This window comes from Lissotriton vulgaris, chromosome 8 (assembly GCF_964263255.1).
Source record: "Lissotriton vulgaris chromosome 8, aLisVul1.2, whole genome shotgun sequence".
Lineage (NCBI taxonomy): Eukaryota > Metazoa > Chordata > Amphibia > Caudata > Salamandridae > Lissotriton > Lissotriton vulgaris.
Genome location: NC_141696.1, coordinates 138,921,357 through 140,074,789, shown reverse-complemented (window position 1 = coordinate 140,074,789; position 1,153,433 = coordinate 138,921,357). Strand labels below are relative to the sequence as shown.

Below are 1,153,433 nucleotides of genomic sequence, written 5' to 3'. Positions count from 1 at the left end.
ATGTGTGCGTCTAATGTTGTGCCTCGTCGCTCTTTGGGGCATAAATCCGGCCTGGTCTGGGTGGATCAGGTCCGTGATGTATGGGAGTAGTCGATTTGCGAGCGCCTTGGCCAATATTTTGGCCTCAATGTTTAAGAGGGAGATCAGTCGATAGGACTCGTGTCGGTCCGGGGGCCGTCCAGGTTTGCAGAACACCACAATTTCCGCATGCCTCCAGTCTGCTGGCAGAAGGCCACATTTCTCGCCGCCTTCAGGGCAGCCTTGTAATGAAGCCCTAGCTGGAGGTGATATCGTTTGAAGAACTCACGTGGAAACCCATTAGGCCCCGGGGCCTTTCCGGGATTAAGCTCCCCTAGGGCTGTGCCCAGTTCCTTAGCCGACAGCGGGGCCTCGAGACGCTCTCGTATGTCATCTGGGAGCGCGCAGGGTGGAAGCTCAGTTATGAATTTGGCGACGTCCAGCGCCGGAAGGGAATCCTGCGGAGCATATTGGGCCGCGAGGTAGCGAGCGAAGCTATCCGCCAGTTCCCTCGGGCCTGAAATGGAGGCCCCGGTGTCATCCCTAAGACCCGGCAATACTTGCGCCTGAAACGTGTTCTGGCAGAGCCTATGAAGCATTGTACTGGACTTGTCGCCCCACTGATATATTCTACTCCTTGTTGCCAGCCAGACTTGCCGAGCCTCGTCCAACAGTTGGGACGCATATGATTGCTGCGCCAAAAGTAGCTGCCCTACTCCCTCCTGGTGACTCGCAGCCCCGCATTGAGTCTCCAACAGCTCCACTGTCGCTGCTGCCTTCACTAGCTCCTCTTTCCGTTTCCGGCGCGCTGCTGCACACCAGGCTATATCCACCCCACGAAGTGTGGGCTTCAGGGCCTCCCAAACCGTCCTTACGTCAGACACGGTGCCTAAATTCTCCTCCCAGTAGCGAGCAATAGCCACCTCCATATGATGCTGGTAGGCTTCCTGCTGTAAGTTCCAAGCGGAGAGGCGCCATCGAAATGGCTGTCTCCCCTTGTCTAAGGTGACTTCTATCACAACTGGAGAATGATACGACAGTCCACGCGGCAGGATGGAAGTCGAGGTAACCCTCTTCACACCGGTAGTAGGGACAAAAATATAATCAAGTCTTGAAAGCGAGTTGTGAACTGCTGAGACATAGGAATACTCTCGTTCATGGGTGTGGAGGTAGCGCCATATGTCCACCCAGGCCATGCCCTGTACCATGTCACTCAGTTTGGTGGGAGTATCTGCAATGGGGTCGCCCCTAGGCCTGAGACGATCAAGTCAGCGGTGCATAACATAATTCCAGTCCCCTCCGATCACTGCCAGTCCCTCCGGAATCTCAGCCCATATTGTAAACAGTTTCTCAATCAGTGCCCACTGTAGTGGGGGCGGGGCGTACACACTCCCAATTATGAGTGTCTCCGTGCCTATCATCCCTTGTATGAAAACATATCTACCCTGCGGGTCAGTCCATTGCCTCGTATGTGTATAGGACAATCTGCGGTGCACCAGAATCGCTACCCCCCCCCGAGACCCCCTCACAAACCCTGAGTGATAGACCTGGTCATAGCTGTATCTCTGCATGCCCAGTGCTTTGTTGCCCAGTAAGTGTGTCTCTTGCAGCAGTAGGATGTCCACCTTCTCTCTTTTCCCCAGCCTTAGCACTGCGCCTCTCTTAATCTTATCGAGCATGCCCCGCACATTCCAACTCATCACTTTCATTGAGACCCTAGTGGGTCTCTGCTCTGAATTTTCAGCCCCCATCTAGGCGTAAGCACAGCAGCAAATATAGCAATGGGCATATTAGGCTTGGACACACCAACAGCATCATTCGAGACAACCATGTGCAAAACAACTCACCCCCCCATCCCTTAACCTTCGGTCCCCCCCCTTTCTCCCCCCCAAAACACCCAACTCAGCATACATTTCCCCAACTCTCCCTCAATCCCCCAGCCTCCCCCTTCCCCATACCTCAGCAACGTTGAAGTACCTGTCGTGGTATAGGACATCTCTAGCCCCCAACGGGAGACCCGAGACCGTCTATCCCAACGGAGCCCCACCAACAGCCCCCCAACTCCCCAACTGATCCCCTAGAGGATCGAACCTCCCCTAACCTGAGGCACCAGTCCGCCTTTTAGTCCATCCCTCCCCACCCAACCCACATCCCGTGATAGTAGGTCTATAATCTGTCACACAATATTTCGGTGCTTCTGAAAGATTTCATAATCTCCAGCTAGGCCTTCAATATCTGCTCACATTGCCTATGCTGTGGTATATAGGTCAAAAAGGTAACCTGTGGTCCTTCGCCCCTCACGGATCCACCTTCTGAGTGTTCGGAGGTTCGGCCTCCTCTGTGCTTCCCCCTTTAGTGGGAGAACGTTTCGACGAGCGGGATGTCCAGTTACTTCTGCTTCGTGAGCGTCTTGGGGTCCGCGGCGGCACTGCTGAGGAGGATGAATCAGAGTCTCGGGCCGGCGGGGTATTTGGTCGAACTCGTACTGTCTCATCCGTCCAGGTGAACACTTCTTCAGGAGAATTAAAGAACAGAGTACGTGACTGGTAGACTACCCATAGGCGAGCCGGATAAAGTAAGGCATATTGGATTTTAAGGTTTCTCAGGCGGGCTTTGGCCGCTGTGAAGGATTGCCGCTGTTGCTGCACCAGTTTTGTATAGTCCGGGAATATCAGAATCCGCTGATTGTCACACATGAGGGGCTCCTTCAATCGGGCTTGTTTCAGTACAGTGTCTTGATCATGATAATTGAGTAGCTTGGCTATCACCGGCCGTGGGCGCTCGCCAACCGGCGGCTTCTGGGTTAACGCTCTATGTGGCCGTTCAATGACAAAGCAGCGGGAGAGGGACTCCGGTGGGAGCCAACCTTCCAACCACCCAGTGAGAAAGGCCTCCATGTTGCCCTTTTCGCAGTCTTCCGGAAAGCCGACGAGTCTTAAGTTGTTGCGCCTAGCCCGTCCTTCGGCATCCTCTGCCCGGAGCGCCAGGCCCTTCTGTATTCCTTCCATGTTGGCTACTTTTTTCTTTAATATCACCACATCATCTTCTACTCCAGTGATCCGGGCTTCTGCTTCTGTAATATGGGCTACCGAATTCCGCAAGTCTTGGCGCAGCAGAGTGACATCAGCCCCAACGGCCCCTATTTTGGCATCCAACATGTCCCTAGATTGGGTGATCGCCACTAGGAGAGCTGCATTATCTGGTCCTTGGACCTGATGACTTCCCGAAGCTCCGGAGTTCCCACTCGGACCGGTGAATTTATCAATAGTCCCCTGTTTCGAGGCTCCGCCGCCACTCCCGCCTCTGGTCATGATCTACGGCAGATAAGGTCAGTCTTCGGGTCTCTTCTTGCGTCTCTCGTGGCTCCGGTACCTCGCCCCCGGGGGGGGCCTTCTTCAAGATGTCGTCCTTCGGGCCCACCGGCCTCTCCCCCGCGGAGCGCCGGGCTCAGATTGTCAGGCGGCCGGCGACCCGGGCCCCACACAGCAATCCACTACTCACAATGTCCGCCCCGGGTGCCTTCCCTATGGACTCACCACAGCTCTTATTCTTGCGTCTGTCCACCAAGGGGCCCCCACCTCTTTAAACCAAGGTCCGGATTAATTCATCTGTGACTGATGGGGCGGTCAAATGGGGCTCGCCATCAGTATATTGTCTATCCCGGCACATATATTGCATCCAACGCAAGATGGCCGTTCCAGGGGCCCAACCCGGGGCGCCCGCCGCCGCACCTCGCCACCAGAAGAGGCTTACCCGCCTACGTGGAGTCCTATTCTCCGCGGTCCGACACGACCGCTGGGGTCTCAGTATCTGCCCCTCTGCTCCGGCCACTACTCCTGGCCGTTCCCGCGCACCTCTGCATCTGCTCACCGTGTGCGAGGCGCCTCCGGGCCCCGATCGTCCCTTTGGGTCGTCGCCTTCACCTCCAGCCAGCCGGCGCCCAATGCTCCGGTCACGGCAGCGCGGCACCTATCTGGTTCCACCACCGCAGTTCCGAATCTATCCGTCCGCGCTGCTAGATTGCCCGCATCACTAGGCGTGTAGCTCCCAGATCGGCACCACTGAGTCTGCCGTCGGCCCTCCTCCTTTCCGGGCGTCCCCAAACGCGAGATCCCCGGCGCCATTCTCTGTAGCAGGCCGCTCCGTCCCTGGGCGTGATTTGGTATCTTCCGAGCCTCCAAACTGGCCCAAAGTCGCTCTATGTCTGCCTGACACCCTCCGTTGCACCTCACAACATCGGGACACTCTCGGGTGCGGGGGAGGCAGGATAAATTGGCGGATGATATAACGGCGGGACGGAGCTCTATTAAGCTACGTCCGCCATGTTGGCTGCCTTAGCCACGCCCCCGGTAATGGGTAATTTAATCTTTTTTTCGTGGTTTATGGAGTAAAAATGTAGTGGTTAAGGACTGTTCGTTGTTTAGCTTTCGTTGTTAAGGAAGTTGTGGTTTAGGCAGTAGTTGTTAAGTCATAAAACCCTGTATGGTATCACGTCGACCCACAGAGCAGGGTTACGATATCCTGCTCCTCTAGTACACCAGGCAGATCTTTGCTTTTCAGGCTGGACTCCACTCCTTATTAGTTTTCAGTTGTCCATTTCACTCTATTTGGTGATACCTTGGCCCAGATATAAGAAGCCCTTGCACTTCACGCAAGGCAACGCAAGAGTGTCAGTGAGATTCATTGAGCCACGCAAAGCCACCTTGCGTGGCTATGAGTGGCTTGGTAAATCTGGAGTAACACAAGGCAGTGAACACATGCTGCCTTGTGTTACTCTGCCCTGGGAAGGCTTTCCGTGGGTGGAGCTTGGGTGTTCCCATGCATCCACCCATGGGTTTTGGCGTATTCCTGGATTTACTAAACTTGGAAATGCATCAAAAGGCCAAGCCTTCCCAGGTGAGGCGTAACAAGGAGAAATATGTCTTGCGAAGGAAGGCATCCCCTCCTTCACAAAAGCAATCCTTGCCAAAAACAATCCTTGCTACAACGCAGGCACCTTTGCACCATGGCGCAAAGGTACCTGGGTTGGTGCTAGGCTGCACTCAGTGTGCCAGCACAGGGAGAGAGCAGGAATGTGCCACATCTCAGTAGATATCTCAGTAGATATGCCACATTCCTGCCCTCTCTCTGTCACGCAACACAGCAAGCAAGCTATCTTGCCGCATCTGCCCCTTGTGTCTCCACTATGGCATGTTGGTGGTGGAAACACATCTTCATTGTCGGGTATGTGTGTTCCAGGCCTTTTGGATTGGCAGCTAAGAGTGGTTACTGCAGCTTTATGTCAAACCAGAGTTCTCTATTTTACTTCTGAATCTAGAGTTGCAGTAGTAACTTCAGTTTTTGGAGTATTTCCTCTTCTTCAAGGTAGCATTGGGCATGGCCTCCCTATGGCCTTCCTTCTGTACAGAGAGTTTATGTTCTTTAAATTAGTAATGTTTATGGGTGTGTGTCACTAGATTTCGATGGCTGGGTATCCCACTACCATCTGTACTAACGGTTAACCGCCAGGGCTGAGGGTCTTTTGGCTTCATCTTGCTGGCAGTTGTGATTGACATCTCTACCTGGAGATGACCAGGTTCATACTTGTCCTTAGAGCACCCTTTCAATGGAGCTTTGTCTTTCGTAATAATTCTACAGTGTTGCTGCATCCTTCTGATTCCCTTGCAGGGGTCTATAGAGAGCTCATTTCTGCTGTAGTGGGCCTGGCATTCATTGGTAAGATGTTGGGTGATCTGTGGCGGTCTCATCAAGGTGGTGCATTGGTGATTTTGATCAGACTACATTGGCCATGGAGGGTATGGGGTGGAGACCTTTTATGCCTTCTCGGTGTTTATGTTTTACCCATTAGATCCTGTCCTGTGAGCGTCCCGCAGGGTCTCACTCTAGTCCTGCACACCTCCCATCTAATGAGCTCTTCTTGTAAAGGCTGGTCCAGCCAATCTATGTGTAATCCAGGTCATTGGTTCTGACCTGCATGTTTAGTCTGGTACTGTTTTGTACTTCTCTTCGAATGCTGAGTACTTTTGGAGTGTGGTACTCAGCAGTTGTGCAATTGACAGAATGTTCTCCAGGCGAGACATTAGGGCAAACAACAGCAACATCTCATCTGACTGCAAGTTCCTAAGGCATCATTTGTTGGTTTGACCATTTGCTCTCCCACCCCATGGAGCAGTTTGCAGAAAGAACGTAAATGAAAACCTGTAAGAAGTAATGATCTCTTCAGATGTAGAGTCCATTCTGCCACAAATGTGCAGAACTTCTAGCCTTTGGATATTTGCAATGGTGGGCTTTCAATCCTGGTATAGCAGAAGATTCAGGATAGTCCTGTCTCCAGGAACATTCTGTTTCTCCAACACTGGATCTTTTATATAGTCACATACTTTAATTATTACCAATCGCCAGGCTGGGAATTACCGGTACTTTAAAATAGCAGTATACAGTGCAAAGCACACAGAATCCAGTGGAAAACGGGCATAGGCCTGAAACAACATTGTACGTTTCATAGCACATCCACCTCATTTGAAAGCACTCAAACGTCAGCCAATGATGTGGAAGCTTAAGCTCTCCTACTCCACTAGAGGCCACCTTAGCTCAGATTTTTCCCACACTTCGTGTGTGAGGATGTTCCAGACAGAGCTCTGTTCATGTCTTTCATGAACCTTAAATTTGCTACTTTCTTTATCTGGCATAATTTAAACCAGCCCTATCTTCAGCTCAGAAGTAATGTGAGTTTTTAAGGAAATTATAAAAAGAATTCTGGAACAGGGAAATCTTTTTGCTGGACAGCCAACTGTCACCAAATATCACTATAGCTGGGAGAGACAAGAAATCTCTTTTCAAGGCTTATTCATCCTGTGGTCTAAAAAAGATTAACATTTACAGTGTATTTACTGGCTGTACCCAAAACATAAGGCATCTAAATGTGACATTTGTAGGAGTTTGTCATCTAAAACTCTCAAGTACAGAGAAAGGAGGTTGGCTTTGTGTCTGATCCCAAAAGATAATATTTCTCCTTGTAACTGGATCCCCCTCTTCAGGTGAAGATTTCGTGAAAAGTGCTCCTCCATCCACTTGAACGAAGGCAGCACAAAAACGGAGACATATTCAGTTTCATGGGTTGGACTTGTTTGGAACAGAGCTTGCAGTTGCCCCATCTTTCCATAAACAAGGAAATTATGCCTCTATGGCACAGCTTTCCAAACTTTTCTTGTTGGGGACACACTTTTTGGAGAGGCATCATTTTGTGACACAGTAAGGCAGTGTAGCGAGTGTAGGGTAGTGAGCCCGAACCACCTTAAGGAGGTTCGAGAGGTTTTTACTCACTCTGTCTGTCTCCCTCTCTAACTGTCTCCCTCTCTAACTGTCTCCCTCTCTCTGTCTCCCTCTCTCTGTCTCCCTCCCTCTGTCTCCCTCCCTCTGTCTCCCTCCCTCTGTCTCCCTCCCTCTGTCTCTCTCCCTCTGTCTCTCTCACTCTGTCTCCCTCCCTCTGTCTCCCTCTGTCTGTCTCCCTCCCTCTGTCTGTCTCCCTCCCTCTGTCTGTCTCCCTCTCTGACTGTCTCCCTCTCTCTGTCTCCCTCTGTCTGTCTCCCTCCCTCTGTCTCTCTCTGTCTGTCTCCCTCCCTCTGTCTCCCTCCTTCTGTCTCCCTCCCTCTGTCTCTCTCCTTCTGTCTTGCTCACTCTGTCTCCCTCCCTCTGTCTCCCTCCTTCCTCTGTCTGTCTCCCTCCCTCTGTCTGTCTCCCTCCCTCCCTCTGTCTGTCTCCCTCCCTCTGTCTGTCTCCCTCCCTGCCTGTCTCCCTCCCTCTGTCTGTCTCCCTCCCTGTCTGTCTCCCTCCCTCTGTCTGTCGCCCTCCCTCTGTCTCCCTCTCCTTCCCTCTGTCTCCCCCTAACTGTCTCCCTCTGCCTCCCTCCCTCTGTCTCCCTCTCTCTCTGCCTCCCTCTCTCTGTCTCCCTCTCTGCCTGTCTCCCTCTCTGCCTGTCTCATTCTCTGCCTCTATCTGTCCCTGTCTCTGCCTCTATCTGTCTGTCTGTCCCTGTCTCTGTCTTCCTCCCTCTGTCTCCCTCTCCGTCTCTGTCTGTCTGCCCCTGTCCCTGCTTCTATTCGTCTCTGTCTGTCCCTGTCTCTATCTCTGTCTGTCTGTCTGTCTGTCTGTCTCTATCTCCTTTCCTGTCTCCCTCCCTCTCTCTCCCTCCCTCTGTCTCCCTGCCTGTCTCCCTCTCTCTCTGTCTCCCTCTCTCTCTGTCTCCCTCTCTCTCTCTGTCTCCCGCCCTCTGTCTCTCTCTCTCTGTCCCCCTCTCTCTTTGTCTTCCTCCCTCTATGTCTTCCTCCCTCTATCTCCCTCCCTCCGTATGTCACCCTTTGTCTGTCATCCTCTGTCTGTCACCCTCTGTCACCTCACCCCAGCTTCCCGGGCACACACACAGCTGCACCCGAGTACTTCGCAGGTCTTTAAAAGGCCATTTACGTCCGAACTATTTTACTATAAACAGAGCAGTCCTTATATGTAAGACAATGAGGTTGATGGTAACGTTCTTCAGTCTTTAAACACAATGGGCACAGAACGTTTGCCTAAACCCCAATTTCCTAGCCTGGACAATCTGATGCCAAGCGGATTTCCTTTGGGAAGAAACAGCAACCTTTGTGAATCGACTGGACATCCTTTCAGTTGCTCCAGCAGTGGCAGGAAATCCATTCCTTCGTACATTTTAAATGCACCAGAAAAACGAGTTACAAGACTGGAAATGGTCGACGGATCAAGAGATGGGTCTTCTCAGCTACGAGCCATCGAATTTTCGGGGTAGGCCCATTCGAGCCTCAGGAACAATCAGGGCAAAAGTCCTAAATAAAGATGTGGGGGGACGCTCGGAGGCAGGAAGTGAAGTGGGGGACGCTCAAAGACATGAAGTGACGTCACGACCGGAAGTGACGTCACGAAAGGTAAACAACATAGACTTCTATCAATGGAAAAGAAAATGCTCATAGGGAATGCTGCAATTCCCCTCCTAAGGGAAACCAAGTTGTTCCAAGAAAGACGAGAAGTGCGCTTCATTGGCAAACTCTGTAAAGCGTTGGTAATGTGTAACGCAACGCTGGGTCAAAGTAGTGTTAATTAAGGGGGTGGGGGGTGTTGAAAATGGTTCTAAAGGAAATTAGAAACGGAGTGAACGTATGCACGAAGTACGTCAAGGTTGAGAGATCGATGGGGCGGTCGGTCCGGTAAGCTTTGCTTTTAATATTCTGTTTAGTTTGAGTACATGAATACTGCTTTTGCTCTGAACATTTGCCTACACTGATGGAAAACAAAAGCTCATTCTTGTCACATTATTTTGCCTTACCTGTGGGGCTGTATTTTTGTGCATCGGGTTAGTCCTGTTTATAGTGCTTTATTGCGCCTGCGGCTTTTTAAACCGTCACAATAAATTATACACTAAAAGTATGCTTAAAAAAACAAAAAAGACCATTTACTTGTTAATGGGGCTTTGTTGTGAATCTCCCGGCCCCCATAGAGCAGAGTGTCTCGGAGTCCACGCTGCTGCGGCTGACTCCGAGACACTCTTTCAAAGGAATGCCTCCTAATTAGCAGCAGTTATGTGCTAAGTGCCCTTAAAACTGGTGTCATCCAACGACACACCCACCCTTTGCAGGCAACACAGTACTGTGTCGGGACACACAGTTTGGAAAGCTCTGCTCTATGGGTTCATCAGATTGCATTGAAGATGAGCCTCTAAAAAAGAAGAAATGTGACTCATCTACAATGTAAAGTAATGTAAAGTAATCAATGCTTATAAAGTGCACTGTGACCCGACAGGTATCCTGGCGCTGAGAGACAGGGAACCTGTGGCACGATGTTACCCTCAACAATCTCATCATCTACGAGGTCATCGATGACAAGACCTTCAGTTTCGATGGCGGCAACACAGTTGACGCCATTCCCATCAACAAAGGAACCTGCTCTGTCGACGGAAGCTTTGCCGTCTACAACTACGTTGACTGTGACCACCATACCGTCCATGGCAGAAACTATGCCGTTGACAACTATTCCACTGATGTCACCACCACCAAATGCAGTGTTCACACCTCTGCTTTCACCATTAGAGGTATCAGCATTACCACCAAGTCACATTTTGCATAGAACATAGTGGAAAATAACTTTTATTCAGACCATGGTTACCATATTGATTGTATTCCTCATGCTTTAAGGTCTTTTGCTTCCGCCTAGACGTGGACACCCTGAAGTTGTTCAGGTGCTTATGGCTTTTTTAACTACATTAAAGCAAAAATAATAGAAACTTTTCAAAAGTTAATACAACTACAACCAACACAACAGCTTACTCCTCTATCAGCTAATCCTCCTCCTCAGCGGCTACTCCACCACCTCCTAAGAGAATCACAGAGAGTAGCAGCACCAATGCCTGAAGGCATGGGCAACAATCACTCTATCTGTTCTGATATAGATGAGGAAGAAGGTGAACTGCTACAGGATGGTGGAGGACAAGATGATATAGCAGATGATATAGTGATCCCAAGGGAAGGAGATGGTGCACCTGTTTCTCAATATCTGATGGATGATATTTCCAAATGTCATTCTCTTATAGAAGGAGCTGCAAAAAAATGTAATCTTCCAATGAAGTCCCTAGACCAACAAGGTTTTCTTTATGAGCACTAAGTAAGCCTGTTAAAGCTATTCCAATTCTAGATTTTATTTGGACAGAAGGTCTCAAGTTAATGAAGTCTCTGGGTACCGTTCCGACAGCAATTCCTCGCCTGGAGAAGAAATGTAAAACTTCAGAAGCCACTTCAGCTTGCCTCACGGGGCATCTAAGCGGGTTCAGTTATTTCCTTAGCAGTTCAAAGAAGATCTAAGACTCCACTTGCACTCTCTTCCAGCCCTCCGGATAGAGATACCAGGTATATAGATAATTAAGGCAACATAATCTCATCTATGGCAGCAACCTCCATCAAATCAGCCAACACTTCGGCAATCTTAGGGCATTATGATTGCCAGATGTGGCATGATATTGCACCATTGCTTGAACTCATCCCAGAGGATTTGAGGGAGACATTGAGAGCTATCCTTAAGGAATAACTCACTTCTTTAATTACTGGTTTAGCAATGGATGTCTCCAAGGTTTCTGTCAGCTTGCAAGAGAAATGGTGTTAAGAAGGCAAGATTGGCTAAAGTCTACAGCCTTCCAGCCGGAGGTGCAATCAAAGATTTTGGCATGCCATATAATGTTCTTACTTTCTACAGCATGCATGTGGACGAGGCTCTTCCAGGTCTTAAAACAGATACAGATACTGCCATGGTTGTAGGTGTCCTACAGTAGCTCAGATGTATATCCTCTAATTTTTGTGCCACTCAAAGATCAAAGTTTTAGGGGAGGAATCAATCAATATGGAAATCAACAATCGCATTATCCTCAAAGACAATGTGGGTATGACCACGGATACTGCGAAAAGCATAGTTAAAAGCAGCCCTATGGGAGACCATCAGGAAGAAAGAGTAGTGCTCATCAATCGTGCACTAATAACAACAATAAAATAGTTTGACTCTCTGCGTTTGCCCCCTTTACCCTCTCCTACGGTGCAATTGGGGGGGGGAGGGGGAGGGGCAGAATTTCCCTGTTTACCCCTGCGTGGGAATCTACAACAACGGACGAGTAGGTGAGGCAAATTATTCTTTCGGGGCATGCTTTCGAATTTGTCAAGAGACCCTCTGTGAACCCACCCTAAAACGAGAATCATCTACATCTAAAGGAGCTTCAGCAGGAAATTATTTTACTGATCAGGGTAGCTAAAGAGATAGGCCCCAAATCACAGAGAAACCAGGGCCCTCATTTATGAAGAGCTTCTCAGAACGCTCCTTTGACGAAATAGTCGCTCCTTTCTCCTGCGTTGCCTGGGGGGGGGGGGGGGGGGGGGTGGAGGTTGTGGGGAGGGGGGTTGTGGTGGGATTTCTAGTGCTCGTCAACTCCGTCTGGCTCCTAGTCGCAGCATAACCATCTCCATGCGTCAAAAATAATGACGCATCGGCGGCGCAAGTCTAACGTCATATTAATGAAGTTACGCATCTCCGATGATGCGTCACTTTCAACCCTCTGCGCCATAAAAGCTACTGCGTCGAAATGCCCTGCGACACGTAAGTTTTAATTTATGCAAGTTGGGCGTTACTGCGGAAATACCTGCGCAAAAGTGACGCATCCACATTTATGACTTTTCCCGATTTTGACGCATCCGTAGCTGAAATGGCGCAGCGTTGCGGTTACGTCAAAATTGGTGCGCCTGCAAAACTGACGCGTAGGAAATGACGCATCCACACATACATATAGGAGAGGTTGGAGTGGACCTTGCTGCAACTATCCCTACACCATGGAGATGGTTATGCTGCGACTAGGAGCCAGACGGAGTTGACGAGCACTAGAAATCCCACCACAACCCCCCTCCCCACAACCTCCACCAAAGGCAACGCAGGAGAAAGGAGCGACTATTTCGTCAAAGGAGCGTTCTGAGATGCCTCAGGGATGAGGAGGTCATCAGTCTATTTCGCCTCAAGAAGCGGACCATACAACAGCTCCTACGACTCATTGGTCAACACTAGGTCCAAGGCTAGAGGTCAACACCAACAGGCCTACCAACATACCTCCACAGGCAAAACTCTTGGCTGTGCTGCATATGCTAGCGTCAGGCTCCTTCCAAATAACAGTTGCCAAAGTGGCTGGAATATCCCAGCCAGCTTTCTCAGCATTCCTACCCACTGTCCTGGATGCCATCATCCATCTGACACCCCGCTACCTCCGTTTCCCCAACAACCCTGAACAGCAAATGGAGATCAAGCAAGGTTTTTATGATATAGCAGGCTTCCCACATGTGCTGGGTGCCATAGATTGCACACATGTGCAATTTGTACCTCCAGCAGCAACTGCACATTTGTACATAAATCGAAAACATACTTACTCGATCAATGTACAGGCCAGTGTTGATCACCGTGGACTGTTTACAAATGTGCTGGCCAAATACCCTGGCAGTGTCCATGATGCCTTCATATTCCGGAACTGCATCATAAATGACCGCTTCAAGAATGGCCAGTATGGCAATGGCCTACTTGTAGGTAAGTAAAAGAGTACGATTGAATGCACCATTTATGCTGCCATACTGCTAATATTGCTAGAATGCTACATTAATGAGGTCATGGATGGAATAATGTCTCAACAGTATATACATATACATATATAACGTCATGTAGAGCCACATAGGGTGACAATCCATGTCCTTGAAAATATGTCTCCATTTCCATGCTGAAATATGTGCAAGAGGTGTGTTGGATGTGTGTTGATGGGTTTGTTCTCTGCAACATCGATGCCCTCTGGACACTGCCATATTTAAAATTCCACATGACATATGGTCTGTACTTAACCTGAACCATGTCAAATATTTAATTGTACCTTTTCATTCTTGTTCATTTCAGCTGACCAGGGATATGGCATCCAGCCGTGGGTCATGACACCTCACGGAAACCCACACTTGCCACAGGAAATAGCCTACAAACAGGCACATTGCAGGACAAGAAACATTGTTGAAAGAACATTTGGTCTGCTGAAGTCCAGGTTCAGACGCTTGGACATGTCTGGTGGACGTATGTTGTACTCACCGCAAACAGTCTGTAAAATCATATTGGCATGTGCAATACTGCACAATATATGTGTGCTGACAAATGTCCCCTGGGATGAGGATCATGAAATAAATCAGCAAATGGCGGAGGATGCCCAGGAGGATGACCATGCTCCAGCAAACCAAAACACAGCAGCAGGCATCCGCAGACGTGCCAACATAGTCTGTCATTTCTTTTCATAATGTCACACGGAAAATTATATTCATGATTTTGGATTTTGGTTCACAAAAATAAAAATACAACATCAAACCTTATCTTTCCTGTGTGTGTATATCACCAAATAAATTTACCTTGCAAGTTGCATTAGAAACTCATATTTGGAGCATATTTATGAAATTCACTCATGTCTGAAGGCAGCCATCAGACATACATCAGCCCACATAATCATTTACATTGTGCTGCCTTGCTTTTCAACCTGCAATAGCCCCACACTTAGCAATGTATGGCCAACACAGGTACCCTGGCACCATAATGCAAGTGTGTCTGTGTGCAGGTTAGGATTGCATATGTGTAGGAAGGTGACCCTTCCTGTACAAAAATAATCAGCCACCTAACCCAGCAACCCGTGCACCATTGTGCAGGCAGGCAAGCAATTGTGCGTCAGCGCAGCTGAAAAGGACAGGAATCTGCCGTATCTTCCTGCCCTTTTCACCTGCTGTAGGGAAGTGCAGCAGGAATGCATGCTGTGCTGTCCCACGGCAAAGCCTCATAAATGAGGCTCCAAATTCACAATTGTCATCAATCAAATGTGCACAGGTACATTTAGTGTTCCCAAAACGAAAATGCACAGGTGAAGGTGACAACACATAATGAAATCACACACCGCAGGCCACAAAAATAATAGATACATGTATGTTGGAAAGTCATGTGGAACCAAAATACATAATAGGACAAACCTTAAATCAGAAAAAATGTGACAGGGGGGCGTGGCTTGGCGCCCGGCGAGGACGGCAGCTCTGATGTGAGGGCTCCGGGTCGGCAGGGGATTTCGCTGCTTTTTCTCAATTCTCAGCGCCTGCAAACCTCATTTTCCTTAACCGGATTTCAGGGACAACATCGTGTTCCTAAATGAAGCGGCACCTGAGCGGCGGAATGTCCGTTTTCTTCAACTTTTTAGCGGACGCGACTCTTCGATAGGAGCGGCCGCCATTTTGTCTCCTCACAGTCTACACTACGGAACATCCGCCCGCAGATCATGCTTGCCTACCACGAAGCTTCACCTTCACCCACCTGTTCCTGGTGAGCCATTACCTTCAGTTATGTACAACTGTTGCGTGTCTTTGAAGAACGCTGTTTTTCTATGAGCGTTATTCGCGTTGTGAGACAGAATGATATTGGCGGCCATTTTGTGTCATTGAGCTCTCCTCACACAACCTGCATTCCGCGCACCTTTCTTCGCTCAAGAATTCCTAACCCTATTTTGAACATTTAACGAGCACGCATTGTTTATTATCAGACTTTCTTTATCCCCATAATAACTCTTTTTATGGAACGGAGAGCAATCTCTCGCACTCCTAAGGCTCCGCGCCGTGTGTTCATCAAAAACTCGAAAATCTTCTCTGCATTGGCGCACCTTGAGGCCTCCCAAGAGCTCGACACCCAGATGTCACAGTCAAGTACGGAACGACCTGCTCTGCCTCCAGGGAAAGTGACCTCGAAACGCCTCAAAAAAGACCCTCCGTCACCGACTGGATCCTCCTCGGCGGTCTCCATGGAGTTATTACTGCAAGAGATTCGTGCCCTCAAGCCATTCATGGAAGAGACTAATTCTAAATTGCAGGCTCTCACTGATAATTGGTCTCAGATGGATGCTACAGTCACCACTGTAGAGCAGTCTCTCACATCTCTTCAAGAATCATCTTCCAAAGTTCCACATATGCAGTCTCAGATCTCGTCTCTCCAAAAACAAGTCGAAGAATTGGAGAACCGAAACAGGCGCAATAACCTTCGACTCTATGGCCTGGCGGAGAATAGTGAGGGGACCGACCCTATTGCCTTCTTCAAATCATTTCTACCCAAGCTTCTTCATCTGCCTGAAGGCACAACGCTCAACATCCAGCGTGCACACAGGCTAGGTCGCCTTCCCACTACTTCTTCCCCCTCTTCACGGCCAAGAGGTGTCATCATGTATTTCTTAGAATATACTGATCTACTCAAAGTCATATCAGCAGCCCGTGCCTCACCTCGCTTGCAATGGTCGGGCTCCAACCTCTTCTTTGCACAAGATTACGCAAGAGCCACAGCCAGTCGCCGCAAAGCCTTTTTGGATATGCGACCAGAACTTCGTGCCATTGGAGCCAGGTACGGCCTTTTTCACCCTTGCCTATTTAGAGTGACTTACAACAACAAGACAACGACTTACGAGGATCCTGTTCGTCTCCGAAGTTTTTTGAATGCAACTCAAGCTTCTGACATGGATTTTTCCAGTTCTTCGTCAGCTTTCCCGCCATGGTTTCTGCGTGACGCAGTATCGAAGATTCAATTAATCTGCATGTTTACTGTGCATTGTTGACTGTATTACTGTTTGTTTATATCACGTTTTTTCAGTGACCTCAGTTTTTATGTTCTCCCCCTCACTCTCCGTTATTTTTCTTGTACCCCTGTTAGTTAGTTCAGTATTGCTCACAACTATTTTCCCTACATCTTCTTATCATTATTGCTGTTTTGTTCTCATATTGTTTTTCCTCCCTTATCCTTGCAGGTTTTCCAATACGTATGGCGTCTTTCCCCCGACTTGTTGGTTCGTTTGCATTGGACGCTTGCTTCCTCTGCCTGGCGCTCCCCCCTCATCCATTCTCTCTCGTATTCTTCCCCTGGTGATCAACCCTCCCCATCTCTACCCTCCGTAAGTATGTTCTTCCTTTCCTCCCGATTGTTTGCTTCCCTTCTTGTATCTTTCTCACTTTTAAGTTCGACGATTTCCCTTGTTTCACAGGTGTCTTCCCTTCTTGTTTTTCGACTATTCTTCTATTACCAACTTCTTCTCATCATCTTTACTTTTTCTTGGACTACCTTCTCATATATTTCGTATCAATTACTTCTATTTTTCTCTTCCTCAACCTACTTCCTCTTTCCTCACCCTCTTGCTCACTATTACACTGCGTTGGCTTTTTCCGACTCTCTTACTTTTCTTGGTTTTTCTACCCTTCTGGGTCTCTTTCGCACCTCTTTTTTTCCCTCTGATTTTCTCCTCATTTCTGATACGGTATGTCTCTGAAAGTAATCACGTGGAATGTTAAGGGCATTAACTCTCCCATCAAACGGCAAAGAATTTTATCTCACCTTTCCCGTCTGAATGTGGACATTGCTTTCCTGCAAGAAACCCATTTATCTGCTGATGAATCTGTTAAATTGAAAAGGAGCTGGGTAGGTAATGTTTACTATTCTCCTGGGGATGGCAAACGTAATGGTGTGGCTATTTTGTGTCATAAAGCTCTTTCTCATTCCCTGCTCGCTCAGGAATCAGATGCTGATGGTCGATGGACGTATGCTAAACTTTCTGTCAAGAATGTTCCAATTTCTCTTCTAAATGTTTACGCCCCTACCACTGGTGATCCCACTTTTTGGCATTCCCTCTCCCAACACATCACCAGATTTATGGATGATAATTTTATTCTGGCAGGCGATTGCAATCAGCCCCTAGATCCCTTTCTAGATAGAAATTCCAAGGCGCACTTCATCCCTAACAAATCTCATAAATCCTTCTCTCAAACTATTTCCCAACAAAAACTCACTGACGCTTGGCGTCTTTGTAACCCAGAACTTCAGGAATTTACTTTTTATTCTCCATGTCATCACTCCCAATCCCGAATCGACTATATTTTTGTTACCCACAACATTGTCCAAACTCTCACCCATGCAGAAATCGGTCCAATTTTACTTTCTGACCATGCCCCCACATTAATTCAATTGGACATCTTACCCAAATCAGTAGGGCCTAAACGTTGGCGTTTCAACAACTCTCTCCTTCTAGACCCTAAATTTACTACCTCCTTCACTTCCTTCTCCCATGATTTTTTTTCCTTAAACGACAATTCCCCTGTTCCCAAGCACACCATTTGGGATGCCTTTAAAGCGGCAGCAAGAGATTTCATCATTGGCTTTGTTGCTAAAAAATGTAAAGCTGCTCGCAAATTTACTAAAGCTATCCTTCTGGATATTAAGAAACTGGAGCATTCTTATTTTACTTCCCGCTCACAGCAAACTCTAACCGCTCTAGTTAGCGCCAAAATGAAATTCAACAAAAAGTCTACGGACGATGCATCCTTGTATTTATTAAAATCAAGTGCCAAGTTCTATGGGGGCAAAAATAAAGCTGGCAAGATCTTAGCTAATTATCTCAAGGTTAAACACAATAAATTAAACATTGAATCAATCTACGACGCCAATTCAAATCTCAAACATACAGACGCAGACATCCTCACAGAATTCTCTACCTTTTACAAGACCCTCTACTCTTCTGAAACTCAGCCTTCTCCTCACTCTCTAGACGCATTCTTCTCCACTATTCAAAAACCACCTCATTTTCCACTTGACCTTTCTCACTTAGAACTTGATATCTCCCAACAAGAATTACTCAAAGCACTTCAAGCCCTTCAAAAAGACAAAGCTCCTGGGCCGGACGGCTTCACGGTAGAATTTTTTCTCCACTTTTCAAAGCTTCTTATCCCCAGACTCCATTCCCTTATTGGCACTTTCCTCTCCGTGGGTTCCTCCTCAGGCTCCTTTTCAGACGCTCATATTTGCCTCATACCCAAGGAGGGGAAGGATCCTCAACACTGCAAAAACTACAGACCAATTTCTTTGGTCAATATTGACTATAAAATATTTGCAAAGTCTCTTGCAGCACGTCTCGATCTCCTTCTTCCAGACCTCTTGGGTGAGGAACAGTCGGGCTTTGTCAAAGGCCGATTTATTACTGACAACACCAGACTCCTTTTCGACATTCTCTCTAAATCTCGCCTTTTACCCCACCCCCTTGCGGCCATTGCCCTGGACGCTGAAAAGGCGTTTGATAGGGTCGAGTGGACCTATCTATTTCACACCCTCCGTTGGTTTGGTTTTGGCCCTGTTTTTACATCCTTAATTTCGCTACTTTATTCTAACCCACGTGCAGCGGTCTGTGCCAATGGTCAAATATCCTCTTTTTTTTACCTAAAAAGAGGTGTTCGCCAAGGCTGCCCTCTATCCCCCTTTCTCTTTAATCTGGCCTTAGAACCCTTCCTCTCCAAGCTCCGTCAAAACCCTTCCATCCAAGGTTTCCAACTGTCAGACTCCCACATCAAACTAGCCGCTTATGCGGATGACATTTTGCTATTTATTTCCAACCCCTCTGTTTCAATCCCCTCCTTTCTCACTGAAGTCCACGCTTACTCCCAAATATCTGGCTATAAACTCAACAACGATAAATGTGAGATCCTCCCCTTAACTAAATTCACATTCAAACCCGATTTTGCCGCCTCTAATTTCACGTGGAAACCCTCCAATATCAAGTACCTAGGAATGCACATTACCCCTACCATCCCAGACACTGTTTCCCTATGCTTGTCCAAATGCATTCAAAAATTAACGGATCTTACATCCAAATGGCATCCTCTTTACCTATCTTGGTGGGGTCGCCTCGATACCATTAAAATGATGTTATCCCCCATTGTACTTTACACCCTCTCCAATATCCCGGTCCCTATCCCCTCCAAATTTTTCAAACGAATTAATTCTACTCTAACGTCCTTTCTTTGGCATAAAAAGAAGCCACGAATGTCTCTAGCACGTTTGATTCGTCCTAAATCAGAAGGTGGGGCTAACTTTCCTGACTTCCCAGCTTACCATAAGGCATTCCAATTGAGGCAAGCCTCTTTTTGGTTACAAGACCCTGACACCCCATGTCCCCTATGGGCTAAATTTGAACGCCTCCTTCTCTCTCCCTTCTCCTTTGCTGAGTACCTTTCCTTCTCTCGCAAACCTGCCTCTATCTCTACTCCGATTCATAAGTTCACTACTAAACTACTCCTATCTTCCACTCACTCACCTCCCACAACCATTGCTGATTTCCTCTCCTCCCCCATATGGCATAATACTTCCTTACTCATCCGCAACAGACCCTTTTTTTGGAAGTCTTGGCACACTCGAGGTCTGCAGTGGATTTCCCAACTCTTTTCTCACTCCTCTTTCTTTTGACACCCTTCGCTCCCTCTATGACTTACCCACTTCCTTTGCACGCAAATATCAATTGCTTAAAAGTACAGTCTTAACGAAATACAATGACCTTTCTCAGGCCTGCCCTCCTCCTGCTTCATCCACCCTCACTTCCTCCCTTCATTCCTTTTTACGCACTACACCAAAGGCTGCTGCTATTTACAAGTACCTCCACGCTGGTGAGAATCCAAGACCTAAATCTAAAGTGGAAGATGCCTGGGAGCACGATTTGTCTGTCTCCTGGTCAGTTTCCATTTGGGACAAAATCTTGACCAAGCTTCGCAAATCTTCAAGAGCGGCAACCCTCACGCAAACTCTGTTTTTTTATTTACAATAGACTCCTCTTCACACCCTTTGACCTCCACAAACGCTTTCCTAACACTCCCAACACATGCTGGTCTTGTTCATTACCACAAGCTAATTTATTTCACATGTTATTTTTATGCACTCATGTTCATAGTTTTTGGTTACAGGTTTGGGCTCAAATTAACTTAATTTTCCACACTTCTATCCCTTTTTCTCATACACATGTTTTCATGGGTAGCCTCTCCTCCTGCTGGGACAACGTTGATCTAAAACCTTAGATTGTTGACCTATTACTTGCCGCTGCCTTTCAACAAATAACGGTCAACTGGAAAGACTTCTCAAAAATTTCCTTTAAGGCATGGTGGTTTAATGTTTGCCACAACCATAGACTTGACACTGCTCATGTTTTTCCGGCATGTATGGCAACTAAACGCATGGACTTATGGACTCCTGTCACGCTTTATTTGGACTCTTGTAGTAAACGTCTGTTTCACCCTCCACCTCCACAACAGGAAGTTCCTAAACCTCCTTAATAGCTCGATACATTCAGCTTATTCTTTATTGTACCACTTTTTTAATCCTTTCAAATGTTCTCATGCTTCTCATATTTTATGCTTAACATGTTTTCTCCTTTCCCTTTCTTTTATCTTGTACCCAGATTTCTTCTTCTCTTATAATACTTGCATTTGTATGATCATTTTATTTTGCTTAGATTCTTTAAGTTGAAATCCCATTGTACTTTGTTTTGACACCTGGTTCTTTCTTTTATTATTACCAAATAAAATTTTCTTGAACTTAAAAAAAAAGAAAAAATGTGACACAGTGGTTGTCTGACAAAATATGACTGTCCCTGAAAATGTTGCTCTCAGTGCCCACCCAAGTTTGCATGGTCCAAAATATAGCGCAGGCACAGCAATGAAGTTTGTGGTTCATACGTTAGATTCTGACCCATGCATTCCAGACTCTAGGCCCAATTGTGACGTGTGGTCACCATACGTCAGATTCTGACCCATGCATTCCAGACTCTAGGCCCAAATGTGACGTGTGGTCACCACACGTCAGATTCTGACCCATGTATTCCTGACTCTAGGCCCAAATGTGACGTGTGGTCACCACACGTCAGATTCTGACCCATGCATTCCTGACTCTAGGCACAAATGTGACGTCACTCTAGGCCCAAAAGTGATGTCTGGTCACCATACGTCAGATTCGGACCCATGCATTCCTGACTCTAGGCACAAATGTGATGTAACTCAAGGCCCAAATGTGACGTTTGGTCAACATACATCAGATTCTGACCCATGCATTCCTGACTCTAGGCCCAATTGTGACGTGTGGTCACCATACGTCAGATTCTCAATCAATCAATCAAAGACATTTATAGAGCGCGCTACCTACCCGTAGGGTCTCGAGGCGCTTTGGGGGGGGGGGGGGGGTGCCGCTACTGCTCGAACAGCCAGGTCTTGAGCTTCTTCCTGAAGGAGAGGTGGTCTTGGGTCAGGCGCAGGTCGGCCGGGAGGGAGTTCCAGGTCTTGGCGGCCAGGTAGGAGAAGGACCTTCCTCCTGTAGTGGCTCTGCGGATGCGTGGGACGGCGGCGAGGGCGTGGCTGGCGGATCGGAGTTGGCGTTTGGGAGCGTAGAAGTTGATTCGGTTGTTGAGGTAGCTCGGGCCTTGGTCGTGGAGAGCTTTGTGTGCGTGGGTAAGGAGGCGGAAGGTGATTCTCTTGTTGACCGGGAGCCAGTGCAGGTCTCTTAGGTGTCCGGAGATGTGGCTGTGTCGTGGGATGTCGAGGATGAGTCTGGCTGAGGCGTTCTGGATGCGCTGGAGCCTCTTCTGGATCTTGGCGGTGGTTCCGGCGTAGAGTGCGTTGCCGTAGTCCAGTCGGCTGGTGACGAGGGCCTGGGTGACGGTCTTCCTGGTCTCTGTGGGGATCCACCAGAAGATCTTCCGCAGCATGCGCAGGATGTTGAAGCATGACGAGGAGACGGCGTTGACTTGCCTGGTCATGGAGAGGGAGGAGTCCAGGATGAAACTCAGGTTGCGTGCGTGGTCCGTCGGTTTGGGTGCGGTGCCCAGGGCGGGGGGCCACCAGGAGTTGTCCCAGGCGGAGGGCGAGGAGCCCAGGATGAGGACCTCCGTCTTATCTGTGTTCAGCTTCAGGCGGCTCGTCGTCATCCACTCGGCTACCTCTCTCATCCCTTCGTGCAGGTTGGCTCTGGCGGTGGCGGGGTCGTTGGTCAGGGAGAGGATCAGCTGGGTGTCGTCGGCGTAGGAGATTATGTTGAGGTTGTGTTGGCGTGCGATGGCCGCGAGGGGGCTCATGTAGACGTTGAAGAGAGTCGGGCTCAGTGAGGATCCTTGAGGGACGCCGCAGATGACTTTGGTGGCCTCTGACTTGTACGGTGGTAGGCGGACTCTTTGTGTTCTTCCGTCGAGAAAGGAGACGATCCATTCCAGCGCCTTCTCCTGGATTCCGACGTTGCTGAGGCGCTGCACCAGGGTGCGGTGGCAGACCGTGTCGAAAGCCGCGGAGAGGTCTAGGAGGATGAGGGCCGCTGTTTCCCCGTTGTCCATCAGGGCTCGGATGTCGTCGGTGGCGGCGATGAGGGCGGTCTCGGTGCTGTGGTTGGCACGGAAAACGGACTGCGATGGGTCGAGGGATCCATTCGTCTCGAGGAAGGTGGCCAGCTGTTTGTTGACGGTCTTCTCGATGACTTTGGCTGGAAACGGGAGGAGCGAGATGGGGCGGTAATTCTTGAGTTCGGTGGGGTCTGCTGTAGGTTTCTTCAGTAGAGCGCTGAGTTCGGCGTGCTTCCAGCTCTCGGGGAAGGTGGCGGTGTCGAATGAGGTGTTGATGATGTCCCGCAGGTGGGGTGCGATGACAGCGTCGGCTTTGTTGAAGACGTGGTGAGGGCAGGGGTCGGTTGGGGATCCGGAGTGGATGGAGTTCATCGTGTGGACGGTGTCTTCGGTGTTGACCGGGGTCCAGGCGCGGAGGGTGGTGGTGGGTGGAGGTCCTGCGGTCGTGGCGTGCGTCGGTTGAGTGCTGAAGCTGTCGTGTATGTCCGCGATCTTGTTGTGGAAGTAGGAAGCGAGGGAGTTGCAGAGGTCTTGCGAAGGGGTGATGTCGTTGTTTCCGGCGTTGGGGTTGGAGAGCTCTTTCACGATGTTGAAGAGTTCCTTGCAGTTGTGTGCGTTGTTGTCTAGTCGGTTTTTGAAAGCCGTTTTCTTGGCGATGCGGATCAGTTGGTGGTGTTTCCGGGTGGCGAGCTTGAGGGTGGTCCTGTTGTCCGGCGTGGGTTCCCTTCTCCAGGCTTTCTCGAGGGCTCAGCAGTTCTTCTTGGAGCTCTTGAGTTCGTCTGTGAACCATGGGGCTCTCTTACTGCCGGGTCTGCTGGGTGGGGTCCTTAGTGGGGCGAGTTCGTCTGCGCAGTTGCTGATCCACTTCGTGAGGTTGTCGGCGGCCTGGCTGGGGTTCGCTGAGCTGGCCGGAGGGTGCTGGCTCAGGGAGGCGGCGTGCTGGTCGGCCGTGATCTTGTTCCAGCTTCTTCGGGCAACCTGTTGCTGGTGGTGGTGGGTCGTCGTTCTTCTGAAGGTGAAGTGGATGCATCTGTGATCCGTCCAGTGGAGTTCTGTGGCGTGGCTGAAGGCGATGTCTTTGCTGGATGAGAAGATGGCGTTGAGTGTGTGTCCGGCGAGGTGGGTGGGGGTGGACACCAGCTGCTTGAGTCCAAGGTTGGACCCATGCATACCTGACTCTAGGCCCAAATGTGACGTGTGGTCACCATACGTCAGATTCTGACCCATGCATGTTATGTTATGTTATGTTATGTTAGGAAGTTCTTTTAGAGCGCACTGTCACCGTGAGTTTCCTGGCGCTGATTGGGGTACTGTGAGATGGCAGAAAAAATTAACCAGATTGGGGGAAGAGCCAGGTTTTGAGAGACTTGCGGAAAAGAATGAGTGAGTTGACAGATTTGAGAGAAAGAGGAAGAGAGTTCCAGAGTATGGGGGCAAGATGTGAGAAACTACGACCTCCAACCCTAGCTAATTTAAAGGAGGGGGTGACCAGGAGGTGAAGATGAGAGGATCTGAGATTGCGTGAGGGGCAGTATGAAGTGATGAGGGATTTCAGAAACCTTGGGGAAGGACCAGTGAGAGACTTGAATACTAGGCAGCCAATCTTAAAGGCTTCCCTAAGATTGATTGGGAGCCAATGCAATTTGGCAAGGAGAGGCTTGGCCGACTGCCATTTGGGGATCCTGAAAACCAGACGCGCCGCTTGGTTCTGGGCGATCTGCAGCCTGTAAAGCAAGGTTTTTGGCAGACCATAGTATAGAGAGTTCGAGAAGTCCAAGCGGGAAAGGACCAAGGCCAGGGTGACTTGGAGCAAGACTTCGGGGGACAGAAGATAAGCGACCTTCCTAATCCTGCGGAGCTGGTGCATACAGGAGGAGACCACTGCCCCCACCTGGGCCTTGAGAGAGAGTTCGGAGTCAATAATGACTCCCAAACTCATTACGGAAGCCACAGGGGCGGGGGGAGGGCCAAGCCCAGTGGGCCAAAAGTGTGGACCCCAGTGGGTAGAGCTCCTGCCAGGAAGAAGGAGCTCTGTCTTTCCAGGGTTCAGCTTAAGCTGATTTTGGCTCATCCAGAGAAGAATGTGGGACATAACAGAGTGAAAATTGGAGACAGCAGAGGGGGTGGAGAGAGGAAAGATGAGTTGTAGGTCGTCAGCGTAATTAAAGACGGTGACGTCCCACTGCCTCAGAGAAAGGAGAAGGGGGCGAAGACAGAGATTGAAAAGAAGGGGGGACAGAGAGGAACCCTGGGGGACACCACAGGAGGAAGGTACTTTGGGTCCACGGAAGGTACCCAAACTGACCGACTGAGACCTGCCTGACAGAAAAGAGTGGACCCAAGCCAGCGCCGGGCCCTGGAGGCCGGCTTGTTCGACACGGCGGATAAGGATGTCATGGTCCACCGTGTCGAACGCGGCCGACAGATCTAACAATACCAGGGCCTGGGGGATGCCCTTGTCTGCATTGCCTCTCAGAGTGTCGAGCACGGCCAAGATGACTGCCTCCGTGGAGTGGCCGGGTCTGAATCCGGCCTGATTGGCCTCCAGGAAGTTCGAGCTTTCGACGAACTGTGAGAGGCTAGCGGTGACATGGGCTTCCAGAATTTTGGAAAGGTAGGGGAGGAGAGAAATGGGACGGTAATTAGCTGGGACCGAAGGATCAGCCCCAGGCTTCTTCAAAAGAGGCACTAGAACGGCCTCCTTGAAAGAGCCAGGCACCGTGCCCGAGGAAAGAGAAGAGTTCAACAGAGGGAGAATGCATTCGGGAAGGGTAAGGCAGATGTCTCGTAGTATAGAAGGGGGGCAACAATCATCCGGGGAACCAGACTTGACCCGGGTGACTAGTTTCGCTAGGGTGGCTGAGTCAAGAGTAGGAAAGTGTGAAAGTGAGAGAGGATTGTGAGGAATCGGAGTGGTATCAGCGTCAGGAAGGGGGGCGGTGATGGAATCCTTAATCATAACAATTTTATCTACAAAGAAGGAACTGAGGGCATTGCAAGCTTCCTGGGTGGGGGCCTGGGTAGGAAGAGTCCTAGTGTCAGTGGTAAGTTCCCCAATGACTTTAAAAATGTCCTTAGATTTAATGGGAGCGGAGAGGATTCTCCTGCATTCCTGACTCTAGGCCCAAATGTGACGTGTGGTCACCACACGTCAGATTCTGACCCATGCATTCCTGACTCTAGGCCCAAATGTGAAGTGTGGTCACCATACGTCAGATTCTGATCCATGCATTCCTGACTCTAGGCCTAAATGTGACGTGTGGTCACCATACGTCAGATTCTTACCCATGCATTCCTAACTCTAGGTCCAAATGTGACGTGTGGTCGCCACACGTCAGATTCTGACCCATGCATTCCTGACTCTAGGCACAAATGTGACGTCACTCTAGGCCCAAAAGTGACGTCTGGTCACCATACATCAGATTCGGACCCATGCATTCCAGACTCTAGGCACAAATGTGACGTAACTCAAGGCCCAAATGTGACGTTTGGTCAACATACGTCAGATTCTGACCCATGCATTCATAACTCTAGGCCCAATTGTGACGTGTGGTCACCATACGTCAGATTCTGACCCATGCATACCTGACTCTAGGCCCAAATGTGACGTGTGGTCACCATACGTCAGAATCTGGCTCAGCTGAATATACTAACAACATAAATTGATGTGCACACATTTAGTGTGACTGTTGAGACACTTTCATGACAAGCGTAAACCACGCATCTTGTGCCCTGCGTCCAAAATACTGCTGTAAGTTTGAGAAACTGTACATTGATAGATAAAAAGCGGGATGCACCACTAATGATGATTGTGGCGCATGGCAATAATGACGCGCCGTCGAAAACTGGTCGCACCGTAAGGGGAAATGATGTAAACAGCCTGCCATGCTTCAAAAGAACGATGCGACATAAATACGTTTATTTCACATGCCAATAATGACGCATCATCGGAAACGAGTCACATAGCAACAGGATATGATGTAACCAGCCTTCCATGCTTACAAACAGGAAGTTAAATCCTACTTTCACTTTCTTTTTTGAGCCATTAATGGTCAGTGCTAGGTGTAGGAGTGTGTTGTGAAATTGCAGGAGTGTTGTGTCTTGTTCTGAAGTGGATTTTTGTGGGTGTGTCTTGCTCTGTACTGTTGTGTATTGTGTAGTTTTCTGTTGTTTGTGAAGGGGTGTTTGTCTGTTTAGGGGTTTTAATAGATAGTAATAGTGGGAATAGTTTTTAGAGAACATTTTAAATCTAGCTCTTACACATTGTGGCTTGTGCAGTGTGTCAATGTCAGGCAGGTCCAGGAACCTGACTGAGCAGGAGTTTGGGGGGCTAATGTGGCTGATAGTCCACTACCTCACAAATATAATGAGGAGTGGAGGCAGGGTACTACAGGGGTACCCAACCCAAGAAAGGAAGATGAGGTGGGAGAGGGTCCGGTACCAGATGGACAGAATCTTTGGTGTTGACCGGACCCTAAGCAATATAAACATCGGTGGGCTGACATCATAAACCGTGAGCAGGATCTCCTGGACCACCTTGGCATTGAAGTAGATGGAACAGTTGGTAAGTTAACTTTCATCAATGTTTTATATAAATACATGTGTACAAAGGGAACACTATTTTATGTTATTTATTAACAGGGGCCTCATTTACGACCCCCTTGCGCCTCCGTAACGTCACTTTTTGTGACGTTCTGGTAGCGCAGAAGCCTGATTGATATTTATCATGCCGGACGAAGCCACTTTTTGAGGCATAATGCTGCCTGATAAATATCAGCCCTTTCAATGCAGTGTTCTGTGTCAAAGGGGTGTGCAATGGATGTCGTTGGGGGTGTTACAAGCAACATCCATGTCCTTCTGTCACTGCCCCAGATGTATGAGGCAGCGCAAAAAGCTCATGGCTGCCCAGGGGAGGCGTAAGGGAGGCGCAAAGGGGAGAAATATCTTCATTACTCCTCGTATTTCCATTTTCGCTGTGTGCTACATTGTGCAGCCCACAGACAATAATGAAAAAACTGGTTAACATCATTTATGTACAGGAAGGTTTCCCTTCCTGTACACAAATAATCTTCCACGCAACACAGGCACCCTTTCATCATGGTGTAAAGGTGCCTGCGTTGGCGCACTGCCCCCATTCAGTGCCGGCGCAGCGGAGAAGGACAGGAATGTGTCGTGTCTCATAGATATGTTGCATAATTTTTATTATGCATATTCATTTTTTACTTCTGTGTATTAGCATTTTATATTTCATCCATTACATGAGGCATACCGTTGCAATTGTTACAGTTCTGCAACCGAAGCAGTTGCCAGTGCACAAGTATGGAAGCCTACCATCAGGGCGTGACATCATTACACATGAGCAGCATGCAGTTGTACCGTAGGCGCACATGTATGATCCCAATATATGAAAAAGAGGCAACGTGTCCATTGTCAGCTGGAATCGACAAGTACCATTTGTGCCCATGACAACTGCAAAGTAAAAGCATCAACATCAAACAGAAACACCATACAGAGGCATTATCATATACATACAGCACTAACTCTTCCCCCTACCCGTTCCCAAGCCCTCCACCACCCCCCATACCCCGTCCTTGCCCCCAGGCGCTCATGCCGCTGTTGCAATTGCGTCTGTGTTGCACGTGTTTGGGGTGCACCAGTCAGTGTATTAGGCTTGCCGCCCGCGGCGTGCCCCCCCCCGCTGCTTCCGCATCTTCCCCTGCCATCCCCTCACCCGCAACGCTCTCTGCTGCCTGCAAGGTTTTAAGCATACACTCCCACTCCTCCGCCATAGGTTCCCTACAAAGCTGAACTGTCTCCCCCCTCCGTATAGCGGTCCATTCTGCCTGTGCCCACGACCGGAGAGACAGTGACCATGCCCGCACACTGGGTGAGTCACTCGCCTTCCATTTCCTAGTGAGTAGTTGCGTAGCCATCACAAACCCCAAATCGAGAAAGCGCGACGATACCTTGTTTTTAGGCGTCCGCTTGAAGTGGTGCAGTCACAAGGGATGGTGAGCCCTGTGCAGTGCGCAAGCATCGCACTGATGTCCCTCCAGTAAGTGCCAAGGCCAGGGCAGTACCACAGTAAATGGATGAGGCCAGAATTCACCTCACCACATCGAGGGCAAGACGCGTCAGCCCTATGGAAGTATTCATAGATTAAGTCAGGGGTGAGGTAGGCCCTGTGAACTATGTATATTTTAATTTGCCGGAAGCGCATATTCCTGGGGATGTGCGTTGGGCGTTTAAGGATCTTCTCCCATTTTTTGTTCGCCAGCGTCCGTCCCAGCTCTCTCTCACACTTACCACGGAGCAGAGTCATGTCCAGCTCCGTGTGCATCCGCAGGGAGGCAGCGAACCACTTGATTATATGGCTACCCCTACCCATGACGTGCAGATACTGCACAGTCAGGTGCTGCATTGACTCCACTGCAACGTTGCCCCACCGGGCCACCATGTGAGGCGTGAGGGAACGGTGCATAAGGAATCCCCCAGGTGGGAGCCCAGCGTCCGTGACTAGCGTCTCATAAGGCAACAGTGCGCCATCCTGGTACAGGCCGCACAGCGTGTGAACTTCCGCTTCCTGCCATTGCTCCAGCATGGAGCGCATAAGGACCCCCCTGCCTCTGGGCAAACCCTCCAACGGCGCTGCTGGTGCATATGGGCGCACCGTTCTCGTGAGTCAAAGAGCCCTGCGGAAACATTTAAATGCCACCGCCAGTAGTGGTGGGGTGGGACGCACCGGTGCCGCCAGTTGGTGGAACATCGTGACAATCCGTTCCAGGGTATAGGGCGGCTCAGTTGTTGCAGTGTCCTCCCTCCCCTTGTCTGCCAGCCAGCGGGCAATCCACTGAAGCTGCGTCGCCAGGTAGTAGTGTTCTAAGCAGGGGGTGGCAAGGGAGCTCCTGTCAGTGGGCAGGAACAGCTTCCGGAGAGCCAGCCGGTGCCGGGACGTGCCCTAAATGAAGTCTCGCAGGATCTGGTTAAGCTTGGACAAAAGGGGCGCGAATATGTACAAGGGCAGGTTTGAGAAGTAGTACAAAAGGCGAGGAAGCATCACCATTTTTGCAATGGCCACACTACCAGTAGGTGTCAGATGGAGCGTGGGCCAGAAGCTGATCTGTGCCTTGAGTGCCGTCACCGCCCTCACCATGTTTACATCAAGTAGGTCCGCCGGCTTACGGTAGATCTGGATCCCCAGATATTTAAACGTGTCTGCCCGCCAATCAACCCGTGTGCTGTGGAGGCAATACTCCGGGTTGCCCACCTCATCTTTGAACGCATACAGGCATGATTTGCTTGCGTATACCCGGAACCCCGATAGAGTAGCAAAGCGGCTCAACAAATGGGCCAACAGCTCCGGTATGTGGGCCACATTTTGGACAAAAAGCTGTAGGTTGTCGGTGTACAGGGACACTTGATGGACGCCGTCGCACAACGGGATACCATCAGCCAGAGTCTGTCTCATGGCCACAGCCAAGGGCTACATGGCCAACGCAAAGAGCAGCGGTGACAGGGGACATCCCTGACGGCTGCCCCTGCCCACCGCCACTGCCTCTGAGAGATATGGCCCTAGCCAAACACGGACCACAGGACTCCTGTACAAGAGTCTCGCCATCTGTAGGAAGTTGGCTTCAAGGCCATACACCTCAAGCACTGACAACAGGTAGCCACACTCGAGGCTATCAAAGGCATTTTCTAAGTCTAACACCAGACACCCTGCCTGCGGCCTGGCCGTCACCGCTTTGGCTGCTACTGGAAAGTATCTCTAGAGGTTCAGGGACGTAGACCTTACTGGAACAAAGCCATGTTGGTCCGGGTGGACCAATTGCGGAACCAACGGCGCCAGACGCTCTGCAAGGAGTTTGGCTAGCACCTTGTAGTCCGTATTAAGCATTTCCAGTGGGCGAAATGAACTTCAGGACATGGGATCCCTATTGGGTTTAGGCAGGGACACTAAAAACCCTTCCCGCATGGATGGCGGGAGTCCACCTGCATCTATGGATGCCCTGTATACCCGGAGAAGCTGCGGAGCTAGAATGTCTCTATTCGCTTAATAGTATTCGGCCGGCAGGCCATCAGGCCCCGGTGTTTTCACTGTCCCCAGCGCTTGGATTGCATCTCCCACCTCTTCTAGTGTGAGCGGTGCACCCAGCTCTTCATTCTGGCTCTCCATGAGCCCAGGCAGTGCAACCGACTCCAGGAAGTCAGCCAACAGGTGTGCAGGGCCTGCGCCTCTGGCCCTGTAGAGGGATCTATGTTGATACAACGCATGTTATTACAACGCATGCTTTTACAACGCATTTTTTACAACGCAAAAACTTTTACAAGGCATGTATTTACAACAAATGTTTTTACAACGCAGGTACCTTTACAACGCATACCATTACAACGTAAGTATTGGTAAATATATATTAATTTTATAATCGTAAATTAATTAAAAAAAATATAATTTAATGTAATTTAATTTAAATTTAATTTTAATTTATTTTTACCCTGTACCCCTGTACCCCCAAAACCCAAAACTGACCCTGAACCCCAAAAATACCCCTTTACCCAAAAACTAAAAACTGACCCTGAACCCCAAAAATACCCCTTTACCCAAAAACTAAAAACTGACCCAGAACCCTAAAAATACCCCTTTACCCAAAAACTAAAAACTGACCCTGAACCCAAAAAATACCCCTTTACCCAAAAACTAAAAACTAACCCTGAACCCCAAAAATACCCCTTTACCCAAAAACTAAAAACTGACCCTGAACCCCAAAAATACCCCTTTACCCAAAAACTAAAAACTGACCCTGAACCCCAAAAATACCCCTTTACCCCAAAAATACCCCTTTACCCAAAAACTAAAAACTGACCCTGAACCCCAAAAATACCCCTTTACCCAAAAACTAAAAACTGACCCTGAACCCCAAAAATACCCCTTTACCCAAAAACTAAAAACTGACCCTGAACCCCAAAAATACCCCTTTACCCAAAAACTAAAAACTGACCCTGAACCCCAAAAATACCCCTTTACCCAAAAACCCAAAACTGACCCTGAACCCTAAAAATACCCCTTTACCCGAAACATATAACATTTAAAATATAATTATATACTTACCAATACTTACGTTGTAATGGTATGCGTTGTAAAGGTACCTGCGTTGTAAAAACATTCGTTGTAAATACATGCGTTGTAAAAAAATTTGCGTTGTAAAAGTTGCGTTGTAATGTTATGTCGTTGTAAAAGTTGCGTTGTAAGTGATGTTTCCCCCTGTGGAGATCCTGATAGTGGTCAGTTAGTGCCTGGTGAATTTCACGCTGCCTGTATACAACTGTGCCGTCCCCTGTGCAGATCGGGCCAATCGCTGAGGTATGGTCCACTGTCTGCACTAGCCAGGCCAACAGTTGGTCGGCCCTGCCCGCCGTGGCATGCGTATTGGCAGTATGCACCGCAGAGTTGTGGCATCTCAGCCATTCAATGAGGACCGCATGCTCTCATCGAAGTTCCACGAGCTTGTGTTCATGCCTGCCAGTTCCTTCCCCCTCCCTTCCATACCTGAGCAGTTGGGACTCAATGTGGGCCAGGGATGCGGACACCTGTGCGCCGATATTCCAAGTGGTGCCTATACATTGCCCACGGATTCTTACCTTGTGGGCGTCCCTTCCTATCGTGGGATCCCTTGCTGAGCCTTCATTCTCCTCAAAGTAGGCCAAGATAGCCGTGCCTAGCAAGGATCTAGACTCGGCGTCCTCCAACGCAGCTGGCTGTAACCTCCATGTGGCCACCGGTGGTCGGTCACCCTCCCAGCTGAGCTGAAACCAAAGAGGTTTATGGTCTGATTGTGTTCTACCAAGATATTCAAACCGGACCAGAAGCGGAAGCAAGGATTGAGAGCCCACAATGCGGTCCAGGCAGACATGCTAATTGTGCACCCAAAATTGTATGAGTATGTACTGTCCTCGGGATGTTATGCCCGCCAAAGGTCGTGAATGGCCCAGTGCAACAACCAGTCCTTAAGTGCCCGCGCTGTTGACGTCACTGCCACCGCACGAAGGTGCGGGAATGATCGATCCAGATGTGTCTCAATCGCCATGTTTAAGTTGCCGCCTAGCAGCCAAGGACGGCCCATGTGCCGCTGAAGGATGGGAGTTAGGAACTCCAGGAAGGCGGACTGACTCGTGTTAGGGGTGTAAATGGAGCCTAACAAGATCTCCTGACCATTGAGCCTCCCCCTTGCGAAGGAGTACCTTCCCTCAGGGTCTACCTGCGTGTCAGTACATTGAAAGGGGACGCCTGCCCTTACTCCGATCAAGGTGCCGTGCGCCTGCGCTGAGTAAGTTGTGCCATTGACCTGGCCTCTCCAGCGCCTATGGAGCCGCTCACGGTCCACCCGGGACATGTGGGTCTCCTGCAAGAGTGCGATCCCCACCTTGTGACACTGCATGTTGGCAAAGGCCAAATACCTGCCCAACGGGGTGTGCATGCCGCGGATGTTCAAGGTCATGATGTTAGTGCACGCCATGTGTCATGATGTAGCGCAGCTGCCCAGGGGGCTAAGGGGTTTGGCAGGTTGCACCGAGGGACGGGCTACGAGGGAATGGTCAACAATTGCCGCTACTGTAACGCATAAACCAAAATGAACAATTTAACATTATGGGCGAGTTCACAACGGGGCATGCGTCCAAACAGGAAAATGGGTCTATTTGTCCATGTGACGTGTCTGCAAATCGAGTGTATGCAGCAGAGCACATAGCCAGTAGTTGCATCAGAGCGCTCCCCTACTAAGGGCCTTGAGAACGTGTAATGTGTGGTGGTAAAGTTAAGCAGTGAAATGCACCGAGCCAGCATGAGCCACCTGGCAAAACTACCCCGGACATCCTGCGCTAAACCTTGCTACGATATGGCTGTAATGTGCCAGCAGTTCTTAACGCTAAGCCTGCGCAGGGCGCTAAAGCCAACACACAAACATAACAGCATGGGGCAAAAGTCACATAAAGGATACAGTGAGCAATGTGTCAAACACAATGGTCATATCAGTTCAACTCAACTCCGCACATGGTCACATCATGAAGTCGGCTGTCTGGGGGGGTCACCACTAGCAGATCAGCTTTGTCCAATAGCACGGTGGAGGGGGAGGACGATCCCCTGGCGTCAATGTCACTCCGTGGCCGACAGTCCGGGCCACCATGGGCGCCTCCCACTCCCAGTGTAGCAACCGCTGCAAGCGCCTCCTGCCGCTCCAGTCGCATCCTCTCTGTGCAGGGCGCAGCATGCCCCAGGCCCGCGCCCCGCGCCCCGCCGAGCCCCCCTCTACCTCCTCCGCCATTTTGAACGCTGCTCCTGCCAGCCGCCTGTGTCCGGCCCCATCGGCCTCGTCCCTGACCATTGCCCCGTCCACTCATGTACCCAAAATCATAACAACATTACCAGCTTGAAATGACTTCGACAAACCCACACCCAGTGTTGGTGTTACAATGCACAAGGATGATTAATGTTTTCACTTTTCATTATTTCCTCTGCTGTCAATGTGTTGTGTAACCAACAGTACACATTTGTGGATATGTCAACTCAGAAATTGTCTCCGTGTGTGAATGTGTCCCTACATGCACAACAATTTTGCACCATGATGCAGACATTCATGCACCATGGGGCAAAGGGTATGTTGGTGGGGCATGACAGCAGTTTGTGGGCAGGGCCAGGGAAAGGCACAAAGATGCAACCTTGAGGAGACAAGATGTTTCATAATGGTATATCATATGTATGCATAATGGATGCAGAAATTAATCTGCACAAGCTGTCAATATTCCATAAATTAGGGGCACAGACATCAAAACTAGTGCATAACATTCTGTAACGGAGTACGCTTGGTGCCCTCCCGTGACAATTCTGGGGCTCTGGATGGAGTCACGGGGACCCGGCAGGAACTCTCACTTCAAACCCCCCCCCTCTTATCATCCACAGCAGTCGGACGACGGCGGAGCCGATTACACCAGCGGAGACGACGAGGAAGGTGACTGGCCCTTTAATCCCCAGGCTGTGGGAGACTGGGCGGGATCTGCCTCTGACGGGCTGCCTTCAAATACGGAAGTAACTGACGACCAGGTGTGCTTTTACACCGGGAGAGGAGAGAGAGCGGAGGTGCGGAGTGACAAGGAACAGAGAGACAAGGAGCGGAGCGATCGGAGGAGTTCAGGAGCAGAGAGGAACCGAACTGAAGAGAGAGGAAGCCAAGAGAAGCCAGGAGATCAACGACCCTACGAGCCGCCCAGCCATCCACCCGGGGGAGGTGTGTGGTTAGCCCAGGTGCGTGATAAAATCAGGGGCTGGGTAGAACGGAGGGGCGGCCCCTTTGTGTAGCAGCGGTATCCCATTTTCCGGTTCCCTTTTCCCGAGCACCACCCCTCCTTGCACTGTTATATAGGCTTGGCACACGGGTTCTGTTCGACTCCTCACTCCCTTTCCCATTACAGTTATAGACCAGAGATCAAGATACTAACAAGGTGCTCTCTTTTGTTTGTGGGTTCGGCGAGCGGAGAGCCAAGACGGACTCAGACGACCGGACGTCCCGACGAAGCCCGGACGGCTATCGGAGGACCGAGTACACCAAGCCCCGTAGCAGGAAAACAACAAGAAGCCGATCCCCACGAAGGACCCTGTTTCATAGAAAGACTTGTACAGACTATCTATATGCAACAATAAAGCCCTTGTTAACCAAAACACGTCTGAAGCCCCTTCCTACTCCCTCCCGTGAGCCCGAACGCCCTACACATTCATAGCAAGTTTGATGCTAACTTCATGGTCCCCCCCTTCATCACACCTTGGAGGCCCTGTATATAGAGTACTAATCTCCAGGGCCATCACATCTGAGTAGTATATGTCTGCCAGCGTCACAAGTAACCTTGTAGTGGTGCAAAATATAAATACAAATGTGTTTGTCTGTGTCTTTCACAATACACAATGTGCTATATTCCCATCAGTAGGCAGCACTGATGCACAAGTGTCAACCGAGTGCAAAGCATACAATGCCTTCATACATTCATAATGAGTGTGTGCAGGAAGGATCACATTTAATTGTAAGAATTGGACACAATTACAGGATCATCAATAACTAGTTGTGACGTTGAATGCAGCGCACATAGATTCACTAAATGATTAGACAAACACATTAGCGCATCAATGTTCATACATGATGGCCTACCATGGGCTCACAAAGGTTTGTATGCACACCCAAACATAGGATTCCTCATACAGCTGGGATCACGTCCGGTCACATGTTTGTCGTGTGCAAACAACAACATCAATACAAATGATAGGCCACTATTGTGCATTGTCACGTGTAAAAGAGGCACACATCTACAAGGCCATGAAAAGTGTATGTAATGTGAATCCCATGTCCGGGTATACATGGGCAACTTGCACACCGATCAATGGGTATAAGTGTCATTGCATGTGTCTTGCAGTTGTCGTCACAATGCACAAAGCAAGTAAGCTGACACACTCACACATCTAAGGGTCCCATTGCAAGTGGGAATGATCAATAAACAAATGCTAAGCCATGTGCGGCATTAGGGAGGTGCAACGTCTGAAAATGGGTAATTAAATTCCACTAATGGTAGATTACATATGCTAGATCTTAGTTCTGGTTGGTGTCTGACGCATAATACAGCACGCACATCTGTGAATTCTCAGATGTTCACTTTCACCATTGTCCTAAATTCGTCCATAAACGCACAATCATATACATCAACACAATGTTAACATATTAGCAACATGGGTCAAGTTTGCATGTGTTTTGCAAATGGCATCTCAATGTGACACCACAAACAAGAGAGCACATGTGTGTTACACATTCAGTGGAAGAGTGTGCTTCCCATGTAAATTCAGAGGGTTGATATTGCGGGGTCCGTGCTTTGTTTGTTTGTTTTTAAATCTCTTGCGGCCGCCATGCGCATAACTGTTTTATGCACGGGGTCCCTGCTATGTTTGAGCATGGTGCTGCTTGTTTACATGACACCCTGCCATTGCATGCATGCATGCACAGCTTCAAAAGCCTTGCCCGTATTTTCCGTAGGAGACAAAATGCTGGTACCACGCAGGACCGCTCTCCAACAAATGTCCATCCAGGCCCCCCACCACTCACGGTGAATCCGCAAATGACATGCCTCTGCCCTAAAAGAGTGGACTTGGTTCTTATAAAAACATAACTTTTTGTGTTTTATATCTTGAATCACCAGAACATTTGTCTATTCCGATGTACTTTCAAGCAAAATATGGGCAGCTGAGCAGTAACAGTTTACAGCTGTACTGTTTGAAACTATCTGGAGACTTGCTCTCCGTCGCTCCCTCTTCTAATATTTCACTCCTCTCTCCCTATTCGACCTTCTTTTTAGGTAGAGTTATTTATAACTCGAAACCTATTACTACTGAACGAAAATCTCTGAAACCAGCCGGACTTCATGCAATGCATGTCCCCAGGAGCACGCTTGGCCTCGCAAGGCAATCTGCTTCCCCTCCCCCCTGGTGTTTATGGCTTTTCTCACTTGCTAATGTGTTTTTTCCCCTCCCACCCTTCCTTTGCTGTCCGCCGCGCATGGCCTCTGCCTGTCGCCTCTCCGTCCTTCACAGCCCCTCTCTGTCATGGAATCTCAAATTTGGGGACTACATCTTCAAAACAAGCCTGTTCATGTTGACACTTGCAATTAAAATCCTTTCTTTCTTTCCTTTCATCCTTTCTTTCCTTCCTTTCCTTCTTTTCTTTCCTTCCTTCCTTTCCATCCTTTCTTGTCTTGCCTTCCTTTTCTTTCTTCCATTCCTTCCTTCCTTTCCTCCCTCCCTTTCATTCCTTTCTTTCTTTCCTTCCTCCATTTTCCTTCCTTCTTTCTTTAGTCCTTTCTTTCTTTCTTCCCTTCCCTTCCACATTATCACTCAGCACCACCACAGCATCACTCAACACCACTCAGCACCACCACAGCATCACTCAGCGCCACCTCAGCATCACTCAACGCCACCCCAGCATCACTCAGCGCCACCCCAGCATCACTCAGCACCACCCCAGCATCACTCAGCACCACCCCAGCATCACTCTGCACCACCACAGCACCACTCAGCACCACCCCAGCATCAATCAGCGCCACCCCAGCAACACTCAGCACCACCACAGCACCACTCAGCGCTACCCCAGCATCACTCAGCACCACCACATTATCACTCAGCACCACCATATTATCACTCGGCACCACCACATTATCACTCAGTACCACTCAGCACCACCACAGGACCACTCAGCACCAATACAGCACCACTCAGCACCACCACAGCATCACTCAGCGCCACCCCAGCATCACTCAGCACCACCACAGCACCACTCAGCACCACCACAGCACCACCACATTATCACTCAGCACCACCACATTATCACTCAGCACCACTCAGCACCACCACAGCACCACTCAGCACCACCACAGCACCACTCAGCACCACCACAGCATCACTCAGCACCACAACAGCATCACTCAGCACCACCACAGCATCACTCAGCACCACCACAGCACCACTCAGCACCACCACAGCACCACTCAGCGCCACCACAGCATCACTCAGCGCCACCATAGCATCACTTAGCACCACTCCAGCATCACTCAGTGGAGAAGTGTGGCTCAATGGTTAGAGCGGCAGACCCTGATGCAGAGGTCTGGCCTGGGACCAGGGTTCAATTCGGGTCTTGAGCTCAAAATTCCACGGACCTGATAATTCTCGCCTCGGGGCCTATTCCAATCATGGAGTCCCACTCTGCAACTCTGGGCAGTAGCTTGCTTAATCTCCACAACGGCCCCCACAACGCTAAGGATGCCTGGCCTTCACCCTGGGGGTGCCCAGGAGTGGACGTCTCACAGGGAAAGCCAGGACGGGTTCCACAGCGGTATTCGTACAAGCGCCTTGAGACCCTTGCGGGTGAGTAGTGCGCTATACAAGTATCAATTTACAATTTACTTAGGCAGAGCATGTCGTATGAATTTGGGAGCTACATGGGACGCTCTGTAAGCCCCTGGTGAAGATACCATTGACTCACATTAAATATATGTACAGTGTTGAAATGTGCAACATACCCTGAAAATTGGTTCTATATTTTACCCTTGTAGGTGGTCCAGCCCCATACACGAAGGAAGAGGTGGAAACGTTCAAGAATCCAAATGCCACTGGTGAGAGTGAAATCATTTCACTCTTTGTCTGTATGCTTACAATATCTCCTCATGGATGCCTTGTCTGGAGACAGTCCAGAAGTATCATCCTTGCATGATGCATGTTTACACATCACATGTGCATGGAAGTGTCAAGGAGTCATTGGCACTACGTGCAAATGCAAAATGTCAGAAATACCGGTCACATGTATGAGGTATTACTGTGTGCGAGTGCCACATTTACACATCTTGTGCTGCAGTATGTATCAACAACATAAATGGAGACCACATTCAAACAATGATTCAATACATTCATAGAGCGCCTTACTCACCCGTGAGGGTCTCAAGGCGCTGAAGGGAGGGGGGTGCTGCTACTGCAGAAATAGCCAGGTCCTGAGGTGTGTCCTGAAGGTAAGATGGTCCTGGGTCAATCGTAGGTGTGTGGGAAGGGAGTTCCAGGTCTTGGCTGCCAGGTAGGAGGATGATCCACCTCCGGTGGTGGATCAGCAAATCCTTGTGATGTTGGCAAGGGGTTAGGCTGGCGGTGCGGAGGTGGCGTGTAGGAGTGTAGAACAAGAGGCGGTTGATGAGGTATTCTGGGCCCATGTCGTGGAGCGCATTGTGTGTGCTGGTGATGAGCCTGAACGTGATCCTCTAGTTGACGGTGAGCCAGTGCCGGTTTCTCAGGTGGGTAGATATGTTGCTGTGGTGATGGATGTCGAGGATGAGTAGTGCGGAGGCGTACTGTATGCGCTGTTGTTGTTTCTGAAGTCTGGCTGTGGTTCCTGTGTATTGGACATTCCCGTAGTCCAGTTGGCTGGTGACGAGGGCCTGGGTGACCGTCTTTCAGGTTTCGGTGGTGATCCACCGGAATGACTATCGGAGCATGCGCAGGGTGTTGAAGCGTGAGGATGACATGGCGTTGACTTGTTTGTTCATCATGAGGGCGGAGTCCTGGATGAATCCCAAGTTGCGTGCGTGGTCCGTGGGTGTTGGTGCGGTGCCCAGCGCTGTGGGCCACCAGGAGTTGTCCCAGGCGGATGGGGATTGTCCAAGGATGACGACCTCCGTCTTGGCTGAGTTCAGTTCCAGATGACTGAGATACATCCATTCTGCAACGTCTTACATTGCTTCATGGAGGTTAGTTTTGGCGGGGGCTGGCTCCTTGGTGAGGGCGAGCATCAGCTGGGTGTCGTAGGTGTAGGAGAGGATGTTGAGGATGTGTTTGGGTGTGATGGCGGAGAGGGGGCACATGTAGATGTTCATGAGGGTTGGGCTGAGCGAGGACCCTTGGGTTACATGAGAGTTACTGTTTGTAAATAATGGCCACATGACACATGCAAATTGTCGAAGACCAAAGATATAGGTACGATTATTAATGATTTATTGCGCCCCAGGTGTGTCAGTTCCAGCAAATATCAGAGTGCTGCACCAGTGATGCAAGGCCTTCATGAATAAGGCACAAAGGGCCAGATGTAGCACACCAAATACCGGTCGGTAACAGCCAATTTTGGTCGTTACCCACCGTTATTTGGTGTTTGACATGTAGGGGCCTTTAAATTTACAGAATTGGTAAATTCACAGATTTGGTAAAATACCGATTCAGTACATTAACCAATTTGCTAAATCTATATGTAGGTGGCACTAAAAACAGTGCCACAGGCCCTTAAGATTTCGTCATTTTCCACAAAATACTATTTGATGGTACATAACGAATTCATATATACATGCACATCTGTGCATGTACACCTGTGCCATGTTGCACACATACATGCCCTTAGGGCATGTATGTGTGTCACATGGCACACAAGCCAGAATCAGGGGTGCAACAGGGTGTCAAAGTGACACCCTGTTCCCCTTGACTATTCGGTAACTTTACCAATTTGGTGATTACCAAATTGGTATTAGCCATTGATTCCTATGGGCCTCAAGGCCCATAGGAATCAATGGCAAATACCGATTTGGTCATTAACAAATTTGTAAATACTGAATCCCACCAAATTGGTGTTTTGTACCATTTATTTTTGGTACATTTCTTTTACCGAATCTAAAATAAGGAATCGGTGAAAATCTGTATTTTTGAGTCGGTAAATGAGATGTAGCTACATCTGTCCAAAAATGAATGCAGTTACCTATGCGACATAAAGGGTCACCTGCAGAATTCACTAATTACATCACATCTTCACATGCAATGATGTACTTATGTCAAAATGGTACTACCATAATTTACAAGGCATGGTCAATCCACATACCATGTCTTAGCGCTGGCTTGGAATTTACGCCCCCTGTCATGCTGTGTTTACCATGAAAGTGTTGTGCAGTGTGTGTTGCATTGTGTGTCACAATGCTGCACGTTTCTACTTAGAAGCAGCACCCCATTCACAAGTGTAACTGAAATAGGAGGCGGTGCCAATATGAATTCCAGGGTATACCTGTGCTTTTACTTGTAAAACAACCAATATTGCCATGTATCATGTCAATTGTGCATTTTACATGTGTGTTGCCTTGTGCAGCATACAGGGATGATGTCCCGTCAACTTTGCATTGTATCAGTGTAGGAAGTGTCAACTTCAAAAGCATTAACAAACATTGCCTGCACACAGATGCACTAGCAACATGTTGGAGAGGTGCCTGCATTTGTGCATGGCAGAGCATCGGGTTCAGGCGCAGGCCAAAAGCATTGGAATGCACCGTATCATATGTATATAGGCCTTTCATACCATATTGAATTGTCATGGTGTTTCACATTTCTATACATTACTATGCATCCCTGTGTCTGAGCATCAATAATTATGCCACCATGCTTCTAAAGTGATGCCCTGTTAGCAATAGGCCCTTGACAAAATGTCCCTTACATTGCCTGAATGTGCATGTCAACAGGTGTCAATGTGTAAGTGCAGACTGATGTGGATGTTATTGCTCCATTGCAGACAACATGACACCAGATGCAGAGAGGCAGTTCCGGATCCGTTTAGAGAGATTCCGCCACATCCGCCATGTTGGATGTTTCTTCCGTCAGATGGGACGCCGATATCCCCAAACACATGCAGCTGGAGGCTGGAGATCACCAACTCCTACTCGACCAACCAACACGCGCAAACGGAAGCCAAAGGATAAGCCATCTGCCATGGACACAGGAACAGGAGCGGAATCATGCCACACACATTCTCCCAAAATGGACACCTCATCCCCTCCAGAGAGTGGACCCTCAACACTACCCACCTCTGAACCATCCACATCAGGATAATGTGCACCTCCTGCAAATCTGCAGTCTGGATCATCCACAGATCCCACATCAGGAGATTCCTCTGCTCTGCCCCCTGTGAACACCACTGCTCCAATATCTGGACCCACCTCTGCACCGGCCCCTGTAACTGGCACTGAACAAACATCTGCAGCGTCTCTAGTACTGGCCCCTGTGGACTACACAGATCCCACAACTGAACCTGCTGCTGCTCCCACAGAGCTCGATGTTAGCCTACTGATGGCTAAAATGGACAAACTTGAAAAGGGCCAAAACGACATGACTCTGAAGTTGGCGGGCCTACAACTCCAGGTGGCCACCCTAATGAGAATGGTGTCAGACTTAAATGACAGCATGACCCAAATGGATGTGCAGCAGTAGCCACCCACACACCAACGCCATTGGAACTTTGCTTTGTTGTGCTGACATGTCATTGGACATGCATATTTTCTGCAAATGTTTAAATTTTCTTCTTTCATTGTTAGTTAGGCATTAGGATAGTTGTAGGACTTAGGAATAGTTTTAGGATAAGTGCTAAGTTATTAGGAGTGGGTGGGGGGGTTGATGTATAGTGAGTGTTAAATGTGTCTTAAGAAGAAAATTAAAAAAATATATATTTATATATTTGTTTAGTTAGCTAGGTCAATTTAGTATGTGTTTAGATTAAGTGTATGTATGCCTGACGTGTGATTGTTGAATAGGGGGGTGGGGGTAACCTGTGTGTTGTGATGCATGTGTGAGGTAGGTTAAGGTATTGTTAGCAAGTAGAAGTGTAGATGTAAGTTTGTTAGTGTAGTAGTTTAGATTAGTTTCGTGTAGGAATCATCTTTACATTTTAATAAGTGTAGTGTATGTAAGCATATCATATTAGTGGTGTTGACTAATTAGAAAATAAAAATGTGTTATCAGAAGCAAAATGTGTGACTTGTAGGCATCTGAAGTGGTCACATCAGCTTAGTTTGAGCCTTACACTTGCTGTTCAAGGAATATCAACATTGATCTGATATCTATCAATCTGGTAAAATGTTAGGTAATGTAAGCCAACTTTTCTTTCCCCTATCACAAATTCATAGAGCCCACTACTCACCCTTGAGGGACTTAAGGTATTGTGTGGCAGGTGAGCTTATTTGATCACCAATCATGTTCAAAATTCAGGGTGCCTCGTTAATGATGTTTTGCCGTAGGGAAGCGCAGCAGGCCTTCCTGCTGCACTTCCCTACCGCAGGATTAAGGTCAGGAATGTTGCTTATCTGTAAGATAGTGCGCATTCCGGTTGTTTTCACCTGCACCGGTGCACAATGGGCTGTCGTCTGCCAACGCAAGCACCTTTGCAAAATGGTGCAAGGGTGCCTGCCTTGCCTTGAAGATTTTTCTTGTACTGAATGGGACCCCTCTCAGTTTAACAATCCTTCACAAGAGGCTCTTCCTCTTTCTATGTGTGCTGCATTCTGTGGAAATAGGAAGACGAGGAGTAATGAAGATATTATTCCCCATTGCGCCTCCCTTACGCCTGCCCTGGGTATGTGTAATTTATTGGCACTGCCTCAGATTACCTGTTCCTCTTCAATCTGGGGCAGTGTGAAAAGGCCATGGATGTTGCTGGGAACGCCACCAGCAACACCCATTGCACGGGCCTTCAACGCAGAACACTGCGTTTAAGGGACTGGTCTTCCTCATGCAGCATTTTGTCAAATAAAGGGCCTCTGTGCTGCCTGATTGATGTTACGCAGGGTTCTGCCCCACAGGACGTCACAAAATAGTGCGGTTCAGATGGCGCAAGGGGCCTCATAAATGAGGACCCCTAGTATTGAGGCTGTAGCTCAATGCTTGCAGTGTTGGCCCTATGCTGAGGTGGAGTATGTCCCAGGTCTTGGCTGCAAGTAGAAAATAGATCTGCATCACGGTCTGGCGATGTAGATGCATGTACATTTGACCATGGCTAGGGATCTCTTGTGGGCGTAGAAGGAGATTCTTTTTTAGAGTTTTGGTGATCCAGTGTTGTTGAGGGCTCTGGAGGCGTGTGTGGGCACCTTGCACCTTGAGTGTCAGTATTTCGGTGTGGGCGTGGAGGCAGTAGAGCTCCTGTATGTGCTGGCTGATGTGGTATTGTCATGGGACCCACAGGGAACGTCTGGCTAAGGTGGTCTGGACATTCATCATTTGGTTCCTTTGAGATTTGTTAATACCGGTGTAGAATGCTTTCACATTGTACCGGCTGATGATGATGGATGTGTGGCTGATGGCATTACTGAATTCAGTGCTAATCCATTTTAAGGTCTTGCAGGGTATGCGGAGGGTGAAGAAGTATTGTGAGGATACAGCATTTATCTGTTATGCCATGGTGAGTGATGAGTCCAGTACAATGTTGCGTTTGCGTGCCACACACAAGTGGTGTAATGTTTGGCCAGGGCAGGGGCCCACCAGGTATAGTCCCATGCGGTAGGGGTGGCTCTGAGGATGATGACCTGTTTTGTCATCAATAGCGGATTTGCCCAGCTGAGGCACATACATGTTGCCACTTCTTGCATCCATTGTGGTAAGTTGTGTCCTGTGATGTTGGGTACCTTGGGGAGGGAGAGGCTGAGGTGGGTGTATTAGACGTAGGGTACTATGCTGAGTCCATGTTCACTGATGATGTCAGCAAGTGGGGCCATGTAGATCTAGTAGACAAAGGCACTGATGGACAATCCCTGGGGAACTCCACATCAGTACTCCGTGTGTTTTGAAGTGAAATGCATTACCATGAATCATCAGCTTTGGTCTGCAACGAAGGAGACAATCCAGTGTGGGACATTACCATGCGACATGCCATAGTGGAGTATGGCTGCTAGTGTGTGGTGGAAGAAGGATTTTGGACAGGATGAGAGGTATTGTGGATATGGAGTTGCAGTGTGGCCTTGTTTGAGGAGTGTGTGGATGTTGCAGTGGCGTGTAGGAGGGACCTCTTGATGCTGTAGTTTCTCATGGAGCAGGATTGTGGATGTCGTATGATACAATCCAGTTCACTGGGTTCATGTTGACACTCTGGTTAGTGACTTTGTGTGCAAATGTGAGTGGAGAGATGGCCTGTGGGTCTTGCTTTCTGTTTGGTCAGCAGAGGGATCATTGCTAATGGCATTTACCTCTCGTCATTTGCATTCATTGTGGAGGTGCCGGTTCCAAGGGTGCAGTTTATAGACTGTCACTGTTCGTGTGCAATGGGGGATGCAACCCGGTGGAAGATGTGCTGTGGGCAGGGGTGTGTGTGTGCTCCTGTATGTATGGCCATCAAGGGGATTTGCCTTGTCGTACATGTTGACATGTGCCCAGCAGAGGATGGTCTGTAGTGTGGATATCTTGGTGGAAGGTGTTGTGTCGGATGCTTTGGTTCTCTTCATCAAAGTTGCCATTCACTTTGCTGATCTAGTGGTAGGAGAGTGATCCAAGTGTCTTGCAAATGTCCGTGGGGGGAGTGAGGCCTGAGCTTTTGCTGGCTCATTGTGTGAAATATTTTATGGTGTTGATGATTTCCATGCATTGGATCAATTTGTAGAGGATTGTTCCCTTGATGAATGAGCATTTCTGAGGATCTGATGAGTTTGACATTGTGCTGTGATGTTGGCCCTGTAGGCGGTGTGTATTTCATGGGGTTTGGTTGACCCTCAAAGCTAACTCCAGTAGTCAGCACATGAGCATTGCTTATTGTATGTCCGTGGATAAACATGTGACATTAGTGGTGTGTTGTATGTCGTGCTTCTGGGGGTGTGCAGGCATGGATGTGCATATGCAGTCCTATTTCTGAAGTTCCTTATGAGCAGAGTTTGTGTTGCTCATGGTGGATGGAGGAGTGTGTATCAGTGCTGAGGCAAGGGACTCTGTGTTGATCTTGCACCAGTGTCTGCACAGGGAATGTGGCATTGACATGTGTACGGTGTGTTTTGTGAATGAGGAGGGGATGCAGTGGGGCTTGGATCAGGGAGGATGTGTGGGATGGCCAAGGCAAATGTTGTTATCTTAGAAAAAATGTGGTCAAGGGTGTGTCTCGCCTTGTGAGTTGTGGTGATAACAAGTTGGTTATATCTGATGTTGGCAATGTTGTCTAGGAGGGCGGTGAAGTTAAATTGGCAGAGGTTGTCAAGGTGTAATACTGGTCTCTGAGATGAACATAGTCCGGGTATTCAAGGTTGTTGTGCGCTCTGTGATCTGCATTGGTGTTGGCAAATGTTGTGTCAGATGAAGGATGTCTGTATGCGAGAGATCAACATAGAGTTGTTCTGTAGTTGACTGTGATACAGGAGTGGACATGTTCTGTACTGTGCAATGAGTTAATCATAATGGCGTTAGTCTGTTGGAGGCAGTTCCTGGAGATGGTAGCAAGGCATTCCTCCATGGTGTTTGTGGCTGTATTTCCGCATGATCTTGTACAGGTTGGGGATTGCGTATGCAATGTCGGTAGCAGATGTGAGCTAGGCAACGTCAGTTGTGCAAGAGGGTGTTGATGGCCTCACAGATTTACATGACATGTCTGTGCAGAGAAAATGTGTGTAGGAGGATGCAGCTCAGCCATTTGTGTGCATTGGCATCCAGCTGGCTGGCCATAGCTGTCATTGTCTGGAGACAGTGTCAACATGAGACTGTTGCTTGAAAGTTGCACGGTGTTGTGAGCTGACAGTTGTATGATGTTACAAGTTTGCATGCATGGAGTGCTGCAGTTGTAGTGGTGGTGGTTTTATCGACCAGGGTCACTTGAGCTGGTTGTGTTCCGGTTGTGTATGTTCAACAATGTGCTTGACTTGAGCACACCAATGGTACCCATATACATCAGCCGCCATTGAGCTGGGGTCGTGGGTAGGGAGAGCAGCTTGAAGGCAGGAGCATGAACGTGTGTGGCTGCTGGATGCAGAGCTAACTGCAGTGGAAGTGGCAAGCTAATGACAGTGTGAATACAGAGAAAAACTTGGGAAAGACACCAGACAGGCAAAATAGGCGCTACCAGTCAAAGCAGACACACACAGCAAGGGCACAAAACAGTGAACAAGGCACTGACAGACCACGGTGCCATAGGCAAATGTGCACATTGCTAATCTACATTGTACTAGTGGTACGGATCGTAACACACATGTAGTGGGCCACAGATAATATACATATTAGATTTGAATAGGCATAGGACATGTATGGTCTGTTGGTGTATGACAATCTGTGTAACAGGCCTGTACAAAAGTAGTTATTGTGGATGTATGCAAGCTGACTCAATGTCCAAATGTTTTTTTCCAGATTGACAAATTGACTTAAAACTTGAAAAACGTGTAACAGTGCTCAAGGATTAGTGGTGTAGCAAGGCTTTGTCAATCGCTCTGATTTACATATGTATATTGACGACTCAATTCTGCCATGTCATGGAAGTTCTGTTGGCACGGCTAATTCCACGGCCATTTTTGTGCATCAATGTGTCAACATACATCAGGCACACTGTCTTTGCAGCACGACTAAAGTGTTTGTATGGCCACATACATGAGACACCATTTGAGTGATAAGGGATGTGGTTGCAGGCACTGGTGTGAAGCATGTCCATATTCCTATGATTGTGCAAATTGCATTGTGTACTCCTAATCTTACGTTAGGATGTGCCTTTGATGGCAGCCACATGCACATGTTTCACATGTACACATACCTGTGGTATGTCACAAATTTCATCCTCACATACATACACCTAGGACTGACCCACATAAATGCTAGCTTGCAAGCAGATTTGCTTTTGGCATTCACACCCTCCTTGTAATATGTTTACTGTTTGTCATACCAACTTGGAACATCATGTGCTATCTTAGACATTGCCTATCCTGTACTACACACGGTACTATCACTTAATGAACGTTGGTACTTGCACATTGCATGCTGTGCTTGAAAAGTAATTTTGTTGACACATTTTAGCAAGTGGCAAGGTATGACGGCACACTAGTAATGAAGGGACACTCACAGTAGGGTTGAGGATGTACATGCATAGTCCATACTAAAACATGACTTTTGTGACATTTAGGTGTGAGTTGGATTTTATTGTGGAGAGAGGGAGAGTTTACATCATACGTTCACCTCACAGAGGAAGGCCACAGATTGATACTTGAAAATCCACTGACTATAAGTAATTGTTCTTTATTCATTACTGGGGTACACTGTCAGTAGGATGACCACAGGACAGGGGATATTTTGGATCATTGGACATTAGGTGATGCTAACGTGCAGTTTTGCGGAACACTGGAAATACGTCATCATCATCTTCGGCAGATGTATGTGTTGTCTTAGCTGATGGTGTAATCACTGGTGCAGTTGACATAGGAGGCATACACACATCAGTGGCTGAAGATGTGGAAGGGAGTGTTCCTGCATCATGTTCCTTGCCCAACAGGTAACGCAGTAATGCACTGAACATGACTTGCTGGTTTACCAGCACTGCAGCCACATCCCGTTGGTAGGCAGCCAAGTTGGTGAGGTATGTATCCTGTTTCTCATTCATGACTACAAGTATGTCCTGGATGTCCCTCAGCCTGTTGGCAACTTCTATGCTGCCACTTGTGTTGGGCATTTGTTTGTGCCTCTGCTGCATGACATCAGATGTCATTCAGGGCCTGAAGCAAACCACGTGCTGGTGCGTCGGTGCTGCTTCCATCTTCAGCACTGCCACAACCTGATCTTAGACAACGGAGGACTCCCTCTAGGGTGGCTGCCATGCTCTCTATCCCTTCACGCACCTCCTGTGCCAACTGGCCCTGTACATCAACTACACGTTGTTCAAATACATTTAGCGTGTCCTGCGAGTGGGGAGTTTGAGATGTTGTGGGATGTGGCGTTCGGTTGCTTCCATGTTGGTCATGCGGAGATCCCACTATGCTGCTTTGCGTTCTTGTGCCGGGAGAGGGTGTTTCAATAGATTGTAACAGGTCCTGGAAGAGGCCTATGTCCATGCTTGGTACACTGTCACCGTCCTCATCATCTGCTTCAAATAAAGGTTCCTGCTCATGAGTAGGTGTTGCATGCCCTGAAATGTAACAAGATGTATGTTTATGGTATTGTCTGACATCTGGTCTATAAATTCACATTTTAGAGTTATCTTGACTTTAGAACTGTGATGTGAGTCACATGTCAGAGTTCTAGCTACACATAATCAGTCATGAAAAAAAAATTACATTTCAATAATTAATTAATGCATTCTAAACAGTGTTTCCGATGACATGGCACATGTCCAGACAGGCCAGGCTGGAAGCAGTGCATGCACACTTGCACCATTCAGCTTGTGTGCATGTCCTGATGGCTGTATTGTTGTTGTATATGGCAAACACCTTTCAGCACTGTAGCAAGTCCAAGTGGCATTATGCACTCTGTATGTGTGTAACAGGTATCAGTCCACAATTCCTGAGGAATTTGCACATGGATTCGTTTCAGTTTCACATCATCCCACCTGTCATAGCCATCACTGCTGTGTTGTTTGTATGTGAGCCATTTCCTGTGTTTACATGCTAATGTAGTTATGTTGTAATGATACAGATTGCTCCTGGTATGTTGCTCACCCTCTACGCAGCTCTGCCTGTGTGCCCCTGCTGCCGCTGCCGCTGCCGAGTACCCACATGTAAGTGTGTTCCACCCCCGTTTTTGTGTCCCATTTCTGTCCTCTGTGCCACAATTTTACCTCCTCTTTGCACCCCATGTTTATTTCTGTGCCACTGTTTCCCCGTCCCATGCACACTTGCTGCTCCCGCCTACCAGCTCTTCCTCCCTCCCATATCCCCATATATGCCAGACGTTGCGCGGCTGTGCCGCTGGCGCGCCGGAGGCGCAACTAAGGCAAACCAGTCTACGCCCATCCACGACTGGACCGTGCCCAGCGCCTGGACCCCTGGAGCCCGCAAACGCCACTACACCAGACTCCGCGACAACGCCAGCACCCTCCACGCACTCAATGCCAGCAGAAACCACACTTGCTTCCATGCTGCCCCAAAACAGACAAACAGGACCCTTCTCCTGCCGCACATACAGGTTCACCTGCGACAGACCCACAAACCCTCCAAGGCCTGGACCTAGCCCACCTCCAATGCATAATCCTCAACACCCACTCCGCACCCAAACACCCCATTGGGCTCTGGGATGTGCTCGACACCTCCGCCCCAGATGTGGCCTTCTCATCCGAGACCTGGTAGAATGACTCCTCTGCGCAAGACATCACCATAGACATCCCAGACGGCTACAAGATCACCCGCAGGGATTGCGCCAACTGAATCAGAGGATGAATCGCCATCGACCACAAGTCCACCCTCAAGGTGGCCACACATGCAGACGACACCCTCAACCCCGCCGATCACCTGCACTTGAAGATCCACACTGACCCCCAACACCACCCTCAGAGGAACACTCGTCTACAGACCCCCCCGGACCCTGTGCTCAGTTCTGCAACTCCATCGACAACCTCACCAGCATCCACACACTCGCCTCCACGGACTACATCATCCTCGGGGACCTGAACTTCCACCTTGCGAAAAACAAAAACGGCAACTCCACAACGCTGATCGACAACCTCACCATACTCGGCCTCAGACAACTAGTCACCACACCCACCCACGCCGACGGCCACACGCTGGACCCCGTCTTCCCCACAGGCACACACGTCGCCTTAAACCACACCACTGAACTCCACTGGACCGACCACCTCTGCATCCATTTCAGCTTCAAGAAACCAACCACACACCACCGCACCCAACAGCTGCCTCGCCGCTGCTGGATCAAAGTCACCGTAGACCAGCTGATCACCCCCGCCCAGAACCCACCCACCAACCCCACCAACCCATAAGCCACAGCCCGAAACCTCAGGCAGTGGATCTACGACTGCGCCAACCCCTTCGCCCCACTCAAGTAACCCTCATACAGCCACGCCAGCAAGAGAGCCACCTGGTTCACGGGTGAACTCCAGACCTACAAACACACATGCCGGAAACTGGAGAAGAAATGGCTCCATGGACACACACCAGACAACCACGCAGTCCACAGGGACGCCACCTGCAAACATCACCACCTCACTAGATTAGCCAAGAGATCCTCCTTCAAAGACCGCCTGGATAACAATGCACATGACAGCAAAGAGCTGTTCAGCATTTTTAAATTAACTCTTCAACCCCTGCACCAACGCCAACAACATCCCACCCTCACATGAACTGTGCGACTCACTGGCCATCTTCTTCCACTGCAAGATTGCTGACATCCACAACAGCTTCAACAGCACGACCACTCCAACTATGCCAGACTACACCTCCCCTGCGAAGACCACCAGCACCAAACGCCGGACCTCCTGGTCCAACGTCAACGAGGACACAACATGCAAGGTCAAGAACTCAGTCCACTGTGGATCACCATCAGACCCATGACCACACCACGTATTCAACGAAGCAGACGCAGCCATCGTACCCCAACTACAGAAGGTAATCAACTTCTCCTTAAAAACAGCAACATTCATGGAAAGCTGAAAGCACGCCAAAATCAATGCCCTCCTCAAGAGACGCAAGGCAGACCCCAAGGCCCTCAAGGACTCCCGTCCCATCTCACTGCTCACGTTCCCAGCGAAGGTCATTGAGAAATCGTCAACATGCAATTGGCCCGCCACCTGGAAGACAGCGACATCTTGGACCCGTCCCAGTACAGATTCAGACGTACAAACAGCACCAAGACAGTTCTCATGTCCACCACAGCAACATCAGGCGCCAACTAGACAACGGAAAAACATCAGCCCTCATCCTCCTGGACCTGTCAGCCGCCTTTGACATGGTCTGCCATCACACTCTACAGACACACCTCCAAGAAGCCAGAATCCAAGTGAAGGCCCTAGACTGGACCACGTCCGTCCTCTCCCGCAGAACCCAGAGCGTCAACTCCCATCCTTCCAATCCAAAGACACCAACATCATCTGCAGCGTCCCCCAGGGCTCATCCCTCAGCCCGACGCTGTTCAACATCCTCATCGCCCCCCTCGCACAAGTGGCCCGCCATCACAACATCAACATCTTCTCCTACGCCGAGGACACCTAGCTCATCTTCTCCCTCACCAAGGACCCAAACACCACCAAAACCAACCTCCACGAGGGAATAAAGGCTGTCACCAACTGGATGAGTAGCAGCGGTCTGAATCTGAACTTGGACAAGACAGAGGTCCTCATCCTCGGACCCACCCCCTCAGCCTTGGATGAATCCTGTTGGCCGACCACACTGGAACAGCACCAACACCCACTGACCATGCACCCAACCTAGGATCCATCCTAGACTCCTCCCTCTCCATGTCTATGCAGCTCAACACCATCTCCTCCTCCAACACCCTTGGCATGCTATGCAGGATGTCCAAGTGGACCCCAACCCAAACAAGAAGAACGGTGACACAGGCCCTCAGCAGCAGCAGACTGTAGTACGCCAATGCACTCTATGCAGGAATCCCAGCCAAACACCTACAACAACTGCAAAGCATCCAAAACACATACGCCGGAATGTTCGTCAACGTCCCCCGCCGCAGCCACATCATCCCCAATTGAGAGACCTACACTGGCTCCCCGTCAAGAAGAGGATCACCTTCAAGCTCCTCACCCACATACACAAAGCACTCCACAACGCCGGACCAGCCTACCTGAACAGCAGACTCAGCTTCTACACCCCCACAGGCCAGCTCCACTCCACCAGACTCGCGCTTGCCGCTGTCCACGGCATCCTATGACCAACCTCCCGCGGCAGATCCTTGTCCTACCTCGCCACCAAGACCTGGAACACCCTCCCTACCCACCTACGGCCGACCCAGGACCTACTTGCCTTCAGAAGACCCCTCAAGACCTGGCTGTTTTAGTGGTAGCGGTAGCGGCAGCCCCCTCCCTTCAGAGTGAGAGGTCCAACAGGTGTTGTTGCATGCTGAAGGAGTGGTTCCAAGGACACAGACTTCTGCATTCTAAGAGTTTCTCTTCATGCAGCTGTGGTTCATACAGACTGCGACATCATGCATTCCTTAATGTATTTAAAGTCTGGCGGTGGTGTAGTCTTTGGTGAGAGAGAGGATGAGCTGTCTGTCATCAGCATAGGATACAATATTGAGCCTGTGTTGTTTTCCAATGGCTCATTGATGAACCCTCTGGCATTCAGCATTTGATTGACGTGTTATCCGAGAGGAAGGTTGTCAGTCTGATCCTTTCACCTCTTCCTGGGATGAATGATCCAGTCAAGGGCTGTTCCTTGTAATGGAGCATCATGTAGTGTGGCAACTAGTGTGTGGTGCGAGTCTGTGTAGGAGCCCACTGAGAGCTCAAGTATGATGAGTGCTGTGGAGTTGTCTTGCTCACGGAGGGTGCATATGTCATCTGTGGCTGTGAATTGGGTGATCTCGGTGCTGTGGTTGATGTGATGAGGGCAGGTCTCTGTGTGATCCCACAAGGGGATGTATCTCATGGTCGAGGTGGTGCATTCTGCTGTGACTGGTGTCCCGGTGGGGATGGTAGTATGGCTGTTGTGTTGGGAGGGGGTTGCGTGGAGCTGCCTGTGGAATCTTGTGGATGGACAGCAAAGCTGTAGTTGTTTATTTTAGATCTTGAGGTGTAACTTGGTTGCACACTTATCACAGAGCTCTTGTGACAGGGTGATGTCTGTAGCTTTGCTGCATGGGTTGGTGTATTCATGATTGACCTTGACGAGTTGGCTTGAATTTTCAGATTCATTGAGTTTTTAGTTGTGGTGATCCGTCATAGCGTCCTTGTATGTGTTGGACATTTGTGGTGTCTTGGTGTTTGTCCAGTTCTTCACAAGGAATTTGAAGGTGCGTCTTTTCTTCTTGGGGATCAGTGCTGTACCATGCGGCATCCCTGTAGTACTGTTTGTCAGGCTTGTGGAGGGCTAGTATGCGCAGTTGTGGATCCAAGTGTGAAGTTCACTGACTGTGTTTGAGTCCAGGGTGGTGGTTGAGCTTAGGCAGCAGGGTAGGCAAGTGAACTGGCTGTGGGTCATGTTTGCCAAGGCCTGTTGTCAGTCTACAATGTTTTCCGTGTGAGTGCATGACGGGTGGCAGAGCTGCATCAGTGAGTGGCTCAAGATCAAGTGCTACTGGCAATGCTTGCATTTGGGACACGGATGTGCGCATACAGACTTGCCTTAGGCGTGCCTTCAGCACACCATGGGCATGCGTCTGCTGTGCACTTGCGCAGCGGCTGCCGTTGAGTAGGGTAGGTGTGAGGAACAATCATCTGTGATGCCGGAACGCATGAGCACAGGGGTGGGGGCCTTTGTGGTAGAATATTTTAAATGTCTGGGTTGCGGGCTCAGATGAGACCAAAAAACTAACTTTAAATGACGACACAAGGGATGAGTGACTGATGTGATCATGCTATGTCTCCTCAAGGCATGGGAGGGTGGGTAGGACAGATCAAATGTGAGGTGACTCCATGTGCGGATTGGCAAGATGACTCTAGTGCACAGTAACTCTTTTGTTGGGCCACCCATGACAACCAAAGCAGTAATGCCCATTTCCATGTTTGCTATGCAGGCTGCTTTTCAGCCAGCATGCCAAAAATGCCCAACACTCCAGCATGTGGCTGCAAGACTTGTCCCATTGCCAATTACCTGTCACACCAGCACTTCACAGCATTGTGATTGACTCAGGGTAGGGGGTCTGGCTGCCTTTTTCCTTTTCCTGGACACAAAGGCAGGGTTGCATAGGCTCCAGAGACATGGGACACGGCTTAGAGCTAAGACTTCCCTCAATAGATGTTTTGCAACACCCGCTCACACACACATCCCCGCATCCATACTACATTCAGTGTTATTTCCTGCATTTCAAAAGTCCCAGCTGTCCACCCCCGCACTTGTCAATGTTTGCCGCTGTGCGCCAAGGCAGAGCAGGTGTACCACTCTTGTGCCAAAGGAACATACGTACTTGCAAAACATGCCAATGCATCAAATTCCATTCAATTATTTTTTTTATACTAGCCATGTTGCAACTGTAGAGTAGGTGTTGCATAGCGGAGACTTTAAGTACCCTGTTCCAACTTCAGTGAGTGCATCCCAAAACTATCCTTGTCACCACACACCCAGACCTGAAGCATGCAAATCCTTCATGCGCAGCCACAACACACACAAACAAGTCAGAATTTAGAGTAATGCTCACCCCATTTTTCCGTAGTAAAACATTAATATCAATCAATCAATCAATCAATCAGGAGTTTGTTAAAGCGCAATTACTCACCCGTAAGGGTCTCAAGGCGCTAGGGGTGGGGGGGGTGCAGGTTCCATTCCATCAAGGAGGGGGTCTGTCGAAGAGCCAGGTTTTGAGGTTTCTTGCGAAGATGGGGAGCGATGTTGTCTGTCTGAGGTGGGGCGGAAGGCGTTCCATGCTTTGGCCGCGAGGAAGGAGAAGGAGCGGCCTCCCGATCTGGTCTTTCTGGGGCGGGGGACCTCGGCGTAGGAGAGCTGGGCTGATCGTAGGGTCCTTTGGGGTGCATGGAATTTGAGCCGGCTGTTCAGGTATGCTGGTCCGGTGCCGTGGAGGGCCTTGTGTGCGTAGGTGAGCATCTTAAAGGTGATTCTCGCCTCAACGGGGAGCCAGTGGAGTGTGCGCAGTGCTGGGAGATGTGGCAGTGTTTTGGCAGGTTGAGGACCAGTCTTGCGGCGGCGTTCTGGATGTTCTGTAGCTTGCGGATGAGGTTTTTGTTTATTCCGGCGTAGAGTGCGTTGCCGTAGTCGAGTCTGCTGGTGACCAGGGCATGAGTGACTGTCTTTCGGTGTTCGAGGGGGATCCATTTGAAGGTCTTACGAAGGAGGCAGAGGGTGTGGAAGCAGGAAGATGAGACAGAGTTGATCTGGCGGTCCATTTTGAGCTCGGAGTCCAGGATGATTCCCAGGTTGCGTACGTGGTCTGTGGGGTTGGCGGGTTTCCGAGGGCGGTGGGCCACCAGGTGTCGCTCCAGGCATCGGGGTTTGGGCCCATGATGAGTACTTCTGTTTTGTTGGTGTTTAGTTGTAGGCAGCTGTTTTTCATCCATTTGGCGACGGCTTCCGTGCCTTCTCGAAAGTTGCGTCTGGCGGTGTTGGGCTCGTTGGATAGGGAGAGGATGAGCTGGGTGTCGTCTGCGTATGACACGATGTTGAGTCCGTAGGTTCTGACGATGGGGGCAAGTGGAGCCATGTAGATGTTGAAGAGCGTCGGGCTGAGGGAGGAGCCCTGGGGGACTGTGCCGGTGGTAATATTTTTTAACATTATACACCATATTTTTCATGATTTACATTATTACAAATCAGACTTGAGCCATATTTTACCCCATGACACACCAAAATGTTCTTAATTGACACAAATATGCCCAACATTTTACATGTTTTGTACATTGGACACACAAAATGTATTTGTTTGACTACTGACACACATAACCACATGCAGTACTTACATCACAACATAATTGAGGTCACAATGACTTTTTTTTGGATGATATTTTTGTACACATGCATTGCGTTGATGACATTGTACTGCCTGCATTGTAATAGTCGTCTCACAACCAAAAGGCAACCATAGTATACGCTGTTTGCGTCTGACTGGTTCTGGTCCACACTCAGCAGCAAGGATTATTCGTCTTGGACAATGCAACTATACAATGGCAGCAACCTCCTCACCATCAACCCTGTATGCCACCTCACCTGCCAGGGCCAACCTCTGCTCCAGACATCGCCATCGCAGTCACTGACAACTTCAGTGTCACCTGCAAGAGTCACCACGACCATCAGGGAAGAGGCATTGACATCCCATACAGTGGTACACTCAGAATGAGCAGGCACTGTAATGTGCCAAGGATGACCATGGAGTACGGCAACTCCATTATCCTGACCAGGCCCATGGACATCCTCAGGAGCACACTCATGTGCAGGACACCCAGGCCATGTGCCCCATTCTCCAACACCATTGTGGAACTCATTGCACCCCAGTGTCTGACATCCACAGACAGCATCCCTATTGGTGACCTCAAGTTCCACCTCAACATGAAAAGTTAGCAGACCACCAACACCTCCTGGGTAAAGTCACTGACATGAAACACAAGCATCAAGGGACCTCAAAATACCACAGAACAGGACACGGTTGAGTACATGACCTACGCCTGCAGGTACTTCCAATACAGACCAGACTTGAGACTCTCCTGGCACTACCATCATTGGATGCATGACATCTACAACTTGACCACCAGACACCACTACCATTCTCGCATCCTCTTGCAGCTGGAGCAGGGGCACCGCATGACTTCTCATCAACTCCTTCCGCAATGACAGTCCACCAATGCTTCAAAACACTTATGACACTGCAGCGCACAACTACCACTGTTTGGATCTCACATAACACCATCATTTCTGCACCCGTCATGAACATAATAGCGTCAGTACTTTCCCCCTGCCTCATGTCAGGCATGAAGGTAGGGCAGTGCCATTGTGATAGGCTGCCACAATGCATTGCTGAAGTTGCGTCATGGTTGTGCAGACACATAAGTAATTATTTAAGATGGATCTGTCATTCCTTGCCTCATGGAGCAATGTCCAGTGAGTACTGTACATCCATGCTATTGCAAGGGGGGACATGGTGAGAAGTGTTGCCACGCTGTCTGGTTGCAGCAACACTTTTCATGGCTGTGGCATAGGAATGTATGTGAAAAACAAGGACCCTCTGGGTATTGACTCTAACAGACTCTTAGGGCAGGGTAGACAAAATGTATGTAAAAAATTCCTAGGCAGTCTAAACAGTAGATAAACAAGTAACTGGACCCAAAATGCAGAAGGAACATTCAAAGAAGAAAAAAATATTTGTATAAAATGAACATGTTTTAATATACATAGTAAAAATCATATAGATAACTGAAACTAATCAGGCTATATGACAATTCAAATAAAAATATATATACAATTAATACATATAACACAAATTACAACACTTTATATAAAAAGACACCTTTTAATACAGAAAGGTGTCCAGGACCAGAGTGACGATAGAGTACTCGACGTTTCGTTTCGGCGAAAAACGTCTTCTTCAGGAGCCACAAAAATCAATCTGTGAAATCAGTATGTCATATCCTTGCTAGAAACTTTATATCAAGAGACAACCGAAGGAGTCAGGTCCGTAGCGGGACTGAGGGGGGCTGGACCGTATTATAATGAGAAACAAAAGAAAATGCCCACACCTCAACAATTGGAATTATTTAGAAGAAGACAAGTGTAAATCAATAACACCTGAACAGGTAATTTTATTTATACCCATTTACTCATATTTTTGTTTTTTTATGAAGTTTCTCCACCCTCTAAGAGGCGCCGGAAGGTGCACGAGAGGTAGGTGGTATTTAATGACAATACGCCACCCTTTTTACACGAGAATACAACACCTAAATTCTCAAACAGTGTATGCTCTATCTGTTATAGAATCAAACTATCGAGGTGCCGCTCCCCTTGTCCATCATCTAAACTCTAGGAGCCTGATACATACAGGTACAATTGCTTACAATCTTATTGATTTGAGGCTCACACGTCAGTTTTTGGCTTTCAACAAAGGTTCATTGTTGTTTTATGTTTTACACAGCCAACTCACAAAGCCCTGATGAGGGTTCGAAAACGTGTCATTCGAACCTGAAACGCGTCGGCATTTCGCAAGAGCCAATCACAACATTAAGTGTTTCTGTGCAAAAGAATAAACACAGCTTGTGCTCTTGTTGTCACTTAGCTTTGGTTGTCATGGAATAAGAATTCATTTGTAAATATTAATGAATTGATGTGTGAATATGTTTTGTTCTGTGTTTTCACGTATTGTATTGATTGCTTTTCTTTAGAACTTTGTATAATTTGTCCAGTCATTGTGTTGATCATTTTAGTGCATCTTTTTCTGTTCCTAAAAGAAACTTCATAAAAAAAACAAAAATATGAGTAAATGGGTATAAATAAAATTACCTTTTCAGGTGTTATTGATTTACACTTGTCTTCTTCTAAATAATTCCAATTGTTGAGGTGTGGGCATTTTCTATTGTTTCTCAGAAACTTTATATCAGTCACACGGTGGAATTATCCAGGTTTGCAGTGAAAGTTATGAAGAGTCTTGGGGAAGCTATCCACTTTGAGATTTACAAAGATAGAACATCATACGTTCACACGCCGGCAGGTTTTGTGACATTGCCAAATAGCAGTATAGGATCTCACTTTGCTCAGGCAAATTATTTAAGTACATCATTGACCCGTTACTAATTAAGGAACACATACATTCCGAATATTATCCACCGGGGCTCTAGAAAAATAAGTCAAGCTATCAGCTGAGACACAGCGTGTCAATATCCATCGCCTGTGTTTACCAGTTTTGTGCCATTTACCTCAAGCGGAATATCCTATTAGTTTCAGGTAGTTATGATGCCTAAGAAATAACCGAACTATGATATCTACATCTTCAGATTATATCAAATTCTGCCTCTACATGTGGTACTTCAACAAAAAAAGAGAGGTCTGGTCAGTCACAGGACTGCCACAAATTTGGAGCAAATTATGGAAGGATAACACACTCACTCAATTTTGAGTAGGAAAGCCCTCACACACCGACCTGGTCAGTGTCATGCTTCATCATCGGGCCCCACCAAAGAGGCCGAGTGCCTCTTTGGTGTGCTGCGACGCCAGAAAGACTGCGGAGCTGGTAGTGTAAGGAGGGCGTGATGTGAGTAAAATATGAATTAAAAGTGCCTAAGAGGGTATCGAAAAAAGGATTTTTAATGAGTGATCCCTAAGACACAGGTAAGTGGTATATGTGTCTGAATTTACGTGCCAAGGTTGTTAGGATTTGGTTAAATTCAGCTAGATACCACTGAGTTAATTAATCAGTCAACATGTTTCTGCCGTACTAGTGGTATAAATTCACCAAGGCATTCTTCAGGACTATACCCCGGCGGTATGGACACTCTAATAGTCCACCCTAACCTGGGGGCGTGAAAGTGAAAAAAGAAAAGGTGAAAAAAGTGCTTAAAATTAGAAGAGCGGGTGGCTCATTCTAAAGAAAAAAGACCGCAAAATCAGGGGTATCTCAGCACCTGTGGGGTGAAAATACACAAACAAACACACATAGACATACATATAATTAATATACGCCATTGCGAGTTATCATAGTGCTCCATAGATAGTGGCAAAGATTAGTGTGCCCACAGTAAACGCTATTTTTAGCACCATCCAAGTAGCCCTTTGGGGATGATTAGCGTTAAACTCTGGGAAGTGAAGTGCTAGAAGTGTTTAAAAACTACTGTTGTAGATGGGGGGATAAAAACACGATATGGATTCTCCTTGTAGGAGGGATCAATTGACCTAGAGGTCTGTGACCCCCCTAAGATGGTAAATATGGGTGATATCTCACTTTTATCACTGCAAAGCAGTTGGTCACATCTGTATGCTACAGCTTGCTGATGGGAGAATACATAATTGGCACTTTAGATACACAAACAGTGCTGCAAAGACTGTGAGAATCCATTTATATTATGCACCTTGATGACTATTTTATGAATGTTTTGCAGCTGGTCTTTGCCACTAGCAATGTAGCTGTGCTGCAGTGCAACCATGGATACAGGGCATGAATGGACACCATCAATGAGATGGTGCACATTCCTGTGCACAATTGATGTTAGGTGTTGCATCACTGCAACAACAGCATTGGTGCATTTATCTATTGGCCATTCTTGTGACAACATGGATGTGCTGTTATCACTGTGGGACACTACATGTTGTTGTTCATGAAATATACGTCATTCATCCAGACATATCTGTTCAGTGCTTAAGTCATGCATTGCTAGAGTCATGTCAGGTGCATCAATCAAGTCCAGCAAGGCTTGGGGCCAACCTCTCCCCGTGGCACAGCCTCACCCTTACACCTGCCATGATGCAGGTGTGAGGTATCGACACACTTGCCACATGCAATTTCATTTCTGAAATTAGATGTATTACACAGCAGCACTACTATGATTTTTTTAGCATGTGCAGACCCACCCTGCATACGTTATGCATGATGCATGTATAATGTGGCACAGGGCTTCACATGCTCACTAATATTCCTGACTAGTTACCTTTACATATACAGCTAATGATGCAGAAACCATCATGCATTAAGTGCAACACTAAAAGATTTAGGGCCAGTATGTTGTGACAATCAGAAGGGGCTCATGAATGCACTCACCTGTCCTTCACAACTACATAGGTGCACAACGCTTGCCATGCGCCAACCCAGGTAAACTTGCACCATGTTGCAAGGGGTCCTGCGTTGCAAGGGATGTTTGTTTGTGTGCATGGAAGGGACACATTCCTGCATGAAGCAGTCATAAGATGATTTTTCCTCCTTCTATGTGTCCAGTTGGAAGCAACACATATATGTAGTGGATAGCGAAAAGGGTACCAAAATTATTGTATCTGGTAGTGCCTCCCTTACACAAACCCTGGTGATGCATATGTGTGTTGCACTGCGTCAAAGTTACTGTTTGACTTTGCTATTGGGCATTGTCAATTGGACATGGATGTTTCTGGGGACACCCCTAGCAACAGACATGTAATTCAACTTTCTCACACTTTAATGTGTGAATGATGCCAATTACATATTATGTTGTGCAATGTGACATGGCTTTCTGTGGCCTATTATTATGCCTGTAGCACATTGTGCCACCAGTACATGATCACAGTTACATCCTGGCAGCACAGTGGTGCCAGTCCAGATTATAAATGTGGAAAACAAGGTCTGTTGCAGGGTGTTGTGGGATTGGTATTTCATATGGGTTGTTTTGTCTTTGCACCTGCATGTGTCAATTGTCAGGTGTGCCAGTGGGCTAGTACTACACTTTTGACATATGTTTTTATATGTACATGGGTGTATGTATTACAATTGAGTCATCTGCATGTCCAAGGTACAAAAGATTTGAGTGACACTTCACGGTTACTGACATGCATGGCTTCTCTTTGCACAACACATGTCACTAATTTAGCCTGCCACCTTAGTAAAAGCACTGCACAACATTAACTTGTTAGCAACATTGCCCCTTGTAGACACTTACCCTGTGTGTCTTGCAGTTCCTCATGCTCCGCACTGTCCTGGGATTCCTACCACCAACTCGTCTGGGATGACCACCGCAACCCGCTCCTCAAGGGCATCCAGCTCTTCCTGTTGTGCTGGGCTGCCTCCTCCTGTCCCCATTGCTTCCTTGCGATTTTGCGCCATTTTTTCTTTTGTCCTGCGCTTGATGTCATTCCAGCGCTTCTTAATGTCAATGACTGTCCTCTTTGATTGAGCCACACAGTTCACCTTTCTCAATATGGACTGCCAAATGACCTCTTTTTTTGGCTAATGGCAACTTTGAGCTTGCAAAAAGCTGATGTTGGTGGTCTGTCACCTTATTGATGAGAATTTCGTTCTCCACCACTGAAATTTACTTTCCTTTTCCTCTTCCCCTGTGTTTCGAGCTGGCCATCCTGGCTGCCATGTGGGAGGTTCCCTTGACAGCTGCTCTCTCCTTCATGCTCCATGGTAGCTATTTATGGCGTTTCTATTGATTTTCGAGGTCGATGCGTGTATTTCTGTATATTTTCCGAAATCTGACGCAAGGTGAAAGTGATGCAGGGCGACGTTGTTTTGCATCAGAACCGTGATTCTGACTTACGGCACTTTTCCAGCACTTATCACTTTTCGTTACGTGAAGACGGCAGCGTCCGCGTTACTTTTTTTTCACTTTCAGCGTCGCTTGCAACATGATTTGCCATTGCATAAATGTGACGCATCGTGTCGTACGGGATTGTGATGCATCTATGCGCCTGCGCAGAGATGCGTCATTTTTCGTAAATGAGGGCCCAGGAGTTATACTCCGTGTTTTTACTGATCAAAAAGAAAATGCGTCAGTGGAGGCTAATCTTGGATCTCAGACAGCTAAACAAGTTTCAGAAGAAGCAATCTTTCTGGATGGTTACCCTACAAGAAATCATTCTGGTGATGCAGGTAGGGGATTTCATGACCTTGCTAGATCTTTGGGATGAGTATTTCCACATGCCCACTCAAAGACACAGATAATGTCTGATTCCTGGTAGCAGGGCACCATTATCAATTCAAACTCTTCCTTTTGGGCTCAAATCAGCCCCTCAACTTTTTACCTAATCCCTCGCTCCGGTAGCTGCCTTTCCCAGATGAGTGTCATCAGATATCCCAATACCTTGACGACTGGCTCATCAAGACTATCAAAAGAAGAGGTAAGAAGGTCTACGGCGGCCTGCATCAACCTGTTCAGGAAACTAGGCCTCACGTTGAACAGGAAGAAATCATCATTGGAGCCTCGATTCCTTTCTTGGGTGCATTACTCGACATGTAACTGGGAAAAGGTTTCCCATCTCAGGAAAGGGTGAAGAGGGTGCAAATTGGGGCAACAAACATCTCTACAAAACAGTAAATTACAGTGAGCCAATACAAAACCCTACTGGCCCTGATGGTGTCATTGTTAGAAATGGGGGTCTCTGGTTTGCATCCTGTCCAAGTAGGGTCCTTTCCTTCTAGTCAGGATAAGGGAGTTACACACCTAGATAACCCCTGCTCACCCCCTTGGTAGCTTGGCATGAATTGACAGGCTTGTCTCAGAGGCAATGTGTAAAGAATCTGCACACAAAACACACAGTAACAGTGAAAACACTACAAATGGATACAACACCAGTTTAGAAAAATAAAGTATATTTATCAAAACCAAACGACCAAAATGACAAAAATCCAACATACACAACTCCAAATATGACTTTTAAAAGGTTGCAAGCAATGATTTTTACACAAAGTACCTCAAATGCATCAAAATCCACAAGGCAAAACAGCTGCAGAGGAGGGAAACATTGAACAACAGTGATGCATCAGTTCCAGAGTCCTTTGGGAGGTGATGCAACAGTTCTGCTGCACGCAGGAGAATTGGCGCATCGAATCTGGACTGTAGAGGGAAGTGACGTGTCGATTTCCCAGGCAATTCTGGTCTGCGGGTGTTGCGTCAGAAAAACTTGCTGCACAGGTGCGATGCGATGAAAATTCAGGTGCTACGGGTGCTGCGTGGATTTCTGTAGCCGTTGACCAGTGATGAGTTGATTCTTTTATCTGCACAGTAGGAACTGCGTTGGAGGTGGTGTGTGTCGGTTTCTCGGATTGCAGGCTGGCGCTGCGTTGGTTTCTTTGGCTGCACAGGGATGTGCATCAGGAAATTCTCCGCACGGAGGTGCTGTATCAGAAAATTCAGCTGCAAGAAGAGCAAAGTGTCGATTTTGTAGATTTTCTTCAGTTCTTCACTGCTGTCTGTAGCAGGAACAAACTCCAGAGGTCCATAACTGGAATAGGCACCCCCAGGCAGGTCAAAACTCCCAGCAGTGGAGTTCAAGAAGTCTGTGGATGAAGTCTTTGTGTCCCTCAGACTTCAGAACAGGAAGCCATTCCACACAAGCCCTTGGAGATTCTTCTCAAGCAGGTTTCACAGCAAAGTCCAATCTTTGTCTTCTCCTTGGCAGAAGCAGCAACTGCAGGCCAACCCAGCATAGCAACACACAGCAAAGGGGCAGTCTCCTCCTCACAGCTCTTCTACTTGGCAGAGGTTCCTCTTGATTCCAGAAGTAATATAAAGTTCTGGGATTTTAGGTCTAATACTTGTACCCCTTTTTCCCTGTGAGGTCTTTGTTCAGAAGGTCTCTCTGGCTCAGTAAAACTAGTTCTGTCCTCTCTGGTCCAGTTTCACTACTGGGGTGGAGACAGTATTCTGAAGAGCAGCCACAGCCTATTCAGCTGTCAGTGACAACTCCTCCCACCACTTTAGCCCAGGCAGGGGCGTAGCTAGAGCTTGTGGTGCCCGGGGCTATCCCTCAGATTGCCGCCCATGGACTCCGCAGCCCTGTGATTGTGTGACCGTAAGTCTCGGACTCGAATTTCTATGACTATCAGTGACTCTTTCTCCCGAGCAAAATCAAGCAATGAAGACGAGGGAAACATATAAATATCAGAAATTACTCCCATTTGAGCAAAGAGAAAGTCTAACAGCTGCAAAGCACCAGAAAGGAGGGGAACTACCCTAGTGCCCATTTAACCTGATTGGACAGTGGCCTCAGACACTCGCCTCAGACAATCTACATCCTGCAAGGCTCAGGGGAATGAGAGTGAGGCACACATAAGTTACAGCCAGCCAGGGTGGTGGTGTGAGTAAAATGGAATGTCCAGTTATGAGAAAATCCAAAAATGACAGACGCTGACACCAAAAGAGGACAGGTTAATGTTTGACATAGGCAACAAAAGAGGTGGGCAGTTTCGTTTTTTTTTTTATTAATTCGCCATACGTTTTGACAGGAGGAGCACTTCTTGATCAGTTTCCCAGCGGACAACAGATGTCCTATTAGTGTTAAACACAAAAGCCTGGAACTATTAAAGTCAGAAAGAGTAATGGTAATAATGCGGAAAGTGTCTAGACTAATGGCCATTCAGAAAATGACATTCCCCATTTGTAATGTTGGAGAGGAGTCATGAGCACAAAAAAACTATATATAAATGTACTGTAGCACATAAACAGGTAAGCTCTTTCAGACAAACAGAGAGAGAATAAAAGAGCTGCACTGGAGAGACAGTGAGTTCAGGTACCTAATATCTGTGGACTGATGCTGGGCTGCATCAGTTGCCTTAGATGATTAAATATAATGTGCACTGTTTTAAATTACTTTCTGAGCATGTATTTGACAAGAATAACTTTCTGAAATATGTTGCTCAACGACAATGTATACTGCGATTTTCAGTGCTACAGGACAGTGAATGCAAAAGCAGAAGAGCTAATAAAACCTAATACAGTGCTTTAAAATAATTTATGAAGCAGTCACTGTATGGCACATGTATTCAGGAAAAACACAAACCTTTCCCTCCCAAAGCTGGAGGTTAGCAACTCTCAGTATGTAAGTCACAGTATCAATTTATGAAAAAATGGTCTTCCCATCATGAAGTATACATGTCAAGTGCTTGCTGACGAGACCCTAAACACATTGCTTGACACACCGTCTCTCAAGGCAGTGGCTGCAAGCTCAATTAGGCCGTTACTGTGCACTGTGGCAATTTAGGTTTGCCTGCAGCCTCATTATAACATTCACCCTCCAGGCTGCAAAGGTGCAAGCAAGTCTCAGCTGGCTGGCTGCAGGCAGGTTCAGGTCGTGAGTGACTGCAGGCCGCAGCAATTTGAGTTTGCCGGCCCACTCCAGTGATAGTCGGACTCGTGCTGGCCGCCTGATACAACTATTAAACTGAACACACACACACACCTGTCGCAGGGAGCCCAGGGTTAAAGTTGAAAAAAAGCACTTACTTGAAGTCTCTCCATTCTGTCTTTTCTTAAATGCCTCAATGTTGACTTGAGGACAGCATCCATTGCACTGATCCGGATCCTGACAGTGGGCTTTAGTGCTGCTGAAATTGTTCCATATCAAATCAAAGGTCACTGTAGTTTGGCGTCACTATTGACAGTCAAAAGACGCAAGTCTGTCTGTGCCATCCACCCTTCAACACAAGCGGAGGGCAACAAGTGATGCATGCTGCTGCAAGTTTGTTAAACTAGAGCCGATCTGAAGGGCAGCGCATCCGCCATGAAGTATGTCATGCGCTCCATCACAAGTCAGCTGGCTGCCTTTAAAGGACAAGGCCGGTGGTGTAAGTGTCCCACCCGCGACCCCAGCAGCCCACGTTGAGGCAGGTAAGATGTTGTAATGTGATGCTCAGCCTGGTTACGTGTGTGTTGGAACATTGTGAATTGGAATGTGAGTAAGCTTTGAGTCAGTTGGTTTAAGGGCTGAGCGACATTCAGACTGCTCCTAGTGGGGTTCGTTATTTATGTACTTTATTTCTTGTAAATTCTATCTTCAATAAATCCACATGAAGTTACCATCAACGAATGGACCCTTTTATTCTTAATTTCACATCTGGCGACGATTTACAAGACGGACCTATGTGTCAACTTTTTTTAAAAGAAAGAATGAAAAGAGAAACTTAAAGTTAAGGAACTTCGCAACAAAGAAAACCTTTTAAGCAGCTTAAGCATACTGGTACCGAGAACCCCACTAGTGACCTCCCACCGGTCGCCCTCTACACAAGACGTGCCAGTCGCTGCTTGGTTTTCAACTCTACTGTCTGCTCGGATTAACTCCTGCCTTAGAACACTGTCCTGCCACCTTGTGAGTGTTCTGCTTAATCAAGCGTTTCACTATCTGACCGCTTTTGAGGACGAGATCCATTTGCACACCAGATCACAGGGAGATCAGAGACAGAAAATTTTGAACAGGTGACCTGTCAGATTAAATAGAGATCGGAAATCGGAGAAAGTAAATTTTGATCAGGTGATCTGTAACTCTCTACGTGAAGACAAGCGATATCCTTTTCTGTTTTCTTCCCGTTTTGACTGCCATCAGTGACTTTCTCTGTCTCATGTGTGGAGGGGTTTTACAGTCAGCTCTGCAGCATGTTTACCGTCACCTCAACGGCAGTATATCAAACGTTTCACGTGAGCATTTTCTCAATTTTAAGAATGTACATTTTACTATATTAATATTAAAAAGTCTGGAGCATATAGATACTGCTCGTGCTCTCACCGTTATAGATTTGAACCTTTCAAATTCAGCGCGAGGCACCTTCATGCATCTAGCTTTCTTTACTTGGCTTCCCACTATGACGACGTTTTACAGCGTCACTACAGCTGTCCAGCGATTTGAGGCGCATCGTACAGCCATGAGCCACCCAGTTCAACGTAAAAGACGTGCCTCCATTTTAAATGTGTGTTATTTCTTCACTCCAATGGTAATTCCCTGCAAACTATGTTTTGTGCCAATCGCTATGTTTTGGTTTTTGGATAGATTCGTGAAGTCTGCTTTCACTCACTCATTGTTGTGACTTCTTCTGATTCATAGACTTGTTTCAGGGACCTTGGAACGTTTTATTTTTACCATCCGCAGGTACTGTTTCTCTACGTCCTTTGTAACCAGCTGACATCATACACGGATTTCCCGTTATGCCGTTTTCTGTGGGAACTTACATCATTGCTGTCTAACAGTGCCACCTAATGGTTATTTTTCATCATTTCATTAAAATAATGAATTCATATGCTCATTCGAGTTAGAGACTGCAGATTTTCTACCCATTAAATGTATTGCTCTACATGAAACTCAGCTCTGTTTAAAGTTCCGTAAACTGTTACCTTTGATGTCTCCATCACCAGAGGTTTTCTATTTTAGAGATGCTAGCACCTTCCTCTATTATATATTTACAGTTACATTAATAATAAGTTTTCAATGATTTAACGTTTACGGTGATTTCAGAATAAGCGTTTAAAAAGTTAAAATACAACAATGTTGTACTACTGTTTTACTGTTAAAAAAAAGGGAGAAAAATGCAAATGCATTCTCTTCTCCTATTTTAACCACACCAATGCAAATGCATTAGACTGTGCGCTGTTCTTCAAATTTATGGTATGTTATTATGTGTGGTTCCTTAAGAATGCAAATGCATTCTCTTCTGTGATTTTAACCATGCAACTGCATTCGTCTGTGCACTGTTCTTTGAAGTTATGGTATGTTATTACGTGTGGATCTTTAAGAATGCAAATGCATTCTCTTCTGCGATTTTAATCACACCAATGCAAATGCATTCTACTGTGCACTGTTCTTTAGATTTATGGTATGTTATTACGTGTGGTTCCTTAAGAATGCAAATGCATTCTCTTCTGCGATTTTGACTACACCGATGCAAATGCATTTTACTGCAATGTTCTTTAAATTTATGGTATGTTATTACGTGTGGTCCTTTAGAAATGCAAATGCATTCATCTGTGTACTGTTAACCACATCAAGCTTTTAAGCTCCACTGGTACAAGCTTTTAAGCTCCTCAGGTTCTTTGAAATTCAAATGCATTCGACTGTGCACTGTTCTTTAAATTGATGGTATTTATTACGTGTGGTCATTTAGAAATGCAAATGCATTCGTCTGTGTACTGCTAACCACACCAAGCTTTTAAGCTCCACTGGTACAAGCTTTTAACACCTTGGCTGCTAAGGGGTTTTCCCCTTCTGTGCTGAACTTTTATGAATACTGTAGTTTCATGACAAGGTTAGCTCGTCATAAGCACAGGTACATTTAATGTATTGCAATTTATGCACATGTTGTACTGTTTTTATGGTGCTTCCCCACATCTACTTATGTGGTGTGTCCCCAACTATTTAATGAGGTTAACACGCATTCATACTGTTGCCCACGTTTCTTTGTGTATTATATTGTTATCATGGTGTGTCCCCACATCTACTTATGTGGTGTGTCCTCATCTGTGTGGTGTGTCCCCATCTATTTTATGTCATACTGTTTTATGGTGTGTCCCCACATCTAATTATGTGGTGTGTCCCCACCTATTTGATGTCTTTTACACACATTTGTTCTTTACCACATGTTACATGGTGTCATGTTCTCTTTTGAGATTGTACTCTTGGATTATTTCATGTCGGCCCGGCCAGCTTTCATGATATTTGTACCCGAGTCGCTTCCTGTTGTGGTAGTGCTTTGGTTGTTTGTTTTCGGGAAAAGGGAGATGGGCGATTGATTTGTCTTTTGTGCCTCCTGTCTTCCTTATTTAGTTCTCGCTTCCAGTCTTCCTCATTGTTTTCTCCCACTCACTACTTCATCTTGTCATCTCCTTTTATTATTAAAAAAAGAGAGATGATGTAATGTGATGCTCAGCCTGGTTACGTGTGTGTTGGAACGTTGTGAATTGGAATGTGAGTAAGCTTTGAGTCAGTTGGTTTAAGGGCTGAGCGACATTCAGACTGCTCCTAGTGGGGTTCGTTATTTATGTACTTTATTTCTTGTAACTTCTATCTTCAATAAATCCACATGAAGTTACCATCAACGAATGGACCCTTTTATTCTTAATTTTACAGATGTCAGGGCGAGGGAGGGCTTCTGAGGCATTGGGCCACACAGGTCAGGACTTCAAACAACATCGTGCCTGCAAGCAAACAACGAAAAACAAAGCTGCTGCCCGCTACCTGAGATGTGCTCTGGGCTAATCACTCACTGTCCATAACGGGCAAGGCGCCAACGTTTGAACAGCCGCTCATGAAAGGAGAGTGCGTGACACGTCACAGCTGCCGCCTACCGTGCTGCGCTACATTTCAGCGCGAGGGCAGGCCAAACGTCAGGCCCAGGGCAGTCATTGGTAGCGCTTTTGCGCGCTACAAGATTGACAGCCCTGGGACAGGAAACACAAAGTACGGTTTAACAAGCAATAAGGAGCCAGGAGGTGTGGTTGCTGTTCACACGTGGGCCACACGGCACTGGAGGCCCGTGACAGCGGTCTTTATAATTCATTTGGGGACACAGACACTACTGTAGTGATTGACAGTGTCTGCGAGTGTCCAACTCAATTATAAAGGCTGCGGCCACGGGCCAACAGTCAGGCCCGGACTGGCCGTAGCGGGCACCGGGCAATCCCCCGGTGCGCCGCAAGGGTGGGGACCAGTTTTGAGCCCCTGGGGGTCGATTTTGTTGCAGGGCCGTTTTTGCAACAGCAACAAAACCGGCCGAAAACCGGCCCTAGCAAAGCGCTCTGCAGCACCTCCAACCCCTCCCCCCCCCCCCCCCCCCAGTGGGGAGGGGGGGCGGCCGAGCACTTTGCCAGGGCCGGTTTTGGCTAAACTTAGCATGAAAGGGGCATGCAGTGGGTGTTGCGGTGGGCGTTCCACCGCAACACCCATTCACTTTGACGCTGCCACCTATTGATAATAGGTGGTAGCGCCGAACTTAAGACCAGGAAAGTGGCGAAACAAGGAGAAATGCTTCAGTTCTCCTCGTTTTTGCTTTTTCTATGTGTGCTGCCTTGTGCAGCACACATGGAAAAAGCAAAATGCCAAGGGTCGTTTATGTACAGGAAGGTGTCCCTTCCTGTACATAAACAAACCCTTTTTAAATGCCATTTTGTAACTTACATGTGTCCTGCATGAAACAGCACACATGTAAGTTACAAAATGTCATTTTAGGTTTGTTTAGGTTCAGGAAGGGACACCTTCCCGTACATAAATCTCCCTGCTCGCAGACACCCTTGCATGGGCGTCAGCAGAAATTTTTCCAGGGGGGGGGGGGGGGGGGGGGGGGGGCAAAATGTTATCATCACCATCCTCCGACATGGTGTGCCACAAGAAACACTGGGGCGCAGAACTGGGATAGACTCAATTAAATGCCAGGAATCCAGGACATGTGACTGACCCTGCCACAGGCCAACAAACACCACCTATAGGGAAAACGCTAAACTTTCTGACAAGGTGCTTTATCTCTGTGTGCTAGGTGTGCAGACTTCCGGGTCCTTGATCCAACACCAATCAAGGCTGTCTTCAGCACGATTCGATTTTTATCAGAATACTTTAAAACAGCCTATGATTAAAGCACCAGATTAAATATATTGTATGCACAGTGTATGTTAGGGATTATTTGTAGCACACATATTTACCAATATTGGCTTCTTGGTGCTAGAATTCATGATAACTTTTATCTAAAGTTAAAGCACAACGTCAAAGTTAGTAATAAATAATTCAGCAATCTCACATGCTAGTGATTCTCCAATGGGTGCTCCCTTTACTAGACGGGCATAGACGGGCATTGCTAAATTTTACAATCAATTTATACAAAATAAAATGTATAGATCCAAATGTTAGCTATATTTTTTAAGAAACTTAGATTCCTTCTATGTGTAGTCAATGTTAAACTGACAACGTGCCCACGTTTAGGGATACAATAATGGCCATCTCCCTGATGCGGAAGCCTGGCACCGTAAATGTGTGGCACATGCGGTGCTCGCAGCGGCAGCACATCACAGGTCCAGGGATGCTGAGTCTTACACAGTGGTCGAAGTGGGGGGAAAAAAGTAAGGGAACAGTGGGCGGAGAATAAAAGGGCAGGAATAACCCAAGGATTGGATCTGTGGGTGGAGCCAGAGGTGTGGCCAGAATACGCAGACATCCCAATTTTTTGTATTTGTTTGGCATTTCACTGCCCAGTTTAAACTTTTATCAACCAATTGATACACATGATTATTTAAGGTTATAATGAGTTATTGACATTTTTTGTTTTTTAAACTTTATTTTTGTTGGCGAAGAAAATAAAGAGGCACAAATTATACAAGTGACAAAGCAGTTAACACATACGGACCAGGAAGGTCAGATCCAAAAAGGAGGTACACAGCCAGGTGCGGCCCACATCCCGGGGGCAGGGCTGATAGAGCGCGCAGTTCACCCAGGTCACCGAGTTTACCAATTACTTACACGCACCGGGCCCTGGCGTGCAAAATTTTAATACACCACTGACATTTGGGGTGAACCGGGTGATGGTTTCTTTTTCTCCACCTGCACGCTTCTATGAGCAATTAAGGTTTGGTTTTACACCTCTGCTGACCATGCACCTGACTTACCACAGGCACAAATACTTATGACAGATCTGGAGCTATTAGGGAAAAAGTAGACAGGGGACCTAGAAAAATACCCTTTATATTTCAGAACATACTTATCCACAATTTTCTGTAAAATGACCACAGACACCTGATGAAGTTAAAAGTTTTATGTAAGAATTCAAAGAGAATATGCCAAGGCAATCAGCGATATGCAGAATAACACGTCAAACATCAAAATCAAAACCATTAAGTAACTGTGAACTAAGACTAAGACCATTTGAGTATATGGGAAGACTAAAGGTAGGATTTTTTAGAACAAGACTAGTCACTGCAACTGAATACTAGGACATAGGATATGAATGAGACCTAAAACATGTACTTAACCTAAGTTCTTTGGACTATTCTTGCTAAGTTCACCGCAATCGTACTAAAGGAAAGGGGAAACTTGGGAACATACTAATAAATTCTACAGTTCAGCAAAATTTCTAAAGGAAGGGAGAGATGTGGAACAAGTCTAATAAGTAAAACATATATGGTTTGGCATTTCAAGAACGAATATCAAAGTCAAGAATATTCCCTTTAAGAAGAAGGAAATGAGTTTAAGTGAGGAAAGACTATGAGAAAACGCAAACCCACACCTTATATTTACCTAAATGGGAGTGAAGACTAACCCTGGCCACGGGTCAGTTTGGAAAGACGGGGACAGGACCCTCAAGGAATTGGAATACCAGGATGCGAGCAGGTACAGCCCACGGACAGATCAGGACAGGATACCCCTCAGGTTTCGGGTCAAGACTGGGCCTCCCAGGGTACGACCAACACCTACAGCTTCGGACAGCAACGCCTGCGTTACCCCCTCCTGCAAGTAATCCGCCAGTAACCCCGATTGGGTTTTCGAATTTCCCCAGCAAAGTGCTTCGCCAGCACTTAGGATTATTTCCACCCCTTAGGAGTTTGTGGAAAGTATGGACAGAGTGCTCCGCAGCACTCTCAGATTGAGCACCTATAGAGTTCGTAGGGTCAGTGACAGGTCTGCTACTCGGACAAGTCGGACAATTTTCCTAAGCTAAACTAGGGCAATTATACTATTTTGGGGTCCCTCAGACCACCCACTAATGTTGCAAGTGACAGCTTCCCATACTATGATTGGTCAGGAGAGATGGTGCGGTCATTACCACCTCCTAGAATTCGACTTTCTCACCCTTAATATTATAATTTTCCTACCCGCCCCTTGGGTTCACGTTCCCATGCATAAGCATACAGCAATACAGTAAAGTTCATGCTTGGTAGCAACAGAATTGCTTCTTCCAAGGTGAGAGTCAGTCTTCCCAGGGATCTTCTCAGGCGCATTGTGCTTCAGGAGCCAGCTGGTTGGTTTCAGCTTCTGCGCAGTAGAGTTTTTCCCTGGTCACCTGATGGATCCCAGCAGAGCCTCAAGTATGGGTCCGCTCCCGAATTTCCCAGCCCCAGAGACGCGGTACATGAAAAGTAAGCGAAAACAAATTAAAATCACATATAAAATGATCACACTGTAGACCATGATAAATTCTAAACATCCCTTACTTTATAATAACTATTAGGTTATGTTTTAGTGCGAAAGGACAGATAGGCTGAAGCAGCTGTGGCAAGCACAGAGCGTGGTAAAAGGACAAGCAGTCATGTTTGCAACAGTGCGCATGTGCAATAGATTCCCTCCAGAATGCGAGTGCGTCACATCACATGGGTATGACCGACGCATGCGCAGACTGAATTTCAGCGAAGCAGTCGTTTCTTTAGTGCAAGCTTCGTTAGTATGGAAAAGACATACGAGCAAGCATCCTGGGGACACCCGCGGGTTTGGGAAAACGTATAATAAATGACGAACAACTGGATTAATATGATTATACATTAGGCGAGGTTCTTGTATGTGAGCAAGGTGCTTTTCGTGCGAATCCTTGCTCCATCAATCCCCTCTTTGATGATATTTACTATCATCACCACATAAAGGAAACAGATGCCAACTTTTTCATTCATCCACATCACTCATTTGGATTTCAACAAATTTATTGTTGAACAGTACTGGCTGTCGGTGTAAACAGTTATTCTTTTGTTCTTACCCCTCTTACATGCTCTTGTTAGCGCAATGAGCTCCGCCACTTGTGCAGATTTCACTTCGCATAGGTAAGATGCTTCTATGGTTTCCGTCAAGGTGACCACAGCATATGCAGCACACAGTCTTCCACTTTCATGTCTTAAACACGAGCCATCTACAAAGATGGTAAGATCTCCATCAAGTAATGCTATCTCACGGATGTCAGGACGGGGCTTAGTACTGAATTCGGTTAAATCGATGCAATTATGTTCCCCTTCCTCTTCAATCTCTACATCCAGAGGAACAGGTAACAGTGTCGCAGGGTTTAGGACGTTGCACCGGGAAATGGTCACATTTTCAGCGCCAATCAAAATTCTCTCATACTTAGTCAGCCGACTAGGTGTGAGGTACTGGGTCTTAGTTCTAGTCAGTAGGATTACAACAGAATGAGGAACATATACAGTGACGTGATGTCCCATGACAATGTTCTCACTCTGTTCCAGACTGACGCAAGTAGCAGCCACTGCCTTCAGGCATCCAGGTAATCCAGCAGCCACCGGATCTAGGGTGGCCGAAAAATAGGCCACCGGTCGTCTAACTAATCCGTGCTCCTGGGTCAGGACTGAAAGAGCACAATTTTCTCTCGTGTCACAGAATAGCTCAAAGGACTTAGTGTAATCAGGCATACCCAATGCAGGAGCGGTACATAGACAGTGTCTCAAAGTTACCCAAGCGTTCATGCTTTCACTGTCCCAACTGACGGGGTCTTCTACTCCTTTCTTGGTCATTTTTATCAGAGGTTTTGCTAGAGCTGCAAATCCTACAATCCATTGTCTGCAGTAACCCACAACTCCTAGGAACATTCTCACCTCTTTCTGAGTTCTGGGTAATTCCATTGCTTTAATTATTTTGATTCTTTCTGTAGTAACTTTCCTGATTCCTTTTTCTATCTGGTGCCCCAGATACTTCACTGAGTTTTTACAAAACTGTAGTTTGTCAGGCGACACTTTATGTCCTCCCTTTCCTAGGTGATTTAGCAAGGCAATTGTGTCGGTAACACAGTCCGTCTGGGTTTTGGATGCCACTAATAGGTCATCTATGTACTGCACCAAAACAGATTCTCACGGCAGCACTAGGATTTCAAGGCATTTCTTTAGTATCTGGTTGAAAATCGATGGACTTTCGGTGTACCCCTGGGGGACACGATTCCAGACATAGATATGACTGTCAAATTCAAAACTGAAAAGGAACTTGCTTTCTGGATGTAATGGGATGGAAAAGAATGCATGGCACAGGTCGATGACAGTGAACCATTCTGCATTCCAGGGAATCTGATATAGTATCACTGCAGGGTTAGGCACAACAGGACAGCAAGGCACAACAATTTGGTTTACCTTGCGCAAATCTTGCACCCCCCGGTACTTTCCACTAGGCTTTTTGATCCCAATGATAGGCGAATTACAGGGACTGCTCATCACTTCCTCTATTATTTCTGCTTCGAGCAGCCTGGTAATCTCAGTCGCTACTCCTGCTTTCACTTCTGCACTCATTTTGTACTGTCTGGTTTTGGGGTATACAGCATTCGTTTTTATTGTTATTTTAACTGGGTCCACATTTGCCATAAAGCCTACATCTTTTCCTGTGAAGTCCCACACTTCTGGTACTACTCTTAATTGGAGCTCTTCAGGCAGATCTTCAACTGTCAAGGGTTTAATATCAGAATCTTGTCTGACCAACATCAGTTTGTACAGGCCATCTTCATCGGGGGTCTGAATTTCGACGCCTTTTGGTGTGCAATAGATGGTACAGTGCATCTTACACAACAAATCACGTCCTAACAGGTTCACAGGACTGGAATCACAGACTACAAATCTGTGCATTTCCTTGAAATTTCCTATAGAAATTTCCATTGGTTCAGTTACTGGAGTACTTATTATTTGATTGGAGACGCCCACTACTTGGATCGCTTCTCCCGAGAGGGGTAGGTTAGGAACATCCACCGTTCTTACAGTAGATCTGGTAGCCCCAGTGTCCAACAGAAAGGTGACGTCTTTTCCCTCAACCTTTCCTTCAATGTATGGTCCAGTCTGGTCTACCGGTAAGGAGGCGCCAAGCACGCACTCCTCGTCCTCCCCTCTCAGGCCCCGTCAATCTTGATTTTCATAGAGGAAGGTGTCATTTAACAAGTACTGTGGAATGACTGCATCTCTTTCATTCTCGACTTCCCATACTTCCGCCCTCTCATTCTGCTGACCCTGATTCTTAAAATTTTGTCTAGGAGCGCGAGGTACTGGAGGTAATTTTACCTGTTGCTGGTTCTTTCTCGTCCCCTCTTTCTGCACCTGTGGATTTAAACCATTTACAGGGGCATTACCGGCCTGCAGGTGTGGACACTCGTCTCTCCAATGCCCTATCTGGCCGCACCCATGGCACGGAAACTTCTTCATAGCCTCTTCTCGACTCATTTTAGTTCGGGGCTTCCCTCCTCCCCCAACAGTGGCATTCTGAGCATTATTATTAGTATTTAATTTACTTAACTGTTTTTCCTGCTGTTCAGCTAATTTCACCTGTGCCCACATTACCTTTTCCTTGAGAGCCTTCTTTTTATTTTCAATTTCATCTTCGCAATATTTTGCGTATTTCAAGACATCATCTATAGGTTTTCCCTGCCAACTGATTTTATTATCTCGAATCCATTGTGATATTTCAGGCCTTAGTCCTAGCACAAATCTGTAACTGAAATGGGTCATGTCCTTCATGTCCACATTATCGATTCCACTGTAAGTCTTAAACACTTGCAGCAACCTTTCATAAAAAGCATGGACAGATTCATCACGCTCTTGGGTAGTTCTATCTATTCGGGTCCAATCTGTTTCTTTTGCGGGAACCTTTTTCTTGAGGTATTGTATGACTTGCTCATATTTCCTCATTACTTCAGGTGCGGGAGCTCCTGTTTTCTCGTCTCTCGCAAATTCCTCACTAGGCCAATCAATCTCAATTTTGCAATCGGTCCATAAATCTACAGGGACTACAATGTCGAAAAACCCATCCAGGTCTTTCAGGAGACATTTCTGAACCTTGATGAAGCGTTCAACCTGTCTGTACCAGTCAACTGGTTTTTCCCGTAATTTCGGGAAGTCATTAGTAAATGACACAATATCCTGTCGGGACCAGGGGACATGAACATATTTTCCCCCCGGGACCTCTCTCATGGGACACAGTTTTTCTGCGGGAGTCACTTCTTTCAGTACATATTCTGATGCTTGTGATTTCGCTCTACTGTCTTCCTTTTTCTTTGCCCACCGGGTTCTCCACTTTCCTACATTCCCCCATTTCTGTAAGAGTTTCAGCAATTCCTTTATTTGGATCTGTTTTCCCATTACATTTAAGCTTTCCAAGTCTTTGTCGGAAAAATCTACTCTGTAGGGTTTCTGAAGAATTTTGGAGCGGCTAATATCTATCCCCATTTCTGTGGCAGTGTCCAATAACCTTTCATGGAGCAACCTGGCGTTTCGGGTAAAGTTTTTACTGATGAACAGTAACTCTTCTTCACTGAAAGAGTTCAGGCGTTCCACTCCCACATTTCCGGCCATCATTTCTTCTATTTCTATTCTTAATTTATATATTTCTAATGCTTTGGGTTGGGGAGTGGTCTCTTTCTCCAGCTCTTTGGTCCATCTGTCTAATTCTTCTGGGGATACTACTGTGGCACTCCTAATCCCCGACGTGCTCCCAATCAGAACCTCTTTTGCCTTATTCTGACTTCTGGATCCTGACATGCTAGTTCTGTTTTCCCTGATGGGCATATCCATCAGGACCACGGATTCACATTCACTTTCTTGATCATCATCTATGAGCATTTCTTTTCTCGGGAGTGGAATGCTAGGAGTTGGCATAATTGGGGTGATAACAGGAGGACGAGGACTAGCCAGGTCATCCCTATACAGTGGAATAGCAGGACCAATAGTTACTGGAATAGTCAGGGAATCAGGATGGGGATGTATCTAGGCAATGGTTCGAACTAAATCATCTCGCTGCCTAGCTAGGGCTTCTTTTTCCTTTTCTCGTAAAGCTTTTTCTGCGGAATTGTCATGCAATACCTGAGGTACCAAGGGAGGATAAATACTTGGAGCAGTCGGAGTAACCAACCGAGGTGGATCTTCTCCGAACGGCTGATAATTTGGGACCGTAGTTTTTGGTCTGCAAAACCCATCCCCATTGCTGGTTTTACTGTCTGTACCCGTTCCATCTGTATCACTATCCCTCCGACATCTGGGATATTTCGAAAATGGGTTTGGAGATTGCACAGGTTCTGATTCAGCAACATAGGGAGGTGGATTTTTCATTAGCAAATCTTCTAAGTGCTCATCTTCTGAGTCCCCTACAGGCATTAAATGATGGGTCTTTTCCATACTTTTTCCTTTCCTCTCTTCTAACACTCCCATCATTGGAAACAATCCCTCTGTCATCATATTTTGCCTCCACTGTTTCATTTTCTGCTCTTTGGTTTGCGCTTGAACCCTCGGATACCATTTACTTACTCCCTTGTCCATCCGGGGTCTATCTCTTTCTAGAGCCTCAATCTCCCATTCTTCCAGAGCTTCCTACTGGGTCAACCTAGGTCTAGGGTGTAATTCATTCATGCGGGTCCTTAGGTTAAACAGGATCCGACCATTAAATGTACCTTCAACAGGGAATGCTAGGACTCCGTCATCTGCAGTATACTTTGCCCAGTTTTCTAACCATACACAGGTATAGTACCCTTTATCAAACATCATGAAAGAGGCAGGAGTATTTGGCGGGGGAATGAGCACGCCTTCCCTCGTTCTAATGGGTTTATCAGTTTTGAAAAAATTCTTTATTTTGTCAGTAAATGACATTTTCCTTTTTATTCCATACATCATGTGCGGTCTACCTCGTAAAATCTGCTCCTTATGAAATCCTAGATACTTTGGATTCGGTATAAAATCTGGATACCACATAACTCTCCAGACCCGCTTCTAACTCGGCCTGATTAATTTTGTTTACCTTTGTGCTTCCAATGCTAGCGCGACTTTTATTTCGCAGTACCCAATCAATTTGGAGAATACAAAAATCCTTAACCAATGGGTGCGCGGCCTTTTCGCAAGACAGAGTCTCACGCTTCGGCACTCACCCCTCCTTCACAAATTCGGCTTCACTACACACCCGCTGTTTCGACCAATACCAGCGCGGCACGGAGTGACGTCAGAGCAGTCTTCCGACCGACTCCTTCCTTCACAAGGTAACGGAAACTTTTTACTCTCTCTAAAGTGCGAATGCAAATCTTAGTCAACACGCAACGTTTACCACTATGTCTGAGTGTTCTAAAGAGATAAAAGAATTTTCTTTCGCTGCTAGTAGACCACTTCTGTCTACTTTTCATTCACTCTAGGTAGGCTTCTTTGCCTAACCATTCACATACGTAAAATAGAACCTGTTATTCCCTTGACTTATCCACTTCTTCCTGGGATATATACTAAGTCAGGCTTTCACCGGCGGACTAATTTACTTACCATTCAAGCCTCGGAGACCCTACTACTCCTTCCGTATGCGACCCTTACTAGGTGATATCGCAATGAAAGTTTTATAAAGGACTCGTAGCTATCATTTACTCAGATGCAAACAAAGGTCCTAATTAGTGCTTCCAATTATTCCTAACCCTGCACTAATGCCTCAAACCAGTGACTTCAACAGCTAACCGGATTCTGCTCACCGTTAGCTAAATACTTCCCCGGGGATTCGGACTACACTGAACACTTACAAACAATTCGGTTGTTAATATAGCATACACACTAATAGCAGCAATGCAACATTCATATACATAGACATATATATCCTTAAAACTTTTCAAAAATCTTTAAATCAATGTAATAAAAAATTCAGCAGCATAGAAATTTCAGCAGCACATTTTATTTTCACGGTTTATTTATCAGCTATCCTGTCTACCTAATCTAACTAGTCCAAACCATCCTCTGGTTACCAGAAAATTACTGATAGAGCGCGCAGTTCACCCAGGTCACCGAGTTTACCAATTACATACACGCACCGGGCCCTGGCGTGCAAAATTTTAATACACCACTGACATTTGGGGTGAACCGGGTGATGGTTTCTTTTTCTCCACCTGCACGCTTCTATGAGCAATTAAGGTTTGGTTTTACACCTCTGCTGACCATGCACCTGACTTACCACAGGCACAAATACTTATGACAGATCTGGAGCTATTAGGGAAAAAGTAGACAGGGGACCTAGAAAAATACCCTTTATATTTCAGAACATACTTATCCACAATTTTCTGTAAAATGACCACAGACACCTGATGATGTTAAAAGTTTTATGTAAGAATTCAAAGAGAATATGCCAAGGCAATCAGCGATATGCAGAATAACACGTCAAACATCAAAATCAAAACCATTAAGTAACTGTGAACTAAGACTAAGACCATTTGAGTATATGGGAAGACTAAAGGTAGGAATTTTTAGAACAAGACTAGTCACTGCAACTTAATACTAGGACATAGGATATGAATGAGACCTAAAACATGTACTTAACCTAAGTTCTTTGGACTATTCTTGCTAAGTTCACCGCAATCGTACTAAAGGAAAGGGGAAACTTGGAACATACTAATAAATTCTACAGTTCAGCAAAATTTCTAAAGGAAGGGAGAGATGTGGAACAAGTCTAATAAGTAAAACATATATGGTTTGGCATTTCAAGAACGAATATCAAAGTCAAGAATATTCCCTTTAAGAAGAAGGAAATGAGTTTAAGTGAGGAAAGACTATGAGAAAACGCAAACCCACACCTTATATTTACCTAAATGGGAGTGAAGACTAACCCTGGCCACGGGTCAGTTTGGAAAGACGGGGACAGGACCCTCAAGGAATTGGAATACCAGGATGCGAGCAGGTACAGCCCACGGACAGATCAGGACAGGATACCCCTCAGGTTTCAGGTCAAGACTGGGCCTCCCAGGGTACGACCAACACCTACAGCTTCGGACAGCAACGCCTGCGTTACCCCCTCCTGCAAGTAATCCGCCAGTAACCCCGATTGGGTTTTCGAATTTCCCCAGCAAAGTGCTTCGCCAGCACTTAGGATTATTTCCACCCCTTAGGAGTTTGTGGAAAGTATGGACAGAGTGCTCCGCAGCACTCTCAGATTGAGCACCTATAGAGTTCGTAGGGTCAGTGACAGGTCTGCTACTCGGACAAGTCGGACAATTTTCCTAAGCTAAACTAGGGCAATTATACTATTTTGGGGTCCCTCAGACCACCCACTAATGTTGCAAGTGACAGCTTCCCACACTATGATTGGTCAGGAGAGATGGTGCGGTCATTACCACCTCCTAGAATTTGACTTTCTCACCCTTATTATAATTTTCCTACCCGCCCCTTGGGTTCACGTTCCCATGCATAAGCATACAGCAATACAGTAAAGTTCATGCTTGGTAGCAACAGAATTACTTCTTCCAAGGTGAGAGTCAGTCTTCCCAGGGATCTTCTCAGGCGCATTGTGCTTCAGGAGCCAGCTGGCTGGTTTCAGCTTCTGCGCAGTAGAGTTTTTCCCTGGTCACCTGATGGATCCCAGCAGAGCCTCAAGTATGGCTCCGCTCCCGAATTTCCCAGCCCCAGAGACGCGGTACATGAAAAGTAAGCGAAAACAAATTAAAATCACATATAAAATGATCACACTGTAGACCATGATAAATTCTAAACATCCCTTACTTTATAATAACTATTAGGTTACGTTTTAGTGCGAAAGGACAGATAGGCTGAAGCAGCTGTAGCAAGCACAGAGCGTGGTAAAAGGACAAGCAGTCATGTTTGCAACAGTGCGCATGTGCAATAGATTCCCTCCAGAATGCGAGTGCGTCACATCACATGGGTATGACCGACGCATGCGCAGACTGAATTTCAGCGAAGCAGTCGTTTCTTTAGTGCAAGCTTCGTTAGTATGGAAAAGACATACGAGCAAGCATCCTGGGGACACCCGCGGGTTTGGGAAAACGTATAATAAATGACGAACAACTGGATTAATATGATTATACATTAGGCGAGGTTCTTGTATGTGAGCAAGGTGCTTTTCGTGCAAATCCTTGCTCCATCAGGGCGGCATCTCGTTAAACCTGCGAAACAATGAAAGGGATTTGCTCTTGTGCTCCCAGAATCCCCTGGTCAATATCAATACCTCCGCCAATTTTCTTATATGATGCTATACCAATCCAAACAAAAACATAACAAGAACAAGAACCCCATGAATGGCATTTGTGGCATTGATGCAATCACATAAGGAGATGTAGGCAAGGGCCTACTACAGAGCGGTCCTCATAGTAGAATGTGGTCGATGGTAATCACAATGACAAACAAGTGTACGCAACAAGGAATATCGGCATGACTCAGGGGACTGCTACACCACCTCAAGACACTGCACCCCGGATCCCTCCCCGAGTTATTGACATTAGAAGCATATCCCCCTTTGTGAATATATTTTAATCACAGAATGTACCAAATACGATAAAATGTGGAAACACAAGCCATTTGTCTCCGAGCCATGGAGTTTGGCATCAGCACTACTCCCTTTTTCCACAACAGCAGTTCAGACATGAATGGCAAAATATCCTAGTTTGCAAATGTTTTCTCTAAAATTATGGCTCTGCCTTATTTGCCTCATAATGCAAGATCTGCTGCATGATCTGACCATTTGAACGAATAAATTGTTTGTAGCTCAAACATATAAAAAGTTAATATAAAATGTGACTTGTGTTGCTGCGGAGTGGATGGCCTATTGTAAAGGTTGACTGGCCACCTTTCTCACTGCTGCCTTTGTATGTTACACTGGTACAAATAAGGCAAAATGTTTCCAGAGGCTGTTAGCATGTGTACACATGTCAAAATAATTAAATATCTGAAAACATACTGCATTACGCTGCAGCCTTTTTTTTTAATGCATAATTTAGTCAACACTACGGCATAATGTTGTCATCCTTCGCAGCATAATTAATCGCAGTGGCCCCACAGCAGTCAGCACATGGTAAAAGTGCTTGTGAATGAAGCTGGGTGACTAAGTTTGCTAACTTAGTTTGGTGTGCGTGCAAATCCTGCACTGCCAATTCCTGGTGAGTTGCAGCTACTACTGCTGAAACAAGGCCAATGGAGGTACCTATGGGTGAGGCAGACTGGCCTCAAGGGTAGGGCCAGTCACAGCACTAGTGGTGTCCTTTGCATTAATGTCTGTTAGTGCCCCCCAATGACCACCTCTGCCATGGATTCCCTCACTACCACCCTTTAACTGTGCCCCCCATTTTCCATAACCTCTCAGATGCACTTAATTTGACTTACAGCACCACTCATACCATTGCAGAGTGTCAGAGCACTTTACATCACATACATTACACAGAGACAATCATTATGTGTGTAAATCACTGTATAGAAAAGTTACATAAGACTAAGGACTACAAGGTGTAGGAGTCACATGACAACCATACTAGTAGCCCGTATAGTTTTATAGTGATTGGTCCGTAGAAACAATACCCGGAATATAAAACGTAATACCATGGTGGGGGTTTTCCTTAATAATCAGAATTGATTTCTGTCCAAAAGAACACTTTTTGGGACATTAGGATAATCAAAGACTGGGGGACGGGGGGGGGGGACATAACGCTCAAATTTATACCTTGCAGTTTGTATGCAGCTCTTAGATGACAGTTAATAGCTCAATGTTCTAAGTTAGGATTTTAACTTATAAACTGCAAGTAACAAAAGGATCTCTGACAAAAGCGGAAGCCTACTGACCTATTTACATTATGTGCACTTTGTGATCTGCATGGCGCATGTTCTTTGCAGCCGGTACATTAACCCTCTGAGCTACCTTTCCATGAGTCCACTAGAAAAAATTCTGCTCTCTCTCTCTAGGAAGAACATTAATCACCAGAGTCATCCTGACATTTTTATTGTTGCCGAAAAATGCTAGAGGCCAGGAAGAAGGAGGCAGCAAGCGTTTTTAAAACCATAATATACTAGCAAACATGATGCCTTCACCTAAAGTCAGCACCTGGTGCCGTCACACTGGTTGCACTGCACTAGAGCTGGCCCTTCAAGGGTCCTGTGACCTCAGTGACTGTTCTAGGGTATGCTGCTTCATAGGCCTGCCCGCAGACTGGAGGTGAACTTCAGCATGGATAGTGGTGGACAAGCATTGAAGGTTAACCTACACTTGTCATGCTAGGGTGCACCTGCTGGTGTGAAGACACCAGGACTTCTAAGGTGTTGCGAAGCCTTCTACGGTCTAGCATGTGATTGTGCTCTTGCAGGAGAGTGGTCTGGTGGACTGGTTATTAAGGCTGAACCTGGTTCCCAGTTGCAAATTCAGCAGCTCTGACCGTAGTGCCACATCCTCTCCCCCACTGAACACTGTACTGCCCCACTGAGAAAAACTCCCACTGTCTTCAACTACAACCCAATTGTTGCCCGCTATAAACACCTGGATGCGGCTCAATTTAAATTACGCACTAGACAAGAGCAATATGCGGCCTACAAAAAAAAGTAATATCCTGGAAAAAGCAAACACTTATAGGGAATGCAAAATTTAGCAAACCATGGGAAATGTAAGCAGGAACAACATGGTTACCGTAAAACTTTTACACTCACTATTCAGAAATCAGTGAGTGCTTATGCTTGAAGTTAAGGACACGACTACAGGGCCCTGAATAGACCCATTTCAATGGCCATTGCTTATATCCTTACTAAACTTAAGCAGTATGGTAAAAAGACCACATCCCTGGACGCAGAGCCGCAGCACACATTTTGTTTTCCAATCCACAGATTGCAGTACCTCCAGGATTGGTGCACTAGTTACAAGTCCAGGGAAAACAAAGACAAGAAAACAAAAATAGCGCTTCACTGACACTCTGTACTTCACTGGCAAACTCTGTAAAAGTGACACTACTGTGTTTCAGTGTGAATAAAATCATTTTGGCCAGTTTGCTACCACTCTGTCTTACTTTAGTTATTTATCTATTTTCATCTTTTTAGCCTTTTATTCCCAATATGCACTTTGGAATTAAAATGTCAGAAAAATATGACATTTCCAGCAAAAGCGTCTTTTTTGGATCCATTTCCCAGGGAAGCAAAGAAAGGAGAGGAAAGAGTGAGGACCTAGTCTTGAAGTGACGGTTTTCATGGGCGTCCGCAGGGGGGGGCAAGGAGGGTCGCTCCAGGGGGGGGCAAGCGCCCCTCCTTGCCCCCCCCCCTGCGTACGCCCATGCACTCTGGTGCAAGGGTGCCAGCTTTGTTGTGAGACTGTGCGCCATCGCAGGGGGAAATGCCAGGCTGCACCATATCTTTGGTAATATGGTGCAGCCTGGCTTTCTAAAGTGGCGAGGAGGTGTTAAGCTAAGGAGGCCAACACCTCTCACCACCACTTCCTAGATAATACGCCCCCAAATCGCTAGTTGATCCCAATTGAAAGTTACAATTGTAAAATGTTAAAAGGCATCTCCAATGATAGCCTATGGGAGAGCTTGTCCTTGCAATAGTGAAAAACGAAATATAACAGTATTTCGTTATCAGGACATGTAAAACACACCAGTACATGTACTACCTTTAACATACACTGCATTCTGCCAATGGGGGTACCTCGGGCCTTCCTTAGGGGTGACTTACATGGAAGAAAAGGGAAGTAGGTGCACTCGCCAGTTCAACATGGCAGTTAAAACTGAACTCAGACACTGCAGTGGCTGGTCTGAGACACATTTGAAAGGCTACAGGTGTGGATCACACAATCAGTGCTGCAGGCCCACTACTAGCATTTGATTTACAGGCCCTGGGCACAGTGTACTAGGAACTTACCAGTAAATATACCAATCATGGATAACGAATCATAGTCACAATTTGCACAGGGAGCGCTTGCACTTTGGAAATGATCAGCAGTGGCAAAGTGCCCTGAGTACCTATGCCAGCAAAAAATGAAATCCAGCACACTCAAAAACACAGAAGGTAGAGGCAAAAAGTCAGGTGAAACCTTGCCAAGAATGCCAGGCCCAACAGTTATGCCTAGGCCTCTCATTTATGCAGGCTCCCCATGATGCCAATTCAGCAGGAAAAGAGTTTGCAAAGAAAGCAAATCGAGGGCTCTTGGTAGCATAAAGTGCAAGTCACAAGAGGGCTCAAACCGGCATTGCTGTGGTGGATGTTTTAAGCAACTCTGAATGCAGGACAGTGTTTCCTACATGTGTCAAACAGGATGAAACTTACAGCAGATACATCCATGGATGGATGGGGAGCTCATCTGCTGTAACTCTCAACCAGAGGTCTATGGTCAGATGTGGAAAAGTTACTTGAATGAATTTAAATTTATATAGCACGTAGCTTCCCTGAGGCCTCCTAGCGCTTCTGGACCCAGTGGCAGAGGAACAGCAATGTTAGAGCGAAGCCTTGAAGAGATGGGTTTTAAGGAGCTTGCGGAAGGCCAACAGATTAGTTTCCTTCTGCAGAGTGAGGGGGAGGGACTTTGAGGTTAGATTCATTCAGGGGAAAAAGTGTCCGCCTCATCTGGCTTAGTATTTTCCTAGGAGTGGCCAGGAAGGAGAGTCTTGGACGCAGATTCCAAGGGGGGTGATAGGGAATGACAAGGGAGTGAGTAATGACCGGAACGGTCTTCCGAATGGCTCTATGAGCCAAGCACATGGCTTTGAACTGTATCCTGGCAAAAATTGGGAGCCAGTGAAGGCTCTTTAGTGCCAGTTTCGCCGAATGTCTGAGAAATCTGGAGAGTTGGTGGGCCGCACAATTCTGAATCACTTGCAGTTTCTGAATGGTGGACTGGGGGGGGGCTTAGACTTTTTTTTACAAATTAAGCACTGGTTTTACAGTTTATTCAACTTATGCCGTCATGGCATTTTAGCTCATCCTGATGAATGCTTTTAAAGAACGTGCCCGTTTCTCTCCACTTCTTGACGAGGATAACACATTTGATACTTGTTTCAATACCCATTTGCAATGGGTTTTTGTTGGTAATAGTGCAAATAAAGCTAAAATTTAAAGACACAGGTATCTTTGGGGAGATACTATATGGCCCCAATTACAGCAACCCACTAGATGTTATATTTAGGCTTGTCAAGTACCATACTCGTTCGAGCATGGCAAAGCAGGAGAGGGGGAAAGGAAATAACCAAACACTGAATCAGCCACATTACTCAAAACTTGCAAACAATAACGAAAACTTAATGGGGCACACGCCCGATCCCCACCCTGCACAGAATTTGAGGAGTGTGTTGGGGTAAGATTGGACTATTTCAGGGATACTGAGGGGCTGTGGTAGGCACTGTCTTCCTGCCACTGCCCCTTAAAAGCACACATACTCCAGGATAGTGGAAAGCACCTTGCTAAAGCCGAAGCAATAGGAATGTTGCAACTTTATTTCCCAACCAGGGATCCCTCAGGGGTTAGTAGAGGAGATTAAAGCCAATCAAAACGATATGAGAATTATTCTTTTGTATTGTATTGGTCGAATTCTTCTGTTTGCATATTGTTTCAATAAAATCATTTTGAACTTAAAAAGCGGGGCATCCAGCCGCCGTCACGGAGTGGGCAGCCGATACCTTTCGTAAGTCCTGTGTGACAGGGCCCAGTGTGACATACATCACGCGCACCGAGCCTCAGGACTGCTGGCACTGGGGCCACGTGGGGGTGTGGCGTCCGCTTCCAGCTCAGCCCTACACTCACCCACACAGCCAACACTGACATCATTACTCATACTAACATTCTACACACATCACTGGCTGAGCAGCAAGCTGAAATTATACCCAGATCGCATTTTCCTTGCATTTAATTTTGGGGATTCTCTTTAATGTGTTTACCATTTCCACTCCACTACATTTCTTTCTCTAGGTTGATGTGTTAGGTGTATGTCACCTGCTTTAATTGCTTTGTTTTGGGTGCTAGTCACTCATTGCTTTGTTTGTGGAGTTTCCTTCTTCCTGTGTTTAGTGTTTACATCCTCCTCCCTAGTCTGGCCAGCTGGTGGTGGTTACAGTGGTTTCATTACTTCTTGGTTAGTTTTTTTTTAACTTAGTTTATGTAATTTTCTACGTTTGCTTTTCTATTCTTTTACTATTTCCTTCCTTTTGAAACTGCTTCAATTTCTCTGCTAAGTAAGGAGAGGTCTGTCTTGCCTAGTTCTTTACTCTGTTTTCGTGTTTCACTTTACTTAGTGTTCTCATTGCAATACTGTTACATTTTGTATTTTACCAATTTTTGATTTCCTTTACTGCTTCTTTTATAAATCACGTTTGACCTTGCTTATTCTAGAATGTTTTCTTACATATGTGCATTTGCAATTCTTGTATTGCAATTTCTTTGGTATTACTGTGATGTTACTGCAATGTTGCCCTTTACTTTCTTTATTTTATAAAGAGGGAAGGTGTTTTATATCTAAGGTTTATACCTTAAATCGTCCCTATTTCTGATTCTGCTGTTCAGCCAGTGTGAGTGGAATGTTAGTGTGAATGTGAGGTCATTGGAATGTTTGGTATGCCGGGTCTGTCAGTTGGATCCTGGTCTGAGAAGCAGCCCTGGTTGGGCTTGATTTCTATATCGACTGGAAAACCCATCTGAAGATCTAAGATTAATAAGCAGACCATCTGTAACCTAACCAAGACTACTGAAACATACCTACGGCACAACAGGGGGCCACTAGGCGCTAGCCAGCAAAACCGCAGCTTCACAAAAACTGGAAAACATTACCTGTCGTATTTTGCATGAGAGTGGATTTCATTGCTGTTAAGAAACTGCTGTTGCTAGTAAGTTTACACAATACTCCGCACTACCGGAAGTTAAAGGGCTGTGCCCTGGAAGAACTTTGCTGAGTAGTTATGAGTCACAGAACCATAAAGACCAAGACGGAAGGCATGTGCGCCTGTGTAAAGACTACGCAAACTGTTTAGTACTATTTTACTAAGTACTATTAACCAATGCAATGGCACTTTCAGTGAAAAGTGCCTGTGCTGAAAATGGTGTACTAAGATTTTGCAGCCTTGAAAGAGTCCAGGAAAATGAAACAGGTCAGCTGCAGTGTTTATGACTAAAGATTTACCTGGATGGGTTTTTGAATTAACAGGAATCATACCATTTGTGTTTGGACCGAGTTTGACCACAGAGAAATTTGGACCTGGCAAGGAATCAAATACAATTGTGTGCTTATTTGCCATTTTGTTTCATGCCAATAAGAACGCTGCTGGTTTCAAGATTAGAACATGGACAAAGCCTCTAGGTCTGGCCTTGACTAACAGTGTTCTTACTGCCACGCTTCGAATTACCACTACAATATAGGGAAGAAAAATCGAAAACTGTTTACTATGTGTGAGAAAGTGCCATCTTTCTTGCATTGGTATGCCCCCACTTCTGAACTGCTGATGTGCTTTGACTGAGTGTGCCCTGTGTCCCTGCCAATCAGGTACCCAGGGCCTGTGTTCCTTCTCTAAAAAGAAAAGCTATGCTGAAACAAAATACCCAATTGGCATCTCTGGCCACCTGTCAGCCCCTAGTAAATGGTACCCTAGGTACCCAGGGCATGGTGAACAGAGAAGACCCGAGGGCTGCAGCACTTATTCTGCCACCCTCAAGGGCCCTGTACCCTGGCACCCACACACTGCCTTTGCAGGCTGAGTGCAGAACTAAAACAAGAGTTGACATGGCACACATCCCTGTGTGCCATGCCCACAGACCCCACTACCCTGGCATACTTCAGTCACCCCTCTAGCTGTGTGCCCGCCCTACGCCAGAGGTGAGGGCACAGGTGCATGAGCCCTGTGGCCCTACAGTACCCATGGCCATTCCTGGGCCCTGTATGTGCAGGGATGCCATTTAAGAGTATATGGTGCTGGGAGGTAGTCATTACGAACTCCACAGCACCATAATAGTAGACACTGAAGACTGACAAGTTTGGTACCAAACTTCTCAGCACATTAAACCTGCACTAATGCCAGTGTGGGATTTATTGTAAGATGCACGAGAGGGCATCTTAGAGATGCCCTCCAAACCCCGAACCTAAAATCCATGTCTGGGCTGAGTGGCTGCCACACCGCAGACATGTTGCTGGACCCCTGGGTGGAGAGTCTCCTGGGCCTGCAATGGCCATCCTGGGCGAGGTGCTAGGTCCCCTCCCCCAGAATGGACAGGGGGAAGCTTTAAAGGCATACCGCCTCTGAGAACTTCTCCAGACCATTTGCTGTACCCAGCAACTGGCCCCCCACCTGTTCTACCCCCACTCTAGCGGGAAAAACTACGTCAGGAAGGAGGGTGTGCCAACCTATGCCAACTCCACCCCTCAGGTGGAGGAGGCAAAGTGAAGCACGACCCTGGGCTCCGGCCATCTTGTAGATAGGGAGCCCTGCCCAATCCCAGCTAGGCTCCTGCCCCCCTCCCACAGGAGAAGAGCAGGCTATGGGGGTGTCCTCACCCTCATGACAGACTCTTGGTCTCTGCCCTTGCCCTACCTGTAACGCCCCTAAATTTACTATTTAGTATTTAGTGTTTCCCTAAACCTTCCTTCCTCAGATCCAGATATCAAAAATAGAATAAAGATCAGCCGTGCAGCTGCTAACAGGACAGCAAAAACTGACTTGGCCCCAGCCCTACCGGCCTGTTGATCGTGAAACCTGCTCCCACCTAATCCCGGCCACCTCTGCAGTCAGCAACCATGGGACACCCAGAGGACCTGCCTGCCTTGACCCTCTCGAAGATTGGGACTCACATCAGCAGAGGCTCTGCTGAAACAACCCACCAGGTGCCCACGAGGAAGCTCCGGACCAGCACACTGCACCAGCCGAGGCCGGGCCAATCCGAACCACGACCACGTCCCCCCGGCAACTGGGACCTGAAGTCGTGTGCCCAAAGACCCTCCTCGACAAACCAGCAGACGCCTGCAGACTCAGAACCAGGGGTCCCCCAAACACGACCAGCTGAGGGTAAGCTTTTCCGACACCCAAAGACACCCTACAGCCCCCTGTGCCTTCCTTTGGGGTACCTACCTGTGCTCTAAGATCCCAACTTACCTCCCAAAGTGCTGGTCGCCCCTGGAGAGTCAGTCCCCGAGCCTGCAGCTTTTGTTCCCTTTTCAAGAGCACCCTGCACCCAGCCGCCCAAGTGCCGCTGGCTGTGACCTTTGTCCTATCCTACTTTCCCCCTTGCCCTGAGCAAGTGACCAGGAGCCCAGCTCCCAGAGCCGCGTGGCCTGCTAGCCAGATGCCACCAACAGAGGGCCCCCTTTCCCTCATTGGACCCAACTACCTCTGCACCAGGCCGCCCCTGTGCTGCTGGGATTGAACTAACTCACCTGACCCTGGGGGGACCCCCCCCCACCACCCCCCCCACCCACCCACCCCCCCCCCCCCCCCCCCCCCCATCTGGATATAAAATCAAGTGTCCTGAGTTCAGTCTTTGAGTGTGTGAAACTTTTTGCTGACTGAGTGTGTACAACAAATGCTTTACATGGTCCTCTGGTACTGCCTTACTGCTCGACCAAGCTACTGCTGGAGTGTAATGTCAGTTCTGACTTTAACCTCCGTTATACCTCTGGGGTTGGTGGACTCTATACACACTGTACTTAATTCTAGTCCAGTATAAAGAGCCACTTTCTCACATTATGGCAAGCAAATACTTGGTTTACCACAGCACTTCACACCAGCTGAGCTTTGTAAGGTTTCATCCCGCCCTCCGCACTTTACCCTATCCAGGTTATGAAGCAGTATACAAATTAAACTGCAAAATATTCATTAATAAATGCCAAGAGCACGGTTATGTCATTTTTAAATTTTATTAGCCATCTTTCATAAAAGTGACAAACATTGGGGTACCATTGCTGCAATTTTAAAAGTGAATTCAGGCCCTTTTTTCAATAAAATTCAGCTTCCCTGTTCTGCTGGCACAGATGTTACTAATCACCTCCCACCCAACACCCACTCACCAACACCTGCTACAGAGGACCATTCTTAGACAGTAAGCAGGAGGGAGTGCCAGCCAACTAAACATTAAATACAGCAATGATGAAAGAAGCAGACAAAATAAATAGAAGGGTGCAGCTCGTTGTACATGTAGGGAATGTTTCACATGAATTTATTTTTTTTGCGTACAGAAGAGCTAAACACCCAAGACTAGCAAAGCACAAGTTACTGTTAAAAAAATCCCCATTTTATGAGACCCAGCTGTTCGTTAGTCTTAAAATGTGCTAAGCACAGGACAGCAGACAATACCTAGAAACACAAGAGAAATCAAGGCTAGAGGTAGAGTTAGAACAATCCTGAGTGCAAGATCTGGAGCAGCCTAAACCATGCTCCCAGCAGGCTCAGAGGGGAGCCACCCACGAGACCTGGGCCTGCATCAGGGCCCTCTTCAGCTGCTCGTAGGTGACAAACATGACCACGTTCCAGGATCCGAGCCGAAGGAACGAGGGCATAAATCTGAAAGAAAAACCCAAAAACAGTCTTAAGCATCAATGTGATCCATTATGACTCCATCACCATGCATTCAAATCAACCCCGAAGGTTACCAACATGTCATGCAGATACTCTGAGCGAGCACAGCCTTACAAGAAGTCCTATACGCCCTCCACGAGAGCCAGGAAGCACCAAGCGATATCTGTGGGCATGGACTACCCATCTGCTGTGCCATAACAGCTTCATTTGAGCACTGATGTTGGAACAAAACCGACCAAGGCTCAGGTTATCTTGATCAGTGGTTCCCAACTGGTGGTCCAGGGACCCCTAGGGGATCCGCAAAGCCTCCTCAGGGGTTCTGCAACTGCTTAGAAAATTAACCGTATATAAAAGGACCTAAATGTAAAATTACGTTTTAAAGTCTACTGTAAATATGAAGGTATTTGAACTGGAGGCTAAAAATTAAATTAGTGTTCACATTGATTCGTAGAAGCAGTGCAGGTGTATCAGACAGATTATAGTATGGAAAATCAGTGGCCTTAAATTGAGAAAAGCTCCAGCCTTTCAATTAAAATTTGATACATGTTATTTATGAGTTTGTGAATTAAATAAAGTATCCTCCTTTCTGTATTGTGTTCAAAAGCTTGGGCCAGGGTCCCCCATCTTCCAGAAAAGCCTCCCTGCGGGTCCCAATATTGATTAAGTGATGTCCTCAGCATTCAAAAGGTTGGGAACCACTGATCTATAGCCAGAAGCAGCAGGTATACTAGAGGGCGAAGAAAGGGATGCCAGTGAGCTAGATTCATTCAAGTGAGCCTTTAAAGGATAGTGGACCAACCCTCCCTCGAGCGGGCTGAAGATTAGTGCAGGGGACGAAATACTATTCAAAGATCAGGTTCTGCAGATGGCCATGATCGAAGCGTTACAGTCAACTAACACTGCTACAGAAGCATTAACTGGTGCTAACACTCTCCGGAGGGTCAGGTTATTCAAGTGCTAGAAGTTTGAGGTAGTATGAGATGAGCATGGCCTTCCTTAACCCTTTGAGTGCTCATGACGAGGTCAGCTCGTCATGAGCTACAGTGCTCATGACGAGCTGAGCTCGTCATGACCTCGCCCGTTCTGTGGAACGCTCGCACGCTGGGCTGATTCCCCTGCTGTGCTGAACGTTCCATTGGAAAGGGTGTGGCCATGACTAGCTCAGCTCGTCATGAGCACCAGAGCGCCGTAGCTCATGACGAGCTGACCTAGTCATGAGCATGGGGGCGCTGTACGCGCCCCCCCCAAACCCCCAACACAGCGGGGGAACCGCCCAGCACGGAAGGGGTTAAACACCTCCCTCAAATCAGTAGGATTTATGGCTGGGCACCAATTACAAGCGAGATAATACTTAACCCAAAATCCCAGTATAATCGTGGAGTAGGGAAATTTGGGCTGGAGCACAAGTTTGTTCTGCAATTAAAACCAGGTGTGGGCAAGACACTCGCGGATATGTCCTGGATCCCTAGTTACTACCACCTCTGGGGTTTAAAAACTCATTTTCTGCACAGCACTTACCCCTTGTAGAAGGCCAAAGGCCCTTCCTTTCTGAACATGGTGAGCGCGCAGTTTAGGGCGCTGCCGTACTGGCCCGGGGCAGAGTTCATGTATCTAGTCTTCACTACATCCACTGGGGAGGCGATCACAGTTGTGCAGAATCCAGCACCGAAGGCAGAGGTGAAGTGACAGGGAAGAGTATCTGCGGAAGACATGGACCAAAAGCTTATTGTCTGCATCCAGCACAGAGCAGAGACATCACCCACGTGACTGCAAGTACAACTCCCCACCAAACACATCAACCACAATGACAAAGCACCAGCATGCAACACTAAACTCCTGTCCCTGTGATCTAAAAGGAAACCAGTAACTGAAAGTACCGCCACAAGTTTGTGTCCAGGAACACCTGCATGTGTGGTGTAACCTGAAGTTTACCACCACTGCTCAGTGTGGCACAGGGGCATGACATATGAAAGGCAAAGCCTGGAGTAGATCAGGATGCCCTCTCCTCCAGTGATTGGCATACTATACAGCTCAACACCTGGCATTTTTGTTTAACCAAATTTGAACAATTTCAGCATTCAAGGTGAAGTTTGTGCAGCAAGGTGTAAACACATTGACAAGGTCTCGTGACTATTAGCATAGCTAGATCTGTGCAATCAGTGAGACTGTAAATTACAATTCGCTCCCCAAAAAATTACATGGAATCTTACATTTGCACTGCAGTGAATAGGAGTTTTAGTACAGTTGTCCCAAGTAAGTTTAGCTCACATTCATTTTCAATACCAGGGAAATCCTATAGACACCCTTCCCATAAGCCAACATGTAGTTCAGATCCTTCCAAGCAGTTCACTGCCACCCCTGAAACATCCTAACCCTACCATTTGCCACAACCACATCATCCGAGGCGCCTCAGGAAAGCTTTATTCTAGGCAGTGTGTGCTCGAGTGGCAGGCTCCACATGGAGTATACATAAGCAGTAGGTCTGGCTTGGTCTCTAGTGACACATCTGTTAGAAATGGGATTTCTGGTTGGCTAAGGGTTGCACCAAAACCAGGCAGAAACCACCACGTCAGAATAAGGGAGTTACAATCCTAAAATAACCCCAGCTCACCCCCTTGGTAGCTTGGCACGAGCAGTCAGGATTGTCTTAGAGGCAGTGTGTAAAGCATTTGCACATAAACAGTAATACAATGTAAGCATTACAAACAGACACCACACCAGTCTACAAAACTATCCAATATTTTTATATACTTAAGACCAAATACGATAAAAACACACTGTACAGTACTTTGAAAGTAGTTAATTCACCAGATGTCTTTAAATTGCAAAGATACGATGAAAGCACAGTTCGTATGAGTCGGTAGCTCGGTCTAGGCCTATCGCGATGCTGAAAACAGTCTCAGCAGTTCAAGCTGACCGCGTCGGTACAGGCCAGCAACAGCAGTACAGATGTGTTAACAGTACCTTTTAGTGCTACCATTTGTCCCGACCACATCATCCGAGGCGCCTGAGGAAAGCTTTAATCTAGGCCCAGTGTGCTAGAGTGTCAGGCTCCACATGGTGTATACATAAGGCAGTATGTCTGGCTTGGTCTCTAGTGATACACATCTCATGTACAACTGTCCTGCCCTTTCAGGGGGAAGAATGCGCACTTCAGTGCTTAATTTGTGCCGGTGGTTTCAAGTGCCCGACACAGGCACTTACCACATGGTAGCGGGTTTGTTTAATTTTGCAATGAGCACAACAGTTCAATAATTAAATATACATTAAAAATGGACTGCCACCCAAAGCTAGAATACTTCGGGCAGCAGGTATTGGTCATGTCCCATGTATATTACAGGTCTGAATGGTCTCACTTGTAGGAGTGATGTTAGCAGTTGTGCTGGTACTGTCATTATCAGTACTGACAGGGTAATGGGTGCTTTTTTAAACACTAATTAAGCCTTAGCTCACTTCATACAGTGCAGACAAATAAATGTAGACTTTCCAACTCTGAATCGCCAGCCACCCCCCACCATTCACAAAACAAGCGTGCAACCCTCCAGAAACTGAAGGGGGCCACCCAGTGTCAGTTCCCCACTCACCTGTCATAAGGTTGGACTTCAGCAGAAGGTCTTTTATCAGATCGTAGGTGACCAATTCAGTGCAGTTCACGATGGCATTGCGAGTGATGTTGGGTGCAGTACCTAAAGACAAATGGGAAACAGTTTAATGTAAAGGCAACCAGCTTCCCAACTATGCCCAACATTGTCAAAGCAGCCATGTTGAAACAAGATGTGTGCCAGCTTCTCGGCTGCAGCGTGCAGTGCTTCAAGCATCTACAGAGCACAAACCTTTCCAGAGGCCCTTCATGCCTTCCTCCCTGGCGATGGTTTTATAGGCTTCCATGGTCCCTTTGTATCTCCGGCTGGCACTGTTTGCCTGGGCCTGAAACCTCACCTTCACCACGTCTGTTGGTTGGGCGATGGCCACGGCCATGGCTCCGGTGGTGCATCCGGCAAGGAGCCTGCTGCCAATGCCAACATCTGGATGGGGACAAGGAGGGGATTTTAGGAAAACAGGATGTAGCAACACTAAAGAAAAAAGTTGCCTCTTCCGCTTGTGTGCGTGTGCAACACATCCTACAGCCTACCAATAAAAAACCAGTTTCTGGCCTACAATAGAACTTCGGGTCTATAGAGCCCGAGCGGAAGGAATTCTAAAATACTGTTTAAGCACAGCCAAATGAGAGATCCAGCTATGTCACTTCCTGCGCTGATGGGCGTACCACTAAAACCGTTAATGCAACACAAGACTTCTACATTTGGCTTGAGTGGGTTTAGCCAAGTTAGACTACCTACAGTCTAGTCACAATTTAACAATTAGACAGTTTGAAGGCAGGCAGCTGCCAATCTGATGCCACAACACAAATTACAAGGATTCCTACAACTGTGGTAGACTAGCCTTGTGGGATTTCAAATGTATGGCAAAAGATCACAGCACACTCAAACGAGAGCAAGCCAATCACGTGTCTGCTTCTGGAGTGATCTATAGTACTCTGAACAGACCCACAAGCATAGCTAGCCGTGCCAATATGGCTCATTAGAACATAAAAGCATTGTTAACACAACTGGAGAAAGCGAGTGGTCATGGGCCAATTCTGGTTGCTCCAACATGCCACTGTGGAGTTTTGCTTCATTTGACATATTTCTTCAGTGTGGCATGTTCTAACAGCTTTAGAGACCAACAGGCTAGAGCATTATATTATGAATTCATACCATCCCGCAGCCCATCTGTCCTTAACTGAGATGAATGCATAATGTAGATCAGCTGTCTCCAACGTTTTCTGTAATGAGAGCTACTTCTGAACAGTAGAAATTGCCATGAGCTACTGAAGTCCAAGTATCTTGCACTTGGTTCTAAGACCTCGCCCAGCTACCTGGACTTTATCCCCAGAGTCCTTTGAGCCCAATGCATTAAGGGCAATTTTAATTCTCCCATGTCAAAATGTCTTTACAGACAGCAGGCATTTTACATAGTGGCTTGTACACATGGTGTCCTATTTAAAACAGGAAAATAAGTAATTTGTTTAAATGTGAGGAATTTAAGGTGAGAGATGTGCTCCATAAAGAGTTAGGACTTTAAGGAAACCCGTTAGGACGATGTTTCATAGAAGCACGTTTCTTAAGATTCATTTTTTCAGTAAAAAATAGTTGACCATCTTCTGGCCACTAGGGGCAAGATGCCAGTGTACATGCAACTCTTTGAACTTAACATACCGCAGCAGCAATTCCGCTTCGGTGCGGGCGCCCATTACGAGGCGGGGCCGCGGCAGCTAACGGATGTGCGCAGCATTACAGAGGTAGTGCTTGCGACGGCCGACAAATGCCACAAGGGGTTAATGATTAACTCAGTCTTAATTTAATATTTTTCCCCTTCTCACTCATTTCAATTTTCTCAATTAAAAGCAGACAGATACATTTTGTTCCAATATAGAGTTGAGAACGACTTAAGAGTTAAATACCTCAGTGCGTCAGTGACCCACCTGGGTCATGAGTGGAGCACTGCTCATTATCAGGCTCTACTAGCTGCAGCCTGATAATTATCTAAACTTAAGATAAAACGCAGCACTTATTGAAGTTCTTTGTTAAAAATGAATGTCGAGAGCTACTCTGAAGGTTTCTCTGAGCTACTGCTAGTTGATAGCTACTCTGAAGGTTTCTCTGAGCTACTGCTAGTTGAGAGCTACCCTGAAGGTTTCTCTGAGCTACTGCTAGTTGAGAGCTACCCTGAAGGTTTCTCTGAGCTACTGCTAGTTGAGAGCTACCCTGAAGGTTCCTCTGAGCTACTGCTAGTTGAGAGCTACCCTGAAGGTTCCTCTGAGCTACTGCTAGTTGAGCTACCCTGAAGGTTTGAGCTACTGCTAGTTGAGAGCTACTCTGAAGGTTTCTCTGAGCGACTGCTAGTTGAGAGCTACTCTGAAGGTTTCTCTGAGCGACTGCTAGTTGAGAGCTACTCTGAAGGTTTCTCTGAGCTACTGCTAGTTGAGAGCTGCTCTGAAGGTTTCTGTGAGCTAATGCTAGTTGAGAGCTACTCTGAAGGTTTCTCTGAGCGACTGCTAGTTGAGAGCTACTCTGAAGGTTTCTCTGAGCGACTGCTAGTTGAGAGCTACTCTGAAGGTTTCTGAGCTACTGCTAGTTGAGAGCTGCTCTGAAGGTTTCTGTGAGCTAATGCTAGTTGAGAGCTACTCTGAAGGTTTCTGAGCGACTGCCAGTTGAGAGCTGCTCTGAAGGTTTCTCTGAGCTACTGCTAGTTGGCAATGGACTGGTTAGAGGCACCTGGTTAGATGGAAGTTAAACACAAAAGTGGACCTGCACTTACGTTCAGACCCCTTGGTGTAGAACTGCTTGACGGAGTCGTACAGCCCAATCCGGACCGAGGCGAAGCTCATCTGGCGCTGAAGCCCGGCGACCAGGCCGTTGTAGAGACTCTTGGGGCCCTCGGTCTTCACCATGGTGCTGATGGTCCCAAACACGCCCCTGTACTGCGCCGCCCTGGGCTGGCCGGGCAGAGACTTGCTCTCACCTTGTATCTGCACAAGAGAGAATGGGATGGAAAGGGTTTACAGTGATGGGCAAGGCCCAGGTCACTAAAACCAACTGAAAGAAAAGGCTCTGTTCCACTGCCATCCAAAATGCCATTCTTGGGCCAGGGGTTACCCTTCGTCCGCTCCTTTGAGTTAAGGGAAGAAATTGTACAAGAAAAGGCTAGTGAGTGATGGTTGGGAGCAGTTTGAAACAGTATTAAGAAAAAGATTGCAATATACTGGTAGACGAGGCTGAGGGTTCAAGAGATGCAGCCCATCCGCAGCCGAGACGCCACCTGCATTAAAAAGTCACGTGACAGACATTTCAATGAAAAGAAACAAAATTAAATACAACGGTCCCACCCATCTTTTCCACTAGGACCATCAAGCACCTAAGAGTTGCAGTCTTGCAGAAATACTCTGGCAAGGGGACAGCACCCAGGCATGGATTATGGACCTATGCAAAACCTAAAAATGCAAGCTGTGTTGGACAAGAGGCGGGGGAGAAGTACAAGCAACCCAAGAGGCCAATGGCCTGCTGGAAACTCAGTGATAATCTCCAACAGATCAGAGCACCATGAACAAAGGAAAGTATGTTAGTGTTACCTGGAGCCGAACTTTGGCAGTGTCCAGTGGGAAGGTGAACAGGTCCGCGATGCAGGCAGCGGTCCCAGCCCCTACGAACTTCACAGCCGCAGTGGCAGGCACATCTGTAGGCTTGAATCCAACCATGTTGACGGACGAGAGGTGATCAGGTTAAAACTCGGAAAAATAAATTTGATGGAAGGAACCTCTGTGGATATGATGTAGTGATAAGACAAGGCAGATGAACTCTGGCCCCAAGTCTGCAAAAAGAAAGCACAAAAACATGTAGGAACAGCAGAATAGACAACAATGGAAATAGCAAGTAAAGGAAAGCTGTGCGAGGACCCCCTTGCCTGGTGGGTGCTGGGGCCCAAATGGGCTATTATGAAAATGGCCAGTAGCCATAACTGCTGGATGGCTTTCTCCTGACAAGCCAATTTAAAGTTTCAAGTTTAAATTATATCAATAACACTAGGTTCAAAAGTCCAGTGAGGTTTCCAGGGGCTGAAGTTTGAGGAATCAGGCCCCTGGGGTAGGGTGGCGGGGCTGCATACCTATTCCATATCTGGGCCTGTTTCTGTCATCAAGCCTTGGTGGGTGAGCCTGTGTGCTTACTATCAGCAAAGTTAATGTCTGTCTTGCTGTGTATTCAGCTACCTGCCTCCACGGCTGTTGCAAAATCTTGGTAGGCTGGGAAGTGACCAGCACATCTGTGCTCAACCCAAAAATTCCTCTGCTTGGACAATCCTCCTTTCGGCACATTTTTTCTGTGTATCAGCGTTTCTCTTCCTTTAGAAAGAAGCAGTGAATGGACACGGTTTTTACTTGTTTCTGAGTTATATTCCAACAGGCACATGCATCAAAAGAAAAACCGGTCACAAACTGGCAGATTCCTAGAATCTGCCCCTGGTATTTTTGCATTTGTGATGCATCATCCCAAATGCAAAAAAAATAAATAAAAAATAAAACGCAATTTAAGTGAGCTCTAAATTGTGATTACTTAAATTGCGATTGCATTTAGGGAATTGCAAATTGAGATTCCTTAAATACAATGCATTATAGTAAAAACATTCGTGATTTCACTAATAGGGGGGCGCATATTACCATGAAGTTGACCTTCATGGTAATTTGCAAAAACTTTGAAAAATGCACTTGTGCATTTTTCGATGTTTCATGTTTCACACAGGGAAATTCCCAATTTGGAAAAAACTGCCCTCACTCACATACCGAAGTATGTGACATGCTTCATCATAGGGCCTGCTACAAACACCCTGGTGTATTTTATTTTATTGTACTTTATTAGAACCAATTATGGTACCCTTATCAGGATGAAAAGAAAGGATGGGAAATGCCTTATTGAGAAAAGAAGGTTTCTCAATAAGGTATTTTCCCATCCTTTCTTTTCTTTTAATCCTGATAAGGGTACCATAATTGGTTCTAACAAAGTAATTCTCTCTTGGCACCCCTAATCAGTTTTAACACGTCCTTACTGCACTTATTTGTGTCGCACATTTGATCCACGAGGTGTTCCTCTATACACGGTATCACTTATGTATGTTACTCGTTGTACGTATTTACGTATTGCGCTGTACGTCTTGTAACGTGGAAATTTATTATTTTTTTCCCCTCCCTAATGCTCTGCCCTGGATGTGGCTACACCAGGGCGTTTGTAGCAGGCCCTATGATGAAGCATGTCACATACTTCGGTATGTGAGTGAGGGCAGTTTTCCAAATTGGGAATTTCCCTTTGCTTATATCGAAGAACTCTTTATCCCATTGTTGTGAACATAGTCCTTTTAGGGGGTCTGGGGTATTGGAGTATAAATAATTTGGCCCTCTCCCCTTGTGTGTGTTTAATCATGTTTCACACACACATGCCCTAAGGGCATGTGTGTGCGCAACATGGGCACAAATCAATTAAGGTGTCCTTTTGTCCTTTTGACACCCTTGCACGCTGAAATTGAAAGCGCAATTTGCGAGGATCTATTGGTACTCGCAAATTGCATACACAATTTCCCATTCATTCCTATGGGCTGCCTGCAGGCCCATAGGAAGGAATGGGAAGCCATACATTATTTGCGACTCCCAAATAAGGAATGTGTAGGAATATTTTTGCAGCGATTCCTACAGGCAAGGCTTTTACGTGTCCTTAATTGAGATTCCTTAATTGTCGTAATTAAGGACTCGCAAAATCCTACCTTGATGCATGTGCCAGCAAGGGCCTAACCCAGACCATGTCTTAAGCTGTGGACTGCTGTCTTACTGCCCTTGCAGCCAAGAGGGAGCAACTTTAGTAACCAGCAAAGCGGTCAAGTTTCCTGGGTCCCAATGGGAAGTGCTGCTTCAGCGCAGTGTTTTTCGGACCTGAAGTCTCTTTTACTCCATTATAAAACGGGACTACAAGTCCCAGCATTCAAGTGAAAAACCTGGACTGGAGTTCACAGCTGGAGCAGCACACCATGCACAGACCTGGAAACGAGGCAAGGGTGGTGCAGTTTGGGGATCTAAGACTCGCGACCAAAAACTGGTGATACAGAATGGTGGTTTAAGACCTTGGATAGAGAGTTTTTCAAATTGCTATGGACATTTAATTTCTTAGTGAAATTAGAAGGTGAATATTTTAACATATCAAACTTCATGGTGCCTGGTTGTCACGTTAATTATTCGCATTTAATAGTAGGTGTAGAGCTACCCTACCAAAAGAGGTCGCTGTTAGTCTAGCCTTAACACTACAACAAAGGATGTGGCCAAAAGGCTGAGCTAGGATTAATTTTAGACTCTAGATTGCAGGCTGCTATCGGGCCAGGCTGTTATCGGGCCTACTCGCCCCGGGATTGGCTACTCCTGTGAATAGGATGGTCTGTGAGCATAAGGTTGTCCTCCCATTTGCTGCTTACACAAAACTGTCTTCCTATTGGCTGCTCCGGTTACTAAGCTGAGTGAGGAGAAATTGGAGGAGGTCGGACCAGTGCCTTTTGAACACAAGAGACAATGGGATGACCTTTCACACAGTGGCAGCAGGAGACGGCCATTGGCTGAAACGGGAGCCCATAGCCTATGGCAATGCTTCCGCCCAGAACACAATACCATGGACCGGGTATTGTTAACATGCGGGAAGCCAGGGTCCAGTGACGATAAATTAACGCAATGGTTGGGTGAGGGAAAACACAGGCCTCATTCTGCTGCGGCTACAGACAGCAAAAATGTTATTTAGTGTAATTTTTTATAAAGCGCGGACATTACCCAAAGGTGTCAGAGAGCTATATATCTGACGTCAGAGGCAGAAATGCACCCCCTCTCCCATGAATTTATTTTCAAAATAAATCATTAAAATCCCCTCCGGCCTGCTTCTACATAGTGCATGTGCGTGCTAGTGGTGTATCCTACTTTTATTATTCACTCCTTTGTAACATGATCACCTCACTTTCCCTCTCGGAACGTATCGTTTGCTGCCTCTTGCATTTGGTTTGCTTTTGATACATGCACAATTGCCTCATGTAACGTAACGCTTGTTCTTGTGTTTCGAGTATCTGCCATGTAGTGCAGTATTATACCTCAATTTGTACTTTGTTCACTTTTGTAACACGTCACTTTTTCCTCCTTTTGTAACGCATCGTTTGCTACCTCTTGTACTTGGTTTGCTCTTGACACATGCACAATTATCACTATTGCCTCATGTAACGTTTGCTCTTGCTAACATGTAATTTTTCCGCGCTATATAAAAAACGCATTAAATAAATAAAATATTAAAACATGACGCGCTGCTGGACTATCGAGTCATCGCATTGCACCAAGCATCCTCCTACGACCCTCCCCCCCCCCCCCCGGTGGTACTGGCCGCTTGGGAGGATTAACGATCCCATCCATGGCAGTGGAGTCTACAGCTGTGTGTGGGGTGTAATACACGGAGGTGTTAACAGGATGTGCGGGGCAATAGCACCCGGCATCAAAGGGAATGTAGTGGGAGCCGAAAATGGTGCTGGTGACGTAAAAACACCGCCTGTGGGGGCGGTAAATCTGTCATGTCATTAGAGGAAGTACTTCAGGCTGTGGGGTGGGGGGGGGTGATGCAATAACTCCGGCGTGGACGCGTTTTGCGTATCCGGGTGCCACACGGTGAGTCAGTGTGAAGGTTGTTAAGGGTGGGGGGTGCGGGCCGGCAGGTGCGCGAGTACTCAAGTCGAGTCAGGAGGCGGACCCTGCGTGACCTGATGGGGTAGCCATGGATGTGTGAGGCAGTGCAACAAGAATCAAAGAGGCGGGCCCCTGTGCCACTGCGCCTGCTGCACCTTTGACAGCACCGTCTCTGGCTCACACCTCACTCGTGCTTCGGGGCTGGGCGCATGCGCAGGGACTCACCTTACTCAAGTGTTTCAGGACGCGATGGGCGCAGGATCAGGATTCCCTGAAGGTGTCCCGCACGTCGAACTTTCTTTCCCGGTAGCCTTGATCTTCCATAGGTGAAGGTTCAGAAAACAAAGTGCGAATGAGCATACTACTTATCCTGTGGAGAGAGAGAGAGGAGAGAGGGGCCGTTAGTTCACACTGAGGACCCCAGGGCGCGCATACGACGATCAGTCACTGGGGTGACCAGACAGGGAACGCCGGGAGGCCTATCCGACCCTTCCAGGCACTCTGTTCATGGCGACTCCCAGCATGACAACTCGCACTCATTCAAGAGAAAGAAAAAAGTGAAAAATTTCAGAAACTTGCAGTACAGTCTGTAAGAGTTCTACACGGTGTAGTGCTACCCATGTAGGCAAGCGCTTTAGAACCCACGCGGGAGTATGTAGCGCTATATAAATGGTATAACACTGAACGGAACATTGGTAGCCTGCCACATGCCGACTGTGCCATCTCTAAACCGACGGCCATAGCATTATACGACAAAAGAACTTCCCTACAGCACAACACTGAACAAGCGATAGAGGGAGAGGGGGGCACTTACAGGAGTAAGACACCGCCAAAGATCCATTATACAACAATACAGCGCTATAAGACAAAAGCGGTCTCCCGAGAAGACAGCACACGGCCACACTTGCAAAACGGTTGTGAAGGCACAACAACGCCCCACAAAAAGCAAACCCTAACCGTACCAATAGTAGGGGAACCCCATCAAAAGGAAAGGAAGCCAACAAATGTTCTCCAATAACGGGTGGGGGAATTTAAGAATATTACAAAAATGTCTTCTGATAATCGTTAACATTCAGAGAAAACGACCTTTCCTGTGTACAAAAAAAATAAAAATAAAAAGTCCCCTCACAATTTAAGAACAGAGGGGTGCCTTTACTATAACGGGACATTAGTAGCCCGCCAGAGTGCTTAAAACCCCCACAAATTGAACCAGAAGAAGCCCGCCATTCCTGGCGCCCAACAGCTGATCCAGTGACACAAAAGGTGGACAAGACAAAAAGCGCACAAAGGCAGCCGAGACCCCGCGAGGCGCTAGAGCTGAGCGCCCCACACTTACCTGGTTACAATTATTTAAAAGAGGGGTTGAGAGAAGGTGGGACGGAGCCGGGGGAGAGTGGCGACTGGCGTCAGCAAGATTGTAAAGTGCCGGGTCTGGGTGAGTGAAAGAAGCCGGTTCCGCTCTGTCCTTATATACGGGTGAGCGCGCAGGGCAGGGGGCAGGACATCCAAGGTAAAGCCCGCCCACCCGGACCTGCTGGTACCGCCCCGGAGCCGGCAGCAGCATCCCCTGGAGCCGCTATCAAACTGGACCTGTGGCGCCCCCTGTGGTCGCCTACCAAGCGCCAGCACATCCTTCGGTGCCATCCCGGCCCTCCCACCTCGCACCGGTGACTGAAGCCATCCTCCATGACACCCCTAAATAGGGGTTTCTGCCATCTGGCCGGTTTTTGTACCGGCTCCACCGGCAGTTCAATATCCTGGCTGGCATACAAATAACAAAAGCACCTAAAGTGGGTATGTGTAGCTATTCTCAGTACATACTTCTGGAGCCCCTTAATTTAAACCTCACCCTTACTTGTTGTTTTAACATATATTTCACTAATATACTCTGTGTGCCTAACTTTATTAATGTGGAGTGACGCATTCAGATTTATTCCTTGTAGAAAACTAGAGACTCATGAACATGTCCACATTACTGTTTAGTTTAATCATGAAAACATGTCGTTCTCATTTATACTTATGTCTCAAGTCGTATTGCTTTTATTTGAAGCATATTGCATATGTAATCATGAAGGCATCATTCATTTTCCAGTTATTTTAAAGTTATACCTGCATTTATAATCATGTATTTGAAGTGCAGTGAACATGTTTAACTAGGACTTTGTTTACTAACGTGAAATTTATTTTTCATGCTCTACATGTGCTTTTCCTTTGCAGGTGCGTTTTCATAGCTGGAGAAAGTAGTATTGTGTATTAGAGATACTGAGGCCTGAGAAGAGAAATCTTGGCAAGTACTGGATGATTTAATGAGCAGAAGAAGCCTCCTTTTTAGGTCGAGGACCGAAGGCTGCGCTTGCGCAGTCTCCGGTGAGAGATTTAATGATTTGGAGTATGGGGCTTGAACCCGCCTCTCTCTTCCATTGGCTGGCTCCCTAAACGGAGGCCAGCCATTGGATGAGAGGGGCATCACTCAGTTCAAACTGCAGACGGCAGGGCACTGGGCCAATGCTGATGTTCGCAGGATATGGTGTTTGTTGTCTACTCCAGGCTTTATGGGAAGCAGCATTCCCTTCCACCTGTACAATTGCGTAGTCAGTTATCCTGTTGAAGTTCTGGATATAAGTGACGTATTCTTCCGACGCAGAGACAGCGATCGCTACAACGTTTCCTGCCATCTTGCTGGGGAGCCCAAGCACCTGGCTCGCTGTATAATGGGTTTTTGTGTAATTCATACACGTCCCGTGTAAGATCGTTCTTGGCGCTTAGAAAAAGTGCATGTAGGGTGCCTCGTAAATTAAAACGTATGGCTTAAACCGGGGCAATACTCTACCCTATCGGCATAACTGAGCTGTAATGGCCCCTTTAAATATACCGGGACATTCTTGGATCTTACTTTTGACACGTATTTGGTATGGCCTGCCCTCTAAAAAAATAATGAACTGCTTATTATTGTCTTGTATATGATCGTTCACTGCTGAATGCGTCGCCTTTTTCCGGACTCTGTATATCGCCACACTAATGGACCATTATAATTGCACCCTAGTTGCTAATTGGATCTGCGCATTTGTGGTTCATAGTGTGGGTGAATTGTGACACATGGGAACATTATTATTGCTTATTGTGTTGTCATTTAAGTGGTACTTCTTGTCAAGCTTGTGTGTGTGTGTGGGGGGCTCTGTGTGTGTGGGGGGGGGGGCTCTGTGTGTGTCTGTGTGGGGCTCTGTGTGTGGGGCTGTCTGTGTGTGTGTATGGGGCTCTGTGTGTGTGTGTGGGGCTCTGTGTGTGGGGGAGGGCTCTGTGTGTGGGGGGGCTCAGTGTGTGTGTGCTCTGTGTGTGTGTGGGGGGGGCTCTGTGTGTGTGTGTGGCTCTGTGTGTATGTGTGGCTCTGTGTGTGTGTGTGTGGCTCTGTGTGGATAGCTTTTTTTGTAGGTGGCTCTATGTGTGGGTTGCTCTGTCTGTGTGAGGGTGGCTCTATGTGAATGACTCTGTGTGGGTGGCTCTGTATGTGTGTGTGGCTCTGTGTGGGTGTAAATGCAATAGGTCATGCATTTGCGAGCGATTAAGCTATTGGCATTGTAAATGACAATGCCATTTATTTAATGATTAAGCTATTGGCAATGTAAATGACAATGTCATTTATTTATGATTTAATAAAAAAAAGTCATGAGCAATGCCAATAGCTCTACCTTTAATAATGCCGAGACCATTGCATTGTAAATGTTTGTTATCCTGTGTAGGAAGTTGGAATCTGACTACATGGTTTCCCCCACTTTTTTTCTGGTGTTTTGATGGTTTTTGACTTAGTTTGGCTGGGATCCTGCTATTCAGGGCCCCCGCCTATCTGCTTTCCTCTCTAAATTGATTGCATGTACATTAGGTACACTCCAGATTGGTTACTGGGTTACCCTTGTGAGTCCCTAGTATATGGTACCATAGGTACCAAGGGCATAGGTACCCCAAAGGCCTACCAGGGGCTGAAGCATGTATTATGCCACCCCTGGAAAGCCTTTCAAAATGGCACCACAGGTCTGCTACTGCAGCCTGGGTAAGGTGGTACATGCACCCCTTACTGAGATATAGGTACCTATATACCTATATATACCTTTAATCACTGACACATATAAACCTATAAGTCACTCCTATGGCAGGCCTTATCAATCCTGAAGGCAGAGTGCTTGGTTTTGTGTGAGAGGGTGTCCATGCATGAGCTGGACTCCTCTGCAGCTTTCAGAGCCTATTTTCTGAGGCTGTTCTGTGATGCAGCCAGACCATATACTCGTAAGTGCATTATAACCTTGCGGTAAATGCTAACTTTGAAAATGGCTGCATGGGAACATGTCGTGTTTGGTGTCAAACACTTTGGAATCCTACCCCCACCAGTCCTGGCAGCGGGGGTAGAATTCCACCCTTCTAGAGGGAGAGACATGTACACACTGACCTAACCGATAATAGTTTAAAAGAGCCCTGGCATCACAAAATGGATGCTGCAGCCACAGACACGGGTCTGACCTCCTGCTGCTAGATGAAACTTCAGCAGGGGAGGCCTGGACAATAGGTTTCCTGTCACAGGGAGGTGTAACCACCTCCCAGACAGGCTTTAATGTATTGGGGCTGGTTGGGTGCATTCAAAGAATTCTTTTCAGACAGTGCTGGGGGCACATTTGGTGTCCCTGTGCATTCCCCAGTTCAAACTGTTTGCAGGGGCACTCAGCCCCTGCTCTGGTGCGAAACTGGACAAAGGGAAAGGGGTGTAACCACCCCTCTCCCCAGACCCTCCCATTGGTGGGTCCCCAGAGTGTGTCCAACCCCCTAACTTAGTATAAGTATGGGACCCCGTCTTTAGGACTTCAGATTACACCTGGACGAAACTTTGCAACATATATCCTGGAACTTCAACATTCTACATGACTAGAAGACGGAAGAATCTCCCTTGGGATCAAGGAGTGACTCCCCTGTTCAAACAGGCGCCAAGAAGCTTCTTGCCAGTCTGCATTTCCGAGGCTCCCGCCGGACCCCAAAGTATTTGTCACTCAGGACACCAACTTCCAGACTTCTCAGATGCCAAAACGAGATCCCAGCAAAGCTGAGACCCACAGCCCTCACGAGTGACGTGGGACCAGAACTCCTTGACACCATGCACATTTGCAAGTGCATTGACTTCCCAAGCTTTCCCAAAGTTGTGCATTGGGCTACTTGTTGTCCAAGCCCGAGCACCATCTGCACCAAAGATTGTGGGCCTACATTCCACGAGTATTCCGTGAGCCCACTTCTAGCATTTCTGCTCGAGGCCCCTTCGCGATCCCTGGTCCGTCGACTGTTGGGTTCCCATGAAGGTAACTCTTCTTTCCTTTCGGCTTGCCTGGTTGCTCCAGATGTGCCCTGACTCCCCACCAAGGGGTGAGACCTTGCTGGTCTGCACCGAAGCAAATCTTTGCTTTCTGCATGGGTTGCTGTTGCCAAGGCTTGTTGAGTCCAATCTGGAAACCAACACTGCAGCACTCGACATCCTTCATGGGGCAGGTCGAATCCAGCTCCTGGTCATCGTCGTCGCCTTCTGGTCCTCGTGGCTGAAGAGTCAAGCTTCACCTTCTTTACCTAAAATCACCATCATCGGTGGGCATCCTCTCTTCACCTTCCTGGACACTGGCAAGTGACCCAGACTCTGTCCCCTCTGCTTTCAGGTTCTTCACATCTCTTATCCACTCTTGGATCCACCCGGACACTTCGCACTTGGTCGCCTGCAGCATTTTTCAGCAGCTCGCCATTGAAATCGATGACGAAACCCGACACAAAAAGACATCTATGCACCTAGCTTCCCTGGGTGAGGTAGCTCGAGTACTCCACTGCTCCCGTGGGTGTTGACTCTAGAACTGCCTCGTTCTGAAGGGGTTTGCTCTAAATCCTCTTCTAAGTGTCCTTAATCTTTAAATTTCCAACCGCGACTTTCCCCATAGAAGTTAATGGTGATTCGCGGCTGTGTTTAGACACTGCACGCGTCCCCCGTGGGTCCCCTGTTTTACTACCTTGGGTGGTTCCTGGTGGCCCCAGAGGTTCTAAAGGCTCTAGGCCTTGTATTCTATGTCAGTCGTGGTTCTTATACCACTTTCTTAATATATGGTTTAGTACGACCCTAGGCCTCAACATATATTGTGCTAATTTACTGTGTGCTAATTAAGTTTACTGAATATACTTTTGCCTCTAGCCTCATAAAGAGACCAGAGCGATGTGTTTAGAATAAATACATATATTTTACATATATACCTGGTGTGATTCTCCTTTCATTTGGTCATTCATGAGATTAAAGACTGGTAAAACAAGCTGCTTTACATTCCTTCAAGCTTAGCCTGAAGGCTGCTCTCCATAGCTACCACGAGGATAGCTTTCTATATAGGTTGTCTTCAAACCTACCATCAATAAGGGTCATTTGGACTGGTGCAAGGTGCTCACTAGAATAGTGGACAGCATATGCCAGGCCAACTTCTCACATCCTGTATCAGAAATGGAGGGAAACTTAAGGTTGCCAAGGCTATCCAAGTTCTATGGGGTGGAAAAGTACGGAGTAGTTGCAATTGTACCTGTGTAGTGGAACACCATTGGTCCTTGGAGGGGTGTTGCGAGGTATGGCTCAAGATTAACCCCTTCACTGCGTCGGCTATCCCGCCGCAGTGCTAAGGGGGCAGGCGGAAGAGCGGCGGGCGCATGCTGGTGACGGAACCGCTCCGTCACCAGCGTCGGTTGCGCTGTGCTTATGACGGAGCGGTTCCGTCATGGGCCCGCCCGCTCAATAGAACGCTTAGGGCAGGCACGGAATTCGCGCTGCGCATGAGCGGCGGGCGGGCCATGACGGAACCTCTCCGTCATCAGCAGAGCGCCACCGTAGCTGATGACGGAGCGGTTCCGTTATCAGCATACAAGGGGTTAAGGGTCCCAGTTTTATGGTATTTATTTTTTCAACATTTCCCTCTGTATTTATCCATATTTATTTTTGGGCCATTTTATTGGTGTTTATCCATATTTATTTTATGTTTTGAGAGGAAATGAGGTCATACAATTGTATATTTCCACATTTATTTAACTAATAGACACACACTCATACTTTGATGCCTGTCACTTTTTTAGTAAATTAAGCAGCTAAGTGTAACAAAACACTACACCAGAAAGTTAATATTAGCATTATATACAAATATATGTCAACATGTCTGTATTTAAGGGAATCTCATTCTGTTTTTAAATCCCCATGGTGCCTATCTGCTTAGCAGTTGGTCTGGAATTCATGAAGGACAAAAATGAGAGTCACTCATAAGAAGAACCATTTTCTGCATTTTTCCGCTTTTAAAAATAAACACAGACAGAAAACAGATTGTTTTCTGTCTGTATTTATCTGTAAAAATCTGTAAAAACGGAAAACTGAAAGCCTTACTCATGATGAAGCATCTGTTTGTTTCAATGAGTGTACACACTGTTAGATGTTAGAGCTGATCCTTTTGGACTTAGAGAGGTACATACCTCTCTGCTCCCTTTTGTCCTTGCAAGTGTGTAGCTTAATGCTAAACACTATTTTCCCTTTTTAGAAGACTTATACTGGTGTCTTCACTATGCTGACACCTGCCTTCCTTTATTCCTGAATTCTTTGAGACCTTTTATTCTGAAACATTTTCATTCTAGACTTAAAGGCTGATTAGATGACTTTAAATCCTATTCATGTTTAGAAAGAAGGAGCGAAATTCCTTAAAAGAACACCAATCAATACCAAATTCTTGACATCAGTACTGTTCTGATTGTCGCTACTGAATGCTTTATGCCATTGAGTCGGAACTTGCTTCAATGCTTTATTTTGCTGGTCAGACTTCTTTACGTTTGTAACATGCCCTTGACTTCTGCATTTATTGGAATGATTATTAACTTGTAATAAACCCACTTAACTGTAGTTACTGATTCCTGGTCCTTATTGTGTTGCCAAATGGGTTACACAAACTTTAAATTGTTTATTTGAATGTGGACTCCCTTTTGCCTCCCAGTCAATCAGAAAGATTGATCGGGTGAAAAATAGAAACCGCTTCTTGGGCGCTCCCACTTCAAACAGCAAATATAAACAGGTAGCACTTTTATATGTGTTCTAGAGCTTGGTTAACGCTCCATGGTTAATAATTAAAGTAAACAAAGGTAGATAATCCATGTTACAAATTAATACATACAACTTTTATTAAAGACCTATTTAGTATCATATCCAGGCCTTTGCAGAAACGTGAAACAACAACATATGGCGGGACCCTACCCGTAAGCGTGGTGGGGCCCATGATACCCAGCCCCTGACGTATATACCACAGCTTTTAGAAGAATTATGGGGGCCCCTTGTGTCACACGACTGCCGGGCCCTATGTATATCTCCAGAGCACCCCCAACAACAACCCTTGAATACATTGATCTTGCGCCCCAAACCCCCAGGCTTGCCAAGTGCAGGGGCCACATGTAGGAAAGTATGATCTGCTTCTATGGTTACCCGCCCTTTTTGCCTGGTGGTAAGCTGTATTTGACTAGTCTGACCGGGATCCTGCTAATCAGGACCCCAGTATATCTGCTTTCTCCCTAAATGGTTATGTTCAGTACTTAGGTACACCCCAGATTGGATACTGGGATCCCCCTATAAGTCCCTGGTATATGGTAGCCATGTACCCAGGGCATAGGTACCCCCGAGATCTCTTATGGGCTGAAGCTATTATTTTCTACCCAAGAGAAGGGATCCCTGAATCGTCCCAACCCTTTCCCTAGGGTACTTAAGGGTTTACCTGGGTGTAGGTCCTGAGATTCGTCATAGGACAAGATTCAGATCAGATGCCACTTCTACTTCTACTGTCTGAGCACGCTGGACTTCGTTTGGGCTCGACTTCGTCTCCCTTCCAGTCTGTAACATTCTCTGTGCCTGTGCACCATACAGTAACGCTCCAAGGCCTGTGGGCATCAAAGACACCTGAAGTAATTTCCCTTGGAGTGAAGGAGTAATTCCCTTACATTTGCAGACACATCAACTAAGTCGAACAGTCTGCTGATCCTGAGCTCCTCCAGACTCAGTAAGGTTCCAGAAACACAGGCAGTGGTTTCCCACATCTCCTGAGGCCTGCCCTGCCCTCTCACCAAGTTCAAGGCCAGTATCCCTTGTGGGGGTTGCAATAACTGGACCCCTGTGTGCCACGTCAACCTGCAGTTGCAAAGATTTGTTGGCTTTCTTCCAAGAAGATCTTCGAGCTCCAAGTAGCTCAAGCTACTCCAGTGACCAGAATCTTCAGCCTCACCGCTTCGTTTGCATTGTGGCCTGCATCTTTTGGTGATCTGCCTGAGGTCCTCTCGCGACTCCAATGCCTCCAGCCTGTGAGTCCATTTGAGGGTCACCTTTGCTTCTCATGGGCTCCCCTGTTTTCTCGGGGCCTGCCCTGACTCCCCTGCTTTTGGTGAGTCCCCTGGACCTTGCTGGTTGCGACCTTGCTCCTTCTTCGGTTCCTGCACTGGTTGCATCTGCCTAGGCTTGTTGGTACTCCCGACGGACACCGACCCCTCAGCACGCAACATCCTTCATGGGATAGCTCGTGCATGGCTCCTTGTCCTCCTCAGCGTCGCCTGGTCCTCACAGCTGCAGAGTCAAGGTCATCGTCATCCATCCTTCAACACCCGACATCAGAGGGCATTAGTTTTCGAAGTCCCCTGGTTACTACTGAGTGATATAGACCCTCTGCTTCCAGGTACCTCTCATCTTGAATCCACCTTCAGATCGCAGCGGACACTTTCTCCTCTCCCAGCAGCAGCACTTTCCTGATGTCCTCCATTGGGTTTGACAGCAGTTTCTGACACCACTTCACACGTATGCACCTGGCTTCCCTGGTGTAAGTATCGTGAGTACTAGGGTATCCACGGGTGGGGTGAATCTCCAACCTTCTGTCTTTCACAGGGTTTCTTCAGGGTCCACTGCGAAGGTTCCTTAATCTTTAAAAATCCAACTATGACTTACCTGTTGTACGGAGCATGCAGGTGTGTTCCCACACTGTGCATGCTCTCCATGGGGTCACTATCTGCTCACCGGGTGACTCCTTGGGTCCCCGGTACTTCTACGTAATCTTAACATTGTCTTGACCCGAGTCGTGGTTCTTATACCACTTTCTTAGTATATGGTTTGGCCCCCACTGGGGTCCACTGTTTATTAGGCTGTGTTTCTTTGCTAAAGTATTGTGTGCATTGTGCACATATCTGGGTAGTAGATATTTCTATGTTTTAGAGAGTATTATATAATAAATACATCTTTTTATAAATACTTTGTGTGGGTCTTTTTCAATTAATCTATACTATAAGATTGCATTCTGGTAAAACAAGCTGCTTTGCACTCCTTCTGGAATACGCCTAAAGGCTGCTGTCCACAGCTGCCACTTAGAGAGCTTCTAAGGTTGTCTAAGACCTCTTAAATCCAGTCTGACCCTGTGCCTCATGGGAACAGTCCAGCCCAAACTGCCAAGCCATGCCTTCCCTGGACCGTAATCAAGCATCTTAGGACCAGTTTCTGGCTATCAGCCATCATCAGCCAGAATAGCTTGACTCCAGTGGTGTGGTGAGCACAGGACTCACGTCTGATCATACCCATCCCACTCGGGGTGACAAATGCAAAAACCACAGTTGATGGACAGAATGCAGAACAATGTCATACATTCACCCCAGTACAGAGATCTGGGCCCAAATCCATCTTTTTTTTGCACTCCACACCACCCCAGTTCAGACATGGCTATATGCAAATCAGTCTGACCCTGTGCCTCATGGGAACAGTCCAGCCCGAACTGCCAAGCCATGCCTTCCCTGGACCGGAAACAAGCTTCAGAGGACCGGTTTCTGGCATTCCAGCCGTCTTCAGCCCGGCTTGCTTGAATCCAGTGGTGTGGAGAGCATGGGACTCACGTCTGAGCATACCCATCCCACTCGGGGTGACAAATGCAAAAACCACAGTTGATGGACAGAATGCAGAACAATGTCATACATTCACCCCAGTACAGAGATCTGTGCCCAAATCCATCGTTTTTTTGCACTCCACCCCACCCCAGTTCAGACATGGCTATATGCAAATCAGTCTGACCCTGTGCCTCATGGGAACAGTCCAGCCCGAACTGCCAAGCCATGCCTTCCTTGGACCGGAAACAAGCTTCCGAGGACCGGTTTCTGGCATTCCAGCCGTCTTCAGCCCGGCTTGCTTGAATCCAGTGGTGTGGAGAGCATGAGACTCATGTCTGAGCAATGTTTCTTTGCTAAAGTATTGTGTGCATTGTGCACATATCTGGGTAGTAGATATTTCTATGTTTTAGAGAGTATTATATAATAAATACATATTTTTATAAATACTTTGTGTGGGTCTTTTTCAATTAATCTATAATATAAGATTGCATTCTGGTAAAACAAGCTGCTTTGCACTCCTTCTGGAATACGCCTAAAGGCTGCTGTCCACAGCTGTCACTTACAGAGCTTCTAAGGTTATCTAAGACCTCTTAATTCACCATAAGGGTTGGCTGGACTGGTGCAGGGTGCCCACTAACATAAGTGGACATCAAATATCAGGCCAGTTTATCACACCACATTTTATAGGAGCCAAAATCTCAATGAGAAATTCATCCCTGCCAGAAGAACACACAGTACGTACTCTGATTTACATACTCTCGTTATTGTTTGCTGGTTTCTCACCCTCATAACTAGGGTGGCCAACCTTCTATCATCAATTCCCAGGGTCTTTTGCCCGCATGACGCCAGAAGACGACTCTTGGGTTCCGAAGGTGACTATGTGTTGCAGAGCGCATTTTGTGGTTTCACTCTAATCTATAACCACCTCTCAACGAGTCCATTTTAATGCTCCGTGTTGCGCTTATCGAGTGTGATTACTGTCCTGTCTGCATTAGAATTCAAAGCCCTTTACGGTCTCTGTGGGACACCCTGAACAGCTTGCTGATGCTGCATCTGGTGGGGCAAGTTCACAGACTAAATGTTGTGCAAATGGGAATACGTTTTTGTAGGAAGGTGGAGTATTATGTGGTGATGCTGGTTAGACTTCGCTATGCAATACTGTCACAAATCCAAAAGATGGTCCTGGGATTCACAATAATCCATTTTTAGCTCAGTCCTGGAATGTGGCAAAGAGGAGTCAGGCTTTACTAGAGGAGCATGTGTTAAGCATTTCAAAGTAGCAACATGGACAATAAGTAATTGCCCCAACTCAAAAGAAATCTGTCACCATTTTATAAAAATAAAGCAGATTTTTATATAAATTTAGAAACCAAAACAAATGTGATCAGACACATATAACCGGAGTTATGGATTTAGGTTTAAATATGTTTTTATTGTTGCAACCATAAGCATATGAAGCAAGCTAATCATCTGCTGTCGTAGCGTCAACATTAGAGCTACTGTCAGCTGTTTGTGCAACTTATAACCAAGAACTTTCCTTCATACCCCCTCCCTGCCCCTACCCCGGGTGCCCGTGTGACCTATTACCACCATGGGCTTGCAGCGTGTATTTCTTCAAATGTCCACCCCAGATGAGTTATGCCCGTGGCTCAGTCAGGGGCAACTATTTTAGATATCGAGGGCAGGTTAGCTCTGTGAATTCCTGGGAGAGAAGTGTAATGAACAGTTGCCAGATCTCCCAGAGTGTGTCCCCTTGTAGCTTGAGTGTCAATGGGAGCCTCCCCATCCACAGTAAACGCCAAATTCGATGGAGCCAGGTCTGTCTAGTCCGAATCCTGTCCGTGCCCCAGGGGGCCTGTATTGACTGATGTGCCACTCCCTATGTCAGTGGGATATGTCTGCCCCTTTTGGATTTAAGTGGGTAAGTCAGTGGGTTGGGGAGGCTCAGCACAACAAATGAAGGAAATCGGAGAAGCGCAGTGTTCGAATGTGTGTCAATAACTGACAAAATCTCTTCCCAGAATTGAGTCAGTCTGGAGCACTCATAAGGAATGTGCACTCGTGTCCCAGGGGAGTCGCGGCATCTCCAACACCTGTCACCCCATTCTGGGTTCCGTTTAGGAAGACGAACCAGAGTTAAATACCAGAACGTGATGATTTTTGTTGGTTTTATTCTGGATGCATTAGATGCTGTATCTCGCGCCAGATAATAAATATCTTGCCATTCCCATAGGGATTATTGCCGCTCCAGTTCCCGTTCCCACCTCACATGTGGGGGAGGATTTTGAGTCCATTTACTTGTCTATCAACATCTTATATAAGTCTGAAACAAGGTGTCTGTCCTTGCTGAGAATCCACCTCTCAAATTGTGTCAGGTGTCGCTGCATACTGGAACCTCTCTCCCTCAGGGACTGTATAGTTGGCCCTCAGGGTGTCAAACTGTATGGAACCTTCTTCGTCAAAGAAATGGTCAATCGACGTACATCCGTGCTTCTGCCAAGCGCTGAAATCGACGCTGTTCATTCCTGGGGTGAAGTCCTGATTCCCTACCACTGGAGTGAGCTCTGAGGGGAACAACGAGAGGGCCCCCCCTTGCAGCCACTGCATCCCAGACCATGAAGGTGGGTGCAGTAATCGCACATAGGTATAGATTGGTAGGGCGGTGGGATCAGCTCAAAAAGGGGATCTTCCACAAGGTTGTTCCCGTTAACGTCCTAGCCATAAACAGCCACCCCTTTTCAGATTCTGGCCATGACTATTCTACTAGAAACCTAAGCTGCGTGGCCTGGAAGTAGCGTAGGATGCATAGAATTCCAAGACCGTCTTCCGTTCGGAGCCTACCAGATGTGGTCGGGTCGCATTCGGGAGCCTCAGCCCACCCAAAGTTTTGGAAGGCTCTCTGCAGGGTATGGAGCGTTCCCGGCGGGGGCCAAAGAGGCAATGTCAGAAATATATATGATTGTGGGTAGGACTGTCATCTTCAATGCAGTTACCCGTCCCAGCCACGAGAGCGAATATTGTTGCCATTGAGCCAAATCAGACTTCACCCTTTTAACCAAGTCCTGGTAGGTAAGGGCCATGACCTCCTGAATGGTCGGTGCAAGTTGGATACCCAAATACGAGATAGAGCCCCACTTCCATCGGATTGCAAAAGCCCAGATGAGATACTCCTTTGCTTCCTGTGAGACTGTTAGGCTCAATGCCTGTGATTTAGCAAGATCGATCTGAAATCCCAAGATTGCCCCAAACCGCCTCCCCTCCTCAAAAAGCACAGTAGGGCCTCTCGGGTGTTGCCAAGGGAAACAATGACGATGTCTGTACATAGCGTGATCAGATGCTCATCTGCCCCAAAGCATATCCCTATAGCCCCTGGGGTCATCTCAGACCCTCTGCGCGAATGGCTCCATGTAGAGAGCAAAGAGGAGAGGTATAAGGGACATCCCCGCCGTGTGCCAAGGTCCTGGAACAGGTGTAGGGCCTGTCCCTGAAACATAACCAACGGCGTCTCTCGAGCCTTTTTCAGGACCGGTTCCTTCAAGGAGAAATTGTGGACACATGTCTGTATGACCAGTGATCGAGGCGCACCAGGGCCACGTCTAATTCGGAAGCTGTCTAATTGGGAAGCTGTCTGAGCCTCTACCATTGACCCTGAGAAGCCCTCAGCCTCCCATACCCGCTCAGCACCAACGAGCAGAACCAATCCCCTAGACCAAAGCGATTCAATACCGCCGCTAGATAAGGCCAATGTACACTGCCTAAAACCTTCTCCCTGTCAATGGAGAAGAGCATTGCCTCAAGCTGGGAGCGGGTCGCTTTGTTGATAAGGTCATGTATCCACTTGGTTTTATCTGAACACTGTCTGCTAGGGATAAAACCTGACTGGTCTGGATCAATTAGACCAGGCCCTCCCTCGGGGCTCTCTGCCCTGGGAACCCTTTGGCTTCATAAGCATATCCTTGATGGAGCTCACTTTCTTTGCCCTCCTGGATGCCATGTGCTCTATACTGCTGGGCCCTCTGGAGGGGTGGCCCAGCACCTGTCCTCGCTCTTCTGGGTCCTGCAACTATAAAACTGACCTCTGGCTTTGACTGTACGACGTCCACTCCACCTCTGCGCGTGCCCCAGTTGTCCGGTGCAGGTAAGATCTGCCTCCTCTCATTGCAGACCCAATGTTACTCACTCTCCGCTGTTGGTGGGTCGAGGATGTCTCCACCACCTCTGCCTGGGAGCAGCCCAGCACCCATCAATTTGTCTCTCTCTTCGCCACTCGTGTGCCCGGTGGCCCACATCAACCAACCAAGCCTAGAATCTGGCAGTGCTCCCTCACCGGGGTTAGGCCCTGTGCCTCCGTTGCCTCCTTCAGGCCAGCCGCAGACTTCTGCTCAGGTCGTTGTCCTCAGTGCTTTTCTGCGCACTGTCCGCTCTAGAGCTCACTACTCTTTCGGGTGGCCCCAATATGACTCTACACACGGGCCTCCAGGCTCGGTCTCCATGGGTCTCGGCGCTAGCTCTCCACATCAGGGGGGTGATTAGAATGGCAGGTGGACTTAAGTCTGCCCGCCACCCTAGCAGTAACAGGACTGCCTATGTGCCATGCGGCGGTCCCGCCACCCCAATTATGATGCGACCGCCACCGCGGCGGTTGCATCAGCCATTTTAACTTTGCGGCAGGTGCTGTTGGCTGCAGCATCTGCCACACCACGCGGTGACTGCCACCTTGTGCATGGCAATGTAGGGAGACACCATAGGTCACCCCCCAAGTGCAGCCCCCCCCACTCCCCTACACCCCTGGGGGCCCGCAATGGGCCCCCAAAGCCAATCCTCACCAGCCTTTCCATGGTGGCCAGGCTGGCGGTGGCGATCCGCCCGCCATCGTAATCAGCCCCCTGGTTGGTGACCCCCTCCCCCACTGTGTTCTTTTGGTTGTCAATACGTCCTCAGCCGTTCTTAGGGCCATCCAACGTGACAAGATCTCAGAGTCCCCTCCAGGACCCACAACTGCCTGCTTTTGTCGCTAACCCCAACTGGGGTAGGGAGGCGATCCTCTGCCAGAGTCAGGGCAGTCCCCAGAGGTTTCATGTCGCTGCCTCCAGGAAATCGCCCCTTCCTCAAGGCACAGTAAACCATCTTGCTTAATGCACCTTCTGAGCTAGAGGGGTTCACTTGTCTCTGGAACGAGGCTCCTCTGTGCAGATCAAGGGGCTTCAACTTGCAGAATTCTCCCACTGCTCAGGGCTCCTGCCTAGCTCCATCACCAGTTGCGTTCAAATTGGCCCTCTCACTGCGTCTCCGCAGATGCACTGCGGCGGCCCCCAGCTCCAGTCTTGGTCTGTTGGGATGCATCCCGTGGGAGATCGAGCCTCGTCCTCCGCTTAAAGCTCTCAGCAGCTCAACATGCGTCCGGGAAGGACTCTGCGTTTTCTCGTCCTGGTCCCAGGCTGACCGCTCTTTTCTTTGACCCTGGGTGAGCTGTCGGGGTCGCACTCACACTGCTGGGGATCAAGGCCCTCCCTGATGCCCCGCTGGTAACGTACTCCACACACGTAAGCTTTTACCCGAGGGTGGCAGGGAGGCCTCTGCGCAGCAGAGATGGAGCGATGGAGACATACGTCTTACTGCGTCACCATCTTGGCCACGCCCGAGTTATGGATTTTAGAAGAAACCTAAATTACAGCAATTCAGTACTGCAGAACTTTTGCATTGCGGTCAGTGGGAAAGAGTGGTGATGAAAATCGGTCCCTTGCAGGTCGATTTGCGTGGAACCCAAGGAAGGTAAAGGTGATATAGGTCCCAGCACGAAACCATGATCACTAGTTCAGTTTTATCTGGTCCGTAGAGCCTGAGTGCAGAGTTGTCCCTGCTGTCCGTGGTGCTGAACGGGAGCCACGGGAGAGCTGATTTTACCATTTACACAGTGCTGCGGGGGAACAGGGAGCAACATCTCAACTATGGGGCCACTACTGATGTTCGTTATGGAATACCAGGTTTAGATCTTCCCCCAGCACTACCCATCAGTCCTGTGTAGTCATGATGTCCGCTCCGGCATCATTTAAAAAGTGTTCCTGTTCCTTGTTAGGAGCATAAATAGACTCCAGAATTATGGAATGAGAGCCAAAGTGGATGCGATATCCCAGGAGGCGGCCCTTAATCTCCACAACTTTCATCCCCACCTTTCCATGAAAAGAGCGGGAGAACAGAAATGCCACCCCCGCCATCTTGTGTGGTAATGAGGAGAAGAACTGCAGGCATTTTAACCCACTGAGTGACCTTTGGATGAGCAAAACTTCCACTAGACATTTTAATTGAAGCCTGAAAATTGCTGGTGGCCAGGAACAGGCAGATGCTTTACAAATTTTCATATACTTGCAAAAAATGACGCCTCCACCCCAAGTCAGTGCCCGGTGTGGTGGCATCGATCTGGAGCCAGGCCTGGGCACAGCTTTCAGCCAAAGGGTTTGTCTGCATGGAGAAACTTCTGCCATTCCCTGCATCCAACTCTTAACACGAGGACAACACCCTCATATGTATAGTCAGCTGCTTGCAGCAAAGCCTGGCAGCGGCTTTGGCCTATCACCATGCACAGCTCACAATCTGGCAGTCAACTTCTGCTGTGTATAACTTTTAGGAGGCTTGGCTGCAGCAAGCGCGCTACTCACTGGTCCGGGTGCTAGGGGGGGTGAGTGCAGCTCTGAGTCAGCCGAAGAGCCAGGTCTTGAAGATCTTCCTGAAGGTGTGCAGAGTGGGGGAGCGTCTGATGTTGATCAAGAGCTCGTTCCAGGCCTTTGCCGTGATGTAGGAGAAGGCTCTTCCTCCCACTCTGGTTCTGCGGATGCACAGGGTTTCTGCGAGTTCGGCGGAGTGGAGGTTTCTCTTGGATATGTGGAAGGAGACTCTGTCGTTGAGGTATTTGGATCCGGTGTTGTGCAGGATTTGTAGACATGGAGGATTAGCTTGAAGGTTACTGTCTTTTCGACGGGGAGCCAGTGAATGTCTGGCAGGTGTTGGGTGATGTGTTCATGCCGAGGGATGCCGAGGACGAGTCTGGCCGCAGTGTTCTGGATGGTCTGGAGTTTGCATAGCAGGGATTTGTTGATTCCAGCGTAGAGGGTGTTTCTGTAGTCCAGTCCGGTTATTATGAGTGTGTGGGTGACGGCCTTTCTGGATTTTTGGGGAGTCCATTTGAAGGTCTTGTGAAGGATGCGGAGGGTGTTGAAGCCGGTGGAGGCGATGGCGTTGATCTGGTGGGTCATGGTGAGGGAGGAGTCGAGTATGATGCTGATGTTCCGGGCGTGGTCTGTGGTGGTGCGGGGGTTGCCAAGGGCAGTCTGCCACCAGGTGTTGTCCCAGGCTGACGGGGTGGGTCTGGGGATGATGACTTCTGTCTTCCCTGAGTTGAGCTTCAGACAGCTCCTGCTCATCCAGGATGTGACGTCTTTCATTCCTTCCTGGAAGCTGAGTCTGGTGGCGTCGGGTTCGTTCATGAGGGAGAGGATGAGCTGGGTGTTGTCAGCGTAGAATACTATGCTGAGTCCATGCTGTCTGACGATGGCCACGAGGAGGGCTACGTAGATGTTGAAGAGCGTGGGACTGAGCGATGATCCTTGGGGTACTCCACAGTTGATTTCTGTGGGTTCGGAGAGGAAGGGCGAGAGTCTTGTCCTCTGGGTTCTGCCGATGAGGAAGGAACGGGCCAGTCGAGTGCGGTTCCCTTTATGTCGGTGTCGGGGAGTCTGGCTGTGAGAGTGCGGTGGGAGACGGTGTTGAAGGCTGCGGAGAGGTCTAGTAGGCTCAGGGACGAGGTGTGGCCTTGGTCGAGGAGTGTTCGGATGTGATCTTTGACGGCAAGGAGGGCGCTCTCAGTGCTGTGGTTGCTGCGGAATCCGGATTGGGAATGGTCAAGGATGGCATTCTCCTCAATGAAATTTGTCAGCTGGGCATTGAGGATCTTCTCTCTGGCTTTTGCTCCGAAGGGAAGGAGAGACAAGGGTCGGTAGATTTTCAGGTCCGCAGAGGGTTACTTGAGGATGGGCTTAACTTGTGTGCGTTTCCAGTTGTCGGGGAAAGTGCCGGATTTGAAGGTGGCGTGGATGGTGCATCATAGCTTGGGTGCTATGGCTGCGGCGGCTCTGTTTGTATGAATTATGTTGATTAATCATAAAAGCCCTAAAATGTGTTATAAAAAAGAAAAAAGCTAGGGTGGAAAAATAATTTTATTGAAAACATATAATACATAGAAAATTGTCTTGCCTTGGTGAGATGGAAAATGTCAGGGAGGAGGCATGAGCCTGAGCTTCATCAGGGCTGGCCGGAAATAAGGCCAGAGCAGCCCTTTTGTGGACTGCACCCTTGCAACCTGACCGCCACAACATTAGAGCTTTCTGTTTGACCGCCATAACATTTTAATTTCACCAAATGATACTTCAGCGATGTTTCAAAGAGCTGGGCAAAATATGTGGCAGATGCCCTGCGCTACACTCCTTTTTAATGTTCACTTCAACTACTTCCCACATCTACAAATGTGGCAACAAGCATGTTGCAGAGGAACTAAAACACAGCTGCGACATTCTTTAGATGCTGTGTGTTTTCAAGGGCCTTTCTAAAATTCCAGGGAACAAAGCTGCTGTTACCCAAATGAACTAACATTTAAGAACAAAAAAGGATAGGTCCATTAACACGTGGTGGGGGCTAGACCCTTTATAGAATAAATAACACAATTTGCCCGAACCACAATTTGTCAACAATATTTTTTGAGAGGGAAAAGATCAATTTATTGTGATCACCCTCGACATCCTACTCAATGTCAATCTTTTTTTATCTTATTCAAATTAGCGCAAACTTTATGACAGAAAACGAACAATACATTCAATATTTACACACCTATATATACTTTGTACACACATGAAAAACATACAATATTTACACAATAAATGAAAATTCCAGCATCAAACATTACAAAAGAATTTTGAATACATCACAAACAACATTATAACAAACATTACAATCAAAAAATTAGAAAAACCAATTTTTTAGGGGGAATTATAAGCAAATCAATGGCTCATAGACAAATTAATACTGGACCAGCCGGTCCTAGTATCATAGAGATGACAATAACTTCCACCCTAGAAAGTGCCGACGCGTTTCGAGATCAGGCACCGTGTCACTGATCTCTCATCAGGGCTGTTTTATTCTTTGTATCTGCAAGATGCAAAGAAAATATTTCACTCATCAATTCCAAAACGCACTCCTTTTAAAACAATGGGTTGTGAGGATAAATAGCTACATACCAGGCTTGGTTATGAAAAGAGCAGGGCATGGGCATAAAGGATTTCAAACGGACTACTTCTTCTCGTGGCCAGGCAGGACAACCTACAAGAAATGTGTGGTGCAATGGTAAATCAAACCATCTCATGGTTCCAGTGTTGCAGTGTCGCCTACTATTAAATCAGGCATTCCTTGCTATTGTCAGCTGCCGCCAAATGGCGTTTTCTTATGTATTCCACCACCATGCAGGTCAACTCCTAAAACAATAATAGCAACTGTCTTAGTAATAGAGCGTTTGCCTGCAATTTTCCCATCACACATGCATAGCAATTAACGGAAAAGCCAGGAGCCATTTCCCCTACCTTTACGTTGTATTTATGGTCTAGTGTTTCTAAAATGGGCTTTCGAGTCGCGATCCTGTACTAAACAAAAAAGCGAGCGAGTGTGAACGCTTATAGCCAGAGTGTGACTATTCGGGTAAATCGGTAAATCGTGGCATCAAGCAGGGCACGAGTCCCAGCATGCCCTGCTTGCTGCCGCGTTTCAAATACAGCAAGTGTATGCGCGGCCATTTCCTTTAAGAAAACTTCCGATCACACCAGCGGCGTGCTGTTTCAGCAGAGAAGGTAAATGTCGAGAGTCTGTTTTAACGCTCACGATTTACCCGAATAGTCACACTCTGGCTAATTGCCAGGGCAATGGCGGGCTGTCTCAGAAGCACCACCGCGTGCGCCTTAGGGCTGAGGTTAAGGACGACCTCATAGTGTGGCGCAACTTTCTGAAAGACTTCAATGGAAAGGTAGTGTGGCCGGCCCCACAAGTGTCTAGCGCAGAACTAGGCCTGTTTACGGACTCTGCCGGCAGCTGTGGCTTTGGGGCCATCTTGGGTCCGCCCTTGTGCGGGGCGCAGTGACCGGTAGAGTGGCATGAGATTGGCTTGACTGAGAATATAGCCTTTCTGGAACTATTCCTAATTGTGGTGGCAGTATCGATATGGGCCGACCGCTTCAGGAATAAGTCAGTGGTGTTCTGGTCTGACAACATGGCGGTGGTAGAAGCCATCAATAGGCAGGGGGCCTCGTGTGGGCATGTTTTGAGATTGTTGAAACACTTGGTGTTGGATTGTTTGAGACTGAATTTAACGTTTGAGGCTGCACACATACCTGGGGTTGACAATCACGCTGCTGATGCTCTGTCTCGTTCCAAGTTGCAGGACTTCCGGAGATTCCACCCGCAAGCAGAGGAGCGGATGACAGGGTTCCCTTCATCACTGTGGACGATTGGAGCCCCGCGCTAGCGGGGCTGGTAGGTGCCTCACTGAGCGATAGCACTAGGAGAGCATACCAACAGCATTTCAATTCCTACAGGTTGTTTGTGCAGGAGGCTGGTATTCCTAAATTGTTTTCCCAAGAAGCAATCTATGGCTTCCTACAACTCCTAAGGGACCAGGGCAGGGCAGTGTCTTATGCGAGGGCCCACGTTTCAGCAATATGTTTCTTTGCTAAATTAGCGGGGGAACGCGACCCAAGCACCTCTTTTGTGGTAAGAAAGGCCCTGGCAGGTTGGGCGAGGCTAGAGGGGCCCAGACGGGACTGCCGGAGGCCCTTGGATATTGCTGTCACGATTCGCTCCCTGTGTTCTCGTGTCCACCACCAGGGGGCTGAACTGTGGGACTCTCCAGTGTTCTAATATGCTTCCTGACACTCCCCTGCATGCATATCTTGACTTCCAGCCTTTTGGACACTATTTGGGAATTGCCATCCATTCCCAATCCATGCCGGGTTTTGTGAAAGCCAGCCTGCTTAGACTTAAAGGCAGCCTACTCATGCCTGAAACTCCATTACCCAGAATTCCCTGCTCACTGCTTTGTCTCCACCCCTGCAGGCCAAGGATGGGTGGAGGAATTCAGCTCACCTGTGGCTGGCTGCTGCTAGCCTGCTCACACCAGCTGCATGTGATTACTGTGAGCTCTTTTAAGCCCCAGCTCCGTTCAGGCAAAGGTTGGTCATTGTAGCGGTTTACCGGTGAGATCAATCCTTGTTTCCAGAGTTCCCAGAGCTTTTGCTATTCTGGTTTCCTGAGCTTTAATTATGCCTGACCTGCTGCTGTTTTCCCTGTTCCTGAATTAGCACTGCCTGCAGTGCTACCCTGACCCCATAGCCTTAGTATTCCTTGTTCCTAAACTGCAGCAGTTTCCCTTCTCCTGAATTAGCACTGCTTGCAGTGCTACCTTGTTTCCTGAGTTACTGAGCTATAGTTATTCCCTGTACCTGAATTAGCACTGCCTGCAGTGCTACCTTGACTCCTAAAGCTTTGGTAGTTCCCTGGTCCTGAACCAGCACCGTCTGCAGTGCTACCTTGACTCCTGAAGCTTTGGTAGCTCCCTGTTCCTGAACCAGCACTGTCTGCAGTGCTGCCTTGACTCCTGAGCCTTAGCTCACTTCTTGTTCTGCCCCCCAGCACTGCCTTCTCTGCTACTTTGTTTTGTTGATTCCTTAACCTGCACTATTCTAGTATACCCTTGTAGCCTGCCCTTCTGTATATCCGTTTCCAGTCCCTGCTTTGCTTCCCATTTCCTTGGTTCCAGTTCTAGTTTGCTGCCTTTCTATTCTGCTGTCTTACTTCTGTTACCTTGTATGTTTGTTACCTGCTTTCGGCCAAGTGTGCTCAATCATTTCCTTCCTTTCCTGTTAAGCACTCCTCCTTGCTAGCTCCTTGTCTATTGTGCTTGTGTTTAGATCTACCCCTTTGCTGTTACTGCCTTGCGCGTTCCTGTTTGATCGCCAGGATCCGTGGGCTCAGCTGACTACCTAGGTGGTGTTTCTTGTTCACTGTGAGTTTTGCCTTTGAGTTACATTTATAACATCACTATAGGTATAAGCTCCACATACCCTGCCTCTGCATGCATTTCCTACATGTGGGTATTGCAGTCAGTATCCGTAACAGCAATTGCGGGTAAGAAACTTACTGAGCTTCAGCCTTACCCTGTGGAGCTCCTGAGTGCTTTATCCCACACCCCGCTTTATTGTTAATGTTGTATTATATATATGTCTTGCACGTCAGTCCTGGGTGTAGTTAGTCTGAATGCTAAATTGCCTTATGAGTGCCCTTCCTTTCTGAGTCTTACCCCTCTTGTTCACTTGTACAGACTTCCCCTTTGGATCCCTTTTTCTCCTCTGACTCACTGTATGATCCTGGGCAGCACTGTACTCCTCCTTTCTGTGTACGTCTTCTACCCAGTTCCCAGTCCTTGTCCAAGTTCCTGACTATGTTCCCAACATAGTCCTGGACAGTCCCTGACCGAATGACCAACCCACATTTCCAGGGTCACTTCTGAGGTTTCTTTGCATTCAGTTAGCTACCTCATTTTATTTCCCAGTTCTCCCAGTCAGTTCTTGCCAAGATGTTTAGTGTCAGATCCAGAAAGTCTGCACATTTTGGCAGACCTCCATTACCAAATCACTTTTCTATACAACCTAGTAGAAAGTCCTTAGACTCTAGAGATCGATTCATTGAACAAAACAGACTCTTGCGTGCTGATTATTGTTCCCTGTGGTTGGCTGATTCTTCTATGTTAGATTTTCATTCCATCTGTAACCCTGATCCTCACTGATGTCAGCCTGTGGCCTACAGGATGAAAACTAATTTCTGCAACCTTGTTAGCAGCAGAAAGACAAAATAGTAATTTAGAGACTGGTACTATTAGGGGACATTTTCACAACCTCTGTTTTCCATTCAGATGATGTTACCCAGTCTGTTAGTCCAGTACAGATCACAACACCGAATACTAGAGGAACCTTGTTAAATACTACTTTCAAAGTAAACTGTGGTCAGTTTGTCAAGAGAGAGAAGACCTATTAAAACACAGACCACTAGTAGCAAGTTTAAACAAAATCCAAGGTTTAGTTCTGTTGATTGTTGTGAAGTTTCAAAGTCTACCGCTGTCCTTGTAGAAAAAGATCTTCAATCTTCACAGGATATATTTGAAGCGAAGATTTTGGAATTACAAATGGAGAATAAAATGTTTCAGACTCTGTTAAAAAATGATAACCCTAGTTCAAGTGGGAATCTAAAACCCTGGTACAAGACTACTTTTCAGCATCTATGTTAGCCTCCTGAGAAATGGAGAATGAAACCTTGCGTGCTCTTTTGCGGTCTCCTCAGCGCTGGTCTAGTAATTGTGTAAATAATACTGTGGCTAATCACTCAGATTTCACTCAGGACAGCCATAGTAACATGTCTCAAAGTGCAGTGAAGGAAAGTATTTGTTTGAATCCTGAATTTTCTAACTCCTCTGTTTTGTCTTCTAGTGCTAAATTACATCTAGGTGCTACATCTGAGATGTGTCCCTCCAGTTTTGAGGAACCACAAATTTCAGGCAAGAGCCAAAACATCTCCATGCTTTCTTTTTCTGGTAAGGCCACTCCAATCTCAGAGATAACCCATAGACAGGCCAGTAACATACAGACAAAGCATGAACCAGTGCCCCACATAATCCCTGATGTAACAATGTCCTGTGACTCAGACATGCTCTCGATTTAACGGCTGTGACAGAAGTCAACCTTCTTGCTGAAAAGGAACAACATCCTGACCCCTTCTTTGCTGTTTTACCTTCAAGCACACCACATATTGAAAAGTCAGGAAATAATAGTACTGTATGCTCCAATGCACCTGTACCACCTTCTAATGCAGAAGAAAAGGAGAACATCTCCAATGACCAAGTGATCTCTTACTTGTTTCCTCTGACTAAGATATGTGAACTGCCAAATGGTAAAGGGAGTCTGATCATCACAGACGCTAAGACAAGAACTATTCTGAGCCATCCTGAAGAAAGAACATCAGCGTGTTTAATGTGCAAAGCAACTGTGAAGATTTCACTACAGACAACAAGGAAGCTACTGTTCAAGGGATACAGCCCTTTCCAGAATTTAAAGCCTATCATCCTTGTGCCCCTATGCCATCAGCTTGTCATCGTTCAGAGTCTCCAGAATCCTCAGTTTGCTTGGCATCTGAGCCCAAGCCTGCAGCCTACCTGCTATGAGCCGGAACCTGCAGCCTTCCTGCCATCAGTACCGGGGCCTCCAAACTACCTTCCTCCAGAGCCCGAGTCCTCAGCCGGCCTGCTGCCTCCAGAGCCCGGGTCCTCAGCCGGCCTGCTGCCTCCAGAGCCAGGGTCCTCAGCCGGCCTGCTGCCTCCAGAGCCCGGGTCCTCAGCCGGCCTGCTGCCTCCAGAGCCCGAGTCCTCAGCCGGCCTGCTGCCTCCAGAGCCCGAGTCCTCAGCCGGCCTGCTGCCTCCAGAGCCCGAGTCCTCAGCCGGCCTGGTGCCTCCAGAGCCCGAGTCCTCAGCCGGCCTGGTGCCTCCAGAGCCCGAGTCCTCAGCCGGCCTGGTGCCTCCAGAGCCCGAGTCCTCAGCCGGCCTGGTGCCTCCAGAGCCCGAGTCCTCAGCCGGCCTGGTGCCTCCAGAGCCCGAGTCCTCAGCCGGCCTGGTGCCTCCAGCACCAGAGACAAAACTCTCAACATGTAAGCCTCCAGGGCTTGGGTCTCCTGCATACCTGCTTCCTAAGTCTCCTGCATGTGTATCTTTAGTATGTTTTCTTCCGGGGCCAGAACTTCAGATCTGCTTCCTAACACCTACTTCATTTTCAGCCAGTTTGTCTTTGACCTCTGTGCCTCCTGCCAATCTGTTATCTGCTTTTGATCCTACAGTCAATCAGCCTTTGTTTTCAGAGTGCTACTCTAGCCTGTCATCATCAGGGCTTCAAACACATTTAATGCAGCCTTCTAAGCCCTTGTCACTGGATTTGGACTCTATAAGTTCTACCTTCAATACTGCTGTTAATTTACGGAGTATTATCCAACCCTCCAGAACATCACAATTTACCTTCAGTCCTCTGATAGCATGCACTGAATCTATGATGGGAATTGACTTAATTCTTAGGAGCAAAGGCTTTAGATCCAGTTCCAGACTCCGGGAGACGGTCTTTGGAGGGGGAGTACTGTCACGATTCGCTCCCTGTGTTCTCGTGTCCACCACCAGGGGGCTGAACTGTGGGACTCTCCAGTGTTCTAATATGCTTCCGGACACCCCCCTGTATGCATATCTTGACTTCCAGTCATTTGGACACTATTTGGGAATTGCCATCCATTCCCAATCCATGCCGGGTTTTGTGAAAGCCAGCCTGCTTAGACTTAAAGCCAGCTTACTCATGCCTGAAACTCCATTACCCAGAATTCCCTGCTCACTGCTTTGTCTCCACCCCTGCAGGCCAAGGATGGGTGGAGGAATTCAGCTCACCTGTGGCTGGCTGTTGCTAGCCTGCTCACACCAGCTGCATGTGATTAATGTGAGCTCTTTTAAGCCCCAGCTCCCTTCAGGCAAAGGTTGGTCATTGTAGCGGTTTACCGGTGAGACCAATCCTTGTTTCCAGAGTTCCCTGAGCTTTTGCTATTCTTGTTTCCAGTGTTTCCTGAGCTTTAATTATGCCTTGTTCCTGACCTGCTGCTGTTTTCCCTGTTCCAGAATTAGCACTGTTTGCAGTGCTACCCTGACCCCATAGCCTTAGTATTCCTTGTTTCTGAACTGCAGCAGTTTCCCTTCTCCTGAATTAGCACTGCTTGCAGTGCTACCTTGTTTCCTGAGTTCCTGAGCTATAGCTATTCCCTGTACCTGAAATAGCACTGCCTGCAGTGCTACCTTGTTTCCTGAGTTCCTGAGCTATAGTTATTCCCTGTACCTGAATTAGCACTGCCTGCAGTGCTACCTTGTTTCCCGAGTTACTGAGCTAAAGTTATTCTTTGTTCCTGGGCTTAACTATTTCTTGTTCCTGATTTGCACTGCTTGCAGTGCTCTCTTGACTCCTTCTTTCCTGAGCAGTAGCTATGTCCTGCTTCCTTTAAACCAGTATTGCCTGCAGTGCTACCTTGACTCCTAAAGCTTTGTTAGTTCCCTGTTCCTGGACCAGCACTGTCTGCAGTGCTGCCTTGACTCCTGAGCCTTAGCTCACTTCTTGTTCCTGCCCCAGCACTGCCTTCTCTGCTGCTTTGTTTTCTTGATTCCTTAACCTGCACTATTCTAGTATACCCTTGTAGCCTCCCCTTCTGTATATCCGTTTCCAGTCCCTGCCTTGCTTCCCATTTCCTTGGTTCCAGTTCTAGTCTGCCGCCTTTCTATTCTGCTGTCTTACTTCTGTTACCTTGTATGTTTGTTACCTGCTTTCTGCCAAGTGTGCCCTATCATTTCCTTCCTTTCCTGTTAAGCACTCCTCCTTGCTAGCTCCTTGTCTATTGTGCTTGTGTTTAGTTCTACCCATTTGCTGTTACTGCCTTGCGCGTTCCTGTTTGATCGCCAGGATCCGTGGGCTCAGCTGACTACCTAGGTGGTGTTTCTCGTTCACTGTGAGTTTTGTCTTTGAGTTACATTTATAACATCACTATAGGTATAAGCTCCACAGACCCTGCCTTTGCATGCATTTCCTACATGTGGGTATTGCAGTCAGTATCTGTAACAGCAATTGCGGGTAAGAAACTTACTGAGCTTCAGTCTTACCATGTGGAGCTCCTGAGTGCTTTACCCCACATCCCGCTTTATTGTTAATGTTGTATTATATATATCTTGCACGTCCGTCCTGGGTGTAGTTAGTCTGAATGCTAAATTGCCTTATGAGTGCCCTTCCTTTCTGAGTCTTACCCCTCTTGTTCACTTGTACAGACTTCCCCTTTGGATCCCTTTTTCTCCTCTGACTCACTGTATGATCCTGGGCAGCACTGTACTCTTCCTTTCTGTGTACATCTTCTACCCAGTTCCCAGTCCTTGTTCCTGACTATGTTCCCAACATAGTCCCGGACAGTCCCTGACAATTGTGACCCTATCTAACATCATAGTATCCCTTCCCAAGGTCTGTAGTTCACACTTTGAATGCACGCTGTTTTGGGCCGCCTTCACATTGGCCTTTTATGGAGCCTTCAGGCTTTGCGAACTCGTGGAGTCATAGAGGTCCGACCAGGGGGGCGGGTTTGCAGCTCAAGAACACCTTGTTATCCCCGGGGGGCCTGGGAGTGACCCTTAGAAGGTCCAAAACAGATCAGGGGGGGAAGGGTGCTACCATGCATCTAAACCCAGCACCCGGCGTTCTTGCCTGTTCAGTCACCCAGATGCGGGCCTATTTGGTGCTGCGCCCAGCAGGGGGGGGGCCAGCCTTGTTCATACATGAACAGACTGGTTGTCTTTCCCAATACCAATTTAAGGCGGTCTTGGGGTTGGCTTTAACCGAGCTAGGACTAGGGACCTCGGGCTACTCCTCACACTTATTCAGGATTGGGGCCGCCACCTTAGCGGCTAGGGCAGGCTTGCCATCTGACGTGGTGAAATGGGTCGGGCGCTGGTCATCCAATTGTTTCAGGAGGTACATAAGGCCTGAGTTGTGACTACATGATGATATTTTGCCAAAGCGTGTGTTGACTTTTCCATTTCTCTCCTATGCAGTAGTATGCCCGCAAAGGTGGTGTGGGCACTCGTTCGTGCGGCGCGCCACGGAGCGGTTGCAGCAGCGGCGAGTCGAGAAGCCGGCGGGCTTACGTGGGACGGAATTCCTGTGGCGGGGCTTGCGAATTCGGCACCTGCGGCGGCTCGTGGAGGAGATAAGGGACCAGGAAGGTCAGAGGAACCCGGATTTAATCATCATCCACTTGGGAGGAAACAACATGGTAGACCGGGGATGCCTGGCGGTCAAGGAAGCACTGTTGACAGAGTTCGCGTGGTTAGGGCGTATCTTTCCTTTGGCCAGAATTGCCTGGTCTTGCATGATCCCTGACTTGTAAACAATGAGATTCTATCAATGTGAGTGGTGACTAATTTTATATGATTTTGTATATTTCTCTAAACTCGTGAATACACTGCAATGTGAAAGTTAGGCCTCTCTGCGGGTGGCAGAATGAGGGCACTGTGTGATTTTAAAATACCCCTCACACACTATGAATCCCATAGTGTCATTCTCCCATCATTGGGGTTCTCCCGTCCCTCTACGGGGCGTGCTTCGACCTACGAGTGACGCGGGAGCACTTATATTTTTGACAATAGGCTATGTGATGTGATGAGGATAGTGATATGTGTTAGGGAGTGTAGGGACCTATTTACGTGAATGGTAGTGTAAAAAAGGGTTAAAAATTCCCTGGCTAGTCGAAAAAAGTAACTTTAATGGTTTCGCAAGCTGGGAACATTAAAAGGGGGGTTAGTAAGTAGAATTAAAAGTGTGGTCTACTTTGTCGACATGACATGTTTCATAGGCAGACCCCTCCTGCCTACTCATCAGGACCTCTGTTGATCCCTACAAAAATACTCAATTCTAAACTAAAGGTTAAATGCCTATGGTCCTAAAACTTAACAGCAAAGATCGGCTGCTAGGTTTAGCCTCAGGGCTTGAGTTGGCCCTTAGTGAGGCATTATCATGAAAAACGACCTAATATGGTCTATATGAAGCGTGGTGATAGGGCCTCATGAGTCTGGGTCTTAGGGTGATTAGTTGACTGGTTAGTGACCACATGCCTAATCTGGCTTTATTCCATACCCTTAAGCAGCTCCGTAGATGTGGTCCCACCAGGACCTGGGGCCCCGGAGTGCGGGCTAGATCCCTGAACTTTTCAGTTAGGCGGCTTAACGGGGAATTGGCCAAGTTGTGCTCAGAGAAGGGCCGCTTGTGTCTGATTCCACACCGGATGATATCAGGAGAAGCAATGTACCATCACGATGGAGTGCATTTGTCAGACTTGGGCACTGATGCCTGGATCAAGGGACTATGGTCTTTTGTGCAGAACGCAGGTGGGGAGGGTGACAGACCTGAGGGCCTGGGTCACCCTTGTGGTGGTAAAGAGACCTGCGAACAGTGACATTTACTCACAGAATAAATGGGAGTCCGCCCTGCGTACTCCCTATGCCAGCACTGAGGGGGGGAGACGGTAAGCTCTCCACTGGGAAAAGGTGACCACCGGCTGGGGAGGCTAGGGCGACAGGTTTCGAGCCTCCTGGGTTCCTGGGCAGCCTGGTGGTCGGGTGGGCCCCGGAATGGCGGACAAGGATCAGAGGTGGGGCCCACCGCTCAAGGGCGCCGGTGGGTTGCACCTTGCGCAGGAGGTTCAGTTTGGGAGATGTGAGTCAGGAATACCCCCCCCCCCCCCCTTAGTGCTGGGTGTTTGACAATCTTGAATGTCAATAATAAAAATGTTTTGTGTTTTGCTAATTATGCATTTGAACTTCCTCTGTCATGTTTATGTGATATGTGTATTAAACATGGCCGTTTTAACTCACGTAAATCTCTGTTGCTGATGTACATGTGGGTTCAGGGTTTGGTGGGCTGGGAATGGGACATGCTGGGGGTTCCGGGTCCTAAGATTACCACAGATCGCGCAGTGTGGCCTGCTCATTCGCTGCACCTAGGATGTCTACCCCCAACCAATTGCAGGTCAGACTATCAAGGTCAATAACATCAACATGCACTGGCATCGACTCCCGAATATTGACTACCAAAGAACCGGCAAAGCTGGCATACGTATAGATGTACTAATTTAAGACTACTTCTACTAACCCCGTCAATATTTTGCAAGTTGATATTATTCAGTTAATGTAGGTGCAGCTAGATATAAAAATACTCAGGGGCATATTACCAAGGGGCGTGATAGGCAATTATCGCCGATTTAGCGGCTGAAGCGGCGAGAATTCTATCGCCCTATTAGCAAACTGTCGCTAACTGATGTTAGCGACAGCTTTTAGGCGATAGCGAGCGGTTTGGGGCCACTTTGCATGTCAGTGATCTTAATCGCTAATGACATGCAAAGTGGGCGTATCCAACCAGTTAGCGACTGAAAGCAGTCGCTATCGCCTATTAGCGAGGCAGGCGTAGCGTAGGAAATATTCACGCTAAGCGCGAATATCTCCAAATACTAACACCTGCCCAGACCAGTTCTTAGCCATGTTATCCAATGGGAGGTGGATAACATGGCTAAGAGCATTTCGTCGCTAATGCGTAAATATCGCTGTAATCACAGTGATATTCAGGCATTTCGTCGCTATCGCTGGATATTTTAGCACAATGGAGAAAAACGTTGCTAATAGCATGTTTTCTCTAACATATCCAGCGATAGGCAGCAATAAAAAAAAATTGTCGCTAAGCCTATTTAGCTATAAATATCGCTATTTGTTAGTAATATGCCCCTCAGTATTTTGGTAGCACACCACCACCACGGCTATTCAAACCCAGAGACTTTTACTTTGTTCTCAAGAGTATGTTGCCCCAGATCCAATGAACAGTGTTAGTGTTGCTATTCTGGTTTTTCCATCTCCTTTTAGGTCTGATTTGACTGCAGAGCTGGTTGGATGACCTTGTTACCAATTCATTCAAATAAACATAGAGTAGGCTTTGCCTTCATCCAGTATTACTGCCTCACTGCATTTTATTGGCCATTTTGGTGTGACCATTCCATCTTCCAGTAAGTGCTTCCATTGGAGTGCACGATGGAATAAGTTGCATCTGAAAAGTACACCATTATTATGCTTTTTTCCACATTTGATTATTTATATCCTACGTGTATTCTATAAGGAACTTGGTCCTTTTTTTGTTCCCAGCATGAGTGATGGGGCTAGAGCAGGGTTTGATAGACCGCAATTATGAATGTCTGTGGCTACCTTCATTGCCATATATAATACACAGCTATTTGGTAATGCTTGATACCTATAGCTAGCACCCATAACTCCTTCCTGTTGCTGCTATGCCACACACCTGTCTACAGGTCCGTATTCCTGTAATGTTACACTCTCCGATAACCTTTTATTTCTAGTCGTCTTGCTGCTTTTTAGGTCTGAGTTTTGACAGGGCAGTTACAGGACAATGCAGCAAGTCCAGAAGCCCGACGTGTAAAGCACATGTCGTGCTTTTGAACTTGTTGCGTATTGTAGGGTCGGGCCTTAGGCCCTCATGCTGGAAAGAACCTCTGACACAGACACTCTGGTAACTGGGTGCAACTGGCCCAGAGCACGTGCGCTCGGCCACTTTTATTAGAGCTGTGTCACCTGACCAGTGACATCAGTGGTGGGTGGGTGTTTAGTGTAATTACATTGTTAGCACTAGAATGTGACTCTGGGGCACTACACGTATCTTCTCTTAACGGAGCGCGGCTGGGGGCTAACTGTGAGCCATTGTGAAAATATGTTAGTTAATTGCAGCGCATGACGGTGCTGCAATTAACAAATATACTTTCATAAGTGGTTACAAACAGCCCACTGCCACGGCCTATTAGGAAATAAGTACCAGGAGCCACATGACAATGAATGTGCCCCCAAACAGGAAATTACCGTTTTGGCGCTGATCGCGCTTTTAAAAGCGGTGGCGCGAAAGCTCCTACAGGATGTGTGTGCGCTTCCCTCAGGACATTGCGCGCTCGGGGGTCAGTGAGATGCGTGCACTTTATTTTTTTTTTTTTAAATATTTCTATTTATGTTGCGCAAACTCGACCCGAAAGTATTGGAGCGCTTTACATGAGCACCGTATTTACATTACACATTCAGGCACGGGGAGATTAAGTGATTTGCCCAGAATCACAGGATGTGGACGCACCTTGAGGCTCGAACCCTGGTTTCCAGCATCATCGTCGGGCGTTTATGCCGATGGACCACATAGCACCCTCAGACCTTTCACTAATGACGCTATAGTGACCTCCACATTGTCTTCTGATATGTTCTTGAAAGCCCCCTTTCATTCCCTTCTATCTTAGGCCCTCTGGGGTTCTTTCTGACCCAAGTGTGGAAAAAAGTATGAGCCTTGGCTTCATGACGGGCACCCGTTAATAAAACCCCAAACAATAACCATGAACAACCATATTCCTGGATCGGGGAGGGGAAACGAAACATCCATCCCTCTACCAGTGGTGAAGCCTCTGTGTGGGATCGTGATCAAGTCTCCTGTATCCCACTCAGCCTTGGCCACCCGCCCTCCCCCCAACCCAAGCTGCATCACCTCAGGCGGGATCATTAGATGCAGTATCTTCTGCCAGGTTGTCCAGTAAGGCCCTCCTTTCGAACACCACGGTCGCCATATCCAGGCCTCCCCCACCTTGTCCCCATCTCCATCGGCTCTCTGTTCTTTGTCTTCCGGATAGCGCCTTCGGTCGGGTCTACTCCTGAAGCCCTATCTGTAGCAGTTCACATGCTGCTGACAGGGAGCGTACTTGATGGAGCTGGTCCTGCCATTGAAAGATCAGCCTGAATGGGTGTCCGCAGGAGTAAGCCACTATCTTGGTGCGCAGAAAGGTCGTGAACGGGCAAAACTCATGCTAGTTCCGTTTTATCTGGCCCGTAGAGCCTGGGTGCAGAGTTATCCTGGCTGTCCCTCGTGCTGAACAGGAGCCACGGGGGAGCTGCTTCTACCACTTACACAGTGCTGCGGGGGAACAGGGAGCAACATCTCAACAATGGAGCCACTGCTGATGTTGAATAAAGGTAGTAAGGAGTTCCCTCTAAATGCAATGTCGAGTGATGGGGGTCAGTTGCCGGACTGGCAAACAACAATCCTTGGCTGCGGTAAGCACAGTAGATTGCCTTCTAGGGGTGTATACCTCCCCGGGGCAGCTACTCCACTAGGGTGGAGGAGCGTCGACCCACTGCCTTCTCTCAGTGCGAGAAGCAGAAACATAATATGGTAATAACTAGCATTTTATATTTCTGCTTCCCACACTGCGAGAATTCAGAAGGGTTTGGTTGCTGGGCTGCTCTGAAAGCAGGGCTGGGCAGGGGGGAGCGGTGTGGCCTTTCCTGACTTCGCATCACTGGTTTGATCGGCCCTCTGGGACTGACCAAACCAGTCATGACCACTCTGCCCTTCTCCATGTAGGCTGCAATGTAGTCTACATAGAGAACATGACCAAGCCATTAGCTGGGCGGCTTCCCGACCAATCACAACGCTGACTGCAGCATTTTGATTTGCTTAGGGGTGGGGGTTTGGCTGCCTGCTTTCTGTTCCTGCAGGAGAAGAGACAAAGTGGGACCCGGCTGGCGGGAAGGTGAGTACATTTTTTAAAATTATTAAATTAAACCCCTCCTTGCGCAACCCTCCATGCGCGACCCCCCCCCCACGCGTGACCCCCCCCCACGCGCAACCCCCCCTGCACGCAACCTCCCCGCACGCAACCCCCATCCTGCACGCAACCCCCATCCCCCACGCAACTTTCCCCCACAAGTCATGCCGGCCACGACTGACACCTACTGAATACCTTATTTTCTCACCTGCCCTGGTGCAAATATGCCTGGGCAGGGTGGGGCTGTTTCCTCCTTTATGGTGCAGCCTGGTTGTATATCACAGGCAGTGCTGCCTTTGAAGGACACTGCCTTCATGTGCCACTTCAGTTGCTAGCCTGTTAGGGAGGGAGGTGTGACTGCCTTCCCGTTCAGGCCACTGTTTCTGACTCCTGGGAGAGTTCACACTTCCTGGCAGGGGATCAGATACCTGTCATGGTGGCAGTGAGCACAGCCTGTCAGCCAGAGCACAGGAAAGGCTGAGGCAACCAGGTGGACAACCTCTAAGGAAGCCACCTGAGTGCAGGCTACATCGTCTTCAACAAGGGATTCACTTCAGGGGTGACGAGGCACATTTTGTTATACCAAACACAACATATTTAGGTGGTACCATAATGGAGCTGCCAACCTTGGGTTTGCCCAGGTGCCAGCCTACGTTATCCTATGGACATTCTATAATTTATTGTGTCCTTTAATGGTAAAGGCCATTAAAGGGACATATACACTTGCACTTACATGTCCACACCTTTAATATAGTGCACCCTGCCTCCTGAGATTTAGGATGCCTTCCTTAGGGGTGACTGGCATAAATTAAAAGAAGTTGTATTTATTTTACCACACCCGGTGAGGGCAAGGTTGAGTTCCAACAGTTTACACTGCTCCTACAGTCTGCAATGACAGGTCTACTGTCAGTAGTTTACTCGGGGGGAGGGTGGAGCACTCAGGGTGGCACAAACAATGCTTCAGGCCATAGCGGTCCCTTTAACAGCCATGTCCGTACTATATATTAAGGGCGTATGAGTGGGTTAATGTCATTTGGCAATTGGGGATACCAATACACACATCTCAGTTTTAGGGAGATGGCACTGGGAGGGTTAGCAGGCTTCTGTGCACTGTCTGAGTCGAAAACCAGCATCCAGTTGTCCAAATGGGGCAAAACGTGGGGGGCATCTGTAAAAGGGCTGTTCTCTTACGATGGTCTTTACTGAACCGTCACACTGTCCACTTCTCGCTCAGGCAGATCTCTAAACCTGTGGCAGGGCCTCTGGATTGGCACATCAGTGTCGATGCAAATAGGTTTGTTCAAGGACGGCCACATTTAAACGGATCTGTTGAAGTTCATCTGCATGCGTGAGAAGTCCCAGTAAGGAGGACTATTTCAGCTGTGATGATCTATTCACACATTGGGATGTTGCTAGAGAAATGATACCAGAAAATATGAAAACTCCTAAGACTGTGGAGCAGATAGTGTTTAAGAAGTTCATCTAAACAGTGGAGACACATAGGGGCATATGTACAATCCCCTATCGCCACCACAACGTCACTTATTTCGACGTTGTGGTGGCGATAGGGGCTGCGCCTTATTTACAAGGCAGCGTTAAGCCACTTAACGTGGCTTAACGCTGCCTTGTAAATAAGGCCCCATTTCACGCTATGGTTAGCGTGAAAGGGATAGGCAGTGGGTGTTGCAATGAGTGTTCTACCGCAACACCCATTCATTTAGGCGATTTCCCCTATATACAAGGGTGGCGTACATGGTTAGAGTGAAAGGGATAGGCAGTGGGTGTTGCAATGGGTGTTCTACTGCAACACCCATTCATTTAGGCGATTTCCCCTATATACAAGGGTGGCGTACATAGGAGGCAGCACCAAAATTAAGGCGAAACAAAGAGAAATGCATTATTTCTCCTGGTTTTTGCTTTTTCCATGTGGGCTGCCTTGTGCAGCACACATGGAAAAAGCAAAATGCCATGGATTGACATCCAACAAAGATACTCACTATAAAGGTGTCATTGGGACTTTTTCCCTTTCTCCCACTTGCTTTGGACTGGTAAATAAAAACTGGAATGCCACACGCCAGGACGAATGTGTCCAGAAAAGGACCATCCTGTATATTTGGTGACGATGCCCTGTAAGAGCAGGTTTGAAGGACAGTGTTGGAAAATATAAAGCAAAGACTTGGCACCCAGATATTGGCTGGTTTTGCTCAAGCCACTCATTAGATTCATTTGGTATGATACAGATACAACATCTGCATCCATGAGACAGTGCTTGATGATGGCCGGAAGTGGTCAGTCCACGAAACATGCTGCCAATCATTTATAAAAAAACTGCAAAAAACACAGTTGATGGACAGAATGCAGAACAATGTCTTACATTCACCCCAGTACAAAGATCTGTGCCTAAATCCATCTTTTTTTTGCATTCCACACCACCCTAGGACAGACACTGGCTATATGCAAATCAGCCTTGACCCTGTGCCTCATGGGAACAGTCCAGCCCGAACTACCAAGCCATGTCTTTCCTAGACCGGAATCAAGCATCCAAGGACCGGTTTCTGGCTATCAGCCTTCTTCAGCCTGGATAGCTTGACTCCAGTGATGTGGAGAGTGTCAAGAATTCCTGTCATGCGAGGGGAGGAAAACGGTAACCAGCGAAAACGGACTACATCTCCCAGGATGCTTAGCGGTTGAGAGGTTATGTAAACAGAAGAGCTGTTACATAACTCAAGGAAAACACGCCCTTATGTAAACAGGAGAGCTGTTACATAACTCAAGGAAAACACGCCCTTATGTAAACAGGAGAGCTGTTACATAACTCAAGGAAAACACGCCCTATAAAGGGAGGAACCGGGAGGTACAACGCTGTCGGATATTGTGTTTACACCGACGTACCTGCTTCGTGAAGAGCAGTGTTCCGGAGTGGTGCTCCAGTAAGGCAAGAACGGAGGTAGGTCGAGTCATTACTCCCTGGGCCGTGTCTTGCCCCATCGTCACCTGTGAAGGACCCGGAAGCTCTACCGGTCAACCATTGAGCTTCGCTTTTTGACTCGGCTGAGTCAAAGCGCAGTGGCGCTTTTGCTGGTTGGAGTCGTAACTCCCAGCCCGACCAGAGATACAGGGACTGCCAGCTGTAACGCACACCAGGAGGTGTTTGCCGCGTTACAGACTCGGAAGTCCACAGGATCGATCGAGCGGCTGCTCTCGGTTCAGTCTTCTTGCTTTTGATTGGGGTATCGGTGACGCATCACCAGGAGGTGACTCCGCGTCCCGGTGCAGTCTGAGGAAGAGGTTGAGCGGCTGCTCCCTTCAGGTAGAGACCCCAGCTGGGTGTTTCCCTGACTCCTCGATTCTCCCCAACACTCTTCGTGCCCCTCACAGCCTACCGATTGGCATTGTCGGCCATTTCATTTCTGCCCTCTGTTGGCATACGCCGGGATCGGCGTATATGCAGAGGACGGTTAGGACCATCCGTGCTGTGGGCTGGTAACGTACTTAGCCTGGAGGATTCCAGTGACCATAACTTTTGTTTACTCTTTGTATTATTTTTGCCTTCATTAAAATAACTAACCCTTCACAAGTGGTTGCGTCCTCATTATCGTGTCTGTTAAACGATCCTGAGACGTTCAGGGCGTTACAAAATATCCGACCATAATAACACTAACTGTCTCCCCGTCGATAACAGACATGGCAACACTTGATGATGTGCTGGCTGCTTTAGCGACCGTGCAAGTTGAATTGGCTGCCTCTAGGCAAGAAACAGCCGATGTAAAAGCCAGACTGGATGCTATCCAATTGGACCCGCTCACGCCCAGCACCTCCCCCACGAACCAGACCCCTGCGGTAGTAGTGGAAATGCCGGTAGCCATCCCCTTGGCAACACCAGAGAGGTACAGTGGGGATCCTAACACAGTGCAGGTATTCCTCACACAAGTGGCGCTACATTTATCGTGCAAACCAAAGGCATTCCCCACAAGTCAGGCTCGTGTGGCTTTCCTTATTTCCTATTTGGCTGGAAACGCGGCACAATGGGCCGTACCTCTGGTGAGCAGGGACGACCCCATCTTATGTGATTGGGGTGCTTTTCGCGAGGAATTCCTGAAGGTATTCGACAGAAGGGCTGACTCGTACACGGCGGACCGTGAAATGCTTGAGTTGAGACAGGGATCCAACGACCTGGTGCAGTATCTCAACGCGTTCCGAAGGCTGGTTGCGGAAACCAAGTGGCCTGTTGCTAAACAGACGGCGCTCTTCCATCAAGGGCTGTGCGATGAGCTCAAGGACGCCGTGGCTCATATTGAGCCTCAACCCAAGACATGTGAGGGCCTTATCAACCTGGTATTACGGCTGGAACATAGGCTAAGTGAAAGAAAGGGGGATCATGGGAGAAAAGGAAAATCCCTTCCATCCTATGTGACGGTGGGAAGTCCTGAAACTTCCACCGCATCCAAGGGAGAACCCATGGACATCGGCGCAAAACGAGCGAGCCTCACAGCCACGGAGAAAGAGTCACGCCGTAAACAAGGATTGTGCCTATATTGTGGCAAAAAAGGCCACTACGTACGTGAATGTCCTGCCAAACCGAAGACGTCACGTTATCGGGCCAACCGGTCGGTAACAGCCGTGGTGGACATACCGGCGGAAAACTAGAGGACTCCCAGACCAAAGAAGGGGCATCTCGGAGTCACTCATCCATCCCTTCACTTTCCAACTCGGTCACTAAGGGACAACGACACCTGTTTCTCACGGTGCACGTGGGAGTGCATGACCAGTGGATACCCGTTGTGGCCATGGTGGATTCAGGGGCCACTGGCATGTTTATGGACCACAACGAGGCATGCAGGCTAGGGCTAGTGCTTCTTCCCAAAGCTGTACCCGAAGACGTCTATGCTGTAGACGGAAGGCGATTGGTGACGGGGCCCATCGGGCAGCACACGGGGGTCCTTCCAATGAGATATGGGAGGAACCATTTGGAACAAATCGATTTTAACATCATCCGAGCGCCCCAATATGGCGTCATATTGGGATTGCCGTGGCTACAGAAACACAACCCCTCTGTGGATTGGCCAACACATCGCATCGAAATGACGTCACCGTATTGCACCCTGCATTGTGGAATACGAACGGAATCCCTTGACGCAGATGAGAGCGGGAGTCAGACGGTGGCTACAGCGGCAGAAAAAGATGTGGCTCTCCCCCAGGCTTATCACAGTTTTGAGGATGTATTTGATGAGGTGAAGGCGGAAGTGCTACCACCACATAGACAGTTTGACTGCCAGATCGACCTGGTGCCAGGGGCCAGCGTTCCCAGCGGCAGGCTGTATGCCCTGACGGAGCCTCAAAACGTGCATCTCCGGGGGTACCTGGATAAACTCCTCAAGCTAGGATTCATCCGCCCGTCCAAGTCTCCGGCCGCCTCGCCACTCTTCTTCATCCCGAAGGCTAATGGGGAGCTGAGAGCCTGTGTGGACTTTAGGGCATTGAATGCGATAACCATAAAAAATCGGTACCCCTTGCCTCTCATCAGTGTACTTCTGGAACAGTTCAAGAAAGCTCGTATCTACACCAAGTTGGATTTGAAAGGGGCATACCATCTGGTACGCATGAGGGACGGAGACGAGTGGAAGACCGCCTTTAAGACCAGGTTCGGCCTTTTTGAGTACCTCGTCATGCCGTTCGGTCTGTGCAACGCCCCAGCAGCCTTTCAGTACTTTCTGAATGAGGTATTCAGAGAGGAGTTGGATATCTACGTGGTCGTATATATCGACGACATCCTCATCTATTCGTCCAGTGTGGAGGAGCACGTACACCACGTCAAAGCTGTGCTCCAAAAGCTGAGGGAAAACATGCTGTTTTGTAAACTCAGCAAGTGTGACTTCCACGTCACATCCGTGGAATTCCTCGGAGTGATGCTGAGTCCAGAGGGACAGGAGATGGCAGAACGAAAGATCAAGGCGGTGAAAGAATGGCCGGTGCCCCAAAGCGTGAAGGACGTCCAAAGTTTCATTGGCTTCGCCAACTTTTACAGGCGGTTTATAGATGGATTTTCAGGATTGGTGGCCCCAATCACACAGCTACTGAGGAAGTCCAAGGAGTTTGTCTGGTCCCCTGAAGCGAACACAGCCTTTGAAGCCCTGAAAAGCGCCTTTGGTAAGGCGCCGGTGTTGGCTCACCCCGATCCGGATCTCCCCTACGTGGTGGAAGCGGACGCATCGGATATGGCGCTGGGGGCTATCTTGTCCCAACGCAACCACGACACAGGGGTGCTTCATCCCGTTGCGTACATGTCCCGCACACTCAACGACGCCGAACGCAACTACCATATTGCGGAGAAGGAGCTTCTCGCAATCAAGGACGCCTTCACCGAATGGAGGCATTGGTTGATGGGGGCAAGACATGTGGTATCGGTGTACACGGACCATCGGAACCTACAGTTCATGACGGCCACAAGACACCTTTCTCCCAGGCAGCTGCGGTGGATGATCTTCTTTGCGGGGTTCAACTTCCGCATCACATATCGGCCGGGGACGGAAAACCGGAAGGCGGACGCCCTGTCCCGTCAATCTGCAGTTAAGGAACCATTGCCTGCGACCGAGCATTCCATCATTTCCCCGAGGATGGTATTGGGAGTTATCCAACCGGATTCTTTCCTGAGGGGAATAAAGAGAGGGATCAGGTCATTCGCATGGCGGAGGTGGCTCCTCAGTCACAGAGAATGGCAGCTGAAGGACGGGATACCCCTGAAGGGCAGGTGCCTATTGATACCCACGCCTAGGCTAAGGAAACAAGCATTCATCTGGTGCCATGACTCTCCATGCGCAGGTCATTTGGGCTTTGAAAAAACGGTGGCTAGCATGGGACGGCATTTCTGGTGGCCAACCATGAGAGTGGATGTCAGGAGGTGGGGACAGGAGTGTCCTACGTGTGCTACCATGAAGGCCGACCATGGCCGAACCCAAGGGCTCTTACATCCACTTCCAACCCCGGATAGACCATGGGATAGCATATCACTGGACTTCGTGGTGGGCCTACCGGTAGACCAGGGGATGACGGCAATACTGGTGGTGGTGGATTACTTGACGAAAATGGGGCACTTCATCCCCTGCAAGAGAGTCCCTACGGCCGGGGAATTGGCGTCACTACTCCTAAAGAATGTGGTACGACTGCATGGATTACCTGGGGTGATCGTGTCGGACCGGGGGTCGCAGTTTACTGCGCAATTCTGGAAGACTTGGTGCACTGCGCTGCATGTTAAGACCGCCCTGTCCACCAGCTACCACCCTCAAACGGACGGCCAAACCGAGCGCCTGAACCAAACGCTCAAACAGTATCTGCGATGTTTTGTGGACCAGGGCAGGGAAGAATGGGTCGACTTGCTATGGGTTGCAGAGATAGCCTACAACAACGCCACTCACAGCTCCACACAGTCATCTCCGTTCTATAGCAACTATGGCCAACATCCCAGGTTCTTGCCATTTCTACATCCGTTCAGAGAGGACAGGATTCCCGCCACAGCGGACAGGGTGGCACACATAAAAGACACGTTGATGCGCTCAAGGGCTGTCCTAATAGAGGCCAAGAGAAGATACAAGGCTGCGGCAGACAGGAAGAGAAGGCCCGGGCCACTGTACCGCACTGGAGACTACGTCTGGATATCCACAAGAAACATGAGGTTTCGAAAGAACAGTGTGTTCCATCCCAAGTACATGGGCCCCTATCGAATTACCAAGTGTATGGGTCCAGTGAACGTGAACGTGTGCTTGCCCCAGTCATTGCGGATACACCCTGTCTTTCATGTATCATTGCTCAAACCAGCACCCTCCAAGCCGTCTGGGACACCTAGGCCGGTATGCGTGGAGTCGGAGGTGGAGTATGAAGTGTCGGGCATACGGGCGTCCAAATGGCGCAGGGGGAAGCTGTGGTACCTGGTTGCGTGGAAAGGCTATGGCCCGGAGGAGCAATCATGGGAACCGGCTGAAGGGGTTCATGCTCCGCGCTTGGTCTCCTTGTTCCATCGGCGTTTTCCTGCCAGCGCTGGCCCCGTGGGGAGCCGCTGAGAGGGAGGATGTACTGTCGTGAATTCCTGTCATGCGAGGGGAGGAAAACGGTAACCAGCGAAAACGGACTACATCTCCCAGGATGCTTAGCGGTTGAGAGGTTATGTAAACAGGAGAGCTGTTACATAACTCAAGGAAAACACGCCCTTATGTAAACAGGAGAGCTGTTACATACTCAAGGAAAACACGCCCTTATGTAAACAGGAGAGCTGTTACATAACTCAAGGAAAACACGCCCTTATGTAAACAGGAGAGCTGTTACATAACTCAAGGAAAACACGCCCTATAAAGGGAGGAACCGGGAGGTACAACGCTGTCAGATATTGTGTTTACACCGACGTACCTGCTTCGTGAAGAGCAGTGTTCCGGAGTGGTGCTCCAGTAAGGCAAGAACGGAGGTAGGTCGAGTCGTTACTCCCTGAGCCGTGTCTTGCCCCATCGTCACCTGTGAAGGACCCGTAAGCTCTACCGGTCAACCATTGAGCTTCGCTTTTTGACTCGGCTGAGTCAAAGCGCAGTGGCGCTTTTGCTGGTTGGAGTCGTAACTCCCAGCCCGACCAGAGATACAGGGACTGCCAGCTGTAAAGCACACCAGGAGGTGTTTGCCGCGTTACAGACTCGGAAGTCCACAGGATCGATCGAGCGGCTGCTCTCGGTTCAGTCTTCTTGCTTTTGATTGGGGTATCGGTGACGCATCACCAGGAGGTGACTCCGCGTCCCGGTGCAGTCTGAGGAAGAGGTTGAGCGGCTGCTCCCTTCAGGTAGAGACCCCGGCTGGGTGTTTCCCTGACTCCTCGATTCTCCCCAACACTCTTCGTGCCCCTCACAGCCTACCGATTGGCATTGTCGGCCATTTCATTTCTGCCCTCTGTTGGCATACGCCGGGATCGGCGTATATGCAGAGGACGGTTAGGACCATCCGTGCTGTGGGCTGGTAACGTACTTAGCCTGGAGGATTCCAGTGACTATAACTTTTGTTTACTCTTTGTATTATTTTTGCCTTCATTAAAATAACTAACCCTTCACAAGTGGTTGCGTCCTCATTATCGTGTCTGTTAAACGATCCTGAGACGTTCAGGGCGTTACAGAGAGCCTGGGACTCACGTCTGAGCATACCCAGCCCACTCGGGGTGAAAATTGCAAAAAACACAGTTGATGGACAGAATTTAGAACAATGTCTTACATTCACCCCGGTACAAAGATCTGGGCCTAAATCCATCGTTGTTTTGCACTCCACACCACCCTAGGTCAGACACTGGCTATATGCAAATCAGCCTTGCCCCTGTGCCTCATGGGAACAGTCCAGCCCGAACTACCAAGCCATGTATTTCCTAGACCGGAATCAAGCATCCAAGGACCGGTTTCTGGCTATCAGCCTTCTTCAGCCTGGATAGCTTGACTCCAGTGATGTGGAGAGCCTGAGACTCACGTCTGAGCATACCAAGCCCACTCGGGGTGAAAATTGCAAAAAACACAGTTGATGGACAGACTGCAGAACAATGTCTTACATTCACCCCAATACAAAGATCTGGGCCTAAATCCATCGTTTTTTTGCACTCCACACCACCCTAGGTCAGACACTGGCTATATGCAAATCAGCCTTGACCCTGTGCCTCATGGGAACAGTCCAGCCCGAACTACCAAGCCATGTATTTCCTAGACCGGAATCAAGCATCCAAGGACCGGTTTCTGGCTATCAGCCTTCTTCAGCCTGGATAGCTTGACTCCAGTGATGTGGAGAGCCTGAGACTCACGTCTGAGCATACCCAGCCCACTCGGGGTGAAAATTGCAAAAAACACAGTTGATGGACAGACTGCAGAACAATGTCTTACATTCACCCCAGTACAAAGATCTGGGCCTAAATCCATCGTTTTTTTGCACTCCACACCACCCTAGGTCAGACACTGGCTATATGCAAATCAGCCTTGACCCTGTGCCTCATGGGAACAGTCCAGCCTGAACTACCAAGCCATGTCTTTCCTAGACCGGAATCAAGCATCCAAGGACCGGTTTTTGGCTATCAGCCTTCTTCAGCCTGGATAGCTTGACTCCAGTGATGTGGAGAGCCTGGGACTCACGTCTGAGCATACCGGTCCTTGGATGCTTCATAGCCAGAAACCGGTCCTTGGATGCTTGATTCCGGTCTGGGAAAGACATGGCTTGGTAGTTCGGACTGGACTGTTCCCATGAGGCACAGAGTCAGAGCTGATTTGCATATAGCCAGTTTGTAACCCAGGGTGGTGTGGAGTGCAAAAAAACGATGGATTTAGGCCCAGATCCTTGTACTGGGGTGAATGTATGACATTGTTCTACATTCTGTCCATCAACTGTGTTTTTTGCCAATCATTTATAGACATTGGACGCAGAAAAGTGACCTCATCCAACCCCTCATCGGTTGAGTGAGTGGGTAATTAATTCACTATATATCACAACAGCAGCTTTTCATCTCTGAAATCAACAAGCAGCACAGGGTTTTGTAGAGCACCACAGCAACCAATGACACACTGAGGACAATTGGAACAAAAACAATGGAAACTGGAGGTGTCAGTGAAAATCGGAGGTGTAAGCAGAACTCTGTTGATACATACACATCTTCTTAAAGAAAGCTTATCGGTTAATTGACATAAAGTCTGAATACAGAGATTATCCTTTTGTTTACAGAAAACCCAGGACTGGGTTCCAAAAAGCTGCAGAAAACTTGATGAAACCACCTCAATAGCTCATTTTTTTTTTGAAAAACTTTATTCGTGAATGTATATTCATCACATATGTGTACAGTATTTGCAACAGTCATGCAATACATCACGCTTTTCAATTTTCTCGCAGTCCACATATAGAGGGCAGAGCCTCGTCCTCTAGATCGTTTCCATACAATTTGTGTACAATATTAAATGTCTCTGTTATTATGTGGACGTGTCCATATACCCACCCGCACACTCCCCTCAATAGCTCATGTGTAAGCCTTTTAATATAGCTGTGGATTGACAGTGCTTTACCAATATTTTAAATTCACATGGAATGCTGATGGAGCGCTACAGAAGTGAAAAGATAGCAGTAGGCTTGGAGTACCACCTGCATTTGTAATCGGGCAGATAAACAAAACATTACTGGTATATTTGTAGAGGTCTGTTGGTGCTATTGATAGATATCAGATGCTGGTTACCCAACTCAATGGTACTCATTTTAGCAACCTCAGAAGGACAGAAGGATGAGTGGACCTTCCAGAAGCTGAACCTGTAATCATGGTGTCTAATACAGATCCCTGGAATGTTTGCATTAGTCCACTGCACCACCAGACCCATTCCCCATTAAAGAAACCCTCACCTCCACATCTTATCATTTTCACAATTTTTACTATCTTGGAATGTTTCCACCAACCCACTTTCTAAATTTCCACTTCCCTGGAATTTAAATCAGAAAACCCCCAAAATAAATATGTTTAAGCGAAGCGTAGCGTAACCTCTTACCATAGATGACCCATTAGTAAGATCACCACAGTAAATTGTTTATTTCCATTCAGTAGGCAGGTCCCTTTTAGGTTCAGTTAGACAGCAAATGCGCTGTCTCGAAGAGACATGCTGTGTTTAATCTGTGGACATAAGCCCTCCCACAGGCTTCCTATTTGCTGGCTCCATCATCCGTCTCATATTCTTTGTCACCATTTATCCCTGGTATGCATGGTCATGCCTCTTCATGTGTTTAGCCCTCCTCCCAGAGCATGGACCAAGTACTTGTAAACATCCTCTGCTACCGTTTTTGCAACCATTTTAGGACCTACATTTTTCTTTCTTTTTCAGCACTCTGCACAGTGCTTGAGCTTTTACCTGCTCTGTCTCCTCCCACGCGCCCTAAGGCCTCGTCCGCAGATCACCCTTTCCCATCACTGCTTTTCCTATTGTTGCTGCTTTTTGTTCCCCCCACCACCTTTCTCACTTCTCTACTTGCTCTCTCTCACCTCCCGGTGCTTGCCCCATCCCCAAATTGCCCTGCCCCCCTCCTCCGACTCAGTCACTGCTTTAAATTCCCATTGTAGTCTGTTTCGTTCTAGTGAGTGTTCTGCCTTTTAATGTCCTGTTAGTGTATAGCTGACATGACAATTGGAGCATGTGTTCATGGCTGCTATTACTTGGCACACGTGCAGTTTCTGTTTATTTTCCACACATGTGGGCACTAGATGTGGGTTTGTTTACACCATATGTGTTTGTTTGGCAATGGTGTTTATAGCTGAAAAATCTGACTTCAAGTGAATCAGGTATGTGTTATCACAGGTCATGTTAGAGCTTTTAAAGTACCAGTGTCTTCTGCTGTGATTGCATAGCCATGTTTCTCCTGTGCGAAATGATGGAACTGGCTGTTACTCTCCTTATTGCTTCTCCCTTCATAGTCTGTGGCTCATTTTCTTTAAATTTCTCCTGTTGGGATACTTTCTTACTTTTTGCGCAATCACTGGTGAAATGTTTCTGTGTGCCAAATTTTGCTTAACTTAAATTCAAAGGAGCCAGGCTGAGACGTGATGTCATCAAGGTCTGCCTGCCCCTCAGTGTCCATAGCAAAAGCAGTCCTTTTAATGTGGGTGATGATGCAATGTATTTCCTCATGTTCACTACTGTAACCCAGCCTAACACTATGACTTTGTCTATTTTTTGTGCGGTTTTATATAGCACCAACACCACCCAAAGGTATAGGAGTGCTTTACATTAGCACAAGTTCCTTTACACAAGTACACATTAATTTTTGTAGGCACGGGGAGGTTAAGTAATTTGCCCAAAAGCAAGGATGCTGACTCCAAAACTGTAAACCTGTTTACTAGCTCCATAGTCACCAGCTCTTGCCTTCAAGCCGCATCATCTCCCGAAATGACGCCATATCATTTCCCTCGCGTCGGCCTCAGTTCGACATTTTCTGTTTACAGATAAATAACATACTCTCCCTGTTTCTAAACATAACAAGGATTGGCAAAGTCAGTAGGTGTCGCCTGTGCAAATCTATTGTTTTTAGGTCTTGGCTAGACAGCGCATGCCATGTCTCAAAGAGACGTGTTGTGTTCCATCTGTGGGCTTACTGGCCACCCATCTCCTACCATTCAGCTTCAATCTCATTTTCTTTGATGCCAATTGTCACGGCAGGTGGGCATCGTGCCCTCTTCTTGTGTTTGACTCTCCCATAGTTCATGTCTCCTTACACTGCTCTGTTTGTGCAGCTATTTTTACTTTGTTTTCAAGCACTCCACAGGAGTACTTGTGTTTTCAGACTGTCTCCCTTGTACACATACCACTAAAATGCACGTGTGTACATAAGCAAATGCATTTCTTAAAAAATTGTTCAAACATGAACAGCACTTGCTTATTTTGTTTTTCACAATCTAATGGTATTTGATCGCCTGCTCAGTCCTCTTTCTTCCCGTAGCCCGAACACAAGCCAATGGTATTGGAGCGCTATAAGTGCTCACCAGTTACATTCCACAATGACACATTCCTTTTTGTCGCTGATCCTGATTCAATTAAGGATTTTTTTCCCTTCATTGCTTGCTCATCTCCCCATCCCCTCCTGCTTCCCTGCTTGACCCATCCCCCCACAATCTCACTTTTCGCTGCTGCTTTAATTTTTTTTGCACAATCCGATGTAGCGCTTGTTCTGTCCTTCATCTTGCCATTGTGCTAACACCAGCCAATGGAATTGAAGCGCTTTAAGTGCTCACTAGTTTCATTACACAATGACACATTCATTGTTGTACGCAGGGGGAAGCGTAAGTGATTTGCCCAGAATCACAAACCCTCAGATACAAACCTGGGGCCTCATTTATGAAAAGTGACGCATCGCTGCGTGAAAACTGCGATGCGTCACTTTTCACTGCGCACTCCTTACGACATTCCTGATGCGTCATATTTAATGTATGACGCATCATTGCGCAAGGAGTTACAGATATGTCAGTATTTCTGACGTATCTGTAAGCGCAAAAGTGACGCATTGCAGCAGTGTGTCACAAAAGTGACGCAACTCCAGCAATGCGTCCTTTCACATGGGGAAAGCCCCATGTGAAAGGGCTTGCGTCAGTCTTACGCCTGCTGTGAGGCAAGCGCAAGATTTTGACGCAACAGCGTCCTAAAAGTGGCGCAGTGAAATCTCATAGATTTCACTGCGTCACTATTACGAGGCTTTTTGCGGGGGAACGCCCCCTCTGCATACATTATACCGGACGCAGGTAAATGTGGCGCAGGGGTTTAAAAAGTGACGCATCTACCTAGATGCGTCACTTTTTAAATATGGCGTAACGAGGCGCATTTTTTACACCGCTGGTGCGTCACAAAAAGTGACGCACCGGCGGCGCAAAACTGAAGCAAGGCCTTCATAAATAAGGCCCCTGGTTCCCTAGTTCCCCTCTCAGCAGCTCTGGCAGTTACACCACATCCTTGCTTCACTTCAAAGCGCCTCAATTGTTTCTCACTATCACTTCCACATTTGTTCAGCAAGACCCTGTCAATACCAAACAAGCATTGACGAAGCCAATAGATATTGGCAATGCTCAAAAGATTGGCCTAGTTAATGGGATTGTCTTTTAGCCATGTTGTCTAGCAGCAAAGTTGCTGATCAGCACCGCTGAAAGTCACTGAAAAAAGCATTATGATGCTGCCAGCGCAGGCCACATCATAGTGCTTTTTTGTGTTAGGGGAGAAAGCCAATAAACACAATATTGGGAGGGCGAAGAGCCTCGTCGTCGGCTCAACATCCTGTGATTCTGGGCTTACAGTGACTTTCAGCCAAGCTGATCAACATATGTGCTGCTAGACAACATGGCTAAAAGGCATTCACGTTGCCAAGACCAATAGCTCGGGCATTGCAGAGACCTATTGGCTTTGCCAATGCTTGTTCTAATTGTATTCTCGATTATTCTTCCTGATCTAATTTTCCAGATGGCCTGATCGGAGATATTGCAAAGTGTGCAGTTTGAGTGAGTGAGTGGTGACAAGCCGAAGGGCGTGGGCATTAACGTTTTCCTCTCCATCAATAACCACCCTCCCCCATGGCCCAACTGCATCATACCATCAAAGCCCTATCAAATCTCAAGGTAATGACCAGAAAGGGTACCCTGGAGATTACATTCTGACCTTCCAGAAGTGATGTCGTTCGGCACAAGTGAATCCTATTTGTGTTTTTTTAAATCATTATTTATTTCGATGGCTTGAGCAACACAGACATAGTTGGAGAAAAAGCAGTTTCTGGAGCCTTGTGATAAGACGACAAGTAAAAATGTCGCCGACAGCGAACCTGCAAAATAAACTCACAACTAAGTGTAAATGTAGTTGTATTTGTAAATTGGAAACCCCTCAAAGAGACAATAAGAAAGGCCATTGGCAGCCCTTACTTGTCTCCGGACCAGGCGGAGCAGGCAAAAACCTGGGATCCATCATTCCAAGAAATATTTGGAGAATAAAAACTAAAGGTGACCACCTCCACCAGCACATTCATGACCTCTCTCCCAGTATGGATACCACACACCTTGACCAGAAACTGTTGTATCATGGCCGAACCAAATGTCTTGCTAGTCAATACTATTGAAAGCTATCATGGCCATTCATCGTGGAACCCCCACCAATCCACGCAGAGGAGCACTGTCCAGCCACAGTAAGCCTTCTTTTTACGTTGCTCCCTCTAACCCTAGGTACTCCCAGTACAAAGACCCCCATACCCAAAAGTACGACAGCGCCCATCCTATTCACGTGAGTCGTGCAGTGCGGGAGAAGCAGATGTTCTCTGGCACCCCATCACTTCCGTTGATGCTCATCGCGACAGGAGCTAGTGGCACAGTGCAATCCCATTAGGTCGATTGCCCTTCGTACCAGCCTGTGATACTTCTCCTAAAGGTTTGTGGAAGAAGCGGCTGGAGAGCTGATTCCCTCACCAAGCTAAATCAATTGCCAGATGATCCTTTTAAGGCGTTTCTGGGTCTCTTGTGAAGGAATTTCAGCCTGTCCACTGCAGATGGGAGTGCTCTGTCCTTTTTGAAATGATAGAACATCAAGCATGGACTGCAATCCGGAATAGTCTTTGATGGGATCCAGGTTTGGGCGCTGGCGACAGGGGGACCATTGACTGCGAGACACATCTAGATGTGGCCTGGAGAAGACATGCAGTGCGAAAGTGCAAGCTCCTGAAGTTACTTTCTAGGTCTGAGGCTCTTATAGTCACCGCTTAGTGAGATGGTTAACTGGGCACTTCTGGACCACAGACGTGCCCTTCCCTTCAAACTCAAGCTGAAATCCTGTCGAAAAAAATCCCTTCCTGTGTCAGTGCTTCAATCATTCCCTCAAAACCCTAAGCTGTGAATGTTAGCATGCATCAGCCATGGCTGTGTTGGATACATCATTGGGCCTGATTAAAGGGTCTGAGGAAGACTAAGTCACTTTCAAGTAGCAGGTCAGAGGTCAGCAAAATATCACTGAATTCTTCACTTCTGCTGATCATGCTCTGGCAAAAGATTGACATCAAAAGCTAGGTCCTCAGGAGCAAACAGGGCCTCTTATTGGGAGGCAGGCTGTAGTATACTGGTCGAAGGGGAGGGAGAGAGCCAGCATTTATTGTATTCTATTTCAGGGGGATGAAGGTCTTGGAAGGGTTGAGGGGGAGGGATTATGACCCGTCCATCATCCTAAAGCAGCCAATAGTTACCTCAAAACAATTAATGTCAAAATGGAAACCATGGGACTATCATTCTTCACCCTCAACCATGGGAGTTTCGAACAGTAATAATAATAATAGTAATAATTATTTGTTTTTGCATAGACCTTCATAGTTTATGTTTGCTGTTCCCAAGCACTTGAAATGATACATTACTATTAAATGTATCTCAGTTTAATGACTTTGGAAAGATTGACGACTTAGTGCATCCCGCAGAGATCAACAGCAGGGCACAGCCCAATAATGTTGTTGATGTTGTTTTTATACATGTCGCCTTGAACATTGTAAAGCGCTCTGATATTCGCATGGGTTATGTTGCGCTATATACAACGTTATAAATAAATAAGGACATTTATGTCCGAGTACCAGTATATCTCCAGCCAACAACGCAATGTGAGGTAAATGGCGATAGAATGTCTCCCTATTTTCAGGTTTTTGCACTCCTCCCCAAATCTTCTTCGAGGGTTCAACCACTTTGGGAGAGTTGCACCATGAAAAGGGGTATGTTGATATTATGAGTGTCTCTATAGAATACATCTGTAATTGGCATGGCATTGTTGCGGTTTCTGTGATATATGTTTCTACATGATTCCAGGTTCCCTAGCACACAGCTGTCCGTCATCACACAAGAATCTTTAGATATTGTCTTTTTTTTATCACTAAGACTGTGCTGTGCCCAATGTGTGCCGTGAAGGTTTGAGTGGTGGCTCCTCCGCTAAGGGGGAGGAGCATCGCCCCACTGCTTTGCAGCTGTGAACTAAAGGAACAACTCGAGGTTATTATCAATTTATTTTTTCCTGCTGCGGCAGCTTTGTGGGAGGGGCGGGGCTGCTCTGGTGACAGAGGAGCAGGGGGGAGGAGTGGTGGCCCACTGTAAGTGCCCATGACTGTTTGGCCGGTCATCTGGGGATGGCCAAACAGTCATGCACACTTTGCATGTTCTCCACCCAGGCTGCATTACAGCCTCAATGGAGAACATGCCTAGGGTCCCAGTCCCCGTCTGAGCACCGAAGCATGGCACTCAGACCAATCACAATACTGCATTGGCCCCCACCCACTCCCTGCCACCCCTGATCCGTGCCGTCCATGATGGGAACGTTGAGTAGTTGGTCCAACTGTAGGAGGAACATGAGTTGTAATGGTAGATGACTGAATGGCAGTGTCTTACTCAAAAAGCTCCCACTGTGTCATTTTCATTTCCAAGCGGTGTGGCCACAGTGTGTTACCATGATTTTACTAATCCAGTTGGGCAGTGGTATGCCTGTTATCCGATAGTTACCATTACCCTATGCAGGGTGTTGTTTGTAGCATGTCTAACCTTTGTTGTCTGTGCTGTTCTTCCAAATGTGTTAGGTTCTATTTTTATATTCCCCATACAAAAGGTGATTAGTCGTCATGAGACTGTGGTTTTTTAGATGCGAAAGGACAATATGGTCACAAAGGTCGAGATCAGGGATACTCAAAGTGCGGCCCGGGGGCCACATTCGGCCCTCCTGACCTTTAACTGCTTAACCGCGGTGCAAATTCCGCTGCCGTTTTAACGAGTGGGCGGGCCGCGTCGGCCAACGGACGTGTGCAGCACTGGCCAAGTAGTGCTCGCGACGGCCATTGGCCGACGAGATTACGAAAGGGGTTAATTGCGGCCCCCAGGGGAATAGCAGCACTGAGCTGCTGTTCACTTGACAGAGCAGGAACATTCAGAAAGCTACAGAACAAATGGTCATACTTTATTTATTCATTTTACACATTATCTAAAGTACCCATAATGAAGAAAAGAAAGAGCCCTAGACAACTTATCTTTAGGATCACCTTTAATTTTAAAGACATCTTGCACTAAACATGTGAAAACATGGTAACTCTCTGCAAACTTTTTTTTTTTTAAAGTGTATTTTTGTAAAAAAAAAATTAAAGTATATTTTTATTGTTTTTCTTGACAGGGTACAAATAAACCACATAACAATTAAAGCAATTACAGCAATTCGCTGTTTCATTTGATATACATAAATTACGTAAAGGCGTTTTGTACATGGTCATTCGGTGGCTGATTGGAATGTCCCGATGGGCTAGCTGTCTTTATGGCTTGGTTGTAAAGGACCCCTTAATTTCTGTCCTGTGCCTGGTTTTAGACATATAACACGTACATATAACATATATTTGTTTGGCGGCTGGTTGAGGATCGACCCTCAAGCACTGTGGGTGGATACCGCTATGTAGCTGTCTAGGGTGGTTTGTACGGGTCTAGGAAGTTATCTAGTGATGACCACATCTCTCTGTTAGGCTTTCTCCATGGTGTGTGTCTTAGTGCAGTGCTGTCAGCTCCTCTTAAGTACGTTACCCAGTTTAGCCACCCCTTGAAAGTTGCCTTGGTGGTATCTTTCCACTTGGCTAGCACTGTCTTTGTTGCACTAGTTAGGAGGAAGTCGAGAAGGTTTCTGTCTTGTTGTGAGGTAACGTCTGTGTTGCAGTGTGCTGTGGTTAAAGTGCCAAACTCTTGTTTCAGGGTGCAGCCTAGAGTCTTGTTAGTAAAGTCGAACACCGTCTCCCAAAATTTCTTGAACTTGCTGCAACAGAAGATTAGGTGGGCTAGGTCCCCTATTTCTTTCTTACAGTTCCAGCATTGGCTGTTCTCTCTAAGACCTAGTTTCGCCAAACGAACAGGATTCCAGTACGCTTGATGCAGCAGCCAGAATTTTGTTTGTGCTAGTGCCGGTGATATCATGTTGCGTGTCGGGGATGACCACATGGTGTGTAGTTCTTGTTCTGTGAGTTTCAAGCCTATCTGTGTTTCCCAATAGTTTGTGTTTTTAGCGTTGAGCTTTGAGGATGTGGAGCGAAGGATTTTGTATAGGTGTGATACATGGTGGCCTGTCTTGTTTATGTTTTCCATATATTGGAATATTGAGGGAGTCATCTTGTTTAGATTTGCTTTTTTGATGGCCGATTTAATGGCCAGGAAGTTGTATAGTTCTAATTTTGGGAGGGCATACCTTTCTTTCATGGTGTTGAATGTGAGGGGTGTGCCCTTCTCCTCCAGCTGAGCCGGGTGAGAGAGGCCTAGTTGCTTTCAAGTTGTTATTCCTAGGGGTTTGCCTCTGTATTTGATTTTGGGATTTGCCCAGAGCGCTACCCACTTAGAGTTATTGATGCTTATCTCTAACTTTGAGAAGGGCTTGTATTGTTATCTTGAATATTGGGTTCCCCTTTAGTGATTGTTTGTTGGCGGTGAGGAGGGTTAGTGGGTCTGAGTTGTCCAGGATGGCTCTCTCTAGTGATAGCCAAGTAAGAGTGTATTTCTGATTTTGGAGTACCCAGTGCATCCCCTGCCTGGCGACAAAAGGCAGTCTGGAATGTTCTCAGGTCTGCCACATTGAGGCCCCCTTGTTCTTTTCTCAATCTTAATTTTGGGAGAACTATTCTAGGCTTTTTGTCTTTCCAGATGAATTTGTTAAGTGTTTGGTCCATTTTCTTGTGGAAGTCGCCTGTTAGTGCTAGGGGAAGCATGCTGATCAGATAGTTAACTATTGGGGTGACCATCATTTTGACTGTTTCTATTCTTCCCCACCAGGTGATGAATTTGGGTGACCAGTTCTCCAGCAGGCCTTTTATCTTATTTAGGGTATTTTTCTCGTTTTGTTCAAGGGTGATTCTTAGGTTTCTCCCGAAATTGATCCCTAGGTATTTGATAGATCTCGTCTGCCAGGCTAGTCCTGAGTCTCCTAGTACTTCTTTAGTTATGTGTACATTCAGTGGCATAAACTCTGACTTCTCTCTGTTTAGTTTGTACCCGCAGTGAGATGCGTAGGTGTCAATGGTGTGTGCATGAGAGCTGGTATGGACTTGGCAGGTCATCTGCATAGGCAGCTAACTTAGCTGTAGTGTTGTTGATGGTTATACCTGCTATGTTCTTATTTGCTAGGATGTCCCTGATCAGTGGTTCTAGTGCTAATAGGAACAACAGTGGGGAAAGTGGGCAGCCTTGTCTGGTCCCTCTTTGGAGGTTAAAAGGGGCTGAGGTCGTTCCGTTAATCGCGATTTGTGCTTTGTGATTTTTGTAAAGGGCCATGACCATCTTTGTGAAATTCTCTTCCAGGTTGTATGCCTGCATGCATTTCTCTAGGAAGTGCCAGGATACTCTGTTGAAGGCCTTTTCTGCATCCAGCGTGATTGTGACGGCCTGGTTGTATGGGTTCGAGCAGTGTTCGATGACTTGACAGAGGAGTCTTGTGTTGTCGCTTGACATTCAGGTTTTCATGTACCTTACCTGTGTGTTCCCTATTAGTTGTGGGAGCAACCTGTTGAGTCTTGTTGCTAGTATTTTGGCGTATAATTTGCAGTCAAGGTTTATGAGTGATATTGGCCGGTAGTTTTTTGGCCATTGTGGGTCTTTGCCATCCTTTGGGATGACTATGATGTTGGCCCTTTGATATCGTTTCTGTTACTTTCCCTTCCCCTCCGCAGTGATTGAAAACTTTCATTAGGATTGGTGCTAGTTGGTCTTGTAAGGATTTGTAGAATGGTGCTGTGTAACCGTCTGGTCCTGGGGCCTTGTTGTCTTTTAGAGCCTTAATGGCTGTCCTGACTTGAGAGTTTTGATGTCTTGGCCTAGCGCCAGTCCGGAGCTCCGTCAGACCCCGTGACTCTAACGAAACAAACAGCGAGAAGCCGACATCGTCTAAGCAGACAAAACGGCACTACGGACATCGGAAAGAGGCAGGAGTAAGAAGATAGAAGTGGAGGCAACAAGAGCGAGATATAAACACCAAAACTCCTTTCCTCGCATCGGACCAAAACAAGAAACAAGATGGCGCCGGAAGGAGTCACATCTAAGTAACGAACTAGGAGGCAAAGCACCACTGGCAGAACCATACAAAAAGACACGAAAGGTCAGTGGGCAGTGAGACGCTTACCAACGCTAACGTTAACGCGCTGCATCCCCCATCTAAAGCCAAAAGAAGCACGCCGAGCACCACAGAGTACTGTGAAAACAAAACCGAAAGCGATACTCACCCATATTGCCATATTGGTAGAGGCATAAGAAGCGAAGCGCTCGAGCTGGAGCTATCAAAAGGCCGTAACGGGGGAAACAGACTGAAATCGCCGGTAAAGCCAGGGAAAGACGGTGACACTAACGCGTATACTGGCTCCCCACCCCCGCTGCATGGGGACCGAAAGGACCGAAAGAGACTATCCTCCTAGGCGCCGCCATCTTGCGGGAGGGGCATAAGACGCCTGGGTCCGTAAACAAGAGGGAGAGTTAAGAAAGAACGAACAGGCACCGGAAGGAATAAAAACCAACGCAGAGAGACAACCGCCGCCAAAGCCCAACACAAAATAGTACTGCGACCAAAAACACCAAAACCGACACGCTACAGCCTTCTCATATCATCCTCCCAACTCCCGCCCGAAACAATGTGGAACTAAACCAAAAGCGTACATCCTTCGAGGGAGCAGCCATCTTGCAGGAAGGGCACAATAAGAGAGTGCCAAAAACAAAATGTACAACTCACCGGGGGGAGAGTTACCGAGAAGGGAGAGAACCACAGAGAACCACTGCCGCTTAGAATAACTGGGCTAAAGAACGCCTGCATTGCGCTAAAGGAGCGAGGAAGAACACTAACCACATGAAGATAGTTGCACAGACGAGGAAGACCACAGTACACAGTGCCAAGCATGAATCAACGAACCGAGAATCGAGAGCGTCTCGCGAAAGCGCAATGTACACGCCACTTTTGGTCTATAAATGTCAAGGGCACAACCTGAGAATGCAAGAGCTCCAGCACACAGGACCCCACTAAAACAACACAAGCCGATCGTGCCAAGTACAGCTCAAGGGTAACAAATAAGATAAGGGGGTAAGACATGCCCAACAGCAAACGCACAAGCACAAGTTAACAAAACAGGAAGCAACACTTAAAACCAACCAACCAACCATCAAACAATAAACAAAGCCACAAATTAGTGTACACACAAGCCAACACAAGACGCCAGTTGCACCGAACAGAACCAGAGATCACAACGGTACACGCTGGAAAGCAGAACAAGCAAAGCGACTTGCAAACAAGCCAAACCCTAACAAGGACCGAGTCCAATATGACAAGGGCAACAAAGCGAACAAGCACACAATACACATTCATAAGACCAGCCCATAACGTGCGCCATTAAAGAACTAAAGAAAATGGCCGGCAGCGACGGCAAATTGTCGCAACTACAAAAGAAAAACAGGTCAGAGGGCAACATAGACTCCCCAATCAAACAAAGAGCGGACATCACCAGCACACTGGACATCATCCTCAAAAAACTAGCTGAAGTCCACGATCTAGCTAAGTCGACAAAGAAAACAACGGACACGATACAATTGGAAGTAGCTGCCATCAGAGCGGACATCCACGCAACTAACAACAAGCTAGAAGCAGTGGAGAAAAGGGTTAGTGATATAGAGGACAGATCACAACTCACAGGGAAGGCCATAGGGAACATTGCCAAAGCTACTACTGAACTCCGTAGACAGGGGTCCTGTCAAATACGTCTGTCTTGTCCGTCATGTATGCTTTGTCCACGTCTTCGTCGTAGCCAACACAAACACACTAGATAGATTGTCCATAAAATTGAAAGCACCAAATCCTAAGGATATAGCTAGCTTACAGCACAGCAGTGCCATAGAAAGGGTACCTATGGCCAAACCAGGCGTAGCCTACTGCAGCACTAAAAATGACACAGTCTAATAACAAGACACTGTCAACAGACCTTAAGATCATCTCCCTCAACATTAAAGGTCTGAATCACCCTATCAAGAGGAAAAACACTCTAGACTACTTAGCCAAGACCAAAGGGGACATTATCTTGCTGCAAGAAACCAAACTCTCCGCAGAGGAAGCAGACAAACTCAGAGCCAGGTGGATAGGTCAGGTTGCCTGCTCACCAGCAGTGGGCAAAAAGAGAGGGGTCATTACTCTGACCAGTAGCAAATCTAACATAATCATCGAGAATGTGCAGCAGGACAACAATGGCAGATTATTGATCATGCAGATGAAAAGAGGAGAGGAGACAATAATCGTGACACCCAACACCGACGACACCCCATTCTGGGAGGGAGTAACTAAAGAACTAGAATCCAGCAGTTCACACAACATGACGGTTGTGGCGGGCGACTTCAATATGGCGCTAGACCAAACCCTAGACAGACAATCAAAAACCAGAGCACGTACCCCGACGTCACACAAGACGCTAACAAACCTATGCAACAGATTCAACGTAGTAGATCCGTGGCGTGTTCAGCACCCCGACACCAGAGACTACACCTTCTACTCGTACCCACACAACTCATACAGCAGAATGGACTACATTCTCATCTCAGGAACCCGCACACACCTAATTGAACACACAGACATCGCTGCCAGAACAATATCGGACCACGCCTGCATCAGCCTACACCTCACAGGGAGACACAATGAACACATAACCCGTAGATGGCGACTCAACTTCACAACCATAGCCAAACAAGAAGACAAGGAAAAATCCAAGAAGCCATTGCTGAGTACATCAAAGACAACAACACACCGGACATGGACCCCAAAACCCTGTGGGAGGCCCTCAAAGCAACTATCAGAGGCGTACTAATAGAAATCAAAGCCAGAAGGGACAGGGAGGCGAAAGCTCAACTATCACAGCTGGAAAAAAATATCAAAAGGCTAGAAACACAACACATCAGAGACACAACAAACCAACATATACTGACAGAACTCACAAAGAGAAAATATGAATTGAACAGAATCCTTCGCGAACTTGCAGGGTTATGGATAAAAAAATACAAAGAAATCAACCTATGCGAAGCAAACAAGTCAGGGAAGACCCTAGCGTCACACCTTAAGCACAAGCAAATGCGACACTACATCACATCAATCACAGACACTAACAGCAAAACACACACCCGTCACAAGGACATAGTACGCACCTTCAGGGAATTCTACAAGGAGCTCTACAACAAAGATGATGACCTTGACACAGAGGGAACGAAAACCTACCTTAAAAAAGTGTTTTCTATTAACATGCATGAGCGTTTTTACCTTAGTAAATCAGATTGTCACTGCATTGAGAGGCATTTATTAGCAGTGATAGTTTTCAAACATGATCTTGGAAACTATCATACCATCCCCGTTCTGAAAACAATGCCATTAGTGAACCAAGAGGGAAGTCATTTGTCAGCTGCACCTTGTGTGTAGCCCGGGTTGTTATATATTTGAACCATTATATTTTATTAAATAAAACGTGAGAAGGTTTTGTACCGTACATATCCTGAACTCATATATTTTAAGGGGCTCTCAAATGTGTTACTGGAGAAATAGGAGGCAAAGTGGAAATAACCACTTTTCCTGTGTACCCGCCCCTTTCCCTCTTTTACTGTTTGTCACGCACTCCTCTTCTTTCCCTGCATTTACCTTTCCAATGAAAACATATTTTTGTGGAAATGGTTATTTCATCATTTTAATCTTTCATGCAAATGAAGTTTCGTCAGCCTGTTTTTGTCAGGTTGGCTTTCTTCATTTTAGAAATTCATCAGAATGACAGATTACACATTAACCTACCCACGCCTGCGACTAACAGTAAAGACTTGAACATGTAGGGCCTTGGTCGAGCTACTGATTGAAATGCGTTGGAGTCCGTGAGAGTCGAACACTAGCCAGTCAAACTTAAATGTGCTGCGTGACACAGTGGCAAGAAAAGATATAGGAAGACATGAGTTGGTATTGCAATATATGCAGCGAGCGGTCTATATTTAAACAGAATGAGAGAAAAAAGAGAAGCACTATATTACATTGAATGTACATGTAACCTGTACAGACTTGTGCACATTTGTGCTTCTGACAAAGGGTGGACGGTTCAAAGTGACAAGTGAAAAAACTGCAAAAAAACAGTGCAAAGCAAAACAATATTGTCAATATATTCAAAAGGGTTTGTAGCGGTTCAAAATCATTAACAAGGATGTGGAAAGAATACATTATTTGATGAACCACAGAACAACTGCCAAGAGATTGCGCTGGGGGTTCGGCAACGTTTCGACCCGTTGTAAGTTTAGGTCATCTTCAGGACCAGGTTACAAATTTATAGGTGCTGGGGAGAGAGGAAGAAGGTATAGACAGAGTAAGAAGATATAGAAGAAGCAACGGGCATAGCCATATTGATGGGGGAAGGTAAATTCCAATAATACCTGTGTGACGATGGGAGGTCAATTCAGGGGGTCAAGCGTGGATAGCACCCAGCATCTGTGTGCTGGGGGAGGCGGGCCGTCTGGGGGTTGTTCAAGGAAAGACCTATAAAAGGAAAAAGAGGATGTTTAAAGGGGCTCCTAGTATTAGGATATGGGGGCGTGACCAACATGGTGGATGGAGATTGCTAGTACAGCCCTGCACTCCTGCTGCAAATGCAAAGGTGGCGAGTGGGACTCACCAAGGTGGTCTAATTGGCTGGGGTCTGTGCATGGATCACAAGTCAGATGCTCTTTAGTAAACAGCCAAATTTCCTGCATAAGGACGATTACTGCAAGGTTCCAAATTAACCGGGTATCTGGCGCCAGGAGGACAACATCCAGTGGCGTGACTGAAAAGAGAAAAAGAGGGACTGTAGTCGAGGGCAGTCGGGGACCGGGAAGCAAAATGACCAATAGGGGGAAGACTCACCGTACCTCATGATCAGTGGGCGTAGGAGGGAATAATCTGGAGTTCAACTGGGACAGCAGGATCCTCTGATGGCCTCCCAGGCTGAAGCATTAGTCCGAGTGGGGCCGGTGAAGTCATAGAGGTAGTGGAAATAAGGAGCAGGGACATACATAGAGCGTCACAACATGGAGGACGTGCGTATGCGTCATCAAGATGGCAGGGTTTAAGCGCTGAGCAAGTCAACTTAAAGGGCGAGTAAGAGGGTAAGAGGGTAAAAGAGTGGAGAGAAGGATCCTATGTGTCTAATACTTTGTAGCAATAAACATGTGGGCACAATCGTTTTAAGCTTAAAAGTGGTCGTTTGCTGCATCGATCAGATGTACATGTGTCAATATTTTAACGAATCAACATTAAGCACCATAGTCCCAAAATAAGCCCAAAAGTGATCTGTTGTTGCATCGATCAGGAGGGGCCACAATTCTTTGATATTGGTTGCGAGGGAGCAGACCACACAGTTCTGGCATTTTGAGTGTCCTAGTATGGGCGGGAGGCCCCATGATGAAGTAATGGAGCCCCTGTTGTCAAGTTTTATTTTTGGGCCATGTGATGGCATGTACCACGTGGTCTGAAAGATTCTCTCCCCTTCTGTACAGGAATAGGAGTGGTTGTTGAAAGATCTTGTGAGTGCGCAAAATGTTCCAGTTTTTTTTAAAAATAATTTTGCTTACTTTCTTACTGCAGGGACTAAAAGTGGAGACAAACGGAATAAGTTTGTTGAGTCGTTTCTCTTTGGGTTTAAGTAGAGTGTCTCTACGACCATACCAGGCTTGTTTGCGGGCTCTTGAAACCAGGTGGCGGGGATTGCCACGTTGAGTGAGTTTTTTAGTTAGAATGGCAGCTTCACTAAAGTAGTCTTCTTTCCACTTGCAATTCCCATGGATACAGAGAAATTGCCTATATGGGAGGCCATCTCTGAGTCCGCAGGGGTGAAAGCTGGAGTAATGTAGAAGTGTTGCCCGTTCCATCGGTTTGCAGAATAATGATGTCCCTATTTTATCTTCTTCAATCAATCAATCAAGACATTTGTAGAGCGCGCTACTCACCTGTGAGGGTCTCAAGGTGCTAAGGGTGTGGGGGGAGCAGCTACTGATCGAACAGCCAGGTCTTGAGGAGTCTCCTGAAGGTCAGCAGGTTCTGGGTCTGCCGTAGGTGTGCAGGGAGGGTGTTCCACGTCTTGGCGGCGAGGTGGGAGAATGATCTGCCTCTGGTAGTCGTTCGGCGGATGCGTGGGACGGTGGCGAGGGCGAGGTCGGCGGACATGAAGAGTCAGGTGAGGAATGGGACATCATTTTTTCTGGGGTCAGAGATGAATTTAAGGTGGGGTTTTCAATTGTTGACCCATTCTACAAAGGATTGTACTGTGTCAGTGTTCCCATGCCAAAGTAAGAGAATGTCGTCAATATAGCGTTACCAGAATCCTATGTGTTCAAAGAAGGGATTGGTGGGTGTCAAGATATGGGTGGTTTCAAGGTGATGGATATATAGAATGGCGAACTTGAGGGCAAAACAAGCCCCCATAGATACTCCTTTGATTTGTAAATAGAACCTATCTTTGTATAGGAAATAGTTATTGTAAAAGGCAATACAAAGTAAATCCATAATAAATTCCATAGGGATGTGGGTGGGCTTAGGTCTGGCATCAAGGAGTTTCTGTATGATCAACAGGCCTTCGTCATGTGGGAATTGGTATGTAGTGATTCAATATCGAGACAGACCATTCGATTGGTATCAGTATGGAATGGTCTGTCTTCGACTAGGTTGATGAGGTCCATGCTATCGCGGACAAAGGTGTTGGTCCCAGGGACGAATTCCTTAATTACAGCAACTATGTATTTGCCCACTATGTATTTGCCCACTGCCCACGAGGGGCTTGAAGTCCTTAATCAATAGCTGTGAACAAACATTGGAATGTTAGAGCTCTGGGCTTCTACCGGCCATTAGAAGCCCAGAGCACTGCTCAAATTAGATTAGAATTTGGACTAAATAACCAGTAATATGCAAGAATGGGCCAATTTATCAAAACATGGAATCGGTTAAAAAACGACCAGGAGAATCAGTTGTCACAGATATTATGGCAAGAAATAAATAACAATGCAAAGTCACCAGCCTGGAATTATCTTAAAAAAGCGCTAGAAGAGTTTGCGGTAATGCCAATTTGGAACAACACAATAAGCAAAGCATCATTTAAAAAGATAATTAACCGAACAACAAACTAACTGTCGCTTGTAAATGACAAAGATATGCTGGCAATAATAAAACATGCATGGCCAATAATAAATGGATATACAAAAAAGAAGATACAAGAGTATTTGGAAATACCTTGGTCAGAAAAAAATAAGCAAGTTCTTGTTAAAGCAAGATTTGGCATACTCCCGGGCCTCAGTCATCTTCCCCCGTGGAAAAAAATGGAGGGGTGCACACTATGCAGATTGTGTAAAAATGGAGAGGAGAATATTGTCCACCTGCTATGTATCTGTCCTGGACCTCAGATTGAAAGAAAAATTTTACTTAAACCATATTTTAATATACGAAGAATAAGGACATGTAGGCACGCACTGATAAGGTGTCTGCACCCCAACGATAGAAGTATGAACTCTGCCTTCGTAAATTTTTTACTGAGAGTTAAAGCAAAATTGGGAGACTAAGTCCTAAAATATGTGGCTTAGTAAGTTGTAATGTATTTTTTATGTAATTGTTTTTAATGGTTTTAACATTATAGTATATGTTTTGTATCGGTAATATTGTAAGATTTTAAGTAATCAAACAATAAAGAATTAATAATAATAATTTTCAATGGAGCGCTCAACATTCCAATGCTCTAATATCTATGCGGCTCCCTCAGCCTAGCTTATCCATTCTTTTGGCTTCACCACAGTAGCGTACGCTGAGTATACGAACATCATAGTATCGATTTCTAGCAATGTGATAGAGGCGGCTGATCGATTTAATAGATGTATGCAAGCAATTGATAGCTGGATTAGCAAATATTGTTTAAAACTGAATTCCCAAAAGACAGAAGTTCTTATTTTTGGGAAGGAGGCCACATATTGGGGTCCTGCCTGAGTGTCTTGGCTCTCTTCCAATGCCAGTTTCCAAAGTAAGGAATTTAGGTGTCATTTTTGGTGCAGAACTACTGACATTTGAGTCACAGATAAATAAATGATTCTCATCTTGTTTTATCTTTAAAAATATTAAAGACAGTGAGACCTTTTATTTATCCTGATCTGAAAAACGCAGTGGACACTTCCTTGTGTTATCTAGGCTTGACTATTGGGATGCCCTATGTATTGGCATGAAACAGAGATCAATAAACAAGTTACAGATGCTGCAAAATGCTGCTTGTTGTCTTCTGAAAATTTGCAATGGTCCGTCCTTGTGTGCAGCAGTGGTGATGGTGTGCTTTTCAGGAGACAAGGGTCAATTGTCGATTGCCACAATGTGAAAGAGTCTGTCATCTATGTCTATGCCACCAGCAGTGACCCAAGACCATTTTACCAAGGACTGAAGTGTTCTCTTGCTCTACAAAAGTTCTATCCTTGACCATAATAAAGCGCCCAAACTTCTGTCATCACTGCAGATGGCACCTTCTGCATTATGGATGCTGAGAAGGTACATTCGCGGTGGCTATTTTGCTGTCTTCGTCACAGCGCGCCATACCACACATGCCCACGTTGCACAATGGAAAACTGTTCCTCTTTCATTTTGCTGAAACAGCTGAACCCCCAAACTGCTGGCTCAGCAAATGTGTCACAGGTGCCCGCTACAGAAATAAGAAACACACTCATGTTTATAAAAACAGCACCCTTCTTACCACAGCGTTGCTCTCCATTGCTGTCAAAGCAAATAACCGCCACCATTACGAAAAAAAGTAACTTTGAGAAAAACTCACAAGCATCTATATTTTTTTGACACTGGTCCCTAGTGGAAAGATATCTTGTTCCCATAAAACCCATAAAAATAGTGCAGTTTTACTTTTGTACCTTTATGGTGAAGTTTGCGTCCTTGTCTTGAGCCGTAATGGTTAATTTTTCTCCAACTGTAACCAATGACCAGGGCCGAACTGGCCCATAAGGCAATCAGGCAGTGCCTGATGGGCTGGTCTGAAATGTCGGTGTGTGGGCCTTTCTTTTTTGTTGTTTTGGGCCTGTTTTATGGTCTGCTGGGCTGTTATTTACTGTTGACTTCCCTGATATGTCTACAGCAAACTAAATCCATGCAGTTTTCCATATATTGGAAAACACATATACAGCATGTCATACAAGCTCAAAACTGCCCCAGTTTGCAAACCTGGACTACTTTTATTTTGGTGCTCCGGCCTATTGTCTGTCTGCCAATGGCAAGACTTTCCACTTCAACATGGCTGTTGCATTAGCTTATGCCATTAAAGTATTTCTTTTGTGTCTAGTAGGTCAAGGTGTGGGAGAGTGATTATGTAGAAACACATCATTATCACCTATAGCCGTGTGTGTGAAGTGAGAAGAAGAAAACATAATGCAGCACAAGCAACCCAGGGGCATATTTAAAAGGAAGTGGCAGAGTATGACGTTAGCCTCCTTGGCTTAACGCAGCGCTCCACCTCTTCTGAAACATTGGGCTGCACTAAAAACTACAATACAGTGCAGCCTTGCATTTCCTCCTGCGCTGGTGCTAATTAAGCTGCCTAGCACAAACGCAGGCACCCTTGCACCATAGTGTATGGGTGCCTGCGTTGAGATTAATGATTGTTTATGTGCAGGAAGGTGTCCCTTCCTGCACGTAAGCAATCTGAAATGGTGTTTTGAAACTTCTATGTGTGCTGCTTAATGCCGCACACATAGAAGGAAGTGCTAGATTGGAGGCGGGTGCCCTATTGGTTGCAATGGGGATTCTCAGGTCACAACAAACACTGCAGGCTCGGGCACAAAGATCTTCTGGAGGCCACCACCAGTCGGAGAGGTAAGTTGGGAAGCTGGGGGTTGCCTGGACACCATTGGTTGGGCCGCCCAAGGTCATGGGGCATCGGGTGCAAGGGTGTCTTGAGGTGTCAGGTTTTCCTTATCTGCTCCAGTCGCACCTACCTTGCCATATTGCATAAATCACTCGTTATGTTACATGTTTTTCTCAGAATGATTTTAACTGTGTATGTATTATAAGTATTTCATGAAAAAGATATATTTGTATACAATGAATATTTTCAAAAAAATCAAAAAAACGAAAACATAAAATCTTCAGGATAAAATAAATATATATTTAATAACGTCTATAATTTGGTGAGTAGTGAGTTCATATGGTAGTATATATTGATAACTACACATATTTTTTGTGTTTGAGTATCTTTGTGTCTTCACTTGACTATAGACCTTTACCAAGCAGTTGGGGGACCCTCCAGATAGGAGCTGTAGGCGTTATCGGGAGGCTCGAGGCAGGTGAGGATCGCTGGGGAGACCTCCTCGTGGTGTTGGGTCACTAAAACTAGGGCCGTGGGCTTCGGGTGCAGAGTGGTGCTCACGGATTTGGTTGGAGCCAGAGTCTGTTGGTGGGCAAATCCAGTGCTCGTGGGAGACAGAGTCTTGGTAGGGGAGGCAGGGGAGGTCCTCAGGGTTCTGGGGTGCTGCTGAACACGCCAGGGTTTCGCTGGAGCAGGTCGAGGTTGGTACAGGCCAGTAGGGCTGGGACCAAGTCAGTTGGTGTCCTCTTCTTCTTTCAGCACGCCTCTTTGGTCTATCTTTTCTTCTTGCTTGTATGAGGAGGCAAGAATCGGGGTTGCCCCTAAATACTAAATTTAGAGGCGTGTCAGGTAGGTACAGGTTGGGACCAATGGGTCCTTTCCTTGGGATGGGTAAACCCCCTATTATGCCACCCTCCAGCGGGAGGGGGATATAAGCCTAACTCTGGTTGGCTGGCTCTCCCCATCTACAAGATAGCGGGGATTAAGAGTTGTGCTTTGCCTCGTCTTCCCCACCTGAAATATGGGGTTGGCAAAGGTGGGCACACCTCTCCTCCTATCTTGATTTTCCTGCCGATTCTCCGACCCAAAGTGGGGGTCTGAACCGGTGGGGGCCAGTTGCTGCAAGCAGCAAATGGCTGGGACAGGTTGCAAAGGCAACAAGCCTTTGAAGCTTCCCCTTCATGTCCCCTGCCCATCCTGGGGGAGGAGGCTGGGCCCCTCTGCCCAGCATGTGCTTTGTTTCAGGACCCCGAGAGCGGCAGGTTCTCAATCCATGGGTTCAGAAACATGTCTGGGGGTGGTAGCTGGCGAGCAGCCAGTCAGCCAGGACACTAGAGTTAGGTCATTTTTCAGGGGGCATCTCTAAGATGCCCTCTGAGTGTATTTGGCATTAAATCCCACACTGGCATCAGTGTGGGTGTAATGTGCTGAGAAGTTTGATATCAAACTTCCCAGTTTTCAGTAAAGCCATTATGGTGCGGTTGGGTTCGTAATGACAAGCTCCCAAACCATATACTCTTTATGGCACTACTGCACTTACAATGTCTAAGAATGGACTTAGACACTGTAGGGGTACAGGGCGCATGCACCTGCACTCTCACCAGTGGCATACAACGCCCAGCTAGAGGGGTGGCCTACCTATGCCATAGGCAGTGGATTGTAGGCATGACACACAGGGATGTGTGCCATGTCGAATCTTCACTTTGCTCTGCACCAAATCACGCAGGTTGCAAGGGCAGTGTGTGTGTGTGTGTACAGAACACCTCTAAGGGTGGCACAATATGTGCTGCAGTCCTTAGAGGATTTTCCAGGTCACAGTGCCCTTGGTACCCATGTTACCTTTTACAAGGGACTTGCATGATGCCAGAGAGTTGCCGATTGGGGTTGCAACAGTACAGTTTTAGGGAAAGAACATAGGCCCTGGGTACCTGGTTGGCAGGAACCCAGGGCACACTTAGTCAAAGAGCATCAACATCAGGCAAAACGTGTGGGGCAAGCATGCAAACAGGGGCACTTTCCTACAACACCTTCCTGCACATAAGCAGTCAATGGTGTTTTGCTGTTTCAATGTGTGCTGCACAATGCAGCACACACGGAAACAGCAAAAATGAGGAGAAATTAAACATTTCTCCTCGTTGCGCCAGGGTAAGACAGGTTTTCTCTAGTCTTAATTTTGATGCCTCATAATTTTCACCAGCCTTGTAAATATGGTGCAGCATCAAAATCAACGGGTGTTAGGGTGGAACGCCCACCACAAAACCCTCTGCCTGCTCTTTCATGCTAGGCATAGTGTGAAGGGGTGTCCTATTCACAAGGCGGCGTTAAGCCAGGTTAAGTGGCTTAACTCCACCTTCTGAATACGGGGAAGCCCTTATTGCCACCACAACTTCGAGAAAAGTGACGCTGTGTTGGTGATAGGGGCTTGTAAATATGCCCCCCAGGGGGGAAAGATATCTTGCTGTTCCCTGTCCTGGATTATTATAATTTAACAATCTTCTTTCTTTGCCTCAATTTGTAACACAAAAGTTAGAGACTCGAAACATGGCGTTCTACCCGTTGGATACAAAAGCAGAATTTGGCAGGACATAAACGGAATATTTGGGAGTGAGATGAACAACCACAAGAGTACAACTGGGCAAGGTTTCAGGTTGTGTTTACTTTTTCAGACATTTATCGCTGCAAGGTGATGTGATGCCCATACTTGAGCGCAGTGTGTCAGACGCGGCTTGGGGTTGGGGCTGCGGCTGGTGGCACTGAGCCCCACTGTGGTGGTTGAGGTTGTTTGCTACTGATACCCTGGGGCCTGTTCTACTGCAGCTCTGCAAACTGGACCAAGTACACCCTTTCCACAGTTGACTCTCTTGGTAGTGAGGGTAAGCAGTCGAAGGCTTCTCGGGTTACGGCAGAGATGCTGGACTGTTCACTGATGTTTACAATAGTTTTCACTTCATGTAGTTCCTCAAATAGACCACAACAAACTCTGCATGACACAGTCCCAGATTCTGCTCACAGAACACTGAATAATATACAAAAAGGGACAATAATAGAGAGCGAAGGAACATAGAAAAGCTGCTTTAACTGCGTTAAGACCCAGCAAATTACTTTTCAAACTGCGTTCTATAGGGGATAATTGGAAACGAGGGTATGTCACAGAAAAAGGCGGCCATTGAGGCTTATGCAGAAAAGACGTGGTCGGTAAACTGTGTGTAGGCCTTGTAGAGTGTCTGGCGGGGCAGCATACAAGGAGCATGATCACATGTCTTGGATTTGCCATGGCAGCGACAGTATTTTGGACGTCTATCTAGGTGCTTTTATACAAATGCATATATTTTGCAGAGAAATGGTTAGAGAAGAATTAGCAACAGACAAAGTGCAAAGGGGCATATTATCAAGCATGGCGTTATAATTATCGCCACTTTAGCGGCAGAAAACTGCCGCTAGAGCGGCGATAAAGGGCTTGATAATATACCGTAGAGAATTCACATAGAAGCCCATGTTCACACCAGAACATGGGCTTCTATGGGAATTCTCAAGGGCATATTATCAAACCCATTATCGCTGCTTTAGCGGCAGTTTTCTGCCGCTAAAGTGGCGATAATTATAACGCCATTCCTTGATAATATGCCCCAATTAATTTACTCTCCATTGGGCCTTCTCTTGTGACACTGCTTACCTTTTCTTTTTTTTATTGAAGTTTTGTTCAGGCATATATATATAACAAAAGTACATGCGTGACACTCCTTACCTTGGTGGCAGGAAGGCAGGCAACTCTTACAAGCACAGCAACAGTACTCTCTTAATATTATTTGGAGTAAAAGAGTTACAACTGTGCCTTACATAAGACGGTCGATCAAATTATTGTGGCATGTGCCATTTTACAATAACATTATAACAAGCATCAGCAAAGTCACAGATCTCGCTTTTGGGACCTATTGGCTTTGTCAGTTGTTTTAGCCATGCTGCACAGCACCCCCAACATTGTGCATCATGGATACAAAAGAGAGAAACAGTCATTTTGAAGGCGTGCGCACCATGCATGCACGCAACTACAAAATGACGCAAGCCCTTTTTTTTCTTTTTATTTAGCAATCCAAGTTGGATCAGTGAATAGAAAGAAAAAAACTGTAGGTTGGGGAGAATCAGTCTATAAGGGGAAGGAACACAGGATGCAGGTGGGGAGAAGCAATACGAGGGTGCTGGGAGGGATGGAAAGCTTGAGAGGAATGTGGAGCGGTGGAAAGCAAACGGATGAGAGAGAGCACAATCTCCCTTGTCAGCAATAGATACAAATGCAGCCTAAATATTGCAGTCTCCCAAACAAGCAGATCCCCTACACTCCCAGAGCTACACTCACAAAGGAGTTTGCATATGTAATCCACCTCTGCCAAGCAATTACCACTGATTGTTGTATATATTGGGGGTGGGGGGGGTAATGTCTTTTGAGGATTTTCTGCCTGTTTGTTGCTCCCAGTGGGTGTAAGTTTGCTGTTGGAGATGGTCAAGTGCAGACCCCAAAATGAGGCACCGATATCAAGCCCCACTTCGGCTGCAATGCAGGCGAGGCCTCCAACCCTTTGGAGTTATTCTCACAGAAATCCCTGGCTACAAAGAAGATAACAGGGAGTCGGTGTGGTGCAGCGGCAAAACTGTCTGTCGTGAAAGCACGCCGCCTGAGATGTCATTTTGGGTTCCTTGCTTGGTCAAACTACATGATATTCCCAGGTAAATCAATATATCTTCTTGTTCCTTAGTTTCCTTAGCTCTGGCATCTGCAAAAATTATGAGTATTTGGTGCTTAAAATATGGACATATATATATATATATATATATATCTGTACACATCATAAAGCCCTTCATATTGACTACTCCAATGCACTCCTTTGTTTTGAGGTATCTGATAGGAATTGTTGTTTGCCAAGATCTCGCAGTATGGTCAACTGGATAACTTATATGGAAGCCCAGGCGTTCTGTATCCACGGTCGACAGTGTAGATGCTAAACCACATCTGTACAGCTGTGCTACTGCAGTAAGTGTCCTTTAGAGTAATAACAAGGACTTCCATCTCGCCAAGATGTGTCTTATGACCACACAATCATAAAGTGTCACTCCACCAGCAACCTCTGCAGCATTGATCCCTCACTGAGGTCCCCCACAGGCACCCACACTGGTTTGATGGCTTTTACTATACATATTTATTTGCTTAAATATTAAGCATTACAAAACATTCAAACAAATTAATATAATTTACATCTGTACTTTGTCGACCTGCGAAAAGTGTTACTCCTTCCAGTTTTGGAATCTAACCTCTTGGCCCATGTAGCTCAGACTAGAAGTAACCATGGAATTCATACTTAGTTCATGAAGTTTCAGCGATGAGATCCTAATGCCTGGATTGGGCGTCAAGTATTTGTAATGAGTCCCAGTAGTTCCCAGGACCCTCACTTTGGCCGTCCTCATGTCATGACATCACGTCGCTTTCTTTGATGCAGTCTTTTCCATCAAAACCATGAGTCCCATTGTATGGATCTTGGCTACAATAAATGCAGTGCTAAGTAGAGGAGGGATTCTTGCCCTTTTTAACCTGTGACCAGAATATATAGAAAGAATTATGATGAAATCCACAGTTTGTGCAAATAGTGTAATGTTTTCCCAACTATGATTTGTTATTTTTTTAATCCAAGACAGCAGGCCTTAGTTTCCTCCTGGAAGAGGGATCTGCTTGTCTTTCTTTTAGTTCCTGTTCATTTCTCACTAGCTCTTGACTTGAACTTTTCTGCTTCTTTCCAGGATCAGTCAACAGGAGACCCACAGTCACTGCAGTATCACAGTGTCTGGCCTGATCCTACTGGCAGAGAACCACCAACGTAGCAGTGTTCCATCATCAAGTTTTTGGAACATCCAAACACTTGCACAAGTGTTCTGCTTTAAAAGTACAAGACTTCCTCTTCATCCACATGTGCACAGCCTGCAGCATGAACTCTGGCCTGGGTGCCTTGTCAACACTCACAACTTCATCAACTTCCATCAGCAAAAGTGCAAAGTTCTGGAACCTGCTCAACCACCCTTTGACCTCAGCAGCGTTGAAGACATGAGTTCTTAGAAGGAGGACTTGCACTAGTTGTGAGCCATCATTAGTGCTCTTTTCAGCTGCTCGTAAGTCACAAACATGACTATGTTCCAGGATCCCAGGCGCAGGAATGCCGGCACGAAGCTGAAAGAGAAACCACAGATTGTAATCCATCAACTCTTTGTGTTTTTTCATTTTCCAAAGCTATTCATTGATGCCTCAAAACCTTCTGAATCATGGCATCAGAGGTTCAGTGCTATTGCACGACATGTGTCATACGCAAAGTCGCATTTAGTTGCGTGAAAAGATTGCCCATAAGTACAGTCATTTCGGTACCAAGAGATATGGAGCTGGATTCACAAAATTGCCTAAATACATGGATCATAAACTCATTTTTTGCATAGATTTACACATTTTTGAGGGAGTATGTCTAGAAATCACCGCAATTCACAAATAAGCAGGCACTCCTTGATTATCTGTATGGCCAATATTTCACTCACTTTCCCAGCCCCGCTATGAAAAATAGAGATGTACCCTTTCCACTTCAATTCTTGACCGGCGTGTAATACTGATTTTTCAGTGGTAACCTTCCAGAGTGGGACAATAAATGAGAAACAAATATACTACATCTAATCACTTTTCTAGGTCTTGTTTGCATTGCAACATATTGTATTGTAAATGCAATTATATAGCGCTTACTACCCGTGACGAGGCGTCAAAGCACTTTTTCAGCGAGTAGCACGCTACTCCGGAACCCAAAAAGGATAGTGTTGAATTAGTCAAGTGAAATATGAAAGTAATTTGAGTGGTAGATAGGTTAGTCAGTTATTTGGATTCAGAAGGATAGCGGAAGGATAGAAGATGGAAAAAAGGGTTGTATTTATGTAGCGATTGTTACCCCTGATCGGGTGTTGAAGCGCTTTTTTGGCGAGTAGCACGCTATTCCGGAACCCATAAAGGATTAGTGTTGAATTAGTATAGTGAAATATGAAAGTAATTTAAGTGGTGGATATGTTAGTCAGGTATTTGGATTGAGAAGGGTATGTTACACCTCACGCAAATGAAGTGCCTGTGGGCACTCACAGACTTTTGAAACACCCCCTTTCCCTTTCCTTGTTGTAGATTAAATCTAACAAACATTCTGCAAATTTGGTTGATTCTTCGCAGATGTACGTATAATCTGCGGGTTGGAATGCCCGCTGATCCCAAATCTGACAATCGGGTTCTGGGATTGTCCAACCACAGATCACTTTTTTGCATGTGAGTTAAACATATATCTGTGAAAATGTTTGTTAATTGTGCCCAAAGGGGTATTTATTGGCTGAACTGCATACATTAAACCAAAAAGAAATTATAAAATTGAACCACCTTGTGATCCACGTAGCTGGTCAAATACAATTGGTCAAAAGCAGTGATCTGGATTGTAAATTACAGCGTATATCGAGGTTGTCACAGGTTACATTCTGCATTTACCATGACGGGTGGTGGTGGGGGGGGGGTGAAATTAAGCAGGCCAATAGCATAATGTTTTTCTACTTATGACATAAGGATTGATGCACGCACGTTGCGTTCCATTTGCTAACATGTGCATAAATATGTGCAGAGTTACATCTTTCCATTTGAATGTGATGGTAAATGTTCTCGAATGCAAACAGCAGCTAGAAGCAGGATTATGTTTGATAAATGGCTGCTCCAGAAAATTAAATTGACTGTGAGTGGCCCCGGTGGCATCCAGATCCAGCCAATCATTGCTGACTGCTGCAATACCCACGTAATAGAAATCAACTGCAACAACTAAAGCTGCTCCCATCAAACAACAGCCATCTATTATATTAGGCTAGGGTACCCTACAGATTCATTTGGAGGCAAACTCTGCTGTTTGGGCATGTGGGACCTACAAGCTCTTATCACTGGCTTAAAGGGTCGAAAGCTCAATTCACTCATTTACAAAAAGTGAAAAGACTGATTTTCAAGGGGGCTGGTATGTTTACAGCCCAGGTGTGATTGTACCCATTTGGGGTCGAAAGCTACAAAAAATCTGCGCAGTAGCTTGTGCAAAGCAAAATATGGATACTATTTACTTACAAGCAGTGCTTAATTTGAGCCGGTGGTTCCCAGTACTTGGCCCTGACACTTAATTGTTGGCACTGGTACTTATGATGGTGGTGGTGCTGTCTGTCTAATCTTGAAATGAGCCCAACAACAGTTGTTTAATAAGTTATTTATACATTAAAAATGACTAGTACCAGTCCCCCAAAACATTCTTATATCTTTGGGCAGCCTGGAATAGTCCAAACTGCCACCCTCGCAGTAGTGTCATGGTTAGTAGCAGGGGCGTAACACAGGCCCCCACAGCCCCCGCGTTGCGGGGGGGGGCCGAGCTGCAGGGGGCCCCCTCAGCACTGTACTCTGGCCTGAGAGCTCCACATTAAATACGGAGTGGGGGCCCTTTCATGTACCTTGAAGGGGGGCCCCCCTCAACTTTCGTTACGCCAGTGGTTAGTAGTTTGTGGTGGTGCAAGCTGTAGTGGCCATGTGACACAGATCTTGGCACTTCTTTTTTACAAATCAAGCACTGCTTACCAGGCCTAAAAGATGAGGGCTGAATGTTGCCAGTAGCCTTGGGAAAACCTACTCACCATAAAAACTATTGAGTTGAAAAAAATGTATGAAGAGATCTTTATGTAGTGAGACACACCATATGAACAAGTCAACACACAACTTATCCCATTTCTTTTCCCCACAGGTCATCGCAGAGCGTGGGCACCTACCCCTTGTAAAAAGCTGTGGTCCCTTCGCCCATCACCATGGTGAATGCACAGTTCAGGGCGTTTCGGTACTGCCCAGGGGGCGAGTTCATGTAGCGCGTCTTGACGACATCAACGGGGGAAGCCACGACGGTGGCACAGAATCCTGCACCGATAGCAGCAACAAAATGGCAGGGCAGGGTATCTGGGGAAGGTGAAAGAAGATAAGCAACACTATTAATAGTGCCTCTGGCTGATCCGGAAATAGCCTTCTGGTTCAGAGAATATGGAGGACTTTTTTTAAAAGGTACAAGCTAAGTGGAAAGTTCTGCTATTCTTTGAAAGTGCTTAGACACTTTGAGATAATCTATTTTAGCGACTATGCTGTGATATCACATGACCAAAATATTGCAGGCACTCCATTGAGTTAACATTGCGAGGTACGTTTAGGTATGTATTTGTGGAGTTAAGAATAGTAATACAGTGCAGAATTTGTAAAAAAAAAAAAAAAAAAGTGCCAGGGCTCTTGTCAAGAAGCCACTGCAGCTTGCATCACATGTTGCCCCTGCCATGCTGCCAATAATAGTAGCAACACAACTACGAACCATCACGCTCCTACAAATGTGACAATTCAGACTATTTCAGGCCCCCAAAGCTATAAGAATGGCTTGGGCAGCAGGAAATAGTCATTTTTAATTCCCACTTGACCACATTAGGAATCTTAGTTCCCATATTTGTAAAAAACTGAATTACTTTGAAACATACTGAATGCATGTAGTAGGAGCGCTATGTAACTGTAACAGGTTATTCAACACAGAGATACAATGACCTCGAATATGCGTCATTCCTGGTGTGTAATATGACACATCAAATGCTATGCCATGAGACCTCCCCCGTGATATATGCGTTTAACAAGAACATTTGACATTGACATTCTGGCCAGTAAGGAACACAGAAACATTGAACACAGTCCGGGCTCTTGCTTTTCACAGAATGCCTTCTTCAATATTAACTGGGCTTCCCAGAAACAATTTTTAGTCGCCGGAGTTTTATACAGAATGAGGTTCTGTATTTTTAAAAGCTTTTAGCTAGTAAAGTTTAGGTTTGCTAAATAGTTCTATTACTATTAAAATACAAATTTAAAGCTGCTGTTCATGGGAGATCTATTTGTAATTTCTTGTCCTTACATTAAAATCTCCCTGTTTTGTATTTAATTGATCTATGGTACAAATGTGTGTGTGTGTGTGTGTGTGTGTATATATATATATATATATATATATATATATATATATATATATATATATATATATATATATATCAGATTTTTCAACAACTAAGGGGAGTGGCGATGGGGGCCTGCTTCTCCCCCAGTTACGCATGCTTGCACATGGGGCTGTGGGAGGAGCAGGTCCTCAGAACCACATTTGAAGAGGCCATGTCAAATAATGTCTTAGCATGGTACAGGTTTATAGACGACCATTTTATAATCTGGAGGGGCTCAGAATTAAGTGCAGAGACATTCATTGAAGAGATCAACGTGAACATTTTAAATCTGAAGTTCACTGGTCATGTGTGTAGGTCCTCAATAAACTTCCTTGATGTGGAAGTAAATATTGAGAATGGCAGGATAGAGACTAGGCTACATCGCAAAGATACAGCAGGGAACACAGTCCTACATGCCACAAGCCATCACCCGGGTCATCTGGTTCGCAGCATCCCCTACGTGGAGATGCTGAGAATCAGACGAATCTGTAGTACGGATAGGGAGTGCAGACAGGCCCAATTGAGAAGTAGAGAGAGATTCCTAACCAGAGGGTATTCAGTGGCAGTGATAGATAAAGCCATCACGAAAGCCAATCAGAACCGAGGTCATTTAACCCAGAGGGAAGGCACTTTGACACCATCGGTCACTGATAATCCGGTTTCAGATCAACCGAGGCTCATTACTACATATAGCAGGCAGCATAAGCAATTACGTACCATCATTCGCAAAAACTGGTCAATTGTTCAGGGTGATCCCATCATTGGTAGGACCCTATCTAAAACTCAGGCAATTACTTTCAGCCGAGCAGGCTCTATGAGTGATATGCTCGTGAAAAGCAGTCCGGAAGTGTCCAGTAGCAGCTCCTGGCTACAAAGCACTAAACGTTTTATCAAATGTGCATCGTGTAAGGCGTGTAAACTGGGGAAAAACAGGATGTTTTATACCACTCCATTCAGTGATGTGCCGGTGCCCATCTCTAAAAAATTAACGTGCAAATCAGACTTTGCTGTGTATGTGCTGGAGTGTGCGTATGGCCTGCAATATGTGGGTAGTACCAAGTTGCAGGTCCACAAATGCATACTCTAGCTCATGCGGGCTGTCAGTAATCGACATGAGGCATATCCAGTGGCGAGGCATATCAATTCTTGCCATGGTAATGATTTAGGCTGTCTAAGCTATTTTGCAATAGACATGGTCCCACAGCTGCGCAGAGGAGGAGATAGGGAGGCCCAATTAAGACTACTAGAGACATGGTACATCCTTGAGTTGGACTCTAAGACACCAAATGGGTTAAACGCAAGTGAGGATATGTATACATGTCTCTAGGGGCCCGGGTCATCACGTCATTTTGTTATCAATATGACGTCAAATGAGGGGATTAGGGGATTATAGTAGTTGCTTGCCTAATCTGAGATATTGGTTCATTGAATTTAAGACTGTATTTAAGAAAAATTCTATACACAATATTATTTTGTAAATTTTGTTGGTACACAAGGGTTGGTCTATGTGACCAACACGTTGATTTTTTGTTTTTTTCTTTCATTCCGAGGGGTGCACAGTATTAAGTAACCACGTTAGAAGGGCAGTTGGGACGCAGTAATTTCAGGATGAATATTTGAGTCCACTGGGGCTGTATTATAACACCAATACTTCAACCATAGAGTACACAAATATTATCATAGTCGGAGGGCGCCAAAAAAAAAGGGTAATAATAAACTGTTGGCAGCCTAAATGCAGGCATGGGTTACTTATACCCAGATCAGACAGCGAATAGCTTGAGGTCGATGATGCCGGAGTTTATTGCATATTTTGCACAACTTTAGCTTATTTTTGCACATTCAAAAGCAGATTTGCACAGAACAATAAGAAATGTAGATTTGTAAATGTGTATATTTTTGTATATAGAAAGGTGTATATATATATTTATATTTATACATGTTTATATATGCATTCTATTTATTCTATTTATGTATTTGCGGAATGTTGCACACACTAGAACTTTGCACAGCAGTATTTATGGAGATCAATTTTTGTGAACTGGTTGAAGTTGTGTGTTTTTTATTGAGAGGTTTGCTTTCTAAAATATTTAACATTTTAAAGTGGTTAATACCTTTCTAAACAGTAAAATTTAAACTAGGCGGAAGTCTGTTGTTTATGTTCTTAGGTCCAGTGGTCAGGTGACCTGCATTTGCACTTTATAGGGAGGGGCTTGCCAGACAACGTTATGTGATCAAGGGCTCATAGGGCCCGAAACGCGTCATGGCGGAGATTGTGTTGCACGCATATTAAAGACTTTACAAACTACCTGCATGGGTCCGTGTTTCTGGAGGATTTCAGACGAGAAAGAAATGGAGTTCTTTGAATATATATAAATATATATATATATGTGTGTGTTTTTAACTATGATATATGGGATATAGGGAGCTGCACAGAGTGTAAAATGTTATTTATTACTATTATGGAGCAAAGGGAAGCGCCATGACTCACGTCAGTCAAAGCCTGTAATTATCACTATGTTATTTGACATTTGCACTATAGTCATGAATGTCTGAATCGGCACTCAGGTATCCCTACACTTGCTCTGAATAACGTGTATTATCGGGCCACATATATTTTCACTGGCATGGCACAAACATAGTTTTCTGAAATATATATTTACATGTATGCAGGCGTGTAATAGGCTATTTATTACCACTGTTGTATGTAATGAAGGGCCATGGCTGACAGGAGGTGAACACTTTGAGCGCTTCAAGGTAACCCTTCCCTGCCTCAACAGTGGTAATGAATATCATGTAATTGTGGTGCATTGGCATGTCTGGTGTATGCCATGTTGCTTTTTATAAACAAAAGGGTTAAACCAGTGCAGTGAAATAAAGTCTAATTAAATTAGCTATTTGGCGCCGGCACTGCGGAGGTGGAGGAGAGGGGTGGACTGGTGTGAAATGCAGGAAGAATCCCTCTTTGAGGCCCGGGGATGCCCAGAAATGTTCAACAAAGTGTGGGGCAAATGGTTTGGCCTACTTCCACCCTGATGGGCCCTTGCCCGATTCTTCAGTGGGGTGAGAAGAGACTATCTCCTTACTCAGGAAGGACTTATATGACTTATGCTGTCATTGGGGAAAGAGTTTTTTTTTAATTATGACGTGTGACTTGTTATTAATGAAATTTCTTGTATCAAACATAAATTTGATTATCAAAAAAAAATTTAGCCCTTTGATTGTGAGCCCAGTTGTTGCCCCTATAAAGGGATTGTAACGTGAAATCTGTGAAGCAATAATTTGTGTTTTTTACTCCTTTTCTCCAGCGAGTTAGTCTTTACCGTGATAATTCAACCTGTATGTTTATTAGTGGACCTATTAATCCAAATAACTCGGTTAATTGGATCACATTTTTAGTTTTTTGGCGTAAATGATATCTATATCTATTTGTATGTATATATATATATATATATATATATATAAATATCTGTGTCAGGTCTGCTAGATAAAAACTTCCAGTAAAACAAGTTAGTTTGAAAAAGTATAAAAATGTTTTTCAAATATTTGAATTCAGCTCAGTCAGCTTCCGCGCGCTGATGTGGTGAGGTCCCCCTAAGCCTAAGGAGAGTTGCAAAGCCCCATACTCATCCGTAATCCCAATAAGAGCTCCCTGCCTGCCCTGTGGCGGAGCTGGACTGCGGCCAGGTTGGACTCACCTGTCATTAGGTGGTTCTTGAGTAGCGCTTCCTTAATCATGTCATAGGTCACCAGTTCCGCACAGTTCACGATGGCGTTGCGCGCGATGTTGGGTAGCGTTCCTGTGTTGGAAGAAGAAATACTTGATTGTGGTGAGAGTGGCGGACCTAGGGTGATGCTCGTTTCACATTTTTGATATTACATTTTTGACCGGCATCAATGTGAGTGGGTAGAGGGGTGCACGGGGGACCCCCAGCTAATGAGAACATAGCCCTCCCATCTCATATCATGAAGAGCAGAGCAATGGTAGAGACAGGTAATTGGTTCTGGTCATGATGTGGGAGTTGCATCCTGTGCCTGCTCTCACCTCTCCTTCTCCACACATTTTATGTTTGTTATGGGGCTCGCATATGGCTACATTAACACCTGGGTCAAAACTGAGGTGGCATGGTGTGCAAAATAACGATGGACTGGGATGCGGCCCGAGGAATTACCAGTGGCTGAGATTAACTCAAACATTCCATCCATCACTTTTATGAATACATTAACACCCAGCACCATGGGAATGAGTCTGCTCTGGAGATGGCACATTTGGAAATTCAAAGGGTGTGGGTTCTGAATATCGAAGCAGGAATATTGAGGGGTCACAATATCGTGACCAGAATATCGAAACCTAAAATATTCACAGGTAAGTATGTATAGATTCTCTGCATGTAACTCAGTATATATTACCTTGAGTTTATATTTATATATATATTTACATATATATATACATATATATATATACATATATATATACATGTATATATACATATATATATATATATATATATATATATATATATGGTATATAGATGTGGAGTTAGAATAGTAAATCAATACCTCCCTCTGTGCACTTACCTCCTCTATATTTTGGGTTTCGATATTTTGGCCATGATATTGTGACCACTTATTACTCATGCTTCGATATTCAGACAACAAACCGTCAAATTAGGGAAACATAAATATGTACAGTTTGTTATATGATCTCAGCAATCAAAAGAACTGCGACTAATTTCACCATAAGTCTTCATGTAGGACATACTGCTGTTCCCCTTCATTTTTCGCACCTTTTGCGAGTGCAGAGGACACTCGTAGCCTGGTAATGGGCCACTTTACAATTTTATTGTAGTTTGAAGAATGACAACCTGCCCTCACGGTTCAGATAGGAGCAGTGTGTGGGATGGTAGTGTGTCGGCAAGTGTCTCAGTAGGGTGGGAGAGGCATACCGTGGGGAGAAACATAGGACAAAGGAATGTTTGCTTATGTGAGCGTGAGGGGGATGGTCTTATGTTCAAGGGTTGGCTCATGACCGCAGCGTTGGCTTGCACTCTTTGCTTTCTTGGAAGTAAGACGTGGAGTGATTGGAACATGTTGTTCCAGTAGGATGGTCTTTGCCTCATGTCGATTTCAAAGACGTTAAGTGCTTTGAGATGGCGACTAAGGGCCTTATTTAGATCTCGGCGGATGGACTACTCCGTCACAAACGTGACGGATATCCAGTCCACCGTATTACGATCTCCATAGGATATAATGGGATCGTAATATGACGATCAGGATATTCGTCACATTCGTGATAAAGTATTCTCCTCCGCCAAGGTCTAAGTCAGACCCTGAGTAATCTTTTGTCCGATAGTGTGTAGAATGTGCCCTCATCTCTGCTCCAGGCGCTTTTCTTGTGCCTACCACAGGATCCCTACCTTTCCAGAGTCCTCTGATGCCTTCCTCTTTGGCGATCGTCTTGTAGGCATCCACGGTCCCGTTGTATCTCCGGTTGCCATCGATCAGCTTCACGTGAGCTTGGAATCGCACTTTCACCACATCCGTTGGCTGGGCGAAGGTGACCGCCATGGCTCCCGTGGTGCTCCCTGCAAGCAGCCGGCTAGCGATGCTAGAACCTGGAAGACAAGAGGCTGCAGTGAGACCAGACACCCCAGAGAGAGATGCTACAGCAAAGTAGAATCACAAACCACCTTAAGATGGGACCAGCCTGCAGAGGGAAGCTTTGGAAGCAGGCACGTTGTGAGAGTTAAAGGACTAGTTTCATACATATCCCAGGTTCTAATCCCCCCTGCCTGACTCCCTGGTCACTAAATCGTTGGTAAATCACACTTCCTCATGCTGCCACAGTTCCCATCACTGAAAACTGATAGTGCAAAGGTACTGGGATTTTATACATCGTGAGCTTGAGTTATCTGCAAATGTCATTGAAAGCAAAGTTCAAGATTGTAGAATATGGGCAAAAAGCTAAGAAAGGACGATCAACACTATTTGGCACTAAACAAAGTTGGCAAACAGATGCAAACATGAAAGTGATAAACTGCCCTGAATGCTGGCTCTTAAAGTGGTGCAAGCCTGTCAGCTCCTGGAGCCCCCCGGAGATTCTTCTAAGCACTTCCGTGCCAAAGCGACCCTTTCAGGTGTCACCTTGTGACCTTTCCATTTAAGAACACTGTCTGCAAAAAGGGGTGCTCCGGATTTCAGCAAGTTTGCATTTGGCGTCTTTAAGGGGTTGAAATATAACCATGTCATTTAAACGATAGGATAAGGTTACTCTTCCAGAAATTGTCAAGAGGGTGTATGCAACATTGAACTCGAGAGTAGTGTTGTTGCTCAGTCTTCTGAACTACACAAAAAACGACAATTGAGTCGCCCATTGTTGTACAGCACACTGCTTGCCACACAGTCCTCAAACACAACACCCCTACATTGACCCCAATGCTGCGCCTCCGCCATGCTGTCTGTGCCTTGCACGGTGCCCCTGGCTGACGGGACTGCCAACGAAAGTGGAGGAGAAATGGGGAGAAGGTGACTGTATGTCTCGAGAGTTTGTATTTTTACAGTGCCCACGACTTTGGGTGGCATGTGACGTTTCTATTTTATCTTTTCTGCTATAATTATCTTTAAGCGCCTAGACGGCCTCGGGTAGTAGTGCGCTATATAAATATAAATAAATAAATATAGGAAAAGTCTAGTTAAGTCAGAGCAAGGATAGGTGCGGCCCCGGGGCAATGTGCCAGCAGGTCTTGTGCAAGTGCTGTAAACATCAGGTGGCAGCGCGCTGCTGGTGAGGCAGTGTTTAAGACCTTTGTTGTGCTGGGTACACTTTAAAAACATACTGCTCAATTGTGTTCAGACAACAATTTGTACCATTTATATCGGATCATGGTGTGCCCAACAAAAAACATGAACCATAACACTGTACCCAACCAACTGTTTATGAAACATAACACTCTCCCTAACCAAAATTGTATTAAACATAACATTGTGTCCGGCCAACAGGTTATGAACCATAACACTGTACTCATCCAAGATATTATGAACCATAACACTGTACCTAACCTAGAGTTTATGAAACATAACACTGTACCTATCCGAGATTTTATGAACCATAACACTGTACCTATCCAAGATTTTATGAACCATAACACTGTACCTAGCCAACTGTTTATGAAACATAACACTCTCCCTATCCAAAATTGTATTAAACATAACATTGTGTCCGGCCAACAGGTTATGAACCATAACACTGTACTCATCCAAGATATTATGAACCATAACACTGTACCTAACCGGTATACACCTGTTACAACGCAACTTTTACAACTACCTACTATTACAACGCAACTTTTACAACGCATACCATTACAACGCATTGCACTGGGGGGCGCTCTAGGATAGGGAATAAGTATAATTTACTATCCAACACCTTCCCTAGTGTCCACGGGGACTGGAGTTAGAATAGTACATTATACTTACCACTATCCAGCACCTCAAAGCGCTATGCGTTGTAATGGTATGCGTTGTAATGGTCGCGTTGTAATAGTAGGTAGTTGTAATGGTATGCGTTGTAACATGGTACATCCTACCTAACCTAGAGTTTATGAAACATAACACTGTACCTATCCGAGATTTTATGAACCATAACACTGTACCTATCCAAGTTTTTATGAACCATAACACTGTACCTAACCAACAGTTTATGGAACATAACATTCTACCTAATCAAGAGTTTCTGAACCACAACACTGTAGCAAACCAAAAGATTGTGAACCCTAAAACTGGACCCAACCAACACTTTATGAACCATAACACTGCACCCAACCAACAGTTTATGAACAATAACACTGTACCTAAACAACAGTCTGTGACCCATAACATTCTACCTAATCAAGAGTTTCTGAACCACAACACTGTACCTAACCAAAAGATTGTGAACCCGAACACTGACCTGACCAACAGATTATGAAACATAGCACTGTACCTACTAAGAGTTTGTAAACCATAACACTGGACCTAACTAACAGTTTATGAACCATAACACTGTGCCCCCAAAAGTTTATCCCATTATATAAAAAACAATTGTACCATTCACTTAAAAGCATCAGTGCGGTCCCAGAGACACACTCAAACTGCTACAAAACAATATATGGTCGCTGGGAGTGACATACTGAAAGCGGTGTGGCTATATTAAAGATATAGCATTTCTTCCTCCTCTTCAGTAGTACTGCCTCCTGACCTGTGCCCCATAAACCATGTATAATGCTTTGGGGGCCTGTGGCCCATGCATGCACGCTTTCCAGTTTTACACAGCCTTGAGCCGGTCTCTCCAGGCCAATGTGACACCTCAGCCTCAGATCTTTTCTTTAGTTTTGTTAGTAAGCACCCAGACCCTAAGATAAGGTTCAAAGTCGGGCAGACTCACATCTTTTTTCAGTATTTATTCTTCTGAAACATGTTTTGTTGGATCATGGCACAGTGACTTATCACTTCTCTCCATTGTTTGAGGCTGTGTGGTCTTAGGCCCCAGTGGGTGACTTTAAGAATCGTCTGATTCATGCACAGCAGATTTCTACAGGTGTCCTTCTCCGCGGGTGCCAGCGGTGCTTGATGATATCGCATCTGAACAGCCCCTGCCTTCTCTGTGCAGGGGTGGCTGGGCAGTCCTCTTCAGTACGGAGTGGTGTGGCTCACTGGTTAAAGGCGGCAGACCCGGAAGCAGAGGACGGCCCGGGACCAGGGTTCAATTCCCGACGCGGCAGGGTCGTGGACCAGGGTCAGCGGACTCGATAATTCTCGCCTCGGTGCCTACTCTAACCAGGGATCACACTCGTCAACTCTGGGCATTAGCTTGCCTCATCCCCACAACGGCCCCCCACATATGCCGGGGATGCCCGGTTTCACCTTAGAGATACCCAGTAGGGACCATCTCACAGGGAAAGCCAGGACGGGTTCCCCAGCGGTCTACAGCGCGGAGATACCCCATGTGGGGTGATTCAGGCGCTTTACAAGACATCATTACATTACATTACTTGCTGACTGGAGCACCTTGACAGAGATGTTTTCTTGTCTTGAGAACTGGGTACTGGGTACTATGTTCACTTAACTCCAGTGCACGGTACAGGTCATAGCTTCTTAATCCGCACAGACACACTTCGGCGGTGCTACTGTACATCTGCTACTTAGTCACAGCAGACTAGTACACTTTAGGCACACTTCAGAACAGTGCCACAGTGCAGGCCGCTTTCGGCAAGAAGTCAATGCTCTGATCTGGGAGCACACCGGTTGCCTCTCTTGAGTATCTCTGAGTGGATGGACGCTCAGCCTCAATGACGACCACAACTGCTCGTCCTGGCAGTCAGCACCTCCTGCAGGGTTGTTGTCCTACCCTCTTTTTCTCTGGTAGGTCACTCTCTTGGAGCTCCAAGATAGTCAGTCCTTCCTTCCAGATCACACTACAGGTGATGGCCCCTCACCTCTGAGAAACTGACTGTCAGGAAGACACCATCTCTGATTGCACAGTAGTCCTCTGGGTACTCTGCGGATTACCTGCTTCCTTGGTCAAAGAGAACTTGGAACTGGAGTAACAAGCATGTCAGCAGCTTCCACCTTCATCCAAATAAAGCAAACAGGGATGTGGACTCTGTCTGCACTATCGCAGCCAGTTTGGGTAGGTTCTTCATTCAAGTGTCCTTTCTAGGCTGTCTTCAGACACAGCCTTTTTGTAAAGTTATGCTCCTCACAGTGGGGTTGACTCCAGATTGCAGCAACCAAACAGAACTACAAATTATGTGAGCTTTCTGCACCTGGCTATCAAGATCCGAACTAAACCACAATCAGGAAAAGGAACACACAGCTGCCCCTCCAAAAGGACCCTTCACACTCTGAAGAACAGGGACTGCAGTCCCACCCTTCAGCCCACCACCTACATAATAGTAGTGCTCAGGAAGATTAATCGGCTGCTCTTTTTAGCAGAAGGACCTCATCAAATTTCTAGAGCGAGCCTTGTCTCCTCTTTTCCCAATTCACTATCTATGTCTTCTCTCTCCAGTTCTATTACTAACAACAACACACTTCCACTGTATGGGGCAACCATCTTACCTCCATCTCGTGCACACAAAAAGACCAGGGGCTCCCAAAATGGAACACACAGGCTTCTATTACTCTGGTTCACTCATAAACACAATGTATGCATCGCACAGACCACAAACATACATACACACAAACATGCACTAAGATGTTACTGAAAGAACCTGGGTTAGTGCATAGAAATGAAAATGTACATGAGTGGGCCCCTAGGCCTTCACTCCGTGACACAGATAAAAGGGTGTGGTCATAACAGCTGATTCACAAATCATAGCACTCTGCCACCTTGACTCCACATGCTAAACCCATGACAAAGACAGTAGTGCACTGTCAAACAAACAAGGACATGCTTTATGCACCCCTCGTGTTCCAGGACTTCTCTCATGTCAATGGACAGGCCTAGGCCTTCGCACTCAGATTAGTACGAGGCAAGGGGACACATTTTTGTAAAAATACAGGATACCAAATACTCCCAGTTGGGCACCCAGGTCAGGGGAACATGACTGTACATCATCAGTGCTTAATTTGAGCCGGTGGATACCCGTGAGGCCCACCAGCATTCATTTTTGGGGACCGGCACTTATTTGTCCTCATCAGACATTGACCGGGAGAAAGAGGGAGAAAAATACACAAACGGGAAAGGAGACAAAAAAAGACGGCGAATTGGCCCAAAGGGAGGAAGCAGGGACCAATGAGAATGAGATAAAGGAGCAGCAGTGTCTACCGCCGTTATCAGGCCTTGATGGTAACCTCTGAGATGGACGAGTACATGATGACTGACATCTACCACCTCTATCTCACCTTGACGGAAAACCATTTGTGATGGAAGATTGGATGGCCAGAACAAGAGCTGACTTCTGACATACCAGGATGCACCACTATATTGTAATCCGGTCAATCAACCTATGTCTCATTGTCGAGCTTTTAAAACATTTTAAATTCCCAGAAGACTTTGAAACTTAAAAAAGAAAATCCAAGGCTTCACACTTACTTTCAGACCCTCTAGAGTAGAAGTGCTTGACGGTGTCGTACAGTCCAATGCGGACAGAAGCAAAGCTCATTTGTCGCTGCAGACCAGCCACCAGTCCGTTGTAGAGGCTCGCTGCGCCCTCCGTCTTCACCATGGTCGTGATGGTGCCGAAGACCCCCTTGTACTGGACGATCTTCACACTTGTAGCACACTTTGCTTCCCCTTGGATCTGAAATAAAGTCATGGTCAGCTAATCATTCATAAATACCATTCAGTTTAACCACCATTTGTAAAATATTATGCTTTGTGGCCTAACAATGGATCTGCAAGAATACAGTGAGTGTTAGGGAAGTCTGCACACCAACCTCGTATGACCCCTAATGCCACACACTGTACCCTATTCTGTTTGTAGAAGAGAGAAATTATAAAATACTTCAGTAAGCCAAATTGCTTTTTTACTCTGCTGTGTTAACCGGGTTCATTGTCCAGTGGTTGGCAAGCGGTGTTTTGCCTGTATATGTATTGTGGAATCTACATACGGTGAGAAGGCACATAGGTTACTGAGAGAGACCTGCAGCGAATGGTGCTAATACAATAAAATGTACCAAAAAACCAAACAAAAGATGTCCTAGAAATAGCAGTATCCAGATCTCCCAAAATATGGAGTAATGCCAGGAAAAAAAACAAGTAGGAGCAGTTGTGTCTTCTAGCTTTTTCCAGCTGAAGAAAATTAAGAAAATCGCTTGCTTCTTCTCTCCGGCTGCCCTCACACAGATTGTCATCTCCCTGGTCCTGTCCAGATTAGATTTTTCCAACAGCCTTTATTTTGGGCTTCAAACTGGAGAGCTAAAACGCCTACAGCTGGTTCAGAATCAGGCAGCTAGACTTCTTCTGAATCTCTCTAAGAGGCAGTCTGTCAGACTTGGCTTGAAACAGCTACACTGGCTGCCCGTGTGGCTTTTAAAACAGGGTGCATCTTATTCAAGTCTCTGCATGACTCTGGCCCTCTATTCATTAGAGACATGTTTAAGAGATACATCCCTTCCCGCAATCTCTGGTCCATTCACAAATCCCTTCTGATCGTTCCCTCCTACAAGAGGAAGTGTCTCGGAGGCAGCTGTTTTTACCATCTTGCAGCTGGCTTCTGGAACTCTCTCCCCCTTCATCTGAAACTGAATGACAACATCCTCAGTTTTAGACACTCCCTGAAAACCTGGCTCTTCTCTCAGGCGCATTGCTGAGCTGCTTATTCTCTACTGTGACCGACGCGCTACGTTCCTTCCTACAGCGCCATGAAGCCCCCGGGCGTACGAGCGCTTAACAAATACATACTAACATTAACATTAACATTAACTATGGTGTTGGCTCTTTACGGTTCTTTGATTGTCATGCAGTTATACTCCTGTAATGTCTACTGGGAAAGAATCATTTCTACTGTCCCACTCAGGCCAGGACCTGTTGTTGCTTTTGTGTAGGGTGGGTGCGCCGTACTGCTGCCAACTTACTGGACAATCTGGTGTCACCTTTCTGCTCTGTGATGCTCATCAGACGCAAGGTAACTGGGTGGGGGTTGAGATACTGAGATGCTGAGAACTTAGGACCCTTGGGGTGTAACCCAAGCCCTGATCCTATAAATTGCCAAAAAGTTTTGGAAGCCTGTAGGTGAGATCCCCACCTCTCTGACCTCACACCTATGCACAGGTCTGAGTCAACAGTTCCACCCCCAGTGAGGCAGGGCCTACAGGCAATTTGTAGATGGAGACCCAATCTCATTGCACAGAGATTTAATCCCTTGTGCAAAGAATCTGCACCAGTCGCCATCTGGCAGCTCTCTACGGGGCATCAAAGGGTACCAAGACTTGGCTCTGACAGAAGGGCACGTTGGAAGGATAACCCAATGTTTCGGCATTCCAGGGTAGCAACGTGTCCAATCTGTGATAAATTGAGGGATGCATAGGTACAGTCTACCGTTAACACACCTTGCTCCAAGAAACCACTTCCGACACTGGTTAGTCATGATGGGATTTGTTCACTCTCATGATCAATGTGAGGTTCCTTACCTGCAACCTGACTTTCGCAGTGTCCAGGGGAAAGGTGAAGAGGTCGGCCACGCATGCCGCTGTCCCTGCTCCAGCAAATTTGACCATGGCGGTTGGAGGGACATCTGTGGGCTTCAGTCCAACCATCTTCTCGCGTTTGTTGGAATGAGTGAATAGCGGTGCAACCGAAGACGGGTTTGAGAGGTGCCGGATAGGTCGCGCAAGCTCTTATTGAAAGTACGTAAACACCTGTAAATAAACCAAGGGATTTGCATTATTCCCTCCACCCAGCAGAATGTCTTTTGCTACAAGATCTGCATCATGTACCACCAGCCGCCATGACACTTCACTCCCAGCCTCCTCCCTGGAGTCCACTCCTATTGATTGCATTACAGTACTTCTTTATCGAGAGAAAGAGAGGGGTCGAGAGGGGGAGAGGGGGAGAGAGAGAGAGAGAGAGAGAGAGAGAGAGAGAGAGAGAGAGAGAGAAAGAAAGAGAAAGAGAGAGAGAGAACATACACATTTGATCTTAGGCCATGATTTATGTATCACATGTGAAATTTCAAAGGGTCAAAGTTTTTATAAATGCCTCCGTCCCCCTATCTATCTGTCCGTCCATAAATTCACCCACTATTAAGAGCACGGTGGCCTCTCTATTTATTGAGTTGTTTTTTTACTCAAATTTTGCCGATTTTGCACAAAATAGGACCAACAGATATATCTTTGTGAATTCGAAGACAATCTAGCGGGGAGGCAGTTTAGAGTAACTTTGTGTGACTCGCCTTTGACACATAGCCCTCACACTGTTTTCCTTTACAGCTTACAAGAGCATGTCTTCAAACACAATAATTACATATATTATCAACAGGTATAGTGTGTTATACTTTGCTTCAAACCACTTGGGTGATTTCGTTCTGTCCTTTTCACGTCCTAAGAACGGGAAACAGCCTTTACCATGCATTCGGAACCATGCAGTGTCTTTACAACGTGGGCAGTACAACAAATACGTAGTTACCACACATTCCTTTACCAAGCAAGTCATTACAACGACGTGCTTTAGGGAGCGTGTTGTGCTATTGGACTGGTGTTGGATTTTAAGTCCTACACCTTCCCTACTATTGCACCGACTTGAGTTGGAATAGTAAATTATACTAGTTCAAAGTCCAGCGCTTCTCTAAGGCAAGTTGTTGTAATGACTTGTGTGGTGAAGGAAGGTGTGGTAACGATGCATTTGTTGTTTACCTGCGTTGCAAAGGCGTGTATGGTAAAAGCATGAGTGGTTCCATCATACAACCCCTAAGAACGCTTTACTCCCATGTCCTTCCCACACCAGTGGATTTTTTTCCAGACCTTTTTTATGTTCTAGAGACCCTCATCACATAGAATCACCCACATGTCTTCAGTTGTGTTCAAGTTTAAAAGCCAAACATGGCGGCCATCTTGTTCCGTGACATGCGTTGCCGCATTTATTCTGCTAATTTGCCCTCACTGGAAGCATCACCACAGGACCCGCTGTGGCTGAAATGTGGGATGCGGTGGATATGATATATGGCAGTGCAGGCTCGTATTCGAGGTTCTGGTTTTGAAAGTCAGAAATGTGCTTAAATCCTTCTGTTCAGTTTAGAAAGCTCTATCTTAAAGGGGCCGTCCGGTGATTCCCACTCTTTATTCCGTTTTTAGTGGAATCCTTTGGCTCTTCAAATTATATGGTGAAGCACGACTGGGTACAAGAATAATCCCAATACCCAGGTGAGCTGAAGCACCGGCATACTGTATGACTCATGCCCAGTTTTTGTCTTAGTAATGCAACATTTTAAATACATACCCCTCACTTTCTCAGTTAGGATAAAAGTGGGCACTGCGCAACAATAAGAATAAACGTCGGGGGAGCATTCCACGCACCACCGACAGGTAAGGAAGAGAGGAAATGGGCCAAATCACATCGTCCCAACTCTGCCTATAGAATTAAGGTATTAATTAGGTCCTCTTTCTATCTGAACAGACACACGCAGTTCAAGCTGTTCAAGCTACACTACCTAAACAGTTGATTTCATCTGAAGGTGAGTTCAGCTATGTCTTGTATAGGCATTATTATTTAGATGCCTCTCAGAATACCCTTATTAACCCTTTCGATGCTCATGACGACCTCAGCTCGTCATGATGCACAGTTGAGCTGTGCTGAAATGGCAATTTTCAGCACAGGAGGGGGAAAACGCCTAGCAGCCAAGGTGTTAAAACACCTCCTTTTTAATCACTTAGGCTGTTCCGTTCCCTCCCAGTCCTGATGAAGACCCGTGTTTGACGCCACATGTGCGCATTTAGAGGGTCGAAACGTCGACGAATAGTTGGATCTGTCTTTTCAATACCCTGTGCTGAAAACTGACTTATGTAGTATACAGTGGTATATGTGAGACTGCGCAGACCAAAGTTGAATTATTGTATATTTCCTTGTATATAAGTACTGTATAGTTCCTGTTCACTTTTGCGCCGCCAGCACTGAGCACTAAATGTCACAAAATTGCACTTTTTTCACTTATTGTACAGCCTTTCTTGAAAATTACAAAGAGTATTTATGAATGACTATAATTCATAAAATAGTGCATAAATACATGATTGGTGTTGTATTCTGATCTTTACTTTACTTTATACACTACATATAACTATGAGTGAGTAAAAAGAAATGTGGTACACCCGAAGGAACCAATTGTTGTAATATTGATTAACTGCCCAGGTTCTTAGGGATACTGGGTTAACCCCATTGGAGATTTCATGTCTGGTGAATGACGTCACAATACATCTCAGGCCCGCCCCCAGCTGTCGTCATCAAACAAAGCATCATTCTAGAATGCCTGAACCGGGTAAAGAGAACAGTTTTTTTCTCCACACTCGATGGCCCTTTAAGAAAACCCACTGTCAATCAAACATTACCAGATTTTCGTTTCTATTGCACTGTCCTAGAATCGCCCATAAACAGAAGCCAAGGAGCAGACGGAAGCGTGCAAGGAGCAGACGGAAGCGTGGGGACATTGGCTCTGACATTTAGGAAGACTTGGGTTTTCCCTGACTTCCTTGATTGGAAAGTAAAGCTAATGTCAACGTTACCTGGTGTGGTGAATTAGCAAGGGGTTTGTCTCTTTCCACGAAATACTGGCTCACAATTCTGTGTTCACAGATTTCCATGAAATGTGGATTGGCCAGGCTGCGCTTCAACATAATAGAGATCTGAAATGCCAGAAAAGAAATTGTTATTTATTTTACAAAGTCAGTGTGCACGAGGCTTAGGTTGTAGTACGGAAGGTGTAGCACTGGAGAGCATGTTGGAGGTATGTGCGCTCGCATGTGTATATCAAGTGTGTGTGTGTCATTAAGAGGCCAGAAACGGGCAACATGGGAGGGCTGTAATTTGATGTCATTTGATTAGATGTTTATAAAGCGCTGACTAATGCCAGGAGACGTCTCGGCGCTAAACCTGAAAGGCAGTACCTGGAGGGAGAAGCAGATAATTCGAAGCATAGAAGAAAATAAACTACGGGGTAAAAAGCCAGGTCTTAAGGGCCTTCCTGAAAGAGAGCAGTTCTGCAGAGTTTTTGAAATGGGTAGGAAGAGACTTCCAAAGTTTGGATGTAGTGCTAACAAAACTTTTGCCCCCCCCCCCCCAGATTTTGGGTGGAGGGCAAAAGGTTTCTTGGTGGAGTGGGAGATACATTGTTGAACTTGATGCAGAATCAGATGTTTTGCGTGCACAGCATGGGGTTGCCACCTGGCTAGTATTTTACCGGCATGGATTGATTTTTTATGCCAAGGCCTGGGAGAAAATGTGAAAGTGTATTTTTGTATTTTTGCCCCATTGACCCTTGGAGATAAAATGTTAAATAAAAGAAGTAAATACTTCTGCAGCATTTAGTAATGTGGGTTTATAGAATGTGTATCAGGACTCTGGGGGTGTCAGGCAGCCACATAGGGCTACCACATCGTATGTACTTAAGAGAACATGTAATAATGGACTACAATCTATTTATGTAAAATACATACATACTAGAAGAACATGCCATAACCAAACATTGAAACTTATACAGCTGAAAATAGACAAATGCATTGACAACATTAGGTTCTGGTGAGAATCTGTGCATATTATTATGGGGGGGGCTTATTTAGCATATTTATAAAGTTCTTACACCAATTGACGGATGCTGTGTGAAGATTTTTCAGTTTCTGTTGCCATAAGTCCTGAAAGGGTAAGCAATGAAGCTGGCAGGAGGACAGGGATGCTCTGATTGGCTGCTGCTGCATCAATTCTATGCCCACAAAGATGTCTGTGCCCAGATGGGACAGCTGGGCACCAGGGCATCCCGCCAGGGCTCATGGAAACCCAGGCCTCATTGGAACAAGTTAGAGCAGGGTAATGCAATATCAGAGCCCCGGAGATGCCAGCTCTTCTCGGAATTCACAGCACGAGGGGGCAACAGAATACAGCCGTGCACTCAGGGGCACCTTACCTCTGGTCCACTTCTGCAGGGGGCGCTTTGCCAGCCGCCACCCTCCCTTTTACAGAAATGTCATGTCTATATCAGAGATGCTGACACACTTGTGGCCTGGCCAGAGGGTACAAAGCGACTCCAGGAGTCACGCTGACCAGCTCTCCTTCATTCAAAGAAGCACCCTTCGAAAATAACTTTAAGGCGCCTACAACATATGTGGTCTTGTGTGCAGCACTGTTCTTTAAAGATGTATCTATTATTAAATATTTTGTAAAGCATAAGATAGGCTTCCAAACGCTGAACAAGAGAAGACAACCTCAGAAAAAGGGCAAATAAAACTCTAAAAAAATTTGTCCCGAAAGTAATAGGAGATCATCACTGCATAAATGCATGCCATAACTTAGTCACATTCGTGCGATGAATTTACGCATTCACAAATATGTTTTTCCGTGAGTAGATATCCTTATTCCTTGAAATCCAGAAGTAAGTCTGGGGCAGGCTACACCTGGTAACAGGAACATAATGTGTGCATCGGCTCCTAAGATAATTTACGACTTTTTCGGGGAAACTTGTAAATCAGGCTCCTGGAATCTACAAAACTTGAGGAAGAGATGAAAAAGATGTTGTCACTGTCGACTGCTGAGGGGCAGGGTGAATTATCTGCTATTTTTAAAGGTCAGGTGTTTTGTGGTCCAGATTTTGAAAAAATGTCAAACTCACAGCAACACTTTGTGGGATTGACCAAAATGTCAGAAACTGCGCCCTTGATTGTAAGATGCGAGTGCATTTCCATGTGTAAAAAAATGTAAATGCCAGCATTTGTAAAGCGCACAGCTACCTCCAACGGAAGTGTTCCGGCGCTGTTCGTATACCGCTTAGGAACCCTTCCTGGCTTTTCCCTGTGAAATGCCCACTCCTGGGGACCCCCAAGGTGAAGCCAGGCATCCCAGCGCTGTTGGGGCCGTTGAGGAGATTAAGCAAGTTATTGCCCAGAGTCGCAAAGCGGGACCCATGATTAGAATAGGCACCGAGGCGAGAATTATCAGGTCCGAGGAAATTGAGCCCAAGACCCGCAGAGGCGAGGAATTGAACCCTGGTCCCAGGCCAGACCTCTGCATCAGGGTCTGCCGCTCTAACCATTGAGCAACACTTCTCCACATGTGCACCCCTTTACTCTGAATGGTGCATCTTTCGCTGACGTGATTGATGGTGGGGGATATGGTGGAAAGTCATCTGAACTTTTTATTTCTTGCATTTTCCCAAAGATAAAAATACCTGCTGGTATCCCTCCATTATATAAAGGAGTGAGGGAGAGTTACAATTTTCTCAATTACACCACCCTTTTTAGCGATAAGTGTAGTTGTGCGTTTTACAAAGGTTTGTGAATACCCCCAGTTTCGGAATGGCTAGCACAGGACTTGCCATTTCTGTCCACAAATGGAACTTTCTGTCAGGGGCGGCCTTAGGCATGTGCAAGCTGTGCACCTGCACAGGGCCACCAAACCCCAGGGGCCACCACACCAATGTATATCCTTAATATAATAAACCTCTGAAGATGGATACATATTTGCAGGGCGGCCCCTGGCAGGGATATGGCGGCCTCCGGCTCTGTTCTACTTCCAAACACCCTGACCCCCCTCTTTACAGGCCTCGGTGCTCCGCCCTGCCCAGACCCCCTCTTCCGGGGCCCTTACCTATGCTCCCTGCCCGGGGCCACCATTAGCCTAGAGCCCCCCCCTGTTTCTGTGCAGTTAAGTTAAACAAGGCCACCCACGAGTTTTGCGAATTCGTGTCCACAATAGGCTGCCGCGTGCTTCTAGGTGCTAGCATCCAGGCCCACGTAGGTCTCTGCTGCCCCATCAGTGGTGATGGGACCCTGGGAGCACTAGCCTAATAAACTCTGCTTGTTTTTTTTAAAGAAATCAAACTCAACAACATGCTGTCAATGTGCTAACGTACCTTTGTACAAGCCTTCTTTTTCAAACTGTGCAACAGAGGGTAGGTCAGAATATCAAGTATTTGATACAGCGCAGACCGGGCTTCAGGGAGCAGAGAAGTGCTTTACATAACTCACGCAGGGGCTTTTCTGTGGAAGGGGCGCAATTCATTGAGGACCAGATTTATTAAGGAGTGCGTTCTCCTTTCGTCACGGAAAGTGACGCAAGGCAGCGCAATTCCTGAAGTGCGATTTGTGCCGCCTGACGTGGCGGGTAAAGAAATGTAATGCAACGCAGCTGCTTGCGCTGAGTTATGATACAATTCGAGCTGGGAGGCGTTCCATGGGTGGGGCATAGGCGTTCCCGTGCATCCTCCCATGGATTTTACGAAATTACAGAATAAAAAAAAATGGTGAACCTGAGATTGTGTGAAATCCGTACGCCTCCCAGATGATGGCGTAGCAAGGAGAATGTCAAATGTTCAATATTTCCTATTATTATGTGGGATGCATTCGGCAGCACGCCAGGCCTGGACTGGGAACCCAAAGCAGCCCTGGCAAATTTGTAGGACGAGCCTCCTGGGGGAGAAGAGGAGTGGGATGAGAGCAAGGGCGAAGCACTGTTGCTTATGGTCAGGGGGGCTGATTTTGCAGCATGGCTCCAAAACTGGCCCCCAGTTACAACAAAAAAACGCCCCCCTCCCACAGCTGCAAAACTGGCCCCCAGTAACAACAAAAAAAAGGCCCCACGCATTTGCAAATCCAGCCCCCACCCTTCCAACCTACCAGAAAAACGCCTGATGCCCGCTACGGCCAGTCCGGCCAGGCTTCGTGCATAGAAAGAGGAGCAGGCCTCTTTTGATTGTTTTTGTGTAGGAAGCTGTCCCTTCCTGCACAGAAAAAATCCCGCCCTTAACGCAGGCACGGTTGTACCAGGGTGCAAGGGTTCCTGCGCTGGCACTAAGCATCACACAGTGCACCAGTACAAGGAGGGAGCAGAAATGCGCCAGGTCTGTGTAACTATGGAGGATTTCCAGTTCACGCAACGCGGCAAGCGGTCTGTGCACCACGTTGCGTGACATAATAGTAAATGCCCCTGAATAGGAACCCGCACAGGCCCAGAAGGAAGCCGCGCTGTACAAGGTTGAGGCAAACATTCAGGAAACGCGATTGGAGGGGTAGCTGGGTTGTGTGGACTGTTCCTGCAGCATGAATTTAGGGTTTCTACGCTTCGTTTCAGACCGGATCACAGAAGCCTGGACGTGAGGGAGACGGTGGTGTGATATGGGGTATAACGGGACAGTACTACAAATTATGTGCATTAACAATATGAGGCATAGGGAGTTAACAAGATTTGCCCAGAATCCCTCTTTTCTGTCAGGTTCTCAGGCTGGGATTAAACCTTCACAGTTAAACTTCCACCATTTACCCGGTCACATCTTTTTTAAAGCTGGGATTAGAGCGCCGTCTCCAGAATGTACATCAGTACAGGCGCTATACACACCTCTCCTTCCCTTTAATAAAAATGTCCAGGTTACTGAGGTGTTCTGGCCCGCGGCGCCCGCCCTGTTCCCTGGTGCTTTACACTGTTCCCTGGTGCTTCACCCTGTTCCCTGGTGCTTCACCCTGTTCCCTGGTGCTTCACCCTGTTCCCTGGTGCTTCACCCTGTTCCCTGGTGCTTCAACCTGTTCCCTGGTGCTTCACCCTGTTCCCTGGTGCTTCACACTGTTCCCTGGTGCTTCAACCTGTCCCCTGGTGCTTCACCCTGTTCCCTGGTGCTTCACACTGTTCCCTGGTGCTTCACCCTGTTCCCTGGTGCTTCACACTGTTCCCTGGTGCTTCACACTGTTCCCTGGTGCTTCACCCTGTTCCCTGGTGCTTCACACTGTTCCCTGGTGCTTCACCCTGTTCCCTGGTGCTTCACCCTGTTCCCTGGTGCTTCACACTGTTCCCTGGTGCTTCACCCTGTTCCCTGGTGCTTCACACTGTTCCCTGGTGCTTCACCCTGTTCCCTGGTGCTTCACACTGTTCCCTGGTGCTTCACCCTGTTCCCTGGTGCTTCACCCTGTTCCCTGGTGCTTCACACTGTTCCCTGGTGCTTCACCCTGTTCCCTGGTGCTTCAACCTGTCCCCTGGTGCTTCACCCTGTTCCCTGGTGCTTCACCCTGTTCCCTGGTGCTTCACACTGTTCCCTGGTGCTTCACCCTGTTCCCTGGTGCTTCACACTGTTCCCTGGTGCTTCACCCTGTTCCCTGGTGCTTCACACTGTTCCCTGGTGCTTCACCCTGTTCCCTGGTGCTTCACCCTGTTCCCTGGTGCTTCAACCTGTCCCCTGGTGCTTCACCCTGTTCCCTGGTGCTTCACCCTGTTCCCTGGTGCTTCACACTGTTCCCTGGTGCTTCAACCTGTCCCCTGGTGCTTCACCCTGTTCCCTGGTGCTTCACCCTGTTCCCTGGTGCTTCACCCTGTTCCCTGGTGCTTCACACTGTTCCCTGGTGCTTCACCCTGTTCCCTGGTGCTTCACACTGTTCCCTGGTGCTTCACCCTGTTCCCTGGTGCTTCAACCTGTCCCCTGGTGCTTCACCCTGTTCCCTGGTGCTTCAACCTGTTCCCTGGTGCTTCACACTGTTCCCTGGTGCTTGCAAAGACCTTGCAGTCAAAGGACTCGCTACGAGTTGGCGGACATTCGAATTCTATTTATTCTGAGGGGCCGATTCACAAAGAACCTCCGCGCACTTTCTGAATCCGCCCCTTGTTTTCTGCCTAAAAAATGCGTCATAGCTGCACTTATGGAATTAAAAAATACAGAGGGCTTATTTACCAGGACCTTGCGCCATTTTTGCATAATTTTTAACATGGGAAAAGTGACGAAACGGTGGCGCAAGGGGCTTGTAAATCTGCTCCAGAGTCCTTTACAGTGCAATTTTCTCCATTCCTGGGAGGAAATCCCAGACATGTCTGCCTGGTCGCAGCAGGGGGAGAGCGTTTGCTGCAGGACAGGTGGGGCAGGAGGTTAGGGCTGCCTGCTGTCTGTCTGTCCTTCCCAGGGTCATTGCCCGCTCCCCCTGTGCTGTTGCAGGTGTCCGGTGGGACAGGCTCTGCCGATGCCCACAGCCTGTCCGCAGAAGCAAAGTGTGATCTGGTGCCTCCGGGGCAGATGCACTCCTTCCTGCTTTGGAAGAAGCCGCGGCACGCACTTTTTACGCAGTTTATCAATATAGCCATAAACACCGAAAGGATGTTAATATTGGTATCTATTACACTTTGATTGACTCAGGGCGGCTCTAGGCTCATGGCGGCCCTGGGCAGGGAGCGGGTAGGGGTCCCCGGAAGAGGGGGTCCGAGCGGGTCAGAGGGCCAGTGAAGAGGGGGGGGGGGGTCAAGGGGTTTGGAAGTGGAACAGAGCCGGAGGCCGCCAAATCCCTGCCAGGGGCCGCCACGCAAATATGTAGCTATCCTCAGAGGATTATTATATTAAGGATATATATTGGCGTGGTGGTGGCCCCTGGGGTTTGGTGGCCCTGTGCAGGTGCACAGCTTGCACATGCCTGAGGCCGCCCCTGATTGATGAGCCCGTCGTTTGCTCCCTAGCGCTGCGAAGTGCCTATTTGGTGTGACGCAAATCAAACAAATAAATAAATATTTAAAGTAGTGCTGATCACGTGAATAGCGCACTCTAGCTCCATGAGGATTGCTGGGACCCGGCAGGAGCTTTGTGAAATCTCCACGAGAGCCCTCCAGAAATATACGGTAAAACCTGATCAGGTATGTGATGCTTAGATCATTACATCTGCACACTACTGACCCCATGCGCTGTCGTTACAAATGCAGACACATTAACACCTGGCAAAATCACATATCAAAGTAAATGTTGTTTTTATATAGCGCCTCATACCGCACTACTGCTGTTTCTAAGCGCTGCAAATAGCAGATCCAGTGGCACTCACTGACAAAGCTTGCCTTACCCCTGCCTCTGGGTACCGCATGAAGGAAGCCCCCCTCTGCTGGAACCGACGCGCTCTGCAGGGGCAGTGACAGGACAGTGCCTCGGGCCTCTAGACGCTTCGTGCTTGGAGCTCCGATCTGTGTTGACAAAGATTCTTGGGCCCTGGAATATATACTCCTGCCAGGGGGGAAACCTTATCCCCTCGGAGGAGGGCAGCGACGCCCAGAGGGGCGACCCCACGGATCTGACGTCACCAGACGCGCGGGAACAGACCGCCTCGGGCCCCTAAGCCCGGACTGATGAAAATAGATCGCACGTGACGCGGGGCCTCTTACAGTGCTGTGTAAGGGTGGGGTGCAGGTGGCCCCACCCGAAGAATGTAGCAGTGAATGTGGAGAAACCTGGTCTTCGAGGCACCTACTGTGAGGAAATGTGGTTTTTCCGCGAGGGCGGTTCGGATCGGAAAGATGCGAGGACTTAGTAGGAATGAGGAAGGTGCCGAGTGGTAAACAGGTATTAATGACAGGACTGACTTCTTATTCGAGGCCAGAACCATGACCTTCATCACCTCAAACAGAGGTGTGAGGCCTTCACTCTGAGCAAGAAGGCAACCTAAAATGACCCAATGACTTACCCGTAGTCTTCAGTGGTATGGGGCAGATTTACAAGAAACTGACACATCTGTATAGATGCATCAGTTTCCCTCCGCCAGCCTATACCCTTGCGCCACCAGGCATGCGCTGTATTTGGAGGAGTGTGGCTCAATGGTTAGAGCGGCAGACCCTGATGCAGAGTTCTGGCTAGGGACCAGGGTTCGATTCCTGCCTTGGCGGGGTCATTGGCTCAATTTCCTCGGACCTGTTAATTCTCGCCTCGGTGCCTATTCTAATGACGGGCCCCACGCTGCAACCCTGCCATGGGTATGCTCAGACGTGAGTCCCTTGCTCACTTTGCCACTGGATTCAAGCAAGCCGGGCTGAAGACGGCTGGAATGCCAGAAACCGGTCCTCGGAAGCTTGTTTCCGATCCAGGGAAGACATGGCTTGGCAGTTCGGGCTGGACTGTTCCCATGAGGCACAGGGTCAGACTGATTTGCATATAGCCATGTCTGAACTGGGGTGGCAGAGTGGGCTAAAGAACGGTGATGGATTAAACCCAGATCTTTTGACTGGGTGTGAGTGTTTGATTGATTCAGATGCTCCGTCCATCACCACCCCCTTTTGTACCGCTTTTGGCCGCCATGAGTGTGGCAGGGTATGCTCAGACGTGAGTCCCTTGCTCACTTTGCCACTGGATTCAAGCAAGCCGGGCTGAAGACGGCTGGAATGCCAGAAACCGGTCCTCGGAAGCTTGTTTCCAGTCCAGGGAAGACATGGCTTGGCCGTTCGGGCTGGACTGTTCCCATGAGGCACAGGGTGAGACTGATTTGCATATAGCCATGTCTGAACTGGGGTGGCAGAGTGGGCTAAAGAACGGTGATGGATTAAACCCAGATCTTTTGACTGGGTGTGATTGTTTGATTGATTCAGATGCTCCGTCCATCACCACCCCCTTTTGTACCGCACACTTCACCCTGGGGGTGCCCAGGAGTGGACACTTCACAGGGAAAGCCAGGAGGGGTTCCACAGCGGTATGAGTATCAGCGCCAGGAAGACGAATAGGCAACACCGCAAGGTGACCGTCTGGTGACAGTGCGCTCTATAAGTACCATGACATTTACATTGTATTTACAATACGGCGCACCATGGTGCAAGGATTGACAGATGCGTCAGAGATTCTGACGCATCTGTTGAGGAAAAAGTCACACATTGCTGGAGTTGTGTCGCAAGCATGACCCAACTTCAGCAATGCATGGGGAGGCCTATACTCATTACACTGCGTCAGGCGTAAGGATTTGACGCAGTGGCGTCCTAGAAGTGGCTCAGTGAAATCTTGTAGTTTCACTGCATCACTTTTACGAGTCTTTCCTGCGTGGGAATGCCCCTCCTGCATACATTATACCGGACGCAGATATAATGTGACGCAGAGCTTTACAACGTGATGCATCTGCCTAGATGCACCACGTTGTAAATTGGCCGCATTGTTTATGCCGCCGCTGCATCACAAAAGTGACGAACAGGGGTGCAAAAGTGTTGCAAGGGGCTTGTAAATCTGCCCCTATTAGTCCACGTCATCCAGTCGCAGTCCATACAAAGTGAGCGGCCCCTCTGCTCCACAGTTACCTAGTCGATTCAAAAAGTTCCTCCAAGATGGCTGCCATATCTCACCATGCAGAAAAGGAGGAACTTGGTACGACCATATCCTGGTGTATTAAGTTTAATAAAAAATAATAACAAGAAAAGACCAATCATACTAAACATGGGAGGCAGGGAGCGGCTCAGGTCTACAACAGGAAGACCTACAGTCAGAGTAAGGCTTTCTCTTGGGCTATGTTTAAGTGCATTCTCCTTAAGAAACATTTGTAACACTGCCACGTGAGCCACCCTACATACTTTTATGTTGTATTACCGACTTCGGCTGGGGGGGGAGCATCTGCTGAGTTTGGTGCTCATGTTTGGTCTTCTGGTCATAACCCTTGATTTTTTTTTAAACAGTGCTTGAAATGGAAAAAACAGAAGTGCAGGTACTCTGTACCAGAGTACCTGCTTGTTTCTGAGAAGTGCCGGTACTCTCCAATTAAAAGTATTATATATTACCGCCCCATTTAAAGCACTGCTTTTAAACCATTATTAAAATCTTGGATGTGGAATCAAAGCTTGTAGTGTCAAATTCCTTTCTGGGTATAGGTGATAGCAATGATGAATACCTTTGTGCTTGGGTATTGTCTCACTTCATAAGGACTGTGTCAGGAAGACAGACGAGGAAGTAATGACTGGTTAATGAGTGGTAATATTTATACCTCTTGTTAAGTTAGTTTGAGTGCCAAAGTGAAATCCACCTTAACTGTTTCACAAGACTTAATGATTGCCAGTTGTACCCATCTAGAAAGAGTGGCTGGTGTGGGGGAAAGACCTCTTTACCTGACAGACCGTAGGTGCTAAACAGGGAATCTGATTTACAGAAATACTCATCCTGCTTAGATAAATATAAATTTCTCTATGTACATCTAATTATGGAACTTCTGCTCTTCCAAGGAGGGGGGTCGGGATAAAAAACTGGTAAAACAATGCCATCCTCATCAGTCCGTAATTTGTAAAAGATTATCGGCCAGATTCATCAACGTAAAATCGTCTCGCAAAGGGTCAGATTCTGAGAATCTGGCCCTTTGCAAGCGCAATTTTTGCATTTGGGATTCATCATCCCAAATGCAAAAATCGCTATTATAGAATTCACATTTTTGCGAGGAATTGCATTTAAGGAATCTCTATTTGAGATTCCTTAAATGCAATTCATGAAACATTCAAAAATTGCGATATCGCAATTTTGGGCCGCTATTTACCGCAAAGTCAAACCTCGTGGTAAATAGTGGAAACTTAGAAAAATGCACTTAAGTGCATTTTTCTAAGTTCTATGTTCCAGCGTCCAATTTCATTTCAGGGGTGCAACAGGGTGTCCTTTGGACACCCCTGCACCCTTGAAATCGCAAAGTCAAGTCAAGTCAAGTCAGAGATTTATATAGCGCGCTACATACCCGGAGGGTCTCAAGGCGCTTGGAGAAGGGTGGGGAGTTACTTGTCGAATATCCAAGTTTTAAGTTGCTTTCTGAATGCTAGGTGGTTCTGAGTGAGACGAAGGTGAGTGGGGAGTGAGTTTCAGGTTTTAGCTGTGAGGTAGGAGAAGGATCTACCTCCCATGGTGGTTTTATTGATGCGAGGTACGGTAGCAAGCGCTTGGTTGGAGGATCGTAGTTGGCGGGAGGGGGTGTAGAAGGAGAGTCGTGTGTTGAGGCATTCGGGTCCAAGTTCGTAAAGTGCTTTGTGTGCGTGGGTTAGGAGGCGGAAAGTAATCCTCTTATTGACGGGGAGCCAGTGGAGGTTTTTCAGGTGATTAGAGATGTGGTCATTACGTGGGATGTCTAGTATGAGTCTGGCTGATGCGTTCTGATTTGCACATTGATATGTCTTCCCATTCATTCCTATGGGCCTTTAGGCCCATGGGAATGAATGGGGAGTTATTCCTTATTTGCGATTAGCAATTAGCTAATCGCAAATAAGGAAGCTGTATGAATCGCAAAATAAATTGCGATTTGTACATGAATCCCGTTTTGCGAGTCTGTAATAGCGATTCCTTAATAATCGCTATTACAGACTCGCAAAACGGGACTTTGATGAATCTAGGGGTAAGTCTCGTTGCTCAAAATTTTGCTTAGGAGGCTGCCGCCTCTTCTTCCAGCTGTCCACTCAGCTACATCCCTGGCACCACTCAATTGTACCATTGTCATAACCACTGCTTACATGGACAATGTGAAAGCATTCAAAATCAAAAATATACTACTGCTTGAGAATCATGGTGTGGATTATAACAGTCCATTTATTTGTCAGCAACTTACATTAAAACAAGAGGTGTTTGAAAGAGGTAAAGGTGTCATATCTACCAAAATGACAACACCTTAACGAGAACTGCAACGCCTGCACTATGAATTGAGGTTTAATGCTCTATAGACTTCACTAACGAGCTCCACAAAACTGCATTATTTCCAGAGGCCCGGCTACCATGTAGAAACATATGCCATGTACCCCAAAACTGATGAGGATCCTTAAAATGAACATAGCGGACAAAGCCAAAAACCGTGTAAACAATCATAAAGACTCCAAGAGCAACTCGAATGGGGAGCGAAACACCCCCATAATTAGGGTGACCAGCGTCCCCGATTTACCCGGACAGTCCCGGGTTTTCACGAGTTGTCACGGCAAATTTCAAGAAATGAAACTCATGTCCCGGTTTTTAGAGAGGGTCGGCTGAAAACGCTGGGAGGTATCTTTTTAAGTTTTGCAAAGCAGGGATAGTTAGCTGCTGTTATAAGAAGTCAATTTAATTAACAGGCATGCTAATGGCTTTAAAAGTAGCATTTTATGTAAGTTCCTACTGCCTCTTCTGTAATTCTCTGCTAAGGAGCAGTGTCATTCTGTGCGCTATGTGGAAGTAAAATTGTAGTCCTATTTTGGGGAAATGTCCCGGGTTTTGGCTTTAAAATTTTGGTCACCCTACCCATAACGCTGCCAGACTCATGCATCTCAGTGACTGGGGAGCTCGCACTGGACGACGTAGCCGTGCACGCTGCTGAAAGGAGGCGTGGCGCAGCCAGTGGGCCATGACCATGACACAGAGGGCAGTTTTATTTCCAGTACTGGGCTAGGCAGCCAGGCGAGCGCAGAGACTGCTCTTTCATTTGTGAGGTCTCATCCACCGCCAACGCTCCAGTGTCTTCCGGCTAAAACCAGCTTAATACACAGGCGCCTCCGCCACTCAGCACGCGCACTCCGCATGTTTGTTTAACTTCTCCCGCATCTGGGCTCCTCTACCGCGCTCTACCTACCGCTAACCCGGGGTCTTCTAACCCGCCACACAGCCAGACATTAGTTACAGACACATTATACCCTTAGCATCATCGTCCAATCGGCAACCCCGGCGCACCTGCCCCGGCTTGCAAGTCTTTGCTCGCACCGCTCAACTACTCCTCGGCCTGCGGCCATATTTCTCCACGTCGTACCGCACGGCCACCGCGGTACGTTTTCTCAAGGACCGTCATCCGCATTACTTAGAGTCTTTCACACGCCGCTACCGGGTTGAAATTTTCACCGGTCCATTGGAGCCTGTTCCATTTCTTATCCACCAGATGTACAGCCCTGATGAGTCATAAGACCTCTCCTAGTGACGAAACACGTGTCGGCTGGTTTTTGTTCTGATCAACACAGTCGTTGCTGCTATATATAAAGAAACTTTTGAACTTATACTGGTGTCGACCACAGCTTTTACATAACGCTTTGTAACTGTTGCTAACATTGTAATATCCTCATCACGTGTGCCCAGGACTGTGCTTTCTTTTACAGTGTGGATCCTGTGATTCACACATTCCCGGGGGTTATAAAGTTACTCCCCCGACCTGGCAGCACTGTCCAGATTCAGGTCCATAGACAGTTGACGCAATAGCCCAAGCGCCATTCTTCCTGCCTTCACTAAAAACCCCACCCCTAACTTTCAGGTCTCGGCCTGGCGTGAGCAGCGCATGCGCTGCTCTCGCCATGCGAAGGCTTCTTGAAATCAATACGATTTCAGTAGCTCGGTTTCTGGTCCGCATGTGTTTTCCATTGGTGCGCGTCATTTTGCGTCACCACTTAAGCAAAACGTGGTGTGATGATTGTCCAGGAGGCTTTTTAGTCCCTACTGGTTACCACCCTGTCCACATATTTGCCTGCCCACCATGATTGGATCTTTTACTGGCGGCTTTACACACTGTCCTTTAAAACACTATAAGCACTCTTTTCTTTACATAGTCAGCGTCGTCGTCTTTGGCTGCGCATGTTTTTATTTGCATCAGCTCGTGCCCAGCTCCGCAGCGCTTATTTAATGTGCCTTGATTTTTTTTCCAGTGCTGGTTTACTTTATTTCGGAGCGTGGCGCCCAGTTTAGGGTCACCGCGCTTCGTTTATTTATTTACTTTTACTTTTTTTCCGAGTGATTTGAGTGCTTGTTTTAGTAGAGCCCACGCAGAGACTGAAACTCTGTTCAACTGGCATAAGGTCGGCAGCTGTGTAAGCTGCGCCACATAGGTAGCTTCAACAGCAAACTTTCACAGTGGCTGCCACCCCCTCACAGCACCCGCGGGACACCAACAATGGCGACTGCTTCTTCGTATTTAGCAGCACGCTTTCACTTTCACATATGGGGGGGCCTGCCGTCACCACGCAGCACTCGCGGGATGCCGGATCTTGTTTCTGTTAGCTACAGTACTCTTTGAGAGTTGTATGCTCTTCTATTGGGCTTGTTCCTCATGTGGCCTCCCTGCCAGTCTGTCATGCGCCTGTCCTGCGCCTGTGCTTTCACACCCTGCCCCGCTCAGTTCGACAATGAGCCCGCCCCGTACTGCAATTATTTAACGCGATGCTCAGACGCGCTGCAATATGCAGACCTAGTGATGAACAGATTAGAGAGAACAGCACAATTATTTAGTGATTGCCCAGGGTTGTGACAACAAGGCATGATGACATCACTATTGTGATAAACAATACACAGTCATCATGCCTAAACCAGGGTGAGCAAGTCTGTGGAGGCAGGCCAGGCATTCACCCAGATAAGTAGATTTATGTTGAACGGTTATCTGGTATTCTGAGCGAGGGAGAACATTTTTTTAGTCCTGACCCTGTGAATTAAGTGCAGGTGCTGACCACCAGAAACCACAGGGACTAATAAAGCACTGCTCCTCATAATGGAATCTCGAGGGACCATTAGGGTGAAATAGAGAACTCGGTGTAAGAATAACTTTATGAAGTCGGAAAAATGGTGGTGAAGACAGTAAAGCTCTTATTTCCCCAACCCTACACTCAAATGTATGGCAACCAAAAAAAATAACTATAGCCAACAGATATTTAAGTTCTGCTGATTCCAATGGTGCAATGGGGTAAACTTTTAAGACATTAAGAACCAAGGTCAGATCCCAGGAAGGAACAGCACAATGATTAACAGCCAGCCGAGCCGCAGGGGCAACACCATTACACCTGAAAGCTTGAATCGATTCACACCGGGCTCGGTCAGTGGAGACTCACAGCCCTAACATGAATCCATTCCTTAAAACAAGCATTTGCAATGCAATAGGTCTCGCATTAGGAAAATGTGAGCTATTAGTATTGTAAATGACAATTTTTTTAAATATGTGTTGGCTTTGAAAATATATAAATTAATAGCATTGTTATTCACAAAGCCAATAGCTTACACTTTCCTAATGCGAGTCCTATTGGCTATGGCAATGCTTGTTGGTAGCAAGCAAGGACAGTGCTGTTTTGCTGCTGAGTGATGCTGTTGTGGTGCTGATTGATGATGTGGTTGGGCTGAGTGATGTGGTGGTGTATTAAAGTGATGTAGTGGTGTCCCTGAGTGATGGTGTGGTTGGGCTGAGTGATGTGGTGGTGTATTAGAGTGATGTGGTGGTGTCCCAGAGTGATGTGGTGGTGTCCCAGAGTGATGTGGTGGTGTCTCAGAGTGATGTGGTGATGTCACAGAGTGATGTGGTGGTGCCCCTGAGTGATGTGGGTGTCCCAGAGTGATGTGGTGGTGTCCCAGAGTGATGTGGTGGTGTCCCTGAGTGATGTGGTGGTGTTTCTGAGTGATGTGGTGGTGCTCCTGAGTGATGTGGTGGTGTCCCTGAGTGATGTGGTGGTGTCCCTGGGTGATGTGGTGGTATCCCTGAATGATGTGGGGGTGTCCCTGAGTGATGTGGTGGTGTCCCTGAGTGATGTGGTGGTGTCCCTGAGTGATGTGGTGGTGTCCCTGAGTGATGTGGTGGTGCCCTTGAGTGATGTGGTGGTGTCCCCGAGTGATGTGGTGGTGTCCCCGAGTGATGTGGTGGTGCCCCTGAGTGGTGCCACTGAATGATGTGGTGGTGCCCCTGAGGTGCAAAAATCAGCAGTTGAAGGCGCTGGAATACTCAGTAATAAAGTGGTAGAAGAAAGGAGGTGGCACATTGTAAAAGGTCACATTGTGAATTGTGTACTTCTGTCCCTCTACTGACGAGGAGCTACCACAACACGGAGTGTCTGGGGAGAAGTCACACTTTCATTGAAATACTTAGACCACCTGGCCTATAGTCCTCAATGCATAATTGGGCACCTTCAAGTATAGGAGGTTAGAAAATGCCTGTGCCATAAGATCCAAGGCGATAGCTGTCAGCAGGACTCCATCACACAGATTTCAAAGATAACAAGCTAAAAGCACCAGTGAAGGTCTTACTGAAAACAGCAAGAGTCAATGGTGCTTTGGCACTGCACACCAAAGAAAGAGAGAGAATGCATGTGTGCATGAGTGCCTCTGTGTGCGTGCGAGGGGGAGAGAGAGAAAGAACATGGGCGTGTGTCTGTGTGTGTGAGAGAGAGGGAGAGAGAGCGTGCATGTGTGCGTGCATGCGTGTGAGAGAGCGAGATCACGCATGTGTTTGTGGGTGTGTGTGTGAGAAAGAGAGAGAGAGTGCATGTGTTTGTGTGTGTGTGTAAGTGAGAGAATGTGCATGTGTGCATGTGAGAGAGAGAAAGCATGCATGTGTGTGAGGGGGAGAGAGAAAGAGAGCCGAGAGCCTGCATGTCTGAGTATGCGTGTGTGTCAGTGCGAGAGAGTGTGCATGTGCGCGTGCCTTGTGTATGTGTAAAAGAGAGAGAGAGTTGATGCTGCATGGCAGAGCATGTTGGGGATCCCACAGCAACCCTCGAACCCCTGTAGGCATGTTTCGTGGAAAACATGAATATGAGTCCAACTCGAGGTTTGTAGGCGTGTGTAGAAATAAAAACAAAACAATAAACCGTGATTTAAAGTCATGCGCAAAGCACAAAAGATTCTTAGCTACCATAATCATGAGACAACCCAACTGTCCACGTGAATTGACACAATCAACTGTACACACATCCTAACCGCATGTGATCCTGAATGAGGACACCGTGTGGCCTCTCAGAAACCACAATTCTACACAGGTTGTTGCCACCAATGAAAAGATAAAGAAAAAGAAAAGGAAACGCGAACTGCACAGAACCCAGTGATGTCATGCTCAAACCGGGATGCTGAAATAGAAAGGAAACCTTCCGATAAGTAGGTGCAGAAGAAAACAAGCACGTCCATGGCTGGGAGACAACGGGCATGGGGAGGGGGCGGGAACAAAAGGAACATGGGGACAGGAAAGTAAATAGAGCAGCGCTAGCGTGCTGCTTCCGGAGCAATCGAAGGTTCTTTTCCAGTGCAAGTCAAAATGACTGCGCACTATTTAAAAACTAGTATCGTGGGTGGTTAATGAAAACATTTGCTTAAACTAAGTGAGAAAAGCGGGCAAGCAATGGAACTAGTGTGAGGATAAACGAATAAATAATGTAATTACCATTAATCAACAAGCTCTCGGCATTGCTGCGGCGGGGGGTGCATTCCTTTGAAGTCTGATGTGGGGGCGGGCGGGAGCGGCAGCTTTGAAGTCTGATGCGACGCACACATAAATGGTGGTGTGTCACGTGGCTGGTTTGTGCACGTGCATACATCACATGAACTGTGGCTAATCCGCCGTTTTGGCAGACTTTTCAAACCGCTTACTAGAATCTCGACAAACAGGCATTGCTAAAGCAATGCTTTAGGTCGAGACCTAAAAACTGGGGTTCTGAAGGGATCTCAGGAATCAGGAGATAAACTTCTTTCTTTGAACCAGACTTCACAATTCCACCAGGGACAAGAATACTATTCCAGTGTGAGGGTTTTCTTGAAAGTTGGATACTTTCAGCCACTTCTACTGGACAGTCCATGGCTAAAAGAGTTAACCCTTCAAGAGCTAAACTCCCAATCTCAGTCACTTGAAGAGTCAAGGGTGATGGGAGAAGGGGGAATTTCCAATGAGGACACTTCTTTATTTTCAACAAAAGGGGAACCACAGCCTCCTGGGCCACTCTGGCATCACAAGTAGAATCCCCACCTGAGGCTCCTGGATCTTTCTCAGAACTCTGTGGGTAAGGGGGGTAGGTGGAAACCCATACAGAAAGCTCTGAGACAAAGGAATGGGCAGGGCAGGGCGTATGTTGCCCTAGCCTTCCTGGATGGGATCAGACTCCAAAAGTAAAAGAGGAAGGCATTCTTTTTGGAGGCCTTTAGACCCAGCCTCGGCTGACCGACCCTGCGGATAACGTAGAAACGGAAGAGGTGGGAGACAGTGAGAGACGGAGAAGGAGAACCTCCGACTCAGGTAGTCCGCAGACCCATTCTACCTCCCTGGAAGATACACAGCTGAGAGAGAAAGAGGATTTCTCTTGGTCCACAGGCATATCTTCCAAGAAAGGAGATAGGCCAGGATCTGCATTCCCCACCCCGAGGATTGATGTATGCTCTGTCCACTTGTCTTTCTAAATACACAGAGTGATTCTGAAGGTAGGGGAAGTACCAGAGAAGAATGTTCCATACAGCAGCCACTTCTCTCCTGTTGGAAGTCTGGGAACTCTCTAGACCAGGGGTCTCCAAACCGGTCCTGGAGGGCTGGATCCATGCCAGATTTTTAAAATAACTACATGTATCTCAATGGGGAGATCCCAAAAATCTGGCATGGATCCGGCCCTCCAGGACCGGTTTGGAGACCCCTGCTCTAGACCGTTCCATCTGTTGTGGATTCATGAACCAATGCTGTTGGCATCTGTTGTAAGAACCGTGATAGGAGGAGAAATCAGTGCCCCTTGTTTATAAGCTCCACAGTTCGCCACGACGGACATCCAGACGAACCCCCAGAGTGACCGGTACCATTGCTTCATAATTCTGAGACACTGTGATGGAGAAGATGGTGCAGTGATGGATAAAGGTCAAGGCGGCCCAATGGAGGAATCACTTACGTGGAGGTCATCTTGCCTTGACTTCTCAGCCGGAGTTTTGCTGAAGGTTGGTATCTTGAAAATAGATAAGAGAGATGAGATGTCAGATTGACCTTCCTTTCGTTCCAAGAGCAAGGCAAGTGGTTGTATTTATTCATTTCCCCTATCCTGTGGTAAGTCGACTTCTCCCCGCCCCTTTCCGCCTCACCACTCTTACGTGTACCGGCCGCATCTGCTGCAAGTGTGACCCCTTCTGATTTGGAGGAGGGGCGACCATGAAAATGATCCCCACACACCTTACAAATCTCAATGATATGTAATAATGCTTTGCGGCTGTATTTGTGGTCGATGACCTTTGACACCATGCTGATTTATCAAAGGGTGGCAGTGAGTTTGCCACGTGGCAGCTGTTCAGGGGGTGCCCCATTCCACATTTGAATGCTGCCTGGGGATTGGTGGGAGCAGACAGGTCGCTGTATGCTGCCCATATCCCTGTTGCCTATAGCACCTGCACCCAGGATTATGCCACTCACATCAACGGATTTCTTGCAGCTCAAAAATTGCTACCACAAACCAGCAGGCCAACAGTGTTTTAAAAATGTTATTATTATAGTATTTCAGGCATTTGTTTTTAATTAAATACCTAAAAGCCATAACGCTTGGTTTCCTCCCCTCTATAAAATGTGGCTTTTAACATTTGTCTGGGAGAAAAGTACCGCCTTGCTGTGGTAGTACATTATATTTACGCTCCAAGCAGCTGGGCTGCTGTTCTGCAGAGTCACAGATGAGAGATACCGTGTGGCGCGCGGCCATGGGCCCCACATGCCGTCACACAGGCTACTTCCTCATTCTTCTCTCCCTGGGACCCCTGCCCTCTTTTTGATTGGTCCGAAGCTGCGGGCCTGGACCAATGCGTGGAAGGGGCTCGCCCTGTCGTCTGCAGTTGGTGTTGAATTCCCTACCAGGATGTTTTCAGCGGTAATTGAAGCTGTTTACAAAACTAAACCAGCTCGGCACACACGAAAAACCACTCTGTACCCAAGTGTTCTGTACAACACAACAGCAGCGCGCCAATGATTGTTTCAAGTGTTCCGTGAAAACTCACAACATGCCATGAATCAAGTGAAAGTGCGGTGTGAGTCACTTTACTGGGAGGTACTGTACACATTGTACCACCGCACAATTACATCTGCCAGCCAGCCGCTGGTGCGGACAGCTCGGGGGAGAGATGGTTGGGCCTTCTAACGCGGGCTCGTCGGTTGTGCTCCATGGCCTGGCGTGTAGCGGTCTTGTGAAAAACAAATGGACGTGTCCTTGTGTAGTGTATTGTAATTGCATTTATATAGCGCTTACTACCCCCGACGAGGCGCCAAAGTGCTTTTTTGCCGAGTAGCACGCTACTCCTGAACCCGTAAAGGATTAGTGGTGAATTAGTATAGTGAAACATGCAAGTCAATTTTAAGTAGTGGATATGTAAGTCAGTTATTTGGATTCACAAGGATAGCGAAGGGGGAAAAAGGTCTGTGTTTATATACCACTTGTTACCCCTGATCGGGTATTGAAGCGCTTTTTTTGGCGAGTAGCATGCTACTCCGGAACCCAAGAAGGATTAGTGTTGAATTAGTATAGTGAAATATGAAAGTAATTTGAGTGGTGGATAGGTTAGTCAGTTATTTAGATTGAGAAGGATAGCAGAGGGATCGAAGAGGGAAACTGGTGCTCATGTAAAACGCTAAAAGTACCTTCAGGTCGCGTTTGCACTGTATAAAAAAACTTCTGAGACATTTCTGACAATTATAATGCCTCAGGGATGCAGAAGAGAGTGTTATGAGATAATCGTATATGCAGGGTCAATGGAATTGAGCAGCAGAGGAAGACCATATTATGTGGCATGGTTGACTAAATTATGTGGCAAGAAAAGCCAAATTATGCTCCCTAATGCGCAACATTTTGTGACAGCATTATTTCATTATTTTATCATTTTTACTCCTCGTTAACATTGTCTGGGAAAACATTTCACTTTTTTAGAACCAATTGAACACTGAAATACAGCGATAAGCAATTTAAAGTTGACCAGTCAACATTTGAGACGGGCCTCCCAGTGCACAGGAACACGTTATGTTATGCACATTTTTAGAGTGCACTATCAGTCAGGAGGGTATCCTGGCACTGAGCAGGTGAGTTTAGCCAAAGGTGAGCCTAGCCAACAATTCGGCCTAGTGGGACTACTCGAAAACCCAGGTCTACAGCTTATAGTGGATTTCAAGAAGTGAGAGATGGCTCGTAGGTGTAGCAGCGAGCGGTTCCATGCTTTAAGAGCGATGTAGGAGAAGGCTCGACCATCGGATCTGGTTTTCCTTATGCATTGGATGCGTGCAAGTAGGAGTCTGGATGAGGGGAGGTGTCTGGAAGGTTTGTGAAATCAGATGTGATTGTTGAGGTATGCTGGACCAGTGTTTTATAGTGTCTTGAAACTGTGGGTGAGGAGTTTGAATTTTGCTCATATGTGTATGGCGAGCCAGTGGAGATCCTTCAGGTGTGACATGAGTAAGGCCTGAGAAGTTCAGAGTGATTCTGGCCGCTGAGTTCTGAATGGTCTGACGCCTTTTGGTGAGTTTTTTGCTGATCCCGGCAGAGAGGGTGTTCCCATAGTCCAGCAGCTTACTTGTGACGAGGGCATGTGTGATGGTTTTCTGGATGCTTTTGAAGATCTTTCTCACCATCTTCAGGGTATGGTAGCATGAGGCGGTAATGGTGTTCATGTTGAGTTTACTGTCCATGACAATGCTGAGGTTCTTGGCATGGGTGGTGGGGGGCGGGTGGGAGTCCTAGCTCTGTTGGCTTCAGGGTGGAGCATGTGGATAGGATGGGCAGAAAAAGAAGCGAGGAGGCTGTATAATTTTCTTAATGTATGATGTATTTATTGACAGAACGGTTAAGCTACATAGGTTTGAAACAAAGGCTCTTCAACTCTTCTTCCTTCTTCTTGCAGAATGCAGTTGCTGCTCGTTGGTGTTGCTCAGGAGGGGACCACACAGAGGCTCAAAGCAAAAGAGGCAAGAAGGTGGCAGTAAGTACATTGTTCGTTTCCGTATCTTGTTAGGATAGACACCCTCACCGAACCCAAAGATTGTGAGTCTTCTGGAGACAAGTCACTCCGGTGCCTTCACAATGGCTTAGCTGCGTAGGAAAGGGCAAAAGAAAGGTTCCCAGGTACCCCACGGGTTACTGCTAGTGATTAGTGGGTATGAGTATTCTGAGGAGGAGAAGTAAAAGATAGTTCGCTCCAGAAATTGCAATTCCTTTCTGAAACTTGTTTTTTAGACAGGTGAACTAGTTTTTCTCACCTCACTAGTGACTGTAGAATGCCTGAATAAAGTTAAGTGGACAGTGAACAGAAAAAAGAAATAAAAACTGACAAGAGGAAAGAAGAAAACTATGAATGAAAGAAAAACAACCCCTTCTTTTACCTGTTTACTTCCTTCCAGTGAACCATAAAACCCTTGTGAGTTGCCCCCTTCATCTCCCCTCCCCCCGTTCATCAACTACCACGTCTGCCGCAACTCTCCTGATTTGCAGCGGCTAGTGCACCTTCCCCCGAGGCTGACCACCAATCCTCGCACCATGTTTCTGGGTTGACGTTGGATCCAGCGTCCACAGCAAGCTGCTTCACGTTCTCCAGCCACACCAACACTAGCTCCTCAATCACTGCGTCTTCTGGGTTGTTCTGGTCACGTCCCTGAACCTGGTCTTCTCTCTTCTCGAGATTGCCAAACAGCTTTTCTTCCCCTTATGTGCCTTACTGTTGGTCTTTGGCTCTAGCCACGCCCCTCTTTCCTGTCTGTGAGGGACGATGACAGTCCTTTCTCAGTTTCTCGTCTTCGTCTGTCTGTGATTGGGATGTCGGTGGTGGAAAGAAAGGGGCAATCGCCACATCTTTCTCCTGGGTTTCTCACAGAGTCCCACTGTAAGGATCTCTTCCCAAAGATCACAGTTTCCTTCTTGTAGGTGTTCAGCCTCAGAAAAGTGATTTCAGTCAAGCAGGCATTGAACTTGATCCGGGTACTGAGGTCGGAGCTTTCTTCTGGGGTAATGGTGAGCCATGTGGTTAGCAATAGTTATTGGGCTAAGATCAGGAGGCATTTGATGAGGTCTGTCTGGTCCAGTTGTGGATTGAAGTTGCTGTAAATGACAGTGATTCTGTTGCTGAAGAATTGAGAGAGATTGTGCAAACTAAAACAGGGGTTATCGAGTTGGAGGCAGCTGCTAGTGAGGTGGAATCCTTCATTATAGCAAAGCGTTCTTTGCTTCTCTTGCTCCAGACATTGATGTTGTCTGTTAGAGCGGCAAGTTTGGTGGTCCTGGTCACTTGGAATTATCGTCTCAGGGTAAATTTGAACATGCTCCTGTCTGCATTGTCCTAGCTAATTTTCCATTTATGTTCCAGTTGTTTGCAGTGGCGTTTCATCAGTCTGAGTTCCTCCATGTACACTGTTAGAATCCTTTGTCAGCGATGCTGTTCCAGTTTCGACAGCTAGTCTGACGATGATGTATGTGCATTGGACCGGGACAGGGATACTGAACTTGACGGGCATGGTCTGCCTAGGAGACTGGTGTGGTCTTGTCGGCCCAGATGTTGTAGAAGGTGGTCAAAATAGGATCCAGGAGGTGTCCGGCGATGTGGGAGGTCCCTCTACTCGTTAGTTGAGGCCCAGGCTACCAAGGTCTTCGGTGAGTGCTTTTGAGTTGGGGTCAGCGTGGTTTTCCAGGTGGAAGCTCAGTTCTCCAAGTAGGATGTAACGGCTAGCGTCAAGTGCAAGTGGTGCGATGAAATCTGTGATGGTGTCAATGAAGATGGTGCATGATCCCAGCAGTCTGTTCGGGTGCGGTCGGGCAACTTCTAGAATTGTGCAATACAAAGCCTGGTGGCCAAGAACACAGGAGTCATAATTTTACCGGCTGGCGTTGTTTTATGATATTGCCCACCTTCACAAAGTCCCTCACCTTCGAGCCATGATATTTTGTGGATGTTTACACTGTGACATTTACAGAAAAGTGTGGCTTTTAAGTGGTAAAATAGTTCTTTACTGTGCATGAGGCCATCAAATGCCTTTCTAGTCTGGACAGGCACTTCTCAGAGGAGGGTCACAGCGCAGCTAGCTGCACTTGCCCAGCCCACTCGCATTCATGACAGCTCTCTCCATGTGACTCTCCGCAGAGCTCTTCAGACAGGACAAGGCAGACACATTGACTTTGCCAATGCTTGTTTAAAGGCGGATTCAATTTAAGTATGTGGCCCGAGTTTGAAATTAATCGAAGGCTACCAGTTTCTGTATTGCAATACTTTAAAAGAAGAGTGGTAAGTACAGACTGCTGTTTGATTTTAACAAGGTGGTTGTCTCCTTTACAGGAATTCTGCACTTATCTTTTTAATTGTGACATGTAATATTTAAAGACTATCAACAATTTTGTAAATGTATCCTTTCCAAGTAGTAACAATCATTGGCAAAGTAAACAGGTCTGGATTGGCAAGCCTTAACGTTCTCGGGTGTTTCTTTTTTTGCAAACATAGGAAATATGCATTAAAAGTTGAAAGTATTAAAAAGTACAATTGCCTCAGTCTAAAAGTGATATGCATATGTTTGCAAACACAGGAGAAATAAAAAATGATTCATTGCAAAAATAAATTAAAAAACCCATGCAATTAAAGCGGAAATGAGACCCGAATTGGCTCCCCAGCTCTGGCAAAGAAGTGGACTACTTTTTTGGTTGGTGTGCATGAGTACAATGCTGTCAAAGTGAGGTGAGCCAATGGCTTACGTGGGCTGACCCATGGCCTGATGTTGTATGCTGTGGTGGAAGAATGCAAAATGTGGATGGCATGTGAACAGACCAACGGATAAAAAGAGATGCCGCCCCCGCCCCCCCTATACATCTGTAAGTAATTTTTGGGGGGGGGGGGGGGGGGGGAACTAGAGATGGCCAGCCCTTAAAAATGGATGACATGCGTAAGTTTCCAAACTCTTCGCCCACTATAAGTGACTATTCCCTGCCGTGCGCTGACAGCGCTGCAGTGCTGCTGGGTAAGACCGCGACATCCAGATGCAGGGATTTTTTCAGTGTGCGGCTCTGCAGTACACCGAGGTGACAACAGTAACTCCTTAGTGTGGTCAATTTAGCTTTAAGTGGTAGCTGGTAAACAAGTGCTGTGGAGACTTGCTTTGGTGGAGAACTGCAAATTGTAGCTGCTGAGACGTGGCTGTAATTACTATCCCCCAATACCACCCCTCCTACCCCAACCCGAGTGGTCGCTGCCCCCTTGGTGTAATAGCACTACCATCATCAGAACAGAGAGTTGCAGCTGAGATTGTAAACCAGTTCGACAGCTAAAGAAAAGGGCCTGCTGCTTCTTGCGCCTTCTTTGAGTGAATTTGTTGACGGTGTTTGTTGATTTGAGCTCGTGTAGCACAAAAGGCGCGTCATAGACGAGGGGACAGAAACACACTTCTTTGCACGCAGAATGGGAGTCTTGCGACACACTTCGGCGCCCTGCCGTGCAGAGCGAGGGTCGGAAATGAGAAACAGATAAAGGACCCCGTGAAGCGTCTTTGAAAACAGGCGGAAGCAGGAGGCCCAGGGACTCTAGACCTGACCAGAAAATAGCCCAAGACAACACCCACCCCATGGAGGCTTCTCATTGGCTGCTGCAGGTGCACACCTACCCGGGAAGATATATTTCATTTTCAAGGTCCATGAGGCATGGCATGTTGGTATGTCCAAATCACTCAACCCCCTCCCTCCACCATCCCCTCACACCCCCCTCCCTGGTCTCCCCGCCCTCTAGAGCTAGGCTGTTTTTGCATTCATTTTACACTCCTTAAAAACAATAGTTCAACGAGCCAGCCCTGATTTCCTGTTCATGCAATGGATTCAATGCACCTTCACAATATATATCAATATTTTGCTACTTTCCCTGTGTCTGTCTGACCACGTCATTGGCTGGATCTGGACAGAACACAATTAAACAAATAACTCCACCATTCAACCCCCAACCATTTTTCTAATTTTGCACCAAAGTCGGCAAATTTCTTTAAGTGCCTTTGAGGCATCAGACGGGAGAACAGAGTCAACCATCAGACCAAGTGCAGAGCAGTTCATGTTAAAAATATATGGAAGGATGTGGAACATAACGTGGTACAAACGTGTGCAATGTCTCCATAAAGGTATCCACTGGACTCAGATTCATATTGCAAAAGTAGCCCGCAGGCCCATTCTTGACTGCGCGATCCAGGCCCATTCTTGAGCGGGCCAGGTAGTGGCCCATTCTTGAGCGGGCCACGAAATCCCATTCTTGAGTGGACCTTGCTGCCCATTCTTGAGCGTCCCATGTAGGGCCATTTTTAAGCGGGCCATTCAGGGCCATTCTTGAGCGGGCCATGCACACCTACTCTTGAGCGGGACATGCAGGCCCATTCTTGAGCGGGCCATGTAGGGTCGTTCTTGTGCAGGCCACACAGCCCATTCATAAGCGGGCCATGCAGGCCCATTCTTGAGGGGGCCATTGAGGCCCATTCTTGAGCAGGACATGCAGGCCCATTCTTGAGCAGGACATGCAGGCCCATTCTTGAGCAGGACATGCAGGCCCATTCTTGAGCAGGACATGCAGGCCCATTCTTGAGCAGGCCATGCAGACCCATTCTTGAGCAGGACATGCAGGCCCATTCTTGAGCAGGACATGCAGGCCCATTCTTGAGCAGGACATGCAGGCCCATTCTTGAGCAGGCCATGCAGACCCATTCTTGAGCAGGACATGCAGGCCCATTCTTGAGTAGGACATGCAGGCCCATTCTTGAGCAGGACATGCAGGCCCATTCTTGAGTAGGACATGCAGGCCCATTCTTGAGCAGGCCATGCAGGCCCATTCTCGAGCGGGACATGCAGGCCCATTATTTAGCGGGCCATGCAGGACATGCAGGCCCACTCCATATCAAGCCACACAGGCCCATTGTTGAGCAGGCCATTCTGGGCCATTGTTGAGCGGGCCACTCAGAGCCATTGTTGAGCGGGCCATGCAGGCCCATTCTCATGCAGGTTTATTCTTGAGCTGGCCATGCAGGGCTATTCTTGAGCCGGCCATGCAGGCCCACTCCTGAGCAGGCCACAAGTCAAGTCAAGTCAAGTCAAAGAATTTATATAGCGCACTACATACCCAGAGGGTTTCAAGGCGCTTAGGAAGGGGAGGAGGATTACTTGTCAAATATCCACGTTTTAAGTTGCTTTCTGAATGCTAGGTGATTCTGGGTAAGGCGAAGGTAGGGGGGGAGTGAGTTCCATGTTTTAGCAGCCAGGTATGAAAAGGATCTGCCTCCCATGGTGGTCTTGTTGATGCGAGGTACAGTGGCGAGGGCTTGGCTGGAAGAGCGTAGTTGGCGGGAGGGGGTGTAGAAGGACAGTCGTGAGTTGAGGCATTCTGGTCCGATGTCGTAGAGAGATTTGTGTGCGTGGGTTAGCAGTCGGAAAGTGATCCTCTTATTGACGGGTAGCCAGTGGAGGTCTTTAAGGTGACCAGAGATGTGTTCGTTGCCTGGGATGTCTAATATGAGTCTGGCTGAGGCGTTTTGGATTCGTTGGAGTTTCTTCTGGAGTTTTGCGGTAGTACCTGCGTAGAGGGTGTTTCCGTAGTCCAGTCGGCTCGTGACCAGAGCGTGGGTGACTGTTTTCCTTGTTTCGGAGGGGATCCAGCGAAATGTTTTTCTGAGCATGCGAAGAATGTTGAAGCAGGAAGAGGATACGGCGCTGACTTGTCTGTTCATTGAGAGTGAAGAATCCAGGATGACGCCTAGGTTCCGTGCGTGGCTGTCGGGATGGGGGCTTTTCCGAGGGCTTCCGGCCACCAGGAGTCGTCCCATGCAGAGGGGGATGTACCTAGGATGAGGACTTCTGTTTTGTCTGAGTTCAGTTTCAGACGACTTTGTTTCATCCATTCGGCGACTTCTTTCATTCCTTCGTGTAGGTTAGTTTTGGCGGTGCTGGGGTCATTGGTGAGAGAAAGGATCAGTTGAGTGTCATCCGCGTATGAGATGATGTTGAGGTTGTGTTGGCGTGCGATGGCCGCGAGGGGGCTCATGTATACGTTGAATAGGGTGGGACTGAGTGAGGATCCTTGTGGTACGCCGCAGATGACTTCAGAGGCCTCGGACTTGAATGGTGGAAGGCGGACTCTCTGGGTTCTTCCGGTGAGGAACGATGTGATCCATTCAAGTGCTTTTCCTTGGATTCCGATGTTACTGAGGCGTTGTAAAAGGGTGCTGTGGCAGACTGTGTCGAATGCTGCAGAGAGGTCAAGGAGGATGAGGGCGACTGTGTCTCCATTGTCCAGTAGAGTTCGAATGTCGTCTGTTGCTGCGATGAGGGCGGTCTCAGTGCTGTGTTTTGCTCGGAATCCAGCTTGTGAGGGGTCGAGGGATTTGTTGGCTTCGAGGAAGGCGGCGAGCTGGTTGTTAACAGCTTTCTCGATGACTTTGGCCGGGAATGGAAGAAGCGAGATGGGGCGGTAATTTTTGAGTTCGGTGGGGTCCGCTGTGAGTTTTTTCAGAAGGGCGGTGAGTTCAGCGTGTTTCCAGTCTTCCGGGAAGGTGGCGGAGTTGAAGGAGCAGTTGATGACGTCTCGGAGGTGCGGTGCTATGACGGAGTCTGCTTTGTTGAAGATGTGGTGAGGACATGGGTCTGTGGGGGATCCTGAGTGGATGGAATTCATTAGGCGGATGGTGTCCTCAGTGGAGATTGGGTTCCAGTCGTTAAGGGTGTTCACGGGGGGAAGATGATCAGCAAATGGTAGGGTGGGTTGGTTTCCGGGTTGGTTGTCAAAGCTGTTGTGGATGTCTGCAATCTTGTTGTGGAAAAATGAGGCTAGGGAGTCGCAGAGGGTTTGAGAGGGGGTGATGTCGTTGGAGTTGGCCGAGGGATTGGAAAATTCCTTGACGATGTTGAAAAGTTCCTTGCTGTTGTGGGCGTTGTTGTCAAGTCGATCCTTGAATGCTGTTTTCTTGGCTTTTCGGATTAGTTGGTGGTGAGTGCGGGTGGCGTTTTTGAAGGCGTCCTTGGTGCTGGTGGTTGGGTCTTTTTTCCAGGCCTTTTCAAGGGAGCGGCAGAGTTTCTTGGACTTCTTGAGATCATCGTTGAACCATGAGGCCTTCTTGCTGCCAGGTTTGTTTTGACGTTTTTTCAGTGGTGCTAAGGTGTCAGCGGAGTTGGATAACCATAGGGTGAGGTTGGCGGCGGCTTCGTTAGCGTTAGAAGAGAGGGCTGGGGTGTTTTGAAGGAGCGATGCGGAGATTTGGTCCGTGGTGATTTTGTTCCAGTTTCTTTGTAGGGTAGGTTGGAGGTGGATGCTGGGTTTTGGTTTGTTGTGGGTGAAGTGAACGCAGCTGTGGTCAGTCCAGAGGAGGTCCGTGGTGTGGCTGAAGGAGACATGGTTGCTGGATGTGAAAATGGGGTCGAGTGTGTGACCTGCGATGTGGGTGGGGGAAGTGACTAGTTGTTTAAGTCCAAGGTTGGCGAGGTTGTCCACGAGGGTGGCGGTGTTGTGGTCGTTGATCTTTTCGAGGTGAAAGTTGAGGTCTCCCAGAAGGATGTAGTCTTTGGAGGGGAGCGCGTGTGGGGTGATGAAGTCCGTGATGTCTTCACTGAATTTTGTGCGGGGTCCTGGTGGTCTGTAGAGGAGGGTGCCTCTGAGTGTGGTTTTGGGGTCGATGTGGATCTGGAAGTGAAGGTGTTCGGAGTTGGCGAGGTTGTCGTCAGAGCTGGTTGAGATGCGGATTGATTTCTTATGGACGATAGCGATTCCTCCTCCTGTGTGGCTGGTACGGTCTTTGCGAGTGATCTTATAGTCTTCAGGGATGGCAATGGTGATGTCTGGTGCGGAGGAAGCATTCATCCATGTTTCCGTAAGGAAGGCGATGTCCGGAGAAATGGTGTCTAGTAGATTCCATAGGTCAATGGCGTGCCTGTGGACTGATCGGGTGTTGAGAAGGATGCATTGTAGGTGGTTGGGGTCGGGAATCTGTGGTGTGGTCGTAGCGGAGATGTTGTCGGTGCCGCTGAATTTGCAGGAGAAGCAGGAGAAAGGTCCATGGGTTTGTCCAGGGGCGGCTTGGACGCAGTTGGGGGCGCGACCGGGGTTAAGGGCTAGGAGGGTGGCGGCATCGTAGGATATGCGGGGGACCTGGGAGGGACGGGGGCCAGGGGGTCTGGCGCTGGGCGAGGTCCAGGCGCGGACGGGCGTAGACGGGCTTACCTTTGGCGCACCTTCGGCGTGTCCGTAGCGCGTGGACGCTGCGCGTGGGACCATCCGGCTTAAAAGGTTGTTGGAGGGGGCGGAGCGTGGGAGGGTCAGCTGGGAGGCGGGGTCAGAGAGGCTGGTCAGGGGAGAGGACAAACACAAAATGGAGGGCAAAGTGAAACTAAAAGCAGCAGTGAGGGCACAGTACAATGATAGTCAGCAGGCAGCTAAGGCTCACAATTTCACCACAATACCTCTGCCAAAGCGTCACTCAGAGACTAACATTCAAACACAGTGCAGCAATGAGGTGCACGTAATTGACACAGAGCGCCAATCTAAATTCAATTACTAGGGTTCAAAGCGCCAATCAGCTACGAAGCGCTAGTGTGGAGAAAAAGATACACGCTGTAACTTAAAGGCTATGTGGCACAGAGCGGAAAGCGGAAATAACAATAAAATTGCAACAGGCACTATTCAGATGTTGGCAATTAAGTATTTAAGTCGCTGCGCGCGTGGGAGCTTCAGAACGCGATAGCGCTTGTTAAAGGCAACAATACCAGGCGCAGACAGGCGAGCTCGGGTGCACGGGGCTTCAGCTGTGGTGCAGGTGATGTCAGGAAAGATTCAGGCAGGAGATCGAGGGGAGCAACCGTTCAGGAAGGAATCCCGGCGGTCACAGCTAGGTACGGGCTGGGGAGAGTCTGTTCTATGTGTGTGGGAGGGTCAGCTGGGAGGCGGGGTCAGAGAGGCTGGTCAGGGGAGAGGACAAACACAAAATGGAGGGCAAAGTGAAACTAAAAGCAGCAGTGAGGGCACAGTACAATGATACAGGCCCATTGTTGAGCAAGCCATTCAGGGCCATTGTTGAGCAGGTCACGCAGGCCCATTCTCGAGCGGGACATGCAGGCCCATTATTTAGTGGGCCATGCAGGCCCATTCTTGACCAGGCCATGCAGGCCCATTCTTGAGCGGGCCATGCAGGCCCATTCTTGAGCAGGACATGCAGGCCTATTCTTGAGCAGGCCATGCAGGCCCATTCTTGAGCAGGCCATGCAGGCCCATTCTTGAGCGGGCCATGCAGGCCCATTCTCGAGCGGGCCATGCAGGCCCATTCTTGAGCGGGCCATGCAGGCCCATTCTCGAGCGGGCCATGCAGGCCCATTCTCGAGCGGGCCATGCAGGCCCATTCTCGAGCGGGCCATGCAGGCCCATTCTCGAGCTGGCCGTTCAACCCGGTTAAAAAAAAGTTTTTCTAGTTCCTTTTTAAAACAAAAACATATTGAAGCACACATACAACGTAAGAAATAATTAACACAAGAAATGAAAAAAAGGGAAGAGAAACAACATTTTACCATTTTTTTTCCTTTTTAATAACTGGTACATTGTGACACGGAAACAAGACAGTTGGTTACTGGTATATCATCAATAAGAGTGAATTCCCGAAACACCCCGCTAATTCGGGGGCTGTCATTGAACCATGGAAAAAAGTTTCTGTAGTATTTACTCGTCAGTTAGAATAGGAAAACGAGGGCGACAGCAATAGAGTCCAAAAAAGCATCATATCTGAGATTTTTCAAGTTTTATATAATGGCCATTGAAAGGGATGGTATTTGTGACTCTGTGGCCCTAGTTATAAGTGTCTTCCTTTACCAGTGTCCTGTAATCATGCTGCGGGTGCAAGCAGGTTTGTTTCCATATCAACATTACAACTTGTGTGGTGATACACACTTTTTCACCACACAAATTTCTCCAGGTAAACCCTGGTGAAATTTGTGTTGGGGTAATACAGCACAATTCGAGTTTTGCAGCTGGAAAGGGGGGGGGGGACTTGCTGAATTACCAAGTGATACCCCCATTCCTCAATTCGGAAGTTGGACTTGTGAGGTAGTACCCCAACAGTTAAATACCGCACCTGCTGGTATAAGTATTTATGGGGTGCATTGTTGCCTCCCAAAATACCAGGGAACTCACAAAGATACCCAATGGGTTATCGACAAAACGCAGTCTATTACAGTCTATTATGTGTTATACTATTACAAAGTATAACACATAAACATTTTGTCAAAAGTGATTTCATTTACAAAGATATCAAAAAAACACCATCAGCAATCAGATCTTATTTGACAAATCTAAATTTAAAACGTAAAATAGAAGCCATTCAATAGTAGTCTTTTTTAAATCAAGAGATTGCATGTTTACTTGCTATATACCATACCTTTAAAATGGTTTGCATTATGTGCACCAGACAACCACATATATAATGCAAGCCACATCAAAGCAAACTAATCAAACTTTCTACTTAATTAAGGTATGGCCCTTCTCTTGCCATTGCTGCTAATGTGCTAAGGTTGTATTCAGTGCTCATTCTTTTTTAACATTTTTTTATTTATTTATTTATGCATTTTATATAGCGCAGACTTTACCCGAAGGCGTCAGAGCGCTTCACAATAGGAACACAAATGATACATGATGAGAACATTACACAGGAACTGATTACAAAAGCAGACGTTACGTTACATAAGGTAAAAGTGACAGTTGTGAGCAAACAAAACACATGAGGTAGTACTCCATGTACTCCATTGTCACATATCGTGACAATGGAGTACATATGTCGGTGTTATAAACAGCAGAACATCTCAGTCAGACAGTCACCCTATTCAAGTAAACAATTTAGAGGAATCCACCACAGATAGACCTGGGGACCTATTGCATTGACCTCATCAGCCCTGAAACATAACTTCATATCCCCTAGCCCGTATCTGCTTAGCAGCAAGCTAGCCCAAGCCTTCACCCTGCCCAACAAAAACAAAAAACAAAAGAAACTCCAACAAACCAACAGCAGCATACACCCACAGTGGTATCCTCTCCCCATGACCCCATGTTTGTCGCCAAGGGGGAGGAGGGGGGAAAAAGGAGGAAAGCACAAGAGTGACAAGAGGAGGGGGAGATGGATACAAGGAATCCAGGGGTCCTACCCGCGTCGTCTGCTCCTCAATCCACCAACACCCATACGCATGCAAAGACACACATTCCAAGACTCTGGGTGACTGTTCCTATGCTTCTGCTGCTGTGAGCTCCAGCCAGCCTGTACCTGGTGTGTTTTCAGGAGAGGCAGCGGGTGCCAGGTTCTTGGCCACAAAACATCTCCCCAAATTTCCAGGTCTCTCTCCGCATTCTCGTCCGTGCGTACCAGTCGTAAACTTCGCTCCTCTGTCACTCCCATCTCATGCATATACGCCAACCACTGGGCCTTGTCCAGTGGATGGCAAGGTGTCGCGTAGCCAATCCCAACTGAGCGAACCTGTGTTTCATCTTAGCCCCTTGCTTGGGGGTCAGGAGTACCTTCAATAGGCAATGATTGATCGAGGCCTCTACCAGGATACGTACAATCCCCTGTAGCATCTGTAATACCACCTACCAGTAACTCCTTGGTCTATCGCAATCCCACGTCATGTGCAGGATGTTGCTGGCTCTACCCCGCATCTAGGACAGGTGGCGGATCATGCTGTATTACACCCGTGTAACCGCTAAGGTATGAAATAGGTCCCGGGCAAATAATAAAATTGGGTGAGGTTGACCTGTGCGTTGCTGGCTACCTCCCAGACCTTAGTGCAGGCTTCTTCCACTCACCCTCTTTGAGAGGTTCAGGCAAATCTCCGTTCACCTGTCACAGACTCCTGCCATATCAGTCCTGCGGTCAGCCTTCAGGGCCTTATATACGTGGGAAATCCGGCCATTGGTGGAACTTGGGTCCAGCAGCAGTGACTCCACTGGCTCCACAGGGAAATCCATCCAGCCCTTACGCACCCTGCGAAACACCTTGGCGTATGGAGAAACTGGCCCAGCTGCAGCCCTACCCATCCTTTAAAGTGAGGAAGGCATCTTTTAGGTACAATTCACCAGCTATGGTGCAGCCCCCACCATCCCACTGAATTAGGTCCAGCACGGACTGCATCCGTTGGAAGCATGGCAACCACTTAAGGGGCAGTAACCTGATGTATGGAGCTCTACAGTGCATGCGTGTGACCGCCTACTCCCAGACCGCCGCTACCTACCGGACAATAAATGGGCGTCATTCCGGGACTCTTGCCCATGACATCAGGCATCCGAGGAGGTCTGTTCTGGCACCCTACTCTGCCAACAGCACCATTTCCCTATCCTGCTCGTCCGCACACCACTGTGCTGTGTATTGTAATAACCCAGCAAAATACTACATCCGCATATTCGGCAGACCCAGTCCTCCCATCTCAGCGCCTAACTTTAACACCTCCAACTTCACCCTACTTTTCTTGCCGGCCCAAACCGGGGACACCAGAAGGCTGTTTAACCTGGTAAAGGCGGTTCTTGGAATATGACATAGGGAGTTCTGCAGGACGTATGGGCAGCGCGGTACCAACACCATCTTGCTCAGGGCTTCCTTACCCATCATAGATAGAGGCAGGCGGTTCCAAAAACAAACGCCTCCAAGTTCTTGAGGACCCTACATATGTTGAGGCCATAACTGGCCTCCGAAGTACGGGCCAACTGTACGCACAGGTAACAGAAGTAATCACGTTCCCACTGGAACCCCCTCACTGGGAGAATAGTGTGGTCCACCCGCAGCCGCCCAGCTGAGGGAAACTCTGACTTCTGTCGGTTGACCCGCAAACCTGAGACTTCCCCAAATTCAGGCATGATCTATAATAACGCACTCAACGATCGCTCTGGGTGAACAACATAAATCCACGCATCATCTGCGTATAGTGAAACAATGTGGTTGCGTCCTCCCACCTCAACACCCCACTCACCGCTCATTCTAACTAGGTAAACAATATAATGAAATATCTACCATCCAACAGAAAGCATACATTCAAAAAGCAAAGCTATTTCTTGTGGTCCTCCCAACACTACCAACTACTAAGGAACAACTCTTAACGAACATCAAACAAAGCACATTATAGACAGCAGAGCAATGACATTCAACACATCACAGATATGCCATACAGTTGTGTATCAATGTGCTCACAACAGCGCAAACTACCAAGAACCAACATATTTCTGCTGCTATCTTACCTCAGTGACAGCATGCTCTATATAATTGGTAGTTGTAGAGTGTGTAGGAGGGACTGTTAACAAATGGACAACTCTGGTGGCCATTAGGCAGAGCTGAGAATTTCTGGCAGTTTAATCATATAAAATATATATGGAATCCCACTTCCAAGTGCCAGACCCCTTTTGAGGGTCACGGGTGGCTACTGGGCCTGAGTCGCGGAGGCCGGGGTCTTTTACTTCAGGTTCCAACCTACCATGCTCTGAAAACTGAGTCTCAACTGTCAGTGGTAGTGACTCAACAACCAACCAACCGCACACCTGAATAACCCAGTGCTTCACTTGTGTAAGCAAAGTACTTTAATATGCAGACTTAAAATGAGTTACTACGCAGGAAATATGAACAGATTCAAAAAGCAATACTTGGTGGTTCAGGCTCTGTACCTCCCTCTCCTCAGGTGACCCTCCTTCCTCTCAATCAATCCTCATAAGCCGAACCCCTACTTTATGGCAGAAAATCACTATGTGGCAAGAATCAGATACCCCAATTTCTGTTCAATTACACTCAGTTCTGTGCAGGGCCCTTTCAAATGTCTCACCATGGCGTATCGTCTAGCCGAGCATTGTGCATGACTACAGCACAAACCTATTAACGGTCCACACGGGTAGCCGTCCATAGGTATCGCCAGCGTGAATACCGGCCACAAACTGAGAATCCTCCACCGCGGTGCATCACACCACTGATTTACTGTTTTCAGCATTAAACCCCCGGTTGGTTATCTTGACCTCCCCCGCTAGGTCGACGCGGCAAGGACAGCACTTCTTCACCTTATTTTCCACCTCCAGTCCCCTTACCTTACAGCAGAGCGGATCCAGCTCGCTTTGGTGATTGCCCCTGGTTGCCATTCCATATGTACCCTTCGGTCTGTGCCCACTGTTTGGTTCTCCAAGATTTACGCCCTTGAGCAACTTTTATCCTTACTCCCATTCCAGAACTAACCACAGTAGAATTACCAGGTCTTGAGTCTTGGACACCGCCCTAGTCTTTTGACGGAAGCTCGCTTGCTCTACAAATTGTTGATTCACCGAAAAACGCTTGTGGCCCTCCTGAAACGCGCGTTGAGAACTCTATCACCCAGCCACATCATATCAGTCTTTATTTATAATTGTTCGTTATGATCAGATGTATGAACATGTACATTACATTCTCTGGATTAATTGTTTCTGTGTAATACAAAGGGTGATCATGATGCATCATCTTGCTGTTCTACCTTGCCTTTTATGCTTACATTTTAGATAAATATGAATAACGTTTTTCTAAACAGTTGTTTTTCTCCTTACACTGAGTTAGAGTTATCATTGTGGTCATGTTGAAATTAATGTAGTTAGAAGTGTTAGACTGCCTAGGAATGTTGTTTCCATTCCTGTCGTAGGAGTTCTAGAGGATTTGAAGGGGGTCCTTGTTGTTTGCATAAATGTCTCACCACATGCAGGTCTCCATGTCCTTCTGACTACCAGTGGGTAACTAGCAACATGTGTCTCGACCCATTCCCGCTTTCTGGGAGGAGACACGCTTGACTCAGATGTGGCCTTCAATTCTGGTGGGTCACAGCAGGATGGGTCAGCCGAAGCTGCCGCCTGAAGTCCTTCAGAAGCTGTAATTGCTGGAGGACAGTGGGGGCTCATGCAGATGTCAGGCCCACTTCTGGGTCACTCAATGATAGACAGTAAATGGGCTGCCTCACAGATTTGGTCAGAGTGGCACAATGGCAGCAGGGAAGCAACCTCTGATGATGTGACATTGGCGACCACCATGGGCAGAGCTCTTGGGTTCTTGATGGCAACGATTCCCATAGAAGCTCTGGTTTTCAGTAGTGTGATGAGCCATTTTTGGTCTTCACTTGTTCTTTGCTGAGATTCTCTCTGGATTTCTGATTCCATTCTGGAACCACATACATAGAAGGACTGTACCCAATCTCAAAGTGCCACAGATCACACTTCGCAGTCCTCCTCCTTCACATACCCATGAGTACTGGATTCTAGCTACTTCTGGCACCCCTTAGACAGATGAACACCTCTTGCAGGCTAGGCAGGCTCCTTCCCTCTCTCAACGCAGGCATATTGTCTTCCAGGAGCTTCAGGCCAAGCAAACAGCTATTTAGCAGGACAAGATTCCAGGTGATGTCCCATCACTTCTGGAACGCAGGATTTCAGATAGACACCAACCCTGATTGTACAGCAGCCCTCAGAATATCTTAGTACTCTCTGGAGAACTTGGAAACGAAACAAGTAGCGACGTAAAGCCCCTAGGTCCGACTGACTGTTCATTTTAGTTAGGCCCCGTCGTCATTTTTGATCAGGGAGGACGCCATTTTTGACCATGAAGGACACCCACCTTTATAAATTTATAGGGAATCATTGTCATGTCTACCTTTTGGAGCAGATGTCATCTGACCATATCTTTCCCAGAACTGTGAAAGTGTCAGGTTGTTCGACTGATGACATGGATTTAACACCTGATGTGACATCAGTCTGGGTCAAGTGACTATTTATCACCATGCCAAGGTCAAATAAGATCAAGCACAGACAAAGTCGAAATAGTGTAGTCTGAATTGACATCCTCTTATGTCAGAAATTCCAATCTCTGATAAGATTTAGTAAATAAGGACTGCCATTTGACCACTTCAGAGGAGGAGTCCTTCACCCACATTATCGCACCAGATCTGCCAGAAGATGGTCTCATCTACTATTGGCACACTTCAAAGATGCTCCATCTCGTTCAGTGCTGATAAAGTTGAGTCCCGAAGGAAAGCTGTTGCTGCAGCGTGTGTCCGCCCTTCACAGTGTATACTGCCTTCACACCTCCACTGATAACTACTCTTGCTCTCTGCAAGGTATGCAGTGAGTCTCTTCTCCCTAAGCAACTCTAGACTGCAAGTTGCTCTGCTTTTCATGCTCTTTCTGGCTGTAGTGCACAGAAGTAGTTTTTAAGGTGTTAGGTTTTAGATAACATTCTAAACATGTTAGAAATGCTCATTTTATTCTCGTTGTTCACAGCGTGCTTTCTTGCTGTTCTAAAGCTATCCTGTCTAATTGTTTCAGATGCACCGAGAAACAGGTTATTCCTTTTGTAATAAATGTTTTCATTTAGGAGTGTCTATTCTTCTTAGTGAGTATGTGTGTAATATCGTGAACAACAAAATAGGGTTGTTTCTGTTACCACGATGTTCCTGATTCCCTCATAGGTGATTTTTTTGGGGTATATATATTTTTTGTAGTAACATTGTCATACCTGCTAACTTTTAAGAAAAATCTCAGTTTGAGGAGGGGGCGAGTCTTGAAAGGGTAGGGCCTCATGCCGAGATGGCACTTTTGAACCCCACCCTCCCCCACACCCCCTCCTTTCAACAAAAAAACAAGCATTTATAATGCAATGGTCTTGGCATTATTAAAGGTAGAGCTATTGGCATAGCTCATGACTTTTTTTTGTTGAAATCATAAATAAATGGCATTGTCATTTACATTGCCAATAGCTTAATCGTTAAATAAATGGCATTGTCATTTACAATGCCAATAGCGTAATCGCTCGCAAATGCAGGACCTATTGCATTTACACCCATACAGAGCCATACTGTGTGTGGCGCCCGACTTGTATTTTGCTGTTTCCATCATTGCATCCAGAAATGTGATACACATCATAAATACAAAGTGTGCCGCCCTACTTGTATTTTGCTGTTTCCGTCATTGCATCCAAATATGTGATACAAGTCACATCATAAGTACAAAGTGTGGCGCCCGACTTGTATTTTACTGTTTCCGTCATTGTATCCAAATATGTGATACAAGTCACATCATACCTACAAGTCAGGACTATTGGCTTTGTCAATGGTTGCTAGTTACACAAGATAAATAAACAGGAACTATGGCTTGTATATAATATTGAAAAAGCTTTGTGCTCGGAGGAGTCAGAATTCCACCTGGGACCATGAGCCAAAACTGTTACATCGCCGACCATCATAGATTAGAATTGGGCCTTCCAAGTCATCACGTTTGGCGGAGTTATTAGACTCTGGCAAACAAAAAGCGTAGTAACGGGAGGCGATATCATCTACTGTGTTGTAATGCCACTAACCATCTGGGACACAGCAATCGCGTGGTAACGGCATGCGATGTAATTGCGTGCTATGTAATTGTTTTTCCGATGTTAAAACTACATTGTAATACCATGCGTTGTTATGGTTTGCGATGTATCGTCACACATCTGTGTGCCGCCCGACTTGTATTTTGCTGTTTCCGTCATTGAATCCAAATATTTGATACAAGTCACCAGTGCTTTAAATGGAAAAAAATAAGTGCAGGTACTCACCTGAGATGCGGATTAGGGGTCGGGGCTAAAGGGGCGGGGCTAAGGGCAGTGCTAAGCGACCGGGACATTTTCGGAATATTTACAGTGCAATTCTCCTATTTGAGTTGTCATATAAAATAGCATTTTTGTTCTGAGAGTGACGCCATTAACAAAACCTTTTACCTTTACCATCGCACGAGTTTTCATTTCTTGTATTGATCCAACTTGTTGGCTCTTCTGAAGCCGGTTTGGAAGCTTAGTCGTCAATATGAAAGGGGAGATGCAAGCCTGTCTATGCCTCCTACCTAACGCTTGCTTGGCTAAGTAAGAGTCTAAGACTGAAGGTAAGCACAGAGTAGTGCAACAGCTGATGCCGCACCCTTCCACAGCTCTGTAGAAAGAGGTGTGTCAATGAAGTGTGGGAAACCCCAGGAAAGAGTCCGAAATATTTCACACCACCCGACCAACTCTTTTTTGTAATCCGAACCCCCTCAAATCAGATTTATTTATTTTGTCTCTTATGATAATGTCGACTTGTTGAAATACATCGTCTGCCATGTGGTATATAACACAAAAACCAGTAACAAACCATTACTAGCAGGTGTGAGCTCTTGGGATAAACACGAGATACTATGATGCCCTCAACCTGCCTGTAGCTGAAGCCGCAGGCTCCACACTTTCCCAGCAGGACAAAGAGGCCCCCAGCTGCTGCGGCCTTTTTCGATTGAAAGGGATCAAATGCTGTGACGCCGTCACTGTGCGCATAGGTACTTACAGATCGTACCGATGTTGCACCATTCGGGCTAATCTATGTGCATCCAAAAAATCTTTGCCCGCAGGAAGCCTACTCTTAGGTTTCCCGAGTCAGGAGACGTGCCTCCTAGCAGGCCCTTCTCGCACACCTACAGTGCAATTGTCTCCACTCCCAGCCTGCTTTGATTGAATAGATATGGGCGTTGCTTAGTTATCAGATTGTAAAGGGAGATTAGCACTTCACACTTCACCCTTCACGGACCAACTCCTCAGCTGTGTCACGCTTCTTTCTTTACAGGCCAAATTGCACTGAGTTTGTTTGCTGCCCCATGAGTATCGGTACTCTCTTTGAGACAAGAGAAAGTTCCGGTACTCAAAGGCAGAAAATGTAGAAGTGCCGGTACTTAGTACCGGTGAGTACCGGCCCATTTAAAGCACTGCAAGTCACATCATAAATACAAAGCGTGGTGCCCGACTTGTATTTTGCTGTTTCCGTCATTGCATCCAAATATATGATACAAGTCACATCATAAATACAAAGTGTGCCGCCCAACTTGTATTTTGCTGTTTCCATCATTGCATCCAAATATGTGATACACATCATAAATACAAAGTGTGCGGCCCGACTTGTATTTTGCTGTTTCCGTCATTGCATCCAAATATATGATACAAGTCACATCATAAATACAAAGTGTGCTGCCCAACTTGTATTTTGCTGTTTCCGTCATTGCATCCAAATATGTGATACAAAGAGAAAGCAAAGAGTAAGCCAGCCTCTGGGGATCAAAGTTTAAGCAAGGTGGGGAGGAAAAAGATAAACGAGAGAAAGAAATTGGGAAGGTAGAAAGAAAGGAAGAAGGAGCACATATGTGAAATGGAGAGAGACGAAGGAAGAGACAGTAAAATAGAAAGAGTAAAAGAGATGGGGAAGAGTGGGTCGGTTAATATACATGTTTTTGTCAGTCATGAGCCGATGTTTGTCGTTTGCTCCTCTTTCATTACGAACGTGGTAGGAACGGTCTGCAGTGATTTTATTGTAGACGTTTGAGCGTGTTTTACTTCAGAATGAACATTGTCAAGTGACCTCAGAGTGCTGATTTTGAAGCATGTGCAATCCGGAGATAAGAGTTGAAGACGGAGCGAGGAGAAACGGAACGGGTGAGAGACAGAAAGGGAAACAAAAACAGAAACAATTGGGGATAAAGTGTGAGAAATGGCGAGAAAATGAGAGAAAGGGCATCATTTGTTAAACTAGGATGAGAAGTGCCGGGCAAGCGTGTCCAAGGCTTCTACAGGAGGGGGTCCACATGGCTGGGGGGGCCTGTGCTTAGTATGAGCGGGTCCAATAGCGCTAGTTCGGTGCCCCAGTTTGCGTTGTGGGCCAGGGACCGATGTGTACGAAGGAGGGGTCAGCTCAGTCACCGGTTAGTCAGGCGTGCGTCGGTCAAAGGAGGGTCTCCCGTCCGGATGATGGGAAGCATCCCTTCCTCCCTGTCTGTCACCGCCCCTCCAGAATCCTGTGCAAACACCCTTTGCTTCCTGTCCTCGCCTGCTCACGCCACCAGTGACTGGGGACTCCTGACGCCACAGAGCCTTCATCCTCCAACCAGCGACGAAGAAACACTGATTAAGCTTCAGCGGCCGGCCTTCAATGCAAGGACAACTAGACTAACGAAAGCATTGCTGTTGCGTGGGACGGGGGTGGCAGTTGTGGGCGGGCGGAATACATGAGGTAGCAAACGGTGCAATACAGGAGGAACAAGCTGCCTGCGGCCGAATCCTAGATTAAGAACAGCGAGGAGGGGGGGTGCAGACAGCGGTGACGCCAGCCCCCCCCCCTACTCCCCCCCCGAAAATGGCGGGCGTTTCTCCGAGCCATTTGTGAATGATCTCGGAGAAACATGGTGGTGTGAAGCGTTCCTCTCTTGCCTTCCGAGATCGTAAGGCAAGAGAGGAGCGCTCCACACCACCATGTTTCTCCGAGTTCATTCACAAATGGCTCGGAGAAACGCCCATAATTATTTTGGATTGAGGGGCGTGTTTAGGTCAGACTGGGACCTCAGTGAGAGGGATGGTGTAACGCCCACCACTAGAAAAGGGGCGGGGCTAAAAAAAAAAAAAACGCCCCCGAATCTGCTCAAGCCGGGGCTAGAACCGAGTGACGCCCCTCTCCTCCAATGGCTGGCCAGCATTTACGAGGCCAGCCAATGGAGAAGAGGGGTGGGTGCAAGCCCCCATACTACACAACATTAAATCTTCGGCTCCGCCCACTGCTTACGCAGTGCGACGGTAGCCTCGACCTAAAAAGCTTGCTGGGGCTGTTGCCGATGTTGGGTGTTTTCACACGCCTTAATGGACGTTGGCAGTTCAAAGCTTTGGAAAATGAGCTGGAAAACAACTATTTACAGTGGTATTTAGCTTGTTTTCCCTGCCACCATGTGATATGGGCTCCTCACCGGGAGACCATGTGATGGGCGCCGATATCGTGTGTCACACGATGGCACCGTGTGAGTTGGCAGGTATGCATTGTTTACTTCAGTATCACATAGCTATGTACATATGGCGATAGGTAAGCTTCTGATGTCGGTATCATACTCGGGTAACAAAAAGAACAAAGAGTTATGTTAAGGCCCCACATACTGCATACATCAACAACCACCCCCCTCCTCAGGTGTGGTCAATTTCTATCATAGCAATTCGATGTAATGACACAGTATCTAAGAGAAAAAAAAATAATGTCAACCACATTAATACCATGAACTGAAAGAAATTAAATGCGTGCATCCCCTCCTCCACTCAACCCCCTCAGCCATCTACCCTTACCCCCCCCATCCCCAGACTCAATCATTCAGTTTGGTTCCACATCTGGACGTTCCCATAGCTTTTAACGTCACTCTCTTTGATCTGATCTTACCGTCTATAATAGTTGTGACAGTCTCCAGTGTCCCTCCAGTGCCAGATTCCTGCAAACCCTATCTCCTACCCGTTGACTCAAGTAAACTATATGGCGGTCTCTACTTTCACGAAGGGTGCTTGTCTGATTTTATATGTAGTTTTAGCAGGTGGGTATCCCAGAGGCCCAGAGAGTCCTTCCCCTTCCGGAATGTATGGCATTGTGAACGGCCAGCTCCACACTAGCCCATTTCACCACATGAACACACCCGTGGGTCATAGGTGGCAATGCGTCAGACTTCCAAGCGACAGCTATGCATCTTTTAGCCAGGATCTGAGCCAGGCTTTGAAAGCATGCAAGGCCCTTCATTTTATGGTAATGGGTCTCACATCTAACAAACAATGGAGATGTCCAATGGAAGGAGACAGGTGGTCTCCTCTGATGTGCTGCATCGCCTGTGACCAGTGTATGTCTGCATTTCACGACACCTGCTTAACACAATGTAGGAAGCCAGCCCATAACATATCCTAAATATCAGTAGCTAGTGTGTGGAATGGCCTTACTAGTTCCCCTACTAGTCAATATCACCTCGAACGGTGTCACCATGGAGGCATACTCTAATCGGAACCCCACATCTACAGCATCATTCTCTTTGAGGCAGGAGCTGCCCCAGGTCAGGTGATATGTGGTCGACAAATCCACAAAGGTTCTCAATTTATCGTCCATCATAAACCAGCCCATACCTGAAACCCCGCTGCCACCGTCCAGTCTCCTGTCTGGTATAGTGAGCTGAGGGAAGCGCATTTTGAGATCATCCAACTAGTGAGACTTGGGGCATAAAGTGTTGTGTTATTACTCCCAAGTATAACCCATTTCCAGCACTATACCACCACGCGTACTGTAATACTGTCAGTACTGCCAGGCGGGGAGGTATCCAATAGCTGTTCCAGGAGGGGTTATCCTCTCAATTCTTCTAGTATCTCCTTGTGCTCCAAGGGTGGTGTCTTACCTAATCATGGTATCGGTCACTGCAATAATGCTGTAGCACAATTCAACTCGTAATTAGGAGCCCCCAAGTCCTTCTCCACCAGTGGGGTGCAATGTTTACCTGATGCCTACCGTCACCCCACACCAGCGCTGTGCGAAGCTGCTGTAGGTCGTTGAAGAATAATTTCCTCAGAACCATCGGGATGGCTGTGAAGTAATAAAGGAGCCAAAGAAAGTATCAGCATTTTCGAAATGGAGATGCTTCCCATCGGGGACAATGAGAACCGAGTCCTAAAGGGGAGTGACCGGCGAATCAAGTTCACTGCCTTGCTTAAGTTTCTGACTAATAAGTTAGGGCCAGATGTATGACGTATTTTTGCATGCAAAAATACCTAAGGGCCATGTACAAACCCCAATTAGCGAGTTGCAATTTATTTGCAGCTCGCTAATTAGGATTTGCAACTCGCTATTAAGAAGGGGCGTTTCAAGGGCGTTCCTTCCTAATAGCGAGTCTGAGCCCTATGTATGACTGTTTTCTGACCGCAATTGCGGTCGCAACACAGTCGCAATTTACCACCTACTTAAAGTATGTGGTATAGCATTCGCAAATGGGACGTTGTACACGGGGGACACCTTCCCATTTGGGAATGCATGGGAAAATATTTTTTAAGGGCAGGCAGTGGTCCAAGGGACCACCGCCTGCCCTTACAAATTCAACAAAAACGTTTCATTTATTTTTAATGCATCCTGTTTTCCTTTAAGGAAAACTGGCTGCATTAAAAAAAAACTGCTTTATTTAAAAATAGTCCCAAACATGGAGGTCTGCTGAGCCCAGCAGGCCAATGGCCTATGGGCTGGCAAATTGCGAGGGGATTATTAATATTCATGGCCACTTTTAAACAATGGGGTTACCCGGTAACATGCAGAACCTGGGGACTATATCATTGTAAATGTAAATGTAAATGTATTGGCATTTATATAGCGCACTACTTACCCGTAGGGTCCCAAGGCGCTTCGACCGCTGCGAAACCCTTCCTGGCTTCCCTGAGAGATGGTCCCTTAATGGGTATCTCCAGGGTGAGACCAGGCATCCCCGGCGGTCTGGTGGGGCCGTTAGTGAAGATGAGGCAAGCTAATGCCCAGAGTTGCCGAGTGTGATCACTGATCAGAGTGGGCACCGAGGCGAGAGAATTATCGAGTCCGCTGACCCTGGTCCAGAAACCTGCCGCGCCGGGAATCGAACCCTGGTCCCGGGCCGTCCTCTGTTCTTGGGTCTGCCGCCTCTAACCAGTGAGCCACACTACTTCATTAAACGAACAGTGGTTCTGCCACAACACACTTTACAAAATTGACCTTCTTTCCCCATAAACCGTAGGATTACATTGAATGTCTGCAAAAGAATCTGCCCAAAACACATGTTCAACAAGTAGAACTAATCGTAAAATTGGAATCAAATTTGAACTTTATATGTTAAAGAATAATATATTTCTCCGAAACAGGACATATCATGTGTAAATTCCAAAAAACAGGACATATACACTAAATAAATGAAACATAAAAAAAATATGTGAATTGTACATCTATCACGGCCGCCGCATTAGTAGACGTCTGACCAGGATTTGAATGTCCTTTTACACTGTCCTTCTTTTTGTATTTTTAGAAGTCCGTAATGGCGGCACAAACATCGTGATCAAGGGAGCTTGACTCCCGAAACGCGTTGATGGATGTAACTTATAAAATAAATAAATAAGCCTGAACCAACGATACCCGTGTTCGAGTGCCGGATGATTTCCTTGGGGAATGAATGGATATCCTATTTTGAATATATATATATATATATATATATATATATATATATATATATATATATATATATATATATATGCACAAGTTACTACTTGTGTAACGATATATCTGTAAGAGACATTAGTTAGTGATAGATTCCTTACCTTAGAATATCCCCAGGCGTCAGACTGGATCCGGAAACTTTTGCGTAGCAATACCCCTGCGCGCTGGTAGGCGTCGTCTGCGGCTCCGCGTCCGTCGTCGGCGTCGTGAGCGCCGGGATGACGTCGTCGGAGTACTTAGACGGCGCCCATGCGCGCTGACGTCAGTTCTGATAACACAGCTTTTCCGCGCCAGATACGCAGAGCCATGATAGAACTAACACTGGTGCCATGAAACTAGGGCCCTGAAAGGGGATGACCTTAACCCTAGATATCGGTTCGCAGAACGGGGAGGATGGGTGGGTCGGTAAGGAATCTATCACTAACTAATGTCTCTTACAGATATATCGTTACACAAGTAGTAACTTGTGCATCTGAAAGAGACACGTTAGTGATAGATTCCTTACCTTAGAATAGATACCCCAGCAATACCAACCCCGGTGGTGGGTCTGCGAACCAATATCACACCAGAAAGTCCTGGAGGACGGAACGGCCAAAGAAGCCATCCCTCCGGACTTGACCGTCCAGGCAGTAGTGTCTTGCGAACGTGTGCAGCGAGGCCCACGTAGCTGCCTGGCAAATGTCCTGCAGGGGGACACCGCGGCCCAGGGCGGTTGTCGTCGCCGTGGCCCGAGTGGAGTGAGCCCGCAATCCAGCTGGGGGCTCCTTCCTCGCCATGGAGTAACATGCTTGGATACACAGGATGATCCACCTAGAGATGGTCCTCTTGTGCACAGCCTTTCCCTTCTTTGCGCCCACGTAACCAACGAAGAGTTGGTCATCCACCCGGAATTGGCGTGTGCGATCTAGGTAGTAGGAGAGCGCACGTTTTGGATCCAGACGGTGGAGCCTCTCCTCCTCTTTCGAGGGATGCGGAGGCGGAAAGAAGGTGGGCAAGGTGATGGACTGCCCGATGTGGAAGGCCGTGACAACCTTGGGCAGAAAGGAAGGCCGCGTACGTAACACCACCTTATCAGGATGAACAGACAGGAAAGGTGGAGAAGAAGAAAGAGCCTGGAGCTCACTCACCCTCCTGGCAGAGGTGATGGCAACCAGGAATGCCGTCTTAAGAGTAAGGAGACGAAGAGGGCAGTTATGAAGTGGCTCAAAGGGAGCACACATCAGATAGGTGAGAACCAGATTCAAGTCCCACTGGGGCATCACGAAAGGAACAGGAGGGAACATGTGCGTGATGCCCTTCAGAAATCTACTTACAATAGGGGACTTGAATAAAGAAGGCTGATCAGGTAGCCTTAAGAAGGCTGATAGAGCAGAAAGGTACCCTTTAAGAGTGCCCAGAGCAGAGCCCTGCTGGGCAAGGGAAAGAAGAAAGAGCAGCACTTCCGAAAGGGGTGCAGAGAGAGGATCCACAGCCTTTGCTGTGCACCATGCCACAAATCTGTTCCACCGGCAGGCGTATACCGACTTTGTGGAGGGACGCCTGGCTGCCAGAATGATATCACAGACTTCGGGAGGCAAGTCAAATGGCCTCAACTGCCGCCGCTCAATCTCCAAGCTTGTAGGTGGAGACTGGACAGGTTCGGGTGCAGGACCGTCCCCTGCTGCTGCGACAGAAGGTCCTCCCGAAGAGGCAGACGAATCGGGGGATCGACTGACATGCTGAGTAGCTCGGGATACCAGTATCTTCGTGCCCAGTCCGGAGCCACAAGGATAACCTGGGCCCGGTCGCGCCTGATCTTCTTCAGCACTCTGGGCAGAAGTGGTATAGGCGGAAAGGCGTACAACAGACCGCAGCTCCACTCGCGACGAAAAGCGTCTCAGAGCGAGTGCCGCCTTGGAAATTCCAACGCGCAGAACTGATGACATTGCGCGTTCTCTTCTGTGGCGAATAGATCTAACCAAGGCTCTCCCCACTGCTGAAAGAGACCTTGCGCCACGTCCGAGTTCAGACGCCATTCGTGATCCATCATGCACCGACGGCTGAGTTCGTCCGCCCTGGCATTCAGAGAGCCTGCCAGGTGTTGAACCACCAGGGTCACGCCCTGGTGTTCCAGCCATTGCCATAGGCGCAGAGCCTCCTGGCAAAGGGTCCACGACCCCACACCGCCCTGTTTGTTGCAGTACCACACGGCGGTGGTGTTGTCGGTGAACACTTGCACTACGCTCCCCCTGACAGAGGGGAGGAATGCCTTCAGTGCAAGACGAATCGCCCTCAGCTCCAGAAGGTTGATATGGAGCCGGGACTCCGCCGGAGACCAGATGCCTCTGATCTCCGCCTCTCCCATGTGGCCTCCCCAGCCCTGGAGGGACGCGTCCGTCACAACTACGTGCTCTGGCTGGGGTAGGGAGAGGGGTCTGCCACTGACCCAGTCGCGGTCCGTGAGCCACCACTGCAGTTGTTTCGCAGTGCCCTCTGAGATCAGGACATGATCGGATAGGTTGCCCTGATGCTGGGCCCACTGAAACTTCAGGTCCCACTGCAGAGCCCGCATCCGCCACCTGGCGTGACGCACCAGAAGGATGCAGGAGGCCATCAGTCCCAGAAGCCGCAGCGTCAACCTGACCGAGATCCGGGATAACGGCTGGAAGATTGGAATCAGAGCCTGAATATCCCGAACCCGCTGTTCGGGTGGGTAAACCTGAAACTGCGCCGAGTCGAGAACCGCTCCGATGAAGAGGAGCTTTTGAGAGGGACACAGGTGTGACTTCGGCACATTGATGGAGAACCCCAGCAAGTGCAGGAGGTCGGCCGTAGTCTGGAGGTGGCTGACGACTGTCTGGGGCGAGCCCGCCTTCAACAACCAGTCGTCGAGGTAGGGGAAGACTGATACCCCCTGCCTGCGCAGATGGGCTGCGACCACCGCCATCACCTTCGTGAACACCCGTGGGGCGCTGGTAAGGCCGAAGGGGAGCACGGTAAACTGAAAGTGCTCTTGGCCTACCGTGAACCGCAGGTAACGCCGGTGGGCCGGCAGGACGGGGATGTGGAAATAGGCGTCCTGCAAGTCCAACGCTACCATCCAGTCTCCCGGGTCCAGGGCAGCCAGGACCTGAGCCAAAGTGAGCATCTTGAACTTCTCCGTCCGGAGGAAGCCGTTGACGTTCCGCAGATCCAAGATAGGGCGTAGGCCCCCTTTGCCCTTCTTGGGTACCAGAAAGTAGTGGGAGTAACAACCACGTCCTACTTCTGGCCCAGGAACGCGCTCGATGGCCCTCTTGGCCAAGAGGGCCGAAACCTCCTCTTGCAGAAGTTGCAAGTGATCCCCCGACACACGGTGGTATTGAGGTGGCATGGATGGAGGGGATGACTCGAAGGGGAGGGAGAAGCCCCTTCGGACAATTTGCAGCACCCACCTGTCCGAAGTGACTGTACGCCAGTGGGAGAGGTGATGGCGAACCCTGCCTCCCACAGGCGTCACATGGGCCTGAAAACTCGGACTAGGAAGGTTGCGAGGCAGGGGCTGCTGAGGGAGGTGTGGACTGGCCTCGCCGCTGACCCCGACCACCGCCACGGCGGTTTCCACGTCCGCCACCGCGTTGCTGAATATTCTGCGGCGCGTGGCTGACGGTACGTGGTGGGGCGCCCCTTCCGTGGCCACGAAAGGAGCGAAAGGCACCCGATTGCTGGCGTGGGGCCGTAAGGCCCAAGGACTTGGCCGTGGCCCTGGAGTCCTTGAAACGTTCCAGCGCATGGTCTGCCTTGTTGCCGAAGAGGCGACGGCCATCAAACGGCATGTCCAGGAGGGTGGCCTGGACATCGGCCGAGAAGTTGGCGGACCTCAACCAGGCGTGGCGTCGAACCGCCACCGTCGTTGCCATCGCCCTGCCCAGTGAGTCCGTAGTATCCAGCCCACACCGGATAGAAAAGCGTGCTGCATCTCGGCCGTCCGCCAGGGCTTGGCTGAGTTTAGCCTGGACCTCCTCCGGGCATCTAGGCAGCACCTCCGCAACCGTGTCCCACAGGGTGTGGGTGTAGCGGCCCAAGAGACAGGCGGTGTTCACAGACCGCAGCCCTAGGCTCACAGACGAGAAAACCTTCTTCCCGAACTGTTCATATCTCTTGGATTCCCTGTCGGGCGGGGCCGACGGGAATGCGGTTTGGGAGTTTGAGGCCTGGATGACCAGACTCTCGGGGGTGGGATGGGTGGACAAAAAGCATGGGTCGCCCGGTGCCGGGCGGTAGCGTCTGGCCACGTTCCTGTCCACAGGGGGGCCTGTGGCGGGCTTGGACCAAGTGCCCGGAAGAACGTCACATAAGGCCTCATTGAACGGCAGGAGGGGCTCCGCGGAGCCGGACTGCTGTTTGAGGACCTCAGTGAGGAGATTAGTCCTCACGGCCGCGACGGGGAGCTGAAGGTTTAGGGCCTTAGCTGCCTTCGTCAACACTACGCTGTAAGCAGAACCCGCCTCCGAAGCCACAGTCGGGGGCGACGTAAATCCAGTGTCTGGCGAGGTGTCAATACCACTGGCCTCCCCAAGCTCATATGTCCAGTCCTGATGTGACTGGCAATCACGTGCCAGAGGGTCCTCGGACCCCTCCCATTGCTCCTCGTCACCCGGCTCCTGGAGACCAGGATTAACAGCCAGGGCCTCCTCGTGGAGATAGAAGTCTCCAAAGGCCGACGGAATCGGCGCCCAGCGGCGCCCCTCCGACTCCTGAGTAGGACCGTAGGAAACATTGGGGGCGGCAACCACATCGGCTGCCGGGGACGACACCTGAAGGGACGGCGCCGGCGAGGTCGTAAGGTCGACCGGCGAGGTCCCGGATCCGGAGCCGGATCCAGCGAGGTCTTGCGGCGCCGGGACCGAAGTCGCCAGCGGCGCCGGGGCCGAAGCACCCGACGTCGTCGGGGCCGAAGCGCCCGACCCGGAAGGACCTCCAGACGGAGCCGATCGGCCCGAAGGCGCCACGGGAACCGACTGGGGAGGGAGGGCCCTCATGGCCATGAGGTACCTCTCGACCTCCTCCTGCGACGCGCCGTGCCCAGGGACCCGAAGGTGTGGGGCAGGCGGCGACGCTTGCGACTCCCGCGGAGCCGCGTGGGTGGTGTCGCCCGAGTCCCCGGCCGCATCGTGCGAGCGTCGGGGCGGGTCGGAGGATCGATGGTGTCGCTCCGACCTCTCATGCCTCTTACCTGAGGACTTGGAACCAGACGATCGGTGTCCACTCCCGGAACGTCGATGACTCCGACCTCGCGACCTGTCCCTCGACCTCCCGTGGGACCGGGACCGGGACCTGGAGCGGCGCGGGGCCGACTGCCTCAGCTCGAGACGCTTGCGGGACCGCTCACGCCTAGCCTTCGACGTCAGGGCCCGGCAGTCGGAGCAGGATCGATCGTCGTGGTCGAGGCCTAAGCACTTCAGGCACCGGCGATGGGGGTCCGTGACCGACATGAGTCGGCCGCACTTCGAACAAGGCTTGAACCCGGGCATCCCTGGCACCGATAGTCGAGAAGTCGACTAAATAGAAGATCAAAAAGATCAAAAAGTTTTCAGTCAAAAAGTGACTGGGGGTAGAGCTTCTTCCGGATCTGCGCTAGCTGGCGCGGAAAAAAGAAGAACTGACGTCAGCGCGCATGGGCGCCGTCTAAGTACTCCGACGACGTCATCCCGGCGCTCACGACGCCGACGACGGACGCGGAGCCGCAGACGACGCCTACCAGCGCGCAGGGGTATTGCTACGCAAAAGTTTCCGGATCCAGTCTGACGACTGGGGATATTCTAAGGTAAGGAATCTATCACTAACGTGTCTCTTTCAGATATATATATATATATATATATATATATATATATATATATATATAATCTCAATATAGCCTCTACCCCACCTTCTGAGTCATCCCAAATCTCATTCTACTACTATGATCTCCCTAAGATTTGTTCTTGACTCTTCCATCCTCTATCTCTCCTTGACTCACCCCAAACATCGTTTTACTACATTCCAAAATACCACTTCCTAGACCATTCCCTCCTGTATCCCTCCTTTGACTAATCCCAAACCTCATTTAACTACTGATTGCCATAGTAACCCTTTCTAGACTCTTCCCTCTTCTATCCTACTTTATCCTATTCAATCAAACTAACAGACTTGTCCACCGCTCAAATTAACACATATTTACGTATACTAATCCACCACTAATCCTTTGGGTTCTGGAGTAGCGTGCTACTCGCTGAAAGGCACATCAACCCCTAGTTAGGGTTAGTAAGCGCTATATAAATACAATTACAATTATAATGAAGTAGTTACCAGAGGGAGAAGGAGAGCTCAGACTAAGTCTTACATTTTGCCATTGGAGCATGTGCTTTGTCTAAGAACCAGAGCCATGCAAAGGGTACAGTCAATTGGAAACAGCCAAGCATGTAAGAGGACAGTTCTGCAGGGGGTATGAGTTTTTTTTGACAGGTGGAGAACGCTTGTTGAAGAGGACAGAGAACGGAGGTGAGTGGACCGGAAGGTGCCAGATACCGTAGGAGTGGACACCAGAACATCAAAGGCGGATCGCTTACTACTAGTATCAGCAGACCTCTGTCGAGCTGGTCTGAAAGCAAATAGCCCCTTCTCCAGATGCAAAAGTATTAAGCTCACGGACAACGTTTTTGCTATTGCTATACTGAGAGTCATTGCAAACTGGAAGTCCTCAGATCCAACAACCATCAACCACTGGTGGAACCCTCTCTATCTCATAGACTCAAGAGTAATATCATACAACAGAGTACCCGGAGACAAAACATAATCAGTGGCAAGAATTTAAGGAGTTCTTCAACAGCGGTTCCCTTAACCATCTTTTTATCTAAACAACAAAATCCTGAAAATTACTTGACTCCATGTTGACTATGGGTATACTGTCGACCTTCCTCTTCGATCACAGACTATGTTGTGCATTAATTTGACCTCATAACGACTGTTGCGTAAACGCCAACATACAATTACAGACTATACTCAGTTCTTCATGTCTTACTATTTTGCATGTTCTTTCTCTTCAATAACTCTCATGTCTTTATCAATATATGCTACGTATTCCCACTGCCAGCCTTTTTCTTCGTTTCTCATTCCCACTTCTACTATCCATTGCTCATACTTTTTTTGCAAGTATGTCATGTGCCTTCTTTAACTTTGTATTAATATCTAAATATCAATAAACATGTTGGCCTCAAAAACAAGCAAACCCTTCTTCGCGAAGATGTCAGCCAATACTGCAGAACACACTGAAGTGATAAAAAGGAGTAAATAATGAGGCAGGAATACAGTATCATCTGCCAAAAAAAACAGGTGCTCAAAGAAGCCCAACCTGTTATTATTATTAGAAGCTTGTAAAGCGCGTGGCTACCCCCAATGGGGGTGTCCCGGCGCTGCGGACAACAGGCAACCAGAGTAGTTAAGCATGGCCTAGCTTTTGGAGAACAGCCAGGTTTTAAGTTTACTTCGGAACGACAATTTTGATGTAGTGAGCCTAAGGTCTAGAGGGAGGCCATTCCAAAACTTTGCAGTGATCCCAACAAAGGCACGTCCCCCCATTCTAGAATGACGAAAGCGGGGAGCACAAAGAAGGCGAAGGTGGTTTGATCTGAGGGCACGTAAGGAATGGACAGGTTTGAGCCTATGTCTCAGGTAGGCAGGACCCAGGCCATTGAGGGCCCTGAAGGCAATAACCAGAGCTTTAAACTGTATGCGATAGATCACCGGAAGCCAGTGCAGCTTAACCAGATACGGTGAGATGGAATGGCGATATGGGATGTTACAAATCAGCCTAGCAGCAGCATTCTGCACAATCTGCAACCGTTTAATCAAGTAAGCAGGGGCTCCTACATACAAACTGTTGGCATAGTCCAAATGGGAAGTGATTAAAGCATGAACAACAGTCCTCTGAGAATCAAGCGGGAGGTAAGGCAAGATTTTCTTAATCATGCGAAGTTTGCTAAAACAAGCTGCGGTGACTTTGGTAATTTGGGTTTTTCAAGACAGAGCATTATCAAATTGAAAACCCAGATTACGAGCAGCCTGAACTGGGGCCGGTGGGGGGGTTGGGTTTAGCTCTGTGGTCCACCACAGCGTAGATGGAAGAGGGGATTTCTGATTAAAGAATAGGACCTCGGTCTTGTCCGTATTGAGCTTCAATTTATTGGTAGTCATCCAGGAGGAGATGTTAACAAGGCAGTTTTGAAAGTTGGACAAGTTGCCGTCAGAGTGGTCTCTAGAGGAAAACACAAGCTGTGTGTCATCAGCATAAGAGATCACTCTGACCCCCCAGGATTCCACCCTTTGTGCCAAAGGAGTCAGGTAAAAGTTGAAAAACAGGGGACTGAGTGAAGATCCCATCCTGTGGGACCCTACAAAGCAGAGGTTTCTCTGATGATACATAAGGCCGGAGAAAAACCTGGTGAGATCTGCCCTTCAGAAAGGATCTTACCCATGCCAAAGGTGTCCCCCCAACACCGATATCGCACAAACGATCCAGTAGGATGTCATGCGACACAATGTCGAAAGCCGCGGATAGGTCGAGGAGGACCAGCATGGCCTCCTCGCACTCCCGTATGGACTCTGATACCTTTAATGGAGCAGACTCAGTGCTGAAACCTGGCCTAAAGCCGGATTGGGAAGAGTGTAGTAGTTGCTTAGATTCCAAATATTCAGCCAGTTGCTCCTGCACCACTTTCTCTAGTATTTTCGCTGGTTTAGGGAGGAGCGATATAGGCCGATAGTTACTAAAGAGTGATGGGTCGGCGTCTACTTTTTTTAGGATTGGAATCAGCATGGCCTGTGTCCATAAGTAGGGAAATACGCCAGAGCGTTGTGAAGAGTTCCAGATGTCAAGAAGCGGCCCAATCAACAAAGGGGCAAGGCGGCCCAGTATCTGGGCAGGGGCCGGGTAGAGGGGTGAACCAGATTTGCACCGGTGTAACAGAGACAGAGCGTACTCCGCCGTTAAGATTTTAAATGAGACATATGTTTCCTCATGAGTGGGTTTAAAGTCAGGCAATTGGGAAGCCCTGTTCTGATTAAATGAGGACGAGATATTAAGAATTTTCTCCTGGAAAAAGTCAGAAAGCCCGTCACAGATGGTCTGGCTTGGGGCAATGGAGCAGGCCCAGGCTGGGGGGTTAGAAAACTACTTAATAATCCCAAATAAGGTTCTTGACTAATTTTCGGCAGCCTTAATTTTCTCTGCAAAATGATCCTTCATAGTAATGCGTTTAAGTTTGTGGAAGTTCTTAAGGGCAGATCTATAAAGGTATTTGGCGGCTGGATCATATGACCGTCGCCAATCACGTTCCAATTTTTTGCAACTACTCCTTTCCTTACGCAGATCCGATGAAAACCAAGGAGCAGACGGTTTGGATCTTGAAGAGGTTAGTGGTAGCATAGGGGCAACTAGATCAATAGAGGATGAGAGACACCAGTTAAATTTGGATACATCTAGATTCAAATCATCGGAAGGCAGCCCAATAAGCTTAGTGAAAGTAGGTTCAAGGGCAGTACACGTGACCTTATGCCATTTTCTATCGTGGTCCCTGACTTTGGTTGAGTAGCCAGAGGACTTTTGTATGGTCAACTCAAAGGGGATCAAATAATGATCAGACCAAATGAGAGGTAAAGCAGGTAGAATAATAAGGCCGGGATGATTCGAAAATACAAGGTCAAGGGTATGGCCTGCTCGGTGTGTAGGGCCCTGTACCAGCTGAGTCAGATTAAGTCAGAGCATAGTCTCCCGGAAATTACTAGCTTGTGCACTTGTGCCTACATCTACGTGAAAATTAAAATCACCTAAAACAGTAAAGTGAGGATGCTTAAGTGATAAGTTCGCAATAGTGGCCAAAAGAGCATCAAGCGAAGAAGGTGAAGCACCAGGGGGATTGTATACCAGGACGCCAGCAGAGATGGCAGAGGAGGCATCCAGGATTGAAAATTACATCGCTTCAATTTGGCCTAAATTAGCAATTTTCCTGATGGTGATGTTTAAATGGGATAGTAAAATGGCGGCTATCCCCCCTCCCACCTTTGTGCCCTCACGGTTTATTCCCACTAGGCGATAACCTGGGGGTGTGGCCAAATTGATGTCAGGATTGGAGAAGTCTTTGAACCATGTCTCTGTAAGAAACAGGATATCCCAAGAGTTGGTGGAAAGTAGTAGCCAAACGTCACTTGTATGGCGAGGGAGAGAGCGACAGTTAAGCATACCAAGACCTGGCTAATTGGATGTCAAACAAGTGTCTCAGATTAAATGGGGACAAGACGGAGGTGCTTATTGTAGGCAAGTCTCCGTCTGTTTGGACATCCGCATGGTGGCCCCAGACCCTGGGCCCCTTACCTCAACCTAAAGAACAGGTCAAGAATCTGGGTATTTGGATGGACTCAAAACTATCTTTTGAGTATCACACTAGACGTGTAGCTGGTACTTGCTTTGGCATTCTCCGTTGTCTGAGAAAGACACTCGACCTGCTCCCAGTGTCAGCTAGAAGGGCCCTGGTCCATGCCCTGGTGACTTCCAGGCTGGACTACGGGAATGCCTTATACCTGGGAGCTAACGTGAGATGTCTTCAACGCTTGCAAGGTATCCAAAATGCTGCTGCACGCCTAGTGTTATCACTGCCAAAAAGATCTTCCACCAAAAAGGCATTGGGGACGCTCCACTGGCTCCCAATTAAAGAGCGTGTCCAGTTTAAAATCCTGTGTATAGGCCATCGGATCGCTCACGGTAAGTGCCCGAGTTTCCTGAGGAATCTGCTCACATTGTATAAACCAACTAGGCCCCTCCGGTCGGAGGGCACTGGGCTAATGTGTATCCCGAAGACTTGCAGGGCCAGGATGGGCGGCAGATCCTTCCGCCTTCTGGCAGCACAGAGTTGAAACACTCTTCCTCTCAGACTCCGGATGGAGCCGTCTGAAAAAGTTTTCCGCAAGGAACTCAAGACACATCTGTTCCCCAAATATTGAAGCGCTCTTTTCTGGCTGTGTTAGGGATCTTCTAGGCCACTATTAGCGCGGGGACACACTGACTAGTGTAACCAGGCGCTTTATAAGCTCAGTTAATAATAATAATAATAATACCAGCATTAAAGGTCACTGATTGGACCTGAACCTGTTCAAGACAGCAAGCTTGTACAACAAAAGTTATATAAGACATTCGATGGGCACAGAAAAACCTCAGTTGTCATGGTCCGAACTCACTTTGTCCTTCTCCTGCATGTGAGGTACTGCGAAGGAAGCCAGACTGTCATCTGTCCATTGAAGTAAATGTCCTAATTGTTCCTGTAAATTCACCTATTCATTTGCCAACTGTCCATTTTAAACAACACCAGACATCCCACTAACTGGTCAGAAAAAGTTAATTTATGAGTCTTAATAGGGTTCAGTTTGCTCCTTGTGAGTAGACAGCTCGTCTTTTCAGAATCCTACCCTTTGTACCAGCACTTGACAACCCACAGCCAATGAGATAGCTATGGACATATGTGAAAAAAGGGATTGCCCCCACACTAAGCGATTGATGGATCAATAGACTAGATCGGAAGAAGCTGATGGCAGTGAAAGTACCTATGAACTAGAACCCAAGAGAAGGGCAATGGTGACTTTCCCTCAAGCAGACGAGGAAGAAACACAAGCCCATGAGCCACGCAGACAGGCTGTTGATGTGTTCCAGCCTCGATAAAGTATAGGGTTGAACTTTAAGGTCAGATGTAAACAATGCTTCTTAACAAAACTGATCAATATCTGTAGCGTATCCACCAGCGCTTGTTGGACACTGCTAGCAAAAACAATCAATCATCTAGGTAACGGTGAACATAAATGCCCCGATCGTGCAACCTCCGAGGGCTCGAAACCTGAGACTGTGCCAGTCTTGAAGAGGTACCTGGTTTCACCAATAAGACAAGGTCAAGAGACATTTAATTTGTGATACCCTATGAATCATGTCCTTTCTCAAATCCACCTTACAATACATTACAAAGAAGCTGCGGCAAACAGCTAGGTACTCCCCCTATGAAACATCTTCAAGCTGCCTTTATCCATCGGTACACAAGGCCTCTAATGGTAGGATGGCCAGATTTTGAGAAACAAATGTGTCAGGGCCTCCACCCGGTCAGTCTTCCTTTTCTTTGTCCCCAGAACTGGGACATTTGTTGAAAATTAGGAAACACGTCGGGACAGTCCTCTGAAGACCATAACTGTCCTGGAAAATCTGGGTCGCCTGGCCACATTATCTAATGGAGGACACATTACTCGACAGTAGGTCTTTGCATAGGCTGGTAGATCCCTGCCAGTAGTAGATCAAACTTTAATTCTGTGTAACATCCCAATGAGTTCACCTGCATCATCTCTTAAATTGCCTGAGTGGAAAGGCTTCACCACATGAGACTAGCTTGCAAACCCATCAAACAGAAAAGGGTGGTTCAACACTGAGGAGTATAGATGCTTCCAGTGTGAGACTCCGGTTGGGTCAAACTATGGCAGCAAGTTCCGCATACAATGGTTCTTATTGATGCCACCTTTTTTAATATCTCATTAACAGCGCCTAATTACAACCCAGGAGTGCAAATGAACCTCAAGAAATATACCGTCATTTTATTGGATCCCTGGAGTGCAGCATGCCGCTGCAAGGCACCTTCTGAACAGGAAAAAATGTACCGCAGCTTTATAAAACAGAGATCTTTTATTTTAAATACATAAAAACACAGAGACAATTTTGAAATGTGGACACTTTACAATAATTTTGATATTCGGATTTAATTACACACTATGTACACACTATATATTAAAATATTATCAGTAAAAAATATATTACATCCCAAAATACATTAACAAAAATAAGATTTGTCATTTGTACAAAGATATAGTTTGTACTATTTTCTTATCTGCATACATAATACACGTTTATGAAAGTTAAATTCGATACTTCTGAGGACTTGCATTTTGATTTTTTTTAAACTCCCATTAGGGCCAGCTTTCATATGTTGTTAGCCCTCCGTGTTCTTCTGGCCTGGAATACAAGACACCAAACTTACATAATCATGCTGAATAAACGTTCTTCCACCAGAAATTGCAACGTTTCATCTTTCATAATAGTGTGGAGCTGTCTCGGTTTCAACTCGAGGCCTATTATTTCACACTGTGTCCAGGAAGACAAGTATTTCTAATGTACACAATCCTAACATTGATGTTCAATGTACACAGAAATATACCAACCTTAGTCGCTTCACTATAAAAAAAATCGATCCAAAAAGAAACGTTCAGATGCAGCTTCTCCTGGGAACAAGCTGCCCAAACATTTCTTTTTCATGCATCTCAAACACAGGATGTCATTGTCCCTGAAACATTCAGCCTTCCTTTTTGTACCACAAAATAGGATAAAGTTGCAGAAAGTAATCCGGTTTTCTGAACTAGCGCAAATGATTTTGCATTCATTTGTCAATTTGTTGCAACATATGTGGCCTTCTTTAGCAACATTTTGTAGCCCTACAGCCCAGACTCTAATGGAATTCGGACAGTGCTGCCATCGAGGCGCAATTTACTAGGTTTGGACCACACAGGGAGGTAGTGCTACTTCCAAAGTTTACAAACTAGATGTAGGTAGTAAGGACGGACGTGTCCACAGAGAGGCGTCTCTGGAAGTGCAGGTTTAGGTTGGGTTCTGTAAGAAAACCTTTAAGGATTCTGCAGCTCTGTCCCGACTGCGGTCCACTCATTTCCAGTCTAGACACAGAGCCAGTGCTTTGCAATTGAATAGTTATTTATGAATGAAAAATGTAGAATGAGGATTGACAATGTGCCAACAATGGTATAATTTAGAATTAGAAGTTTGTTTTAAGTATGTTGTCACATCTTACTACAAGGAGATAATGTCCGAGAGCATAGAACCCTATAGCTTACACGTGACGAGCAAGGACTGCCATTTTGAAAAATGTTCCAGCTGGCTAGAAGTGGCATCCCAGCCCTTCAGCCAACAAGGGGACAGATCTAAAGCATCACTTTACCCCAAGAACAAAGGGTCTCCAAGCTGAGGTGTCAACTGCTGGAGAAGAACATTCACCTTCACCACGTGGCTCATATCCTCTAATAGTCACACTTGTAGTATCCCCAACTGGATGAAATGAAGGAAATTGATGCGTACCCGGCATGGGTAATCGGCATCTGTATTGTCCTGGTGAGTCTGTATGGAAGGGAGCTCTGCCTTCAGGAGGTCTTCCTAGTCATTCTTGGAGTAACGTGCAGAGAAAATCTTGGCGATCCTCTCGGTTTCTTTTTTGGGCAGATCGGTGGATGTCAGGTCACGCTTGTGGCGTTCACGTCTTCGGAAGGGAATCCCTTGAGCACCATCTCCTGTCTGGCAAAGAGAAACATCTCTCAGCGATACAGTCTGATTTATATACATAGCCTCTTTCAATCAGCAACTTATCAATTTCAAACTTGCATTCTTTGAAAACTGTATTACATACCCTAGATATTTATTTTGAAATAGTCATGATTTCTTAATAATTTGTCATTTTGTACCATAATGTCACGTGCTCATCGTGTTTTCTTCAATCCATAAATCCATACATTACTGCTTTCAGCTTCAACTATTGTTTATGAAGATTACATTGCCATCCTCTACTCCTTCACTTGCCCATATATGACCCCTAGCATCTAGCATTTGAGCCACTAGTCAAGTTATGCACTTTACGACTAATTCACTAAAATGGTCCTTCGGTTCTATAAAATTTGAAAACATTTTTAAATAAAGGGGGAGTGACATAGGTATCTTTACCGAGATAAATATTGTGTGTGCCTGTGTTAATTAGAAAGATTATTGGACCCCATTTTTATTTGGCCAGACGGGGGTTGGCCGAAGGCTGAGCGTGGCGTGGTGTTGGCTATATGTGGGCATGCAGGTATGAGGGGATGGCCGCAGGGAGTGGCCTGCCTTGCACCCCATGGGGTTAGCTGCATATGGGGGGGTTGGCCGCAGGCTGGATTAATGTATGGTAATTAAATATTACTTTAAGTAAAAAAAAACAACATAGAAATTCAGTGAAAAAAAACAAAGGTTAGAGGGATGTTATAGTTAGGAAAAAGAATTCAAAAAATCTTTTGAAATTTACTGAAAAAGCTAAAGGTTACGGGAATGTTATAGTTAGGTTCACATTTTACACAGACAAAGCCCCAGAAATTCAGCAGTGCATGGCGAAGGCGCGAGTTATAGTTACCTTAGGGCACGAGCTATAGTTAGAGTTATCTGAAGAAACTATAACTCGTGCCCTAAGGTAACTATAACTCACGCCCTTGCCATGCACTGCTAATTACCCCACATATTAAACCACTCATGACATCACTGATGAAATCACTGCAACATTTGGGATAAAATTATTGATGAGAAAACTGTGCATGGCAGGGTGCGAGTTATAGTTACCTTAGGGTATGGATCTATGTGCCATTGGGAGGTATTCTGACAGAGTGACGTCATTATAACATGCACAAACCTTTTCTTTGGCTACTTAGATAATGTCCATCAACTTCGAAGCTGTTAGTGAGCTCAGACAACGGCAAGAGAGACAACATCTTAGGTTGCGCTAAAGGCACAAGTGACAGTGTCATATTAGGCAAGTGCTGTCAAAGAAGCACGCCAAGACTGGTACACAGAGGGGTGCAGAGACAGGTGGCTCAGCACTGCCAAATACACATGCATGGGCCCAACCTTAGGGAGAGGTCCAAATGGTAAAAAGACTGTTAAAACTACCCATTATGGCGTGATGAAAGGTCTCTACCCGAGAAGGGTCAGCAGTTGTCAGAAACTACGGCATTATCTTCTTTAGCCCCAGAAATGTGGGCTCTGATGACAAGGAAAAGACCAGCATTCGAGTACAGCATAAGGTCTTTGAAAGTTTCTGTAAGTGGGACTTTTTCTACAATGAGAAAGAGGACGTCTTCCTGTGGAGTTTTTTTCAGAGTATCCATTGCAGGAACTGTTCCCTACTCTGGGACTTACATGACGGAGGGGAAAGGGGCCGCTTTGAAGTTTTTTCCCACGGTTCATAGCCAAAAATAGTTTGGCTATTCACTGTATGACGGTATTACGGTGTATCAGAAAACAAGAGTTGTAGGCGAAAGGGTCGAGAACACCATATACAGATGCAATGTCGATCCAATATGCATACACTTTGCAACATCTAGAGGGTTAGACTCCCAGCATGAGACATCTGACATAGATGCCTTTTACTTTGCTGAAGATTTTCTTAGGAGAAACACAGAGAAGTGCTCGGGATCACATTGATCAGAAAGAGCAGCAACTGAGACAAGCGCGCTGGTGGGCTCCATGTACACCATGATGTTGTCTGATGGGAGGCAAATGAAGCAGTGTGCCGCCATCTAGCCTTGATGAAGAGCTATTCCTAGGAAAAACATTTACAGGTCCAGTCTGTCGCCAGGAGGTTATATATAAGTTAAGGAATCTGTGGGACAGAAGTATCCCTCACGATTGAACATATCTGCATAAGGTTATGTAATTTTTCTTCCGAATCCAAATGACTAACCTATCCACCACTTAAAATGTACTTGCATGTTTCACTATTCTAATTCAACACTAACCCTCTATGTGTCCCAGGGTAGCGTGCTACTCGCCGAAAAAGCGCTTTGACGCCTCGTCAGGGGTAGTAAGCGCTATATAAATGCAATTACAATACAATACAATACAATACTTTGCTCAAAAACTCTTAAATTACAGTGGTTGAGTTTAAAGCAGAGGAGGCGGTTGATAGTGTTTTTAAGTGCTCTGTGGCAGCCACCGGCTGCATTCAACACTTTCATGAAAGACTCTGAAAGAATAAGCTCAAAACTGAATCCTGTTCAGAAAAAAATCCTTCATGTATCAAGCGAGGGAGCGGTAAAGAGAAATTGTGTTAGAGCAGGAGTCGACCATACCCCAAACTGAAAAGCAACTTCCCTTTCTGTGAGGGCCTCCAGACATTGTGTGGACTGTCTTCGTATATTTCCAGGAGTTTCCTGCCCTTTCGCCTACATGCATCAGTCGTTAATTCAGTAGCGTGGATTTGCATTAGAATGCACGAGGGCTGCATGGGGTCTGCTGAAAACCATGGTGTCTTCGCAGAAAAGCAACAAAGGGAGCTTTCTTCAGTCTGGCACTGCAGCGACGCTCCTCCTGTAAGGCGGCAGTGAGAAACGGCGCCCGGGAGCTGCCTCCTTCACCTTTCACCTACTTCACAGCCTTGTTTATCTCAGGAGCCCTGGGGCCGCAGCAGTGCTCTGGAATAATCACACTCGCATCTGTGATCCATTCTGGCTCGTTCCCTGAAGGTTGTGGTGAATCCTAATCCCACAATTCAGGAATTCATTTTTAACCTCCTTCCTCCCAAAACAATGAAAGTGCTCGACTTTTAATTCCCAACACGTCCAAATAGTTTCCTCTGGTAGGATACATCACCAACACTTTCTTCTCCACTGAAGCGACTAATTATCGCCAACAGTCCTGACTCAGGGCTGATCATCTATTCTCAAGTCCTCACTCTTCAGGAGTTCTGCAAGTTTGAGGTCACCGTAGTCAACTGACCCTCAATTCAAGTTCCAAACCCCAGAGCATGAGTCCAGTTGTCACCACTCTTGAGGGGATCCCACCTGCTCAACATTCTTACCCACAACCAGTCAATTCTGAGGTCTGGGTCCTCACCTGACACTGTGGGGGACTTTGCTTTAGGTGACGCATGCCTACCACCTACCCAAATTTCAGACCATCGGGTAACCTGGCTGGGGTACAACTACACACACACACAACCACAAGTACACACACCCTGGCACGTGCACACTCACGAATATGACATGTAAGCCCTGTCCGAACCTACGGTCCCTCCAAAAAACACAAACAATTCTAAAGGAAGGGTCGAAGTTTAGTAGCAGTGGTGTGCACACAATGGTGAGAAAAAGGGAGATTTAGCAACTTCAGACACACAGGGAACTCAACTAAGAAACGCAAGATTACCACTATTCACCATCCTCAGAAGAGTGGAAGACATCGGGAAACATCATTTACAACGAAGTCTTTTCCACGCATGACGTTATCAACGATCCACTTACCCCGCAAACGTCTCTTCAACGCGGGTGCCTTCCACGACCGTCTTTACCACGCAAGTGGTATTCCTTTTGGTCGTCCTGCTTGTAAGTTCTGCGTGGCCTTGGGGGCTTGGGGGGGTCTCCCCCCCATAAAAAAATAAAAAATAAAACGAGCAGGCTACATACATTAAAAAAACGCACTACAGTGTCATTTAAAAGTAAAAGAAAAGAGCCGCACCAAAGACGTGGCGTGTACGTCATAATTGTAGTCCTTTTTTAGTTTTGGTAGACGTGTTTTGACGCATATTTCCATGGTGGATGGAAGTAAGAGCTGCTGAACGTAATGTTTTTTAAATGCGACGTTAGAACTTGCGTTCTAAAAAGCTGCGTGGTAAAGCCACTTGCGAAGTAAAATTCGCGTGGTAATGCCATGCGGAGTATTTGTATTCGTGGTAAAGTCATATATTCGAAGACATCACCAGAGGCCAAAGCGACGTCTGGAAACTCATCTAGTGTACATGTGTGCCCGTGGGGGGGAGAGGAGAGAGAGAGGAGAGAGAGAGGAGAGAGAGGAGAGAGAGGAGAGAGAGGAGAGAGAGGAGAGAGGAGAGAGAGAGAGAGAGAGAGAGAGAGAGAGAGAGAGAGAGAGAGAGAGAGAGAGAGAGAGAGAGAGAGAGAGAGAGAGAGAGAGAGAGAGAGAGAGATTCGGTACACTGCAACAGGAGACAAAGGCACAGCAGTAGTGTCTGGAGAAATGCTAGGCCCTCTCAGGTTAATAAAATATATTGGATTAAAACATCCATGGAAAAACAATAGAATATGAACATGATGAGAACTAAACTTAGAGCTTAATTCTCCTGTGTCTCTCTGACCGCCCTACCTAGGCCTCCACCCCATTTTGGATTCTTACACTCTTAGTTTACAGAGCTGGGATTTTGCCCCAGTTTAGACTCAGCTATATGCAAATCAGTCTTGACCCTGTGCCTCATGGGAACAGTCCAGCCCGAACTGCCAAGCCAGGTCTTCCCTGGACGGGGAACAAGCATCCTGGGACCGGTTTCGGGGTAAGAAGGGAACCGGGTCTCCCTGTAATAAGAGGAGACTACCTGCCGTGACGTCACTTCCGGTGACACCACCTAACTTGGAGCGTCCCCTCCACTTCTTTTTTTAGAACTTGTGCCCTGCATATACCAGGTAAGCACTGCATAGTGAGTCAACACCCCGCCCGCTCCCCTCTATGGAATCCATAGAGAAGGGCGGCTCACATACTTTAGTCACAAACACTGTTCTGATGACAAAGCACCTGGCACGTCCGAAAAAGGCATGGACTCACTAAAAACAACTAAGAAAAATAAGAACTGGTTTATTTGCTGAAAATGAAACTGCAAAGATGGTTATGCAAGAGTTCCTCTTCATGGGCAAAGGTTAACTCATTCTGGTCTAATCCTGAACAGCTAAAGATCCTGTTTGCATCCGGAACAACGGAGCGGTGCTCAGAGGCTAGGTCTGAAAAACAAGCTGTCTCCCAAAGCAGCATTATGCAAAAGGCTTTCAGGTACCTGCACATAGCAGAAGTAGGGTGACCAACCGCCCGTAAATTTCACGGACAGCCCGTAAATTGGACCTCACGTCCGTTGTCCGTGAGGATCCCTTTTACGGACGCCTTTTGTCCGTAATTCTGGGTCCTGCAGGGAACAGCACTGTTCCCTGCCAGAGGCCTCAATTCCCTAATGGGGCCGCCACAACCTCCTCCTCGGAGCACAAGAGCAGCCCCACCCGCCCATTGTCATTCTGTCTGCGGGCTGATTGCCACATCCAGAATGACAATGGGCCAGTTTGGGCTGCAAAGCATGTGGTGGCCGGCCTCCTACAACCTCTGTCCACGGCAAGCATTCTGTCAGACAGAAGACTACCTGAGGGGGGTGGGGGTTGAGTTGTTTATTTGTTTCTTGGTTTCTTGGCGTTTGCAGAAGCATTTTGTTTTCACGCAGGAGGCCTATCGGGCTGCCAGCTAGTTTGGGATGATTAGAGAGGCAAATCGGAGAGTTAGTTTGGATTGTGTTGTAGGCAGGAGCTCTCAACTTCAATGTTATTCTACACAGAAGACAATGTAACTAGATGAGGCTTGCAGTGACATGACTGAATTTAATTGAAAATGGGTTAGTGAAGTATTTAGCAGTTTTGAGTGGGAGGAATTTGGATTGGGTGTTGCCCAATAGAATGCCCCCTTAATTTCCTTAATGCACATGTTGCTGAATAAAAGTGTAATCATTATAGGCATCTGTCAGAGTAAAGCTTTGTTTGTCCAGTCTCTAAAAGGGGAGTCGGGGGCTTTCTGGTGCGCTGTGTGCATGGTTGCACGTGCCAAAGGATACGTTTATTTAATTCCACTGGGGTCAAAGGCTATTAGGGTGACAGTATTGCCATTTTAGAACGGATGCATTTTCAATATTAAAGGAAGCCATGATTGCTCCTTTTTTATTTGATGAAACTAACAACCATTAACAAAGGAGAGGAGTTGGCCTAACGGCTAGGGCGCTCGACCTCGGACCTGGAGGAACTGGGTTCGAGTCTTGGTAACGACGCCAAACTTCCTGTGATTCTGGGCAAATCACTGAATCTCCCCGTGCCTAACAAAAATGAACGTGTGTCCGAATGTAACGTAACTGGTGCTATGTAAAGCGCTCTGATACCTGATTTGGTTCGGGTCTAGTTCGCGCTATATAAAACTCTGCTAAAAAATAAATTAAAAAAAAGCCAATAGTTCTGGCTTGTTGCAGGTGTAACGTTACTTGTTGTGTTATTTGGATACAATGACAGAAGACGCAAAATACCAGTTAGGCGGTACACTATACTAAGCACAGATTTTTACCTTAGGTGTTTAAAGCCGCACCCTTAATTACATCAAACATCCACTTTGAAGAAACCCCCCAGTTTTTTCATCCCACTTAAAGCCCTGGAAACAACACTATGTCACAGTCACCTCATGACCTGACGCTGTGCATCATGCATGACTCATGACTCAGATTGCCTATGTGCAAGGGCATAGTGAACCCTTCCCCACCCCACCCCTTGCTTTAGGAACTAGAGCAAGGGTGATGTTCTTGCTGGGCCTCTTCTGCCTGCAATTCTGCAGACAAAGGCTCAGCTCATAATTAAAATGAAAAAGTGGGTGAGTAAGCGAAGAGATGGGTGGATGGCTGGATAGATTAGTGAAAGGGTGAATGGATGAATGTGAGGGTGAATGGATGGATAATGAGAGAAAGGATGGATGGACGAGTGAGTCAGTGGAAGGATGGATAAGAAAATGTAAAAAGATAGATGCTTGGGTGGAAGGGTAGAAGGATGGGTAAAAGGGTGGGTGGATGAGTGAAAGGCTGGAGGTAAGAGTTAAAGGGTGGTTGATGGGCGAGTGAATGGTCGGATGTATGTGTAAAATTATGGATGGATGGATTGATTGACGAATTGATAAGTGAAAGGGTGAATGGATGGACCCATGAGTGAAAGGTTGGATGTAAGGATGGATGAGTGAGTGAAAGGGAGGGTAAATTGACAAAAGGATGGATAGATGAGTGAAGGAGTGAGAGGGTGGATGGATGACTGATAGGATCAATGGATGGATTCATGAGTGGATGAGTAGATGGATGGGTGGAAGGAAGGATGGCTAAGTGCAAGGGTCGATGGAGAGAGAAAGGGAGGATGGTTGGATGACAAGGGTGAACGGGTGGAAGTATGAGTGACTGTGGATGGATGAGTAAGTGAAAGGATGGCTGGATGGGTGAAAGGCTAAAAGGCTGGATGGATGAGTGAATGGATGGATGGGTGGAAGAGTGGATGGTTGAGTGTACCGATGGATAGGGTGAAAGGGTGGATGGATAGATAATGAATGGATGAGTGAAATGATGGATGGATGAGTGAAATTAAATGAAATGAGTTTGCAAATGGTTGAATATGTTTGGCTATGGATGGGTTGAATTATATACTGTTGCGTGAACTCCTCTAATGTGTCTGTAAAACTTACCTGTTGTCCCAAAGTTTTGTCCTGAATTTTTTTTTTTTTATAAAGTTTTTTTATTTTTCCATCAACATCAGAATTACATATTCATAATACATTGCCAGAGAAACAGAAACAACAAAAAAAAGAAATATATATATATATATATTCTTGCAATTCGGAAAGCATTAACGCCAATTTTAAAACTATTGAAGCATTTTTTTCCAAATACACAAAGAGCTTTAGACACATTGGAAGACCATCATTAAGAGATATCACATATTCTTAATTGCGTCTGACTTTCCACCTATTTCATCTTAAGTCTCTCCCAGCCTTCTTTTCCATTCAATTATTGGGGCCCATATCCTCCGTCCAGCCTCTTTTTTTTCCCTACCTTTTTTTTCATATAGGGCCATTTCTAATATATATATGGCCAGTACACGAGAGATCCATTGTTGTAATGTTGGGGGGGTTTGGGTCTTTCCAGAGTGTTGCTATACATAGTCTGCTGAGAGTCATAGCTAAGTACAGAAACTCATGGTGAAGAACGTCTACACCCGCCCTCACTACACCCAAAATCATGACTTCATCTGTCAGAGTTAAATGTATCCCCAGAGAGTCGGAGAAGAATTGTTCCAAAGATTTTTTATATATATCCAGAGAGGGGCATGATGCAAACATATGGATTGTATCTGCTTGTGTGGATTGGCATCTCGGACAGATGCCCCCGTTATTTCCCCCCCACTGCGCTATTTTTTGAGGGGTATAATAAAGTTCAAACATAGTCTTATATTGCTGAGATTGTAAATTTGCTACTCTTAAGACCGAATTTGACAGTTTTAATGACTTCTCTGCCTCATTTCCTGTTAGACCTAGTTTGACTCTCCACTTCACATACATTCTATCACAATCATCCTTTTTATATTTACAGATTTCCTCGTATAATTGCGAGATGGAGGATCCCCCTTCTTCCCTTACACATTCCAGTAGTTCGACCCTCTGGAAATTCATGTCTCCTCCCCGTTTCTTTACCAGAACTGACCTCACTTGTAAGTACTTAAAAAAGTCTCTGCGTCCTAAGTTATATAAGCGTTGTGCTTGCTCAAACGAGATCAGACCGGTTGCCCCTATAAGGTCCCCGATGGTTTTAACCCCTAATGCATCCCATCCCCTCATAACTGAGTCATGAAATACCCCCGGCAGTGATGGGTTCCCATACAGAGGGGTATAGTAATTCATTCTCCCTAGTTTTAATTTTCTCCTTATCCCAGACCAGACTGATCTTGCGGCCACCAAGGTCTTAAACCTTACTTTTTTGTGATAGCTCCTCTCCTCATAAGTGAGTAACCATTGACTAGAGTTTTTCACTACGAGTTCGTATACGTCTGGGATCTCTGCCTCTCCATCTGTCTATAACACTCCCCCCCAGCATGCCTCTGGTATATTGCAAGACCGTTGCCCAATAATATGCCTTAAAGTCTGGTAGCGCCAGCCCACCTCTCTCTCTTGGGAGTGACAGAAATTTTTGGCTGCAACGTGTTTTTCCCTTGGCCCAAATAAATCTGTTTGTTACCTTTTCTAGCTCCCTGAACCAACTATTGTTAAAAATTTATGGTATGGTCCTAAATAAATAAAGCACTTTTGGCATAAACACCATTTTGATAACATTGCAGCGACCAATTGTTGTTAGATGTAGGTTATTCAGTTTGTCAAAATCAATTTTGGCCTTATCTATAATGGGGCCTAAATTCTTCGATACCACTTTCGAGAGGTCTGAGGTTATGCGAACCCCCAAATATACTGCTGTCTCTACCACTCTTGGATCGACCAAAGATATATTCTGATTTATCACTACTTGGGTCTTATTTACATTTAATTTATACCCAGACAGTCTTCCAAATGTAGCCGCTTCCTGTTCTATTTCTGTTAGGGCTGACATTGGTTCGCTTGATGTTATGGCCAAGTCATCCGCATATCCTAGTATTTTAGTTTCATACCCGTTCAAGGCTATGGGCAAGATGTTTCTGTTCTGCTCTATTCTCCTAATGAATGTATCTATGTATAGAGCGAAGAGTAGCGGGGAGCAGGGGCACCCTTGCCTAGTTCCTCGTCCAATAACTATTGTACCACTCAGCTCCCCCATGGTTCTAACTCTTATTCTTGGATTGTGGTATAAGGCTTTCAGAGCTCCCACATAGCCCTCCCCCAGATTCAGCTTCTCCAACGCAGCCCAGAGGAATCCCCACGAGACCCTATCAAAAGCCTTCTCAGCATCTAAAAGGATCAATGCCATAGGGTCTCGTGAGGATGCCGTACCATCGAATAACGTGAGCACTCTTCTGACATGTTCCGCTGTTCCTCTCCCAGGGATAAATCCGTGCTGCCATGGGGAAACAATCTTGCCAATTACTGCACCTAGCCTATTTGCCAGCATCTTGGAGTAAATTTTCACATCGCTGTTCATTAGGCTTATCGGCCTATACGACCCAGGATTGGTTGCAGGTTTATCTTTTTTCAGAAAGACAATCATAGTTGCCTCTTCCCATGACTCCGGAGGTATCGCACCCTCTTGTATATTTACAGCCAGCTCATATAGTTCTTCTTCTATCTCTGGCAAAAATGTTTTGTAAAACTCCAAGGGTATAGAGTCCGGGCCTACTGCTTTGCCAGATGGTAAGTCATGAATTGCCCTCTGTATTTCTACTTTATTAAATGCCGTCTCCAATGTCCCTCTGTCCTCGGTCGTTAGTTTCTCTAATCTGACACTCCCAAGATAATTATATATATCTTCGCTAGATGCCATATAGTCAGCTTCATATAGCTTCTGATAGTAGTCTCGAAAGCTAGCACATATACTCTCGGGTGTTGTTGCGACACTTCCATTCTCAGATCTGATCTCAGATATATCCCCCTTTGTAGCAGCCTGCCTTGTTCGAACAGCTAGCATTCGACCTATCTGCTCACTATACTCATATTGATCTTTCCTCCAAGCCAAATATTTCCCTGCTGCTTTAGACGCAAATAGTTCCCCAACCGCTGCCTTAGCCATAGCAAGCTCGTATGTTATTCTAACAATATCCTGATTCGCCCTAATTGCGCTACTGAGTTCATATTCTAGTCGGATGTATGACGTTACAACGCATACTTTTACTCCGCATACCATTACAACGCGGTATTTACAACGCATACCGTTACAACGCATAGCGCTTTGGGGTGCTGGATAGTGGTAAGTATAATTTACTATTCTAACTCCAGTCCCCGTGGACCCTAGGGAAGGTGTTGGATAGTAAATTAAACTTACCTCTTATCCTAGAGCGCCCCCCAGCGCAATGCGTTGTAATGGTATGCGTTGTAATGCCTGCGTTGTAGTGGTAGTGCGTTGTAAAAATTGCGTTGTAACAGGTGAATACCGTTCTAGTCTGGCAACTGTCCTTATTCTCGTTTCTACTTCCTCCCTCTCTGCCTTATTCCGCCTAATCGAGTATCTGATTGTCTCCCCCCTTATACCTGCTTTTAGGGTGTCCCATACTACTGCAGGGGGAGCAGAACCTTTGTTTAGTACCAAAAAGTTTCTTATCCATTCTTTCATTAGAGCAGTGTATTCTGAGTCCTCTAACAAAGCTCTCTCAAAAGTCCAATTTGTCATCTTCTTTTGTTGGACAGCGGTTGTTATATCTAAGATAAGCGGGTTATGGTCGGACATTACCCGGGGTAGTATGCTAATCTTTGCGGTGGATGCTACTGCTGGTGATACCAGAAAATAGTCTAGCCTTGCTAAGACCTTGTGAGGGGCAGAGTAATATGTACTACCGGTCCCTAAATTATTTTGCAGTTCCCATATATCTACTAAACCATTGTCACACATTAATTGAATCAATGCTCTGTGACTTCTCTTCTTCCGACCAGAGAATTTCCCCGGATCATTCTTCCACAGGCCATTCAATCCATTCACATTCAAGTCTCCACAGACTATTAATGGCAGAGGCCAGTTGGCTATTTCTAGGTTAACAGAGTCCATAGCTTCAGGGTCGTCTACGGTGGGAGCATACAACAATGAACATAGTGTGAAATTAAAGCTTTGTACCTGGCACTCCACCAAGACCCATCTACCATAGCGATCTGATTTTTGCCTATTTACTACCACACATCCATGCCTTGCTAAGATCGCTACCCCTCTTGTTCTTGTTCCTTGTGTCGTATATGATACTAATTGGTATCCCAGCTGTTCTAAGAGCCCCTTTTGAGAGGCCTCTATGTGTGTTTCTTGTAGACAGATCAGCTCAGCATGCAATGTTCTTAAATATTCCTTCATTGCTCTTCGTTTTTTTCCATCATTTAGTCCGCAGACATTCAACGAAACTATCCGCATAGGCATTTCTTTTTCATTTTCACTCTTCCCCAATCAGTTTTTGTTAACCTGGCATCTTCAATTTCTTCTATAGCTTGATGTGATGGAGTTTTTCCCCCCACTTTCCCCTCCCCGGCCCTCTCTTATTTCCCCCTGATCCCTCCCACATATTGCTCCTCCCCCCCACTACCAGTTCCCCTCCCTCGATCCCCTTCCCTTCCCCCCTTACCATCCTATGAGGCTTGCTGGGTCCCCGATTACCCAGGTGTGGGCGTCAGTGTGGGCAGAGTGCGCCTCAGTGCGTCCCGCGGGCAGGCCCTTTATACTTTGGTGGTGTCGAGTGGGTGGGGTACACAAATATTCATACCAAATTTCAGATGCATTTATTCCCCCCACCCCCCTTCCCCAACCCTTTCTGATTGCTCCCCATGTTTTTATGTTCATGGACTGGTTGCTGATTTGCATTTATATTCCTGAGTTCCCTTTCTCGGTTACTGAGATTTCTCTTAGGTAAGCTTCGGCTTGAATTTCGCTTGGGAAGGTTCTTGTTGATCCCTTGTATATTATTTTTAGCCGTGCTGGATTTTGTAGGTAGACTGTTGCTCCGACTTTTTCAAAGGGAGTGATTAATTGTCTCATTCTCCACCTTCTCTCAACAGTTGCGTGGGCGAAGTCTGGTCTGGTGAAGAACATAAAATCTTTATGTTTCCTCTGCTTTGTTGGCCTAGCCAGATCATAGAGTGCTTCTCTTAAAAGGAAATTCCCAAAGTAAACCAACATTGCTCGAGGATATTGGCGTGATTTTTGTGAATGTTTGGATAGCGTCAAAGGAAATCGATGGGCGCGCTGGATTTCTCTGTCCATGTCCCAGGTACCAAGTTCCGGGAAGGCTGATTTCAGCAGATTAATCATGGAGCCCCTGGGGTCATTCTCCTCAAAGCCTTCTGGTATTCCAAGGAACCTCAGATTGTTTCTCCTCGATCTATTTTCATGATCTTCCACTTTCATCATGAGGTCCTTTATGATTCCATCGTACTCATTCTCCTGTTTTTGCAGCTTGGTTACATCCATTTCCAAATTTTCTGCGCGTGTTTCCACTGATGCCATTCTGTCCGAGATCTCAGTGCAGATGTTGCCGACTTTTTTAATTGCCCCTTGTAGCTTCTCAATGGCAACGTGGTTCCTTTGGGTTTCCTTTTTAATGTCCTTATGAAAATTTTTTATGGAGCTCAGCACTTCACTCAACAGTGGCTCTCCTGGTGTTGCTGAGCTATGTCCATTTCCGGATTGTTTCTGACTTTTTCCTTCTGGCTCATCTAGGGTATCATCATGCTCATGCTCAGTTTCTCCTGGTAGCTTTGGAGTCGGGCTTTTTCGTATGGGTTTTGGTCTTGTTATGGCATATTCATTGTTACTGCCAGGATCCGTAGTCTCATCATTGAGTAGGTTAGCTCTTCTCCTTTTGTCTCTCGCCCTCTTTTTCTCCCGTTTTTTCTTTGAATTCGAGTTTTGACATGCTTCACTAAGTTTTCTGGTTTCATTAGGGTCTGGAATTTCAGAGGCCGTTGCTTCTAATATTTGTTCATCATCATTTGTTTCGCTTATTTCGCTTGTTTTGCTTGAGGTAGACATCCCTGTTTCATATATGTCTGAGTCCGAGTCTGTTTCGGAGAGTGCCATATTACCAGGCTGTGGATCTGGCTCAGGTGGGGATGTCTGTGCGCATAGTGAGGTGGAAGTTTGAGCTTGAGTTGTATTTTTCTTCAGTAGGCTCACTTGGTCCCTCCTTGGCTACTGGGATGAAGATATTAGATATCCGAGGCTGAGAGGAGGTAGGGGGCCCAGTATTTTTAGCGGCAGCTTTCAAGTTTTTTATTGTTTGCAGTCTTTGAGCCTTTTTAGCCATTAATTCCAAATTAGCTTTGTCCGCTATATCGTTTTCCTTCTCTTTGTCTTTCTCTTTGTCGTTCTCTTTCTGTTTTTGTTTCGCTTTTTCCTTGTCCTTTTCAGTGTTTTTGCTTTTATTTTTAATTTTGCTTTTATCGGTCTCTTCAGGTGTAGCTTTCTCCACAATATTCTCCTTGGCCTTAAATCCTCTGGTTTCAGGCCGTCTTTGTGTGTCCTTGTGTTCCTGTGGGATGTGGCTTTTCATACTCTGTGTAGTTTTTTGTTCTTCCTTGTTCCCTAGGTTTTCCGGACTCTCTGTACTTTCTACCTCTCTGTCTGGATCTTAAAGATTTTGCGCCCGTGTCTGTATTTCTTGCATATTTCGGGTTGCTGAAGCTCCCTCCTCTTCTCTTTCCCCTCTTTCTAGATTAGGCAGTGATGAGTTTTGTGCCGCTGTTCCATTATTTTCAGCCATATCCTTTATCTGCGGTTGCTCAGGTGTTGTCGTCCGAAGCTGATCTTGTGGCTGATTTTGACCTTTTGTTTTTTCGAGGGGGACCGACACCCCTCTTTTATTTGATTTTTTATTTATTAGCGATTTTAGAACAGCCCAGGCTTTTTTTTAGGCACTGTAAAGGATCTGCTGTGGGTTTTGAGGTGGCTTGGGGTTTGAGACCCTGTAGAATTGCAGGTTTGCTCGGTTATGTGGATTTTAATTCGCAGCTCAATTTTGATCACAGGTTTAGTGGAAGTATCTGTGTTATCTAAACCTAACAGTGCGCCGACCCCCCTCAACCCCACAGCTTGCACTGCTTGCACCACCGTTCCTGTAGCTGTAGCTGTAGCTGCAGCTGGGCAGCACTTGCACTCCGGTTCCTGCTGCTGTACTTGCTGTGGCTGCTGTAGTTGCACTTCTTTCATTTAATCTTTTAGTCTTTTATTCCTTTTATTCCTTTTACATTGTCACATTATCACTTTATTTCTTTCACTTTCACCACCCTTTACCTCTCTTTGCCTTTACATTCCTAATTCCCTCTCTTTAGTTTATCCTTTCCTCTCCTGCGGGGCTATTAGCTGTTGCTGGTTGTCTGCTATATACTAGAGCTTCAGCGTCTCCCTGACAGCACAGCACGCAGCACGCAGCCTGAAGCACACGCAGTTTAAAAGCGTGGCTTACAAGTTCGCAGATGACATCAAATGCTGAGCGGGGAAGGAGGTAACTTTGATGATTTGTCCTGAATTTTGACCTCCTGTCCTGAATTTTTGTCCTGAGTTTCGACCCTTTATCCTGAATTTTTACACTCGCTGTCCTGAATTTGGACCCATGCCAGTTGGTCACCCTAAGCAGAAGACAGAAGAACTGCACGCAGAAAAATGAAAAACAGCCTGAAAGCCACTGTATCACACAGCGAGTCTGCCAAAGATTAAAACGAACCATGTCACCATTTCATCAATACGTGCACTGGATAAGTGCTTCAAAAACAGGTTTAAAAAACATTAGATCTTTCCTCTATCTGGTTCAATCCCTGTATAAAAATAATCCCGAGATCTGTTTTTTGGGAAATGTAGGGCAAAACCAGGCGTCCTTCTCATCAAACACTTAAAAACCTCCGATTACCCGCTGTCGTTGGTTATGATCTCAGAGAAACACAAACTCCCAACCACAGGTGTCTTCCATTTCTTAATAATCAAAACTACAAACAGGAACATTTGTAGATCTCATACCTTCGAATGTGAAATCGGCAAAAGTCCCCCAGAGAAATGTTGTCGCCCTAAATCCTATCATTTCCAAACAATGACTAGAAGCATGCATATCTAATAACAGCCTCCTTCCAACACAGGCAATGTGGGAACAAATATGGGATACTATCACAAGGTATACAATACCCCTTTAATATCTCAATGCAAATTCTGGACTGCATATATGACATTTTAGACCCTCCCATCCCTACTAGATTACAAAATGATAATCAGTCTGCCCAAGTCAATATGGTTTCAAGTCTCATATGAAAGGATGATCACAGGACTGGACATTCAGTCGGGCAATTTAAATAAACTGTTGATGTTTCAACCCTCCAATAACGAAGTTACTAAATAATATCTGTATGGGCCTTCATCAGGACTGCGTAAGGAGTAACCTGGAGTCATACTGTGCCTTAAATTAGAGATTCAGTAGACAATCACTACTGAATCGCTTCAAGCTGGGAGACACCGGCCACGCTAAGAAGACTCATATGAAACAGATTGCGAGGAACTACTAATTTGACATGCACCGTTCTAAGCATTAGGAATCACTCCCCAGAATACTCACATTACAGAAGAGCTTGTCAGTCAACCCAAGTGGCCTTAGAAGCCCGTTTTACGGCCACTGAACTCATGCTTGTCCAGACTTAATAAAACACCATTCTAGGCACAATTCGAATCTGGGTTGCTCCGTATGCATAATGACTCAGAAAGGCTGTTTTCCTACGATTTTGTTGTAAATTTGAATGTGTTTTTTGTTTATTTTCCCAGTTACTTTGTACTTGATCCACTGCATGAGCACTTTCAATTTGCACTTATAGAGCATCCGTCTTGTTGATTGGTATGCATCAATTTACTTAATCATCATTTGAATATATGAAAGACTAAGTTAAACAGACCCATGTATGATTCATTGTTTTTACTATGGTGATTTATGCTCTGCATATATAGCTATTAAGTAAACGTATGCACGTTAGTTTGTTTGCTCCCACAGAACCATTTGTTTGTATGTACTAATTGATACCCAGGTGCTGATGAAGGTGCTGATGAATACAGGGTCACCCCATTGAAATTTACCATCCGGTGTAGAGGGCAGACCTGAAGACGGAAGCCCAGTTTGGAGGCATCCTTGGAGCCGCAGGCATGCAAGAGGAAGATGGTAATGCGCCATAAAGCCCGAGCATGACTTCACAAGATTCCTCGATCAGCTGCGGTGTCACCAAAGATATTTGGGTTGCTGAGGGACAAGGGTCGTAATCGGCTCCCAAGTGGAACGACACCTGGATGCACAATGACACCCTTGCACCTTCTCAGATGATCAAGAGTGGTGGGACAGGGTCTAGTCCAGCTTGGACTTCTTGTCTTTTTTAATTATATTTATTAGAGGATTTGGATGTCAGTGATGATCAGTTGCAAGAAATGCTTCTGGATCGGAACCAGGATCTGCCTTTGGGCCTTCACCAGTCACAACGTGCAATCTTGCAGTGTTTCGTTATTAACAGCTTTGCGTCCCGATTCTGCATCGCCTTGGGGCGCATCAAGGCACAGTCACTGTAGTCACAGACATCCGTTTGCAACAGTCCCCACATGGTTTGAACCCTGCAGATTTGGATGGTGACATCTTCCCTTGCACACTTTAGAATTAGTTGGAAAAGTCAAAAAGACATTCTCGAAAGACAAGAGGTAGCTTCACATCCATGTCTGTTGGCACGTATATAAAGGGACCAATGTCAGCGCGCATGGATTGCACGCAAATAGGGCCTTTTGTGGATAGCACACATATAGGGCCTCGCATGTCACTTCCGAAGCGGAGCAATGTTGATGCGAAGCCGCGCTCCTCAACCAGTTGGCATACAGGAATACTGCTTAAGGTTTTCCAGATTCAATCTGACACCTGGAGAATATTGAAAAGGTGAGGATCCGGCGGTCAGAGTCTCTATCAGAAACAATTTTTATAACTCTTCTTGCTTTCCCATGATATTCATCACTGCCTTTGTTATATGATTTGTATTGTATTTATAACCTAATCAACACATTTAATAACTATTGTCTGTCTACTAAAAACAATGTGCCAGAGTAAATAAATAAAATTGAATTTATAACAGAGCTCACATTCAGAGATCAAATTCTTCATGAGAATCAGAACTTCGTAGCGGAAGTAATCTATTATGCAGAGCAAATACCGTGGAAGATTGTAGGCTTTACTCAATGCAGTGATCCTTTCAAGATGAAATAATGGTAATTTATTTGTAAAAAAACAGAAGCGAAATAAAGTTTTAGGCTATTTAGAAATGATTGGCCACTTTTGATTCCTTAGTTTAGCATTTATTGAATAGTTTTACTTGTAAATCTGAACCCTATTTGTGTATTACTGGGAACAACCCAGTTAAATCCCATGTAACTATGCTGAAGTCTGGCACTTACCCACCAACCTTTTCAAAAATGTTTTCAAAAAGCATACAGTGAGATCCATTATAAGAAGTGGCCAGGTAAGGAGGGAAGGGAAAATATCCCATTTGATTTAACACCTTGGCTGCTTCGAACGTTCCGTGCCAGTGCGGATCGTTCGAAAAACGGGAGGGGCTGCGTCGGCCAACGGTCGTTCGCAGCACCAGCCAGGTAGTGCTCCCGTCGGCCGACGGGAGCACGGAATGGGTTAAAGTAATAGATATGATATATTTGGGACTTTGTTTCCGGGGACATCACTCCTTGTGACTCTATTGCCCAAATTAATTGGTACCCCCATTATTTCTTTTAGGATTAGTGCCTGGTACTACTCCATCCCTCACTTGTTCCTCTCTCCAGGGCAAACATATATGGAGGAAGCAACAAATATGCGTACGCCTGGAAGAACATAGGCCTTGGCCTAACAGTGGGCTAGCTTGGTGTAAAAGTCCACATGAAGCTTATGAAGGAACCATCGGAATAAAGGACATCCCATGGGTCCAAAAAGTGCCCAATAGGGGACTGCTGCTAAACAGAGTAAGTCGAACATCTCATACGGAAATGCTATAGGATCAGTGGGGAACTCGGGGGAAGAACAGCAGCAGCAGATGGTGTCGGGAGGTTTTGCTCTGAGGAGGGTCCCGAAGGAGGAATGGGCTCCAGCTCTAGCTCCCAAGATGAGTCCCCACATGATGGGAAGCAATAAGGTGACTTACTTTGGCAAAAAAACAACAACAACAAAGACGGGCTGATACCAGCTCTCGCTTCTAAAGAAAGCCCCACCATTTCTTCCAGTAAGGGACTTTAGAACTGCTGTTCAAGCCCTTCTATTCTCGCAGCTGGATGGTGGGAATGCCCTACTCCAAGGCCTTGCATACTCCATTGACACCCCTTACAGGCATCCTACATACGGCAGTATGTCTCATCACAGGCCTGAAGAAATATGATCACATCAGTCCAATCATGATGGAACTCCACTGGATTCACTTGCTGGCCAGCACCATCTTTAAAACAAGCTGCTTTAAAAAATCATCACAACCAGCACCCATGCTTATTTTGCAGAGACACTCACCTTCGCTGGTGGTTCTCGGCACACCAACAGCCAGGATACCATCAAAATGCAAACCAAGAAGAGTAAAAACAAAAAACAAAAAAAACAGGCGTTTCCATGTAGGTACCCAGGAGCTGGAACAACATCTCCGTATCTATCAGGCCCACCCCAACGCTGCTACAATTTAGGAAAAAGCTGAAGACTCACCTCTCTAAAGTACGCTACATCACAATGCATTAATCATCTACAATTCTGTTTCCTCTTCCATTACCTCTTTACTTTATGGTTGCTTTTGACAGTGCTCCACTGCCTTTTGGCTAGGTTTGTGCTATAGAAATATTCACACATGCTTCTTATGACTTGATGAGTCGGAGGAAGAAGGAGGAGACTTGGATTAAGCTCTTGATCAATGGCAGCTCCGATGATCATCCCACGTCCAGGCAATGAACAACTTGACCTCCATCTCTTTTATGGCCTTAGGGTACATGCTGAGGCAGGAGTCACAGGAATGTGAGTGGAGATCTGACCCCAAGCACCATAGGCAGACGAAATGAGGGTCGGTGATGGACTTTTGTTTGTGATAATCATGGCAGGGCTTAAAGACCGAAGTCATAGGGAAATACGTCACTGGCACTGCCCTAAATTGTTTTGTGAGGAAAACATCTCCTTTGAGGTAAATGTCGTGAGAGCTTGAGCTCCGCATCTTTGTCGAAGGCGCAGAAAAAAGAAACTTTTATCAGGACACTAAAATAGGCACCTTTTGGGTCCAGTGACTTCACAATAGCATTGCGTCTGATGCCAATGTGGAGCCAGTTCACTCTTCCAGTGTGGTTGAGCAACTGAAATTTCTGGTCACGTCTGGCACCTGGGATATTTAGAGGTGAGCAAACCATCAGAAATATCTATCACTTTGCCTAGCCGGGTGTCTGTAAATAGCCTGGTCTAGCACCTCATTCATATCTCCGGCCAACAATACCAGGTCGTCGTGGGGGAGTTTGTCTAGTCTGCTCTCTACATCGTTCCAGAACTCCTTGTTTTCTGCGTTAGGACCGTAGACATTGGCTATGTGTATGGTCTCGTCCCCTCTTTTTAGGCTCGTTATCAGCAGCCTGACATCTGCATCAGTGTGGCATTCGTGTATGGCTAAGTTGCTTTTCTTATGTATCAGTGTGATGACTCCTCTTTTTTTTGTATGGCCGGTGAGCAGAAGGTGCTGCTTATCCAACTCGCTCTGAGGCGCAGCAATCCGTCTTCTGAGAGTTTAGTCTCCTGGAGGACATACACGTCCGCCTTGAGCTTTGCAAGGCAGTCTAGTGTCTTTCTGCGCTTGACGGGGTGGTTGACGCCTTTGACATTTAGGGACACTACCTTGATGCCCGAGTTCAGCTGGCTAGCTGTCTGTGTCGTTGTTGTCATGTAATTGCGTGTTTGTCGCGTTTTAGTTGGGTGTATCCCATATGCTGGTCGTGTATGTGCCTCCACTGCTGGCTTGCCACTGGTTTTAGCGCCCTAGATCTCTGACCACTGTTATTTGGCCAGGACAATGCGCTGTTGGTTTTGTCTCCGAGGTGGATGTAGTGCAAGGAAAGAAAGTATTTGATAGGAAAGAAGAAAGAAAAGAGAAAATAAGCATAGAAAGCAGTAGTAGCGTACCACCGTACTTGAAGAACCCCCCTCCCCGCCCTCCCCCGTGCTTCGTACTGTAGGCGTGCGACGATGAGGAGCCCCCCGAGATTAGCCTCTGGGTTGGTCCCGCTAGGCACTCATGTTCACATATTGAAAGTCCCACCCCTTAATTTTTCATGTAATGAGCAACTGTGATGATTACTTAGCACATTCAAAAGGATATACATCCAGGCGCTCATCGTCTAAAGGCAGGGATCACAGTCTTTTTCCTTTTGGAACTGTCTCTGGTGTGGGACATATCTTGAGGTAGGTTGGTTCATTATCAGTGCTGAGGTAGGTATGTTGGTTGTGTGCGTATAGCTTCCTTGTTCAGCCAAAAAAGGGTTGATCAGTCTTGAGGTAGATGGGTCTTCCGGAGCATGTCTTAGCTTAAAGGGTGGCGCAGGGCCACGAGGTAGTGTCGGTTTGTGGTTTTACTGGTGGGAGTGTTCGTGTTCATATGCCGTTGTTGTCTTCTTCGCCATTGTCCGGTGGGGCTCGTCTTTTTCCTGTGCCGGGGCTTTTTCCTATGTGGTGGGGCCTTTCAGGTATCTCCTCAGCTCCTTTGGGTCATCGAACAGCATGGTGCCCCTCCTGTCCGTGATTTTCATTCTTGACGGACCTGCGAAGCTGAAAGTTATGCCTTCTCTTCTCATTCTGTCTCTCAGGGCCAGAAAGCCCTTCCTGATTTCCACTGTCAGCTTGGGGAAATCTTGTGTGATTATGATTTTGTTCCCGTTCCAAGTCAGGTTCTGGTTCTTCCTTGCGGTGATGAAAATTGCTTCTGTTTGGTTGCTGTGGAGCGGTTTGCATATGATTGGGTGCGGTCCTCGGCCATGTTGGGGTTTGTGGGCTGACACTCTGTATGCCTTGTTGATTTCAAATTGCCTATCAAACTTTATTCCTGTTAGTTGTGGCAGTAATGTCTCTAGTAGGGCCGCGCAGGACCCGGTTTGATTTCCTCTCCTTTGGGGACGCCCAGGAGGCGTATGTTACCTCTTCTGTTTCTGTCGTCTTGTTCCGCGATCAGTTTTTGCAGGTGGTCTGTGGACTTTGCTACATGTGTCAGCTCTCTGCGTGTTTGGCCTCTGTTGTCCTCCAGATCGCTGATCCTTTTCTCGGCTACTGTCAGCCTTCCATTTGTTTTGCTTTGATCCGCTCTTATGGCCGCTAGTTCCAGCTGCATATTGTCTATTGTCTTCTTTGTTGCTTTAGCGAGCTAATTCCCTTCGTTGATCTTTTTAAGGAGTGCGGCTAGGGTAGTTTCTTTGTTCTGGTTGTTCTTGAGCTTTGACGGGGAATCTAGTGTGTCTTTACGCACCTTTTTGATCGCGTTGGTAGGTTTGCCGTCGTGCCCTGCCATCGATGTGACCCCTCTTCTGGCCAGATATGTGTGGAGCCTGTCCACCTTTTGTTGTTTTGAGCCTAGTCCTTCTAGTCGAAACCTGCTGGGCTCTCTAATTGTCCTTGTCCTCGTCTTGGCTCCCGCCAGTGCCACTTGTGGGTGAGGGTTTGTGTGGGCGGCTTTCCTCCTTTCTGCTAGTTGGTCTTGGGTTGGCTTGCTGGCAGTTTTGTCTGTACTTAATTTTGCTTGTTGCGTCGATCAGCGTGTCCGCTTCCTTGGGCGCAATTTCCCTTCATAGAGCCTCCTGCGTGAATACGGTACTGTGCTGGTACCTGGTCCTGTTTTTTGTGGGGTGGTTTTCCTTGTTGTCTTATCAGTGCTGATTGAGCGCTTTGTGCTCCAAGACTGTTTTGCTCCCTAGTTTCCGGCGAGGCAGTTGAGGCTGCGGGAGTTGTGGGATAGACCGGCGCTTTTGCGTCAGCGCAAGACGGTTGTGACCCTTCTGTGCGGCTTTGGCTCTTGCTCTGCTTCCGTCCGGCACCGCGCTTGGTTCTGAGGAGGAGAGGCGCAAGATGACCGCCCTCGTTCCGTTTAGTTTCGTTATGATCTTGGCCACTGTTATTGCACTGCGTTGTTGCGTCTGACTCTTGTCACTACTTTCATACCAGAACAAGGGGAAGCTCCTAGCCAACACCACCTGGTCTGGGAAGGGCATATCAACTTCCCAACAGCTGGAAAAGAACAATGCACCCCTGACCTTCGAAGCCTTAAAAAACCTCCACAACCTAACGGAGTTAGACTTCTATGAGTTTCTCAAAATCAAAGCTGCCATCACGAAAGCCAATTTGAACAAGAATACACCCTCAATCATACAATACATGAGGAACCTGAACAAGCTAGGCCACCACACTTCCCACCTATACAAATTATTAAGTCCGACAACGTCAAAACTCAACAACAAAACAATAGGATTCTGGGAAGAGCTCTTAGGCAGACAACTAAATGAGAGGGAAAAGAGCTGCTTGTGGCAGTCCACGTCCCAAAATAAAATCTCACCCCAAGTCGCACAGACAAAATACTGGCTGCTACACAAAGCTTACTGGACGCCAGCCAGACTCGCAAAGGTAGGGGATCAGAGAATCTGACACCTGCTGGAACGGCAAGAGAGAGAAGGGAGACCTTGCTCACCTAATCTTTCACTCTACCCGAGTCAGAGCCTTTTGGGCCAGAATCACAGATTTCATCACAAAGGTAGTGGGGAGGGACATACAGCCAGGCTTTGTAGGACTAGCGACAGCCTTCATGGCCCCAGACCTCCAATCAAAAGAGGACGGCGACCTGATAGACCTCCTCCTCATGACAGCAGTCAAAACGATACTAGCAAACTGGAAAAATACAGGGAAAGCCACGTTCAAGGGCTGGGGATGGCGACCTGATAGACCTCCTCCTCACGACAGGAGTCAAAACGATACTAGCAAACTGGAAAAATACAGGGAAAACCACGTTCAAGGGCTGGGTTAACTGGATTACCTTCCTGAGTGGGGCAGACAACATAGCGGCAACACACGCCCCCAACCACACAGCGAGAGGCGAAATGTGGACATCCCTAGACAAACACCAGGGAACGTACAAACCCCCGCGAGATGGTCACATAGGTGACCCCATTTCACCATCGACCACCTGTGTTTGGCACAGCATGACCGAGCGACAACTTGTCTCTATTTCCACTTCTTTTTCCTTTCACCCTCTTCTCTTCATCTCTTTATGTTTGTACAAGGGTGCAACAAGACTCAACAGCATGCATATACAATCGATCGAGTGATATACGCCCACCAAGTAGCCCGCCAAGCCCGTTATAACTCCTTCGGAGCCCGCAAGGCAATGCTATCACTGTACTGTATGTATATATGAAAATTTGCTAATAAAAATTGTTGAAAAAAATATATATATATCTATCACAATTATAGATTTTAGACCACGGTTCCTCTCTTCTCTCTGCCTGGCACCTTAAGAGTGCATTTTAGCTTTCTCTGCTTCTCTTTATAAAACTCAAACTTTCTATGTGTGAAAAGGTGTACAATTCGGATATTTCACCTACTGAACAGTTTGTTTCTGTCCCTTCGGGAAGAGCTATGCCTTAGTGCCCCAGTCGTCGACCTGTAGAACCCTTCGGCCCTTGTAGAAGATAATGTTCGACTTTAGGCGAGTCTCCTTAATTTCCTGCAACTCAGATTATAAATATGTCAAATAAATATGCAAATCCAACGGTACAGTTTTCTGTGTAGAAGACATTCAAATTTCATATTTAGTTTTTAAGCAAACCCTACACCCAGGTAACCTTCAGCATCATAGTTAGGTGTTTATTTGAGAGTAAAACGCGCCCTGCAGGTCGTTCCCCTAGGGATTCAAAATATATACTTAAATATTTTATCCCCCCCCCCCCCTCCGCCGGAAACAGTTAAAGAAATCCATTGAGTAGGTTGCATTTATTTACATTTTCGAGGGAGTGGAAAGAACAGCTGTGCCATGTCCAAGGCCTCTGCCTGGTACACATCGGCTGGCTGATAGCCACCGATAAACAGAACACCGGCGGGAACTGGTAATAATCACTCGGCAGGGGGTCTGTGCAGTGACTGGGCCAAGCACAAGTGACCCCCACTGCTGTCTTTTACACAGGGGTCCTCGGGAGCGGTGTCTCACACTCTGGCTGCCTGGCTGCAGCAGGGGAAATGGGAGCTGACCCTACGGACAGAGTTTACAGGCAGAGCTGTCCAAACAGACAGAACCTACAGACAGAGATGTCCCTACAGGCAGAGATGTCCATATGGGTAGAGATGTACATACAGGTAGAGCCTACAGACAGGGATATCCCTACAGACAGAGCCTACAGGCAGGGATAACCCTACAGACACAACCTACACACAGAGCCTACATACAGTGATAGCCGTACAGCAGAGATGTCCCTATATACAAAGATGCCGCTACAGACAGAGCCTTCAGGAAGGAATATCTCTACAAACAGAGATTTCCCTAAGATAGAGATGTCCCTAAGATAGAGATGTCCATACAGACAGAGATGTCCATACAGACAGAGATGTCCTTACAGGCAACACTTACAGACAGCGATGTCCCTACAGAGAGAGTCTACAGACATACATGTCAGTGACTTGGTTCCAACAAAATGTTAGGACAAAGTCAGGGAAGTCAGCCTGGTACGTGACTGACCCTGCTTGGTCCTACCTGCCTGGCATTGGGAAGTGTTCCAATGTTATTACAAGTCAGGAGGTCAGACGCATTGCAAGTAGAACATGGTCTGAGAGCTGTTGCCATTACAGCAGGAATCATTATTACAAACCACCACCGGATAAGAATGAAAGCAATGTAGCCCCATGCACAGGATTGGTTAGTGGGTCTGATGAATGATTTATTTAAAAGCGTTATTAAGAACGAGAATCGGTTCATTGCTGGGATCCTGGGCCACGTGTTTAGTCTATGTAAAATTATGATATTATGGACCTCAAAGTAAAGCAATAAAACGGGCAAATCTGCAAAACCTTTCATACAAAGCAAAATGGATACATTTGCGTCAGTCTCAACTTTTTCTCCCATCAAATTGCATTTTGCACTTGTTTTCCGACATGCTCTGTCAACCTCAACACAGGAGCACAATGTTTTTAGTGTGTGTGATTTGTCAAAATTCGAATCGTTCAGGAGATCCGAAACATACCTCTGCATAATTCTTTGTCAGCTCCAGTGGTTGTGTGTTTCCAGAGGGACATGGGCTGAACCACCACCGCAGGGTGAACCCTATAACGGCTGGTCAAGGTTTCGCCCAATTATAATAGGCATTAGCAACAGCAAACAAGCATAGACAAAGCCAATAGGTCTCGCCTATGTAAGAAGTATTGGGTTTGCCAATATGTTTTAGTCATGCCGTACAACAGCGTGGCTGCTGTTCAGTATGGGTAAAGGTTAGTGGGGTAAAGGAGAGGGGAGTGTAGGTTCGTAAAGTGGAGTGTTATGGAGTGGCGCAGAATAGAGTTAAGTGGCATGGAGTGAACTGTAGTGTAATGGAGTGGTGTAGAGTGGTGTAGAGTGCATTGGCGTAGAGTGCAGTGGTGCAGAGTAGAATGCAGTGGTGCAGAGTAGAATGCAGTGGTGCAGGGTAGAAAGCAATGGTGCAGAGTAGAGTGCAGTGGCGCTATCCAGAATGGAGTGCAGTGGCATAGGGTGTAGTATTGCAGAGTAGAGTGGCACAGAGTGCAGTGGTGCATAGTAGAGTAGTGTGGAGTAGGGTCATTGGCATAGAGAGGTGTTTAGTGAAGTGGTGTAGAGTGGAGTGGTGGAGAGTGTAGTGTAGGGTCGCATGGAGTGGAGCGGCGTAGTGTGGAGTTGTACAGAGTAGAGGGAGTGGCGTATAGTGGAATATGCATGGTATGCATGGTGTGGTAGCACACTTCCATTACAGACAACACATCTTCAACGGAAAAACCATTACATTCACACAGAAACACAGTTTAATGGATAAAAATATACAGCGCACAAACAATAATGTGTGGAAATGTCATCACCTAGTGATTTATTTGTTTTGATCGTTTTGAAATAGTTGTTTCTACCACACTTCAGAATTACCAAGTAATATGCTTCATTTGAGGTTTTCTAATTCTGACAGTGCTGTGAGATCCTCACATGTGATTTGCAGTGATTTATAAATCCTGACTGATTGACTGAAATATCCGAACAGTTCATTTACCGACATTTAAATTTTCTTATGTGCTAGAAAAAAAGGAGCCAACATGATTGTCAGATAAATTCTCTCACTTAGAAGTCAGAGAAGGAAAAGTTAACACCACAACATTGTGTGACATTTGACCTCAGTTTTAGAATGGACTGTAAATGTGACAAGATAAGAACAAGATTTAAAAGCCTGTTTACAGAAATCCAGTACTGGCAAAGGAATACAGTAAATAAGGTATGGGCAGGGGAAGGGACAAACCTGAGCTGCACAACCTAAAACAAATAAAGCTGCAAATAGAAAGCAAGCAAATGTGAGTGACTAACCACAAAGCCAATGATAAGCAATGGGCAGAATGCATTCCCAGGGAAGCTTTCGGAATGTCCCCAAGATGTTGTTAGCAAACCAGACAGCTGCACAGTCAGGTACGCTTCGACCTAAACCTTTGTGCAGGTAAGGCTTACCCTTATACTTTGGTTTATTTCAGTACAAAACAAGACAACAAGTAAGATTAAGCGCTGGAAGGTAGCCTTCGCGCAACATGTTGTAATTTAAAGAACGGATAAATAAATCCTACTGTATTGTGTTGTGTTGTACTGTAGTTGCATTTATATAGTGCTTCATACACCACTGCAGGGCGTTGAAAGGTACTATCGGAAAGGGTTAAACACATACAAGTGGAGAGGGCCAAATTATTTATACTCCAATACCCCAGACCCCCTAAAAGGACTATGATCACAAAAACAATGGGTATAAAGAGTTCATCAACATAAGCAAAGGGAAATTCCCAATTTGGAAAAAACTGCCCTCACTCACATATCGAAGTATTTGACATGCTTCATCATAGGGCCTGCTACAAACGGGAGGGGAGGGGGAAAAAAATAATAAATTTCCACGTTACAAGACGTACAACATAATACGTAAATACGTACAACGAGTAACATACATAAGTGATACCGTGTGTAGAGGAACACCTCGTGGATCAGATGTGCGACACAAATAAGTGCAGTAAGGACGTGTGTTAAAACTGATTAGGGGTGCCAAAAGAAAGAATTACTTTATTAGAACCAATTATGGTACCCATATCAGGATTAAAAGAAAAGAAAGGATGGAAAAATGTCTTGTTGACAAAATTAGGTTTCTCAAGACTTCCCTCCTACCACTGCTCGAGTCAACATGTTTCGACCATTGATTTGTGCCCCAAAAGGTCACCCTGGTCTTCTTCAGAACTGTCGCAGTCAAATCCACCGGTTACCCGAGTCTTAATTAGATCCTTGGGTTGCCCAGCTAGATGTAGGTCACTAGGATCCGTACTCTGCTCGGTAGCGCCCCTAAATCAGTGGAGGAAATGTTCCCATACAAATCATGGGAAAACATTCACCAGAAAGGAGTAAAGAGAAAAGAAAATCGGTGAGAGTGAGTACTTATCCCTCACAACACAAGGTTTAGTCTAAGGAAATCTCTCTTTCATCCTGAGCATTAGTGATATGCTCATGTTAGTCTCCACAATATTGAGATTTAAAACTGGGTTCCTCACATACTGATTAGAAAGTTCATAGAAATTAGGTGGTCATATTCAACCACTCACAGCATATACATCGATATTAAATTACGAGGTATAATACTTCGCAAGAATTAGTGACACATTCACACCACCATATCCCAACACTGATACTCCGTGCATCCACTACCAACCTATCCATAAGCTCCTAATAGTTAGAGCAGGTCATGAAACTTATCCAAAGGAAAAGCAAAAGATTAAAAATCCCATGTCAGATAATTTGATTCTTCAGGTAGACTCACCGAGTTTATAGAATTCAAAAACTCGAACTGATGGCCGCCCGGGAGGTTCTGCCCATGAACACAATCTGCACGATGTGAAAAGACAGCGAGAGCCGGATGACTCACAATGATTATATGCTCTTATGTAACGGCATTTCAAAGTTTTAGTAAGATGCCGTGACAGAAGACATCCCGTCCGGTACTCTTACCGTTCAGTCCGGTAGCACTCGCAAACACATACTCAGGCGTAGAACCACCGCGTAGTTGGAAGACGCGGAGTTCCTAGCTCTGTTTATCCAATGGGCAACGTCGCTGAGAGATGACGTCATCGCCATGGCGACGTCGACGTGATAGACAGCGGAGGCCTTCAGGAGTTGAAGTTGCATGTAGCCCGTATTTACTCCCGCTATGTACCTAATCATGACAGTCCCGAAAATATACCTCATATACATAAAGTCTGGATTGTAAGCGGAACAGTTGTATTTTCACGGAAATGTTTTTTAATGTATGCATCTCTTAGTTGCTCTACCATAGACCATGAGGGGGATCTGTTAACAATTCTGGTGTAGAGTCAGCACAGGCAGGAGAATGTTGCAAAACCCTCAGGAAATTTGTAAGAGTAACCTCACAGGCATTAGTAAACCCTCATGGAGAATGGATGGGTTTACCTGACGTGAAAGTAAATACGGCCATAGATTAGCTCTCGTGCACAATACCAATGGGTGCAAAGTTCTGTCAGCAAATTTGAAGCAAAAGACGTAACTGCGTTGGCGAGTGTTATGTCGTATGTAGAACCCTCAGGTAAGGAACAAAGAAAACAGTCGTTCTTTAGGAAGAAAAGAAAAAAAAAGAGAAAAATAGCATATGTCCCCCATCACAATCTTACAAGACTCTGGCAGTACCCTGGGTCCCAATGATAAGAGATGGTGTAACGCTCACTGACCCCCCAATTGCTGATGTTGTGTAATTAATAATGTATACAACTTGATACATTTAAGCAATAGAGTGGAGCAAACCCGATCGATCGGGGAATTGAGACTGACAGGGTACCCAAGTGAAAAAGTCTAGGGCCAGAGAAAATATTAACGCCAATCTGGAGGCGATAGTCTTCATAGTTGTCTCCCTAGTGTTTGCCACGGGATCTCATCATTTAAACCCACTATGTGGCTTTTCAAGCGGTAGACCCAACGTTGTTCTCGTTGTAGTAATACTCTTTGGTCTTCCAGATGATGTCTACTGGGTTTTATCTTCTCGATCACAGTCCATCTGATGTCTTCGATGCTGTGTCCTTGCTCCACGAAGTGTGACGTCAGTTTCGTGTTGGTTTTGCCACATCTTATGGTGCTGCGGTGTTCCGTGATCCTTATCCGCACTTTTCTACTGGTCATCCCTACATACACTTTTTGGCAGGGGCAGGTCAGGAGATAAATCACTCCCTGGGAATTGCAATTAGTGTGTGATCTCTGTTCCCAGGGAGTGGGAAGTCCTAGGTCAATGGTGGTGGAATTGCTCGTCAAATGACAGAAGCTGCACGCGCCACAACGAGTATGACCAGTCACTCTAGGTAGGCCTGTTGTTGTAAGATTCTCTCTCACTACTCCTGGGTCCCTAGGTCTGGTGTGTATCAGGAGGTCCCTCAGGTTTTGGCTCCGTCTGAAGGAGAATAGGGGTGTCTCGATTTTCATCCCCCCTGTGTTCAGAATCTTCCAGTTTTTTAAAACCAACTTTCTGATCTGTTGGGATGCCGTTTTGAATGTAGAGACGAACACAGGTTTCTTTGTCTGGGGCCTCCTGTTAATAGACAAGAGAGTTTCCCGATTAGCGTTGAGTGCTCTCTACTTAGCTTTCTTAATAACTCTGATGGGGTACCCCCTCTGTTGTAATTTTGAGGTCAGATGTTTAGCTTCCTCAATGAAGTCTTCCTTATCAGAGCAATTCCGTCTAATCCGGAAAAATTGTCCCACTGGTAAATTCTCCCGTAGGGAGCGAGGGTGGAAGCTCTCAAAAGCCAGAAGAGCATTTTTGTCCGTAGGCTTATGATGGACTTTCGTTTTCAGAAAGCAGTCGCTGGGTTCGATTGTTAGGTCCAAGAATGGCAAGCTGGTTTTGGTGACGGTAGAAGTGAAATGGAGGAAAGGGTTTTGGGCATTAAGCCAATCCAGGAAGAGGTCCGCAGATGTTCTATCGCCCCTCCCTAATGCTCCGCCCTGATGTGGCTACACCAGGGCATTTGTAGCAGGACCTATGATGAAGCATGTCACATACTTCGGTATGTGAGTGAGGGCAGTTTTTTCCAAATTGGGAATTTCCCTTTGCTTATGTTGATGAACTCTTTATACCCATTGTTTTTGTGATCACTATCGGAAAGGGACCATGTTGCACACTACACCGTGGGGAGTGCTTGGCTGTAAGAGTGTTGTACTTGATGTGAGCATACGTGGGAAGCATTTTTGCGACATACCGAAGTGGTGCTCTCATCGAGTCCCCAGACAACTGATCCAGGTACACTAATTTTTAGTAGGGCCAGTTCATATAAGCAGTTCCTTGGAAAGGTGAGATGATGAGCAGGCCCCGCAGCATGTAGTTACTCAAAAGAACGATGGTCTACGGGAAAAGACCAAGAATAAAACTCAGCCTAACTAAAGAACAATAAATAATTATTTATTAATTTTGTGCAGCGTTAACCAACCAATGCTTGACACCTAAGTTTGCCATCTCTTGAACCCTGAAAGCAGGGACCAAGTTTTCATAAAAATAGAGCAAAGAAAAATAACAGGCAATGTGAATCAATGTATCTATATCTAAAGAAGGGCTGTCACAACTTAATCCCACCCTCCTTTACAGTCATAGGAGGTAAAAACTTAGCAAAGTCTGATATATATGTTTGTAAACATACAATATAAAATATTTCCATATAAAAGTTACTTGTAGGTGGCTAACAGGTTTATGATAAGGTTTTGTTTTTTATTAGTGCCTGAAAAGACCTTCAGAATATTAGAGCACCATAGAAATAAACTAGCTAGTATCCCCAACGGAAACGTGAAAAGAACATTTAAGCTATTTAAGCTATTTAACTAGTCTATGTTTTGAGGAGTTGCCTTTATAAATGAGTCAATGAACAAGTTACGTATCTTAGGTAACAATATATCTGTAAGAGACATATATTAGGTATTGATTCTTCACCTTAGAATTACCCCCAGGCCTCAGACTGGATCCAGAAAATTTTTCTTCAGCAGTACCCTTGGCCGTCGGTCGACTCCACGTTAGTCGTTGGGGTTGCCGGAATGACGTCGGGGTATCTACTTATACGCCGCCCCGGCGCGCCGACATCAGTTCTTTACACAACATTCCACGCCAGAAGCGCAGAGCCATGCAAGACACTGACCACTGGTGCACAAAACTTGAGCCCTGAAGGGAAGTCCCTTAACCTAGGAGTCAGGTTGCAGAACGGGGAGGATGGGTGGGGCGGTGAGGAATCCATAACTAATCTATGTCTCTTACAGATATATCGTTCCCGAACTTAAGTAACTTGTTCATCTGAAACAGACAATTAGTTATGGATTCCTCACCTTAGAATAGATACCACAGCAATACCAACTCCGGAGGTGAGTCTGTGTACCAAGTTCACACCAGAAAATCCTGGAGAACAGAACTGCAAAAGAAGCTGTCTCTCCGGACTTGGCGGTCCAGGCAGTAGTGATTGGTAAACGTGTGCAATGAAGTCCACGTAGCTGCCTGGCAGATGTCATGAAGGGGGACTCTAAGTCACACAGCAGTAGTAGCTGCCTTCGCCCCTGGTGGAATGGGCACACAACCCCACTGGAGGTTCCTTTTTCGCTAAGGAATAGCAGATTGTGATGCAAACAACGACCCATTGAGAGATGGTTCATTTTTGCACGGCCCAACCTTTCTTGGAGGCCACATAGCCAACAAAGAGCTGGTCATCCACCCAGATTTTTTTTGTGAGATCCAGATAGAAGGAAAGCGCATGTTTTGAATCCAGACGGTGGAGCCTCTCCTCCTCTTTAGAAGGATGCAGGGGCGGGAAGAACGTGGGCAAAGTGATGGTCTGACCTATGTGGTAAGAGTTAACCACTTTGGGAAGGAAAGAAAGCCTAGTGCGAAGGACAACTCTGTTCGGATGAACAGCCAGAAAGGGAGGTTTGGAAGAAAGAGCCTGAATCTCACTCACCCTGCGAGCAGAGGTAATGGCAACCAAAAAGGTAATTTAAGAGTCAAAAGTCTGAGAGGACAGTTATGCAGCGGCTCAAAAGGAGCGCACATAAGGTAAGGCAGAACCAGGTTCAAGTCCCACTGGGGCATTACAAAAGGAATTGGAGGAAACAAGTGAGTAATGCCTTTAAGGAAGTGATTTACAATAGGAGACTTGAAAAGAGAAGGCTGTTCAGGAAGTTGAAGAAAGGCTGAAATGGACAAAAGATAGCCTTTTAAAGTGCCCAGAGGAGAGCCCTGCTAGGCTAAACAAAGAATGAAGAGAACCTCTGAAAAGGGTGCAGAAAGGGGATCGAAAGCCTTTGCTGCGCACCATGCCACAAATTTGTTCCATCTACAGGCATATACCGTGTTGGTTGAGGGGTGCCTGGCTGCCAAGATATCATTACAGACTTCGGGAGGAAGGTCGCTCAATCTCCACGTAAGGAGGTGGAGGCTGGACAGGTTCAGGTGGAGGGCCGTCCCCTGCTGCTGCGACAGATGATCCTCCCGAAGGGGGAGTCTGATCGAAGGATTGATGGCCATGTGTAAGAGCTCAGGATAGCATACTCTTCGAGCCCAGTCCGGGCCACAAGAATGACTTGGGCCCGGTCGTGCTTGATCTTCTTCAGCACTCTGGGTAGAAGTGGTATAGGCGGAAAGGCTTATGGAAGACCGCAACTCCACTCGCAACGAAAAGCGCTGCAGAGAGAGAGCTGCCTTGGAAATTCCAATGCGCATAACTGCTGACATTGAGCATTCTCTTCGATGGCGAATAGATCTAACTAAGGCTCTCCCCACCGCTGAAAGAGACCTTGCACCACCTCTGAGTAAAGACCCCATTTGTGATGCATTATGCACAGGCAGCCGAGTTTGTCCGCCCTGGGGTTCAGAGAACCTGCCAGGCTTTGAACCACCAGGGACATGCCCTGATGATCCAGCCACTTCAAGAGACGAAGTGCCTCCACGACCCCACCCTGCCCCGTTTTTTGCAGTACCGCATGTAGGTGGTGTTGTCCGTGAACACCTGCACTACTCTCCCTATGACAGAAGGAAGGAATGCCTTCAGTGCAAGACGGATCGCCTGAAGCTCCACAAGGTTGATGTAGAGCCCAGACTCTGCAGGAGACCAGAGGCCTCTGATCTCCGCCTCTCGCATGTGGCCGGCTCACCCCAGAAGTAATGTATCTGTCACCACTGTGAACTCTGGCTGGGGAAGGGAGAGGGACCTGCCGTTGACCCAATCCTGTTTTGTTAGCTACCACTGCAATTGATGTGCATTGCTCTACTAGATCTGGACGCAGATTCCCCTGATGCTATGCCCACTGGAACTTCAGGTCCCACTGCAGAGTCAGCATATGCCACCTGGCATAGTCCATCAGGAGGATGCAGGAGGTCATGAGGCCCAGTAACCTCAGGGTCATTCTGACCAAAACCCGGGATAGAGGCTGAAAGATCGGAATCATAGACCAAACATCCCAGACTTGCTGCTCGGGAGGATAAGCCTGAAACTGCACTGTGCCCAGAACCGCTTCAATGAAAAGATGCTTCTGAGAAGGAATCAGGTGTGACTTCGGCATATCAATGGTGAACCTCAGCAAATGTAGACGGTCGGCTGTAGTCTGGAGGTGGGAGACAACAGCCTGGGGTGAGCCCGCCTTTAACAGCCAGCCGTCGTGATAGGGAAAGACTGGAACCCCTGATCTGCGTAGATGAGCTGCGACCACTGCCATCACCATCATGAACACCCGAGGGGCACTGGTAAGGCCAAAGGGGAGCATGGTAAACGTAAAGGGCTTGTGGCCTACTGTAGGTAATGCCAATGGGCTGGCAGGACGGGGATGTGAAAATAAGTGTCCTGCACATCCAAAGCTACCATCCAGTCTCCAGGGTCGAGGGCTGTCAAGACCTGAGCCAGTATCACCGTTTTGAACTTCTCCTTCTGGAGGAAACGATTGACGTTCCGGAGATCCAAGTAGGACGCAGGTCCTTGTCCTTCTTGGGCACCAGAAAGTAGGGGGAATAAAAACCACAACCTACTTCTGGGGCAGGATCTCGCTCGATGGCTCCCTTGGCCAAGAGAGCCGTAACTTCCTGTTGGAGAAGGGCTAGATGATCCTCCGACATGCGATGGAATTGAGGTGGCATGGATGGAGGGGTAGCTTCGATTGGGAGGGAGTAGCCCCTTCAGACTATCTGAAAAACCCACCTGTCCCACGTGATGTTGAGCCAGTGGGGAAGGTGATGGTGAATCCTGCCGCCCACTGGCGTTCGATGGCTCTGAATGGTCGGACTAGAAGGGCTTGGAGGCTGCTGCAGAGGGGGCGCTGGTGGACTGTCCCGCTCACTGGCTCCCAGACCCACGACGGTGGGTCCCAAGCCACGCAGAGGCTGGACAGCTTGTGCAGACCTGTGGCTCTGGGTGGAACGTGGTGGGGCACCCCTTCCGAAGGCACGATAGGGGAGAAAAGCAGACTGCGTGGGGAGAGAGGTGGAAGCGCGGTCAAAGGATCTGGCCGTAGCCCTGGAGTCCTTAAAGCGCTTAAGCACGTTGTCTACTTTGTCGCCGAACAGGCGATGGCCATCAAAGGGTATGTCCAAAAGTGTAGCTTAGACATCACCCGAAAAGCTAGTGGACCTCAGCCAGGCGTAGCATCTAAGGGCTACTGAAGTTGAAATCGTCCTGCTGGCGAGTCTGCGGTGTACAGCCCACGTCGGATGGCGAACTTTGATGCATCTCTCCCTTCGGCCACTGCACGGAAGAGCACAGCCCGGGCCTCCTACGGGCACTACGGCAGCACCTGCGCTACCGTTTCCCACACAGAGTGGGAGTAACGGCCCAAGAGACAAGCAGTGTTCACCGACCGCAGCCCTAAGCTGGAGAAAGAAAACATTTTCTTCCTAAGATGGTTCCGCTTCTTGGATTCCCTATGAGGTGGTGCGGTGGGGAATGCACCCTTGTAAGTCGAGGCTTGGACCACCAAGCTCTCAGAGGTGGGGTGTTAGGATAGGAATATGGGGTCGCCTGGGGCGGGGCGGTGGCTTTGGGCAATCATCCTGTCCACAGGAGCCCCTGTGTTGGGCTTGGACCAAGGGCCCAAAAGGATGTCTGTAAGGGCCTCATTGCAAGGTAGCAGGGGCTCCGAAGAGGCCGCTGCCGGCTGATGCATCTCGGTCAAGAGGTTTGTCTTGACCGCCACCATAGGAAGCTCAAGGTTTAAGGCCTCAGCCAACCTACGCAACACCACTGCATAAGATGCACCCTCCTCCATAGCCACAGTAGGGGGAGATAACATGCCAAGATCTGGGGAGGTGTCCAGACCACTGGCCTCACCCAACTCCTCTCTCCAGTCCGGTTCCTCTAACTGGTCTGCCAAAGGGTCCACAGACCGCTCCCAGTCCTCCTCACCCTCCTCTGGCAGCCCCTCAGGGTGATAGGGAACACCAGGGGAGAACAGTGGTACAAAAGTACCGGTCCAGACATTGGTCGACGCCGGTCCGGCTCCGTGTCCACATCGAGGTGGAGGCTGGGGTCGACGTTGCTGGGGACACAACCGGTGTCGGAGGGGGCAGAGGTGTTGCCACTGGATTCGGCACCAGAAGTGTCAAAAAGTCGACCGGCGCCGATCCGGATCCAGGCCTGGATCTCTGGGGGCCCTGGGGTCGGAGCCACCAGCATCGACGGCCTAAAGCCCCCGGCCGAGTCGGCGGGGCCCAAAGGCGCCCTGGCGGAGTCAGGCTGCACAAAGATGGAATGGAGGGCTTCGTAAAAGCTATGAAGTATGGCAGGGGTCGCTCCTGCTCTTGGGAAGGGAGGGAAGGCCGGAGTTCACCCAACAGACTCCGTGGGCGGAGCCGGACGACTATCTTCCGCTTCCTGCGTCGGACATGAAGAACGCTTGGAGTTACGGTGCTTCTTCGCCTTCTTCTTGTGCTTCGACTTACCCGAAGACGAAGACTTCGACAAGGAGTGGTGGTGATGGCTTCGTGACCGGCCTGGCGACCTCCCACAGCATGGAGCAGACTGCCGAGCCGTGAGAAGCTTTCGGGACTGCTCCCGCAAAGACTTTGGGTTCAAGGCCCGGCAGTCGGAGCACGACTTGTGCTTCAAACACCAAAGGCACACGAGGTGCCGGTCCGTGACCGACATCAAATTGCAACAGTCGCAAGCCTTGAAGGTGGATCGAGGATGGGACATCCCTACGTGCACCAGAAGTCGAACAACTCAAAAAGACGTCAACAAAAAGTCGCAAAAGAGAGTCAAAAAGTGACTAGAGGTACTGCTCTCTGTGGATCTGTGCTGCCTGGCGCGGAAAAAAAAAAACTGACGTCAGCGCACAGGGTCGGCGTCTAAGTAGATGCTGCAACGTCATTCCAGCGACCATGAATCCAATGACAAATGCTGAGTCGACCGACGCCACCTACAGACGCGCAGGGGTACTGCTGAAGAAAAATTCTATGCATCCAGTCTGACACCTGGGGTAATTCTAAGGTGAGGAATCCATAACTAATTGTCTCTTTCGGATACAGTGTTTTAGCAATTCACCCTAACAGGAATATTGTCTTTAACAGATGTGTTCTCCATAAATAAGTCAGCCTGCCTTTGGCATAGCTTTTTATGATAAGCATAAGAGATGCAAGGCATCTATTTTTTTTATTTTTTTTTATTTTCATGCATTTGTAAAGCGCTGCTGTTACCAAAAGAGGTGTCCTAGCGCTAAGGTAAAGTATCTGCCGATGGGTGCTGGGAGAGAGAAACTGTAAAACTCTGGTTAGGACCTAATCTGTAAAGAGCCAGGTTTTTAAGGCCTTTCTAAAGGCCATCAGCTTAGTCTGGTGTCTTAAGTGCGACGGAAGGGAGTTCTAGGCAATAGCTGCATTAGTGATAAAACTTCTGCCGCCCCAGTTGGCCTTCTTTATTCGATGAGTGACCACCAGTTTGGCCTTGGATGAACGGTAAGTTTTTTTGGGTATATACCATTTAAAGTGTTGCTTCAGGAATGTTGGTCCTATTCCATGTAGTGCCTTAAATACTAAACACAAGGCCTTGAATTTGGTGCGCTTCCTCATGGGCAGCCAATGTAGGCTTTTGATTGCACCGCTGATTGATGCATATTTGGGTGTTCCTGACATGAGTCTCGCGGCTGCAATCTGCAGAATCTGCAGTTTATTTATTAGGCCTTCTTCTGATTTGAGATAGAGGCTATTACAGTAGTCCAGTTTGGACATCACTAGTGCTGTGACTACTGTTTGTTGAGCTTCTTTGGGAATAAGAGGCATGATTTTTTTGCAGGCTCTAAGGGTGAACGCAGTTGAGGATGCTACTGAGTTCACCTGATCCTTAAAACTGAGTGTGTCATCTAGCCAAATGCCCAGGTTCTTAACTTTCCTGGTTGGAACTGGCAATTGCCCTAGTGTATTCGGCCAGCAGTTTGGTGTCCAGAAAACTGGATTTTTCCCAAATAGTACAACCTCAGTCTTGCTGGAATTCAATTTTAAACAGTTTTTCACCATCCAATTACCTGTTGCATTCATGCAGTCATGAAATTTGGCAGCTGTATATTGCCATCCTTCAGGTTGAATAGCAACAACGATTTGGGTATCGTCGGCATAGGATGTTAAGTTGAAGCCATAAGATTCAACAAGTGGCGCCAGGGAGGAGACATATACGTTAAATAAAGTCGGGCTAAGTGATGATCCCTGCGGAACTCTACAGGGCAGTGAGAACGCCTCTGCCTCGTATTTGTCTAATTTGACCGCTTGAATTCTCTCAGAGAGAAATTATTTTAAGAGTTTTAAGGCAGTGCCTTTTATTCCTATCTCCTCTAAACGGTCAACCATTAGTGCATGGTGTACCGTATCAAATGCGGCCGATAAATCCAACATAATGAGGGCTGCCCTTCCTCCTTGATCCAGGGTAGCTCTAATTTCCTCCGTAGACTTAATGAGGGCCGTCTCAGTACTGTGGCCTTCTCTAAATCCGTGTTGAGTGGGGTTGAGTGCCTGAGTCAGATTGAGAAACTGGTTTATTTGGTTATTCATATTTTTTCCACTAGCTTAGCCGGAAGAGGGAGTCTAGATATAGGCCTAAAACAGTTTGGGTCCTCAGGGTTCAGATTAGGTTTTTTCAACAGTGGCAACTTGGAGGCCCGCTTCCATTCTCTAGGAAAATATCCATCTTTGTACATTAGGTTAAAGATGGAAGTGAGTTTATTCGCCACTATGTGACCAGCTAGTTTTAACACTTCTATCGGACAAGGGTCGTCGGGGGAGCCTGATTTGGTTTTGACCAGCAGTTTGTACGTGTCCCCATTTGAGAGAGGACTAAAAGAGGTGAGTTCTGATTTGGGATTAACAATTGGAGTTATGCTAGAGCTGGCTGACGTTAGGTGAGGTTTCCTTGGGTAGGTCTGAGAAGGTTGAAAAAATAGTGTTGACCTTGTCAAAGAAACAGTTAGCTATTCTATTGCATAGATCTTGGCTTGCCGGGATAGCTGGGGCTTTGGGATGAGCCAGGTCATTCACTGTCTTGAAAAGAGTTTTTTGTCTTGTGAATCATGTCCGTATAGTATTTTTGTTTAGTATTTTGTAACAGGTGTTTGTATTGTGCTTGACTTAGTTTGTATTCTTTTTTGTCTTTGTCGTTGTATCCCAGCCTCCAGATTCTTTCCAGCTGTTTACATATAAGTTTCTGATTTTTGAGCTCCTGTGAGTACCAGGGAGCCGATGGACGTGTTCTATGATGGCGAACTGTTTTTAATGGGGATAACTTCTTCCCTGCTCCATCAAGCCAGTTGAAGTATGATTTAGTGGACTGGTCCAAGTTCGATGGCATAGGGGTGTCTGTGATTGTGAGAAGATTATGAAAGTCTTCCCCTCCTTTTTTTTTCCAAGCTCTAGCTTCAACATAGTTATTCGATGGTTTCTTAACAGGGTGCCCCGAAATATTAAGTTTAAAAAGTACTGCTGAGTGGTCTGTCCATGTAAGGGGGAGTGCTTTTGTAAATGCGAGTACGGGGTTTTTCGAAAAAATCCTGTCCAAAGTATGACCCGCTAGGTGTGTGGGTCCATTGACCCGTTGTTCCAGGTCTCCACTTGACATGAGGTCCAGAAGGTTGACTGTGTCTGGGTCGTGATCTACCTCTAAGTGAAAATTAAAATCCCCTAGAATTGTAAAAGAGGGCATGTTGAGCCCAACCTCTAAAATCTCACCTATTTGGGCAATAAACGGTTTTCGAGGGCCTGGAGGTCTGTAAATAAGGGAGCCTCTAAAGGAGTCCTGATTGGAGATCTGAAGGCTGAACTCTAGTGCTTCACATCCCTCATTTTTTAAAGGGTTAAATGTAGAGATAATTGAATTGTGGTGTATCACTGCTAGTCCACCTCCTTTTTTCTGGTTTCTGCTAAGGGAGTAGCAGAGGTAATCCGGTGGTGTCGCTTTCACTAAGTCAGGACCTGAGGCTTCATCTGTCTAGGTCTCTGTGATAAAAGCTAACTTAATATTTTCGATTTCTAAAAAGGTGGCACACTCAGTGCTCTGCTTGACCAGTGATCTAGCGTTGATCAGGACACAGTTCCATGCCATGTCCTGCTTGGAAACGCCAAGCTTCATAGTCTGCCCTGCCACCGGGAGCGAAGTCAACTCAGGGATTTTAGCATTGCAACCTAAGCAGATCTTTGAGGTGTGATGGCGCCCATGTTCAGGTCGATAGATTTTACAGGATTCCTCAGTTAACATACCATTCTCCAATTATCCATCACGACTGTAGCCTTTATCATTAACTTGTCCTCAAGTCACAACTCAACCACCATGCTTACATGCACCCAATGTCAAATACCAACAAAATAATAGTTGGCAAAACAATATACAACCCTTCATGAGTGGGCCTAACCAGGATTCTCACAGTGCAAATCTTCTAGCGTGAAGGGTTGTCAAAAGGGGTGACTAACACCAAATCCCTTGCCTCCAATAGTAATCTGTGAGACTAAATGTAACAAAATACCCATCTACAGGCTTTAAGTGTGATAATAATCCACCCTTAAGCGTATATTGTCTTTAACATATGCGTGTCACAATAATACGTTCGGTATACTGTCTTTGTTATAGCTTTTCTTAATAAACTGATCAGATCAATGGCATATGACTTAATTTTTCCCAATGAAACAATAAGGCCTGTGTAGGAAGGTGGATATCCGACTATGGTTGCCCCCAACTTTTTGCCTGGTGTTTTGCTGATTTTTCGACTTAGTTGACCTGGGACCCTGCTATTTAGGGCCCCAGGCCCACTGCTCTCTCTGTAATATGGATTCCATGTACCTTATGTACATATCTAATTGGATACTGAGTCACCTTATCAGTCCCTGTACAGTGTACCTTATGTACCCAGGGCATAGGTGTACCCAGGGCCTACCAGGGGCTGCAGCATGTATTATGCCACCCCTGGCTGGCCATCCAAATCTGACACAACTGGCTGCACGACAGCTGGGGCAAGGTGTTGTAATCACCCTTTGCTTTAGATATAGTATTCCTATATCTAACCCTAAAATGGACACATGTATTCCTATCAGTCACTCCTATGGCAGGCCTTATCAATCCTGAAGGCAGAGTGCTTGGAATTATGTGAGATGGTGCTCTGGCATGAGTTGAGCCCGTTTGCAGCTTGCGGAACCAAGACCTAATAGCTGTTCCATGATAACGCGTACCATATACTCTTAAGTGCATTATAATCCTCGCGGTTATTTGCCAACTTTGGTATTGCTTTATCAAAACATGTCGAGTAAGGTGTCATACGAATTGGAATACTAACCCCTCGCCAATTCTGGTGACGGGGTTAGCATTCCACCCTTCTAGAGGGACACGACATGTATGTAACTGTAAACCCCGGTTAAAGTTAACTCGAGCCTCAGCATCACAAAATGGATGCTGCCACCACAGACACAAGTCTGACCTCCTGCTGCTGGGAGTCCTTCCAGCGAGGAGAGCTTGGACAAAGGGTTTCCTGTCAGGGGCGGTGCTAGCACCATCCCAGACAGGGTTTTGTGTATCCCAGGTAGGCAGGGCTGAGAGGAAGGTGACTGCAAGTGGCACCCCGGTGCTCACTGTGCATATGTCGGCTCAAACCAGTTCCAGGGGCACACCAGCCCCTGAGCTGGGGAAAGTCCGGACAAGGGAGAGGGGTGTATCCACCCCCCTCCTGGTCCCACCCATGGGCAGGACCTAGTCGCGTGCCAGCCCTTTTTCTTAGAATAAAGGTAGGAGCAGGCCCCCTTCCCAAATTAGATAATTCTGAATCTTGAACTACTTTCCACGAAAGGAACTCTTGATACCTTCTGAAGACTCTCCCTTGTGGCTAAGGAGTAGCCACCCTGCACCCGCAGGCACCATCTAAGCATCAAGGTTTGCTGTAAGTCCATCCTCCGGATCAAGACTGCCCAGCTCGACGAGACCCGGATTCCCTGGCATCTCTGACCTCTACCTGCATCATCAGCCGAGCTGGGATTCGTGGGTGTGACGAGACCGGAGGGACCGGCCATCTTCAAAACTGCACGACGCTTAACCAGCACGACCGCCGAGGGATCCTCGAGTGAGTGCTTTGGGGTTTGAGAAGCCCAAACCCTGAGCAGCTCCAGCACCGAAGCCCAGCCCCCCAGCATCCACAAGATCTGCGTGGGGCCCTTCTGCTCTTTGCTGCTCACCGCGTTGTCCGGTCACTTGCCTGCTGGCTAGTGGCCCTCCTGACGACGCACCACGACGATTTCACCGCTGGTCTGGTTGCTCCAGACTGGCCCTTGCTCCCCTCCAAAAGAGGAGCACCCCGGACCCTCCTGGTCCACTCCAGACGCCATCTTGACTCCACAGCGTGGGCTTGCTTTTGCCAAGGCTTGTTGCTCCAATCCTGGTTCCAGCATCGCCGACAGCAGACACCTTCGTGGGACAGCACGCACCACCAGCCTGGTCGCCGACGCCTCCTGGTCTGAGGGACAGCAGGGTCCAGCGTCGCCCACTCACCTGGTCGAGGTGACTTCATCCGGTGCCATCCTGGTGCCCACACAATCACTGGCTAGTGATTAAAAACGGAGTCCCCTCTGCTTTCAGGTCATCTCCATCACCGATCCAGGCTTGGATCACTCCGAACATCTTCACTGGTCGCCTGCCAGCAACTTCTTCTTTCAGGCTCCATAGACTACAACGAGGATTCCCGACGTCTTTTGAATCCTATGCAGCCGCGGCCCCTGGGCTAGGTAACCTGAGCATTTCGGTGCTCCAACGTAGGTTCACTATCTAAGTGTCCAGATCCTTTTTGGTTTTTACTCTACCTAGTCGGATTCGTACGGAAACAGTGACTTTAGAAATACTAGCCTCCATAGACTTTGTCCCGCATCCCGCGTGAGAGTGCACACTCTGCACCCGATCTCCCTAGGCCTCCTGCTCCTAACCTTAGGGTTCAGTAGTGTAGTCCTAGCGATCCTGAAGCCTCTGGATCTTGTTACTTACCTGCTAGTATTTCGCATTCCACTTCTAGAGCATATGGTTTTTCATGCCCCTCGGGCATTTGTGTAAATTGTGCAACTTGAAGTATTTTCTTAAGAGTTTTGTATTGTGCTTAGCTCCCTGACTCATAAAGAGTTCAGGGTAGACTTGTTATAAATAAATATCCTTTATTTTCATAACAACTTGTGTGGTGTCCTTTCACTTGGTGTTCAAGGGGTATATGTGATGGTATAACAGCTGGCTTAACACGCCCTCTAGAGTTTAGCCTAAAGACTGCTCTTGTCCATGCTACTAGGATAGCTGGTCTATAAGGTTGACTTACAACCAATCATCAATAAGGGTCGTTTGGTATGATACACAGTGATCACTAGAATAGTGAGCACTATATATCAGGCCAACTTCTCACAGCCTGTAGCATTTATTATTGGCTGGTCATCATGAAAAAACCCAGTACTACTGTATTGGGCCTAGCTAGGATGTCTCACAAAGCAACAATTGGCAAAAATATACAACCCCTTCTAAAAGGGCCTAATAATGATTGTCAGAGTAAAAATATTCTACCACCAGGCTTGTAATTGGGGAAGGGTGGACAGCAACACAAATTCTCTTGCTTACTACAAACAAACTATAATCCTGCAAATTACCTGTCTACAAGCTTTAACGCATGAAATATCAATCTACCCATAAAGGTCTATTGGCTTTAACGCATGCTTTTCACACAAAAATGTGCCTACTGCCTTTGCTATAATCTTTCATAGTAAACAGATCAGGCTTATGGAATCAGAAATATTTTTACCATTGAACCAATGAGGCCTTCAGCCTTTGTCATAGGCTTGTCAAATTAACCAATAAAGGCCTACGCTATCAAGCATTAGGGTTTGCATACGGCAGCAATCATAAAATTACAAATATCTGAGAAATGACAGCTAGCAAAACCATGCACAAGTCCACCCGAAAAGGCCTAATAAGGATTATCCCAATGCACATCTTCTACCCTCAGGATTTCTCAAAGGGCGTAACCAACACCAAAACACTTGCCTACTAATGTAACCCACGAGATTCAATCTAACAAAATACAGAACTACAAGTTTCAACATAGCATAATATTAATTTCTCCCTAAAGGATTATTGGCTTTAATGTATGTTCTTCACGATAAATAAGTCAATCCTATTGGCTTTGTTGTAACTTTTCATAATAAACAGAGCAGACCATCGGCATCTGACAAATGGTATCTTTGGCTTCTCACTGTAACCATTTCCAACCTACTGTACTGAACACAGGCTTCTCCATAACACAACCATCCCATGGGATCTTGTTTGCGCCATATAAAACTTTATAAATAAATAAATACATTTGAATACAGTCAGACAATTGCAAATATGTACAAATTTAGTTGGCAAAGTAATAAATGCCCTTTCTAAGTGGGCATAACTGGGATAGTCACAGTGCAAATCCTCAATCCTAAGGGATTACCAGAGAGGGTAACCAACATCAAAATCCTTGCATACTGCGGTAATCCGTGAGACTTCTTGTGACAAAATAACGGTATATGGACTTTATCGCAGTGTATTCACCCTTACGGGTATATTGACTTCAGCATATGTTTTTCATAATACATAGATCACATAAATCAGGCCTACATTATATGTCATACTTTTTTCATAACAACAGATCAGACCTGTGGCACCTAACAAACAGCATCATTGGGCTATCACCATAACCAATTCTGGCCTACTGTATTTAGTATCATCGTTCCAACTAAGTATACAGTGTAATACAAATACTCTTTTTTCAACAAAAATCACACTTCTGCTCAATCAAATGTTAGGGTGAAAAGAAACAACAAGTAGAAAGAGCCAAAGGCCTTCTCCTGTGGTGCTTCATTGGATAGCAAAAGGGTGTGGTGACAGCATCACTGTTAAGAACCAAAATGATAAATAAAAACATACAAATATGCATACATAGAGGGGCTTTGAAATCCGTACTCTTGGGCCGTTAGTCTGTTCAGCTGTCATTCAAAGGATGCTTCCACCCAGCACAGTATGGGACTCTGGGTCAGCCCACTTCACCATGGGCTATCTTACAGTGTGAGCGACGAGCAATGTAATCTACTCCAGATCACACGTGCACAACAGCCTAAAAAGAAGCGCACCTCTAATGGACCAATTCTTGAATGTACCACTCTTTTTTTTCACCCATTATACTGTTTGATTCATTTTTCAGTCCCCCTCCCTCTGGTGTGTTTAAGTTTTACGTAATACAAAGCCAACAGTGGCTGATTTTTGCACCAATAAGAATCTACATTTATTGTACTGTGCATCGAAAAAAGGCATACTGTTTCAAGTACGCCTTCCTGCTTGGAAGCACCCAGTTTGCTATTAAAATTATGTCACGATTACATGTTTTATTTCGTATATTTTTATTGCAGGCCACTACGTTTAGGCACAGTTTTAGTGGCACATGCTTTCAATAAAAAAATATAATTAAAAAATATAACCCATCGCACCAGAAGGCCAAAGAAGGCTAGACTAGACCTACAGGCGTTGCCAGAGTTTGTAAGTGAACGCCGAGTCGCCGTTGTGCTGTGCTCGTGTACCTCGCTGTCTCAAGCACTCGAGGATGCGTGCGCTATATACATCATTCCCCTCGCCTTCATTCCCCTGCCCCCGCATACAGGTGGAAATGAAAATATTCGATGAAACATGGGCGTTATGTAATGTCCTCGACGGTGTCCTGAGCAGAGACTGAAGCGCCAGTCAGATAAGCAGCTGCGCGCGGCCGCCTGGGAGCACAGCCGCGACCAGCTGGAACTGGTTCCAGGACTATCAAGAGTGACCTTTGTACAGCATTAGCGGCGGGCACTGCTGACAGGAGCGCGGAGCCCCGCCAGCGCCCGCGCTTTGGCTCTCGGTTACAGCAAAGGAGGAGGGTGGGGAGGGAAGTGGTACGGTGGGGGCTGGTTACAGTGGATAGGAGGGTGGGATGGGGGATGAAAGTGTGGGGGAGAAACAGGGGGTAGAGGGATGAGAGAGAGTGGTGGGGGTCTCATAGCACTTCTTTGGGGCGAGGCTCCCACTTAAAAAAAATCTGTTTGTTTTCTCATTTTACCTTTCAGCCGTGTTCGTTGACACTGATTCGAGGGAGATAATTATCAAAGCAGTGTTGTTCTCCCCATGGGCTCTGGTGTGGAACTCTTCTGTAAGCTGTTCGAGCAATAAACACAAGGGCGCAGCTTGGTCAGTAATATTGAGGAGGGGAGAGCTTCAGATTTTCTTTTTCTGACAATCTGGCTGGCATATAATGTTTAAATACATTATAGGACAGGCAGGGTGCATGAGAGGGGACCGAGGGGCAGTGGAAAGGGAGAAGAATGAGGACTGATTGGCGTACCAAGAAAGAAAATGCAATGTTTTGTAAAATAAGCAATATTTTTTAGGACTTTAAAAACAGAGTGTGAGAGAGAGGGTGTTTTTGTCTATGCGTAGTAAAATGTTCTTGCTGAAATCCGACTGACATCACAGCACCTGTACCCAACTATTTATCAGAAAATACATTTATTAGGGGAGTGCAACACCCTAAACAACCCACCAAAGATATGCCCCTGAATAAACATTTACTATACTGATCTAAAGTAATGATTTTCAGATCACTAGTCTGATCCCCCCTTAAAGTGAGCTAGCCTTCCATCAGCCCCGGTATCTGATGCCATAAAATGGGACATAGTAAAGTCTCTTATTTGAAGCCCAGCATCAACCGCTGTATAAAAACAAGATTTAAGACCTGCTACTGCCTGTACTCCGGCGGCGGAGCCTGTTCCTTAAGGCGGTTCAAGAGTGGGGTGGGCGGGTGTGAAAGTAGCTAGGGTGGATGAGTTAAGTTCGAATCATTCTGGAATGAGAAGAAACAGCGGCCTCATCCTGCTCAACCTCTCTGAGGGCCCAACACGGGCCCCCATAATACCCTCATCAGAAGACTCCACAAGATTGGTATACAAGGATCCGCTCCAAATGGATCTGTTCCTTCCTCACGGGAAAAACCTAAAGGATCAGGCTGCCACCATTCAGATCAGAGACCAAGAAATTGATATGCAGAGTCCTAGAGGGACTGTCCCTCCGCCCCTCTCTTTTCAACATATACATGACACTGCGTGCCAAGATCATCCGATCACAAGACATCACCGTCATCTCCCACTCTGATGACACCCAACTCATCCTCTCCCTGATGGACAAAACAACCTCCGCCAGAACCAACTCCACCGGTAAACGGTAACGCATGCCATTACAATGTGGTCATTACAACGACGTTGTTACATTACATACCATTACAACGCAAGATGGAACAACGACTTGCTGTAGGGGCAGAAGGTATTGGATTTAAAATCTAATACCTTCCCTACTGTTGCACAAACTGGAGTTGGAATAGTAAATTATACTATTCCAAAATCCAGCGCCCCCCCCCCTACAGCTAGTCGTTGTTCTGACTTGCGTTGTAATGGTATGCAATGTAACAGCGCGGCCATATTAATATCCGCGTTGTAATGGCATGCGTTGTAGACGCATGTGATGTAACGTGTCCTCTTCAACTCCACCAACTGCATGACCATGGTAGCAGACTGGATGCAAACAAACTGCCTGCAGCTTAACTCAGACAAGACTGAAATACTGGTTTTCGGCAATAAGACCTTCCCTAGGGATTCAAACTGGTGGCCAATGGAGCTAAGACTAACAGCCAAACCCACAGGCCATGCAAGAAACCTAGGGATCATCCTAGAAGACTAGCTCATCATGACAGTTAAAGTTAACACAGTGTGCACCTCCTGCTTTCACATCCTACTAAATGGTGCAAAAAATCTTAAAATGGTTGCCTCAGAAAATCAGACAGACTGTCACATAAGCACTCGTCACCAGCAGGCTGGACTATGGCAACACTCTCTATGCCAGAATCTCTAAACAACTCCTACATAGACTCCAGACCATCCAGAACACCTCATACTTGACCTCCCACAATGCACCATCACACTGCACCTCAGGAAGCTTCACTGACTACCCATTCACAAGTGCAGCCAATTCAAACTTCTCATACATACGTACAAAGCGCTGCACAACACAGGACCAAAATACCTGAACAGTAGCATACACTTTCACCAACACACCTGACACCTACGCTCTGCCTTACTCTCACACATTTCCTGCATCTGAAAAGCAAAACTGGAGGGCGCTCATCCGCTTACATTGCACCCAAGACACAGAACAACCTCTCTCAACACATCAGAGCCTCCTCCTCAATTCTGAGTTCCACAAGAAGCTGAAGAACTGGCTCTTTGTATAAGCACCCTGGACCACAAACTGACACACCTGCTCAAGAGCCTGCATACCCTCTCGGGTGATTAGTGCGCTATACAAATCAATATAACATAACATGACATCACAGAACATCCAATGTAAGAATTATTTATCAATATCTGTGTGGATACGCATTGTTTATATAGATTTATTTATGCTAAAAAAAAATCAATACATATTGCTGAACTGTTTTTTCATATTTGTTATTTTTGCTGTGGTGGGACTGGTATTGCATCTGTTTTGCAAACATGATTTACATTACTGTAGCAAGGTATACGCTCTACACACTACTAGACCCTAAGGGAACCACCGTCTGTTTCTGATATGTTGATCTGGTTCCCAGGGCAACTGGGCTAACCAAATAGCATAGCTAGGGCCGGCCTTGGGCGAGCTGGGCCCAGGACTGGGGCACCAAAATTCTGAGGGGCGCAGTAGGGAGATGCCTGACATAGTGTAATGCAAACAGCAGCTCGTCCATCCCACTTGGTCTCAATCAAGTCCAGTCAAAGACTTTGTAATCAGCCCTAATGTACCTCATCATAACTGCTACCACCCCATTAACACCCTGCCCTCTACCCATCTTCCTCACACCTCCTGCTGCCGTCACAGTGCAACGTCTCCTTGCCCTCGCAACAAACAGCACATTTTCTTTCCGCCCACGGTGCTGTCCTAGTCAATGCGAGTTAGGGTCTCAGCTGAGCTTTGCAAAGTTGCCATGGGCCCTGGTGCAAGCAAGGAAAAGGACCCCTTTGACCGATGCCGGGGAGGCACACTGTAGCATTGTCAAGGTTCAACGGGCCCTCCAGGTCTCTGGGCCCAGGTGTCACTCCTCTTTCAATGGCAGCTACGCCCTTGGGTTAAGTCCTTCTTTTAGCCATTACGTGACAGCAGCAGTACCAGTAGGGCCCAGAAAACAATGGAGGCAACTGGGTCTACAGGAAGTGACTGAAGCAACATTGTGGGATATGAGAAAACAAGAGACGCCAGTGGTGGTATGCCAGCAGAAGGAATTTCAGGATATGACAGAAACTTCATCACTGACTTCACCTACACACCACAGTTGCCTTAAAAATATGTGTTCCATCAACAATGGACGTTTGTGCTACTGCTGCTGTGCACTGTAGCAGGAAAAGAGAAGCTAGAATGCTGGCGCCAAGCTGTGCCTGTTCTCTGAAGACCTGACGCATGCTCTGCTTATGCCCTCTACTTGTACCTGGCATGTGGGGTAGAGAAACTTGCTCTGCTACAGACTCAGCAGTACCTGTTCTCCGAGAGAGAGGCTTGGTCTGTTGCTGCTTTGCTGTGCTTCATCTATGAAGAAGGGGAATTTCTGTTTCAGCTGCCCCAGAAGTGCATTAGGCCTTACACCGGGGTAGGGAAAGCACTATACAAATACCAATACGATACAACCTGTACCTGTTCTGCGAGGGAGATAATTTTGCCGTTTATGCTCTAGTTGCTCTGCTTCCTTACCTACTCCACGAGGAAGGGAAGCTTGCATTGTTGCATCCAGCACTGTGCCGGTTAGGTGTGTGTGACAGAAGCTTGCAGTGCTCAAGTGCCTGCTACCTGTACTGTACTCATTCTTTGAGTTAGGGAAGCTCACAATGCTGCCTCTCGTGCTGTATCTATGTTTTGAGTTAGTGAAGCTTGTTCTCCTTTTCACTACACAAATGCTGAAACAACTGGCAGTACCAATACTTTAAGTGTGCCTGGTCCCTCCGGGTCTCAGACCCAGTAGTAATTTAGAGCAGACATTGAAACTGGTCCCCATCGTGCAATATATATTCATGTCTAACTTTACTGGAGAAAAAACACTTTACCATTTTTGAGCATTTAATGATATAAATTTTGATATGACACATGCCGCCAATTTAGTTTCCGTCTATATTTTACATGTTTTACTGAATGATTCTCTTCGTTATGGCATTAGCTATTCCCAGGAGGTTATGTTTTTTCCAATCAGCATTTTACTCTTGTATAGTGCATGCTTTGAAATGAGACGCCTTCAAGTGTTTAGAACATCCACAAAAAAGAGCTCTGGTGTTCAGGTTCAAGGCAGTGCACGCTTCTGGCAGTGCCTGTCTGTATGTCAAAGGAGTGTTAAGAATACATTGCCATCTAATCCGTGGCTTCTCTATAGAGCACACACAGACAGCCACCGACCAAGCCAACAGTTCAGGGTGGTTTGAGGTGTGTGTCAGGTGTTGAGTAATATATCTGGATGCAATAATAGAAAGCTCAAAGAGACCCCAGAATACCGGATTGGTGGCACACTACAGGCATCACATGTAGTTTCCGTGTTTAAGCCACACACACAAATACAGGCCAAACCCCTTTAGAGAGTCCCCCACACACTTTTTTCATCCCACTTAAAAACCTGCTGATGCCTGTTTTAAGTGCAACAGCAAACAAATGATAAACGGAATGCTGACAATGCAAACATTCTCTCCCAGTCAAAAGATCTGGGTTAAATCCATTGTTCTTTTGCCCACAACACCACCCAAGTTTGGACCCAGCCATATGCAAATCAGTCTTGACCCTGTGCCCCATGGGAGCAGTCCAGACCGAACTGCCGGGCCAGGTCCTCCCTGGGCCGCAAACAAGCATCCTGGGACCAGTTTCAGGGTATGTCCCCCTTCGTCAGCCAGGCTAGCTTGAATCCAGTGTTACAGTGAGCAAGGGACCCACGTCTGGGCATACCTAACCCACGTAGGGCGAAAAGTGTTACAGCAAACACATGATGGACGGAATGCTGACAATGCAAACATTCTCCCCCAGTCAAAAAGATCTGGGTTTAATCCTTCGTTCTTTTGCCCACTTTAGCGAGTCCCCCCCCCCCACACACTTTTTTCACCCCACTTAAAAACCGGCTGATGCCTGTTTTAAAGCACCTTGAGAATGAAAGAGCAACTCCCACAAGATATGTGAGCTTCGGTTAATGGTTGAAATTGCTTGAAAAGGTTTCAAAACAGATCACTTGTGAAAAAAATAAAAACACTATAGCTGCCAAGTAGCTCGGTATCATGTATAACACCTGCACCTATTTTAGGCTTTTTGTGAATACCACTTTGCATGCTGGGATTTTTGAGCTACTAATGACACTTTTAAACCCAAAACGGCAAGCCCCAGATAGCAGTATGCTGTTTGCTGGAAAGTCAGAAGTTGCCGATAGTGTCTTATGATTCTGAGCGACTTGGCAGTTGTATTAAAGCTAAAAAAGAATCGAGCGCCTATTTTTTTGTTGCTTTTTCTTCTCAGAGGCTGTCAAGGGTTAAACGGTCCAGCAGAAAAAGGAGGGGGATGGGCTGAAGGGAGGAGTATGGAGATTGTGGTGATGCGAGCAGCATCTATCACTTCTAATGGCAACATTAACACTGGTCTAAAAGACATGCGAAGTCTAAAAATACCTCATTGCCCAGAACAATTACAGGCTAAACCAGGTTTGGGTACTCCAGCATTACATGAACTGCATTCTTTCTCTCCCCCTCCCCTGTCTGTGATTCCCGTGTAGCGCCAGCAGCTAAGCACGTTTGAAGAGGCACAAGGAAATAAAATAAAGTGTGGGCGATTATCTTCCCTTCCAGAGCCTCTCCTGAGCCTCTAGTCTGGCTCTTCTCAGGGCGCACCTACAACACTTAAACACCCTGCCCTGAGGGTGCAGCACGTGTTCGTACCTCTCGGCTCACCGCCTTACACCCACCCACGAGTGAATGAATGACTAGGTTAATTGTGTGATTATTTAAAATCATTACAATATAAAGTTAAAAGCATATGTCATGAATTAAAACGTAATAAAACGTTAAAATCATAGCAGCGAGACGGTGTGTGTCCAGCCGATGTTAACTGTTTGGTTAACAAATAAAGATAAAATATCACCATAGTTCATTCGTTGAGTTCCTGAGAAAAGTAGTCCTTGCAGAATGGGGTTTTGTTGTGGTAAACCACACCAAACTGTTAGTCATTCCCTATGGCATTTTTTCTTTCAAGAGTGAACGTGCTTGGCAAATATTAATAATAATAGGCAAGTTTATAAAGCGCCTGAATACGCTCAACGGCATGTCTCCACGCTATGGTGGGGGTAATGACGGAACCCTCGCCGAAGGGGAGCACGGTAAACTGAAACTGCTCGTGGCCTACCGTGAACCGCAGGTAGCGCCGGTGGGCCGGCAGGACGGGGATGCGGAAATAAGCGTCCTGCAAGTCCAACGCTACCATCCAGTCTCCTGGGTCCAGGGCGGCTAAGACCTGATCCAGTGTAAGCATTTTGAACTTCTCCTTCCGGAGGAAGCCGTTGACGTTCCGTAGATCCAAGATAGGGCGTAGGCCCCTTTTGCCCTTCTTGGGTACCAGAAAGTAGTTGGAGTAGCAACCACACCCTACTTCTGGCCCAGGAACGAGCCCTTGGCCAAGAGGGCCGTAACTTCCTCCTGCAGAAGTCGCAAGTGATCCCCCAACACGTGGTGGTATTGCGGTGGCATGGCTGGAGGGGTCGCCTCGAAGGGGAGGGAGTAGCCCCTTCGGACGATTTGCAGCACCCACCTGTCCAATGTGACAGTGGAGGAGGTGATGGCGTACCCTGCCCACCACTGGCGTCACATGGGCCTGAAAGCACGGACTAGGAGGGTTTTGAGGCGGATGCTGCAGGGGTAGGTGTGGACTGACCTCGCCGTTGTCCCCGACCGCCGCCACGGCGGTTTCCACGGCTGCCACCACGTTGGAAATTAGTCTGCGGTGCGTGGCTGGCAGCACGTGTGGGGGCGCCCCTTCCTTGGCCACGAAAGGAGCGAAAGGCACCCGTTTGCTGGCGCGGGCCGAGAGGCCCAAGGACTTGGCCGTAGCCCTGGAGTCCTTAAAGTGCTCAAGCGCATGGTCTGCCTTGTCGCCAAAAAGGCGACAGCCATCAAACGGCATGTCCATGAGTGTATTCTGGACATCGGCCGAAAAGTTGGCGGACCTCAACCAGGCGTGGCGACGAATCACCACTGTCGTTGCCATCACCCTGCCCAGTGAGTCGGTGGTATCCAGCCCACACCGGATGGAATAACGTGCCGCATCTTGACCCTCCGCAACGGTTTGGGCGAGTTTAGCCTTGACCTCCGCCGGGCATTCTGGCAGCAGGTTTGCGACCGCGTCCCACAGAGAGTGGGTGTAGCGGCCCAAGAGGCACGCGGTGTTGGAAGACCGCAGTCCCAAACTAAGGGAGGAGAATACCTTTTTGCCGTATTGCTCGTACCTCTTGGATTCCCGATCGGGCGGAGCCGTCGGGAATGCGGTCTGGGAGTTGGAGGCCTGGATGACCAGGCTCTCGGGGGTGGGATGGGTGGACAGAAAACAAGGGTCGCCCGGTGCTGGGCGGTGGCGTCTGGCCACGTTCCTATCTACAGGCGGACCTGTAGCGGGCCTGGACCAAGTGCCCAAAAGAACATCAAGCAAGGCCTCATTAAACGGCAGCAGAGGCTCAGCCGAGCTTGACTGCGGTTTAAGGACCTCAGTGAGGAGGTTAGTCCTCACGGCCGCGACGGGGAGCTCAAGGCCCTGGCCGTCCTCGTCAACACCACACTGTAGGTTGCCCCCTCGTCCGTAGCCACGGTAGGGGGTGAGACAAAACCAGTGTCTGGCGAAGTGTCCAGACCACTGGCATCCCCAAGTTCACCTGTCCAGTCCTGCTGGGACTGACAATCACGTGTCAGAGGGTCCTCAGACCCCTCATCACCCATTTCCTGAAAATCAGGGTTGTCAAAGGATGGGGCCGGTTCGTTGAAGTAGAACTCTCCAAGGGGCGTCGGGAGCGGCGCCCAGCGGCACCGTTCCAACGCCGGAACCGGATCGAGGGAGGCATCGGGGACGGCGTCGCCCGAAGGCGGCGCCGGAGGTGACACCCTAGGGACCGGCGCCGGTGAGATCGTCAGGTCAACCGGCAAAGACACAGATCCGGTAGCGGATCCAGCGGGGCCCTGCGGCGCCGGCGGCATCGGCCGAAGCACCCGCCGGCGTCGGGGCCGAAGCACTTGACCCTCTAGGTCCCCCAGACGGGTCCGCTGGGCCCGAAGGCGCCGCGGAGCCCGTCGGAGGAGAGATGGACCTCATGGACATGAGGAAGTGCTCCATCTCCTCCGGCGTCGCTTGCTGCCCAGGGACCGGAGGGTAAGAAGCAGGCCGCAACGCCTGCGACTCCGACGGAGCCGCGTTGGCGTTGTCACCCGAACCCCCGGCCGCGTCGCGCGAGCGTCGGGGGGAGTCGGAAGAGCGAAGACGTCTCTTCGACTTCTTGTGCTTATCTGACAACTTCGAGCCTGAAGAGTGATGGTGACTCCCGGAGCTATGATGGCTCCGATCCCGCGACCGGTCCCTCGACCTCCTTCCGGACCGGGACCTCTCGCGGCACGGTGCCGACTGCCGGAGCTTGAGCCGCTTGTGGGACCGCTCCCGCCTAGCTTTCGATGTCAGGGCTTGGCAGTCGGAGCAGGCCTTGTCGTTGTGGTCGACGCTGAGACAGTGAAGGCACCGGAGGTGAGGGTCGGTTACCGACATCAGTTGGTCACAGTCCTCACCGGGTTTAAAACCAGGCATCCCTATCGGCACCATTCAGAGTCGAAGACTTCGAAAATGATCAAAAGGGATCGTAAAAAAGTTAGTAAAAAATCGACTAAGGTACCACTTTGTCCGGATCTGGGCTGCTGGCGCGGAAAAAAGAAGAACTGACGTCTGCGCGTGGAGGCGGCGTCTAAGTACTCCGACAATGTCATCACGGCGCCCACGACGGACGCGAATCTGCGGACGACGCCTACCGACGCGTAAGGGTACTGCTACGCAAAAATTTCCGGATCCAGTCTGACGCCTGGGGATATTCTAAGGTAAGGAATCTAATACTAACCTGTTTCTTTCAGATACATAAAGTAAAACATATTACTGACAGGCAGTGCCATAGCGGCCTAAAAAACATCTGGAGTCTCCATTTAAAATGGAGCGTCTCATCGCCAAGCTGCTACAAAAGGTTAAATGGGCCTTGAGGTGAACTATTCTCAGTACACACAAAAGCCAAAGCAGACATCCCTGCACAAGGCAACGTCCTACAACACCTGCTGCTGGTGATTGTCAGTGATGCAGGACTGGCTAAAAATCAAGTAAACACCAGTAAGTGCAGTCTCTGTACAATTTCTCACCATCTTATTTGGGGTAAAGTAGTGACTACTGTATAATATAAGGAAATTGCAAGTCAACAAGGAGGTTCGTGACCAAACAGAGGAATAAGGCAATTGGTCTAGCTCCTTACAATGTCACGGGACTCCTAGGTTGTTTCAATATATCTTAAACGTACAACAGAGTGTATATGATACCATATATTACATGGTTATACCATTACCTTCCCCTAAAAATCTTACATTCTCTGTCCATTGCTCTTTCGTAGGAGATACTATGGATTCAGATAAGTAGATTAAACATGGAATCTGCTTCTAGTCTGTTGCAAAAAACATATAGCCAGTTTAACGTGAGTCACCTCAAAAATAGACCCCATCTACTAAACATTTTGCCTAAAGATCGCCTTCAATTTAAGGAAACATATTTCAGAAGAGTTGAAAAGCTAGTTCTGCATTCACTGGCTCTGGCAGCAGCATTGTGATTTTACAAAACACAACTGTAATAAGATATTACAGGAGAGTACCCGTCATTTTCTCATTGTATTTCAGCAGTAAAGTTATAGGTAGACTGTAATAAGAAATTGAGAGAGATGATCTTATGCATAGATTACAGACTTTCCTGTTCATATTCAAATATATCTTCTAGAGACTGAGTTCTGTAGATGAGTGTTCCTTTACCAACCCAAGATGTCTGTCTACTTTTATCGAAACACCCTCAGAGGGTGATGGAGAGCAAAGTTTACCAGATTACTATGTCATCAAGGATACATTGTTCAATTAGGCATTGTTGCCAGATAAAAGAGTTTTACGGCAGTTCTTAAAATTTATAGTCACTGGATTACCAGCAATTATTCTACTCGAAACACTTTACTGTTGAACTGTACATGAGACTAATTGTGTGATCACGAGGGAGCAAACTTCATCTTCCTGAACCTCTGTTGCCATGTCTGCCCAAATCAGAAACCTAAGAAAGTACTGTCTCTGGGAAATTTTGGGGGAACTAGGTGTTCCCTGGGAGATCTAGACTCAATCAGATACTTACACTGACTTCCTGTATGGTGAGGGGCACTATATATTTTTTCATATAATTTCCTGCCTGTTGTCACCATTGTCCCGCTGAACTGACGCTCATGAGATTGCAGTGTGTGCTACTACAGCCAAAAATTTGGTCTGGTTTAGCCACGGTCCTTGGCAGAGTGAGCACAGTCCAGACCCGTAGCTCTTTATCTTGTATCGAAGTGGTGGTCTGCCAAGAGACTGGGTTCTTGGAAAGAGCCATACTACTGCTGTTCTGGTTGAGCAGAGGCTGGACCAGCGATTTCGTCTTCAGCTCCTTCTTCAACTTGAAGAGAAAGCATGCTTTTTTGGCCTTCAATTGCATGTTAAGAGGGCGGAATCAGTTGATTCCCTGACCATCTCTTCACATCGTGATGAGGACTATCGTGAGAGCGTGGGGACAGATTCTGGAGCAGACCGACCAGCCCCACTGACCAGGGTCCTTGTACAGGTATAGGTCTAAGTCAGAATCTTGTATGGCTGCAGGATATACTTGTATCCCTGCTCTCCATTGCCCTCTTGGGAGGATGGGTCTGAATCCTCCTCTGTGCGGCAGATTCCACTGCCACTTGTGTCTGTTTGGATTAATGAGCGACATTAGCTCTGTCCTTGTGTTATTTAAGGACCCGCTTCAGTGACTGGATATACAAAAATCCTTGGGGAGGTAAAACTCTCTGTTACATCAATCTTGTTCTTCCACGGCACGCAGCCTCTTCTTTCTCTGCAACTCATGCCTAGCATCCTTGCCTTTCCTGTAGAATTTGGCATGTTCCCTAGCACTACCCATGTTGAAGACAATACGGTTGGCATTGGATGGGATGCAGCCTATGTCAAGGAGACGGGCATTAACTGCAGTCTCATTCATAGTAATAATGATAATGTGATTTGCAGTCTGACCAGTTAGAATATTTCAGATATATGCAATTGCATGCATTACTAAACTGGAGCTACTGACTTGCGAAAAACACTGTTTACTTCTTTGCAGATTGCATGTTAACAGTTATTTTGCACATCGAGATAAGTCAGCCAATAGTCACGAGGCCTCTCAATGTGATTTTACCTTCCTTGCTGCAGAACTGTAACACCCAAAAGCTGCTCATGGGTAAATACCTTAAAAACATACATCTGAAAACAATACCATGGCATGAGCTGCACATGCAGTTGGGCAGAGTGTAATATCCTATTTTTTAACCATTGTTGAGAGAGGCACGGGGCATTATGACCCAACTCAAAGCGTTGTCTTTTGTGAGCCATGGCTCTTCCTCACACTCAGAAATGGCAGTAAACAGCACACAATCCGCAGAAATTCTGTAAAACACCATGAGTCGTTACTGCAGATGGTAGATCTAACGATTCTGGTCACAGAAGGAAGCCGGGTGTCACGTCTGGTTGTTGGTCAGCTCCCTCTCAAGACGGGAAGATTTTAAACTGATGTATACATGGATATGGAGCTTGTGGCCCTTACATTGTCGGGGAGCACATTCCAGTGTAGAGAGTTCAGACCCTTGGATGGTCGAGCAGAATTCGGAGGTGGCGCAGAGATGTTTGTGCAGGAAGCAGGTGTTTCCATATCTTCTGGTTCTTTGGGGTCTGGCAGTAACAGGGTGGACATTGCACCAGTGGTTATCTGTTTGCAGAGGGTTACCAGGGCACTGGTGATGAATGTGATAACCTTCCTAAGGGGGTGGTAATGTGTACTGTAGATGTAGCAACCAGAATTCATGAACAGTAAGATCAACGACCTACAGAGTACACCACTCCCCCTCCACTCCCCCAACCCACAGACCCAAGAGGTTAGCCTCAGGCCACTTTACAAGGGCATAGATCATTCCACCCCTTCCAGATAAACTGTCTGGAACATTTACAGAAGGAAATGTATTACCAATTGCACAATCAGTCTGTGCTCGTGTTTATTGCCTCCAGATATGATACGCACATGTGCCCTTTAAAGTGGCTACAGCATGGATCAGCTTCCTGTCCTTCAGATACAACTGCAGACACTAACATGTGGCCAGGAAGGAACTGTCCTGCCTCCAGGGTCTGAGCACGAGAGTCCTTCCTGGCTCATCTGGTGAAACACAAACACTCCAAAGTCAGGTGCAGCTAGTCCTGAACGCTCTGTCAATAAGGGTGGATGTGGTTACATTGGTATTTAAGTCAATATCCGGAAGGACAAGGCCGCCTCTAATAGGTCTGCTTGATTCAGGATGTGACGGCGTAATCCTGCAACAAAGCCAGAGGTGCCAAGCGAGCTTCTCGTTATTATATCACAGAAAGCAACCGTCTTGTTTCTTGGAGGTTGGAAGGTGGAGGTAGTGGCAGGGAAGCGGAAAGCTTCAACTATGAAAGGCAGGGCAACTGAGAATGACAGGATGTTTGTGAGAATGAAGAGTTAATCACTGTCGTAAAGATAGGTAGAGTTTGGGCGACACCATGCAGAGTTAACAAGAGCTAAAAAAGAAAGAGTGGGGGAGGGTGCAACAGCTAAGGAGCAGCAGGCAGACAGGGTGGGGTTGGAACTGAAAGCATACATGTTTCGTGTGGAGGACGGCATGCCTTTCTGTCCACTGTAAATGTAATGTAAATGTGGCGTATTTGTATAGCGCGAACAGTGACCCGGAGGCATCCCGGCGCTTGTACTCCTACCACAAGGGAACCCCTCCTGGCTTTTCCTTGTGGGGTGTCCACTCCTGGGCATCCCATGGTGAAACCAGGCATCCCTTGTGTATCAGGGGGCCTTTTGTCAAAGTGAAGAACATATGCCTGGGAAAACGTAGTTCTGATTGAGCGGCTACTACTACCTCAGCGTCCCTTGTGAGAGCACAATACGGCGAGGCTGAGCCACTATCTGAATCTAAGGTGGCCCTGCCCGCAAATCCCTTCGCCAAGCTGCATCATATATAAAGCCAGTAGTATAGCACATCACCTAGATGCTCATTGCTCCATTGCTGGTTGTTCAACAAACAGCTCTGGGTGCCCTAATCTGATGTACTGAACCAGACCCGGAAATTCCACTGCCAGCGGTTTAATGGGAAATGAACATTCACATGGTTGAAATTCCGAAGCTAGACATTCAGAACTGCTGTCCAAAGAACCAAGAACCCTGGGATAATTTGGAAAAGAAGATGTCACAGAAAAATGCGTTCTGTGTTACCCCGATTTTATTTTGTGAACTCTCAGTTTTCTACCCTTGACCTCACATCTCGAGCTACTGGCTCCACATGTGTGTTTGCTGCTTTACTAGCAGAGTGCTCGAGCCTACTGGACTTGGGGAACACCCACAATGTACTGGCCCCGTTAGTGGAGATGACTACTGACCACCTGCCAAGCTATGAAGAGACGGACAGTGGTAGCTGATCCATGTCTTGGGCAAACATGCCCACTGAACCTCTTAGTGAAATCCATAACTAATTAACATTAGCAAAAAACACAAGTAAGCTAACCAGTTGAGACACCTGAAAAAAAAGTTGAAGCAGAGAATGGCTTTCATGCACTATGAGGAGTAGGAGAAATATAAGGTGTCCACAAGAATTATCAGAGCATCTGGAGGGGGAACGGCGGAACAATACCTCGGAACAAGGTGAAGTGAAAAAGGGTCTCTCTATCACGGAATAGTTGAAAATACAATGGGGTTTATTCTAAGCAAATAATCTTAAAGGAAAATTGGACCACAGTCCAAATTGCCTTCTAGCAATGCAGGATGAAAGAAAGTAGCTCACATACAGCAACAATTCTTGAGTGATGGGAGTAAGATGTCCAGCTAGGTTACCAGGCACATGGATGAAAACAATACTTATCCAGTATTGGGGTGTCTTTCATAGATTCACATGCCTGAATCATTCCCCATCGCCGAGGCAGGAGTCCTAAAATCCAAAAGCAGCGCCTAAGTAAATAATAGTAGTAGGCTAAAAGAAAGCTTAAAGGCCTAAAACCTAGTAGCCTATCTACATCATTATATGAAAAGAACTAAAAAATAGTTCCAACCAATCAGTTACCAGCACCCTCTAGAACCTTCCCAGCAGAGACAGTTCTCAGATTTTCACTGCACGTCGTGTGGAAGGGAGTCTTCCTAAGTGCCTACTCAGTTCTTCACTTCTTTTCTTCCGGATGTCTGACAAGAAGGCTCTTTTTAGACCTTGCAGGACCTGTGAGAAGAAGAGGGTCCATGTGGATGACCAGCATAAAGATTGTATCTACTGCCTACATACGAAGCATGTTGTTAAGGATTGTAGAATTTGCAGGACCTTCCCTGCTAAGACTCTTAGGGACAGGAAGGCAAGGCTACTTTTATGGTTGAAATCTTCCTCGGCTGAGAAGGATTACAAGGCCTCGACGTCTAGCAAAAGGGCTAGGTCGCATGATAGCTGTTCCAGTGAGGGGAGAAAACATCACAAGGCTTCTCATGATGTTTCTGACCATTCACAGAGGTCACCAAAATTTTCCTCTGGGTCAACGCTGTCTTTGCCTTCTGAGGCATCTAAAAGATCTTCAACTTCTAAAACCGTGAAAAAAAACCCAGGTTAAAACTCTTACTCTGGTTTCCTCTTATACAGTTTCTGTGACTTCTGCTGCCCCTCTGTCGACGGCTACTGTCTCCACTATGGCCATCTCTTCACATATTGTGTCAACCAAGATCTCTACCACGACCAAGAAGCCTGTTCTGAAAGATTCGTCGACAAAGAGTTCATCTTCTAAGTCTCCGTCGACGAGCTCGTCGACGACGAAGGTACTTCTATCTTTAAAGTCCATTTCATCGACGTCGATTACGTCGACGATGTTGTCGACGTCTGTTCCGTCAACGACTTCTTCAGTGACCCCGTCAACGACGATTCTGTCTACAAAGAGCCCGTTGGCGAAGAGTTAGTCAACGGCAGTCTTGTCGACAGCAGCCCAGTCGACGACAGCCCCGTCAACTATAGCCCCGTCGACGACAGCCCCGTCGACAAAGAGTCCGTCGACAAAGAGTCCGTCGACAAACAGTCTGTCGACGACAGTCCAGTCGACGAAGAGCCCATCGACGACAAAGAGCCCATCGACGAAGAGTTTGTTGACGACAATTCCACCAGTTTTGCAAACAACACCTATATCGTATACTCATTTTCAACCAAAGACTTGGATTACAGCAAGATATCTCCTCTCTAGCCATCTCATATCTTGGAAACTTACGTCGAAGATGAGGAATTTGATGATGAAGATGACGAGGGACTATTTGGTATAGCTCACCACCCTTCTGAGCTTAACATAAAGTGCCAAGAAGAGGACGAGGAAGAGGATTACCAGGAACACTATTACCAGGAGGACCTCTCTACACCATATCATAGACCTCCCAGAAGGGATTTGGATCATGGAGAGACGAGTCATCTTCCTCCTACACTCATACAAGATCTCCAGGCCATGCTGGCGGATTACCATCAACGGTTTCCCCAACAACAGGCTGTCCCTGACATTCCACCTCTACCAACTGAAGTGCCAGACTCGCTACCTCAGACGGAGGTTCCTGCTTCGCCGCCTCACCCTTCTGGTTCATTACCACAAACGCACCATGATACTTCTTCCTCGGAGGAGGAGGTCGAAGAGGGTGAATTGCCTGACAAAGCTACTAGTGTGGATCCTTGGGATGATTATATCATACCAATGCCTTCTATACCAATTCCTCAGCCTTCGGATTCTCCACCTGAGGACATTAGGGGCTTTCACAACCTGATGCAACGTGCTGCAACCAGACTTCAAGCGATTCCCATCATTGATTATATCTGGAATGATGGGATAAAGATTATGAAAACGCCTGCCTCTATCCCGGCTGTCCTCCCTCGCATTGAGAAAAAGTACAGTGCTCCTCCTCATACTCCATCTTGTCTGATTGGTCATCCCCAATAAGATTCAGTAATATCGCAAGCCGCCCAGCAAAGATCCAAAAATCCGGCTACCCCAATATCAACGCCGCCGGATAAGGAAGGACGGAGGTTGGACCTTATAGGTAAAACGTTTTCCACTATGGCAGCAGCCTCCATTAAAGCAGCGAATTCTTAGGCAATACTCGACCGTTATGACTGCCAGATGTGGTCAGGTTTGGCAAAATTTATGGACCTCATCCCTGAGGACCGTAAACAAGACGCAAGGAAGATACTTTTGGAGGGAGAACAAGCCGCAACTGAGATTATCGATTGCGCTCTGAAGATTGCTAACACCAACTTTCGACAACTCGGTGGTGCTGCAGTACTTAGACGCCAAGTATAGCTTAAAGCAACATCTTTTAGGCCATTAGTACAAACAAAGATTTTAGACATGGCCAATGATGGTGATTCCTTATTCGGAAAGCACATTGATGCGGCCCTCCTTGCTATAAAGACGGATACTTATACGGCTAAATCGTTGGCCGCTCTACAATACAGGCGGAGATCTTTCTGAGGTGCAAGAGGTCGTGGTTTTGCATCAAGAGGAGGATATCAAAATCAAGAAAATAGGCAATATCGGGCACAGTACAGACAACCTTATGGCCAATCATCTTACCGACAATCCTCTTCAACTAGTTTCTCCCGTCAGGGCGGACGAAAGCGATCTAACAATCAGGGTCGCGATATCAACAGAAAGCAATGAGTTACCCAGGACACCAATCATCCTTCCCTCCCTCCCCGTGGGTGCAAAAATTCCAACTTTTGCTCACAAGTGGCAACATATCACTTCGGATCGATGGGTTCTCGACCTAATAAACAACGGCCACACCCTGGAATTCATCAAACAGCTACCTACTACCCCGCCCAGGGGTCCCCCTCCCCCTCGTCTTCACTTACTGTTCAAAGAAGCCTTAAAAATGCTCTGCAAGAATGCAATAGAGAAGGTTCCATCATCTCAAAAGGGAACCGGGTTCTATTCTCGCTTCTTCCTCGTCAAGAAGAAATCAGGAGAGTGGCGCCCAATTCTTGACCTCCCTGAACTCAACACATTTCCGAAGAAGCAAAGTTTCTGGATGGTTACGCTTGCCGAAGTTTTGAGCTGCCTAAACGAAGGGGATTTTATGGCTTCTCTGGATCTGGAGGATGCGTACTTTCACATCCCTATACATCCCAAACATCGCAAATACCTTTGATTCACAGTGGCTGGCGCCCACTATCAGTTCAAGGTGCTTCCGTTCGGACTGAAGTCAGCACCAACAATCTTCACAAAATGTCTTGCACCAGTGGCAGCGACTTCGAGATCTCAAGGAATACAAGTGTTTCCCTATCTCAACAATTGGTTGCTCAGCAGTCCTTCGGAGCAGGCAACCGAAGTCGCTATCTCAACATGTCTGCATTTCTTTTCAACGCTAGGCCTCACTCTCAACGAAAACAAGTCTCCAAGTGATTCCTTTTCTGGGAGCAATGCTGGACATGATACAGTGCAAAGCATTCTTATCAAAAGACCGCCAGCTGCGTCTGCAAAAATTGGCAATATCAATCGCAAAAAGAAAGTCAGTTTCTGTCCGGATATTCGCTTCTCTTCAGGGGATGTGCTCATCTGCAACAAACCTTGTACCATTGGCATGACTCAGAATGAGACCTCTGCCGGAGGAATTGCATCTGCAATGGCAGCAAGTCGTAGGGTCATTCGACAACACCATCAGGGTCAATTCGCGCATGACAGACTTTCTGCATTGGTGGTCTCAGACAGCGAACTTGGCTCCGGGTCTTACTTTCCTACCAACTCCTCCAGAATTCCTTCTAACAACTGACGCTTCCATGGAGGGATGGGGAGGCCATCTCCAAGACTTACAGATTAAAGGAAGATGGGCCCAAGAATACCGTCAACAGCATATCAACAGATTGGAGCTTTGCACCATCTTTCTCTCTCTGCAGGCATTTCTCCCGAGGATTTCGGGCTCCTCAGTGCTGGTCCGTACCGACAATATGACCATCATGTATTACATCAACAAACAGGGAGGAACGAGGTCACTGTCTCTTTCGCAGGAGGCTCAGGAACTGTGGGAGTGGGTTACAGCCCACAAGATAACCCTGAGAGCAGAACACGTCAAATGGCTTAAAAACACTTTGGCCGACACCCTGAGCAGGTCTCTCAGGCTGTCACAAATGGGAATTGGAGCAGAAGCAGGTGAACAGAATCTTCCAAGTTTGGGGCAAATCAGCACTGGATTTGTTTGCAATAAGAGAGAACAAGAAATGCCAATATTACGCCAGCAGGTTCCCTCAACAGGGATCAAGAGGGAATGCCCTGTCCATGCGATGATCAGGGATTTGTGCGTACGCTCCCCCCCCACACCCCATACCTTTGATTCCGAAAGTTCTCCGCAAAATAAAGATGGAGGGTTGCCATCTCATCTTGATTGCACCCCGTTGGCCAAGGCAATATTGGTTCCAGGAACTGCTTCTACTATCTCAGGACAATCCTATTTGTCTGGTACCAACACTCACGATGTTGTCAAGGAAGAGGGGTCAAATACTTCATCCAGAATCACAGTCGCTGCGCTTGCACGCATGGCTCCTGATTTCTTTGAATTCAAGATCGGAACAACTCTCAGGACTGTCGTGAAATTCTGGCTAAGTCTCGTGCCCAGAGTACAGTCAAAACTTATCGCTTTAAGTGGATCGTTTTTTTCATTGGTACTAGGTGAATGATGTCCACCCCATCCAAGCTCCTGTGGAACAAATTCTTCCATATTATTATCCCTGGCCAAAGTTGGGCTTGTTTTTCATCGATTAAGGTTCATCTTGCAGCGCTCTCCAGATTCAAGAAGAGTTCCAATAAACCTTTGCTCTGTTCCTCTTCGTTTGTCAAACAATTTATGAAAGGACTCTTTGGAGTTTTCCCTCCAATACGTGCACCTCCTCCAGAGTGGGAGCTAAATACTGTGTTGGCTCAATTGAGGAAAAGACCATTTGAACCTGGCCACAAGGCTGAGCTCAAGTTTCTCACATGGAAGATTGCTATTTTGCTAGCTCTTACATCGGCTCGATGGGTTAGTGAAATTCAAGCTTTTACTATCTCAGAACCCTTTTTACATTTCTCCAAAGATTACGTAACTCTCTGAACAATCCAAACAAGTTTTCTTTCCGGATCCATCCACGCCAGCGGAGAAAGCATTACACTCACTCGACGTTAAACGTTGTTTAAAGTTCTATTTACAGAAGACTAAGGACATCAGGCGATCCAATCAATGTTCGTGGCCTATGGTCAAGCCACACTTGGGACTACAGTAACAAAGGCAACAATGGCCAGATGGCTGGCTACTACAATTCATTTCTGTCATGACAAAGCCATCAAACCTTTGCAAAGAAAGGTCAAAGCGCATTCTACCAGAACTATGGCAGCTTCTACTGCACTGTTTGCTGGAGTAACATTAGAAAATATCTGTTGTGCTGCGACATGGAAAAATGTCCACACGTTCACGAAACACTACTGTCTGCATGCTGCACTGCAGGACTATGCAGCTTTAGGACAAGCCGTTCTTCAACATCTTTTTCACTAAGGTCAGATTTCAGTATTTATCATGATATACTGCACTGTTTCATGTGAGATATATATTATATGTTTATTACTTTGTATTTATGCTTTTTCCTGGTATTTATAACCTTGCCTTCCAAAGGTAATGTTTCTTAACATGCATTATATTTATTTGAAAGCGTATCTAGCTTGTTAATGTTCCAACCTTTATGGATGTGTTTGGGAGTTTATAAACCCTGTCTCCCACCATCCGCAAAAAACACTGTTTTAGCTTACTGCTTGCTATTCTGATTCATGATTCAAAAAGGGGGGTGGTGATGAACAGAGTGTCTGAATTAAGCAGACCACTCTTACCCAGTCAAGAGATCAGAGCTTGATCCATCACCGTTATTTAGCTCACTGCATCACCCCAGTTCAGAACCTGGCTATATGCAACTTAGTCTGACCCAGTGCCTCATGGGAACAGGACAGACCAAACTACCAAGCCAATTCTTCACCGGAAAGGAGACAAGCTTCCGGGGACCGGTTTCTGGCATTTCAGCCGTCGTCGGCCCGGCTTGCCAGTATAAGAATTGGCTTGGTAGTTTGGTCTGCCCTGTTCCCATGATGCACTGGGCCAGGGACAGACTAATTTGCATGTAGCCAGGTTCTGAGCTGGGATGGTGCAGTGAGCTAAAGAACGGTGATGGATCAAGCCCTGATCTGTTGACTGGGTATGAGTGTTCTGTTTAATTCAGATACTCTGTCCATCACCACCCCCTTTTCTGAATTGCTATTCTGATTCAGGCTAGTGAATCTATGAAAGATACCCTAATACTGGATAAGAAAACAAGTTACTTACCTGTGACTACAGTTATCCAGTATTGGTATCATTCATAGATTCACATGCACCCACCCTCCTCCCCGGCGAGACAGTTCTTTGGTTGAGATCCCCGTTTCCCACTTGTGCTAAGAAAATCTGAGGAGAACTGCGTCTGCTGGGAAGGTTCTAGAGGGTGCTGAAAGCTGATTGGTTGGACCTATTTTTTAGTTCTCTTCATATAATGATGTAGATAGGCTACTAAGTTTTTGGCCTTTGGGCTTTTTTTTAGCCTACTACTATTATTTACTTAGGCAATGCTTTTGTATTTTACCGTGGGACTACCGCCTCGGGACGGGGAATGATTCAGGCATTTGAATCTATGAAAGATACCAATACTGGATAACTGTAGTTACAGGTAAGTAACTTGTTTTCTTCTTACCTACCTCAAGAGTGGCACCAGCATGAAGAGGCTGGAAGAGGAGATGAGTGGTCTCACTGGGGAGGCAGCAAAGAACTTCAGCACCACTGAACAGCGGTGGAGCTTAGCCCAAGAGCTTTGGTGAAAAGTAGAATGACAAAGACAGCAGAACTACTTCCAAAGAAAGTTGAAAAGTGTAAAGATGAAGATTTAAGAGCTGCCCTGTAAACTTTACTGACTACTGGACCAGGGAAAGGGACAGGTATCCGCTCTTTCTCTATTCACGGGTGGTGAATTAATTCCATCAGGAAGTGAACCTGGCCAACTGGATCTGTGACTAGTGATTAGTTTTCCAAGGACCGGACTGCTTACCAGGCCTCTCTTCAGGTCCATAAACAACAACCAAATCCTTCCACTTCCACATGGCTGCTAGGGCACCAGCGAAGGTGAAAGGCGCAGCTCTGAAGAAGGCTAGTCTTGAACACTCAACTCTGGATGAGCAATAAGTGTCCATCTGTGCTTCTTGTGTAAGAACAAGGTGAGGATCAGTTCTGAGGAACAGTGGTCTGGCTCTAATGTGATCTAGAAACAGGTGTCTAGATTTGTGTGAAACAGAGATTGCAGTCTGAAGCCAGAAATGTAACACCACCTATATGCTGAGGGAGTGTCGCTGCTTTGTTGCTCACCATGCAAATCTCATTTTCTAGATAGAACCTTCGCTGCCTGGGGCCCTGGGGGCATTGGAACACCTACTTGGTTGAGGGCCACACAGCAGTAGAAGCAGCAGTTTAAAATTCCTGTCCACAACTCTTCGAACAATGGGAAATTTAAACGAAAAGCTTTTAAAAAAAAGATATATTTTAATTTTAGCGGTTGTATGTTCTGATAATATACACATATACATACAATCCATAAAAGCTACGGCCCAACTGTAGAGTGGCTTTTGTGTAGCTGCATTCCTTTTTGTGTCTAAAGAGCAGGATGGAGCTCGACCCATTCATTGAGGACATATTCTAAATCTGTATTTACTGTAAGAAAGTTGGCCACTGAGTTCTTTAGCTATGGGACCTTCATAAATTGGCTAGATTCATTGATAATCACATCTTGGATAGAGTATTGTGGACTAATCATTGTTTGGCTGTTTTATTGTGCACCCTTCCCATCTGCATTGAATGTATGAGGGACACATTTTTTAAGTCAGTATTTAACCAAGATGAAATCAGAGGGAGATGGGGATGGAATGGGAACATTGCTAAGATAAATAATAGCACCAGCCTGATAATTTGCCAGGCTGAAATTAATATATGAAAAAATCTAATGCTTCCTTTCTGTTCGCGTCTCGTTATCTTGAGGAACATCAATATAATACACCAAAAGCCTTTTAAATCAGGTAACTTCGTGTGTTTTGCCATGAAAGATATGTAGCTGGACTACGGACTGAACTAATGCGAGAGGTCTGTTGGATTGTGGAGGTGGAAGGTTCTGTCACATAAACTTTTGAAAAGGACAAAGAAATCTGAATAAAAGGAAGACCTGATAAACTATAATGCAATGTTTCCAGACAGCTAAAGAGACAACAGGTCTATGTTAGGGGCGTGGAGAGGGGAGTTGTGAATTTACAGAGATAGCAAGTTTTTTCTCATGTTAAAATAATGTGGGGAAACGGATGTAAAATATCCAGTATATCAGTACCATAAAAGGTAATGGCCTACTTGCTGACGTTAATTACTCGCTATATTTTTGCATGTTTAAAATAAAACCAATAAAATCTGTTTAAAAAAAAAAAAGAGCCAACTGGTGACATTTTACAGCTTTGGCAGTTGGTTGTGGGGGCATACAGAGTAGCCCACTTGCAGCAAAATAGCCCACCTGAACTTTCGGGATCTCCTATCACTATTACTCTTTCGCCTGTCAGAATAAAAGGTAAGACTTTTCTTGCATACCTAGGTGGATGATGGGCAGTACAAATTTTTGCATAACATTTTTTTTAAGGTTAAGTCTAATGTAAAAATAGACTTTTGAACTTTTCCCCTAAACGTTCTGGTATGACAGTTTGGCTTGAATTAGAGCATGGTAAATTACAGCCACATAGAACCACTATCTTGATCTTCATCCTAACAAGGATCCGGCTTTCCAGGAGCTGACGGCTTCAGTCATGATGGTGTTGCGAAACAAAGGTAAACTAGAATGCCGTCACCATGGTATCGCAACAGGAACAAGCCCGTTAAAAGTCTACCACTAGGAATGGCTAAAAATGGGGAACTTGGAATACCCAAAAGATAACATGTTATAATGTGTAGGAACACATATTTGTCCTCTGCTATTGACTACCAACCAACAAATGATAAGAGTAGGGTATGGTAGCCTCAAAAGCACTGTCACAGTCCATGCATGGTCAAACATATATACTATACAACGTGTCCAATGCCAAAGTGGTGTTCCAAAGTATGAAAATCAACAGACAGCTCTTATGTTCTGCCCCAAGGATGGTCTGCCATATCGATATCAGAGTTATCTCTATTTATGATGGAGGGCCTGGACTAAATCCACTGAATGAGTGCCAGCCTAGCCTGTGGTAGCTCTAAATTTGGTTACTCACAACTTATGTCAGATCTGCGTGCAGGGGTACTCAGGGTGAACAGGGGTTAATGGGCCTTGGTTTTGGCGACCATCCTTCAATGACTCTGCAAACTGGGCCACGTACAACCCTTACAGCACTCAACTCTCAAAGTAGCAAGGGCAAGGAAGGTAGAATGGGGGGCAAGAGATCAGAACTCAACAATCGACCAACAAACACAATAAATGTATGTCCATTCCAGTGCTTGTCTTTAAGAAAAAAGCAAGTGCTTTAATGACACATAAGAACTAAATACTACACAATTAAATTTAAGGTACACCTACACAAGGTTGAGTCATTAATTGCATGCTACAGATGATCTACCCCTTCTGATAACGTATTGACTCTCCAACTGGGTAACCCTAGGAGCTACAGTCCCATATCAGGTGGCAGATGAATGGATTAGGCACAGGTGAAGATTATCGATGTTACCATGTATGTGGCACAGACCTCAAATCTCTGCGCATGAATCTTTTTATTGTGTCTTAGTCTTTCTGCTCCTGTCACAATGAAACCTCAAAAGACCTGCATGCTAGTTTTTACAGATTGGATGGTAAGGCAGTATCGCATGCACCTTTTGTATTTGGAATAGTCTCTCTCTAGTGACAACATTGTTGAGTGAAGGCAGCATGGCTGTTTTGGGGCTATGGCACAGTTCTTCCAGCAGGTTTTGCCCTACAGGCCAATCAGGCTCATGGTGGCAAGATGCAGCTGCAGAAACAAGACCAGTCAAGCTCACAGCAGCAAGGTTCAGTTGAGGCCTTCAGGCTTACCATACTCAAGGTGGCGAGGTTCAGCTGCAGCCACCCAGGGAAAACAGGCTCACAGCAGCAAGGTGTCTTCTTGATCTTCTGGAATAGGTTGCACTAGTTCACAGCCCACAGTGGTCACAGTTCATTTGGTGTTATCTGTAGGGCACTTCTTAGGTAGGACACAAGTGGAGAGCCTGAGGGACCCACTCATGACATGCTTCACTCCTGGCTTTGCTCTCTGATGCAGCCTTCTTTCTCTGGGTGCTCTGCACACTGGGAAAATGTTGGACTTCCGCTTGACAGCATCTCCTCATCCAGAGCTGGAAACACTCCTTTCCTCTCTGAGCAGATGGACAGGCTGCTAGGGACCAGGCATTCAGCTTTTCTAAAAGAAAGTGCAGACTTCAGGTGATGTCCCCTCACCCCTGGGAGACCACCTGTCAGGCATATGCCAGTCCTGATTACATGGCAGCTCTTCGAGTACTCCCCGGAGAACTTTCTTCCATAGAGAAGGAAAACTTGGGACTGGGGCAAAGAGGGGTGGTTTGAATCCCACTTTTAGACACTTTCTTTCAGATGGAGTATGTGGCATCACTGCCTCAAACTTCAGAACTGGTTTGAGTTGGTTCTCTTTTCAAGTGTCCTACTCTGGTTGTTCTTCAGACACAGTCTTTGTGTAAAGTGATGCTTCTCACTGCAGGTAGCAAATGGGCTATCTTCAAACAGGAGTAGCCCTCACATGGGCACATGGAAGTGTGTGTTCTTTGCACTAGCCTGTCATTAGGGACAGACAGTAGGGCAAGCTTGGCATAGAACCTCCTCAGCTTTAACAGAAACTGCAGTCCCATCCTTCAACCTTATCATCTACCAAGTGATAATGCACAGGAAGAACTAATCATTGCTAACAATGTGTTCATGGAATTTCTACGACAGCCCTGTCTGCATCCTCTTTACTTCAGTGCCTGGCTCCAAATATAGGAATGCCGGCAATATGCTTCCATTGAGAAGGAAAGTGTTACCCATCCTCCATGCTGCACCTTACTAAGCCAGAGGCATCAAAATGGATCCACTGGTTCAGTATTCACTCTCATACACAAAGAGCCTTACAACCACACATGTACTACATCCATGCTATACATGATATTAGCGCAAGGTTCTGGGGTACATCAACAGTGAAACTTTACACAAGAGCAGTCCGAAGGCCACACTCTCATTGACACTGACAAGAAGGTCTGGTCATACTAAGGATTCACAAAACTTGGTATGCTGCCAGCACTGCATTGTGTGCAATATCCAAAACAGGGATATAGCAAATAATGCATGTCCATTAGAGGGCAAACTTAGTATACCCCTCAAGGTCGCAGGGCAGGTCCTGGATCTCGCTTTGTCAGGGGAAGAACTAGGCCTCTGTGAACATGCTAGATTAGTGTGATGACATGGTCAAAATAAAAGGCAAATTCTGACACACGTCGACGCTCACCTATGGTCCAGCAACTCCAGGATCCAATAAATGAACACTAGGATTCCTTGGATCTGAAATAAGATTCTGGCCAACTTAACCCCTGTATATAATTGTATATATTTATTATTCGATTTCACTGTACATTGCTTCATGCACCAAGCACTTGTCACCAATTGTCAGATAATTTTCACTTGTGTTTGACGGTCGTTCTTAAGAATCCAATGTCATCATTGAATGAATTAATTCGGATGTAACATGATTGAATTCTGATATAAAATTGTTCCAAATCACCCCTTGGCTATATGAAGTTTATCATTAGACTGCTTGAGTATTTATTTTCTCATTGCATATGTGTTTCAGAGAGTTTCTAACCATTTAATTTGCATTTATCAGCGTTGTTAAAGTGATTTGTCTTACCCAACAGAACCACCTTGTATTTAACAAATTCTGACATAGTCAGGTACTCTGGGCAGGGGCACACACCATGCCCGGGACATTCCTACCCTAACAAGTTCCTTCAGAATTTATGAAGTCATGAGAGCCCTGCTATGGGCAAAACATGACAAGAAATGTAGGGTGTTGAGAGGACCATTTGAGAAGAGGAATGATAATAGCCAATGTTAGGTGGGCACGAACAAGGCAGAAGAGGCATTGTCGTTGACCCAGTTTGTAAGCACAGGCAGCTTTCACTGTTAACAAAAGAAATGTGCAGGTGAACCAAGACATTGCTAATTCGTGAGAAACAGACAGCATCTCAGAGATCATGAGAGGACAGTCAAGAGCAACAAGAGGATTAGATCACATCACATCGCTAGGAAGCAATAGAAGCATGCATCCTTCAAATAAAAAGGTCTTTGAGACAGTACATGTACTAACAGCATGCTGCAGTTCACCAGCGACGGTTGCAATGTGAAAGTAAGAAGTAGTCAGCCAAAACGCCTTGATCCTATGCACTTCAGAGTCGTTTCTTCGTAAATACTGGAGCATTTTTTTCAATTCACAAAATAAAAAATATTGTTCACTTGTCACCCTATTCAACTCCAAGACACACTCCAACAAACATGTATTGAATAACTTATCCATCCTTCTGTTTTGCAATTAATAGATATTTATCTAACCAGTCGCCCAGGCTAAATGGTTAATGATCACCTCTCGGGCAAAAAGAAGGTCATCGTCCATGCACTCATGCTTCTGGTGATACCGGTCAATATTGGCCTGAACACTGGGATACTTTTTATTGTATCAAGTGAAACCAGTTTTATAATACAAAACGAGACATGCGCGATATGGATATCTGAGGGTAGATAAACTCAATGTTATCAGATGCCCATGGAATACGGCAGGAATTGTGCAAGAACATGTACGATTCAAGTTAATATAGTGTAAAAGAGTAAAGTGCAAGAGGTGCAACGATACAAATATAAGCAAGTTATCAACTAAAAGTTCAAGCGTGCAGAGGTGCTGAGATGTAAGAGGCTAACAAAGTTGGCCTTAGCTCTAAAGTGCCGACACTCACACTAGACATACAGGCAGACCCCATCATTACTACACATTCCTGTATCAGTGACAGATACTATATATGAATGGGGGAAAGGAAAACAACAATATGTCTAAACTGGCCTCTCTCCAAGTGGAGACCTTTCAACCACCGCTTCAGCTTGTATTATACCAATAAGAGTCAAACATCTAAAACATGGAGCAAAATGCCTGGGAGTTTATAGTCCTAAACTGTGTAACAAGTTTCAACTGCAGGGAGGTGGGAGAACAACGAGGGAAGCAGAAAAGTGTCATGCCAACATGCCCTCTTCACCCATTGGGATAGAGTAGTCATGATCTAATACAAAGTTATGAATGCTATCACCGTTAAGAGTTTTCGTATAACTTTTATTTAAAGAGCAAAGTCTAGTGCAGATCGGGATTATTGGGCTGCATGAAATTTGGGTAGTTTTACGTTTGGGCCCTAGTAAGCTTTTTCCCAATAGGCTGGCACTAATTCTTCATCGTGCTGGTTGGAAATGAAAAATGATTTATTGTTTCAATCACAACTTTGATACTGGATGGATGTTGGTGATAAACAGCTTAAAAGGGGCGGTGCCTACTTTGAGGCGGGACTTGCCTTTGGGGCCCACCTGCACTAATTCTTGGGAAATGGCATTTTTTTTGCATAAGACATTTAACAGAGAGCAAAAGAGTGAAAACTAAACTAAGAGGAAAGATCGGCACTCATTCTATTACAAATAAAGCATCGGGGTGCCAAAGTTCTGATTTGTATCTGAAATTATGTTGAGAGGTCTTAGTGGCCTATGGGAAATAATCACAGTATGTGCAGAAAGTATACAACAAAAACCCCTTGCTTCTTTGGGCTAGATGTACGAAGCATTGTTGAGGTCGCAAATAGCCTGAGTGGCAATATCTGGTCTTTTGTGAACGCAAAAATGCCTTCTGGGATGTACAAAGCCCAGAATGTGAGTCGGTCACTTGTTACTAAATCACACTTTGGGTTTTCAGATTCAGGATTTGGAAGGGGGATGATGAGGGCATCCCTTCCTAATACCGATTCAGAATAGTACTAAGGTTTTGCTACAGAAATGTGGTCAAAAAACATATGCAATTTACTGTCCTTTGAAAAATGGGGGTAACCCACTCGCAAATGGGAAGAAGTCCCCAAATGGCCCCTCCTCCTTTGAGAATAGCTGGTAAAATATTTTTTAAGAGCAGGTAGTGGTTCCACAGACCACGGCCTACTTTAAAAAAATGAAACTTCCAAGTTTATGTTTTATCTTTTTAAATACCTCACGTTTTACTTTAAGAAAAATGGGCTGCGTTTATAAAATAAAAATATTGCTTTATTTAAAAGCAATCACAGACATGGTGGCCTATTGACCTCAGCAGGCCACCATCCCTATGATGGCTGCCATTCCTAATTGGTCACAAATTGTGGCCTACCTCATCACTATCCATGAGGTAGGTTGAGTTGCGACCCACGAGGAATCGCTAATGAAACTCAAAAGTTTCATACATTAGAAATAGTGCGATTCCCAGGAAATTGCTATTCTTCACTTTCGTACATGTAGCACTTTATCTTTTGCCGGAGTGACCCAAGCTCGGCTCTCCCTGATCCAGCCAGCCTCCTAAAATATGTTGATTCAGAAAAGGGGGTGGTGATGAACAGAGTGTCTGAATTAAGCAGACCACTCTTACCCAGTCCAAAGATCAGGGCTTGATCCATCACCGTTATTTAGCTCACTGCACCATCCCAGCTCAGAACCTGGCTATATGCAAATTAGTCTGTCCCTGGCCCAGTGCATCATGGGAACAGGGCAGACCAAACTACCAAGCCAATTCTTCACCAGAAAGGAGACAAGCTTCCGGGGACCGGTTTCTGGCATTTCAGCCGTCGTCGGCCCGGCTTGCTTGAATCCTGATGGTGCAGTGAGCAAGGAACTCATGTCTGAGTATACCCTTCCACACCTATAGTGGCCAAAAACGATTCAGAAAAGGGGGTGGTGATGAACAGAGTGTTTGAATTAAGCAGACCACTCATACCCAGTCCAAAGATCAGGGCTTGATCCATCACCGTTATTAAGCTCACTGCACCATCCCAGCTCAGAAGCTGGCTATATGCAAATTAGTCTGTCCCTGGCCCAGTGCATCATGGGAACAGGGCAGACCAAACTACCAAGCCAATTCTTCACCAGAAAGGAGACAAGCTTCCGGGGACCGGTTTCTGGCATTTCAGCCGTCGTCGGCCCGGCTTGCTTGAATCCTGATGGTGCAGTGAGCAAGGGACTCATGTCTGAGTATACCCTTCCACACCTATAGTGGCCAAAAACGATTCAGAAAAGGGGGTGGTGATGAACAGAGTGTCTGAATTAAGCAGACCACTCTTACCCAGTCCAAAGATCAGGGCTTGATCCATCACCGTTATTTAGCTCACTGCACCATCCCAGCTCAGAACCTGGCTATATGCAAATTAGTCTGTCCTTGGCCCAGTGCATCATGGGAACAGGGCAGACCAAACTACCAAGCCAATTCTTCACCAGAAAGGAGACAAGCTTCCGGGGACCGGTTTCTGGCGTTTCAGCCGCCGTCGGCCCGGCTTGCTTGAATCCTGATGGTGCAGTGAGCAAGGGACTCATGTCTGAGTATACCCTGCCACACCTATAGTGGCCAAAAACGATTCAGAAAAGGGGGTGGTGATGAACAGAGTGTCTTAACTTAGCAAACCACTCTTACCCAGTCCAAAGATCAGGGCTTGATCCATCACCGTTATTTAGCTCACTGCACCATCCCAGCTCAGAACCTGGCTATATGCAAATTAGTCTGTCCCTGGCCCAGTGCATCATGGGAACAGGGCAGACCAAACTACCAAGCCAATTCTTCACCAGAAAGGAGACAAGCTTCCGGGGACCGGTTTCTGGAGTTTCAGCCATTGTCGGTCCGGCTTGCTTGAATCCTGATGGTGCAGTGAGCAAGGGACTCATGTCTGAGTATACCCTGCCACACCTATAGTGGCCAAAAACGATTCAGAAAAGGGGGTGGTGATGAACAGAGTGTCTGAATTAAGCAGACCACTCTTACCCAGTCCAAAGATCAGGGCTTGCTCATTGCACCATCAGGAATCAAGCAAGCCGGGCCGAAGACGGCTGAAATGCCAGAAACCGGTCCCCGGAAGCTTGTTTCCTTCCCAGTATAAGAATTGGCTTGGTAGTTTGGTCTGCCCTGTTCCCATGATGCACTGGGCCAGGGTCAGACTAATTTGCATATAGCCAAGTTCTGAGCTGGGATGGTGCAGTGAGCTAAAAAACTGTGATGGATCAAGCCCTGATCTTTGGACTGGGTACGAGTGGTCTGCTTAATTCAGACACTCTGTTCATCACCACCCCCCTTTTCTGAATCCTAAAATATGTTAGCAACCTACAGCGAGAATGATTCAATTTATGGACGAAGAAAAAAAGTCAAAGGCCACTGAGTTGGATTTATAACCGTTATTTACATTATCTGTGGTAGCCAGCTTTATAGTTCTTATCAGTTATGAATGAATGAATAAATGACCAACTTATAAAGCGCGAACAATTGCCCAAAGGCGTTAAGGCGCTAAAGCGGTTCCACTGTCAGGAGGACGGGAGCATCAACCCTTTAAAGAAAGAGTTACAGGGCAAAACGCCAGGTCTTTAAAGACTTACAAAAAGGAAAGGTGTGACTCAAGGCAGGAGATCGATATAGGGAGAGTGTTCCAAAGTTTAGAGGCCGCCACAGCAAAGGCTCTTCCTTTCCACCTTGTCCTCCTTAATCCGGGAATAACCAGCCGATTTGTATTGGCAGAACGCAGCTGTCGAGTAAGGACATAACTTTGGAAGAGGTGTTTGATTCCCTCTGGACCAGAGTTATGAAGCGCCCTATGAACAATCCATAGGGCCTTGAACAAGGCTTGTTTCTCAGCTGGGAGCCAATGCAGTTTCCGAATGGCAGCAGAAATGTAGTGACATTTCGGAAAATCTAAGACAAGTCTCGCTGAAGCATTCTGGACAAGTTGTAGCTTATTAATAGATGCCTTGTTGATATCCAGGTAGAGTGCATTACAATAATCCATCCTGGACAGAATCAGGGCCACAACTGCTTGTTTTCGCATGGGGGGAGCGAGAAACTGAAAAATCGTCCTAAGAGTTCCTATAACCAGGTCAAAGACAGCTTGTTGTAAACTATGACACCAAGATTCTTTGCTGAAGCAGCAGGACAAGGACATAGTCCAAGCATTCCTGGTCACCATGAATGGGTCCATTTAGATTGTTGGCTACCAATGACCAGAACTTAAGTTTTGTCCCCATCAAGTCAAAGGTAGTTATTTACCATCCAAGATGTCACCGCCAGCATGCAGTTGTTGAAGTTGGCGGCGGAGCCCTATATATCCTTTGGGATAGACACAATTATTTGAGATAATGCCTCCAACCCAAAGGAATCAGCTAAGCCAATGGAAAGACATATATATTAAATAGGGTGAGGCTCAGAGAAGGGCCCTCCTGAACTCCACAGAAGGTGGTTGTGGGGTCAGAGTAAAATTGTACCATCTTTATTTTCTGTGACCTATCTGTCAAGAATGAGGACAAGAGCTCCAAGGCAGAGTCTGTCACCCCAATTTCCTGAAGGCGATCAATCAGCCTTGTCGGAGAGATGGTATCAAAAGCCGTGGATAGGTCCAACAGAATCAGCAGCGCAGTCTCCCCGGCATCTACCAGGATGCGGATGTTGTTGACTGCAGGTATTAATGCAGTCTCAAACCCAGGGCAAATCCTGAATCCATATTGTGAGGAATCAAGCAAATGCTGTTGTTCCAAATAATTACTCAGCTAGGTATTTAGCTGGGCATTTAGATGTTTCTCCAAGATCTTGGCGAGAACAGGTAGTAAGGAAATGGGCAGATAGTTCAGCTGGATCAAGGTTGGTTTTCTTAAGCAGAGGTTTAACAACTGCTGTTTTCCAGCTAAGAAGATAGCATCCAGAGGAAATAACCAGATTGAGAGTTGATGTTAGATGGGGACTAATAGTATCCCTTCCCAACTTCATCAGATTCGAGGAGCAAGGTTACAGTGGGGAGCCTGATTTAATCCCCTCTAGAAGCTGGTCAGTCTATTCATGTGATAAAGGGAGGAAAGCAGACAAACCGGCATCCCTCTTCCTAGTATGGAGAGAACTACAGAGTGAGGAATTATTTTTTTGGGCAGAGATAGAGAGTTCAGAGTTAAGACTGTCCAAGGCAGAATAGATCTTAAGAATTTTAGAGTGAAAATATTTAGCCATACCGTCCCAAAAGTCCTGTGAGCTTTCGTTATATGCTGGAATAGGTGGTGTGGATATTAAATTGATCAATTTGAATAGATCACTAGGGGGCTTAAGTGATGCTGTCTTCTGATTGTAAAAATATGATTTTTCTAATTTAATGGCAGCTTTATATTCTGCCAACTTGACATTAGGATTTATTCTTAATGCGGGTCAAAGTGTCTCCGCCATATACGTTCTTGGCGGTGACAGGCTTGTCTGAGTATTCTAAGCTTCTCTGAATACCAGGGGGATGTGGGCTTTTTTTTGCCTAAATAAAGTTCTTTAAGTAGGCAAGAGAATCAATGGCTGCCATGAGCCAATGAGCCAATTAGAATACTTCGTGGCTGCCAGATTAGGATCATTATATTCAGCCCATTGTTGGTTACTAAGGGCCAAAGAAAGCGATTCCTTGCTTATGCGTTTATAATTTCTTTTAAGCACCTTATTGTTCCCCTTACTGGTGGCTTTAAGTATTGCTTGAAATGAAAGGTAACATGAAACAGCGTAATGGTCATAACAAGAAAGGGAAAGACGTTCAGCCACCCTAAGACCAAGATCATTAGAAAAATTGTAGTCAGGAATATGTCCTGCATCATGGGTGGCCGTCTTTATTAGTTGGGATAAGCCACAACATAACAATGTTTCTTTAAGATTCTGTGATACTTTGCAAGAGGTATTATCCAAATTAAAATTAAAATCTCCCAAGAGTGTTAGATTTTGTTTTCCAAGGTAGGGCTCTATATGATTGGTAAACTCCATGATTAAAGGCTACCTAGGACCCGGAGACCGATAAGTCAGGACTATAGCAAAGGTTTCCGTCTGGGATACTTTTAGCAAGAATAATAATGCTTCATAAGAGTCTATATGAGTAGTTCGTGGCTTGATGTGGCAGGGAGTAGGAACCCTTATAATGAATGGCTAACCCCCTCCCCACATTTGCCTATTTTGTCAAGTCGAGAGAGGGTATATCCCTGTGGAATAGCATCAACCAGGTCAGGACCTAAAGAGTTCTTGGCCCAGGTTTCTGTGATGAACACCCTGTCCGGCTTTTGATGAGAACCAAAGTCAAAAAGCTTAATTTAAAAAAAAAAAGAAAAAAAAAGAATATATATATATATATATATATATATATATATATATAGAGTCGTTTGCCAAAGACCTAAATGAGAACAGCCTAAATTTGAAATTCACTTGCACCACTAGCAAGGAAATGCTCCAATTTCTAGACATAGAGATCTATGTAGAGAATGATAGAATTCAGACAAGAACCTACAGGAAACAAACAGCAGGTAATGCAGTGCTTCATGCACAAAGTTTCCACCCTACCAAACTCAAAGAGTCTATCCCCTATGCGGAATGCTTGCGTATGACACGCAATTGTAGCACAGAGGAAGGAGTCACCAAAGCCAAGACAGACTTATTTGAGAGATTAAGCAAAAGGGGATATAAATCACAAACCCTTAAAAAAGCTGACAACAAATGTAAAACTAAAAACAGGAAGGATTTGTTATTCCCCAAGGACTTGGAGAATAAAACGATATCAACTAAGGTGGCAGGCAGCCCCCCTAGGATGATAACTGGCTACAATATGTACCACAACCAGGTCAGGAGAATTTTGCAAAAACACTGGCCCCTGGTCAAAAATGACCCAGTAATAGGACACCTGAATGGAAACAGACCTAGTTTAACATTTAGGAAGGCCAAATCCATGCGCAACCAGTTAGTGTGTAACTCACCCACACTGAAGAAACCAGCCACTTGGCCTCCACCGCAAAAAGGCTTTAAGAAATGCACGAAGTGCAAAGCCTGCAAACAAGGTTTGAATATGAAGGAGGTCATTGTACCGTTTAGGAAGAAACCTTATACCATCCGGGGCGGCTACTCATGTAAAACGGAGTATGCCGTATATGTTCTGGTCTGCAGTTGTGGCAAACGCTATGTTGGGAGCACTATCCATCAAGCTCATGTGAGAATTCTCCAACACTTGCGTGCCATTACGAACAACAATCCAACATATCCTGTGGCCAGACACATAAATACTCATCATGATGGGAATGTCAAACATATATCCTATTATGTCATAGACAGTGTCCCTAGAAACCCAAGGGGTGGAAACCGTAGACTAGCCTTGAGACGTCTTGAATCAAGATATATAATCTTGTTAAATTCAAAAATCCCGAATGGATTGAATTCAGATGAAGCCCTAACTGTCCACTTATAATCCAGAGCAGGACCCCTCCCGATCAAATGATCCCATTCCTATTTTTAAACTCTGCACTGTATAATCATTTTTGAAATTTTATTATTTAGTTATAATTTGTGTAAATGTTATGTTTCAACATGTATGACACATACTAAACAATGGGATTACGTATTACGCCATTCACAGTACAAGCGGATGACTCATGTATATGTCAAGCGTAGACAAGAATAACAAAGTATATATATGCAGCGTAGCAACTTACTCCACTTGGAGAGGATGTTTTGTGAAGTAAACACTACAATTTAAATTAATATATTTCACTTTTGCACCATAGTGAGCTAACATGAACCGCAATATTTTACGCAATGCACAATGATGTTTAATTGTATAGCATTAGCTCGCAGTCATGTCAACTATGGTAGAAACGATAATCAATCAGAATTAATATATCTTAATTGGTTTGATGCTTTGATAATGCAAACAGCATCGAGATGACAATGTTTCTATATTTACTATGTGTCATTTGCCGCTTGGGTCATAGGGTGAATCACGGGCACTTGTCTTAAAAACTACAGAATCTTCTGTGTCTATGTCTAAGTGTGTCTAACCATGACTCATTGGTTACTATGCCTACGAATAGCCTATCACGATGTAAGGTCTGTTCTTGATGTGTCAGCATGTTGAGTGTTATATATACGTATGCCATTCTCAGCAGAGTTAAGTGAGCAAGGCGGAGGCTTCCGCCAAAACGCGTCTGTGCAGCATGTCGGATTAAACTTTTCTTGAGTCAAAGTCACGGAGTCAGTGCCTTCCTTTCATCAGAGGGAACTGGATTGGTAAACAATATATATATATATATATATATATATATATATATATATATATATATATATATATATATATATATATATATATATATATATATATATATATATATATATATATTTATTGCATTGACAAATTACATACGACAGCAGGCACACAGCGCGCACACTGCAACAGCTCGAGTTTATTTTTAATCAGAGACCTAGCATTGATTAAGAATCTGGAGAGGGTATTCTCACATGGGTCAGGAGGGAGGGATGGAGGCATCCTGAGCTGTCATAAAGCTCAATTTAGAGGAAGTGAACTGAACATTGCAGCCAGGGCAAGCAATGATGTTATCACACAAATGAGCTTCCAGATCTATAGGAAGTGACAAACAGTATTCCCCTACCCCCATAAATCAAGAAGCGGTTTCTTCGAATAGGCAAGCGAATCAAGTTTTTCCCAGAGGCAAAGGCCAGGGGTCCTGTTGCATGGCGTAGTCCTGGCGCGGACGGGCGCAGATGGGCTTGCCTTTGGCACGCCGGCTGTGCGTGTATGCTGCATATTCCCAGCATGCCAAATGTATGGGTATTGCTACTTAGAGCACTAGGCTGCTAACCCAGCCAGAAGTGTTGCAAATCGTAGAATGAAGGAGTTCCGCTTCCCTTTGCTCAATCAGCATGAAATGCTTCGGCGGACCTGGGAAGCGACCAGGGAAGATAGAGGTGAGGTTAATCTATTTAGGATTATTACAATTAAAAACACTAAGTCGGTGCACAATTTAAAAGCAGAGAAAAATGAAAGAGAAAAAGACACACGCAGCCTACGGACAAGCTATCCCAAAGGCGCTGGCTGGAAATAAGCCATTATGTACAGTAAGACAAACCCAACTGGTTAAGTTTGGCTGGTGCGAGTTCTTGACTCTCTCTTTACTGGTAATGTTACTTCAGTCTCCGTGTTTAGTTTTTGTTCTGCAGGTAAGGAATGCTATTTTTGCAATTCCGCTATAAGTGTACTGGGGATGCCCAGACGTGGGTCCCAGGCACTCCACACCACTGGAGTCAAGCTAGCCGGGCTGATGAGAGGTGTTACCTCGAAACCGGTCCGGTCCTCGGATGCTTGATTCCGTTCTGGGAAGGACATGGCTTTTGTAGTTCGGACTGGACTGTTCCCATGGGGCACAGGGTCAGAGCTGATTTGCATATCGCCATTGTCTAACCCAGGGTGGTGTGGAGTGCAAAAAAACGATGGATTAGGACCCAGATCTTTTGACTGGGTTGAATGTGTGACATTGATCCTCATTCGGTCCATCACCTGTTGTTTTTGCAAGGAATGCTATTTCTCCAGTTGTGCAAGTTGCCGTTACTTTTAACTGGCCACAGCAGTCGTGGATGTCACTAGACAGTCAGTAAAGGGTGAATGTGTTGGTTTTCAACCATAAAGAAATTCAGGGTTGTAATCAGCAGCCACAAACACAGTGTTGTGGTCTTTTTTGCCCATATTAGCAGTTTGTGTTTTTCATGTAAAGATTTGTTTTTTGCTGACTTACCGCCTGTTTGCTATTTCTAAGCATGTTCAGCCCGCGGGGGAGAAATCGGAGCTCGCTATCATACAACCCTGCCCAGTTTGGGGAATACAGAAGCCAGTGTGGTATGGATGTGTATCATGAGCCATCTGGTTGAGTAGAGGTGGACAAGCCACCTGATGGTGAAGTCAGCGCCTTTTTGGTACAGCAAAACCAGCGGTTGAGTGTTGGAAGACATCGAAAGGATTCAACCACCTGTTCTTGGCATTTTAGTGAACGCTGGAAACTGTTACTGGGACCTGTATATCAGGTACCTGCCTGAAATCTTGTCTGACAAGCAATATTTGCAGCTCTACTAATTTTCAGGTGCTTAAGTCGTTTTTTTAGCGCCTTGATTACGTTTTTCCTACCTTGTGTTCCTCAGACATCTACTCTTCTTCCTTCCTACATTTCTTTTTTTTCCTCATCTTTGGTGATGGGATCAGGTTGGAGTGACTAGCTTATAAGCTGCTGACAATTTGGGAGCGGGGTTCAAGAGTCTATAGGTGGAGGGGGTACTTGCATTCCCCACATCCTGTGCATGGAACAAACCACCCCACAGCTCTACAGCCATGAAGAAGCAGTAGATACAACAAGCACTGACAAAGTCGGGGATTCGGGGTTTAATGGACTAACACAAAGCGTTAGCACATTAGAGTGAGACAAACGGGAGAGAGCCAGCAAAGGGCAGATGGTGAGGCATGCAAATGTAAAGCAGTCCCTCATGCAATTCAATGTAAACACGTGTATGGAGGTAGGATAAAGGATTAGGTAAGAGATGAATACTCTACTAGGCTGAGGCAAGAAGTCACAAGCTGAAAAAGGCTGGTGGAAATAAGCCAACTGGTAAAAAGGGAGGAGGCAGAGCCCAATCTCTGTATATAGTTAGCAATAAGTCAGTTTGACCATATGCTGTCTCAATCCAGATTTAAGTATGGTGACTCGCTCTTCGCTTTGGCCGGAGTGGTCGCTCCCAGTGCTCCCTGGCGTGTACTGGTATCGTTATTGCAGCGCTTCTGTTACATTTGCCTCCTCTGTGCCTCTTATTGATCTGCCTGGCTGCCGCTTTGCATAGAACGCGCATTGGCTTTAAATTGTACTTTTTCAGCTGCTGTATTAGCGCGTTTGTTCCCAGGCGCTCTGTTGTGCTCCCCCCTCCTCCATTTTGTTTGTTGTTGTTCTCGTGGTCAGCCCGCCCCGCCTCCCAGCTGAGTCGCCCTCGCCCCTCCCCCTCCACTTTCCATATATGACAGTTCTTCCCGCGCGCAGCGTTTACGCGCAGCGACCGCGCCCCAGTCGCGCCGAAGGTGCGCCAAAGGTAAGCCCGTCTACGCCCGTCCGCGCCTGGACCGCGCCCAGCGCCAGACCCCCTGCCCCTCACGCTGCCCAGCCCTCCCGCATCACCTACGATGCCGCCACCCTCCTAGCCCTCAACCCTGGTCGCGCCCCCAACTGCGTCCAAGCTGCTCCTGGACACACCCATGGACCTTTCTCTTGCTACTCCTGCAAATTCAACGGCACCGACAACATCTCAACTACGACCATACCACAGATTCCCGACCCCAACCTCCTACAATGCATCCTTCTCAACACCCGCTCGATCCACAGACACGCCATTGACCTATGGAATCTACTAGACACCACCTCTCCAGACGTCGCCTTCCTAACGGAAACATGGATGAACGCTTCCTCCGCCCCAGACATCACCATCGCTATCCCTGATGACTATAAGATCACACGCAAGGACCGCACCGATCATACAGGAGGAGGAATCGCTATCGTCCATAAGAAATCCATCCGCATCTCAACCAGCTCTGACGCCAACCTCGCTAACTCCGAACACCTTCACTTCCAGATCCACATCGACCCCAAGACAACTCTCAGAGGCACCCTCCTCTATAGACCACCAGGACCCCGCGCAAAATTCAGTGAAGACATCACGGACTTCATCACCCCACACGCGCTCCCCTCCAAAGACTACATCCTTCTTGGAGACCTCAACTTTCACCTTGAAAAGATCAACGACCGCAACACCGCCACCCTCTTAGACAACCTCGCCAACCTCGGACTTAAACAACTGGTCACTTCCCCCACCCACATCGCAGGTCACACACTCGACCCCATCTTCACCTCCAGCAATCATGTCTCCTTTAGCTACACGACGGATCTCCTCTGGACTGACCACAGCTGCGTTCACTTCACCTACAACAAGCCGAAACCCATCAACCACCTCCAACCAACTCTACAAAGAAACTGGAACAAAATCACCACGGACCAGATCTCCACATCGCTCCTTCAAAACTCCCCAGCCCTCTCTTCTAAAGCCAACGAAGCCGCCTCCAACCTCACCCTATGGTTATCCAACACCGCCGACACCTTAGCACCACTGAAAAAACGTCCAAACAAACCTGGCAGCAAGAAGGCCTCATGGTTCAACGATGATCTCAAGAAGTCCAAGAAACTCTGCCGTTCCCTTGAAAAGGCCTGGAAAAAAGACCCATCCACCAGCACCAAGGACGCCTTCAAAAGCGCCACCCGCACTCACCACCAACTGATCCGAAAAGCCAAGAAAACAGCATTCAAGGATCGACTTGACAACAACGCCCACAACAGCAAGGAACTTTTCAACATCGTCAAGGAATTTTCCAACCCCTTGGCCAACTCCAACGACATCACCCCCTCTCAAACCCTCTGCGACTCCCTAGCCTCTTTTTTCCACAACAAGATTGCAGACATCCACAACAGTTTTGACAACCAACCCGGAAGCCAACCCACCCTACCATCTGCTGACCATCTTCCCCCCGTAAACACCCTTAACGCCTGGAACCCAATCTCCACTGAGGCCACCATCCGCCTGATGAACTCCATCCACTCTGGATCCCCCACAGACCCATGCCCTCACCACATCTTCAACAAAGCAGACTCCGTCATAGCACCGCACCTCCGAGACGTCATCAACTGCTCCTTCAACTCCGCTACCTTCCCAGAAGACTGGAAACACGCTGAACTCGCCGCCCTTCTGAAAAAACCAACAGCAGACCCCACCGAACTCAAAAACTACCACCCCATCTCGCTTCTTCCATTCCCGGCCAAAGTCATCGAGAAAGCCGTCAACAACCAGCTCGCCGCCTTCCTCGAAGCCAACAAATCCCTCGACCCCTCACAATCTGGCTTCCGAGCAACACAGCACTGAGACCGCCCTCATCGCAGCAACAGACGACATCCGTACTCTACTGGACAATGGAGACACAGTCGCCCTCATCCTCCTCGACCTCTCTGCAGCATTCGACACAGTCTGCCACAGCACCCTTCTACAACGCCTCAATAACATCGGAATCCAAGGAAAAGCACTTGAATGGATCACCTCGTTCCTCACCGGAAGAACCCAGAGAGTCCGCCTTCCTCCATTCAAGTCCGAGGCCTCTGAAGTCATCTGCGGCGTACCACAAGGATCATCACTCAGTCCCACCCTCTTCAACGTATACATGAGCCCCCTCGCGGCCATCGCACGCCAACACAACCTCAACATCATCTCTTACGCGGATGACACTCAACTGATCCTTTCTCTCACCAAGGACCCCAGCACCGCCAAAACTAACCTACACGAAGGAATGAAAGAAGTCGCCGAATGGATGAAACAAAGCCGTCTGAAACTGAACTCAGACAAAACAGAAGTCCTCATCTTAGGTACATCCCCCTCTGCTTGGGACGACTCCTGGTGGCCGGAAGCCCTCGGAAAAGCACCCATCCCGACAGACCACGCACGGAACCTTGGCGTCATCCTGGATTCTTCACTTTCTATGAACAGACAAGTCAGCGCCGTATCCTCTTCCTGCTTTAACATTCTTCGCATGCTCAGAAAAACATTTCGCTGGATCCCCTCCGAAACAAGGAAAACAGTCACCCACGCTCTGGTCACGAGCCGACTGGACTACGGAAACACCCTCTACGCAGGTACCACCGCTAAACTCCAGAAGAAACTACAACGAATCCAAAACGCCTCAGCCAGGCTCATATTAGACATCCCACGCAACAAACACATCTCTGGTCACCTTAAAGACCTCCACTGGCTACCCGTCAATAAAAGGATCACTTTCCGACTGCTTACCCACGCACACAAATCACTCTACGACATCGGACCAGACTGCCTCAACTCTCGACTGTCCTTCTACACCCCCTCCCGCCAACTCCGCTCTTCCAGCCAAGCCTTCGCCACTGTACCTCGCATCAACAAGACCACCATGGGAGGCAGATCCTTTTCATACCTGGCTGCTAAAACATGGAACTCACTCCCCGCTTACCTTCGCCTCACCCAGAACCACCTAGAGTTCAGAAAGCAGCTTAAAACAGGGATATTTGACAAATAATCCTCCTCCCCTTCCTAAGCGCCTTGAAACCCTCTGGGTATGTAGTGCGCTATACAAATTTTATGACTTGACTTGACTTGACACTCCTAACGAGGCCTGACTGTTACAGGCACCATACTACCTGCCATTCTAACGAGGCCTGACTGTTACAGGCACCATACTACCTGCCATTCTTTAATGAGAGAGGAGAGAGTAGTGAAAAATCATGTTTTGTTTCTATTGGGAGGAAGTGAGCCAGGATGAGCTGATGAGAAAGTTGGCAGCTGAACAACGGGAGGTTTGGAAGAGCCTTGAGGGCCGTAGAAAGAGCAATATGGTGGAGGGGGATGTAGGAGGCACAAGGTCCATGCTAAGCACTTTCCGCCTACAGCAAGTCTCCTCACTCCCTGCCCAGCGTGTTCCAGGGGATTCTTGAATCTCACAGATAAGTGTAGACACATGCAGAATACACGAGCAGGATACATTGTTCCTAGACCCTTTCTCGATATCACCCCGTGGGTACTCTGTCACCAACTGGGGTGTCCTGAAATGGCTGGTAAAACAGAGCTTTACGCACCAGTACTGTGTTTACCTGTGTTAATCATATGTGGCATGCTTGTGCTACTGCGCCTATGCACACCATTACCAGTTCTCTTGCTGAAAAATGAGCCCATCAGAGTGGGTTTGATCAATGGCAGCAAGGTCAGGAGAGGGTATAGATAATGAGGCTGAGCCTATTCACTAAGGGTAAGGAGTCATCATAATGTAAACATTATCCTACTTTTATTTCCTGGCTCTTTCTCATTATCTGATTTTAGGTTCATTCCACATCAATTGAGAATAGACGAACAAGGCGTACTTAACATCCATATTCTGCAAACTTTCCTCAGCTTTGGAAGCAATAGAGGAGTGAAGACTGTCAAGACAACAATCTCTAAGCCTAGAGAATCATCCTGCCCATAAAGAAATCCGTGAAAGGTTTGAGGTGCCTCTGTGATGTTATCACTGAAAGGACGGAAATAAACAAAAGGAGCTTTATGTCACAAGTGGACATTTTCTAAAAAGAGCTGTGAATAAACCTGGCCAGACCAGGTTCTAGTCTAAAGAGTTGAGTTGGATGTTTAATCAGACGAAACAAATGTATTCGGTTCATCAGGTGTCTTTTGAACACTAATCTGACCGTGGAGAAGGACTCTCCAGAAGGCTCCAATGGCATTAAATCTTTCAGATATAAGCGTGCACCCAATCGCAGCTCCCACAATGCAAAAAAGGAAAGGATGTAATTCTCTGAACATGTGAGGGGATTGATGTTCTTCACTAGTACCTAGAAACAGAACTACTCTTATTCTGAGTCCGGGTGGAGGACACTTTTGCAGCTGCCTGGACCGCCAAGGTCTGTGAGGAGAGACCTGGATGTGATAAGCTTCGATTTTTAGTAATACTGGCCTTAAAGTACGAGTTACTTACCTTCGGTAACGATATATCTGGTAGAGACGATTCTAGTCGCAGAATCCTTCACGTAGAATTATCCCCAGGCGTGAGACTGGATCTGGAAAGTTTTTTGCTACAGCATCCCTGCGCGCCGGGGGGCAGGGCGGCATCACGCGACTCTGCCCAGGGGTCGTCCGCGTACGTGACGTCAGTGAGGTCATATAAGCCCCACCCCTGCGTGCTAACATCAGTTTTCTTCTGAGAACTTTTCTGCACTACAACACGGAGCCACCAGACAAAAACTGTGGGAGCATGGGAACAGTGTGCGAAAGAGTAGAAAAAGAGGAAGACACCATAAGGAACAGTGCAACACTGCAGTGTCCAAAGGCAGGGGCAGAAGAAGAACAGAGCAGAGCCCTGAACAACCACCCTGCCAGTACGTAGGCAGCCCCCCCCCCCCCCCCCTTCCCATGTATAAAAGGAACATGCGTAAAAAGTAATGCCACATGTAGCAGGCCTACAACCCCCATGCAGAAACAAGGAAGGGGAGCCAGTCCCAAAACGGATAGGAACAACCAACCCCCAAGCCACCCCGGCATAGAGGGCAACCACCCCCCAACGAACAAGGGCAAGGCATGACCATATGACCCCAACTCAGAGGTTGGAAGAGGGGCCAGGACCCCTAGCAGCAGGAAGAGGAAGGGAGGGGAGGGCAGAGATTGAAGGCAAACCGCCACAAACCTGGAACAGCCAGAGCAGCGGTGTACAGGAGCACCGTAACCCCATCCTCCAAAGAACCAAAGAGGAGGAATGAACAGCAACAAGATGGAGCCATCCGTCAAGAGCAAAGAAGGCACTTACAGGAGACATAGCCCCCACCGGGAGGCGAGTAATAAAGACCAACCCAAGGGTCCTCTCCCAACAGGGAGGAAGGGCGGGCCGTGAAGGAATCTGCGTCTAGAACCGTCTCTAGCAGATACATCGTTACCGAAGGTAAGTAACTCGTACATCTGATAGAGACTACTAGCCGCATATTCCTTCATGTAGAATAGATACCCTAGCAATACCCAAGGGGAAGGAGGGTCTGCGAAAGGACCCCACCAGCCTGGACAGGACAGAGGATCCCACAGGGGACCAGACCTGCAGACCAGGGAAGCACCCTCGTCCCCTCCAGGCAAGAGGACCCCACAGCCGAACACCACCGACCCCAAGAGGGAAGTAGGAGGAGGAAAGAAGACTGAAGAGGCCCGTACCCAAGGCAACAGAGCTTCCATCCAATGCCAGGACAGACAGAGGAACAAGAAGAAGAAGAGAATCCTAGAGGGCCCAAGGAAACAAGGGAAAAGAAGGCGAGTCCACCCAGAGGGACGGCAACAGGCCCGCCAGAACAGAACCGATAGCCATAAGCCACCAGAAGCGAGAAGAACAGCCCAGGGCACCAGAAAAACTGGGCAGGCGACGCTTGACAAGGAGGACACAGAAGCATCCCGCCCCTCCAGACAGGAGTAGGAAGAAGAGGAAATGCCCGGACACACCCCTACAGGGGGCCACGGACACGACCTCAAGAAGCAATAGCAACATGCAGAAAGCCATGGAGAACAGGCACCCGAAGGTGACCAGAACTCCCCAGCAGAGCTTAGCTATATAACAGCTACCATTACCCCACATAGGGTACGTTAAGTCCCAAGACATGGGAACCCTCTTTGGAAGAACTTCCGCAGCAGGGGAAACCAAAAGAGCCAGGGGCAAAACACCCCCGTGAAAGGCTTGACAAGCAGCCCAAAAGAAAAAACAGATGGCCCAATCTCAGGGCCAAGTCTGTGCAACAACTCCAGCCAAAACACACACAGTCAACAAAGGCCGTCTAGCAGCCAACAATGCCAAAGTCCCATCAAGGAGGACTCAATGGCCAGAAAACATACTCTACAGCAAGAGCGACCGTCCCAAGAAGGTCCAGAACCAGCTCAACTCAGCAGTCACTGAGGAGGGGAAGGAGGAGGAGGAGGATAAGGCAGAGGAGGAGAAAGAGGACGGAGCCCTGCCAGGAACCTTTGGATGGCGGAGTCAGCCGGTGCATGAAACAACAGGCTGCCATCAAACGGAAGATCAATGAGCCGCTCCCGAATATTTTTGGGGAACACGCCATCCCGAAGCCAAGCATGGCAATGGAGGGTGACTGAGAAAGCCATGGCCCGGGTCAGCACCTCCGAGATGTCTAGAGCGGAACGGAGAATAAACGCAACTAACATCCGGCCATCCAACGCATGATGCTGTAAGTCCACCTGAACAGTCTCTTGGGAAGCTGCGGATCAAAGAGACTCAGCCGAGTCCCACAAACAAGAGGAGGCCCTAGCCAATACACACAAGGTATTAAGGGTCCTCAGGGCAGCGCTGGTCGAGGCGAACATGTTGCGCTCCCAAGAGTCCAGCCAGCGGGCCTCCCGGGACGGCGGAGTCAACAGTGGCGGCAGGGAAGGAAAAGCAGTCCGCAAAAGTGGACTGGCGGCAGAGGGGTAGAGGGAAAGACACGCCGGGTCACACGGCGCCGGAAGGTGCTAAGGCACCGGATCCCCCGAGGCGGGACGCCTCCAAGCCCCCATCAGGGAAGAAAGGAGCAAACCCTCAAAGGGAAGCAAGATCTCCTTCCCACCAGAGCCCTGGTGGAGAACCTCCAAAAGATGGTCCGTTGGAAAGTGAGCAATCGGGTCACCCATGCGCAGAATGCCCACAGCCGTGAACACCGCGTGAGTGAAGGCCGCACCCGCCTCCGTAACGCCCCGCTGTGGAGATAGCAGCTCCTTCGTGGGCAACGGCTGCAAACTAAGGCGGCCGTCCCCGAAGCCAAGCCGGATGGGCAAAGGCCAGACCTGGAAGTCAGAAGTAACCGAAGAATGGGGGACCTGCCGCTCTTCCGACGAACACCTCTGCCTCAGAAATGGCGGGGAGCTGCCCTTCGACGACGCCGGTGAAAAAGACACCACACGGTGGCCAGTCTCCGGGGAGGAGGACACCAATATGCAGCCGACATCCGGAGAAGAGGGAGCGTCCGAAGACAAATCCACGCATGACCCCTGAGTGGAGCCATAGAGTCTGCCGTCTGAGGTAGGACGCCAACACCATCTGGCACCGAAGAAGACACTGGATAGGGTTCCTCCAAGTCACACCGCGCCGGGGACTGGAGTGGAGCCGGAGCCTAAGTGGCCAAGGGGCGGTGCCGGAACAATGCCGACTCGACCTCCGTCGAGGCAGTCGCCTGCGTGGAGAAACAAGAGGGAGCGGGGGAGTGACACGAAGCCCTCCGCCAGCCTCGGCCCAGAATGTGGCGCCAGGGTCGATACAACCTCCGACTTGCCATCTGACGAGGCAGCCGCCTGCGGGGAGGGATGAGAGGGGCCCCGTAGGGGGACGAGGGGTTCCCGCCTCGACCCAGAGCGGGATGAGGAGAGGTCACCGACCCCTGTGGCGCCGCCCGGAGGAGCAGGCACCGGCGCTGTGGCAGCGTCAGCTCAGCCGTGGACGAGGCTTTTGTCTGCCCAGAGGGCCGAGCAGGGCTCAGGGATGCGACCCGAGCCCCTGCAACCACCAGCGACACCACAGGGACTCCCGCAGGAGTTTACGGCGAGGCCGAGGTGTCGTGGTCTGAAGGAGGGACCCCCGAGGGCCCCTCCCAACAGCACTACATCCTCCAAGCCTGGATCCGAACCAGTCGGCGCCGGAGCCGCCAGCGGCGTCACGGATGGCCCCGCACACAGCAAGGGACGTGCTGAATCTCGACGCCCCATCACCAGGAACTGAACAATAGGAGGACGACATGCGGGGCCGAACACCAGCCCCCAGGGACAAACTGCGACACTTACCCACCGGGTAGCGACGCTCGTACGACATCGGAGAAGGGGGAGGACGACGACAACGGCCGTATCTGAAGCCGTTTTCCGAGGCTGACCGAGGAAAGGAAGCCGACCAGGAGAGACGCGCCGAGAGTAGTTTCATTCGGCGCTCCCGCCGTGACTTCGGCTTCAACTGTTGGCATGCCTCACTATCAGTGGTGACATGATCCACCCCTAAACACCACATACAAATGAGGTGAGGGTCCGACGTCGACATATGACACCCAAACGACGTGCAAGTCTTGAACCCCGAAGGCATTCGCACACTGTTCCACCAAAAGAAGAGAAAATGATGAAGAAAAAAGGGCCCAAAACATGCCCGTAGCAAGGACTGGATCCGCGTTGCACGCGGAAAAGTAAAAAACTGACATAGGCGCGCCGGGGTGGGGCTTATGTGACCTCGCTGACGTCACGTACACGGACAATGCCTGGGCGGAGGCGCATGATGCCGCCCCAACCCCCGGCGCACAGGGATGCTGTGTCAAAAGAGTTTCCGGATCCTGTCACGCGTCTGGGGATAATTCTACGTGAAGGAATCTGCGGCTAGTAGTCTCTATCAAATATGAGTAACAGAAGGAAGATGTGCAGTTCCCTTGTTTGCAGTGAACAGTGTGGAATTGTAACTGCTTCTCTTGCTTTTATCATATTTCTTGCCCTGAAACTCTATGATCTTTTTTGAATGTTTCTTTGCTGTTTTTTAATGTCCACGTATTCCTTCAGCATTGGTACCTTAGATGTTCAACGTCATATATGTTGTGACAGCGATTGTTTGAAACGCCTCACCCACATAACTTGTGCATGTTCTTTTAGGGAACCGTCATCTAATGTACACCTGCGCTGTGTGCAACCACTGACATCAGGTGCCTCTGAAACGGCCTTGCTTGCATACACAGTAAGGATTAACTATCCCTAAAGAGTTGTTGAATTTCATCATCAGGAAGGGGATAAGTGCAAGGTTTTGTTACCGAATACCCTTTCTGATAGTGAAGTAGTGCGACTTCTATTTGTGGGTCCGCTGCAAGTAGAAGGTTAATCTCAGAGGCTATGGTGGTGCCAATAATCATTGAGACTGTGAATGTACCATATCACAAGTTTTCCTCCTTCACTTAACAGTGTAAACCTGTCATACCAATCCATGGTAATGGAATCACATGTCGACAAAACGAAAATCTCCCAAAATTAAACTCCTAGGGCTTCTGCAGACAATATTATGCTGTCGAGTCAAGCTAGCGTCTTGTCGGGGAGGCTCTCCTTCTGGGCATTAGTAGGGTAGGTGGCCTGTTGCACGGAGAGAATGATTCAATATCATTTCTACTTCGACCATGTCTCAGACTAATACAAATCTCAGGGGGTGGGGGGCCTAATTCTTCCAGAAATGTGTCCTTGTATGATGTAACTGGTGCTCAAGCAAAGTGCCTCAATACCTTTGGGTGGAGTTCGAGCTGTATAAAACTGCAAAAATACAAATCCTAACATTACTTTTGAGGAAATGCATTCTCACACTGCGGCAGCAAAAGTCATTTGCAACTTTAAGGAATGGGCAGAGTGGAGATGCAGGGGCTCTAGGAACGAGTGTTCTCTAAACAATGAGAAGTGCTGAAAATAAGTACAGTGAGTGTAGTTTAATGCGCTTTTCTCATTATTTTTCACATTGGACGGAGAAACATTACCGTCACTTTTTCCTGTACGATATGCAGATTATGTATTTTTTTCTTGAAGAAATTTGAAAATATTTCTGCCGATTTTCCATTATTTTCCCCAGATTTGGATTTCGTGAAACAAATTCCCTTTTCCAGCCCGGAGAAGGGTGTACAAAGTCCCCAATCCTTTGGAGGCAGCGTAGCCCGTGGAAGCGTGCAGAAGTAGTCACAAAGAACCATTAAAATAACTAGGAGTTAGTTTCTGTGGACAGCAACTTCTCATGTGGAACCAGCTGTGAAACTCGCAGCTCCAGGAACAATCAGGGATGCACCTCGTTTTAAAGAAAACTAGCCAAGTCTGAGAAGTTCGAGGATGGGAGTCGGTGCTCGTCACACCTCGCCCAAGTTTGAGGTTATCACTATACTGCCAAATGCACGCGCGGTTCAGGACGATCCCTTTCGCTTGTCAAAGGTTGCGTTGCTGTAAGTATTAAATATGCTAGAATTCCCGCAAGTAAGGAACAACATGTTTATACCTTTCTAAGAAAAGGAGCCGGCCTCAGCACTAGCGACATGTACCCCCTCGGTGACGTCCTGAAATAGTTTCCAGGGCACCCAGCTGCCAGGCAAGGGTGTTTACCGCGTTCACAACGACCAAACCAGTCATGTCAAGTTCAGTTCACAGCCACGGCCGCTACCCGACACCTGCCCACGGCTCCCTTTCAGGGGCGGGTGCATTCACGAGTCTGGGCCCTTCTGAAGCTGCAAAGTTCATCTGATGCTGCAAAGTTCATCGGTTAGGCACAATTACCTTTGAGAATTACATTTTTAGCTTTATCTTTAATTCTGGAGATGTATTTTGGAAGCATCCTCTGCAGAAAGCAGGTATTGTGAATTTGTGATATTTTCTCCACAAAAAAAATATTCCCAAAGATAACTAAAGTTTACACCGCGCACCCCCGGTTTGTTCACAACAAGAACATGATGGCCTACAGGGATTCGTTCAAACAGGGCCAAACTGTGGGATTCCTCCGATCTAACTTCCTCTCCTGGATAATCGTGTAACTTCCTCGTGATCACCTTCTTCATTCCAGATTTACCCCAAGACTGATATTAATATGGCGGAGATTTCACTAGCAGGACAAAGTTTCTGCAGTACCAAGTCTGAGGACGGGCAGGTGATGTCGAACGTTTCCCACACCCACAAACACGCGTGTTAGTGGGTATTAACAAGCATTTTGCGTGGACTTTAGCACTAGTAAAACATGCGTAAAAACTGCTTCAGAAAAAGAGCATTGCAGGCGAGTTCCTAGAAGGGAGGGAAACCTTACGACGCTAGAGTGCGTAAAAGCCGAGTTTTGGCAATGTGGAATATGTTTTCCCTGAGGAAAAACGAGTAAACCCTTCTGTTCCCCTCTGATTGCTAGGATCCCTTTCTTTTGGTTCTGCTCTGCTCTGCGTAACATAACATAACATAACATAACATAAACAAAAATGCAGAAGTCCATTTTAGAGCCACGCGGCCTAGGCAATTTTAATTGGAAATTTATGACGTGTTTATTTTATGATCACTACAATGGATTTTCTGTATTACAAAAAAAACACAATTCTACAAATCATAGATGTTATTGTATGATACTTAGATATCAGACTTTTCAAGCATTATAAGTGATCTGGACACAAACTGATTGGATAAAAGAATAAGGACACAGATGAAAAATACCATAATCAAGGTCTTCCTTAAACGCTCTAAGGTGGAAACTCACAAACAGTATACAAGGGCAATAATAAAGAATTAGTAATCAGCTACAAATTGACTTGATACTAAAAATCAGTTTACCTTTCTTTACCAGGCATCCTTCTGGCCACTTGAGAGCAGTTATTTATACACGATATTTACACCTCTGCTATAATACAATGGCCCTAATGACTGTGAATGAGAGTTACATCATTTTCCCTGGGGTGCCTTTTGTTGAAGGAAGGCATATATGATTTTGCCTTTGATTTTGGTTGTGGAGGGGAGGTCGACCATAGGCAGGAAGAAGGTTAAAACTTTTCTCTCATTCGAGTAGACACTCAGCCTGATCACTAAACCCTCGGTTGGAGTCATATGGGACGCTTTTAAGGCGGGTGTTCGTGGTGAAACATGTAGCTATAGTATTCATAAACGTAAATTAGAAGGGCTCCGGAAAAGGGAGTTAGAGAGAGCTGTGTCAGAGGTAGAAGAACAACTTAATAACTGTGTTATCAGAGGGGAACCAGCTGAACAATATATTTTAGATCTAATAAAAGTAAAAAGCGAAGCTGAAGATGAACTGGCGAAAAAAAGCGGCAGTATACTACACAATCAGAAGGGAGAGGTGTTATGAATATAATGAAAAAGTTGGGCATGTACTCGCCATGCGCACCAGACAGATAGCGGCAGAAGGGACTGTTAGGGAAATTAGGGATGAAAATGGTAATCTGCAAACAGATTCGGAAGAAATTAGGGAAGTATTCAGGAAATTCTATCAGACCTTATACGCTCATCAACACCCGTGTGGGAACGAAGAGATTAGGGAGTATCTTGAGAATATCCCAACGGAGAGGGTTTTGGACGAAGACGCAGATAGATTAGAAAGCCAGTTGGATGTTGATGAGATTAAAGAAGCCATGTGTAATCTTCCTTCAGGAAAGGCTGCTGGTCCGGACCAGATACCCTTAGAATTTTATAAAACTTTCTGGGGAATGCTGGCTCAAGAGTTAACTAAAACGATCCAAGCTGCTCAGCTGGGCGAGTCTATCCCAAAGTCTTGGGGGGGGGGTGCAGATATTGTGTTAATTTTAAAGAAAGGAAAGCCGCCTACTGAGCCTGGGTCATATCGTCCCATCACATTAATGAATAATGACACCAAAATATATTCAAAAGCACTGGCAATGAGATTTGCTGGGGTAATAAGTGCCTTAGTCAGCTGTAGTCAACACAGTTTCATTCCCGGTAGAGGAACAACCCACCATACCAGGAAAGTTCTAACATTGTTCGATGCCGCCGAGGTCACAGGAGATCCGATGGCAGTAATGTTGCTGGATGCTGAAAAAGCATTTGATCGGGTCTCCTGGGACTATCTGTGGCACACTTTAGTAAGAGCTGGATTTAGGGGTGGTTTTATAAAAGCTTTACAGACCCTGTACAAAGAACCGGTCGCGGCCCTAAGAGTCAATGGGGGCGTTACGGGTCAATTCTTGATCAAAAGAGGAACACGGCAGGGGTGCCCATGTTCCCCCCTATTGTTTGCCATGTATATGGATCCACTGATCCATAAGTTAGAACTATGCCCACAGATAACTCCATTACCAACATTGTTGGGACCCTGTAAGATACTGGCCTACGCTGATGATGTGGCAGTGATAACACCAAACCCCACAGAGGCAACTGAATTTATAGAAGAAGAGGCCCGTAGATTTGGACAGATATCGGGGTACGCCCTAAATGCTTCAAAGACCCAGATTATTAAAAACTCAGCGACCATGTGTGAAGATAACCGAGTGGCCCAGGCAGGGACTTATTTAGGAATAAATATCTCAGCTGATATAAATAACTTGGTGGAAAATAATATTGCCCCAATAATAAATAAAATAAAGAAAGACCTGGATCGGTATGAACATTTACACCTATCGTTAGTAGGTCGAGTCAACATCATCAAAATGATGGTATTGCCAACATTTTTGTATATTTTTAGGGCAGTACCACTTTCATTTGACAACAAATGCTTCAAAATATGTGAGCAAATGATTAACCGGTTTATATGGGCCAGAGGAAAGACACGCAGGGCATTGAGATACATGTCACTCCCGCGGGAGCGTGGGGGTTGGTCATTACCAGATCTAAAATTGTACTATTGGGCTGCTGCATTCCAAAATATGCTGGGATTGGTTGGGGGGGCTGAGGTGGACGGATGGGCTAATATTGGTTCACTTGCTATTTATGGTTTGGTTTTGGGTAAAAATGCGGAAAATATTTTTTTGAGATACACTGAGGAAAGTTATTACAAAAGAACACGGTTTAAGACTATAATGGCTGCTTATAACATATGGAAGGGAATATCGAAAAAGATAGGAATGGGGAAATACAATGCTTACACCAGGTTTAAAAATAACCCTTCCCTGCCTAGTATGGTTTTTACAGGAGCTGTATTCAAAGACTGGGAGAGGCGGGGGATAAGAAAGATTGGAGATATTCAGGGACCTCATGGTATATTACAATTTGTAGAATTACAGAATAGATATACTTTAGATACAAAGCATTTTTTTAAATACCTCCAAATAAGAAGTTGTATAATAAATAGAAAAGGAGGGCCTTTGGGTTTTGAAAGAAATGTATTGATGGACCTTATAGAAGCAGGCTCCGACTGAAACCATAAAGAGATTCTACTTCGAGATGACAACATTAAAGAAAGATGATATGGAGAAATGGATTAATAAGTGGTCTGAAGATTTGGATATAACTAGTGATATCTTTTCAGAGTGACTAGAGATGGGAAGCAAATTGTTGTGCTCATCATCTCTACAGGCTCAACATTACAAGATTTTATATCATTTGTATTATACACCTGGGAAATTGCTCAATGGGGGGGTCTATCGGGAACTGCCTGTTTTAGGTGTGGTAGCGCAGAGGCGGATTTAATACATATCTTTTCACTCTGCCCACAATTAGATAGTGTAAAACAGGACATTGGGAATTTTTTGCAGAATGTATTATCAACTACAATAGAATTAAATCCAGCTGTAATGTTACTAGGAGTTAACCCTGAGGGCCATGGGAATAATGAAAATTTTGTATTTGTTGTGATGGCTATTTTTAGACTGCTAGTGGCCTCGGCATGGCTTGATCCTATTCCTCCCACATATCATCAATGGTTGGGCAAGGTATTATCAATACAAAAATTAGAATCCGCTATATATGCTAGGAAGGGGAAAAAAGGTAAGAAACTTGGTTTGCAAATATGGGAGCCCCTCATTCGGTGGAAACAAGGTTCTGATCATTGATTATTGATTACTGGGGGGGGGGCGGAACTGAGAATGTAGTGTATAGAATTCCGTGTATCTATTGTTTATATGGTTTATCTCGGAACAACTATGTATGATTTGGTATTGTATATTTTTATATTCCTATTGTATATATGAATGTGTCCTGTACTACCTTGAATTCTATTGTGCCCTGCTCATGTTTTAAGGGGAAAAAAAGGGGGGGAAAATTCTTCAATAAAAATATGTAAAAAAAAAAAAAAAAAAAAAAGATACTAAAAATCAGTTTACCTTTCTTTACCAGGCATCCTTCTGGCCACTTGAGAGCAGTTATTTATACACGATATTTACACCTCTGCTGTAATACAATGGCCCTAATGACTGTGAATGAGAGTTACATCATTTTCCCTGGGGTGCCTTTTGTTGAAGGAAGGCATATATGATTTTGGTTGTGGAGGGGAGGTCGACCATAGGCAGGAAAGTTTAAGTTTAAGTTTAAAATATTTATTGAGCGCAACATACACCTGAGCGGTTTCTTGGCGCTGAGATAGCATACAGCCTACTGGCAAAGTCAGTCGCTAAAACATAGACTGGGAAGGGAAACAGAAATTAAGGCAGAAAAGCCTGAGTAAATAAAAATGTTTTCAATTGTTTGCGAAAAATGGAATATTGAGTGAGTGACCTAAGGTGAAAGGGAAGAGAATTCCAGAACATGGGGGCGAGAGTGGAAAATTTCGAGCCACCCAGTTTTTTTTTCCGGTAACGGGGAACTGCTAAAAGATGTTGGGCCGAAGAGCGAAGGACTCTGCCAGGGACATACGCTTTGACGGCTGAGGATATAAAAAGAGGGGCCAGGCCCGTCCTGGCCTGAAACGCCATGCAGCCTAATTTAAACAGGGCGCGTTCCCGAACAGGAAGCCAGTGAAGGGTCTTCAGGAGGGGAGAGGTGCGATGAAATTTGGGAAGACCGAAAGCCAGTCGGGCCGCCTGGTTCTGCACCAGTTGCAGTTTACGCAGGCTGTACTGAGGGATGCCATTGAACATGATGTTCCCGTAGTCCAGGCGGGACAGGACCAGTGCGGACATAATTAGTTTAAGTGCAGAGAAGGAAAAGAAACGAGAGATAGAACGGATAGTACGGAGAGTAAGAAAACAGGAAGAAACCACAGAACCTATCTGGGAGTGCATAGTGAGTTTGTCATTTAGTTTGATACCAGGAGTCTTGACAGAGGAAACTGGGATAGGAGGAGAACCAAATGAGGGGGGCCAAAATAGAGAATTCCAGGGACTGGAGCAACCACCCGTAACCACAAGTTCCGTCTTATCGGGATTGAGCTTCAGGTGGTTGAAGTTCATCCAGTCCCTGATGAAAGATAGAGTAGATTGGAAGTTAGAGATGGAATCAGAGGAAGAAGATAGGTTGAAGATGAGCTGGAGGTCGTCGGCATAGTTATATACCGTGACCTCCAGCTGCTGTAGAGCGAAGATGAGAGGCGAGATGTAAAGGTTGAACAGTAAAGGAGAAAGAGAAGAGCCCTGGGGAACACCGCACTGGACCTGGCAGGGGGTAGCTGAAAACTCCCCAAGATGAACCGCCTGGGTCCGGTCCCTCAAAAAGGACGAGAGCCAGATAAGGGCTGAGCCTCCTATGCCCGCCGCCATGACACGGGAAAGTAAGATGGAATGATCCACCGTGTCAAAAGCGGCGGACAAATCAAGGAGGACCAGCGCCTGAGATTTGTCAACGTCCATACCTTCTCTGAGGGTGTCTAGTACTGATACCACCACTGACTCTGTCGAGTGCCTGGGTCGAAACCCAGCCTGACACGGGGCCAACCTCCCATTCTCCTCGACAAAGGAGCTGAGCGCAGATGTAACGTGTCGCTCAAGCACTTTCCCCAAAAAGGGAAGAAGGGAGATGGGACGATAGTTGGCCATCACAGAAGGGTCGGCTCCTGGCTTTTTTAAGATAGGAACGATGGACGCAGATTTTAGTGATGGAGTGACAACCCCTTGGGCCAGTGAATCATTAAGGAAGCCAAGAGGAGGCAGGGTACAGACAGCGTAGACCTGCCGTAAGATGTGTGCCGGGCAGATATCAGAAGGGGAACCGGATTTGATTTTGGGGAGGAGGGACAAAAAAAGTTCCTCAGAAAGGGGGGGAAACGAATTGAAGAAGGCTGAGGCGGGGATAGGCGGAGGGTCGACAAAGAGAGGAGAGGGAGGGGGGATGTTAGATTTAATTGTCGCGATTTTTTCTACAAAGTAGGAATTCAGCGAATCGCAGAGTTTCTGGGAGGGAGGGGGCTTGAGTGAGGTCCTGTCAGAAAAGGCCAGGTCGTGAGTGATGGCGAAAATCTCCTTCGGTTGATTCTCGGCCGCCAAGATTTTGGCTGAAAAGTAGGCTTTCTTGGCCTCAGTGATGTTTTTTTTGTAGGTCCCTAGGAGAAGGACATAACTGGTCTTGGAGATAGGGGAGTAGTCCCGTCTCCATTTGCGTTCTGCCCGTCGAACTGAAAGCTTCAGATCTTTCAAATCATTACTGAACCAACGATTGGCGTCTTTAGGGCGCCTAATCGAGGTGCGCCGGAGAGGGGCCAAACAGTCGCTTCCGTTCGTAAGCCATAAATCAATGGCTTTGGCTTGAGCTGCGGAGTCCAGGCCCGATAAGCAGGGGGAGGAGGCCAGAAGGGAGGTCGTAAGGTCGGACAAATTGACCTTGCCCCAATTGCGAGCCCATGAGTTTTTCGCGTGGATAGGTATCTTGGTCTGACGAAGGCTAAGGGAGAACGAAATTAAAAAGTGATCCGACCAAGTGCAAGGGATAACAGACAGTGCAGACAGGGGACAGTTAAGAGACCAGACTTGGTCTAAAATGTGGCCATGGATGTGGGTGGGAGTGTGGACGAGGGAAGTGAAATTAAGAGAAAGAAGGGTCTCCGAAAATTCCTTCGATGAGGCACATTCCTTAGGGTCCGTCGGCCAATAATTGAAGTCCCCGAGGACTAGAACCGAGGCATAGTTGATGGCCAGGGTGCCGAGTAAATCTTGAAAGGCCGGGAGAAAAGATGGGGTTGGTTGAGGAGGACGATAGACCAGCACAATGGCTAGGTGGGGGGAGAAAGAGGTGGACCGAGCCACCAAATAGTCAATTCCACCTAAGGGGGGTGAAGGAAGAATCTAGAACTGGAAGTCAGTGCGGGCGATGAGAGCAACGCCTCCACCCGTTTTCCCGCCCGGCCGATCGGCACGGATAGCGTAGTAGGTCGAGGGGAGGGCAGCCAAAAGAGATGGAAGAGAGGATTCAGAGAACCAAGTCTCCGTTAATAGCAAAAGATCAGGTTTGTCCGTGTCTAGGAGAATGAAAAGTTCCTGATGGTGTTTAATGGCTGATCTGGTATTTAATAAAATAATAGATAGTAAAGGGGGGCGGGGCTCTGAGATGGTAGAGGAGAAAGAAGCTGACGGGGAAGCCAAAGGAGGGGGACAGCCTAGAGGACAGGCATGACAGGGAGAGGAACAGCCCAAGGTGAAGGTCCGTTGAATGGTGCGAGGGTCGAGGGGCCAATGACCTTGTAGTAGGGTCAGGTCCATAGAAGAATATCGGAGACGAGGACCAAGAGTAGTGGCCCCTAGCCCCGGCTGGCCGCGGACGGGCGCAGACGGGCTTAACTCAGGCGCAACTCCGGCGCGCCCGCTGCGCTCGTCCGCTGCGCTGACACATAGTGGACGTTTTAGTAGCCGTGTGGCGAGGGGGGTGTGGTCAAAGAGAGGCCGACCAACAACCCGACCCAAGATGGCGCCCGCAGTCGAAGGCGACCGGCTTCAGGCGGACCAGGAGGTGAGTGTGGCCGGCTTGTACTCAGCGAGCCAAGGGGTTCGATTTTACATAACTGGCCAACAAGAACAGGGTGTCCTTACTTGTAGTCAGCAGGACAGGTGGGGAATGGGGAGGGAAAAAAAAAATGATACTGCTCGTAGTCAGCAGAGGCGAGTGGACTTAAAAAGAGTAAAATTATTAAAAGTTGTAGCAGCAAATGCGCGCGAGCCCTCTGCCACCGGGCTGCGTGCTATCACTAAAGGAGGGGAGGGGAGGACCTTAGTAGCCGTGTGGCGAGGGGGGTGTGGTCAAAGAGAGGCCGACCAACAACCCGACCCAAGATGGCGCCCGCAGTCGAAGGCGACCGGCTTCAGGCGGACCAGGAGGTGAGTGTGGCCGGCTTGTACTCAGCGAGCCAAGGGGTTCGATTTTACATAACTGGCCAACAAGAACAGGGTGTCCTTACTTGTAGTCAGCAGGACAGGTGGGGAATGGGGAGGGAAAAAAAAAATGATACTGCTCGTAGTCAGCAGAGGCGAGTGGACTTAAAAAGAGTAAAATTATTAAAAGTTGTAGCAGCAAATGCGCGCGAGCCCTCTGCCACCGGGCTGCGTGCTATCACTAAAGGAGGGGAGGGGAGGACCTTAGTAGCCGTGTGGCGAGGGGGGTGTGGTCAAAGAGAGGCCGACCAACAACCCGACCCAAGATGGCGCCCGCAGTCGAAGGCGACCGGCTTCAGGCGGACCAGGAGGTGAGTGTGGCCGGCTTGTACTCAGCGAGCCAAGGGGTTCGATTTTACATAACTGGCCAACAAGAACAGGGTGTCCTTACTTGTAGTCAGCAGGACAGGTGGGGAATGGGGAGGGAAAAAAAAAATGATACTGCTCGTAGTCAGCAGAGGCGAGTGGACTTAAAAAGAGTAAAATTATTAAAAGTTGTAGCAACAAATGCGCGCGAGCCCTCTGCCACCGGGCTGCGTGCTATCACTAAAGGAGGGGAGGGGAGGACCTTAGTAGCCGTGTGGCGAGGGGGGTGTGGTCAAAGAGAGGCCGACCAACAACCCGACCCAAGATGGCGCCCGCAGTCGAAGGCGACCGGCTTCAGGCGGACCAGGAGGTGAGTGTGGCCGGCTTGTACTCAGCGAGCCAAGGGGTTCGATTTTACATAACTGGCCAACAAGAACAGGGTGTCCTTACTTGTAGTCAGCAGGACAGGTGGGGAATGGGGAGGGAAAAAAAAAATGATACTGCTCGTAGTCAGCAGAGGCGAGTGGACTTAAAAAGAGTAAAATTATTAAAAGTTGTAGCAGCAAATGCGCGCGAGCCCTCTGCCACCGGGCTGCGTGCTATCACTAAAGGAGGGGAGGGGAGGACCTTAGTAGCCGTGTGGCGAGGGGGGTGTGGTCAAAGAGAGGCCGACCAACAACCCGACCCAAGATGGCGCCCGCAGTCGAAGGCGACCGGCTTCAGGCGGACCAGGAGGTGAGTGTGGCCGGCTTGTACTCAGCGAGCCAAGGGGTTCGATTTTACATAACTGGCCAACAAGAACAGGGTGTCCTTACTTGTAGTCAGCAGGACAGGTGGGGAATGGGGAGGGAAAAAAAAAATGATACTGCTCGTAGTCAGCAGAGGCGAGTGGACTTAAAAAGAGTAAAATTATTAAAAGTTGTAGCAGCAAATGCGCGCGAGCCCTCTGCCACCGGGCTGCGTGCTAAGGTTAAAACTTTTCTCTCATTCGAGTAGGCACTCAGCCTGATCACCCTTCAAACACTTAACGTCAATGGCTGCACTACTACTGATCGGAGAAAACCAGACAAAGGAGGACTAAATGGGTAGTACAGTGCCACTCATAGGGGAGTGACAATGGTCTGGAAGTGAGGAGGGGGGCTATCAATGTAGAACTCTTCTTATTCGTCCCAGCACATGGATGCAGTACTAGCAACTTTGCCATTACAATCTGCCATTATTAGAAGGCCCGGTGTTACTTCTTTTTGTTAAATATATTTTATTTATGATTTTAAATAGACAACAGTGAAAAAAATAGTAAATAGTAACATGCATTGTAGCAATACACAGTAAGCGTGGCAGTACAATATGTAATCAACTTGACTACAAACATTGCAGAGGCATTGTACATTGATTGGTATACATTATAGCGATTTACGGAGTACCAGAAGATGAAAGGCAAAATGTCATCCAATCAAATCAATTCCAGTCACTGCAAAGAAATGGATTATAACAACGTAAGGCGGAGACAAAACGAAAGAGGGGATAGAAGTCTGAGGCAAAGAGTCAACAACAGAGCTCCATTAGATCTATTTGTAGATGTCTAACCAGTATTAAGTGTAACCCATGTCCTACGGGACAGTAGCCCGAGAGCCAACAGAGGGCCACAGTCGAGCATCGCTGTCCAAGGTGGTGTCCCTTGCCCAAAGCTAAGTAGTGAAAGGCTCCCAAATATCTTTAGGGCGAGATGCCGTAGGCATGAGGTCCCAGTAGTTCGCCAACTGTTCTTGGCAATAGGCTATATCCTGAATCCATGTCTTCACACGTGGCCAACTCGGGGCACCCCAATGTATAGCTAATCTACGACGTGCAAGTACCAGTAGCATAGACGTTAGGCGACGTACCCCAGGCAGGGATTGCTCCACATAGGCCAACGGCATCTCCAACGGGGAGCACAGGTGTTACTTCTTTTAGCCCAATTCTTTGCATCTCTTCAAATACGGATATGAAATAAGAATCGAAAACTGGACCTGGTACCATATATACACTGAAAAAGAGCAGCGTTTCATACAGTTGAAAAACAAATATAACTATATCCTTTGAAGGCAGTGGTCAGCAATCTCTCAAATGAAAAGCAGTGCCAAGGGGAACCTTAATGAATTCTGGTGGAGCCTTTTTGGGCTGATGGAGAAAGGCATGGAGTCCACAATGGGGTTCTCTCCTTGGTGCCTTCTGTCACTCAGATAAAGCCAGAGAGGTCTTGTATACTGACAAAGAAGTGGCAGTAGGCACTGCTCATTAGTACCTAATCTCCAGGGCAGTTTACACTTCGGTTGACAGTGCACTAGACCTGGAACACAGTGACACTCGATACAGAAAATGCATTTTATTACACATACAACCCCATCATGTTTATTCATAGCACATATTACATAATAGGACACTCAGTGGAATAAAATATGTGGATAAATATAAGCATCTGTCGGAATAATTTGAAACTAGCGGTGTTGGGGATTTGGAGGTACACCGAAAATACAGCTTAGATTCGTGGGAAAAGCCTGTTGCAATTGATTAGGATTTAGCAATATTCAAGTTCTAAGTAACGCAATCTTCATCACACAACATTTGCTCCTAGGAAGAAAATTAACACAAAACGCGGCAAACTAATAATACTGAAGAAAGAGGTTGGTCGGTTAGACATTACATGACAGAAACATGAGTAAGACTATTCCATCAGTCGTGACAGCGCCTCCAGGGTGAAGGAGGGACGTATGGCTGTGCAGAGGCATGTGCAATACATAGTCTGCCACACCTCCGTGAAGCCCACATCCCATTGGTTTAGAAAGAGAATAAATCAATAGGACGAAGTGAACTTGACCCAGAGCTGTCCGGTACAGAAAGTCTGTGGAACATTCCTCAGCTGTTATTTTCATGCCTGATCCTGACGTGCACAGTGGACACTGATCAATTTACAGACCAGACACACTTCAACACAAACGTGGAATGAACTTGGCCCAGTAAAGAAGACGTGCCATACTGCTGCTAAAATGACTGTGCATGTTAATGCTTCTGTGCAATCAGATTCTGCTCTAATCATCTTTATCGATTACAGAACGAGCAAGTAATTATGCAGGATGTAAAGAGGGGACAATGAAAACAGAAGCATTTCTGGCATGGAGCTTCATCTGGGAACATAACCCACCTGTGTCCATACAAACTTCTCAGTTGTCGTGATCTGACATAAGTTCAGGGTGCCGTTTGCACACCAGCGGTCTGTGCTCGGGCATTATGTTTTGCTCTCATTTACAAAATACTAGAAAAGTCCGATACCCCTGAGTTTGTGACCATGCCTGTGGCCCTTGTCCTCGTGCCCACTTCGTTGCCCCTTTTCCTACCGCTGCTGCCCCCATGGCCCGTCCCCCTGACGTTTCCCGCTCCCGCCTTCCAGTTGCGCTTCCCTCCCCCTCCCCTATTTAATGGCGGCCGCTGCCGTGCCGAAAGTGCGCCAAAGGCAAGCCCGTCCGCAACCAGACCGCGACCAGCGCCAGGGACCTTGGTTCTCCGACCACCCACCACCACGACTCAGCTGTCCTCCTCCCACTCAACACAGGAAGGAACAACAACTGCCCATGCTGAGCACCACCCACGGTCAGTTTTCCAGCCGTCACTGCCGCCAGAACCTCAACACTGTCCGCACCCCCACAGCCACCGTCCCCACGCCTACACCACCGGAGACCTGAGATGCATCCTTCTCAACGTGCACTCCCTGCACAGACACGCTGTAGAGATCTGGGACCTCCTCGACACCCTCTCGCCAGACGTCGCCTTCTTCACAGAAACTTGGACCAACTCCACCTCCGCCCGACATTGCCACCTCCATCCACAACGGATACAAGATCCAGAGGCAGGACTGCCCCAACCGCCCAGGAGGAGGACTTGCCATCACGCACAAGAGCTCCCTTTGACTCACGACCTCCAGCCCTAGCGACAGCCCGTCAACTACCGAACACCTCCATTTCCAGATCCAGACCAGCCCCAAAACGACCCCAAGAGGCACCCTCGCCTACAGACCTCCCGGACCTCATCAGAGACCTCAACTTCCACCTCGACAACCTCATCGACCGCGGCTCCACCACCCTCCTGGACAACTTCGCCAACCTCAGACTGAAACAACTCATCACTCCCACCCCCACCCCCAAGGCAGGACTCACCCTCGACCCCATCTTTGCAGGAGGTAACAACATCCACTTCAGCCACACCACACAATCCCCCATGCACGGACCACCACTGCATACACTTCCACGTCGACAAACCCACGGTGTCCAAACCTGCACCCTGCCCACCATGAAGAAACTGGAACAAGATCACAGGGAGCAGCTCAAATCCACCCTCAACCGCAAAACCCCCACCACCTCGACTGACGCCAACCTTGCAGTCAAATAACTTCACAGATGGATTTCCAACTGCGCAGACGAACTTGCACCCTACGTGACCCCGATAGACAGCGCCCCAGGAAGGCCACCTGGTTCACCACCAACTTCCAAGAATCCAGACGCATCTGCAGACGTCTTGAGAAGAACTGGAGACATAGCAAAACCTCGGAAGACTGCACCACCTACAAGAATGCCATGACAGAATACCACCAACGCATCAGATCCACCAAAAAGGACTTCATCCAGAACAAGATCCTCGTCAACACCAGCAACTCCATGGTACCCTTCAGCATCATCAAGGAATTCACCAAACCTTCCTAGCAAATCCACGTAAATCACCCCCCCCCCCCAGGACCTATGCAACAAGCTCAGCACCTACTTCCATCTGAAAATCAAGGGCCTCTACGACAACTTCAACGACCAGACACCTGACTCCGAAACCACTCCCTCTTTAAGCAACGCCAGCCAGCCCCCATATCCTCCTGGACCCCAATCACCACCGAAGACACTACATCAACCATGAAAGGCATCCACTCAGGAGCCCCCATGCACCCCTGCCCCCGCATATTTTCCACAAAGTCCCTGCTGCCATCGCTCTGGACCTACGCCGCACCATCAACGCCATCTTCGAAACCAGCATCTTTCCTGATGACTGGAAACGCGCAGAAGTCAGAACCCTACTCAAGAAGCGCTCAGCAGATACCACCGACCCATCTCCCTCCTCCCCTTTGCGGCAAAAGTCACAGAGAAGACCGTCAACATCCTACTAACGAAATTAATTGAAGAAAACTCCATCCTCGACCCCTCCCAATCCGGATTCCGCAGCAACCACAGCACGGACACTGCTCTACTCGCCGCCACAGACGACATCCACACCCTCCTCGACCAAGGACACACCGCAGCCCTGATCCTACTCCCCATCTCCCATCGCACATTCATCTCAAGACTTCACGAAGCCGGCATACAAGGAACCCTTCCTCTCTGAACCCACGGAAATCAACTGCAGAGTACCCCAAGGATCGTCACTCAGCCTTACGCTCTTCAACATCTACATGGCACCCCTCAATGCAATTGTCAGACATCACGGACTCAGCATAGTTTCCGACGACGACGACACCCAGCTCATCCTCTCCCTCACCAAGGACCCCATCACCACCAGTCTCAACTTCCAGGAAGGAATGAAGGAAGTCACGTTCTGGAAAAGCAGCAGCTGCCTGAAGCTCAAATCGGAGAAGACAGAGATCCTCGTCCTCGGACTCTCCCCTTTAGCATGGGACAACACCTGGTGCCCCACTGTCCTCGGCTGCCCTCCCACAGACCACGCCAGAAACCTTGGCATCATACTCGACTCCTCCCTCTCCATGACCCGACAAGTCAATACCGCCACCTCCACTTGCTTCAACACCCTCCGCATCCTCCAGAAGACCTTCAAATGGATACCGCCCGAATCAAGGAAGACCGTCACCCAGGCACTCATAACCAGCAGAGTGGACTACGGAAACGCCCTCTAAGCCGGGCTAAACAAGTCTCTGCTCTGCAAACTCCAGACCATACAGAACACCACAGCCAGACTCCTCCTCGGCATCCCTCAACACAAACACATCACCCAGCACCTGCGTAACCTCCACTGGCTCCCAGTCGAGAAAAGAGTAACTTTCAAGATACTCACCCACGCCTAAAAATGCCTCCACAACACAGGACCCCAATATCTCAACGATAGAAACTACTTCCACGTATCCAAGAGGAACATCCGTTCGGCCGCGCTCGCCCAACCCCTGCGCATCCACAGAGCAAGAAAGGGTGGAAGAACCTTCTCCTACATCGCGGCCAAGACCTGGAACAAGCTGCAGATCAACATTAGATGTGCCCCCACCCTGCACATCCTCAGGGAGACCCTCAAGACCTGGCTCTTCAACTGACCAGAGCTCAGATATGGGGAATGACTAAAATATTTAAATTTGTTGAATTCAGGTGCCAAGCATGCAACTGAAGAGAAGCTGGGTGTGGGTGCAGGGTTTGTCCTTTGCTGATGGTCAGTAGAGTCATTATTAATGGCAGGCGATAAGGCTTGGACTTGGGAGTAGCTCCGTAAACCAATGTGGCGGGGCAAACGTGGAGAAATGAGGATTAGCCGACACAGTTCCTTTTTCAGTTTCACTAGAACCGTGGAGGTAAGGGGGAAAAGCAGAAGAGAAAAAGATTCCTGACCATCTTATCGAGACGCATTCCCCCATGACCCCCTTTGAGGTTCCCTGAATAAAAAGAGAGGCATTTCTGGTTATCTTGAGTTGCAAAGAGGTCAAAGTTGGGCATTGCCCATTTCCGGAAGATGGAGTAAAGAATCAACTGATCGAGTTCCCACTCGTGACATGTTTGACCTATTCTGCTCAAGATGTCTGCCAGGTTGTTCTGTACACCTGGAAGATGTTCTGCCTTGATGGTTATGTGATGCAGTAATGACCACTCCCAGATCATTTGAGCTTCCAAAGAGAGAATTGGAGCCTTTGTTCCTCCCTGCTTGTTGAGATAGTGCATGCAGGTAGTATTGTGTGTCCGAATGAGGACTGAGGATGCTTGTATCCTTGGGAGAAACAACTGAAGAGCCAGGAAGATTGCCTTCAATTCCAGGAAATTGATGTGCATCTTTGAGAGAGAAAGACTCCATTTGCCACTTGAAGGTCCTGGAGGTGCCCCCCCCAGCCCTCCAATGAAGAATCTGTGGTAAAAACGAACTGTGGGAGAGGAGAGAGGAATGTCAATCTCACAGAGAGATTGCTGGCAGACTGCCACCTAGGAAATGCTTTTTTCATGATCGAGGTGATCTGAATAATATCCCTGAATGACACTGTTGTCTGAAGCCAGTGCCTGACCAACTGCTCTTGAAAAGGTCCCATCCTTAGACGTGCTTGAGGCACCATGAGGATGACAGAGGGCATTATGCAGAGAAAGGGATTAAGGCGAAGGACAGCAGCGAACTCTCTATGAGCCAGAGATAGAATGGTGTTCTGTCTTTCTGCGGGCAAGACTGCCCTGTTTTAGAGGAAAGTCAATGTTGCTCTGAGAAATGTTATTCTTTGGCAAGGTGTGAGGGCGGATTTTAGGTAATTGACTGCCAGACTTAGAAAGTGGAACAGCTGTAGGCAGAAGGAAATGGCCTCTGAGGCTTGATGAAGAGAATCTGCAGGCCTCCTAATTGTAGGTATGCTGCCACGGGAACAAGACACTTGGTAAAAACCTGAGGAGCTGAGCGTAGGCCGAAGGAAAGAACTTTGAATTGATAATGTGTGCCTGCCACAGTAAAACAGAGGAATCTTCGAAGTTTGGGATGGATAGGACTATGGAAATACGATTCCTATAAATCGAGGCTGGCCAGAAAATCTGAATGGTTCAGAAGCTGCAATATGTCCAGGAGAGATACCATGCAAAATATTTTTTTCTGTAGGTATTTGTTGAGCTTTTCTGAGGTCCAGAATACGACGCCATTCTCCAGATTTCTTCTTGACAAGACAAAAGCGGGAATAGAATTCCTTTCCCCTTTTAGAGCTTGGTACAGATCCTTTTGCTCCTTTTTGCAGCATGACCACGGCTTCTTTCTTTAGTAATTTAAGATGGGACGGTAGAGATCAAAAAAATTGTATAACTCTTTTTATTGACATTGCTCATATCAGTCGACATTACAATACAATGGTCAAATAGCATGAGATAGGTTAACAGTGTACAATATAAAGTATGGCCAGCTTTAACCACAAGCAAGTTATGCAGGTTGAAAACCCCTACCCCAATCCACCCCCATCCCCCTGTATCTCCTCCAATGCCCCCAGATCTTTTTCCATTTTTTCGTACATCCTCTGCTTTTATAGATGGTCTCCTCCGCTCTCTGACACCAATCGAGATCTCGAAACCCACTGATCCCACTGTGGAGGAGCCCGCGCCCCCCAGGCACTGGCGATGTTCCTTTTCGCGACACCTGCTGCCATTGGCAGCCATAGTTCCTCATGTCTGGACCAATCAGTGGTCCCTTTGATCATTAATAGTAACCACCTGGGTACCTTGGTACCCGAGAGCCCACCACCTCCGCCATTGTATCTGTAACCTTAGTCCAAAAGGGTATTATCTCTGAGAACTCCCACAATATATGAAAGAAGGAACCTTCCCCCGCGCACAGATGGCCGTCTGAAACCCACCCCAGGTATACAAGAGGGTGCAAGGGTAATACACGCTGTGCAGAATTTTGAGCTGTACCAACCGGAACCGAACGCGAATCACAATTTCCCGAGGGCTCTGCAGGGCGTCCTGCCAGTCATCATCCTCCTCCAATGAGCCTAAATCTCGCTCCCAGGTCGCGCACAACGATACTAAAGGATCAGGCATATTGTTTATGAGCTTACTGTAGATAGTGGAAGTGGGCTTCTCAGGGATGGGATCGAGGAGCAGGCGATCCTCCATGGGGGAATATTCCGGAATGGAGGTGCCTCCTCTAATGTGTGAGTGCAGGGCATGTGTAAGGCGCAGGTAGTGGTACCGCTGTGAGTCTTGCAAGTAATACTCTTTTTTCAGATATTCAAACGAGCGGGTGGCATCCCCTTTCCACCCATCCCCAAGACATTCAATACCTCTGAGCTTCCAACCCCGAAAGCCCTCTAATCGGGACACCTCTGCCAACTGCTCCCCAAGCCACAGGGGGTTCCTACCAGTCCAGGAGCCCGCCCACCCCAGAAATAGGTTCGCCTCCCTCCAGCACTGTACCACCACTCTAGTATGCGAGGGCCAATCCACTTGTGGCCTGCGGGCATATAACAGTGGTTCGCAGTTCCCACTCGGCATCACCAACCGGTCCACCCTATACGCTGGCTCTGACCTATCAGTGTATACCCTGTCGTTGACCACCTGTAACTGGGAGGCCCAATAATGGAGTAGCACGTCTGGGAGGGCCAGCCCCCCTCGTACACCCCCTTCGTAAGCTTGCGTAGGGCTATCCGGGGCTTGTCACCATCCCAGAGTAGCGTCCGCACCTCCGGAGATATCCTTTTAAAGACCCCTAGCGGATTCGGGTATGGGGTGTTTTGCAGTTTATAGAGGAGGCGAGGCAGTGCTAGCATCTTGAACATTGCTGCACATCCCATAAGGGAGAGAGGCAGCATACACCAGTGGCCTACATCTGATGTCAGGCTTGTAAGCTGGGGCTCCAGATTTCTAGATAGGAACTCCGCTTTGTGTCTCGTAATATACACCCTGTGGGAGCGCAGGTTTGATAAACAGGCGTGGAGGCTGCAATAAGGGTTTAGAAAGGGGTTTATTGGTAATAGAATGAGTTGAAACGGTTTGTTTAAGATGTGGTTCGTCTTCTTCTTCAGATGACTCTTGGGATGAACCGGAATCCAGGGGTGGTAGAGATGTCTGTGGTCTTGCTTGTTCTTCCGGACTGGAGTGGTCTCTCCGGAGGTTCATAGAAGAACGAAAGAAATATGGGAACCGTCAGAATGATGTTTTACTATGTTAGGGTGTTCTTTCCCATCACCACACCGTTTGTGATTTCCTTAATTGTCCTATAGGGATAGGGTTGTCGTGATTCTAATACTATTGTCAGGAATATGCCGTTCTTTAAGTGACTAGGGTGGATAAGGCTTGTGTACTTTGAAGTAGGAACTTATCAATCTCAGTACTCCAGGCAAAAACGTGCAGAAACGTCAAAATATTCTTTTTTTTGTTTTTTTTAAAAAACCTTTATTTAACATTTGCAATCAAATACAGACAAGGGCCTACAACCCCCAGGGCTGGCCGCTAAGCATAGGATCTCAATTCACAAAACGCATCAGTTGCAAAGGTAATACAATTTAGACACAGGATAGGAGGTTTTCATTTTAAATTAATAAGTAGAAAGAGTCAGGTGTCGCACAGTATCTCGGATCACAAAGGGGGCGAGCAAAGAAACAATGTGTCCAAAAGAGACTCGTCATCAACTAAGTCAACGGAGTGAAGACGTAAGCCATCAGGATAAACTAGCGCATGTTTGTTCGTCTACTCCCTCAGTATTGTCCGCCCCAGAGCACCAAAAACACAGAAAGTCAAGGTACAGATATAGAGTCAAGGCTGTAAGAAAGCCGAACATACTACACTAACCCGGAAAAGGAAAAGAGAAGAAGACAAGGGAAGAGAAGGAAGAAAAGAGGCCATAGAACAAAAATAAAAACAAACACCCATCCCCACACCCCCCCACCCTGCACCCCTGCTGATGACTACGGCCACCCCCATCGCAGCGTGCCTGTAGCCCAGTAATCAGAACCCGAAATATAGAAGAAGAGAAAGAAAAAAAAAGGCAAAGAACCCCACTCGGTGAGGGAAATCGGAGGAGGGCATATTTCCACGGACTCCCGGTCTCCTTTCCCTGTCATAACCAACCCCGCCCCGGACTCCGTTAGATCAAGAAAGCAAACCCGTTATACCTAGTGCACAATGAGAGACCCAGATAACATTCTCAACCCTGGCCACGTCTATCAAATTCACAAAAGTCGCTAATTAAAGAAAGCCCTTTCCATAAATTACTGCAAGAGTCTACAGAACAGGAGTACACAGATGAGAAAAGTGCGGCAGATCTCAATGTGGATGGTTGGTGCCAGTGATGCCCCTCCCTGTCTCCGAAGCCAAGCTTTAACCCATCCGCCATCTTGAAAGACCGACAGGGGAGGGGAATCAACAAGGTCCAAAACAGCAAAGGATAAGAAGTAGAAAGTTCCAGGATGGGGATGTCATGTAAATGTTCCAGGGATACACAATCGGGAGTTCCAACGGCTCCATTGGGTAATCGGGCACAGTACCGTCAGGTAGATCCAGTACAGTAGGAGCAGACCCTTTTTCCAGCGCCGGATCAAAGCAAGTCTCCGAGACATATGTTGAAATGCAGGCTGGTTGCCGGGGCACGAGTGTCGAGTCAGGATCCGCTCTCAGGTCCGTGAGTCCATCCGTCGCAGACAACAAACTGCAAGTCTGGACTGCAATGGTTCCCTTAAATGCCATGAGTGCCTTCAGCACCGTTCTCAGTGTCGGGCCAGTTCGAGCCTGCTCCGCTAGCTGCCTTTCTTCCTCCAACATGGTGGTCCCCACAGAGTGACGCCTTCTCCGGGGCAAAATTAGACGGAGCAGGAGTAAGCCATGAGGGACTGATAGTTAGCAAGCAATAGTACACAGCGAGGTACCGACCCGGGGGGATCGACAATGTGAAAGCCGAACCCCCGGTCAGGAACCCCCGCGGCACATCGCTGTGCGTCACTCGTTGCCTCACCTACTGTAGGGCACTAGGCAGTTGGTGGTAGCAGACCAACCAAAAGTCCGAATGTTCCAGAGAGCGGACCCGACCACCTTCAGCAGTCCGTTGTTATTCAACTCGGACCCGGCAGAGCCCGCACTCGAGACCCCGGCGTCTCTGCTGGGTTAGGCCTCAGACGACCATCGATGTAACTCCGCTCCACAACGGCGGAGAAACTCCGGGATTGCACCACTGGAAAGCAGGTCAGATCACACACACGGATCCGGTGCGGGTAACCAGGATAGGCGACAGGATAATAGGTCGTAATACGGAGGTCAGCGGAGCCGGGAGACTATGCGGCCATCTTGGTTGGTGTCGTAGCTCCTCCCCCGTCAAAATATTCTTGTGTAGAAACATGCAGGGAACTTTATGGCACTCGGTGTGATTATCGTGCAGGGAACTCTAAGGGTACTTGGTGTAAACCGTGCAGGGAACAGTTTATTGCCCTCCCTTTATTTTACACTCCAACCCCCCTCCCTTTCTACATTAAAGTCCTCGAGCCAGTTACACTCACCAGCTCCCGCCGTAACTCTCCTGAGTCACGGCCGCCTTCCAGCCTCCTCCGGACACCACCAGTCCTCCGACCAGCTTTCCTCGTCCTCCTCAGGTCTGGGGTCCTCCGAACCGGGTCCCGCGTCTTCTCTTGAACCGGGTCCCGCGTCTTCACTCCTACCGGGCCCGCGTCTTCTTTTCCTTCGTCCTCGGTACTCCGGCGTCCTCCTCCGTCTTCCGCGCTCGCTCTCCTCAAACGCTGACCCTGCGTCTCTTTAATTGGTCCTTGCTCAACTCTTCCAGAGCACAGGGGCGGAACTTCCGGGTCATGTAGGTGTACAGCGTTTTCTCGTCCTACCTCTGTATCGGGTCCGTTCTGCGAAGACAAATGGAATCGTGATGGCGGTATTCTCCGGGTAAGTGCTAGTCCTTTCTCACACACCCCTAGGTACTTGAAGACATCCACCGCTATCACCGCTGGGCACCTGGTCGGTATCCGCGGCGGAGGACCAGAGAGCTGAAAGATAACTGATTTCGCCCAGTTGATTTTATAACTCGAGTAGCTACCAAAGAGCTCAAAGAGGTGAAGCGCCTGCGCAATCGACTGGTAGGGCTTAGCCATATACAACACCTTCCTTCCTTGTTAGGGGGTGCAGTGATAGGCATCGAAGGGTTTCTCGACCTCCGTTGGGCAGTCTGTGATATAACAGAATCTGGTTTTGGATGCCCCACCAGACAAGCTGGCGCATCATCAGGAGCCGTATATTTTATTATCTATTCTAGGCAAGACTGGAATAACCATAGCAGGTGTTTTCAGAACCTTCACACCTTCTTCCCAAAATGTGGTCTATTATAGGTATTGCTCTCAGTCTCTAGAGATAAAGCTGCTCTTTCCATTAACGCATGGAAGCCGCTAATGTCCTCTGGTGGAGAATCCACTGTCTGAGGAAATGGAGAAGCAGGTTTTGTGATAACATAGTCTTTCCACTCATTGCCCGTTGGTCTCAATCTCCCTAATCATAGGTATCATGCTGCTGTGAAGGTAAAACACTATCTATCACAGGTGACGTTCTAGGACATGTGTACTCACAAACTTTCTCTCTGGGGCCAAATTTACAGTATGGCTTGTGTCCGAGGGCCACACCGGTGGGGGAGGGGTCAGTGGGGGAGGGTGCGGGCTAGATCAACAAAAAAAACTATGACCATGAGGTTGATCACAGGTCCCTGCAGCGGATGCCTTCGTCCACTGAGCCACCAGACCCGTCATACACACATCTCTCTCCCTCCCTCACTCACTCCCTCTCTCGCTCTCTCCCTCCCTCTCTCCCTCCCTCGTTCCCTGTCTCGCTCCCTCTCTCTCTCTCCCTCCCTAGCTACCACCCTCCCTCGCTCCCTCCCTCTGTCTGTCTCTCTCACTCCCTCTCTCTCTCTCACTCACTCACTCCCTCACTCACTTACTCCCTCCCTCTCCCTCCCTCTCTCGCTCCCTCTCTCGCTCCCTCCCTCGTTCCTTCCCTCTCCCTCCATCTGTCTGTCTCTCACTCCCTCTCTCTAACTCCCTCTGTCTCTCACTCCTCTCTCTCCCTGCCTCTCTCCCTGCCTCTCTCCCTCACTCCCTCTCTCTCTCCCTCCCTCTCTCTCTCGCTCCCTCTCTCCCTCCCTTGCTCCTTCCCTCTCCCTCCCTCTCCCTCTGTCTGTCTCTCTCTCACTCCCTCTTTCTCTCTCTCTCTCTCTCTCTCTCACTCCCTCTCTCACTCCCTCTCTCTCTCACTCCCTCCCTCTCCCTCCCTCCCTCTCCCTAGCTCTCCCTCACTCCCTCTCCTTTTCTCCCTCCCTCTCTCTCTCCCTCCCTCCCTCTCTCACTCACTCCCTCTCTCCCTCCCTCTCCTGCTTCCTCTCCCTCTCTCGCTCCCCCTCCCTCACTCACTCTCTCTCGCTCCCTCTCCCCCTCCCTCACTCCCTCGCTCCCTCTCTCCATCCCTCCCTCTGTCTGTCTGTCTTTCTCTGTCTCCTTCCCTCTGTCTGTGCCTCCCTCACTCCCCCTCTGTCACTCTCTCTCACTCGCTCCCCTCTCTCTCACTCCCTCCCTCTCTCACTCTCTCCCTCTCTCACTTCCCCCTCACTTCCCAATCCCCTTCTCCCTCCCTCTCTAACTCCCCGTCTCACTTCCAGTCTCCCTCCCTCTCTCCCTCTCTCCCTCTGTCACCCTCTGTCATCTCACCCTGCCTGTGTGTCAGCCTGGGCTGAGGCAGCTTCCAGGCGCACACACACACACTGCTGCACCCAAGCAATTCACAGGTCATTAAAGGCCATTTGCATGCTAATGAGGCTTTGTTGTATTTCACCTCATCTTAGGCCCCTGCAGCTCCACTCTGGCTATGCGAGAATCGCCCGGCCCCCACAGAGCAGCAGAGACTCTCACAGTCGCGCTGCAGCAGACACTCTTTAAAAAAAAAAAAATACATGGGTACGATGTTTGCAAGGTCCGCGGGCCGCCAAGGAAGGCTTGCCGGGCCGCCACCGGCCCGCGGGCCGTACTATGAGTACCCATGTTCTAGGAGAAAGCTCAGACATACGTGGAGGAGATTTCGGTGGTGGAGGTGCACTCGATGAAGGAAAAAGAGTACGATAGTCCTGCAACATGTCTTCCAACTCTTGGACTAATGCCACAGGAAGGTGGACCATGGGTTCATAAGCAGGTTCCATGTATTGCCTTTTTGCATGTGGAGTGCGAAAGTCCTGTTGATAATAACCCTCATAGTCATCCTCATCATAGTCCTGATATTTGATGTGAAGCTGAGAGGGGCTGCGAGCAGGGCCAAACATTTCGTCATCATCAGTTTCCTCTAAAAAGGTTGAGGGTGGCAAAGGTGAAACTACTGAAGGATTTTGGAGAAAACACCCCGTCTATGGTGTTGCCGACATAAAGGCGTTAGTTGTAAAGTTGATGGTTGTTTCTGGCCAGGATTAGGATATAGCGTTGTCATTATCGCCGACGGCAGCATTGTCATTATCGCCGACAATGCAGGAACAGTCGTCGTCGTCACAGTTGCAGTCGACAAAGAGGTAGTCTTCGAAGGGACAAACATCGACTAGGATGTCGAAGTTGTTGTCATCGTAGTTGCTGAAGACATCGTAGACGAGGAAGTTGTCGGCAGGGATGGTATCTTAGCCATTGTTGAAAGTGTCATCGGTGAAGCCGCAGTTTACGGCACAACAGAAACCTTCGTCGATGATGGAATTTTCTACAACGAGATCTTCGACGACAATGCAAGGGAAACATGTTCTGACTGCGATTTCCGCGTCGACGGGGCCAGAGAGGATGGTGCTGTTGACGATACAGGTTTTTTAGAACCCGTAATCTTTATAGAGGCTTTTTCATTCTTAGAGGTCAGACAGCGTCTCTCCTCAGTAGGAAATTAATGCTTTCCTTTTTGTGAGGGTCGTACAGCTTCACGGCAGGACTTTTTGGAAGACTTTTTTCTAGAAACCTCAGGAGATTCAGGGGATCTCTCTTTCCTTTTAGATCTCTATTGAGAGGCCTGTGAGGCAGAGCTCTCTTTATCGTCAGAGACAACAGGAGATTTATTTTTCCGTCTCTGCAGCCAAATTAACAACCTACCCTCGCTGTCTTTACAGGTTTTAGTTGAGAAAGTTCTACAAATCTTGCAGTCCTTTAAGTTATGCTGGGGGTAAAGACAGTAGATACAGTTCTTATAGGGGTCGTCAGCATGCAGTCTCTTCTTACAGCTTGATCCACACGAACTGAAGAGACCTTTCATTGAAATAGCCAACATTTTCAAGGACATATCTGGTAAATATGTAGAAAAACTGAGCAGAGCTCAGGGAGACTCCGTCACACGACATGCGATAGAAAATATGAGGAACTGAGCCTCTTTTGGGAGTCTTCTATAGGGGGCTGTCGCCTTATTGACTGTTTCTTAAGTTTGTTTCTTTTTTAACCAAAGAAAGTAGATAGGCTATTGCAGTGACTTTTTATTGCATTGTAGCCTATAGTAATATCAATTACTGCTTTTATAAGGATACCGTGGGGCGCCCACTACGACAACAGGGATGATTCAAGCATGTGAATCTATTAAAAATCCAATTATGCAGAAACAGATATGAATGACTAGATGGAGTTACCATAATAACCCTGAAGGAATAGTACTTGAATAGGAGGGTATGTAAAAAATATGCATGGCCACCAAATGAAAAGACCTGCCTCTGGTAGGATCTACTATTCGCCTGCACTGGGTAAAGTTGGGTGTAATGTTCCCATCTCCTCTGATGTGAGCACCCACTGTTTTGCTCGTTTTGAACCTCAGCATTTTCATTCATTGTATAGTTTATACCTACCTCAACTCACCAAGTTTTTTGTGAAAGGTACAGGGTTTCATATATGCGCAGGCTACACTTGTGAAAAGAGAGTGACCTGATTCAAACAGACTTCTTGTTTTATTTTAACTGAGTTCCGGGCAAGTGGGCTCACCTTCCCTGCCAGCTGTATGCAATGCTTGAAAAGCACATAGAAAAGACATGCTAATTCCCTGACCCACACCTTCTTGCCTGCTATCTCAGTTGAGCCAGAAGAAGTTGGGTCTATAAGCCCTGTGTTTAGAAACCTCTCAATAAACACATGGAGCATTCTTAAGATATCCCTGGCTGCTTTTCTGATTAACATGAAAATGTAAAGACAGATGAAATTTCTAGTGAAGCTTTCAATTCTGAAATTATTTTGGCAAGATCCATCTTCCAAATTACACTTCTCCTCAAAAGTGAACTTCAACTTTAATTTAGTCTTCTCACATACACATTGCTGCATCTTGGCTAGCTTTGTATGGATGTGGTTCTTATGATATGTCTATGTATAGGATTTATAAAGCGCATCTGTTATTCCGATGAGTGTCCTGGCGTTACTGCAGTAGGATTATCAGCAAGATGAAAAAAGGGCAGGTCTAGGGGCAGGAGAAAAGACAGGTCGTACGTTTTTTTCCGAAACACAGGTGTCGCCTTAATGCAAGGGTCAATTGGAGTATTTTCCAGAGAGAGGGTACCAGAAAGGAGAGAGATCTGCCCCCTGACCTTCACTTTCTGATTTGCGGAACGATCGCTAGACAGTGATTTTCAGAGCAGGCATTTATTGCACAAGATGGGCTACTGGTCTGTAATTTGCCTGACATCCTTTGGCCTCAAAGGCACAACTACAGGTCTAATCGGCTCCAAGCTCTGCAAAGGGGCTCCTCATGTGATTTGACTCACATCTACCTATATTTTTAGGGAGAGGGAACAGGAGAACAAAGATCCAAAGCAAAGACCTCTGTCATCATGGATTTCAGAGGTGGTAGCTTGTGAGATATTTAGTGCCTGAAACCAAGTATGAGAGAACATGGGGAGGTCAACTCGTGGTAAAAGTGGGTCCAGGTTAGCTCACATGTATTCAAAGATTTGATGTACTTTATGTCTAAGAATCAAACCATTATCAACATAGTGCTCAGCTAGGACTCACTGAGTGAAGTTCAGGATCTAGACAATTTTCCTAATTCTTTAAGCAAAAAGAAAATATGCGACTTTGTATCAAAGTCAATTTTGAACTAACCAGCTTACAAAAGGTAGTGTAGCTAACTACCCAGTAGGGTGACCTCACTGGTGCTTTCTCTATCAGACTCAAGCAACAAGATTTTGACAGAGAAAAGAGGAGCAAAGAAAGGGTACATGTAAGAATATAGCCTATTTACACTTAGCTCTTAGCCTGGCTGTGTGCAGGAGTAGTGAGAAATATTTGTCTGCACAGTCCTGTCTGATTTCATAGAAATTAAAGTCTGAAAAAAGTTATTTGTGGATTTCTAGTGACCACTGTTCAGCACTAATAATAACTAGGGCCAAGTAGTGGAGCAGTGTGGCTCACTGGTTAGAGGCGGCAAACCCAGAAGCAGAGGACGGCCCGGGACCAGGGTTCAATTCCCGACGCGGCAGGGTGTTTGGGCCAATGTCAGCGGGCTCGATAAATCTCGCCTCGGTGTCACTCTAACCATGGGTTCCACTCAGCAACTCTGGGCAATAGCTTGCTTAATCTCCACAAACGGCCCCATCAACGCCGGGGATGCCTGGCTTCACCCTGGGGGTTCCCAATAGGGACCATCTCACAGGGAAAGCCAGGACGGGTTCCCCAGCGTTATACAGCGCCAGGAAACCTACGGGTAGCAGTGCGCTTTACAAGCTGGAAGAAGGAAGGGAGGGTGATGGACTGCCCGATATGGAAAGCAGAAACTACTTTGGGCAGGAAAGAAGGTCTAGTCCTCAGAACCACCTTGTCAGGATGGATGGACAAGAAAGGAGGTTTGACAGAAAGAGCCTGGAGCTCACTCACCCTCCTGGCAGAGGTGATGGCAACCAGGAAAGCCGTCTTTAAAGTCAGGAGACGGAGAGGGCAAGAATGAAGGGGCTCAAAGGGAGCACACATTAAAAAGGTTAGAACCAGGTTCAAGTCCCACTGAGGCATCACAAACGGAACAGGTGGATACATGTGTGTGATGCCCTTCAAGAATCTCGTTACAATTGGGGACTTGAACAAAGAAGGCTGATCAGGAAGCCTAAGAAAGGCTGAAAGGGCAGAAAGGTATCCCTTGATAGTGCCCAGAGCAGAGGCCTGCTGGGCAAGAGAGAGAAGGAACAGAAGAACCCCGGAGAGAGGGGCAGAAAGAGGATCCACAGCCTTTGCTGTGCACCATGCCACAAACTTGTTCCACCGACAGGCGTATACCGATTTCGTGGAGGGACGCCTGGCTGCCAGAATTACATTACAGACTTCAGGAGGCAAGTCAAATGGCCTCAACTGCCGCCGCTCAATCTCCAAGCATGGAGGTGGAGACTGGACAGGTTCGGGTGGAGGACCGTCCCCTGTTGCTGCGACAGAAGGTCCTCCTGAAGGGGCAGGCGGATCGGGGGACCGACTGACATGCTGAGTAGCTCGGGATACCAGTACCTTCGAGCCCAGTCCGGAGCCACAAGAATAACTTGGGCCCGGTCGCGCCTGATCTTCTTCAGCACTCTGGGCAGAAGTGGTATAGGCGGAAAGGCGTATAACAGACCGCAACTCCACTCGCGCCGAAAGGCGTCGCCGTGCGAGTGCCGTCTTGGAAACTCCAACACGCAGAACTGATGACATTGCGCGTTCTCTTCTGTGGCGAATAGATCTAACCAAGGCTCTCCCCATTGCCGAAAGAGGCCTTGCGCCACGTCCGAGTTCAGACGCCATTCGTGATCCATCGAGCACCGACGGCTGAGTTCGTCCGCCCTGGCGTTCAGAGAACCTGCCAGGTGTTGAACCGTCAGAGTCACGCCCTGACGTTCCAGCCACTGCCAGAGGCGCAGAGCCTCCTGGCAAAGGGTCCACGACCCCACCCCGCCTTGTTTGTTGCAGTACCACATGGCGGTGGTGTTGTCCGTGAACACCTGCACTACACTCCCGTTGACAAAGGGGAGGAATGCCTTCAGTGCTAGACGAATCGCCCGCAGCTCCAACAGGTTTATATGGAGCCGGGACTCCGCCGTAGACCAGATGCCTCTGATCTCCGCCTCTCCCAAGTGGCCCCCCCAGCCCTGGAGGGACGCGTCCGTCACGACAACGTGCTCCGGTTGGGGAAGGGAGAGGGACTTGCCCCTGACCCAATCGCGGTCCGTAAGCCACCACTGCAGTTGTCTCGCAGTGCCCTCCGAGATCAAGACGTGGTCGGCCAAGTTGCCCTGATGCTGGGCCCACTGAAACTTCAGGTCCCACTGCAGAGCCCGCATCCGCCACCGGGCGTGATGCACCAGAAGGATGCAGGAAGCCATCAGCCCCAGCAGCGTCAACCTGACCGAAACCCGGGATAGCGGCTGAAAGGTGGGAATCAACGCCTGAATATCCCGGACCCGCCTTTCCGGAGGATAAACCCGAAACTGCGCCGAGTCCAGAACCGCTCCGATGAAAAGGAGCTTTTGAGAGGGACACAGGTGTGATTTCGGCACATTGATGCAGAACCCCCGGCCGTGCAAGAGGTCTGCCGTCATCTGGAGGTGGTGGACGACTGTCTGGGGCGAGCCCGCCTTCAACAACCAGTCGTCTAGGTAGGGGAAGACTGAAACCCCTAACCTGCGCAGATGGGCTGCGACCACCGCCAACACCTTTGTGAACACCTGTGGGGCGCTGGTAAGGCCGAAGGGGAGCACGATAAACTGAAAGTGCTCCTGGCCTACCGTGAACCGCAGGTAACGCCGGTGGGCCGGCAGGACGGGGATGTGAAAATACGCATCCTGCAAGTCCAACGCTACCATCCAGTCTTGCGGGTCTAGGGCAGCCAAGACCTGAGCCAAAGTCAACATCTTGAACTTCTCCTTCCGGAGGAAGCCGTTGACGTTCCTTAGATCCAAGATAGGACGTAGGCCCCCTTTGTCCTTCTTGGGTACCAGAAAGTAGTGGGAATAGCAAGCACGTCCTACTTCTGGCCCAGGAACGCGCTCGATGGCCCCCTTGGCCAAGAGGGCCGTAACTTCCTCCTGCAGAAGTTGCAAGTGGTCCCCCGACACACGGTGGTTCTGCGGTGGCATGGCTGGAGGAGTGGTCTCGAAGGGGAGGGAGTAGCCCCTTCGGACGATTTGCAGCACCCACCTGTCCGATGTGATCGTGCGCCAGCGGGCGTGGTGATGGCGAACCCTGCCACCCACTGGCGTCACGTGGGCCTGAAAGCACGGACTAGGAGGATTTTGAGGCAGATGCTGCGGGGGGAGATGTGGCCTGACCCCGCCGTTGACCCCGACCGCCTCCACGGCGGTTTCCACGGCCGCCACCGCGTTGAAGAGATTGTTGCGGTGCGTGGCTGTCAGCACGTGTGGGGGCGCCCCTTCCGTGGCCACGAAAGGAGCGAAACGAACCCGTTTGCTGGCGCTGGGTCGAGAGACCCAAGGACTTTGCCGTGACCCTGGAGTCCTTGAAGCGTTCCAGCGCGTGGTCCGCCGTGTCACCAAAGAGATGACAGCCATCGAACGGCATGTCCATCAAAGTATTCTGGACATCTGCCGAGAAGTTGGCGGATCTCAACCAGGCGTGGCGACGAATCGCCACCGTCGTGGACATCGCTCTGCCTAGCGAGTCGGTCGTATCAAGACCACATCAAATAGAATATCTAGCTGCATCTCGGCCCTCAGCTACAGCTTTGCCGAGTTTTGCCCGCACCTCCATGGGGCATTCTGGCAGCAGCTCCGCGACCGTATCCCACACAGAGTGGGTGTAGCGGCCCAAGAGGCAAGCGGTGTTGCAAGACCGCAGTCCTAAACTCAGGGACGAGAAGACCTTCTTGCCATATTGGTCATACCTCTTGGATTCCCGATCGGGCGGGGCCGACGGGAATGCGGACTGGGAGGTAGAGGCCTGGATCACCAGACTCTCGGGGGTGGGGTGGGTGGACAGGAACTTGGGGTCGTCCGGACAAGGACGGTGGCGTCTGGCCACGTTCCGATCAACAGGCGCACCTGAAGAGGGCCTGGACCAAGTGCCCAACAGAACGTCTGATAAGGCTTTGTTAAACGGCAGCAGAGGCTCCTGTGGGCATGACCGCGGTTTGAAGACCTCAGTGAGGATGTTAGGCCTCACGGCCGTGACGGGGAGCTCAAGGTTTAAGGCCTTGGCAGCCCTCATCAACACCACTGAATAGGCAGCTCCCTCCTCCGATACCACGAACGCGCACTCCTGAGGCGGAAGCCGGGAGGTTTTTTTAAAATTGTATTGGTGTCACAGAATTATTTGCTTTTAACCTATCACGCGCCAACAAGCGCCAGGCACTCACCTTTTCTGGGAATCTCGGCGAGCAGCGGACCTAGCGCTCACTCGCTGTTGATCTTTCCCCTGCCTCGAACGCCAAGCCGGCGAGAACTTAGGCCACGCCCCCCTGAAGGCCACGCCCCCCTGACGCTGTACTTAAGGCGCTGCTTACAAGCGACCTTCACTACCACGAACGCGCACTCCTGAGGCGGAAGCCGGGAGGTTTTTTTAAAATTGTATTGGTGTCACAGAATTATTTGCTTTTAACCTATCACGCGCCAACAAGCGCCAGGCACTCACCTTTTCTGGGAATCTCGGCGAGCAGCGGACCTAGCGCTCACTCGCTGTTGATCTTTCCCCTGCCTCGAACGCCAAGCCGGCGAGAACTTAGGCCACGCCCCCTGAAGGCCACGCCCCCCTGACGCTGTACTTAAGGCGCTGCTTACAAGCGACCTTCACTACCACGAACGCGCACTCCTGAGGCGGAAGCCGGGAGGTTTTTTTAAAATTGTATTGGTGTCACAGAATTATTTGCTTTTAACCTATCACGCGCCAACAAGCGCCAGGCACTCACCTTTTCTGGGAATCTCGGCGAGCAGCGGACCTAGCGCTCACTCGCTGTTGATCTTTCCCCTGCCTCGAACGCCAAGCCGGCGAGAACTTAGGCCACGCCCCCCTGAAGGCCACGCCCCCCTGACCCCTACATCATGTGCTGTCACCGGAAGCGCAGCGGACGAGCGCAGCGGGAGCGCCGTTTGCGCGCCGAAGGCGCACCTAAGGCAAGCCCGTCTGCGCCCGTCCGCGCCCAGCCGGGCCTAGGGCCAGAACCCCTGCCGGACCAGACAGCCCTTGGGGTAAGCTGTTCACGTCGCGACCTCCTTAGTCTTAGACCCCCTATTGATACTACTTGTAACAATATCTATGATCCGGAAGGCCCATACAATACATGTACTCGCTGCCGCCCCGTCCAGCTCAAGCTCCCTTGCCGACCTACTTTGCCCACAGCCCTCAAATTAGCCACTCTGAATTGCCGCTCGCTCCCTAGACATGCGTTGCTTATCAACCATCTCATCGAGGATCATGAGCTTGACATCCTGTTCCTCTCAGAAACCTGGATTACAAACCACTCGGACTCAGACGTCATCCTGGCTACCCCCCCAGGTTTTCTGGTCCAATCCCAGCCCCGCCCTTTGGGCAGAGGAGGAGGCCTGGCGATCATCTACCGGGACCACCTTACCTGCAGAATCCTCGACGCTCAGATCACGGACTCTGAAAGTCTCCAATTTTCCATCCACATAGGTCCAACCCACACGCTTGTGGGACTCCTAATCTACCGCCCCCCCGGCAATATGAGCTCCTTCGCGAGAGCGCTCCTTGAGACCATCGCATCGCAAGCTCACTCCACCCCCAACTTCTCCATAATAGGGGATCTTAATATCCACTTCGATGACCCCACAGACACAGGAGCGGCTGAACTGATCGGAGAACTGGCAACATTTGGCCTCTACCTAGCTAACTCTGGGGCCACGCACACTAAAGGCCATCTGCTTGATCCTATTTTTACAAATGACACCACTCTTCAAGTCACTAAGTCCCTTCCCCTACCATGGACGGACCATTTTATGGTCTCTTTCCGCATTTCAGGAGTAGCCAAGAAACTCCACAAACCCACCACCTACATTAAAGATAGAGTATGGGCCAAACTATCCCCAGATGACTGGACCAAAACACTGAATCTATCAATCCCGACTCCCTCGGAAGACCCGACCACCGCGGACAGGAAATTCAGAACCTGGATCACCACCTCCCTTGACTCCATTCTCCCAATAAAAACTCGGGAAAATAAGAACCATAAACTTGGATCCGCTCCATGGTATACCCCGGAACTCCGGGTCCTTCGCAAACAATGCAAAAAAGCTGAACGGACATGGAGAAAAGATTGGCAGCACGCAAGCAAAGTGGAGTATCAACAAACGGTGAGATTATACAAAGGCTCCCTAAAAATCGCCAAAGCCTCTCACTATGATACCAGGATAAAAAACGCTACTAATTCGGCAAGGGAATCATATTGCATCGTTAAAGAGCTACTGAAAAAATCTGTCCCACCCCCATCTAACACCACGCCTGTGGACAGAAGTAACGAGCTGGCCAACTATTTCAACGCCAAAATCGACCGCATTTTAACATCTATGCCCCCTCTCAGTCTCCCCAACAACCCGAGTGACGAGGGTTTCTCTAATCATGCAGTAGACAGCACGCTCCCTCAGCTCACCTCCTTCAGAGCAGTAACCAGAGACGAGGTAGAATCCACCTTAACCAATCTGAAAAGTGGATCCCCGTTAGACCCCGTCCCGATCAGATTCCTTAAAACTATTGCCCCAGTCGTAGTTCCCACAATCACGGAGCTCATAAATACTTCACTCTCCCAAGGCTCGGTCCCCCCTAGCTGGAATGTGCAATTGTTAAGGCACTCCTTAAAAAACCCCAGCTCGACCCTGCCGACATGGCGAACTACAGACCTATCTCTCTCCTCCCTGGTACCAGTAAGATGGCTGAGAAACTGGTCAATGGCCAATTGTCACGTTACCTGGAAGCCAATAACATCCTACGGCAGTCCCAGACGGGCTTTCGTCCAGGTCACGGCACGGACTCCGCCCTCCTCGCTGTCATCGAGGAGGCGAGATGCATCCTGGATTCAGGAGGATCAGTGGCAGTGATCCTCCTGGACCTAAGCGCAGCCTTCGACACAGTTAACCATCGTGTCCTTCTCCACCGGCTAGCTGCTGCAGGGATTGCAAACTCAGCGCTCAAGTGGATAGAGTCCTTCCTCTCTGGGCGATCGTACCAAGTGTGGGATGGCGAATTCCACTCTGCCACCCTCCCCCTCACGAGCGGAGTCCCCCAGGGGTCCTCATTAAGTCCAACCCTATTTAATGTATACATGGCCCCCCTTGAAGACGTTGTCACCCCCTTTGGGATTAAAATAGTTAGCTACGCCGACGACACCCAACTAGTCGTCTCACTTTCCCAGTTGGACAAACACCCGGACAATCTCCAAAACTGCCTTAAAAACATACATACCTGGATGTGCGAGTCAGCACTCAAATTAAACGGGTCCAAGACTGAGGTCATGCTTCTGGGCAAGCAGTGGTCCACCATCCCTCCCTCGGTCTGGCCAGACGTTTTCGGAGAAATCCCCACCCCGAAACAGGAAATCAAAACCCTAGGTGTCTGGCTAGAGCCTGAGCTATCACTAAAGACTCAAGCCACTAAGACAGCAGGGACGTGTTTTGGCTTAATGCGCTCCATCAGGAAGATTCTCCCTCTTCTCCCGCCACTATCCAGGAAACTTCTAGTTCAGGGCCTGGTACTCGCAAGGCTGGACTATTGTAACATGATATACCTCGGAGCACCAGAATCGACCCTCGCCAAACTCCAGCGAACGCAGAACGCAGCCGCCCGGCTACTCTGGAATCTCCCATCTAGAACATCAGCCAGGCATGCAATCCAAGACCTCCACTGGCTTCCTATCCGCCAAAGGGTCGATTTCAAGACCCTCTGCACTGCACATAAGCTGCTTAACGGTTCCGGCCCATACATCTTAAGAAACCTGGTTACCCCCTACAAAGTCTCCAGGTCCCTCCGCTCGGAAAACGAGAATTTGGCCAACGTCCCTAGGCATAAAAAGACACGCTCAGGTGGCCGCCGCTTCTCGATCAATGCCTCCACGAGATGGAACGCCCTCCCCGGACCCTCCGACTGGAATCTAATCACCTGCGGTTCAGGAAGAAACTGAAAACGCTACTGTTCCCTAAATAAAAAATTTCCCCCCTGTCTGCCCTCAGGTTCGCCTTCAAAATTCTAGCGCGGGGATGCCCTCGGGTCACCATGCGCTGTACAAATCGTTAAAATAAATAAAATAAATAAAATAAAATAAACGGAAGGAGGAGAGACAAAGCCAGGGTTAGGAGAGTCATCCAAACCACTGGCGTCCCCCAAATCACCTGTCCAGTCCATGTCATACTGACACTCGCGTGACAGAGGGTCCTCAGACCCCTCCCAGCCCTCACCGTACTCCACATCATCACCATAGTCGGTGTCAACCATGTAGACCGGCTCCACGGGGTCGACAGGCCCCATCGGCGTCGAGCCCGGCGTCGAGTGACGCCGGTCCGACTCCGCGTCCGGATTCGGTGAGGGTATGGGGACGGCGCCGCCCGGAGCCGGCGCCGGAGCCCCGGTGCCGCCCGAAGCCGGCACCGAGGAACCGGCGTCGCGCGGAGGCAGCGTCGGGGGTAACCCCGATGGAATCGGCGCCGGATTGGATGGACGTCTATCCGACGTCGACCCCGAAGGCCTTAGCGGCGCCGGGATCGGCGCCGCCGGCGGCGCCGGTGTCGGAGCATCCGACGGCGTCGAGGTAGGGTCAGCTGAGCCGCTAGGGCCCCCGGACGGGTTCACTGGGCCCGTAGGCGCCGTGGAACCCGCCGGAGGAGATAGGGCCCTCATGGCCACGAGGAACGCCTCTATCTCCTCAGGCGTCGCACCTTGCCCAGGGACCTGAGGGTATGGGGCAGGCCGCGCCGGCGACTCTCGCGGAGCCGCAGGGTTGGGGTCACCCGAACCCCCGGCCGCATCGCGCGAGCGTCGGGGGGAGTCGGGGGTACGATGACGACACCCCGACTTCTTGTGTTTCTTACCTGAGGAACTCGACGAGTGATGTCGACTTCCGGAGCGCCCGGCGCGGCTCCGCGACCGCTCCCTCGAACGCTCCCTGGACCTCCGGCCGGACCGGGACCGCTCTCGACGCGGGGCCGACACCCGGAGCTCGAGTAGCTTGCGGGACCGCTCCCGCCTAGGTTTGTTAGTCAGAGCCCGGCAATCGACGCAGGCGTCGACGTCGTGGTCGGGGCCCAGGCACCGGAGACAGAGTCGGTGATGGTCCGTGACCGACATCGTGCGGTCACAACCGTCACAATTTTTGAAACCGGGCATCCTTACCAGGCACAAAGATAGAAATAACTAGTAATAACTTGGTCAAAAGACCGGGTACCGCTCTTCAGATCTGCGTCCACTGGCGCGGAAAAAAGAAGAACTGACGTCAGCGCGCGGAGGCGGCGTCTATATACTCCAGCGACGTCATCACGGCGCACGACGCCGACGGACGCGGAGCCGCAGGGGACGCCTGCAGACGACGCCTACCGACGCGCAAGGGTACTGCTACGCAAAAGTTTCCGGATCCAGACTGACGCCTGGGGATATTCTAAGGTAAGGAATCTAACACTAACGTGTTTCTTTCAGATCCCATTGTCAAAAGAAGCAACCTTTCCAGCCTCCGCCTGTTACCAAGAGCAATAAGAGAGGTTTTAGATCTCCTCACACCTGTCATGCTACACTAGCTGAGACAGTCGGCCCCCAGAAGTAATAAATCTCCATAACTGTGGTCACAGAATAAGCAAAAGATAAAAGCTGTCCAGAGCATCCGATGGTCTTTCACCTAACAATAAACCAGTGAGCCACAACTTAAAACCAACCCTATGATGGGCCACCACCTAAAACCAGGCCACATGACCTTGTGAGTGAACTTGAATTTTGCACAGATCCTGCTGCAAAAACAGGCCCTTGGATATATTTGTCATTTGTTTGGTGTGTACCGCACATTCTGTTAACTTGCACTCGCTTTAATGAAAGCACATGCGAACGGTTGTCCTTCTGATTATCTTTTGATAGTTTAAACTAATTTGTTAACTGTTTTGGGCAGTTCAATGCATGTAAGGGCCATTTGTCTGTTGTGTAGCTCATAACTGTGTGTGCAGTAGTACCATGTAGGGCATTAAAAACGAAGTGGTTTTGTTACCAGTCTGAAAAATGTATCCTTTTGTCTCTGCCCACGCAGATGTGTAGTGTGCACGGCCTACCCTGTGGTTATGGTTCTTGCATCAGATGGACTGCTCTATGCAGTTTTGTTTCGCATTTTATTCAAGCCCAGGGTTGTTTGTAAAGTGAAAACTAAGAAGAGCTGTTGGGAGGTTGTAGAACACGAGGGAGAACCAGTGGTGCCTGGGATGAGTAGTGTGGACTTTTGCATGGCTACAATGGGCATAAACATAGGGATGTTGTTTGATATTTTCTTTAGCAGACGCAATAGTGTTTCATTCATTTTGATATAGTCTGGGTGTGGCTATGCCTGGTTCACTGTGCAGTTTTTCAGATGATAAAGAATGAATGAACCAAAACTTATAGAGTGTAACAGCTGCTCCAGACGGTACTGAGTTGATATAGGGAAGATGGGTCCTTAATCCCCAAACTAGGCAGCCACGTATCTGAATAACTGGAAGTCTGGTTATACTTTAAAACGATGCGTCTTCAGGAGGGCCTTGATAGCGGACGCTGATGACACACAACAAAGATGTTCTGGGAGTGATTTCCACATATTGGGGGCCTGTAATTAGAAGGATCTGTCACTACCTCTCGCTTTATACACCTTAGGAATGCACAAAAGGTTTTGGCTCGCAGAACAAAGGGCCTGTACTTTTGGATTTTGTCCTGGATATAGTCTGGGCCCATCTGGTGTACAGCCCTATAGGTGATCATGAGCGTTTTAAACTTTATTCTTTGCCTAATCGGTAGCCAGTGTAAGACTTTCAGACCTTGCCGAATCTGTTTTTGCTTAACTGAGACAGAAAGCCCTTGTGGTGCATTCCAGTTTATCTGTGGGTGACTCTGCGCGAGGCTCTCGGTGATAGGTATATGCTGGAGGACGTGCACTTGAGGTTATGAATAGATGCCTTGGTGTGAGGTCCAGGTTGCCAAGCACTAAGTATGCATTACAATCCCTACTGATTCAGGGTCAGGCACCAGTCCAACCCTGCACAGAGGGCGCAGTTGTAATCCAGGCATGTTAACAACTTGGCAGGAGTAGGGGACTGCAGATTCACTGCCGAAAAGCAGGTGCTCCCACCAAATTGGTGATTACACCTGGTATGCGCACCACGCGCCACTGGCATGTGAAGCGCTGAGCCATGTGTGTTCATTCCAAACACAGGAAACAATGTGAAAGCCAACAGCATCAGTCAACATTAAAGAAAAGCACTCAATCAACAGCGAGCATACCACCGCTCAGCAATGCAAAGGGGCAACAGACCTATCTGTGCCATCAAACGGTGGCATCAGACGGGCACGAAGGCCACCGCCTGGGCGCTAAATTTGGAAAAGCTGTCATATGTTATTTTTAAGTATGACGCTTGGATTAATGTTTGTTTTCTGACATTTCCATCTGTTAGTTATCCATATGTACCTTTGTCGCTTTTATTGGTGCTTATTCACATTTAATTGCGTTCCATGAAACAATAAATATACAACTAGTAATTTCAGCTTTTATTTAAAGAGTTCCACTTTAACCTGAGTCCACTGACTTTAATGGGCAGACTGCCAGAGTTAGAGCACCAGGTTTATTTTTTTCGTATTTACTAATATATACAGAAGGGTAACTAACTGGTTTCTATCCGCGTTTTTCTCATTTTACTGTACAAAGAGAAGACAGAGAGGCTAATTTGTAATATGCTCTGCTTCAAGGAAAGCTCTTGGGAGCCAGATCTAAGGACACAGGCTTGCAGGCCGGATGCAGCACTTCTCTTCACTAAACCTTGTGTCATTCCTGCATGGTACACTGCCCTAATTCCGTCTTCTCAACTCACTCGCCATTGAATACTGATTTTTGTAATCCATTCTCTGCTGATTCCCACACAAAAACACACCATTCTGCACTAGGTACAGCACCTCGAGTTCGAGATACCCCGCCTCAATTAAAAAAGGCTCGCACTAAATCGTTCTTAAAGCTAGGTCTGCACTACATTAGATACTTTAAACAAGCATTTACAATGCAATGGTCTAGGCATTATTAAAGGTAGAGCTATTGGCATTGCTCATGACATTTTCTTTTTTTTTAAATCATAAAAAAATGGCATTGTCATTTACATTGCCAATAGCTTAATCATTTGCATATGCGAGACCTATTGCATTAGCACCCACACACAGGGGGCAGGGGCAGGAGAGCAAGCACAACGAACGAGGGGGCAGGGGCAGGAGAGCAAGCACAAGCAACGAGAGGGCAGGGGCAGGAGAGCAAGCACAAGCAACGAGGGGGCAGGGGGCAGGAGAGCAAGCACAACGAACGAGGGGGAAGGGGGCAGGAGAACAAGCACAGCCAGGGGGCAGGAGAACAAGCACAGCCAGGGGGCAGGAGAGCAAGCACAACCAGGGGGCAGGAGAGCAAGCACAGCCATGGGGCAGGAGAGCAAGCACAACCAGGGGGCAGGAGAGCAAGCATAACCAGGGGGCAGGAGAGCAAGCACAACCAGGGGGCAGGGGAGCAAGCACAGCCAGGGGGCAGGGGAGCAAGCACAGCCAGGGGGCAGGGGAGCAAGCACAGCCAGGGGGCAGGGGAGCAAGCACAGCCAGGGGGCAGGGGAGCAAGCACAGCCAGGGGGCAGGGGAGCAAGCACAACCAGGGGGCAGGAGAGCAAGCACAACCAGGGGGCAGGAGAGCAAGCACAGCCAGGGGGCAGGAGAGCAAGCACAGCCAAGGGGCAGGAGAGCAAGCACAGCCAGGGGGCAGGGGAGCATGCTTCGTATCATTCCCCGTCGCCGGAATGGGAGCCTCGGTAGTACAAAAACCATAGAAACAAAAAGAGAAAAACAGGCCTAGGCCTCATCACTCTCTTTGTGTAAAAGAGACCAAACTTTTGCCAGGACCAATCAGAGCAGCCTCACCCCATAGAACCTTCCTGAGAGAGCTCAGAGCCTCAGATTTTCGTAGCCGTTGTGCAAACCGCCACTATCTCATGTGAAAAGACTGAGCTTTCCCAGGGGAGGCGGGTGGGCGCATGGGAATCTATGAAAGTTACCAATACTGGGGAACCAAAGTTACAGGTAAGTAACTTGTTTTCTTGCCCCAGTATTGGAACTTTCATAGATTCCCATGCTTTGTATCAGAGTAGCTAGCAGTAATTCACTAAGACACATTTTGTAAAAACATGGCATCACATAACCATATAGCAATACTTATAGTAAAGTAAGAAAAAACAAGCAAAATGTGCTCACCAGGATGGAGGGTTTGTAGGGAAAGCTCACCTCTCAATGAAAAAGATTCCGCAGAACTGCTTGACCAACAGCCGCGTCGTCTCGTCCTGCAGACTCTAGGCAGTAATGTCTCGTGAAGGTATGAGTACTGCTCCACGTTGCTGCCCTGCATATATCTTTAATGTCGACTCCAGAGAAAAGAGCCACAGACGATGCCACAGACCTTGTAGAATGGGCACGAACTGTACTGTTCAATGGATTGCCCGCCTCCTGATGGCAAAATTGAATCGCACTGGAGATCCAGCGGGAAATGCCACTCTTTGCCAAAGGAAATCCCTTCCGTGGTACGCTGTAGGACACGAACAACTGGGATGATTTCCGAAAGGGTCGTGTTCGCTCTAAGTAGAATTTCAAGCATCTCTGAACGTCCAAAGAATGTAAAGTGCGTTCCGCAGGTGTAGAAGGGCGCGGAAAGAAAGACTTTAAAATCAAAGGTTTATTCAAGTGGAACAAACGGCACCTTCGGAATGAACTTCGGATTGGTGCGAAGAATAAGAACATCCTTTTTGAATTGAAGGAATGGATGCACTATGGAGAGGGCTTGAAGCTCACTAACTCTCCTCGCTGAAGTAAGAGCTAAGAGTAGGGCAAGTTTCCAAGAGAGGAACTTCAAGTCCGCCTTGTGCACAGGCTCAAACGGAGGTTTCATGAGTTGAGCCAGGACAAGATTGAGCTGCCAAACTGGTGGAGGAGGTCGAACTGGGGGGTACATCCGGAACAACCCCTTCAAGAACTGCTTAACAATCCGAGAGGACCATAAGGAAGGGCCTGAAGAAGTACGCCGAAACCTTGAAATGGCTGCAAGATTGAACTTCACAGACGAATGTGCCAACCCAGACTTAGCCAATGATAGTATATATGGCAAGAGTTGGTGAGGCAGAGATTTGTAAAGATGGAGACCTTGTCTTTGACACCATAGGCAGAACCTTCTCCATTTTGCCTTGTAAGTTTTATTTGTGCTCGGTGCTCGAGCCTGTGACAAAACGTCTCGACATTCCTGGGAGAGATTCAGATGACCGAACTCTCTGTGTTCAGGAGCCACGCTGTCAAGTGGAGCGAGTTCGAATCCGGATGGTAAACCTGCCCCTGATTCCTGGACAACAGGGACAGAATTGATTGTAAGCGAATTGGAGGAGCCTGGGAGAGCCGCAGGAGCTCTGTGTACCAAAATTGCCGGGGCCACGCTGGTGCAATGAGAATAATCTTGCACGGTTCCGCCTTCATTTTCTTGAGTACTTGAGGAAAGAGGGGAATTGGAGGAAAAGCGTAAAAGAATGCGCTGTACCAGGCCATCGAAAGGGCGTTCCCCAGGGACTCCTGATGGTGAACCTTGCTTGCGTAAAACCGGCATTTGGCGTTCACCGGAGAGGCAAAAAGGCCGACGGTAGGTGTCCCCATACCGAGAACACACTCACCAGAATGGACTGATTCAATTCCCATTCGTGCGTCACCTCAGTCTGTCGACTCAGGGCGTCCGCCTTGACATTGAGCGAGCCTGCCAGGTGTTCGGCTCTCAGACTGATGTTGTGAAGGATCGCATAATCCCAGATCCTCCGAGCTTCTGTGGACAGAGTTTGTGACCTCGTTCCCCCTTGCTTGTTGACGTAGTGCATGGCCGTCGTATTGTCCGCCCGGACCAACACTGAATGATTGCGAACTCTGGGAAGGAAAGCCTGCAAAGCCAACCGAATGGCCGTCAGCTCCAAAAAATTGATATGGCACTGGCGCTGATCCGGGCTCCAGTGTCCGCTGACTTGAAGTTCGCAGAGCACCGCTCCCCAGCCTTCCAAAGAGGCATCCGTGGTTATGATGAGGGGGGATGGTGAAATTCTGAACGTCAGACCTTGTGCAATATTTTCTTGTACCAGCCACCATTCGCATGCCTTTCTCATTGTTGAAGTCACCAACACCTTGTCGTTGAATGATCCGTCTGCTTGGCGCCATTGTTTGTCTAGTTCTTCCCGCAGAGGGCGCATTCGCAGCCTGCAATGCGGTATTAATGGTATGCAGGATGACATCGACCCTAGAAGGGACTTGTATTGACGGACTGACAGGCATTTCTTGCGAGCTGATACGATCAACTTTCGTTGACGGTCCTCCGAAGGACGAGCCGTGCACAGTATGGTGTCCAAAATGGCCCCCAGAAATCGTGTGGTTTTGGAGGGTTGCAGAACCGACTTGCGTTTGTTTAATTGATGGCCTAGGTGTCTGAACAACTGAATGCAAGTCGAAACAGCCTGAGAGGTTTCCTCGAAAGATGGAGCCTTGACTAGCCAGTCGTCCAAGTAAGGGAACACCTCCAGGGAATGTGTTCTTAGAAAAGCTGCCACTGGTGCCAACACCTTGGTGAACACCCGAGGTGCAGACCGAAGGCCAAACGGAAGCACCTTGAATTGGAAATGGCTCTTGCCCACTTTGAACCGCAGATATTGTCTGTGAGCTGGGTGTATCGGTATGTGGAAATACGCATCTTCTAAATCCAGGGAAGCCAAGTAGTCGTCTGGGTTCAAAAGAGGAAGAATTTCCAGGAGAGTGACCACCCTGAAAGAGAGTTTGATGAGATAAGTGTTGAGCTCTCGTAGGTCTAGAATGGGGCGCCAAGTCTCTGTCGTCTTCCGCACCAGGAAGAACTTGGAATAAAAACCTCTGCCCCTCTGAGAGAGAGGTACCGGTTCTATTGCCCCTTTGAGGAACAATTGATGAGCTTCTAGATGGAGCAGTCCCAGATGTTTTGTGCGGATGGCGCCCGGAGCTCTTGTTGGAGGAAGATCTTGGAATTCCAACGTATGGCCACTCTGTACAATATTCAGGACCCACTGGTCCGATGTTATACACCTCCAGCTGTTCAGAAAAAAATATATCCTGCCCCCCACCGATGTGACTGGGAGGGTAGGAACAGCAGGTAGAGCCAGGAGGCCGCTATTGCCGCTTGGAGCTGTCACGTCCTTGACGGTTCTGACGTCCTCGCGGAGTTTGGCGAGAGTAAGACGCCGATTGTCCCTGCCGTTGATTGGAGTACTGGGTCTTATAAGACTGGGACGATTGCGATGAATATCTCTGTTGGGCGTTGCCTCTATACGAAGAGAAACCTCTGCCACGAACGCCTTTAAATGGGACCTTACGGTATTTGAGAGATCCCAGTGACTTCGCCGTGTCGGTATCTTTCTTTATGTTCTGCAGGGCATCATCAACATGCCTACCGAAAAGCATCTCTCCATCAAATGGGAGGTCCAGGATCTTATTTTGGACCTCTTGACGAAACCAGGTGGCTCTCAACCAGCCCTGGCGACGTAGCACTGCTGACCCCGCTAAGGCCCGAAAGGCAGTGGAAGCAATGTCCATCGCACAGTCGATAACTTCGGAGGAGGATTTTTCTCCCTCCATCAGCACTCTCTTGGCCTCATCCCTTGTCGCGTCTGGCAATTGTTCCACAAACGGTGCCATGTCACACCACATCTGGCGATCGTATCTGCCTAGAATGGCGAGAGAATTTGCTGCTCTAACCAGCAAGCTGGCCATGGAAGAAAACCTCTTCCCCACGTTATCCAGACGTCTACCGTCCTTGTCCGGAGGCGTAGTCAAAGGTGTCGTTGGATTTTTTGACTTGCTTTGGGCGGCCTGAGAGATCACCAAATCAGGCTTCGGCTGTCCAAGAAGACAAGCTGGACTGCCTTCCGGAGCCTTATACTTCTTTTCCAGTCTGGGAAGTACCGGGATAGCAGTGGCTGGATTCTGCATGATCTTCATGCCTTCCTCCCACACGTGTTCGATTATCGGAATGGACTTGACAGATCTCCTGCATTGCTCCTTGAAGTCATAGAGGAAGCACTCAGACTCCTCTCTCGTAACCGGCAGTCCAAACCTCTTTGACGCCCTCTCCATCAGGTTATGGAACCCCCCTATGTCCACAGGAGGGGATATACAAGTATCAAGACCAGTGGCGTCTGGATCTTGTAGCCCACTGTCACCCTGATCCAGATATGGGTCCTGCAATGGATCAGTCAAGGGATCCACTTGAACAGCATCATCCGAAGAGGTATCCTGCTGGACAGGATTGGTTGGTTCTGGATCCGGTGTCCGAGATCGGACCAGAGGTATAACCTGAGGTGGGAAGTGGGGCACCACCGGCGAAGGAGGCAGACCAGTAACTGACTGTGCTTGTGGCAACCCCTGAGGCGGAGGTTGCGCAGACTGCGTTGAAGGTTCCGAAGGGAACCTGTTTCTATAGTCCTGCAACATCAGCTGAAGATCAGAGATCAGAGAGGCGGGCATGGTCACCATGTCCTGTCCTAAACCAGTGGGACGTCGCTCTTGTGAAACATAGTGCAACTGTTGCTTTCCTGCATGCTCGAAATATTCCTCCGTGTCAGTGTCCTGCAGTTTTACATGCAAGTCTGAGGGACTGTAGGCGTCTCCATAATGGCCAAACTCATCCTCCTCTTCCTCCGACTCATTATCCAGGAGCATATTCGGTGAATGCGACGACACTCGTCGTGGAGACGTCATTTCCGGCGTAATTTTCATCTTCTGCAGTGGGAAATGCATCTTTTGACCCGTCGACGGTCTCGTCGTCGGAGCCGTCGTCGACGGAGCAGCAGTCGTCGACGGTACAGCCGTCTTTGTCGACGAAGTCTTGGTCGTCGACGGGATGATCATCGACGGTACAGCCGCCGTCGTCGACAAAGTCTTGGTCGTCGACGAAGTCTTGGTCGTCGACGGGAAGATCGTCGACGGTTTCGTAGCCAAACTCGTCGTCATAACCATCAGCGTCGACGTCGAAGTTGTCGTGGTCGTCGACTTAGTTTTCGTCGTCGACGAGCCCGTCGACAGCACCTTACCGGAGCTCATCGTCGTCGACGTGGAAGAAGCAATCGTTGACGAACCTGGAACCTTGAATGACGACGAAGACGTCGACGTGGAGATCACTACCGACGACGAGCCCGTCGACGGAGCCAAGGAAACAGTGGGAACTTTCACAGAAGTAATCGTCGTCGACGTACCTGACGTTTTCGTCGTTGACGGACGCTGTTTTTTCTCCGGACCAGTTCCAGGAGTGACAGAAGAGTGTTTGTCACCGGTCTTTTCTTTTTTGGACGGAGGAAACGTAATGGAAACCTCCTTTTTGTCCTTTGAGGCTGTAGCCAATCCCGTAGCCTGTCCCTGCCTCTCCTTTTCACTTCCGTGAGGAGATTGAAGGGGACCAGCCCTCTCAGATCTATCAGAGATCTTGTGAGGGGCCTTAAGAGGGGGCTCAACTGAAGAAGAAGAACCAGGGGGAGACCTACCCCTCTTCTTGGACTTGTGAGAGGACGCTAGAGATGTAGAATCCTCTTCATCTGATGAAAGCACCTCCTTCCGAGTCTTCATCCTTTGAAGCCAGGTCAAAAGTCGACCCTCTCTGTCACGGAGAGTCTTGGTAGAGAAGGTTCTACAAATGTTGCAGTCTGTGGCCTTGTGGTCCGGGTATAAGCAATAAATACAGTTGTCATGCTTATCTTCCACAAAAAGTCGTTTTTTCCCACAAGAGGCACAGGACCTGAATAGGGCCTTCTTCTCCTTGTCGGACAACTTGATAGCAGTTGAAAAAAATTGAAGAAGTAATCCAAAATCCAAAAAGATTGTAGTAAAACTGAGCAGAGCTCAGTGGAGACTCCCTAGCACAACGTGCGGTAGAAAAATCTGAGGCTCTGAGCTCTCTCAGGAAGGTTCTATGGGGTGAGGCTGCTCTGATTGGTCCTGGCAAGAGTTTTGTCTCTTTTACACAAAGAGAGTGATAGGATACAAAATGAGATGAGGCCTAGGCCTGTTTTTCTCTTTTGTTTCTATGGTTTTTGTACTACAGAGGCTCCCATTCCGACGACGGGGAATGATACAAAGCATGGGAATCTATGAAAGTTCCAATACTGGGGTAACGATAGCACAGACTTACTTTTCCATGCAACTTAAACACAACAGGAAGATGCATACACAAGACAAACTTGATCACAATACGCAGGAGAATAGAGTGCACACTGCACGCATGCAAAATCAGGACAACTTAGCTTAAAAAGAAATAATCATACTCAGACCCAGAAAGTATAGGTTAGACATACACTGTGTCATGGCTCGCTCAGGTTACACTGGAGGGTGTACACACAAGACAGCGGCATGCTCAAGTTACAAAAGATGGAAGTGCACTGGCTCAGGTCATTTAAGGCACTCAGGAGGACTGCTGTCAAATTATCATTTCAATTGACAGATACTCATGTGCAATCAATAAATAACACAACCAATTCAAGCAGGAAACTACAAAACTCTCTTCACGTCCAGCGCTGTTTAAATGAAGCTCAAACTATGCCAGAATTTCCAGAACAGCCTCGTTAGAGCACTACTAACCTCAATATACCATATCCTAAGTCACCCAAGCTATTTACAAAGACGGATGGCTCACTAATAACATGTTCCCCACAGAATGCTCACATTTTCCTTGTCCCGCTTGTTCACAGTGGTCAGAGGTGTTCTTGTGGATATCGTACTAACTGTTGTGAAAATCCGCAGGACAGGCGAGGATATCCGAGAATCCCTGAAAGGGTTGTCTCAATAGCTGTATTCTAGTCCAGAGGTGGGGCAAGTTACAGTCCTTTAACGCAGAGGGTGCGGGGTATCCTGCCCCCGCTCTAAGCGGCACAGGGTCATTGCACAGACAACAGCAGAGCTAAACACGGGGGGGTGTCAGTGCATCGATATAAAGTGCTAACAGAAGGGAAGTCAAACCAATAGGAAAGCGAGTCAGCCGGGCCAGAGAACCCAAGCGCAGCCCATCAAAGCAGAAGCCGTAGCACAGCAGTGCAGAAAGATCATTACGCGTGAAAGCTGGCACTGCCAGGACTTCTTCGCAACTCTCGGACCCAGCGAGCGGCTCTCATGGGTGTCAGCAGATCCCCTGTTCACTGCTAAACTCAGGTCCTCCACCAATGCCTCCGCTCCCATCCAAGATGGACGCTGCACTTCTGTTCGACCCAGCCAAATAATCGAATGCTGGGCTCTCCGCCGGAAGTGACGTAATGGTGGCCTGGCTGGTCTGTGAGTGAGTCCGATGTTGCTAAGGGAAACATTGGTTGTTTAAGCTAACGGAGAAAGGAGTGTGGAGCAGGACTGGGCTGGAAGAAGGCCCATTCGGTCGTAACCGGGGGACCCAATAAAAACAAGCCAAGTCCTTTTCAGACTGGGGGGTGTGTTTTTTTAGGTTTGAGTGACTGAAGATGTCACAGATAGAAAGAACCTAAAAAACACGCCCGAATCCGGAAAAGACGGGGCTTAAAGGAGGGACGCCTCTCTCCTCCAATGGCTGGCCAGCCAATGGAGAAGAGGGGCGGGTTCAAGCCCCCTAACTAAGAAACAATAAATCTCGGCGCTCCGCCTACACTGCTACCCAGTGTGACGCAGTCCTCGACCTCAAAACACAACAACAAATACAATATAATAGGATAGCCTAATGGAAATACCCTCCTCTGCAAATCAATTTTGTAATAATTGAATGGGACGTTCCACCAAACTTGCGTTTCAGGGCACCGAATGGCCTACAATACAAAACATCCCTGAAAGACCCACTTTTTTTTGGTCGAAGCCTATCAAACAGCGAGGCTGTCTGGTTTTCTGAATACATCTTGCTGACATTCAGAAAGCTTCCCTGGGAATGCATTCTGCCCAGTGCTTACCATTGGCTTTGTGGTTTGTAATTCACATTTCCTTGCTATTTGCTAGCTTGGTTTGTTTTAGGCTGACCAGCTTGTGTTTGTCCCTACCCTTGCCCAAACCGTATTTACTGTATCCTTCCGAGAGCTCACTTTTTGTGAACAGGCCTCTAAATCTTGCTCTTATCTTGTTACATTTGCTGTGCATTTACACACAAAGGTCGAATGTCAGGCTCCGTCTTCCGAGGGAGATTGGTGTTTACTTTTATTTCTGTGACTTTGTGAGAGCGTTCATAGGAAAGCAAGAGGAAGGGAGCACGCTCCTGCCCCTCCTTTGCTACAGTTTACGATGCTGTAACACAACCCTTAAAAGAGGCTTGCAGGGAGAAGGTGCAAGCACAATCCGTGGAAAAAATGATTAATGTAGAAGTTCTTCTATCAAAGCACTGTGTGACCCTCCAGTGAATGTCTAATGATCTTTCTGCTTACAGTTAGCAAGTCAGTGAGCAAATAGCCTCAGTAAGTGCAACAAATGCACTAGCACTGTGCCATAAAAAAACTAGACAACACAGATTACTGCTTTCATGAAATCAACAAACAGGAGCCCGGACACCAACTACAATATTTATACTACAGCCTTAAACATCATGCCTATGTCAAAACATAGTTTTTATACTATTTGGTGGATGGCTGGGTTATCAACAATGAAATAGGTGAACATGTTTAACTGAAACAAGAACGGCCTACCACCTGGGCTGTCTTTAGCACTGCTGGTATCGGATGTATGACGTTAGAACGCATACATTTACAACGCGTACCATTACAACGCGTTCGTAACAACTTAAGTTGTTACCACGCATTGCGCTGGGGGGGGGCGCAAAATTGAACAATTTAATTTACTATTCCAACACCAGTCCCCGTGGATAGTAGGGAAGGTGTTGGGATAGTAAATTAAATCATTTACTATCCTTGAGCGCCCCCCAGTGCAATGCGTGGTAACTTTCGTTGTTACGACCGTGTTGTGAAGGTATTCCGTTGTAATGCTTGCGTTCTAAACGCTGCATACCCTGGTATCTGGTGTGAAACTCTACGCCACTTAACTCTGTGCCTCTCTACTCTACTCTGTACCCCTCTACTCTATCCCACTCTACTATGCACCATTGCATGCTTCATCACTGGACTATACACCACTCTACTCTGTTCCTCTGCACTCTACCCTGCACCACTGCACTCTACCCTGCACCACTCTACTCCACTTCCCTCTTCTCTAAAAGTTTACTCTTCGCCACTGCACTCTACTCTGCACCACTCTACTTAACTCAAAACCAATGTACTCTACACCAATCTACTCTGCACCACTGTACTTTATGACACTTCACTCTAGGCCATACTACGACCCTCCACTCTATGACACTCTACCTCATTAGCACCACTTTCACACCCCACTCGACAACACTACACCAATCTACAACACTAATTCAGGGTACGATTCTCTATGCAACTCCATGCCACTTTACTCCACTCTGTTGTCTGACACACTACTCCTCTCTACTCCACTCTATGCCACTCTACGCCACTACACTCTACGCCACTCCGCGCTACAAAACTCTAATCCTCTCTATGGCACTCCACTTTACAACAATCTGCTCTGCTCTACACCACTGTACTTTACAACATTCTACTCCACTCTTCACAATACCCTCTAAGCCACTCTGCTAGGCTTTACACCTCTCCGCGACACTCTATGCCACTTTACTCCACTCTGACACTATGCCACTTAACTTTACATCCTTCCACTCTATGACACTCTACTCCCTCCATGACACTCCAAGACACTCCTCTTCACGCCACTCAACTCAACACCACTCCAAAACACCCCACTTTTCTTTACGACATTGCACTTCACATCACTCTCCTTTACGCCACTAACTTTTAGCCAAGCTGAACAGTAGTCACACTGGTGTGCAAAATTGTTAAAACATTTTGGCAAAACCAATAGGTCTTGCATAGGTGAGACCTATTGACTTTGCTAACGCTTGTTGATTTTCTGAGAGTAACTTCTGTCAATCATGCCTCAAACACTAGGGTACTTTGGCTACAGCAAAAAGGCAAAGCTGTGAGCAGCCTAAGACATAGGGCTGGGGCTGTTGTAGGATGCAAGCAAAGGATTGGTTGTCAGCCGCTGAGTGCGATATTGCAGATTTATCAGATGAAGGCGGTGGCTACAACATCTATGGTGCTGTTATGGAACCACATAAATGTATTGGTTGTACAAAAACATAGAAAATAGTTTTTTGAGATCTCCATTATGTTTAGGGTTAGCTACTACCGAGGTAAAGCGAAAACTTCAGCTAAGTGCTAATCCTATTAAATATTTAGTTACATTTTCTCACTCTTGTATTGAGTCTGTTGTTACATGAAGCCTTATGCAGATCGATACCGTAGCCACTTATGGACATCGTACCTTCCAGTGGGTGCACATAACAATGGGTGTTTGTCCATACTACGAGTATATTATGAATAAGGAAAAGAACCTGTTTGATAAACGTGTGAAAACTCGTACAAATGTTCAGCTTGAGTCTCTGCTATTCAGGTACCCACCACCCGTACAAGGGTGATGCTGCTTTTAACCACTTCTGGCCACAATATGCTGGAAGATACTCAAACACTGTGTCTGTGGTCCAGGGTGGGTACACTGCCAACCCGTCATTACATGTTTAAAGGTAGTGAACCTGAGGACCCGGATGGTATTGTTATAGAATGGGAAGTAGGGAGGAAGAGAAGATGTTTTCCAGTTATATAATGTGCACCCTTCCATCTGCTGATGTCATAGGCGCCTGCTCTTAGCCTTCCAGAGTGGTAAACATATTGGGCATTAGATGTAGATTCAGACCTCACCATAAAATATTAGGACTCAAGGAGGCCAGCATGTGTTTCTGGCAACTCAAACTGCTTAGAAAAATCTGGCCCTATAACGACAACATCTACCATATTCCCGCAGTATAGGCATTAGTCCAGTCTCACCTGGACAACGGTAACACCTGATACATGGGGCTTCCAGACAAACTACTAAAGTGCCTGCAGATAGTCCAAAACATGGCCAGTCGTTTCAGCATTGGGACCGCCTTGAAGAAAAAGCATTTCAGTGGTCACAGCCACGAAGTGGAACAAACTCCCCAGCAAGTTTCACTCTTCACCTGCTGTGTTCTCTTTTTGTAAACTTAAAAAAAAAATACCTATTACATTTGTCAAATAAACTATTGTGCCCATTTCTTTTACTGTCTTCTTTTTTGCTAAACTGTCAGAACTAAGAAGCCTCGGTGAATGTTCGCTTAATAAATACAAACGATAAATATAGTATCTGCATGAATTGACTGTTGCGTTTGTTCATGAATTATAGTATTAATGATAACAATGCCACCGCGCTGCGCCAGAGAAACAGCTCTGCGTTGTATCTTTCGGAGGCATCCTACATCTGGTCTCCATTGATGAGTACATGCAAGGCTAACTTGGTCTCTATTGAGGAGTACATGCAAGGCTAACCCAGTCTCCCCTGATGAGTACATGGAAGGCTATCCTGGTCACCACTGATGAGTACATGCAAGGCTAACTTGGTCTCTATTGACGAGTACATGCAAGGCTAACCCAGTCTCCACTGATGAGTACACACAACGCTAACCTGGTCTCCATTGATGAGTGCATGCAAGGCTAACTTGGTCTCTATTGAGGAGTACATGCACGGCTAACCCAGTCTCCACTGATGAGTACATGCAAGGCTAACCTGGTCCCCATTGAAGTGTATATGAAAGGCTAACCTGGACACCAATGATGAGTACTTGCAAGGCTAACCTGGTCTCCATTAATGAGTATATCAAAGGCTAACCTGGCCACTAATGAGGAGTACATGCAAGGCTAACCTGGTGGCCATTGAGGAGTACATGCAAGGCTAACCCGATCTCCTTGATGAGTAAATGCAAGGCTAACCTGGTCGCCACTTATGAGTGCATGCAAGGGTAGCCCGGTCTCCATTGATGAGTATATGGAGGGCCACCTGGTCTCCATTGAAGACTACATGCAAGGCTAAATCAATCTCCACTGATGAGTAGATGCAAGCCTAACCTGCTCGCTACTGATGACTAAATGCAAGGCTAACCTGGTCACCACTGATGAGTACATGCAAGGCTAACTTGGACGCCATTGAGGAGTACATGAAGGCTAACCTGGTCTCCATTGATGAGTATATGCAAGGCTAACCCAGCCTCCTGCTTGCAATGACCACATTCTTTCTTGTTTCCCAATCCATCAGTGTCATGCTGAAAACAATCACCATCAGGACTACAAGTCCATACCATAAATGTTTCATCATATTAAAACAAAAGATTATCTTTTTTCCTCTTTATAGCAATTGCTTGTTACACTCAGCGATTTATGTTCTAACTAACATATCTTAATGGAGCCTAGATGATCCAGAAATATATTTTTATGTTAAAAAACTCACATTTTTAAGTATAGAACTGACTAGGAAACCAGCGCATCAAGATCGGATTTGGGAGGTATGAAAGTGGTTGTACCATGTGCGTTGAACCCTTGAAAAACATGCAAGCCATATCTATTTTAATTGGACTTTCATAGAATTGGAACTGGTAAAGACAGGCATGCATGGAAAACTCGTTTATCACTGAGCAGGAGTCAGCTCAACCTCTTAGCACGCAGGGCAATAACAGTTCATCTAGTAATAGCAGGCCACGGCATTCGTTACAATACCATACTTTTTGTTGCACTTCTGTTCCTATTGATGTTAAGGCTAAACAAAACGCACAGTGGAATATACATCTCCTGCACTTACTTTGCGAGTAGACGAAAGGGTGGAGGAAACATTTAGCATTCTCATGGAGGCTTCCAGATGTTGGGGTGGAAGGAAGAAATTAGGAACACGCACTGGATCAGATCTGACGAGAAAAGATGATTAAGGAAAAAGACACAGAGCTAGGCCAATATTCATGCATATATTCCACAGATGTATGCACATTGCACAATGTCTTCAAAAACGTGCCATCCAGGAAGTTGACAAACAGTTCTGAAAAGATTAAATCTGAATTCTAAGTGCATGCAGGGTCCTTCCAAAAGGCTTACGCTTAACTCACAGAAGGCTGCACACCATGCCATCAGTGTGGCCAACAAAGCTAATGATCAGCTATGAAGATCCAACATTAGATCTGAGACGGGAGCCAGGCGTTTTTAAGATGGAAGAGACATATTGGAGGCAGTTGGAAACAATGTGGGTAAAAATGGTCCTTCACCAACTGAATGTATGTGCCCCAAATACAAATCAAATATGAGTTACCATGAAAGTACGATACCATTCTCAAGAAATCTGTTTAGGGTAATACAATAGTATAATGAAACTAAGCTAGATTGAGTCTAAGGATTGTAATGTAATGTAATGTAATGAAAGACGTACTTATAGAGCGCATACTGTCACCCAGAGGGTATCCTGGCGCTTTGACTCAAATCACATCACATGCAGAGAGGATCACGCGGCCCTAGGAAAGAGATGGGACTTCAGGCCCTTTTTGAAAAGGGACAATTTATTCAAATTCCTTAAAGAGAGTGGAAGAGAGTTCCATAGTTTAGCAGCAGTGAAGCCAAAGGAACGGCCTCCCATCCGTGTCCTCAGGATTCGGGGAACAACCACCAGATATGCAGAGGAAGAGCGTAAGAGCCTGGCTGCCGAATACCAATTAAATAAATTCTGAAGAGCAATGGGCCCCATACCATGAAGTGCTCTGAAGACAATGCAAGAAGCCTTGAAGCAGATCCGCTGATGTATAGGCAGCCAATGAAGGTCCCTGAGTGCCAGGGATGACGAGGCAGAACGCACCCGCGAAAGGGCCAGCTTGGCTGCCATGTTCTGGATCCGCTGCAATTGTTTAATCAGAGAACTAGGGCCACCAAGAAACAGTGCGTTACAATAGTCAAGCCTACTGAGTATAATGCTACGCACTACCTCAGGTCTGGCCGACACAGGTAACATTGGGAGAATTTTGCGCAGCATTCTCAGCAGCATCATGCAAGTGCAAATGGTCTTATTCACAAAAGCATCCAGCTACAAATGTGGACCAAAAATAACACCCAAATTACGAGCAGCGTCCGCTGATTCAACAAAAGCCGTGGTAGCGGGAGGCCAGAAATCCACCGGCAGAGGGCGTGGAATCTTGTCTAATGAACAGTGCAGCACCTGTCTTTGATCTATTGAACTGAAGGGAATTTTCCCTCAACCAGTCCGCAGTGGCTAGCATACAACGGTGAAAGGTCTCTGTAGAGACAGCATCCTTACCTTCAAAAGAGAAGATAAGTTGCGTGTCGTCGGCATAGTTTATTTCGGTAATACCAAAGGATTTAATCAACCTGATCAGGGGGCAGAGGTAAAGGTTAAATAAAATGGGACTGATTGCTGACCCCTGAGGAACGCCTTGCCCTATCATTCTAATATCAGACCTAAATGGAGGCAGACTCACTACTTGATGTCTATTGTGGAGATAAGAGACCAGCCAGTCCTGCACTGCACCGACCACTCCATTGTCTTCCAACCTTCTGATCAGAGTAGAGTGGTTCACCGTGTCGAGCGCGGCCGACATGTCCAGCAGCATCAAAAATGCTGCACGACCACTGTCGACACGCGAACATAGGTCATCCAGGACAACCACCAGTGCTGATTCCGTGCCATGGGCTGGCCGGAAGCCGAATTGGGCCACATCTAGGCAGACATTCACCTCTATAAAATGTGAAAGAGACTTAGTAACATATTTTTCCAAGATCTTAATTGGAAAAGGCAGTAAAGAAATGGGTCTGTAGTTCGCGGTGCAGAGAGGATCCAGTGCGGCTTTCTTTAATAAAGGGGATACCACCGCCACTTTCCAACTGTCAGGAACAATGGCAGTGCTAAGGGACTGACAGCAGATTGAGTATAAGAAAGGGAAGAGCTCCGTTTGGAACAACTTCCAAAACTTATGTGGCAATGGGTCCAGCGGAGAACCCGATGATACACTATTGGCCAAGATACAAAAGTCCTCGAAAGATGGAGGGGTAAAGCTGGATAACACCGTATGTGCAATACAGTCCCCAGTGTCAGCTGGAGTCTGTAGACAATACGATTCTATAGTAGTCTGGATGTTAGGGGCACTTGAGGCAGAAAGTCCATTCAAAATGGCAGTTATCTTGTCCTCAAAAGCAGAGGCCAAGGAGTCACAAAGTGCCTGAGAAGCTGGAATACTATTAGTAGCGCAGGCAGGATTGGACAAATTGTTAACGATTTTAAAGAGGGTTTGTGACTTATTAGCCGAGTGTGCCAACGTAACCTCTAAATATTTAGCTTTAGCGCCTTTTATCTGCGCTTTATAACCCTGCAGCAGCTGCTTTAGAAGAATTTTATCTGACTCAAGATAGTGCTTCCTCCAGGTTCTCTCAGCTTGTCTACAATGCAATGTCAGCTGGCAGAGTTCTTTAGAGTACCAGGGGGCTGCACGTTTGGGTCTATCCTTCACTTTCCTTAGAGGAATCGCTTTATCTAAGGATTCCGTGATCTGTAAGCAGAGGTTCTGATAGTTCTCTTCCACTCCTTTCTCCAGGGCAAAGCCACTGGGTAACCGACTAGGTAATGTAGAACATTTCAAAAATTTAGACCACTGCCGACTGGATTTGGTGTTAGCTATGCTATTATCGATATAAGAGTCATTAGGGAGTTGCAATGAGAACTGAATAAGGGCATGATCAGTCCAGCATTGCAGAGTTATTTCCTTGATCTTAACCTCGATTTCGTCTGCAAAGACTAGATCAAGGATATGACCCCTCAAGTGGGTTTGGGAAAGCACCAACTGCTGTAGGTGAATGTTACTACAGGCCTGGCATAGTTCTTTATAGGCTGTATCCAGGGGGCCATTCAACCAAAGATTGAAGTCTCCTAAAATCATAAGCCTAGCTTGGGTATTCGAAAGATCATAAATAAGATCCACCAAATCGTGTGAAACTGTCTTAACACTGCCAGGGGGTCTATAGCAGAGCAGGCCAGAATATAGGGCTCCCTTATAGCCTGTAAGTGAGAAGCCCATCAATTCGATGCCTCGAACATCTTTAACCTCAAACTCAGTCAGGGAGAGTGCCTCCCTAAAGATAAACCCCACCCCTCCTCCTCTACCAGCCACTCGAGGCTTATGTCTGATCTTATAACCAGGTGGGCAGGCCAGACCAAGCTCAACCCCACTGTCAGCTCTTGTCCAGGTCTCAGTGACAAACAGCACATCTAAACCGTGAGTTTCGATTAAAAGTGATATTTCCAGATGGTGTTTGCACAAGGACCTAACATTAAGCAGACCACATAATAACATATGTGTTGGGCTAGCGGCCGCTAATGATTGACTAAGCGGATCAGGTTGCTGGCCTACCTGAATAAGCTCTTCCCTGGAATAGACATAATGAGCGGGTGTGATTTTGGCAGCATAGCTGGCGCTGAGCGCGGCCAGATCACGGACAGATCATGGACAGGCGTAGACGGGATTGCCTCTGGCGCGCCATCGGCGCGCCCGCTGCGCGCTTGAATGTTCTGCCTTAAATCCCCCATTAGGCGCGAACGTCCGAGGAGTCAGCCTCTGGACCCGCAACCAAGATGGCGCCTGTAACCGGCACCTTCCCAATTCCTCCTCCCAAGATGTCGGCCAAATCGCGGCGACGCAATCCCAGAGGAGCCCTAAATCGGCCTGAATCCCGCGAAATGCGGGTTGAAGTCCTTTTAATGTGCGGGTAAGAAGTGTGGGCTAAATATTAGGGCAGCAGCAGAAAAATAAAAATGCAGCAGCGCTATACAGTGAAAGCGGCGCTCTTACAATTAAAGTGCTTTTATAAAGGTAAAAGAGATTTCCAGCTAGAAAGAGGAGCTGCAGAGTGAACGCACATGCTGCAGGTTAAGTAAATTAGAGTCTTTGATTGTAAAATCACTTTACTGACCTCAGAATCCAGGCGCAGTCTTATAGACAGGGCTACTGGAATTATTAAATTATGCGGCGGTTTGTGTACGATTTGCTGCATTTGCCACATCATCCATTATCTGCTGTATAATATGCAGTTTTCAACAAAACATAATTTAGTTTCGAGCTCAAACAGTTCAAAAGTTACTAAAAAAGCAACAACAGGTGTGCCGTACAGTGTAAGGCCCTTTGCAGAGGTGGACTGGTCACCTTTCTGTTGCTTATTGCTATATTTGGGTGATAAGCTGGTATTAATGAGGTGCAACCAATGCCCAGACGGTACTAACAATTCTAAAAATGACAAAATAATGACTTAACCTATCAAAAAATGTGCGGCATCACACTGCATAAATTGCCATTTCTTACTGTATAATTTACTCAACCCTGCTGCATAATTTGGACCTCCCTTCCCGCATAATTACAGTGGTCCTGATTACAGATAATGCATAATGTCACCCATGGATATCAAAGTGTTTAGTTTCTGGAAATGCTGTTCAAATGGTGAAAATTAGGTTTCATGAATAATCCCGTGGCTGGATTTACATTTTATGTGGAACAAGAACTGTAAATCAGAGGAAAAGTACATGTTAAGTTCCACAACACCTCACATACATCCATAGGTTCATCTCCGTCCGCAATCATGGAATGTTCCAGACTGCAGACAGGGCAACCAGCACAAATACTTGTAGGGCAATATGTATATTATTTGGGAGCAAGGGAAAGAAGCAACATGGGCTCCACTCACATTCCAGCAGTCTATACTTACAAACACAAACCAAGAGAGGGGTGCTTGGCAGGTTCTTCTAATGTAAGAGCATGAATAATTGGGACAAATTTTACTATGGTGAGCAACTTGCACCAACTAGTATGTCTAAGTCTCCCTTCTTCCATACCAATGGAAAACACTAAAGCACGCCATTTCGAAGGAGGAAGGCATCTTTATGTGCAGGAAAATTCAGCTGTACAAGTCCCTACAGAAAGCCTGACCCAACTAAGCATCAGCACATGGACAGCTCACTAGGCTGGTTTTACAAATGCAGGCATGGAGCCGACGTAGCTGCCTCGAGGATGATATCTAAGAGGCTGAAATACTGCAATACTGAGAGACACAAGTGATCACCCGAGCATTTAGAGTCTTAAAGTCTTTTTCCCAGGAGAATGACCATCCAATTGCCTTAGGACCAAAAGCCTTGGCCTCCTTCAGGCAAAACCTAAGAAAATCTAACAGAGTATGGGGGAACAATTTCCTGGTTATTGCGCAAATCAGGTAACCCCTTATGCAGGAACTATAAAATGTCCAAAGTTAATCATGTACCTATGAAAAGCTACGAAGGAGTAGGATAAAAAAACAGAATGCACAACTCCCCGATTTGACAAGCCAAAGAAATAAAAAATATACAGTCCATCTTCAATGTCACCAGTTTAATAGTACTGTTGGCCAATGACTTAACCATCCAAATGTACGAGTTACTTACCTACAGTAACGATGTATCTGGTAGAGGCGTTGTCTAGCCGCAGATTCCTTAACTTAGAATTATCCCCAGGTGTGAGACTGGATCCGGAATTTCGTTTGCAGCAGCACCTCTGCACGCTGGGGGACGGCGCCACATGACTCCGCCCTGACGTCGTCCACGGACGTGACGTCAGCGAGGTCATAGAAGTTCCTCCCGGCGCGCTGACATCAGTTTTCTTCAGAGAAACTTTTCCGCTGCACAACGCCGAGCCACCAACTAAACTGTGAAAGTATGGGAACAGTGTGAGAAGGAGGAAAAATTTGTAAAACAAGGTATTCGGATGACGCAGATCGTCATAAAGGACTGTATCAGACACTGTCTACTTACAAACCAAGAAGTAAAAGCAGAGCATCGCTCAGAGAAACAACCCGCAAGCGAAGTGTGGACCCTCCCCAGAGGCTGAGTAACAAGAGAAGAATGTCCCGACAGACAAAAGGAAGACTCATTACAACGCAGAACTGTGCCGGCCAACAAGGGCGGAGCACAGGAAAAACAACAATCCACTGCCAGATGACATTACAAGGATGGCACATCCCCCCTATAGAGAGCGAAGGCCGAAGCACAGCTCAACAGATCCCAAAGAAGGCGACTGCAGAGGAGACAAGCGCCCTAAGTTGATGGAGAAGGCGGAAGGGAGGGAAAACAACAGGAGAAGACCCCACACTGGAAGGACCAGAGTAGAGGAATGCAGACAAAGGGAAAAAAGAGACTTGTGGAGAAGGCGAAAGCGAAAAGCACTGCTCCACAGGAAGAGAAGCCCCCTAGAGGAAGGCAGCAAAGAAGGCAATTTCTAAAAGGGTCGCACCTACTTGAGCACCCAGAGCCAACTGAAAGGAGGCAAGGTGGAGAAGCCCACGCGGAAAGGTCCTCGCAGAACAGGGAGGATGGGTGGGCGTTAAGGAATCTGCGGCTAGACAACGTCTCTACCAGATACATGGTTACCGAAGGTAAGTAACTCGTACATATGATAGAGACATCTAGCCGCAGATTCCTTAACTTAGAATAGATACCACAGCCATAACCCAAGGGGGAGGTGGGTCTGCGACAGAACAACAGAAAGCGCCCAAGATTACTGAGCCGGCAACAGGGGGACAGACTATGGGGTAAGCTGTGGCAGAGCAGCCAGTCAGCATCCCAAGCAGCTCAGAAGAGCAAAAGACAATGGGAGGCAAGGCCTCATAAGATGATCAGAAGGGCGCGAGGCCACACCCGTGTGAATACGGGATTTAATAATGGCACTAAGCCATATCCCAGAATAAAAGAGAGAGTTCATAACAAAGGAAGGAAGAACTACTCCCAGAGCTTAATGGCGCGCTAAATTGGCACCAACCAAGATCTAGAGGACAACATGGAGAGACATAACCAAGCCTACCAGGCAAAAACATGCAAGGGATGCTGGACAGGCAGCATCCACGAAGCCAAGGGCAAGAGGCAGGAACTAAGCAGCGTCTTAGATGTACAGAGGTGAAACATAAGACACAAGAAAACAACAAAGGCTGAAGCACACAGAGGTGGACCACAATGGGAAACATGCACAGAGCAGACAGCTACGGACAACAAAGTGGCATAGCGAAGATGAGCACGGAACTGCCCAACAAGGCAATTTGAAGGCCAGGGGGAGAACGCGCTCAAGGGAGACAGAGATGCAGGCACACCAGTCACAGATTAGGGCGACACCTGAAGGAAAAAAGACACATCCGAGGGGTGTGTTATCAATAGGAACCGTGAAGAAGTGCACGCAGAGCTGTGGAGAACACCCTCAGCTCTCCGGAACCACCACCCCCGACTGGGAGGAGAAGTGTTCCACCACAGAAGAGAGGAACTGTTTAGTACATGAACGGGACAGTCAAAACCCCCAAGAAGAAGAGCATCTAGAAGAGGAGGCTCACCACAGGGAGCGGAACCATGGGAACCCTTGTTGCCGAAGCAGCATGAAAAGACACCGAAGTGTACTATAAGACGTGCACAAGAAAAAAAGCTGCAGTGTAAAAAGATGGCAAACCTGAGCACAAGGCACCTAACTGCTCCCCGAAAAACGGGGATATAGGACCAGACCTCGCAGAAGCGAAGAAAGGTGTAGGCGCATAAAAAGGATACCCAGTGGTCATCAACATGCGGGTTCATGTAGAAAGGGCGAGCCACTAGACCAACGCAGCTGCGGGCACTATAGCAGGAACCCGCCTAATGCACCAGTGGCAGGAGGCAGCCTCAGAAGAAGCATTTTGAAACACACTGAAAAGAGTCAGTAACAAGGTAAAACCTATAGCAGGGTAGTATGAGGCCTCCACGCAAGACGCCAGCAGGGCAAGACCTGTGGCGTGTAGGAGGCAGAGCCAGAAGGCACACCACTGAAAATCGCCCTAAACGGTAAGATAATGGTACCAATAGATGGGGAGAGCCTAAAGGGACCTCCACAACCCCTTGACGCAGAGCAGAGCTACACAATAGCACACAGGTACCCCACCTGGGGTATATTACGCCCCTAAGAAAAACAGGGGAACACCTCTTAGGGTAATCCACAGTCAGAGGTCAAGACACAAACAACATGTGGACCATCGCCACAGAAGGCTTATTGTCAGCCCAAAAACGCACAGTCCAACTTGTGGACACTAAATTAAAGGGTAACCACCCCAGGAAAGGACGACCTGAGACCTGCCAAGTACAAGCCTATGGCGGGGGGAAGGTAGCGCGGAACTGCTGAATCGGCGTGGGCATTAAACAAAAGGAGCCCATCAAAAGGCAGGTCAACAAGGTGCTCCCCAATATTCTCCGGGAAGATGCTATCCCGCAGCCAAGCATGGCGGCGTAGAGCCACCGAACCGGTCATAGCTCGGCCTAAGGAATCTGAGGTATCCAGGGCCGAGCGGATAGTAAATTCTGCTAGATCACGGTTGTCACGGGTAGATGCAGGAGGTCAACACGAGCGCCCTCAGAGGTGGAAGAGAGAAGAGACTCAGCAGAGTCCAAAAGGTCAGAAATAGCCTGAGCCAAGACACACACTGTATTGAGTGAGCGAAGAGCCGCCCTATTGGAGGCGAAGATATTACGACCCCTCGACTCCAGCCCTCTGGACTCCCGGGAGGGAGGAAGCAGCAGCTGAGAGCTGAGGCAAGGAAGGAAAGGCAGCCTGCAGAACAATCTCCTGAACATCTGGGTAAACAAACAAGCAAACTGGATCGTTCAGGGCGGTGGCAGTGCATGATAGAACGAGCCACCGGATCACCCGACGCCGGCCGAGCCCAGGTGCCCAGAAGGGCATCATAAAGAGAGACAGCGAAAGGCAGAAGCGGCTCTACATTTCCCGAACTGTGGTTGAGGACATCCAATAGGGGGTCAACAGGCAGGGAGACTCAAGGGGGCTGCATACTCAAAATGCAGGCGGCCAAGGAAACGACCCTTATAAATGCTGCACCAGCCTCGGTAGCCCTCTGAGGAGGGGACAGTAACCGGGTGAGCGCTGTAAACTGAGTCTCCCACTCCAAGGGTGTTGTCAGATGAACAGAGGATTAGACTATGGGGTAAGCTGTGGCAGAGCAGCCAGTCAGCAACCCAAGCAGCTCGGAAGAGCAAAAGACAATGGGAGGCAAGGCCTCATAAGATGATCAGAAGGGCCCGAGGCCACACCCGTGTGAATACGGGATGTAATAATGGCACTAAGCCATATCCCAGAACAAAAGAGAGAGTTCATAACAAAGGAAGGAAGAACTACTCCCAGAGCTTAATGGCGCGCTAAATTGGCACCAACCAAGATCTAGAGGACAACATGGAGACACATAACCAAGCCTACCAGGCAAACGCATGCAAGGGATGCCGGACAGGCAGCATCCACGAAGCCAAGGGCAAGAGGCAGGAACTAAGCAGCGTCTCAGATGTACAGAGGTGAAACATAAGACACAAGAAAGCAACAGAGGCGGACTACACCACGCTGAAGCACACAGGGGTGGACCACAACGGGAAACATGCACAGAGCAGACAGCTACGGACAACAAAGTGGCATAGCGAAGATGAGCACGGAACTGCCCAACAAGGCAATTTGAAGGCCAAGGGGAGAACGCGCTCAAGGGAGACAGAGATGCAGGCACACCAGTCACAGATTAGGGCGACACCTGAAGGAAAAAAGACACATCCGAGGGGTGTGTTATCAATAGGAACTGTGAAGAAGTGCACGCAGAGCTGTGGAGAACAACCTCAGCTCTCCGGAACCACCACCCCCGACTGGGAGGAGAAGTGTTCCACCACAGAAGAGAGGAACTGTTTAGTACATGAACGGGACAGTCAGTCAAAACACCCAAGAAGAAGAGCATCTAGAAGAGGAGGCTCACCACAGGGAGCGGAACCATGGGAACCCTTGTTGCCGAAGCAGCATGAAAAGACACCGAAGTGTACTATAAGACGTGCACAAGAAAAAAAGCTGCCGTGTAAAAAGATGGCAAACCTGAGCACAAGGCACCTAACTGCTCCCCGAAAAACGGGGATATAGGACCAGACCTCGCAGAAGCGAGTCATGTGGCACCGTCCCCCGGCACGCAGAGGAAGCCCCATGGACGAATGAGGGTCCTGAAAGGGCTCTTGAGGAGGTAGAGAGTCCGCCGAAGCCACAAATTCCAAGGAGGGAGAGGCAAGGACGGATCCAGCATCGACGGACGTCGGGGTGACGCCAAACTCCCTCCGGAAGCCTCCGAAAGGAGTCTATGATCCGGCGTCGAGGGGGTGCCAGGACATCAACCACAACAGGCTCCAGTTCTGAAGAAAGGAACGGTGCTGGAGCTGGGGAGGCAAGTCTACAGCGACGGACCAGCGCCAACTCTGCCTCAACCACAACAGGCTCCGATTCCGAAGTAAGGAGCGGTGCCAGAGCCGGGAGGCAAGTCTATGGTGCCAGCTTGGCCTCCAAGAAGGCAGCCGGATGACCGGAAGGCCGAGGCCGGCTTGTAGACGAGCTACGAGTACCAGCAACCACCTGTGACGCCACAGAGAGCCCCACTGAACTATGCAGCGCGGTAGGGGTGCTATGGGCTGAAGAGGGGGACCCAGCCGGGCCGCACCCTGGTGACGCCATACCTCCATGATCCCTAGAGGCAAGGTGCTCAGTCGGCACTGGGGGCGAACCCACAGGCGAGCCCACGGGAGACCCCGCATGCAGCAGAGGGTTCTGGGAAGCCCCAGGGAGAGGAGGGGACCCAAGGGAGGCCTGCAGGGCGGCGGCATAAGCAGCCATTTGGGTCTGAATCAACCCGTGCCAGGAAATTGCAGATAGGGGAGGGATGACTCTCGGGGCGCACGTCCAGAGAAATCCGGGAACTAGTGCCCTCAACAACAGAAGGAAGGAAGGCCGATGACCTCGGTGACAGGTGCCAGGACTAACCACAGGAACCAGACGGCGACCGACACCGCAAACGGAACCCACTGCCCCCAGGACCTGCCGCCGAAGAGGAGGCTGGGGCCTGTGACGACTCCGACCGGGACAGACAAGCCGAAAGTAGCTTCATCCGGCGCTCCCGCCGGGACTTCGGCTTGAGCTGTTGGCAGGAGTTGCAATCCGTTGATCGTGGTGCTCGTCCAGACACCACATGTAGATAAGGTGCGAGTCCGTCGCGAACATTTGCCGTGAACAGGAGGCACACGTTTCAAAGCCCGAAGGCATTGCACACTGTTCCAGACGCAAAGCGGTAAAGGGGGCCTGAAAACAGGCCAGAGGAACCGCTTACTCCGGATACGCGTTGCACGCGAAAAAGAAGGAAACTGACGTCAGCGCGCCGGGAGGGACATATATGACCTCGCTGACGTCACGGCGGAGTCATGTGGCACCGTCCCCCGGCACGCAGAGGTGCTGCTGGAAAAACATTTCCAGATCCAGTCTCACACCTGGGGATAATTCTAAGTTAAGAAATCTGCAGCTAGATGTCTCTATCAGAACATTAATTTATGGAGGAACAAATTTCCTGATTTGTAGGTTCTGAACAACACAACTTAAGTTCCTGACCAAGCCACATGCTGTTCAAAAGATTCCTAAAATATATTCTCACAGTATCTTGGATCATCCAAGTTGTCCTTCAATACCTCAAACTTTCTCCATCTCTCTCATGCAACAGTATGTACATCTTGGCAGAAAGGAAAACAGGGGCCTCCTCAAATAACAAATGGAATTGCACTAAAAAAAGAAGCATTTCGGCTAAAACGGTCCAACTAGATGAAAGAAGAGCTGCAGGAAAACCTCAATAAGGAGACCATGCTAGGAACTAGAGAAAAGAGGTTTTGATAAAAACAAGCCAGAAGTACTAACGCTTTTTATGATTGTAAAGGGTTGTATTCACAAAATCTGACCATTTGCGACGGCAAAATTGACTTTTGGTATGTACCAAACACAAACTGCAGCACGTTACTGAATAACAATTAGGGTTTGTAACTACATACCGAATTGCAATTTGTAGGAGGCGTGCTTAGGGTGCCCGTTCCAAAGAGTGATACCGAATGGGATGTATTAATGTTTTGCGACCGAAATACAGTCACAAAACATTAATAGTTTACTGACTACACAAGTAGTGGTAACCCATTCGCAAACAGGAAGGAGTCCCTGATGGAGCTTTTCCCAAGGTAAATGTTGACAAAAAGTCTTTGTAAGAGTAGGCAGTGGTCCCAGGTAGGCAGTGGCTCATGGACTACTGCCCAGTCTTAAAACATGTTTTGGAAACGTTTTTCTTTAAGGCAAACAGACGGATAAAAAAAAAAAGTGCTAAATTTAAAAGCAATCACAGACACGGTTGTGTGCGGACTCTAGCAGGACACCATCAATGTCACGGAAGCAAATCATAGTGGGCTGCAATTTGCAAACTATCTCATTAATATTCATGAGGTAGGTCGACCTGCGACCACAACAGTTTGGTATTTTGTAACCGACCTATTAGTGTATAGGACGGTTTGAAAAATATTGTACTGGTTGCAAAAATATTGAACACAATTTGTGACCAGTATTTTGAGATCAGTATTTTGTATATCTGGCCCTCAGATTATAATCCTTATAGTACAATAGGCATGTTTTGCACAGACAGAGACAGCCTCTAATACAGATATAAAGCACTGCACGTCTAGTTTACCTGAGTGTGATTGGGTCTAACTTATACAGCCCCTTAGTTGTAGAGTCGCTGATGGACCACTGGGCAGCGCAGCTTCCATTCAACAATCTACTCAAGCCGTCTGTTGCAATGCTGGACCCCCAAGATTGATGGAGAGCCATAATTAACTGGTGAGTTTGTACGTTTGAGCCAGACCCATAACTCCGTTTTTAATTGTGTTTTTTTCAGTGAATATATAGAAAATACATAACTGGCAACTATGCTTTATGGTCCTACGTTGCCATCCAGGGGTTCTATTGTCAACATAAACAATGAAGCCAAAGGTCAAGTGGTTTATAAATGTCACCTGAACCCCAAAATGGAATTATATAATCATGTTACATGTGTTATTATGTATTTGTTTTATATCACATGATTTTGGAATTGTGTTCAGTAATCTTTAGAAATACTTGCTGCACTTGAGCTCAATTTCATTTTAGTATTCACCGTTCACCTACACTGCAGGTATATCGGTCAATGTTTTGAGAAATGTGTGCATTTTGTTGGGAAAGAGACAATCTACTAATATTTCAAATGTGTTTCAAAGCAATAAAATGTATTATTATAAGTGACATTTTCAAAAGAAAAGCAGCAATGTAAAGAAATAAAAACATGTTTTAAAGGGTGCTTTTATTTTGTGGTACATTAACATTATGGAATAGGATTAACAAGACTAAAATGGGAAAATAAAATGCAGCATTGGAAAGTGTATTTAGGAAACAGCTCGAGGTAGATTCGCGCATTATAAGTCTCTTAAATAAATTATGCTTTTAGTTTAAAACAGAACGTGTGATCAGTAACTGGGTAATATGGTAAAATATTTCCACTTTGGAGTTCTGGTGACATTGTAAACCATGGGGCAAAATGCAACCTGGATTGTATAGGTCCACGAGCTTTGAGGTGGCAATATAGGACCATATTACACTATTTTTTTTTTATTATTATTTTTATTTTGTCAACTGGAAGTTAACACAGAAACAGAAAACAATACACATGATATACAAAAAAAAAGAAACAAATATATCCATTACATTACATTGTTCTGAATTATTACAATTGAACAAAGGAAAAATTCATTCAGTCAAAAATAAAGACCCCCAGATTGTCATAAACTTTACCATTGAGCGAAGACCTCTAGTTTTGGCCAATGCCTGTTCCATATCACATATATGTCTCACCAAAACCCACCATTCCATAACGGATGGTGGTTTTGGGGATATCCAGTTTCTGGCTATAATTAATCTTGCCGAAACCAATAGTATAGAATATAAGGAGTAGTTTCTGTCCTGTAACTCCAGTTCTGTAGTAGGGGTATCTCTGTTATAGTCATAATCTAGTGAATAGACCCGCCCATGTGCGTGGACCCCGGAGCAATCAAAAATAATCTCTTAAAGTGTTGAGAAACAAAAAATGCAGAACTGCACAGACACTTAAGAGAGAATTAAAGACAGATAATACAGCCTATCAAACCAGGCTACACTGTCCAGTACTTCAACTAGAAATTCCACCAAAAATCCACAAACAGCAAAGCCTGTCCAGATTTCTCTTGCCTCAGCAGCAAAAACCCTCTGGAATGATTAGAGAGGAAGGCCTGGACAGACAAGCCCCATAGGCTGCCATTATGTGGCTCAGAACAGGATACTGTGCCTTTAAGAGAACTTTCCAGAACTTCACAGTATCCCAGAATGTACTGCAGGTCCCTTTTACTTTCAGTTCCTTTTGAAGGCGTAACACGCCAGACCTGCAGCATCCCTTACATGAATATCTCTCTCCACCGGGGAGGAGGGCGGGCGCTTTTGACTATAACAGAGATATCCCTACAACAGAACTGGAGTTACAGGACAAAAACTACTCCTTCTGTAGTAGGGATCTCTGTGTATAGTCATAATCTAGTGAATAGAATGGCAAGCCCATCCGCACACCAAAGTGGTGGTGGAGAAAAGAGAAACAACACCACTATTGTGCGAACAAATTTCGCAGCGAAGCCTTCCCAACCTGAGCGACTGCCCTGGCATCAGTGTCCAGACAGTAATGTTTAGCAAAGGTATGAACTGACTTCCAAGTGGCCGCCTTGCAGATTTCTGCAATAGGAACATTACGGAGCAAAGCTGTCGTGGCAGCTTTGCCCCTGGTGGAATGAGCCTTAGGTTTGCCCCCTAAGGTCTTATTAGCCTTTTGGTAACACAGTTGTATGCAGGACACAATCCACCTAGAGATGGACTGCTTAGAGTTAGCAAGACCGGTCTGACTGATCCATAATTGATAAACAATTGGTCTGACCTACGAATATCTTTGGTCTTATCCAGATAAAATTTCAACATCCTCCTAACATCCAGGGAATGTAAAGACCTTTCCGCTGGAGATGAAGGATTCTGAAAAAACGTAGGCAAAGTTATGGTCTGGTTGACATGAAAATCAGAAATAACTTTGGGAAGAAATTTAGGGTGAGTACGCATAACAACCTTAGCAGCATAAAATACAGTATAAGGTTCTTGGCAACACAATGCCTGAATTTCACTCACCCTGCGGGCCGATGTAATGGCCACGAGGAACGCCGCATTCCAGGACAGGTGCTGCAGCGAAACCTTATGAATAGGTTCAAAAGGCTGCTTCACCACATTCACCTTGCGGAGAAGTGTGGCTCACCGGTTAGAGGCGGCAGACCCAGAAGCAGAGGTCGGCCCGGGACCAGGGTTCAATTCCCGACGCGGCAGGGTACGGAACCAATGTCAGCGGGCTCGATAAATCTCGCCTCGGTGCCTCTCTAACCATGGGTCCCACGCTGCAACTCTGGGCAATAGCTTGCTTAATCTCCACTACGGCCCCCTCGCTGCTGGGGATGCCTGGCTTCACCTTGGGGATGCCCAATAGGTACCATCTCACAGGGAAAGCCAGGACGGGTTCCCCAGCGGTACACAGCGCCAAGAAACCGTGGGGTGAACGTGCGTTCTACAAATTCATACTAACATAACATAACTAACATTCAATTCCCATGAAGGCGAAGGAAGCCGGACAGGAGGGAATACTTTCTTCAAGCCATCCAAAAAATCTTTGATCACAGGGATCTGGAAGAAGGAAGTCTGTGAAGGGCTTTTCCTGTAGGCAGTCAACGCAGCGAGATGAACCTTAATGGAATGAACATTAAGGCCAGACTGCGCCAAATGTAGAAGGTAAGGAAGAATGACGTCTTCCTTGCACGTCGTCGGGTCATAGTTCTTGGACTTGCACCAGATACAGAACCCTTTTCACTTGTAAGCATAGGAAGTCCGAGTGGAAGGTCGCTTAGCCTCCTTCAGTATGTCCATGCAATCTTTGGGTAGATTTAAATGGCCATATTGCACTATCTCAGGAGCCATGCCGCCAAACTCAAAGACGAGAGGTTGGGGTGCAACATCTGCCCCCCAAACTTTGTGAGAAGGTCCGGCCTGCACGGCAGCCGTATGTGCGGAAGGAGAGACCAGTGAAGCAGATCCGTGAACCACCACTGCCTGGGCCATTCCGGGGCAATCAGGATCATCCGCGCCCTGGACTGGGACAGCTTGATGAGCACCGCCGGAATCAGGGCAATGGGTGGAAAAGCGTACAGAAAGCCGTTCGACCAGTTCATCCATAGCGCATTCCCCAGCGTCCCCTGCTGGCAGTACCTGGAGGCGAAGTCTCGGCATTTGCTGTTTTCGGCGGTGGCGAACAGATCCACGTCTGGAGCCCCCCACCTTGCGAAGACTTCTCCTAGTACTTCGTCGTTTATGACCCATTCGTGGTTTTCCTGAATCAGTCTGCTCAGTGCGTCCGCCTGAACATTCTGCACACCTGGCAGATGGGTAGCCGTTATCGTCAGTCCTCTGGCCAGAAGCCAGTGCCAGATCGCCTGCGCCTCCTGCGACAGAGTGCGTGATCTCGAGCCCCCCTGCTTGTTGAGGTAATACATCGTGGTCGTATTGTCCGTCTGTACAAGCAGAGAGTTGGTCTGAAAGGACGGATGAAAGGCCTTCAGGGCCAAGTGAACAGCTCTGAGTTCCAGGAAATTGGTGTGGTACGTGGACTCCATCGGGGACCACGTTCCTTGAATTTGTAAGTCTCCGGAATGCGCCCCCCAACCGTGGAGAGAAGCATCCGTCACAATAGTCTGAGTGGGAATATCCTTGTGGAAGGGAACCCCTCTGAGGAGATTCTTCGCTGAACACCACCACTTCAGAAACTGAAGAGCATGCAGAGACAGTTGTATCTTGTCGTCCCAAGACCCTCTCTTCTGATCCCACTGATCCTCCAAGCACTCCTGCAGCGGTCTCATGTGCAGCCGTGCGTGTGGCGTGAGGAAGATACAAGAGGCCATCGATCGCAGTAGAGAAGACACCATCCTCACTGTTGTAGATGGAGTGGTCATAAGAGCCTGAGCCTTCCGAAGGAGTGATAATCGTCGCTCTTCCGAAGGAGACACGCTTGCTGACAGCGTATTGATGGTGGCTCCCAAGTACTGAATGCACTGGACCTGAGTCGGGACAGACTTGGACATGTTGATTGCAACCCCAGCTTGTTCAAGAGAACGCACGTCTTCTGGAAGTGTGCCTGAGCTTCTGAGAAGGAGGAGGCCTTGATCAACCAATCGTCCAGGTACGGGTAGACAAACACCTTGTTCTTCCTTAGGTGTGCTGCTACCACTGCCATGCATTTCGAGAATATTCTGGGAGCAGACTTCAGCCCGAATGGCAGTACTGTATATTGATAATGATTGGTGCCGACTTGGAATCGCAGGAACTTCCTGTGTTTGTGTGCAATGGGCACATGGAAGTACGCATCCTGTAGGTCTATTGCACATAGCCAGTCTCCCTGTTGCAACTGAGGGTAAATCTGATGCAACAACAGCATGCAAAACTTTTCTCTGCGAATCCACTTGTTTGCCTGTCGCAAGTCCAGAATGGGCCTGAACTCGTTCTTGTCCTTCTTGCGAACCAGGAAGAACAGGGAGTACAGACCTCTTCCTCTTTGAGACAGGATATCGGCCTCCGCCTGGAGCTCGAGCAGTTGAAACCGCAAGCTGACCGGAGGAATTGATGGAGGCGGGCTGGTGAACCTGACTGTATCCATTGCAAACAATATTCAGCACCCACTTGTCCTGAGTAATTTTTCTTCACTCTGCCAGAAAAAATTGAACGCTTCCCCCCACCGGAGCAGGTAACGGATGTAGAGGAAGTAACCGCTCAGGGTCGAGACCCGGCCGGGCCCTTGTTCGCTGTAGAGGACTGCTGTCCCCCTCTACCCTTCTGGCGCTTCTGGAAGGGTCTCCAGAACTGCTGCTGCTGTCCCGAAGACTGACCTCGTCCTCTTCCCTGTGCCCCGAACCGTCTCTGGAACGGGCGGTAGGCCTTCTTTTCTTTGGGCTTCTCCAAGCCCACAGCCGTCAGGGTCTCTGCCTCCGCCTTCATGCGGGCCATCACATCATCTGCATGCTTTCCGAACAAGGTTTCTCCGGAAAAGGGCAGATTGGCCACCCGCTGCTGGGCCTCCGGCTTGAGTGATGTGAGCCTGAGCCAAGCATGGCGCCGCTGGTTGATCCCATGACAGTACCCATGGGCAGCCAAAAGAGAGACATCCGCAGCCGCGCTGATGACCTGGTTTGACACCAGCATCCCCTCTTTGAGGATCTCTTGGAAGTCCTCCCTCTTGTCTCGTGGCAGAATTTCCATGAACTGTTGCAGGGAGTCCCACAGGGCACGGTCATAGCGCCCTAGCAACGCTGTATCGCTGGACGCTTTCATGGCCGTGGATGCAGTCCAACAAGTCATCCTTCCAGCCGAGTCGATCCATCGGCTTTCCTTATCGGGCGGCACCGTGGAGGACGGGGAGGTAGAATGTAACTTCCTGGCCGCCGTCACTAGAATAGAGTCAGGCACCGGATCTATCCGCAGAAAGACCGGGTCCGAATCCGGGGCCCTGTACTTCTTTAGAAGTCAGGAGGGAGCGGCCTTCACCACCGCTGGCGTGAGGAACAGCTCTTCCGGAGGTTCCACCAAACCAGGCACTAGTGGCAGTGAGGGCGAGACAAATGCTTCTTGTGAAGCGTTTCAAATATCACGGACGTCGTGGGTGTTGGAGCCGTCATCGTGATTCCCAATTTTGCAGCCCCCCTCAGGAGAACCTCCTGGAACGTGCCGATGTCGTCCACCGGAGACACCCTTGTCCCTGGGGAGTCCGACATGGTCGGTAAATAGGACCGGGTCGTGGAGGATTCCGTGCGGGACCTAGATCCCCGCCTCCTATGGCGACGTCTTGATCTGGTGGATCTTCCTCTCCGTCCGGAGCGTGATCGCGACTTCCTGGGCCTCGGTCGATCCGCCGGTTCCACCGGAGCGGGCGACTTTGGTTTGGCCGGGGCCTTTGGCTTAGGGGTCCCCTTGGGAGGGGTCGGAAGTCTGGGCAGTGAGACCGACCTCGGAGGGACCGGAGGCGGCTTTTCTGGCAAGGAGGAGGAATAGGGGCCCTCAGAAGGAGACCCCTCGGCAATGGAGGCAGGGGTGTAACCGGCCTCTGTGACGGGGTATACACCGCAGAGTACACCGAGCCCGGTGATCCGCCTTCCTTTCCAGCCTGGGACGTTGGCGAACCTCCCATGGCGTCAGACCTCCTTCCACGTCTCTTCGGCGTCGAAGAACGGCGACCGGACGGCGAGCGTTGGTCCCTCGACGTCGAGCGTCTTTTCCTCGACGGCGAGTGCTTTCACCTCGACGGTGACCTCGTCCGCCTCGACGACTACCTCTTGCGCCTCGACAGCGACCTTCTGCGCCTCGACGACGACCTTCTGCGCCTCGACGGCGATCTACGCCTCGACAGCGATCTACTCCTCGACGGCGAGCGCCGACGCCGGGCCTATCGACTTCGATGACTCAATGATGACTTCGACGAGGACGACGACGAAATCGTCACAGGAGACTTCGACGGCGGTCTGTTCAATTCCTTCGACGTCGAGCGTCGACTTAGCTTCGCCCCAGACAACGGGGAACAGACTGTAGTCATCCCTCTCGACGCCGTAGTCGGTGCAATCTACCTAGACGGAGAATGGGGACGCTTGCTGGTCTTCCTGCCCCTGGAGAGCCCCCCATAGGCCTCAGCACGGGCAGAGGAAGCCCCTCCAGACCCACCTTGCGCCTTCAGCCTTCTTTCCTCAAGGCCCTGAAGCCTGATCTTCTTTCTGTCCTTCAGGGTCTTGCCAGAGAAGCCCTGACAAATCACACACTCCTCTGGGACATGGGAAGAGGGAAGGCAGAGGATACACACCTCATGGGGATCTGATTTGGCCTTCTTCCTGGAGCACTCCGGACATTTGTCAAATAATGCAGGCATATTTGACATCAAAAGGGTGCAAAAACCATGAAGAAAAGCACTAAAGTACTTTAGAAAGCACTCAACTTGAAACAAAAGTGAAAAATCACCAATAAACCGTTGAAAAGGTAGAGCTCAATGCTCCAGGGTCCTGCTTGCAGGAGCCGGAAAAAAGTTCTGAAAGTAAAAGGGACCTGCAGTGCATTCTGGGATACTGTGAAGTTCTGGAAATTTCTCTTTAAAGGCACAGTATCCTGTTCTGAGCCACATAACGGCAGCCTATGGGGCTTGTCTGGCCAGGTTTTCCTCTCTATCATTCCAGAGAGTTTTTACTGCTGAGGCAAGGGAAATCTGGACAGGCTTTGCTGTTTGTGGATTTGTGGTAGAATTTCTAGTTGAAGTACTGGACAGTGTAGCCTAGTTTGATAGGCTGCATTATCTGTCTTTAATTCTCTCTTAAGTGTCTGAGCAGTTCTGCATTTTTTTTCTGACACTTTAAAAGATTATTTTTGATTGCTCCGGGGTCCACACACATGGGCAGGACTATTCACTAGATTATGACTATACACAGAGATCCCCTACTACAGAAGCTATTATTCTTGAGATGTTCCGAACTATACCCCATCATAATCTCCAAGGGTAGAAGCGGGACCCCTATCCCCAATTTTTGAAAGAGAACCCTTCCAACGTCCAGCCAGAAAGTATCTAATACTGGACATGTTACAAACATGTGTATAATGTCAGCCGCAATTAGTTAGCATCTAGGGCATTTTGTACAATCACTAATCATAGTGTTATCAACTGACCACTTAGCAATCCTCTCCGGGGTATAATATAAAAAACACAGCGTGCAGTGCTGCTGCAATCGCAAGTTAGTAGAGTGAACTGCCTTATCTATTATTCTAAAGGCTTGTGATAAAGTATTGGGTGCTACTGTCTCTCCCAGCAACCTGCTCCATTTATCCGATAATCTCCCCCTGTAGCAGGGAATCCGTTCTCTTACAGAACTGTGCATAGAGATCAGGAACCTCAGTGAATTAGGGTGACCCAAAACTCACCTCAGTATCCAAAATCCCCTTACTGAGCTAGCTACAGTGTCTCATTGGTCATAACAAACTCCCAATGACTTAGACAAACCAGAACATGAACTTAGGTTACCTCAGGTATCGTGGAACACATGAACACTCTTCCGCTCTATAATCATTTCAAACCAGAACGGGGAGTAAAAGAAGACACGTGCAAGTTTGAAATATTTATTTTTCAATGCAAGGTTCTTAAACGCAGTATCTTATATAATACCAGAATACATATTATAAAAATCAGAGTTATCAGCATAGTCACTAATCCATAGTAAGCGAACGGTGATAGCATATTATAATGCAAAAATCAATAGAAATCTGTATCACCTATATTTCGCGCACCCTATTTAGCATACTATATTATATCTAAGAAGGTCTCATTTGGGTTTTAGCAGGGCGGGCCCATACCTCTAAATGTCAGTAGGAGAAGATCACATCATCAGCTACCAGCTCTCTTCATGCGAAGCACCATCAAGTGTGTTTTTGCATTCTCAGTAACTCTATCTTAACCCCTTAAGCGGTGCGCCCGTCCAACGGCCGACGGCACCACTACCTCCGTAGTGCTGCCGTCGGCCGTTGGACGTTCCAACTGCACCTGCGCAATGGAACGTCCAGCACTGGAGCTGGACGTTCCATAGCAGCTAAGGTGTTAAACTCGCGTAGAGCCCGATGTTGGCAGCATCTTTATTGTGTTATGTCTAATGTGGTGCGAGGATCAGGCCTCCCAGCAACCTTGTGTTAGGTTATTCTTAGAGGGTTCAGCTCTCTGTGCAGACAGTGTACCAAGTGTACCAAGCACAACTGATATCAGAGCAATAACATATTATTCTCAAATAAATCACATCTTTCGTCTAGGTTGAAAGCTACAATAACAATTATGTGTCGTGTGCAAACTGAAGCCGAAGGAAAATATGTAGTTTAAACATTTAATAAACTCATGCTAACTTAACACAATATATAGAAAAGTAGTAACTATATGACACCCCTGTGAGAAGTTGGCCTGATATGCAGTGCTCACTATTCTAGTGAACACTATGTATCAGTCCAGCAACCCTTATTGATGATTGGTTGTAAGTCAACCTTATAGACCAGCTATCCTAGTAGCATGGATACGAGCAGTCTAAGGCTAAAGACTCGAGAATGCGTGTTAAGCCAGCTGTTATACCACACATATACCCCTTGAACACCAAGTGAAAGAACACCACACAAGTGTTATGAAAATAAACAGTGTATTTATTAAAATCACAATAGCCCTGTACTCTTTATGAGGACAGGGTACTAAGCACAAAACAAAACTCTTACGAAAATACTTAAGTTAGCACAGTATATACAAATGCCCGAGGGGCAAGGAAAACCATATACTCTGAAAGTGGAATGCGAAATTACTAGCAGGTAAGTACAGTACTAATAGGCTTTGGAATCGCTAGGACTTGACTATAGAATCGTTAGATTACCTCTAGGAGACCCAGGGGACTCGGGTGCAGAGTGTGCACTCTCACGCGTGATGCGATACAAAGTCTATGGTAGCTAGTAAATGCAAAGTTAGTGTTCTCGGGCGAACCCGACCTGGTAGGAGGAAAACGAAAGTGGATTCTGACCCTTGGATAGTGAGGCTATGCTGGGGCACCGAAATGCCGAAGTTACCTAGCCCAGGGGCTGCAGCTGCATATGTCTCAAAAGACGTTGGGAATCCTCGTAGACGGACCAGGAGCCTGGAAGAAAGATGCTGGCAGGCGACCAGTGAAGAGAGTTCAAAGTGATCCAAGCCTGGATCTTGAAGACAGATGACACCTGAAAGCAGAGGGGACTAAGTTCGTGACTACTAGCCAGTAGTCAGGTGGCACCAGGAGGGCACCGGATGGTAGTCACCTCGACTAGGTGAGTGGGCGACGCTGTGCTCTGCAGATCTCACGGACCAGGAGGCATTGTCGCCGACCAGGATGGAGGAGCGAGCTGTCCCACGATGGATGAAGCTGTCGGCGTCGCTGGACCCAGGATTGGGCAACAAAGCCTTGGCAAATTCAAGCCCACGCGGTGGACCTAAAATGGCGTCTGGAGTGGACCAGGAGGGTCCGGGGTGCTTCTCTTTTGGAAGGAAGCAAGGGCCAGTCTGGAGCAACCAGACCAGCAGCAGTGATGTCGTCGGGCATCGTTAAGAAGGCCACAAGCCAGCCGGCTAGTAGCCAAACAACGCGGTGAGCAGCAAAAAGCAGAAGGGCCCCACGCAGATCGTGGAGATGCAGGGGGGGCTGGACTTCGGTGCTGGAGCTGCTCAGGGTCGGGGCTTCTCGGACCCCAAAGCACTCACCAGAGGGTTACTCGGCGGGCTTGCTGTAAAGAAGTCTTGCAGTCTTGGCGATCGTCGGTCCCTCGAGGTCTCGTCGCACTCACAGTTCTCAGCTTGGCTGTAGAGGTGAGTAGAGGTCAGAGGTGCCAGGGAAGCCGGGTCTCGTCGAGCTGTGTCGTCGGATTCCTGAGGAAGGACTTGCAGCAGACCGCAGTGTTCTTAAGATGGTGCCTGCGGATGCAGGGTGACTACTCCTTAGTCACAAGGGAGAATCTTGAAGAAGAAATCTTGAAGTCCTTTTGCAGAAAGTCGTGTCTTGATTCCAAAGATGATCCAATTTGAACAGGGGGCCCGCTCCTATCTTTATACTAAGAAAAGGGGCTGACCCGGTGACTAGGTCCTGCCTATGGGTGGGACTAGGAGGGGGGTGGTTACACCCCTCTCCCATGCCTGACTTTCCCCAGGCCAGGGGCTGGTGTGCCCCTGGAACTGGTTCTGACCGGCCTATGCGTAGTGAGCACCGGGGTGCCACTCAGCAGTCACCTTCCTGTAAAGCCCTGCCTACCCAGGAAACACAAAACCCTGTCTGTGGTGGCAGCATCCATTTTGTGGAGCTGAGGCTTCGTTTAACTTTAACCGGGGTTCACAGTTACATACATGTCGTGTCCCTCTAGAAGGGTGGAATGCTAACCCCGTCGCCAGAATTGGCGAGGGGTTAGTATTCCAATTCGTATGACACCTTACTCGACATGTTTTGATAAAGCAATACCAAAGATAGCATTTAACCGCGAGGATTATAATGCACTTAAGAGTATATGGTATGCGTTATCATGGAACAGCTATTAGGACTTGGTTCCGCCAGCTGCAAACGGGCTCAGCTCATGCCAGAGCACCATTTCACACGATTCCAAGCACTCTGCTTTCAGGATTGTCAAGGCCTGCCATAGGAGTGACTGATAGGAATCTGTGTGTCCATTTTTAGGGTTAGATATAGGTATACTATATCTAAAGCAAAGGGTGATTACACGACTTTGCCCCAGCTGTCATGCAGCCATTTGTGTCAGATTTAGGAGGCCAGCCAGGGGTGGCATAATACATGCTGCAGCCCCTGGCAGCCCTGGGTACACCTATGCCCTGAGTTACAGGGTCTGATAAGGTGGCCCAGTACCAATTGGAAATGTACCTAAGGTACATGGAATCCATTTTACAGAGAGAGCAGTAGGCCTGGGGTCCTGATTGGCAGGGTCCCAGGTCGACTATGTCAAAAACCAGCTAAAACACAGGGCAAAAAGTTGGGGGCAACCATAGTCAGGATGTACCTTCCTACAACCCCGTCATCTATTTCAGAGCTATTTAGCCATTTATCCACTCTACTAATCAGTTTCTTAGGTTTTACTGCATATATGAAGTCCCAAATCTCAGAATCTCTATATTTTTCAATTTTACATCCTTTAAAAAATAATCCCTAATCTGATAGTGTTTAAACCGCATATTATCAGGCAATTTATATTTAGTACGCAGTCTCTGAAATAAAATAAAGCCGTTGTGATCGTACATAACTCCAAAAACTTTTAACCCCACATCTTTCTCATTTACTGCCGTTCCATCCTGAAATATCCCTGACAAGCTTGGATTATACCACAGTGGATATTTACAATGGTAGAAAGAAGGAGTAGTTTCTTACCTGTAATTCCAGTTCTGTAGTAGGGGTATCTCTGTTATAGTCATAATCTGCGAAATGTCCCGCCCAGGTGCGGGAACACCGGAGCAATCAAAGTAGTCTCTTAAGTAGTCTTCTTCTGTATTCCTGCATAGACACTTAAGAGAAACTAAAAGACAAATAATGCAGCCTGACAAGGCTACACTGGCCAGCACTCCATCCTGAAGTAAAAAGTATAGCCAAATAATATCATTACATTTTACAGAGTTTCGCCACACATAGAGAAACTCCCCTTCACAAAAATCCTTTGCATGATAGAGGAAGGGTTGGACAGACAAGCCTCACAGGCTGCCATTATGTGTCTGGAAAAGGGATACCGTGCCTTTAAGGAACACTCCAGAGACCCTCGGTATCCCATGATGCACAGCCCCAGGCAAGTTACTTTCAGTTCTTTTTGAAGGTGGATAAAGCCAGGCCTGTAGCATTCAGGAAATCATTGTTTCTTCCACTGGGGAGGCGGGTGGGTCGCTTATGACTATAACAGAGATACCCCTACTACAGAACTGGAGTTACAGGTAAGAAACTACTCCTTCTGTAGTAGGGGATCTCTGTGTATAGTCATAATCGGTGAATAGAATGGCAAGCCCATCCCAACAATCAAATCCAGCAGTGGAAGAAAACTAAAGAAAAATTCTTACTGAGCAAACAAATTCCTCAGCGAAGCCTGCCCAACTTGCGCATCTGTCCTGGCATCAGAATCCAGGCAGTAATGCCTAGCAAAAGTGTGGACAGACTTCCATGTAGCTGCCCTACAGATGTCTGCAATGGGAACGTTACGTAGCAAAGCCGCAGTAGCCGCTTTGCCTCTAGTTGAATGAGCCTTATTAGGCTTACCCCCTAAGGTTTTGTTAGCCTTCTGGTAACATAGTTGTATACAGGACACAATCCACCTAGAGATGGACTGTTTGGAGGTGGCAAGGCCAGTCCTGACTGAACCGTAATTCACAAACAACTGACCTGACCTACGAATGTCCTTGGTCTCATCTAAGTAGAATTTCAACACCCGCCTCACATCAAGTGAATGAAGGGAATTCTCCGCCGGAGAGGAGGGATGTTGAAATAATTTCAGTAATGTGATTGTCTGGTTGACATGGAAATCAGATATCACTTTAGGGAGAAATTTAGGGTGAGTCCTCACGTCAACCTTGGAAGCATGAAACACCGTTTAGGGCTCTTGGCAACACAAAGCCTGAATCTCACTCACCCTGCGAGCCGATGTTATAGCCACAAGGAAAGCCGCCATCCAGGACAAATGCTGTAGAGAAGCCTTAAGAATAGGCTCCAAAGGCTCCTTCATCAACTTAGAGAGCACCACATTCAGCACCCATGAAGGCGAAGGACGCCTAATGGGGGGGAACACCTTCTTCAAACCCTCCAAAAATCTTTAATTACAGGCATCTGGAAAAAGGATGTTTGTAAGGGCATTTCCTATACTCCGTTAATGCTGCAAGGTGAACCTCAATAGAATCGAAATTAAGGCCAGATTGAGCTAAATGCAAGAGGTATGGAAGGATGACATCTTCCTTGCAGGAAGTAGGATCAGCGTTCTTGGATGTGCACCAGATGCAGAACCTTTTCCACTTGTAGGCATAGGAAGTCCTGGTGGACAGCCTTTTAGCCTCCTTAAGTATTTCCATGCAGTTGTCAGGCAAGTTCAAGTGTCCATACTGTCCTATCTCAGGAGCCAATGCCGCCAAACTCAACAGTGAGAGGTTGGAGTGCACCATCTGCCCCCCGAACTTCGTTAGAAGGTCCGGCCGACATGGAAGCCGCAGATGGGGTTGGAGAGACCGGTGGAGCAAGTCTGTGAACCACCCCTGTCGAGGCCACTCCGGAGCAATGAGGATCAATCATGCTCTGGATTGAGACACTTGATGAGCACTGCCGGAATCAGGGGAATGGGTGAAAAAGCGTACAGAAAGCTGTTCGACCAGCTGATCCACAGCGCATTCCCCAATGTCCCCGGTTGGTAAAACCTGGAGGCAAAGTCTCGGCATTTGCTGTTTTTGGCAGTGGAGAACAGATCTATGTCTGGAGTGCCCCATCTTTCGAAGATGTTTCCTAGCACCTCGTCGTTTAAGACCCACTTGTGGTTCTCCTGAACGGGCCTGCTGAGTGAGTCTGCCTGAGCATTCTACACACCTGGTAGATGGGTAGCCGTTATCGTCAGTCCTCTGGCTAGCAGCCAGTGCCAGATCGCCTGCGCTTCCTAAGACAGTGTGCGCGATCTCGAGCCTCCCTGCTTGTTGAGGTAATACATCGTGGTCGTATTGTCCGTCTGTACAAGCAGGGAGTTGGTCGGGAAGGACGGATGAAAGGCCTTCAGTGCCAAGTGAACAGCTCTGAGTTGTCCCCTGAATTTGCAGATGGTCTGAATGCGCTCCCCAGCCCTGGAGAGAAGCATCCGTCACAATGGTCTGCATCCGAATGTCCGTGTGGAATGGAACCCCCTTGAGGAGATTCTCTGCTGAACACCACCACTTCAGGGACTGCTGAGCGTGCTGAGACAGCCTAATCCTGTCCTCCCAGTTCCCCCGTTTCTGGTCCCAATGATCCTCCAGACATTCCTGCCAAGGTCTCATATGGAGGCAGGCATGCATTGTGTAGAATATGCAAGAAGCCATCGACCCCAAGAGAGACAACACTGTCCTCACCGTCATTGATGGAACGGACATGAGTGTCTGAGCCTTCCGAAGGATCGATAAGCGTCGCTCCTCCGAAGGACACACGCTTGCTCTGAGAGTATCGATGGGAGGCTCCCAAGTACTACAGACACTGACAGGAGTCGGAACAGACTTGGACATGTTGATGTGTAGACCCAGTTGGCTCAACAGAACAGTCGTCCTGTTGAAATGCAATTGTACTTCCTGGAAGGTAGAGGCTTTGATCAACCAGTCGTCCAGGTATGGGTAGACAAACACCTTGTTCTTTCTCAGGTGCGCCGCCACCATCGCCATGCATTTCAAAAAAGTCCTGGGTGCAGACTTCAGAACAAACAGAAGTACGGTGCACTGATAGTGGTTTATTTATTTTATTTATTTATTATTGCAATTTATAAAGCGCAACGTATGCCCGTAGGCGTCTTGGCGCTGGTTGGTGCCGACTAGGAAGCGCAGGAACGCCCGATGTTTCTGTGCAATGGGTACATGGAAGTACGCATCCTGCAGATCTCAGAACGGATGTATGACGTTACATCACAAACTTTTACAACGCACACCGTTACAACGCAATTTTTACAACGCAGATACATTTACAACGAATGCCTTTACAACGCATGACATTACATAGCAGATGCTATTACAACGCATGCCATTACAACGTAAGTATAGGTAAGTATATTATTTTATTAAAAAATGTAATTTAATAAAATGTAATTAATTAAATAAATTAAATTCTTTTTTAATAATTAATTTGTACATATATATATATTAAAAAACAGGTTATTTTTAAAAGAACTATTGTTATTTAAGAACTATTAATAATAAATAATGAAATTATTAAAATAATTTTTTTAAATTATTTATTTAAAAACTGAACCCTAAAAATACCCCAGTTACCCTGTACCCTAAAAATACCCCTGTACCCCAAAATCCAAACCCAACCCTGAACCCTAAAAATACCCCTGTACCCCAAAACCCAAACCAAGCCCTGAACCCTAAAAATACCCCTGTACTCCAAAACCCAAACCTGAACCCTAAAAATACCCCTGTACCCCAAACCCAGCCCTGAACCCTAAAAATACCCCTGTACCCCAAAACCCAAACCCAACCCTGAACCCTAAAAATACCCCTGTACCCCAAAACCCAAACCCTAAAAAAAAACCTGTACCCCAAAACCCAAACCCAGCCCTGAACCCTAAAAATACCCCTGTACCCAAAAACCCAAACCCAACCCTGAACCCTAAAAATACCCCTGTACCCCAAAATCCAAACCCAACCCTGAACCCTAAAAATACCCCTGTACCCCATAACCCAAACCTGAACCCTAAAAATACCCCGTACCCCCAAACCCAGCCCTGAACCCTAAAAATACCCCTGTACCCCAAAACCCAAACCCAACCTTAAACCCTAAAAATACCCCTGTACCCCAAAATCCAAACCCAACCCTGAACCCTAAAAATACCCCTGTACCCCAAAACCCAAACCCAGCCCTGAACCCTAAAAATACCCCTGTACCCCAAAACCCAAACCCAGGCCTGAACCCTAAAAATACCCTTGTACCCCAAAACCCAAACCCAACCCTGAACCCTAAAAATACCCCTGTACCCCAAAACCCAAACTATATATATAAAATTATTTTATTTATTTTTAATATTTTTGTAATAAAAAACAAAAGGTTAAATAAAATAATATACTTACCTATACTTACGTTGTAATGGCATGCGTTGTAATAGCATCTGCTATGTAATGTCATGCGTTGTAAAGGCATGCGTTGTAAAGGATCCTGCATTGTAATGGTGTGCGTTGTAACGGTGTACGTTGTAATAGTTGCGTTGTAACGGTTGTTTCCCCTCAGAACTCTTCTAAGCCTTAATACATCATTGAATGCCTGTACTAGAATCCATCTAGAACAGCTGAAGGGCCCGGTATATAAACGACCTTGGCGTAAGCTACGCCTTGAAGACTTTCACGCCCTGTTAAGAGTAGACCCTCCTGTACTCTCTGACAACGCAGAGGTGGGATATGAACAATTTTGTTCCTCGCTAAAACGAGCTTTGGACTCCCTAATAAGCATGGGCGAATTTTGCGAATCTCGCGTTCGCGAATTTTGCGGATTTGCGAACTCGCAATCCGCAAAATCCGCGAATTCTCGCGAATTTTTTTTTTGTGTGTTTGCGCGGGTTTCTGCCAGTTCGCGAGGGTTTTGTACAATGTCGCAAATTGCGAACTTACCTGTCGGGTCGCAAGTTTCGTGAACTTGTTGTTTCTACGTGTCCAGCCTGTTTGGGACACTCTTCTTCATCACTGCCACTCTCTGTCACCACTGCCACTCTCTGACTACTCATGCCACCCTCTGGCCCACCCATGCCACCCTCTGTTTCATCACAGCACCCTCTGGTTGTCCAGTCAGTGTACATTATTGTGGCAACGCAAGCACACCTTCCCTGCCTCAAGTGACCTGAATTAATTTGGGGCTGATTAATGTGTCACAGAATATTTTTTTAGCTGGCACCTGCTTCCTTAGTGCTTCCTGATTAGTGATCTTTTGCACTTGCTAAGTGCTTTCATTGTTGCAAAATTAGTTACAACACCTGCCCTGCCCCAACTGACAATAATGAATTAGGGGCTGATTAATGGATTTGACCTTCCAGCCTGGCTCCTGCTTGTCTCCCTTAGCTGTAATTCAGGACCTTTGTGGCATATGTGTAACTATTCTGAGGTTCAGAGCAGGGTCACATAATAGTTGCAACTGGCAACTGAACTCTGGAGGGGCCCCTCAGGAAGCACTACAGGAAATGGCTACTAATGATGAGCCTGAACTTTTGAACCTGGTAAGTAGTTTCAGTTTTGCTAAGATCGTATTTCTGCAATTTTGCACTTATTCGCGGGGCGCGAAGTTGTACTGGGAAGCCGCGAACTCACGCGAACAGTGCGAGCAAAATCCGCTGCTCGCGGATTTGCGGGAGATTCGCAAATGTCGCGGATTGCGAATTTACCGAAAATCCGCAAAATCCGCGAGCGAAACGGATTTTCCGCCCATGCTTACTCCCTAATCCCGGCCAGGTGGATCTTAGGTCGTTCCCAAGAATCAAACCCATGGTACAATGAATCTTTAACCATCTTAAAGAAAAACTGCAAAAAAATCGAACGTAAGTTGAGGAAATCGTATGACCCAGAAATAAAAAAACAATACATCTCAGCACAAAAAAAATATCATAGAACAATCTGTAAGACACGAGCCGCCCACTGTGCGAATGAGATTAGGCTCAGCTCGAACCCTTCTAAATCTATATTTAAAATTCTAAAGGAGCTCAGAGCCAAAAAAGCATCGACAACGGTGGTTGCTTCAGAAACGCACTGTGAAAATGTGGCCACCTTTTTTGTGGAGAAAATACGGACGATCTATGGTTCCTTTGTCTCTACACGAGGTCCCTCCCCGTGTAATGCTGAGTAGATCCAGACACTCTTGAGCATCCCAGAAATGACACAGGACGATTTCCTCAAACTATGCGGTAAAATTAAATTAGGTTCGCCAGCGTACACACCCTTTCCTTTGTCCAGTTCCGCGCCAGGGCTGGGGCTGGAAAGCCCCAGCACCTGTATGGACTGGCTTATGCACAGGGACACATTGTGTGCCCCAGGCATGTCTCATTCTATTCAGCCCTGTCCTACCTAATACACAAAATCCTGTCTGGGGTGGTGCTAGCACCTCCCAAGGCAGGAAACCCTTTATCCAAGCCTCCCTCGCTGGAAGGACTCCCAGCAGCAGGAGGTCAGACTTGTGTCTGTGGTGGCAGCATCCATTTTGTGATGCTGAGGCTCGAGTTAACTTTAACCGGGGTTCAGGTTATGTACATGTCGTGTCCCTCTAGAAGGGTGGAATGCTACCCCCGTCGCCAGAATTGGCGAGGGGGTAGTATTCCAATTCGTATGACACCTTACTCGACATGTTTTGATAAAGCCAAACCAAAGTTAGCAAGTAACCGCGAGGATTATAATGCACTTAAGAGTATATGGTATGGCAATATCCCGGAACAGCTAAGGGAGTTGTTCCCGACAGCTGCCGACAGGCTCAGCTCGTGCCAGAGCACCATCTCACATGAAACCAAGCACTCTGCCTCCAGGATTGTCGAGGCCTTCCATAGGAGTGTTGTATAGGTTAACATGTGTCCCGATATGTTAGATATAGATATACTATACCTAAGTAAGAGGTGATTACACCAACTTACCCCAGCTGATTGATCAGCCAGTTGTGTCAAATATGGAGGCCAGGCCAGGGGTGGCATAATACATGCTGCAGCCCCTGGTAGGCCTTCGAAACACCTATGCCCTGGGTACCTAGGGTACACTGTTACAGGGGCCTATAAGGTGAACCAGTTCCAATTGTGTATGTACCTAAGGTACATGGAGTCCATTTTAAGGAGAGAGCAATTAGCCTGGGGCCCTGAATAGAAGGATCCCAGTCCAACTAGGTCAAAAACCAGCTAAACACCAGGCAAAAAGTTTGGGGGTAACCATAGTCAGATATCCACCTTCCTACACAACCCCCCCCCCCAAACGAAAGGAGATTAGTCTATCCATGACCAGGTAAGCCTATATTGCCTAAGTTGCCATATAGGGAAGTACCAGCACTGGCTTGGTTACCCCCTGTCTCATGGTCCAATAAGCAATCCCTCAACCCTAAGGGTATCTGAGGGTCTCCACCATAGGGAATCTCTACCTGTAGTGTCTCTTGGCAAAGTTAAAGGCTGATGTTGAGATGGAGTACTGAAGCACAAGTTACTACTTGTGTAACAATATATCTGTAAGAGACATTAGTTAGTGATAGATTCCTTACCTTAGAATATCCCCAGGCGTCAGACTGGATCTGGAAACTTTTGCGTAGCAGTACCCTTACGCGTCGGTAGGCGTCGTCTGCGGCTCCGCGTCCGTCGTCGGCGCCGTGGGCGCCGTGATGACGTTGTCGGAGTATATAGACGCCGCCTCCGCGTGCTGACGTCAGTTCTTAGCCACAGCTTTTCCGCGCCAGAAGCGCAGAGCCATGACAAAAAACCAACACTGGTGCCATGAAACTAGGGCCCTGAAAGGGGATGACCTTAACCCTAGATATCGGTTCGCAGAACGGGGAGGATGGGTGGGTCGGTAAGGAATCTATCACTAACTAATATCTCTTACAGATATATCGTTTCACAAGTAGTAACTTGTGCATCTGAAAGAGACACGTTAGTGATAGATTCCTTACCTTAGAATAGATACCCCAGCAATACCATCCCCGTGGTGGTGGGTCTGCGAACTAATAATCACACCAGAAAGTCCTGGAGGACGGAACGGCCAAAGTAGCCGTCCCTCCGGACTTGACTGTCCAGGCAATAGTGTCTTGCAAACGTGTGCAGCGAGGCCCACGTAGCTGCCTGGCAAATATCCTGCAAGGGCACACCTCGGCCAAGGCAGTTGTAGTGGCCGTGGCTCGAGTGGAATGAGCCCTCAGCCCAACAGGGGGTTCCTTCTTAGCCAAGGAGTAACACGCTTGGATCAGGGCCGGACTGGGAACAGAAACCGGCCCTGGCACACTGTCAGCCAGCCCCCCCTGGGTGAGGGGAAGTGCAGCAAAGCAGTGTGCGAGGGCCGGTTTCGGCCGATTTTGTTACTGGGGGCCGATATTGCCGACCCCCGGTAACAAAAAAACGGCCCCCCAGGGGTCCAAAATCGGCCCCCACCCTAGCGGCCCACCGGGGAAATGCCCGGTGCCCGCTATGGCCAGTCCGGCCCTGCCTTGGATGCACAAGATAATCCACGGGGAAATGGTCCGCTTGTGCACCGCTTTCCCTTTCTTAGCGCCCGCGTATCCCACAAAGAGTTGATCATCCACCCGGAACTGTTATGTGCGATTCAGATAAAATGAGAGCGCACGTTTTGGGTCCAGACGGTGGAGCCTCTCCTCCTCTCTCGAGGGGTGCGGAGGCGGAAAGAAGGTGGGCAAGGTGATAGATTGCCCAATGTGGAAGGCCGTGACTACCTTGGGTAGGAAGGAGGGCCTTGTCCGTAACACAACCTTGTCCGGATGGACTGAAACGAAAGGAGGCTTACAAGAAAGAGCCTGGAGCTCACTCACTCTCCTGGCAGAGGTGATGGCTACCAGGAACGCAGTCTTTAAGGAAAGAAGGCGAAGAGGACAGTTGTGAAGTGGCTCAAAGGGAGCGCACATCAGAAACGTAAGAACCAGGTTCAAGTCCCACTGAGGCATCACGAAGGAAACCGGAGGAAAGGTATGAGTGATGCCCTTCAGGAATCGATTAACGATAGGGGACTTGAACAAAGAAGGCTGGTCAGGCAGCCTCAGAAAGGCTGAAAGAGCTGAAAGGTAGCCCTTGACAGTGCCCAGAGCAGAGCCCTGCTGGGCAAGAGAGAGAAGAAAGAGGAGAACCTCCGAAAGAGGGGCATTGAGGGGATCCACAGCCTTTGCTGTGCACCATGCCACAAATCTGTTCTACCTGCAGGGGTATACCGACTTTGTGGAGGGACGCCTGGCTGCCAGAATGATGTTACAGACTTCAGGAGGCAAGTCAAATGGTCTCAACTGTCGCCGCTCAATCTCCAAGCATGGAGGTGGAGACTGGACAGGTTCGGGTGGAGGACCGTCCCCTGCTGCTGCGACAGAAGGTCCTCCTGAAGAGGCAGACGAACCGGGGGATCGACTGACATACTGAGTAGCTCGGGATACCAGTACCTTCGTGCCCAGTCCGGAGCCACAAAGATGACTTGTCCCCGGTCGCGCTTGATCTTCTTCAGCACTCTGGGCAGAAGTGGTATAGGCGGAAAGGCGTACAACAGACCGCAGCTCCACTCGCGACGAAAAGCGTCTCCGAGCGAGTGCCGCCTTGGAAATTCCAACGCGCAGAACTGATGACATTGCGAGTTCTCTTCGGTGGCGAATAGATCTAACCAAGGCTCTCCCCATCGCATAAAGAGGCCTTGCGCCACGTCCGAGTTCAGACGCCATTCGTGATCCATCAAGCACCGACGGCTGAGTTCAGTTGCCCTGGCGTTCAGAGAACCTGCCAGGTGTTGAACCATCAGAGTCACGCCCTGATGTTCCAGCCATTGCCAGAGGCGCAGAGCCTCCTGGCAGAGGGTCCACGACCCCACTCTGCCCTGTTTGTTGCAGTACCACATGGCGGTGGTGTTGTCCGTGAACACTTGCACTACAGTCCCTCGGACAGACGGGAGGAATGCCTTCAGTGCCAGACGGATCGCCCGCAGCTCCAACAGATTGATATGGAGCCGGAACTCCGCCGGAGACCAGAGTCCTCTGATCTCCGCCTCTCCCAAGTGGCCTCCCCAGCCCTGGAGGGACGCGTCCGTCACAACTACGTGCTCCGGTTGGGGAAGGGAGAGGAATCTGCTGTTGACCCAATCGCGGTCCGTGAGCCACCACTGCAGCTGTCTCGCAGTGCCCTCCGAGATCAGGACATGGTCGGACAGGTTGCCCTGATGCTGGGCCCACTGAAACTTCAGGTCCCACTGCAGAGCCCGCATCCGCCACTGTGCGTGATGCACCAGAAGGATGCAGGAGGCCATCAGCCCCAGAAGCCGCAGCGTCAACCTGACCGAAACTCGGGATAAAGGCCGGAAGATTGGAATCAAAGCCTGTATATCCCGAACCCGCTGTTCGGGTGGGTAAACCCGAAACTGCGCCGAGTCGAGAACCGCTCCCATGAAAAGGAGCTTCTGAGAGGGGCACAGGTGTGACTTTGGCACATTGATGGAAAATCCCAGCCGGTGCAGGAGATCCGCCGTAGTCTGGAGATGGCTGCCGACTGTCTGGGGCGAGCCCGCCTTCAACAACCAGTCATCTAGGTAGGGGAAGACTGACACCCCTAACCTGCGCAGGTGAGCTGCGACCACTGCCATCACCTTCGTGAACACCCGTGGGGCACTGATAAGGCCGAAGGGGAGCACGGTAAACTGAAAATGCTTGTGGCCTACCGTGAACCGCAGGTAACACCGGTGGGCCGGCAGGACGGGGATATGGAAATACGCGTCCTGCAAGTCCAACACTACCATCGAGTCTCCTGGGTCTAGGGCAGCTAAGACCTGAGCCAGAGTCAGCATTTTGAACTTCTCCTTCTGGAGGAAGCCGTTGACGTTCCTCAGATCCAAGATAGGGCGTAGGCCCCCTTTGCCCTTCTGGCCCAGGAACGCGCTCGATGGCCCCCTTGGCCAAGAGGGCCGAAACTTCCTCCTGCAGGAGCCGCAAGTGATACCCCGATACGCGGTGGTGTTGCGGTGGCATGGCTTGAGGAGTCGTCTCGAAGGGGAGGGAGTAGCCCCTCCGGACGATCTGCAGCACCCACCTGTCCGAAGTGACAGTGCGCCAGTGAGAGTGGTGATGGCGAACCCTGCCTCCCACTGGCGTCACATGGGCCGAAAAACACGGACTAGGAGGGTTTAGAGGTGGATGCCGCGGGGGCAGGTGTGGACTGACTCCGCCTGTTTCCCCGACCGCCTCCGCGGCGGTTTCCACGGCCGCCGCCGCGCTGGACGATAGTTTGCGGCGAGTGGCTGGCGGCGCGTGTGGGGACGCCCCTTCCTTGGCCACGAAAGGCGCGAAAGGCACCCGTTTGCTGGCGCGAGGCCGAGAGACCCAAGGACTTGGCCGTAGCCCTGGAGTCCTTAAAGCGCTCAAGCGCATGGTCTGCCTTGTCGCCAAAGAGGCGACGGCCATCGAATGGCATGTCCATCAGAGTGTTCTGAATGTCTGCCGAAAAATTGGCGGATCTCAGCCAGGCGTGACGTCTGACCGCCACTGTCGTAGCCATCGCTCTGCCTAGCGAGTCAGTAGTATCCAGCCCACACCTGATGGAATACTTGGCTGCGTCCCGGCCCTCCACAAGGGCTTGGCCGAGTTTGGCCCGTACCTCCAACGGGCACTCTGGCAGCACCTCCGCCACCGTCTCCCACAGAGAGTGGGTGTAGCGGCCCAAGAGGCATGCGGTGTTGGAAGACCGCAGTCCCAAACTAAGGGACGAGAATATCTTCTTCCCATAATTCTCATACCTCTTGGATTCCCTGTCCGGCGGTGCCGACGGGAATGCGGTCTGGGAGTTAGAGGCCTGGATGACCAGACTCTCGGGGGTGGGGTGGGAGGACAGGAAACATGGGTCGCCCGGAGCCGGGCGGTGGCGTCTGGCCACGTTGCTATCTACGGGCGAACCCGTAGCGGGCCTGGACCAAGTGCCCAAAAGAACGTCGGTCAAGGCCTCATTAAACGTCAGCAGAGGCTCCATGGAGCATGACTGCGGCTTAAGGACCTCTGTGAGGAGGTTAGTCCTCACGGCCGCGACGGGGAGCTTAAGGCCCAAGGCCTTGGCAACCCTCGTCAACACCACACCATAGGTAGCTCCCTCCTCCGAAGCCACGGTAGGAGGAGAGACAAATCCAGTGTCTGGAGAGGTGTCCAGGCCACTGGCCTCCCCAAGGTCTCCTGCCCAGTCCATATCAGACTGACAATCTTTGGCCAGAGGGTCCTCAGACCCCTCCCAATCCTCCTCATCACCCATCTCCTGACTCTCACGGTTGTAATTGTATGGGGTCGGTTCATAGAAGTAAAAATCTACAAACGGCGTCAGGTGCGGCGCCGATAGGCGCCGTCCCGACGTCGGAACCGAAGCAAAGGAGGTATCGGGGATGGCGCCGCCCAAGGACGGCGCCGGTGCTGACACCACACGGACCGACGCTGGGGGGGTCGTAAGGTCCACCGGTGACGATCCAGAGCCCGAGGGAGACCCAGCGACGTCCTGCGGCGCCGGGCCCGAGGGCACCGGCGGTGTCGGGATCGTGGGGCCCTGCGGCGCCGGGCCCGAAGGCGCCGGCGGCGTCGGGGCCGAGGCACCCAACGGCGTCGGGGTCGGAGCCCCCGACCCGCTAGGGTCCCAGACGGGTTTGCTGGGCCCGGAGGCACCGCGGAACCCGTCGGAGGATATTGAGCGTTTCCTCATGGCCATGAGGTCCCTTTCTCCTCCGGCGTCGCATTCAGCCCAGGGACCGTAGGGAATGGGGCCGGACGAGACGCCCGCGACTCCCGAGGAGCCGCGTGGGCGGTGTCACCCGAAACCCCGGCCGCGTCGCGCGAGCGTCGGGGGGAGTCAGAAGTGCGATGATGCCTCTTCGACTTCTTATGTTTCTTACATGCAGTTTGTTGAAGAGTCCAATCTCCTTCACGCCACCCAGTTTGGATTCAGACCTCGACACTCGACTGAGTCAGCACTCCTTATGGCTTCCGAATCCATCAGGCAGGGGGCCGACGAGGGCCATACTATGGCCCTGATCCTGCTGGACCTCAGCGCTGCGTTCGACACTGTAGCACATCCCACCTTGCTACAGTGTCTGAACAAAGCAGGGATGGGTGATGCAGCGCTAAAATGGATTCAGTCGTTCCTATCGGGCCGTGGTTTCCAAGTCAGGCAGGGTGACTGCTACTCCAGGCGAGTGGTATTGGATCAGGGGGTTCCACAGGGCTCGTCCTTAAGCCCTACGCTTTTTAATCTATATGTGGCCCCGGTCGCCTCCATAGTGGAGAGCTACGGTCTGCGCATGGTGTCATACGCCGACGACACGCAGCTGGTCATCTCCCTATCGCGTGCACCCGGCCTTGCGGCGGACATCTTCAGAGCATGCATGCAAGATCTTGCTGCCTGGATGTCTGCCAATTGCCTTAAACTTAACGGCAACAAGACTGAGGTGCTGGTGGTAGGGGGAGACCGGGCGGCGTGGACGTCGGCGTGGTGGCCTCCTTGCTTGGGACCAGCACCTACCCCCTGCCTGGAGGCGAGGAATTTAGGTGTCTGGTTCGACCCCGACCTTACCTTTGGCCCCCAGGTCAACCGGGTGGTCGGCACCTGTTTCGGAATCCTTAAGACTCTCAGGAAGGTTTTGGAGTTCCTTCCCATCAGAGCCCGCCGAACATTAGTGCATGCTTTAGTCACGTCCAAGATGGACTATGGCAACCTTCTCTATTTAGGAATCCCCGAGAAGAATCTGAGCCGCTTACAGGTCTTGCAAAATGCCGCTGCTCGGCTAGTTCTCAAACTTCCTAGAAGATCAGCCTCCAAAGCCGCGCTCCAGGCCTTGCACTGGCTTCCGGTCAGGAGCAGGGTAGAATTCAAAGCCCTCTGCACATGTCACCGGATCATTAATGGCAGGGCACCCCTTCCTCTTCAGGGTCTCCTGACACAATACGAGCCATCCCGCGCGCTAAGATCCTCTGGCTCAGGGCGCCTAACTATCCCAAAGGTGTCCAGAGCAAGGATGGGTGGCAGGTCCTTCAGGTACCTCGCCGCATCCTGCTGGAATAAACTTCCAGTAGCGCTGCGTATGGAACCATCAGAGCTTATCTTCAGAGCCAAGCTGAAAACATATCTCTATACCAGATAGCGGCCCTTCCCGCAGGACTCCCTCTGAACACGCTCACATTTCAGCGCGGGGACACGCCGTTGTGCGTCACCATTGCGCTCTACAAGACCCATTATTATTATTATTATTATTATTACATGACGACTTGGACCCGGAGGAGTGGCGCAGACTCCCGGAGCTGTGACGGCTCCGTCCCCGCGACCTGTCCCTCGACCTCCCATGGGACCGGGACCTCACGAGGCGCGGGGCCGACTGCCGGAGTTCGAGCCGCCTGCAGGACCGCTCCCACCTGGCCTTCCTCGAAAGGGCCAGACAGTCGGGGCAGGCCTCGTCGTCATAGTCGACGCCCAAACACGTCAGGCACTGGCGGTGAGGATCCGTGACCGACATGGTGCGGTCGCAATCTTCGCAATGCTTGAATCCGGGCATCCCTACGGCACCGTCGGAGTCGATTAAGACTTCGAGAAAGATCAAAATGATCACAAAAAAGTGACTGGGTTACTGCTTTTTCCAGATCTGCGCTGGCTGGCGCGGAAAAAAGAAGAACTGACGTCAGCACGCGGAGGCGGCGTCTATATACTCCGACGATGTCATCACGGCGCCCACGACGCCGACGACGAACGCGGAGCCGCAGACGACGCCTACCGACGCGCAAGGGTACTGCTACGCAAAAGTTTCCGGATCCAGTCTGACGCCTGGGGATATTCTAAGGTAAGGAATCTATCACTAACGTGTCTCTTTCAAATGTGAGATGCCTCTGTAGGACTCAGCTTCCTTCAATCACTCTCCACCATGTATGCCTTTCTTTCTTTGACTGAGTTGCACTGTGCTCTCAGGGTCAACCTCTGGCTACCTAAAGCTGGGTCCCTTTTGTTGGCTTACTGGAGGGACAGTTCAGGTTTGGGCCCTTTGGGTCCTAGGTTTGGCCGTGCCCAACAATATCCATCTGTGGGAGGTCCCTAACTGCTTTTAAGGGGGATCCCTCAGGAGTTTTTAAAGTTTTCACCTGGCTAGGGCCGCTAGCTTTGGTGCCCCTAATCTGCTGATGGGGGTGCTTTATTTGACAGGGGGCCCTTTGGGGCTCACTGTTCTTCTTGTCCTCTGCAGCCCTGGGCTGACTAAGGCAAGGTAGAGAGGGGCAGGTTACCCGCTCCAGACTGGGTCCCACCTGAGAAGGGTCCACTGACATCAGGAGCTCTGTCAGGCTAGGCCTAACCACCTCTGGGGCAGTTCCTTCATCAGGGGTAAGAGGAGGCTGATCCTTTCCTAAAGTCTGGTGGGAGGGAGATTTCTCTTCCTCCTCAATGCTCTCTGTTTGTGTGGAGTGATCCATTGTTTCAGGCTTCACAACAAATTAATCAGTTTGAGTTTGGGCTGTGTCCTTCACAGCCCCACCAACCTTTTCAGGAGGAGACTCAGTTTACCATCACAGCCCTGCTATTCTGTCTAGGAAGGGAGTTAGCTAAAGATGGGGCTGAGACTTGCACAGCCCTACCAACCTTTTCAGGAAGGACATCTTGGATTGGGGCTGTAGCCATCACAGCCCCACTATCCTTTCCATGGAGATGTACCATTCTAGAATGGATTTCTTGTTCAACCTCAGCCCATGCTGAGATTTCCAAATCATTCCCCAGTAGACAATTTACAGGCAAGTTTGGGGACACTGCCTCTCTCTCTTTGAGCCAGTGACTCCTCCCCAGCTGAGATTTACCACTGCTATGGGATGATTTTTCTGAACTCCATCAATAGTCCATTTTAAGGAGAGAGCAATTAGCCTGGGGCCCTGATTAGCAGGATCCCAGGCCAACTAGGTCAAAAACCAGCTAAACACCAGGCAAAAAGTTTGGGGGTAACCATAGTCAGATATCCACCTTCCTACAGCCATAGCACCGAAACGGCACTACTGTGCATGACAGAACATCTCAGGACCATACTGGACGCAGGTCAAACAGCAGCACTGATCCTATTGGACCTCAGTGCTGCCTTTGATATGGTCTCTCATGAGGTCCTGTTGCACAGGCTGACGGAAGTCAGTATTGGGGGAACCGCGTTGGAGTGGTTTTCGGGCCTTCCTAACCGGTAGATCTTTCAGGGTCTCCAACCCACCATTTTTTGTTCAAAGAACGACTCATTGAGCAAGGAGTACCTCAGGGCTCGGCACTTAGCCCTACGCTATTTAACATTTACGTTCAACCACTGGCTGAGGTCGCCAAACAATGGGAGCTTTCAATGATCTCTCATATGCTGACGACACTCAGCTAGTGGTAGCCCTAAGTGAGCATGCCGCCTTAAGCGCTTCTAAGTTTAAGAATGGCCTCACGGCCGTAGCTAGCTGGATGACTGCGAACTATCTACAGCTAAACGCCAGCAAGACCGAGGTCTTACTGGTGGAGAAAAACGCTTTGCAGTGGGGAGATAAATGGTGGCTAGAGATTCTGGGCAACATCCCCGATCATAAACCAGAAGTAAAGAATCTTGGAGTCTGGATCGACTCCTCTCTTAACTTTATCACCCATACCAAAAAAGTGGCAGCCACCTGTTTTGGAATCCTACGTAACCTCAAACCAATCTTAAAATTTTTTGATTCGTCTACCCGTCAGCTTATTGCACAGTCAACAATCCTCTCACGCCTGGATTATGCAAGCTCCTTGCTCCTGGGGGCTAACCAGGCAGAGGTTGGAAGACTGCAGCATGTGCAAATCGCAGCTGCAAGAACCTGGATAGGTCTTCCCCGCTTCCATCCGGTAGAGGAAACCCTGAACAAGCTCCACTGGCTTCCGGTAGCCAAACGCATCCAATTCAAGGTCCTTTGCCTTGCCTTTAAGATTCTGAAACTGGCAACGCCGTCCATGCTCTGTTCTCTTCTGACCCCATATGTTCCCCGCCGATCCTTGAGGTCTGAGGGCCAAGATCTGGTAGTGGTACCCCGGGCGAAACGCTCACGCATGGGGGGCCGCTCGTTCTGCTATTTGGCCGCAAAACTGTGGAACGCCTTACCGCCTCAACTGCGCGGGTTAAACGATCTTCTGCCGTTCAGAAAAGCCATTAAGACTTATCTCTTTCCCTTGGACTAGAATCACTGTTACTGTTGTGTCTGGGTTTGCCGTAATGTGCTGGCGGCAGCCCTCTTCTTACTGTTGTAAAGCGCCGGGACGCCCCTTAGCTGGGGCAGCCGAGTGCTATAGAAAAGCATGTAACATAACATAACCACATCTATTGCGCAAAGCCAGTCTCCTCGATGCAGCTGAGGATAAATCTGGTGCAAGGACAACATGCAAAACTTCTCCCTGTGGATTCACTTGTTTGCTTGTTACAAATGCAGAATGGGCCTGAACTCGTTCTTGTCCTTTTTGCGCACCAGAAAGAACCTTGAGTATAGACCCTTTCCGCTATGAGACAGAGGGGCGTCTTCTATCGCCCTTTTTCTTAACAGGGTATGAGCCTCCGCTTGGAGCTCGCGCAGCTGGTACTGCGGGCGACCGGGCGAATAGCTGGTGGAGGGCTGAAAAAAAAAAAAGACTGTATCCATTGCAAACAATATTCAGTACCCACTGTCCTGAGTAATTTTTCTCCACTCTGCCAAGTAATTCTGTATGCTTTCCCCCACCGGAGCGGGTAACAGAAGAGGGGGAAGTAATCCCTCAGGGCTTAGACCCAGCCTGGCCTTTATTCCCAGATTAGGCCTGCTGGCCACCTCTGCCCCTTCTGGAAGGGCTGCCTCTGATATTGTTGTTGTTGTTGCTGCCAAGTTTGGCAACCCTGCCCTCGCTGGTATCTTTGGGAGGAGTAACGCCTCTGGAAGGGGCGGAACGACTTCCGCTGGTCCTTTGGCTTCTCCAAACCACACAAGATGATGGACAGAATGTTGCACAATGGCAAAACATTCACCCCCAGTCACAGATCTGGGTTGAATCCATCGTTATTTTGTTCACCAAGCCACCCTAGCTCAGACATGGCCATATGCAAATCAGTCTTGACCCTGTGCCTCATGGGAATAGTCCAGCCCGAACTGCCAAGCCATATCTTCCCTGGACCGGAATCAAGCATCCTAGGACCAGTTTCTGGCTATCAGCCGTCTTCAGCCAGGATAGCTTGACTCCAGTGGCGTAGTGAGCAAGGGACCCACGTCTGGGCATACCCTTCCCACATAAGGTGAACAGCAAAACACACAAGATGATGGACGGAATGTAGCACAATGGCAAAACATTCACCCCCAGTCACAGATCTACAGCCTTTAGTGTTTCAACTTCTGCCTTCATGCGGACCATCTCCTCATCTGCATGAGTCCCGAAGAGGGTAGTGCCCGAAAAGAGCAAGTTGACATTACGCTATTGCGCCTCCAGTTTAAGAGAGGTAAGTGCCGTCTCAAGTTTACTCCATGGCAGTACCCATGGGCAGCCAAGAGAGAGGCATCCGCAGTCGCGCTGATGACTTGGTTGGAAACCATCATGCCCTCATTCAGGATTTCTTGGAAATCTTACCTTCTGTCCCTCAGGAGGAGTTCAATGAGTTGTTGCAGGGACTCTCACAATGAACGGTCATACCGACCCAAAAGTGCTGTCGAACTCGCAGCCTTGTCTGGAGGGACCGACGACGAAGGAGCAGTAGAGTGTTGCTTCTTGGCCGCTGCTACAATAACTGAATCCGGGGCGGGATCCGTTCTCAGAAACGCTGGATCCAAATCCGGAGGCCTGTACTTCTTCTGAAGTCGGGACGGGGCAGTCTTCACCGAAGCCGGCGTGTGGAACAGCTCCATGGCCGGTTCCTCCAACCCTGGCACCAAAGACAGCAAAGGGCGAGAGAGGTGCTTACGCTGGAGCGTTTCAAAGATGACCGAGGTGGAAGGGGTAAGCACCGACAATGCCATCCCCAACTTTGCTGCACCCTCTCAACAGCAATGTCATCCACAGGCGACACCCTTGTTGGAGTAGAGTCAGACAAAGTAGGCGAATACCTCCGGTCACTGGAAGAGTCAGTGTACCCGGTATGCCTGGATCGCAACCTCTCTCTACGACGACAATGTCGTGACCTGGTCAAAGATCTGCGCTCACTGTGAGAGTGATGCCTCCCCCGTGATTGTGACCTCGGTTGCCTGAGTCTCGCCAGACCCACCGGCACGGGCTGCTGCGGAAGAGTAGGAGGCAGAGCTGGAATCAAAGCCTCGGCTGCTGAGGCGGAGGCGGTGGAGGAGGAGGAGGTTTATGCGTTGGAGGAGTAGACGTCCTGGGCCTTGAGGGTGAGTAGGTCCTTGAGTATTCAGAGTCCTGAGACCTGAGTACTCTCCTCTTCTTACGAGCGAGCCAAGGAAAGGATGCTCTGGAGGTAGACACTACTGAAGAAGAAGAGCGCCTGTGCCGCCGTGACCGGGAACTCTCTGAGGAGGAGACGCTCACCACAGAAGCACTTGACCCCGTCCGGGGCGTCGACTTCCTCTTCGCTGTCGACTTGTCCTTCCTCAACGTCGATCTCCGTGACGTGGCTCTTCGTGACGTGGCTCTCCTTGACGTCGATCTCCTTGATGTCGATCTCACTCCCCTCGACGTCTATCTCCGTGTTGACGTTGATGGCGAACGGCGGTGTCGCCTCGACGGCGAGCGCCTGCCTCTTCGGGACTCAGCACGAGAACGATAGTGTGCTGACGCCGGTGAAGTCCTTGACGTCGACCTCGCCCGAGGTCTCGACGTCCTACCCCTCGACGTCGCTTCGACCCAGAGCCCTGGGTCGACGGGGAACAGATGGTAGTCATACCTCTTGACGCCGATGTCGAAGCCATCGACGAAGACCAGGACCTGTGCCGTTTCCGGGCCTGTTCTGGACTGGGGAGACGCCCAGAGGACGATGCACGGGCAGAGGATGAATATAGAGTCCCTCCACACCCAGAGGTCCCACCTGCTTCTTGATGTCTCCTCTGCTCCAGGCCTTGGAGACTAATCTTTTCCCTGTCACGCAGGGTACTCCTGGAGAAAGAATGGCAAATATCACAGGAGTCAGGGACATGGGTAGAAGGCAGGCAGAGTATGAATACTCTGTGGGGGTCTGATTTGGCCTTCTTCCTACCACACTCAGGGCACTTGTCGAATAAAGCTGGCATTTCGACAAGATAGAGGTGGCAAAACTGGTCAAAAAAGACAGCAATAGGAGGAGGAAGACCCCAGACGTCGAGTGAAACACAAATCTCACTGAAAAACTACAAAAATTGAAGATATACCCAAAAAGGTAGAGCTCAATGCTCCAGGGTCCTGCTAGCAGGAGTCAGAAAAAAGAACTGAAAGTAACTTGCCTGGGGCTGTGCATCATGGGATACCGAGGGTCTCTGGAGTGTTCCTTAAAGGCACGTTTTCCCTTTTCCAGACACATAATGGCAGCCTATGACGCTTGTCTGTCCAACCCTTCCTCTCTAGCATGCAAAGGATTTTTGTGAAGGGGAGTTTCTCTATGTGTGGTGAAACTCTGTAAAATGTGTAAAATGTAATGATATTATTTAGCTATCCTTTTCACTTCAGGATGAAGTGCTGGCCAATGTAGCCTTGTTAATGTCAGGCTGCATTATTTGTCTTTTATTTTCTCTTAAGTGTCTATGCAGGACTGCAGAAGAAGACGACTTAAGAGACTATTTTGATTGCTCTGGGGTTCCCGCACATGGGCGGGATTATTCGCAGATTATGACTATACACAGAGATCCCCTAAAACAGAATTTTTTTTACCAAGAATAATTGCACGCCATATATATGTATTGTCTCCTATTGTCTAAAAGTTAACCCTTTTAAAATAGTTTGGGTCATTGATTCTGTACAAAAACATCTTAATCTCAGTAGATAATGTGAATTAATGACAAAAGAGAGTACTTGCTGAGTTAATAAAACTCCGAAAACTAATAAAACAGGCAGACCAAAAATACATTTTGAAGTCCGGAAATTACAATCCCCCTTGCATAAAGGTTAGTTTTAGCCGATCTAACGCTTATAGCACTTTCTTGTATCCCCATATAAAACTACTGAGAATTCCCTCCAATCGTTTAAAAAATAAATTCGGAACCCGTAATGGAATGGAACGAAAAAGATAAAGGAACTTAGGTAAGACCTTCATTTGTATAATATTAATTCTACCTATAATGCCAATAGGCAATGTATGCCATTTTTTAAAAGACTTGGCCATTTCCTTCAGTAACTCTTCATAATTTAAAGAATAAATTCTACCAATTTGTGCAGCTATTTTAACACCCAGATATGTGACCACCGAGCAGACTCCCAGTAGTGGAGTCGTGGTTTTGTAATCAAGAAGAACCTGGGTCTTATTTACATTTAGCTTATAGCCTGAAATTAAGCCGAACTTATTAGCTGTCTCTGTTATTGCTTGAAGAGCTTCTACTGGCTCTATTGAAAAAACAGCAATAGCGTCTGCGTATGCTATAGCTTTAAGCAAATTATTTCCAGCGTTAAAAGCCCGTATTTGCTGATAATTTTGTTAGGCTCGGATAAACAGCTCTATATAAAGAGCAAATAGTAAGGGTGAGAGAGGGCACCCCTGGCGAGTGCCACAGAGTATTAGGAAAGCTGAGGAATGCAGCCCTAAATATGTTAATTTAGCACACAGCTTATCATATAGGGCTTGTATCAGTCTTTTAAATTGGCCCTTGACCCCAAAAGCAGACAATGTAGCCCATAAGAAGCTCCACCCCACTCGGTCAAACGCCTTCTCTGCGTCTAATAAGATCATACCGAGTGGGGTGGATCTAACATCTGCCTCATCAAAAGCAGTTATTGCCATACTGACATGGGCTGTTGTGTCCCTCACTTGAATAAACCCATGCTGATGGCGGGAAACCAGATTAGGCATTATAGGGGATAGCCGATTAGCCAATATTTTCACATCTATTTTTACATCAGCATTTAAAAGAGAAATTGGCCGATATGAGCCACATTCCTCCGATGGCTTATTTTTTTCTGGAACAAATTTATTTAAGTCTTATTCCATGAATCAGGAATTGTGCTGTTATCTATCTATACTACTATTATAAAGAGAGAGCTGAAACATTTGAGGCGGGTAAACTGAAGAAGTACAGCACCAACCACAACACCCAATACAGCATTGTAAAGGGGAGATGCAGCAGATGGACATAGGCTATACAGCTGGCCACCATATACATTACAAAGGTCAAACAACCTTAGGGGTAAAGTAGTCCCTTGTGGGCGTTGGTGTGGGCGTGTCAAAGTACACTAGGGCATTGGCGTGGGCGTGTCAAACTACACTGCATTATTCCTTTGTGGGCTTGCAGCGTTGTTAGAGGGGCGTGGCACAACAGCGTTGTCAGAAGGGCGTGCCACAAATAAAACAAAAAATGACCGCCTACTTCTGTAGCGCACCTTTCAGAACGAATGTGCGCACCCATTCACGCTCCACCTTCGCGTCTCACATGTACGTCTACAAACACCAAGCTGCGCCGCATTCACGCCCATTGCCATTCAGGCTCCATTAATCATATATAGTGTGGCGCAACCTTTGTGGGCGTCAGCGTTGTCAGAGGGGGCTGCACCAAAATTAAACAAGCATTTACAATGCAATAGGTCTCGCAGCATTAACGTTTGAGTTACTGGCATTGTAAATGACAATGCTTTGCATGAATTTTTTTTTTAATTTGCAATTATGCAAGATTAAATATAAGGGCCATGCTCAAAGCGTGGGGTTAAGAGGAGGGTTAGGTTTTTCACGTTATTTCGAAGAAACAATGTTGATTGATAAAACTGAAGTATTTTTGTGGGTATGACCGAATACAAGCTTTCAAAGAAATGTTTCAACCCCACCTTTCACGGAATCGTCCGTTTCAATGTAATGTAAAGCAAATCGCACTTCAGATTGTGTTCAATGCAAACATTTTACTAGCACTGTAGTCATACATGCACCGAGAAGAAACAGATCTAACAATTCACAGTCCTTAAAACACAAAAAATAAATGTGTGGACAATGGCGCGCTTTGTAATGGGACGCTAATCACAAAATACCAGTCAGCGCCTCACTATGCTAAGCACAGACTTTTAGCTCAAGTGTTTTTAAGCCACGACTTTAATTACATCGGCCACGCCCCTTGCCCCATTCTAATGAGGAAGGCTGCCAGGGCCCGACAGACACACTAATGTGGAAAAATTTTAAACTAACCGTCGAACCTTCTCACTGCCAGCACCAAACCCACTATTGCTCCAAAAGTATTATCCCTTATGTACTTGCCAGGGTCCGTGTGCACACCGAATCGCACCTATCGTCACAGTGCTTGTGTGCACGCGTGTGTGTGTGTGTGTGTGTATGTATGCGACGGCGGGGGTGGGTTCTCTGTATGTGTGGGTGCGTGCATGCATGGGCGCTCGTGTGTGTGTGTCTCTGTTTCTGCGCATGTGTGTGTGGTGTTGGTGCTTCCCAGGAGACAGCAGCTGAGCGCGTTCGCGAGCGCGTGGCCCGCTAAAATCGCCTCCTTGAAGAGGCAATGCGCGCGGCCAGATGCTGTCTCCTGGGAAGCACACTCAGTAACAAAAGATCTCCTGGCGGACACAGCGCTAACGTGCTGTTACGCCACGAGACCTAAAAATGACTCATCTTAAAACTAAATTTTAAAAAAAATTCAAGGAAAGCAGACATAAAAGCAGAGATTGGCCTGTTAACACTTACACTGAAGGAGACTACTTTCTAGGCAGATGTGCACATGTGCAAGACAGTGAAGAAAATAAAGGGCTGAAATGAGTTGCCAGAGTGTTCCATGCTTTGGGCTGTGGTGGGCGGAAGTAACATGATAATGACATATTAAATGTCCCAATGGTTGGAGAGAGCTGCTGGAAAAAAACCTAAAAATTTATGTTTTTTTGTGGGGAAACATGAGGTTTATGAAACCGCTAAAACCGTCTCTACGAAAGACCCCCAAAAAACAAAAATAATAATAAACTGTTAAACATGCACAACAGCACCTAGGACCTAAGGAGGCTATATTTTTGGCTGCTGTGGACTAGCAGAATACCGTCAATATCCAAATGCCTCGTGCTCATGCTGTGGTGAGCAGAATCAAAAAGTGAATGACAACAGACCAGGGCTGGCTGAAACGCTCTGTAAGTATATTATTGTTAGTAAAAAAAGGTCTTAGTTAACTCCAGATCAACACAAGCATTTGCAATGCAATAGGTCTCGCATTTGCAAAAGTTTAACGTATTGGCATTGTAAATGACAATGCCTTTTATTGATGTTGTAAAAACTAACACGTAAACAAAAGGCATTGTCATTTACAATACCATTTACAATACCAATAGCTCCAAAACTCGCAGTTGCGAGACCTATTGCATTGCAAATGCTTGTTTAGAAAGTTATGGAGTGGAAGGAAATATTGACTTTGGATGGTAATGAGGAAGGAAAAAAGCGTTGTTTTATATGTAACCTACGCGCACACCTACACATTTGAAGGATACGGTCTGGCACTCAATAAATATTGTTACTTTCCATTTTTGGAGGTGTTAGTCCATTAAATCGCTTTTTAAGACTTTTTATTTGTATAGGGCCCTGTGGCCATATTTTATATCAATTTTCCTTTTCAACGCACGTTCATTCAAGCAGGAAAATCGACCACCAAGGGAGGGTAGTTCATTTATTAATTATGTATTTATTTATTTATGGCTCTTGTGTCACAGAAGCCTTAAATCCCCAGCAACGAAACCAATGAACGGATGGGGAGGAGTTTTAACATTATTCATCCCCTGAGAAGGTGCTGTGCACCCCAGTGGATAGTTTCCAATCGTTGGAAGACTTCAGTTTGCAGAACGCAACTTTTCATAATACCCAGTTCATAGCGCTCGTGTGAAACACGAGCTACGAGAGGCACCGATTAATTAGCCCTGAAACTGAATGTCCGCTACGGGCAGGGGTAAATTGTATGTAGGTGATAGGTAGAGACGTGTTTACCAGGCAGAAGCACTGAATGATAGGGAATCTGTAAGGCCTCTATGAACATGTAAAATAAAAAAATCTGTTATGGTGACAAGAGGTGCTCAGTTACCAGCAATGCAAACAGAATGAACTCTAGGCGCTTGTTTGAACTGGGCGCTGTGCGATATATCAGATTGTTACCAAGATAATTTGAACGTGCTTCCTAGATCACACAAGGATGACAGGCTGAGGGAACACAACAGTAGCCAAGCCTGTGGCCACGGGACCACACACGTCCCTGCACTGGGGCAGCAAGTAGTCCGGTCATCTGCCCGACCCAAAGGAATGTGCCTGTGGAGCAGAGGTCTTGATCTGTGAGCTGGAGGGGTAACGAAGGGGGGTGAGGCTGTGGCAAAGAGGAGGGGCAGGTGGGTGGTAGGGTTGGGGTTTCTAATGGCACGGCTTTCGCAGTCACTTAACACCTCTCTCTAAACAAAGAAGTGAGGCAGGGGAGCCCAGGTACAAAAGCCTTCAAGGCAGCGCTGGGAGGGGGGCTGGGCACGAAGGAAGGAGAAATGCGAGTCAAGGCCTGACGGCCGTGAAGTGCAGTAGGCGGGGAAGTAGAAAAGAGTATAAACCTCTGTGCTAATAAATTCCCACCTTATGGCTACTGTCCACAGTGGCTGCTTGCTTTTATGGAGCCACGACTTTTTAGAAAATTGGACGGCACATATACACAGAGGAAGGGAAGTGGGTGATACCTACTATTTCTGTGTCAGCTATAAATAGACACAACCCGGGTTGGTGAAACAGGGAGAGTCGCATTATGCAATGTCGCGACAGCACAGCATTAATGAACCTGCCGCATATGTGTGCTACCTGCAAGCCACAAACACAGATACCCAGCCTGTCAACTTTCAGGGGTCCATACAATTAGACTGCTGTCTTATGTGATAATAACATTTGTTTTTCACAGCGCTTGGAGCCGCTCTTCTACAGAAAGCGTTACATAAATAAAGAGTCGAAGTGCGTGCTGAATCTATCAGAATGAACCCGCTGGGCATAGCGGACCAATGTCAACAGGCAGTCTGGATTGTATGTTGTATGACAGCATCTCATCCTAACCGTTGTACAGTCGCTAGATGGCAGCATTGAAAAACAGACCCCAAACCGGTACCCCCTGATAGGTAACTTGTTTTCGCATTTTACCTGAATGGACTATGAAGGACCGACAGGGCTGTTGAGTATGCCGAACAGTGTTTGTTCGTGTGTGTGTCTCTTTTATTGTTGCTCTGGCAATGCTAAAGACTCGCCTTAAGCAACATCCCGCTAAAATATCAGCCATTTGAAGTGCTAGTGCTACATCGTGAAAGGGGTGTTCAATCCTCATTCCAGTATGCCGGTTAAAGTGTCACGCCGCCACAAAAACACAAGCTAAATTGTGACCCTCAGAGTTGTAATGATACAGAATTTCCGTCAAAGCTCAATCTACTTCGCTTGTACCGAGTCCGACGCTAGGAGGTTGAAGAGCGGAGCCATCTAGAATTTTAACCTGCACTTCCGCATATTAAGCACAGATCTGCAACAGCGCATTATAGCGCCGATTATAACTGAGCTATATAATTCAAATAAACCTCATATGTAGATTACGATGTGCCCTTTCGTTAACACCCCATGAGATGATTTCCAAAGACAAACTGCATCGTGAAAACCGTTTCTCATAGGCGATTATTTAAATTGCGTGTTAAACATAGCGCCAACTTGCAACTTGTAAATTTCTAGATTTGTCAGAGCGCTTCGAACCAATATTCTTCAAGCACACAGAAAAGAGTGCACCTTCATGCACCCCCTTAAGACACCATCTTAAATGAACACAGGCAGTGAAAGTTAAACCACAACCACAAACAAAGGGTGTAAGGTGTCTAACAGCGACGCTGGGCAGAGCTGAACAATTTACTTACTTACGCGTCTTTATAGAGCGCATACTTTCCCCGAAGGTGTCAGAGCACTTCACAATAGGAACAGAAATGTACAAGCGAGCAATTAACAACAAGTAATTTTCCCGCAATCACAAGTTACCGTCTAGGTTGCTGCACGCTTTCATGAAGCAGAGTTGCTGGCGGGGGCGAAACCAGGAAGTCAGGCATCCTTGCCCGTGACATGGACGACCCGGAAGCGGTTGGGCAGCCGGCCAATCGCAGCGCGGCCCCAACTGGAAGTCCCGCCCCCATCGCGGCGCGAGAGGGAAGCCACTGTCTGAGGAGCCCCGAGGGCTCCTGATCAAGTCCTGGTCCCGAGATGGGGGACCGGGTGAAGAGCGGCCGGGCGCATGAAGAAGGCGGGGCTCTCATGTGGTGAGAGTGCCCCGCAAAGCGCAACCGCCGCCCGAGAGGCACGCCGAGCACCGCCAGAACAGGTGAGTGTGTTGCGGAGGAGGAGGGGTGAGTGGGGGTGGGGTGTGCGCGTGTGTCTGTGCTTGCGTGTGTCTGTCTGCGCGTGTGTCTGTTAAAGGGGGGTGCGTGTGTGTGTATGCAGTGTGTGTATGTGCGCATGCGTGCGTGAGCCTTTGTGTGAATGCGAATATCAGGCACGGCGACGCGACGTGCGTGCTCACGAGCTGCAATCTCCAGGAGGACAGGCTCGTCACAGTCTGCAGTCCACATTCCCCGGAAAGCGACAACATTAGTTGTCTCCCTAGACAGCAAAGCTTCGCTTTGCTTACGTCTAGGCGAGACCTAAAAAAGGGGCGCGCCTTTCGCCAGCAATGTGCCCGCACATTCACGCTCCACCTTGGCGTTCTGATGATGCGACATTAATGATATATAGTGCGGCACAAACTTTGTGGATGTCAGCGTTGTCAGAGGGGGCTGCACTAAAATTAACAAAAAAAAGGGGTACGGCTTCCACCACCAATGTGCGCGCACATTCACGCTCCGACTTGGCGTTCTGATCACTTCTCAAACAGCCGTCTCAAAACAACAACGGGCGCCGCATTGACGGACCTTGCCATACTGCATACAAAATTTCACTAACAAAACAAAACTTTACTCCTTTATGCACGTAAGATTTGCCAGAAGTGGCCGACATTCACGCTCCAACGGCTCCAGCGGACACAGAAGGCAGGCAGCGTACCACACGATCAAAGCCACTTCACAATTAAAATTTAGTCCGGGGCTCAGACGGAGCCTCAAACCAGCCCTCGCAAGCACGTGATCACGCCGGGCACTGTCAGTGTAAACACATTAACGTCAAAGACAACCCGCTTGGGAATTATATAACCAACACACTCCACAAAACACAAAAGCTGCAAAACTTAAAGCTGAGGACGCACACATAACGAAGGACATGCAAATACGGGACAGCTAAGGAGGCACATAAGAAGAACGCTGTTACTAATAGTGCATGCACAACCGGACAAAGACGTTCCAAAACATTATACACAACATTTCATACCCGGACAACATCTGGACGGGCTGCTAGTCTGTATAGAAGTATGGCTCACTTGTTAGGTGGAGAAGTATGGCTCACTGGTTAGAGGAGGTAGACCCTGAAGCAGAGGTCAGACCCGGGACCAGGGTTCAATTCCCGACGCGGCAGGGTCTTGAGCCCAAATGTCAACGGACTCGATAATTCTCGCTTCGGTGCCTACTCGAATCACGGGTTCACACTCTGCAACTCTGGGCATTAGCTTGCTTAATCTCCACCACGGCCCCCGCGGCGGGATGCCTGACTTTCACCTTGGGGGTGCCCAGTACGGGTTATCTCACAGGAAAAAAGCCAGGACGGGTTCCCAAAGCAAGCGCCGGGATGCCTCACGGTGATTCGAGCGCTACAAAAGAAGACATAACATAACATAACATATAAAAACGAAAGTATGTCTGTTTGTCCTTTATGCATTACTACACCATTCATCCGATCGGCATGAAACTTTGGGAAGTTGTTGAGTACACTCCCGCGAAGGTTTCTGGCAAAATAAAATAAAAAAATTGTTAAATATCGGCCCCCCAGGACCCTCATAATCTTTCCAATACTGAAAGTTTACAGTTTCCGGTGCGACTCGCTTTTGCAATGACCATCAACAAAGTAAAAGGACAATCGCTGCAAGTGTGTGGACTAGATTTGGAGAATCCGTGCTTCTCACATGGACAACTGTATGTGGCCAGCAACGAAAGTTGTTTGTCCTTTATGCATTACTACACCATTCATCCGATTGGCATGAAACTTTGGGAAGTTGTTGAGTACACTCCCGCAAAGGTTTCTGGCCAAAAAAAAATAATAATAATAAAAAAAAAAAATTGTTAAAAGTTGTTGAGTACACTCCCGCAAAGGTTTCTGGCAAAAAATAAAAATATCGGCCCATCGGCCCCTCAGGGCCCTCATAATCTTTCCAATACTGAACGTTTACAGTTTCCGGTGCGACTCGCTTTAGCAATGACCATCAACAAAGCACAAGGACAATCGCTGCAAGTGTGTGGACTAGATTTGGGGAATCTGTGCTTCTCACATAGACAACTGTATGTGGCCAGCTCGCGCGTCGGAAAACCTGATTTATTCGTGTACGCACCAGACGGAAAAACAAAAAATTCTGAGTATCCACAAGCACTCGAATAAATAAACAGAAATAAAACAACACTTTAAAAAGTTTTCCCTATTAAAATGAATAATAATGTAATTAAATGTTATCATAACAAGTTTCCTTAAATTTCCTTTCTTCTGAGATCGCAGCAACGCGCGACGGGTAAGCTAGTTACCAATAAAATCTATTACCTGATTAAGCAGTGCCAGCAGAACATCTTTAAAGGTTTTATAGACTTTAGGGGTATCGCATCTTCCCCTGCTGCCTTACACGCTGGTAATGCACTAATTGCCCTATCCAGTTCTTCACCTGAAATACTTTCATCAAGTAAGTCAGATACCTCCTCCCCGATATTTTTCAGGGAGCTGTTCTGAATATAACTAAGAATATCCTTTTGTTTAGGATAAGATAATGGAGTGTACAGACTTTAATAGTACAGAACAAACTGTTCTAATATCTGTTGTGGTTGTTCATACAGAATACCATTCGACCCCCTAATAGCCTTTATATGAGACTTTGCCCTGTCATCTGCTACCTTGTAAGCCAAAATCTTGCCAATATTCTCCCCAAATTCATATTGCGTTCTACAATGTTTATTATAGCTTGCTATAACTTTTCCCCTAAATTTACTCTTTAATTTCGATCTGAGGTCGATTAGACTACATCCCAGTTGTTCCAATTTTCCCAAATCCCTAGCCCCACCCAAAGCAGCCTAAGCATGCTGATCTTCTGCCACCTTATTGCCAGCATAGTCTCCTTAGCTTCTTTTCTCAAATCCTTATTTTGCTGTAAGACATATTGTTGATTATGGCCTCTGATAACAGCCTTACAAGTATCCCATATCACTGTGGGAGAGGCAGATCCTACATTAGTCTTATCTATGTATTCTTTGTCTAATAGTAGATTTCTTGGAAACGAGAGGTTTCTGGGTGCTTTACTCTCATCACAGATTTTTTATATTAAAAGAATAGGGTTGTGATCTGAAGTCACTTTTGGGCATATTTCCATGTCCTTTGTCCTCAGAATAGAGGTTGTGACCCAAGCCATGTCTATCCGTGTATAGAGTTTGTGTGGAGCAGAATAGTAGGTATAACCTGAAACCTTTGGATATAGTGTCCGCCACGCACTCCTAATACACTGTAATCGCCCCAGTTCTTTGATTGCAGGTCTGGTCTTTTGCATTCTATGAAATGCCTCCCATAATACAATTAAAATCACCCATCATCACCCGCTCCCCTTCCCAATACAACAATTCAACATTTATCATATCAAATATAGTAGGGTCTGCTGTGTTAGGGCCATATACAACACAAAATACGTATTTTTCCCCCTAGATCATCAGCTGAGCTATAGCCTACCTCCCATTTTGTCAGCCGCTGTCCTAATCGTTTCCCCCATAAACCTTTTGTGTTTTAATATAGCCACGCCCCGTACGGAAACACCTTGAGCTGTAGTAACTACTACCTCAAATCCTAAATGTTTTAGCATACCACGATCCTTATACGCCAAGTGTGTTTCTGTCTGCATTACCATTTTTGCTTTATACATTTTGAGTTGCTCTGCCACTAATTGCCTCTTAGTCCTATTATTCAGACCTGCCACATTCCATGCTAAACAATGAAACCATGCCATGATGATAATAACACACTAATGCCTATTGTTTCAATCTCTATCATCTCAATGCTCTTTGCAACTTCTTTATTATCTTTTTTATTTCTTATCAACTTCCAGTTGACTTTTCTCATTTTTTCTAAACCCCCTTCACCACCATCCCCACCCAACCCCCAAACCTCCATTAAAGGTTGACCCACCCCCCAGCATCTAGAAGGAGGAATCATCCTCTTTCAAGAGCTGCCGTTGGATTGGCAGCTTCCTGAGAACCAGCCCCCCGCGATAGCTCCAGAGGCACACACCATTGCTGACTCAAGAAATAATTTTTTTATGCCTGCTAGCTAAAGTTTTACCCCTAGCTGATCTTTAGCAAATACTATATCCACCGCTAGCACTTAGTACCCCCCCCCCCGATTTCTGCCATTCAAAAAGCGCTGCCTTCGCTTCCCTTTCAGACATAAACTGTGAATGCCCTCATCATATTATTTTCAAGCATGCTGGTTCCTGTAAATACACTTGTGCCCCAGTATTTTTCAATGGATCAATCAAATATCTAAGCTGCCAACGCCTGTCCATTGTTGTTCTCCAAAATTCCCACCAACATTTTTTTTTTAAATGAATCGACAGTGACAGGCGACCTAGGACTGCTTTCAGAGAGACAGCCTGCCGGAGCAAAAACTTCCCAAAATAAATAAGAAAAGGACGTGGAAAACGGGCATCTTGTCTTCGTTGCACAAGTGGGAGTCTATGGGCTCTTTGTATTTGACAATCCCAGTCCCAGTCCCGAAGGTCCGGAAAAACGCTCTGCAATATCTGCACTACGTTCGCTCTGGAGCCGGACTCCTCGAGTCCTTCTGGAATCCCAAACAATTTCAAATTCTGCCTCCTTTGACGATTTTCCAAGTCCTCTTTTTGTAATTGCATTTTCTCCAGCATCTCATCATGTCACTGAATCCTACTGGATTTTTTAAGTGTTATTTCTTCACCTTCGGCAACTGTAGTTTGTAAGTCTGTTACTTCATTTGTGAGAGTAAGAACCTTTGAAGTTATCTCCTTCATTGTTTGCTGAATACCTTGATTATCAGCCCTGACTTGGGCAAAGATTCCTGTGTTTCCTCTCTTTGCTCTTTAAGAGATTGCAGAATTAATGCCAGCATTGAAGTTTCCCTTACTTGGGGGTCCTCATCCCCCTCAGATTTCTCACCATCCTCCTCCCTATCCGGTGTGCCCTCGCCATGCTGAAAGCAAGCCTCCTCTGATGTTTCCACAGGGATCCCTTCAACTGAAAGTCTAAGATCTGAGGAAATAGAAATTTCTAGGTAAACCTATGTGTCCCCCACTCGCACCCCATCCATGCACACGTGTCCCATGTATGTCATGTAATTCCTTTTCTGTGCCTGCTAGAAAGACGCAAATACATTTGCGTCCAACGTTAACATGTCAGTTATACAGTTCTCCAAGAAAATCACGTTAATTAGGCTTCTAGGCCTATGGTGCCAACGTCTTTACATAGTGCACTTTTGAATCTCGCACACGTTTTCCTCCATGTTTTCTGGCCCAGTCGAGCCAGACCCTTAATCGAGGCTCCGAGTTCTTTTCTGCCTCTGAAAGCTGCCGTTTAGGTATGCATCCCTGACCTCTGCCTTACTTCCTGCTCAGACGAGCGGTGCCCGGCTCGGCCTGGTCTGCTTGCCAAGACGATGTTTTACCTACAAGTTATCTGCTCAGCCTCCTCGAAAACACATTCCAGTCTAGTGAAATAGGTAAACATATTCCCGGCTGCAGAGCAAAGGGCCCTGCCTTCCTGTCTCCATGCAAGTAATTTACTGCTCCCGTTACCATGGTAGGCCCATGGCCCCCGCACTCTACATGAAGATCCATATGCACGCACTAGCATTCAGTGATGAACGGCCCCTGCCCGAGAGACCTTTTACTCCAGACACTACATCCTCAAAACATACGATATCAGATATGCTGTATGTGCAGGTCGTTCTGACATCCCAGACATTAGTCTCCTCTACTAGTGCTAAAGTCAAAGCCCCCAGTCCCCCAGTCATGCTCAGTTGCGCGCGCATCTGTAATAACAAATTTCTGCTGATTCTGCAAATCTACTGTAAAGCATCCTCCCATATGTGACGTTTCTTGTGACGATTCTCTGACATGTCCAGTACACGCCCATGTGTACGCCTTTTTACACGCCTCCTGTTACGCACATGTGTTCTTATCTCTCTCTCTTTTCACCTGTTACGCCTACTGTAATCACTTCAAGTCTACTGTTTTACTATATATAATGTGTGATGTTAATAAAATGTTGAATGTCCCTTCCTGAACCTTAGTGGTGATGGAACCCAATGTCCCATGCTTCGAAGCATTTCATTAAAGCCCGTATGACTCAGATACCACGGACTCTGCCTCTCATTTGATTGAGCTATCCTTTATGTAATTTAATGTACTCAAAAATTGTACGGTAAAGTATTTACCACATAATTTGGCGCCCGAATAGGAACCCCCCCTTCCCCACTCGCCGGCGATGTACCGCAGGCCTTGACCCCTAAGGACCCCTGACGGAACCAGTGCACTCCTGCGGGTTTTCCTGCTATCTCCCTCAGGCCCACGGAGGAGACGGAGACTGCGACCCAGCATCCAGACGAGGCGGTGAGGAATGCGGAGGATCCCGACCAGAGCCCCTAGTCGAGAGAGCAAGGTCCGAGGTATCCGGAGACCCACCTGTTCCGAGGTCCGAGGCGCATGCGGCGTAGTAGCAGCCAGATGTCGTAGCAGTCCAGTCCAGTCCAGTTTCCGAGGCCTTCAGTTATTGCTTCCCGGTGAGTACCGTTGTTGGGAACGCATCTAGACGGGTTCATTAATTTGTGCCCGGTCAAGACAGGTCTGGGTACACAGACCTGGTCCAGACGTGTTCATTTCGGTGGACACGGTATGACGTGTCTCTTTATGGGACAGGTATTGTCTGTACTGTTTTAGCAGTGCATCTAGAAATTCAGTGATTCAGTATTCTAGTATTGTATCTCGAGATTTTCAGTATTCATGTGTCTTCTATGTACCAGGTAATATCCGTCTGAAATGTTTTAATGTGGTTCAATGTCGTGGTATGAATGACTGTTTTTGCTATTCATTACTGTGTTTACTGTGTTTACGTTTGAAGCAATCCGACAATGCCACTGTTCTCGAAATTACGTCAGTTAGGAACTAGGAAAGGGATACTTGAAGAAGCAGTTCCTGTTCCGCCTAGGGACACTCCTGGACATTTTATGTACCACAAGCATGGCTTAGATGCCATACTGTATCTAGATTTGTGGGTGGACTATACTATGTCTCAGGGACATGGGATGCTGATTGCATCATGAGAGTAGAAGAAGCATTATGGAAAAAGAAAGCCAGGCAATCCCAGAAAGATGCCATAGAATTATGGCGTAAAGAAGCGCATAGAAGAACAGAGAAAGAACTCAGGAAAGCAGAGAGAAGTAGAGAAGAATCCGAAAGAGCTAGAGAAAAAGAGTTACTAGAAGAAGGAGAACGAGTCAGAATAGAACAACAAGACAGACAAAGAAATGCCCTTATTACAGGCATGTATCCTGTTCTCGCCGAGGGCCTGCCCAAGGCGACCCCGGAAGTACCCCGTAACTTGCCACCACCATTGGTTCCGACTAAATTACGTCATAAACAGACCGCAGGAGACATTTTCCTTTCCTCTTATTTAGATGATGTAGCTCCAGAGTATACCAATGTACGTGTACCACCTGCACCTGCTAATAATGTTCCTACCAATAATGCTCCTACCAATAATGTTCCTCAACAGTCTGTTCAGGATGACACGACTCCTCCCACTGTCCCACTCGTTACTGTTCCTCCTGTCACTGGTCCTAGTAATCCTTTTGGCCAACTTGCGTTGCCACAAACATTGCCTGCTCCTATTACTACTTCACCCACCCGATCAGTTCCAACATTTCCACCGATGACACAGCCAGTTCATGCTTTTGCTTCCGCTTCAGGAGGCGCAACAGGAGGTCTCCCTGTCACCCCGCCTCAAATAAAACGAACGACACTTAGAGACCTAGCATTACAACGTACACCCAGGGCAGCGACATACGCAGCCCTTAAAGAGTATGTTACAGACTGCAGATATGACCCAGTACCAGGCGAAGACGGGATGGTACTATACTCCCTACGTTTACGGCGAGTCGCAAATTATTTGGTTCTTCTGCCACATATGAAAACACATCTAGATAACATATATAATTTCATTAGAACAGGGGAGAGACCAGAATGCATTCAAGAGGCCATGGCACACAATAAGGTTGAGACACAAAGCATGATTTTACAGTTTTTGATAAATTGTTTGATAAGGGAACGAGATCGGCCAGGCCACAGCAAAGAAGAAATGGATGGCCTGATTAAGTGGAGTAACAATATAGCTGACGGTAAACATAATACACAAGGTTGTATAGAAGCCATTTACAGAAAAATCCGTAAAGAAATTGTACTGATACACGAAAGGGAAAACGCAGCTAGGGAAGCTGAGAGAGATGACACCACAGAGGAAGAGGACGATTTATTGGATACAGGGGAAGCCCCAGGAACTATAGCGTATGTAGGTAGAGCAAGACCTTTTGATAGACCTATTCGCCTAGAAAGCAAGAAACGTTTTCTTTCTCTCATACCAGAACAATGTTCTCTTGAACACTTATTTCAAGACACTGATAAAGTACTGAAACAACGAATAGGTTATAGTGAACTTAGTACTATGCGTGAACAAGAATTAGCCCGATCAGCAGTGCAATGGGCTGGAAATAACTGTGTATATAAAGATGATTCAGTAGCGCAAACATTTTTGACTCTGTCCCCAGACGAACAGCGACTAGCTGGTATATACATGATCCAGCATCTCATTTCACTAAATGAGAGTCAGCATTCTGATCCAGGTCCCTTATATAATATATTGGAAGAATTACTCCTAAAAAGATGGAGAGGCCTAGGCACCGATTTAATTAATACCATTCTAGAACAACGACACAAATACAGAACTTTTCTGACTCCACATTTTGTTCCTGTTCCACCTCCAGTAAGACAACCATTTTACATAGACAGACAGAATCCCTTACGAGAAGTTCACCCCGTCCAGACCCCAGGGGGTGAGCTCCAGCGAGTATTCGTATACACACCCTTAAGCAAAATGGAACTATTGGAAATGAAGGAAATAGTGCCTTGTCATGATAAAGATCCAGCAGGGTTTCACCGTGAATTAAAAGACATGTTACTCATGGGGGATTATACATATTCCGATATTCTTAAAATGTTGAAGGTATTGTTGCCCGCCGGTATTTACGAAAAACTTAAAGAAAAAGAATGGGAGGTGGGAGATAAAAAGATTAATTGGACTGAATTGGAAGACGAAGAAAATAGACGAACCCCAGGTACGGGTCTTGGGGACAAAGCTAAAGCATTACCAGGATTATTAGTACAGGTCATGCCGAGGTTGTTGGCAATTAAAAAGGAAGACTGGGATGCAATCTCAGCCTGCAAACAGAAACAAGACGAAGACACTAGTGATTTTTATTCCAGATTTGAGAAATGTTTTATTATTAATAGCGGTTTGAAGACAAGTAGTGAATCATATCCACATCTTTTTGTGACTAAATTAGTCGAGAATTCCTTACCACAAGTTAAAAACAGAGTTCTGAAAGTCGAGAGCACATGGCAAGCAAATACCCCTTCTCAAATGCTACAAATGTTACAGTACCACCAGAACCGAATTAGAGAGGAACATGATCATGAACAGAGACGTATGAAAGACACGAAAATGAAAGTACTAGTTGCTCAGTCTGTTCCAGCAGACGGTCAGAAAAAGGGGACAGCACCGCCAAGTCATTCTGCAGCTCCCGTTAAAGGGAATTGTAACTACTGTAAACAGCCAGGTCACTATATAAACGAATGTACTGTTCTGAAATATAATATTGCCACAGGTAGGACTAAAGAAAGGCCGCGTCCCCCCAGACCAGAACAGGTTCCACAGAATCTTCCACAGAATACGCAACCTCCACAGCATGCACAGCAAACAGTAGCTGTACCCCAACCCCAACCTATTGCTGCCACGCAACATGTTACACAGCAAATGTACCAGTATGCACAGTCAGATTACCCTGATTATCAGCAGTACTCATGAAACAGCCTAGAGAGGGAGGTTGGCTTGCCTCTTATTGAGGTTCCTGTAGATCAAGAGGGTCCCTATGTACATAGTCAGGTATTAGGGAAAGACAGAACATTTTTGATTGACACAGGGGCGAGCAGAACTACCATCAGTCATGACGAGGTTCCAGGGGCACCCCTCTCAGGCTCACAGAATGTTTCCCTGGGTTTTTCAGGAAAGCCTATTGTTAACGAAGTGTCAAAGCCAGTTTCTCTAGGAGTTGGTCCATTGTCCCGTACTACAGACTTGTTACTTACAAAAGCATGTCCTGAAAATCTGCTTGGTATTAAAACGTTGAAAGCTCTAGGAGCAGTGATATGTTGTTCTCCGGAAGGAGTGAGATTATTTTTACGTGATTTCAAAGGTCATTATGTGTTGAGAGATTTTGATCCAAGATTGCAGAATGTACCACAGCATTTATGGGCACAAGGTCCGACTGATGTAGGTTGTATGCACATTACACCTTATCGTGTCACACTCAAGCAAGGAGTTGTACTACCCAGAATCCGACAATACAAATTGCCACCCGAGGCTGTAACAGCCTTACTGAAAATTATTGACGAACTGATTGCCCAAGGAGTAGTTATAGAAACTGATTCCAACGTATGTAATTCTCCAATCATTCCAATTCTTAAACGAACTGACCCAAATGCACCACCAGTCTATCGATTGGTGATTGACCTTCGAGAGCTGAATAAATGCCTCATTCCTCAGTACCCAGTAGTGCCGGACATCTCTTCCTTATTGACTGCCATTGATTCTGAAGCAGAGTTCTTTACTGTAATTGACCTCAAGAACGCTTTCTTCAGTGTCCCCATTCATCCGGAAAGTCAATATCTTTTCGGATTCTCTTTAAATGGCCGTAGCTTTAAATTTGCACGTGCACCTCAAGGGTTCACGGAAAGTCCTAGTATTTACAGTCAAGCCCTGAAAAGACAACTAGACAGTATCCACATGCCTACTGACACTGCTCTGCTGCAATACGTGGATGACTTGTTAATAACCGCACGGACCGAACGTGACTGCGAACGCGCATCACTGACTGTCTTGTATTTCTTGGCCGAAAAAGGGCATAAAGTGTCCCCTTCGAAGCTACAATTCTGTGCCCAGCAAGTGGTATACCTTGGGCACTTGCTGTCCAAGTGGGGGAGACAGTTGACACCAGACCGCATCCAGTTAATTGCACATCTACCACAACCCAAGACACAAAAGGAGGTACGGGCCTTCATTGGCCTCACTTCTTACTGTAGACAATGGATTCCTCAGTACGCATATCTAGCTAAACCACTCATACAGTTGACAACACAGGAGGCAGCGACTTCGACTGTCCTTCCTTGGACTCAGGAACACACACAAGCTTTTGACGAGTTAAAGAAAGCTTTATGTCAAGCACCTGTTTTAGCGACACCATGTTACAGCAAACCTTTTACACTTTTTGTTACTGAACGCGATGGCACAGCATTATCTGTGCTCACACAAGATCAAGCAGGACACAGTAAGCCTTGTGCTTATTTTTCCAGTACATTGGATCCAGTGGCCCAGGCTCTGCCTGCGTGCCTCAAATCAGTTGCAGCAACAGCTCTAGCAATCAGACAAAGCGACTCAATAGTGTTAGGACATCCCCTGACAGTACAAGTTCCACACTCAGTGGAAGTTCTTCTGAACCGTACCCAGACACAACACTAGACTATAGCAAGACTGACAGGATATGAATTGACATTGTTTCAACCACACATAGAGATCAGACGCTGCAATACATTAAACCCTGCCACATTGTTACCATCGAGCACAATTGACCCGACACCACATGACTGCGTAGAAGTCGTCAATACTGTAACGAAACCCAGACAAGACTTGACAGACATTGCATTACCTGATCCAGACCTGACACTTTACATGGATGGTTCATGCATGAGAACAAGCACAGGAGAGTTAGTGGCCGCCTATGCAGTGACCACTGAAACTGAAGTCATAGAAACACATCGTATTGACACATTGTCTGCTCAAGCAGCAGAACTCATTGCTCTGACGCAAGCCTGCATCCGAGCCAAGAACCTGAAAGTAAACATATATACAGATTCACAGTATGCATTCGGAGTTGTTCACGACTTCGGTATCCTCTGGCAAGAAAGAGGTTTTTTAACTTCTCATGGCGCCAAGATACAGCATGGTCCCCTCATTCAAGCTCTGTTAGAAGCCATACACTTACCTGCATCTATTGCTATCATGAAGTGCAAAGCACATACGAAAGTCACAGATACCATTTCCCAGGGTAACGACCTGGCAGATCGAACAGCTAAACTCACAGCTCAAACTCAAACAGACATTCCAACGGACATGACAAAGACTGAAGTAACATCACAGACACATTGTATGACAGTGAAGGATCCCATTCTAGATGTACTCGACATACAGACACATGCCACTCCAGACGAAATCAAGAAATGGACTAAACAAGGAGGGATCCAGACAGATCAGGGATGGATGACGAAGCGAAGAGCCACATGGTTCCTCCCCGACTCTATGGTTCAAGTTATCATTAATACAGCACATAGTCCAGCACATTTAGGAGAAAAAGCCATGTTAGACAGCATTCAAAACATCTGGTTCAACAAGCATTTACGTGCAGCAGCAAAACAGAAAGTGCGTACCTGTATGATCTGTTGTCAGTTCAATCCAGGCAAAGGCATTCCCGTGGAACAAGGTGGATTCCATCCTCCTGACCATCCTTTTGAAGTCCTCCAGATGGATTATATCCAGATGGACCGATGTAGAGGTTTTAAATACGTCCTCGTAATTGTATGTGCCCTTTCCAGATGGACCGAAGCATATCCAGTCCCAGATTACACTGCCAAGCAGTTGGTTCATGAATTCTTCCCGCGATACGGTTTGCCCCGTGTTGTGTACTCAGATAATGAACAGCCATTCTCGTCCGAGCTTATGAAACAGGTATCACTCCTGTTAGGTTACCAGTGGAAATTTCACTGTGTACGACACCCCGAAGCAGCAGGTCTCGTCGAACGCCACAACCAAACTCTGAAAACACGATTAGCCAAGGTCTGTGCAGAAAAAGGTGTAGATTGGATAGTAGCCTTGCCAGTTGCCCTCTTCTATATGCGCATGGTTGCTCATTCTAGAACCGGACTATCTCCTTATGAGGTAGTCTTCGGCCGACCTCCCAACATGTGGGGAACGCCTATGCCTCGTAGAATTACTGATGTCGACAGTACTATGCTGACAGATTACCTAGCTTCCTTGATGTCTGCACTACTATCTTGTCGTTCACAGGTCGCGGCTGCCTTCCCGGACAACACCCAAGTAAAACCGCATGAAATCGTTCCTGGGAATTATGTCTACGTACGAAATTTCGACCGCATAAGTCCTCTGGAGCCGAGGTGGAAGCAGCCAAAGTTGGTGTTGATGACAACGAGGACCGCAGTGAAACTAGAAGGTCGCAAGGGGTGGTTACATTCGAGCCACGTTAAACGGTGTTACGGACTGTGTCCAGGAACTGAAATCAAAGACTGCCCCCTTTCGGACACTGACTCTAAACTCCCCCTGTTAGAGAAAACTCCCCAACAGGAATATCGAGCAAAGTTGAGGTCTAGTAAGTCAGACAGCGTTTAATTGTTTAAGTCCCCCTCGGGTGAAGCGGTTAGACAGGTTTCTGACATGAATAAGATAGACCCAAGTAGTCAGAGAGATAGGCGTATCAAAAAGAGAGAACAATATCGCAAGAACTTGCACAGCCGATGTATCATAACGTTAATCTTCATGTTTATTCTGAGCATTTCGATTGTATGTATAAGTTTCATGTTACATGATTTCTTTCCTTCTTTTGGTTCAAGTGCACATAATTCCTCTAATGACTCTGTAGAGCACACTTTCAGTGACCTGCCCCCTCATGAATTATCCTATAGACTAGCAATGCGCAACAATACATTCATTTGTATGTTACACCACACTCACCAGACCAGCAATGCCACCAATTGTTGGGTATGTGGCCGACTCCCACCTTATCAGAAATACAAGGGAGCTCTGCCTCTTTTTCCCTACCCGTTTACACATAATGGTTCATGTGGAGCATGGTTTGCTTTAATGTCTTCCTTAGACAGTAAGTCCAAAGTCTCCCAAGGCAATTGGATTTGGGGGAACCTGAATACAGTCATGAATAAAGCATGTTTCCCAGACGCAGACGGTCTTCCCCAAAGGAGAGGGACCGACCTAGAAAATGAAGTGTATGAATTAGGTAATTTTTCCCTCAATCTCATGATCCTGAACGTCCAGTCCGAGACTAATTCGAACTTGCCGTTTATAACAGTTTTGCCAGTGAAAGGCGAACTATGTGTTAGAAAGAATGGTTCAGTACATCTAGGACACAGTGATTGTAATACTGTGGTCGTATTCAGTGATAAAGGAAAGTCTACGTTCAAAGCCTCTCGCCATTCTTATTTCATTTGTGGTCACACCGCTTATGTACATCTGCCCCCTGATTGGGATGGGACGTGTTACATTGCGTTCCTATTACCACCTGTTTTCCTAGCCCCACCTGATTATCATCGAAATTCACGCCTTATGCATGTCAGACACAGAAGAGACCTTCCTCCTGTTATTGATGATTCCGGATCTGCATGGGATTATGTTAAATGATACTTCTGGTTTATAGGTCCTGTCCAGAACAGTAAAATAATACGCAGGTTAACAAGAACTCTTGAAGTGGTAGTGAACGAAACTACTTTTGCTTTAGGTAACCTGACCGAAGAGCAATCTGCTATGAGAATCGTTGTTCTTCAAAATCGCCTTGTCCTTGACGTCATCCTGGCCGATAGGGGCGGGGCTTGTAGAGTGATCGGATCTAGTTGTTGCCTGTTTATTCCTAATAACGCGCCGTCCGTGTATAAGGCCATAACACGGCTTCACGAAATTGCTCACCTGATACACCAGGATCCAGGCACCTGGACTTGGTCCGGTTGGCTCTGGAGTGTAATGGCTGCCTCGGGATGGAAATTGCTATCATTCCTAGGAATAATACTACTTATCCTATTCAGTTGTTGTCTCTGTCTGCAATGTGGGCCAGCGATTTGCGGCTTGTGCGCCACAGCTTGTATTCCAGGTCCAAGTTCCCGTTCTCGAATGATAAAAGATGAACAAATGATGTTATATGAACAGATAGATGGTCTCATGAAAATAGATGTATCCTAATGGGTGTAGTAGGGGCCAAGGAGGGAATGAGGAAATAGAAGTTTCTAGGTAAACCTATGTGTCCCCCACTCGCACCCCATCCATGCACATGTGTCCCATGTATGTCATGTAATTCCTTTTCTGTGCCTGCTAGAAAGACGCAAATACATTTGCGTCCAACGTTAACATGTCAGTTATACAGTTCTCCAAGAAAATCACGTTAATTAGGCTTCTAGGCCTATGGTGCCAACGTCTTTACATAGTGCACTTTTGAATCTCGCACACGTTTTCCTCCATGTTTTCTGGCCCAGTCGAGCCAGACCCTTAATCGAGGCTCCGAGTTCTTTTCTGCCTCTGAAAGCTGCCGTTTAGGTATGCATCCCTGACCTCTGCCTTACTTCCTGCTCAGACGAGCGGTGCCCGGCTCGGCCTGGTCTGCTTGCCAAGACGATGTTTTACCTACAAGTTATCTACTCAGCCTCCTCGAAAACACATTCCAGTCTAGTGAAATAGGTAAACATATTCCTGGCTGCAGAGCAAAGGGCCCTACCTTCCTGTCTCCATGCAAGTAATTTACTGCTCCCGTTACCATGGTAGGCCCATGGCCCCCGCACTCTACATGAAGATCCATATGCACGCACTAGCATTCAGTGATGAACGGCCCCTGCCCGAGAGACCTTTTACTCCAGACACTACATCCTCAAAACATACGATATCAGATATGCTGTATGTGCAGGTCGTTCTGACATCCCAGACATTAGTCTCCTCTACTAGTGCTAAAGTCAAAGCCCCCAGTGCCCCAGTCATGCTCAGTTGCGCGCGCATCTGTAATAACAAATTTCTGCTGATTCTGCAAATCTACTGTAAAGCATCCTCCCATATGTGACGTTTCTTGTGACGATTCTCTGACATGTCCAGTACACGCCCATGTGTACGCCTTTTTACACGCCTCCTGTTACGCACATGTGTTCTTATCTCTCTCTCTTTTCACCTGTTACGCCTACTGTATTCACTTCAAGTCTACTGTTTTACTATATATAATGTGTGATGTTAATAAAATGTTGAATGTCCCTTCCTGAACCTTAGTGGTGATGGAACCCGATGTCCCATGCTTCGAAGCATTTCATTAAAGCCCGTATGACTCAGATACCACGGACTCTGCCTCTCATTTGATTGAGCTATCCATTATGTAATTTAATGTACTCAAAAATTGTACGGTAAAGTATTTACCACACACATCATCAACTAAGCCTGCATCCGATAGCCTAGAAATCAGGGTTTTAACCCCTCCTTTTGCTTGCACCCACCGTCGCATAGGGCTCCCTGCCCCTGAAATTTTAGTTTCCGTCTTTTTCCGACTGCTGGAGTGCTGACTAGACCGAGCAAGTGACTTCGCAGCTCTAGGTGTCTTAGACTTAGACTTGATTCTTGGATGCTTCTTCTTACTATCCAGAGGGTTTAAGATTTGTTACTGTTTCCCCCTGTTGCTATTGCATTCTGCAAGAAATTTTTAAGGGTTTTGTACATTGTCAGCATTCTGCTGTTTAATATTGCTGTCATTATTAATTACTAGAGACTCATCCAGGAGATCTGTAGCCGGAGAAGTAGTACCAGTATTTTTCTTTTCTTGATTCGGTAAAGGGCTGCCCTCTGAGAGATGCCTGCTACTCGTCACTAAATTCAGACCCTCAATCGAATCACCTCTCAAGTCCAGCACCTCGGGTGTTGATGCTGATAGCCCCTCTTCACTTACTTTATTAGCTTCATTGAGTTCAATATTAGCAGTATGTTCAGCAGTCAGCTCAGTTACCATTTCAGCCTCTAAAGAAATATCTGCTTCAACAAACACCGGATCCTTTCTTTCCTTGCAAATATCAGCAAAGCAGTTTTCTTCCACTCTCTTTAAGCATGTACTGGCTCCACTCTCACTATTTGCTGCCACAAGGCCTGGGGACATATGAAACTTTGTTGCTCATTCATAGCATTCTCAACCATCTCTGCCAGTCTATTGCCAGGGTTTGCATCAATTGCCCCTTCCGTCAAAAACAGCTCCGTCGACTGCTTCGTTTGCAAAAAGCGCACAATCGGCTTCCCAAGCACTCCAGTCCGCCTTAGTTGACCGGGAGCTTCCATTTTCTGGGTCCCGTCGCCTACATCGCCCTCCACAGGACCAGCAGCACTTACCAATGTCCGGTTTGCTGCTCGGGTACTCCTTGAAATATTTTTGGGAGGTGCCATGGCTGCCAGACTCCGAGAAGCCACCCCCAGTCGCAGTCCACAACCAAACGTGGCTGGCAGCAAGATCCCGTTATTATATATGGGGTAACCCGAAATGAGTCCTAGGACCTGGGTATCAAGTGTTGCAGATATGGTGGTCCTAGACATAGAATTCCACACACAATTATTCAAAAGTTTCTCAGCTCAATTATTTTTCATATGAGAAATTGATTCCTAAAGTGAAAAAACAAAAACATAATAGCCCAAAAACACACAGGTGTCCGATACAAACACACAAACAGGTTTCTTATTATCGTTGTTAAAAGTAGAGGAGAGAACTCTACTATTTATTCATAATACAAATCTCCTCCCATGGCAGTACACAAATATACAATATCTACAATTCGGAGCAAAAGGGGTTACGGAGAGGAAATAAAGTGCGTAGAGTGAGAAATTCTTGTGCTCGTGCAAAGGATAGAAAGGACCAAGTGGTCAGGGGATATTGAATAGTATGTTCATGGAAAAATCTGTTGGCTTAGATTCTAGACAGAGCCAGCCCTCAAAAGTTAGTTTGTAAAGGAGTTGTAATTGTCTTTACAACGGTCACTTCGCTCAGATGGTTTTTCGGTCTTCAAAAAGGGTGGATGGGCAGGGGCATAAGAGATGCCGGCTCACTGTAGGGAAAGGATGTCGACGTTTCGACCCAAGGATAAACAGGGCAATTTGTATCCTCATAGGCGGGTCTTCATCAGAACGGGACGGTGAAGGAAAGGAGCATAGTTACATTGCATTCATGTAACCCCAGAAGTAAAGGCGGACACCTGTAACACAAATGTAAGGGCTCAGTGTGTTTTTAAAAGAAACCAACAACATGAAGGTTTACGATAAGTACTCCAGAAGCACTCACCCTGTTAGTGGTGCGCCTATGTGCCAACTGGTCAATTCGTTAAAAGAGAGCCGATCAAGCGTGCTCTCGAGTACTGGAAGAAAATAAGAAACATAAAGCCATCAGTGCTGTGTTTCTTACAAAGTAATTTGTACACACAAGACATAGACTAGACAAGGACAAAACTGAACAATGTGACACTAAATGGGAGCTCATCAGACTCACCCTCGCTCAGTCGGCGAAAGATGATAAGTTGGATATTCGGTGAAGCAATATACACGCTGTGTCTGTGGACAAGAATGTGTAATTAGCTAAGTGGGTCACCAGTTACAAAGTCGGAGACGATACATGTAACCTCGGGGATGTTTGTAATCATAACATACCTCCTCCGTAGAACTGCGCGTCCTATCAATGGGGCTCTGTCTGTCAGTGACTGCTGTGAGAAGCTCAATCAGCGCCAGGTTAAGTACGGGACGTGACGTCAACGTGCACGCCACTGACATATCACGCTAAGGCCGGGGCTGTTGCCTAGCAACATGCGTGGTGTGGAAAAGAAGACAGACTCCAGGCGTCTTAGAAGTTTTGAAAACATAGTAGACATGGAAACATTTACGTGCAATCGGAACATAATACACATTATTGGCTTGTACAGTACATATTTACAAGATACAAATGAAATAAGCATCCGGATCACAAAGTTCCATATAATTTACAACTGTGGTACGAACGTAAACAGCAGGTGGACCATTCAGCCATTGTACAAGGTAGACATTTGTCTTGTTGTTTCTTCGTACTCATTCAGACCCCGATTAACTGTGTCAAATATGTGCATCCATTTGCACTCTCGGAGACTAAGGGTACTGGCAAAGTTCCCACCCCTGATGTTCACCTGTACTTTTTCCAAGATCCACCACCGAAGACTTTCAGGTGGGTGACCGAAGGTCAGAAAATGTTCCACCAACGGAGCGCCCTGTACTTTGCAGCGTATTCTGCTTACATGCTGCAAAATGCGAGCTTTTACTTTTTGTATGGTCTGGCCCACATACAGGAAACCACACGGACATTTGATGGCATATATAACACCCGCCGAGTTGCAGTTTGTTTGGTGGCGTAAGGTGTGGGTATAGTTGTTGTGTGTGCACTGCTTGATTTCCAGAGTCAAAGGGCAAGCTTTGCACGCACCACATTTGTAATGGCCGACCACTGGTGGAGTGTTCCACAGAGTTGTTTGTGAGTTGCTCGGTTTGCTATGAAGTAGGGATTGGACAACATAGTCCCTGACGCTTTTCCCTTTCCTGAAAGCATGCATAGGGGGCTCTGGGATCCCTATTTCATCTGCCACAAGGTGCCAATGACTGTTTATGACTCTCTTGATATCATTACTCCTGGTGTTAAAGGTAGTCACACAGGTCATTCTCGTGTTGGTGTCTTTTTCTTTGGTTTTAGGTTCAAGGAGAAATTCTCTGTGGCAAAACCATGCCTTCTTGCGAGACTTTTTTAGCAGTCTACGAGGGTAACCCCTGTCTGCTAATCTTTCAATGAGTAAGGATGATTCTGTAAAGTAATCCACCTTCCGGCTACAGTTCCTACGTAACCTCAGAAATTGGCCGTATGGTAGGTTATCTCTGAGGTTACGTGGATGATGGCTTGAGTAGCGGAGTAGGGTGTTTCTCTCGCTGGGTTTTCTAAAGAGTGTGGTACGCAAATGCCCCTCATCCTCAACTATGCTTATATCAAGGAAGTTGATTTGATGGTTGCTAAAGTCCAAAGAGAATTGGATGTCTTCGGAAGATCCCAGCAGAGCTCGCCAAGCCACCAAACACACAGCTACTCGCTCATACGGCGCTGAAGCCCAAATCGCGCTGCTACCTGCATCCGGTAGAAATGTCTATTCCCCCTACAGTGCTTGCACGATCGAATCTCTTCTTTCTGGGATCTGGCATCGGAATGCCGAGGGGTTTAAATGGTTCGAGAGTGTTGAAAAGAAAAGAGGCACTTTACGCGCAAATAATTTTCAGGGCTAGAACCCAATTTGCGCTCGTCCCTGCTCTATTGAGTCTCTCCTTTCCAGCGTCCCGACCCAGCGTTTCTCAAGGCACAAAGATGCTGAAAGGTAGCGTCTGGAAAAAGCCAATGGTGAATAGTTCAAAAAGTATTCAAAAGGTGTTCCATTTCAGCAGGCATTTGGTAGACATTCAGCAGATACTTTCCCTTGTGACTGCCCTATTTCAGCTCCAACTTTTTCACTGCAGAAACGCCTCGGGAGCTCCTCGTTAGCCGGTACTCAGAGACGGCGTCAGCCCGCCACCTTTCTCATCCCCCTCTACATGGTATTTTTTGTATTACATGTTTATTTCGGGGTGGTTAGCTTAACAAAAGCAGTTTTCTTCAACATGCAGATAACAATGGGCAATTATTGGAGTAAAAATGTTTAGGTTTGGTTTCGTTTTCTAAAATAAAATATTAATAAAACAATGGCCGATCGTGTGTCAGTAGAATAAGCATATTATTTGGCTGCAGCATTTACTGCACAAATATGGATTTGCAGCATGCAATAAAATTTGCCACATAATTTGCAAATTTTGCAGAATTAACCGGAAGCACTGTTTCGATCTCAAATGGAAAAGAATAATACTGATATAGAATGTGCTACGTAGTTTGTATTTTTTGCCTCCTAATTTAGCAAACTTTTCTGCATAAGATAGTTCTCCAATGCACATAATCCACGTAGACCTGACTGGTTAAAGCTACGCAGAGTAGTTTGGTGTCTGTCTTTATGATGATGAAACCTGTATTTCACGGAAATACCTGTGAAATAGTTTCCATAACACAATACTGATAGGGAGTGACGTATCAGGCAGATCTTTACTAGTAGGGAGCATGGCCTCCTTTTGCAAAATCGAAGTGCTTTATTCATTCTGGGCCCCCTGTACAATCAGGGCCTTAAAGTCAGCCTCGTTATCTGGGTTATCATCCTCTTTCCCACACGGATCCCCGTGAGGCACAGACAGAAACTGAAGGGGGTCTGATTGGGGGAACTCCGGCCAGTACATCCATTGCCGCATTTTCTAGGAGAGTCAGTGGCCAAGGGCAACAGCTGGTGAGGTAGCGGAGACTGGCGGGCCAAATATTATTTGATGAAAAAAAGGACTTGATCAAGTTTGTACAGGCTCATAAGTTAATGCCCTTGGCCTATGCTCCTGTCTCTGGACTGTCTCCAGGTTTGGGCTCTGCGAAGGGAAATCTAGGAGTGAGTCAAGTAGAGGAAACCAGAACTCATTTTCAGATGAACAGTGCGGGGATTCCAGAAAAGGGAATATTCACATGAGGTCCCAAAATGGGGTCTCACATGGCTAGATTACATATGATCAAAATCAGCTGAAGTGTGTTATGAGGCGCTATACAAAAAACAAGTTGCTATTGCGCAAGGATCTCTGGTCAAGTTCATCCTTTCAAAGCCAATATGGTGGCTTGTTTCAGCCAAAGTGTCACAAAGATCAATGTGCCCCCTCCTGTTTATCTAGGACTTGCCTACATGAATAAAGTGACATTGTGTGATCCACCGGCAGAGCCTTAAAGGTGGACTACTGGAGCAAAGATAAACCACCTGGTTCTACCCCCTCATTGCTCTAAGCTAGATTATCTCATTTTAAAATGTACTAGGACTGTCAGCTGGTGCCACTGTGTCCCAGACCTAGTGGCAAATGATTGGGCCTTGGTTCAAGCCTTTACATTTATACTGGTTTCTGTTCAAAGGCACTCCGAGTCTGTGCTGTGGGTGGTATAAGCATTTATGTGGTATTTATTTAGCACAAACCGTACCAAAACGCACAGGATGGCTGTAAAGGATCAAAGGCAAAGATTAAATACAGTCAAATATGTGAATTGGTCGTGGTACCTGGTTTCTAGCAGCAGCGAAAGTGTACTGCTGCTGCATCATGTTCTTTAAAGCGGTGTGTCTCCAGCTTATACTAAACTAACAGCAACTTATGAGCGCTTTCAAGCACAATGGCAATATTTCTAAAGGCTAATTTATCGGTGCATTTTTGGTTCCACTGTACTCTACCCAATGTCACTCTGCCCACCTTGCTTTTTTCCATTTTACTCAACACCCCTCTACTATACATTACTCTACTCTTTACCACTGTACTCTCTGCTACTGGCTTCTTTTACCTCAAATTGTAAAGTGCTCCGATATCCTTCGGGATCAAGTTTGCGCTATATAAAACTTTATAAATAAATCAATAAATCTGCTCCTGAAGCAGCAGCGAGCAGTCTACTTTGCCTCTGGACACACCCTTTGGGCCACAGGCATGTGTGCAGCACTTTAGGGCTCAGACCTCTAACCCCTTGGACAGTGAACATTTCAGCACTAGGAAAACAAGTAAATTAGGTCAAAAAGCCATTATACTGCAAAAGGTACCAGCAGGGTTAGGCAGTGCAAACAAAAGCAAGCATAGGAGCAACAGAGATGAACAGACCAACATGTAGTGCACCGAGGAAAATCCTCTGGTAATACTAGAAACCGAGATGATCCTATGACAAGTCTCATGTTTCGTGAATTGAACAGTTACCTAGTAAAGATTGGAACCAGGAGTCTTTCATAGAGGCCAGGGCTAAATAAACTGGAAGAGCAGAGAGAGGGGAGTCCAGGATATAAACCATTCAGGGTTTCCTTGAGCCAAGGAGTCCGAGGCAACAAGTTGTCCACAGATGCGTAAAAGAGAGAATAACAAATGAAGCATTCAGGCCAGGCAACCCCCACCTACTAGGCAATGCAAGCACAAGCAGTCTGATTCATCTTTAGAAAAAAGGTGCAGACACAACATTTCTGTAAGACGTTGGTCAATAGCACAGGCAGATGCAAGGAAAAACTGAAGCCAACTGCCCACTGAAAGGAGCTGGGTCTGAAAATGATCTCAAGAACCGCAAAGGTTGAAAACATGTCAGATCATCTCAAGCAGAAGTAAAGCTATGAGAACCAGATGCAATGGAGTGGAGCTTGTGGGGAATCTAGGACTGATTCATGATGGGCAATCAAGTTCCACTCGCCTTGCCTGTCCTTCGGGCTTTCCATCGAGTCGGAAGGAAGGGGGCCGAAGATGTGCTAACGACAAATCTCTCAAAGTTTTCATAACCTCCTTAAATACAGATTTTACTGTAGATTCTCTCAGGGTACCGCAGTGGGATGTATGTATTTTTAAAAGCAACTTTTTATCAAAGAAAAAAGGATTACAAACAAAATGCATTCTTTTTATAAAATTATGAATTATTAAACAAAGGATACAATGCCACTGAAGATTTCTCAGTATGGCTATCAGAGTCTTCAGACAGATGTCCATGGTCCACTTCAGAAGAGCTTTCCACATTGCTGGAAGACGTGGATCTCCCAAGTCTACAGAAGTTCTTTTCCTTGTCTGACTCTGGATCATCAAGCTTTGGTGGAACATCAGAAATTCTGCTCTGGCCCAGACTCTCTATATAGTTCTCATGAAATTCAGAGTTTCTAATATTTGATTCATGGAAACATTCAACAGGCAAGGAATCAAGTTCAAAGTTTTTGCTGTTGGGCTCTTCTACTCTATTGGAATTAAAATGTTGAGTGTAATCAGTGCCAGCTCCTTTAAGTCTATCATCAGAATCTTGGCGCAGGAGTGATGAATGTTCTGACCCGGAATCAAAGGCACCACCCGAGCCTCCAAAATGATTTCCCTCTATCATGGGTGGAGAATCGTTCGACCGGGAGGATGCAGGCAGGCTCTGAAGGTCTTCCTGTGATGCACTGCCTAAAAGGTTACTCATACGTTCTTCTTCTGCGAGTGCTTTCGCTATTGGGTGCTCTTCAGCTTTCCTACCTAAAGGCAGTGCTTCAGCTTCTGGTTCGGCCTCAGAGATCATGCTGGACCATGGGCTCGTTTTGTCAGTGAAGGCTGTTACTTCATTCAAAGTTATTGGTTCAATGATATCTTCATCATAATCTTCTTCACTGCATGTCTGCACTGTCTCAGCTGCATCCTTGCGATGGATCTGCATCTCTGGAAACTGATCCTCGTTTTCATAATCTGCTTGATCAAGAAACTCATTAAGCATACCTCTCCTATGATCCAAAGACTCGAATGAAGAGAAGCAAAGATTATCCGTACTTGTATTTTTCAATTCAGCCACTGGTCGATCTTGATCAACTGTGGGGTCCTCATCTCTGCTTAGCACACGTTGCCCATTGATTGATGGTCTAAGAATTGAATTGCTGTTGTTGGAATCCTGTACGATATAAGATGGGGTGTTGTCTTTTGGCTTCACCTGGAGATCTGAAGAAGCAGTGAGATTAGTTAACATTTGTTTGAAATATTATCTTTTAATTCTAAATAGCAAAAGCCTCTGCTAACCAAATTTAATTTTTTCAAAATCATTTCTGGTTGATCCGGCATATGTACCTTTCAGAAGTTGTTCGTAAAGTTCTAATTTGAAAGAAATGAGCAGACCACAGGGCCTGAAGCACAAATGGCTGGTTCATGCTAAATGTAAGAGATCTCAATTGATTGGCAAACCCAAAAGACTAGGAATGGAAACGTCAATATGTGCACCTTTCTGTCTAATTTCGATCACATTTACAAAGAAATTACACACACAAAATAAGAAACAGCCAGTGGAGGCTTTTGCCTTACCCGTTATCATATTGTTTACTTGTGACACCAACATTTGGGACTTATGCAGGAGCTGTTGAGCATCAGTATCTTCAAAGTTGGCTGCAGGAGCCATGCGTTCGCTAACTGCTGACAGATTACGCTTAGGTGGACTGCTATGAGTTACACTGAGGAAAGGCACAGTCATCTTCTGATTGAAGTATCTCTGAATGTCATCCAGCTCAGCCAAGTTCTTCCTGCATAAGAGGAGCCAATAAAACATCAAGTAGAACCTCTGCCTAAATCTAGATTTAGCACTGCTTACTCAGTAAAGGAAAACATCACTCTAACACACACAAGATTTAGTGGATGAGTAAGTGGAATATAAAATATGTAAACACAAAAACAATCCATGGTCATTTTTAAAAGCCATAACTTCACTTGCGACATGTATTGAGGAAATGGATATGAGATTACGAGGCCCCCAATGAGAGTTTTCCCCAAATACTCCAAAGGGCAAGTAACATATTTTGAACCAGTAGATTAGACACGTGTGCCCTGATCGTATACAGACAGGACCTGAATAAAACACTTTGACTCAAATGTCCAGCAAAAGATAGGTTGTTTATAGGCTTTCACTATCAATGCTTTAGTTGCCCCGAAGACCCAATGCCACCAATCCCTCAAAAAGAATGCATAAGTAGTAGTACATAGAGGCAGAGCTGAAAGTACCAAGCTTTAGCAAAACTCTACTTGGAGGGTGTTTTTACAGTCCGGAACAGCGACTTGTGGAACTCTCTTGTGTTTTATACAGCTGACAAATAACACAGCATGTGTAGTAGCCACGCTTGAGATCTGCCTGCTGAATATAAATGCACAATTGTGATTTTCTACCATTGTTCCTTTCAACTTTCAACTAACGGAAGCTTCAAAGGGCATCTTGTCTGTTCACAATTCTCTGGTTTCCCGGATTTGAGGGGGCAGTGGTGGAAGCCTACTGGACCTCTAGTAGCAACTTAAGGTACTGCAGGCTGGAGCAGCAAGCATTTATCCCCGACTCCAGATTCAACTAGCAACAGCATAACGTAGCACAGTATGCATCTGGAAATTGTCTACTTCAGCTTTTTAACGGCACATGAATGCGTTCTTGAACTAGAGCGAGTCATATGGCGTTGCCAATGCTAGTTGAATCTGGTGCACCAGTCTTTAATACCTGTGACACAAAATATTCTGAATCTCATACTTTGCCCCCTGTTTTTCATGTACTTATTAGAGGCAGTTTTACTAAGACTAAAAACTAATGCTGCAGGAGAAATTTAATGTTTCAGCTAATTCTGGGAGTGCCAGTCAGCAGTTGCTGGACTGGTTTACTTACCAATTTTTACAAACTGTGGACTTAGTTGCTCAATATTAACCGGGGCAGACATGAACCTGCCTGTTACAAGAACTGCAAATTATATTTTTGTAAAGAACAAGTAAGCTGATTTATGATGTAAAAAATATATTTTTCTGTTTCACAATATATGCTTTTACTCTAGAATGGAAGAAGACATCTGAAATAGCTGCTATCTTTTCGTCAGCATTATCAAGCGTGACACCAGCACACACAATTTCACAGTTGTTTCATAGCAGTCTGGATTGTTTACCAGCTTTATTTCAATGAATATCACAATACCACACAGCTCCCAGGCTAACATCTTGATAAATACTGTTTCTCTTTCTTTCCTCACTCTTCATGCCGGCACTTTGGTGTCATCCTGGACTTGCCTATTCTGTCAGTATCTTCATATTAAAATGCTACTTGCAAAACTTGCACCTTCAGCCTTCAACCACCATCTATTTCCATTTTTCTTAGGATGCCCCCAAGGTAACATACTACCTAGATGCAAGTGGGCACTATGAGTGGTGAAAATTGGTGTAAAAAAAGTGATTTACAATAGGCACCAGAGCCTATTTTAAATCACTTTTTTTACACCAATTTTCACCACTCATTATGCCCACTTGCATTCCTTTATTACGGCGTCCTTAGAACAAAAGAACTCCGCTAAAGAAGCCACCGGGCCCGTCAGGCATTGCAGCGCCGGCCTGAGGAGGAGCATGACACCCCAACAGGTGTGTGAGGGAATTACAATCTGAATTACACATCTCCCAGCGACACATACTCCAGCCAAACAGCACAAACACGTGCGTCGGTCTGGCAGAGGAACTACTCCTTATACTGGATAACTCTGATGTTAGTCCTTGGAGGAGCACAGGAGTAGGACCTCTCAAAAGATTCGCTCTTCCGTCCCCTCCTTTTGATTTAAAACATACTAACTAGTACAGCATATTGCACTAAACAATAATTAGCTAAGCATTTTCTCCGTTTAAACACTGTTTAATTATGAAGCACTATGCACAATCTGAATTTGCACAGTTTAGGTTAAATTGGGGAACCAAATCAATGCACATTAATAATATTTACTCTCCAGTTAATAAATGCCTGTAATCAGGCTGACAGTTCAGATTCCTTGCCCAAGAGTTACAGAATATAAAAAATATTAATAAACAACGCATTACAGAAATCCAAAGGTTTCACAGCTTGCTATACATTCTTCTAATTAGTCAGAAACTGTGTTTGAACGTGCTGCACGGGAAGATTAGAGGCTTACATTAAGCCACAATCAAGCAAGTCCTAATTGAACTGATGCCCAAAATTATACATTCTGTGACCCTTAAGAAATACCTTCCAGCAGCCTCAGCCAGGGATCCTAATCTACTTTTTCTCTTTTTTTCCCTATTTTATGTTTTAATTCACACTGTCTAAAACTGGACAATTAGCTACAGAAGCACAAAAATGCATGTAGACCCTAGTTACAGAAGAAAGACATTATATAATAAATCCAAAGTACTTAAAATATCCTCTGTATTTAATTTCCATGATGGATTGGAATTTACTTTAAGATAATATTTTCATTTACTGTTCACTGGAGAGCTCTCTATCCACTTCTTATCAATCTGGTCTTGACGACAAGATGATAGACCAGTCTCAAGACCATGGGCATTGGTTAAAGAGAGTGACAGGACCAAAGGCATGAACTCAGGATTTACCCAGTGTGTTGGGTTGCTAGTTCTCAGCCGACTTTCCTTGCAACCATTCCAATACTATGCTATAAAATTCACCCTCTTTGCGACAGCAGTGGCTGGAATGTACAAAGTCTATGGACGTGAGCCATCCCTGTTGGCATGACTGCTCACAATTCTTTTCTGATACTCTGTTGAATTTTCACTGTGCATGTTCTCGAAGAAACACTGACCATAATACCATTATAGTGTCTTCTCACCGGGTCAGTTTACCTCATTTTGAATGTGAAACTTTTGCTGCTGTTCTACCACACAATCCACGCATCTCTGCCCATCAACTAAAAACGCCTGAAGGTGCTCTTGCTCCAAGGCAACCATTTGAGCCATAAGATCCTTCTTCGGCTTGGCAAGTGGTTTACTAAGTCTTGCATGCTGCATTGGCCCAGCTACAAATTGTCTAGGGCTTGTGAAATTCTGAAGATCCAAAACTCTAGAATGACTTCAAGAGCATATATCTAATTACAAGTAGCATTTCCGCATGTGCTGACATTTTTTAACACCTTCAAACTACTGTTTGTGAACTTCATATTGGTGGTTGATCCTTCATGAAAACTACTGAGGCCCTCTGTGTAGATGTCATCATACAAGGGTGAAAAGGCTTAATTCTGCTCATTGCTTCAGAAGCGCTTAGCCCAATCGGACACTAATTCTTTTCTCATTCCTTTTGTAACATGATGCAGAGTTCCCCGTCTTACATTCTCTCTTAGATGCACTTCAGCTTCCAATGCAAGCTAGGTTTTTGCTGTGGATAAATCAATGTATGCAGAAACGTTTCGCAATCTTTAGCACTATTTGGAGCCAGGAGTTCAACTCCACTTGAATTCTGTTCCTCTAACTACTGTAATAGAATCTAATGGTAAATGTATGTTTTCGGGCGAAAGGCAACAGGATTCCTTGCATATAAAATCACATTCAAAACTAGTATCAGGAAATCGATCCAATTTTCCCAGAACAAAATAATTTGATTTATACGTACTTATAAACGCTGCGCTTCACCGCTTTTTTTTTCTTTTGCAAAAGATACAAAGTGCCATCTAAATCAGTCTAGGTCATATATGGTTAGAAGAGCCTGACCGTCAATTTAATGAAAATAAAGAGGTGTTCACAAAATATTACATGGTTCTCTGTCGATTTCTTTCAAGATTGCGACCTCAGTTTGTTGGTTCTTCTCCCTTTTCTGAAAAAGGACTTCGCCCTAGTGCACACATCTTTTCCAGTTGAAAGACGGTTTTTTCATTTGTTTCAAATGTGCAGCATCTCCGGCTCCCTAGCAATGCTCTAGATATTGTGCTCATTAAAGCACTCTTTCTCTGCCATCATCAAATCCAAAACTCCTGTGTTTTGTTACATCAGCTCTATCCTTTCATTGGTCTTCATAAATGCCACTCTCATCCCAGAGCTCTTGAAGGAGGGTAAGAGCCTCACACAGATTCCTCACCCATGCTTCACTCTAAGACAAACGAATAGTGGCTATCCGTGCTCTAAAACGAAGTGTAACAGCTAAACAAGCACTCGCCGTCCCTAGCAATAGTAAAACACAGCCTTATGCTGAAGTTCTATTCCTCTCTCTGTTCATCATCCTGGTGCTCAGTTTGCCAAACAACAGCTGCAAAAATGCTCCCATGATGTCAAGTTACTTTTACACTATGACTTCATCAATGATGACACTGCTCCGCTCTGCATCTTTGTCACCACTTTGACATATTGTGCTGGAACCCATAGACTCTTGATAGCTTGCCCCTAGCACGACATTCCAGCATGCCCTTATGACAACGCGAGAAGAGCGAGGGACAGAAAATGTGTACACCTCTAGTCAACATGCTTGCTATCACACTTTGGCTGATATTATCCCTACTACCTGACTGTTCCCTTCGCCAACCAATCTCTCGGAGTAGAAGTGATCCAGTTGCCACTTTTGCTGGAGTAAGTGCTTAAAGATTACTAAAGTGTACACAATGAGCACAGTCAATCATTCCTTAAATGAATAGTTGAAATAAATGTTCTTTATGGGTTGTTTGCCTACATTTCATTTTAAAACCCATTAAAGTGAAATCACAAGAAAAAAACAAACCAAGTGCATTTGTTGTTCTACTTTGGTGTGGTGGCTGAATGTCTTCAATTTACCAAAACTTGCTAAGGTCAGTCATCTCACCACAATGAATTTACGACGCAGGATAGCCAGAAAATTGATCTTCAATGTTAATGCATGATATAATGATTTATTAATTTTATGATTATGTACTTAAAGAGATATTCTTTAGGAATTTGTATGGAAATTTTAAATGGAAAAAACTATGTAAAGTGAAAAAGATGTACAGAAAAGAAACAAACTTATTTTAACAGTTGTGAGAACACTCCACAATGTGGAATTACCCACAAAACAATAAAAAAAATGAGTGAAATAACTAGTTAGGCAATCACATGGACTGAAGTAATATGTTAAGTGTAAAAGTAAGTGATACCACTAGGTCCCACCAATGAACGAGTTTGAAATGAAAAATGTTTCAAGAGACTAGGAGTTGGGTAGACAATAACTAAAGAGGATGGGTTACCTATTTTTTTTAATTGATATTTGTATTGATGTTTACATATAAATAGAGAAATAATATATATATTCGGAACAACTGAAAGTTAACATGTCTCCGTAAAGCCAAAATTGTGGGGGAGTACATTAGGCAGGCACTGAGTTGTGAGAAAGCACATATGTTCTTCACTTTCCTCTAACCTCCTGGCACTTGGTTTATGTTTTTCTTTATGAATGGTACTAGTGCCACTGATGTGATGAATCCTACTTCACACTATATCCCTCTTGCGATCGGGTGTGGTATATGGAATTGCTGGAATAGGTACTGGTTGAGTGAGAGAGGATGCTACAGTCATGCTGCAGGAATGGAGTTTCATCTATGCACCACAGTCTTACTTCTCAAAGGCAGAGGTGATAAAAAGTAATCCGACCTTGAAACGAGTTCACTGAAGCGGACTTTAGCTGTAACACAGCAAGTGTGCATTTTAGTAGCATGGTGACTGAGCTAGTACAAGCCCTTTCAACAGGTATTACAACACTTTATTGAATGGGTAATAAGTAATAAAGTTGCACTGAAAGAAGACTAACAGGAGAATATAACATTTGTATTGTTTATAGCAACATTGCTACAAAAGCCACGCTTGGAGGAAATTATTTTCAAAGAAATAAAAATGGTATTAACTTAAATTGTTGTAAACACCAATTGTATGTTTAGTGTTGAAAATTAAACTTCATGGTAATGCATGGAAACTGCACTGTGCAACTCTGGCAGCCAGACCTCCCAAATACACCGAAATGACATGTTACTAGTCCTGGGTTTTCAATTAAGTAAAGTTGCCACGTTTATACATAAGCACTACCACCGTTAGTTCCCTTAAACCTGAACAGTAAGCAAGCAGTTCTCGCAACAACTGAACATGACAATTCTGTTCCCTCGAGAACAGTGGTGACAGACATCAAACTTTCACTCAGTCACTCATACTTTCTTTTGCTCAGAGAAATATACAGAGAATAGACACAGGGTCGTTTTTAATATTGATTGAACCATAGTGATTCTTGTATAGGAAATATGGGCTGCGATGATTAATAGACAGAAGCAGACAAAAGTTATAATTGTCAACACAGTGAATAAAACAGAGTTCCACCATCTTGTTGAGACAGGTTATATATGCATATATCTAAGAGATTATAACAAACAAGCATACCTCTACGATGATAACCCTAACCTACATGTCTAGGGTGTGAATGTATGATCTGCAAAAAAAAAACCATCTGGATGATCTAACCCCTTTACCTGGTGGGTAAGAGTGTAGGACCCTGTCTTGGTCACAAACTGGACACCCCTCACGGAGATGTCAGTCAGCTGCTAGGCGAAAGCTTCAGCATGCAGGGACTTGGGATCAGAAGAAGTGTCTCCTCTGATTATGCTAGGAAACAAAAGGCTATGTATACAAAATGGCATCCTTGCCTCAGGACGAGATAGTGATCAGGTTACCATTGTGGTGTTCTACAGATAGCTGTGTTGCCACATGGATGTATAAATAAACTAATTTGTATTACGCATGTGAAAGGCCAATGCCAAGGCAGTGTAATAGTATTCTTACGAGGTGTTCCGTGTCAGCAAGGTCGATGTTTCTACAAAACTAGTCCAAGCGTCACAAATGCAAATGTGTATCAAGCATTGAGATGGTAACTTTAGGAAAAAGGAATGTGTATATGTAAGAACGACACTGATTCCTACTGGGCCTAACTCGGGCACATGACATCCCACATGTTTGTCTATCAGTGCCTGCTTGGGTTCTGTCTCACCACATGTGCTATGTGAGAATGAATATGGGTCTTTATGTGTTGTCTCTGGGTCCATGCATCTCTGTGTGTAGGTCTTTGTGCCTGTGCATTGATGTCAGCATGCCTGGGTATCTGTGTGCATGGATGTTTGTATTTTTGGTAGCCGGTCTAGGTGCCTGTAGGTTTTTTGTACATAGGTGCCTATGCCTGCTGATGTGTGCATTGAGGCATAAAGATCTAGTGATTTGCGGGGGTCTCTTCACAAGCACATGTATGTGCGACTTTTGTGAATGTGTGTATGATTGTTGAGTGTATGAATGTTGTGTGCATGCACTACACAAAAGTCTACCCTACAGATATTGTCAATGCTAGACTAAGTAAAAATTAACCGCAAAAAATACTGTGTGACCAGGAAGTGACACCCTTTACAACTGACATTCAATTTGGTTTGCTTATAATGTTTTGTGGGCTCTGAACTGTCCCATACAGGAAAGGTGATTCATGCTAACCTAAACACCTTTGTCCTGCTGTCCAGCATTTAAAGAATCGGAATAAACATAAGGTGTAATTATCCATCATGTTTTGCTGTGGTGAATTGGCAGCATGGACATAGAGCAGGGAAGTCGCCACAAAATTAAAATACCCCCCTCTTCGAACCCAAGCTCTGATGGCACCAAGCAAGCAAGGCATGTGAGCCTGAACTTCCCTAGAAGAGCTCCCTTGTCTCCTCCATCCAAGAATCCGATCTAGTCATCCTTTCACCCGCTGATATCCACCCTGTCACCTTTACATGCTCTCATCCATTAATTAGTTCATCCATCATTAAATATTTTACCACTCCATCCATCCATCAATCAACTGGTCATATCGCAGAAAAGGTCCATCTGGCTACCCTGCTGTTATGAGTTAGTGTGTGACAAATATGAAGGTGTCTCTCTGCAGAGACATTATAACGGACAGCCTTAGCATGGACAGGGGGCTCTTAATTGGCTGAATTATATCAGTAATAGTTTCCTTGCACTGGGATTACCCTTTTTGTTCACAAACCTGAGGAATATTAATACGCAGGACAAATTCAGAGTAAAGTGCTCCTTCTTAGATCACTGCGAAGGAAAGATCCCTCCTTCTTCGTTTCCGAGCAAGAACAATTTGGCGGCTACTTTGTTTTAATTATGCCAATGGCTTCATGAGAGTTCAAGCTTAGTCTTGCCCCTGCCATAACAAAACAATTCAGTCATTGCTGCATTTTATATTTTTTTGTAACTATTTAAAATGTGTGCGAAATAATTTTCTTAAGCCCTTTATTAAAGGAAATAGGGATTCACAGATGCAGCAAGATCTTATTTTACCTGCAATTACTGAACTGCCCTGAAGTATGTTTACAGTTCGTTTTTAGGTCGAGTCTGAGCAGCGCATACGCTGCCATTGGAAGCCATGCTGTATTCGAGTATTGACTTGAAGCTCCCCTCACTCTCTGACCATATTTTTCATTGGATTGTGTCATTGTCTTTTGTAAATGCTGGCTTCTGATTTGTTAATAGGCTTGTTAGTCCCTCTTCGTACCGCCATGTCTTCATTTGTAACATTCCTTGAGGACTCGCCCTTTTACTTCTGTTGTTACAAGGTATGTCTTATTTAGTCTGTAAGCCCTATTTTATTTAATGAGTTTCTCCTACTTCAGGCACGACATGCTTTCCTGCAACATTCAGCGTGCCATGCATGCTTTCACTTTACAAACAGCTCGGGTCAATTGAGGCCACTTAAATAGGTCTCGCATTTACAAGAGTTTGAGTTATTGGCAGTCGGGGCTGGCATGTTTTGCCGGTGGGAGGGGTGAAGGGGAGGGGGAAAAAGAGAGATGGGAGGAGGGTTGTGCATTTAATTAATAACCCAAAAAATATATTTAAACCTGCCTTTTCGCCGGCCGGGTCCAGTGTCTTCAGGAAGCAGGCAGCCTCACTCCCCCTCCACTAAGCCAATCACAATGCTCCAGTGGAGCGTTGTGATTGGTCGGGAATCCGCCCAAGAAGGGACTTACCGGAAGCGCTGCATGGAGAACTATAGAGTGTGCATGACTGATTTGGCCGGCTCGAGAGGCCCGACCAAACAGTTGGCGCCCTCAGCAGTGGGTGCACCACTCCTCCCCTGCCCTAGAGCAGACCCGCCCACTCGCAACCAAACCCTTCTGCTTTCTTGCAGTGTGAGAAGCACAAATATAAAATGGGAGTTATTACCATTTTATGTTTCTGCTTCTCGCACTGCGATAAAGCAGTGGGGAGATGTTCCTCTGCCCGAGTGGAGGAGCCACTCCTGTGTAAATTACAATGCCAATAGCTTAAACTCTTGCAAATACGAGACCTATTGCATTGCAAGATGCTTGTTTAAATCTACTGTAAGATCTAGAAAATCAGTGGATATGTAATTTAGATCCCGTTGTTTTTATATCAAACTTAAAAACAGTATTTGTGGCAAAATTGAAATGTTCTCAGAATGGCTCAGTTTTGCCAGCAGGCAGCTATTGTGAGCATTGAGTAAAGAAAATGTTTACCTGTTTGTAAATTGTACGATGCATTTGTGTAATCAAGCTAGTCTTTTTTGTGCTTTTATGTGCTCTTTTATGACTTTAACAGGTCGAATAAAGTTTTCAAAAACTGGTCATTCCATCCATCCATACAGACATTCACCATCTATGCTAGCATCTATCTTTACATCCATCCACCTATACATCAATAACTCCTTTCATCTATAAATTGATCCTTTTGCCCATCCATTCATCCAATCCTTTGACATCCATCCTCGCAAATTACCATTTACTCTGCCATCTTTCACCCACCCATCCATCCCTCATCTCAGATTTCCATTTACTTTGCAATCCATCATACTCTCAGATGCCCACTTACCCTGCCATCCTTTAACCCATCTATCCATCCAACTATCCTCTCAGATGTCAATTTACTCTCCCTTCCTTTCATCCATCCACCCACCCCTCTATCTTTTCTTTTCTTCCATCCACCCACAGATTTCCATTTACTCTGACATCTTTTTATCCACCTGTCTAGCCATCATCTCACCCACTCTTCCTTTCACCGACTCATATACCCATCCTGTCACCCACTCACCCTTCCATCCTTTCACCCACCATCCATCCTTTTACCCACTAATCCGTTCACCCACACATCAATTCTTTTACCCACCCACCCATCCTTCCACCCACACAGCCATCCATCTTTTCATCGACCTACTCATCCAGCCATCCTTTCACTTACTCATGCATCCATTTCCTCCTTTCCCTTTTGCATCAGTCCATCTTTCTTTCTTTGAGCGATAATCATAAGCGTTTATCTGCCTAGTTGCAGATAAGAGCCCCATAACGAACCAACCCCCGCTGAGGCTGGTACAGAGAGTGGGGGGAAGGGAGGGGTCCGAGTCACGACACCCTGACCCTGAGCGCGCTGCGCTTTTCTGAGAGCAAGTAAACATTCATAGTTGAAGTTATCTCTACACAGAAAGGAAGTACGGGGGTCTTTGAACAAATGACCTGTTTTTCTTGGTAGAGAAGCTTCCTTCACAGCGTTTGACTGAGACTAGCAAGTAAACGTTCACACTGTGTCAGCAGATTCCCAGTATACAATATGCGATTAAACCGCATTTCCTGAGGCCAGATTTCAACAGGTAATTGGCATTTCAACTTCGGTGCCCAAATTCCCCCATTTACGACTTTAAACGTGTTTGGTATTCACAGAAAGGATACAGTAACAGTGACTGTATCACCTGGGATGGTTCAAAAACTACTTAAAAGATCGATCCACTACAGGACATATAGACACCATGGCAGCTTGTAGCAGACCAGTTAGCATCGGAGTTCCTCAGGGTTCCATCCTGAGCCCGATGCTTCCTAATCTTTATGTAACTCCCCTGGCCAGGATAATCAGGTCATATGAGTTTGAGGCCGTGTCATATGCTGATGACACTCCACTGCTGATCACTTTTGGTCCCGACCCTGCTGACACAATGGTGCGGTTTAAAAACTGCCTGACTCATATCAATAACTAGATGGGCATAAACAAACTGCAGTTGAATGGCAGTAAAACCAATTTCGTTCTGTTTGGCAGGGCTGAGGAGTATTGGTCTAACAGTTGGTGGCCTCTGGCAATTGGCTCCTGCCCGTCTCCTAAACAAGTAGTCTGCAATCTAGGAATAACAATCGATAACAAGTTATCGATGAAAAATCATGTTAATATTGTGCTGGGCACTTGTTATGGGATTTTGAGGAAGCTGCGTACATTTTTTAAATGGCTACCTACTGAAGCCAGGAAGCCACTGATCCAAGGCTTAATTGTGAGCCGTATGGATTTTGGGAATGCCTTATTGGCTTACCTAAACGAAGACCTTCTCTCCAAACTGCAAGTCTTGCAAAACACGGCGGCCAGATTGACCTTAAATCTTCCAGCTAGATCTCCCTCTGCTCTAAGTCTGCGCTCTCTTCACTGGCTTCCAGTTAGGAAGAGAGGTTATTTTAAAATCCTGTGCCTCACCCATAAAAGTGTATATGGTACTGGTCCAGGCTATTTAGTGAAAAAACTTAAAAAGTATCAGCCTAGCAGAACTTTAAGATCTAGTGCAAAATCTTTGCTCATGCCCTTCGTGTCCGAATGTCACGTAGTGGAGGTTGAACGTTTTCTTTTCTTGCTCCCTATCTTTGGAACAAGTTACCATCCTTCCTCAGTTCTATGGTAGCCCACCAGGGTTTTCGTAGAGAACTGAAGCCCTGGCTGTTTGACCAATAATTTTTTGTCTTTAGGATCTGGTATAGGCTGCCGGAGCCTCTTAAAGCACTATGAGACCTAGCGGTGATTTGTGCGCTATACAAGAGTCTCTGACTTGACTTGACGGTATGCGCTCTTTCATACAGTGTCACATTACAAGGGAAGGTTGGGGACGTACCAGAGAAGTGATATCTGCCTTAGGCCCTCATTCAGCGCTACAATGAATTATCAGTCTTTCTGCACCTGGGATTACTGGGAGCGAAGGGTGGGTCATTCTGAGGAGTGGAATTTTAGTGGTGTTCCTGGTCTGTAAGTCCGCATCAGATTCCTATGGGAATTACCGTCTTTGCCCCAGAGCCCCACGGTAATTCCTGATTTTCTGTCCATTTCTCACCTACATAGATCACTAGCTTTTTGGTGGTAAAATGTCTGGGGGTAACGTCCGTCGCGCAGTTTTACCATGTTACTTGTAAGCACGTTAACAACCAATTCGGGATCACAACATTAAAAGCTGGTCACAATAGGCTTCCTCCCTCACACTTGAGCATTGATGCGTCCTCACAAGCATTTCACAGGCTCACTCCACCTGGAGCGGCGTTTGCTTAGATAGCACACGGGAAAGTGGTCTGGTGCCCAGGGTGGAAAGCGGTCTGGCGCCCAGAGTAGAAAGCGGTCTGGCGCCAAGGGCGGGAAGCGGTCTGGCGCCCAGGGCGGGAAGAGGTCTGGCGCCCGGGGCGGGAAGCAGTCTGGCGCCCCGGGGCGGGAAGCAGTCTGGCGCCCCGGGGCGGGAAGCAGTCTGGCGCCCCGGGACGGGAAGCAGTCTGGCGCCCCGGGGCGGGAAGCGGTCTGGCGCCCAGGGCGGGAAGAGGTCTAGCGCCCAAGGCGCGAAGAGGTCTAGTACACAAGGCTGGAAGCGGTCTGGCGGCAAGCGGTCTGGCACCGAAGTGGGCAGCGGTCTGGCACCCGGGCAGAAAGCGATCTGGCACCCTGGGCAGGAAGCGGTCCAGCACTCAGGGCGGGAAGCGGTCTGGCACCCTGGGCGGGAAGCGGTCTGGCACCCTGGGCAGGAAGCGGTCTGGCACCCTGGGCAGGAAGCGGTCTGGCACCCGGGGCGGGAAGCGGTCTGGCACCCTGGGGGGGGGAGGTGTTCTGGTGCCCTGCGGTCTGGCACCCAAGCGGGCAGCGGTCCGGCGCTCTGGGCTGGAAGCGGTCTGGTGCCCAGGGCGGGAAGCGGTCTGGCGCCCAGGGCAGGAAGCGGTCTAGCGCCCAAGGCGGGAAGAGGTCTAGCGCCCAAGGCGCGAAGAGGTCTAGTACACAAGGCTGGAAGCGGTCTGGCGGCAAGCGGTCTGGCACCGAAGTGGGCAGCGGTCTGGCACCCGGGCAGAAAGCGGTCTGGCACCCTGGGCAGGAAGCGGTCCAGCACTCAGGACAGGAAGCAGTCTGGCACCCTGGGCGGGAAGCGGTCTGGCACCCTGGGCGGGAAGCGGTCTGGCACCCTGGGCAGGAAGCGGTCTGGCACCCTGGGCGGGAAGCGGTCTGGCACCCTGGGGGGGAGGTGTTCTGGTGCCCTGCGGTCTGGCACCCAAGCGGGCAGCGGTCCGGCGCTCTGGGCTGGAAGCGGTCTGGTGCCCAGGGCGGGAAGCGGTCTGGCGCCCAGGGCAGGAAGAGGTCAGGCGCCCAGGGCAGGAAGAGGTCAGGCGCCCAGGTTCCAGCACTAACTAAGAAAACATGTTACTTACCGGTAACTTTGGTTCCTCAGTATTGGTAACTTTCATAGATTCCCATGCTTTGTATCATTCCCCGTCGTTGGAATGGGAGCCTCGGTAAATAGAAAATACCATAGCAGTAGGTACAAAAGAGAAACTTAAGGCTAGGCCTCATCTCATTTTGTAGCCTTTCCGTCTCTTTTTGTAAACGAGACCAAAAAAAGTTGCAACAACCAATCAGAATAGCCTCACCCCATAGAACCTACCTGAGAGAGCTTCAGGGCCTCAGATTTTCGTAGCCGTTGTGTAACAGTAACTACATCTGTAAAAGGCTGAGCTTTTCCCAGGGGAGGAGGGTGGGCGCATGGGAATCTATGAAAGTTACCAATACTGGTGAACCAAAGTTACAGGTAATTAACTTGTTTTCTTGCCCCAGTATTGGAACTTTCATAGAGTCCCATGCTTTGTATCAGAGTAGCTAGCAGTAAGCAATAACAGCACATTTTGTTACATGAGCATCAATACATCCTATCACACTGGATATCATAGGAAACAAACATAACCTGCCAACATTGAAAGGAAAACAGTTTGTGATACAAAATGTGCAATATAGGAAGGAGGGATTGTAGGAAAAGCTCACCTCTCACTGAAAACAATTTCTCAGGACTGCCTGTCCAACTGCAGCTTCACTTCCAATTGAAGAGTCCAAGCAGTAATGCTTCGTGAACGTGTGGGTACTGCTCCACGTAGCTAGTCCTGATTTAGCCAGAGAAAGAATGTAAGGTAAGATCTGATGCGGAGCTGAAGTATCTGGATGGAGATTCTGCCGTTGGCACCAGAAACAGAACCTTTTCCATTTCGCACAGTAAGTCTTATTCGTAATTGGGGCACGAGCCTGAGACAGGATTTCTTTACACTCCTTAGTGAGGTTCAAATTCTGGAATTCTCTGTGCTCAGGAGCCACGCTGTCAATTGGAGTGGGCTCGGATCTGGATGTAGCACTTGACCTTGAGACATTGTCAAAAGGGACAGTATGGGCCGCAGGTGAATTGGCTGATCTTGAGACAGTAGGAGAAGCTCCGTGAACCAGAACTGCCGGGGCCACGCTGGTGCGATCAAAATAATTTTACAAGGTTCCGCTTTGAGTTTCCTGATCAGTCTCGGAATTAGGGGTATCGGAGGAAAGGCGTAAACAAATGTGCCGGACCAGGCTATCTAAAGAGCATTCCCCAATGACCCTTGATGGTGATCCCTGCTTGCGTAGAATTGGCATTTCTCGTTTTCTGGAGATTGCAAACAGGTCTATGGTCTGAGTACCCCAAACTAAGAATACCTCCTCGAGAATGTCCTGATCCAATTCCCACTCGTGACTGATTGCCTTTTGACGACTCAATGCATCTGCTGTTGTATTGAGTGAACCTTCAAGGTGTTCCGCTGTAAGAAAAATCTTGTGGAAAATCGCCCAGTTCCAAATTTCTTGAGCTTCACTTGAAAGAATCTGGGATCGTGTCCCGCCTTGTTTGTTTATATAGAGCTGCGATGGACTGTAAGCATCTCCATAAAGACCATCGTCATCATCATCTTCTTCCTCTGAAGACTCCTCCTCTAAAAGCAAGGCAGGAGGCAAGGGTGTCACCCTTCGTGGGGACGTAATATCCGGTGTAATCAGGCGTCTTCTTATTGAAATTCTTACTTTTTGCACCATCGACGGAGTCACTGTTGACGGGATCGTTGTTGACGTCGTCGGCGATGGGGTAGTTCGTCATCAGAATCAAAGCAGACGTTGTCATTGCCATCGCCGTCGTTGGCTTCGTCGTCGTTGACACCACCGTTGGCTTCATCCTCGTCGACGATATTAAATCTCGTCAACGATATAGAGAGTGATGGTCCAGTCGTCGACGTCGAGGCTGTCGTCGTCGACAAGGCAGAAATGGGTGATTAAAGGATTTTCGCCATCGACGTACCTAAAGATGTCACCGTCGACGAGCGGGTTTTCTTGTCAGACTTCGAATCCTGAGGTAGGGAGCTAGGTCTTTTAAAACCTTTTGGTTTCCCAGTTGATGGAGAGATTACAGAAGGCCCTTGTGACCCCTTCTGAGAAGAAACCACCTCAGAAAGCAATCCCACTTCCTCCTTTGCACCTCAGTGAGGAGATTTTCGGGGACTAGACCTACCAGACCTATCAGAAACCTTTTGAGAGGTCTTAGAAGAAGGCTCAGCAGATGTTGAAGGGGAAAACCTATCCCTCTTTTAAGATCTTCTTGAAGAGGGAGCCGAAGAGGAATCTTCACGGTCACTGGAAATGACCTCCTTTCTAGACTTCATCGTTTGCAGCCATGTCAGAAGTCTTCCTTCTCTGTCCATCAATGTTTTAGTAGAGAAGGTCCTGCAAATCTTACATTCCGTAGCTTTGTGGTCCGGGTACAAGCAATAAATACAATCTGTATGCTTGTCATCCACATACAGACGCTTCTTTGAGCAGGTAGCACAAGCCTTGAACAAGGCTTTCTTCTCTTTATCCGACATCTTTGTAGAAAATTAAGGTTGTTTTTGATACTGTAGAAAGAAAACTGAGCAGAGCTCAGAGGAGACTCCCTTAGCACAACGAGCAGTAGAAAATCTGAGGCTCTGAGGCTCTCTCAGGAAGGTTCTATGGGGTGAGGCTATTCTGATTGGTTGTTGCAACTTTTTTTGGTCTCTTTTATAAAAAGAGGCGGATAGGCTACAAAAGGAGATGAGGCCTAGGCTTGGTTTCTCTTTTGTACCTACTGCTATGGTATTTTCTATTTACCGAGGCTCCCATTCCGACGTCGGGGAATGATACAAAGCTTGGGACTCTATGAAAGTTCCAATACTGGGGCAAAGCGAAAAGTAACAGTGAGTCCCTTTTCTATTCACAAGTCAGCTGCTAGCTCACCACAGGGATAGGACTCTGAACACAAACATTTCTGCTCCTCTCATTCATTGCTCACATCTTACTTCCTTCAGTCTGGTGACAGGCTGTGATAATGGGGTGTGAAGATGTGGGATGGCATGGGGTGAGAGGCAGATGAGAGGGGAACTGGAGGAGTTGATTAAAGCAGTTTAGGAAGAATTGCTGTTGCCAGGCCAGAGGGAGACTGCTGCATGTCAATCTTCATACTGACAGGCCTTTAAAGGTCAGATACCTGGGCACAGGACCAGCTCCTCCACACCAAAAGCCGGCCCGGATTCCACCCTCAATATGGCCAGAGATGCACTCTGTCAAGGGCTGGAATATGTGTCAGGTGAGAGTGGCAATGGTGAGAGAACATCCCCCAAATTGGTGTGGGTGCAAGAAAAGAGGTTTCTCAATGGAGAAAACATTTCCGTGGCAAAACAAAAACAAGTCTCAAGGAGCTATTTATGGAAAAATACCAAAGTAAGCCTCACCTAGAGCCACACCTCCTAATAAAAACATATTGATACACTTGAGCAAATATACTTGCTACAGTTAGAGTAAACTATCAGAATGAACTAAAAAAGACATTTTATCAATGAGAAAAGGCACAGTAAACTTAAATACAAAGGTCTCAGATGTTTAAAATGTGGATTAAAAACACTATTAAAACAAACATGACTGACATTAACTATATTTAATGGGCGAAAGAAATTCATGAAGGAATTTGAAATGAAAATAATTAACAGAACCTCAGTGTTCTTTGGCTTCCTGAAGGAGTAAATGGAGAGGCTTGCTTTAAAAAAAGTTTTTTTTATTTTAGTGAGAGATGGTCATACAAAAAGTAAGAAAAAGATTCAATTTACATAATGATCTGAAATAGGACTGGGATTTTGCTGGTAATCAGTAGATATATCTAATGTGCATTATTCAATATGCCAATACAAAAATACACAAATATGAAAACGTGAAGATAAGATACCAACATAACGAAAGGCATAAACAAAGAAAATGATCAATCACGAAAAAGCATACAAAAAAGGCCAATTTTCTAAAACTTGTGTTAAACTCATAAAACTGAACATGTCGCTAGACCATAGGAATTAATCAGATTAAATCACATTTCAAAGATTAGTATTGTTAGAAGGGTTCCAACGAAATCCAGCCCAAGTAAGATTAAACGTTTTAATGGGCCAATGCCCCCTAGATTTGGCCAGAGCGAGCTCCAAGTCATAGATTTGCACGCATTCTTTTGCCTTGGGAGGTAAAGGGAGATCCAAACTCTTGCTATATATATAGTCTGGCAGTGATGATGATTATAGATAAAAGTTGTTTCTGCACAGAGCCATCTATCATCCTGTAGACTAACATAATCTCCTTATGTATAAGCTGTATAGCATTACTGATACTGGAGCTAGAGAGTTGTACCACCCCTGCCCAAAATTCATGAAGCATAGGACAAACAACAAACGTGCAGGATATCATCTGCTAAAAGACCGCACTTGGGAGCATTTCGTCTTGTCCCCTAAACAATTACCAACCCATTTAGCAATTTTATCATGCGTATAAAACAAAATAAATTGTTTTAAATTGCTGCAATTTTTTATTTATTGATTGTATAGATTGATCGATAGTCTCTAAAGCTGGGCTTATTTCGGCTGAAAGAGCCAGAGTCCACTTGGTGGCAAGAGCGGTAATATCATTAGGCTTACACCAGGTAAGGGCTTGGTATAACGCACTGATACAAGACTTCTAAGGTGCTTTTTAAGTAAGCAGTTAAGGAGATCTGAGACGGATATCAAAGTTGTAAGCTCACAAACCATCATCAAACAGTCCCTAAAAAATCTGTATGTACTTGAAAAAGAAACTATGTGGGAGGATAAAGGATGCCTGAATCACAGCAAATGAACGAAAGCCATTAAGATCGTAGATATGGCCTAGGCAATTAATACCATACTGAGACCAAGCTCTTCCCGCCTGTTCATGAAATATCGCAGGGAATATTGGGTTATCCAGAAAGCGGTGTATCTGGGTGCATAATGGTAAATACATATTTGGTGGGCATCTCCCGCCACATATCAAATATAGCCCGTATTACCTTAATAATAATACGTTTAAAATAGTTGGGATCCCTTAATCTTTACAAGAATAATCTAAAATCAGATCCAAGTGCAAAACAGAAAAAAAAAACGCAGGGTCAGGGTTACAAGAGATCAGAAGGCTGCACAGGCACCCAGCAAATACAGCACAAAAATAAAGTTTAAAATCAGGGAGTGAAAATCCCCCTTGATTATACAGCAGTTTGATAAACCGAATTGCCCGCCTAGGTAACCCAAAATAAAGCTACCAATGATTCCGTCAAGGTGTTTAAAAAAAGAATTTGGGACCTGTAGAGAAATCACCCGAAACAGGTATATCAATTTAGGCAGGACATTTATTTTAATGATGTTACAACAAACGATGATCGAAATAGGGAGATTATTCCATGCCCTAAGTTTATTTTGCAAAGATATTAAGAGCGGTTCATAATTTAACTTGATAATCTGAATGCCTAAATATGTGGCAGTCGAGCACACCCCCTGTATCGGATCTTTAGGTTCAAAATTAAGGAGTAATTGTGTTTTGGTCGTATTCAGCTTATTGCCAGAAACTTCAGCAGATCTGTCAGCCTCATAAATAATATGATTTAAGAGCCACCGATGGGTTGGGGGACAGAATTGCACATCGTCTGCATAAGCTGTAACTTTAAGTTTATAGTTGCCAGAAACAACATACTGTATATGTTCATTGACATGTAAAGAGCACAGGTATGGCTTCATATATAAAACGAATAATGGAGACTGTGGGTACCCCTGCCTGGTTGCCCCTATGGACTGAAACAGTGTCGGGAAAGTTCCAAAATAATGTAATTGGCCAGTAGGATTCTGATATAAAGACTGTACCCATTCTTTTAAACCGTCCCCAAACCCAGAGCAGATATAGTTGCCCAAAGACATGTCCAATTTACCTGGTCAAATGCTTTTTCTGCGTCTAAAAATACCATGCCAACATTCATGCCTGATTTTGCTGCTATAACAAATGTGGCCACCGCGGTGTCAACATGTGAAGTGGTATTATGTCCGGATATAAAACCATGTTGCTGCGGTGAAACCAATGCAGCCATAAAAGGGGCATGATGGACAGCTAAAATCTTCGCAAATATTTTTGCATCTGAATTATTGAGAGAAATCGGGTGATAAGAACCAAGCTCTTCAGGTGATTTAGATTTTTTTTTTTTAGGAAAATGACATTATTGGTCCAGTTTCAAGACTTAGGGAATCTACCACTAATATCAATATTTGGAATAACATTTATAAGTAGGGGGATGATAATACCTTTAAAAATCTTGTAAAATTCCAGGGGTATAATATTCGCTCCGGCAGCCTTGCCTGTGGGAAGCATGGCCAGCGCAGTCATAATTTCACCTGATGTAATTTCTGACTCAAGACAGTAGAGTGTTTTTTTAATCTAATACAGGTAGTGCAGAGCCCTGAATGTACCGCCCAAGCCCTGCAGCGTCAAAATCATTAATCAGGTTATAAAGTTCTGGTCAGAATTCTGAAAATTGTTCAGCAATCGCATCAGGGTTCGTATAGGTGTGGAATTTTAGTTTACGAACTGAACATCATCTGCGCCAGCTCGTCACCCATGTACAACGTGCACGACAACCATTTTAGGTATCATGGTCTCCCTGTCCACGATCGATCGCCAGCGCGCCCCTCTGACCCAGCAGGCATCCTCCGCGCACCCTGGCTCCCCCTCCCTCCCCCCTCATGAGCATGACCCTTCTGCATGACCCTGTCCTTGGGAGACACGCCAGCGCCTGACCAGCATCTCCCCTCCTCCCATGAATGCCCCTCTGTTGGTAAACCTTCCCTCCGCGCTCGATTGTCCACGCGGCATGAATACCACTCCTTTGATGACCCCTTCCCCCGTGTCCAGCTGTCCACACAGGTCCGAGGCCATCGCCTAAGCCGGGAGATATCATTTACTGCCCCTTATTGTATGAAGTCACTCTTCTTCAAAGGACCCTCTATTGATCAAGACCTCCCCACCCCCCCGGGATATGATCAGGCGCACACATCCTAAGAATCGGCAGAACACTCAGCTGCGCGATGACCCCCTCCTCTTATCAGCAGGTTGAGGATCTCTATTGTAGAGGCATGTGGGGTGGGATTGACACGAGGATTACGGGGATGTCTTTTTCCTTGTTGTTCACAATGATCTGATTGTAATAAAGGAAGGTCACATGCCATAAAACAGTGTATAAAAGGCCAGGCCTCCGAGAGGCTGTTAGAGCACCTCGAGACGATACCTTGTTGTCTGATCTGATGTGTTCTGCTCCGTCGGAATAAAAACTTCTGTTTCCTGCCTTCTGGTCTCCGGCGCCTGCCTCATTGCTTGGTAATTTGAATGGTACAAGGGCAGTTAGCGCCGGGCACATCTTGAAAAAGGTCTTAGCCCTACCTTTTTCCACAATTGGCGTCCCAAAGCGTGGGGCCCATCAGCGACACGTGGATCCAGTGGGAGAGGTCCCAACGACAGAGTGAACGACTGCAACGATCGGGAGAGCTCGTGTCCGATAGACCCTCGTCTGACAGCCGATCATCCAACCTTCACTAGTTCCGAACAGACCTCTCTCGAGTGATCTACGGTCCTGACTGGGAACCATCAGGAGTGCCACGAACATCACAAAGAAGAGAGGACGATCGGGCGCTGGATTCAGAAGACAGGAAACCGTCCATGCGGTCCGGGTAAGGTCGTGTAGACACGACGAACTGAGAAAAGATTGTTTGGTTTGGATAATACTAGTATTACGCTTTGTTGAACCCTCTGGAGATTCACCGTCTGCAAACGGAGAAAATAACAGGCTCTCTCTCTTTGCAAGCAGTGAAGGATAGGTAACGCAGACTTTTGTCCCCATTGTAATCCGTCGTGCCTATCTTCCTCCCCCACTGTTGTCCCGAACTGTCGTTCGTGGATTATTGTCTGGAGATTCTTTGTCTGCAAACAGGGAAGAACAAGGTCTCTCTTTGCAGGTAGAGAAAGGGTGGGTAACGCAAACTTTTCGTACCCACTTATTCTCCCCACTGATTGTTTGATTGACCGAACACTGATTGTTCGGTATTGGTTCTTTTGAGGTATTCACCGCCGCCAAACAACGGAGAAGAGAAATATTCTGTCTAGTCTTTGCCCGCCGTGATAAGATAGGTAGTGCAGACCTTTGTCCCCGTTGTAACCCGTCATGCCTATCTTCTCCCCACTGATTGGTAGCCTGTACAGCCCGGACCGCTTATTAGAGATGAACCATCCGGCTCCACTGGAAGGCACCCCTAATAAGGACATGTTCACTAAGCATGGACTAGTCGCTATAGCTTATACTAAGCTATGGCACAAATATACAAAGAAGAACCCTGAAAGTCAGTGGCCACTGATAGGTTCCTTCGATGAAAATAAAATAAAAACATTGGAAATAGCGCTCCAGAAAAATAAGACCACGCCCACTATGCTCGACAGTATTGGCATGTGGCGCAAAGAAACGGAACAACAAAAGAAAAGAGAAGAAGCAAAAATAGGGAAAGAATTACGAAAGGCAGCCCACTTAGCCGCTAAGCAACTAGAAGAAGAAATAAAAGAAAGAAAGGAAGCCGCACAAAACCAAGAATCAGGGTCGACAGGTCAATGTCCTGTTAGGACCCCCTCTGCGCTCTACCCTGAATTGCCCTCCAAACAGCGGGCGAACGATGAGTTACTACTAGGTCCCCCAATCATCTACATGCCCCCTCCATATGCCCCCTGCCAACAAAACTTGCAAGCCCCGAGTGCGAGCGAAAGTGACCTTAGTGCTAGTGCACCGGCCCTCACGGCCTCCGCACCAGCCACATTAACAACATCGTCAGACGACCCTGAGGCTAGCAAACAACCACCAGCCAGACCAAATAGGTTGAGCAAAGATGAGCAAGATGGGATCGACAAAATAGCAAAGACATTAGTAGAACGAAGGGAGAGCGAAGAATACACAATGAGCGTATATAATTCTCATGCCGACAGCCACAGACGGCATTTCATTTTGCGATTCAGCTACCACATCCTGAACGCATATGAAGATAGGTATCAAAGTAAGGGCCCCGCTAAACTAACAACGCTGTATAGGAAGATTGATGTTGGAGATGGGACTGAATGTGAGGCGACGGAGCTCTTCATGCAGATGCTTGAGGTCCTCCGCCACCTCACGGAACAAAAACCAGAAGCCAAGGTTACAGACCCTGAAACGACCTCAGTAGAAGTAGCCAATACTATGATGCCCATCAGAGAGGCGGCCCCTTATTGGATCCCGCCACGTGGCCTGGGAACAAGCGACGATATTAATCACGCAGACGCAAAAGGGAGAGTAGTGTATAATTGGGTTTACCAACCATGGGACCGACAAGATATCCTAACCTTTAAACAAACTCTGCCCGATTTGAGAAAGAACCCGACAGCATTCTATACCGAATTAGGCACAGCCTTGGGTTCGACGATAATGACTTTAGCGGACATTGACTTGTTCTTCGGGTTATGCCTGCCAGCTGACGTGTGGAAGCAAATCCGGAAGGCTGACCACACGGATCTGTTTGGACATACCTGGGACCAACTCGGTAAACTAGATAGACAGCGAGAGCCAGGAAGGAAACCAGTAAAGGATATACTGGAACTCCCAGACAAACTAGTTCAGAAGTTAAAGACACTGATCCCAGAAAGAAAGGTAGACTGGTCGATAGTCACGGCCTGTCGACAGAAACCCCAGGAAGATGTGTCAGAATACTTCTCCCGATTCGAGACAGTGTTCTCCGACTACAGTGGCCAAGACATGACCACCGCAACCGGACAGCACCTGTTTGTACAAAATTATGTAAAGGGCCTAACACAAGAGGTCTCCCAAAAACTGCAGACGAGTGAGAGTAGTTGGGGGGCCTCCAAACCCGCAGCTATCCTTCAGATGGCTCAGTATTACGAGCAAAATGATTTCTTATCTGCGCACTCCCTTATTTGATATCAATTTGCTCAAAAAAAATTTTATATAAAGTTTTCAAAAGGTAGGTGTGCTGCTTGGTTGTAGGGCAGCCAGCCCAAAGTAACAAAAGAACCTCCGGTGGAGAACTCCACTAGTTTACCAAGCGCACTCCCAAGTGTTAAGAGTATGACAATTATCAAAAATTGATACCTAAATATTGCAATTAATCACACAACAAGAAAGATTTCTTCTTCAAAGACAATGAATTTTTATATAATCATGTACATATAAATCTCATTTTTTAACAAATCAGTAGTAGATTCAATTAATGCTAAATAAATGAAAAAATAACTCAACAACACTAGGATGCAGTGTTTCTACGGTTAACAATCTGCAGAAAAATATTCTGATACATTAGAGAACATAGTTGAGAAGTAGGCCCAATGCATTTCGGGGGGATTCCCTTCTTCAGGGGCACTGCAAAAATAAAACAATGTATAAGTCATTCATATTTACATTTTTTTTTTTTTGATTAACCTAAAAGTACAAGAATGAATTGTTTACGATGCGGAGGCAGTTCATGGCAACCAGTTAATAATGCATAAATAAATATGAACGTATAAATTGCAACATCATATTATGTAACATGTACACTGTGGACATCTTATCCAGGTCAGCGGTGAAACCCCAATTGCTAAAGATAATCGTGAAAACTGTATTGCGGTAACTAGATGCAGACACTATAGTAAACATTGTTTATCTATACAAGTGGCAACATTCCTAATGTGAACGTCATGATATTGTAGGTATAAACATAAGATAACTCGTGTACTCACATCTCAACTACTCAGAGTCACATAGTGGATTGGGGGATGCTTCTACCATATGGAAATTTCAAATACGATCCTATAGGCTAAGGACGGAAAACAACAAAATGTGTGTTTGTCAACCACTTGTAATCAATGTGATCACTGACCAACCTGGCATTCTATTCAAATAGATCACAACTTACTTGATGTTATTGAGAACTGTAGCTGATAGATTGTTAAATTCAACGAGGATAGTCAATTCTGAATGTAGTCAAAAGTGTGTAAACACTTAGTCCATCTATGCAAAGTGGCATTCAACCATTGCGAAGAATTCTCGGTACTCTCTTTGTCTGTGGTGCAATAAGCAGAGAGAAATAAGGCACTTTCCTTTGTTTGGTGAAATTTACAAAAGAAACTCTTAAGTGAAAAAAACTCATTCTAAAAATTGTATAAGGTAAAGTTCTTAAATTCGCATGTTAGCGCCATCATTCTTGGCATCCAGAAGGCAAGACAAACTGAACCGATCAATTAATGCCCTATTTAAAATCTTCCCTAAATGTCAAAGCTCTGGGCATTATTGTAAGCGCGAGTTGCTACCAACAACCTAATGCCTACCTAACCATTGCGCATCGTATCCCCTTGACGAAACTGATAGACTGTTGAACAAGTTACTTACCTTCGGTAACGATATATCTGTAAGAAACATTAGTTAGTGTTAGATTCCCTACCTTAGAATATCCCCAGGCGTCAGTCTGGATCCGGAAACTTTTGCGTAGCAGTACCCCTGCGCGTCGGTAGGCGTCGTCTGCAGGCGTCCCCTGCGGCTCCGCGTCCGTCGTCGGCGTCGTGCGCCGTGATGACGTCGCTGGAGTACATAGACGCCGCCTCCGCGCGCTGACGTCAGTTCTTTGCACACAGCATTTCCGCGCCAGGAGACGCAGAGCCATGAGAGAACCAACACTGGTGCCATGTAAAAACTAGGGCCCTGAAAGGGATGACCTTAACCCTAGGTATCAGTTCGCAGAACGGGGAGGATGGGTGGGTTCGGTAAGGAATCTAACACTAACTAATGTTTCTTACAGATATATCGTTACCGAAGGTAAGTAACTTGTTCATCTGAAAGAAACACGTTAGTGTTAGATTCCCTACCTTAGAATACATACCCCAGCAATACCAACCCCGGTGGTGGGTCTGCGAACCAATACAACTACACCAGAAAGTCCTGGAGGACAGAACGGCCAAAGAAGCCATCCCTCCGGACTTGGCTGTCCAGGCAGTAGTGCCTCGCAAAGGTGTGCAGCGAGGCCCACGTAGCCGCTTGGCAAATGTCCTGCAAGGGGACTCCCCGGCCCAGGGCAGTGGTAGCCGCCGTGGCCCGAGTGGAATGGGCCCTCAGCCCAACAGGAGGCTCCTTCCGAGCCAAAGAGTAGCACGCTTTGATGCAGAGGACGACCCATCGAGAGATGGTTCGTTTACAGACCGCCCGTCCCTTCTTCGCACCCACGTAGCCAACAAACAGTTGGTCATCCACCCGGAACTGGCGTGTGCGATCCATGTAAATGAAAGCGCACGTTTTGGGTCCAGACGATGGAGCCGCTCTTCATCCTTTGAAGGATGCGGAGGCGGGAAGAAGGAAGGGAGGGTGATGGACTGCCCGATGTGAAAGGCCGAAACAACCTTGGGCAGGAAAGAAGGTCTAGTCCTCAGAACCACCTTATCAGGATGAATGGACAGGAAAGGAGGTTGGACAGAAAGAGCCTGGAGCTCACTCACTCTCCTGGCAGAGGTGATGGCAACCAGGAAAGCCGTCTTTAAAGTCAGGAGACGGAGAGGACAAGAATGAAGGGGCTCAAAGGGAGCACACATTAGAAAGGTCGGAACCAGGTTCAAATCCCACTGAGGCATCACAAACGGAACAGGTGGAAACATGTGAGTGATGCCTTTCAAGAATCGAGTTACAATCGGGGATTTGAACAAAGAAGGCTGATCAGGAAGCCTTAAAAAGGCTGAAAGGGCAGAAAGGTAGCCCTTGATAGTGCCCAGAGCAGAGCCCTGCTGGGCAAGAGAAAGAAGAAACAGAAGAACCTCCGAAAGAGGGGCAGAAAGAGGATCCACAGCCTTTGCTGTGCACCATGCCACAAATCTGTTCCACCGACAGGCGTATACCGACTTAGTGGAGGGACGCCTGGCTGCCAGAATAACATCACAGACTTCAGGAGGCAAGTCAAATGGCCTCAACTGCCGCCGCTCAATCTCCAAGCATGGAGGTGGAGACTGGACAGGTTCGGGTGGAGGACCGTCCCCTGCTGCTGCGACAGAAGGTCCTCCTGAAGGGGCAGGCGGATCGGGGGACCGACTGACATGCTGAGTAGCTCGGGATACCAGTACCTTCGAGCCCAGTCCGGAGCCACAAGGATAACTTGGGCCCGGTCGCGCCTGATCTTCTTCAGCACTCTGGGCAGAAGTGGTATAGGCGGAAAGGCGTATAACAGACCGCAACTCCACTCGCGCCGAAAGGCGTCGCCGTGCGAGTGCCGTCTTGGAAACTCCAACGCGCAGAACTGATGACATTGCGCGTTCTCTTCGGTGGCGAATAGATCTAACCAAGGCTCTCCCCATTGTAGAAAGATGCCTTGCGCCACGTCCGAGTTCAGACGCCATTCGTGATCCATCGAGCACCGACGGCTGAGTTCGTCCGCCCTGGCGTTCAGAGAACCTGCCAGGTGTTGAACCGTCAGAGTCACGCCCTGACGTTCCAGCCATTGCCAGAGGCGCAGAGCCTCCTGGCAAAGGGTCCACGACCCCACACCGCCCTGTTTGTTGCAGTACCACATGGCGGTGGTGTTGTCGGTGAACACCTGCACCACACTCCCGTTGACAAAGGGGAGGAATGCCTTCAGTGCCAGACGAATCGCCCGCAGCTCCAACAGGTTGATATGGAGCCGGGACTCCGCCGGAGACCAGATGCCTCTGATCTCCGCCTCTCCCAAGTGGCCACCCCAGCCCTGGAGGGACGCGTCCGTCACGACAACGTGCTCCGGTTGGGGAAGGGAGAGGGACTTGCCCCTGACCCAATCGCGGTCCGTAAGCCACCACTGCAGTTGTCTCGCAGTGCCCTCCGAGATCAAGACGTGGTCGGACAAGTTGCCCTGATGCTGGGCCCACTGAAACTTCAGGTCCCACTGCAGAGCCCGCATCCGCCACCGAGCGTGATGCACCAGAAGGATGCAGGAAGCCATCAGTCCCAGCAGCCGCAGCCTCAACCTGACCGAAACCCGGGATAGCGGCTGAAAGATGGGAATCAAAGCCTGAATATCCCGAACCCGCCGTTCCGGAGGATAAACCCGAAACTGCGCCGAGTCCAGAACCGCTCCGATGAAAAGGAGCTTTTGAGAGGGACACAGGTGTGATTTCGGCACATTGATGGAGAACCCCAGGTCGTGCAAGAGGTCTGCTGTCATCTGAAGGTGGTGGACGACTGTCTGGGGCGAGCCCGCCTTCAACAACCAGTCGTCTAGGTAGGGGAAGACTGAAACCCCCAACCTGCGCAGATGGGCTGCGACCACCGCCATCACCTTTGTGAACACCCGTGGGGCGCTGGTAAGGCCGAAGGGAAGCACGATAAACTGAAAATGCTCCTGGCCTACCGTGAACCGCAGGTAACGCCGGTGGGCCGGCAGGACGGGGATGTGAAAATAGGCGTCCTGCAAGTCCAACGCTACCATCCAGTCTTGCGGGTCTAGAGCAGCCAAGACCTGAGCTAACGTCAACATCTTGAACTTCTCCTTCCGGAGGAAGCCGTTGACGTTCCTTAGATCCAAGATAGGACGTAGGCCCCCCTTGTCCTTCTTGGGCACCAGAAAGTAGTGGGAATAACAACCACGCCCTACTTCTGGCCCAGGAACGCGCTCGATGGCCCCCTTGGCCAAGAGGGCCGTAACTTCCTCCTGCAGAAGTGTCAAGTGGTCCCCCGACACACGGTGGTTCTGCGGTGGCATGGCTGGAGGAGAGGTCTCGAAGGGGAGGGAGTAGCCCCTTCGGACGATTTGCAGCACCCACCTGTCCGAAGTGATCGTGCCCCAGTGAGCGTGGTGATGGCGAACCCTGCCACCCACTGGCGTCACATGGGGCCGAAAGCACGGACTAGGAGGATTTTGGGGTAGATGCTGCGGGGGAAGGTGTGGTCTGACCCCGCCGTTGTCCCCGACCGCCACCACGGCGGTTTCCACGGCCGCCACCGCGTTGGAAGGATTGTTGCGGCGCGTGGCTGGCAGCACGTGTGGGGGCGCCCCTTCCTTGGCCACGAAAGGGACGAAACGAACCCGGTTGCTGACGCTGGGTCGAGAGACCCAAGGACTTGGCCGTGACCCTGGAGTCCTTGAAGCGTTCCAGCGCGTGGTCCGCTTTGTCACCGAACAGGTGACAGCCATCAAACGGCATGTCCATCAGGGTATTCTGGACATCAGCCGAAAAATTGGCGGATCTCAGCCAGGCGTGGCGACGAATCGCCACCGTCGTAGACATAGCCCTGCCCAGCGAGTCGGTCGTATCAAGACCACACCGAATTGAATATTTCGCTGCATCTCGGCCCTCAGCCACAGCCTGACCGAGCTTTGCCCGCACCTCCATGGGGCATTCTGGCAGCAGCTCCGCGACCGTATCCCACACAGAGTGGGTGTAGCGGCCCAAGAGGCAGGCGGTGTTGCAAGACCGCAGGCCCAAACTAATGGACGAGAAGACCTTTTTGCCAAACTGGTCATACCTCTTGGATTCCCGGTCGGGCGGGGCTGACGGGAATGCGGACTGGGAGGTCGAGGCCTGGATCACCAGACTCTCAGGAGTGGGGTGGGTAGACAGGTACTTGGGGTCGTCCGGACAAGGACGGTGGCGCCTGGCCACGTTCCGATCAACAGGCGCACCTGAAGCGGGCCTGGACCACGTGCCCAACAGAACGTCAGACAAGGCTTCATTAAACGGCAGCAGTGGCTCCAGTGGGCATGACTGCGGTTTGAAGACCTCGGTGAGGATGTTAGGCCTCACGGCCGCGACGGGGAGCTCAAGGTGTAAGGCCTTGGCAGCCCTCATCAGCACCACAGAATAGGCAGCTCCCTCCACCGATGCCACGGTTGGAGGAGAGATCAAACCAGGGTTAGGAGAGTCGTCCAAACCACTGGCATCCCCCAAGTCACCTGTCCAGTCCGGGTCATACTGGCACTCGCGAGCCAGAGGGTCCTCGGACCCCTCCCAACCTTCACCGTACTCCTCATCCTCTCCGTATTCGGAGTCAATGATGAAGACCGGCTCCTCGGGGTTCATGGGCCCCATCGGCGCCGGGACCGGCGTCGTGCGACGCCCGTCCGGCGCCGCGTCCGGCGTCGGAGAAGGTAAGGGGACGGCGCCGCCCGGAGCCGGCGTCGGAACCCCACCGCCGGCCGGAACCGGCAGCGGAGAACCGGCGCCGCGCGGGGGCGGCGTCGGGGGTAACCCCGATGGCAACGGCGCCGGGGAGGCCGGAAGACCAGCCGGCGCCGATCCCGAAGGCCCCTGCGGCGCCGGGGTCGGAGCCGTCGGCGGCGCCGGGGCCGGAGCACCCGACGGCGCCGAGGCAGGGACACCCGAACCGCTAGGGCCCCCAGACGGTAGCACTGGGCCCGAAGGCGCCGAAGGCGCCGTAGGCCCCGTCGGAGAAGCGAGCGCCCTCATGGCCATGAGGAACGCCTCGATCTCCTCAGGCGTCGCGCCATGCCCAGGGACCGGAGGGTATGAGGCAGGCCGCGCCGGCGACTCTCGCGGAGCCGCGGGGTTGGGGTCACCCGAGCCCCCGGCCGCATCGCGCGAGCGTCGGGGGGAGTCGGGGGTACGATGACGACGCCCCGACTTCTTGTGCTTCTTACCTGACGAGCCTGACGAGTGGTGTCGACTTCCGGAGCGCCCGGCGCGGCTCCGCGACCGCTCCCTCGAACGCTCTCTCGACCTCCGGCCGGACCGGGACCGCTCCCGGTCCCGACGTGGGGCCGACACCCGGAGCTCCAGTAGCTTGCGGGACCGCTCCCGCCTAGCCTTGTTGGTAAGGGCCCGGCAGTCGACGCAGGAGTCCACGTCGTGGTCAGGGCCCAGACACCGGAGGCAGAGGCGGTGATGGTCTGTGACCGACATCGTGCGCTCACAGTCATCGCAATTCTTAAACCCAGGCATCCTACCAGGCACAGTAGAGGAAAAAACAATCGAAAAACTTGGTCAAAGACCGGAGTACTGCTCTTCAGATCTGCGTCCACTGGCGCGGAAAAAAGAAGAACTGACGTCAGCGCGCGGAGGCGGCGTCTATGTACTCCAGCGACGTCATCACGGCGCACGACGCCGACGACGGACGCGGAGCCGCAGGGGACGCCTGCAGACGACGCCTACCGACGCGCAGGGGTACTGCTACGCAAAAGTTTCCGGATCCAGACTGACGCCTGGGGATATTCTAAGGTAGGGAATCTAACACTAACGTGTTTCTTTCAGATAATCATCACGTTAAATAACGCTTGGCTAGTTACGTAATATGGCGCTAGGTAAGAACGTGCATTTCTAAACACCAAATGTATACTCGTAACCATTTGCCTGCAAAACCATTGCATATCATCTCCCCTCGACAAAACTATTTAGCTGTTACACTTCACGTTATAGTGCTTGGCTGATTACGTATTATAGCGCTTGGTCAAAACGTGAACATCTAAACACCGTGTTCATGCTCACTAGCCAATTATACACTGCTCTTCACATATTCACACTCACCTCAGAAGTAAACTTCCTCACCAGAATACCACTAAGCTTCTCTCTTTAAATCTGAAAAAAGTAAGCGAGTCTATTTTAAGCAAATAAAAATCTGTTAACTCGAAACTAATACTGCCACCGCCAACAGCAACTCACCTTAACTTTGACAGATCCCGGTCGTTCCTCTAACGCACTCCACCATGGATTAACCTGTCAGTGGAGTGCTACACTGTTATATACCAGAGAACATTGGAAACTAAAACAAGACTACATTGTATCATTCGTTACTGAGCCCCCATGTGACCGCCATCGACAGAGTGATAGGACTAGGTAATGATCGGCCATCTTAAAGTGGTGAAGAAAGACAAATGCGTCAGACACTGTTGCTTCCACATAATGTGTTTCATTGATATGAACCCACGTGCTCACTGTGAACAAAGTGAATAGACTAACAGATAATCATCCATCTAAACAAATGAACAGTAGGAAGCATCCAACTGTGTAGCGACCCTATAAATTAAGATGACCGTAACGCTGAGAATATATGATATCTCACACTGGTGTATCATGTGGTGCAATCATAAAACTCGGAATTTCCATCCATGTTTAAATATAGCTTAATGTAGTGTCTATGTCATCTACCACTGCGAGTACTGTAAAGCTAAACTAAATGAAAAACATCAACGCGGAGCACAATTAAACCACTGTGTATGACTGCACAATGTTAGTGTGCCGAGAATACAAAGAGTGTTTGTGTCTCTCCTGTATGCATCTATGATGAGCAAAATTGTAGAGTAAATGAGATAGGTCAGGATGCTATTTAGATAAAAAGTAAACCAACTACTACCAAAACAAGGGAAATACTGGGAAGCATAAATGTTTAACTGAAATATGACCTTAAATAACCATGTCTAAGTGGTTCCTGAAAGTAGCGTAGAGCCTGGATAAGAGTCCATGAGTGCAAACAAAACAAGGCACCATGTATATTATTAGTTACTTAGAGCCAAATGACGTTTCGACATATGAGTCATTGGATGTTGCTTGACAATGATATAAGAATGCTTAAACAATTGTAATAACAACATTTGAGTTATTTGGTTTGTTCAGAACAAATTGCATAGCAGGTAGGCTGGATAACATGTGAGATATTATTTCCTCCGTACAGTTAACAAAGCAGGTAACAATATAAATCCAACTATAAAAAACATTGCAATTCAATCCTGTCATTGAGCCCACTTGGGACCATAGTCTGCAAGAATTTTGTCCACCAGGCCTCCCTCTGAGCTAGATGTATGGAATGGTTGTGATCTTGTTTGACTGTGACTATTTCAAGAATTGTGAACTTGAGCTGTGCATTGGTATGTTGATGTTCTAACCAATGTGTTGCAAAGAAGGACTTAGTAGACTTTGTTCTGAATGTACTCTTGTGTTCTGAGATGCGTATTTTTAGTTTTCTTGAGGTTTTGCCTACATAAAGTAGACCGCATGGGCATCTGATGGTATAAATTACATTCATGCTATTGCAGTCCCCGTTAGTACCCTAGAAGACCCAAACTGTATATGCTCCCGAAGGTGCATAAATGTCTAAATGATCCACCATTTCGACCAATTGTTTCAGGCTGCGATTCCATTTTTTCACCATTGGGACAACTAATTGACCATTTTTTGCAAAAATTCGTCCAAACTTGGCGGAGTTATGTAAAGGACACTACCCATTTTTTGAACTTGTTTCAAGAAGTACAGAGTAATTACAATTCGGACTGGTTGATGTGTACCATAGATGTAACATCGCTATACACATCGATCCCGCTTAAAGATGGTGTAGAAGCTAGTGAATGGGCACTGTTACAACTACCTGACCTAGAAGTCAACAAAGTTTTCATCTTGGAATTACTGATTTTCTGTCTCCAACACAGTTACCTTACGTGGCAAGACAGATTTTATCTTCAAGTAAGTGGAACCTCAATGGGTTTTTCAGGCGCACCAGCGTACGCCAATACCTTCATGGCGCAGTTTGAGGACATGCACATCTACAAGCAAGAAACTTGGGCTACGAATTTAGCCTTCTACATCAGATTTATAGACGACATATTTCTTGTCTGGAAAAGCTCACGAGATTCACTAGAACAATTGATTGCTGAACTTAACAACAAGCATGCAAGAATCAAATTCACGCACGAGATAAGTCAGCAACAAATTCACTACCTGGACGTTCAGATAACTCAAAGAGCTAACAAATTGGAAACATCAGTGTACACAAAACCCACTGATAGAAACAATCTATTGCTGTATTCAAGCTTCCACCCTCCTTCACTAAAGAATAACCTCCCGTACTCTCAATTGTTAAGAGTCAAACGGATTACTTCCAATTCTACAGATCTACAAGCAGCCTTAGATCAGCAATTAGAGAGATTCAAACAAAGAGGTTACCCTGTAGAGGTCTTAGAGACGGCTATGAGTAAGACTGAAACTAAACCCCGTGAGGAGTTGCTTACAACTAAATTCAAAGAGAAGACAAACAGACATGTGTTCGTGTCTAAATATTCATCGAGATCTCAGGCAATCAAACACATCATAAAATCCAGATGGGAACTACTGAGACATGAGCCTGACTTTAAGGGATTATTCGATGAAGAGCCTCTATTTGCGTATACAAGAAGCAAGAATTTCAAGGAAATCCTGAATACCACAGTTCTTGAAGGTCAACTTTCATTTAATGGAATGCGCAAATGTTACAACTGTGTACATTACAACAATGTAATAACAGGGAATATCATCCACCACCCACAATCGGGGAAAAGCATTTCATTAAAATATAACGGGGACTGCAATAGCATGAATGTAATTTATACCATCAGATGCCCATGCGGTCTACTTTATGTAGGCAAAACCTCAAGAAAACTAAAAATACGCATCTCAGAACACAAGAGTACATTCAGAACAAAGTCTACTAAGTCCTTCTTTGCAACACATTGGTTAGAACATCAACATACCAATGCACAGCTCAAGTTCACAATTCTTGAAATAGTCACAGTCAAACAAGATCACAACCATTCCATACATCTAGCTCAGAGGGAGGCCTGGTGGACAAAATTCTTGCAGACTATGGTCCCAAGTGGGCTCAATGACAGGATTGAATTGCAATGTTTTTTATAGTTGGATTTATATTGTTACCTGCTTTGTTAACTGTACGGAGGAAATAATATCTCACATGTTATCCAGCCTACCTGCTATGCAATTTGTTCTGAACAAACCAAATAACTCAAATGTTGTTATTACAATTGTTTAAGCATTCTTATATCATTGTCAAGCAACATCCAATGACTCATATGTCGAAACGTCATTTGGCTCTAAGTAACTAATAATATACATGGTGCCTTGTTTTGTTTGCACTCATGGACTCTTATCCAGGCTCTACGCTACTTTCAGGAACCACTTAGACATGGTTATTCAAGGTCATATTTCAGTTAAACATTTATGCTTCCCAGTATTTCCCTTGTTTTGGTAGTAGTTGGTTTACTTTTTATCTAAATAGCATCCTGACCTATCTCATTTACTCTACAATTTTGCTCATCATAGATGCATACAGGAGAGACACAAACACTCTTTGTATTCTCGGCACACTAACATTGTGCAGTCATACACAGTGGTTTAATTGTGCTCCGCGTTGATGTTTTTCATTTAGTTTAGCTTTACGGTACTCGCAGTGGTAGATGACATAGACACTACATTAAGCTATATTTAAACATGGATGGAAATTCCGAGTTTTATGATTGCACCACATGATACACCAGTGTGAGATATCATATATTCTCAGCGTTACGGTCATCTTAATTTATAGGGTCGCTACACAGTTGGATGCTTCCTACTGTTCATTTGTTTAGATGGATGATTATCTGTTAGTCTATTCACTTTGTTCACAGTGAGCACGTGGGTTCATATCAATGAAACACATTATGTGGAAGCAACAGTGTCGGACGCATTTGTCTTTCTTCACCACTTTAAGATGGCCGATCATTACCTAGTCCTATCACTCTGTCGATGGCGGTCACATGGGGGCTCAGTAACGAATGATACAATGTAGTCTTGTTTTAGTTTCCAATGTTCTCGGGTACATAACAGTGTAGCACTCCACTGACAGGTTAATCCATGGTGGAGTGCGTTAGAGGAACGACCGGGATCTGTCAAAGTTAAGGTGAGTTGCTGTTGGCGGTGGCAGTATTAGTTTCGAGTTAACAGATTTTTATTTGCTTAAAATAGACTCGCTTACTTTTTTCAGATTTAAAGAGAGAAGCTTAGTGGTATTCTGGTGAGGAAGTTTACTTCTGAGGTGAGTGTGAATATGTGAAGAGCAGTGTATAATTGGCTAGTGAGCATGAACACGGTGTTTAGATGTTCACGTTTTGACCAAGCGCTATAATACGTAATCAGCCAAGCACTATAACGTGAAGTGTAACAGCTAAATAGTTTTGTCGAGGGGAGATGATATGCAATGGTTTTGCAGGCAAATGGTTACGAGTATACATTTGGTGTTTAGAAATGCACGTTCTTACCTAGCGCCATATTACGTAACTAGCCAAGCGTTATTTAACGTGATGATTAACAGTCTATCAGTTTCGTCAAGGGGATACGATGCGCAATGGTTAGGTAGGCATTAGGTTGTTGGTAGCAACTCGCGCTTACACTAATGCCCAGAGCTTTGACATTTAGGGAAGATTTTAAATCGGGCATTAATTGATCGGTTCAGTTTGTCTTGCCTTCTGGATGCCAAGAATGATGGCGCTAACATGCGAATTTAAGAACTTTACCTTATACAATTTTTAGAATGAGTTTTTTTCACTTAAGAGTTTCTTTTGTAAATTTCACCAAACAAAGGAAAGTGCCTTATTTCTCTCTGCTTATTGCACCACAGACAAAGAGAGTACCGAGAATTCTTCGCAATGGTTGAATGCCACTTTGCATAGATGGACTAAGTGTTTACACACTTTTGACTACATTCAGAATTGACTATCCTCGTTGAATTTAACAATCTATCAGCTACAGTTCGCAATAACATCAAGTAAGTTGTGATCTATTTGAATAGAATGCCAGGTTGGTCAGTGATCACATTGATTACAAGTGGTTGACAAACACACATTTTGTTGTTTTCCGTCCTTAGCCTATAGGATCGTATTTGAAATTTCCATATGGTAGAAGCATCCCCCAATCCACTATGTGACTCTGAGTAGTTGAGATGTGAGTACACGAGTTATCTTATGTTTATACCTACAATATCATGACGTTCACATTAGGAATGTTGCCACTTGTATAGATAAACAATGTTTACTATAGTGTCTGCATCTAGTTACCGCAATACAGTTTTCATGATTATCTTTAGCAATTGGGGTTTCACCGCTGACCTGGATAAGATGTCCACAGTGTACATGTTACATAATATGATGTTGCAATTTATACGTTCATATTTATTTATGCATTATTAACTGGTTGCCATGAACTGCCTCCGCATCGTAAACAATTCATTCTTGTACTTTTAGGTTAATCAAAAAAAATAAAAATAAAATAAAAATGTAAATATGAATGACTTATACATTGTTTTATTTTTGCAGTGCCCCCGAAGAAGGGAATCCCCCCCGAAATGCATTGGGCCTACTTCTCAACTATGTTCTCTAATGTATCAGAATATTTTTCTGCAGATTGTTAACCGTAGAAACACTGCATCCTAGTGTTGTTGAGTTATTTTTTCATTTATTTAGCATTAATTGAATCTACTACTGATTTGTTAAAAAATGAGATTTATATGTACATGATTATATAAAAATTCATGGTCTTTGAAGAAGAAATCTTTCTTGTTGTGTGATTAATTGCAATATTTAGGTATCAATTTTTGATAATTGTCATACTCCTAACACTTGGGAGTGCGCTTGGTAAACTAGTGGAGTTCTCCACCGGAGGTTCTTTTGTTTCTTTCAGTATTACGAGCACCAAAAGAATGAGAATGATAGGGCGTCCGAGAAAAAGAAGAAGGATTTAAAAGAAAGGGTAATGATAGCCCAGATACAAGGTATAGCGATAGGACGGGAACACCAAAGGGGGAACTACCAATCGACCACCCCCAGAAATCTACCTCCTAAAGATCACTCCCCAACACCACACACTGGACGTAGAGACATTAGCAATGACCAATGCGCCTTCTGCAAAGGATTCGGCCACTGGAAATCCGAGTGTCCGGTTCTGCTAGAGATGAATAGAAATAGGGACCCCAGGGATGTGGCAGGTGGTCAGAGAAACAGAGGACAAGGACGAGGGCACACAAACGACACCAACAATGACAGATCAGGGAGATTGAACACATTTGACCGCCCCCGACAGAACCAATACCAACTATCTGATGGTGAGAATGCCCCCGATTTTGCATAGGACTGCCAGGGGCAAGGGAGGGATCCAGTCGAGCTCTGTGTTGACCAGCAAGGTCCTTATGTCACCGCTAAGGTCCTGGGTACAGAGTCTCCATTTTTGGTAGACACTGGGGCGACACGTAGTGTGTTATCGAAACGACTGATTCCAAGGGCACCCTTGTCTGGCTCACACATTACATCGATAGGTTTCGATGGGACGCCCTCCACTAACCCCCTGTCCGTACCTATCACCTTTGACCTAGAAAGCAACACCACTGACACAACATTTCTGCTCTCCTCCAACTCCCCTGACACCATTATGGGCATTGACTTACTGAAACATTTTCGAGCTACCATTAGGTGCTCCCCAGATGGAATCCGAGTCATCCTGTACGACAATCCAGGCATGCCCAGATCCTGCCCCTCACGACACATGTGCTCCATAACTGACGCTGACCTGTCCTTGCTTGACACCCTGCCTCCGTACCTGTGGGCCAAAAGTGACTGACGTGGGACGAATGATGATTGACCCTATTCATATAACTGTAAGACAGGACGCTATGCTCCCGAAACTCCCACAATATCGGATATCCCCAGAGGGCGAGAAGGCACTGGTAGCGATCATTCAGTCTCTGGTAGATGCAGGAGTGGTTGAAGAAGTGGTTAGCAACGTCTGCAACAGCCCAATCCTACCTATTGTTAAGAAGCAAGGCGAAGGAGATGAGAAAGCATACCGCTTCATCATCGACCTGCGAGAAATTAACAAAGTGGTTGTACCCCAATACCCTGTTGTCTCCGATATCACCACCATTCTGACCCTCATCCCGTCCACTGCCACCACCTTCACCGTTATCGACCTTAAGAATGCGTTTTTCTCTATCCCCATCCATCCGGACAGCCGTTATCTCTTCGGCTTCACTTTAAAATCCCGCTCGTACCGATTCTGTAGAGCTCCCCAGGGGTACACTGAAAGCCCCAGCATTTACAGCCAGGCCCTCAAAAGACAGCTGGATGCCTTCCAGCTACCAGATGGAGTGATGTTGATCCAATATGTCGATGATATCCTTTTGGCGGCCGACACCACCCCACTTGCAATCACAGCCACTGTCCAACTCCTACATTTTCTTGCAGAGAATGGCCATAAAGTCTCCAAAAAGAAGTTACAGTTCTGCCAGCCACAAGTGACTTACCTAGGCCATCTCCTGTCCAAAGAAGGGAGGAAACTCACACCCGACCGGATCCAAACCATCCTAGACACCCCGTCCCAAAAACACAAAAGCAAGTCCGCTCTTTGGTTGGCCTAACCTCTTTTTGCAGACAGTGGTTACCTAACTGCAGCCTCATTGTAAAACCCCTACTTGCCCTATTAACCAAAGATGCCTCCTTCCCGCTCCCTTGGACTCCTGAGTGTCAAGCATCCTTTAAGGAATTACGAGATGCACTCTGTTCAGCACCCGTCCTGGGAACCCCGGATTACTCCAAACCCTTCTCCCTCTTCACCCACGAAAGGGAGGGGTGTGCATTGTCTGTCCTGACACAATCAATTGGTCCTAAGCAGCGCCCTTGCGCCTACTTCTCCGCCACTCTCGATCCTGTAGCCAGAGCTTTACCTGCCTGCCTTCGAGCAGTAGCTGCCGCTGCTGTCTCTATCCGTCAGAGCGAGGGAATCGTACTTTCCAACTCCCTCACTGTGCTAGTACCCCATGCTGTCGACACTCTCCTGAACCAAACCAAGACTCAACACCTGACTAGCGCACGACTGACAGGGTACGAACTGACGCTACTTGCACCCCACATCACACTAAAGAGATGCACGACTTTGAATCCTGCCACATTGTTGCCCTTGCCTGAAAATGACCCCGACGTTCCTCCCATACACGACTGTGTGACCCTCACGGACGAACAAACTAGGAGTAGAGTTGACCTCCGAGATACTGCTTTCACTGACCCCGATGGAGAGCTATGGGTAGACGGCTCATGCATCAAACTCCCAGATGGCACCACTTCAGCTGCCTATGCAGTCACGACAGCCCGAACAGTAGTTGAGACAGCCTGCATCACACAACGATCTGCCCAGGCAGCTGAACTGATAGCCCTCACACGAGCATGCATCATAGCCACGGGGACCACTGCGAACGTATATACAGACAGCCAGTATGCCTTCGGGGTGGTTCACCATTTTGGGCTCCTGTGGAGGGAGAGGGGATTCCTGACGTCCCACGGCACCCCTATCCTCCACGGAGATCTAGTCTCCGCCCTGATTGAAGCAGTTCTCCTCCCCAAACGATTAGCGGTGATCAAATGTCAGGCACACAAGAGGGTGACAGACTTAGTCGGACAAGGGAATGCATTGGCCGACATCACTGCACGAACCACAGCTGAAAATAGGGCGGTGACACGCATGTATGTGACCAGGTCACAAGCAGAGAAATGGAGTGACGCAAGGGTAATGATCAGAGACATCCAGTCGGCCAGCACCCCTCACGAACTGACTAAGTGGGCAGGGGTGGGTTTGAAGGACGATGAGGGCTGCTGGCGAACAAAAGATGCAAACAAATGGTTGCTGCCTGACTCATACCTGATCCCCATACTGACGATGGCTCATTCCCCCGCACACATAGGATCTGCACCCATGATCGAGCTCATTTCCAAGGTCTGGCTCAACGACAAAATCCCCGACTCAGCCAGACGCCTAGTCCAACAGTGTCTTATCTGTCTGCAACACAACCCCGGGAAAGGAACTGTGGTACCCCGGGGAGGGTTTGGGATCCCCAATCACCCCTTTGAGGTCCTTCAGATGGACTACATCCAACTAGAGAGATGCCAAAGCTTGAAGTATGTACTAGTCATCGTATGTGCCTTCAGCAAATGGGTAGAGGCCTATCCAACCCGTGACAACACTGCCATGACTACTGCCAAAGTACTACTGAAAGAATTCTTCCCTCGCTATGGCCTTTGTAGAATTTTATGGAGCGACAATGGCCCCCACTTCATAGCTGAGGTTATCCAATTAATCTTAAAGGGGTTGGGGGTGAAGCAAAGGTTTCATGCGGTCTTCCACCCCCAATCCGCCGGCCTGGTGGAACGCCATAATGCCACACTGAAGCTGAAATTGTCAAAAATAGTGGCCACCACTGGACTTAAATGGCCGGATGCCCTCCCACTGGCATTGTTATCGATGCGCTCCACTCCCACCAAGCATCATTTGACCCCCTACGAGGTCGTATTTGGGCGACCGATGAATCTCTGGACTGCTCCCAAACCGACCTCCATTCATGACGTCCCGGACGTCCTACTATCTGATTATTTGTGCAAGTTAACTAAAACGTTGTCTGTCGTTCATCAACAGGTGCAGCAGGCCATCCCCGATGCTTCCAGGGGCCCCGGCCACGACATCCAGCCGGGAGATTTCGTGCTAATACGAAATTTCCAGCGGACCAAGAGTCTGGAACCCCGGTGGACGGGCCCCTGGCAAGTGCTGATTACCACACGGACGGCGCTTCGAGTGGAGGGGAAGAGGCACTGGCTGCACGCGCATCACTGCCGGAAGGTCTCTGCAAACCTGGCCGCGACAGAAAACGTCAACACCCAAGAAGAGCTCCTGAACAAAGACCGACCGACATTGAACTGTTATCCCGATACTGAGGCACTCGAACTTGCAAAATTCTCTGATCCCACTGTGCCATCCAGAGAAGGGTATTTCCTGCGTCGAAAGGAGGGAGCTTCGGCTAAGTAGGCCACGGACTAAGTTAAATCTCAGAACGGTGACCTCAGCACAACCAAGGGTTGCCGGGAGAGAAGCTAAACGAAGTCTGTGGTTCTGCCCGCTACCGAGCCCCTTGAAGGTGATGGAAGCGCCAGATAAGAAGATGATGGAAGCGCCAGATAAGAAGATGATGGAAGCAACAGGAAGTACCCACTATAGAAACCCAAAGACTGACAATTTGCACAAATAAAAGACAATCACCCTCTTTATTGTCTTCCTCTTCTGCCTCCTCCTCATGACCTCCTTCTGGATTCTGGAGGAAAGCACACCGGCTCATGAGGCATTGCTACCTACTGCACAACCAACACACCTGAAAGAGCATCACCTAGTCTCTCTGTCGCCTCAGCTGCGAGAAAGGCGCAGGGAATTCTGGAACAATTCTTTCGTGCAACTGTTGCACCAACACAACCTTGCCGCAAATGCTACGAACTGCTGGATCTGTGGGTTGCTCCCGCATGCCACTGGACACTCCATCCCCTTCATCCCTTCTCCTTTCTCAGTTCACGGCTCCTGCCTCGCCTGGTTGATCCTCATGCAAGAGAGCCACAAGGACAACGCCACCTCCAGCCAGACGGTGTCGCACTTCTACTCTGGGTTCTGGCTGAACAAAACCGGAAAGACCTCTGCTCCTCTGTGTCCTGCGCTCACAGGCGCCACCTTCCTTAAAGACATTCCAGCTAAAGAACGAGTCGAAGTACAGGTGCTCCACAATCCAGCTAGATCCACCTTCTCTCATCTGCAAAAACAAACCACCGCCACTCTGACTGTGGCTCTGTCTGTTATCAATGCTACAGGTCTTGTGTGTCTCGAAGGCCAGGGATCACAGCCGGTGGGTCGCAGTTCCTGCCGAATCATTAGAACATTGGACTCAGCCGACCCCCCTTCCTTTGTTGCTTCTCCAAACATGTACTTTGTGTGTGGCACCAAAGCTTACACCTGGCTCCCGAAAGGTTGGAAGGGTGTCTGTTACATTGCCTTCGTTCTTCCACCCACGTATGTAGCCCCTGCCAACCATCACCGGCAGAGGCGTGCAGATGACATTGGACAAGCCGACTCCACTGGAGCACAGTTCCTAGATGCAGCAAAGGGACTTGTTCCTCTGTGGGGCCCAATGGCAAACAGCCGCGCTATCCGACACCTGACCCAGGCAGTAGAAACAACGATCAACATCACGGCTGGCATCCTCGCTAACAACACGGCTGAGCTTCAAGCGGTCCGCCTTGTGACACTTCAAAACCGCCTTGTCCTAGACGTGGTCCTAGCCGACCGAGGAGGAGCATGCCGCATCATCGGATCTAGCTGCTGCACCTACGTGCCTGACAACTCGCCTTCAGTCTACAAGGCAATTGAGCACCTCCACAGACTTTCCTCGGAGGTTCACCAAGAACAAGAAGGATGGTCGCTTGGAAGCTGGTTTTGGGACACTTTGAAGGGCTGGGGTTGGAAGTTGTTTTCCTTCATACTGATACCTGTTGTGATATTATGTGGGTGTTGCTTGGGTGTTCAATGTCTACCCTCCTTGTGCAGCTTCGTTTCTAACTGTATATGCCCAAAGACTTTGGACTTCCGAACTGAGCACATGAGTCCCCTCTATGAAGTAGAAATACGTGGCCTTATGGGGATAAATCCGAACTGACAAGTTGGCGAGACATGTTAAAAGGGAGGACTGTGGAATTTTAGTTTACGAACTGAACATCATCTGCGCCAGCTTGTCACCCATGTACAACGTGCACGACAACCATTTTAGGTATCATGGTCTCCCTGTCCACGATCGATCGCCAGCGCGCCCCTCTGACCCAGCAGGCATCCTCCGCGCACCCTGGCTCCCCCTCCCTCCCCCCTCATGAGCATGACCCTTCTGCATGACCCTGTCCTTGGGAGTCACGCCAGCGCCTGACCAGCATCTCCCCTCCTCCCATGAATGCCCCTCTGTTGGTAAACCTTCCCTCCGCGCTCGATTGTCCACGCGGCATGAATACCACTCCTTTGATGACCCCTTCCCCCGTGTCCAGCTGTCCACACAGGTCCGAGGTCATCGCCTAAGCCGGGAGATATCATTTACTGCCCCTTATTGTATGAAGTCACTCTTCTTCAAAGGACCCTCTATTGATCAAGACCTCCCCACCCCCCCGGGATATGATCAGGCGCACACATCCTAAGAATCAGCAGAACACTCAGCTGCGCGATGACCCCCTCCTCTTATCAGCAGGTTGAGGATCTCTATTGTAGAGGCATGTGGGGTGGGATTGACATGAGGATTACGGGGATGTCTTTTTCCTTGTTGTTCACAATGATCTGATTGTAATAAAGGAAGGTCACATGCCATAAAACAGTGTATAAAAGGCCAGGCCTCCGAGAGGCTGTTAGAGCACCTCGAGACGATAACTTGTTGTCTGATCTGATGTGTTCTGCTCCGTCGGAATAAAAACTTCTGTTTCCTGCCTTCTGGTCTCCGGCGCCTGCCTCATTGCTTGGTAATTTGAATGGTACAAGGGCAGTTAGCGCCGGGCACATCTTGAAAAAGGTCTTAGCCCTACCTTTTTCCACATAGGCCCTTCCATCCTTCCCTTTAATGACCTGTATAAAGTTCTTAAACCTCTCATCTGATATTTGATGTGCTAAACCCTCCTACCTGTGCCTCCTACTCATATTGTAAAGCCCAAATCTTATTGAACCTTGCAGCTACCTTATCTTTTAATACCTGCCCCAGGATTGATCGCTTTTCAATGAATAAAAATAAACTATTAGAGATTAAGCTATACCTATAGAGAGAGAGATTTAGCTGAATGAATTCCGAAAGGGCTTTCTACGTGGATTTTAAATATTCTGGATTAGAAAGACGGTGACATGAAAATGAAAATTGGTGCAGCTGAATACCGGCTGCCTGTAGACTAAAATGAACCAGAATAGTATTGTGATAGGAACATACTTTGGGGCATAATTCAATGAATGCTACTTGCAAAATATAACAGCCAGAAAAGATCATATCGATCCTAGAGTATTGTCAATGGGTTGAAGAATAGAAGGTGTATCCTTGCTCCATTGGATATAGTGCCCTTCATACATCTATCAACTGATGTAGCCGGGCCAGCTCTAAAATAGAGGCACAAGTTATAACCATGTAGGACCATGATTAGTAGTACTGATATTGTAGTCTAGGACACAATTAAAACCATCCCCCACAACTAATAATTCTCCAGGCCAGCCCAGTAACTGTAATGATACATCATTGATCAGACTGGGTTCATCAGTATTAGAACCATAAACAATACTGAGCACAATTTTAAGACTGGATAGTTGAGCAATGATCCACATACCTCAAGGGTCAACAGCTGTTTTCAGTATCTTGAATTCTAGTTTACTATCTGCCAAGATGGCAACTCCCCGGATAGAAAATGCTTGGGAGGTACATGAAATGGTGTTGTGCCCTAATTGTTTTAACAAAGCTCTATCCTTGTAGGCAAGATGAGTTTCTGTCAATAAAACCATCTGAGGTTTATGCATTCTTATTTCGTCACGAAATAGCTGTCGTTTATCAGAAGAATTAAAACCCTAAACAGTCCAACATAGACAAGTACATCTGCCCATTTGTAAGATTTAAAACCATTGGCTTGACAGAACCATTTTGTTGCACCGACTGTCCACAGACCTTAAAATGTAACAGAAACATCAACAACCTTACTGGACTTATGTAGGTAGGATCTTACGATCTACAATGCCTTTATCTCTTCCGCTTACTGCTAATATACTTCTTCATGATCTCCGTCTCTCCCCAAAACTCTCCAAACTCCAACGTCGTCTTTTTTCATACAGCATTGGCCACCCCAAAAAAATGTGTATCTTGCGTCATTGGAAATCCACATCTCCTCCTTCACAAGAAGAATGGCTGACAACTATGATACACACACCATCACACGAAAAAGTGATTTACAACTTCCAGAATCAAACTGACATATTCCTTAAGGTTTGGTAACCTTTCTTGAATATGAATAGTGATATTGATGTTAATACCCCCACTACAACTATTTCTCTACCTTAGTCCAATTATGCTCTTCCCCTTTTTACCCTTTACTCTTTCCCACCCCTGGTTATCCTATCCCATCCTATCTTATTTTATTTTATATTATTGAATCCTATATTCTCTTCCAATATCTCATGTCATATTATAATATTTGATATCTAACTTCTTTCCTATACCTGTCCACATTATCTAGTATCTCAAAACCCCCTTTTTCTGCTTCCTTTTTTCCTTTTTTCTTATTCTTATATTTATTCAATTCTTTATTTACGTATTTATTCACATATATATTCTATTAATAGTACTTATCACCTATATATATTTCTGCTTATAATGTATTCATTTGTTTACTATGAATTGTACATGTATCATTACTGTTTCTCTGATGAATTTTTACAAAAATGCTAATAAAAAAATTACAATAATAAAAAAATAAATATTACAGAAACCCAAATTTAGAAACATGCTAAACTTTTGTGCTATTCTCACTTAGTTTATCCCCCCAAAACAAGGAAAAAAACCTCTCACCCAACCCCTCCCAAATGGCCCCACCCCTCTGACTCTGGTTTGGGGAATCATTCCTAGCCCAAGGCTGCCACTTGTGTGACAGCCAAGAGAGCAAAGCCCCCCGGTCTCCACGCCCACCCCATGCCGTGCGACTAGACTCACAGCCTAACACGAAGAACAAAGACGTCTCTTCCCTTTCCCCCTTTCTTCCTCTCCCTTTTTTATTTTTCTCTCTCTTTTTCTTGTCTACCCTTCCTTTCCCCCCCTTCTCCTCTTTTTCCCTTCTTTCTTCTTGTCTTCTCCGGTTTGCCCTTATATTATATATAAACATATGCATATACATATTTTATCTCGCAAAAAGAAGGGGCACCCCTTCCATCCCCCACGATTGCAGGAAGATAGTGAAAGGGATTGATGTCCGTCTAGTGATTCTCCCCTTATCGTACTCTCGAGAATCTGTGAGGCATCATAATCGGTAAATCAGTGCGGTATTTGACCATTTTTAATTAACGTGAGCCTGGCTGGTTCCTGGAGGAAGACGTGGGGTCCAACAGCTTTCAGAGAATCAATTAATTGCCAAAGTTTCCAACGCCTTTCCATGGCAGTCCTGCAAACATCAGAGCGCACCGAGATTGACATAGTCTCGATTAAAGATGAGAACAGATGGACGTGCTTTTATTGAGATTGCTTGCCTTAGCAAAAATTGCCAATATTGATTAGAATAGGTCTTGTATTGGTTGATCTATTATTGAAGCTAGAGGACATTTATTTGCTAAACCGACTAATGGGACGGGGGTGCACCCTCTATATTTGAGAGTCCATGTCCTAGTCTGAGAGTTCTGGAAAGGCATTCACAAATAGTTTCACAATTAAATGTCGGGGTCATCACTTTGTTTTCCCTCTGGAATGCCAAAAACGCAAAGGTTATTCTGCCTTTGGAAGTTTTTCCAAGTCCTCGATCTTGAATTGGATTTTATCAAGGTGCCAATCATGGCCCTCAATGGTCTTGTTTGTGAGCGCTCTGGCATCGTCTATGTCAGATACACGTTATTTCAACCATCTCCGTAGATAGAGCAGAGACCTTGCTGGTAACTTCAGCTAGCGATTGCTGGATAACAGCACTATCCTTCTGGGCTTGGGCATAGTATTGTTGGGCCTTCCGCCTGCTGTGTTTGTAGGAGCTGCAATATAGTAAGCAAGGAGGGCTCGTGCTCACAGTTCGCAGATCACAGAGAAGGAACCTGAGGAGTCTTTTGAAGCAGAGCGGTTGGGAGGGATATTATTTGAAACACCATTTAAAGACTTAGAGCTGTTCAAGGACAATTAAGATGGTCGCCAGTCACTATGACAACATGAGACGGTATTTCAAAGCATTGATGTCCCTGCTTGCCTAACTCATCTCCCTTTATATGCTCCTGCACTCCCTCCTGAGTGTGAGCAGATGATGGTCTCGTGATTAATGCCTTTATCTCCCGCATCGATTTCACCCAATTGTGCAGAGGGCTGCTTTTATGTCCACTTCCAAACGCCTGTCTCTTCCCTTGCGATAAAGCGGACTTTCCACCAGATGACCTTTTAGAGCCTCTCTCGTGCTTTCTAGCAGCTTCTGCCTTCCAAGGACTGCCTTAGAAGCCCCCAACATCAATTGCTCAGGCTGCTTCGTTTTAATTGTGGTGAGTGGGCATTAAGAGGCATCTTGCACAATTTTCTCCTCGCACCCACCTATGCGCATGCTCAATTCAGGCTTGGCGCAGCCTAGATCAGCAAGACTTGTTAATAGTAAATGGGTAAGAGGGGCTGTTGCCTCCGAAGATGCACCAAGTAGCAGAGTAGGAGTGATTGCCCATATTGGGAAGGCAACATCCAGTTGGTTAAGAGAAGAGCAGTGTGGTGAAAGGGCCATCTGGTTGAAAGTTGAGGGAGTAACAGTGCCTGAAACCGAGCCGAAGTACTTGGGCAGACCCCCCCTTCCCACTACGCACAGTTTGTCCAGTGTATCCGAGTGCCTTTGCATCCTCGAATTACTGATCCTGTATCGCCTCAGTATTAACAGTGGCAGTACACCCAGATGAACTGTACTTTGTATCCGTACAGCACTCTCTTCCAAGAGGTGAACATCTTGTAGCAGTTGCCATTAGTCTGTCCACCAAGTGGGAATCACATCCTGCCGTTGGCATCTCCTTTTTTTTTTTTAAGTGATACTTGAAGTAGGCTGATTGCAGACCTGGACTGGAGCAGCTTTAAAATTGGTCGCCCAACCGATGCATCCTCTTGGGTTGACCTGTGCAATTCCTGTGATCTTTTCAGCTCTGGTGTGGGGGGCAGAGGGGAGGACAACTAGCTCAGTGCCAGTTTCTGCACACCCCTTTGTTGTAGTTCAGGCGCTGCAGGATGCACCAGAGAGTACAGGCTCCAAGGCCCAGGGTTGCGTAGTCCAGCCTTTGACTCTGAAAGGGCAGAACATAGCGGAGCAATGGACCCAAACAGGGGTCAGAAATCTGCGGAGGTCGCATTCGAATAACTGTCACATGAGCAGCAAGGGTCCGAATCCTGAAGAGCGGAGGGAAAATCACAAGCAGAACAAGGTGGTCAGCGATACTGCGGCAGCTCACACGGCAGTCACAGGTGAGCCGGGAGGACGAAGGGAGCAGGTAGTGCTCTCGGTGACGAGCTCAGCCCATCATTTTTACCAACACGATTTGGAAGAGCTAACTAAGAGGTTTGCACGAGCTACCTGGAACACTATACCCCAGTTAGGTCTTGTAGCGGCAAATAATACTCAAAACTATTTGCATCTAGTATTAGGTTTGCAATATGTTTTATGAGATGCATTAATTAAATTATGCAATCCTATCTTGAGTTACTTAGGTCTTGTGTTTGGGAGAACAATAAATAAATCGTTAATATGGATTTCAGATGATTATTCATAAACATTTGAGAAGCAATATTTCTATTTCTATAAAGCTTTCTTAAGTTAGTGTTGAGGTCTTCCAAAAGTAATTTATTTTTGCCATCTTTCCTCTTTGACTACTTTCCAATGTATTTGCAAAGATAACATTTACAGAATTTGATTTAAAAAAGCCTACCATAAGAGAAATGTTACATGCTAGATCACAAAGCCATCTTGATAGAGCAAGGTTTTTACGATGTTTCAAACAACTCAATTGTAACCACAATGGTTAGTTTATGGAAAACCCCCTATTTTACATTACTTTATTATACAGATAGGATGATTGAGTATAAAGCCAAATTGTAACCTATAATTATTTGCACCAGTTAACCACTTATATCCTTTTAAGACATTGTGAAGAATCCATTTAACTCTTCAATATAGGTTTCTTTTTCGAGAAACAATTTCAATTTTGTGGTAAAAACAATAATAAAAAAGGGTGGCATAATGATGGCATCAGTGAATTGGGTTATAATCTTGTCTAGGAGAAGATTTATATCCGGTAGGCCTATCACTCATAGTTAGTGTTTTTATGCAAGTTCTTAATGTCACTTGAATACATAAACATTTTTTTCCTGCTAAGTGTTGAACTTTATTAAATAGGTTTAATACACCAGTGGGGAAAACAGACTGTCACAGAATTATTGCGACAAAGCTACAAATTCACTAAAAATATTTAGCTGAAATAGTCTCTAAATTCGATTATCACACATTAGGTCCAGTGATTGGTACAAATGTTCTTCCTCTACGTATTTACTTGGAAAACAATGTATTTAACTATTTTTATTTATTATGGTACTGATAGCTGAGGAAGACTGACTGGAGAGAAAAGCAAGAATGATGGGGTGACAGCATCCTCACATTTAATGACCTTGGTACTAGTGAACTCTACTTATTGTCTCTTGCCCTCATCCCTGGTACAAACCCCTAAAGTCAAAGCATTTAAGATTATTTTATTTCTTGAACCAATTATTGGAATTTGCAACCAAGTTGATCTTTTGGAAAAGATCTTCCCACAAAGATTAAACCATAGAATACTGGAACTAGACAGCCACAAAGGCACATCTTTTTTGACAAATCTTGGAATGAACAAGGCTACTTACTATCTTGTTTTTTGTACCTTTATATTTTAAGTCAACCTGATGATTTTTCCTGGTTCTGCGAATGGCACCAATTCCCTTTTCCAGAGGAGCATCCTCAGTCTTAACCGAGATCTGGTTTAATAGAGGGTACCTTGGAGGTAGGCACATGTTCCACGCATGTTCCTCTCAGCCACCCATTGAGGTTTCTGAGCACTCCATTTGAACCAACAATTCTCTTCAAGTTCATAATGAAATGTAATGCAATAATATTGCCAAATCATGGTAACAGGGCCAAAAATGTATAGTACTGTTGAATGAGCAGGAAATCTGTTCCATAATTTGTGTTGTACGCATATATCTGAATGAGCAATTCATATAAAGCATAGAAACAGAAACTCAGTCACTTTGAGGCAACAAACAAGCATGCCTTTAAAGTAGTACAGGAGTGACCTAGTTTATAAGGCTAAACATGGATTGTTCATTTTACTTCAATATACTATGATTTTTTCTGAACTTACAGCTCAAATCATTTCCAGCTGCATTATACAGACTGGTCAACTATGAAGTTACCTTTATATACCTTATGTTCTTACCTTTGCGATATAGATCATTTGCATGCCATTCCATCAGGTATAAGATCATTAGGCTGGCCCTCGGTGAAATTCAGGAGTGGCTTGAAAATATTCCCAAATACATCAAATTGTTCTGTCAGTACCAGGACAAGATTGTGTAATGTGTAACACATTTGAGTGTTCTACATATTTAAATGCCTTTGGCTGAGGTGAAAACTATTAGGACACGCACGCATTGCCTTAATCCTTCTTAGCCTCAGAGGTATGTTTAGAATTGGCTTAGAAGCAGCAGCCAGACGTTTGGCTAAAGTAATTGATATGTAAGGCATGATTTCGTTTAAACACATCTTTGCGACTGTTCTAGACATCTATTACTTCAATTTATGTATAAGAGAAGCGGTTCTTTTTCTATTCACCTAATTTTATTTCAAATGACTTGTGGTTAACATATTGTGAAGACTTTTATTAATCAACAAGCTGTTGACAATCTCATAATGCTTCTCCTCAGAACTTCGCAAGATGATAATGAACCACAGTTGCCATGAGTTGTACCTGAGTGCAGTGAGAAGTGAAGACCGTGAAGAGAGAGACAGTGAATCAAGGTTCCCTGTGTCCTGTGTGTTCCGTTCCACCTGCTGCATGGACTCATGAAATCGGCGTACATTCTGCATGTGCTCTTCATGACGCGTGGACCATATCCCAGAAGGACCAATTCTTAAAAAGATTGGTTTAAGAGAGTAATAGAATTTAATCAACACATCACAGACATGTATATTAAGCAAAGTAATGGAAGAGCATTGTGAGACTAGAGACAGAATTGCATGTACAGTAAGACCGATGCCGCTAGACTTATCTAAAAAGGTATTGCTTGACTGCATTTCAACAAGGAGGACCAGCAATGAGAGGAGAATGGGCAGTGTAGCATCATATACTTTCATAGTTTTCAAATCATCATGTTTCCTGAATTCACCTGAAACTAGGTGAGAATGTAATGGTCACTAAAACGCAGGATTTTTTTTTAACCTAAACAAATGTTTAGCAGATATATTTTTTTAAACAAGAAAAAATATTCCTAATCATGGTGCCACTAACGCTTGTTTTCCCTGTTTGTGATAACACTCAGGGGCACTTTCTAGACATTTTCTGTGATTACAATAATACATTCTTTGTAGATGCTGAAAGATCTCTTTCTTTATATTTTTATTTGGTTTCGAAGACTTCATCCATCAATTGTAAAAGTCTTAGAACTGATTTTCGGTACATCATAACTTAGGGTGATGCTGTAGTTTTAATAGTGGCAATCTTTTTTTAAATAGTTTTTTATTTTTATTCTTTCAATCTTTGAGGTTCATATTTTATTCCTGTTGTTTTTGCATATATGCAATCTCTGCCAACGGTAATAAAATATTTGCTTACTAGGAATCAGTGTATCGTTGCTTTTTTAATTCCTTTGCAATAATATTTCATTTTATTTTGGCAGCCTCTGCCATAAAGGATTGCCAGCTAAAATCATCTTTTAACAACTGTTAACCTGGGAAGAGTAGAAGGTCGTCAGTCATAGTAGGTCTTTACTGTTTTCCTAGAGGAAGTTCCTGAAATATATTACATGGCTTGGCATTAGAGTCACTGCCTGTTGTTAAACGGTAGCACCCTAAAATCCAGGAGCACAGTAGTTTGCTGCATGTTTTGCCTAGTCTACACTGATCCATTCAAGATGGGCTCAATCTAAGAACTCTGCTGTTTAATTTATTGCATATGCTAAAGAATTCTGCCTCATTTGACTAGATGGTCTCCCATCCAAAAGCTTGGTTGCTAATTTGATGGAACGGACTTGAAACAAGTGGCAGAGATAGGTATTCAGGAAGTAACACTTAGGGAATACAATATTTAATCTTGATGAAGCAAATGAAAACTATTCAAGTGTGGTGAGCTCCACCAATCAATACAAACCTGTCATAGGCTGGGTAATTAGTGTCTTGAGTTGTGGGATTAACAACTGGGTGCTCTTGTGCCGCAGTGTAGCTCTGATAAGAAGAGAGCACACGACCAGCTTGGAAGATGGCCGAGCTCTGCAGAGGAGCCTGAAAAATGAGAAGGAAAATAAACAGTAAGTGGTAGCCTAACCATCGACTCCTGGCTGATAGATCAAAGGAGGTGACATGCTGTCGAAATGTAGGGTTGCATCGGCCTGGGATAGAAAGAAGACAATCCAGGGAGAGATTCAAGACTGATATTCATGTTAAGGATGGGGATGAACAAGGGAGTTTTGATCCACGAGTGATACAGCTGCTTAAGAGTCAAATGGATCCAGGTTCCATCTGGGAACAAGCTACTACAACAGACTCCAAAATATGAACTTACAAGCTCCGGACCTCCCATAAAAATTATCCTACAAAAATTTCGACTCACTGCCCAACTGTTTTGGGGTTGCCTTCACTTACTATTCTATCTCCAGTCTCAGCACATTAAAAGGCAAGTGCTTGATAGTGGGTTGAGGGGCAGCTCAGGATTTTTTTTTATGGGGGGAGGGGTTGGTCAATACCTGAACTTCGTGCATGATAGCAGTGCTCACACCTGCAGACTACACTTTCCGGCTGCTGCGTTCCTAACGTCTTGTCAACGCAGCTCTTGGACTCTCACTTCTAAGTTATTTTTAAGTCTTACCAAGTTTCTTTCTTGTTCACTGATCTCACATAATCTTTGCATTTATATGCCATGTTCTAATATAGCATTTGGACCCAAGAGATGTTGCCTCTTAGTCTACAGTACTTGGATTTAGTTGCAGCGTTTTTAGTTCTCCACTTTATAAGTATTCTTGTTTCCTAATCTATCTCTCTTGGCTAGACATGGATAATACCTGCGTGCTCTCTTTTTCCCAGAGATTCACGGAGGAGTGCCCAGAGTACACCCTATGGTAAAACATTATTTTAGGTTCTTCACACAAAAAAACAGTATTTATATCTTTAATCTGCCTAATCCTATACAAATTGTGAGTCGGTGAGTGCCCTTTAGTAATATACGCGTATCCTTTTCTCCACAGTGCTATCACATCTCCATAAACAAATTCAGGAAAACGATATCAATACTAAAATTAATAGACCGATGGCAAGTATTAAATAGAAGTATCCCCTCTAGATCTAGAAAGTCCCAAAGAATCCTATTTTCTGCACTGCAGCAGTATGGCTGAACAGTGGTAATAGCTGCAAAGTTTTCACAAAAAACTGCCCATCAAATTAATACAGAACAACCACCTACCTGAGCATCCAGTGCTTTGGACTCATTCCTCTTTCGTTTTTCTTCTTTGAGGTGTAAAATACTTTCCAGAGGAGTGACTGCTACTTTAATCTGGCCTTGGCACTGGCCACTGAAGTCGCCAATATTATACCAGCCACAGACTGACTGGAAGCCAGACAGCAGGGGAGAGAGATCCACAGAAGCAAATCCAATTACTCGTTCAATATCTGGGGAGGAAAGCGGATCACATGAACCATATATTCAACACGAACAACTAACAGAGAAAATACTTCAACAAACCAGGATTTCCTTTTAGGAAACAAACCCTGGGATTATAGCAAAAGTTATTCTGTTCTAAAAGACAAAGTTAAAAGTGGACAAAATATCACAAAAGAAATAGGGAAATTAAAAAGAACTATGCGCCTATGTCTGACAAGCAAGAAAACAACAATATGGAAGAGTATAAAATTAACATGGAATTAATGAGCATTGTAACTGATGTAGGAGGCAGTGAGTGGCTGTTGGCAGGGAATCAATGCAAGACAAAAAGCAAGCTCCAAGAAGGCGACTAGTTTTTGATAGCGGCTTGGGCAGCTCAGATGTTTTTGAAGCAGGACAAGCAGCAGACTGCATGCCAAAGAGACGACAACCTGAACAAGACCAAGGGTTGACTCAATAGATGGAGAGGGCTTTTCTCGGAGGTCTATACAAATAGGTACCCAACCCTACCTTTGACATCAACTTAGAGACTCCAACAGGAACACTGATGACCTGTGAGTCATGCAAAGCTCCACTTTGGTGACACAGAAGCTCTAACATGGCACGCTGGTGATCTGTGGAAACCAGGTCCTTTTTGCAAGAGTGGTTGCTGAGTCTGCAGGTCATGCAGAGGGGACGACAAGCTGCTCTATAGTGACACAGAGGCTCGCTCAAATGATTGTGTGGAATGATGCACGTCTGTTACTCATGGCTGATGCTAGATATCATGCGAACTGGTCAAGAATCACCCCCGATTCATACCTAGACCACATATGACTAGATATTCACTTGTGCTCCCGCTCACAGGACTAAGATCGTCCTAAACTGAGAAGATATTTTTCCTTTTGAATACCTTGAGATGTAAGGTGCACATGAAATAAATAATTACCAGCCATAGGTCCATCCTAGACAAACGAAGGAAACGGCCACATTCCCTAAACACAAGGAACAGCCTGATTACAAAAATCTTGAAAAAGACTAGGCCTGCACACCTTCAGGCAATCTCGTGTTGGCTCTGTAGCCCAAAAAATGGAAATTCTGATTTGCTGCAAATTGAATTAAAAATACATTTAATTTACTGCTATATTCTTAAGTGTTTATATTCAATGTCCATAAACAGTTTTTAACAAAATGAAATCTATGTACTTTTACCATTTCCTAGCATGGATGCACGCCCCATTCCAAAATTGTGGTATTAAAAAGCACAAGCTTGAAAAAACTGAATTTCACGTCCAACATAGCCTACTTCAATACCAACGACGTTTTTTGCATGCTTTGGGAAAGTCCGTTTTTGTTTGACAAATACATCATAAGAGTTTCATCTTGAGCAGTATAATTGTCAAACACCATGTGATCTCTTGTCTCTTTCTCCACAACACTCAGCCCCTCCATCACCCTCTTCCTCCCTCTCCCTCTGTGACACCCTGCCTGATGAGCTGAACTGTAGGAAATATCTGTCTCCATCCGAACATATAAACTTTGGTCAGCAATACTTCAATCTGTCTGCGAGCAATGTTCAGTATTAGCAGTGAATTGCACAACATATCGGACTATTCGTTGTTGCTTGTGATATTTCATAAAATGTAGTCCTGTTAGATGTACTCTGCGTCTTCCTGAAACAGCTATCCTGGATATGAGCAAAGTATATGAGCAAAAGAAAAAAATAAGCAGGCATCAAAAAGATACTTCTGAAAATCTCTAAAGGGCACAAGACATTACGTTTACAGCAGTAATGTTTGTTACCACCCTTTGGCAGCACTAGTGGCAAGGGCAGCATTTGTATCAGTGACCAGTGAAGTAAATTTAGTTATAAGAAGAACCAAGGTGCAAAGATGACAAAAGGATACATCGACGTTATGACCCGTGCCAGTAGTGGTGGGGATGGAAGGGGTGAAAGGGAGAAGGAATGCTTGAGGAGGCAGAATTAATCTAAATGCCTTGACAATCAGGTTAGTTAAACAAGATGGACTTTTCGAATTCTTAAAAATGTTATTCTCAAATACGATGTCCTTTCACCACCGTGCACCTGGCAGGAGGTTATATGTTGTTACAACGAATTCCGTTGCAACGCATGCCTTTACCACGCATGCGTTACAACGGAATTTGTTTTCTACGCATAACCTTTACCACTAATATTCCTTTACCACGCATAGATTAACAACGTTTTCCCCTTACACGTCCCCAGCCTCCACACTCCTTATAATTACCCCATCCCTTAACCCTTATTTTTTTTTTTAATTACATTTCCCCTTACCTTTTTCACTCGCCTCCTCTCCATCTTCTTGGTTACGTCGGCCGTACGTCGTAAAGAGGAAGCAGAAGTTTAATTCCGTTTCCTCTTTAACAACGCTGATTGCTTGATCTTCGGCACTTCAGGTTAGTTCTTTTTTTGGTGGGGGGAGCCCCCCCAACCCCCCTTTATTAATCCCATGCTTTTTTAATTTTTTGGGGGATACCCCCCAAACCACCCGCCTTTTTTTCCCATTTACCACACATACCTTTACTACGTATTTCGTAGTAAAGGTATGCGTGGTAAAGCCTCTCGTTGTTACCATGCATGCGTGGTAAAGGTTTTCGTGGAAACGGCCGCGTTGTAGTGGCCGTTTCCCCTGGCTGTTAGAGAAAACCACAGCAAAACTGAGAGGGGTGACAGAGCTACAGAGAAACTCAAAATACGAGGAGTGGGAAAGACAGTGAAAAACACTACATTTGTGAGAAAGGAAGAACCTGGAGAAAGAGAATAAAAAGACGAAAATAAATGATAACATATTTGGAGAGCTAAAGGGTAAGGAGAGGAAGAAGGGGAAAGAAAGAAAAATAGTGGCAGGAGAAAAAGACATGCGGAAAGACGACAGAGTGAGATAGAAAGAGGACGGATAATGTTCGAGTGCTGAGAAGATTCAGACATACCTTACAACCGTCTTGTCATTTAATCACATATTTAGTTTAGCCTTAAGATTTAATGCATCTCAATGCTTTCTAACTACTTCAAAGATGAACCAAGATTGGTAGTTTGGGAGGAAGGCTTTTTGTGGAATACAAGTTTCAACTCAAAACTCAATTACTGTGGACGTTGATACTGTGGGATTATTCGCAATGATTTCATAATACTTATATAGATTCCTGCAGCCCTGATCATATGCATGCCTTCTATAGTTTTGTCCAGACACATCTAAATTTCTAAACATAATTTGTCTAACACAAAACAAAGAAAAATAACAAATATAATAAACAAAATTCTAATTGGCCCACATGTAGCTCACTTAAAAGTCACCACTGCACCAAAGTCTTCTCTGGCAGGAAGTGACACACTCACACTCTACTGTACAATATCAGTAAGAGCCAATTCCAAGCTCTACAGTTTGTACATGGCAGATACACTTTATATCGCAATAAAATTTTGGAATCACACTGGTCCAGCACAATTTCAACTGTACTGGCTCATAATTAGCAAATTAACTTTAAATGCCTGTGACCTGTCTAGAAGAAAATCGACCCATAAAAAGTCCCTTTCTGGCTAACACGGTAGTTCATCCCATCCAATAAAGAAAGTCACAATACTTGCAGTGTGCTTTGGGTACAATGAAACCTGCTAAGGGACACAATCCATAAGGTTATTGCTCACGCCGGTAGGATTCAATTTAACTCTTGGAGAGAAGTTGGCCTAACAGCTAAGGCGCTCTACCTCGGACGTGGGGAACTGGGTTCGAGTCTCAGTAATGACGCTAAAACATCCTGTGATTCTGGGCAAATCCCTTCATCTTCCCGTGCCTAACAAGAATGAATGTGTCCTCATGTAACCTAACTGGTGCTATGTAAAGCGCTCTGATACCCGATTCGGGTCAAGTTCGCGCTATATAAGACTCAAGAAAAATACCCCTTCACACACATCTTCTGGCACTTAGGACATTTCTGGAAAGCCTCTGCTTGAATGAAATTTTCTCCTCCAAGATCTCCCATGTCAATGTATGTAGCAATCTTTTGCAACATCACACCATACATGAACCATACTGGCCCCAACACTATTATGTACCAAAATAATTAACTTTGTAGCATTAATAAGGATGCTCCTGGGCCTTGTAGCTGCACATGAAGTAGCAAGCAGTGCCAGCACAACAGTGATGCATAATATACATCTAGGGAGGCAAAGGGCAGAGTGGTCTGGTATCTGAAATGCCCCTTCGCTCTCTGATGGTGGGCTTCCCTGAGTAGGGATGTGCTATTAAGCTGGAGTGTATAGTGGTTTGCACTGCAGGAAGCTATGCATAAATACTTCAGCTTTTAGTTTCGAGGCAGCAGGTCCTTTCAAAATGACTACCCATCAAACTGGAACATATTCTAAAGGAAAATAAATATTTTATAAGGATGGTATTTTGCGGATATTGAAAGGGGGCATGACCAGTGAGCGAAAGAACTAAATGACCTGGGAACATAATCTGCAGATAGAGTGAGGCGGCCCGTTTGACTATCTGGGAATAAAACTTTCTTTCGCAGTCCCGAACTTAATTGGAGCTTTTTAATAGTCCAGCATAGATCTAAAGCTACCCTACAAATGCACACTAGATAGAACCAGTTGCCGCTCTATTTCCCCTGCCTTAGATGTTTACAGAGCTGTGGCACAGAGTGCTGCCTTATACGGCGCTGATCCACGTGGCTAGAACAACTTGCACAAATTAGTCATAGCTGAGAATAATTTTAAAACAACCTTAATTTCAGTCCCCTCTAGCACCTCATTTGTGCCCTTATTTTTCGATACTGACCTCAAAAGAACTTTTGATGTAGCAAAATTGAAACCTTTGGTTTGCTTGGTAAGGCTGTAGTCGTCCTCGGAGCTAATTGACTAAAGAAATTCTCTGGAAGAAATAATGAACTTGCCAAACGCATTGAAAGTCCCCTGGCTAAAGTTCGCAGCGAGTTGGTTGGAAAAGCTGGGTTTAACTAAATTGTAGGAAAACCCGAAATGTATTTATTTCTACGTCAGAGGTTGAACTCTTAAAGTCTCGCTACTGGATATTTGTCCATGAACAATATGTTCTGAATAGGAGCAATAGGCATTTAACAATTAAGTATCTCGGGTCTAAGATTACTCTGCACTTTGAACCATTTCGAGATACTAGAATACTTCTCCATGCTAAAATCTTGAATGTACATTTTTGATTGGGAAATTTCCCAGTCAAAGCCTTTGCAAGAAGGTGGAGTAATGAAACGACTAACAGTACATGCCCTGCCTGCGATGGGCACTCTGAAACTGAGGAGCATATTCTGTTATCTTGTCCAAAATACCAAACTGTTCGCCACAAGTGGATTCGTCTGGTATGGTTCAAATTGGTGACTCCAAACTATTTGGAGGCATACCGGATATTAAAAACCGACACGTGGATTATATATTCGCAGTGAGCCTGTTTTTTTTTTAAAAGATTGGTACAAGTAGAACACAGCTCTGTTATAGTGTTCTTTTAGGTCGAGCATTCGAGACCTCTTGTACTTATTATATACTTATATGTGTATGTACTTTGTGGGCCCTGGAGATCATCCCTAGGACTTGCCTGCTTCCGCCTATGGACTTTTTTTCTGTTCAACTGCCTCTATTTAACTGTCTTGATAGAAAACGACCAGCAGAGGTCAGTAAAATACCAGAATCACTTTAGCATTATCTTGATTTAAGTCCATAGAAATTGTCTTCCACAAGAACCTGTAAACAATATCTTTTCCAAATCTTGTTTTTTTGTGTGAAATGACCATGAAGGCCCTGATTTTATATTAAAAACAGAGCTTTGGACTATACCATTTCCCGCTGGAAGGCAATATTTCTCTCCATATTTTCTCATAACTGGCATGTCACGCAGTTAGGTGCTTACATTCCCTCCGTGTTAAAGACCAGTAGAGGTTTCAGCACCCTGGCTAATGTGCTGCATAGCTACATACATATAAGGTCCCAAAGGCGAGACCGATTGCATTGCAAATGCTTGTTCTTAAATGTATAATTTTGGTATTTTAGGGGATTTTGCATATGGGAAATAGTTGTTTTCTTTTGTACTATATTGCACTTTATTATGCCTGTGCATTTTAGGCAATGCCTTAGTTTTTAATGATGTTTAATAGTAATCCCTGATAGTACTATAAGCCACTTGCGCTTGGCCCTGTGGCTTGGCACTGTGTGATTGTTGTTCCCTCGGATGCCGGGTGGGCCTTGAATCTATTACATTAATTTCATGTACTGTAGCTTGTTTTTATATATTCTTATCTTTTTGATGTGTATCATGACTGTGAATGAACAGTAAATAGTTTTATTCCCTTTTTAACATTATTAATGTATACATGTAATTGTGTATTTAACCCCTCCGCTGCGGCCGGAATTCTGCGCCTGTGCGGAACATTCCTATCACGGGTGTGGTCATGACGGCTCCCGGCCGTCATCAGCACACGCCCACCGTAACTGATGACGACCGGGAGCCGTCATCAGCACCGAAGGGGTTAAATCAATGCATTACTTTGATGGTTTTTGATAACCGAAATATTGACTGATTGATTGACTAAGTGTGGGAGCAATCACGCAAGGCTGACACAGATTGTAAAATATGTTTACACAAGCCAGAAGATGGGCCATGCAAGCCAGATATTAGAGTAATGAAGTAGTCCTCCTCTAACATCTTCCTGCGACAGTTCTTTGAAGAGTTTAAACTTTAACCACTATTGTTTTCCGGTGTTTGCATTTTATTTATGCTATTTGGCACCTACAGATTGCAATCTACCAGAAAATTATGCCTATTATGCTTTTTTGTCTGAGACTGGTTGCATGCCCACTTCTCTAGTAGACTAGGCTTTGTTTTTTAGGTCGAGCTGACGTTAGCATTCATGCGAAGCATGAATGCTGTCAGCTCGACAACTAATGTGATCAGTATTTAGGAGAGTGGACACCAAAGTGTTACGAGCTTTTTCAGTGTCGGATTTCACCTCGGGAGCGCGCAGCATTGTCTGCAGTGGCAGTGTCAGTTTCGCTTTTTTATTACTTTCGTTTTTGCCGAGGCTGGCTGAGGCTGGCTTGGAATGAACAGGCTTGCTTTGAACATCATGATTAATTATTTTTAGCCGTCTTGTAATGAACATGCACGCTGGGATTCCTTTTAAAACACTTCTTTGTAAAGGCACATTTATAATTATCGGAAGCATCACAGTGAATAAATGGGTCAAGCTGCTGGTTTATTTATTTTTATTAATCTGGCTCCGTTAGCGTTGTAACTATTTTTGGAAGCCTGGCGGCAGCGTTAGCTGGCAATGCAATGCTTACATTTAAATAATGTTGTCCATGTTTGCGTGCACTGCGTGTGTGTGGCATCATGCAAATTATTGCTTTGTAGAAACTAACATCTCGCAACTACAACTACTGGCAGCCACTAAAATATATCTTCTTCTAAATATGACCCGTTAAATATATTAAGTGCATGTTCTTACAATTACATGTGTAAGCTGGTTTGTAATGAACATGCACGTTCGTATTGGTTTCAAAACACTTCTTTGTAAGGGCACATTTAGCGTTCCATCTCGTATTGCAAACATGACAGAGAATAAATGGGTCAAGCAGCTGGTTTGATTATTCTGATGTCAATATTCATAGATTATCTTTTGGCTCTTACTCCTTTCGAAATACTTCTTTGTTGGGCTCTCTTTTAAAGTACAAATGGCTCAGGCTACTTTTTATGAAGTCGTGTTTTCATTAATCTTTTTAAGCTGCGTTGTTAGCGTTTTAACCATTCTCGTAAGTTTAACAGCAGCGTTAGGCGTTAATGCAATCATTACGAAGCTGTAATCTTTTGGAGCTGTGTTTTTTATTAACATGGCGCCATTAGCGTTGTAACTATTTTTGGAAGCCTGACGGCAGCGTTAGCTGGCAATGCAATGCTTACATTTAAATAATGTTGTCCATGTTTGCGTGCACTGCGTGTGTGTTTTCATTAGGAAGTAGGCGGGTATCGTTTACAGTAAAGGCACATTTAGCGTTTATTTTGTTTTGTATTGAGAGCATGACAGTGACTATTTTAAATAATGTCATACCTCTTTCTGTGCAATGCCTTGCGTTCTAACGACTCGCTAGTTGGATAATCTCTTGTTATACTCCTTTGGCACCATTTATTTAATTAATGTTATTCTCGTTTGCGTGCATTGCGTGTGTGTTATTCTTATGGAGTAGGGTGGTAGGCTTGTACAGTAAAGGCATATTTAACGTAATCTTTTGTTAGACTCAGTTGGCGCAACTCATTTAAATAATGTTATCTCTTTTTGCGTGCAGTGTGTTTTCATTATGAAGTACGCTGGTAGGCTTTTACAGTAAAGGCACATATAACGTTTTCATTTCGCACCGCAGCGCCCCATACTCTACAGCGCCCCGCACTCTACAGCGCAACGCGCTCTACAGCGCCCCGCGCTCTGCAGCGCCCTGCACTCTACAGCGCCCCGCGCTCTGCAGCGCCCTGCACTCTACAGCGCCCCGCGGTGCCCTGCACTCTACAGCGCTCTACAGCGCCCCGCACTCTACAGCGCACCGCACTCTACAGCGCACCGCACTCTACAGCGCCCCGCACTCTACAGCGCCCCGCACTCTACAGCGCCCCGCACTCTACAGGGCACTCTACAGCGCCCCGCACTCTACAGCGCCCTGCACTCTACAGCGCCCCGCACTCTACAGCGCCCCGCACTCTACAGCGCCCCGCACTCTACAGCGCCACGCACTCTACAGCGCCACGCACTCCACAGCGCTCCGCAACGCCCTGCACTCTACAGCGCCCCGCAGCGCCCTGCACTCTACAGCGCCCCGCACTCTACAGCGCCCCGCAGTGCACCGCACTCTACAGCGCACCGCAGAGCCCCATACTCTACAGCGCCCCGCACTCTACAGCGCAACGCACTCTACAGCGCCCCGGGCTCTACAGCGCCCCGCGCTCTACAGCACCCCGCGCTCTACAGCGCCCCGCGCTCTACAGCGCCCCGCAGCGCCCCGCACTCTACAGCGCCCCGCGCTCTACAGCGCAACACACTCTACAGCGCAACACTCTACAGCGCAACACACTCTACAGCGCAACACACTCTACAGCGCACCGCACTCTACAGCGCTCCACAGCGCTCCGCACTCTACACCGCGCTCTACAGCGCACTGCACTCTACATCGCCCTGCACTCTATAGCGCCCCGCAGCGCCCCGCACTCTACAGCGCCCCGCGCTCTACAGCGCAACACACTCTACAGCGCAACACTCTACAGCGCAACACACTCTACAGCGCAACACACTCTACAGCGCAACGCACTCTACAGCACAACGCACTCTACAGCGCAACGCACTCTACAGCACTCTACAGCGCCCCGCACTCTACATCGCCCTGCACTCTATAGCGCCCCGCAGCGCCCCGCACTCTACAGCGCCCCGCAGCGCACCGCGCCCTACAGCGCCCCGCTCTCTACAGCGCCCCGCAGCGCCCTGCACTCTACAGCGCCCCGGGCTCGACAGCGCCCCGCACTCTACAGCGCCCCGCAGCGCCCCGCACTCTACAGCGCCCGCACTCTACAGCGCCCCACATTCTACAGCGCCCCGCATTCTACAGTGCCCCGCACTCTACAGCGCCCCGCACTCTACAGCGCACGGCAGCGCCCCATACTCTACAGCGCCCCACACTCTACAGCGCAACGCACTCTACAGCACCCCGCAGCGCCATGCACTCTACAGCGCCCCGCGCTCTACAGCGCCCCGCAGCGCCCCGCACTCTACAGCGCCCCGCAGCGCCCCGCACTCTACAGCGCCCCGCACTCTACAGCGCCCCGCGCGCAGAAACTTTTACAAATCATAGAAATCCCACCATCGACAATAGTCAATTTATCCACGAAAGTATTGACAAGGGATGAGGAATCTGTCCTCAATCTAGGTTTAAAATGTGTTCCCAGTCAGCAAACATACAAGGCAGCTCCAATAATATCCTATTGGCGAGCTAGTCCTGGCAATAGTGAAGAACGAAATTAGCAGTATTTCACTATCATGACATGTAATACATACCTACACATGTCCCACCTTTAACATACACTGCACCCTGCCCCTGGGAGTGTCTTGGGCCTACCTTAGGGGTGTCCAACATGTAGTAAAAGGGAGGCTTAGGGCCTGGCAAGAGACTGCACTTGCCAGGTCGACTTGGCAGTTTAAAACTGTACTCAAAGGCACTGCAATGGTAGGCTGGAGACACGTTTACAGGGGGTGCTTATATGGTTGGCACAATCACTGCTGCAGGCGCACTAGATGCATTTGATTTACAGGCCTTGGGCACACACAGTGCACTTTACTAGGGACCAGTAAATCAAATATGCAAATTATGGAGAACCCAGCAGAATTAAAAATGACAGAGGTAGCATTTGCACTTGAGCACTAATTAGCAGTGGTAAAGTGTACGGAGTACATAAAACAGCAAAAAAGAAGTCCAGCATAACATCAAAAATACAGGTGGTAGGGCAAAAAGACAGAGGAAAACACGTCAAGGATGCCAGGTCTTGCAACTGCTTAGAGATCTTTGAGTGATGACAGGTCACATTGCCTCTCTCTCATCGTCTCATGACCCCAAAAGACAGAGGTCAGTCGCAGGTGTCTAGGGATAATTGGTGCACCTGAGCCCACTACAAGAGAGCGCTTCGATCCACGAGAATCCACTGCAATAATCAATCTAAATTACACCGCGCTGTGTTTGTTTACACTTCCTCTCTCGGGTGGGTTCTTTTCAGATGTGATCCCATTTGTAGCTCAGCAGACGAAGCTTACCCTGACAGAGCAAGAGAAGGATGATCCGCACTCTGCTGCTTTTGGTCCAGCTCTCTCATTTATGTGTATTTTGTTGCCTGCGAGTGTTGTTTTTGTTATCACAGGAGAGGGGCTTGGCCTGATTCTACTCCCCACTACGAGCAAGGAGCCACGTGAATATCACCTGTGTATGTCCATTACGAAGTGATGCTAGAACACGTTTTATTTTAAAAATGGATTAGGCCCCAGAAGGTGTTCAAACAATTTCGAGGCATGGTGCTCATCTTCTCAGCATGAGAAGGATGAAATGCTGAGCCGAACTTGCTTTGATTCCAAACTAGTGGCCATTAGGTTGCAGTTGCATCATTGTAACAGGTGCATCAACCAACTGAGCTAGCTTGAAAAATTCCGGAGTGCAAACATACTAGATTAATAATGTAAGGTTCCTTTTGTAACACCTGCTTAGGACAGCTGCTAATCACCAAACATCTGATGCAGAGACACGCATTTTTTCCTTGACTGAAGCAACTATAACGATGATGCATATGTCATAAGTACATAGAAAGCTCACGAAAGTAAGCATGTGATGCTGAACATTTAAAAACATGATGGTATAACAATCTAGTATTTTACTTATTCATCTTAACAAGACCAATGCATTAAACACCGTTACGTTGGCTGATAAAAGCGCATTTTATTTACAGTAGTCTAAAAGAGCAAAACTGCAGGAAAATGACCACTATACAAAATAAAAATAGCACTACTCTGCGCGCCGCCACTCCCGTGCACCATTTTAATTATGAAGACCCGGCCCGCCTCCAGTGCGTACCACTACCAACTATTTAATTAATTTTAAAAAGGCTCAGGCCGGTAGGGCGTGCGCACCACGGCACCATAATTAATGTTTATAGGCCGGGGCCCGTTACCATCCGTCCCTGGCGTGCGTTGCGCACTGTAACTATTATAATATAGGCTTGCCTGCTTGCTTGCTTCAGCAGCAGCCGAGGGCAAATGGAGCAGGCGAGGAAGCAACAGGGGTTGGGGGGCTGGTTGAGTGCAAAGGCGAACCCAATATGGAGGGAAGCGGCACACAGGCAAGAACAGAGAGCAACACTGAGTGCGGCCCCGGGAGCAAAGAAGTACAGAAGCGAGAAAGCATGTTCTATAGGAGGGACAAACACGAGTGACAAGTGGGGACATAAATAAGAAGCAGGCAAATGCGCGACCGGAAAGCAACTAACTAGTGCACGCAGCAGGCCTGGAGGCAGGCAGCCAGCAGCAGCCCTGCCCCGCCGGTCGGTGACGGAGACGGAGTGACAGACTCTGAGTGACTTACTTTGGTCTTTCGGACTCGGATTCGGAAATCGGACAGGGCAGCTCAGCGTGGGCGGGCCTGGCCGCCTTGCTGCTTTGTCTTGGACTTGGAAGGCAGTTAAGTTCGCAGTTTTCGTTGTTCTTCTCTTGTCTTCTTCTTTGGCTATGCGCGCCGCCTGCCGCGCCCCATATGCCACGAACAGGGGCTTACCGCTTATTGGCCCGCATGATGTTGTGCGTGCCCTGGGGCTGCCTGGCATTGCTCACCACCACTCAGCAACAGCCAGCCCTGCTGCCCACGCCCCCCACACGCGCATACGCGGCGGCGGAAGTGCGGAACGGAAAGTGAAAGGATAAAGGCCTGTCCCGCGGCCCGCAGCCATTTCATAGAATCAGGCGGGCTTAGACTAAGATAACAAAAAGTGCCTTACACACTGTGTAAGGCACGTTTTGTTATCATTGTCACTTTTGCCTCATGTAATGTAACGTTTGTTTTTGTATTTTGTTATCTAGTAATGTTCTCATGTATCAGTTCTGTTTCTATTGTGAATTCGCTCTGACACCTTCGGGTAAAGTCCGCACATTCCTTCTTACTCGGCTTGCTTAGCTGGCAGAATGGTGTTGCAGCGTTGGCTAAGAGTCTATTTTTTCTTTCAGTTAAACAATAAAGTGACATTCATACAACCTAAATTCAGGATGCTGCCTCCCTGCCAATGTTTTAGGCATCTCTCTTTTTAAAGTCGGGAACATTCTGTTAAAACAGCTGCTTAAGATGTAAGGTATTACTTCTCACGAAACAGACTGATTTTTGATAATGTCCTGAATGCAGCAAGGACCGTCTGAATGAATGTAAAGAATTGCAGTGTTCCTAATGTTCTATATGCGATTTGCCTTCAACTAGTAATTACCATTGGATCATTGTGTGCTGTCTCACTCTTAATGCCTGTTTAAAAAGAGTGCTCTTTATGCTGGACCCAAGTATGTTGCTATTTAAACAACACCAGCGATCAATGCACGCTTCCACCACACGCACACAGAACCAGACGTCGGTGCACGCTTTCACCAGGCGCACACACACACCACCAACCGTCAGTGCACACTTTCACCAGGCACACCCCATCAGCCGTCAATGCACGCTTTCACCGGGCACACACGCCACTAGCTGGCAGTGCACACTTCCACCAGGCACACACACCATTAGCCATCAGTGCACATTTTCTACAAGCACACACACACCACCAGCCATCAGTGCACGCATCAATGGTTAGCACATCCACAATTAACTATTGTAGCAATCGCAGTATGGCGCACTTTACTTCTAAACATGTCAGTGCACGCTTTTCCACCATGCACACACACCATCAGCCATCAGTGCACACTTTCAACAGGCACACACACACCACTAGCCATCAGTACATGGTTTCATCAGGCATACACACCACCGGCCGTCGGTACACACTTTCAACAGGCACAGACACCATAAGTCATCAGTGCACGCTTTCACCATGCACAAACACCACCAGCCGTCAGTGCACGCTTTCACCGGGCACAAACACCACCAGCCGCCAGTGCACCCTTTCACCAGGCACAAACACCAACAGCAGTCAGTGCACGCTTTCACCGGGCACAAACACCACCAGCCACCAGTGCACCCTTTCACCAGGCACAAACACCACCAGCCGTCAGTGCACACTTTCACCAGGCACAGACACCATAAGTTGTTCGTGCACGCTTTCACCGGGCACAAACACCACCATCCGTCAGTGCACGCTTTCACCGGGCACAAACACCACCAGCCAATACAGAGTTTGCAAAAGAATTCATGCAACACATTGTCATATACAATGCCAATAACTCAAACTTGAATGCTGCGAGACCTATTGCATTGCAAATGCTTGTTAGAAGGAGTGGATACCACTCAACTTACAGCCGGACAAAAAGAGCAACAACTGTCATTCATGGGGCAGACTGGTAATGAAAACTACTGTACAGAAGACCACCCAAGAATGGGCATAAATTAACCTTGGCACACCTACCTGTTTTATGCCATACTTTGAAGACAAGGGTTTGTTGAGAGTCGAGCAGAAGTGCTTTGGGTAACCTGTTAAAACAAATGTAAAGTACGAGTTAATCACAAACTCCCATCTCCTGTAACTGCAACAAATCCAGGCACTTCACTGCAGTGCAAACATAAGGAGATGATGGACTGAGCGCTGAAACTTTTCAGACACTCACCCCCAGTCACAGATCTGGGTTGAATCTATCATCGTTCTTTAGCTCACTTCGCCACCTCAGTTAAAACCCAGCTATATGCAAATCACTCTTGACCCTGTGCCTCATGGGAACAGTCCAGCCTGAACTGCCAAGCCAGATCTTCTCTGAACCAGAAACAAGCATCTTGGGAGCGGTTTTGGGGTAACACCCTTTATCAGCCAGGCTAGTATGAATCCAGTGCAAAGTGAGCAAAGGATCCATGTCTGGGCATACCCTGCCAACTTAGGGCGAACAAAGCAAACACAAGGAGATGAAGGACGCAGCGCTGAAACTTTACAGACACTCACCCCCAGTCACTGATCTGGGTTGAATCCATCATCATTCTTTAGCTCACTTTGCCACCTCAGTTCAGACCCTCAGTGCACAAAACCACAGAATAGCTCCACAGATACCAATGCGTTCTCACTTCCCTCCATTTACCTCTACTTTTATCACAGCAGCACTTTTAATGGATGTCTTTCAGATCACTTACGCTGAATTGATCAAAAACGGAAATAATCTAATGACATTTCAGCTCTGCCCTTAGTCTATACATTCCACATACACGTATCAAACACTGATATTCTCACTTGTCCTTAGCAAATTAACCACTGTAACAGACGCCTGCAAGGTCTCTTCCTGTACACCTCTGCCCCATCATGGATGCTTTACAATCCTCATAAACACTATATTCACCAAGCAGGCTGGCTGTCAGCTACAAATGGAGCATTGGATTAAGGTTTCAAAAAGATAAATTACCCCACTCCTAGCTTCCTTTCCTTAATCCTGAGCTGGTGTGACTCAAACCGCAATTTACACTCAGCCAACTTTAATCTCTTGGTCACACCCAACCCTGCTGGGATCTTTGCACTGGAACTCATTTCCTGCCCTGCTTACCTCCTTCAAGAGAGCTGCTTAGGGATGCCTTTTACTACAGGGCTCTCGATTGTTAATTTTATACACAAGCCTATCCTATTCTTACACTATATCCGACACACTAAGCATGGATATATGAAGCATATTTTTTACACAGTTGTGCCCATTGTGAAAATCCACCACCAGTCAAGTCCAGAACCTCCACAATATGTTCTCATCCTAACTGTTAACTGCCTATATGGCATGTCCCTGCTGCTCTCGGCAGCACAGCTTAAAGAAATGCTTCGGTTGTTGAATCAGGAAAGTTGGTGGCCTCGTTTAATAGGAAACTTTCAAGGTGTAACAGAAGCTGATATAAGTTATAAGGGGCTTCAAAACGGGGACATTTTTAATTCCAGAGTTTAGGTTAGTGGATTTTGTATAACGTTAAATGAATGCAACCTCGTGTCAAAGTGCTCTCATAGCACTTTGACATGATGAAACGCTCTTTGATAAACACTCTTTCTGAAAGTCAAATTCAGGCAAAAGAGTGATCTCCTGCAAGTGCATTTATTAAAAACTAAACAGATGCACCTTGTACATCAGCTCAAACAATGGTTTCAAACAGGGTACATATAGAAAACGAAAGAGAAATACCCCATCAAACTCAAGAACCCTCATTATCTAAAATGGCCAATAAGATACATTTTTGGAATTCCAAGGTTATAAGCTCTTGTACTGGCAACAGTAGCGTGTTTCCTGTACAGCTGTATAAGTTCAATGTTGCCTGCAGAACGCCTTGGAAGACTATATCCCAACTTCTAATAAAGCAGGTAAACTAGCACGACAGCTCAGGATGAATGCTAAATATGTCATTTATCTGCTTGATTAATTAAAACTATTGCAATGCATAAATAAAACAAAAATCAATTAAACAGTAACCATATTCTAAAACCATTCTAAAATGTATGTGGTATATGAGGCATATACACTGGGCCAGAATGCCACGATTGGCATAATAGTGCATATACGCGACCCAAATAAAGAGTGGAGTGCAGTTGTGCCTTACTTCTTCATGATGCTGTCAACACAGCAGCTCTGGACAAAGGTGCAGCACAATACCCTTCAGCTAGGGCCAGACACTCTTCCTCCTTTATAAAGGAAACTGCGTGTCCCACGCAACCTCCAGGGGCCATATTACACATACACCGCATTTTCGTTTATTGCGCCGGGCGCACCTTTTAAAAAGTATGCCTGGCCCAATCAAGTAAAATACGCAGCATTAGAGCGAATGCGCTGCCCCTAAGGCAGCTGCGAACTGAGGGCAGCACGCCACTCTGTGTTTTCACAGTGCAGGCAGCAACCCGCCTGCACTTTGAAGGGGGATTAGAGATCCCCTTGCAGGGGGGTGCAGTCAGTGACTGCACCCACCTGCAAGGAGATGTCTGTGGGGTGCACTGGACCCTCCTTTCCCCCTCCAGAGGGCTGCAATCCGGGGGTGCACCGACAGTGCTCCACCCTTGAGGCAGCGCATTTTCGGTGCGCCTCCAGAGAGCTTCTTTGCCTCTGCGCCCACGTCTGTTATACGGAACGGGTGCAAAGGCAAAGGAATTACCTAATTTGCATGGGACATGCCCCAAGCAAATGAGGGAACGCCCTCTGAATATAGAGCTGACTAGCGTCTGCAGTCCCATCTGTAATACCAGAGTGCCCTGGGAGCAAGCTAAACGGGCGCAAACGCCCACTGCACCCCCGGGGCACTTGTATAATACGACCCCAGGTAAGTAGCAAACCAAAAAGTTCTAGTCCACCAAATAGCCACCTTGATCATATGTCATCACATCTTATCAGTCTGTTTTATGATAGGTAAACTTCTAAAATATGATTTACCATCAGGTGAAAGGACAGCTTTAAGAGAAAGGAGTCAAATGAAAGCTTGGGTTTAGGGGATGAGCCTTTTCAAATGAGCGCCCTTCTCTTAAATCTCCAGTCAGCAGACCTAAACCCTGCAAACATGCTCTCTCTGCTGTCGCCCTCTTCCTGCACCAAAAGGGCCTATAGTCTAGATTGGGTAGGCTTGTTATTGAGCCATGAGTGTATGACTCCAAATGATCAGACTGTGAGAGGAGTCTGAAGCAGGTTGATCAAAGTATCTGGTCCTTGCCTCACTGACCTCTGAACATCTGTCTCCAGTACACGTGGCACTAACATTGTTAGGCTTAACTGTCCCCAGCACATAGAACAGGGTAAAATAAGAAAATAGATCGAGCAGGCCATAAGAGGCATTTCTGGCAAAAAGGTGTTTGGTCTTCACTTCAAAATCTGGCAAGTGCTTTCCTGTGAGCTGTAATTCATTGTAGCGAGAAGTCAGAGCCCTTAGGAAACTGAAGGGAGTGCTTCCAGCCACTCTTACTCCTGCGGTTAATCCCTTGGCCTTCTGAAGCTCCCTTCTTTTTACCCACCCAGGCCCTTAGTAGGAGTGGCCCAGTATTCCCATTTTGTAAACTGGAGTTTTTGGCTGAAACAGGATTACCACCGCTGGTGTTATTGGGTGCAGTAATACCACATTTTGTTAATATGGGAGCACAGATCATACCTGGAGAAGTTGACCTTTGTAAAAGGCCTGAGTTATAGGTTCACATGTGTAAAGTGGCACAGTAGCACAATTTTCCTTTTCCTTTCTGTGGCATCGACTTGTAAATCGCCTGGTAACATCGAGCACAGAATTGCTGACATTTGTACTACTGGGCGACTTGGTGCTTTCAAGCAACCTCTGGGCAGCCGTAGTTTTACACAAGCAACCAACATGACAACGACGGTGGACCACAGTCCTTGTTAGCATGAAGTATGCTTCCTAGTAAGTGTGGATCCTTGCCTGTCATGAAAATGTACAGGCTGTGTTTCATATTATACCAAGAGATGCAGATATATCTATTTTTGATCAACTACAAGAGTGATGAAGCAGAAACCCTAATTGGTACAACCTTCCACACGTGAAGAACATAGGTCAACCTGCGGAGTCTGTCTATTCATGTTTTCTGTACCCCAAGTAGGTGGGCTGGGAATAATCACATCCTTGTGCACGCCAGCTTCACGGTACAGATTTGGGGAGGAACTGCTCCACTTGATGATCTATAACATCATATTGGTATTGCTGATATAGTCCGGTACTCTTGTGCCCTACACAAATGGGAGCCAGGCCTCCAAGCTAAGAAGAATGATTTAAATTTGAGAATAAGGAGATAGATGAATAATCCGGTAGATGTTGATCACTAATTGTGGATCAGCAGACACTCCAGGAAAACTCACTATGTGTATTGGAAGTCAACTAATGGTAGGCAATGGGCTGACCCACAGGCCACCGTAAGTACAGATATTGTCAAAAAGTCTCCGACAACACATATCTAACCACTTTTAGCCATCCGGCGGTGAGACCTTAAATGTGCGGGCAAGGTGTTAACCTTACACCTATGAGCCTCCATTGAGAGTATTCACCTCTATAGAATGCAAGCAGATTATCCATGCAGAGATTGTAGGTGACTAAAAGCACATAATAAACAATCCATAGCTCCTGAAACTAGGTACAATATATGGAGCCAGTGCTGTCTTTCCAACAGTGGATTACTCTGTGCACCACAGCCTGACTGTGAACTCCAAACAACGTCACAAGCGCAAAGAGTAGTTTGTCAATGCCACCCATGGAAGAAGCCTTGTTGCAATAAATATAATGAGTACACTTATGTAGCACACTTTTTAACAATATGACTCGTCTGTAGGGGATGCCTTTGCTTTTGCTGCAGTGCGGGCCGGGGCTCATAGTCCCAGAACTCAGCGCTTCTCTTTTGCCCTGAGAGGAGGGGTCGGATCCACAGTTCTGAGAACTTTCCTGTGGCACGGGCCCCACCCAGGCGAAGCTCAGGCCAAGGGCGAGCCAACCCCCTTGGCCTGTTTTGCTTGCTGCGGTTTAGATTATTCAGCTGTCTCTTTGGGGGTGTGGGACGAGTACAGGTATATTTTCAGTTTTTTTGTTGACCTTAGTTTGGAAGCAACTGTCACTGACTTTGACCGTGATTGGGCTTTACTAGGGCCCCAGGAGGTACACTGACTAATATTGCATTTTGGGACCGGGTGCAGTCCAGCAGCGACATCAATCAATCAATCATGGGTTTATAAAGCGCGCTACTCACCCGCGAGGGTCTCAAGGTGCGGGAGGGAGTGGGAGGGGGGGGTCAGGTGGAGCTTGGCATAGGAATTGCTTTACTCTAACAAGCTCAGCATACACTTTTTGTCGGTATGGTGTCATCTGAGGGATTGGTGAGCCTTGCTCTCTTTGTATCTGTTGCTCACTAGGGCACTGTTTCTGGGTTGAAATTATTGGTTTCGCCCTCTTTTTATCGTAGTGCACTCTGATTGGTTGAGATTATGGGGAAGAGAAAAGAACCTGCTGTTCAGTCATTGTCACTGCATGCTGTTCTAGGAGTCTCTACCATCGAGCTGTTGGGTGGTTTCTAAGGAGATCGATTTGGCTGAAAAAAGGATGTCTCTAACAAGGGACAGTCTTCCGATGACCCCTTCTCGTTTCCCCTGCTGTCCTAATGCTCCAACAAGGGTTGTTGAGCAAGGTGGCATAAGTAACAGCAGAGAGCTGGAGGCCATCAGGGGGAATCGGATCCCAGGGAGTTATGGCTCTGCCTCCTAGAAGGGGGAGGTCTGAGGGTCAAAACCAGGAATTTACGCTCTTAAGCCACATTGGCAGCCCCAAGTGCAAGCGGAGGTGACATGTGGCAGCTTCTAATCAGACGACCATTTTAGTTAACGTGGGGGCTCAATAAACCCCTGACATGTTGTTTCCAGCGGTCAGACTCCCCTAGTGATGATTTGCTGTCCAAGTTTAAGGCTGTTTTAAATGCTAAACTAGACCCTGTTCTAACCAGGCTAACCCACACTGAATAATCAGTCTCCTTAATGCTGGATCATTTGAACAATGTTGCGGCTCCACAGTTAGGGCAGCATACCTTACCTGTTATGACTAACTCCTCTGATTTAGCCCCACTATGTGGAACTTGTGAGCCTCCTAATGATTCAGTTGTTCCACTCCAAGCCCCCAAACCAATTGGGAGCCTAGCAGGTGTCCCACTGGTTCCCCAGGGTCAACCAGTATTTAGGGATATGCTATGCCACAGTGAAGTCGCTCATTTCCCCCTTCCATAGTAGGGGTGATAATGAATCTGCCCCCGGAAGCGACTCCATATGTGGTGGTTTGGGGAAATGTCCCCACACTGACAAATCCTGTAACTGAATCTTTTGATGAGATAAAGAAGAAATAGCTACACTGGCCTACTCTGCACTCCAGCATTGGGATGGGCAGTATGCCAACGTTTGCATTGACTTGTACAGGTTCACATTGTGGTTGAATGTTGAGGAAGTGTACTGATGTGTGCAGTATTACATGCCACTCCATGAACACGCTCATGTCACTACTTGCATGCTTTATAGTATCTGCACTCATTTATTGGGGTCTGGGACCCAAAATGATAGCACCTTTTGGCAATACAGACTCACACGCTCAGTGACTGATGTGCCATACTCCGAGGTTCATTCACAAAAAATTTAAACTGTGTGCATCCCTCAATGATCTGGAATAGCGAGGCCAACGCATCGGCACAACTCACTTATTGAAGCCACAGAGGCACATTAATTCTCACACATTGAAGAGGTACCTTGTGAGCTCTCACTCTTCCAGACAGAAGCTGAGGAACCTCCACCCTCTCTAGCAGTGATTCAGAAATGTTCTACACTTGCCTGGGTGTGGTGGACAATCAGGAGTGAGGTGGAATGGAATCTATGACCTGGTGTTAAGGTTCCTTTATTTTAAGTCCCCACACAGTGGTGGGTTGCGCTTTGAATCCCATGCCGAGAAACTGGAATTGAACAGTGGATATGGGCCACCTCTATGCCTCTATGCCTTCAGTACTGAGTCCCTACCTACCCTCTCACTCAGAGGGACTAGAAGCCCCATCAGTGGTGGCCCAAAAAGCATTTGCTACTTATTGCACAAAAAGGCACTGGGTTTGGGCTCCTACGGCTCCTCTCTGATTCCTTTGCCGAGACAAGTGTGCAATTTTCTAGCCAATGCCACGGCTCGGAAATTTTCTAGACCATTCAGTCCTTGGTTTGGCAGGGTCCAGTTCACCCTTCAGGAAAGATCACGTCCATGATCAATGTTTTCCTAGAAGGACAGCTACATTAATCTTTCCAACACTGTAGCTCCCTATCTTCTGGAATCTTCGAGACAACTCAAAACTTAGAGACCTTTCTGCAGGTACACATCAAATCAGCTACCAGAAGACGGAGCCTTCGTTGCTTTCAGTGAGCAGTTTTTAATTGGCGGTAGATGCAGCTCTATAAGTAGAGATTACACAATCTTCTACTTCGTTAGCTCGATATTATCTTGGCCAGGGGGCACTTTAATATTTCACTCTTCTGGAGGGTTTCAGACAGTAAAATCTAGAAAGGTCCATCTGATCTTCTAGTTCTTGTTGTTCAGGGAACAACGAAAAAACCAATAATAGGAACACTTACCTCTGACCCTGAGGAACCATCTATATTACATATATAACTATGAAGAAAAAGAATACGGCCTTCAGTGTGCTTCAGTACAGGCCGATTAGATGGGCTCACATCTATTTCAGGGCACAACAATATATCTGCTGTTTCCCGGCGAAGAAGAATATTAGGTTAACACAATTACAGTCTCAGGCAGATAACTTTGAAGAAATCAAAGAGTACACCAAGGATTACACGAGTGAAAGTGAGATGGAAAGATCTCTATGGATTAAGTGTGAATAAGAGAACATACCTTTAACGTGCTTGGCTGTGGGTGAGTAGGCAAACAAAATGTTCAAAACTTGGTCCTAGAAATGAATATCGTTAGTGAGGTCCATCCAGTAACTTTAGGATGAGTCTGAGATTTCTCTATGTTCAAAGGGGTCAGAGGCTGAGTGTGCAGCAGTCAGTGGTTAATACATGGAAGGGTGACTCCAATCACACACCCTATTCGGTGCAGCATGCTATCTGTGTGGGCAAACGCTTCACAAATGCTACTGTGCAATATAATACAATACTGAAGTAAGCTTACGAAAATACAGCTAGGTCATGACTGACTATAAAACTTTAACTATCGGTAACATCAGTTCCCTTTTTCAAATAAAATGCAGGTCATGTTAGAATAGCAACACTTGAACTGAAGTGTTACGTGAATACGCAGCTTAGATGACCCTCAATCTCACACTGCTGCAGTGCGATGCAACATGTAACAATGCAGCAATAAAACAGTTAGGAGTAATGTATTCACGCTCTCTGCAGAAACAAAATACAACAATACAGAAGCATTCTAGAGATAAGAGCTGCTCTAAGAGGCCATGTTTCAGTAAGTGCTGGTTTGGGATGTTAGAACATTATTTTCCAGTGAGGCCCAGGTGCTGTGACATCATGCTACCTGCCACTGAAGTGGACATCTGTGTTGCATTATAATTAGGATATCCATGAACACAGATCATGTTGGAAATGTAAGTACATGCTCAGTGGCAGTTCAAAGACTCTTCAGTGAAAGACCCACATTGTGACCTGTTTTATGTGAATTACGGGCAAGGAAAGAATAGCGCCCCTCACAAACAGGTAGAATGTGCTGTGTGATGTCGCCAACCTGAGCCTGCACATACCTGGTTTGTTGCTGAAAGTTCCAAACTGGCGAGTCTGTATTCTCGATGACTGGCGTAGATATAGGCACATCATTATTGGCAACTGCAAATGAGACGCAACAGCTTGGTGTTGATACACTGCGCTCTGTCAGGGGACTTCCTAAAACATAAGAAGAAACGTTCATAGCAAAACACATTTTAGAAAAGGCTGGAGGACAAACTGTAAAACAAACTGAGCTCTTAGGGCCATTTGTATGAAGGCAATTTTGTGATCGCAAATGCCGAAATTCGCAGTGCCCAATGTATGAAACAAAACACCCCTTGCAAAATATGGAATCGCAAATTTTGTGATTCCCTATTTTGCGATTGCATTTAAGGAATCGCAAATTGCGATTCCTTAAATGCACTGTAAGAAACAAAGAAAAAAAGTGCAATTTGGACTTAATAAATCGCAAATTACCACCAACTTGAAGTTAGTGGTAATTTGCGATTTCTGTGACAAATGAACTTTTTTTGCATTTTTCAGAGTGCGATGTGACTCACATACATGCCCTTAGGGTATGTATGTGCGCCACATCTGCACCCATGCTCATTTCAGGGGTGCAACAGGGTGTCCTTTTGACACCCTTAAAATTGCATTTGCAATTTGCGATTCTCTAATTGGGAATCGCAAATTGAGAATGTCTTCCCATTCATTCCTATGGGCCTCTAGGCCCATAGGAATGAATTGGGAGGTATTCCTTAATTGCGAATTGCAATTCGCAATTAAGGAATATGTAGGATTCGCAGAATTTATTGCAAATCTTACATACATAGCGTTTTGCGATTCTCAAATAGCGATTTGCAAAACATAGTTATTTGCGAATCGCAAATGAACATTTTCATACATATGGCCCTTAGAACAATATCCAGATGTAGTTGGATGACACCCCAGTCCACTTCTGGCGGGAAAAATAAATTTGTTCACAGCATTTATCATAAGATTTGGATCTTATGCATCTCATGAGGAGGATGACTAATGTTTTAATGTTTGAAAGTAACACAATCTGAGAATATATAAAGTTCAGTGTTGTATAATAGTGTGGTTTGGAACAAACGTCCGGAACATCGAGGGATGTGTACATCAAATAATCAACGTTAGATTTGACATCCGAGGGTGGGCGGGGCATTAATGGTGGGTATCTAGCTAGATGATTGGGTAGAGTTAACAGTGGAGATGTGAGAAGGGTAACTGGTGCGTCAAATTGAAGAAACTGGGTCAGTGCATTGTGGGTTTTAAAGGCAGATGTTGAGTTGGGAGGGAGAAGGTGAAGCAGGGTGACGTATGAGAGAGTGTCCGATTGGCAACAGGTGCGGTAGAGGGGCGGAGATGAGCAGTGGTATAAGAAGCATGTTTCGGAGAATCAAAGCATTAGGTTGATCTAAGTTGGATGATAGAGGAATAGAAAGGACGACAGCGCGGACATTTGGAAAGGTATGGATGACAAATAAACGGTCAGGAAGCTTTTATTTCTGAAATCAAATGGTTGTTTGTAAGGAGGGGGATTATAGTAAACATAGAGGAGGCACTTGATTACAGGGACCATGGGAGAGGAGTTATACGTCACTAAGGTGGGGGTTAAGCCATGATTACGGAGGTTACACTTGATGAGAGGCACGAGGGTAGAAAGGTAGCTTTGAAAGTAGAGGTATCCATTTAAAGGTGTACCACTAAGCTATATTCTTTAGTGGGAAAAAGTTGATTTGGAGGGGGCCCAAGGGCAGTGATGTACATTTACCAACGAGTGGGATTGGGTTAAGCACAGTCTGAATAATGTGTTTTGCATTTTAGATAAACAAACCCCTGACGAAGGGCCAGACAGAAGGCCCGAAATGCATTGGGTAAACAAGATTTATGTTTGTGGATAATATTTACGTACACCTTTGGGGTGCAGGACAAGGCTTGGATGAGCATCTCTGCATGTTTTAGAATTTGGCGAAGACGTAAGCGCCTCTCTTGTGATTTGCGCAAAAAGCATGAAGAAATTATTAACTTTTGATTACGATAAAATAAAAGAACTTGGAGAAAAAAGGATGTGTTTATTGACATTTGTGGAATTCAAAGGAAATTAAAGCTGTGCATCCGGCACGGGGTGGAATGCCGCTCCGATTCAGTGCAGAAAAATAAGCCAGACACAAGAGCACCACAACATACTTTTCACTAACGCAAGTTCACACCTGCGTTGGGAACAGCGCATTTTTTCATAAATGTGTGTCAAGCTGTCAAATTAGAACAGCTTCGAACAGTGCATTAGTGAAAGGCAGACCTGCTTTATTTTACCTGGTGGTTTATGGTGTTCAGCACTGGCACTTAATCATCAAAACCAGCGCTTTTCATGAGCACCAGTTAAGGACACATTCATTTATAGTAGGCACGGGGAGATTAAGTGATCTGTATAGAATCACAGGATGCTGAGCCGATGTTGAGGCTTCCCCAATCCCAAAGTTGGCAGCTCTGGCTATTATGCCACATCCTCCCCCCCCCCCCCACTTTACTAGTTGTTTCTGTTTTAGGAGGCGCAAACAGGTGACATGGTTTGGTGCAAGCTGCGTCCTGATTAGTGCTCCGGCACTTATTTTTTTTCTCCCAAATTAACCACTGAGGCATCAGTTGGAAGCTGCTGGTCGATCTTTCAGTGCAGGCAGGAAACCCAGCCTCAGTTTTCAAGGGAGGCCGTGGTGCACCTGCAATGGGAATCTGTATGCCGCCAGCTTGTTGGCCCTATACTCACTGCAGTAATAAGCTGTGAGCCCAAATGCATAGTCTCATTCGCATGGTGCTACGCCCTCCTGGAAACGAGGGACTGCCTCCCTGGCACTGCGTCAGTACATATTTTGCGTCAGCAAGATCCGTATTACAAAGGGGGCAAATACGAATCTGCAGCCTGTTATGTAATACCGAAGTGCCCAGCCCACAGCTGCAAACCGTTGGCATAAACTCTGGTTGTGCCTCCAGAGCACTAAGTGTAATTCGGCACTGGGTGGGTTTCATTCTTCTTCATAAGCATCCCCACATCGAGATTCATTTGGTTTATAAACAGTAATGTATGTCAAAAGTGCTCGTCTTTCAGTTGCTATAGTGCCTACGAAAGGACGCGCTTCATTTGGCACACTGAGCCAAGGGAGCAACTGACACAGAAGAGACCCTGCCGCCTCTTACACGGGGACCACCCTACCTCTGCCCAGCCCCCTCTGCAGATATGGATGGTCCGGGTGACTCAAGTTCAGGGTCAGGCCGACCTGAACCAGCTCGCGCCGGCTGGTGTGCACAGCCCCCACCCGCCGCCCCAACAGGCTCTCAATGCCATCCGACGGAAATAGTTTCCACAGAGTGCAAGGTCAGGTTCTGCGAAGCCGCCGCGTCTCACAGTAGCAAGAAGAGACACGTCAGAAAGAGCTGAGCACCCTCCACAGAGAAACAGGAACCGAGGCCAGGGGACATGCTCGACTTCCGCTTCGAGCGAGCGCGCGCGACGTCAGCGGCACCGCGGAAACGTTCTGGAATGTTCTTAGTATCAGACTGAACTGTGAAAGTGGGGGTCTACTGTCACCGGGCGCTTATCGAAGGAGAGAGGCGGGACTTTTCTCACACGGACTCAGAAGAGGGGTGTCAGGGCGCCCTCTGAAATGCGATAACGGTGGTGGGGTGGCGGAGTGAGAGTCCCAAAGTGGGGTCTTCCTTCTGCAGGCCATAATCGCACTTACTACATATTTGAAAGGACTGAATTCCGGGCTCAATGATGCGGTTTAAAAAAATATTTGATACAGTGCAGAACTTGCACCGCAAGAGTAGTCCCAAATCGTACACTAGCAACATGTTCAATGTGCCTCATGCTCGCAGCTCACACCTGCTTTGTTCTGCAGATCACAAGTTTGAATTAAAACAACGGCAACGCTGCCTCTCATCCTTACAAGATCGATCATTGAGGCTACTAACTTCTGCTATATGTATGTGCTTAGAAACCACAGACGATTCTGGGCATAATGCAATAGGGGACCGAGAACGGCTCACGAAACCAGATGTAAGCACCGGTAACTGGGGCATTATTAGACGGCACACTGTAGTGTGTGTTTTTATGTATGACATTTGCATCCCACTGACCATGCTGGAGGTGAACCCTGATCTTCGGGTTCAAAGGTCAGCATATTACCCAATAGACACATTCTAGAATCCCTTTAATGTTTAATCACACAGATTTGTAAGTAGGCACGTACAGTGAATGTGAAGAAGCAATAGACACTTGGGGCTACATGTCAGAAGGAAACATTTTGCAAGTTTCTAATTGTGACTTTTTGCGACTTGCAATTAGGAAGTCGCGAAATGTGACACACCAACGAGTCTCAGACACATTTAGCGAATCCCAATGGGGTCACAATTGACATGCCTCATCAATATTCATGTGACGGGTCGCTATTTGCGACCCATTTGGAATGGTCTGCAATCACAGAGATGGTGACCTGATGGGGTCAGCAGACCACCATGTCTGTGATTTCTTTGTAAATAAAAAAGGTTTCCTTTTAATTTTTTGAGAGTAGGCAGTGGTCCGTTTGCCCTCTGCCTGCTCTTAAAAAATGTTGGCGCCCACATTCACTAAAGGGAAAGGGACCCCTTCCATTTGCGAATGGGTTAGCACCTCCTTCAAGGAGTCGGTAAATTATGAAACTTTTGGGACCGCATTAATGTCGCAAAACATTCTTACATCCCCGGAGACTTGCTGTTAGGAAGGGATTCCCTCAACACGCCCCTTCCTAATATCGATTCGCAAACCCTATTTTGCGAGTCGGTAATAGGTTTCCAACTCTCAAAATAGGGTTAGTACATGTGAAAAGGCTCTTTAGGGGTCGCGAAAAGGCACGATTCTCCGTTTGCGACCAATAAAACCTGTCGATAATGTGGCCCTAAAATGCTATACATGAATCGCCTAATCAATAACAATTTGACAAAAAATAAATGTTGAAAAAGCTGGCTAAGTTAGCTGAATTCTGCGAACGTGTTCAGCTGAGTATGAATCAGACAAGTCAGTTCACACAAAAACAGAATACGATGGTATTTGGGCGTGCACACACACACTCTCTCTCTCTCTCTTCTCTCATTTCCTGGGTAATGCCACTCTAAAATATTTACATTGTGGGTGTGGCATTTACAATGGGTGGTATCTGCATCATTTTGAGTTCCATACCATGAAATGAAGGAAAAGACATCAATTAAACTTTACCGAAGTGCATTTGGGCCGTTATTGTGAAAGGCTATATTCCGATCCCTGTGCAAACGAAGGGGAGAAAAAGCCATGGACGGACTGGCCCTAGAGGACACGAGGCGTTTCCCCAGTGGGCCACCAGGGTGGGGCCCGGTTTTGGACCCCTTGGGGATCCGTTTTTGTTACGGGCCGGTTTTGCAGCATAGCTGCAATATCGGCCCCCTGTAACAAAAGCGTCAGCGGTGAGACAGGAGTGGCACTTTCCACTAGCACCCCTCCCCTGTCGGTGCGGCCAAGCTGTTTGCCAGGGCTGGTTTTGGTTGCCAATCCGGCTGTGGAAAACGCCCAGGATGTAAGGCCAAATATACAGGATTTGCTATGTTAAACACTGATTCTGCACGTTATACATCCTTTTCCAGTTGAAAACTCAAGGGGGTATTTATCACACGTGGTAAATACCTCGTCACAAGATAATGCTACTTTCCAGGATTAGTAAATACCCCACCCTAGTAAGACAAGCTTATTTTGAGGATCTAACTCGGAATGTGTCGTTTTTGCTTGTCTGCATTTTGAATGGTTTTTTTTGGGTATCTAAAATCATGCAGGCAAAAACCCAAGGTTTTGTAATTACTGCACAATCCGTATTTTAGTTCTCACCAGAAGGGCAAAACTAAATTCCAATCCCCTTGCAAATGCTTGTTTTCACTGGGATCGGAACTACGAGTTGTGTGTCAATTATCACATCCTCAGAATTTTCTCTTGATATTCCAGCAGATCAAATGTGAAATTTATCACTAGAGAAAAGCACAGCAAAAAGGTAAACAGTGGAATTTAGTAGGTTAAATGCATGTTTTACATGTTCTGCCTCATTTCCAAGTTAAAACAGTGGAATAGGAAGTATTACCACACTGTAAATACCTTACACTATTCTGCCTAACTTGTATGGGGCCGACTAAGCATCCAAAAGAAAAGGCGGGGAGGATCTCACAATAAGGAGCTGAAAGTAAAACAACCAGCTGCTACAGGCTCGCTTGAGAAGTTATTTTAATGGATTGGATGTCCTGCTGAGCCACATAGAAAATACAAGCTAATCTCCTTAAGTGACTGGTACACATTTCTCCAACAATTTAAAAGAGGAAATAAGAGACTATAAATGCAGATACTTTCAGATGAACCTGTTGGCTCCATGCCCTCAGCTTTTGATGCTTAGACCAATCTTTGAGGTTGGTCTTGAGGAAGGTGGAAATAAAATGAATAGAACCACCGAAACGTGAGCTGACCAGTTTAAAGACCTACCAAACACTAGCCAAGAGTGCAGAAATAACAGATTGGATGAAACGTTCACTAAGAAGACTTTTTGGTTTAGAGTGAAAGGTTGGGGTCATTTGTTAGGTCTCGGCGTCAACGCGCGGAAGCGCGTCTCCGCCGAGATCTTTTGTCAGCGACTCTCATTCCCAGGAGACAGTCCTGGCCACGCGCATCCTTCCAGGCGATTTGTAACTGGAACGCGCGCTGTGGCCAGGCGCTGTCTCCTGGGAAGCGCATACACACACACACGCATGCGCATACACACACACACACGCCCATGCACGCACGCACATACATACATACAGAGACACCACCCCTGACTCATACACACACGCGCGCACACACACAAGTGCACCGAGGCCCCCCCTCCCCCTCCCCCGCCGTCACTGTCGCACACATACATACACACACACACACGAGCATACACACACACCCAAGTGCACCAATCGCGCTCCAGAACTTACCTTACCTCAGCACGCGGCGCCCAACCTCCTGCTGGCGCGGCCCCGGGGCTCTACACCGCTCACAGGAGCCCCGGGCCGCGAGACGCTACGACTCCACCTGCCTCCTCTTCCGGTGTGAACGTGGCCCCGCCCCCGTCACAGGCGACCGTGCCTGACTTCCGGGGCGGCCGCGAAATGAGTAGGCTTGTTTTTTTTTTAGCAGTCGCATAATATGTTTCACATTCTGTTCACATACTTTTTACAGAAAATGTTAACGACATTGTTATTTAACTAATGCATGTTACATTGCCAGTATTTACAAGGCAGCTTGCCTAATTTATTTTTTAATACAGCTGTCTATTAATTGTAATGCACCAAATTGTAATAGTAATTGTTTTTTCTACCTTATTTTATTTTGTGACACACCTATTGACATTGTACAATGTACATTAAAGCCTTTTGATTGTGTTTTACTGAAATGCAAGTTTAATAACTGAAACACTTTGCTCTGATCCGTGGGTGTTAGCTGTGTGGGAATGCTTGCTTCGACCACAATGCTGCCTGTTTCAAGCACATAGGTGAGGTGGCTGCTTCTTTACCTCTTCAAATGCTCCCCTTTATTACCAGTATTTATGAACCGCTACACGCACGCCGGAGTCGATGCAGCAGCACTCCTGCTCTCCTGGCCACATACGCTCGCTAAAGCCCTGCAAGGAAGGGACTGAGGGCTTCATGGCTGCTAGCAGCACCCACTGCTATCTACCAGCAAATGTCGTGTGTGGAGTCACAAGTGACAACTTTCACATCCTATCTTCAAGACTTTTGGCCCTTAAAGACTCGCTCAAGCCCTTCTATAGATAAAATCGAACCGCCTTTAGCCTCACGGCTACATGTTGTAATAGAGAACACTATAAAATAAATTAAATTTTTTGAGGAGCATAGTCAAGGACAATTGTGGCACTATTTGTCGGCTGTTTGACATTACCTCGTGTATGGAACCAGGCACGCTCTTACTTTTGTGAAAGAAAGTGTCAGTGAGCAGACAGAGGGCCATAAACAAAAGGAAACAAAGAAATAAACAAGCATTGACAAAACGGGAACAGTTTTTCGTGCAAGCGAAAACTTTTGCTATTATTGGGGTCTTACAGTGTTGCACAGAAGCGCAGAGTAGTGAGTGGAGAGTAGTGAGTAGTGAGTGGAGAGTAGTGAGTAGTGAGTACAGAGTAGTGAGTGCAGAGTAGTGAGTGCAGAGTAGTGAGTGCAGAGCAGTGAGTGCAGAGCAGTGAGTGCAGAGCAGTGAGTGCAGAGCAGTGAGTAGTGAGTGCAGAGCAGTGAGTAGTGAGTGCAGAGCAGTGAGTAGTGAGTGCAGAGTAGTGAGTGCAGAGTAGTGAGTAGTGAGTGCAGAGTAGTGAGTGCAGAGTAGTGAGCGCAGAGTAGTGAGTAGTGAGCGCAGAGTAGTGAGTAGTGAGTGCAGAGTAGTGAGTAGTGAGTGCAGAGTAGTGAGTAGTGAGTGCAGAGTAGTGAGTGCAGAGTAGTGAGTGCAGAGTAGTGAGTGTGCAGAGTAGTGAGTGTGCAGAGTAGTGAGTGTGCAGAGTAGTGAGTGTGCAGAGTAGTGAGTGTGCAGAGTAGTGAGTGCAGAGTAGTGGGTGCAGAGTAGTGAGTGCAGAGTAGTGAGTGCAGAGTAGTGAGTGCAGAGTGAGTGTGCAGAGTGAGTGTGCAGAGTAGTGAGTGCAGAGTAGTGAGTAGTGAGTGCAGAGTAGTGAGTAGTGAGTGCAGAGTAGTGAGTGCAGAGTAGTGAGTGCAGAGTAGTGAGTGCAGAGTAGTGAGTGCAGAGTAGTGAGTAGTGAGTAGTGAGTGCAGAGTAGTGAGTGCAGAGTAGTGAGTGCAGAGTAGTGAGTAGTGAGTGCAGAGTAGTGAGTGCAGAGTAGTGAGTGCAGAGTAGTGAGTGCAGAGTAGTGAGTGTGCAGAGTAGTGAGTGTGCAGAGTAGTGAGTGTGCAGAGTAGTGAGTGTGCAGAGTGAGTGTGCAGAGTGAGTGTGCAGAGTGAGTGTGCAGAGTGAGTGTGCAAGGTAGTGAGTGTGCAGAGTGAGTGTGCAGAGCATTGTGTGCAGAGCATTGTGTGCTGTTGAGTGCAGAGTGCTGTGTATTGGCAATGTTAATGACAATGCCGATTATTTGTGATTTAAAGAAAAAAAATGTCATGAGCAATGCCAATAGCTCTACCTTTAATGATGCCGAGACCATTGCATTGCAAATGCTTGTTTTTAATGAGTCACTGAGTTTGTCCATATGTATGGTTGGATGAGTGAAGCGAGGGGCAGAGGGTTTACAATTCTGATACCAAATGTGTTTATTTAGTTATTTTTGAAATTTGTAAAGCGCACAAATGCCCTGGGGCGTCTTGGCACTGCGGACAGCAAAAAGAATCAGTAAGCAAGATATTGGTTAAACAACCAGGTCTTTATCATCTTTCTAAAGACTAACAATGACTTACAAGCTCTAATCTCCAACAGGAGGGAATTCCAGAGTCTTGCCGCTATAACAACAAAACACCTGTCAGTTTTTGTACGTGGTACGGTAAGATGAAATGCAGAAGAAGATCGGAGCGGTCTGTTGGGAATATAGGTAGCTAAATGATTTATTAGGACCTGGGGACCTATTTTGCAGGAGGCTTTATAGGCAATGCATAATGCCTTAAATTTTACTCGGTTCCTAACTGACAACCAATGGTACCTCTTGATAACTTGATAACATGTGAGATGGGTTTAAACTTGGGGGTTCCTGATAACATTCTGGCGGCCGCATTTTGGATGGTTTGCAATTTTTGAATAACCCTGCTTTGCACATTCGCAAACAGCCCAATGCAGTAGTGTAAGGATGACATCACCAGTGTGCCGACCAAAGTTTTTCCCGAATTCACAGGGAGAAATGGAAGAATCTTTTTGATCAGTCCGAGTTTGTGGAAAGCCGCCAAAACCACCAGATTGGCATGGGGTGCAAAGGTCAGTCTGTCATCGAATAAGATGCCTAAGTTCCTGACCTTGGTGACAGGGTTTGGTGGTGAGCCTAAGGCTGATGGCCACCAGGAACTGAACCATATGGAGGATAGCTTACCAAAGATCATAACCTCCGTTTTGTCGGAGTTCAGTTTTAGACATTTGCTAGCCATCCAGCTACTGATGGCCAGCATGCCCTTTTGGAAGCTAGCTGCTACCCTTTCTCCATTGTTGTTAACCGCGCGACCCAGCTGGGTGTCATCAGCATAAGATGTAAGGCCCAACCCATTTGCCTTGATGACTCTGGCTAAGTCCGACACATAGATGTTAAAAAGTGTTGGGCTTAGGGATGAGCCTTGCGGAACTCCACATGGTAGTGTCAGTTGGGCCGAGTGGAAGGAGCCCAAAGTCACCGCCTGAGTCCGGTTTGTAAGAAAAGATGACAATATTTATTTATTTATTTTGTGATTTATAGAGCGCCTGGTGACCCGAAGGCATCCCCGCGCTGTAAGGTTGTGAAATCCAGGGAGGGGAGACCAGGAACTATTTGGGGAAGAGAAAGGTTTTAAGTTTTTTACGGAAGAGGGCGTGACATGGTTCAAGACGCAACATGCGAGGAAGTGCGTTCCATTTTGAAGAGGCATTGACCGAGAAGCGACGGCCACCGGTGCGTGACAATAGTCCTTTTGCCTTATCCTGAATACCCATTGCAGTGACACGGTCGATCAGGGTGGTGTGATCTACAGTGTCAAACGCAGCTGAGAGATCTAGCAATATGAGCACAGCCGTGCCTCCCTGGTCCAGAATACTTCTTATGCCTTCTGAGGCCTTGATTAAAGCGGTTTCTGTACCATGAGCTTTTCGAAAACCAAATTGGGTGTCATCTAATAAATGGTGATCTTCTGTATATTTAGAAAGTTGTTGATTCATCCCCTTTTCAACCACTTTGGCCGGAAAAGGTAAACTAGCTATAGGCCTATAATTCTTGGTATCCTCCGGATCCAAGTGAGATTTTTTTAATAGTGGTTTGAGGATAGTTTTTTTCCATGTGGTGGGATATATCCCCGAGTTGAACATTGCGTCGCATATTTTCGCTAATAGAGGGGCTACCAGGTCCGTGACTGGTGCAAGAACATTTGGTGGACAAGGATCAATAGCTGATCCAGATTTGATAGTAGTCATTACCTCTGCATTTTGGTCCCCTGTGACGTTGTCAAACTGCACAAAGATATGGCCTGAAGAGTTAGTAGATGTAAACCAATTACTTTGATTTATATATGCTGAAAATTCAGAGTGAATATTATTTACTTTTTCATAAAAATAGTCTGCTAAGGAATTACACATCGGTTGTGACGGTACGGTAGCTGCCACTGAGGTTCGACCCACTAACTTAGTGACTACTTGGTAAAGTTGTTTATTTGAGTTCTTAGCCGATTCAATCTGGGCTGCGAAGTATTTACATTTTTCTTGCATGATCATTAGTTTGTATTTAGCAAGTTCTTCCTTATAACAAAGTTTTTCTTCGCCAGCGTAGAATTTGCGTTAGTGTCTTTCTCGATTTCTGCACATCTGTTTTTGTGCCCTGAGAGATTCAGTGTACCAGGGAGCTGATGGAGAGTTCTGATTTTTAGATATCGTTTTCTTCGGCACCAGCAACTTGATCGCATTAAGTAGCCAGTTAGCATATCTAGTAGCGGCTGTGTTTGGATCTAGTGAAACATCAGGTAGAGTTGTAGACAAAAGAGTCTTTAACTGTTCATTGAACAAGTTACTTACCTTCGGTAATGATATATCTGTAAGAAACATTAGTTAGTATTAGATTCCTTACCTTAGAATAACCCCAGGCGTCGGTCTGGATCCGGAAACTTTTGCGTAGCAGTACCCCTGTGCGTCGGTAGGCGTCGTCTGCAGGCGTCCCCTGCGGCTCCGCGTCCGTCGATGGCGTCGTGCGCCGTGATGACGTCGCTGGAGTATATAGACGCCGCCTCCGCGCGCTGACGTCAGTTCTTTGCACACAGCTTTTCCGCGCCAGAACACGCAGAGCCATGTGAGAACCAACACTGGTGCCATTTGAAACTAGGGCCCTGAAAGGGATGTCCTTAACCCTAGGTATCAGTTCGCAGAACGGGGAGGATGGGTGGGTCGGTAAGGAATCTAATACTAACTAATGTTTCTTACAGATATATCGTTACCGAAGGTAAGTAACTTGTTCATCTGAAAGAAACACGTTAGTATTAGATTCCTTACCTTAGAATAGATACCCCAGCAATACCAACCCCGGTGGTGGGTCTGCAAACCAATACATTCCTACACCAGAAAGTCCTGGAGGACAGAACGGCCAAAGAAGCCATCCCTCCGGACTTGACTGTCCAGGCAGTAGTGCCTCGCAAAGGTGTGCAGCGAGGCCCACGTAGCCGCCTGGCAAATAACCTGCAAGGGGACTCCCCGGCCCAGGGCAGTAGTAGCCGCCGTGGCCCGAGTGGAATGGGCCCTCAGCCCAACAGGAGGCTCCTTTCGAGCCAAAGAGTAGCACGCTTTAATGCACAGAACGACCCACCGAGAGATGGTCCGTTTATGTACCGCCCGTCCCTTCTTCGCACCCACGTAGCCAACAAACAGTTGGTCATCCACCCGGAACTGGCGTGTGCGATCCATATAAAATGAAAGCGCACGTTTTGGGTCCAGAGGATGGAGCCGCTCTTCATCCTTTGAAGGATGCGGAGGCGGGAAGAAGGAGGGGAGGGTGATGGACTGCCCGATGTGAAAAGCAGAAACTACTTTGGGCAGGAAAGAAGGTCTAGTCCTCAGAACCACCTTGTCTGGATGAATGGACAAGAAAGGAGGTTTGACAGAAAGAGCCTGGAGCTCACTCACTCTCCTGGCAGAGGTGATGGCAACCAGGAAGGCCGTCTTTAAAGTCAGGAGACGGAGAGGACAGGAATGAAGCGGCTCAAAGGGAGCACACATCAAGAAGGTGAGAGAAGATTCAGAGATCAAAAAAGATCAAAAAACTTGGTCAAAAGACCGGAGTACTGCTCTTCGGATCTGCGCTAACTGGCGCGGAAAAAAGAAGAACTGACGTCAGCGCGTGGAGGCGGCGTCTATATACTCCAGCGACGTCATCACGGCGCACAACGCCATCGACGGACGCGGAGCCGCAGGGGACGCCTGCAGACGACGCCTACCGACGCGCAGGGGTACTGCTACGCAAAAGTTTCCGGATCCAGACTGACGCCTGGGGTTATTCTAAGGTAAGGAATCTAATACGAACGTGTTTCTTTCAGATATTTATATTTTTCCATACTTTAAACACATCTGGGCCAGTTACAGGCACATTAATGGGCGGAGTTTTGTCAGGTAGTATGTTAAATATAATGGCATGGTGATTGGTCCAGGCTAAAGGCAAGATGTCTTTTACTAGGATGTTTTTAAAGTTATAATTAAAAGTTATAATTAATTTGTCTGTGCTCTATGAAATTTAAACTATTATGTATACATTATAAAATCAAATTACATCAACTCAAGAAGAGTTTGAATTTTTAATGAATTCATTATTAAGTTAAATATTCTGAAAACAAATTTGTAGGTTTTCGAATATTGATGTTTTTAATAAAATACAAAATGAGAATCTGAAATATTGTTTGGAGCACAGATGTGAGCAACCAACGTTTTATATAGAAGAAATAGAGGTCATGTGGGGTTGCTTTCTTGGTGTATGTTAACACAGTATGGGGAATGAGACCCTAAGTAGGTACTTCTAAGGAAGCATATTGAGTTCTACTCCTGTCTTAGATGTCCCACTTTTTGTTTTCTCACAAACGTTGTCTCAGGTGGTGAAGTCACTAGACGCCAGGGGCATTTTGTAGGGGTTTGTAAATAGGGAATAGGTGTCAAAAAGTGACAAGAATATGCACTGCATCGCTACTCATCACTTACGACCCTCTAGTGACAAGATTATGCCCTGCAGTGTTGCTCATTACTTCCGGCCCTAAGGTGACGATTATGCCCTGCATCAGTCCTCCTCACTTCCGGCCCTACAGCGACAAGTTCACACCCTGTATCATTCCTCATTACTTTGTGCCCTCTAGTTACAAGATTATGTCCTGCATTGTTCCTCATCACATCCGATCCTCTAGTGACATTACGCCGGCATCATAGCTCATTACTTCCCACCCTCTAGTTACAAGATTACGCCCTGCATCCTTCCTTATCACTTCCAGCCCACTAGTGAAAAGATTACGCCCGGCATCGCTCCTCATTACTTTCGACCCTCTTGCATTGCAGACAGTGATGCTTGCATGCAGAACTATGTATCAACATCCGACTTCCCAGCAAAGCACTGATTTGCACCTCAGCACCATCCTCAATAGGTGGTGCTCCTCTAAAAAGCTATTCCATGCTTAGCCAAAGGACTTCTTTTACTATTTTGCATGGACGGTGAAGACTGATGATTAACGAAAGCTGCTGCCTGAGCAGTGCTTAATTTGAGATGGTGGTTTCCGGTGTGCTGCACTGGCACTTAATTGTAAACACTGGCACTTATGACAGTCTGCCACATGGTGGCATTGTCTATCTAATTTAGAGATAAGCAGAACAGCAGTTGTTTATTAATTCAATATAATTGAAACATGACTAATAACTGCCACCCAAGACATTCATACAACTTTGGATGGCCTTGAATAGTCTGAATTGTCACACGTGTAGAGCGTGATCGTTAGTAGTTGTGTTAGTACTGTCCTTGGCAGCGCTGACAGGGGCAATGGGTGGTGCAAGGTTCAGTGACCTCATGACGAGGGTCCTGGCACTTTTTTTTTTTTACAAATTAAGCACTGTGCCTAAGCTATCGTCTTGCACCGTTCTGACCCATCAAGTTCTTCCCCTTTCCTACATTCACTCAAACAAAAACGTTTTCCTACATGAAGTGCTCCTGCTAAGCTGCGCTCAGTGCCCAATTTGAATCTGCTCAGAAGCCCGTGGCCGGTGCTAATAAAACAAGCATTTGCAATGCAATGGTCTCGGCATCATTAAAGGTAGAGCTATTGGCATTGCTCATGACATTTCTTTTTTTTTCTTTAAATCATAAATAAATGGCATTGTCATTTACATTGCCAATACACAGCACTCTGCACTCAACAGCACACACCACTCTGCACCTGCACTCACTACTCTGCACTCACTACTCTGCACTCACTACTCTGCACTCACTACTCTGCACTCACTACTCACTACTCTGCACTCACTACTCTGCACTCACTACTCACTACTCTGCACTCACTACTCACTACTCTGCACTCACTACTCTGCACTCACTACCCTGCACTCACTACTCTGCACTCACTACTCTGCACTCACTACTCTGCACTCACTACTCTGCACTCACTACTCTGCACTCACTACTCTGCACTCACTACTCACTACTGTGCACTCACTACTCTGCACTCACTACTCACTACTGTGCACTCACTACTCACCACTGTGCACTCACTACTCACCACTGTGCACTCACTACTCACCACTGTGCACTCACTACTCACTACTCTGCACTCACTACTCTGCACTCACTACTCAGCACTCACTACTCTGCACTCACTACTCACTACTCTGCACTCACTACTCTGCACTCACTACTCACTATTCTGCACTCACTACTCTGCACTCACTACTCACTACTCTGCACTCACTACTCTGCACTCACTACTCACTACTCTGCACTCACTGCTGTGCACTCACTACTCTGCACTCACTACTCACTACTCTGCACTCACTACTCTGCACTCACTACTCACTACTCTGCACTCACCACTCTGCACTCACTACTCACTACTGTGCACTCACTACTCTGCACTCACTACTCACTACTGTGCACTCACTACTCACCACTGTGCACTCACTACTCACCACTGTGCACTCACTACTCACTACTCTGCACTCACTACTCACTACTCTGCACTCACTACTCTGCACTCACTACTCACTACTCTGCACTCACTACTCTGCACTCACTACTCACTACTCTGCACTCACTACTCACTACTCTGCACTCACTACTCTGCACTCACTACTCACTACTCTGCACTCACCACTCTGCACTCACTACTCTGCACTCACTACTCTGCACTCACTACTCACTACTCTGCACTCACTACTCACCACTGTGCACTCACTACTCACTACTCTGCACTCACTACTCACCACTGTGCACTCACTACTCACCACTGTGCACTCACTACTCACCACTCTGCACTCACTACTCTGCACTCACTACTCTGCACTCACTACTCACTACTCTGCACTCACTACTCTGCACTCACTACTCACTACTCTGCACTCACTACTCACTACTCTGCACTCACTACTCTGCACTCACTACTCACTACTCTGCACTCACTACTCACTACTCTGCACTCACTACTCACTACTCTGCACTCACTACTCACTACTCTGCACTCACTACTCTGCACTCACTACTCACCACTCTGCACTCACTACTCACCACTCTGCACTCACTACTCACCACTGTGCACTCACTACTCACCACTGTGCACTCACTACTCACTACTCTGCACTCACTACTCACTACTCTGCACTCACTACTCTGCACTCACTACTCACTACTCTGCACTCACTACTCTGCACTCACTACTCACTACTCTGCACTCACTACTCACTACTCTGCACTCACTACTCTGCACTCACTACTCTGCACTCACTACTCTGCACTCACTACTCACTACTCTGCACTCACTACTCTGCACTCACTACTCACTACTGTGCACTCACTACTGTGCACTCACTACTCTGCACTCACTACTGTGCACTCACTACTCACTACTCTGCACTCACTACTCTGCACTCACTACTCTGCACTCACTACTCTGCACTCACTACTCACTACTCTGCACTCACTACTCAGCACTCACTACTCACTACTCTGCACTCGCTACTCTGCACTCACTACTCTGCACTCACTACTCTGCACTCACTACTCACTACTCTGCACTCACTACTCTGCACTCACTACTCACTACTGTGCACTCACTACTGTGCACTCACTACTGTGCACTCACTACTCTGCACTCACTACTCACTACTCTGCACTCACTACTCTGCACTCACTACTCTGCACTCACTACTCACTACTGTGCACTCACTACTCTGCACTCACTACTCACTACTGTGCACTCACTACTCACTACTGTGCACTCACTACTCACTACTCTGCACTCACTACTCTGCACTCACTACTCACTACTCTGCACTCACTACTGTGCACTCACTACTCACTACTGTGCACTCACTACTCACTACTCTGCACTCACTACTCACTACTCTGCACTCACTACTCTGCACTCACTACTCTGCACTCACTACTCACTACTCTGCACTCACTACTCACTACTCTGCACTCACTACTCTGCACTCACTACTCTGCACTCACTACTCTGCACTCAGTGTACAGTGTACAGTGTTCAGTGTCATCTTTAAAACACCATTGCTGAGAGCACGAGTTCTTTCAACAGATATGGGTTTGGTCCAGGCATTACTGTGTCACCTTCAGATGATGACCGAGAGATGAGGCTTGTCAGGCCAGAATCCCATGCTTTCTTATGGGAGGTTCCCTCCAGACGACAGAAGCGTGTGCTTTCAATCCTTATAAAACATAGATATGACATTCTTTTGAGGACATTACAGTGTAACATGGATCAGCTGCTCCAGATGTTTTGCAAGAGGGACAAATGCTCCTTTAGATGATGGAAGACGTTCTTTGTACCTTTCTGAAAAATGAGCCAGAGATAAATAGCGCGGTGCACTGTCACCCTGTGATTATGCAAACAGCTGCATGTGTGCACCATCTTTCTATCTCGGTTGAAAAGAACTCAACAGTCATTTAACAGCTGCTTGTGAATACATGTAGACTACCGCGATGATTGCCATTCACGTGGCATGTTTATTCATGTCGTGCTCATTTTAACAAATGCCATTCATCTTCCCATTGGTTTTCCAGTACATTTGCGTGATCAAAAGTGAAGAATGCCATTCGGGTCACTGTGCCCTTCTTCACGTCAGAGCAAAAACCAAACACAAAGATAACATGCACTTTTGACCAAAAATACTCAATCAATAAGAAAGGTAAAACTAATCAATAATGCACCATACTGCATCCAGTGACTGAGTTAATAATGCACAGGCTCCAACTCTCACCCAGACATATGGTAAAAAAAATGCCCCCCGGAAGCCCGCCACGGCCGCCCCGGAAGTCAGGCACGGTCGCCTGTGACGGGGGCGGGGCCACGTCCGGACCGGAAGAGGAGGCAGGCGGAGTCCATGCGTCTCGCGGCCCGGGGCTCCTGTGAGCGGTGTAGAGTACCGGTAAGTTCCAAAAGGCTGGGAGGGGGGCTTGGTGCACGTGTGTGTGTGTATGCTCGTGTGTGTGTGTATGTATGTGTGCGACGATGACGGCGGGGGAGGGGGGGCCTCGGTGCACTTGTGTGTGTGTGTATGTGTGTGTGTGCGCGCGCGCGTGTGTGTATGTATGTGTGAGGGGGGGGTGTCTCTGTATGTATGTGCGTGCGTGCGTGCATGGGTGCTTGTGTGTGTGTATGCGCATGCGTGTGTGGTGTTGCTGCTTCCCAGGAGACAGCAGCTGAGCGCGTTCGCGAGCGCGTGGCCAGCGGAAATCACCTCCTTGAAGAGGCAATGCGCGTGGCCGAGACTGTCTCCTGGGAAGCACAGTCCCTGACAAAAGATCTCGGCGGAGACGCGCTTCCGCGCGTCTTTAGCCGAGACCTAAAAAGTTGCTGTGCCGAAATCCAAGGCTGTGTAGTCTTAACCCTGTAATAACTTGTCTTTTTTTTCTTTTCTTTTTTGGAGTTTTATATATCGCAAACTTGACCCAAGGTATCAGAGTGCTTTATATGAGCATCAGTTGTGTTACACGAGGACATTTATAGCTGCATTGTTTATCTTAAACCATCTGTAACTTCCATGTAAGAAAATATATCTTCTGTAAAGAGTTCGAGCACCTGGGGGTGATGTCCGTGCTATATAAATAAACAAATCAATAATTAACCTTGAATTCGCCCCGTTAATCCACTACCAGACACCTCCCGCACTGCCCCTTTATCTCCTTCGTGTAGGTTTCTACTTTCTCCCTTTGTGACAAGTTTTCCACACACACACAAACACAAAAAAATGGTCACCCTACTTCCAGGCTAACACTACTGGGTGAAAACTAGAATTCATTTTTCGTTGCAGCTCGTGTCTGATGGCAGCTCTGAAAAGTTTTCAGTTCCTCTTCCTTTTCTGACGTGTACCCGCTCCTGCCGCGCTTTCAGGGTGGTTTTTGATGACTTCAGTGAGTTAGAGAGGGAGAGATTGCTTGTGAGAGTCAGAGTGAGTCAGCATGTTGGTGGGTGTTAGCATGTCAGAGTGAGAACCTCGGAACACGTGCAGCGGGGAAAGGGGTTGAAGGGATCAGTGGTAAAGGCGTGCAGAATGTGCGTAATCTGATTTTGTGTAAGTGTGTGAAATTATGACAAAATGACTCATAATTACTGAAAAAGCACTTGGCACTTTATTTCAGCGCGAAATGTGCCCTCTATGGATGCGAAAATGTATCTTGCGCCAAAACAATAATGCAACAGGACAAAAGCACTCCAAATAGCTGCTCGTGCCCTGTTGCTCTCGTGCACTCAATACATTTTTACAATTGATGGCGAATTTGCTGTCAATGTCTAATGCAATTAGTGCGTAAATATTCGATGTTGCGTAATCGAATAATTTGTGGAATTTTCTTTAAAAAAAAGTAATGCAAAATACTGAACCATAATGCAAATATCGCCCAGGCCTAATCAGTTGAAATGGCTGAGCTAGAAAGGGATAAGTGAGAGTCAGAAAATGCAAGAGTGAGTGGGGCAGAGGAAGAGAATGTGTCAAAGAGCGCCACCGGCAGTGGGAGACGGAGGAGGGACATGCAGCGTGAGAGAGCTCGACAGTACGGCTTACCTGATACAGTGAGACTGTAAGACAGCGAATCTCAGAAGGGAGCGAGATATATGGAAAGACAGAGGAAAGGCAAGGCAAGAGAAGAGGGAAGGGGAGGGAAGGATGGAGAGACAGAGAGAAGCAGAAAGGGAGAAGCGGACCTGTGGCACAGGGACCGAGGAACAGGGATTGTGTGACTGAAGCTTAACACACATTTGTTTGCGTAGCACTTTTCACCCTGAGTGGCATGGGTATACCCAGACGTGGATAACTTGCTCACTGTGTCACTGGATTCAAGCTAGCCTGGCTGATGAAGGGTGATGCCCTGAAATCAGTTCCAGGATGCTTGATTCCAGTCCAGGGAGGACCTGGCTTGGCAGGTCGGTCTGAACTGTTCCCATGAGGCACAGTGTCAGACTGATTTGCATATGGCTGGGTCTGAACTGGGGTGGAATGGTGAGAAAAAGAACGGTGGATTTAACCCAGACCTCTTGACTGGGGGTGAATGTTTGATTTATTCAGCATTCCGTCCATCATTTGTTTGTGAAGCTTAACACGGAGCACATATTACAAGCAGATGTACCCATGCGCAGAAAATGGAAACAATAACCGATAGCCAAGCATCCTGTGCCACGGTACCTGCGGTCCAACGCAAGGATTAATCTACATGTTCTCTAGGGACAGTTACTGCTGGGAAAGTAACAGCCGGATAATGTAGTCTGCCTTAACCTGTAGCAAGGTGTTATGATGGACATTCTCTTACACACAAATTCTGATGGACAAAGCCTCCTCCACATACAGTCCGATGGACATCACCTGCGCATAAATTCTGATGGACACATTCGCCTGTGCTTAAATTCTGAAGCTCATATTCTCCTGCACATGATTTCTGTTGGACGTAATCTCAAGGGCATGAATTTTGATGCACACATCTCCAGCACAACTTCTGATGGACACATTGTCCCGCTGATGCATCGTGGTTGACACAATCTCCTGCGCCTAAATTCTAATGGACATAATCTCATGCACATGAATTATGATTGACATATTCTCATATGCTTGAACTCTGAGGGACACATTGTCCAGGAGTTGATTTCTGATGGACGTCATCTCATGCACATGAATTCTGAAAGAATAAGTCTGTCCCTATGTGCATTTATTCACTCCTTGGATGAGATGTGATTACATACACTTAATACAAGAGGTTGATTCAGGTAGGCATGATCTACTGTTGCAAGACTCGTAAATAAATCTCACTGACAACTGTCCTTGTTTACTTGAATTCAGATGGATACACTGTCCAGTACATGAATTTTGCTAGACACATTACCCAGTACACAAATTCATGCACTTGAATTCTGATAGACACAATCTCCTGCACTTTAATTCCAATGAACACTGTTAGACCTGGCATCCTTGGCATGGTTTCCCCCTAACACCTGCCGGCAACACTCTCCTTGCTCCTAGCTACCTTCTCCATTGCAAACAGGACTCTTGGCACAAAACTTGAAAAGGTATTGAAAAGGTAAAACTTCAGCGGGACTAATCTTGGAGTTTATGCAAAAATAGAACCTCACTCAGTACCCTCGTAGATACATTCAGTTGTCCATAATGTAATGGATCAGTTTAACAATCACAAAAAGTGTTGAACACAACTTCACATTAGGCACCAATTCAAAGATCAATTATATCTTTTAAAAAATGTAAGTAAGTGCAAAAGTCCATCAATTTGTATTCCACTCGTTGGTTTATTCAATAGGTACTCCCAGCAAGGATTCAGCCAACACGTTGGTTTATTCAGTAGGTACTCCCAGCATGGATTCAGTCAACACGTTTCTTCTAACATAGACTTTTTCAAGGTGATTTCAAATAAGATGTCTAGACATTCCTGGCGTAACTATCCTGCCATGAGGTCATACGATAAAATCCACAAATTGTCAGACAAGCATCATTTATAGTAATGTAGTCCTCACAAATTAGCGTACTCTCATGCTCAATTGGGTTTTTGTATGTCCTCCATCCAAAAAGCGATGTCTTGACAAGTGAGTAGTACCTCATGCAGACAAATGCGTTCGGAGTTTACTGGTAATGATGGAGCCTAAAATAAAGCAGCAGTCCCAAAGGAAACGATCCACTCAGAAGGAGGTAACAAGTAGGCTTCCTCTCCGAAAAAGAGTAACTGCGTTATATGGGACGTGAGTCAGTGTAATCTGGGCCGCGTCACCGTGTTCGTTCCCCGCCGTGAATTTGTAATTTGTAATTTGTTTATATAGCGCTAGAATCGACCCCCAAAGAGGTATCTCCACGCTTTCGGAACCATGAGGAGAGGGAAAGGAAAACCTGCTCAAACAAGACGGAATAGGAACGTCTTGAGCATTTTCCTGAACTGTAGGTGTTCATCGCATTGTCTCAAGTGCAGTGGAAGTTCGTTCCACATGCGGGGGCCGCAGTAAGAAAGAGCTTTTCCACCTTGTCTGGTCTTTCTGATTCGTGGTATAGCCAGTAGGTGCTTGGCTCCTGAGCGAAGAGATCTGCCAGGAGTGTATGGCACAAATTTCTCAACAAGATATGAGGGGCCCAGATTGACCAAAGCCTTGTGGGCAATGCAACATGTTTTGAACTGAATACGTTGGCGGATAGGGAGCCAATGTAGTTGCAACAGTAGGGGGCGGGAGAGGGTTCGGGGGGGGGGAACACGAAGCACCAACCGGGCCGCCGTATTCTGCACCACCTGCAATCTATTGAGGGGGGGCTCATTGGTTGATAGCAGCAAGCCATTGCAACAGTCCAGGCGGCTTAAGACTATCGCCTGAACTATGGTTTTCCTCACAGAGTCTGGTAGTACAGGAAAGATTCGACGCAGCATGCCAATAACATGAAAGCAAGGTCCAGCAACTAGATTAACATGGTCTTTCATACTGAGATCGCGATCAAGGCGAATCCCCAGATTTTTCACCGAAAGTTTAGGCAGAGGGAGAGGTCCTAAATCTGTTGGCCACCAATCCGGTGTCCACAGGAGGGGGGCTTCTCCCATAAGCATGAGCTCTGTTTTATCTACATTGCACTGGAGATAATTACTCCGCATCCAGTGCGAGATGGCCCTCATTCCCTTGGAGAAAGCCAGTTGGACCTCGGCTGTGAATTTGCCAATAGGAAAAAGAAGTTGAGTATCATCCACATAAGAAATGGGGATGAACCCAAATGATCTTATAAGGTTGGCCAAGGGAGCAACATAAATGTTGAAAAGGGTAGGGCTCAGACAGGAGCCCTGAGGTACTCCCTTGGTCATACCCAGAGGCTCAGACTGGTATGGTCCAAATTTAACAGTTTGGAAGCGTTCTGTTAGGAAACTCTTCATCCATGCTAGTGTTGAATCTCTCAGTCCAGCTTCCTCCAGTCTTCTTAGCAAGATATCATGGGAAATCGTGTTAAACGCCGCAGAAAGGTCCAACAGCACTAGAATCGCTGAATGGCCCTTGTCTAGGGTAATTCTGATGTTATTGGTTAATATAAGTAATGCTGATTCGGTGCTGTGTCTGGGCCTGAACCTGGACTGAGAATGATCTAAGCATCCAGATAGTTCGACGTGGTTGGACAGATGTGTATTCACATGTTTCTCCATAATTTTGCTCCAGAAAGGGAGGAGAGGGATGGGACGAAGTACTTATATGAGATTCATTTAGGTGGGAGCCCCCGATAAGCTTCCTCACTAGGAAGTAGTTTATCCAACATGTGCTCATGTGATCAAATAGCCATGGTTGGCACTTTATGCTTTTAGGCTCTATATTGCAGTTTATTGTTTTAAAATTCCTAACTCCTGTTCTACTGATTGGATTTTTTTTGTTTTGGTCTTAAATTATTTATTGCATTTTCTTCTCTTTATCTAAATTGGTGAGGGATTTTTCTTCTGTTGTCTTTCAACTTATTGCTGTTTGAAGTGCTGCAAATATACTTTACACATTGCCTCGAAGTTAAGCCTGACTGCTGTGTGCCAAGCTACCAGGGGGTTGAGCACAGGCCAATTTGGGGTTTGCTTGACCTTACCCTGATTAGGACTGTGGTTGCTGCTTAACCAGCGCTCAGGACTTGTATTTGTGCAGTGCTATAAAGTGTTTTGGTGTACACTACCCTCCCATTTCTAAGACCAATTTCAGTTTTAAAATCTCCCTGATTGATCTTTTAGTTTTAAATTCATTCCTACCCAACTGATTGTGTCTGTGATCTCACTTGCAAGGATGGAGTTTGAGCTTGTCAACCTGGAGGGTTACACTGTTGCTCAGCTCAAGTAGTTTTGCCAGGAGAGAGGGCTGCCTGCTAAAAGCAACACCAAGAAGGCCGAGATCTAAAAGGCCTTGAGGGCTTGGGCAGAGGCCCCCCTATTGCCACCTAACCAAAAAGTGTAGGTTATGGAGGCCATGACCCTACAAGACCATTGGTCTGGGCTTTATGATGTAAAGGAGAACAAGAGTGATGGCACCCACTTGGTAGTCCTCAAGACTCACAGGAACCCTTTAAGGGTCCTACATGTCAATAACCTGAAACCCCACTTCGAGAGGTCTGAGTTAACCATGCTCCTGGTCACGGATGATGGGGTGGAAGAGGAGAGTGAACCTCCTCCGACCTCTTTCATGCCAAGGTTGCAGGATGGGTCAGTGGATGGTGTCAGCCTCTCCCCTGCACTGACCCCAGAGCAACAGAGAGATTGTTTCCAGGTATTGGGGCAGTTTACCTCTTTATTCTCATTTACTCCAGGACTCACTGCAAGGTGAACATATGATATTGACACTGGGAACAGCACACTTGTGAAGAGCAACATTTACAGGTTGTCTGGTAAGGTGAGAGCCAGCATTAAGGAGGATGTCTCAAAGATGCTAATGTTAGGGGTTATTGAGCCCTTTGACAGCCCTTGGTTCAGCGTAGTGGCGTTGGTCCTCTAGAACGTAGGTTCTGTGTGGATTACCGTGGGCTCAATTCAGTCACCAAGACAGACACACACCCCATTCCCAGAGCTCATAGATCAGCTAGGAGCCACCAAGATCCTTACCAAGTTATAATGTCTGGGTACTGGAAGATTGCCTTGAATGAGGTTGCTAAAGAGAGGTCTACATTCTCTACCCCAGTTCTGGGTCATGCCTTACAGGTTGAAGAATGACCCTGCCATCTTCCAGAGGTTGGTCAACCAGGTTTCGGCTCGGGTGGAGAACTCCAGTGCCGCCTATCTAGATGACACTGAGGTCTTCAGTTCTAGTTGGGTGGACCACCTGTGCCACCTCAGAAAAGTGTTTCAGGCTATGCAGAAGGCAGATCCTACTATCAAGACCAATAAGTGCCATTTAGAGCATGGTTCAGTGGTGTACTTGGGTCACAAAGTGGGAGGAGGCAAGATGCAGCCCCTCCGGACCAAGATTGAAACTATTCTGGCTTGGGTATGGCACCATTGTGTCAGCCTTGACAGAGCTGACTTCCAAGAAACACCCATGTTAGGTGATCTGAACAGAAGCGTGACAGAAAGCTTTTGACACACTGGAGGAGGCCAAGAGGTCATTGTGCAGACAGACGCCCCAGAAAATGGCATAAGGGCCCTGCTCTCACAACCTAAAGAAAAATAGGGCCTGGGTCAACCTGTGGCCTTTATCAGTAGGAGATTACTTTCCCAGGAAAAGAGGTGGAGTTCAATAGACAGGGAAGCCTTTGCTCTAGTCTGGGCACTGAATAAGCTGAGACTATTCCTGTTTGGTGCTAACATCTGGGTTCAGACAGACCACAGACCCCTCTGATGGTTAATGCAGATGAGGGGTGAAAACCCCAAACTGTTGAGGTGGTCCATCACACTACATGGAATGGGCTATATGGTGGAACACCACCCTGGCACAGACCATACCAATGCAGATGGTCTCTCCCAGATCTTCCGCCTTAGTGAAGAGAACTCCCAAGGTATTCTGTAGGATAGTTATCTCCACTTTCAGCTAGGGGGTGGAACATGTGTTATACCTGGTATACTTGGTGTGGTTTCCCTGACTTTTTGCCTTCAGACCTCCTGTTTTTCAGACTTTGTTTTTGAAGGGCTTTGGACTTTGTGTACTTTACCAGTGCTGAAAGTGCTTGTGCTTCTTCACTAAAACAAGGTGGAATTGGCTATACCCAATTAGCACATTTAATTTACTTATAAGTCCCTAGTAAAAGGGGCACTACATGTGCCCAGAGGCTATACTTTAAATATTACTAGTGGGTCTGCAGCACTGATTGTGCCACCCACTTAAGTATCTCTTTAAACATGGCTCAGGCCTGCCACTGCAGAGCCTGCATTTGTAGTTGAAACTGCCAATTCTGCCTTGCAAAACAAAAACTTTTAGACAGGCCCAAACCTTCCTTTTTAATACATATGTCACCCCTTTCATAGGCCATGAACTGCCCGGAAGGCATGGTGCAATATATTTAAAACGTAGGACATATACTTAGAAGTTTTACATGTCCTTTCATTGAAAAAAGTTTTTAATTTGTTTTTTTGCTACTGCAAGGCCTATCTCTCCCATAGGATAACATTGGAGTTGGTCTATTACGTTTCATAAGAGTAATTGCCAAATGGGAAGAGATAACAAGTTAGTGTTTGGTATCTCTTGAAACCTATTTTGAAATCCTAACTTATGGTGAAGTCGGATTTTAAATAGCACTTTTGAAAATGCCACTTTTAGAAAGTTGAAGAACAAAAATGGGAGTTTGGCCCAGAAACTGTAGCCAGGTAGGGCCGAAATAAGTAGTGCACAACAGTATACCTGGCTACTCCTTGATTTAACTGCTTCCCATCCTATACGTGGGAACAATGATGTGAGACCAAGCCTTTGAAGTAATTACATAACACGATCGAACTACTGATCAGTTCAGTATTTGTAATCTTACAGGGTCTTCTTTTTCACTGCAGCAGTTCTCTTTTTGAAGTCCACAATGGCTTCTTGCATCAGGGTGCGGAGCAGCTGGTGCATTTGTTTTTCCTTTTCTGATGAGTCCAAACCGGCAAGGATTTTTGATTGAGATGTGTCTGTACACTGTGGATACCAGAAGCAACTTTGTGTCCGACTCCTCTCCGTACTGAGTGATAAAGGAAGTGTGAGACAGCTGATGGCGTCTCTGGCTCTCATGTCCAAGTAAGTATGCAAAGAGTATAGAAATGTTTCTTGCAGATTCGGGCCAGCTCATATTCTTTGTCTGTTCTCATCATGATAAATGCACAGTAAACATAACACTTTTTTAACATACATTCTCTTGTTTTTGCACCTTATGAAGAGGGCAGGAGCATCCATCATGCGTTTTCTCCACACACTCACTTTTAGAGCGCAGACGATGTATCACTGGGAGCTTAGAGCTGGTGCACGTGAGTCACAAGATGAGAGCATACCTCTTATCTTGGAATGTCGCATGGGGTGTTAGAAAACACCAGCGCTCATAACGAGTAGTGGAGACTGGTCAACCATTTGAAAAAAGAAACCAATAGTCCCGAAACAATCTATGGAAGAAAACAGCCGCTGCATATGTTTAAAATTAGTTGGGCAGTGCTCTCGGGGAGGGCAAAACACCAGATGAGGCATGACCTATACATGCCCTTGGCAAATGAGAAGAATGAAAAATGGAGTGACGATGATGCCAGCAAATGGCAAGCATATGGGCGGGCTGTAAGCCCACAAAGCAGATACAGCATGTCTTGGTTCGAGACAGTACATGTACGCCAGCTAGAGCTGAGACCTAATAACGGGCCCTATGCAAAAGTAAACATGAGCATCTATACTGTCACAGTAGACCCTCCTTGCAAGAAACGCACTCAAATAATGGCAGTTTTACCCCCTCGACTCTGCCCCCGCCCAGCCGGAGAGCCATCATAGCCCCAAGAAATCACCCCATTTCATCTATCTCTATAACTGAAGGTGTTGTATCCCACAGTTAGGGGCCTCTTCTCTATACCACCCCTGTCCCTATGCCTCTTCTTTATCACACAGTAAACAAAGGGTTAAATGTGCTGCATGGTCACCAGTGACCTGGGAAACTCGGATCAGTCGGGATAAGCTGAGGAATCTGCTCTGCAACAGGAAACCTCGGAGGTGAACGACTCACTTTATGGCGCACCTATCTGTTTGCGCTTAGAGTTTGATTTTGACTTACTGGAGGAATTCAAGCACGATGTTGATACTAACATTGGGTGGCTTTCTTTGTTTGGTAATGTTCCACGTACATGATATTAAGTGAAGTGATGGTTTGCACTAGGAATATCTTGGGTTGGTTTGGTGGTTTTGCTGCCATTTTTTTAGATGCTTAGTTTTGCCCCCAGACTTTTCATGGATAGTATGTTCAGCAGAAAATGTGTTATCCGATTTCTGTCTTTTTTTATTTCTCTTACTTTCCCCATTGTCTTTTTTGTATCCCCCTTAATATTTTTTCTTCCTGTCCACTTGTTTGTTTTCGTTACTTAAAAAGCTGCTATCGAAGTAAACATCGATTGTGGTGTTCATGGCTTCTGTAGAGACGTTATCGGGAGCTGGAAGTGACTGCAGAACATTCAGTGTCAATGGAGGAGGAAACTTGAACCATACATCAGCTTTGAGAGAGGATATTGGGCCAGTTTATAACACCGGCAATTCAGACGCTTGGCATTCACAATATCTCGGGGTTCAGTGTAGGAGGAGGAGGAGGAGAGAGAGAATGCTTGTGACGATTTGACATCAAAGGGATAAGTGGACCACATGCAAGGTGGATGAACAGATGTAGCCGGGGGATATTTTTCAAGGTATCTTTACATAAGCTGGTTTGGGATTTTGGATTTTTATGATTACATGAGCTAGTTGAATGGCGTAGTTTCAGAATACTTACCTCAGAGTCTCTCTCTTTGGGCCTGTGAGAGTGTAGGACCCCTCTGGCCCGGTAGCTCCTAGATGAAGTCTTTAGAGATGCATCGGGTCTCAGTATCATGGTCAGGGTAGAGACAGGAAAGGAAGTCCTGAGGTTGGTTTTCATTTAAAATAATTATTGACCACACCGACTACAAGTTCTGAGTACCTCCTTTGCCCTTTTCTTAGGCTATTCTTGTATTGTAAGGAAACAGAGCTTGTTAGAGAAATAATGTATAACCGAACCCTGCAGCAATAACAGCCACGAAGGCCACGTGAGTTTAAAGCTTGCCGCTGACGAGTGCTGCATCTGCACATCAGAAATTTGAATACTGTAAGACCAACTCAACCTTCCATCCTTCTGAGCCACTTAAGTTGAGGAGCATTAAAATTGCTACTAAGGACATATTATTTACAGCACATACAAATGGCAGAAACGTGGTCTGAAGCAATATACTAGAACCAATTTACTATTACAAAATGTCTATAGGTGATAAAACATCGATAGCAAAGAGAGCCAAAGAGGACTCCCAAACACTAAGAAGTGATATAAAATCGAAGTAAAATGGACGTGTGAAAGTCCTGAGACAGTACAGCATGGCAAAGTGGGTGAAAAGAAACCCATTTATTGTAAGGAATTTACAGATTTACTGAGGATTCCCAGAACGACATGGGCAAATATGCTAATAAAGCATGACAATCCATAAAAAGATCCAATGCCTAACACTTTGTCCACCCTCTCCCTCGGACTCATGGGATAATTTTACGGCATGGTAACTCATAGAAAGGATGGGGGTATTTTAAAGAGACACATACGATGCTCAGTAGAACAAGGTCAACGCACCGCACGCAGACCAAACATGCAGCACGGCACCAGATGTCTAAAAATAAATGTTACTGGCATATTTTGTGCTAGTTCACAGCATGAAAATCTAAGAGATTTATTAAAAAAAAGAATTAAAAAAAGACTCATCTCCAATGGCATGCTGGGGGAGTGGTTAGTCAATAACAGATCGTAAACACTGTGTAGGCCAGGCTTAATGTAACGATCTGTGGTTACATAGCATCTCATGATGAGTCAAGTGTCTCTACGTCAAGGGTCTCCCAACTTTTCTGTAATAAGAGCTACTTATGATCAATGAAAATCATCCCGGGCTACTAATAATATTGGTGTTGTAACAGTGATTATTTTTGTGGCTGCCATATGTAAGCTCAGGAGCAGTCATCACCAGTTTATCAGGCAGGGTTGCAAGCAGTTATGTAAAAAGGGCTTTATCGAAGCGGAATGTCTCTGCATGGGTATTGCGGAACAACCACTGATGCAGTGCAATGCATACCTGTTACTATTAGTAATGTCTCCCCAGTGCCGAATGAATCATCTGCCAAATATCCGCTTTAAATACATTTTGGAAATTCTACTATTTTTCTCTAAACTTCAGCCATTTTAGACTTAAATACATGTTTTTTAATGTTGGTACCCATATATTAATTCATCCAAGCAAAGCTTCTCATTTAATAGGCTTGTGCACACAGGAGAGCTACTTATAGGCAGCTGGAGAGCTACCGGTAGCTCAGCAGCTACTCGTAGGAGAAGACTGCTCTAGGTTTGACAATGCAGAAACGGACATCTTCATTAATGGGCCAGGTTGTAACCAGATTTAAGTTCATTTAAGAAGAGACATTTTATACCTTGAAAGTACATAAAGGGACCTTAAGATGATATATTCTCTTTGCCTCTAAAACTTAAAGCAAGAGTTGCAGGGTTAAACAGCTTATGCACGCTTTGAAAAAGGTGATGAACGTGCATGTAAACAAAAAAGGAACACCCTTTTGTTTAAGTAACATTGCCATCTAGCGGTGTACTTTCAGAAGGGAGGCAATTTAGGATGCATTTGGAGCAGAGGCCGCTCTGGGTTTTCACGGAGCATATCTACGCCTTTGGCCTTGTGCGTTTGTTACACCAAGAGATAATGCAGGCTTGGCAAGAGCCACCTGCACCGAACAAATACACAAGGCAAGGCCAGGCTCATTCCTTCCTCCCACTCGTCACTGACGCTTGTGCTGAGACCACAAGATGGCCGCGCATCACAGCCAGTAAAACGGGGCGATGGAAACACTGGCAGATAATCAAGAATGCGGAGCCACCCCTTTGTTCTTGGCACTGGTCCTACCACCTTTGCCAGGAGTCACAAAGGCAGTGTCAGGGGCACAAGGGGTAAGCGAGGGGTCACCGCTGCGACCCTAAATGACAGCCATGACTGCCCCCTGCAGTCTTGCGGCTGTCACTTGCTTTCGATCCAACCGCTGCCATTCACCAGCACGTCTGTCAATGAACCCTAGGTCTCAAAGGCCGAGACATTGCTAAACACAAGCCCTTGCTTCCTGGTTGTGTGAAAGGGCCTGGAGGGGCGACATGTGCCCTGTATTGCCCATTTAAAGACAAAATGGGAAAAAACAATAAAACACGTCTCTATGTTGCTCTTTTGAACTCCTCCACCATTGACCCTTCTGTCTCTATATTCATCCTCTCTCTATTCCTTTCTCTGTCTCACACTCTACAACTTCTCCCTCTATCCGTTCTCTACTTTCCTTTCTTTTTTCTCTTTCCCTCTCTCCCTCACTCTCATTCATGCACACCTCTTTGGCGGGGATAAATCTGACTACGCATTAGTGAGACGCTCTCAGCCAGTGCCAAACAACACATTTTTGTAAGCGAGTGTAAAAACCTTTAAGTACAGAATAGAAATGGAAGATCTTTAAATGAGAGAGCTCGTTTTTCGGTGCCGACTCTCCTTGTTCATAGTACAGACCCTATACCAAGGTTGGGATAATCCAGACCATGTTTAAAGGAGCTGCCTTACGCTTAAAACACAGCAGACGTCGGCTCTTAATGTTTAAATGATGCGTACAATCGAAATTGCACGTTTAAGCTGTCTGACCCAGACATGGTACACTATGTAGAATAATCTTTCTTTCTACAACTTAATTCCCCGATGCCTTGCTATCTCAGAAAGCCTTCTCTCCCTATACTCCTAAAATTCTGCACGGAAAATTGGCCTTGACTTCCGCTTGATTCCTCTCCTTTCTTTAGGTCTCGCCTGTCGATGCGCATGCGCATCGAGCAAGCGAGACTATGGGGGCTTATCCACTCTTTATCCAACTTGCAAGGAATCGTGGCGATTCCTTGCAGTGCCCGTGACTTTTAAGCTCAATGCGCATGCGCATTGAGCTTAAAAGCGCGTGCACATGCCCCCAGCCGCCTGCCTTGCCTACTCTCCCGCCCCCTCACTTCTTGATTGCACGGCCGCTAGGCCGTGCCTCCCCTACTCCTCCTCCTACTCTCCTCCCCTCCCGTCTGTTCCCGCACTCCTCCCACACCCCCGCTCCGCCCCCTCACTCTGTTTCACGAGCTCATCATCGAGGAGGTCTGCATCAACCGTGAATAACAAAACGTCCCCCAAACACGCTGACGCTGCATTCCTAAAATAAGTAAGTTATGCGATTTTATTTTTTACGAGCAGTAGTTTAACTTCACGTTTCTTAAAATCGGCCCAACACACTAATGAGTCACTCCGTTTTTCAACAGTTTATGATCACATCAGCCCAATGACGTCCGTCTTTGTTTACCCGCTCCGCCCCCTCCCCTTCCCGCCGTGTCGCATACCGTGTTTTTATTGACCATGTGCCCCGTGTTTACTATCATTAGGAGCCGAATCCAACCAACCGTGAATAACAAAACGTCCCCCAAACACGCTGACGCTGCATTCCTAAAATAAGTAAGTTATGCGATTTTATTTTTTACGAGCAGTAGTTTAACTTCACGTTTCTTAAAATCGGCCCAACACACTAATGAGTCACTCCGTTTTTCAACAGTTTATGATCACATCAGCCCAATGAGGCAATCCTCCCCAGTCCTCACAAATTGAATGGCATCCCACTGACTATCTATGTGCTACAAGTAAGATTCCATTGCCAATCACTTTAACTAAACGTAAAAACTTGGCCACAGTCTAAGTTTCTTGGTACTCAAATAATGTGGGCCTATGTTATTTCCACTAGGTTTGCATACCAAAAACTCACTGCATCACTTGAATGCCGTAGAGCGCATAAGACTACATACACGAGGGAAGTCCCGCTCCGCCCCCTCCCCTTCCCGCCGTGTCGCATTTCTCCTCCCCTCTCCCCTCTCTCCGTCTTGTTTTTTATTTAACTAGAAGTACCCACATCTATAGCACAGATATTAGCAGCCCCTTAAGACTCAGAATGATCCATTAATATCGTTAGACAGGTCACGCCAACTTTCCAGTGATATTCCGATCTGCATTTTACTTTCACATGTACCCCTTAGGTGTTAAATTGCACAAACTGCATTTGACAACACTACAAGTACCGAAATGCAAAGCGTAGAGATCAGCGACCTCGTACAGTTTTTGACCCTATAAGTAATCGTGTTCGAGTAGCAACGCCCTCTTCCGCATTCCTGTGATGCCGGAATGATGAGGCGAGGGACAAATGTTGGAAAATCAACCCATAGACTCGGGCAAGTTCAACTACAGTGTAACAGAGTGTGACCGAAATCTGATAACATTCTCGAACCGTGTCTTTATTGACCATGTGCCCCGTGTTTACTATCATTAGGAGCCGAATCCAACCAACCGTGAAGGCTAGAATCGGCACTGCCTAGCAGCGATTTGGAAACAAAACTCGATTTGCTAATGGTGTAGCGGCTTTGTAGATTCTTGCACCAAAGATGGCTGGCTTCCTCCTCTCTCCCAGCACCCTCTTCATTCACATTGTGTGTACTGCTGCAGATGTGTGTTTACAGTGGGGGGATGGAGACAGCGTCTGTTCCCGCACTCCTCCCACACCCCCGCTCCGCCCCCTCACTCTGTTTCACGAGCTCATCATCGAGGAGGTCTGCATGTATGTATATTTTAATCTGTATTGGATTACATCAGCCTGTCCCCGCCAGGCTAGAATCGGCACTGCCTAGCAGCGATTTGGAAACAAAACTCGATTTGCTAATGGTGTAGCGGATTTGTAGATTCTTGCACCAAAGATGGCTGGCTTCCTCCTCTCTCCCAGCACCCTCTTCATTCACATTGTGTGTACTGCTGCAGATGTGTGTTTACAGTGGGGGTATGGAGACAGGGAGAGCGTAGTTATTTTGAATCACATGCCAGCGCTTAAGCAGCATTGCCCCTCTTTGAATCAGTCCAAAGTGTTTTGCCGGCCCTGTGCCAACAACACACTGAAGAGTGTCTTTGTGTGGAGCTGAGTTCCGGATTTCATCGCTTCCTCTAGGTCTGCCCATGGCTCTGTGGTGATTGTCGTGAGCTCTTTTAATCCCATGAGTGGTGGACTCTTTCCATGAAGGTTAGAGGTGGACTCTGGCTCGGTTTACATTCAAGCCTATTTGCATAAAATTATTTCTAATGCATTTTCAGCTTCACCCGTTAAGGGGGTATTATACATGTGTTTGTTGCGAAAGAAGAGTGCATGTTGAGGCCATAATTAGGACATTGCAGGATTCTCTTCATGTTGCTGTGCAGTCTCCTTTGGTGTGACACCACAGCTACAGGGCATTCGGTTACTAAGTTAATGGAATGTCATTAGCTATAGATTTCTTGGACACATAGCTAGGAAACGCAAAAATGATAGGAGCAATGCTTGAAAAATAGTCTAAACCGCTGTCACTTTCTATGGTAATCGTTCCCACCCAGGGTTTATTCCTACTCACCCTCACTCACCCTCACCCACACTCACCCTCACTCACCCTCACCCACACTCACCCTCACCCACACTCACCCTCACCCACACTCACCCTCACCCACACTCACCCACACTCACCCTCACCCACACTCACCCTCACTCACTCACACTCACACTCACCCTCACTCACACTCACCCTCACTAACCCTCACCCACCCTCACTCACCCTCAACGCCTCACCCTCACTCACCCTCAACCCCTCACCCTCAACCCCTCACCCTCACTCACCCTTACCCTTCACCCTCAACCCCTCACTCACCCTCACTCACCCTCACTCTCACTCACCCTCAGCATCACCCTCACTCACCCTCAACCCCTCACCTACCCTCACCCTCAACCCCTCACCCTCACACTCACTCACCCTCAACACCTCACTCGCCCTCACCCTCACTCGCCCTCACCCTCACTCACCCTCAACACCTCACTCGCCCTCACCCTCACTCACCCTCAACACCTCAACCTCAACCCCTCACCCTCACTCACCCACCCTCACTCACCCTCACTCTCAACCCCTCACCCTCACTCACCCTCAACCCCTCACCCTCACCCACCCTCAACCCCTCATCCTAACTCACCCTCACTCACTCACCCTCACTCTCACTCACCCTCACCCTCACTCTCACTCACCCTCCCTCTCACTCACCCTCACTCTCACTCACCCTCACCCACCCTCACCCTCACTCACCCTCACTCTCACTCACCCTCACTCACCCTCACTCACCCTCACTCACCCTCAACCCCTCACCCTCACACAGTGCAATAGGTCTCGGAGCATTTGAGTTAGAGCTTTTAGATTTGTTTATGGCTTTTTTTATTTGTAATTCTTTAGCATTGGCTACAGGAAACAAAAATGCTAAAGATTTACAAAAAAAACCCATAAACAATTCTAAAAGCACTAACTCTAATGCTGCGAGACCTATTGCATTTCCAATGCTTGTTTTTCAGAGCGGCCATCGTCTTACGTTCCATACACTGCATGTATTCTGTGTCTGGGTATAGCCTCCTCTCCCTCCTGTGGGCTTTAATCTCTCTCATTGTAATTCTGCCACTGGCTGTTACGTCTATTCATAGATCACAACCTCTCCTTTTTGAAACCCTACCCCTGTAACCTAACATTAGCTCATCTCCACCAGCATATCTATCCCACCAACCATTCACCTGAAGCCACATAGCCTGCACCAATGATCACATCTAACCAGTATTAATATAATCTGAAACAAAGTAACTGGAGTAACTGTATACAATCTTTTCTTGAGTGCACGACTAATCACAATAACCACTGGAATAACCGCTAACCTGGGGTTCGGGAGTAGTGTGCTACTCTCCGTAAATTGCTTCAACGCCTTGTTAGGGACTGTGAGCACTATATAAATACAATACATTTCCCCACCTAACATTTACATAACATTTACACCTCTCCAACAATGGAAAAAGGATAGTCACAGATTTAAAAGAGGCAGGCTAGAAATGCGTACAATGGGCATCTTACTCTCTGGGCCGGTCATCCCACGCACCGCGCACACTCTCTGCGAGTGAGCCCAGGTTCCAACCCTGCCGATTGCCGCCACTGCCAGCAGCCGTGCTCCTGGTCTGCTGGAGCGGTAGTTCCTCTGCTGCGCTGCGGTAATCAACGTCGCTTGTGTCAGCGTTGCCCCCCGTTTGTTTTCCCCATCGTTTACTCCCTGCATTGCCCCCAGCTCTAAGTATCTTGTTTTGTGCATTTTTTACCTTCTATGCTGTCCGCTTGTTGTGCCCTCTGATTTTCTTTGTTCCCCCTCGTTGTTCCCCCTCCAGCCCCGGTCGCCTTTCCCGCCCGCTCCCCGCCGCTGCCCCCCTGCGGCCCGCCCCCTTCCCTCTATCTCCCTTCCCATTCGCCGCCCCGCTCCCGCCTCCCAGCTGCTCCTCCCTCGCTTCGCCCCCCCCCACTCTCCTTATATGGCAGAGTGGCAGACGCGCAGCGTTGACGCGTAGCGTTGACGCGCAGCGGGCGCGCCGATTGAGCGCCGAAGGTGCACCAAAGGTAAGCCCGTCTGCGCCCCTCCGCGCCCAGTGCCAGGACCCCTGGCTCTCACAGACACCAGTAATATTGGAAGAAGGAGGCCCCTACCTAAAAGGATGAACCCTAGTAGGGATATGACAATTTTTAGAAAAAGCTCACTGGAACACCGGGTTATGTGTATATTTCTAGAAATCTATCACATATTGTTAATACATAGATTGAAATACCAGAATAGTGGATTTATAAAACTTCTTTTTAATTATTTTTTTCTCACAAATGTTATTTAACTTTTTATCACTTTTTTTTAAATTCACCATATATACAACTTTTTACAATAATTTATACAAGTTACTAAACATATATAAATTTCTAATCACCAAAAATTCTATTCCCTGTACTAAAGCTTGAATCAACAATTGATTATTAATGTCGAATACAAAACTAGATCCAGATCCAACGCGTTTCGGCGAGTTGCCTTCATCAGGAGTTCTGTATTTTCAATTGTTGGAATGATACTATAATGGTGGAAAATACTCAGTTAATTTTTCTTAAAAACAAGACAATCTATATTACACAACATGCGACAGCCCACCCGCCGGACCTACGACGCCACCGAACTCTACGCACTCAACGCCGGTCGAATCCCGGGCTGCTATCGAGCCACCCCGAGACGCACCCACGGACCCTTCTGCTGCCACTCCTGCAAGTTCATCTGCATCCGGACCTGCACTACACCAGCACCGACCAAGCCGAGCACCAGCAGCAACCACCTCAAGTGCATCCTGCTCAACACCCGCTCCATCCACAGACACACCGTCGAGCTCTGGAACCTGCTCGACACCACAGCCCCAGACGTCGCCTTCCTCACGGAAACCTGGATGAATGCCTCCTCAGCGCCCGACATCGCCATCGCCATCCCGGACGGCTACAAGATCATCCGGAGGGACCGCGTCAACCAGACAGGAGGAGGCATCGCCATCATCCACAGGAACACCATCCGCATCACGACCAACACCGACGACACCCTCGCACCCGCCGAACACCTGCACTTCCAGATCCACATCAACCCCAAGACCACCCTCAGCGGCACCCTCATCTACAGACCCCCGGGACTACGCACACAATTCAGCGAAGACATCGCCAACTTCATCAGCCCGCACGCCCTCCTCTCCGCTGACTACATCCTCCTCGGGGACCTCAACTTCCACCTGGAGATCAACAACGACCGCAACACCACCACCCTGCTGGACAACCTCGCCAACCTCGGTCTCAAGCAGCTGGTGACCACCCCCACCCACTACGCCGTACACACACTCGACCCCGTGTTCTCCTCCAGCAAGGACATCGTCTTCAGCCACGCCACCGGACTCCACTGGATGGACCACAGCTGCGTCCACTTCAGCTTCAGAAGGACCACGATCCACCACCACCAGCAACAGGTTGCACGCAGAAGCTGGAACAAGATCACAGCCGACCATCTCGCGACTTCCCTGAGCATGAACCCTCCCACCAGCGCAACCAACCCAAGCCAGGCAGCCACCAACCTCGCGAAGTGGATCAGCAACTGCGCAGACAACCTCACCCCTCTGAAGACCCCGCCTAGCAGACCCGGCAGCAAGAAAGCCCCATGGTTCACCGACGAACTTAAGACCTCCAAGAAGAACTGCCGAGCACTCGAGAAAGCCTGGCGCAGAGACCCAACACCGAACAACATGACTGCCCTCAAGCTCGCCACCCGAAAAAACCACCAACTGATCCACGCCACCAAGAAAACTGCATTCAAGAAACGACTGGACAACAACGCACACAACAGCAAGGAACTCTTCAACATCGTTAAAGAGCTCTCCAACCCCAACGCCGGGAAACAACGACATCACCCCTTCGCAAGACCTCTGCAACTCCCTCACCTCCTACTTCCACAACAATATCGCGGACATACACAACAGCTTCAGCACTCAACCGACGCACGCCACGACTGAATCACCGCCCCCCACCACCACCCTCCGCGCCTGGACCCCGATCAGCACCGAAGACACCATCCGCACGATGAACTCCATCCACTCCGGATCTCCGACCGACCCCTGCCCTCACCAAGTCTTCAACAAGGCCGACGCTGTCATCGCACCCCACCTGCGGGACATCATCAACACCTCCTTCGACACCGCTACCTTCCCGGAGAGCTGGAAGCACGCCGAACTCAGCGCTCTACTAAAGAAGCCATCAGCCGACCCCACCGACCTCAAGAACTACCACCCCATCTCGCTGCTCCCGTTTCCTGCAAAAGTCATCGAGAAGACCGTCAACAAGCAGCTGGCTGCCTTCCTCGAGACAAACGGATCCCTCGACCTCTCGCAGTCTGGCTTCCGGGCCAACCACAGCACCGAGACCGCCCTGATCGCAGCCACCGATGACATCCGAGCCCTGCTCGACAGCGGCCCTCATCCTCCTAGACCTCTCCGCGGCCTTCGACACCGTCTGCCACTGTCTGCCACTGTCTGCCACTGTACCCTAGTGCGGCGCCTCAGCAACGTCGGAATCCAGGAGAAGGCACTGGAATGGATCATCTCGTTCCTCGCCGGAAGGACACAGAGAGTCCGCCTCCCCCCGTTCAGATCAGAAGCCACCGAAGTCATCTGCGGCGTTCCTCAAGGCTCCTCGCTCAGCCCAACCCTCTTCAACGTCTACATGAGCCCCCTCGCAGCCATTGCACGCCAACACTAACCTCAACATCATCTCCTACGCCGACGACACCCAGCTGATCCTCTCCCTCACCAACGACCCCGCCACCACCAGAGCCAACCTATACGAAGGGATGACAGACGTAGCCAAGTGGATGATGAACAGCCGCCTGAAACTGAACTCGGACAAGTCAGAAGTCCTCATCCTGGGATCTTCACCCTCTGCCTGGGACGACTCCTGGTGGCCCCCCGCCCTGGGCAGCGCACCCAAACCAACAGACCACGCACGCAACCTGGGCTTCATCCTGGACTCCTCCCTCTCCATGACCAGACAAGTCAACGCCGTCTTCTCGTCGTGCTTCAACATCCTGCGCATGCTACGTAAGATCTTCCGGTGGATCCCCACCGAGACCAGGAAGACGGTCACCCAGGCCCTCATCACCAGCCGTCTGGACTACGGCAACTCCCTCTACACCGGAACCACCGCCAAACTCCAGAAGAGACTCCAGCGGATTCAGAACGCCTCAGCACGACTCTTCCTGGACATCCCCCGTCGCAGCCACATCTCCGGACACCTGAGAGATCTGCACTGGCTCCCGGTCAACAAGAGAATCACCTACCGTCTCCTCACCCACGCACACAAAGCCCTACACAACCAAGGCCCAGGATACCTCAACAGCCGCCTCAACTTCTACGCCCCCACACGCCAGCTTCGATCGACCGGCCACGCCCTCGCCGCCGTCCCCCGCATCCGAAGAGCCACCACAGGAGGAAGGTCCTTCTCCTACCTGGCCGCCAAGACTTGGAACTCCCTCCCGACCCACCTCCGCCTGACCCAGGACCACCTTGCCTTCAGGAAGCAGCTCAAGACTTGGCTGTTCGAGCAGTAGCGGACCCCCCCTCCCCTAGCGCCTTGAGACCCTCCGGGTGAGTAGTGCGCTATATAAATGCTTTGATTGATTGATTGATTGATTGATTGATTCTTACTCAAATCGTACAGGCAGGTTTTGGCACTCAGTTGTATTTGCTGATGCTGGACCCACACAATGTCATATTAAAAAAGAACTATCTTTTGCTAACAACATGGATTTTACATATTTTCAAGCAAATGGGGAAATGATGACCCTTTTTCAATATCTAAGAACCCAGAGGATCCGACTCCCCCCCCCCTTCTCTCCGAACCAACGGAAATCAACTGCGGATTACCCCAGGGATCTTCACTCAGCCCCACGCTCTTCAACATCTACCTCTCCCCAATCAACGCCATCGTCAAACAGCATGGGCTCAGCATCGTATCCAACGCCAATGACACCCAGCTCATCCTTTTGCTCACGAAGAACCCAGAAGACACCAGACTCTGTTTCCAGGAAGGCATGAAGAACGTGGCAGCCTGGATGAAGGACAGCTGCCTGAAGCTGAACTCACCTACCAAGGTCCTCATCCTCAGTCCCTGCACCTCCGCCTGGGACAACACCTGGTGGCTCTCCGTCCTCGGGTGCCCACCCACCCCAACAGACCATGCTCGGAACCTCAGCATCATCCTTCACTCCTCCCTCTCCCTGAACTGCCAGATCAACGCTGTCGCCTCCATTAGTTTCAACTGCCTTCGCATCCTCCGCAAGACCTTCAAGTGGATCCCCTCCGATTGCAGAAGGACCGTCACCCACACACTCATCACCAGCAGACTAGACTACCGCAACGCCCTCTACGCCGGAATCAACAAAACCCTCCTGCGTAGACTCCAGACCATCCAGAACGCCGCAGCCAGACTCGTCCTTGGGACACCGCATCAGGAGCACATGACCCAACACCTACGAGACCTCCACTGGCTCCCCGTCTAGAAGAGGGTACCTTCAATCTCCTCACCCACGCCTACAAATCCCTACACAACATCGGACCCAATTACCTCATTGAGAGAATATCTTTCCAAGTACCCAAGAGGAACCTCCGCTCTGCCGACCTCGCAGAAGTCCCCCGCATCCGCAGACACCGAACCGGTGGGAGAGCTTTCTCCTACATCGCAGCCAGGACTGGAACGAGCTCACTGTGAACATCGGACGCTCCCCGACCCTGTACACGTTCAGGAAGGACCTCAAGACCTGGCTTTTCAACTGACTCTGAAACGACCCCCCCCAGCGCCTTTAGACCCTCACAGGTGAGTAGAACGCTATATAAGCCCCTGATTGATTGATTGAAAGATTGAAAGGAGAATGTTTTACTATGGACTTCCAACTAGTTAATGAAGATCCAAAATAAATTAGGGTAAATAAGCCAGTTCTTATTTCGATTGAATTGTCTTGAACATGATACATTGAATCTGCTTGTAAAATCAACACAATTCGCACATTGTTCGCAAATTTTAAGGCTGCAGGATTACCCATTGGATGCCATCTATGGCCTAACAGAGGTGCTCAAAGAAATGCTAGGAAATGTACATTGAGTGGGACAGCCAAAAGATCTAAAACAAAAACGTAAGCATTTACGATATGACGCATCAGTGAATAACATTAAAACATACTATTTGTGTTCCTCATGATACAACTGTGCAAACAATATAGTTGACTGGTATTTTTGAAAAACAATATTTGCACTGTAAATATGGAATTGATTTTATAATATAATCCTACTTGAGATATTTGTTGCTGATTATTTACATTTGTAGGGTTTTTTTCTATCAAGATCTATTTTAATATTTTTATCATTATATTTGTTATGTTAGAAGTATTTTTATCGCACGCTTATCACTCGTGAGGGTATCCGGGCACCTTGTAGCCAGTGATTGGGGCAAGCCCTGGAGGGCATTACTTGAAAAGCCAGGTCTTCAGCTTGTTGTGGAAGTCAACATGACAAGAGGAGGCTTTGATGTGTTGTGGAAGGTAGTTCCACGGTTTAGGAGTCCAGTATGAGAACCTTGAAAACAAGGAGAGGGGCTCTACAGATCCAAAGGGACAGAGCACCCAGACACATGAGTTGAACACAAATTTTCCCTTTGGTGATCCCGACACCGTGATATACCACTCTTGGCAAGTGTACCCAACTCTCAACTCACATATGCACTCACAGTTAATACTCCACTCAAGATGTATATGCACTTATACACATGTTTAATGAATTTTACAAAATAATTTCTTTCTGTATAAAACAATTTAAAAATAGATGTCACCATATATAGCAGTACAATACAATGTATACCATGCAATAAATAACAATCAATACACTACATGACAATTGATACTGTAATAAAAAAAAACACATTGGAAAGGAAAAACACTAAAGGAAGACAATTAATATTGTCATATCATTTGTTAACCAGAGTCAATAATAGCCAGCACACTGCAGGGGGATCACTTCCCTGTCCTTGTATAACTGCTGACTTTCGCTCAGATTTAACAGGGGCACTCGGGGTTGACTCATTTCGGTGGAGCAATAATGATTAGGCTACCTTCTTCAGGACTCAATTTCTTTCTTCCTTTCCTGATACTTATAACATGATGGTATGCTAGTTTACACCTATTATAGAAAAAACAAATGCAGGTATATATACATCAGAAAGCTTTCACATCTATCCATCTACCCATCTCTCTATCCCGAAGATATGAAAGCTTCCCGATGTATATATACCTACATTTGTTTTTTCTAGAATAGGTAGTAACTAATGAGTGATAGTATTTGACACGTGATGCCTTGTATTCCAGGTCTTGCCTATTAAGGCCGAACTCCCATAGGAGCAGCGACTGACTAGTGTGTTTTACTAGACCAAAAATTAACCTGTAGGCGTTAAACTGTATCTTATCTGGTACGAGTAACAGTTTCCCAAAATAAGTTTGATGACCATAGGAAACAGTAGGTAGTAGTTTGTCATGCACAACTCGGATTATTGCATTGGCCGATGGACTGTGCAGCTGTTTATTTAATTTGCAGAGAGCAAATATAACTGCTGATGTTATTTTCTAAGGTGCTATAATTGTATGGTATGTTTACGGTTATCGGAGAACCATACTCCCAAACAGTTGTAGTTTGATGAATTATCAATCTTCAGTTACCCTCACCATCCATTGCTGATTCAACTTTTGTTTGTATTTGCCGACTATCATTACCTTTGTCTTTACAAAGTCAGCAGTGAGCTGGTTATGAGTGTTATACGAATTAAGCTGGTCAAGTGCTCTCTGCATTCCTATTTCAAGTGTGGTCCAGGATGATTAAGTTGACCGCATTTGCAGTACAGAAAGGCTGTCAGATCCAATACATGGGGGTATTGTTTTAGCGTTTGATATGACGAGGCCCAAGTCTGCTGTATATAAATTGAACAAAATCAGTGCTAACACACTCCCCTGTTTCAGACCTCGGTTTTTCGGGTGCAAATCTATTTCCATTGTCAAGCTTAATACAGACCCATGTACCAGAATAGAGAGCAATAATTGCCTTCAATAAGAGAGAGGAGATGCTTCATATGGATATTTTTGTCCATAATATATTCCCATCCACACTGTTGAATGCAATAGAGTAATCTATGAATCAGGTGAATAGTGGTGGACAGAAGGATATCATGGTTTGATGAGCCAAATAGGATAGGGCGACCATGTTAGCTATGGTCCATGACTTTGGCCTGAAACCAGTTGGGCAATACAGGATTATATTTTCCTCTGCAGACCATGCCTCAAATTCCTGCAATAAAATGTTTGTGTACTCTTTCGCTTCTACGTCTAGCAGAGCAATTAACCAATAATTCGATGGATCTCTGGTGGATGCGTTTTTGTGAGTCATGGCCCAGCAGTGTTTGGTCTCCATGATTACTGTGGTAACTTCTGTGCTGATGGTGTCCCATGTGGCCATTGTGCGGTCTTCATTGGTCACTGGGAGATTTCTGGTTAAAGACATTGGGTCTGATTGTAGTGCGTAGTTGCTGTATATAGTTGTGATCTTGCTGCAAAAGAAGTCTGAAAGGTAGTTACACAGATCTTGGGTTGGGCTGGTGTTGCTGTGGGCATCCTTGTTGATTGTGAAGATTTCTTTGCTGCAGTTGGAGCTGACATTTATTCGTTTTACTACGGCCTTCCCATTAGTTTGTCAGATTAGCTTGTGGTACCTTCTATGGGCAGCTTTGAAAGAGACTTTCTTCACTTCCCCGTGGCTTTCTTTTCCTTTCCATTCAAGTCAATTTAGTGTTGCTTAGTCATTCTGCGGTCTACCATGTACCAGCTGACTTGTGTTCAAGTTTTTGCTGTTTGGCTTGGTTTCTTGGGGCCAGAGTATCATCGCAGTTGGCGTTCCGTTTGTTGAAGTTTTCAATGTCAATGTCGTGCTAGGAAGCCCCAGGGTTATGGTTTGTTCTTGTGGAGGGTGGATGTCCAATCTGCCTCTGTTATGTTGCTCCAGTGCTAATGTGCTGGGCCCACTGTGAGGGTTCCTCTGCATTGTTGTCTGTGCTGATGAATGTTGAATGTGAAACAAACTATGGTGTTTCTCGATGTATAAGGTGTCCAGGTGTCAGGTCTGGGTGTGCTCATGTTGAAGGATATGAAGATAGGATCTGGAATGTGTCCGGCTGCTTGGGTGAGTTCTGTGATGCACTGGCTTAGTTGCATTTGTCCGAGGCTATCAAGAAAGATAGTTGAGTTGGGGTTGGTCCTATCTTTTAGCTGGAAGTTGAGATCTCCTAGGTGTATGACTGCACTGGCTTCATCGATTTATTTCTTCCCCTCCACCCCACGTACTGTGGCTCAACACACAGACTGCACCCACTCCAGAAGCTTTTGCGTCCCAAGGCGTCTTTGGAATGGCACGTTGTGGCTGACCAACCAGAAGCTGAAAGGAGATTGATGGTGCTTGCATACCTTGCACAGTACGTCATGGCGATCGCCTGGAGGTGGCCAGTGGCAAAACTCTTATGCTTTTTCAGTTTCATTTTAGCACCCGTTGCAGCCACAGAGTCCTTTAAGTACGAGGAGCTCAGGTTTGGACAATATATTTGCAAAGATCGGAAATAAGTTACACAACACAAGAGCCAGTTAAATGCACAAAATATACAGCATATGCGCCATGCTATCCAGCTCCTAATATTACTTGTAAAGATCCAGATGGCAATGAGACACTTTTTACGGGGAAAGAAATTGGATTTTACATGCCCATACCGTGCCGTAACGTAAATGGTTACTCCTACAAGGTTGCTGTGGCATTATCCTTATTCCTTGGGTGGTTGGGAGCTGATAGATTTTATCTAGGTTACCCAACTCTTGGCATGTTGACGTTCTGCACTGTTGGGTTTTGTGGTATCGGATGCCTGATTGATTTCGTTCTCATAATCACGCAGATTGTTGGACCTTCTGATGGCTCAAGTTATATAATCGATTACTACGGAGCAAGGCTTAATCAACTGACTATTACCAATGAAACATTAAGAAAAACACAGATGTATCCGTAAAAATCCAAACATGACTAACCATAAAAGGGTCGCAAAGCCACACAAGCAGCTTTGACAGGAAAATGGAACTTCATATGGTTGTTACTTTGGCAGAAAGTATTTTTTGTCCTTTTAAGGAGCAGCCATTGGGAAAACTTTACTGAGTGGTATTGGTAGAATATGAAATTCATTTTCAAAACGACAGTTTCAGAATCTTTAAGAACTAATGCCATGCCAACTAATGTATGTTTTTGTTTGCTGGCTTCCACTCTGTCAACTTAAACAAATCCTTAAGTCTCAGTTACTTCATTGTATGGGCTCAAGCATAAACATTGTTTATTTTGGGGTTTAAGAAGCCACGGAATTACAGAACAATGCTATGAATATGTACATAATTTAATTTACAATCTTTTTGTGTTAATATTTTTTATAGGTGTGAACTGCTATATTGTGTATTGTTTTTTCTAAATAATATTTCGAGACATATGACTGCACTGAAGTCTAGGACTTGTGGGGTGATGAAGTCCGTAATCGTGATGTTGCTCGCAAAGTTGGCTCAGAGGCCTGGGGGGGCAAAAAACCAGGGTACCACCCACGGTGAAGTTTGCTGTGATTTGCAAGTTGAGGATTTCCATGTAGTTTGTTCCGGCTTCTGTGGAGGCGGTGCAGTTGAATGTATTCTTATCAAATATGGCAATTTCTCCTCTGGGCATTCTTAGGTGGTCTTGGTTGGTGATCTTGTATTCGGCGAGGATGGTGGCAGCGATGTATTACTCTGAGGCTATATTCAGCCATGTGTCCATGATGCAGAGGATGTCTGGGGCGATGTCATCCGTCAGGTCCAGATCTCCAATGATTGCTTGCTGAGTGTGCAGGTGTTAAGAAGCATGCATGCTATTGGTCTGTGAGAGGTTTGGGCGTGTTTGTTGGTAGGTGTTAGAGTGGGTGTGGTTTTGGGTGCGTTCTTGGTGGATAATGGAGTTGTGGGAGCAGTGGTGGAGGCAAATGGCAGCAGGTGCAGGTGAAAGTTCCTTCCATGTTGTGATTTGTGGCGTGCCAGCAGAAGGTGGTGCGACGACCGGGCTTCAGGGTGCGAAGATTGGTGGGGTAGTGGTGGGTCAGAGGAGGACCTCAGTTTCTGGTGCGTGGCCCAGATGCAGGCAGGCTTGCCTTGGGGCTCATTTGGATTACAGCGGTTCACACACTGCCTTTGCCCGCACTGCGCCCACAATAAAGTAGGTCTTGGGAGGGGGGTGGAGTGCAGGGGGAGCTGCTGAGGAGGAGTGTGGGAAGACAGGAGGTGTGAGAAACTGATAAGGAGCAGGGGAGGAGGATGGAGGGGAGTACAGAGAGGGCGGGAAAGGGGCACACAGATAGAAGAGAGACACGGCACAAAGATTACAGAAAGAGTGAGATAGATGGCAAAAAGGTCAGAAAAGGAGTGAGAGAGAGAGGCAGGAGGAGTGAGAAAAATGGCACAAAGTGAGAAATTTCAAAAAGAGAGACATGCCAGAAAGAGTGAGAGAAGAGGCACAACTTGCTAGAGAAGAGGCACATAGGGTGAGAGAAGACACATAAAACTACTTTATTTAAAAAGCATTCACAGACATGGTGGTCTACTGACCTCAGCAGGCCATCATCCCTGTGAGTGCTAGGCATAGCCCAATGGGTCGCAAATTGCGGCATGCCCCCTGAATATTAATGAGGCAGGTCCCTTGGGACCCATTGGGAACCGCAAACAGTAAAACACACTGTTGTACATAGCTGTTTGTGATTTACAAATAGCGAATCTAAAAAATTCACTATTATGAAATTGAAAACAGAAGTTTGTGACCAATGTAAATGAGATTGCTGATGCAACTGGCTGGCACTAAACTGAGTACATCTAGGATGGATACAAAGTCCTTCAAGTCACATCCTTGCAGATATAGTTCAGGTCTGCAGAGCTTGAGCAAAAGGAAGGACTCCAAACACAGAATGGAGAGCTTGTGGCAATAACAGTGCCAACCCGTAGGGCTCAAGGCAAAGAGAGGAAACCAACCCCTGACACAGGGCAAGACTGCAGAGCCAGTGGCAGAGGTAGGATCCCCAACCTCAGATATGGTGTAAAGCATGCAGCGAAGTTACGCTCCAGGCCCTGATAGTGCATGGCTGCGGGCAAATACTCCAACCCCAGTTCTAAAGGCTTAGTGCAAGAGAGGCAATTCATTACTATCTTTTACACAGCTCTATAGCAACAGTGCGAAGTGAGGGGCTTAGTACTACCACTGCCTCATATGTATGAGCGCAGTGCAAAAGTGGGGCTCTCTACAGGCACCGAGCGAAGATGGAGGTGGAGTAATACTGACTCAGCATATCTACAGGCCCAGTGCAAGACTAGTGGCTGCAGGGAAACATCTTCATTCACAAACATGCATGTGGAAGTTACAAACTAATATAGCCCCAACTCCTGATCACTACGGGGTACATGGACAGTGTTTAGATGGTTTAGGACATTGCCTTAACTATGTACAGGTAACATGGTGAGCAACCTCAATAGAAAGTAGGAGACAGCAAAGTAATTGTCATAACCCTTGGAATGAACTCTCATGAAAAATGGTCCAATATAGTTCAAGTGAGTAAGACTTAATGAGTCGATTAATACACATAGTAAGTCATTATGTAAGAAGACAGACATTTAAAGTAGTACAAGGTTTTGCTGTCGTATTCTTACCTTTTAGACTTAAGTGCATCGCCCTTTCCACTGTGATGTTGACAGCGAAGGTATTCTCCATGTCTACCTCACAGGCTTCCTCTGATGACTGGAAACCTGGGGCAGCCTCGGAACTTGAAGAGGGTTTTTGGTAGTTTTGTTTGTCTGATGCGTGTGGCTCCCCGTCATCCGTCTCACCTGCTTCAGAGTCGCCCGCGTCCTCTGTGTAACTGTCTCGACGAACAGGAACTGAAGGATGATAAGCTGAAGCAAGAGCAATGTGAACTCTCACACCAGCACCTGACAGGTCAGAGGCATTCCGTTTAAACAATGGATAAACACCTAGATAAAAAAAAGAAAATCCAGCTCAGACTGAACAACAAAAACTACACCAAACTTTCAATACTATATTGTAACTTGTCATTATTTGTCTTTCACTGCCTATGTATATTAAAATGTGAGCAAACTCTATGCCATAAATGGTGAAGTTGTTCACTAAATTACCTAGACAAAATACAACAGCACTTGGACAGTAGGTGGCATTTTGGTTGTGTGAATTGGTATCCAGAAAAATGCAAGCAATGGAAAAGCCAATAGGTCTGGGTTTAATATGCGAGTCATTAGTACATTAGAACAATACACAAAGGAGGGAGCCAGCAGGAAGATACAGAAAAGGCTATAGTTGTATAGGGGTCCTTTGCGGAGATGAGGGCAAGCACTTCAGTAAAGGCGGAGGAATATACCAAAACAGCCAACAGCATTAGGGGAGGGAAAAATATTCCACAGGACAGGGCAAAGAAGTGATTACAAATATTTTGAGCCAATGGCTGAAGGAGGTTGAAGAAAGCCAATGGATGAAAGGGGGGTATGCACAGCCAGACCTAAACAAAGTGACAAAGACACTAACTGTCTTAAACTATTGCAGAGAGAAAGTGTTTGATCTTACCCTGGCAGCGCCTTTGTGTCTGTCAACAGATGCTTAATCTCCAGCAGCAAGGTTATTTGGGGCACTAGTTCTGAAACTGTCATAGTTGTGATATTCCCCTGATAATAAACACTGGCCCAACTCAAACCTTCCATTAAAGTACATTATCTTGGCATGATAAACAAAGAATACAGAAGAGATCAATTTTCCAAATAAAAATGTGAATGAAACGAGAACCATCCTTAATAAGGTTCAACTGAGAATTGTGAAAGAAGGGAATTTCAGTACGGTCCCATTCCACCCTAAGAGAGCCTCCCTTGCATAGCCCACTAACCAGAGGACAGTGGGTTGTGCTAGAGGTCTGTATGGACCACTCATGTCAATCCTTGCTCTGCTACTTCCCCAGCTTGAACCCACTTACACAAGCAGCACTGCAGGACCAGGTGGGGTGGGGGGAGATAAGATAGAGAAAAGGTAGAGGAGAGGGTGAGATGAAGGAATTAAAAGAGGGGGCATACAGGAGATGAAGTGAGAGAGAGAAAGAAGAGGGATGATCGAGGAAGAAAGTGGTGAGCAATGATAAATTGAAAGGATGAATATGGGTTAGAGGCACAGATAATATTACAGGAAAACAGGCGCACATAGAAGAGAGTAAACAATATTATAAGAGGCTGAGAGGGGCAGGACCAAGTGCAACAACAGAAACACAGACAAGCTTCCACTTCAAAAGACCACTGCAGTTGCCGCATGGAGAGGACAGTGACAGAGTGGTCTTGGAGTCTAAACAACCCATCAGCCTCCAAGGCTAGCGTGATTGACAGTGTGAGGAGTAGGCAGCTATGGGTAATATATGGGGTAGACATTAGTGGGCCGTGTGAAGAGCTGATACTAGTGGATTGTCTGAGGAGCAGACACCAATGAGTACGTGTAGAGCAGACACGAATGGGTAGAATGTGGGGTCAACACTAGTGGAAAGCATGACAAATGGGAAATGGCAGTCAGCACAAAATGCTGGGATAGAAGAGTAGTGTAAAGAGCTAATAATGATGGGCTCTGTGAGGAACTGGCAGTGAATGGCTGGTTGTGAAGCTGCCACCGGTTAGTGTGAGGACCTTGCACTGGTGGGCAGTGTGCAAAGGTGGCACTGGGGGTTAAGGTGAGGAGTGTGAATTGGCGTTGGTACAGGGAGCGGACACTGTTGTATAATGTACACATAGGACACCGATGGATGCTGAAAGGCACATGCTGGTTGCACGAGCTAACACTGGCTGGCAGCATGAGCAGTCCGTTCGTGCTTGGACTCAACTACCTCGGTGTTGTAGCGAATGTCATACTCATTTTAACAACCAAGGATAGGTTTCATAATGTATCCATTGGTTAAACTGTTTTCATATCTCAGGACATCTCATGACTTTTCATAAGTAATTTAACCTTAAGCTTAATATATAATGTTTTCTTATAAATATAAAAAAATAAAAAGTTGCAAATTTTTGTAATGTTGGTTCAGACGCACACGAAGATCCTTGTGTGCATTGTTTTACATATTGAAAATAGCCCAGCAGCAGGCTAGAACTTTAGGACATTTTTGTCATGATGTCACAGCCCAAGCTGGAGATACTGGGCTTTTTGACCTGTAATGGCTATGAGCGCACTTGAACACCAATCTATGCTCCACGTCCTCACCTGCGATAGATGTGACTGTGAAAAGAAATCAGGAAACTGCAAAGGCTGGATCAAGTAAACCTCTGTCACCACTTTCTGGAATGAAGGTGGAGGCTCTGGAGGTTTGAATGCAGGCCTGCTCTTGCCGCTGAGAGAGGATGCCCGCCCTCAGGGGAAGCTGAAGAGATGGGAACTGCAGGGACAGGCAGAGCAGATCTAATTAACATAGCCTGTGAAGTCGGTCTGGAGCTATTAGGATCTATTGTGCACAACCCTAGCAAATTTTCTCCCGAACCTAAGAAAACAGAGGGACGGGAGGAAATGCGTAGCAGAAATGGAAGTTCCATCTCTGGCGAAATGCATCTTCCAGGGCTGTCTGCAGGGGAAACTGCAGGTTTCGTAATTGCAGACATTGAGTGTTCTTGCAAGTGACAACGAGATCCACCAGAGGGTGAAAATGGACTAAAAAGCCTCAGGTAAAAAAGCCATTTGTAATCGACAAGATAGATCCTACTGGGATCAGTGGTCCGCATATTCAAGGAGAGTGTCAGGTCGTTCATGGTCAGCCAGACATCATGAGTCTTAGCCGAGGACCACAGCTTCAGAACGTGCAATCACAAGAGGAGCATGTTCACATCACCTTGCTTGTTGGTGCACCACATCACAGTCGTATTGTTCATCAGGACATGGACCAATTGACCCCCAGATAGAAGGCAGGAATGTCTTGAGGGCCGAGAGAATTGCCCAGAGCTTGAGCACGTGATGTGTGAGCTCTGCTCTGAAGGATACCACAGGCCTCTCTGATTTCCAACTGCCCTAACCGAGGGAGGAGGACTCTGAAACCACAGTGATCACTGCAGTAGAGCTTCCGGCATGTTAGATGATCCCACACCAGCCACTACTGTAGGTCTCAGCCTGCGTCCTGGGAAATCCGACGGTTCTCTGTCAGAACTTCCCATTGCTCGGGGAATTGAAAACAGATACACCACATCAACGCATGCATGTGTCATTGAGCAGGATACAAGGTGGGGCAGGTCCACTATTAATCTCATGCAAATAGGGCACCGTTTTCTGTATTCTTATTCCAATTAATTCATCTGTTGACTCTTTAAAAGCTTCCTTTTAACTTTTATGTGTTGTATAAATTGTTTTATGTACACTTTTATACTTCGATTACCATTGAACGTTGCTAGATGAGGGCCTCCATGACTGCACTATAAATGATGGTCTTGGACAATTTTAACGGCCCTTGCACTGTATAGGTTTTGCATACGCACTCTAAAGAGCGAGGATTAGGATCCAAGCAAAATTCAAGATGTTGGCGAAGTAGGCAGATCCACTTTGAGATAAATGCTCCTTTCCTTTAACATTCATGTGCTGTATAAATTGTTCTATGTACTTTTTTATACTTCGGTTACCATTGAACGGTGCTAGATGAGGGCCTCCATGACTGCACTAAAAATGATGGTCCTGGGTAATTTTAACGGCCCTTGCACTGTATAGGTTTTGCATACGCACTCTAAAGAGTGAGGATTAGGATCCAAGCAAAATTCAAGATGTTGCCGAAGTAAGCAGATGCACTTTATTGAGATATAATCATTGGCTGGCCCCTCACATCAAAGACAGGCACGTGGAATAGTAGAATAACTTAGGATCACTGGAATGGTCCTTTTACTTTCTTGGCATGGATTGTGTATTTAACGGATTTAGTTGTTATTAATAAACATATGCCTTTATGCTGTCCGAGTATATCACAAGCACAGTCATATAACTCTTCAATAAATGATTAATGTTTGTTCTTTGCATAACATATGCATTTTATTGTATTACATCTTTCGCTTAATGAAATGGTTTGTATATTGCCAAATTATTTATGGCTTTTATATTCAAGGGTAATTTTTGGATTATTGTGATTGGCGAGAGGATGAAATGATAAAGTTAAGCAACATGTTTGCAATTGTCACCAACAATGTGCTATTTGGTGCCTCATGCAGAGCAATGGTTATCCTTTTGAATTGAATGCACTGTACTGCATTTTTATTGTGCTTTTATGGCAGAAATAAAGTTTTGCGATGATGATGATGATGTCTCATTGAGCTAGATACTAGAGGCAAACAGCCAAGGTCAGAAGCTCCATCCTGATACCTTCAGATCACAACTTGATTGTCCCAAGCTCGTTGGGTAGGGGGAAGGCCTTGAGGCAGCTAGAGTCCAACTCTGCCCTGATGAAAAGGAGACACTTGGAGGGCTGGATGTAGGACTTTGGAAGGTTGACTAAAAACCTCAGGGTGCATAGCAAGGAAATAATGGCCTGCAGGTGGCGCAAGCACATCGAGGAGTGGGAACACGGAGGTGCCCAACCTGCTAAAGTGTGCCGTAATCACAGACATAATAGGGGATGATAATCATCACCAGTGTGAAGTCTGGAGTGGGGAAGGGGCTGATAATCATCACCAGTGTGAAGACTGGAGTGGGGAAGAGGCTGATGTAATCCCAAACTGGAGTACCACAAAGCGATAGTGGGTAGAGCCCACCACAAAATGCCGATACCTCTTGTTTGAATGCAGAATCGGAACATGACTTGACCTGCAAGTTGAGAGACACCACCCAGCTCCAGAGACAAAGAGACCTGTATCAGGGAAAGCATTTTGAAGCTCTCTGGTATTCAGACAGAAAAGGTCCAGAATAGGACAATCTTTTTTAGGAACAAGTAAATAATTGGATCATCATCCTTGCCCGATGTCATTCTCCATGACTAATTTCACGACCCCTTTGCTCAACAGAGATGAAGAATGTGGGCAAGGTCGTCCGAGGTAACAGAAGGAACAGGGGAAAGAAAGACACCAACTTCTGGAAGGGAAGGGCATAGACTCTCTTGACAATTTGTAAGACCCCAATGACCTGAAGTGATGGATTGCCAGCCTAACAAGTGAAAGGACACATGTTTCCCCTATAGGCTGCACATACTCCCACAAGGGTGGATTAAGGTGGTTTTGCAGGATGTTGGGGGAATGGGGACTATTGTTGTTTCCCCTAATGGACTTTGGAGCAACTCTGCCACAGTAACGGAAAAAGATCTTGTTGGGCTGCTGCACTGGCTAACGGGGCTGGTGGCATCAAAAGTATGAGCCCTGAGAATATCTCCAGAACTTTGGCATTGCTGCTGAAACTGGCGATCATGGAGAGCCAGCCCCAAGGACCAAATCATAGCTCAATATAGCTTGAATCTGTCTTCTTTCCAGGGAGACACACTCCATTGAAGGACATACGGCCTGTTGAATATCCAGGCACGATTGGGTATGGCAATGGAAAAGCCCATGATCTGTGCCACCACATCCATTGTATCCAGGCCAGCAGAGTATCCTCTTGACCACACCTTGCCCATTAAGCACAACTTCTATGAAATGGTCACAAACATGGTCTGGGACGTCTGGAATTACCATTTCCTCCATCTCCCACAAGGCATGAGAGTAATAGTTCAGGAGGCAAATTGCATTCATGGACCAAATGGTAAGCTCCGTGAGGAGAAGACTTTTTGTTCTGCATTTCCTTAATACTTTATGACACCCCTATCAGTAGAAGAAAGAAAAGACTCACAGTTTTTCTTAGAGGAAGAGGCAGACTGAATGACAAGACCATAGAGCGGGGCGAACTACCAAACATTCTGGGTATTCAGGAGGTGGATGATGGTGGTGGGCGATATAGCAGTTCACTGCAGGGGCAGACACTGGGTTGCTGGGAGAGACCAAAATAGGGTGCATCAGCGCCTCATTGAAGGTGATCAAGCTGTAGATTTTCTGTGAGGAGGACAACCTCGGTCTCCTCAACAGGGAAAGTCAACTCAAGGACCTCAGTGGCCTTGCGCAGATCACCTTTAAATTATGCCACTTCCTCAGTGGGAGGTGCTGAAGGACACTTCAAATCCACCTTTGGGGAAGTATATAGACTGCTGGCATTTTGCAGGAACAGATCGTCACTAGCATCCATCTAGATGGGTTGAAGAAGGTGGCCTGTCTCACTGCTGTCATCATCAGCGTGGTACACAATGTTCTGAATGTGACTATTATTTGAATATGAGCCGAACACTCATCCAATACAAATTTACCAAAGTACTCTTCATGAGGCAAAAGGCCTTTAAGAGGATTTCTTCTCAAGTAAATGCTCTGCTTTGCATTGCTTTGAAACCTGACCAAAATAGCATTCGTGTTTGGAAAATTAGCTATGCTTTGTAGCAGACCTGAAAATAGCCCCAGTGACATTGAGGGTAGTGCTTGTGATTGAGCAGCTGGCAAGGTCTTCGGCAGAAAAAAAGGGTTGGACGGCCCTGGAATGGCATGAGGAAGAAGATGAGAAGATTGACCAGCACTGGGGACAGAGCCACTGGCAGAAGCCCAGTCAGACCCTCCATTGACTTCTCTGGTGCCCGCAGGCACACCAGAGCGATAAAGAGTTGAGTGGAAGAGGGTCCACTTCCCCTACGTGAAAGCCGCAATTTGTATGGGGTCAGTAATAGGTGTTGGAAAATCTAGGAAAGGAGATGAAGCTTTAAATCCTGGAGCCAGAACCAGGCCTGTATCTGGAAACTGGTCCATCGCCACCAAAAATAATCTATGAAGATGACATCAAGACCAGGGTCAGTCAATGAAGGCGCCACTAGACAACCTACATTTTGACGGGGATTGATATCAAGAAGCACACTTGACAAGCATCTTGTACTTATTCCTAGAGGACTTGTCCTTGGAAGCAACCCTGTTCAAGGACGTGCTAGTCGACGGTGATACTTTGAGCAGAACCTGTATCTGGTGCAGCGACATACATCCCAAGCCACACCATGAAGATTTTGGCCTCTCACCGCTTGCTGACACTGGCATGCCTGAAAGGCGGGACAAGAGTTAAACCCTGAAATCTGCACTTGAGACATCCTGATAACACAGCAACATTCGTAATTTGTGTAGGAAATGTTTTGGGGAGAACAACTCTAGATTCACATTAAAGTGTGAGGAAAAGAGAAACAGGTGTCAGTGCTCTACAGGGACACCTTATATGACCCAGTGATGATATATATCCATAGAACGAGAGGGAACCGAAGTGCCACCTACCAGTGCAGGAGAGCTATTTAAAGTTAACGAATCCAGTCTCGAACCTGGTAGAGATTCAACAAGGGAGGACTCTGGTGGTAGAAATATCTAACAGAAACATAGGGCCACAAGAGTCAAAAGTCTCAAGAACTGCACTCCCTTAAGTGTCCTGTCAGGCAGTAAAACACTATCATCTTTATACAAGAAAAGCACCATCAGAGAAGAGTTTATTACTTTACCAATGAACCGAACAGAGACCAATTTTGATTCTGGGAGATTCAAGGAGAACCCTAGTTTGTGAAGAAAGGTCATAGTTTTACTAACTGCATCTTCAGACCTTTATCCATGAAGGCATCTGTTTAGAGCCTACCACCCTGCAATAGGAAACACTGCACTTCCTGTAGTCCTAAGCATGCTGCTACCTTAGACAACACCTTTATGAAGAAAACCCGAGGTGCTGATGTTAACCTTTGAACTAAAAGTGCCAGCCTGCCACCATGAAGTGGAAGAGTGTCCTGTTTTCTGAAAGATTTCCTATGTGGAAAGAGACAAATCATGTCTTGAGAAATCACCCACTTAAGTAGTGCTGTTAGAACCTACACCACAGACACAATTCTAAATTTTTCTAGCTTCATAAATATGTTAATTGTCCTCAAGCTGCTATGGGTCTCATATTTCCTACCTTCTTTAGGGGATGAGTATTGGGCGTTGAACCCTGTATTTCTTTTAATCAGAACTGCCTCCTTAAGGGCCCGCTTCGGTAACACCTCTTTCACAAGTTAGCTCTGCCATTTTCTGTTCTTGACAATTATAGTAAAGCTTTTGAACATTTACTGAACACTTCTTTCACAATATACAGGACCTAGAAGTTCCACATCAGCCATTTGTAGGACACAAAGTTCATCATCATCCTGCTACCCAGCGCTGCATTGGTTCTAAGCGTGTTATTAAAGTGTTCCTTCTGGACAGAGCCTGCCTGTTGCATCATTTTCATTTTATCTCTCCCAAAACTCTTCAATGTCTCTTACCAATGAATGTGCCTTTGAAATGGGTGGTCCATATTAAAGCCTGGCCTCTATTGAGGAATAGGGCATTGCTCTTTGTGGTGAAAAAAAGACTCTGGTTTCACAAAGAAATGTAAAGGTATAGGGTCCTTCTTGATTAATTAATCTTTCTTTAATGCCTGGTACATATTGCGCCAAAATAATTTCTCACCATCCAAAGGCCTATCCAATTACTGCAATGAACACAGAAAACAGATAATGCAGGTCAGGAATGCACTTTCACTGCAACACAAATACTTATGCCTCTGGCAATTAAGGACACTTGATCTAAGTAAAAGATATACAAAAAAGGGCTTCCTTCATATTCACCTAATGACAACTTGTGTAAGATCTAGCCACTGAAAGTTTTCAGCCATTGAGTTTTTAAAAGCCGCAGCAAAAGGAAAACTAGACTGTCGCCCATAGGTCTGTAACCCGATCAAGCACAGTCACAGGAGACTTCAATTACCAGGTATTTGGGCCTCTTAAAAAGCAGCATAGCAAGGAGTATGATCACAAGACAGAGAGATCTGAAGACATTTATTGAGAACATTCACATGTGAACAGCTGAAAGCACTAACCTCTTGCCAATTCTGAATTTCCTCAAACACAACCTAAAAGAAAATCTGATTTTAAAGTAATCACCAACCCAGTCTCCAATAAAAACGTCTCATCTGTTTTTGAAGTACTTTCATCATTCTTTTTTATGTTTGGTTTAATAACTTGTGTGACTTTTTGAGAGACAGGAGAGCCAATACAAATGCTGCTAATTGCAGTGAAAAGACCTTTTGGCACCGTAAGTTCAGTCCATGAACACGGACAATGGATTCTGTGCCAAAACTCTCTCAAAAGCTGGGGGAATATGACAAGTTATCCACCTTGCTATCAAAAGGATTTGTAGAACTCTCAGAAGTCCATGGCACCACAGCACAGCAGACCAGCAGACAAGTGTTGCTTGAAGTGGCTTTGCACGTGTGATACCACACTCATCAGTACACTGAAAAAGTTGGGGCCCAAATCATTTCTTTAAATTCTAGTACTGGATCCAGCTAGCCCTATATGTATAGAGAGGAATGGGTCTTTTTAGGTCTCGGCCTAGAGACGCGCGAAGCGCGTTCTCGGCAGAGAACTATTGTAATCATGTCAGCCGCCAAAGCCGACAAAAGGAGACAAGAGCTGGGCACGCGCCCAGCAATCCTAATGGGAGAGGGAGCGACAAGTGCTGGCCACGTGTGGATTCAGTCGCGAACACGCTCATGGCGCCAGCGTCCCCGCCGCGCGCCGATCACTGCTCTCTTCCTGGCCGGCATCGAGAAGTTTCACAACGCAGTGAGGGCACTGAGAGGTAGGTGCTTGTTTGTATTTATATATTAAATGCATTGCTGTTCCTCAGGTCACGCCATGTGGGTTTCAGGCAGGTTACAGCCTGGTAAGGTGGGATAACGAGCACAGTGCATTACATTGTGACTGTTTGGTTAGTGTCGGATATTGGGGAGAAGGGTTACCGTGTGTTTGTCATATTTATTGACCTGTCTTGGCAATATCTGCCTAAGATGAGTGCCTTCAAGTGTGTCCTGAATGGCAGTGAGTTATTATTGAGTGTTATTTCCTCCGTTAGAACATTCAGGAGTTTTGGGGTCCATGCAGGAATGTGTTTTTTCAGAGCGTTGCTCTTCCTCCTTAGACATTTTCAGAATCAGGTATGTTTTGTTTCTGTGGTGCGCGCCCCTGCAGTGATCACAAGCATGTCTTTTAAGTATGTGGGAATTCATTTCCGTGGGCCCTCGCTCTCTGCTCCTGTTACAGCTCTGTAGTGCCACGCTCGTGTGTGAACACTCACAATAAGAGTCTGTTTACCAACAGTGTCTTCCGAATTTCAAACACTTGGCACTACCGCTCTGCGACGCTGCCTTCCTGTCTCTTTCCCTGCATTTATCTCTCTGTTCCTGCCTTTCTCTCTCTCCGTTCCTGCCTTGCTCTCTCTCCGTTCCTGCCTTTCTCTCTCTCCGTTCCTGCCTTTCTCTCTCTCCGTTCCTGCTTTTCTCCCTCCGTTCCTGTCTTTTTCTCTCTCTGTTCCTGTCTTTTTCTCTCTCTGTTCCTGTCTTTTTCTCTCTCTGTTCCTGTCTTTTTCTCTCTGTTCCTGTCTTTTTCTCTCTGTTCCTGTCTCCTTTTCTCTCTGTTCCTGTCTCCTTTACTGCCCTTCTCTTTTTGCCGGCTGCCATATACCCCGGGGAGCTGTGGACAGAGGCACCGGTTGTCGACGTTCAAAAACTGGCCTCCAGTGACACAGACTCCACCCCACTCACACCCCGCCAGCCGGTATATGCCTGCTGATATAAATGGCCAATCCATCCTCTGCGAGTGTGCCTTGTAAGGGCACCCAGATTTTTCGCCTGGAAATGGGCTCGGCCCACAATGTGAAAAGTGTTTTGGCCGCGAACAATGACGTTTAGTTAGGTTGTTTCAGTAGCAATCGCTAGTGATGCAGCTGTGGGGAAAGTGGCACGTTATGATCTATAAAATAAAAAGCTGAGCTTGCAAAAGAAAAGTTCGCAGTACAGGCACGGGTGCGCAGGCCATGGTTTGGGGGCAGGGGCAGGAGAGGTGGCGGGAAGAAGAAAATAGGGTGGACGTTCAATCTAATCAGTTATTTTTCATTACTTTGCTTTGAATTTTGCAATTTGATATATTGACCACCTTTCTATATTGCACATTTTAGGCCCACACTATTGTCTTTTCAATCTACGACTCTTTACTTTTCAATGGTTGAAACATTTCAAGCAGCATCTTTGCGGCATGCGATTAACGCATCAGCAGAAGCTCTCCATGGGGTCCCAGTCACAGAGAGGAGCAGACGCAACAGCCAAGGGCCAGGAAAGTGAGGCTCATGGAACAGAATGTGAATGCTGCACCAACGAGACGAGAGCAGTGTGCGTGCCTGTGAGTGCTGAAAAACACAGAGTAGAGCATGCCGCCGAGCTAAAGGCTTTTGAGACAGTGACCGTCATGGCACTGAGGCAGGAAAGCAAAGTAATTATGTATCGGAGCAGGAGACGGAGTTAATTAGCCTTAAGGAAGAGAGAGCTGAGGACCCTTGTAACACTAACGTGACAGCAAAGAGAGGTGCCTGCTGCGTGTAACTGTGAAGGGGCACCTCCAGAGCAGGCTTAAGCTACGTACACTAGGCATGGGCAAAGGAAGTAGGGAGGCTGAAGCATCTCAAAAATAAGGTTTGGGGTTCAGAAAATGCTGGAACGATAAGAAGCATTTGAAATGCAATTGGTCTCGCATTTACGCGACTATAAGCTATTGACATTGTAAAAAAAAATACCTTTTATTTACATTTGGTTTTTAAAACACAAATAAAAGGCATTGTCATTTACAACGCCAATAGCTCTCACAAGGGCGAGACCTATTGCATTGCAAATGCTTGTTTTATATGGTTACTCACTGTCTGGAGGAGCGGAATTTACTAGACATATTTCTGTGTTTCTTTACTAATGGTGTGATTGACAAACTTTCAGAGCCTGTATTGCATAAGAAGAGGGAACTAGCCTATTAATGGCTCAAAAAAGGCCACTCGGACCTGACAGGGCAACTTGCTCTGATCATGATTTTCTTCCTTTAGAGAGGCTAATTTTAGAGCGCATGCAGACGTAAAAGACAACATTTGGAGCAGCCATGTAGGTGTTTTTGATACAACCTTAGATGCTTTCTGCACCTTCAAAACATACAGGATCTTGTGCTCATGCTGGGAGCTCAAAATAACAACAAAAAAAGCCAATACAACATTGAATTTACCACAACATCAGAATTTACTCTCCAGCCAGTCCAGATGTTTGTGGCACAGAAAAGAGAACTGAAGGGATTGCGCACAAAAGTTATATTTATGCACAGGGGCATTGATATTTTTGGTGCTGATCATTGTCTTGTGGCCTTTCTGCTGTGGGGTCCTTTCTATATGCTTGGCCTGGATTTCCAGCCTCTCTTCTCTAAGGTACCACAGCAAAGGCTGCGACAAAAGTGGTGCTGCGTGGTAGGGCCACAAATATGTTTTCAGGGTCCCAGCCTGTGGCTCTGCTATTTTCAAAGAAATATTCTGCAGACTGAATTATATCCACTAGAAGTATATGTTTTCAGACCACACAAACACACCCACCCATTTACCTTCTTATGCAGGAAAAAGCTGGAAAGGGATCTCTACGTTTCAGAAAGGGGGAGAAGAATGAAGTAGGTTGCTTGCCCTATTTTCATCAGAAAGATATAGGGCCAGATGTACAATGCATTTTACAGGATGCAAACGACCCATTGGGCCTCGTATGACCGGTAAAATGCATTTTCCTATGTACGAACCCAATTTTGCAAATTGGTAACCTATTACAGACTTGTAAAATAGGATTTGCAAGTCGCTATTCGGAAGGGGCATGCAAAGGGTGTCCCTTCCTAATACCGAGTCGCAGGGGGATGTACAATTGTTTTGCGACTGGAATGCGGTTGCAAAACAATCGCAGTTTACCACCTACTTCATGCAGATGGTAGCCCATTCGCAAATAGGAAGGGATCCCTATGGAACCCCTTTCCCTTTGTGGAGGTTAGTGAAAAGTTTTTTAAGAGCAGACAGTGGTTCCACGGACCACTGCATACCCTTAAACAAGCATTTGCAATGCAATAGGTCTCGCAGATATGTGGTGTCGCTAGATAATTAGTTCCAAGGCGGGGTAAGAATGTAGCAAGCAACGAACTGCCGGCGCTGCACAGGAGATATTCGCCCGTCGCCAGGCTCCTGACAGAGCCTTAGGAAGTTTGAGGGGGCAGGAAGCAGATGGAAATACTGACAGACAAAAAGCAGTACTTTCAGTAGCGTGCTGTTTCGGCTTTTTGGGTTTCACTAATGGGTGTAATTGTTGGTGTTTCTTTCTTATCACGCACATAACGGTGAAAGACGAACTACGATTCTGTTGTGTCTATACAAAATAGAGCCACGCAGGTAGTCAAGCCACTTCAAACACGATCACAACAAACATTATCCAGAGGTGTTTTGGAAGGGAAAGCACGCAGGGCACGCTGCACATCGTGCCTGCAGGACCAGAAACTCTTTAAAGAAAATAGTGCTTACAGACAAAAATAAACACTGTGTCGCAACCGAAGTCAAAGGGCCAATCGCCATGGGAGGTTTCAAATGAAAATAAGGCGGTACTAAGGAGGGACTAACAAGGCCACCTTGATTAAGGAATCAGAAGCCAGCATTTACAAAGGACAACAACACAAGCCAATGAAAAATATAGGTGGAAAGTGGGCAGGGCTTCAAATTCCTAACTCAATACAACATGGCTCGCAAAGCAGCGCATGTGCTGCCGAGGCTTGACATAAAAATGAAACAGAAATGATACATTTGTTTTTATGAAACACATCCCATTTTCTATTAAGGAAAACGGGCTGCATTTAAAAATGAATAAGTTGCTTTATTTAAAAGGAAACACAGACATGGTGGGCTGCTGTCCCCAGCAGGCCACCATCCCTGTGTTACTGCCCATTCTCAATGGGTCGCAAATTGCAACCTGCCACATGAATATTGATGAGGCAGGTCAATTGCGACCCCATTGTGAATTGCTAATGTGTCTGAGACACCTTTGTACATTTCATTTTGCGAGTCTCTAATTGCAAGTCGCACAAAAACAAAATTAGAGACTTGCAAAATGCAATGGTCGTACATCTGGCCCATAGTCTATAAATTAGATAGGAAGTATTTTTTCTTTTCAAATGCGGTTTGTGGTCCTTAGCTTCGAGTCTTTCCACACCATTTCCCCTTATGTGACCAAATACATTTCATGCAAAGTATCAAATGACCTTTAACTCAGATTTAGTGCAACATAAAGGAGACAGAACAAATAAAAAAATACTTCTTAGTTAGACAGCCTAAAATAAAAGGAGGTCGAAGATATCCAAAAATGAAATGAAACAAACAAATCAGGTAGAAATAATACAGAAAATGTGATACTTACCGCTGACAGTCAGCTTTCTGAGTGATCGCTCTCCGAGGGATGAAAGGTCCACATACGCACAACCAACAAGGCGATCAGTGTCTTGTGGCCTTTCTGCGTTGGGATCCTTTCCATATGCTCGCCATACCTGGATTTCCAACCTCTCTTCTCTAAGGTACCACAACAAGGGCTGGTCCTTAGTTAGTTCCACTGATTTTGTCTGCTCAAATAGTGCAGTCACTTGCTTTCCATCCTCTGACACCTTTGGCCTTGCAAGCGGAGAACAGACCGGTTCATTATTGTACACCTTGTACCGGAGATAACAGAAGGTGCTTTTTTTAACATGCTTTTGGCCAGCAAACAGCATGCAGTGCACTGGAAGCCACACCCTTGGAATGGAAACAGTCATAGTCACCAGGTTTTCCTTTCGCTGCCATTCATCACTGTCCTCTGCACTATCTTCCTGTGGTTCATCCTCAACATTCCAGCCCAGCACTCGGGCAGCGTCCGTAACACGATCTCGATCGGTACGATGGGCAAAAGATACAGAGAGCTCTAAGCCCCCCACAACTGTCTGTAGAACACTTGCAGAGTGAGACTGCATCAAATCTTCTGGCAGAGTCACTGGATACCAGCCACTCATACCTACAGTAGAGGAACAAAATATGTTTAACACTTGTGAAGAAAGCAGTCAAAATTACTCTTATATCAGCTTTTTAATCAACGGCGGAATTTTCCTGTTTCATTAACATACATACTGTGTAACATTTGCAAATCAACCAGCCAACTGAATAGTAATATAAAACATTAAAACTAAATATAACAAGTTAGTGCAAGCTTCTCCAAAGAGTAGTAGCCAGCCAGCTACTATTAAGTAGCTCCCCTCTGTGCAGCCCACCCAACTCAATTAGAAGCTTCTGCTTGGTTTAAAAATTAGATGTAAACAGAAGTTGTAAAATGTGTGTATTTTCAGAAATGTGAACTGAGTTTTGGAGAAAAAATGGCGCAATTTCCAAATTATATTTAAAGCTGATATTTGAATGATAAATCGTGTTGCATTGGTAAGATACATTACTAATATTATCACCTTGGTGCAAAGGCTGGGCTGTTGTGTTACCCAGGTCAATGCATTTCAAATTAATAAAGTATTTTTTCACATCACTTATGAAGCACCAAGGTCATCATTCCGGTAATCTTGTACAGGATGACCGCTAATCTTGTTTGATGTGGTCTCTATTACAACACCAATAATATTTGTTTGTAGCTCCGGATGATTTTTATTGAACATAAGTTCCTCTTCTTAAAAGGTTACACAAGCAATCAGACTCCGAATAAACACAACTTTAACTTTCTTAGGATTTTCTATAAATCATACACATTGGGACACCTATAGACCACTGTTTTAAGAGCTCAGTGATCTGTGCATGTATATGCAGGTTGACTTGCCAAAACCCCTTTCCCAGGCTGCACGTTCCTGTGTTTACTGCTTTATATTGGTAAGCATTTACACAGTCCAAGCACCTACCCTTCTTGTACTAAAGGAAGTGTCTGCAATTTTCAGAAGAGCCGAAGTACTAAACAGAGTACCACTGTGCCAACAGCACAAGGAGCTCATGGTATGATAGCTTTTAAATCAGAAGCCTTATTAAACCAAAAAATGTCGAAATATAAGAGAAGATTCTCTCAAAAACACAATTTCAGTTGAAAACTGAAGAGCTCAAGCTCCAGGATCCTCGCAGAAGGAGCCGGAAAAAAGAACTGACCCAACTGTCACCTGTGGTGCATCATGGGAGCAGGGGGTTGCCTTCAGGTCTTAAAGGCACGGTACCCCTACTCTAATGCCTTAAAAGGCAAGGTGTCAGTTTTTCTTTGTTGCTTTATACTCTACTGCAGCCTACTGGCAAATGCCTGCAATTACAGGTTTTTCCTATGGCAATAAAGCATTGGTGTATACAAATGTTTTCCCGCTCTCTTTCTTCCTTAGGGGTTGGGAGAGTACTACTGTATGTATGCTAATTTATGTAATTTTGCGGCAATTTTGCCAGTTGGGAAAGGTCTTAGGCTGCACATATATGTTTTCACATACATATACATATATATTTATATGTATTTTCTATATGCTCCGGGATCCCGCACATGGGCGGGGATTATTCATAGATTATGAGTATGAGTATCCCCTGGATGAGAACTACAATTGTTTGTTAATACCACCTGGGCTTTATACGGTGTATAGTCGCTCACCTGTATATTATTGTTGGGGTACAATCAATAGTAATGGCTTGGAGGTCTCTGGTCTCCAGCTGTGATTCAGTGGGGTCAGCATAAGTCAAAAGGTTGAGAACCACTGTACTAAACCAATAGTGGTAAAGCAAGAAATATAGTCATGTAGTTGACTTGTAAAGGAAAGAGATAAGGGACAGCACTGATATGCAATGGCATTTAGTAGCGGAACCCGTGGACATGCAATGACATTTAGTAGCAGACCCAGCAATATATTATTACCTGATCGCTTGTTCAATAGTTCTCTCGTTGGAACCTTCACAACCCCCAGTAAGTAATCTTGTAATGAGCGAAATCTTGCTTCACCAGCTAAAACAATTTCAAAAATAAAAGTAACATTAACAGACGGACATTCTGCATTCGTTCTTGAATATTTACGACTCTGAACAGAAGTCAGGACTGGTTATATTTTACATTCATGGTCCACACTCATTGGGCTATTGTAATTCAAGAAAGAACCCAACAGTGATGAAAAATGCATTCTTAATAAGGAAATCTGTAATACTGAATCTCCTAATGTGAAAGTCAAATATCCCAGGCACTTGAAAATTACTCTCAATGTGAATCATGGTTTGGTAAACCCGCATCTATAAACCTTTTTGTTTCTCTTTTTTTCCCCAAAGGCTCCATTTAATACTTTTGCCTAAAGCGAAAGATCCTGTTTACGCAGAGATAATCTATCTTCATACTGCTTTTCATTTACATCTTCCATTTAATTAAAGTGTATCTGTATATGCACAATTGGAAATGACTGCCAACTTGTACAAACAAGATGAGGTAAGAAGATGTGATTTATTTCTGTTAATGTCGCTTTTGAGCTTTCCATGGTAAGTGCAAACTGACCTGCTTAAGCCCACAACCATAGAGGGTTAATACCCTATGGTGTGTGGTCCTTGACTTGTAATGCAGTACATTTCTCGCATTTGCACACAAGATCACAGCCGACCAGCTCGCCACCTCCCTGAGCCAACACCCTCCTGCCAGCTCAGCGAACCCCAGCCAGGCCGCCGACAACCTCACAAAGTGGATCAGCAACTGCGCGGACGAGCTCGCCCCGCTGAGGACCCCGCCCATCAGACCCGGCAGCAAGAAAGCCCCATGGTTCACCGACGAACTCAAGAGCTCCAAGAAGAACTGCCGAGCCCTCGAGAAAGTCTGGAGAAGGGAACCTACACCGGACAACAGGACCACCTTCAAGCTTGCCACCCGGAAGCACCACCAGCTGAACCGCGCCGCCAAGAAAACTGCATTCAAGGACCGTCTGGACAACAACGCACACAACTGCAAGGAACTCTTCAACATCGTGAAAGAGCTCTCCAACCCCAGCGCAGGAAACAACAACATCACCCCATCGCAAGACCTCTGCAACTCCCTCGCCTCATACTTCCACAACAAGATCGCAGACATACACAACAGCTTCAACAACCAACCAACGCACACCACGACCGAACAACCACCCCCCACCACCACCCTCCACGCCTGGACTCCGATCAGCACCGAAGACACCATCCGCACGATGAACTCCATCCACTCCGGATCGCCGACCGACCCCTGCCCTCACCACGTCTTCAACAAGGCCGACGCTGTCATCGCACCCAACCTGCGAGACATCATCAACACATCCTTCGACACCGCCACCTTCCCTGAGAGCTGGAAGCATGCCGAACTCAGCGCTCTACTCAAGAAACCCACAGAGGACCCCACCAAACTCAAGAATTACCGCCCCATCTCGCTCCTCCCGTTTCCAGCCAAAGTCATCGAGAAGACCGTCAACAAGCAGCTGGCCGCCTTCCTTGAGACGAATGGATCCCTCGACCCCTCACAGTCTGGCTTCCGAGCCAACCACAGCACCGAGACCGCCCTCATCGCCGCCACCGATGACATCCGAGCCCTGATGGACAACGGAGAAACAGCGGCCCTCATCCTCCTAGACCTCTCCGCGGCATTCGACACTGTCTGCCACCGCACCCTAGTACAGCGCCTCAGCAACGTCAGAATCCAGGAGAAGGCTCTGGAATGGATCATCTTCTTCCTCGACGGAAGAACACAGAGAGTCCGCCTACCACCGTACAAGTCAGAGGCCACCGAAGTCATCTGCGGCGTCCCTCAAGGATCCTCGCTAAGCCCCACACTCTTCAACGTCTACATGAGCCCCCTCGCGGCCATCGCACGCCAACACAACCTCAGCATAATCTCCTACGCCGACGACACCCAGCTGATCCTCTCCCTGACCAACGACCCCGCCGCCGCCAGAGCCAACCTGCACGAAGGGATGAAAGAGGTAGCCGAGTGGATGACGACCAGCCGCCTGAAACTGAACTCAGACAAGACGGAGGTCCTCATCCTGGGCTCTTCACCCTCCGCCTGGGACGACTCCTGGTGGCCTCCCGCCCTGGGCACCGCACCCAAACCGACAGACCATGCACGCAACCTGGGCTTCATCCTGGACTCCTCCCTCTCCATGACCAGGCAAGTCAACAACGTCTCCTCGGCGTGCTTCAACATCCTACGCATGCTACGGAAGATCTTCTGGTGGATCCCCACCGAGACCAGGAAGAACGTCACCCAGGCCCTCGTCACTAGCCGAATGGACTACGGCAACGCCCTCTACGCCGGTACCACCGCCAAGCTCCAGAAGAGACTCCAGCGGATCCAGAACGCCTCTGCCAGACTCATCCTCGACATCCCACGAACCAGCCACATCTCCGGACATCTGAGAGACCTACACTGGCTCCCCGTCAACAAAAGAATCACCTTCCGCCTCCTCACCCACGCACACAAAGCCCTACACGACCAAGGCCCGAGCTACCTCAAAAACCGAATCAACTTCTACGCTCCCAAACGCCACCTCCGATCAGCCAACCACGCCCTCGCCGCCGTCCCCCGCATCCGAAGAGCGACTACAGGAGGAAGGTCCATCTCCTACCTAGCCGCCAAGACCTGGAACACCCTCCCGACCGACCTGCGCCTGACCCAAGACCACCTCTCCTTCAGGAAGAAGCTGAAGACCTGGCTGTTCGAGCAGTAGCGGCACCCCCCTACCCCCAGCGCCTTGAGACCCTACGGGTATGTAGTGCACTCTATAAATGTCTTTGATTGATTGATTGATTGATAGGCCCCACTATTCACCTTGTGCCCTCATTTCCTAACATCCTCTTGCTTCTCGCACCGGGGCTCAGGTGTGTACATTCATTGTGTCACAAACGACTGAGAACTAAACAGTGCAGGTACATGGTGCCATTAAAAAAAGTTCAGTAGGCCTCTTTGAAAAAGTCGTTGCAATCAACATTTAGAAATGATTAAGGTCTCAAAAACCGGTTCCATTTCAAATGTAATGTACATTTCCACATGAAATGTGGCACGCCCGACACACCTTAGGAATGCTGTATTTACCTTGAGCAATATTCTGGTGATATACTGAGAAAACAGCCTCTGCATTATGCAAGAGTTCTGCAAGGCTGGTTGCTTCACCAGTGCTCCGTTGAATTACTAAGTTACAAGGGAACTCAGCATGGTGGTCAAACTCTGGGTAGAACGTCATGGCCACAGCTCGAGTATGCCGCTTCTGCTCATCAGGAAGGAAGGACAGGTGTAACGTGACGTATGCATTCACACCAACATCAGCACTGTACTGGAATGAGGAGTGCTGCTCCGCTACAACCCTTAATTTGAAAGAAGAAAAAGAAATCTAAAAGATATCGGGCAACTCACACAAGTAAATCTAATTAGCAGCATCTTTGTACCCACAAATGTCCCCCCACAAACAGTGTCTATGTACACTAATATTCCCACACTCAAAGAAATACTTTTGTTTAATAATGCTTAAAACAAATCTAAATTTTATGAATTAACATGGAAGACACTGGAGGACCGAAACTGGTGGCAAATGTAGAAAACTGATCAGATTGGACGACCTGCGTAGTTTGGAGGACTCAAGTGTCCGGTGTCACCATTTAACTGTTTTGACAGCCATCACCCTCCCACAAACATGAAGATGGGCTTTATATGGAAGTATCTATGTGCTTTTGAATTTCCCAGGCCCAACCCAAAGGCATCCGTAACAAGGAGGCTTTTAATCACTGATCCTGGCACTTGAGTGCCCAAGATGCCCTGTAAATGGATCTTCCGGGGCCACTGGGCCTCTTAGCTGACACTTCACAGGCCAAATACATGCTATGTCCATGCTCCCAAGACCACCCGATCAATACAGCTAGCTGTCTACTTTGCACCTCTAGCAGAACTGTTCCCAGAGGATTCAATATATCCAGCATCTTGTCCTTGAGTGCACTGTACGATGGTCTCTGATATGCTTGGGTAGGAAGGTGATTATCAGAGCACTCTCAAGCGTAGCAGACCCCCTCTAAATTGCAAAAACATACAGCATATTTGTGGCCTTTTACTTTATTTGCATGGCTGGCAAAAGTATTCTAAAAAACATCTGATTCCCTGGAGGACAGGATCTGCTCTCAGGAGTGTGGATCTCCTCTGAATTGAACAGGGATAGGCATGGGGGAATCATTAGGATCTGCCAACTTATTGATCCCAATCGACTGCCTCTTTGGCTAAATTATAGAATCCCAGCTTGGTTTTTATATAGCACTTTATACCACATTCCTGCAGTTTCTAAGTAATAGAAGTAAGAGGTGCCGCTAAACCCAACTTAATGCTACTTAATTTACTGACCTCTGGAGAATGGAAGGCTTAGTCGGTCAAGCAGTGATTCATATTTGTGATCACCTACCAGCTCACTGCATGTTATAGTAGTAAGCATTCATCTCGCCGTGCCTTCATTCCAGCTTTGTGTTTGGCACAGATGTCACCACCACCACCAACCCTGGAACGCTCTGCCAACACCAAGCTGATAGGGCCCCTTCCCTCAGATAATTTGAATAAATTTTGTGCATACTGCAACATCCAAAGCCACTGACTTCCGTAGTTGACATTTCACGCATAACCATGTTCATGAGTGTCAGTTTAAAATGACCAGAGTTCCTTCTCGATTCACATATTTTAATAAACCCCTGCATTATGCAGGTTCTAAACCTTGAAAGGTACATGTAACTTATTCTATCTTGATGTTACTGTATTCGTGATCATAATGAGCTTGAAAGGAGGAACCCATCTTTGCCCAACATGCGATTTTATGTACCCGATCACTGCATCCGACTTTCTCATTAAATAATAAGCAAGCTTCTAAAGTGCATGGTTACACTCACTAGTGTGTCCCCGCGCTGCAGCCCGAGCTCGTCAGGAGCAATAATGTGACATAGCATAGAGGAAATCTATGGGCGGAAGAGCCATGTTTTCTTTTTTTCCGAAAAATGATTTCAGAATGTTCCTTCCGCAGAGCAAGAGGGAGGCCATTTCAGTGTTTAGCGGCTAGATAGCGGAAGGATCTGCTACTCATTCTTGCTCTTTTGATAACCAGGGTTTTGACCTGTCCTGTCCCCGAACATCTTAGATGTCGGGATGGAGCATAGGGGGACAGTAGGTTGTGTAGATAACTCGGCCCTTTCCCCTGCAGAATACAGTGACTGACACAGAGGGCCTTAAAAAGTAGTCTCTCCCTCACTGGGAGCCAGTGAAGGACAGTGAGGGTATTCTTGGAGGAAGCTCTCCTGGACAGCATCAGAACAAGGCTGGCCGCCGCGTTCTGAATGCATTGAAGTCTCTTCAGACACTTACGACTTGCTCCCAGGTAAAGAGCATGACCATAGTCCAGGTGGGAAGTTACATTGACTATATTTCGTTGTGCAGAGGGGCTTTACCGAAGTACAAATTAAGCACAGGGTACATAATGAATTGGGTTACCAGATATGCCATGAGTTAGTGAATGACTACCAGGGTTGCTAATTATAACAGCAGGTGAAACTAACGCAGTGGTAGGTACATCAGCTTTCAGATAGATGCTGCATCAGAGGAAAGCTAAGGAACATGGGTAAATACAAGCAAAAATCATGAAAGACCAAAGGCTGTAGTTTTTTAAATCTTTCTTTCCCACAAAATATGAACACAACCAATGTTAGTAGTCGGGAAAGGTACTGAAACAAAGTACTAGATAAAGCTCTTTCACAATGATTGTAATCTGTACATTTAAATACAGATAAGACAGATGTTCCGATCATGATAAGTTTAGAATCTTTCAATATGCGCAATCTGTCCAGTCTTACCTTGCGGCTGCCTGTAACCCTGATGCTCTGTGCACCTGCACAGAAATGGAAACTGCTCGTGCAGCTAACACACCGGTTGTTGTTTTTGTCGAGCGTCTGTACTTAATGCTGACATTCAGCAGACCTGGACAAGAAAGAAGGAGTGGACAATTAACGACTCTGTATCCAGAAAATATATAAAAACTTTATCAAGGTATATTGTCCAGAATCTTGAGTAATCAAAAGATGGTACACTAAATTCTTTTGAAATATTCCCTTGCACTAAGACCTGCTCTGCTGTAAGATGGTATACAAGGAAAGCATTTCAGCATTTTTTAATTTATTGATTTGTAAAGCGTGAACTATCACTCTAAGGAGCATCTTCGTGCTGAGCAGCAAAAATGAACGAATATAATAAATACTTGCAGAGCTAACCTCATTGGCCAGTGTACCACACAACCATAAACTGTACACCTATCTCTAACATTCCCTAGATCATGGCAAGCTCTGCATCCCATACCACTATAACTGCACCTTGGTGGGCATCACACTCAACATGAAAATTCTTCCCTCACATGCAGAAAACAAAGACAACAATCTTCTACACACCCTTTATGGTGTAGCTTGACATACGTCGGGGTAAGTACTTCAGAGCTCAGAATAGGATTTGTAAGCGCTATACCGATCCAACGATACAAATTATAGAATATATTTTGCTGTGGTGCTTTCCCTCAAACATTTGAGGTTACCTAGGAATTTGATCATACAATTACCACTGACCAAGGGCTCTGAAGACTGGATATAAGCTGGCCCATTCAGCATATCCATTCTTCAGCTTCTATTTCCAGGAGCTCTATGCACTGTGCTCAGAAAAACAGAATCCTTGGCAGTCTTCCTTCTAAGGTTAGGGCAGTTCCCGAACACTAGGAAGAAACTCTGCTCCTGCTGAAACACCAGAAAGGTAGACTGCCAGGTGTGGAGCGAACTTGCTGTGGGCTAGTCATCTGGCCATCTTGCTGTGAAGAGAACGGAGAGGAGGAGCCTGCGAGCCTTAGAGCTCCTGTGTAGGTCATCCACCAGTCTCCTTCAGTGTGGTTTCTGAAGTTGACTTGCTGCAGCCTATTACTTCGGAGTGAAAACCCCCATTCACCCACCCCTGTGTGCAGCACCTTAAGGGTTGTCAAATCTGAGACAAATCACCTTATCAAGTCCATGAGTTGCTCCTTATGGAATGTTTATTCTACAACTGGTGATCAAGTGTGGTCTTTTTGTTGGAACCTTGCATCTGCTGCCTTTCTTCCATGAAGGGTGATCGTGTGCAGCCTGTATTGATACACTACAGCTGCTGCCTTTCTTCTGTGAAAAGCAATTGTGTGCAGCATGTGCATTGATATCCTACATCTGCTGGCTTTTTTACTGTAAAAATCTGTGGTGTGCAGCCTGTGCGATACCCTACATTTGCTGCCTTTCTTCAGTGAAAAGTGATCCTATGCAGCCTGTTGTTGGTACCCTACATCTGCGTCGTTTGTCTGTGAAAAGCCATTCTGTGCAGCCTGTGTGTTGATACCCTATATCTGCTGCTTTTCTTTCGTGAAAAGCGATTCTGTGCAACCTTTGTGTGGATACCTTTTACATCTGTTGCCTTTCTTCTGCGAAAAAGGATTGTGTGCATATACATTACATCTGCTGCCTTTCTTCTGTGAAAAGCGATCGTGTGCAACCTGTGTGTGGATACCTTTTACATCTGCTGCCTTTCTTCCCTGAAGGGTGATCGTGCGCAGCCTGTATTGATACACTACAGCTGCTCCTTTCTTCTGTGAAAAGCAATTGTGTGCAGCATGTGCGTTGATACCCTACATCTGCTGGCTTTTTTCCCTGTAAAAATCTGTGGTGTGCAGCCTGTGCGGTACCCTACATTTGCTGCCTTTCTTCAGTGAAAAGTGATCATATGCAGCCGGTGTGTTGATACCCTGCATCTGCGTCGTTTGTTTGTGAAAAGCGATTGTGTGCAACCTGTGAGTGGATACCTTTTACATCTGTTGCCTTTCTTCTGTGAAAAAGGATTGTGTGCAGCCTGTGTGTGGATACCCTACATATGCTGCCTTTCGTCTGTGAAAAGCGATTGTGTGCAGCCTGTGCATTGATTCACTACATCTTCTGCCTTTCATTTGTGAAAAGTGATCGTGTGGACTCTGTGTGTTGATATACTACAGCCCTGAAGAGGTCCATTTGTATGTGGCTGCTGTCCTTGACTCAAACTTTGGATCCCAGAAACCTAATGACCTCCCAATGAACACTTCGTTGAAAAACAAGCTCAAAGAAAAAAACTAAGTCCAAAGGTAACCTTTTGACCGGGACCTAGCCCTCAGCCTATCCAACCCACGCTCTATCGCGGTCAGCCTAAAACTTTGACTTTGTCCTGGTCGAGCGAGCCCAGAGTGCTGCAAGTGGCGCTATAAAGTTTTTGGCACTAGAATGCACAATGTTTGATTTCATCTTTAAAATTCTTTCAATAGATTCCTGTCGTTTTCGTGTCATTTAAAAGATAAAAATATTCTCTATTTTTGAGAATTGGTGTAGGATTTTATTGTGTTGAGGCTTTTAATTATTTACTGTTTTGGTTTTATTAAATGCTTTACACATACCTGTCTCCTAAGTTAAGCATGCTTGCTCGTTTGCTAAACTATCCAGAGTTGAGCAAGGATTCATTTACTGAGACTAAACAGGACCTGTTAGGGATTGTGGATTGTGGTAATATTACTAGCTGAGGGCGAATAACCCCACCTATTAATAACGCACTTTCCTAGGGGGAAAAAAAGATAGCTGTAGACAGAAATTAGTTCTACAAATCTTTCAGAACACAAAGAACAATTGGCACCTGAAAAAAACACCTGTTTCAGACTATGAATTAAGGCTAGACTGTTCACTAAATAAACATTTGCAGTGAAAATTAAGAAATTAATGAGTCAATACGTTAATTGGCCGAGGTTGCACACTTCCTATTAAGCACTATTTAACCAATCCTTTGCACATTCCAGATTGCACTACATTTGCAGCGTGATGTCTATCCGCCAGAACAATCTCCTCATCTTCCTCAGAAAAATAATAGGAGGAAGTTAAAAATTCATTTGTGTTTGCTGTGGCTGGCTTTATAAATTTTATATTTATAAATTTTATAAACTAAAATCCTACAAGACTCTACTTTACTGGTTGAGGAGCTGCATGCTGCTGTTTGTATTTGGTCATTAATAACCAAATATTTTTATGCTTGCAGCTCTCTTTTCTTAATCCTTTTCACATCTGATCACTTAGTTATTTTAGCATTTTCTTTAGTTTAAGTACACTGTATAATTAATTCAAACTAGTGGTGATCCTTTATTTTGATGCATAACTGTTTTAGGACTGTAAACAAAGTAATGTATGTCTCTGAAGTCTTCCTCTCACCCTTTACATATGCAGGCAGTAGCTCCTCAGCTCCCTTTTCTAACATGATGCGACAGAGGGTCTATCACAACTTCAATCCAGGGCAAGTACTGACATTAAGAAGATCAGGAAACACTAGTCTAGTGGGCTAATCAGGAGAAATCGGGATTTTCCGTGCCCTGTGATGTCTGATCTTAAGTATCATTCTGGGTAAAACAGTGAACAACAGGACGACACTGTGCAATGGAAGAGTCTAATCCAGATGGAATGTATTGCACAGAGACTCCATGTTGGGAAACGTCAGTGAGTACTGCTAATTGACACTGTTGGCAAAGCAGTCCACCAATGCAATTCTCCAACCAGAAGATCCCTGTCAGCGCGTCAGAGCTTCACTGTTATCTTGCCATTTGGGGTTGCTGGACGGCATTCTGCGGAGTGTGTCCGATATCCCAGTCTACTCTTATTAGGGGTGCTACCACTATCCCAACTATTCCAAAACCATAGCTCCATCAGCCACCTGCAAGGATTCCTGTTGCTCACTTCTCTTCTTCTATACTACTATTATAAAGAGAGAACTTGCACCTTTTGGCAAGGTAAACTCGAAAACTACACCACCAATCTGAACACCCAAGACATCTTAGAAAACCTCAGGGCAAGCAGAAGGACATAGGCTACATAAAAATAAAAAAAATACGTTGTTTAAAATATTTACTAATAAAAATAAAGTAGTCCCTTGCAAGTAGCGCCGGGCGCGACGTATGCGTGAGGGGAGTAGCGTTGTTCACAGCAAAGTTGTTCACAGCAACAGGAAGAGCGAGGACATGAGTAGCGTCTGCCTGAGGGGAGGAGCGGAGTTCACCAGCAACAGCAATACGGAGCAGTGAGAAGCGGAGGAGCAGTGGCAGCGCAGGGAGATAAGTCGGGACCTGGGGGGGGGGGGGGGGGGGGGGGGGGGTTTACAAAGCCGGGGCAGGAGGCGGGAGGCGGGCGGGAGACATGAGGCGCGAGGAGGGAGGCAGGAGGCAGTAGGCGCTATGCGCTATGCTCAATGTCGGGTCGGGGGGCGGCGGGCGCGGGCTCAAAGCGGCGCTATGCGCTATGCTCAATGCTCAATGTCGGGTCGGGGCGGGGGGTGGCGGGCGGCAGGCTCAAAGCGGGAGGCGGTATAGCCAATGTCAAGGCGGGAGGCGGCAGGGATGAGGACTGGGCAATGTTGGGGTGGGGGAGGTGCGGTGCGGTGCGGTGCACAAAGGCTTACAATGCTGACCCCAGCCCCTTTCTGCCCCAGGCAACGCTGGGACGGGCTGCTAGTTTGTTAATAAAAAGCAATCTGTACATCAGGACCTGCAACTGATGACCCTACACCAAAGGAAGAAAAGCTAAGCGAATTGAACTGTGAAAAGGATCCTTTCCTCAAGGGTTACAAGATCACAAAACCAAAATCTGATTTACAATCAAGCACTGGACAAAAGGCTAGGAACCCACACAAAGTTAAGAACAGTCTTGCTTAAAAAAACAAACAAAAAACAAGCACTGGCAACGCCAATAGGACCTGCCTTTGGGACATTATAACTTTGCCAATGGTTTGTAGAGATTTTGTAAAGCATCCCCAATGCTGCTCAGCATGGCTAAAGTGGAGGGAAAAAAGCCTCTGATGCAGCTGTGTAATTTTCTAGGCGCACACACTAAGCATGCGCTAGCCTACAAAATGACGCACATGCTTTTTTAATCCTTTTTATTTAGTAGCCAACTGGTGGGCTCTAATTCCACAGTAAGCTGACAATAGGTTTTTTCGTAAACAAACAGCGTGTGTAGTCTGGTAGGTGAGACCTAACAACTATGGCATTTTTCCGATGTTACTTGTTTTTTTCCAAAAGGAGGGTGCAAGACAAAGCCTTCTCTTTCACCATACTGAATATACTATTTACTGAACATCCTTAGGGGTGAAGCAGAGAACACTTTTATAAATTGACATTAAAACGTAAACACTTCTGATCAAGCTGACATTTCAGCATGTTCTGCATACGCTGTAATGTTGCCTTTTGTATGGTATTAAAGTTGTTATTGCTAGAGAGAAGAAAAATTTTTGAAAAACACGGCCTATCTATCTATACTACTATTATAAAGAGAGAACTGTGTCCTTTGAGCCAGGTAAACTTAAAAAGTACACCACCAATCCAAACACCCAAGACATCTTTGAAAACCTCAGGGCAAGCAGAAGGACATAGGCTATTAAAAAAAAATATATACGTTGTTTAAAAAATTTAGAAATAAAAATAAAGTAGTCCCTTGCAACTAGCGCCGGCCGCGACGTCTGCGTGATGACATCATTTGCGCTCCCTGGCAACACTTCCTGAAATGGCGGCGAATCGTGCTGCCCGGGTTGTCTGAGGCTGTGCAGCTCTGCGGATCGTGCCCACTTGCATGCTGACATCATTTGCACTCCCTGGCAACACTTCCTGAAATGGCGGCGAATCGTGCTGCCCGGGGTGTCCGAGGCTGTGCAGCTCTGCGGATCGTGCCCATTGACGGAAGATCGCGACCCGCTGCTTGCTGCTGGGCGAAGTGGCGGCCTGTGCGGGCGGGGCGCCTGGAGCGGGACCGGACAATCCCTTAGAGCACGGACGGGGGTGAGTCCTGGAGTGACTGGGGCTGCTTCATGCGCGGGGAGCGGGAGGTAGCAAACGGTGAATTACAGGAGGAAAAGCGCCTGGAGCGGGACCGGCGGCTGAGGTAAGGCTCAGGCTCTCCGGGACACGGGCGGGAGGAGGCCGGGGCGGGAGGGGGCCGGGGCGGGAGGGGAGGGGGGGCGGGAGGTTGGCCCTGAACAACGGCGGCTGAGGTAAGGCTCAGGCTCCGGGACACGGACAATGTCGTGGCGGGCGGGGGCCGGGAGTGCACGCAATCCTGAAATGCTGCCCCCAGGCCCCTTCTGCCCCGGGCAACGCTGGGGCAGGCTGCTAGTTTGTTCTAAAGAGGTTGGACATGCACTTTAGAAAATGGCAATGTTTACCTCCAATTAGAAGGCAGGGGCATTGATTTTTACTTTATAACAAACAGGTGTTATGGGGGTCCCTGCTCATAGGTGGGAATATTCTATGTTGATCATTATTAGTGAAGATCTTGCAATGTAGAATCTCCATAACGAGTAGTTTCTTACCTGTAACTCTAGTTCTGTAGTAGGGGTATCTCTGTGATAGTCATAATCTGTGAATAGTCCCGCCCATGTGCGGAGACCCCGGAGCAATCAAAAATAGTCTCTTAAATGGTCTTCTTCTGCAGTCCTGCATAGATACTTAAGAGAAAATGAAAGACACATAATGCAGCCTGACATTAACAAGGCTACATTGGCCAGCACTTCATTCTGAAGTGAAAAAGGATAGCCAAATAATATATAAATTTACACATTGTACAGAGTTTCACACATAGAGAAACTCCCCTTCACAAAAATCCTTTGTCATGATAGAGAGGAAGGGTTGGACAGACAAGCCCCATAGGCTGCCATTATGTGTCTGGAAAAGGGATACCGTGCCTTTAAGGAACCCTCCAGAGACCCTCGGTATCCCATGATGCACAGCCAAAGGCAAGTTACTTTCAGTTCTTGTTGAAGGCCTCTTAAAGCCAGGCCTGTAGCATACAGGAAAACAATGTTTCTTCCACCAGGGAGGAGGGTGGGTCGCTTATGACTATCACAGTTATACCCCTACTACAGAACTGGAGTTACAGGTAAAAAACGACTCCTTCTGTAGCAGGGGATCTCTGTATCTAGTCATAATATGTGAATAGAATGGCAAGCCCATCCCAAACAACCAAACCCAGCGGTGGAAGAAACCTAGAAGAGAAATCCTTACTGAGCAAATAAATTCCTCAGCGAAGGCTGCCCAACTTGGCATCTGTCCTGGTATCAGAATCCACGCAGTAATGCTTAGCAAATGTGTGGACAGACTTCCACGTAGCCGCCCTACAGATGTTTGCAATAGGAACCGCTTTGCCTCTAGATGAATGAGCCTTAGGCTTACCCCTAGAGTCTTTTTAACCTTCTGGTAACATAGTTGTATACAGGACCCAATCCACCTAGATATGGACTGTTTGGTGGTGGCAAGGCCAGTCCTGACTGAACCGTAATTCACAAACAACTGATCTGACCTACGAATGTCCTTGGTCTTATCTAAGTAGAATTTCAACACCCGCCTCACATCAAGTGAATGAAGGGAGCACTCCGCCGGAGAGGAGGGATGTTGAAAAAATGTAGGTAACGTGATTGTCTGGTTGACATGGAAATCAGATATCACCTTAGGGAGAAATTTAGGGTGAGTCCTCATGACAACCTTGGAAGCATGAAATACAGTATAGGGCTCTGAACAACACAGAGCCTGAATCTCACTCACCCTGCGAGCCGATGTTATAGCCACAAGGAAAGCCGCCATCCAGGACAAATGCTGCAGAGAACCCTTATGAATAGGCTCAAAAGGCTCCTTCATCAACCTTGACGGCACTAGATTCAGCTCCCACGAAGGCGAAGGACGCCTAACGGGGGGAAATACCTTCTTCAAACCCTCCAAAAAATCTTTAATTACAGGTATCTGGAAAAAGGATGTTTGTGAAGGGCATTTACTATATGCAGTTAATGCTGTAAGGTGAACCTTAATAAAATGAAAATTAAGGCAAGATTGAGCTAAATGCAATAGGTATAGAAGGAAGACATCTTACTTGCAGGAGGTAGGGTCAGCATTCTTGGACGTGCACCAAATGCAGAACCTTTTCCACTTGTAGGCATAGGAGGTCCTGGTGGATGGTCTCTTAGCCTCCTTGAGTTTTTCCATGCAGTTGTCAGTCAAGTTCAAGTGTCCATACTGTACTATCTCAGGAGCCATGCCGCCAAACTCAACGATTAGAGGTTGGGGTGCACCATCTGTCCCCCCGAACTTCGTTAGAAGGTCCAGCCGACATGGAAGCCGCAGAAGGGGTTGGAGAGACCGGTGGAGTAGGTCTGTGAACCACCACTGTCGAGGCCACTACGGAGCAATGAGGATAATTCGCGCTCTGGATTGAGATAGTTTGATGAGCACTGCCGGAATCAGGGGAATGGGCGGAAAGCGTACAGAAAGCTGTTCGACCAGCTGATCCATAGCGCATTCCCCTTAGTCCTAGTTTGGTAAAACCTGGAGGCGAAGTCTCGGCATTTGCTGATTTCGGAGGTGGCAAACAGATCTTTTTCTGGAGTGCCCCATCTTTTGAAGAGGTTTCCTAGCACCTCGTCATTTAAGATTCACTCGTGGTTTTCCTGAACGAGCCTGCTGAGTTCGTCCGCCTGAGCATTCTGCACACCTGGTAGATGGGTAGCCGTTATCGTCAGTCCCCTGGCTAGCAGCCAGTGCCAGATCGCTTGAGCTTCCTGAGACAGTGTGCGCAATCTTAAGCCCCCCTGCTAGTTGATGTAATACATTGTGGTTGTATTGTCCATCTGTACAAGCAGGGAGCTGGTCCGGAAGGACGGATGAAAGGTCAAGTGAACAGCTCTGAGTTCCAGAAAATTGATATGATACTTGGACTCCGCCTGGGACCACTTCCCCTGAATTTGTACATGGTCCGAATGTGCTCCCCAGCCCTGGAGAGAAGCATCCGTCACAATGGTCTGTATTGGAATGTCCTTGTGGAATGGAACCCCCTTGAGGAGATTCTCCGTTGAACACCACCACTTCAGGGACTGCTGAGCGTGCGGAAACAGTCTGATCCAGTCCTCCCAGTTCCCTCGTTTCTGGTCCCATTGATCCTGCAGACAGTCCTGCAGTGGTCTCTTGTGGAGGCGGGCATGTGGTGTGAGGAATATGCAGGAAGCCATCGACCCCCGGAGAGATGACACGGTCCTCACCGTGGTTGATGGAACGGACATGAGGGTCTGAGCCTTCCGAAGGATCGATAAGCGTTACTCCTCCGAAGGACACACGCTTGCACTGAGAGTATCGATGGAGGCTCCCAAGTACTGCAGACACTGAACAGGAGTCGGAACGGACTTGGACATGTTGATGTGCAGACCCAGTTGGTTCAACAGAACAGCCGTCCTGTTAAAATGCAATTGCGCTTCCTGGAAGGTGGAGGCTTTAATCAACCAGTTGTCCAGGTACGGGTAGACAAACATCTTGTTCTTTCTCAGGTGCGCCGCCACCACTGCCAAGCATTTCAAAAAAGTCCTGGTTGCAGACTTCAGTCCAAACGGAAGTACGGTGTACTGATAGTGGTTGGTGCAGATTAGGAAGCGCAGGAACTTCCGATGTTTCTGTGCAATGGGAACATGGAGGTACGCATCCTGCAGATCTATTGCGCAAAGCCAGTCTCCTCGATGCAGCTGAGGATAAATCTGGTACAGCCTGCAAAACCTCTCCCTGCGAATCCATGTGCTTGCTTGTCGCAAATCCAGAATGGGCCTGAAGTCGTTTTTGTCCTTTTTGCGCTCAAGAAAGAACCTTGAGAATAGGCACTTTTCCCTTTGAGACAGAGGCACGCCTTCGATCACCCTTTTTCTTAACAGGGTATCGGCCTCCGCTTGGTGTTCGCGCAGCAGGTATTGTGAGCGAACCGGTGGAATAGCTGGAGGAGGGCTGATGAAATGAAGATTGTATCCATTGCAAACAATATTCAGCACCCACTTGTCCCGAGTAATTTTTCTCCAGTCTGCCAAGTAATTCTGTATGCTTCCCCCCACCGGAGTGGGTAACAGAACAGGGGGCAATAATCCCTCAGGGCTAAGACCCAGTCGGGCCCTTATTCCCCGTAGCAGCCTGCTGGTTGCCTCTGCCCCTCTGACTCTTCTGGAAGGGCTGCCTCTGATATTGTTGTTGTTGCTGCTACTGTTGCCCAGCTTGGCAACCATGACTGCGCTGGAATCGTTGGGAGAGGTCGCCCCTCTGATAGGGATGGAAAGACTTCCGCTGTTCCTTTGGCTTCTCCAAACCCACAGCCTTCAGCCTTTCAACATCCGCCTTCATGCGGGCCAGTTCCTCGTCCGCATGGGTCCCGAAGAGGGTGGAACCCGAAAAGGGCAAGTTGGCAATCCGCTGTTCTGCCTCTGGTTTGAGGGAAGTAAGGTGCAACCAGGAATGGCGTCTCAAATTCACCCCGTGGCAATACCCATGAGCAGCCAGGAGAGAGGTGTCTGCAGCCGCGCTGATGATTTGATTGGAAACCATCATGCCCTCATTTAAGAATTCTTGAAAATCTACCCTTCTGTCCCCCGGGAGGAGTTCAATGAATTGTTGGAGTGACTTCCCTAGCGACTGGTCATAGCGACCCAAAAGGGCAGAAGAACTTGCTGTTTTCATGGAAGTGGCCGCTGTACTGCAGACCTTCCTTCCCGCCAATCCCCTCTGGCGGCTATCCTTGTCCGGAAGAACCGTAGATGAAAGAGTAGTAGAATGTTGCTTCTTGGCCGCTGTCACAATGACCGAATCCGGTGCAGGATCCATTCTCAGAAAGGCAGGATCCGAATCTGGGGGCCTGTACTTCTTCTGAAGTCGAGATGGAGCAGACTTCACCGAGACAGGCGTCAGGAGCAGCTCCATGGCCGGTTCCTCCAACCCTGGCACCAAAGGCAGTAACAGACGAGAGAGGTGCCTACGCTGCTGCGTTTTGAAGATGACAGAGGTGGATGGGGTAGGCACCGTCAGTGCTATCCCCAGCTTCGCTGCCCCCCTCAGCAGCACGTCCTGAAACGTAACAATGTCATCCACTGGCGAAACTCTCGTAAGCGGAGAGTCTGACAATGTAGGTGAATACCTCCTGTCACTGAAGAGTCCGTGTACTTTGCATGCCTGGACCGCAACCTTTCTCTACGATGACGATGTCGTGATCTGGTCGAAGATCTGTGCCTACTTATAGAGCGGTGTCTCCCCCGGGATCTTGGTCTCCTGGGCGCCTCCGGAACCACAGGCATAGGCGGTTACGGAAAAGGCAGAGGCTGAGCCGGAATCAAAGGCCTCGGTTGTGGAGGAAGGGGCAGAGGAGGTGGAGGAAGAGGTGGAGGAGGTAGTTGAGGAAGAGGAGGAATAGGAGGCATAGGTGTCCTAGACCGTGAAGGTGAATAGGTCCTGGAGTAGTCAGAGTCCAGAGACCTAATTACTCTCCTCTTCTTACGAGCAGGCCTTGGGAGGGTGCTCTGGAGGTCGACTTCCCTGATGAAGAGCGTCAGCGCCGCTACGACCGGGTACTCTCTGATGTGGAAATGCTAACCACAGAGGATGAACTTCCACTAGACACTGTTCTGGGCGTCGACTTTCGCCGAACGTTGACTCCTTCCTCGATGTCGATCGTCTCCTTGACGTCGATCTTCTCCTTGACGTCGATCTTCTCATCGACATCGATCTTCTCTTGGACGTCGACCTTCTCCTTGATGTCGCCTTTCGTGTCAACGCTGAAGGCGAACGGCGGTGTCGCCTCGACGGCGAGGGCCGATGCCTTCGGGACTCAGTACGACGACTATGGTGTGTCGACGTTATCTGTGAAGTCCTCAACGTCAACCTCGTTCGAGGTCTCGACGTCCTTCCCCTCGACGCAGAGTGTCGACGTCGCTTCGACCCTGGGTCGACGGGGAGCATTTTGCAGTCATACCTCTCGACGCCGACGTCGTAGCCATCGACGTCGACCGGGACCCGTGCCATTTCTGGGCCTTCTCTTGACTGGGGAGCCCCCCAGGGGCCACTGCATAGGCAGAGGAAAAAGAAAGAGTCCCTCCATGCCCAGAGGTCCCACCTGCATCCTGATGTCTTCTCTGCTCCAGGCCTTGAAGACGGATCTTCTCCCTGTCACGCAGAGTCCTCCTGGAGAAAGATTGACAAATATCACAGGAATCAGGAACATGTGTTGATGGAATACAGTCAGACCCATACTCTGTGTGGGTCTGACTTGGCCTTCCTCCTTCCACACTCAGGGCACTTGTCGAATAAAGCTGGCATTTCGACAAGGAAAGGGTGGTCTAACAACTCAGAAAAAGCAGCAAATGGAAAAGAAAGGCCCCAGACGTTGAATGAAACACTAATTAGATCAAAAAAGCTCCAAAAATTGATGTAATACCAATAAAGGTGGAGCTCAATGCTCCAGGGTCCTGCTAGCAGGAGCCAGAAAAAATAACTGAAAGTAACTTGCCTTTGGCTGTGCATCATGGGATACCGAGGGTCTCTGGAGGGTTCCTTAAAGGCACGGTATCCCTTTTCCAGACACATAATGGCAGCCTATGGGGCTAGTCTGTCCAACCCTTCCTCTCTATCATGACAAAGGATTTTTGTGAAGGGGAGTTTCTCTATGTGCGACACTCTTTAAAATGTGTACATTTATATATTATTTGGCTATCCTTTTTCACTTCAGGATGAAGTGCTGGCCAATGCAGCCTTGTTAAGGTCAGGCTTCATTATTTGTCTTTCATTTTCTCTTAAGTGTCTATGCAGGACTGCAGAAGAAGACAACTTAAGAGACTATTTTTGATTGCTCCGGGGTCCCTGCACATGGGCGGGACTATTCACAGATTATGACTATACACAGAGATCCCCTACTACAGAACTATTAATGCCGCATTTAAATGGCTAATGGACAATAGGTGTCTTCTAGGTTTAAGGACACCAACCAATCCTAATCATTATACATCTCTCAGGGCTCCTTTCTTTAACAAGGTAAAACTTGTCCATCAAGAAGTTTTCTTGAGAGGATTAGGGTAAGGGAGGGCAAGGTGCCAGTACCTAGTAAATAGTTGAGAGTGTGTAAAATGGAGGATCATAAAGACTGTTTGATCTCAAGTTCTTCCCTTCTTTTCAGCAGGAATTTCTTCACTTGTCTTCCCACAGGAGTGTTGATACTAACTCACTAAAGACGTTTAGGGGTCATGGGTGTGAAAGACTAGAAGAAACTCTACTGCTGACTTTTAATTTCCACTTTCTGATGATCTAACTGCTTAGCTTATATAAGGCTCTTTCTGGATACTCTAACTGTAGATTCCTCCTTTTAGAATATATCCATGGGGCCACAATGGATCTGTAGATTTTTCTTCTTTTGTACCAGAGCTCCTGTGCGCTGCTAGTTGGCATCATGCGGCTCCATGTTGACTTTATACTGCCAGGGAAGTGAAGGAGCGCAGCTGCATGTAAGCACCACCTCTGCTCACTGACATCAGTTCCTTTCTTTGCATTCCTTCCAATGAGAATTCGGAGCTTAGCTCCTGACTTTTTCAGTTTTCCGATGACTCAAAAAGTTGTCACAGTGTGTTAAGGAACTATATAATATATATATATAAGCACCAAAAATGGCAAGATTCAAGCTGTGACATAACTGCAGGAATCAGATTTCACAGACCTGCAAGATGTGTGCCTTTAGTGCCCGGCCTCATACTTCAACACCCACCAGCAAGCCTATACAGAAATGTTGAGATCCACTTTGAATCCACTTGAATCTGATTACTACATAATATTTCAATTTTTTCATTCACATTTAGCAGAGTGAGTAAAACCGTTAGCTAAATGTAACAAATATTTCTACAAGAAGACTTGAAAAAAATAAGAAGAATTATGCATATAGCAGGAAAAAACAGAGAAGGTGATTACTGGAATAGCAACCAACAATGTTAAGATGCCAGATGATCTTCATCACTGAAGTTTTCAAATGTAAGATATAATTTTGGTGATGGTTCATAAATCTCAAATCATAAGACCCCTTCCAACTTTACTATTCCAGAACACAAATTCTGAATATCTTGAACTGCCCCAAACTGCAAACATTAAAAAAATAAATAAAAAAAAGGCTGATTCTTGGAGGAGTGGAGATGGAGTCAGCTGCATCAAGTATGCATAAAAACTGGATAATCCACTGCACTTGATAAACCTGTTTCTAATTACCAGAGGAATGTTGTTGGGATTCATCAGCACTCTCAACTCTAGGCGTCAGGGGAAGGTTAAATGTTTGTATTCCCACTTCCTCGCGGTGCTGCATGGTCACCATAGCACACAACCGGGACAGAGGTAAAACTCCTTTGGCCACCATCTGGTCTCTGACGTTAGGGTAATAATACCTGCAATATGAAACAGGAAACAAAATTAATAAGGTGCTTTCTTTAAATGTATATTCTGCATCAAACCCCTTAATACATTTCAAGAAAAGACAACATTAGAACAGCCACACAACTGTTCCCTTAAAATACACTGATATCTGAAAAACAGAGGGTGACAATCCAAAGTTAGGCTACCTCTTATAACTAGGCAGAAAAAGGTATTGTATCATGCATCATATATTATCTTTAGTTGATATTAAAAAATAACCATGAAAGCACCTGCAATGTAAAATAGCACTATGTTAAACTAAACAAGTCATGGTCCTGTACAAGAACAAGGGGATGCGAGCTAAGGAGAAAGGATATAAGATCTGGGAACCTTTGATCCAATGGTTTAACAGAAAATGGGAGGTAGGACGGATTTAGATAAATGTAAAGTATGTATTGTCTATAAAACAAAGAGTGGGAAGATGGACTTTGCCTAAGGATATGAGACCTGATATGATTCTCTTTTCTTTTTGCTCTATAACTTTTAAGCTACTTCCCACGAGAAAGCGATAAGTGTTATCAGAAAGATTTTTTTTTCTTTGTTGTTTTGTATGCATGACTAAAGTTACATTGGATTTCTGTATGGAATGTATATATTATGTACCTTGTGGCTAAATAAAAACAAAAATAAAAAATAAAAACAAGTCATAAACCAAGACGTTAAAGGCTAGATGTAGGTAAAGTACATTTACAGATTCTAAAATACGAATTTTACTGATTCGGTATTTTAGAATCGGTAAATGCTATGTAGGAAAAAAAAATCGGTAAAAATTACCGAATCGGTACGGTTCGGTATTTACCGTATCGGTATTTACCGTATCGGTATTTACCGATTCAGTAATTCCCATTCATTCCTATGGGCCTGGAGGCCCATAGGAATGAATGTGAATTACCGAATCGGTAAATACCGATTCGGTAAAATAGGGAAAGAGTCAAGGGTGGCAGGGTGTCACATTGACACCCTGTTGCACCCCTGAATAGTGCTTGTGTGCACATGTGGCAGACATACATGCCCTAAGGGCATGTTTGTCTGCCACATGGCACTGGTGTAAATGCACAGATTATCTTTTACAGAGTTATTCCTTATTTACCACCAACTAATAGTTGAACTAATAGTAGAAAAGAAGCACTCTTCAAAGTGCTTCCTACATGTAATTTACAGATTCGGTAAATACCGAATTGGTAAATGATGATTCGGTAAATACCGAATCGGTAAATACCTACATCACAAAAGCCTAATTCAGTTCGGTAACGGCCGAAATTTGGTAATTTAATTGCCTACCGGAATTAGGCTTCCTATATCTGGCCCTATAACATTTAAAAATCCCCGATTGAAATTCATGAATGTAAAAAAAGAGGATAATTTTGCCACCCACTGCTCAAAAGATGAATGATTTTCTGTGACATAAAGCTGGCTTAAGAAAAATACATACTCTAAGACATACCGCAGGAGAATAAGCATTTGGAGGTGCATCGTAGCAGGTTAACATCTTGTGAACTTAGGACTCTTAAGAACAGTGTTGTAACTAGATTTATCTCCTTTTAGGTTGCTCAGCCAGAATGAGTGAGATGTCTGCGTGGAATGTTGGTGTGCGTGATGTCAGAGTGAATAGAATGTGTGTGTGCCTGGTGTGTGTGGAGAATGTCAGTTGGTGAGTGAGGGCTGAGCAACATCCATCAAGCTCCTGGTGGGACCTAATACTTATCATATTGAAGCCAACTAATAAACACCTGACTTGGATTAATTACCTGGCTACCTCTACATTTTATCCTCTTTTATTCACAACAAACAGGTATTTAAAATTTCTGCACTAAAAGTTGGTAAAATATATTACAAAAATACAAAATGTAGCAAGTTCTGCGGGGAAGATTAATTTCATAGGGAACTTAAAACGGCAGCAGAATCATACTGGCCCAGGGGGAGGCAAAGTTGCCATCCAATGGACACCAATCTAAATCCAGACAAGAATATTCTGTCCCATGTATTAGTCACCCATTCTAGATACGGCTCCATGCAGTATCTGGAATAGGTGAATGGGGAATGTTGGTTTGGATCAAAATATATTTTTGGGTATAAGATTTTAATAACTCCACCATACCCCTTTTGCGTTATCTATGGCCCATGAAACTTTTTCTCAGAGCCAGTTTCTATCTGTTTTGTTCAGATCAAATGTCTTGAGAACATTGAAGGCCTGCCAAGTTTGTTAGTTTGACTTAGGGACTCATTACAATGTCGGGAGGAATCACTTCCACCTGACACCGACTCGGTCATGTGACCAACTGACACCTGTTCGTCGGTTCAGACTGCCCCATTACGATGTGCCTGAACACTGTTCGGTCGCATTCCTATATTTTACTATGGGGGCATGCATTACGGTCATAAACCGGCCGTAATGAACTCTGCCATAGTGAAATGTGAAGTGCCATTCATCCCTGCGCCCCACAAGTTGCAGGGATCAACGGGGGGCAGCATTGGTGCCCCCTCGGCCTCCAACTGGGGCACCCGAACACGCTTTCCGACATGTTTCCATGTCGGACAGACTGGCATGGAAACCATGTCTGAAACCGTGCATTGCAATCTCAAGGGCGGAAAAAGCCGCCCTTGAGATTACAGGCCACAGTCCGACTGGCGGACGGGCTCTCTGAGCCAGTCGGAAGCCAGCAGGAATGACCAGTCTAATTCCTTTACGACCCCCTCCATCAAAATGAGGCGGTCGGAAAGGAATCAGACGGGCTCATTACGATGCTGCCCTAAAGCCTCTGATCAAAGGTCATAGCTTTTATGGGCTGTATCGTGATTGTCCCCTTAATGTAACAAAGTCAAGGAGTCTGGTAACCCAGATGACTGGATAGACAGTCCATGACACTGTCTTTGTTGAACGATGCACGACGTGTCTAAGGTAACCCCACGATAAGGAAACTCATGAGTCCTTGCTATAGATTTGCCCTTAAAGGACAGGCAATATGAGCTGTGATTTTTAGGACCACAAACCATGATATGCTTTTTGATAAATTTGGCTCTAAATTCAGCTAGTCCATAAAGTCTACAAAGACAACCAATAGGATTTTCAGGCCATTTGATGTTCTTGATAGGAGTACAGCATCACCAGCATACAGCAATATGTTGATGGGCTTATTGTTAATTACTGGCATGTTCCAGCCCCTGTTGGCCAATGCAGTGTAAAACCCATTAACATAAAGAAAAAGAACTGGGGCTAGAACGCAGTCCTGCTTGACCAAAGACCCAGGGCAAATGACAGAGCATTCCCCACTTGCACCATATTTGACTGAGACAGAAAAGGGTACTTAGTTGTAAAAGTAGTTCTCCAGCAGTGTGTTCTTCAGTCGCATGATTTAAGTATCCATAGACTTGACATCCAACGATGACCCAAGAATAAATATAATCACACTGGAGAGTTACACCTTGTAACCCAGTACTTATGAACAAAGTGATGTCACGATAGTCAATAATTGATAAATACTGCCTCCTCAAATTTGTTGAAGCATAAGAGTTGGGTAAAGATGTACAGTACAAAAACCATCAAACAGAACAGTATATGGGAGAAGCAGATTAATCAAGGCAATAAATCCAAATGGACTATGTATACCTACATAAAAAACGTGAACATGTAATTGTCTACGTCACAGTAATCACGTTTTTTCTTTAACCTCATCACTGCCGCGCGAATCCCGACACAGTGCTGAACATTCCTATCGCGGGCGTGGTCATGACGGCTCCCGGCTGTCATCAGCACACGCCCACCATGTCTCTTGACGGCCGGGAGCAGACATGAGCATCGAAGAGGTTAAGGGCTAATGTGCTGCAGACCATGGTACAAATCCGCTCTCCTGAACGAGATCTTGGCACTGGCCAAATTCACTCACATGTTTAACATGTGATAGGCAGATCTGTTAACAGACATACAAGGGATAAGAACCACTACTTGGGACTTTCGATTTCATACAATTATTCAATTTCCTTACCTACAGCCTCTAAACTTTATTTTCACCTTGGACTTAGGGTCAATAACACCAAGCATTTAAAAACATGGTCCAATCACTATTTCTGGACACTACCCATATAGTTCATTTACAAAACATCTCTTGAAGTGACCTTCAACAACAATCATTGTAGGCTCCAGTATAAAGTACCTAAACCAAGCTTTTAAAATTCATTCAATAAGCTACAAGGACTGTTTTAAGATACACTATGTCAAAATTTACAACCCAAAATTAAGAGAGTCCTGGATTAGGCGACATCTCTAAAAAGAAACTGACACCCATAGCAGCCAGCAAACTCGGACGAGTTCTGGGATGATGGAATTAAAATAGTGAAAAAATATAACAAAGAGATACAGAAGGCGTGAAAGGTTATTATGAGAAAAAAAACACCAAAAAAGCGTCAGACCTTAGTTAATCAGAGCAAAAACTCATGACCAAACCGGTCTAGGGGTATCATCAAACTGGAGTTCCTTAAAACCAATGAGGGGGCAAAGTATGAATGACTGTGGGATCTAAAATCTCAAGTGAAAAGAGTACACAATGAGTATTGGTGTGAAAAGCTACTTGAGCATCTCAAAGAGATTTCTATTCTTCAATTGGTATGAAATGATGTATTGAGGTACTTGAATCGTCAATCACTATGTGTAGGATTTCACCCTGTCGTTTTTAATCTGATCTGTACCATTTCAGATGAGGACCAAAAATATGCAAATCAGTATTTACCAGCATCAAAAACAGTCCAGAGTGAACTGCTAGCCCCTGCGCTCTCTGAAGTGGAAAACCAGCAATTCAAGATTACAATTTGGGTAGCCTTGGTTGGCCTGGACAACTTCTTTGGAGGTGGGCCAAGACTGTATGCATATGGTTGCCTGTTTTCTGTAATGACACCAAGCCAATCAATCAATCAGGGTTTTATATAGCGCTACTCACCCGTGAGTGTCTCAAGGCGCTGGCCAACACATGTTCATGTAATGCACATGGCCCAGCAGAGGCAGTTGCATCACAATGATGCTTCAAACACAGAATCGGACAAAATGGGACGCAACAGTACAACCATCTCTTTCACTTACAGGACCGGTGAAGTACTGCAAGCTTCACTCAAATAAAGAGACGGATAAATAACAGACAGCTAAAGGGTTAGGTTCAACAATGCTTACATCTTCTGTCCATGTCACTACGTAGTGTCCACCAGAGGTATTGTTTGGTTACCCACTCATTATCATCCATGTTCAGTCCCTGGGTGTCTTCAGCCATTCTTAAGACATGTGAAACAGGATGGACCATAACTATTTGAAGGTTAGAAAATGAGGTAATTCTGATCTGTGGCAATACAGATCCCTGGTAAGACTTTCTGAAGAGTCAGGGTTCTGTATCATCTGTGAGAAAGTTAGGCCTGTCAGTTAACAAGTAGAATAAGGCTGTTACATCTTGCTACCAAAAACATCCTGCTTTCCCAAGTGATGGGCAATACTGCAGATACCCCTGCGCTAGGGTTTTTTTTCTAGACTAAGAGAACTTGCTTTGTTCATGACTTCCAGCCAGCAATTAAAGCTTTTGCAAAACCTATCAATCAGGACAACAATCTGAGGCAAGAAGATTAAAATTCATTATGAACCATATCTAACACTGTGCTGGCTGTCCTCAAAGATACAATAACATTTAAAACACACACACGCTGGTTCACATCGAGGCAACTGCACTGCTCACAATCCTTTGCTGCCAGTCATGAGAAGGTGGGGTGGCAAGACATCATGCTTAAAGCACACCCTGGGACACCACTGCGCTGGATGCGTTGGTTCAAATCGGGGCAGCTCCATTGCCCAAAATCCATTGCTGCCTGTGTGCTTCCCACCATAAGGAGAAGGTGGGGCAGCAGGACATCATGTTTAAAGAGCCCCTCGTGACACCGTTCGTTGGGTGGGGCGTGCCCCAGGCACAAGGATCATCTTGACCATCAGACCTCAGAAGAGGCTGGGCTGGGCCACCCTACTTGGCTTTATCTCCCCAATTCTTTGCACCTGGAAACGCACCACAATGGCAATGAGGAAATCTACACCTAATAGCAAGGATAATCCTCTTGCCAACTCTATAGTAAGTTATCGCAGGAACACTATAGGGGCTAAAGAACAAGAAATTGGCTCAGTCGAGGAACATCTGAGCTCAGTGAAAAAACTGTTAATGGGGGATACTGACCAGAAAAGGGGATGACATTGAGAAATTAAGTATTGTAGCATTGTGCTCATCAGCCGGTAAAAGAGGGACAAATGTGTGTGTCCTGAACTCATCTGTAACTTTAGACACCTTGGGGATGAGACTGTTCATAAAACTGTGACAGATTCCCTATGTATTTGCCCGCCAGCCAAAAAGAAAAACAGCTATAATGCCCTCTTCGAGGCAAGGGCAAATCTGTTCCCAACACCTGAACGAGTGCAACTGCAGAGATGATTTTTGGAAAAGTGGGGGCTATTTTGAGCAATGACTTAAGCACCAAGCTGAACTTGCAGGAAGACCACCTTAATTCCCATGTAATTGCCCTTTGAAAAAAAGACGCCTGTACTTCGACTCCAAAGGAATGGGGTTTTACTGCCACTAACTGTGCTCCCAAACAACCAGAGCTTCAAGCCCTAATTGATCCTTATTCCTTGATGACTTCTTCTGAAACATCTGCCTAAATAAAAACAATGGTCTGGGACAACCAGGTTCAGATCTCTAGTAATAATTATCGGGAAGCCACAGCAGGGATTTTATCTATCCTGCACTTGCCATCGGAAGCCACACCAAGAGGGTCACTCCTCTAAGGTGGGAGCAAATTGAGAAGCACATTCAACTTGTCTACAAGGTGGCCCAATGGCATAATGGGAGGCTCAGTGGATTTGGACAGCTAAATCATATGATAAAAAAAGGTGCGGCGAATCACATGGGTGGGAAGTTGGCCTAAACCTGGCATCAGAGACTACGTTGTTTTCAGCTTCAAAACTGAATTTGCTGTACATAACATTTTTGCTAAGGCTTAATTACCCTACGAGTGTCAAAAGTAGGATTGAGGCATTACCATTAGTGTTTTTTTATAGGCCAACAGTTTGTTCTCTGATTTCATTTTTCCTAGGAAATCTGGGCAACAATCTGCCTCTGCCTGGGACATTTTCCATTCCTGTTACTAATACGTTTACAGTCCTATCTCAACAATACCTTTTAGATTAATGGAGAACAATTGCCAAAGAGACTGATACTATTAACATGTTAGAGAATGAAAGACCCCAAAACCATCCCCTACATTTTTAGATTCAAGTGCTGGTGACAGGAGCTGCATTACCAACAAAACTCATAGATCAACAAGCTCCTTTTACAGACTCGCCACTTGGAATATTGTAGGGTTGATTGCAAAACGATCTAATCCTGATTTGCTGAGAGCTACCAATAGTTATGATGTTTTAGGCAGCCAAAAAACCTGGGTCATGTCCTGTGAAAACATAGGTGGCTTTATATCCTATTTTACTTCCGAGACTCATGTGTGCTCGAGTAGGGCTAAAGGAGGTTTGATCAGCTTAGTAGCTCTTTCATTTACTAGGTAGTAGTCTGGTCTAATCTTGAGTCTGGTAGTCTGCTCTTATCTGAGGTCTCCTTATTATCAAATAACTTTCATCAACTTTTGTCCAAGCAAGGGTTTTATTTATACATTTGTATAATATTAACTCAAACACTACTGATATTATGAATTCCTTACATGAGGAACTTGAGTGCTTTTATTAATAGCCACAGCTGCCCTCTATCTCTTAGATGGATGAGAGATTTTAATATTTGCCACTGTCAACTTTCTCCTTCAGTGTCTTGTGGTCTAACAGGTCCAGAAGGGGATGCGTTTACCCATATCAGTCTTAGTCCCTTTGGTAATTCTCTCAATCTACTTTTAATGGAGTTTCATTTGTATTTTATTTTTGATTTTTTTTCTTATGAACCAGTGTTAAGAATCACTTTCACTGGGAGAGTACATTTGAGCTGAATTGATTTTTATTTTGATGTGATGTGATCTTCAGAGAGTCAATCTACCGAATGTAGAATAAACTGAAACTTAAAATACAGTGTGAGGTGCACTATGCTGTCTCTTGGCATGTACAGGAGTTCCTGAAGAGCAAACACTCTATGGTGATCAAATCATAACTTGATCCAATTTCAGACACTTCAGTGGCAAAGGGCGACGGTGGAGCAGTGTGTCTACCTTGTTGCACATTGAGACTGACTACCCTCAGTTCAGCCTTTTCTTTTTGTAGGTTATCAGTAGTGGCTAGCATGTTCATCACCATATATCTGACGGTCTATGGCAAATGCCTAGGTAGGTAGGTACAATAGGTTGCATAAATGGGCTAAATAGGAAGCTAGACAACAGTGTAAGATTCACTTGAATATAGAACTGACTTACTCACCACTGCAATCTTTGAACAACAAGGATTACATTTCAACGGACGCCCATCTAGCAGTAACAACAGACAGACAGACACGCACACCCACACCCCAATATTTGCACTGAAATCTTCATGATACATGGTATTTCAATAAATATTAACATCTAAGTATTCAAGAGTATGTGACTAGCACTCAGGGGAACAGTGAAATATGGTTCACGCCCATAGCTAATTAGATATCACCATATATTCCGCTTAAACTATAGCCCTTTGTTCCTAATCTTGAAAGGGCCTAGTTAACAACAAATCATCCACTTAAACCTGAAAACACAGGCACTTGTACTGTAGGCTCTAATATCTAATAAAAGAGAGAGGGACCCCTAAACCAAAGGGATAGGGTACCACAATAGACACAAGTCAAAAAAAGTAAATTCCCTTTGGGCAAGTGAACATCAATACAAAAGGTACTTACAGACAATAGACTCACTAGTACATAAGCATAGCAAGGAAGCAATGAAAAATGGAAAATTCAAACACGTGAAAACACTATAATAGGATCAAAACATTAGTACAATTTATTGACATACATTATGTTGATTAAAAATTGGGAAACAAACACAGGACGTAACAATAATAAATAAAAACATTCCAATAAAAAAGGAGCTACAGGAAAAAGGACTAAATTCAAATAACAAGATTATTTCGAATTTTCCTTAGTTTCGTAATCCACATTCACTCCTTGAGCATCGACGCGTTTCGGCGGTATGGACAAAGTATAACCGCCTTCATCAGGGTATATGTATACCTGTTTCCCAATAGTTCTTTTTTTGACTTGTACTGTAGGTACAGTAACTCATGAGCATTCTCAACATGCCTCTTAATATTTACTAAGCTTCTATCTGGGCTTCTTCAAGTGTTAAAGGATCATCTACAAATATACAAAGATGTTTGTTCAAACCCAACATATCACACTGTCATGTCCCGAAAAGTTTCAAAACCTGCAGATCCAAAGCACACATAGTTGTGCAAATTATGAATTAACACAAATCCCTTAGGATGTAGGATATAAAATCAGTGGTGGTATTTTAAATAACTTAATACATTATATAAATGTAACCATGCGGTTCTACAGTAGTATGCTTAATAGAGGGTCCCCTGGAATTGAAATGTGGGTCTAGGCTGAACCTTCATTATAAATTAAGTTCTTAGGTTTTGTATCTTTTTCTACTTTTTTTTAACATAAATACACAATGAAAACAAATTTTTTCCTGTCTTTATCCCCCTGTACCTATTTATGAAATCAAAAAAATACAGGAAGTATTTCCCTTGTCTGACACTCCATGTTGTCAATCATGTCTGTCATGTGATGTGTGGAGATCAACATAACAGAGAGTAAATAACCAAATGGATTACAATTCCATGAATAACTGCAGATGAAAAACCATTTGTACTGCTATACTAGGTGTAGAAGTGTGTTCTATTGTATGATATTAGGTGCTAAAGTGCCTGAACGGTATCCAAGTGTGAATGCTCAAGTTACATATATATACTTATTACCAACCTGATATTTTATCAGTCAGTCAGTCACATAACTTTATTTCTCCGGTGAAAAACTGGCCTAAAAAGTATTTTACACAAGCAAATTAATCAATAATTAACACAGACTATTACATATTTAAATAAAATCAGATTAAAAGCTGTTAAAATGTGAGCATACAAGTTACAAAATAATAGCCCTTAGTTCACAAAGAGTTGCTCATAATTTATACACAAAAAAACCCTTTAATGGTAAGTGAGAGATCAAATTCAAGGACCTAATCTCCTCCTGTTTAGAGCAGATAAATAAAACGAGGCAAGGCAACTTAAGGAAATGAAGGGCTGGACAACATTGTCTAAAATTCTGCTTACGCATAAGTAGGAGAATGTATCTATCTCTTTCGTAAATATAACATTTTCAGAAAAATATGAAATGCAGCTCATTCTGTGTAGATTGCATGTCACAAGGACAAAGTGGGAGTGCATAAATCACATATGTGTTCGATGGTTGACCTAACATTAAAGGGATGTAATTTAAATGAAATCTCAATAATATGTATCTATGTTGTAGATTTGTAACAAATGATAGATAAGAAGACTTTAGATTGTTCATTCTAGGTACCAGCAGAATACACAACAACCATGGGTAAATCCTAGTAACAAGAGAAAAGAATAAATATGTATAAATACAGACAGAAATGTTTAAAAAATACCTTTACACCAGGAGCCCCAGGCAATGGACTAAGTAAATATTTGTGGGTGGGAGAGGGTCACATCGCTACAAGAGATGTTTCTTGAAAGAACCAAGCACTCCAGCGTTGGCATCTTTCATAGATTTATGTGCTTCAATTACTCCCAATCGTCAGGCTGGGAAGGACTCGTAATTTAAAGCAGTAGCATTCACCTCATTGGAAACACACACACTTTTGCCAATGAGGGAAATGCATTGAGCAATCTTGCTCACATCACAGACCACTGTAGCTCAGATTTCCAAACCACAAAAGAGAAAAGAATCAAGAAGTGAGCCTCTAACCCTTGCATTTGAACCTATGAACGATAGCAATGGAGGGGAACTGTTCTCACCAATAAGTAATCTGTTTCTTTGAGATTAGATTCACATTCTTGAATTAGAATAGTTAGCAGTCCAGAGTAAATTAGAAAGTGGGAATCAAGCTCATCCTATTTAAATAAGGAGGTTGAGCAGAACTGCTTGTCCCAGTGACAAATCTGCTACTTCAGTTTCCAGACAATAGTGCTTGGTAAATGTATGCCTGTCTTTCAGAGGCAATGCTACATACAAGGCTGCTGTTGAGGAAAAGCCTCTGGTTCAGTGTTGCATTATTTTTCCTGTTCTGGTTGCCATTTCATGATAGAACACGATGCAGGGTGAGAACCACCTTGTCAATGCTTGCTTAGAGAAAGGGCGACCCTTTGTAGGCTTACCAAAGGATTGAGAGATCTGGTCGGATCTTTCGGCATTGGAGGGAGGACTGACAACGAAGTAAGGGAGAACCACCGGCTTGATGATGTAGGAGTCTGAAGGCAGTTTTGTCATGAACTTTAGATTTGGCTGCATCACTGCTTTTTCCTTTCAGAACTGAAGGATGGGTTTCTTGATAGTGTGAGCAACTGTTTGTGAAGAGGTCGGTGCAAGAAGCAGCACAGTTTCCAGAAGAGAAACTTCAAGTCTGCCTTGCGATAATCAATCAATCAAAGCATTTATATAGCGCACTACGCACCCAGAGGGTCTCAAGGCGCAAGGGGGGGGCGTCCGCTACTGCTCGAACAGCCAGGTCTTGAGTTGCTTCCTGAAGGCGAGGTGGTCCTGGGTCAGGCGGAGGTGGGTCAGGAGGGAGTTCCAAGTTTTGGCGGCGAGGTAGGAGAAGGACCGTCCCCCTGTGGTGGCTCTTCGGATGCGGGGGACGGTGGCGAGGGCGTGGCCTGTCGATCGAAGCTGGCGTTTGGGAGCGTAGAAGTTGAGGCGGCTGTTGAGGTATCCTGGGCCTTGGTTGTGTAGGGCTTTGTGTGCGTGGGTGAGGAGACGGAAGGTGATTCTCTTGTTGACCGGGAGCCAGTGCAGGTCTCTCAGGTGTCCGGAGATGTGGCTGCGACGGGGGATGTCCAGGATGAGTCGTGCTGAGGCGTTCTGGATCCGCTGGAGTCTCTTCTGGAGTTTGGCGGTGGTTCCGGCGTAGAGGGAGTTGCCGTAGTCCAGCCGGCTGGTGGCGAGGGCCTGGGTGACCGTCTTCCTGGTCTCGGTGGGGATCCACCGGAAGATCTTACGTAGCATGCGCAGGATGTTGAAGCACGACGAGGAGACGGCGTTGACTTGTCTGGTCATGGAGAGGGTCCAGGATGAAGCCCAGGTTGCGTGCGTGGTCTGTTGGTTTGGGTGCGTTGCCTAGGGCGGGGGGCCACCAGGAGTCGTCCCAGGCGGATGGTGAAGATCCCAGGATGAGGACTTCCGTCTTGTCCGAGTTCAGTTTCAGGCGGCTGTTCTTCATCCATTCGGCTACCTCTTTCATCCCTTCGTGAAGGTTGGCTCTGGCGGTGGCTGGGTCGTTGGTGAGGGAGAAGATCAGCTGGGTGTCGTCGGCGTAGGATATGATGTTGAGGTTGTGCTGGCGTGCGATGTCTGCGAGGGGGCTCATGTAGACGTTGAAGAGGGTTGGACTAAGCGAGGAGCCTTGAGGAACGCCGCAGATGACTTCGGTGGCTTCTGATCTGAACGGGGGGAGGCGGACTCTCTGTGTCCTTCCGGGGAGGAAGGAGATGATCCACTCCAGTGCCTTCTTCTGGATTCCGACGTTGCTGAGGCGCTGCACTAGTGTACGGTGGCAGACAGTGTCGAAGGCCGCGGAGAGGTCTAGGATGATGAGGGCTGCTGTTTCTCCGTTGTCGAGCAGGGATCGGATGTCATCGGTGACTGCGATCAGGGCGGTCTCGGTGCTGTGGTTGGCTCGGAAGCCAGACTGCGAGAGGTCGAGGGATCCGTTCGTTTCGAGGAAGGCGGCCAGCTGCTTTTGTCACGGTCTTCTCGATGACTTTTGCAGGGAACGGGAGCAGCGAGATGGGGCGGTAGTTCTTGAGGTCGGTGGGGTCGGCTGATGGCTTCTTTAGTAAAGCGCTGAGTTTGGCGTGCTTCCAGCTCTCCGGGAAGGTAGCGGTGTCGAAGGAGGTGTTGATGATGTCCCGCAGGTGGGGTGCGATGATAGCGTCGGCCTTGTTGGAGACGTGGTGAGGGCAGGGGTCGGTCGGAGATCCGGAGTGGATGAAGTTCATCGTGCGGACGGTGTCTTCGGTGCTGATCGGGGTCCAGGCGCGGAGGGTGGTGGTGGGGGGCGGTTGTTCGGTCGTGGCGTGCGTCGGTTGAGTGCTGAAGCTGTTGTGTATGTCCGCGATCTTGTTGTGGAAGAAGGAGGCGAAGGAGTTGCAGAGGTCTTGCGAAGGGGTGATGTCGTTGTTTCCGGCGTTGGGGTTGGAGAGCTCTTTAACGATGTTGAAGAGTTCCTTGCTGTTGTGTGCGTTGTTGTCCAGTCGTTCCTTGAATGCCGTTTTCTTGGTGGCGTGGATCAGTTGGTGGTGTTTTCGGGTGGCGAGCTTGAGGGCAGTCATGTTGTCCGGTGTTGGGTCTCTGCGCCAGGCTCTCTCGAGGGCTCAGCAGTTCTTCTTGGAGCTCTTGAGTTCATCGGTGAACCATGGGGCTTTCTTGCTGCCGGGTCTGCTAGACGGGGTCCTCAGGGGGGCGAGGTCGTCTGCGCAGTCGCTGATCCACTTCGTGAGGTTGGTGGCCGCTTGGCTGGGGTTCGTTGTGCTGGTGGGTGGGTTCTTGCGCAGGGAAGTCGCGAGCTGGTCGGCTGTAATCTTGTTCCAGCTTCTGCGTGCAGCCTGTTGCTGGTGGTGGTGGATCGTGGTCCTTTTGAAGCTGAAGTGGACGCAGCTGTGGTCCGTCCAGTGGAGTCCGGTGGCGTGGCTGAAAGTGATGTCCTTGCTGGATGAGAAGACGGGGTCGAGTGTGTGTCCGGCGTAATGGGTGGGGGTGGTCACCAGCTGCTTGAGTCCGAGGTTTGCGAGGTTGTCCAGCAGGGTGGTGGTGTTGCGGTCGTTGTTGTTCTCCAGGTGGAAGTTGAGGTCCCCGAGGAGGATGTAGTTAGCGGAGGGGAGGGCGTGTGGGCTGACGAAGTCGGCAATGTCCTCGCTGAATTGTGTGCGTGGTCCCGGGGGTCTGTAGATGATGTTGCCTCTGAGGGTGGTCTTGGGGTTGATGTGGACCTGGAAGTGCAGGTGCTTGGCGGGTGCGAGGGTGTCGTCGGTGTTGGTCGTGATGCGGATGGTGTTCTTGTGGATGATGGCGATGCCTCCTCCTGTATGGTTGATGCGGTCCCTCTGGATGATCTTGTAGCCGTCTGGGATGGCGATGGCGATGTCGGGCGCTGAAGAGGCGTTCATCTAGGTTTCCGTGAGAAAGGCGACGTCTGGGGCTGTGGTGTCGAGCAGGTTCCAGAGCTCGACGGCGGGTCTGTGGATGGAGCGGGTGTTGAGCAGGATGCATTACAGGTGGCTGCTGCTGTTGCTCGTCTTGGTCTTGGTCGGTGCTGGAGAAGTGCAGGTCCAGATGCAGGTGAACTTGCAGGAGTGGCAGCAGAAGGGTCCGTGGGTGCGTCTCGGGGTGGCTCGGTAGCAGCCCGGGATTCGGCCGGCGTTGAGTGCGTTGAGTTCGCCGTAGGTCCGGCGGGTGGGCTGGTGTCTGCGGGAGCGAGAGGTCCTGGCCCTGGGCGCAGTCCAGGCGCGGACGTGCGCAGACGGGCTTACCTTTGGCGCACCTTCTGCGCTCAATCGGCGCACCCGCTGCGCGCGTCCGCTGCGCGGTCGCTCTGGGGGCGTCATAAGAAGGGAGCTGGGAGAGAGGGTCCGCTGGGAGGCGGGAGCGTGGTATCCAATCGGCTGGCGTGGGGGCCGGGCCGCAGGCAGGCAGCGGCGGGAAAAACGAGTGCAGGCTAGGCGGGCGGCCCTGCGGCGGCTGGGGCGCTGAAATCGGCGTCGGCGCAGAGCGGCGTTGAGCACAGGCAGCAGGAGGCTCAGGAAGGCTCAGGAAGCAGGAGAGGTGAGGAGCGTGGGGGCGACCAGGCCAATAATATTGTTGAGTTTCCAAGGAACTGGCAATCATCTCACTGGAGGTAAAGTTCCTCCCTTCAGAAATTGTCTGATAAACCTTTGAGAAGTGAAAGCTGGTTTAGAAAGCATTTGTGTTTAGAAATTGTAGCCAGATGGAATCTTACAGAGGCATGAGTGAGGCCAGATTTGGTGACATGCAATACATATGGCAATTTGTGATGGGATGCAGGTCAGTGAATTTATACCAGGCAGCATGCCAGGTGCAGAATCTTTTCCACTGTGCATTGTGAAGTATCCAGGTGACCAATCTCTAGGTCACCAGGAGCACAGCTGTGAGATTCAGTGACTTCAGATCGTGGTGGAGAATTTACCCCCCTTTCCTGTAACTGTTCTTCGATGGACTTTCAGTAGCAAAGTACGAGTGCTTGAGAGATATAGAAACTCAGAGTACCAATACTTAGCTGTTGTTACCTGCCCTACTGGAATTAAAAGAAGCCCAAAATGTTTATAATGTCTTGCTGATTTGAAGGCAACATTTTGTCTGGCATACTGAAACAAGCTTGAGAAGATATTGTTAAGCCCGATGCAAACCCTTTTAAATCTTTAGATTAAAAATCACATTTCATAAGTCCTGAGGTTACATTAAAGAATATGTAGTGGACCTGAAGTCTGGATGCGGGCCATAGATAGACTGCTTGGAACTGTTAGCTGGTAAGATCCTGACCAAGGTACAGAATGGGGACAGTGGAGCTACTGGCTCAGGTCTGATATAAATATTTCCATTACTAAAAACATATATTCCTCATTGATACATTGATACTAACGTCTGTCTGGTCACCTTTGAAAGAATTGAGTGTCCTCTTGAAGAATGTGTATTATTTTAAACAATGATTTATAAAAATCTTCCTGTGGGGTAGGACTGGATGAGAGGAGTGTGACGGGTATTCAGTGGCTGAAGGGATCATACCTTATATGTAAAATACAAAACACATTGTCTGGAGGCCCTCTATAGAAAAATAAAGCGTGGCTGCCATAGATAATTCACCCTACCTGCACCAGATTTCAAAGGGAATTCCTCCTCCAGGCTGGCCTGGCGTAGAGAACGCACTCAACAGCAATCTCTGGACCGGGACATCAGTCAGTGACAGCAGGGAATGATTCTGTTTGTCATTAAAGACGGGATCAGGGATACATAATGTTGTAGACGAGCGCACTGGCTTTAACGACACACCTAGGGAAGTAAGAAAGAAAGTACAAAGCTTAAATGAAAGCTCAAGCTTCATAGGAAGAAGCATGTAAAAGAATATAATATACCAGATGTTGGACCCGTCTGCTTCTGAGAGTCCCCTCACCACTATGATTTATTTTGTTCCCCTGTACCTCCAAAAATTTGTCGCTTTTTATTTTTTGTCTACCAGGACTTTTTGTGTGATTGTCTCATGGGGCTAGATGTTCCTTGACACTCAGTTACTCACGAGGTTTCTGGCACCTATGTACAAGGCACCTGGCGAAACCTGTGAGTCTGGAAACTGAGGTTGACAACCTGTGTGTGTGTTCAAACTTAAAATGGTGGACACATAATTCCCTCATGTGAGTGACTCCCATTGGAGCCTACATGAACTCTGGCCTTTTGAGGTTTTGGCGCCCTTTTGCTTGGCGCGCATTCCTGACAGGAATTCCTTTAGTTTCCTCAGGAACACAAAATGGCTGCTCCAGAACCCCAGTATGGTGGCTCTGAAGGACCAGAAAGCACCTCAAAAGTGCCATGTCATGAGCCTACCCAGAGAAGGTTCTAGAACCTTCTGGCTCGTGCTAGCACCCCAGGGCACTGGCTATATAAGGTCCAGTCCCTGGCGGCCATTTTAGTTGTTGATTCCTGATTCCTGATTTGACCTCGACAAGGAAGGAGTTCTAGACTGACACCAGATTGACACCTGCCCTGTTGACCCCTAAGGCAGCTGGTGACAAAGGCAATAGTGCAGCTAAGGTTGCTGGCGTTGGATGTGACTGGCGTTCCAGTCAACAGCGTGGGCGGTGACCTAGCGCCTGTAGCGCCTGCCCAGCGACTGCCTTGAATTCCCCAAAAGACTGCGGCCAAGTTCGAGTGCCTCTCCGCCCCCCCCGGTGGCTGAAGCGATTGTGGAAGCGAGTCGCCAGGCGAGCGTGACATCGCCGCGATCGTGATCCCCCCTGAAGTGCCCCCTTCGTGAATAGCGCCTACCGCGAGGAGCTCGGACGTCTCCGAGCCCCATCTGCGAAGAGCGCCTCCTGCGTGGACCGAAGGTGAGGTGGTGCGCCGGGGCGGGGAAGGCCAGCCTGCATTGGGCGGGACTAGCGAGTCAGCCCCTCCTTGTTGACCCGGGAGCTGAAGCTGTGGGCGGGAACCACCCCGAAGAAGGAAGTCGGAGGGAGGTCTGTGGAGCCCCTGCGAGCCCCGTTGCTGGCTAGAGAAGTACTGTGCTTAACTGCATCGTCCGCTACAGCTGATGTGAGGTGTGCCGTGTGTTCCGCTAAAAGACTGCGGTGTGTGAGAGCTAAACAGCGGCATTACTTTGACTGAACTGTGGAGTTTTTGCGACCTCCCCGGCAGCCCGTTCGTCGTCTTAAGACTCTGAACTGGTGCCGCCAGGGTTCTGAGGGCGAACCAGCCCTGTAGGCGAATATTGACCCCCAGCGCCAAGTATAGGTCCTCTCCCGGTGGCAGCCGAGTGTGAATGAGCTGCTAAATGTATTTCCTTGCTTTCTAGATACACGCGTGTGCATCGAGCGGTTACAAAAGAGTCCCAAAAGTAGTTCTGTATCCCGAGAAGCCTGAAAGCCTGTCGGGCTGTCCAACTAACTGTAAGAGTAATCTCTCCTTTCTCCACACTGGAAAAGTGACTGTATTTAAAAGTGATTAATTGGTGGCAGCGATACCAGTCATTGGTGATAACTAAAGTGATACTTAGACCAGTCATTATTGTGCTAGACATTGCTGATATTTATTGTGATATTTATTCTGGTCATTGATATTATTTATTCTATTTATTCCAGTCATTGCTAAATTAATATTGATTCTACTGTATTCATATCTGCTATTTATCCAGTGTATTTATTCCTTAGAGTCCAACTATTTATTTATTTATGAGAAACCAGTATTCCATTGAGCAAATGCTTACCAGAAATGTAACTGTGAAACCCTAAGTGAATTTGCTACAAACCCAGAGAACTTTTATATAAATGAATCGTATTTTTCCATAACAGTGGTGTGGTGTCCTTCTTTTTGTGTGGTGTACAGGGGGTTATTATCGGGTCCAAGCTGGCTTAACACTATAGCCTTCACCTGCCTAGCCACTCGAGTCAAGCTACCTTCCCCCTTTATGCTGGGCTTGCCCGCGCAGGTCCAACATAAAATTGGTGGCAGCGGTGGGATTGCGAGCCGTGCTTGTTGTGAACCCCATAATAATTCAGTGTGCACCACAGGTACACACCCGGAGTTTTCTCCCAGCGGCCCTCTAATTTAACTTTTTGCTTTTTTCTAAATTCTTGTCTGGTGGTGGGTGGAAGTGACCCTCAGTTGTTCTTATCCTTTCAACCTACTTCGTGGTAGTTGTCCACACTTTTCGCTGACGAGATGGAATTCAATATGTCAGAGTTGGAGACCTATACTGTGGCGCAACTCAAGGATTTCTGTCAGGAAAGGGGTGTGTTCGTCAGGCGAGGGGCCAAAAGAGAGGAGCTCCGTACTAGTCTGCGAGCCTGGGTGGAGGCACACACGGAGGGAACGGTGGAGGAGGAGGAATTTGACAGAGATACTGTTGTTGAGGTAGTGACTGCAGGTCCCCCGGGGGTGGGTGAAATGTCAATCAGCCCCAAGGTAACTTCACGGGAGGGCAGCAGCGTATCCTCTAGAGGGTTGTCTGAAACCGAGTTGGCCGACAGGAGGGAAGAAAGACATCTGAGGTTAGAGTTGGCTAGGTTGGAGCTGGAAGAGAGGAGGATGGAACACGAGTTCAGGCTAAAGGAACTCGACCTCAAGTCCCGTAACAACACTCCGGAGGGTGTCGAGTCTCAGGAAATTGCCAGGGAGCCCAGGCCTCATTTACCTAAGGACGTGGTCGCCAGCTACACTGCTGGAGACGACATTGCTAAATGGCTGACAGCCTATGAGGTCTCCTTAAGAGCCCATGGGATCCATGAGAAGCATTGGGGTGGTGGATTATACCGGTACATGCCTCCGTCAGGTAGGGATGCCCTATTGGCCCTCGACCGGGAGGAACAGGTAAATTACCCCGCCATGAAGGTGGCGCTCATCAGGAAGTTTGGGTTGACCCCCGAGAAATACCGGCAAAGGTTCAGGGGCAGCCACAAGCTGAGCTCACAAAATTGGGTTGACTTCCTGGATTATGCCAAAAAAGCCCTGGAAGGGTGGGTCCAAGGTAGTGAGGTGGAGAACTATCACGGGTTGTATGACTTGATACTCAAGGAACATCTACTCGAGAAATGTCTTCCCGAGCTGAGGCAACACCTGGTAGACAGCAAACTTACTTGCCCCCGTAAGCTTGCTGAGGAGGCGGACGTCTGGGTAAGTACCAGAGTGTCCACGAGGGGGACGGGAGGAGAAACTCAGAAGTCCGGACAGGGCGCTCCCCAGAGGAAAGAGGGGGGAGATAATAAGAAACAGGAGTTCTCCAAAGGCCCCCAAAATAGCTTTAAGGGGAAAAACACCTTCTCCAACCCTAAGGCTAACCCGCAGAAGAACCCTAATCCTGGCCAGAGTCAGCAGCCAAGGGTTGTCCATTGCTTTGAGTGCGGTGGTATTGGACATTATAAGGGAGACGTGAAATGCCCAAAGAGACCACCCCCTCCCACTGGAGGAAAGGCCCCGGGAGTCGCTAGTGCAGCGCTTGGGGAGGAGATGTCCTTGAGTAAGGGAAGGGAGTGGGCGGGAGTCACCTTAGTGTCCCTGGGTGATCGGGCGATGGTTCCAAAGATCCAGGTGCCCGCGAATACTACCAAGTATGGGCAATGGGTCACCATCAATGGCCATAGGGGGGAGGCTCTGAGAGATACAGGAGCCAGCGTGACTATAGTCAGGAGTCATCTGGTATCCTCAGAGCAGGTGATTCCAGGCGTACTTCATCCGGCCGCGATGGCTGACGGCCGAACGAGCCACTATCCCGTGGCCGAGGTTCCCTTTGAGTGGGGAGGGGTTGCAGGTTCACTTCGAGTTGCCGTAAGCCCCGCCGTGCCAGTCGATTGTTTGCTGGGCAATGACATGGAGCACAATGCTTGGAAGGAGGTGGAATACCGGACTCATTCTGAGATGCTGGGTACACCTGAGTGGGCCTGTGTGAGTACCAGGTCGGCGGCTGCTCAGAAGGAGAAGTCGCGTGGGTTGGAGCCTGGAACAATGGCCCACCCAGCTGCCGAAGAGGGAGCATCTCGAGGACAGGAGGAGCCTGCCTCGGTGTCCGTGCCCCGTGAGACGGATAGGCCACCGGAGGAGGTGGACCCGGAGTCCGCGGAGGAGGACATGGTTCCGTTGGAGGACCTGCCTATCCCCGCCGAGTGGCGAGTGGAAGGAGGACCGTCCAGGGAGGAACTGAGCAAGGGACAGAGGGAATGTCCCACCCTCGAGGGTCTGAGGCAACAGGCTGAAGCCCAGGCAGCAGGTAACCAGTCTGGGAACTATCGTGTTTACTGGGAGGATGGTCTCCTCTACAGTGAACCCAGGGCGCCAGTGCACGGATTGTCACGGGCCCTGGTAGTCCCACAGTGTTACCGAGCCTTCTTATTAGAGTTGGCACATGAGATTCCATTGGCAGGACACTTGGGTCAGGACAAGACCTTTGCCCGGCTTGTCCCCCACTTTTATTGGCCTCGAATGAGGGTGGCGTCCGACACTTACTGTCGGACGTGTGTGTCATGCCAAGCCAGTGGGAAAACAGGGATGAAGCTAAAGGCTCCCCTGGAACCACTTCCCGTCGTTGGCACCCCCTTTGAAAGGGTGGGCATCGACATTGCTGGGCCCCTTGATCCACCGACATCATCCGGTCACAGGTTTATCCTGGTACTGGTGGATCATGCCACAAGGTATCCAGAGGCCATACCTCTGAGAACCATCACTGCACCGGTGGTGGCGAAGGCCCTGATGGGGATCTTTACCCGAGTGGGTTTCCCCAAAGAAGTTGTGTCTGACAAGGTGAAGGCCAGCATCCGAAGCGAGGTAGCCAAGATGCTGGAGCTAGGAGTCATCGAACCCTCAAGTAGCCCTTGGTCTAGCCCGGTGGTTTTGGTTCCCAAACCTGCGCCACCTGGCACCACGCCAGAATTGCGATTCTGCGTGGACTATCGAGGACTCAATTCGGTCACGAAGACCGATGCTCATCCGATCCCTAGGGCGGATGAACTGATTGACCGGTTGGGAGCTGCCCAATATCTCAGTACCCTTGACCTCACCGCAGGGTATTGGCAGATTCCCATGACTGATGGAGCCAAGGAAAGGTCAGCCTTCTCCACACCTGATGGACACTACCAGTTCTGTATGATGCCCTTTGGGCTCAAGAACGCTCCTGCAACATTCCAGCGACTGGTGAACATGATCCTCACCGGAATGGAGTCCTTCTCAGCTGCTTACTTAGATGACATCGCTGTCTTCAGTAACAGTTGGGAGGATCACTTGCAGCATTTGCAAGCTGTTCTCCAGGCCCTGGAACGGGCTGGCTTAACGATTAAGGCCAGCAAATGTCAGATTGGGCAGGGGTCGGTGGTGTACTTAGGTCACTTGGTGGGCAGGGGAGCGGTGCAACCCCTTCAGGCAAAGATTGAGGCCATCATGGCCTGGAAACCCCCCAAGACCCAGACTGAGGTCCGAGCCTTCCTGGGCCTCACAGGTTACTACAGACGGTTCGTGAAGGGGTATGGCACTATCGTGGCACCCCTTACAGAACTCACGGCCAAGAAGCAACCCAGGAGAGTCATCTGGACGGAGGCTTGCCAGCGAGCCTTCGACACTCTGAAACAAGCATTGTGTAAAGCTCCAGTCCTGAAGGCTCCAGATTTCACGAAAGAGTTCATTGTCCAGACAGATGCATCCGACATTGGCATTGGGGCGGTGTTATCGCAACTCAATGAAGAGGGTCTGGATCAACCTGTAGTCTTTCTGTCACGAAGACTGCTTCCCCGGGAACAGAGATGGAGTACCATCGAGCGGGAAGCCTTTGCGGTGGTCTGGGCACTGAAGAAGCTGCGACCATACTTGTTTGGCTCGCACTTCCTGGTTCAGACAGACCACCGACCCCTTCGTTGGCTCATGCAAATGAAGGGGGAAAACCCCAAACTGTTGAGGTGGTCTATCTCCCTACAGGGAATGGACTTTCGGGTGGAACACCGACCTGGAGTTGACCACGCCAATGCAGACGGTCTCTCTAGGTATTTCCGCCTTAGTGTTGAGAACTCCCAAGGGGTTGGGTAGCTCTCCCCACTTTCAGCTGGGGGGGACGCGTGTTGGACCCGTCTGCTTCTGAGAGTCCCCTCACCACTATGATTTATTTTGTTCCCCTGTACCTCCAAAAATTTGTCGCTTTTTATTTTTTGTCTACCAGGACTTTTTGTGTGATTGTCTCATGGGGCTAGATGTTCCTTGACACTCAGTTACTCACGAGGTTTCTGGCACCTATGTACAAGGCACCTGGCGAAACCTGTGAGTCTGGAAACTGAGGTTGACAACCTGTGTGTGTGTTCAAACTTAAAATGGTGGACACATAATTCCCTCATGTGAGTGACTCCCATTGGAGCCTACATGAACTCTGGCCTTTTGAGGTTTTGGCGCCCTTTTGCTTGGCGCGCATTCCTGACAGGAATTCCTTTAGTTTCCTCAGGAACACAAAATGGCTGCTCCAGAACCCCAGTATGGTGGCTCTGAAGGACCAGAAAGCACCTCAAAAGTGCCATGTCATGAGCCTACCCAGAGAAGGTTCTAGAACCTTCTGGCTCGTGCTAGCACCCCAGGGCACTGGCTATATAAGGTCCAGTCCCTGGCGGCCATTTTAGTTGTTGATTCCTGATTCCTGATTTGACCTCGACAAGGAAGGAGTTCTAGACTGACACCAGATTGACACCTGCCCTGTTGACCCCTAAGGCAGCTGGTGACAAAGGCAATAGTGCAGCTAAGGTTGCTGGCGTTGGATGTGACTGGCGTTCCAGTCAACAGCGTGGGCGGTGACCTAGCGCCTGTAGCGCCTGTAGCGCCTGCCCAGCGACTGCCTTGAATTCCCCAAAAGACTGCGGCCAAGTTCGAGTGCCTCTCCGCCCCCCCCGGTGGCTGAAGCGATTGTGGAAGCGAGTCGCCAGGCGAGCGTGACATCGCCGCGATCGTGATCCCCCCTGAAGTGCCCCCTTCGTGAATAGCGCCTACCGCGAGGAGCTCGGACGTCTCCGAGCCCCATCTGCGAAGAGCGCCTCCTGCGTGGACCGAAGGTGAGGTGGTGCGCCGGGGCGGGGAAGGCCAGCCTGCATTGGGCGGGACTAGCGAGTCAGCCCCTCCTTGTTGACCCGGGAGCTGAAGCTGTGGGCGGGAACCACCCCGAAGAAGGAAGTCGGAGGGAGGTCTGTGGAGCCCCTGCGAGCCCCGTTGCTGGCTAGAGAAGTACTGTGCTTAACTGCATCGTCCGCTACAGCTGATGTGAGGTGTGCCGTGTGTTCCGCTAAAAGACTGCGGTGTGTGAGAGCTAAACAGCGGCATTACTTTGACTGAACTGTGGAGTTTTTGCGACCTCCCCGGCAGCCCGTTCGTCGTCTTAAGACTCTGAACTGGTGCCGCCAGGGTTCTGAGGGCGAACCAGCCCTGTAGGCGAATATTGACCCCCAGCGCCAAGTATAGGTCCTCTCCCGGTGGCAGCCGAGTGTGAATGAGCTGCTAAATGTATTTCCTTGCTTTCTAGATACACGCGTGTGCATCGAGCGGTTACAAAAGAGTCCCAAAAGTAGTTCTGTATCCCGAGAAGCCTGAAAGCCTGTCGGGCTGTCCAACTAACTGTAAGAGTAATCTCTCCTTTCTCCACACTGGAAAAGTGACTGTATTTAAAAGTGATTAATTGGTGGCAGCGATACCAGTCATTGGTGATAACTAAAGTGATACTTAGACCAGTCATTATTGTGCTAGACATTGCTGATATTTATTGTGATATTTATTCTGGTCATTGATATTATTTATTCTATTTATTCCAGTCATTGCTAAATTAATATTGATTCTACTGTATTCATATCTGCTATTTATCCAGTGTATTTATTCCTTAGAGTCCAACTATTTATTTATTTATGAGAAACCAGTATTCCATTGAGCAAATGCTTACCAGAAATGTAACTGTGAAACCCTAAGTGAATTTGCTACAAACCCAGAGAACTTTTATATAAATGAATCGTATTTTTCCATAACAGTGGTGTGCTGTCCTTCTTTTTGTGTGGTGTACAGGGGGTTATTATCGGGTCCAAGCTGGCTTAACACTATAGCCTTCACCTGCCTAGCCACTCGAGTCAAGCTACCTTCCCCCTTTATGCTGGGCTTGCCCGCGCAGGTCCAACACCAGACAACACTTTGTCATAATCCTTGGACCTAGTTTGCATTTCAAACAACAGGTACACATTAAGGGCCTTAAGCAAGAACTATCTACATATAACCATGGCTTCCTTTCACACCAAAATCCTGCTTTTATAAAACATTAGTGTTGTTAATTTTCTTCTCCTCAATTAAGTGTCATTCATCCTCATCTCAAGAGCAAGAATATATCTTTGCAATGCAGTTCCCCACACACTGAATTAACTGGCAATATCCATATATTAAATCCCAGGTATTTTGAATGATGCAGAAAGTCTTACTTCCGTCCAATTCTCAGCCATAGTAGTCTTTTTGTTACCCAAATCATACATCAATTTTCAGCATCAGCAGGGTAATTAACAAATCGGAGCACATACAAAATGACACATACCACTTTCCAGTTGCTCCATCGCCTGCCTCGTGACATGATTGGATTCTTGAACTGGGAAATAGTACTGCACATAGCAGTCCGCCTCTCCCCAAACAGTGGACTGGAGTGGGGTAAGCCCTTTCACTTTTTCTACATGAATCTCAAAAGTGTGCTCTGTCAGGCCCTCTGCTGGTCTCTCGACCTGAAAATGGCAAATGGCAAAACAATCAACCTGAATAATAAAGATACACAACTGCTACCAGATATTACATCTATAAAGAAAATCCAATTCTCCTTCTTCAGATATTACACAAAAAACACAATACCAATATTTATAAGGGCAGCCACTGATTGCAATGAAGTGTACATTTACTCCATGCACACTTAGCCTCCTGTTGTGCTCTTTATCAACATGGGAACTTTTTTGGTTACTCTTGTGGTTCGTGCTATATAAAACTGCATATAAAATAAATATAAAGACCAGATTGCATAGTCGTTTGAGCTAGACGGTCGGGGTTTCTCTATTGAATTTAATCTTTTGACCCCTTTATGCCATTTAATAATACTGTGTGCAATCCAGTAGTAAGCCATTCAATCTTTGTTTCAGTCATCGTAATTAAATGTTTTCCTTTAAGGTACAACATAAGGCAGGCATGCCCACCTCAGTATTAGTTCCCCCATTCCCACCAGTCTTCATCCCTTTTACCCCAACTTTCTCCAATTAAGCTAACAAGACGAGGCTACTCATGCCTCTCTCTACAACCAGCTCATTCAGTATCCTTAGTGTTTTCTTCCTCCCCTCACTGCCTCAGTATATATTTATCTACATCTAGTAGCCCCACCTCCCTTAGGTGCTGAAGGCATGCCAATCCTCTATTCTCCCCATTAAGGTATGAAGGTACCAGCCCGCTCATCTTATTGAAGATGTGTTCCATTCTCTGTGCCCCGTAAGCAAGTTGATCATTTCCCAATAAGCTTTCAAGTCTCTGGTGCCATACCTCTAACGTTGGGGCGTAATTATTACCCCACAAGGCAAGTTTTGTTTGTTCGGTGGCCAACAGAAGGTACAAGATGAATTTGGCTGTGAACATAGGGAATGCTTTTAAAGATTCAATTTTAAAAGCGTAATAGCGACTTAAGGAAAGCTAGCGAAACGCTTGCTTATTAAATTTCACTCCCCCCTTTGTCCCGCCTCGCCCCACGAACCCTGCCCGCCCTACCTCAGCCGACTTGGTGCTGCCGGGGATTAAAATCTAAAACCACCATCTTGGTGAGGAGCAGGCGAGCTGCACTGTGCTCGGCCCCTCCCACCTCGGAGTCTTTAAAAACGGCAATTAGAAGCGCATGCACCGATTGATAGTGTGCATATGACTGTTGAGGTCCTGAGGCGGAAGCCGGGTCTGCTGCTCGAGTGAGTGAAAGAAATCGTATTGCTGACCACTTTTTAAAAGATTTACATTTCAAAAGTGTTTTGTATGTTTATTTTGCACTTTGCTTTTAAAGATTCAATTTTAAAAGCGTAATAGCGACGTAAGGAAACCTAGCGAAACGCTCGCTTATTAAATTTCACTCCCCCCTTTGTCCCCGCCTCGCCCCACGAACCCTGCCCGCCCTACCTCAGCCGACTTGGTGCTGCCGGGGATTAAAATCTAAAACTACCATCTTGGTGAGGAGCAGGCGAGCGGCACTGTGCTCGGCCCCTCCCACCTCAGAGTCTTTAAAAACGGCAATTAGAAGCGCATGCACCGATTGATAGTGTGCATATGACTGTTGAGGTCCTGAGGCGGAAGCCGGGACTGCTGCTCGAGTGAGTGAAAGAAATCGTATTGCTGACCACTTTTTAAAAGATTTACATTTCAAAAGTGTTTTGTATGTTTATTTTGCACTTTGCTTTTAAAGATTCAATTTTAAAAGCGTAATAGCGACTTAAGGAAACCTAGCGAAACGCTCGCTTATTAAATTTCACTCCCCCCTTTGTCCCCGCCTCGCCCCACGAACAGGACTGGAGCACTGTGCTCGGCCCCTCCCACCTCTACGGTTACAAATGAACATCTTTCGCAGGCAGCTCAGCGGACGAGCGCAGCGGGCGCGTCGACGGCGCGCCAAAGACTAGCCCGTCTGCGCCCGTCCGCGCCTGCACGGGACTAGGGACTGGAAACTCTGCCTCACTAACTAGGGACAGGCTAGATATACCGAGACTGACTTACTCAAAAGACAAACTTATGCTTCTTAATACTAAACCCCCGCAGGACCATCCTCCATGTGCTATAGTGGAGCCTACTAACATCATGGGATCTTTTGGCTGCCAGACATGGGTCAATAAATCCAAAGATGATTTTACATCAAGAAACACCACTAATCTCGAGATATCCTGTATCTATTTGAATACAAGATCACTCCCCAAACATTCAATTGAACTCTGGGACACTCTATACCAACTGCAACCGGATCTAGTGTTCCTTACAGAGACCTGGCTTGACACCCACAGTACTCCAGACATCGCAACTGCACTTCCTATAGGGTATAAGATTTTAAACCTTAACAGACCCAAAAAGAAGGGTGGAGGGGTAGCCTTGCTATCTAAAGAGAAGTTTACTTGTATTCAAGAAGCCCCCAAACAGGATAGCAAACATGAAGTAATGATTTATTCAATCTCCTTAGGTTCCTATCTACTGATGGGAGGAGCTATCATTTATAACCCTCCAGGGAGCTCAGCTGAATTTAGTACTCAACTCCTCTCTCAGATTCTTCCCACCTGTTTAAAGCACAAAAACATCTTAGTATTAGGAGACTTCAATGTTCATTTTGAGTCAAATAATAATCCGCTTACCAGGCACCTTGCAGATAATATGCAAATCCTACAACTAACACAACTAGTCATCCAGGACACACATAGAGCCGGACACAGACTGGACCTGATATTTACAAATATCGAGACCACTACTATTAGTAATATTACGCCTCTTACGTGGACCGATCACTATAGAATAGATTTTAATATTAGACTACCAATAAATAAAGTGAGACCAATGACACAGAAACCAGTTGCAACCAAAAAACTGGAGCAAATTCTCATTGGAGAAGTTTCAACAGAATTTTCACCACACTAATCTAGGCTCCTCCACTGAACAAGAAATACACCAATTACAGAAAAGCATCGGTGAAGCACTTGAACATTGCTCTATGAACTCCACTAAAAGTACAACTAGGCGAACGATGTCGGAAAAATGGTATGGTCCAGATCTCAAGGTACTCAAAAGAAAATGTACTACGCTGGAACACAAATGGAGACTAAGTAAAACCATGATTGATAGATCCATTTACAAAAAAGAACTGAAATCTTATAACGCAGCTATTCGAAAGGCAAAAAAAGATCACTTTTCTCAACAAATATTAGAACACAAACATTCCTCTAAAGAACTTTTTCAAATAGTTAAAGAACTGTGCAACCCCCCTAGTCTTACAACACATCTGCCACCCTCACAGGAGGGATGTGATAAAATCAGCAATTATTTCTTTGATAAAATAGATACAATTTATTCATCCTTCACCAGTAATGACCAGAAATTGACTGAGCACCATATTAACGCAGAGCTTCCCCCGCTGGCCACCTGCTCTGCCTTTGGCCCTTTTTCAGAGGAAGAAGTAAATAAAGTCATGTCGGAAATTAAATCGGGCTCACCATTGGACCCATGCCCACATCACATCTTTCGACAACTAATCCCCTCAATTGGTCCACTAGTGACGCAAGCATTAAATCAGTCATTAGACCAAGCGGAATTTCCAGCTATCTGGAAGACAGCAGTAGTGACTCCCTTACTTAAAAAAGCTGGTATGGACATAAACAACCCTGCCAACTATCGGCCCATCTCGCAGTTGCCATACCTTTCAAAGGTATTGGAAAAATTAGTGAACAAACAATTATCAAACTATCTGGAAATTAATGACCTGCTCGACGTCTCGCAGACGGGCTTCAGGTCGAACAACAGTACAGAAATAACTCTACTGGCAGTACTGGATGACATCAGAAACCAGGTTGATGAAGGTAAAACGGTGGCCCTGATATTGTTAGATTTATCAGCGGCTTTTGATACCGTGTCTCATAACCTCCTGATGCAAATGTTAGCTGCAAAAGGACTGCAGGGAAAAGCCCTGACCTGGCTGAATTCTTTTTTAACAGACAGATGACAATCTGTCCGATTAGGCAGCTACACCTCTACACCCTGTAAGATCAAGTATGGTGTACCACAGGGGGCATCATTAAGTCCAACGTTATTTAATGTTTATGTATCATCACTGGCCACGATCTGGAAAAAGTGGGGCATCAACATCTGCTCATACGCCGATGATTCACAACTAATGATTGCCTTAGATGGTGAAGAAGATCCCAAAAATAGACTACTCAACTGCCTTTCTGAACTATCCAGATGGATGCATAATCACTGCCTGAAATTAAATGCCGATAAATCGGAGATTTTACTGTTCGGCGGTTCCCAACAACTTTGGGATGACACATGGTGGCCCAACATTCTTGGTGCCCCCCCCCCCCCCGAACCAACCCAGATGGCAAGGAATTTGGGAATCTACATTGACAATAAATTGTCAATGAATAACCACGTGACAACGATCTGTGGTAAAGGCTTTGCACTACTGAAAATGCTACGAAGAGTGTTTCCATGGATTCCCCTGGAATGTAGAAAGATCTTAGTACAGTCCTTATTAATTAGTAGACTTGACTATGGGAATTCCCTATTCGTCGGCATGGCAGATTACCTATTCTCAAAACTACAGCTTGTTCAGAATGCAGCAGCAAAAGCCATATGTAACAAAAGAAAATATGACTCCGCTACAAGCTGAATGAGAGCCTTACACTGGTTGCCAATGAAAGAAAGAGCCACATTTAAAATACTATGCCTCACCCACAGAGCATTGCACAAAACAGGTCCAACCATCCTAAAAAACAGAATTAATTTCTATGTTCCACATAGAAATCTTCGCTCCCAACATACAGCAAGAGCGACAACCACTAGAATAAAGAAGGTTAGGACGGGAGGCCGTGCCTTCTCACACTTAGCAGCAAACCTGTGGAACAATTTACCGACAGATCTGAGACTCACAGATGACCATCTTGTCTTCAGGAAAAAACTTAAAACAACACTGTTCCCTAATACCCATTAAATCACAATATCACCATTGACAACCACCAGTTACACATACACTGTTAATTTTAGCGTCATGATATCCTTTTAGGATGAATGCTAGCGCTTTATAAATACTTTTACCATTACCATTACCAATGCTGGGAACATTTGTAACTTGGGACAGCTCCAGAGGATGTGTGTCATTGTACCTAGTTGGCCTTAGTATCAGCACCACTGGTCCTATTAATTCTGGGCTAGCTTATGTATGCAAGAAGGTAAAATGCAATCTGTATGTTATAAGGACAGATGCTATATCTTTTGCAAATCGTGCAAAATTGGCTGTAACAAGGAAGATATGTACCATTGTGTTGCATCGAACTGTAATCCACATTTTCTTTTCCACTGCACCTGACAAGTATTTTGTTTCCAAGGTAAATTGATTTAGCACAAAATACCAAGTGCCATCAATGACTAGGTGAGGATAGAATTCTCAATCTCTGACAGTTCTCTGGTAGCTTCTTTCCTGACTTCAATAGCTATATGTTTATCTGTGCAGCCCGCACTTCTTTCAGGCTTTGAATCTTGTCCTATTTAAACCAGGAGATAGGTCTCCATGCCCAAACACCGCGTGGCGAAGGAGAAACAGAATCCCCTTCCATTTCTTATTTATGCAATCCCTATGAAAGGTCTTTGTTAGTTAGTATATGTAAAGGCCCATCCCCCTGTACGCTTTGGAAACACATAGAACTTTCTCTAGAATACAAGACACCAAGTTCTAGTCGATTTGATTACATAAACTTGTCCGTCTTACTCCGCCACCATGTGACTAGATATTGTACCCCAGTGGCTTGGCAGTAATGTAAGAGATGTGGGATACTCAAGCCTCCCCGTTTCAAGTGAGTCAATGGCTGTTTCATGTCAAGTATCAGACTTAACCTCCAAGCTCCTCAACCTGATATAGGATGTAGCAAGATTTTGCAAATGTTTTATTCCTGTCTTGGGAATTCGTAGCAGTAGGAACTGATATAGATATCCTGAGGCAGCTTGGAAATGGGTTGCATAAGTGAGAATAGGACAACGTCCACAAATGTGGTCACATTAAACATGTAGTGTCTGAAAGAAATGCATCATATATTGACATCGTTCCAACAATCTCCTTATTCTCCCTATAGATCACAAGGTAAATATATTGGGTTCTTTCAGCTAGTGTTTGCCTGTATCCTGCCCCCGGACGCTCTGGTAATCACTTTCTTATTTTGGGTTGTCCCACTACCAACCCCCACTGCCTCCCAATTCCACTCCCCCTCCCTCCTAAGTATAGACACCTCCAGTTCTCCTCACACTTTTTAAATCTCTGTTTTTGGGGGGATCTGCTGGTTTGTCGCGTTGATGGAGGGCTTCCTCGATCCCCACTGAGATTTCCGTTGTATTAAGTCAAGTGTTTCTTTTTGAGACTTTATGACACCACTAATAGGCATAGCACTGTGTCCAGCCTTCCCTGGTCAGGGATCCTTTAGGTTTGTCCAAGAAGAGGCCCGGTTCAGTGCTTGCCTCTTCAACTGATGCCACTGTAAAGTGTTGAGCCTCCAATTTAAGGTGGATTTGGAATGGATAGCACTGTGTATACATCACCTACTTTTCTCTCAAGAAATCTGCAACAGCTTTGAAAGGCCATCTGTTTATTGGAGTGATTGCTATGAAATCTTGGAAGATCTGTATTTGGCCTCAAATGCATCTTCAATCGGACAAGGAAACATCTCTGTGTATGTTTTGGGGTTTTATCAGGTTCTACCAGGATGGCATTGAATAGATTAATTAAACATTGCTCCAAATTATTATTGCAAATTTCACATGGGATGCCACACATCCATATGTTGTCTCACCGGCTTCTATTTTCTAAGTCCTGACTTTTCCCTTAGAGTATGGTATTTTGTTCTTATAGAAGGCTTATCTTGCACTGTAGTTGGTCGGTAGTATGTGTCTGACTTTCTATTGCTTGTCCATGTAGCATCGATCTCTGGTCTCTAATGCTTCTCCCTCTGCCCGTGGCTCGAGGTCCTCCGCCCAGGAGCCCCTGGCCTCTACTGTCTCGTATGGGGCAGTGCTCCTGGAAGCTCACTCCTTCCTACCCTAGGCAGCTGCCGTGTAGCTCTGCCACTTTTTGTAGGGAAATAGCCATGCCTACAAAAACTACATTCTGTAGAATGTATTTATGTAAAGTATATAGGACAAATAACAAGGCAACAACAAGTGAGGATGCATTTGCTTGCCTCCTTGTTTTTCCAAATCACAGCTCCATTCCTGGATAGCCAGCTCAAACCAAATATACATTTTTCATCTTTTAATTTAAATATTTTCTGCATTGAATTCTTCACTTTTAAAAGTATCCATCAGAATATTCTACTGCTTATCCACTTTTGAATTGCAGTTATTTTAATCATTATTTGTAGAAAAGAAGTGAGAGAGCAAAATGAAACTGTAGCCACAGTCACAGGAAATTCTTGACTTAACTCAGACTTGAACTAAGCCACAATATCAAATGAGAGGAGATAAAAACGTAACAACTTGAGAAGTCTCTAGGCCACGCAATTCGAAATTTCCTGTTTTGTTGCACTCTGGTACAAGATTTGGGTCGTGGTAGTCTTCGAGAAGAGAGAAGTCTTTTTAGGATCGATTTTGGATGAGCCAATAATTGGATTGAGTAATTTCTGGACTCCTGTGTGGTTTCAAACAATTGTCATATACAAAGACTGGTGTTAAGATTAAAACAGATTGTGGAGGTAGACAAAATGGAATTAGATTTTACTACCTCTTTGTGGGATAGTTTCAGTTACATTCTGGTCAGCCCACCCTAAAAACACAAAACATAAAAGTATCTGAATTCTCACAGTACGGGGTATGCTGAACTTAATCTTTGGGCTATCAATCTGAAGGAAGAACCACATACGTCTTATTTGCAGTTTTGTCACCATCAGAACCCCTTGACGGATGTAAAACTATTCTCAGTTTAGCTGTGTTGGTAGTTTCACAATAATGCCTAACCAGGACAGTATGGCTTAATTCTCAAACACATATCAAATGCACTGAAAAATGACTTGGTAAGTACATAGCGGTCACAAAATAAAGTAACCGAGGGAGAGTCTCACATGTAGAGTCATCATGGTGTGAAGTGTCTTTAGGGCTTACTCTGTTGACCATTTTTAAGTCTTTTTGTTATATCTACTGCGGTGTCGCAGGTTTCACTCCCGGATGCAAACTTTCTCTATTGCTTATAGTTACTACAATGCCTTGAGGTTTGAAAAGTGTCTACAGTATCTCTCCTGAAATAAATTCAGCAGAAAAGGGCTAACATTTCCTAGTGGTGAGTTTCTAGTACCCTCCCTAGGATCTCTGGCCCTAAATCTGGAAATCACTCTGCAGTCTGTGCTTCCTAAACAAAGGGAACTTCCAGCAAGCGTAGGCCACAGGTAGCGTGAGGATTTGATTTACTAAAAATAATAAATGTTCCAAAACCAGGCTAAGTGCATCGCCTTATTTCAAGTCGATGTCTTCTTTGCTGGTTGAATAAATGCTTTCTGAAAGTGTTCGTGTGATTATTATGACAGGTAATCGTGAGCTGGAGGGCTAAAGGATGTTACATGACCCTCTACTTTGATGGGAGGGGGAGGAAACACAAGTACAACCATAGATTTCTCATGCATCAGTTTGTTTTGTTGCCATATAATGAAAATGAATACTAGTTTCTGCCAAACTACTGGTTTACAGGTGAGCAACACTGAAGTTGGGCAGAGCACCAAAGAAAAGCAAAAATATGCATAAACTAAATTGTAAAGGAAATTATCTATAAACACGATATAATAAACAGTCCCTGGATCATTTGCAAGGCACATAAAATACACAAGGTGTCCTATCCATTTCAAAAAGCATGTTTGTAAACAGTTTCAGGTCTGGGTTCATGAAGCATTTGTAAACATCTGTGCACAAAATGACCACTTCAGTCCTATAAAATTCTGAATCCTGACTCATACAGGCAAAAACAGTGCAATTTCACAGTTATTTATCTATATGAAAATTCTGCCACCATGGCTGAATTTCCACATTTACAAATTTAGAAGTGGGGGTGAGTCTGTGGTAGGTAGGTGAACATCGACACATGATATGTTTGTGGTGATTAGAGCTGGAAATCCATACAGTGGAAGAACTTTCATCGTATAAATATATATAACATAACACATTAAGATTGATTGTGGTTAGTACACATATTGGGCCTTATGCCTCTTATATTTCATACTTATAGCTGATATATGTGCTGGATAACAAGCCAAAATGAGGAATCAGAGGAGCATACCACAGGCCCAGATGGAAGTGGCGGGTCAAGGAAATGTGCCGGTCTTTGAAGGGAGCATGGTACAGTCACTTCATCATTCTTCAACCTCTGTAATGCCACAACTTGGTCACTTGAGCCCATGGCCAAAAGGACACGGAGACTACCAGTTCTGCTGCCTGTGAACATATCAATGACTGGCATGTAGCTGTCCACTGCAACCACGGGGTACTGAGCTTGGAACAGTAGTCGAGAAATCTTTGGGTCACTAAATGGGAGATGAACATCAGAAGTAAATTAAAATTCACATTCACTATTTTTTTTATGTTTGTATCTGAACATGTAATATGAATGTTTTCCTAGAACACTGGAGAAGCACAAATACTTCTAACCATAGTCACCTGAATGACATGTAAAACTGATGCAGAGGAAGCTTCACAAGCCCAAGAAGTTTGTCCTGGCCTGGGCTCGGCACCTTGTTCCAGGCCTCAATGACCATTACATTGTTTTTCAATCTCTCCATGAGTCTTCGAGTCAGGGATACCGGAGCCACCTAATTCAAAAACAATGCCATTGCATAAAGGGTGAATGGTCAGGAAACAGAAAGTAAAAGGCATTTCTGGTGTTTGATATACAAGGCGCACTGACAGACTAGCTTACATAAATATTGCTTTCAAAGAGAATTGGTAGAGGAGTTATGGAGGGAATTGCATGCACTTGTACTACAATGAAGGAGGATGTGTGTGTGGGGGTTTCTGCACCAAGTTCTAGTAATCCTATTAAAATCCTAAAACAACAGCATTAGTTGAATTAACTTAACTACTGTGCAAAGAATCTTGGTAAGCAAGATAGGTGACTAAACCTTAGAGTAGATTTTCATTTAAAATAAGAGACCAAGGAAACTACCTAGGAGACCCATGAATTGAACATAGATTCATCACTTCTCACTTCTCTGCTGGAGAACTAGGGAGCAGAAGGGAATCCTAGCTATGTCTCTGAAGGTGTGGAACACATAGGCTGCTTGAGCTAAGACTAGCTATACGTCTGTAAGGGAGAACAACATGGACAGTTGGAGTGAAGAGTAGACACACTTCTGTAGATGAGGAGCACGAGTAGCAGTAGCCAAGCCTAGCTATGCTTCTGTTGGTGAGGAGCACATGGACAGGTGGAGTGTTGGTGAGGAGCACATGGACAGGTGGAGTGAAGAAGCCAAGCCTAGCTATGCTTCGGCAGGTGAGGAGAACATGGGCAGCTGTAGCAAAGACTAGCCAGGCCTACGTGAGCAAGGAGCACATGGACAGGCAAAGTGAAGAAGCCAAGCCTAGCTATGCTTCTGTTGATGAGGAGCACATGGACAGGTGGAGTGAAGAGTAGAGATGATTCTGTGGGCAGGAAACACAAGGGACACTGCAGAGAAGACTAGCCATGCTTGGATAGGCAAGGAGCACATGGGCAGCTGAAGTGAAGATCAGGTATGCCTCTGCGAGTGTGGAGCACAGGGACAGCTGTAGCAAAGAGCAGCCATGCTCTTGTGGGCAAGCAGCACATGGGCAGCTGAATCGAAGAGGAGACATGCTTATGTCAGCGAGAAGCACATGGACAGCCGGAGTGAAGAGTAGACTAGCATCTGTAGGCGAGGAGCACACAGACAGCTGCACTAAAGACTATCCGTGCTTTTGTGTTCGAGGTGCACGCGGCAGAAGGAACAAAGGCTAGGCAGGCCTCTGTGGGTAAGAAAAACATAGGTAGCTGGAACGAAGAGCAGCCATGTCTCTGTGGATGAGGAGCACATGGGCAGCCATAAGAAAGAGCAGCCACAGCTCTGTGGAAATGGAGCACATGGGCAGCAGGAGCGACCAGTAGACATGCTTCTGTTGGGGAGGAGCACATGGGCAGCTGGAGCGCAGAGCAGCCATGCCTCTGTGGACGATGAGCACATGGGCAGCAAGAGTGAAGAGTAGGCATGCATCTGTGGGTGAGAATCACATCGAGAGCTAGAGCTCTCTAGAATAGCTCATTGTAACACTGGACAAGAGATATAGGAGGAGAGGCTGCGGAAGCCAAAGGCATCCACAGTTGATGTTTTGCAGTAGTGCGGAGCCACAGGCAGTCAGAGAAATCTAACAAAGGTCACTCAGTGTGTATAAAGTCCCTGAGATATGAACTGTGAAATACAGTTTCAATTGTCTGCACCTGTTTCTAATTGGTTGTAGATGGGGGTGGAGGTTGAGTGCGGATGGGTAAGTACCTGCAGGCTGCAGAGGACAGAAAACAGCCCCAATAGGCACAACAAGCTAGTGGGTCACATGAACTGCAGGCTAGTGACTTTATTATTGACTGACAAAATAAGACAGTCTTACAGATAACCCCCAAGAATTCTAATCCATCTTAGTCCCCTAATTAATGGCCAAGCAGATAAATCACATACAGGCACAGGGTCTCTAGACTCTTATCTCACAAGTGGATGGTCTATAAGCAATGTGGGAACAACATAAGTCTCTTGGAGAGCGCAGAAAGAGGCTCTCCAAATGTAATTGATAAACTGTATGGGATATTCACTAAATGAAGATGCCTAGCCACCAGAATAGAAAGAAGGCTTACTTACTGCTCTAGCTCTCCACCAGACAAATTGAGTCAGGTAACCTCAAGCACTCGGACTGGGAAAGGAGCAGAAGGTATATGTAAGAAAATCAGATAAAAAAGAGGAGAAACTGATCTCTGATTAAATACTAACATAACGTGTATTTGTAAAGTGCACGTTCACACAAGGGTATCTTGGCACTGAATAATAGATGTGTATTGTTACCTAAGTTAATGGTACTTATGTGATCTACCTCAGAAGGATGAAAGGCTAAGTGGATATGCCAGGATTTGAATCTGTGACCATGAGGTCGAACACAGGCCCCTACAGTGGAGGCATTAGTCTACTAAGACACCAGACCTGGTAAACATGAAGAAGAACGAAAGATGATGCATCGCGAACACTCTACTACAATGACCAGAGTCCTTAGGGGCAACTTCCGCCGGTGTGTGAGTAGTGTGCGACCCCACCCCTTTTTGTAACTTAAAGCTCCCTTGAGCAGCGGGCTGACGAGCCTGGGATCCCGCACCTACGCGCCGGAGTGGTACTATACCTGGCAGATATTGGCAGCCATCGGCGACCCCAGAACACTGCCTATCCCTGCTGACGAGGGTTGAAAACCCAAAACACGTGTCCAGGGATGGCGAAGACAGCGAAGATAGCAAGATCGAAAGATGATGCATCGCGAACACTCTACTACAATGACCAGAGTCCTTAGGGGCAACTTCCGCCGGTGTGTGAGTAGTGTGCGACCCCACCCCTTTTTGTAACTTAAAGCTCCCTTGAGCAGCGGGCTGACGAGCCTGGGATCCCGCACCTACGCGCCGGAGTGGTACTATACCTGGCAGATATTGGCAGCCATCGGCGACCCCAGAACACTGCCTATCCCTGCTGACGAGGGTTGAAAACCCGAAACACGTGTCCAGGGATGGCGAAGACAGCGAAGATAGCAAGATCGAAAGATGATGCATCGCGAACACTCTACTACAATGACCAGAGTCCTTAGGGGCAACTTCCGCCTGTGTGTGAGTAGTGTGCGACCCCACCCCTTTTTGTAACTTAAAGCTCCCTTGAGCAGCGGGCTGACGAGCCTGGGATCCCGCACCTACGCGCCGGAGTGGTACTATACCTGGCAGATATTGGCAGCCATCGGCGACCCCAGAACACTGGCTATCCCTGCTGACGAGGGTTGAAAACCCGAAACACGTGTCCAGGGATGGCGAAGACAGCGAAGATAGCAAGATCGAAAGATGATGCATCGCGAACACTCTACTACAATGACCAGAGTCCTTAGGGGCAACTTCCGCCGGTGTGTGAGTAGTGTGCGACCCCACCCCCTTTTTTTTTATGAAGAAGGAAACCTCTGTATATAGTCCTTTAAAGGGAAAGTGTGAATGGGTGAGTAAAGTGAGCAAAGAAGTAAAGGACTAAAAGTACGGCTAGGCGCCTGCATCCAAACAGAATATTCCGATTATGATTCAAGAGACAGAACAAACTCATTGGGCCTACGTAAAGTCCCAATCGAAGAGTGTTGGGATGCGATCCTGCAGGCATTCGTAGGTGAGAATGAGAACCCAGACCTTGAAGCAGAACCAATAGCAAACAGCTAGTAAGGGGAGCCTCTACACGTGCCTTGTAACAACCTTACCTATATACGTTACCCATGTGCAGCGCCAATAAAGGTAAACACCAACGGTCCAATAGGCAGAGTATCTCCCCTCTGCAGATGAACATACGCCAGCCCTAGCAAGCATCACAGCTCATTGACTATGGCTCTGGTCGCAAGGAGGTGGGACGCTAACCTGCATCCTCACCCAATTAGTCTCAGTTACCCCAGACCTTTTGCCCAACCCGCACCATCATAGCAACACAACAGTGACGCATGCACACTTAATTTGTAGACGGATCTCCCCAAGACGATCATCACTAGGTCACGAATCACTCCCTGCCGGATGCGCGGCTCAGCCGAGACAGACAATAGTTGGGAGATTAAGCTTGTCACTCAGTTTTCATGCACTAGACAAATGTAGCAATTGTTGACGGAAACGTGATGTATTGCGTCACTTATACTGCGTCTGCTTGTTTAGCAATTGAAAAATGGTTTTAAACAGAAGATGCAATAAAACAGATTTAAACAAAAAATTATACACGAGACAAGACTAAAGCCCCAGCAGACTAAGATGGAAAGAGATGGCAAGAAATAACAAAACCAGACATTGATAAGGAAGGAAGCAAGAAAAAGCACTACAGGAAAATAATGGGAACGTCTCCATGTCTTATTTCCTGAAAGAATTTAGGAGTTGAAAATCCTAGGAAGAGAGGATTGGAGACATTGCATTTGTCTTAATGATTACTCATCAAGACATGTACAATATCACAGAAATAGTGAGTAGGGTAGAAGGCAAAGATTTGGAGGATGGATGAGAGATGCAACCTTGAAATGATCCCTTTCTAATTCCATAATGGAATCCAAAGTCCTTGCACCTAAAGAGGTAGGCATCAGAAGGAAGTCCACAAGAAGCAACCTGTGGACAGATAGTAAATACTGGAAGGAAAGGAGGGGTCAAACATGTAAATATTCAAGAAGCTGCAGTTCATAATTGTCGTCAGTAATAATTACCTCTTTCCATTCTTCACAGTTGAAGCTCGATCCGGCACACCAACAAGAACAATTACTGCCAAATATTTCATTATAAAGACACCAACGTAATAGTACAGAAAAAAACAAAGTTAGGATGCATTACCTTCAACGCACCTAAGATGTAGATATTCCCGACTATACACTAGAACCTAAGAAACGGAGTAATTAACATATATTGTTATTTAATTCGAGGCTAAAAGATCTTTTAAGAATAAAAGCCTGGGACAATATAGTAAAAAGGTTTGAAAGGTAAGGACATACTGTCAAGACAGTCTCAATAATGAGACTGAGGTGTAGGGAAAGGCGAGAGAAAGAGCTAAATTAAACTGTAGCCTCAGAGTAGCAAGAAATTCTCGACTTCACTCAGACAGCCAATGAAAGGAATTAGAGTAGAGGACCAGAATCCACAAACTGATGACAATGGATTTCATTGCTGCATAGAAAGGGTGACAGGATCATGAGATTTGAAAAAGTACCAGCACACTGACAAACATAAGGTCATTGCTTGGAATGGAGAGCAAAGAACAAATAAAGGACAATACAGAAGGAAACACAATCTTGCATATCACATAAATAGTATGACGTGAAATGTTACCCAAATAAGGGACTGAAAGGGGAAGTAAAAATGGCAAATATTATTATTATTATTATAATTACATTTATTAAGCGCGCAGCTACCCGGAGGTTTCCCGGCGCTAAAGCAAACAGAAGGTAAATTAGGTTATGAGAGGACGTAAGAGAGCATATTTAAATGTTAAAAAGCCAGGTCAAGGTCGTGTTCTATTAACAGGATTATGGGGTGATTATATCTATAAGGAAAGGGATCAGAGACACAAAGCTTCCTAAAGGAACTCTCACTGTAAAGGCTAACAGCAGATAACTGGTTTTGGAAGCAGAAAGGTCAGCAACCAAAATTAAAATCGGCTACAGAGCAAACGTAGAATAAATGGCCATCAGCCCAAATAAATTCTGGCAGAAAATGTTTACTGATTGGCAACTGGATAATCATATCTATTGAAAACATATCAACAGTTTGCACATTTATTATCCTGTGTTAACGGTAAGTGTGCAGTAATCGGTTTAGCACACACTTTTACTATGATCACAGATTTAGAGAAATGCACTAAACCTACAATGTATAACTGAATAACCTTGAAAGCTCCTTTGTAAGCAAAATACTGGTGGAAATGGGGGCAAATATGCAGGGATTTTCCAAGTTATTCCTGATTAATCTGCATAGACCTGAATTCAAAGTCAATGCAGTATTACCAAATGATTACCATATTAGTGTAATATCATTGGATTTAGCGTGTAAACTCTAATGGGGTCATTTAAATCTATGGAGTATTAATGGGGACAGATATACAAAATAATCCTAATAATTTGGAATGACATGCATAACCAGTATTTGCAACCACGGTGTGCACATTAATACCCTATTGAACAAGTTACTTACCTTCGGTAACGATATATCTGTAAGAAACAGTAGTTAGTATTAGATTCCTTACCTTAGAATATCCCCAGGCGTCAGTCTGGATCCGGAAACTTTTGCGTAGCAGTACCCCTGCGCGTCGGTAGGCGTCGTCTGCAGGCGTCCCCTGCGGCTCCGCGTCCGTCGTCGGCGTTGTGCGCCGTGATGACGTCGCTGGAGTATATAGACGCCGCCTCCGCGCGCTGACGTCAGTTCTTTGTACACAGCTTTTCCGCGCCAGAACACGCAGAGCCATGTGAGAACCAACACTGGTGCCATTTGAAACTAGGGCCCTGAAAGGGATGACCTTAACCCTAGGTATCAGTTCGCAGAACGGGGAGGATGGGTGGGGCGGTAAGCAATCTAATACTAACTACTGTTTCTTACAGATATATCGTTACCGAAGGTAAGTAACTTGTTCATCTGAAAGAAACAGGTTAGTATTAGATTCCTTACCTTAGAATAGATACCCCAGCAATACCAACCCCGGTGGTGGGTCTGCGAACCAATACAATCCTACACCAGAAAGTCCTGGAGGACCGAACGGCCAAAGAAGCTATCCCTCCGGACTTGACTGTCCAGGCAGTAGTGCCTCGCAAAAGTGTTCAGCGAGGCCCACGTAGCCGCCTGGCAAATGTCCTGCAAAGGGACTCCCCGGCCCAGGGCAGTGGCAGCCGCCGTGGCCCGAGTGGAATGGGCCCCAGCCCAACAGGAGGCTCCTTTACGAGCCAAAGAGTAGCACGCTTTGATGCAGAGAACGACCCACCGCGAGATGGTCCGTTTATGTACCGCCCGTCCCTTCTTCGCACCCACGTAGCCAACAAACAGTTGGTCATCCACCCGGAACTGGCGTGTGCGATCCATATAAAATGAAAGCGCATGTTTTGGGTCCAGACGATGGAGCCGCTCTTCATCCTTCGAACGATGCGGAGGCGGGAAGAAGGAAGGGAGGGTGATGGACTGCCCGATGTGAAAAGCAGAGACTACTTTGGGCAGGAAAGAAGGTCTAGTTCTCAAAACCACCTTGTCTGGATGAATGGACATGAAAGGAGGTTTGACAGAAAGAGCCTGGAGCTCACTCACTCTCCTGGCAGAGGTGATGGCAACCAGGAAGGCCGTCTTTAAAGTCAGAAGACGGAGAGGACAGGAATGAAGCGGCTCAAAGGGAGCACACATCAAGAAGGTCAGAACCAGGTTCAAGTCCCACTGAGGCATCACAAACGGAACAGGAGGATACATGTGTGTGATGCCCTTCAAGAATCTTGTTACAATAGGGGACTTTAACAAAGAAGGTTGATCAGGCAGCCTCAGAAAGGCCGAAAGGGCAGAAAGGTAGCCCTTGATAGTGCCCCGAGCAGAGCCCTGCTGGGCAAGAGAGAGAAGAAAGAGGAGAACCTCGGAAAGAGGGGCAGAAAGAGGGTCCACAGCCTTTGCTGTGCACCATGCCACAAATCTGTTCCACCGACAGGCGTATACCGACTTTGTGGAGGGACGCCTGGCTGCCAGAATTACATCACAGACTTCAGGAGGCAAGTCAAATGGCCTCAACTGTCGCCGCTCAATCTCCACGCATGGAGGTGGAGGCTGGACAGGTTCGGGTGGAGGACCGTCCCCTGCTGCTGCGACAGAAGGTCCTCCTGAAGGGGCAGGCGGATCGGGGGACCGACCGACATGCTGAGTAGCTCGGGATACCAGTACCTTCAAGCCCAGTCCGGAGCCACAAGGATGACTTGGGCCCGGTCGTGCCTGATCTTCTTCAGCACTCTGGGCAGAAGTGGTATAGGCGGGAAGGCGTATAACAGACCGCAACTCCACTCGCGCCGAAAGGCGTCGCCGTGCGAGTGCCGTCTTGGAAACTCCAACGCGCAGAACTGATGACATTGCGCGTTCTCTTCTGTGGCGAATAGATCTAACCAAGGCTCTCCCCATTGCCGAAAGAGGCCTTGCGCCACGTCTGAGTTCAGACGCCATTCGTGATCCATCGAGCACCGACGGCTGAGTTCGTCCGCCCTGGCGTTCAGAGAACCTGCCAGGTGTTGAACCGTCAGAGTCACGCCCTGACGTTCCAGCCATTGCCAGAGGCGCAGAGCCTCCTGGCAAAGGGTCCACGACCCCACCCCGCCCTGTTTGTTGCAATACCACATGGCGGTGGTGTTGTCCGTGAACACCTGCACCACACTCCCGTTGACAAAGGGGAGGAATGCTTTCAGTGCCAAACGAATCGCCCGGAGCTCCAACAGGTTGATATGGAGCCGGGACTCCGCCGGAGACCAGATGCCTCTGATCTCTGCCTCTTCCAGGTGGCCTCCCCAGCCCTGGAGGGACGCGTCCGTCACAACAACGTGCTCCGGTTGGGGAAGGGAGAGGGATCTGCCTCTGACCCAATCGCAGTCCGTAAGCCACCACTGCAGTTGTCTTGCAGTGCCCTCTGAGATCAAGACATGGTCGGACAGATTGCCCTGATGCTGGGCCCACTGAAACTTCAGGTCCCACTGCAGAGCCCGCATCCTCCACCGGGCGTGATGCACCAGAAGGATGCAGGAGGCCATCAGCCCCAGCAGCCGCAGCGTCAACCTGACCGAAACCCGGGATAACGGCTGGAAGATGGGAATCAAAGCCTGTATATCCTGGACCCGCCGTTCCGGAGGATAAACCCGAAACTGCGCCGAGTCGAGAACTGCTCCGATGAAAAGGAGCTTTTGAGAGGGACACAGGTGTGATTTCGGCACATTGATGGAAAACCCCAGCTCGTGTAGGAGGTCTGCCGTCATCTGGAGGTGGTGAACGACTGTCTGGGGCGAGCCCGCCTTCAACAACCAGTCATCTAGGTAGGGGAAGACTGAAACCCCTAACCTGCGCAGATGGGCTGCAACCACCGCCATCACCTTTGTGAACACCCGTGGGGCGCTGGTAAGGCCGAAAGGGAGCACGATAAACTGAAAGTGCTCGTGGCCTTCCGTGAACCGCAGGTAACGCCGGTGGGCCGGCAGGACGGGGATGTGAAAATACGCATCCTGCAAGTCCAACGCTACCATCCAGTCTTGCGGGTCGAGAGCAGCCAAGACCTGAGCCAAAGTCAACATCCTGAACTTCTCCTTCCGGAGGAAGCCGTTGACGTTCCTTAGATCCAAGATAGGACGTAGGCCCCCTTTGTCCTTCTTGGGCACCAGAAAGTAGTGGGAATAGCAACCACGTCCTACTTCTGGCCCAGGAACGCGCTCGATGGCCCCCTTGGCCAAAAGGGCCGTAACTTCCTCCTGCAGAAGTGTCAAGTGGTCCCCCGACACACAGTGGTTCTGCGGTGGCATGGCTGGAGGAGTGGTCTCGAAGGGGAGGGAGTAGCCCCTTCGGACGAGCTGCAGCACCACCTGTCCGATGTTATTGTGTGCCAGTGGGAGAGGTGATGGCGAACCCTGCCACCCACCGGCGTCACATGGGCCTGAAAGCACGGACTAGGAGGATTTAGAGGCGGATGCCACGGGGGGAGGTGTGGTCTGACCTCGCCGCTGTCCCCGACCACCGCCACGGCGGTTTCCACGGCCACCACCGCGTTGATAAGTCTGTTGCGGCGCGTGGCTGGCAGCACGTGTGGGACCGCCCCTTCCTTGGCCACGAAAGGAGCGAAACGAACCCGTTTGCTGGCGCTGGGCCGAGAGACCCAAGGACTTGGCCGTGACCCTGGAGTCCTTGAAGCGCTCCAGCGCGTGGTCCGCTTTGTCGCCAAACAGGCGACTGCCATCAAATGGCATGTCCATCAATGCATTCTGGACATCTGCCGAGAAGTTGGCGGACCTCAGCCAGGCGTGGCGACGAATCGCCACCGTCGTGGACATCGCTCTGCCCAGTGAGTCGGTCGTATCAAGACCACACCTGATGGAGTACCTTGCTGCGTCTCGGCCCTCAATCATATTGTTGCCGAGCTTAGCCCGTACCTCCGGCGGGCATTCAGGCAGCAGGTCCGCGACCGTATCCCACAGAGAATGGATGTAGCGGCCCAAGAGGCACGCGGTGTTGCAAGACCGCAGTCCCAGACTTAAGGACGTAAAGACCTTTTTGCCATACTGGTCGTACCTCTTAGATTCCCTGTCGGGCGGGGCCGACGGGAATGCGGTTTGGGAAATGGAGGCCTGGATCACCAGACTCTCAGGGGTGGGATGGGTGGACAGAAACTTGGGGTCGTCCGAACACGGACGGTGGCGTCTGGCCACGTTCCTGTCAACAGGCGAACCTGAAGCGGGCCTGGACCACGTGCCCAAAAGAACGTCTGTTAAGGCCTCGTTGAACGGCAGCAGTGGCTCCTGTGGGCATGACTGCGGTTTGAGTACCTCAGTGAGGATGTTAGTCCTCACGGCCGCGACGGGGAGCTTAAGGTTTAAGGCCTTAGCAGCCCTCATCAACACCACTGAATAAGCAGCCCCCTCCTCCGAAGCCACGATAGGAGGCGAGACAAAGCCAGGGTTAGGGGAGTCGTCTAGACCACTGGCGTCACCCAAGTCACCTGTCCAGTCCTCAGTGTACTGACATTCACGTGTCAGAGGGTCCTCAGACCCCTCCCACTCCTCCCCGTAATCTACATCTTCACCATATTCGGAGTCAATAATGTAGACCGGCTCCTCGGGGTTCATAGGCCCCATCGGCGTCGAGCCCGGAGTCGAGCCCGGCGTCGGATGACGCCGACCGACTCCGCGTCCGGCGTCAGAGAGGGAATGGGGACGGCGCCGACCGGGGCCGGCGCCGGAGCACCGCCGCCGCGCGGGGGCGGGCCTGGGGTGGCCCCGATGGTATCGGCGCCGGAGAGGCCGGACGACCAGCCGGCGTCGACCCTGAGGGCCCCAGCGGCGCCGGGATCGGAGCCGTCGACGGATCCGGGGCCGGAGCACCCGACGGCGTCGAGGCAGGATCACCCGACCCGCTAGGGCCCCCAGACGAGTTCACAGGGCCCGAAGGCGCCGCGGAACCCGCCGGAGGAGACAGAGCTCTCATGGCCATGAGGAACGCCTCTATCTCCTCGGGCGACGAGCCTTGCCCAGGGACCGCCGGGTATGGAGCAGGCAGCGTCGGCGACTCACGCGGAGCCGGGGGGGGGGTGGGGTCACCCGAACCCCCGGCCGCATCGAGCGAGCGTCGGGGGGAGTCGGGGGTACGATGACGACGCCCCGACTTCTTGTGCTTCCTACCTGAGGAACCAGATGAGTGATGACGACTTCCGGAGCGGCGACGGCTCCGCGACCGCTCCCTCGATCGCTCCGTTGACCTCCGGCCGGACCGGGACCGCTCCCGACGCGGGGCCAACACCCGGAGCTCGTGCAGCTTGCGGGACCGCTCCCGCCTAGCTTTATTGGTCAGGGTCCGGCAGTCGACGCAGGAGTCCACGTCGTGGTCGGGGCCCAGGCACCGGAGGCAGAGTCGGTGATGGTCTGTGACCGACATCGTACGGTCACAGTCGTCACAATTCTTGAAACCGGGCATCCTATCGGCACCGTACAAGAGTTCAGAAGATCAAAAGATCTCGGATCTGCGCTAACTGGTGCGGAAAAAAGAAGAACTGACGTCAGCGCGCGGAGGCGGCGTCTATATACTCCAGCGACGTCATCACGGCGCACGACGCCGACGACGGACGCGGAGCCACAGGGGACGCCTGCAGACGACGCCTACCGACGCGCAGGGGTACTGCTACGCAAACGTTTCAGGATCCAGACTGATGCCTGGGGATATTCTAAGGTAAGGAATTTAATACTAACCTGTTTCTTTCAGATATTCACATTTAGCAGGGGCGATTAGTTGGTGCCAAAATTACACTTTGCACTTGCCTTATAATGGTCACTAGTACTTTGCCCATTAGCACGTTGCCTAAATATACCCATCAATTACAGTGAAAATGGGAAGGTGGTTTTTCAAGCAAGATGATCGAAACCAGCTCTACACAGGAACAGTCTTTACTACAATGCTCCCCACCAGCTCCCAAAAAAGTACTTATCTTGGATCGCATAGACCGTTACTGGTTGGTGACCCGAGAATATTTTTGAGCTATAACAAATGAACTCATCTATTGCAGAGCAAAAACTGGGCATTAAGTAAGATTCACAAAAGTCCTGCTTCATGCGAATTGACGAGGCACGATTCCCTTTGAGAATTCTACTGAATGGACTAAAATGCAAGGATCGAGGCCTGCAAAGGACGTAATTTCTAAATAGATATTTACAAAATACTGCATATGTACCAACTTAAATATTACAATTGGTATGATGTGAAATGCACTGGCAGAAGCATATATCACCCTCTGGCACGTTTTGTACTCCCTTCAATGCACACAACCACCATTCATAAATCCGAGGCAGTCTCCCCTGAACAGCTTCCACTTTGGAAATTGAAATGGATACCACTCCCTTTTAGGTGTTAGGAACCCATCAATGAAGAATCACACTTACACACATAATTTTGTAATTAGAGCATGCACATGAAGAACTATGCATGAATAGTTTCAGGACTTGCCTGTGAGAAATGGAAGGCTGGCTCTCTTGTGCCCCATACTACCGAAGACCTGCTTGCCTCTGGTGTATTAAAAAGCTTGATATTTAAATACACATTGCACGGACAGTGCTTCGCATGCTCAGTCATCATAAAGTCCTTGCCATTAGGTACCATCAGTATGACATACATCAATACGCCATCCTCTTCTTCTTGCATTGGTCCACTGAATTGTCTCATTAGGTTCCTTGATGTAGGCAACTGCATGGGTTGCTGGTGGTGTGTGACATCTGCCCGGGGTATTTCTATAAACACTTGCCCAGATTCACGAGTTGGTTTGGGAGATTCCATGGCAATCTGCTTTACATATGGCGAGTCTTGTTCTGAATATTCCACATTACTTTCAGGTTCCAAAACTTGTATGCCTGGACTTGTTACAGCATATGTTGGGTGAGGTTGTGCAGCTCCAGAAATCTTGCCGTTTGCACTAGTAAAGTCTTTGCTATCTCCTGCAAGCTCCATGCTTATCTATATTGTAAAAAGAATATCGTAATAAGTCAACTTCCATTATTAGTGAAATTTAGGATAGAAGCATGCTTTACCGTACGTACCAGGCACAAGACAATAGAGGGTTCCCAGTCTCTTCATGCATTGTGTCACGCGGACAATGTCAAAAGACATGGGGCCAGATTCACAAAGGGCTTCAACACTTGTGGTGGAGGCCCCGCAGTAGTGGGGTAGTCTCCGCACTCAGGATGGTATCTCCCCAATGAGAATTCTCAATGCAGAAATTCCGCCAGAATGTAGAGACTCCCTCACGACTGCAGGGCCTCCACCACAATTGCGAAAGCCCTTTGTGAATCAGGTCCATGAAATACACATCACACATGAACAGAATCACCACACAAATCACTAAGCCTCCCAAAAATTTTACGCGGACTCACAAGTCACTTGAAGCTCACAGACAATACTGGATCTCCCAAGTCATTAAATATCAGCAGACAAGTTGTGCTTCATAATCTATTTTCCCTAATACTCCACGCCTCCCAAGATGTTGAAGTTGAAGATGGAGCCCAAGAGGATCACTATTTGAGTGATATCACTTTGTAACAGTATAAAAGGAGACTAGGGATTGTTTTACCTTTAAGGGACCAAATTGCGTTTTTCCACTGTCTTCAGCTACAGGTTGCACTGGGAGATCCCATTTCATATAAAGGGTCTCTGATTGGATGATATCCCGCAGGGATAGTGTCGCTGAACCAATCATCACAGGCTGTGCAACAAAATGGAGGCATGTGAGAAAAAAATATGAAAACAGGCATAGGCAATATAATAAGCAAATAGAAAGCCAAGCAAGAATGTGGTACATCAGAAATGGATTTCTGAGGGTTATCCAGACTTAGTCTTGGCCTTTATATAACACACACTCATGATAATGTATGTTTATAGCGAAAAGTATCCTGATAGCATACACGGTGAGGCATGGTATAAACTTTTAATTAATCTCTTTATTAAGTAGCTATGTGAAGTCAGGTGAGTCCACCTTTTGAGGTAGGTACGGAACTGTCCCGCTTAACAGAAACCTTCCAATACATGCATTAGGTTGTAAGGGAAGCCCTTGGTGTGTCGGGCAGTTTGCATAATAGGTAACCTCCTCTACCAATCAAGTAGCTTGTGAGAAAGCACCTACAGATTTTTTATTTTCCATTAATGAAGCATGGTTGTAGGGATGGGCTGTCGATGATCAGGGGTACACTGTCTAGGAGGGTAGAGCAGAAGAATTAATAGCAGCCTGGTTTGCAGAAGGTAGCCCAGTCAGGACTGCATGAAAGGCTGAAAGAACTCCACGGCCACTTTTGTGACTGAATGAAAGAGGATGTGTGTTAGAAATTGGGTAACAAATTCCATGGGAGTAGTATGGTGCAGAGCCGGCAGGCCAAACTCCTGAGGACATGTGTGAAGAATCCACGCAGTACACACAGATGACACACAAGGCACACCACAAAGAGACACAACACCAGTTTTGGTGAAAAAGAATAACTTTTGTATTGTACCAAACATACACAGGTAATCACAATTATCACTATACTGCGCCAACTGGCGAAAGGGCAATATTTACATTGGGGATTATTCACAGGGCAGGGCCAATCAGGCCGCTGCCAGAACCATTGGGAAAGGATAATGGATAAATGAAAAAGATAAATCCATCAGTTGCAATGAGGTAATAGAAAAACATAAAGCATTCTCAGTTGGCATGAAAACTCATTATGCATCAGAACCCACCAGGCCTAGAACATTAGGGGGAATAACCATGAGTAGGTGCCACAACCCCATTAGCATAAAAGCATGGGTAACGCACTAGGCGTGACGTTAGGTGGAACCTAAAACATCGCGGTAGGCATAAACATATGAGAATCTCCTTAGGCAAGAAAGCCTGAGACCTGAACAGGTTTACATTGGCAACATCATTCTAGGCACCACTGGGGCATCAGACAGAAGGCCTGAACTCCTCCCATCAGGGGAAGCACCAACACCTTAGCATAAATCCGGCAGGTCCTCCCTAGGCTTCACACATCCAGTTATAAAGCAGCCCTTAAGCCCAGTTCAGGAGGCCTGTAATAACTGTTCCCTCCAACTCTAGGCCTCTTAAGTCTCAACATGGTGTGCCTCCAATCACTGCCACTGTCCCCTGTCCAGCGGGGCAGTGGTGTCCCGTAAAATCATTTCAGGGCCTGGGGGAGCCCCCTCAACAAAACACTGGTCCCGGGGACGGGCACCGACCCTGTGCCCCGACGCACTCCCCAACCACAGGACGGCAGAGCCCTACTCACCGGGCACCTCCAGAACTTCCCTTGTGAGTCCTCGGGGACCTCCACGCGGCGCTGGGGAGGTCACAGACACAGTGCTTTGATGCCCCTTCTCTCCCTCTCGTTCACGCTGCAACTGCGGACACTGCAGGGCTCTCCTCCTCATGTGGGAGCCCCGCCAACAGCACCTTTCTGGCGGCTTCCCCCGTCCTCCGGCAACTTAGCCCCTCACACGGGCTGGCGGCGGTTGCTGAGGAGGGGGGTGCAATGCTCTGGCTCCTTGCAGGCTGCGCTCCTCACCCGGGCCCCTCTCCTGTGGGCCCGGGGCTTCACCCTGGAGCCGGCGGGCTCCGGACTCGCTTCCTGAATACCCCGGGGCTCTCACACTGCACGGGAGCCCCGCCAACACCAGCGCCCCTTCCGTCTTCACCCGGGCCCCTCTCCTGGGACCCGGGCTTCAGTAGGCGAGCGTGAGGCTCCAGGCGGCTTCTGGGGCCTCCCTCGCCTTTCCTCCTGGGCAGCCTTACTCTCGGGGGCGCTGACCGGCGGGGTGGGCTCCCGCTCGGGTCTCTCTTCACCCACGGGGCTCCCTCGCCACACCTCCACTTCCGTCTTCTGGCCGGCGGGCCTTGCCCCCAACCAGGCGCTCTCCTGCCTGGCTTCTGGGTCGCTACGAGCAGCGCAGCGGCCCGGGGTGTTTTCTGAAACCACGGGTTCGGCGGTGATCTTGCGGGCGAAGCACGGGGTAGGCTCCCGCTCAATTAGTATAAAAAGCGCGGGGTAGGCTCTCGCTGGTTTTAAGTCAGCCAAAGCGCGGCCATACGCGGGGTGGGCACCTGCTCATTAAATATGCGTGAAGCGGGGTAGGCACCCGCTTTTATTTAGATCAGCATGCGGGCGCAATCACGTGGGGTGGCCTCCCACGGCGCTTTCACCTAAACAGGTCCTCCTTGTCACACAGCGCTGTTGGGTCCACGCTTCTTCTTGGACCAGATTAACATAAAGCACTGCGGAAATCAGCTCCTCACCTCTGGGGCTGGGAATATAGCGCTGCGCTCTCCAAGCGCTAGTCAGCAGGGAAGCTGGGGACAGGAGATAGCGCTCTTCCTTGCTGGCACTCTGATTCTAGCGCGCCTCACCTCCTTCTGGGCATGCAGGCAGGGTCCCCCGAGGCGCTAGGGTGCAGGCAGGGGGCACAGGGCTATCCAATAAAGCTCTCTCCTTCCTCTGGCACTACTCAGCAGTCAGGGCCCAGGGGTAGCTCTCCTTCTCTCCTCAGGCGCCAGGTAGCAGAGCAGCAGGCACTACTGGGCAAGGTCAGCAGTCAGTGGGTACTCATCAAGACAGGGCGGTAGGCTTTAACCATCCTCCACTGTAGCGTGGCACTCCTCCTGTACAGCAGCCTGTACTCCTGCAGTGGGGCTTTCACTAGCCCTGTGGACAGCAGAGGGGCTTCAGTTTGGTGCAGGGTCCAGCACACAGGGTTAAGTGGCGGTACCCCCTGGCAGCAGGTCCCCTCACGTTCATGTCCCTGCTCTGACTGAGCACATGGAGGCACAGCCCCTTATTTATGCGCCCTCACCCCACCTACCAGGCAGTGCCAAAAGCTTCTAGAATCCTCTGAGGAACTGGCTCAGCGGGAGGAGTAGAGCACCCTGGGTGCCAGGCTTTTCCTCCAAAAGCTGGGATGTCTGGGAACCGAAAATCTAGACCTCTAACCTGCTGCAGTCAGGTGGCACCACACACAGCCTTGGCATCCATTTTAAATGCAGCATTTCACCAGGGTACATTTCTACAATGGGGGGTTAACAAGTGCACACCATTGCCTTAGATTTAACATGGCGTCTCACGCCACACATGGCCTATACAGTTTTCTACCATGGGGGAGACATCCTAAAATAGGGGGGTGAAAAGCGAAAAATGTTGGAAAAATGGGCCAAGTCCAACAATGTGCAATAGTTTCAGGAGCTAGTTGGCAACCAAAGTGCAAATCGTCTCCTGAGAAAATGTGACTATAATTTTAATTCTACAAGGCAAAAGTATAGTAAAGGATGCATAACAATTTCCTCATCTTTATCACTCCAGTAAGATTTGTGACCTACTAATTAAATAATTAGAAGTTACTTTAAAACATTTAAACCAAGGTTAATAGAGAAAAAATCTTTTCTGTCCCTTGGGACTCAACGTCTCACTACATGTGGTTTGTTCTCTATGTTTTAAGTATCTTGAGAATTATCCATTGAATTATGGGCCAGATGTACAAAGAGACAGATGGCAAATAGTGGAGAAGTGTGGCTCAGGGGTTAGAGGCGGCAGACCCGGAATCTGAGATCGGTCCTGGACCAGGGTTCAATTCCCCGCCCCGGCGGATCTTGGGCTAAAATTCCACGGACTCGATAATTCTCGTCCCGGTGCCTCCTCAACTCTCGGGTTCACACTCTGCGACTCTGGGCAATAGCTTGCTTAATCTCCACAACGGCCCCTCGCGGCGGGATGCCTGACTTTCACCCTGTGGACACCCTGTCGGGGCTTCTCACAGGGGAATATCAGGACGGGTTCCCTAGGCAAGCGCCAGGATACCCTTGTGGTGACAGGTTGCGCTATATAAGTATACCTACATTTACATTTACATTTACAAATAGTGATCGCAAATTGCACATCAACTATTTGCAACCAGTCTCCAATTTTATGGTGTCATCTACGTACTATTAGGTGGCATTCCAAATTGTCCAGTTGTAAAAAGACCTAACCAACAAATACTAATTAGACCGGTAGCTATTTGCAATCCCCTACGATTGGTTACAAACATTGGGATTGTGACCTGCAAGTACAGCAGACCATGTAAGCATTCCAAAATACATTTTTAAGCACCACCTGCTACTTAAATTAACTAGTGCTGCTCAAAAGAAATGTTTCACATTTCGAGGAGAGGACAGTGGCCCTTTAGACCACTGCTTCTGGACACCCATGGTCACCTGATATGAATCCCATGGTGAAACAGTCAAACAGGGCCAGCATCCCACTGGCACATCTGTTACCACTTCCTTGGAGGAGTCAGTAATATTGAAACAGTTTGCAACTGCATTAAAAGACAGCCCTCACCATATGCTGAATGCATTAGAGCTGTTCCAAACTACGTTACAAGTGCATCTGATTTGAGGCAGTCCGAATCAATTACTTTCAATACCATGCAGAAGACCTGAATGTTTCAACCCAAATGATGAATCAATACTTCTGAGTGGGTGCTTCAAGTTGGGCAGTTCAGTGGCTTTTGTGACCAGTCAAAATCACCTTTGCCCAGGATGATTCAGGACTGCTCTGCGGTGGGTTTATCAATCTCCTAAGCCAAGGAGCTACGGTGATCACTCAAGCAAATACTTGAACATCCTCTACCATATTTGTCAACCATTAGAGGTTAGAAGAGATACTGAGCTCACACTAAAAGCTTTGTATCTGCTTTGCTTGAGCTATGGCTCTGATCATTGTTACAAAGCTTAAGTCTATCTTGAGTATATTCTCGAATTGTGTAAGCTCTTAGAGAAGGAAGCTAATGAGAAATGAATGTGTCAGATAAGTTCATAACTCAGATTCTATATTACTTCCAGTACTTATGAAGTATATTTGCTTCATTGAAGAAGAGCGTTGGTGATTACATCAGGTATGGTGGTGTGATAAGTGGCCCATGTGAAGGGACCTACAGTAAAAGATAAGACACAGACTGAAAGGCTTCCATTACGTTAGGCATCAGGGTGGCGGGCATGAGCAGTGCATTCAACTCAGATTACACAAACACTAAGATGACAAAGATTGAATCAGAGTACCAAAATTACGAGTGTTGGAATTAGGTAGCCTGGCCTAGGGCAAGACTAGCACAACAGAGGCACAGTGTAAAGGTTGCAGACCACCCAAAAGTAATTCCACGCAATAGCACTCAAAAAGAAAACACTACACCAAAATTATATGAAAATACGTGCTGCTTTATAAAAATAATATACTCTTCAGTTTCAAATTATACAGTGCAAGTCATTATAGGTTATCTTAGTATCGGCAACCACATTTCTAAGACTTAAGTAAATTACGAAATTATCCTCTTCAGCACTCTTAATCTTATTACACAGACACCTTTAGTAAGTAACTCCTTTCTTCTGTCAAACAATTGATAAAGTGCAACAATTCAGCTTCAATTGGAATCACTGTTCAATGCCTATCAGTTTCAAAAGGAATCACAATTCAGTACATTACAGTTGAACTAAGAGGCTCAACTACTGAGCAATTGATTAAAGGGGAACAGGTTTATGATCTCAATTAACCTAGATCACCCTGGCCAGTTTGTATACAGAGAAGACCTCCTCCCAGTAGTCAGTTCCAAGGTTGTCACCAAGAAGAATAGCTGGATTCACTCCTCCAACACCTTAATATAAAGTTCCTCAGATTTCTGTCAACCAAGAACCCTGGTCATTAACTGTGAGGGTGTTGGGAATCACCTCTGATATTAGTAAATCTCTCTGCCTGAAAAAGGGCTCCCTGGCATCCGTTTTCCCACACCCCCACTCTCCTTACTTTGGATTCACAGAATTGGGGTCGTCCTGCGCCAGGCTGATAGAGGAACAGCAATGAAGGGGGTCGAGGAACTGAGGCTGGGGAGGCCCTCACGCCTCAAAACGCTCCGTAATGCTCACTCTCCCCACTCGAGCCAGCTCCTCTGCGTGGCACTCGAGGGGAAGGTTATGCCAATTTCAACTGACCCCAGGCCGCTTTCAGGCCTTTCAGATTCCCCCTCCCGGCTCGGCCAGCTCCTCTGCGTGGCGCGCGAGCCGAGGGAGAAGGCGGGACTCTCTCTGGGTTCCCTGAGGCGGCCGGCGCTCCTTCCGATGCTCGGCGGGGCCGCTTCCTTCTCTGACCTGCGCAGTAGCGCTCGCCCTGATGCTGCTAATCTCCGCCTACGCTCCCAGGAAGGAGGCGTCCACCAGGGCCTGCTCGATCATAGGCCCCTCCTGACAGGGACACTACCACGCTGGGGCATGCGCGAGGGAGCAGCGTCTCCTTCTTGGAGATCGCGCACTCGCGACAGCGCCTCCCCACACTCTCCTCAACTCCGGGGCAACCACCACAAGCCGGCTCCTCACCTCCTGATCAGCACAATGCTCCGCACGGCGCCGCTTGTCTCGCGCCGGATAGGGCAATACAGCTGGTCACTTCACTGTCTCCTCCACCACAGGTAGGAAGAGGGACACGATGGCGATGTGGCGCTAGGGGAATGGGGGCTGCCAACAGTCGGGCTGTGACCACTGGATGAACTGGATGAGGGGAAGGGCACTAGGATTAACCTCACTTCGTTTGGAACCCTGGCTGCAATAACCTCACTGGGGTCCTTAACTGGAACAGTCACTTTGAAGTCCTATGCTGGGCAGAGGACTTTACTCCTCAGTAGAAGAAGGTGATTGGGAGGGATTGGTCAGGGGTTGAAGGGGGAACGTCCTCCTGTAGTGGCTGTCTGTCACAAGGACAAACTAACTGCTCCCAGTGCGTCCTCCTCCTCTCACCACTGCCTCACTCCTCCTCTCTCTGGTCAGCACAAAATGGCTTCCCTGCATTCCGCCTTATATAGGCTGCCCTTCAGTGGTCCAGAATGGACCAGAAGGTTCTGGAATGCCCTATGTTAGGCTATGGTCAAGTTCTGGATGTGACAGTTGGGGCAGTTGGCGGCCACCATTTTAGGTGGTGCCAACTTTCCTGTCAGAACAGGCCTCTGGGCCTGAGGTAAAAGTCTATGAGGGGGAAAAAGAAAACCTATTCCCCTGGCCAACACCTACAAAAAGTCAGTAGACACAAAAATTAACAAGGGTATGAGGGGCAAAAAGGGGACAAAATAAATAAAAATTAGGAGGGACTTCGCCAAAAAGCCAGACAGGTCTAACACGCGTCCCCCCCAGCTGAAAGTGGGGAGAACTACCCAACCCCTTGGGAGTCCTCATCACTAAGGCGGAAATACCTGGAGAGACCGTCTGCATTGGCGTGGTCCACTCCAGGCCGATGTTCCACCCGAAAGTCCATTCCCTGTAGGGAGATGGACCACCTCAACAACTTGGGATTTTCCCCCTTCATCTGCATTAGCCAACGAAGGGGTCGGTGGTCAGTCTGAACCAGGAAGTGCGAGCCAAAGAGGTATGGCCGCAGCTTCTTCAGAGCCCACACCACCGCAAAAGCTTCCCTCTCAATGGCACTCCACTTCTGTTCCCGGGGAAGCAGTCTCCTGGATAAGAAGACTACAGGTTGATCCAGGCCCTCTTCATTGAGTTGCGATAACACTGCCCCAATGCCATGTTCTGATGCATCTGTTTGGACAATGAACTCCTTGGAGAAGTCTGGGGCCCCTCAGGACCGGTGCCGCACACATTGCCTGTTTCAATTTTTCAAAGGCTTGCTGACAAGCCTTTGTCCAAACTACCCGTCGAGGTTGTTTCTTGGAGGTGAGCTCTGTGAGGGGCGCTACAATAGTGCCATACCCCTTCACAAAGCGACGGTAGTATCCTGTGAGGCCCAGGAAAGCTCGGACCTCAGTCTGTGTCTTGGGGGGTTCCCAGGCCATGATTGCCTCAATCTTCGCCTGCAGGGGCTGCACAGTCCCCCTACCCACCAAGTGTCCAAGGTACACAACCGACCCCTGCCCAATCTGGCATTTGCTGGCTTTAATGGTCAATCCAGCTTGTCTCAGGGCCTGGAGAACGGCCTGCAAATGCTGCAGATGGTCCTCCCAACTGCTACTGAAGACAGCAATGTCATCCAAGTAAGCAGCAGAGAAACTCTCCATTCCAGAGAGGACCTGGTTCACCAGCCGCTGAAATGTGGCAGGGGCGTTCTTGAGCCCAAAGGGCATCACACAGAACTGGTAGTGTCCCTCAGGCGTGGAGAAGGCTGACCTTTCCCTTGCTCCATCCGTCAAGGAGATCTGCCAGTACCCTGAAGTGAGGTCAAAGGTACTCAGATATTGGGCAGCTCCTAGCCGGTCAATCAATTCATCCGCCCTAGGGATCGGATGAGCATCAGTCCTTGTCACTGAATTCAGTCCTCGGTAATCCACACAGAACCTCAGTTCAGGTGTGGTGCCTGGGGGTGCGGCTTTTGGCACGAGCACCACCGGACTGGACCAAGGGCTGTTGGAAGGTTCAATTACTCCCAGCTCTAGCATCATGGCAACTTCTCCATGTATGCTAGCCTTCACCTTGTCAGACAGCCGGTAGGTCTTGGACTTCACTGGTGGGCTGTCTCCTGTGTCCACATCATGGGTACACAGGTGGGTCCTTCCCGGGACAAGGGAGAACAACGAAGAGTACTGCTCCAGTATCTGGCGGCAGTCTTCCCGTTGCTCAGGAGTGAGAGTGGGAGAGAGAATCACTCCCTCCACTGACCCATCCTTCTCTTGGGACGAAAAGAGATCTGGGAGAGGTTCGCTTTCCGCTTCCTCTTCCCCGTCAGTCACCATCATCAGCATGACTTCGGGCCTCTCATGGTGGGGCTTGAGTCGGTTGGCATGCAGCACCCGTAGGGGCTGTCGAGGGGTCTTAAGGTCCACCAAGTATGTGGCCTTACCCTTCTTTTCCAACACCTCAAAGGGGCCTGTCCAGCGATCCTGGAGGGCGCTAAGCTCTCCAGGCTCCATCACCCACACTTTCTGTCCAGGCTCCAGTTCCACCCGGTGAGCGTTGTGGTCGTACCACTCCTTCATGACTGCCTGGCTGGCCTCCAAGTTGTCAGAAGCTTGCTTCCACAACTTCGCCATTTGGCTCCTGAAGGCCAGCATGTAGCTCACCACATCCTGGGGGGTTTCCTGGGAGATTTCTCCCAACCATCCTTCACCAGGCTGAGAGGACCGCGTACAGGGTGCCCATACAGAAGCTCAAAGGGGCTGAAGCCCACTCCCTTCTGGGGCACTTCCCTGTAGGAAAAGAGTAAACAGGGTAGGAGGACATCCCATTTCCTCCGCAGGCTCTCGGGCAGACTTCTGATCATGCCCTTCAAGGTCTTATTGAACCTCTCAACCAGTCCATTCGACTGGGGGTGATAAGGGGTGGTGAACCGGTAGGTCACTCCACACTCCTTCCACATTGCCCGCATGTAAGCTGACAGGAAGTTGGTCCCCCTGTCGGACACAACTTCCTTGGGAAATCCCACTCGGGTAAAGATTCCCATTAGGGCTCTTGCCACTGCAGGTGCAGTGACTGTCCTCAGAGGTATTGCCTCTGGGTACCGTGTGGCATGATCCACCAGTACCAGGATAAACCTGTGACCAGCTGCTGTTGGTGGATCCAAAGGCCCTACAATGTCGATGCCCACCCTCTCAAAGGGTGTGCTAACGACTGGAAGTGGTTCCAGGGGAGCCTTTAGCTTCACCCCTGTTTTCCCACTGGCCTGGCAGGTTACACATGTCCTACAGTATGTGTCGGACGCCACTTTCATTCGAGGCCAGTAAAAGTGGAGGACAAGCCGTGCAAAGGTCTTGTCCTGACCTAAGTGTCCTGCCAGGGGTATGGCATGAGCCAGTTCCAAAAGAAAGGCTCGGTACTGTTGCGGGACTACCAAGGCCCTTGATGAACCAGGCAAGGGTACCTTGGGTTCACTGTAGAGGAGTCCATCCTCCCAGTAAATATGGTAATGTCCCGTAACATCACCTGCTGCTTGGGCTTCAGCCTGTCGCCTCAGTCCCTCAAGGGTGGGGCACTCCCTCTGCCCCTTACAGAATTCCTCTCTGGTAGGACCTCCCTCCACATGCCACTCCGCAGGGATGGGTAAATCCTCCAGAGAGTCTACTTCCCCCTCCACGGACTCCTGGTCCACCACCGCAGGTGGCCGATCTGTCTCATGGGGTGTGGAAGCCGGAGCAGGCTTTCTCTGTCTCCGGGTCTGTCCCTTCTTAGCAGCGGGTTGGGCCATTGTTCCAGGCTCCAACCCAGGCGAACTCCCTCTCCGGGCAGTCGCAGACCGTGTGCTGACACAGGCCCAGTCAGGTGTACCCAGCATCGCAGAATGCGTCCGGTATTCCACCTCTCTCCAAGTGTTGTGTTCCATGTCATTCCCCAACAGGCAATCGACTGGCACGGCAGGGCTTACGGCAACTCGAAGTGAACCTGCAACCCCCTCCCACTCAAAGGGAACCTCAGCCACTGGATAGTGGCCCATTCTGCCGTCAGCCATCGCGGCGGGGTGGAGTACATTAGGAACAACCTGCTCTGGGGACACCAGCTGACTTCTCACCATAGTCATGCTGGCTCCTGTATCCCTCAGAGCCTCCCCTCTCTGGCCATTGATGGTAACCCATTGCCCATACTTTGTAGTATTTGGGGGCACCTGGATCTTTGGCACCATCTCCCGCTCTCCCAGGGACACTAAGGTGACACCCGCCCACTCACCCCCCTTATCTAAGGGCATCTCCTCCCCGAGCGCTACACTAGCTACTCCCGGTGACTTTCCTCCGGTGGGAGGGGGTGGTCTCTTTGGGCATCTGACATCTCCCTTATAATGTCCAACGCCACCGCATTCAAAACAGTGGAGAACCCTGGGCTGCTGGCTTTGGCCAGGATTAGGGTTTCTGGGCGGGTTTGCCCTAGGAGTGAAACCTGCTCCCTTCCCTTGGAAGTTATTTTGGGGACCTTTAGAGAACTCCTTCTTTTTCTCCCCCCCCTCCTTCTTCTGGGGGGCGCCCTGTCCGGCTTTTTGAGATTCCCCTCCAGTCCCCTTGGTGGACACCCGGGTACTTGTCCAGATGTCCGCCTCCTCTGCAAGCTTCCGGGGATTGGTCAGCTTGCTGTCTACCAGGTGTTGGCGCAGCTCGGGAAAACATTTCTCGAGGAGGTGTTCTCTCAAAAACAGATCGTACAGCCCCTCATAATCCTTTACCTCACTGCCCTTGACCCAACCCTCTAAGGCCTTTCTGGCGTAATCAAGGAAGTCCACCCAGTTCTGAGTACCCATCTTGTGGCTCCCCCTGAACTTCTGTCGGTACCTTTCTGGGGTGAGCCCGAACTTCCTCAATAACGCCAGCTTCATGGTGGGGTAGTTTGTCTGTTCCTCTGGATCCAGGGCCAGCAAGGTGTCCCGACCAGCAGGAGGCATGTACTTGTACAAACTACCCCCCCAGTGCTTCTCCTGCACTCCATGAACCTTCAGAGAAACCTCATAAGCGGCCAGCCACTTAGCTACATCGTCCCCCTGACTGAAGCTCGCTATCAGGTCCTTTGGGATATAGGGTTTGGTCTCCCTGGCTGACTCTTTTGGTTCGCTGCCACCATTCCTAACAGGAGAGGACCCCCGTCGCAGACTTTGGAGCTCCAGTTCCTTCAGTCTAAACTCGTGGACCATCCTCCTCTCCTCTTTCTCCTGCTCCAACTTAGCCAACTCCCACTTTAGCTGTCTTTTCTCCCTCCTATCGGTGAGCTCGGCTTCCGTTAGGCTTTTCCCAGAGATGCTACTGCCCCTTCTGGAATAGGACACTGGTCCGGTGAGTAAGTTTTCCCCCTCATGGCGAAATAACTCTTCTACCTCCCCCACCGTGTCCTGGTCACCCTCTTCATCCTCCTCCTTTGTCTCTTGGTGTGCCTCCACCCAGGCCCTAAGGCTAGTCTGGAGCTCCCCCTTCCTGGCACCATGTTTGAAAAAGACCCCCATTTGTTGGCAGAACATTCTCAATTGGGGCACGGAATAGACTTCCAGGTTTTCCACTGCAAACTCCATTGTGAGTCTGGCAAACCTGGATACACACCAGAAATTTCAAAGGGGCAAGGGCAACCTTAAGCCAACTCCACCCACCACCAGGAATAAATTTAGAAAAAACAAAAAGACTAATTGGGAAGGCCGCAAGGAGAAAACTCCTGATGTAGGTTGGGTGTATTACGTCATATTACTAGTAAGTAGCTGCAACCAAGTCCGCAATCCCACCGCAAGGCACCAATATGTTGGAATTAGGTAGCCTGGCCTAGGGCAAGACTAGCACAACAGAGGCACAGTGTAAAGGTTGCAGACCACCCAAAAGTAATTCCACGCAATAGCACTCAAAAAGAAAACACTACACCAAAATTATATGAAAATACGTGCTGCTTTATAAAAATAATATACTCTTCAGTTTCAAATTATACAGTGCAAGTCATTATAGGTTATCTTAGTATCGGCAACCACATTTCTAAGACTATTAAGTAAATTACTAAATTATCCTCTTCAGCACTCTTAATCTTATTACACAGACACCTTTAGTAAGTAACTCCTTTCTTCTGTCAAACAATTGATAAAGTGCAACAATTCAGCTTCAATTGGAATCACTGTTCAATGCCTATCAGTTTCAAAAGGAATCACAATTCAGTACATTACAGTTGAACTAAGAGGCTCAACTACTGAGCAATTGATTAAAGGGGAACAGGTTTATGATCTCAATTAACCTAGATCACCCTGGCCAGTTTGTATACAGAGAAGACCTCCTCCCAGTAGTCAGTTCCAAGGTTGTCACCAAGAAGAATAGCTGGATTCACTCCTCCAACACCTTAATATAAAGTTCCTCAGATTTCTGTCAACCAAGAACCCTGGTCATTAACTGTGAGGGTGTTGGGAATCACCTCTGATATTAGTAAATCTCTCTGCCTGAAAAAGGGCTCCCTGGCATCCGTTTTCCCACACCCCCACTCTCCTTACTTTGGATTCACAGAATTGGGGTCGTCCTGCGCCAGGCTGATAGAGGAACAGCAATGAAGGGGGTCGAGGAACTGAGGCTGGGGAGGCCCTCACGCCTCAAAACGCTCCGTAATGCTCACTCTCCCCACTCGAGCCAGCTCCTCTGCGTGGCACTCGAGGGGAAGGTTATGCCAATTTCAACTGCCCCCAGGCCGCTTTCAGGCCTTTCAGATTCCCCCTCTCGGCTCGGCCAGCTCCTCTGCGTGGCGCGCGAGCCGAGGGAGAAGGCGGGACTCTCTCTGGGTTCCCTGAGGCGGACGGCGCTCCTTCCGATGCTCGGCGGGGCCGCTTCCTTCTCTGACCTGCGCAGTAGCGCTCGCCCTGATGCTGCTAATCTCCGCCTATGCTCCCAGGAAGGAGGCGTCCACCCGGGCCTGCTCGATCATAGGCCCCTCCTGACAGGGACACTACCACGCTGGGGCATGCGCGAGGGAGCAGCGTCTCCTTCTTGGAGATCGCGCACTCGCAACAGCGCCTCCCCACACTCTCCTCAACTCCGGGGCAACCACCACAAGCCGGCTCCTCACCTCCTGATCAGCACAATGCTCCGCACGGCGCCGCTTGTCTCGCGCCGGATAGGGCAATACAGCTGGTCACTTCACTGTCTCCTCCACCACAGGTAGGAAGAGGGACACGATGGCGATGTGGCGCTAGGGGAATGGGGGCTGCCAACAGTCGGGCTGTGACCACTGGATGAACTGGATGAGGGGAAGGGCACTAGGATTAACCTCACTTCGTTTGGAGCCCTGGCTGCAATAACCTCACTGGGGTCCTTAACTGGAACAGTCACTTTGAAGTCCTATGCTGGGCAGAGGACTTTACTCCTCAGTAGAAGAAGGTGATTGGGAGGGATTGGTCAGGGGTTGAAGGGGGAACGTCCTCCTGTAGTGGCTGTCTGTCACAAGGACAAACTAACTGCTCCCAGTGCGTCCTCCTCCTCTCACCACTGCCTCACTCCTCCTCTCTCTGGTCAGCACAAAATGGCTTCCCTGCATTCCGCCTTATATAGGCTGCCCTTCAGTGGTCCAGAATGGACCAGAAGGTTCTGGAATGCCCTATGTTAGGCTATGGCCAAGTTCTGGATGTGACAGTTGGGGCAGTTGGCGGCCACCATTTTAGGTGGTGCCAACTTTCCTGTCAGAACAGGCCTCTGGGCCTGAGGTAAAAGTCTATGAGGGGGAGAAAGAACACCTATCCCCCTGGCCAACACCTACAAAAAGTCAGTAGACACAAAAATTAACAAGGGTATGAGGGGCAAAAAGGGGACAAAATAAATAAAAATTAGGAGGGACTTCGCCAAAAAGCCAGACAGGTCTAACAACGAGCAAGTAATCAAATCACTTACTTCGAATGATACTCTATTGATGTGCGTGCCGTACTATCACAAACATTTACTGAACAATGTAAACAGCACATTTTAAATGAACAGTGAGCGCACACCAGAGTGATAAATGAATGGGATGTGTCATGTTATTCATCTTCAATTTAACATGATAATGTTTGAAGAGGCCCTTCATGTTAACTTTTCCAAATACATGTAAGCTCCCATCCCCTAAAAAAATAGTTGCACTGAGACTGATGAACGAAGTCTGTACAAACCTTCTTCTGTGTACTCTTCCTTAAAAACACTTTAAAAGGAAGACTAGCTGTCCACCAATGTTCGATCATCATACCGCTGAAATGAACTGGAAACACGAACCTTTGCCGAAACGCCACCACTATAGAGAAAATCAAGAGCAGTCAATGATATTAAGCTGAAATTAAAGTTTTGTTTCTCAGAGCTGGTTTGTAATTTGATACAAAAGCAACAATTTTACTTTAATGGACATCACTATTTAAAAAGAAATCTTACGTCTTATGCTGACGGTTTGTGTTTCCTACCTGAGGAGCCTAGTCTCTTCCAGCCTGACTGACAGATATTTAAAAAAATTCACATTTGTCTGTCTAGTGGACAAGTTTATTTGCAGGCATAATTCTGAATCGTTATAATGCGGTCAAGCAGGACATGTAAAAAACTAAAATCCCCCTCAACAGAAAACAAATTTGCCAGTCTGAAGCGTAAGAATCCCGCCAAAACACCAGATCTCATTGCAAGCCAAACTGAGTGTCAAAAATGACCTAGCTGCTTATGATCATTTGGGCAGCACAGATATTATATCATAAAATTGTATCATAATCCGATAAGAACCTATGCACAGTTATTTAAAGAAGAACATACATCTAGAACTCAGAACATTCAGAGTCTGCTTTCCAGAGGCAATTCAATTCTTTAGGTAGAGAGAATAGCGATTTTCATACCAGGGCATCAATTACAGGAACAATGCTCAACAAAATCACCGACACAGCACCTAAAACTTCCTCATCTTGAATGCAATTAGGCTGATAAAATAGTGCTTCTAGGTCATACATATAGAATATTTATACAATAAAACTAGTTAAAAAAAGATATATATATATATATATATATATATATATATATATATATATATATATATATATATATATGCCATAAGGGAAGCATTACGATGAGCGAAGGCCAGCTATCCAAAACAGCAGAAACACAGTTTTTTGTGTGGAAAATGAGCTTTATTACGCTTATGAAGGACGTATCTGTGAAATAACAAAAAAAAAATGTTAATAGATATATATTCCTCCATCATCGGGTGAAGATCCCCAATTGCTTTCTTTAGTAGCCGGTCAGCATTGTTAACAACTAACGCTCCTAAATGTGATGCGGGTGGATATTGTAAAAAGTGGCAAAAATGGGTGTAACTGGTTATTAGCCATTTTCCCTGTCTGCACAAATACAAACATGTTGGGTAATTAATCGAAGATATAGTGGTAACACCGAAAGTACCCTGAAATACTACACACTTCCTGGTAACTAAAGCGTCTAAAAAAATGGACGGCAACAATGATGCTATGGGTTATTCCCCTTTTTAGCAGTGTGGGTTTGTATTATGAAAGAACTGGCTCCAACAATGTTATTACAAGCTAAGCCCTTTCTAGCAACTTTGCAAACCGTGATCATAATCAGAACCAAAACCTTCATTAACTCATAATTACATTACCTATAAAAACTGTCTCCCAGATGCGACCTCTGATATATTTTTGGAGCAGGGAAAAGATGGAAGAGAAATATCAGCCTGTGCGCTCTACTTTTAACATCAACACACACATAACCCTAGAGTTTGCTGAGGGGGTGGGGGGTGGGGGGGGATGAAACTAGAGGCTACGGGGTGTTCAGGGTGAGTTGGCCTCCAAGTTCAATATGCACACACAAAAGAAGCTACCCTGAATAAATCTGTTTCTATATGTGAAAATAAGCATACTACACTTGATTAAGTGAGGTGCAGGGCATCTAAAAAATGTCCTCACACACCACCCGGTGTCATACTTCATCATTGGCTGTCCTCGCTCTCTAGAAACTGCGTTTCGTAGAGGGCGTGGCTTACCTTGGAGACAGGGAGGCACTTCTAAGAACTAAGTGTGGGCCCGTGATAAAGTGAGAGGTTAAAAATCAATGCAAACGCCAAATACAATTTATTTGTTTGGTGTTTGCTTGATATTAGAAATCAAGCGTAGAGAAATGTGGAGTTAGTATTCCATCCCCATCTGGGTCGTCAACATGATTCTGCTGTGTAGGCCCAAAGGGTCCGTGCCATTCATCAGGACGAAATATTAGGGCTCCTATCTAATCTCCTCAGATTTAGATGTAACCACCATGTAGGATGACCTTTGTCAATCTCTACCTAAAGATTGGGATTTCTTCGAAACTTGTAAAATGAAGGTTAACAAAGTGTCAAAGAGGGTTTGCTCAAGTGTGTGTATGGAATCAGAAAAAAAGCATCATGTATAGTAACAAAATTACGCATGTGGATGTGAAAAAAGTGTCACAGCAAACATGGCACACATACACATTACAAATATACAAGTACTGTGAGACCAGCTCACAATCTTACCACAAGTCAGGGGCTAGAATGCCCCATGAGAAGGGGGGCTGAGGGACCCCTGAAGTCAAGGAGGAACAAAAATAGATGTTTGTGAAGCAACATAGTTACTCACAAGCTTTTTTTCATCATTCATGTGAAACATGGTTCTAAGATGTGAAACCCTAGTGTCTCAAGCATACATCACAACCACACCCTTACTGCCTCAAGGTGCGTCGCTCGAGAATAGCCTAGAAACGTCCTCTCCTCTACCCCGCTGGTGGCAAAGTGAGTGGGGACGTGCTATTTTTATAAGTGCCGCATGTTTGGTAAACGAGGGAAAATTAGATTAATTGGCGGCATGCGATGCTTGATTAGGAGGCTCAAGATCCGTGACCGTGTAATTGCATGGACGTTGTGTGCGATTTTGATCAGTTGTGGCTTTCTTTGTTAGCGGAAAACGTGACCCCGTAAGGAAAAAGCCTGCAGAGAAAAGGATCAGGTGTTGCGAGTTGGATTTGCCAGAGTGCCGCATCATAGTAACAGATGACCAGCGTTTGCGTGTCCCGTTTGGGATAACCTAACGGGAGGGTTTTGTTAAGGTTCGCGCATGTGTGTTGCTGCGCTGCCTGAGTTGTGCGGTAGAGTTTAAAGTTACCCATGTGTGAGTTTCATCCGTAGGTGATGCAGTTGAAGAACGGACATTGTGTTCATCATTTTTGCAACCTGGACAGAATTTTCAACGGAGTGTGGATATTTCAAGGTATTTCAGTATTTTGGAGTGCACTAAATATAATTTCAACGGTTTGTTTATACGTCAAGGAGTTTGAGCGCATTATTCACTCAATGTTTTGGAGTGCCCAATATAAAAACAATGGTATTGCTTTTTTTCTAGACATTGTGACACATATAAATGGCAGAGCCATATTGATGTACATTAATGACTCACTGGCTGAACAGGCATAGTGTCATAGTCTGTTGATCCATCACGTTTACTACTTATCACGAGCAGTAATGGGCGAAAGGTTGCCAGGATCTACAAGTGTATGGTCAACGGTGTTGGTAGCCGTATCATCCACTTTGCAGCTTTTAAATCATTTAAATTTTAACTGGCCTTCTTTTTGATCAATGAGGCGACTGAAAGAGACAAAAGCTCTACTATGTTCTTTGTGAAAGTCATGCAAGTAGTGAAAAATTGATGCAAAAAACACTGTTGGTGTGAGACAATATAGACAATACATAAACAGAGATCCATGGTGGAAACACAAGACAACATACACAATATTAAATTTTACACATTAACTTGAAAAACATTTTTAACAATCATAAACATATAACAAAGACGTACTATGTGATAATGTAATGAACAACAATACAAAAACGAAGACTATACTATAAAAACGCCTACACGCGTTTCGGAACATAAAGACAAACATATATACAGTTCCTTCTTCAGGGCGTGAAAAATTGTAGCAGGTATTTCAAGGGCCATCTGCATACATTTGGAGTAACCACTGGATATGTGGTATCACAGGCTCACAAGCCGTTAATCTGCGGGAACAACAAAGTAGATAAGAAACCTACACGGTCTGATAAGACAAAACATAGTATCAACCCAGTTTGAGCTTGAACGGAGACATGTGCTTAATACTGATAGCGTTGCTTTCATGTATGTCAATATACCTAGACACATGTCTCCGTTCAAGCTCAAACTGGGTTGATTCTATTTTTTGTCTTATGAGACCGTGTAGGTTTCTACATTATCACATAGTGTCTCTTTGTTAGATGTTTATGATTGTTAAAAATGTTTTTTAAGTTAATGTCTAAAATGTTAAATTGTGTATGTTGCTTTGTGTTTCCACCATGGGTCTCTGTTTATGTATTGTCTATATTGCCATATGAAAAAAGCAAACAATTTTTAATGTGCTTTTAAGTGTTTACCCTATTTAATTCTTTCATGCTAATAAAATGTGAGATTATATCATGTGGTAATGTTTCATAATCTGCGGGACAACTATTTATTTTGTATGGAGTAGTTACCCACTAAAAGTATAATTATATGGAGGAGAACTCTGTTCTTTATCCTGTGTTTTTCCCTGCTCTCTTCCTCCACATTGAGATTTCAGGGCCCCTCTTACGTTTACCAGTTCTTTCAGGTCAGCAGTACCTTCTTTAAGACTTAACTCACAACACCACCTGACCAAACATCGGCAAGTCCTGTATAATGCAGAGTTCCTCAAACAAATGAACTCTTATGTTAAGTTTGGGTTGGATTTTGATCAATCATTTTTATTAATTTACAAGGCTTTCAAGAACATAAAAGGATCCATGCAGGGTGTTCAGGCCCTCAAAATGCTGGCACCCATCATTCCTGCAGCAGGGCAAAGTGTCAGCCTACACTTGAGAGGTCTACTTTGTACTCTTGAACAAGATCCCATTCAGGACTCTGCCACCTGGGTAAAGCGGATTATGGCTATGGTCCAAAATACCAGGCAAAACCCTTGAAAGTATACACCTATTAGACTACAATACAATTCCTGCATTACAATTTTATACGTTTTATAGGACAGTTTTTTTTGTTTACCCATCAAAGTAAACAGAAAAGTTCAACAATAAAGTCATAAAGGTTAATATTTCATGACAAATTGCATAGAATATTTAATTTATAACCTGCTTATTATTCTCCCCAATATTACTAGATGTGTTCAAATTCTTTTTTTAGCAAAATCTAAGCCACCTAGTAATCACATACATGCAAAAAAGTACACATGTATTTAACAATAAACATAATTAAATGCTAACTAAATGTGTACCTACCCAGACAATTCATTCCTCTGTGTGTGTGTGTGTATATATATATTATATATATACACTTGAGAACTACCCAGAGTTCTCTCCTTTTTTGCATAATTTATGCGTCACTCTATGCCTGAAAGGGTTTTGTTTTGACTTATACTGGGTGCTCCCTTATGTCTGGACAAAGCTATACCTCTCTGAAGAGCTCTAATTAGAGCGAAACACTGTGTCAGGGGTTGCTTTCACTCATTTCAGGTTGGCTTGAGTTGGTATTTTACCAATTCAAAGCTGTAATATTGTGCCTGGAGTGATAAATGGCTTTTGTCATTTATAGCTCTGCAAGGACAGCACTGTGCAAGTCCTATTCTTAAAGACTTTGCTGTAGAAATGGCAAAAGACTTTGTCCTTTTCTATCTCGGCGTGGATGGCAATGTGCTAATCCTATGCTTAAAAACTTTGATAGAAAAACAGACATTTGAGGTGAGCAGATCTAGAGTGTCGCTGGTGTTAAGAGTGCTCTAACAGGAGCTGCTTTCCACCTAAACTTGAGAACTACCCAGAGTTATCTCATCTGCAAAGACAAGACGAACCCTTAACTGGTGCAAAATCTTCTTTAATAAAGTCCAAACACCAAGTCGACCATGACGCGTTTCAGCCCGCGAAGGGCCTTGATCACATGATATATATATTTGACAACGTTCAGTAGATCCAAAATCCATTCTTCAACCAAAGGACTCAAGAAGGATTCCACACCCTCAAATCTTTTATTTTGTACCAGTATTAAAGCTCTTGAAAGCCATTTTTGAGGACCATTATGACCAAACCATTCTTTAGTACTTTGAAGTAGTACTTAAAGGGAGTTTCATCCAATTGTATATCTAGAACAAGTTCAATACAATCACAGAACCCTCTGCTTGGTGGGAGCCCATCCCAAACGTGTATTCTAGGCATCAATTAGAAGTGCTCCAGAGGAGTATGAACGATATTGCATGTTATGACCTCAAAAATGGAGTATAACATGCGGCACTTAGCACTTCCTGCACTTAAATATGCATGTCCGGTTTAAAATGGGCCTCTTCCCCCTACTTTATTTCAAGAGGTCTAACACATCGTAATTGATGGGGAAAAACAATACAAAAAGGTGCACTTTTTTTCGTACTGTGTAAAATAAACATATCACCACTTGTAGTTGCGATCCCTGTGCAAACATCATGTAGGGATGGAAATTTAACGAAGACCTCCTTATATAGACCCTATATTGCCAGCTGCCACACGGACTATGGACTAGTACACCCTATACAGAAATTTCTGTTGGAATAGATGCCTATATAAAACTTGTTTTGGGACCCTATGCCACATGGCCATAACAGGCTTATGGCCACAGTCTAAAATATCAGGCAAAGCTTTTCAAGGTATATTGCATCTATGATAACACTAAAATGTCAATTTTATCAGTTGACCCTTTCTGGGCATACAAATGCAAAATTGCATATTAACATGGACCCATGGATTTGAAAAGGTCTCTTTGTACCTCAGACATCAACAAACATCTGCACCCATTTCCAGAAAAACTTAAAATCCATCTTTTATTTCTGAGTATAGTGTAACACCCAAGGAAAAGAAGCTTGCAAAAGAATCAAATGGAATGGTATAGACTTTGCCAGTAAATACTGCTACTCATTCACTCTCCTAAAAAGGAGTGGTGAGGGGCTCCTCCCTACAATAATCCCAATTTGTTTTCAAAGATGTGAATGGAGAATAATTTATCTACTACAAAACTGTATGAAAGTCCAAAACACCTTTTGTGTAAGGGACACTTGCTCTATGGCTCCCCGTGTAAATTTAGCTAGAATTTGACTTCTCGTAATATTCATTACAGTGAAAACCTTGAACACAGGCTATTACACTTTTTTTTTTAATGGTTTAAACTATTAAAGAACACTAATAAAGACTTTACCACCACCCGCTATTTTGCTTGAAGCTATCCGGGTAATCTCGGTCGTCATGGTAGCTTGTCCTGATACATTTTTGGACGATGCCACTGGAAAGTGAAACTCAACAAAGAAAGTGCTGAAAATATAAAGATGATTAACAAGTCAGTTTACAAGCAATTAGAGATGAGTGTTTTAGTATTTGTAAAAGCTTTAATATCAAGTCACTACAGGGTAAAACGCATTTCGCGTATTCCACACATTAAAAAGGAAAGGGAAAAAAAAAAAAGTTACTCACCTGTAATCCTAGTTCTCTTCCAGGGGAATCTGCACCAAAGTCATAAGCACTAAATAGTCTTGCCTATACATGGGGAGCTCGGAATACTTAAAAATATACATATACTTATGACAAATTTTGTACAACAGTTACCGACATATACAGTTGCAACCTAAAGGAAGGCTAAAAATGACCAGATTTAATTGAATGATCAAGCCTCACGGTAGGCTGAATCAAATGGTATAGGCTTAGTACCTGTAGGTTCAAGTATCACGTCTTCCTTCCGTAGTCGGTAGATGCAGTAATCACCTCAGCAAGGGGGAAATTTTAGTGTCCCCAGAATCAGAGCAAGAACAGGGGTTAAATGTTACTGTCTCGCAGAACCAGCTACAAGCATATGTAGCTCCCTGGCACTGGAAGAACGAGAGAATTCACAGCCTAGGTTAATGTTAAGTTCCAATAGCAAAATGTTCCCTGGCGGCTTTTTGTTCAGTTACTATTAAGCATTTTGTTGAGTGCAGGAATTGCACAGTGTGCCCCTGAAGTGTGGAGAAAATTGAGACCAAACCCAGGTGAATCAATGTTACATTCTGGGAGATTGATGTGGCATCAACTACTTGTCACTGGACTCTACAAACTACAGACAAATGGAGTTCTATGTTCCTTGAAAGTTTTCCCCACAAACAAATTGGTCTTCACGTTCCTCTTTCCAATATCCGCACATAGTTTGTATGCAACTGCTACCATGTCCTGCAACTGACTCCACATATGATTTCAATGTTACCTCAAGCTTTATGGACAAGAGACCACCTTCAAGCAAGTCTGAGGAATTAGGAGAGTACAAAAATCCATCAGACCGAGTGCAGATGTACATGAAGATGATCTACATAAGAATCTATGATCTTTCCTCTTACTTGAAAAATGAAAGGAAGAAACCTTCTCCTCCCTACCCATGAACTTAGAAACAGACCAAACAGTTGAACTTTAGCACTCAAAATGACTATAGGTACATTTGTTGGCAGAGGTTCAGATGTTGGATAAGTGACTGACCGGTATACAGGTACTGAATGCACCTGTTGTGGGTGTTGTGGGGGTCTGTCACCAACATTCAACTTCTGCATTTGTTACAGCATTGGAAGCTGGATTTCAGTACAATAACCCCACAGAAATATGTAAGGACTGATAAAGAATACGGAGGAGATCCCTGATAAAAATGAGACTTGAACCAGTGGCATCTGTATTCCGCTTTGGCCTGGACTGGAGTTGCTCTGGTGCTATTGTGCTACTATTCCAGGGACTAATGCTTTCAAAGTTCAGTCTTTTGTTGGGAAAGCAAGACGCATCTCTGAAAAGAATACTCTGAGACTAACGAATTTCAGCGGCCCTTAACATGGATTGCACTGAAGAGAGATGAACCAAATATCAATTTCTATTCTTCACAGTCAAAGTCACAAATGTAGGGACTGCTGGGGCTGTAGATGGGCCAACACCCATAGTAGGTACCCTCGGGATATCAAACACTAGGGGAAGTAACTCGCAAATGACAAGTCTTGCCTGGGTAACTCAATGAGCTCAGTGGGTCCTGGAAGCTATTAGGGTCTAGAAAGTTACAAGCAACAGATGGCTTGAGACAGATGCCTGGCTCAGACTCACTTTGGGGTCTACTTGAACCGTCGCTCCCAAGGAAGTCAAGCTTTGCTGTGGCGTCTGCCTGTCACCTCATGCACCAAAAAGAGAGCAGAGACCGTTGATGTAAAATGGGAGCGAGACAGAGAGATCCCCATTTAGTGGCAGAATTGCACAATGTGAACCCAGAAAACCTGGGATCATCCCTGGCTTTCCTACTTGACATGCAGTGTGATCCTAGGCAAATAATTCATTTTATTGTGCCTCTTGTTTCTTCATTATTGCATATTGGAGAACCTTGAAATAAGTGAGTTCAGGACACGCACTGTACAAAAACCTGTCATTTATTGTAATGCTGCTCCATGTACAATAAGAATCTAGGCCACACAAAGGTTTCACAAGGCAACTAACTTGCTTCTTCATTCACTAACGGCATTGTTGTCAGGGAAGGAGCATGCATAAATGTTTCTATTTACAATCTATCACTTTTAATAAATACCTCTCAATATAGTGATATGACCTGATATTCTAAGGTGAAACACTTCCGCTTGTTAAAGAAATGCACTTTTGAGAATTCTGAAGAAACTTTATCATACTTGTACGTTCATCCCACAATTTACATCCAAACACTTTCATGGCTCAGCCAGTGCATGGGCTCTTACAACGTAGCAAAACCTTTGCCTCTGCTCTGTCTCAACTTATTCTCTTAATGTTTTGGCTCGTACGCCTGGGGCACTGTGATGTCCAGTTATGGCTAATATCATATTGTCTCAGAAACCATAATTGATAAAAATAGGTTTCCTACTCTTCAGGAATAAGGCCTATTAGTATTGAACAATGTACTACACCCTTAATACCTACACTGAAAATGTGTATCCCCACATGTTTAAAAGAAATGATATGGGCTCCTACAAAGTCAGGGAATGCTAGGGGTAAGTCAAGGTGATGAAAGATGAACACACTTTCATTCCTGGCATGTCTCCGATAGGCCCCGAACCCACCGCTATGCAATGTCTTATACATCCACCACTTTCAAAGTGAAGAATTGGAGCTGGTCACTCTGTGTTTTTGTGGGGCATTGGTATGACTGTATATTGCAGCCAGAAATCAGACAGGTGTGAAGTTGCAATAAGATCTCTGAGGATGAGGATGCTCCAAGAACCGTGAAGTTGAAATGGACTTCCCAGCTGGAGGGATCATAGCTAAATAGCCTGTGCTCCTCAAAAATCTCAGCTGACTCAAACCATCAGCAGCCTCACTGGCAATAAATGGAAATCTGCTCTGCGCTCCACTATCGGGAAATACAGACACATACGGATCACCTCGAAAGGGCTCAAATGTGTCCAATCAGATTTATTTGGGAGGTGTTAGTAGTGGTTAGGAGACGGGAGTGGGGGGGAAGAGTAAGCTAGAAAGTCCACTGACAGGTTGAATGCCACAGAAGGAAGCAAAAAGTGAAGACATTTCTCTCTACAGTATACATCTCTCCAGCCAATTAGCCTATAATCTTACTACATTGACAGTTGGCTAATAGACCTTTGTTTACTAGTAGTTATTTCAGAATCAGGCAGGGGTATATGAGGCAGGAAGGCAATATGAGTACTTTAAAAAAAGATAACAATATGCTGAAGCCTCTATCAACCACAAGAACTGTATAGATGCTATTCTCTTTTGCACACGTGCCTTCTATCTATCTAAATAAGTAAAACACAAGTCAGTCACACATAAAAAGTAATGGCCAAAGTAAAATATTCAAAATTATATTATTTTTTGGTAAATGTCAGTATTTTATATTTTATTAAGGAATGAAAAGGAATATGCTACTTACCAGTATGCATCTGTTCTTGGTATGTAGGGCTGCTGACATTCATATCTTGTGCATAGATCGCCACCTAGTGCTGGGTCCGGATGATTGCACCTTGTTGTCCTGGAAGAGTCTTCGAAGTATCTCGAGATAGGTGACTCCTCCCCTGGACTACAGTGCGCATGGGCATCTTCTCCATCCTCAGATTGTTTTTCGCCACTGTGGCCGAGATGGAGTATAGCAAAGTAAGAGATGGCCATGCAAAAGAGAATACTGCAAGAGAGAATATTGCAGCTGTAACAGGCACCGGGGAGGAGGGTGGGCAATATGAATTCAGCAGCCCTACATGCCAAGAACAGATGCATACTGGTAAGTAGCATAGTCTGTTCGAGGCATGTCGGCTGCTGAATTCATATCTTGTGCATAGACTGTACAGCAGTATCTCCTCTAGCGGTGGTCACCTGTACCAGCTGCAGCAGTCGGAAAAAGAGTTTTAAGGACAGCCCGGCCTACAGCAGCTTGCTGCTTTGATTGCACGTCTACACAATAGTGTTTAGTGAAAGTGTGTATGGTAGACCATGTTGCTGCCTTACATATTTCTTCAAGGGGAATATTCCCTAAGAAATCCATGGATGCCCCAATTTTACGCGTAGAGTGTGCTCTTGAGCGAACTGTTGGAGTGCGTTTAGCTTTTTGATAGCATATCTGAATGCATTTAACTATCCATCTGGCTATTCCTGATTTTGAGATGGGATTACCTTTATGTTGCGGTGAAAAAGTAACAAACAGTTGCTTTGTTTTCCGAAATGATTTAGTCCTGTCAACATAATATAGCAGAGTTCTTCTTATATCTAGTGTGTGTAGGGCTCTTTCGGCTACTGACTGTGGGTTTTGGAAGAAAACTGGCAGTTCTATTGATTGATTGATATGGAAAGTGGATATGACTTTTGGCATAAACTTAGGGTTGGTCCTAAGTACTACCCTATTCGCATGTACTTGCATGAAGGGTTCTTGAATTGTTAGTGCCTGAAGCTCACTTACTCCCTTGAGGGAGGTAATGGCAATCAAGAATGCCACCTTCCATGTTAGAAATTGCAATTCACATAAGTGGAGTGGTTCGAAAGGAGGTCCCATAAGTCTGGTAAGTACTACATTTAAGTTCCAGACTGGTGAAGGTGGGTGCTTTGGAGGGATTATCCTTTTAAGAGCCTCCATAAAAGCCTTGATTGGTGGTACCCTAAACAGGGAAAGGTGTTGCCTGTTTTGGAGATATGCTGCTATAGCAGCAAGATGTAGCCTTATAGAAGAGTATGCTAGATTGCATCTTTGAAGATGCAAGAGGTAGCAGATGTTTTGGATGGAAGCATCTAATGGATTGATTTGGTTATTGTTGCAATAAATTACAAATCTTTTCCATTTAGCTGCATAGCATGCTCTAGTAGTTGGCCGTCTTGCCTCCTTGACAATGTTCATGCAATCAGGAGGTAAGTTAAGGTATCCGAACTCTAAGACCTCAGGAGCCAGATCGCTAGAGTTCATCTGATTGGGATCTGGGTGTTCGATTTCTCCATGGTTCTGAGTTAAAAGATGGAGCGAGAGGCGCAGTTTTTGATGGGGAACTACTGAAAGTTCCAGGAACGTTGTGTACCATGGCTGTCTTGCCCATGTGGGAGCAACCAGGATCATTGTGAGTGACTGCTGACGTAGTTTGCGTGCCACCAGCGGAATCAGTGGAGCTGGTGGAAAAGCGTACGCAAATCTGCCTGACCAGTTCGTCCATATCGCATTGCCCTGTGAGAACGGATGTGGGAACCTGGCGGCAAAGTACTGGCATTTTGAGTTTTCGTTTGTGGCAAACAGATCTATCTCTGGGTGCCCCCATTTCTGGAAGAATGGTTGGAGAACTTGGGGGTGAATCTCCCATTCGTGTAGCTGTTGGCTGTGTCTGCTTAGCAGATCCGCTATTTGATTGCCCTTCCCTGGCAGGTGTTCTGCTAGGAGAAAAATGTGTCTTGGAATTGTCCACCTCCATATGCTCTGTGATAAGTGGGACAGCTGTGGAGAGTGTGTCCCTCCTTGTTTCTGGATGTAGTACATGGCTGTCATGTTGTCCGTCTGGATCAACACCGCCTTGTTGTACAAGTATTTCTGAAATGCTTTTAGTGTCAGAAATATTGCTAGCAACTCTAGTTGGTTGATATACAGTTTCTTTTGTTTGATTGTCCAGAGCCCTTGGACTGTGTATTGAAGTAAGTGGGCTCCCCAACCTGTCAGTGATGCGTCTGCTGTTAGTACTAGTTGTAGAACCGGCTCTTGGAACAGTCGCCCCTTGGAAAGGTTTTGTGGGTTCCACCATTGCAGAGAGTTGTAAGCGCGACTGTCTACCAACACTAGGTCCTTCAGTTGTCCTTGAGCTTGGTTCCACTGCCGTGCTAGGCATTCTTGCAGTGGACGCATTTGAAGCCGGGCATGAGGGACAATGAATATGCAGGAGGCCATCATGCCTATGAGCTGCATGAACACTCGAGCTGGCAAAAAGTGTTGTGGCTGAAATCTTTGAATGAGAGTCTGCATGTTGGCTATCCTGGCTGAATTTGGATATGCCTTTGCTACTGAGGTATCTATTGTAACTCCCAGATATTGCTGTATGTGGGAGAGCTGTAGATGCGATTTTGGGTAGTTTATGGAAAAACCCAGGCTGTGTAGCAGCTGGAGTGTCTGAGATGTATGGCTTGCACACTGCACGAACAAGTTTGCTTTTATGAGCCAATCGTCCAGGTATGGAAACACGTGGATATGTTGCCTTCTGAGGTGTGCAGCTACTACCGCTAGACATTTTGTGAATAATCTTGGGGCTGTGGTACCCCGATGGGGAGAACCTTGAACTGATAATGTTGACCTTCTATTGTGAACCTAAGGTATTTCCTGTGAGCTTGATGTATAGGTATGTGAACATATGTGTCCTTGAGGTCTAATGTTGCTAGGAAGTCGCCTTGCTGGAGTAACGGGAGTACTTGTAGAGTGATCATATGGAAGTGCTCCGAGAGTATGTATTGGTTCAGCGGTCTGAGATCCAATATTGATCTGAGGGACCCGTCCTTTTTGGGAATAAGGAAGTATAGTGAGTATACTCCTGTCCCTTGGTGTTGAATAGGGACTGGCTCTATGGCCCCCTTTTCTAGCATGGATTTCACCTCTTGTTGTAACAGGGTGATGTGTTCTTTGGACATAGGACGGTGTTTGGGTGGTGTGTTGGGTGGAGTAGAAGAGAGTTCCAGGCAATAACCATACTAGATAATTTGTCTCACCCACCTGTCTGTGGTAATTGCGTTCCAGACTGGTAGGAATTGTTTGACTCTGCCTCCGACTGGTGTTAGATTATTTGGAGGGAGTGTGATGAAGTCACTGTTTGGTGGCAGTGGAGGCTCTGGTGTTATTGCCGCCACGTCCTCTGCCCTTGTTATTATTGCCCCTATAATCTCCCCTGTTAGAGCCTTTGTTAAAGGAACTTTGGGTGTTGCTTTTATATGTAGAGTAAGTCTGTGAAGTGTTGCCTCGTGCGGTGCCTCTGTAGGAGGAGCGACGAAAGGAACCTCTGTGTTGTTGAAACTGCAGTGCGCCCATAGATTTAGCAGTTTCGGTATCTTTTTTCATTTTATCTAAAATGGAATCTACTACAGGGCCAAACAGGAAGTCTTTATTAACTGGTTGGTTGAGGATGGTGGATTGCACCTCATTCAACCAGAGATGCGTAGCCACGTGTGTCTGCGTAGTAATATGCTAGTATTAATGGACCTGGCTGCTGTGTCGGCTGCATCAAACGCACATTTAATGGAAGCATTGGTAATAAATTTGCCTTCTTGTATGAGGTCGTTAGCCTGAGCTTTGTAAGGTTCTGGCAGGTGTTGCAGTAAACCCTCAAGCTGGTCATAGTGTGCTCTATCGTAGCGAGCTAGTAGAGCCTGTGTGTTTGCAATCCTCCATGAATTAGAAGCCTGTGAGGCCACTCTTTTGCCTGAGGCTTCCAATATCTTAGACTCCTTGTTAGGAGGTGGAGCATCTCCTGTTGTTTGCAAGTTTGCTCTTTTGCAAGCGTTTGCTACTACCAGTGAGTCTAAAGGCAACTGGCCTTTAATGTAAGCAGGGTCTGTAGGGGTCGCCTTATATTTCTTTTCAATCCTGGGATTGAGTACACGTGCTCTGGCTGGATCTTTGAATATATCTGGCGCATGTTTTAGTACCCCTTTCAGCATAGGAAGTGTCCTGACATTTTTCTCAGAGGTAGGAAAAGTGTGAAATAGAAAATCTTCTTCTATTGGGTCAGTGTGCATGTCGACCTTGTGGTATTTTGCTGCCCTATCTAGCAGTTGGTTAAACACAATGTAGGGTATGGGGAGGTATCAGGGATGGGTTGTGTTTCATATGGATCATTCTGATCCTCCCATGTGTCATCCTGTGGATGTGGATCCTCTGGTTCGTTAAAGTCATCTTGAGGATCTTCCCCCATGTTATCCTCATCATTATAGTCTAAATGTGTAGGGGAGTAGGGCACAAAAGGCATATTGGGATAGAAAGGAGGAGGAGTATAAGGCCTAGATGGAGAAGTCCCGAAGTTCTTTTTCTTCGGAGGAACAGGGGAAGGAGTGTGTGTCCAATGGTCTCTTTTTCCGGTAATAAACTGTAACTTTGCCAGTCTCAGGGTTTATATACAGTTTAGATTGCTCCTCTGATTCCGGATCGGGATGGAAGAGTTCTTCTTCCACTGTCCGTGCCTTTGGCGCCAATGTTTTTGGCTTACTGACTTGTTTGTGACTTTTTGGCTCGAGGGCTTTTGGTTGTGGAGTCTTTTTCGGCTCAACTGTTGCTTTGGGGTCAGTAACCTTTTTCGGTTCGACGTCTTTTGTTGGTTTAGCCGTCGTTTTCGGCTCGCCGGTTTCCTTTGGGTCGACGACCTGTTTCGGATCGACTGGAGCTTTTGGTTCGATACGCTTTTTATGCTCGATAGCTTTCTTAGGCTCAATGTTTTTTGTCGACTCAATGACTTTTTTCGGTTCGACTGGCTTTGTGGTGTGATCCTGTTTTTGTTGATTCAAACTCTTTTTAGGATCGACGGCCTTCTTTGGGTCGTGTGTTCCTTTTGGATCGACGAACCGCTTTGGTTCGAGGCTTTTCTTCGGCTCGATAGCCTTTGACTCGATAACCTTTTTGGGTTGGGCGACCTTCTTTGGTTCGACCACCTTCTTCGGCTCGACGACTTTTGGCTCGAAGCCTTTCTTTTGATTCGACGACCTTTGGCTCTACGGCCTTCTTAGGTTCAATGACCCTCTTGGGTTCGACAACCTTCTTGGGGAGAACGTTACTTGGCCCTGGGCTATCGGAAGGCTTTGTTTTTCGCTTCGGAGCTGAGCCGGAAGGCGGGGCTTCTGAAGGAGCTTGTCGATCTCGGCTTAGGAATTTAGGCGATGCTTCAACGGAGCCTTCGGTTTCGGGATAAGCGGCGTTGGGGGCTGTGTACTCACGGTTTGCCCCGGAGGGTTTCGGTCATCGGAGTCCGACTGGTCTTCGACGGTGACGATCTATAGATCAGAGTCCGCCGCTTCTGGGAGGTCGTGTTTATCATCGAAGATGTTCTCCGGTTCCGGTGCCGGTCACTGCATCTCTTGCCTAGCGGCCCGTCGAATCCGGATGGTCTTCTTCGAAACGAATTGGGCACAAGCGGGGCAATTTTCTTCCTTGTGCTCCGGTGATAAGCACTTGTTGCATACTGTATGTTTGTCAGTATGCGGGATTTTGGAGTGGCATTGTGGGCACCTTTTGAACGGGCTCCTTTCCATCAACAGCAGACCCACGTGGCGTCGAAAGGCCCAACGGCCCGCGTCGACGACCGGATCAAGATGGAAAGTTTGGTCGAGTCAAGAAGTACCGAGCGAGAACAATACCGTCGAAGTCGAAGGCCTTTTGGCCTTTTAATGAAGTTTAGTTTCGGTTCCGAAGTTGGAGTAGAGGAATAACATCCGAACCCAATGGCGGAAAAAAACAATCTGAGGATGGAGAAGATGCCCATGCGCACTGTAGTCCAGGGGAAGAGTCACCTATCTCGTGGTACTTCGAAGAATCTTCCAGGACAACAAGGTGCAATCATCCGGACCCAACACTAGGCGGCGATCTATGCACAAGATATGAATTCAGCAGCCCACATGCCTCGAACACAATATACCATGTTTAACCAAGTTAATTTTGTCACAGGGTGGATAAATTACATGGGTCAAGGTGAGAGTGAAGTACTTTAAATGAGAGTATATCTTATGTAACAAAAATGTGTATTTGAATACGGAGATGCAATAGTATGCATGATTAAAAGACAGAGCCTCTGTGAATATATCTCAGCAAACAATAGAAGTAATACGATTATTAGGGGTGAAAGCACATATAATATTTTAAACCAAATAAAGTTGTGAGTGAAGAGAGCAGATGCAAAGAAAACAACCCCGTAATGAAGAAGGATTGCCTGCTAAATGATTATTGAGCTGGATATGTTGTTTGATTACAAAACTGGGACTTTCAGGAGATCCTTGTCAATTACACTTGTTAAATGGATTTCTTGCTAAAGCACATATAAACACAAAGAAACCAGTTCTATACCCTCCAAATTCATAAACATGTATTTAAGACGGTGCAAAGGCAACTGATCAACTAAAGTTATTTTGATGCTTACATTCTTTTCTTACATTCATAGGGCCACATGTATCAAAAAAGAATTTTGTGATTACCAAATAGCGATTTTACTGAATCACTATTTGGTAATTGCAAAATGCTATGTATGTAAGGAATCTCCAAGGATTTAGCGATTCCTTAATATTACATAGTTTTGTAAGTGCAAGTTGTTTCCGCAAATTAGGTAAGGCAAAGAAAAGGGTGCCCAGGATCCCAAGGCCCCCCCTTAAGCACCCTCCCAAACACATATGCATATGTAAAGGGCACCATTGCCCTGGGGGCATGTGTGCGCTCTATGGCACTTTGAAAATCCATTTTTCAAAATTTGCACATGGTTACAAATCTACTTGAAGTCCATAGCAATAGCATTTTCCTAACCGCACAGTTTGCATTTAGAAAATGATTGGTACATGTGCTAAGGGAATTGCAATTTGCGAGTCCCTGTTTGTAGACGTAATTTTAGGTAATCACAATTTTTGTGCTTTACTAAAATTGTGACTATAAAGGCTTTCATACATCCTGAAAGGGTATTTTGCATTCACAAACAGCTGAATTTTGTTATTTGCACCGTTTGCGTATGCAAAATTATTTATACATGTGGCCCATATTGTTGTGGTTGCAAGGTAGCTAGTACCTACATTATATTCTTGTTTGTACTAAGATGCACTCATAGCTTTATATAATTTAATAATGTTACCGCTTTACAGGTGCCGCAGGGCGTGGTGGTTTGCCTTGCTGAGTTTTTTTGCTTGGCGTAGTGTGGTTGCTCTCAGGAGGGACTTTTAAGGACTCCACGATTACTCTAGCTAAGCGTATTCTACCCAGCAGTGTCAACCGATCCACAGTCAGTTTAATAGGTTCTGCTTTCTGCTCACGCTCTGGAGGATCTTCAGGCGATGGCAAGTGCCTCCTACAGACATAATGAACATCATAAAGCAGTGAGGTTATAAACCCTTAAATCTCTTAATGACAATGATTCCTCATAAGACATGGAGCGTGAAGATTCTCACATTACAGTCACAACCAAATGCACTGAAAGAATGGTCATGCTCAAGGTAGTATGAGGATTAGCATCTTCACTTTACTCATGAATCACAATGTAAACTGTACACTAGAAACGAATAATATTCACCAGTTTGAGAAACAAAACATTTAGTTCCATTGTATTAAGGAGAGATTGTTTCATTTACCTGTGCTTTCCATCTGGTGTGGTTTCGTTTGGTTCACGCGTGCTAGAGTCAGTTGCTCCCTTAGACATGTGAAGTCTCATGGCACTGCTTCTTGTGATACTTTTCTTCATGGTTTTTCTGCTTGATTTAGTGTCATCATCTTCACTAATGCCACTTAAACTGCTGTCTGATTTCTAGGGGAGCAGTAAACAAAGCATAAACCATTCTGCTTTCACTAATGCAACATTCATCAATAACTTAGTTACAGATCTCTGAAAGTTTTCTCAGTTCAAATATATGAGCTTGTGTGAGATGCACAGCTTGAATTGCTGAATTTGCTGTTACAGTTCTACATGAACGGACAGACAGTATAGTATGTCTTGATTGAGTTAACACAGTGACGGACATGTATATGAGAGCTTGTAAAAGGTTAAACTTGTTTATCAGTTTGAACTATGAGTCCTTGTCTTGCCCAATCATTGGGCTAGTTGAGAAAATGTATTAAATACTTTGAGGGAAAAGGAATATGTAATGTATTATACCATATTATTTAAAACATTTATAACGACCCTCAAAATCAAGTTCTCATCCAATTTACACTTGAAAATTCCCTAGATATAAAACGACACTGTCCAGATTATATAGTCACTCCATATTACACCAATATCCAACTGATATATCTGATTAAGTTAAATGCATACATTTCTTAATGAGAATGGAAACAGTTGATAGACTCAATATGCCTATGTATCAATTGACCAAGTGCCATATGTATAAAGCATTTTTTGCGGTCGAGATGGCCCGATTTACAGAATCAGGCCTTTTCAACTGCAAAAATACATCTTTAAATGTTACTGAATCGCAATTTTTGTTACAGATATGGTATTTGGAAGGACCATGTTTAGGGTGCCCCCTCAAATACTGAATCGCAGTGATATAAAGGAGGAGGCAACCTATTCGCAAATAAGAAGGGATCCCCAAGGGACACTTTGAGAATGTATAAAATACATTTTTTAAGAGCATGCAGTGCCTTAATGGACCACTGCCTACTCATAAATAATGAAACCTCAAAGTTTTTTTTTCGTTTGAAAAGCATATGGTATTCCTTTAAGGTAAATGGGCTACATTTTAAAAAAAGATTGGTGGTCTGCTGCCACCATCCCTGAAATGGCTGCGATTCCAAATGGATCGCATATTGTGACCTACCAATGTCATGAGGTAGGTGGATTTGCGAAATTATTATAAATCGCTATTTTATTTATACCTATTTTGTACACTAGGAATTGCAATTTCCTAGTTGTGATTCAGTAATCCAACCTAGTGTAAATGCACCAAATTGCACCAGCCTGCTTTGGCATACGTGGCACCTTTCTACTCCAATATTTTGAAGCATTTGTTAGTAGACACTTCCCACTAGGTACTGACCTCTGCTATCAATTTAACATGTTCAATATCCTAAGGGCTTGCCAAGTATTTCACCAATGCTGTTCCACTTCAAAATAAAAAAAACTGTTTAATAAAAAACTGATTTGTTTCAAGGTGTTCACTATTTGCCTTGACTTTATGAATTTACTAATCAGGTTTATTTTTTATTTTTTATTATGAATGAAAGTTCCCCTTGACATACACAGCAAAATGCCTACAACCCTGAGGCCGGCTGCGCTCGTACTGAAGGCACATCACGATACAGCGCCTCCCACATCCCAGAGGCCGGTTAGCGCCTTTTTAAAAAACCATATTTTTTTCAATGCCAGGAAGGGAACCAAGTTCTTTCGCCGCATGTCAATGCTATTATCTGCATCTCAAAGGAACACAAAGTTTTCTAATTCAAGAGAAAAATAGAAACAAAAACAAAAAGAACCCCCCCTTTCCCCTCAACCAAACAATGAGGTGTCAGGCCAGTCAGTTGCTCACAGGACTCTGGCTATACAGAATGAACACAACCATGAGGTTCAAGTTTAATCGCCAATTAGTTCCAGATCCCCCCAGTCCTTCTCATACACTCAATCCATGTCAACTTTCCATTCTAGCCCCGCCCTCAACCTTCACATTGGCGGTCCCTCTGTCTGTGGAATCCATCCTGCCCTTTAAAATTCCGAGCACCTCAGGGCACCGGAGCACTAGTACCTGCCTCTGCCCCCGTCCTTGTCGCTATGTCCCCACTACCACATCTTAGATATGCAGTATATAATCCCCAGAGGTTCTTTGGTCTGCTCCTCGGTGGGAGGAGTTCGCTGAAATTTTCAGATTGCGTGCAGCAGTAGAGTACGTCTTGTGAACACTGCAAGACCGTGAGCAAATGTCCTCTTAACCAGCACATTGTCACCCTACACTTCGCCATCAGCAGTCTGAAGTCTACCAGTCTACGTGCAGCCTTCGGCAATTTTCTAGAGTACCCCAACAGCGCCACCACTGGGTTAGGGGGGATCTCCAGCTCAGCAACTGTGCTTATCTCTCGGAATATGTTTTCCCAGAATTTAAAGACACCAGGGCAACCCCACGCTAAGTGAAGAAAGTCCGCCATCGGGGAGAGACATCTTTCACAAGCTGAGTCTTCTCGTAAGCCATACTTATGCAATATCTCCGGCGTATAATATACTCTATTAATGTATTTAAAATGTATCAATCTATGTTTGCCATGCAGAGATATTTGCTTTGAATTGGTGCAGCAATATGACCACATGACGTCATCAATTATGATGTCCAAGTTTCGCTGCCAGGCAAGTCTGGCTTTGGTGTACTGATTGTCTCTCTGGGACATCGCTAGTTTATATGAATTGGAGACTAGTCTACGGGGAGGACTTAGTTTTAATGAGGTACGATAGCTCCGGGACCTCAGGGGGCTCGTCCATGTCATCCCCAAGGTGTTGCCGCAGTGCTCCACTCACCCTATGGAACTAAAACCGCTGCAGCATAGTGGGAGAATCCTCAATGGCAGTGACTGCCTCCCATGTTTTGGGGACCCTGTCCGAAAACAGGTTCCCTACTTTATGAATACCGGCTGTACGGAGGGCTCGCACTACTCCCTTATCTCTCCAAGGGGTCAACCAAACCGCCCACTCCATAGGCATCTCCGGAGAGTATTGTAGTATGCAGCTCCAGGTATGCAGAGTCAAATTTAAGGAGTCTAATATCCCAAGCCTACGGTCAACCGGCTCCAAAATAACAGCCAGGAGGGGAAGAGGGTCAGTGAACAGTCTCTCGAGTTTGAGGTATGGTATGTTAGCTGCGCCGTGTATCCAGCTATGTGCCTGCGCCCCCTGCGCCACCCTATAGTACAGCTCCAGGTCTGGTGCACCCAAACCGTCTAGATGGTATGGCAAAGTGAGAACTCTCCATTGGACACATGCCTGTTTGCCCACCCAAGCCAACCGCACCAGGGATTTATTGAGCCTAGTGAAGAAGGAGCTTGGTAATACTATTGGCACATTAGTAAACAGGAATACAAATCTAGGAAGCACCACCATCTTCATAATATATACCCTACCGATGAGCGATAGGGGGAGCCCGATCCAAGTTTTGACGTCGTCCTCTAGTTTGTCAACAGCTGTGCCATAATTTTATCTGAAAACTATTTCTGAGTCTGTATGTAACCTGATGCCAAGATATCTGACGGAATCATCCGACCACTGCAGTGGGTACTCCATCTCAAATGGCGTAGTGGATGGGGTGAGGGGGAAGGCTATGGACTTAGACCAACTAACCTTTAATCCGGAGAGTGCCCCAAAGTATACCACCTCTCTCAGGACCGGGGACAGGTTTTTTTCGGGGCCTCTAACATAAAGCAGCGTGTCATCTGCATACGTGGAGACCACTATCTTATAGGTGGAAAAACTTACCCCCTGTGGCTGTGGTATTCCCTGAGCGCACATGCTAAGGGCTCGGCGAACAAGGCATATAGTGTCGGTGACAAAGGGCAGCCCTGACGGGTCCCCCTAGAGATGGATATAGCATCTGTAACTAAGTCCCGCAGCCGGATCCGCGCAGAGGGCGCATTATACAGCACCCCAATCATTTGTAAAAGGACGGGGCCAAGTCCCATTCTAGACAATACTTGTGACATAAATGGCCACTCCACCGAGTCAAATGCCTTTTCCATGTCCAGGAATACGGCAATAGCACTAGTTTCCGGTCGGACGTGTTGCATTGTTACGTTACGTTAAATTATTTGTACCGCGCACTTTCACCAACGGTTTCATGGCGCTCTTTGACAGGTGCAGTGATCAAGGTGAGGGAGTTATGCGTATACAGATTGGAATAGAAAAGTTTTTAATAATCTGCGGAAACAATCATAATTGGGGCATAAACGAAGGGAAGGTGGCAAAGAGTTCCAAGTGGAGGGGGCAAGAACAGAAAAACTCAAACCACCGTGCTTATTCCGCTTGAATTTGGGAATCACAAGGAGGTTGAGAGATGCTGAGCGAAGAGTTCTCAAGGGGATGTGGCGAGTCAAGGCAGAAGAGATGAAGGCAGGGGCTGCATCGGAGAGGGCCTTGAAAACTGAGCATGCCAGCTTGAAGGTACAGCGCTTGGAGACTGGGAGCCAGTGCAGACTACGAAGAAGAGGAGTGACATGCTGATGTCTGGGTTGGCGGAAAATCAGGCGGGCAGCCTGATTCTGCACCAACTGCAGTCGATGGAGGTGGCATGCAGGAATACCGACATACAGCGTGTTGGCGTAGTCTAACCTGGAGGTGATGAGAGCGATGATAACTTGAATCAGGGCATCTCTGGTGAGAAACCTACTGATTTTGCGGATCCGCCTGAGATGGAAGAAACAGGATGATGCGACAGAGTTGATTTGCGGTCGCATAGAAAGGTCATCAGAAATGATCACCCCCAGACTTTTGACTGTACTCACTGGGGTGGGTGCTGACCCCAGGGATGTTGGCCAAAAGGTGGAGTTCGATGGATGAGTGGGACCCCCTACAAGGACGAGCTCAGTTTTGGTGGGGTTTAACTTTAATTGACTGTGATACATCCACTCTGCGATGGTCAGCATGATAGACTGAAAGTTGAGACGGGAGGAAGGGAGGGAGTCAATGGGGAAAATTAACTGGAGATCGTCCGCGTAATTGAAGATTGTGACCGGGGAATTGCGGAGGGAAGACAAAAGGGGTTGTAGATACAAATTAAATAGAAGGGGGGAAGTGCAGAGCCCTGTGGGACACCACAAGTGAGGGATGTGTAAGGTGCAGAGAAGGTGGACAAGTGAACAGATTGTGAGCGCTGGTCAAGAAATGATCTAAGCCAGTCTAGGGCCACCCCCTGGATACCGGCATTGTGGACACGGTCGATCAGGATGGTATGATCGACCGTGTCGAAAGCCGCCGAGAGGTCTAATAGGACGAGGGCCTGAGAGATGTTTTTATCTGCACCTTTCCTGAGGGCGTCCATAACTGCTACTATGACTGCCTCAGTGGAGTGGAGGGGTCTGAATCCAGCTTGTTGGGGGTCCAAGAAGGAGGATTGCTCTATAAAGGAGCTCAAGCAGCGGGTTACATAGGTCTCCAGAATTTTTCCTAAATAGGGGAGGAGGGAGATAGGTCGGTAGTTGCTAAGGGTTGTGGGGTCCGCATTGGGTTTTTTCAGAATGGGTAGAACGGCTGCTTGTTTGAAAGAGCGAGGGACCACCCCAGTAACAAGAGAGTTGTTAAGTAATGCTAGCGGGGGGTCCGGACAAGCAAGAAAAGCTTCTCTCAGAATCTGAGGGGGGCAGCAGTCATTGGGAGACCCCGAACTGACTTTGAGAAGAAGAGAGGAAAAATCTTGTAGGGAAATGGGAGGAAAATCCGTCAGGGTACTGGTGTTCTTGGGGGGAAGGGAAGGAGGAATAGGGGACGCGGGGGTAGGGATATTGTTTTTTATGGTTGTGATTTTCTCGATGAAGTAGGTGTTTAACGAATCACAAAGGGTTTGAGTTGGCTGGGGTTGGGGAGTAACCCTATCAGGCAGAGAAAGCTCATTGACAATTGAAAAGATCTCCTTGGTTTTGTTGTTCGAGTCCATTATTTTTTGGGAAAAGTAGGCCGTCTTAGCTGTTAGAATAGATTTTTTATAAGACTTTAAGGAGTCGATATAGGCCAGTTTAAGCAGCGGGTCGTAGTTACGGCGCCAACGGCGTTCAGCTTGTCGCAAGGCAAGTTTGTCTGCTTTAAGTTGGTCCGAGAACCACGTTGTGCATCGTGGGGGCGCTTAGCATTGATCTTTTTAAAAGGGGCAACAATGTTGCTAGCCTGACGGTGCAGTGGAGGCCAGTAAGTCATGAAATTCAGGCATATTAGCCCTTTTCCAGTTGCGAGCCATTAGATTTTTAACAAGAGGAGGAGGGCACATAGTATGCAAATGTAAGTAAAAAGAAATAAAACTATGATCGGACCAGGAGCAGGGAAGGACAGCAGGAGGGGAGATGTCGAGATTGAACGTCCAGACTTGGTCAAGGATATGACCTTTGAAGTGAGTAGGGGTGTGGACGTGCTGAGAAAAATTCATGCTAATTAAAGAGTCCGAGAATTCCGCAGAGGATTTGCTTTCATGGGCATCAGATGGCCAATAATTGAAGTCTCCAATCACCAAGATATTCGCGTGATTGATCGCAAGTTGAGCGATAGAATCGCTAAAGAGTTGGGGAAAGAGAGGCATATTATCTGGGGATCTGTATACGATGACACAAATGAAGGATGACTTAGCAGAAGAAAATTTTAGAGCTAAGCATTCGGTTTTGGGAATGGGTGTCACGGTGACTTCAGAGAAATGATGTTCCGAGCGGATGATGGCCGCCACCCCGCCGCCCGTCTTTCCTGCAGGCCGGTTGGCATGCATAATGTAATATCCCGTAGGAATTGCTGCGAGGATATCGGGGGCTGAGTCTTCAGTAATCCATGTTTCTGTTAGCAGAAGGATATCGATGGTGCTCTGATGCAGCAGTTGGAAGATCTCAAGCTGGTGGCGAATGAGGGAACGGGTATTGAGATAGTAAATATGTAGAGAGGCGGGAGACGGAGGCATTGTGGGGAGGGGGTGCCAAAGACAGTACGCAATTTATAACTGTGGCTCCTGTCAGGCACAAACCCTGCCTGTTCCGGGGCCACTAATTATGGGGTCAAAAGGTAGCTAAGATTTTCGCACAACTTAGTGTCCACGTTTAATAAGGAACGCGGGCAGTCAGATCCACATTCCTCCGGGGGTTTACCTGGCTTGGGAATGGCAACCAAAATGGCTTCTCTCATTGATTGTGGCATGTGTCCTGTTACACACATATCATCAAACAGCTCTGCTATGTGCGGGTGCAAGATATCTATGAAGGTCTTGTAAAAATTCACTGTAAGGCCATCGGATCCTGGGGCACCGTTCTCCTTCATTGCAGCTAAAGCGTCCAAAATCTCGTCCCTTTCTATGGGAAGAGACAGGAATTCCCTATGTGTATTGGTTAAGAAAGGTAATTTAATATGCTCCAGATAGTGCAATATTTCCCAATCCATATCTGACTGGTGTGAGGCATACAGGTTTGTATAATACTGTTTAAAGCTATGAGCAATATCTGCCTCCTCAGTAAGTAGTTCACCCCTCTCCGACCAGATCATAGTGATGGAAGTCTTTCTCCTTCTATCTTTCAGAATATTAGCCAGCACTGACCCAGGCCGATCGCCCTCTTCGTGGGTATGAGCTGTGGCATATTTCCCCAGATGCTGCACTTCACTGTCCGCCGCCTCGTGATACTCCTCAAGCAGTGTCTTCAGTTCCTCAGTGGACTCCCCATCCATCCCACTGCTGTATGGCTTCCAAATCCCCCAATTTACGCTCCAGATTCAACAGTCTCTGTCGTATGTCACGAAGCACCCCGGAGTGCTTGGATATGGCCACCCTTCTAATATACACCTTAAACGCTTCCCAAACCGTTTGGAAACTGTCCACGGACTCTATATTAGTGGTAAAGAATGTCTCTATCGCTTCTGCAATTGTTTCTTTAAAAAGCGGGTCCAACAACGCCATGTGAATGGAGGGATAGTCCTCCTAGGAGTGGACAGGACCAGCAGGATGGGAGAGTGATCAGACAGAGTACGCAGCAGATCCGGACACCTACAGATCTGGGACATGAGAGACAATGACCTAAGCCAATAGTCAATACATGTGTGTAGGTTATAGTAAGCGGAGTAGTGTGTGAAACCGCCCTCCATAGGGTGAAGTTCTCTCCATACATCCACTAGTGCCAATCTGATCATTGCCCTGTCTATAGCTCTAACTGCCGTCGCCGGCTTCCTTAATGGTCCACATGATCTGTCTAGGCTCGGGTTTCTACCCAAATTGAAGTCACCTCCCCATATCATTTGAGTCGTTCCACTTCTGCCCACTATGTCGGCCAGTATGGTGAAGAACTCCGGGATTTCATAGTTGGGGCCATATACATTAACCAATAGCAAGTCAAATCCCCTACCCTGACAGGGGGATATCACAAACCCACCGCCCGTGCCGGCTGTTAACAATTGCAGCTTATAGTCGGACCTGGGGTTGACCCATGATATCATTACTACCCGTGCGTGAGTCGTGAAACCTGCAGTGTTAACATTTCCCGTCAGGCTCCTGGAATGCATCATTGGGCTCTGAAGCTAGAGGTGCGTCTCCTGCAGGAAGGCAATGCCAACGTTGTGTCTAGTGAGGTAGCTTAACACTTTACGTAATTTGCGGTGGTCATTAAGGCCCCTTACATTCCACGTCACCGCTCTAAGGGAATCTACTGGCTTTTGGGAAGTGGCCTCTTTAGCCGTCACCATCCTGTCTATAGTGCGTCACATAACATCCTGAGTCCTGCGAGTGGTACGTGCACTGTGTGTTGTATAACGATGTGCCTGACCTAGCTAACCTCTTAACAAAATATTGCGACCCAACCCTTCCCCCCTCCCCTCCCACGGCGGACCTCCCACAACTCGGTTGCGCTGCATCCCATATAGGGACTTCCCACACTACACCCCCTCCCACCCCCAACCAAATTAACAGAAGTGATGGTTTTCACTTGCAGGCAGAGGTCGCTCTTGCTCAACCCCCAAGTTAGATGCCAATTTGTTCCCTGCCTCGACCTCCGAGCGCAAGACCCTCTTATTGCCTCCACCACCAATCCACAAGTCAATGCAACAGATGTCAATGTGTGACCCCCAGCATAGTGTCAAATACCCTTTGACAACGCGCTTGCTAATGGTCACTCCCAGTGACCCACATGGAAATTGCTATAGAGTAGCCTGTTTACTGTCCATCACACGGATACCTAATAACAGTAGTCAGTCTATCGGGAGCAATTTACAGTGGGGTACCAGTAATTGTCAGCTTCAAAACAGCATTATATATATTACCAACGGGCCTCCCCCGCCCCCGTTCACAGGATACTTAACGAGTGCGTGCCATCTGACCACTTTCAGTCTTGTTCCTCTAGTGAACCCCCAGCAGCTTCTTCCAAAAGCTGTCGCTCCGGACTTTGCCTCTGCTCCTTGTCCCAGTCTTTAAGCGCCTTCTGCAGACCCTTCGGGTCTATGAAGATATGTGATCTTCCTTTCCTGTTCACATGCAGCTTAGCCCAGTACAGCATCGCATAGTCTAAACCCACCTCCCGCAGCTGCTTCTTCATGGGGACAAATTGCCTACGCGCCTCCTGCACTCGGGCGGTAAAGTCCAGATAGAGTGAGCTGTTTGACCAATCGTATGGCAGTATTTGTTTGTCCCTCGCCGCACGCAGAGCCGCGTCCCTGTCTCGATAGGTCAACAGTTTTGCTATGATTTAGCGCAACGGGCGCCTGGCTGGAGTCGGGGTCCCAAGGTGCGGTGCGGACCCCTATTCTTCCACCCCATTTTTAATATTACCACCTAGAGGCAAGAATAAAGTCTATTGAAAACCTACTGGGCAGGTATTTTTTAAATACATCACTTAGTCCACTCCACTATCACATCTGCACCACACATAGTCAGTTATAAGTGCTCCTACGTAATTCGCAAGTCGCAGCACGCCCCAGCCCGTAGAGGACTGGGATGGCCCCAATGATGAAGCATGTCACCATGGGGCAACCCTGGTGAGTGAGGGGACACCTAGAAAAAGAGCAATTTCTCCTTTTCTATCTACTATGACTTTCCAGACCAACCCCATTGAGTGTTGTGTATGGTTTTATAGTGACTAGCAAGGCTCTCAGGTATCTGGTAACAGAGACCTCCTGTCCGATTTGCCCATCATTCTTACTGATGTAGCGGGGCTATCCGCAAGTCGGCGCGGAACATTTCTTCAGTAACCAGGTGATAGAGGGTGACCGGAAGTTCCCTCTTGGGCTGCGGTTGTGGAACCCCCCTTCACGAAAAAGCTGTGCGATGTGTGACCACAGCGCTACAATGCGTACCTGCCGCAGAGAGCTTCACCCAGTACTGCTTGACGCTCCACCAGACCTTGCGCCGCTCCACCTGCTATTGTGTGGTTGGACGACTTAAGACATCCTGCAGGAAACTCTGTGCCGCGCAGTGCCCTAGCCACCCCGCTCAGCAAGGGTCCAAAGTAATAAGTGATTGGTAGCCGGGCACGTCTCTGCAGGAGGAGGAAGTCCAACTCCTTCTGTGCACCCCCTCCGTGGTACCCACCTCTGTCCTGCACAGCTCGTCCCCCAGGTCTCACCCCAGAGGAATTGTGTAGCAGGGGCGTACTCCCTCATTTATGTCTGGTTGGAACCGTAGCTGCCTTTCCTCAGACGCTGATGCTGGTCAGCATGACTCTCCGCAGGGTCTTGGCTCCGCACCTGTCGCAGTGCCTTTGTTTGAGGAATGTAAGGCCACCAGTCTGCCGCCCCCTCTGAGTCACACTCTTTGCGCAATCTTCCAGTGTCCCAGTCACTACCTCAGTCTTGTAGCAGAGACCTGGTGACGCAGCAATTCTATGATCCTCTGCGCTACGATGTAAGCAGACGCTTCAATCTACTAGGAGCCTCTGAGTTCCTGCACTCAGGCGTTGCGCCCCTACATCACACCTCTGCCAGTGCCTATCTCAGTAGGTGTCTATGCAGTGCAGGTCATTCAGGCCATGCAGGGACTCTTGATGACTGACTGTTCTGTTCCTCCTAGCTGCAGGCAAAATGGCGGCTCTGCCTTCCCATTGTGCTATGCCTCAGCTTGTAGAGCCCCTAGGGTTCGCTGGCTCCCCCCGCGCTGCAGTACCTCCACTGCAGGCGTCCCCCTTCGATGCTCGTGGCTCCGGCCACACCGCTTTTGTTGGGGGAGAGAGGGGGGGGGGGTGGCGGCGCAGCTCTTCACCGCTGTTGGGGCAGGCCATCCAGTGTGAATGGCGCCTCCGCAGCCGTCCCTTGGCCCGCTGCCTGCAGCGGTAGCACTGTAAGCGATGCCTGTGCTGCGGGCTGCAATCCGCACAGGTCCAGATCCCGGATATGGAGGCGATCGCCTAATCCGAGTTCATGACGCCGCACGCACTGCGATGTCGCTCTGCCCCCCTCCTCATTGCCACCCGAGGATCAGCGGCCTCCCACTTCGCGGCAGTCGTCTACCGTTTCGTCGGCTAGGGACGGGCCTCAGGGTCCAGGAAGAAAGTCCCAAGTTGGCAAAGGTGTCTTATGCCGGGGGCACCACAACCAGTCGAGATTTTGGCAGTGCAAGGCAGGATAATAGTAGGATAGTGTTTCTACGCTCTGGAGCTCGAGGCTCAAGCGGCCATCTTTGCTGCGAGCCAAGCTCCGCCTACTAATCAGGTTGGTATCGGCAGTAGGGGTAGAGTTTCTAGCTTTAGTTTTATCTGTGTAAGTAAACACTGCACCTGCATCTTAGCTGTTGTAAGAGGAAACATACAAGCAACAAAATGTAGTTGTAAGGCCCACTGCATAGAAAATAATTTAAAATGGGAGAAAAAAGTGCTTTAACACCATTAAATGTCTTGATTTTTCCAAGTATAATCCAGTTAACATCCATTCTCCATTAATCTTGGAATGCATATCTATCTGCAGAATTAAAAACGGACAGTGGGATGTCTCATGGCTGTAGTTTATTTCAAAGTTTGTTTTGTTACAGCTGACTGTGTTCAATGATGTGGAAAAATGCACACAGCCACAATACAGACCAATGTGTCCATTATTAACATAGGAAGAGCAAGTAATAAGTGTTATGCAGTGGGCATAAATACAGGTATTCCTTTTCAAATATCTGTTAATGACTTCACTTCTGACTTTCTCTAGGTTAGAAAACTCTCTCTATAGAGGAAGGTTTTTTTGCCAGACAACTAGAGATAGCAATGAAAAATGGGGACAAAAAAAACCCTGGATAAGTGAAGCATGTTCAAGAGAACTAAACTATTTTTGAGATTGGAGATACAAACTCTGAGGAATCTATGAAACAGGATTTCTATTTACTATAGGGATTTTGTAGGCCAGCTTGAAGCTGCCTTTTGCCTGGTTTTGTTCTTCCTGCCCTGTTCCACAATGACTTTAAAGGGATATTATGAACAAATACAATTTAAAATATATGTATTAATCCTATCTTAATCACTGAAGATTAATAATAAATATGCGCAGTATGTGACATCACTGCTTTCCCACCCACCGCACCCTGAACTCCTCCCCCACCCAAAACCTACTTAATGGTAGCAGCAATACGGACATGCAAAGGCAAGCCCGTCTGCGCCTATCCGTACCTGGACCATACCCATCACCAGGAACCCTGGTTGTCTTCCTACCCACAGATACCCTGCAGTAGTGGCTCCAAACCTCCGCCCCACTAACCACACTGTTGCCACATCCTACAGAAGGAGCATTCATATGTGCCTCCTACAAGTTCTCATGCACTCTGCCACAACCCAGACCCAGCAATAGCACCCAGCAACACACTAGCTCACACCCACACAAACACACAGATTAAACCCTACCCACACAACACACCACACTATCATGCATGCTCCTCACCACTCGCTCGCTCACCTAGCATGCGAAGAGATGTGGGACCTACTGCACGACCATGCCCCAGACCTGCTCTTCCTTACAGGAACAAGGTTAAACCCAGCCTCTGCAATGGACATCTCCAGAGCCATCCCTGGCAGCTACAATATTGCCAGGCAAGATAGTCAACACAAGTTTGGAGGTGGATTTACTATCGTATTTAAAGGTATCATCAGCTGCACCAACTACACAGACATTCCCCACCAAGTACATGAAACACCTCATAACCAAGATATGCACACCAGTCCAGTCTTCTTTGGCAGAACTCTTGCATACAGACCACCAGAACCCTGCACCAATTTCACCAGTGACATCATGGACTTGACGCACCCCTTATATTCAATGCTAACACTTTAATCCTCGACGAAGACCTTAACTTTGACCTAGAAGACCGCAACGACCTACACTCTGCATCTCTTATAGAAAATCTTGCAAACCTTGCTCTCACACACCACTTTACCAAACCCACCCACGCCGCTGGACACCTATTTGACCAGATGTTCTCCTCAATTCACAACATCACTGCTGCAACTGGAAAAGCATCACAGAAAAAGAGTAGGCTTTAGACCTCTTCACAGATTGGCCAAAGAACAACAGCAACTTGCCGACAGCCATCAAGAATCACAAAAAATGGATCACTGAACGTCCCAACATCCTGGCTCCCTTCAAGCACAACCTAACAAAAAGAGCCAGACCACAGACCATTTGGTACGCAGAGGAACTCAAGCTGATGAAAAGCCACTGCAAGCAACTGGAGCACACATGGAGAACAAGACAAGAAACCACAGATAAAGTAATCTTCAAATTATCCCCAAGACGCTACTATCAGCGGATAAGTAACACTAAGCGCACAGCTCTCACAGATCGCACTGACACGGGCACTAACTGCAGCAACAAAATCTTCACCATCAACAAAGATTTCATTACACCTCCTGCTGCATCCATCAACATCAGCCCCTCACAATACCCTTGCAACAAGCTCTTGGAATTCTTCTGTAACAAATTCACATACAGCATCTTCAACCCTAAACCGAATCCAGTCACAGTTGCAACTCAACTTCCCATCACGGCTATGAATAAACTCCGACTTTGTGATCCGCCATCACCATCATCAAAACCGGTGCTGCCATGAAGATCAACCACTAAAGGGACCCCATCTGACCACTGGCTTCTCCAAAGGACTCCTAACGATCAGTGAAGCACTAAAACTCATGCATCGACTCAGACACATTTTCGAACACCTGTAAACATGCCTCCGTCATGCTCCAGCTCAAGAAACCATTTACTGACCCAGCCATGCTTTACAATTACAAACCCATCTCCCTCCTACCATACCTAGCAAAGGACTTAGAGAAACAAATCAACTGACATCTCAATGACCACCAGCTCCTCGACACTATGCAGTCTGGATTCAGGTCGAACCACAGTACAGAAACAGCACTTATCGCAGTCTATGAAGACATCGGCATGTTCCTCGACAGAGGAGACATGGAAGCCCTCATTCATCTGGACCTCTCTGCAGCATTTGAAAGTATCATACTCCACTCTCTTGAGGAACCAGCAAGAGATATCATCCAAGGGCTCGCTCTCTGCTGGATCTGCACCTTACTGTTTGGAAGCCAAATAGCGTTTCAATGAAGTGATTCAAGGTTTATCACTCAGCCCCACCTTCTTCAATGCATACATGATCCCTTTGACCAACGTCATCCTTGTACATGTCATCAACATCCTCTCATATGCAGATGACATGCAACTCATACTCTCTCTCTTGGATAAGTCCCCAATACAAGAAACAAGTTCATCACCAGCACAACTAAAGTTGCTAACTGAATGAAAGCTAACTGTGTCAAGCTCAACACCAACAAGACAGAAGTAGTTATCTTCAGCACAAACACCTCCCTATTGGACTTCAACTGGTGGCCGGCTGAACTCAGACTCGGACTCAGACTCACACCCAATTCATCAACAGCTAACTGGGCATGGACATGTCCGCATAAGTCTATTAGATACAAAAGAATGGTGGATTTGCTATTTTGACTCGCACATCAACATTAGTTCTCATTAGTCAAGGGTCAATTCAATTTTACACACAATGAGCAATACGGAGTGCTACTTTGGCATTGGATGCACATCCACCTAGGGCATCAAACCGTGACCACATTCCCAAACGTCAGTTCGGGCTGTAGGTCAACACAACGTAAATAGAAAACCAGTGCACTTCCAAAATAGTCACTTTGATCCCTTCGCTATAATAGCGTTTCACAGATCGTCCATATCCTTGATCAGAAGCCAATTCCACAAAACCAGAAGGTGTAGAAAATTCAAGCCTTTATTTTGCAAACGTTATGATCCACAGCCGACGTGCGTTTCGCCCCCTTCGGGCTTTCTCAAGGCTGTACGTCATACATGTACCAAAAAAAGAAAAAATACATGTACTAAATCCTAAGTGTTACATTGAGATTTCTAAACATATACACTTAATTAATCACTTTTTCATCTTTATCAAGCAACATAATTTTGCGTAATGACCATATTAACCCTCACCATGTGGATGAATCATGCAGTTGCCACCAACCCCCATTTCATTGGAATTGTTGAGAACTGCATGTGATGAACCCACTGGGGAAAACCGAGGAAAGCCACGCACTCCAAGTAATCCAACCATAGTTGCTACCTAGCACCGTGCTACTCCATCATGCATGATTTCAAACAATGAACCAGTCGGTTATAAAACCGCACAACATCACTACCATATAATTAAATAGATACCCAGTGTCAGAAAGAGAAAAGTGACTACCAGTGACATGTGTGCCATGAAAGATAGATTCATATGAAACTGCTAGACAACTTATATAAACCGGGCACCTTTCTGAAGTGATATAATATTCAACCAACAGGTTGTGGAACGTAGCATGGCTCCACATTGAGATTGTTTTTTGGAAGATTGATTCGCCACACTACGTGTCTGATATGAACAAAAGGATCCTGCAATAACATAACGACTGTTCAGGCTAAGGTATGAATCTGTCTTAAATTTGAGATAAAGAAATCAGCAAAGTTTTTAATTGAAAGGTTTTAAAAATGACATTCTGAAAAGTGTATCTTGTTTGTGGATTGCATTATAGATTAACTGGATAAGGATACAACAGTAGCATTTTAATAACCCCATATAGATACAGGAACTGAGATTTATGATTACACTACAAAAGGTGAGCAGAAATGTTTTATTCTGTCCATATGCATGGGCGAGATGGCTTTGGATCTTTCATGGCACACATGTCACTGGTAGTCACTTTTCTCTTTGACACTTTTCTCTTTCTGACACAGCCGATGCGCGTTTCGCCCCGAAGGGGGCGAAACGCGCGTCAGCTGTGGATCATAACGTTTGCAAAATAAAGGCTTGAATTTTCTACACCTTCTGGTTTTGTGGAATTGGCTTCTGATCAAGGATATGGACGATCTGTGAAACGCTATAATAGCGAAGGGATCAAAGTGACTATTTTGGAAGTGCACTGGTGTTCTATTTACGATGTCCGCATAAGTCAGCACTGTGACTGCATTGTGGTTCCACACCACTCTGCTGAGGAAGATCTTCAAATGGTTCTCAAGCGACACTAGAACAACTGTCACTCATGCCCTAGTCACCAGTAACTTAGACTCTACACAGGGGATCACCAAGCAAATCACTAGAAGACTACAAACCATCCAGAACTTAGCAGCCAGGCTCCCTCTCAACCTCCCACACAGAACTCACATCACACCTCGGAGAGCTCCACTGGCTCCAGATACACAAACACACTAATTTCGAATTCAACAAGCTCATTCAAGGCCCTACCCAACTGAAGTGTCGCATCTTCTTCCATCAACCACCCAGACACCTCCACAATACTCCTACTCGGACACATCCCATGCATACACAGAACCAGATCAGGAGGACCGACGTTCTCTTACATCTGTCTCCTAAGGTGTAGAACAGGCTCCACATCCACATCAGAGCCTCTTCCTCTCTTCTTGAATTCAGCAAGAAGCTGAAGAGCTAGCTTTTCAATCAACAAACCTACCATAGGCAGGGCTAGCGCACACACACACACCTTCTCAGCACGAGGATACCCAGGGGGCGGGGGGGGGGGGGGGGGGTGATAGTGCGCTTTACAAATACACACAACATAAAATGACAAACATAAAACAGACCAATGGGGATAGGGCTATTACTGCATCAATAAAATACCATTCTCTGGGGCTTGATAGTTATCAGGTACAATTATTATAGCCGGTTATAAATTTTAAATGGGACATTTAATACAGATTTTTGTGTTTTCTACACCAAAAATCACATATTTTGGAATTTACTGGTCATTTTCCCTCACTAAATGAAGGGAGGTTTCAACTGCAGTGACGTACTTGGAGAAAAGTACAGGTGTATTTACTTTATAACACCCAGTGACTACTACGTTCTATATACACCACTTAACTTATAATTATATTCTCAGTTTGCAAAGGGATCAGAATTATAAGGGGAGTTTGCTTAGGGGTTGTTTGAGGTTTTGGTCATACAGCTGGAGGGGTCGAGTGCGGTGATGATCCATCTTACAGTGTAATTTAATATTTGAGACAGAAATATGTTGAACTGCTACATTCTACAACAAACTCCATACTATTTTTGCCCATAAAGCATACAGTTTTCGGACGAGCAATCAGTAACAAAAATAGAGTCAACAAGCATTATATTTGCAAAGCCAAGGTGTGATTCAAGGGCCAGAGGCAAGGAGCACTGAGGGCAATGACAGTGGTAAGGTTAATTTAATAGGGGGTCAATTATGACTCATAAATTGCGATACAAGATAGCACTTGTTTAGGGTTTCTCTTGATCAAAAAATTGTTTGCAATAACAAATTTGATTCACTTAATGTTCACTAATTTTGTGCAACATCTGTTTCTTGCCGATCTCTCATCTGCAACACTTAAACATCCCCAACACTTACAGGAGCTGAATAAAAGAGGTGCTCGAGCAGACTCTGGTCATAGTGGGGATCATTCAGTTCACTGTTGTCATAAATGTCACTTTCGGCTGAAAGGGATTCTGGGGGAGTGCCCGTCCCTTCCCAGTATCGCATAGGTGAGAACTCCACACTGTTGATAATAGAAAAGGAACTGTCTTATGGAACATCATAGAAAATGCTTTGCAGAGAGTTAAACGAGAAAAATTCTGCATCTGGGAGTGAAGGGAGGAAGACATCATCAGATATCAATTTGATATTGTCAAAGATGTTTATAGACTTCCTCAAGTCAAGAAACAGTTCTATTTAAACCATGCACGATCGGTTAATAGATACAAAACACATATTTTGCTTTTATAACAATTTTAAAGCACATGCCTACACCAAGGAAGCTGCCCATGTATCACAATAAAATGTAAGGTACATTGTTATAAAAATAATAATAATCTGGATGGATTAGCTGGCGTGATTTAATCAAAGATAGGGATGGAAATTAGCGAGAGGCATGGTTCTGTTTATCTAGTTTCTGGAACAATTCACAATTAGTGGTCTGGATTTCCAGCTATTTATCCTGCTGCAAGAAGACCTCTTGCGCTTAGCATATTGTGTATAGCTAATCACCAGAGATCCCTCGGTTGAAAACAGCACTGTTCTGTACAGAAAGCCACCAAGAATCTTATAGGTCCAAACACATGCAAAAGTAAACTATCAGCAGATACGCTATAATGGGAGCAAGTCACTAGTTTGAGTTTCAGACATGGCTAGTTTGCTAGCGATATAGACACTGGATAACTCTACACTACTCATGAGAAATTCGCGGAGAAGCATCGTTTTCCAGTTACTGCAGGTTTTAAGGTGAGTGTTCAAAGAATGGAATATTGATGTAAGTGAAAGTATTTACCTGCCCAAAAGTAGCTGTATGGCTCTTGTTTCAGCTTCAGAATCATACTTCTGACCAGGCTGCTCAACTGATAAGCTAAGTGGATCCTTAAAAGGTGAACTTGTGCTGATGTCCTCCAGAGATTTGAGAAGTCTTCTAGATGTAGGTAAAGATGACCTGCGTATATCAGATATAATCAGCATTTCAGAATGTGTTTCAGTCACTGTTATCGTACAAACAACACGTTAGGTTTAAAAGAACCCAATGTATTCAAACTAGCAGAGGTCAGTAATAACACTTGCAAGTATCATTTTACCTGAAGACGCTTCATTTTTAGCAATGCCTGATGTTCCGCGTTTGCTGTTAGAGCCAACGTACCCAATAGATCTGGCGCTAACTCTGGATTAATTTTATATGACCAGCCAAACTGAAAACTTTGGCTTCAGTACGGCTGAGGACATGTGATGTATAGCAGCAGGGAAGATGTATATTTAAGCAGGTATCCAGCACAGTTATCCTACCCACCTAACTAGGCCAACTGTAGCATGCTCACCAGTGGAGATCCAGTTTATGGCAGATAAGAATCAAGGCACTGTAGCCTTGGGAAACGGTACATTAATGAGGATGCAGTATTTATCTGTGAGGGTATAGCGCATGCCACTGAGTTTTACTCTGTAGTGGCAATTCTACTTGTGGCAGCAGGGTTCCAACATCCCATATGCTGAGGGACTGTGCGTATGATGCTGGAGATTTGATGTACAACAGCAGGTACATAGAATGTGGTTGTGAGGCTGCCGCTTATGGCAGCTGGCAACATAGGTGGACTGATCACGAGAGAAATTAGGATACAGCGGGCGGTAGGTTGAGCCTATGGATTTTGCAAATTGATACTGTTAAAGGCATGTTCTGATGAGAATCTCTGAGTCTCCTGAGCAAAGGTGACAGAAAATTAAATCAACAATATGATAAAGATTCTACTTTATTTACTTAAGCAGCTGGCTGCAGAAAATACATTTTAAAGACCACGTATGTGTGGTCTTTAACTTCTAATCCCAATTCTTGTGCAACATACTGAACTACAAAACCACTGTTTATTTTTTATGCATTCAAAAGTCTCCTGATTAACACGAAAGTTTAGTGTGTGCTGACAAGCCAACTCTCACCTTGTTACTTTGCCAGTGTCCTTGTTTATAAGTGGATATATATCACCTAGCCCAACGCTTGTCTCTGGATTGGATTTCATTGCAGATACCACCATTGCATTTCTCAGCTTATTACCCTGATCCAAAAGAGCTAAAAAATATAAAGTGAAATGTTTTTTTCTTTGAATAGTCAGTTTGCTCAATGCATTGAACATCAATGTTTTTTTTAAGTTACTATTTGCTAGGGACACAAAATAAATGAGTAGAACCACTCTGGAAATAGTCAATAGATGTAAAGGAGGAGGAGTAATGCTGCAAAACAATGGGAGGGGAATGATCAAGTAAGGGGAGAAAAAGATAGACATAAAAAAACAGATGGAGGAGTGAATACTGGTAGCGACCATTTTTATAAAGGAAAGAGGACAATTGCCAATTGTTAATAACGCTGTTCTCCTGGAAAGTGGACCGGGTAACATAATGAATCAATTGAGCTTTGTGGTTCAGAGTGTGTAACTGATAAGAGGGGACCCTCTTTTCACCTGTCATCTTCCGCAGTGTTTTTTGTGACTGCATGGTCATGGCATTCAGATGTCCACCTAGGAGAGGCCCACCAATACCCCTTAGAATCCTCACTTTCTCAAATTCCTGCCCTGTCTCCCTTACTGAATTCTCAATGGCTTACTTCACATTTTCTATGTTTACAAGCGCACTATTGGAACCAACTTACTTCTCTCAACAAAAAAATATAGGTAAGACATTCATTAATATGAATACAACTTTTTGCACAGAAACAGGCCCAACTTCTTCCTTGCAAAATAAGGTAGGAGAGGAGGGGGCAGGGTAGGGAGGGTTATTGAACAGGTTACCTTTTAGAGATGTTTATTTTTATGTTCCATTTTTAAATGAGTTCTTTAATGGAATTGCTCTAAAGTTGATTCAAGCAAGAATGGTTCCTATAAAAAGATTATCTATATTTAGCTCTGGCCCCAAAATACAGATCTGTATATGAGAGAACACAACATATTTTTCTTAGAATATCTTTACTTGGAATTTGAATTATCAATTTCTGAAAAGGTTGCATGAATAGTTTAGCTCAATGCACATTGGTTCCACTTTTCCTTGCCTCTCCAGCTTGGAGATCAACGTGCCAGCATTTGAGATGTAATTCCTCAGAAGTATTGAACAGCCGCGTTGGACACTCATGCGGGAGGCACGCTTTTCACTTGATCAGGGTGTCTACGTTACCGCGTTACGCTAGCCCTCTGTCCTGGAGACTTTCTCTTTACTGTTTCATGTTTTAATCATGTTTAACTTGCACTATGGGCAGCGCTGGTGTGTACATGAATTTGGGGAACTGTAACTAACATTTTGCAGCATACAGTACACTGTATTATGTACGTACATTTTCGAACAACAGTTGCAGATTTTTTGTGTCTGTTATCATTACTTTACCTCAATCGTCATGTATTACATTGTGGACACCATATAATGATATTTTCATATGTAATGATTCATGGCACCCGCTACACGAGCATCATGAAGTCTTCTGTTTATGTTCATGCTTTCCCTGGCGTACTTTTACACAGTGATTGGTGGGTTACTTTTCACATGAACAAGCCATTGTCAATGGCAAAACGCGTTGAGAATTAAACAACACAACCTACATTTGGATGCTGTATCTTTTGTTGTCCTGAGAGCGTGCTGAACTGTGTTACTTTTGGATATATATATATATATACACATATATATATATATACACACATATATATATATATATATATATATATATACACACACATATACACACACATATATATATATATATATATATATATATATATATATATATATATATATATATATATATAGTGGTTCTCACTGAAAAAGCGATTCAACACCCCATCAAGGGTAGCAAGTGTTATATAAACGCAAACCTCCACTATACTTCTCAATCCACATAACTAACATATAATTTATGTGTTCCGGAGTAGCGTGCTACTCACTGAATAAGCGCTTGACACCTCGTCAGCGGTAGTAAGCGTTATATAAATACAATACAATATATCTATATACTTATATAATTATATTCTTTAAGATTTGCCATAATTTACTTCTTATTTTTTGATAGAGTACACTTATACCTTTTTCCTATCAGTTTCTCCCCTAAACAATGTGATAGATATTTAAAGCCAAGACGGATAGGGTTCGATGCATTGCAACTTTGCATTGTTCACTTGTTGCCTACTCACAGACCTGCTGTTACTATTATTGTATATTTTTTCAGTCCTACAGTTACTCCTGTTTGATATTCTCATCGGAAACCTCCACCTTGTCCACGCTTGTTTGCCTGTATTCCAGGAGAAATTTTCTCATCTGCTCAAGTTCCTGTCTGAACCTAATTGCCTTCTTGATAATGTCCTGGCTTTCTGTTCATTCTGCAGCTAGCAACTGCTACACAGAGTATAAGGCCTTATCTTCAGTATACGAAGACAGTCAAGCTGTTGCCAAGCAGACTTGCACTAGACATTATTATTCAGTCACACATGGGGTTTCATACCTTATAAAAGTTCCTATTTGTTATCATCAAAAATCCCAATATCTTCCTATCTAAAAAAAAAAGAAAAATGAATGAGCAGCGTGCTTCTTCGTTCATCTGCTGGTGTGATATTGTTTGCTTTTCTGAGTTAATTGCTCCAGGCATATTTATTTGCCTTTTTATGCCCTTGCATGGAGTTCATGAAATTCCCTTCTTTGTAAAATATGTGCTGTGGAAATTCACTAAGACTTTCAATCACATTTTTCCCACAACCTGTTTGCGCACTGCTCCAGGTTGCAACCATGCAAGGAAACACTGCATAGCTCCATAGCTGGTAGACGGATGCCATTGAATCACTTTCTGAAAATAAGGCTGCCAACACCAGCTTTCAACATGTATACTTTCAGTCTCATATCGTTTTGAATGGGACAGTTTGTCAAGATACATCCATCATGGGCTAAATGTCTGCTTTGAAAAAGAAAATGGCCAAATAATGAAAGATACTTCTCTTCCTTTCAAAATGTGAGTCACAGAAATACACTGTAACGGAGTGTTCATCAGTTGGAACAAGTTCTCCCGAAAAGAACCCCTAAATGTCTACTTGTGAATGCATCCAGCACTCAGTATTAATGTGAATAAATGAATAAGATATCTACTACTTGGAAAGTAGAATACCTTCTCCAGAAGGCGAAGCAATTCTTTATACTACTCTTAGTCTAAATAATTGCATACCTAGACTACCTCTATTCACACCTTTCTTAGTACTTTAAAACAAAGAGTTATTTCTGATCTGTTAAATACAGTTGCCTTTGTACACCAGAGTACTTTTTTGATCGGTCTTCAAAACAGTGGTTATGGCTATACTGTCTTGTTAACCAAACTATACTTTAAATCCCTTTGACACCCCTTTGTGTAGGTAAAGCTATCTTGTGACTCATAAATAAAAAGAGAAATGAATAAGAGACAATTGTTTAACCTGAGACCATTGACCCCTGCTGCTCAGCTGGAAATAGTTGATAACATTTCTTACGCTCTTTGATGTATTATGGTAACATATAGAACCAGGTCTGAAACAAAAAGATAAGTGGCCATATAACTCGAAAGCCAAGATAGCGTAAGACTTATTTCAATCCCCCGACCCCCAAACGGAGCCCAACATTGCACTGGGAACACTAAAACAAAAATAAATGCATCAAAATGGTGGCAATAAAATATGGATTTTAAAAAAAATTGCTATATGAAACTGAAAATATATCTATGTACAGAAAAAGGAACAGTGGAAATGGATACACACATTACACATGCGGGCCTCTAAAGAAACAGAATTATAAATAGCTCCACAGTTCGATTAATGCACTTGCTGTCCTAAACATGAATCATTACAAGGATCCATAATACACTGCAACTAAAGCCCACTGACTAGAGACAAAATGGTGGTTGTGCACTTCTTTCATAGAAACAGCAGCTTGAGGGTGGAAATGAGAAATAGTACACCAAAAATCAGTTTAGGCTTCAGGTCATGTGATATACAGTAACAATGACTGCCACCTAATAATGCTAGTAGTAATAGGGTACACCATTCATTCCAACCTATAAATAACAAAAAATGCTAATTTATCATGTCTTTTTCCTTGCTTGGACTAACCTGAAAGTTTTCTGTGAGGGCACCAGGTTATTACTTCAATGCTGGTGAACCCAGGTTATCTAACCATAGATAGGTTAATAAGCTTCAAAAAGGGTAATAAGCAAATGTTCTCTTGTCTGCCAGGAAGTTAGCAGAATACCCACAAACATATGAAAAAGTGCTAAAGATGTAGATTCTGACCATCCACAACCCCCAACTACAACCCGTGGGAATTTCAATATAATTCAAAGTATAAATAAAATTCTATCGTATTTAAAAATAGAGGGGTGTTTGAAGCTTTTGTGCATGTCCTTTTTCTGTCATGATCACAAATATTAATGTAAGGTCTCTCTCAGTTTAGTTAGGATATAATAAAATGGGCTAACATTCTTTTACTGATTAGATAAACAGCAATAATGTTCTACTCTACTAGTCCAACACAGACTCTCGCTATTTAGTAATCATTCATCTAAGCCAGCAAAAAGTACTCAAACACCCAAAACTATAAAACAATCAACTTACCTACTGACAAAGGGCCTATGCTATTTATAAAATATCTCTCCCTAGTCATAAGCTTATTACCCTTACAGCCTTAAAACATGCAAGTATACGCCCTCTAATGAAAATACCTCAATTGATCAGAAAGAAATGCCCAAGTACTGAACTACATTCAACCCATCGCTATCCAGAAAGATGCCACAGCAGAAAAAATACAACTTAGAAACTTTAATGAAACTTACATTTTTCATGGCAGCCAATCAGATTTCAGACATAAGAAGAGACAGAAACTATCACAACTGGCATCAAAAAACATCTTTTGTCAATGGATGCAGAACAAAAATAACTTCTTATGAGCTTTGATTTGTCTGCTACAAAAAGACCATGAAGTAGTTCAATTCCTAGAACAATAGGTGGGTAATTGTAAGAGACAGGCTTAATGCCTTTTGGCTCTGGTGGGTGACTGATGACATGCTGACCATTATGTGTGGAGTACTGCATTCTCTGCTCAAGCTGCAGCTACTATCTTGCCAGTTTCAGTTAACAATGGTGAGCTCGGACAGCAAACCTTTATAATCCAATTCCTTTTTAATTTATTTTCCTTCAAACTCTTTCAGGTTTTGATTGTGTGCTTGAACCATGATTACATTCTTGGAAATGCTTATTTTTTACATCTGCATGTTGATTCTGGTAGGTTTTGTCTACCACTGTTTCTCCAAGATTTTGTTGCAGGTCTTACTGCCTGATGTAAATAGAATAATGTTAATACCCTTTCACCTTGCTACTGGTATGTATGATTTAAGCATTTTATTATTTGTTTTTGGCATTTGGATAGGGTTGCAACTGGGTTTATTATACTAACATTTACTTGACCTACTATCTGGTGTGCACCTTTTTTGGCAGGGGTGGGGCTTGGGGGAAGGTGGGTTACCTGCAATGGATATGATTTAATTCCTTCTCCCACATACTCTTAAGACGCAGCCTCCTGCCACCCTTCCAGTTTTATTGCTGTATCTGTGGCAGGTTGCTTTGAATTTCAGACAGGTGCTGTCATGCGGACATGCTCGTCATGCTCGTTTCACAACTTTCTTTGGTCAGAGCCTTCATATTTCACATTTGTGGTCTTAAGTTACTTCGCGAACACTAATATTCTGCTTAGAGGAACGTGACAACTTAAAAGGCTTGATATTTTCACTTATTCTCCTAAACATAATGGCTGAATATATATATATTCATTTGTTTACTTACAAAAGTTCCTCATTGTTTCTATTTTATTACTCCACTTCAACAGTTTGATTTCAATAATGATGTGATTCCACTACTACAAAACCTCCATCACCTTACTTCTTCTTGGTCGGTGGTTCAATAAAACAAACACCTCCTAGTCTCCACAGTCACTTGGATGATGTGGTGGAACAAGACACCACTGCTTTTCTCACTCTTTATGTGAACATGTCTTGCAATGCCACTTCACTTTTATTATGAATTACTAATAAAATATTTTGGAAAGTAAAACCTCCAGCAAATGAGGATTATGGACACTCAATATTATTTTGACCTCCGGGTCAAATTACAATTGAGATCAAGGCGATAGGCAGATTTATTAGTTAAATGTGTACAAAAAATAGCGAAGACATATTTCAGTAGGGAAAGGATGTAAGGTTAAGAAACATTGAGGAAACCTTACAATCAACACTTTAAAGTTGCAAGACAACTACAAACCTGAAAGCAGGTCCTTTGTTGGCGGGTTGCTGATAGAAAGTCTGTGTAAATCATGGTGATTGTTGGCAATTGGCTTTGTGAGTTCTTCCTGTTCCAGAAACTTCAACTGCCTGAGTTCCTTGATGTCCTTTAAAGGCTCATCCTGGGTAATAGGCTCCAGATTCAAGTGGTGATGTGACTCAAAGAAACTGTCTTTGGAGGTATCTGTGTTTTCCTGGAAATACAAGTGATCTCTTCCCCTGTTCAAAATGAAATTGTGTTAAGTAGCGATTTCCACCTTAAGACCTTCCTATCCACTTATATCTGAAATGGTATTAAGTCACTAGCTATATCCCGAAAAGCCCAAACTTTATTACTGTCCCAATTTCAGATAGCATAATGTAGACTGACACTTAAAAGATTATGCTATATACACAAGCAAAACTGCCGACGGCCAAATTAGTTTAGCATTAAAAAAAAATCTAATTTTACCTAGTGTGGCTAGAGTTCAATGGGGGGAAAAACCATAGCAATTACATGCCTACTAAACATAAATTATCTTTCATCATATGATAATTTGAACATGCAAGTTCCTTCAGTGTGTTCCTCTTCATACCATATAGTTTATTTTTCAGCACACTGTGAACAACCGTCCACTAAGGTTGAATGAAATTTCATAAACATGTGCGGTTATACTTCATTCCTGATGGTGGTGTCAACAAGAATCACAGTTTCCTTGGCATTCAATCCCTATTTTTATCTGAACAGATCAACTGCATGTCAGAATGGCAGTGTCACAGGAGAACGCTAACAAACCAACACCTCTGACTAGTCCAAATGAAATATGGATTGCTTACATACTTGTAACTATGTTAGACATAGTTAAATGAGAGGAACACATTTTGTATTTGAACACACTGTGTGGCAAAGAACATAAAGGCATTTAAACAAAAATAAGCTAGATGAATCAAACATGCTTGCCGTCCCTAAATCCTCCACCTCCTCCCAACTGTTTGTAAATAAACCATGCAGTTATTTAACTTCTAGCCAAACGTGATCAAGGGGCGTAGGATTAGCAGTACAAAAGGAAGTCAATGGAATAAGCACAGAATTACCAACAGTATGAATTGGTTACGTTAATGTGGGTTGCAGTAAAATATTGTGGGAAGAAGTGGACTGAAAAAAAGTCATGTAAAAAATACACCGAAAAAAAATCTAAAACTGTTGTGCCTTAAAATGCAAGGGTAAGTGTGCGGGAAGCACGGACAAGGGAGAATCCTCTTGCTAAAGCAAAGAGGGGCGTTTACAGTGAGGTGAGGAATGTGGTGGGTGACTACTAAGGAGTTTTTAGGATTTGGGAAAGAGCAACATTAAAAGGCAGTAAGGGGATGGTAGGGTTCAAGGATTGGCAGTGTTAAAGGATAGTTAGGGACTTTAGGGTTCACAGAAGAGTGGCGTTAAAGGGTACTAAGTTTTTGTTTTCAAGGTTTAGAGTCTGTGGGGCTCAGGCATGGGTAGTAGAGGGTTACAGTTGGTTTGTGGGGTTCAGGATGGGTAGCGTTAAGGGGTAGTCAGGTTTTTAGGTTCAGAGAAGGGTAGAATTAAGGCACGGGTCACAGTTTGTTTGGTTCAAGGCTGGGTAGTGTAGAAAGGTAGTAAGTGTTTTTAGGTTCAAGGAAGATTGTACAATTATTAAAAAGCATTACAATCATGAACCAGAAAAACATTCTGTATCAAGATTACGAATTCAAATAAATTTACTCCTTCATTAAAAGCATTACAAAAGCCAACTGGAAGTCATACTCCATTTGAGCACTGTTGTTGAATTACAAGCAGATGGGACTGGTAATCATCATACTGCTACAGTGCAGTGTTGTTCGATTGAAAAATCGTGAATATAAAACAAAATGGAGCATCCATTGAAAGTCATTGCAATTATCAATCACTAGACTTACAGCACTAATAATCACTATGCACCAACAATATAGACTGATTTTATTGAAGAGACATGAATGTGTGGCACATACTCCTGTTGCACATACCCTTGATCTTAGCTACTATCATGTTGATAGTACACTGCTCTCTACTATGACCAACAAGAATGGCTGCTTCACGGGCAGCAGGTTAAGGCACTGGTTACCGTGCTAATTAAAGTGCTTTGAGATGCAATTGGGGTGCTTAGGCAGCCATCCATATGGCCAGGGGGTAACTGACTAGCCATGCATAAGGGAACCAGACTACTAAATCGATGTAAAAGGTAACTGTAATCTCTCCCTGTAACCCCTAGGACAGACCTACTCAAGGAACATTGTGGCCATGGTGGTATTTAGGCTTCTAAGGAGCACAAGACCGCTGCGGCAAACAGCAGTAGCTAAGATTCTGGTAAAAGTGCTAAAAAAAAGTTTTTCTGGGCTCCTAGGGGAGATGATACTACAGCAGCAAACCTTTGCTGACGATTAAAGTGCTGATTAAAGTACAATTTAAAGTGCTTTGGGACTCTACGGTCAGGGTCTGATTTGCCTATCAAGTGGGGGGAGGCCTGACTACTGTCTCAAAATTTGAGGTGGCTGTAATCACTCACTTTACCCCCTGGGTCAGGCCTTCTCAAGAGGAATCAAGGCCAAGTGGGATAAGAGGAGTCCTGGAAAACATGAAACCACTGCAGCAGCCAAGAAGGTGGCAGTGCAACTTTCACATTTGTTTTAAAACAGACAGATAACTATGAGGATTTCCCCTTTAGGTAGCATTTGACTGCTTCTTTAGAAGTGCTTTCATTTAATGCCCTAAAAATGGGCAAAGCCACAATATTCTGTGGGGTAATGACGTTTTGCAAATCCAGGCAACATGAATAAGGGATTCAGATTCCATATTACAAAGTATGCACTCTTTGTCCATGTCACTGCACCTCCTACCATACCAACATGATTTCAAGGGTATCTGCCCAAATCTTAGCTTCATCAGCTGCATCTTCAAGCCCTTAGAGAGGGGCTGGAATAGATACATTTTGTAAATGCCCAGGTCCTGAGGGACACAGGGCGACCCCATTACAGTTCAAGGGATAGATACATTGGCAGCACTCCAGGGATATTTAGGTTGTCTGTCCAACAACCATGGGATTCTTCCTTCAGCACCTTCATGTCGAGGTCTGCTGAAATTATTTTCACTAGTTTTATTAAGAATTGTGAGGTCTGTTTCAACAGGAGATTGGCAGACCATATATAGTGGGCCTTCAGGTTGTTCAGCTTGGTGGGGAGAAACTTTGACCACAAGGAATTTTTCTGTATTATTACCAGCCAAATAAGATGTTTTAAAGTCCCGGTAGGGAAGAGTCGAATTAATACGTGGTTTAGGGTTAGTAGGGTTCAGGCATGAATAGGATAAAAGGGTTGTAATGGGTTTATAGAGTTAAGGGATGGGCAGAGTAAAAGTGTATTAAAGGTTTTTTAGAATTAGAGATAGGTAGCATTATGAGGCAGTACAGGTTTTTTAGGGTTTAATGAAGGGTAGAAATAATCGGCGTTTTTGAGGGTTCAGGGTGGGGTAGGGTAGGGTTTTTAGGATTCAGGGAATGGTCCTTCAAGGGGTAGTAAAAGGTTTTTAAGGTTCTAGGAAGGAAGCGTTAAGAAGGTAGAAAAGGCTGCCATGGTTTAGGGTGTCGAAGAATTAAGGAGTAGTTGGGGGATTATATATTTTTCGCACAATCGGAACATGATTGATGGGAATGTCCTTGGTCACCTGACCTGACCAAAGTATTACACACAGACACAGGGGTTGTCTCCAAGTAGGCACTGGGACATGACACTCCTTTAACAGAAATCCATTGTGATTAGGGTTGCCTTACGAGTGCGAGGTAAAGTATTAGTTGTCTGTTCAACTCAGTCACCTGAATCCTCATGATTCTCAAGCGTCCTGATACCCTCCTGCGTGAATAGACCCGCTATACAGATCCACTGATTGATTGATAGGCTTAATCAAGCTGTTATGAAGTTGATCAAAATGTTCTAAGCCTGTTCTTTTTATTTGGCCTCTATAGAGCTGGCATGTCACATAACCTTATTAAGAAGTCACATTTCTTACATAAGCATCATTTCATTTTTGAGGTGTCAGAATATTTTGCTCAAAGAAGGTACACACACATTAAAAATCAAAAAAGAAACCAAGTGTCTAATTTCAGTTGAACAATAAGGAAATGCATAGTTACCTAGGAGTAGTGGCTCTGCTGCTGCTTCCAGATTCTTTCCCATTCGCAGTAGTTCCAGAGAGTTTTTGTGGCTGTGTTGGAACAATGATAAGATGGGGTCCTTGGGTAGAGAAAGCTGTCTCTGAACTTAAATCTGTGGTAGGGATGGAAGTGCAGCTGTCATATGTTTCTGATAAAGGTTCTAGGGCTAATGACACCTGAAAAACAAAAACAGCCTGTGATTGCAGTGTTTAAATGATGCAGCGAAGAACTATTGTAGCACAAAGTGGTACAAGACTGGAAATATCATTCCATTTCACGAACTTAAAAGATTCAGTCATTTCTTAAGGATGCTCAATTAAAGTAGATATATTCAAGACAATATTCTATTATGCTAATGTATTCAAACCAATTTTGCATGTAGCTGCATAAAGTGACCAACAATGTGGATGATGCTGTGCTCAGTGCAAAGTGGAGATGAACACGCCCATGGAATGGGCAGGGAGAGATGAGGAGAAGGCAGTCAGTCTCAAATAGTACAAGTGGCAAAACAATATTGTTAATGGATGAATCTAAAAATCCTTACTACATTTAGTGGATCTGTGTTTTAATCCTAAAAACCTTGTTGATTAACTTGAGAATAGTCAACCTTTTGCCACAGACATTTAACCCTAAGGGTAATCACTTGGACTATGAAATTATTCTTAACAAGGGCAGATAGGGATATGCTGTTTCCAGAAAAACAAGCAAAAAAGTACTCCATTAGTTGAAGGCCTAAAGCAGGCCTCCACATGCCATAGTAGTTTCAAGTATCTATTAAATATCATATTAAAGGAGAGGCCACTAATAACTATTAAAGGACCCTTGGGAAAGGTCAGTTCATTTACTACTGGTGGTAGTGTGAAATCGTGCTGTAAAAAAAAAATCATCCATGTCAATTCCTAGTACAGTGATCCCACAATTGGAGCATCTGTAATGAAGAAGAAATGCATCTATTGAATTGTAGGTTGAGCAGCCTACTGTGGAGAGGTTTAAGGATAGGAGCGAAAGGATACACAGTCCGGCAGCAACAGTCCCCCCCTGGAGCTAAACCCAGTTGTATGGATAGTAAAATATGGCCACCTTGTTTGACCTGCATGTCAGCGAGGTACAGGCCAAAAATCTAGAATCAGTAATCTCAGAATCCGAGATTATTCAAGATTTGACCTTTATGAGCTGGCACTGCATGTTAAGCAGTAGCAAGATGAAGAAAAGTAGCCCTGGTTAGCATATGCAAGAACAACAGATTTGGCAGGACGCTAATGGAAAGAGCAGCAAGGAATTATTTGATCATTAAAAGCATGCAAACTCTACATTGTAAGAGCTCAAAACTACATTAATGGAAACACTCTTCAAAAACTAGTCGCCTTATGTACAAGAACGATACCCATAATTTTTATTTTTATATCAAGATAGGCAAGTATTATGGTGGAACTAATATGTCAGTTGGGTAGTCAGGGTGCATTTTGGGAAGCACACCAAAAGGATGCTAAATAATTCATAAATATTCTGTCTGAATTATGGGTGTTTACGTCAGGGATCATTACATGTATGTGGTAAGTCCTACTACGATTCATGGATTGCATACACCATCAAGGCAAAAATATGGTTCATATATTCTCAAGTATAGTAAACAAGCAACATGAATGGAGAGCATTTCTTATGGATGTAGCATCATCATTCAAAAATAACATACATCATATGGGTTATAGAAGGTGGCCTGAACTAACATGTGTTAACATATAAAGGGAAGTTGGACAGAGGACTGCCATAGGCAGCTCAAATTATGAGGACACTGCTCTATTTACCTACCCCATTCAGGCCACATTAGACGGAGTTCAATTTGTCTTTATGGTTACACATTGCACGTATGTCTTATCCCCTAGCAGGTGTCTAATCGTGTCAACTTTAGGTCTTTCGCATTACAACCCACCTCCAAATAGCATGGTGCATTAGGGAATTTACATTAGACCTTGCTGTACAGTTTTTACATTCTGGGTAGTTTGCTCTACATACAGCACTGGACCGTGGTATAAACGCCTGTGATATTACAGTTGGTGTGAAATTGTAGCATTTTTCCTGCTGGGGGATGGGTTGTGACCCGGCATCAGTGCTAAGTCATCCGGGGACATAATGGCCTCTCTGTCTTGTGGAGTGTTATTTATCTTTTTGAAGAAGGTGGAATCCCATTCTTGAAAGCTAACATGCAATCTTCATATTTCACATCCCTCAATGACAGTATGTAGCACAGCTGTTGATGGTTTTCTTGATGAGGTGTTTACTAACAACTAGTTTGGGAAGTTGTTTGTTTAGTTTTGTTGAGCATCTTGTTAGGAAGCTTGAATGACGAAAGTGTGGGCCAGGCGTATCCTCGCAGTTACTTCTTCCTCTGGGTAAATCAAATGCTACTTCCTTAAGAGATTTCTTTAAGCCACAGGTCCGGCTTGTCGAGAACCACTACTGATGTCCTGCAGATGCTGGAAATATGCACATGTTGGAAATGGTGCATTGTATGAAGCAACCGATGTTCTGAGCACCACATGATCGCGAAATAAAGGCTCTAGAGGGGACACTCCCAGAGAAAAGCTCCTTGTTATTATCCCACATTTTATGCAGCCCTCCGGCATGCAGTAAACAATGGCCCGGGTCTACTTTGCTGCCCTGTGGTGATTTAATTTCCACTAGGCCATGCTGGTTTCACTTCAAATCCCAGTATAATTCCATTCCGTACCACCTCTGTATATATGGCCAGTCTCAGTAAGGGGTAGGCACAAACAATGAGAAATCCTAAGCGTTCTATCTTGCAACCTCCGCTCACAGAGGCTGTGGTGTCAGTTTGAAGGCCACGGATGGTGACTTTTTCTCCAAGTTTTAACCTCCCTGGAGGCCAAGTAAGCTCATAAAAGTGGAGTTTGGAAAAGCAAAGCGTCAGACTGAGTGCCCAAATGCTTGCATTGTGCCTGTCTGCAGGTCTCAGCAGAAATCCCAATATTCACTTCTTTCATGAACACAGCAGGGAAACAACATTCAACTTGTTAAGTAGCTCATCCATTCCCCTCGTTTTCTCCATTTCAATGGAGATAATATTCTAGAACATCCTTTTGGATATCATAAGATTTGAGGCACAACACATTCAAAAAGTTGAAGACGAGGCTCCAAGATGCTGGTGAAACATTTCATCGAAGAGAAGAGCTATAATATCTCTAAATTAGCTTGCAGAAAGAATTGAAGACAATGTATGCTCAATGACAAGGGCTCTTTCCAAGGTTATGTCTAGAGAAATACTCCTCATGTTTGGGAAGAACACCTTGGCAGTTTCCAAAAACTTAAGCAACTGATTATCCCCCATGCTTTCCTCAATGCCTTTAATATTATGTAAATCTCCTATTGGGCAGTGATTCAGTTCAGGACTGTGGAGGCTAGAATCAAAGTAGACTATCAACAGCAGTATGCCTCCAAGACCATGAATTTACATTTATTTGAGAATAAGAATCTACATGAGTCTCCTTATTCAAGTTCAAAGAATGGACTTATCGACTTATGGTAATTTTTCACTAGAATATGATGCCCCGTACTGGTTTTAAATAAAACATTTTTCAATAATACTCTTTTGCCCGTAGTTTGCTGAACAAGTTTTTATCTTTTAAACTTATTCAAATTTATATACAGATTTTCACATATACATGGGTTATTTACATACTACACCATGACAATACAACACAGTTGGTATATGACATTATTTTAGACATGTGATACTGCACCTTGCACATATATTATCTTTACAAAGACTAACATACAGTTCTACAATACATATATATATATATATATATATATATATATATATATATATATATATATATATATATATATATATATATATATATATATATATATATATATATATATATATATATATATATATATATATATCCAAAAGCTTCTCCCAACAGAAAGAAAGAGGCCGCACCAGGGAAGCACTTGGAGAGAGCTTTAATTAAAGCACACAGAAACATGGCGAATGCATTTCGGCAAATGCTGCCTTCTTCAGCGCCAGGGTTAGAAGTGGAACCGCAGCAAATGCTTGATTTTGAATGTCCTGCTGCGTCCTGATGGGAGGACATCTGCCCCGCCCCTCTGCATTTTGAATGGTAACGCCTCCTGTGTGTTGCCCGGTTCACGGCAACTACAGTTCCCAGAATGCCACATTCTGTATCGTGAGGCGTTGCGGTGGCGGAGCGGTCTCTCAAACTCCAACCCCAAAGTTCCTCCGTGCGCCAAATCAAGCTCTCTCCTCCCGTCCCTGTCTGCAGCAACCTCCAAGTCTCCGGAAAGTTATAAGCGGTGAACAGGCAGGAAATCCGCTTGTCCAACGTGTAGTCAGTGACTACCACCCCGCCCCATATTTCTCCGAACCTGAAGGTGGACCAGGGATATCCAGGTGAGTGGAGACAAAAAGTTCCGCCGAGGCAGGTACCAGTAGTCCCAGGTCACTTGATGCTGCAGGGGCCTCTGGCGCGGTACTGGAAAACCACGCAACAATATCCAAAAGCTTCTCCCAACAGAAAGAAAGAGGCCGCACCAGGGAAGCACTTGGAGAGAGCTTTAATTAAAGCACACAGAAACATGGCGAATGCATTTCGGCAAATGCTGCCTTCTTCAGCGCCAGGGTTAGAAGTGGAACCGCAGCAAATGCTTGATTTTGAATGTCCTGCTGCGTCCTGATGGGAGGACATCTGCCCCGCCCCTCTGCATTTTGAATGGTAACGCCTCCTGTGTGTTGCCCGGTTCACGGCAACTACAGTTCCCAGAATGCCACATTCTGTATCGTGAGGCGTTGCGGTGGCGGAGCGGTCTCTCAAACTCCAACCCCAAAGTTCCTCCGTGCGCCATATTTACAAACTCCTCACACCTCAAAACTTTTGAGGATGAATCCTAAATGTGAACAAACATCTAGTATTGTAACTAGTGTCCTTATGCTGTTTGTAATGGGGACCTAATTCCCTTTGGTCCTCTCTCTTATTTACATATTGATACTGTTCTGTGGCCCTTGGAAGGTCAGAGCTTTTGGTGTTAGGCCGGTATATCGTCCTGAATTACGATTTCTGTGCAGCGCCACTTGTGCACTGACAGTAGCAAATGATGCAAGCTCTTGGTCTCAATTAGGTATACGCCGACGTGTTTTGATCTTCTGGGGTGGTCTGGAGTGGTCCTGGGTTGTTGTAATGTGAAAGGTCTTCTTCAAGGCAAATGTTTTTGTGGGACACGTATTCCTGGTTAAGAAAGGTATGGATCCTTAAGGTGTGGCCTGTTCTTTACATTGAAGGCTGCCTCCCATGCCATGTTCTGTTGGCGCCATTTATTTATTTATTTTATATGTTTTATATAGCGCTCGATTGACCCATGGGTATCCGAGCGCTTTACATACACATAGAAAAAACATAAGAAAGTTGCATTACATAGTAGGAAGGCGGTGAGGAAGCAAAACAGAGATAAAAAATACAACATGAAAAATAGGTAAACAGAGCAAGGGAGGTAGAGAAAACAAACTAAGGTGGCTAACACAGCCCGGTCCCCAACTATCCTTGAATGTCAAGAGAGAGAGAAGTCAGCTCGGATATTGAAGTCTAGGTTTGTTGATGTTGGTCAGCAAAGTATTTGTTGAGGAGATGGAGTTTCAGGTCCCTTTTGAAACAGGAAACGGAGGGGTTGCATCTGAGGACTGTAAGGAGAGCGTTCCACATCCTGGGAGCGTTGCTGGAAACAGATCGGTACGGAGTGGTTTTCTTTTTCAGTTTCGGAGGGATAAGAAGGAGTGAGTTGGAGCTTCTCAGAGTTCTGGATTTTCCTGCTCTTACCAGTAGGAGGTCCTACTTTTCAAGTAGGAGCGCAAACAGAAAAGGGGGAGAAGAAAAGAAACGCGACCAGCTTAAAAAAAAGACAAATCCAAGGCTCAGGAGCCGCTTGAAAAGGCACACAGCTAACAGAACCTGGCATGGGGGACAGCCTTCCATGGTGGTGTCGATAGGGCCCCAGTAGGGCAACTGGCACACCCAAATCACTTTGCTCCCCTAGGGGCCTCACTGATTTGGAATTACTTCGGAGCACAATTTTACAACCACACCACTGGGTCTAGTTGATCATGCGGGCTTTCCCCTTTCAATCGCCATGGCCCATCTCATACGCCCCCAGAACCTGTGTACCGCCCCGTAGGCCACACCCCCTGGGGCTTCTGCACCCGTAGTTGGGTCCATAACTTCTCATCTAGGCCTGCCACATGGCATTGGGATGGGTCTAAGACTCGTCTCCTGCAACATTGCAGGTTTGTCTGCAAAATTCCTAGATGCGACCTGGATCTTAATCATTAAGTCCTTCAACATTATTTGCCTACAAAAGACATGGGAAGTAAAGAACATTTTTTTTCTGGAGCAGTATAAAACTTTTTTTTGCCCAGTGGTAAGCTCAAGTGTTGGAAAAGTGATAGGGGGTCTAATTACTTTTGCTGCTCTGGACTTTTGTGGCCCCATTAAAGAGTTAAAGTGGGACTCACTAGTGTTTCAGGGTTTTAAACTGTTTGCGAGGAGATCTTTTCCCCTGGTTTTGATTAATTTTTACAATGCAAAAAGGTGGTCATGTGGGATATCAAACCTCTCAGCCCTGAGTGGTGCCATTGATTTATTATTGGGGGCCTTCCCCCAGACAAACCTATCCTGGCAGGGGATTTTAACGGTCTTCTGTATTTAAATTTTCTAAATCCTACCTACAGTAATTCGATCTGCACGATTATAGAGGGCTATCATATGGAGGATACTACTGAAGGTGCAAAAATAAATAGTTTTTAACACACCCACAGTTTGGTCTTCACTTTAGACAAGATGACTAAACAAGACAAGCTACAACTCCCGTCATACATTCAAAGGGAGGGGCTGCGACACAATTATCGATTTTATTTTCGTTTTAGCTTTCCAGAGAGGGCCCTTGATTACTTTTAACATCTCCTACAGCCCCTTCAGAGACCATAACCCTCAGTCCTTGGTACTTGAGTGGGTGGAGAGAGGAAAGGAGCGCCTCTGTAAGCCACCAGGATCATTATCTTTAATTGACCATAGGAGAGGTTTACGGTGGTCACAGATAGACCCCAAGGCTTTTTAATTGCTCACTTTTTGCAGCCTGTCAGCATGAGCTATTCACCTGCCTTGTGTAGGAAGTTGGATACCGGACTATGGTTACCCCAGATGTTTTGCCTAGTGTTTAGCTGGTTTTCGACTTAGTTGGCCTGGGATCCTGCTAATCAGGACCCCAGGCTATCTGCTCTCTCTGTAAAATGGATGCCATGTACCTTAGGTACATCTCCAATTGGATATTGGGTCACCTTATGAGCCCCTGTAGAGTGTACTATAGGTACCCAGGGCATAGGTGCATCCAAGGCCTACAAGGGGCTGCGGCATATCTTTTGCCACCCCTGGCTGGCCATCCAAATTGACACAACTGGCTGATCACTCAGCTGGGGCAAGGTGGTGTAATCACCCCTTGCTTAGATATAGGAATATTCCTATATCTAACCTTATATCTAGACACATATATACCTATAAGTCACTCCTATGGCAGGCCTTAACAATCCTGGAGGCAGAGTGTTTGGTTTTATGTGAGATGGTGCTCTAGCATGAGCTGAGCCTGTCTGCAGCTTTCGGAACCATGTCCTTATAGCTGTTCTAGGATATTGCCATACCATACACTCTTAAGTGCATTATGAACCTCGCAGTTAAATGTCAACTCTGGTTTGGCTTTACCAAAACATGTCGAGTAATGGGGTCATACGATTTGGAATACTACCCCCTCGCCAGTTCTGGCGACGGGGGTAGCATTCCGCCCTTCTAGAGGGAGAAGACATGTTGTTCCTACTAATCCCGGTTAAAGTTCACCAGAGCCTCAGCATCACAAAATGGATGCTGCTGCCACAGACACAAGTCTGACCTCCTGCTGCTGGGAGTCCTTCCAGCGAGAGAGGCTTGGACAATAGGTTTCCTGTCTTGGGAGGTGCTAGCACCACCCCAGACAGGCACTTGTCTATTAGGGCAGGGAGGGCTGAAAGAAAGGAGACACTGCCTGGGGCACACAAGGTGTCCCATGCATAGTCCAGTTCAAACCGATGCTGGGGCACTCCAGCCCCAGCTCTGGCGCGAAACTGGACAAAGGGAAAGGGGTGTAACCACCCCCTTCCCTGGTCCCACCCATAGGAGGGACCTGGTAGGTAATCCAGCCCCTAGATTTGGTATATAGGTAGGAGCTGAGTCCCAAGACTTTAGTTTATCCTGACTGAAACTCTGAAACAAAACTCTGGACCTTCAACGATCTACTTTGCAAGAAGACGACTGAAGAATCTCCCTTGTGGTCAAGGAGTGACCACCCTGCACAAGCAGGCACCAACCCAGTGATCCACGACTTGCTTTGTCGACGCTCCCGCCGGAGCCCGAGCACTGAGCATGGCAAGAACCGGAATTCCAGACATCCAACAGCCCGATCTACAGTCCCAGCAGAGCTGTGACCGGGGAGGCGACGAGAGACGTGGGACCGGCCATCTTGAAAAGTCTGCGACCTGCTAATTGTGCAGCACCCGAGGCACCCTCGAAGCTGTGCATTGGGGATTGAGAAGCCCCAGACCCGAGCATCATCTGCACCGAAGATCAGCCCTGCACACTCCACGAGTTCTGCGTGGGGCCATTCTGCATTTTCCTGCTCGACGCGTCTGCCCGGTCACTTGCCCGTTGGCTAATGGACATCTTGGCGAGGATCCCTTCAATCTACACCGCTGGTCTGGTTGCTCCAGACTGGCACTTGCTTCCCTCAAAAGAACCAGCCCCTCAGACCTTGCTGGTCTGAGTAAAAAGCCAACTTCCTTTCCTGCGTGGGTTGCCTTTGCCAAGGCTTGTTGACTCCAATCCTGAAGCCGACAGCGAGAGCCTTCGTGGGACAGTCCGTGCCTGACTACTGGTCGTCGTCAACGCCTCCTGGTCCATGTGGCTGCAGAGACAAGCTTCCCATCAGCACCTGATTGCTTCGCGACATCGCCTGGTTCCTTCCTGGTTCCGTCCTGGTCACTGGCTAGTGACCCAGACTCTGTTCCCTCTGCTTTCAGGTCCTCTTCATCGTCGATCCACCCTTGGATCCACCCGGACACTTCTCTCCTGGTCCCCTGCAGCATCTTTCTCCAGGCTCCATAAGATTCGACGAAGAAACCCGACACACTTTGACACCTATGCACCCGCTTCCTGTGGGTGAGGTAACGCAAGTACTCCGGTGCTCCTGTGGGTATTAACTACCCAACTGTCTAAGTTTCAAGTAACATTCACCGATTCCAGTCAGAAGTACCCTAAAAGAACTAGTTTCTAACTTGTACGTTCATTGTCTATGGTAACCCGTGTGTGTTTAGACACTGCACACACATCCTGTGGGCCTCCTGCTTCCCAACTCTTGGTAGCTCAGCATAGCCCCAGCGATTCCCTAGGCCTATTCACTTTCCGTGTGATGGTCCTTATACCACTATTTTAGTATATGGTTTAGCGTGCCCCTAGGGCCCTACTGTATTTTGTGCAACTTATTGTATTTTAGTTTAATATCTTGTATTGTGCTTATACCTCTGACCTCAAAAAGAGTTCAGATGGTTTGTTTAGCAATAAATAACATATATATTTTATATATCCTGAGTGGTGTCCTTTCATTTGTTATTAAAGGGGTTACATATGGTAAAACAGCTGGCTTCACATGCCCTCTTGAGTTTAGCCTAAGACTGCTCTGTCCATGCTACCTCTAGGATAGCTGGTCTATAAGGCTGACTTTACAACCATCACCATAAAGGTTGTTTGGACTGGTGCAAGGTGCTCACTAGAATAGTGAACATCATATACCAGGCCAACTTCTCACACCTGATTCCTCTAGTGTCGTCGGAGGAGATTTTAAGCTCTTTTCCTCTAATTGTTCAGAAGGTCTCTGGGCTGCTAACGGCTCCTGTCGTCGGATCCCGGCCTAGTTAGTTTGATGGAGAGTGTTCACAGGCCTTCTGCCATTTCAAGAAAGCTCTGAAGCAGTCTCCTCATGATAGAGAGCGGTGGCAAATTGTCGCTCTGAATACAAGGGGGCTCTGAAAAAAAGGAGGCAACTATTATAGAAGCAGGCATGGGATAAGCTCACTAAAGCTACTGAGATGAGGGACAGCACACTTTATTGGCAGGTCATAAATAGGCCTTGCTTTTTGGAGCCAACAAGATACCATGCCATCACATTACCCTCCCCCGCCCTCCTCCTCCTCCTCCCCTCAACATTGGGTTAAGCATTTTGAGGTTGTGTATAATTTTGGACAGAACAAAGGGAGTCCAACGAGGCCGAAATGATAGCGGGCAACACTACTATTATTTATTTCCCTGAAGGACGTATGTCAAGGTATACAAGGATTGTCTCGAAATATGGCCCCAGGACCTGCAGCAAGGGAAGGGACCCTGCCATCTTGGTCACCCGCCTCTATTATACCGATCTTTACGAAGGGTGATAAGGACAAGCCACAGTGCTATTGTTCTATCTACCTTATTGACACAATAGTTAAGGTACTGGGCAGGGTCTTGTTGACCAGATCATCAATATGGGCTGATACGAACCAAGTTATATCGTATGTGCAGTTTTCATCCTGGTAAATCAACTACAGAGCAATGTCTTAACCTCTATTTACTAGTCAACACATACATGGTAGCCCAACGTGGCACCATGTTTTTAGCATTTATGGATCTCCCATCCACTTTTGATCGGGTGAATCGCAAGAAAATGCGGGACTTACTTACTCTTCTAAGGGTTGACCTGTATATTGTTATTTATTGATGAATCTCCATGCCATACTACGGAAGCGGTTAGATACTTTCAGAGGGTGGGCCTCTCAGAACAGTTCAAATGCACAAGGGGTGTCTATCAAGGATGCATTCTCGCCCCCTTTTTGTTAACAATTTATATTAACGGTCTACTAGTTGCCCTCTCCTCACTACAGTCTGACTGCCCTAGAGTTGGACAGACTGGACCCGACGGTCAACTTCACAAAATCTTACGTTTTGGAAGTTGGCCCTCGGTCAACTAAGTCCAAAACATTCAAGGGGGACCGCACTCTAGCAAAGGCCCCAGCTTTCTCATATTTGGAAACCCCGTTTGATGCAAAATTGAACTGGATACCGCTGATAGAGGGAAATTGGGAGAGTTTAATAAATCAATAGGGGCTATTGCTAGCTATGAGAGTTTGGGATTGTGGTTGCCAGGAGCGTTTTTAAAGCTGTACAAGTGCAAATGTATCTACAGGGTTTTATATGGTGGTGAAGTATTGGGATACACCCTGCTGCTCAAGCTACAGCTTGCCCAAAACAAGTTCTTGAGACAGATTTTGAGGGTCCCCCAGAGCACCTCCTCGTTCTACCTCTAAAGGGAACTTGTAGTAAATTATTTCGTCGATCTGGTAGCAGTGTAGCCCCTTTGTGCTGGGTAAAAATATGGACCAGGGAAGGCGCCAAGCTTAACCACCTCATTATGTCAGATTGCTTGTCATTAGATCATGCGCTCAAAATTCCTTGGATATCGCATTTTAATGAGTCCCTCACCAGGTTAGGCAGGGCTGACATCTTCTGCAAACACAACTCTTTGAGCCCTCAAGAGCTCAAAACAGTAAAGGATTTGTTATTCAAGCATGCCTCTCCCACCGTGAAAATATTGAGATTTAATAACCCACAGTGAGGGGGCACGTTGATGAAATCAGTACAGGGCATGGAGAATGATCTTTTAACCCTCACCAGCCCAAGTGACAGATTTTTGGAGGCCCGATTTTGGTTCAACCAGCTTCACCTCCGTTTGGGTATACTCAACTAAATCTGAGAGGGCGGGGAGGAGCCGAGACGGCGGCCAAAATGGCCGCATAGAAGCCCGGCTCCACCGCTCGCCCTTACCTCCCGCACTATCCTGGCATTAATCCTGCGTCCTGATTGCGGCCACGTACAGATGACTGCCTACGGAGCTCGGCAGTGTTACTCCGGCCCGAAATCGGTCTCCCACGGCCAAGATCCATCGTCGCAAACTTCCCGGCCCTTGCACTGCGTGAGCCGGGACCTCGAGTGGCGCAGCAGCCGGCGAGCGACTGAATAACATTGGCTCCGGCCGGCCATCTTCGTCCAGTGATCCAGACCGGGATCGTGATTGGACGTGGCCGGATACTGCCGATTGAAGATTAGCGCTGGCGCCCCTCGAGCGGCCCGACAAAGGTTTTCGCCGGAGCCTGGTTTTGATTGTTTACTCGGCGATACTTCTTGCCGAACGTTCCAGCCCCGACCTACCCCGGATACTGCCGGCGGCCGACGGATCTCCATCGCAATGCTGCTTTAAGGGAGCTCTCGGGCACGCCTGGTAAGCGCCTTACAGCACGGTGGGTGATATCGATTGTGAGTGTGCCTGATAAGACCCATTGTTGTGCTGTTGGCGGCCATTGACTTTCCAATTCTCGGAGGGGTTTGTTTCCTCGCCTGCCTTGGGGTTCCTTGGGAGAGAAGTGCGCCACATAGATTGGTGGACTGGCGACGGAACCTACAACGCGAGACGTCCTACTGGCCCTTAAAGACCTGCACTCCACCCTGAGCAGTCGCTGGACGATTGTTGCTTCCTCGCAGGCGACGGCGAGTTGTACAAAGGCGGATGGCCAAGATATCGAGCCAGAGCCCATCCTTTCCCGGTTTGTCAACAATGGGGACTCTCTAAAGTGGGTGCAACTGGACAACGGACTTGGTGGGACGTGTGGCCGATCTACAATGTTTGCTGACTTCTACACCTTCCGGCTGGCTACTAACGCTCCTGATTTGCATTACCCGCCTTCCTCGATGGCTGGGATGCTATGGAGTTGCACTGTTGTGTGGACTTTTTTGCTCAGTCGTGCTGCTGCATTGGCTCCAAAAGGGACTGTGGACTCATTGACCCTGCTTCCTCCCGATGTGCGACGCATTGCTGCCTTAGCTCGTACCGGCCAAGGCTGAATTTGGACTTACGTGCTCGATGGATGTTTTTGATGCCGGATGATGACATTGCTTATGATGGTGACTAGGGGTGATTGGGATGATTGTGCATTGCTGCTTGCCCTCCATTATGGTGGGCTCACTTGGTTTTTTCAGGATGGGCGGGGGGGGCGTGTCAGGGGCCGGAGCTTGGGCCCTCCTCCTATTTTCCCTTCTTTGGGGTTTCCTGGGGTGACAGGCATGCCTATGGGGGGTGAGGGGGGGGCCGTGGCCTTCCGCTGCATGCAGGGTGGGGGTGGGACGTGCTTTTTGTTTCTTCTTTGTCTCTATGGCCCGCTTTTCCTTTCTTCCTAATTGTTTCTTTATGATATGATCTTCCTCTTTCTATCTTCTTGTAGTTGGAGTCTGGGGTTTGGGTTCCATGGGAGGATCATTGTTTGTGTCCCTTTATGCTACGAGATCCTGTTGACATTGCTTGCTTCGTGAGTGGGTCACTGTGGTTTGGTGGGTTTGTTCTTGGATTTATACTTACCTATTGTTCTCCCATTGGTACGTTCAATTGAAGGCTAATATCCTAGTACGTAAATAGCTTTGAAACTGGTATCGTAATATTGCCTTTCGTTTGATCCTTCAACTTTATTATAAATTGGAATCCTCACCCATCCTGTAACACTGTGGGTAATTTTGGTCGCTAATCCTGATTTAATACTGCCAGTCGGGCTTGAGAACGCAGTGTGGTTATCCTTTGTTGCAAGATATTTTGACATCTGATGATAATGTATGATGGCCTTTTGGCCCTTCCTTGCTTTGCACATGATGTAATCCTGAGGTTTCCTAATAAAAATGTATTTAAAAAAAAAAAATCTGAGAGGGCCCTGTGGCTGTGATTCTAGGCCTCCACAAGATGCCCTACATTTTGTATTTGTATGTAAATATTTTAGCTACCTTGGGAGGCAATTCCTTCATCCCCTTTATGAAATCCTTGAACTTCAGTGAAGTACGAGTGGTGCTTCTGTACTTGCAGCTTGTGCCCAATGAGTATGCTCTTTTTGTAGTAATGAACTTTCTGAGGCCCACTTATAGCGCTAGGCAATCAAGACATGATTGATTACTGTGTGGATTAATCTTTTAATAGGATGTAAATCAGGAGTTTTTTGTTTAAATATTTATGGATTTGTAATGAAGGTATTCTGTATAAATTGTTTTATCTTTTAGGGCTGTGATTGCATCTGAATAAAGATTAATTTATAATTATTATTATACCATTCCAAGTACCAAATGGAAATGGTGCTCAATAATTGGCCTTGAAAGGATTAAGACACAGTTCACAGTCCTGACCCTCAGATAGGTGATATAGGGGAGTACAAATGAACCTTTGTTCCAAACTCGCAGGTGATAATTCTAGGGTTTCATTAACCTCTTATTAACAATTTACATTTGGCTATCAATCCTAACGGACATCTTCGGGCCCACCACCACAGGAAGCTTGTTTCCGGTCCAGGGAAGGCATGGCTTGGCAGTTCGGGCTGGACTGTTCCCGTGAGGCACAGGGTCAGACTGATTTGCATATAGCCATGCCTGAACTGGGGTGGCAGAGTGGGCTAAAGAACGGTGATGGATTAAACCCAGATCTTTTGACTGGGTGTGAGTGTTTGGTTGGTTCAGATGCTCCGTCCATTACCACTCCCTTTTGTACCGCTTTTGGCCGCCATAAGTGTGGCAGGGTATGCTCAGACGTGAGTCCCTTGCTCACTTTGCCACTGGATTCAAGCAAGCCGGGCTGAAGACGGCTGGAATGCCAGAAACCGGTCCTCGGAAGCTTGTTTCCGGTCCAGGGAAGGCATGGCTTGGCAGTTCGGGCTGGACTGTTCCCGTGAGGCACAGGGTCAGACTGATTTGCATATAGCCATGTCTGAACTGGGGTGGCAGAGTGGGCTAAAGAACGGTGATGGATTAAACCCAGATCTTTTGAAAGGGTGTGAGTGTTTGATTGGTTCAGATGCTCCGTCCATTACCACCCCCTTTTGTACCGCTTTTGGCTGCCATAAGTGTGGCAGGGTATGCTCAGACGTGAGTCCCTTGCTCACTTTGCCACTGGATTCAAGCAAGCCGGGTTAAAGACGGCTGGAATGCCAGAAACCGGTCCTCGGAAGCTTGTTTCTGGTCCAGGGAAGGCATGGCTTGGCAGCTCGGGCTGGACTGTTCCCGTGAGGCACAGGGTCAGACTGATTTGCATATAGCCATGTCTGAACTGGGGTGGCAGAGTGGGCTAAAGAACGGTGATGGATTAAAACCAGATCTTTTGACTGGGTTTGAGTGTTTGATTGGTTCAGATGCTCCGTCCATTACCACTCCCTTTTGTACCGCTTTTGGCCGCCATAAGTGTGGCAGGGTATGCTCAGACGTGAGTCCCTTGCTCACTTTGCCACTGGATTCAAGCAAGCCGGGCTGAAGACGGCTGGAATGCCAGAAACCGGTCCTCGGAAGCTTGTTTCCGGTCCAGGGAAGGCATGGCTTGGCAGTTCGGGCTGGACTGTTCCCATGAGGCACAGGGTCAGACTGATTTGCATATAGACATGTCTGAACTGGGGTGGCAGAGTGGGCTAAAGAACGGTGATGGATTAAACCCAGATCTTTTGAAAGGGTGTGAGTGTTTGATTGGTTCAGATGCTCCGTCCATTACCACCCCCTTTTGTACCGCTTTTGGCTGCCATAAGTGTGGCAGGGTATGCTCAGACGTGAGTCCCTTGCTCACTTTGCCACTGGATTCAAGCAAGCCGGGCTAAAGACGGCTGGAATGCCAGAAACCGGTCCTCGGAAGCTTGTTTCTGGTCCAGGGAAGGCATGGCTTGGCAGTTCGGGCTGGACTGTTCCCGTGAGGCACAGGGTCAGACTGATTTGCATATAGCCATGTCTGAACTGGGGTGGCAGAGTGGGCTAAAGAACGGTGATGGATTAAACCCAGATCTTTTGAAAGGGTGTGAGTGTTTGATTGGTTCAGATGCTCCGGCCATTACCACCACCTTTTGTACCACCACCACAGACAGGCATACCTGGCTCGCTAGTCCATTTGCAATGTAATGTAATGCAAGAACACCATGAAAAGCAGTGAAGCATCCAGTAAGGGAATATTTTATTGTAGTCTAGCTTAAATATTTTAACGTTTAGCTTATATTCTCACTATACCATTATACATATATATTTATATTTTGAGCTTGCCATCATTATTCTTACCTCAACTGATCTCCAAATTATGGGTTCCCACACTTTTGTTTTTCAGTAAAATGATGACGCTCTATTTCTCGATCCAATTCTGCTCTATAGAAAAATGTATAGTTCCCAATATTTTTCATGGCAGAGACTTAGCCCAAAATTATTATATTATATTTGTAAAGTCTAGCTACTATGAATGGTGTTCTAAAATGTGTAAAGAAGGTTCAGTGAATCAAAAAACAGAAATGATAACCTAGAAATGTTAATTTGTATTTTTATTAATTACTGAGTGAGCACGATGGCCATTATAAGTCGGTACAAGAGCTGGTAGTGAGATCCAATTAGTGCTTCTGCTATGACGGACAAAATAAATCAATAGCCCCATTGATGAGTTAAAAAATGTCAAGGTCTTAGGCATGCAGGAGTCCAGAACTGAAAAGGGCAGGCAGGTCTTAGGCATCACAGAAAATATTCGACATTAGTTGGAGAGGACAATGACCAGACCAATTTCTCATGACAGAGATAAGAGAAGTTGACTCTCAAACTCTAACTTCCTATGGTGTCACATTAAAAATGAAAAAAGGAAAACAAATGATTAACTATACATGTGGTCCATGATAAGTCAAAAAACTATTTTATTTTTGCTGTTACCTGAAGTTCTCCCAGTTTTTCAGATGTTGGGGAAACTATTGTGAAAAATCCACTGATGTGATGTGTTGGAGACAGCTGGGACAGTCCATTGATTTGAACTCGGCCAATAGGAAGATGGTCAGCTTTGGTCATGACTTCCAGCACAAGCACACCCATATCTATGGCAAATAGGAGGTTGCATTAAACAAGGTTTTTTACAAAGTGCAATTATGGATTGATTTACTGATCTCTCATAGGACAATCTTTTGATCAAATTCTGAGTGGCAATGGTGCATAAAAATGGCTAAGAAATTTGGCAAGAAGAATATGTATAGCAATAAAGGAAATTACAACTTCATGAAACTCTTTTGAAAGTATTTCACCTCATGGTAACTAAATCAAAAGACCCACTTGGTGCCATCCCATTTATAATACCCCTTCTGTATTCCTGCTAACTCTTTGGGCACCATGGCAAGTAAGGTGTAAAGTAATTAATGCAAGCTTTAATGCCTTAATTTTGTTGCACCTGATTATTCGAGATTAGATTGTTATGGGTGTGGAAAGACCTGATTATATTTTTTTGTCTGGTAAAACTGTCTGGAGTAAAACACAAAAAGCAATAAAAGCAAGTGTTTAAACCTGAAGGTGGTCTTTACCTGGTAAGAACTTGCCCAGGCTGCATCGTTTGTCTGCAAGTTGTAGGGCCCTTCTCTCCGAAAATTAAAGACAGTGATAGTAGCGATTTATGGATAGGTGTATGGATTCCAGGTCCACACCTTTTATATTGCTATATTACTCTGCTAATACATAAAGAACACTATAAGTTAAATTAAAAGAGCCCTCTAGAAATGTCAATATAGAATACCTTTCAACTAAAGCAGGTCCTATGAGATGTTGCACTGTAAACACAGGGGAATATTTTTTAGAGAAACGTTTTGGAACAGACACCGGCATATCCTTTTATTCAAATTAGACATAGTAGGAAATACAAGGAAACAAAATGGTGAAATTATTTTACTAAATCATAAATAGGATAATTATAACTGCAAATATAAAAGCACCTGTGAGGTACGAGCTGAACTGCTTAGGTCCACAGCGGATCGCAAACCGGGCTGTTGTTTTCACTGTTTTCTGCTCAGTCTGTGATGTGACACGTGGCCGAAATAGGGTCCCATCTGAGGTCTCCCCCCACCATCGAAGTCTGATAATGACAGAAGCTGGTGGTTTGGTGATTGTCCATAGGAGTTTACTGACTGTTATCTGCAAAAAGCAGCGTAACTGACCCTCTACTAGAGGAGGTAAACTTGTCGAAGGAGAGATGTCACTAATGCCTGTAGCAAAAACAAAAAAACAACATGGTGGTGTTAAAACACCTTCATTTGAGATGACAATTTTAATTGAAGTGTGCAACCCATGCAAAATTGTTGAAATCCAACACGCAGAAATCTTGCTTCCATTACAACTCAAATCTGTTTATGCTTATCTTTTCCATTACTGTGAATGCACAAGAAGAACCTTTACACAAGGAAAGTAAAGCTTTTAGAAAAAGAAAAAAAAAATCAGCAATAATCAGGTTGGTCGTAAGCTACGATGAGGGGTATGTCCCTGGCAGGCATTATCCATGCGTATCCCTATATACTGATGGCATCCCACTATATCTCAGAGACACCTACTCTGGACATCCCTCTATTGATTATATTGATTAGCGCTCCAAGAATTTGGGGAGGGAATAGGGCTACGCATCACCTGGGGTAAGTCATCCAGCTTTCTCTTTTGTACGCAACACTCCCCTGCAACCACTGGACCTTGGGAAGAGCATGTATTTCAATATCTGGGTATTAAAAATTTTTGTATCAACGCTGATCTATATGAGGGGAACCTGGTGTCAGCCCAAACAGCTCTACGCACCCAGATTCATTTTTGGAAGACACTCCAGCTTGCAACCACCGGAAAGATAACCCTGTTCAACCTGGTAATGGTTCCATGCTTACTTCATTTTTTTGCTACGGTCCCCCGTGTACGTTTTTCAAGACTTAGAATGCATGCTTGCAGACTTGATTTGGGATACAGCATGCTGCAGAGTCATGCTCCACAAATTTCCAGCTACCAGTGGGCCAGGGTAGCCTGGGAGCCCCATCCTTTCATCACTTTTGCTTGGCAGCGTAACTCCAATGGCTTGCCCGTTGGCTTGCTGGCAGCTTCCTCAGTGACACCAGATCGACCCTGGAGAAATCATACAACTCCTCCTACCTCGCATAATCCTCTTTGGATGGTAAATTAGACAAGGGATGTGTAAACCGAGTGTTTCAACTCACGCATACGATACGATACAATCCTATGCTCTGGAAATACCTCTCTGTGGCCTTCCCTGTGGCAATGAGTTTTTAACGCCCACGGACCTATTTATGGATTGCCAATTACTTACTTTTGATCAACTGCTTACAGAGCACGGTGTCCCGCCTGGGCAATCCTTATTATACACGCAGCTTCAGCGGACATGCAACACTCGAAGGGACATCACCAGAGAGGAACTGCCCAAACACACTTTTTTACAGAAACTGCTTGTGATGGGCTCAGGTCCTCACCTGGTTATATAAAGGCATGATCGAGAATTCCTCCGATTCCGTGCACAAGAGTAGAATGTTGTTTAGCCCTGTAATATCCTCATTTAGGGTCTAATTACGATGTCTGTCGGACTTGCGGCTGACCGACATCGGAGTGGAAACAGATCGCCCGACAAGGAGTCGGCGGTTCCGCTTCCACAATAAGGATGCAGCCACCTTCACAGCGGTCGCAAAGTGTATCGTTTCTATTCAGGCTTGTGCTGGAGGTTGCAGCACCAGTCTCAATAGAAATTATACACTTTTCAAACATCCCTGCGCTGTGTGGCAGCCACCATGCGGTGCCTGCCACACAGTGCAAGGATGTTTAGGGGGACCCAGCTAGGGGCCCCAAAAAGTTACTTTCCGACAGCCTTTTTCATGTCGCAAAGGCCAACATGGACAGGCTGTCAGAAACTGAGATCATAATCCAGAAGGCAGAGCCAAGCCTGGCTCCGACGTCATTATGGCTTTATGAATCGATTCAACGCTCTGACGGGCTACTTGAGCCTGTTGGGAGTGCAGCCTAATCACCCCACGGGTTTCCCTCGGACTGCCAGTATCATAATATGGCAATTGAAGGGAAACCCTCGATGTCGGGCAGAAAGCCTCTGACAAGCTGCAGGATAGCTTTCCACACGACATCAAAATCAGGCCCTTAGTGTCTAAAATCGCATGTTTCAAAAATATAAAAAAATGTTATCCTCCACAAGGCTTATCTCACCACTGCTAGATTGAATCATATATAGCGGATGGAACCCTCTCCTGTCCTCGTTGCCACTCGGAAGATGGGGAACTAGGCCACTTTATTGCATGACAGAACCACGCCTGCCATTATCAAGCATACCATTACCACGCCTGCCATTACCACGCATGCCTTTACCACGCATGCCATTACCACGCATGCCATTACCACGCATTCCTTTACAACGCATGCCTTTACAACGCGGCCCTTACAGCGCATGCGTCTTTACCTCGAGAATTTTTGCCAAGCATATGCCATTACTCTGCATGCCTTCACAACGAAAATGTAAGTATAAACCATATATTATATACAGCCAAGTATATATATATATATATATATATATTACGAAAACGTCATTCTTCACCAGATTCTCAGGAATAACGAGAGTGAGCCCAGAATATGTGCAAAATTTCTCGGTGATTTATTTCTTAATCACACCAGCCATCCGCCATAACGCGTTTCACCTCCCAAACGAGGCTTGATCACATGACATATATATATAGTTTATACTTAGCTGTGAAATACTAAACAATAACATGTTTCCAGGTGTAGAAGCCCCTGTCAGAGAAGAGTGTAAAAGGGGGAGCAGGCGGGGAAACAGCACCGGCTGTATTTTACTCATAGTTCCTGGTTGTATTGGGTCACATAGAGAATCAGACTTGAGGGATTCAAGCAGAGTCGCTAAAGTAGGGGAATCTAGAGTAAATATTGGCGATGTTATTATGAAAAAAGATAGCTAAATAAGTAACATTTTGCTGCGAGACAGATAAGAGGTACAGTTGCTTGCACGGATGGAAAGAATACTGGATCACAAAGAGCTCTTTCGATGCATTTTGAGTGCTCGCAATTTTCTCAGCATAATAAGCTGCCACGCTGCACAACAGCCTCTAGATTACTTTTTAGAGGTGCTTTTAAATTTAGCTTCCGGATCCTGACAATGGGACTTCCGCCAAGCCCGCTCTAATTGCTTAAATTCTTTTCTTGAGCACCAGCAAAGAATTATTAAACCAGGGAGTTGGTGTACAGCTGAATTATTTGGAGCCAGATTGAAGAGGCAGAGGTCTGTCTTGAGAAAGACAAATCCACACATCCTTTTCTATATTGTCCAAAATGTCAGTGCCCTCCTCCTGTAACTAGGAATAGAAGGCATAAGGATTCAATTTGGCCCATGGTCTACAGATCGTGGTAGAATCAGAAACAGGTGTCTCGACAACTTTGATCTAGAGTGTCATAGGTACAGCAAAATGATCAGACTAATGTAAGGGTACTGGAACAACAACTAGAAGACGACTTAGGAAAATAGCATCAAGACTATATCCCGCCAACTGGTTAGAGGATAGCACCAAACGCAGCAAGCCTAAAGCCAGGTAATCCTCAGTGATAGACGAGGGCAAACTACTGTCGACCCCATAAAATTTAATGTTAAGATCACCCAAAACAATGAAATTAACACTCTGCAGTATAAAAGGGGAATGGCCTTAGCTATTACCGAACTCCATTGACTTGTGGGTGAAATTCTTTGTGATGCTGAGAGAAACAAATATACCCTCACAATCGGGAACATTCAAAAGGTTCCATACGGCAAGAGAACACCGATTTGAAAATAATTGCAATTCCTACTCCCCGACCCCCCAGGGGGCCAAGGCTTATTATACAATATTGATCAAGCATGGAAAATTAATTCTGCCAAGTTTCTGTAAGAAAGCGAGTGTCAGGGTTATGGTCCACAATGTCGATTCTCCAATTATCATGCTGAGAGAATCTTGATTTCATTAAAGACAACGGAGGCTGACATTATGCAATAACCTTTTATTGCTCCCAGGACATGCAGCCCTTTAAAGTGTAACAAAACATCATAAAGAAACATTCCATAGCAACAACAAAGCACCATGACGACCAGCCATCTTCCTCTTAGAGCTGCAAACGAATAAAACAACTTCTTCCAAAAAAACATGCTCCATAGATTCTTTTATAATTATGAAGATTCTGAAAAGGAAGAAAGAAATTTATGGTAAAAAACGCACAAAAAATAGAGACATAAAAAGCAGGCAAGGATTAAAGATGTGACATCCTGCAAATGTTAAAAAACATAGAATAAACAAATCAACCACCAGGGAGTGGTGGGGGGGATAATGTCAGCCTCCGTTGTCTTTAATGAAATCAAGATTCTCTCAGCATGATAATTGGAGAATCGACATTTCATTACAAGACCGGAGGCTACATTATGCAGGTTTAAAGCTCTGTAAAGCAACGTTACTCACATGTTCGACAGGTTTAAGATAAAAATTAACAAAAGTGGAGGCATTAGACCAATCTGCTGCTTTGAGGATATCTGAAATAGAGCCACCACTCCAAAAAACCTTGCTGGCCATAGCACCTCGAGAAGAGTGAGCACCAAATTTGGATAGATCTATGCCAGCTTCAAGCATAACAGTTCTCACCCATCTTGAAATTGTAGCAGAAGAGACTGCCCGAAAGGGTTTAACATATGAAATCAGTAACTGATTTTCATTTAAAGGTCTTAAAACACTCATCTTTTGCTCATAAGCTTTGATACAATTAACAACACAGAGTTTGGGGCAATCCAAAAAGTAAGGATAAAAAATATTTTCAGACATAGTTTTAGTTCTTTTCCAAATTTCAAACAGTACACCATCAGGAGAATACATTTTATTACAGATTTCTAAAGCCTTAACATCAGAAACACGTCTAAAAGAAATTAGACAAAGGAGAGTAGCTAACTTAGTAGACAGCTGTTTCCTGGAAAGAGAAAGGTTATCAGGCCATGAGGTAAAAAGATCAAAAACAAGATTAACATTCCATAAAGAATTATACTTAGCCTTAGGAGGACGTTTGAGTCTTATACCTTTCATAACTCTACGAACTAGAGGGTCAGTACCAATAGAGAAATCATTTGATAGAGAGTGACCTGCAGAAATTGCAGATCTGTAGCAGTTAACTGTTCTGTAAGAAAGTCCAGACCTAAAAAGATCTGCAAGGAAATTTGCCACTTCTACAGGAGGGGCAGCCACGGGATCCAAATCCCGTTCCAAGCACCAACTACACCACTTTTTCCAGGAACCAATATATCTTCTCCTCGTTCCCGGAGCCCATGATTCATCCAAAAGGTCTTTAGCCTCTCCTGAAAGGCCAGAGTATCTTCCCGAACCCCTGAAATCTTCCAGACAAGAAGGTCCATTTTGTCTTCTAAGAGAAGAGGATGAAATTCTCCGTTGGGACCCCGAAGAAGATCTAAACTCCCGGGGATAAGGCGAGGGAAGTCTATTGTTAATTCCATCACCCCTGGGAACCAAATCTGAGAACTCCAAAAGGGAGTAATTAGAACAGTTTGGCAAAGCTCTCTTCGAACTTTCAAAAGAACTCTTTGGATTAGGGCAAAGGGGGGGAAGGCATAGGACAGCAGGGACTTCCAGGGTTGGAGAAGACCGTCCACTGCTAAGGCTAAGGGGTCTGGCCTCCAACTGAAGAAGCGATCTATCTGAAAGGTAAGTCTGCTTGCAAAAAGGTCTACTTCGAAAGGACCCCACAGCATTGAGATTTTCTGGAATACTGAAGGGGCCAGTTTCCAGTCGCTGGAATCCTTTAGGAATCTCGAATTCCAGTCCGCCCTTGTGTTTAGGAGACCCGGAATAAACTCGGCTCTCAGAGAAATCTTGTGATCCCAGCAGAAATACCAGATCTTTTCCGCAAGATCCGCTAGGGATTTCGACTTTGCTCCCCCTTGCCGATTGATATAAGTAACGGCTGAGAAATTGTCTAGCTTGACCAGGACCACATTGTTTTGGAGGATAGACTTGAAGCTCATCAGGGCATTCAAGCACGCCAACATCTCTAGAGAGTTTATGTGAAGGGTTAGTTCTTCTCTCGACCATTTCCCCCCAGTTTCCACCTCTCCAAGTCTGGCACCCCAACCAAGATTGCTCGCGTCGGATTCCAAGACAAAACTCGGTGAATTTCCGAAAATTGCCTTTCCATTCCAACTGTCTAAGTTGTTTCGCCACCATATAAGATCCTCCCGAGCATCTTGGGAGAGGGGAACTATGTCTGAGTACCAAAGACCCCTCCTCAGACCTGAAGCTTTGAGTCTCTGTAAGGCCCTGTAGTGAAGGGGACCTGGAGAAATAGCCTGGATGGAAGAAGATAAGAGACCCACTATTCTCGCTAATTCTCTCAAACTCACTTGGTCCTTGGATAAAACATAAGAAACTTCCTTCTTTATTTTGGTTAGCTTCTTCTTGGGAAGTTGTAACTGGGTTAAGGTTGTGTCCACCTGAAAACCTAAAAATTCCAGATTTTGAGAAGGTGTCATAATAGACTTTTTTATATTGATAATAAAGCCAAGACTCTCCAAGAGACTTACTGTCCAATCCATATGGGATAGGAGTTCTTCTTTGCTCTGGGACATCAGTAAGATGTCGTCTAGATAGATAATAAGGCGAACCCCTCTTCTTCTTAAAGAGGCGACTACAGGCCTGAGCACCTTGGTGAAACACCAAGGGGCGGAAGATAGGCCGAAAGGGAGACATTGGAACTGGTAAGTTACATTCCTCCAAACGAACCTCAGGAACTTTTGAGAGAAAGGATCCATAGGGATTGTAAAGTAAGCGTCCTTGAGATCCAATTTTATGAGCCAATCTCCTCTTTGAAGGAGATCTCTCAGGAGGTGAATACCCTCCATTTTGAAATGGCGGTAGACCAGAAAAGAATTCAGTTCCTTCAGGTTTATTACCGGGCGCCAACAACCCTTTTCTTTTTTCTTCACCAAGAAGATTGTGCTCACGAAACCCTGACCAGAATTTTGGACGGTGCGTATCGCACCTTTCTCTAGCATTTGATTCACTTCTGCATCTACCAAAACTGACTGTTCTTGGTCTATAGAAAGCTCCCTGGGTTGTTTGGCCTGAAAGGGAATCGATATGAAATCTATCTTGAATCCCCTTACCGTCTCCAAGATCCAAGCATCGTTTGTTATGGAAGGCCAAACGTGACTGAAAAGGGAGAGTCTTCCCCCTACCCTTGGAAGGGAAGAACCAAGAAGAGGGAGTCTTACCTTGTCCTTGTCCTTGGGACTGGAATCTTCCACGACCGGTACCACCTCTGTTACGATAGTTTCGGCCTCTTTGGGGAAAGAAGTTACCGTATCCCCGGTAGTTCCTTGAGTAGCCACGCTGATTCTGTTGGTAGTAGGATCTGTTGTAACCACGGCCGACAGCCGATCCTCCCCTGCCGACCCTTCCAAAAAATCGTCCGCCAAACATTCGTCTCATATTTGTCTGTGCTTTGTTAAAAGCTGCAAAGGTGGATACATATTTGCCAAGGGACTTAATAAAGGATTCTCCGAATAGAAGACCATTGGGATCCCCTTGCACATCTTTATTGGCCAAATCCCCTAACTTTGGATTCATACGCATTAGGATAGCTCTCCTTCTCTCCGAGGTAAGGTTAGCGTTAGCGTTACCCAAAAGACAAATGGCACGCTGGCTCCAGCCTCTAAGGAGTTCAGTGTCAACTGGAGTGCCATTCAAGGAGGCCTCTTCAGCCATGTCAAGGATCCTAGCCAAAGGACCGAGGGTATCCAAAAGTTTATCCTGGCACTGCTTAAGGCAGCGTTCCAGGCCTTTGCGGGGATCTCTCCCAGTTTTAAATAAAAAGGTTAAAAGTTCAGGATCAAGATTAGGGGTTGACCCTGCTTTGTTATCCAAAAAGGGTTTGGGACACTCAGACTTCATAAGGTTACGCGAATCCTTTTCAAGAGGTTTGCCAATCCAGGTTTTAATAAATTGGGAGACGTGGTCCAAAGGCCACCAATCTGAACCTCTAGGATGGGTGATCTTGGAAGGATTAAACATTTCATTCCCCGATGGGTCTTTAATGGTGTTGAGATTAGTAGAGGTTAGAGTCAGGTCCTCGTCAAGGAGGTCGTCCTCAAGCTTTTCTAGAGGATCAAATACGTACTCATCAGCCTCCTCTTCCAAATCCAATGGGGATAAATAATCGTCATCATCATTGACGAGGTCAATTGTGCCGCGATGGACACCCAATCTCTGCGTGCCGCAAGGGACACCTGTGCTCTTTGCGCCATTAAGGCCGCTCGATCTTTTTGTGCCGCTCGGGACACCCGTATCACTTGTAGCGCAAAGGCTACCCACAGATAAAACTTTATCAGATGTTCCCCCTGGAAGATTTTGAGGTTCAATGTGTTTAGATTTTTTAACAGCCTTACCGCCTTTAGAGGGGAGCGGGTCCACCTCATCATCATCCGATGAAAAGAGCGTTGGCTCAATAGGAATGTCCCTTTTCCTCTTAAGAGCAGCTTCGATAGCTTCATTAAGGGAAGATTTTAAATGGCTCTCAAAGAGACCTATAAGGGAGGCTTGGGTAATGGGGGGGTCATTAACAGAGGAGTCTCCCTGTGACATAATGCAACAAGGGATGTCAGAATAAACAATAAATAAATAAGCGTTATCAGTTATAAAGTGTTCCCCCTTTTTTTTTTTTTTTTTAAGTATTCAGGTTAAAAGGGTTAGATCCGCTGAAAAAGCGCTACCTAAACTAGAGATTTAAGGCCCAAAGATCAGGGGAGCGAGGGAAGGCAGTCGGGTCGGCAAACGGAGACAGAGAAGACAGGCAGTTAAAAAGCGCTGAAGGAGAGCGCGAGGACGGGTCTCGCGCTGTGTTTACGGTCAAATTTTTGCTTTGCGGGTCACAGCAAGAGCAAAAGTGAACCATTTTGGCCGAGCGGGTCACGGGAGGGACCCGGAAGCAGGTCGCATAGCGTAGCGGGTCTGAATCAGGAGCCCGCAGCCCGCCGAAGGTACATTGGCTCAGTGAGGGACGGTAATGAGCGTGTTTGGTGGCGGAAACGCCGATATCGGTTTGTTTGGGGGCAGAGAGCGAGCGGAGCGAGTAGGAAAGAGAAAGGGACCCAACCGAAATTGGAAGGGTATCTGAGAGAGGTAGGAGATATACTTACCTTAATAAAATGGTAACTCACAGGAAATGTGGACTTAAGAGAAAAAAACGTTTCATTCATTAATTACACACATGCTGAAAGAGATTAAATAATGTCAAAGAGGCAGTAAATCAGCCTAAATATCTTAAAAAACAGAAAGTCATGAGAGACAAGAAGAAGTTGTACTTAACTGTCCGTGGGCAGCGAATAAAAGAGGAAGATGGCTGGTCGTCATGGTGCTTTGTTGTTGCTATGGAATGTTTCTTTATGATGTTTTGTTACACTTTAAAGGGCTGCATGTCCTGGGAGCAATAAAAGGTTATTGCATAATGTCAGCCTCCGGTCTTGTAATGAAATCAAATTGTGAACGTCAAAGAAAGTTTTTACCAGTGACTGACAGTTCATAGGGTGAAACAAATTATAACTAGTTTGCCTACCAGCCAAAGTATTAAGTGCAGAGAAAGAGGTAGATGCCAATTAGGTTCTGAACTGCAAGCTACAAAGATGGCAGCCACGTATACTATCGGAGAGAAAAAGACTATGTATACACATAGGCGAAATCGCGGGGCATAACGTGCGAAGCGCATCAAATGAATAGCAAAGGCCACCTAAAGAAAAATGACAAGAATCCCAGGCCCCTTGACCCAGCTTACCAGGCACCCTGCCAACACTTACGCCTACCCTCAAAAGCCGCTATCTTCCTCCGACCCCCCTCCCTGCTCATGCTTGCCACCCACCACATGACTGACCCATACACAAATGTCACTTAGAAGCCAAGTCTTCTGTTCATGTTCTCGATTTTCTTACTTGATACCAATTTACACAAACAGATGATGATCAATACTGTGCAAGATAGAGATGTATCTTAGCACCTCTCGGTCACTCATTTTATCACCCTGTTTTATGATAACTGATGCTTTTGTACTGCTTTGATACACGAACTATTGTAGGCAATTTGACTGCACTGTATCACCTCCACAGTTGTAAAATAGCATAACAAACATATTATTAAAACAATAATAATAGTTTTTACTAAAAATATACAAATTCATGAAATTAAGAGAAGGGGTTTAACACACGGAGATTCAATAATGCACACAGTTCGAGTTTCGGGGAGGGAGGGAGGGGAGGTGGGGTTGGGAAGGGGAGTAAGGGGGGGCTGACTCAGTTAGGGGGGTGGGTGGCTGTAAGGTTGTTAAGCCGGTTATTTCAGGAACATTTTTGCTATGTACTATTCCTTATGTACTATTCCTTACCTATTCTTTACTCTTCTCTCTTTCTTTCTTTCCTTTCCTTTCTCCCTCCTCTATCTCCTTCATAACTACCTCTTACTTACTAATTACTCTCTTCCACCACGATATGTGCCACACATCCCAGGTCCTGCATCGGCGTGCAGCGCTGTCTATTATAGTATGTTTATAATGCAGCATTCCGGTATGTGCGGAACTGCGCGTAACGTCCCACCATCACATTAAATCGAACATTAACCATGCCTTTAGATAAGTCTTTAGCAGCTTCTCTACATATTGTTTCACTAAACGTTAAAGGGCTTAATCACCCGGTTAAGTAGAATTTTTTTTGGATTACTTGGCCAAAACTAAAGGGGATATAATTCTCATGCAGGAAACCAAATTATCCCGGACTGATGCGGACAACCTTAAAAAAACTGGATCTCACTGACACTTTGCTCCTCTGACACTCAAAAGAAAAGAGGGGTGATCACCCTGATTGCTAAAAAATCTAACTTAGCCCTGATATCACATTCAGTAGACTTCGAGGGTAGACTGAGTATTGCACATCTACAAAGAGACGAGGACCATATCTATGTGGCAAACATATATGGCCCTAATACTGACCTGCCTGATTTCTGGGAATATGTATTGAAAGAACTTGAAAATATCCCACAAGATGAGCTCCTAGTGGTTTGGGGGGATCTTAATCTACCATTAGACCCCTTGTTAGACAGGCAATCCAAGAGCACATACCACCCCCCACGCGAACATGAGGCATTGAAGCGAATGTGTGCTAAATTCCACCTGCATGACTCATGGCGCCTCCGGATGGCCGTGACTATACCTTCTATTCCCCTCCACAAAACTCTTACTCAGGAATAGACTATTTATTGATATCCGACGCACATACACACCTCATAGACAAAACTGATATAGCGCCCATACTAGTGTTGGACCATGCAGGTATACATTTGAAATTGGCAGGCTCACATTCACTTATCCCCCCCAGACGATGGCGTTTCAATGATGAGATACTGTCAGTGCCCGAGAACATAAAAAAATAGAACAATGCATACAAGAATACTTCCAGATAAACTCACAGTCAGAAACAGATCCAGCCTTAGTATGGGATGCATTTAAGGCCACATTAAGGGGTACGCTGATAGGTATCAGCGCCCGTATGAATAAAGAATTAAATTCCGAACTAGACTCTCTAGAGAAAACAATCAAGCAGCTAGAAACACAACACTCCCAGGACCTGAACAATAAAACTACCATCAACCGTTTGACTAATCTGAAATATAAATACAACGCCATCCTCAGTAAGAGGGCAGGAGTTTGGATTAATAAATTCAAGGCCCTAAGGCTATGTGATGGTAACAAAGCTGGGAAACTCCTTGCTTCCTATCTTAAACACAAAAGGAAGCAATTCCATGTAACATCTATTAGGGACCGATCCAATACCACCAAAATCAAACAGAAAGACATTCTCCACACATTCCAGTCCTTTTACGAGGATCTTTATAAGAACAACAACCAATTCAACATGGAAGAATGTAACAACTATCTAAACTCAATTCATCTCCCACGTTTATCCGACCCTGACAAGCGAAACTTGGGGCGCCACTAACTATAGCAGAAATTTCTACCGCCGTTAAAACACTGAAGAACAATAAAGCTACGGGGCCAGACGGCTTCATGGCCAACTTTTATAAGACATTTGAGGAACAACTGAACCCACGGCTCCTACATTTATTCCCCTCCTTTTCATTATCAAACAGAATCACCCCCACGATGAGTGAAGCAACAATAATAGTGATACCTAAGGATGGGAAGGATCCTTTACTTCCTAAAAATTATAGGCCGATATCCCTCATAAATTTGGACTGCAAGATTTACGCGAAGGCTCTAGCATGCAGACTAAACGCCATTCTACCCTCCTTAATAAATAACTCACAAGTGGGGTTCCTAAAACACCGCCTTTCCAACGACAACACGAGACTCCTATGTCATGTGCTGGAGAAGTCGAAAATCTCGAACGCCCCCGCAGTAGCAATCACCCTTGACGCGGAAAAGGCGGTTGATAGAGTGTCGTGGCCCTTTCTCCGTCAATGCATGCACATATTCAACATGGGTGACAGTTTTATTGATATGGTCATGTCATTATACGCTTCCCCTTCGGCTAGAATTTCCATTTACAGCTCGCTATCAGAACCATTCCTTCTTGAAAAGGAACTAGACAGGGCTGCCCCTTATCTCCTGCTCTATTCCTTCTGGCGATGGAACCTCTCCTCCGCGACATACAACAGAATGTAGAAATAAGTAGCATCACCTTCGGCGATAAAAGTATTAAAATTGCTGCTTACGTAGACGATATCCTGATAGTCACTGAGAATCCTGATACCTCTATAGCCGCACGGATGAACTCTATAGATTCCTATTCTAAGCATTCAGGCTACAAACTGAATCGCGATAAATCGGAAGTGAAACCCCTCAATATCTTCACTAATAAGGAATCTTTAGGCACATCAGGATTAGTCTGACAAAACAATCACATCAAATATCTAGGTATAGAATTTGGAAGCTCCATCATAGAGACCTTACAGCACAATGAAAAACTCACGCATAAAAAAATAAAAACCCACCTAGACGGATGGTCACCCCGTTTCATTACTTGGTGGGGCAGGCTAGAGACCATCAGGATGATGATTACACCGCTAGTAAATTACCTAATTACCATGCTCCCCTTGTTACTGTCCCAAGATTTCCATAACAGAGTAGATAAAATGATTAACAACTTCATCTGGAAAGGGAAAAAAGCACGCATCAGCCTACAAAAACTGAGATTGGATAAATCCATTGGTGGAGTCAATCTCCCCGACTTTAAGAGATATCAAATAGCCTTTTTAGTGAAACAAGGATCCTATTGGCTGTCCCCACCAGTGGACTATTCACCTGTGTGGCTAGACATCGAAAAGGCGCTCCTGGACGGCATTCCTCCCATCTCGATCCTATCAATGAAAACAAATCAGCTCCCAGGTTCTAAGCCCATATTTACCAACACCAAGATAGCTTTGTTAAACAAGATAAACTGCTAGACTCATCAATAAGAAAATCTAGGTGGGAAGTGATTTGGAAAAATCCCTCAATCACTTACAAAGGTAAACCACTATTCAACCCAACTTGGATCAAGAAGGGAATTGTTTTCCCCCACCAATTCTACGATAATGGCTACCCTCTGTCCTTTACAAAGTTCCAATCGTCCTTTGGGTTAGATAGTTCCGACTTTTACATATTCCTCAACATTAAAACAGCCTTTACTAAAGCGAATTTGTCATCCAAACAACCGGCTCTTCCTTCCCTCCTCTCCTCCCTAAACAAAATTGGTCACCAGGTCTCGAGGCTGTACAAACTGCTGAGCCCGCAATCATTCACATTAAATACCAAAACATCACAGTTCTGGTCGTCAATCGCCTCCTTCTCCATATCAGAGCTGGAGTGGTCCACGGCGTGGAGATCTTGTACGAGCCATAAAATAAGCCCTACCTTATCACAAGCCAAGTTCTGGCTCATGCATAAAGTCTTCTGGACGCCGGCTCGCCTATACGCACACAAACTCAGCCCTGACGCATTTTGCTGGAACTACAAGAGGGCGGAAGGAGATCTGGACCACCTCATCCTCCAATGTGACTGCGTCTCAATGTTTTGGGATAGTGTATTTGACTTCATCCACAAAGTATTTAATATCTCACCTGCCAAAGAACTTCCGTGCCTGATTTTCGGTTTTACAAAAGAAACCCAAATCCCGAAAACAGACAGGGCCCTCCTTGACCTCCTACTCACGGCGGCTGTGAAAGTCGTTCTAAACAACTGGAAAGATACAAAAAAGGAAAGCTATGCCTGTTGGCTAAACTGGGTGATTAACCTACAAGGTGCAGATAACATTTCTCTACAAAACACACCAGGGCAACCCTCACAAAGGAAACTTTGGAACTCACTGGATATCTACTTCAAAACCCATAAACCCTCGTGATCAACCACAGCCTGAACTGCTATGCCGCATCGTGGTGTCCCATATATCATCTAACATAATACATATATCATCTAACATAATACATATCACATCTCGCATCTCACCTCTTACCTCTATCCTTTGCTCTCTCTTTCTACTCTTTTCTTCTTCCTCCTACCTACTTCGATCCTCTCCACCTCCTTGTGATATCTATCCTCTCATGAGCCCAGCCTAGAAAGGCTTCATGGCTGATTACCACATTACCTTCATGACCGTCCCGAACAACATGTATACCATCATGGGACTTAATGCCTTTCCCTGCTAAATTCACGTCTTATCCTCTTTTGAATGATGTATAATCACATGTATTGGTTTTATGTACATTGCAACTTCTGATTTCTTATGCTACATAACCCTGAAATTTCCAATAAAAACGTTTGAAAAAAAAAAAAAGAGGGGTTAAGTGGAAGACATGAACACACAAAATCTCTCCCCCAGTCAAGGAATCTGCCCTTTGCTTCTCCCACATTTTCTGCTATTCTGGCTCTCTTCTGTCTCTGATGTGGAGTTTCTGCTCCACAGAAACTCTACTGGTCTTCTGCGGACTGCAAAAAGATTGTGATGTGGACTTTTAATCATATGCAGGGCCATCACAGATGGCCCACGAGGTCCAACAGAGAAGGGAGCTCTGGCCAGAACAGGGCAAACACACAGGGAAGAAATGTGAAGGACAAGGTTGGAGCAGCAGTTCACAAGTGAATGTGATATGTTGTGTGCCCTTACCACATCTGTGGGAGCGTAACAAACATCTGGCATTTGTCATGGCATTTTCAGCTGTGGTTTCCAGGGTTTCACTTTTACAAAAAGGGAGTACCTGCTGAGAATGCTGGTGGAATTTATTTGTAAATAGGGGATATTGTTCACCAGACAAACCAGATTTGAATGTGAGTGCTTAGAAACAAAAAAATAGCACCCACCTTTCTAGATATTCTGCACATGCCATGATTGCTTGTAAAATGGATGGATGTGTGTGATCACGACCACAAGATTAAAAGTCTCTGTGGCTAAGTTCTATACTCGGTTAAAATGTATATATGAGACGGAGTTTGCAGTATGTGCTATATTAGAGAGTATTAATTAATAGTGACCCAATCCAAAGCTGCTGAATCTTCACACAAAATTCTATGACTCAGATTTACCACAAGGCCACTTCCACAGCACCATTTAGACGGTTACTTGGTTTGACATATGCTGGATACACTTGTTCTTTCTATGCTATTTCAGTATAGTTATAAGATGTCTAAATCTGACAAAGCCATCCTGTAAGACATGATGCACTATCTTTTAGACCCTACTGCCACCGCTCAATCCCATCATATTGTCAGGTGTATTATGTTGGTTTCCAAAATTCCCAAAGCTGATTGCTCCCTTGTACTGGTGCTACCCTGCAAATAATGAGCGAATATTTCTAGTAAGTAGCATTGTTCTGAAACAAATCGTATTTGTAAATCATAAATGCTCTGAATGCAGAGACAAAGAGAACATCCAGGGAACTTTGGGGTTATAACCCACTTTAATAGATTTCCTTTTTTCGTATGCCATCTCATTACACAATCTAGCCCAAAAGGTGGAGAAGATGGGGCAAGTTGTATCTTCCCATTGACTAAATAAAGCTGAAGGGACATTTAAGAAGAAAACAAGAAAAACAAGCTTCCTATTGTACAACATATTTGTTTAAAATTAATAAAAATGTCACCTCCAAATTTTTCTTTTGATGTCATAAATAGTGAGGTGGCAAATAGTTTGAGATGGGAGCTGAGCTAAAAGGGAGGCCGTACAGTGAAAAAGAGTATGTGGGGATGACAAAAAGAGGTGGTCAGAAAGGCTATAGAGAGGTGAGGAGGATGAAAATAAGAGAGAGGAAGGAGAAGGTGAAAGAGAAAAGGGAAGTGAAAAGGAAAATGAATATGTGAAATTGACATTGAGGAGAAAAGGAAGAGAATGAGGCTAGGGAAACAAGGTTGAGGGGTGAAAGCGATGATGAAAAGGTATGAGGGTAGCTGGAGAAGTAACAGCGAGAATGAACAGGCAAGAAGGAGGTTGGGGAAGTCAGAGGGAGGATGGGCACAGGGAGAAAAAGGGAAGAGGAGTGAAGGAACAGGAGTTGCGAGGAAGGAAGAGGATGGGAGAGGGAGGCTGGAGCTTGTGATCATTTCTGTGAAAACAATGCACCTATTGTATACGGGTAAGACTATCAGAATTTGATTAGTGAACATTTAACATTTAATCTGTTACAGTTGTTTAGGGGGAATGACAAAGGAGATATTGTAACATGGAGGCTATTACCGGGACTAACCGTATGCATAGATTAACCATGCCTCACTTGGAGTATGGTACTATGTTTACTCTTGAAAATATGTAAAGTCAACCACATAGAAAATATTTCCTATGTTAACCTTGGTTTAACATGATGTGTAGCTTAACAGTTGGAAGTTTGCATTAAACACATTTGAATTGCAATTTTATTTAAGGAATAAATATGTTGAGGTTTACAGGGGCTATATGTCTGAGTACATGAAGAGGAAATGTATATAAGATGTAACGAACACACATTTGTATTAACCAGCAACATGTTCTAGCAGGCCGTTGGGCAGTCTGCATGATACGATGTGTAGCATATTGGTAAAGTAAATAAGCAAAATTAACATTTATCATTCTCAAGGTTGACTCATGAGAAGCCTTGCAATTACTTTGTTATATCAACAAATATTTCACAAGCCCAAGACCATAGTGAAGCGGTATGACAGGCATTTGAGGCAACAGCGTCCCTAGGGACCCTGTTTAAGTATTGGGAAACTTGCCTATTACTAGGCAAAAAGAGTCGCGTCTGGGTGCTTTAAGCTCAGGGGCTACTGGAGTAACGTTTCTAGAGTACACTGGTGAAGAGAGATCACCTTACCTTTGTGCACTGTATCCAGAGTACAGTTGAGAACACAAACACAGAAACTGGCAGGGAGGGTTAGAGAGAGCCCGATTGTGTACGATGGTTAAATGTATTGTTTGTGAACTATCCTTTTTAGGTCTCGCCTACCCAGGGCGCATGCGCTACTTAGGCCAAAAAGACCTTTAGTAATCGCTTTTCAGCCAAAAACTTACACGCGTTCCATTGCCTTCAATGGCAACGCGTTCACGCGCGGCGCCATATGGTAGCAATTATCGCTCCTGGCTCTGCTCGCTCTTGCAAGTGAATTGCTTTTTATTCAGCACTCGCCCCCTCCTCTCGCCCCTCCCCCTGCTGCCTCCTTTTAGCTCGAGGATAGCGCTAGTTTTTTATAGTTATTTTTACAAAATCATGCGTTTTTTTTTACTTCGTACCTCTACAAACCTGCATACCTCTCCCTTGTCGCTGCCCCTTAAGCAACTTGCATGCACCCTCCTTGTTGTATTTTTTTTAACTTTAAATGCCAGCATGATTGTTCGAAGTTCTGAAGCTCAAACATCTCTCTGACCAAGCTACGCTCTCTGCTCTGAAGGGTGCTGCACCAGCCCATCATCCTCTCTGGTCGATAAAATGCAGAGCATGCAGTCACTCGCCCCACTTCATCAGGCTATCATTTACCCCAGATTGATAACATTGGTACAACTCAGGTGGGTATTATTAACCCGTAATGAGCGCCTAGAAACAATTTGGTCAGTAGGAAACACTACATATGCAAATTAGAGTTCATTTTTAAACAAGTGCCTTGAGCAAGCACTACATCCTACATTCATAAAGAAGCGCCTAGAAGTGATTTAGTGGACATTGATAGCTATACACAAAGCCTCACTCACAATCCAAGGGAGCAAACAGTCCTGGTTTAGAGATACGTTGGTGCAACCAAGCGAGAAAGCCAGGTGACTTCATAAAATAAAGCGTCACTTCCCCAATTCCCAGGTAATGGAGCTGAAGCAGTGGAGCTCGTGACCTGGGTAATCCGATTAATAACAATAACCATCTCCAGTAGTTACAACTCTTGCTGTGGTGTCCAAAGCCAAGCAGGGTGAAAAGAAAAGCATGCACATTCATTACATCTTATTGAGAATAGTATTTACTAACAAATAAAGGTTCAAGAACAGGAACACATTTTATTATCACTGTCCCTTGTAACTCCCATAGTATAATAGTTTGTGTAAAAAACACAAAGTGTTGCACTCAGCAACAAATAAGCCTACATGTGTACACTTGAAGGGCGCCCCTCTAATTAGTATTGGGTTTCATCTGAGCTTACAATTTTCGTAACAAGAGAGACCGCATTTCATCAATAAACACCCTAGTAGAACAGTATTTTACATTATGTATGTCTAATAAAAGTGGGTCACTGTAAGATTTAAGAAATCAAGCCTTATATAAAGGAGTCCAATGTTTGGGATTTGCGTCTACTTGAAATAACTACTGTTTTAAGAACCGTATCAGTGGTGTAACATGAATTTGAATGGATAATGAAGCAAACGTTTGTGTGCCAAAGAAGCAATCATTGGTTCCTCCAAATTACATTTAAATATGTCAAGATTTCTGTAATGCTATTGATAAAATCCATTCTCCACCCAATCCTGGGTAATGGTTGCGACTCATTAATACACTCCCATAAGGTATGAACCTGGTTAGGTGCTGGGGCACCTGTGGATGTTAGACACTCCCATGCCTGGGCAGGGGAGCAAGCAGTGGTTGCCACAATGGGCCCACTGCTAGCTTCCCGCCTCGTGAAACTCTTGCAAAGTGTGGGGACAGATAGGGTGGTCACAATTGTCAGGTGTGCCCACATCCGCTGTCAAGCTGGTCCGGGGATATTTAGAACCAGGCCATCTTGCCAGTCTGACTTTCACAATAGAGCAGATCTTGCTGTAGGGCTGCACCACCTGTACCCACAGTAAATAAAAAGACAGAGACCAGTCAGTCAGAAAAATGCAGTGGACCAAAATTTAGACTTGGGTTTTGGAAACGCACTCGAGGCCACAGTCTCCTCTATTGCAGCAATGAGAGAGGAGAAAAGACAAGATTTTGCAGTCTCTAAAACTAATCAAAGTGAAATTAGAGCAACCTGTGAGGATCTAGGACAAAAAGTTGATGGCCTATGTGAGAGAACGGAAGTACTAGAACGCTCGGTAGGTCTTCTGTCCACAAATTTAGAGTTGGCCAGATCAAAAATACATACTCTCCAAAGAGATGGTGAAAACATGAGAGAGAGAATTGAAGTGATAGAAAATTATTCTAGACGCAATAACATTCGACTACTAAAAATTCCTGAAGGAAAGGAAGGTGGGGATCTTAAAGGTTTTATAATACAATTAATAAAAGGATAACTTAATCTGGAAGAAACAGCTGAAGAGCTAGATAAAGACATTCAGCGAATTCACAGAGACCCGTTTCGCTCTTAAAGAAAAAAATTTAAATCTTGCTCTGACACAATAAAAGGTCCTGACTTCTCCTTTGAGATACGCTCTGATCTTTCGAAAACTACACTGGATAGACAGTGGGAGCTCGGCCAGCGCATGGACAAATTTAGATCATTTGGTGCCACGGTGCAGATGAGATTTCCTGCATTTCTCCGAATCATGTATAATAATAAGATGCATAACGTCCGTTCCATACATGATGCCGATGATCTATTAGAATCCATCAGAGATCACGCCCAAGCTCAGGCTCATAAAACAAATTAACTTAACTTAGGTATCACCGAAGGTACACAGATCTTTTAGAATCCTTTTAGGTTTCTTTATGTTTTTTTCAGATTTCTCAATCTCAACCAGATCTTAAACTCAAAGGGAAGGACATCAAAAAAATAAAATAAAAGGAGGGGTAAAAAAAAGAAGGAAAAAGCTATAAATAATAAACAATAAAAAAAAGGAATTATGTATTCATTTAAAATATAATAGTGACACATACTTATATTTAAAACAAAGAAGGGTTTACACAAGGAAAAAAAAAAAAAATTAGATAACTCTCAAAGATCCCCTCCTGATACGACAGTCAATGATAATCTCTAGTCTGTACTTGCTCAGTAACAGCTACCTCTTATTCCCCGAGGATAATGTAGCAGTACGGGGTCAAAGGATAGGCTGCGCGGGTGGGCGTTCATCTGGCTAAACACCAAGCCAGAATAAATAAGGGGGGGTTTCCTAGGGGGAGGGGTGGGGGGGGGGGGGGGGGTAAAATAGCAAAAAATCCTCATTTGCCAATCCGATTTAGTGTTCCAGCCTTCTACTTTTCTCTAAATCAAACTTTCGACATGCTAAAATTAAAGAGTCATCAAATAAAAAGTAAAAGAATGATGGTGTTAGGGACTGAAGCCATAACATGACATTTATAAATTATATGTCCTGGAACGTGAATGGTCTGCGCGTGAAAGGAAGACGAGACCGGATTTTACAATACCTGAGAGACTCACAGGCGCAGATCATCGCGTTGCAGGAAACTCACCTTCTTAAAACAGAGGCTATCACTATACTAAAAAAACAAAGGTGGATAGATAAATTCTGCTCCACCGACCACAATGCGAACATAAGAGGGGTAATGTTTATCTTTAAAAAATCTGTAAAAGCGCAAAGACTGGAATGTAAATAGGACAACGCAGGGAGATGGTCAATAGTGAGAGTCTCTCTCGATGGTCAGATCAGGACATTGGTAGGTTACTACGGTCCGAACTCAGATGACCCATCACACCTGGATGCTGTAAGAAATCAATTAATATCAGTCCAGGGGCCAATAATCTGGATGGGAGACTTTAATATTGTTCTTGACCCCAGATTAGATAAATCAACAAAATCTAGAATTTGTAGCTCCGCTAAATCCAGAGAAACCCTCAAAACAATCATGACACATCTGGGTTTGGCGGATTTCTGGAGAGAAAGAGTTGGCAATAAGCCAGGGGTGTCCTTTAGGAACAGTCGCTTTAAACATAAATCCAGAATTGACTATGCTTTTTTCAGTTACTGTCTAAAGGATACTCTGGTTACAATAGATTATTTACCATCACACTTATCAGAACATCCCGCGTTAAAATTTACTCTGAAACCTGATAATTTTGTTAAACATCCAACCTGGTCCTTTGATCGGACACTTTTGCTTGAAGAGGAAGAGGTCAAACTCCTGTTAGACGAGTCTTTAGCCTTTTTTGATATAAATAGAAACTCTGCAGGCCCAATAGTTGTTTGGGAGACATTTAAGGCCTTCTTAAGAGGGCAGATCACTAACAGAGCCTCTTATAGGCGGAAATTATATATCGAAAAAGTAAAAAGACTAGAACTAGATATGAAACTTCTAGAATCAAAGATCGACCCGTCTTTAGCAACACCAGAAGAACAAGAAAAATTGGTTGAGTTAAAATCCCAATTGGAAAACATTCTACGGGAGAGAATAAATAAAAGGTGGGAAGTGAGCAAATCTTCTCAATTTGAGTTTGGAGAAGCTGCAGGGAAAGTACTTGCATGGAAAATAAAATCTGACAAAGCCCTTAATTACATCAGGGAAATCAGGATAGAAGGAGAATCAGAGACAAGATCTACCAACCTAGAAATAGGGAAAGCCTTTTTTGAATTCTTTGAGGAGATCTATAAAGAAGATCTTCCCAATGACCAGCAAGCAAGGGACAGATGGCTGGATGCTATTACTCTTCCAACCCTGTTAATAACTCAGAGTAAATCCTTAGAGAATAAGATTACAGAGGACGAGGTGAAAAAAAGCAATTCGCCAATCAAAAAAAGGAAAAGCGGCAGGTCCGGATGGTTTGCCGGGAGAAATCTATAGATCTCTCGAGAATTCCATCGTCCCTGTGCTCACAGCACTTTTTAACGGTATCTTAATAGATGGAGATCCGCCGCCTAAATCCTGGAGGGAGGCCACAATTGTACTTATCCCGAAACCAGGAAAATCCCCATTAGAGTGCGGATAATATAGACCAATATCACTACTCAATAATGACTACAAAATATTTACAACAATCATTTCCACAAGATTGGCTTGTGTTATTGGTACTATAGTACATTCTGACCAAAAGGATTTATTAAGGGTCGACAACTAGCGGAGTTAACACAGGAACTAGTAGGGGCTATAGACATTGCCACTGCCTTCTCTCTACCCTTAGCTACTTTGACTGTAGACGCAACTAAAGCGTTTGATAGAGTCAATTGGCTCTATCTAAACGACGTATTAAAAAAATTCAACTGTGGGGAAGGGTTTTGCAGAACTATAAAACAACTATATAGTGCACCCTCTGCCAGGTTGCTGGTTATTGGGGCCTTGACGGAAGCCTTTAATATATCCAGAGGTACAAGGCAGGGCTGGCCGCTTTCCCCTCTCCTATTTAACTTATACATCGAACCCTTCGCTCAACTTTTAAGGGAGGAGGCTAATATTACATCTTTTAGCTTTGGAGAGTGGGAAAGGCGGGTAGCACTATATGCAGACAACATCCTGGTCTTTACATCTGACCCAGTAAAGGCATTTCCAGTCGTTATTTAACGGCCGGAAGAATTTGGTCATATCTCGGGTTATGACATTAACTCTAGTAAAAGTGAGATAATGGCATGGAATTTACCAAATATACAGCTTGGTGTAAATATATCAACATCAATGCGATATCTAGGAATTAGAATAACCCAAGAAGTGAGCAGTATTGGACAAACTAATTTGGACAGAATACATACTGAAAGTAAAAGACTTTTAAAATCTTGGACACACCTGCCACTCTCTATAATGGGCAGTAAATCTAGTTAAAATGTGTATTCCACCAAAATTCACCTTTGTTTTTAACGCTATCCCAATTGCCTTTGAACCAAAAATGATCGAAAAATGTCAAAGAGAAATCAATTCCTTCATATGGAACTACAAAACTACAAGAATAGCATGGAAAAAACTAAGAAGAAGAAGAGAAAAGGGGGGCCTTGCAATGCCGGATTTATTGTATTACTCATGGGCCTTCCAGATGTCACACTCTAGAATGCTCCTAAAAATGCCATCTAATCTTACTACTGAATCTATGTACAGGGCTATGTTAACGGGGGCGAATCTAGCGGTAGATGGTTTCATGTTTAAATTTGGAAGTCAGAAATTCTTTAAAAATATCAAACTTAAAATGGTACAATCATGGGCAAAAAACTGGGCTAAAATTAGAAAAAAACTTGGCTTGTCATATTACTCCAACTACTCCCCAATTTGGGACTCACCCGGGTTACCACTATGCTTGAGAGATGGCCTCTCTACCATAATAGAACAAGCGGGTATTACAAGATGGGGCCAATTGCTTAAAGAGGGACAACTAATAGCCTGGGAAGAGTTATACGACCTAGTTGGCCCGGGGCTTTCCAGATTCAAATACATTCAATTAGACAGCTGGGCGAGATCCCAGAGTTGCATAGATGCCAATATTGGGAAGATAAGCATAATGGAACAAAAGCTGGTAGAACTATCAACAGGAGGGAAAGAAGTAGCTATATGGTACTGGCAGCTGTTGGAGGAAAATGATGGGGAGTTTCAACTTCCAGATGAGTTATGGGGAACAGTGATTGGCCTTCCATGTGAGGAGAGGTGGCAAAATTCCTTTGGACTACTCTATAAAACCGTAAAGCCCTCATGCTAAGACGAAATCACCTCTACTCTGTACATCGTGCATTCATAACACAGTTGAAACTCTCTAAATTACTACCAGATAAAAAATTTAACAAATGCAACTTGGTAGGTGCCTGTGATGTACACATGTTTTTAGAATGTCCTGACATTGTACGTTTTTGGGAAGAAGTGAAGAATACTTTAAACTCTATCTTAAACACATCCTTGTCAATTACTCTTCCACTTGTCATCTTTGGGCTGGAAGATAAGATCACAGGCAACGCGAAATCTTTTCTTTTCTACGCAATTTTATTGGCAAGAAGACAAATTTGTATACACTGGGTAGAGAAAACACCCCCATTACACTCTCTGTGGCTTTCATCCTTATATGAAACATCCAAAGTTGACCTTAAAAGAACAGCTAGTAAGCGTAACGTGGCTTTCTGGGACTTCCTAATCAATTGGAGATGATTCCGGGTTTTTGTTTTTTCCCCCGGGTCCTATGATTATGCCATGAACACTCCATGGACCAGGGCCAGCTTAGTTACGATAAAGGTCCTGCAGGTTGAAATATACCTAGATGGAGATAAAAGAAAGCACCCTTGTTTCATTTGGGACATCTCTACCACCAAAAAATAAAATCACGCCTCTAAGTCGTGTAAGGTGGTTGGAATCGCCCTCTTATGAAGGGAAGGCAAATGAGGACAAAAAAAAAAAAGACAGAGATCAGTCAGTCATTGTTTCGGTTGAGTGGAATGGTGGTGGGACCCAGACTAGGGGGCCTCTCGCTCCAGTCAACAAATTCAAAGTACCCATTAACCTCATCAAAGTGTGCACGGGGAATGTTTTTTTTCTTAGCAACTTCGGATTCATTTCTGCAGCATTTCTTAAAAATAAAATCTGCAAGATATGCAGCAAATGTTACAGCATCACAATTTTAACGTGGCGGGTACCAAACAATGCCACTTTCTCTCGCTTTCTGGAAATAATACATTATAAAAGGCCCAAAATGTAAGCTGGTCTTTGAAAATGCAACAGTATACACACCAACAAGTGCCACAGCTATGTGAATGGCCCTGCTACCTTAGTCAGAATGTGACCTTTCATGCATGGGCAGTGAGACAAAGTACTGCATGGGCATAGAGTCCGAACACTCCCTTGGCCGTAAAAAAGACCTTTGTGGTTAGTGTACATAATTGTCCAGTGGCCCCATATCGTATGTCGGGATATTCCAAATATGCGGCCCAGATTGTTCTGTGAAAACCAGATTTATTTATTGCCATTTGTAAAGCGCGACAAATACCCGCAGGCGTCTTGGAGAGAGGGTGAAGTTCGAAATCAGATAAAAAAAATGGCGAAAGGAAAGGCAGCCGGCCCGATGGGCTCCCGGTGGAGCTATATCTGATAGGCTCTGATAAAGTGGTCTCTGCCCTAACGACCCTGTTTAATAAGATACATCTTCTAAGCGAGACTACCCCACAAACTTGGTCAGAAGCCACAGTCACTCTGATCCTGAAATCTAATAAGGACCCCTTAACAATTGAGTCCTACAGGCCAATCTCGCTGCTAAATACAGACTATAAGATTTTTGCAGGGGTTTTGGCAGCGAGGTTGGCTAAAGTCATCCAAACTATAGTACATAAAGATCAGAGAGGCTTTATTCCGGGTAGGCAGCTAAACGAACTAACTTTCCAAGCTATCGCTGCCATAGATGTCGCTACAGTTAAGAAACTCCCATTGACTATTGTAGCAATTGACGCCGCTAAGGCCTTCGACCAAGTAAACTGGTCTTATCTATGGCTGGCATTATCTGGCTTCGGAATTCCCGAGAATTTGATATCATCAATCAGATCTCTCTATTCCAGCCCTAGGGCAAAAATTCTGGTAAACGGACTCCTCACAGACTGGGTTCCTATATCACGCGGAACCAGGCAAGGGTGCCCCCTATCCCCGCTGTTGTTCAATTTATATATTGAACCATTTGTGTGTCAGTTAAGATCAGACCCTATAATTAAACCTTTTGAAATCGCAGATCTAGCTCTAAAATTTGCCCTATATGCAGATGATCTGCTCATGTTCACCTCTAACCCGGAAGAAGCAATTCCCAGGTTATTCGATCAGGCAGAATCCTTTGGGGAAATCTCGGGATACAAAATAAATAAAGATAAAACTGAGATTATGCAATGGAACTGGGAGGTGGCAGGTGTTAAGTCACGAATGAGATTTCTTGGAATACATCTGGCCCAAGTTATCTCAGAGATATCCAAAATAAATTTAATGAGAGTTTATAAGGATATATGCGGTCTCTTGCAACGGTGGTCAGGCCTCCCGTTAAACATCTTTGGGAGCGTGAACCTAATTAAAATGATCTTACCCAAAATCACTTTTCTTTTTAATCAATCCCACTAATTTTTAATCCATCTGATATGGCCAAAGTACAGGGGAAAATCGGTTCCTTTATTTGGAATACCAAAACATCAAGAATCTCCTGGAAAAAACTAAGGAGAAACTTAAAAACAGGAGGCCTGGCTCTGCCGGATCTACTTATTTATTGTCATTCTTTCCATTTAAAAAATGTCAGACTCCTGGCCGACAAGGCGGATGCCTCATCTTCAGGTCTTTTGTTTCAGGCATTACTTCATGGTATTCCTCAAGGGCAAGAATACTTTTTGTTTAAATACGGCGATCCAAAGTTCTACATAAAGGTGAGGCTAAAGATCTTGGGTGCAGCCCTGAAAAATTGGTTATTTATTAGGAAAAGGCTGAGAATTCTATACTACGCACCCCAGGCCCTGATATGGGACTCTCCAGGGACGCCAGATTGCCTGAATGATCAGCTATCACGCCCCCTCAAATTAGAAGTGTGGCTCAGGGGTTAGAGGCGGCAGACCCGGAAGCTGAGATCAGCCCTGGACCAAGGTTCAATTCCCCGCCTCGGCGGGTCTTGGGCTCAAAAATTCCACGGACTCGATAATTCTCGCTCCGGTGCCTTCTCGACTCACGGGTTCACACTCTGCGACTCTGGGCAATAGCTTGCTTAATCTCCACAACGGCCCCTCGCGGCGGGATGCCTGGCTTTCACCTTGTGGATACCCTGCCGGGGTTATCTGACAGGGGAATACCAGGACGGGTTCCCTAAGCAAGCGCCGGGAAACCCTTTGTGGGTAGCTGTGCGCTATATAAGCTCAAATACATTTACAAATACATTTACAATGTGCTGGCGTGATCTGCAAAAGAATTCACAGCTTATGGACTGGGAATCTCTGTCTAGTTTGACTGGCGGGACTCTCACTAGGTTCAAGTATTACCAGCTGTCAGGATGGTGGGCAACTATACCTTGGGATTTTAATACATCTAATCCAAAGTTCGATTCAGTTACTAGAAAGGGTGGATGGAAAAAAGAGCTTTCCTTCTGGTACTGGGCCATCATTGAGGCAGAGGAAGTAACAGAACCCGAACTCCAAAGTCTGTGGGGCAACGTTGTAGGTCTAAATTCCAACAACATAAAGGACCTTTGGGAGGACTCCTTTACTATGTTGAGATATATATCACCAAAAAAACTAGTCAAAATTACGGGTCTAGAACACCATGGCCCAAGATGTAAACAACTGGCTGCTGATGACTTTCACATGTTTGTAGATTGCCCGATGATAATAAGATATTGGAAATAAATTCACTACTTCCTTGTTCTCTCTGTTTGCCTTCGTTATGGGGCTTAAGCTTAAATTTGTATATTTGGTGCTCTTATAATTCTGCTTTTATACTGTTGTGATTATATTGTTTAATGTATTAATACATTTTACCGGACTTATCAGCCCAGCCTTTGCTTATGCCTTGTTTCTTATTGGTTTCATTCCCCTGTCTTTCTCGAGTCTCGTAGGGGTGGCGCAGACTCTCACCCTCCCCCCCTCCCTCCCAGAAGACTTCCAATTTATGGTTGTCTGTTCTCAGTCCTTACCCCATTCACTCTGCTGAACACTCGTCTCTTGTGCGTCCTCGCGGACATTTCCTCAATTCTCTACCTTTGGGGACAGGCTTTCTTCGTTAGCCTCATCCCTGGAAAAACGATTCCGTGCGAGATAGACTTAAAATAGAGGAACGGACATTAGCAACACCCGCGTTGCGTGCCTCGTTCCCCTATGCCTTTACTCTGATCTCCGGCGGCGGCTGAGCTCGAGCGATTTGTCTTTTTGACAGTTTTATCGCTTCAGCCGCTGCCGGAGAGCCTTTGCATGTCGCTCCTTTTAGAAAGCCTGATTTCGCTTCCTCCACCTTTTTTTATTCAAACATCTGAATATATATAATTGGAAGGAAACTTCTTAAGCCTAATTCAATCACCTTTACCCTTATTCCTACTTCAACTTCCTTTACCTTAAATCATAAAAAAAACAAAAACAAAAACAAGGAGTCTAGAATATTCATTTATTGAATTAATATAAAAAAATATTCTAAAAAAAAGAGGTGTTTTAATATTCATTCTTGTAATAATTTGAATTCACTTTATTCTGGTATCTTAATATTTAAAAAATGTTATTCTTATTTTATTCTTATTGAGCTGTGTTACATCAATTTTAATCAATTGTATTGAGTTTCTTAAGTCATTCTCAGGGTTTTCTTAAGATCCAACATGTCTGACATGGACTCTGATGATGCTACTGCAAGCTCACCTGGTCCCGTTAACCAATCCCTTAAAAAATTCCTTCAACAGGAGATTAAATCCTGTATGATGTCTTCTTTGAAGGAAGTTATGTCCTCTAAGAGACCCTGTGAGTCTGCAAATTGCCCTCTCAAAAGAGGTCTAAAAAGACAAAACACTGCGAAAGCACTACGGATGGCCTTAGCGCCTCTTTCGGAATGGGAGGTCCTAGCACCTCAATTTGGATGGGAGGCCACCGCGCCTCACTTGAACATGATGTCCTCGGGACACTCCCTTGATCGGTGCCCATGGCGGCACAAATATGAACGGTGTCCCTCGCGGCACGCTTTGCAATAGTGCTAACCAAAAAAAAGAATATTGATTTTGACTCCTCTTCTTCTTCTTCTTATGATGGTGACTCTTCCAGGGATCCCAATGACAAATTCTTCTTCGACCTAAATGAGGTCGAGCATGACTTTAACTCACAACCTGATCCGGAGCCAGCCTCTAAAAATACTATTCTTAACCCCATCGGAGAAGAGATGTTCTCTCCCCTAAATATCTCACGCCTTAATATTTCGAAATGGTTCCCGCAGGAACATGTTTCCCAATTCGTATCACGTTGGTTAAGAAACCTTCTTGATAAAGATACTAGAAACACCATGAGATCTGAATCTCCCAGACCTACTATCGAGGAGAAGGTCTGTCAGACTCCAAACCTAGATCCAGACCTTATCAAATTTCTATTCAAGTTAGGACGAGACCCTAGAAAAGGACTGGAGAGAGCTCTTAAGGGCTGTCAAGACCGCCTTTTAGATGTCCTAGGACCACTTGTTAGAATCTTAGACATGGCTGAACAGTCTCACCTCTCCTCTACCCCCTTAAATGTTGATCTCATTCGAGGATGGAGCCAAAGGGCCGTCGTTCTCCTTGGCAACGCTAATTCAAGTTTGAATGTTGAAAGGAGGAGGTCCATTTTAAACAAAATTAACCCGAAATTAGGAGACATAGCAGAGAGGGAACCCTCTGTAAATCCTAAAGGTCTTCTTTTCGGGGAGGATATAATCAAGGAGATTGGAAAATATGTGTCAACCTTCACTGCTCTCGACAGGGCACAAAACAACCTAAGACGGGTGTTTAACACCAACCTTTTTGAACAGGCCGGGAGAAGGGGTCGCTCTTCCGGCCGAGGCAACCAACGGCCGTACTCGTCATTCAGAGGAACTGGAAGAGGCTTCTACCCCCCTAGACAACCCTTCTTCCCCTAAAGAGGAAGAGGTCCGAGAAACCGAGGTTCAAGAGGTCGTGGTACTCCTAACACCTCCAATACTACAAGTAAGTACTACTCTTTCTTCTTCTTTCCCTCCCATAGTAGGGGGCAGACTAAATCAGTTTTTATCATGTTTGGGATTCAATCACCCAGGATCCATGGGTTCTAGAAACCGTTATGGGCTTCAAGATAGACTTTTTACAGGTCCCCTTCCAAACGTGTTTACCCCAACCCTTTGTCCTTTCAGAGGAACAAGAAAAGATCGTGGAGGAAGAAATTATTTCTATGCTCAAAAAGGACGCAATAGTGGAGGTTCCCTGGTCCGATGCAAGATTCATAAGCACACTGTTTGTTGTTCAGAAAAAGGACAAAGGGTGGAGACCCGTAATAAACCTTCGAGAAGTCAACAAATTTCTGGTTTATCGTCATTTCAAAATGGAGGGTATTCACCTTCTAAGGGATCTCCTTCTCAAAGGAGCTTGGCTAGTCAAGTTGGACTTGAAGGATGCCTACTTCACCATCCCTATGTACAGAGACCACCAACCTTTCCTTCAATTTGCTTGGAAGGAACGTCTATTCCAGTTTCAAGCTCTACCCTTCGACCTCTCTTCTGCCCCTTGGTGTTTCACCAAGATCATGAAGTGTATCGTTACAATTCTAAGAGAAAGGGGTATCCGTCTCATCATCTACCTGGACGATATTCTTATCATGTCCCAATCCCATTCAGACCTCCTAAGAGATCTAAAAACTTCCATGAATTTAATAGAGAGTCTAGGATTCATCATCAACAGAGAAAAGTCCATTCTCTCTCCCTGCAAGACCATAGAATTCCTAGGTTTCACTCTAGACACCTTGAAATGTCTTCTCCTTCTTCCTGCCAAGAAGATTGACAAGATCCGGAAGGAGATCAGGTCAGTCTTGAAACAAGAATCTTTAACCCTCTGTGAACTAGCCAGACTTCTTGGTCTTCTTTCTTCTTCAATCCAGGCCATCTTCCCTGGTCCTCTGAATTACTGCGCACTTCAGAGAATAAAGAGGAAAGCACTCAATTCAGGTCTCTGGTATGGAGATCTTGTCACTCTGGACCCAGATGCCAGAGCAAAGCTTTTTTGGTGGCTGGAGAACTTAGATGCCTGGAACGGCAAGGCTATCTTCGGTTAATCCCCGGATTTCATCCTAGAGTCAGATGCCAGCCTTCATGGCTGGGGTGCACGTTTGCAAGACCAGAACACTGGCGGGGTTTGGACCCTGACGGAATCTTCTCAACACATACATTTTCTGGAATTAAGAGCTGGTTTATACGCTTTTATGAGCTTCAAACATTCCCTTCAAGGGAGGTCTGTTGTTCTGAAAATGGACAACATTTCTGCTGTGGCCTATATCAATCGTCTTGGAGGAACGAGATCTGCAGATCTCTCGAATCTTGCCAGGAAACTTTGGATGTTCTGTCTGGAACACAAAATTTCCCTCAGGGCGGAATATCTTCCTGGGAAATCGAACATCTCTGCAGATTGGAATTCAAGATTCCTTCTAGACTTCTCAGACTGGAAACTAAATGTGAACGTCTTCAATGCCCTCTTCCATTTTTGGGGTCCAAAGGACGTGGACTTATTTGCCAGCAGGCTAACCTTCCAGGTACCCAACTACTTCAGTTGGATGCCAGACCCAGGCGCACTTGCTGTGAATGCCTTTCTTCAACCATGGTCTCACTTCCTGGGTTATGCCTTCCCTCCTTTTGCCATGATTCAGAGGGTCCTTCAGAAAGTCAAGGGGGAAGAATGCCTTCTGATCCTAATAACTCCTTTTTGCCCGTCCCAAGCTTGGTTCCCGACAGCCCTGGAACTAGCATGCGAAATTCCCTTTCTGATCCCAGCGTCTCCAGGCCTGGTCTCAAACGCAGACGGGGAAGATCATCATCTTATTCTCAAGGGGAATTTGAACCTTCTTGCCTGGAAAGTGTCAGGTAATCTAACAAGTTGTCTGGACTTTCGTCGTCAGCTCTCTCTCTTCTCGGAGAGTCTTGGGCACCCGGAACACACCTTAGGTATAACAACGTTTGGAAAAAATGGTTTCATTGGTGCCTGGAAAGGAGTCTGGATCCCGTGGAGGCTCCTGTCGTCAATATTGTAAATTTTCTGGTCGAACAATTTGACAGAGGCCTATCCAATCGTACTATTAATTGCTTTAGATCCGCAATGTCCGCTGGCTATTCCCCTATCAACGGTAAATCGGTAGGTAAAAATGCTATAATTTGTAGAGTCCTCAAGAGTATAAGGCTAAGGAGACCCCCTAGACCCAAGTATCAGACCCTTTGGGATGTCAAGTGTATTCTAGACCTTTTTTGTTCTTGGCCAGATAACTCTTCCCTTAATAGAAAATTTCTCTCCTTCAAACTCGCCACTCTCTTGTGTCTAATCTCCTGTAGGAGAGTATCTGACATCAGAAGCTTAGATATTTCAAATAGATGTTACGATATATTTGGTGTTAAGTTTGAATTACTAGGAAGAACTAAAACCATGTCAGATGTTATCTTTTATCCTCGTTTTGACAGTTTCCCTAAACTTTGTGTGGTTGCTTGTATGAAAGAGTATGACACGAGGATATCTCTCCTACGTCCTAACGATGCAAATCAACTTTTAGTTTATTTTGTTAAACCTTTTAAACCGGTTTCATCCACCTCCATAGCTAGATGGGTTAAGTCTACCATGAGCCTTGCTGGTATTGACCTCTCTAAGTTTCAAGCACATTCTATCAGAGGAGCTATGGCCAGTAAATCCTTCTGGTCAGGTGGTAAGCTGGATGATATCCTAAAAGCTGCTGACTGGTCAAATGCTAACACCTTTGCTCGTCATTATTGTAAGCCTATTGAGCATATGTCTGATGTTGTCCTTCGGGGCTACAAACATGCATAATGTAGCCTTCGGTCTTGTAATGAAATTGCGATTCTCCTATTAAAATGGCCAGAGAATCTGGATTTCATTAAAGACACGGAGGCCGACATTATCCCTCCCTCCTCCCTTTTACAAATTTTGATATGTCTTTTATGAACTTATTGATTACTTCAATTGTATATTATTATGCCTATGCTTCTGTCATCTTTATTGAAAGTAATGAAGTCTTTTGGCTCTCTAGGCTCTTCACTATGGATTTGGTTCTTAATCATTTCTTTCTCCTTTCAGGTAATTCCGTTTAACCGTCTGATCCTTTCCATTTGAGATACTGAAGTTTATTCCATGATGTTTTCAAGCTCTACTTGGATTTCTCAGTTTATGAAGTTATTTCCTGCTGCGATTCTTTTAAAAGAGGCAGATCATCTCCTGGATACATCCTTTGTTCACTGTTGTGTAAACTCTAGAGCTTTATCCTTTATGATGTAGTGCGGCTCTTTTAAAGGATAATGCATAATGTCAGCCTCCGTGTCTTTAATGAAATCCAGATTCTCTGGTCATGTTAATAGGAGAATCGCAATTTTCTGGCTGAGGTACTACATTTACAACTGGTGGTCACCCTGGAGATGATTTTGTTTGGGTCAGCCACAGACCATCATCCTAATGTTATGGCGTCCAAATGTATTTTTTATGTTATCATCTTGGCAAGGCGAGAAATATGTGGGACCTGGAAGGATGTGAATGCCCCTACTTTTGCAGAGTGCTCGAAACATATCATCTTCACAAGTGAGTCCGATATAGCTTGTGATAGCACAAACTATAGTAAGGTCTGGGAGGCCCTTGTGGCGTGGCGGAACAGATGACGGTATTCCAGTGATTTCACCTGGGCACTGTTGGTTCTTTGCCTCCAATTCATCACAGGGCCATCAGGATAGTGTGATATGGAGTGGATCAAGAAAACAGTTGCTGCTAGAGGGACTTATCCCTTCTCTCTCTCCTCGGGTCTTAAACAACGGAGCCGGAACATCTTGAGTAGAGGAGAGAGGTTGGGATTTTCCATCTAGAACGCCCATATTGGTATATGAGGAATACAAAAAAAAACCAGATGTTTTAGGTCCCTTCAGAATAAGTTCCATGCAGATCTTGGATATTTTGCAGATTGTTTGCTCATTTTTTCAAATGTTTGTAATCAGGGCTTTAACTGGCCCGGGTCCCGCCCGTGCTCAGCACAGGCAGTTCTAAAAAGCAGCTACTGGGACAGGTCCCTATCAGGCTCATCATTTTTGGCTTCACCATCAGGGTGAAAATAAAAAAAATATATAATCTTTACTCTGCAACAGTACCACCCTTCACGGCTTTTCATTTAACTTCAAAGAGACTCGTTTTAGTTATTTCACAGTCATCTCATTTCAGAACTGTAGCATTTTCATTATTACATACACAACAAAGCTGTGGTTGTTGCTTTGTTTTTTTCTTATGCAACTAACAACAATTGACAAAGCCAATAGCCCTGGCTCGTTGTAGGTGTAATTTTACTTGTTGCATCATATAACGATACAATGACAGAAACAGCAACATACCAGTTGAACAGCACACTATGCTAAGCACAGATTTATAGCTTTCATGTTTTTAAGCCACACCTTTAATGACATCGGCCACCCCCCTTTGAGACCCCTCTCCCCCAATTTTTTTTATCTCACTCAAAGCCCCGTTTGAAATCACTGTTAAAAAACAAACATTAAAATTGAAAAAACTGCAAACTAATCACCGAATTCCCATCTCTGTCTGAATTTTCAAGCAAGTATAAAGAGTGTCGAAACAAAGGGAGCAGGAAGACTGGAACCAAAGAGGGTCAGCCATAGTAGCATCTATTAACATGGACTGGCAACATGGATCCATTCGTTTTAATAGCAGCATTGCTTAAACGAAGGCAGAGCTCAGCAGTGGACACCTACAAAGTAATTCTTTGCAATGCCGCCACCTGGCTGAAGTCACGCAGTAACTCTCAGCGCCTATTACCGAATGCAGCAAGAACATATGTGGTTTTAGGTTACTAACACAGCATGGCCAACTTTTCCATGACCATATAAGACTAGCCGTTCTAGTCCTTTCTTAAATTCTTCACAGCCTGGTACTTGTATCGTTGTCTTGCTCCCTTATACACCCAGGAATAGAAGTCCCAAAACGCAAAAAGGAAAACAAAATAAGCATTGGCAGAGCCAATAGGTCTCGCTTTTGGGACCTTATAAGTATTTAGTTATGCAGCACAATTTCCTTGGTAACAACATCAACAGTTGCATGGCTAAACTCTTACAAAGTCCCCATGGCGTGACCTATTGGCTATGCCAGTGCTTGTTTACATAGATAGCGCCAATGTTAGAAATTGAGTCTCTAGTTGGAAGGGGTTTGCACCCTGCCCAAGTAGGGATCCTCACTCCAGCCAGGGTAAGTAAGATACGCCCTCAGAATAACCTGTGCTCACCCCCTAGGTAGCTTGGCAAGAGCAGTCAGGCTTACCTCAGATGCAATGTGTAAAATATTCGTACACACAGTAAAAACACTACAAAAGGACTCCACGCCAGTTTAGAAAAATAACCAATATTTATCTGATTAAAACAAGACCCAAGGAATAATAACAACAAACCTCTCCATATGAATTAATTAATACATTGGTAGTACATCCTACATGAGAAACAACATCATTGTCCCTCAAGCCAATATTTTTTTTCTGTGGTTTTATTTTATCTGCCTGATAAAATAAAACAAAAGAAAAAAAATATTGGCTTGTGGGATAATGATGTTGTTTCTAATGTAGGATGTACTATCAATGTATTAATGAATTCATAGGGAGAGGTTTGATGTTATTGTTCCTTGATTTTCCCTGCCCTCCTCTCCCTACATTTAAAAATCCAGGGACCCGCTTTTGTGTTTCTAGTTAAAACAAGATCCAAAACAACAAAAATGCAACATACACAAGTCAAGATAATAATTTTCAAAGATTAAATAAAGGTATAGCTCTTAGAAATCAATGATTGCGCTTGACCAGGACAAAGTACCTTAGATGAGTTAAAAGTCAAAAGACGATGCGTGGCACAGGGGAGGTTAGGAGTTAAAAAGGCAGTTGATGCATCGGAGCCTTACTGCTATGCAGGTTGTTGGCGCAGTGACACTCTGGGACAGTGCTTTGGGCAGAGGAGGTGGAGTGTTGCTTGCAGCAAGGAGTGCATCAGTTACTTAATGCAGTGCAGAGTCGATGAGCAGTCCACATTCGGGGACAATGCGTGGCACAGGGGAGGTGATGGGCTGTTTGCAGGCACAATACATCGGTTCCTTACTGCGGTACGGTGTCGAAGATGAAATGTGCATCCAGCATCGATGCTACGTTGAAAGTCAAGTGTGGTAGCAGGCCTGAAGTCGGAGTGGTGCGTCACAGACTTCTGTGATGCGGTGCTTGAGACTCACGCAGTGGCGATTCTTCGAGGTCTGCTGTGAAAAGCTGGGGCCTGCGTTATAAACCCTGGTTGTTGCATCAAGCGGGGACCATGCTTTGGTGCAGGCAGTGGTGATACGTCGAGTTTTGGCGATGATGTGCCCATTCCAAATTACACTTGGACTAGACGCATTGATTTTTCTTCTTGTTGCACCAGGACTCACTTCCATCCAGGAACTGGATTTGGCACCACTTGGCAGAGTCGGGCTCGCATCAGAGGTGCCCAGGTGCTGGCAGATGAAGTCTTTGACGGCCTTGAGACTTCCAACAGGAGGCAATCTCAACTCACGCCCTTGGAGAAACTTGGACAGCAAGATGCAGAAAGCAAAGCCCAGTCCTTTCACTCCCAGGACAGAAGCAGCAAGCAGCAGTTTGCAAGGCTACTATTAGAAATGGTGTGCATTGTTGTCCTCCAAGCAGGGACCCTTCTTCCTAGTCAGGGTAAGGGGGATACAGTTCTAAAATAACCCCAGCTCACCTCCCTGGTAGCTTGGTACAAGCAGACAGGCTTATCTTAGAGCATGGGTACTCACAAACTTTCTCTAGGGGGCCAAATTTACAGTGTGGTTTATGTCCGAGGGCCGCACTGGTGGGGGCGGGGTCAGTGGGGGAAGGGGCGGGGCTAGAGCAACAAGAAAAAAAACTGTGACCATGAGGTTGATCACAGGTCCCCGCAGCGGACACCTTCGTCCACTGAGCCACCAGACCCGGCATACACACATCTCTCTCTCTCTCTCGTTCTTTCTCTCCCTCACTCTCTCTCCCTCCCTCTCTCTCCCTCTGTCTCTCTGTCTCCATCTGTCTCCCTCACTCTGACTGTATCGCTCCCTCTCTCCCTCTCTCTCACTCCCTCTCTCCCTCTGTCTCACTCCCTCTCTCCCTCTGTCTCACTCTTTCTCTCCCTCTGTCTTGCTCACTCCCTCTCTCCCTCTGTCTCACTCACTCTGAATGTCTCACTCTCTATATCTCCCTCTCCATCTCTGTCTACCTCTCCATCTCTGTCTTCCTCTCCCTCACTCTGTTTCCCTCTCCCTCAGTTTTCCTCTCCCTCACTCTGTTTACCTCTCCCTCAGTTTCCCTCTCTCACACTGTTTCCCTCTCCATCAGTTTCCCTCTCTCTCACTCTGTTTCCCTCTCCCTCAGTTTCCCTCTCTCTCACTCTGTTTCCCTCTCCCTCAGTTTCCCTCTCCCTCACTCTGTTTCCCTCTCCCTCAGTTTCCCTCTCCCTCACTCGGTTTCCCTCTCCCTCCTTCCCTCTGTCTCCCTCTCTCCTTCCTTCCCTCTGTCTCCCTCTCTCCTTCCCTCTCCCTCCTTCCCTCTCCCTCCTTCCCTTTCCCTCCTTCCCTTTCCCTCTTTCCCTCGGTCTCCCTCTCTCTCCCTCCCTCTGTCTCCCTCCCTCACTCTGTCTCCCTCCCTCACTATGTCTCCCTCCCTCACTCTGTCTCCCTCCCTCACTCTGTCTCCCTCCCTCGCTCTTAGCGGGCTCCCTCGCTCTTAGCGGGCTCCCTCACTCTTAGCGGGTTCCCTCACTCTTAGCAGGCTCCCTCACTCTTAGCGGGCTCCCTCACTCTTAGCGGGCTCCCTCACTCTTAGCGGGCTCCCTCACTCTTGGCGGGCTCCCTTACTCTCCTTCCCTCCCCCTCCTTCCCTCTCCCTCCCTCCCTCCCTCCCTCCCTCCCTCACTCTCCTTCCCTCACTCTCTCCTTCCCTCACTCTCTCCTTCCCTCACTCTCTCCCTCCCTCACTCTCTCCCTCCCTCGCTCTCTCCTTCCCTCGCTCTCTCCTTCCCTCACTCTCTCCCCGCCCTCACTCTCTCCCCGCCCTCACTCTCTCCTCGCCCTCACTCTCTCCTCGCCCTCACTCTCTCCTTCCCTCACTCTCTCCTTCCCTCACTCCCTCCTTCCCTCTCCCTCCCTCCCTCCCTCCCTCACTCTCCTTCCCTCACTCTCTCCTTCCCTCACTCTCTCCCTCCCTCACTCTCTCCTTCCCTCACTCTCTCCCTCCCTCACTCTCTCCCTCCCTCACTCTCTCCCTCCCTCACTCTCTCCCTCCCTCACTCTCTCCCTCCCTCACTCTCTCCCTCCCTCACTCTCTCCCTCCCTCGCTCTCTCCTTCCCTCGCTCTCTCCTTCCCTCACTCTCTCCCCGCCCTCACTCTCTCCTCGCCCTCACTCTCTCCTTCCCTCACTCTCTCCTTCCCTCACTCTCTCCTTCCCTTGCTCGTCCTCCCTCTCCCTCGTCCTCACTCTCTCCTTCCCTCGCTCTACCTCTCCCTCGCCCTCACTATCCTGCCCTCACTCTCCTGCCATCACTCTCCCTCACTCTCCTTCCCTCCCTCTCCCTCCCTGTCTCTCGCCCTCCCTTTCCCTCCCTGTCTCCCTCCCTCCACCTTGCCTGTGTGTGCCCGGGCTGAGACAGCTTCTCGGCAGGCACACACACAAACACAGCCTCACCGGAGCACTTCACGGGTCTTCAAAAGACCATTCGTTTGTTAAAGAGGCTTTGTCACCTCTTAGCCCCCCTGTAGCCCCACTCTGACTACGAAGGGAATCGCCCGGCCCCCACAGAGCAGCAGTCTGAGTCGCGCTGCCGCAGGGGTTTTTGCGGACACTGTAAAAAAAAAAAATGTAAACACGGGTACATGTCTGCAAGGTCCGCGGGCCGCCAGGGAAGGCTTGCCGGGCCGCCCCTGGCCCGCGGGCCGTACTATGAGTACCCGTGTCTTAGAGGCAGTGTGTAAAGCATTTGCGCACATATACAGTAATAAAGTGATAACCCTACAAATTGATACCACACCAGTTTAGAAAAAGAAGTGATCTTTATCTAAACCAAACAAGACCAAAACATCATCAATTCACAATACAGTAATCAAAATATGAGTTTCCAAAGGTAGAAACAGTTCTGTTCAAAGCAAATTTATAGCAGCGACACTTTTCACACAAAGTACCTTGGATGCGTCAAAACATAAGCACAAAAGGGTCGCAGGGAAGGTGATGCATCGGTTCCTTGCTTAGGGGAAGGTGATGCGTTGGTTCCTTACTGCTGCGCAGGGGAGGTGATGCATCAGTTTCTTACTGTGTCCAATGAAGCAACAGACCTGGTGCCTCGTTGCAATACGTGATGAACTGGGAAGATGCGTGAGTTCTTGCAGCCGCACAGCAGGGCATGCGTTGGAATCGGTGCGACGAACTCGGACTTCGGTGCACTCAATGCGCCATGCAACGATTTCTCGATCCGCGGACAGGCGTTGCGTTGGGTTCTTCGGAGATACGTCGGAAACAGGTACGGATGAGTCATGCTTCTCGTCGTTGCTTTACTTTTCCACCTCCCAACAGCCAGAACAACCTCCAAGGCCCAGAACAGCTACAGGCACCTCTTGGAAGGTCAGAACTCCCAGCAAGAAGTTCAGGGGAGCTGGGGGTGAAGTCTTTGTGTCCCGGAGACTTTAGAACTCTACTTCAAGCTCTACTTCAAGCCCTTGGAGATCTTCCTCAAGCAGGGGACACAGCGCACAGCAAAGTCATTGTCCTTTCCTTGGCAGAAACAGCTTCTGAAGGCCAACCCCAGAGAGCACACAGCAAAGGGGCAGTACTTCTCCTCAGTTTCTCCAGCTCTTCTCCATGGCAAAGGTTCCTCTTGATTCTCAGATGTGATCTCAAAGTCTGGGGTGTGGACCGTTCTTTTAATAATACAAAATCCTTTGTTCTCTGTGGCAGACAAGCCATTTGGCCAGCCAATACCAGTTCTGTCCTCTCTGGTGCAGCTTCCTGGCAAGAGGTGGCGACAGCATTGCCCTTGGCAGACCAGGCCCATTCAGGTGTGAAATAAATCTTCTCTCCCTACTCCTTACTGGATGCAGGCAAGGTCTATTAAGCTCAGCCCTGATTCACCCTAGAAAGGCAGGACACACCTCAACCCCCCCAAGTGGCTGTCTGAACAAAAGGCACATCCCTAGCCCCTATCACTCCAAAGCCAGGCAGTCAATACACCACCCAGCAGAGGCATACTGGATGGTTAGGCAAGGAAATACCTACTTTCTAAAAGTGGTATTTTCAAACCCAGAATGTAAAAATCACCCTCACTAAAAGATGCATCTTAACATGCTAAGTTCAGGCATATCAAACTTTATTTTCCTATCTTGTTCCTATGGGCAGTAATGCTCATACGATGGTATGAGCAAATTGCAGTCTATCCTATGGGAGAGATAGCCTTGGAAAACGAAATTGACAGCCTTTCACCATCAGGACATGCCACACAAGTCAGGGCATGTTCTACCTTTCACATATACTGCACACTACCCACAAGGGTACCTTGGGCCTACCTTAGGGGTGACTCACATGTAAGAAATGAGGCGTTTAAGGCCTAGCAAGTAGGTGCACTTGCCAGGTCAACATGGCAGTACCAAACTGCGCACAGACACTGCAGTGGAAGTAGCTCCCATCATCATCCCCCCCCTCAACCATCTGATCAACGCGTCTTTACAACAAGGAGTCGTCCCCCCTAGTTGGAAAGCGGCAGTTGTTAAAGCGCTTCTAAAGAAACCCTCCTTGGTTCCTGCGGAATTGGCCAACTACAGTCCAATATCCCTCCTCCCCGGGACCAGCAAGATTGCTGAGAAACTGGTGAACAAGAAACTATCCCAGTTTCTTGAATCCAATAACCTGTTAAAAAACTCGCAGACAGGTTTTCGTCCAGGGCAGGGCACCGACATCGCCCTCCTGGCGGCGGTGGAGGAGGCCAGAGCACTCTTAGACGAAGGAGGATCAGTGGCAGTGATCCTCCTCGACCAGAGCGCGGCCTTCGACACCGTCAACCACCAACTCCTGATCAAACGGCTCAAAAGGGTAGGAGTGGAAGGCACTGCTCTATCCTGGCTTTCCTCCTTTCTGGCCCAACGTTCCTTCCAGATCTGGGAGAATAACACCCGCTCCTCCGAAACACCCCTCCAATGTGGGGTGCCTCAGGGATCCTCCCTGAGCCCCACATTGTTTAACATCTACATGTCCCCACTGGAGGAGGTCGTTACCCCGTTCGGAGTGAGCATCGTCAGTTATGCGGATGACACACAACTAGTTGTCTCCATATCCCACCCAAGTCAACAACCTGCGGACTTATTCAACTGCTTGACGCAGATACAAAGGTGGATGAACAGCTCAGCCTTAAAACTGAATGGTTCAAAGACGGACATTCTCCTTCTGGGTCAGAAAGGACTCACCTTCCCCCAGAACATCTGGCCACCCTGTCTGGGCCCCCCCCCCCAGACCCAAAACAGGAAGTAAAAAGCCTGGGTGTATGGATTGAAACCGACCTTTCATTCACCACTCAAGCAAAAAAAGTAGCCGGTACTTGTTTCGGGCTACTGAAATCAATGAGAAAGATCCTGCCCCTACTTCCACTCACCTCGCAAAGACTTCTCATCCAAGGCCTTATACTTTCCAGGCTCGATTATAGCAACTCAATCTATTTGGGCGCACCCGAAGCAACTCTGAACAAACTACAGAGAATCCAAAATGCGGCTGCCCGGATCCTCACTAACACCCCCGCCAGAGCTTCAGCCAAACCTGCACTGAAGCTCCTTCACTGGCTCCCAGTGAGGGAACAAGTGATATTCAAAGCCTTATGCCTGGCGCATAAACTACTGCAGAATCAAGGCCCCCCTATTCTTAGGAAATTCATAAAACCATACAAAGCCCCAAGATCCCTCCGTTCGGACAAGGAGTCCCTTATCATCCTTCCCAGATTCAAGAAAGCTCGCACGGGTGGAAGACGCTTCTCGGTCCACACCGCACGCCTCTGGAATGCTCTCCCCCGAGACCTGAGAAAAGAACCTAACTACTTACGTTTCAGGAAACGGCTGAAAACTCACCTGTTCCCTTAACTTAACTATCTCCCCATCTGAACCTGTCGTCCCCCCCCCCTTTTTTGCCCCCGGACCCACAGATGTAGGGATCTTCAGCGCTGGGATACCTCAGGGTGACTACGCGCTCTATAAAAAATTTTAATAATAATTTTAATAATTTACAGGCTGCTTATGTGGGTGGCACAATCGGTGCTGCAGACTCACTAACAGTATTTGATTTACAGGCTCTGGGCGCACACACAGTGCACTGTACTAGGGATTGACTATCAAATCAATTATGCCAATCATGGAATCACCAATCCATAGCAACAATTTACAGGGAGCACTTGCACTTTGGCCCTGGCAGCAGTGGCAAAGTGCCCAAAGCATCTAGACCAGCAAAAACGAAGTCCAACACACAGCAAAAACACAAGTGGCAAAGGCAAAAATACAGGGGAAACCCACGCCAATGATGCCAGGTCTAACACGTGTCCCCTCTAGCTGAAATGTGGGGAGAACTACCCACCCTCTTGGGAGTTCTCTTCACTAAGGCGGAACAATCTGGAGAGACAATCAGCATTGGCGTGTTCTGTACCAGGGCGGTGCTCCACTGTGAAGTCCATCCCCTGTAGGGAAATGGACCACCTCAACAACTTTGGGTCCTCACCCCTCATCTGCATGAAACATCTGAGGGGCCTGTGGTCAGTCAGAACCCGGAAATGAGCCCCAAACATGTAGGGCCTCAGCTTCTTCAGCACCCAGACCACAACAAAAGCCTCACGCTCAATCGCATTCCACCTCTGTTCCCGTGGAAGTAACCTCCTACTAATGAAGGCAACCGGTTGGTCTAGGCCCTCCTCATTTAGTTCTGAGAGCACAGCTCCACACCATGCTCTGAAGCATCTGTCTGCACTACGAATTCCTGTGAGAAGTTGGGTGCCTTGAGCATGGGCGCCGTGCACATGACAGATTTCAGGACATCAAAAGCTTTTTGGTAGGTGTCAGTCCGGGTTACTTTCCTGGGCTGCTTCCTGGAAGTGAGCTCTGTCAAGGGAACAATGGTGCCACACCCCTTGACAAATCTTCTGTAATATCTGGTGAGGCCTAAAAAGGCTCTCACCTCTGTCTGGGTCTTGAGGGGTTCCCAAGCCAGAATGGTGTCAATCTTAGGCTGTAGTGGGGTCACCTGGCTGCTTTCTAACTGAAGTGCTAAGTACACCATTGAACCCTGCCCGATCTGGCACTTGCTGGCCTTGATCGTGAGGTCTGCCCTCTGCAGGACATTCAAAACTTCCCAGACGTGGTGCAGATGTCCCTCCCAAGTGGCACTCAACACTGCGATGTCATCCAGGTAGGTGGAACTGAAATCCTCCAGTCCAGTCAACACCTGGTTGACCAACCTCTGAAAGGTGGCAGGGGCATTCTTCAATCCAAAGGGCATCACCCGGAATTGATAGTGCCCCACGGGGGTTGAAAATGCGGACCTCTCCTTGGCCCAATCAGTTGAGGCAATCTGCCAGTACCCAGACGTTAAGTCAAATGTACTAAGGTACTGGCCAGCTCCCAACCGATCTATGAGCTCATCAGCTCTGAGGATAGGGTGTGCATCAGTCCTGGTGACTGAATTGAGCCCTTGGCAGTCCAAACAGAACCAAAGTTCTGGCGTGGCACCGGGTGCAGTAGCCTTCGGAACTAGGACCACTGGGCTGGCCCAAGGGTTATTGGAGGGCTATAATCACCCTAGCGCCAACATCTTGGAGACCTCCTACTTGATGCAAGTTTTGGCCCCGTCAGTCACCCTGTAAATTTTGTATTTCACAAGAGGCTGTCCCCAGTGTCCACATCATGGACAAACCACTGAGTGACAGCAGGGATCAGGGAGATCAGTGAAGCAAACTGTCCCAAGAGTTGGCGGCAGTCAGTCTGCTGTTCAGGAGTCAGGGTGGGGGAGAGGGTTACGCCGCCCATTGAACCATCATGTTCCTTAGCTGACAGGAGGTCAGGAAGAGGCTCAGTCACCTCCTCCATTCCAGCATCTGTCGCTAGGCGCATGCCCACTTCGGACCTCTCCAACTTGTGCTTAAGACGGTTCACATGCAGAACCCGCAAAGGGGTCCTGGGAGACTGCAAGTCCACCAGATAGGTGACTTTACTCTTGAACTCCACCACCACAAATGGCCAAGTTCGCTTATCCTGGAGCGCACAAGGCTCCACTAGGGCCATGACGCACCCTTTCTGTCCAGGCTGAAACTCGATTAGAGTGGCATTCTGATCATACCACTGTTTCATCTCTTCCTGGCTGATTTTCAGATTCGCTTGAGCAAGTTGACTGAAGCGCTTAGTCTTGTTCCTGATCCTGGAGAGGTCTACTGGGAGCTTTCTTCCAGCCTTCTTTGACCAGTCTCAGAGGACCTCTTACAAGATATAGGAGTTCAAAGGGACTGAACCCTAGGGACTTTTGCGGTACCTCCCTGTAAGCACACAAAAGGCATGGCAAGAGGACGTCCAACTTATGCCTCATGGGCTCACCAAGACCCATAATCATGCCCTTCAGGGTCCGGTTGAATCTCTCAACCCGCCCATTACCTTGGGTGTAGTAAGGAGTGGTGAACTTATAAGTAACACCGCACTCCTGCCACAGGGACTTCATATACTTGGATATGAAGTTGGTACCCTGGTCAGACACCACCTCTCTGGGGAATCCCACACAGGAGAAGATCTCCATCAATGCCCAACCCGCCGCGGGGGGCGTAACAGAACGGAGAGGGATGGCCTCGGGGTACCGGGTAGCATGGTTCACCAAGACCAGGATGAACCTGTTACCATTGGCTGTCTTGAGATCCATAGGCCCCACAATGTCACTTCCCACCCTCTCAAAGGGGGTGCTGATTAAAAGGAAAGGTTGGAGAGGAGCCTTGCACTTCCTCCCACTCTTTTTTTTTTGATAAACACATTTTTATTCAGTTTAGTATTTAAAATATAGCACATACATGCATCAGGAGCATCATTTGCCGGGAGGGAAGCAAGATGGCGGCCGCTGCTGCAGCCGTGTGAGGAGCTGCAATGTTTCCGTCCGTTGGCCGACCCGACCTGGTTTAACCGGCGTTGGTAATTTGGGATAAACCGCAGGTTATCTGACCGCTGCATTGACTTTTTTGTGATTCCTGAGCTGCGGTGTTTGGGAGAGGGAGACCGGCTCGCATTGGAGCTGCTGCTGCAAAATCACTGCGGTCGTCCGCTTTCTCCTGCTGTGGCTTAGGCGGGACCGCGGGGTCTCAGCTGTGTGTTTCCGTGGCGTTTTGGATCTGTTGCTGTGCTTGCTGTGTGGAGGGCGAGGACGCGATTCACGGCGTCTTTGCTGGAGAGGCGGCGGGGGCCGCGAGGATAAGACCGGGGAGCTGAATTGAAAAGCTCTCTGAATCTATCGCTGCAACAGTGTAGCAGTTTCCTGAGCTTGCCAGATACCGCGCGCGGAGTTGCAGATAAATCAAGCGGTGAGCTGACACATTCATTGCCGAACTTGCTATATTGTGGTGCATTAACCTTTGCAGCAGCCGGTGGGGGCTACAATATCCGATTAAAAACGAGTGGAGAAAAGTCTGTATTTTTGGTTCAGCACAATAACTGAAAACACATAATTGAAAATATATGTTTAGTTTTTGAAAAACCTACGGTGTTAAGTGATTGAAAAAAAAAAATTAAGTGCTGAACAAAGGTTGAACAAGGCTGATCAAGGCTGAACAAGGCTACTTGCTACTTGCTATCTCACAATTTTGACGCAGTTATTGAAAACTTAACCATGGCTCCCAAAGGCAGAGCAACAAAAAAAATACTATTAATTTGGTTAACCCTGCAAATACTACCCCAGGAATTACAGAGAAAACGACAACAGCAATAGTAACAGAGCCAGAAAACCGTAATTCTCAAGTAAATGGCACCACTAAAGAGCCCATTATACCTGAACTATTCAGAAAAAAGACTACAATTAATCTCAACAAAAATAGCACAATTGAGCCGACCCCCTCTAAGGCTTTACCACGTGCTATTTCTAAAAATCCTGATGCAAGTCATTTAGCCAAATTTCCTGCTATTTTAGCTCTAGATGAGGAAGGAGTCGGAGTAAGAGCGGGAGTGAGTGACGATGCAGTATCTGATCTCTGCCTTGCTGTAGAGGGAGTCAGAGTCTCGCCCAGGTTGAATGAACAGCAAGATGCAGATTCTATAGAATCAGGGGGCCAATTCTTTTCAATGTCTGACGTATCGATAGCATCGGAAGGAGACCTCGATGAAGAACTACTAAGCGAGGGTCATCTCCTTGAAAAAGATAGGGCTGATGATTGTAACCAAGTGTCAGAAGAAGATATGCTTGGATCTGATTTTCTAACAAATGAAGGAGTCCCAAATACTGTTCGCAAGGTCATAGAGGCCAAGACAGGTGAGAATATAGACCCCATGAGTCAACCTCAATGGGATGGGGCTGGTATGAATATTGAAACCGACCCCAAATCTCCAGAGTTACTAGAGGAAGATGAAGAGGTCACATTGAAATCTATATATAAGTTACAGACGTCAATGTACCGAATGATTATGACGCACAGAGAGGAAACTAAAGCAGAGGGGCTTCGTACTCAAGGAGCTGTACGTAAGCTCCAGAATGTTGTGCGTCGATTGGCTAAGTCTAGTACGGATACCAATCTGAGAGTACAGGAGACTGAAACGCGCATATCTGCGGTAGAGGATGAGCTAACTCTACAAAAAAACTCAATCAAAGACTTGGATAGCACTAGACAAGATGTCGATTGGAAATTAACTGATTTAGAAAATCGTGCTCGTCGCAACAATTTACGTATTTTGGGAGTGGCGGAAAAATCAGAAGGAAAAGACGTTTGACGGTTTGTTGTGGAGATGTTCTCTGACGCTTTTCAGGATCTTAAAGGATGGGACTGGGACAAAGAAGTCATAAGAGCTCATCGCTTTCCCTTCAACCAAAAACACGATCAGGAGGGGGGGGAATAAAAATCCAAGAGCCATTCTTATATGTTTGCAGAATTATCTTCTCCGTAAGATCTTATATGACCTGGCTAGGCCATCCAAAACTAGAAAGGGTTTGGGGCACGAATTCTTTGTTCGACCAGACTTTTGTTTTGCAACAGTGCAACAACGCTGGAGACTCAAACAGTTAATGGCACCAATACAAGCTAAGGGGGGGCAAACCTTCCTGTTAAACCCAGCTAAGCTTAAGGTTGTGCATAAGGGAAGAACTTTTTTTTTGTATCAGAGATCAAAGCACAACAATTTCTAGAAACTATGTAATAATGTTTTATAGGATAACGGCTAAGGATAACAACTGTTTCTAGATTGAGTGGGCCGACCCTCTAGCTGTGTTTTATTTCTAAGTCATTGCTTTCTTTTGTGCCAGCGGCATATTTGTTTTTTTTCAGGTCGGACTGGCCCGGGCGGAACAAACAGCCCATACTCACTTACCATCAATGAGGGCGTTAGCCCTTACGCTTCTGGTGGGGGGGAGTTGGGGAAAGGGAGGGGTGGGGGGGAAGAGCTGGGGGGGTTGTGGGTGGGAAAAAAGATTTCTTTTGGGGTGCAAGGACATACAGCTGGAAGATGTATTCATTCTGTGTTCAAGATCCATTTACGGCAGGTGCCGAATTCTGGAAATTTCTGTTAACGTATCTTTAATTAGGCTAATTTACCTTAAAAAAAATATATATACAATGGCTAAATTGTCGATATGTTCTATAAATGTTTGTGGCTTAAATGATAAAAGAAAAAGGGGTATAATGGCTCAGATGTTAAAAACTATGACGATGGATATAGTTTGTGTACAGGAGACTCACATCGCCTGGTCTAACAGAGGGTGGTTAAGAGATCTTGGACTGGAAGTTGTAGGATGCTCTCGTCAGAGTTCTACTATAAAAGGGGTTGCAATTCTAAAGAGATATGGAATGGGGGAAATAAAAAAAGTTAAAGAAGACTCATCAGGACAATGGGTGATTGCTGAACTTAAATTTGGAGGACTGGTTATTACTATATGCTCACTATATGCATCTATAATGGATGATCCCACTGCTCTTAATCATTTAAGTGTAGAATTAGCTCAATGGTCATCTAATATTATACTATGTGGAGATTTTAACTTACATTTGGATGAAACATTTGACATTCACAGCAGTACTCCATATAAGGGTAGAAAGAAGAAGGTATTTAGAGCACTCAAAGGGATTATTCAAGAATATAGACTATCTGATGTAGGGCATGAGAAAAGGGGGGGAATGTCTGGATATACTTTTTTTTCTGCCCCGCATCAAAGATTATTTAGATTAGATTACTTCTTTGTATCTAAGGGTTTATATAATGAGCTAGCTCAAGTGGAATATGGGGTTCTTCCAAAAATCATCTCAGATCATAATCCCATAACGTTTAAGTTTGAATTGAGCACTTCTAACACCCCCCGATCATGGTCTTTTAGATTGTAAATTATTGTATGATTTATCCTATATTGATCATATGAATACTTTGATTCCAGAATTTCTTTCTAACAATAAAGGCACTGCTTCCCCAGAAATAGTCTGGGATGCTTTTAAATGTGGGGTCCGGGGAGAAACATTGAGCTACACAATAAGAAAACAAAAGGAAGCTAGAATGCAAGAAGATTCTGAAATCAAAAACCTTAGATCCCTAGAGATTCAGCTTATGCAAGCGTGTAACCAAGGTTTACCTACCGAAAGTATTATAAAGGAGGTAACGATTCTTAATGTCAAGATTTATCAGCGATTTGCCACAAAGTTTGCTCAACAAGTCTCTGCCTTTAGGACAGAGGTTTATGAAGTTGGAGAAAACTCTGGTAAACTCTTGGCAAAGAGGGCTAGACAAAAAGAGACATTTGCTAGTATCAATAAAATAAACAATCAGACAGGGACAACTATTAGCAAATTAGAAGACATTCTTAAAGTATTTAGTGACTTTTATTCTAAGTTGTATGCTGACGATGATCGTCCTGACTGTTTAGATCAGATTACTCGGTTTGTTGACTTAACTTTGAGTACTACTCTATCTAATGAAGAGAAGGTGAAATTAGATTCACCATTCACGTGGGAGGAAATCGAACTCTCTCTGTCTTTAGCTTCAGGAAAAGCTGCAGGCGCCCGATGCCATTCCTTTAGAGTTTTTTAAACAGTTTAGGAATGTTCTAAAATTAGAATTATTGGATCTATGTCTGAATGCTCAACAAGGTAGTGCCCCTCAATCATGGCATGACTCCATAATCACTGTGTTTCTTAAAAAAGGCAAGCCTCCGTTACTACCTTCATCTTTTCGTCCGATATCACTTATAAATGCCGATAGTAAACTTTTTTTCCAAAATTTTAGCTTTACGATTATCAAATATCATTTCCCCTTTAGTTTCTATTTACCAACATGGCTTTATTCCTGCTAGAGACACTGTTGATCACATCCGGCGTGTGATTTCTTTCTTGGATTGGTCTCAAGCAACTCGGTCTAATATTGGACTTGTATTTTTAGATGCTGAGAAAGCCTTTGACCGGGTTGCTTGGGGCTATCTTTGGGAAATCCTGTCCAGAAAGGGACTAGGCCAAGGCATTATAAAAGCTTTAAAAACTCTGTATACCTCCCCTAGAGCGCATATTCGAAATAATGGGCAAATATCCTTACCTTTCTTAATTACTAGAGGCACCCGACAGGAATGCCCCTGTTCTCCGTTACTTTTTGCTTTTTATATTGACCCTCTAATTAATCGTTTTTTTCTGGAACCAAATATTAAACCTATTCACTTAGCTAATATCAATTATCGAGTTTTAGCCTATGCCGATGATATAGTGATAACTACTATGGATGTTCAAACAGCTCTACCTACTATTGATGAGATTGCTAAACAGTTTGGGTCTTTTTCTGGCTATAAACTCAATCTGGAAAAAACACAAATTCTTTGCTCAGGAGAAAACCCACCTGCAAATATCTCTACTACTCCAGAGGTCACATACTTAGGAATTAAGATTTCATTACCCATAGAAAAGATACCAGAACGTAACGTAGACCCTATAATAACTCAAATTAATACTTCGCTGCAGCGCCTAGATCATTTACACTTATCACTTCATGGCAGACTTAACATTTTAAAAATGCTGATTCTACCAAAAGTATTATATCTGTTTCGCACAATACCATTAGAATTTCAACTGCTTTGTTTTAGAAATTTAGAAAGAACAATTTTTCGGTTTCTATGGGGCTATAAACGTCATAGGAAAGCTGCAAAGAAAATGATACTCAGCAATGAATGTGGCAGATGGAATGTTCCTTACTTTCTTTTTTATTATTTTTCTGCGGCATTGCAATACATTAGCCCCTTAATTCTGGGAGATAGAGTGGAAGTGCTCGATTGCCAGACTCCTTCAATTTATCAAATGATTATGGGGGAGAAAGTTAAGGGCAGCTTTTTGAGGATGGTAGAGCCAACTTATTACAAGAAAACCAAATGTAAGATATTGAAGTCCGCTTTTGGAGTCTGGCAAAAAATCAGAAAACATATAAAACTAAGGAAATTAAATTTCTACACCCCCTTTATATCAAAGGACCTCTTACCAGACATTTTCTATGATTTAACCATGTATAGATGGCAGCAGAAAGGAATAAGGTATCTGGGTGATTTATTTTATAATGACCAAATTGTTTCATTTCAGGATTTAATGAATAATTTTTCTGTGGGAAGAAATGATTTTTTTAAATTTCTTCAACTTCGTAGCTTCCTACAGAATCATCCTTTAATTCCTCCAGTCACAATTCCATTGTTAGAGCTCTTGCAAAAAAAACCCGTATAGGAATTATTTACTCTAGCTTAATGCAGGAATATGGGGATGACCTAGGTCAATGCCAGTTGAAATGGGCTAACAGTTTAGGTATACCTGATGTTGATATTTTATTGTCGATTAAAATGGCTTCAGATTGTCTTATAACAAGGATGATGAAATCCCAACATTTCATGTGTATCCATAATCTTTATTACACTCCAAGCAAAATTGTTAGGTGGAGCACGACGGCAGGTACGACCTGCAGTCGATGCGGGCTATATGCAGCTGATGAATTACACATTTTTTTTTGTGTCTCAAACTTTCAATGCTGTATCAACATATTGAAACTTTTTTATCCATTATTTTGAAATGTGAGATTAAGATAACCGCGGAATTGTTATTGCTTGGCATAGACCATACTGCTATTAGTAGACAAAATGGCCAGCAAGGGATTTTGTTTTTTAAGATCTTTACAGCACCTTTAGGACTTGTTGTGTAATCACAGTACCTAAGCAAGAATTCAATCCGTGGCTGTTAAATTACAATAAGCATAGGATGTTACCACACTAACATCACGATAAAGCATAAATGCTCAATAAAACAAGGAACCAGGGTTTATTGTCTGAAACAATAAACCCTGGTTCCTTGTTTTATTGAGCATTTAGTCTACATACCTTGCCCAAGCCCGCAAGGGTATATTGGGTTGCTCACCCTTTGATACATTATACTGCTATTAGGCCAAGACCAACCTCCTACTTTCTTTTTCTCTGTATGGCTGCAGTTAGATCATGTATCACTAAGGAATGGATTAGCCCGGATCCGCCTACATTTTTTATGTGGCGTGAAAAATTATTATTTATGTACAACCTTGAATCTGCTATATATAAGTTAAAGGGGGTTAAAAAAAGAGCCATGGGGGAAAAAATTTGGGCACCAATTGCCGAGTGGATTTAATTTAATTTATTATACTGCTTGACTTATTCTTTCTTCTTTTTTCTTCCTCTTCTCTTTTCCTTTTCTTGTTAAAATCTGTTATATATTTTTAGAACACATTGTTATTCTGCTTATTATGTACTGCGGTATTTCCTTGCAATAAAACAATAAAACTTAAAAAAAAAAAAAAAGGAGCATCATTTGCCGACATCACATCATTGCTATCGTGCAATGACAACAAGCATTTACAATGCAATAGGTCTCGCATTAGGAAAGTTTGAGGTACTGGTTTTGTAAATGTCAATTTTTTTATTAATGTGTTGGTTTTGAAAATAGCGAAATTAATAGCTTGGTCATTGACAATGCCAATAGTTTTAACTTTCGCAAAAGTGACACCTATAGCCTGCACAGATCACCAAGTCGACCATGGGGGGACTGCAAGTGATCCATCAGCATCCCCCTCGGCCGCACTCCGCAGCTGTTTTTGCCCGTTTCCTAATGTAAATCTCGGAACGGCTCCGGTCCTACGAGGCAAGCATGTGGGGCAGAACGTCACTTTGGCGCCTCATTCTTTCGACCAAATCTGCATATGCTGTGCTGTAGTGTAGTTCCTATTTTCCCAATAGGCTCTGCGGATTAGAATAACAAACAATAGTTTAGACGTAGGACTGAGGTCGACTAGGTCTCTATTGAATATGTTAGACTTAATTTAGGTTTGCCAGCTAGCTCAGAGGTCACTAGAAACTTTCTCGAATGAACAGGGAGGAGTGAACTTCCCTGATTAGACAAGAAGGGATTCAGCTTCTGACAACCGCATAAACATGACAACTTTGCTCCCCCAGAATAAGGAGTATATCTCCAGAGTCGTGTGAAAATAGATAGCCATTTCACTCAGTCAATCGTGCATACTTGGTTTCACCAGAGAGCAGAGAAATAGAGAGACGGGCGTTTTCAATAAAAGGTGTTATTTTATTGAGCAGTCTTCTTTCTCGTGCAAGAGAAATGAATTGCCACAATTGCAATACTCGTTATAAAGTAAAGTGCGTACAGTAAAAGGAGTATTATGAAATAATACTGTAAAAGCATTGATATGGTTTCTGAGCCATATGATACTTAAAAGATATAAAATATATACAGTTACATACAATAATAAAAGTTTGACTGAACGTACTCAACTGATGTTTCTAAATATGCTTACCCCAGTGTACCTAACCTAAGCCTTGTACGTGGGAAGGAGTAAAGGAGTTTTTAAGTTAAGTTAGTTTTGCCAAGAATCTGACTCAAGAATTCTCTAAGGATCTAATCAGCTCCGTACCTTGGTTTTAGAATGAAGGAGGTCTTGTATCTCGCTCTCAGGACTCGATCTCCCAGTAACCTGCAGGGGTGACTGGAAACACTGGAGCTGTATTTTCTCAGTAGGAGAAAAAGACAGCGTCTTTCTCAGTGCGTCAAAATGGGAGGGACGGCTTCCTTCGGCACTCGCAACTGCTGGGCTTCGGATAAGTAGATAGCCACTCTGCGCCAAAACACCGTGTGTTGCTTAAGGCAAACGCTGGTATATTTTTACCTGGAAGGTGCCGTGTTTGACGTAAGTTTGGACATAAGACGTCAATAAAAGATGTCACTAAGAACTGGCCGTTCTTTCCGTGCTCGCAGGAGTTCTAGGACAAATCAAAACAAAAGCATGGGGAATTCATAGGTTGCTGGAGGTTTGATTTGTTTAAAGAACTCGTTGTACTTTCTAGGAGTCTAAGGAAGTAGCCTTGCCGTATTTGGATTGCATTGGCTATTACTAAATATGGATTTGATTCTTATGCCTTTATAAGGTAATGATTTGTAATAACCACATAAGGGCATAAATCGTGAATATTTAATTAGGGTCCTAGATACGTTCACAACACCCACTCCACGTATAATGTCCATCCTTACTAAATACTAAGCAATATATAAACATATAGATATGCATTTGTTTTCCAGCCCACCCCAAAATACATTGAATGCATTTGAAATTGTATAGATACACGAAAAGGAGTATTATACTGTACACTTTCAAGCAGTGGTATCATTCAGATAATGCAAATATAAATATCAGCTGAAATAATTGCGAAAATTACATTTATGAAATGGCTCTTAACCTCATGCGCGCTAGCGGTTTTCCAGCTGTGTGCTGAGTTTTTTAAAAACCTGCGTCACATGACGAGCTCAGCTCGTCATGAGCGTACGACAGGCATAACTGAGCGTCGAAGGGGTTAATACAGAAGAGAAGGTCGAGACCATTTCATCACATATTTATACAAGATTGTACATGTGCTAGAGTTTGATTGAAAATATTGTCTCTAGAGTCTCTAAAAATAGAGGTTCTGTTCTTTAAGAATACTTCTATTTTAAGCACCATGTGCCAAAAAAAGGTAAATATTTTGGAAATTGGGGAAAAATAATTTCGCTTTCATGGGAAAAATAGTTCCAAATGTTTTCAGTAGTGTAGTTTAAAAAAACTGAAGGCCGAATTCAAAGTTCAGGGAACGCTGTGTCCTTGCTATTTCAATTGTTATTCTCGTTGTAGGAGAGGACATTACCTCAGCTAGACCGGCAAAAAATTAGTCTACAACAATAGGTGAAAGTTGGGCCAACGCTCAAAAATCAGAAATAGTGCATATATGCGATGCATTGCTATCATCGGTGTTCAGATCAGCAATGTTTACAGAAGGTTGTACCTGTGTGGTGCCGCTTTCATCTCGTACTTCACCGCCACCTAATCGTAATGGTGAAGTCTCAACTAATGCCGTCATCAGAATCGGTAGTCGCTGGGGACAACACGTTGCATGAGTCGTTACTGGACAAAGCAAAGCGTCGATATCCATTGATACTGCTGATGGTAGTGTAAGACAGACGTCCAACATGCATTCTTCTCCGCAGAGCAGACATCGAAGCACAGGTAAGATGCAATTTTGCCAGATCGGTCTCAATGAAAGAAACCAGGTAGTATTCAGAACTCTTAGCCGGGCCAATCCGAGGACCTTAGTGATACGGTCTCGGTATCGTATTGCTAGGATTGTTTCTTCAATCGTAGCCTGAGTTTCGTCTGTGACTTGGCTTGCCATATCGGAGCAGAAGGAACAAAAATAAAATTCCTGCTACGAGTCCCAAAATAAGAGGCATGCCACCGAAAAGAGAGTTCACAAAATTCGGGAAGATGCCCAGAACCGTTTCAAAAGGTGTTAACAGTCCTGAAAAAATTGTCTTAAATACATTTGCGATGCCACTGGTATCTGACATTTTTAAGATTTGGCTTAACATTTCTACGAAATGCACGGGGCAGTTTGTCGATAATAGGGTATGTCTCTACTCTACGAGTGTCTCTCCCCTGAGTCGGAAGCCGGGGGCTTAGTCTGCCATCACTGGTTTTAAAATTGTATTTATCATTTGTCATTCTACGCACTGAATATGGTTTGCTTTTTTAAATTACCTGCATATTCTTGAGCCTCATTCGAACCTCGATTCCCGGCGCACACGATTAGGTAGTGACGCTCGGGGAGAAAGGGTTCTAGCCGCCATCTTGAGCGGAGGAAAGGGTTGCGGTCCAGCTGTTGGCCGCCTCCCACCCTCCTCATAACCTGATATAAGGACATGACCTCCCGTCATCGCAGCGGGCGCGCCAGCGGTGCGTCAAAGGCAAGCCCCTCTGCGCCTGGACCGGGCCCAGGCCCAGGGCCATGCCCCCTGGTCGGACGCTGACACGGACCCCTTATTCCAAAACCATGGTATTGCAATACCGACCAGACCCAGCCAACAATTGCTCTAAGCATGATCCGGAGTCTATCCCTTTAATAAATAACAGCAGCTGCCCTCTCTGTAAAACCTTGCTACCCTTTCTCACGAATACTACATCCATCAGTAAACAGAGAGTTAAAACAAATCTAAATATATCCACAGCACTCATCAATGCTCGATCGCTAGGCAGACACAGACAGGACATATCAGACCTTATAACGGACAGGAAATTAGACAAACTATTTGTCACAGAAACCTGGATGGACAACGCTTCAGATCCTGATCTAGTGGTTGCTGTTCCACCTGGATATAAAATCTATCGATATGATAGACAAATAAAGAAGAGAGGTGGATTGGGAATTATTGCCCGCAACACTTTTAAGGTGACGCGGTCTCCTATACTCCCACCATCTTGTGAAGCAACTCATTTTTCCATTATGTTGACACCCTTGCATAATTTCAAAGGAGTTCTCCTGTATAGACCTCCAGGAGCTCGTACACAATTTCTCCCCAATTTGAACCTACTGCTCGAATCACTAGCAACAGAGGACTGCTTTACGGTCTTAGGTGATTTTAATTTCCACCTAGAAAAACATGACAATAATGAAACACACACATTACTGTCTGATATGGAAATCCTAGGACTGTCCCAACTGGTTACCTCATCCACACACGAGGCCGGTCACACCCTGGATGGCATCTTTTCTAACTTGAGGGGGATTCATTTACAAGACATTCTCCCGCTCCCTTGGTCCGACCATCATGCCGTCCTTTGTGAGATTTCCATCAATGATGCCCCATCAGGTAGACCGACCAACCCTTGTCGTACCCCCTTCAAAGCCTGGAATGATCTAAACAATGCAGACTTTAGAGAACTACTGGATAGCACTTGCCCTACTATTGCAGAGGACCCCAATATTGCCATGAGTCAATACTCAGAGTGGTTAGGTAATGCCATAAAAACAATGGTACCACATAAAACCATATCTAGAAACAGGACAGCTCCCTCCGCCCCATGGTTCTCGGAAGGGCTTAGATCACAAAAACAAATTTGCAGGAATCGTGAGAGGATTTGGCGCAGATCCTACGACACAGAAAGCAAATCCCGCTATAAGGAAACTCTTGCCAACTATAAAAAAATTATCACTGAGGCAAAAATAGATAGCGCAAAGAACTCAAACAAACAACTCTATGAGGTAGTGAAGCAACTAGTGGGGAATACTCCCGACCTGGCCCCTCCCCCCTCTCAATCATTTTGCGATGCGTTGGCCAATTTTTTTTATACTAAGGTCAATGATTTTTATGTAGCCTTTTCTTCCAAAGATAATCCTATCACACACCCTACCTGCACCATCCCCTTTGCCGGTTCTTTCTCTCAATTTAAAGAAATAACAGAGCAACAAACTATGGACATCATTAAAACTATAAAAACAGGATTGGCTCTAGACCCATCTCCACCAAACATTTTTCCTCCAGTTCTGGACTTATTAACTCCAGTAATCACGCAATTATGTAATGTCATGTTTAAGTCAGGGATCTACCCCAATGTTTTGAAAAACACTCTCTTAAAGCCACTCCTAAAAAAACAGCATCTGGCCATAGACGAACCAAAAAACTTCAGACCAATAGCTAGTCTTCCTTTCTTGGCCAAGGTGGTAGAGAAAGCTATGAACCAGCAGCTGTCTGAGTACATCGAGGAACATCAACTGCTGGACAACACCCAGTTTGGATTCCGTAAATTTCACGGCACGGAAACTGCCCTCATTAAAGCCGCCGATTACATCAGAGTCATCAGAGATCAAGGGGGAACGGCAGTACTTGTACTGCTGGACCTCTCTGCGGCCTTCGACACGGTCGATCACTCAATCTTGATCGACCGTGTCGGAAGGATGGGCATACAACTGGGAGCTAAGAACTTACTGGCCTCTTTTTTGTCTGGCAGGACTCAGGCAGTTACACTAGGGCCATTTCAATCAGCCGAGCTGTCCCTACCATGTGGGGTCCTCCAAGGCTCATCCCTTAGTCCGACACTGTTTAACATCTATGTGTCGGACCCTGCAAGAGTCATCAAACAATATGGGATGGGCCTTACCTCCTACGCGGATGACACCTGGTTAGTCCTCGCTATTAACAAAGACGGAGAAGAGGTGGCTGAGCGCTTCCAGGAAGGTATGCAGGCAATTGGAAACTGGATGTCCTCCAGCTGCCTTAAACTTAACTCCGAGAAGACCGATGTTGTCATCTTTGGGAAACTCTGCCCACGCTGGTCATCCGTCTGGTGGCCTTCATCGTTTGGAAACCTGTCCCGAAGGTTAGGAATTTGAGAGTTGTTTTTGATGAACATCTTAACTTTTCCGCGCATGCTAATCAGACAGCGGGAACAGCTTTCCATAAGCTAAAACTCATTAAAAAAATCATGCTGTTTCTACCCGACAGTGCAGGCAAAACTCTGGTCAGCACACTTGTACTCTCATCACTCGACTACTGCAACGGCCTGTTCGCCAATGTTCAAGTTCGGGTTGGTAACAAAATGCAATCAGTACAAAACGCTGCGGAAAGATTGCTTTCCAGAACCCCCAAATTCAAACCTATTGCCCAAACTATTCGGAATTTTCAATGGTTACCGATTAAAAATCAAATAAAATTCAAAACACTTTGCCTGGTATTCAAAGCACTGCATAATTTAGGCCCGCAGTTTCTTAGGAACCAGTTTATACAATATCATCCTCCAAGGCAACTGAGATCGGTGAACTAGCACCAATTAACTGTTCCCCGCACAAAAACAGTCTCCTGGGGCGACAGACCCTTCCCAGTCACGGCAGCCAGACTCTGGAATTCACTCCCGCTGCCAATCAGATTAAGTATTTCCCTTTATTCCTTCCGCAAAGGTTTAAAGACTTGGTTGTTCACCCAGTAACCCTCAGGAATCATATGAGAAGAGCCACGAGTCGAGTTTTCAGCGCCGAGACGCCCACTGGCATTCGTTCGCGCTTTACAAATCTAAAATATATATATATATATATTTATATATATATATATATATATATCTCTCTGCCGCTGTCCTTGCAGCTTGCAGGTCATACGTCTCTTTGGACGAGGTTAAAGGCACAGTTGTCTGTTAAAGAATAGACTTCATTCTGCTTAAAGTGTCAATTCGAATAGAAGAGATATTCACAGAAGTCCATAATGCCGCCTCCATGTCTGGATTGCTGTTTGGATACAATACTTGCACACAACAAATGACCCTGGAAGTAACGCCCACGAGATAGGGTTTTCCTGGCATCATGCCACAACAGCTGTGGTCACTTAACATAACGTAGCTACCATTGGAACGTTGTCTGAAAAAGGGCTCTATCTGTGTAGCTGGGGTGCCGTGCAGATGACATGAAAGGTTGTTTGATGAACCTTTGCAAGATCCATGCAAGTTTATACCTTGGCATAGGAGTGTACCGCTCAGTGATGTTTTACAATTATTACCACTAAGAAATACCTCTTTCTTTCCCCCACTTCAACATCTAGGTGTATAAGGTAAATTCCAGGTTGATTTGATGTATCCTTTACCCAACCTTTCATACAGGCCTGCTGGTATATACTTTTGGCAGTATTGAAACTGAAAAGATGTTATCGGGATTGTAATGGTGCCTTGTATTATCCATTCAATGACAGATCTTTCTGACATTATCAATGGTAATCTCTCAAGTTTTTCAATGCTCAGCACCGTTTAGTCTGCTCCTTTTTGTGCCAACGAGATTTGTAAGGTTAAAGGTAGAAAATAATGACGTTATGTTGATTAGACGCCATGGCACGTGACCTGAACTGAGGTTTTGTAACGTCCAGCCTAGCTGTACAATAGAACGCAATTGGGACTGACCATGTTGTAACATTATCATATCCTGTTCTATTATATCAATAGCAGATGATACAATGCTGTCCAGTGAATAGATTCTGGAGGACAGAGTTGTTAACACATTTTCCACTACAGAAAGTGTTTTTTCCAAATTAATACGATCAATTTCTTGTATTTTTTCTGCAGTTTGAATTTGATTTAATTTCCAAGCTTCACTGTAATCTGCGTATATACCAGCATACATGAAACGTTTTTGACGCTGTTTGCGAGGTCCCAGTCGACTCGTGACCAGTGCGTGGGTGACACAGTCTTTCTTGTCTCGAGGGGGATCCAGCGGAAGATCTTTTTGAGAATGCGAAGTACGTTGAAGCAGGAGGACGAGACGGCGTTGACTTGTCTGGACATCGAGAGAGAGGAGTCTAGGATGAAGCCAAGGTTACGTGCATGGTCTGTGGGAGATGGTGCTGTGCCCAGAGTGGAGGGCCACCAAGAGTCGTCCCAGGCAGAGGGGGAAGATCCTAGGATGAGCACCTCGGTTTTGTCTGAGTTGAGTTTTAGGCAGCTATGTTTCATCCATTCGGCTACTTCTTTCATGCCTTCGTGAAGATTGGTTTTGGGGGTGTTGGGGTCTTTGGTGAGGGACAGGATTAACTGGGTGTCGTCGGCGTAAGAGATGATGTTGAGGTTGGGTTGACGCGGATTGGTGGCGAGAGGACTCATGTAAAGTTTGTAGAGGGTGGGACTGAGTGAAGATCCTTGTGGTACGCCACAGATGACTTCAGTGGCCTCTGAGTTGAATGGGGAAATCGAACTCTTTGAGTTCTCCCAGCGAGGAATGAGATGATCCAGTCCAAGGCTTTTCCTTGTATGCCGATGTTGCTGAGGCGTTGTATAAGGGTGCTGTGGCAGACTGTGTCGAAAGCCGCGGAGAGGTCGAGTCGAATGAGGGCCACAGTTTCTCCGTTGTCTAGTAGAGTTGGGATGTCGTCAGTCTCAATGACTTTGGCCGGGAATGGGAGGAGGGATATGGGTCGGTAGTTTTTGAGTTCCGAGGGGTCTGCTGTGGGTTTCTTCAGAAGGGCGCTGAGTTCGGCGTGTTTCCAGCTATCTGGAAAGGTGGCAGAGTTGAACGAGCAGTTGATGACGTCACAGAGATGGGGTGCGATGATGGAGTCAGCTTTGTTGAAGATGTAGTGGGGGCAGGGGTCGGTTGGCGAACCAGAATGGATTGAGTTCATTAGGCGGGTGGTGTCTTCAGTAGTGATTGGGTTCCAGTTGCTAAGGTTGTTAGTTGGCGGAGTAGGATCTAAGGGGGGTTGGGAGGGCTGATCGCTGGGGGTATTCTCGAAGCTGTTGTGGATGTCGGCTATTTTGTTGTAGAAGAAGGAGGATTATGCATCGCAGAGGTCTTGGGAGGGAGTGATGTCGTTAGATGCTGCGGTGGGGTTGGTGAATTCTTTGACGATGTTGAAGAGTTCCTTGCTGTTGTGAGGGTTGTTGTCGAGACGATGCTTGAATGCTGATTTCTTGGCGGATCAAATCAGTTGGTGGTGTTTGCAGGTGGCTGCCTTGAGGGTGGCCATGTTGTCGGTGGTTGGGTTTTTTCTCCATGTTTTCTCCAGGGTGCGGCATAGCTTCTTGGATTTTTTAAGGTCATCGTTGAACCAGGGAGCCTTTTTGCTGGTTGATTTGATCTGGTGCTTTTTCAGGGGTGCTAATTCGTCCGCACTGAGGGTGATCCATTGCTTGAGATTGGTGGCCGCTTGGTTTGGGTCCAGTGAGAGGGTGGGAGGGTTTTGGTTGAGTGATGTGAGGAGTTGGTCGGAGGTGATTTTGTTCCAGTTTCTCCGAGGAATAGGTTGTGGGCGGTTGTGGTTCAGGGTGGTTTTGTAGCTGAAGTGAACACAGCTGTGGTCCGTCCAATGGAGAGCTGTGGTGCGATCGAAGGTGATATGCTTGCTGGAAGTGAAGATAGGGTCGAGTGTGTGTCCGGCAGCATGGGTGGGGGTGTCAACAAGTTGTTTGAGTCCGAGGTTGGCCAGGTTGTCTAGAAGGGTGGTGGTGTTGCTGTCGTGTTTGTTTTCAAGGTGATAGTTGAGGTCTCCTAAAAGAATGTAGTTCTCGGAGGCGAGGGCATGTGGGCTGACGAAGTCCGTGATGTCATCGCAGAATTGGGTGCGGGTACCTGGAGGCCTGTAGATGAGGGTGCCTCTAAGTGTGGTCCTAGGGTCAGTGTGGATCTGGAAGTGGAGATGTTTGGCGGTTGCAAGGTTATCGGCGGAGCTGGTCGTGATTTTGATGGTGTTCCTGTGGATGATGGCGATGCCTCCTCCTGTTTGATTGGTGCGGTCTTTTCGGATAATCTTGTAAGCGTCCGGTATGGCTATGGCGATGTCGGGTGCTGATGATGTGTTCATCCATGTTTCTGTGAGGAAGGCGATGTCCGGTGACGCAGTGTCGAGTAGGTCCCAGAGTTCAGTTGCGTGTCTGTGGACCGAGCGGGTGTTAAGCAGGATGCACTTCAGGCGGTTAGAGTCGGAGTTGTGTGTGGAGGGAGTGGGTTTGGTGAGGGTCCTGAAGCAGTTGAACTTGCAGGAGGGGCAGGCGAATGGGCCGTGGGTACGTCCTGGAGTGGCTTCGCAGCATTGTGGTGTGCGTCCGGGGTTGAGGGCGAGGAGAGTTGCGGCATCATAAGTGGTTTTAGTGGGTTGGGAGTGGCGGGGACCAGGGGGACAGGCGCTGGGCGCGGACCAGGCGCGGACGGGCGCAGACGGGCTTACCTTTGGCGCACCTTCGGCGTGACCGGTGCGCGGGAAGGCATCTGTCATAAGTAGATGGAGGAGAGGGGAGGGGCGAGGGCGGGGCAGCTGGGAGGCGGGATCGTGGTGGGGAACTGGGCTCGGGGTTAAACACCAAACAACAAAATGGCTGCGAGCCAAAAAGTCTAACACAAACAGATTAGGGCACAACCTGAGTTAGGCTAGGGAAAGGGCAAAGGCGCCAGCACAATCAGCCCAAAATCAATAACACAGTTTAAAGGCAGAGAACACAGTTGATTGGTAAATTAATGTGCACTGTGGCAGTATAGCACTCTGAAGTGATCCAAACTCCTGTGTAGCGCTACGGAAATTAAACAGCACTCCAGCACACGAGAAAGTGGCAGTAGTGCGAGCAGAGCGCTACTTCATTCGATCAGGCACGCATAGAGTTAAGCAGCAGTAGTGCGAGCAGAGCGGGACCCAAATTCTATTAATATCAAATCAGCGGTAATGCGAGCAGCTGTAGCGTGAGCAGAGCGGGCACAAATTGAATCTGCAGTAATGCGGGCGGAGCGTTAATAAAACAGAATTCGGCAAGCAGCTGTATCGTGAGTAGAGCGGGCACAAAATGAATCTGCAGTAATGCGGGCGGAGCGTTAATAAAACAGAATTCGGCAAGCGGCTGTAGCGTGAGCAGAGCGGGCACAAAATGAATCTGCAGTAATGCGGGCGGAGCGTTAATAAAACAGAATTCGGCAAGTAGCAGTCTGTAGAAATATCTTATCGATAAATTAGACCGAGCACGGTGTCCCTGATGTGGGCGCCACGCCCCGCATTAAATTTTAAAAAATACCAAAAATAAACTGAGCAAGATGTCCCTGAAGGGGGCGCCCCATTCTCTATTAAAGTTTGAAATAAAAAAAAAAACAGAAAACGAAATGCAACTTAGGTTAGGAAGCGGCCGCCATTACCAAAGCAGGCACCCTATGCATCCTGTGTCCCTTAATGAAGTAAATAGTTGTTGGAACTGGTAATGAAATCACCCGAGTTAGGACATGGGTGGTAACAACTGGAGACAAGGCAGTAACATGGAGGGACTAACAAGCATCATAATGAATCGGAAGCCAGTATTTACCAAGGACAATGACACCAGCCAATGAAAAGTTGGTAAAATTAAATAAAAGACAAAATAGGTTAATCTTGCCATTGTATCGCTGTATTTCTCCAGACACTGGGCAGACAGTTTGGGGTTTCTATTTCCAAATTGCTTTTATCTGGTATCTTATTCCTGTGAGTTCCTTTGAAGAACATTTCTTCAGAAAATTCCGACGGGCACATGTTTACAAAGGCAAGTCCCATGATTGGATGTATGCACGGTTGCTGCCTGGCATGGAATGGGTGCGCTGGTGCTGTGGCTGCCAAATGTATTTCGTTCAGTGGCGACAGAAAACAAATGCTTTGTTATGCAGGTCTATAATAAATGTTTCACCTGTTTTTATTTATTTATTTATTTATAAAGTTTTATATAGCGCAAACTTGATCCCGAAGGATATCAGAGCGCGTTACAATTTGAGCATGCAAAAAGTCAACAAGGTATTCAATACTACTGTTATGAGGGACGGGGCCGATAGATAGAGTTGGAACGAAACCGACCAAGGCTCAGGTTATCTAGATCAGTGGTTCCCAACCTGTGGTCCACGCCCCCCTAGGGGATCCACAAAGCCTCCTCAGGGGTTCTGCAACTGCTTAGAAAATTAAGCATATGTAAAGGAGCTAAATATACAATTGTTAAAATTTGCCTTTTGTGCCTAACAAATTTACCTTTCCCCGCTCCCCAATCTTTTGTTTTTTCACAACTCTCAAAAAAGCTGCAACAAATAACTTGTGCAAACGTGTAAGCCCTCTTTGGCAGCCGAGAAAGTGTTAACTGATGCTGAAAGCGCCCGTTAGTGCCCGCAGGTATGAATGTTCTCGAATCAAAATTATTACCGCTTAGAAAAGAAACTGGAGGAGTCTCAGAATGAAAAGGAATGGTTTCCTATCGGTCCTGATGTCACGCATTTCAACCTTTAAATAGCCAATGTGTTACATAGACTTCAGAGTCACCCGCAGGTGATCGATTCTTGTGAAAAGGTATGTAAATTCGTACCCGGCGAGGGCACCCATAACAAAACCTGCACGTTTACCGCCCTAGCCAATAAAGCTGAGGCGGTACTCAGGCACTGGGCTAGCCTCTGGGAACAGGGAGGAAAGGGTCGACTCACACAGTGCCTCGACGGCCCGCCTCTCGGAGCAGTGTTTACACTCTGAATATGAAAGGGATGCAGTCCTGTGGTGCCCAGCCCCAGCCTATCCTATTAAAAGCCTGCCCTCCGAGCCGTAGGGGCGTCGAGATTGTTATTAAGTACACCGCTTGTGGATGACGACCAGCCGCCTGAAGCTGAACTCAGACAAGACGGAGGTCCTCATCCTGGGCTCCTCACCCTCCGCCTGGGACGACTCCTGGTGGCCTCCCGCCCTGGGCACCGCACCCAAACCGACAGACCATGCACGCAACCTGGGCTTCATCCTGGACTCCTCCCTCTCCATGACCAGGCAAGTCAACGCCGTCTCCTCATCATGCTTCAACATCCTACGCATGCTACGGAAGATCTTCTGGTGGATCCCCACAGAGACCAGGAAGACCGTCACCCAGGCCCTCGTCACCAGCCGACTGGACTACGGCAACGCCCTCTACGCCGGCACCACCGCCAAGCTCCAGAAGAGACTCCAGCGGATCCAAAACGCCTCAGCCAGACTCATCCTCGACATCCCACGAACCAGCCACATCTCCGGACATCTGAGAGACCTCCACTGGCTCCCCGTCAGCAAGAGAGTCACCTTCCGCCTCCTCACCCACGCACACAAAGCCCTACACGACCAAGGCCCGAGCTACCTCAACAGCCGAGTCAACTTCTACGCTCCCAAACGCCACCTCCGATCTGCCAGCCACGCCCTCGCCGCCGTCCCCCGCATCCGAAGAGCGACTACAGGAGGAAGGTCCTTCTCCTACCTGGCCGCCAAGACCTGGAACTCCCTCCCGACCGACCTGCGCCTGACCCAAGACCACCTCTCCTTCAGGAAGAAGCTGAAGACCTGGCTGTTCGAGCAGTAGCGGCACCCCCCCCCCCCCCCAGCGCCTTGAGACCCTACGGGTATGTAGCGCGCTCTATAAATGTCTATGATTGATTGATTGACCGCTTGAAATTAAAACAAGCCTTTTGAAGAACTTTTTCAGCAGCAGAATAAGTCCGCAATGCCATCGTGACGTGGGAGGTGAACCGCAGGGCCTCTGGGGGCGGAGTCATAACGGAGACATTGAGAGCATCCAAAAGGGGAAAACAGATCACGAGGAGCACCTTCCTGATCAGCCTGTCTCAGTGGAACACTAATGAGACTGTGACTTGCCAGCCGCAGATCGGTTCCTATGTTCTTCTGCCGTTGACCATCAAATGGAGCTCAGGTTTCGACTATTATTTCTGTGATATGTATTTACCGAACTTAGATTAACGCACACGTGTACTAAGGATGAAAGGTGTACTTAAATTAAAAAAGATGTACTCAAAATTTGGAACCACAAAAGCGCTTCAGAAAGAAAGTTGACACGAACAAGAACAAAGCTTAGCCCATAGGGATCACATTTTATCTTTTTTTAAAGAGAATACAACAGTTAACAAGCTGAAAAGACACACTCACAAAACAGAGCTCACCTTTGTGGTCCGTTAGCCAGGGGTTCCGGACTAGTTGCTTCCCTGTGAAATGGATCCAAAAACAGAAGAAGCCGGCGAGTGCTGCACGCGCGAACCACAGGGAGACATGCGATTTCAATTATCGCGCCCGTGCCTGGGCACGATAATTGAAACCACATGAGGGCCTGGTGCATGTAATAGACACCAATAGGCCATGGGCGGAGCAACGCGACCACCTTTGGCCTATTGCGTGCTGTCTTAGCGAAAAACACACACGCAAAGCCCAATCGGGTGGCACAAAAGGAAAAGCACACGCACGAGCGTGTGCAATTCCTAGGTCAGCCTATGAAACCCCATTTTTCACCTACTAAATGTCTCGCACTGCAACGTTAGGCGTGAAAACTAAAAACGGCCCCTGGGGCCCAAAACCGCCCCCCATCCTAGCTGCATACCGGGGAAACGCCCGGTGCCCACTATGGCCAGTCCGGCCCTGCTCCTAGTGAGACCAGGGAGAACTCTGCTGGTACCCCTGCTTCCTGGGAACACGACTCCTCCCTCAAGGCTACACTAGTCAATTCATGGGGCAGTGCTCCTGTGGGTGCAGTGGTGGCTTTCTTGGGACATCTAGGATCCCCTATAACGTGGCCCACCTGACCAAAAGCATAACAGGCCAGGGGGCCCTTCTGGGCAGGCTTACCTGCAGGGACACATGGCTTCTTCTCACTGGGGGGCTGGGAACCCTTACCTTGGTTCCCTTGGGAATTACTTTGAGGCCCTTTTTGGAACTCATTATGTTTACCCTTGTTGCCCCCACTCTTCTGCTGGGGACCCTGCCCAACTTTGGCGGAGTCTCCCACATGACCTTTGAGGAGCCTGGTATTGACCCAGCGGAATGCCTCCACAACAAGCTTCCAGGGGTCAGTCAGCTTACTGTCAATCAGTTGCTGGTGTAGCTCTGGAAAACAACTACCAGACAAGTGCTCCCATGCAACCAGATCATTGAGCCCCTCAAAATCATTTACCTGGCAACCTTTCACCCCACCATCCAGTGCTCTGCAAAAATAGGACACATACTCCACCCAAGGGCTTGACTCCAGCTTCGTACAGGCCCTCAGCTTCTGCCTGTACAGTTCTGGGGTCAACCATATATTCAGATCAAGGCTTCCTTCATATGGTCATAAGAAATTTGCTCCTCGGTTGGTAAGGCTAAAAAAAAGTGTCCCTCCCCTCTGTTATGAAGCGGCTCTAAAACCCCGCTCCCTAGTCTTTCTTAGGGATTCTGCGGGACCTCATTGCTACCTTTTATGCCTTAAACCACTGACCAATATCCTCATTCCTTACAAAATCCTTAATCCTTAATCACTTCCTTGAAGATGTATTCCCTCTCTTTTCCAGGGACTGGCAACAAGCTGCCACCATTGGAACTGGGCGCTACACTTTTGGCCTTTATGTGCAGTTCCTTCAAACCTCTCTCATGCTATAAAAGCATCCTCTTTTCCTCCATGGCCAATTTCTGATTTTTTAACTCCAATTTCTTACTCTCCATGTCACACTCCTTCCCCACTCCTTTGTAAGCTCCAACTCATGCACTCTGATTCTCTCCCTGTCCTCCAACTACTCTGGAGACAGCCTACAGCGTCCTTGAAGACGCACAGCTGCCCCCCCTTGATGGTAATTTCCCTCCAGGCAGACCCAATAGCCCGTCCTGCTGTCTATCTAAAATCTCATCCTCCAACATAGGCACCGCTGTATGTTTACTGGCATTCCCTGATTCCAACCAGGCCCTCAGGCCTTTTGGTATTCCTTTTTTCTGGTGAGGCCTCTTACTGAGATTTAACATTTCTAGCAGACAGCTTTCAATTGTGGCACAGTGTAGGTTTCAAACCCATCCTCTTCAAATTCAATATCCACAGAAGCAAGTGATACTGGTTTTGTCATGGTGAAAATTGCAAGTTCTTAAGTTACAAACAGAAAATGTTCAAGAAAGAAAAAGCTGCACCAATTGTATGTGGTTGCGTAATGGTCTGCACTATACTAGTAGTGTACACCAATCACTGTATGTAAGGCACAAATGCAAGTCCAGATCCTCACCGCTGACCACCAATGGTAGAAATGGGGGTCTCTAGTTGGCAATAGCTTGCACCATTGTCCAAGTAGGGACTTTTCTTCCCAGTAGGGTCTCTAGAGTTCACATAATCCTGGGTAATTTCTCCTCATTCTTAAACTTTCCCCAAAAAGTACAGAATTAGTCATTACAAATCAGAAACAAATTGTTAAAGCAGAGTAGACATGTGATATGCATTTGATATTCAGCCATGTTCAGGGCCCAGCCTGCTGCTTGAACCTAGGCCCCAATTATAAAAAGGAACAAAAGAGTATACAATACACCAATTGCACTTTTTGTTTATGCTCCACAGCCTTTATAAGCCGTTAGTGCTACTATAGCCTGTCCTAACCTCATCACACCTGAATGATCCCAAGATCTGTACTTGTCCATCGCAAGTGTCATTAAAATCATGTATTGTGAATACAAAATGTTATAACCACTGTAAAACAAGTAAGTTGTACAAAGGTAAAATCAAATGATGATGTCCCAGATTGCAAAAGCAGCTTTGGGTACGTTTGTTGAGCCAAGAATTATTATTTCTTGAAGATTTTTTCCACTAAGAGGCCTATTCTGCCCCCAAACCCCCCCCCCCCCCTCCCCACACACACACACCTTACCCATGTCTCAGGATTCCCTTGGCATTACCTAGGGACATATATGTCAAGAGGGATATAAAGCAGTAAATGTTTATTCTTGTGGTAACTAAAGTACAAAAGGGGCAAATGTTAGTAGGTAACAAAGGGTTTTGTTCTTAAGAGAAAGCATTTCTGATATGTTCACGTCAGTTGTTATAACTCGCCCAGGCAGTTCTGTATCACAAGAATTCAATACTCAATCATCCACATGGGCTGTGGACATAGTGCATGATAACAGAGCATAAATATAAGCATTTTGTAAACGCCTGTGAATAGAGAATGGGCCTAGAAGTTATGGAAGAACTGTAGCGTTGTCTTTGGAGCTCTTAACGCATGGGGAGCAGTGATCAGGTTGTGGAAGAAGTAAAGCGAATATCATGTTGGGGCTATCAACGCAAATGGAGAAATTCTCTTAGTGAGCACCTCTTTGGGGTGTGCCATTCTCCCTGGTTGTCAGTGTGCAATTAGCGGCATATCAGAGTCAAACTATGATATTCTGCTCACCTCCTGGAAAAAGTAGGTGAACGTACAGGTGAAGAAAATTTCATTCGAAAGAGATCTGGAAAGCCTCCAACACCAACCCAGCTTCACTAAACTGGACACCTCCTATATCCTGGGCAAACCCTAGCCTTACTTCAAGCAAGCCATGACAGTTCAAACCCGGAAGAAAATCTCATACATGAGGGGGGCGTGGCCAGCAGCATGGCCGACTAGACGTGCCTCGCCGGAGCTCCGGCCGAGTTGCCCCGTAATCCGACTTATATCCTCTTAATCAAGCTTGAAACAGCACCAGATCGGAGATAAACTACTGCGATATCTGGAGAGAGAGCCGCCTGGGAGGTGCAAGCCTGCTTTCGCTGGAATTCGGTGTGAAACTGAGAAAACAGCGGAGCGACGGCGGCCATGATGGCGACCGCGAGGTGCGGAGGACCGCGAGGTGCCTAGAGCTACGGCCGGCGGATCAGCTGCCGGCGCCTTCCGCCTGGAGCTCCCGTGACCCTCCTCACGGTCAGGGGGAACTGGGCACCATCGGTGGGCGGACGGAGATCGATCGAGGGGATCGAAGGCATACGATTGCCTACACCAAGATGGCGGCCGGCAGGGAGTGACGAGACGGAGGAAGACACCCGGATCGCATCGGCTCACCACGAAGCTCGGGGGGTCAAACACTGGCTGGGAGGCGAGGGGAGAGTGTGGCAAGACTTGCTGGAGCGGCAGCCCAGTTTCATTGAATCCGCGGGATACGACCGCACCCCACTAAGTCGCCAGCTGGCGCCGACATGGCGGCGGAGTGATCCAGGGGGCCCGTGAGCTGGAAGCAGGAGCGACGCAGTAGAAGGGGCACACTGGAGTCAGCGAGAGTCTGACCTGCATGGAAGAGGTCTCTTCGAACAACCAGCGGCCTACGGGTGGAACGACCGAAGACACGGTTTACCTTGGTGCCCGGCCAGCGGGCGTAGGAACCGCGGTAGAGACCCACGCTGCCGCCGAAACCATCCGGCGGCTCCCGCGCTGGCCTAAGCCCTGATACTGGGACAGTGATTTCCACATACTCTCCTGGGTTTCCATACGGAGAAACGATGGGGAAGAGAGACCCGGCGCCCAAAACCACGCGGCAGGGCCCTATGGACAACTTCGCGGCACCACGGACCATGGCAGACCAACCAAGCTCCCGCCCGACACGGCCATGTTGCTGGAGGCCATCCAAGCGTCCAGAACGGACATTCAGGCGTCGCGATCTGCCCTGGAGACTAAGATCGGAGAGGTAGGGGCGGAGGTGACACTGCTGCAGCAGGACTTTCGGAACCTGACCGAAAGGGTAACGGCGGCGGAAGAAAAATTGAAGGAGGACGGGGAGTCGATCACTACGCTCAAGAAAGACATGGCTGAATTGCAGGCCGCGCACCGTCACCTCCAATGGAAGGTGGACGACGCGGAAAACAGGTCCAGGCGCAACAACCTCCGATTTGTGGGGTTTAGAGAGGGGATTGAGGGCAAGGACATGGCCGCCTTTCTTCTAACCTGGCTGAAAACTACTTTCCCGACGGCGCCATTCTCCACATGCTTTATAATTGAGAGGGCGCACAGGGCGCTTCTGGCCAAGCCACCTGAGGGCGCGAGACCGCGGCCGGTTATAGCACGCTTCCTAAACTTTGCTGACCGGGACCTGATCCTGAGGGAAGCCAGGGCCCTGGGAGAGATCCGCCTTGAGAACACTACGATAATGATCTTTCCGGACTACAGCCAGGAGGTCTCGAAACAACGCCGCTCCTTTGACTCTGTGAAGGCGAAGCTGCGATCCCTACAAATTAAATACATGCTCCTTTTCCCGCCAAGCTAAAGGTGATATATAAAGACAAATCTATCTTTTTTGCACACCCAGAGGACGCGTGGCAGTGGCTGGAAGAGCGCTCCATCTTGAACAGCAGGGAAGCGGCCAGTCGAGACGCGATGGACAGAACGATAAGGGAAAAATCGCGATGGGAGCTGCCGAAGCCACAGCGGCGGAGGCCCCGGAGGACCCAACACAAGGCCACGGCGACGCCGTACAGAACCCGAGGATCGGCAAACACCAGGGACGGCAGGTCGGAATCCCCAGGCAATGATCCAGTGCCGGGTTCGAGATTTAGTTGCCTGAGGAAAGGGGTGCGTTCAGAGGGCGACGAGGTGGAGGAATCGGAAGGCCCCTCATCCGGTGAGGAGGATATGGACCTCTTGAGCGAATCATTGCACCCGTTGGCGAAGGAGATTCGTCAGTTGGAACAGGACTCCTCGGGTCAAGGCCCGACCATGGACACACAAGACTCCCATTCATGTAGGCTGGTGTATGTAGCTCGGACGAGATAGCAGCTCGGCGCAACGGAGCAAGCAAGTTGGCACACCCCCTACAGTTTCCTTTCCTTTGTGTTTGAACTGAATACTGTTTAGACTGGGGAGGGATGTGCGGGAGGGCGACTGACCTACTCCCATGGATGGTTTGGTCCCATGTTGGGGCGCAGCTGGAAGGGGAGTGAGGTGGGGAGGGGGATGGAGGGGAAAGTTGGTACTGTTCTTGCCTCACGTTGGGGTGTTGGGGAGTTGAGGGGGGGAGTTATATGTGAAGCAGCATGTTGAGGACAGCACACCCCTGGCGACGTCCTGGCTCCGGAGTTTCATACCTGACGATAAATGTGAAATGCAATGGCAAGTACACTAGTTGATGCACGCCTGGGTAGCACGGGGGTCACGGTGCTAACGTGGAATGTAAATGGCCTGGGATCCAAAATTAAGAGAAGTTTGGTCAACGCTTATATCAAGCGTTTAGCACCGGACATCATTCTCCTCCAAGAAACTCATCTGAGGGGGAAGCACTGCACATTCATAGCACGCGGGCAGTATATGGTTTTAGCACACGCGGGGTACACCATGGACTCCAGGGGAACCGCAGTTCTCATAAAAAAAACAGCACCTTTCACAGTTACCCACACTTGGCTGGACCCACAGGGGACATATGCGGGAGTTCAGGGGAAGTGGAAGAGGCGTAGGTACACGATATTATCGGTATATGCTCCACCCAAACTACAATCACGCTCGCTACAGGCGATCACAAACATCCTGCTAGACACGGCTGACACGGTGCAGATAGTGGGGGGAGATTTCAACGATGTAATGTGCACGGCCCAGGATAGATCGGGGACACCTCACACCGTAGGCACCACAACAGCTCTAGCACTGCGAATGGACACCATCGGTCTCACCGATATCTGGAGGTGGCTCCATCCAACACAGGAAACGTACTCCTTCTACTCTTGGGCCCACAAAATCTTCTCCAGGCTGGATTATATTTTCACTTCCAGACATGAGATTTCGGCGGGGGACTCGGCGGAGTATAAGGCGAGGGGGATATCGGACCACTCCCCGCTGTTTGCACACATAGGGCGGGAGAGGGGAAGAGGGAAGGCGCCGTGGCACTTGGCGCCATGGGACTTACAGACGCCGGAAATTTTGTGGGGCATACGAGCTGACATAAGGGTCTATATGGCCGAAAACTAAGGGTCGGTGCAGTCCGGAGTCACCCTATGGGAAGCTATGAAAACAGTATTGAGAGACCGGTTCCGGTCTAGATTGGGGGAGGTCAAACGGAAACGCACCGAGGCAATAGCTAATGAGGAGGTAAACATCTTGACCCAGGAAGCAGAATATCACAGACAGAAGGGGGAGGCGCGCCTTAGGAAGCTGCTAGATACTCAGAGGCTTTACAGGGAGCTCGTCACGGACGAAGCACGCACTCAGGCGCTGGCTACTCTTCATCGGCTGTATGATGTCGGGGACAAATCAGGGAAACTCCTGGCCTGGCTAAGTAGGAGGGAGCGAGCGGCCCGATGGGTAGACCAGATCGAGCTGACCGACACTAGAAGGGTGTCCTCAGATGAGGCCATAGCCGACGCTTTTGCGACCTACTTTGAGGACTTTTATAGGGCTAGGGACCTGGGGGACTGCGAGGTAGCGCAGAGCTACTTGAGCGATATGGAGGTCCCGACTGTATCTGCTGATGACAACGCTGCCCTGGAGGCTGACTTGTCACTAGAGGAAATTGCGGAAGCGATAGCTGCGCTGAAGCCGGGGAAATCTCCGGGACCTAACGGTTTCCCGGTGGAATTTTTCAAACGGACGACGGACTTGCTACTACGACATTTGAAGGCTCTATACACTGACTCATATAAGGCAGGGAGCCTCCCGCCAGATTTAATCTTAGCCACCATTGTCCCGATACACAAAGAGGGTAAGCCGAGGGAGGACTGTTCCTCCTACCGCCCGATCTCACTCCTGAATATTGAGACAAAAATTCTAGCCACTATCCTGGCGAGGCGCCTGCGACAGGTCATCACGGAACTGGTACATATAGACCAGTCCGGCTTCCTGCCGGATAGGGCCACCAAACTCAATTTACGGCGCACCCACAACTGGCTTCAGGAGGTACATGGGAGGAGTGAGCCGCACTGGTTCCTCTCCCTGGACGCGGAGAAGGCTTTTGACGCAGTCCACTGGCCCTTCCTGCTGGAGACGCTTGGACGATTTGGGTTTGGGCCCAAATTCTTGAACTGGGTGCGGCTCCTGTATTCAAATCCTAGAGCGCGAGTACGGATTAATGGGCGACTGTCCCGAGAATTCCCGATCGGGAGGGGAACCCGTCAGGGGTGCCCGCTGTCCCCACTCCTATTTACCCTCACAATCGAAATCCTAGCGATACGTATCAGACATAATCAGACCATTAAGGGATTCACCTGGGGGGGCTCAGACACGACCCAGGAAAAGATCTCACTGTATGCCGGTCATGTGTTGTTGTTTGTGACAGACCCAGATAGGACTATACCGGCTCTGTTCAAGGAGCTGGGCGACTTTGGGGCGATAGCAGGACACACTATAAATTGGCACAAATCGGTCCTCTATGACCCACGGGACGGTACTACATTTCTTGTACGGGGGGAAGGGGGGTCAACAGCTCCTCCCTGCCACCAGGATTACATTGTCGGCGTGGCGCAGAGCAACGATAAGAATGGGTTGGAACGAGAGGCCCACCCGCCAGACACCATTATGGTGCTGCAGATGGTTGGCGGAGCTAAACAAGCTGAAAGGCTTCAGTAGATGGGATGACATTGGCATTTCCACCGTGGGGGATGTGATAGCAAGGGGGGAACTGAAAACTTTCCAGGCACTACAGCATGATTTTGGCCTTCTGAACACCCAATACTACAAATACGTACAGCTTCGCCATGCATGGGGGGCGCAGAACATATCACTCACTGACAAATCAGAATATTGTTACAGGAACAGATGCAGAGAGGGGCGGTGTCACTGACATATAAAACATTGACGAATAATATGCTGGGTGACTTGCAGGCCCTACGGGATAAATGGGAGGCTGATGTGGGCGCCATGGAGAACCTAGACTGGGAACTCATTCTCATGCACCCTCGTGAAGTGGCAATAAAATCGAGACTCCGTCTCATTCAGTTTAAGGTGCTCCATCGGGCCTATTTCGACAGGGTGAGGCTCTTTAGAATGGGGAGGATTGCCGATACTACATGCTTACGATGCCACCACCACACGGGCAATTTTTTCCATATCATATGGGGATGTACAGTGATTCAGGACTACTGGGAAGCTATCTTCAGGGAGTTGGGTGAGGTACTGGAGGTGGATGTCCCACGGGATCCCAAACTAGCGCTCCTGGGTATGACCACGGAGGTGGATCTCACACGCCCCTTGCTAATTTTTCTGCTACTGGCTTTGGTAGTCGCGAAGAGGGACATAGCGCGACTCTGGGGGGCGCCCGAAAAACCTGACTTGGAAGAATGGAGAAGTGGACTGGATCTGTACATGGCAGCGGAGAGGGTTACCTATAAAGCTAGAGGGTGCCCCAAAAAATTCCGGAAAATATGGACTAAGTGGAGACAATACCATGGGCTAGAATAGATTGCTAAAAAATGTTTATGGATGGAGTGTGGGCCATCGGGTGGGGTACTGGGAGGTACGCCTGTTACTGAACAATGTATAGCGGTGCTCTGGGTGTTCTATATGCGGTGCTGATTGCGCTGGTTGTATCACAGCAGTTGAGGGGATGAGGTGATCTCGGGGGCGGGGAGTGACCAGGGTGGGCGACATGCTGCTTGGGGGTGAGGGGGGGGGGGGGGGGTTCAGTGGTGTTTCATGGTTAATGTGTTTTATTTATGTTAAGGGGGGGAGGGGAAAATAAGAAAAATATGCCAATAAGTTCGCTATGATGACTACGATGTTTCTTTCCAATGTAAAAAGTTGCGCATGGGGCAGCGAGAGCGGAATATTGACGCTCTTCCGCGAGGACTCTATTTTGTGTCTGTGATTCGTGTGATGCAACAATAAAAAGAACTTTAAAAAAAAAAAAATGTCATACATGAGGCTTCTTGCACTACCAGTCGCGGACTTCAATCCTTCTTTGGCTTAGCAGGACAATTTAAATCGACTATCGACTGTAGCTACCAATGAGAATCCTGGTTTCATCTCTTGTGTTGTTGTCCAAAGATGACCAGTGAGGGACAGCGTCTGGTAGTCCCCATTTGGAGGACCCATGGTCTTAGACATCACAGAGAACTCTCAGACCTGTTTTTTTCCCGTCAAAACAGTACAAATTGCAGCCAGATTAGCGAAATTCACAGATGCAATACGGGTCGCCCTCACAAATACAACCAAAGCCACCAGTAGTAATTAGTTGGCCACCCAACCAGAATTACAGTGACTCCAAGGCTTACATAGAGAAGAAGGAAATACAATCAACCAAGATTAGTAGATCAACTGTGCACGTAAGACCAACCAAATGCATAGAACTGAGGCTAATACCCATAAACGCCGGATTTCTTTCCATAGACACTCCTAATCGAGGGTTGGAAAAGTGAAAGGTGTGCAATAAAACGAACACTAAACTGCTGCGTTAAAGGGCCTGTCTAAGTTATAAAGGAACTATAGACGCAGATGCTATTTCAATACACTATCGCTTCAGAGCCGCTGTTTTAATGTTTTTTTAAATCTTAGTGAATTCCGACATTTTAGGTGGAATCTGCATGCTGGTTATGTATTTTAGAATTGTATTTTTTTTTATTATCCTTTTTTTCTATTCTCCTCTTCTCTCTTTTTTTATGTATGAAAATGCAGCAGATTGTAACAATTTTAATTATTGAACAATAAAGATTCCTTCATGGAGTCACTGTTTTCAATTTCACGCACAGGTTAGAACATCACAGTACTACTACATGATTTTGGTCTCCGCAGGATGAATAATTATTAAAGCTTATTATTAAAATGAATTGAGTAAACGGGCGGGTGTGTGGATCAACAAATTCAAGTCACTCAAGCTCTGTGAAGGGAACAGAGCGGGCATCTATTGGCCTCATATCTTAAACACAAGCAGCGACAATTTACTATTGCCTCAATTAAAGACCCCAATAATAGGATCCAAACAAAACAAAGAGATTTTACACGCCTTCCATTCCTTCTATGAAGGTCTATATAAAAGTAAACAAACAACAAATTCTGAAGAATGCACCAGGTACTTAGACTCCCTAAACCTACCGAGATTGTCAGAATCTGAGAATGCAGTGCTAGGGAAACCCATCTCTGATAAAGAATTACCTAACTCTATCAAATCCCTCAAAAATAATAGAGCCCCGGGTCCAGATGGCTTCTCAGCCTCCTTCTACAAGGGTCCCTCTCGGATACGTTCACACTAGAACAAGGAACCAGGCAGGGTTGCCCTCTCTCCCCCTCCCTATTTCTCTTATCTTTAGAGCCATTAATCCAAGATATAAAGCGCAATAATGAAAATAAAAGGAGTAACCTTTGGGGAAACTCAAGTGAAACTTGCCGCATATGCAGACGATATTTTAATAGTCACGGAGGACCCGAGCTCGTCTGTTAAGGCCTTGATGCATACCATAGAAACTTACTCAACCCACTCAGGGTATAAGTTAAACTGAGATAAATCTGAATTAAACCCCTAAACATCCATTGCATCAGGGAAATACTGGGAGATTCAGGCCTTACATGGCAACCAGGATTTATCAAATATCTGGGGATAGAATTCGGAAGCACTACCGTGGAAATAACTACAGAGAAATGAAGCTAACACCCTGGGGAAAATCAAAGCTCTCCTCGAGGCATGGTCCCCAAGATTCATCACATGGTGGGCGAGGATTGAGAGCATCAAGATGATGATTACGCCCCTAGTGAACTATTTAATAACCATGCTACCTCTCATACTGTCGGAGGATTTCCATCACAAGTTAGATATCCTGCTCTAAAATTTCTATGGCAAGGGAAAAGGGCCAGAATAGGTCTAAAGAAGCTCAGATTAGACAAATCCATGGAGGGGGAATGGGAGGGGAGGGGGGATTTAAACCAGCGGATTTCAAACTTTACCAAACAGCATTCTTAGTAAAATAGGGATTGTATTGACTTGTTCCGCCAGAGGAGTATACCCCTGTCTGACTAGAAATTAAAAAATCATTACTTAAAAACCTCACCCCAGCAAGCCTTCTTTTCTAAACATTCACCAACGTCACCTGCTCAAAATCCATATTCAAAAACACAAAGTCTGCACTACTAAAAGTGGATAAATTATTAGACATCAGCATTCGAAGATCTAACCTTGAGTCCCTCTGGGACAATCAGAAAAGTTTATATAAAGGAAAGACACTACACAAGGAAACCTGGATTAACAGTGGTATATTTTTTCCATGCCAACTGTTCGATTCAGTTTACCCTCTAACCTTCATAGAAATACAAACTAGATATAATCTGGGGCCCCTGGAGTTCTATAACTCCTTAAAAATAAAGGCAGCATTAACGAAAGCTAAACTTATGCCTTTACCACCCTCCCTGCCACAATACATGGCAGGGATAAATCGATTGAGACACCAGGTTTCTTGGATCTACAAATTAATCCACCCACAACATTCTGCCCTCAATAAGATCATATCCTTCTGGGAATCTCACTCCTCCTCCCCAATCTCGGAGGCTGACTGGTCCAAAACTTGGAGCTCGGTCTCGAGGAATAAATCTCTCCAACCCCTTCCCAGACAAAGTTTTGGCTTCTAAATAAGGACTAATGGACACCAGCCTGCTTACACTCACACAAGATTCGAGAAGACTCTACCTGCTGGAACTGCAGTGAAGAGATAGGAGACCTAGCTCATCTATTACTATTCTGAAAATATGTGGTACCCTTTTTGGATAGTGTTTTTGGCTTCATCTCTAATCTTTTCTCATGCACCCTCAAAAGGGAACTATCCACGTTAACATGTGGCTTCCTCTGGGCAGATTCACTGAATGACAATGACAGGTCGCTTCTAGACCTACTCCTGACAGCAGCGACCAAGATCATACTAAATAACTGGAAAGACACGCGAAAAGCGTCTTTCAAATGCTGGTTGAACTGGGTCTCCAACTTAAGGGGTGCTGACAACATTGCTCTCCAGAACTCGCCGTGGAAACCCCCACTTAGGCACTTGTGGGATAGCCTTGATCGATACTTTAAATCACACAAACCGCCATGAACCACATTTCCCAGCCTGCCCAATTAAACACTTAACTGTGATGCCCTCAAGCTAGCTCATTGTACACTAATAGTCTATAAATACTGTCAATGCATACCTTAGATCATTTGATACTTAACATTGGATATATACTGTTATAATGTACTTTTTATTTTATTTATTTTCATAGAATGTGTTTGTGTACAATATCGTTTGCCAGAGGTTATATAAGGTGACATCCACAACCAAACGTCTATTCCAACCAATGACTGTCCCCGTTGGAGGAGGTTGTTATTCCGTTCGGAGTGAGTATCGTCAGCTATGCTGCCGATACACAATTAGTGGTGTCCCTTTCTCACCCCAGACAACAACCTGCGGACCTTTACAACTGTCTGACGCAGATACAAGGATGGATGAACAGCTCATCTTTGAAACTCAACGGTTCAAAGACTGACATTCTCCTCCTTGGTCAGAAGGGGCCCTCTCTATCACAGAACATCTGGCCACCTTGTCTGGACCCGCTCCCAGACCCGAAACCAGAGGTTAAAAGCCTGGGTGTATGGCTCGAAAAGGATCTATCATTTGCAACACAAGCAAAAAAGGTAGCCGGGACGTGCTTTGGGCTCCTCAGGTCGATTCGAAAGATCCTGCCCTTACTCCCCCCCAATTCTCAAAAACTGTTGATCCAAGGCCTCATACTCTCTAGGCTCGATTTCAGTAATTCCATCTACTTAGGCGCTCCGGAGGCAACCTTGAACAAATTACAAAGGGTCCAAAATGCAGCTGCCCGGATCCTCACTAACACCCCTGCCAGAGCCTCGGCCAAACCAGCTCTGAAGCGTCTCCATTGGCTCCCGGTAAGAGAACGTGTGAAGTTCAAGGCCCTTTGCCTGGCACACAGACTGCTTCAAAACAAAGGTCCCCCAAGCTTAAAAAAATGTATCAAACCATATAAAGCCCCCAGATCCCTCCGATCCGATCAGGAACATCTCATCGTCACTCCCAGAGTCAAGAAGGCCCGAACAGGTGGAAGGCGCTTCTCGGTCCATACTTCACGCCTCTGGAACGCCCTACCTCGCGACCTGAGAACTGAACCCAACTATCTACGGTTCAGAAAGCGACTGAAAACCCACCTCTTTCCTTAATCCTGTCCCCCTTCCTGCCCCCGCTGACCCGCAGTTGTACTGATCTTAGCGCTGGGATACTCACGGGTGACTACGCGCTCTATAAAATTAATTAATAATAATAATAATAATAATAATAATTACCCAGACCGTAATCCATGCCTTGCCATATTATCACCCCTGTTTATTCATCATTGCACTATGTCTTTACTGTTTTCTTCATTTGTCCCTGTATATGTACTTATTGTGTGTTTTGATTTGTCTAAAAACAACCAATAAAAAATATTGAAATCAATAATTATTAAAGCCTATCTACCATATAGTGATTCCAAGGCTCTATTTTGATTTTTTTTATATATGAATAATACAAGAAACTATTTAAGACTGGCTGTAACCAGATATCTTTTAATGAAGTCATAAACAACAAAATTAGTCATTTTAAAAACGCGGTATACAATCAGTTTTAAAGGTCCGTTTTTGCATGCAGGGGTTTAAGAACATAGTGGGATGAGATTTTTAAGATAGTGGGCAATCTATGGATATAAAACTGTTAAAAGAAACATTATTTGCAGGTGACGTAACTTATTGTATTGTAACATGGGCACAGTGTTTGCCACAGCATGAGGTTCTCAAACATCTTTCCATGTGGTTAGCACGTTACACCAAATTATGCAAAATTATGTCTGTCAACAAAAACTTACAAAATAAACCTGCACAAAGCAACTACTTGGACATGTAAGGGTAAGAATCGAAACTCAATGTATTGCTCGATAAGTAAGATTTATGATTGTTCCTCTTCATTGTTTATCTGGACTGACTCTCTCCTCGCCCTCCTTCGTCTGCACGTCTTACTCAAGAGTGCCGCCCGCTCCAAATCACATGCTGTTCTGCCTTCTTTTCTATTATAGGTTTCATTGCATTCAGCACAAAGGTTGACATCACAATACCACAGAACTAAACTCTAGCTTTGGGTTCTGAATTAGCGTGTTATATACTCTGTAATTCGCTTTAAGGCTTCTGTCAGATTGTACAATGTGGTCTAGTGGTTGGGGTGGAGTTGAGAGGGAGGAACAGGAACAGGAGGGGCCAGGGACCGGAACCAGGGCAGTTAGAGTAGGGACAGGGATAAGGAAGGATGCATAGTAATAAAGCTCCAGTAATTATAATTGATGGTGTCTGTAGTTATTGTAGCAGGATGCTACAACTGGCGACGAGGGTGGGATTAGCAAAACCCACAGACCCCAGCACCTTGTGAAAATACCCTGTCCCGAGCAGCAGCCTAAATCGAGCTGTCGAGCGTGACTGAACTGCTGCTCTGACTGAAGAGGCCATCAGCAGGCAACTCGACCCCTCTGCAGATCGTGAGGGAGCCGAGAGGAGCGACTGAAAAGAGCGCTGAAACGCTCGGTGCCAGAGAAGAGCCCTTCGCGCTCAAAACGCGAATCACGCCGGCGGTGTGTGCAGTGAGTGGCCCTCATAAAGACAGGAGTCGGGAGCCCACTCCGACCCTGCTAGACCCCCAGAGACCTGGAATAGGTGCCCAGCGGTGGGAGAATCGCTCCCTGAAGGACCGGCTGCCATTTTGGAGTCAGGCAGCAGTGTCCAATCCCCTGCGAGGGATCAGCGGCGGCCATTTTGAGGTCAGGCAGAAGACCTGAAATTGCAAATAAACATTGGTGAGTGCCACAGGGCCCAAAAACAAGCACTGATAAGTGCAAAACAAGCATTGGTAAATGAAATGATGACATTGAATGAACACTGGCAAGTGACGGACTATATCGATGAACGCACATTGACAGAATACAAGTAAACAAGCATTGGCACCTATGTTGTATCAAGCATTGGCAAATGCAGGAAGGATGAAAGAAAACAAGCACAGATAAGTGCAAGAGGTGCACCAAGAAAACAAGCACGAGTGACCGCAAGAGAAAGTCATCAAACAAACACGAGCAACCGCAAGTCTTGAAGGAAACAAGCACTGGTGGATCGAAACGAACAAACGTTGATAAATTCAAAGTGGCAGCAATCCACCAAGCATTGGTAATTGCAAGAGACAGATAAAGGCAATAGTAAAACCGCAATAGCACAACAAGCAGAAGCAAGTGCAAGGGTTCACAATAAATAATCATGAACGAAGGTAAAGAGAAAACAAGCACGAGCTAACACAAATAACAAACGAAGACTATCTTGAGCACAATTGAGCACTGATACAAGCAACAAGGAGTGTGATGAATCGAAGTGATTTTAACAAACCAGCACCAGTAATAGGAATGAAACAAGCATTGCTACCTACAAATGAACAATAAGGAATCGGTCTTAGCAACCTTAAATGAACGGATGTTGGCAAAAGAGGAGAAGCAAACATTGATCCACACAAGCGAACAAGCCGTGGCAGGCGTAATGAAAGAACACGCATCGGCCGGAGGAAATAAACACCAGCAAATGCCATAGCCAAGCAAAGTAAACGGTGAACACAAACACGCACTAATACCGGTGACAAGGAAGCGAATGAATAAAAGCAACTGTCAGCAACAAGCACTGGCACCTACACGATTCACAGCGCGCCAAGCACAAGTCGGTACCGGAAACAAGCGAAGACTGCACTGAACATAAACAAGCACGGACGACCACAAGCTCCGAAGTCAGCGAGCACAAACAAACGCAGATCTCGAATGTAAGAAGTACGAGCAAAGACAAGCGCCAAAGTAGACGTTTGGCACCAAGTGAAGACAAACGATTGAGCAGAGTGAACAGTCCTGGAATCAGAGTCAAGAATCTTCCTCCCTCATGGCAGCGGAAAAAGCAACTCAACGGTCTAATCCCTGTATTGAAGTGCCACCCCCAGTGACACAGACTGACACTCGGAATCTGGGTCTCGAATGGAATCGGTGGCTGGACTCCCTGGACGATTTTCTTGATGCAATCGATGAACAAAGGGATGGACAATGTCTGACACTACTCCTCCAGCTAGTCGGTCATGAGGGCCGTCGCCTAATCAGATCATTTCCCAAAAGGGACACAGAGAGCTATGGAAGACTCCAAGTGAAGCTACGTGCCCATTTTCATGCACTGGTGGAAGTGGATCATGCTCGCATCGCTTTCCATACAGCGCGGCAGGAACCAGGAGAACCACTGCCGAGATTCATTACCCGGTTACTAAGTCTGGTACCCTGTTGCCACTTTAACACATTTACTAATGAGGAAGCAGTTCGACTCCGAATAATCGAAGGTTGTTCAAGCGCAGACACGAAGCGCAAGATTCTTCAGGAACAATGGTCGCTAAAGAGAATCATCAGAGGGGCCGAGGCTGGAGTGCGAATAAAAGCAAAAGACTTCTCGAAAGACGTGCAATCAAATGCAAGACGCATGGATGTCTGGAAAGAGGCACCCCTCATGCCTAAGGGAGAGGCCCAGGAAACAAACAAAGCTGAAAAGAGGGAGGGTGAATCAGAGTCAAGAATCCAGAGACAGAACGTCATGGAACACTCCAAGTCACCATCACAAAAGACAAGGATGAATCAGGATCGCGAAAGCGGTACGGATGCAACCTCATGGAGCTATTCAACCTCAAGGAGTCAGTCAACAGATGAGGACACTGATACAACCTCACAAAGTTATTCAACCTCAAGGAGTCCGTCAACTGATGACGAGAACGATTATGAAACAGATGACGTGTCAAGCAGGACAAATCACACCCATGGACAAGATGGCAGATTGCTCAACAAGAAGGTAAGAAAGATGACCCACGGAAGAAGGGACCTATCCCGTCAATGCCGGGAACCAGCACGCGGACAACCCCGGCCATCCTCCCGCCATGCACTAAAGTCTACAGATGAGTCCGAGGAAGCATCAAGCAGTGAGACAAATCACCCCAATGACACGGACGTTAACACAAACAACAAGCGAGGAAAAGAAACCAACCGCACGAGGAGTAGCAAGCCACTCAGACACCGGAAAGGGAGAGGCATGTGCACTACAGACAGTTGTGTCAACGAAAAAGCGGAGAAGAGACAATTGATGTCCCGTGGAAAAGGTGAAGACCAAATGCTCCGAGACCAAACTAATGACGTAAACGATCCCCCCACAGCAACAACACAGAGGACACAAAAGGAAACATACCCACGGAAATGCTCCGTAAACAACTCCGACTCCAGGAGCATGTCATCCCAGAATGCCAACTCAATAAACATATCAGTCACAACGCCCTCAAAAGAACGTTCTCAGAGGAAACCGGCAACCGACTCCTCCGAGTCGGAAGACATGTCTGTCCGATCATTTGGGTCAACAAAATCAAGGTCCCGACCACAGCCATGGCATCAATTACCCGGACGCACAACAGAACCAAAGGACAACACGTCACGTCAGACATCGCCACCTCAAGACATGAATAAGATACCGTCACCCCTGATGGGGTCAGAGAGGTTGACTAAAAGAACTGATGGAAGGAGAACAGAGAGATGGGACAATATCTATTCAGTGGCAAAGGACTATCCCGTCACCCTACGGGGAGGACCGAACGTGGTGACAGAAACAAACTGCCACCAAATGAGAGACAAACGGACACATGACCAGGTGGTCAAGGGTCTCGCCAGCCTCAACCATGAGCGCGAAGGGAAGAAACAAACAGTGGCAGCAAATGAGGCCAAGAATCAAGACAGGACACCCACCTCAGATAGTACATTGACGTCTGGCGTGCCCGACGGTGTACAGATGAACAGTGTTGCTCCCAACCGGACGAGACAAAGAGAGATAACCTTACAGGAGGGAGTTTGGAAGAAGACCGGAACATTATCCACTCCTAAAGAAGATCAACCGTCAACAGAACAAGAGTCACCAAGGCACGCAGACTGCCACGGCCGAGTTGAGCCAGCAGCAGTCACACAACATGAAAGAACCATGACAACTGCGGAACTGGATAATAAGCCGCCCATATACAATGGGTCACACTCTCAGAAGTACAATCCGGTAGTCAAGGATGTTTTGGCTAAGACGCCGGAAAGAGTGATCAACGTCAGGACCCCCACGGATTCGACGCTACTGATACTCGAAGAACAAGTTGCCCGCCAACCCGTGTGGTGGACTGAAGAATTGCGAACACTGTGGAAATTAAGTTCAGTTTGTTAAGAAGGGGGGAGATGTCAGATTGTACAATGTGGTCTAGTGGTTGGGGTGGAGTTGAGAGGGAGGAACAGGAACAGGAGGGGCCAGGGACCGGAACCAGGGCAGTTAGAGTAGGGACAGGGATAAGGATGGATGCATAGTAATAAAGCTCCAGTAATTATAATTGATGGTGTCTGTAGTTATTGTAGCAGGATGCTACAGCTTCGTCAAGGGAAGTGAAAGGAATGTAAATGCAATTAAATTATAATACAATACTCTCCGATTGCTACGGCATGCGGTGGGCAGTACAGTACGTACGTCTGTGCATCTAGAGCAGTGGGTGTGCTGTTCACTTTTAATGACATGAAGGGATATATAATCCGTTCAAGTTGTGCGGTTGTCCCCACACATATTGCTGGGAAATTTCAGATATGTGAATGCCAGTTCCTCTGGGCTGCAGTGGTCTCTGTGGATGTTATTTATTACAGCTCTGAACATAGTTCCCTGCCACTATCAGAACAGATGGTGTGCTACTCTCGAACAGTGAGAGCTGTTGTGTTCCTGGATCTGCTAGAATATAGTTTGCATTCCACTTTGAGAAAGACGTTCAGAAGGACCGTTGTCAGTTCTGCCTTCTTACCTGTCCTCTTCTTGGTGGTGTTGCGGTTCCTTCTGCTCTTCATTTCCAAAGCGGGTGCGGTACAACCCGGGTAATCCGACTACACTCAACTCCAGGCCCAACACATTCTCCACATTTCAGCCTGAACTTCCCTCCCTCTGCAACCAAGAGGCTTCCTCTCCGTTCCCCGGCAACCGGCAGCCACAGAGCTATAGAAACAAAAGACAGACTAAACTGTTAAGAGTAGCGATGCAAATATGACGGACATTTTGAAATGTGCACCCATCTCATTTATTGTGACAAGTAATACCCAAATGAAGAAAACAGCAAGGCTCTTTTTCTTTTCTAATGCTAACTAAAAGTAATCGGTTTTATATTTGATAACACACGTTATATCTTTTTGTCAACTGTAAATTTTACCATAAATGATTATATATATATATATATATATATATATATATATATATATATATATATATATATATATATAACACAGCCACCATTATTTAGTGTATTCAAACAAACATTTTAGCAAACACTGATGTCAAGCGGCAGCTTTATTTGCTATAAGAGCTGTACTGTTCTTGTAACCCAGCGGTTCCACGTACCTGCCCATCTTATTACAGCACTTCTTTTCCAACACCCCAGGAGCAAACCACCGCGCTGACTGCCGGGAATGGCGCCGCCTCGTCGACCAATCATAAAATCTTGAGGTAGCGACAGTTGGTGACAGGGGCAGGGCTAATGGCTACACATGCTGAAGTGGGAAATATCGCAATGACGTCACTGTTTTTGTTCGCAGGCTTTGTCTGTTGTAGTATTTCCAGGACGTGGCGGTACTCTGCGGCAGCAATAGGACCTTGTACAAAATGCCATGAGATAATTCACTCTCTGAATGTATTTAGTAAAATACAATTATTTATGACGTACACACAATACTTACATTTGGAATGATAAACTTTGAAAAGGAAATTGCCTGACTTTAAAATGGCCCTCCCTTGCGACAAATGTCCGACTATAGTGATTAGTTGCTGCGTCTGTAAGCAAGAAGCAATTTCTAGTCCGTCGTCTTTCGTGTCAATTCGTTCCCTGCAGTTGTCCGTCTTCTCTTTGTGTGGCCTGAGTGTGGGTGGGTTGGTCTGGTGACGGCTCTTGCACAGCCTCTTCTTTCAGCCTTTCAAGCGGTCTCTGAAGAGGGGTTGTAGGGCGTGGGAGGTGGACAGTTCCCCACCTGCTAGTTATCCCAGGTGGAGAGTGCTGCAGGAACTAGGCTGAGCTCTTTTTACCTGCCGCATCATGTCCGCCCTGGAGAAGCAGCTACAGACGAGCCGGCTGCCCTCCAGACCGCCGGTACCCGGAGGAGGCCAGCCTGGGGCAAAGATGCGCATGGGGTAAGTAAACTCTTTCAAAGCCTACAACTGGGCACAGCCCGTAGGAGGGGCGGGGTGAATGAATGCAGGGTGTCCCTAATGATGAATTCCGTAAAAGCCGAGTCAAAGCATATTTGTGTCATGTTCAGAGTAAGAGAGATCCGTACAGTAGGCGTTGTTATTACGTGTGATTGAGCAGTCCATCAGCAAAGCCCTCGTAGTTTGTGTTCAGGCTAAATAATCTGTATATTGTATTGCAGCATTTATATAGCTTTTACTACCCCATGTGAGGCTGTCTGCATGGGTAGCACGATACGCCGTGTAGGGTGTGTAGTTTGAAATATATTGTCTTTGTTTTTGATCGTGTGTGGGGAGTGTTTCCATGTAGTGCACGCTCTGCGCTGCGATTATCGTGACACCGCCTTTACCAGTGTAATGAATGAAGAAGTGTGAGAGTCAGGTGCGCAATTTATGGTTTTCAGAAAGCTGGCAGCTTTTAGCCCCTTGTTGTATATTTATGATCATGGTTCTCTTAGTTGGTCATTGCACTGAGTTGTCCATTCTGATATATTGTGTTTAAAGTGTGAAGTCCTGACCAGGCATGCGTTGGAGGGAGTAATGGTGGAGATATGTAAAGACTTTCATCATAACCAGTGCTTGAAATGTAAATGTAAAAAGGTAGGTACTCATTAAACCAGGATATCTACAGGTTAACTACTTAGAAGTGCTGGTACTCTCCTATTACAAGTGTTAGGCCTCCCCTGAGAATTGCAGGTACTCTCCTCTTTAAATTAAACAAGTGCAGCTATTCAGTACCTGCCCATTTAAGACACTGTTAGTATCTCTTCATCTCTAGGAAGTAGCCCTCTCCTTATCCACACAACATAATTACTCCCACTTAAATCATTGATATTTCGCAAACCAACCTACAGCTCTACGTCCCTCCTTTCAAATAGGTTGTGGTAAGCTTTTGTGGACTCTGGCTATACGTGTGATTCTTTCCTACACTTTTGGTAGAGCAAACTTGACAGGGCATCCACATCGTTGTACGTAGATATTTCTTTCTTCATCTTTTATCCACCCAACTTCAATTTTTTGGTGTTCCTGTTCGAGTATAGCTGTATAACTAATTTATAGAATATGAGTATGGATGATGTGTGTGTGTGGTGCGATAGTATGCTAAAATGTTTAATGTTCATTCTGAAAGGACAGTTGGAACTTAACTTTCCTTGGATTATCTGTTCTGTGTCGCTCTTTATACTGGATATTAATGTATTGCTCCACTTGCAACACTTTTCATTACCTCTCTTATCTCCTTGCACCTTTACCTTTCCTCTGTGCCCCTTTCTCTAGCCTATAACTCCCTAACTCTTGCACATCTCCCATCTACATTGTTTATCATAGCATACAAGTGGCCCGATCGAGGGCTAGTAAGTTCTTTGTGTTTAAACCTAGGATTTCTATAAATCCTAGTACCTGTAGGTTTAGCAGCTTTCACCTGTACTCTTCATTCGCCTACGTGCGTGGCCGACTGTACACCCATGATACTTTTCCCTATTTAAGTCCCAACAAAACGCTAGGTTAAACATTTGAAAGCATGATCTTCCTCTACTTTAGTGCCATATAGCTGCTAATTGAGACTCTTCCATAATGGTAATCTTCAGCCAAGAGGGGCGTGGCTTGGATGCCGAGGAGGTAGGCAGCGTGATCCCGGAGCTCCGCGCCCGATCCCGAATATCATCCTGATTATCTGAACGGATCCCGGCGAAACTGGGAAAATTCAGAATCTGAAGGCATCACGGAGGGTACGGCGCTCACAGCGGACGACCTAAAGCTGTTCTCGACCCAATAATTTGGCTCTGAAAGTTGGCTTCGGGCGCGAATCCATCGAGCTAAGATGGCGTCCTGAACCTGAGACAAAGAAACGACGGGAACACGAGGCCGGACTCTTCTACTGGCCTATTGCTGGTGATGTTGGATGGAGTGAAAGGCCCCTCTTGACTAATTCGGTGGACTCGGGCGAGCTTTCCTTGCGCTGCTGTGAGCTGCTGGGCGTCGGGACCACAAGTGAGTGCGCTGAAGAAGCGACAACATGGCGGCGGCCCTGTGACGATGGCCCCGGCTCTCTGTGCAAAAACTGGCATCAGACGACGTCAACGGCTCATCCGAGACACCGGACCCTAGACTGCGGCTTTATCCAGAGTGCTTGGAGCGGAGCCCGAGGTGCGAAGCACAGCAGGACTATCTGCTCCTATTGTCCGGGGAATCTCCTAGTGGTGGAGCCCTGCAGAGTGGAGTGGGGGTGACGAGGTGACCCTAGAGGCCGTTATTATTTGCAGCCGAGATGGTGAAAACGAAAGGGAAGGGGGAAGGAGCGACCGACACTGAGGCTGCGGAAGGAGCGGATCGTGATCAGTCTGCTCTTCAACGCATGCAGGACCGTATATTGGAGGCCATCTCCACCACAAAAGACGCCCTGCAGCAGGACATAGCCCAGGTGGCGACGGGCTTGGGCCTCCTGAAAGCGGATCACGACAAGCTTAAGGACAGAGTGAAATCTGTGGAGATTACTATTCAAGAATTGGCCCCGGACCACGCAGCGGTGAAAGCGCAGATGGCAGACGCGCTAAACCGGCTGAAGGTGCTGGAGAGGAGGGCCGAGGATGCAGAAAACAGGAGTAGGCGCAATAACGTTCGCCTCGTGGGCCTGCCGGAAAAAATCGAGGGCGACGATTTGGTGGGCTACCTCGACAACTGGTTACGCACTGAGGTGGCGCCGGAGGGATTGTCTCCTTTCTTCTCCCTAGAGCGGGCTCACAGGGTGCCAGCTCGGCCGCCAGCCCCGGGCCTTCCACCTCGCCCGGTAGTGTTCAAGTTGCTCCACTACAGAGACCGAGACTGGCTGTTGCAGAGGGCAAGGGAAGTGGGGCCTTTTCAAGTGGATAACAGGGTCACCATGTTCCCGGACTACACATTTGAGACTCAGAGGCTCAGGGACAACTTCTTGTCCCTCAAGCGTGAGCTCCGTGGTGAGGGCATAAAATATTCCCTGCTCTTCCCGGCGAAGTTGAGAGTGGTGGTGGATGAAAAATCACTTTTCTTTACGACCTCGGCGGATGCATGGGCCTGGTGGGACACCTATAAAGCAGGAACGGATGGAGCTAAAGCCAGGGCGGAGGAGGCTAGAGTGGCGCAGCCGATCAGGAAATCCCAACGGATTCGGAAAAATCGTCGGAGAACTGGCAAACCCTCTGTGTCACAAACAGAGGCGGAGAGGAAGGCGGCTCTGCAGGCGGTTGTGGACTTGTCTAGCGCGACCAGGAGCCAGTCTGGGAAGGGCACGGACTCTGATGAGCCGGGCACGGGGTCGGAGACGGGACTTTCGGAATTTGGTGGAGCCAAAGGCCCTGTAGTGACACCGCAAACTTCTGGGGAGATTCTTGAGGCATGACACGCTGGACGGAGGGAACGGCCTACTGGTCAGACACTGGGGCGCTATGCCCGTGAGCGCTGAACACTGTTATTTGGGGTTTCGTGATTCTGTAATGAGGGGATTGTGGGGCGGAATGTGCGGGATTGATTTGCTTTGACTAACCTTTCGACATCGATCCGCGCCCTACTGGCCCTTACGGTCATCGCAGTGGAGACTGCGAACACTAGAGCCTTTCCTTGAGGGGTAGTTGGGTGTGACGGTTTGGATGGCGTTGCTTCCGTTTGTGGGGGGGCCTGTCCTGGGGGGGTGGGAACCGAGAGTAGTTGGGGTTGCTCCGGTTGTTTTGGGGAGGGGGGGGGGGGTTTCTTCTGTTTGGAGTGGGAGGGATGGGCAGTACGTGGTTGGCAAACGCGCATGGTCGATGACTTCTATTGTTCTATCTGTGTGTGCGACAGGATATGGCTAGTACGGGGGCTCTGAAATGTGTGACCTGGAACGTGCGGGGTATGCAGACTATGACACGAAGGCACAAGGTTCAGGCGTACCTCAAGCGTAGGGGTGTGCACATAGCGTTCTTACAAGAGACACATCTCAACAAGCAGGAAGGATTTGCGCTACAGAGGAGGTGGAGGGGGCAACTGTTTAACACAACGTATTCAGTTTTCGCAAGAGGGACGCTGATTTGGAAACGAGCGGGGGTCCCTTTTCAAGTCACTAAAACGTTGGTAGACCCAGAGGGCAGGTATGTAGCGGTGGAGGGGAGACTGAGGGGTAGGGTGGTATCCCTCTGCAGCGTGTACGCCCCCAATGTGGATTTGTCCGCGTTTTTATCCACACTCTCGGGCAAACTGGCGAGTTATCTAGCAGGGCCGATGCTCATGGGGGGGGATTTTAACTCGGTGGTAGATGTTGATTTGGACAGGTCCCATCCCCCGCTGCGCGCATCCCCAGCACATAGGGTGGCTAAGCGCAGGCTAGAGTGGCAGGAGAGTTGGGCCCTCAGAGACGCCTGGAGGACACTGCACCCCACCACTAGGGACTACTCCTTTCACTCGCATTTGCATGATCTGCATGTTAGGTTGGATGCTTTTCTGTGCTCAACACATATGCTCTCCACGGTGGGTGGGGCGGAGTATTTGGCTCGAACGATGTCGGACCACAATCCTTTGTTGATGTCCCTGAACTGGATGGTGGAAGTTAACTGTGTGCCAACATGGCGACTGCAACCTGACACCTTGGATGACTTGCTTTTCAGGGAGGCCCTTGGGGTGCGAATAGAGCGCTACTTTGAGGAGAATAGTGGCTCCGCCTCCACTAGGGCGGTGGAGTGGGACGCGTTTAAGGTGGTGGTCAGGGGGCACTGTATTGGGAGCGCTGCGGGGGCCCGCAGGACTTTGATGGATGATCTTGAGAAGGCGGAAGAGCGGTTGAGAGAGAAGGAGAGGGGACGCCCGAATCACCCCGAGCTCCAGGAGGGGCTTAGTGGCGCCAGGGAAGCGCTAGCGGTGGAGTTGGAACGGCTGCGTAGCTTTGACCATAAAACGTATATGACAAAGGCGCATGCGGAAGGTGATAAGGCGGGGTCAATGCTGGCGTGGCTTGCCAACCCGGTCAGGCGGGGCATGCCAATCATGATGATCCAGGCGGTGGGGAAGGAGCCCTGCCACACCCAAGCCGGGATACTGGATAGGTTCTGGGCGTACTACGAATGTCTGTACGAGAGTGGAGAGACGGGCGGGGCGGATGAGCTGGGCGCCTTTCTAGAAGGGTTACAGCTACCGCAATTGCAGGAATCGGAGGCAGAGGAGTTGGGTCGGCCCATCACGATCAGGGAGATAGGGAGTGCAGTGAAGCAGATGGCCAGAAATAGGACTCCGGGTCTTGACGGTCTTCCGATTGAGTTTTATAGTAAATATTTGGAGTACCTAGCCCCGCAGCTGCAATTGGTTTATAATGAAGCGCAATTGCGTGGTCGGCTCCCAGGCTCCATGTGTGAGGCCCTGATGATCCCGTTATTAAAACCGGGCAGGGAGGGCGCGGCTCTATCCTCCTATCGTCCGTTGTCCATGCTTACGACGGACTATAAGATCCTGAGTAAAATCCTGGCGAATAGACTACTGGCCCACATGACCGGTCTGGTTCACAAGGATCAGTGCGGCTTTATCCCTACACGTAACACCACCCACAATATCCGCAGGCTTACAAGGTTGATGGGGGCCCACTGGTCGGATACCATTACTCCGTTTGTACTCTCTATAGATATCGAGAAGGCCTTTGACAGTCTTGAGTGGGGTTATCTGTACGAGGTGATGCAGCGTTTCGGGCTGGGGGACGGATACATCAACTGGACCAAAGTCCTGTATACTGAAGCTGTAGCTAGAGTCAGGGTTGGCTCACTGATCTCGAAGCAGTACTCCGTGCGACGAGGCACTAGGCAGGGGTGCTCCCTCTCTCCCCTCCTGTTTGCTTTGGCAATGGAACCCTTTGCTGTGGAGGCCAGATCGGGCCGCCACTATGAAGGACTGATGTATAGGGACAGGCCGCATCTTATTTCGTTGTATGCAGATGACCCACTGATGTTCTTGGCCGATGCGGACGCAGAGCTACTAGGGGCGAGACGGCTGTTGGAGCGGTTTGGGCGACTGTCGGGCCTGAAGGTCAATTGGCCCAAATCCTGTTTATTCCCCCTGAGACCAGGAGAACCGTGCCCTCTCACGGCGCAGGAACTCCGGTGGGAACCGCATTGTCTGCATTATCTAGGAGTTTACGTCTACCATACCCCAACGGATATGCTGGATGGTAATATCAACCGTTGCATTACCGCCCTGAGAGGGAGTATGGATTTTTGGTCCACTCTTCCACTGTCACTGGCTGGTCGGATCTCCCTACTTAAGATGGTGGCTCTGCCCAGGCTGTTGTATTACTTTAGGACGCTTCCGGTGTGGATCCCAGGCTCTGTTTTTCGGCGCCTGAGATCACTGGTCATAGCTTTTCTCTGGGGCACAGGGAGGCGACGCATCGCGCTGGATACCCTTTTGCGGCCCAAGAATGAGGGAGGCATGGCGGTGCCTGATTTTGAAGGTTACTATCTAGCAGCTCAGTTGCAGGCTTTCACTAAGGAGGTCGCGAGGGTATATAGAGGCTAGAGATGAGGGCACCCCGCGGCATGTGCTGGCGTACATCACACTGCATCAGAGGCTCTTGGTTAGGGACCTGACAGTGGAGGAACAGACATTTCGACTCTGCTGGAATCGGGCGCGCAAACGAGCGGGGGTCCGCCTTATGTATGCTCCTGAAATCCCGTAGGGGATGGTTACGGCCCTCCCTCATGGAGGGGACTGGTCGCGGTTACTGGGCTGGGAAGAGGCTGGGGTCCATATGCTGGGCGACTTGTACGAGGATGGGGTGCTGCTCCCGTTTCAGGAACTGCAGGAGCGGTTCGACCTCCCACGAGGCGACTACTTGTTGCATGCGGCGGTAACGGGCGCTATGCAGGACCACTGGGGAGAAGGGTTGCAGGAACCGGGGACCTCCCTGGCGTGCCAGTATACGATGATGGCAGCCGGGACCTTTAAGGCTGTCACCTGTCTATACTCCAGAATGTTGCGGGAGGCTTTGCAGCCGCTCGCAGCTTTGAAGGCCAAGTGGGAGTTGGACCTCCAAATGGAGATCCCTGATGCGACCTGGGGTCAGCTGCTGCGACGGGCACGGAAAAGTTCGAGAAACGCCAGGTTTCAGATAATCCATTTCTACATTATCCATCGGGCATACCTCACACCGGGGAAAATACGGCAGTACTTTGGGGTGGAACAAGCAGCCTGTCCCAGATGCAATACAGCTGGAGCGGACTTGGGTCACATGCTGTGGGACTGCCCGGCCGGGATTACTGGCAGGAGATTGGGAGGGCTCTGAACAATGCAACGGATAGGGACATACAGTACACCAAGGCAGTGGGGGTCCTACATTGGTTTCCGCACACGTCTAAGAATAAAAATACCAGTAAATTTATAAATTTGGGGCTGATCCTTGCAAAGCGGGAGATCACGAGAAATTGGAAGTCGAAAGTGGGACCCACATATAAGCGATGGTATGGTGAATGTTTGCGGTGGGCGGCATGTGAAAGCACCTTGAGGTACCAGGTGGCTTGGAGAACGGATGATGAGAAGGCTATGGAGGGGGCGACTGCATGGGAAATGATGGTACAGGCGCTCCGAGATGATGCTGAAGAGGGGAATGAGGAGATGGAAGAATTAGGCGCAGCTAACCCCGCTGACTTACCCGGGGACACACCTTAGCGAATGTATAAGACCTTCCTTCAACACACCAGACTTTACTCTGACTAGTATTTTGCACAGCACGGCCACGGGGGGGGTGGGGGGAGTTCGGAACTGTTGGGGTGATGGGGGGAGGGTGTTTGTTAGGGGTGGGGGAGGGGCCAAAATCACAAAAGCAACCCACTTTTTCTTGCAACAATGATGTCGGACAATGAAGTATGCAGCAGGGAATGACCTAAGGGTAAAGGCAGAACTGTCTTCTTTTGGGGACGTGCCACTCAGGATGGGGGATGACAATCACCACTGTATCTTCTTGCTATGCTTTCTGATCGTACTGTGAAGTTACTGTCTGTACATTTATTTTGGTGATGCAATAAAAACGATGTTACAAAAAAAAAATGGTAATCTTCAGCCAACTGGGCATTAATATCCTGTCATTCCAGATTGAGAGGATCAGTGATTTTCCTCTCCCTCTTAGACCTTGGGATAGTGTTCTGTTAACTGATGGTGTCTGCCCCGATTCTGTTGGTTTAAACCATCATTGTGCCTCCTATGGTTTCTCAAACATGATTTTAAAGCCCCGATTGGAAACTATCTCTAAATTATGACTCCCATTTTGCAAATGGAAACCAGTGTATGCAGTGGGTACCTGGGCCTGTGGGTACACACTTCAACTGAAACCATTGACTTTGATCAATCGTTTAAGAGAGCCAGTCTTCTAAAATTAGGTAATGCCAGCAGGACCGTTGTGCATGTCATCCTATTTCGAGCTCCAGTAATCCGCTGATTGAGCTGACACCTTGGAATCAAGCAACAGCATTAAGTGGCCTGCCATAGACCTGTGACCATGGTTCTTTTGTCAAAGAATACTGGCACCGTGACAGCCACTTTATCCTGACAAAGAAGTGTGATTTTGCATTATTTCTTTTTGAGACCCTAAAATCACTATTTGTCAGTGAAATTGTTCTGGTTCAGTTTTCTGTGGTGTGCGTCAGCATGTTTAAAATATTTGTGTGTTATTTGTCTCTTCTTACTCTCTAAGAAAGTAGGGCAAAGGGCAGACATGGCACAGGATTCTTGCACGGGCTGTCTTTGAAAGTGATGTGATGTAAATACCTGCCTCAGATTGTGTTTGGCGAGTGAGTCTGCCTTCTTAAAGGGATGGTTCTTCTTCCAAATTTTATTTAAAAAACTGTGGCGAAATGGCATATTTTACATCAAAATGTCCACATACATTTGCTAAAAACATGCCTGACTCACTCTAGCAGTGACTGGGTTTTACCCGTCCACGGAAAAGTTAGTCAGAATGGTGTAAAAAAGAAGTGTATAATCCATTAAAGTCTAAATGCCATAGGTGATGTCAGTTCTGAGAATGCAGTTTCACATGGCTTCATATTCCTTTTTGATTGCACCATTCTTCCTCTTATATATTTCGCGCACTGCAGAACTGCCCAACAACAACTGACTATCCTGAGCGATTGGTAATAGTTTCATGTAGGCCCATATAGAGCTTTGACATTGCACCAAAGTACATATTTACAAAGAACTCTCAGGTTTCCCGGGTCACGTGAGTGTAGCTCCTCAAGTAAAGGTTATTTCTTTGTGTTTTGAGTTCTAGAGGATGTTGATATATCAAGGTTCCTGGGCTAGCAGAAGGCTTTCTTTGAACACCACTGACATCACAGGGTTGTCTCGGCCCTTCTCCCCCTGAAGCCTATTACTTGCTGTTATGGTGCTAATTATGGGCAAGTAGTGGAAATATAGAAAAGTTAACGGGGTTCTTTTTGGCCTGCTGCTTCCTTCCTGATCACTGGGAGAGCATGTCGGAGCAAGTTGGGAGCTAGCAGCTGCTACCCCAGCTCACACCCAATTGATGTCCATGGACTCCCAATCCTAATTCTATGACACGATAAACAGAGCTATAAATTTCAGAACGCCAGGAAAAAACTGGACTGGGCAAACTACTCAAGGATTGAGAAACTTGAGCGCTCTGCATGCTGATCCTCCTGTAACTTCACAATGAGACTGTCCCAGCTCTGACTGTGCACTTCGGTCCTCACAGGCAATACCATTGCTGTTTAAGCGCTGGGTGCATGCAGCTCTAAACATGTACCTTATTACACCTCCATGTCACACGGACTACTTGTTTCCAGTCCTAGGCTTTTAGTATCCCAGCAATGCATTCTGGAATCTGAAGTATTGGTTTAATACAGTCGATCCCTTCATCTATCACTCCTGGTAGAGATGGTTGTAAGAATTAAGCAAGGACTAGACACTAATATTTGACTGTTTATGCCTTTGAGTCAGAATGTAACTCCATGCATCTCATTTCTGATCAGCAGCCCTTCTGCTATGCCGTTACTGATACCGGGCAGAGTTTTCTTGGAGCACTTGTGACCGAGGCATTCCCCGATTTCCCCGAACTGTGATCACCCTATAGTTCTTTTGCCTGTGCAACTAAACCTAGCTCAGATTTATTAATCTTGGCGTAAACCCCTTATTCGGTGAAAGCAGTTGATCCTTGATAATTATCAGTTTGGCTTATAGTTTTCTGTTCTTACTCCATTTTTTATTTTTGCGACCAGTTCATAAAACGGCTGCCCTAGCATACAGTCAGGTGTTCAAGTAATAGTGGAATTGACGCGTTGAAATATCCGAATGTAAGGCACCCCTACAAGGATCCGACAGGGGGCTGCAACCCCCCACCCTCTTGCACAGTGCCTTTGTAAATTGGTCCGAGCTAGCCTCCTCTAGACCCCCTACACTTTGTGTCGGCCCTGCCTCAGTCGTGGGATTCGAAGAGACGGGGACGCTTCGCTGTTGTGGCCTTCAATCTGTTAAATTCTTGATTACACTTGTTAACGCTGGGAATATAAGTGGGTGTAATCAGGAGACGATGAGTTGTCTATGCAAATTAAGCAAACACCCACTCAGTATTCTTAAACATTGGCAAGTCCTTTCCCAGGCTCATCTGGAGTTTCTACACTTCTACTTATTTGAACCAGGCGCACGTGGTTCAGAATAAGACTTCCCACGAACATGAAAATAACATTTTTGAAAACTTCAGTAACAAGCCAACTAAGTGACCCAATACTCCGGCAGGTATGCAGAAAACAGCCATACTCCTGTAATGTAAAGAAAACTGAATGGCCCGTCCCTCGCTGAAGGCCAGAACCGCTGTCCCTTGGGGGTAGAATCTTAAATGTTCGCAAATGCTAAAGTTTTCAGGGATTTGGGGGTTCTTTCGGTGAGAATTTTCACGGTAACCCCAGATGCCTCCGGATGCTGCTGTGGTCCGAGATATATATTTTATTGGATACTTAGGCCGCTCGTTATCCTTCGCTCCCTTCTACCCCCCACCACCCCAAACACTTAGCCACAACAACATTAACCCCCCTCCATTTACAACATTAACCCCCCTCCATTTACCTTTTATTGTTTTTTCAGAGAATGTAGTGGCCTCACAGGGTTCAACAATGCTTATGCTCCAGGTTACGAGTCCCTGCCCGCTCTCTGCTACTATTAATTCCTCACTTTGCTTCTGTTTTACAGAAGTCCTAAACCGAGGACCGGCCCTGGTTGTCTGTGAGGAATACATTACGCTTGTTAAAATAAATTTAGCTCATATAAGTTGAGCAAGCACGAATTTGAGATGCAGGAGTTCCAGGGTTTCTCTCTCACTGCCCCCTTTCTAATGCATGTGCAGTTTTTAAAAGCTGTGTACATATGTGCTTTTTAAGCGCATATGCCTATTTTGGTGCAAAGTAGATTGATGGTTTTGAAATAAGAGAGGAAATGCTCTCTTTGCACTGTTAGAGTAGTGCTTTCCAAACATTTTAGAACCAAGACCCAATTTTCAGAACGACAGGCGTATGGGACCCAGCTAACATATTAATGGACATGAGGCGGGCGATTTATATTTTTATGTAACTAAAGTATCACGTGGTAGCACACTGTCATTTACAGAAAGCACATGTTCCTTTGGCCACTAAATTTGCACAGACATACAGTTTTACTGGTAAAACTGTATTGCACACAAACGATGTGGAAATCGGGTTTCAGTGAAAGTCCAGTGACTTGATTTGATCCTATTAAACTTTGTTTCCATCACACTATAGAATTACAAAAAGATGCTTAATTTTTGTTTTCCTAACTGCTGAATGTTTACAGTTCATTAACAAATATTTACATTTTGTTGTTACACAAAATGACATCCATCAAACAGCATTTCCATTCACACTTCCAGTACCCCAACAACATTGTCACAATTCACTTCACTTTTATTTCTGTGACTGAAAAGTGAGAGGAGTTTGTGAACACCAATGTCCATGTTAAATACATAAATAGCAGTATGTCAGTAGACATAGCCTGACATTTGACCTCTGTCTTTGAAGCGAGGCAATTGCGACAAGATAAACACAGAATTTGAGTGTCTTAATTTCTTGAACTTTTGCCATCCGCCAAAAATTGTCTTGCGGCCTACAGTTTGGGTAACACTGTGCATTGACCCGTTTAGAATGTCGAGGTGCACCGCTAGATTATGTTGGCTGATTTGTGTGTTGCTTTGTGCACAAGATCACCCGACAGTGCAGATGAGTTTCTCTGATTTCATTGTTGACGTTCGGCTAGAAATACCACTGATTATTCGCTTTTAGTTTGTATGTTTAATTTCAAGCACCTGTTTGCTCCTCAGAACGCCAGAACATTCCTTTCGTCATGATTGCTTGCTTAATATGCTTACTTTTTTTTTATTTATATACATATTTTTTCTTTCTGCAGCCCTGGAAGAAAGCGCGACTTTTCCCCTGTGCCCTGGAGCCAGTACTTTGAAACAATGGATGATATTGTTGTAGAAAACGAAACTGGCAAAGATATATCCTTTGAAAACTGCTTCGCCCTGGCGCTGTGATGACTGGCATTATGCCTGCACGTTCTATAAATGTAAAGAAGCATGTCTGTGTGTGTGTGTGTGTGTGTGTGTGTGTGTGTGTGTACAAGATACATACTGCAAGATATCTGTGCCTGTCTTTCATTTGTTAGGAAATATCTATGGCCATGCCTCTAGCTCACTCAGGTGGGCACTGAAAATGGAGCAACCATGATAAAAATTACTGGAGAAGCCAATAAGGATGGCTTTAATGTGCCAATGCATGCAATGATCATTCATTCATATGTGCCTGTTTTTGCATGTGTTAGCTCATTAAAGACGGGTCTTTTTGACTTTGTCTTTTCTTATTTATGTTTCGCCAATTTGCAAGTGCAGCTGGTTGCACCATTACAAGATGGGGGAACTAATGGACTTGTGGAATGGGCTGCTGGAATGGAGAGTACAAACATCAGCAATATTAGTTGAAAGATTGAGAGTTTCTTGTGAGAGCAAACATACATTTTCACCCGGATTATGTTGCTAATGGTTTGTATACGGGATGAAGATACATAAGATGAATGAATCGGAGGGGTAGGCGTTTGCCTAATTTGAACAATTCTTCCTAGGCCACAATGTTTGATGAGATGCTGCTCCCTGCTGGCACTGGTATTCTAGCATTACATCCTTCTTCGTACCACCCAGTCTGTATCATCTGTCTGGGAGCTGTAGGCAATATGTAAAGATGTTTGAAATATTTTTTTGTTGTTTATTTTCTTTTTTTTTTCTTCAATGGGAAAAAGATGAGTGCAAATTTTAGAATAATTGCGAGACAAAAGAGCAATGTTGTTGGTACATAAAATATTTCTCATTAGTGTTTGTTTAGTAAAAAGATTTAAAATGAAAAAATATTGAGACGGCCACCATTATTCTCTCTTGTGTGTAATGATCAAGGTTGTAAAGGGATAATTTGCTTAGCACAAGGCTAGAGTCATGTGGTAGAAGCACCCCTTTAAATGAAAATGAAATTACGTCCAGAGGACCTCTCAAATCAGAAGGAATGAACATCCGCTTGAACAGCCCTGCCCTGTGGTCCGAGACCTTTTAGCACAGAGCTGAATGTGTGTCATTTTAATGTTGGTGATTTCCATGTGTTAATTCTTTCGCTGACGGGAGACTGAGAGATACTACAGTGGTACAGGGAAAGGAACTAGAATTGCACTGGTCTGCTGTAACTACTAGCATTCAAGAAATACTTGAAGTACATGCTGGAAGGAACAAAGCTTAAAATCAATCCTATCCTTGCAGAAAGGAACAGGGTGCTAGACCTAGTCACTGTTTTCCCATTCCCTAATACCAACTAGAGGCACCTAAAAGCTGTTGAGCATGCCACAAGTACATAGAAGGGCTGAACCTTTCAACTGCTAGCAGAAGGCCCCACAGCAACAGGGGCAAGAGGCTAGGCGGTCAATGCCAGAGTATTACATCAACCTTCTGGAGAATGCACACCTACCCAGCATGATCCATAGGCAGTCTTCCCCATAAGCCCTACGGTGGAGGGCAAACCGCCTTTAGTCAAGAGCTTGTACAAAAAAAACAGCTTTTACATGCATGAGAGTACGGCAGGCTAACAGGGCGTTCGTATAATAACTCATGGATGTTGCCTAAATATCCCCAAAACAGTGTCTGACCTTCTTACATTGTATTGTCAGAAAGACATTAAAGAAAAAGGCACACAACTTTAAATAAATCATTGAGTGAAAAAGTTTCTTGTCTGCACAGGGCAAATAAGACTGATGCATCAATGTATCTATGAGGCCTCAGCAACTAGATAGCATTTTTGAACTGTTGCTACCAGTTCAAAGAGATGTGATGCCCAAGCAGTGCAGGGTGCACTTCAATCCCTGTACACGAGCGGAGATGTCCAATTCTCTAGCCCTCTACAGAGATTCAAAGTAGGAAAGTGTCAAGAAGGCAAGATTATGCCACCATTACCAGAGAGTAACAGAAGCATAAACAGAGTGCCGCTAGCTCACATCAGTTGCCTGGGCCGTTGAACATAATAGTGGAGAGGTGTGGTGCAGCGGCCAGGGCAGCTGACTTCGAAGCACAGGGTTCTCAGTTCAATCACCGGCTCCACACCATGTGACTCTGGGCAATAGATCACTTAATTTCCACGGGGGCCCCCAGCGCCTTGAGACCCGTATGGGTGAGTAGTTTGCGCTTTACAAATACAGATTTACATATATAATAGGAGAGACACCAACTTCTGCATTTACTGTTCCAATGGTCTCAAGGAACAGCACAGATCAGAGTCGGCTGCCTCCTTGCACAGATAAGCTGCAACTTTTCTTAACCTCATCCGTGCGGTGCAGATTTACCCCCGGTGCTGGGCCCTAATGTAAATGGGTGTGGTCATGACAGAACGGTTCCGTCATGAGCACAGCGTGACCGATGCTCATGATGGAACCGTTCCGTCATGAGCATCGAAAGGGTTAATCGGCCTTAACCTATATTTTCCACTCTCGCAGACTCCTAAACTGCCTTACTAAGTAAACCTAGACATTGCTGGGCTAGCAGTGGGCCTCTGTCCTATGAGTGAGTAAAACCTAAGAGCAGGAAAGCAGAGTGTGAAGATTCCCTGCGTGTTGAACCTATAATTCTCCACTCAGCCTGCTTAGCAAGTCTTGCTCACCCCAGGCTACTCAGAAAAGGGGACAACAGAGTACACTGCAAGCACCAACATTATTTCGAGTACTGCATCAGCAGTGCAGTATTGCTGTATCCTAAATCCACAATTTGCTGTGCCTCTTCCGCCAAACTCTTCTAATGGGTGGGTGTTTCCGGAAAGTGTCTCATGAGATGCATTGAGCTGCTCCTCATGCTACGCTCCCGAAGTGGAAGCTGGAGGGCTGACTGCAACGCAGCAGCGATCTCTGCACTGGTTCTCCTCTAAATCATGGAAAATGAGACAGTGTCTTCACAGCACTGTCATTAGCAGGCCAGAATGATCTATGGTGTGGAGCTGCAGGACTCTGGTTTAGGAGGTCAGAGCCCTTTGATGCTTTGAGAGAATGAGACACCAACTGGTGTGGAAACAAGATGGAAGAACTGGACTTTTTGATACAATCGCCATGTAAAAACATCTGTGCAAAATGTATAATTGCGCAACTCAACACTGAAAGCACCTCTGTGTCTTCTTTCGTTTGCAATCACATGAGCTTTCATGGACAGCTGAAGCCCTCTCTAGCCAGACTTAAAAACAAACCCATGGCCAACTGTACAAAGACAGCGACCAAAATATTATTTTGTAAACATATACTTGAGTATGTATTTTTCTTTTTGCCTTTTAGTGCTTTTATGTGCAGACAATTGTAAGATTTGATTATTGGAAGTTTATCCAAAATGATGTGCATGGTGGTTTGTACCTTGTTTCTATGTATTTGTTGTGTCGTTCCTAGCCGCAATCAAAGACCTGTTTACAGGTTGCTTTCTGCCAGAAGTTTGTCTCCTAGCAAGAGGAGGATGTTCTAGAAACGATTTTAATAGCAATCTTAAAATGTGTGACTGGTGCCTGCTGTTGAGAATAGAGAAATAATAAGTACTCTTTCTCTCCTTTCCCTCCTTTCCCTTGTGCTGTTTCGCGTTCTTTCTTTTCTTTGACACAGCTTCATATATTTCTATGCTTTTAAAACTATTTCCTCTGTGTCAAAGAGCCACTGCAAAATCTTATAGCAATCCAGTTTAATTTGTTTGAGTAAAAGAAAAGTCAATAAAAAACAAACTGAAAAATATCAGTAATTTTAGGAATCCTAGCACGCCATCTGAAATCTTAGATAACCCTAAAGCCTCAAAATCCCAATCCAAATAGATCTGGTAGTTGCTCTTTTATTTGTGATGCAAATTATGTGCAGCCGACGGACGTTCATCCACTCTGGCAGATTTGCCAAACAACAGTCTTGTTGCTCTGAGAGTTACAACTAGCACGCAATAAATATTGTGTGGGACTTTTTGAGTGCTAACCCGAACAATGTTATTTTGTGCACTAACTGTTTTTGAAACTCTCATGATGCCATTCAGATATCGGATTTTTTTCAAATAAGACCTAGTTACCATTGGGCACTGACCCTAAATCCACACTCCAGTTGGGATTGGTTGACCCTTTAAGTTAGTGGATGCCGTTCATCCTCAGAGTTCACTTGTCACCCAATTCTTGATTTGCCACTTTTGAAGTATGGGCCTCTGAAGTTTCGGGCTTCAGGGATGTTTCCAATATATTGGACCCTGATAAACCCCCTTTAAAGAAACGTGGACATTTGCCTTTAACACACTGACTATTTTGAAACCCTGTTCCATTTGTGGAGGAGGGGAGTACTTTGGTAGTCGTTTTGTGGATTTGTTGGAAAGAAAACTTGGTAAAAGTAGCTCACATTGTTGAGTTGCGCTTCCAGCACCCAAGGCTACCAAAACATCGAGGACTGTGTGCATACATATTGTATCTGACTTGATACTTAGTTTCTTTTTTTCTAACATATCCACACCATTGACTGACTAGGAAAAAATAATAGTAAACCTGATGACACTTGGCAAGTTTGCGCCCTGGATAACCTGGGCCCCATGTTATAAACATTGGAAGCATTAAAATTCTGTTTTACCTCGCACCCAGAAGGTGCACGCACCTTCAGTTTTTTGTGTGCATCTGGGTTTGAGCTGCCCTGTTTAAGCTGATTTAAATAAACACACATTTATTGAAGTTGATCTCCCTGGCTGGACTTTGATTTATTGTGTGTCATTTGATGTAGCATGCTAGATCTCACTTTCTAACTCTTGGTATTCGTTTTGAACTGCTTGATTTCAACATGTGAAAAAGTTCAGGATATCAAATGGAATGACTCGGTTATCTAATATGACTAATGCCTTATTCAGATATGACATCGACTTCTGGGCAACTTACCTGACTCCATTATTTAACCACATTTATAAGGAAAAAAAGATTCCTGAGTCTTGGCAAGGAAACATCTTCCACCCTCTCCTCAAAAGTGGATGCAGAATGGACCCTGGTAACTACAGACTAATAGCCCTAATCGATGTGGAGGCAAAGCTGTTTTCTTCTTGCATATTGTCTCTACTAAGACAATGGATAAAAGAACACAATATAATACCCAACTTTCAAACCGGTTTTAGGGAAGGCATGGGCTGCTTAACCAATCTGTCAGCCCTGTCCTTATTAATCGAAGGAGCAAGGAAAAAGAAGATCGGTTTAATAGCCTGTTATATAGACCTGAAATCCGCCTTCGACCGAGTCCCCAGAAAAAGACTATGGGAAAAACTGGATCTCATGGGTCTCCCACCGGCACTAATGGAAACATTAATGGTTTTATATAGCAGAACATGGGCCAAGGTAAAATTGGGTGATGGAAGAAGAATATCTGCTGAACAAAAAATATTTAATGGCCTTAAACAAGGCTGTGTGCTCTCTCCAAGCCTTTTTAATATATATCTGGCCGATTTGAAAGACCATCTCAAGAATGTTAATGGACACCCGCCCAAACTGGCCAATGAAAGCATCCAGTGCCTCCAATATGCGGATGACATTGTAGTTTTAAGCCAAACCCCAATAGGCCTACAAAGAGTAATATCGGAACTAACTGACTATTTCGAGAGAGAAGGTTTGGAAATAAACACCAAAAAAACAAAGGTGGTGAGATTGACGGGCACCGGTGGAAAATCCTTCACTTGGCAAACAAAAGGAAAACCCATTGAGGAAACAACTGCTTATAAATATCTGGGGGTCACAATAAGTAAAAACATGTCCCTCACAGATCATAAAAGAACAATTACCGCAAAGGCCCAAGCACTGAGCTTTGCTTTCAAGGTTTTGCAAAAGAAATTGCAATGTCCATCATATGACCACCTGTTAAAAGTAATGACAGCCCAAGTCTTACCATCCCTCTCATATGGACTGGAAATATGGCATGGGAAAGAAGCAGCTATCCTAAACGCATTCCAGACAAGAATATATAAAACTGTCTTTCACATATACAAAGGAGCAGCCCCTGCCCAAATAAGGCTAGAATTTGGTCTACAAAATCAAATCTACCAGAGGAAAGCAGCTCTAGTGAAATGGTGCTGGAAATTGAGATTATCGGAAACTGGATCTTTAAACAACTTATGTTGGCAAGAAATTAAAAAACAATATGACCAACAGGAACCTGACTCATGGGGCTATGACCTGAGAGCCTCACTAGACACCCTAAAAATAGTGGAGATCTGGAATAACCCACCGGAACCAACGTCCTTTAAAAAAAATTGCAATCTAAACGCAAAAGCCTTATCTCTTGTAGAGGATAAAAAGACTTTGGCCAAACGTCGACACGCATGGACCATTCTAAATTCGTATAAACGACTAAAACCTCAACCTTATCTCACTGCGCACTTCCGGCTATCATTGAAAACAAAATTCATGGCCTTCAGAATGGGCAACCATATCTCGAAAGACTTGATTCCGTCATGGAAGGTCACTCACCAGGAACGAAGATGTAGATTATGTGATTATCACAGTGAGACCTTGAGTCACCTCCTGTGCACGTGCGAGTCTTCTAAAGAAGAAAGGAACATTTTACTGAAACCAATTTTTAATATGCTACAGATCCGTACCTGCAGGCAAGCTGTGACCAGCTGGATGGGAGCAGGTTCAAACATTTTGATATGCCGCGGGGTAAAGTTCATGAATTCTGTAGAGACAAAGCTTCAAAAAGCAGAATCAGACCCTCGATAATGACTGGATTAGTTTGAAAATGTAAAAACGAGAAAAGACATTTTTTTAACTAAAGGAACTTTTAAGTGTGTGTTACTTTTAAATTGTTTTTTGGATATGTATACTTTATGGTTGTGAAATACCAAATAAAGTAATTTTTTGACTGACTGACTGACTCGGTTATCCAATCAAAAAGCTCCACTATGTGGCAAACGACCGTCTCCACCAAATGTTACAACCCCCTACATTTTGTCCATCAATTTGACAGATATAATTTTGAATCTAGTGAGTTTTTCAAAATAATGTTTCTCTGGATTAAAAAAATGTTTCCTAAGAATTTGTAAGCACACATTACAGTTTAAATTGCAAACCCCCTGCTTTGAAATAAAAACGAAAAGAGCAAAGAAACAGGCAACTCTCTTACCTGGAAAATAAAACTGTTTTATGACAGCAGATGCGCTACTGAGCAACAGGGCACTTCAGATCTTCTATCCATGCACCACGGAGGGGAACAAGTAAGTGTTTTTACTCTGTTCTTATTGAATGTCTTGTTTTCTATTTGGAAAACATTTTTGGTGCATCGGAGTATTTGTGTGCTTACCCTCAGTTTTTTTTCTCTAGATCTGTTACCTTTTTCTCGTCAGGTCTTCTTTCTTGTGTAACCATACTGCTATTTAGAAGCAAGCCGATTACCTTTGGGCTTGATTTGTTCAGCAAAGTTGGTAACACATCGCATTTGCCTTCTGGAGGGTAATCCTGCAGAAAGCTGTCTTCCATGGTTGTTTCTTTTTGTTTGGAAAAAACCCAAAAGAAAACAGTTGTTCTATAGAAGTATTTTGGAAAGAAAAGGAGGAATCCTGATTCAAGTACCTTTGTGACATTGGAACTGGTCTGGCGGTGATCAGTCACCTTTAAGACGGACAGTATTGCAAAAGCCATTTGTCAATCATTCATCATTGACCAGTCCAAGGTCTTTGATGTTGCGGCAAAAAACATCCACCTAAAATGACACTTATTACAAGGAGCTCCTATTGGCCACACAAAGGAATAGAGAAGCAAACAACTTCAGCAAAATGAGGCCCAGCAAATGTCTCCCACCATTAGGGAGACTGACATTTGTTGTAATTTTTTGTGTTCTTTTTGACAGCTGCATGACTAAGCCCTTCTTCAGAAGATGCCCAACAAAATCCTTAAATTTCCTTGCCCAAGAACCACGTTTGGGGGCAATAATGGGAATTACTACTAAAAGAACCTTTTTATTATTTTTTTTTGGAATCTATGCTTTCAAACTTTACATGGAGATTTTGGCTTCTTTCGTCAGCTGAAGTCTCCTTGTAAATAACGATCTCATATTTCTGGTGGGCCTGTTAACTTGTGTTTCCTTGTTTATGGCAATTTAAGAGCCATCTTTAAAGAGCCCTCAAGGGTATATTGGGTTGCTCACTTTTTATATATCTTTAAAGAAGGCATTCAAAGGGTTGTGTGTGGAAAATGGTGACCACGAAATTTAAAGTTTCCTATGTGATCCAAGTTTGCGGTATACAAACTGTTACTAAATCAATGTACTAAGCACAGCAAATATTTTAAAAGCAGTCAAAATGGTTTTGCATCATAAACATCTAATGCATTTTCTTCCACCTAAAACCTATCTGTTACAACCTCTATCACTTCACCTCCCTCTCACTTATCCTTACGTCCTCTTTACTTGTCTTCCTTCTCTGCCCCTCTACTCCTTGCGCGCATCTCTGGGATTGCACTAACAATCCTAAGCTGCTCATTATGCCTTTTCTCATTTGCCCATTAATGAGTTTGTGTGCGGTCTTTGTTTGGATCCTCTTCTCTTTTGGCTGACGGAAACCTTCTAAATCCAATTATCCTCATCGCTATGCTTTTTGGACATTATTCAGAAAGCCCAGCTGCTTATGGAGATGCCTTCTAATTCAGTAGTAGATTGACGGGAGAATGCTTGCTGTGAGCCCCTTACTACATCTTTTCAGATGACAGTAACTTGTCTGTGTCCTAAATGTTTCCACCATTCTCATCTCCTTAATGCAGTGCTTACCGGAGATGGTAGAATGGAAGAGAAATACTGTTACTTTGAAATCCTTAACCATCCACACACCTTTCGAGTTTACAGAAGTGGCTCGGAGGGACCCGTCTTACTCTTATTGCACGGTGGTGGCCATTCCGCACTTTCCTGGGCAGTGTTTACTGTGAGTGCTCATATTAACTGTGTTTTTTACTCATTACCTTTATTTCATTTTTAAATGGTTTATATTTACTTCACCCCAAGAGATTTCTTCAGTTAGATGCCTAATTTAAACTCTGCGTCTGCCTTTAAGACAGTGTCTCTCAGTTGAATGTGCATAAGAAGGAGCCTGCCAGAACCTACCATTGTTTAGGATAAAATCTTCAGTCATCGACCAGATTACCCTTTTATTCAAAGACCTGAAATCACTAAATAAATGTCTGGGCTTTTTTACTATACCATGGTGAGGCCCATTCATAATTGTATTGGGTGCCCAGAAAAAAAGAGAAAAGGCTTTTATGTTTTTTTCAAGAAGGCTTTTATGATTTACCAATAGGTTGTTGATGTTAGTCTTATGAAAGTTATTGTTGGAAGATAATATACACCTCCTATATAACAAGTGACTAAATAGAAATAGCTTATAGTAAAAATATGCACTTTTATTCCTGATCGGTATTGAAGATGGGGAGATATGGTGGGTGGAGATGGGAAACCTAGGAATTATTGGGTAAAGCTGATATAGGTTTAATTGTCCATGTAGGTTAACCATACAACGCTTCAATGAAGTGAGACCCTCAATGTAACTGGGCTAATTTATTCTGTTTTGCTGTGAAAGGGATAGAGGAGTGTAGCAGGCCTGAAAGTCATTAAAATGTTACTAGACCTGCAGGTCTAGTGACTTCCATAATCTACTCGACTTATCTGTAATGCTCTCGACTCGTAAACTGGTTCCAAATGAAGTGAGCGTGAGCAACTATTTTAATGCATTGAGCCGCCATTTTCTTCATTATCGCATATGAGAGAACCTTTAAATGTGCAAGTTCAGCATGTCTGCTGTACAAAAAACTTTGTTTGATTTAATAGACTAACCTTGTTTCAATATATAAATCAAATTTAGCCACAGGATATTCATGGCCCCCGTCTTGCCTCTTAGTTCATCAACCGCATAGTCATCAGGGTGGGGAGAAGGACTGTTTCTCAAATCATTTTGTTAAAACGATCACTTTTAGTAAATACTTAATTAAAGCATGTAGTGGTAGCACACTGTCATTTGTAATCTGCTGATTTTACATTGAAATGGGCACAAACTTTCCCTCTGACGTGTGGTTTTACTCTATAGTGTACACACAATTTATGATTGGCAATTGTTTCTGCAATTATGGGTCATTTGCATATCACCAAGTAAAGTTTTCTGGTTTGTTTTGCTCCTATTTAACTCTTTGCTTGCATCACACTTATTAATTACAAAAAACGTGCTTTCTTAGTTCCTGATATATTTTGAAATATGTGTAATATTAACAGGCTATTTATTTAAATGTTATGTGTTAGAGAAAAATAAACATCTTCAGACCCTCACTTGACAAAAACCTGTAACTCTAGTAAGAGAGAACAATAAACTCAATTTTCCAAGCAGCAGTTAGTAAAAAGACAAACTGGCATTTGCCTCTTTCGCAAATGTGCAAAGATTAAAGCAAGTTTTAATGGCATCTTTATGGCTCATTCACTTTCTGCATGAACGGAACACCCGCTCCTTTCCAGCCTAAATTCACTCACCAGATGGGACTAGTAGTTTCTAAAAATAGCTTGACCTGATAAAATGTTACTCGCAATTTCGAATGGGCAAGTCGATGTTTCGTGGCCTGTGAAGAAATTTAGTAACTGAGAGGAGAAGAGCTGCAGCAGTAAAGTATATTAGAGGAAAACAGGAGACTTGATAATGACCCTTGATGTCTCTCCGGCCTAATATCAAATAGTCTTAATTAGTTTATTTGACCAATTCACCTTATAAAAAATCGAATACCTACATACATTTCATCATATGAAACAATTCTTGTTTTTATAGAAAAGAATTTAAACATGTCATACCTTTGCTGCCATCTTCAAATATTTTTCCACCTAAACTAAGGTTGGTTCCAATGTTAGCAGATACACAAAGCATCTGTAATATTTCTAACCTAGCTGTCAAAGACAGAGGGTTGAATTTATGTACATTGTCGCACATAGAGCAAAGGAGCTAGAAGTATCTGTGGTTATCATTTACCTTTTTGCTCAGAACCATGCTGATTCGAACCTTTGTTCTCCACTCTCCAATGAGTCTGATTCGATTTCAGGGCTAGCCCAGGTACTGATTTTTAAGCAACAAAATCTGAAGTAGTTTATTATACCAGGAATGTACTTAGCTGGAACGTCATTTTCTTAATTGCCCAATAGTTGATATTTTTATCAACGAAATTAATGGTTTCAATATTCTGTACAGGAGTTATTTTCTCCTACTATACGACCTGTCGGAATCTTCATGGAAGGCTTCCTGACTTGTATATGAATGTTTATATCCAGCTGTGGTTCCATCAGTGGTATCACAGGTAAATCTCATATGATGGACTTTTTAAAATTTATAATTGGCACCGTTCAGCAAAGGGGACACTGCACGGCTGCTAGGAGGGCAAGTAGATTAAAGTGATTCATTTATACTTTGTATTGCCATGGTTGTTTCTCTTTGCACATTTTCTGCATCTCGCCCTCAGACGCATTTCTTTTGGTACAAATAGAAGCGTATTGTTATTGTAACAAGTAGAAGGGGTCTGGGTGACTGCTATTCTGGGCAAACATTGTAAAGTCACACATCATTATGACCTCTCTCAGCTGCTGCTGCTACTTGTGCTGCTGCTTTTAGGACTGCTGTAATTGACCATATTTGCAAAAGTTGGTCATAAGATGTCTCCATTTGTTGTATGCACGGTTTCTTTTTTGCATAATAATGTGAAATTTATTTGCCAAGTAATGCCTTTCACTTTCTGCAGACTGCTATCTCCAGTAGGATTCATTGTAGGATTGTGGCATTGGACCTCCGAGGCCATGGTAAGTATGAGTATTTCAATTTGTTGAAGCTTATTCTTTATTGAAAGAAATATACTTATTTGTTCTGCATTTTGATTGTTTTTGATTTTGGGATTCAAATTACTGTTGTAAATGCATATGGAAAACTGTTTGATTTTTATCCATATATTTTTAGCTTTGTTTCTGGCATGTTCAATCCTTAAAATAATGCTAAAACTCATCCGCCGCATCCCTATCTTCATCACTTTGGGATCTTTTTTAAAGTTAAGTAGGTTAGGCAGTTAGCTCTAAGTTTCTATATAAACAAGCATTGGCATAGTCAATAGGTCTTGCTTTTGGGACTGTATAAGTATTTAGTTATGCAGCACAATATCTTTGGTGCAATAACTTAAACTGTTGCATGGCTAAAAACGTATAAGGTCCCAAAGGCGAGACCTATTGGCTATGCTAATGCTTGTTTTTGAAGAAGGGTCAGTGAAACCACAAGGTGGAAGGGTCATATTTGATAGGACTTCGATTTGATAACACAAGTATAAAAACGCAGAACTGCAATAATATTTGCCATTTATTAACTGGCCAGGACAAAATGTACCATGCAATCAAAGTAATAAATGTTCGTTTACAAGTGACTGGTTGCGTGCAACTATTAAACAAACAACGCTGAGATGTTTTTTTTTTTTTATCTTGCTAGGAATTTCAAAAAACCGGGAAAGTAGTGTCATCTCAGTTCTTTGGGTGTCCCGGGCAAGACAATTTTTGGGGGGCCCTGTATAAATTTGAATTATACTACCAATTTCCTAATAATCCATGCCCTCCGTGATGCCAACAAAAAAATGCTACATTTTATGTTGAACTTTAACAGTGGCACACAACAGTTGAACAATATCTTGATCCAGGACCCCAAAAATCCTTACTATGACACTATTTAGAGAGACTGAGCCCGGGGTAAAAGTAGTCTGAGGGAGAGAGGTTTGAGACCGAGTCAGGGGTAGATGTAGGGCGAGGGAGAGAGGTTTGAGATGGGAGGTAGAGGTAGGGAGAGAGGATTGAGACTGATTCAGGGATAGAGGTAGGGAGAGAGGTTTGAGACGGAGTCGGAGGTAGGGAGAGAGATAGTATCCAATGAGGACTTCTCGTGAAGGGATTAATATTGCATGTTGATACCAACATACTGAGCCTCTTCCACTTTAAAAAAGAAGACTTAGCTGAGGAAGCGTCTCAGCTGTTTGCAGGATCTTTCTGTAGCTAAGGGGGATGTTCAATATTCAAAATTCAAAGTCTGCTGCAGCCAGGCAGTCAGGTGCAGGGACGCAGAGGTGTGATAGAGAATTTGCCTCTTTTCTCGCTAGAACAAAGAGGTCTGTCTTCAATTATATTGTAGCAGAAATTGAGAAGTCCCACAAATTTGTGTTTCGAAATTGTGTGGCCCAAGCAGGGGCGACTAATATGGTGCATGGCTCTCGCTTTATCTCCTGAAGGACCCTTGAGATGAGCTGTATTGGAAGTAAAACGTATGTGAATTTTTCCAAAACAGGTGTTCAGAGGCAACTGTAAGTAAGCCTGAATATCACCATCTGCTTGGGTAGCTTGGGCCTTTGGCATTTTTCCACACTGCCAGCAAATCGAACAGTGGTTTTTCCCACCTTCGAAAAACACGTTGTAGCTTGTTGGTATCTAAATTCCACTTGTTGTCTATCGCAACGGGGAGTGATCCTATTGTGGTGATAGGGGGCTGGCATCAGTAATGCTATATTGAAAGGAAAGTACCCCCTATGCAGTCCAGCTTCAGAATCCCTTATAAAGTTGCCATGTTGTCTGTTCAAATCTTGATGTCCTTTTATCTATCAGAGGTAGGAACATCTGTAAGGCAAGCCTGAACGCTGACAGGTCTTGTACATGTGCTCCTTAGCTCTCAATTGAATTATCCGTTGTTAGCTGAAAACGCAGTTTGGTTGCGTAAAGGCCCGGTCCATCATAGATGTTTTTTTAGGCTTTCCACCCAAACCATGGCCAGGCCTTGTTTTCACTACACGACCAGCCCTTCTTTGAGGTATCTTTATTCTGAGCCTGCATTGTGGTATATGTGGAATGCTTGAAGACTGAATATCTAGATGAACTTCTGGACTGTGATCCAAATTTGCGCACTTATCTACTAAATTAATTTTTCAACTCTCTTGTGATGGGTACAGCACAGATTTCTACTCCAACGGATATTATCTCCTCTGCTTTCTTTTTTTACTTCCAAGTATGAGGCTCAAACAGTTTAGAAGATTGCTGATTTAGGAGGCTGATGTTCATTTTTGATGCAATGATGGAATCTGGATTAACCAGTCATCGAGATATGGGTACATTCTTACCGCTTCACGGCGTAGTTAAGTGCCCACTGGTACCAACTTGCAGCCAAATGGAAGCGCATCGACTTGGTAGTGTTCTTTCTTTACTCTTCTTTATTCAGGTTACTTAAAACCGTAAGACACCAATGAATTTTGTTTTAATACAACCACGCTTAGACAGATTTTTCCAAGTAAACGGTCCTAAATTAATGATATCAATCTGCGTTCATCATAAGTTAAACTAATAAAACAATATCATAAGCTCCAAATACAATCTAAACACTGTAGCTAAAACACAGTGCTATAAGATCATCGTTCGTTATTAAACAAGCTGGATTTAACTTCATTTCTAATAACACACACAGCCCCTTTGTTAGTACATTTCAATAGCTAAAGTTCCTATAAGTTTAACAGCCCCAGTTAAAAAACAGGTTATCATAAAGCATATACATTTGTTGGGTAACATTTGTTAAAGAAATTTTAAAATGCAGGTTTCCCTCTAGTGAATTGTTTATCTTTCAGTAGGGTTGCAAGACACTTCATTGTCGGCATACAATAGTGCCATGATTGAATGAGATGGGTTCTCACCCGTAGGATGTTTTTGCATGCTGCACATAATGTTGGACCTAGGTCGTTGATATACAGGGTAAAGAGGAGTGGAGCTAAAATACACCCTTGTCTCAAACCTTGCTGAACTTTAAACGTGTGGTACATCTTCCATCTAAATCACATTTTACCATAGTTGTTAGATCTTCATATAATTAATGTAAACAATGAACAGTCTCTGTCTACTCCCATGCTAAGAAGATCGACCATACTTTCTTTCTGTTAACTCACTTAAAAGCCTTTGTAAGATCCATAAATGCCATATGGCGTGACCCACCCTGTGCAACTGTATATTTCTCCATTATCTGAAGATTTAGACACTGGTCCAGGGTACTCCTGGCTGCTGTAATGCATTATTGAAGGTCAGACAGTATGTTTTATCTTCTATCCAAGTGGTTCATCTAGAAAGGATGACCCACCCCATTACCTTAACCACTGAGTCAATACGAGTGATGGGCATACAGCATCACATGTCCTCCCTCTGCCCTTTTTAAAGACAGTACAATAACTGATCTAGACCAGGATACCAGAATACCCACTTTGCATGCCGCATTCAAAATGCTTGTTAATATATTTTCCCAATATGAGGAGTCCGATTTCTATAAGTCAGCAGGTACCCCCATCTGGGCCAGGAGCCTTATTAATAGTCAAAATATAATTACCTCTAATACCTGAAATTCTATATTGGGCTTATCTAAAAGACTCTCTCAGTTGATAATTAACTTATTATTAGACTCTGAGCCATAAACTCTCTCCAAGTGTGTATCCAGCTATCTAGAGCAATATGACAATCCACTACACCTCTAACATTTCTGGCAAAAACGAATGATTGACTATTTCCCAAAACCTCATGCTACAGGATAACGTGTTAGCGTGTAAAAGTTGGTCATATGCTTCTTTTTTAAATTTTATTCTCCCGTTCAATTAAATCTGACTTCCGACAACTAACGACTTCAGATGTGGTTCTGTGGATTTTCTTTAGAGCTTTCAACAACTTTCGATGAGCCACTGAACATTTGTGATTGAGTCATCTATTATGGACTTCCCTGTGCTTTCCCACTAGACAAGTTAGATATACTGTAATGTATTTACAGACCTTACTATAAACACTTAGTTATCTCTTGGTGCGATGTGGCCTCTAAATCAATATCATGTCCACAAACACTAGCTAAATCATAAAAAAAAGTATCTAAGCCCAACATATTCCACTTGAGTCTGCGGCCTTGTGCATTTGATTAAAAAAAACAAAATAAAACCTGGTTGCTGAGCCCTCCTTATTCAAAACTTCCTGCTCTTGTCCCTCACATCATGGTGGGGTATAGAGAATTATGGTTACTTTGCTGATTCACAGTAACTCCAAAGCTTTTCACATAGTTGGCTAGATGAGCAGAAATAAAAATATCCTCTATAATCGCTGCATATCTATGTGGGGGGTAACTCCCAAATCTTCCATACCCCTGACTTTCGAATGAGCAAACCTCAAATTGTGACAAAATCGAGCTAAGAAAATCCCCTTGCTGGGATGCTCCATCTGTTGAAAGAGTATCATGCTACCACATATCCTCAATTGTGTTAACATGACGGGGATTAGAGCCGGGATGTATGTTAAAATCCCCCATTAAAACTACTAAATATGGTTGATGATGTTCAGCAAAACACATATGGTGATGGAGGGAATGTTGCACAATGGCAAAACATTCACCACCAGTCACAGATCTAGGTTTAATCCATTGTTATTTTGCTCACCACGCCACCCCAGTTCAGACTTGGCCATATGTTATGTTATGTTATGTTAATTGTTTATTTCTATAGCGCACGGCTACTCAAAAAGAGTGTCCCGGCGCTTTAATGGAGAAAGAGACAAAACTGCAACATACAAACATAACACCATATAAAAAACTACAGAAGAGTGGGCCAGAGATTCACGGAAGACCGGCTACTGAGTGAACAGCCAAGTTTTAAGGCCTTTCCTAAAAGCCAATAGGCTGGTGGCTGCCCGCAGGGCCAGTGGTAAAGAGTTCCACAGCTGAGATGCCAGCAGTCCAAAAGAGCGGCCTCCGAGGCGCGCTTTCTTTACCCGGGGGACAACAGCAAGGTGCAGGGCTTCCGACCTCAGAGACCTGGTCGGGTGATAAAAGACCAGTCTCTTTTGGAGGTACTTGGCTCCCTCCTTGTGAAGAGCTTTGTAGGCCAAGGTCAGCGCCTTAAAGGTGATCCTCTTGCGGATAGGCAGCCAATGCAAAGTTGCCAGCAAGCCCGAGGCCCTGGAGCGCCTACTAAGGCCAAAGATGGCCCTAGCGGCGGCGTTCTGTACCACTTGAAGCCGCTGCAGCAAGTACTCTGGAAGGCCCAGGTAAAGAACGTTGGAATAATCCAACCTGGACCCAATCAGAGCCTGGACTGTCAGCGTCCTATGTTCCACGGATAACAGAGGAAGGAACTTCCGCAGCATCCTGAGGATGCCAAAGCAAATGCCCGACACCCCCAGGATCTGGGATTTCAAGGTAAGCCTGTTATCCATCTTCATGCAAATCAGTCTTGACCCTGTGCCTCATGGGAACAGTCCAGACCGATTTGCCAACCGGTCCTAGGATGCATGTTTCCAGTCCAGGGAGGACATGGCTTGGCAGTTCGGTCTGGACTGTTCCCATGAGGCACATGGTCAAGACTGATTTGCCTATGGCCATGTCTAAACTGGGGTGGTGTGGGGGAGCAAAATAACGATGGATTAAACCCAGATCTGTGACTGGGGGTAAATGTTTTGCCAATGTGCAACATTCCGTCCTTCACCTTGTGTGTTTTGCTGTTGATGTTTAGCAGCATAGGCATCCAAAAAGTTTTTTAATGGCAGTAAATGCCATGTGGCCTTTGCCTGGAAATTTGAGTTGTAAAAGTTGAGCAATAATATATTTGGGACTTTGAGAAAAGAATTGGGTTGACCGCTAATACATTCTAGGTTCTGATATGAATTTGGGATGTTTTACACTTACCATCCCTCCCCTCTCTCTGCAAGACACAGAGAGGGTAGCAGGACAAAAAAGACATCTAGCTATCCATATACAAGGATTTGGCTTTGTCCCATGTTTCCTGAAACCCAATGATGTTATAATCTTTTTAATAAAGTTGCAACATGCTGAAACTGACCAGCTATCAGCACAAAAGCTTAATGAGAGTTTGAACTCCCTCCTTCGTCAGATAGTTGAGTTGTCAACAAAGGAATTTCCATATCTTGCAGAGGTGCTAAATTGTTGTTGGAAATGTTTAGTCTATCATTAATATCAAGTGAGCTAAGGGCCTCAAATCTATTTGACAGCTGCAGGGATGTGACCTGCTGGTTTGGGCATCTCCCCAAATGCCACTTACCATTCCCAAATAATGGAAGTATATTAATCCTAGAAGGCGGGTAGTTCTCATAAATTTTTTGCATAAGACGACCAGCAATATTTGGTTGCTCAAAGTTAATAATAACTTCCACTATTTCTCCCTAGTGTTCTTGTGACTAAAATATGCGGCTAGGTAAGGTCCTTCTCCCACTTGACTGTTATACCAATGGACAGCTTTATTTTGAAGTGGAAGGATAGTTTTCTTTACTCCTGCTCTCAGCGGTGGAACTCTTGTAAGGATAGCTATCAAAGGTGTAGAATTAGGACCCTTCTCTAACTTGGCAGACAACCTCTCTCACTTAGCCATCTAGATGCAACATTCAAACAACTCCCTTGTCCCACATTTGTATACATTTCTAAATTGCAGGTGCTTAAAGGGCAGGGGGTTTGGTGTCTGAGTAATGTTTCTCCAAGAATCCCCCTAGATGGTTGTGAAGAAATGCTTGTCCTATTCCATTAGGCTTGTTTTTTCAACTGCCAGAAAGTCCAAATGTTTTATAAAGGATTGTCTTAGATAGTTCATCATATAATCCTTCCACAACTGTTAAGTAACACTTCCAGTTCCTGATATAGTTTGATCGTCTGGGTTTCTATTTACTTCTGAGACCCTCAGTGACCTATTTAAGTCGACGATCTTGTCATTATTATTTGATTGCACATCTCCCAGGGTGGCATTGTTGTCTTTCTCAGAACCAGCTCTCAGGATGACTAATCTTTCATTCCCATATCCTCCTTTTTTGGTCTCGGCCTGCGATGGCTGCGCAGATGCGCAGTCTCGCTGGCGAGTCTTAATGATATAGAGTGAGTTTCACTAGCGAGGTTAAGCCCCGCCCCTCTTTTCCATTGGCTGAAGTCACCGTTCATGCTAAACGGTGGCCGGCCATTGGAAAAGAGGTCCCAGTGATATACTTCTTTCTCTTTAAGGCCAGTCCTTTTCAGACTGGCTTCCTTGACTTACTGCTGTGGTAAAAGGTTTCTTATCTTCTTTATGGGGCGAAACAGATGGCCCCATAAAGAACCTTTGACTCCAGCAGTAGGTCGGGCTCTAAATGAGAAAGCAGCACCGTGTGGCGTTTTTGAAGAAAAGTGTGGTAACACTGATCTGGAAAGGGACTTGTTTCTTCGCCAGTATAGTTCCGATTTTGCGTTTTATTTCACCCAGTTGTCTATTCTATTTTACTTCACTCCTGTATATAAATATTTCTTATTTTGAGCCTCTGTACCCGTCCTAACTGTCTCGCTCGTTCAGTCGCCCAGTCACACGAGTGCTGCACTTCTTTCAAAGGCATGGCCCCTCCAGGGGAGGGGGGGGTATCTCTGTGCCACCTATGTGCGCGGGGGGTGGGAGTGTTTACAGGTGTAAAAGCAAGCATGCAATTTATATTGCATGAGGATAGAAACCAATTGCATATCATACAAAAGATCTCGGGGAGGCAGGCCGAACAAGGGGGACTCCCAGCTGATTTCCATCTTCAGGGTGTGGGGGTGGTGTGTGTTTAGATGTGCCGGACTTTGCTCGGAAAACCTCTGCTTTCCAATAGTGTGTGGCCCTCCCAACTCTCGGAACCCAACCAGGCACAACCAGTCAATTTCCATCTGTTGAAGTGCCCAAAAGAGTAGAGGAGTGGCCCCAGAATGTTCCCCAGACTAGGGTTATCGCTGAGGAAGGCAGGGCCTCCGGTGACCCCCGGGTGACCAGAGATTGCCTGATTTCCCCCACCCCCCCTTCCCGGCTGACCAGCCTTTGAGTCTCCCCTCTGACCAGTCTCCCGGCAGCGATGCCATGGTCTCGCTGGTACCCAGGATGCTTGCTTCTGACTGCCTGCGCGGGTGCTACCCATCTCTGGCCGATTGCCACCTGCATTTCCAGCATAAAACGATGTCTGCGGTCCGGCAGCCCTTGCCGGCCCAGCCTTCCCGGTGACCGACCCGCCGGAGCCGTGCTCTGCCCTGGGTCAGGGCACTCCCTCCCTCCCCACTCCTGAAATCCCCTGCTGGTGGTGGCGCTTCTCGAGTGCAGCAGCCATGGTTTGTCCTTGCTAAACCCGCCTGTTTGTGAGCTATTGAATGGCTACAGTACACGTCACTTCTCGCTTTCCGTATCCACCTACAGCGCCCCCTCGTTCAACACCCTGGTTTGCGCTAGAGTAATACCATTAAGAAATCAAATGATTAACTGTCGCACTCGCAAACAGAGCAGCAGAAAGACTCTCCACTGAAATGATGAAAAGAGGAGTGAGTACTGGGGGTTGAAAGGCTAGTGCGAGGGGTAAACCAAGTGTACTCATGGCTATTGCCATCCCCCCTTGGCTGCATAAACCCTCTATGAGCTTTTAAATTGATTAACTGTCTCAATTACCTTCACTTCTCCTGGCATTAACAAAATACGAATTGGGTTCGATTAAAAAATATCATACTGATAATGTCGGCTTCGTTTTAAAGTGTGTGCGCTTCAAACATTGCTGTTAACCGATTTTCACTTTGTCAATGTATGTTGGTTTTTGTAAAACGTTATTGTTTGGGACTAACAATTACCATAACCCCTTTCCATGACGTCCGACTGAAAACAAATGCTCTTTTGAAATGAAATGAAAAAAGAACTTGGTTAAGCGCACTGCGTCCAAGCGGCTTCCTGGCCCTGGGGACTTGACCAGACTCACAGAGGGGACCCGGGGAAACTAACAGGGAAATGCCTGGGAGAACAGGAAAGTTTTAAGAGCTTTACGGAAGTGAGTAAAGATGGGGATAGAACGGATGAAAAGAGGAAGACTGTTCCAGAGCCGGGGGGCCAGAACCGAGAATCGGGTGCCCCCCGTTCTGGCAAGCCAAGAATATGCAGCGCCCCGGATGCCCGCAGCGCTGACACGGTCGAGGAGGATGGAATGATCGACCGTGTCAAACGCAGCGGACAAATCGAGGAGGACCAAGGCTTGGGGGAGATTGATGTCAGCTTTCCCCTTAAGTCCGTCCAGGACTGCGATGACCACTGTCTCCTTGAAATGGCCTGGGCGAAAACCCGCCTGATGGGAGGCTAGGAGGTGGGTCTCCTCGATATAGGTGGACAGACAAGATGTGACATGACTTTCAAGGATCTTGCCCAGATAAGGGAGAAGAGAGATAGGCCTAAAGTTAGAGAGAAGAGAGGGGTCCAGACCAGTTTTTTGAGAATAGGGAAAACTATAGCAGATTTGAAAGATGAAGGAACAGAACCCAAAGCCAAAGAAGCATTAAGAAGGGCGAGAGGAGGGGCAGGGCAGCTGGTGAAAAGAGTTTTGAGGATCCGTGCAGGAGCACAGTCCGCCGGAGAACCAGACTTGACTTTTGAAAGCAGATTAAGGAATCGGTCCATAGAAATGGGTGGGAAATGATCCAGAGAGGAGGAGGGCAAGGGGGGGGGGGGGGGTGTTAAGGGGGGGGGGCAGGAGAGACCAGATTGAAGCACCATAGGGATATTGGCCTTTATGGTAGCGATCTTATCAATAAAATAATCGTTGAGTGAAGAGCAGAGGGTCTGAGATGGAACGAGGCTAGTGCTAGTGTGATCAGAAGTAGCTAGGTTATGGACCAGGGAGAAGATTTCTCGAGATTTATTAGCAGAGAGGACAACTTTCTCGGTGAAGTATTTGGTTTTGGCCGCGAGGATTGCTCTTTTGTAGTCGTTAAGGAGAAGTCTGAGGGGAACGATACATAAGGACAACGGTGAGAGGTGTGGAAAGATTAAGAGATCGGGCCACCAAGAAGTCCACATTAGGTATGGGGGGGGTAAGCAAGAAGTTGAAATTTCAAAGTGGAGCGGATAATCATCGCCACACCACCCCCAGCCCTACTAACCGGGCGGTCTGCTCGGAGGGCGTAATAGGTGTCGGGGAGGATGGCCAGAAGATCGGGAAGAGAATCAGTGGAAAACCAGGTTTCAGTGAGAAATAAATAGTCTGGGGAATCTGTGTTCAAGAGATGAAAAAGTTCTGTCTGATGCTTGACTGCAGAACGGGTATTAAGCATATAAGCAAAAGCTGCCGACGAGATAGGTGAAGAGCGAGTGACGAGAGAGGGATCAGAAGGAGGAGAGATGGGGCTGTGGGTGGGGGAGAGTGGACAGGGAGAGCGAGGGGCAAAGATACCAAGGGAATCAAGACGAAGCAATAAAGAAGGGGAAGGAGGAGAGGCAGCAGGATGTGCAAAGAGTTGGGCTGAGGCTGCAGGCTCCTGGGCGCCGCTTCTCGCCCTGTGCCCCTGTTGTATTGTTGTATTTGTTTTATTTTGTAATTTTGCCTTTTGTATTGCCTGTTTCCCTGTTTTAAAGTTGCCCTTCGTCTTCCCTCCCCGCTTCCCGCCACCGCCGCTAACCCCGCCCCTTTTTTCCTTCTGTACCCTCCCTGCTCCCGCCTCCCAGCTGCTCCGTCCCCCCTCGCACTTCGCCATATATGGCGACCGTGCGAACGCGCAGCGGTCAGGCTGTTTGTGCGCCAAAGGTAAGCCCGTCTGCGCCCGTCCGCGCCTGGACCGCGCCCAGCGCCTGGACCCCTGGCCCTCGAGGACCCCCGCCCACCCGCCTGACGTACACCGCCGCCCCCCTCATCGCGCTCAACACCGGCCGAATCCCAGGATGCTACCGAGCCACCCCACGACGCTCCCACGGACCCTTCAGCTGCCTCGCCTGCAAGTTCACCTGCATCCGGACCTGCCCGGCACCAGCGCCTGCCAAGCCGAACACCAGCAGCAACCACCTCAAGTGCATCCTGCTCAACACCCGCTCCGTCCACAGACACGCCATCGAACTCTGGAACCTCCTCGACACCACAGCCCCTGACGTTGCCTTCCTCACGGAGACCTGGATGAACGCCTCTTCAGCTCCCGAGATCGCCATCGCCATCCCAGAGGGCTACAAGATCACCCGGAGGGACCGCACCGCCAACCAGATGGGAGGAGGCATCGCCATCATCCACAGGAACACCATCCGCATCACGACCAGCACCGACGACACCCTAACCACCGCCGAACACCTGCACTTCCAGATCCATACCGACCCGAAGACCACCCTCAGAGGCACCCTGATCTACCGACCCCCGGGACCACGCACACAATTCAGCGAGGACATCGCCGACTTCGTCAGCCCGCATGCCCTCCCCTCCGCTGACTACATCCTCCTGGGGGACCTCAACTTCCACCTGGAGAACAACAACGACCGCAACACCAGCACCCTGCTCGACAACCTCGCCAACCTTGGACTCAAGCAACTGGTGAGCACCCCCACCCACCTCGCCGGACACACACTCAACGCCGTCTTCTCATCCAGCAAAGACATCGCCTTCAGCCACGCCACAGAACTCCACTGGACGGACCACAGCTGTGTCCACTTCACCTTCGAAAGAACGACGATCCACCACCACCATCAACAGGTTGCCCGTAGAAGCTGGAACAAGATCACAGCCGACCAGCTCGCCGCCTCCCTGAGCCAGCACCCTCCTGCCAGCTCAGCAAACCCCAGCCAGGCCGCCGACAACCTCGCGAAGTGGATCAGCAACTGCGCGGACAAACTCGCCCCTCTGAGGACCCCGCCCAGCAGACCCGGCAGCAAGAAAGCCCCATGGTTCACCGACGAACTCAAGAGCTCCAAGAAGAACTGCCGAGCCCTCGAAAGTTTGGAGAAGAGAACCAACACCGGACAACATGACCACCCTCAAGCTCGCCACCCGGAAGTACCACCAACTGATCCTCACCGCCAAGAAAACTGCATTCAAGGACCGGCTGGACAACAACGCGCACAACTGCAAGGAACTCTTCAACATCGTGAAAGAGCTCTCCAACCCCAACGCAGGAAACCACAACATCACCCCATCGCAAGACCTCTGCAACTCCCTCGCCTCCTACTTCCACAACAAGATCGCTGACATTCACAACAGCTTCAGCATTCAACCGACGCACGCCATGACCGCAGCAACGCCGCCCACCACCACCCTCCGCGCCTGGACTCCGATCAGCACCGAAGACACCGTCCGCATGATGAACTCCGTCCACTCCGGATCTCCGACCGACCCCTGCCCTCACCACGTCTTCAACAAGGCCGACGCTGTCATCGCACCCCACCTGCGGGACATTATCAACACCTCCTTCGACACCGCCACCTTCCCGGAGAGCTGGAAGCACGCCGAACTCAGCGCTCTACTCAAGAAACCCACAGCGGACCCCACCGAACTCAAGAATTACCGCCCCATCTCGCTCCTCCCGTTTCCAGCCAAAGTCATCGAGAAGACAGTCAACAAACAGCTGGCCGCCTTCCTCGAGACGAACGGATCCCTCGACCCCTCTCAGTCTGGTTTCCGAGCCAACCATAGCACCGAGACCGCCCTCATCGCTGCCACAGACGACATCCGAGCCCTGATGGACAACGGAGATACAGCGGCCCTCATCCTCCTAGACCTCTCCGCGGCATTCAACACTGTCTGCCACCGCACCCTAGTGCAGCGCCTCAGCAACGCCGGAATCCAGGAGAAGGCACTGGAATGGATCATCTCCTTCCTCGACGGAAGAACACAGAGAGTCCGCCTACCACCGTTCAAGTCAGAGGCCACCGAAGTCATCTGCGGCGTCCCTCAAGGATCCTCGCTGAGCCCCACCCTCTTCAACGTCTACATGAGCCCCCTTGCGGCCATCGCACGCCAACACAACGTCAACATAATCTCCTACGCCAACGACACCCAGCTGATCCTCTCCCTGACCAACGACCCCGCCGCCGCCAGAGCCAATCTGCACGAAGGGATGAAAGATGTAGCCGAGTGGATGACGACCAGCCGCCTGAAACTGAACTCGGACAAGACGGAGGTCCTCATCCTGGGCTCCTCGCCCTCCGCCTGGGACGACTCCTGGTGGCCCCCCGCCCTGGGCACCGCACCCAAACCGACGGACCACGCACGCAACCTGGGCTTCATCCTGGACTCCTCCCTCTCCATGACCAGGCAAGTCAACACCCTCTCCTCGTCGTGCTTCAACATCCTACGCATGCTACGGAAGATCTTCTGGTGGATCCCCACCGAGACCAGGAAGACCGTCACCCAGGCCCTCGTCACCAGCCGACTGGACTACGGCAACGCCCTCTACGCCGGTACCACCGCCAAGCTCCAGAAGAGACTCCAGCGGATCCAGAACGCCTCAGCCAGACTCATCCTCGACATCCCACGAAACAGCCACATCTCCGGACATCTGAGAGACCTGCACTGGCTCCCCGTCAACAAAAGAATCACCTTCCGTCTCCTCACCCACGCACACAAAGCCCTACACGATCAAGGCCCGAGCTACCTCAACAACCGAATCAACTTCTACGCTCCCAAACGCCACCTCCGATCAGCCAACCACGCCCTCGCCGCCGCCCCCGCATCCGAAGAGCGACAACAGGAGGAAGGTCCTTCTCCTACCTGGCCGCCAAGACCTGGAACTCCCTCCCTCCTGACCCAAGACCACCTCTCCTTCAGGAAGAAGCTCAAGACCTGGCTGATCGAGCAGTAACAGCACCCCCCCCCCCCCCCCAAGCGCCTTGAGACCCTACGGGTAAGTAGTGCGCTCTATAAATGTCTTTGATTGATTGATTGAGGAGTAAACCAGAGAATGGGCAGAGTCTGTGGCCACTGGTCCCGGCCCGTCGCGGACGGGCATGCCTTCGGCGAGCCCGTCTGCTGCACGTACGTGGGAAGCACATGTTTTTATGGAGGTGTTCAGGACGTGGCCTCGTACAGGTGGGCGTGGCCTGAGGTGAGGCTCGGTGATGGCGGCAAGTGGGGAGAGCCTGTCCCGCGGCAGCGTTCACCTCGGCTGCGCGGGGGTCAGGGAAGCAAACAAAAGCCCCAAGAACAAGGTAGGAATGGACAGCAGTTAAAAGCAAACACTTTATCACAATTTTAAAAAAGCGGTTATAGCAGTTGTGTAAGGCTAAATGAGATGAGTTAATAAAACACCCAAGATAATGTACTGCATGGCTAAATGCTTAAAAGTTTCCTAAAGGCGAGACCATTGCATTGCAAATGCTTGTTGTTTTTCACTGCCGGTTGGTCCAAATATGGGGGAGGTAGCTGGATGATGATGAACCCCTGCTACCATGATAGCTAAGTAAGAGTCTTTCTCTTGCTGGAAGCCTTCTTCACCTCGCTTGATCATCAGGTTCTTTCTTCCACCTGACTTCCCTCCTCAGATTGAGTGATGTTGGGTGGTATGGGCGAATCACTCTCTAGACCAAGTTATTTTTCTACAGCAAGAGTTTCCTCATTTAAAGCCCCAACTGCTGAGGTGAGAAATAAAATTCTACAAGAACCTCCCCTCCCACAAACCTGTGGCTGAGTGTCCTAAACAATGTTTGTGGGCATGGAATGAAGCAGAAAAGGCATTGTGGAGTGCTTGTTATTACTCACTTGCATTAAGCCTGAACCCAGTGAAAAGTCACGTTTCTAGATTCCCCACACATCGAAGACTCCTGTACACATATCCGGCTGCTTTCTCCACTGATCTGTTACTGAATGGCGAAAAACCTATCTCTCCCTGGCTTTAATTACTACATCAACTGTGTGGGGAGGTCTTTCTGGGGGGGTCTTAAAGTGGGGTCTGCAACCCATTATCTCAACATTGGAAGCATTGCTCTTACAGATGGGTTAATTGTTCAGGCAGTTGTCAGAATGGTTGTTCTCAGATATGCTTTGCAAGATTCACCTTCTGCTTTATTAAACGTCTTGTAATCTTACCGAATGGTTTATTAGGTGAGGTTCTTTATTATAACAAATATAGTGCCAAATCTGCTATTACATCAATGTGACCTAGCGCAATACTCGGTGCTGAAGGAAATAGTCCTAAGGCTGTCTTATCCTACTCATACTCATTGGTCTTTATTTGCCTTTCATCACCAAAGGTAACAATTTTGAAGTAATAAAACATGGCTGAAATTATCAGCACTTCTGCGACTACAGTAAACTGACCCCATTTAAGGACTTTCCTGCCAATCTAATGACCATATGGCTTTTTGATACTGGGTGATACAAAGCTACATTAGTGGTGCTCACCTATGGTGAACCTGGGTCTTGGAATCCAAATCACCAGTCCTCAATCAGATAAATAAGTGAATAGGCCATGGGTAGATTAAGAAATATGCTGGTATATTAATCAAGGTCTGCTAAATCAGCAGGAAAACTGTTCAAGTCTTTTAATCAGATGTCCTGGAATATAGAACATTGAAGTTGGTGCAGACATAGCCGGGGAAATTCGATCATGGTTTCAGTTATGATTTCAAGAATAATAATAATAAACTAACGTGTACATGAAACATAATGCTGAGCCCATTTGAGAGACACTTAAGATTCCAATAGAACAAGGTAATGATTTCCAATATAGAGTTTGGTTTTTAAGATAAAGCCTGTTTGTCAGAAAGGGCCTACCGCTAAGGAATTTGAAGGTTGTACTACAAAATTACTTCCTTGTTTGAAGACACTCTGAGCAGCTGGGGCAAGTGGAGCAATTTCGGAGGATCATAGCACCTTTGACCGGTGACAGGGGGTTTAGTGGTAATTATATGTTTCTTTCCGACTATAATCACAATTGTGAACTAGTCTCATTTCTATGAGAACCTTTTGCTGTTTTGACCACTCTATCATAATAGTCCTGCTGGGCCAGTGTCTTATTTAGAACACTGTTCTTACTAAATTACACAACACCAATAGCATAATCTTGAGAAAGCTAACCCTTTAATTGCTGTTAAGTCCTGTGGTTATTCCCAAATTGGATCCTGTTATATGAACTTTGCTCAGTAACTGAAGAAGTGTGGGTTCCACTAAACAATCCTGAGATTCGTTTTGCAGTTTATAGCATATGTTTGAAAGCTGCAACTTCATATTTCTTCTATCTTGTTTTCAGTGCAAGGACTTCCAGCCTCCCCTTCTTTCCTCTTAATTTTGAATGTGTTGCATTGCTTAGTGTGGGGCTTATTTTCTTGACATTTTAAAATTTCTGGAGATTCAACAAGATTGAGTGTTAATGATGTATTTACATTAAATCTGTAACTTGCTTTAAGTTGAGAAATCAGCGTGTGTTATATTTAAACTCCAGCTGAAATTTCAGGCATCTTCTTGAAACCTCCCATGTGGTTGTAGAGGCATCTGCCTTTGTGACTCAAGCTGACTGCAGATTTGGTAAATGTTTTGGAAGAGCAGACAAGTGAAGAGTAAGCAAGACCACGTGGCTTTAGTGTGTTAAATACTCATTTTTGGCCACTCCATGTGAAATGCAGGTGATTGGTTTGAATCCCCATATAGCCCACTCAGCAATTCATATTTCTAAGAAATGAAATATTAGATTGGGTGATAGTAACACCCGCTATTTGAACCGCTTACTCACAGCTTAAGTTGGAGATATTTAATTGTTTGTTGTTGAGGCCAAACAGTTGCCCTGTGATATTTGAATGGTTTTATGGAAAGTATGATCCTAGACTTGGAAACACCCTGAGGATAGAAATGTACTGCTTATGCTTTGATTTTCACAGACCGAGTATTAAGTGAACGGGTACCCAAGCAGAAAAGTTAGCAGGAACATATTGCATCTCAGTATTTTCTTCTTGCTTGGATTGTTTGTAAGATTGTCATAATCCATACCATAATCATTTTGGGGCTGGATCGTAATAGACAAGTATATATGTACTCCGAGTATTATTATGATTTCTTCAATAGTGTGCTTGTTTTTCTATCGCAGGTGAAACAAAGGTGCGGGATCCCAGCGACCTGTCTGCAGAGACCATGTCCAAGTATGCGTCCTCCTGCCGTGCCCTGAAATTGTTGATCTTTGTACTGCGAAGCACTTTACTAGCCCAGGGTACACTAGTCGAAAAGCTGCAAAGCCAAGTGTTTTTAGTGCAGCTGAGATACTTTAGCCACTAAACCTCAAGCCGGCGGAGCAGCTCTGTGAGAAACAGCCAAGGGGCCTTGACAGGTTCTCTGTCGCCGTAGCACTTTCAAGTTTTTCTTTTATCATGGCTATCCTTTTTATATATTGCTGATATGATCACTTCTCCTTGCATTTGCATTTAACATTGATGCTCTTGTCTGCTCTGGTTCCAATTTAGTAGAAGAAATGTGCATTAATTTAAGTCTTAACTTTCATTTATCTTGACTGTGCATGTGGACTAACCATTTCATAACACTCTCCTTTTCAGTGATGTACATGTGAGGGTGGTAGAAATTAATTCCTACTTCTGACAATGGAAATTAACTTTTTGTAAAAGAGAACTGCTTGAGAGGTCTATCACTGAACTCATTGTGACACTTTTTGATTTGTTAGTGCCATTTTAATCCTGGTTTCATAGTCTGTGGGACATGTTGGATCTGCTTACTGTATCAGACGTGTTACCTGCATGTGTTAACATCAGGAGGTCCTGAATATATGAACTAATTGCCACATGACTTACAAGTCGGGTAACATAACGTTTCTTGATCCACTAGTTCTCTGCTCAATCTTGTTTCCCTGAAGGAGTAAAATTGTTTAGGTTACAGACCTATTAATTTGCTAAAATTACTGCTTTAAGCCTCATCATTTCACAGCAGGCAACTGAGTGAGACCATGTGGCCAGGAGTTCATATCCGGGTGGTTCACTCCACGTTCTATTCTTCCAAGGTTGATAAAACAAGTAGCATTATATTGAGCGACCATAAACATGATTTATCTATCTGTACCAGTGCCAAGAGAAGCCTCTGGGTGAATGTGCTAGCTATAAATACATTGTGCTGTTTTTCGTTTACTTTATGTTCATCATGTGAATCAGTATGAGGCGTGGAATCAGTCTGCTATATGAGGGTTCTTTGAACGTGACAGACAGCACACCAACTCTTTTGCCCCTTTTAAGTTGCAAGAAGGATAAATGACAAATTCAGCCCTAGCCCAGTCAGCCTTTCAGAGTATATCATGACATGTGACTGACTATGACCAGCACTAACATGTGACTGACTATGCCCAGCACTACTATTCTTTCAGTGACATGACTGAATCTGTTCCAGCTTTTCTAAAGCAAATCTTTCGTGTGACTAACCTCTCTGTGGCCATTTCCATTAGATCTTGGCATGTGACCAATTATTCCTCATTCTGTCCTACTGCCAGTGGAAATGCTCACATGCCATAGGCTCTGAACCAATCCCGCTTGCCTTTCTGAGACGACCCAGGTGTTATGGGGTACCTGCAACCAAGATTGATGTTTTATCCAATGACTCTATCCCTTCTGGAAACTGTAGTTCCGCTTTTCTCCTGTATAAATTGTGGCTCCTGTTATGGCTGGTGGTGGTATAGATTCCAATGCCTTGAATAGTGCTGTGTCCGTACCTTGCTCTGACTGTTTCAAAGGATGCTGAATGAGTTTTTCTTGCTCACTGGAGGGGAGGACAGTTGTTGTACTTACTCCCTAACACCTCTGAGCAGTATTGATGTTTTGCTATATGTGATTGCTACTGTTGCCATATGTGCCACGGTTTGAGGCAAGGAAGCCTTTTCTGTGGTTCTTTGGACAGGAGGCCTAAGAAAGGAACTCCTATTTCCTTTTCTTATTCTCATTGTCATCTTCACCTTTCTGTATGATGGCAATGTCCGTCCCGGTTTGAATCCTTTCTAAAGAAGTCAGCCCTGGGAAAGGATGTGTCACAGCTCTGAAGTTTGTCCGCATATTCATCCACCCTCGCTACAACCGTTCATTGTCACAGACCTTTTTTCTTTCTTTTTCTTCAGCTTCCAGTTCTAGACCTACATTCTAAATCCTCTGTACTAGATTCTGCTCTACTTAGTCCTGGGTGGTTCAACATTTTCCACTTCTCTGCATTGTCAGCTTTTCTTTTATTTTACCAGACCGATGCAGTACAAGCCTGGTGCTACTGCACCACCTGAAACTTGTGAAGCTCCTCATCCAAATGATACCAACATTTCGGGAAAAAATTTAATCTATTCTGTACCAGGAGAGCAGTTGCGCCATAAATCAAGGGCCAGGCTTAATTTCCACATTTTAATTGCACTGGTTGTGCAAGAGTCTTGCTGCATAGTCTCGGCCTCGTCTGTCTTTTTTCACTTTATCTCACCTGTAGCTTGAGATCTCTTGTTTTCTCCAGAGCAGCCTCATCTCACGTTTACGTTGCTGAGGACCACTTCTGGATCTCATGCTTGGTAGAAGCTTTTCCAATCAATGACATTTATGTGGCAGGTTTGGTATTGCAATTTGTATCTTCTCAACCACACTCCCTTGTTTTTAGGGGACATTTGAAAGGTTAGTTGACTTTTTACTGATGAATGACCGTGCCTCTTTCCAGCATTCATTCTTCCACTCTCCTAAACTCTTTCTCCCAACAGACCTGTATCCGTAAACTGGTGTTAGTTGATGGACATTTAAAAGCTCTGAAAATGTTGGGACTGGTTCCCCTAGTACATAATCAGCTGGTCTGTTAGTCACGCAGTGCAGTGGTGGGAAATTCCCCACTCCTCCATTCCTTCCTCTGTCCTGAAGCTGATGGTTTTCAGTCTACAAGTGAATTATTTCTCTCGAGCCTGGGTGAGAATTTCCCAGCCTCTGCTGTTTTTAGGTGCCAGTTTTCTTTTTCTCACAGATCTAGAGTCTTTCATCCTAACACTTTGTGTATATTTGGAGAATAACTCTTGACCTACTGAGTGATGATTTTGTGGTCTCCCGTTGATAAGGTCTATCTACTTCCAAAATATCGAAGCAATGGTTTACAGCTTCATAGTAAATGAACTATTGCTTCACACTTGTTATACTTAGCTGTGCTACACTGGCTAGTTCCTGATGCTATGTACCTGGTCATCTTAGTCTGTCTTAATGGAACCTGTAGATTATTCAGGCATTCTGGAACCATTCTACTATACATCATTGCAGTAGGGAATAGTCCACAGATTGCCACTGGGAGTTGAAAGAGAAACTAAAACAACTCGGGCACAGGTTAGACAGTGCTTTTCCTTTCTACACCTAGCCTGTTCAGGTATTCGGGTTCAGTCATGTACATCAAAGCTAACGGATTGCCCTCTATGGGAAATGAGAAATTTGAAGATAGAATCACTATTTGTCTGTGGTTAGAAAGAAATGTAATGTCTCATCACTTTACACCCTCCTGTTTGAAGGTTCTTTCTTGTTTGAGATTTCCAAATGGATGAACATGTTTTGCATTGTCTGGTCTGATTTGTGGAATCCTTCCACCAAAAAGCATACCTTTAAAACTCACGCTCACAACCCTTGGTTAAGAGAAGTGTCAATCCCTCCCATGCGGCCACTATATCACAACACTTTGACTCCGCATCTTGCCTTAGGATGTCATGATAAGGGTGAAACACCCTGACCCAACCAAAACTTGTGACAAAAAATTAAAATAAGCCAGACCACTTAGAAGTGGCATGTCTCTAACCAGTAAGCAATTAGCTAAGAAGAACAAACCTGGAAGGTTTTAAGGGAGGAGTGAAATAAATACCTCGAGTGTAAATAAACACAGATGATGTTAGGGACTCTATTACAGACCCACACCAGGGTGTTTTAGTCCTCACCAAATTGTAGCATCAAGTACGGAAACAAGGTACTTTGAGCATGCTCCCTGATTAGATAGAAGAGGCTCCACAAACTATCTAATAGCACTAGACAGCAAATGATCTTGGCCTTTGACAGCTTAGGAGTAAACATTTTAATAAAAAAAACGTGTACAACATTCTACAAACAACTAGACTACCTACCCAAATACCACAGGATTTGTTTCAAATGAAATGCTGAGGTGACACGGAATTTATTAGGACAAATTTGATTTTTTCTTTGTTTAGAGAGTATCCACAGAAACCACTGTGTAGCAGGGATAGCTTCCTTTTTTTTTTTTTTTTTTTTTATATTTTTATTTACTTCATAGAAAAAAGACAATAGTGTACATCAAATTTTTGAGCATTTTCGTACCAGACAAGAGCAAGGCTCAGCGCATGAAATCAGACACCAACTTTACAGTGAGCAGGATTACATCAATTATGCAACGTTTTGAGTGGTTCGTCAACCCTGGAAGCCACTGGGGGCTCGCAGATGTGTCCCCTATACTCATTCCAGCTGGACCAAATGTCAACCCATTTCTTTTCCTGAAGCATGCACCAATCCATGTCTTTTCTCCATGGCTCAAGCTTTTGGGGGCATCCCAGCCCCCCAGAGTCTCGCTACATTACGCTTTGTAATTACAAATCCCAGCGTGGCCCATGTTCTACCCCGTGTAGACAGATCGGTGGGTTCCCATATATTCAGCAGGCAACGTTTAGCCTCCACTTGCAATTTCATCCCCCATACCTCATGCATGCATTGGTGTATTCCTCGCCAGTATCGCTTTATGAGAGGGCATTCCCACAAAATATGGACAAACGACCCGCCTCCCCGCATCCCCTCCAACAAAGCCCGTCTGAGCCACGGCCCATAAGTCGCAGCCTTGTGCCTGAAATGTACACTCAATGAAGTATTTTAAGGCCAATATAGCCACTTCCCTAGGAAATGCCAACGCTCCATTACATTCCTCTTCGTCAATTTCCAACCCGTCCGCCTCCCATTTCCCTTTAAGAGTGTGCAGCAGCTCAGGAGAGTTATTAACAATCTTATACGTAAGGGAGATGGCGTGATCGGGATGTGACCGTCTAGCAATCTGTCTTCCAGGGGGGAGGACGCTGGAGGAAGGGTCCCAGGGAGAATGTTGGATTGAAGGGAGTGGCGAACCTGCACATAACGATAAAATTCCCTAGGGGCAAGCTCGTAAGTCTGCTGGAGGTGTTCGAATGATACAACCCCTTTGGAACCCCACAGGTCTCGGACGTGAGAGATCCCTATCAGGTCCCAGCTAATGAACCCTTTCGTGCGGTGCAGGCCGCCCAAACGCTCCGAGACCCGTAATGGAGTGGACATAGTAATGGTATCTGCCCAACCCAGCTTCTTCTGCACCACGTGCCAGAGTTGCACAGAGTGTTTGGTGGGCCTGGTGAGTGGGAACCTACCCGGTTTAGAGTAAAGCGCTCTTTCATAGTTCACCCCCCCCCCCCCGGCAGTAGCCAACAGTCCATTCCATACCCGGGTTCATCTCCAGCACAGTATGTGCCTTGGTTGATGGCGGAGAGGTGTGCTGCCCAGTTGTACTTGCGGATATCAGGTAATGCAATACCCCCATCAAACCAGCCAAGCGTCAGCTTTTCAAGGGATATGCGGGGCGCTCCTGGCCATACCAGCTCAGGGAGTAAGGCTTCAAGTGTAGCAAAGTAGGACTGCGGCACCAGATCCGGATGATTCTGTAATGCATACAAGAATCTGGGCAGGGCCATCATCTTAAACAGCGAAGCCCTGCCTAAAAGGGACAATGGGAGCTTGCGCCATTCGGCCGAGTCCCTCCGGAACCACCGGGATAGCTTCCCTTGCTTCCACTCTGAAAATGAGGAGTTAATCTGCTTATGCCACTGTTTTGTGTGTGACCAATTTGAATAGAATGTCATGTGTATTAATGTTTCCCTCTTAGATCTTAGTAGGGGTTCAATAGCCTGTAACCACAGTGGAGGGGAAAGCAACACCCTGTGTCTTGTCCCTTGTAGTAAGTAACTATCCAAGAATAACCCGATAACCTGTATATACATAATCTGGTGGAAGGGTGTTTTTTATTGCTAGGACAACGTGTGAAAAATCCTTTCCTAGGGAGAAGCTATCCAGCACAGCATTTCTTAAACAAATCTTTCACTTTTAAGTGTACTCATACACATGTGACTATCATGTTCGAACTTTACTACTTGCGGTCTCGACATCTTTAATGGCAGCACCTCTCCAGGTCTCCAAAATAATTAATTATCTCCAGATAATACATTCCTTACTTCCTAATACAGTGATAAATTCCTGCACTATTTTTTCTGGCAGCCACCATGTATATTTCTTCTCACTCTTTCCAAAATACTATCTGCTAGACATGGCATCTTTTGGCGTGTTTCCTTTTTGCCCTCTGACTTTCTGTTCTGGACTTTGTTTTTGCTGATTTAGTATCTCTGCATACTTTTTTTTACTGCTATTCAATGCTAAAGTGCAAGTGCTCCTATTGTAAATTATGTTATGATTGGATTTCCATGACTGGTATATTTGAGTTACTAATAAGTCCCTATGTGTGCCCAGGGCCTGTAAATCAAATGCTACTCGTGGGCCTGAGGCACTGGTTGTGCAACGCACACAAGTAGCCTTTCAAAGGTGTCTCAGACCTGCCACTGCAATGTCTGTGCACAGTTTTTACTGCCATGTCGACCTGGCAAGTGCAGCCACTGTCCAGGTCCTAACCTTCCCTTTTCTTACATGTAAGGCACCCCTCCGGTTGGCCCAAGGTACCCTCATGGACAGGGTGCAGTGTATGTGAAAGGTAGGATATGTACTGGCGTGTTTTACATGTCCTGACAGTCAACCCTGGTCTTGCCAATGCTGCCACCATGCCGCTGCCTGCACCGGGACCTGTAGGCACCGTAATCCGCACACCTCGCTTCTCACCACCGCCCTGGTCTCACTGCCGCCGTTGCACATTGACATTAGCGCCAATACCTGCACCGTGGTTTGGGAATCGCTTGTAAGTTGCACAACGCACTGCCCTGTCCCACACCAGTCTTGGCCCACCGACACCAGCATCATCTACACCAGATAATCAACTGCAACCTGTTGGTCCTGCACACTGCATTGCTCCCTTCTCAGATGGCAACCATGGGTTTACCGACGACTGTACTTAAGCAACGATGACAACGCTTCTTGTTCCATGGCCTGCCTGCACCGCAACCAGCACCACCCCACTGCCCTGGTCTCACCGATGCTGCTGGATGACCGTCACCTCTCCACTGCCTGCACCACAATTTCAGGGCAATGCACACCGCACCTCTCCACTTCACACCGCAGCCTCAGCACCTGCCAGTGCTCCTGACTTCAACCTAATAGAGTTCGACCTGTAGCACATGTGACTTCAAGGGTCTGATGGCTCCTTCACTGACCTCCTGCACTGATGCCTGCCTATGGGTCTTCTGAGCTCATTGTGATGTCCCAGATGCCCTGCAATTCTAAAGGTACTGTTTGCGGGCCTCCCCGCACCTTAGCTGGTCCGCGATGCCACAGCCGACCTGAGTCATAGATTTATATGTTCACGGCGCCATGATATCCCCGGACGGAGTTATCGACTTCATGGAACTATATTTAAAGTCTATTTTTGCATTGTTCGTGTATTGGTTAGTGTATATTGTATGTTTATTGTTTTGGTCTTGTTTTACTCAGATAACTATTGTCTATTTTTCTAAAAGTGTTGTGGTGTCTTTTTGTAGTGTTTTCACTGTATGTTGTGTGGAAATGCTTTACACACTGCCTCTGAGATGAGCCTGACTGCTCATGCCAAGCTACCAAGGGGGCGAGCAGGGTTTATTTCAGAAGTGTAAATCCCCTCACCCTGACGAGAAAGAGGGGTCCCTACTTTTTACAGGATAACAACCTTCCAACTAGAGACCCCCATTTCAAACACCATCCTCTTCTAAATGTCCTCCGGAAATCTTCTAGGTACTCTACCCTAAATCATTGCAACTAAGCTGTCATGGCTGTTTTTCATCCGAACATTTCCCATGGTTAAGATAACTGCAGTCTCCTTGGTTTTTGTATGTCCACATTCACCTGTGTAGCAAAACTCTTGCAACTTATTTAACACCCTTGCTCTGCATCCAAATGTACTTGCCATTCCGTCGTTAGTAAAAGTTTATCACTCCTAGTTAGAATATCCGCATAATTGAGAACTGTCTGAAATAACTCAACCTCTATGTGTAAGGCAGGATAGTCCTTTTAAACCGCAGAATATTTTTGCCGCCGTTTTGGTGAGCACCGAAGAAGAGAACCTAATTGCATTCTCCCTGTAAATACCAGAACCCTATTTTAAATGAAGACACGTTCTTTTGGAGGCTGGGCAGTGATGCAGGTTGACTTCTTGGAGCTCCAAATCAGTCAGTAGATTCGTTAGGCGCTTTGTGTCACCTGTGAGGGTATCCAGGTGTTGGAACTCTTGGTTTTAACATTACAGAATCCTGGAATTCCAGTTGGGTACAGTCCAGGGGAAATTACAGTATCCCCTACCTGCCAGTACAAACCCTCTTTTAGCATCAAAAAAGATGGCAGGATTTTAGCAGCTTTAAAGATTGCCACTTTTGCTCCCACTAAATAATCCACTCCTAGTTGGAAAGAATATTTAATGGTGGATAGACTGCATTTTTGATGTACCAGTTAGCGGAGGAAATTTATTATTCTTTCTGTTTTTTTTATCTTGGATGAACGTGACAACTGGTAAAAGATGGCTGTTTATGTGATTGTTTCTGCGTACCGTTCAGAAAAAGAACGATTTGTCCTTCCACAGTCTCATACACCATGTCAGTATGCACAATAGTCCTGTTTGTTTTATAGAGCCTATTTTGCCTCTAATATTGAAGGTTTATTTTCCTTTTGCTAGGGATATTCAAAATGTTGTGGAAGCACTTTACGGCGATATTGCTCCCCCAATTATGCTGATTGGTCACAGCATGGGTGGGGCAATTGCTGTCCACACGGCGGCAGCTAACCTACTATCAAGTTTGCTGGGACTCTGCATGATTGATGTAGTAGAAGGTATGGTATGATATCGGTCTTTGAAAAACCGGTGTTCTTTTAATCATTCTAGCGTACCTTTTATAAATGCTAAATTGGGTTAATGATTTTAAAGACGGTGTGTTTGCGCGTGTGTAGGGGGGTATTGTAAATGCATTCTGTATTTTTGCCCTTTTTTCCCTTCATGAAAATGTGTGTTTAATATGGGTCTTTTTACATTGGAAGATTGCCTGCTGTAAGGAAGGGGGATCTCCCCAACATAGTTGAAAAGGCAACACATAATCGCCTGTAAATGCATTCCCATGTGTCCCTGTCTTCGCCCCTTCTCTGTTATATCCCAATACCCTTGTCGCTCTTTTCCCCATCCCCATGCAATTTCCTTCTCCATTGTCCCACCCTTTTCCCATTTTTCACTTCTTGTGTGTATCCTACTAAACTTCACTGCTGCATCTCTGTCCAATCTCTGTGTCACTTTTCACCACCCCTTGTTGTAAATACTTTTTATTGCTGTTCTCCTCCGCTCATCCTAAAAAAGGAATAACATTGTCCCAGACTGATTTTATTTTTGTTTTGAAGAGTGGCATCTAGTGAATCGTACCACTGTAGGATTTACAACCCAATCAACGTCATCACAAAGGGATATTATGGAACCCCTATTGTTGGTGATTGTTATTAATGTAAGGTTGGGTAAGAGGAAACGTTTTTCCTTTTTGCTGAATGATCCCATTAATTTCAAGCTTTCTTTCCTTTATTTTAATAAGTGATAATCCTTACTATTCCAGATATCTTGGGAATTGTCAGAACTTTGTTCCTTATTTTTCCTTTCTATATCTGTTCTAGTTATGTTAATTGTTTTCCTTATCTAAACTAGCTAATAGTCATTTGACCATTGATCCAGACTACAATTTAAGCAGATTTTAATTGTTCATTTTCCAGATCTGTTCCAGGACAACAGAGGCCCATGTAATGAATCTAAGTGGGGGGCAAAGTGGTAGTGACCCGGTTAAGGGGCGGGCAGTTCAATATTGAATAGAGTTTAAGCATTTTTACAAAACAGATTTAGGTGACGCATAGTTAAAGCTTGCGAGAGACTAATCCGTTTGGTTCAATTCTGAATGTCTGCACAAAAACAGTGTCCTCCAGCATGGTCGGATACTTGGCTACTAGACCAGCATCTGCTCCTTGGGATGTAAACTTTCTTGACACATCATTAGAAACTGCTTTGAAGGATAGATGATAAACATTTATTATTTAGAAGTGAGATGTGAAATATCAACTGCTTTTTGAGATTATTCGGCTCCTATATACAAGCCAACTCTTATTTATCTCAGTGTGTGTGTTGTCTTTTCTCCTAAATGTGTTAAGGATACTTTACATATTTTTACAAAAGTATCACTTACAACAGTGAGAGATCTGTAACTAATACTTAAAAGCTTAGTTAAAATAGTGAAGTTAATAATTCAGAAAACAACAAACGCATACATCACACAAGTACAAATAACTCTAGCTAATCACACAAGTACAATTAACTCTAAGCTAATTTACAGGCTTGCTTCCAAGCATTGCCATCATCTTTCAGATAAAGACAGACCCCATTCTTCTTTTGTTTGCCATTGTACTTCAGCACTCACCTTCCCTAAAATAAGTGCCCAATATGAAAAGGTCATACATCATCAACTATTCAGCACTACACTTCTTCTCTGCGACTCTTTAAACAATTACCATATTGAATCCAATATAGCATCTTATAACTAGTACTCTGCCTTGACATTCTTCCCTCTCATATTCGCTTACCTGTAGTATAACCAAAACCCATTGGTCGCTTACCAAATTCTTCAGATAACTCACAGGATGAGATTCAACAAGAGAACCTTGAAATCAAAATCTATGAAATTACAATAGAGCAAATATACGTCCAACAGAGGTATATATATTTTTTAAGGAGTTAGTCACTGGGTAGCTTTTAACAATTGTTTGGACACCTCACTTTGACTCATGTTGAATGTTTCTTTCCAGTGAATGGTACAACAGGATTTGCAATTTAATTATGACAAGCTCTTTAACATTTACTGCAGCATTTGTATCTGCCCGCTCTGGCCCAACAAGGCGGTCGATGTAGTGAGATCATGTCTGCTCCAGATTCTATGAGCCCTAACCTGTAATGCCGAAACCCTAATATGGAGACCTAAATTAATTCACTAGCTTGTCTTTTGGCCGGCAATTGCACAGCTTCTAAAAATTGCACACATTTTTGAGTTTTGAGTTTTTAGCTTTTACTGTGATTAGGAAAAAGCAGATACAATACCAGGGCTTCTCGTCCTATTCACATAAACTGTAGGTTTATTGCCTGCACCAACTCAACTCTTCCCTTCAGTAAGCATCTCAAAATCCACCCTTTGTCCTTCTGCCTTCACCCCAGTACTACATAGACTGCTGGCATTTGGCAACCCCACATGCTGGTCATTCATCCTGTGTGCTTAGTTGTCTATTGCACGTTCACTGCGGACCATATATTCATAATCTCAAATACCCTAAACAAAGTAAAATCACTTTCATGAATGGTTTAACTGGGATTACTCTTACAATTCCCACCATTTAACACCTATTTGTGTTTTATTAAAACACAATTTTTTTACTTCTTCCTGGCTTTTGTACTGGATTTGGCGGGATATGATAATGTTTCTTTTTACAATATTTCTAGGTACAGCGATGGATGCTCTGAATAGCATGCAGAATTTCTTACGCAGTCGACCTAAAACATTTAAATCACTGGAGAATGCCATAGAATGGAGGTAATTCATGCACCCATTGTTTGAGAGAGGGGTAAGAAGGAAACCAATTTTATCCAATGACAGTTAATTTGCAGCTCTGTTTTTCTTTGCTTTAGGTAGATTTGTTGTCTGAATCGCGATTGAGCAAAGGTCGAGGGTATGTGGCCGCCCTCCACATAGTTAGCCTTTCATATTTCCAACTACTTTGTGCTGTTTTCCATTTCTCTGTGCTTCTTTGTGAATTGTGTAGATGAATCAGAAGCTTATACATGCAGCTTTAAAAATGCACGCTGAAGCTCTATCTAAATTCTTCTTCAGAAAAAAACAAACCACACTATAAATTTCCAAACCTTACCCTCACCACAAGCCCAAATGTAATTCTTACCCCTTTTTTGTGCTCTCCATAGTGTGGAGCCAAAGTGAGAGAGTCCTGTGATCTGGTAGTTGGGAAGCCAAGCATACTTCAGCTTGGGTATTTCTTCCCACCAACGATGGGCACAGTTACTATTGTGTAAAGAAGACCCTTCGCCTGTCTCAGCAGCTTCCTACTCGCTGGCACTGGTCGGAGCAGGAGATAAAGTCAGCCCAGGGCAGCCTTATTGTTTTTTGTCTTCCTCTCACTGCCAATAACAGAAATTAAGAGATCATACACCTTGCCACTGATTTCTCCCTGCTCCCTATTTCAACAGCAGTGGCACTGCAGAGCAATCCAGGCTGACACTACTAACTACTTCAAGCTACTTATTTAATTACCTGTACAGTATAAGCCACGACTAAATGGTGGCAATGCCATGCACAATGAACATGTATATGCGAGCTAACCATAACTGGTGTGGCACACCCTGAGGGAGGTGGCAGGACAGAGTAACATTCTCCTTTGGGTTAGTGGCAGAATTGGTCAAAAGATGGATTTTCATGTTCTTGTGAAAGGCATCCGGATTAAGCCATATGGATTCTCCTTACAGTCTAAAGGGCATTTACAGTAACTGTCTACAGTTAATCAAAACTTGATCCTTCAAAGGGCTTTTAAGTCATTCCAGCACTGTATGAAAGTGTTCCTAAAGACGAGGTGCACATGCTCTGTTGTGAGCCAAACTGGCATTCAATTCGGCCAATAGGTTAGGGTCAGTCTTATTGTACTCTAGAGTGGCACATGTATTTTTAAAAGGATAGTAGTTGGACTGTGGTACAAGGTTGAATGTAAGGTTTAGTTTGTGAAAACCTGCCGAAACCGTAAAACCACAGAAGACCTGAACAACCACAAGAATACCACAGGCAAATAAGGGACACCAAGCGGACCTTCATCAAGAACAAGATCCACACCAACGTTAAAGAACTTTTCAACGTCATACAGTAATTCACCAAACCCCACCCCCCCCACACCCCCACCCCCAGCGAAGCTACAGATGTCACTCCATCCAAGGAACTCTGCAACAACCTCCGCTTCTACTTCCATCTGAAAATCAAGGCCCTCTACGACAATTTCAGCATACCTACGCCAGGCACCAGCCCCCTGCCCACCACCGACAACAAGCCGACCGTCACTACCTGGAATCCCGCCACTGTGGAACACATCTCAGCGACCATGAACAACACCCACTCTGGAGCCCCCACGGACCCATGCCCCCCGCACATCTACCACAGGGCCGCCGCCATCGCACCCAAACTAGGACGGACTATGAAGGCCTCCCTCAAATCCAACCTCTTCCCAGATGACGAAGCGGGCGGAAGTCAAGCCCCTCCTCCAGAAACCCATGGCTGACCTGACGGACTTGAAAAACTACCGGCCCATCTCCCTGCTCCCCTTCGCTGCCAAAGTCACTGAGAGGCTTGTAATCGCACAGCTGACCACCTTCATCGAAGAGAACTCTATCCTAGACTCCTCCCAGTCCGGAGCAACCACAGCACCAAGTCCGCCCTCCTCGCTGCCACTGATGACCTCCGCATACTACTCTACCAGGGACACACTGCGGCCCTCATCCTACTAGACCTCTCTGCAGCCTTAAACACTGTCTCACATCGCACACGCTCGCAGCCAGACTTCACAATGCTGGTATACGTGGAACCACCCTCAACTAGATCTGATCCTTCCTCTCAGGCAGAACCCAGAGGATCAAACTCCCTCACTTCCTCTCCGAACCCACAGATCTCAACTGCTGAGTGCCCAAGGACCATTGCTCAGCCCCACGTTCTTCAACATCTACATGGCCCCCCTCGCCGCCATAGTCAGAGAGCATGGGCTCAGCATAGTCTCATACACCGACACCCAGCTCATCCTCTCCCTCACGAAAAACCCTGAAGACACCAGACTATGCTTACAGGAAGGAATGAAGGACGTTGTGTCCTGGATGAAAGATAGCTGCCTGAAGCTCAACTCAAGGAAGACTGAGGTCCTTATACTAGGACCCTCCAACTCCGCCTGGGTCAACACCTGGTGGCCTTCCGCCCTCGGAAATCCACCCACCCTTACAGACCACGCAAGGAACCTCTGCATCACCCTGGACTCCTCCCTCTCCATGGCCCGCCAGATCAACTCCGTCGCCTCCACCAGTTTCAACTGCCTTCGCATCCTCCGAAAGGCCTTCAAATGGTTACCACAGAATGCAGAAAGACATTCACCCTTGCACTCATAACCAGTAGACTAGACTACGGCAACGCTCTCTACGCTCGAATAAACTGAACTCTGCTACACGAGCTCCAAACCATCCAGAACGCTGCACCCAGACTTGTCCTCGGCACACCACGACACGAACACATGAATCCAGACCTATGAGACCTCCACAGGCTCCCTGTTGAGAAGAGAGTAACCTTCAAACTTCCCACCCATGCCTACAAATCCCTTCACTACATCAGACCCAAATACCTCAACGAGAGGGTCTCCTTCCACGTATCCAAAAGGAACCTCCGCTCCGCCGACCTCGCCCTGGCAGAGACCCCCTGCATCTGCATAAACAGCTGGCGGACGTGCCTTCTACATTGCAGCCAAGACCTGGAACGAGCTCCCAGCAAACATCAGACGCTCCCCGAACCTACCCACCTTCAGGAAGAACGTAAAGACCTGGCTCTTCAACTGAACCTGAGCTGCACTCCCCCTCCCCCCCGCCCAGCACCTTGAGACCCTCACGGGTGAGTAGCGCGCTTTATGAACCCCTGATTGATTGATTGAGTTTGGTTAGATTGTGTTGGGGAATAGAACGGGGATGGGAGCAAACTGCCTCACATCACAGCAAAGATAACCCCTTAGCATTATGATAAATGCTGTACATAGTTTGCGCTTTCTTGAGTGCTGGCTGTAGTTTTTCACCAGTTGGTTCGGATAGTGTTGTCCCTCTCTAGATGGGTGTTTCTGGATTTTATCTTTCAGTAGAGATTAGAAAAATGAATTGCATCAGCGGTTGCTGAGAATGCTGTCACAGTCCTCTCTGGTTTCAGTACCTCTCACTGGTGCACAGGTGCATCTCCAAATGCTTGTCAGTGCACTGGCTCAAGGAAGCCGTTTTAAACCAAAGGGGGATGGGTGCACACTGCCTCACATCACAGCACAGTTCGCCCCTTAACATTATAATAAATGCTCCCATTGAGCCAGTGAGCTGACTAGTTTTTGGAGATGCCCCTGTGAGAGGTACTGAGACCTGAGAGGACTGTGGTAGCATTCTCAGCAACCAAGATATTGGTCCATTGCGGTATTTGGTGGCAATATATTCCCGACACCATGTAGGAACCAATCTTGAAAACCTTCCTCCTTTTTCGCTGGTCACCTTTTATTCTTTATCCTTTTTCTTTTGCTGTGGTAGTGAGCATGAAAAAATTACCGAACAAAATATTATTTTCTGTCCGAGTAAGGGTATCAAACTAACCTCAATGGAATGGGGTCTAACTCTAGGAATATGATATGTTAAGCGTGCCAGTCATTGGCCTTTTCTTTATTTGAATTGCAAAAGGAAATTTCACTATGTTGAGAGGTTAAACCAGTGTGTATATGCCATCCTAAGTCATCTAAAATTTTCTTTCTTCTCGTCTCTTTTTTAGTGTAAAAAGTGGCCAAATAAGAAATCTTGAATCTGCTAGAGTTTCAATGGGTGGACAAGTAAAACAGTAAGTTCTATTTAACCTGTTAGCAAAAAGGAACAATAGTGACTAGGAAGAACATTTATTTAGGGTTATGTCAGCCAATTTAACATATTCTTAGGTAGAGATGGGGGATTAAATTAGTTGATCCACTCCATAGCACCAGGCACCAAAACACTTTAAACAATTTAAACAGTTCACTCCAGCTAATCTTTCTGTTCTGTCTTTATATGATTTGCCCCGGCAGCCGGAACTTCTTACTGATTTTCAATTCATGTTTTTATTCCACTGTTATTGGGTTCCAGTCCATGGAGTTGATGTTCAGTTTTATTTGAAAGCCTATTTTGTAATTTTCTGTAGCACAGTTTGTACATCCAGTTTGGTCACTGGGAAGTTCATTTCACTAGTCAACTGTGGTTCCTTTAGAAAAGGTAGATATGTATTTTATTATTATTAATGATGTCTTTTGCATTGATTAATTGCTTTAAGTTCATATTTAGGTCTTGCCTAAGTAGTGCATGTGCTGTCTTCAAGACATGTTGTATCTACAATGTGAAGTTCGGAATACTCCCATCTTTTTCATTGGTTCCTGTTACTGCTCTTCCTAAATTCCTGCTTTTGTTTGGTCAAGATGCTTAAGAGTCCTTGCTTTTGGTCTTTTGTAACCTCCCATGGGGACTGCCCCTGTTAAATGTATTCGTAGTTATTTATGGTACTCTGTGAGTGCTCTTTTTTTGGTGGCTTGCCACTGCTCGATTCCCCACAACAACGCGGTTGGCACTTATCATCTTTTGTTTCAGTTTAGCTTTCCTCGTTACTTACTCTCTTCATGCCACCCCACCTCCCCCTCCCACAACACTGCTTGCTCGCCCCCCCCCCACCACCCTTTCGAGGTCGCTGCTTAATGTACATCGACTAAGCGCCAAGTGGGTGTCTGAGTGCTCTACATGAACACCAGTTGCATTACTCAAGGTCTTATTTATTTTGTACTCACAGGGAGATGAAGTGCTTTTTGTTGTTAGGTGACGTGGCCTACTTTGGTTCAATTTTGTACTCTGCATTCGCATATTCTAAAAAAAATTATATTAGTCTGGCCCACATTGTTGCTTTTTTTAAAATGCAACACTAGCCGATGTTGTGCTCCTGGCTTAGAATGCATCTGCTCTGTGTCTGACTAACTTCAGCTTCACCTGCCACTTACTCTTCCCATGCTGCCCCACCCGCCCCTCACGCCTCCCACCCACAACACTCCTAGCCCACCACCACCACCACCACCTCACCCCTCCCACATCACTGCTTGCTCACCACCACCTTTCCAAGGTCTCTGCTTGTTTTCATGTACATTGGTAAAGCGCAAAGTAGGTATTGGTGCACTTTACATGAACACCAGTTGCATTGGGGAGTTTTTTTGGATGAGGAGGCAGACTTTGGTCTAAATTGGTAATCTGCATCCGCATCTTCTAAAAAGCAAAATTATATTAGACTGGCCCATGTTGTTGCTTGTTTTTAAATGCAACCCTAGCCAACATTGTGCTCCTGACATAGCATGCATCTGCTTTATGTTAGAAGAATTTATAAAGCTCAAACAATTACCCGAAGGTGTCATGGTGCTAACACTATGGGGTAAATTAATGAAACGGAAATAAGCCCAGGAGGACAACTTATTTTGAGAAAATCTAGGTTTTTAAGGCTTTCCTGAAACTGAGCAAGTTGGAGATGGAGCTTGTATCGGGTGGAAGACTGTTCCATACCTTAGCACCTATGCTGCCCCAGGTGGACCTTTTCAACATCTGGACCACCAGTAGTCCAGAAAAAGTTGACCTGAGGTTCCTCCCTGGAAGTACCACTTGAAGGCGTTTTTCAAGTAATCTGGGCCATCATCATAAAGTGCCTTATGTGCTAGGCTAAGGACTTTAAATTTGATTCTCTGTCTGACAGGTAGCCAGTGAAGCTGTCTGATGGCCGAGGCAACAGATTTATGTTTAGGGATCCTAGTCCAGGCCCTGGGAGCCGCTTTCTGTGTTACTCAAAGTTTATTGAGGTGCTGTTCCTACATGTTAAGTTATAGCTTGTTCCAGTAATCTTGTTAAGCCAAAACGTGGGCAGAGATGGGTGATTTTTGGGCGTCAACCGGTATGAAGGGAAAGAGTTTGTTTAACATATGGAGAACAAAGAAAGCAGAGAAAGTGGCTGCTTTGACCTGAGAACCGAAGGTCCGTTTAGTGTCCAGTGTACATTTTTTACTTTATTTACTAAGATGAGAAGGGCACCCAATTCCTGAGGCCACCAAGTCAAGCTCCAAAGGAACGGATTAGTCCCAAACAGGATGACTTATGTTTCCCCTGAGATATGTTTAGGACAGTTTTGACTCTTCCAGTGACCAATGGCTGACATGCAGCTATTAAAATATACACCAGAAAGCTTTTTAGCAGGGGACATGGCTACCACAATTTGGGTTTCATCAGTGAAGGAAGTCCAATCAAAGACTAAGGATCTAATCCTTGGGTTGTCACAAAAATTTGCCCGGTGGCAGCAAAGTATGGTCTGAGATGTGACCGTGGGCCACACTGATGCTAGTGGGGTTGCTGTAGTTTCTGGGTGGATGAAGGATTGTGTAAGGAAGCCGAAACAAAATGTTAACCACATGCGCGCTGCTCTGATTCTACTGCTATGCTGACATTTTAAAAAACCCATTGTTCATGACGAGCTGGGCTCGTCATCAGTGTTTGAGGAGGCTACACCATGACGAGCCCAGCTCGTCATCAGCCTCGAAGGGGTTAAATAAGCGCACACGCATTTATTTGTAGGTTAACTAAAGTTAAGTGTTGCAGGACACCACCGTAGTTACTTCATAAGTTCATTTAACCTGCAAATAAATGCCTGCCCGTTTATTTAAAAAAAAAAAATTCTTTGAGTTTTTGTGCTAACCAAAATTTTGAACAAGGTGGGGCTCTGGGTGAACTCCTGTGGGACCCCACAAGGCAGGCAGAAACGTTTGAATACAAAGGAATCCAGAGCCACCACCTGTGTCCTGCCAAAGAGGCAGAACACTGGATGCTGACTGCCTGGAGACAGGCGATCAGTATATTGTGACCGACTGTGTCAAAGGTTGCCGTTTTAAATCGAGGAGCACCAGGGCCATGCTTCCCCTGCTATCCACTATTGCACGGATCTTGTTGGAGAATTTTTTCAGGGCTGTTTTGGTGCTATGACTGCTTCTGAAGCCAAGCGGCCACTGCACGTCAAGGGATGGGAGTTCACCCTATAGTACCCCAAAAAAGGTATCCTGAAACTCGGGGTTAAAAAACATACAATTTTACATTCTGCACCGTGCATACTGAACACTAGTACGCCTCCACCGCTACTACCCGAAAACACAGTTCTCCTGTCCCAGTTGCCAGGCCCCCAGTGCAACATTTCAGCATATGTTCTGGAACTTCCCTACCATACAACCCTATTGGCACCAGATCACAGCACACTACCTCTTGCTTGCTGCAAACATGGCTTAAATTTCACAGAATGCTATTCAGTCCTACGTATGTAATTAAATGACTGCTTCTGAAGCCAAATTGGGTTGACTAACAGCTGGGGGTCAAATAAATATTGTGCGAGTTGCTGATTCAAATCTTATGCACTTACTTTGCGTTCGGGGGAGCCGGGGTATAGGTCTATAAGTTTTTGGGTCATCCTGATTGAGGATGGCTTTTCTCAATCGAGGAAAGATGGAGGCTTCTCTCCAGGGCAATGAGAAGAGTCCAGAAGACAACATAGGGTTGAAGATCGGGGTCAGGCAGGCTGCCACCGACTCTGGGGCCAGATGGATGAATGAGTGAGGACAGGGGTCAATAGAAGAACCAGATTTAATAGCCACTTTTCAAGGAACCTCCTTCATGGAAAAAAACGAAGTGGGCAAAGTCCTAGTGGCTTCAGCTTCGCCTGGCACTTACTCTCACATTGCCGTCCCATCCACCCACTCACCCCTCCCGCAACACTGCCTGCCCTCCCCCACCTCCTCGCCTCTGAGGTCGCTGCTTGTTCTAATGTACATTGGAAACGCACGAAGCGCTTTACATAAACACCAGTTGAATTACATAAGGTCATATTTTTATTTTATATGCACTGGGAGATTAAGTGCTTTTTTTTGTTAGATGAGATGGCCGACTTTGGTGTGATTTCGTACTCTTTATTTGCATCTTCTCAAAAATGGTATTTGTCCGGCTGAGATTATCATTGATGTTGGCATCTTACATGCTGATGGTGTATCAAGGAAGGGCGTTGCTTCTCAGTGTTTTTGACATATGTCTGTGCTCCTCTCTGTGGTGCTGCACGCTGGCACCCCACCCGTTCAAAATTAGGAAAGCCCATCCAGAGTTGCTCCATCGTGCTCCACGCCAGCCACATAGGCAATATTTTTACAATCAAAGGGCCATTACGTCTGTCCTTGGGACACGGAAAGCTGCTGCTGCAGACGGGCACGTATGGTCTCGAGGATTCCTGTGCTGGGAGAGGATGTGGCATAATGGCCAGAGGTGCCAATTATGGGGCTGGGGAACAAGGTTTGATTCTCAGCGTCGTCTCAACATCATGTGATTCTGGGCAAATCACGTAAGCACCCCGTGGCTTTTTTAAAAAAAAGTTCCCTTGTGTAATGTAGCTGCTGCTTTGATGCCTCATGATTCAGAAAAGGGGGTGGTGATGAACAGAGTGTCTGAATTAAGCAGACCACTCTTACCCAGTCCAAAGATCAGGGCTTGATCCATCACCGTTTTTTAGCTCACTGCACCATCCCAGCTCAGAACTTGGCTATATGCAAATTAGTCTGACCCAGGGCCAGTGCATCATGGGAACAGGGCAGACCAAACTACCAAGCCAATTCTTATACTGGGAAGGAAACAAGCTTCCGGGGACCGGTTTCTGGCAATAACGGTGATGGATTCAGCCCTGATCTCTTGACTGGGTAAGAGTGGTCTGCTTAATTCAGACACTCTGTTCATCACCACCCCCTTTTCTGAATCGTTTTTGGCCACTATAGGTGTGGCAGGGTATACTCAGACATGAGTCCCTTTCTCACTGCACCATCAGGATTCAAGCAAGCCGGGCCGAAGACGGCTGAAATGCCAGAAACTGGTCCCCGGTAGCTTGTCTCCTTTCTGGTGAAGAATTGGCTTGGTAGTTTAGTCTGCCCTGTTCCCATGATGCACTGGGCCAGGGACAGACTGATTTGCATATAGCCAGGTTCTGAGCTGGGATGGTGCAGTGAGATAAATAACGGTGATGGATCAAGCCCTGATCTTTGGACTGGGTAAGAGTGGTTGCTTAATTCAGACACTCTGTTCATCACCACCCCCTTTTCTGAATCGTTGATGCCTCATGAACAACCTTATGCTTAAGGTCGTAGTGCGAGGTCAACGGGAAGGAGCGCAAGGACTCCATGTGTCAGTCTTCCAGCCAGATACATTTATTCAGTAGGGCACACTGGGGTTGCATGCTTTCTTTCCATCTGCTGCCCAGGCCTCTGCTGTCAACACTGCAGCTTTATATGTATTGTTTTCTTTAGATGCGTCCTTACCTGGGCAATAATGTTCTTGCTGCTACCACAGTTAATTGCGCTTTCATTTTTCATTTGATTATAGGCCAATTCATTAACGAATACTGTTATCAGCTTACTCGGACTAGATTGCTCTGGTGTGAATGTTTAGTGTGAGTGTGCAGCAGTGCTTAGTTGGTACTGTTCCAAGCTTTGGCAGTCATATTTTCCCCTTTTATTATTATGGTTATACTGTTAGTACAGGTTCTCTTATAGCCACATGACTCAGGAAATGCATGACCGTGAATCTGACGCCTGAGCGGGTACTTTCATAAACAGCTTGCGTAGGCACATGGATGTAAATTCTCTAGACATAAGTACAATGCACCTTGGTTTTCACATGAAGTAACAGTAGATGTTGTAGCACTCAGAATAATGCGCTGCATGGCTAAATACCTATAGGGTACCTAAGGCGAGAACTATTGGCTCTGCCAGTGCTTGTTGTAAGCATGCCTTCTCTTTTTATATTTGGACAAGATGTTTCCTTCTACTACTGCACAATAAACTTGATTTTTACTTTGAAGGCCGTGAAGATTCAAGGATTCAATACTAGTGAAAGGGCTCGAATAGGTGTTCACTCCTTGTTGACATCACCTCCCACGTCCTCAGCAGCAGCCTCCATACCCCATCACTTGCCCCCACCCTTTCCATCTTGCATGGTCTGGCATGATGAGAGTCAAACTCCCTGACCCCCACCTCGACTTGTGGCTAGTTAGGTGAGCGTAGGCTAAACTAAACAATGTCACTAGTATTGGGGGCTATTTCCAGCAGAATGTTGCCCCTCGCCTACTGGGCTTAGGGCTGGAGTCCACTGGTGCCTTCATGGGGCTATGGCTAGCCGCCTGCACTTACTGTTGTGTACAGAAAGCACACACAATGAAAAGTGGAAAACTGGAAAGAGGAACCCTGGGTGGTTTATCAGTGGGGGCGTTTGGCAGTGCTTCGCCTCTTTTTACCCTGTCCCTCTGAGGGCCTGGAGGTGTGCAGCTTTGATTCCGCTGCATATAACTGCGGTCCTTTGGCGTGACTGGAAAATACACATATTGTGCTGCTTGTAGACTTTGTACTGCAGGACTTGTGTCACCACTCTGTATACCGGTGTTTGGCCCACTGATATATCTCCGTCACTCTCACGCTCTCGGCTTTTCTCTCGGCGAACTTTTTTTTTTAATCTATTAAGGCCCCCAACCCTCCCTCCCATGTACTCCCTCTCCTCGGATCTGCTGCACTGGCCTGTTTGGCGCCTGTAACTGCTGCGAGGCTTTGCAGAAAAGGCGTCCAAATGTCCGAGGCAGAGGAAGGGCTGCCCTTCAGGAAGGCTCCATGCAAAAATGTGCTTGTCTTGCCTGACTGGCACTAGAGTGACATTCAGTGCTGCTGTCTGAGACCCTTGTGTTTGAGATTGGTGTAGCCAGCCAGCCTCCTGTCCTGATGGGCAAGGTCTCCATTAACTGATTCACAGCACGGGTGCATGAATCTGTAAAAGATGTTTATCTTTAATATGTGGTGCCCGAAACTGTGAGGCCTGTGCAGTTTTTGATATTTCGGCCCAGCCCTTCGAATGAGAATTTGTCAGAACCCAGGATTGTGAATTTACTTGAAAGGAACAGGGCGACAAAATGAAAGGAAGTGAAATGGAAGAAATTTGAAATTTAGATCGGCCATGTTGGAATGTCTATCGTATTTTTCTTGGGTGTGTTGGGGGGGGGGGGGGGTCTTCTTTGCAAATCAGATGCAGACAATTGTGTTTGAGTTACAGGTCATTTAAACCCAATGTTTGGTGTCCTTTAAGGTGCTGCAGCTTATGTATTTCCCAGTCAAAATGAGAAAAGCTGGTCTCCATCAAGTGCTTTGAATAGATTGGGGGGGGGGGGGAGAGGGGCGAGGGACACCCTCTGGGCGCTGCTTGATGGCCGCAACCCCGGCATCTGCTGCATCCGTTAGTTTTGTCCCCGGAACTCATTTTCTTTTCAAATTCAGCACAGCCATCTGTCCTGTGGCTGCCCGGGCTTTTCGAAAGGCACGCCGTTGCTCTCTCAGCTTCTGGCTTCCATCGCATTACATTGGTTTAGGGAAACAATTCTTTTCTATCGAAATCTTATTGTGCACTGCCATCTAGCGGTCACTTACAGTAAGGCAGCTTGGCTCTTTCATGCGAGTGTCCAAATGCGACGACACTTTCCAGACCAGACAGTGGTTTTTAGGTCTCGCCTGTCGATGCGCATGCGCATCGAGCAAGCGAGAGTATTGGGACTTATCCACTCTTTATCCACTGCAAGGAATCGCGGCGATTCCTTGCAGTGCCCGTGACTTTTAAGCTCAATGCGCATGCGCATTGAGCTTAAAAGCGCGTGCACGTCCGTCTTTGTTTACCCGCTCCGCCCCCTCCCCTTCCCGCCGTCTCGCATTTCCCCTGCCGCATCAAAGGCTTTCACGGCCGGCCATGCTTTCAGTTTCACGACCGGCCGGCCGTGTCCATTACATTCCAAAGCCCGCTCTCCCTGCTCCGCCCCCTGCTCCGGCCGAGACGCATTTCTCCTCCCTCCTCCCCCCATTCACGTTTATTCTACTTCTTATCTGGCCTGGAAAGCCTCGACAAAGGGTTTAGCCACAGCCCGTGGAAGTTGTGACCTGTGGACGTCATGATCATTACGTAATCTCCCCTTCCCCGCACCCCCAACTCCTGTGTGGTGGACACCCAACGTGAAGTGTCCATCATCCGCCGCCGCCATTACCGCAGACTCCTGTCCTTTTATGACAACTGAACTCTGCCGGGGAACGCAGCAGGAATGCTTAGTGAAATCTATGTCTTGGATTTGCAGCCCGCGCGCGGAGGTCACAACTATTCTATCATTTCTCAGCATTATCTTTTCTCCATCTTACTTTGTTCCAGCGCCTCCCGCCGGCACGCAGCAGATTGAAAGCAGCATGCATCAGAAGGCCCGCGCTGCACGCTTTTATAGTCTCGCGGAGGCGCGCTCCGTTCCTGGCCTTCCCTATCTCAGAATTTAGAAAGGCAGGCTTCCCTGGCATACCCCGCCAATACCACAAGATACTGCTAAAAGCTTTAAACGCAAATACGTTTGAATAACAAATAAATGTTAATATCAAGATATGTGCCCTCTTCCATTTCTGTAAACGCAGAAGTAAAATGTATACACCAGCATGCACTCATATAAACACATACACGCACTCAGAAATGTTTATGAACTTTAAAAGAAATCTGCCCAACAATCATATATATCACTCAGTGAGAAATGCAATGCTATGAACTGACCAGGGTTGAGGCAGACACTGTTAAAACACAAAATCAAAAGTTGTTTTAAAAATAAAACGTTTTACTTTGTTCTCAGAATATTGATTATGTAATGCTGTGCACTCCAGGTTATGCTAACTTGTTTGCCTTCCTGCTCATTTTGCTTCCTGCACATCTATGTGAGGCAGTGAAAACGATTGTCTAAAGTCAGGGACACTGGAATTATGTAATTCTGCTGCACTGGCCGGACTACTCACCTAACCTCTTCCTGGCTCACTGCTACTTTACACTGGGGTCCCATGACACACTTGAAGTATTGGTTAAGGAGCTTTGTGTAACTGTACTATTCTTTGGGGAAGGTAAGTTCATCCAGTTTTTGGGATTCAACGGAGCACCTTCGAAGCATCAGGCCTCGGCACCAGTAGACCTGTATGTGTGCATCAAAACATTCTATGCTCATTAAAAGCAATCATGCACATCAGCATACAAATGCTTGTGCCACAAGAGCGAATACTTTTGATATACTGAACAGCGAGAGAAATAATGATAACCGTACACTAATGCAAACTGAAAGTTGAGCACAGTGTTCACAGCTTCTTGCATGATGGGGCATTCAAGGGATTATGGTTCATTTAAATAATTAAACTTTTGCAGATCTTTCAAAGGATTTCACAACATGGCCTTTTGTTACTTTTCACTTTGCATGCAAATAAGGTAATAGTAGATACAGAGCTCAAACCCTTACAGTATGCTGAAAAAAGAATGAACATTGTGATGTGCTATGGTTACATACTCGAAAGTGAGACAGAGCCAAAGCTAAGAGGGAGCAATTCGCAATATAAAACAGCATAACCTCACATGACATGTAAGTGCCAAAAGCGCGTGACTCCTGATGAGGTCACGGGTCAAGGCTGAAAATTATTTGTGACTCCTCCTGTCCTTGTGTTGTCTCACTCACCCTCAACCCCTCACCCTCACTCACCCTCACTCACCCTCACCCTCACCCTCACTCACCCTCACCCTCACTCACCCTCAACCCCTCACTCACCCTCACTCACCCTCACTCACCCTCACTCACCCTCACTCACCCTCACCCTCACTCACCCTCACCCTCACTCACTCACCCTCACTCACTCACCCTCACTCACCCTCACTCACTCACCCTCACTCACCCTCACTCACCCTCACTCACCCTCACCCTCACTCACCCTCAACCCCTCACCCTCAACCCCTCACCCTCACTCACTCCCCCTCACTCACCCTCAACCCCTCACTCACCCTCACTCTCACTCACCCTCAACCCCTCACCCTCAAACCCCCACCCTCACTCACCCACCCTCAACCCCTCACCCACTCACCCTCAACCCCTCACCCTCACTCACTCACCCTCAACCCCTCACCCTCACTCACTCACCCTCAACCCCTCCCCCTCGACCCCTCCCCCTCAACCCCTCCCCCTCAACCCCTCACCCTCACCCTCACTCACCCTCACTCACCCTCAACCCCTCACTCACCCTCACCCTCAACCCCTCACCCTCAACCCCTCACTCACCCTCACTCTCACTCATCCTCACTCACCCTCAACCCCTCACCCTCACTCACCCTCACTCACCCTCAAACCCTCACTCACCCTCAACCCCTCACCCTAAACCCCTCACTAACCCTCACTCTCACTCATCCTCACTCACTCACCCTCAACCTCACTCACCCTCAACCCCTCACCCTCAACCCCTCACCCACTCACCCTCAACCCCTCACCCTCAAACCCTCACCCTCACTCACCCACCCTCAACCCCTCACCCTCACTCACTCACCCTCAACCCCTCACCCTCACTCACCCTCAACCCCTCACTCTCACTCACTCACCCTCACTCACCCTCAACCCCTCCCCCTCGACCCCTCCCCCTCAACCCCTCACTCACCCTCAACCCCTCACTCACCCTCAACCCCTCACCCTCAACCCCTCACCCACCCTCAACCCCTCCCCCTCAACCCCTCACCCACCCTCAACCCTCACTCACCCTCAACCCCTCACCCTCACTCACTCACCCTCAACCCCTCACCCCCTCACCCTCAACCCCTCACTCACCCTCACTCTCACTCACTCACCCTCACTCACCCTCAATCACCCTCACTCTCACTCACCCTCACTCACCCTCACTCTCACTCACTCACCCTCACTCACCCTCAATCACCCTCACTCACCCTCACTCACCCTCCCTCACTCACCCTCCCTCACTCACCCTCCCTCACCCTCCCTCACTCACCCTCACTCACCCTCACTCACCCTCACTCACCCTCCCTCACTCACCCTCACTCACCCTCACTCACCCTCACTCACCCTCACTCACCCTCCCTCACTCACCCTCACTCACCCTCACCCTCCCTCACCCTCCCTCACCCTCCCTCACCCTCCCTCACCCTCCCTCACCCTCCCTCACCCTCCCTCACCCTCCCTCACCCTCCCTCACCCTCAACCCCTCACCCTAACTCACACTCACCCTAACTCACCCTCACCCTCACTCACCCTCACCCTCACTCTCACTCACCCTCACTCACTCACCCTCACTCACCCTCACCCTCACCCTCACTCACCCTCACTCACCCTCACTCACCCTCACTCTCACTCACTCACCCTCAACCCCTCCCTCACCCTCAACCCCTCACCCTAACTCACACTCACCCTAACTCACCCTCACCCTCACTCACCCTCACCCTCACTCTCACTCACCCTCACTCACTCACCCTCACTCACCCTCACCCTCACCCTCACTCACCCTCACTCACCCTCACTCACCCTCACTCACCCTCACTCTCACTCACTCACCCTCAACCCCTCACTCACCCTCACTCACCCTCACTCACCCTCACCCACCCTCACCCTCACTCACCCTCAACCCCTCACCCTCACACAGTGCAATAGGTCTCGGAGCATTTGAGTTAGAGCTTTTAGAATTGTTTATGGCTTTTTTTATTTGTAATTCTTTAGCATTGGCTACAGGAAACAAAAATGCTAAAGATTTACAAAAAAACCCATAAACAATTCTAAAAGCACTAACTCTAATGCTGCGAGACCTATTGCATTTCCAATGCTTGTTTTAATAGTTGGTGGTCTAGTTGTTGCACCCATGACATCCGCACGCGAGGCGTGGCCTGCGGGGAGTTAATAAATGAAGGACGGCCGCTCGGGGCACGTCACTTCCGAGCTGACGACTGGTGTGGCCTCCTGTCTTTAAGCGCAGCGCTCCTGCCCCCATCCAGCGATAGACCTCTTATGCCCAGCGGGGCCACAGGTCAACTTTAGTTCCCCACGCTGTTTTTTTTTTTTTATGTTAAACAAATTTGTAAAGGCGCAACTAACACCATTAGGTTTCTTGGCGCCAAAGTAAAGAGAGCAGAAGATAAAGCAAAAAGCCATTTATTGATAAGATTCTGTAAAAAGAAAAGTTTTAAGGGCAGATCTGAAGCTGGGGTACGAAGTGGTCAATCTGAGGGACAAGGGGAGGGAATTCCAAAAAGTGGGGGCCATGAAGGAGAACTTGAGCCCGCCGTGTTTCTTCCTCTTATATCTAGGGATGGAAAGCAAGACCATTTGGGAAGACCGGAGAGTGCGGGAAGGGACGTAGGGTTGAAGAAGGGAGGAAATAAAGAGGGGGCCCTGACCGGCTAGAGATTTAGAGATGATACAGCCCAACTTGAACTTACAGCGGGCGGCTACAGGGAGCCAATGAAGGCTTTTTAGAAGGGGGCGGACATGTTGATCTCTTGGGAGGAAATGGATCAGGCGGGCAGCCTGATTCTGGATCAGCTGAAGCCGCCTAAGTTGGTAGGCTGGGATGCCTACATAGAGCGCGTTGGCGTAGTCTAACCTCGATATTACAAGCGCCATCAGGGCCAAGGTAAGGGCCTCGGAAGTAAGTAACCGGGAGATTTTCTTAATTTTCCTTAATTGAAAATGGCTGGAGGAGACTACCGCGCTAATCTGGGGCGTCATGGAGAGGTTGCTACTGATGACGACTCCCAGACTTTTGACACAGTTGGCGGGGCTGGGTGGACTGCCGAGGCTGAGAGGCCAGAAAGAAGAGTCCAAAGGGTTGAGGGAACCCCCGACAAGAACGAGCTCGGTCTTGTCGGGGTTGAGCTTCAGATGGTTTGAGCTCATCCAGTTGCTGATAAAGCACAGGGTATTTTGGAAGGTGGCAATAGAGTCAGCAGAGGAATCAATGTTGAAGATTAGTTGTATGTCATCAGCATAGTTGAATGCTGTGACATTAAACTGACGGAGGGCACGGATAAGTGGGGAAAGATACAGATTAAAGAGGAGGGGAGAGAGGGAAGAGCCTTGTGGGACACCACAGGACAGTTTAACCTGGGAAGCAGTGAACTGGGATAGTCTGACAGCTTGATGGCGTTGGGTCAGAAAGGATCGGACCCAGGCCAGAGCGGTGCCCCGGATGCCAGCCTCCCCGACACGGTCGACCAAAATCTCATGGTCGACCGTGTCAAAGGCGGCCGACAAGTCCAGGAGGACCAAGGCCTGGCAGGTGTTCGCGTCCGCACCCCTGCGCAGTTCCTCCATAACAGAAAGAATGACGGCTTCTGTTGAGTGCGCAGGTCTAAATCCAGCCTGCTGGGGGTCCAGTACACCAGAGTCTTCCACAAAGGAACTGAGAGTGTGAGTGATGTGCGACTCTAGAACTTTGCTAAGAAAGGGAAGAAGAGACTGGCGATGAGCGGAGGGGGCCCAACCCTCCCTCGCACTGCCCCGAGAGAGCGACCGTCTACTGTGCGCTGCAGCGCGGCCGTGTGCCGTCTGAGCCGCCGCGTGTCCACGGTGCATGAGCGCGCCACCCTCTCCTCAGCGGCGGCCGCGAGTGATGCGGGAGGCATCTCAGTGATTTGGGGAATTCACCAGCACTATATGTCGGCGGGCCCGGGATGGGCCTTCTGAAGAGCTGCGACCTGCTGTGCAATAGCGCTCCGCCTCCAGCCTGTGAGCCTGAACTGCCTGTAGCCTCACCAACACTGTGTGACCCTGCTGCTGAAGGGCCCTCTGCTCCCCTTTTGTCCTGTAAAGCACTGGCACAACCAATGTGAGTGGAGAGGGGGGGGGGGGGAAAGAACAAACAAGCACTGGCAAATCCAAAAGGAGAAGGAAGGAATCACGCAGCAGTGCAAGGAGAGCCTCTGGCAAGTCAAGTAAGGAGAGAGTGGGGACACCAAGGGCTGGAGTGCCCTGAGAGTGGGAGGAGATCACGACACAGCACCACGTGGAGCACACAACGCCATTTTGTTTCTCTGAACCGGCCAAAACGCTCAGGAACACTCCCCGCCAGGCGCCAATGCAGACGACGATAACGCCGCTGCGCCAGCCCGCATCCCGTTCCAGCACGCAGCGTCAGGAGTCCTACCTCCTTTCAGTGAGCTAGAAGATCCCGCGTCAGCCTCCCCCCGGTGGAGAATATGGGTCGAACGCCTCAACAACTACTTCGTCGCGAGCTGGGAGACGGACAAGGCGGTGAAGAGATCCCTGCTGCTTCACTATGCAGGGGACAAGATCTTCAAACTTTTCAAGCATCTGCCCAACACAGGAGCGGAAGATGACTATGATGGGGCTGTAACAGCGCTAAATGGCCATTTTGACCCACAACTAAACCCAGATTTCGAGGTCTGCAAGATCGGACAAGCCTGCCAGAGGGAAGGAGAATCTATGGACATGTTCTACACACGCCTCCGGGAACTTGCCAGCACGTGCACTGAAGAACACCAACCAAAGGAAATCAGGAGACAACTAATCAAGGCTGCCGCGACAAGACCTTACGTGGACTCATACTGCGAAAACCAAGAATTACGCTAGAGGACATACTGGTATTAGCCAGATCACACAACCTGTCTGCGGCTAGGGCAAATGTAATGGATCCAGCCTTGACCAAGTCCCATGGAAAGCCAGACTCCATCAAGACCGAGCGAGCTGATGCAGTGAGGACCAAGCCTAGAGGAGAAACATTGAGAGGACCAAGAAGAGACGCGTCCTGACAAAGATGCGGATACTGTGGCCACGAACCACATGCTGCTAAAGACTGTCCCGCCCAAGGGAAAACCTGTACCAATTGCGGAATACCCATACACTTTGCATCCGTCTGCAGGAGACGCAACTAAAACCAAGAGTTCCGAGGGCAGAATCCCCCGGTGCAAGCCGTGCGACAACTATCAGTGACATACACCGCGCCACCCAACCACGCACCAAGGAGACCGGCGAAACACCTGCCAACAGTAGAAGATTCGTCAGAGGATGACCAGGAGGAGGCATACATCGTATCTTTCGCATGGGAAGTCGAACAACGCCGCCGACCACACCCACATGCATAATCCAGGTCGCAGGGACCGAAGTGAAAGCGGTCGTTGACACTGGAGCAACAGTGAACTTCATGGGCCTACAACAATATCGAAGCCTACGCCCTCCCGTGGTACCATCCAAAACCTGAATATATGTGTATGGAGCAGACACGCCCCTGCCGCTAAAAGGAAAGATCCCGGTACCCATCAAGGCAGATGACCTGGAGGTGATGTTATGTTATTTATTCTTTTGTATAGCGCTCGGCTACTCAAAAAGAGTGTCCCGGCGCTTTATTGGAAAAGGAAAACTGCGACAGAATAACATAACACCGATAAGAGAAAGAAGAGAGTGCCAAACAAAAACTCACAAACAAAACAGGCTACTGAGTAAACAACCAAGTTTTAAGGCCTTTTCTAAAAGCCAACAGGCTAGTAGCTCCCCGCAGAGCAAGCGGCAAAGAGTTCCACAACTGTGGCAACAATCCACGTCATCGACAGGGAAGCTGATACTCTCCTGAGTAGCCACACTGCTGAGGACCTAAAGCTAATTGCATTTGCCAAACAAATCCGGACGTACCAGGTAGAAGAGCTCCTCGGACAATTCCCCGAGCTGTTCCAAGGCCTCGGTTGCATCAAGTGTGAGCCCATCAAGCTACACATGGACAAGTCAGTCACCCCAGTCGCCCTGCGACACATGAGAGTTTCATTCCACTTGCGACCGCTCGTGGAGAAGGAGGTAGAAGCTGTGGAGGAACAAGGAGTCATCGAAAAAGTATCGGGGCCGAACTATCTTCGCCAGGCCAATTCATGGACCCCGGGTGATCGGGAAAAGTTTTTAAAAAATGTGGCGAGTCCGTCATGAACTGAGTGCCACTGGAGATGGCATCCTGCTGAGAGGACCCCGGCTAGTCATCCCTCAGAGCCTCGCAACTGGCAGTCCAGTTAGCCCACGGAGGACACCAAGGAATCACCAAGATGAAAGCACGGATGCGGGAAAAGGTCTGGTTCCCAGAACTTGAGGACATGGTAGAAGAATATGTCCGACGATGCTCATTGTGCCATCTGACAAGTGGCCCAGAGAAGCACTCCCAGTCATCACTGAAGAGGCCTGCACAGTCCCATGGTCCAAAGTAAGCGTGGATTTTGGATGTTTCCCAGGGAGGAGGACACACGCTTGTCATCATAGATGCCTACTCAAAATATCGTGCGGTGGAACCCGTTGTGTTGACTGCCTTCAATCATATTGGACCAGTGTTAGAAAAAGTCTTCGCCCTGTTTGGTTTTCCTCAAGAAGTACGCGGTGACAATGGTCCTCCGTTCCAAGGGGCCGAGTTTGCCACCTTCCTCCAACAACGAGGCATATCTCATCGCCGCATCACCCTTCAGTGGCCCCAGGCCAACGTTAACGTTGAACGCTTCATGCGCACTCTGAACAAGATGTTCCGCATAGCGGTCATGGAACAAGTAGATCCGGAACAAAAGCTCCATGAGTTTTTGAGAGAATACCGAAGTACCCCTCCCTGCATGACCCAGCGGAGCCCGTGGGCCCTCATGCTCCATGGCCCCCACCGTGACCTGCTCCCTACCTGCCCAGGATGGTCGTCACCTCAACTGGACGTTGAAGAAGTGCAAGAGAGGAGAGTGTGCCAAACCCAGGATGCAAGCATCCGACGCCGTGCCACCCCAAGAAGGATTAGCCAGGGAGCAACAGTCATCCTGCGGAGCCGACGCCAGGGAGGAAAGTTCCAAACAAACTACGAGCCTGGTGCCTGGACCGTCACTGCTAACCATGGTACCATGATAACCGCACGCAAAGGAAGTATCCAGAAACATCTCGTGGTTCAAAGAGGTCCTGCCAGAACATCGCAGGGAGACCTCAAGTGACCACATGAGTCCCGTAGCTACTGCGGTCTCCGGAGAAGGGACGGAAGAGTTGGAGAATGGCGAAGTAGGTGAGGCCCTAGCAGAAAATTGCTCATCCCCAAACAAAACTTGCTCTGAGAACCCCGGCCGGAACAGCACAGGAGGTCGTACTGGCACCCAAAGATACAGCCTGAGGCCGAACCCCCACCTGAGTCAGCGGCTAAGAGACTATTTATTTATTTATTTCTGGTATTTGTAAAGCGCGACACTCATCCCATGGGATATCAATGCGCTGTAAAACAAAGGAGACTGCTGAGACTGTGCTGGGGAGTTAATTTTTGGGAAAGAGGTGAGTTTTTAATTTTTGGCGGAATTGAAGATAGTTTGTGGTGTGTCTGAGGTCTACAGGTAACTCATTCCATCTTTTAGCCGCCAAGTACTATGCATGCTGACGAGGCCTAGAGCTTGCCGACTAAGGTTCATGCAAGTACTGTGTGTTTATATGTTGGGTTAGAGAACATTTGGGGACTGTTGTAGTCTGTTCGAAAAACTGCTATAACAAAAGGACTGAGTTTGATAGGGATGTAACAGTTGGTGGTCTAGTTGTTGCACCCACGACATCCGCAGGCCAGGCGTGGCCTGCGGGGAGTTAATAAATGAAGGACGGCCGCTCGGGGCACGCCACTTCCGAGCTGATGACTGGTGTGGCCTCCTGTCTTTAAGCGCAGCGCTCCTGCCCCCGCGCTAGGCCTCTCATGCCCAACGGGGCCACAGGTCCTCTTTAGTTCCGCACACTGCAGTTTTCATTCTTAGGGTTTGAAAGCTAGCAGCACCTGTTATGTTTACTACGACTCACTGAATCATGCATGCCAACATTTTAGAAAAGGAATGTGGGAGATTTGTGAAAAATAATCCTGAGAATGTATTTTACCCATTGACTTCTATTGAAGCTGAGGCAGTTACAGGTGGCAAACAGCCGAAATAAAGACATTTTTGGGTCTCGCCCAGGGCCAGACTAGGAACCTAAATCAACCCTGGCCAAGTGCCCGGCCGGCCGTCCAGGGGGTTGGGGATGTGGCCGAGCTGTTTGCCAGGGCTGGTTTCGGCCGATTGTTACAGGGTCCAATATTGCATCTATGCTGCAAAAACTGCCCTGTAACAAAAACTGCCCCCATGGACCCAAAACTGGCCCCCACCCTGGCGGCCCACCAGGGAAATGCCCAGTGCCTGCTACGGACAGTACAGTCTGGCCCTGGTCTCGCCTGGGCAGCGCTTGCGCTGTCTCTTTGAGATCTGCTGTATTCCAGTATGGACTTAAAGCTCTGCCCATTTTTCACCCATCTTTTCAATTGGTTCCTATTACTGTCCTTTGTAAATGTTGGCTTTTGATTCGTGAATAGGCTTAGTAGTCCCTCTATAGTACCTCCCTCTTTTCTGTTACCGCCCACGAGGACAGCCCCTCTTTCATGTGTCCTTACTCACTAGCTTTCATTAACAGTTAGTGTGCACTATTTAGATAATTATGGCTTGTTGAAGCAAGCATGACATGTTGTCTGGCGTTTGCACCCCGCCCTGGTGGCCTGGTTGGGGTATCTGTGATGCTGCAGAGGAGATCATTCAAATTGTTCTTTACTATTACATTACCAGAGTAATGCTTTTATTTGACTAATAATGAATTTTATTAGTATTTGCAGCATGCCACGCTTTAGCTCCACACCTTTACAGATAAAGACAGCGTGCCGCGATTGCTTTGAAAGTAAATAAATAGAAAATAAAAGGCGTGTGGCTGCCGTGTTTGTTTTTCATTTACTTACTTTTGTAGCAATCTCAGCACGCTGTGCTTTATAGTTAAACATTTCAAGCTACAACACAAAGGTCTGCCATTACTACACAAGTCAATAAATAGGTTTCGCCTTCACAGCGCTTGTGCTGTGCTTGTGAAATGTCTTCTATTTAATAGATCTTAAAAGGGAGCTCTTATCAGTTCCCGTAGCCGAATTAGTGTCCATTCGCTTTTGTGTTCAACTTTTCATTGTTAACTTCCGCTTGCTGCTTGCTGCACTCGTTTACGATACTTCTACTAAAGCTGCTCACACTGTTTAAGCCGCAATCGCTGTCAAGATAAGATCTCTTCCCACGGAAAAGGCAGACTGCTTCTGCCAGTATCCTGGAATGCTTGCTTTTTATTACTTGTGTAAAGTAGATGCTTAAGCCTGAACGTGTGTGGCATTTCCTATTTATGCCTCGGTGCACTTCTTTGCACTTTGTAGGCCTTATCGGATTGATTATTCTATTTGGTTATTCATAATCAAATTCTAAATGTTGTATTAAACATTGCCCATTGAAAATAAAGTTTATATACAAGAGCTATGCTATATTTTGCTACTAAACAGGCAGACAACAGGGCCATGATTTGAATTTGAATTTTGCAGCAGGTGCAGTAGCACCAAGCCCAAAAGTTGTCAAAACTCCTCTAAACACCTAATGTTGCTATACTTTGCTACTATACAACAGTCACAATTGCAGTTTAAAGGGGCTTGATTTAAATGATGCAGCAGTGGCACCGGGCCAAAAGTTGTCATAAGTCCACTAAACATCAAGTATTGCTATATATATTTTACTACTAAACAAGCATGAGACTCCCTTGGGATGTGATATGTTGCGCAATGTAAGTATCCAGACTAGACTAAAGAGGCAGTCACAAGTGCCGTTATCTTTCGGGCACTAGGGTAATGATTTGAATGGTGAAGCAGTTGCACCGGTCCTAAAAGTAGTCATAACTCCTCTAAACACCAAATAATTGCTATATTTTACTACAAAAACAGGCAGTCACAAATTAGTTATCTTGCAGGCACTTGAGGCACGATTTGAAAGGTGCAGCAGGTGCTCTGGCACCAGGCCTAAAAGTTGTCACAACCATGCTAAACACATAATATTGCAATTACATCAGTTCATTCTATAATTTCCCTCTTCCATTTCAATTGTCAACATTTTGCTATTACTTACCTGCTCTATACCACTTGTAACAGCACAGTATATTTCCTTTTTGCACATAAACAAGACCTAACACTTTGGAAGACTTTTTGTAAATTATGTTTAACTACTACTCAGCAAGCTACAACTTACAACAAAAAACTGCTTATTAATAATCACATAGGTGAAACCTAATCATTTACCAATGCTGCTATTGAAGCAGTGGCGGCACACCGCACTGTAAGTTGAAACATCTTAAGCTAAAAAGTAAATAAATAGAACAAAAAAAAAAGGGGGCAGACGCCGCATTTATTTACTTTGTATCAGACATGGCATGCCGTGCTTTAGCTTTAAACATTTAAACTTAAACCACAGCGTGCCGTCACTGCTGCAAAACGAACATTTTCAAAATGCATCCGACAAAATCAGGTTAGTTTTGAGCACAATGCCTTCAGCTTCAAAATGGCGTCCACGATTTTGTTTTGTTCTAAACATTTTACCACACTAAGGTGGAGTGCAGTAAACGTTTTTGTTTTTTCTTGGTAAGCTGTGTAGAACAAAACAGAAGCGAGGTCGGCATTTTAAAATTTGCAGGCGCTGAATATTTTATCCAACTTTTGCGTTTAGCGGTTAGCATGGTGTGATTAGCAGAGAGAGGTACCACCTCGTACACTCGTCCGTTAACAGGACATGGCCGCACAAGCGTGGTTTTTAAATTAAGCACTAATCTAGAGTACGGCCTGTTGGCCATTTTCCATCTGATTGCTAGTTTCCCCCCACACTGAGGGTTTTGTATCACTTTTCTTTAACTAATTTTTGTTGACACTGTGCTTTTTCTACTTAGTTGGTGCTGTTGCGTGAGTCACGACATCTTTGATAGGCAGGGGGCATGTACTGTCTTTTTGCTTCCAATGTCCCTATCCGACAGGTTCGGGGTCACTGCAGCAGAGGTGGGAAAAATCCTTGGTCGGTGCCCAGGGACTCTGCTCTGCTCAAGTGAAGTGAGTACTTCCCAGGCCCTGCACGGTAGCGGGAGTGCACAGGGCCTTCCCAGTGCACAGCCAGTAGAGAAGTGATGTCACTCACTAGTGGGACAAAGGTAACCAGCGTCTTGCCTCACAGGTCAGTTATCTCTTCACACCGTCCTGTCCCATGGCACTTCCAAATGCAGAACTAGCTGTCCAGGTTTCTACTGTATGTGACTGAAACCGAGAGGTTCCTTGAACACGGTGCCATTCTCGTGAACCTTCTCACCTGGAATACCCAGGTTGTACTCCTGAGTACGCATTTACATCAGTCAATGGCCATACTTGTTAGATTTTTATTACATTGTTCAGAATATGAACGGAAAATATAATTTGCCGGAGTGCTCCTTTGCAGTCGGGAAGAATACAGAGAAATGATTAAGTGAAGGTAGAACGAGAGAAAAGAAGTCAAAAAATCATTTAAGTGTGTATGTCCAACTTGCATCACTCTGTTGGGGTGAGGGTTATTTTTGGTAATTTCTAGAATTTGTTTGATACGCGGGTATTTACTTCTTCCTAGCCATCTGACACATCTAAGGGGGAGTTCACGAGTGGCCCAGTACATTGATGCAGTAATACTCTGTGCACTATTACCTTGCAGTGGTTCTTCCCCAGCTCAGTTCATCCTGAGTTTTGTAACTGGAATATGCAATAACATGGAGGAATCAGTGGTTTTGAGCCAAATCAGGCTCTTTGTTTGCTAATTCTGACCAGAATATCACCCGGACATTCTGCTTGCTTTAAAAAAAAAAAAGTTATGTCATTTTATAACATGCATAATAACATGTGAATGCAGCAACACAGCATTATAATATTCCAGATAGCTGTCCGGCTTGTTATGTCGCTGGAGTTGTGCTACGAAGACTACAAGCACAAAGTGCATTGTTTGTTTCTGGCTTTTCCAGTGCTTCACATTATGGAACAGCAGTGAAAAATGCTTGTAAACTAAAAAACTTGACGAAATAACTGTCATTTACAATGCCATTAGCTCTAACTTTCACAAATGCGAAACCTTTTGCCTAGCAAATACTTGGCTTAAACAATCGGGAGTCTCTCGCCTGACTTGTGTCTATTGGTATGCATGCTCAATTTTCGTCGAGCTGGCCTACTTGTTGTGTATTTGCTCAGTTCCCGATTCTTTAAGACCATGCAACCAATTTCCCTTGAAAATATTCTGAAGTTACTGAGCATAATTTAGTTGACATGCTTGTTGAATGTTGCTTCATGAGTGTTATTTAGAAAAGAGAGATGGCTGTCCTATATAGTCATTAGTTGCCAAGTCAAGTCAAGTCAGAGAATTTATATAGCGCACTACATACCCATAGGGTCTCAAGGCGCTTGAGGAGGGGTGGGGAATTACTTGTCAAATATCCACGTTTTAAGTTGCTTTCTGAATGCTAGGTGGTTCTGGGTAAGGCGAAGGTAAGTGGGAAGTGAGTTCCAGGTTTTAGCTGCTAGGTAGGAGAAGGATCTACCTCCCATGGTGGTTTTGTTGATGCGAGGTACAGTGGCAAGGGCTTGGTTGGATGATCGTAGCCGGCGGGAGGGGGTGTAGAAGGAAAGTCGTGTGTTGAGGCATTCTGGTCCGATTTCGTAGAGTGCTTTGTGTGCGTGGGTTAGGAGCCGGAAAGTGATCCTCTTATTGACGGGAAGCCAGTGGAGGTTTTTCAGGTGACCAGAGATATGTTCTTTACGTGGGATGTCTAATATGAGCCTGGCTGAGGCGTTTTGGATCCGTTGGAGTTTTTTCTGGAGTTTAGCGGTAGTACCGGCGTAGAGGGTGTTTCCATAGTCCAGTCGGCTCGTGACCAGAGCGTGGGTGACCGTTTTCCTAGTTTCGGTGGGGATCCAACGAAATGTTTTTTTGAGCATGCGAAGAATGTTGAAGCAGGATGAGGAGACGGCGTTGACTTGTCTGTTCATTGAAAGTGAGGAATCCTGGATGACGCCCAGGTTCCGAGCGTAGTCTGTCGGGATGGGTGCTTTTCCAAGGGCTTCTGGCCACCAGGAGTCGTCCCATGCGGAGGGGGAGGTACCTAAGATGAGGACTTCTGTTTTATCCGAGTTCAGTTTCAGACGGCTATGTTTCATCCATTCGGCTACTTCTTTCATTCCTTCGTGTAGGTTAGTTTTGGCGGTGCTGGGGTCATTGGTGAGTGATAGGATCAGTTGAGTGTCATCCGCGTAGGAGATGATGTTGAGGTTGTGTTGGCGGGCGATGGCCGCGAGGAGGCTCATGTATACGTTGAAAAGGGTGGGGCTGAGTGAAGATCCTTGTGGTACGCCGCAGATGACTTCAGTGGCCTCTGACTTGAATGGTGGAAAACACCAAAAACAGGGTCTGGGCTCTCTGGCAATAAGGACAAGCCTCACCAGAATAATGATAAACCAAAAACAGGTTCCAATATTGCCACGTTATTCTACACTGGATCCCGGGTGATCACTCGAATGACTGAATGAAGCAGTAATTCTCAATGAACCAGATTTCAGAATAAATCATTTCTTTTTTATTTTTTGATTTAAATGCATGTGTCTATTTCGTATGCGATTTTTTGTATTTTATAATCAAGAAACATTTCATTAGTTCAATTCTATTAAACTGAACACAAATTCAAAACGAAACAAATGACATTAGGCAAAAACAGTAATTACACAGACAAATATCCACTCACACTCGTCAGTCATACCACACAAGACAATCAGGATATATTTACAATTATTTACAAACAATATAGTATCACAGTGGAAAAATAAAGCATTGGAAAACAGCAGGTCAACAAACTAATTATTTTCTAGAATGATCAAGGATTCCTAATGCTGAGTAGAAGAGGTCTACGCGTTTCGATCACCCCTGGTTTCGGGGAAATCTCATCAGGACCAAATGCCTGTAAATGGAGAACGAGATAGAATCAACACTGGGGGACAAAACCAAACTCCTCACAACGCTACAGTGTGGGGAACAAATGAACTAATCGTACCTCTCAATGGGCGACTTTACTTTTGTGGATGTCACTGTGGGCAAAAAAATGAGGTGGGGTTAGGCCTCTCTGGGGTGAGCGTCTACAGGGCAGAGATTCAATCATAACCAAAGCATTCATTCGTGTCTACTTACATCTTTTTACGCCTAATGCGGCTGTTGGTGCAATTGTTGAGCAGCTTGGGTAGTTGTGGGTTGCTGGGGGGGCAAGGAATTGGTTTTAGTAAGATTGCGGGAAGCGATTTGAGTCCTTATCTCTCATTTCAGACGTTCGCGACTTACTGTTTTGTGGGTAGCGCAGGGAGTTCACGTTTCTCTATGTCGGGCTTGAGTGAATCTGTAACGTGCTCCAGAAGCCTGAAAGTGGAATGGAGCTTGAATCAGAAAACCAAACCAATTGAAGCTGTCGCCTAGTTTACGAGGATATCCTAGCTTAAATCAGCGTCTTACCTGGAAGCGTCGTGTCCGCTATCTGCTAAAGGGGGTCTGCGCTCCTCGGTCTCTGTGCGATTGTGTCCAGTGACCGGTGCCTTCCAGTCGGTAAACCGGCTCTCGCGTTCGGTTGAGTTAAAACTCACTTCCTGGTTGCCCGAGGATTCTGGGGATTGTAGTTTGGCCCGTTGCCATGGGGACGGGCCGCGTTCAGGTGTCTAAAGTGTAGTAGCCGTAACTCACGGTCTAGTGGGGAAACAGCAGTCTGGGTCTCAGTCAAGTCAAAGGCGATAAAGTTCAGAGAGTTCGTTGAGACCATTTATGGCGGAGTTGAATTTCACTATCAGCATTGCTTCAGTGTGAGACAATTTCTCCTCCATGTCACCGCCTCTGGGGTCCTTTTCAATTTTTGCAATTACTGTCCATCTTAATTCCTCAACGGTGTGTTTGTGGTTGGTCCAATGGTTCACTAATGGGGCAGTTAGCACATTCTTTTTTATGCGTGATTTGTGCTGGGCAATGCGACAACACACTCCAGTCAAGAATGGAGGAGAAATTGTCTCACACTGAAGCAATGCTGATAGTGAAATTCAACTCCGCCATAAATGGTCTCAACGAACTCTCTGAACTTTATCGCCTTTGACTTGACTGAGACCCAGACTGCTGTTTCCCCACTAGACCGTGAGTTACGGCTACTACACTTTAGACACCTGAACGCGGCCCGTCCCCATGGCAACGGGCCAAACTACAATCCCCAGAATCCTCGGGCAACCAGGAAGTGAGTTTTAACTCAACCGAACGCGAGAGCCGGTTTACCGACTGGAAGGCACCGGTCACTGGACACAATCGCACAGAGACCGAGGAGCGCAGACCCCCTTTAGCAGATAGCGGACACAACGCTTCCAGGTAAGACGCTGATTTAAGCTAGGATATCCTCGTAAACTAGGCGACAGCTTCAATTGGTTTGGTTTTCTGATTCAAGCTCCATTCCACTTTCAGGCTTCTGGAGCACGTTACAGATTCACTCAAGCCCGACATAGAGAAACGTGAACTCCCTGCGCTACCCACAAAACAGTAAGTCGCGAACGTCTGAAATGAGAGATAAGGACTCAAATCGCTTCCCGCAATCTTACTAAAACCAATTCCTTGCCCCCCCAGCAACCCACAACTACCCAAGCTGCTCAACAATTGCACCAACAGCCGCATTAGGCGTAAAAAGATGTAAGTAGACACGAATGAATGCTTTGGTTATGATTGAATCTCTGCCCTGTAGACGCTCTCACCAGAGAGGCCTAACCCCACCTCATTTTTTTGCCCACAGTGACATCCACAAAAGTAAAGTCGCCCATTGAGAGGTACGATTAGTTCATTTGTTCCCCACACTGTAGCGTTGTGAGGAGTTTGGTTTTGTCCCCCAGTGTTGATTCTATCTCGTTCTCCATTTACAGGCATTTGGTCCTGATGAGATTTCCCCGAAACCAGGGGTGATCGAAACGCGTAGACCTCTTCTACTCAGCATTAGGAATCCTTGATCATTCTAGAAAATAATTAGTTTGTTGACCTGCTGTTTTCCAATGCTTTATTTTTCCACTGTGATACTATATTGTTTGTAAATAATTGTAAATATATCCTGATTGTCTTGTGTGGTATGACTGACGAGTGTGAGTGGATATTTGTCTGTGTAATTACTGTTTTTGCCTAATGTCATTTGTTTCGTTTTGAATTTGTGTTCAGTTTAATAGAATTGAACTAATGAAATGTTTCTTGATTATAAAATACAAAAAATCGCATACGAAATAGACACATGCATTTAAATCAAAAAATAAAAAAGAAATGATTTATTCTGAAATCTGGTTCATTGAGAATTACTGCTTCATTCAGTCATTCGAGTGATCACCCGGGATCCAGTGTAGAATAACGTGGCAATATTGGAACCTGTTTTTGGTTTATCATTGAATGGTGGAAGGCGGACTCTCTGGGTTCTTCCGGAGAGGAACGAGGTGATCCATTCTAGTGCTTTTCCTTGGATTCCGATGTTTCTGAGGCGCTGTAGAAGGGTGCTATGGCAGACTGTGTCGAAAGCTGCGGAGAGGTCGAGGAGGATGAGGGCGACTGTGTCTCCATTGTCCAATAGAGTTCGAATGTCGTCTGTTGCTGCGATGAGGGCGGTCTCAGTGCTGTGTTTTGCTCGGAAGCCGGACTGTGAGGAGTCGAGGGATTTGTTGGCTTCGAGGAAGGCGGCGAGCTGGTTGTTGACAGCTTTCTCGATGACTTTGGCCGGGAATGGAAGGAGCGAGATGGGGGCAGTAATTTTTGAGTTCGGTGGGGTCAGCTGTGGGTTTTTTCAGAAGGGCGCTGAGTTCAGCGTGTTTCCAGCTTTCCGGGAAGGTGGCGGAGTTGAAGGAGCAGTTGATGACGTCTCGGAGGTGCGGTGCTATGATGGAGTCTGCTTTGTTGAAGATGTGGTGAGGGCATGGGTCTGTGGGGGATCCTGAGTGGATGGAGTTCATCAGGCGGAGGGTGTCCTCAGTGGAGATTGGGTTCCAGTCATTAAGGATGTTCGAGGTGGGTGATGGTCCAGCAGATGGTTGGGTGGGTTGGTCTCCGGGTTGGTCGTCGAAGCTGTTGTGGATGTCTGCAATTTTGTTGTGGAAGAATGAAGCTAGGGAGTCGCAGAGGGCTTGAGAGGGGGTGATGTCGTTAGAGTTGGCCGAGGGATTGGTAAATTCCTTGACGATGTTGAAAAGTTCCTTGCTGTTGTGGGCGTTGTTATCTAGTCGGTCCTTGAAGGCGGTTTTCTTGGCCTTTCGGATCAGTTGGTGGTGTATGCGGGTGGCGTTTTTGAAGGCGTCCTTGGTGCCGGTGGTTGGGTCTTTTTTCCAGGCCTTCTCAAGGGAGCGGCAGAGTTTCTTGGACTTCTTAAGATCATCGTTGAACCATGAGGCCTTCTTGCTGCCAAGTTTGCTTTGTCGTTTTTTCAGTGGTGCTAGGATGTCGGCGCTGTTGGATAACCATAGGGTGAGGTTGGTGGCGGCTTGGTCGGGGTTTGAGGAGTGGGCTGGGGGGTTTAGAAGAAGCGATGAGGAGATCTGGTCGATGGTGATTTTGTTCCAGTTTCTTAGCAGAGTTGGTTGGGGGTGGTTGTTGGGTTTGGGCTTGTTGTAGGTAAAGTGAACGCAGCTGTGGTCAGTCCAGAGGAGAGCCGTAGTGTGGCTGAAGGAGACATGGTTGCTGGAGGTGAAGATAGGGTCGAGAGTGTGACCTGCGATGTGGGTGGGGGAAGTGACCAGTTGTTTGAGTCCTAGGTTGGCGAGGTTGTCCAAAAGGGTGGTGGAGTTGCGGTCGTTGTTCTTTTCAAGGTGAAAATTGAGGTCTCCCAGAAGGATGTAATCTTTGGAGGGGAGCGCGTGTGGGGTGATGAAGTCCGTGATGTCCTCACTGAATTGTGCGCGGGGTCCTGGTGGCCTGTAAAGGAGGGTGCCTCTGAGTGTGGTCTTGGGGTCGATGTGGATCTGGAAGTGAAGGTGTTCAGAGTTGGCGAGATTGACGTCAGAGCTAGTTGAGATGTGGATGGATTTCTTATGTACGATAACGATTCCTCCTCCTGTGTGGCCGGTACGGTCCTTGCGTATGATCTTATAATTTTCTGGGATGGCAATGGTGATGTCTGGGGCGGAGGAGGCGTTCATCCATGTTTCTGTTAAGAAATCGACGTCCGGAGAGATGGTGTCAAGTAGATTCCATAGGTCAATGGCGTGCCTGTGGACCGATAGGGTGTTGAGCAAGATGCATTGTAGGTAGTTGGGGTCGGAAATCTGTGGTGTGATCGTAGCGGAGTTGTTGACGGTGCCGGTGAATTTGCAGGAGTAGCATGAGAAAGGTCCATGGGTGTGTCCAGGAGCGGCTTGGACGCAGTTGGGGTAGCGGCCGGGGTTAAGGGCTAGGAGGGTGGTGGCATCGTAAGTAATGAGGGAGGGCTGGGCAATGCGAGGACCAGGGGGTCTGGCACTGGGCGCGGTCCAGGCGCGGACGGGCGTAGACGGGCTTACCTTTGGCGCACCTTCGGCGCGGATGGGGCGCGTGGACGCTGCGCGTGGGACCATCAGACATAAATGGACAGTGGAGGGGGCGGAGCGTGGGAGGGGCAGCAGGGAGGCGGTAGTGAGGCTGAGGGGCGGGCCTGGGGAGATCAACAACAAAATGGAGGGTCCGAGGGGAGGCAGACAGGGGTAACAGTAACAAGGATATAGCGAGTGAGCAGCAAGCACAATCAAAACTGAAGCGCTACACAAATACAGCGTCAATGGCACAAATACAACAACAATGATCCCAATAGCGCTGACGGAGGCAGATAGACAGCATAGGCGCTACGCGTGTGAGGCGTCCAAATACAATCACAGCAACAATGATCCTAAAAGCGCTGAAAGAGTCATATTTGGATTCTCTATCTGTTTTGCCATAATCTTTCAATAAAGAATTTTTATAATTTAAAAAAATAAATCTAACGCAGTGATCCTTCTTGAGGGCTGGAAAGGCTGGTGAACATGGGGATACAGTTACATTTACAGCAGCGCTGCTTTAAAGACAAACCAAGGAGAAAAAAAATAGATATTTATTTAAGGACATTATGCAGAGTCCATTATTTGTTTATTTTGGGGACTATAATGAGGAGCCTTCAAGCAAATGCTGCCCCTAGCCAAGTAAGAACACAGATTGTAGCAACCAGCAATCACCTGTAAAAAATAAGGACAGACTATCTTCAGTTTTAGTGTGTAGACACTATTCTCCATAAACTCGGCCACCGCCCCATCACAGCAATTTACAGTTGCTGCTTAATCAGTAGCTTCATCTATGGATTCTCACATTCTTCTCAAAAAGGAATTTCTATTCGGTCAGTGGCGCTGCCATCCACTGGGACGTATGTCCCTCACTTGTAATTGCACCCTCTGGCCGCCAAATGACAATTTCAGAATCCCTTACCAGCCGACCGGATCCATTAATGCTTTCTTTGTACTTTTGCTAGATAGCCAGGTTGGATGATATGCTTGCCTACCCACAGCTTTTGATACACGAGTGTGTAAGCACCAGTGGAGCACTTGGAGGGCTCTGCTGGAGTTAATGGAGAGAACACAGTTGTTAACATACTTAATGTGTATGTCGGCACAGTAGGTTCGATAAAGGCCTGTTCAGCTTCCCAGATGGAAACTGAGTTTTAATGCCCATACAGTTTAATTATTTGAAGATTCATGTTTAAGGGAACAGACTTGTTAGTGCCTGTAGTTGAGTAAAATGTACTCTGATTGTGAAATTCCATCTTTCTTTGTGACTGTTACATCCTGTTTGTTATATTTTTCAAGGTGTGAAGATGTTATCAGCCCTTCAGTTCCTAAAGCAATTGTGGAAGGAATTATTGAGGAGGAGGAGGAGGAAGAGGAAGAAGACGACGACGAAGAGGAGGGAGAAGGTTGTCATACGTGTAGCAAGAAGAAGAAGAAGGAAGATGACACAGAGGTCCGAGCTGTTAACTGGCAGGCTTACTGCTTTAACCATTTACTTTAGTTGATAAGTGTTATTGTGTGGGATTTTGGTACATCTGAAAGCGGTGGGTGCAAACATCCCCAGGGGCTAAGTGAAGGAGTGCTGCTCTGCGTCTTTCTGTAGTTGCATTGCCTGAAGATCTCTTGTACCCGGCTACTCTCACAGTTCTATTGCTTGTGTTTGCTTTCTGTAATTACATTGCACAAAGATCTCTTGTACCCAGCTACTCTCACACATGTATTTCTTCTGAGGAGGTAATGCATATACCAAAGAAACAGACTGCTTGTAAAGGATTAGTTGGCGAAATATCTCACCATACTAAAAGGATGCTTATCAAGTCATCAACGGAATCTTAATGTGTGTGTATATATCACACAAATATATTTTTTAATCAAACCTATACATAATTATCAATCCCTTCAGCCACAATTTTTTAAAATCAAAAATATAAGTTATTCATTATCAACATCATCATATATAAATCCATGTTTCTATACATATCACAGTGCAAAATATAACAAAAATGACCCAAATGGCAAAGTATACCATACATTTAAGCACCATATAGCTACCCCCACTGACACCCAGATTCAAACGCCCATACACCTCTCAAACCATTCATTCAACAGATACCCTCAACCATATCAACAACTTACAGATAAACAAGACCAGTTTAAAACCGAAAACAAAACTCAACAGAATGTGCTGATGAACAAACAGATATAGCAAAAAAGCAAGCAGAATTTAAATTCAATTATTTTGTATACATGTAGTTAACTAATAATTTCTTCAGAAACATAATTGCTTGACTTTGCATACATTCTAATGGTCAAGTCTTGTTAACTGGGGCTGCGCTGACGTGCGTTTCGGTGGAGACCTACAGATATGGTCACACCTTCTTCAGGGCGCTAACACAACCAAATATAGGGCGAAAAAGGGGTGCATGCGGAATCCGTTCTCCTGGCGTGCAGCTAAAAGATAGAGGCAAGGCTTCCCTCAAGTTTGAGTAAAGAGGGAACTCAGTAACACTACTAAGTCCACTGCTCCATCATATATCCTTAGCAATACAACAACACAAACACTCCGACCCAGCGGCATGAAAGGTGAGGTAGGGACAACTCAAAGCAAAAACGCTGTTTCATGCGAAGCACAACATTGAAGCTAGGTCCGTCTTGGTGTATCTGGGGAAGCAATGTAATAGAATATCATCTGCCAAGATTTTCAAAGGTAGGGCAATGAATTCCTGCAGCTATAGATTGTGGCGGCCGCAGTTCATCATTGCTCCGCAACTAAGGATATCTAACGTGATCAGTTCTATAGACCTTATGCACCTTTTTTTGTGCAACTGATCATGTTTCTGGGAGTGGTGCACAATTAATCAACTAAATTCTCCCATTAGGCCCTTTTTGTGAGTAGTAAACGAATGGGGACACATTACAGATGGACTGCACTGTACCATTTTGCATCGTGGTGTACCATTAAGTGAGTGTCAGGCTAGACAGTGTTCCATTCCACAATAAATGTGCTGTTTTGAGAACAGGTGTAAACTTTCACCTGCACTTTAACACCTTAGTGAAAGACAGCCGGTCCGCCTTTTACGCTAGGTAGCAACTCAGCCTCTATTTCAAAAAGCATTGCATAGCCAATAGGACCCGCCTTTGGGACCTTATAAGTGTTTAGCCATGGAACGGTTGATATTGTTGCACCAAGGATATTGTGCTGCATAACTAAATACTTATAAGGCCCCAAAGCGAGACCTATTGGCTATGCCAATGCTTGTTTTTTTTTTTTTTTGCGTTAGCCGCAGTTGATCAGAATCGGCAACAAGCACTGTCAAAGTCAAAAGATCAGCTACCACTTTCAAAGGTGAGACCTCTTGGCTTTGCCAATTATTCATTTTGTCTGTTGGTGGTTTTTGGCAAAATTCTAGAGTGGGAAACATTTTGATGCTTTGAGAAAAACCTTTAGGTCACTCTTCATGCTGCTATCAACAGTTTCACCTTTTTATAGAGGAACTCTTTAATGGTAAAAGCCTATCTGTCGGGCAATCTTTCACAGAAAGCTGTTTTGAATTGAAGATCTGGGTATGCGGTGTCTCACATGTTTGCTTTGCATTTGTAGACCCTAATGCTGGGGTGAAAAAGCTGGGCAGTGCATCTGTGCACCAGCACATACTGGGGTTTGTTTACCCTCATAGGGATCGTTTGGTTTTCAGCACTTTGGAATATTGAAGACGGATGATGGTTGTGTGAGGCACCACTCTCAAACTGTTCACACCAAAACCTTGAAACGGGCTCGAAAAATGATAGGGACGAGGAATGTCACTTGTATTATTTTTTTAGCATGGTTAAACTCTTTCTTCGAAACCCATTATATACACATTTCTGTATATCAATGGAGTGCGGGTTGTTTCTACGCAGATTAGTGATTGTCATCAAATGAATTTCAGTGCGATTTAGATTTACCCAAATGCTGCTGTCTTCTGTGAGCAGAACTTAAGCCAGACAGCATGCTGGAATTTCGCGCCAAGCGCCATAAACATTAAAGGAAGACGGTCATGTCAAACTCAAAAAGCCAGGTAATCTAATAATGCGCACAATTATGGCAATCTTCGGCTTCTAGTTTGATAATTAGTTACAAATTGAAAAAAACACAGGTGTTTCTAAAATACTTACGTTAAGTCTTTCTTGCCAATAAATCAATCAATCAAAGACATTTATAGAGCGCACTACTTACCCGTAGGGTCTCAAGGCGCTGGGGGGAGGGGGGTGCCGTTACTGCTCGAACAGCCAGGTCTTCAGCTTCTTCCTGAAGGAGAGGTGGTCTTGGGTCAGGCGCAGGTCGGTCGGGAGGGAGTTCCAGGTCTTGGCGGCCAGGTAGGAGAAGGACCTTCCTCCTGTTGTCGCTCTTCGGATGCGGGGGACGGCGGCGAGGGCGTGGTTGGCTGATCGGAGGTGGCGTTTGGGAGCGTAGAAGTTGATTCGGTTGTTGAGGTAGCTCGGGCCTTGGTCGTGTAGGGCTTTGTGTGCGTGGGTGAGGAGGCGGAAGGTGATTCTTTTGATGACGGGGAGCCAATGCAGGTCTCTCAGATGTCCGGAGATGTGGCTGGTTCGTAGGATGTCGAGGATGAGTCTGGCTGAGGCGTTCTGGATCCGCTGGAGTCTCTTTTGGAGCTTGGCGGTGGTACCGGCGTAGAGGGCGTTTCCGTAGTCCAGTCGGCTGGTGACGAGGGCCTGGGTGACGGTCTTCCTGGTCTCGGTCGGGATCCACTAGAAGATCTTCCGTAGCATGCGTAGGATGTTGAATCACGCCGAGGAGACGGCGTTGACTTGCCTGGTCCTGGAGAGGGAGGAGTCCAGGATGAAGCCCAGGTTGCGTGCGGGGTCTGTCGGTTTGGGTGCGGTACCCAGGGTGGGGGGGCCACCAGGAGTCGTCCCAGGCGGAGGGCGAAGAGCCCAGGATGAGGACCTCCGTCTTGTCTGAGTTCAGTTTCAGGCGGCTGGTCGTCATCCACTCGGCTACATCTTTCATCCCTTCGTGCAGATTGGCTCAGGCGGCGGCGGGGTCGTTGGTCAGGGAGAGGATCAGCTGGGTGTCGTCGGCGTAGGAGATTATGTTGAGGTTGTGTTGGCGTGCGATGGCCGTGAGGGGCTCATTCCCCAATAGAAAGTAACCACAATGAAAATATCAAACTAAGTAGAAAGCGTTTTGTGTGGCTTGAATTGCAAAACATACATTATCTATGCATACTACATGTGCAGCTTCCGCAAAACCATTGGGGGATGCATACGCGCTTTCAAAACTTACTTAACTTAAGCGTTTCAAGATATGCGCTCTAGTCCTGCTTGGAGGTGGAGTTGGGAAATCCAACCAGTTGAATATTATGACTGCAGTTCGGGTCGCGTCGTGTCATCAGTATTTGCCTGCATGGCAGCAGCGCAACATTCTTAGTATTATTTTGGTGCTGTTTATATTTTAATCGGAAGTATCGTAACACTGTGGAGTTGGAGGTTGTGGTGAATGTCGTGATGCTGTTGCTGTGCTCCAGCGGGCGGTAGCTGGCTTGTTTGTGGATATAGGTTTTCTGCCATGGCTAACCGTACATTGAAAGACGCACACAGTATCCACAGGACCAACCCACAGTACCTGGTAGAGAAGATTATCCGTACCCGCATTTACGAGTCCAAGTACTGGAAGGAGGAATGTTTCGGTATCACAAGTGAGAAGTTCCAGTAGAGATCACCTCTTCTGTCCACTAATCTAAATTTTCAGTAAAAAAGCGTTTTATATATTGTTTAGCACCGCGAACTCCAGTGTTATATACACTTCCAAAAGTGCTAAGAGTGTTCTTTCTCCTCTAGGCCGACCCATTGTCTCTGGATGTGGGTCGGTCCTGGAGCCTCTATGCAAATATATTGATGTATTTATCAAAGACTTTGCGCATGCCACTCGTAGCTATGTGCGCGATAGTGGCGACTTTATTTCCCGAATTGAGGTCATGCAATTTTGCCCCAAGACAGAGCTTTTGGTGTGTATGGACCTTGAGTCCTTATACACAAATATCCCCCAGTTGGAGGGTATTGAAGTGATCCGTAAGGTTTTGGATACACGGACCGCTCCAATGACTGTTCCCACTGATTTTATTGTTGACCTTTTGACTATTTCTTTGACTAAGAACTTTTTTGAGTTTGACGGACAATATTGTTTGCAGGTTAAGGGTACATCAATGGGGGCTTCTTATGCCCCCAATTTTGCAATTTTGTTTGACGATTTTGAAAAACCGTTTATTTTTTACAATAACTACAGTCCTTTCTTTGGTAACGTCCGCCATTGGCGACGTTACATTGACGATGTTTTTTTATTTGGACTGGGGCTAAGGGTTTACTGGACAGATTTTTGATTTGGCTAATTTCCTGTTCCAACGACCTCAGATTCTCGTCTAATTCCAGTAACTGTGAGGTAGATTTCTTGGACCTGGCCATCTTCCCCCATGAAGGGCGGCTGTCCACTAAATTGTTTACCAAGCTAACTGCACGGAATACCCTTTTAGAGTATTCAAGTAATCACCCACATGGACTTAGGGATGGCCGCCCTTTCGGACAATTTTTAAGGATCCGTAGAAATTATTAACTTAAAGATTACTATTTTTTGAAGCAGAGATCCTTTCAAGGAAGTTACAACCACGTGGTTATCCACGGAAATTAGCCAAACGCTCGATGAAACGAGCCTGGTACAAAAACCGTGACTTTCTTTTGATACCCCAGATCAAAAAACCTATGACTCGTATCCCATGTGTGACAACTTTTGGGACACGTAGTAATAAATTGTCCTGTATCATCAAGAAACATTGGCCACTTGTTGTGGCCACATGCATCACAAATGAGTTACCGCTATTTTCATTTAAGCGCGATAAAAACCTCCGTGACCATTTGGTACGAGCGGCCTTTCCCCATGATGAGAGTCCAACTTTGCCATTAATGTGGGGTCTCAATAAAATTCTGGGACATTACAAATGTGGCGGCTGTGTCATGTGTGTGTCCAGTCTTCATACGAAACAATTTGTGCATGGGAACATCAAACATGATTTGCGAGATTTTTCAAATTCCAACACGGCAAACGTCGTGTATGCAATTTGGTGTCCGTGTGCCCTGATTTATATCGGTCAAACGACACAGAAAATTAAAACACGACTTGGCCAACACAAAAGCCGCATACGCTGCCAAACAGTAAATGCACCCTTAGTGGCACATTACCAACAGTTCAATCATGCCCCAGGGGATATGCGTTGGCAGGTTATTGAGGTAGTTAAAATTCCAGAACGAAGTGGGAGCATCTCCAATATTTTAAATAGAACTGAATGTCGGTGGATGCTCCGTTGTAACAGCATTAACGATGGTCTCAACTCTATGGAAGATTGCCATTCCATATTAACTAGCTGAGCCCCATACCTGTTAACTGTTCTCTGTTTTTTAGCATTGTTTAGCATATTCTCTATGTAAATATCTTGTAATAAATGAATCGGTAATGTACCATTTGATGACATCTTAATGGTTTTAAGTGTATAAAGGGTATGCTTGCTTATAACAGTGACATTTATACAGTTTTATGTATATGATTTATTGGACATGTTTGCTTTCAATTATGTTCATATTGTTCTAATCACAGTTACTACTGATTTCCGGTATGTGTGCACTTCTGTGTAACTAGACTTGTTTTAAGGAAAATACTTTTGGGTACACTTTATTATTTTTTTAGCTTTGGTGTAGGGGCTACACTTTTGCTCTCATTGCCTAATTTCACTTGAGTGCAGTACAGCGCTCCCTCTTTCCTGATTTTGCACTATTTTCTTTTTTAGTAAGAGAATGTTGCTTATTTTTTATATACCCACTAGATAACTTTTTGTTGGTATATATTGAGTAGTTACTTCGGGGCACGTTACAGTCAATATTATGATTAGGCAGTTCTGCCTCGTCTAAAATGGTGGATTGTGCACACTCACGTTTGATCATTCGTGGTAGTCTGTAGGAGGATCTTTATTTTTTCTGACAAACTAATTTTTTATTCTGTTCTATCAGCAACTTTTGTTGCTTAGACGCCACTCGAGCAGTTCTTATTTTTCACAACATAGGAGGGGTTTTGTGTGCACGGAATGTGCTTATTTGTATGTCCAGGTTATAACATATTGACCTAATGTATTATTCTAAACTTTAATTCTGGACCAACTAATGGGTTAGTATGCACTACTAACTATATTTCTGTGGGATATTGACCATTACATCGGCAATATACCATGTTAACCCCTCCCATGCTTGTGACGGAACTGTTCCGTCACGGCCCACTCGCCGCGCCTGCGCGGCGCGAATTCCTCGCCTGTGCTGGGCGTTCTAAAGAGCGGGCGGGGCCGTGACGGAACCGTTCCGTCACAAGCACAGCTCACCCGAGGCTCATGACGGAGCGGCTCCGTCACGAGCACGGGAGCGCCGCGCGGCCCCGCCTCCCACTTAGCGCTGCGGCGGAATAGCCGCCGCAGCGAAGGGGTTAAAAGGATTTCTTTCACCATTTAAATATGGCGACTATGCAGGTCGAGCAATCTCCATTCTTCTGCCTGTTGCGTAAATCTGACGTATTGGTCCTTTGTATATTTCCTCTCCAACAACGTGACACACTGGTCAGTGCCGCGCCGGTACGAACGTTGTTTGGAGTAATTGTGGAATTCCGAATTTGGGTAAGTTTTCTGCCTTAACTATATGTTGAATACCCAATGGTATACGGAGTAGATCAATTTGTGGTGTTTTGACTCCTTGGTTATGAGTAATGAAACCGCAATAACGGGCTTACTGACTTTAGTCCCTGTTATTGAATGTTTTTATGCCCTTGTCTAAATATTGGCAACAGTGGATTGTAATTGATGGAAGTGCATTTATGTTGCGCTCCATTGATCTTGTGTTTGCCTTCATCTTAACATTTAAGACGTGGGAACGGCAATACGTAACTAAATCCTTGGGCATTGGATTTTTCATTTCTGGCTAAATACGCTTGTTTATTTGAAGCACGGTAAATACGCGCCGGTCTTCTCGAAGCAGAAGTAGCTTTTGACATTTATACACTTTGGGTATGTTGCCTGGATGTCCAGATGACTGAACACGCTATGTTTTTTAACATCGTGTTCTGAATGGTGTCAATTGGGGCATCAAATTAGGAATTCATTTTCCTCTCTTCTCTTCTCCAGCCAATTTAATTGGACATGTTGGTGAGCACAATGTAATATGCCACTTGCTGATTCCATCGCTTTGAGGATACCTAGATGCAGTACTGAGATGCCTATCAATTTATTTTTGCTTCTCTAACCAAACTTCTTGCGTAAGTTGTTTTAGATTAATTTTTTCTAAACCTTCATTGTTATAGTGCACAGACTGGTTTATTAAGTATATGTATATCTCATTCACAGAATTTGGACTCCTGTTTGAGTCCCATTTCATTAATGATTGGATGACTTTTTATCAAGGTGATGTTTTTCACTATTTTAAACCTCTTGGTTGTTGGAATCACGACTGGTGTGGTGGTAGTTTCTCTGCTTTTTCAAATTCCCCTTTTTCACTTGGTGGTTCTTTACCTTTAGTCTTTTCCTTTGAAAAAGCCTACTCCCTAAAATGTAATTGATTGATATCTATATCTTTATTGCATACAGCTACTTTACGCTCAAGTCATTTTCTGTCCTGATGACCGCACAGCAACCCAGCGGTCGAAACGCCGTCGACGCCTCCTGTGGCCATATTTTGAGAAGGACACATTTTTTTGTTTCTGCTGTTCCTTTGTATACACAATGTTTGTTTGTTAGCCACTTGTTTGGCATGTGAATTGTGTGTTTTTTTTGGTCTGCCAACATTTTTCTTGAGTGTTTTGTTTCTTGAAACATGTTTTAAAAAAATGAAATAACTTTTTATAAAAAACTAGCAGCCCGTCCCGACGTTGTCCATGAGCAATTAGGCTTCAGGGCCCCCTCCCGCCCCGCTTTTGTAACCTGCAGACGTCACTTTTTCCTCCTGTAATTTACTTTCCTGCCCCGTCCCCCGCCCGGCCCGGCCTGTCCTGTCCGCCGCCTGCCCCTACATGAGTGCCCTTACCTCCGCCGGCGCTGCTCCCGCCTGTCCGCTCGCACCACCGCTCCTCCCCTGCGCCATGTCTGCTGCTCCACCTCCGCCCCTCTGCTCCTGACGTCACCGCTCCTCCCCGGCGCCATGTCCGCCGCTCCTCGGACGCCGCTCCTCCCCGTGCTCCTAACATGACCGCGGCCGGCGCTACTTTTGAGGGACTACTTTTTTTTTTTAATCTAAAATTTTAAATAACGTTTATTTTTTTAAGTTATGTAGCCTATAACCATCTACACACCCTGCCAATTTCAACGGTGTATCGGGTGTGTAGATTGGCGCAGTGGTTCCTGAGTTTACCCGCCTCAAAGCCTGAAAGTTTCTGCTTTATTATAGTAGTATAGATATAGATACATGCATAATACATTTTTACTGTTTGTGTAAATTCATTCATGTGTATTTAGGCTTCTTCTTTTCCCTTATGTATTTTGTTTATGCTATCATTGTTCACCTGAACCAATTGTTAGGTGTTATGACAGCATCGCTAGGTGGCAGTGAGGGTAAATCATGTGGAGTCCAGCTTACACTATTTGGTGGCTTATAAATCATGCTGCCCGGCTATCCAAACCTTTGTTTTTCAACCGTTTCCTGAAAGGTTGGTGGCTTGGATTTGCTCTTAAATGGATTGAGGGAGTTGGAGTGTGGGGCTTTCTATTGCTAAGTATGCATTGCTAAGTATGCGCCCTGTGCCTTTGTTTGAATTAATTCTGGCAGAAGGGCTGGTCAAGAAATTTGTGGTGTGAAGTCTAAAGCCAGTGTCTAAACAAAGCATGTGGTGTTGAGACATCTCCTTGTTCATCTTGTGCAGTCTACATTTTTGACTTTGAGCGGGTGGAAGGCCTTTACATCTGGTTGACTTTGAGGAGCACCCTAGTAATGTGCTGGGGAGCTTTTTTTTTTTTTTTAGTAGCCTACATTTCAATAGTCCAGTCATGGCCATAGTTCTGCTCAGTTCCACTCTGTGGTTTATTTAGATTTGTGGCGCCGCAATAGCTGTAAGTTTCTTTTGACCTCTGTATTTTCAAAAGACCTGAGGAATAATTAAGAGTCAAAGATTGGACCCATGCTTCTGATGTATGTTGAGGCTGTTCATAGGATGGGAGCATTGAAATGGGCTTGTTGTAACTCTTCGTCTCCTAGAATCTGTCTTTGTTTTTTCTATTGCCCGGTGTTAGATCTGGTCCAGGCAGTTTGCTTCTTGGTTTTGTCACAGAGAGACCTAATTTGGTGTTACCATTTACAGCTGGACATATAGCTGATGTTGTGTGGTCACCTAGACAGCATAGTCTCATGTGGAAAGGGCAGACTCTCATGGTATGGTGCGTGGAACCCTGTGCTTAAAGATATCCGAGTAACCTTTGTTTGCCAGTTGGATTCCTGTACTGAGGAATGGCACATCCATTTCAGAGTTATCCTCTCATTTAATAAACTATTGTGATCTATCTTGTCATGTGCTCTGAATAGGAGTAGAAGGATCCGGCCCGCCTGTTTGCCCATGATAACAGTGTTGTGAAGGCCCTCATTGACATTTCATGCTGTATTTATTTCTCCTAGTCTGAAACGTGCATTGTTAGAGCCACTTTTCTGTGCATTCTTGCTTATACTTTGTAACTTTCTAATAATATTATTTTTTTAAGTTAACTTGAGGTTTTGAAAATGAGATTGTCGAGTTGTTGACAAACTCTGCACTTGATTTCTTCAGGAGCAGTGCCCCAGTCTCTTCTCTTATAATGCAACATTTTCATCAGGCTGTGGTGTGACAGGAGTTCCTTGATGCAAGATGTTGGGCTTACCCATTCATTTCAATGCATTGCTCTTACCTGCCAATGTTATCACTTCTTCAGTTTCAATGAGCCAGAATATACTTTACCTGGTTCTGTGACTATTGGTGGGTGGAGGAAGTAAAAGGATAGAACGAATGATCAGGATTGTTCAGTACAACTGCTGGTCTTCAGTGTTATGAGATTATTCAAACATCATTTTTCAAATGACTTGCATTGCTCGTTTACATAATGGATGCAGTTGGCATAATACTCGCGTAATTATCTTTGAAATTCTATGGTCCGCACCTGAGTATTTTACACAGTGTTCTGAGAGCATCTTTAGATTGATGCCGTGACTCAGTTTTAGCAGATTTTTCCCGGTTGGTTGTTCAAGCCTATTTCTTGTTTCTCTCTTTTGAGGAGAGTGACCTTTGTGTGTCATGAATATATTGTCATGGAACTTCTGACCAGCTCTTCTTGGCCATTGTGTTAGTAGGCTGTGTGGTGCATTATAGGTGTTATGGAAACGAGCTTTTTTTTGTTCAGTAATCCAACCAAAATAATTGTATCAGTAGCTGCAGGAGTGTGACCTCATCTGAGAGATTAAAGTGATCAAAGAATGGTCTTAGCAAAGCTAGGACTGTAATGCTAGTCTGCTGACTATGACATAATGTATGACTACTATATTTAGTGTGAGTATGTATGTATATATATATATATATATATATATATATATATATATATATATATATATATATATATATATATATATATATATATATATATAAAAATAGGGCTAGTGACTAGTCGTTTAAATCTAAAGATTTGGTATTGTCTAAAACTCTGTTGAACATTGTTGCAAATGGTATCTGCTTCTGATTTGAAATGTTTGTTTTAAGTTTTGGAACATGGCAGCTATTATAGGGGCAGTTAAGGATCCACTAGAGGAATGAGCTAGCATTCAAATCCTGAAGACCATTATTGAAATTAAGGATGGGTTAGTCAAAGGAACAGTTCAAGGTCAGGCACTCGAACGAGTTATGATTTGAAGGCTGGGTATTAATGCGCAGCTCTGCAGGACATGCTCTTCTTGTCGAGAGATTAAAAAACCCTCAACTGACAAACCAACTGCTGATCTGGTGTTTTATTCCCCACACTAAGGAATTGCCACTCTTGACTGTTTTTCAGCATTCTTGTGAATGGTGGTGATTTTAAGTTACAACTGCTCAAGGGCCATTTTGCTATGTTACTGCGTGGTGTTAGGTTTATATTTCGTTGTGGTGTTTGTGGAGCCTCTGACAAAATTTAAGTTTCCAATTTTGGTTTCTTCTAACAGTTACCTGTGCCATGTATCCTTGATGTTTGGCTCTTCGTCAACTGCCTATCACACTTGTAAATATGCCCCTCCCCCAATTCTATGCTGAGTCAGTAATCTCAATTTCTAGTAGTTCTGTTTGATTGCAATTTTTTTTGTGCGCAATCTTTGGTTATTTGAAGAGCAGACCTTTTCAGACTAGAAATGGGGATGACAGAACTAACTACTACTTCATCTATTAGAATTTTCCTGTAAGGTATAACTGCATTTGCCAATCCGTATCTGTGTTTGTGGTCTCTTTCTGCTGGTAGCCCTAATCATTTCGTATTACTGTATGTTTACAGTGGAGTCAGTTTCTTTCGTTTCATTTAATGTGCTTTAGACAGGCCCATACCCTAAAGTTCACTGTATGCCCTTTATCACCTGCATGACTGCGGTATAACATTTTGCACACATTTATTTGTGGATTTTACATCCCCAACAGTGTGGATTATTTTTAACAAATAACATTTTCTTTAGTGTCTTGGGGGTATCTTTTACCTCCTCATTGCATTAGAAATTCTCTAATAGCTGACCATTTATTTGTGTCGAGATTGAATATTTTAAAGATAATATAACACAGCTTGTTGAATTGGTCCTTTCTGCTTACTCCTGCAAAGGGTAAGCTTTGAGGGCAAGTACACTTCAGCATCCATGATTGATTTACACAGATTTTTTCCAAGTTATGCTTTGAATGAGATAATTGTACTTGCCTTTTGTTGATGGATGCTGATATTTGCAACCTTTTCAGGTAAAGAAAGAACATCTTTACACCTGGAGAATCGAGCTGTCGAACACCGAAAAGTACTGGGATGGATGGTTTAGAGGATTATCCAACCTCTTCCTCAGTTGTCCTGTTCCGAAACAACTACTTTTGGCAGGTAGGTTTAGAAAAGAAGCTTCCATATGTGGTTAGTGCTGATGTAGTTGTGACTGACTTTTTAGTGACACGTATAAGGTTGCATATATTGTAAGTATCTTATATGTAAGTGTCCTTTACAACATGGTACTTTTTTTGCTGCTGCTGTGTAATCTAGGTTAACATTGGCAGTGCAAAGAATTGGGATTTTGTCTCCAAATAATATCAAGCTCCTTAGTAGGAATGAAAACAGTGACAACTACTTTAAAAGTAATGTAATTAGATTTTCAAGGTAAAGTTTAAATAACAAACTTGTTTTTGGTATTTCCTAAGTAAGCTCACCTTTCCTCACCCTCATTCACTGATAATTTGCATTTAGGTTAACGCAGCAAAAATACATTTGTTATGTTCAAAGTTTTCGGCAATGATCTTGGAGGTTAAGCTCCAGTCTCTCCAGTTTATTGATAACCTCAACAGTTTACTAACCAATCTTAACCGGCAAAGTCAGTTTGATTCATCTGAGGAAAAAACACTTGGTACAAACAAAATAGGAAAAAGATCGAATAAGGTGAAAAAATGACAGAAAAGTGTTTAGTAAATAATTTTTAACCTTCTCATATGTCGGACGGCCGTCCGATGTCACAGTGGGCGTGTGCGAAGGACGGCTGGGGGCCGTCCGAACTACCCATGCATAATGTTTTTCCATGGCGGAATGTCCACCACGGCGTAGCGGTTAATATTTTTTTAATTCATTGCATATCAATAACAGTTGATTAAAGCAACTCATTCCCACACCCGTATTATAAATACAGTTACTGCATGGATGCAAAAAACAAATACAGCTAACAAGGTATAATCCTTCTCACATCAGCATTACACCTACAATTACTGCATACATGAATTCTAAAATATAAAAATCTATCAAAAAAACAAAGCGGAATGTGCAATTCATTTATCATTAACCTAAAGAATACAACAGCTAATTCATTAAATCGGGCACATATCTCAGTAAATTTTTGCATAGAGCCAATTTTGGCTGTGTATAGCCTTTCAAATAATTTCACACGCAACTTATTCAGCCATTGGTTGAACATGCCTACATCCCTAGATTCCAATTCTGCAATAGTAGTGATCATCAAGGCGATAAATACAAACTGTTGTTGCCTTACAGTTGTATCAGTGGATTGAGGAATCATTCCAAATAGAGCCCTGTAGGTAAGGTAACCTGAAGCTTTTGACTTGAGAACCGAACACCTGTTCCCAGAAGTAGTAAAGACTGGGACAGGTGAAGCATATATGCAGCGAATCACCCTTGGCATATGCACAACTAAAACAGCATGCAGAAATAGCAGGGCACATCTTATGAATGGGATACGAAGTACGCTACAGCATCCACTTGCTAAAAAGGGTCATTCTTCTTAATTTTGCAGCACTGATGGCTCTGCACAAGATCTTATGATGAAAAACCCAAATGTTTGTATCGATCTTACAGCTGGTTGTAGCTGTAATAGCACTTAACAAAGATGTTATTGCTGCTTCTGCCAGTTTAGAATGTAATAGGCAATACCAATTGCCTATACATTTTAAAAAGTGCTTGATAGAGGTAAAAAGGGAAAAAGAGGTAAAAAATTGGATGAGTTTGAACCATCTCCAACTGAATGGTGCCAAATCCGAAATTATGACATTTGGTCAAGCTAGTGTACATTGGACCCATGATTGGTGGCCCTCGGAAATGGGGGAGTGCCCGTCCCAAAGGAATCAGTCCGCAACCTTGGAATCCACATGGATAATAAATTATCCATGAAGGACCATGTAATTTACACCGTTGGCACCTACTTTTGAATCATGCGAAGTCTACGTAAGGTCTTCAAATGGATACCAACGGAAGCACGCGGAATCCTAGTCCAGGGCCTTATATTAAATAGGTTAGACTATGGTAACTCTTCTTCTTGCTATAAATGAGTGCCATATTAGGAAATTACAAGTTCTACAAAACACTGCTGCTCGTCTGATTCTGGGCTTTCCAAGACGATCCCCTTCTCTGCCATGCCTAAAAAGTCTACACTGGCTCCCTATTAAAAAAAGAGCCATTTTTAAAACCATGTGTTTGGTTCACAAACATGTACGGCACAGAACCATAATATTGGAATCAAAAATTGACATGGTATCAGCCTGGTCGACAATTGAGATCAAGCTTTAAGCTGCAGCTCACGCCCATTAGAGTTCTAACTGCTAGAAATGGCGGACGTGCTTTCTCCTATATGGCACCATCCCTATGGAACAAACTCCCCCTAAACATACGTACAACCATCTAACTCATGAGTTATCGAAAGAAGTTGAAAACATGGCTCTTTAGTTAAGCTTCTATTTCCAGGATCATTCACCTTTTTTTTTTTCTGGGATTGTCCGCATGCGCCATGAGACTTCCTCCGGGATGTGATATGTTTGCGCAATATAAATATCCAGACTAGACTAGACTAGACTAGATTTGAGATGAGATACAAAGTACACTGTGGTGATCTGTAATGTGTACTGCTTGTTATCATTTCATCACTGAACTCTGTGATGTCATCTATGGGGTTTCCGTGTACTGAGGATTCCACCCCAGTGTTCCCTGTGTGGCAGTTGCAGCTGCTGTGTCTTCCCTTCAAGCTGGACGGCTCTCTTCTCTGCAATAAATCTACAACCACAAATCTCCGCCTCATCTTTACATTGGCGACAGAGGATGGTCAGCTGTTCCTCAGCTGTCTTCAACATCCTCGTGTAAATCGTTCTGAAGCTCAGGACCTTTTTACTTCTACAAACGACACTCATGTGAGTACATTTAAAAACTTCATTGCCTGCTGTACATGTTGAGAGCCGTCACAGCCGCCGGACTTCCGTTCATTTTTTCCTGCCTTTTCGTTATCATTTATCAATTAAGCCTGAGCTGCGTGTGACTTTCTCTTGTGCCAGTCTATGAAATCCAACGGAACATTGTCTCGACCGGCTGATTTCATCAAGAATTTTTCTCCGCTATTTAAGCCTTTCTTACCTTCAACTCTGCTCTTCCAGCGCTGTGTGTTTTCTCTGCTGCTTGTTCCTCTCCTTCCGAATTGCTCTTCGTTATGATGACGTTGTAGAATTCCCAACGCACCTCAGTCAAGCGCCATCACGTCTCACGCATGCTGGTTGTCATAGCAATTTTCATTCGTCACGACGCTCACGTTGTCTGTCAGCTGCCACACGTCACAAAGCATTATTCGTCACAAAGGCCTCATCCCTGCTGCATTCAAGTGCTCATTGTTCCTGACGTGTACAGCTGACCAGCTATAAAGCCTTTGTCTTCGCTGATGCACACAGCCATCGATTTCTAATACTTTCCATTCACACGCTGATGTACACAGCTCTTCATTCACACGCTGATGTTCACAGCTCTTGTACGCATATTCATGTTTACCTGCACAACTTTACTTCGCCGAAAAGAGCTTTATCACGCTGATGTGCACAGCTTGGGCACGCAGTAAACAATTTTTTTTCCTCACGCTGATGTGCACAGCCTTAGTATAAAAAAAAAACGCATTTTCGTGCTGATGCGCACAGCCTGCACATCAGCGTGTAAATATCGCTTTTGTGAACAGCTTCTGCGCACAACAAAAGAACTTCTACACATTTGTGCTGTATTGCACTATTTTAGTTACTTTGTTCATTGATAAATGCAGTTTTTATTCTAAAAATTTATTTACAGTAGTGACTTTTTGTTCTTAAATTATACACTTTTCAAGACAATTTTTTTTTTCTTCTACAATTTTTTTTTCTCTCTCATTTCAATTAAAAAAAAAAAATAGAAGATTCCACGATGCAAAGTGTCACTCCTCCAGCTCCGTTTCTTCAGACACCTGGTGATCCTCCTCTTGAATGGAAACTTTGGTTAAGATCTTTCATGGCCTATTTAGGTGCAATTGATGGTCTTAGATATCGTGCAGAAAGAAAAAAAAGTCTAATGTACTATCATCTTGGTGTGGAAGGCCAGAATGTTTTTGACCATTTACCTCCTTTTGTTCCGCCTCCTGGTGAAGCTCCAGATGAATTCGACATAGCTATAGCCAAATTAGATAAGTATTTTGTTAAAACTAAAAACATGGTTGTCCATCGTTACAAATTCTTCACCAGGGCTCAAAAACCTGAAGAAAGCATTGACACCTTTGTTACTGCTTTAAAAATACATGCTTCCAAATGTGAATTTGATAATTTCACTTCACAACTTATTAGGGATCAACTTGTTGCTCGCTGTTCATGCAAACAAATTCAAGGGAAATTATTAACTTGCAAAGATCCTTCTCTGGATAAGGCTATTGACATAGCTAAAAGTATAGAGACATCTTTGGAGGATTCTAAACAATTGGAAGTTACTCTCTCCAATACCTCTATTTCAAGTGCAGTCTCCACTAAAGCGCCTGTTTCTACCAAGACACCTAATTTTATTCCTCGTGACACACGTGGTTATTTTAGAAGAATGGGAACTACTGGTACTAGAAGAACTTTTATGCCTAACAGACAATTTAGTCTAAGTACTTTTTGTTTCAGATGTGGTTCTTCTTACCATGTTTCCAATTTCAAAAATTGTCCTGCTGTCAACCAACAATGCAGCCAATGTGGCAAAAATGGTCATTTCTCAAGAGTTTGTATGAGAGGTAGAAGAGGCAGTGTGCGGTGTGTCATGAATGAGAGTGATTCTTCCCCTGATTTAAATTCTCCAGAAAATTCAACTGAATATTCAGAATGTGATGTAATTACTCAGGAGTATGTAGTTGTTGTGAAAGATAGTAACAACGTCAGCCAAACATTTCACGTCCCTGATCCCGAAGTTGACACCATTATTGAAAAACATCACGTTCAATTACTTGTAGATACTGGGGCTCGTATCACTATTGTTTCTCACGATAAATACTCTCATTTTTGGCAAGATAAGTGTTTACTTCCCCCTGATGTTATAACTGTGGCTTTTGAAGGAAGCAGAATTAATCTTTTAGGTTATTTCTGGGCTGAAATCTCTATTTTTGGTAAATCTATTAAAGGGAAGGTTTATGTTGCCAAGCGAGGCATTAATGTTCTTGGTCTTCTACATCAAGCTGAATTTGGTATTACTATCAAACCTGGTTTACCCAACCCTGTATTATCTCCCTTGTTCTACGTCTTCATTTTCTGTTCCTGTATGCAACATTTTGGATGGTAAATTGTGGGAGTGCAAATATGAAAAAAAAATTGAAGATCGCCTTGGTAAAATCACCAACTTTCAGCATTTTATTAAAGTCAAAGATAACATTATCCCGGTCAAACACAAACTCAGAAATGTCCCACTTAGTATTAGAGATGATTTGTCTAAACACCTAAAGTCACTATGTGAACAAGAAATTATTGAAAAAGTAGAATCCACATTATGGCTTTCTCCCATTGTACTTGCCAGGAAAAGGTCTGGTGATCTTAGGATGTGTGTGGATTTGCGCAGTCTTAATGAGGCCATCTGGGTCGATGGCTTTCCCCTTCCCCGCATTGAGGATTTAATAGCAAAGGTGGGCTCATCTACTTGGTTTTCCAAACTTGATCTCAAGGCAGCCTACCACCAGATTGAATTGCATCCTCTCTCACGACATCTCACTGCTTTTGTAACACCTGATGGTGTATTCCAATTTCGTCGCCTTCCTTTTGGCCTGGCTTCTGCCGCTGCTGTCTTTCAGCGAATCATGTCCGAAATGTTTGAGGAACTTTCTAATGTAGTCGTTTTCCAAGATGATATTCTTATTTTTACTCAAACTGAGGCTGAGCATGAGAAAGCCATTGACCAAGTTTTTAACATCCTAGAACATAGAGGTGTAACTTTACAGAAGAGTAAGTGTGTATTCAAAACCAGAGAGGTAGAATATCTTGGTCATACCATTTCTGAGAGTGGCATCAAGCCCAGACCAGGTTTAGTTAAAAGCATTATTGAAGCTCCTGCCCCCTCAAACAAAGAACAACTTTTGTCCTTTCTTGGTCTTTGTGAGTTTTACTCAAAATTCATGAGACTATGCCAAAACTACTGAATGTTTTAGACTTCTACTAAAAAAGGGTGCCACCTTCAGCTGGTCTGATGAGTGTGAAAAGGGCTTTCAGCTCATTAAAGAGCACATCACTAAAGCTCCTGCTCTTCAGCCTTTTAATGGTAATAGAGAAACTGTGGTCACTGTTGATGCTTGTGAATATGGCTTAGGAGCTGTTCTTTCACAATTGGCTTATGGAAAGGAATTTACAGTGGGGTTTGCCTCCAGGACCCTCCGTCCTGTTGAAAGAAAATATTTGGTCATAGAAAAAGAGCTCCTAGCTTGTGCTTGGAGTGATGAGAAATTCAAATCTTACTTTTGGGGTAGACCGTTTATCCTTCAAACCGACCATCGACCTCTCGTCGATATTTTGTCAGGCAGAAATATCAAACGTACAACCGCACGGTTGGCTAGACTATCCACTAAATTATTGGAGTTTAACTTCAAAGTTATTTATATCTCTGGCGGTAAAAACAAACGGGCAGACTGTTTATCCAGGTTACCCATACAAGATCCTGACGAAAATGATTGGGAAACTGAGATTGAAGAATGCTTTGTGGCCAATATTTCCCAAGATTCTATTTCTTTTGCTGAAAGTGATTGGATTAAATCAGTTGAAAATGATGTTGTCCTTAAAGATGTAACTTCCTTCATACAAAAAGGGTGGCCTAAAGAAAAATCTTTCTCCCGAACTTCAGATCTATTGGAAAATCAATTCAGAACTTTCTTTAGAAAATGGTAAAATGGTTAGAGGTGATAAATTCATTCCTCCTTCTGTTTATCGAGAGAAAATAATTGCTGATGCCCATTCTGGACATCTAGGAGCCACCATTACCAAGAGAAATGTTAGATCGAATTTTTGGTGGCCTAAAATGGACAATCAAATTGTGGAAGCTATTAAACTTTGTACACGTTGCAACACTAGTGACAAGGTTCTTGTCTTAGAAGGTGTTTGTGATTCCGTTGTTCCCCCACCTGTTAGAGCTTGGCAGAAAATTGGCCTGGACTTTCTAGGTCCATTTCATGTTCTTCCCAATACTTCCCAATACTTCCAAATACTTCCTGGTCCTTGTTGATCACCTTTCTAGGTGGGTCGAAGTTGAACCTATCAAAGTTCCCAACTCTAAAAGTGTCATTGATTGCTTAAGTAAAATTTTCTTGAGGGAGGGTTGTCCGGAAGAAATCCTCACTGACAACGGAGTACAGTTCATTTCTAAGGAAATGGGTGTTTTTTTTAATAACTGCTGTATTAAACATACCAGAACTCCTTTGTACCATCCCCGGAGCAACGGCAAAACCAAGAGGTTCAATAGAGTTATTGTTGAATGTGTGCAGGCTGCTTTCAGGTCTAATAATTGTATCTTTCAAGCTGTAAAAGATCTTATATGGTCTTATCGGATTTCCCCTCATGTTGCCACAGGTTTCTCTCCCTTCGAACTTATGAGAGGAAGGAAAGCTGCTCCCAGGCTTTCCCTTTTTGGATGGTCAAAAGTCTCCACCGGGGCTGTGATTTAGAAGAGGTTTGGGAATGTGCTAATAAAAAGTCTTCCAGTTCACTGCCTAGTAATGTGGAATTAGGCAAGAAGTCTTTTCACAGTATTCGTGCAGGTGATTGGGTTAGAATTAAGAATCCTGTCACTGTTAAGAAAGGTTTTTCAAAATTTCTTGATTCTCAGCAAGTTGTGGAAGTTCGCAAGAATGCTGTCAAATGGCAACTGGTGGAGCACTTCTCGTGTTGCTAAAGATCCTTCCCGTGCAACTGCTCCTTCACCTAAAATTGTCAATGTTGGGAATGGTTTAAGGAAAAGCTCTAGAGTAACTGTTAGGCCAAACAGATTTAGTGATTATATCTGATTTGCTTTTTCTTGTAGTTTTATTCTGCTTTTAGGATTGTTTTTTTGTTTTTTTTGTTGTTTTGTTGGGTTTTTTTCTTCTTTTGAAAAAGGGGGGAGGTGTGTGGTGATCTGTAATGTGTACTGCTTGTTATCATTTCATCACTGAACTCTGTGATGTCATCTATGGGGTTTCCGTGTACTGAGGATTCCACCCCAGTGTTCCCTGTGTGGCAGTTGCAGCTGCTGTGTCTTCCCTTCAAGCTGGACGGCTCTCTTCTCTGCAATAAATCTACAACCACAAATCTCCTGCCTCCGCCTCATCTTTATATACACTTTACTTATATATTTAATGCTAATTGAGAAGGGTCTTGGATTTTCTCATGGATGACATTTTTAATTTGTTTATAGCTAAATAAAAAAAGGGGGAACCATCTCTGGGTAATTATTAACTAGCTGGTCCCAAGTTAGTACAGATCCTGCTTGGACAAAATGTACAAGCAAGGGACGACCGTCCCTTTCCCAGTTAAATATAGCGGATTTATTTCGTGATAGACCTAGCTGACAGCTTTTTAGACTCTGAAGTAGATGAATCCAAGGTACATTATACTCCTGCCAAATGTTACCATATCTAAATGCTAAGATACCTGGCACGTTTCGGCAGCCCTGGAATTTTTAAGAATGCTGCAGATTCAGAAAAAACTTCTCTGAGCAAAATGTTGAGATAGACACAACTGGAACAATTTCTGGCGGTGGTCATACAGGTTATCCATTCTAGCAGAGCATCCTGATAATAGACTTTTGTTCTTAGTAGTGCCAGCCCTCCGTCTTCTAAATATAGTTTTAGTACAATTAAGTTTGTATGGGTTTTTTGCCCTACCATAGAAAATGTCTGAACATTAGAACTAATTCATCAAAGAAAGATTGCAGGAATTTAATCATGACATTAGAAAAAAATAGAAATACGCAAGGGGAGAACAACCATTTTAATTCAAACAACCAGACATAATGGTAGGACAGTGAGAGAATGTCACACAAGGATCTAATCCAACCCAAAAGGCCCTCTAGTGATCCTAAAACTACCAATACAATCCGCTTTCTAACTGATTTTCACAGTGGACATTCTCATTTGATAAAGCCTTAAAAAGCATTGGTATTTACTGTCGAACAATACTTCAATTGAGGATCAAATATCGGATTTTCCTCAAATGGGTTTTAGGAGAGCTAAGAATCTCAGACAAATCATATGTAGATCAGAATTTATAGACCGAAGAAAAGAAGCAAAACCAAGTTTTCTGACAAAACCGTGCCAATTCTACACCTGTCATAACTGCAATGCTTGTAAACTTGGCCTCAATATGCAAACCCCCTTTTCACCAACATCGCAGCTCACTATCAAAATCAGAGACTGGATCAATTGCAACTCCTGCTTTGTGATCTACATCATCATATGCCGTGTAACAAACTGTACCTGGGTAGTACTATCGGATCCCCTCGAGACTAGAATATTGGAACTCTATCAGAACATCAATAAATCTGAGGTGGGTCCTTCCTTCACGGAACATTATCATGAACATCATCCCCATCAGAAAACCTTCAAGTTCTCTGGATTGGTACATAATAAATCACATTCACGAGGTGGCAGTCGTGAACTGACAATGAGACTTAGGGAAACTGAACTAATCCTGAGATTTGCATACTGTGGAGAAGGTGTCTCAACAAAGATGCACTACTGGCTATACTAACGGGCCTCCTAATTGACCTCGTGTACCTCCACCTACGTATATTTCTGTGATACTCTTCAACTGATTCATCTAGTATATGAAGACATACAGCAGCGAATGGCTATAATGTGGGAATATACTATTGATGACTACATTCTTTCCACACTCACTAATTCATGCAACATACTTACAAGTATGCCCTATACTTGACGAATTACTATACCTGTGGTTTTGCACTTTCTTAAACGCGTCTCAATACTATGCCTGCCCTTGTAGACATTGTATCCTTTGCGCTATCTACCTCTTACTTCTACTTAGGTTCCACAAAATTCCCCTTGAAGCCTAGTGGATATCATAACTGGAATGAGCCAAGTACTTATTTTGCACTTTGTAATATGGCTACACATTTGCATCACAACTAATGTATTTTTTACCTCATTGCCATCTGTTCGTAAAGTGAAGATTTTATTTTATTTCGGCTCGGTTTGTTTTTTCTTTTTCATGCCCTTCACGTTTAATTCTCCTTTTGCTTCCCTTTTTATTTGAAGCATTACTGGGCCATAACCTTAGTTTACACTTCACATAGCAGGGCTTAAAATGTCTCCTCCCTTTTTTCAGTATTTTCCAAGCTTCAAGTATCTTTTACGTCAATGCGCCGTCACTGGGTTTTATTCTTTTTCGGCTCGCATGGCGTTGGAAAAAAGATGGGGTTTTCGAGAGTTACACATTTACTGCAGAGGCTATCATTCCGTGTTTGCTGATTATACGAGAAACTTCATAGGACGACAGTAAGCCAATTCAACATCTTCATGGTTTTCCTTGACTTTTGACTGCATTTCTTAAACTCCGTACACTTAAGGCACCAATACCTTTCTATTTTAAATGCCTTATAACGGTTAGAGTTTGGACTTTTAACATACAAATTTTATTACCAATTTAAGCGTCTCTGATTTATTCATGTATGACGATTTTATCTAACATGGAGACTATACTCGTTTGGGTCTTACGTGACGTACTTAATACTCGATCTCCTTGTGACCAGTGGCAGCTCCTCCGCTAAGACTGAGAAGAATCGCCCACTGCTCGTTGAGTAGTGGAAAATAAAAATAAAATGATAATAACATGAACTTATTATCACTTTATTTTTCTTTGCGGGACTCCAGGCCGGGCAAAACTGGGCTTGCCGCCATCCGAGGGAACAGAAGTGGTTTGCACTCCTTCCCTAAGTGCGCATGACGGCTTGCCTGGGCCTCTGGGGCTGGCCAAACAGTCATGCGTACTTGGCATGTTCTCCACTGGGCTATGTTGCATAGCCCAGTGAAGAATATGCCCAGCCTCCCAGATACTGCCTGGGTGGCTAAACCAGCCGCTCTGACCATTCACAACGCTGCTCCTGGAGCAGCGTTGTGATTGGCTTGGAGAGTCCGGGAGCCTGGGTGCTTCCGGTGGCGGAGAGCGAAGACTGAGGAGAGACGTGCAGTGATGAAGGTACGTTTTTTAGTTTTTTTCATGCCTCCCCGCTTCCTGCCCCCTCACCACCTCTGTACAGAGACAGCCGCCACTGCGTGTGAAGGCCCTATAATGTTACCTATTCGTAGTTCCTTCTTTGAACTTAAAACAAAATGTAACTGTCATTGTAATATTTGGTGAGTAATCTTGTGGCTATTTATACATTTCCATACTTGCTTGGCCTTGTACTAGCATAGAATATTTCACCTTTCCCTGAATTACCTTTTGAGTACGGTATTCCCCTTTTTCTCGTTTGATTTAACCAAGGGGGTCATACTTGGCTTCTCCCGTGACATTCTACCAACAAAAATCCTTTGTTTCTTTCCACTCACAATCAACTTCTGACTTCATGCGTTTTGCTAATTGGCACCATAATAACAAATTATTGTAGCAATATGAGACCAATCCATTCCACTACATTTACTTGTTACGCGTTTCCTTCTGTTCTTTCATGCGTTCTCTAATTTGCTTTCACCTTTTGCCTCATCAATGTATGGTACTTTTGATCGAGTTATGATCCTATTATTAATAATATATGTTGCTTATTTTATTTTCATTTAACTATGTCTATTACACATATGTTTTGTATATTTTACTACTATTATGATATGTTCATGGTGTTATAATCAGCCTTGAAAAAGCCCTTAGCATGCCATCCATAGGGGTGAGACACATGTCGGCTGTTCCTTCGTTTTTGTTACTTGACTTTAAATAAATATAAAATAACATATATGACATATGCATATCTGGACATTTATGCCAAGAATCAAATCCTATATATTTGGCACAACCTCTTTTTCTACAATATAATAGTAAGAGCTAAAGATTGCCACTGGTTTAGTAGCCCATGCACTTAAATCAGAGTGGAAGTAGAATAAAATCTGAGGAATTTGAAGTTACATGAACCCCCGCCCCGCCCCCCCACCTCCCCAAATATCTAACCGGATGTCCTGTCAAATAATGTGCCCGCATTTCAACAGGAAAAATCTAAGGTAAACTATTAAATAGTAAGGTTTCTGATTGTGATGATTTTTAGAGCCACCAATACATTGTAAACTCCTCGATTTTGGGGAAACACGTTTTGAATATTAACTTAATCTGCTGCCAGATACATTATCGGTGAATAATTTAATTTAACTGCACCATCGATTGGAGGCAAACTCCTAGGATCTTGCCTCAAAGTACAAGTCAAAGGCTCAATAACTAGCAACAAGATAACAGGGGACATTGGACAACCCTGCCTTGTGGTGCCCCTAGTAATAATGTGGCCCACTGCTTTTAGAATAATTATGAGTTTGAGGCTTGTGGGCCGCTAAATTCATATCTTGTGCATAGATCGCCGCCTAGTGTTGGGTCCAGATGATTGCACCTTGTTGTCCTGGAAGAGTCTTTGAAGTATCACTAGATGGGTGGCTCCTACCCTGGACTACAGTGCGCATGGGCAACCTATAGGAAAAACTTGTTTTCTTCAGGCCAAAAGGCCTCTTTAAGCGTCTGTATTGTACTTCGTTCGGTTCTGAGTTCCTTATCCGGTTTCCCGGATACTTGAGCGCGTGTGCTCTCAGCTTTTTAGTCCCGAACGGAGATTGACATAGACGATGGAATTCCAGGCCCCGTTTAAACGTTGCCCAGTCTGTAATGCGAAGTACCCTCTCTCAGACGTGCACCCTGTGTGCAACAGATGTCTGTCTCCAGACCACGACCAGGAGAGTTGCTTGGCCTGTTCGAAATTCAGGTCGGAAGAGGCGCTCGCTCTTCGACGTGAGGCGAGACTACCGGCGCGGAGAGCGTCGGATGTGGGGGATATCTTCGTGGCTGGGGACGACGAGGGCGTCCAAGAGGAGGAACCGGAGCACTTCTCTGACCCGGTCTCCTGTCAAGATTCTTACTACGGAGAAGAGGTAGACGATGAGCATATCGCAGACGATGAAGCCGTCGAGGTAAGAGACGACGGTATGGCTATTGGAGCCGTGGAGGGCAGCTCCAGCGATGAATAAGACCCACCCGAACATTTGGGGGTCGAACGTGACACTGTCTTGTCAACGGCTCAGGTCGAAGCATCGCCGGAAGGCCTTAGCCAAGATCTTTCTACTCATTCTACAGCCCCGCAACCTTGCCCGGCCAAGAATAATTCAGAGCCTTCGGTGGGTATGACTTCGAAACCGAAACTGACTAAAGACAAATCGAAACTGAAACTGGCCAAACCAGTATTCGTTTTGCGAAGCCTCGTTCCATCGGAATCTGTGAAGGCTCAGAGTGTCATTGCCCCTTCGGGGTTACAGACTGGTGCCAACCCGAAGATCGGTACATCCAAGACGGTGCCAAAGGCCCGAAGAGACAGTGCAAAGTCATCTAAGGCTGCCCTCGGGGGCGTGGACATTGGAGACGGACTTGAGTCGCAGCCTCCCCTCAGTCCGAATGCATACAAGTTGATACTGGTGAAGGTTCTCGAAGACCAGCACAAAATGGCCGCGTTGGAACGTGACGCATCAAGCCGCGGCCATTTTGGGGATCCCAGCGCAACACCTGGCTCGAAGTTGGCGATGGCCGTGAAAAAAGTCAAACAGCCATCGGGGCCCCCACCTATAGTTTTTCGACTGCCTCCGACTGCAAGACCTAAAACTTCTAAGCCGGCACAGGGCACCGACCCTGGCAAATTGATGTCAAAGCTTAAAGGAACGACCGCCACCCCTGAAGGCGTCGGCTCAACTCCACCTTCTTCTGAAAGCTCAAAGAAGTTGTACATTGACTCTGCAACCGGAATACTCACCCTCTTCAAATGGAAGATCTTGCCGGAGAAGCCAATGGAATCCTATCAAATTCCGCTCAAGAGGAAAAGAGACTCTGCTTCCTCGCCGGTCCTTTTCGAGGCCGTAAGGCCTTATGGACAAGCCTTTACTCATTCCCCCACACGCACTGAGGATGGTGGGGGGGATGACCAGAATGACTAGCAATTCAACTATCCTGATGAATCTAATCAGGATGACTTGCAGGATGTGCACGACTAACAAGGCACGGCGGACGCCCAGTCTTACCAAGTAAAGACAGCCCCCGCAGAGGATACTGCGGCGTTCAACGCTCTACTTGAAAGGGCAGCTTGTACCATGATGTGGTCATGGATGCAGAACCAGTTGAGGAGGACTTTCTGTTTGATACCTTCTCTACGTCGGACAGGTCAGTGAAGACACTGCCGATGCTGAAGGGTGTCCTTAAGCACGCCAATGACATTTTCAAGGACGCAACCAGAGCAAGGGTGGTGAACCCACGTATTGAAAAGAAATACAGGCCTGCTCCTGTGGACCCTACGTATATAAGGGGTCAATTGCCATTGGACTCTTTGGTGGTCTCCAATGCCCGGAAGAGGGCGAACTCACAAACAAGTTGTGATGCTCCTCCCCCAGACAAAGAATCGAAAGTGTTAGAAGCCTCTGGGAAGCGGGTTGCTGCGCAGGCAGCTAATATTTGGAGAATAGCCAATACACAGGCTTTACTGGCTAGATACGATAGGGCTCACTATGATACCCTAGAGCAATTGTTGCAACACTTGCCTGATGCATATAGAGAGGGGGCGGAAATGTTGATTCAGGAAGGGAAACGGATATCAAACGCTTCTATCAAGTGTGCCCTAGATTCAGCAGACACTGCAGCCAGGGCCATTAATACTAGTGTGATGCTACGGAGGCAGGCATGGTTGCGAATTTCAGGGTTTAAGCCAGAAATACAAACGAGTTTCCTCCATCACCCCGTTAACCCAGATTTCTTGTTTGGGCCTGACTAGACACGATTCTTGAAAAGATCAAGAAGGACTCCGAGATGGCTAAGTCTATGGGGGCCTTGCAGTCTCAACAGTTTAGAGGGGGTTCTTTTCGTCGCTTCAGTAGAAGGGGGCCGTCAAGGGCGCAAACATCTCAGCAGACACAATACAGTAGAGGTGGTGCACAGACCACCTTTAACAAGACAAATAGAGGTGGATACCGTGGTAACAGCACCAAAGGCAGAGGACGTGGAAATATTAACACCAGGTCCTCAGCAAATACCAAACAGTGACGTCTTGTCACTGCCCCCAGACCATATACCACCGTCGGGGGACGACTCCAGCAGTTCCTACCAGTCTGGGAAGGCATTACCACGGACAGGTGGGTGAGGCAACTTATCCAGTACGGGTATTGTTTAGAACTGACATCCACCCCACCCGACATACCACCAAGACACCATCCTATGTCCGCAGAGCACTTAACCTTATTACAGCAGGAAGTGGCCAACATGCTGCAAAAAGGCGCCATAGAACTGGTGCCTCTAGAGGAGCACGGAACAGGGGTGTACTCTCTTTATTTCTTAGTCCCAAAGAAGAACGGGTCTCTCAGACCCATTCTGGATCTGAGACCCTTTAACCTTTACATCCTTTCAGAACATTTCCACATGCTGACTCTGCAGCAGGTCCTGCCATTGCTCAGTCAGGGGGATTTCCTGGCAACTCTGGATCTGAAGGATGCATATTTCCATATACCCATACATCAGGCACACAGGAAATACCTCAGGTTCACTATACAAAACAAGCATTACCAGTTAAAGGTGCTACCCTTTGGAGTGACCACTGCTCCCAGAGTGTTCACCAAGTACTTGGCGACAGTGGCGGCACACCTTCGGAGACAACACCTTCATGTCTACTCTTACCTGGACGACTGGCTTGTGCAAGCGAAGTCGGCCCAGCAGTGCGACAGCCACGTATCCCACACAATTCATCTTCTGCACAGTTTGGGATTTTCTTTGAACTATCCCAAGTCGCATCTTCAACCCGCTCAAGTACAGCAATACTTGGGAGCGACGTTGGACACTGTGACGACTACAGCCCAGCCAAACTGATTCGCAAATTCAGGCCACAACACTCGCTACAGGCGCAAGTCTTTCTGCAGTTGATAGGCATGATGGCCTCCTGCATCTTCATAGTCCAGCACGCGAGACTGCACATGCGTCCGCTCCAAGAGTGTCTAGCACGACAGTAGAATCCGGCTCAGGGACACTTGAAGGACCTAGTGTTGGTGACCGGTAGTGCGTACAACTCTCTGCATTGGTGGAATCCACGCAACCTTTGCAAGGGACGACCGTTCCAAGAGCCTGTACCACAAGTAGTGCTCACGACGGACGCATCCCTCCTGGGGTGGGGGCACATCTCCTTCATTATACAGTGCAGGGACTATGGTCGGATCAACAGAAGATGCACATCAATCTGTTGGAATTGATGGCAATCTTCATGGCACTGAAGGCTTTCAAGATACATCTGTGCGGCAAGGTCGTGTTGATCCGGACGGGCAACATAACGGCCATGTATTACATTCAGAAGCAGGGAAGTACTCCCTCTCCACAGTTGTCACACTTGGCTCAGAGCATGTGGAAGTGGGCCATTCAGAGGAACATTTTCCTCATGGCGGAGCACCTCCCTGGCCAGGACAACCAGATGGCGGATCTGCTCAGCAGGAACAGCTATCAGGTGCACGAGTGGGAGATTCATCCCTCAGTGCTGCAACCGTACTTCCAGCAGTGGGGGCATCCAGACATCGACCTGTTCGCCACAAACGAGAACGCAAAATGCCCAAACTTCGCCGCCAGATTCCCACACCCGCAGTCTCGGGGCAATGCGATATGGATGAACTGCTCAGGCAGATTTGTGTACGCTTTTCCGCCAGCCCCGCTCATACCTCTGGTGGCACGGAAACTCAGACAGCACTCGATGACTCCCATCCTGGTTGCTCCAACGTGGGCGAGGCAAGCATGGTACACCACGTTTCTAGAACTTTCTGTGGTGCCTCATCAAAGACTGCGTCTTACACCCAGTCTTCTCACCCAGAGCCATGGCGAAGTTCAGCACCCAGATCCGCAACACTTGAACCTTGCGATATGGCTCCTGAAGTCATAGAATTTGGGTATCTGAATCTGCCTCCTGATTGTATGGACATCATCAATGAGGCAAGACGGCCTACCACTAGGGCCTGCTATGCTGCCAAATGGAAACGTTTTGTCATTTACTGTTCCAACCATGACATAAACCCGCTGGATGCATCAACACAGAACATTATTTGTTACCTGTTACATTTATACAGATGCAATCTGGCATACAGTTTAATACGTATTCATTTGGCGGCAATAGCGGCTTACTTACACAACAGGCAACGCCTTTCACTGTTTCGAGTGCCAGCCATAAAGGCTTTTATGGAGGGTCTCAAACTAGTCATTCCGCCCAGAAGACCACCTTCACCGGTCTGGAATCTTAATATAGTTTTGACCAGACTGATGGGACCTCCTTTCGAACCTCTCCACTCTTGCGAGATACAGTTCTTAACTTGGAAGTTTGCTTTCTTGGTAGCAATCACGTCGCTGAGACGGGTTAGCGAGCTGCAAGCCCTAACCGTTCAAGAACCTTTTATACAGGTTCACGCAAATAGGGTGGTGCTACGCACTAACCCTAAATTCATGTCCAAGGTAGTTTCTCAGTTCACATTAATCAAACTATTGAACTGCCGGTTTTCTTCCCTAATCCAGACTCAGTGGCAGAAAGATCACTGCACACATTAGACGTCAAACGAGCTCTCCTGTACTAAATAGACAGGTCGAGGGATTTCAGGAAGACTAAACAACTCTTTGTTGCTTTTTCACCGCAGCACAAGGGCCCACCCATTTCCAAATCAGGTATAGCCAGATGGATTGTTAAGTGTATTCAGATTTGTTATCAGAAGGCTAAACGCACACTAACCGTCCCCCCAAGAGCGCATTCCACACGCAAGCTAGGGGCATCCATGGCTTTCCTGGGTAACATTCCAATAGAGGATATATGTAGAGCAGCCACATGGAATAACATACATACATTCACCAAACACTACTGTGTTGATGTACATTCCAAGCAGCAAGCTTCTGTTGGACAGGCTGTTCCTAAGTCCCTCTTTCAGGCTGCTGCAGCTGACTCGGGCAACCACCGCTAAGGGAGAAACTGCTATTCATTCTATGCACAAGATATGAATTTAGCGGCCCACATGCCTCGAACGGAATATGCTACTTACCAGTATGCATCTGTTCTTGGCATGTAGGGCCGCTAACATTCATATCGATCGCCCATCCTCCCCGGTGCCTGTCGCAGCTGTAGTAGTCAGAATTATTTGTAAGCATGGTCATCTTGTATTGTATTGGACTCCATCTCTGCCACAATGGCGAAAAACAATCTGAGGATGCCCATGCGCACTGTAGTCCAGGGGAGGAGCCACCTATCTCGTGATACTTCAAAGACTCTTCCAGGACAACAAGGTGCAATCATCTGGACCCAACACTAGGCGGCGATCTATGCACAAGATATGAATGTTACCGGCCCTACATGCCAAGAACAGATGCATACCTGCAAGTAGCATATTCCTTTAGGCTGCAGCTTTATTAAAAAGGTTACATAGCAGGACGACCAATCTAGACAGAAATCCAAACTTGAATCAAATTACGAATAACAAGTTCCATTGGATAGGAGAGGATGTGGATTTATATAGCGCGAATTGTTGCCCGGAGGCGTCCAAGCGCTGAGAATACCAGGTCCGACCAGAGGAAAAAAAAACACAGAGGGAGGGAGGGAAGTTAGACTGGATGAAATAGGAAGGTTTTTAATTGTTTGCGGAAGGTCGTGAGATTAGAGTTGGATCTTAAGTGCAATGGGAGGGCGTTCCAAGCCCTAGCCGCATTGTAGGAGAAAGACCTATCTCCAGATCTGGATCTCCTTACTCTCGGAGTGACTGCTAGGAAGGACTGGTCTGATCTTAGGTTCCTGTTGGGCCTGTAATGATGGATTAGGTCCTGTGTAATCCTGGGGCCAGAGTTCCAGAAGGACTGGTGGGCTATGCACATGGCTTTGAACAAAAACCTTTGGCGCACAGGAAGCCAGTGGAGAGAGACTAGCCCGCACCTAACTGACTGCGAGGGATGTCAAGTAGCAGACGTGCGGCGCAATTCTGCACTATCTGCAGCCTCCTCAAGGTGGATTCTGGGGCTCCAAGGTAGAGGACGTTATTGAAGTCGAGACGAGATTGGATCAGGCCTTGTACCGCTGCTTGTTTAGCTTCCATAGGAAGGAGGGGGAAAATGTTCCTAAGCATCTTCATGATGCCGAAGCAGGTGGTTGAGAGTTTGGTGGCTTGTACGTCGAAGGAGAGAGATCTATCCATCCATATTCCCAGGCTTTTAATACTGTTTTTGGGGGTAGGTGGAGGGCCCATGCTGGGTGGCCAAAGGGTGGGCGGGAGGCTAGGGACCGAATTGCCGAGGACCATAAGCTCGGTTTTGTCTCCATTTAATTTTAAGGATGATTGGGACATCCAGGATTTTACCTCCTCTAGACACTCTCTGAGTCTGCTCTGTACAGGTAGATTGGTCTCCTGTGTTAGGGAGACCACCAGCTGCGTGTCGTCCGCGTAGGAAATGATCTTGATCCCAAACAGACGGACGACATCAGCTAGTGGTCTCATGTACAGGTTAAAGAGTGCCGGGCTCAGAGAGGATCCTTGGGGGACGCCGCAGTTCAGGGGAATGCTGGTGGAGACTGAGTCACCATCGAACACCTGGAAAGATCTATCTTCCAGGAAAGACCAAATAGAACGATTTTTCTGCATCAAGCATGATGATAGCTGTCTTGGTCTTAGTCAATTAAACAGGACTAAAGCATGGCTAATCACCCGTGAGGGTATCCAGGTGCTTTAAACCCTGTGGCTGAAGGAGGGGAGGGGAGGGGGGGGGGGGTTCAGTTGAGCAGCCAGGTCTTGAGTCCTTTATTGAATTCATGAGTGAGGTTCTGAGGTGAAGGGGAGGTCATTCCAAGACTTGTCGGCGGTGTTGGAGAATTTCAGTTATAGCCTGATGCAGTAGCGAGGCTATCAGCAACGAGGCAGGCGTAGGGGCTGATGGGGCAAAATATGGTTCTTTCTGACCATCTTGTTGTAGAGGTACCTGTGGCTCAGGTTGACTGGACTTTGCCCACCACACAAAACTTCTAAAGATGAAGATCCTTAATGAAAGGTTTGCTGGTCTCATGGTTATTGGGATCTGGACAGGAAGCTTCTAAAGAATGATCTATGCCCGTCCATAGCAGTGCCTCATTTTGAGATGGTGTCGAGAGCTAGGGGATTGTTGGCCATAGTGGCCATAATGGCTGGCGGTACAGTAGAATATAGAGGAGATGACCTTGGAGGATGCAAAGGATGAACCAAGATTGGGTATGTTGCTTTAGAAGACGATGCTTGGCCTGGCAGTGCTCCTTGCTGAGATGTCTGCTGCTGGCTAGGAACTACCGAGGTTGCAACTTGAGATGGAGAATCATCCTGCCATGTCGGAGGCGGAATCCATACTCTGGGCAATTGGGGCATGACAGTCCCCAATTGTTTCAGACAGTTGCAAAGCTGAAGCTTATGGAGCGAATGCCTCTTTCACATCTGAGTTTACATATGTTACCAGGGTCTGTGCACTGAAACTGAGCTCAAGCAAGTCCGAATTAAGTCCCGGCTGGATCTGTCCCGACTACATAGTTGTAGATTCCATTTCAAAATAGCTTTGCCTTGTTTTGCAGTTGCTAAGCCATGCTTTTGACCCTTAATAGTTACAAGTCGACTTCGGGGTGAGGCATTGCAATGGAAATAGCGCTTCATTGACTCTGGGTGCTTAGTACAATGGGGGGTTTGGGGTACTCTTTGCTTTGGCCGCCCGTTCCTCCCTTGGTGGGGGATGGCCCTGAGGGAACGGTTCTGTTAGTTGGGGGGAATAGTTGGGATCCATTGGTATGGTGGGTTTTAGGCGCTCTGTTTTGGGCCTGAAGCTCCCCATGCTGCGACAGGTCCTTCAATGTTCTCTGAGGTATAGGGGTGGGGGGCGGGGGGCGGGGTTGTTTGGGGACAACGGTTGGTGAAAGTGGACTGGGCGGGGGGTGGATGTTCCGAAAGGGGTGCACGTGTTTTTTACTGTTTTGGCTGGTAGGGTGTGGGAGGCCTGGGTCGGGCCCTGGAGGCCACAGAGACTTGTTCAAGGTAACTATGGTTGACACCTCGGGGCAGGACCTTACTAATGACTCTATGCGGATATTGAGCTGGAATGTTCGGGGGGCTGCTGGACAAAATCAAGCGGGGGGCAGTACTGCGGTGGGGTAAAAGGAAATCGGCTGATGTGATGCTACTCCAAGAAACACACATGTTAGGCACAAAGGCACTCAGGTTGCAGCGTTTTGGTTTCCACCAGGTGTTCCATGCCGGGTTTTCCAGGGGTTCGAGGGGGGTGGCTATCCTAATCCACAGACGGCTGTCATATACTCATGAACGTCACTGGCTTGATCCCCAGGGGCGGCATGTCTTTGTGAAAGGGACGATTGGATCGGAACCAGTGGTGTTTGGCTGTGTCTATGCCCCCCCCCCGCTGCAGTGGTCCTTGGCTGAGAAACTGTTTGACCTCTGGGCCGAGATCCCAGACTCCCTGGCTGTGATTGCTGGCGACTGGAACGATGTGGTGGATGTAAGCTTGGACAGGCAGAGCTCGCGGGGGGTCGCGGCGGCGGCCTCCTCTACGCGGCTGAAGGCAATGATTGATGGGCTGAGCTGGGCGGATGCTTGGAGACACATGCATGCCAGGGCACGTGAGTACACATATGTATCGGCCGTCCACGGCTCCTTCTCGCGCCTGGACTATGTGTTTGTACCGGGGGCCTTCCTTGACAGGGTGAAATGGGCTGCGATTCGGCCTAGGGGGCTGTCTGATCACTCCCCTGTTACAGTACAGTTCGTCTTGCGCAAGCCACGACGGCCCTTTAGGTGGAGGATGTCCTCGTGGCACCTGCAGCGAGCTGACTACACTCAACATATGCACGGTGCGATAGCCCACTATTGGCAGGAGAATCTGGCGGAGGGGATCGACGCGGTGACTGTGTGGGAAGCCATGAAACCTACTATTAGAAGCATTGACATTGCATGGTGTGCGGCCGCCCGTCTCACTCGGCAGGAGACCATTGTCGCTGCTGCTGAACGGGTGGAGGTGCTGGAGGGACGGTGCCGGGGAGAGAGGGACGATCTGACGCTACGATTGCTTCTGCAGGCGCAGCACTCTTACGCCTCGGTGTTACTAGATGAAGCTCGTCAAGCGTGGCTGGCCACGCGGAGCAGGGTCTACCAATGGGGAGATAAATCCTGCACCATGCTCCATAGACTTTGCCAACATACACTACAAGCGATCACCTTGCCAGGGCTTACAGATGGGGAGGGAGTCGCGATAACTGACCCTGCGACCTTGGCGGCGAGCTTCGCGTGGTATTATGCTGAGCAGTATGCTCCTCGGGAGTGCCTCCAGCCGGAAGCGATTGCTGGGTTCCTCGCGGAGTTTCCCCCCCGGGCAGTCTCGGACGAGGTGAGGGACGCCCTGGACCTCCCCTTGACAGCGGAGGAACTGGGGGGTGCGCTAGGCCAACCTAATGTGGGCAAAGCACCGGGACCGAGTGGGTTCCCTAGTGAATTCTATAAAAAGTTCCACTTGCAGCTTGGCCCACATTATCGGCGGGCGTTGGCGCGGGAGCGAGGTAGCCTGCCGTCGGACTGGCGTCAGGCCGAGATTGTGGTGTTCCAGAAACCGGGTAGGCCCCCCGATCGACACGAGTTTTATCGTCCCATATCCCTGAACAATTTCGAGGCTAAACTACTGGCCAAGGCTCTGGCGAACCGTCTGCTCCCATATATTACAGACCTGGTTCACCCGGATCAGGCAGGCTTTATGCCGCACCGGGCGACGCGACACAACATTAGGCGCGCACAGGCGGCGGTGGATGCTGTGGGGGCGACCGGGGATCGGGCGGCGTTGTTGCTGGCAGACATTGACAGGGCGTTTGACTCGGTCAGCTGGTCCTATCTCTTTGCCCTTCTGCCGCTCCTCAACTTGGGACCAGTGTTCATCTCCTACGTGCGGCTGCTGTACACGGACATCACCGCCTCAGTGCGTATCTCGGGAGCGATCTCGGAGAGGTTCCCGATTGGCAGGGGAACCCGACAGGGTTGCCCCCTCTCCCCTTACCTCTTCGCTCTGGCCATGGAGCCATTGGCCACACGGGTCGGCCTTGATGCACAGTATCGTGGCTTTGTGTGGGGGGCCGACCTCACAGATCGAATCGCATTGTACGCGGATGATGTCCTTTTCTTTATGACTGACCTTCGCCGGTCTGGCCCTCGCATACTGGACATGATGCAAGTGTTCAGCGAGGTTTCGGGACTCTTTCTTAACCCACGCAAATCGACCCTCTGGGTGCTGGGCGATGACCCGGAGACGTACCCCTGGGACTCGGCTCTACAGGTGGCGGACGGTGGTCTAAAATACTTGGGTGTCTTCCTGTCGGTGTCTGCCACGGTCGCATGGGAGCGTAACATACAGCCGGTGTGGGATAAAGTACAATCGGACGTCAAAACCTGGACTCGCATGCCCCTTAATATATATGGCAGATCTGCCATTTTCAAGATGGTCGCCCTGCCACGGCTCCTCTATCAACTACAGAACCACCCGTATAGGATTGACCCGCAGTGGTTCCGTCGCGTGAATTCGCCGCTTGGCCGGTTTCTATGGGCCGGGGGTGCCTCGCGTGTGGCACTACGAACCTGCTTTCTCCACGTATTCTGGAGGTCTGGCTTCCTCTGACCTCCTGTCCTACTACCAGGCCTCTCACCTACTGGTTTTGAATGAGTGGTGGTATGGTGATCACAGCGACCCGGCTTATTCGCTGGAGCACTTTTTGATGGGCGGTGCCACGCTACACACGTTGTTGTATTCGGCCAGGCGGAGGATGCTGCCGCGGGTCACTCAGGTGATCTTTGCGATCTGGAGGCAGGCGCTGCACCGTATGGGATGGTGGTGCAGGCTGACAGCCGAAACTCCGCTGTGGAATAACGGTCGGCTTCCGGCACTGGCCTCCCTATCGGGGTTTGGTGGCTGGGACGCCATAGGGATTTCCTCCCTTGGCCATGTCCTCACGGGGACCACCCTCAAATCCTTTCAGGATCTCGGCTCCGAATTTGATATGCCCAAGGCCCAATTTTACAAATATCTACAATTTCTCCATGCACTCGCGCCGAGTCTGGTAGGGCTGGACCAGCTTCCCGAATTCAGCCCAGTGGAGGCCAAGCTCTGTATGAGGGACCTGGGAGATAAAAAAAGTTTCCAAAATTTACCAGACATTGGTTATTCACTGCTCTTCTTCTCTCCTGTCACTGAAGGCCTCCTGGGAGACAGATATTGGCCCCTTGGATGAGGATGACTGGAGGGAGGCCCTTAAATCCCCCCGCGGGGCTGCCATTGCTGTGCGACTCAGGTTTATACAGTTTAAATACCTGCATAGAGCATACTATACCAGGGAGAGACTGTGGAGGGCAGGCCTCATTGCCGCTCCGGAATGCCTGCGCTGTGGTACTGAACGGGGAACACTGTTGCATACGGTGTGGTCTTGTGTGGGTCTGACTCGGTTTTGGAATGGGGTGTGGAATTGTCTGTCGGAAGTGCTGGGGTGGGATCTCCCCCGTACACCGAGGCTGGCCCTCCTCCATGTCCTGGAGAATGTTGGAGGTAACCTCTATAAACGCCATCTCCTGTTGCTGGGTTTGGTTGTGGCAAAGTTGTGGATCTGGAAGCGGTGGGCGGACTACAGGGGACTGACTCTGGAACCCCCAGCTGATACGGAGGATGTGCCGCCTCTGGAAGGGGACCTTGGGCCCTAGGTCGTTACCTGATACCTACTTTGCCTTATCTGTATATCTGGTGAAATGTAAACACGTGCACCGGGTTAGGGTGGGATAAGGGGTGGGTAGTTGGGGATAGGAGTTGGGGGGTGTTCTGGGGGGTGGATGGGTTGCGGGGTGGGGAGGGGGGTAATTTCAATTTAAGGCTCACTGTTCATCCTGCTATGTGTATATTGTGGACAGTATCCTCCTGATTGTGGAGAACTGTACCTATACTCTGCCTAACATTTCAATAAAGACGGTTGTGAAAAGAAGAAAAAATAGCGCTTCATTGGATCTGATCACTGCTGCCACTTACCAGCAGTCCTTGTAGTATGTTGCTTTGTTCGATCCTCAAGCAGGGTGGCACCACAATATGTGCCTCGTAATCAGTGCAAGGGAGCACGCAGGGAATCCTGAGAAGCCGCAAGCCGCACTCACTACTAGATGGGTGCTTCCGAAGCCCCCAGGGAATCACTGCCCTAAGAAGTGGTGTCTAATACACCAGTCTGAGGGGCTCAACCTCCTGCTGGTTATTTCGATTTTGCTGATTTGAATAAAGTACTACATCTATACCAGCAGTCCGAATAGTGGTTTTGTAATATTATGCCACTAGAAAAGGCAAAAGTAGGTGATTGTCGCATTTGGATGTAAATAAATCTTTGAACATAAATCGGCAATAGCCGCACTGGCATGCTGTTACTATTCATTATGCAGAGCGGTCACCTTCTGCATCAGCGTCTCTTCTCTCCTCCGCTCGCTGCCCAAAGAAATTCCAAACTTTTGTTTATGAACAGACACTGCTGGACAATTCATCATGTTAATCTGTCGCTATTATCAGTGTTTGGTCCTTTCCCAGAGGTTATGAGTTCTGAAACTGTCAACATAATGGAAGCGGGCTCATAGCAAGGAGATGAAACCGCTCTCAGAAAAATGTTGAAGCAGTATATACTAAATGCAGAGAAAAGGTGTAAATGCAGCAGAATCTTCCATATTACTACACTGTGTCTAAAGCATCCTTGCAGTAACCATTTCCGTAGGCTGATTTTTAATCTGTTCAACAAAAAAATCATTAAAACCTTAGTTTCTCTTTTGAACGTTTATTTTATCTTTACTTCTTATAGAATCCTTCACACACCATCCCTTCACTTTTCACTGAATGATCTAGCCTGTTCAGTAATTTCTTCTGCGTATCCTTTGTAGCCCAGGCCTGCAGTGTCTACACAGCTCATTTTGGACCATGGGCCTGTGGTGATATCTACAAATCTCCTTTTACACCCCAGGTGTATAGTGTTATCTTAATGAACACTGTGAACTCTGGTCCTTCTCTGACTCACTTACCATTGGCACATGTTGTCATTGCAAGGCTTTCAATAAACTCTCCCATCGCAGCTGTGGAGGAGAGAATAGTCCCAGGCCCAGTGGCCCTTGGAACTATGTTGGCAAAAGAAACGGGAAATCCTCAAAATGAAATTCAATGCATCTGAATCTTTTATAGTTGTCCATGTCAAACTGAGAAAAACTAAGCTAGAGGCACCACATCCATGTGTTACCCATACACCAGCCAAGCGTCCCAAGCGAAACTCCACTCAGAAGTGGATTCGGTCATGATAGAGATCAGACACACACACTGAGCTGCTTCATGTAGTAGAGCAAACCACCATGCAAGCGCTGGGCACCTATGAAATCCGCTCCTACAGGCCCATTTTCTACAGCTTCTCTAGCTGAGTTGGCCAAAGCATGTTTAGCTATGGAGCATTCTGTTGTGAAATTGAAAAGTAACAACCTAGGACATTTTACAGTATAAATCACATCTAGATCAAGAAAGATGTAGAAGTAAACTACAGCTGGCTAAAAATACAAATTTTTATTAAACAATTAACACAATTAAAAAATCATTTGTATGTCATCAAATGACAGTTAGAAAAAACACATTTATAATTGACAATTACACATTATTAATTCATAAACAGTTATTTTTAAAAAAAGGTTTTTCTTATATAAAAGAAAGGTAAGTGGCATGAAAATTCGGTCTCTACGCGCGTTTCGGCGGCCAGCGCCTTCTTCCTGGAGCAGCCACACAATATCTATAAGGTGAAAATGCATATAAAATACAAATTATATCAATTCTGACTTACAGATTAAAAAATACATTTCTAAACATTGTCATTGAGTTTAAAAAGGAGCTTTAGATTTTATAACAGCTGTAGAGAAAAAATGGACAACCTAATGGTATACATATGTCTTGTCATTTCCTTTAAAATTAATTCTGTCTATATGTAGATTGAAGGGTTAGAAAGGTGGTAAATGCCATTAATGAGCATTTGCGTAGGAATATTTTCTCTGTATAAACTGCGGGCACATTCTGTATTAGTCTGTCTTTGAATTTCTCTAGATGATCGGAAGGCACGGGGAGGGGTGACAGATGTCCATTAATACACAATAGATAAAAGATTTTTAATTTAATCAACTGTATTCTTAAATCATAGATTGCAAGGATCTGTTTTTACATTGGAAAGTCTGATACTTACTAATGGTTCACTTTATCATAGAGTTGTTAAAAGATAAGTTTCCGTTCTCTCATTCGAATTATCTTGATGGCAAATTGGTTTAAGACTAACGGTAAAAAGAATAATATCATGAATATTAATAATTATAATGTATTATCCAGGTTAGGGGTGCATTGTGGCACTGAATTTACCTGATAGATACGATGATTGGATAGGTATTCCCGCCAACCGGAGCCCTTTTATGATGGTATTGAAGTTCCTTCCTGGGTATTTCTGGGTTTCTATTTGTTGTCATATTAGGGAGAATAAGAGTAACAGTGGCGGCTAAAACGTTTGATTTATTATTTGGTTCTTTTCATTATAGAAGATATAGATATATCTCATTATCTAATATCATTATTTATAGAGCATAGATTAGCGGTATTGTTCTTACCTCCTAGACTATATCTAGTTTCCTTTGGGTATTGTCAATAGAATCCAAAATGATAGCTGGTCTATTGTTGGTATTTTCTTAAAGGTCTGATAACCTGGGGGGGGTTACATGAGTGTTATAATTCGTGGTTAGATATATCTTATATATATTACATATTAATGACTACCTTCCTTTTAGTGTTTGCAACATATCTTACCTAAAGTGAAGTAGGATACTTGTTTTTTCGGATTTCAGGTGCAAGGAGGATATTGGTCCTTGTATCTCTTGAAAATAAGGTTTAAAAGATCTCCCTGCCTGTGAGTTACAAAGATAAAAAATAAGGAAAGAAGTGTCATTGGGAATAAAATAGTCAGATCTACTGTTACTACTCTGTATTAGTCTATTTTCGGGGGCTTATGTTGAGAAACATACCTGTAAATGAACGGCAAGGCTCCCTATGTCCGGTGGCGGGATGACACGTCTTGGTAAGCGGCGAGCGCGGCAAAAAATAAAGGTCGTTAGCCTGTTTCCCCGCGTTAGTATTTATATAGCAGTTAAGTGCTCCAAATTGTTTGCACCTGTAAACACGTAGCCACACGTTTAACCCGAAGGTATGGCTGCGGAGTTGCGGAGTTCTGATTACGCTGAAGCGGAGTTTTGTGTACTCGCATTTGGTTGGATCTCCATATGGGCGGGCGAATCGGGGTTTTGTATATTCGCATCCGATTGGGTGTGCGCTTGGTAGGTATTCGTGATTGGTTGTTGCTAATGTTTACGTGGCATAGCAATGTTTACGTTCTGAACAAATCATTGTGATTGCACTTAAATTATAAGCATCTACCGGAACAACGGGGCGGGGGGGGGGGGGGGGGCGGTTTTTTCAAAAAATTAAAAAAGGCTTTCTAAATTAGGTGCATAGAGTGTTTATGGCATGTGTCTCCTATTTCCAGTTACGACATTCTCATGGTACAAAAGAAAAGCAAGCCTTAAATAAGTAATAGATGGCTTAATCCTTCCGATATTTTTGTAACGTTTTTATCACAGTGAAAACACTTGCAAGATGAAAGGGTTTGACATAGGAGGTGGGTATTGCTGACCACCTATCTTGACACATCGATGTCGAGTCATCTGAAGTGTGTAGGGTTTTAGGCATATAGCGTGTATAAATACGTGGCACTACACCGATCTATATGCACTAATCTACTGCTGGGCATCAAGGTGAACCTGTCATACCTTGATACTAGTGAGAGTATGTATGAAGGGAGATTTTTAGCTATATTCCGCTATAATATATATATTGATTTAGGCTTAGACACCTCCGAAGCGGTGGGAATGCGTGTTAAGGAAGTCTATGCTAGTTTTGATTTCTCTTTTAATGCAATTCTTACTTTGGCATTCTGTTGTGAAACCATCTCAGCATGGATACAGTCACACTCGGTTTGTAGTGCCATTGCTTTTTATGCCTAGTATTGCACCCCAAAAGCATGGGTAGAGGTGGGGAATCATGCGTAATGTTATGGGGCTACAATAGCTTTAGGCAGATGGGTCAGGCAATTCCCACCCAGTTTTGAAGTAGTACTGGAATGACCATGATTTTAATTACCCTTTATTGTGGACGCACAGGACCATAATGACTTCAAACATTTTCATGTTCTGTGGTCTGTATAAGCGTAATAAATGATGGGGAAAAGGGAAAATCCATGCAAATTGTAGCCTATATTAAATTGGGTAAACAGCTAGGTGGACTCCAGCAATCACCAGGCTCAGTTGAAGAAATTGAAGCTTACTGATGTCCCGAAGTATTTCAGTGGATAGAAATTGCAAAGCAGCAGTTTAAAAATCTGGGCAAACTTTCACTAAGCAGCAGCACTCTGAGTGGGTCCAGCTGCATTTAGAAGGTTTTTAAGTAATTTTCATCTATGCCTTCAAATTCCTGCTGCTTGTGAAGTGACACAAGCATGTGAAATAATAAAGGTCGGTGCTGCAGCTGAATGCTACTTGCCTGTAACTTTGGCTGTTGAGCATAGATTCATTCATGTTGCACAGTAGTCACATGCAACCCGTACAACCTCCCCAGGAAGAAAAGGCAGCAAGTTCTTAAAGTAGCTGTACTGAGTGCTCGATGATTCAAAGATGTAACTAATAATGACATTAAAGTGGTGGCTTGGGTCGGTGCTCGCGCCGCCGGTTTCCAGTCGACAAGGCTCTTGTCAATTTGTTTTCTGAAAAGCGTTTCCCTAACCTGTCAAAAGGTGCATTATCGTGTTGCTGTTGGGAAGGTACCCCAGGTTACAGAATTTGTTAAATACGGTTATGTACTAAAAGTTAATTTAATTTAATTTTTAATTTAATTTAAAACATTTATAAAGCGCAGCGTGCACCGAACGGTTTCTTGGCGCTAGTGGAGGGTATTGGCTACAGAGACAAGAGTAAGAACCGGTGGTAGAGCCGAGAAGGGGGTTTACACAGGGAATGCCTCTGTAAATCTTTCAGAAATGGAGATGAAAACAAATTTTGGCCATGACATGTGAAACCAGTGGATACATTGAGTCACACAGACAAGACCTAAATATAGAAATGTATAAACCACTGCTTTAGGTGGATTCATGTACAAATGTGTGTAACTGATTTTGTGATGGACTAGATACATTAAAGCACGTGGTGCTAAGGAGTGTTCTGTGCATCACATTCATTAAGGTAGGGGAATTTATTTAACATTTGTACAGTGGTGTGAAAAAGAAAGTACACCCTATTAAGGTTTCATGATTTTACATATTAAGACGTTTCTGACCTTGAACTACTCTTCACCAGCCAGAACTGTAGATAGCTGTAACCTCATTTAACATGAACACAAATTTGGCTTTATCATTTGTTAAACAAAAAAATCAACCAATATTCAGTTGCCACATGTGAAATATAAGCACACCTTTGATTCATGAACATCTGGAACGCCCTGTATCAGCACTAACTTGAAGTAAATGTTTTCTGAAAATGTTTCAGCCTCTCACTTCGCCTTGGAGGAAATCTGGCTCACTGCTCCTTACGAAACTGCTCAATGATTGCGATGTTTAACATCCTAGATTATTCAGTCTTTTGGTGCCTCCAAATCATGTCCATAGGGTTTAGGTCTGGAGGTTGACTTGGCCATTCTAAAATCCGGATTTGTTTCTTTTTTAGCCTTTCAGTCTATTTACTGCTGTGTTTTGAATCATGGTCATTTCGCATGATCTCACAGCTGTGCTTTAGCTATTGGATAGATGATCTTACAATTTCTGCTAGAATGTCCTTGAGGAATTCCTTCTAGACTCTTAAATATGAGATGTACAGAATTTGTGGCTGCAAAAAAAAATCTAAATCAACCTCCCCTCCATTATTATGCCGTATGAGAATCTTGTGGTGATATGCAGTGCTTGATTTTTGCCAAATATGCATGCTAATCTCCTGACTCCACACCAGTTGTCTGCCCCATTCCACAGCTGGAGACGATGCACTCCAAATTTCTTGGGCTATCTTTGACTCCAGAGTAGACTTTGAAGGGGGCAATGGTGCAGCTTTTTTAGATGATACTGAATCCACGTTGTGCTCAATATATCGCGGGGACCCCTGCACAGACGACTGCTGGACACCATTAGACCGCTTCCTGGCACCAGGCTGCTCTTCCACTCAGTTACTGAAAGGCATACTGGTTCCTGCCACAGCCTCTGCTCCATAGACGCAGGTTCTGGATTCAACCCTGATGCCGAGCTTTGATCCCAAGCAATTCTGCTAGATCTGAGTTGATATCTTGTTATGAGAGCACAACCGATGATGTGGTAGGATTCTTGAAATCTTTCTACCTGGCCCTTCAACATCAGAGCCTTTGTTACCTTTCAACGAATACCGAGCTGAAACCATGTTCAATATTGTTTGCAAGTTGCCCCATTGCTTGGCTTCATAGTCCTTCTCTGAGTAGTTTGTCTTTTTTGATATCACACTGGACAATGGAAAATCTGGTAGTTCAGGCTTAGTCCAACAAGAGAGAATGAATGTTTTTCCTGCAGCCCCGCCTGAGCAGTGATGCTCTTGGCAAGAGGGAGCTCTATCTTGCTCGTTTACCATTGCTGTCTTTGAATGCTGTTTGCTTATTGGGGAGATGCACTCAATGCCATCTGGGATATGGGAAGTAAGGTTTTGCCGGTCGTTCCAGAGGAGCACCAAAATACTTTTCTACCGGTGGTCCGCGATGGACAGAACACAGCCAAGTACATATTTTGGGCTGGTCTAGACACTACAGACTGCCTGCTGGGCTTTGGGCACCACTAGTGTAGTGATTCTCCACTATGCCCGAATGCTCTAAACTGTGTTTTCTTGGGACATGCAGGCATCCCTTTTTGATATGTCTTTGATGGCTTCAGGCTGTTAGGAGATAAAGCAGTTTAAACGTTGTAGTGTTTAATGGTTACCTGTACTACAGCCCACAGGTGGTGGCGGAGGACTGGGCCACAAACTGTTCCCACAAAACCCCCCATCCCCTCAGCGATTTTCCTACTTTAACTCAGACCTCTGTAGAACTTGAAAAAGATGTTCACGCATTGCTGGCCAAATCGGTTATGGGGCCTCTGTCTCCTGGCCTCATGTATTCTACTTGTTCCTCATACCTTTTGGCACATGTGGGGTCTGCAGTGTAGCTTCTGCCTTCAGTGTGCTCTGCACTGGGGGTGAATCACGGACAACATCAGTGTGTCGAATGGGGTAGCCTGGGACATTCAGTAGTGTATTCAAGATACCAACTTGACTTTCAGCATACTGTTCTCTCTACCCCATCCAGAGCTCAAGGTGGTGACAGATGTCTCATCTCTAGGCTGGTGAGCCAACGCGGGCACATCGATTATCTGAAGCTGTGTACCACCCCGATTGTTCTCTACTCTGATTTGCCTTCTATTAGGGGCAGCCTTGTGCACATTCTAATAGACAACGCAACCACTATTGTGGTACTGCAGTAAGCATTGTGGGCTGGAAATATTTGTACTGTGCCAGAAGGCAAGGGGGCTGGGGTGCTGTCTGGCCATTCAGGAGAATTTCTTGACTATCCGCCATGTGGTAGGATCGCTAAATGCCAGGGAAGATGAACTCCAGAGACTCCATTGAACTGACCACAGGTCGCATCTGCACCCATAGGTAGTTATTAAATGTGCTCGGTGGGGCGTGTCTTGAGTAGATCTTTTCGCTACTGCTGAGAATGCTCATTGTCAGCCTTTTGTGCTCTGGAGCCCAGACCCCCATTCGTGTTCTCTGGTAGACGTTTCACCTTCTGTAGGACTCTGGTATAATTTATGCATTACTACTTCTGCCGTTTCCCTGAGTTCTGAAGAAGGTCAGGAGGGACTGGCCTAAGATCATTCTCATTGTCCTGGACCGGGCTAGAATTGTATGGTACTTTCACTGCATCTGAAAGTCTGCTCCATGTTCTATGTAAATCTTCGGGAGAACAGTTCTCCCAACTGCATGGCAGGGTGTATTGCTTCACACTTCCAGATAATACAGAATACCACTCTCCCACACAGAGGCTCAAACACGATGAAGCAATAAACATAACACAACACCTCCTGGAAAGGGATTTCTCTTAATAAAATGAAGCTCATCAAAGACTGTTCTCAGAATAAGGCTTGGGGTTGTATTTATACAATGCTCTCTAACAGAAAGGCTTTCCCAGATGTCAAATTAACAACATCGTGTGTGTGTGTGTGTGTGTGTTTTTTTAGATTTTATGGCCATATATTGATTCATTCAAGTCATTTAGGTATTCTGTTACCTGGTTTCAGTAGTTGAACTTTTATTCTTGCACTTTTCGCTGTACATAATGTCACATTTGCAGTTTTGTTGCCAGTGCCTCGCATTGAAGTATGTATCAACATTGATAGTATGTTTACTATGTTTAGTTCTGGTCAGGTGACAGCCTATCACATGATTATCTGGGAGGGTTCAAATACATTCTAAATCACTCGATTGGCGTTATTGTGATCAAAGAGACTGGGATCGCCAAAACGCGTCATGACCACTTTGCACCGATTTCATTAATATAATAAAAGATTTCATTTCACCAGCAACTCTAGTGCATCGAAGTGTCTGTTTTCTCTGAATGGTGCCGGCAAGCACTTTGGAGTGTAACCTGATGTTCTTCAGAAAAAATCGGCTTTGCTTTTCTTCAACGGACCCCTCCCTCTTTAGAGACCACCACCCCGGGGCAAAGCATGAATATTTGCAGGGGGCGCATGGCCCCCCGCAGCCCCAGGGATCGCCACCCCGGGGCTTGTTAGTTTAAAGTTGGGGGTGCTAAGGCCCCGCCCCCCCCCCGAGCCAGTGATGGCCCTGAGGACTGCCACCCCCGAGGGCCGGCTCGTGCAGTGTCCCGGGGTTCCCACCGCAGGGACACTGCTGTTTGCAATGACAGGGCGGGAGCCTCGTGGCTCAATGAAGCAAAGCAGAATTGCTTTTCCGTAAGGGGAGCTGCATGTCCCCTTAGAGTGGTCTGCTTAATTCAGACACTCTGTTCATCACCACCCCCTTTTCTGAATCGTTTTTGGCCACTATAGGTGTGGCAGGGTATACTCAGACATGAGTCCCTTTCTCACTTCACCATCAGGATTCAAGCAAGCCGGGCCGAAGACGGCTGAAATGCCAGAAACCGGTCCCCGGTAGCTTGTCTCCTTTCTGGTGAAGAATTGGCTTGGTAGTTTAGTCTGCCCTGTTCCCATGATGCACTGGGCCAGGGACAGACTGATTTGCATATAGCCAGGTTCTGAGCTGGGATGGTGCAGTGAGATAAATAACGGTGATGAATCAAGCCCTGATCTTTGGACTGGGTAAGAGTGGTCTGCTTAATTCAGACACTCTGTTCATCACCACCCCCTTTTCGGAATCGTTTTTGGCCACTATAGGTGTGGCAGGGTATACTCCGACATGAGTCCCTTTCTCACTTCACCATCAGGATTCAAGCAAGCCGGGCCGAAGACGGCTGAAATGCCAGAAACCGGTCCCCGGTAGCTTGTCTCCTTTCTGGTGAAGAATTGGCTTGGTAGTTTAGTCTGCCCTGTTCCCATGATGCACTGGGCCAGGGACAGACTGATTTGCATATAGCCAGGTTCTGAGCTGGGATGGTGCAGTGAGATAAATAACGGTGATGGATCAAGCCCTGATCTTTGGACTGGGTAAGAGTGGTCTGCTTAATTCAGACACTCTGTTCATCACCACCCCCTTTTCTGAATCCCCTTGTGGAAAAGCAATGCCGGCTCCGGCAGGACGCGGGGAGCCGGCGGGATCGCGGGGGGATTGGGGACTTCCCTCACGGTCTCCAACGGATAGGGCCGGCCCCAGGGGATGGGGTCCCCTGGGCCCGAAGTGGCCCGGGAGGGGTGCCACGCAGCCCCCCTCCCCTACAACTTTTTTTTTAAAAAGGCAGGCCGGCCCGGGGGATGGGGTCTCGTGGGCCATAATAGGCCTGAGGAGGGGGCCACGCAGCCCCCCTCATAAAAAAAAAGAGATGGCCAGGCACTGGGGGTTGGGGTCCCCTCCCAATGAAATTACAAAAAAAAAACATAAAGGCCGGCCCTGGGGTATGGGGTTACCGGGGCCAATAGAGGCCTTAGGAGGGGGACCATGCAGCCACCCTCAATAATTAAAAAATATATTTTTGTCCCAGCCCCGGGGGATGGGGCCCCCCCTTCCGTAACATTTTTTATTATTTTTTTAAATGGGGGGTGAGTCCCTGGGGGATGGGGTCCCCAGGGCACATAACATAGAAAAGGAAGGGAGGTCACACAGCCCCCCTTCTTAAAAAAAAAAAAAAAAAAAAAAATACCGGCATCACGCCGGAGGCCCCGCCCCCTCCCTGCAGCACTCTTCTGCAAACGCGCCCCCTGGCACGTTTGCAGATGGGGAAATAATTCCCCTTGAATACTGGGGGTCCCTAGGGGCCAACTAGCCCACCAGGAACCTCCAGTATGCGCCAAGGAGCTGCGTTGCTTAGAGGTGTTCAGAGGCCACACCCATTTTTATACCTCTCTGCAACCAGCTCTATGGCGCTTACTGTAGGTATCTGGTGGGCTAGTTGGACCCCATGAACCCTCAGGATTCAATAGGTCTTAATCCCCCAACTTAAAAACTTTGCACAGTGGTGAAGGGAGGGGGTGGGGCCTATGGTGATGTGTGCAAACACGCCCTGTGGCACGTTTGAAGTTGGGGAATTAATTCTGTGTCAATCCTGAGGGTCCCTGGGGCCCAAGTAGCCCACCAGGTACCTCCAGTAAGCGCCACAGAGCTGCATTGAAGAGATGTGTAAAAAAGGGGCGTGGCCTCTCAACACCATTCTGCAACGCAGCTCCCTGGCGTTTACTGGAGGTACCTGGTGAGCTAGTTGGATCCTAGGGACCGTCCAGATTCAAGGGGACTTGATCCCCCAATTTAAAATGTGCCCCGGTTCACGTTTGCACAGTGGTGAAGGGAGGGGGCTGGCCTGAGGTGACTTGTGTGCAAACACACCCTGTGGTGCGTTTTAAGTTGGGGAGTTAATTTCTCTTCATTACTGAGGGTCCCTGGGGGGCAACTAGCCCACCACTTACCTCCAGTAAGCGCCACTGCGCTGCGTTGCAGAGAGGTGGCCCAGGCCATGCCCCTTTTTACACCATTCTACAACGTAGCTCTCTGGCGCTTACTGGAGGAATGTGGTGGGCTAGTTGGCCCCCAGGGACCCTCAGGACTCAAGGGGACTTAATCCCCCAATTTACAACGCACCAGGGGGTGCGATTGCGCAGTGGTGCAGGGAGGGGGCATGGCTTGATGTCACAAGTGCGCAAATGCGCCCTGTGGCACATTTTAAGTTGGGGAAATAATTCCCCTTCAATCCTGAGGGCCCCTGTGGGCTAACTAGCCCACCAGGTGCATCCACTAAACGCCACTGCGCTGCGTTGCAGAGAGGTGGTCCAGGCTATGCCCCTTTTTACACCTCTCTGCAACGCAGCTCTGTGGCGCTTACTGGAGGTAGCTAGTGGGCTAGTTGAACCCTCAGGATTCCTTATCTCCCAACTTAAAACAGCCATAGGCTGTGGGAAGGAGGGGACGGGGCCTGAGGTGACGTGTGCAAGCACACCCTGTGGCGCATTTTAAGTTGGGGAAATAATTCCCCTTCAAACCCATGAGGGCCAACTAGTCCACCAGGTGCTTCCAGTTTGCGCTGCTGCGTTGCAGAGAGCTGGTCAAGGCCGTGCTCTTTTTTACACCTTTCTGCAACGCAGCTCTGTGGCGCTAACTGGAGACACCTGGTGGGCTATTTGGACCCAAGGGACACTCTGGATTCAAGGGGAGTTTATTCCCCAAATTAAAACGGCCATAGGGTGTGTTTGCACACGTCAGCTCAGCCCCCACCCCCCCACCCCTTCACCAGTGTACAAACGCGCCCTGTGGCGCGTTTTAAGACTTAGTTTTTATCCCCCTGCCCTATTATGTACTAGGGTCCTACATCGGAGGCCATGGTAATCACAGGGGTACCCCAACTCATAGTGTTCCCTAGTGTATGTAGGTGTTTTAACTGTATTCTAAGTGTCTTTTAGCATAGCACTGGCTCTAGGACTGGTTAGTCAGTCAGTTACCACCAGTACCCATCTGAAAAAGTTGAGGGTACTGGATGATTTTGCAACAAGGCCTCTTTCTGCTCCTCTGTTTCTTTCTGCACATCTTCCTTCTTCCTGCATTTTTATTAGTCTTTGAATACTTCTGTTGCATCTTTCTGCATTTCTTTTTCTTCTGTGTGTTTTTTCTTTTTTTCTTCACATGTCCTACCTCTGTAGGCATAGTTAGAAACTAGCATTTAATAAAAAACCTTTGAAATTAACGGAATAAACTATAGATTTCAGGCACGTTATGGTTAGAAATTAGCATTTAAAAATCCTTAGAAATCCACTTAAAAAAAACAATAGGTTTCAGGGGCGTTATAGTTAGTTGGACATTTCCCTTGTACAAAACCATTGAAATTCCCCTGTTATAGTTAGTTCAGCTAACTATAACTTGCGCGCCCGCAATGCACCGCTGATGTCACATATTACATCACTCATGACATCTCAAATGCCATCGCTCATGACCTCATCTCTTTGATAGAGTGGCAGACCTCCTCTCACCCTAATATAACCTTTGATACACACATTCAACAATAGAAACTATCATTTTCAAAACAATGGACATACCAATACCACTTACAACACACCTTTTCAGTAATTCCAAGATCTCTACACACATCCACTCATTCACCAACAGTCCTATACAGTCACTCATACATGTACTCACTCACCATATGTACTCACTCATCATATGTACTCATGCACCTACACATCCTGTTACACACTTACTCATCCATAGAGTTACTCACACACATAGTCACACATGCAAACAAAGTATCAAACATCCATTTACTTGCATATACAGCTATACACACATCACCACAATTACTTGTTCAGAAACGTAAATATACTTACTCTCTTAAGCAATTTCTTATAGAAACACATACTAATTTATACAGGAATTCTTCCAATCTCTCACTCTCACATATACTCCCTTATATACACCAATACTCACATATACTAGTTTAAAACATATGTAGTTACTCATAAAAACACTATTGAGACAGTCATTCACTCAGTAACACACCCATGCACACACTCATCCACCCATACAGTCCTGCACACATGCTGTCTTCAACACATACAGTGAGTCACTCATTCATGCATCTATGCACTACCGAACCATACAGACACTCCTACTGATACTCAAAAAACCAACTAATAACCTTTATAGACACTCATGTAGCTACTCACCAACCCATGCAGCCACTTATACACAAAGTGAGAGACTGATACAGATATTTCTATATTTAAACATTACTTACTAACCCATGTATTCACTAAGATACACTTAATCAGTTGGTTATACAATCAATTTTTCACTAAAAATCATCCATTTAAACACTTATATACCCATTTATTCTTTCATCGACCTTGGGATATACATATATAAAACCTATTTAATTTTCAGAAAAACACACATTCACTGGATGATGTCATCAGTGATGTCACTGGCCATGTCATGAGTGATGTAATATGTGAAGTCATCAGCAGTGCATTGCGGGCGCATGAGTTATAGTTATCTGAACTAACTATAACGGGGGAATTTGAATGGTTTTGTACAAGTGAAATGTTTTTTTCAGTGAAAAAAAAATATATATATATATTTCTCACCAAAGTTTACCCAAAGGCCGGCACACCCAGGTAAGTTGCGCTTCTGAAATTTAACGGCAATCCAAAGGATAATTCCCCACAGTTAATTCGGTCCGAAACATGTAGCCCTTCCTCATGGACCTAGAAAGACATGACAGCAGCTGTGTTGATTACTAATGCAGTCCCTCTTTTATTTTCAAATGCACGTTCCAATGAACAACAATGATGCATGATGGGATTAGTAGTGCCAAATACCCCCTAGTGGGTCGCATATTGCCATGAATCCATTCGACAAAGTTCTTAGTGGGTACAGACAATCCTTCGCCTGCCGCTTTTGAAACAATCAACAGAGCACCTCCTGTTCTGTTATATTGTTTACCAATCCGATTCCCATACGATAAAAGGAAGGCACTATATATATATTTTACACGAAACAGGAACCCATTTGAATGAGGCCAAGAGAAGTAAGTCAGCTTTGTTCATTTATTTGACAGCATGCATGCAGGCTCCCGGTCAGGAATGCATTTTCACAAAATAAAACGCCAAACATGTTTCGGGAATGTCCCTTCCTCAGCAGCGTTGTCGGTGCAAAAAGAAAACCCATTAATCACGCACCTTTTCAATAATTAGTCCCTGCCCATATGGGCGTGGCCACTGCCATGGCCTTATGGGATCCGTAGTGCATGAGAAGTTTTACCCCAGTGGGTGCGCTGTCTTTTCCATTCAATGAAGACTCATGCTGTCAAATAAATGAACAAAGCTGACTTACTTCTCGTGGCCTCATTCGAATGGGTTCCTGTTTTGTGTAAATGTTTTGACGGCCAGCCCGGTCGTGAAAGAGGCCCACCGCTGTTGCGGGTCCATGTCGAAACCACTTGGTGGCTGATAAGGAAGAGGGAGCGGACGTCTACAGGGGGTGTCCGTCTCGTGCTTTATTGACAACAACAAAGCAGGACAATCTCAAGCCACGACTGCATTTCAACCCACTTGCGATTTACATGAGTCTTCATTGAATGGAAAAGACAGCGCACCCACTGGGTTAAAACTTCTCGTTCCTTCTACATTCTCATGTGTTCCAGCCTTTATCTTAACGAAGCTTGCGAAAGTCTCCGGCGGTACATTCAACAATCTCCAAAAGCACAGAAAGCAAAGCAACCTTGAACATGAATAACCTACACAACTTGAGTTATCTGGGGCCCTGCCTGTGCACGCAAGAAGCGCTAGCAAGACCGAGTCTGAATTAAAGATGACACGAGGGCATGTCAAAGCCAATAGTAAGAACTTCATAATACTTCCCAATGTACAACATAATGCACATTTAAGCATCACTCTCACACTCACCCTCACTCTCACACTCACTCACTCACTCTCACACTCATTCACTCACTCTTTCACTCTCACTCTTTCACTCTCACTCTTTCACTCTCACTCTTTCACTCTCACTCTCTCTCACTCTCTCTCTCTTTTTCTCACTCTCTCTCTCTTTTTCTCTTTCTCCCCCCTCCCCTCCACACGTTCTGTTCCTGGCAAGGCTGTTCTACTTTGCGACAGCTCCCACTTTAAAACTACAGGAGATGCATAAGAATTTTTTATGGCAAGAAAGGCACATGCAGGGGAAAATCGTACATTCAGGCTAGGGTAAGATAAAACACCAAAAGTCAATTAAAATCATGGTAGTCAAAGGTCATCACGTGGTAGCAAATCCATAAAAGTGCCTCTAGCACTACACAGGGTTCTACACCTGAATATCCATAACTCTCATCATGGAGATACAGTGTAATCAGCGGAGTCAATTTTCTCTACCTGGTTAAGTGCTGGAAGCAATTTTGGATGCTCACAGGCTTTCCACAAACGAAATTTATTCTAGCGGCTGGGCAGTGCTTTTTTGCTTCGTGTGATATCTATTTCATAGATCCACTTCAAGAAAAGCTTTTGTAATGATCTCTAGTTTGTCAGTCTTTGGCATGGCACAGCTTCACCCAGGACACTGTTAAAGGTTGTTTGTCAGCCCTTTTGGTCTTTCTGTGTTGGGGTGATCCAGACGTCTGTGCTTGTTTCCTTCTGGTTCTTTTATTGTGCTGCAATGGGAACTTACTTTAGTACTTACTTTTTTGATCTGCTTGCTTTTTGAACCTATACTCCAAATGTTCTATAAGGATGCGAACGCTTAAGGCAGTTTTCCCTATTGTAATTACTTCTGTAAGTTGGTGAACTGCAGGTGCCACCAGTGCAATCACATTATACTACATTCTGCTACAAAGTTGGAACTGCGGACCCTTGTTTCCATTTTCCGAAAAGTAGGCAGTCCATCATTCACTTCGCAACTCCCCTCTAAGAAAGAGAGGCTTCCGCAGGTGGATCTCAAGAGGGTCCCTCATTTTTATATTACTCGGACTAAGGAACACCGAGTGTATGACCAACTCTTCATTGGATGCGCCAGTGCAATGGAGCATAAGTTAGTTCCAAAACTGACTCTTTCAATGTGTTCTCTATTACAAGATGTGCTATATCTCGGTTAAATGGAGCCTCCTGAGGACCTATGGGCTCATTCCACCAGAGTCCAAGCCATTGCTACAGTTTTGGCGAGAGGTGATCCAGTGCTGGACAAGTGCCAGGCAATCTGCCCACACCTTCACCAGGCACTGCTGTTTAAACCTCCCAAGTTTGCAGTGGGGACCATTTTATCCAGACTTCCTGGTGTAAAGTCCATGCCTGAGGCCCACCATCTTGGAGGGTACTGCTATGGTTTCTATTCATAAGGTGAAGAATATGTCGTTAAAAGTATATTGATCAAGGACAATCTACTTACCTTCAGTAATATTTATTCCACTGGATGCTTCATGTTCTGTGTAGTGGCCATCAAGGCGATAAGGTTCCGTTTTAGATTCTGAATATTCTTGAGGTTCTCTATTATTCAGTCTAAGGCACAGAATGCTTGGCTGTAAACTGATGTCAGCATTGAGGAGTAACCCCTATGTATGGCTCCCCACATCAGATCTGAAGGTGGGATGAGGTCACTTCAGACTATGATGGCACACCATTCAGCACAGAGGAGCAATTATTAAAAACCTACTAGATCCAGCCTGGTACCCAGGGAAATTAAAAAGGTGAGAAGTCTTCGGCGTTTTGTGGCTCATTCAGGTGCTGGTTTGCAAACCTAGATTGTGCTGCAAAGTCAATTAATGAAGATTAGGAGTTTTCTCTTGTTTACCCTTTTACAAAACTTGAACTTGTTGAATTTTCCCAGATTGGTAGAATCTGCAGTTCGAAAGCCTACTATATTTTTGTTAGGCGTGAACATCCTACATGTAGCTTTTGGGCTTCTTTGTAATCTTTTGGACATCATATAGTTTGATCTTGGAGTGAATTTTCTGGGCATTCTACTCCTTGGCAGATTAGTAATCGTCTTGTATTTGCACAACATGTAAGCTATCTTTCTCACTATGAAAGGATGGACTTGGTAATGGCTTCATAACCACTCCAGATGAGCAGCTGGAAAATTTTCTTTGAGTCTCATATCTTTCAACCTAGGTGTGATGTATTACCACAAACATGAATCGTAGAGAGAACTGGCAAATTTATGTATAGGTTGATAAAGTGTGCACTTGTTTAGCAACACCTGGTTCTACTTACCTCCTTAACTGACCTATAAGCAGTAAAATTGCACTTATGTTTTTTACAGAAGGCCTATGAATGTAGGCTGGCTTTTTTGTACATTAACAAGATTACATTTGTGTTACTTGTCTCATGAGATTAGAATTAATTACCATTAGGATTTGGCGAAGGATAGATGAATTTCATATGTCTTAATATATGAATACATAGATTTCTAATAGGATATACTTTATTTTCTATATCACTGTATGTATGGGGTATTTATGTTGCTTAAAGAGTGTCTAACAGGGCTACCACAAGAAAATACAGATGAGTGAATCCAGATAATAAGTCTATGGAGCTTCTATATGTAGCTGGTTGGTGCAGATGGATATAGTAGCACTATTGTTCCAAATCCTGGCTGTGTTGATGGAGAAGGCCAGCTTCCTGGTTTGAGTATATTTGCATTCTTCTACCCCTACTTTGGTGGCCTTTTAGCCGTGGGTGTGTCAAGAGTTACCAGAGATGGTGAACATGTGGGAAAGGTCAGTGTCAAACGTGGAGCATAGGTTGATGGTTGTGGGTTAAATACATCCAAGTTCATGTTGTTGAGCTGGGTTCAAACTAATTTTTTTTTGTTGAACAAGCTGAATTTGTTTTGGCTCAGTTTGAGTTTGAGGTAGGTGCTTTACATCCAGTACTGGTTAAGGTGCAGGCAGTGCTTAAAGTACTAGATGTCTGGGGATTGAGAATCTGTGGTGTTAGTGTAGTTTAATTTCGGATGATGGAAGATGGAAAGGATCGATCCCTAAGGAGGAGGTCATTGTGAATTCTGCGATCTGCTGTTCATGTGGACAAACTGTTGTCTGTTCGATATTTTGGAGGATAACCAATGGCGGATGTCTGTATTTGCACATTGATGGTGAATTCCCTTTGGGAGTACAGGGTATGGCTTTCAGGTTCAAAGCCTCATGAGGCATGGTTAACTTTATCCGTGGTCAGGAGAGCACCCTTAGCGAATTTTAGGGTGACTGTTTTGGTCCTTCCACATTGATGACAGATTGGTAGTATTGATGTGAACTTGCAGTTGTGCATAAACTGCTTTTTCAGTGATTTTGCAGAATTGCCAGTCAGTAGATTGATGATGGACAGTTCTTGGGTGTGGGTTTTCAGATTTGATGTATCTTGAGGCAAGAAACTTAAATATTGTTCCTACTTAAGAATGAAAAACTTCATATCTAACGTAACGGAACGTTTCAATTCTATTAAGGACTCTGAGGCGAGGATTATGCTAGTCTTTCTTCATGTATTGCATAGCAGCCATTTAAAGTACAACAAACTACCATTCCCATGAACCAAAGGGAATGCCAAAAGAAACAAACATCACAGCAATAGAGTGTTTGTAGGTAGTGTCCATCCAATGCACCAATCAGAGGTCCCCCGGGTCTTGATAGTCCTCTGTCCATGAGTCCTCTTTCGTCACTCAGTCAGCCAACCCAGACATCTCATTAGTCTTCTTTAGATGAATACCCTGGAAAACCAAAAGCAGGTATAAGAGATAGAAATTGCTAAGGGTTAGCCCTGTGGAGAGAACCCGTCAAACAAGTAACAGTTCACACTCTCGTAACTCAAAGTAAACACTTTTCTTACTCCAATACCTGGGAGGGAAATATGCAACACTGTTGTACCCTTGGTGGGATAATCCTCGCCTCCGAGTCCTTAATAGAATTGAAACTTTCCGTTACGTTAGCTAGGAAATTTTTAATTCTATGTCGGGACCGGAGGCGAAGATTATGTTCGTTTAAAGCTTGCTCACCACCAATTGAGCCATGTCAACAACCAGTTTAAAGTAAAACCGTTTAAGGTGGAGGCAGAAGACCAGTCTGCAGCATTCAGAATGTCTTCCAGACGAGCTCTCAGGGTAAAAGCTTTGGAGGCCATGGCCCACTAGTAGAATGAGCACCAAAGATATGTAGATCGATGCCCGCCTCTTACATAATGCAACGGGCAATAGTGGGGTAGGACACCGCCTTATCAGGCTTCTTGAGCGCAATGAGTAACTGGCGTTCCCCAGGCGGTCTCAACTCCTCTGTCATCTCCTCGTAAGCCTTGAGGCAAGCGACAACACAGAGCTTCGGGGAATCCGGAAACGTAGGATAGGAGACAGAAGTCGTCCCGCATTTGGTGCGCCTGCGTATGGTAAACCTCACCCCCGTGGGAGAGAAGATTCTTCCAGACACATCCAGAGCTCGAACGTCGGAGACCCATCTGCAAGAGATCAGGCATAACCGCATAGCGAGATTTGCTGAAAGCTCTTTCCTGGACAAGAACCTGTTTGGTTGCCAAGATTGGAAGAGATTCAAAACTCTGTTAACATCCCACAACTTCGAATATCTAGGTTCTGGGGGAAGAGCGAGGCAAATGCCCTGCAAAAGACGGCACACTAAAGGGTGCTCTCCTACCGGAGAACCATCCACCAAGGCGTGACCAGCGGAAATGGCCGACCTGAAGGTGTTGATGGTTCTATAGGCAAGACCTTCCTCTGCCAGCGAGGCCCAAAAATTCAAGATGTCGGTCACATCAGTTGCCACGGGATTGAAACCCCGTCGCAGACACCAACGACACCATCGTGCCCAGTTGATTCGATAACGTTTGAGCGTGCTGTCTGCCCAGGCTTTTTACAAGAAATTCTCAGCTGCTCCCGAAAGTCCCGGGACCGCCCATCGTCCCCTGTAATCCGCCACGCCATGAGACTCGGGGAGCCTTGCACGATCAATGAATGAGGATTGCCGTCCGGACTCAGAAGAAGAGTCGGAAAGCTGAGGAGTGGGATTGGAGAATCCCAAGAAAGTTCCAGAAGAACTGGAAACCAAACTTGAGACCTCCAGATCGGTGAGATGAGCACTACGCTTGCTCCTTGGCGACTAACCTGGGCTGAGACCCAGGTTATCATTGCAAACTGGGGGGAAGCATAGCCCGTCTCTTGTCGCCAATCCTGAAGAAACGCGTCCGTTAGCTCCGCCAGTCGGTGATCCAGCTGAGAGGCGAAGAGGTCTCCAGAAAAGCGACCCCAGAGGCACTGAAGATCCGTAAACACTCCCGGGTGCAGTTTCCAAAGACTCAGATCGTGGAAGTGATTGTCCTGGCCCGGTAAGTACTCTGCGGTGACCGAGATAGATGTTGCAGGCAGTACTGCCATAAATTTGCAGGCAGATCCGAAAGGGCTCTGGTGCTTGTGCCCCCAAGTGATTGATATGTCGGACTGCGGAGACATTGTCCATTTTGAGAAGAACGCAGGAGCAGGCCGAGTCCTTCGTCCAGCATTTGATGGCGAACAAGCCTGCCAAAAGTTCCAGACAGTTGATGTGTAAACATCGTTCGGACGTTGACCACACACACCCCGTGGTAAAGTCGCCGCAGGTTGCGCCCCAGCCGGATTTGCTCGTGTCTGATTCGATAACAATATCCGGCACGGACCCGAAAATGGCACGACCATTCCAGGCCTCCATGTTGGCCAGCCACCACTGAAGCTCCTCCCTGGTGTCCGCCGTCAGGCACACCTTGTAAGAATAAGGACGGCCCCTGCGAAGGTGGGCTGCCTTGAGTCGCTGAAGCGCTCTGTAATGGAGCGGGCCGGGAAAGATCACCTGAATGGAGGCTGACAGGAGGCCCACTATCCGAGCCAGTTGTCTGAGGGAAATCTGCGACCAGGTCAGGGCCCTCCGAAGCTCGTGGCGAACCTTCGTCATCTTGCGAGAAGGAAGGCTGAGAGTGAACTCCACAGAGTCTACTAAGAAACCTAAGAAAACAACCCTCTGAGAGGAAACCAGGGTGGACTTGGACTCGTTTACCGCAAACCCTAAATTCTGAAGCAGATCCACTGCTGACTGCAGGTGACGAGATAGTGTCCTGGGATCCTGCGCCATCAACAATATATCGTCCAGGTACATGATGAGCCTCATGCCAGATGCCCGGAGGCGCTCTATCACTGGCCTCCAAACCTTGGTGAAACACCAAGGCGCGAAGGATAGCCCGAAAGGAAGAGTGGTGAACTCGTATGTTTTGCTGCGCCAGGGAAACTGAAGTAAGTGGCGATGAGGAGGAAAGTTAGAAACCGCCAAATAGGCGTCCTTGAGGTCGAGGCGCGCCATCCAGTCGCCTGGTCTGAGAATGTCTCGAAGGAGGGGAATTCCCTCCATTTTGAAATGGCGGTAAACCACCCACTCGTTGAACTCCTGTAAGTTGATGACCGGACGCCGACCCCCATCCACCTTGTCCACCAGAAAAAGATTGCTGAGGAAACCCTTGGGATGAGGTAAGGTTTCGACTATGGCCCCTTTGCCGAGAAGGGCTTGGACCTCCTGGTCCACCTGAACGGCGTCTGCTTTGGAAAAACAAAGAGGATGGGGAGGAACAACCTCAAAAGAGTGCCTAGGAATTCTATCTGTCACTGGGGATGCTTGGGTTCTGCAGACTGTAAGGGGATTTCAGACATCCACATTGGGAAAAAATGCGCCAGACGGCCCCCCACTTGAAGAAGGGAGAACACTCACCGGAAGAATTGGCTCCGCCTCCTCCTCTGCCACCTCTACCTTTTGCCTCTGCGTCCGCGGGTGGGATAGAAATCTCCGAAGCTGGCTTGATCCTGATATTGTCCTTGACTGGAGCCTTGCCCTCTGCCCTGATTTGGACGGCCAGACGAGCGGCCCTTACCTCGTCAGGCCCCTCGGAAAACCCAGGGGCGAAACACCTTACGTATGGAAGACTGGGCCTAACCAGGGAGATAAAGGTGTCAACAAACCTCCCTAGCTCCTTAATAAAGGGTTTGCTGAAAACGCCTCCCTGAGCAACTGGGCCCGCCTCAGTATCCGCCAGGTCCCCCAGTTTGGGGTCGACCTTGATGAGATGGGACCGGCGGCGTTCAGTAGAAATCGCGCAGTTGGCGTTCCCAAGAAACACCACTACGCGTCAGAGAGATGATCTGGGGAAATGAGGGAACCTGAGACCTTTGCTTCTTCTGCCATATCCATGATCTTGGTAGCGGGCCCCAAGACCTCCAGCAACTTATCCTAACAGGCGCGCCAGGACCTGTCTATGCCTTTTGTGGGGTCTTTAACAAACTTTTGGAGGAAGGTAGCCATTCTGAGGTCAACCTCTGGAGTGGCGACTACCTTCCCCTCCAAAGAAGGGCGTGGACACTCTGCCCTAAGGCAGTTATGGGTTGCTGGTTCTAGCAGTCGGCGGATCCTGCTGACTACGTATTGGGCGACTTTCTCCTAAGGAGCTCAATCAGAAAACCGTGGATGTAGGACATCATCCGGGTCCAGCATATCTGCGCACAAGTTGGTCTCAGAAGTAGCTGATACAGCCTTGGGAGGGAGCCAAGGCAGGGACTGTTCCGGAGAGGCGTCACCGTCCCCTTGGTCCGCGGATCCCAATCCGCCGAAGTGGAGGGAAATGCAGGAGAGGCCGCAGGGGAACCTGCTCGCAACTGGCTAGGAAAGCCCGCTTAAGGCGGGAGAAAGCATCCGAATCCGCTCCAGTCTCCCTAGCTCGCTTAGACGGTGGTTCTTGCGAATCAGAGGCAGGGCAGAGACGAACGGGGTTAGTAGAGGAGGCCTGCGCTTGTGAACAGGAAAAGGTAATTACACACATTTAAGAACCAAGGCAATGCACAATAGAAAAAAAACAGACATATCGTGGCTGGTAGGACTCATGGACAGAGGACTATCAAGACCCTGGGGACCTCTGATGCATTGGATGGACACTCTACCTACAAACATTCTATTGCTGTGATGTTTGTTTCTTTTGGCATTCCCTTTGGTTCATGGGAATGGTAGTTTGTTGTACTTTAAATGGCTGCTATGCAATAAATGAAGATAGACTAGCATAATCCTCGCCTCCGGTCCTGACATAGAATTGCTTTAGGGTCGTCTGACATACAGAGAGAAAGCAGAAGGGGGCAAAAACACATACCTGTTTAAGGCTGTTTTCTTTTTATGGTTTTCCCTCCTAGAATCTGATAAAACGCAGAACTATAATATAACTACTACTTAACATAATGTTTTTCGTTTTGTCCTCATAACTGCAATTCTTCATTAATCTTCATGCTTGTGTAACATATATGGTGCTACATTTAGCACAAAAGCCACAAGAATGTGTTGGTATCCATTGCTTTTCATTGACCCCCAGCTTTCAAGTGTTGTAACAAGCATTTAGCAAATATTTTGCCACAGGCAATAAGCCGTGCTATTAGTAAATAGCTACTAGGGTGGGTGGGTTCTAAGACCTTTTTATAAATATGTATAATTGGACCCCTTGCCTGGAAGGAGGAATTGTCTAGTTTACAATATACAATATAGTCTGAAAATAATTTCTAGAAGATCTGTACTCTAAGTGCAGGGAGTTTTGTTGACCATGATTGTTTTCCCATAAGATCCTTCGGCATTTGATAGTTTAACCTGGATTGGATTGCATTTAATTTCATGTACTGGTGCATTCCTAGTAAAATTATTATTTGAAACTTACAGTTATTCAGTGCAGAATAGAATCCTTGAAATTACATATAGAAAAATAAGTCAACTGTTGTGATTAACTGACCGGAAGAGAATATTTGATAAATGCTGTTCAAGTGAACTGTGCTTTAACTCGGAAAAGTTATATTGTTATTTGATATAGTCTGTTTGTATTGCCAATTTCTCAAAGTCATTGATTCAACTGCAGTTAAAATATCCGATGATGTAATTTGGTTTCTCCATTACTACGTTTCTTGCATACCCAATCATTTCTCTTTGTTGCAACTTTAACCAGAGTGTATTTGTAACATTTTCATTTAACACCTGTATTCAGGGTCTGTGTTCGCTAAATAGTTAACACAACTTGACAGAAACCAAGGTAAATTAACTTCAATCGTGGCTGTAAAGTTCGCCCAACTGGTTTGACATGTGTGAAAACTAATGCTTGGATAATGCCAACTGTATTATTAATGGCTTAGTTACTTAAGTGTTAAAAACCTGATCTACTAATTCCTAGCTGCGGAAGGGTGATCTATAGCTGCCTTTTTGGCTTCAGATACCATATAGGTTGGCTCACCTGATCCCGGTGTGGTCTGCAATTTAGTTACGCCAAGTTGCAGTGCTCCTTCGAAAAACTATTAAGTAAATAATTTATATATCCTTTCAGCTGATGTAAAAATTGAACTGATCAATTTAATTATAACCAAGCCAGTAGTGTACCATAAGGGTAACTATGGTTTAAGCTTTTAAAGTTGTAGCCATGACTTTGTAGCCCAAAAAAATGAATGCGATAGATATGTTGGGGTTATTCTGGGAAGCTAAAACATTAAATGCATGAAAATGCCGATCCCACACTATCATTAAACTTATCGCTTCTTGCCTACCTCTTTTTTCGGCGTGAACAGTAGGAAGTGGCAATTGAAGGTGGAATGAATTCCATTGTGTTTCCCCAAAAGAAGTTTCTTAGTGTTTTTTCAAAAAGCAGTCAAAGGTAAAATGGATTACAGTGCTGCCCAGTCTGAGTGGGATGGTTCATGTGATGACCTCTTGATTCTGTTTCGAGATTACTGTGTTAGGTTAGCGTAACTGTTCTTCCGTCCATCCTGCATTGTTAAAAACTGGATCATAATTGATGGATGTCTTCCGTAATTATCCTGGCAGTTCTAACATTTGATTGGCTCTATTCTTATTTTCTCATAGGTGTTGACCGACTAGATAAAGACCTGACAATTGGCCAAATGCAAGGTATGCCTCTTTCATTGTCCGATTACTCTCTGCTTCGTTCTTCCTTTTTGCTGCTCTTCCTTAAGTTCAGACTATCACTTTGAAACAAACCTAAGCTAATGCTGCAGAGCATATTTACACTGCTTGCTTTCCAGACCATCCCTTCATGGTTTCATTTGAATGTTTGTTTTGACTGTATTTGACAATTTCATTGAGCCACATGCAAAACCAAAATAAAAATCGCACTCAAAACCTCCGAATAAGGACTGTAACTGGATTTTTACTGAATTGTTGTCTCCTAGGCTGGAAGGTAACCTTGCCTTTAAATTTTGCTTTCTACCTGTACCTGAACCTTTCGAACGTTACCTAATGAAATACTTTTTAGGTTTTTACCTAATGGCATGAGTGGCAGTGAGTTCCAACTAATGCTATGGAATATATAGGGCTATGGATAAGGATCATGGTAATCTAGCAGTTGTTACTCTGCAGAGAGACGCCTCCGTCTGCATGACATAGACTACTTAAAATAATGCAATGGGGACGAGAGCACACAGGCAGAATGTGTTAGACCAACAGAGCCTCTTATGGTTTCTGTGTGCACCACTCCCAATATCCTTTCCCCCCCAGACCTTTTGGTAGTTTTCCATCAGGAAACTGCTCAACATTTTATGAATATGAAAGGTGAGAGGGAAGCTAAGGCTGATATGGTGCACCTGAGGACTTGGAGAAGATGTCTCAGAGGCATGCTGATCGCAGAGAGGACAAGGGTGCACAAGCTGGAGATGGGCATCACACACAATACTCTTGCCTGTACAAAACCTTCTCATGCAAGTTCACTTGTACCACCCTCCCCCATGCCCGTTGCACCTAACTTCTCTTTTAGAAATTCTTCCAGGTACCATCTTCCTTCTTGTCAGTGATGTTAACTTCCACTTAGCAATCACCTCCCTGTACCTCCCATCTGACTCTTGTCTGCGCACTTGTGCGAAACGCTAGCCTTTATACCTCCCCTCCCATACCATGCTGTTTCCTGTACCTCACATATTTCTGTACTACCCTCTTACCTCGATGTAGCCTGGCTCCTAATACCACCATCCTGTTGCCCCCATACCCTCCTGCTACTTGCTTGTTTGCACCAGCTCCCACATTCTGTGTTCCTCCAACTATCCAATTTGTGGGACATTCCATTCTATACAATTCTGTTATTTGTAACACCCTCTTATTTGCTGATACCGCTTTTATGTCTTGCCCTCTGTACCACCATTTCACCTATATCACTGACCCCCCCCCTTCCCACTCTTGTATTACCGCCCCCCCCCCAGCCCCACCGCCTCCCCACGTGTATTTCTTGCATTATTGCTTTTCGATGTTCTTGCTTGGAATCATAGTTTTTGGTTCCAGCTATTGTAGCCCTTTGCGGGCAGTTTATACCCAACTGAACTATATTATTAGGAGTTTAGCCTACAGGTTTCACCTGGATCTTTGCAACAAATGCATGACCTCACTAAGCTTTCTTAGTCCTAATCTAACTTTGCACTTGCAGATAACTATCTATACCCTGCAGCAGGCACATTAACCACCCAAGACGTTTTACTAGTATTTGATTCTGGGATATCCATACCTACCTACCTCATTTCTTTCCCAGATGCGTTAGCTTTAGACTTAACTTTACTGATTAGCTGGTGCAATTCTTGATTCAACTTTCTGTGCTGAATGGCTGTTTTTTTAAACTAAGTTTTATGTGTCAAGAGGTTCTGAAAAGCAACCAGATGGGCTGGTTCTTCGATGAAGAGACATAAAGGTTTCAGTTTCCCCCTTCTTACCATTAAATACAAATGTTGTATTTAAGACAATTGCCTGACTTGAGAGGTCGATTCAAACCTGTTTTGGGATTTGATGGAGCAGGCATAGGCTTTGACCTGTGAATGGCTGCCTTTTTACATAGCGGTACAAAAGTGGGTGGTGATGGACGGAGCATCTGAACCAATCAAACACTCACATCCAGTCAACAGATCTGGGTTTAATCCATCACTGTTCTTTAGCCCCCTCTGCCACCCCAGTTCAGACATGGCCATATGCAAATCAGTCTGACCCTGTGCCTCATGGGAACAGTCTAGCCCGAACTGGCAAGCTATGCCTTCCCTGGACCGGAAACAAGCTTCCGAGGACCGGTTTCTGGCATTCCAGCCGTCTTCAGCCCGGCTTGCATGAATCCAGTGGCAAAGTGAGCAAGGGACTCACTTCTGAGCAGACCCTGCCAACTTATGGCGAACAAAGCCTTTTTACATAGCCTCACCGGTAGAGATAATTTTGTTTTTAACTTTGATTTTCACCTTGTTGTATTCTGTCCTCTCAGTTGATTGAGTCATTCAAGTATATTAGAAAAGATAAACAAGAAATAAAAACATTCAGGGCGCCAAGTGCCACTATGGCAGATTTGAAAGGTTTGGCGGCACATGGTACAGATTCAAAAACCAATGATGCATTGGTGGACTCTTTTGAATATCCCAGACTTTATGCTTTCAAGTAAGTCAACAGTCTGGCTTGCTGCGGCGAGGAGGACAAAACCAAAGCCTTTAACATGCTGAACTGTACTTTAGCAAAAGCATATTAAGCAGCAAGAGTTCTGTTCCATCCTGTACAGCAAAACTAAAACGTGACGATCCAGTCTGCGAATGATTTCTAAATAGGGCCTCTTCATCACTGGGAACATCAGTCACAGCTGGCAGAGTCTTGGAAAATAAAGGGGGCAGATGGGCTGCAGAGAAGGGAGACTTGCTTACCTTGCCCTTAAGTTAAACATGGTGAGGACGATAAAGGAGGGTTGTCTTTATCCATAAGCTCCAAAGAAAGGTTGAAGTGCGAGTTAGTAAAAAAAATATATAAAAAAATCCGATCCTTAAATGGGATATAGCAGGCTATTGGAGATCTAGCGAGGCCCTCCTGATTTCAAAATGAATGGAAAAGGGATGGACAGTTAATCACTGGCCGAAGCAGTGGTCTATATGTCCAGAGGCTGCCCAAACAAATACAAGAGAATTTGAAGGCAGTGGAGAGAGCTTCACGCTATACTATGACTCTGCCATTAGGAGGGTGACCACATTTGAGGAGAGGCATAGCTCTAAACCCAGGGCATGGCGGCAGATATCTGAGGTGGACAGATCAACAACCAACCGTGCTCTATCTTGGTGATCACAGTGACTAAAAGAATATAGAGTACATGGAGAAGAGGACAAGTGTTAGTGGTGGGACAGTAATCTTTTGTACTACTGTTCTGCTGACAATTTAAAATTACAATAAAAAGATAATTTTTTTGAGTCAGGTCCTTCTTCTTCAGGGCCGGTGGGGTTGTCCAGCCTACTGGCAGGTGAGTGCCCAGAAATCACAGCTGAGGCTACCAAGGACTAGACCCCCCCCCCCCCACTCAAAACAAATCAGATGTGAGAGTCTTAATAACGGTTGATGTAACAACTTATTTGGGCTGTATTATGACCTGTTGGTTTGACTTCTCTTTCAGCAGTGCCGCCTCCAATTCTTCTTTGATTTGCAGAACTCTGCTTTTGCCCACCTCCCTTCTTGAAGACTTCTGTGTTTGAATTAAATATGGAACTCAGTGTCCATATACGGTTATATTGCTAAATGGTAAAGGGGTGGCAAAGTTACTGTAGACCACTATGCATCTGATATATGAATTTTATCACTCTACCTCCTCAGTCTCATCTGACAAATGTGAGTTTTTTTGGACTGTCCTACAGTTGTTCCTACATGGAGGTAAGTGACATACACCGAAAAACCACACCCATGTGGCCCCTCGTTGGATAGGTAGAATGTTAGGAGCAATAGAAATATCAGTGTTCTTACTCCCCTAATAAAGTGATACAGCCAGCTCAATTCCAACGTTTTATTATTTTCTTCTGGTGAGCTTAATTGAATGTTGGGCTATATAAACGCAGTACTAAAATGGTTGGGTGAATCCATGGTTGCAGGTAAGTAACTTCTTCTTGTCTCTGCTGAATGAGATACTGTTAATCTGATGCATAGTAGAGGTGGAATTCTCAAAGGGTTTTACTTGGTTTTGCAGGAAAGTTCCAGATGCAAGTTCTTCCACAGTGTGGGCATGCGGTCCACGAAGACGTGCCAGACAAAGTATGTTTTTCATCCTCCCCCACTGCAATCCCCAGCACCGCCTTTGTGTGGTATTTGAATGCTTGAAAGAGGTTTTTTTCAGTTTGTAAAACATATTGGTCATTTAGACCAGGCGCCCAATCAAATGTGGTTGAAAAACAGTATGTTCGAGGTATATGATGTGCAGATTACATACTGTGCATAGATGGCCACCTAGTGTTGGGCCCGGATGTTTGCAGTTTGTTTTTGTTGTAGAAAAGTCTTTGGAAGTCACGGGATAGGTGACTCCTCCTTTGGATGATACTGTGCAAGGGCATCGGCTCCATCCTCAGATTGTTTTTTTCCGCCACCGGGCTCGGATGTGTTTCCAGCGCTCCGTGTTAGAACCGATTTCCTTCGGCCCGCAATCCTCACCGACTTCTAAAATCTAGTTTTGAACGCTTTTCCAATCGACACTACTCTTTATCTTATCTTTCTTATCTTAATGGATTCTTGTATAGCGCGCTGACACCGAAAGGTTTCCTGGCGCTGACTGAGTGCAATGAGATGGGGAGACGGGGGTCTAGCCAGTCTGTGTGAAGAGGTGAGTTTTCTGAAAGCCAGGAGGGAATTGGCAGATTTGAGAGAGAGGGTTGAACATCGAGGATTCGATTCCGGTCGTCGACGAAGGCCTTCGGGCCCAACTAGGCCTCGACTCCAGCTCATGGAAAGGACGCCATTTAAAAAGTGTCCTCAATGTGGGTCGCACAGACGCATTAGAATCATTGATGCAGCACCTCCCTGATAAGTATAACGATAGAGCAAATAAGCTATCCAAGAAGGGAAAAATATTACAAACACCTCCATTCGTTGTGCACTTGATGCAGCAGACACTACCTCCAGAGCAGTTAACACCAGTGTTTTATTGCGTAGACATGCCTGGCTTCGTATATCAGGATTCAAACCTGAAGTCTAAAGTGCTATACTCGACCAACCATTCGATGAGCAACACTTATTCGGACCCACCGTAGATGTATCACTCGAAAAAATGAAAAAGTATACAGACACAGCCAAATCTATGGGAGCCTTGCAGTTGCAGGCTCCCAAACGTTCATTTCAATGCTCATCTTTTAGAGGCACCAACAGGTCCTCAGATACACCTTCCACCTCGTACAAAGCCCCTACACAATCCACCTATAGTAGGGGCTACCGAAGGGGTGGTTACAGAGATAACAAGGGCAGAGGCAAGAGCAACAAATCCCGCTCTGCCTCCACCCCTACCCAAAGACTCCCCTCGCCTCCACCCCTACCCATTCCACTCCTGTCGGGGGAAGACTTCAACAATATCTACCAGCCTGGAAAAACATCACATCAGACAGGTGGGTGCTTCAAATGATCCAATCGGGTTACTTTCTAGAATTAACACCCCCCCCCAAACATACCACCCAGACAGCATCCAATGTCACAAGAACATTTGACACTGCTCGGACGGTATCTCTCCTGCACAAAAATGCAATAGAAACAGTTCTAAAGCATCAGCAAAACAAAGGAGTATACTCCCTATATTTCTTAATCCCAAAGAAGGACGGATCTCTGAGACCTATCCTAAACCTCAGACCTCTAAACATTTACATACAATCGGATCACTTTCATATGGTCACACTTCAACAAGTTCTTCCGCTCCTGTTACAAAACAACTTCCTTGTCACTCTAGATCTCAAGGACGCCTAAATCCACATTCCCATCCACACAGAAAATATCTCAGATTTGTGCTAGACGAGCAGCACTACCAGTTCAAAGTTCTCCCATTCGGAGTCACAACCTCACCAAGGGTGTTTACCAAATGCCTAGCAGTAGTAGCAGCATATTCACGTCTTCCCATATCTGGACGACTGGCTCATCAAAGCCAGCTCATACAAATAGTGTGTACAACTCGCTCAGGCTACAATTCAACTGCTCCACAACTTGGGATTCACCGTAAATCACACCAAGTCACATCTGCTACCCTTGCACATACAACAATACCTCAGCGCTACAATAAACACCCAATTAACACTAGCTTATCCCTCTCCAGCCAGGATAACAAGTGTCCAAACCCTCCTAACAAGATTCAAACCGCAACACTCACTTCCAGCTCGAGTGTTCATGCAACTCATAGGAATGATGGCATCTTGCATATTCATAGTACCCCACGCGAGACTGCAAATGCGTCCACTTCAAGAGTGCCTAGCGCGCCACTGGAACCTGGCTCAAGGTCAATTAACAGACCTAGTGTTGGTAGACAGTCGGACTCATCGCTCTCTGGAATGGTGGAGCACAAAAAACCTTTCAAAAGGCCAACCGTTTCTAGAGCCAGATCCCCAAATAATCATGACGGCGGACTCCTCGCTCTCCGGCTGGGGAGCTCACCTACTTCATCACACCATGCAATGCAGGTGGACACCGCAACAAAAGTTACTCCACATCAATCACTTAGAGCTGCCAGCTGTTTTTCTAGCCCTAAAAGCATTCCAAAAACAAATATCAGGCAAAGCTGTCTTAGTCCGCACAGACAATATGACAGCCATGTACTACATAAACAAACAAGGAGGAACACGCTCTGCAGCTCTCTGTTAGCACAGCAGATATGGAGATGGGCTATACCCCTAAAGATCTTCTATTAGCCCAACATGTCCCAGGAATACAAAACAGCATAGCAGATCTGCTAAGTCGCCAAACACAGCAGATCCACGAGTGGGAACTTCATCCGCAAGTTCTTCAACCGTTTTTTCAAACGTGGGGATAATCTCAGATAGACCTCTTTGCCACCCACGAAAATGCAAAATGCCCAAAGTTCGCTGCCAGATACCCACACCCATTGTCCAAAGGCAATGCGATATGGATGAACTGGTCAGGACAATTTGCGTACGCTTTTCCTCCTCTCCCACTATTCCGTTAGTGGTACGCAAACTACAGCAACATTCCCTAACACACATTCTAGTAGCTCCAACTTGGGCCAGACAACCGTGGTACACCACGCGGCTGCAACTATCCGTGGTACCACACCAAAAACGAAGCCTATCTCCACGCCTATTAACACAGAACCATGGAGAGATCAGACACCCGGACCCAGCTCAGCTCAATCTAGCGATCTGGCTCCTGAAGTCATAGAGTTTGGGTACCTTAACCTTCCTCAAGAATGTATGAACGTTATCAAAGAGGCTAGACGTCCCACTACTAGAGCAAGTTATGGTGCTAAGTGGAAACGGTTTGTAATATACTGTCAAAACAACCATATAAATCCCCTAGATGTCTATTCAACACATCATAGGATACCTCTTACACCTTCAAAAGTGTACTTTAGCCTACACGTCTATCAGAATACACCTTGCTGCTATTGCAGCATACTTACAAAATAGACAACATCTATCTCTTTTTAGAGTAACAGCGATAAAGGCTTTCATGAAAGGACTTACAAGAATAATCCCTCCTAGAACACCACCTTCACCAGTGTGGAACGTTGTTCTCACACGTCTAATGGGACCTCCCTTTGAACCCTTATATAAATGTGAATTGCAATTCCTAACTTGGAAAGTAGCTTTCCTTGTAGCCATTACTTCTCTCAGAAGAGTTAGTGAACTGCAAGCATTTACCATTCAAGAACCTTTTTTGCAAATGCACCATAACAAAGTGGTTCTTCATACTAATCCTAAATTCCATCCAAAAGTCATTTCACCATTCCATCTAAATCAATCTGTTAAGCTGCCCGTATTCTTCTCTCAGCCACAAACAGTCGCAGAAAGAGCTCTACACACCTTAGATGTCAAAAGAGCATTACTGTATTACATAGAAAGAACACAAAGTTTTTGTAAAACAAAACAGCTTTTTGTGTCTTTTTCACCACCACATAAAGGCAACCCCATATCAAAGTCGGGGATAGCTAGGTGGATTGTTAAATGCGTACAAATATGTTACCATAAGCCAAACGTACGTTAACAATTCCTCCAAAAGCCCATTCTACAAGAAAAATAGGGGCTTCTATGGCATTCTTAGGGAACATTCCCCTAGATGATATGTGCAAAGCAGTTACATGGTCTGCACCGCACACATTCACAAAACACTATTGTGTAGATGTGCAAACTAAGCAACAAGCCACTGTGGGCCAGGCTGTACTAAAAACTCTGTTTCAAACAACTGCAACAGATACTCGTGGTCGCCGCTAAGGTGGGTACTGCTATACAATCTATGCACAGTGTGCAATCTGCAGCTCATATGCCTTGAACGGAAAATGTTACTTACCAGTATGCATCTGTTCTTTGCATGTAGAGCTGCAGAGTTACACACGCCCACCCACCTCCCCGGCTCCCTTTATCTGTTCCAGTATTATCTTAATTGGATACAAAACACATGGACATCACTTGTAAAGCTCCATCACTTCCCTAATGGCGAAAAACAATCTGGGGATGGAGCCAATGCCCATGCACAGTACCATCCAAAGGAGGAGTCCTCAATCCTGTGACTTCCAAAGACTTTTCTACAACAAAAACAAACTGCAAACATCCGGGCCCAACACTAGGTGGCCATCTATGCATAGTGTGTAACTCTGTAGCTGTACATGCCAAGAAGAGATGTATAATGGTAATTAGCATTTTCCTTACACCTGTTATTTTCCATTAACACCTTTCAGGAGCATAGTGCAGATTGTGCTCTACTTAATGTTTGCCCAGCAACTTACCATTATTTATTAGCTGTTGGTAACTACCTGTTCACAATATAAAGACTGGCTTTCAGTGAACGCAAAATGAGTGTTGCCAGGTGTGTACATAACTCCCCCTTTTTTTTTTTGCCACTGAGGTGTTAGTTTGCCATAACAACGCACCTGTCTGTCTCAAATCTTTTTTGCCCCCATAGGGTTTTGCCCTTCCCAGTCACACACTGGTCTAAATGGGCATGTTAATCTGAGTCCTCATTGAGTAGGTAACCAGTTCAATGCTTCTGTATTTTGTTGACTATGTATTTACTTAATTAAAGCCCAATTACTAAGACATACTTGTAAGCTGCTGCTCTGATATAACTTAAAAAGCATATTATTTCACAAAAAGAGAATGGCGTGCAAAGGACTGCCTGTTATCAGTGGTGGAGGTGGTCCTCATAATGGACTTCAAAATGCATGAAACTACCACATGGTAGAAATAGTGCACGTGCAAACCTGGATACCGAGCAGGATCTGCAGTTTTATAGAACACACAGAAATTGGCATACTGGAGGGATCTGCAGTCCTATTCTATAGCCAAATCTTCCTGTGCCGACAAGTCCTGGAGGTAATTTGAACAGCAAGCAAGTTGCAGGAAGCACGGGTAGGATGTGATGGCTCTAGTGCAAAGTCTTTTTAGTCTTTTGAAGTGCTCTTTGCCAGGTATTTAAATGATCTTTGTAATTTGGCACGGTATTGATCTGTCCCTGAAGGTGTTTACTAAAAGGATCCATCTCCTTTTCCTTACTTTGTATTTTACAGTATTTTATGTGGTAATATCTATTGATTTACAGTATTGTAGTGAACTCCTGCAGTTCTTCATAGCCACGCTTGTACTCTAGTCCAATTTCTTAAGAGCTTTTCAAAGTCCCACCCGAATCAGGTCATTCATTCAAATTCAAAAGTACTGACCTACCTCTCTAGTTTGATTCTCTAAGGACTGTTAATACTTTTTCTGCCTTTTTTATTAATTTTATGATTTGTTTTCAGGGCGCTTTGAAACGTGACTTGTTCGGAAATTATCTCTGTGTTATAATAAATGATGCAAATATAAAATACCATGATGCTCATTAATGTGGAGCTTTTCTGGTTGTTAATTGCCATGTGTGGTAGACTCAAGAGGTAAACTAGAAGTGCTGAGAAGTATGAGAAATGATAATATTGTGCTGATTGAGATCACTTATGATCTAAGATGTGTAGAACTTAAATCTGGACAGAGAAACTAAAAAAAAACAAAATAATTGCATGATCCGTTAAAAAAAAAAAAAAAATACAACTGGGTGTTCCGAGCAACTTTAAAACCAGAAAAGAAGAACATAACAGTGCTGTGAATTATAGCGACTGCAGTTTTTTTTTAACATATGAAGAATTCTACATTACTGAGTTTGCTTTGAAGTTATAAGAATTATGACGGCTCTATTTTTCTCACATATAAACAAATAGATTTTTAACGTTGGCATCAAATAACTTTGTAGACCAAACGGTGATTATTGATTGCGTTTATTTGAGTATACCTTTTTCTGATTCAGTGTTGTGATAAGTAGTTTTTCCAATACTTGCACAACAATTTTATATATTTTTTTCTGTTCTCTACCAAGTCATCATTATCTCTCCGTGGATATGGAGAATGTATTTTGTATCCTAAATGTTTGCTGTTGTATATTTACGTCTCATTGTTTCAATTTAGATTATATAGGTTTTTCATTGATGTATAAAGTGCACTATGTATGTGTGCTTCATATTCCACCACGTTGCGGTGGATTTTATTGCAGTCCAGTCGGTTCTGAATGTTGCCTCTAGATAACATCCATATTCTCAGTAATTTATTTGGATATCTACAGTCTTGCTCCTGCTTTTGCATGGGAGTTTTGCTCATCTCTTAGCAACCCCAGCTGCGCATTCAGGGCTAAGCTCGTTTTCCCAATAGATCAAAGTGTGCCTTAATATATATGTAGCAATACAGGTGGAGATGAGTACAAGGCAAAAGAAAAGTTCCTGATAATCTTTTTTTGTTTGTTTACAGGTTGCTGAAGCTGTGGCAACTTTCTTGATACGCCATAGGTTTGCCGAATCAGTGGGAGGATTCCAATGGTATTCTAATTTAATGCATTATGAAAATTCCTCCGTTCTCTCTGATTGTAGTGTGATTGCACATGCAGAATTTAGAAGACATTTTCTCACATTAATGGTTGCCTACTTTCCTATGATTATTTCTTCCAGCTGCATTTGCAATATAATTTTAATACCCAGTTAAGCTGGGGAAAAAAGGTAGAAAGGGCACATCGAAGTGGGGTATTGGATTATATGTTCTTGAAGCAGCAGATAGGGAGCCACCATAGACCTAGAGGTGGATAAATGAGGCTGGGTAAATGTGAGCCAAAAAACCCAAATACATTTGAAAAGTAAACTGAGCCATTAGTAGTAAAGACTGGATGGAAGCACAAGCAAGTGAAGGCCTAGAAAGTGAGTCGAAATATGGTGTTGCCAGGAGAAAATTGAAAATGTTATTGAATAGCAAAGTTAAAAATTAATGTATTACTTAAGTGAGTAAGAAGGAAGTATAAGTAAAAGAACAATAGTCCAAGTAAGAAAAGACTAATGAAAAGTAGCAAAGTAGCCCGAAGAGTGATACTAGAGCATTTGTGTGAATATGAATGAAATTGACAGTCAAGCGTGCAAGTCACCTACAGAATATGCTGGGGTAAATAGATTAAAGTCACACATGTCTGGTAAGGTTATACTTGAATGGGAACAGAGCAAGATGAAAAGGGACTGGAGAGAAAGGAAAAAAAATAGAGAATAACAATTTAAAAGATTTATGGATTATGATTTATGAAGTGAGAAGCCGTCCAAGGGTTGGCATTGGTTAAGCAGTTTGTACTCTTCACATGCTGGAAGTGGGTGCATGATGAGAAAGGTAATAGTGCTCTTCCTAATCTGGGTAGAAGTTATAGGACTAGCAAAATAACTAGCTGAAAAATGGGTAATGCACATAGAAAAAACCAAACCTATGACACCTGTTATTGGATGTCGTGCAGTAGAGGGTATGAGGAAGAGAGTAAGTTGGGTTAAGATATTAGACTAATGTGGAAGACAAGAGAACAATCGCGAACGTTCCATGCCTAAAAGAAGAAAAGGGAAGAAGGATATGGTGATCTTCCAAGTTGAAGTCTGTAGACAGATGATGAACCAAGATAACTTTATCATAAAGTGTATTGTGACTATCTGATTGGTGATGGTTTGTAGCAGACATGACAAAATAGTCTTAGAGTGCACAGGCCAAAAGCTAGCCTAACTGTGTTGGGACTGTGTCCAGAAAAGTACATTAAGTAGTGGATGATATGTTCCAAAAAGAGCAATGGTTTAAGCGAGGGATTTGTGTATAAACATGTGAACATTGTGGTAAAGAGGGAAACATTGGGTTACTTTGGAGTTCTGAACCCAAGACATAATGGAAATTTCAAAGCGGAAAGTCAAGAAGAAGGAATTGGAGTTGGCTTAACTAGACGGCAAGAAGCCTAAGAGAGATTTGTTTTGGGAATGAACTTAGTAGCAAAGTCGGAAGCCGAAAATGCAGAACTGGGAACAAAATGGGGAGAAGAAGAATTGTGCTGATTAAATATGTTTGAGAAGGAATGTAATTCTATGGTTGATTATGGTGAGCAGGCAGACGTGCAGAAGAGCAGAACTTTAGTGACGGAGGGAAAGTCTAATGAGTATGGGATTGAATAAATTGTGGATGGTGGAAAGTGTGAGGTGGGCGGGGTGGGATAAGGACAGAAGGAAATAGTTAGAAATAGATGAGGATTATGCTGATGCAATTAAACTGCAAAATGCTGAGCAGATAAAATCCAAACAGCCAGATTTATGGGAATGCATTGTTGGTATAGATGGTGAGATTCTAAATGGTATTGCATGAGTACTAAAAAAATGAAGTCGGCACTGAGACATAAGGACAAAGAATATGTAAGAAGTCTTTGTTCGAAGAAAAGCCCTGGCCTGTGGTACAAGGCTAATGATTAAGAAAATGGGGTATTGGTGATGAAATTATGCAGGATGTCATCACAATGTAAAAAATACTGGTTGTGACTGAGGAGAACTTGTCGGAATCAAGGAAGAAGGAATAATAAGAGTGTAGATTGTGCCAGAAGCTGCAGCTAGAGGTAGTGATCAAAGCAAGAATTGCAGAGTTCTATGGTAGTTTCCAGATTTCATTTGTGCTAAGTACTAGAGATTTAAGCTTGGAAACGATCAGAGTAAGTGCTGATTTCTCAGTGCGTTGGCAATCTAGACGGCAGAAGGAATGGGAGAAGGAAAGGATCAGGCAGATATGTTATGTGTACTACGCATTATGAATAGAAATGTAGTGAAAAAGGCAGAGAGATAGGAGCAAAATGTAGGTGCAGAAAGCAAACAAAAATAAACAAGCATTAAAATGGCCTTCCCCAGGCAAATAAGCAATGCCTTCTACACAAGGCGCCCAGAGGAGTTGATCCGTAAAAGCGGAGTTTGTGCTGGATAGAACTTTGCTATTAGTCATAGACCTACTGCTATTGCATAGATGGAGAAGCCTCTCTAATCACTGCAGGAACACAGCGAAATGACCAGGAGTGTTGGGAACAGGACTGCAGGGTGCTCTCCTCCATGCTGATGGCAGAGCATTGGCAGAGGAGAGCCAGAAAGATACAGAGAGCAGAGAACAAAAGGCTGCTCTAGCTACCTGTTTTAAGGAGCCCAACGCTCAGCTTTGGTTATTCCAGGTGATATACTGCACCCACTGCAGAGCTGCGCAAAAGCACTGTCTTCCATTTGTCGCAACTTTAGAGCAACTCCCTATTCATAAGTGTCGGGACAATAGAGCAATACATCATAGTTTTTTTCAACCTATTGTGGTTACAATGTATCCGGGTCACCACTTTGTGGTGCTGAAAAGGGTTCCATCTCTAACTACTCATGCTAAAAGTGTTGTCAATGTTAATTTTTAGTTCCATGTGTCGACTTAATTTCATCAAGGTTTTCATCCTTTTGAGCCGTCAAAGATTTGAATGTGAATAATTATATCTGAAATCTACTGTTTCGTTGAGTGTGTGTTCATGCTCATAAATGTACCTCGCGTAGTAAAATAAAAGTATTCAAGGACAGTGTTAACACAGGTTGCTGGGTGTAAGGATGGGTATGACAGCTAGAATTAGTGTGGGGTGACCGGTTGTTCCAAGTGGTGCAAAACTCTTGCTAAACTTCAGTAAGTTGTGTTGATATCTCAGTTTATTCTCTTTCTTCTAGTGTGTTTCCTGGCTGTTAGTATCCTGCGATCCTTCAGACTGGGTTCCGTTGTAAATATATTGCACCAGAGGCCACTGTGACGTACTCATATCCTCATCAATCCAGGCTCAGCAGAAAAGAATCAACATCCACTCATCCAGTGCACCTTGTTTGTCGGGCTGTGTGACCTATGGTGTAGATGTATTGACGAGACAGCATGCATGTGTGATGGTGAGACCTCCAAAGCTACTCGGGCTCCTGGAACAGGCCCTTTCCCGCTGCTTTTAAGTCTCAACGAGCACGTCTTTCCTAATTTTGCATCATTTGAAATTCTCAGGCATGGTTGTAAACCTCAGTGGGGCCGCAGCACAAACCCAGCTTTCCCCTAAGCCCTGCTTCCCTTTCACCAAATTCACTGAATTACTTACCCCCTCACACTTATCATGCCTTTTCATGTATGTGTTAAACCGTAGGTTGTATTTTTGTTGTGACATTTTGAAAGCTGACTTTACTAACACTTTTTTTTAAACTATTTTTTCTGACCCCTAAACACACATCCTAGAGGCTGTGATGGTCTATATTTTCCCTTTCTCAATCTTAACCTGTACTGAGGACTGTTCCCCATTACAGCACTGATGTGGGTCCATTTGAGCAAATTGAACTGCATCCATCCTTGCAAGTGGCAATTGCTAGGATTTTTGATCTAACTCAAGGCTGATGGAATGATTTTGTGTTGTAAAGCTTGGTTGGAACCCTGGATCTTTTTTATACTTGGAGGGCTTGTCATTGGTATATTTTCTATTCATGACAATAGCAATTTCCCATACTCCATGGTCAGTTCAGTGGTACTCTGTACAGTCCTTTCAACACAGTAGGACACGGCCTTTTTAGTTGATGGTGCTTTCTGATGTTCATGAAAGAAGGAAATGGAATTCTGCACCTCACGAAGCACCTACCAGCCTAGGTATTTTGTTGCTTTTAGTTCGGTCGGTTTCTTTTGTCTTCGAAACATCAAGATTATCTTAAAGTGAATGTAAAATGTTGTTAGTTCTCTCCAACACTTTTCATTCACCTTTCTAGGGCTCAGGACCTCTGCACTGCTTCAGCATTATATGTCACACTGATGAATGCTACCAGCTTCCCAGATTCTGCTCCATGTTTTGTACCGTCTTCCATGTTCAGAACTTTTTATGAAGAGGCACTTGATTTTTAGATGTGCTCTACAGACTGTTTTAAGATTTTCTTAACTATTTGGGTAAACCTTTGAGGCACGCCAAGCAAAATTCATTCTCTTTGTTGAAAGCACTGATTTTGTAGCTTTTATTTTTTTTTAAATAAGTATCTACTGCAGAACTAAATAGGTCACATCCATGTGCTTTAAGCAATAATGTATTTTTAAAGCAAGAGAACCCTGGAAGGCTTACAGATAAGGGTGTGTACTGTACAGCAAAGGCCTTTTACCATAAATATGATAATCATCTAATTTAAAAGGATGCTTTAGATGGGCACTTATACCTGTCCCAAGTAGATGGATATAATAACACCTAATTCTATGGGTGGACAGATATCTATCTCTGTACTGTAAACTTTATTCTTTGTTTATTCTTGTTTCAAGTGATTCTGGTAACCCTGGTTTCAGCGATTGTAGAAGAACAAGATCACAAAGGTTTATCTGTTTCCAGCAGATTTTGTTAGTACCTTTTGAATTCAGGTTCTGACTTCCAACAAGTTAGTACTGTTGTGGAGGTGTGCTGAGGGACACATGTGAGAGTGTTCATTTTTAAGATAGTGTAGAGGACTGACTCCACAGATATGCTGCCCAAGTATTTTTTAATTTTTTATTTAGGCTGAGTAAAATCACTCCTATGACCAGCCACCTTCTGCACACTAGATTGAAAGCTCTTTTGCTGTTTCATAGCGGACAGGTAACCATAGTGTAACAGCTAAGAAAATCAAGATCCAGATGAATGATCATGAGCCTTGATGGCCACCTGGCCATGTATCCCCTTTTGCCCCCACATAGTCATCTCTTTTCTTCTGGCCTGGTGAGACAGTAGCACATCTTATGTTCTGTTTTCAGTGCCGGGGTAAAGACTATGTATAAAGTTAGAATCTGGTGCGCATCTTCGTTTTACAGGCACTACTTCAGGGCAGTACATCATACTGTCAATTAGATAACAAGACCTGGGAGACCAATCGTGGGCTACCTGGATCACACTTAAATCTGTTAATTTTGTACTAATTTCCTCCAGTCATAGGTTTGTTCAATGTGTCTTGTTGTGGTACACTGGTTTTCACACAGAAAGCCCTGTAAATTGAGACCACTGCAGAAACCTTCCACTGACAATAGCAGCAATCCTTTGTTATTTTTTAACTTCTACGATAAGGTTTGTCCCCAAAAATGGATCTACCAAAAATATTGTCAGCTTCATATACAAATGCTGGTCCATTGGGTCTCATTTAGTTTGTCTCTATAGAGCCCTACCAATGCAGCCTTTATTGAAAAACACTAATCATGATGGCTTTTCTAAAATAAGTTCTAGAAAGTTGCTTTCCTTTCACAAGAATTGTAAGAGGAAGAAGAAAGAGATGGCAAACACTTGGGGATTGGTTGCTCCAGTCTTCGAACCAGCTCAGTGTGTTTCTCTCATTTGTGATTAGAGGTTCTCAGCTCACCACTTGTGAGTCCTTGAGTGTGTCTGATATAAGTGAATATTTCCCTTTTGGCATTCTGCAACATTGTTCGACAATCTTGAATGGATGTGGGCACAACCACCCACTCATCCACTGCCATTCATTAGAGTATCTTGAAGACCTTCTTTGTGGAGTTGTTCCTTGTTCTACTCTCCTACAGCTACATTTTGGAAAAGAGCAACAAAGCTCCCACAGGGCTGTCTTTGTAGACCCATTATTTGGGGTTGTTGCTTCACACCCTGAAACAGAGGAAGGAGTAGTGGCACGTGGCCTAGGCTGTGTGTGTCCTGTGCCTGAAAAGGTAAAACAGTCTCCCCTTCTGTGCGGATTACCTCGCTAAATCCTGTGGGAAAGCCCCTTTCGATCTAACACGAGAAGTAATGGAAGACAGCACACCACCTTTACCGATTTATTACTAAGGTGATGGAGGCCTTAAACATTTGATAACCAGAGCCTTAGAAGGACAGCAGTCTCTCTTCCCTGTGACTGGTAGGTCATTTACTATAGGTGTTCTTGGTGGAAAATGTAAGTGTACATGTCAGAACAATTGAGCCTGAAGGGAAAGACTCCTCTTTCCAAGGAGAGTTCATAGTCTTCGCTTTTGTCACCTCTGGGTTGTATGCCCTGACAGAAAATTGTGTTATAATTAACCCTTTGACCTTAACTTACCCTAATTGAAATAAACGTTTACCAAAACACTCCAGGCATACATTTTGCTGTCGGAGGAAAATGTCTATAACAACATTGTAATTAAGTGTAACTTACTGACCGCTTTAATTACACAGTAACCGTTTATATGTTTAAGCTGCAAATGGGTCTTCTGTTTTAGTTCAGTATTTGAGAAATAAAGTGAGGTGGCTAGTAGACTTTATTTTTCCCCAGACAGATTGTCAGCTCCAGGATTCTCCTTCAAGTGGATAGTCTTTACCATCTCACTAAACCCAGGTGTAATCCAGTAAGTGTCTTGAATGGTGTCGTTAATGGCTCGCAGAGGGTTGCCAACTTGCTTTACTGATCATGGAAGTCTCTTTATTAGTTATAGCCACTCGCAACAATCCAGAAAGAGGATCTGGTGTTAGGGTGATAGAAGGGTGGACATAGAATGAGTGCAGCAAATGTTTTCATACTTATTCTCTCAAGTCCATGTACGGGTCCTAGTATTGTAGGTTTGTTGCTTAAGAACTTCACTATATTCATCCAATTCTTATCAAAGAAAACTGTGTTTATGAAAGGCAAAGAGATTACACCAGATGTCTGTACCCAAGTAAACATGTTAGATTTCTTTATATGACTCTTTAGAAAAATGTTAAGCTTCTGTATTGCTTGGTTGACTCATTATGTTTTGACTCTTACTTATCTCATGTAGCTATGTAGGCGCAATCCTGCAAAAACGTTGTCATTGCCCTTTCAGATTCGGAAAGATACTTTAAGTGTCTCTTGAGTTGCTATTACAAAACCTTGTCATGTGTGAAATGGTTCTTTCACAGGAAAAGAATTGCATCACACCCACCCGTATTTCATTCTCGATGCCAGTTCATTAAATCTGTTAGTTTGTGTAAAAAAGAAATACAACCTGAATACTTCAAACTTTTCAAAGACCCATACAAGTATACACTTTAGACATGATCACAACAAGCAGTTACCACCACAGCCTTCATAATCACTGTGGCAGTGCAGCCTGAACCCATCTCTTCTGGAGGGTCCTATACTTGTTTCTAACTGTAATATCAAACTTTTATTTTCTCGCCTTGTCTCCTGTAGGACAGAAATAGTTATACAATATGGAAGTTGGGCATTTTCCAAGGTTCTACTCTGACTGTTATGGTATAACTAAACACACATTTACTCTTTTTAGAGGGGTTCATGGCATATTACTCTAGAGCCGAGGAAGTTTGTTGCATTGCTGAAAGATATGTTGTAGAGCTGTGAGATCCTTTAACAGGCTTGTTGTATTCTGCTTTAGTTTGTTTTGTTGGAATCCTCATATTTCACTTGGTAACCCCATGGACATTGCAAATTGGGCTGTACAATACTGCTACTCTGTTCTGCCTTGATGACTTTGACGGAGTCAGCAAACAGAGATTTACCTTTCTCAACAGATATTGTTAAAGAATTTCTATCATTTGTTCCATCTTAACAGAAATCACTTTTTTTTGTAAAGCATCATACTTTTTCTTACTACATTGCTCTTTGATACAAAATCTATGCTCTTTTATGACCCGACGTGCAGCCATGTAAGATACATTTTTTTTAATCACAAAAGACAAGCCTCATCATGACTGTAAACACTACAATTTGTAACCAACTTGAGCAAAATGCCATTTTTTTTATCACCTGACAGCCATTTGGACCATTTCCATGATACTTTGTGTTACCCATCTTGTACGGTCTCACCTGTGTTCTGCAGATTCCTGCATGATCTATTCTTACAGTTCAGAAGAAAGAATAATGGGCTAACGCAGTAAAATACCCCCTTTTAGGCTATTAAACTTTCTTTACTTACCAACTCCCAAACCACATTCTCCTGCTCAGCCATTATTAGTGTTCTGTCAGTTCTGCTAGTTACTATTGGAACTGAGAAATAAGATTTAAAGCAGCAGGCCCACACGTGCACAGAGAATGCCCGGACCTAACGTTTTTCCACACTGATGTTCGTTTTCTCAACGGTTAAAAGGAAATATAAGTGCATTGTGAGTTGGTAAAGGAAGAGTTTTTAATTGCGTTTAGGTATATACTTTTGTTTCAGAGCTTCCAACTTCTGTGCAGGCATACAGGAGAAGAGTTGTATGGACTTACATTATTGAAATAACTAATGATGAAGTTCATAAGATCTTTATTTAAGTCACTTTCTAAAATGTAAAATGTTAGCTAGAGCATTCCTCAGCAATGGAAATGAGATTTGAAAATTGAGACAAGTTATTAAATATATGTATGACTCATTCAAAACTACGGGATAATGCATAAATATATTGTTGGTTCCTCTTGCATTATTTACACACGTTTTCACCATGTGAATGCCATTGGATTTCTGTACTTCTAATATGAATATTAGCTCTTCAAAGGAATATTTTTTAGGCAGACATTGGTTGAAGGGGATACTTTTCAGAAGGTGTAACTTGTAGATTGGCAGCCACCACTGAGTTAAATCATGAATAAAGCTATAATCTTGCCCTTCCTATGCACAATTCATACTTGACCAATATATTCTGGGGCTGAATTCTGATTGCGTCCTTTCATGAAGATAACTTAAATTAATTATGACTGCTGAATCTACAATCAGGTAGCCGTCTCATTTAATTGGGTTTGTAGCAGGAAGTTGAAAGAATTGGCTCTCCATCCCTTGTTGCAGACCCACCAGTAGGCTATACTTTGCATTTTTTGCTCATTTTAGGTCACACCCTATCCTTGCAGCTTGAGGTCTCAAGATAGAATGTCTTCTAAAAAAAAAAAGGAAATTGGCTTATTAGTAGAAATTATTTGCTTTGCACCCCTTCTCCCTTGTTTACACATATGTGCATAGAGGGGGTTCATTGAGTGGGAGAGTTCAGTGGCTGATGGTATAGTGCTATCCCGAATCTGCGCTCTTTGGAAGAGAATTAGTCACAGCTATGTAAATGGCATATACATTTCTATAAATAGAACCAGGTTTAATTGTGTTTTTTCACTGGAGGTGTTTTATGTTACATTGAACTCAGAAGCACTTAAATGGACTCTATGCAGCATAAGGAAATAGTGCACTATCAGGATACAAAAAGAAAATCCCAAAGGCTAATCTCTTTAGGACTGTGTATAAAGAAATTCCGGGGCCTGTGCCCTTTCGGGGTTTCCTTGCAGTTTTGTGAGGATAACGTAAACATGACTTTGATTGTCTGTCAATACAATCTCAGTGTTATGCAGTGTTCAGTGGCAAACTCAATTTCTGTACATGTTTAACCTTGGTGGCCTCAAGGGTTATTCCAGAGTACTTTAGATGTGTTTATGGTATACAGGAGCTACCACACAGGTAGTAGCTGTGTGGTGCTCTAGATGGTGATCGGGGTGGAAATAAAACATGCTTCTTCGCATTTCCATTCACTTTAGGACTGGGCATGTGGAAATTAGGTTTTTTTGTTTTTTTATTCACTCTGGCATTGTTCCTTGTTAAGAAGAATAAAATGTTCAAAAACCTACTCATGTGCTTCACGATTCTTTCATTTCTTCTTGAGTGCAAAGGTCTCTGTGGTGTTTGAACCCCATATATTTAGCCATGAGCAGTTTCATGCCGAGTCCAATAAAGAAATCTAAAATGTTTGACTATGAAAAAGTATTTATGAAGAAGTTTCAAAATTTAGTCAGGTTATCCGTTTTCTGTACTGTGCCAACATGTTTACTGTAATCAGCTAAATGTTTTCTTTTTCTCTTATAGTTACAATCTCACAATTACATTTATCGATACATAAACATGTATCCAACATTTAAAAACATTCAGAAATGTAAGAATAACCACAACATTACCAGAAAAAGAGAAAACGGAGACCAGCAAGTTTAAAACAGAAAAATATAGAAAATAACTGCACTGCAAATAAAAACAGAAATTAACTGACAAAAATACCTTAATAAACTGTGGAAGTGTGGACCTAGCTGCATCTGTTAGGGCTGCTCTCTCTTAGAACTCCGCTCTCCCTGCGTTCCACTACTGTTATACTGCCACCACAAAGCCCAGCTGATGCAAAGAGGAGCCATGACCTCGGGATGACTCCTAGGAGTAGAAATCTGCCATGGCAATCTGTTTGGCAGTCTTGGTTAATGAAACAATGGACATTCTTAAAATGCGGCTTCATGCATTGCTGTAGCCTACAATGCTTGCTCAAACTGCATTGAAGGCGGAACTCCGCATAAGTGGCAGCATGTCCTCCTACTCGCATGGAAAGTACTCAATCTGGTGCTCCTCTGACAGAAGAACCCAAGTGTGTCCCAAGCAGAGAAGATAGACACCTGCCCCTATGTAGGGAACAAGCACACCACTGCAGCAAGACAGGTGATATCCAACTGGGGTATGGGGTTAGACCCCACTGGGGCGTGGGGCTGTAGGAGTTGAAATTACAGCATTGAAATGTAGTGGAGTACCAGTCTTGCTAGAGCTAAGGATCCCTTATGTCCTGCTTGGAGCTCGCTGTGCTTTAGGACTCCGACACTCAAAACTACTGAGGGAACTTCTATTCATAAAAGCAGGTGTTGTGAAACATAAACCTGACATCACACATTGGACTCACTGAATCGGCCTTAAACTGTAAAATACACCTGAAATGGCTGCTGAAGTGAAATCTGGGTGCTCGGATATAGGCTCCATCTAGATCAGGTTGGCTGCCAAGGTCTGGAGACAGAGGTGGGGAGGGATGTGGAGGACCAGCTGGAACATTAAAACAGGTCACTGACTGGAGTCAACAGTTATAGAACTTAAGCAAGAAAGCAGTTGATATTGAACACAGACTCCTTAGAAACAACATCAACATCTCAGGTGTAACTGAGGTTGCAGAAGACTACTTAATATGCATTTTGTCTACAGCCCGGATTTGACACACCAAACTTTTGTTCATCCTTCAAAATCCAAAGGAGTCCTCAAATAATGTACAGAAGCACTTTCAAAACAAACAGTGCACTGGCGGGTAATGGTATGTTTCCTAAGACAATCAATACAGGTAATTGCTGCTGTGAAAAAGTGAAACGGCCCTTTTCAATGCAAAAATCACAGGATGTGTGTATCGGCAGGTTGTCTGCTGCCTGTGGCCTCCATTTCCTGCTTATTTCAGCCTGATCCAGTGACACCTCAGCTGTCCAGGTTTTCCCATTAAATATTGTTCCTACCAACAGAAGCCCCACCCACTATAAGACCTACTTAATGCATGCCGCATCACAACCGCATCAATAGGCATCTGGACACCTGAGCCTGCCACTTTCCTGTGGCCTCCAGTTCCTGCTTGTTCCAGCCTGATCCAGTGACACAGCCTCTGCTCAGGTTTTCCGGCCTGGGTTTTCCCACTCTCCATTCTTCCCGCTGACGGATGTCCCACCCACCCAAGACCTACTTAATGCTGGCCACGCCGCGGTCAAGCTGTAGGCCTGACTGTCTACACCTTGACCACGCCTAGCACCACGACCCCTGGCCCTCTTACAACTCCAAAGATACACTGATCACCGAGCTCTACACCCTCGACACTGCAACAATCACTGTGCTGATCCACACTCCATGGTAGGACCTTTCATCTGCACCCACTGCCACTTAACCTGCCACAACACACACACCAGCCCGATCTTGAACACACCACAGACACCACCTGAACAAAAACATCAACTCGCATGCACCCTTCTCAACACACACACACTCTATGCAAACGCTACCGTGATTTGAGACTCCTCTCCAACCTCACACACGATGTCCTCTTCCTCACTGATACCTGGCTCACCCCACTTCCGTGCCTGACATCACCACAGCAATACCCAAAGGATTCAAGATCACTGACCGCATCTACAAGCCTGGCAGAAGGATCACCATCATACACAAGGAATTCATCCAGTGCACCACCACAAATGAGGCATAACCCCAGCCATGGAAAACCTCAACTTCCGACTCCAAACAGTCAGCAAAACCACCATCAGGGGCACCCTCGCCTACCATCCTCAAGGACTATGTCAGCAATTTCATCGCTCCCCTCGCCATTGTCTCCAACAACAAAATGTTCCTCTCCAAGCTCAACTTCCATTTCGACGACCACAATGACTTCAACACTACCGTGGAACTGAGCACCAATATTAGCATATAGGGGTGAAATATTTTGCCTTCTTGCCTTGATAATTGATTTTGAGCTGACCCCCTCTCCATTAATGACTTTGTTAGGCTACGCTGCAGATTTTGTGTTTTTTTAATGTAGTGCAAACTTCACCCAAATCGGGTACCAGAAAGCTTTACAGAGCACCAGTTACGTTACACGAGGACACATTAATTTTTTGGTTAGGCACAGGGAGATTAAGTGATTTGCCCAGAATCACAGGATGTTCAGCGTCATTGCCGAGACTCAACCCAGTTACCCAGATTTGAGGTCGACCGCCCTCGCCGTTAGGCCAACTCCTCTCCCTGTTAAACCACTGGATGCTGGAGTCGTCAATTTTCTGCTACCGCTCTACTCCTTATTAATCAATACGTTTCTAAATATTGGGGCAGCCCCACAACCCCAACAGTTAAGGCCTGAATTTAATGTATTGGGACACTAGCAACACTTATGCTTCCCTGCTACCACCCACCACCTAGGTCTAAAAACATCTACCAGCCACTTCGCTCCTACTTACTCCTGCACCCCAAGGAGATGGAGTGAATACAAGTTTGTTCAATGTAATATGCTGTCCCGGATGCACGCAGACTGATGGTAATGATGTGATGCTCTCTTGTTCTTTTCCAACTGTGAACTTTAAGGTGTATAGTGCTCAGTGTGATGATGTTGCTTTGACAGGCACTTTCCCATTGAGCCAAGCTTCTTTATATACCCTCTCCTCTTGGCTATAATTGAATAGTTCCTATACTGACCATGCTTCGATTTACACTCTAAATGATGCTACTACTGTAGCTCTAATGTGTCTTCCTGGATATACCTGTGTGTGTGTTTTTTTTTTTTTCTCTAACTTATTTCTTGGAAAATGCAATAAAAAAAAACTTGTAAGATCAAGTCGAATTCTTTTATAACTAATTCTCCAGATAGTCAAAACGGATCATCAGTGATGTCATTTGAGATGTCACCAGTAATGTCACTGACCATGTCATGAATGATCTAATATGTGACATCATCAGCAGTGGATTGCGGGTGCGCGAAATATAGTTGGTACAACTAACTATATAGGAGCAATTTCAATGGTTTTTTAAATGCTAATTCCTAACTATATAAGGCCTGAAACCTATGGTTTTTACAGTGAATTTCAAAGGTTTTTTTTAATGCTAATTCCTAACTATATAAGGCCTGAAACCTATGTTTTTTTCAGTGAATTCGCAAGGTTTTTTAAATGCTAATTCTATTAGTGGATAACGTTTAAATATGTTAATATCCTTGTGGGACCACCTGAGCAGCCCTAGGGGGTCAGGTTCTTTCTACCCTGCCCCCTTTTTGCATTCTACACATTTGTTTTTCTGCTTCTTTTGTGCCTCGGTCTAGCTAGCACAAGATGAATGCCAACACTTCCTGGTTAGAAGTATTGACAGCCAGTGAGCATGCTGCTTTCATGTGAAAGGCATGCTGATTGGCTGCCACTATCTGTCAACACTCCAAACCAGGAAGTGTTGGCAGCCATCTTGTGCCTCAGTAGAACCAAGGCACAAGAAAGCAGTGAAACAAAGGTGCAAAACACGCAAAGGAGGCAGGGTAGAAGCCCCCTGACACCCTAGGCCTGCTCAGGGGGTCCCACAAGGACCCCCCCAGGCCCAAAAATATTTTTTTTTCTGGTTTTCCCTGTGGTACGCTCAGGATATGCGTATCTGTAAGCGTACATGGGAACGCACCCAGCGCTTACCCCGCGAAAATTAAAAAAATATATATATATAGTATTTTTTTGCTCCACAGGGTCCTTCTAGGCCCCCCTCAGAAAACCTAGGGGGTCAGGTGGTGTCTACCCTGCCCCCTTATACCTACAGAGACACAAGATGGCGGACTCTCCGGACTGTTTAGAATGTTGACAGACACCCGAGAGCCAATCAGCTTTCCGCTGCGCGCCGGGTGCGCTCCCCGGTACGCGTACCCGTAAGCGCTGGAAGCGCGCATATAGATATATATGTGTTTTTTAACCTAATTTTCGTAAAAACCACTGGAGCAATTTTCACCAAATATAGAAAAGGCACTTCTGTGTACCAGTCCCTACAATTTTGCCAGGTTTGGTTTAATTCCGTTCAGCGGTTCGGGCTGTAGCCTTGTCTATTCGTCCTATGGAAATTAACATTGGGAAAACACGTTTTCTCGCCCCCCGCATGACGAATCCCCCCGGAACTTCCAGGGAAGGAGCGGAGCGGAGCTGGCCTAAATTTTGGAAAATTACATGCAAATTCCTCAACCGGTGCCAAAGTTATTCCCAATAGAAATTTGCGGATTTCCTATGGTAGCTAGGTACTAACTATATATACCTACTGGCTATCGCCAGTAGGTAATATATATATATATATATATATATATATTGGAAAAAAAACAGGTTAAAGTGACTTTATAGTTTATATGGGTAATAATGTCTAACTTAGCTTGTAAAAAAATAAAACCATAGAAATTCACTGAAAAACACGAAGATTATAGGGACGTTCTAGTTGGGTGAAGAAGTCACTTAAAACATACTGTTTTAAGCTAACAAAACTACTGAAATTCACCAGTTCTGTTTATCTCAAGAAATTGGAACTCATGCCCCTGCCTTGTATAGTCTTGTCATGTATTGGCATTTATATAGCGCACTACTTACCCGTAGGGTCCCAAGGCGCTTCGACCGCTGCGAAACCCTTCCTGGCTTCCCTGAGAGATGGTCCCTTAATGGGTATCTCCAGGGTGAGACCAGGCATCCCCGGCGGTCTGGTGGGGCCGTTAGTGAAGATGAGGCAAGCTAATGCCCAGAGTTGCCGAGTGTGATCGCTGATCAGAGTGGGCACCGAGGCGAGAGAATTATCGAGTCCGCTGACCCTGGTCCAGAAACCTGCCGCGCAGGGAATCGAACCCTGGTCCCGGGCCGTCCTCTGCTCTCGGGTCTGCCGCCTCTAACTAGTGAGCCACACTACTTCACTATCACTGATGTAGTTTCAGATGTTGAAGTCCTGTTATTAATGAGGTCACAGATCATGTCATGAGTGATATAATATGTGAGGTAAAATTAGCAGTGCTTGGCGAGGGAGCAAATAATATTGTATTACAATATGTAATGTCAGCTTCATGCTGCGCATGTCCAAGTCCTGTGATGAACCCCTCGTTGGCAGTCATTTGAGATGTCCCTTACCATGTCGTGAGTGATGTGATATGTGAGGTCATAAGCAGTGCTTTTCGAGAGCGTTCGTTATAGTTAGCTCATCTAACTATACCTGCTGAATTTCTCTGGTTTTGTACAAATGAAATTTGACCTTAACTATAATGTCACTGTAACCTTTGACTTTTTCAGTGAATATAAACAATTTTGCGTTGGTATTGCAATAGGGTGGTAAGTGTAATTTTAGGGGTGTGTAGGGGTATAAGGCGGTGAGGGTATTTTTAGGGTTTAGGTCTATAGGCTGGTTAGGGTAATTTTAGGATGTAGAGGTGGGTATAGGGTGGTAAGGGTATTTTTAGGGTTTTGAAAGGGTATGGGGTGGGAAGGATATTTTTTGGGTTATGGGGTGGGTAGGTTTATAGTGTGGTAAAGTTAATTTAAAAAAGCTGAGAGGTTTGGAAATTTATTTTAAATTATAGTCTAAATATATTTATATGTATTTTGGGGTGTAACTTCACTGTACTTAACTTATGTGATAAAAGCATGCACAGTAAAGATATGCGTGTGGTAAAGGATGCATGGTAAATGCATGTGTTGTAAAGTCATACATTCGACCAGTCACAACAGGCAGTTGGGTCTTGTATATTAATCATGCCAGGCCTTGCCTTTCACCCCTGCCACATGTTCCTCCTGCTCTAGAGTGACTTTTGGAGGATCAAGCTGCAATCATGATGGGCGAAGTCATGCTTCTCCTGTTCATTCTGTGGATGCTGTACTCGGAGAAAGGAGAAGCGTGCTACTACTTTGTACTATAGGAAGGCAGAGACCTCAGGCCTTCAATGGACCTCTAGCAATGAATTCCTTTTTAAGGAAACTCCCTTTATCTTGGTTTCTGTCTCGACATAGAAGACTGGATTGCGTCCCTGGAGTTGCAGCACGTGTATTGCAGTCTATTAGGCAGTACCTGCGGTTTGCAGTGTTGTGTATCCTGGGGGTCTCTGGCCAAGGTCTACATGGTTTGGGTTCCTAACCCACAGATGCAAGGACTTCGCTCAGTGCACCATCACTTAGGAAAGATTTCCAGGTTACTGGTCACTGAGCATTCTTGCAGGCTTGGTGTTTGTGCTTTCTGGATTACTAATAATCCCTTTAACTCAGAGACTTACTCATTGGTAATTCAAACAAGCTTTCATTAATGAGTTACACACTCAAGGCTCGATGGAAACGAAAAATGCATTTTGATATATTTGTTTACAATCGTTATTTAAAAACCCCCGAATCTAGTGCACACACCGTTGTATAGTAACATCTCAGGGAAGAAAAATTGGAAGCAGCTAAGAGTTGTATGAACAATGAAAACAACAGGGAAAAATTGTAACATCACAATTTGTGGCCCTAAAACCCTCACTTTTAAATAAGCCTATTTCAGAGGTGGTTCATGTAACTGGGACAACAAGGTTTGTTGTTTGTCTGGAAGAAGCTTGCCAGCTATTTTGAGCTCCAGGGCAAGGACATTCTGTCTGTGGGAGAACACAATCCTAGCACAGGTCAGTGCAGCAGAACCTCGGAAGAGTGCAGCAGCTTCGGTTAATGTAATGGAATCCGGGGCTATTCCTATCTGCAGATTCCTTACAATAGAATATGCTCCAGGTGTCAAACTGGATCTTGCTAGTTTTTGAGCAGCCCCTCTGCGTGCCAGTAGGTAGCATCCATCTGGTAGTCTTTGCCGTAATTGACGTGTGTGGCACCTATATAAGCACCACCCCAGCATGATGACATCAGTTCATTTCTTTCCACACCAGTCAGCGCAGATCCAGAGAGAAAGAGCTACCTCTATCCACTTTTTGGTAACTTCTTTTGACTTTTTGTCAAGCCTTTTTTCAAGAATTTGTCTCCCGGTGTGTGTAGGGATGTCCTGCCCAGCCCAAAAAAAGGTGGGGTTTAAACTCTGTGATCCCTGTTTCAGACAGATGTCTGTGACAGACTCCATCTGGTTTGCCTTTGATGCTTGTAGCCGGATCACAACTCTAAGACTTGTGTGAGGACCGGCGAAGGAGCGGCACCCCACTGCTCTCTGGGCAGTTCAAAAAGGGAAAATAAAATAACGCAGTTATTTTTTTTTTTCTACTGCAGTGGCTTAGTTTATGTGAGAGCAGGACTGGTCTCCATGATGCCATAGCACTGCAGGTGGAGGAGTAGTGGACACTCTGTAAGGGCGAATGAAGGTTTGGCCAGCTGTCTCGGGCCGGCCAAACAGTCCTGTGCACTTGAATGAGCGCCACAAAGGGTGTATTACAGCCTTGGTGGAGAACATGCCCAGGCTCCCACTGCCTGTCTGAGCACTGAACCATGGCGCTCAGACCCATTACAACGCTGTATTGCAGCATTGTGATTGCCTATGGGGAGCCGGGTGCTTCCTACTGCCCTACTGGGACTCCAGATAGGAAGAAGATTAAGAGGACAGATATCAAAGGCGAGATGGAGGCAGTCTGTAGCCAGGTAAGTGTTTTTTCTTTTCTTTTAAATCCCCCCTGCCCCACCACCGTCCGGTAGCAGCCTCTCCTGGGGGGGACTGCCACGCCATGAACCCCAATGTGTTGAGGGAGTGCTCCCTGAAGTTCCTGCTAGCCTGACAGCAGTTGCTTCCACAACACTCTAAGACCTGGTCATGAGGAAGGTCTCAGACCCGTTTGCAGAGTTGTTCCAGGCACACGTCATTGCTCTCTTCAACTTCACCTTGCTGATCCAGGTCATTGGACGAGATGTGGGAACGACGTCCCTCTAGGCCAGACTCTCATATGCTGCTCACTTCGGGTCTGTTCTGGAGCTGGAGCAACACTCGCCCAACTCTTGGGAATTTTATAAGACCATGCACCGAATTTTGGGTGGGCAGACCCCTCTAAAGTGCATTTGGGCCCCATGGGTTCAGCAGGAGGTCCCACTGGGTTTCCTCTGACGTGTCAGACCTCAGTGCCAATCGGACCCCCAAGATCCGGTTCTATTGCCAGAGAGACTCCGATCATAAGACCGCAACCTTTCCCGGAGGTTGTTTAAGCGACCTTGTTCCTGGCATCGGTGAAGCCGACCCCAGAATCATACCTAACTCCAATACAGAGGTGAATCGGTGTCTGACATTGACTCCGGCACCCGCTGGAACTCAACTATCTGAATCTGAGCCACACCCCACTTTTTTCAACAGACCTCAGGAGAAGTATGATTGGGGAGGATCGCAACCTTCTTGGGGTCGAAGAGAACTGGTACAAGGAACTGGCAGATGCCACTGGTTTGGACACCTCATCAGACACTGGCCGAGTCTCCTCCTAGTGCGACTATGGAAGAATGGGCTTGAATTACTATGGTGGTGAGAAGGGTACCTGAGGCCTTGGACCTTACGGTGCCCTGGGCGGGCTGCCTATATGAATGCCTTGACGGAGGTGCTTCAACATGGAATCACCCACTCAGAACCTCTCCTCCCCTTTAACGAAGCCCTCACTGGTGTCCTGCTTGGGATATGGGCCAAGCTCTGCACAGGGGTGCCTGTGCATGGCAAAAAAACTGCCCCATCACCCAGCTCCTGTAGACCCAGCTTTTCTCGCCCAGCACCCCACCCCAGATAGTCTTGTTGTCCAGGCCTCCACATCCAAGCTAAACCCTGATGCTTTCCCTACCACTGCACTGAATACTGAATCTAAGAGGCTGGACACCTTCGGCAAGCAGATGTTCTCTTCTTCCAGCCTTGCACTGCAGTTGGTGAACACAGGTGTCTTTTTTTAGGCTGATATACCCACATTGTTTGGAATTTGGTTACGTTGCTTATGGTCTGGGAGGAGGTCTGGCCATTCTAACAGGCAAATGCTGATGGCAAAGATACAGCAAAGTTCACCATTCACTACAGACTGGATACAACCGACTTGCTATGCAGAATGATTGCATCATCAGTGGCAACTAGATACCATGCTTGGCTGAGGTCTACTGGCTTTTCGGGGGATGCCCAGGCATCCATTGTGAACATGCCCTACGAGAGGAGCTCGAGATACTTACCAACTAATTATCCAGACAAATAGCATCAGAAGAATGGGATGTTATTTTGAAAGAGCTTAACGGTAAACTGGATAAATATGGCAAAGAAACTCAGGATCGGAAACTTTGCAAATTCAAACAAGTCACCATAGACTACAAGTTAAATGAGGTATACACTTGGGCAGAGGTGTACGCTCAACGTAGACCTCCCCAAGAGTGGTTACATCATCACAAGAAAGTGTTGTCTCGGATCAAGACCTTACTTTGTCACGGCAACCACCAACAGTGACAACAACATCAATGGCTAGTGAAGGAAGTGCAGCACAAGCTTCTGGCAGTCAAGATACTGCACAGCCAAGTTTTTTAGCCAAGGGTCAAGCCACAGGCAAACCACCAGAAGAGACAGAAACAAGTAAACCAGGAGTGGTAAAAGACACATACAATAACAAGGGGAGCCAAGAGGGAAAAACGGGTACCAAAGGGATAGCCCTCCACTCAATGCAATTCAATAACAAAAAATCCCTGTACCCTGGACCTTAGTTAGCAATCGTCTGTTAGGCATGAGAACATAATGTGCTGGAATAATCTATCATAAAGTTCCAGACTCACCCCCTCTCAATTCTATGGTTGGGTTTGTATTCTCTAATGCCCTACTGTCCATACCAAACCACTGTTTGTAACTACTAATAGGAAATTCCAGTGTGTATTCAACTCAACATATCCTATGATGTCTGCCCTACTGGGACAATCCATCCACCCACACTTAAACAATCAAAACAAAAAATGTGTGGCGGAGAGGAAGGCACCTCACGGGCGAACACCCTCGGGGAATTTGGCAGATGTTACCAATACTATGCCCCTTTCTCATCATTGGTTGCCATTCCTTTTCCAGGAGAAAATGGTGTCCCAACACAAAAGTGTAAAACAAGAAGTGTAAAACAAGAAGGTGCTAGACAAGGAGCTCAAAAGATAGCTCCCTGATGTGACGAACAATACAGAGTGAAAGTAAAATCAACAGTCACACCAACTGTACCACTTTATTACTAGATAGGTTTCGCAAAAAAGTCAGCAAGAAAAATAACTTCCATTGTCAATATAAACTTGATATCTTAACAGCCATGAATTTATGTTCAGATGGGGCTCGAGACCTAAAATACTAAGATAGTGGGCTGCCGCTTTATATAATTTCACTCTAATATGGCGCCCGTACTATTGCATAAAGGACGAGCGCTCGATCGGCTCGTTGCTAAGTTAACGTGCCCTCCCAGTCACGTGACCTCCCTCCCGATCACGTGACCGGCCGCGTTCGTGAGCAATAACATCCGTACAAACTTTAAAAGACGCGGACGGTTGTTCGATGGCGTTCCTGGGATGATTGAAGGTCCCGTTACCATAACTGTACGGTAAGGAGTTGGGGCCGTCGTGGAGGCGCTAGGCTCTTCACTTGCGGAGAAGGAAATTCTATTGAGTGAGCATTATATATGGCTTTTACCTCTGTGGCAAGTTTCCTGTTGATAAAAGCGCATTCAAGAATGGTTTTAAATAGAGTCTACTGCCAAACATTGTAATGCAGTGTGGTGTACGTGTGTTTGGTGTGAAAACAAACACCGGTAGAGACTGGTCTTGTCTGAAACTTTTTTGCGAAACCTTCTTGTACAACTGGGTCTTCTATCTAGTTGTTTAGAAACTATACCTTGAAACAAAACGTTATGTTTTTTAATATGAAAACCCGTGCTGGAAGTACGTTACATCTCACATGGGGTTTAAAAATTTGGATGAAACTTTTGAGAGACAAATTAATAACGATGATTTGATGCATGTCTTTTTAATACATTAGTACACATCATGATAGTGGTACTTCTTGGGTGGGGTATTCTCTTTCTAACCACATCTGAATTACTTGCAGATTCATACTACATTCTACAGTAGGGCGGATAATTGCCTGACCGGCTGGTATGAGAGGATATGGCTGGTTGAGGGTAATGTTCCCCTTAATTTTCCATCGTAGATTTTGAAAAATGTGGAGATAGGTCTGGTCCAGAATTAGTTCTAATTGGTTTTAAATGTGTTTTTCAACTCAACAGTTCCCTGATTTAAAGATGTCCAACGCTGGTGCGGTGACAGAGTGGTGAACCCTGATGAATCTGCCATAAAATTTAGTGGGCAGTGAAACATGTTGGTTACAGGTAGTGGTATGCGACAGTAAGCTACCAGCCTTTTTAACTCATCAGTACACACCTTATTTAGTAATATAGTGGTACAGTTGGTGTGACTGTTGATTTTACTTTTACTCTGTATTGTTCGTCACATCAGGGAGCTCTCTTTTGAGCTCCTTGTGTAGCACCTTCTTGTTTTACACTTTTGTGTTGTGACACCATTTTCTCCTGGAAAAGGAATGGCAACCAATGATGAGAAAGGGGCATAGTATTGGTAACATCTGCCAAATTCCCCGAGGGTGTTCGCACGTGAGGTGCCTTCCTCTCCGCCACACATTTTTTGTTTTGATTGTTTAAGTGTGGGTAGATGGATTGCCCCAGTAGGGCAGACATCATAGGATATGTCGAGTTGAATACACACTGGAATTTCCTATTAGTAGTTACAAACAGTTGTTTGGTATGGACAGTAGGGCATTAGAGAATACACACCCAACCATAGAATTGAGAGGGGGTGAGTCTGAAACTTTATGATAGATTATTCCAGCACATTATTTTCTCATGCCTAACAGACGATTGCTAACTAAGGTCCAGGGTACAGGGATTTTTTGTTATTGAAGTGGTAAAAGACACAGTCAGCTCGAATCTACAGAGCAAGGGCAACCCCGAGTGATAAACATTTCATCGAAAACTTTAAGCAAACAACAATTACAAACACTGCAAAGAGGAACAAGCTTTGTACCCACATACTCGAGCAATCATTTTGATACCGACATAGGTTTCTTCAGATTTATGCGTTCTCTACGTTTGAGACACTTTTTCAACAACATAGTCCCAACTCTGTCAGAGTTTCCACAAACAACAACAAGTGAATACAAAGAATTCAAACCACCAAGCACGTTCATCCCACCAGTATCGCACAAACTTTTGGATACATTCAAAATATTGGTCAAACAAGATCTTCAGAAAATCAACTGGAATAAAAACAAGAGAAAAAACATCAATAAACATGAGGAGAACATCATTAAAGAATTGGCTAATGAATGTTCAATAACGATCCAATCAGCGGATAAGGGTGGAGCCCTGGTGATCATGGATACCACATTCTACGAAGCTAAAGTACTTGAACAGATCAAAGACAAGTCTACATACCTCAAATTATCAGAAGATCCCCTGAAAGATATCAGAAGCATGTTGGAATCCATCCTAGAAAATCGGCCTACCAGGAACCTAAGATCTTCAGGTACGATGCTGTTCAAAATCCCTAAGATCACTAGAGCCAAGATGGGTGGTTCCTCGTTCAGATACTTGGCTGCCAAGGGCTGGAATGAACTCCCTCTCGAGATGCGTATGGAACCCTCTGAAATTAGATTTCGAGGAAAACTTAAAACTTTCCTCTTTCCCTGCATCTAATCTCCTGCACCTCCCTTGCCCATGTCCGTTCTACCTGTGTTTATCCCTCTGATCTCCTTTGCGGTTTTCAGCGCGGGGACACTCTGTTTTTGAGTAACCAGGCGCTCTATAAATGGTTTCTATTCTATTCTATAGAAAAAGCATTTGATATGGGTTAGATTAACAGTAACACCGAACAATTCTTGAGAACAACTCTACCAAGGTGTCCTCGAATTTACATGTTACCCAAGATTCACAAGAATCTCCAAAATCCTCCACTCCGACCTATCGTCAGTGGGTGCGGATCCATCTTTGAGCCCCTAGGGCGGTACATAGATGAATTTTTACAGCCGTTCGTACAAAGCTGGACTACACATTTGAAGGACACCACCCATTTTTTACAATTGCTGCAAAGCAGCACCATAAACTTAAACAACGTGAATCTGTGTACAATCGATGTAACTTCTTTATATACTTCCATACCCATTGAGGAAGGCATTGAAGCATGCGAATGGGCCTTACTACAAACCCCACAAATGGCTGCACATTAAGTGTTCTTGCTAGAACTACTACAATTCTGTTTACGCCATTCATATTTTTCATGGAAATCAGACTACTTTCTACAAATCAGTGGAACCTCCATGGGTTTTGCGGGTGCTCCCGTTTTTTGCAAAAGCCTTCATGGACAAGTTCGAAAACGACTTCATCTTGTCAGACACGAATTGGAAGCAACACACAATTTTCTTTAAGAGATTCATAGATGACATTTTTCTTTTATGATATGGACCCAAAGAAATTCTCCATAAACAAATCAGAGATCTCAACACCAAGAACAGCAGGATTTAATTTACATCTCTTACTGATTGCAAACAGATCCCATTTTTGGATGTCATGGTATATATCAATGAACAAAAACTTGAAACCAGAGTTTTCCACAAACCTACGGATCGCAATAACACATTGTTATTCACTAGTTTTCACCCTCAAGCCCTTATGCGAAATTTGCCGTTCTCACAATTTCTAAGAGCAAAACGTATCTCTTCAACAGAAAAGGCATTGAACCAAGAAATAAAGTCCCAAAAACTCCGATTCACATAGCGTGGATATCCACCAGAAATCATAGAACAGGCCGAGGGCAGAATGCATGGAATGTCAAGGGCCCGACTGTTGCAACCCAAAGTTAAACTTAAACAAGAAAGAATGGTATTTGCTACTAAATTTTCTACACAATCCTCACAGATGATTAAAACCATAATCAATAAGCGATGAGAATTGTTACAAACGGAGGATGATTTCAAAGGATTATTCAAAGATCAACCATTTTTCGCCTACAACTTCAGCAGGAATCTTAAAGAGTTGGTAACCAAAGCCAAGATTTCAAAACCACAAATACATACAACACAGTCCGGAATGAAAAAATTCACAAATTGTGTCCATTGCAACAATTCTGTATAACATCCAAAATCTGGCAAGACAGTGAAAATCCGCAATTCGGCAGATTGGAACTCAACACATGTAGTATACAGCAACAAATACCCATGTGGCAAGATATACATAGGTAAAACAGACAGAAAAATACAAATTCGGATATCAGAACATAAGTCGTATTCGCAACAAATCAACAACATCCAGTCTAGCGTCACACTGGACGGAAATGAACCATACTACCCCCCAATTAGGATTTCAAGTTCTGGAAGTCATCAACCAAGTACCAGACCAAGACAATAACAAATGGTTGTCACAGAGAGAAATATGGTGGATTAAATACATGGATACTATGATACCTAAAGGTCTGAATGATAAACTAGATATTGTTTGTTTCCTGTAACCGGTTCAGACCTAGTTAATTTGTTATCACTGGCAGCAGAGCTATCAATAATCAGATTTATCATTCAATATCAGCCATATTTTGAATAGACAAACAGTTGACCCACTCATTAACGAATTATTCGCTACCTAAATTTTAGAGCGGTGCGCCAATTAATACCCTATATAGGTCCTCATTCAGAAAAATTTCAGTACCGTTTCATCTCTCCACATTCTTAAACACCGTCCTAGATTATAATAAACCTATGAAATTTATTAGAAGAGATTTTTCAACATCAAGAAATGTAACAATGATAACCTGTGCATGCTTTTAATAAGACATAATGCCATTGTAATATGTTGTAGTTGTCATCCAAGCTAATGCCCACACAATTTTCATTTCTGCATGATCTATTTAAATCTTTCATATCAATATCACATATTGGGTGAGGATTTCTTTTATTTCAGTGTTAATTATAACTAGAAGCAATTAGTTGCTTCGTTTATATACACAGGTTTCAGTTTTTTTCATTATTTCTCGAAGTTCACCGCTCCAAAGTGGCCATCGTTTTCCGCTATTGTTTATCTCGTTTGTAATCTCACGCGACTTTGTCTCTAAACTCTTATGTTAATCGTACTCCCCTTAACCCGTATGGGTTATTCACCAGCAACATTTCTACACTCTTACATCTTCGAAATATCTTGTTTTTACTCTTATTCGCATTCATGCTATACCGCTAATATTAGCCAGTTCGTCACTTAGTATCTTGACCAGCTCAAGATGGCCAACATAATACCAGTCGAGACATGTCCGCCTTCTAGATTTACGGGAGACACGGAAGCATATATACTTCATCCGGAACTAACCACATTGTGTTCCAGGTTATGCTGAGGCACTCGCACGGAATTCTGATACACTTTGTTAGACCTGGCACCTTGGCGTGAGTCTCCCTTCCACTTTTTGCTGATGTGCCTCCGATGTTTTGCTGGTTTTCCGATACTCAGGTCACTGAGCCATGGCTGACCCGTGCCGCAGTGCAAGTGCTCCCTACTGTAAATTGTACATGCGATTGGTATCCATGATTGGTGCATTGGATTTACTGTTAGTCCCTAGTAACGCGCACTAGAGAGTGCCGGGGCTTGTAGATGCCAATACTGCTGGTGGGCCTGCAGCGCTGGTTGCGCCACCCATCGAAGCAGCCGTAAAGATATGTCTGGGAACTGCGACCGCAGAACCCGCGTGCGGTCTCGTACTGTCACGCTAGCTGGGCAAGTGCACCCACTTGCCAGCCCCTGAACCTTCCCTTGACTGCATATTAGTCACCCCTATGGTAGGCCTGCGGGCAGGGTTCATTGTAGGTGTAAGGTAGGACAAGCCCTGATGTGTGTGGCATGTCCTAGTAGTGACTTACAACCAAAACCGTATTTCACTATTGAAGGCTACCTGTTCCATTAGGCCAGACTGAGCTGCTGGAATTATTACACCCTATATTCCCAGCAGGCTCAAGGAGCATGGTAGCGAGTCGTGTTTAGTATGCCTGAACTCAGGATGATAAAATATTTCTTGTAGTCCAGTTTATTTTGGTATCCTGGGTTTGCAAATGCTACTTTTAGAAAGTTAGCATTTGCTTGACTAACCATTTCAGTCCGCCTCTGCTGGTATGTGTATCTGACTGTCTGGGATGTGTGAGTGACAGGGCTGGGGAGATGACAGGTGGTGAATGCGCAGATTACACCTTAGTGGGAGGTAGGAGTGGCTCTTGACTCTGGATCTTGCTGTGCTCTGCCACCACAATGCTGGCTCCACCCTCCTGGGGAGCGACTGATGACTCAGCCGACATCTGGCCCAGGAAGGGCGAAGCCCCATCAACAAGGTACTCTGGCTACCCCTGTCCGCACAATGCTGGCTCCACCTCCTGTGGGGCGTCTGATGCGCCTGCCCCTCACACTGAAAGCAGAAGCCGGAGTACACCCTCCAGAGTACTCAAGGACTGAAAGTGGCTATGCAAAGGCCCCCCTGGCCTGCGAGAACAAAAGAAATGCCGTATAAAAGAAGGAGCCCTGCTCCTTGAAAGTTAGATCCAGTTTGGGCTACAGAAGGAACTCTGCCCGACGAGAAGGACCGCGAGGGACAAGGAAGAGTGCTGGCTCTTGCCTGTGTCTAGGTGCCTTGCTGCCGAAGGAGAGGAAAGGAAAGACTACGAGAAGACTTTTTGCTTTATAAGACTTTGTGCCAAACTTTGCTGAAACGATCTCCAAGGGCTTGCTCTGAACTTGCCCCCTGACCAGCGCCCCAGGACCAGTGGACGCTACATCCTGAAGAAAGCGACTGTGGGTGCTGCTTATCGCCGCAGTACCGACGGAGGAATCTCCTCCAAGGCAACGACATCCACCTGACCACCGTGACCGGGGCCCAAAGCAAACGCGAAAGCAAAGCGAGGTCCAGCCGCCGCTGGACCGAACACCGTGACCGCAACTGCACCGGGAGCCCGAGAGCAAAGCGAAGGAGGACCCGTCCGGTCCGAGCTCTCGAGTTGACTGCGCCACGAGCAGCCAATCCACTTGCGAGGACAGACAGTTGCCCTGTGAGAGTCCGCTGGGTCGGTAACTTGCCCGACAGCTCAGCTGTGAGCGCACAGCTGCACCGGCACTTGGCTGGGTACGTCCTGCACTTGAGGACCGTACTGCCACTTGCCGTCCCCGCACAGCCGCCGCCTACAGGGACGGAGCGAACGACGAGGAGAGGACCCTGCCGCCACAGAGCACTGCTGCCCCGGATGACCCGTGACCTGCTCGGCTGAGAGCCGCAACGAACAGCGACCCCGGGAAGGCAACGCGACGTGGGACAGCTCCCCTGGAAGCCGTCCGCTCCACAAGAACTTTGTTGAACCGGCCAGAAGGCCCGAAAGAACACTTATTGCTCAAAAGAACTGTGGCAACCTGAACTAAGTAACTTGGAACCGTTATTTTAAAGTCTGATAACTGTATTCACTTACCTGCTTGAAGTTTATATAAAGAGATATATTTTCAACGAATACAGTTTGGTCTCATTTTGTGGTGGGTTGGTTGTGACGGTGTAATATTGCAAGTGTTTAACCCCATATGCCCCAAAGATTAGCCTTCGACTGCTTAAGCCACACTACCTAGAGGGTAAGCAGAGGTTGTCTGGAAGGTAACCCTCAGCCCTGACGAGGAAGAGAGAGTCCCTGCTTGTCGCTAGTGTCGCCACTGCGCCAACTAGAGCCTCCCCCTTCCTACATTGGACGCAGCGGTGAGGATTTTTCGAATTTACACTTGCGATATTTATACCTGAGCTTCTGACCACTGCACAGTGATTACAGTCCGGTTACTTAGCCACAGACTTTGCTTTTGAATTCTGCCGAAAAAAGAAGATTCCGAGTGTGAGAACCATGTCTGGCGCGAAGAGCCTGGATGGAACGGAGTCCACGACCTCGGAGGTGTTGGAGGTCGAGTGGGACGCCGCAAAGCTGGATAAATACACCAAGGATGAGCTGAAGTTTTTTTGCAGAAAACTCAAGGTTCCGCACACCGGTTGCAAGAACAAGCCACAACTCTACAAGGCTCTGAACGCCTGGTTAGAGTCCAGGAAGGCCCCGGAGGATCAAGATGCCCTCGTGGAGCAAGAGGCAACCGAGGAGCAGAATGCACCTGTGGATCTGGTGGATCTCGAAAGGCCAGACAGCTTGCACAGCTTTGGTAAAGGCCTGTCGCCAGAGGAGCTGGCAGACAGGAAAGAAACAAGGAATCACGAGAGAAAGCTGGCAGAATTGAAAATCCAACTGGAGCTTGAAACAAAAAGAATGGCGCTGGAAGAGCGAAAGCACCAGATGGATTACGAAGTGAAAATGAGGGAGATAAGCCTGAAAGAAAGAGGCTTGGAGAATCCTCCCTCTGGTGGCAGCACATCGCCAGTGCAGGTAGAGTCAAGAGTGCACATCCCGAAGGACGTAGTTAAGGAGTTCTTTAAGGGGGATGACATAGGACAGTGGTTTAGGGCATACGAGGTAGCCATGTCCTCCCACCGGGTCCCTGACAAGGATTGGGGAGCGGGGTTGTGGGGAAGGTTCCTTAGCGAAGTGCGAGATACCTTACTAGATTTGTCCGTTGAAAATCAGAGATCCTATTCCCACATGAAAGAAGCTTTAATGAACAGGTACGGGCTTACCCCTGAAATGTATAGACAGAAGTTTAGGGGATGTACTAAGCGGCCTGGGAATACGTATGTGGAGTATGTGACGTACTTTTGCAGAGCACTGGATGGTTGGGTGAAGGGTAGCAAAGTGAATGATTTTCAAGGTCTCTTTGATTTGATTGCATGGGAGCACTTGTCTGATCACTGTTTTCCTGAGTTACGCCAACACCTGATCGATAGCAAGCTGTCCAACCCGAGGAAGCTTGTTGAGGAGGCGGACCGCTGGCTCAGCACCAGGGTCCACAAGGGTCCCGTGGGAGACTCCGCCAAGAGTGGGCAGGGTCCCAAGCAGAAGAGTGGGGGGGGACAAGGGGGGAAAACAGAAAGGGTTCCAAAAAGGCCCCCAAAGTAGTTCCCAGGGGAACCAGCAGCAAGGTTCTCAGCCTCCCCCACCCCCAAAGCAGAATGGGGCCCCGACAGGTAAACCTGTTCCGAAGGGGCCCTTCAATTGTTTCAAATGTGGCGAACCTGGGCACATATCCAGTGACCCCAAGTGTCGCCTGTTTGGAAAACCCGCACCCACTGGTGCTCCGCCCCGTCAAGTGACTAGCGTTCACTTGGGAGAAGAAATGATGGTCCCGGGGGTGGAGATCCCGTTCACATGACCCTGGTCTCGCTAGGAGACAGTGAGATGATCCCTACGAACTACCTGCCCTCTAACACTAAGAAGTATGGGCAGGTGGTGATCATCAATGGCAAGGAAGCTGAGGCTCTTAGAGACACAGGAGCCAGTGTGACTGCAGTGAGGCAGCACCTGGTGTCTCAAGAGCAGGTTGTACCCCATGCCTACTGTAGGGTTATCAACGCTGATAATTCGGAGAGTCAGTGTCCGATGGCTCAAGTTCCCTTCGAGTGGGGGGGGGTCTCTGGTACTCTGCAGGTCTGTGTAAGGAAAACCATGCCTGTTGACTGTTTGCTAGGGAATGACTTGGAGCACTCCCCTTGGGAAAAGGTGGAGAAAACGACTCACCTGCGGATGGTGGGTCTGCCTGACTGGGCGTGCGTGACCACCCGGTCAATGGCAGCCAGTAGGGGTGATCAAGAGGTCCTGGGGCCTGAAGGAGAGGCCCAGGAACCGGCCTTAGGGAGAAGGCGCAGGGGGCGCGGGAAACCAGTCCCTGAAGTTCCCACGGTCCAGGAGGAGGCAGACCTCGAGGGGGATGCCCTGGAGCCTGCAGGGGAACAGATCGCCGAACTGGGGGGCCTGCCTGAGCTGACCCATTGGCAGCAAGAAGGAGGACCCTCCAGGGAGGAATTCTGCAAGGAGCAGAAAGAATGCCCTTCTCTCGTGGGTATGCGGCAGCAGGCTGCAGACCAGGCCAATGGTGTTCAGGCCAAAACACATTATGTGTACGGGGAGAACGATCTCCTGTATTCAGAGCCTAAGGCTGCTGAACCTGGGTCAGCCCGTGTGCTGGTGGTACCCCAGAAGTTCAGAGCCTTTCTACTGGGTCTGGCTCACGATGTGCCTTTAGCAGGACATTTGGGGATGGACAAGACCTATGACAGGCTTGTCACCCACTTTTACTGGCCCCAAATGCACAAGAGCTCAGACGCTCATTGTAGAACTTGTCCGACTTGCCAGGCAAGTGGGAAGACCGGAGGGAAGATGAAGGCTCCCCTCCAACCCTTCCCTGTGGTCGGTACGCCATTCCAGCGAGTGGGTATTGACATCGTTGGGCCTCTGGACCCCAAGACAGCCATGGGCAACAGGTTCATCCTGGTCTTGGTGGACCATGCCACCCGGTACCCTGAAGCCATCCCTCTGAGGACAGTGACGGCCCCCGTGGTGGGACGTGCACTGATGGGAATTTTCTCACGAGTAGGATTCCCTCTAGAGGTGGTGAGCGACAGGGGGACCAATTTCATATCCAAGTATATGAAGTCCCTTTGGCAAGAGTGTGGCGTAACGTATAAGTTCACCACGCCTTACCAACCCCAAGGTAACGGGTTGGTTGAGAGATTCAACCGAACCCTGAAAGGCATGATCATGGGCCTGGAAGGTCCGATGAGACGTAAGTGGGCCGTCCTCTTACCATGCCTGCTCTTTGCATATCGCGAGGTACCACAGAAGTCCCTAGGGTTCAGTCCCTTTGAACTGCTGTACGGTCACCCCGTGAGAGGACCGCTGAGTTTGGTAAAGGAAGGCTGGGAGCAATCTCCCAGGAAACCTCCCCAGAATGTATATAGCTACATGCTGGCCTTCAGAAACCAGACCAGACGCTTCAGACAACTTGCCGAGGCAAATCTGGAAGCGAGCCAGGAGGAAATGAAGCGGTGGTACGATCAGAATGCCACTCTGGTCGAGCTTCAGCCTGGACAAGAGGTGTATGTCCTGGCCCCAGTGGAGCCCTGTGCCCTTCAAGATAAGTGGACAGGCCCATTTGAGGTTGTGGAGCGCAAGAGCCCCGTGACATACTTGGTGGACATGAAGACGCCCAGGAACCCTTTGAGGGTCCTACATGTCAACCGCCTCAAGCCCCACTTACGAAGGTCCGAAGTGGGCATGTTGTTGGCAACTGATGACGGAATGGAGGAGGAGTCAGAGCCTCTTCCTGACCTCTTAGTAGCCTGTGAGAAGGACGGGTCAGTGGATGGAGTTAACCTCTCACCCACCCTGACCCCCGAACAACAGGAGGACTGCCGCCAGTTGCTGGGGCAGTTTCCAGACCTGTTCTCCCTGGTTCCGAGTGTCACGGATTGGTGCGTCCATGATGTGGACACTGGAGACAGCTTACCTGTGAAGCATAAGGCTTACAGGGTGACTGACAGGGTCCGGGCCTGCATCAAGGAGGAGGTCTCCAAGATGCTTGCCCTCGGGGTGGTTGAGTCTTCCAGCAGTCCTTGGTCCAGCCCCGTGGTCTTGGTCCCAAAGGCTGCTGCGCCGGGAGCCACACCCGAACTACGGTTCTGTGTGGACTACAGAGGACTCAATTCAGTCACGAAGACTGACGCGCACCCCATCCCCAGAGCTGATGAGCTCATTGATCGGCTAGGGGCTGCCCGGTTCCTCAGTACGTTTGATTTAACGTCTGGGTACTGGCAGATCGCCTTGACCGATGGGGCAAAGGAGAGGTCGGCATTCTCGACCCCAGATGGGCATTTCCAGTTCCGGGTTATGCCATTTGGGATGAAGAATGCCCCTGCCACCTTTCAGAGATTGGTCAACCAGGTGTTGGCTGGGCTGGACGAGTTCAGTGCCGCCTACCTGGATGACATTGCGGTGTTCAGTGGCATCTGGCCAGAACACCTGCGACACCTCTGGGAAGTGTTGATGGCCCTGCGCAGAGCAGGCCTCACAATCAAGGCAAGCAAGTGCCAGATTGGGCAGGGTTCAGTGGTGTACTTGGGACACCAAGTTGGGAGTGGCAAGGTAGCACCCTTGCAACCCAAAATTGAGACCATCCTGGCTTGGGAACCCCCCAAGACCCAGACTGCAGTGAGAGCCTTCCTGGGGCTCACTGGGTACTACAGGAGGTTTGTCAAGGGCTATGGCACGATCGTGACCCCCTTGACAGAGCTGACTTCGAAGAAGCAGCCCAGGAATGTGATTTGGACTGACACCTGTCAGAAGGCTTTTGACACCCTGAAGACTGCCATGTGCACGGCGCCCGTGCTCCTGGCTCCTGATTTCTCCAAGGAATTCATAGTGCAAACAGACGCTTCAGAGCATGGTGTAGGGGCTGTTCTTTCACAGATGACTGAGGAGGGCTTTGACCAACCCGTAGCCTTCGTAAGTAGGAGGTTACTTCCACGGGAAAGTAGGTGGAGTGCGATAGAGCGTGAAGCATTTGCTGTGGTCTGGGCGCTGAAGAAGCTAAGACCCTACTTGTTTGGGTCTCACTTCCGAGTTCAGACGGACCACAGGCCCCTCAGATTGTTGATGCAAATGAGGGGTGAGAACCCGAAACTGTTGAGGTGGTCCATTTCTCTACAGAGTATGGACTTTACGGTGGAACACCGCCCTGGCACCGATCACGCCAACGCTGACGGTCTGTCCAGATTTTTCCGCCTTCGTGATGTGGAACTCCCTGGGGAAGGGTAGTTCCCCCCCCACATTTCAGCAGGAGGGGACACATGTTAGACCTGGCACCTTGGCGTGAGTCTCCCTTCCACTTTTTGCTGATGTGCCTCGATGTTTTGCTGGTTTTCTGATACTCGGGGCACTGCGCCATGGCTGACCCGTGCCGCAGTGCAAGTGCTCCCTACTGTAAATTGTACATGCGATTGGTATCCATGATTGGTGCATTGGATTTACTGTTAGTCCCTAGTAACGCGCACTAGAGAGTGCCGGGGCTTGTAGATGCCAATACTGCTGGTGGGCCTGCAGCGCTGGTTGCGCCACCCATCGAAGCAGCCGTAAAGATATGTCTGGGAACTGCGACCGCAGAACCCGCGTGCGGTCTCGTACTGTCACGCTAGCTGGGCAAGTGCACCCACTTGCCAGCCCCTGAACCTTCCCTTGACTGCATATTAGTCACCCCTATGGTAGGCCTGCGGGCAGGGTGCATTGTAGGTGTAAGGTAGGACAACCCCTGATGTGTGTGGCATGTCCTAGTAGTGACTTACAACCAAAACCGTATTTCACTATTGAAGGCTACCTGTTCCATTAGGCCAGACTGAGCTGCTGGAATTATTACACCCTATAATCCCAGCAGGCTCAAGGAGCATGGTAGCGAGTCGTGTTTAGTATGCCTGAACTCAGGATGATAAAATATTTCTTGTAGTCAAGTTTATTTTGGTATCCTGGGTTTGCAAATGCTACTTTTAGAAAGTTAGCATTTGCTTGCCTAACCATTTCAGTCCGCCTCTGCTGGTATGTGTATCTGACTGTCTGGGATGTGTGAGTGACAGGGCTGGGGGGATGACAGGTGGTGAATGCGCAGATTACACCTTAGTGGGAGGTAGGAGTGGCTCTTGACTCTGGATCTTGCTGTGCTCTGCCACCACAATGCTGGCTCCACCCTCCTGGGGAGCGACTGATGACTCAGCCGACATCTGGCCCAGGAAGGGCGAAGCCCCATCAACAAGGTACTCTGGCTACCCCTGTCCGCACAATGCTGGCTCCACCTCCTGTGGGGCGTCTGATGCGCCTGCCCCTCACACTGAAAGCAGAAGCCGGAGTACACCCTCCAGAGTACTCAAGGACTGAAAGTGGCTATGCAAAGGCCCCCCTGGCCTGCGAGAACAAAAGAAATGCCGTATAAAAGAAGGAGCCCTGCTCCTTGAAAGTTAGATCCAGTTTGGGCTACAGAAGGAACTCTGACCGACGAGAAGGACCGCGAGGGACAAGGAAGAGTGCTGGCTCTTGCCTGTGTCTAGGTGCCTTGCTGCCGAAGGAGAGGAAAGGAAAGACTACGAGAAGACTTTTTGCTTTATAAGACTTTGTGCCAAACTTTGCTGAAACGATCTCCAAGGGCTTGCTCTGAACTTGCCCCCTGACCAGCGCCCCAGGACCAGTGGGCGCTACATCCTGAAGAAAGCGACTGTGGGTGCTGCGTATCGCCGCAGTACCGACGGAGGAATCTCCTCCAAGGCAACGACATCCACCTGACCACCGTGACCGGGGCCCAAAGCAAACGCGAAAGCAAAGCGAGGTCCAGCCGCCGCTGGACCGAACACCGTGACCGCAACTGCACCGGGAGCCCGAGAGCAAAGCGAAGGAGGACCCGTCCGGTCCGAGCTCTCGAGTTGACTGCGCCACGAGCAGCCAATCCACTTGCGAGGACAGACAGTTGCCCTGTGAGAGTCCGCTGGGTCGGTAACTTGCCCGACAGCTCAGCTGTGAGCGCACAGCTGCACCGGCACTTGGCTGGGTACGTCCTGCACTTGAGGACCGTACTGCCACTTGCCGTCCCCGCACAGCCGCCGCCTACAGGGACGGAGCGAACGACGAGGAGAGGACCCTGCCGCCACAGAGCACCGCTACCCCGGATGACCCGTGACCTGCTCGGCTGAGAGCCGCAACGAACAGCGACCCCGGGAAGGCAACGCGACGTGGGACAGCTCCCCTGGAAGCCGTCCGCTCCACAAGAACTTTGTTGAACCGGCCAGAAGGCCCGAAAGAACACTTATTGCTCAAAAGAACTGTGGCAACCTGAACTAAGTAACTTGGAACCGTTATTTTAAAGTCTGATAACTGTATTCACTTACCTGCTTGAAGTTTATATAAAGAGATATATTTTCAACGAATACAGTTTGGTCTCATTGTGTGGTGGGTTGGTTGTGACGGTGTAATATTGCAAGTGTTTAACCCCATATGCCCCAAAGATAAGCCTTCGACTGCTTAAGCCACACTACCTAGAGGGTAAGCAGAGGTTGTCTGGAAGGTAACCCTCAGCCCTGACGAGGAAGAGAGAGTCCCTGCTTGTCGCTAGTGTCGCCACTGCGCCAACTAGAGCCTCCCCCTTCCTACACACTTGTTAAGGTAAAACTTCGCCACTGCAATATTGTTAGTTACCCCACCGCCGGGTCGATGCAGGATTCAATAGCCCTCTCTTATTTTCACAGGTGGTAATCACAGTTGTATTTGGAGAGCGTCATTGACCACTGTGACCCGTACATCTGATCTACAGGTATTTTTATTCTTCCATAGTTTGGTATCAGTACAAGCTCCAGTCGCATTTCAACGCCATTACAAATAGGTTTTCCTTATCCATTTTCAGGATGTATCCATAAATTTTGGACCATCACAATACGGATGTATAGCATTCCACTTTTCACAGGTAGGCTTATTAGTTCTGACAATTTGGATCGTATGGTCTATAACGGACCGATACGGACAGATTACAGATGTCTGTTTTTGACTATTCTTTCATGTAGATATGTTCCTCATTTCTCCCTATATTCAACTGATCCATGCCACAACTAGACACAGTGATTTCTCAGCACTTTGACTTTCAAGATTCTATTGATAAAAAATCTATGCTGAAAACGATGTTCTCTTTCTTTGCTCTTAGCTTTTATAGTCCCTCATTTGGGGGATCTATATGGACCTTACGAGAACCGTAACTAGAATACTACTATATTGTTGGTAAGCTTCATCTAATATCAAACCAACTTAAGATAAAAACGGCGCCTATTGACGTTAACCATAGGGTCTTTTTGACTGTTCAATCTAACACTTGATACTAACCTTTGTTATTGTAATACTATATGATATGACTATGGAATAACACAGATCAATCAGCACACCATAAGCAGACACAGAAATGTAACTGTTGTCATTATTTTAAAGCCATTAATATAATTCATTGTTCCACTTTCTTTGACTACATCAAGTTGATATGATATTGTTTCATGTTTTTTGCAGTTCCCCTGAAGAAGAGATCGAAGGATCTTGAAATGCATTGGGATTAACAACTATATTGCAAATTACAAGTGATTGTAACGTTCTGTAATTATTTCTGTTATTGAATTATTTTCTATGTTTGAAGCACTAAATGCTCTAATAATATTGTAAATAAATACTGAAAGAGAGATTGCAAAGAATATATTGTGGAGGAAAATTACTAATATTATCGTAAATCTCTAGATAAGATACACATAACAGAGCTGAACCAGGTGGTCAGCACTAGCTGTGTAGGGAGGGTTTAGTGATTAATGTGTCACTTCAATCGCATTCTACTATGGAACCTGCCTCTTTGGCTACAAGACTCATTCAAAACTGGAGCACTTCAAGGACAGCTGGACCACTGCCAGGTTCTTGGACCTCTACTTGGCCCTATGCCAACCGCCTTCTGCCTTTTTTCCCTTTCCATGGCTACGTTGGTGACTACCAGCCGTGTCTATTTCTTCCCACCCACCAGGGTCAACAAGCTCCCCTGTCCTTTCGTGGCCATGGATGTAGTTCCCACAAGCCTCGTGGGCATGCATCCGGAGATCTTTCCAATCTACCCAAATTGTTAAGTGGCGTTACAATATTCCCTTCTTAATATATATATTTTTTAATAGAAACTCCACCACCAATGCCACCATATTTTGATCACCTGATGGAGGTCCACCTCTCCTGCTCAGTCAGGAAGTTCAAGCTCTTTTGGCCAAAGGAGCCATCGAAAAGATGCCAACATCAGAAGTAGCTTTTGATTGTTATTCCAGCAAATTTCTGGTGCCCAAGAAGGACAGAGGCTTCTGCCCAATTTTGAGACCTGCGCCCTCTCATATTCCCGTCCTGCCTGCTCTCAGACGTTGTGTGGTTCATGGTGGGCCATGAGCAAAGTTTACTCGCTGTGCTCCCTTTTGGCCTTAACAGCAATTGTCGGGTGTTTATCAAGGTAAATGGCGATGCAGCACACCTGTAGAGGTTTGGGATTCCAGTCTTTCTCCTACCTTGACAATTGGCTGTTGAAGGCAGACTCATTGCAGGCAGTCATCTCAGACATTCAGATTATGGTGGACTGGGGTTCACGATCATGGTCAACATGACAAAGTCAGGCCTGACTCCCTGTCGGACACTCCCTTTCATCACAGCTGTTTTGGATACAGTGAAAGTTCTGGCCTATCCTCTGAAAAAGCTAGTCCAGGATATTTGGGCTTTAATTCTGATGTTTCAGCCTCTATCCTGGATTTCGGTGAGATAGACTGCGGCTGCTAGTCCTCATGGTCTCCTGCATCCTGCTGGTGACACATGCCGGTTGACATATGCAGGCTCTACAGTGGGACCTGAAGTCCGAGTGCATCAGGTGAATCTTTCCAACCTGGTCCAGATGTGGAAGGGGCTATGAAAAATCTGCAATGGTGGCTGATTAACTGCGATTGGGACAGGGGCAGATTTCTTCCCAAATCAGTCCTGACTGTAGTGACAGATGCGTCTCTCCTGGGGGGAGGTGGAGATCAGAGGACTCTGATCACCAGTGGAGTCTCTGGATAAACCTATTGTAGCCGAGAGTGATCCAACTGGCATTGAAAGACTGTTTCCATCAAGTGAAGGCTAGTTAAGCTGTCGCGGGCAACAAAACTGCCATGTGGTATTTCAACAAGCAAGGTGCGTTTGGGATGTGGACACCATTTCAAGAGGCTCTGCATCTCTGCACATGAATAAAATGTCAGACATTTCCCTGATGGTTTAACATCTGGTGGGCTCTTTGAATGCGAGAGCTGACAGGCTCAGCTGTCGATACCTAGTGAATAATGAATGGTGTCTCTGTCCAGGGGAGGTGCAAGGTCTGTTCCCCTCTGAAGAGAACACGCAATGTCAGCACTTCTATGCAGTGATGTTTCTAAGTCGACTCCCGCTCAGGGATGCATTTCATCTTGAACAGAGCTCAGGCCTCCTTTACTCCTTTCTGTTGATACCACTCCTGACCAGATTTCTCAAGAAGAACAAACACAACCGGGCCCAAAATATTTTTGTGGCTCCAGATTTGGCGTGGAGAGTATGATATCCCAAACCTCTGAGCATGAGCATTACCTCTCCCATCAGGCTGCTACTTTGGGAGGATCTACTGACGTAGCAACAGGACAGGGTCTTCCATGCAAACCTGCAAACGCTACACCTTCATGTATGGAGATTGAACAACGGGGGGGCGTGGCTTGGACGTCGATGGCGATGGTCGCCTGAGAGCTCGGCTCCGGGACGGAGCCCGTGATTATCCTGCAGATCGGAGGCCGTGGGGCACCCTAGTCCCCGCGAACCGTCGATCGGACTGACTGGGACCCGCCGAGGCACCTGGGGCAACTCGAACATGAGTTGATCCGACGGAAAGTCGTAGTTTGTGGTCCCGCGGAGTGCGGCCCAACATGGCGCCCGGACCTCTTTGTCCCCTTGGTTGGGACCTTTAGTCTGGAGGGGCGTCGTTAGCTACAGCGCACCCTCCATCTTTTCATCTCCCTGTGATATGCTGGTCTGGATGTCGCTCTGATCGGACTTTGGACACGGTGATCGCTCCTGGATGATCGGATGCCCACACTACAGTGGACCTCGACCCACGGACGCCTGGCGGCCCTGGCTAAGGTGCCGACCCCCTGAGCCGTGCCTGGCTGCATCCCCCCGAGTGACTGACTTCCATGGGCAGCACGGCGCCTTGGCGCCACAAAGTCTCCGGTGGTGTTGGAGACCCTTGTTCCAGATCCTCATCGGCCAGACGGGCCTGCCTGACCTGGCGCCGATTGTCCCCGCCTCCTCCTCAGTGCCCTCCGACAACGCGGTGGTGGCGCGGTCCGAAGTTGTGGAGGTCCAACAGGCCCTGGAGACGGAGATCGCCCGTCCTCGGCCAGAAGGCCACTAGCCGAGAGAGACATTGTCGATGCCCGCGCTCGGTGGCGCCTCTGACTGGCTCTCCACTGTGTGACTCCTGCGCCATGGGGAAACCGAGGGGAGCCAAGGGGACCACCCCAGCCGCCTCGGACTCGGAGGCCCCGGACAAAGAAGAACGTGGGGACCCGGAGAGTTCTGGTGGTGCGCCATTGCAGCAACAATTTGACCGGGTCCTGGAGGCGATCGCGACCACACGCTCGGCCCTCCAACAGGACATTGCTCAGGTGGCGACGAGTCTGGGCCTCCTTAGAGCTGACCACGGCAAGCTTTCAGACAGGGTCAAGGAAGTGGAGGGCTCGATTAAAACCTTGGAGCCGGCACAGAGAACCCTGGCCGCGACGATGAAGGATGCCCTATCCCGGATTGATGCCCTGGAGCGGCGAGCGGAGGACGCGGAAGGTCGCAACAGGCGAAATAACATTCGAGTGGTGGGCCTGCCGGAGAAGATTGAAGAGGGCGACATGGTGGCCTACTTGGAAGCCTGTCTACGGGACACGGTGGCCCCGGAGGGTCTATCCTCCTTCTACACCCTGGAGCGAGCACACAGAGTCCCAGCGAGGCCACCGCAACAGGGCCGTGCCCCCCGACCGGTGGTGGCACGGTTATTGCACTTTCGGGACAGAGATCTCATCCTTAATGCCGCCAGACATAATGGCCCCTTCAAGGTGGCGAACAGCCAGGTGAATATCTTCCTGGACTACACCTATGAGACCCAGCGCAGGCGGTTCTCATTCCTGGCGGTCAAGCGAGAACTCCGGAGCGAGGGCATCCAGTACTCGCTCCTGTTTCCGGCAAGGCTCCGCATAATTGTCGATGATAAGACTCAGTTCTTGGATTCCCCGGAGGATGTCTGTAACTGGCTCGAACTCTATAGAGCCGGAAAGGATGGCTTTGGCTCCTCATCTCAATTAGCAGTGGAACCTGGACAGCGACGGCGATCCAAAAGAATTCGGAGTCGCCGTGGCCGGTCGGGCGGACCCTCGACTGCGGAGACGTCGACGGAGCGGAAGGGAGTGTTGGAGGTGTTATCTGCGCTGTCTGGCTCTCGGGATGGTACCATTGAAGAGGAAGCGGACCCTGGTGACGAGGGGGTACCAACGGACTCGGAGGAATCGGTGACCGACGGTGTCCACACGCCAGTGATCACTCCGAAATCGGTTGAGGACCTACTGGATGGACAGGGTTGACGGGGTGAGATGCATCCGTTTGGGTGGGGGCCCGCAGCGGGGGCGGTGGGAGTGAGCGATTGCTCATAATCCCCGGGGAAGTGGGGATGGGGTGCCCTGCTAGTGCCTTGAGGGTACTCTCTTACTGTTTTGGGCTCACTTTAGTCTCGGTAGACCGAGCATCGAGGGCCCATTGCCAACGGCCAGCCCGTACCTGGCCCTTAAGGCCTTCCTGCGGTGGCGACTGCAGGATTAGTCGGGGACAGAGGGTTTGCTGCGGGTATGGTTTGGATGGGAACTAGATGGTACTATTTGGGTCCTGTTCTGGGGAGGGTGGGCAAGGGTTTGGGTCGAACCGGGGTTGTTGTGTTTTGGTTGGGGAAAATGGCCGCCATCAGTGCTGGGTTGATTGTTGCCCTTTTTTTGTTGCGGCCCGGATGGAGAGACTTTGCACGAACAATATGGGACAATGGCTGATGTTGCTAATGTGAAATGCATTACTTGGAATGTACGGGGGCTTCACACTATGTCTAGACGTCACAAAGTCCACGCTTATTTAGTGCGTAGAGGGGTGCAAATGGCGCTGCTGCAGGAAACCCATCTTACCAAGGCGGAAGGGGCGGCGCTACAGCGTAGGTGGAGGGGGCAGGTCTTTTGCACTTCGTACTCCGCGTATGCCAGGGGGGCGCTAATTTGGATCAGAGCTGGGGTTCCTTTTCAGGTTACGAAATCAGTGGTGGATCCGGAGGGTCGATATGTGGCCATTTCGGGCACCCTGGGGGGGAGGGACCTAAACGTTTGCTGTGTTTATGCACCCAATGTGGACCAGCTTGCCTTCCTTTCCGGGTTATCAGGCTCGTTGGCCCACTTCTTCTCCTGGCCCCTCTTGCTCGGCGGGGATTTCAATTCAGTAGTAGATGTGGAGAATGACCGCTCACATCCCCCCCTCCCTGACTCTCCGGTTCGCCGTGTGGCTAAAGGTAGGAGGGACTGGCAGACGCACTGGGGTCTGACTGGAGGGCACAGCATCCCGACATTAGGGACTATTCCTACTTCTCAGGCTTGCACGAGTTACACGTCCGACTGGACGGGTTTCTGGGCTCGGCGGAATTGGTTTCAGCGGCGGTCCGGTCTGAATATTTGACCAGGACCATCTCGGATCATAACCCTCTCCTTCTGGACCTTCGCTGGTTTCCGGGGGTGCCTGCTGTGCCCACCTGGAAGTTGCGTCCCGAGATCTTGGAGGACATTGTATTCAAAGCGGACCTAGACAAGATCTCGGAGTACTTCTCGTCCAACGGGGGCACTGCGGGTTCGAGGGCGATAGAATGGGATGCTTTTAAGGTGGTGGTCAGGGGCTTCTGCATTTCCAAGAAGGTGGGCATGAGGCGCATCATCCTTGACGATTTAGAAACGGCGGACCGGAAACTCCGTGAGTTGGAACTCCGCCGCCCCGGGCGCCCGGAACTCCAAGAACGCACGGCAGCGGCGAAGGAGGCTGTAGCGGCGGAGGTCGAACGGCTACGCTGTTTGAGGCGGAGGTCGAACGGCTACGCTGTTTCGACTATAAGGCCTATACTGTTAGGTCCCTCGCAGAGGGGGACAGATCGAGCGCATTGCTCGCGTGGCTGGCTAATCCCACGCGCCAGACCTCTCTGACGACGGCCATGTGTACGGCGGATGGGACCGAAGTGCACACTCAGCCCGAGATCCTGAGCTGCTACCTGCACTACTATGAACGCTTGTACCGCAGTCGCTCTGCCAGAGACCCCGACCGACTTGATGACTACCTACGACCCCTGGAGCTCCCAATGGTGGAACCTGACGTAGCGAAAGCCTTGGGTTCCGACATTGAACTGGGGAGATTCGCAGCGCCATTAAAAAGATGGCGAGGAACAAGACCCCGGGTCTGGACGGCCTTCCGGTTGAATTTTATGCCGCTTATGCTGATCTCCTGGCACCGAGGTTGCTGATCGTTTACAGGGAGGCTTGGCGGCTTGGTCGGCTACCCGGCTCGATGTGCGAGGCCCTAGTGGTTCCCCTCCTCAAGCCGGGAAGGGACTCGTCCGATCCGGCGTCCTACCGCCCTTTATCGATGTTGACGGTCGACTATAAAATACTGAGCAGCATCTTGGCATCGAGATTGCTGGGTCACATGAGCTCTCTGGTGCATGAGGACCAGGCTGGATTCATCCCCAAGCGAAACACGACCATGAACATCCGTAGGCTGTTCCGCTTGCTGGGTGAACCGCTCGTGGACGCCCCATGCCCGGTAGTCCTTTCGGTAGATTTGGAGAAGGCTTTTGACAGCCTGGAATGGGACTACCTGCGCACAGCACGGAGACGGCTCTGCTTTATATGGTGGAGCACCTTCGCTCCGTGCTTGACGCGGGACAAACGGCAGCGCTGGTGCTATTAGATCTAAGCGCTGCCTTTGACACCGTCTCGCACCCTATCCTTCTGCAGCGTTTAGAGGAGGCTGGTGTTACCGGCACTGCTCTCGACTGGTTCCGGTCGTTCTTAACCAACCGGGCCTTTAGCGTGACCGTCCCACCTTATCAGTCAAAATTCCATCCGTTGAACCTGGGCGTCCCCCAAGGCTCCTCGCTGAGTCCTACGCTGTTCAACCTGTACGTAAGGCCGCTAGCTGAGGTTGTCAAACAATGGGGTATGACCATGGTGTCATATGCCGATGACACCCAGCTAGCGGTCACGATCAGCGGGGATGCGGAAGTCGACGCTCCTAGGTTTCAACAAGGACTGAGGGCGGTCGCTAGCTGGATGACGCTCAATTGTCTCCAGCTAAACGCTAGTAAGACCGAGGTGATGGTATTTGGTAGGCAACCGGAACTGTGGGGAGAGAGATGGTGGCCGGAGGAGTTGGGTCCTGCTCCCATCCCAGTCGCCGAGCTTAAAAACCTCGGGGTCTGGTTGGACCCTTCCCTTACGTTTGCATGCCACACTAAACGCACGGCTGCTTGTTGCTTCGGCATCTTGCGTGGGCTCCGTCCTGTGCTAAAGTTCTTCGATGCCCCCACTCGACAACTCATGATCCAAGCTACCATCATCTCCAGGCTGGATTATGCTAGTTCTTTGCTGGCCGGATTGAACGTAGCTGAGATCGGGCGCCTGCAACGGATCCAGAACGCAGCAGCGAGAGCGGTGGTAGGTCTTCCAAGATTCTGTCCTACCTCCAGCACCATACGAGCGCTGCATTGGCTCCCGGTGGCGCAGCGGATTCAGTTTAAGGTCCTCTGCGTCGCCTATAAGATCTTGAAGGGGTCCCCGGCTATGATCCTTACGACCCTCATGGCCAACTACATCCCAGCACGACCCTTAAGATCGGCAGACCTCGAATTGGCCGTGGTTCCTCGCTTTAAGCGAAGCAGGGCTGGTGGACGCTCATTTCGAGTGCGGGCCGCTGCTCTGTGGAACTCCTTACCCCCGGCAATTCGCGCTATGAGCGACTTGCTTTCTTTCCGTCGCGCCGTTAAAACATTTTTATTTCCTTAGTCATTTTGCTTGTGTTATTTTATTTAGTTGTGTTGTGTAGCTGCCTTGTCGGGCGCCAGGACGCTCCTTAGCTGGAGCATCTGTGCGCCTAATAAAAACCACATAACATAACATAACATAACATAACAGTATTACTCCGATTCGGCCTCGGGGAGGGTTTCGTCAGATGGACCACGGTACTATATACCTTGGCGTCGGCCAGGGTACGGGCAGGCCCGCTGATCTCCTCGCAATATCCGGTGGAGAGAGGCACGAGACAGGGTTGTTCATTATCCCCGCTTCTCTTCGCGTTAGCAGTGGAACCTCTGGCGCTGCTGCTCCGGTCGGGAGCCCACTATAATGGCTTATGGACGCCTTCGGGCCCACATTACGTCTCGCTGTACGCTGATGACCTGTTGCTCTTTCTTGAGGACCCGGTTGCTGCCCTGAATGGGGCTGCGACGGCGCTCACGGCGTTTGGGGAGGTCTCGGGCCTTCGGGTGAATTGGACTAAGACCTGTCTTTTCCCGGTTCGTAAGGGTACACCTAGCCCTGATATCAGTAGAGAGATTAGGTGGGAACCTGACTGCTTTAAGTACCTGGGGGTGTACATCTACCACGAACCGTCAGACCTCTTGGATGGAAACATAGCTCGCAGCACTCGCGCGCTGCGTGGTAGCCTGGACTTCTGGGCTACTCTACCGCTCTCGGTGGCTGGACGGATCGCTTTGCTTAAAATGGTGGCGCTCCCTAGGTTGCTATATTATTTCCGGGCGCTGCCGATTTGGATCCCGCCAGCCACATTTCGACTGTTACGGTCAATGGTGGTCGGATTCCTCTGGGGTCGGGCCGCCGACGAGTGGCCCTCAAGACCCTGACGAGGCCGAAGGCTGAGGGTGGGCTGGCGGTGCCGGACTTTGAAAAGTATTACTTGGCAGCGCAGCTGCAGACTTTCACCCAGGAGGTCGCCAGGGAATTCCAAGGCCCAGAAGATAGGAGGGGCACAGGGATAGCTAGGCATGTTCTCTCCTTCATAGCACTGCGACAGCGTTTGGCCTTGCAGGACCTGACGCTTGAAGAGAAGACCATTCGCTTGTGTTGGAACCGAGCCCACGCCCGGGGCCAGTTGCGGATACCGTATGCACCCGAAATACCTCTGGGTATGCTGACGGCCCTGCCTCATGGCGGTGATTGGTCACGATTGGCGGATTGGGAGGACGCGGGCCTACAGTTGGTGGGGGACCTTTACGAGGACGGGGCGCTTTTGCCCTTTCAGGAGCTCATTGATCGCTTCGAGGTTCCTCGCGGTGATTTTCTTTTGCACTCGGCCCTGGTCCGAGCGATTTCAGGCGCACTGGAAGCACGGACAGGTGGAACCGCCTACTTCTCCGGTGTGCCAGTACGTTATGATGTCTGCGGGAACTGTTAAGGCGGTCACTTGCCTATACGGCAGACTGCTCAATGAGGGGTTGGCCCCCCTCACTACCTTAAGGACCCGTTGGGAGGAAGACATAGGGAAGGAGATCCCGGAGACGACCTGGTCCCAACTCATGAGGCGGGCCTGGAAGGGCACGCGCCACGCCCGCTTTCAATTGGTCCACTACTACGTACTCCATAGGGCATATCTGACCCCGGCGAAGATCCAACAATATTTTGCCACGGACTCCGCGAACTGCCCCAGGTGCCTGGTGCCCGATGCGGACCTTCTTCATATGTTGTGGTCCTGCCCGGGGCTATCCTCCTACTGGCTGGAAGTGGGGGATACCCTAGAGGAGGTAACGGGGAGATCCTTATCAGTTGATGCGGCAGTGGGGCTCCTGCACTGGTTCCCACATACCCCCAAAAATAAAATCACTAGTAAATTCATTGATCTGGGGCTTCTCCTTGCTAAACGGGAGGTGACCAGGAATTGGAAGGCACGGGCTGGTCCAACGGGGGCCCGATGGCACAGTTACCTCTTGAAATGGGCGGCGGGGGAAAGCACGCTGCGATACCAGTTAGCTAGGAGACAGCATAACGAGAAGGCGCAGGAGGCAGCGCTAGAATGGGAGACATTAGTGCAGGCCCTCAGAGATTATTGCGTTCCCAGCGATTCCGAAAGTGATGATGCAGCTCGCCCCGAGTCCCGATAGACGATTGCACTTTACATGTCTGCTGCTTTCCTCATGGGTCCTTTCACAGATCCTACTACGGCTGTTACCGTGCACTGATGGCGGGGCTGGGGGGGGGTTTTGGTTTAGTTCATAGTGTTTTGAGGGAGGGGTTTTCTTTTGGCTTTCTTTGTAGGATGGTTTAGAAAAGCAGATGACGGGTAGTGGCTCATCCGGACCGGCTTTGACTCCCTATTGAGTCCCCATTGGATATCGCCGCCCGACCCTTGGGTTGTGGGCTAAATGGCTGTGTAATGGTTCATCCTGCTGGGGGACTGAGGGATGTAGTCTACTGATTTTGATTGAATTTATAATGCTGGTCGCTTTGTAAAAATGTACTGATTCCTGCAATAAAAATATATTTAAAAAAAAAAAAAAATGGAGATTGAACAACGGCAGTTCACAGTTTTTGATCTCCCTTCAGAAGTCTGTGATGTCATTCTAGCGACCAGGCGGCCCTTGACCAAAACTGCATATGCCTGCCGTTGGGACAAATTTGTGGCTTGGTGTGCTTCCAAAAATGCTGATTCCCTTTCTGCATCCTTGTCTGAGGTTTTGTTGTTTTTCTTGTTCGCCCGACCAGGCTTTGCTCTGGGCACTGTTAAAGGGAACCTTTTGAACATATCAGCATTCTTGCGGTTGCCAGATCAGCCCTCCCTCTTCAAGTCGCCTGTTGAGACTAGTTTTCTAATAGGACCACAAAATATGTTTCCTTCTAAACCCTTCATTATGACCTAGTGGAACCTGAATGTAGTTTTGATCTTTCTGATGTGCTCTCCCTTTGAGCCTTGCTCAATTGTCATCTACACCGGTTGACCTTAAAAAACGCTTTTCTAGTGCCCATTACATCGGCCAGGAGAGTTGGTGAACTTCAAGTACATTCTGTGCACCCTCCATCCACAACATTTTCTCCCGACAAACTTGTTTTGAGAACTTGTGTCTCTTTCCTGCTGAAAGAGGTAACACATTTTCACGCACGACAGACCATCACCTTGCCTACCTTCTTTGCTCCGCTTCACACTTCCAAAGAGGAGGAGAGACTCCACCGCCTGGACCTAAAAGAGCATTGTTCGTACCAGGTGGTTCCGGGTGGATGATCAACTATTCATTGGCTTTGTCCGGGTGAAGAAAGGAAAGTGCAGAAACGGACCGTTTTACTATGGATAGTGCGCTGCATTAACATCTGTTACGAACTGGCCATAAAGCAGGCCCCTCAGGACTTTGGGCTCATTCCACCAGAGCCAAAGATGTAACCACTGCGTTAGCTCATGAATCAGACAGCAAATTTGGCATCTCTTCGCATGTTTACAAAGCACTACTGCCTGGAAAGTCAGTACATCATGACAAGCACTTTGCCTGTTTGGTCCTCCTATGACTTCCAGGTCTAAATCGGTTTGCAGACCCACTTCCAGTGAGGTATTGCTTGAGTATCTATTTTAAGGTAACACATCTACGTCTTGAAGTCTATCAGATGAACAAGTTACTTACCTTCAGTAACTCCTTATCTGGTAGAGAGACTAGCCGTAGATTCCTTACTGAGCCTTCTGCTCTGTGAACAGATTTCTCCATATAGGGTGACCCTTATGAGGTCCTTAGTTTCTGCACACTGGTCCATCATCATTGTTCGTGGCTTAGTACTTCTGGCGTAGAAATGTTGCAAAAATTAACTGATGTCCAGGGATGGCACCAAATAGGCACTGCACACATTACTTCTGGCATGGCTGATGCAGAGCCAATCGACGCCACCCACCGCCACGCAGAGGTATTGCTCCAAGTTTCCGGATCAAGTCTGATGCCTTTAAAATATTAAAAGGTAAGGAATCTGTGGCTACAGAGCGTGGCTAGCCAGCCTGCATGGCAGACGCGAGTTGCTAACGCTCCGGCCAATATCCCCCGTTTATCCTGTGAATCATCCTGTCAAGGTGTCATCCGTGCCTAAATTGCACAGGTCGGGCGCGGTAGAGTGGAGAAGCATCTGAGGAGCCGGACGCATTGAGAATTGCTGGAAGCTGGATTGGTGTCGTGGAAGGGAAGGCGCACAGAGTGACACCGCGAGTTGACGGCCGCCGCTGACAGCTGAGAATGCATCTTTGGCGCTGCCTTCCCTGGGCGATTGCTGAGGGAGGAGTATGAGCCTGGTATTGTAGCGACCCCGCAGCGAAGTGAATCCTGAGCCGGGTGTGTGAACGGAGAGCTGCCGAGACCTGCAGTGCACGGGAGACCCAGGCAGAATGAGGTGACGCATGGGGCCCATGTGAGGTGCGTACCTGCGGCGCCAGAGACTGCAGCGGTAGAGAGGTGAGTGCGGCGGAAGCCTGAGTGACGTCTCGAGTGGCTCGTAGCTCCGGAGGAAAGTAGTGGCGGTTACCAAGAAGTGCGGGGCTGAACACGTTGGGAGCACACTGCGGGGGCAATATTGGAGGATTGTTTCCCACCGGGAAAGACATTAGACGGAGCACTGCAGAGCGCAAAGCTGGGAGCGCAGGGCAGCAACGCTGGGGCGATGAAAGGGCCGTCCCCAGAGAAAGTTTAAGTGAAGGTGCACGTGGTGTGGCCCGGAGAATGTGATAGCCAGCTGGGCGACGACGAGAGGCGACCACCACAGCACCCTGAGAGCCAGGGACTTGGTGAGGGCGCCATCTTAGGGGCAGCGCCATTTTGTGTGAAGAAAATGCCCGGGTGGAGCGTCCCTGACACACGTAGCAGGCCCAGGAGCACGGGGCACGCCACGGGTGCTCCCCGGAGATTGAGGCACTCGCAAGACACTCGGAAATAAAAAGCCTGGGAGGTGCTAGACGCACGCGGAGCAACAGGGGAGCTCGGGGAATGACTGGGTGACCGCCAGGAGATCGGCGTGCTACCCGGAGCTGGCCTGTGGAGCTGGGAAGGAGGCCCCTACGGAGAGCTGACTGGTGGCAATGGCATGGAAGGGGGGCCAGAGCTATAACAGGTGCTGTTTCAGCATGACTGTGGTGCCTGCTAGTGGTGTCCCGGAGAAGTGGTGCCTAGTGACCCCATACCCGCCTGGAAGATAGACGGACAAATCTCCTATGTGGTTGGCGTGATCACGTTGCGCCTGTGATTACTACACCAGACAGCAACCGTGTGCACCACCAGCAGCCATAACAAAGTATAAACCAGAACTGTAATGACAGTAGTGTGGCACTATTGGGCCAGTAAGGGGGACAGATGGGATCCCCGCACTGAGACCGGGGAGCAGGCTACACGTAGTAGCCCGAGGGTGGCTCACACAGTAGCTACAATTGGCATGGACTGGGCGCTCCTTCCCCCCCAAGCTGCGAGGACAGGCATCACGCCCTTTGAGTACAGGGCCTCAGAATCAAGGTGTCACTTATAGGGAGGTTTGCTGTCTGAATATTGCTTTAGTCGAGTTACACGAGGGGGGTTTTGAATACAAGTGAGCCCAGAACATTCTGGGGCCGAGATCAGTGGCCTGTTGTCGGGAGGAGCAGCGGACTGCCTGCGAATGCCAACCGCACAGCAGCTTGCGATGAGCCGACTGCGGGACAAATCGCAACAGGCTCGGGCGGAAGTCTGGAACCCCCGCAGGCGTGTCAAGGTGGAGATATGGAGCCACAAGCGGCGGCTCTCGCGGCCAAGATGGATTCAGTGCTTGCAGCAGTGGAAAAGATCGCACCACACTGGAACAGACTAAGGAGTCGCTGGAAACGCGGATAGATACGGTCACATCAGATTTCACTCTCCTTCACACGGATCATCGGTACTGGCAGAGAAGGTTGCGGTGCACGGCCAAGCAATCCAAGAGCTTCAGCCTGTCACCCAGAGTCACACTGCAGCACTGCAAGACATGATCGACTGTGTACATGCGCTTGAAGACAGAATAGAAAATGCAGAAGAGCGCTTCCGCCGCAACAACATTCGTGTGGTGGGTCTTCCAGAGGGAGAGGAAGGTAGACACCTGGAGCACTACGTCAAGGGCTGGCTGCGAGACGTGCTGCCTCAGGGAGCGTTATCACAGCAGTTTGTAGTGGAGAGAGCACCTAGGGTGCCGGCACAGAAGCCCAGACCGGGATCAAGGCCTAGACCGTTCCTCTTCAAGCTCCTCAACTACAGGGACTGGGACGTGGTGCTGCGTGAAACACAGAAGCTGGGTGATCTGAGCATGGGGAGTAGTCAAGTCATATTCTTCCCAGACTACACTGCAACTATGCAGCGGCGCAGAAGCAACTACATGGCAGTGAAGCGTCAACTTGGGGAGTTGGAGTTGCCCTTCTCCCTGCTGTTCCTGGCTAGATTGAGTGGTCACGAAAGAGGGGGCTCAATTGTTCGACTCCCCAACTGAAGTGTGGGACTGGTTGGAGGAGTCGGGTCTGTGGACAGGAACGCGACCTTCGGGTTCGGACACTGGTGGCCTGATGGAGCGGAGGCTTCGGCGACGAAGGCGGCGCGGATACCTCAGTCTGCGAGGCCGAGTCCAGTCGCGTCAGCTCAGAGAAAATCAGGATGGAACTTCAGGAAGCCTTGGAGGCGATAGCAACTATTGGGAGTGTGTACAGCAGCGACCGCATGGAGGCCTACATTAGAAGTGCTACAGGAACTAGTGGCTTGTCCTCTCCGTCCACTGCAATCTCTGAGGACTTGAACCTTCCAGTGGTGACCCCACAGACTGCTGATCAGATTCTGTGATATTATGATGCTGTGCTGATCTTAGATGAGGTCGACGTACGCAAGTAGAGACTTTTTGTTTTTTCTCATCTCTTCATGCATGTGGTTCAGATACGCTGTGCATTGGGGGTGATCCCAGGATCCAGGGAGTTACATGTGAGACCTTGAGAGTCGGCCTGCCGAACAAGGGGCCGGGCTGTGCTGTGCTGGACTAAGCGTTGCGTTAGCTTGTAGATACCTACACTCCACACCTGACTTACACGCTATTCTAGATAACTGCACATCGATGCACCTCCATACTCGCTGGAGGACATGGGGGGAGATAGTGTGGAGGAGACATTGTCACCGCCCACACCCCACCAGGCACTACACTGGACTAGCTCACGCACAATTGTTGTTACTGAGGTTTGGACGGATGCCCCATTGGGGACACACCCCACCTGTTATATTTTTCGCAGTTGTTATGTTGTTTTTGTTGCAGCACACAGATACTCTTCCCCCTGATCATGGCACCGGCACGCCGGTGCGACCCCTGCGCTCCAAGATGCGACTGACTAACCAGCTTAGCAATGACACATACTAACATCATGACCTGGAATATACGCGGTATGCACACACCCTTGAGATGTTACTCTATCTTTTCCTACCTCCAACGGCACTCAGTGAGTATCGCCCTTTTGCAGGAAACACATATGACCCAGACGGAGCTTGACAGGCTTCGTAGGTGTTGGAGGTGGCACATATATGGCACCATCTTTTCAGTGCATGCGCAAGGTACACTGATCTTGGTACGGGCGGGCACTGCTTTCATTTGTGAAGAGGTGATAGTGGACCGGGAGGGCAGGTATACTCTAGTGCGTGGGAAACTCAATGGTCTAACGATACTTCTAGGGTCGATATACATCCCTAACATAGATCAACCGTCCTTTCTAACACAGCTGTCGCAGGTATTGACCCCCTATGCTGGGCTCCCTTGGCTACTTGGCAGGGATTTTAATATGGTGCTGGATGTTTACTTGGACAGATCTTTTCCCCCCCTCCGAGCGACAACGGAGTTGTCCAATGCGCAGGCGCTCAGGGACTGGCTATCGAATTGGGCGTTACAAGATCTGTGGCGCACTCTCCACCCGACCGTCAGAATCTACTCCTATTACTCAGCAGTCCAAGACCTGCATGTTCGATTGGATAGGGTGGTGGGTTCTCTGTCTTTACTATCGCTTGTGGTGCAATCCGAGTATTTGGGGCGGACACACACTGACCATAACCCCCTCTGGTTCCAGATTAGCTGGGAGGCGGATTGCCCACATGTGCCCACATGGCGACTCCAGCTGTGCGCTCTGGAAGACTCAGAGTTTCGCACGTCCCTGGGTACTGCTATTCTAACATATTTTGATATTATTGAAGGGACGGGAAGTAAGCATTAGTGAAATGGGACGCTCACAAGGTGGCTGTTGGGACATTGCCTGGGGGCCACATGGAATATACGTAAGAAACTATCAACCTCCCTTACACGCTTAGAAGCCGAACTATTATAATCTGAACATGAAGGAGAAGGGGGGAGCAGACTTTCGAGTCGGCTGGGGGACCTTCGCGCCCAACATGCAGAACTTCTGGAACGTTTGTGATGCCCTAACTACACTGAGCACACGGCCCGAACCCACGCCAGGGCTGATAGAGCGGGCCACCTGCTGGACTGGTTGATACGGCAAGAGGGAAGTCTCGTCCCGATAGGAACACTTTGTACACCAGAGGGGACACTGGTGTACACACAGCGCAAGATACACTGAGTTCTAACCGACCACTATACGCAGGTATACAGAGCCAGAGGAATTGGCCCCAGGCATATCTTAGAGGGATTCTTGGACTTTATCCAACTGCCAACAGTTTCAGAGGTGCTGCAAAAACACGGGTTAACCCAAGAAGTCACTGGGACCTGGGCGGACTATTGATACCGACAAAGCGGTCCCAGATAGACACACAATTAACGCAATCAAGACAACAAATATGTGCATACACAAATGACTTATAACAACATTGTTTTTAATCACAACGTGTATCATACAAAATTCATTCATAAAAATAAATATGCAGTAAATCACATATAATGCCCCTAAAGAAAAAGGAAGGGTAGTGCTGGGATAGTGAAAGTATAGGAACTAAAATACGGGTCGCTAAGACCAAGATACACCAGAAATAATGAAAGGTTAGCACAATGAGCCAATTAATTTATCAATTGGTTTAAACAATCATGCCTCAAGTAAAATCACAAATGATGAATCAAAAAAAGAGGCTGAACATAAAAGGAAGTGTCGATGTTTCGACCCAGAATCGATGCAGGCGTGGTATAAACCTTGCTAGAGGGTCTTCATCAGGACAGGGGTTGCGGAAGGTGGGGCAATGGATCTTAAATTAGTACTACAAAGTAGTCGGTGTGACTCAACAGTGGTAAAACTCTGAAGATGCAGTACTGAACCACTACTTTGTAGTACCAATTTAAGATCCATTGCCCCACCTTCCGCAACCCCTGTCCTGATTGGCAGGGGGAGTGGTCTATATTCATTTCAACTTGCACCTTTATGTCATACTTTTGCACTGACTAAAAACTGGAACCCGATGAAGACAAACGGCTACCGACCATGTGTGGGTGCCTGAGGGTTTCTTTTTCCTCACTAGGAATTCACTACCTTTATTCCAAATTGACACAGTCTTTGTTGGCTTAGTGCACTTACGGGTGGTGGTGGTAGTGATAGGTTGTCTTACCTCTTCTTACCCTCTAGTTCTATTTTTTGTAGTTTGAGATACTCTCTAGTTGTTTCTGAAAGATCATCCTATGGGGTGTGAGAGTAATCTGATTTACCCTGTCTCTCTTTTTGTTTAAATATGATTATTGTTTTTAGTAATATGTATTAATTCTGATTTTACTTTTCCCTTATCATAGAGCTTATATTGTGTAATAAAATGTATGATTTTTAAATGTGTTTATTAAATTTACGTTTTATTTTAGCCTGTTTTTGCTGTCATTTCATGCCTTATGTTTTCCAGTGTGTTACTGCCTAGGAATTTTTTTACACACATTGTTATCCCTGTCCTAGGAGTTTAGTTCACTCTATTATTCAGGGGGTCCTTGTTTTTCACAATCCAGAGGGACTTAAATGTACATGCACTGGTTTATGCTGCTAATGTTATGGTTCTTTTGTTTCATACGTACACCAACTGTTTAAATTCCCAAGATGAATTGGCCAATACGGAACCGCACACACTGTCGGGAGGATAACAAACTGCTCCTATACTGTAAATTCAGAGACTGCATCACAACTTTCGGAACTAAGTTACATTTGCTCCTGCGTGAGCGCTCCTCTTGCTCATTACAGTAATGTATGTAAATGTATAGGCATTTATATAGCGCACTACTTACCCGTAGGGTCCCAAGGCGCTTCGACCGCTGCGAAACCCTTCCTGGCTTCCCTGAGAGATGGTCCCTTTTTAATGGGTATCTCCAGGGTGAGACCAGGCATCCCCGGCGGTCTGGTGGGGCCGTTAGTGAAGATGAGGCAAGCTAATGCCCAGAGTTGCCGAGTGTGAACGCTGATCAGAGTGGGCACCGAGGCGAGAGAATTATCGAGTCCGCTGACCCTGGTCCAGAAACCTGCCGCGCCGGGAATCGAACCCTGGTCCCGGGCCGTCCTCTGCTCTCGGGTCTGCCGCCTCTAACCAGTGAGCCACACTACAGTACAGTCCGAATGAATGCGATGACGATGTTGCTACACATCCAAATGCTGGTAAGCAGCCTTATGCAAGATTGTAAGTTTACAGATGAGATGCCTGGCATAACTCTGTAAAAAATTGTAATAAATAAAAACAGATTTGGTTAAAAAAAAAAGAATCTGTGGCTACATAGAACCTCCTCCAGATAAGGTATCACCAAAGGTAAGTAACTTGTTCATCTGGAGCTGCACTCTGGTGGAAGTTTCTTTCTCCCTCAGTAGTGAATTCCTGGGGTTTTTATAAGGTATTGACCACTGATTCTTATCTTATTTTTTCCAAATCAAATTGAGATTTCAAGACACTAGATCTAACCAGACTAAATTAGTAGAATGCAAAGTACGTCACCTATGTAAAAAGCCGCTAAGCAGCTGCATCATCTTTGGCCTATGTTTGCATGAAGTGTCTACTTCTAAAACCTTGAGATGTAGATATTGAGAGGATGTACTAGATTTTTGGTTTTTGATAATGTAACAATTCAGGCTAAAGGATGGGTAGACATGAATACTACTTTCACAAGATCTGCGAAAAATAACAGAAATGCCGACTGTGAAGTTTAGTGCAGACCGGTTAACTAAAATGGAACCTGTCCTGCATGAGTTTAAAAAGCACAAACTTTCTACTAAAATAAAAATAAAGAAGACTAAAAGCAAGTGGTTAAAATAAATCAGTAAAATAAAATAGAATCGTGAAGGGGAACGGTCCTTGTGTTTATAAAATCTCTGGAAAACTTCTGAACTAACGCTGGACGTTTTTTTGAATGAACTTGAGTATCATAACTTTATAACACATATACAGAACAGAACATGTTAGAAACATGCATTTGAAGGATTCAAAGTTCATCACTTGTTACATGTTCAATAACACTTGTTTCCAAACTAAAGTTAAAGGGATCTCTGCATTGCAAGCCACAATATCACACCATGGAAGGCTTGTCGCAGTCCGTTGCAGACCATCTCCGGACAGGATGTATGATGGAACAAAGCATGCCTTTATAATGCACCTACCAAAAAAAAACTTCTTTACCACAAACCTACATAGGAGTTTGTTATAAGTACCTTTACCACGCATACCAATACCACGCATACCTTTACATCGCTTTTTTTAGGTATACGAAAATATATACTTGTTTGTTAAAAAAATAAAATGTATTCAATTTCAATAAAGTATGTAAAATGAGGCAGAGCAGTCATAATTTACAAGCCATTTTAAATTAAAATATTTTTAAAATGTCATGATACATCTAACACCGAAATCTGAGCATTAACATTGTATTCATTTGCACTGTAGTCCTTACTTTAGTTTAACCCTATCTGTGCTGCTTTTTCCCAGTCAAAAAGGTTAACATTTGTAAAAAAACGTATTTTTTCACCAAACGAAATAAATATACGTTTAGTCAGATTTAAAACCACATTAAAAAATGCATTCTAAAACCTATTTTATTGTGTATTCTGGAATGCCACCAAAAACATATAAATTCAGCCGTCCACCGTTTTGTGTTCAGTGGTACACTAACTTCGCTCGTGTCCACATGCTTGAGAGGAGAAGACCAGTGACAGCTGTTCAGACAGTACCATCTATCTGCTCAAGTAAGTACAATTACAATAAATACATTTAGTAATAATCGGAAAAATCACAATAACCTATTAATTACATTAAATAGTTCCTAGAATTTTTGTTACTTTCTAGAACATGGTTTGTGATATATTATTTATCTCAGGACAGATGCTGAACAGTGACTGGGGGGTAACAAATTACAAATCCAACTCCTCTGGGTACTTACCTCAAAGCAGATGTTGAAAAGTGACTCGGGGCAGAATTACTATTCTAACTTGGTTGGCTACTTACCTCTGGGCAGGTTAGGGAATGGAGATGGCAGAGTCAAAGTCTGAAATGAAAAGAGACTAGAATGAAGAACATGAGTCAGCAAAAGAGAAAATCGAAGAAGATATGGGTAATAGTCCAACGGGAATTTTTGAAGGGTCGGCTGGTGGAGGAAGATGTCAACTTGAAGCTAAATGAATGACGGTAGAGGTGAGGGAACCTGGAATAGATATGACTGACAGACTGAGAGGTAGGGGTAGTGGTAGATGGGCCGAACTATTGTACCTTGCTCTAGGTGTTTCGATGAGCTGTGTGGGCGGGGTCCGGTTTCACTGCTGAGGAGGGCCAGTTTTGTTACTAGGGACACGCTCGCCATGTTCCTACTTGCAACACTTATAAATAATTAGCAATGCAAAAACAAATGGTTTTAAAGTACCAGCTCTTTAAACCCATTTGTTTTTCCATTGTCTATTTAGAAACATTGCAAGTAGGGATGTGCCTGGCAGGGCCCCAGCACCAAAACCAGCCCCCACAGTAGTGAAAAGGCCCCTACCCTGCCACCCCACCAAAACACCCTGTAGCCAGTCCGGCCCTGGTGGTAGATAGGATAATAAGTTGAGAAAGAGGTGAGAAGATCAGAGAGGTAGAAATGGAGGTTAGAATGAAACGGAGCCAGGATAGTGGGCAAACAAGAAGGTCTTTTCTTAATGTGAACTGATTTTATTTTTCTTCTCTTCACCAGTTTTTTCGTTTCTACTGCTAAATTAGTCTCCACAGCGCCAAGAAACCGCACAGTGAATGTTGCGCTATATAAATATTTTAAATTCAAATTCATTCATGCAGGAGCTTAGATGGAAACTAACGAGATGACTATAATTAGTGTTCATAAGTAAAGAAGAAGGTGAAAGTTGGCTGCATGGGATAGGGCTGATATAATTCAAGTTGTGGCAGTGAGAGGAAAACGGGAATGAGAATAAGAAACGTGGGGTGGTACTGGGAAAGATAGATTCGAGAGAGTGGCAATAAAACAGACGTGAAAGAAAAGTATAGTTGGTGGTAATGGCATACTCTGAGAAATAAAGAAAAAAAATGAATAAGGGGAAAGTACAGAGTAAACCAGGAGAGACGGAAGAGTGTAAAACTGGCAGAAATATCAGTAATAGTATAAGAGCTGAATGAGACCTGGGCAGGAGCAAGAGTACGAGAGGCCAATTTGATGGTGAACAGAGTACAGCAGTGAAGGTGAGAGGGGGAGTGAGACAGATGGTGAGAAAGTGCGTTTAACATTAGTGACATTATCACTTGATAGATGGAAGCACACAACTCACAGACAAAAAAACTAAAACGAATTTTGTTTTATACACTTCTAGATAAATCTAAATAGACAGAGCCCTGATGAGAACCCGTTGAGTGAACACACCGGGTTCGAAACGCGTTGGCACACAAAGAGAATAGACATTAGCTTTCTAATAAACCACAGAAATAATTTATGGTTTATTTTGTAGAAAAAAGTATTTGGTTGCATTAATTTGTTGTCTATCACATTTTTGAGTTCAAGCATTAACCTATTGTTTATTTAAACTCTGAGTCCATAGCGTGACTCTTGTCTTTGCAAGAAAACAAATGCTTGTCTTGTGTATATATCAAAATGAATAATTGTGTATATATAAATGGTGTATCTATGTTGTAGAAATGTCTTGTGTACATGTAAATGAAGTACTTATGTTGTAGAAAAGTGTTTTTATGTGTAAAAAAGTAAAACGTCAAGTGTCCTTTTCATATGTGAAATAGTAAAAAATCTAAAATAATAAACTAAAGAGGGTAAGAGTGAAATATACCCAATCAACCTAGGAGTTTCACTTGGTTTTTCCTCAAAATAGAGGACCTAAATAAGTGTGCAGTTGGCATTTTGTTTTTTCAATAACTATAACTTATGGTCCAGCCGACTTCACATCCCATGACCTGACTCCCCCCTTTTTCAAACTTTCTAAAAGTGGCATTTTCATCATTGCAATTTACAATTCGACCTCACCATCAGTTTGGATTATAAATTGTGGTCCCAGAGACACCAGACTTGAAGGCTATATCTCTTCCCACTTGGAAATTACACTTTTATATAATGTAACAAGGGAATCCCAATGTTCCTATGGGTGACATAGGCCTTGAATTAGTGAAAAACAACTTTGACAGTTTCTCACTACCAGGACATATAAAACATAAAAGTACATGTCCTGCCTTTTAAATACATTGTACCCTGCCCTCTGGGTTGTCAAGGGATTGCCTTAGGTGTGACATATGTATCAAAAGGGAGGGTTTGGGCCTGTCAAATGGTTTATTTTGCCCGGTCAACAAGGCAGAGTAGTACAAAAGGGGGTGGTGATGGACGGAGCATCGGAATCAATCAAACACTCACACCCAGTCAAAAGATCTGGTTTTAATCCATCACCGTTCTTTAGCCCACTCTGCCACCCCAGTTCAGACATGGCTATGTGCAAATCAGTCTGACCCTATGCCTCATGGGAACAGTCCAGCCCGAACTGCCAAGCCATGTCTCCCCTGGACCGGAAACAAGCTTCCGAGGACCGGTTTCTGGCATTCCAGCCGTCTTCAGCCCGGCTTGCTTGAATCCAGTGGCAAAGTGAGCAAGGGACTCACGTCTGAGCATACCCTGCCACACTTATGGCGGCCAAAAGCGGTACAAAAGGGGGTGGTGATGGACGGAGCATCTGAATCAATCAAACACTCACACCCAGTCAAAAGATCTGGGTTTAATCCATCACCGTTCTTTAGCCCACTCTGCCACCCCAGTTCAGATATGGCTATATGCAAATCAGTCTGACCCTGTGCCTCATGGGAACAGTCCAGCCCGAACTGCCAAGCCATGTCTTCCCTGGACCGGAAACAAGCTTCCGAGGACCTGTTTCTGGCATTCCAGCCGTCTTCAGCCCGGCTTGCTTGAATCCAGTGGCAAAGTAAGCAAGGGACTCACGTCTGAGCATGCTCTGCCCCACTTATGGCGGCCACAAGCGGTACAAAAGGGGGTGGTGATGGACGGAGCATCTAAATCAATCAAACAGTCACACCCAGTCAAAAGATCTGGGTTTAATCCATCACCGTTCTTTAGCCCACTCTGCCACCCCAGTTCAGACATGGCTATATGCAAATCAGTCTGACCCTGTGCCTCACTGTAACAGTCCAACCCGAACTGCCAAGCCATGTCTTCCCTGGACCGGAAACAAGCTTCCGAGGACTGGTTTCTGGCATTCCAGCCGTCTTCAGCCCGGCTTGCTTGGATCCAGTGGCAAAGTGAGCAAGGGACTCACGTCTGAGCATACCCTGGCACACACATGGCGGCCAGAAGCGGTACTAAAGGGGGTGGTGATGGACGGAGCATCTGAATATATCAAACAGTCACACCCAGTCAAAAGATCTGGGTTTCATCCATCACCGTTCTTTAGCCCACTCTGCCACCCCAGTTCAGACATGGCTATATGCAAATCAGTCTGACCCTGTGCCTCATGGGAACAGTCCAGCCCGAACTGCCAAGCCATGTCTTCCCTGGACCGGAAACAAGCTTCCGAGGACCGGTTTCTGGCATTCCAGCCGTCTTCAGCCCGGCTTGCTTGAATCCAGTGGCAAAGTGAGCAAGGGACTCACGTCTGAGCATACCCTGCCACACTGTTGGCGGCCAAAAGCGGTACAGAAGGGGGTGGTGATGGATGGAGCATCTGAATCAATCAAACACTAACACCCAGTCAAAAGATCTGGGTTTAATCCATCACCGTTCTTTAGCCCACTCTGCCACCCCAGTTCAGACATGGCTATATGCAAATCAGTCTGACCCTGTGCCTCATGGGAACAGTCCAGCCCGAACTGCCAAGCCATGTCTTCCCTGGACCGGAAACAAGCTTCCGAGGACCGGTTTCTGGCATTCCAGCCGTCTTCGGCCCGGCTTGCTTGAATCCAGTGGCAAAGTGAGCAAGGGACTCACGTCTGAGCATACCCTGCCACACTTATGGCGGCCAAAAGCGGTACAAAAGGGGGTGGTGATGGACGGAGCATCTGAATCAATCAAACACTCACACCCAGTCAAAAGATCTGGGTTTAATCCATCACCGTTCTTTAGCCCACTCTGCCACCCCAGTTCAGACATGGCTATATGCAAATCAGTCTGACCCTGTGCCTCATGGGAACAGTCCAGCCCGAACTGCCAAGCCATGTCTCCCCTGGACCGGAAACAAGCTTCCGAGGACCGGTTTCTGGCATTCCAGCCGTCTTCAGCCCGGCTTGCTTGAATCCAGTGGCAAAGTGAGCAAGGGACTCACGTCTGAGCATACGCTGCCACACTTATGGCGGCCAAAAGCGGTACAAAAGGGGGTGGTGATGGACGGAGCATCTGAATCAATCAAACACTCACACCCAGTCAAAAGATCTGGGTTTATTCCATCACCGTTCTTTATCCCACTCTGCCACCCCAGTTCAGATATGGCTATATGCAAATGAGTCTGACCCTGTGCCTCATGGGAACAGTCCAGCCCGAACTGCCAAGCCATGTCTTCCCTGGACCGGAAACAAGCTTCCGAGGACTGGTTTCTGGCATTCCAGCCGTCTTCAGCCCGGCTTGCTTGGATCCAGTGGCAAAGTGAGCAAGGGACTCACGTCTGAGCATACCCTGGCACACAAATGGCAGCCAGAAGCGGTACTAAAGGGGGTGGTGATGGACGGAGCATCTGAATCAATCAAACAGTCACACCCAGTCAAAAGATCTGGGTTTAATCCATCACCGTTCTTTAGCCCACTCTGCCACCCCAGTTCAGACATGGCTATATGCAAATCAGTCTGACCCTGTGCCTCATGGGAACAGTCCAGCCCGAACTGCCAAGCCATGTCTTCCCTGGACCAGAAACAAGCTTCCGAGGATCGGTTTCTGGCATTCCAGCCGTCTTCAGCCCGGCTTGCTTGAATCCAGTGGCAAAGTGAGCAAGGGACTCACGTCTGAGCATACCCTGCCACACTTATGGCGGCCAAAAGCGGTACAGAAGGGGGTGGTGATGGATGGAGCATCTGAATCAATCAAACACTAACACCCAGTCAAAAGATCTGGGTTTAATCCATCACCGTTCTTTAGCCCACTCTGCCACCCCAGTTCAGACATGGCTATATGCAAATCAGTCTGACCCTGTGCCTCATGGGAACAGTCCAGCCCGAACTGCCAAGCCATGTCTTCCCTGGACCGGAAACAAGCTTCCGAGGACCGGTTTCTGGCATTCCAGCCGTCTTCGGCCCGGCTTGCTTGAATCCAGTGGCAAAGTGAGCAAGGGACTCACGTCTGAGCATACCCTGCCACACTTATGGCGGCCAAAAGCGGTACAAAAGGGGGTGGTGATGGACGGAGCATCTGAATCAATCAAACACTCACACCCAGTCAAAAGATCTGGGTTTAATCCATCACCGTTCTTTAGCCCACTCTGCCACCCCAGTTCAGACATGGCTATATGCAAATCAGTCTGACCCTGTGCCTCATGGGAACAGTCCAGCCCGAACTGCCAAGCCATGTCTCCCCTGGACCGGAAACAAGCTTCCGAGGACCGGTTTCTGGCATTCCAGCCGTTTTCAGCCCGGCTTGCTTGAATCCAGTGGCAAAGTGAGCAAGGGACTCACGTCTGAGCATACCCTGCCACACTTATGGCGGCCAAAAGCGGTACAAAGGGGGGTGGTGATGGACGGAGCATCTGAATCAATCAAACACTCACACCCAGTCAAAAGATCTGGGTTTATTCCATCACCGTTCTTTATCCCACTCTGCCACCCCAGTTCAGATATGGCTATATGCAAATCAGTCTGACCCTGTGCCTCATGGGAACAGTCCAGCCCGAACTGCCAAGCCATGTCTTCCGTGGACCGGAAACAAGCTTCCGAGGACTGGTTTCTGGCATTCCAGCCGTCTTCAGCCCGGCTTGCTTGGATCCAGTGGCAAAGTGAGCAAGGGACTCACGTCTGAGCATACCCTGGCACACAAATGGCGGCCAGAAGCGGTACTAAAGGGGGTGGTGATGGACGGAGCATCTGAATCAATCAAACAGTCACACCCAGTCAAAAGATCTGGGTTTAATCCATCACCGTTCTTTAGCCCACTCTGCCACCCCAGTTCAGACATGGCTATATGCAAATCAGTCTGACCCTGTGCCTCATGGGAACAGTCCAGCCCGAACTGCCAAGCCATGTCTTCCCTGGACCAGAAACAAGCTTCCGAGGATCGGTTTCTGGCATTCCAGCCGTCTTCAGCCCGGCTTGCTTGAATCCAGTGGCAAAGTGAGCAAGGGACTCACGTCTGAGCATACCCTGCCACACTTATGGCAGCCAAAAGCGGTACAGAAGGGGGTGGTGATGGATGGAGCATCTGAATCAATCAAACACTAACACCCAGTCAAAAGATCTGGGTTTAATCCATCACCGTTCTTTAGCCCACTCTGCCACCCAAGTTCAGACATGGCTATATGCAAATCAGTCTAACCCTGTGCCTCATGGGAACAGTCCAGCCCGAACTGCCAAGCCATGTCTTCCCTGGACCGGAAACAAGCTTCCGAGGACCGGTTTCTGGCATTCCAGCCGTCTTCGGCCCGGCTTGCTTGAATCCAGTGGCAAAGTGAGCAAGGGACTCACGTCTGAGCATACCCTGCCACACTTATGGCGGCCAAAAGCGGTACAAAAGGGGGTGGTGATGGACGGAGCATCTGAATCAATCAAACACTCACACCCAGTCAAAAGATCTGGGTTTAATCCATCACCGTTCTTTAGCCCACTCTGCCACCCCAGTTCAGACATGGCTATATGCAAATCAGTCTGACCCTGTGCCTCATGGGAACAGTCCAGCCCGAACTGCCAAGCCATGTCTCCCCTGGACCGGAAACAAGCTTCCGAGGACCGGTTTCTGGCATTCCAGCCGTCTTCAGCCCGGCTTGCTTGAATCCAGTGGCAAAGTGAGCAAGGGACTCACGTCTGAGCATACGCTGCCACACTTATGGCGGCCAAAAGCGGTACAAAAGGGGGTGGTGATGGACGGAGCATCTGAATCAATCAAACACTCACACCCAGTCAAAAGATCTGGGTTTATTCCATCACCGTTCTTTATCCCACTCTGCCACCCCAGTTCAGATATGGCTATATGCAAATGAGTCTGACCCTGTGCCTCATGGGAACAGTCCAGCCCGAACTGCCAAGCCATGTCTTCCCTGGACCGGAAACAAGCTTCCGAGGACTGGTTTCTGGCATTCCAGCCGTCTTCAGCCCGGCTTGCTTGGATCCAGTGGCAAAGTGAGCAAGGGACTCACGTCTGAGCATACCCTGGCACACAAATGGCAGCCAGAAGCGGTACTAAAGGGGGTGGTGATGGACGGAGCATCTGAATCAATCAAACAGTCACACCCAGTCAAAAGATCTGGGTTTAATCCATCACCGTTCTTTAGCCCACTCTGCCACCCCAGTTCAGACATGGCTATATGCAAATCAGTCTGACCCTGTGCCTCATGGGAACAGTCCAGCCCGAACTGCCAAGCCATGTCTTCCCTGGACCAGAAACAAGCTTCCGAGGATCGGTTTCTGGCATTCCAGCCGTCTTCAGCCCGGCTTGCTTGAATCCAGTGGCAAAGTGAGCAAGGGACTCACGTCTGAGCATACCCTGCCACACTTATGGCGGCCAAAAGCGGTACAGAAGGGGGTGGTGATGGATGGAGCATCTGAATCAATCAAACACTAACACCCAGTCAAAAGATCTGGGTTTAATCCATCACCGTTCTTTAGCCCACTCTGCCACCCCAGTTCAGACATGGCTATATGCAAATCAGTCTGACCCTGTGCCTCATGGGAACAGTCCAGCCCGAACTGCCAAGCCATGTCTTCCCTGGACCGGAAACAAGCTTCCGAGGACCGGTTTCTGGCATTCCAGCCGTCTTCGGCCCGGCTTGCTTGAATCCAGTGGCAAAGTGAGCAAGGGACTCACGTCTGAGCATACCCTGCCACACTTATGGCGGCCAAAAGCGGTACAAAAGGGGGTGGTGATGGACGGAGCATCTGAATCAATCAAACACTCACACCCAGTCAAAAGATCTGGGTTTAATCCATCACCGTTCTTTAGCCCACTCTGCCACCCCAGTTCAGACACGGCTATATGCAAATCAGTCTGACCCTGTGCCTCATGGGAACAGTCCAGCCCGAACTGCCAAGCCATGTCTCCCCTGGACCGGAAACAAGCTTCCGAGGACCGGTTTCTGGCATTCCAGCCGTTTTCAGCCCGGCTTGCTTGAATCCAGTGGCAAAGTGAGCAAGGGACTCACGTCTGAGCATACCCTGCCACACTTATGGCGGCCAAAAGCGGTACAAAGGGGGGTGGTGATGGACGGAGCATCTGAATCAATCAAACACTCACACCCAGTCAAAAGATCTGGGTTTATTCCATCACCGTTCTTTATCCCACTCTGCCACCCCAGTTCAGATATGGCTATATGCAAATCAGTCTGACCCTGTGCCTCATGGGAACAGTCCAGCCCGAACTGCCAAGCCATGTCTTCCCTGGACCGGAAACAAGCTTCCGAGGACTGGTTTCTGGCATTCCAGCCGTCTTCAGCCCGGCTTGCTTGGATCCAGTGGCAAAGTGAGCAAGGGACTCACGTCTGAGCATACCCTGGCACACAAATGGCGGCCAGAAGCGGTACTAAAGGGGGTGGTGATGGACGGAGCATCTGAATCAATCAAACAGTCACACCCAGTCAAAAGATCTGGGTTTAATCCATCACCGTTCTTTAGCCCATTCTGCCACCCCAGTTCAGACATGGCTATATGCAAATCAGTCTGACCCTGTGCCTCATGGGAACAGTCCAGCCCGAACTGCCAAGCCATGTCTTCCCTGGACCAGAAACAAGCTTCCGAGGATCGGTTTCTGGCATTCCAGCCGTCTTCAGCCCGGCTTGCTTGAATCCAGTGGCAAAGTGAGCAAGGGACTCACGTCTGAGCATACCCTGCCACACTTATGGCAGCCAAAAGCGGTACAGAAGGGGGTGGTGATGGATGGAGCATCTGAATCAATCAAACACTAACACCCAGTCAAAAGATCTGGGTTTAATCCATCACCGTTCTTTAGCTCACTCTGCCACCCAAGTTCAGACATGGCTATATGCAAATCAGTCTAACCCTGTGCCTCATGGGAACAGTCCAGCCCGAACTGCCAAGCCATGTCTTCCCTGGACCGGAAACAAGCTTCCGAGGACCGGTTTCTGGCATTCCAGCCGTCTTCAGCCCGGCTTGCTTGAATCCAGTGGCAAAGTGAGCAAGGGACTCACGTCTGAGCATACCTTGCCACACTTATGGCGGCCAAAAGCGGTACAAAAGGGGGTGGTGATGGACGGAGCATCTGAATCAATCAAACACTCACACCCAGTCAAAAGATCTGGGTTTAATCCATCACCGTTCTTTAGCCCACTCTGCCACCCCAGTTCAGACATGGCTATTTGCAAATCAGTCTGACCCTGTGCCTCATGGGAACAGTCCAGCCCGAACTGCCAAGCCATGTCTTCCCTGGACCGGAAACAATCTTCCGAGGACCGGTTTCTGGCATTCCAGCCGTCTTCAGCCCGGCTTGCTTGAATCCAGTGGCAAAGTGAGCAAGGGACTCACGTCTGAGCATACCTTGCCACACTTATGGCGTCCAAAAGTGGTACAAAAGGGGGTGGTGATGGACGGAGCATCTGAATCAATCAAACACTCACACCCAGTCAAAAGATCTGGGTTTAATCCATCACCGTTCTTTAGCCCACTCTGCCACCCCAGTTCAGACATGGCTATATGCAAATTAGTCTGACCCTGTGCCTCATGGGAACAGTCCAGCCCGAACTGCCAAGCCATGTCTTCCCTGGACCGGAAACAAGCTTCCGAGGACCGGTTTCTGGCATTCCAGCCGTCTTCAGCCCGGCTTGCTTGAATCCAGTGGCAAAGTGAGCAAGGGACTCACGTCTGAGCATACCTTGCCACACTTATGGCGGCCAAAAGCGGTACAAAAGGGGGTGGTGATGGACGGAGCATCTGAATCAATCAAACACTCACACTCAGTCAAAAGATCTGGGTTTAATCCATCACCGTTCTTTATCCCACTCTGCCACCCCAGTTCAGACATGGCTATATGCAAATCAGTCTGACCCTGTGCCTCATGGGAACAGTCCAGCCCGAACTGCCAAGCCATGTCTTCCCTGGACCGGAAACAATCTTCTGAGGACCGGTTTCTGGCATTCCAGCCGTCTTCAGCCCGGCTTGCTTGAATCCAGTGGCAAAGTGAGCAAGGGCCTCACGTCTGAGCAACAAGGCAGAGTAAACTGTATGCACAGGCTCTGCAATGGCAGATCTGGGACATGGTTAAAGGGCTACTTTGGCATTCGTAGGTAGGGTTTCTTTACTGTCCTTTGTTATGAGATGTAATCCTGTATTGTAAGGCCATTGGTTCCTTCTGTGTTCGTTCATGGAACCTCATGTGTGATGGTTTTGAACTGTGGGTCCTTTATTCAGATCTACTGGGCCCTTTATACATGTTGAAGGGATTCTGCTTCATGCCAATACATGTCTTTGAGAATAAATCAATCTGGATGAATATTTATGACACTACAAAGTTGGTGGCAAGTGGGCGACTACCTGTTGGACCTGTGCTGATGGCCTATTTGACTTTTGCACTTCTGTTTGTTCTGGACAATCATCAGGTACTGTTTTATTAATATTGAAGGGCAAACGGATTGTGTGCCTGAAGCATAGTGCAACAGTGCAAATGAGGCAGAAGGGGAGAAACTATTGCACTGAGCAGTAAAGGTTTTGGGGAGCACCATAAGCAGAAACGGCCACATGGAGCTTGAGCTGTAAGGCCGCATGTAAAGTTTGTGGGAGGCCTATCTTATTCAGCCACTTGAGACATGTGCAGGCTCCACGTGACCAGTCAATTAGGCCGTCATTACTGAGCCTAAGCAGGCTGGGAAGCTCAAACACATTCATTCACATGCTCAGGCTGCTCAAGAACCAGTGCAACACTGTGCGCTTATATACAATAGCTGTTTTTCAAGAAAAGATCTATTTTTTACCTCCTTGGTGATTTCTCCCTATTGGTTCATCGGCTGCTTCAGTTAATTTCCGCTCAGACAACATCACTAGAACTGACTCTACGGCGCCACCTGCTGATCGCAAATCACAGTGATCAGCACACGGTTGCTAAAGTACATTGAGAACTGAGTCTGCAGTGCCAACAGCACCACCTGCTGATCAGTCCACTGTTATTAAAGTTCCTCAGGGTAAACTAAGTGTTCAGCGCCATCTGCTAGTTATGAGTCACAGTGATTAGCACACTTTAAATTTACAGTTGCACATGTTTTCTTCATTTTACTCATTTTTATTGGTTACAAGTTACAGTGATTAACATACTTCACATTTGCAGGTTCCTTTTTCAGTCAACAGCAACTGCCACACTTTTCTTTGTGACTTTAATCTGCTGTTAATATTTTTGTATTCTTGTACAACAGGACACATAAGTAATAACAGTTATGCAGTCTGGTACACCACCTAGTCCATTTTTGCAAGATCTAGGAGAACCCCCTTTAAAATGGAAATTATGATTTAAATCATTTAAGGCTTCTTTGGGTGCCATTGATGGTATGAAATTAAAACTGGATCGCAAATGCAACTTACTATACTATTATTTAGGGGTTGAATGTCAGAATGTTTTTGATCGCTTACCAAAGTATGTAGGTGGTGAGGATGATGTGTATGATGCATTTGGAGTTGCAGTTAACACGAAGGTGGAAGAGTTAGTCCTTTCGTTAGATTGCTTTGAAACAGTCTGTGTACAGCAATAAAAGTTACAGTGATCCCATTTTGATTGATGGTATTCAGATTCAATTATTACTAGACTCTGAAGCAAAAACAGTAATATTTCCATTGAAAAATACAATGAATTTTGGTCTGACAAAAGGTTATTATCTCCAGATGTTATACTTTCTGCATTTGAAGGTAGCAGCATCGATTTAGTGATATTTTTTTGGGCGGACATTTCTTTTGAGATCAAGACTATCAGAGGGAAAGTCAATGTAGTTTGTAAAGGAATTAATGTTTTGGGCTGGTGGCCAAGCTGATTTTGATTTAATGATTCAACCAGGTCACAAGCACCCTGTTACTCTGACTAATTCTGTCACTTAAAAAAAAAGCTATGGATAGAATTTTTTTTATTTTGTGATAAAGTAGGCAAGATTAAGAATTTTGTTTATTGTATCAAAGTCAAGTCGATGAGGGTATTGTTCCAGTCAAACGCAAATTGTGCAATGTAACTTATAGTGTAAGAAAGGAATCAATGTTGATTTAAAAAAAAAATGTAGGATGACGAAATAATTGAATGGGTAGATGCTAGTGTATGGCTTTCACCTGTTGTGTAAGAAAAAAAAAAGTCTGGTGAATTGCGCCTTTCTGTTGATTTAAGATCACCTAATACTGCAATTTGGGTGGAAGACTTTCCTCTCCCACGCGTTTAAGATTTGATTAATGCGGAGGCGCTAGGGGGCGCACGGCGACATGGCTGCCTGAGAAGCAGCTCCGTCGGGCGATCGCACAATATGGTGATTTTCGCCGCCCCCGCCCGAGCAACCGGCCCCTCGGCAGCCTAGCACGATATGTGACTTGTTAGAGCGCATGTCGGGATGAGATCCGGCCACCGGCGGACAAAGGCAACCCGGTAATTTGCGATAAACCGTAGCGAGGAACCCGGACGCCTGACAAGATGGCCGCCGTGTTGAGACATCCACGCAACGGGCGGACGGAGGACAAGCGCCCCACTACTGTCCAGGAGCAGGGACACATGGCGGAGGTAGTACTCTGAGGGATATCCCCCCCGCTACCCCTGCATGTGAAATTGTGGCGCTGCGAAGCCCCGGATTGCCATATCCCAGCGCTGGAAGCATTGCCTGACAAAATGGCGGCGGCAAACCGAAAAACGCGGGCATAATTGTTTGATCCCTGACTCCTGTGGAAGTGGCGTGATACTAGCGGTGGCCTGCTACAGCGGAGGGGAGTTCAGCTAACAGCGTTGTGCACAGTGCGGAGTGCTAACGCAGAAGTAGACGAACCCGCGCTCCTGCAGGGCGAGTGGTACTGGCTGCTGGAGGTGAGTGCTGTGAGGAACGAACAGTCTGCGGGGGACAGTGCTGCCAAATTGTCTGCGGGGGCTCGCCCATTGCTGGGAGATCTGTGGCCGCCGCTGCTGGACCCCATCAGCCCACGTGAACAGATCGCTGCTTGTTCTTGCGCCAGGGTTGGTGCCTGCTGTAAATAGCGTATCCTCCCAAACGACCACGTGTGGGGCGGCCCCTCTTGGTGGGACGCTCGCAGATCCCGAACCTACAGGCCGGCGCGGGCCACACGGAGAGACAACGCCTGGCATATGTTGGCCCTGCAGAAGCGTCGCACCAGCGTGGAGGACTGCCTAAACTAACACTGAGTGGGGGGGGAGAGTGCTGGCCGTAGAACAACGCCATACCAACTGTGGGCCTCGGAGGGCCAGTGATATCCTCTGCGAGGTTGGGAAGCCTGAAGTTCACCACGTGGAGGGGGTTTGCTAGGCGGCATTCGCCCCAAGGGTGGGGTTCAACACGGCGTCAGCGACCAGACAGACGAGGGCTTCGGGGTCCACGTACAGAAAGACAACCTCCCCATCCGCGAGCATGGGCAAGCCGGACAAGCACCAACAGAAGCTGCCTTTTGAGACGAAGAAAACGCAGAAATCCACTGACGGGGTGCCGGAGGAGGAGGCAGGTCAGGCGCCCAATAACAACATCGAAAAGATCCTGCTAGCGATACAGTCAAACCTGCAGGATATTAATGGCAAGTTGGATAACTTAACTTGCAGAATGGACACCATGGCAGCGCGACAGGAAAAGCAAGGGGAAAGGCTGGACGAGGCCGAAACACGGATATCTGCGGTTGAAGATGAGGCGCGGGCCTCCACCTCAAAGTGCGCAGATATGGAAAGGCTACTGGAGGTTATAAAGGCGAAGGAGGAGGATTTAGAAGCGCGCTCGAGGCGCAACAACGTACGGATCGCGGGCCTGCCGGAGTCCACAAACACAGGCCGCATGGAAACCTACGTGGAAACATTGTGCAGGGATCTGTTCGGAGCTGAGGCCCTGTCGCCCCTCTTTATCGTGGAACGTGCTCATAGATCACTAGCCCCGAAGCCACCACCCGGTGCCACGCCGAGACCGATTGTTGCGCGTATCCTCAATTATCGCGACAGGGACACGATCCTTCGGCTAGCAAGAGAGAAAGGGAAGATACAACATCAAGGGAATTCCTTGGAATTCTATCCGGACCACACAGTTGCGGTCCAACAGGCCCGGAAAGAATATACTACAGTGAAAGCTAAATTGCGTGAGTTGAACATTGTCTACTCCATGATGTATCCAGCTCGCCTCAGAGTGATGTGGAAGGAGAAAGCGACGATACTACCGACTCCGAAAGCAGCACAAGACTTTGTCAAAAGGGTTCAACGGGAGATCAGAGACAATTCGCAACGTGAACAACGACAAGACTCGGACTAACAATGAAGGGTTCTTTCATAATATGCCACTGGTGAGTGTACAATTCAGTTACTACATCATGCGTTTTAGCATGGCCTTTCATTTCCACACTTGCTAGCCTGCTAAGAACTTGTTTTCCAGATTGCCCGGTGGTGGGATTGACTCAAAATACGCGGAGTGCCTGAGTGTAGAGGCCCAGTTGGGGCTAAGAGGCCTCTATTCGGAGATGCGACTCACTACTAACTTTGCACTGGGAATACACTACAACTCATGCGCATCCCATAGGGCGGTGTTGACATACACAATGGAGTGACGCTATCATCAGGTGGCGATTTCTCAATGCAGGCAAATGCGCGACTGGCGAGAAACTGCCCCTTTGTCTGATGTACTCTGCTCGATATAGTTGAACTGTGGAAAGCCTCCGTCGCTGATTGTGAGAGAGGCCCAATGCACTTTGTGCGGTGAGCAGTCAGGATATGGAGGGTGGAATAATGTGCCTTGCTGACGAACTGTTTGAATTGCAAAGGGGACACGCTATGCCAGTCATGTCACTTAGCCGGTGGCTTGGTTGTTGGTTGTTCGGGGGGCGGGGGGGGGAGGGGGGCGGCGGGTATGCACCAGAACTGCGATTCATAAAGCTGCTTTAGCATCGCCCACACCTGTACACCGGGTGGTGAGTTGTGCCCCTGGCGGACCTCTACAAGGGTATTACCCAATAAGAATTTGGTTCTGGCACTATGTTACTGTTTATGGGAGTTCTGACTTGGTGCACTGGACGGGAAAGGCTTCGGCAGGTTGGGGTTGCTGGAGTGGGTGGGTTCTGGGGGGGCGGGATGTGTGGTTGTACTGTTAGGCCGACAGAATGTGTAATGTCTTTTTGTACTGGTTCCGAGTTGGTCCCCGCTACTGCTGGATCGATTGAAGCACTTATTGGGGAGATGCTCATAATCATTCTGCAATTGATTTGTACTGAACGCTCAGGCATTATGTCATTGGAAACTGATGGGGACTAGGGAGGTGTGTAGACGCAGTTTAAACATACTAACCTGGAACATTAGAGGGTTCTCACAGCCGCGTAAAATACGACAGATTTTTGCGAGCCTGACGAGGTGGAATGTGGATATTGCCTTCCTACAGGAATCTCACCTGGCCCCACACTCACAAGCACAACTGGGGGCAAGATGGGCGGAGGAAGTTTTCAGGGCCTCGTACTCTTCTTACTCTAGGGGGGTGATCATTTTGGTGAAACGAGGGGTGGGCTTTGTGAGTCACACAGTCACACAGGACCCTGAAGGCAGGTTCTTAATGGTTTCAGGGACATTGAGGGGGCAGAAAGTTACATTGCTGAATGTGTATGGTCCTAACACTGATGCCCCGGATTTCTTCAGGGGGGTATGGGGACACCTGCAGGAACACAATAGCGCGCATATATTGTGTGGTGGGGACTGGAACGTGACACTCCGTGACGGTTTAGACCGTTCAGCTAATTCGGTGGAACAGCACAAGCAATCACGCACAATGGTGGGACACATGATGAAGGATCTAGGTATGGAGGATCTTTGGAGACTGAGATACACTGATGCACCTGGGGCCACGCACGTTAATGCTTCCCACAATAGCTGGTCCAGGTTGGATTACTGGCTAGGCTCCTCTGATCTGGCACTGTGGGTGAGACACCTACAGGTGCTCCCTCGCACGCTGTCCGATCACAATCCTGTCCTACTACAACTGGACGTTCCACTGTACACACCCCCCCCTTTCCAATGGCGCTTTAACGCGCGTGCTCTTACTGATGCCATTTATGCAGACACGCTTCAGAAGGCGATTAGAGATTACTTTGACCTTAATGCCCCATCGACTGAAGATCCTGGCGTCCTCTGGGAAGCTTTCAAAGCCACGATAAGAGGGGTCTGTATAAGCACCACAGTGGGGGTTCTGAAGGATATTAGAACTCAGATACGCAGACGCGAACGGCAAATGAGAGACCTGGAATCCCTATATGAATCCACTCAGGACACCACGCACTTGGCCAAGCTTCGCGAAATACACACAGAACACGAGACCTTTCTAGACTCTGAAATGAAATATTTAAACCGCACACATGTGGCTAGAGCTTTTGGGGAAGGAGGTCGGCCGGGGGCTGTACTGGCTAGGAAAATATGCACAGGTCGAGGCCAGACTACGATACTTAGGGTTAAGAATGGGGAGGGCAACACACAAACCCATGCTAATGACATCCTGAAATGCTTTGTAAATTCATTTGGATCCCTATACAAATCACAACCCACGGCTCCGGCGGATGACACTTACACATACCTGCAAGATGTAGCGATAGGGTGGCTGTCAGACGCACACAGGGAGTACTTAGCAAGGCCTATCACGGCAGATGAGGTTAAAGAGATAATAGGCTCACTTCCGAATGGCAAGGCACCTGGCCCGGATGGGTTCACCCCGGAATTTTATAAACAATATGCGGACATACTAGCGCCACACTTAGTAGATATGTATGGCACCGCCTTTGAGAAAGGCATACTTCCCCCCACGCTACGCGAAGCCATGATTATCGCTCTCCTGAAACCATCTAAAGATCCGGAGGAGTGTGACTCGTACCGACCGTTATCTTTAATCAACGTAGACTCGAAAATTCTTGCTAAGCTTATAGCCAAGCGGCTATCACCACTGATGACTAGTCTGGTGCTACCGGATCAGTCCGGCTTTGTACCCACCAGATCGACAGCACATAACACCCGGACTCTATTTGCGCTATCGCACTATCTACAACCTTCAGTTAAAGCTGTAGCGGTCATGCTAGACGCAGCGAAGGCGTTTGACTCTATTGAATGGAGGTATATGATCACAGTCCTCAATAGAATGGGGTTCCCCAAACGCTTTGTGCAATGGGTCACCCTGCTTTACACGAAACCGAATGCTAGGGTCAGGATTAATGGGTACATTTCGGACCAATTTGCGATTGAGCGAGGGACGCGGCAAGGCTGCCCACTCTCGCCGCTATTATTTGCATTAGCGCTAGAACCTTTGGCGTGTCTGATACGTCAAAACTACAGAGAATCGGCACTGAACTTCATAGCCAGGCCGCTTCACATCTCATTATATGCAGATGACATGTTGCTATACGTCCGGGACCCGGAGACTCATTTGAACGCCATACTCAGGGAATACATAAGGATCGGGGGCATTCGGGTCTAGCCATAAATTGGTCCAAATCATCTATAATACCCCTCACGGACACCACTTCTGCGTTTGTGGTGGACTTTCCGCTGGGTTGGCAACAGGATCCTATACGATACCTAGGGGTCATGTACCACAGAGATCCGGATGAAGTACTCAGGGCAAACTACGGAGTAGTGCTGACGAAACTGGAGGAAAGTGTACAACGTTGGATACATCTGCCCCTTTCATTGGCGGACAGGATAGCGATTGTCAAAATGAACATACTGCCCAAGCTGTTATACCTGTTTAACAACATACCAATCACTCCACCGCAGACTATCTTCCGACACATTAACTCCTTGGTGCGGACCTTGATCTGGGCGGGTAAACAGGCACGTGTGGATCTGCGAACTCTGCAACTTCCACTTGCAAGAGGCGGCTTCGGGGTACCTGACTTTCTCCTGTATTACTTGTGCGCGCAAGCACAATATGCGGCGTATTGGTATCACGCAGTCCCTTACCTCACCCACACCGCTATTGAGGAGAGCGACGCACACCCTATTCCACTCACGGCAATCATCTCACACACCCGCCCCCCGCTACACGCTAGAGATATCAACACGGTAGATGCCACGGTCAAAGCCTGGCATAAATTAGGGCAATTAGCTCACAAGACCCCACTGTATGCGCCAGCCATGATGCTACACCACCACCAGGAGCTCTCGGTGACTGGGGAGAGCGTCGGAATGTCTCTACTGGCCAAAGCCGGTATCGATAGGATGGGGGACGTGTTCCGAGATGGGGAGTTCGTGGGCCTAGACAACCTAGGTTATGTTAATAACCAGACAACCATGTTTCGTTTCACATATTACAGACTCAATAGAGCCCTGAGGGAGCACTACCCCACGTTCCCTTCAGAACCGCAATGCCTTGCACCACTGCAACTGTTAATCACAACTAATGATTTATCACACCTGGTGTCCAGGCTGTACTCGGCCGCACAATTGGACCTGGACGGGCAAGCGTTGAAAGCGAGAGGGCGGTGGGATGCACTACTAGAAGCGCCATTATCTGATGAAGAGTGGGCTAACACATGCGCTTTGACACAAATACTCACACCGAACGGTAATCTGAGGCTGATTCACTTTAAATTCCTCCATCAAGTATATTACACACCAGAGAAATTGTTTAAATTTGGGCTTCAAGAGGAGGACAGATGTAAAAGATGCAACACGGAGGGTGCGGGCTTTGCACATTTAGCGTGGGACTGCGCAAAGGTGGCAGGATACTGGGGGCAGGTGACTACTACTTTATCTGTCATGCTGGAGGAGGAGGTACACTGCACACCCAAACTCTGCTTACTGGGGATAGTACCGCAGTTAAGAGCCTTGAAGAAGAAGTTCTGTGCGATAGCGCTCTTATTGGCTAAGAGACAAGTGGCACAATGCTGGCATAGTCGGAAAGTGCCGAAGTTAAAAACATGGTTGCATGACATGTCCACATGTCGTGACAAGTTACAAACTTTCGAAGAACTGCTGCCGGCTAAGTCTCGACCCAAAAACATGTGGATCTATCTAGAGGATTATTTGAACTCATTGCAGGATAATGAGGAACTTCCACACATAGACTGAATGGGTTGCATGAGTGCTGATGGGACAGGTGTGTGATGGCGGCGGGGGGAGAGGGACCCTAGGTAAATTGACGCGACTGCTGGATAGTACATTAGGATTACACGATACGGCCGAATTGGGGTATGTTGTTTTAATGTTCTTGTTATAAAAAGTGAAAAAAAGTGAGACTCAGTTCGAATGCCAGCTATTGACCATACGTGCAACATTCTGCAATATTCTGGAACATGTGTAACATTGGATCACAATGATGGTTAATGGAATAAACGTAGCGGGCCGGCCTCCGGGTTGTAGGCTCATGCTGTGTCAAATGCTTGATTTTAAATAAAGGTCTTGCGCAAAAAAAAAAAAAAAAAAAAAAAAAAAAGATTTGATTAATGCTGTAGGCCAGTCCAAATGGTTTTCAAAACTGGATCTCAGGACGGCTTATCAGGTCATGCTAGGTGAACGGTCTTGGCACCTTATGGCCTTTTTTACGCCTGACTGTTCTATTTTTGTAATATGCCATTTGGACTGGCCTCAGCTGCATCAGTATTTCAAAAGGCAATGACAAGAATGTTTAAAAATGTATCAAATGAGGTAATATTTCAAGACCATAATCATGATTTTTGCCGATAGAATAGAGGAGCATGACAAATGTGTTGATGAAATTTTGTCCATTTTGGACACTAATGGGGTGACCACCAGAGAAGACATGTTCCTTTGGAGTAACTGAAACAGAATACTTAGGGCATGGTTTGACTTCTGAGGGGGTAAAGCCCAAGCCCAGTATTGTTGATAGCTTCATGAATGCTCCACATCCCACTGATAGGGGACAACTCAGATAGTTCCTAGGGCTCTGCAAATTTTACATAAAATGTATAAAACATTTTGAGGATATGACTAAGTGTTTCAGAAAACAACTTTAAAAAAATGTGTTTGAATGCTTGGCTGCGTGAAAACAAAGTTTAAACTATTAAGCAACATATTTTGCCTGCTCCTTCATTACAGCCTTATGTTGAAGGTTGTGAATCTTTTGTGACTGTGGATGCTAGTGCATTTGGAATGGGAGCAGTTTTGTCTCAAGTAAAGAATGGTATAGAAGTCACTGACTGGTTTGTATCTCGAAGATTGAACGATGAGGAGACAAGATATTCGGTCATAGAAAAAGACATTTTGACATTTGTCTGGGGTCCACATGACAAAGTTTTTAGACAAATGTTGAGTGAAACATTTATAAACACCATTGCATCACCCTCAAGCCAATGGAAAAGTTGAGAGATTCAACAGGGTGTTAGTGGAATATATATGAAATCTAGGGTAAATTGTGAAGTTGCCATCAAAGGGTTGATCTGGGCTTATAGATCCACGCCCCACTCGATTACTGGGAAGGTACCATTTGAGCTTATTAGAATGAGGAAAGCAGTGTCTCCTCTATTTTTTCTTTTTCTTTTTTGGAAGGTGATGGGTCAAAGGTGTGAAGTGACTGTAGCTAGTGACAGTGCCAAGATATTGAGTGAAAAACACAGTGTTGCTCGTTGTCAGAGAGACAAGAAGTGTAAAGACAAGAGTATCAGGAAAACCAAAGTTGAAATATGAGACGCTGCGTGGATCAAATACCCTGTTTGTTAAGAAAAGACTCTTCTAAATTTAGAGACCTGGTAAGAGAAGGGGAAGTAAGGGATGAATGTTCTGATTTACTTTTTCATTGCATTCCTCGTAATGTTCTGCTATTGCAGTGAAACCTTAAGCATCATATCGACAACATGTTCAAATAGTTTATCTGGTTTTTTGTTTATTGTCTGTTTTTTTGTAATTCATTTTCACACATTCTTGTGCTCTTTTTTAATTTGTTTGTCATATATACAAAAATAAAGGAAAAGGATGCGTAGCATTCATAGGTAGGATTTCTTTACTGTCCTTTGTTATGTGATGTAATTATTCATTGTAAGGCCATGGGTTCCTTGTGTATTCTTTCTTGAAACCTCATGTGAAATTGTTTGTACTGTGGGCCCCTTATTCAGACCAACTTGGACCTTTGTACATGCTGAAGTGATTCTGCTTTATGTAGTTTTAGGAAGTAGGGGACCCCTATATACGAAAAACACTAGTTATACATAGGGAAAAATTGTCTAATTTGAAAAAGGTCTATAACTAGTATAATTAACACATAAACGAATAGTGATATCAAGAACCCACTACATATAAATGATCATGAACCACTTTGTTGTACTTTTATCCAAAATTTATTATATTTGATTGATTTTGTAAAGAATATATACTTTTTTTATACATTTTTAAAAGATTGAGTTTTTTAGAGGATGACTGATAAATAGTTTTGAAGAAACCTTTTACACATTACTAAATCAAAAATGGTTTGTTATTGATGGTGCAAAAAACATACATATGACAGGACATAAAATCAGACAACAAGAAGATGAATGAACATGATGTAGGCAAAGCGGTAGATACACACTACGCGCGTTTCGACTCGTTAGCCTTCATCAGGTGACCCGTCTTTGACTCTATAATTAAGACACAAAGAATATTCATATAAACATACAGTACATCACATAGTATACATATATATAGTGGGCACATCTAATTACTTGGTGATATTTACATTTTGTTTATCGAGATAACATACATATATATACATTTCATCTTTATGTTATTTACAATTAAAATTTCTTATTATAGTGTACATGTCCTAACATTACACAGGTTCAAAATAAGCCACATCAGATAGACTGAACATTACATTTCTTAGAGATCATGCGTTCAGAGCTTGTTCCCTGGATGTAGATTAAATATTAGAGTCACTTAGTATATTACACATACTAGGACAGCATATACCAAAAAACTTACTCTTGTCATGTGATATAGAGAAAGCCAGGATATATAGCATCAAGCATTTCAGATACATATATACAACACAATTTATTCGGTAACCGTGGCGATGGATTAAGGGTAGGGGGCATAGCAAAAAAACACATCATGGAGAAAGGGGCACTTAGTCATGCTGTTATAAGGCACATAGTCCTTCTGTTATAAGGCTTTTGAGAAACACTAGATGTAGCATTAATGGATAGACTGGTATGCAATGGTACTTACAAAAACAGTTTAGGATGAGTGGAAAAGTTAGTTTAAAAATCATTCTAAAAGAAAATATCTTTGAGTTCCATGGATCCATATACAAACAACAAAAGGGTGTAAGCATGGGTGCTTCATGTGCACCAACAATAGCAAATATTTATGTTGCTCATTTTGAGCACCTATTTGTTTTCAAAGAAGAAGCCCCTTTCTTTGAGTCCATCCTTAATTGGTCTAGATATATAGACGATGTCATCTTCATATGGGATGACAATGAAGATGCTCTATCAGAATACATTGAATGGCTCAATTTGTGTGATCATAATCTTCGATTTACCTCACACTGCAGCAATGAGGAAATCGAATTTTTGGACATCTTGATTAAACATGACAATGGCACACTATATGTGGATCTATATACAAAGCCTACAGCTCGTAACACTATTTTACACCATTCCAGCTTCCACCCCCTTAAACAAAAAAATGCGTTCCCTTTTGGTCAATTCTTGCGACTTCGTCGCAATTGTACCAAACTTTCAGATTTTGATATAAGAGCACAAGACATGAAAAAGAAATTCCTGGATCGTGGGTATCCACACAAAGTTGTGCGTGATGCATACAAACGGGCTCGTTTCTATGACCGCCAACATCTTCTACAAAGCAACAAAAACAACAAGAATGCAAATCTAGTTTTTGTTATGAGACACTCCACTCTAAATGAACAAGTTCGCCAGATAATATGTTCGAATTGGCACTTATTAAACATCAATAAGTCCAAAAACGAACAGTTAGAAAAACCAATGTTTGCGTATCGTAAAAACAAAAACTTAAAAGATCTCATAGTTAAATCGCGGATGCGTTCAACTAAACAAATGTTACAACGAAACATAATGGATCTATCACCTGTCTTAGGCAACTACAGATGCGGCACATGTGTCTCATGTCCCTTAGTGATAGAAAGTCCGTCAGTCTGCTACAATAAGGTAACGATCCAAAGTAAATGCATGACTAATTGTAAATCTAAAAATATTGTATACATGATACTTTGTCCCTGTCAAAAAGCATACGTTGGGGAAACGGCACGATCCATGAATGTTCGACTTACCGAACATAGATCGGCAATTCGGACAAAAAAACTAACAGCCCCTTTGGTATGCCATTTCCTTGAACACCAACATAAACCTGAGGATATAAGATGGTTTATCCTAGAAAAAATCATGCCCACAGCAGGGCTCTGCTGTGATGCAATCAGGAAAAAACGTGAGGTATACTATATCTTTATGTTGGACAGTGTAAATAAAGGATTAAATTCCGTCATTCCATGGGAGCAGGCTATTTTGTAATGTCAGATATGAAAATATGTACGTTATCACTTTGAACGATAGAGCTATGTGATTTTGTCATAGAGAGAGCCATTATGTATACAACCATTAAGCATTAATCCTATATACATAATAATATACACTTTTAAACAGTCAGATTGGAACAACATAATCTATCCATCCAGTAATTGATCATAATCTATTTTATATTTCATTTCCTTTCTGAGCACGTCTCAGTATCTGTACCAGTACTTTGGTAGTATGCAATTCTGCCATGAAGTACCAATTTTGTAATTCGGAATAGTCCATGACATCCCTTCTCACAATCAGCCATGTAGGAGACTGCTAATTAGGTTCAATGCAGATACACTGGTCTAAGGTTTTTCTTAACAAACGCTTCAGTCTATCCTTATTTGGTATTTAAAATTATTGCTCTTAATATATAAGATCTTTTTGCTTGGTTTTCGGTTTTTTCGAATATCCGACTATTCTATTGCAGCTACGTTAATGCCAACCCATCACTTAATCTTCTATCCTCCATTTTCCGTCCTCTATTATTATGACCCTTACTTCAATTTCATTGTCCGTTTTCTTTATCTATACCGCGATAGCTAACCATCCTCTCAAACCATCGGCGGTCCGTTTTCTATTACCATGTCACCCGCCCTCCACTCATAGTCTGTTGTCCCCCCTGTTCATAATCTCACAGCCAATTAACGCCCCTTTAAATATGGCGCTGCCTTTCATCCGCCCGTTTCCGTCACAAGACGCCGGGATCCATTATCTATGATGCGTTGAAGAAGCCAGAAGATTTACTGCATTCTACCCTTGAAAAGTAAGTTTATCACGAACAGTTATTTAACTATCTCGCCACGTCTTGTTACTAGTTAGTGAACAAGACTTACCCTTAGTCTACAAAGCTGTATTCAAGTAGATATCTATTCTACTCGTTTATTTTAGTAAGAGTTAGGAAGCATCCATTATACTCTCTCTAACCTTGGGTATGGCAAAAACGATGTATTCACATTTATTGCTGCATCTGTTGTTAGAGTAATATGGCTGCGCCTCATAAACACTCAAGCCATATAACCATGAATGATAGTTAGACCTTCCTGACGATTACAAATTCAGGTAACTTCGTCAGTAGAAGGGTACCGACCATGCTTCAGCAGGGCTTAGCGCTAGCTAGCTTACAATATCCACAGTCTCTTCATATCATTTGTAGAGCCCCATATCGTTTATCTTACTTAGACAGCAAGTGGACATTCATGATTCATTTTGTATTGGTTTTCTGTGTGAGCTGAAGCTGTTCCTCATCATCATAGGGAATAAAACGGATCTTAATTATCATAAGATTCCAGTACTGTAATTCCTCTCAGATGACTAAGTTCTTCTTTTAAAGTTGATACACTATACCACCCCTAATTATCACAGCAACTTCATGTAAGTTGGTACAGTACAGTCAGTTACACCAATTACCTCATTCAAGATAGAGTAGCAAATATGGCTAAGCTTAGTTAAGTCATATGTAGTAATACCTGTTTATTTATTTTTTGTCTTTCTGCGCCTGTAGAATCATCCTATCATTTCCATATGAAAATCGATCTGGCTTTTCTTCTAGATGTCCATAATTTAAGGTATCTACCCTGGACTTTATCACTCTGCTGCTGTTTATCTGATATAATATCTGGCTTTTGATTTTTAATTTTTAATACAATGCTCCTTATATTTTTAGAGCAATTAACCACAACGCCGAGATATTTGAAGTGTTTTACTACTAGCACCATATCTATTCTCAGAATTAATGAAATACTGTACGTCGCGATCAAAATACATCTAAGGTATATTAACCTCTTATACCACCATTGGTTAGATTTTACTTTAACTTTACATAAATACCTATTAGGTCTTTTCGTTTTCCTCTACCATTACAGGAAATTACACGTGTATAATTCAACTTTGCATCATCACCTTCCCTACCAGTATGCTAGGTCTACTAGATTGAACGTACAACTAGCTAGTTTTCTGGACTAGCTTTCCACTCATCCTCAACTGTTTTTGTAAGTACCATTGCATACCAGTCTATCCATTAATGCTACATCTAGTGTTTCTCAAAAGCCTTATAACAGAAGGACTATGTGCCTTATAACAGCATGACTAAGTGCCCCTGTCTCCATGATGTGTTTTTTTGCTATGCCCCCTACCCTTAATCCATCGCCACGGTTACCAAATAAATTGTGTTGTATATATGTATCTGAAATGCTTGATGCTATATATCCTGGCTTTCTCTATATCACATGACAAGAGTAAGTTTTTTGGTATATGCTGTCCTAGTATGTGTAATATACTAAGTGACTCTAATATTTAATCTACATCCAGGGAACAAGCTGTGAACGCATGATCTCTAAGAAATGTAATGTTCAGTCTATCTGATGTGGCTTATTTTGAAACTGTGTAATGTTAGGACATGTACACTATAATAAGAAATTTTAATTGTAAATAATATAAAGATGAAATGTATATATATGTATGTTATCTCGATAAACAAAATGTAAATATCACCAAGTAATTAGATGTGCCCACTATATATATGTATACTATGTGATGTACTGTATGTTTATATGAATATTCTTTGTGTCTTAATTATAGAGTCAAAGACGGGTCACCTGATGAAGGCTAACGAGTCGAAACGCGCGTAGTGTGTATCTACCGCTTTGCCTACATCATGTTCATTCATCTTCTTGTTGTCTGATTTTATGTCCTGTCATATGTATGTTTTTTTGCACCATCAATAACAAACCATTTTTGATTTAGTAATGTGTAAAAGGTTTCTTCAAAACTATTTATCAGTCATCCTCTAAAAAACTCAATTTTTTAAAAATTTATAAAAAAAAGTATATATTCTATACAAAATCAATCAAATATAATACATTTTGAATAAAAGTACAACAAAGTGGTTCATGATCATTTATATGTAGTGGGTTCTTGATATCACTATTCGTTTATGTGTTAATTATACTAGTTATAGACCTTTTTCAAATTAGTGATTCTGCTTTATGTCCATGTGAATACTGTGAATTTTTGTGAATAATTCAATCTGGTGTATTATTTACGACACTATATCTACTTAAGTAGGTGGCACAATCAGTGCTGCAGGCTCACTAGTGCAAAAAGAACAATTGATGGACAGAATGCAGAACAATGTCATACATTCACCCCAGTACAGAGATCTGGGCCTAAATCCATTGGTTTTTGCTCACCATGCCATTCCAGTTTGGACCCAGCTATATGCAAATCAGTCGTGACCCTGTGCCCAATGGGAATAGTCCAGCCCGAACTGCCAGGCCAGGTCCGCCCTGAACGGGAAACAAGCATCCTAGACCGGTTTCGGGCTTTCAGCCCTGATAGCTTGACTCCAGTGGCATGGAGAGCACAGGACCCACGTCTGGGCATACCCGTCCCACTCGGGGTGACAAATGCAAAAAGGACAATTGATGGGCCTAAATCCATCGTTTTTTTGCTCACCATGCCATTCCAGTTTGGACCCAGCCATATGCAAATAAGTCTTGACCCCGTGCCCAATGGGAACAATCCAGCCTGAACTGCCAGGCCAGGTCCTCCCTGTACTGGAATCAAGCATCCTAGGACCGGTTTCAGGATTTCAGCCCTCATCAGCCAGGATAGCACGACTCCAGTGGCCTGAAGAGCACGGGACCCACGTCTGGGCATTTCATTGTCGCGCCCTGGGTACATGTGGTACCACTTTACTGAGGACTTTTAAGTAAATTAAATATACCAATGGGGGATGAACGAATTTTACCATGTTTAGAAGAGAGCGCACCAGCACCTTAGCACTGGTTAGCCGTGGTAAAGTGAATAGAGTTCTAAAACCAGCACAAACAAGGTCAGAAAAGTTGAGGAGGAAGGCAACCACCCTAAGGCAATCAGGTCTATTGTGTGTCCCCCAGTTGAATGTGGGGACAGCTACCCAACCCCCTGGGAGTTCTCTTCATCAAGGTAGAGAGACCATCAGCATTGGCGTGGTCTGACCCTGGATGGTCCTCCACAGTAAAGTCCATTCCCTATAGGAAGTTGCACCACCTCAACAGTTTGGAATTTTCACTCCTCATTTGCATGAGCCATCTGAAGGGCCTGTGGTCTGTTTGAACCAGGGTGTGGGCCCCACACAGGCATGGTATCAACTTCTTCAGTGCCCAGACCACAGCAAAAGATTCTCTTTCAATCGCATCTCTGTTCCTGTGGAGGTAGCCTCCAGCTAATGATGGCTACCGGTTGGTCTAGGCCCACTTTATTCAACTGAGCTCAGGCCAGCCATGTGTCAGGCTCTGAAGCGTTTGTCTGCACTATCAATTCTTTGGAGAAGTCAGGAGCCTTGAGTACGGGTGCTGTACACAGGGTCTCCTAGATTGTATAAAAGGCTTTGTGACAGTCCTCTATCCAGATCACCACTCTTGGCTGCTTCTTGAAGTCAGCCCTGTTAAGGGGGTAACAATTGTGCCATGTCCCTTAACAAACCTCCTATAGTATCCTGTGAGGCCCAGGAAGGCTCTCACCTTAGTCTGAGTTTTAGGTGGTTGCAAGGCCATGATGGTCTCAATCATGCCCGGGAGGAGGTGCACCTTGCCCCCACCCACCAGGTGGCCCTGATACACCACAGAACTCTACCTTATCTGGAACTTACTGGCCTTCATAGTCAGTCCTGCCTGCTGCAGGGCCTAAAGCCTCTCCTGGAGATGGTACAGGTGTTCTTCCCACCTGGAGCTGTAGCCAGCGATGTCGTCCAGTTAGGCGGCACAGAAGGCCTCCTTTCCAGCTAGAACACTGTTGACCAACCTCTGAAAGGTGGCAGGGGCATTCTTCAACCCAAAAGGCATCACCTGAAAATGAAACTGGCCCTCTGAGTTTGAGAATGCAGACCTCTCCTTACCCCCTCTGTCAGAGCAATCTGCTAGTACCCTAATGTTAAATCAGAGGTACTGAGGAACTTGAGGACCCTGTCAATGAGCTCATCAGATCGGGGAATGGGGTGTGCTTCAGTTTTCGTAATGGAATTCAGACCTTGGTAGTCCACACAGAACCCAAGTTCTGGGGTGGCAACCAGTGGGACAGCTTTCGGTACCAGCACCACAGGGCTGGACCAGGGATTGATGGAGGGCTCAATCAACCCTAACACCAGCATCTTGGAGACTTCCTCTTTTGATACTGGCCCTAGCCTTGCCTGACATCCTGTACATTTTGTTTTTAACAGGTAGACTGTCTCCAGTGTCAATGTCATGGAGGCATGGGTGTGTGACTTCAGGGGTGAAAGAGAACAGGGAAGCGAAATGTCTCGGCAATTGTTCACAGTAACTTTGCTGCTCTGGGGTCAGTTTAGGGAGCGGTTGACACCTTCCACTGACCCATCATGTTTTAGGCTCGCTCTCCTCTTCCACTCCCTCATCTGTCACCAAGAGCATGATCACTTTGTGCCTCTGAAAGTGAGGTTTGAGGCGATTCATGTTGAGTACCGTAAGGGGTTCCCAGAGGTCTGGAGGTGATTGGCGAGGGATTGGCTGCAGGCCCTGGCATTCAGCCAGGCCCTGCGGCCAACTCCCTGCAAGCAGCCAGACCCCCAAAGGCAGCCACCTTGGGAGGGGGGTTACACACCCCCTACCTGGGTGGATTTGGGCTCCCATCTCCCGTGGCCTGGCCATATTTTAAACAAGGAGGAGGGCATGCAGGCCCCCTCCCGGGCCAATATTGCCCTGGAGTCCCCATCCCCAGGCAATAATTAAAAGGGGAGGGGGTCACACATTTCGGCCCCTGGAGCCCATCCCCCAGGTCCCAACCAATAATGTGTGGGTGTCCTGGAGCCCACCCAGAGGACCCATCTCCATCTTGTCCAGCGGGAGCCAGCTGGTGGCTGAACCCCAATGGGGATATTCCTCTGCTTCTGCTGAGTTGCTTAACAGTGTCTCCAGTGGGTTGGGCCTGTCACTTCTGGGTGGACCATCAAAGCCTCTCTCGCTTCTGGTTGGAGTCAATGTGGGATTTATCCTAGTGGGCATCTCTGAGGAACGTCAATGGTGGTCTTTACTTATGACACAGTTTGCTCCAATAGTATCTGCAAACACAACTGAATCTATTCGCACAATTGTGATAAAACCCTGTTATGAGCAAACACATTAGACACAGCATTCCAACACCATGTCTACAAATCTCGGGAACCCCACCCCACCCAATATGTTCTATATTTGCAAAACTAAAACTACAACTCATTCAATCACGTGCTTCAAGGGGGGTCCAGGATCCTGGTGATAATCTGAGTGGTCCACAACCTTGTCAGAGGTGTGCATCTCTGTATGTGTTACTCAACCAAGCAGAAAGTGATTGGCACCTCGCAAGGTGTAAGAATGTGCTATACAAATACAATACAACAGAATGGTGGCATGAGAAATAGCTGCCTTAGCTATTCCCACTTTCCTTGATCATCTCTAAGGCTCTTTCCAGGGCAGACACTTCTAAGTAGGATATACAACCAATCATAATGTGGTCGATGCGCATGCGCAGCTGATGAAGTTTTCTGTGGTCGAACATTAACATTGCATGACTGAAGACTAACTGCTTCTCTAGTAAAGTACAATGCCAACTCACTGATATGCTGTTTGATCGCTAGAACCTTTTCAGCAAAAAGGTAGATGTGTCTATGAAATGTTTTACATTTAATCAGGCTACAGTTGTGGCTCTGAGACTCTCCTCTTCTCAAAGATACCTTAAACAATGTGATAAACACTGGCAGACTTCATAACAGTTTTTTTCTTCCTTACACAGAGGGAGGCAGGGCCAGGCCCCCTAGTCTTTTACCCCACCACCTGAAAAACCTACCCAATTCCCCAAGAGGTCTCTGATTTCATAATTTAAATTTGGAAGTTGGGCAGCAATACTAGCATACCAGCAGGGTAAACTGCCTTTAGACAAATGTTACGCACTACCATTCTTGGAGAATCATTCACTCCTCCCACACCTCGTCTCACCTGCCTCATGCCCACGCCAACATCTTGACGATGAAATTGTTGCAGAAAGATGTTTAGAGATGCGTTCAGTCCCTCCTAGAGGGAGTGACTGTTATTGGAGATATTTCAGATTCTAAAATCAGGAGGGAAGATTTGTCCCATTTTGAATCTATTTGCAGAAAATGTTTTGGGAAAAAAGTCCAAGATGCTGACTGTGTCAAACCGTTCTAGCTTTGCAGGAACAGGATTGGATCTCTTGAATGCCTACTTTTGCATTAATATACTATGGTTTCAGACAATTCCTGCTGGTGTACTGTGCTTCCAGTTCAGGGTGCTGCCCTTTGGCCTTTCTTCTCCTCTTCTGGGGTTTTAAAAGTGTGTGGCAGTCCTTTATGGTGAGATTTGGTTGCAATATATCCATACCTAGATTTTTGACTGATCAGGGCAGTCTTAAAAGAGGTTTTGTCCAGGAATCTGGGTACGACAGCCAATCGTTTCCATGATTCCAGACTTTCTGAAAGTTGGAAAAGGCATACACGAGTCCTACTCTGAACCTTTTTTTTTGTAAACATCAATGCAATTGTAGATACCTATCATCTGTGGTATTTTTCTCTGAGGAAGGGTTTCTGTGAGAAAATGCCTCTTTTGACAAAGTTAGCCCCCGCCAACTAGGTCCCTTGTGCCAGTGCTTCTTCCTTAAAACTGTCCCATAATTGGCCCTTCATGCCCCCTGTAAGTCCCTTGTAAATGGTACCTAGGTACCTAGGGCATTGGGAATGAAGACGGTGCTCTAGGGACCCCTTATCTAGGTCATGCAGACTGCCACTGCTGCATGCATGCCCTATTGCAGACTAAACAACAAAGTTGACATAGAACACTGCCTGTGTGCCATGCCAAGTAGCACTGCCTATGGTATAGTTAAGTCATCCCTCTAGCAGGCCTTACAGCCCTAAGGCAGGGTGCACTATGTCACTGGTTTGGGCATATCTGCATGAGTATAAGTGTCCCTACAATATTTATCTTTTTCTTAGATATTGTAAGTGCCAGGGAAGCCATATAGAGTACGTGGGCTGGAAACTCGAAACCAGAGTTCCACAGCACCATGATGACTTCTCTGAACACAGGAGTGTTTGATACAAAACTACTCTTCTCAATAAACCCACACTGATGCGAGGGTCGGATTTAGTGAAAGATGTACTCAAAGGGCTCCTCAGAGGTGCCACCTGAAAACATATCAACCCTGGTGTGGTCACAGACTGGCTGTAGGCAGCCTGCCACCGCCAGACATGTTTCTGAACCCCTGGGTTGAGAGCACCCGCTTTCTAGGACCAGAAAAAAAGCACATCCTGGGCACAGATGTCACACCCCCTCCCCCAGGATGGGCACAGTGCTAGAGAGGGAAGCTTCAAAGGCCTGCCACCCTTGTAATGCGACCCACAGCCTCTTCTGCTAGCAGCAGATGGCAGCCCCTGGTTTAGAACCCCGCTCTGGGCAGGACAACTGGCGGGAAAAAATAGTAAGAATAGGAGGTGTACCCACCTCTGCCAACTCCACCCCTAAGGTGTAGGAGTCGAGGTGAAGCAAATCTTTCAGTCCCCGCCATCTTGAAGATGATGAGACTCCTCTAATCATGGCTCGGACTATGCCTCCTCCCACAGGAGGGTGACATAAATGATGGTGTAAACACCCCAGGCAAGATGCCTATTGGCCCTACCTGTCACTCCCTTAAAACGCCCCTAAATCTAGTATTTAGGTGGCTCCCCCAGACCCTGAAACTAGTTCCTGCCGACCTAAAAAGAAAAAGGAAGAAGACAACACTGTGCAGAGAAGACTGTCAATGCCCACTGACCTGCACAGAAATGATGCCTGTCCTGAAGTCTTCAGCTCTGTCCACAAGCAAGCAACACAAAGGAATCTGGTGCCCTCTGGATCCTTGATCCCTGACCACTCTGCACCCGATTCCTCTGGCCTGTGTCCAGGTGGTCCACCGATCCCAAAAAGTTCCCCAGCTATCCTGAGCCCAAGTCCAGTATTGGCTGACCCTTCGTGGGCCCCACGACAAAGCCTGCTATTTGAATCCAAAGGGTCCCCCCTGACCTGACATCAAAGGACACCCCTGCACTCGAAGCCCTTGGGTCTTGAGGAGCTTAACTGATGGTGTCCCTGTGTCCAACAACGCCCCGACTTACCTCTGCTGTCGCTGGTGTTCCTTGTGAAGCCTCCGGTTCGACACCTGCAGCCTGTCTTCAAATCCTAGTTTCTCAATTCACTTGCATTGGACGTACAACACCCTGTTTGCACCCTGCCACCCCTGTGCTGCTGGTGATGTATGTTTGGTGTTGCCTTGTGCCCCCCGTGCTTGCTTTAACCTCCGAAGTGTGACCACTGCAACATATTTACTTACCTGCAAGCAGTGTGTCTTCAAGCACCCCTAGTCTCCACTGTGTAACATTGGGCCTGATTTTCAACTTTGACCTCTGCACCCAGCCACCCCTGTGCCGTTTGTAGTGCAGTGTTTGTGCTTACCTAAACCTTGCCCTCTGCTGACTCTGCAACCCGAAGACTGGATTAGTAAGTTGGTTACTTACCTGTAAAACCGCATATTATTGTTTTGCTCTAAAGGATAACATTGTAAAGAGTGAAAAGTGCACTATGTCCACTTTCGAAACTGAAAATAATTTCTATTTAAAAACATACTCACCTTATTGTGAAGATATTGGTCTTAAAATACATCTTGATCAAAGCCTATTTTTTTTATAAAATTGGTGTGGATGTCCTTTTTGAGTTGTGTGTCATTTATTGGTCATTGTGTGTACAACAAATGTGTTACACTCATCTGTGCTAGACCTAAGGCTGCTCGCCCACACTACCACATATAGAGCAGTTTGGTTTTTCATTGAGCCTGTACACTTCTGGGGGATCTTTGGACTCTGTGCATGGTATAACCACTTAGTGGTATACCCAATACAGAGCCAGCTTCCTACAGTTTCCATTTCTAAGGGTGGGAACTAGTTGTACGAGAAAGTTACATTGCAGTCTGCACAGACAGCATTGAGTGTTTTGGTTGTGATGGTTTTGTGTATCTTCCTTTTAATTCATGTTAATTCTCTAATGAGATGTATTTAATGGACTAGTTCCTTGTACACTTAAAGAACAAGATATCTTGCTATCCTTCAGTAATTCAAACCCTGCAACGGTGGAAACTACCTGAGAATCTTCTGAACGGAGAACAATTTTGAGGTGATGGTGATATCTACCTTTCTTCAGACGCTGGGAGAACATCTGATCTGCAGTACCTTGAATTAAATGTATTGTGGCTCCACCAAAAGAGACTTTCACATATCACTGTATTGGAACTGAGAGCATACAAACTTGCATTTACTTTTTCTTTCTTCAGCAACAGGGCACACTGGTCCAGATCCTCTCAGACAAACACAACTGCAAGGTGGTACCTGAACAAGCAGTGAAGTGTTGGGTTGTTCTCCTTGGGGAAGGATGATCTGGGGGTGGGCCATGGACGGAAAAACGGTATGTCAGAAGTCCATCTACTGGGGAAGGGGAATGTGATAAGGGCTCCTAAGCAGTGCCTCTCGACGTGTCATGAATGCCATCTACACATGGATACCACCCACATTATTTTTTAGAAATGGTGCCCTTGAGTAAATAGACCTTTTTGCCACAAACAAGAACAAGCACCTGCATGGAGCTTCCACTGGGGTATTCTATGGGAGATTCTCTCACTTTAGAGTGGAATTAAACACTCCATTACCCATTTCCACATGTGCCACCTTTGAATTATTATTTTATCATGTCCATGGAGTTTAGAAGGGATGATAACCTATTTGTTTATTTAGTCCCTATTAGCTGTGAAACCTGTCTGAAGGTTGTTGTGACTTGCTTTGTGACTTTCTTTAGTTGCTATGCATTCTCCTCAGAGTTACAGGTCCCTGTTGCTCAGGGGAATGGGTGGTGGTTTCTAGTTTTTGGGTGACCTGCACTCTTGCTTTGTGGCATCTTTTGTACTTTTGATTTATGGGACTTTTTGTATTATTTGTTCTATTGTTTCCTTAGGAGGGGAAGACATGTTGTGACTTGCTTTGTGCTGTGCATGCTCCCCAGAGTTCCAGGTCCCTATGGCTCAGCCAGAGTGTGAGGTCATCTAGAAAGTAGAGAGTTTTTGTGAGATGGGCTGAGCAGCAAGATGCTACTCCTGGTGGGGCTTAGCCATCCTCTTACTTACTTGGAACTATGATCCAATAAACATCCCTAGTATATATTCCATGGGTTCTGAACTTTGATTACAACAAAGTTATTAGTGCTCATTCCACCACAGGAGTGGCTTCACCGCAGCTCTTTTGAGAGGAGTACCTGTGGATTCGACATATGATGCGGCTACGTGGTCCTCGAGCCACACTTTCATTGAACATTAATGCCTGGAGACAGAGAGCCAAGCTCTGTCTCAATTTGTTATGGTACTTCTGCTGTATTTCCTTCCACCAGGGGTGGTTATATAACCCACCTCCTTCTGGTATGCTTTAGAGGGCTCAAGGGAGAAATCTGGGGTCTACTATCTATCAGCAGAATGTTACTTTCCTTGAGTTCTTACTAATGGATGTGATGGTCACCAGAGAGTCCTTGCCTTCTCCTTCCCACCTCTATGAGTAATGTTTTCATCTTGGTTAGCCCTGTCCTTTTACATTCTGTAAATCTGTGAGGGCCTGGAATGTGGATGGAACTTACGCAACAAGCGCAAATGGTACCTTTCAGGGGATCAATATGTAATTTGCGGCGGGCAGCATGGTTTTATAGTCAACTAAGATAAGTGCCCCTGAGGGAGAAAGCTAGCAAAAATTCCAAATGCAGTCTGTCTGGCTAGTGCTTGAGAAGGTGTTCAGTGCAGTGCTCTGCCATGGCTATAGGTAACTTTATGTTTGGTAGGAGTGTGCGTGGTAAGTGGGTTGAAAAAACTGGGGGGTAAGTGGGTTGAAAAAACTGGGGGGTCTCGCAGAGGGGCGTGGCCCATTAAATTAACCCTTTCGATGCTGATGACGAGCTCAGCTCGTCATCACCCAAAGGTGTCATGTGCTGATGACGAGCTGAGCTCGTCATGGTGCCACTAAAATGGCATTTTCCAGCACAGGGGGGGAAAACGCCCAGCAGCCATGTGGTTAAGGACTTGGCTTAAAAACATATACATTAAAACTATGTGCTTAGTATAGTGCGCCCCTGATTGGTATTTTGCTGTTTCAGTCACGGCATCCAAATATATGATACAACAAGTAACATTATACCTACAACAAACTAGGACTATTGGCTTTGTCAATAGGAGTTAGCGGCATAAAATAAATAAACAACAACTAAGACCTTGTTGTATATAGTATTGAAAATGCTTCAGTTCTGAAGTGACGAGTGTGAATCTCTGACTCTGCTCGCAGGCAGGATGCTCCTCACGCTGCCGCATGGTCAGGTCTAATTGTCCTTGCATTGCTGTTGTTTATTGCCTACTGTACTGTCGTTGTGGCTTAATTGCTGTTCCTCTCTCCCCAATGACACTCCATTCATCTTTTCTCCGCTCTGTGCCCTTGTTGCTTATTGTACTGTTGTCGTGACAAATTGTTGTTCCTCTCTCCCCTCTGACATTCTTATAGTTTCCCCCTGCCTTTCTTATTCTGTGCCCGTATTGTGACTGTTTTTTCCCCCCGACCCCCTGCCGTACTCCTCTCACTCTTTTTCCCGCCGCTGCGTCCTTCCGGCCCCCCCCGCATTCCCATTCGCTGCCCCGCTCCCCAGCTGCTCCTCCCTCCCACATCCCCTCTTATGGAGGTCGCGCCAAAGGCGTGCCTTAGGCAAGCCCGTCTGCGCCTGGACCGCGCCCTGACCCCTGGCCCCCACAAGTTCTGCGATGCCTGCCTCCGCCACAACTCCAGCACCCTCCACGCACTCAACACCGGAATCTCACGCATCTGCTGCTTGGCCCCCTCGAACCGCAACCAAGGATCCTTCTCCTGCCGGAACTGCAGCTTAACTAGCATCCGGCCCGCCAGCCCACCCACCGAAGAACCCAACTTCCTCAGATGCATCCTGCTCAACACCTCCTCCGCCCGCAGACACGCCGTGGAACTCTGGGACCTACTCCACACCAACGCCCCAGACGTTGCCTTTCTGACGGAGACCTGGCTGAACCCCTCTTCTGTACCCAACATCACCATAGCCATCCCGGAAAGCTACAAGATCACCCGCAAGGACTGTACCAACGGAGTAGGAGGAGGAATCGCCATCATCCACAAGACTGCTCTAAAAATTTTGACAGACATCGATGACACCCTGAGCACCGCCTAACACCGGCACTTCCAGATCCTCCCCAACCCCAACACCAACCTCAGAGGGACCCTTGTCTACAGACCCCCGGACCCCGACCGCAGTTTGGCGACTACATCAGCACACACGTACTCGCCTCCATGGACTACATCCTCCTCGGGGACCTGAACTTCCACCTCGAGAACAACAACGACCCCAACTCCTCCACCCTAATCGCCAACCTCGCCAACCTTGGACTCGGATAACTCATCCCTACACCCACCCACACCGCTGGCCACACACTTGACCCCATCTTCTCAGCAAGCTCTGACGTCTTCTTCAACCCCACCACCGAACTCCACTGGACCGACCACCGCTGCATCCATTTCACCTTCCAGAAACCTACCACACGCCACCGCACCCAGCAGATGCCTCGCTGCCGCTGGACCAATGTCACCGAGGACCAGTTAACCACCGCCCTCGCCCAGAGCCCACCCGCATACCCGACCGACCCCAATGCCACTGCCCATAGCCTCAGACAGTGGATCGACGACTGCGCAAATGCCCTCGCCCCGCTCAAGAAGCCCCCCAACACCCACACCAGCATGAGAGCCAGCTGGTTCACCAAAGACCTCCAGGCCTCCAAGCAAACCTGCCAAAAACTCGAGAAAAACTGGATCCCTGAACGAACACCAGAAAGCTACACTGCCCACAAGAATGCCACACGCAGACACCACCACCTCATCAGATCCACAAAAAGGACCTCCTTCAAAGACCGCCCAGACAACAACGCACACAACAACAAAGAGCTCTTCAACATCGTGAAGGAACTCTTCAACCCCAGCGCCAACTCCAACGACATCCCACCGTTACAAGACCTGTGCGACTCGCTGGCCACCTTCTTCCATTGCAAGACCGCAGACATCTACGAATGCTTCGAAGCCGTCTCCACCCCGGCAACCACTGAAACCCCCGCCCCCATGACCACCACCCGCACCAACCGCCTGCTCGCCTGGACCAACATCACCGACGATGACACCATCAAGATCATGAACACTATCCACTCCGGATCCCCGGAAGACCCCTGCCCACACCATATCTTCAACGAAGCAAGCAGCACCATCGCACCCCATCTCTGGAAAATCATCAACATCTCGTCGAGACGGCGACCTTCCCAGAGAGCTGGAAGCACACAGAGATCACCGCCAGACTCAAGAAACCCAAGGTGGACCCCAAGGACCTCAAGAACTTCCGACTCATCTCCCTGCTCCCGTTCCCGGCGAAGGTCATTGAAAAAGCCGCCAACAAACAACTGACCAGCTTCCTCAAGGAGAACAGCATCCTGGACCCGTCCCATTCCGGGTTCCGCAGCAGCCACAGCACCGAAACTGCTCTCATTGCTGCCACCGATGACATCAGGACCCTGCTCGACAACGGAGAAACTGCGGCACTCATCCTCCTGGACTTGTCAGCCGCCTTCGACACTGTCTACCCCCACACACTACGAACACGCCTCTGCTACGCCGCAATCCAGGAGACGGCCCTGGACTGGACCACCTCCTTCCTCTGTGACAGAACACAAAGCGTCCGCCTCCCCCCTTCCGCTCCGAAGCCACCGAGATCATCTGAGGCGTGTCCCAAGGCTCATCCCTCAGCCCAACACTGTTCAACGTCTACATGGCACCACTCGCCCCCGTCGCACGACACCACAACCTCAACATCATCTCCTACGCCGACGACACCCAGCTGATCCTTTTTCCTCACCAAAGACTCCCGCACCGCCAACACCAAACCTCCACAAAGGAATGAAGGCCGTCGCCGACTGGATGAGAAACAGCCAACTGAAGCTGAACTCGGACAAGACGGAGGTCCTCATCCTAGGATCCACCCCCTCGGCCTGGGCTGACTCCTGGTGGCCAACTGCACTAGGAGCACCCCCCACACCAACCAACCACGCACACAACATAGGGGTCATCCTCGACTCCGCCCTCTCCATGAAGAAGCAGGTCAACGCCGTCTCCTCCTCCTGCTTCAACACACTCCTGCTTCAACACCCTTCGCTTGCTTCGCAGGATCTTCAAGTGGATCACCACCAAAACAGGAAGGACGGTCACCCAGGCCCTTGTCAGCAGCAGACTGGACTACAGAAACCCACTCTATGCGGGAGCCCCGGCCAAACCCCTGAAACGACCCCAGAACGCATCTGCACGCCTGATCCTCGACATCCCTTGCCACAGCCACATCACAAGCCACCTGCACTGGCTCCCCATAAACAAGAGGATAACCTTCAAACTCCTCCCCTACGCACACAAGACTCTCCATAACTCCGGACCAGTGTACCTCAACAGCCGACTCAGCCTCTACACCCCCACCCGCCAGCTCCGCTCCGCAGACCGCGCCCTAGCCACCGTCCCCCGCATCCGAAGAGTAACCACCGGAGGCAGATCATTCTCCCACCTCGCTGCCAAGACATGGAACACTCTCCCCATCCGCCTGCGGCAGACCGAACACCTTCTAACCTTCAGGAGTCTCCTCAAGACCTGGCTCTTCGAACAGTAGCAGCTTCCCCCCCACCCCAGTGCCTTGTGACCCTCACGGGTATGTAGTGCGCTTTATAAATGCCATGATTGATTGATTGAAAGAATTAAAACGAGTCTCTGAAATTGCATCAAAGGCTATGAGCAGTGGTACTGCAGCAGCTTTAAGATTTTGTTTCCACCCTGAGGGTGAGGGCACCTGCTTTTAAGAACTGCTGGTGCTCAGCACTGGCAAGACCTGGCCCACTTAAAGCCCTGGGGATAAGTAACTTTTTATTTTAGTATGAGTGTGCGTAGTAAGTAACTGCTTGTTTTCGTAGGAGTGTGCGTGCTGTATCAAGTTTCATTTCCGGTTGTAAAAACTGTCTCTGTCTGGGACCCAGAGTCTGTGAATCTGGAAATAGATATTTTGTGTACCGAAGATCCACTTGGGTGTACAAAATTGTAAATTTGACCCCTAAATTATTATTTATAACGTGTATGAATAAAGTGAAGCATTGTGGAGAATACTGCTACCACAGTCAGAATTATAAATCTGTCTTCTGGTGTGAGAAGGTCATTAATGCAATATAAAGGTATAGTTTGCCACGGTTCTTGTAGCATAGACAAGAGTAACAATAAGCGACAAGGGAATCACTTGGAGAATAACTGGATTGTATCTGTCACTCACTGTTGAACACCTCGAAACCCTCAAGATAAACAAAATAAAAAACCTTTTGGATTCAAAAACTAAGTCTCACTGACCCATTCTAACTGTAGCTGAAGACTTAAAGAAATACTTTACTCAAATAGCCTTTACTTTCAAGGAAGCAATACTGTCATATTTAAGTCGTAGTAAGACCATATTGTAGAAGAAATTAGAAACGTAAACACCATGCCTATTTTCAGCAAAAAATATATTTTATGAGTCCCTTGTAAATGTTGTAAATATGTTTGGACAATAATATTCCGAATGTACACAATATTAACTTTTAATGATTTCATGAATTGTGACAATACCTATTGTGTACGCACATGAGAGTTGTTTTTGTGGACAATAACAATCCTACCTTACAAAACTAGTCGTAAGGAACATAAAACCCAGATCAATAGTACCATCCGCTACGACAAATTAGTGACATATATCAATAAAATGAGTTAGCAAGACTAACACTAAGCCATTTTTCAAGTCAATGCGAAACGTACTGAAGGAGGTGTGAAACAATCACCTCTTGTCTTTCCAAGTGACTTGCTAAACACTGCGGGTCAGATTTACAAGCCCCTTGCGACACATTTACTCCGCTGTTGCGTCACTTCTGTGACGCAGTGGCGGTGTAAACCATGCACCATGTTGTGCCATATTTACAACGTGACGCATCTAGGGGGATGCGTCACATTGTAAACCCCTGCGCCACATGAAACCTGCGTTAGGTTTCCTGTGGGCGTTCCAGCGCAGGGTTGGCGTTCCCTCGCAGGTACGCCTTGTATAAGTGACGCCGTGAAATCTACAAGATTTCACTGAGTCACTTTTACAGCCAAGCTGCGTCAAAACCCTGCGCCTCCTTGAAGCATGTGTAAGGAGTGACGCAGCATGTTAGGCATAGGGCACCCCTGAGCCTTGCTGGAGCCGCATCGCACTTGCGACGCGACTCCAGCAATGCGCCGTATATACGCCGGGGGATGCAACACGCAACTGCTCATCCGTGCGCCGCGGCGCGCCGCATTGTAAATGCTGCGCATCAGTGGTGGCGCACAGGTGGATTTGCGTGTCGCAAGTATTCTGGCACATCCCTGCTGATTTGCAGGGATGCGCCAGACCTTGTATATCTGCCCCTGCAATTTTTTTGGGGTGATAGGATGCCAATAACTTATGGTCACTTGGGTAGTCCATGTTAAATTGGATTTAAATTCGGCGTGGGCAGAATTTCAATTATGCCGGAGTACTCGGACTAATTTCGGAAATTCCTCATTACTCCGATGCAGAATTTCTGATAATTATGTAAGTACTCCTCCCGTAATTTACAGGGAAAAATCCTACTGCAATAACACATTTAGCAAGTGCCCACCTGCTATTTGTAATATTATACAAAACAAGGGAAACCCAGAAGGTATGCCATAGGGACCTTGGGCAGTAACATGTTTTAGAGAACAGTGGTCCCTATTTTGGAAGGAAAAATGGACAACCACAATAATCATACGCTTAAATAGATCGTATGTCTTTCGTCCAGCCGGACAATAATTTATTTTTATATAAGTTCAGTTGATTGTGATTCAAAACATTAAATGACAAGTGGGCACAGCCGTGACCCACAGAACCCAAGACAAACCAACGAAAAACAGAATGGCCAAAGGCAGGGTATAAGATGTGTCTGTTTGTTTGTAATCACTATGACAGACTTAAATATCCATTTTCACACCATTGATCATTACAATATTATAAAATCATATTGCATATGGGGCTTTTAGTGTCGACGACGTTTCGATGCTATTCACAACAATATAAAGCATCATCTTCAGGACAAGGGATAGTTCATTGTTGTAAATCAGTCTTGACCCTGCACCCAATGGGAACAGTCCATCCGGAACTGCCAGGCCAGGTCCCTCCTGGACTGGAAACAAGCATCCTAGGACCGGTTTCGGGCTTTCAGCCCTCATCAGCCAGGATAGCTGGACTCCAGTGGCATGGAGAGCACGGGACCCACGTCTGGGCATACCCGTCCCACTCCGGGTGACAAATGCAAAAAGAACAAGTGATTGACAGAATGCAGAACAATGTCATACATTCACCCCAGTACAGAGATCTTGGCCTAAATGTATAGTTTTTAGGTCGAGTTATTTTAATTACTCGAAACTTATTATATCTGAACCAAAGGCTCTTGAACTAGCTGGATTTCCTACAATGCATGTTAACTTTTCAAGCATGACGCTTCTCCAGGGCGCGCTTGGCCTAGCACACCACATCAAAGGATTAATGCATGTTAACTTTTCAAGCGTGACGCTTCTCCAGCGCGCGCTTGGCCTCGCACACCACATCAAAGGCTTCTGCTCCCCCTCACTCACACCGCATCCCCATATGCTCCTTCTTCCCTCCCTCCCACTCGCTGGCTCCCTCGCCCCCCCACCAGGCTCTAACCACGTTTCAAACAATGAATTTTTAATGTATGCTTAGCGGCATCTGATTCATTTTATTTACTTCAAGAACTTAGTGCGTTTAGTTTGCCTACCCCACCCTGTTTGTTCATGTCGATTTGAGAATGTTGCCAGCAAACTCATTCGCAGATTTCCTATGGATGCTTTTAAAATTCCCGTATTTTTCTCGCTCCTCTTACTGCTTCATTTCGCTCCCCCTCATGTCTTCCCCTTCAAATACTTCCCCCCCCCCAATCATTCTGTGCCAGCCTGTGAGAAGTTGGCCCGATATGCAACGTTCGCTATTCTAGCGACCGCTATGTATCGTTCCAACGACCCTTATGGTGTTTGGTTGTAAGTCAACCTTATAGACCAGCTATCCTAGTAGCGTGGATACGAGCAGTCTAAGGCTAAAGACTCGAGAGGGCGCGTTAAGCCAGCTGTTTACCACACATGTACCCCTTGAACACCAAGTGAAAGGACACCACACAAGTGTTATGAAAATAAACAGGATATTTATTAAGAATCACAACAGCCCTGTACTCTTTATGAGGACAGGGTACTAAGAACAAACCAAATCTTTTTAGCAAATACTTCAAGTGCACAATTAAAACAAGTGTCCGAGGACACGGAAAGGTTAAGGTCTCGGGCGGACCCGATAAGGCAAGTCGGAAGCGAGGGACTCGGGACCCTAGAGTAAGGAGGCTATGCAGGCACCGAAATGCCGAGTTACCTAGCCACGAGGGCTGCGGCTGCACAAGTCTTACAGGCGTCGGGGGCTGACGAGCCAGGAGCCGGAAGAAAGGAGTTGCTGGCCGGCGACCAGTGCTGAATAGTTCATAGAGATCCAAGCCTGGATCGGAGATTGATGAAACCTGAAAGCAGAGGGGACCAAGTTCGTACTACTCTCTGCAGTCTCTCGGACCAGGAGGCGTTGTCGGCGACCACGGTGGAGGTGCGAGCTGTCCCACGACGGATGTCGCTGTCGGCGTCTTGAGTGGACCAGGAGGGTCCGGGGTGCTTCTCGGAAAGATGGAAGCAAGGGCCAGTCTGGAGCAACCAGACCGGCAGTGTTGATTCTCGGATGTCGTCACAGAAGGGCACAAGCCAGCGGCTAGTGACCAGACAACGTGCTGAGCAGCGAGCAGAAGGGCCCCACGCAGATCGTGGAGATGCTGGGAGACTGCACTTCGGTGCTGGAGCGGCTCAGGGTCGGGGCTTCTCGGACCCCAGAGCACTCACCAGAGAGTTACCTCGATGGTCGTGCTGGTTTTTAAGAGCGTGCAGGTTCTGATGATGGCCGGTCCCTCGAGGTCTCGTCGCACCCACAGATCACAGCTGAGCTGATGACGTGGGTAGAGGTCAGAGGTGCCAGGGAAGCCGGTTCTCGTCGAGCTGGGCCGTCGGATTCCTTGAGGAAGGACTTACAGCAAACCGCAGAGTTCCTAGATGGTGCCCGCTGATGCAGGGTGACTACTCCTTAGCCACAAGGGAGAAATCTTGAGAAGAGTCTTGAAGTCCTTTCGTAGAAAGTATTCTTGATTCAAAGATGATCTAATTTGGAAGGGTCCCCGCTCCGGTCTTTATCCTAAAGAAAGGGGTGGGTACATGACTAGGTCCTGCCCTAAGGGTGGGACCAGGAAGGGGGGTAGTTACGCCCCTCTCCCCTGCCGGGCTTTCCCCAGGCCAGGGCTGTCGCCCCTGGAACTGGTTCCAACCGGCAGATGCGTAGTGAGCACCGGGGTGCCACTCCGCAGTCACCTTCTCGCCAAAGCCCTACCTACCCAGAATACACAAACCCTGTCTGGGACGGTGCGAACAGCGCCCTCGACAGGAAACCCTTTGTCCAAGTGCTCCTCGCTGGAAGGACTCCCAGCAGCAGGAGGTCAGACTTGTGTCTGTGGTGGCAGCATCCATTTTGTGGAGCTGAGGCTTCAGTTAACTTTAACCGGGGTTCACAGTTACGTACATGTCGTGTCCCTCTAGAAGGGTGGGATACTAACCTCATCGCCAGAGTTGGTGAGAGGGCAGCACCCCGATTCGTATGACACCTTACTCGACATGTCTTGATAACGCGATACCGGAGTTACCGATATGGTACGCGTTATCATGGAACAGCTATTGGGGCTTGATTCCGCAAGCTGCAGCCGGGCTCGGCTCGGGCCTGAACCTAGCTCACACGAGCCCACGCACTCTGCCTTCAGGATTGATAAGGCCTGCCATAGGAGTGACTGATAGTGACTCGGGTGTCCATTGTATGGTTAGATATAGGGCTACTATACCTAAAGCGAAGGGTGGTTACACGTCTTCGCCCCAGCTGTCGTGCAGCCAGTTGTGTCAAATTTAAGAGGCCAGCCAGGGGTGGCATAATACATGCTGCAGCCCCTGGCGGCCCTGGGTACACCTATGCCCTGCGTTACGGGGTCTGATAAGGTGGCCCAGTACCAATTGGTAAATGCACCTAGGGTACATATCGTAATTTAGAAAGAGAACAGCCAGGCTGTGGGTCTGATTGGCAGGCCCACAGCCAGAGAAAGTCGTAAACCAGTGAAACAAAAGCAAAAAATCTGGGTGATCATAGGATTGCAGACCCTACTCTCCTACATGACCCCCCCCAAACGTCGGAACAATAAGCTAACCTTGACCAGGTGAGTCTTCTTGTTCTAAGTGGAAATATCTGGAGAGCCCATCGGCATTGCCATGATCAGTACCAGGTCTATGTTCCACTGTAAAGTCCATCCCCTGTAGGGAAATGGACCACCTTAGCAGTTTGGGGTTTTCACCCTTCATCTGATTTAGCCACAAGAGGGGCTTATGGTCGGTCTGAATCTTGAAGTGAGTGCCAAACAAGTATGGCCTCAGCTTCTTCAGGGCCCAAACCACAGCAAAGGCCTCCCTCTCAATAGCTGACCAATTCTTCTCTCTAGGGGTCAGCCTTCTACTTATAAAAGCAATGGGCTGGTCTTGACCATCAAAATTCAGTTGAGAAAGAACAGCTCCCACACCCAACTCAGAAGCATCTGTTTGGACAATGAATGGTTTGGAGTAGTCCGGACTCTTGAGGATAGGCGCCGTGCACATGGCCTGCTTTAGGTCATCGAATGCTTTTTGACAGCTCGCTGTCCACTGAACCTTTTTTGGCATTTTCTTGCTTGTCAGTTCGTTTAATGGTGTCACGATGGAACCATAGTTCCTGACAAACTTCCGGTAGTATCCAGTCAGGCCCAAGAAAGCTCGAACCTGAGTCTGGGTGGTTGGAGGAGCCCAGTCCCTGATCGACTGTATCTTGCTCTCCAGTGGCTGAACCTGGCCTCCACCTACAAGGTGGCCCAGGTATACAACCTGTGTCTGCCCTATCTGGCACTTGGTGGCCTTGATAGTGAGACCTGCGGCTTGCAGTGCCTCTAACGTCTTCCGCAGGTGGACCAGGTGATCCTCCCAGGTGGAGCTAAAGACAGCGATATCGTCAAGATACGCCGCACAGAAGTCATCCAGCCCAGTAAGGACTTGATTCACCAACCGTTGGAAGGTGGCAGGTGCATTTTTCAGACCAAAGGGCATCACCACGAACTGATAATGCCCACCAGGGGTTGAAAATGCGGTTTTAGGCTTGGCGTCCTCAGCTAACCTGATTTGCCAATACCCAGCTGTCAGGTCAAACGTACTTAGGTAGTTGGCCGAAGCCAATCTATCGATAAGCTCGTCTGCCCTTGGTATTGGGTGGGCGTCAGTCTTAGTGACTGCATTGAGACCCCTGTAGTCTACGCAAAACCTCATCTCTCTCTTACCACCCTAGGTGTGAGGTTTCGGCACTAGAACTACGGGACTAGCCCAAGGGCTATCCGAGGGCTCAATGACTCCCAGCTCCAACATTTTCTGCACTTCACTCTTGATGCAGTCTCTAACGTGATCAGGCTGCCGGTAGATTTTACTCTTCACGGGCAAGCTGTCACCAGTGTCAACCTCCTGGGTACACCAATTGGTCTGACTGGGTGTTAGAGAAAACATATGTCTGAAAGACTGAAGAACCTGTTTACAGTCTCTCTGTTGATGTTCGGAGAGGCTGCCACAAAAGACAACACCGTCTACCGATCCATCGTCAGGATTCTGAGTGAGCAGGTCGGGGAGAGGGTCACTCTCCTCCTCCTGTCCCTCATCTAGGGCCATGAGCAAACTCATGTCCTTCCTGTCGACATATGCCTTGAGCCTGTTGACATGAAGCACCCTGTGGGGGCTCCGGGGAGTTCCCAGGTCAACCAGGTAGGTGACCTCTCCCTTTTTCTCCAGGATGGTGTAGGGCCCGGACCATTTGTCCTTGAGTGCTGCTGGGGCCACTGGCTCCAACACCCACACCTTCTGTCCGGGCTGGTAAACAGTCAAGACAGCCTTTTGGTCATGCCAAGCTTTTTGGAGTTCTTGGCTGGCCTTAAGGTTTTCAGATGCCTTTTCCATGTACTCAGCCATCCGCGAGCGGAGGCCGAGCACATAGTCCACTATGTTGGTTGCAGGCTTTTTGAGAGGTCTCTCCCATCCTTCCTTCACCAAACACAGGGGTCCTCTTACAGGATGCCCGTACAAAAGTTCAAAAGGGCTGTAGCCAACCCCCTTCTGTGGGACTTCTCTGTAGGCGAACAAGAGGCAGGGGATCAGGACGTCCCATCTACGCCGAAGCTTTTCAGGTAGTCCATGAATCATCCCTTTAAGGGTCCTGTTGAATCTCTCAACAAGCCCATTGCATTGTGGATGATAGGGTGTAGTGAACTTGTAGTTGACACCACATTCCTTCCACATAGCAGTTAAGTAGCTCGACATAAAGTTTGCACCTCTGTCGGAGACGACCTCCTTAGGGAAGCCCACTCTGGAGAATACTCCAACTAGGGCTCTTGCCACAACAGGTGCTGTAGTGGTCCTAAGGGGAATAGCTTCAGGATACCTGGTGGCATGATCCACTACCACCAGTATAAACTTGTGCCCTGATGCTGTAGGTGGTTCCATGGGACCGACGATGTCGATCCCCACCCGTTCAAAGGGTACCCCCACCACAGGCAGTGGTATAAGGGGGGCCTTCGTCGTGCCACCTGACTTACCACTGGCTTGGCAAGTGACACAGGAGCGGCAAAACTCCTTGGTATCTTCGTTCATGTGCGGCCAGTGAAAGTGCGAGACAAGCCTGTCCCACGTTTTCGTCTGGCCCAAGTGACCTGCTAAGGGAATCTCGTGGGCCAAGGTAAGTAGGAAACCACGCTGAGACAAGGGTACAACCAGCCTCCTGGTCATGCCAGGCTTGGGGTCTCTTGACTCAGTGTACAGGAGTCCATCTTCCCAGTATACCTTGTGGGTACCTGTGGCGTTCCCAGCAGCCTCAGCAGCAGCCTGCTGTCTGAGGGGTTCAAGAGAAGGGCAGTCTAACTGGTCCTTCCCCAGGTCTTCCCTTGAGGGTCCCCCTGAACCCAAGAATTCAACTTGATCAAGTTCGAATTCCCTAGGCTCAGTTTCCCGCAATTCCTGTAGGTCAGCCTCCTCTGAGACTTGATCCTCGACCTGGGGCAAGGGGGAAGGCGCAGCCTTAACCCTACTGCTCTTTTTCTTGGGAGGTGTCTGGTCCGTTGTTCCAGGATCCAGCACCTGCTCAGTGGGGCATTTCCTGACCTGTGACCTGGTCACAGCGAACACATGTGCTGGCAAGCTTAACATTTCCATGTGAGTCCGGTGCTCCACTTCTGACCATTGTGACGACTCCAAATCATTGCCCAACAAACAATCCACTGGGAGGTCTGGACTAACTACAACCTTCTTTTGGCCAGTTACCCCTCCCCAGGAGAAAGCTACAATTGCCATACTGTGATTGGTAGTGACATTGCTTGCATTGGTCACCAGGAATTCTGTACCTGGCATGATCTGTCCAGGGTCCACAAAGTTGGGCGTCACCATGGTGACGCTGGCACAAGTGTCCCTATAGGCCTGAGCCATCTTTCCATTTATGAAAGGCGTCTGTCGGTATTTGCCCAAAGAATTGGGGCTTACGTCAGGGGATACGTCTGCGTCCCCCGTACTGACAAGGACAGCCTGAGTGAGTGTGCCAACTAGGTTGTCACGCCCCTCAGAACCCAGGGTTAACCCTACTAAACCCTTGGGAGGCGCACTACCACTGCTGACTGTACTAGGGGGCACAGGTGCCTTAGGGGCTGCAGTGGCAGGAGTCTGCCCTCCTCCTTTCTTGGTGCACTCACTAAACCAGTGAGATTTACTTTTACAGTACTGGCACCATCTTTTGGATTGGCCTTCTTTCTTCTTTTGGGGAGCCTGACCCCCACCCTCTTTGGGTTGTTGGGGACCTGTCGAAGACTTCTGGTCGTTTTGTTCCCCCTTAGAATCTTTACCCTTCTGGTCTGCTTTCTTCTGACCACCTTGATTCTGGCCCTGGTTCTGTTTAACTCTCGTACGAACCCATCTGTCTGCCTTCTTTCCCAATTCTTGGGGAGAGGTCAGATCCGAGTCGACAAGATGCTGATGCAGCAACTGGTTCTGACAATTGTTTAAAATTTGTTCTCTCATCATCAAATTATACAATCCTTCGTAATCAGTAACCTTACTGCCCAGCAACCAGCCCTCAAAAGCCTTAGTGGCACAATCGACAAAATCAGACCAATCTTGAGACTGCGTTTTCTGGGTATCCCTGAACAGCACCCTGTACTGCTCAGTGGTTAGGCCGAACCCTTCAACGAGTGTATTTTTCAAGATTTGGTAATTGTTAGCATCCTCCACCCTTGTGGTGAGGAGCTTGTCTCTTCCTTTTCCTTCAAAGGAGAGCCACAAGATAGCTGCCCACTGACTCTGGGGAACGCCCTGCACAGTGCAGGCCCTCTCCAAAGCAGTAATCCATTTGTGGATGTCGTCCCCTTGTTTAAAGGGGGGCACTATCTTCCCAAGGTGTTTCGTATCGAAACTCTTTTCCCTATTGCTAGGTACATTGCTGCCACCAGTGGGGACTACCCCACTTAACTGTTGCTCTCTTGCAAAGGCAAGCCTCTCTTTGGCCAGGGCAAGTTCTTCCCTTTCGATCCTTAGATTAGCTGCCCTTTCCTTAGCTTCGTACACTCTCCTCTGAGGGGATGTCATCCCTCTCTGAGACGAGTTGTGAGAGCCATTGGTTTGAAGGGATCTGCCAGAGCCTCTCGACAGAGATCTGGCTCGTCCATTCCCAATGTTAAGCTGACCTGATAGTGGCCCCAGGGGTCCCCCAGTACCGCTATCATGTTTGCTTAAGTTGGACCTGCTTAGTCTGACGACTTCTACCTGTCCCTTATCTGCCTCATCCCCAGAGAGATCCTCATCCTCATCTTCCTCCCCATCTTCGTTCTCAGTTGCGAGGTGGATGAGGTCAGGATCGTCTCGGGTTCCCTCGAGGGGAGGCATGTCTCCTTCTGGATTAGAATGGCTAAGAAGCTTCTCAGCCTTTCTGGCATCATAAGTCTCGAGGAGACCAATCAGAAAGGAGGTGGTGGGGTTAGCCCCTTGCTTAATCTTCCTAGAGGTACATACTTGTCGTAACTCATGGAAGTTAAGCGCAGTATATCTTGAAGGGATGACCTGTGGAGGGTCAACTGACACAAGGGGAGACTCAGAGTTTCCTCCTTTGTCCGACATACTGTTTCTAGTGCGGTGTAAGTGATGCACCTACCTACACTATGTGTTTCCCTACTGTTCCCTTGCTAAGAGTTGCAGCCAAGGTGTGCTAGGCCTTGAGGAGCTGCAACAGCTGGTTCAGTAGAACTCAGAGTATTCTAAGCTTTTAGTTATATGTACTAACAGTACTTATGCGATCTTTCAACAAGATATTCTTAGGATACGTGTGGTAAAACAACAGCAAGCTCAAATCCCAACCGCTGCTCACCAATGTGAGAAGTTGGCCCGATATGCAACGTTCGCTATTCTAGCGACCGCTATGTATCGTTCCAACGACCCTTATGGTGTTTGGTTGTAAGTCAACCTATAGACCAGCTATCCTAGTAGCGTGGATACGAGCAGTCTAAGGCTAAAGACTCGAGAGGGCGCGTTAAGCCAGCTGTTTACCACACATGTACCCCTTGAACACCAAGTGAAAGGACACCACACAAGTGTTATGAAAATAAACAGGATATTTATTAAGAATCACAACAGCCCTGTACTCTTTATGAGGACAGGGTACTAAGCACAAACCAAATCTCTTTAGCAAATACTTCAAGTGCACAATTAAAACAAGTGTCCGAGGACACGGAAAGGTTAAGGTCTCGGGCGGACCCGATAAGGCAAGTCGGAAGCGAGGGACTCGGGACCCTAGAGTAAGGAGGCTATGCAGGCACCGAAATGCCGAGTTACCTAGCCACGAGGGCTGCGGCTGCACAAGTCTTACAGGCGTCGGGGTCTTCGCTGACGAGCCAGGAGCCGGAAGAAAGGAGTTGCTGGCCGGCGACCAGTGCTGAATAGTTCGTAGAGATCCAAGCCTGGATCGGAGATTGATGAAACCTGAAAGCAGAGGGGACCAAGTTCGTACTACTAGCCAGTAGTCAGAGGGTACCAGGAAGGCACCGGTTGGCCGTCACCTCGACCAGGTGAGTGGGCGACGCTAGGCTCTGCAGTCTCTCGGACCAGGAGGCGTTGTCGGCGACCACGGTGGAGGTGCGAGCTGTCCCACGACGGATGTCGCTGTCGGCGTCTTGAGTGGACCAGGAGGGTCCGGGGTGCTTCTCGGAAAGATGGAAGCAAGGGCCAGTCTGGAGCAACCAGACCGGCAGTGTTGATTCTCGGATGTCGTCACAGAAGGGCACAAGCCAGCGGCTAGTGACCAGACAACGTGCTGAGCAGCGAGCAGAAGGGCCCCACGCAGATCGTGGAGATGCTGGGAGACTGCACTTCGGTGCTGGAGCGGCTCAGGGTCGGGGCTTCTCGGACCCCAGAGCACTCACCAGAGAGTTACCTCGATGGTCGTGCTGGTTTTTAAGAGCGTGCAGGTTCTGATGATGGCCGGTCCCTCGAGGTCTCGTCGCACCCACAGATCACAGCTGAGCTGATGACGTGGGTAGAGGTCAGAGGTGCCAGGGAAGCCGGTTCTCGTCGAGCTGGGCCGTCGGATTCCTTGAGGAAGGACTTACAGCAAACCGCAGAGTTCCTAGATGGTGCCCGCTGATGCAGGGTGACTACTCCTTAGCCACAAGGGAGAAATCTTGAGAAGAGTCTTGAAGTCCTTTCGTAGAAAGTATTCTTGATTCAAAGATGATCTAATTTGGAAGGGTCCCCGCTCCGGTCTTTATCCTAAAGAAAGGGGTGGGTACATGACTAGGTCCTGCCCTAAGGGTGGGACCAGGAAGGGGGGTAGTTACGCCCCTCTCCCCTGCCGGGCTTTCCCCAGGCCAGGGCTGTCGCCCCTGGAACTGGTTCCAACCGGCAGATGCGTAGTGAGCACCGGGGTGCCACTCCGCAGTCACCTTCTCGCCAAAGCCCTACCTACCCAGAATACACAAACCCTGTCTGGGACGGTGCGAACAGCGCCCTCGACAGGAAACCCTTTGTCCAAGTGCTCCTCGCTGGAAGGACTCCCAGCAGCAGGAGGTCAGACTTGTGTCTGTGGTGGCAGCATCCATTTTGTGGAGCTGAGGCTTCAGTTAACTTTAACCGGGGTTCACAGTTACGTACATGTCGTGTCCCTCTAGAAGGGTGGGATACTAACCTCATCGCCAGAGTTGGTGAGAGGGCAGCACCCCGATTCGTATGACACCTTACTCGACATGTCTTGATAACGCGATACCGGAGTTACCGATATGGTACGCGTTATCATGGAACAGCTATTGGGGCTTGATTCCGCAAGCTGCAGCCGGGCTCGGCTCGGGCCTGAACCTAGCTCACACGAGCCCACGCACTCTGCCTTCAGGATTGATAAGGCCTGCCATAGGAGTGACTGATAGTGACTCTGGTGTCCATTGTATGGTTAGATATAGGGCTACTATACCTAAAGCGAAGGGTGGTTACACGTCTTCGCCCCAGCTGTCGTGCAGCCAGTTGTGTCAAATTTAAGAGGCCAGCCAGGGGTGGCATAATACATGCTGCAGCCCCTGGCGGCCCTGGGTACACCTATGCCCTGCGTTACGGGGTCTGATAAGGTGGCCCAGTACCAATTGGTAAATGCACCTAGGGTACATATCGTAATTTAGAAAGAGAACAGCCAGGCTGTGGGTCTGATTGGCAGGCCCACAGCCAGAGAAAGTCGTAAACCAGTGAAACAAAAGCAAAAAATCTGGGTGATCATAGGATTGCAGACCCTACTCTCCTACACAGCCGTTGACAGGAGGTGGAAAGCAGACACTTGAAACAAACACACAACTGGGCTGAGGCCAACAGAGGACAGTGTTCAACATCGTGTATCAATGCCTTGCTGTCACACATGGCTCGTTGGGGTTTTATCTGCATTTCTCATATCTACATCGTATTCCCTAGCACAACTGGGATTTCCTGAAAGTGTGAGTCTTGTCATAGAACATACTTGTGTTCTTTCTCACCACAATGGTTCTATCCGTGTCTCACCTTGCTGCTCATTCCGTGTTCTCCATTTTCCGTTCTACCATCTCCTCACCCACCATTACTTCACCCCCTAACCCTCTCTATGCCCCCTTACCCCACCTAACTCTCTTCATGCAATCTCCCCATCTTCCTTTCACATATGTCTGTCCTTCTCCTCCGTCCCAAAGCTGAAGACAGTAAATAGGGGGGTCCTCACTCCTCACCAGGCAGAGGTCTGTAAATAACTAGCACAACAGTAGCCCCCCCACACAGCCTCCTTAACCTATTCATTTTGGTTAGAGTGCACAAAGTGCAGCCTTCTACCGCCACCACTCTACCACTCTCTCCATCAATACTCTACCACTCTATGCGCCACCACCCTATCCGCCACCACCCTATCCGCCACCACCCTATCCGCCACCACCCTATCCGCCACCACTTTATCCACCACCACCACCCTATCCACCACCACCCTATCCACCACTCTAGTGCCCACACTCTAGCGCCCACACTCTAGTACCACCACTCTACCCGCCCACCACTCTACCCTGCAACTCCACCCTCAAAATCCACCATCCAAATCCACCATCCAAGCACTACTACACCCTCCAAATACACCCTCCGACGACACCCTCTAACTCCACCATCCAACTACACTCTCCAACTCAACACTCCAAATCCACACTCCAACTCCTTCCCCCAAATTCAAATCCACCCTCCAAAAACACCATTCAACTCCACCCTCCAACTCCAACATCCAAATACACCCTAGAAATCCACCCTCTAACTACAACTCCAGCCTCCAAATCCACCCTCCAAATCCACCCGCAAACTACAACTACGGACTCCAACTCCACCCTCAAAATACAACTCCACCATCCAACTCCACCATCCAACTCCAACCTCCAAATCCCCCTCCAACTCCACCCTCCAACTCCACCCTCCAACTACACCATCAAACTACACCATCCAATTCAAAATCCTATATCCAAATCCACCCTCCAAATCCAACCTCCACCATCCAACCTCCACCATCCAACTCCACCCTCCAACTACACCCTCCAACTCCACTCTGCAACTCCACCCTACAACTCAAACTACACCCTCCAAATTATCCCTCCAACTCCGCTCTCCAACTCCACCCTCCAACTCCAACCTCCAACACAACCCCTCAACGCCACAGCACCACTGAATGCCACAGCACCACTGAATGCCACAGCACCACTGAATGCCACAGCACCACTGAATGCCACAGCACCACTCAGCGCACAGCAACCCTCAACGCCACAGCATCACTCAACGCCACAGCATCACTCAACGCCACAGCATCACTCAACGCCACAGCATCACTCAGCACCACTCAACGCCACAGCACCACTCAATGCCACAGAACCACTAAACACCACAGCACCACTTAACACCACAGCACCACTTAACACCACAGCACCACTCAACACCACAGCACCACTCAATGCCACAGCATCACTAAACGCCACAGCATCACTCAGCACCACATAATCACTCAGCACCCCTCAACGCCACAGCACCACTTAATGCCACAACGCCACTCAACGACACTGCACCACTCAGCGCACAGCATCACTCAACGCCACAGCATCACTCAACACCACAGCATCACTCAACGCCATAGCATCACTCAACGCCACAGCATCACTCAGAACCACTCAATGCCACAGCACCACTGAATGCCACAGCATCACTCAGCACCACTGAATGCCACAGCATCACGCAGCACCACTGAATGCCACAGCATCACTCAGCACCACTGAATGCCACAGCATCACTCAGCACCACTGAATGCCACAGCATCACTCAGCACCACTCAAGGCCACGGATTGGTGTCACTACAACGCATGCTTTTACATCGCATGCCTTTACAACACGGTTTTTACCACGCAGTCCATTACAACGCATAATGCTTTTAGGCGCTGGATAGTGAATTATTTAATTTACTATTCCAACTCCAGTCCCCGTGGATAGCAGGGAAGGTGTTGGATAGTAAATTAAATATATTCCCTATCCTAGAGCGCCCCCCAGCGCAATGTGTTGTAATGGTTGCGATGTAATGGTAGTGCGTTGTAAAAAATGCGTTGTAAGTGATGTTCCCCAAGGCCACAGCATCACTTAGCACCACTGAAGGCCACAGCATCACTCAGCACCACTGAAGGCCACAGCATTACTCTGTGCAACCATTCAACAACAACTGGTTCTAATATGTTCTCTCAATGTTTCAAGCTTTATTACAAATGTCACAAAAAGATGTTAATATTTCACTTCTGTTCTTGGATTTTCATCACAATAAAAAACACTGAACATAATCTTCCCAAAAGTTATTTACAAAAGTTTAAGCTATTGCCATTATACATTACAATAACTCTTATTTAAGTATTAATTATTAAAAAATAAATAAAAGCCATTGTTATTTGTAATATTAATACATGTAAGTTATGTAAATACAACACATATTGCATTACAAATGCTATAGGTATCACGTTTGCGAAGTTAAAACTATTGGCATTGTAAATGACAAAGCTATTAATTTCGCGATTTTCAAAACCAAAACATAAATAAAAAATGTGTCATTTACAATACCGATACCTCAAACTTTCCTAATTCGACACCTATTGCATTGCAAATGCTTGTTTTGCTTTCCATCCCATTCCAGTTTGGATCCAGCCATATGCAAATCAGTCTTGACCCTGCGCCCAATGGGAACAGTCCAGCCGGAATTGCCAGGCCAGGTCCCTCCTGGACTGGAAACAAGCATCCTAGGACCGGTTTCGGTCTTTCAGCCTTGAGGGAGGAATCGGCCATCTGACGTAATGCAGTCATTTTGGTTAATGATTTGTAGAACCATGAAAGATACATATATGTTGGCCAGCACTGCATTCTTCTCACAGTCATTCATATACATTGCATAACGCCTTAATCTGGCCCTAGAAACCATTGTGGGCTTAAGACATTATTTGCGCATCGTCCCGTACAGTAACAGAAGTCTAAGTTGCTGGGACGAGCCGATATTTTGTGTTGGGTAACTTTTGGGTCCGAAAAGCACTTCAACATTTTCAGGTATCAATTTGCGCCAAGAATAATTCAGAGGAACAAAAAGTGCCTTAACTAAAACATGATTTCATTTGTGCTCTGTAGGTGGCGCTAGAGCCTATAAAATGCTCTCTGTGTTATTAGCATTCACAGTGAAGGAACTCAAAATTAGCAGTTTGGCGTTTCATGGCTTTCGTACGGGAAGGCAGGTACCTCGCACTGCAGCGAAGACCAAAAACAGTGCTATGAGCATTGGGACCAGTTATTTCGTTAATTAAAAGTTGTGAAACTCGATCTTCTATTGGGCTGTACGAGAAATTCCAATGATGACCTCATGATTGTCTCTTCATGATAACGGATCTGTAACTAGAGCATTTATTGTGGCTTCCAATGCTTGTTCCAACCTGTCGGCGTGCTAACATCAGACGCGGCCGATGGGGGGGTCGGTTTTGCAGCCGTACTGCAATATCGTCCCCTGTAGCAAAAGCAGCAGCAGGGTTTCACACCAGCAGCACCCCTGCCAGTCCGACTTAATTGCCAGGGCTGGTTTGCTTTCTCAGTCAAGCCCTGGTCATAAGTACAAGGAACTCTGTACAGTTCTACATGAAATCTGACATAGATTCTAAAGGTGGGGACTAGTAAAGTGTCAGGGGTACAAAAAACGTTCACACCCTTTTATAGGGCTTTAGACAAAGACTTTCATGCAATTCTATGCAAGTTCATGGTTCTCAGGATAAGCACCAATGGGGATCAGGCAAGGAGAAACATTTTACTACAGAATATATTTGAAGATTCTCTCATGGTATGGATTCCAGCCATTCCCATAGTTGAGCATGCTAGATGACACATTGAACATCAAAAGCATGAGACAGTTGGAATGTCCTAATTAAGAACACTGAGGAAAAGTCTCCAGGAAAGCTTTCTGTTTATTAGGTTAATTCTTTATTTAGAACAAGAAACAACAGCAGTAGTCATCAAGAGATGTATTGTGACATCAATGCAAGATGGCGTATAGTGTAAACACAGTTTACGTTAGCCTAAGCTCCGTTTATAATCCATTTAATATGACAAAGGCAAAAACAACTCCCACACTACTTTGACATTTGTTCATACGCTGTCAGACCCAGAAGATGACCAGGCAGAAAATACGTGTTTGGAGGCAATAATGATTGTTAAAAAAAAAACAATTGCCTGAAGATGTTAAGAGACGAGAATCTGAAATGAAAACTCAACTTTTATGTAACTTTTCTGACACCTGAGGATCATATGTAGAGAGGGCACTGTGCAGTGGTAGGACTTGGAATTAGCAGCCGCCACAAACAAAAAGTAGTGGGGTGGGTGAAGGGGGCACAGGGTCGAGGTGGGGGTAGGGGAGGGGAGTTCAATAATAATTAAAAAAAGGAACACTTGCCTGAAGCTGCCGGCCGCCTCCTGCGTTGCTCCTCTGTTATCTTCCGTGTCCCAGAAGGCACTGGGGCGGCATCACAGACTCCCTGTGCAATCCCTGCGCTGCTCTCATGCGATGATAGCAGCATGGGGATTGGCCTGACCGGGCTGCTTTGACGTTCCACTCAGGAAAGAGAGTCTGGGCTATTTCTCCAACCCGACTACAATGCAGCTTGGTTGGAGAAACCGAAGTGCGCATGTGTGTTTGGCCGGCTTGAGAGGGCTGGATTCCATTTTTATTTCATGCATAACTGATGCCGCATTGAACTTGCTAGGTTGCGCCATGTTTTGTTATGAATTGTTTTTGTTTTGCAACCCCTGGTCAGGTCATGCCAAATATACCCTTCTGGCGCCTGAGCCAGCGTCATTTTGTCTTTACCTGAGGTGATCAGTGATGGAGCGCCCTTCCCCCTCTCGTGCTGCCTGCATCTGTCGCGCACTCCCTTCCCATGTTGTTTGTTCTCATTATTCTTATAGGTACTGGAGACTTCGGAACTACAATGTTGTCTGAGGTGTTTTTAACTGTAACATGGCTGCTGGACAAAAAAGCAGAGAAGAGAGTGCATAATCTGAAGCCTCCGGTCCTGTCATAGAACGATAACTGATGCCCACGTGGATGCCCTGGTGTAATGATTTACTGATAGAGAATGGTTTGAGTTTGAAGTTAAAACATGGTGGTGATGCTAGACCCCAGGAGTGGGTGGATGCGTAGTGAAGTGCTAGATGGTGGCGCCTGTGTTTTCACAAGGTCGTAAAGTGTAAATGTTAATTTCATTACCAATTTGCAGATTGGTTACTCTTGGGTCAAGTCTCTAACAGCGACATGCATCAATATTGCTTTTTGCGATTCCTTAATTGCGAAAAATAAGGAATCGCAATTAAGGAATTGCAAAATGCAATGCATCATGAAATCGCTAAATAAATTGCGATTTCTTAATATTCCTTAATTGTGACTCGCAAATTGCGAGTCGCAATTAAGGAATACCTCCCCATTCACTCCTATGGGCCTACAGGCCCATAGGAATGAAGGGGAAGACATTCTCAAATTGCGATTAGCAATTAGCGAATTGCAAATTGAGAATGCGTTTTCGAGGGTGCAGGGGTGTCCAAAGGACACCCTGTTGCACCCCTGAAATCAATCTGTGCACATATGTTGTGCACACACATGCCCTAAGGGCATGTGTGTGCACAACATGAAACTTTGAAAAATGCACAAAAGTGCATTTTTCAAAGTTTTCGCAAATTACCATGAGGTTCAACCTCATGGTAATTTTCTCCCCCTAATTGCGAAATCACCATTTTTTTAAGTTTCATGCATTGCATTTATGGAATCGCAAAATGCGATTCCTTAAATGCAATCGTAATTTGAGAATTCGCAAATATTTGCGATTTCTCAAATTGCGAGGGCCTTCACCCTTCATGCAAAACGGCCGATTTTTGCGATTCGCACCGTTTGCGATCGCAAAATCCTTTGATGCATGTGCCTGTAAATGTGTATTTGCTTTGACAGTTTTAATGTGGGACCTTCGCTAACTATGTTATGCCACTTCATAAGTTGTTTAGAAAATAACTTAAGATGTGGCTTTTTAGAAACTAGCTTTCCTGGCATAGTATGTTGAACCTGAAAGAGCTAACACCCACGGGCATAAGTGCGCTATATAAGTAGTAATAACATAACATAACGTGTTGGCATCTATAAGAAGCAAGCCATTTGAGACTGATCATTTAGACCTATTGGGCATCTAGCAGCCCATTTTTATTCCCTGCAATAAATCCTTTTTCTTGTCTCGGTCCTATTTAACTTGTATTACCTCCTAAACTTCTTACTGCAGTTGGTTGATGTTATTGTCTGTGTAGCGTCCTGCCCGCATATGACTGCACCACACACAGAGCTTGATATTACACGTCTTAATTCATCTGTGTGTAAGTGCGAACTCAACATTCTAAAACAAGCTTTCAATGCATTCCGTTCTGACATCTATGTCACAGCTCTACGGATTCTGTTAGGAGCTAAAAGGGTTCCGTCATAAAACTCGCAAAACACTACAGTCTGACAGCCTGATTCATCATTCTCCCGTTTTGCGAGCCCCTAATAGCGATTCATAGCGAATCGCTATTAAGGACTCGCAAAACGGGATTCATGTAGAAATTGCATGAAGAAATGCGATTCCTACATATTCCTTATTTGTGATTAGCAAATTGCTAATCGCAAATAAGGAATAACTCGCCTTTCATTCCTATGGGCCAAAAGGCCCATAGGAATGAATGGGGAGTATTCCTTATTTGCGATTAGCAATTAGCTAATCGCAAATAAGATAGCGATTTGAAGGGTGCCAGGGGTGTCCAAAGGACACCCTGTAGCACCCCTCAAATGAAATTTTACACAGGGGTTGCACACACACATGTCCAAAGGACATGTGTGTGTGTAACATGCAACTCAGAAAAATGCATTTAAATGCATTTTTCTGAGTTTTCGCAATTTACCACGAGGTCTGACCTCGCGGTAAATTGCGGCCAGAAATTGCGAATTCGATGAATTGCATTTAAGGAATCTCAAATAGAGATTCCTTAAATGTAATTCCTCGCCCAATTGCGAGATCGCAATTAGCGATTTTTGCATTTGGGATGCTGAATCCCAAATGCAAAAATCGCACTCGCAAAGGGCCAGATTCTTAGAATCTGGCCCTTTGCGAGCGCAATTTTGTTTGATGAATCGGGCGGTGAGTTCCTTGAAATAGATTACCGAGGGTCAGGGCCTCATTCCGAGAGGCCGTAGTATTTGGGTGCAGTAATACCATGCAGGCAAATGTTAAAAGTGCAGGATGTGTTTTTTCCAGGAAGTAGCATGGCCAATGTGTCATGAGCCCCAGAGCAAAGAAGGAAATGGGCCCCTTGGCTCCTGTCTGAGCGATAAAATACAACAATTATCAGAGTTCGATGGACCCCTCTGGCCTATGGGACTTGGTGCCACTGCACCTGCTGCACCAATGGAAACTAACCACTGTTTCCAAAGTGTGGTATTACTTCCGCATGTTAAATTCTAAAGGTCAAATGAAGTAAAACAGAGATAGCCACGTCGGGGGAAATGCTAGATATTACCCTAGAACTTATGCAAAGAAGGAGATGAGGTGAATGTAATATCTTAACTTTTTTATTTGAAAACATTTTAGGTTTTGCCTGTACAACTGCATATAATATGTAGGAGTGAAGGGCACACACCTCAGATTTGAAATAGCTAAAGAAGTCCCTCTTCTGTGCACAGTCCCTTTCAATCTGTTATTCCGAGCTGCACCTGGCGCTGCCTCTTCTGCTCCCACTCCCAGACAGACTTATTGTTTTGTCTTTTCTCAGTCATGGGTGTACTGGGGACACAAAGCAGCATTGTACATATTTTAATACCAGCCCTAAACTGAACTGAGCAAGTGAGTTCACCTCAGTCCAAATAGTTTGGAGGAATGCTCCGCCCAAAGCAATGTTGGAAAAAGTGGGGCCAATTGGTGCATTTTACAGCATAAATATATTGCCTGGAAAACAAAAGATTTTTTGGACAGTTTTGAAGAACTCATAAGTTATTGCAATGCTTCAGAATGAAAAGCAACAGAGTCCAGCCAGGTTCCCTGATATCCCAGTATGAAAAGCATGGCAGGCAGGCCTGTTTGCACAATGTCCCAGTGTGTAAAGCACGGCTGCCAGTATGTACTGCATCACCCCTTTCAACACTTGTAAATCACCATCACTGGCCAGAGTCCACAATGCCCCAGTGTGTAAGGTACGAGCCCAGGCCTACTGCCTGTGATCCCATTGATGACTCCCACAGTGGGACCAGTGCCAACATTTGTGCTGGTGATTACAGGTGGGGCCACCAGCACTACATTTTGGAGACCTGCTCTTTTTTACCCTCATTAGACTTTGATCCAGATCAAACAAGTGAAAATCACACAAGGACGGAAAAGGAGGAAGAGAAAGATGGAAATAAACCATGGCAAAAAGAGAAAGCAGGAACCTGCAAGGGCGAAATAAAGGGGAAGGGACCGCCTCGGCCCGTCCGTATGGGCGGAGGGGCCACACCCCTCCCCTGTTTGCAGAGAAGAAGAGTGTCTGTCAGGCTCAGCAAAGGTCAGTCTGACACTCCATGTTCAGGTCAGGCAGCAATGAAGAGCTAGACATGTGCTAAATGCCCACATGCCTGACTATCTGAGCGGAACTTTGCCAGTTGAGGATTTCATAGGCATGTGGGCGTGACCGCCTCAGCCTGCCAAAAGTGCCGCTAGTCCCTCCACCTCGTGACGAGGGGGAAAATCACCAATTGCCTCGGACCTGGGTGCTTCAGTCTTAAGCCCTGAAGTGCACAGGGTCGAGTGTCAATCAGTGACACCTCATCACAGAGTAGTGTGCCTCTTCTCACTGGCTGACCAGAGAAGAGGCAGCAATCCCAACCCTCCTGGGATGTCTAAGGCTTTCCTCTTTGGGAGCTGCAGGGCAGGTAAGTTGTATGTTTTTGAATGTTTGGTTGCGTGTATGTATAAATATATGAATTTGTTTGAGTGTTGTGAATGGGTGTCTGTGCGTGTTAGTGAATGCATGGATGATAGTAAGTGAGTGTATATGTGTGTGTGGCCTGCGCCTCCTTCCCTGCCAAATTACTAGCCACCCCTGGGCAAGGGATATCTGGTGTGAGTTAAAGAGGCATGAGGTCAAATTAAGACTAGGCAGCCTTAGTATTCGGCACACCAACATTCAATAGCACTGGCTGAACACGTCTGAGGAAAACTTTGGCCCATGCACTTATTCTACAAAGCAAACTCCGAGCAGGATGATAGAATTCACTTTTCAATGCCCCAATTACCCCTTCTCATATGTAAGTTAGCATCATATGGCTAACTAATGAAGTTCGTATATGCACCTATGTTGAATTATTCCGCTTGCTACTTTATTATTCAAATGTACATGTGACTATATTAGTTCCTTAGCTTAGCCTGTGTGCCACCATTTTGTGTATCCCTCTGTGTCCGCGAGCCTTACTCGCTCATCTGCCCCTCCCGCAGGAATAGAGAATTTCATTAAGACTGCAGTTTTCGTTTCTCGGCTTGCTGTGGCCGAAACTAACAAGTCTCTTTATCAGTAATGTTCTCATGCGCCAGAGACGCTGAAGCCTAGTTCCATGGCCTTGAGTAGAGATAGCGATGTATCTTTTGCAGGTGCAGATGCCTGCTGTATGATGGCATTGTTCGCTGGTCTGGGTTTCAGTAATTTTCCAGAAGGGGCGTACCCCAATGAACTGTGTTGCATTATAATGTATTGCTGTGATGCAGAGAGTTAGTCCTCTCGTTCGCACTCCTAGGAGTGAGGTCGGACAGGGCCCTCTCATATGAGTGTTGTTTGGCCTAATAAAGACTCTTGTTTATTCTTCTCCACTGTCCGGCTGACTTTCTATATAGTTACTATAGGTGAGTGCGGTAGGTCACTCGGGTGGATTTGAGCCACGCTTATCAAGGACTCCTTTAGCTCCTCATTTGGCTTGGAAGAGTGAAACCTGCCATTAACTCATAGCACATGTGGAGCATGCTACATGTGTGCGTCTCTATCGCTCCTTTCTTTCTCTCCCTTGACTTCAATAGCACCTCCTTCTTTCACTCTCTCATCCCAACTATATTTCTTTTCCAGTATCCCACTTCTGCTTTCTCCCACACCTTTCCTCCTCTTCTCTCGTCTCTTACTGGCTTTCTTCTAATCTCTTCCTCATTGTCAATCTTTTCTCCTTCTCCCTTTAACCCTTTTCTCCCACACTCTCGTATGTCCTTGTTTCTCTCATTCTATTCATTTGCTGACTCTCCATATCTCTTGCTTTTATACCCTCCCTATCCTTTTCCTTTTCTTTTTATCTTTTTTCCCTACTCTAATTATTTTACTATCTTATCTCCTCTTTCCCCCCATTCTCTGAACCTGACTTTGTTTTCCTTTCAGAGTTCATGTCCTAGCTCTGCTGAGGTGTCTTTAACAAGTGCATGCCCCCCTCAGTCAGAGATTCAGAACTTCAAATATGTCAGTCGCCCTCTTCCTTAGTGAATGCAGGTCGAAGAGGAGTAAAGCGTTGCCCCCAGTTTTCATTCCATCAGCACTGACCTTTGGGAAACCAAATGATGGGATGGGAGGTCTGATGTGGCCAGTTGGGTTCACAGGAAGATCTCTGACTTGAAAGCACCAGAGCAAAGTTTGTTTGGTGTCTTCTGATTTGTATCCTCTTCAGGTAGAGTCCTATCTTTTTTGGTAACCTGCGCATTTCTATACCTTCCTTATAAGGTAGGTCTGGTCAGCATGTACATTGAGACCTTTGTTGTAGGAATCTATTATTTCGCCACTGGAGTCAAGTAAAAGTTGAAGTTGCTCAGGGAGAGTACAGAGCCTTGAGGCATTCCCCAAGGGATGTTAGCATCATAAAGCACTCACCTTTCAATCGAATATATGACTTTACCACGAATACAAATACTCCGCATGGCATTACCACGCAAATTTTACTTCGCAAGTGGCTTTACCACGCAGCTTTTTAGAACGCAAGTTCTAACATCGCATTTAAAAAACGTTACGTTCAGCAGCTCTTACTTCCATCCACCATGGAAATATGCGTCAAAACACGTCTACCAAAAATAAAAAAGGACTACAATTATGACGTACACGCCACGTCTTTGGTGCGGCTCTTTTCTTTTACTTTTAAATGACACTGTAGTGCGTTTTTTTAATGTATGTAGCCTGCTCGTTTTTTTGGTTTTTTTTTATGGGGGGGAGACCCCCCCAACCCCCCAAGGCCACGCAGAACTTACAAGCAGGACGACCAAAAGGAATACCACTTCCGTGGTAAAGACGGTCGTAGAAGGCACCCGCGTTGAAGAGACGTTTGCGGGGTAAGTGGATCGTTGATAACGTCATGCGTGGAAAAGACTTTGTTGTAAATGATGTTTCCCCTTTCAATCTGGATCCTGCAGGAATTACACACTCTTCAATCTCTCACAAGCTCCACTCACACCCACATACACAAGAGTGAGAGGGTCAGCAGCAGACACGGGGAAAAGGAAATGGGGTAAGAGAGAAAAAAGGGTCACCAGGCAAAAACTGTCTGATTGTCACTTTTGCTGGGCACTGATGTCTGCAGGTCGAAGTGGGTATTTAAAGGCAACAGAAGAGATCCTAGCAACATGACATAAGAATACAGCATCTATAACAACCGTAACAAATTATGCGTATGCCATAGTGGTATCACCATCCCTCTGGGCTTCAATGTGAAACGTGTTATTCCTGAAACTAAAGCATAACAAACATTTAGTATCTTTGGTATGTTTTCCTATACTTTTCCCTATTAGTAAGGTAATTCCCTCAAGCTCTATAATTATGTGTTTCTCTGTGACTCATACCACTGCAAATTGTAATTGAAAAGTACTAATACTCTTTGGTTCCTAGCATTGGAATTTAAATATCGCTTGCTAATAACTCTTAGTACCTTAAGCATATCATAAATACATATTATGGGGCAAGACGGCAGAATTACGATGCAACCGCACATGGTGCAGTCGCATACTCCCATTTCCCTATGAGAGCTTGTGCTGCGGTCATAAACGGCCGTAGCACAAGCTCCCACACAGAAATGGGAGATTGTGTACATCCCTGCACTGCATAGCAGACACTTTACGGTGCCTGGCACGCAGGGCAGGTATAAACAGGTGGGCACCATAGGTGTCCCTGCAGCCCCCAATCGGAGGCCACAGACAGAAGGGGGCCCTGCTATGGGCCCGCAATGTCGCTTTTCCTCAGGCTTTCGAAAAGGCCGAATCCAGCCGGAATGGCCGGCGGGTTTCAATTCCGACTGTCTAGATTGTAATTAGTTGGTCATAATTGAAACCGCCAATCTCGGTTTGAAAGCCTCCGACCTCGGGTCGGAGGCTTCCGAGTTCCGACCGAGATTCTAAAAGGCCTCTATATGTGATATAATCCTACCAAAGGTATCCTTCCTGTTGTGTCACAGGATAAACCCCAGAAATTTTGCTAAACGCAACCTTTTTTTCCAGAATACCTCTCTGTATGTCACAAAATGCCCTCCAACATACCCTCAAGGAAGCAAAGGTTCTTTGCAACAGAACATCTTGAATTCAAGTAGCAAGGTCCAGGCTATAGCAACACGGCAGCATGCTTGCCTAGCAAGGACACAATGAAACACCAAGAAAGTTATACTCACTGATCCAAAAATGAATGCAACCATTTTCAAATAGTCCTCTGGACAGTGCTGCTACCTGCTTCTAATTCGGTAATTCCTCATTCTAAGTCCTCTAGGCAGTGCTGCAGCTGTATCTCTTTAGCCAGTGGAAATTCCTCATTCTTAGTCCTCAGGACTCCTGTAGTAAAAAACATAATTTACAACGCCAATAGCTCTAGCTTTCAAAAATGGGAAACTCATTGTAAATGTGTGTGTGTTTTCTGTCCGCTGTGCCATTACAGACTATGAACAGCCTTGTGCAAATCAGATTTAGGGTCCAATTATGAGATTGGGGGTCTGACCACCATTGCGGTGGTCGCGAGAATGCCACCAAGCTTGCCGCTTCCCGGCTGCCGTATTCCGAGTTGACCGCCGGCCTGGCAGTCTGATGGCGGTGCTCTTGCTGCAGTGGCATGCTTCAGCTCATAGAGGGAGCCTGAAGAATGCTGCCACACTGCAGCACTTGTATTGCTGTGCGCGCACTGTTACCATGCACCATGTCATGCATAACACAGACTGCGCGCGCCACAGTGCAGGCAATGACCAGTGGGCGCAAGCGCATGAAGGCCATGTTTGGGCCCTCTCCCTGCCAACCTTTTCATTTCTGTCGGAAAGCCAACTTGTAATATCCACGGTGGCGCTGGCACTGGCGCCACCACCATTGCGCTCAGCTATCCGACCGCCACGGGATCCTGGATACTGTTGGTGGCGGCGGGCTTGTGTTGGGCTGGTTGTGGTCTGATTGCGGTCTGAAATGAATAAAATTTAATTTGATTTGTAGAGCGCATGGCTGCCCGAAAGCGTCCCAGCGCTTGCTTAGGGAACCCGTCCTGGTATACCCATGACTGGGCATCCTCAAGGTGAAAGCCAGGCATCCCGCTGCGAGGGGCCGTTGTGGAGATTAAGCAAGCTTTGCCCAGAGTTACAGAGTGGGACTCCATGATTGGAATAGGCACCGAGGCGAGATTTGTCAGGTCCGGGGAAATTTGAGCCCAAGACCTGCCGAGGCGGGGAATTGAACCCTGGTCCGGGCCAGACCTCTGCATCGGGGTCTGCCGCTCTAACCATTGAGCCACACTTCTCCACATGCACTTTTAATCAAGCGGTTGGACCGCTGAGGTTGCACCTGTCAGACCATCGCAAGTACGGCGGTCTTGGGGTCGCCGTATCCGTAATCCGGCCCTCAGGCCTGCTCCAATAGGAATAGTCCAGTTCAAGCAACTGCCAGGCCAGGTCCCGCCAGTATAGGAACAGAAGCAATCTCACGCTGGTCGCGGCATTGTGGGGCCTTTCCACTGAGACCCACTGCAACATATTACACTTAGTTCCTGCTGCATTCTGAGGCTGTGCAGGCCCACATCTCCTCCAATCGTGAAAGTCAGCACGAGGCAATGATTTTTTTGTTCTTTAATATGTTTTTTATTTAAAGAATTTTTACAATATATAACAAATAAAAAGTCCACTTCAAATATTACTCATTACAGTGGTGATGAGCCGCATATACAGCGAATAAAGATGCATGTAATATATTGAAATCCTCTTTCTTAAACAGTTAATGAGACAACATTTAAGAGCTCCCCAAACATTCTCGTTCTATCACACAAATAAAAGTTTCAGACAACCATGCATTTCAAAAGCCTTTCCAGGTCCATTGCATACGTTTTGCTGGCAGCGAGCCACTCTTTCGATCTGGTCTACAGAGAGGGCTTCTAGCCCAGTCTTCTGCATTAGCAAAATAATTCCAATTCCAGATATTTTTTGAGGTTTGCAGTCTCTCCTTCCGACCCCGGAGCTCATCTTTATTTAGACACGTGCGTCAAATAGCGTTTCGCAAATGGGCTGGAAAGCTGTATATCCATTCCCAGACGAGCAGGTTTCCCCCCAGTGAGCCATCCATCTTGGCCCAGCTCGCGCCTCTGGGGCCTGCAGATCTGAGCCGGAGGACAGGTTACTGCGTGGAGACGGGATATAACGGGTCTGCCCCCCCACCCGCCACCCCCCAACCTCCCCTTGAGCTCCAGGACCGTGAATAAGGCCCGAAGCCCCAGCTCGCGCGCTTGGCTGGGGGCCCACCACGGCCGGATGCATCCATACGGGTCAGCAGGGTATGAATAGCGAGCGAGAGGCCAACGCTCCCCCCAGAGGCACCTGGACACAAGATGCCTTTCACCGCAATCACTGCTTGCAACTGTGCACTCACCGTCACCCGACACCCGGCATGCAATTAAGGCCTGCAGCCCGTCACACAGCAATCAGATGTGAATAAATTAAAAGTTACAAATAATAGACGCCTTTCTTACAGTGGAGGAAAGGTAAACGTTCTGCTAGGAGGTGTCAGCGGTTAGGCACCTATCTGGTTTGGTTTAGCATATATAGCGCTGATACTGGAAACCGTTTTCTAAGCACTGACATTTTTGCTTGATAAGTAAAAAAAAATATGATCTCATAATCATGAAGGGGCCTATTCACAAACTGCATTCAGTAGTACTGTGACAGTGGTACTAAAGTACTACAAAACGCTAATCAGAAACCACTCCTCCACCTCCTATCCAGTGTATGACGAGATTCTCAAGTTTAATACTTAGCAGTAAATGTGGGAATGGCAGGAAAAGAGACATACTTTGTAGAGAGGTGTGGCTCACTGGTTAGAGGCGGCAGACCTGTAAGCAGAGAACGGCCCGGGACCAGGGTTCAATTCCCGACGCGGCAGGGTTGTGGACCAGGGGTCAACGGACTCGCTTCAGTGCCTACTCTAACCAGGGAACACACTCGGTAACTCTGGGCATTAAGCTTGCCTCATCTCTACAACGGCCCCCCACAGAAGCCGGGGATGCCTGGTTTCACCCTGGAGATACGCAGAAAGGGACCATCTCACAGGGAAAACCAGGACGGGTTCCCCAGCGGTCTACAGCGCCAGGACACTCGGTTAGAGTAACAGTGCGCTTTACAAGTACCCCACATTTACATTTACTTACTACTAAACGGGACCTGGGCCGGACCGGCAGAAGCGGGCACCGGGTTTTTTCATGGTGGGCCGGAAGTTAGGGGGCCATTTTTGTCTCTGGGGGCTGGTTTTGGAGCAGTGCTGCAATATCGGCTCCCTGTGACAAAAGTGCAGCTGCAGTATTTTCCACCAGCAACCCCCCCCCCAACCATCAACCATTAACCCCCCGCCCTCCTCCTTCGGGCCGGTCCGACGTAATTGCCAGGGCTGGTTGGCATTCCCAGGCCAGCCCTGTTTGGGACAGATTTAGGGAATAGGAAGGAGAAGGTGGGGGGGGGGGGGCGCTTTATGGACAGATATGCACCCATCCACAAAAGAGTAGCATTACTATTAACAAACTGTACTACTAAAGTTACTACAGGCAAAAAAGGACCCACACAAGTAGTAAATTACTCCAGCTCAGAGCAGAAGTCCAGCAACACACATGGCCAACCACTGATACGGCAACACACTCCCATAGAAAATAAGCATTGACAATGCAATAGGTCTCGCTTTTGATTAAGTTAAAACCATTTGCTTTGATAATGGTATTGTATAGCAAAGCAAATGGTTTTAACTTAATCAAATGCGAGACCTATTGCATTTTTAATGCTTGTTTAGACACCAAAGGGAATGATTGTTGCATTTTTATAACGATCAATGTAGTTTCATCATGTTCATATTAATTGAGCTACTATTCAAACAAATGCAAAACAACATGTGGCATAATCGCTGTCTTCTCCTGCATAAAGGGTATGTTCACACTAAATCAAAACAGAATCGTGTAATCAGAAGTCTATTGTGTAAGTTTTCTTCCCACACTGATTTCTAAGACAACCATTCCATTTGACCACTAATGTCTTCTGTCTTTTCCCTTAGGCAGCATTGTCATGCAGCCGGTAGTCTGTTTTCCATTTCACTTGCTTTTTTCTCTCTCTCCAGCCCTTTATTTCCCCCTCTCCTGCTGCGATTGGGTGCGTCTTTCTTTTGTTTTCATGACTAATAGCATACACTTCCACGCTGAACAGGTTGACCATGGCCAGTAGAACAGCTGGTCAATTATATAAACGACGAGTGTACACTTATGTGAACCGACAACTATGATGAGCTCTGGGCAAATGGTATTGGTTTGTCTCTGTCCAGTCTTTGGGGGGGGGGGGGGTCTCCAGACCTGCTGTACCTTTGTATCACAAAATATTTGGAAAGGAAAGCAATGACGTCGTGCCTGACTTCAACACAGTCGCTGAGGTTAACGCTATTCTCTTCGCATGCGTAGTGAACAAAATATTCAACGAGAGGGGTAAGCACATATCGGTGCATGCGTGGTCGCCTCAGTACTGTTGTTCTAACATGCGTGCACGCGCCTCCGCCCCAGTCCAGAGCATGCCCCCGTGGCCCCGAATGTTGTGAGTCAAAATCCCGTTGTTTGTCCCGGGCCGCGGTAGCCCAGCCTTAAAGGGGCTGCGACTCACCGGGACTCGGGCCGAGGAGCAGCTCTCCGAACCTGAAAGCCGGAGCTCAGCCTGCGGGGGAGGTAAGCGACCATGGTCTGAAAGCGAAGACAGGAAGGTTGGGAGGGGCAACAACAGGGAGTGAGGGTACAACAACAAGATGTTGAGGAGCCGCAGCGAAGACACGAGGTAACAACAGGAGGTGGAGGTGCGAGGAAGAAGCCGTGTGAGTAGGGACAGCACTTGAACCGGACGAGGAGAGGTAAAGGGGCAGAGCCGGCGGGACTTATCCAACGGCCTGATTGTCAGGTGGCAACAGTATGAGGGAGATCCGAGGACATAAGGACTGGGGGCGCACAGTGAGGCGAAGGAGGTAGCAGTAGGCTGGGAGGCGTTAATAATAATGGGCGAGGGAGAAATAACGGGTTGGGGGGAACAAGAGTCGGTAACCACGGAGAAGGATGCCCAAATAGAGAAGAGGGTCTTTGAGGTAAGTCTGGAGCAACATCAGCGATTACTAAAACGATGTGGTCGATGTGGGCCAGGGGCAGAGTGTTTTAACAGCTACGGGTGAGGGAAAGGAGGGTGAAGGTATAACCTTACTGCAGCAGCCTTGAGAGTAGTATAAAAGACAGACAACAGAGGCGGACTTGGGTAACAACAAGACAGAGCATGCTGCGCTTGGAGCACGCGTGCGCATTACAAAAACGAAAGTGGAGTTTGCGATGACGAAAGTGAGATGTGAAGAACCGGGATTTAAACCCAGCGGCGCAGGGGACACGCCCAAAGTCTTCGGATTCACCTGTCTTAGAGTTACAGAGACACGGGATACTTCTTGGTGACGTCAAAGATCAAATTTATTAGGTGCAGCCAGTAACAGAGGTCCTAGAAGTACAACACGGTGTATGTTCTCAGGAGACTGCTCAAATTCATAGAGCGAGACATCGTCTTTTATGCCAAAAATCACATTCCTGGCTAGCATCAATTATTTACAAACTGACCAATGACATTTCAAAGGTATCACATAACGACAAACCCACTTTCAGTTGTCCAGCCCACCAGAAATGACAAGGCAAAAACCAACATTCTTGCTCGAACAGGCCGGACGGACCCATCTTAAAAGACCTCAACCCAACTCAATAATTAAGCCATAAAGGAAGGATCAGAAACAGATGAGAAACAAGATAGAAGGGTGTGTGCGTGTGCCATAAACATTGCAATGTCCTGCTCTTTGATCTCTATCTGACCAGCTGCCTAACAAGGAACTGGTTTAGCAAGTTTAGCCTTAGGCAACAGGGTCAGTTCACTCAGGTCAAACAGAAGTCAGCACAAACTCAAGCTAAGGTGCATGTGTCCCAAAGACTTGTTTGGCCACAGTCATCAGCCTATGTGAGGGCAACCACACAAAATGGCTGCCGCACACAAAATGGAACCCGAGGGTTCGAACAAAATCCCTAAATACACAGTGTATCCATCAATCGATCATGACAAAAACACTCGTACATACCGCACTCATCATTTGCGGTCCGCTGATACCAAAATCGTCACGATACGACGACCTTTATTGAACGGGTTCAGAATTCACGGAACCTCAGCCCCTCCTTTTGCCCTTACATAGGCAATAACCTAAACTCACGTTAGTCTGAATCCAGGTCTATATTCATCAGATCATGAAGATGTTGCTCTTAGCATCATCCTAGTACT

The 1,153,433-nt window shown here is 46.6% G+C and overlaps 5 protein-coding genes and 1 pseudogene across 5 annotated transcripts; 2 read left to right on the top strand and 4 right to left on the bottom strand.

The window, feature by feature from the left end:
- Positions 1–92,522: 92,522 nt before the first annotated feature.
- Positions 92,523–105,948, bottom strand: LOC147693619 (dicarboxylate carrier UCP2-like). Its single transcript, XM_086933831.1, has 8 exons — positions 105,815–105,948; positions 104,704–104,848; positions 100,366–100,604; positions 99,555–99,765; positions 97,028–97,219; positions 96,779–96,880; positions 94,713–94,893; positions 92,523–93,179 (listed from the first exon to the last, which is right to left on the bottom strand). The coding sequence occupies exons 3-8, from the start codon at positions 100,489–100,491 to the stop codon at positions 93,065–93,067; spliced, it is 927 nt and encodes a 308-aa protein (XP_086789957.1). The 5' UTR covers positions 100,492–100,604; positions 104,704–104,848; positions 105,815–105,948; the 3' UTR covers positions 92,523–93,064.
- Positions 105,949–175,265: 69,317 nt separating this feature from the next.
- On the bottom strand, positions 175,266–203,769 carry LOC147693618 (dicarboxylate carrier UCP2-like). Its single transcript, XM_086933830.1, has 8 exons — positions 203,638–203,769; positions 196,360–196,479; positions 193,279–193,506; positions 191,240–191,447; positions 185,583–185,780; positions 183,864–183,965; positions 178,930–179,110; positions 175,266–176,302 (listed from the first exon to the last, which is right to left on the bottom strand). Exons 3-8 carry the CDS (start codon positions 193,402–193,404, stop codon positions 176,206–176,208), a joined length of 912 nt encoding a protein of 303 aa, XP_086789956.1. The 5' UTR covers positions 193,405–193,506; positions 196,360–196,479; positions 203,638–203,769; the 3' UTR covers positions 175,266–176,205.
- A 51,139-nt stretch (positions 203,770–254,908) lies between these two features.
- Positions 254,909–862,264, bottom strand: C2CD3 (C2 domain containing 3 centriole elongation regulator). The gene is made up of 33 exons (XM_086933829.1): positions 862,121–862,264; positions 776,406–776,675; positions 775,366–775,523; positions 758,465–758,661; positions 754,285–754,523; positions 747,926–748,055; positions 746,784–746,939; positions 745,868–746,015; positions 727,948–728,120; positions 727,455–727,667; positions 716,363–716,475; positions 709,280–709,398; positions 694,300–694,431; positions 693,183–693,686; positions 680,399–680,550; positions 680,022–680,265; positions 670,554–670,734; positions 661,636–661,816; positions 645,333–645,505; positions 631,057–631,180; positions 628,280–628,548; positions 625,109–625,195; positions 622,628–623,251; positions 607,939–608,259; positions 559,558–559,696; positions 550,765–550,829; positions 536,411–536,616; positions 535,106–535,236; positions 533,708–533,869; positions 482,486–482,700; positions 481,108–482,128; positions 404,974–405,076; positions 254,909–256,598 (listed from the first exon to the last, which is right to left on the bottom strand). Exons 1-33 carry the CDS (start codon positions 862,161–862,163, stop codon positions 256,461–256,463), a joined length of 7,131 nt encoding a protein of 2,376 aa, XP_086789955.1. The 5' UTR covers positions 862,164–862,264; the 3' UTR covers positions 254,909–256,460.
- LOC147693617 (uncharacterized) lies at positions 395,374–403,863 on the bottom strand. Its single transcript, XM_086933574.1, has 2 exons — positions 403,807–403,863; positions 395,374–398,022 (listed from the first exon to the last, which is right to left on the bottom strand). Exons 1-2 carry the CDS (start codon positions 403,861–403,863, stop codon positions 395,374–395,376), a joined length of 2,706 nt encoding a protein of 901 aa, XP_086789700.1.
- Positions 604,605–605,246, top strand: LOC147693616 (TM2 domain-containing protein 1 pseudogene; annotated as a pseudogene).
- A 926-nt stretch (positions 862,265–863,190) lies between the features above and the next one.
- On the top strand, positions 863,191–1,034,613 carry PPME1 (protein phosphatase methylesterase 1). The gene is made up of 14 exons (XM_086933828.1): positions 863,191–863,490; positions 875,956–876,049; positions 884,918–885,010; positions 887,847–887,904; positions 904,925–904,976; positions 913,702–913,856; positions 916,537–916,627; positions 920,636–920,701; positions 950,481–950,634; positions 963,178–963,307; positions 1,013,629–1,013,673; positions 1,017,734–1,017,798; positions 1,024,512–1,024,579; positions 1,027,772–1,034,613. Exons 1-14 carry the CDS (start codon positions 863,396–863,398, stop codon positions 1,027,788–1,027,790), a joined length of 1,185 nt encoding a protein of 394 aa, XP_086789954.1. The 5' UTR covers positions 863,191–863,395; the 3' UTR covers positions 1,027,791–1,034,613.
- The last annotated feature ends 118,820 nt before the right edge of the window (positions 1,034,614–1,153,433 follow it).

What these genes read in the sequence shown, in the direction of transcription:
- LOC147693618 (XM_086933830.1), bottom strand. Translation starts at nt 193,404, where the DNA reads ATGGTTGGACTGAAGCCCACAGATGTCCCTCCAACCGCCATGGTCAAA. An exon ending in CTGCGAAAGTCAGGTTGCAG is followed by an intron (nt 191,448 to 193,278) that starts GTAAGGAACCTC and finishes ACTTTATTTCAG; the next exon opens with ATCCAAGGGGAAGCAAAGTG. An exon ending in CTACTCTAGAGGGTCTGAAA is followed by an intron (nt 185,781 to 191,239) that starts GTAAGTGTGAAG and finishes CTTGTCTTCCAG; the next exon opens with GTTCTAGCATCGCTAGCCGG.
- PPME1 (XM_086933828.1), top strand. Translation starts at nt 863,396, where the DNA reads ATGTCCGCCCTGGAGAAGCAGCTACAGACGAGCCGGCTGCCCTCCAGA. An exon ending in GGGGCAAAGATGCGCATGGG is followed by an intron (nt 863,491 to 875,955) that starts GTAAGTAAACTC and finishes TTCTTTCTGCAG; the next exon opens with CCCTGGAAGAAAGCGCGACT. An exon ending in TCTGCAGAGACCATGTCCAA is followed by an intron (nt 904,977 to 913,701) that starts GTATGCGTCCTC and finishes TCCTTTTGCTAG; the next exon opens with GGATATTCAAAATGTTGTGG.
- LOC147693617 (XM_086933574.1), bottom strand. Translation starts at nt 403,863, where the DNA reads ATGTACTCCTCAATAGAGACCAAGTTAGCCTTGCATGCACTCATCAAT. An exon ending in CACTCATCAATGGAGACCAG is followed by an intron (nt 398,023 to 403,806) that starts GTTAGCGTTGTG and finishes ACTGCTATCAAG; the next exon opens with TTGTCCGACAAGGAGAAGAA.
- C2CD3 (XM_086933829.1), bottom strand. Translation starts at nt 862,163, where the DNA reads ATGAAGAGCAGAAGGAACCGCAACACCACCAAGAAGAGGACAG. An exon ending in GACACTGGCAAAGTAACAAG is followed by an intron (nt 746,940 to 747,925) that starts GTGAGAGTTGGC and finishes TGATATACGCAG; the next exon opens with GTCATCTTTACCTACATCTA. An exon ending in CAGCCTTCCATTTCTCACAG is followed by an intron (nt 680,551 to 693,182) that starts GCAAGTCCTGAA and finishes TTTTTGAATTAG; the next exon opens with GTGGCTCCGGTATCCCTGAC.
- LOC147693619 (XM_086933831.1), bottom strand. Translation starts at nt 100,491, where the DNA reads ATGGTTGGATTCAAGCCTACAGATGTGCCTGCCACTGCGGCTGTGAAG. An exon ending in GAAGTCCAACCTTATGACAG is followed by an intron (nt 94,894 to 96,778) that starts GTGAGTGGGGAA and finishes TGTCTTCCGCAG; the next exon opens with ATACTCTTCCCTGTCACTTC. An exon ending in CCTTTGGCCTTCTACAAGGG is followed by an intron (nt 93,180 to 94,712) that starts GTAAGTGCTGTG and finishes TTTTTCTTTCAG; the next exon opens with ATTTATGCCCTCGTTCCTTC.